Source organism: Symphalangus syndactylus, chromosome 5 (assembly GCF_028878055.3).
Source record: "Symphalangus syndactylus isolate Jambi chromosome 5, NHGRI_mSymSyn1-v2.1_pri, whole genome shotgun sequence".
Classification (NCBI taxonomy): Eukaryota; Metazoa; Chordata; class Mammalia; order Primates; family Hylobatidae; genus Symphalangus; species Symphalangus syndactylus.
In genome coordinates, this window is record NC_072427.2 from 17743835 (window position 1) to 18897267 (window position 1153433).

Genomic DNA, 1153433 nt, shown 5'->3' on the forward strand with positions numbered 1-1153433 from the left:
CACCATGACTGGTCCACTACTTTCGCTGCCACTTGCATCATTACTTCTTCTTCTTTTTTGTTTTTGAGACAGGATCTCATTCTGTTGCCGAGGCTGGAGTGTGGTGGCCTGATCATAGCTCACTGCAGCCTCCACTTTCTGGGCTCAAGCCATCCTCCTACTTCAGCCTTCCATGTAGCTGGGACTACAGGTGTGTGCCACTATGCCTGGCTACTTTTTATATTTTATGTATAGATGGGGTTTTGCCATGTTGCCCAGGCTGGTCTCAAACTCCTGAGTTCAAGCTATCTGCCTGTCTTCGCCTTCCAAAGTGCTGGGGTTACAAGCGTGAGCTACCGTGTCCAGCTGGCCTCATCACTTCTACCATCACTGCTCCATGACCTTCCTTGTTACTTTCTTAATCACCGTCTCCATCACTTCCAATGTTACCTCCACTGATGAGCCCACTCTGTCTCCTTCATCACCTCTACCACTCCACCATGATCTTCCCTACCACATACGCCATCACCACCTTCATCCTTATTACCCTACCCCATCTTTGCTACCTTTATTTCCCTGGCTTAATCTCAGCTATCAGCTCCACCATCATTACCACCACTACTTGTGCCATTATCACTATTGCTATTTATTTGTCCTCTATCCTTAGCCTCTTCTTTCCCCTCATTGTTATCAGATTTTCCTGTCTCCATGTCCCTGACACTGAGCATAGTAACTTTATATCTAGTCCTTGCCTATAAATGACATCCATGTAAAAATGAGATAAGGCACCTGAATGAAGAAAGTAACCTCAGACATTGCACAGAGCCCATAGATGAGAGTATTCGTAACCTTTCTCAGGCACTGAAGTGATTGGTACACCTTAGCGTGGTGGGTGACGAGAAGATAGGGGCTGGCTATAGGGTGGCTCTACAGGCTGGACAGCTCCCAGCTCTGCGTCCTGCTTCCTTATCATTATCACAACTGGGCTCACCTGGGCTTGAGGCCAGCACCACAGGAAGCTCTAGTGGTGCCCAGCTGGGCTGGACTAGTGGTCATTCCACCCCAGCCCTTGGTCTGCCCTGTCTGTGAGCCTTGGTGGGAAAGCACGCTGCTCTACAAGACTCCAACCTCAAATGGTCGGGCATCCTTCCCAAACAGCCCCAGCTTCTCTTAATCATCACTGTGACTCTCCTACCCCCAAAATTATCCAAACGCTTCTTGAGCCTATTTTTGTTTGCCTCCCTACCATCTCTAGGATGGATTAATTCCAGATGTTTGCAGCTTCCTGGGTAAAGCATTGCTTCCCATTATTTCTCCAAAGGCATCCTTATTTATTTATTTATTTATTTTTGAGACGGAGTCTAGTTCTGTTGCCCAGGCTGGGGTACAGTGGCATGATCTTGCAAGCTCCGCCTCCCGGGTTCATGCCATTCTCCTGCCTCAGCCTCCTAAGTAGCTGTGACTACAGACGCCCGTCACCATGCCCAGCTAATTTTTTGTGTTTTTAGTAGAGACGGGGTTTCACCGTGTTAGCCAGGATGGTCTTGATCTCCTGACCTTGCGATCCACCCACCTTGGCCTCCCAAAGAGCTGGGATTACAGGCATGAGCCACCACGCCCGGCCCCAAAGCATCCTTTTCTAAACTTCTTGGAGGTACTTTGTTTCCAGCACAAGGTTCAACTACTGAACGTTCTCCATACTCTTCATGCCATCACACTCGGCGCACCTACTCTCTTCTTTCCCTCTAGAAAATGAATAAGACAAATATTTAAATCGATCGTCAGTGTAAATCCCTCCATGCTTTGCTGGGTGTAATTGCTCTTTCCCAAACCTCCCTTTGTGTAGCAATGCCTTTCTTATGGTGAATGGGACATAAGTCATGACAACATGAAAACCATGTCATCAGTTATGCCTTCAGAGTAGAATTCAAAGAGCATGGCATAAAAGTCTCCTTTAGATCTGTCATCTGCCTTCTGCTCTGGCCTCTCTCTTGGCACCCTGCTTCCCTCCCGCATGCCCCCTGCCATCTGCTAAGCCTTCAACTAAGTTTTCAAGGCACTGTTCTCTGTACCTTTGGACACGGGGCTTCCACCACCTGGAATGTCCTTCCTTTTCATCTGGTTCTAGACCCAGCTGAGGTCCCTAGAAACCTTCCCTGATGCTCCCAATGGCCCTGTATCCCCTCAATCAGAGCATTTCACCCACTTGCCTGTCACTGTCCATTTAGGATTCCCCATCAGGCTACATCATTTCCCCGCTGCCCTCACCCTCCTCTGTGATCTTCACAGTGGAGGGACTGTGGCATCGTTGCTGACTTAAAATAGCTTGTATTATTGGTTTGGGATGTCTTGTGTAAAAAGTTCCTGGAATCATGTTTTTTACCTATAAACCATATCAAGAAGGGCCATTAAAGAAAAGGCATAAGGGTGGGAGAATTCAGTGCTTCTACTAGAGGAACTTCTGTTTCAGAATACACACAGAAGAAAAATGTTGGGAACTTGGACGACCACGTGGTGGTGGAGGTACACTGGGGTGGCCCTGCTGTAAGCATTGCTGTAAGGCTTAACTCCCTGGCTGGGCTGGAGGCTACCAGCTACCTCTCGGCTGGGGCCCCTTGGTTCCTGTGCTTGCTTGGACTCACCTCCCAATTTTGAAAAGATACCTTTTCTTTTATGATGACTTGTAGTTTCATCAGCCGAGCCACACAGGTTCATTTTTTAGCAGCCACTTCTTTGGAGCCATAGCTCACATCTTTCCTGGACTTTCAATATGGGATTTTAAAATAGTCTTGTGGCTTCCTGTGAACTATTTACTTGTGAAACAGGAACAAATTATATTAATTTCTATTTTTTCCGAACAGTATTTTTCTATAGTTCCTCTTACTAAAAATGACAGATTTTTTTTTTTTTTTTTTTGGTTCTTCCCCTATCACCAGGAGGTAAAGTTTAATGAAGTTGTTGTGTGTTGAGGTGGGAGGTTTGTCCAAATATCTCCTGTGGAAGACCCAGGTCACTACACAGGACCAAGTTTCGTGTGTTTCCCTTCCCCATGGGTTCTAAACCACAGTGCCTGCACTGGGCCTTCCTTGTTTATCTTCTTGTCAAACAGCCCTTCCATTCTGTGTTTGAATGTGGTTCTTGCTGCTTTCATATTGGGCATGCAGTGTCATGCACGACCAACGTGGGTAGACATGGGGCTGCCTCTCCAGAACCCCATCAGCACAGTCCTTCCCTGGCAGTATTTGTGGGAGGAGAAGAGCTACAGCATGGTTGAGCAGTGGGCAGCTAAAAATGCAGTTCTCTGGAAGCAGAATTGGCTCCACTGTGGTTTGGGACCAGCGAGCTACAGCCAGTGTGCAAGGGTCTCACTGAATAGTAGGTGCCCACTTGGGACCCTAAAGAGGGAGATGTTCCCCTCAAAGACCTTGCTCTCCCTGGCTTCTCTGGCAGATCCCTTTCTCTCCCTTGTCCTTTCCAACAGGGCACATCCACTCTGTTTACACATGCAAGAGGTAATTGCAGAGCACCGTTAGTGGACCATTGCTCTCACACTCAAATGTAACTTGAGAAGACTTACTTAGGTAGGTTGGACCAGGACCTCCCACCTTCACCTCCAGGTTAATCAGATAAGCAGTGCCCTTCCAGGGACCACCTGCTTTTGTTTCACTTTTATCTGTCTCCCTCCTGAACTGAGGCGGGTAGCCCTCTGCGTGGCCCTTTCAGTGCCCTTCTCCTTTCAAACCTATGGCTGAACTCTTCTTAGAAGATTACAGGCCGGGTGCGGTGGCTCACATCTGCAGTCACAGCACTTTGGGAGGCCAAGGTGGGCGGATCATCTGAGGTCAGGAGTTCGAGACCAGCCTGCCCAACATGGTGAAACCCCATCTCTACTAAAAATACAAAAATTAGCTGGGCATGGTGGTGGGTGCGTGTGGTCCCAGCTACTTTGGAGGCTGAGGCAGGAGAATCCTTGAACCCAGGAGGCGGTGGTTGCAGTGAGCCAAGATTGCACCACTTGACTCCAGCCTGGGAGACAGGGTGAGACTCTGTCTCAAAAAAAAAAAAAAAAAAAAAGAAGATTACATTATTATTTTATCTGGACTAAAGTATGCTGGGTATTATGAATAAAGCTGCAATAGACATATTTGTGCATGTCTCTTTGGTGAATATTTGGACTCCTTTCTGTTGGCTGTGTACCCAGAGGTGGAATTTCTGGGTCATACAGTGCTGTTTACCTTTAGTAGACCCGACCAAACATGTTTCCAAAGTGCTTGAACCAATTTACCCTCCCACCAACCATAGATGAGGGTTCCAGTTGCTCCGAGCCCTTGTCAGTCTTTGATTTCACTTTTTCTGATGGGTTTGTAGTAATGTCTCATTATGGCTTCAGTTTGTGTTTCACTGATGAATAATGATTTTTTTTTTTTTTTTCTGAGACAGAGTCTCACTCTGTCCCCCAGGCTGGAGTGCAGTGGCGCAATCTCTGCTCACTGCAAGCTCTGCCTCCTGGGTTCATGCCATTCTCCTGCCTCAGCCTTACGAGTAGCTGGGATACAGGCGCCTGCCACCATGCCCAATTAATTTTTGTATTTTTAGTAGAGGCGGGGTTTCACTATGTTAGCCAAGATGGTCTCGATCTCCTGACCTCGTGATCCGCCCGCCTCAGCCTCCCAAACTGCTGGGATTACAGGCATGAGCCACCGCGCCTGGCCCGATATTGGGTATTTTTTTTTACAAGTTTAATAGACATTTGGATAGCCTTTGTTAAGTTCATATTCAAATCTTTTGCCTATTTTTTAACTGTTCTTTTTTTATTGACTTGTGGAGTTTCAAAAATAAATATTTTAAACAGGACTACTTTGGCAGGGGTATGTATTACAAACATCTCCCAGTCTTTGGCTTATCTATTCATTTCCTTAGTGATGTCTTTGGATAAAGGACATTAATAAAGTTCATTTTTTTCTTTAGTGATTAATGCATTTATGTCTTGTTTATAAATTCTTGCTCTCTCCAAGGTGATGAAGATTGTTTTTATGTTTTCTTGTGGAAGACTGACTGTTTTACCCTCCCCACTTAGGCCTATAATCCATTTTGAATTGATTTTTGCATGAAGTATAAGTTAGGGGTAAAAGTTAATCTTTTCCAAATAGATATCCAATTGCTCTAATATCATTTATTGCAAGACAATTTTCCCTCATGAATAGCAATGGAACGTTTGTTGAAAAACATAGCAGCTTTATTCATAATAGCCCCAAACTGAAAACAACCCAATGTCCCTGAATGGATAACAAATTGCGGCATATCCGCATAATGGAATACTTCTCAGCAATCAGAAGAATGAATTATTCTTGAATGAAGAATGAATAGATTATTGATGCACAACAATATGAAAGAATCTCAAAAACATGTTGAGGAAAGGTTGACAGAGACAAAAGAATGCATACTGTTTGGTCCATTTATATGAGGAAAAACTAATGTGTGGTGATAAAAGTCAGAACAGGCCAGGCAGGTGGCTCATGCCTGTAATCCCATCACTTTGGGAGGCTGAGGCAGGCAGATCACAAAGTCGGGAGTTCGAGACCAGCCTGGCCAATATGGTGAAAGCCTGTCTCTACTAAAAATACAAAAACATTAGCCAGGCATGGTGACACGCACCTGTAATCCCAGCTACTTGGGAGGCTGAGGCAGGAGAATTTCTTGAAACTGGGAGGCAGAGGTTGCAATGAGCCGAGATTGCGCCACTGCACTCCAGTCTGGCGACAGAGAGATTCCATCTCAACAACAACAACAACAAAAGTCAGAACAGTGGGTCACCACGGGGAGGGGCAAGGAGGATGTTGACTAGGTAGGGCATTTTCAAGGCAATGTTCCTGTGCCAGGCACTATCACTTGGCTTTGAAAGTCAAGAGAGAAGGTGGCATCAGTTTGGAGGCTGTTAAGAATGTAGAGTAATGCTGCCTGTTTACATCTCTGCTGGGTTAATTACCATTTCTGCTCTGAGCAGCCTTGGGGGCAATTGGACCTTTCCAGAACTGTGTCAAGGCGTTAGTTCCTTTCTGTAGAATGCCAGAATGTGCAAACTCCTAGAGTCCTAATCATTAGCTCTAAAAGCCATCTTAAGACTTATTGGGCTGAGCCTTCTCATTTTTGTAGATAAGACACCTGGAGCTGACAAGAAAGGGAACATTTCTAGGAGCTAAAAGAATTCCATCATCATCATGATCTTTGTCCTCATGGCTACTAAGATTTTGAAGACTTACAGTGACTTACTACATGCCAAGCACTGTGCTAAGGCTTCTGATTAATTCTCCCAACAAGCCTGTGAGGAGTGTCAGTGTTAGCTCTCAGTATAGAGGAGGAGTTTGGAGCTTGAAGAGGCCCAGTTCCTAGCTCCCATGGCCATGCCTGCTAGCCTCAGGCTGCTTTGAGTCTGTGTCACCTGCCTCTCTGGGCCCCTCCAGGGCTTCTGTTTCTCAAGCACGTGGTTTCTGTAGACCCACTGATTACATGGTTTTGAGTGGTCCTGGCCCTCTCTTCTGGGATGGTGTGGAGCCACTCATGGCACCCTCATGCATCCTTTCCTGTCTGCTCTAGCCCTGAGGCTGCATTCATAGAGGAGTTTCCTCTGCAAGTGCAGGCGTGGTGGGCCTCGCTCAGAGCTGGTCCATGGAGGTGACCTGCATCTTCTCTCTCTTCTTGGCTTTGTCTCTATGGTGTTGGGCCAATCCCATTTGGGCTTCCCTTATGAACCCAGCCTTGAGGGGTAGTGTGAGGCTTCTTTTTGTATGGGCTTGTAGAAGACTCATGAGCAAGTGTGAATGATGGATGATTCATCTTCACACAAACCCACAGTTCCCCCTCAACCCAGGAGTCCCAGATTTTCTCAATCTTTCCCTATTGGGTGGGGACTTTACAGATAGAAGTGACACACAGAGAAGAAACCCTAAACCAGCTTGAGATTTCTTTCCCACCTTGTAAACCATAAGGTCATGTACGTACATGCATGTATGCATGCACACACACCTTCACGGGGGTCAGAGCCATGGCCTTCCAGATTGGGGCTGTCTTTAACTGGAGAGGCAGATCTGTGCAGCAGGATTTAAGGGTGGGTGCTGGACATTTACTTTCTTCTTGACTCATCTGGCCACTACCTAGTGTCCCCTTCCTTTTGTGTAGGTGATGGGACCCTGCTGGGATTCCCTGTCCACTAGATCTAAATCCAGCTGCCTGCAGCTGCACTGAGACCAGGAGAAATAACCCTGGGAGGTCTCAGCCAAGTGCAGTGGGATGTTGTGTCCACTGGGACATCTGCCATGGGCATGGGAGAGCTGGGATGGACAACTCAGAGATCAGGGACCTTTGCCCTGCTGCTCTCAGGAACCAGAGACAACCCTCAGCAGCCTCCTGGCTACCACATTTTCCCTGGGGAGAGGAAGGGAAAGTGAGGGACAGAAAAGAGAGGAATAAGGAGGGAAAAAAGGAGAAGGAGCCCCTTTCACTGTCTCAACCGTGTACCCATCATGCCCTTTTGGATCCCTTCCCTGAGGAAAATATCAGGGTGGGGGACCAGCAGGTGTTCATCCCTAAAGAATTGACTTAGGGTTTGTTTCCAGGCAGGGCCCCAGAGGTGTCTGTTTTTAAATATAATCACAGAGTTGGCTTCAAATGTTTTCAGGCCAGACATGGTGGCTCACGCCTGTAATCCCAGTACTTTGGGAGGCTGAGGTGGGTGGATCACCTGAGGTCAGGAGTTTGAGACCAACCTGGCCAACATGGTGAAACCCCATCTCTACTAAAAATACAAAAAATTAGTCGGGCATGGTGGTGGGTGCCTGTAGTCCCAGCTACTTCGGAGGCTGAGGCAAGAGAATCGCTTGAACGCGGGAGGCAGAGGTTGCAGTGAGCCGAGGTTGTGCCATTGCACTCCAGTGTGGGCAACAAGAATGAAACTCCATCTCAAAAAAAAAAAAAAAAAAAAAGTTTTCAGAGTATACTGGGGCCAAAAGTTGGTCCTGTACAATCATAAATGTGGGACACTGATCTGTGCACTTACTGTTCCATCCAACAAATCTACAGAGTCCCTACTGTGCTACGTGCTGATATAGTGATGAGAGCACAGTCATGATTCCTGCTCTTTGCTCTTTCATTTGCGGGGGAAGGTTTCCAGTGGATCTAGATGAGAACTGATGATACTCAGGGAGAGGAGAGAGATTAGCCCAGGGAGAAAGAGCCATGGTAGGGAGACAGGCAGAGTTAAGTAATTGTGACAGACACTGTGTAGCCACAAAACCTAACCTATTTACTCTTTGGCCCTAAAGTGTGCAGACCCTGATCTAGGCTACCTGAGGACAGGATCCCCATCCAATGCATTTTTTTTGGAGCCAACAAAGTCCATAGCACAGAGCCTGGCATGCGCTTGCTGTTTGGTAAGTGTTTGCCATATAAGCAAATGTAAGGATGAGCTGGACTAACGATGGGGTATGGCGGAGAGGAGCCAGAAGGAAAAAAAGAAGGAAGGGAGAAGATGAGGGACTTAGGGTCAATTCTTCTTTGTGAATTTGCCTCCTTGCTGAGATTTATTTGTAATCTCCAAATCAACACTTGTGGCCCTGTTACAGTCATTCACAGGTAAGTGCAGAGCAGTGAAAAAGTTGAGTCACCAAATGCACATGCTCCCACTGAGGCTGAACAAGGGCACATTCTGCCTTCTTTCAGTGCTTGTCTGTAAACAAGTGTCCTTTTCACGGTCTGTTTAGTGCCACGCTATTTTGCATTTTTGTGCTTTACGGTGGTGGCTTTGCTGTTTAACATGGCCTCCAGGTGTCGCGCTGAAATGCGGCCTAGTGTTCCTGGGTTCAAGGCTGTGATGTGCCTTATGGAGAAAATATGTGTTAGATAGGCTTTGTTCGGGCATGAGTTATAGTGCCGTTGGCTGTGAGTTCAGTGTTAATGAGTCAATGACATGTATTAAGTATACTGTCTTTAAACAGAAACATACATAATACAAGGTTATGTATTGGTTGGTTGAGGAAGATGATGTGACCAGCAGCTTTCATGCGACTAACTCTCTACTTCCTCTAGAAACAGCGTTCTGGATTTACTAATTCAGTGTTCAAGGCAACTTTGTAGAACATAACTACCATGAATAAGAATTTTTTTTTTTTTTTCGAGGCAGGATCTGGCTCTGTCACCTGGGCTAGAGTGCAGTGGCACAATCATGGCTCACTGCAGCTTTGATCTCCCAGGCTCAAGCAATCCTCCCACCTCAGCCTCCCTAGTAGCTGGGACTAAGGTGCATGCCACAATGCCCAGATAATTTTTTAGAAAAATTTTTACAGAGAAGCCATTTCACCATATTGCCCAGGCTGGTCTCCAACTCCTGGGTTCAAGTGATCCTCTTGCTTTGGCCTCCCAAATCTCTGGGATTACAGGTATGAGCCACCTCACCCACCTCAAAGAAAGAGAATTGACTAGATCAAGTACGTGGTGTGGAACAGACCAGGTCTGTTAGAATTAACTGAGAGAGGAGAGGGGCAGCATGAAATGAGGTGGCTGCTGGATGGCAGGTGGCAAGTGGCCAGGTGCTGGGATTTCTTTGGGCCATGTCAGGGCCAGCAGCTGTGAGTAGGACAGGTGGGATGTCAGTGCTTTCAGGCAGAGGCCACAGCACAGAGCAGGGAACCTCACAGCTAAGGACCTGAGCCCTCCCGGCACCCAAGGGGAGGTGAGAAAAGGTGACCCAGCTGGGATGCAGGGCAGGGCGGAGGGTTGAGCACACCTGGAAGGGAAGCTCTGTGACCAGAAGAGCACTCCCGGGTACAGTGGGCAACTGAGCCTTGAGGACAGGAGCTGTCTCTTTCCTCCATGGTGTGGGAGACAGAGTGAACACGACCTCTCAGCCTGCACTGGGCTTCCTGAGCCTCAGGTTTGGGCGCTTGTGAGGGCACAAGCCATCAGTGTGCCCTGAATTACCCCCAGAGCAGAGGAGCGCTGTGCTGGGCACCAGGCTTGGCTCTCGGGCCAGCTGGCCATGGTTGAGGTCAGGGGCAGGGGGTGCCTTATAGAGCAGGGAGAGGGGAAGAAGGCCAGGGCATTCATGGGGGATATTTGCCCCATCCCTTATGTTCCTGAGAGGCGCAGTGGATGTGGAACTGTAGAGACCCCTCCCCAGGGAGGCACCCCCTCCCTGCCCCTGCCCAAGTAAGACTGGCTGATTTAGAACTGCGTTAATCCTTGCCACGAGTCTGAAAGTCACCAGGGAGGAAACTGCTGCCCACCCCATCCCACCCCAGGCACACCTTGTTATACCAATGTTATGTTTTCACACAAATAACCTTTTATTGGTGTTGTTTAAGAAAACTATTAAGTCATCGATTTTCAAAGTGGAAGGTACCTAAAGATGTCTAGTTTCTTAGCTAGAAGCAAGTAAAATATTATCATCCCCGTGCTGCAGATGAGGAACAGGTCCCAGGGCCCCCAAGCCGACGCAGCAGAAGGGGAAGATGGGGGCTTGGATGCAGGTCTCTCCTCCCGATAAAGGTTTCCCCTACACTCGTTCTCTTTTCTTCTCCCACCTGGTTTTGGACCTGAATTTCCCTCCTTCAGCCCCTGTTTCCCTCCAGGAAGTCCTAGTGTAAGGATACCACATGTCAGCTGTGAATCAGTCCATCTCTTCCTGCTCCTGCTTGCTTTGGTCACCCCGTGTCCCTTGTGCCCTCTGTCCCAGACCCTCTCTGTTTGTAACCCTCTGTTCACAGCTGTTCTCTGTGGCTCCAGGAGGGAACCAGCGTCCGGGGCGCAGGCAGGGGTGGGCTGTTGGCTGGAGTAGGGTCCTGTGACTCGTCCTAAACAAGCCCTGCTCTGTGTGCTGTGCTGCTGAGGCCAGCTGCCGGGAGAAAGCAAAGGAAAGAAAATCTGTTTTAAAAAAGCCCAGGTGAAGGCAGCCAAGACAAATATACCCAGCCAAGGGAGCAGGAGGGCTGGAAGATTCCAGATGCAGAGGCCTCCCTCCATTGCCATCGTCTGATCAAGGGGCTGGGCAGGGCGAGGCGGGGGAGGGAAAGTGCTCAGGGCAGGGGGCTCTTTACCTGCTGCTTTCTGAGCCCGGGCAAGAGACGTTTTCCTGAGGACAGGCCATGATTGAGGTGGGGGGAGGGGGAGCGGCGGCGTGAGGGGGAGCTTGGCTGGAAACCCAAGGGCCCACCATGGTCAGCTGGGGCGGGGGCATGTGGACAACACCAGGCTTTGTCCCAGTTGAAGACCAGCTAAGGGACTCTGCCCTCCTGCTCTCTGTCCCACTCCAGGCCCCCGCCTCACTCACTCTTCTGCCATGCTGCCCTCTGTCAACACTAGCCTGAGTGAGGGGGGCTGGGGGAATGTGTGGTTTCATCCTTTATTGCTGTTCTGGGAATCAAACCTGGGCCTCATGGAAATGTACCCTCCGAAAGGACAGCCATGGTCTCCCAGCACGGGACGTTTACCCAGGGCGGGCCCTGGTGAGTCAGGGGGGCACTCGTCCTGGGAGAGAGTGCCTGCAGGCGGGTCGCAAGCATAAACAGTAAGGGCATTTTGCTGCTGCTCACTCTTCACCAGCACAGAGAGAGAGAGAGCGAGCAGAACTTGCTGCAAAGTTGGCGCGAGAGGGAGGACCACATGGGGCTAGAGCCAGTCCTCGGACCTGGATGAGCAAATGCCCATGGAGCTGGGTCACTAGGCAGAGGCTTTGGGGTCTGCAAACTGAGATTCCCCTAGAGTGCTGGAACCAGACACATGTTGGCCTAATGCCAGGGCAGACACACAGGACAGGCCCAGAGCGGGCAGAACAGTGGGATAGGAGCCTCCATGGGTGACACGCCGTGTATCTGAGGCCTCCTGGCCAAGACCCCGAGTGTCTTTCCAAATTTGTGGAGGGCCACCCTCTGAAGAGAGGAACGATGTGGTATATGGCCCCAGCAGGGTGCTGGAACAATGGATCACAGAACCTGGAGACAGAATTAGACTCTAGCAAGGGAGAACTTGTTAGGAATTGGGAAGTTTCTCTGAGGACAGATGATGTGTTTTAGAAGCTAATGAGTTAAAATGAGTTATCTGCCATTAAAAGCATTCAAAAAAAAGGTATGGCAGCCACTTAGGAGGGGAGTCACAAATTAAATGGATGGCTGCGACACATCCTTAAAGGGCCCGTCTTATCCCGAGTCTTCAAGTTCTAGAAATTGTGTAACATGCATGGTGGCAAATGCCCTAATCTCATTGAATATCAGTTTCCCCATCTGAAAAATGGAAATGTTGCTGCTTACCCTTTTCTAGATCACATCACAGTGAAGTTCAAATGAGCTTTGAAACCCTCAAGACTATAGTGACATGTGACATGTGGCCAGCAGAAGTTCTTAGTAAATATGTGTGGCCATTAAATCATTAAGGTCAGTAATTGAAGGTGCCAAAGTCAAGACCCCACTATCTTCTGAGGCCCTGCAAGTCTCCACCTCAAGCCATGCCTCATTATTTCCTCTATCAAGACTCCACACACACACACACGCACGCACGCACGCACGCACGCACACTTTCTCCCTTCCCTAAAGAGTCTTTTCGTTTAGTTGGACAGCAGGTCTGCCTCCTCCATCTGTAACTTGCACTTTCTCTTTTTAAAGACTGAATTCAAAGATCATCTCTTCTAAGTTCTTTATGCCCTACTCGCTCTATTTGGGCTAGACTAGGTGCCCCTTCTTGCCTGAGCCAGTATTTACCATAGCACTTCCATTACTGCTTGTTTTCTTGCTTATCTTTTCCACCAGGCTGGGGTCCTTGAGGCAGGGATGGCGTTTAATGCATCACCATGGCGGGATAGCTTAGCTATCAAGGGCGTGTGCTTTGGAATTGAGCACCCCTGTGTTAGACTCCCAGTCGGCTCTTGGCGAAGTGTAGGAACTTGGTCTCCCAGAGTCTCAGCTTTATCATCTATTTAATGGGGGATCCTAAAGTGGGGCTAAGAACACTCAGAGTTGTTGTGAGGATTAAAGAAATAAACACTGTATGTGGAGTGCTTAGGATGGGGTCAGGGACGCAGTAAATGTCCAGGAGATTTAGCCATTGTTGACTATGACACAGCTAGGGCCTGACACACAGCAGGAGCTTAAAGTCTGGGTGACTGGCAGATGGAGAAAAGACTGAACAAACAGATGTTTGCCGGTCCCTGGCTGGCAAAGCTGGACTCATAATGACTTTTTGTGGGCCCCAAGGACTGGTCTCCACGTGCTGAAAATGGCACTGCCAGGAGTCAAGAAGAAAGGTGAGGCCCTCAATGTCAGGGAACTGAGAGAAACCAAGGAGCCAGAGCTATTCTAGGATCCTTCAGCAGAGGCCCAGGAGGGTGGTCACTGGCTCCCCCTTGTTGGGAAGTGTCCCTGGTGGCCAAAGCCTGGGCCCCATTCACTCTTACAGCAGCCTCGCTCCAGGCTGACCACTGCTCCTGGAGTTTGTTGAAGGAAAGTGGCGGGAGGTGCACGTGCACTGGAGCCACTCGTTGTCCAGCTAGGGCTGTGCAAGCAGACACACAACAAAGCAGCCCATTGAAGGCTGGTAAACAGCCTGCAGAAGGGACACCGTGTTCCACATTGACAGACATGCACCAGGCTCTATTTAAAGACCCACACACTGGGATTAGCACAGGTACATTTATTTCTAATTGTCCACGTGGCCCTCTGTGATTCTCTCGAAAGAGTGACCTCACTTCCTTGTTGACCCAAAATAACCTCTCCCCACCATCCCAAGACATTTTTGTCATTCTGGGTCTTGTCATTCAAACAAACAAACAACCTAGTCTATTAAGTCTCTTATTTTTCTCCTTTTCTGAAACGTGGTTCACCCAGGTCCCTCTTAGAGGGCTGAGCGTTGGCCAAACATGGATGTTTGAAATGTAATTATTTTGATGTGACCAAGTAGCAAAGAAACCAGGGTTTTGGCGGGGTGAAGAGCACCAGGTGAAATATGGGGCACCTGCAAACTTGGAGCCCACAACTGTTGCTCTCTGGCTAGCTGAAAATAATTTTTGAGAGTGCAAAGAGAGAAAAATGACTCCTGGGTCAAAACTACCCCCTTCCTCTCCAGCCACTCATGGGGAAGGAACTGGCAATGTCAGGGGCAGGTGATGGGGAGGGTGGGCTTCTTACCTGCCTGTGCCTCAGTTTCCTACCTGCAAAAACCAACTCTTAGGGTTGTGGCAAGGATTAAATGAGGTGACACTTGCAAATCAGTCAGAGCAGTGCCTGGGTCACGGTAGATCATCACTTATTATTGTTCCCACTTTAGAGATGAGGAACTGAGGCTTAGAGACTTGCCCAAGGTCACACAGCAAGTCAGTGGTGGAAACGGGATTCAGATCTGGGTCAGCCTCATCCAGAGCTGGTGAGCTCTGGAGCTGAAGGGGCTGAGGGGCACCTTGCCTCCCTTGCCCTCACTTACACAGTGAGGGGGCCCTAGAATTCTGGGAGCCCGAGTATGTGGATGGGATTATCACAATAGCTGGCATTTAGTCACACTTCCTCCTGCTAATATTCAATGCTTATACAGCTTTCAGTGTGTGCCAGCACTGCTCCAAGCATCTTACGTGCATTCACTCATTTAATTCCTGTAATAATCCCCTGTGAGTTGGCTACCATTATTATAATCCCCTTTTTACAGATGAGGAAACTGAGGCACAGAGAGGTTAAATAACTTGCCCGAAGCCACATGGCTAGTGCATGCTGGGATTCGAACACATGTCTGGCTCTGACATCCATGCTATTTCCATCATATGCACACACACTTCACACTGCAACTTGCGCCTCAGCACCCTTCATTCTTCATTCCCTTCATTCTTCATCACTTTTTCTTTTGTCTACAGAATTTGTCACTCTCCAACTTGCCATATTCATTACTTATTGTGTCTCTTATTGACTCTCTTCTCTTGCCCTTAATGAATGTAAGCACCAGGAGAAAGCAGCTTCTTTGGTGCACTGATATGTCCCAGGCACCTAGAATTACGTCTGCACACAGTAGGCACTCAATACATAATGAATGACTCACTAGATGAAGAGGCAGAGCGTTCAAAGGGGTTGGGTTGTATTAAGTTTGTTCATTAATTTGTTCAAATGTTCATTTGGTTGAGTGATAGGTCAGGGACTCAAGCTCAGATTTGACTCCAAATGCTCCACTTAATCATGTTTTGCTGAAACTGAACTTTCCAGGTGCCCTTTTGAGAAACCAAAAAGCAGCAGCAAATCTTTCATAAGAAGGGCTGAGTGGAAATTTTGAAAGTTGCTATGGACCTAAAAGAATATGCCCCCATATGGAAATCAATGTGAAAGCCACACTAAACCAGTAAAAGCATAAGGGTGTCCAATAAAATTCTGATTTTTCCCATGATGGAGACTTTGCTGCTTTCCTTAGAAATAATCAAAATTCCAACATTTTGGCCAGGTGCGGTGACTTGTGCCTGTAATGCCAGCCCTTTAGGAGGCTGAGGCCAGAGGATCGCTTGAGCCCAGGAGTTCCAGACAAGTCTGGGCAACATAGCAAGACCCTATCTCTACAAAAAGTAAAATAAAAATTAACCAGGTTTGGCAGCACGTGTCTGTAGTTCCAGCTACTTGGGAGGCTGAGGTGGGAGGATCGCTTGAGAACAGGAGGTTTAGGCTGCAGTGAGCCATGATGATGCCAATGCACTCTGGTCTGAGCAACAGAGTAAGATGCTGTCTGTATGTAAAACAAAACAAAATGAAATAAGATAACATATTTTAAAAGACATTTGTGTGTATGGGTCTCTGCTGTACTGATGTGCCAAGCACAAGCTCAGCTGCCTATCGGGTGATCCAGGTTTGTGCACAAGAAGCGAATGTGATTCAACACTATTGGAGGGGTCGCTGTGTGTCACAGGCTGAGCTGGGCACAGAGAAGACACAGTCCCTGTCCTCCAGGAGCACAGTCCAGTAGAAAACACCAGAACTCAGCACCCACCAGACTGATGAGCTTAAGGACAAGGCATGTGGGGAACACAAGGGTGTGGAGTCCACACAATGCTTCAGCGAAGTCACCCAGAAGAGGGAGGGGACATTTGAACAAGGTCGTCCCACTATTCATGGTCCCTGAGGTTTGTCCATTTGGCAACCAGCTTTCAGCAGCCCTGGCAAGGACTGAGGGTTGATGAGGTCTCCTCTTGAGGAAGGCTGTGTCTGGATGGGGGTGGGGATGCTACGAGGGGCACAAGGCTACTCACCTCTGATGGGGATCCTGTAGGATCACATGGTGTGGGATGATGTTGACTGCATGAGAGCCTTCTGGGAAACTGGCGCCACCTCCAGCCAGCCTTCCCTGAATTCCACCACCTTTTCTGCCTTAACGCAGCTGTCCCTCCACTAGGCTCAGTCTCAGTCTCCAGGCCCTACTGGACTGTGCACCCCTTGGGGTAGGCCCTACATTACCCACCCCTGTAGTGCCGCACCTCACCCCAGCACTGTACCCCACGCACTGCCTTCAGATGAGGATCTCCCAAGATTTCAGCTGGATAGGCTGTGTTTGTCCTTATTCAACCCCAGAAGGGTTGGTGAATTTCCTAACAGCTAACATTCACTGAGCACTGGACCTATGCCCACGCTGTGCTAAGCACTTTGCTGCTCTATCTCAATCCTCACATCTCCCTGTGCATGCAGGTGCGGGTGTTATTTCCATTTTACAGATGAAGTCGCAGAGGCAGAGAAATTAGCAACTTGCCTGAGTCACACAGATTGCAAGGGACACTAGAACTTGATGGCAGACAGTTGACTCTGGATCAGCCAGGCTGGCTACACTCTCTCATATGAGCCCAAGACGGCCCTGGGGGTGAGACGATAGGACTTGGGAGGGGCAGACATGAGGACGTCCTAGCCATATCTCCACTACTTCAACTTATGTTCACTCTGGAACCAGAGTGTGGGCATGTGCCTGTGGGGTCTTTCTGCTCCCATCCTTGGGTGGGGGTACAGGCAGGCCCCTCGCACCAATCCTGCCCCCTCGCTCCCAGCTCTCCTGGGTCCCTCCATCAAACTGATCTCCATCAGGTTTGTCCTTCTAACCATCTGGCCCATGCTCCAGACATTTCTTGAACCATCCTCCACCTCTTCCAAACTGCCAGGAATTCTCTGATTTCCCAAGGTCCTCACACCACAGTAATGCATTCAAGACATCTGTTATTCTTCCTTAGGCTGGGGCTTATAAAAATGTTGCATTAAGACAGAGATGAGAGCCGGGCACGGTGGCTCACGCCTGTAATCCCAACACTCTGGGAGGTTGAGGCGGGCAGATCATTTAAGGTCAGGAGTTTGAGACCAGTCTGGCCAATATGGCGAAATCCTACCTCTACTAAAAGTACAAAAATTAGATGAGCATGGTGGCAGGCACCTGCAATAGCTACTTGGGAGGCTGAGGCAGGAGAATTGCTTGAACCCAGGAGGTGGAGGTTGCAGTGAACTGAGATCATGCCACTGCACTCCAGCATGGGTGATGGAGTGAGACTCCGACTCAAAAAAAAAGACAGAGATGAGATTGGGCATGGTGGCTCACACCTGTAATCCCAGCACTTTCAAAGGCCAAAGTGCTGGGAGGATTGCTTGAGCCCAGGAGTTTGAAACCAGCCTAAGCAACATAGTGAGAACATAGTGAGACCCTGTCTTTAAAACAAAGACAGAGATGAGAATGTTAATGATGAATCTTTTTGGTGGAAGTAAAATTTTAGTGGGGTCTTTTTCCAACCCTTCCCTCCTCCCCAAGCCAACTTAGGGCTCCTAAATAGAGCTGTGTCCGCCAGGGCTCTTAATGTTTCTGTGCTGGTCTCCTGGTTCTCTCACCATTTTCCTCCTGGAGCGGCATTGGCTCGGGCTGATGTGGCAGCCACGTTCCAAGGGCTCAGCACCCCCTTCCATGCCTGGCCCTAGGGGAGCTGCCTGATTTAGGAAAAGATTTCAACGTGAGACCAGCTCCTGTTGCCTCAGAAGCCCCAGGCCTCTAGGGACCCACGGGACCAAGCTTAAGTTCTTTCTTCTCCAAAACTTGAAGATTCTGGCGATCTCAGGAAAGGATTTTATATTTTGTCTCCTGCTTTTCTTAATAGCAAACGATGGAAAATGCTGAAAACCCTGTGCTCAGCAAAACCTCCCTCTGTAGGAAATAGCAGAAAACCGCTTTCTGGGATGAACACCAGGCCAGCTTAGGTGTTTCTTGGAGCCTCTGCTTGGTTACATAATGCCTGATGGCCCAGCCCAGGCAAACTGACACCCTGGAGCTCACAAGCCCCCTTTACTGTACAAGCCCCCTGCTCTAAGCTGGTCAGGCCCCTGGCAAGGCACTGGCTTTCACTGTGTTTAACATTCATCTAGTTAATACCTACTTCTCCCCGTGCCCCTTCCCCCCTGCCCCTGGGTCCTTTATTCATGGAAAAACAACAATTTCCATGATGAGCTCAGTAGTGAGGCAGAAACGGAACCTGTCTGGGCCTTCACTTCCCCATTGGATGGGTGTGGATTAAGTGACCTGTGGTTTTCACTTGGAGCCAACATTCCATGATTCTATGGTTGGAGGAGAGCTTCTCCTTGTTGTTAAGGCTGCAGACCATGGCTGAGGGGAAAGGTTTCCGGGCAGAGCCATCAGGACCCCTCCTAGTTGGCTGTGACTGACTAATCCTGTCCTCTCCCCAACCCAGCAATGACACACACATACACACAGGGTATCAAACAAGCATCTGGGTTTCCCTCTTTCTTTCATTCATCCACCCATCCATTCATCAACCTGTCCATTCATTCACTTATATACTCATTTGTTCCATGAACATTTATTGAGCACCTACTAGGTCCTGTAGACACAGAAGTGGTGGGATCCCTTCCATGCCCTTGAACTCAAGGACTAGAATGGGAGCACAGTCTGTAGATTAAACAGGAGAGTGCTGAGTGCTAAGGTCTAGGGCAGCGGTCCAGCAGGGGGCCATGAGGATGAGAAGTTTCCACAACATCTGATGCTCCTCATCTGACGCTCGCTCACCCTGGACCCAGAGTATAGGCATATCTCTGGGAGGTGCCTTAAGCACTTTAGAGATGATCTCTTCAATCCTGTGATAAGATAAGTCGGCCAAGGTCATGAAGAGCAAGCAAGTGGGGAAACCGGCACCAAACCCAGGGACGTTAAGTGTTACCAAGCTGGTGATGCTTACCTTGACAACAGCACACAAAGTTAGTGAGGCTCAGGACTCTAAAATAAGATGGGGTGAGAAAAGCCCTTGGGTCTTATTGTAGAATTCTAGTGCCAGCATCATTGTCCATTTCAACCTCCTCCTGGCAGGCAAGGAAACTAACACATAGCTTGTTCAAGTCAGTTGCCCAGGGTTCCTCAGCAAGGAAGAGGCTAAGCTAAGAGAGTGCCCAGGTCTCCTGACTCCGTTCTAGTAACTGGGAGGCTCTGGTTCAGGCAGAATGCTGTTACTGCATACATCTCCACTTCCTAGAACTTTCCTTGGGAGGTCTTCAGTCAGACTGCTTGGCTGCAGCAAATGCTGCTGTGCTAGCAGACAGGGGTGAGCTCATCCCCTGAGGTGGTGTGGCAGGAACGTGGTGGCAGCCAGGGCTTCGGCTCCCGTCTGAAATCATGGATGAAAATAGCTTGCCTGCGGTCTATTGATACCCAATACTCTATCATCAGATTGAGGAAGTCAATTAAGTATCTGGTTTTCCCCCAGGGGCCTGAGAATTGTACAAAGGCCAGAGAACAGTGGACAACAGAAACAGGGCTTTGGTTTCCCATTCATAACTCCCCCAAAATCAGAGGCTGCCGGCTGCACTTGCCAGTCTGCAGGCAGCATTAGGTGGCTCCCTGGGACTGGTGACAAGAAGCCAGCTCTCCAGTGTGAAGAACGGGCTCAGACTCAGATTGCAGAAACATCTGGCTGTCCTGGAGAGAGCACAGGAAACAGCTCAGGACGGGAGGGTCCTGGGATTGCCCTGGAACTTCCTGTGGGCAAAGGGGCAGAGGCCAGAGGACCAGGCTGGTATGAGTCGGGAGGGACTGTGGCTGATTCCAAAGGAGACCTCAGGGACATTGGTTAATGTTCAGACCAGGGCAGAGGTAGAAGTGCCCAGGGGAATGCAGACTCCTCTCCTGCCACATGTGAAAGGCAAGAATGTGGACCATCTCCTCCCCAGCTCGATGCTGACCCAGGTCAACCAGCAAGAGACAGAATGCCTGGTGCTCCAAGCCTGAAGCCCTACCCTGCCTGCAGTCAAACTGTGCCCCTGTCCATGGAGAGCCTGGCCCTCTGTGGACTTATGTCTCATGCAGGCCACCTCATTACTCAGCCAGCTCTCCTTCCACCTTTGCCCCCATTGTCCTTTGGGGATCAAATTTTCTGGGCTGGGTGGTGAGAACTGTGACAGCTCAGGGATAATTTGCTGGGGCAGAAGTTTTCTATCTTAAGAATCCAACATCAGAATCACCCAGATGGCTTTTAAAATGGCCAACTAACATGAAAAAATGCTCAACATGATGAATCATCAGGGAAATGCAAATTAAAACCGCAATGAGATATCATCTTATACCAGTCAGAATGGTCAATATTAAAAAGTCAGAAAACAACAGATGTTGGCATGGATGTGGTGAGAAGGGAACATCTATACACTGCAGGTGCAAATTAAATTAGTACAAACCCTTTGAAAAATAGTACGGAGGATTCTTAAAGAACTAAAAGTGGACCTACCATTTGATCCAGCAATCCCACCACTGGGTATCTACCCAAAGGAAAAGAAGTCATTATATCAAAAAGACACCTGCACACGTATGTTTATTGCAGCACAATTCACAATTGCAAATATATGGAACCAACCTAAGTGTCCATCAACCAATAAGTGGGTAGAGAAAATGGTATTCCATGGTATATATGCACCATGGAATAGTATTCAGCCACAAAAAGGAATGAAATAATGTCTTTTGCACAACTCAGATGGAGCTGGAGGCCATTATTCTAAGTGAGGTAATTCAGGAATGGAAAACTGAACACTGTGTGTTCTCACAAGTGAGAGCTAAGCTATGGTTATGCAAAGGCATACAGAATGGTATAGTGGACTTTAGAGACTCAGAAGAGGGAGGGTGGTAGGGGATATGAGATTAAAAAACTACATACTGTCCATTTTGGGTGTGTTGTACAAAATAATTTTTTAAACTACATGTTGGGTACAGCGTATACTATTTGGGTGAGGGGTGCACTAAAATCTGACTTCACCACTGTGAAGTCCATCCACGTAACAAAAACCACATGGACCCCAAATGCTATTGAAATTTTTTAAAATTAAAAAATAAAAATAGGCTGGGTGCAGTGGCTCACACCTGTAATTCTAGCACTTTGGGAGGCTGAGGCAGAAAGATCATCTGAGGTCAGGAGTTTGAGACCAGCCTGGCCAACATGGTGAAACCCTATCTCTACTAAAAATACAAAATTAGCTGGGCATGGTGGCGCATGCCTGTAATCCCAGCTACTCAGGAGGCTGAGGCAGGAGAATGGTTTGAACCTGAGAGGCGGAGGTTGCAGTGAGCCGAGATCATGCCACTGCACTCCAGCCTGGGCGACAAGAGCAAAACTCCATCTAAAAAATAAATAAATATAAGTAAGTAAATAAATAAAAGGGCTCCACCCCCATAGTTTCTGACTTGGTAAGTCTGGCCTGGGGCCTAAGAATCTGAATTTCTACTAAATCCCTGGGAGATGCAGATGCTGCTGGTTCAAGTAACTGCACTCTGAGACCCATGTGTAGGTATGACTGGATGAGGCAGGGACAGTCGCAGCTAACACAGCCAGAAACGCCTTCCTGAGGAGGCAACATTCAGCTTGGAAGAAGGAGCCAGCCGTGCAAACATCTAGGAGTTCCTAAACTCTTCTGGGTCTGGGGTGCCAGGGCAGTCTGGTGAAGCCTATGCATCCCTTCCCAGAAGGATGTTTGTAATTGCATTAAATTAATACACATGGGGATACACAGGAAAATCATTATCTTGAAACCCAGCTCAACCCATGGAACACTTGGCTAAAAAAAAAAAAAAAACCCTGGGAAAAAAGTATTTGAGGAAAAGGGAATGCTAAATGTGAAGTCCCTGGGTTGGGTGAATTCGGCAGGTTGGGGGAAAAGATGCCGGGGGCTGAGCTCAATGCGTGGAGGGAGTGAAGCAGAGGCTAGGTCCTGTGATGCTCGTGCTTCGGGGATGGCTCTAGTCTATATTCCCAGTGTGCTGAACACCAACAAGGCTTTCAAATCTGCTTACCACGCCATCCGGGCAAGGTGGTGAGCAGATTCCTATTCTAAACCATTACTGTGGCTGCTGGTTGGAGAATGGGATGTTAGGGGGACAAGAAGGGAGGCAGGAGACCCTTGGGAGCTACTGCAGGCCTCCAGGGCATACACATAGGATGCGATCTTTGACGCAGGGCAGCCAGAGGAGCCTTCGGGGTCAAGAGGGACCTTGGAGGTATAAACTGAGTGAAGCATCTATGTATTGGACACAGGCAAGGGGGGACGAGTATTTGGGGTTAGTGTCTACTGCTGACTCTAACTAATTCACCACGTGTCCTAGGCTCAATCGCTCCCTGTCTCCGGTTCTCAGGATCTAGCGGGTAAAAGGAAGGCTTGGACTAAGCTCCCACAGTGAGAGTCGAGAGGGTTCAGTGCAGGCCCCGCGAACCCTCTGGCTGGAAGTGCTGTTTGCCCGGGAAGGGTGATGATGCCCACCGCCGCGGGCGCCCGAGTGGCTGCCCAGTCGGGTCTGCAGGCCTCGTCGCCTGCGGAGGGGGCGGCGTGGGGACCAGGCGGCCGCAGCGAGGCGGCAAGGCGCCTGGGTCCCGCTGCCAGCGGCCAGGGTAAATGAGAGCCCGAGGGAGCCCGGGCGGCGCGCGGCGGGCAGGATTGGCGCCCGATCCGGTCCCTCCTCTCCCCTCTCCTCTCCTCCCCTCCCCTCCCCTCCCCACCCTTTCCCTCCTCTTCCCTTTCCACCCCTCCCTTCCCTTTGCGTCTCCTCCTCTCCTCTCCCTTTTCCTCCCCTCCCCCTTCCTCATCTCCTACCCCGCACCACGCTCCTCTTGGCAGAACTGCTGGAAAAAAGGGCCGGGCAGAGGGGCAGACGGCGGCGGGCCGGCTCCGCGCCGCCAGCCCGGGCAGCGAACCCTCAGGAGGAAAAGCTGCGCCCCCGTCAGCCTCCCCGCCCCTGCTCGCAGGGTCCAGGGCCCCGACGCCCGGTGGAGGGGCTCCCCACACCCACTGGACACCTGTTGGCCCCCTGCAGGGAAAATGCTTTTTCCCTCTTCACTCCCACCGACCCTCCATACATGCCGACCTCCCTGAAATGGCAGACTAGCGAGGGCCCCTGAGAGGTTTCCTTATTTAATCAACAAACTTTATTGAAAAACTGCTCCTCGCTGGCCCTGTACTGGGTGGGTCCTGGGGGCGACACCAATTCGGACCCTGTTCCTGTCCTGGAAGAGCACCCAGTCTAGTGGTGGAGATAGATATATAGGAGCATGAAATAAGCATCCACTGTTTGCCGGATCTTTGAAACACATCGTTTATAATCCTTATGCTAAAGCCCCGAGTAGTATCTCCATTTAACAGATGAGGAGACAAAGACTATTCGCCATGGACTAAGATAATAGATGGATGAAATTTATATTCACAATATGTAAAACCCACAAGAGGTGACTATCTTAAAATACACAAGGATTCCTGTAAACCCACCAAATGGCTACAATTTAAAAGACTGAAAATATCAAATATTAATGAGGATGAGGAGCAACTGGAATTTTCTTTCTTTCTTTCTTTCTTTCTTATTATTATTATACTTTAGGTTTTAGGGTACATGTGCACAATGTGCAGGTTTGTTACATATGTATCCATGTGTCATGTTGATTTCCTGCACCCATTAACTCGTCATTTAGCATTAGGTATATCTCCTAATGCTGTCCCTCCCCGCTCCCCCAACCCCACAACAGTCCCCGGAGTGTGATGTTCCCCTTCCTGTGTCCATGAGTTCTCATTGTTCAATTCCCACCTATGAGTGAGAACATGCGGTGTTTGGTTTTTTGTCCTTGCGATAGTTTACTGAGAATGATGTTTTCCAGTTTCATCCATGTCCCTACAAAGGACATGAACTCATCATTTTTTATGGCTGCATAGTATTCTATGGTGTATATGTGCCACATTTTCTTAATCCAGTCTATCATTGTTGGACATTTGGGTTGGTTCCAACTCTTGAGCAACTGGAATTTTCATACGCCACTGGTAGGGGTGTAAATTGGTACAACTACTTTAGAAAAACGTTCAGTAGTGGAGATTAAAGCCAAACATTCAAAATTCCCGTGATGAACCAATGCCACTACCAACAGAATTGAGTGCTTATAGCCACCAAAAGACACGTTCAAACATGTTCATAGAAATTTTATTCATAATAACGCCAAACTGGAAACAACCCAAATGTCCATCATCAAGAAAAAGGGTAAATAAATTCTGCATAGGCATACAATAGAATATTACACAGCAATGGAAAAGAATGACCTAGCACACAACCACCTAGATAAATCTGAAAGATGCCAGATACGAAAGAGAACTTACTGCATGATTCTGTTTATATACAGATTTTTAAAAGCGAAACCAATCTAAGGTGTAGAGGTCAAAATAGTAGTTGCCTTGAAAGGTAAATGGAGGAGACACAAGAGCCTTTGAGGGGCTGAAAATCTCTAAATCTTAACCTGGGTGGAGGTTACACAGGTATGTCCATGTGTAAAAATGAATCAAGCTCCATAGTTAATATCTTGTGCATCATGTGTAGACTATACCTTAATTCAAACAAAGCAAAACCAAGAGCTTCTTCCAATCAACAAGGAAATGTAGGAAATACAAATGTTTAATGGGCAAAGGACACACGCGTTGGCAATTTATAGAAAGAAAAGTCCTAATAGGTAGCAGGTATTTGAAAAGATGCTCAATCTCATTAGTAACTAGGCAAATATATATTGAAACAGATACTAGTTGACACCCATCAGGTTAGTAAAGCAGATGGTACCATGTGTTGGCCAGGAGATGTGGGAGATGGGGACTGGAGCACAGATGGGTGCTGGAAGCAGTTGGGCTAGCAGCCCTTGGTGATAAAGTGAGTGCACACCTTGGGACTCAGTTCCAACTCTCCGTGTTTGTGCTGGTGAGCAAGGGGACTGGTACAAGGACATGTTCAGGTGGTATTATTTATGGGAGTGCTGAGTTGAAGACAACCTTGATGTTAATCCAGGGAGGATTCAGTAAAATGTGTTAGGATCACACTGTGGGATACTGTGCAGCAGTCAGAAGCAACAAATTTGTAATGACATATGTGCATAGATGGATCTCTAAAACATAGAGACATGGCTGGACTCAGTGGCTCATGCTTATAATCCCAGCACTCTAGGAGGCCAAGGCAGGAGGATTGCTTGAGCCCAGGAATTGGCGACCAGCCTGGGAAATATGGTGAGACCCCCATCTCTACAAAAAAAAAAAAAAAAAGTTTTTTAGGATTAGGTGGGCATGGTGAGGTGCCCGTAGTCCCAGCTACTCGGAAGGCTGAGGCAAGAGAATCACTTGAACCTGGGAGGTCAAGGCTGCAGTGAGCTGTGATTGCATCACTTCACTACAGCCTGCATGACAGCATGAGACGCTGTTACACACACACACACACACACATACCACCACCACCAACACAGAAACGTGGAACAAGTAAGTAACAGAACTAAATTGACAGCATAGTACCATGTATGTAAGTTACGCCCATCACATACACACACCAGCTCTGTACATTTTTTAAAGATATGTATATATGCAAAGGCATACATTAAATATTTGAGTGTGTGCTTAAGAGAGGGAGATAGGAGATGAAGGAGAAAAACAAAGTAAAACAAAATATGATCCCATCATTCTACTTCAAGAGAGACATGAAAATATATGTCTATACCTAGATTCGTATTTGGATGTTCAAAGTAGTTTTATTTTTAATGGCTGAAAACTGGAAACAACTCAAATGTCCCTCAACAGATAAATGGATGAACGAATTATGGTAAAACCATACCACAGAGTGCCACTCAGTAATGAAAAGGAAAAACTACTGATACATGCAACAATATAGATTAACTTTCCAAGTAATTACTGTTGAATGAAGAATCTAGACTGTATGATTTCATTTATAGAAACCTGTAGGAAATGCAAACTAACCTGTACTGACAGAAAGCAGATGAGTAGTTACCTCTGGAGCAGGGAGGGGCAGAAGGGAGGAATTATCCAGGAGCAGGAGGAAACCTTTATATGAATGACACATTCATTATCTTGATTATGGTGACGGTTTCTCAGGTGTAAAACTCATCAAACTGCAGACTTTAAATATGTGCAGTTTATTTATTTTATGGTAGGTAAAGCCATAAAAAAAAGAAAATAAGAGGAGGGCTTTGCATTAACTAATAATTCTAACATACTTGAACTGAAGGGTATAATGAACCCTTTCTAAGGATAGGATATAATTATATCAAAAGGATATAATTAACTTTCTGTACCTGAAAATTAATAACTAACCAAAAACAAAAAAAAGCCCAAGAAAATAAAGCAAAAAGCAAGGCTTAGCTGGTAAAGTGACTTGCCCAGGCTTCACAGCTGAGATACTGGCTTCTAGAGTGTGGCTCTAGGAACCTCTGCAAGACTCAGGGCTTGCATTAGTTTAAGGCGCCCTACAGGCAACAACATGAGAGAAATTACCTGTACTTAGCGGGGACAGAGATGACCACATTCAACTAATCCTTAGGGGCTGTCTCTGGAAAAGGCACCAGGGACTCAGAGACTGGGGGGGAGGGGGCAATGTCTCTCTAGGCCCTCTGCATTCAGTCTTGAAGAGAGACACCTGGACAGATCGTCACAAGGCTGGGTGAAATCAGGGAAGGCTTCCTGTAAGAAGTGATGCACAACTTCACACGTGTTTGGCCCACAGCAAGCCCTCCCTAAATTTTACCTATTTATTATAACTGTGCCCCCACAATATTACAGAGAGAAGAGTGGAAAGGAACCAGGTGTTCCCGCCAGAGGGAGCTGTGCCATCAAAGGCAAGGGGGCATGGTGGAGAGCCACAGATGCTTTGGCTTGGCTGTGGTGGGAGTGGGGTAAAGTACAGGGTAAGTCCTGTCAGGGATGGTTGACATTCTCCTGAAACCTCCCAGATGACACACGGGCACAGGACATTTTAGGACAGGGGTGACAGAGGAGTCAGAGAGCACTGAGAAGCTTCCCCAACTATGCAGTTGACCTAGAGTCTTAGCCTTGCCAAGTCTGATCTGCAGATGGCTTTAATCCATTAAGGTTTGTCCTCAATGGTCTCTTGGCTTGCCTGACGCATAGTAGGAGGCTGATATTAGATTTATCTCTTGCCTCCACCTTTCCCAGGACACTTACAGGCTCTGCCCAATACCCACCCACAGGGCCACTGTCCATACCGAGCCATGACCAGAAAGTGGGCAGGCAGGGCTGGGCTGGGTCAAGTGGACCCTGAATCCCAGGAAGGAGCCAGCCAGGGACAGGCACCCCTGGGCCAGGTGGAGGGAGGGGGCTGCTCCTGATGCCCACCCATGAAAAAGCCACATTGTAGGGTCTTTGGGGGAGAATATATTTATTTTGTTTCCTGAGCTGTGTGAACAGTGTGTGGTGCTGCCTGGATTCAGTGGGCTCCATGTGGCTGGGGAGGGATTACATCCCCTCCCAGGTGGTGTGATATAAAAAGGCCCCATTCAGCACTGGCCTGGAGGCCCACAGGCAGCCCTAGGCTCCTGTACCATCCCTTAGAGCAGCCTGGCTCCCCCCATCTCCCTGAGGCACAGGGCCTGGGGCTGGGTATGGGGGACTATAGCTATACTTGCCTATACCTCTTGGGGTGGGGGGCACAGGGACAGCTGTTTGAGACCTATTCTCTGAGGGTCCCTGCTCACCTTCAAGTGGGATCCCTCAGGCTGCACACTCAGAAGAGGAACCAGCCAAGGGGGTGGGCATGGGACACAAGAGAGCCACTTTGTCCCAGCCTCTCATTCTCAAAGGGCCTCACATTTAAACTGTGATGTTACCTCTGAGGGAGGTTTCACATTCAGCCACAGAGACCGGCTGAAGGAAACCTTCATCAGACAACTTTAAATTCATGTTCATTGCTAGGCCGCATTGCCTACGGGACCTCTGAATTAATATTTATACAATCCCTATGATTATTTTGTGAATAGCACAGTTATGTTTCCTTAGGTTTTGTGTGAGTGAGTGTGAGCGTGTGCATTTGTGTGTGTGCAGAGTATTAAAATATTTCATGGGAAATATTTTAAAGGCACCCTGATTTTTGTAACCCTGTTTTGACTTTATTTGTCAGTGCTCTGGGATTTTCTGGACCTCCAAGGGCCCTTGGCAAAGGATGCCTGCATCCTGAGCGTGTCTGGGCCCAAGAGGTGTAGGCAAGCAGGCAGGGTGGCTGTGTCCCTGGTAGCCATGGACAGGGGAGGGCTGCATCCTGACCAGGCATCCCTGGAGTCGGCAGAGAGGCCGGGAAGGGGTCCTTCCTTGAAATTGGCTGGCTTCTCAGATGATCAGGTCCCTGGTAGGGAACATGAAGTTCAAGTTCTTGCTGGGCTGTTCCTTGCCTCTCCTGTGTGTCAGGCCCCCGGGGCCAAGCATGGGCTGTCTCTCACTGGATTTGCCACACTCCCTCAGCCCTTTCTTCCTCACCTCCAGAGCAGAGCTTCTCTGATCCCAATTTGGAGGGGCTGGGAAGCCCCAGAAACCCTGGCTGCCATGGGGTCTTGATCTCAGTGGGAGTGAGCTCACTGCAGCTATCCCAGCCCTTGGCTGTCCCTCTGCCTTCTAGTTCAGCTCTGCCTCTGCCTCCCTGAGTCACGTTGAGAAATCACTGAACCTTGGCTCTCCCATCTGCACAATGGTGGATTGCACTGGTTGGTTTTTGAGGGTCTTCTCAGTTCAGACTTTCTGGAAAATCCAGGAACCTGGATGCAGATATTCATATAACTGGGCTCAGACTGACAAACTTGACACGGGCACCTGATTATGCTGGGATGCTGGTCGCTCCACGTGCCCCTATGCTGTCTAAAAGGAGTTTTCTCCTGGGCATTTGCATCCATCCTCCTGGGGAGGTGAACGATGTTGGGCTGATCTATAGCCCCCTCATCCCTTCCCCTCTTTGAAAAGAACCGTAGAGGAGGCCTTGGTGTCGACATTTGGGATAGAGGTAGGGGGTGGGGAGGTGAGGCTAAGGAGGAAGAGGTTGGGAATGGACCGCATGAGCAGGGGCTGGAGGGTGCTCAGCTCTGGAGAGCACTGAGCTCCCAGCTGTCCATTGCAAAAATGGATCTGATTTCAGGTTATGGCTCAATGTGTCACAGGAGAGAGAGGGCCCATCCTGGAGGAGAAAGAGTGCCGTCTGCTCCCCAGCAAGGAGGGAGCTCTTTGTGTGCTAGCATGGCCTAGCACTTGTTATTGGTCATGGTCTTGTACTCACTGGTGAAAGAAGGGTGGGCAAGGGGTGGGGGGTGGTCTGTGAGAGGCCTGGAACACCCAGGCTGGACATGGCTGCCTGTGCCAGCAAGCTTAGCTGAGATATAATCTTATTCTGGGCTTGAGAACAGGGCTCTGGCTTCCCTGGAACATGACCTACTCATCCCAGAGTAAGGTGGAGTGTTCTGGAAAGGATGGAAGGATGGATGGAGGGATAAAATTAAACTGATCTGAGGGAAGAATCCCTAGTGACTTTTTCCAGATGACTAACTTATATAAACAAGAGAGAGAAACTAAGTTTTATGTCCGTGTTTTGAGCCTGATGAACTAAGAGAATGAACCTGAAAGGGATGGCTGCCGGCTGCGGGTTGGGGAAGGAGATGGAGGGGAGTGGAGATCAGGCAACCATGACTTGGTTTGAGACCTGTTGAGGTTGAAGCCAGGGAAGGAGAGCTGGGGGAAACATCTGGCTTGCAGTTAGAGCTTGGGAGAGGGACCCTTGTCTAGATGTGCATATAGATTTGGGAATTTCAATACGTAGAGATGATAGTGAAGGTTCTACGAATGTGTCAGTCCTCAAAGGAGAGATATTAAAGCAAAAGAAGGGGAATGAGGGCAGGTAGATCCTTGAGGGTGTTCACGGTTTAGGAGCTGATAAGGGACATGAGGGTAGTGGAAAGGGAAGCATGAAGCCTCCAGAGAACCCGTGGAGAAGGGCATTACCCTCAAATCTTGTGGTGCTCAAAGGGAAGGAAAATGGAAAAAAACAAAGTGGACTTGCTGTCTGGTAAATCCCAGGAGAGAATTTTGGTAAACTGTTGACAAGCGGAAGTGATGATTGAAGGGACTAAGGAAGGATTGTCTATGTTCCCTCTAGATTGTTGAGGCATCTTGCTTTGCATGGGTGAAGCACTGATTCTATCCAGCCATCACATTTGCCACTTGTAGTCATATAGCCTGAAATGTCTAAATAGGATTCTCTCAGGACAGGGTCCCCGGAAATAGAGCATGGGCTCTGTCATGCACCATGTATCACTTGCTAGTGATAGTAAGAAAGAATTCTGTGCTATATGTTAGAAGATCTAGTTGCTGGTTCTTGCTCTGGTGCTAACCAGCTGGATCACTCAACCAGAGCTCTTTATCCAACATTAGTGAGTTACTTACCACTCCTTATCTTGTGCTGCTGTTTCCATTGCACTCTTCCTAACTCAACATTATCTTATACATAGTAGCTGCTCAATAAATGCATTTGCTGAGAGGATGGACAGATGAATGGCTAAGTGGATGAATAACAGGTTCTGGAGTTCAGTTGTCCATCTATAAATCAAGGGATATGAAGTCAAGCTTCCATACATTTCCTCCCACCTCAAATCATCTGCGGCTATGCTGTTTTGATCTAAGCAGAGTTCTTCCAAAGTTGTTTAGAACCTGGACACCTGGGCCAATCAGGCTTTTGTAGATTATTCATTGTAATATCCTTCTGAGCCATTGTCACATCTCCACGGCCTTTCCTTTATGATCGGTGAGAGTATCTTAGAAGATTAATACTAAGTATTTGTTGAATGAAAAAGAAATCATTTCCAATTATAATCTGACACATTTAAGGATCTGTGGCATGTGGGTCTCATGGCAGACAACACGCCACAGTGTTTGCCAGCTGTTTGAAGATTATCCTCCACAACAGGGCAGGATGTACTCCCATAGCCAGTTTCTGATGTGACATCTGAATGTGGCTTTGCAGCTTTGGGCTTGGGCGTGTCCTTACATCCATCAGGCCATCAACATAGCACTTGGAAGCATCACGTCTGGGCCCCTGCCACAGTGTAAGAGAGAAGCTGACAATTTGGATCACGCCCAGAGGCAAATGGCCAGGATGGTGAAGGGTCTGGAAATGTCACAGGGGAGGAATGGGAAAAGAACCAAGGGAATTTGCCAGAAGAGAGAGACACATGATAGCTGCCTGCAAAGACTTGAAGGGTTGTAACAAAGGGTGTGTCCAAGCTAACCTGGACTAGGGTTTGGCTTTTTCCCTACATGGGCCTCCTGAGAACAGACCTGCCAGTGGCGGATATAAGTTACAGAGAGGCCAATTTCAGCTCAGTCTAAGAACTTAAGAAGATTTTTTCAACTGAGTTATAACAACATAGAATTGAAGGACAGAATGGATGAGCATTGCCAGGACTGAAGGAAAGGAGATCTCATCAAACGGGTAGTGGGTCTAGGTGAATTTTCAGAGCTCTTGCAATGTCGAGCCTCCAGAATTCTAAATAATTTAGCACATTAGTATAAAGAGAAAGCTCCTTGCTTTGTCAATTTAGAAATCGTCTGCTGGTCTTCACTGTGGTTCATCTAATTCCTGGCTGGTCTCCCCTAAACACATTCCTCTATTCAGTGGTTTTGGCTTCCCAGTTGAAATGACTCTAAGCCTCTCTCCTCTATGTGTTTAACAAAAAATATATTTTTAATTCTTTTTTCCCAAATAAAGAGCTTAGGAGGTCTCAGGAAGACTGTCCCCAGATGGAGAAATTCCATAAGAAACAAACAAACAAACAAATAAACCTCCAAGCCAAAATTATACGGCCATAAAAGTCAAACCCTCAAGATTCAGTTTGTCTGGCCGTCCAGAAAATAGAGCTTTGTCTGCCTCCAAGATCTCTTCAGGGATGATGGATTTGCCTCACCCATGACTGGACCCATTAAATTTAAATCTGGGGGCAGGGTAGGTGGGAAACCCTCTGAAGCTCACACCTCCTGAAGGTGGATGGAGAGGGAGAAACATCATCTCCACAGCAACCAGGGGCCCCCAGCATAACAACCTCCCTTATACCCGGAGCCAAGTCTTCCCATAGCGACTGGCCTGAGGGTTGCATGTCTGGGGCCTCCTATCTGGTGGTTGGTGATGTCAGTGGAGCCTCTGATGCAGTGATTTTCTTGGAATTATGCAGAAAGTATGGCCCATAAAATAGAAATTAATCTATCAGCTTCAAGGCTTAAAATAAAAACTGATTCACAACCGCTTTGTTTGTGACCACACCATTGCCAACCAGAAGTAGCCCTCGACTCCCACACCCAGGGCTCCATCGGGTTTTCTTTTCACAGTGGCATAAACCGTCAGAGCCAGAACGGCTCTCCGGGATCGTCCAACCCCCTCATTTTACAGATGAGGTTTCGTTTGAAGCTCAGTTCCAAGCGGGCTTGGCGTCCAACAGGAAAGCGTTAACATTTTCCAGAAGCAGGCTTCGCCTCTCAGCTGAAGTCTGCTTTAACATGAAAGTCCACGTCTTGTTTGAATTAGCGCGGGTGCTCTGGGCATGATTACTGGAAAGGGGGTGAGCCAGGGGTGGTGGGGGTGGGGAGTGATGTCACTGGAGACCCCAGGTAAAAGCCGTGGGACATGACGACAGTCACCGGCAGAGCCCTTTCTTGCTTAGGCAGATGTTGGAGGGAGAAATGGGGCAGCATCTTCTGGAGCCGCTGGTTCTAGGTGGCAGCCACAGCCATCAGGGGCTACTCCAAAGAGGCACCTTGGTGATGGGGCTCAGGTAGACATAGGAGCGTGTCTCCACCGTGTTGGGTGACAGACACAAGGGCACCGCCTACTGGCCCTGGAGGCCAAGGGTGCTCTCTGGATCCAATGTGGGCAAAGAACTATGTCTAGCAGAATTTGGGGGGCCACTTTTCCAGGGGCTTGAGCCCTTTGAAGAGGAACCTCTTCTCCAGCCACATCCCCAACTCCAACAACACTGTCTCCACCACCTGCTGCATCTTGTAGGGAAACTGGAACCTACCACACGGAATAGGTGTCAAGAGGAAGGGCTCAAATTCCCTGGGATCCTGGGCTCTCTATAAACCCACAGAAGACCTTACCCACTCAGGTTTCTTTTCCACGTGTGTGTGTGTGTGTGTGTGTGTGTGTGTGTGTGTGTGTGCGCGCGCGCGTGCACATGGTGTTAGAGGAAGGGCGGGGGTGGGGAAATGAGGGAAGTTGTGCTGACAATTGCAAGTCTGTTCTGGAGCCCGGAGGAAAAAGTTAGTACAGACCTAAGTAAGAGAAAGAAAATTTCAGGGTTTCCAAGAATACTTAAATAATTGCTGCTATTCCGGCCCTCAGATTGGCGGTTTGTTTGAGTAATAGCTCTGGCATGAACCCTTTATACCACACTTTGTCCTGGAGGCCAGGCTGGCTCTGTCATGTCTGCAAGGGATACCCCAGGGTGCACTATATTCTGGGGGCACTCTATAATGAGGCAAAGGAACAAAACATCGGGCCATAAGGCAAGGTGGTGAAGATGGCATTTCACTGTCAAGGGACATGCTCATGGACTTACAGAGATATAGAGGCTTTCCATGGGGTCTCCTCTGAGGGGTGGATTAACACCATACAAATGCCTGACCTATCTTATTACCCCATCAGATCTCAGTGCATATAAAGAGGCTACACATGTCATTATTTGGGGGCACCCTCACCTTGCATTAAATTTCCCAGGGCTGAGCTGGATGCTGGTTGCTTGCAGGATCCCTGCGCATTTATTCTGCCCATTGTATCTTGAGTGTACACTGTCTTTGCATGTGTAGTTAGGTTGTGCTGTGTTAACCATGATTTTCTCAGGCACCTCTTCCCTACCCTAGCAGAGGGAAAGATCTTTTCCAGAGTTGTCAGAGGTGCAAAAGTAGGAGGAGAAGTTGGCTGGGTTCTGGAGGTCAGGTTCTGGTCCGGGCTTTGCTTGGCTGTATGCCCTTGGCAAGTCACCTAATCCCGCCATTGAGTTTTAAAGCAATTTGTTACACTGCAATAGATGGCTCATCCACTGCCCGTAACATCCACCCTGGTGCCACCATTTTGAGAAACACAGACTATATTGACCCCGTCTCCTTCTTCACATGCCGTCTTGGAATGTTTTCTTTTTTAGTTTCTCATGTGTCCCTCAAGGATACCGGATGGTTTCTAGGATCTTCACCTTCTCTGGAAAATGTGAGCATGTTAACATTCTTCTTAGTGGGGCACCAGACCGGTACCAGTAGTGGCGGCACTGTCACCCCCCTCTGGCTTCACTATTCCTGTTTGAAGATTCCTCCTTCACTCACCAGCTATGTGACTTTGTGTAAGTTATTAAACTTATCTGGGCTTCCATTTCCTCATCTGTAAAATGGGGATAAGATATTCCCTCTCTCACAGGGCTATTGTGAGTGAGGATGAAAAGAGATAATGTATGCTGAGTACTTAAAACAGTGCCCAGCATGTAGTGGGTGCTTAATAAATGCAGCTGTCACATCGTTGGTTAGCATTTAGCCCCTCTGTTCGGTTCAAACTACTACAACAAATGTGCAAAGACAGTTGGGGTCACAGAAGAGGGAAAAGGCACTCCCTGTTTGCTGGTCCTTATTCTGCAGAAAACTCCACATTTCTCATCCATCTGCAGGGGCCATTTCTCCACCTCACACAAGGATTGTGGCCCCTCATCTCCTCTGCCTCACAGTCATTGTGAAGTTAAAATGGGCAACTCATTTCTTAGGTTGGACCTACTGACAACAGACATATGACCTGGTTACAGTGGAAGTGTGTTTGCTACCACAGTGAGTGACTAGAGATAAAAAATTAGAAAAGAAAAGAAAAGAAAAGAAAAGAAAAGAAAAGAAAAAAAAAGTGTTGGAGCTCAAAGTCCCCCTCTAACTTTCTGGAACACTCCTGATTGGAATCTGCCACTTTCCAATACTGGGAGAAACTCTTGTTACTTTGCTGATTACAACTCAACAATGGCTTCCCACTAAGTCCCAGATGCTTACTGCAGTGTACCGGGCCGGGATGCCCTGTCCCTGCCAGATTCTGTGCCTTGACAGCTCCCGCTGTCTGTCTACACAGACATGACTCACTTCTCCCTGCCCCTTGCTGCTTGTTGTGGCAAGTTACCCCCCACCCTCCATCAGGCCCTGGGTCAGGAAGGAACCTCTCACTTCTTCAGGGTGCACTCCCCAGACTACAGTCAACTCTCTGGAAAGGGTTTTAATCCGCATATTGGAGAATACAATAGCAATCCACCTTCCCAAAGGTTTCAATAGTCACTTTCCATGTGGGGTCATACAATGGGGTTCCCAAACTACTTGAGTCATATAAACAAAAGGGGACCACGGTGATGAATGTCGGGTGTCACTGTTAGGACTCAGACTGTCAGCCATGCCCCAAGGGGATCCTCTTGCCTATTTGGAAGCCTCTGGCACTGGGGCAGTACTGCAAATGTGAGCCCTGAGAGTGACATAAGTTTACTCACCTGTTTACCTACACCTAAGATATATGTTTTTCAGATAATTTTCTCCAGGACCTGGCTTGCTTATTCATCTTCTTAGAAGTGTCTTTTGCCCGGGCGCTGTGGCTCATGCCTATAATCCCAGCACTTTGGGAGACCTAGGCGGGCAGATCACTTGAGGTCAGGAGTTCAAGACCAGTCTGACCAGCATGGCAAAACCCTGTCTCTACTAAAAATGCAATAATTATCCGGGCGTGGTGGCACGCACCTGTAATCCCAGCTACTCAAGAGGCTGAGGTGGGAGGATCGCTTGAGCCAGGAGGCAGAGGTTGCAGTGAGCTTAGATCATACCACTATACTCCAGCCTGGGCAATAGAGCGAGACTCTGTCTTAATTTTAAAAAAAGTGTCTTTTTATGAGCAGAAGCTTTTACTTTTAATGAAATATAATGTATCTTTTTTTCTGTTAGGGTTAGTGCTGTCTGCGTCCTCTGCCTACTCTCAAATCATGAATATATTCTTGTATATTTCTTCTGGAAATTTTATAATTTTAACATTTACATTTAGGACTATAATCCATCTTGAACTAATTTGTGTGCATGGTATGTGGTATGGGTCAAGGTTTATTTTTTCGCCATATGGATATTCAGTTCCAGCAACATTTGTTGAAAAGACTCGTCTTTCCTCACTGGGTTGCATGGACAACTTTGTTGAAAATCAGTTGACCACTTAAGTGTGAGTCCTATCCAATACTGTTTCATTATGATTGCAGAATGACAGAAAGATATGACTGTAATAGCAATTCTCTATAGCAACTGTCTAAACACACACTTTCAATGGACAACATGTACAGTTTTGTAATTATTTTCTTTGTTCGTGTTATTTTTGTTCTGGTTTTATTTATTGAAATGTAATTTTTTTTGAGACAGGGTCTCACTCTGTCACCCAGCTGGAGTGAGGTGGCAACATCATAGCTCACTGCAGCCTCAACCTCCCAGGCTCAGGGATCCTCCCACTTCACCCTCCTTAGTAGCTGGGACTACAGGTGGGTGCCACCACACCTGGCTAATTTTTGTACTTTTTGTAGAAACAGGGTTTCACCAGGTTGCCCAGGCTGGTCTAAAATTCCTGGGCCCAAGAAATCTGCCCTCCTCAGCCTCCCAAAGTGCTGGGATATCAGGCGTGAGCCACCGTACCCAGCCAGAAATATATTCCTTATGTTCATTAAATCTAATAAAAATCTGGATTTGTATTTCATGGCTTTATTTTTTCTAGTAATTCATTTTTGTGTTATTTTAAGAAAGTATAGGTTTATGACAGATGAAAAACAGGCAAAACCCTGATCCTTCACCACAGACAGTTTGAGAAGCTCTGCTCTGTATCCTACAAGGCCTGCAGGATATTTCGATATGAATAAGCATTAGGTATAAAGGAATTCCAGAGAAAAATACTTCTGAGAAACATTGGGCTAAAAAGTTAAGCAGGTTTTTATATTGCAGGACTCCCTGGGGTCTCAAATGCATTATCAAATTACTGAAAGGAGAATACAGCAGGATGTGTTTCTCAAACTTATATGATCAGGGAACTCTTTCTTCATGGAGCCTCTTGAGAGACCAGTGTTCCATGGAACAACCTTTGAGAACCATCAATCCACAACATGCCTCGTGAGTAGTCACCAGCATTGGCTTGGAAGGCTCCAACAACATTACCTTGCATGGCAGCCCATCTCGTTTTCAGGCAACTTTCATCCCTGGGGGGTGCTCCTCCTCTCTGGAGTGGCACAGAAACAAACCCAATCTGTTCTATACTGGAGAGTCCTCTGCAGAGCTTGGGTCTCCTCCTATCACATTCTCTAGACTAAGTGTCTCTGCATTAAGCTGGGTGCTCCCTTTAAGGGCAGGAGCTGGGCTTGGCTTGTTGAGTCTCTAATGCTTGGCACACAGTAAGCACTTGGTAAATGGTTGTTTAATCAATGAATAAATAAAGCCTCCCTGGGTTCATGCCTCAAATTTGCCTCCATCTCCAGACCTTTCACTGTCTTGGTTGCCTATCACTGGGGAACCATGGAGCCACACGTATTGGGCTCACTCACTTCCTGTCGCATTCGATCACCGATACTCATTGTTTCCATGGACACACTTAGCTCTCCGAATCCCACAGCTCTCTTCTGTGTGGCCAGCTTGTTCCCTCCTCAAAGCTTTTGCACAAGCTGTTCCCTCTGCTTGGGAAATGGCCACCTCTTTCTCGCCCTTCTGTTCTCAGCTGAAATGTCACCTCTACAGAGGGCCCTTCCCAAAGTAACATCCTCCCACCACTCTCCATCCCAAGACCCTGTTTTATTTCCCTTGTAGTGCTTATCACCACCCACAGTTACCTTGTTATGGTGCTTGTCGATGTATTTGTCATCTGGCACCTGGTTTCTGCTCTCACCACTGGGTCTCTAGGGCTAGAACAGGCCCTGGCAGAACATGGACACAACAGAGTTGGTTGAATGTATAACTGAAATCAGTAATCATGGACGGGAGAGTCTGTCACTCAAGACAACACAGATTCCCCTGCTACGTGTCATCATATATGCTGCTGCCTCTGTTCAATCAGACGCCGTGGGGCAGAGCAAAGCTTCAAGCGACTGACCTTCTAACATAGGCTGATTCATAGAGAGCTCCCTCCAGCCGCCCAGCCTGCTCAGTGCAGCTGGGGTCCGTGAAAGAAGCCCTTGTCACCTTTCACTGTGTGGTCATTCACCGGGATTGGCTCGCCTGTCAGAGAATTTTAATTTTTTGAAAAAATTCAAACCATCTTGAAACATACAAGCCAAGCACCCAGGCACAGGTAGGAGAAGGATGAATACATTTATTCGAGGAGGCCCCTCCAGGAGACCACAGAGGCAGGAGCCAAGTCCTCCTCTCTGAAGCCTCAGCTTGTGTAGCCTTTCTTAGACTTCCTACCCAAAACACTCGGTGTATTGGTGCTCTGAGGGTGCTGGGAGCACCCAGGAGGGGCCCTGAGGATGGTTAAGGGAGCAAGAGAGAGAAGTAAGGCTGCGGTTGCTCTTGGGAGGTTCGAATGTCTGGCATTCTTGGCCCCTCCACACCATCGAGACGTTTGGATGTTTGCTCCCTGAATATTTCATAAATCTGCCCCCACCCTCCATCCCCGAGCTGCCATTGCTCAAGGCCCACCATCACACACCTGGACTGTAAAATTGCCCCAAACTGGCCACCCAGCTTCTTGGCTGTTTTCCTGTTTTCCAGCAGGCAGGATAACAGTTCAAAAGTGGACATCTGATGGAATGACCCTCCACGTCCCAATCTTAAATAACTTCAATGAAGCAGCATCACCCACAGCAAAAATTTGACATCTTCCCTGGCATTCAGGCCCTCCAAGCTGGCCCTATCTGCCACTCCATTACCTCCCTTTCTCTTTGCCTCACTGTTATTCTCAGGAAGATCGAGGAGCTTGTGGTGTCCTGGCCACACCATGCCACTCCACAGTAGGGTGAAGGATCAGAAGTGTGAGTCTGCAAGCAATGGGAGATGGAGCTGGTGGAATCTGGGAAGACTTCCTAGAAGAGATGATATTGGAGTTATCACCTTAAAGGAAAAGTTAGAGTTAACAAAGCAAAAAAGAGGAGAAGGAGCTTTTGGATTAAATGATTTACTCAAGGATCCCATAGATCATAAATGGCAGGGTTGATGTTACTGATGCTTGGGTAAGAGGTAGAAGGGAGAACTGAGCCTGGCATTCTAGAGGTGAGGTCTTTATGCCCACTTGGGTCAGGAAATGAAGCTTCAGGATGGCATGAGGCAAGAAGCTGGACCAGAGACACTTCTGTAAAGCCAGGACCACAGGAGTCTGCAGCCTCAGAGCAAAGCTAGATGAGGAAAAACCAGGCCTATCAGCAATAGGAGATGACAGGGCTGCATATTCATCCTCACATGATCTTTGGATTTAAAAAAAAAAAAAAAAACAAGTCTCCACAGGAGAAATCAAAATCCTAGGACAGCTCTTTCAAAATGTACATAAAATCTAAGGTCCAACAACCCCCAGCCTGATGTGGAGGATTGGATAGAGTGGTAGAAGAAGCTATAGGGAAAGGAGCAGGCCTTCTGAAAGGTCGGAAGTTTCTGCAAAGTTTCAGGGGAGAATAAGCTGAAGGCAGCTGTTCTCTTACCCTGAGGCAGAAGGCGAGGAGTAGGTACAAGGGAGTGGGGGAATTTATCTAAGTAGGCTTGTTTACTCATGTTGTCCAGAAACCCACTTTTGACCATCTGTGTGCAACTGCTCCCTGTAAGAGGGAACAATAATGTTAATTACCCACAGATTGTATTGGCTCCAGGCTTTCAGCATTATGTCTATACTGAATAAAAGCAAGCAGCTCCAGCTTGTCAGGACTGCTCACTCTTTGGCCGTCCCCTAGCCACTCTTACACTGCATACCTGTGTCTGAGTACTCCTTTCATCTGTTCCTCGGCCAGGATCTGCGAGATGGACCCAGCAACTAACAAAATGAGTACCCAACAGGTGATTGGACTGGAGTGCCCTGCAATAGGAGGAGATGCAAACGTACTCTGGATGGTTGCTCCAAAAACCCAGGCAGCAAGGAATTCTCATGGGAAAGAGGAGTCCTGCTGAAACTGAATGACACTACCCCTGAGGAAGCGGTCCACTGAGTGAGGGTCGGAGGATGAGAGCTAAAGACCTCCAATGAACAGAACGCCAATCTCTGAGAGACAGCAAAACCAAAGCCAGAAAAACCTTAATATGATTAAACATACTAGAATAAGGCACCACGAAAAAAAAAAACAGATTTGAAAGGGGAAGCTATAGTGGGTTGAATAGTGTGCCCCCAAAATTCACGTCTACTGAGAAACTCAGAATGTGGCCTTATTAACGTCTTTGCAGATGTCATAAGTTAAGGATCTCAAGAGGAAGTCATCCTGGATTTAAGGTCCACCCTAAATTCAAGAACCAATGTCCCTGTAAAAGAAAAGAGAGAGCGATTGAGATATTTGGACACACAGAGATGAAGAAAAGAAGGCCCCATGAAGAAGGAGGCAGAGACTAGAATTACACAGCCACAGGACCAAGAGCTTCTAGAAGCTAAAAGAGGCAAGAAAGAATTCTCCCCTAGACCCTGAGAGAGAGAGAGCATGGTCCTGCCAACACCTTGATTTCAGACTTCTGGCCTCCAGAATTATGAGAGAACAAATTTCTGTTTTGTTTTTAGACAAAGAGTCTTGCTTTGTCACCCAGGCTGGAGTGCAGTGGTGCAATCTCGGCTCACTGCAACCTCTGCCTCCCAGGTTCAAGTGATTCTCCTGCTTCAGCCTCCCAAGTAGCTGGAATTACAGGTGTGTGCCACCATGCCCCGCTAATTTTTCTATTTTTTTTTTCTTTTTTAACTAGAGATGGGGGTTTCACTATGTTGGCCAGGCTGGTCTCGAACTCCTGACCTCAAGTGATCCGCCCACCTCGGCCTCCCAAAGTGCAGAGATTACAGGCATGAGCCACCGTGCCTGGCCATAAATTTCTGTTGCAGCATCCCTAGGAAACCAAGATGAATTTCTAGAAGTGAAAAATATAGTCTTTTTATTTTTTATTTTGAGACAGGGTCTTCCTTTGTCACCCAGGCTGGAGTGCAGTGGCAAAATCGTAGCTCACTGTAGCCTTGTCCTCCCGGACTCAAGTGATCTTCCTGTCTCAGCCTCCTGAGTTGCCTGGGGTCACCCAGCTAGTAAGCGATGGAGCTGGATCAAACGCAGAGCTGCCTCCCTTCAAAGCTTTCCTCCATGCCCCTGGCTTCCTTGTAACACTGAGCTCTCCACCTCACCTCCACCTTCTCTGCCCATCTTGCACCTCTTCCCTCCTTTCTTTTCCCCTCCTTTATCATTCAGCTCGTGTATCCTGAGTCCAACATGCGTAGTTGCTGGACAGGTAGGACTCATCCACATCTGGGATGTACTTTAATGGGAGTATCATTTATATGCTCACAGATTAGAATGAGAAAGGGACTATTAGGGAAGCCCAGGGAACCCTCCTGCTTTGCAGTTAGGAAATATAGGCGCAGAGGCTGGGAGCGGTGGCTCACGCCTGTAATCCCAGCACTTTCAGAGGCTGAGATGGGCAGATCACTTGAGGTCAGGAGTTCAAGACCAGTCTGATCATCATGGTGAAACCTTGTCTCTACTATTAATAAAAATACAAAAGTTAGCTGGGTGTGGTGGTGTACACCTGTAATCCCAGCTACTCAGGAGGCTGAGGCATGAGAATCGCTTGAACCTTGGTGGTAGAGGTTGCAGTGAGCCAAGATTGTACCACTGCATTCCAGCCTGGACAACAGAGCAAGACTGTCAAAAAAAAAAAAAAAAAAAAAAAAGGAAATGGAGGTCCAGAGAGTTTACATGCCTTGCCCAGAATCACACAGCTGAAATTCCCATGCCTCTCCTTCTCCAGATCCCTTCTCTGTGTCATTAACTGGATCCCAAGTTGTCCTTTAGCCTTATCTGGAAATCACAGGGTGAGGTCAGGGAAGTTGTAGGGAACAAACTGGGAGATGTACAGTGTGACACCCCCAAACCTCTGTCATAACCAGTGCCCTGCACCCCATGCCCTGGCAGTGGCCACTGGGAGGCCAGGCAGCTCCAGGGCTGCACCCACAATGGGAAGCTGATGGAGCCTTACAAGTTCCTGGCCTTGGGGCTTGCTGTGTGTTTCTCTTTCCAGCCACACTTCTCCTCAAGGTTATTATTAGCAAAAGGGACAAAGCCCTTAATGACTGGAGGCTGGCCCAGGCTCAGGAAGCTGGCCTTTAAGCCCTGTGGGCACCTCTCCACAAACAGTTCCTTTGAACAGGGCAGATCTGTCTGAGGAGGGAGCAGGCTAGGGGAGGTGCTATTGTCCTCCACCCCCACTTTTGGGACCCCTTGGGGAGGTCTGACCCTAACTGTACCCCTCAATGGTGAACTGTCTTGGGCAAGGGACCTGGGATATTCTGTGAGTTCCAAAGGAATGGTCTCTGTGAGTCTTGTTGTGATGTCCTCTGCTACGACTTCGAAACCCCTTCAGGACCCTGGTTCTTCCTCTCTCTGTTACATTCCAGGCCCTCCTCATAGCATGGTTACACTCCCACATCTCTCCTGGATGTGGTTGGCTACACTCCCACATCTCTCCTGGATCACAAGATGCTGGTGGGCTGTCTTGGGGCCTCTCTGACTGATTCCCCCCCAGCCATCTCCAGTCTGCTGCCCCTGACCCCACCCCCGTCTTAGGCACATCCTCAGGGTTGCTGCTTCCCAGAGGTCCTGCTACAGGTGCCCTCCTCTTTCATTTCCTGCCCTTAAAACAGGGCCCATCATCCTCATCCCTCCATGCCCCCTCCCCTGGGATGCAAAGATAGTTTCCCACATCAGCATCCAGCCACAGCTCTATTGTTCATTTCCAACTTCCTTTACCTCCCCAGCCCGGAAGCTACTAACCACTCACCTTGCCCAGAAAAATCCCCACCCAGGTAGCAGCACTGCTCCTAGATCATTCCAGACTTGCACTAGGATGACAGCTTTGAAACTTAACAGCCAAACTTTATCCTAATTTTATTCTGTGGACCATCCATGATGCTATACCTTGGAGCAATGCTGGGTCCGTGTCTCCCTTCCCAAATGAAGTAGGGTCCTGTGTTAAGGCCAAATTGGGGTTCGTGGAGGTGGCTGCTCCCTCTCTCCCTGCCCAAGAGGGATTAAGGGTTATTTGTCACAAATCCAAGGCCCAGGTCCAGTCCCCTCATTTTGGAGCTCAAAAGAAAGTTTAAAAGCCTCACTGAGTCCAACCGTCTCACCATGGAGAAGGTGAAGCTGGACGCCAGGAAGGTGGCATGCCTTGTCCAGAGTGACCTTGTGTGCAGCAGAGTCAAAGACAGGACCCAGGTTTCCTGGCTCCCAGGCTGGCTGTGCTTCCACTGTGGACCCCTGCTTATTACAAGGTTGGAATCAGCATCCTTGGGGCTGGGATTATACCATATTTACCCTGAATCTACTGCAAACCTGCCTCGTTACCCCAAGGAGGTCGCTTTACCACTGGTGAGTCAGATTCCTCATCTACGATTTGGGTATAGGTGGTGGCAGAGACCCCTAGTTCCCCCAAACCCCATCTATTCCTTGTGTTCCTGGACTGTGCCAGTCTTGGAGAGTCTGTCTTTCAGATGTAAATTGGCCCCGCTTCTCCTTTCTGCTTGTTTACCTCTTGGCCCGCTGAGATCCTGTTTATTGGTTAAATCCTTCCGAATTAGACAGGCTCTCTCTCTGCCCCAGCCTTTGCCTGGCGGAAAACATATTTCTCTTTCATAAAATGTATTTCCTAAGTAACTTAGTCGCTTACCAGTTGTAAAACTCCCCAATGATTCTTTTTTTTTATTTATTTTTATTTTTTTATTGATACATAATAGGTGTGTATATGTTCAGGGTCTCCAGCGATTCTTTTCAAAAACACACATTGCTTACATGTGTCTTCAAAGTCTGAGGTCTCCCGACATTATTATCCCTAAACATTCTTTTTTTTTAAATTTTATTATTATTATACTTTAAGTTTTAGGGTACATGTGCACAATGTGCAGGTTTGTTACATATGTATCCATGTGCCATGTTGGTGTGCTGCACCCATTAACTCGTCATTTAACATTAGGTATATCTCCTAATGCTGTCCCTCCCCGCTCCTGCCACCCCACAACAGTCCCCGGAGTGTGATGTTCCCCTTCCTGTGTCCATGTGTTCTCATTGTTCAGTTCCCACCTATGAGTGAGAACATGTGGCATTTGGTTTTTCGTCCTTGCGATAGTTTGCTGAGAATGATGTTTTCCAGTTTCATCCATGTCCCTACAAAAGACATGAGCTCATCATTTTTTATGGCTGCATAGTATTCCACTGTGTGTATGTGCCACATTTTCTTAATCCAGTCTATCGTTGTTGGACATTTGGGTTGGTTCCAAGTCTTTGCTATTGTGAATAGTGCCGCAATAAACATACGTGTGCATGTGTCTTTATAGCAGCATGATTTATTTTTTTATTTTTATTTTTTTTTTTATTTTTTTTATTTATTTATTTATTTTTTTTTTTTTTTTTTTTTTTTTTATTATACTTTAGGGTTTTAGGGTACATGTGCACAATGTGCAGGTTTGTTACATATGTATCCATGTGCCATGTTGATTTCCTGCACCCATTAATTCGTCATTTAGCATTAGGTGTATCTCCTAATGCTGTCCCTCCCCCCTCCCCCCACCCCACAACAGTCCCCGGAGTGTGATGTTCCCCTTCCTGTGTCCATGAGTTCTCATTGTTCAATTCCCACCTATGAGTGAGAACATGCGGTGTTTGGTTTTTTGTCCTTGCGATAGTTTACTGAGAATGATGTTTTCCAGTTTCATCCATGTCCCTACAAAGGACACGAACTCATCATTTTTTATGGCTGCATAGTATTCCATGGTGTATATGTGCCACATTTTCTTAATCCAGTCTATCGTTGTTGGACATTTGGGTTGGTTCCAACTCTTTGCTATTGTGAATAGTGCCGCAATAAACATAAAAGAAGACATTTATGCAGCCAAAAAACACATGAAGAAATGCTCCTCATCACTGGCCATCAGAGAAATGCAAATCAAAACCACAGTGAGATACCATCTCACACCAGTTAGAATGGCCATCATTAAAAAATCAGGAAACAACAGATGCTGGAGAGGATGTGGAGAAATAGGAACACTTTTACACTGTTGGTGGGACTGTAAACTAGTTCAACCATTGTGGAAGTCAGTGTGGCGATTCCTCAGGGATCTCGAACTAGAAATACCATTTGACCCAGCCATCCCGTTACTGGGTATATACCCAAAGGACTATAAATCATGCTGCTATAAAGACACATGCACACGTATGTTTATTGCGGCACTATTCACAATAGCAGCATGATTTATAATCCTTTGGGTATATACCCAGTAATGGGATGGTTGGGTCAAATGGTATTTCTAGTTTAGATCCCCGAGGAATCGCCACACTGACTTCCACAACGGTTGAACTAGTTTACAGTCCCACCAACAGCTCTACACATTCTTAACTTTCCATTTCTTAAGAGTCCAGCTCAGCAGCAGCAGCCCTCATTGTCTCACCGAGTTTGGGTAGCTCATCTTTCCTTTTGCAAACTCAAAGCCCTTTCTTTTGGGAGTGTGAAGCCACTGACCCCAAGCAGTGGAAGAGGAAATGAAAGCCCAGAGTGGGAGACAGGCAGATCCAGGATCTTCAGCTGGGTGCATGGCTGGATCTACATATAAATCTGTGTCTGGGGGCCAGGTGCAGTGGCTCATACTTGTAATCCCAGCACTTTGGGAGGCCGAGGAGGGTGTATCACCTGAGGTGAGGAGTTCGAGACCAGCCTGGCCAACATGGTGAAACTCTGTCTCTACTAAAAATACAAAAATTAGCTGGGCATGGTGGCACGTGCCTGTAGTCCCAGCTACTCGGGAGACTGAGGCAAGAGAATGGCTTGAACCCAGGAGGCGGAGGTTGCAGTGAGCCGAGATCATGCCATTGCACTCCAGCCTGGGCGACAAGAGCAAAACTCTGTCTCAAAAATAAACAAATAAATAAATAAATAAATCTGTGGCTGGGTGCATGGCTGGGTCTATGGCTGGGTTGACTTCTGGGTCCACAACTGGGTCTATGGGTGAGTCTATGGCTAGGTTCATGGCTAGATCTATGGGTGTCTATGACTCAAGAGCTATAGGTGTCTATGGCTTATGTGGCTGGGTCCACAGCTGGATTCATGGATGCGTCTATAGGTGAGTATATGGCTAGATCCATGGCTGGGTCTATGGCTCAGTCCATGCCTAGGTCTATGGATGGGTCCACAGCTGAGTCCGTGGCTGGGTCTGTGGCTGGGAGTGTGGCTGGGTCTAGGAGTGAGTCTATAGCTGGGCCTATAGCTGGGTCCATGGCTGGATCTATGAGTGAGTGTATGGCTGGGTCTATAACTGGGTATATGGCTGGGTCCATGGGTAAGTCTATGGCTGAGTCTGTGGCTAGGTTCATGGCTGGGTCCACAGTAAGACCTGCCTTCGATTCTACTCAACTGGCCCCAGAGCCCTGGCCTGGGACTCCTGAGGTTGAAATATGTATAGTGTGGTGAGTAGGGCCCAGGTGATCTTGTTTGTGACTCCAGTTCTGCCACAGGCTAACCTTGTGGCCTCAGATCAGTCTTGTTCCTGTTCTGAGTCTTGGTTTCCCATTTATACCATGAGCCAATGAGGATAAGATCATAGTTTTTACTGTGTTTCATGGAGCCCTAGGGTTCTGATGAAGTTCTTCCAAGACCTGGCAGGGATGGTGGAGGTTGCAAGTTGGAGGTTGGCTTCACCCATCATCTCCTCTAACCAGAACAGCTTGGCATCAATCAAGCTTCCTCATAAGACTTCATTTAAAAATAAGATTGGAAATTAAAAATAGGATTGGAAAGACTGGAAACTAACCATGTGTTCATCTCTAAAATCTGGCTAGTAAATTATCATACAGCAACAAAATAGAATACAATACAGTTGGGAAAATGAAGGTGCTCTCAAAATGATTTAAAAAAAATGTCTCCAGGATATAGCAAATTTAGAAAGCAAGATATGGAAGGATGTCTAGTGTGCTAATTTTTGTTTTTGTTTTTGTTTTTTTTTTGAGACAGAGTTTCACTCTTGCTGCCCAGGCTGGAGTGCAATGGCATGATTTCGGCTCACCACAACCTCCGCCTCCCAGGTTCAAGTGATTCTCCTGCCTCAGCCTCCTGAGTAGCTGGGATTACAGGAATGCACCACCATGCCCAGCTAGTTTTGTATTTTTAGTAGAGACAGGGTTTCTCCATGTTGGTCAGGCTGGTCTTGAACTCCCAACCTCAGGTGATCCACCCGCCTCGGCCTCCCAAAGTGCTTGGATTACAGGCATGAGCCATTGCACCAGGCCTAGTATGCTAATTTTTATATAATTAAAGGGGAGAATTAAAAAAAAAAAATCTGTATGTTTGATTTGCATACAGAAGCCCTGGAAGGATGCATACGAAGTTAATGTGTACCTTCCTGTGGTATTAGGTGGGGTGGAGGTGGCCAGGGGGAGAGTAGATGAAGCCGCATGTGGAAATGAAGTTTCTCAATGTATACCTTTTTATAGCACTTTGATATTTGAATCATGCACATATATTACCTTTTCGAAAACTAAAACTTAAATTTAAAAAATATACCAAGTGAAAAAAAGGGACAGGGGAAAATAAGCTGGTCAGATGATCTCTAAATTCCCTTGTTGCTTTGATGCTCAGGCTGGTGGGGGAGGTAAGGAATGCCCACACATGCCTGTCACCAAAGGCAGATGGGGAAGGGAGAGGCCTTGGGTCCAGGAACTGGGGAGGAGAAGCTGTGCCCCCAGGTCCATGTGCGGGGTCTCTGGGGCTTCTGCCAGTCCTGCTGCATAAACAGCCGATGCAGATGGCCCCTGGTGCCCAAGCCTCAGGCCCTGTGCTCCCTCCCCTGACTGGCCTGGGCTCCCTGTCTCCAAGGAGTGGAGGCCAACGGCTTCCCCTCATCAGCCTGCCAGTTGGGAGTGGCCCCACCACTGGCCAGTGGGACAGAGCCTCCTCCACGCAGGGCTGTCTCCAGCTGACGCCAGCCCCAGACTGTGGCCTGAGCCTTGTCCAGGACAGAGCCCAGGGCACAGATGTTCCCATTCTCTGGCTCTGGATGAGCTTCTTGGAAAAATCACGGAGCCAGCCTTCCTCAATCCACCTTTGAGTGGAGAGAAGAGGGGCCCTTCTCTCCTGCAGCCACTGGCACCTGGCTGCCCGCCCTCGGGGGCCGGCCGCAGGCTGCTGATCCATGCGGCCCTTGTCTGTGTGGCTGGCTCCTGTCCCACGGTCACTGAAGGGAGGCAGGCCGGCCGGAGAGAGAGAGGGCGGCAGAGGCTCCCATCAGGCCTGTCTAAAGTTCTTCATGCTCTCTCTGGCTTTTTCTGGGTGGCTCACCAACAGGAAGTGGTCTGGCTAAGACGAAGGGCAGCTGCTGCAGGACCCCTGAGTGGGACATTGCAGCCAGACCAGGACCGACATGAGTCCAGGAGGAGGGAGAAGGGGCTCTGTGTTTACTGCGGGACCGTTATGTTGCCAAGCTCTGCAGTGAGACAGACTTGCATTCAAATCCAGGTTCTGCAACGGAGTAACTGTGACTTTAAGCAAGTTATGTAGTGTACTCCCTAAGCCTCAGTTTCATCATCTATAAAATGGGGGAAGGTAAAATGAAATAGGGGTAATAAATCACCTAATCAGACAGTTGTTGCTGAAAAAATATTGCCTGTTCTTCCCCTCTGGGGTATAAGATACAAGGTCAATGCCAGACAGGGTTTAAGACCCTGAAGCCAACTGCCGGGATCCTAGCTCTGCCTAGGGCACCTGATTCACAAGACTGCTGGGAGGAACAAAGGAATTGAGAGTGGTGCTTGGCATGCAGTGAGTGTTATATGTTACTTCTTTTTATCATTGTTATGTCAACAACTGCCCACTTTAACCCAAATCCTTGTAGGTCCTTGTGTGAGCTGGAATCCTAGGGCCTTTTCTGTCGCCAGGCTGGTCTGCTGAGGGTTCGTTCACCAGTTGGCCTTTTCTGGGTCGGCTTCTGAACAGGAGTTGGGAAGCGGGTGGGGAAAGCTCAGTTCAATCCCATCCCCTGAGGGTGGGGACCACAATTCCCCTCACCCGCACTTCAACCAGCATCTGTTTTTCATAAACCCCTTCAGTCTTATGCCTGGGAAGAAGAGTGAATTTCCTTAAGCAACAAAGCCCTCCAAAACCACCCATCATGGGATGGGCGGATCCCGCTAGGCCTCCTTCCCACTCTGCATCTGGCCCTGCAAACCCTAGGGCCATCGCCACCTCTCAGCACCTCTGCCAAGAGAGGTTGCTTCCCTTGTCCAGGCCACAGCCTGCCCGCCCCTCCGGCTCCTGGCTGGTCACTGCTGCCAGCCGCTTGCCATCTCCTAGGCTGCCTGATGACTGTGGCCCTCAAGTCCATGCTGAGCTCAGAGCCAGTGGCCCCCCAACCCAGAACTGCTGCCACACAATGGCACTCTCAGTGCCAGCCTGGGACTGCTCTTTAAGAGAACCCCTTAAAAGAAAGGGCATGTGAGCCTTCCTAGTGCCTCAGGCAGAAGGACGGACTTCCAGCGTATTCTGCTCCTGGCCCCTGACAGAGGCTGGCAGGGCCCCATCTTCCCATTATCCTGCCCCTTCCCATGAGCTTTCTCTTCGTTCCTTCCATAAACTCAGTTCAAGCTTTGTTTTCGGTGTCAATGAACACTTGCTCAAATATAGGTACATAAAAAAACAGTTTTTCATTTCTTCAAACAAATGAGGCAAGGCAACCACCAGCTCACTGTGTCTCCACCATTTTGGTAGGAAGCCATTACTTTTGTATTAAAACAAGACCTCATATGTTCTGAATATATTGTCATGGTCCCATTAGGGAATAGAATGCAATCGTCTGCATGCATATCCAAGCAAAACATGAGACTCCAAAGATAAACGCTAGAATAGAAGTCCACCACAGTAGGGGTTATGTCTGTTTTGCTGACTGATGTATTCCCAGTGCTGAGAAGAGGACTTGACGCATGGCAGGAGCTTCATAAATGTTTGTCAAATAAATGTAACACAAGCTTGCAGCCTGAGGCTGCAGGCTGGACATCCAGATGAGGATACATTCTATTTCTCTGCCTTTAGGAGAAATGTCTGAGAATCACTCGGCCATACATCGTCTCATTTAATCCTCCCACTAAACCAACAGTGCTGTGTGAGGGACATCTTCATGCAGGGTTACTATTGAGCACCTGAACTCACCCCCACCCCCTCGATATTGAGAACGTCCCCATCGTGTGAGTCTTGGTGAGAGACTGGGCCTCACTTTTAGTACAGAAGCTTAAAAGACCAGATAATTTTTTTTTTTTTTAAGACAGAGTCTCACTGTCGCTCTGTCACCCAGGCTGGAGTGCAGTGGTGTGATCTCAGCTCACTGCAGCCTCTGCCTCCCTGGTTCAAGCGATTCTCCTGCCTCAGCCTCCCAAGTAGCTGGGACTAGAGGTGCCTGCCACCATGTCTGGCTAATTTTTGTATTTTTAGTAGAGATAGGGTTTCACTGTGTTGGTCGGGCTGGTCTTGAACTCCTGACTTTAGGTGATCCACCCAGCTTGGCCTCCCAAAGTGCTGGGATTACACCATGCCCGAACTGCAAGACCAGATAAATATTTGGCCTGCTCCCTGCAAGCAGGGCCTAAACACACACCAAGGAGCAAGTGACACACAGATACAAGCTTGGGTCAGAGTTCATTCTGCTGGGACCCACAGTGACATGCGATGTGCACTGCCAGTGGCATGGTGCCTGAACCGGGCTGCTCAGTGCCTCTCCTTCCTGCCTGTATTCTGAGCCTGGCCCCTGGCTGACAGATAATTCTCCAAGCCAACTAGCATTCTTCCAGTAGAGTTGCTTTCTGCTTAGGTTGGTAGAGATGTTTTCTATAGGTCATAAGGAAGAACCTTGATGTCTGAAAGTAGATGCTATTATTCTATTTTCTAGATGAAGAAACTGAGGCTTAGGGTGGCATTTATTGAGCACCTACTGTTTGCCAGGCTGTGGAGGGTTAGACATGTGAAGAGGCAGTTTCAGTACAATATGATAGAGGGGTGTACAAGAGGCCATGGAAGCTGGAGTGCCTGCAGGTGACAGGTGAGGCTTCACGGAGAAAGTGGCACAAATTGAGACTTTAAGGAGGAGGAGACCAGGTGCAGTGGCCCACGCCTATAATCCCAGCATTTTGGGAGGCCGAGGCAGGTGGGTCACTTGAGTTCAAGAGCTCAAGACCAGCCTGGCCAACATGGCAAACCCTGTTTCTACTAAAAATACAAAAAGCAGCCAGACCTGGTAGCGCATGCCTGTAATCCCAGCTACTCGGGAGGCTGAGGCAGGCGAATCGCTTGAACACAGGAGGCGGAGGTTACAGTGAGCCAAGATTGTGCCACTGCACTCCAGCCAACCTGGGTGACAGAGTGAGACTTTATCACACATACACATACACACACACACACATAAAAAAAAAAAGGAGAGAATTTTTTTTATTTTTATTTTTGAGACGGAGTCTTGCTCTGTCTCAGTGGCGTGATCTTGGCTTGGCGTGATCTTGGCTCGGCATGATCTCGGCTCGCTGCAACCTCTGCCTCCCAGGTTCAATTGATTCTCCTGGCTCAGCCTCCCGAGAAGCTGGGGTTATAGGTGCCCACCACCACGCCTGGCTAATTTTTATATTTTTAGTAGAGATGGGGTTTCACCATTTTGGCCAGGCTGGTCTTGAACTCCTGACCTCGTGATGCGCTCAGCTCGGCCTCCCAAAGTGCTGGGATTATAGGCACGAGCCACCACGCCCAGCCGGGAATCTTCTTAACATGGTATGTTAGGGGTATAGCATGTTATTCTAGAGGCTGGAGTGAATGGTGCAGGGGGCCCATGACTACAGATGATGCTGGAGGAGAGGGTGTAGGCCAGTTACTGAGGGGCTTTGCCTACCTTATGAATGGATGTAAATTTTGCAACCAGGCTTTCTAGTTGTAAGCAACAAAAATAGATTTTGGCTAATATCATCAGAAAAGGTTTCTATCTGAAGAGTATCTGGGAACTCACAGAACTGAAAAAAAAAAGGCTAATAAATTGGGCTTAGAGAAGAACAGGAACCAGGAAAGCAACAATCGTTTAGGGAATGAGAACTGCTGGTTTGTCGATGTGCTGCTGCTGCAATAAGAGCAATATTTTTGCATCCTTGACTCAACCTACACAAGACTCAAAAGTCTTTGGAGACAGAGACCAGTTGGTCTAGTGTAAAAAGGCCAAAGCTCTTGATTTATGATTCCATCATGTCTGCACACTATAGAGAAGGAGCAGATCTCAAAGATATATTGAAGTGTTATTTCCAAAGAAAGAGAAATTAATACTGTGCAACAAATAGCCAACACTTTATCATGAAAGATATGTTTAACAAGGGAATGACCATTTTTTGACTTCTAAGAAAGCAGTTTAAAATAAACAGTGAGGGAACGCAAGATTGTGGGTAGAGGGCCAGTGGAAGAAAACTTCAAAAATCCAGGAGAGCAATGATGAGGTCATGAGCTAAGGCAATGAAGATTAGAGTAAAAGTGAATGCAGGAGATATCTGGGAAATGGAAGCTTTAGGATTTGGAAGACAATTAGATGTGGGAGGCGGAAGAGACAAGAGCCAAAGAAAGCTCTGGTTTCTGGCTTGAATGACTTGGGTGGATGTGGAAGTCCTGAAGTCGAGATAGAAATACATGAGAAAGGTAAAATAGGAAAGGTGAGGCTGCGTAAGAGTATGAGACATGTTGAGTTTGAAATGCCTGCAGATTGCCCGGTTGAAAAGATTAGAACTTAAGAAAGAGACTGGTGGATCATCAGCTAAAGGAGTAATTGAAGTTATAGACTTAAGTAAAATTTCCCAGTGAGACAAGGCAGAGTGAGAAACAGAGATGACCAAGAAGGAAGTGCTACGAAGAAAACGCTGACATTTAAGTGGCAGGAAGAAGAGGGATCTACAAAGGGGTAGAGAGTCAGCTGGAAAGAATGAGGAGAGGCTGGTTATACAAAAAATAATAATAATAAAAGAGAGTTCCAGGAGATTGTGGCTGACATTAATATATGCTGCGGAGAAATCACACAGGATAAGCACTGGAAAGTGTCCATTGGATTTGAGCATTGGAAGGTCATTGAGAATGCAGGTTAGAGCAGTTTCAATGAAGTCCTGAGGACGGACAGCAGGACATTCAGAAGGAGAAGAAAAGACAATACAGTAAATACAGGCTTCCCTGGAGTAAAGCTTGACTGTGAGGGGAAGGGGAGATATGGCAGTAGCTGGAGAGGAGCTGGAGTGATGGGAACATATGAAAGTGAAGAGTGTGCTGAGAGTGGAACTTAATGTTTCTTGACCTCAATCCAATGGAACATCCAAATATTGACTCAGGGTCTTAAAGGGGAAAATATTTTTAAATCCCTAAAACATGATAAAATGTGAGTCATGATGACAGTGAATGAAATCAGTTGTGTCTGGCCGGGTGCGGTGGCTCACACCTGTTAATCCTAGCATTTTGGGAGGCCCAGGTGGGCGGATCACCTGAGATCAGGAGTTCAAGACCAGCCTGGCCAACATGGTGAAACCCCATCTCTACTAAAAAACTAAAAATTAGCTGGGCATGGTGGCAGGCACCTGTAATCCCAGCTACTCAGGAGGCTGAGGCATGAGAATCACTTGAACCCAGGAGGTGAAGGCTGCAGTGAGCCAAGATTGTGTCATTGCACTCCAGCCTGGGAGACAAGAGTGAAACTCCGTCTCAAAAAAAAAAAAAAAAAAAAAAATGTAAAACAGCAACATAAGACAGGTGAGAAATAAAAATAAAAAATATATATATAAGTAAATAAATTTATTTTTTTTATAGAGCCTGGGACTTACTATGTTGTCTGGGTTGGTCTCAAACTCCTGGGCTCAAGCAATCCTCTCACCTTGGCCTCCCAATGTGCTGGAATTATAGGCGTGAGTCACTGTGCCCAGCCCAATGTTATCATCAAGTTAGTACTTACTCTTGACATTTTGTTATTTATTTTCTGGTTGTTTTGTGGTCTTCTCTTCTTTATTTTCTTCCTTGCTTTCTTCCTTTTAGTGAAGGTGATTTTCTCTGGTGGTATGTTTTAATTTCTTGCTTTTTATTTCCTGTGTGTCTGTTGTAGGTTTTTTGTTTGTTTTTGTTTTTCTAAGACAGGTTCTCACTCTGTCACCCAGACTGGAGTGCAGCGGAACAATCATAACTCACTGAAGCCTCTAATACCTGGGCTCAGGCAATCCTCCCACCTCAGCCTCTCAAGTAGCAGGGACTACAGGCATGCACCATCATACTTGGCTAATTTTTTTCTATTTTTTTGTAGAGGTGGGGTCTCACTATGTTGACTAGGCTGATCTTGAGCTCCTGGGCTTAAGCAACCCTCCCATCCCGGCCTCCCAAAGTGTTGGGATTACAGGCATGAGCCATCATGCCAGGGCTGTTGTAGGTTTTTTGATTTGAGATTACCATGAGGCTTGCAAATAATATCTCACAACTCATTATTTTAAACTGATGACAACTTAACACTGATTGTATAAACAAACAAAGAGGAAACTAATAAAAGCACCACTGCAACTTGCTTTGTTTCTGCTTCATTTTTGAAGGGTATTTTCAATGCATATACTTTTCTAGGATAAAAGTTTTTTTCCTTCATCACTGTAAATATGTCATGCCACTCTCTCCTGGCCTATGAAGTTTTCACTGAAAAGTCTGCTGCCAGATGTGTTGGAGCTCCATTGTATGTTATTTGTTTCTTTTCTCTTGCTTTTAGGATCCTTTCTTTATCCTTGACCTTTGAGAGTTTGATTATTAAATGTCTCAAGGTAGTCTTATTTGGGTTAAATCTGTTTGGTATGCTAGAACTTTCTTGTACTTGAATATTGATATCTCTTCCCCTAGGTTTGGGAAGTTGTCAGTTATCATTCCTTTGAATAAACTTTCTATCCCTATCTCTCTCTCTTTACATCCTTTTTAAGGCCAATAACTCTTAGATTTGTTTTTTTGAGGCTATTTTCTAGATCCTGTAGGCATGTTTCATTGTTTTTTATTCTTTATTCTTTTATCTCCTCTGACTGTGTATTTTCAAATAGCCTGTCTTCAAGCTCACTAATTCTTTCTTCTGCTTGATCAGTTCTGATGGTGAGAGACTCTGGTGCATTCTTCAGTATGCCAATTGCATTTTTCTACTCCAGAATGTCTGCTTGAGTCCTTTTAATTACTTTAGTGTCTTTGTTAAATTTATCTGATGGGATTCTGAATTCCTTCTCTGTGTTTTCTTGAATTTCACTGAGTTTCCTCAAAGCAGCTATTTTGAATTATCTGTCTGAAAGGTCACATATCTCTATCTCTCCAGATTGGTCACTGGTGACTTATTTAGTTCGTTTGGTGAGGTCATGTTTTCTGGGATGGTCTTGATGCTTGTAGATGCTCATTGGCATACGGGCATTGAGGAGTTAAGTATTGTAGTTTTTGCAGTCTGAGCTTGTTTATACCCATCTTTCTTGGGAAGGCTTTCCAGGCATTTGAAGGGACTTGAGTGTTGTGATCTAAGTTTTTGGTCACTGCATCCATATATGCATTAGGGGGCACCCCAAACCCAGTAATGCTGTGACTCATACAGACTCACAGATGTACTGCCTTGGCAGTCTTGAATAAGATCTGGAAGAGTTCTCTGGATTACCAGGCAGAGGCTCTTGTTCTCTTCTCTTACTTTCTCCCAAACAAATGAGCCTCTTTGTCTGTGCCACGCTGCCTGGAGCTGGGGGAGGTGTGACACAGCACCTGTGTAGCTACTACCACTGACACTGCACTGGGACAGATCTGAAGCCAGCACAGCACTGGGTCTCGCCTAAGGCCTGTGGTAATCACTGCCTATGTTTGCCCAAGGTCCTAGTGCTCTACAATCAGCAGGCGGTAAAGCCAGCTAGGCTTGTGTCCTTCCCTTCAGGATGGTGAGCTCCTCTTGGCCCTGGGCGGGTCTAGAGATGCTCTCTGAGAGCCAGGGCCTGGAGTTGGAAACCTTAGGAATCTACCTGGTGCTCTATTCCACTGCAGCTGAGCTAGCACCCAAGCCACAAGACAAAGTCTTTCCCACCCTTCCCTTCCCATTCCACAAGTAGAGGAGTCTCTCCCCATGGCCGCCATCATCCCAGGTCTGTGGTGAGTACAACTTGGCTACCACTGATACTCACTTAAGGCCCGAGAGCTATTCAGTCAGCTTGTGGTGAATGATATCAAGCCTGAGATTTTCCCTTCAGGGCAGTGGGCTATCCTCTGGTCCAGGGCAGGTCCAGAAATGTCAAGACCCATAGTGAGTATTGCCTGGGTATCACTGTGGATTATTCAGGGCCCAAGGTGATGATCCTTTAGTAAGCAGGTGATGGATCCTGACAGGACTGGGTCCTTCCCTTCAAAGCAGCAGGTTCCCTTCTGGCCCAAGGTGTGTCTAGAGATGTTTTCCGGGAGCTAGGGCCTAGAATGGAGGCCTCAGGATTCTGCCTGGTGCCCTATCCTACTTTGGCTAAGCTAGTGCCCACGTTCCAAGACAAAGTCCTCTTTACTCTTCCCCCTCTTCTCCTTAAGTGGAGGCAAAGAATCTCTTCCAGAGCTGCTTGCTGCACTGCCTGGGGCTGGGGTGGGTGGGGGAGTGGTGCAAATACTTTCTTGGCTTCCCTGGCTGGTGTCTCACTAGGTCATTCGCCCCGCAAATCCACTGGCTCCAAGCCCAGCACAGTACCAAGACTTGCCCAGGAATTGCAGTCCTTTTGGCCTAGGTTGTCTCACAAGTTTATCTAGAACCCTAGAGCACTTTAGCCCATGATGGCGGGACTTGCTGGAACTCAAGTTCCAACTGCTGGGATGGGTGATTCCCCTCTGGCTAGGGCTGGTCTACATGCTCCCTCCATGGGTGCCAGCTGAGTTCTGCCTGGTGTTGCTTTCCACTGTGACCAGGCAGCATTGAGTTCTAATGCAAAGTCCCACAATCACTGTTTCTCTCCCGCCCACAAGTGCAGATTATCTGTCTGCACCACAGGCTGCTGCTGGGGAAACAAGGAGGGGATGGCACCAGCAACTCAGGACTATCTTTCCTACCCTCTCCAGTGCCTATTTCAGTGATATGAAGTTAAAACCAGGTACTGTGATTGCTCACCTGATTTTTGGTTTTTATGAAGGTGCTTTTTTGTTCACTTTGGTGTTCCTATGGGGAGGATGATCAGTGGAGGCTTCTACTCAGCCATCTTGCTCCACCTCCATCTGTCTTATTTTCTCTTTAAATTTTTGGTCATTTTCTGGAAGTTTTACACAACTTGATATTTTAATATTTTATTGCATTTAAAATCTATGCTGTACTATTTTTACTTGTGAAGAACATTTTTTGTTCTTTAAATATTCCTTTTTAAGTAGTGATACTCACTTTTTGGATGTAATATATTTGATTTGTTTTTTGATAATATTAATTATGGGTTTTTTCCCCCTTTCTTTAAAGTGTCCTGCCTGCTTTGTATTTATTCCTTAGTTTTTACCTACTCTTTGTTTGGGTAACTTTCAGGTAGAAACCTTCCTCAAAAGGCTGGTGATCCTTTGCTGGCTATTCATATTGAAGAGTGAGGCACTAAAAGCCTGATTAGGGGATCTGTCTTTGTGTGGAAAGGGCTTGTTGACTGCAGGCCTCACTGTAGGGTAATGGAGCAGAAGTCCAGCTGGTTCACTGGGAACCCCAGATAGCAATATCTATAGGTTTTTGCCATTGGCTTGGTCAGTTTCCTCAGAGAGAAATTCTTTTGTCTCATGCCAGGAAGTTAGAGATTAACAGAAGCATTTGGAGGTAGAGTGTGGGAAGCTGTACAGATGTGAGAGGTCTCACTATTCAGAATGCCATACCTGCCACCACAATCTCCTCTTCCCACCTGTAAGTCCTGGGAACTATGAAACTGTTCTCCATTTTTATAATTTTGTCACTTAAGGAAATTTTTTTAAGTGGAATCATGCAGTATACACCTTTTGGGATTGACTTTTACCCTCAACATAATTCCCTGGATATTGATCTAAGTTGTTAAGTGTATAAATAGTTTCCCTTTATTCTAGTAGAATTACATGGTATGGACACACCACAGTTTATTTAACCACTCACCCATTGAAGGATGTCTGGGTTGTCTCCAGTTTTTTACTATTATGAGTAAAGCAGCTATAAACATCCATGTACAGATTTTTGTGTGAACATATGTTTTTGTTTCCCTTGGATAAATGCCCAGGAATGCAATTGCTGGGTTGTATGGTAGTTGCATGTTTAGTTTTTTATGAAACTCCCATTTTCCAGTATGACTGTTTTTGTGTTTTAAATAAAAACTTAGTTAAACATAGAAGTGTAGGTTCAAAGTTCTTTTCCTTCTACTCTTTGAAGATGTTATTCCATTTCCCTGCATTCAATGTTGCTGTTGAGAAGTTAGATATCAATCTCACTCTTACTTCTTTGTAGGTGATCTTTTCCTCTCTAGAAGCTTATAGAACTTTATTTAAAATTTTTTTTCCAGCCTCTACATTAAGGACAAAAGAATTTCATTTTTGACTTTCAGACTTTAAAGAGTCCACTGAAATGTATCTAGATGTGAATTTTTACTTACAGACTTAGTTGGGAATGCAATGGATTCTTTCCATATTAACATGCATTCTTTTGTATTCTGGGAAATTCTTGGTTATTATTTTTTCAAATATTTTCTCTACTCTGTTTAGTCTTTTGGGGTTTCTAGCATATAGATAGTGCATTAGTTATCTATTGTTGCATTAAAAACTACCCTAAAACTTAATGGCTTAAAACAGCATTAAGCCTTTATTATCTTGTGCAATTTCTTGAGGTCAGGAATCTGGGGTGACTTAGCTGGGTGATTCTGGCTCAGAGTCTCTCAAAGTTGGAGTCAAGATGTTGGTCAAGGCTGAAATCATCTGAAGACTTGGCTGGTGTTAGAGAATCTGATTCCAGGATGGCTCACTCACATGACTGGCAAGTTGATGTTGGCAGTGGCCCTCAGTTTCTGCAAATGTGGACCTCTTTGTAGGATTGATTATCCTCCCAACATGGCAGTTGGCATCCCCCTAAGCAAAGGATTTCAGAGAAAGTAAGAAGAAAGCCACACTGACATTTATGGTCTGGACTTGGAAACTACAATCTGTTAGTTCCTTAATATTCTACCAGTTACACAGGTCTGACCTAGTCAATGTTGTGAGGAAGTGGGTTGACTTCTACAGAAGGAAGTGAATATCAGGAGATGGTGATCACTGAGGGCTGTCTTTGAAGCTGGCTACTATAGATCAGAACATTTCTTCTTTTCTATCTCCTGACTTGTCTTTCATTCTCATTTCTTTATCCCTTCCTGATGTCTTTTGGATGAGGTCCTCAACCAAGTCATTTAGCTCAGTAATTTCTCATTTAGCTGTATTCTCTCTGCTATTTAGCCTATCCCACTGGAGTGCAGTAATGCAGTCATAGCTCACTGCAGCACTGAACTCCGGACTCAAGTGATCCTCCATTCTCAGCCTCCCAAGTATCTAGAACCACAGGCATGCACCACCATGTCTGGCTCATTTTTGTATTTTTTATAGAGACAGGGTCTATGTTGCCCAGGTTGGTCTTAAACTCCTGGCCTTAAATGATCCTCCCATCTTGGCCTCCCAAAGCTCTGGGATTACAGGTGTGAGCCACTGCACCTGGCCATCCCAAGTTATTTCAAAAACTAGGTTTTTTTTAAAACATAAGTGTTGTATTATTTGTGCCTTATGCCCTGCGGGTGTATGCACATGAACATGTTTAAGGGGGTGGAGCGGAGGCAGGTAGCAGCTTGGGGGCAATAGCCAGCTCTTCCTCTACCTTCATTCCCAGGGCCTAGTACAGCCCCCAGCACACAGGAGATGCTGGGTAAATATGCATTGAGAGGAGAACAACATTAATAACAACACAATGGTTATTGTCTTTTAAGCACTTGTTGTGTGTCCCTATAAACCTACAAGCACCGTCTGAGGTGGGCACTGACATTTCCATTCTGGAGGATCTCAAGGCTGGAGAGGGGCTCTGGCTGAACTAAGTTCAGGTCTTCCTGCTCTGTTCTAGCCCTAAAATTGGGAGAATGGAATAGGAGAATGAGGAGTGCAGGACATCCAGCCCTGAAAGAGGGGACCAGGTCAGTGCCCTAAAACCAAGTGTTCCAAGCAGTGTTCCCTGGCCTCCCCATGTGCCTGGGAGCAGAGGCCTGCAGCTTCTGCCACAAGACAAACATTGCTGGAAATCAGGGTGCTGGGGCTAGGCCAGCGTTTGCCTTTTCCTCCACGTCTCGGCAAAGCTACTCGAAAGTCTCTCATCCCCCAGCAGGAAAAGCATATGTTCTTTCCATATAGAGGAGAAATTGTTCCACCAGTGAGTAAGCCTCTTGGCTGCAGAGCCTGGCCCAGCCCACAGAACACTGGACAGGAAGCTGGGCTGTGCTGCTTACCACTCCTGGAACTGGGACAGGGCTGGCTGACACCCTTGGAGACGACAATGGGCCTTCGGATGGGGCTGGGGGACAGTGGGGAAGCAGGGGCTGGGATGTGCCTGGAGACATTCAGTGGTTCAGGGTAGGAGGAGCATGAGTACATCCCTGAATAGAAGCACTTTTCTCCATTCTGGCTGAGATGGGCTGGAAGCAGGGAGGGACAAGGGGACTGAGAGGGGCAGGGCAGCCTTTCCAATCCCCTCACTGGGTCAGCCCAGGAGTCTGGGTCTGAGTCAGAGGTGACTCAGGTGTGCTCAGAAAGGTGGGGCTGTTTTTTAGACTGTTATTTCCAGCTACCCAAAAAGTCTCTTTGATGCCTGCACAGTTAGGTGGCAGGCAGTGACTCTTGTCCCTGACACCTTACTTCATCCTGCCAGTGCCGCAGGTCTTTCTACCAGCCGCAGCTGGATGGTGGATGCTGCTCTTTCCCTCAGCTCACCTGGGTCCTGCTTCTCTCTCCATCTTTTCCCCATTTGTTAAGGACCCACTGAGAGTGGGGCTTGGGGAGTGTGGGGAGAGAAGGGATAAGGAAGCCAGGTTGTAGGAATGGGTAGGGGGGCAGCTGGTGGGGGGTAGAGGAGAAATCGGGAGGGGCTTCACATAAAAGGAAAACATTGAGAAATTGAGTGCATTTAACCTGGAAAGTCAAAGACTCAAGGGAGAGGATGGTGACATGAAAACCATTTGAAGACGTGTCGCAGGTCACCCCATTAAAGTGGGATTGAATTTCTTGTGGGTGTGAGCTTGAGGGGGACAAACCTTGCTATGCATAAATCCAGGGCCCCCACCCTCTGAGAAGTCCTTTTGAGAAGTTGATTTTCTGTCCTTGGACACATCCAGGCCAAGGGTAGACGCTTCCCAGTCAGAAAGAGTCAGGTGTCAGCTGGGAGGTGGACTGGAGTTTAGGTCTCAGACTGGTGACCTGTGGGCCAGACACAGCCCTGACAATGTGCACAATGACCAGCACTTGTGCATGGCCGCAGCAAGCTGGGGCTGAGTAGCAACTGCCTGCTTCAGCAGAGCATACACTCCCTGTTCCCCACAGCACAGCTCTTCTGGTTCAGTCATTTATTTTTCAGGACTGGCCCTTGAGACATTTTCATCTGTGACCCTTGGAACGGAGGCCTGGAATACACCCACCTTTCTCTCTCTTTAGGTGTACCCTGTGGGCTCAGCTGGGGCAGCTGCAGGAGGAGGAAGTAGTACCTGCTAAGACGCAGGCTCTCCCGTGGGCTCAGGGGACACCAGATAGCCTGAGCTGCCTGCCCTGACTGGGACCCCAGATAGGGCTCCCCGCGGGCTAGACATTACCACCTCAATAAACATCGCCTTCCCTTCTCCCATCCTCAAACCTCATTGGAATAAACCCCGCATCTGCAGGCATCGACTCCAATTGTGTTGAGGAGTCTACAGGGGCAGCCCCAAGGCAGCTCTTGATTTTTATATCAGTAGTGATGGATGCTGTTTATTGGCCCCTGCCCCTCCTGCCCCGTCCCCCCACCCGGTGCTGGGCACCCTGCATACAGACTCTCAATCTTCTTTTCAGCCCTGCGTGGCAGGAAAGCCCATATGGTGCCTGTGGATACTGAGTGTCACAGAAGTGAGACACTCGTCCGCCATGACTCAAGCCAGATCCTCAGCCCAGGTCAGCTGACTCTAAATCTGGTGCTCTTTCTAGAGCTCTCACTGCCTGTGTTTTACATGACTGCAGCACCTGCTGCTCTTCGGGGTCCTGCCTGCCTGGGAGTGGGGGTGGTGGGCACCGCCCCGGTTTTCTCTCCCCTCAGGGCATCTAAGCAAGTCGGGCTGGAGATTCCCTTTGAAATGCTCTGACTTCAGGAAACCTGGTTTGTCTCTCCTTTCAAGGAAGCCTGAAGCCATGGACAGAACCTTGGGCTGGGAGTCAGAAAGCCTGGGCTCACCTCCCAGGCCGGGCTGCATCATGCTCCAACCCCTCTCTGAGCCTTAGCATCTGTGGCTGAGTGAAGACTGCCTAGAGCGTCCCTGGAGCAGCCCCCTAGGCATTTTTGAAGACACTGTCCCTCACACCTCATCCCAAAATATTCATTATGCAGGTTCTGCCCTCGAAGCTTTCAGGAGGACAGACGGCCCAAGGCCACCACCTGGTGGCCAGTCATAGCCAGACAAGGCCGATGCACCCAGCAGCCTTGAAGGCACATAAGAAATCATAAAACTGCAGGGGGCTGGGTCATCACCTTGAAACTCTGTGGACAGGGCAGGAGAGAACCCCATGAGAGCAGATTGCATCTCCCCCCTCTTCCAGACACGGGAGGGGGCCCTCCAGCTTCCCAGAGGTCAGTGGCTCAGATGGGAGGCATTGCCATCCTAGGACAGCTGAGGGGAAAAAAAACAAGACTTGAGTTTGGGGATCGGGCAGGTCTGGATTGGAATCTCTTGTGTGCTTAACCTTGGTCGAGTCCCTCATTTGTGCAGTGGGCCATTTGGGACCCATCTTGCTGGGCTGTGGACCTCTCTGCATGAACAGGCAGCCAAGGGAGCTGGCATAGGGAGAGGCTGGACCTGTGACTGAGTGCACCTTGGTGGCGCCCAGCCCTGGGGCCTCTCAACTGTGGCTGCACATCCTAACAACTGATGCTGAGGCGGTGCTTCTCTCATAGCATGGTCCCCGGGCCAGTAGCTGCGGGGAACTTGTTAGAATGGGGAACCTGCACATTCTCGAGCTCCACCGCAACCCACCGGATCTGAAACTCTGCGGGTGGACCCAGCACCTGCCAGGTGATGCAGATGCCCGCTATAGTGTGAGAGCACTGTGTTCAGGTGCTGGGATGGTTGAGAAAGCACCGCAGGTGTCTCAAATACCCTAGGACCAGAATCACCTGTGGAGGTTAAAGAACGGAACAGCTTGGCCAGGTGCGGTGGCTCACGCCTGTAATCCCAGCACTTTGGGAGGCCGAGATGGGGTGGATCACTTGAAGTCAGTTGAGACCAGGCTGGCCAACATGGCGAAACCCCATCTTTACTGAAAATACAAAAATTAGCTGGGTGTGATGGCACATGCCTGTAATCCCAGCTACTTGAGAGGCTGAGGCAGGAGAATCGCTTGGACCCGGGAGGTGGAGGTTGCAGTGAGCCGAGATCCAGTCACTGCACTCTAGCCTGGGTGACAGAATGAGACTCCATCTCAAAAAAAAAATTGCTTGGACACCATTCCAGTGATTTTTATTTAGTGGAAGCACTAAATTATTACTTATTATTAAAATAAGAATTCTTCAGCTGATTCTAGTGATCAGGGACAGCTCTGGTCCAGACCCTCCTCCCCATGCAGTATGCCCTTCCCTCAGAGAGCCGAGCCCTGAAACAGAGTGCAGTGACTCTTCCTGGGTGCCCTAGATCTGCAGGCAGTCCAGGGAAGAACAATTACTTATCGACACCTGGTGGATGCTTGAGCTAGGACCGGCATGGTGCTGGGGACTTTGCATGCAACATCTCACAAATACCCCACGAGTTGTTAGAATTCTCATTTTACAGATGGAGAAACTGAGAAGTTCAGTAACTCACCTTAGGTCAAACAGCTACTAAATGACAAAGAGTGGATTCCAACCTACTTCTCTCTGACTCCACAGTTTGTTACCTTTCCTTCCTCGTTTTACAAATAAGAGGAGGGGTGACTTGCTCAAGGTTGCCGGGGTGGCACCCTTGACATTTCCTGTACCTTTTCTTCAAAGCCCACAAATGCTGTGGCACCAACTCAAGAGGAGCTGAATGCCACCCCAGGAAATAATGCCACCTCTCTGGGCATAAATGCACCAGGAATAGGGCTGGGATGCAACAGCAAAGGGTGGGATTAGTAATTAAGCCACAAGCTACTTAGATTCCCAAGCTGCATTTTGGACCCACAGGATTCAAGATATTAAGGAAATTGATACTTGCCCACCTCCCCAGCATAAGACTTCATTCCCTCCTAACATCACACAGAAATGGATCCTGTCTACTGTTAACCCAGCTCGGAGAGAAGAATAAGAAGAGGACCCAGTGATGGCGTAGAGAAAATATAGAGCCACTTTACTATTAAAAATGTATTTTCCAAAAGCAAGGTAGTTGCTGTCCCAAAAAGCCAAAAGCCTCTAGTCCCTGGGGAACGGGCTGGATGGGGCTTCAGTTTGACACAGCCAGGCGGGGCAGCCCTCGGCGGGCTCGGATTCTCTGGGAGATTTGGTAGAGCTCCATCGTTGCCCTCGCATCTTCCACCGAGCTGTGTCCAAGCAGGCTGTTCTGCAGACACAAGTATAGAGTGGGGACTTGGGATGAGGCTGAATTCAGAGGCCCTGTGACAGGGTCTTCCCTGGTCACATCCCAATTTCCAGAGTCCCCAGGTGGGTCAGTGGGTGAGAGTCTCTTGAGGTCTCTGACACTCTGGACTTAGGAGACTCAGCAGGTGGCTGGAGCTGGCCTGCCTTCAGCCCTAGGGCCAGTGGCACAAAAGCCAGCCTCCTGGGAACCAGGCTGTGCCTTCAAGTCACCTGCAGTCCCGCAAGGGAAGCAGAGGCTGCAGACTTGCTATCAGACACACGCAGTGGCTCCAGCAGCTCTAACAAGAAGCTTTAGGACACTGAGGAGAGAATGAGGAACTGCAGCTAGGGACACAGGGAAGGGCTGCTCAGAGAGAACACGAGGACGTCAATAAATGGAAAGCAAAGGCTGCAAGCATTTAGGAGGCAGGGAGAGCATGTGCAGCTAAAATAAGAGACCTGCGAGGGTGGGGGCAGGGGGTGTGTGAAAGATGGTGTGGGGGCGGATGGTGGGCCTGGATTTATCACTGAAGACCTTGAATGCCGAAGTCGGGAGCCTAGACTTTATGGGGTAGTGCTACGGGAGTCAGGGGGCCCTCGGTCCATTCAAGGGAGAAGCGATGACCATTTACCACGTCTTCCGTGCACTAAGCTGAAGTTAAACCTCTGAGCTGGATACGATTACTCCCCCATTTTATTGATGATAAAACTGAGGCTCACACACAAGCCAGCCAGTTGTGGAGCTGAGATGTGGATCTTGCAGAGGGAAGTAAGCAGGGCAAATCCTCACTGCAGTCACCTTTCATCTCCCTTCGCATGCCCCGCTCAGCCCTGGTGTCCTGGCCAGTACCCAGCATGGGAGCCAGCGGGCTGTTGGACCTGGCTGCATTTTCTTGGTGTCCCTCTGTCAAGAGAGGCCTTCCTGTTCTCACAGGGGCTCCTTTACCAGGCACTCCAGACAGGGTGTTGGGGTCACCTGGTTAGATGCCCCAGCTCAAAAAGGCTTTTTCTCGTTGCCGTTATTACGCTGTATTATTTTTTACTGTTTAGTTTTATTTTTTGGCTTGGACACCCTATCATTAATCAGCAAGCAGGTAGCATGGTGGCATCGTCTGCACTGTGCCTCTGCATACTTGCCCCTGTCACCATCCTTGCTTGACAGATGAGGAAAGTGAGGCACAGGGAGGTTATGTGTTCTACCGCTCTGCTCTGTGGAGAAGGAAGCCAAGAACAGAAGCAGAATGCAGCACCAGCATCCTTTATTACCAAGTGGGGAGGTAAAGAGCCCCGGATTTGGAATCAGACAAACCCCAGGCTGCAATTCCCAGCTCCCCTGCTTATGAGCTCTGTGACTGTGGGCAAGCCACTTTTCCTCTCTGGGCCTGTTTCCTCTTCTGTGAAATGGGCCTGATTATACCTGCCTTAGAGGATGGAATGAGAGAATGCCAAGTGCCCAGAACCCTTCACAGGGCTTGATAAATGGCAGGGTCTTTCCTTTCCTATGCAGCCCAGTCTGCCATGCGCACAGCTTGGCAGGGAGCCACAGGCCTGCCATTTTACTCCCTCGAGGGGCAGTAACACCACTGCCCAACTGTGACAGCTCTACCATGTTAGCTCCTTGTGTCCTGTGGGTCAGTTCTGGTCACAGTGATCAGTAGCACCACTGTCCATGTGAGGGGGGCTGGAGGGCTGGTTTCTAGGGGCATCAGTGTAGGCAGGAGCTGCCTGGTGGGGTACTGAGCTTCTGGAACAACCAGGCTTAATGAGCCCAGGGACAGAGCCTGGGAGAAGGCCCTGGGTCAGGCTTAAGGCCCCAGACTGAGAGCCACAGAGTGACAAGGGCTCCAGGAAAAGCCCAGCCTGGCCCTTATGTGCCTTATGTGCCTTGAGGCTAACAGGCCCAGACTCAGCCCTGTTCCCTGCTCCGGACATGATTCCTACGGTTCCTGCTAGCAGGCTAGGGGCGGGCTCCATGCTCCCCAGCCCCTCCCCGAGCCTCAGGCTTTGGCTCAACCGGCCCCACTCTGTGTGCCTTCTTCTGCCCTCCTTGACTAAGACCCTCCAGGCTCTGTTCAGATCTGGTCTCCTGCCCTGCCAGCCCCATCCTTCACCCTGCTCCCAGGGCACTGCCCTTCCCTCCATCAGACACTCCTTACCATGTGTGCTGATGATCTGGTTAAGGGCCACCTCCCAACCAACCAAGAGCTCAGGGACAGAGACGGGTCTTGCTCACCCTGCGTCTCTAGGATCTGGCCTAGAGCAGGGAGCAGGTGTTTAATAAAGAGCTGTTGACCTGAAGGGTCCCTGTGTACAGCCCTGGCTCTTAGTGTCTGGCCCCTCTCCCTCTGCCCTTCCCACAGGGTGAACTCCCAACCCCCCATATCCACATGCCTTTTCCTGCCTGCTTTGCCCACCAGCCAGAAGTGCTGCAGAATCAGTGCCCAGGAGCGGCAGCAGCTGGTGGCTGATGGGGACTGGTGTACAAATATCCCAGTTTCCTGGCCGCTGCTGTGAGACACATCTGAGGTGAGGTGTGTGCTTTACATCATTGCCCAGAGTTCTATGGTGGGAACGAGCTTCACTTCCCACAGGGTAACTGGCTTGATTTCAACAACAAAAGCAAACCTTTGTTGGGTGTTTTCCCTTCCCTGCCCTCATCCTCACTCTACCAGCCAGGGACCAGGCACAGCAGGACCTACCATCAATGCCTCAGGCAGGCTGCCCTGAGGTGTGCGAGGGCATGAGGGAGGAGGAGGAAGGGGGGGGAGGAGGAAGGGGAAGAAGGAGAGAAGAGCGAGGAGGTGGGGGAGGGGGAGGAGGAAGGGGAGGAGGGCAAAGGGGGAGGTGGAGGAGGGCAAGGAGGAGGGGAAGGAGGAGAGGGAGGAGGGGGGAGGAAATGGAGATGAGTGAGGAGGAGCAGGAGGAAGGGGAGGAGGGGGAGGAGGAGAAGGACGAGGAGGTTCTCACCTGGATGCTCTTGTGCAGGAGGCGTTCACTCAGCACCCGCAGGGAGACACGCCTGCAGTGGTCCAGCTTGGCCTCACGCCACAACAGCATGTCGGTGGACGTGTCATAGATTGTGTAGCCGCTCATGTCCTCTTTCAGTGCCTGGAAGTCGTGCTTCAGGTCATGACCCACCACCAGCTTGCCTTTCAGGAGCTGCAGGATCTGGCCAGGAAGACATGTGCCCACCCCTACATGACCCAGCATCTTCTGGGTGGGGTCTGGGGCTGGCAAGGGAGCAACCCCTCCTTGACTGGCTGTGTGACCTCGGGCAAATTATCATCCCTCCCTGCGCTTCAAATGTATCATCTTTGAAAAGAAGAGATTGGACTAGGTCCCTCCTCACTCTTGATAGTTTCATTCTGTGCCAAAAGCCCACCCGGACTCCTTCAGGAGCTGAACTGTGTAGGAGCAATGGTTAGAACATCCTGAGTATTTCCCAAATGCCAAGCACGCCTCAAAATACATCATGTATATTATGTTGTTAAATCTTCCCAACAATTCTATTATGGCAGGCAGAATAATGACCTCCCAAAGATGTCCACACCCTAGTCCCCAGGATCTGTGAATACATTACCTGGCAAAGAGGAATTAAAGTTCCGGGCAGAATTTAGATGGCTAATCAGTCAGCCTTCAAATGCGGAGATTGCCTGGCCTACCCATGTGGGCCCAATATAATCACAAAGCTCCTTACATGTGGAGGTCAGAGTGAATCCACGTGAGGAAAACAGGCTGTTGCTGGCTTTGAAGATGGAGGGAGGGGCCGTGAGTCAAGGTATTCAGGCAGCCTCTAGAAGCCAGAAAGGGCAAGGAAATGGATTCTGCCCCGGAGCATCCAGAAGGAACCTAGCCCCACTGACACTTTGATTTTAGACCAGTGAGACCCACGCTGAACTTCGAAACTACAGAACTGTAAGAGAATACATCTGTGTTGCTGTGAATCACTAAGTTGATGGCTTCCTTACGGCGGCCACAGAAAACAGTGAGGAGGGAGCACTGCATTTAACTGAGTTTTACAAAGGAAATATCTGAAATGCAGAGGAGTAACATGCCCAGGCTTACTCTGATGATTTTAAAACAAGTTTGCAAATTCCTTGACACTCTTCTTTAAAAAGATGGAATCAAACTCCCCTTCCATTGCATATGGGCTGGGCTGTATGACTTCTGACTTCTCTCTGGGACCGCAATTCTATAAGAAGTCCAGCCGCCAGCCAGGCACGGTGTCTCACGTCTGTAATCCCAGCACTTTGGGAGGCCGAGGCAGGTGGATCACCTGAGGCCAGGAGTTTGAGACCAGCCTGGCCAACATGGTGAGACCCTGTCTCTACTAAAAATGCAAAAATTACCCATGCGCGGTGGCTAGTCCCAGTTACTCGGGAGGCTGAGGCAGGAGAATTGCTTGAGCCTGGGAGGGAGATTGCAGTGAGCTGAGATCGTGCCACTGCACTCCAGCTTGGGCGACAGAGCACGACTCTGTCTCAGTAAATAAATAAATAAAGTCTGGCCACCCCAAAGCCACCATGCTGGAGAGACCACGGGGAAGAGCCACCGAGACAGTGATGTGGCCAAGGCAGGCCAGCACCAGCCACCAGACAGGTGGGTGAGCAAACCTTCCAATGCTTCCAGCCCTCAGCCTTCAAGGTGCCTTAACTGACAGCCTGTCCTGCTGCAGAACACCTGCCCAAATTGCAGGTGGCCAAGCGAAATAAATATTGACATTGTTTGAACCAGTAAGTTTTGGTGTGATTTGCCAAGCACTATTTGATAACTGGGACAGTCACACGGCTAGTTAGTGGCAGAGCCAGGCCTTGAAGCCAGTGGGCTGAATCCAGAGCCTGCCTGCCACTGCCACACTGAGCCAGAAGAGTGAACGACTCACTCCAGGCCTCCAGCAGCCCAGGCGCCCAGCTGTGAGTGCCCCAGCCCCGCGTTCCTCGCCTCCCACATGGACAGCCTGCCCTGCTCTGGTCACACAGGCCAGTCAGCTTGCTTTCACTCAGCTGCCGTTGGAGAGGATGGGAAGGGGACCTGAAAATAGAACAGATGTGAGCTCTATTAGGGAAAGGGGCGGCTCGTGGCTAGTTCAGGCCCACTTTGGACAGCTCTAGGACAGCCTTCGTCTCCTTCTCTGCATATAGCCCACGACCTTAGCCCGTGCCCCAGGCAAGAGCCTTCTGGTGGCTAATCCCTTCCCCGTAGCCTGCCTCTCCCTCTAGATGGCCAGGGGCCCCCTGGAACATCATGTGTTCCCTTTTACATGTTCTTCCCTGGCAACCACAGGAGACTGAGGCTCAGAGAGGAGATGTGACTTGCCCAGGGTCACAATGTGGGAAGCAGAGTCTGTCCATCCACTGTCAACAGGCAGTGTCACCAGCCTGCCCTGCCGTCCACATGGTCTGGTTTGGAGGCCTTCTCTGGACAGAGCTCATGCTCGACTTAGAGGACTGGGGAGAGCGTGCTAGAGAATGAGGGGGCGCTGCTCCTGAACCACACCAGCGCTTCTCAAACTTGAGTGTGCTAGAGGTCACCTGGGAAATGGCGATAAAACTGAGGCTTTAAAAGATGACAACAGGCACACGACCTCAGAGCAGCAGCTCAAGGGAAACTCTGTGCAGAGGAAACCGCCCAGCACACAGCGGCGGGCAGAAATGGCACAGGGCGTGGAGAGATGTGGGTGTGTGGGCGACCATGGGTCACGTGTCTTTTCTTGCTAACATCCTTTGTGCTCCTGAACAATGTGGCCTGTTTTCCCCGTCTAGGGGCTTGGCTCAGGCCCAGTTCACACAAAGCCCTGAAGGAACTCATCCACCATCCTGAGGCAGCCACAGCTGGGCCCAGACATAGAAGGTACGAGTCATCATGATGCGGATTCCCAGGAAACTCATCACTTCCCGAGCCTGAGAGTCTGGAGAGGGGAAGTGCGGGTCTACATGAGGCACTATGGGACTCACCACGAGACAAGTAGAATAAGAGGGAGAGGACAAGCCGAGGAAAGAGGAGGAAGAAGGGAAAGAACAGAACCATCTATTTAGCAGAGAGACACCACTCTTTGGGACAAAGATTCTGGGAAGGAAGAGATGCTGGAACTTGCTGTGTGACCTCAGGGACGTTAAAGACCCTCTCTGGGCTTCAGTTTTCCCATTTGTAAGGTGAGGGCCCAGACTGGTGAGGTTTGAGTGGCCCTTTAACAGCCAGGGCTCCACAGATTGAGGCAAGTCTGAAAAGGGAAGGAGTCGGGCACCTGCTGGAGCCCAGGAGTCGGGGAAAGGCACAGGCAGGCTGGCCTCGGGGCTGTGTGACCTGCTGGCCACAGGACCTGCCCTGAGTCAGTGTCATGAGGCAAGTGTGCCAGACTTTGCCACTTTCAAACACAGGGGGAGGAGTCTCTCAAATTCCTGGAAAGAACTGGGGTGGGGCTGGGGGATGGGACATTTATTGATCTCTTAGCAGCCTGGCACTGTGCCAGGCACTTTCCTTCCCTCGTCATGAGGTTCCTCAGTGAGATTATTCTTAATTCCATTTTACACAGGAGGGAGCCCAGGATCAGAGAGACTAAGGGGCTTGCCCAAGTCACACAGCTAGTCAGCTGAAAGCTGCAGCGCCGTGTCTGGATCCACCTGACTCCGTCATTGTTACTGCAGTTGTTATTATTAGCACAGGGACCAAGGGACAGGGCACTACCAGGCACACGGTGATAACCGTACAAGGCAGTGACTTTCATACCATCTGAGCCGCCAGCAAAGCGGGGTGCAGAGCGGTGTGCACCCAGGTCACAAGCAGGGCAGTGCCAGGCCAGGTGCGGCTGTCTGCCTGCACACACCTGCCACTGTGTTTCCACTCTACTCCAAGTATTTCCCAGTTGTGCCTGATCCAAAAATCCAGGAGGGCCAGGCCCTACACCTACTGAATTGAAATATCCAGGGAGGGGTGTCAGCAACTGTTTCAGGGGATTCTTCCCATCTAACAAGTCTGCACATCTCCGCACTGAATCCTGCTGAGCAGTCCAGAGCCTGCTGCCTCTACCATGCATCCATTCATCCATTGTACATTAGTTCATGTACCCATTCATTCATTCTTGGCTGCCAGGAGAGGAGGCTATGAGTAAGGGGCCCTAAAGAATGTTGTTCTTACAGAGGACGAGGTCCCTTACTATCACCTTCTGGAATGGCTCCAGCCCCACTCTTTGCTCCTGTCCTCTGCCAAGCTCCCCTGGTGTCCCTGCCCCCGGCTAGTGCCTGGTTCCCACAAGGCCGCTTACCCTGGGGCAAATCTGGATATTGAAGCCTTCCTCCTTCATCTGGCTGAGCCCCAGAGAGAATTGCCAGGTGGCAGGGCACCAACAGGACACTCCCACCTGTGCAAGGGCTACCGGGCTGGCTACAGCTGAAATCTCTCCCTGTTCACAAGCTACCATGACTTCCCTTCTGTCTGCATCTGTGTCCGCAACCACGGTGCTTCTCAGGGTGGATGTCCCTCCTTATGCTGGGTTGACATTAAAAGAGCATTCACTCACAAAAGTGATTTACAAGTTACTAAAAATTACTGTTAGATTTTTTAAAAAGAAGAAAAACATTAACTCACCAGGTGGGACCCCTGAATCTGAGCAGTGATTTGTATCACAGCTTCCTGGATGTCCTTAGGCAAATCACTGCCCCTCTCTGGATGCCAGTCTCCAGTGCATGGATTCCCTCCTGTGCTGACAGTCTGATTTATGGGGCTCTCTTATAGACCAGGGTTTCTTAGCCTTAGCACTGTTGCCACGTGGGGCCAGATACTTCTTTGTTACGTGTGCATGGCAGGGGAGGGAGCTGCCCTGGGCATTGTGAGATGTTTGGGAGCTCTCTGGTCTCTACCCACTAGATGCTGGCCACTGTGACAACCAGAAATGTCTCCCAACATTGCTAAATATCCCCTCTATATAATAGTCAGACACAGAGATGTCAGAAGATCATAAGCACTTACATTATAAAAGTAATGTCGCCACATTACAATAAATAAAAAGGGATGGAGTGGGGGGCCCCCACTCACATCAGTGGCCTAAAGCACTCCTGGGTGGACTTGACACTCCCCGGAGCCTCCTGGCCACCATGGGCTACTTTATTGCTGGCTGCTGGCTGGGCACACTCACTACTCCTTACTGGGAGGAGATAGAGAGATGAGGGGCCTTTGACAAATGCCTGCATAGCCAGGCGCAGTGGCTCATGCCTATAATCCCAACACTATGGGAGGCCAAGGCAGGAGGACTGCTTGAGGCCAGGAGTTCAAGACCAGCATGGCCAACATGACGAAACCCTATCTCTACTAAAAATACAAAAATTAGCTGGGCATGGTGGCACATGCCTGTAATCCCAGCTACTCAGGAGGCTGAGACACGAGAACTGCTTGAGCCTGGGAGGTGGAGGTTGCAGTGAGCCAAGATTGCGCCACTGCACTCCAGCCTGGGTGACAGAGCAAGACACTGTCTCAAAAAAGAAAGAAAAAAATGCCTGCATGAAACCAAGGGCTGGCCAACCCTAGACTCACCTGAGAGGTGTCACCCGGCCTTGTGGGGTCTCATAAAAGGGCTGTTAGGCTTCTGCCCTTTGGGAGTCTTCGGCACATTTGGGGGCCCGTGAGCCTGATCTGTCTTTGGGATTAAAACATTACGGATGATAAATGGGATCAAACTGCCTCCGGAGCCTCCAACAAATTGATACTCAGTGTCCTCATCCACAGAGACAAATAATGACCATTACTGGGCCACATTTCCACTCATGTGCTATGCAGGACATCGCCCCTTACATACATTGGATGCTTAGCATTTATAGAGTGAATTCACACACACTGAGCATGGGGTCTGAACACCACAGCTCCAGCTCTGGAGCCAGAATCTGAGTCTATGCTCAACCCCTTCCTTGGACAGCTTACTCAGTCTCATACCTCAGTTTCCTCAGCTGTAAAAGGGAGTGATGATACTAGTTCAGGGTTGTGGTGGGGAGTATGAAACGTGCTCAGAATAGTGCCTGGGCCACGGGGCTGGATACACCTTTACTATTTCATCATCTCTGTGTTACAGAGGATCCTACTTAGGGGAGCACAGAGAGGTTGAGCAACAAGCTAGAGGACACAGAGCAATCCAGAGGCAAAGTTGGGATTGGATCCACATGCAGCCCAATCTAAAGACAGTGTGCTTGCTCCCTGCCCGTCAGGGCTGTGCATCACCGCATCTCAACAGCAAAGGCCAACACAGGGCAGAGACAATTTTACTCCATGCAGCTGCCAGAACTCTTTTGTATTTATGAAAATCAGTTCAACTTCAATCCCACAAACATTCTCAAGTCACCTGTGTGCAAAACACAGGTTCCAGTCTGGGAGCAGATGAAGTGTATAGTAAGAGCTGTGGAAATAGGCAGATGGTGTGGGTGAATGGACAAGCTATGATGTGCATCAGCAACAGCAAGGAGGGCCAGAGACCAGGGACCAGTGGGGCAGGGATGGTGGGCAGGAGTGGGTAAGTGCATCATAAAGGTCTCTTCTGGCCTGGGGCTGCCAGAATGATGGTATTTCTAGGGAGAGGGATGGGGGATAGGAGAGACTAGGAGTTGGCTGAAATGCGTGGTAGGCAATGGCTGAGCTATGAGAGAAAGCAAGAAAGGCAGGTAGATAGGGGTTTGGAGAGCCTGACTGCTGGGTGCTGAGCTGGGGGAACCTTAGGCAATAGGGAGCCATGAGACATATTTTAATAGGGGAGGTGGTGATGATCTCAGCCAGGTTTAGGGAAGTTCTCTGGCAGCAGAGTGGGAAAGAGCAGCATGCACACCAGATACAGCCAGCAGAAAACGAGGGTCAGCATCTAAGACCGCAGTTCCCAAGAGAAGTCGGAGAGGGGACTGGGTTTCTGTCCTTCTCTCTTCATGGGTGCAACTGGCAAACATCAGCTGTGAACCAGGCACCACGCTTAGGGCCACAGTCCATGTCACTGCATGTGACCGGGGGGAGGCACTAGGAGTTCTCTTTTATGATTAAGAAATGGAGCCTCAGAAAAGTTCAATAACTTGCTGACAATTGTACAAACCTATAGGTGATGGAGCAGGAACTGAGAAGCTCGGATGTGGTTCCAAAGACCTGCCTGGTCTTCAAACCCCTGCCTCGTCATTCAGTGGCTACCAAGTGCCCAGTCTGAGCAGGGTTCCGTATCACACGCTTAAAGCGTGGAGTTGGGCCGGGTGCGGTGGCTCACGCCTATAATCCCAGCACTTTGGGAGGCCGAGGCAGGTGGATCACGAGGTCAGGAGATCGAGACCATCCTGGCTAACACAGTGAAACCCTGTCTCTACTAAAAATACAAAAAATTAGCCAGGCCTGGTGGCAGGCACCTGTAGTCCCAGCTACTTGGGAGGCTGGGGCAGGAGAATTGCTTGAACCCAGGAGGCAGATGTTGCAGTGAGTTGAGATCGTGCCATTGCACTGACAGAGCAACACTCTGTCTAAAAAAAAAAAAAAAAAAAAAGCGTGGAGTTGGCATAGCCTCTAACTGACAAACAAAAGCATTTCTGCACCAAATCTGGATGAAGACTGAGGCGTCCAGGCCCCTAGGCCAATGCTCAAGGGCGCCCAGGGGATTGCGGTTTTCCAGGTCTGGATGTACAGGGACTGGGAAAGGCACTGCTCTACCGCCTCCTTTCCCCCTCGCTCTGGGCTCCTCTGCCCCTTTCTGTCTGTCTGATGGGGAGGGAAATTGGGGACAAGGAGGAAGGAGAGGGACATACTGCCCACCCTGACTGCTCAGTGGGAATCTGAGGGTGGGGAGTTCCTTGTGGTGTCCCTGGGCCTCCCATCGGCACCTGAACAGACTCCCATCTCTTCTTCATGTTGCCCTCACCATTTTGGTGATTCTCCAAACATTTTCTTCCTTTCCTAACATTTTCTTCACTCCAATTCTCTGTCTGCCAAGGATGATGCAGGCCCTTGTAACTGCTCCCTAGGACCTCTGACTCTTTTTTTTTCTTTTTCTTCTTTTTTTTGGAGACCAAGTCTCACTTTGTCGCCCAGGCTGGAGTGCAGTGGCAACGATCCCAGCTCACTGCAACCTCCAACTCCCAGGTTCAAGCAATTCTCCTGCCTCAGCCTCCCAAGTAGCTAGATTACAGGCACATGCCACCACGACCAGCTAATTTTGTATATTTAGTAGAGACAGGGTTTCACCATGTTAGCCAGGCTGATCTTGAACTCCCAACCTCTGGTGATCTGCCCACCTCGGCCTCCCAAAGTGCTGGGATTACAGGTGTGAGCCACCATGCCCAGCCTCTGACTCTTACCATCATCTCTTTTCTCACTCCCATCTATCCTGCATGGTATTCCCATTCTAGTTTTCTTGAAACTGGTTTTTATCCTCCCATGCATTGCTCAAGAATCTTCAATGGCTCCCTATGGCCCACTTAATTGCCTACACAGACTCTCCTCCACCCCTTTCAAATACCACCAGCTTCATGGAGTCTTTCCAGAACCATGATGATGTACTGTGACCATCCCCAGGGTTCCCACACTATACTGTTGATACAGGTTAAGCATCCCAAATACGAATGCTCCAGAATCCTAAACTTTCTGAGTGCCAACATGATGCTCAAAGGAAATGCTCATTGGAACATTTCAAATTTCAGATTTTCAAATTTGGGATGCTCAACCAGTAAGTATAATGCAAATATTCCAAAATCCAAAAAAATCCCAAATCCAAAATCCAAAACGCTTCTGGTCCCCAGCATTTCAGATAAGGGCTACTCAATCTGTACTTCTAGAACAGTGTTGTCCAATAGAAATATAATGCAAGCCACAGATGTAATTTTTTTTTTTTTTTTGAGACAGAGTCTTGCTCTGTTGCCCAGGCTGGAGTGGCAGTGGCATGATCTTGGCTCACTGCAACTTCCGCCTCCTGGGTTTAAGCGATTCTCCTGCCTCAGCCTCCTGAGTAGCTTGGATTACAGGCACCCATCACTACGCCCGGCTAATTTTTGCATTTTCAGTAGAGATGGGGTTTCACCATGTTGGCCAGGCTGGTCTTGAACTCCTGACCCCAAATGATCTGCCTGCCGTGGCCTCCCAAAGTGCTGAGATTACAGGTGTGAACCACCACACCCAGCCCACAAGTGTAATTTTAAATCACCCAATAGCCATATTTCAAAAGGTAAAAAGTAAACAGGTGAAATTAATTTTAATGTTTTATTTAACCTAACATGTCAAAAATACTATCATTTCAACAGGTAATCAATATAAAAGTTATTGAGACATTTTATGGCTCTTTTTAATATTCTAATTATTATTATTTTTTAATAGAGACAGGGTCTCTGCTACCCAGGCTGCAGTGCAGTGGCATGATCATAGCTCAGTTACAGCCTCAAACTCCTGGGCTCAAGCAATCTTTCACCTCAGCCTCCTCGAGTAGCTGGGACTACAGGTATGCACCACCATGCCTGGCTAATTTTTATTTTATTTATTTATTTATTTTTTGTAGAGGAGGTCTCACCATCTTGCCCAGGCTCATCTCAAACTCCTGGGTTCAAGCCATCCTTCTGCACTGGCCTCCCAAAGTGTTGGGATTACAGCCATGAACCACTGCATCTGGCCTGTCTCTTTTTTTAAATACAAGGGCCTTCAGCCAGATGCAGTGGCTCATGGCTGTAATCCCAGCACTTTGGGAGGCTGAGGTGGGTGGATCACTTGAGGTGAGGAATTCAAGACCAGCCTGGCCAACATGGTGAAACCTCGTCTCTACTGAAAATACAAAAATTAGCCAGGCGTGGTGGTGCACAGCTACTTGGGAGGCTACTTGGGAGGTCAAGGCGGGAGAATCCCTTGAACCTGGGAGATGGAGGTTGTAGTGAGCTGAGATCGAGCCACCACACTCCAGCCTGGGTGATAGAGTGAGACTTCGTCTCAAAACAACAACGACAAAAAATCCAGTGTGGACTTTACACTTACAGCATATCTCAGTTCAAACCAGCTAAATTCCAGGTCTGAATTCAGCCAACTAGCAGCATATGGCTGCTGGGGACCCCACTGGACAGCATAGTTCTAGAGACCGAAAGCCTGAGTTTGGATTCCTGAGCAGTTGTCTGATATTCCATCTATCTTCACAGCGCAAGTTACTCAGTTTATGGGTTGAAGTATGTCCCACTCTCTCAAATTTGTATGTTAAAATTCTAACCCCCAATACCTCAGAATGTGATTTATTTAGAAATAAGGTCGTTGCAGATAGAATTAGTTAAGGTAGGATGACGTCACACTGGAGTGTGACTGGTGTCCTTTGAAAAAGAGGAAGTTGGCTGGGCACGATGATTCACGCCTGTAATCCCAGCAATTTGGGAGGCCAAGGCAGGCGGATCACCTGAGGTTGGGAGTTCAAGACCAGCCTGGGCAACAGGGCGAAACCCCGTCTCTACTAAAAATAAAAAATTAGCCAGGCGTGGTGGCGGACGCCCATACTACAACTTGGGAGGCTGAGGCGGGAAAATCGCTTGAACCCAAGAGGTGGAGATTGCAGTGAGCTGAGATCGTGCCACTGCAGTCCAGCTTAGACAACACAGTGACTCTGTCTCAAAAAAAAAAAAAAAAAAAAAAAGAGGAAGCTAACCAGGTGCAGTGGCTCACGCCTGTCATCCCAGCACTTTGGGAGGCCAAGGTAGGCGGATTGCTTGAAACAAGCCTGGCCAACATGGTAAAACCCCATCTCTACTAAAAATACAAAAATTAGCTGGGTGTGGTGGCTCGCGCCTGTAGTCCCAGCTACTCAGGAGGCTGAGGCAGGAGAATCACTTGAGCCTGGGAGGCAGAGGTTGCAGTGAGCCGAGATCCTGCCACTGCACTCCAGCCTGCGCGACAGAGCGAGACTCCGTCTCAAAAATAAAAAGAGGAAGTTTGGACACAAACAGAGAGAATGCCATGTGAACATGAAAGCAGAGATCTGGGTGAGGCATCTATAAGCCAAGGTACCCCAAAGCTTGCCAACAACCCCTAGAATCTGGGAGAGGGGCAGGGAACAGATTCCCACTCACAACCCTCAGAACGAACTAACCTGGCCGACACCTGGATCTCAGACTGCAGCCTCCAGAACCCAGAGACAAGACATTCCTGTTGTTTAAGCCACCCAGTGTGTGGTGCTTTGTTATGGCAGCCCTAACAAACTAATAATCTAGCGAGCCCCAGTTTCCTCATCTGTAATATGAGGATAATAAGGTAAACAACCATGGCCAGATGCGGTGGCTCATGCCTGGGACTTTGGGAGGCCGAGGTGGGCAGATCACCTGAGGTCAGGAGTTCGAGCGAGACCAGCCTGACCGACATGGTGAAGCCCCATTTCCATCAAAAATACAAAAAAAATTAGCCAGGCGTGGTGGCAGGCGCCTGTAGTCCCAGCTATTTGTGAGGCTGAGGCAGGAGAATCACTTGAATCCTGGAGGCAGAGGTTGCAGAGAGCCAAGATCACGTCACTGCACTCCAGCCTGGGTGACAGAGCGAGATTCCGGTTAAAAAAATAAATAAAACAGACAAACAAAAAAGCAATCATAAGAGTTAACTTTTTTTTTTTTCCTGGCTCTGTTGCCCAGCCTGGAGTGCAGTGGTGCCATCCTGGCTCACTGCAGCCTCAACCTTCTGAGCTCAAGTGATCCCAGCTGCTGGAGTAGCTGTGACCATGGGCATGTGCCACCATGCCCGGCTAATTTTTGTATTTTTTTTTGGAGATAGGGTTTCTCCATGTTGCCCAGGCTGGTCTTGAACTCCTGAGCTCAAGCCACCCATCTGCCTCCGCCTCCCACCGTGCTGGGATTATAGATGTGAGCCACTGTACCAAGCCAATAGCCAACATTTTTTTGAGTGCCTATTTAGGCACTCTATCTAGACCCTTTCTCAATCCTCGCAATAACCCAACAAAGTTGCTACTACTATTATCCTTCTTTTCTTTTACTGGGTACAAAGAGGTTGAGTAACTTGCCCAAGGTATCTTAGCTGTTAAGTGATGGGAGCTGAGATTGAAACTGACCCTCTTAACTCTGCGTTAACAGTTCCTGAGAACCTGCCTGGCAGGGCTGTTTGTGAGGAGTGAATGAGCTCAGGAATGGCCAGTGCTTAGGGGAGCGGCCAGTGCATAGTGAGTGCTCAGTCAATAGTAGCTATTGTTGTCATTTCATCCCCAGCACCTGGAGCCTGGCACGGATTGGGTGTGCGCTGCTGAGAGGAACCTGTGTTCTTCTTGGACTTCCTCAAACCCTACCATGGTGTCTAGAAATTGACGAGCTCGCTTGCCCTTCTGAGATTTCCCAGGGGTGGCTAACCCTGTTGACACCTTTAAGTTTTGCTTTCCACTTAGTAATTCAGGGAAACAGAAAGTGAGACGTGATGACCTCACAATCAGCTAAGAGCAAGAGTGCAGGAAATCCCTGGACCACGAACTCAGGATTCAAACTGAGCAGACAGCCTACTGTGGGACAGAATGCTAGCCTGAGAGCAAGGTCCTCAGCCCAAGAGGCTCAGCCTGTTCTCCAGGACGGGGAGGGCCAAAGCCTCTTGCCGGGGCCTCAGCCAAGAATCCTCTCATTTCCCCACAGGTCTCACCAGTGGCAGCCTGGGGTAGAGGGAAGAATGGGGAATGTAGACCCCAAGTCACTGTGTTGGGGGAACATCGGACGGGACTCAGTTTCCCCATTTTAAGACCAGCAAGTTTGACCAGATCCAGATAGATACCCCAAAGGCGGCTCCCAGATGTGAGTCTATGGTTCTCTGAAGACAGGAAGGAAGCCTTCTCCAGGATGTGATGGAGACACCACCGGCTTTCTCCTAACAGCAATGTGGGAAATCTTACAAGTGGGGTCACAGGTCACAGATGGGCACCAGGGGGAAGGGGCCAGGGAAGTGGGAGAGGGGTTATTTCCGTAGCCCCTGCTGGCCTGGCCTTCACTCACCTCCAGCCTGGCCACGGCAAATGGTGTGGCCCCCACCATGTGCTGAGGGGTGACCCCGCTGACCCGGGTTCTGTAATCGGTGATCTCTCCCTCAGGCCGGATGAATTTGTCGTACAGCACAGCACCGTGGATGTTCACGAGGCTGCAACGAGCCAGGCCACTCTCCCGGTGGGGCCCCAGCCCCACCATCTCGCAGTCCATGGCCACCACCTCACGGCTCCCAGCCATGTTCCTTGGGGACCCTCAGAGATGCTGGAGAGAGGGGTATGGGGGGGCGGTCTCACGCTTGGGCAAACCAAGCCTCCAGGTGTCCTCAACCAACCCCAGCTGGCCTCACCCTCCGCCCTGCCCTTTGTTTCCAACACCACCTGGCCACAGTGGAAGCTGGCCTCTTGCCTCCCTCCTCCCCTGCCTTACCCTGCCTGTGGGTCCCAGGGCCTCTGGCCTGCCCGGCAGCCTGGGGACCAGGAAGGCCCCTCCCGCTGCCTCCCCAGCTGCTGCTCCAGCCCCCGCTCTCACCTGCCTGCCTCTGCGCCCTCAGCTCACGTCTGCCTCTCTGCTGCCACTGGTCAGCTACTGCAGCTGCTCTCAGCAGTGACTCATCTCTAACTCCAAGCCGGCATCCCGACCCTGTTTCAGTTTCTGGTTTGTTATCAAGTGAAGTCAGGGGCGGAAGGCTGGGCACGTGGGCTGGGCTGCTCCATCTCCTGGGCTACCGGCAGGTGGGGAGCTCAGCTCTGGGCCGAGTCAGGGCTGACGGAGCTGGCAGGCTCCATGTCAGGGTGCCCCTCCTTTGCCCTGGCCCTCCCCCTCCTCAGATGACGCATTTGACGTTCGTGGAGTGGATTGCAACATCTTTGTTTCCTTTCTCACCCTCCGCCCAGAGAATAAACATCCCCAGGACTGGACTCAGGGAATGTCCCACAACTAACTTCTGGGGCCTGCTACCAGCCTGATACTCAGTGGTCTCTTATGGGGGCAGGGAAGCTAGCTCTTGGGACATACAGGCTTTTATTGGAATGGGCAGGAGAAAGTTGTGGTGGGAGTGGCTAGCCCCCACTTCCAACCCAGGGAAGGCAAGGAGCAGCGAGGCAGCCCTTACAGGCCTCCGTGGGTTCCGGATGCCTCAATGAGCTCTGCCTCCAGTGGGGCTGGCACTGTGAGGATGAACAGCCCGGCCACACTTCCTGGGGTCCACACTCTCCCAGGCTAGGACTTTGAGCTCTTAGAACAGTGCCTGCCAGATAGGGAGGGCTCGGTATTTAGTGAATGACAAATGAGTTACAACTGGGGCAAAAAGAAAATCAACTTTCAATGAGGAAAGTGCTTGTCTTTTACTGTGGTGAGATCCAACAATAAGCTGAGCGTTCCCCATGCTTTCCTCCTACCCTAGATCTGTGCAGAATCCACATCGATCCCTCCAGTCTGACTGCCTCCCAGTGTCATGAAGATTTGTGGTTTGAAAAGTAACTTCCCCAGGTCTGTGGTATTTTCACCAAGTGGAATTTGGATGCCCAACTTTAACAGACCTCAAAAATAAAACCAAAGACTGAAATATGTCTTCATGAGAAAGCACTGCTCCTGCTTACTGTTCACTGGATGCAAATTTGAGGTGCGAGAGTTTTTGGTTCCCATCCTGAATAAGCAACTTTTGCTTTAATTCAGACTGTGTGGGGACTTTTTGCTTTTCAAATGCATAAAGGTTACCCTGATTCAGGATGAAATGAAGTAACATTCCTGTTACTTTATGGGAACATGCACTTAAAAAGTAACCCCCTAAAGATCCAATCATAGGTTTGATTCTACAATCCCCATAGGACCCCCAAGTGCCCGTGGTGATCCTCAGACAGGAACATCTTTGCTGCAACCCCTCACGCCTTCACCTCCGCTCACCTCCTCGGGTCTCAGTCAGAGCACATCCCACTCCTCCAATATTTTCCCCATGGTTCTATGCCTGCTCTGTCTGACCTGAGCTGCCTCTAATTCTTACCGTTTCCCCTTTCCCGTGGAAGCCCTACCCTAGTCCTCACCTGCCTAGCCCGTGTGGCTGCAGGAGTCACGCCCGGTTCTCCCACCTCCATCTTCACGATCTGCTCAAAAGGGTCCTTTGAGTCCTACCATATTACATTTCCCAAAATCTAATCTCTTGTACTATTCATCACTGAGGCGCTTCTCTGCTCAAGAAATTTAGTGATTTCCTGTTGTCCAAAAAAAAAACAAACCTCAACTCCGGGCAGTTTCCAGACCCTCTTCCATCAGCCCACCAGCCTTTCCAACCTCATCTTGCATCACTATCCAATTTAAGGCCTTTCTTTTAGGTTTAAACCCACATCCAGGGCTTTGGTTTATGCACATGGTGACTTCTGCCAAACCATCAGCAGGCTGTTCTGAAACCCCCTGCATCTAGCAAGGACTAGGTCTGATGGCCAGAGGGACCAGTAAGATCAGGTCTCTGCTTCAGGTGGAAGAGACAGGCAGTGCTACAAAGGCAAGCCCCTCTCCCATGCCCTTACCATTCCTGCCTCCCCCACTTCCTTCCAAACACACTGGCTCTTTCTGTCTTCCTCCAACATTCTGGTCATGCTCCTGTCTCAAGGCCCAGGCGTTTGCTGTCCCCTTACTCTTGAAAGGTCTTCTTCCATTGTGGCCTGGGGGGTCACATTGCTCCTATTCCATGATGTCTTTCTATGAAGCTGTCCCTGACCTCTCTATTTAAAACCACACTTCCTGCCAGGGCAATGGCTAGTGTCTATAATCCCAGTTACTCTAGGCTGAGGCGGATTTGCTTGAAGCCAGGAATACGAGACCAGCCTGAGCAACACAGGCAGATCTCATCTCTAAAATTAAAAAATAATCCATTGTGGTGACTCACACCTGTAGTCCTAGCTTCTCCAGAGACTAAGCTGGGAGGATCAATTGCACCCAGGAGTTTGAGGCTATGACAGTGCCAATATACTCCAGCCTGGACAGCATAGGGAGACCTTGTTTTTAAAAACTAAGTTTACTTCCTATCCCCTTCTCTGGCCTTTTCCCATAGGAATTAGCACCCTCTGAAACATTGTATTTTACTTGTTCATTTATTCTTCCCCCTGCCATGTTTAGTTCAAAGCTGGGGCCCCAGCACCTAGAACCCTGCCTGGGTCCAGCTGAACTGTTTTTTAAGTGTATTGTGTGCTCTGATGTTGGACGCCAGGCACCGGTTGCTCAGCACCCAGAGAGAAGCCCGACCCCAGCCAGGGTTTCCCGGTGCCGATGCTCTACCTTTAACTGGCGTCACCCATCGGCAGGCTACGCCCACAAATCTTGTTGGATCAGGTGACAGGTGAGTCACTCAGGGCAAACTTGTCAGCCTTTCAAGACACACATCCAGCTACAGCTGACCACCTGTAATGACCATAACAGGTACAAGTCGGCCACTCTGTGGCCCTCTCTGGATCCACAGCACTGGCCTCAGGCTGAGAAAACTCATACTGGAGGGCGAGAGGCACCTCTCCCCACAAGGGACATGCTCTCCCAGCCCAGCCATCTCCAGTCCTGCTGGGCATGTACCCCTAAAATGTGTATGTGTATTCCTAAATTGTGGTTGGCCCTTGAACAACATGGGCTTGAACTGCACGGGTCCACTTATATGCAGATTTTTTTTCAATAAATATATTGGAAATTTTGGGAGAGATTTTTCAACAATTTGAAAAAACTCAGATGAATTGCATAGCCTAGAAATATCGAAGAAATCAAGAAGCTAGTTATGTCATGAATGTATAAAATACATGTAAATACTAGTCTATTTTATCACTTACTACCATAAAATATGCACGTCTATTATTAAAAGGTAAAACTTCACAAAACTTACCTACTTACAGAGCACACATGGCACCATTTTCAGTCAAGAGAAATGTAAAGATGCAGTCTGAAACGGTAACTGCATAAAATTAACTATAGTACATAGTGTGCTGTTAATGTAGCCACTTCCTGTTGTTACTGTAGTGAGCTCAAGTGTTGCAAGTATCTGCTTAAAACGTGTGTGACACTAATCATCCCTGCTTCAGCAGTTCATATCCAGTACATCTGGTATCCCAGTAAGATGGAAAAAGTGATTTCTTGCAGCTTTTGTGGTATTTTTGATCATGCTTAGTGCAATACTGTAAACCTTGAATCCCACCACGGGACCCATATGAAGTGCCACTACTGATGCTGGAAGTGCTCCCAAGAAGCAGAAAACAAGTCGTGACATTACAAGAAAAAGCTGAATTGCTTGATATGTACCATAGATTGAAGTCTACAGCTGTGGTTGCTGCCATTTCAGACAGATGGTTCATCTCATATGTAAATAAAGTAAAAAACTTACAATATTGATAAATACAGTAAATATTTTCTCTTCCTTATCATTTTTTCTCTCACTTACTTGATTATAAGAACACAGTAATACATATAACATATAAAATATGTGTTATTTGGCTACCTGTTATCAGTAAGGCTTCCAATCAAAAGTAGGCTATTAGTTGAATTTTTGGGGAATCAAGTTATATGCACATTTTTGACTGTATGGGGAGTCAACACCCAATCCCTATGTTGTTCAAGGGTCAACTGAATATACTGAAGTTTGAACCATAAGAAACAGTGGGGCTGGGCACGGGTGGCTCACGCCTGTAATCCCAGCACCTTGGGAGGCCGAGGTGGGCAGATCCCATGAGCTCAAGGGTTCAAGACCAGCCTGGGCAATATAGAAGACCTCGTCTCTACTAAAAATATAAAACATCAGCCAGGTGTGGTGACATGCACCTGTAGTCCCAGCTATTATACTTGGGAGGCTTAGGCTGGAGGATCACTTGAGCCTGGGAGGTTGAGGTTGCGGTGAGCCAAGACTGTACCACTGTACTCCAGCTTGGGTGAAAAGTGAAACCCTGTCTCAAAAACAAAAAACGAAAAGCAAAAAACTGTAGAATATTAGCAATTTCATGTGGTTTAATACATGTAAAACTATGCTAATAGATATATTATAAAACACATGTTCAGAAAATTAGTTAAAAAGGAACTGTATACCAAAAAGCATGTAAGAAGATGCTCAATATTACTAATGATTAGGGAAATACAAATCCAAACCACATCATCTCATACCCATTAGGATGGCTGCTATGGAAAAACAGAAAATAAATGTTGGCAAGGATATGGAGAAACTGAAACCCTTGTTCACTGTTGGTGGGGATGTAAAATGGTACCGCTACCACAGAAAACAGTACAGCAGTTCCTCAAAAAAAACTACAGCCCAGGCGCAGTGGCTCATGCCTGTAATCCCAGCACTTTGGAAGGCCGAGGCGGGTGGATCACCTGAGGTCAGGAGTTCGAGACCAGCCTGGCCAACATGGCGAAACCCTGTCTCTAGTAAAAGTACAAAAATTAGCCGGGCATGGTGGCATGCGCCTGTAATCCCATCTACTTGGAAGGCTGAGACAGGAGAATAGCTTGAACCCAGGAGGCAGACGTTGTAGTGAGCCAAGATCGCGCCATTGCACTCCAGCCTGGACGACAAGAGTGAGACTCCGTCTCAAAAAAAAAAAAAAAAAAAATTACTATATAATCCAGCAATTCCCCTATTGGGTATATATTCAAATGAATTGAAAGGAGGGTCTTGGAGAGGTTATTTGTACGCTTGGGAGCACTTCCAGCATGCTCATAGCTGCATTATTCACAATGGCCAAGGGGGGAAGTAGCCTAAGTATTGCTGACTGACAGATGAATGGATAAACAAAGCATGGTATATATATATACAAAGGATCGTTCAGCCTTAAAAAGAAAATTCTGGCCAGGTGCAGTGGCTCAATCCTGTAATCCCAGCATGCTGGGAGGCCAAAGCAGGAGGATCACTTGAGGCCAGGAATTCAAGACCAGCCCGGGCAACATAGTGAGACCCTGTCTCTAAAAATAAAAAATAAAAAAAAATAGTTGCCAGGTATGGGGGCACATGCCTGCAGTCCCAGTTACTTAGGAGGCTGAGACAAGAGGATAACTTGAGCCCAGGAGTTTGAGTCCAGCCTGGGCAACAGTCTCTTAAAAAATACAATTCTGACACATGCCACAACATGGATGAAGACATTGTGCTAAGTGAAATAAGCTAGTCACAAAGTGACAAATAACTGTATGATTCCACTTGTGTGAGCTATCCAGTCAAATTCAGAGAAGTAGAAAGTAGAATGGTAGTTGCTAGGGGTTGAAAAAGGGGGAAATTGGTGGGCGCAGTGGCTCACACCTGTAATCCCAGCACTTTGGGAGGCTGAGGCAGGGGGTCACCTGAGGTTGGGAGTTCAAGACCAGCCTGACCAACAAGGAGAAACCCTGTCTCTACTAAAAATAGAAAAATTAGCTGGCCATGGTGGCGCATGCGTGTAATCCCAGCTACTCGAGAGGCTGAGGCAGGAGAATTGCTTGAACCCGGGAGGTGGAGGTTGCAGTGAGCCAAGATCACGCCATTGTACTCCAGCCTGGGCAACAAGAGTAAAACTCTGTCTCAAGAAAATAAAAGAAAGAAAAGAAAAAGGGGGAAATGGAAAGTTTCAGTTTCACGAGATGAAAAAGTTCAAGATCTGTTGCACAACAATGTGAATAGACATAACACTATTGAACTGTATACTAAATGTAGTTAACATAGTAAATTTTGTTATGTGTATTTTACTATAATTAAAAACATTTTTTTAAGTGAGTACATAGCTTCAGGGAGAAACAAAAAAGTTAAAACAAATATGGCCAGGTGTAGTGGCTCCTGTTTGTAATCCCAGCACTTTGGGAGACCGAGGTGAGTGGATTGCTTGAGTCCAGGAGTTTAGACCAGCCTGGCTAACATAGTGAAACCCCGTCTCTACTAAAAATACCAAAAAAATTAGCTGGGCGGGGTGGCGCATGCCTGTCATCCCAGCTACTTGGGAGGCCAACGTGGGAGGATTTCCTGAGCCTGGGAAGTTGAGGCTGCAGTGAGCCATGATGGCACCCTGCACTCTAGCCCGGGCAACGGGAGTAAGACCCTGTCTCAAACAAAAAACAAAACTTGTGCTCTTTAATAGGGCAATAAGAAATAAATTATCTAAATTCTGTAGCTCTGCTAGTTTCTTGCTGCAGCGCACTGCATCCTCTTGAAAACTGCCTTCTCGAAGGCCAAAGCACCCAGCAAGGCTTAGTGCCCCAGTCCCCCTCCCAAATCCCCAATGAGCCACCCTCCAATCCCAGCTTGAGAATTCACAGGAAGGGCCACTTCACCCACTTTTCCAATTGAGTTTTATTCTAGAACAAATGGTTTTACAACAAAGCTGATCATAAATAGTACATTTCCCCGCTGATAACAGCGCCATCTTCCTTCAACCCCCAGACCAAGGGATCAAAGCTACTGCTCAACTGAGTTTGACATCAGCTACCGACTTTTAAGGAATCTAGAACAAAGTTGTGGAGCCAGGCCAGAAGTGGTAAAAGATTCAGTTAGCCCCTTCCTCTGTGCTGTGCTGACAGGGAGGGAGCTAGTGACTGGACAATCTATGACCCCAAGTTTGTGGAACGTGGGGCTTCAGCTGAGGGTGGGGTAGTGTGATTTCAGCAGTGTCTCTACCTCCCTGACCCCTGTGCTGCTTTGCTCTGTTGTCACCTCCCGCACAGTGTCAGGACACTGACCGGAAGCCAAACCTGTGCCTGGTGGCCACAGACAAGACACACGGATATCTGTGAACCTTGCTGCTGTGCCCTCACCGAGGCCAGCGCCCCACCTGCTGGAACAGCCAAGCCAGAGCAGTTCTGTCTGGGCCACAGCTGCTCAGCCTGTGGACTCAGGTGTTATCCTGAAGAAGTTGCAACAAATCCTCAAAGAATAAACACGTTGTGGCCCCTTTTTGGGCTTAAAAAAAAAAAAGGGATAAACAGAAACTCACAGTAGCTGTGGCTCACCATGTGCCACGCACTGTGCCAAACACTTCACATTTAGTGCTCATTACAACCCTATGAGGTAGGCCGTACCACTATCCCCATTTTACAGATGAGGAAACAACAGGCTCAGGAGTGAAGTCCCTTGCTTGCCTAGTATCTCAAAGCTAAGCTGCAAGCAAAGATGGGGCTCCAAGGTCTGTGTGACCTGAGCTCTTGGTTACCCAATACTTCAAAACTGTCACTTAGGAAAGAAGAGAATATTTTTAGAAACAGGAGAAAACCCAATAGCCACAGTGTTTGTCAAAGAGCTGAGGGGGCACCAGACCAGGTTCAGGGCCACTGCATAACTGCCAATGCCCTGCCCCAGCCCCAGGAGACACGCAGACTCCACTCCCCTAGACAAGTGGCCCTGCTCTTAATAAATAAATAAAGTTCAGGCACAATTCTACACAAAGGCCCCAGAATTCAAACCACTGTCTTGTTTCTCAGACTTTTGCTTAAGAGCCCAGTACTGGGTGGACTGGGGAAATCCCTGACTTGGGTCAAAATAAATATGCCAGTTCTCACCCAAAGCTTACCTGCCTTCCCTCCTCCCTAAGGTGTGCCTGGGGCTTTCTGTTGCAAGCATGTTAAGGAGCCAGCTCCCCATGAGAAGCCTGTGGGCTCTGCTATTCCACTGTAGCCTAGCAGGGAGCTGACAGGCCAGAGGGAGCACGGAGTTCCTACAATGGCTGTAGCCAGAGTTCCAGGTCAGGGAGGTGGGGAAGAAATGCCTCCTTTAGGATTTAACTCTTTAACTTCGGGGCATATTTATTCTGAACCCAAATGAGTGGAGGAAGAGGTAGGCAACAAAAGGAAGAGACTTTACCCCAAGTCATTGAGTTGGGGTAAGGGAGCTCCAGGATATTGACACCTCCACCCACCATCCCCAGAGAGGGTGATATGACCCCTTTCATTAGCACAGCATAATGACTCCGGAGATCCGGGGGGTGGGGAAGGCCACGACAACCTGGGCAATCTGTTGGCACACTTCCTACTCCTGCTGGGCCCTAGAAGATGGTCCACCTGACATCTCCGTGGAGTCTGTAAAGCGCCATTAGCAAAACCACAGGAGCCAGGAGAAAGAACCAACAGCCCTGGAGAGACAGAGGGCTATGCTGTGAGCAGAGGGTGTCAAGGTAACAGATGACCCTAACTCCTCTGGCCCTGGGGCTGGCTCGCTGCATCCTGCCCCACCCTCCCCAGGAAGGAGTGCCCGCTGCTCTCCTCCCCCACTTCCACCGGCCACACCGGAAGCCCAGCCAGGGAGCCCCGCCCCCTTCTCAATTCCTTCTGTCCTGTGCCTCCCTGGCTCCTCCTCTGCTGCCGTGGGCCAGGTCATCGGGCCAGTACTGGTCCTCCATGTACTGTTCCATGTCTGTGCTGCTGTCAGGTTCTCTGTCCTCGGGGCAGGTCCAGAGGCTGCGGGCCTCCTGCTGTTCCCACTGCACCTCCACCAGCCGGTAGAGCTCCATGGCTGTCGTGGCATCTTCTACTGATGAGTGCCCGTGCTGGCCCACCTGCTGATGAGAGCCAACACATCACTGCCTGCAGGCCTGGTGAGAGGCCTGTTACCCCAAGAAGCAAGGCCAGTTTCCCAGGGCTCTTTGTGCAGGCCCAAGAATACGTATGCTCAGAATGGAGGTTCACAGAAAAGGGATGGAACCTCAACTGTACACCATAAGCCATGCAGCTTCTCCAAGCCTGTTTTCCTCAAATATAAGGCATGCTAAAAATCTCTTGCTTCAAAGGCTTGCAGACCAGATGAATAATAAATGTGAAGCCCAACAGGAGCCAAGAGGTACTGGCTCCTCCTGATCTAAGACTCTGTGTCTGGTAGTGGGGGATGGGAGACCATCCTTCAGGGATGCAAGAACCAAGAGTTAGGCAGGGGACAGAGCTGGAAGAGATCGGCCTAGGAGAATGTGTTCTAGGAGAATCGCAGTACACGCTGGGGAAGAAGGATGATGGAGAGAAACACCTGCAGCTGCATGTACAGGAAGGAGACCCATTTAGGCAAGGTCCCTGGACCTGGACTAGGGAAGAGAGAATGACAAGGAGGCTGGAGACACAGCCCAAAGCCTTGTCTGTGGCTCAGGTGGCATGGAGGCCAGGCGGGCCTCCCTCCCTTCCAGCCACTCTCCCACCACGCACCTGGATCTTCTTGTGCAGCAGCTGCAGCGCCAGGTCCTTTAGAGAAACCCGGGTCCGGGTGTGGAGGCCGGGCTCGCTGAGGAAGTTTGGGACATAGGTGGTATCCCGGGTCTGGCTCCGAGGGTGGACATACTTGAGCGCCTGGAAGTCGTTGTGCAGCGCGTGCCCCACCACCACCTTGCCCTTCAGGAGCTTAAGGATCTGTGAGCAGAGAAAGGAGTCAGGGAGGTCCCCCCACACCCTGTTAGGCCGGCAGGAGACAGGCCCCGAGAACCCACAATAGGTGCATGGATCCCTGTGGAGGGAAGCAGCACAGAGTGGGGAGATCACGAGCTCTACAGTCAACCATGCTACCCCCAGTCTGAACCCAGGCCCTTCTACTGTCTATACCCAGGGGCATACCTATGTCTTCTGCACTTGTCAAAGGGGAACACTGCCAGCAGCATTCCGTGGGGTGGCTCTGAGGACTAAACGAGGTCATGGATAGAAGGCTTCCTGTTACCAGATACAAGCAACTCTACTGCTGGCGCTGGCTCTCCTCTCAGCCTGGAAGACATCGCCAGGCCTCCCACTCCACCCAACTCTCCCCCACCCCACTGTAAGGTCTGTGAGTGCAGGGACCATGTTGGACTTCTTAGTGATGCTCCAAGGAAAGCGTCACATTTATTCTTTTTTTTTTAATGCCTATCTTTTTCCTGTAGTAGAAAGCATTACATTTATTGATTATTTACTTATCACAGGAGGTGATCAATAAAGACCAGCTGGGCGAAGTCAACAGAACCGCGCCTGTCACTGGTAGACACACCATAGCAGCAGCTCTTATGAGCATTAAGGGCCATAATCCCTGTCTTCAGGACTCTGCCCCCTTGCCCTGCTGTGTACCAACTCCTCCTCACCCTCTTAACCTGCTCTCTTGCTCAGCTCTGGCCGCCTGCACAATGTGTACCTCCCTTCCCTGCTGGGTGGCCCTCCTCACACACCAGGGAGGCCACGCCCAGGGCCATGGGCCAGCAACCCCCTCCAGCCCTCTTAGCTGGGCTTGGGCTCTCCTTATCACCAGCTGCCGGCCTCCACAGCCTACCTCTGCTGGCAACATATGGTTTATCCCTAACCGCAGCTTTCATGGCAGATGGATAAGATGCATTGAGACCTTATAGTAGGGGCATGCCACCATGCTGGTCACTCACCACACTGCCCCTCCCCCCAAGTCAGCCATGAAGTGGAAAGAGATGAAGCACACCCCACAGTGGCTCAGAGTCTGGGCAAATAAAAAGTGGTCCTGCTCTTGGGACCACCACCCACCAGGCCAATGGAAGGGACCAAGGAGCTGGAGGGTTCACCACACACCTCCCCTCTTGTTGCTACTCTTACTGATTGGCCTGCTTGATACATAAAATAACCTCCAATCATTTCAAAGGTATGCTCGGGCCACAATGTTATGTGAAAAAGTAGGACACGAGATAGTGTACACCAGTATTTCCCAACCTTGCCTAATCCCAAGAATAACCCAGAAGTGTTAAAAAGTGGTTCTGTTATAAGGCTTGTTTAGAAAATGCAGATTTGTCTCAATGCAATTGATGTATGACACATTTTGAGAACAATGCAAATTTCACCTTTGCTTATGCATAATTTCGTCCTTGAGAAACACTGAATGAACGCAGAAAACTGCATCCAGCTGAACTGAGCCAAGAGGGCATACACAATATGCACACAGCCCAAACATCTCCCAGCAACCCTGGTTCACCTGTGTGATGAGCCACACCCATCCACAGCTGGTGTCACACTTCCTGTCTGACTTCAAAGAACTCTCCTTCCACCACTTCACAGAAACTCAAGCTGCAACCTTTCTGACTCTTGTTTCCACAAGCAAGCTTCAGGTCTTTTTCAAGGTAAAGTGCCATACTTATTGGTGTATTGTGCATTTCTTAACCATTTAAGATGTATGGAAGAAAAAAAAAAAAAGAAGAAACAAGATGTGTAAAACTGGACTACCCTTTTTATTAGGTTTCTATCTTATTTTGGGGGTGTCACTGATGGCCTTTTTAATACTGTTCCCTTCCTCCATTTCCCCTTAAGCCCTGTGGCTTTATGGTGCAAGTCTGCACAGTGTGATGATTTTTTGGAACATGGGTCAGAGCCCTCCCCAAGCCTAATGGATCAGGAACTCTATGGAAGGAACCAGGGACAAGGATCCTAGATTGTTAAAAAGGCCTTAGGTGTTCCTAAGGTCAAGCATGTTTGGGAATTCCTGGTCCATCAGTGTGGTCCCAACAACTAACTAATTTTTTCTAAGCACTAAGAAACTAACATAAGGAAATATGCCAAAACATCCATACCTGAACGTGATGCCACTGTGGGCTTTACAAATTTCATATCAAAGCATACAACTTTTATAACAGAAAGCAAACGCTAAAATATAAGCTGTTTATCACCTTACAGTCGGTGTAGCCTTTCTACATTGTCCTGTGCAACAGGCCAGCAATCCTTATCTGGAGGCAGGGTCGGGATTTTATTTTTATTTCCCCTATTCTATGGAGAAGGAAGCTACTGTTTGGAGCAGTTAGGTGACTTTCCCAAAGTTTCTTGCCGCCAGTGAAGCAAAGTGAATCCAGGGTGGCTCTTTCCAGCCCACCACACCTCCCAAACAAGTCCCCAACCCTGTCCTTACCTCTTTCTGGGCCACCTGGAAGGGGATAGCCTTGCGCATGTGCTGCCGAGTGATACCGCTCCAGCGAGTACGGTAGTCAACGATGGGCATCTCAGGCCTGATGTACTTGTCATAGAGGACATCGCCATGGTAGCTCACAATGGAACAGCGGGCCAGCTCGCTCACCCGCCCTCGGGGTCCTGTGCCCACCATCTCACAGTCGATAGCCACACACTTGCTGGGCAAGGGCCCTGAGGCTTTCCCGGGAGCAGGCCTTCTGCTGCATGGGGCACCGCCAGATCCAGCCCTCAGACACTGCTTCCCACTGCTGGCAGCTTCAGTTGCTGTCGCTGCCCCGAAAGGGGTGGGCAGTGGGGAGGACCCTGGTTCTGGAGGCATGCTCAGCAGCCCCTGCTCCTGCAGCAAGGCCTTCCGGGCCATGAACCGCTGGTGCTGTCGGCTCCTTCTCTTGTGCCTCTTCCGAAGCACATCCTTGGCATTTGGGATGGTGAGGGAAGGGCACAGGCACTGAGCAGACTCAGGGGCCTCCCGGGGTACCATTCCAGTCAGCTCACTGCTTGGGGCAAGGGAAGCCTGGGGAGTAATCTTCCAATGGGGCAGCAGCCTGAAGAGAGAACACACAGGCAGAGGAGCTGGGTGAGAGTGTGCCAGGCAGCCCACCCACCCTCCCTCCCTGCAGTGATCCATGGTGGGGATGCCCGAGAGCCCTGCACTGTAGCTCATGGCTCCCAGATTGAGTTGAGGACCCATTTCACTAATAAAAGCATTCATACTGTAAACACATGCAAATCACTGTTGTAAATACTACATGGAATCACTCAATCTGCTCAATGACCTGAACAAAGTATTATTATCTTCATTTTACGGGTAAGAAACTGAGGCACAGAGGTGAAGAAACGTGCCCAATTAGTAAAAGTCAAAGGCTGATAGGAACCCAGAATCCACACCCTCGACCTCAAACCATGGCTGAGTCCAATATTGTTAGCAGTGGACCTTCTTTCTGCTGTGATTTTTAGCTAAGAAGCATCAGACTTTGACAGAGGTATGGTTATAGGAAAATACAGGTTATAGAAACTGTATAGCCCTTTTTAAGAAATATTTTTTTGAAATGTGAAGGCACAGATCCTCAGCAGAACCTGGAGAAAAAATTTCATAGGAAGCCTGCAGTAACTGAATAGTTGTATTTTTTTGTAATATGTTAACCAACTGTAATTTATTTATTTATTTATTTATTTATTTTATTTATTTATTTTGAGATAAGGTCTCGCTCTGTCACCCAGGCTGAAGTGCATTGGCGTGATCACAGCTCACTGCAGGGCTTAAATGATCCTCCCACCTCAGCCTCCTGGGTAGCTGGGACTACAGGTGCACACCACCACACCTGGATAATTTTTTTGTATTTTTAGTAGAGATGGGGTTTCATCATGTTGCCCTGCTGGTCTTAAACTGGGCTCAAGTGATCTGCCCACTTCGGCCTCCCAAAGTACTGGGATTATAGGTATGAGCCACCGTGTCCAGCCTTTAAATGTAATTTCTTTACCTGACTTTGTAATTCATTAATCACCACCGCATCTAGAAACATTTAACAGTCCTGATCTGAAGTGCTTGCAGATTTCTGCAGTGGGCGTCCACCCAGGGGACTTCAAGCCCTCGTCACTGAATGCTAGGATAAGAGGTGCCCTCGCTCATTGCTGCTACAGGAAATGTGTGATGTTCATGTGAGTTTGCAAAACCCAGCATCTTCCCAACAGCTGAGGCCGTAGCTTGGAAAGCCTATCTCATTTGTTATGCCAAGTCAGTCAGTACATTTTTAACAGATCAAACAAACTAGGGCTTTGAAGTCAGGCAGAGCAGGTTTAACTCGGCTTTTTTTTTGAGACGGAGTTTCGTTCTTGTTACCCAGGCTAGAGTGCAACAGCGTGATCTCAGCTCACTGCAACCTCCGCCTCCCGGCTTCAAGCGATTCTCCTGCCTCAGCCTCCTGTGTAGCTGGATTACAGGCATGCGCCACCACGCCTGGCTAATTTTTGTATTTTTAATAGAGATGGCGTTTTGCCGTGTTGGACAGGCTGCTCTCAAACTCCTGACCTCAGGTGATCCGCCTGCCTTGGCCTCCCAAAGTGCTGGGATTACAGGTGTGGGCCACCATGCTCGGCCTAACTCAGCTCTTTGTAAATTACCTAAACTGCTGAGTTTCAGTTTTCAGGTATGTAAAATGATCCTACCACCCCCTCTACTGTGTGAAGAGGAAATGACACAATGTATTCTGGGGTCTTCCTGTATTCTAAACGGTAGGGGCTCAATAACCACTGCTCCTTCTCCCAGAGAGGTTAGACTCTAGCCCGTGGTTGGTGACCGGCTTTTCTCAGGCCAGAGCAGCCTCCGCCTGGACTCACTGCCCTTTCCCAAGCCACAGGCCTTCCCCTGCCTCCCTTCCCACTCACAGCCCTCCTGCTCTTTCAGACTCAGCTATTGTTCTGCCACCACCCAGAAGCCCTTCTGGAAGAACCTCTGTCCCACTGGGTTGCACAGGCCAATGCCACACTGAGGGTCTCGGGTCTCCACTGTGCCAGGTGCTGGGCAGCTGCAAAGGTGGATCCTGGACTCCAAGAAGTTTAGTTTCATGGTGGAGACAGAAACCAAGCATAAAGTGTGCTAAGGGCTGAAGCAGAGGTGCTAGGGAGGCAAAACAGGCTGGAGGACGATTCTCTGGAGGCTTCCCGGAAGAGGCTAAATCTGTGTGCATGTAAAACAGTAACCTTCCAGGTAGAAGGGAGAAGAATCAGTGGCCATGTTAGGGGCAAAGGCCTGAAAAAGGAGTAACCCAGGGTGGAGGAAGAGGGCCCACCAGCAGCCTGAAGTCACTGGGGTGTAGAGCATAAGGTGGGTCATGCTGGAGGCACTGCTCCTCACTCCTCTCTCATTTGGACCATTTCATCTTCTGCTTCCCACTCTGGTGGCCATTCCACAAGCCACCCCTACCCCAATCTGGTGTCCCCTGAATTGGTCTCTACTGGCCAAGTGAGTGAGGGAGCCCCAGAGGCACCTATGGAGGTCACTGAAATATCCCACAGTAGCCCTGACTCAGGACACTAAGTCTAGCTAGGGAGCAAAGAGATTCATCCCTCTGTGCTGAGCTCTTACAGCACAATTTGAGAATTATTACACCCTTCAAAGTCCATTGGTACACACAGTCTACCTCAGAGCTGTAAGAAGACAGGTTAGAGCCTTGATTGTCTCTGTCCCTTCCCCAACAGCCAGCCTAGAAGCTGGCACGTGGCAGGTCCTCTTCAGAAGGGTGTAGACAGAGGTCTGGAGAAGATGAAAACCTGAGCAGTAGCAGCAGAGATTAAGAGAAACGGGAATGGGGTGGGAGGTGAGGTGAGGGATTAAGAGAAACGGGAATGGGGTGGGAGGTGAGGTGAGGGATTAAGAGAAACGGGAATGGGGTGGGAGGCGAGGTGAGGTGAGGGATTAAGAGAAACGGGAATGGGGTGGGAGGCGAAGTGAGGGATTAAGAGAAACGGGAATGGGGTGGGAGGTGAGGTGAGGGATTAAGAGAAACGGGAACGGGGTGGGAGGTGAGGTGAGGGATTAAGAGAAACGGGAATGGGGTGGGAGGTGAGGTGAAATGCCAGGTTTGATGATGCCAGCATTTGCATAAAGACTCCCCACACTCTAGGGCAGGGCACCGCATCCTGACTTGACTCATCCAGACCTGACCCATCCTGACTCATCCACCCTGCTTGCTCATCCCATCCTTTCCAGGAGAAAAGGTCTCTCTTTTAAAAAGGTCTTAACTGTAACCAACTTCCTCATATTGACAGTCACATCTTAGAACTGACAAATTCAGAACCTTAATCTGCCTCAGCCCAGCAATGGGAGAAAAAGAAGCCCAATACCCACCCTGCTAATAACTAATTTGGGAAAGGGGGGTGGCGGATAGTCCCCTCCTTTCTCTGTGAGGGGCTGAGGCTAGGACTAAGAGGGGTGGCTTTCCTGATCCTACTGGCAAGGTTTTAAAGAAGCCAGAAATTAAGTCATCTGAGAAAAGGTCTCTGTGGCCTCCTATTTCAAGAGAGGAAAGCAGTCCTTTTCCAAACACCCTGACCTTGCTTGAGAGGAGAGAGAGACAGACCTCCCCCTCATATCGTTCTATATTATTTTATACTCAGTACCTGTTTTAAGAAGAAACAAAGAAGCAAAACCAAAGGCAGGCAGCCTGGCGCCAGGCACCAGACCCAAAACCAGACCCAAAACCAGGCCTGGGCCTGCCTGACCTTAGCCTGATAGTTAAAATTCAACCCACGACCTAGCAACCGATGTTATCCATAGATTTCAGACATTGTATGGAAGGACATTGTGAAATTTCTTGTTCTGTTCTGTTTCACTCTGACTACCGGTGCATGCAGCCCCTGTCACATACCCCCTAGATTGCTCAATCAATCACAGCCCTTTCATGTAAAATCTTTAGTGTTGTGGGCCCTTAGAAGGGACAGAAATTGTGCACTCAACAAGCTGGGATTTTGAGACGCTAGTCTGCCGATGCTTCCAGCTGATGAAAAGCCAATTCCTTCACTACCTCGGTGTCTGTGGGGTTTTGTCCGCGGCTCCTCCTGCTAACATGCTGACAGGTCAAAACCAACAGTCATCAAGGACACACCTCTTTGGGGGCCCAAATGTAGCCCAGTGAAGCTGGAGAGAAGTTCCGCTCAGATAAAACAACCCTTTCAACAAGGGCAAATACAAGCCTTTCTCTAGCCTGGACCCAGCGCTCTGGGGGTGAGACACTGGGCCTTCAGGCAGGGAGGGGGTTCTGGCCTAAAGAAAGGGTCCCAGCTGCAGAGTCAACGGAGCGAAGGCCCCAAAGGAACCACGAAGTCAGAATCCTCAGTGGCATGAGAGCCACCAACCTGCTGGCTGATCAGGAGGACAGAGGGCAGTTCTAGACCCTCCTCGGGCACTAAGTAGCTAGATGATCTGGGGCAAGTCACGTCTCTTCACCATCAACCGAGGGCTGTGAATTAGATAAGGGCTTCCCAAATGTAGTTAATTACCAGATGACATCTGATAAAAGGCTGATTTTCAGGCCCACTCCCACACCGTCCTAATTGCTATTTTGGGGAAAGGGGCCTGAGAATCTAGATTTTTAAAAAGCGCGCGCACGACCCCTACCCTCAAGCCACAATTCTGATAATCGCCCAAATCTGAGAAAACCTGGCTCGATAACGTCCCCTGTGCTGCTAAAAAGTCCACGGAACGACAACAACTAAAGTCGGCTATCCCGGCACGACCTCCCCGCCGGCTGGCGTACTGCCAGGCGTGACGCGTGGGAGGCCTGATCTCACCGGGAAGGACTCGGGCGTTGGTCACTTGCTGGCCGCGGCGGCTGGGCCGAGTCCCAACGACCAGCGCCGCCCCCTCTAGCCCTGGACCCCCGAGCAGAGCGAGGGCTGGAGACAGGCGGCGCCTGGCCTGCTTTTCTGCCGGCCGGTAGGGCAGGGTCAGCCCAGCTCAGGCGTCCCTGCCGCAGGCAGGGGCGGACACAATGCGCGGGGACCTGCGACCCGGGACACGCGGCCTCAGCCCGCCCGACTCCGCCGCCCCGGCGCAGGGTCCTGGATCTCACCTGAAGCCCCGCGCGTCTCTTCCGGCCCGCACGTGGCGTCCGGAAAGCCGGCAGCTCCCACATGCCCGGGCAAGCCCGGCTCCGACTGCCCGCCTATTGGCTCGCTGGACGGCAGCGCCCGCCCAAGGCCTCTTCTGATTGGTCGAGCCTGCCTGGCAGCGGGGAGGCTGGCGAAAGCAGAAGGGGAGGGACTCTTGAAGAGGGCGTAACTCGTGCTGCGAGCCGGCCATACTGGCGGGAAATTTTAAAGAGAAGGGAGGAGAGCCTGATCCCTTCTCGTTCCTGCCTGGTCCCATCAGTGTTCCCCGGCTCCAATCCACTCCTCTCCCTGGGTCGGGATGTGGGCTCCTGTAAGCCTGGTACCACCAAAGGCCGAATGACTTACTGAGTACAACCACATCTGCAGATTGGGAACATCGGCCCCTACCTCCTCGGGTGTTCTGGGATTCAAGGAAATAATATACGCAGTAGACACTAAATAAAGACTTTGAAAGTCAGATTTCTTCCGTCAGCGCTGCTTTTTCATTTATTCTTTTGCAACACTTGACTCCTAAGTATTAAGTTCCTACGTGGGCTTGGCAGTGGGATGCACAGAATAAACACATAAGCATCCTAAGTTGTTTATCTAACAGCAGGGAAACAGCAAGGTTAACAGAAAATTCAGTGCAACATGAGGCCGGGGCGCAGTGGCTCACGCCTGTAATCCCAGCACTTTGGGAGGCCAAGGAGGGTGGTCACCTGAGGTCAGGAGTTTGAGACCAGCCTGACCAACATGATGAAACCCCATCTCTGCCAAAAATACAAAAATTAGCCGGGCGTTGACGGGCGCCTGTAATCCCAACTACTCGGGAGGTTGAGGCAGGAGAATCGCTTGAGCCCAGAAGGCGGAGGTTGCAGTGAGCCGAGATAGCGCCATTGCACTCCAGCCTGGGCAACAAGAGCAAAACTCCGTCTCAAAAAAAAGAAAGAAAGAAAGAAAGAAAATTCAGTGTAACACGAGTAATAACAAGAACAATAATAAACAGTTCACATGTATTATGTAAGCACGAATGATGTGCCAGGCAAAATATTCAGTTAATTTGTACAATGACCTTACTATTATTTCAGTTTTACAGTTAAGGAAATTGACACTTAAATTAAGGAGAAATGCCTAGAGTCCAAAGATCCTTACCTAAGCAGTCTGACTTCTCTTAGTTCCCATTTTGCAAGCAGAAGTGGTATTGGAAAGGTACCTGTGATGAGAAATAGGCTAGGAGCTGTTTCTGATGGGAGTACAACTTAGAGGGAAGCAGGACAAGGGATGAGATCACAAGGGAGATCAATCCTTTTACCCAGACCCTACAGGCTTTGGGGAGGCAGAGGGATTTAAGCCATAGATGGTTCACCAGTGAATCTGCATTTGAGAAAACTTGTTCTGGCTGCAGCATAGAGAGGAATGGATGAGGACTGGAGAGAGAGGAGTGGGGGAGTGGTTGTGGAAATTTGGAAGATCATGACGCCCAGAGTGGTGTGGAGGATAAAGAACTCCCCACCTAAGTAGCACTTGAAATAACAGATTCAAATGCTACTTAGGAGGCAGTGCTGATCAGAGAGCACAGGGGAAGGGGTTATAGGACAGTGGTCTTCAGGCATGGGGACTATGGGAGGTAAATCTGGGGCAAGGAGAGTTTTTTTTGGTTTTTGGTTTTTTTTGTTTTTGTTTGTTTTTTTGAGATGGAGTCTCACTCTGTCACCCAGGCTGGAATGCAGTGGCACAATCTCGGCTCACTGCAACATCTGCCTCCCGGGTTCAAGTGATTTTCCTGCCTCAGCCTCCGGAACAGCTGGGATTACAGGCACGCGCCACCATGCCCAGCTAATTTTTGTATTTTTAGTAGAGATGGGGGTTTCACCATGTTGGTCAGGCTGGTCTCGAACTCCTGACCTCGTGATCCACCCACCACGACCTCCCAAAGTGCTGGGATTACAGGCATGAGCCACCGCACCCAGCCAAGGAGAGTTTTAAGAGTCAATATCCAGATCCTCAGCTTCCATGGTGCTGGGCCTCAGAATATGCCCGGGGTCTTTGAGATTCAGCTTCCCTCTCCTCCTGTGTAACCAGCTGTCTCCCGCTTTTCAAAGGCAATTCGCACTGCACCTGTTCTAAATCTTGCTATGCTGCATCACCTTGGGAAATGAAAGTCTCCAGAAGAAACAACAGGGCAATTCTAAATAATGTATTAATTATTGTTGAGGACGGGGCAAGATATCCTTCTACAAGTCAGGTGGTTTCTCATTCTTTGCTTTCACCAAGATTCAAGGAGGATCTAATCATGTTATTAGGTCATTAAAAACATTTTCTTAAGACTGAGGCTGGAGGACTGCTTGAGGCCAGGAGTTTGAGACCAGCCTGGGCAACATAGCAAGATCCTGTCTCTACAAAAATAAATAAATGTGGAGGAGTGTGCCTACAGTCCCAACTACTGGGGAGGCTGAAGTGGGAGGATCCCTTGAGTCCAGGAGTTAGAGGTTACAGTGAGCTATGATTGAGCCACTGCACTCCAGCCTGGGCGACAGAGCCAGACAGACCCTGTCTCAAATAAATAAATAAATAAATAAATAAATAAATAAATAAATATTTGAGTATAGATAATTATCAGGAATTTAAAAGAAGTGAGAGAATTGCCAGACTAAAACCCTTCCCACTTCTCTGTGGTTTTAATGTAAACAATGTTTATCAGGCTTACAACCATAAAATCAAAACAACAGACTCACCTCTGTCTCATTCTTACAAAAAGTGATATTCATCTCTGGACTCACAAATTTATGGAAAAGTAACTGGCTCAATCCATCTCCTTCAAAGACATATTTTCCATGACATTTTAATGAAGATTAATTAACTTTTATATTTAAAGATTCTCTCATATAATGATATGCTGTATTTGTTTTAATCATACGTACTACTAATAATTACAACAGCATTTCAATCTAGAAGGAAAAAAAATTAACCCTTAGAACCTCATGGTCACAGAAAATTTTTTAGAGTTAACAAGTTCAAATTTATCTACATAATTGTATGACAGAAATGTACAATAGGGTGCTTCATAAAATATTACCAAGCATGAAAATATATTATGCTTGGATAAAACTCCACAGCAGAAGCTGAATGGGAAGAAAAAAAGAATATTGCATATTATGTCAAATAAAAAAACAGATCCAGATTTCATAAAGAGAGATTTTATTTAAAAGGATGATTTTGGGGTGGGGTGAGGGTGGTAAGACTCTCTAAACAGGGAGAACACTCAGGCCATAAATCTACAAACTCTCAAGGGGTAGGCAAAAGGGGATTTTCTTTCATAGGGAGGAGTAAACCAGTCTAGAAAGAGCCCAGTGTAGGCAAGTGGGATGAACGAGAGTGACAGGATGGGGCAGTAGATCAGAGATGGCTTTATCCTGAGGCCAGCCTGTTCTCAAGGGGGCTGTTGCAGAGGGATTTCATGCTGGTTTAGGCTGAGGGTGGGCCAATGTTCAGATGCCTTGGGGAAGGACAAAAGCTTAACCAAAGTTTTGTTAATGAGCATTTTTTTCCAGCTGATCAATGGGCCAAGCAGTTCAGCTAATCACTTATGAGGCAAATGGGAACTGGGGCTGTCTGTATCGCCATAGAGGGGAATCCATGAGTTTTATCTCAGTCATATGCGGAAGGGTATTTCTTTGCGGTGAGCCATTTCCAGAGCCCGAGAGGATGGGGTTGAGGTGGAGTTTGGGGGTAAGGCGTTAATCATTGCTGTTCTCTAGGAGCACAGTGCTTAGGTAAAACTCAACATTGTCAGAAATAGTTTTTTCATGTACTTTAGAAATGAAGGCTGGGTGCTGTGGCTCACGCCTGTAATTCCAACACTTTGGGAGGCCAAGGCAGGTGAATCACCTGAGGTCTCAAGTTTGAGACCAGTCTGGCCAACATGGTGAAATCCTGTCTCTACTAAAAACACAAAAGTTACCTAGGTATGGTGTGGGCACCTATAATCCCAGTTACTCAGGAGGCTGAGGCACGAGAATCTCCTGCACCCCGGAGACAGAGGTTGCAGTGAGCCAAGATTGCACCACTGCCGTCCAGCCTGGGCAACAGCGCAAGACTCTGTCTCAATAAACAAATAAATAAAGAAGCTAGGCAAGGTGGCACATGCCTGTAGTCCCAGCTACTTTGGAGGTTGAGACGGGAGGATCACTTGAGAAGGGCAGGAGTTCGAGGCCACAGTGCACTATGATTGTGCTACCCCTCCAGCCTGGGCAACATGGTGAGACCCCACCTCTACAAAAAATAAATAAATGAAAATGAATAATGTTTGTATCAAATCATTATGATATTTAGACTCCATTGCGTTCATTTAATGACATATTTTTAAGATGTCCATAGTTACAGATGCTCTGTAACTTAACAATGAGGCCATGTCCAGATAAACCCACTATAATTCACAGGTTGAAAATGCACCTAATACATCTAACCTACCAAACGTATATAGCTTAGCCTGACATACCTTAGATGTACTTACAACATTTACATTGGCCTACAGTTGGGCAAAATCATCTAACACAAATGTTATAATAAAGTACTGAATATGTCACATGATTTATTCACGACTGTACTGAAAATAAAAAACAGAATGATTGTATGGACACTTGAAGTAAGGTTTCTACTAAATGTGTATTACTTTTGCACTATTGTAAAGTCGAAAAATGTTAAATTGAGCCATTGTAGGTCAGGGACCATCTATACTTACATTTATTATAAAAAAATTGCTAAGTAAAAAAAACTTGATGTCCCAGGTATTCAGTAAGGGTGGTCTCACACTGGCATCTCGACTGTGGATAGTAGTACCCATACCCCTTCTTTCTTAGGGAAACCCCTAAACTCACCCTCCAACTTGTGCTAGCTGTGTGACTTTTGGCAAGGCTCTTGACCTCGCTGAACCAAGTCAGCCCTTCCCTTCTACCCAGAGGCTGCCTCTGGATTGAGTAAAAATATCTCCTCCTAGGCTGGGTGCGGTGGCTCACGCCTGTAATCCCAACACTTTGGGAAGCAGAGGCGGTGGATCACAAGGTCAGGAGTTCAAGACCACCCTGGCCAACATGGTGAAACTCCATCTCTACTAAAAATACAAAAATTAGACGGGCATGGTGACGCATGTCTGTAATCCCAGCTACTCGGAAGGCTGAGGCAGGAGAATCGTTTGAACCCGGGAGGCAGAGGTTGCAGTGAGCCGAGATGGCGCCGCTGCACTTCAGCCTGGGTGACAGAGCAAGACTCCATCTTAAAGGAAAAAAAAAAAAAACAAAAAACTCCTCCTTCCACAAAGACGAGGTTTCCTTTACAACAGAGCTTTTTTAGGCTGGGGCCTGGTGGGGAAAAACCCGTCATCCAAGCTCTGACCTCACAGACCCCATCATTTCCCCCTCCGCGTTTTCAATCTGAAAACACTTGAGACAGGACTTGACCTGTTTTGCATTTACAAATCATTATGCTACAGTCAGAGTGCCATTCTGCCTGCCCCGTGTACTCATTTTGAGGACTTATTGGGGTACTGTGGGGATCCCCATGGTGCTGGGCCAAGTGTAGACTTGAAAGAGAGTGTTGATCTGCTCAATTTTTAGAGCAATTGTTCTCCACGTGTCGTCCTAGCCCAGCAACATGGGCATTTACCTGGGAATTTGTTGGACCTACTGAATCAGGAAATCAGGGTGTGGGGCCCAGAAAGTCAGGGGATGAGGCCCAAAAAGTCAAGGGGTAGGATTAAGAAAATTAGGGGGTGGGGCCCAGCATTTTAACAAGCTGATGAAATAGCTAATCCTGAGACATGCTGAAGTTTAGGATCCATTGTGTTGGAGAGTATGCAGCTGACAACACTCCCAGTGCTAAATGTGAATAATGTACTTGTTTTATTCACACAGCTCCCTGCCTCTTAGCTCTCTTGATCCAGCAGCGGCTGGACTTTGGACCTACCAGGACACAGCCTGGCACCAAGACAATTAAGGGGATTCTCAGGCCCAGGCTAAGTCTCACACGGCTAATTTATTAATGGAAAACTGGAGAGATTTGATCCAGGGGGGTTTTATTCTCTGCCGTTGCTTGCTCCATTCTAGAGTTCCCTCACATATAAAATTAATCCCTCATTCAGTGGTCCCCAGTCTTGACTCAACATGCTGAACTTTAAAAAACACAGACGAGGCCGGGCGCGGTGGCTCACGCCTGTAATCCCAGCACTTTGGGAGGCCGAGGTGGGCGGATCACGAGGTCAGGAGATCGAGACCATCTGGCTAGCACAGTGAAACCCTTTCTCTACAAAAAAAAGAAAAAAAAAAAAAAATTAGCCAGGCGTGGTGGCGGGCGCCTGTAGTCCCAGCTGCTCAGGAGGCTGAGGCCGTAGAATGGCATGAACCCAGGAGCTGAGATCGAGCCACTGCACTCCAGCCTGGGCGACAGAGCGAGACGCCGTCTCAAAAAAAAAAAAAAAAACCTCAGACGCTTGGGTCACACCCCACCCCAAGATTCTGATTTAACTGGTCTGGGGTGGGGCCTGAACAGGAAGGTTTTTAAATCTACCCAGGTGTTAGTAATTTGTCTCTGAGACTGACAATTGCCACTAAAGTGGAGTTACCTAAAGCTTCCAGCAGAGGACGCTGCCTCTCTGCTCATCCAGGGAAACGTGAGCAGGGAAACCTGACAGCTCCAGTTGCGATGGGTGGGGCTGGAAACCAGGCTGTTTCCTAAACCTGGTTGATGCAGTTAAGGCGAGGGGCCAGATGCCCTGACCCTTGGATCGCCGAGGTTTTTGTGTTGAGACTCCAAGAAAGTTACCTTAAAAAGTAGTAAGTTAGGGCCGGGCGCTGTGACTTACGCTGTATTTTCAGCATTTGGTGAAGCCAAGGTGGTAGGATCACCTGAGCCCAGGAGTTTAAGACCAGCCTAAGCAACACAGGGAGACTGTACAAAAAATACAATAATTAGCCAGGTGTGGTGGTGGGTGTCTGTAGTCTCAGCTAATCGGGCGGCTGAGGGAGGAGGATTGCTTGAGCCTGGGAGGTTGGGGCTGCATTGAGCCGAGATCACACCACTACACTCCAGCCTGGGTGACAAAGCCAGACCCCATTTCAATAAATAAATAAATACATAAATAAATAAATATAAATAAAAACAATAGTAAATTGTCTATTTTGCTGAGTGACCAAGAGATAAGTCACAACCTCTGCAGGCCCTCATTTCAGCATTTTTAAAGTGGGGAGGGACTTGGTCTATATTCATTCTTTCAATATATATTTAGCCCCCTGGAATGGGCAAGATACTGATCTGGAAGGGGAATGATACATATTTAAATAGGATTAAATTTCTACATGACAGGGGAGACTAGTAGAAAGATGGTGGTTTCCATTTTTTCCTATTTCAGGATCGCAGACTTGTGGGTGCACAAGGCTGGTGAAGAGGACAACCATGAAAACTATGAAAAAAAAAGGCAGAAGAGACCAATATTGGGTGTATACCTATGCTATTTTGTATTATGACACTTCACTTGCCTACTTATCGTAATAACCTAGCAAGGTAGATGCGATCAATTCTGTTTTACAGTTGAGGAATCTGAGACTCAGAGATGTTGAGTGACTGACCCAAAGTCACACAGCTCATAAGCAGTGGAGCCAGGATTGAAACTGGGACGTGTTTGACTTTAGAGCCAGGACTCCCCCACCACTTAACAAAGGCTCTGGTATCCATCCCTCAAATCAGGAATGCACCCCACTTCCCTCCCCAGACGCTTGTTTCACTGAGGCACAATCTCTCCCCGTTCCATCCCCAAACCAGCCCCAGAGGCTGAGGGCTGCCCTGGAGAGACTCAACTCCCCTCCTCTCCTGTTCTCCAGCTCTGCCCTTCCTGCCCAATCTGGGCTTCTCTCCCGCTGTGAAGGACAGACACCTGCTGAGTGACACCAATTTGCAGACTTCTGAAGTGTAAATGAGATTTCTAATAGGACTGGCTTCCCACTGGCTTCAGGCAGGGTTAGGAGTAAAAGGAAATTTAAAAGACTGAAGTGCAGAGGAAGAGAGCCAGTTTGGAGGAGAGGGAGCAGCAGAAGTAGAGGCAGCGACAGTCTCTGGGTAGAAGTGAAGGGCTGACTTGGTTCAGAGAGGTCAAGTGCCTTGCCAAAGGTCACACAGCTAGCAATCGGAAGAGGCAGAATGAGCTCAGCTAATGGTTGCATTTTTAGCATTCCCTAAATGAGTATAATCTCCAACCCCCAACTTTAGTTTGTAATATGCTTTAGTGTCCTCTGCTGTATGGATGGAGGAGGGTGGGAATATACTTAGAAATAGGGAGGGCATTTGGATTTGTTGCTTGAAAATTAATCTCCACTGAAAGTGTCATCACTGTAACTCGGTGCTCACCTTAGGGCAAGGTACCCCCCAGGCAGAGGAATCCCAGGCAGAAAGGCTGGGAGGCCAGGCAAGGTGGCTGATGCCTATAATCCCAGCACTTTGGGAGGCCGAGGTGGGCACATCATCTGAGGTCGTGAGTTCGAGACCAGCCTGACCAACATAGCAAACCCCTCTCTCTACTAAAAATACAAAAAATTAGCTGGGTTGGTGGCATTCACCTGTAATCCCAGCTAGTCGGGAGGCTGAGGCACAAGAATCACTTGAACCCAGGAGGTGGAGGTTGCAGTGGGTCAGGACTGCACCACTGCACTCCTGCCTGGGACAGAGTGAGACTCTGTCTCAAAAAAAAAAAAGGCTGGGAAATGCTTTTTCTAATCACTAATTCTAATGTATTCCTGCCACAGTGGGGGATGGCCCCCAAGAACTGGGCTTTTTTCCCTTGGCCACACCTCTGGATGTAGCAGCACAGAGGCAGGTACTGGGACCAAGAAATTCCATACACACGAGTCCACTCCCTCAGCTGTGGAGCAGGCACCAGACAAGCTCCGAGCTCAGGTGTGTCCCCCTTGCTGCCAGGTACACCGAACACCCGGGAACCTCGGTCTCCAGCGCATACCTCTTGGTGCCCGCATACACTGTGGCTGTTGGGCCACAGACAACAAGGCCCTGAGCCCCGGGGTGTGGGGTCAAAAGGTGCCTCCATTATAGGTGCCCCAAAGTGATTGTTGGGGGAATTAGTAATTAAGGAGGGTTTTTCTCTCCCTGCCCTTCAGGCAGTGGTATGGAAGCAGTCCACTGCTCCCTGAAAACAGAGACCCTGCCCCACTTCCCTGCTCGCACCATAGTTTGTCCACGTTTCTGGAAGAGTCAGCCGATGGGTGTTCAGGGTGGTAACCTGAGATGTTTTCTAGGAAACACAAAAGATACAAAAAAGAACACGTGGAAGGATAGCCAAAAAGGGGGGCTGCCCCCATTTCCTGCACCCCGCTGCGATGGCTGGCACCATTAGGCAGACTGGGATTTGTTGTTGAGCGCAGTAAGACAACAACAAAATCACTAGTCTTCCAGACGGGGCCAGCCGGTCCACTCTGTATCCAGGCCAGTTCTGCAAGGCATTCGAGGACCACCCCCCCTCCCCTCGCCACCAGGTCAGCGGTCTGGATGCTCCTTCAGGCTAGGCATTGTCTCTGCTCCTATTACCAAGTTCATCTCTGAACACCTCTCCTCACCTCAGAATTCCCTGGAGAAGTTTTTTTTTCTTACTTTCCCCTTTTTTCTGGAGTGTTCTACTTTCTATAATGGACATAGTTGCTTTGTTTTGTTTTGCTGAGACAGTGTCTTGCTCTGTCACCCAGGCTGTAGTGCAGTGGTGCAATCATGGCTCACTCCAGCTTCGACCTTCCAGACTCAAGTGTTCAAGTGATTCTTCCAACTCAGCCTCCCTAGTACCTGGGACTACAGCTAATTTTTTTTTTTTTTTTTTTTTTTTAGTAGAGACAAGGTCTCACTATATTGCCCAGGCTGGTCTTGAACTCCTGGGCTCAAGTGATCCTCCTGCCTCAGCATCTCAAAGTGCTGGGATCATAGACGTGAGCCACTGCACCCAATTTGAGCATACTTCCTTTACAAACAGGGGAATTATTTTTAAAGGGAAGCAGGCAAGTAGTTCATTTCTCTCTTTTCTTTGCTAATCATAAAGCACTGAACCACCATGGAGAAGGGAAAGTAGAGCTTGGAAATGGTGACCCCTCTCTACTGGTGCCTCCCCCTTCTGGAAGCCTATGAGCATGGCCCATGGTGAAAATTCTTCCAGTGGTTACTGAGCCCTGGAAGCACAGCTTCAGAATGAAGTCAGAGTGGTGGTGCTGGGGTAAGCAGAACAGGAAGAGAGGAAAAGGGGAAATGATTGTGGACAGGAGGCTGGTGGAATCCTGGCGCGGTCATCCCCTACCTGCAGGCACAACGCTGGGCTCCCTGGTTAATTTCCCTTGCAGTGTGGCACTGGTGGAGGAGAGGCAAAACCCCTGCTGCCTGGGCCAGCCTCTAATTGTGCTGGCAGGGCACATCCGCTCCTTAATTAGCAAAAGCCACAATATCCCGGTGGCTCAGAGAGCACGGCCCTAATTGTATTTCTGCAGCAACTGAAGGATAATTACCCTTCCCTATTGGTGCTGCTTGTAATTCTTTCTCTTTTTAATTGTGAGTGCTTCCTCTTTAGCCCACCCTTCCATCCTTGGGTTTATTTTCTCTATCCAGAATGGGGAGGGGGCTTGCCTGGGGATGGAGATGCTCAGGAGCAGGGGGAGTCGGGGGAGACATGGAGAAGACTGGCAGTACCCAGCTCTGAGTCCCAGCCCCTTCCAGCTGTCAGCCTGAGACAGGGCACAGCTCTGCCACGGGTCTGAGAAAAACCAAGAAGTTCTTTTGTGGAAGATGTAAGGGAGAGGTGTCCCTCCCCCGGAGGCTGTTTATGACCCTCTTCAGTCCACTCCCCACCCCCCACCGCCGCCCAGTGAGGTGCTGGCTCTGAAATTCCCAGCTGCAGAAAACTGAGACCTCCTTTCCCCATCCTTTAATCTATCAAGAAACAGAGATAGATGTGTGGTCTTTAATTTCTTTTACAATAAAAAAAAAAATAGCCCCATGTCTCTTTGCCACTGTTGAGAGAGTGTTAGTCCTTCATCCTTGGATTGTTTTAGAGACAAGGACCTGAGTGTACCATTAGAGAACAATGCTAACTAAGGTAACCCCTTGGTTAATAGGAGAGCTTAGCACCCTAGGTATTTCTAGGAAAAACAGGCCTTTCTTAGGGAGCTGGCAAATAAACTTCAAGAAGTAATAGACAAGCTAAAATGCACCACAAAGAGAGTTTGAAGAGAACCACAGCATCTCTCTGGATGTCACCTTGCAGGACTGACTGATCTAGATTACATGAGCAACCCCGGCTCTAAAGCCACCAACTAAACCACTGCCCTGCTAGAAGCTCGCTATGAGAGCAGGGACTCTCAACTCATTATTCTTCCCAGTGCCTCGCATGCAGCCTGGCCCGTGATAAATGAAACTGGTTGGCAAAGAAGCAGAGTTCAGAGACAGAGTAGGATTGTGAGGTGTGAACAGGGTAAATCCATTTTCATTGGCTTTTTCCTTACAGATCCAATGAAGATGGACTGATTGTAGCTCTAGTTTTCAAAATTCTTTAATTCTGGGCTCTATCTGAATTGGGAGAAGATGCAAGCAATAAAAGTGGCTGCTATAGTCTCAAAGAAATATATTTTGAAAAAATGACCTGCCCTTGAGCCCACCAACTTCCACTCCCCACTTCTAATTTCTTTCCTCTGGATTTAGAGCCGTTCCCTTAGCAACGCTTGTTTCCATGGTTTCCTCCATGACAATGATCCCAAACCCCTCCTCTCTTTTACCTCATGACAGTAATGGATGATGGGGATCCTCAGTGTGGCCACTCCACGTTACCATGGTAACAATTAACTGAGCCTTAATTTATCTTTTGTGAAGAGGGCTAGGGAATATGAAGCTTTTGATTTGGAGGGGGAGGGTCCAGGTCTAGAGCTACCATTCTCATAAAGAAGAAGATAAGCTATTTGTCTTAATACTAGCCAGTAGGATTTAGTTCAAACATTTGTTCAGCCCTCCTTTAAGCACAACTGAGTTCGAGGGAATCAGAGGGGTACAAGACATAGCTCCTAATATTGAAGGGCTTATAGTCTAGCACTAGGGCTCATGGTACCGCTGAACTCTGGCACAGATGGGGCCAATAAAGAATATGGCTCTTGATAGCACCGTGATGATCAGGCATCTATTCACTCCCAGTATCCTCTCCTGCCAAGAACCAAAAAAAGACTGACTGAAGTGGTCTGTACTCACATTAAGTCTTCTTCCAGGCTGTTATCAGAGAGTTTCTGTCCTGAAAGGGAAAGAACTTTGACTTCCCCTCTTTTTAGGGAAGTGGCGACCAATGCCAGCATCCCTGAGTAGGACTATTTGGTGCAGGAAAAAAGAGAAAAATAAACAGACCTGCCTATTGCCAATGCAACAAAGGACTGCGATAATCCCCAGTTCCAGGATCACCACCACCTACCTGCAGCAAGTCTTCCTGGGAAGCGATGAGTCAGCTCTTACACTGAATTAGAGAGTCATTGTCTCCATCCATTCAGCTTTTCTATTTGTCGCTGAAAATTCAGGCCGAAAGCGCAGCTCTGAAGAATGAAAGTGGAAAAACAGACAAATAAAAATCAAAGTGGAGAGGACACCAAACACCAAACACAAAACACCAAAGCTGAGAGCTGAGCAGAGTGAATCCAAAAGCTGAGATATCCATTCTGCGTCACACGCAATGCAGCTCTTCCAACTTCTAGCTTTCCATCTTCATCTCCAAAAGTTTTCACCAAATCTCTAACAATGAGGACCAATTATCTACTTTTAGGGGAAATCACAAAATTCTCTGGACCCTCAGTGTGCTGGTAACAATAACCTGCACTGACTTGGAAAGATGATCGCAGTATCTCCTAAAATGAAGGGGAAAAAAAGCCATAGGACAAGGTATAAGGCAGGTATGTTGAAGTAAGCTACGAATAGATAGGTAAAAAAAGTCATCCTTGCAAGTCAGTGCAATCTGGATTAGCCAAAGTCAATTCCAGATCCTGAGTCCAGGACTCTGAGTTCTATCCTTTGCTACTGGGTGGAACTAAGGCAGATTCAATCCTTCTGTGTACCCTGCTCACTCAGCTAGTCAGAAAAGGATAAATGGCATCCTCTTATTGGTTGACAAGGCAATACACACCAACCAATGAAAGAATGCTTCTTCCTTTCCAGCCAATAAGAGCTCAGTTATCTTCTTGAAAGGAAAGTACACCCTTTGTCCATAAAGAAAATAAGCAGAAAGTGAATAATAATTTAAAAAAAAAAAAACAACTGTTGCTATGGGACATTATTGATGTGATCAATGATAGCTGCCCCAGAGAATTCATAAAGGAAAACACTTCTTTGGGAAGAAAAGTATAAAAAGCAGACCAGCTGTCTGGTCTGGTCTAAAGGGAAGTTTCTATAGTAACATGTGAGAGAAAAGCATTTTAAAAGCATTTTAATGAAAATATCCCCAAAACTATCAAGTCAGTTCACCGAGTGAATTTTTGACCTTTTAAACTTATGCTGAAATTATAATGATTAAAAATTTTTTTATTAATAATAAATGAAGGAAATGGAGAGAAAAGAAGAGAACAAGAGGAGAAAAGAAAAGACATGTGTGTTTACTGGTTCAGGGCATCACAGATAAAGATATCATAGTTACTGCCTGAAACGGAAACGTTCTCCATCCCCGTGCTGTCAAGTAATATCTCAGTTTAAAACAAAGTTCTTTTGTTGTTGTTGTTGTTTTTTTTGGGAAAGAGAAAGTTCATAGCTCTTAGACATATTTGAGATGAAATAGTGCACAGAGCACAGGCTGTTCTGGTAACTTGCTAGCAGTTTCCTCTCAAATCATTCCAAGAATGTTACAGCTGCCTTTGGAAAATTATGAGTAAAATAATTTCCTACACAGATGTTTCAAATGAACATAGGCAGGGCAAGGCTGACAGGTGAAAGTGGAGTCAATGTTTGTCAATCAAGGGAAACAGAAAAACTCAGAGGGTTAGAAGCTTTAGGTGCTGTATTTGCTAATTATGAAGGCAATGCTGGGGAGGAAGAAGAGAGGAAAATCTTGAGGAATCAAATGAGAGTGATGCTAGTGTCCATTTGCTAAGGGAGACACGTTTCCCTCTACCTGTGCTTTCTATGTGGTCTATGGGGCAAGGTGAGAAGTGGGGTAATCCAGAATTCAGCCCCCTCTCCCCTGAGGGGAGTGGTTTAGTGGGGGAGGGATGACTATCAAACCAGGGAGAAAGCTTCTCTCTACAGTAGACACCCTTGGACAATTCCCTTGTCTCCCTCTTGTTCATCCATGAAGAGCAAAATTTTTTTTTCTCATTTTAAGGGGGAAAAAGAGAGGGTGGGGATAGGAACTCAGCTCCTCCAGTATAAAGGACTAAATGAAAAATATAAAAGCCCAAATTGTAAATCCTGGAGAAATGAAGCCAGTGGGGTGGAGGGGGGAGGGGATGACTGTAGTGGTGGAAAGGTAAGTTGGTTTGCTATGCGCCTTGACTTAAAAGAAAAACAAACAAACAAACAAAAAACAAACATCTTCCAGGATTTCCCCAGACGGAGCCTTACGTGGGATCGATGTGCCTCTCACCTAGCCCAGACAAGGCAGGGGCTCCCCAGGAGATATTTTAAATAATCAAGGTGCTCACGGATTATCAGTGGCCAAAGCCCCTCCACCCACCATAACCAAGGCAAGAGGAGGCAGGTGCTGCGACTGGTTGCCTGGTAACCATGCTAGTGCCCAAGTCAGGTCCGTTCTCTTCCTTCTCCACCTCCGTTAGCCCTTTTGTGATAGCGTCTCTCCCTCCGCGGTCTTTCCCCTTCTTGGCCAAACAATCATCTTTGCTCCTCATACAAAGGTCACTTTGGGCTCCTTTGGGTAAAAAAACGCGTACCTTGATGTTCTTTTTGGACAGATTTCATCCACGCTGGAGTGTTGAGACCTAGATAAAATGTGCTTCTTACCTCGGCTTCAATATCTTCTCCCTCCACCTCACTCTTTCCCTTCCACTCACTCCTATTAAGGCATACAGACAGCGCGGGGAGGAAGGAAGGAAGGGAAAAAGGAAGGGGGAGAGAGCGAGAGGGAGCGCGCGGGAGCGCAGGATTGAAATGTGGCGATTTTTCACGGAACACCAGAGCCCGGGGCTCGCAGTAGATCCTCTGTCCCGCTTGCCCCTTTGCTCACCGCCTGCAATCGTGCCTCTGCTCCCCGCACCATTGCTTGCATTTGGCGCCAAGTTTTTCCACTGGTCTTGGCCAGGGCGAGAGAGAATGCTCTCCTAGAATTCCACACCTAAATCCCTGGAGAAATGAGGAAGATAAGTCCCGCTTTCTTCCGCGAACCTGTGTCACCTCCTGACCTCCTCCGCGTGGGGTCTGAGAGGCCGCGAGCGCACGTGGCGCGGGCTGGGAGGCCGAGCCGTGCGCGGGCACCGACCATGGGCACCCTAGGGCCGGGGCACTGTCCAGCCTCTGGTGCTGAAGCTGGAGGCTCGGATTCTCTCGGGGAGGGGCTCCAGGGACCTTTAGCAGCCTGATTCTGAGCCGACTCCAAGCGAAGGAGAGGCGCTTGGTCCGCCGAGTGGAAAGGCTACACTGGGAAGTAACGGCATTAGACGCTCTCTTTCAGCAGATAGGGCTCCCCCAGGGCGCAATCCCCGGCGCCTCTGATTCCCCTCCCTGGAGTTATTTGCTGCAATTGCGGTGGGTAGGAAGAAAGGCCCTTTGCACTGGGGCGATTACCCAGTGGTCTCCTGGTACTTTTCACATTTTTTCCTGCTGCTCTGGGCTCTCTGGGTGCTGGCCGGCAGAGTCTCCCGACTCCTGGCGCTCAGATCTGGTGGCAGGCAAAGCAAAGAGGAGAGGCTTGGAACGCGGAACCCAGCTGCTCTTCTGCATGCAACAAGTCAGCTGCATCTAGAATCAGGGGCGAGAAGCGCGGGAGGAGCGGCGGCAGCGGGATTGGGGCGGCTGGGTTGCGAGATCCGGCTCCCACGAGGCTGTGGGGCCGTCTTTCTCCTACTGGGCGCGGGACCGAGCGAAACAAACTGCAAGCCGGGTTTCCGCGTCGCCCCGGGCGGGTACTGGAACGAGACGCCCCCACACCTCTAGCCCGCCCAGCATCCCCTAGGAACGCTCACCTGCTGGGCTCCGAAGTCGCCTTCCTTCCTCTTCATTTCGGCAAGGCACATTTGGCGGGTGCCAAGCCTGGCGGCTGGCTTTCCCGGCCCTCCAGAGCAGCCTCAGGCTTAGCTTCCCGAATATCAGCTCCAGTCGGCTGCTTCTCCAGTCCCGAGCCCTTGACCTGGAGGAGGGGACTGGACGGGGGACCTCGGCTGGGATTTTTACCTGGCATGAGTCGCCGCGGCTAGGGAGGAAGACCACTTGCTCTCCATTTCTTTCTGGAAGAAAGACCCTCACCACCCAGCTGCCGGCACTTTGCTTCTCCCCAGGAGCCGCAGTGCAAGCAGAAGCGCAGTGCGGGGGAAGGGGTGGGGTTTGAGGAAGCTGTGAAGTGCCCCTTGAATACTTGCCTCTCTGAGGTCATCAGTCCTGTCCGGGTCCGTAGTCCTGGCCTGGTCCGCCCGGTGCAAACACAGTCGCCGCGGCTGCCGGGCGAGGGGAGAACAGCTGCTTTAAAGCCTAGACCAACCCACGGGTGGCCTGTCAGGGCCACGGATGTTCATGACGTCATCCTGAAGGCGAGCGGAGAAAGCGAGTGGAGAGGAGGGAGCCGCGCTTCACATCAAATGTCCCCTGTGGCCATGGCAACAGCTTTGGGGGAGGGGGTGCCTGTCCGCGGGCCAGCAGCGGGCAGCCTGCTACTCCTGCCGGGGTCCAGCGCTCCTGTGGGTAGAGTCCAGCATTAGTGCTGAATCCAGTTGTGCCCTGACCAGAAGAGACACCAGAGCAAGTCCCGTCCCCTGCCCGGGCTGGTCATAGCGGGTGGGTGGCTGCCTGGACCCAGAGAAGAGGCTGGGGGAGACTGCAGGCGCCTGGAGAGCAATTAGCAGAAATTTTCTTTTTCACAGGGCCATTTTCCTACTCTTCCACCACACTACCTGGGCAGGTCAGACCCGGTTCACCTGTCCGCTCACAGACGTGTTCTCACTCACTCTCGACCGACGCATGCTGGAGCAGAGCACACCCAGGCAGCGCCCACCCAGGACCCACCCACCTGCCCGGGTCCTCGCCTGCATACAGGACAAACTGAGGCTTCAAAGCAGCCGTGAGAGCTTCAGAAAATGACAAACCCACTACCGATCCAGTGCGCATCTAGGGGGCGCAAACTGGTGACCAACGAACCAGAGGGGATACAAACATGTTTGTGAGGCTCCCACAGTATTTTAAAAATTTGAAGTACTTGTCAAAAAGATTGGAAGAGTTCACAGAGAAATCTGGGTTTTCCATCTCTCCCTCTCTCTAAAACAATATCCTAGTCATGGCCTTTCCATGTCTCTTGAATAGGGGCTGGCGTTCTGCATGCAGGGAGAAGCCCTGACCAGTGTACACAGGGCTGGGGTCGAAGCAAAAGTAGGCCCTCTTCCCCTTTTTGTCAATATCACCAAGCCCATTTATCATCAATCTTATCCTTTTACATTTTTTTCCTATAGTAAAGAGGAAAGTGTGGCCAAGAGCAGTGGCTCACGCCTGTAATCTGGGCACTTTGAGAGGTGGAGGTGGGATGATCACTTGAGCCCAGGAATTCAAGACCAGCCTAGGCAACACAGTGAGACCCCGTTTCAAAAAAAAAAAAAAAAAAAAGGAGGAAAGCAAAATTGTTTTTTGTCTCCGGCTGGTTCCCTGCAGGCCCAACCCTGGACGGACACAAAAATATCTGTGCTGCCCACATCAGCCAACACAGGCAGCAGGATATTTCCTCCTAGTCAGACTGGTGAGTTTTTGTTTTTTTGTTTTTTATTTTTCATTTTCATATTTCAAATTATGCAGGTATTTGAGAAACGTTTTAAAAAATCATATTTTTCATTTATCACTCAGATATTTGATCACATGGAACTTTCTTTACATTTTTAAATGTAAGGAATAATATCTTATTCATAAATACGTGGAAAAATAGAAGAAGAAAACATTTTAAATTACTCTCAGACTCACCCATTATTATGTAAACATAACACTGTTTTGCATTTTCTGGTTGGCAGTCTGAATACAGCTGTAAAATACATTCTTGTGAATGCAACGAGCCAACCAAGATACAAGTAAAAAGCATCACTAACAGGGACATATAGTTGTGTCTTATGCATACTCTCTCACACAGTCACATTTACCAGTTCATTCATTAAATGTGCATTTTGAATATTGTACATGCAACAATATGGAAGGGGGGTTATCTTTTTTTTTTTTTTTTTGAGACAGAGTCTTGCTCTGTCGCCCAGGCTGGAGTGCAGTGGTGCAATCTCGGCTCACTGCAAGCTCCGCCTCCCCGGTTCACCGGATTCTTCTGCCTCAGCCTTCCGGGTAGCTGGGACTACAGGCGCCCGCCACCACGCCCAGCTAATTTTTTGTATTTTTAGCATAGATAGAGTTTCACTGTGTTAGTCAGGATGGTCTCGATCCCCTGACTTCGTGATCCGCCCGCCTCGGCCTCCCAAAAGTGCTGGGATTGCAGGCATGAGCCACTGCACACGGCCAGAAGTGGGGTATCTTCTTTTTCCATTAGCAGTAGACTTCCCCCTAAGGAAAAACAGGTTCTTATTTATATGCACTTGCTCTCTTAGCCAAGTGTCTGAAAAATTTTGGTTGAAAGCCAAGGTAACTTTGTACTAGATCAACTTCAAATCTTGGCCAACATGGATTGTTTTTAGCCTATTCAGAAAAGTTAGGGCAGAGAAAAGATTCTGCATTTATCTCTTGGTGAAAATCTGTTTGGTCTTTGGCCTGATTGGCTCCTTAACACAGGACATTTTTCTTGCAACCGTTCCATTTGTGAATCTTAGAGCTCTAGGCCCTAGAGGGAGTGTAAGTAATACTATTAATGCTCCATTCATTATCTTTATAAAGCACTTTTAATTTTTCACTGAGTATTTTACATGATGTATCTCGCTTGATTCTAGAAGCTGACCATTTTATAGACAAAGAAGCAGAGCTCAGACTGTTTAATTCACCTTGAGTTCCCAGTGCTCCTTCTGCTGGAAAGACCCACTGTCTCCCTTATATGAGTCATCAAAATTATTTGGTAAATGGTTGCAGTGAGCCAAGATGGCGCCATTGTACTCCAGCCTGGGCAACAAGAGGGAAACTCTGTCTCAAATAAATAAATAAAATAATATTCAATACAGAAAATGCTAGATACATAAAGGTGTCCATTGTCACATTGTTTAATATTTTTTAAAATGGAAGCAACATAATATCCAACAATAGGAGACTGGCACATCATCTGTTGAATGGATAGAATATTCTACCAACTCTAAAATTAATGTTTATGCTGAAACATGAGCCAAGAAAATACTCATAATGTTAAGGAAGGAAATTAGCAGAACATAGAACTGTCTTTACAGATATCGTTAAAGTAAGGGCTTTAGAAAGCATACATATAGAAAAAATAGAACAGAAGTACATCAAAGTATGATGTACATTAAAGTACATTAAAGTTTCTGTTAAAGAGATCACAGGTGGCTTTTAAATGTTTTCTTTTTATCATGTTTTCCAAATTTTCTGAAACATGATTATGTAGTTTCTATAATTAAAATATAGTATGATACAAATATGGGAGTAGATGGTATTTATTAGGCATTTATTCCTTATCTGGCACTGTTCCAGATGGGCATAATCAGAGCAGGTGTGGAGCCTGGGTCTCAGACCTGTGCAGGTTGCTGCAGATCTTGCCTGGGGTATTAGGTGACCACGAGAGAGTTTGACCTTATCTGCAAAGAGCTGATAAGTGGCATTTGGTTTTTACTCAACTCAGATACATCATCAGTCCAGCTGCCCTTGTCCTCCTCCTCAATAAGCTTGCTTCTGTTCCTGGTATCTACTTTCTGGCCACTTCCTTCCACACCTCAAATAATAATGAAAACAATAATAATATTTCTTTTACGTTTTTAATAGTACTTCACATTTTTCAATGCTCTCCAACACAATGTTTTACATAACTTTATAGCAACTACTACCAAAAAACCCCACTTAAATTTAATTATCACAACTCTGTGAGATAGGTGTTATTTTCTCCAGGTTTGTTTATTCTTTAGGTGCTGTGCCAGAAGCCACACAGCTGATAAGTGGTGGATCCATCTTGAATTTGACTTCTAGACACTCCCTTTTCATAGGACAGTGGGAGTTTAATCATGGATAACAATTCTTCTTTGGATTAGAACTTAATTGGAGGACAGATTGGCAGCTCAGTTGACCTTACTGCCATCGCCATTAGCCAAATAAAGATAAACCTGGACACTGCCAGTTTCCTCAATATTCTCATGCATTCATTTCTTGGAATTGACAAACCATGGACCAGAGGTCAAAAGATTCTGTGAGGGTCAGGCATCTTGGAGACATTACTGAGTTTCTAGATGGGTTGACATTTTAGAATGAAATTTTCTGGAAAGAAGATTGGATTACAGGTGCTAAAAGACTTGCTTGCTATGGATGGCTAAGGAGGCATCTGTCTTGTGCCAACAACCACACACCTCAGATGTGGAATTAGAGAACAGTGTAGTGAATGAAGTCATCACACTCACTTCCCACACATGTCGGGCATTCTAAGAAACTTTGGATCTCTCATCTTTCATCCCAATTGTGTAGCAAATATTTCTAAGCCTTTGCCAGATTACCAAGAGAGCTTTAAAATTTAATTTCAAGGACTAACCAAGCACCTGATGGATTTTGTCACATCTGAAGACCAGAGAAGGCTGTTCTTTAAAAAGAAAACATAATTTTGGCAATAGTGAATATACAGTGACACCAGTTCAGAAAGAAGTTCTTTTAGAATTTTGACTCTACTTACCTCTAGGAAATTAAAATTCAATAATAGAGAATTATAAATATCTTTGGTTCTTGGTTCCTGGGATACTCTTAATGGCCAAAGTAACCCGGGCAATTCTAAAAGTGATACAGAGCTGTTCTTTTTTTTTTTTTTTTGAGACGGAGTCTAGCCCTGTCGCCCAGGCTGGAGTGCAGTGGTGCGATCTTGGCTCACTGCCAGCTCTGCCTCCCGGGTTCATGCCATTCTCCTGCCTCAGCCTCCCGAATAGCTGGGACTACGGGTGCCCATCACCATGCCCAGCTAATTTTTTTTGTATTTTTAGTAGAGAAGGGATTTCACTGTGTTAGCCAGGATGGTCTTGATTTCTTGACCTCATGATCCGCCAGCCTTGGCCTCCCAAAGTGCTGGGATTACAGGCGTGAGCCACCGCCTCCGGCCAAGCTATTCTTAAATAATACAATCATCTTAAGAAATGATAAATTCATAGTTTGCTCCAACTGTGAAAAACTGTGCACATTAGGTGATCAGGAGATATTTTAAAGTCTCTCTTAAAATTTTCCATTGAAAGTAGAGAATTCCCCTTCTAAGTGATCAGGAGATTTTTTTTCTGGGATGGGATGAGGGGAGGGTCTTGCTACATTGCCCAGGCTGGAGTGCAGTGGCTATTCACAGGTGTGATCATAGTGTACTACAGTCCAGAACTCCTGGGCTCAAGTGATCCTTCTGCCTGAGCCTCCCAAGTAGCTGGGATTACAGGCACATACCACTGTGCTTGGCACCTGATAAGGAGATTCTTTTTTTTTTTTTCCTGAGACAGGGTCTCACTCTGTCACCCAGGCTGGAATGCAGTGGAACAATCATTGCCCACTGCAGTTTCAACCCCCAGGGCTCAAGTTATCCTCCCACCTCAGCCTCCAGCGTAGCTGGGACCACAGGCATGTGCCTCTATGCCTGGCTCATTTTTAATTTTTTTGCAGAGAGGAAGGGGCAGTCTCCCTATGTTGCCTAGGCTGGTCTTGAACTCTTGGGCTCAAGTGACCCTCCTGCCTCAACCTTCCAAAGTGCTGTAATTTCAGGTGGTGAGCCACTGTACCCAGCCTAGGGGATTTGTGTGTGTGTGTGAGATGGAGGAGTCTTGCCCTGTTGCCCAGGCTGGAGTGCAGTGGCGAGATCTCGGCTCGCTGCAACCTCCGCCTCCTGGGTTCAAGTGATTCTCCTGCCTCAGCCTCCGGAGTAGCTGGGACTATAGGCGCGTGCCACCATGCCCAGCTAATTTTTTGTATTTTTAGTAGAGATAGGGTTTCACCATGTTAGCCAGGATGGTCCTGGTCTCCTGACCTCGTGATCCCCCCACCTCAGCCTCCCACAGTGCCGGGATTACAGGCGTGAGCCACCGCGCCCGGCTGCCTAGGGGATTTTTTAAAGTTAAAAAGGAGGTGATTATATGTTTGTAGACCCATGTTTATATACCACCATTCACAATAGCCAAAAGATGGAGGCCAGTCACGACAGCTCACTCCTCTAATCCCAGCACTTTGGGAGGCCGAGGCAGGCAGATTGCTTGAGCCCAGGAGTTTGAGACCAGCCTGGGCAACATGGAGAAACCCTGCCTCTACCAAAGAAATATAAAAATTAGCTGGGCATGGTGGGATATGCCTGTAGTCTCAGCTACTTAGGAGGCTGAGGTGGGAGGATCACTTGCATCTAGGAGGCAGAGGTTGCAGTGAGCCAAGATCATGTCACTGTGCTCCAGCCTGGGCAACAGAATGAGACCCTGCCAAAATATAAATAAATAAATAAATAAATAAATAAATAAATAAATAAATAAATAGAAGGGAGGAAAGAAAGAGAGGGAGAGAAAGAAAGAAAGAAAGAAAAAAGAAGGAGAGAAAGAAAAAAGAGGGCAGCAGCTCAAGTGTCTACTGGTGGATGAATGAATAAGCAAAATGTGATATGCATATATAATGGAATATTATTCAGCCTTATAAAGGAAGGAAATTCTGACACAGGCAAAAATAAGAATGAACATTGTGGACATTATGCTAAGTGAAATAAGCCAGTCACAAAAAGACAAATGCCGTATGATTCCAGTCTTATGAGATATCAAATATCTCATTTAATATTTCCTAATAAGAAACAATAGATGAATTGTTACTGTTTTTCACTAATTAAAATTAAGATAAAGATGACATCTTCAAAATGCTGCTGTGAAATGTCAGCACAGAACTCCATACCTAATTAAACTACTATTCAGCGTGAATTTGAAATATAGACTATTTTAAATGACCTAAAACTATAGAAAGTTCAACACTCTTTTTCATTGTAAGACACAAAAGGATGGGCTTTGATAGCAATGAATTTGAACTCAAAAGGAAATAATGAGATGAAAGGAGCAACAGTGAAAGTAGAAATGGGAAAATATGTTGATAAATCCAAAGAGCACCGACTATAAAATACAATAATACCAATGTCTAATTTGGAAGGTGGAGTCAAAAATGAGACAATAAATATCAATACATTTTGGTGAACCAATATTGTATAGACCACATTGAAAATAGCTTGTAGAGCTTCAGTTCTAAATTTTGTTTGTTTTATTCCAGTATGTTTTACAAATATTAACTTTATATTGTGCTTAATCAGGTGTACCTGTTAATATGCTGATAAAACAGCTAAAATGATAAAAGTTATGAGTTTAACTTCCAAATTAGTAGAGAAAAAGAATGAAGAAAATGAGATTAGTCAAGTAGAAGGTTGGAAAGGAAAAAGAAAAGAAGAAAAACCCCAAGGTAAATAGAAAACAATAAATGCAATGGCGGAAATAATTTTAATATTACTAATCATAATAAATTTAAGTGTACAAAAGACAGAGATTTTTAGACATTTAAAAATTCATCTATACCCCAATTGTGAAAGATATACATAATCAAATGGACACAGATCTTGAACGTCAAGAGTTAAGAAAAAATATTCTAGACAATACTACCCCAAACCAACCTTGTATAATAGCTAATGTAGAATTTAAAGTGAAAAGCATTAAATAGGAACATGTTATAATGATATTAATGATAAAGAGAGTAATTGGCCAGGAAGGTATAACGATTCTGAGCCTGAATACATCGAACGACACAGCATCAAAATGTAAAAAACAAGGCTCGGTGCAATGCCTTGTACCTGTAATTCCAACACTTTGGAAGGTTGAGGTGAGAGGATTGCTTGAGACCAGGAATTCAAAACCAGCCTGGGCAACATAGTGAGAACCCATCTCTACCAAAAAAAAAAAAAAAAAAGCAAAAGAAAAAAAGGCAGTTTGTATAGAGAAATAAGCCAAAACTAACCAGAACTACCTACAATTAATTATATTGAGATATTTTAGTACACCTGTATCAGAAACTGATGGATGAAGCCTTAAGATATTTTGAGTATCTGTATGAATACAGACAATTTTAACTATACAATCAGTAAATTGATTCCCCATCCCTCTATTTGTGTGTGTATGTGTGTGCATCTGCACTCAACAAATAAAGAAGGCATATCCTTTTCAGGCACACGTGAATATTTGTAAAAATTGTTAAATACTACCTCATAAAGAAAATCTCAAAAAATACTGAAGAATCAATATCATTTAGATAAAATCAGAAATCAATATTAAAAGCAGAACTCAAGACTGAAAATATAAGCAAAGGTACATCAGTGTTGTGTGGGAAACAAAAAAAATAAAAATTAAATTAAAAATATAACCAAAGGAACCCACATATTTGAAAGCTAAAATACAAACCACAAATAAAACAAAGAAATGACTAAGGAAAAACTAACGAACAAAATAAAACCCCACCTTTCTAAATACTTCAGAATAAAACAAAATTCAAAATGGAAATGTAAAAATAGTACAAACTAAAAAACAATGAAAACGCTATTTACCCAAACTTGTAGAATACAGCAAAAATAGTACTTTGAGATAAATCTGTAGTGTTAAATGTATATATTAGAAAAGAAGAAAGACTTTAAGTAAGTACAAAGCTAATCATTCAGTTAACGTCTAAAAAGAAAACATAAACTCCAAGAAAGTAGAAAAGAAGATATAATAATGTTAGCAATAAAGATTAACAAAATAGAAAACAAAGAGCTAACAAAGGCCAGAGGCACAGTGGCTCACACCTGTAATCCCAGCACTTTGGGAGGCCTAGAAGGGAGGACCGCTTGAGGCCAGGAGTTCAAGACCAGCCTGGGGAACATAGTGAGAACCACTCCCCGACCCAATCTCTGAAAGAAGGAAGGGCAGGGCAAGGCAGGGCAGGGCAGGGGAAAGGGAAGGGAAGGCAGAAGGAAAGAAAGAGTTGCACTATCTTAGCTCACTGCAACCTCCGCCTCCTGGGTTCAAGCAATCTTTCCACCTTAGCCTCCCGAGTAGCTGGGACTGCAGGTGCAGGCCACCACACCAGGCTAATTTTTAGTAGAGATGGGGTTTCCCCATGTTGTCAAGGCTTGTCTTGAACTGCTGGGCTCAAGCAATCTGCCTGTCTCGACTTCCCAAAGTGTTGGAATTATAGGTGTGAGCCACTGCACCCGGAAGATATACAAAAGCTTAATAGACCTATAACAATTAAATTGGTAAATCTTAATAAAAGTGTAGCACACTCTGCCCTAAAACACACAAATCGTCGTTTCAGATTGTTTTATACACAAATTCTACCATAACTTTGAGGAACAGATTATCTTTATGTTACAATGCAAAAAAAAAAAAAAAGAAAAAGAAAAAAGAAAGAAACAGTAACAATAAACCACAACAAATACTGGAAAGAAATGTATAGGCCAATCTATTTATAAACACAAATGTAAATAATCCTAAATAAATTTTTAGTAAGCTAAATTCACATAATAAGCAAATAAGTCTTATCCTAGGATTCTAAGAATTTTTAACATTTAGAAATCTATTCAGCCGGGCATGGTGGCTCACGCCTGTAATCCCAGCAGTTTGGGAGGTCGAGGCAGGTGGATCACCTGAGGTCAGGAGTTCGAGACCAGCCTGACCAACATGGAGAAATCCCCATCTCTACTAAAAACACAAAAACTAGCCAGGCGTGGTGGCGAGTACCGGGTCCTGGGTAGCTGTAATCCCGGCTACTCGGGAGGCCGAGGCAGGAGAATTGCTTGAACCCGGGAGGCGGAGGTTGCGGTGAGCCGAGATCATGCCATTGCACTCCAGCCTGGTCAACAAGAGCGAAACTCCATATAAAAAAAAAAAAAAAGAAAAAAAGAAAAAGAAAAAGTAAAAAGAAATATATTCATGTAAATTAGCTTGACTTTAATAGATTAAAAGAAAAAATAAAAGCACTAAATAAATCTAGAAAGCATTTGCTAAGATTCAATATTGATTTAAGATAAAACCTTTAGCCAATCTGGAATGAAAGGAAATTGCCTCTCCTTAATAAAGGATATCTATTCATAGTTAGTATCACACTTAACATTGGAATATGAGAAACATTCTCTTTGAAGTCAGGAATGTGACTGTAATCAACATGCTACTAGATGTGACCATGAAGATATCAAGTTGTCATTTCAGATAATGTGCTTTTACTAGAAAATGTAAGAAAACCTACAGATAAATGCTATAAGGTAATAAGGTTTTTTGACAATATCAGTGTTCAAAAATCAATAGCACAATTGAGAAAATCAATGACACTGAAATTAAGTCTTCTAGTTAGATTGATCAAGAAAAAAAGAGAAGATTCAAATGACTTAAGAATCAGGAGTGAAAGAAAAACATTGCTACCAATCTTACAAAGTAAATAACATCATAGGAGAATATGAATATGAATAATCGAACACTGACAGATAACCTACATACAATTGGCAGATTCCTAGAAACACAAAAATTACTGAAACTGACTCAAGAAGAAATAGAAAATCTGAACAGATCATAACAAGTAAAGAGATTGAATCAGTAATCAAAAAACTTCCCACAAAGAAACGCACAGGGCCAGATGTTTTCACTGTTGCATTGTACCAAACATTTCAAAAAGAATTAACACTAATCTTTCATGAACTCTTCCAAAAAATAAAACAGTAGGAAACATTTCCAAACTCTTTCTCTGAGTTGAGTATTACCCTGATATCAAAACCAGACAAAGATATCACAAGAGAATACTACAGACCAACAGCCTTTATGAATATAAATGCAAAAGTCCTTACTGAAATATTAGAAAACTAAATCCATAAATACATCAAAAGGATTATACATCATGATCAAAAGCGATTTATCCCAGGAATGAAAGGTTGTTTTAAAATCTAGAAATCAATCAAAATAACACTTCATATTAATAGAATAAATGACAAAATCCAGATAATTAACTCAATCCAGACAAGAAACAGCTTTTGACAAAATCTAACACCTTTTCATGATAAAAACACTCAATAGGCAGGAAATAGTGACCCACATCTGTAATCCTAGCACTTTGGGAGGGTGAGGTGGGAGTATTGCTTGAGCCCAGGAGTTAAAAGACCAGCCTGGGCAACATGATGAGATCCCGCCTCTATAAAAAAATTAAAAAATTAGCCATGTGTGGTGGCACATGCCTGTGGTTCCAGCAACTCTGGAAGCTGAGGCAGGGGGATTTTTTGAGCCCAGGAGGTCCAGGCTGCAATGAACCATGCTTACACCACTGCACTCCAGCCTGGGTGACAGAGTCAGACCTTGTCTCGAGAAAAAAGAAAGAAAAGAAAAAGAAAAAAAAAAAAAACCCTCAACAATGTAGGAATAGAAAGGTACTTCCTCAACCTGATAAAAGGCATCTACAAAAAATCCATAACTAACAACATATTTCAAATGGTGAAAGGAAAAGTTTCCCCTTAGATCAGGAACAAGAAGAGAATGTACATTCTCATCACTTCAATTCAATACTGTAGTGGAGGTTCTATCCAGGGTTGTTAGTCAAGGAAAAGAAATAAGAGGATTTGAAAGGAAGAAGTAAAATTTCTCTGTTTGCAGATGACATGATTTTGTATATAGAAAATACTAAGGAATCCACAAAAGAGACTATTGGAGCTAATAAATTCAGCAAGTTTGCAGGACATATAAAATATACAAATCAGTTCTAGTTCTATACACTAGCAATGGATAATCTGAAAGTGAAGTCGAGAAAACAATTCCATTTGTAATAGCATCAAAAAGAATAAAATACTTAGGAATAAATTTAATGAAAGCAGTGCATGCAAGACTTGTACATTGAAAACTGCGAAGCATTGCTGAAATAAATTCTTTTTTCCTTTTAGATGTCGTTAGTGTCTCAGCAAAAGATCTAAATAAATGGAAACATATCCCATGTTCATGTATTGGCAAACTTATTGTTAAGATGACAGTACTCCCTAGATTGACATATAGAGTGGGTACAATCCTAAATCCCAACACAATATCAAAATTCCTGCTGCTTCTTGTTTCGTTGTTGTACAAATTGACATGCTGGTCCTAAAATTCATATAGAAATGCAAGAGACCCAGAGTAGCCAAAACGCTATCTAAAATGAAAAATAAAGTTGAAGGACTCAAACTTCATAATTTCAAAACTTAATGCAAAACTAGAATAATCAAGACTGTGTGGTACTGGCAGGAGGGCAAACATATAGATCAACAGGAAAGTAATCACCTCTGGCAGGGAAGGGAAGAAATGGGATGGTGACAACTGTATTTGTATTGTTTTATTTTATTTTTTTATATTTATTTATTTATTTATTTTGAGATGGAGTCTCACTCTGTCACCCAGGCTGGAGTGCAGTGGCACGATCTCAGCTCACTGCAACCTCCGCCTCCCAGATTCAAGCAATTCTCCTGCTTCAGCCTCCTGAGTAGCTGGGATTACAGGCATGCACCACAACACCCGGCTAATTTTTGTATTTTTAGTAGAGACAGGGTTTCTTCATGTTGGCCAGGCTGGTCTCGAATTCCTGACCTCAAGTGATCCGCCCACCTCAGCCTCCAAAGGGCTGGGATTACAGATGTGAACTACTGCGCCTGGACTGACAACTGTATTTGTATTGTTTTATCTTTTGCTAAAAAGCATCTGAAGCAAATACATTAATAGTTGTTAAAACTGAGAAGCAGATATGTGGCTCTCTTTTCATATTTTCTGTATTTTATATATCTTGGAAATATTTAATAATTTATTCTAAAAAGTGAAAACAATCTTTGTTTTGTTTGACAGCAGAAATTGATGTTTGATACTGGGGAGTGCTTTAACCTCTGTCGCGTAGGTTCGCCTTACTCAAAGGGGAATGGTGACCCTTCTTTTTCTATTTGATAGGGTTTTGGTGAGAATCAAATACACTCATACACAAGAGAGCACTTTGCAAACTATAAATTCTTCTTAATGCATGATACTTTTGTTATCACGTAAAATGAAATGGCAAAAAAAAAAATGAGCTAAGAACAGATCAATCTGAGATTTACAACTACAGCTCACACTAATTTTGAATTAGGTTATAGATAAAGAAAAGGTACTCAATTTCCCCTTCATATTTCCCCAGGGTGTTCTAATCTAAACCATGCAGATAAAGGCCACTTGCCCAGGAAGGGGGAGCAAGAAGTTCCTGGTTTCACCATGAACATAAATCACTGTTTTGGCAGTCTACCATACTATCCATCAGACTAGCCTTTCACAGGAAAATGCCAGCGGCAGCAACTGAAAGCAGCTTGTAGGAGTCATCAGTTAGTCACCGAAGCAAATCATTTGAGAGAAGATAAAGACGAGCTCTTGACATTCCCGGGACAAGAAGACCTGCCCTGTGAGACTCGCCTGTGAGCGGCTCAGCTTCTCCTACCCTGAGGAGGTAATTGATGAGTTAATTAATATGCACAGGAGATGCAGCACTGTCAAAAGAAGACAGACTGCTTCTGGTCCTCACTATCATTACTAAGATGATCTCAGCCTTTCAACTTGACTGGGAGAAACCAATTTCCTGGGGGAAATCTCAATAAAATTGTTTTCCTATCATCAGGTGGAAATCTTGTTAAGTGCTCTGAGGACCCTTGGTTTTATGGTTTGTTTTTTCAGCCCCCAGCAGCCTTGGCTAGGATTTCATTCTAAAATAACATTTCCTCTCTGTAAAAAATGTCTTGTTGCTCCAGGCTCTGGGGCTCAGTGACCCTCATGAGTTTTTGACTGCAGGAGGCCAAGGGGTGAACTGGAGGTTTGCAATTTATGTCAAATATGCACACAGGGACACACAGTTTGATCTGTCCCTTCTGCTTCCTCTTTTTTCCTATATTACTGTCTTAGAAGATGAGATGATGACTCCTGCTGTGACTATCCTGACAGGACCCCCATTCAACAATTCAGAATTAGCAGTAGATGTACAGTAAATTTGTTTTTTTCCTTTTAAATAGACTTTATTTTTTTCTTGGAACAGTTTTAGGTTCACAGCAAACTTGAGCAGAAAGTAGAGTTTCCATTACACTCCCTACTCCAACACATGCACAGCCTTCCCCCATTGTCAACATCCTACACCAGAGTGATATATTTGTTACATTGATGAACCTACATGAACACATCATTATCACCCAAAGTCCATAGTTAGCATTAGGGTTCACTCTTGATGTTATACATTTTATGGATTTGGACAAATGTATAATGACATGTATCCACCATCATAGTACCCTACAGAGTAGTTTCTTGGCCTTAAAAATCTGTACTCCACCTATTCATCCCCCCTCCCTTCCTAACTCCTGGCAGCCACTGATCTTTTTGCTGTCTTCCTATTTTTGCTTTTTCTAGAATGTCATACGGTTGGAATCTTACAATAGGCTACGTACAAAGGCTACAGCCTTTCCAGATTGGCTTCTTTCACTTAGTAAAACACATTTAAAGTTTCTCTGTGTCTTTTCATAGCTTGATATCTCACTTCTTAGCACCTGATTATTTGGTGCAAAATAATATTCCCTTGTCTGGATCTACCACAGTTTATTTATCCTTTCACCTACTGAAGGACATCTTGGTTGCTTCCAAGTTTTGTCGATTATGAATAAAGCTGCTATAAACATCTGTGTGCCGGTTTTTGTCTGTTCATCAGTTTTCAACTCCTTTGGGTAAATAGTAAGGAAAATGATTTCTGGATATATGGTAAGAATATGTTTCGTTTTGTAAGAAACTGCCAAACCATCTTCCAAAGTGCCTGTACCATTTTGTATTACCACCAGTAATGAATGAGAGTTCATGTCGCTCCACATCCTCAACAGCATTTGTTTTTTCCGTGTTATGGATTTTGGTCATTCTCGTAGACATGTAGTGGTATCTCGCTGTGTTAATTGGCACTTTCCCAATGACATAGGATATGGAGAATCTTTTCATGTGCGTATTGGCCATCTGTATATCTACTTTGGTGAATTGTCTGTTCAGATCTTTGGCCCATTTTTTAATCAGTTTGTTTTCTTGCTGTTGAGTTTTAAGAGTTCTTTGTCTATTTTGGATAACAGTCCATTATCAGATGTGTCTTTTAAAAATATTTTCTCCCAGTCTGTGGCTTGTCTTCCCATTTTCTAACAGTGTTTTAGACAGAGCAGAAATTTCTAATTTTAATGAAGCCTGGCTTATCAACGATTTCTTTTCTTTTTCTTTTTCTTTTTTCTTTTTTTGAGATGGAGTCTCGCCCTGTTGCCCAGGCTGGAGTGCAATGGTGAGATCTCGGCTCACTGCAACCTCCACCTGCTGGGTTCAAGCAATTCTTCTGCCTCAGCCTCCTGAGTAGCTAGGATTATAGGCCCACGCCACCATGCCCAGCTGATTTTTTGTATCTTTAGTAGAGATGGAGTTTCACCATGTTGGCTGGGCTGGCCTCCAACCCCTGACCTCGTGATCCACCTGCCTTGGCCTCCCAAAGTTCTGGGATTACAGGTGTGAGCCACTGTGCCCGGCCACAATGAATTATTTTATGAATTGTGCCTTTGGTGTTGTATCTAAAAAGTCATCACCATGTTCTCACCATGTCCAAGGTCATAAAGGTTTTCTACTATGTTATCTTCTAGGAGTTTTATAGTTTTTCATTTTATATTTAGGTCTGTGATATTTTTTGAGTTAATGTTTGTGAAGGGTATAAGATCTGTGTCTAAATTCGCTTTTGTTTTTTTGCATGTGGATGTCCATTTTTTCCATCACCATTTGTCAAAAAGCCTATCTTTGTTCCACTCTATTGCCTTTGCCCCTTTGTCAAAGGTCAGCTGACTAAATATATGTGGGTCTATTTTGGGGCTCTCTATGCTGTTCCATTGTTCTATTTGTTTATTCTTTCTCTCATATCACACTGTCTCGACTATTGCAGTGTTAGAGTAAGTCTTGAAGTTGGGCAGTGTCAGTCCTCCAACTTTGTTCTTCTTTAAGATTCTGTTGGTCATTCTGGGTTTTTGGCTTCTCCATGTAGTGTGACAGTTTCCCTACTATGGCCAGGTTACTTAAGGGTATATGTCTGCTGCCTGAATCCTGAAGACCAGGTGATAAGCCAAGGCCATGGTGCCCAGCTGAGGGGCAGGTATGCCTGAGAGCCCAAACATCTTGGAGAGCGTTTGAGAGCCTACCAAGGAAAATAGTCCCATCCCACACACACAGTAGGAAAAGAGCCAGAAAATTAGCTTAAAAGCAGCTTAGGGATGGGAGTTCAGCACGAATCTCTGAGGCTGCCTTGCTGCTATCCAGGAGTGCCTCACATGTAAGTCCTAATAAACTCATCTACTCACCAAGCCGGAGTATTCCAACCCATTCTTTGGTCTCTTGGCTCTCTACCAGTTTAGGAGAAGGTTTTTAAAAATATGATTTGTGGTTTTTCTTATAATACTTCATATATATATATATATATATATATATATATATAAATATATATATGTTTTGTTTGTTTGAGATGGAGTTTTGCTCTTGTCATCCAGGCTGGAGTGCAATGGCATAATCTCAGCTCACTGCAACCTCCGCCTCCTGGGTTGAAGCGATTCTCCTGCCTCAGCCTCTTGAGTAGCTGGGATTACAGGTGCCTGCCACCAAGCCCAGCTAATTTTTGTATTTTCAGTAGAGACAGGGTTTTGCCATGTTGGCCAGGCTGGTCTCGAACTCCTGACCTCAGGTGATCCACCTGCCTCGGCCTCCCAAAGTGCTGGGATTACAGGTGTGAGCCACTGCACCTGGCCTCATATAAATTCTAGAATTAGTTTGTTGATATGCACAAAATAACTTGCTGGGATTTTGATTGGTATTGCATTGAATTTATAGATCTACTTGAAAAGAATTAAAATCTTGGCAATATTGAGTCTTCCTATTCATGAACATGGAATATCTTTCTGTCAATTTAGTTGTTTTGTTTTGCTTTGTTTGTTTGTTTTGAGCCAGGGTCTGGCTCTGCCACCCAGGCTGCAGTGCACTGGTGCAATCTTGTATCACTGTAACCTCTGCCTCCCAGGCTCAAGCCAACCTCCCACCTCAGCCTCCCAAGTAGCTGAGGCTATAGGCATATGCCACCACGCCCAGCCAATTTTTGTATTTTTTGTAGAGATGGGGTTTTGCCATGTTGCCCAGGCTGCTCTTGAACTCCTGAGCTCAAGCCTGCCCATCTCGGTCTACCAAAGTGATGGGATTAGAATCATGAACCACCTTGCCTGGCCTCTATTAATTTAGTTTTTTAAAAATTAATGTTTTCAGCATTTTGCAGTTTTCTTCACATAGATTACATATCCTTGACATCCTTGCCTTGCTCCTAATGTTAGTGGGAAAGTTTCCGGCATCTTATTAAGTAGAATGTCAGCTGTAGGTTTTTTTGGTAGATGTTCTTTACCAGTAGAGGTGGTTTCTCCTCTATTCCTACTTTTCTGAGAGTTTTTACCAAAGATTTTATCGAAGTATTTTATCAAAATATTTCATTTTGGGGGTGCTAACGTAAATAGGTGTTGGATTTTGCCAAATGCGTTTTCTACATCTCTTGATAAGGTTGTGTGGTTTTTCTTCTTTAGCCTGTTGATTAAGTGGATTATATTAATTGATTTTTGAATGTTGAACTAGCCTTACATACCTGGGATAAATCCCATTTGGTCTTGGTGTATAATTCTTATTATATATTGCTGGATTCAGTTTGTTAACAATTTGTTGAGGATTTTTGCATCTATGTTCTTAAGAGATATTGGTATGTAGTTTTCTTTCTTATAGTGTCTGGTTTTGGTATCAGAGTAATGTTGGCCTCAAAGAATGAGTTAGGAAGTACTCCTGCTGATTGTATTTTCTGAGAGACATTTTAAAGAATTTATATAATTTCTTCCTTAAGTGTCTGGTAGACACTTCAGTGAACCCATCTTGGCTATTAATTTTTTCTTAATTTATTTTTAATTCATTTTGACTAATATCAGTGCTACCAGCTTTGTTTAATAGTAATAGTTCCTTATAACTGTATAAAGTAATAGTACTTTATAACCGACTATCAGAGTGGTTACGGGAAAAACAGGCTACATGATTTGTGGGGCCTGGTGCAAAATGAAAATGGGGCCCTTTGTTTAAAAAATATTAAGAATTTCAAGATGACAATAATAGAGAATTAAATCAAATGTAGGGCCCTTCTAAGCATGGGCCCTGTTTGTCTATAAAAGTCAAATGCCTTGAAGCCAACCCTGACTGTAGAGCCCAGAAAGTGAAGCCTAACAGGGATGGGAAGTCCTTTTGAACTTAGGAAGGAGCTAGCATTTATTGAGCATTTACTGTGCCTGGCACGTTGTCATAATAGGTGTTTAATGAGTGTTTGTTAAATAAATCCCAGTGAATTCTCACAACCACTCTATGAGGTGCATACTATTTCCCCAATTTTACTGATCTAGCATCTGAGGCTTGGAGAGGTAAGGAAGTGTGCCTAAAGCACAAGGCTAGGTACCAGCAGAGTGACAATTCAAATCAGAATTTTCTGAGTTTTGGCCGGGTGTGGTGGCTCACACCTGTAATCCCAGCACTTTGGGAGGCTGAGGCAGGAGGATCCTGAGGTCAGGAGATTGAGACCATCCTGGCTAACATGGTGAAACCCCATCTCTATTAAAAACACAAAAAATTGGTCGGGTGTGGTGGCGGGAGCCTGTAGTCCCAGCTACTCGGGAGGCTGAGGCAGGAGAATGGCATGAACCCAGGAAGCAGAGCTTGCAGTGAGCCCAGATGGTGCCACTGCACTCCAGCCTGGGCGACAGAGCGAGACTCCGTCTCAAAAAAAAAAAAAAAAAAAAAGACTTTTCTAAGTTTTAAGCCCATACCCAGGCCAAGGCAACATGCTGAAGATTGTGCCAGCAAAAGCTCAGGGGAACTTTTGCCTGTGGAAGATTCACGGAAAGCAGTGCTACATCCAAAAGCTTTGGGACTAATACGGAGGTAGGTGCTGTCGAGGGACGGAAAGACCAAAGCAGGTCAGTTAAGTGGTGGAGGACGGTGCTTAGAGGAGTAGTGGAGGAAAATGGTAATCAATCTGGAAGCCACAGGATGTGCTCTGTTATCCACCGTCCCCTTCAATTTCTTCTTGGTAGAGGTGAATTTTATATTCTCTACTCATAAAGCCTCCCACCATTACAGCCTCTATTGGACCTGCCTCTAGACAACCAGTCTGCCCTGACATCATGTCTCCCCCAGAAATGTTCTTGGATCTAGCTCTCTAGAGGAAAGTGCTTTGGGCCTTACATCTCACAACGGTTGGGATTCTTTATTCCTGTCCCAAGCTCCATTCCTTTTTCCCACCCTTGGAATGGAGAACTGTTGTGGCTCAAATGGAAAGGCCTTTGGTGGGGATGGTTTTGCCCTCCCTCACCTCTAAGTCTGAGTTCAGTCTTCCTGTCATATATTTCTACAGCACTATGGGATTTTCCTCAAAATGGGTCATATGGTGCTTAATTTCCCTGTTTACTTGTCTGTGTTCCTAGCTGACCTGAAGCCAGCATGACATCACGGATTTTATGTTTTTTCAATGTCATATTCTCAGCACACAGTTGTGCCTGGCACACAGGATGCACTGATAAATGTTTGTTGGATACCAAATGAATGGTGCAAGGGACTCTCCGAAGGCTTCCCCAGCCTCATAGTCATTACTGTAGTGATTGTAGGTTCAGAACCCTGATTTCTTGGCAGGTGGCAAGCAGATCATACCTCAGATTTGGTCACATGTTAGCTGAACTCCTAGAAGCTGATGAAAACGTATGGATTTATGAGAAATATAACTTCCAAGGAGACCAGGCACAGAGATCTTTTAGTTCAATACATTTTCTCTCTGTGTATGGTTTATATAGTTGGTTGGCAAGTTTTGTGTAAGACATGGAGCTTTCCATAAAGAAGTCAACATTAAGAAGCCTGAACACTTATCTCCACAACTGGATAAAACTCCCAGTAGGCTGTCATTTCCTGGAGGTAGGACATTGTTCACCAGACAGAGGTACCTAAGGCATTGTTTAATTTTGCTTTTCTGACTCTTTTCCTCTCTCTCTGTCTTTTTTTAATGTGTCACCAACCTTCCTTCTGTTAACTCTTCTTTTGCTTTTTTTTTTAGATGAAGTCTTGCTCTGTCGCCCAGGCTGGAGTGCAGTGGCATGATCTTGGCTCACTGCAAACTCCCCACCTCCTGGGTTCAAGTGATTCTCCTGTCTCAGTCCCCCGAGTCGCTGAGATTACAGGTATGCGGCACCACGCTCGGCTATGTTTTGTATTTGTAGTAGAAACGGGGTTTAACCAGGTTGGCCAGGCTGGTCTCGAACTCCTGACGTTAGGTGATCTGCCCGCTTTGACATGCCAAAGTGCTGAGATTACAGGCATGAGCCACTGCGTCCAATCTCTTTCACTTTTTATTCTTAAATAATTTTAGAGTTATGGAAAGTTGCAAGAATAGTAGACATAATTGATGTGTGTTTTTCAGTTTCCCCTAATGCCAACTCTTTACAAAACCACAGGTCAATTTTTTTTTTCAGAAATAGAGACGGGGGTCTCACTATATTGCTGAGTCTGGTCTTGAACTCCTGGGCTCAAGCGATCCTCCCACCTTGGCCTCCTAAAGTGCTGGGATTAATTACAGGCATGAGCCAGCCACTGCACTCACTATTTAATTAGTTCCCTGTTGATGGATGTTTAATTAGCTTTCCATTGTTTTGTCTCTCAGTGACGTGGGAATGTATTATGTCGTCATAAAGGTGCAAGTATTATTGTAGGGTAAGCTCCTGGAGGTGAAAATGCAGCCAGAGGGTATGTGCATTAGTAATTTCTACAGATGTTAATGTCATCTCCTTATTGAAGCTTTATTAATCTGCACTCTCCTCAGTAATACATGAGGAAAGCCTTTTCCCCGTATTAACATAATGCACCATCAGATGATTTGCTCCTTGCCAACCTAATCAGTGAAAAATAATATCTCAATGTAGCACATTAAAGTCATTTTATTGACATACAGCATAAAGAAATATGGACCAGCCGGGCATGGGGCTCATGCCTGTAATCCCAGTACTTTGGGAGGCTGAGGCAGGCGGATCATGAGGTCAGGAGATCAAGACCATCCTGGCTAACACAGTGAAACCCTGTCTCTACTAAAAACACAAAAAATTAGCTGTGCGTGGTGGCGGGCGCCTGTAGTCCCAGCTACTCGGAAGGCTGAGGCAGGAGAATGGCATGAACCTGGGGAGGTGGAGCTTGCAGGCGTGAGCCAAAATCCTGCCACTGCACTCCAGTCTGGGCGACACAGCGAGACTCCGTCTCAAAAAAAAAAAAAAAAAAAAAGAAATATGGACCAATAAGTGTACAGCTCATTCATTTTCACAAAGTGAATTAATCTATAACAGCACCCAGGTCAAGAAACAGAATTTACCTAGCCGGGCGAGGTGGCAGGTGCCTGTAATCCCAGCTACTCAGAAGGCTGAGGCAGGAGAATCGCTTGAACCTGGGAGGCAGAGGTTGCAGTGAGCTGAGATCGTGCCATTGCACTCCAGCCTGGGCAACAAGAGTGAAACTCCGTCTCAAAAAAAAAAAAAAAGAAAAACAAATAGAATTTACCAGCACCCAGAAGTTTTCCCTTATCCTCCCACTCCCTGGCCCTCAAGATAACCACTCACTTAACCTTTAACACCTTCAACTGGTTTGGCTAAAATTCCAAACTTTACATGAATATAATCATCCATGTGTCCTCTTCTTTCACTCAATATCTCAGTGAGTTTTATTTTACAATTAATTTTATTATGAGTGCAATAGAATATCATGTCATATGTTTTAAGAGCCATTTCTTTTTTGAGAGACAGGGTCTCGCTTTGTCCCCCAAGCTGGAGTACAGTGGTGAACTCACTGTACAGCTCACTGCAGCCTCAAACTCCTGAGTTCAAGACATTCTCCTGCCTCAGCCTCCCGGGTAGCTGGGACTCCAGGCATGTGCCACTATGGTTTCTGTTGTTGTTGTTGTTGTTGTTTTACAGAGGTGGGATCTCACCATATTGCCCAGGTTGTTCTCAAACTCCTAGGCTCAAGGGATCCTCTCATCTTGGCCTCCCACTGTGCTGGGATTATGGGTGTGAGCCACCATACTCAGCCAAGAGCCATTTCCCTAAATTCTCTTTTCTGTGAACTCTCTATTCATATCCTTTGGCCATGTTTCTCTTGGGCTGGTAGTCTATATTCTTATTGATTTATAGGAGATCTTTATATATTAGGAAATTCGTCTTTTGTCTGTGATAAGTTGTAAATATTTTTTCCTAGTTTATCATTTGCCTTTACCCATGGTGGTTTTTGCCACATTAAGAAAAAATTCCTAGGTGGTTGAATGTATTAGTTGTTTGGGATTTTTGAGTTTGTGTCATATTTAATAAGGCTTTTCCTATGCCAAGATTATTTTTTTAACTACCTATAATTTACCTAGTTTTTGGTTTACAGTTACATCTTCAAACCAATTGGTTGTCTTACATTTCTTTCTTTTATCCTCTAGGAAAAACAGAAAAGATGACTGTCTTTCATTTCTAAGTAAATTGTAATTTAATTTTTAAATTTTCTCTTAGCCTAATAGTTATTTAGGAGAATATTTTATTTTTCTAAGCAGATGATAATTTGGTTATCCTTTTAAAACAATTACTAATCTTAAATATTATTTCGGCCGGGTGCGGTGGCTCACGCCTGTAATCCCAGCACTTTGGGAGGCCAAGACGGGTAGATCATGAGGTCAGGAGATTGAGACAATCCTGGCTAACATGGTGAAATCTTGTTTCTACTAAAACTACAAAAAAATTAGCTGGGCATGGTGGCGGGCTCCTGTAGTCCCAGCTACTTCGGAGGTTGAGGCAGGAGAATCGCTGGGACCCAGGAGGTAGAGATTGCGGTGAGCCGAGATGGTGCCACTGCACTCCAGCCTGGGCGACAGAGGAGACTCTGTCTCAAAAAAAAAAAAAAAAAAAAAAAAAAAAAAAAAAAAAAAAAAAAAATTATTTCACTGTGTTCAGAGATAGTAGCTCTTTATGACTTTGGATTTTTATAATTTATCCAGTTTTTCTTTGTAGCAGATGGCAGAATCAACTTTTCGAGAGTGTTCTCTGTATACTGTTTGTGTGTATGCACATAGTTTTATTGGATTTATGCATGGTTTTGTGTGTCTATGTCATGGCCCGTTCAGGCTGCTATTATTAAAAAATACCATAAACTAGGTAGCTTAAAAACAACAGAAATCTATTTCTCATAGTTCTGGAGCCTGGAAGTCCAAGATCAAGGTGCTGACAAATTCAGAGTCTGGTGAAGGCCCTCTTCCTAGTGAATAGATGGTGCCTTCTCACTGTGTCCTCATATGGTGGAACGGGCAAGGGGGCTTTTTGGGGCCTCTTTTTAAGAACACCAGTCCCAGTAATGAGTGTTCTGCCTTCCAAAAGACTTCACCTCCTAATATTGTCACATTGCGGGTTGGAGTTTCAACATGTAAATTTGGGGATGATGCAAACATTCAGACTATAGCAATATATATGTATATATGTATGTGTCTATGTATAAGTTGTGTATGTATATGTACATATATAATGCAATTGCAATATGTATTTGTATATGATTAAGCTTAATTGAGTTATGAAATCTTTACTTATTTTTGCTTACTTGATTGATATCTTATGTATATGGTAAAAATCTTCCACTGTGGATTTATTAATTTCACTTTGTTTTTCGATGGATTTTTGCTTCACACATTTCAAGGCCATATTCTTAAGTGCATATGGATCCATTATTTTGATATACTTTAATTTTATATACAAGTTAATACATGAGCACATTCTCATTGTTAAAATGCAAATGATAGAGAAATGCAAGTGAAAAATTATTACTCAGTGCTATGTACAGTAAAAGAACAGTAAGATGCCATTTTTCACAACAGTTGGATGGCAACATTTTTAAAGATTGAAAATAGTCTTGCAGTGGCTCACGCTTGTAATCCCAGCACTTTGGGAGGCTGAGGCGGGCGGATCACGAGGTCAGGAGATCGAGACCACGGTGAAACCCCGTCTCTACTAAAAAAAAGAATACAAAAAGTTAGCCGGGCGTGGTGGTGGGCACCTGTAGTCCCAGCTACTTGGAGAGGCTGAGGCAGGAGAATGGCGTGAACCCGGGAGGCGGAGCTTGCAGTGAGCCGAGATTGCACCACTGCACTCCAGCCTGGGCGACAGAGCAAGACTCCATCTCAAAAAAAAAAAAGAAAATAGTCTGTGATGGTAAGTGTGCAGAAGTAGATGCTCTCCTGTGTTGTTAGAGGAGTTCTTAGAACACTGCTGGCATATGGTAAAAGTGCAATAAATGTTACCTCTTAACACAAATGACATTATTGGGAGGTGACGTTGAAAGTTTGGTAGAGACTAGCAAAGTGTTCACCTAAAAAGCTTGAGTTGCTCTATATTAAATCCATTCTGTGTCCCTGTTTTGCCTCCATGTGCAGAAAGTGCAATCTAAGTCATTGCTTCCTCTCCTGGCCATCAGGGCTGTGCAAATGTTCTGGGTTGTTTCAGATGCCAACTACCAGGCTGGCCCCTCTGTAGCTCCCCAGCTCCACAGGCTTCCCTGGACTATGCACTGTGCCCTCTGCATAGTTCCTTCTCACCAGAGGACTCTGTGTCGTGTGTGGGTTAAGGAACACTTGGTGAGGTTGGGAGCCTAGGTGCCTAGACCCATCTGACATCTCATCATCCCCTTAGGAGCACTGCTGGACATTGTGTTCAGGTCTTTTTTTTTTTTTTTTGAGATGGAGTTTCGCTCTTGTTGCCCAGGCTGGAGTGCAATGGTGTGATCTCGACTCATCGCAACCCCTGCCTCCCGGGTGCAAGCAATTCTCCTGCCTCAGCCTCCCGAGTAGCTGGGATTACATGCATGCGCCACCACGCCCGGCTAATTTTGTATTTTTAGTAGAGATGGGGTTTCTCCATGTTGGTCAGGCTGGTCTTGAACTCCCAACCTCAGGTGATCCACCTGCCTTGGCCTCCCAAAGTGCTGGGATTATAGGTGTGAGCCACTGTGCCTGTCCATGTCCAGGTCTTTGAGCAGTGGAGACTCAGAGACCTCTGTCTCCTTACTGACCCCAGAAAATCCTGCTTCTCCAACTTCACGCTTCTCTTGCTCCACCTTCCAAGACTCCTCACACAATTCCTTGTCCTGTGGCTTAACATTTTACAAAAGAAGGGAAGGGCCTTGCCTACTGTCTGCTTCTGCTTTCTGTCTTGTTCCAAACTGAGGAAGGGCAAGTTCTGCCCAGCAACTAGAATTGAGGGGGCAGGAGGGAAAACTAAAGGCAAACAGATGAAGTATAATATTTCAATATATTTTCCTGCCACAGTATGTGTTATTATTATTCTACCTGAAATAATAACACCACTTTATTCTTTCTCAGCTCCCTTTGAGTATGCCTCTCCAACACACACACACACACACACACACACACGAATGCACACACATGCACACTCCCTTTAAAAAGACATTTGACTAGAACTTTCTCGCACCTCTCGGTGCAGCAGAGATCATATTCAATAGCTGCTAACTAGGCTCTCTTGCCCTGTCGCTCTCGAGTTTGTCTCTCCTGTAGGATCATCAAGGTTGCCTGGCAACCACTAGCAGGTCAGCCTTTCACATGGTTTCCTTAAAGAAAATGGCAAAGCTCTCGTTCCTGTTACAGTCCAAGCAAGGCCTAATTAGTGTGAACCTGGAATCAATCGGAGAGGGGAGTGGGGGCTGGTGCAGGATGGTAAAAGGGTGTGAAGCGCACAGGGGAGGGCCTGTTATGGGCACTTGGGAGCTGGTGTGATAATAGCCATGCTTTCCTAAGGGTCTGTGTCTGAAAATCGCCCACTGACAAAATCATCATTTCATCTCTTGCCACCTCCATGATGAAAATGGTGCAGGGCTCACAGCAAGGGGCTGCTTTTCAGGCTGATGTCTGAGCTACCATTGAAGGAACAGGGGATCTTTAACCTGCACGAGGCTCCCTTCGAGGATAAGGGACACGAATATCTTCAAATATTTGGATGCTGAGAGTGTAGAAAAGGGACTAGACTGCTTCTGGTTGGCATGAGAGAGAAGCAAACGTGGGCTCATTAGGAAGGAGTGATTTTGCAAATGTAGGTGGTTCATAAAGGAAAGTAAATTCACTGCAGTACAGGCATGCATGCTGGAAAAGGGTGTGCATGGGTGAGTCTAATGCCTTTGATGTGTCCACCCAGCACAGACAGGCTCTGGAACACCTCACCTTGGACTGGTCTGCATTCCTAAGTGGACACAAATAGCACTGGGTCTGTCCCACTGTCATAGTTCAGGCTGCTATAACAAAACACCGTAAGCTGGGTAGCTTATACATAACAGAAACTGATTTCTCACAGTTCTGGAGGCTGGAAGTCCAAAGTCAAGGTGTTGGCAGATCCAGTGTCTGGTGAGGGCTCAATTTCTGGTTCATAAACGGAGCCTTCTAGCTGTGTCCTTACATGGTGGGAGAGGCATAGCAGCTCTCTGAGGCCTCCGTTATAAGGGCACTAATCTCATTCACGAGGGCTCCACCTCCATGACCTAATCACCTCCCAAAGGCTTCACCTCCTACCATCACATTGGAGATTAGATTTCAACATATACACTTTGGAGGGGACACAAACATTCAGACCATAGCACCCACCCATACCCTCTGCTCTAAGGAACCACCACTACCTGGTCCCCATTGGCAAGTGTTGAGTAGCTGCTGATGTCCTTTGCATGCACCATGGGAATTCCAACCCAGTGTCTCCTGAGCCCACAGGTACAGTTGGGGCCATGCTGCTGCTAAGGGCACTGACCACAGAGTCAGGGTTGGGATGATCTCAAAGGATGGACGTTAGAAAGGAGTGACCTACTCTTGCTGCAGTGGGTGGCCACACCTGCATGGGTCAGGCCAAGGCATATAAGCAGGACTTCTGCAGTTGAAATGAGGAGCCAAGGCTGGCCGGGAGTGGTAGCTCACACCTGTAATCCCAGCACTTTGGGAGGCCAAGGTGGGCAGATCACCTGAGGTCAGGAGTTTGAGGACAGCCTGGCCAACATGGTGAAACCCCATCTCTACTAAAAATACAAAAAATTAGCCAGGCATGGTGGCGGGCGCCTGTAATCCCAGGTACTCGGGAGGCTGAGGCAGAAGAATCACTTGAACCCAGGAGGCGGAGGTTGCAGTGAGCTGAGATTGCACCACCGCACCCCAGCCTGGGTGACAGAGCAAGACTCTGTCTCAAAAAAAATAAAAAGAAATGAGGAGCAGAAATCCTGGGGTGGGTGAGAGGAGGTGAATGGAGAGGACAAGGTGCCAGGCAACATCAAAGTTTATTTCAGGTGCTAGGTGTGACACGGTAAGATGAGGGCAGGGGAAGCAGGAGAAGCCAGGTATTACAAGGTAATGAGCACTGCCATTTGGTGTGTGCCTTCGATGTGCCAGATGTTGCCATTTAATCATCTTAATCGCAACAACCAGTAAGACAGGCAATATCATCCCCACTTTGCAGGTGAGGAAACTGGGGAGCAGAGAGGCCAAATGACTTGTCCACAGTGACATAGAAAGTGACAGGGTCAAGATGCAAATACAAGGCCGGCCGCGGTGGCTCACGCTTGTAATCCCAGCACTTTGGGAGGCCGAGGCGGGCGGATCACGAGGTCAGGAGATCAAGACCATGGTGAAACCCCGTCTCTACTAAAAATACAAAAAATTAGCCAGGCGTGGTGGCGGGCGCCTGTAGTCCCAGCTACTTGGAGAGGCTGAGGCAGGGGAATGGCGTGAACCCCGGAGGCGGAGCTTGCAGTGAGCTGAGATTGCGCCACCGCACTCCAGCCTGGGTGACAGAGCAAGCCTCTGTCTCAAAAAAAAAAAAAAAGATGCAAATACAGATGTGCTTTCCTCCAAATTCCACCTCTTTTCCCCCTTCTGCTGCCTTGCCCTGAGCAGCCAGAGATCCAGCCATTAAGGTTACAGTGGCGCACACACAGCCTGGGCCGCTTGGTTGCAAGGGTGGTGTTGCTACTTTCGAGAGTTTAGTATCACTCAATTGTGCCTTTTGTTTTTAAAAAATAGATTTATTTATTTATTTATTTGTTTGAGACAGAGTCTCACTCTGTTGCCCAGGCTGGAGTGCAATGAGACGATCTCAGCTAACTGCAACCTCTACCTTCCGGGTTCAAGCAATTCTCCTGCCTCAGCCTCCCAAGTAGCTGAGATTACAGGCATGGGCCACCACGCTTGGCTAATTTTTTGTATTTTTAGTAGAGACGGGGTTTCACCATGTTGGCCAGCCTAGTCTCAAACTCCTGACATCAGGAGATCCACCTGCCTCGGCCTCCCAAAGTGCTGTGATTACAGGCGTGAGCCACTGAACACAGCCTATTTTTCTTTTAAACTTATTAATAGAAGGATAAGGAAGAGATAGCGAGAGAGAGAACATGGATAAAGGACACTTTAGTGTAGAGCTTGATGGTGTTTTATAAATGTATAACCATCATCTGGGCCAGGATACAGAACATTTCCAGCAGCCCCAATTGTGTTTTTCTTAACACAAATCAGAACTCAATTGGAACAGCTAAACATATACATTAACGGGTCACGTGCTGCTAGATAGTGCCTAACAAGATCTGCTAACATAGGTACTGTGCTTTCTCCTCAAATGCTGTGGTTTCCAGAGCCCAGAAGAGGGGATGAGGTGATTGTACTGGAGATAAGATTCTGAAGCCCAGCATTTGAGATGATTAATGATCCCTGGGCTGCTGCTCCAATTTAGTCTGATATGAAGAGAAGAAAAAGCTGTGGTTAAATTCTCCCTGTTCCAGCCGCACTACTACATTGCTCTGTTATCTCAGCGAGGTCAGAATCAACCTGTTTAAACTCCAGGGAGCCTTAGTGGGGGCCCCCACCCCTGCTACATTGCTGCTAGGGAGCCATCTCTCAACAAAGAAGGATTTCTGAAGTGTTACCTGGGGACCCAGAATGCTGCCTTGCACCACCTGGGGCTTGGCGGTGGGGTGGCGGGGGGACACTCATTCTTCCCAGCAGGTGTTCTGGGACCCCTGCAGCCCACTGCCTTTGAGGAGGTGGGCAAAGAGGCCTGTGTGGCCCGGTCTAGAGGATAAAAGTGCCAGATGGCCGGGCAGGTGTTCCGGCTGACTTAACAACCTTATCAGATGCACTGTGGGGCCCAGCCCCCAGCAGATAGTAATGATTTGTGAAGGTGGCAGGGGAAGGCGTCCCCACTGCTCCCTTCTCTCCTCCTACCTCTTCAACTTGCCCCATGTTGGTGAGAGGGTATCCAGTGGTTCACAGCAGCTGACTATCCCTCTGACCGTATCATGGCAGAGGCTGCTGGCCACATCCCTAAAAGGACCTTGGCTGTCTGTCTCCAAAGCTTGCCACTTATAGACTGGCAGGGGAATGGACTCTGGCAAGTCACCCCACTGGCTGGCCACACGGACAGATTCCTGGGAGAGTTGCCAGGGTGATTGACCTTACTGTGGTCACACTGAATGGCACTGACATTCCCAGGTACCTATACTCTTTTCTGGCCTCATGTGCTGGACCCAGGACTCTAGCATTTTAGTTTTGTCACATCAGAGATGCTCAATGGGGTGGAGGAAAGACAAGAATAACTCTGGGTGGCCTCACCCATAGAAGAGGTGGCCAAACTTCATGCCTAATTACTGTGGGTATTGGTTACATATTGCAAATACCAACTTTTTATTCTAAATGCTCATCCTAGCCATCTTGAGACAGAGCTCAGCTGCTTTATAAATATACCTAAAATGATGTCTTTTTCCTGTATTCAGCCATTGAGGACTAGGAAGACTGGATGTCCCCAAGGCCCAGATCTCCCCAGCACCCCTGTTCCCATAAAAGACAGAAAGGAGTTTCCAGGTCAAGATGTTACCCTGAACACATGTGGCTTCTTCCTGCCCCTCCAAAAATTGCATGGTAAAGGCATGGACATAAAGAAGGAAGTCCACACATAGTGATGAGGAACACAGGAGGAGAGATCAGAAGGCAGAAAGCCATCAGTAGTACTGAGCCAAAGTAGCTGAGTGCTCTCAATGCTGCAGAGGACATAGTTGTCACATCCTCAGAAAAGCTTCAAATTCAGAGCCCAATAAAAAGAGTGACCAGCTGCTCAGCATCTCTTCTAGGCAGAAGCATAAGATCTTGCCTGGGAACCAGGAGCGTGGACTCCTGGTGTGTTTGATGGTGCTCTAAAGCAGTGGCTCTCAAACTTGATCACACATTAGAATCCTCTGAAAGCTCCAAAATACCCCAAATCTATTAAATTAGACTATCTAGGGGTGGGACCCAGGACATAGTATTTTTAAAGTGGCTCAGTTGAGCCCACTGGGCAGCCAAGGTTGGGAACCACTGCCCTAGGGTGCATTCTTCTTTCAGGCATGAAGAGAGGGTGAGTTAGCCTATTCCCTGCCTGCCACACTTAAGAGAAGCCTGCTGGCCAATAAGAGGGGGCTCCTTGGCTGCACTTACTGCTGTCCCTCCCCAGCCTTGCTCTCCTCCCTCGGAAGCATGTGCCAGTCTCTGGGCTCTCTCACCTTCCTGACTCCACTCTTCTTGCCTGTCTCCCACTGCTCCTGGAATGATCTTCCTAAGAACCAACTCTAATCCTATCACACCCTCACCTTTCACTACCTGCAGAGCCAGTCCTAGCATAGAGACTCTTCTAAAGAGTCCTACATTTTTCTTTCTAACCTAATTCCCTTCCTCATCCCTATATTCCAGTCAATCTGAAGACAAGGGCTCCTCTTGTTTTTGCTTGTGTTTCCTTCCCCCACCCCACAGCTCCAGCATTTAGCCAGGTGACCTTCGCAGGGAAGATGTTCACTTAAAGGGCTTACTGAGCTGGATTGAGTTTAGCAGAACACAATGTCTCTGGGCTGCAGAATGAAGGAAACATAATTTGTCCTCACTGAGACAATGGCCATGAATGACCTTGTTTTGAGGGAGAAGGGAAATAACAAGCAGCTTGAAAACAACATTTTTCTAAACCTACCATTTTTTGCTGTTATTCGTGTTTTAAATTTTACACTTTTTCAATTTTTAAATTTATTTTTTAAAGACAGGGTCTTGCTCTGTCACCCAGGCTGGAGTACAGTGGTGAGATCATAACTCGTCTCTACTAAAAAATACAAAAATTAGCCAGGCATGGTGGTGGGTACCCATAGTCCTAGCTGCTCAGGAGGCTGGGGCAGGAGAATTGCTTGAACCCAGGAGGCAGAGGTTGCAGTGAGCCAAGATTGCGCCACTGCACTCCAACCTAGGCAACGGAGTGAGACTGTCTCAAAGAAAAACAAACAAACAAACAAACAAACAAACAAAAACAATTTGTTTAAACAAGCAACAAAAGAAACATCAGCCACAATCCCTTACCCAAGCATGACCATTTTGTACTATTTCATTTTGGGCATGGTTCTTCCCATATGTTCTTGTTGACATATTGTATTTATTTATTTACTGTTTTCAATTTTGATTTTAGGTTCAGGGATACATGTGCAGGTTCATTATATAGGTAAACTTGTGTCACAGGGCTGTATTGTACAGATTATTCCATCTCCCAGGCACTAAGCATAGTAGCTGATTGTTATTTTTCCTGATCCTCTCCCTCCTCTCACCCTGCACCTTCAAGTAGGCCCAAGAGTCTGCTGTTCCCCTCTTTGTGCCCATCGGTTCTCATCATTTAGCTCCCACGTATAAGTGAGAACATGCGGTTGGTTTTCTGTTCTTTTGTTAGTTTGCTGAGGATCGTGGCCTCCAGCTCCATCCACGTTTCTGCAAAGGACACAATCTTGTTCTTTTGGTATCTGTCCAGTTTGGGTTCTACTCTGGCACTTATTTCATCATAAACTTGTAAAATGTTATGCCTTAGTTTTCGTCACCATTGGCTTTGGCAGCTGCTTAATGTCCCCTGAGGGCCTTCGTGGAGTTTCTGAGCTATTCCTGACTGTGGGACATGTTGGTTGTGATGGCATTTTGGTATGAATAATTCTATTCCCCTAAGCATTGTCACTGTAATTCTTTTCAGGGCAACAGTCCTTCCCCCCAAGTTGCTTTTCTTTTCTTTTTTTCTTTTCTCTCTTTTATTGGAAAATAAACTTGCTCTTTAATGGGGAATGGGAGAGAGGGCTGTCTGTGCAGGAATGAGGGTAGGGTGTCTGTGGGCTGAGTCAGCTTCGGGCTCCTGGTTCTGATTCTGCAGCTTATGTATGGTGTCCTCGCTATCAGGCAAAGTGGCCTCTCCATAACCCACAGTGCCCAGGGAATAGCAGCTGGAGGATACCAGCACGTAGGCAGGCAGTCACCAAAGGACCTCCCGAGGGCAGCTCCAGGCCCAGGGCTCCCACGGTCAGGGCCAACCAGGTAGAGCCCAGGATCACCAGTTCCCAAAGCCATTGTGCTAATTTCATCATGGTGACTCTTTGCACCACATCTCCCCAAGTTGCTTTTCTATCTCATCAGCAACCTTTTTCAAAACCTGCCTCCCTAATCTGTCACGAGATTAGAGTAAGAAATTTTAAAAAAATAGAAAAGAAAGTAAAACTTGCCTCTGAAGTGCAATGCATCTTCCAGAAGGTGCTTTCTCAGCTACCATCCCCTCCCACTGACTCCTCTCCCCACAGCCATGCATCAGGCCCCACTAAAGACCCCTTCTTAAAGACTTTCCCAAACTGAGGAGCGCCTGGGCTGGGCTGTCACCTGCTGTATGCATCCCCGTGGCCCTGGGCTTCCTAAACAGCACTTTCCACATTTCATTCTGTTTCATGGTGTGAGTTACTCACCACTGTATCCTCAGCAGGTGAAAGGGAGGACACAGGGGTCAGGGAAGGAGGGAATGCCCTAGCTCCTCCCAGGGCCTCTGGTGGCCTGTGGCCTGCAGGTGAAAGGGAGGTCAGTCCTACGGTAGTCATCCCCATTAGCCTCCTGCCCTTACAGCAGGTCCAAGCTCCACCATTCTTGGGCTTCCAGACCCCAAGAGTAGGGTGGTGTCTCAGGAGAAAGCTTGTGTCTCGTAGGTGGGCAAGCTACCCCCACTCCTCTGGCTGCTCCAGCTGCCCCCATTACAGGGCAGCGCTGGTTGGGGCCAGGAAGGACTGTTTGTTCAATTCTGACAACACAGGGGCTATTACCAGTGGCGCTGGAGGGGAGGAACAGCTGTTCCATCTCCCAAGCTAGTTCCAGCCCCCCTTACCTGATCGCCTCCCTAGGTTTTATCGAATCTCTGTGTCTCGCAATTACCTCTAATTTCATTGCCTTCATTGCGAAGAAGAGCGCTTTTCCCTGCAGCTAAGATTTTCTTATGTTCCCTGGGCTTTGCCTCTTCAGCCCCCAGCCTCTTCTTTGCACTCCCAGCGAGTGACATGAGCAGTCATTTTCTGGGACTGGAGCTCTGCCTGCACCCCCGCCCTGGTCACTCACACCTCAGCCATGCTCCCCTGTCCTGCCCCTGAGAGCAGAAAGGAGAGAGTGGAGGCCCTATGGTAACCCAGGGGCCCCCAGTTTAAGGAAAATGCTGCACAGGGCTTTGCTCTATGGTCCAAGCAGCTACTCCCTTTGGAAAGAAGGTTTTGATGTGCTTCCTCCTTCTCATTCCTCTCCAAAGACCCTCCTCCAACCCCATATCTCAGGCAGATCTAGGAGGTAAGGACCAGGCTTCAGGACTGGCTTATTTCATTCATCCAACAAATACTTGTTAGATCTCTAATATGTGCTAGCACTAAACAATCAAAAACTACTTATTTAACACAGATTTTATTCTCAGCACAGTGTCTGATACTCATCCCCTTCCCTGAGAATGAATAGGTGCCAGAGGCAGTGCAAAGAGAGTATCTGAGAAAGACTGAAGGCTGCAGGATCACCAAAGATAAAGAAAAGACCCTCCTGTTTAGTGAGCATTTAGTCGAGGGCATGAGGGGAAGGTATGTCTTCAAACAGTGGTGCTCAAGGCTGCAGTGTGCTATGATAGGGTATAGCTGCAGACACGGTACCTGCCTTTGAGAAGTTTCAAAACTAGGGCTGGTCACAGTGGCTCCCTTCTGTAATCCTGGCACTTTGGGAGGCCGAGACAGGCAGATTGCCTGAGCTCAGGAGTTTGAGACCAGCCTGGGCAACATGGCAAAACCCCATCTCTACTGAAAAAATCAAAAAATTAGCCAGGCATGGTGGTGCATGCCAGTGGTCCCGGCTACTCGGGAGGCTGAGGCAGGGGAATCACTTAAGCCTAGGAGGCAGAGGTTGCAGTGACCTGAGATCACGCCATTGCACTCCAATCTGGGCAACAGAGTTTCAAAACTACCTGGGCATAGAAGCAATCATGCATTGAATACCCAATCAGGTCCAGCACTAATGGAGGTAATAGTCATCCTTGCTTTAGAGATAAGAGAAATGAGCCTCAGAGTCTCTCTCCCTTTCTCCTGCTGTGGCCCACCTGACCCTCTGTGCTTCAGGAATGCCAAACTGTGCTTTGTTCTCTGCAGATACTATGCTGTTTTACATCTCACTGCCTTTTCCTGTACAGTTCCTACTGCCTGGAACACTGTTCCTTCAGCATCTTCAATAGCATCTATTCTGGGAGTGCTAGGTTAAGTAACCATCCAACTGTTGGTGAGTATCTCTCAACTAGACTGCAGGCTTCTCTGAGGCAGGAATCGTGACTTTGTCACACTGGTCCTGCCACATTTGGCCCAGTGCCTGCTGCAGAGTCAGGGTTCTCAAATTATTGGCTGAAGACAATAAATATGTACAGTCACCTGTCTTAAGCAACACAGCTAGCATGAGGCAAAATGGGCTTTGAACCATGGTTGCCCCTCACATGAGGCACCTTTGTGTGCATTAGGAAAAGACTCTCCCTCTGAGTGGGTGCACTGCAAAAAGGCAAGTCTTCTGGGCAGACCAGCTGGGAAAAGGCACTCCTTCCTTGGCTGATGCAGCCCTGGGCCAGGTCTCGGGGTTTGGCTGAGCCAGCGGGTAGATTTCAGCCCTGACTCATGCTTCTTGGGCATGATGACCCAGCTCAGGTACAGCCTGTTTGAACCCAAGTCAGCCTGATACTGATACCCACACTTTTCTTTGCCATGCGAACAAGAGCAATGTGCCCTCAAAATATTTCCAAGCCAAGAGAAAGCTGTGTGTGTGTGTGTGTGTGTGTGTGTGTGTGTGTGTGTGTGTGTGTGAGAGAGAGAGAGAGAGACTGATTTTTGGCAAGTGATTTTGCTATTTTTGGTAAAATAGCAAAAGCCCCAAACAGCTGGTGCCATGTTCCTGTGGGCTCAATCCACAAGTTATTCTTTTCCCCCAAATCAAGCAGAACAATACTCATCCCTTTGCCTGAGCACAAATAGGTGCCAGAGGCAGTGGGAGGAGAGTATCTGAGAAAGACTGAAGGCTGCAGGCTCGCCAAAGATAAAGAAAAGCCCCTCCTGGGGCAGTGAGCATTTAGTTGAGGGCATGAGGGGAAGGTATGTCTTCAAACGGTGGAGTTCAAGGCTGCAGTGCGCTATGATCATGCCTGTGAATAGCTACGGCACTCCAGCCCCGGCAACATAGTGAGACCATGCCTGACTCTAAAAAATTTGGATTTGAAATCTGAAGGCTGTCGAACTGCAAGCAGAAACTGAGCATGTTTTGCAAACAGCAGTAAAGGATTTAGCATGAGGAAGTGAGCCTTGCAAAGCAAGAATAGGGTAGGGGATCCTAAAAAGGGTCAAGTGAAACTGTCTCAGTTTGTGTATCTGTCAAATGGGGATGATACTACCTACCTTACGGAGTCCTCACAGATGAAATTCAATAATATAGGTGAAATGAGTAGCACCTGGCATATGGTAAGCATTTACTAAATGGTGATTGCAATTATTTTGATTAACAGATTGGTGATGACGATGATGATGGGGGTGTTGTGGCTGGTGGTGTAATATTTAGGGTAATGAATGTCTGCCACTAAATGTCAAGGTGAGAAGAGCTTTGCTAGCCTCTTCTAGAAAGGGAGAAAGAAGAGCCTCTCATCCTGCTTTTGTTCCTGTCCGCTCCTCTTGTGGCTAATGCAGATAGCGAGCAGAGTTGCTAAAAGCCTTGGCAGATGAACCACAGGAGGACTGAAATGAGTGGAGAGAAAGCTCTCCAGTCCTTCGGGCCCTGCTGCCTGTCACTCCATCTTCCCACTCCCTGGGGCACCCTGCATGAGAAGGATGGAGGAGGCAGGAGCATGGGGATACAGTGGGGGACTTAGTGCTCTTCCTAGGGTGAGATGACAATGGAAGGGAGGGTGAGGAATGAGAAGGTGGGACAGTTGAGATGGATACCAAAGGGCTGTGGAAATAAAATGGGTCCTCTGGTGTGCTTGAAGCCTATGCCACCGATGCCACCCATTTGTACAAAAGATTGTTATTTAGCATTCCACGAATATTTACTGAGTGCTTATGTACCTGTCACTGTGGTAGCTTGGGGATCAGTAGTCACAAAACAGAGATGGTCTCTGTATTTGTGGAGCTGACTTAACTTTTAGCCCAAATACTTGATTACTTTTTGAGCAAAAGTAGACACAGTTACTTAGGCCAAAAACCTTCAGATATCCTTGTCTCTTTTCTTTCTCTCACACTGCAGATCTAATCCACTGGCAAGGCCTATTGGCTGTATCCTCAATATGCACCCCAAATCTGACCATTTCTCACCACCTCCACCTCTATCACCCCAATCCAAGCCACTGCCATCTTTTGCCTAGACCATTGCTGTAGCTACTCCTCTGCTCAATGCCCTCCCTGGCTCCTTATCTTACTCTGAATTGAAGGCAAAGTCCTTGCAGTGACTCACAATGCAGTCGTCATCTTGCCTCTGATTGCCCCTTTAACACCATTGTACTATGGTAGCAATAAGAGCTGGAAGAATAAAATGAAATCCACTTCCTGGAAAAGGCAAGGAGGGAAGACAAGCTTCGGCCTCCTTTATCACTAGCAGATTTTCCAGGAAGCACAGTGTGATGGACTCTTACACGGGACCCTGCCTTAAACTGACAAATAACAAGAACAGTAACGGAAGGTCAAAGCATTTTAAAGACATCACTAGAAATATGGTTAAAAATTAAAGATAGGCCTCACAAAGGGGAAAAAATGTTTGCAATCCCAACAAAAGATCAATATCCAGAATATATAAATAGCTCCTGTAAATCAATAAGAAAAATAATCCCAGTGGAAAAATGGGCAAAGGATTTGCAAAGGCAACTCATCTGCTTTAAAAAAATAAAAATAAAAAAGGAATAGTCTCTTGGGGAAAAAACTTACAAGCCAAGGATCCTTAGAGAAGAGAAGGCATAGGCCCTATTCTATTCTCCTGTTACCACCAGGCCAGGAAAAGGGCAGCGTGGGTCTACACTCCAGCAGAGGGAATTCTTCGTATTGTTTTATCTTCATGTAGGTCAACCATGAATGTAAATTTATCTATGAAGATATACACAAGCTGCTTGAGTGCTGGGCAGGCTGGAGGGGAGAGTCCTTTTTGCTGTTATTATGGAAAGTTTCAAATGTATACAAAAGTAGAGAGAAAAGTACGATGAACTCAGTGTCCCAGAATGCTTTTGGCTTAAACCACTACACTCCTCAAGGGAAGGCTCTCCCGCAAGAAATCAGAGGGAAGTCCCACCTTCCCCATGGTGGGCAGAGGTGAGTGAGGGTGGGCTGTGGAGGGGTGAGAGGGTGTTGGGCTGAACCTTGAAGAGGAGCAGCATCTGACAGGCTGAATGGAGAAGTGGGAGGATTGCAGCCCACTCAGGGCTGGCTCCACAGAACATCACAGCCACAAAGCTGGGGACAATCCGAAAATTAGAACTGTTCCTTTTTTTTTTTTTTTTTTAAATTGAGACATACTCGAGGAGCCAAGATGGCTGAATAGGAACAGCTCCGGTCTACAGCTCCCAGCGTGAGCGATGCAGAAGATGGGTGATTTCTGCATTTCCATCTGAGGTACTGGGTTCATCTCACTAGGGAGTGCCAAACAGTGGGTGCAGGACAGTTGGTTTAGTGCACCGTGCACGAGCCGAGCCAAAGCAGGGTGAGGCATTGTCTCACTTGGGAAGTGCAAGGGGTCAGGGAGTTCCCTTTCCTAGTCAAAGAAAGGGGTGACAGACGGCACCTGGAAAATCGGGTCACTCCCACCCTAATACTGCACTTTTCCAACGGGCTTGGAAAACAGCACACCAGGAGATTGTGTCCTGCACCTGGCTCAGAGGGTCCTATGCCCACGGAGTCTCGCTGATTGCTAGCACAACAGTCTGAGATCAAACTGCAAGGTGGCAGCAAGGCTGGGGGAGGAGCACCCGCCATTGCCCAGGCTTGCTTAGGTAAACAAAGCAGCCAGGAAGCTCGAACTGGGTGGAGCCCACCACAGCTCAAGGAGGCCTGCCTGGCTCTGTAGGCTCCACCTCTGGGGGCAGGGCACAGACAAACAAAAAGTCAGCAGTAACCTCTGCAGACTTAAATGTCCCTGTCTGACAGCTTTGAAGAGAGTAGTGGTTATCCCAGCATGCAGCTGGAGATCTGAGAATGGGCAGACTGCCTCCTAAAGTGGGTCCCTGACTCCTGAGCAGCCTAACTGGGAGGCACCCCCAGTAGGGACAGACTGACACCTCACTCGGCCGGGTACTCCTCTGAGACAAAACTTCCAGAGGAACAATCAGACAGCTGAATTTGTGGTTCACGAGAATCCGCTGTTCTGCAGCCACCACTGCTGACACCCAGGCAAACAGGGTCTGGAGTGGACCTCTAGCAAACTCCAACAGACCTGCAGCTGAGGGTCCTGTCTGTTAGAAGGAAAACTAACAAACAGAAAGGACACCCACACCAAAAACCCATCAGTACATCACCATCATCAAAGACCAAAAGTAGAAAAAACTACAAAGATGGGGAGAAAACAGAGCAGAAAAACTGGAAACTCTAAAAACCAGAGCACCTCTCCTCCTCCAAAGGAATGCAATTCCTCTCCAGCAACGGAACAAAGCTGGATGGAGAATGACTTTGACGCGTTGAGAGAAGAAGGCTTCAGATGATCAAACTACTCTGAGCTACAGGAGGAAATTCAAACCAATGGCAAAGAAGTTAAAAACTTTGAAAAAAAATTAGACAAATGTAAAACTAAAATGACCAATGCAGAGAAGTGCTTAAAGGAGCTGATGGAGCTGAAAGCCAAGTTTCGAGAACTACGTGAAGAATACAGAAGCCTCAGTAGCCGATGTGATCAACTGGAAGAAAGGGTATCAGTGATGGAAGATGAAATGAATGAAATGAAGCGAGAAGGGAAGTTTAGAGAAAAAAGAATAAAAAGAAATGAACAAAGCCTCCAAGAAATATGGGACTATGTGAAAAGACCAAACCTACATCTGATTGGTGTACCTGAAAGTGATGGGGAGAATGGAACTAAGTTGGAAAACACTCTGCAAGATATTATCGAGGAGAACTTCCCCAATCTAGAAAGGCAGGCCAACATTCAGATTCAGGAAACACAGAGAAAGCCACAAAGATACTCCTCGAGAAGAGCAACCCCAAGACACATAATTGTCAGATTCACCAAAGTTGAAATGAAGGAAAAAATGTTAAGGGTGGCCAGAGAGAAAGGTCGGGTTACCCACAAAGGGAAGTTCATCAGACTAACAGCTGACCTCTTGGCAGAAACTCCACAAGCCAGAAGAGAGTGGGGACCAATATTCAACATTCTTAAAGAAAAGAATTTTCACCCAGAATTTCATATCCAGCCAAACTAAGCTTCCTAAGTGAAGGAGAAATAAAATACTTTACAGACAAGCAAATGCTGAGAGATTTTGTCACCACCAGGCCTGCCCTAAAAGAGCTCCTGAAGGAAGCACTAAACATGGAAAGGAACAATCGGTACCAGCCCCTGCAAAAACATGCCAAATTGTAAAGACCATTGAGGCTAGGAAGAAACTGCAACAACTAATGAGCAAAATAACCAGCTAACATCATAATGACAGGATCAAATTCACACATAACAATATTAACTTTAAATGTAAATGGGCTAAATGCTCCAATTAAAAGACACAGATTGGCAAATTGGATAAAGAGTCAAGACCCATCAGTGTGCTGTATTCAGGAAACCCATCTCACATGCAGAGACACACATAGACTCAAAATAAAGGGATGGAGGAAGATCTACCAAGCAAGTGGAAAACAAAAAAAGGCAGGGGTTGCAATCCTAGTCTCCGATAAAACAGACTTTAAACCAACAAAGATCAAAAGAGACAAAGAAGGCCATTACATAATGGTAAAGGGATCAATTCAACAAGAAGAGCTAACTATCCTAAATATATATGCACCCAATACAGGAGCACCCAGATTCATAAAGCAAGTCCTGAGTGACCTACAAAGAGACTTAGACTCCCACAACAATAATGGGAGATTTTAACACCCCACTGTCAACATTAGACAGATCAACAAGACAGAAAGTTACCAAGGATACCCAGGAATTGAACTCAGCTCTGCACCAAGCAGACCTAATAGACATCTACAGAACTCTGCACCCGAAATCAACAGAATATACATTCTTTTCAGCACCACATCACACTTATTCCAAAATTGACCACATAGTTGGAAGTAAAGCTCTCCTCAGCAAATGTAAAAGAACAGAAATTATAACAAACTGTCTCTTAGACCACAGTGCAATCAAACTAGAACTCAGGATTAAGAAACTCACTCAAAACTGCTCAACTACATGGAAACTGAACAACCTACTCCTGAATGACTACTGGGTACATAACGAAATGAAGGCAGAAATAAAGATGTTCTTTGAAACCAATGAGAACAAAGACGCAGCATACCAGAATCTCTGGGACACATTCAAAGCAGTGTGTAGAGGGAAATTTATAGCACTAAATGCCCACAGGAGAAAGCAGGAAAGATCCAAAATTGATACCCTAACATCACAATTAAAAGAACTAGAAAAGCAAGAGCAAACACATTCAAAAGCTAGCAGAAGCCAAGAAATAACTAAAATCAGAGCAGAACTGAAGGAAATAGAGACACAAAAAACCCTTCAAAAAATTAATGAATCCAGGAGCTGGTTTTTTGAAAAGATCAACAAAATTGATAGACTGCTAGCAAATCTAATAAAGAAGAAAAGAGAGAAGAGTCAAATAGATGCAATAAAAGATGAAAAAGGGGATATCACCACCGATCCCACAGAAATACAATCTACCATCAGAGAATACTACAAACACCTCTACGCAAATCAACTAGAAAATCCAGAAGAAATGGATAAATTTCTCGACAAATACACCCTCCCAAGACTAAACCAGGAAGAAGTTGAATCTCTGAATAGACCAATAACAGGCTCTGAAATTGTGGCAATAATCAATAGCTTACCAACCAAAAAGAGTCCAGGACCTGATGGATTCACAGCCGAATTCTACCAGAGGTACAAGGAGGAACTGGTACCATTCCTTCTGAAACTATTCCAATTGATAGAAAAAGAGGGAATCCTCCCTAACACATTTTATGAGGCCAGCATCATCCTGATACCAAATCCTGGCAGAGACACAACCAAAAAAGAGAATTTCAGACCAATATCCTTGATGAACATTGATGCAAAAATCCTCAATAAAATACTGGCAAATCGAATCCAGCAGCACATCAAAAAGCTTATCCACCATGATCAAGTGGGCTTCATCCCTGGGATGCAAGGCTGGTTCAACATACACAAATCAATAAATGTAATCCAACATATAAACAGAACCAAAGACAAAAACCACATGATTATCTCAATAGATGCAGAAAAGGTCTTTGACAAAATTCAACAACCTTCGTGCTAAAAACTCTCAATAAATTAGGTATTGATGGGACGTATCTCAAAATAATAAGAGCTATCAATGACAAACCCACAGCCAATATCATACTGAATGGGCAAAAACTGGAAGCATTCCCTTTGAAAACAGGCACAAGAGAAGGATGCCCTCTCTCACCACTCATATTCAAAATAGTGTTGGAAGTTCTGGCCAGGGCAATCAGGCAGGAGAAGGAAATAAAGGGTATTCAATTAGGAAAAGAGGAAGTCAAATTGTCCCTGTTTGCAGATGACATGATTGTATATCTAGAAAACCCCATTGTCTCAGTCCAAAATCTCCTTAAGCTGATAAGCAACTTCAGCAAAGTCTCAGGATACAAAATCAATGTGCAAAAATCACAAGCATTCTTGTACACCAATCACAGACAAACAGAGAGCCAAATCATGAGTGAACTCCCATTCACAGTTGCTTCAAAGAGAATAAAATACCTAGGAATCCAACTTACAAGGGATGTGAAGGACCTCTTCAAGGAGAACTACAAACCACTGCTCAATGAAATAAAAGAGGATACAAACAAATGGAAGAACATTCCATGCTCATGGGTTGGAAGAATCAATATCGTGAAAATGGCCATACTGCCCAAGGTAATTTATAGATTCAATGCCATCCCCATCAAGCTACCAATGACTTTCTTCACAGAATTGGAAAAAACTACTTTAAAGTTCATATGGAACCAAAAAGAGCCCGCATCGCCAAGTCAATCCTAAGCCAAAAGAACAAAGCTGGAGGCATCACGCTACCTGACTTCAAACTATACTATGACTTCGATCCTTCCTTCCGGCACCAGGGTGCGCTGTACCCATCTCTTAGCGTTGGCTGAACAGTGCCACGCTCTCCCCTACTTCCCTTCTTGCTGGGCCGCAGTTCCGGTGGCTGGCGGAAACAGGAACCAGCAGCCGCGGGTGCCAGAGTCCTGGGGCATGGCGGGGGCGGGGCAGGGGGAGGCGTGCACGGAACAGGCTGGGGCATCCCTCGCCCTGGCTCTTTGAGCCCGGACCAGACAGGTGAGGACTTCATTTTTGGCCCAGCCTCCAAGCCCGTCAGACCCTCCCTGGCAGGCTCCTCCCCGCATGACGCTGATGCCCAGAGGCCCCACGGCCCCCGCCCTCCCTCAGAATTCTCTTCCCATTGAGGCCCCGCCCCAGGCTTTTCTTTCCGGGGGCGCCCCTTTGGGTATGTGTGCCCGCCCCTTGGCATCCCCTTCTGGTTTAGAGGCCGTCGCAAGGAATTGAGGGACATGTGCACCTTCTCCCATAGGGAAACTGAGACCCAGCAAGGGTAAAGGACTTAGTAGCACACAGTGAGTTAGTGTGTTATACCCAGGGGTGTTAGAGAAAACCCCACACTTTGAGACGAATTAAGAGTCCTTTATTAGCTGGCGACCGAGAGACGGCTAACGCTCAAAATTCTCTTGGCCCCGAGGAAGGGGCTTGATTAACTTTTATACCTTGGTTTAGGAAGGGGGGGAGTCTAGTTAAAACAATTTTACAGAAGTTAGGTAGTCAAAAAGTTAAAAGGATAAATGGTTACAGGAACGTAAACAGTTCCAGGTGCAGGGGCTTTAAGACTATTACAAGGTGATAGACGCGGGGCTTTGGGTGTTATCAGTCAGATGAATTCTTGGGGACTGCGGATATAGCTTGCCACAGTATCTTATCAGTTAATTGCATTCTTGGATGTGCTGGGAGTCAGCTTGCACAAGTTAAGTCCTTGAGGAAGGGGCTGCCAGTGAAAGAGCGAAGATGGAGTCTGTCTGGCTCTCTTAGCTAAGGGAGAGTCTTAAAAACAGAGTTAGTAAAAACCAGGTTGGGCATTACATTCCCCACTTGTGTTTTTGGGGAATCAAATCTTGATTCCTCAGTTATAACAAGGGGGTTATATTGAGTCTTAAGATACATAAGTTTGACAGAAGCTATGCATTGTTTTACAAAATTAAGAAACCAATTTAATATACAAGGCCTAAGAATTAATAGTATGATGAGGAGAGGTCCAGCTAACCCAGTGACTAAAGTAGTTAGCCAGGGGTTCCAGTTGAACATGTTTTGATACCAGGGGATGTTATTTTCTCGTTCCTGTTGGTGCCTATCTAGGTTTTCTCGAACTTTTTGGAGTGTAACTTTTATGACTAAGAATGCTGGAGGAACAGTTAAATCAACCTTGTCAGGGGGTTTCTGGAACATAGGGTCACCTAGAGCACTTAAAGGCCCGATTGGCTTGGGTGGGCTCCATGAGTTGAGGATTTTTTTTTTTTGGATGGTGAACATAGTCCCAACATCAAATCCTGGGATATAAAATGTTAATTTCCATGACATGCCGTAATATTATTGTAAGAGGATTACAATTTTTTTTTTACTACGTAATTTAGGATGAGAAGCATGAGTTACAGAATGAAGATCTGGTTGATCCCCCAGAGTAGGTGGCTAAGGTTACACATGTCCAATCAGGGCAGAAAAACTGATAAGTATCTTGACAGCTAGCGTCAGGGTGATTCCCAGGACAGAGGTAAAAGCCAACATTTTGGAGTTCTTTTTCTACACCTTTGGAGCATCCACATCCAGTTTGCCTCCTAGAGCATCCAAATCCTGCTACAAGGTCAACACTTCCTGGTCTTGGGACCAGCAGATTGTGTTGCTCTTCGTGGGTATGGGCTGGCTTTGGGAACAGTATACATAAAATCAACTGCAAAGGAGACTTCCTTGGAGGTACTGGCCCTCCAAGTGGTGTTTGCAAATACACGTCCTGACTTAGGCACAGTTTTAAAAGGGGCCTCACCCAGGCCTGGGGACCCATGTTTTTAGTTGGGCTCTGTTGGCCGTTTTGATGCGGGAGTGATGAATCTAAGCAGGAATGCCATCCACCTTCAGAGCCATTGGCGTTGTGAGGATAACGGTGTGAGGTCTTTTCTAAGCAGGAGTGAGTCCTTCTTTCTGGAACTTTTTAACAAACACTAGGTCTCCTGGCTGGAATGAATGGCAGGACCCCGTCTGGTTAGGAATTGGATTGGGATGGTTTCCTTGAACAAGTGGCAGGATGATATCTTGTACCCGTTGGGGAGAGTGTAGGTACTGTAATAAATTAGCTTGTGATATTTCTGCCAGTTGGGCATCTCTTAGCTTAAGCGAGATAGGCGGCGCCCTCCCATACATGATTTTAAAAGGTGGGAACCTAGCCTGATAATGGGTGCACCTTACTCTAAGTAGGGCTAAAGACCTACTTTTTACTGGTTTTTAAAATTAATTTTGTAAGAGTGTTTTTTTAGGGTGCGGTTCATGTGTTCTACCTGCCCAGAGCTCTGGGGTCGATAGGCACAATGGAGCTTCCACAGAATATTTAATGCCTTACTCACCCACTGAGCTATGGACGAGGTGAAGGCAGGTCTATTATCAGACGCTACGGCAGCAGGCAGCCTGTATTGAGGGATGATTTTATTGAGTAGGAACTTAACTACCATATTGGCCATTTCATTTTTGGTAGCAAATGCTTCAGTCCATCCGGAGAAGGTTTCTACTAGTACTAGAAGGTATTTGTACCTAGCCTGGTGTGGTTTTACTTCTGTAAAGTCAATTTCCCACTTTTCTTCTGGCGCGTTTTCTCAGAGATGGTGGCCTGGGCTGGGTTTAGGACCTTGCTTGGCATTTACCTGGGCGCAGGTTGTGCACTGGAGAGCTGCTTGCTCTGTTTTTGATAGCCTTTCCTGCTGAGGTGAGTAGCCCACGCTCACCTACTGTAATGCACAGTAGCAAAGGTGTACTTGCTGTCAGTGTAAATGTTAATACGTTTATCCTTACCGCATCGGAGAGCCTGAGTGAGGGCGATCAATTTAGCTTTTTGTGCTGAGATGTTTGCTGGTAAAGCCTGAGCCCACAACACATCTGTCTCCATGGTAACAGCTGCACCGGCCTTTCATACTCCCTGCTCGAGAAAGCTGCTACCATCTGTGAACACAGCAGCGTCCACCTTCTCTAGCGGCACATCTTGAAGATCGGGTCGGCCAGTTTCGGTAGTTTCCAACAGTTCCTGACAGTCATGGATAGTAGCTGGATTTAAACGCCATGTGGGAGAGAAAGTCAAACGAGGCTGATTCAACAACTCTGATATTGTAAAATGCGAGCATTTGACATCCATTTACCTGAAGCACTTTGTAGTAAAGTCTCTACAGCATGAGGAGCTGTAAGGGTTAAATCCTGGCCGAGTTAACTTATCAGTTTCTTGGACTAGGCTTGCTCTAGCCACTACGGCTTGCAGGCAACTTGGCCATCCAGAGGCCACAGGATCCAGCCTCTTAGATAAATAAGCCATTGGGTGTCTCCAAGGTCTTAAAGTCTGAGTAAGCACCCCCTTAGCAACTCCCTGGCTCTCATGGACAAACAGATGAAAAGGCTTTGAGATATCTGGGAGGGCTAAAGCAGGGGCTTCAGTTAAAGCCTTTTTCAGATTTTGAAAAGCCTGTTCTTCGGTGTCTGTCCAAATCAATGGGCCATTACCTCTTATAGCGGTATACAAGGGCTTTGCAATCTCCGCAAACCCGAATATCCAGAGGCGACAGTATCTCATGGCCCCATCAATCAGGCTCTTCTGTTGCGGGCAGGGTGAGAACCTTTTTGTTTTCTGACTTTCCTTGTCGCAGTAGTGGGCATTCCTTTTTCCAGTGCCCAGTCTGCTTGCAATAGGCACATCGGTCTTTTCCTAGAGAGGCCTGTTCACCTCTTTTACTTTGCTGGAGGGAACCCGAGGTTCCTTGGCCATTTTTTCTGGAACGGGGGCCTTTCCTGTCTGCCCTCTTGGATAGCCCTTACTAAGATTTTTGCTTGCCTTTTGTAGGCTTTATCAGCGGCCTTTTCAGCTGCCTGTGTTGCTTGTTTGGTACCTGCTTTCCAGTTTTTCATACTCTCGATTGTCAAAAACCTTCTGGGCTATTTCTAAAAGCTGACTGATATTTATTCCAGCAAATCCTTCCAGTTTCTGGAGCTTTCTCTTAATGTCCAGGGCTGCCTGAGCCACAAATGCCAAATTAAGAGCGCGGCTATTTTCTGGAGCCGCCAGGTCAAAAGGGGTATAAATCTGATAAACCTCCTGGAGACGTTCTAAAAATGCTCCTGGTGACTCATCAGGCCCCTGGACAACTTCAGTTGTCTTAGACAAGTTTATGGGCCTCCGAGCGGCTCCTTTAATACCTGTGAGGAGATACCGGTGAAAATCGTCCAAGGCTTTCCTTCCACCTGAGGAATTTGGGTCCCAATTAGGCCGGGTGGAGGGAAAGACCTCCTCCAAGAGGTCTCTAGCTTCCTCCTCAGGCCTACGGGCTGATGCAAGGAAGTGTTTTCTGGCCTCTCTTCAGATATGCTCCCTCTCCTCAGAGGTAAAGAGAGTTAAAAGGAGCTTTTGGCAGTCATCCTAGGTGGGTTGATGGATCTGGAGCATGGTCTCCATCAGTGAGGTCAAAGCCTGAGGCTTTTCAGAGAAGGGAGGATTATGGGTTTTCCAGTTATACAAGTCAGAAGTAGAAAAAGAGACATAAACCAGGAAGGGGGCTGAGTGCTCATCACCCGGAGGGACTTGTGCCTCTCTCAGTGGTAGTAGAGGGGCTGCTTCCTCCCAGCACGGTCGCAGCCGGGAGGCAATTGGGCGGTGAGCCCACAGGGGATGTCGTGGAAGAGACATGAGATGACGCCAAGGGAGCAGGCTGGTTGTAAGGCGGTGGGACTGAGTGAGGGAGACTCTCCTCTTCTTCAGAGGGAGCCAAAACAGAGGGAGCCGAACTGGCTGAGGGTTGAGGTGAAAACATGGCCTGGCTCAGGAGGACTTTGGAGGTGGAATTGTGAATGGCACATGAACAGAGCCATGGAGGAGGATTTCTAATCAAACTTAACCATTGATTGGTATAGGGAAACTGATCAGGATGGCCGGGAGTTCCGGTAACAACCCACCACACGGCTTGAACAATTGTAGGATTCAATGATCCTTTAGAGGGCCACCCAACTCCAAACCTTGGCCATTCTACTTCACAGAGTGTCCGGAGCTTGCCTTTTTTAAGGCAGACTCCATAATTCTCTGAAAAACCAAGAGAAGAAAAATTTTCCAGCATACATTGGAGGGGGCTCCAAGCCTTGCAAGGCTGGGAGGAAGTGTTTCCCATTTTTTTTTTTTTTTTAGAAGGCGATTTAACAGAATTTGAGCAGAGATATCAGATCCAACATGGACAGAGAAACTCACTCCCTGGGGGGCTGGAGTATCAGAAAAACAGAATTAACATAACCAGAAAGAACAGAAAAATCACAACAGCTAATACCACTTGCCACATTGCTGTAGCTTTAAGATTGAGGGAGGGGGACTAGAGGCCAGGCTGAGGTCTCCTGGGTCAGTTGGATCTAGGTGTTCTCCCTCTTCCTCTAGATCTGTACCCTAAATACCTTTAGTGTCTCCACAACTCAAAGGCAAATAGCTTAAATTTAGCTCTTTCTTTCTAGGGTTCAAGGAGCGAGAGCAGAGCCAAGTCCTGGAGACGCTGAACTTGCTGTCACACCGGAAAATGAAATGTGCAGGGTAGGGGGCAGGGACGAGGGGGAAAGGGACAACTCAGGTCGTTTTTAAGATGAGAGAGTAGCCACAGGGGAACAGAGTAGGAGTCTAAACGAAGTAAAGCATGACGGGCGTAGGTTTCCCTACACAGTGTTCTATTTAAGGGCACAGGAAAAGTTACAGAATGACAAAAAAGGTGAGCAAGGAAATCTGCAGGGTGGCTGTTTTGAACCCACCACCGGTTTAATCTAGAGGAGGTCCAATCACTTGGACATGGGGAATGGCAATCTAAATGCCCACAACTTCCATGGTGCCAGAAATTTCAATCAGACAAATGTTCTTCACACTCGTTCCCGTAAGAACACCTCACTTGCCTCTGGTAGAAAAGACAGGACTGTGGTGGCCAGCCTAAATGACTGATGAGAAATTTAACCTCTTGTGACAAAAAATCAGTACTAAGGACCTTGAAGAAGTTTCTACCCAGACGTCTTGGGCAATACCGACATCCTGACATGCAAAAGCTTGACAACCACTAAACAAGACAATAAACACTAAACAGAACAATAAACATAAAACAAACAATTTGACCCTAGGGCAAGTAAACAGTTTTGACAGTTTTTTTCCTTTTTCCTTTTTTTTTTTTAATACAGACAAGGGGAGGGGTTCCCGCGATGGGATCAGTCAGATGCCCACCTGGCCGCTCCCCCGAGGGGACTTGGACTCCTCTTAGCGTTGGCAGACCGGTATAAATTCCTGGTTTGGATCGAGCTATGCCCGATGCTGCCTTAAGCCTTATGAGGTCGCCACAGAACCGCAGGTGAGGGCCCACTCAAACTCCATAGCTTTCGCCGTGGGGCTACAAACAGGAAGACAAACACAAGCCTTTGTCCTCCCACAGTCACTCACCATTCACACAGTTTATAACAGTTTTTTTTTGTTGTTATTGTTGAGATTCTCCAAGAAACTTGAATAAGAGAAAGATGAGAGATAGATAGATACACACAGAGAGTGAGAGAGCGGTGTGCCAGAAACTAAGGCTCAGCTCCCCAGCATCCTGGGTCTTCAGCTAAGTCCAAGGGAGGGGCCTCATCAGGACCACTTCCCACCTAAACCAAGACACAAAGGCGCCTACCAGAAAACCAAGGCTCAACCCACTAGCATCCTAGAGTAATGGGCTAAGTCAAAAGAGGGACGCCTTCATCAGGGCCGCTTCCCCCTTATCAGAACCAGAATGAAGTCAAATCTGACCTACCTGACCCTGGGGTAAGAAGCCGAGGACTCAGATGTTGAATTTTAGGAATACTAAAATTCATGGTGGTCGATCCGCTCTCCTTTGGAAGGCGGTCACTCTTCGGGGACCTGAAAATTCTTTCCTCAGGTGGACCCCTCCAAGCTGGCTGTCCTTCTGGGGGAGCCCGGAGCAAGACCAGCTCTCACCCGGTGGCATTAATTTCTCGCTGGGGCCTCCATTATGTTGTACCCAGGGGTGTTAGAGAAAACACCAAACTTTGAGATGAATTAAGAGTCCTTTATTAGCTGGCGACCGAGAGACGGCTAACGCTAAAATTCGGCCCCAAGGAAGGAGCTTGATTAACTTTTATACCTTGGTTTAGGAAGGGGAGTGGGGGGTCTAGTTAAAACAATTTTACAGAAGTTAGGTAGTCAAAAAGTTAAAAGGATAAATGGTTACAGGAAAGTGAACAGTTCCAGGTGCAGGGGCTTTAAGACTGTTACAATGTGATAGATGTAGTGCTTTGGGCGTTATCAATCAGATGAATTCTTGGGGACTGCGGATATAGCTTGCCACAGTATCTTATCAGTTAATTGCATTCTTGGATGTGCTGGGAGTCAGCTTGCACAAGTTAAGTCCTTGAGGAAGGGGCTGCCAGTGAAAGGGCCAAGATGGAGTCTGTCTGGCTCTCTTAGCTAAGGGAGAGTCTAAAAACAGAGTTAGTAAAAACTAGGTTGGACATTACAAGTGTCCCAATTCAGTCAGGCTTTCTTCTTTCATTCCATAAGGTACCAAATGCCTACCATGTGCCAGTCCCAGTGCTAGGCTCTGAGAATACCAGATGACCCAGGTAGACCTGGTTACTTCCTGTCTGGAGAGTACAGGTTAGCAAGGGAATCAAACATTACACACAACCATGCAAGTGAAAGTATAAATACATCTTGCGACGATTACTATGGAGAAGACAAAATATAATGATAACGGGAGTCCTGTTTTAGATAGGATGGTCAGGGAACACTTCCTAAAGGAGACTGCACTTAAGCTGCAACTTGAGAAGTTACAGCAAGGGCCAAGGGAAATGCATTCCAGGCAGAGGGAATAGTCCCTGTGAATGCCTGAGTTGGCACAGAACTTCCCGTTAGACAGGTCCAGTGTTCAAGAAGGGAAGCTTACCATGTGTCAAACACTGTGATGAGCATACAGAATATAGTGTTTGCGTACTGGTCGGTGGGACATCTAATGAGGGCCATAAACATAATTAAGATCTTCATCTCAGCTGCTCAACTCTGCCTATGTAGGGCAAAAGCAATATGTAAATTATTGGGTATGGCAGGGTTCCAGTGAAATTTTATTTACAAAAACTGGGAGGTGGGGGTCAGGCGTGGTGGCTCATGCCTGTAATCCTAGCACTTTGGGAGATCAAGGCAGAAGGATCACTTGAGCCAGGGAGGTCCACAGTGGTGCCACTGTACTCCAGCCTGGGCGACAGAGACCCCCAAAAAACCAGGAGGTGAGAGGTGGGCTAGATTTGGGCCGAGGGCAGTAGTTTGCAGACCCTTGCTCTAGTCTAGATCAGCATACATTTTATGTTTTTACTCAGTGCACATAACTCCAATATAATTGAAATAAACGTTTTACAAAACAGTGCCTACCATTGCAATATATGATAGCTTGATACTTTCTATTTTCTTGTATTTCATTTTTTAAAATGTCAGTAAGACTATTCACTAAATTGATCCGAGGCCCTATTAATGAGGTGTGACTAGCAGTTTGAGAAACTTGCTCAGTCATGGAGGTATGTACATTTTTAACTTGACTGAGTATTATATATACTTATATAAGGCATTTGGAACCTTTTCGGAAGGAGACAGAATATGAATAAATACTTCATTGTGTGTATGTTTTAAAATACAGATTGGATCCAATCGCTACCCTGCTTTCTAGTCTTTTTCTAGGCCTCTCTTATCACTCACTCTGTGCTTCCTGTGCTCTAACCACTTGAAATCGCTGTGTTTCCCAAATGTGCCATATCATGCTTTTTTGAAATGTGTCTTTTAGTCTTTTAGGTACCTTTTTATCTGGTTTGTTCCTTTTTTTTTTTTTTTTTTTTTGAGATGGAGTCTTGCTCTGTTGCCCAAGCTGGAGTGCAGTGGTACAATCTCGACTCACTGCAACCTCTGCTTCCTGGGTTCAAGCAATTCTCCTGCCTCAGCCTCCTGAGTAGCTAGAGTCCCCGCCACCATGCCCAGCTAATTTTTATATTTTTAGTAGAGATGGAGTTTCACTATGTTGGCCAGGCTGGTCTCGAACTCCTGACCTTGTGACCTCTCTGCCTCAGCTTCCCAAAGTGCTGGGATTATAGGCATGAGCCACTGCACCCGGCCAGTTTGTTCCTCTTTTACTTTGTTTAGTGTATTCTTATTCTTCAAGGCTCATGCCAATTGTTGCTCCATTCATTCATTTTAACATATTTATGAGCGCTTAACTGTCCCTTCTCCTAGGTGCTGGGAATACAGCAAGGAATTAGACCAGTTCCCTGCTCTCTGGTATGGGGGGACAGATACTAAAAAGGTAAACAAATAACTTAATTTCAGGAAGAGATAAAGACCATTAATAAAATAGGGTATATCATTAGATTCATGTGGGCAGAAGTAAGGTGGCTGGGGAAGATTTCTGAGGAGGTACTATTTTAGCTGAGACTTGAGTGGTGAAACAGAGGCAGATCTTTCAGCACTTAAAAAATGTTGTTCCACTTCTTTCTGACTTCCATGGTTTCTGATGAGAAATCTACAGACATTTGAATTGTTGTGCCTCTATAGGTGATACGTGGTTTCTGTCTGGTTACTTTAGAGATTTTTACTGTATATCTTTTAGTTTTTTCCATTTTAGCTATGATGTGTCTAGGCATGGATTTCTTTGAATTTATCATATTTGAGGGTCTCTGAACTTCCTAAATTTGGGGGGTCTCTGAACCTTTTGAATTTGGGGTTTATATCTTCAGCTAAATTTGGGAAGTTTCCTTCCTCCTTCCCTTGCTTCCTTCCTCTCCCCTCCTTTCTTCTTTCCTTCCTTCCTTTCATCTTTCTTTTTTTCCCCTTCCTTCCTTCCTTCCTTTCTTTCTTTTCTTTTCTTTCTTTTGACAGAGTCTCACTCCATTGCCCAGGCTGGAGTGCAGTGGCGTGATCTCAGCTCACTTCAGCCTCTACCTCCCAGGCTCAAGTGATCCTCCCACCTCAGCCTCCCGAGTAGCTGTGACTACAGGTACACACCACTGTGCCCGGCTACTTTTTGTATTTTTAGTAGAGATGGGTTTTTGCCATGTTGCCCAGGCTGGTCTTGAACTCCTGGGCTCAAGCAATTTGCCCACCTCAGCCTCCCAAAGTTCTGGGATTGTGGATGTGTGCCACCACCACCAACTATTACAGCCATTATTTCTTAAAATTTTTTTTTTTTTTAGCATTGTACTCCCCCAAGATCAGGGTGTTAGACCTTTTGATATTTTCCCTAGGGCTCTCAGGTTTTACTGACTTTTTTTTGGTCTTTTTTTTTTCTTTCCTCTTTTGTTCACATTGGGTAATGTATACTAATCTATCTTCAGGGTGACTGACTCATTTCTCTGATGACTTCATTCTGCCCTTGAGCCCATCAGTGAGTTTTTTATTCTTTTTCAGAATTGTTTTTAAATTTTTAAAAGAAATTTTACTAGATTCTATGGAAGCTAGAAGAGTTTTGTATGCTGGTTATTGCTTTTCAGCTCTAAACTTCTTATCTGGATATTTAAGAAATATCTTGTTTCTTAGCTGAGACTTTGTTTTTCCATCATTTCAAGAGTGTTTGTGATTACTTATTGGAACATTTTTATAATAGGTACTTCAAAATCTTTGTCGGAGAATTCCAACTTTTGTAGCATCTCAACATTGGTGTCTGTCAATTGTCTTTTCTAGATTGAGTTTTTCCTAGTACTTCATATGCTGAATGATTCTGGATTGTATCCTAGACATTTTGAATATTATAAGATGATAGGGCTTGTTTAAATCCTAAGAGGAATGTTGATGATTTTTGGCTTGGTAGGCAATCTGCCTAATTAGCTTCAGGGAATTTGCAATTTGTAACTCTCCTTAGGCTATGGTTCTAATGGCAGATGAATTTTCTGAAAGTCTTTGCAGTGCTATTTGGATCTGTCCCATGTATGTGACATTCAGTGGCCAGTCTGAGGTCTGGGTGTTGATTATTTCAGTTCTCAAAGCCTTTAGCATGATTTGGACCAGATCCACACGGGTGCAGCTTGGGAGTTCATGAACAACTTCATGATGTTACTTTTCTGAGCTCCTCCCCCTCTGATATCTCCCCAGTACCTTCTGTTTCCATTGGGTCTCACTTTTGATCCTCTGATGACAAAATTGGGGCTTTAATTATCCTTCCTTGCAACACACTTGCTCTCCAAGCAGCAGGAGGACCAGGGGAGACAATGTTAACCTCACTGCCCATTCAGTGGTACTTTATTATTAGCCAATTGGTTTTTCTCATATGCCTGTCTTATGCATTCTGTCTAGGCTTTATAGCTGCATTTTTAGTGGGAGGGAGAAGGTGGTGTTTGCTTATTCCATCTTATCTGGCAACAGCTTTATAACTTAAGTTTTTCACTAAATGCCGTTGACTTTTATGGCCTGTGATTTAACTTTGATTTGAATTAAGGTATAATAAAACATTTAGAAGACTTTGCCATATAATAGATGCCCCATAAATATTAAAACATTTTTATTGTGATTTTAAAATAGCCTAACATTTACCATCTTAACCGATTGTAAGTGTACAGTTCAGTAGTATTAAGTATATTCACATTGTTGTGAAATAGATTTTGAGAACTTTTTCATCTTGAAAATCTGACAAGTCTAACTCATTAAACAGCACCTTCTCTTTTCCCCTCCTGCTAGTCCCTGGTAACCACCATTCTTCTTTGTTTCTGTGAATTTGATTCCTTTTTCTTTTTTGAATGATATGCATTTTCCATTAAAAAATTTTTTTTTTTTAGAGATTGGGTCTTGCTCTGTTGCCCAAGCTAGACTCAAACTCCTGGGCTCAAGTGGTCCACCTCAGCCTCCCAAGTAGCTGGGATTACAGATGTGTGCTACTGCACCTGGCTGTTGAATTTGATTACTTTTGATATTTCATTTAAGTGGAATCATACAGTATTTGTCTTTTTGTGATTGGCTTATTTGACTTCACATAATGTCCTCAAGGTTCAATGATGTAGCGTATGTCAGAATTTTCTTCCTTTTGAAGGCTGAATAATATTCCATTGTATGTATATACCACATTTTGTTTATCCACTCATCCATGAGTGAACTTTTGGGTTGCTTCCATCTCTTGACTACTGTGAATAGTGCTGATATGAACATGGGTGTGCAAATATCTCTTAGAAATCCTGCTTTCAGTTATTTTGGGTTTATACCCAGAAGTGGAATTGCTGGATCTTATGGTAGTTCTAATTTTTTTCTAGGAAACTTCATACTGTTTTCCTTAGTAGCTATACTATTTTTCAGTTCCACCAACAATGCACAAGGGTTCAACTTCCTCTATGTCCTCAATGACACTTGTTATTTTCTTTTTTTAAAAAAAGCAGTCGTTCTAATGGGTGTGAGGTGATATCCCATTGTAGTTTTGATTTAGATTTCTCTGATGATTAGTGATGCTGAGCATCTATCTTTTCATATGCTTTGTGGCCATTTGTATAGGAGAAATGTCTGTTCAAGTAGTTGGACCATTTTAAAATTGGGTATATGATTTTTTGTTATTGAGTTATAGGAGTTCTTTATATGTTCTAGATATTAACTCTTTATCCAATATATGATTTACAAATATTTTCTTCCATTCTGTAGAAAGCCCTTTCACTCTGTTGATTGTGTCCTTTGATCACAGAATTTTTAAGTTTGATGTATTCCCATTTGTCTATTTTTGTCTTGGTTGCCTATGCCTTTTGTGTCTTATCCAAGAAATCACTGCCAGATCTGATGTCATGAAGCTTTCCTCCTGTATTTTCTTCTAGTAGTTTTATAGTTATGAGTCTTATATTTAGATCCTTGACCTATTTTGGGTTAATTTTTGTATAGGGTGTAAGATAGGGTCCGACTTCATTCTTTTGCATGTGGCTATTCAGTTTTCCCAACACCATTTGTTGAAGTGACTGTCCTTTTTCTATTGAGTAGTAGTAATACCTTATCAAAGATTGTTTAACCATATATGCCAGAGTTTATCTGTGGGCCATTTCATTGGTCTGTGTCTGTCTTTATCCAGTACGACAATTTTTTTATTACTGTGGTTTTGTAATATATTTTGAAATCAAGAGGCTTGAATCCTCTTTGTTCTTTTTCAAAATTATTTTGTGTATTTGGAGGCCCTTGAGATACCATATGAATTTTAGGATGAATTTTTTTATCTTTGTGAAAAGTGCTATTAGGATTTTGATAGGGTTTGTATTGAATCTGTAGATTATTTTGGGTAATATGGACATCTTAACAGCCCAATAAATATTTTTTGCTGGAATGAATGTACATTGAATATGATTTTTTTGTTTGTTTGAGATAGAGTCGCACTCTGTTGCCCAGGCTGGAGTGCAGTGTTGTGACCATGGCTTATTGCAGCTTCGATGATCCAAGTTTAAGCAATCCTTCCACTTCAGCCTCTCAAGTAGCTGGAACTACAGGCATGTGCCACCATGCCTGGCTAATTTTTATATTTTTTTGTAGAGACGGGGTTTTGCCATGTTTTCCAAGCTGGGCTTAACTAGTGAGCTCAGGTGATCCACTTGCTTCGGCCTCCCAAAGTGTTGGGATTACAGGTGTGAGCCACCGCACCCAGCCGAATGTGTCTTATACTGTTCAAATTTGCAGTTGTAGGTTTTTTTCTGTTGAACTTTTCCAACAGCTAAGCATATTTGGAAGGTATTCCTAGTGAACTAGATCCTTCCCTTAGACCTGTTTCTAGACTTAGAAATGTTAGGACCACTTACTCAGTATAATCTGGGAAGCAGTAATGCCAGTCACTGTCATCTTGGGAGCTCCTAGGTTCAGGATATAAGAAGAGAAATCTGTTTCACTTGTATATATTTATATTTTGGTAAATTCTGTTTCATTTTCTTGACTTCTGCTTTACTTTTCTGTTTAGAGATGTGATAATGGATCATCATGTTTCTACCATCAAGCCTCGAAGGATCCAAAACCAAAATGTCATTCACCGCTTGGAACGCCGGCGGATCAGTTCAGGCAAGGCAGGTACCCACTGGCACCAAGTCCGAGTGTTCCATCAGAATGTCTTCCCCAACTTCACAGTTGTCAACGTTGAAAAGCCTCCTTGTTTCTTGCGTAAATTCTCACCTGATGGACGCTACTTTATTGCTTTTTCTTCAGACCAGACATCTCTTGAAATCTATGAGTACCAGGGCTGCCAGGCAGCAGAGGACCTACTGCAGGGATACGAAGGAGAAATCCTGTCCAATGGCAATGACCAGCGGTCAGTGAATATCCGGGGCCGGCTCTTTGAACGCTTTTTTGTCCTGCTGCACATTACCAATGTTGCGGCCAATGGTGAGCACCTGAACCGGGAGTGTAGTCTCTTCACTGATGACTGCCGCTGTGTCATCGTGGGCTCAGCTGCCTACCTCCCAGATGAGCCTCACCCTCCATTTTTTGAGGTATATCGGAACAGTGAATCAGTGACTCCCAACCCACGGTCCCCTCTAGAAGACTATTCCCTCCACATCATTGACCTTCACACCGGCCGCTTATGTGATACACGCACATTCAAGTGTGACAAGGTGGTCTTGTCACACAACCAAGGGCTGTACTTGTACAAAAACATCCTGGCCATCTTGTCCGTGCAACAACAGACCATCCATGTCTTCCAGGTGACTCCTGAAGGCACTTTCATTGATGTGCGGACCATTGGCCGCTTTTGCTATGAGGATGACCTGCTCACTGTGTCAGCTGTTTTCCCTGAGGTACAGCGGGACAGTCAGACAGGCATGGCCAATCCCTTTAGGGATCCTTTCATCAATTCCCTCAAACACCGGTTGCTGGTATATTTGTGGCGCCGGGCAGAACAGGATGGTAGTGCAATGGCCAAGAGGCGCTTCTTCCAGTATTTTGACCAACTGCGGCAGCTGCGAATGTGGAAAATGCAGCTTCTGGATGAAAACCATCTATTTATCAAGTACACTAGTGAGGATGTAGTAACACTGCGAGTCACAGATCCATCACAGGTATGAGGTACACTGCTGCCTTTTACTTGTCCAATCTCCTTGGCAAAATGGGAAGGTTTCTCTGTTTGTTTATAGCCCACCCCTCAGAAATAGACATTTCACGTAGTCTGAACTGATATCCTAGGGCCCAAACTTAAAATCAGCTCCATTTTTCTCTGGTCATATGTATTTATCTGGACAAATGGAAGCTAGAGTTCAAGTCATTGACAGGAAGATAGTCAACTCTGATTACTACCCTAACTCTTCTGCAGAGTATTTTCAGTACTCATGAGATGGAAGCCCAAATGCTACAAGGTCAAGGTTTGGACTACTTATGAATAACCTCCCTTGATTTTGCAAGATTGTACTTATTGGTCTGGCTGTTTTAGTTCCAGCAATGAGAACGAGTACACCATACAAAAAAGAAAATTCTCTAAGTAACCCCACTTTCATCCTTAAATGGTTAATATCAATTTACTTCTCTGTAAAGTCCTATTTATAAGGTAGCTAATAGGTGCATTCATTTGGCAGCAGAATTAAGTTTTGTGACTTTACCCTGACCTTGCCCACATGCTGGTGTGTCCGGAATTGGTGGGTTCTTGGTCTCACTGACTTCAAGAATGAAGCCGCGGACCCTCGCGGTGAGTGTTACAGTTCTAAAGGCGGCGTGTCTGGAGTTTGTTCCTTCTGATGTTCGGATGTGTTCAGAGTTTCTTCCTTCTGGTGTGTTCATGGTCTCGCTGGCTCAGGAGTGGAGTTGCAGACCTTCACAGTGAGTGTTACAGCTCTTAAGGTGGCATGTCTGGAGTTGTTCGTTCCTCCTGGTGGGCTTGTGGTCTCGCTGGCTTCAGGAGTGAAGCTGCAGACTTTTGCGGTGAGTGTTACAGCTCATAAAAGCAGTGTGGACCCAAAGAGTGAGCAGTAGCAAGATTTATTGCAAAGAGCAAAAGAACAAAGCTTCCACAGTGTGGAAGGGGACCCGAGCAGGTTGCCACTGCTGGCTCGGGCAGCCTGCTTTTATTCTCTTATCTGGCTCCACCCACGTCCTGCTGATTGGCAGAGCCGAGTGGTCTGTTTTGACAAGGCACTGATTGGTGCGTTTACCATCCCTGAGCTAGACATAAAAGTCCTCCACATCCCCATCAGATCGGTTAGATACAGAGTATGGACATAAAGGTTCTCTAAGGCCCCACCAAAGCAGCCAGACACAGAGTGTCGATTGGTGCATCCACAAACCTCGAGCTAGACACAGGGTGCTGATTGGTGTATTTACAATCCCTGAGCTAGACATAAAGGTTCTCCACATCTCCACCAGACTCAGAAGCCCAGCTGGCTTCACCCAGTGGATCCTGCACTGGGGCTGCAGGTGGAGCTGCCTTCCAGTCCTGCACCATGTGCTTGCACTCCTCAGCCCTTGGGTGGTCGATGGGACTGGGCACCCTGGAGCAGGGGGTGGTGCTCCTTGGGGAGGCTCTGGCCACATAGGAGCCCATGGAGGGGGTAGGAGGCTCAGGCATGGAGGGCTGCAGGTCCCGAGCCCTGCCCCATGGGAAGGCAGCTAAGGCCTGGTGAGAAATCAAGTGCAGCACTGGTGGGCTGGCACTGCTGGGGGACCCAGTACACCCTCCACAGCCGCTGGCCTGGGTGCTAAGCCCTTCATTGCCCGGGGCTGGCAGGGCCAGCCGGCTGCTCTGAGTGAGGAGCCAGCCAAGCCCATGCCCACCCGGAACTCCAGCCAGCCCACAAGCGCCGTGCGCAGCCCCGGTTCCCGCTCACGCCTCTCCCTCCACACTCCCTGCAAGCTGAGGGAGCCGGCTCCCGCCTTGGCCAGCCCAGAAAGGGGCTCCCACAGTGCAGCGGTGGGCTGAAGGGCTCCTCAAGTACCACCAAAGGGGGAGCCCAGGCAGAGGAGGCGCTGAGAGCGAGCGAGGGCTGTGAGGACTGCCAGCATGCTGTCACCTCTCAATCCCCCCTCTAAACAGGACACCCCAACTGCTGTTGGGAATTTGGCCAATGACTGCTCTAGCTACTTCCTGCTGGCTAGGGGTGAAGAAGGGGCCCTGCAGTTGTAGTGTCCTTCAGAGGGGAATTCTCTAGGCCAGGGGAAGTGCCAGTGGGTCGGTCCAGGGGTCCTCGGTAGAAGTTGTTAGTTGAAGTCATTTGGGGTTCCATTTGTAAGACCATCTGTAGCTTGATGGCCTCGATTTTAGAGGAAACAAATTTGACAAGAAGGTTAAAAATACAGGGCCCAAAGGCGAATAACAGCAAGATGGCTGCCATGGGACCTAGAAAGGGGAGAAGCCATGTTGCCCAACTCCAGAGGTTGGTATAAGAATTTGAAAAGCGTTGCCTGATTTCAGAAGCCTTTTCCTGTAAATGCCAGGCGGCATCTCGTACTATCCCTGACTGGTTAGTGTAAAAACAACGCTCTTCCCCTAAGAAGGTGCAGAGTCCTCCTTTCTCAGCAGTGAGGAGGTCTAGGCCTTGGCAGTTTTGGAGAGTCACTGCTGCTAAAGAGTCTATTTGGGATTGTAAAGTAAGAATAGATTTCGTTATTTCTTGCAAACTGTCTGAGAAATCCTTTGAGAGTGTGTGGTAGTAGGATAATGAAGTTGATAAACCAGCTATTCTGGTTCCTGTAGCAGTAGCCATTCCTAACCCTATAAGTAGGGGTATTAGTTGTATGGCTCTCCACTGATGGACTTGAGCTTTGAGGGGTACTGATAAGGTCTGATTTCCTGGGGCAATGTTTTTTTATTTTATTTTATTTTATTTATTTATTTATTTTTATTAATTTTTGCACACAAAACAATAAACATTTTCTAAAAATACATACAAACAAAAAGATGCATATCAAACATATTAGGAAGGTTGCACATGGGAAGACGGGGAATAGAAATGGGGAGTGGGAATTAAAGAAAATGAATGAGAGAGGGACTTTGTATGGATCAATGATAATAACTCAATCCTCTATTTGACAAAGAAGAAGGAGAAGGAAGAGGAAGAAAAAGAAAGTGGGATAAAGGATCAGAAAGGGAGGAAAATAGAAAAAATTAGAGTATGACTCCAGGGTAGACCTTTTTGTTGTCACTGGGTTGGTTGGTTGGTCTGTTGTATTTTTCATATGTTTCGCCATGTTGGCCAGGCTGGTCTCGAACTCCTAACCTGAAGTGATCAACCCGCCTCGGCCCCCCAGAGTGCCGGGACTACAGGCGTGAGCCACCACGTCCAGCCCCCACATTGCTTCTGGCCTCCGTGGTAGACCTCCCAGATGGGGCCGTTAGGCAGAGGTGCTCCCTACATCCCACACGGGGCAGCCGGGCAGAGGAGCTCCTCACTTCCCAGACAGGGCGGCCGGGCAGAGGTGCTCCTCACTTCCCAGACGGGGCGGCTGGGCAGAGGTGCTCCTCACTTCTTCCCAGACGGGGTGCCCGGGCAGAGGCACTCCTCACTTCTTCCCAGATGGGGCAGCCGGGCAGAGGCGCTCCTCACTTCTTCCCAGATGGGGCAGCTGGGCAGAGGCGATCCTCACTTCTTCCCAGATGGGGCGGCCGGGCAGAGGTGCTCCTCACTTCCCAGATGGGGCGGCCGGGCAGAGGAGCTCCTCACTTCTTCCCAGACGATGGGTAGCCGGGCAGAGGCGCTCCTCACTTCCCAGACGGGGCGGCCGGGCAGAGGCGCTCCTCACTTCCCAGACGGGGCGGCCGGGCAGAGGCGCTCCTCACTTCTTCCCAGACGGGGCGGCCGGGCAGAGGCGCTCCTCACTTCCCAGACGGGGCGGCCGGGCAGAGGTGCTCCTCACTTCCCAGACGATGGGTAGCCGGGCAGAGGCGCTCCTCACTTCCCAGACGATGGGTGGCCGGGCAGAGGTGCTTCTCACTTCCCAGACGATGGGTGGCTGGGCAGAGGCGCTCCTCACTTCCCAGACGGGGCGGCCGGGCAGAGGCGCTCCTCACTTCCCAGACGGGGCGGCCGGGCAGAGGCGCTCCTCACTTCTTCCCAGACGGGGCGGCCGGGCAGAGGCGCTCCTCACTTCCCAGATGGGGCGGCTGGGCAGAGGCGCTCCTCACTTCCCAGACGATGGGTAGCCGGGCAGAGGCGCTCCTCACTTCCCAGACAATGGGTGGCTGGGCAGAGGCGCTCCTCACTTCCCAGATGGGGCAGCCGGGCAGAGGGGCTCCTCACTTCCCAGACGGGGCGGCCGGGCAGAGGCGCTCCTCACTTCCCAGATGGGGCGGCCAGGCAGAGGCACTCCTCACTTCTCCTGGGGCAATGTTAATGTTGGGACTTAGAAAGACTAAGGTGCAGGTGCCTGTCCAGTTAGTGGGGACACAGATATAGGTCAACATTCCACATAAGAATATGCCTTGGCTGGGTAGACAGAACTGTTTATGTATGTTAAAAAGGTGTGTGAGTTTGTTATTTTCATTTTCCCTTACTCCTAGAGTACTTGCTAAGGTAGCTCCAGTGAGTGGCTGGAAAGGGGTGTTGGGAGCAAACTGAGTGGTTCCCTGTGTTCTATTTTCCCATTGGAGAAAAAAACATTTTGTATCTACTAGGAACCACTTGAGAGACTGATTGAAAGAGAGGATGAGAAGGCATTCACTAGTGGTGGGGGCACTGCTGCAGGGAGTATGTTTGCCATTACAAAACCTGGACTGTTTGTTAAGCGGGGAGGAGGTGATGATTTTGGGGGGCCCTGAGAAGTGGACAAGCCATTTGAATAGAGTTGTTTGGGTGACTCGAAAGTTACTATGATCAGTTAGGGCTTGAAGTTGTAGGGTGTAATTACACTGATGCGGTGGTAGGTGCCCCAGAGGCAGGCCTGATAACAGGTTGCGTTGCATGCATAAAGGGGCTTGGAAAGTTAAAATAGTATTCATGGTTACAGGGCCAGGTATGGGCTTTTCATTGCTTGTGTAATAGGTGAGTTTGGAAATGTAAGAACATAAAAGTTGGGTTGCACGTCCTGTTATGGTATTCTTGGTCCTATCAGATATGGGGAAGTCGGCTAATGATTGCATATTTAGAAGTTGGAAAGGGTCTTTCCTTCATAACGAGGGTGGTAGGTCAAGTTGGTAAAGACCCAGTTTTTTGCGGGAATGGGAGTGGCAACATAGACAGAGGTTGATAGAGAGATACACAGCCAACAGTCATTTGCCAGGGAAAGATTGGACTGGTTTAACAGAGTGTGAGTTAAGTTGAGAGCCTTGTAGAGGTAATTAGGAGCTAGTGAAAGGAGAGGGGTGATTGTATGAGGTATCCAAGGAAGTAGGAGGGATACATAGGCAAGGAGCAAATACGAAGGTAAAGAGGGTGCTCTGGACAACGAGATCATTTTATCTAGTCTGAGTTATTTTCGTTCTGGCAGGAGCTAGACTATATAGTCCTATCACAAAGAGTTTGGTTAGTGTGCTGCTTTCACTTATCTTTTTTAAGGAGGAAGCGGTCATCCCTCAGGATCAGTGGTAGGAGCCTTTTTAGTCTGGGATGTTTCCTTCCGAAATAGGAGGTGCAAGTCCTCCAACGGTTCGCAGGTGTATCGAGTCTGGTCTGGCTGATCTTGGGATTCCTGAGCTGATGATCCTGCAGGTTCCTTAGGGGATGTCCAAAGTTTAACTCGGGTGTGGTGAATCCAAGATTCCACTCCTGTCACTTTAACTGCAGTGGGAGTAGAGAGGATTGCCGAGTATGGTCCTTCCCACAAAGAGTCCATAGATGGGGAGGTAGAGCGGAGAGATTTGACCAACACTAGATCTCCTGGTTGAAACAACTCTGTTCCCTTTTCTCTGTGACATCCTTCAGGTAGGTTTTTAAGGTTTTGTTGATATTTTGCCAGATAAGTTATATCTTTGATCAAGTTGGCCGTTTCCTGATCAAGTAGGAGGTCATTTGTGAGAAAGGGTCGCCCATACAGCATTTCATATGGACTGAGCCCCATTTTGTGGGGAGAATTTCGGATTCTCAACAGGGCCATGGACAAAAGAATAGGCCATAGGAGGTGAGTTTTTTGTGTTAGTTTCCTTAAGTGCCTCTTGAGTGTTTCATTTGCCTTCTCAACCTTCCCTGAGGATTGTGGCCTCCAGGAGCAGTGAAGGTGATATTGTATCCCTAGCGCCTTGGAGGTTCCCTGAGTTATTGTGGCTTTAAAAGCTGGACCATTGTCACTCTGTAAACTTTGGGGAAGCCCAAATCTAGGAATTATTTCATGAATTAGGACTTTAATCACTCCTGAGCCTTCTCTGTCTTGCAGGGGAAAGCTTCTATCCAATTTGTAAAGGTATCAACACAGACCAACAAGTATTGAAATCCCTTTGACTTAGGCATATGGGTGAAGTCTAACTGCCAGTCCTCTCCGGGATAGTGACCTATTCTTTGTTCCCCCAAAGGGGCCTTATGATGTACCAAGGAGTTATTCTTTTGGCACACCTCACAGGCTTTGACTACCTGTCGGATGGTCTGGAGGAGATTTGGCCCCGTAAATAGGGATTTGGCCATTTGATTAGTGTTTTCAATACCCATATGAAAAGTTTGGTGGAGGGTTTTAAGTATTTTCCACTGGCTGGCTTTGGGTATAAGTACCTTTCCTTCTTCTGTCACCAACCACCCTGAAGGGAGAAAGCTATGCCCCCGTGAAAGTCCCCATTCTGTTTCAGTCGGGGAATACTGGGGCTTCATCTCCTGGAGGGGGTTGTTCCATACCAAGGGCCCTTCCATAGGTATTTCTAATGGGGGGTTCTGCCTGGAAGCAACCTTGGCCTCAGCATCTGCCTGACGATTTCCTTCTGCCTTCTCTCCTTCACCTTTCTGATGGCTTTGGCAGTGTAAGACTGCCACCTCCTTGGGTTTTTGCACTGCGTGCAATAACTCTATAATTTCCTTGTGGTATTTAATGGGGGTTCCCCTGGAGGTTAGGAACTCCCTCTCTTTCCATATTGCAGCATAGGCATGTAGGATTAGATAAGCATACTTGCTATCTGTATACACATTTATTCTTTTTCCCTTTCCCAGTTCTAAGGCTCGGGTAAGTGCCACTAGTTCCTCTAACTGGGCACTGGTCCCTAGCGGAAGAGGCTTGTTTTCAAGTATGGTTACACCACTAACTATGGTGTAACCTGCCCTTCGTATCCCATTCTCCACAAATGAACTTCCATCGGTATATAGGTTAAGGTCAGGATTAGTTAAGGGGACTTCTAAGAGATCATCTTGGGCAGCAAAAGTCTGGACTATAATTTGTTGGCAGTCATGCTTGATTGGTTCCTCATCCTCTGGGAGAAAAGTGGCAGGGTTGAGGGCCAGGCATGTGAGTATTTGAAGCACTGGTCCCTCAAGGAGTAGCGCCTGGTATCTAAGTAGGCAGTTGTCCGATAGCCATAAACTTCCTTTGGCACGTAGTATGCCATTTACATCATGAGTAGTCCAGACAGTGAGATCCTTTCCTTGTATTATTTTGATAGCCTCTGACTCTAAGACGGCCACTGCTGCAACTACCCTTAAACAGTGAGGCCAGCCTTTTGCTACTACATCAATTTCCTTACTTAGGTATGCCACTGGTTGTGGGGTTGTCCCACGAGTCTGAGTAAGGACTCCAAGAGCTATCCCAGCTCTCTCTGTGATGTATAAAGAGAAGATCTGTCCTGTGGGAAGGCTTAAAGCTGGAGCTTGTACTAGGGCCTGCTTTAAGGTTTTGAAGGCTGTTTCTGCCTCCGGCTCCCATTCGACTAGATGAGTATTTGCCCTCTGGGTTTCCTTGATTAGAGTATAGAGAGGCCTGGCTATCTCGCGGTATTCGGGGATCCATAGTCGGCAAAAGCCGGTAATTCCAAGGAACCCCCACAACTGTTTTAATGTCTTAGGGCAAGGATAAGCCAGTATAGGCTGTATTAGTTCCTTGCTGAGGGCCCTGGTCCCTTTGGCTAAGATTAGGCCTAGATATTTGACCTGCTGTAGGCAAAGCTGGGCCTTCGACCGAGATACCTTGTACCCTTGATTAGCTAGAAAGTTCAAGAGATCTAGAGTAGCCTGCTGGCATGAGGCTTCCAAACTGGTAGCCAAAAGTAAGTCATCCACATATTGAAGGACCAGAGTGCCTGGACTTGAGAAGTGGCCTAGATCTTGGGCTAGGGCCTGACCAAACAGATGAGGGTTATCTCTAAACGCTTGCGGCAAGACTGTCCATGTAAGTTGGGATGTGTGGTCTGTGGGATCCTCAAAAGCAAAGAGGAATTGGGAATCAGAGTGCAGGAGAATACAGAAGAAGGTATCCTTGAGGTCCAGAACTGTGAACCATTCTGCTTCCTCTGGTATTTGAGAGAGCAGGGTATAGGGGTTGGGTACAACTGGATATAGTGGAATTACTGCCTCATTAATGAGTCTAAGGTCTTGCACTAGTCTCCACTGACCATTCAGTTTTTGTACTCCTAGAATTGGGGTGTTGCAGGGACTGCTGCATTTCCTTTCTAAGTCTTGAGCTTTCAAATGTTTAACAATATTCTGTAATCCTTTATGAGCTTCAGGCCTTAAGGGATATTGTTTTGATAAGGAAAAGTGGTGGGATCTTTTAACCTGATTTGGACTGGGCGGGCATTTTTTGCCCTTCCAAATTGTCCTTCCAATGCCCAGACTTCAGTGTTGATTCCCTCCTCAAGTAGGGGACAACAAATTGGTAACTTGTTCCCCATATTCATGTGGATAATAGCTCCAGCCTTGGCTAATATATCTCTCCTTAATAAGGGTGTGGGACTTTCAGGCATAACAAGAAAGGCATGTGAAAAGAGCAAAGTCTCCCAATTACAACTGGGGAGGTGGGAGAAATACCTGGTTACAGGCTGTCCCAGGATTCCTCGGATGGTAACAGACCTTGAAGACAGTCATCCAGGACAGGAGATTAACACTTAGAAGGCCACGCCAGTGTCCAGGAGGAAGTCAATTTCCTGGCCCTCAATAGTTAAACATACCCGGGGCTCAGTGAGGGTGATGACATGAGCTGGCGCTTGCCCTGGGCACCCTCAGTCCTGTTGTTGGATCATCTGGTTGGGAGCTTCTGACCCAGGGAACCTTCGTCCTCTGGGGCAATTCACCTTCCAGTGATTGCTTCGGCATAGTGGACATGGACAAGGGGGCAGCTTGTTTCTCATTGGACAATCTTTTTTAAAGTGTCCTAGTAAACCACAGTGATAACAAGCCCTACCAGGTGATTGGCCTGCTCCATTTTCTGTCCTCTCTGAACCACCAAGATTTGTTTGTCTGAGGGCCATGACTAAGGCTGCAGCCTTTCTCTGATCTCGTTTTTCCTTTTGGGCCTGTTCCTCTTGGTCCCTATTATAGAACACCGAGGTTGCCAGGTTTAATAATGTCTCTAGATTTTGTTCAGGCCCAGGGCTTGCTTTTGGAACTTTCTCCTGATATCTGTGGCTGATTGGGTAATAAACTTATCTTTTAGAATCAATTGACCCTCGAGTGATTCGGGTGACAGGGGAGTATATTTTCTTAACGCCTCTCGTAGCCACTTGAGGAAGGCAGAAGGATTTTCTTCCTTTCCTTGAGTTATGGTGGACATCATTGAATAATTCATGGGGTTTTTTCTAATTCTCCTTAGTCCTTCTAGAACACAGGTCAACAGATGTTTACGACTCCAGTCCCCATGATCTGAGTCAAGGTCCCAGTGGGGATCCATACTAGGGATGGCTTGCTGACCAGTAGGGAATTTGTCCCTTTCTTCAGCTGTCATTCTATCATTTACTTGACTAAGATACCAGGTATCTCCAAACTCTCAGGCTGCAGCTAAAGCCACATTCTTTTCATTAAAGGCCAGGGTTTGATCTAACAGTAGCATGACATCTCTCCAAGTGAGGTCAAAGGTTTGCCCTAGACCCTGTAGGACATCTATGTACCTATCAGGATCATCTGAAAACTTCCCCAGGTCCGCCTTGATCTGTTTTAAATCAGAGAGGGAGAAGGGGACATGTACCCGGGTTGGGCCAAATTCCCCTCCCCCTACAGCTTGAAGGGGACATAACCGATAGCCCAGGGGTTTTTGTGGACCTTTGGAGATTTCTTTGCTTATTTCCTTCTGGGCAGGGGAGATTAGAGGAGGATTATCATTAATAGGAAGTAGAGCTATAGGGAGGCTAGGATATGGGGGTAAGCTGAGAGGTCCTCCTGTGGGATGTAAATTGCAAGCTTTGCATAGTTGTGTATTCTCCCTCAATGAAAAGAAAGCTTGGACACAAGGTATTTCACTCCATTTACCTTCCCTCTTACAGAAAAGATCAAGCTGCAGGATGGTATTGTAATTTGTACTTCCCTCAGGTGGCCATTTTTCCCCATCAGAGAGAGAATATCGGGGCCAAGCCATAGTGCAGAAAAAAATGAGCCGCCTCTTTTTCAGGGTTTGTGGGTCAAATTGGTCCCAATGGCTTAGGATGCATTTCAAGGGTGAGCCTGTTGATGCCTGAGTGTTTCCCATCTGAAAGACAAAACCGCCCGCAGTTTTGGTTTGTTTTGTTTCTCCCCCTGCCCAAGAACCCACAAAGGTCCCTGGACCCTGCTGATCAGAATAGTTGCGCTCACCGACGCAGCAGCAGAAACACTAGATTTCCTCCCAGACCACATGGAGGACCGAGGAAGGTCAGATTTAGTGGTCCTTACCGACGCATTCTCGAAAACCTGCACCCTTGCCTGTCCTCCTAGACCACAAGGAGGACCGACCAAGAAAAATCGGATTTAGTGGCCCTTACCGATGCATTCTCAAAAATCTGTTAGAGTCAAGCATTCTCCTGTTAGTATTGGGACTTTACCCCTGTCCTATAAAGATGTTATGCCCCCAAAATGAAGTGGAGGGCCATACCCTGAGGGAGGGAAGGGATCTCCAGGGTTGGAAGAGTGACACCTTTTGTCCTCACTTATATGAATAGGAAGAATACAATTTCTGAGGCTCCCCATATCCTAGCTTCAGGAATAGCTTTTGTTAGGCCTATTAGTCTGAGGAGGGATCCTAAAATTCCAGGTAGTCCCCACTACGACGGGGCTTTGGGCAAAAATTATGTCTTTCTGATTGGTGAGCCCGGGTGCCTAAAGGTAACAGCGTTCTGGAGTTTACACTAGAAATCATTCTTATAGGAGAAACTAGAAAAGCACCAGAGACAGGTAGCAATTTTTAGAAGCGGGTCTAAACTCAGAGAAGAGAGGCGAGAGGAAGTTTGTCTGGCAGGCATTAGGACCCAGGAGGCAAGGGTCAGGATAGATAGGATAGATGGGCAAGTCTCACTTGGGCGACATGCTTTTGAGAGTTCCGCTCTTGGCCGCAGGGTCAACCAACATGTTGTCAGGACCCTGGAGCTGCATGGCTTTCCTCTCTGTTGACCCTCGCCTCAGCCCAGAAGTACAGGAAAAGCAGAAGCTGGTTCTAGGCAAACCAATGGTCCCACCTCCAAAGAGTCAGGTTGTTAGAGAGCCCTTTCCCCAAAAGCCTGACACCCATGTCTTTAGTCTGGCGGCCGCGCTAGTCGCTTTTAAGTGGCTGATATCCGCCCAGTATTTAGCCCCCGAATTCTAAGGAAAGACAGGACAGAATAGCAAGTGAAAGGGGTCTGATGGTACTCACCGCTTGGCGATTGTCTCACCGCTTGGCAATAGGCAAATGTCCCTTCATGGTCGCCAAAATGTGTCTGGAATTGGTGGGTTCTTGGTCTCACTGACTTCAAGAATGAAGCCGTGGACCCTCGCGGTAAGTGTTACAGTTCTAAAGGCAGCGTGTCCGGAGTTTGTTCCTTCTGATGTTCGGATGTGTTCGGAGTTTCTTCCTTCTGGTGAGTTCATGGTCTCACTGGCTCAGGAGTGAAGCTTCAGACCCTCGCATTGAGTGTTATAGCTCTTAAGGCGGCACGTCTGGAGTTGTTTGTTCCTCCCGGTGGGCTCGTGGTCTCGCTGGCTTCAGGAGTGAAGCTGCAGACCTTCACGGGGAGTGTTACAGCTCATATGGACCCAAAGAGTGAGCAGTAGCAAGATTTGTTGCAAAGAGCAAAAGAACAAAGCTTCCACAGTGTGGAAGGGGACCCAAGCGGGTTGCCACTGCTGGCTCGGGCAGCCTGCTTTTATTCTCTTATCTGGCTCCACCCACGTCCTGCTGATTGGTAGAGCCAAGTGGTCTGTTTTGACAGGGCGCTGATTGGTGCGTTTACCATCCCTGAGCTAGACATAAAAGTCCTCCAGGTTCTCATCAGATCAGTTAGATACAGAGTATAGACACAAAGGTTCTCCAAGGCCCCACCAAAGCAGCCAGACACAGAGTGTCGATTGGTGCATCCACAAACCTCGAGCTAGACACGGTGCTGATTGGTGTATTTACAATCCCTGAGCTAGACATAAAGGTTCTCCACATCTCCACCAGACTCAGGAGCCCAGCTGGCTTCACCCAGTGGATCCTGCACTGGGGCTGCAGGTGGAGCTGCCTGCCAGTCCCGTGCTGTGTGCTCGCACTCCTCAGCCCTTGGGTGGTCGATGGGATTGGGCGCCCTGGAGCAGGGGGTGGCGCTCCTTGGGGAGGCTCCGGCCGCATAGGAGCCCATGGAGGGGGTGGGAGGCTCAGGCATGGCGGGCTGCAGGTCCCCAGCCCTGCCCCGTGGGAAGGCAGCTGAGGCCCGGTGAGAAATCGAGTGCAGCGCCGGTGGGCTGGCACTGCTAGGGGACCCAGTACACCCTCCGCAGCCGCTGGCCTGGGTGCTAAGCCCCTAATTGCTCGGGGCCGGCAGGGCTGGCCAGCTGCTCTGAGTGAGAGGCCCGCCAAGCCCACGCCCACCTGGAACTCCAGCCGGCCCGCAAGCGCGGCGCGCAGCCCCAGTTCCCGCTCGCACCTTTCCCTCCACACCTCCCTGCAAGCAGAGGGAGCCGGCTCCCGCCTTGGCCAGCCCAGAAAGGGGCTCCTACAGTGCAGCGGTGGGCTGAAGGGCTCCTCAAGTGCCACCAGAGCGAGGGCTGTGAGGACTGCCAGCGTGCTGTCACCTCTCACTCGGACATAGGTTGTACAGCAGTGAAGAGGTCAAAAGGAAGCGGAAATTTACGATCCGTGAGGAGAGTCATCAGGACAGCAAGTCTTAAAGGTTTTTCAGTTTGGGGGAAGAATGCCTTTCTTTCAGTAGGGGGAAGAAGCATTTCCCAAAAGGGAATAAGGTGATATAAAGAGCACAGAACTGCTAAGATTTGGGGGTTGAAACACTATGTTGAAATTAAGGGTAATTTGGGCATTTGTCTTTGAAAACCTCTCCACTTCAGTGTTGACCAAGTTAGAGAACTACCTTTCTACGCCTTTGTCCCCCCATTCTCCTGTTTGCAGATTGTCTCCTTAGACACTAGTTTGGAAATTCAGAACAACCAGCAAATCAGTAAACCACGAAGTCAACTGAGTTTGGTATCTCTTATTGACCTGTAGCTGATTCTACCATTAACAGATTCTGTACAGGGTATCGTGTCCTAAAACCTCACCAGCTACCTGTGGTAAATTATCTTCTAACATTTTCCTTCTGAATTGTAGTTTATGTGTTCTAACAAGAAGTAGGGGAGTAATATGGTTAGAGATCATTTGTTGTGGATTTTTTTTCTTCCCTATCAATGATGAAGTCACCCATTGAGCAATCACGGGTGAGCATCTGGTTTGTCTTATGTATCATGGGATATTGCAATCAAGTCCTTGACTTCTCCACTCTCCTGTTCTTTATTTCCCAGTCTGCCTTGGAGGGAAGGCTAGTAAATGTTTGAGTAATTCTATATCCATGTAATTATGAGAGATTCTGGTGAAGCCCTGATAGGATCAAAGTGTTGTCCAGGGCCATAGAAAGGACATGAATCAATCTTTTGTTTAGGTTTGAGCTATAATTACCTTTTTATTTTGGAGGGAATAAGTTGTCCGTGACTGCTGCCTTTGAGATTACCCTTTTCTTCTTTGCTAAAAGGTGGCCTAGTTTTTTCTGGTAGCTACAATAAGTTGTAGCTAACGACATAACTAGGGCTCTATGCTTTGCTTATACAGTTTGTAACTCTAAACCCAATCTTTCTGCCCTAGTTGTCCTTTGCACTCCTCCCCCAGTTTAATTTGATAGGTTCCAATAAGATTAATAAGTAAAAAGTACATCCAAACACAAGGCCTCGGTAATATCATGAGTATTATTCTCAGGTTACCCTCTAGCCTCTTTAATTTACAGCCAAATTTAATTTGCAGGTGACTGCAAAAGCCATGTAATATAAGCTCTGAGAAGGACTAATTACTAGTAAAACAGGTGGGCCGAATGGCTCCAGAAATTGGTAATGGAGATTTAAACTCAATCATAGGAGGCTGGAGTACTAATCCTAGTGGTCTGAGAACTTCTAGAGTCCTGTCAGAAGTAGTTGATTCACACTGCTACATTCACTGTAACAAAAATTAGGGGTTCTTGGAGCTTCCTTGTTAGGCAGAGCAAATCACTGGAGGTTTAAAGGAAGAGGGCTAGCCACCAAGGGGCCCATTTAAGAAAAGCAGTAACTCTGCCACCTATGGCATTTGAATGCTTTTCAGGTTCCCCCTCTGATCTTAATTGCTACAAATCTCAAAAGTATTTTACAAATACTCTTGGCTGAAAGAACATTTATGAAGAAAAAAGTGGAAAACGCCTATCTGATTTTTCATTTGTTCAGCAGTACCCTGCTTGTATACAACGTGCCAGGGCAGTTTAGAACACGATGTACTTAAGGTGTCTCTCTGCATGTTAGAAATATTAAGAGGGAAAAATAAATATCCCAAATTGAACTTTCAACTGTACACATACAAGAGAAAATAATTTGCCAACAGGCAGCCCCAGGCTGCAAATCACTTTTTCAGCAGGAAAGAAAATTAAATCTGGCATTTTAAGAAGTGCTTTTTATTTCAGGGTGGGTTGGGGAGCAAGTAGGGAATAAACACTTGGAAGGAAAAATATTGAATTTGCACAGTTTGAAATGAAAATTTAAAACCTTTTTATACTTACATGCTGGCCATCTCAGTAATTCTAGCAGCACAAATACAGTGGGAAATCTGGCAACATTGAGGCTCTCAATTGATAAATCCCACTGTTGCTTCCTATTTTCCCAGAACCACTTGGAGCCATGTTTCCACCTTAGTGGTAAAGCTGAGGTGTTTGCTTGTTGTTGTTGTTGTTTGTTTTTTTTGGAAAATTCATGCCTTGAATTTTCAGCCAAGCGATAAGTGATAAGTTTCCTACGCATGGCATTATACTCAGCTGTCCCATACCTCTCTCTCTTTTCTTCTGCAGGCATCTTTCTTTGTGGTGTACAACATGGTGACGACAGAGGTGATTGCTGTGTTTGAGAATACGTCAGATGAGCTTTTGGAGCTCTTTGAGAACTTCTGTGACCTTTTTCGTAATGCTACCCTGCACAGTGAAGTCCAGTTTCCCTGCTCAGCTTCTAGCAACAATTTTGCAAGGCAGATCCAGCGCCGGTAAGCCGTTCCACCAGACTCAACAGTCTTAATTTTTCTTTAGAAAAATTAGCGTTAGGCCAATAGCTGTTGTCTCTAGGAAACCTTCTCTTATTCTGTCTGTCCACATAGCTTTGGTTAGTCTGCCTATTATAACCCCTTGTTTCTTCCTGAACTTCTTTCTGTCTCAGCACCTGTGGAATTATTTGTGCATTGTCTGTGATTCTTTCTAGACTGCATGTGAGCTGCAGAAAGATAGAGGCTGTATCTTCATTTATTGCTATATCCTCAGTGGTACACTGTCAAGCACTTATGTTTATTGAATGAATAAGAAAATCATTTTAGAAACTTTTGGTTAAACATGATATGTTGAACACGTGTATTTATCTTTGCTCCATCGCTAAGTCCCACTCAAATGACGATAAAGGAATAAGAGGTAGAAACCTGTAAGAACAAAGAGAATAGGAGAGGAGACGATGGGAGATAGGACATATTAACAAAATTTTAAAAGCTGAAAAGCCAGTGAATGAATGAGAACTGACTTAGCATACCTCAGAGAGCAGAAACTCAAGGCTGCAGAGCTTAGTCATCAAGAAACAAGCTGCCTTACACCAGAGAACTCGGGAAAGGGTCAGGAAGTTGGAGGTCCCAGGTGCCTCTGAAAGTACTTCTGAAGGTATCTGTGAGGTAGGCTGAAATGAGGAGGATTGGTAAAGTTCTTAAAAGGAGCAGTCAGACCCTCTGGATCCTTTTTCTAGGTCTACATAGCCAAGTGACTATCTCTTCTTCTACCTCTGCAAAAGGCTGGAAGTTTATTCTCTGAACAGATTGAACCAGATGGGCTCTGGTCTCAAGTTCATGCGGTATATCTAAAAGTAGGGATGAGACATGTTATGCTAAAAAGAGGAATTAGGTGAAAGTTGACATACTGAAGGCTAAGAGTCCTATCCCCCTTCCCAGATATGGCATCCAGGCTTGTACTCTCCAGGCAGGACGTTAGAGATTCTTCCCTAGGAAAACTGACCAACACGAAGAGGAGATTTACAGATATTGACACCTGGAGGCCCTTTACAAATCACTTAGGTCACCCTAAATATATACCCCCCAGTCAGCAAGGCCCTCCTATGAACCAGAGCTTCTCATAATTGCCATAGTGCATTATCATGAAACAAATTGTTCCTTTGGGCCAAGGGCCTAAACTAAATCCTACTTCAGTTAGACAGTGCCTCATCATATTTCACATCCTTAAATTGTTTCCCTTACTTTAGACAGTAATGGAAAATCCTGTTTTAGGTCCAAAGATAGATCAGACCACAGTGAGTGGATGAATCAGAATAAGCATTACTGCCACTGGGGAAAACAAATATCTTAATGCAGTGGCATCATGTTTATATAAAAAAGATAGTACTCAATTACAGATAGATGGCTATTGAATTCAGACAACTGTCTTGTGTTTTCCTTTTTCTTTGGTTCACACAAATCTTCTGCCTTAGTATCTCTTCAGTATAGAAGAATTTTTAGATGCAGAACATGGGTCAGATTTTGCTTTTTTTCATTTTGGGATGAATTTGCTTTTAAAATTTGCTTCAAAATTAAGCAGATAATTAACAAGTAACAGTCTGAGTGTGGTGGCTCATGCCTGTAATCCCAACACTTTGGAAGGCCAAGGCAGGTGGGTCGCTTGAGCCCAAGTTTCAAGACCAGCCTAGGCAACATGACAAAACCCTATCTTTACAAAAAATGCAAAAAAAAAAAAAAAAAAAAAAAAAAAAACAGCAGAGTGTGGTGGCGCATGCCTGTAGTCCCAGCTACTAGGGAGGCTGAGGTGGGAGGATCACTTAAGCCTGGGAGGCAAAGGTTGTAATGAGCCATGAGCATGCCACTGCACTCCAGCCTGGGTGACAGAGCAAGACCCTGTCTCAAAAACAAAAAACAAAAAGAACAAAAGATGGGTACACTCAGTCAAAACATCAAAGAAGTCACTAGATGATAAGCTCCATGTGGGCAGGGATTTTGTCTATTATGTCTACTGCCATATCCACAACACCAAGGCCAGTGTCTGCCCTGTGGGAGGAGCTCAGTAGGTATTTGCTGAATGAATGAAGTTATCCAGGAATTAGAAGAAATTCTGTTTTCCAAAAATTATTTCAGAATACATCTGGAATTAAACAAAATTACAGAAAGTTCCAGAAGAAACTGAGGAGAAAGGTTGTATATTCCAGCTCAGTGATCTTCAGAATTTTACTTTACCACCAAAAGATTTTGAAAAATTGGGGGTACCCTCACATATTTTTAAGTTGATTTAAAAATTTTTTTTTCCTGTTACTACTAAATTTAAGCAGTTGCAGAGGATGCTATTTTCAGTGTATATTAAACATTGATATTTAAAATAAAGTTATTCCAACACTTTAAAATATAACAAAAGGATGCTAATGACTATAGTAATTTGGTATTCAAGTATTTTATATGAAAAATTCACAGCAAATTACACCCATAATTGGGAATTTTACATTGTTTCTTCTGATTCTCAAATTTATGTGTCTATCTCCCCAACAGAATTGTATGCTAACATATTTTATTGACCACTAATCATACTTTGCTACGTTGAAAATATAATGTATATATAAATTGAAAAATTTTTTTAAATTATTTTGAACACATGGTTCTAAATGCTAAATTTTATAGTAATCTTTTCCCAGTAATCTTTTGGTAAAAATCAATGAAATTGGGACCCTTATAGGTCAAAATAAATGTTCAAGAATAAAAATGGACACCAAGGATCATGAGTCATTTAAGGAAAGCCTTTATCCTAAAAGACACCAACACAAAACAAACAGAATAAAGAGTAAAGAGTAAGGAAACAGGCCTGGCATGGTGGCTTATGCCTTTAATCCTAGCACTTTGGGAGGTTGGCGTGGACTGATCGCTTGAGCTCAGGAGTTCAAGACCAGCCTGGGTAACATGGCTGGTCTCCCAAAAAACAAAAAAATTAACTGGGTGTGGTGGCATGTGCCTGTCGTCCCAGCTACTTGGAGGGGCTGAGGCGGGAAGATTTCTTGAGCCTGGAAGACGGAGGTTGCAGTGAACCGAGATCAAGCTACTGCATTCCAGAGTAGGTGACAAAGTAAGACCCTATCTCAAAAATAAAGAAAAAACAAAACAAAACAATGTTACATTCGCTGAAACAATTGAAAGTATAAAAACAGGAACATTCCAGCCGGGTGCGCGGTGGCTAATGCCTGTTATCCCAGCACTTTGGGAGGCCGAGGCAGGTGGATCATGAGGTCAGGAGATCGAGACCATCCTGGCTAACATGGTGAAACCCCATCTCTACAAAAAAAAAAAAAAAAAAAAAAAAAAAAAAAATTAGCCAGGCGTGATGGCGGGCGCCTGTAGTTCCAGCTACTCGGGAGGCTGAGACAGGAGAATGGCATGAACCCAGGAGGCGCAGCTTGCAGTGAGCCAAGTTTGCGCCACTGCACTCCAGCCTGGGTGACAGTGCGAGACTCCATCTCTAAAAAAACAAAAAACAAAAAACAAAAAATCCCGGGAACATTCCTAGAACAATGAGAAACTTTTGGAAATTTAAAGTTTGTTAGATGTAGTGGAGGAACTCTCCAAAAAAGTAGAGTAAATAGATAAGAGAAGGGACCTAGAAAAGAAACATTAAAAAAAAAAAAAAACAGAGTATCTGCCTAGGAGGTCAAATATCTGTCTAATTCCTGAAGGAGAAGTGGAGAACATAAAGTGGAGAAATAATGGGATAGTTTCCCAGGACTGAAGAACATAAATTTTTAGATTGGCAGGACCATCCAGTGCTGGAGCTGGCTTGTCCTGGCTCATGAGATCTGACTGTTAAACTTTCAGGAATTTTTGCAAGCTGATTGTTAAACAAAGTCGTTATTAAAACTTATTTCCAAATTATTTCCGATTTTACTGTTACTTAGGCTCTTGTGTTTTCTGCATCTATTTTATCTATATGGTGTAAATACTATATAACAAGGTGCTACAGCTCTTCTCTTGGCAACTGCACATTGAGTAATGTCACATTGGTACCTTGGCAGGAAGATTTACACCACAGAAATCAGGAAGCACTACAAATCATGGCTTTTTTCCCCCGAGAAAAATTAAACCTTTATCAGCACACCACTGGATTCATCTAGTATCCAGTACAGTCAATGAAAAAGACCCACACCTAGAGGCATATCATCATGAAATTTTGGAACATTGGTGATAAAGAGAACATTGTGAAAACTTTGAGAAAGAACATACATTTCACATGTAAAAATAATAAGTCATCATAATGACATCAGACTTATCAATAATACCGAAAGATTGAAGTCATTAAAATCATGCCCTCAGAATTCTATGAAAAGAGTGATTTGCAATTTAGAATTCTATATCCAAATAATAGGGTGGAATGGAGACATTTTCAAACCTGTGAAGTCTGAAAAGATTACTTCTCATGTACCTTCTCTAAGGAAGCCTATGGAGATGTACTTCAATAGACCACAATAGAATTGTATGTAGGAAATAGTCTGACACTGGAGAGAGGCAAAGAGAGTCCTGAGGATAATGACAAAGAGAATTTGCAGAATGACTGTCCACCTGTCAGACCATTTGGAAGCACAAGAGTGGAGGAGTCCAAGAAGAATGTGTCCAAGGAAAAAATAAAATTGCTAGAATACTGGTAGGTTTGAGTATATTAAGAAGAGATTGTCAGTTTTCCTAGTAGAGTTGTCAGCATAGGCTTCACTGAGGAGGTGGTGGTTGAGAAAGCTTTTGAAGGAAGTCAGGGAGCAAGCCATGTGGATAGCAGGAAGAAGAATATACCCAGCAAAAGGAATAGCATGTCTAAAGGCCCCGAGGTAGATCTGATGCATTTGAGGGACAACAAGAAGGCCAGGGTGGCTGGACTGGAGTGAGCAAGAGGCAGAGTACTTGGAAATAGGGTCAGAGACCTGATTTGGGGTGGGAAGGTAGGCAGAGACATAAGGCCATTCTATGGCTTTGGCTTTAACTATAGATGAGGTAGATCGTGTCATGTTTGAGCAGAGGAATGATGTAGTCTCACTTATGTTTTAACAGAGTCACTCTGGCTGTTCTGTTAAGAGTAGAATGTAGGCAGGTAGGGTGGCAGCAGGGATACCAGTTAAGAGACTGTTGCAGTGATCCAGTAAGTAATAGCTATGGCATTCTGTTTCCTGCCACTAGGATTTAAGTTCTTTACTGTCCACTGATGTATCCTAAGCACCTAGAAGGGTGTCTGGCACATACCAAGTCCTCTGTGATTATTTGTTGTTTAACAATGGTGGCTTGGATCAGAGTGGTAGCATTGGGAATAGTAAGTAATTGTATTTTCAATTTTTTTTGCAGGTTAGAGCCCAGTTGATTAATGGAGGATAGTCTATGGGTCATGAAAGAACAAAATCAAAGATAATTCTAATGTTTTTGGATTGAACAGCTTGCAAGAGAGAGTTGCCATTAAACTGTAAACCTGTGGGTAGAGCAGGTTTAGGGGAGAAGATCAAAAGTTCTGTAAGTAGAGATATCTCATAGTTTCTCAAAGGAGTGTTAGCTGTGTCACAGCCACCTGACGAGTCAAGTATAATAGGGACTGAAAATTAACTTATTGGAGTTAGCAATGTGGAGGTCATTGGTAACCTTGACAAGCGTAGTTTGAGTGAGATGGTAGGGGTGAAAGCCTCTTTAGGGTGGGTTTAAGAAAGAATGGGAGGAGAAAAGTTGGACAGTATGGAAAAGTGTTTTGAGGAGTTTTATTACAATGGGAGCTGAAAAGTGGTGCATTAGCTGGAGGGGTAGGTAGTGTTAGATTTTGTTTTTGTTATTTTTTAGATGAGAGGGAAAAAATGGCATGTTTGCGTACAGATGGGACCAATCCTGTAGAGAAGGGGAAACAGTTTAGGAAAGTGGAAGAACTGCTTAAGTGTATGAGAGGGGTTGGGTGCTAGTGCAGTGGCAGAGGGATTTGCCTTGCATGGGAGCACAGAAAGTTATATATGTACAAATGTTGGGTAGATGTGCTGATGGGAGCTTTAAAAAAGTTATCTTCTGCTAACTTCCATTTGTCGGTAACAAAGTAAGCGATGCCATTAGCTAAGAGTGAGCATGGAGGAGGGGAGATGAAATAGTCATGGACGAGCATGGGAGTCTGGAAGGACTATGGAAATGTAGCACGAGTGCCCTGCAGCATTAATAAGTTGAAAGTGAGCATTGTATGTTTTTCTACAGCCACGGAGAAAACCAAGTAGTACAGGCACGGAATAGGCAGAGTTGAGCTTAACTGGAGGTTGTAGTTTTTCTAAGCAAGCACCACAAAGCAAGAGAATTTAAGATTGTTAAGGATGTGTGCAACGGAGTGATTTAGTGATTTCATCTTATGTGGAAGGAAGGAAGAGAGGATATAATGAGTGTAGGATGGCAAGAAGTTGGTAGAATCAGTGGATTATAGGTCCTGTGGGGGTTGAAGCATTGCTGAAGTTGGGATGAATAGAGGGAGTGAGCCAGAAAGATGGGAGAGAAGATGGTTGGAGAGCGTGACGGTCTACCCTGTGACTAGAGAGGGTTTGCAGTCGTTGGTAATGGTGAGGTTGAGGGTGTGACTGTGGAACAAGCAGTTGAGGTTGAGAGGAGGTCAAGGAACTAGTAGGAGGCTATGGTGCTGTAAAGAACATTTCCGAGGATTTTGAAATTACCGAGAACTAAGAGAGGTATAGCTGGACAGAGTGACACTGAAGCAGGAACTAAAGTGTGAAGACATCAAAGGGAGTGACTGCTTTTAATCAGTGGGGAGCACGGAGAGTGGAGGTGGTAGGTGCTGCGGAGGAAGAGGAACTGTTTCAACCTGTAGATTATCACAGATGCTTTGATTTGTGGTCATCACAAAGCTGTGAGCCAGCCCCTATCATTTTACCTTTGAAAGCCAGTGAGTCGGTGAGTCAGGTAGGGCTAAGGTGTAGATGAGATGGTGCCAGATCTTTGCTGAAAACTGAAGTGCCCAGGATCTTTTATTTCAGCTCAAATGAAAGGGAAAAAATAAGCTCTATTTGGCCTGAGATTTATTTTTATGATTTATACTGAGGCTGTGAAAATTACTGTCAGGAGGAGTAATGGAAAAGCAGTGTTGCTTGCTAGGCTTTCTTTAAGGGGAGCAGAAAAGTGTTCATGTCCATCTAATACCATAGGTTAATAGTGAAAATAAAAATTACCCTCAACTAATTAATCTTTCTGGTCTCATGAAAGTTAGGAACATTGAAGTTTTTTATTCCATTTGTTTCAGGGATGAGATATTATACTTTTCTCCCAGACTAAAAAAAATTATATCCCCTTGATTGTTGAACCATATGATATGCTTGAATATAGAGGTTTAAAAAAATATATACTGGTAGACAGTTGACATTCTTTCCAAGAAGCTGTAGGAAAGTGAAAAATAAGGAAAAAATTCAAAATGTCATTATACAACTATTAACATTTTAATGTGTTTCTGCCAGTCTTTGCTTTAATTGTGAGTTTTTGTTTTCTTTGTGTTTTTAGCCATATTATATAGACAGTATTGTATCCTACTTCTTTTATTTACAAATGTGATAAACATTTCCCCTGTTACCATATAATCTTTGAAAATGGTAGTTTTCCATTAGCTTTTTAATTTTTTCTTCCTCTGTAAACAATGCTGTATGAATGTACACAGAGATTTTTCTGCATGTAGGAGTGATTCCTTAGGGTAAATTTCCAGAAGAATAGAAGTGCTTGTCAAAGAGTATTAAATTTAGTTTTGTGGCCAGGCATGGTGGCTCATGCCTGTAATCCCAGCACTTTGGAAGGCTGAGGTGGGTGGATCACCTGAGGCCAGGAGTTGAAGACCAGTCTGGGCAACATGGCGAGACCCTGTCTCTACAAAAACAAAAAAATTAGCTGGGTGTGGTGGCACGCACCTGTCGTCCTGGCTACTTGGGAAGCTGAGGTAGGAGGATTGTTTGAGCCCAGGAGAGGCGGAGATTGCAGTAAGCTGAGGTTGTGCCACTGCCCTCTAGCCTGGGCAACATAGTGAGACCCTGTCTCAAAAAATAAAAAAAAAATAAAATTTAGCATTTGTTACAGTGATGAGAAATAAATGTTCTGTCATTATTTTCAAAGATGAGTCAGATATATGACTCCGTGTCTGTTACTATTCTTCTAGCTGGTGTTTCTGCAGGAGTATAGGTAGCTAGTTTCCAAATTTTATTTAAACAAACAAAGAATGGGTAATTTATTTGTGAAAGGCTTGCTGGAAGTTGGTGATCCCGAGAAGAGGCAGAGGCTCCTTCTGTTCAGGGTTCTCTGTTCTCTATAACTCCTTCCTAATTCATTCTTAGGCAATTATTTGGGGGAAAGTAAGTTCTTGACTTTTTTCCCCAGTTGAGCTGTTATTAGAAAAGAGTAGAAATAGTTGTCATAAACTAGTTATACTCATTTTAAACTTGTTTGTAGAGTCTTTGTTAACTTTTCTAAAGTAGGGCCGGGTGTGGTAGCTTATGTCCGTAATCCTAGCATTTTGGGAGGCCAAGGCGGGCAGATCAGTTGAACCCAGGAGTTCAAGGCCAGCCTGAGCAACATGGCAAAATCCCATCTCTATAAAAAATACAAAAATTAGCTGGGTGTGGTGGCACATGCCTGTAGTCCCACCTACTCTGGGGGCGGAGGTGGGAGGAACACTTGAGCCTGGGAGGTCAAGGCTGCAGTGAGCTGAGATCACACTACTATACTCCAGCCTGGGCAACAAAGTGAGACCCTGTCTCAAAAACAAACAAAACAAAACAAAACAACCCAAAACCCAAACACGTTTCTAAAGTAATTTGTTGTTTTCCATTTTTAGTTATATGTTTTGCTTTTTAAAAGTATCTGTAGCTGGCCAGACTTGTAATGTATGAGAGACAGTTCTGTCTTAATTCATTACCTAGGTTTTAATTTGTATTTAAAGAATGAGTTGTTCTTAGACATATATTTGTCAATTTAAAATTCAAGACAGCTTTGTGTACTTACTAACAAAGCCTTCCTCACTGGTCCTTTTGTTTAGGTTCAAAGACACTATTATAAATGCCAAGTATGGAGGCCACACAGAGGCGGTACGCCGGCTGCTGGGTCAGCTCCCCATCAGTGCTCAGTCTTACAGTGGTAGCCCCTATCTGGATTTGTCTCTCTTCAGTTATGATGACAAGTGGGTATCTGTCATGGAGCGGCCCAAGACTTGTGGAGATCACCCAATCAGGTACAGTGTCACTGCTATAGCTACAAACTGCTCAAGGGCTGAAGATGGCCTGCTTTCTTTTTCTCTTTTTCTGGACATCATTTGATTGTGACTGTCTCCACTCATACTCATGGGTAAGGTTGAAAAGGCAGGCTATTTCTATAATGCAGTGAGTGCTATGATCATTTAGGTACTAGTCTCATAAATTATTCCTGCTCTTTGCTTCTCATCAGAACATCTAATTCAGATAAGTGTTGTCCTGTTTTAAAGGTATCCAGGGGAGGAAGCTGTACTTTCCCATTTAATAATCTAATACCATTCCATAATAGTTTTTGACATTGAGACTTTATAATTATGTATCTAACACAAATTATTTTATCCCGCCATGTTACCTCATAGAAAAAATAGCAGAGACAATTTGGGGAACTGCTGACAGATTTAGAAGAAAGTCATGCTTCCTCACTTGGAGGAATTTTGGAATGTAGACTACTGTGTTATTGTTAGAAGTTTGAAACTGACGTCTTACAAGAAATTCTTTCCTCACAGAAGTCTAGTTCACAGACCCATCTTGTCACTCCATATATGGAGCCTGTTCTGTGTGCCGTAACAGTATTGGGGGAGGAGCTGGAATTACTGTCACTAGTGGAGTTACCTCAAGGTGGGTGTGTTCCTGGGGCTATAGGCTGGAGCTTGGAAGGTCTTTCTCACATAGAAACAGTGGTAGTTAGACCTTTATGATAGATATATTTCATCATCCAGTCTCATTGTGTATTAAATGGGCCTGTGTGACATATTCTGTATAATTAATCACCATTTATAATATTTCCTTTGGGAAATAGAGTCAAGTTCCAAAAACTAGTTAATATTTTTTTTATTATGGAAAGTTTTAAACATATACAAAAAGTAGAAGAGCATAATAAACCTTCATGTACCCGTCACCCACTTCAACAGTTACCAGCTCGTGGCCACTCCTGTCTCAGCTATTTCCATCACCACCCCTACTCCCTCTCCTTCCCACCACTGTCCTGGGTTATTTTAAAGGAAATCCAAGTTATCCTAGCAAAACAAGTAACACCATTACCCCATCTTTAAAAAATTAACAAAAAATCTTTAATATCTTCAAATATCTAGTCAGTTTTTATGTATCCCTGTTGTCTTATAAATATTCTTTTTATAGTTAATTTGTTTGCATCAGATTCAAACAAGGTTCATGCATTGCATTTGGTCCCTTCAGTCATTTTTTTTTTTTTTTTAAGACAGAGTCTCTGTTGCCGAGGCTCGAGTGCAATGGCACGATCTCGACTCACTGCAACCTCTGCCTCCCGGGATCAAGCAATTCTCCTGCCTTAGCTTCCCAAGTACCTGGGATTACAGGTGCCCACCACCACACCTGGCTAATTTTTGTATTTTTGTAGAGATGGGGTTTCACCATGTTGGCCAGGCTAGCCTCGAAATCTTGACCTCAGGTGATCCACCCACCTCAGCCTCCCAAAGTGCTGGGATTACAGGCATGAGCCACCATGCCTGGCCCAGTCATTTTTATTCTGTAGGTTCTTCTTCCCCCTTTTATTTTCTTTGCAATGAAATTATTGAGGAAACCAGATTGTTTTTCCTCTAGCGTTCTCCAAATTCTAGATTTTGCTTGTTGCATCCCTGGGATAGTATTTACTGTATTTCTTATTTACCCATATGTCCTGTAAAGCGGGAGTGAGATTTAGAAGCTCAAACAACCCACTTTAAATTACAATCCCTTTGTGTTTGGGGATTGTGGGAGTAAGGCTATGTGTTTTTTACACATAAAAAAGATGGGCCTCATCTGATATGAGTCAAGTACCATGAGATACATTTCTCTCTCCTTTCTGACTTTCCTACCTTTCTAATTGGAGAAGATGAATCTAAAATTTGGAAATGCTATTGCTCCCGAATAAAGGGGTTTCTTTTATAGTTCTTCTTTATATTTCTAATTTAAAATGAGAAATATAAGGATATTAAGGGAATTTGAAGAGAGAATGCCATTCCTCCAATATCTTTATTGTATAATCCAGTCTAGTCTTTGTCAATATGCATATTTACATTTACACAGTTGTAATCACAGTAAGCATCATTTTTTGTAGTCTGTTTTTATTTTATAAATGTTATTTCATGTTATTATACATAGTCCTCACAATTACAGTCCTAATGAAGGCGTATTATTCTATCAAATACATGTACCGTGATTTCTTTAACCATTCCCCCATCACTGAGCATTTATTCTCTTTCTACGTTTTTACATTAAAACAAATGCCATAGTAGTCATCTTTATTCGTGTACTAGTTACTTCACTTAAATTCTGAGGATATAAATTCTTGGATATGAGATTATTGAGTCAAAAGGTATAAATATCTTTAGGGCTGCTTATATATTGGATTTCCAAAAGGAGATTGTAGGACTCTTTAATTCAGGGCTTTTTATTTTCTAGAATCCTCACTGCCATCCCACCCCCACCTGCCTCAGCCATTCAGCCTCCACTCACTAATCATCTGTAGTTCCCTGAACCACAGGGCATTTATTTTGCATATGGCAAAGGCATTTAAATACTAGGATGGATGGAAGCATCTTTAGTCTCACATATTAGATGAAAAATTAAACACTACTTAGTATTTTGTTTCTGTGCATGAAAAAGAACGTTTTAAAAGAATTTATTCTTAAATATGAAAAACTCAAAAGGTGAGCCTAGATCCACACTGTCCAATATGGTAGCCACTAGCCACATGTGGCTATTGAGTACTAGTTCAAGTTGAGATGTGCTCAAGTGTCAAATACACACCAGATTTCCAAAAAAAAAAAAAAAAAAGAAAAATATCTCACTAATAGTTTGATATTGATTATAGGTTGAAATAATATTTTGGATATATTGCAGTAAATAAAATATATTATTAAAATTTCCCCTTTTTATTTTCATTTTTTTTAATATGGCTACCTGAAAATTTAAAATTACACACGTGGCTTGCATTTCATTTTTAGCCCTGGCCTAGACAATCTTGAGGCAGGAGTGTCTGGAAGTGGAGAGGCTATAATTAAAGGCTGTAAAACTGAGTCATCTCAGGAAAGAGAAATGACCAGTGACTCAGTGCAACATAGTAAAATTTATAATCACTCTTCACTAAATGAGCTGGTCATACCAGGGTGATTTTATAGTTCTGATAACCTGGGGCTGATATAAGGAGATTTCATTAATAAGGTAAAATAATGAGTTGCCACATTCCCCTGCTGTCTAGATTTCAGTTTGATGGTGAATATCAATACTGTCCCCTCTTTCTCTGTCTCTGTCCTTGTTCTTTTTAGGTTCTATGCCCGGGACTCGGGCCTACTCAAGTTTGAGATCCAGGCGGGGTTATTGGGCCGCCCCATCAACCACACAGTGCGACGCCTTGTTGCCTTCACCTTTCACCCTTTTGAGCCTTTCGCTATTTCTGTGCAGAGGACTAATGCTGAGTATGTTGTCAACTTCCATATGCGACACTGCTGCACGTAGGTGCCTCCCCAGAGCCAGGTTACCTGGTCTTCCAAGACTTTGCCACTCACTTATCTCAGTGGACTCCAAAGCAAAAGCTCCTGACTACTAGCTCTGTTAGTCCCAGCCTGCTATACCTCAGATGGGAGAGAGCCAGAGAGAGGAGTGAGGGTGGCTCAACCTAATGGAATTTTTAAATTGTATACAATACTGCTACTGATTCTTATAATATCCTCTTGCCTTTTCCCTGTGGGAATGCCCAGCATTAATTAAGTCCATTTCATTTTTGCTTTACTTTGCATTTGATTGCTGTGAAGATGAAAGCATTAGACTTTTATCCCCTTCATGTCACTTTTTGGCATTATGGTTTGCATCTGAAAGCAGTTAAATCTTGTTTACTGATGAGAATGACGTACATCCTCTCCATTTAGCTCATAAGCACGGCTATCTTTTTAAAAGAAAAATAAAGCCATAGTATTTTCATACTTAAATATATGTGGTTCGATGACTGCTTTATGTTCCTATCATACCCAATGCTTTTCAAGTACTTGGGTTCCAGGAAGGACTGTGAAAGAGATGAGAGGCCATGGATGCAGCAGCTGTTCCTGGGAGAACTAAGTGGTAAGTGCCAGCAGGGAAGACAGTTATCTGCCAGGATTGTTTCCTTCCCTCGGGTTTTCGCTTGGTAATTGTCACAGCTGGAGGAACTGGGTGTAATTGCACATCCTCATGTGGAAGCATGCTCCCATCTGTACCATCTGTGTCATGCAGGTGGAAGAGTGAGCAGCTCTCCTTGGCCACAGCAGAAACAAATACTGTGTAGCACGTACTGTAATTTGGGTAGTGGGAGCTGGCAAGCCGCAGGTGTCCCTACAGAGACCAGACTGGCTGTTCCTGGATGGCTGAGCCATCACAGCCATCCCACAAATACCTGGTGGCCCCAGCCACATCCTCTGTCACATTCTCAACTCTTGCCAGCCTGTTTATGTTTCATCTGCATAATGTATCCGCCAATAGTGTAGTAGGCTTGTTTACTAACATCTGACTTTGAAGGTAGCTTTGAAATGTTGGGTTCCAGAGCAGACTGTGAAAGGGGCCATGGATGCAAACAGCTGGACCCTGTATTTCCTCTGCCATCCAGACTGACTTTCTCTGGGAAAATAAGAAATGTGATATGAAATCCTGAGTCCCACCAAAAACAGTTCATCTAATTTCAGTGTGATCAAAATGGAGTAGCTAAATTCAGTCTCCTTCAGCATTCAGTGCAGGATTTGAGCACCTACTATGAGTCAAGTGGAAACTATGTCAGGATGCCAAGGATGAGGAGAGAAATAGACAGATTATTATAATACAGTACAATAACAGCTCTGATTGTGTCTCTCTAGGGACAGTGGAGAGAGATGAAGGAAGGGCAGAAAAAGAAAAATATACTGGGGAAGAGCACTGGAGTTGGATCAATGGGAGTGTGTTGTATGACCAAGGGTTGAAGATGTTTCAAGGAGAGGCCCAGCATATACAAAGGCATGGAAGTATGGAAATGGTAAATAAGCGAATACAGCTGCAGCATACGCTGGGGCGAGGGAGACGGGAAATGTGACTGAACAAGTAGACTGAGGGGATATTGGGAAGAGAGGTCTTGTGCAGGTTGCTAGGGTTTTATGTAGTAGAAGGCATAATACAAATTTCACAAGGTAACTTTCAGCAGTCTAGAAGATGGCTTGGAGGGAATAGAGACTAGAGGGAGAGGCCAGGTGAGTCTGTAGTGGTCATCCAAAGGAGAACGGGAGGGTGTGAATGCTGCCACTGGGCCCCTGGATGGATGAAATACTTAATAGATCATGAAAAATATAGGGTTGCAAAGCATGATGATTCTAATAATGTACTAACAATACAAAGGCTCAGCCAGGCGTGGTGGCTCACGCCTGTAATCCCAGCACTTTGGGAGGCTGAGGCGGGCAGATCACGAGGTCAGGAGATCAAGACCATCCTGGCTAACACGGTGAAACCCTGTCTCTACTATAAATACAAAAAATTAGCGGGGCGTGCTGGCAGGTGCCTGTAGTCCCAGCTACTTTGGAGGCTGAGGCAGGAGAATGGCGTGAACCCAGGAGGTGGGGCTTGAGTGAGTGAGCCGAGATTGCGCCACTGCACTCCAGCCAGCCTGGGGGACAGAGCTAGACTCTGTCTCAAAAAAAACAAAAAACAAAAAAAAAACAACCAAACAAACAATTCAGTTGCTCCTCAACTTACAAGGGAGTTATGTCCAGATAAACCCATTGTAAGTTGAAGATATCTGATGATGGGTTTACCTGGGCATAACCCCATCTTAAGGACTTTACTCATTGTGTATTTCTTTTGCAGTCTTGTAAGTCAATAAATCCTGAGTTGAGCCATTATTAAGTCAGATACTGGCTACAATTGTGTTCTTGTAGTGTACTACCCATTACCCAGGAGAAGTTGTGTAACATGTTCGTGGGGCTGAACTAACCTTTCTGCATAGAAACACTTTACCTGCAGCTTTTTCTTTGAACCAGGTGGTTTGATTGAACCTGAGGACCTGGCAGAGTGGAAAGAGCATGGAGTGTGAAGTCACTCAGGTCCCAGTGGGAATCTGGGCCCTTCTGCTCATTCATATGTGATCCTAGGCCAATCTCCTATCTTTTCTGAAACTTAATTTGCACTTTCCTCCACCTTAGTCATACATTCCATTGGTCCTATCTTAGATCTTTGTATCACCTCTAACTGCCCACCTCTGAAGTTTCAATTTCATAATTCATACACCCCACTCTGATCACTCCGTTTTAGCCTTTCACCTCACTCTCTTTACTACCTCCACTACAGAGGATCTTAGACCCCACTGAAGCCTCCAATCCCTGACTCAGGTTAGGATAAGGATAAACTGCTATAGCTAAAAGACCCCACATGCAGTGATTAAACGAGAGGAGTTTTTTCTCTCTCTCTCAGGTCACAGTGCAAGGCGGATGTTCAGTCAGTGAGTGGTTCTGCCACACACAGCCTGAAGGACCCAAGTGTCTTCCATCTTGTTTCTTTGCCATTCACTGTGGTATTGTCCTGGATTGAGATAGGGAGAGGATGAGTGTGGAGGAGACCCTCCATTAGGATCACATATCACTCCCCTTCATGTTCCATTGGAGGGGTCCTCACCATATGGCCACTTAACAAGCAAGGGAGCTTGGGAAATGTAGTGTGCCTGGCCAGCTGTGTCCTGTGTACTCTTGCATTCTGAAGAAAAAAGAATGAGTTTTGGTGGACCACTAGCCTTTGCTGGATACCAGCATCTTCGTAGCTGTCACCTACCCTCAGATCCTCTCTTCTTTCCTTATTCAGCCTAGGTTGAATGATCTAACACCATAATCACTCCCTTAACTTCCTTGCTGTTCTGCCTCCTTCATGCAAATTTGGAAAACTCTCAACTCTGTACATGTCTGTCTCTGAACAGCTGAAAATAGCTGCAGAAAAACCATGTCTATTCTTAAATTCATGACCACATACTTAAAATGGGCACTCAAGATCGCTGAGTAATCCTTTCAACATTGTAAGACTTTCCTTATTTGTTTACTTTCCAACTCTCTGAAATTGCTGTTTTGCACCTTTGCCTCTCACTTCAAAACCCCTCCTTCAGTAGGCCAGGCTTGGTGGCTCAGGCCTATAATCTCAGTGCTTTGGGAGGCCGAGGTAGGAGAATTGCTTGAACCCAGGAATTCAAGGTTCCAGTGAGCCTCACTGTACTCCAGCCTGGGCAACAGAGCAACACCCTGTTTATTAAAAACAATTAAAAAACTCCTCCAATATCTCAGCTGGTCATCTTGCCACTTGGCAGAAATAGAATCAGATGGGAACTCCCCTTTCTTTACCATGTTAGCTATGACTTGCATCTGTACTTGTTCCCTGCCTTACCTCTTGTTGCAGCAAATGGAATAATCCCTGCTTCTCTAAAAGGCAAGCCCCTCTACCTGTCCACTGGATCCTGTCTCCTTGTGGGTTTTAAAAAGACCCTGGTCTTTGTTCCTGCAATTATTTTATCTATCTTGCATCATATTTCTCTTGATAAATCATTTTTGTTGCTAGAAGATCGTCAGTCTTTAAAAAGTCCTGCTTTGACCCCTTATTCTCCTTTATTACTACTCATTTCTCTGCTACCCTTCATAGCAAAACTTCTCAAAAGAGTTGTTTAAATTAAATGATTTCACTTCCCTATGGCCCGTTTCCTCTGTCCCCACCACTCCTCTGAAACTACAGTTGTCCAGGTCACCAGTGATTTCACGTTGCTAATACAGTGGTCACCTCTAGTCCATCTTTTCCTCAACCTCCCAATATTGGACACAGTTGATTTGTCTCTATACCAAGAAACACTTGGTTCTCTTGTTTCTAGGACAGTATATGGTTTTTTTCCTGCGTTACTGATTGTTGCTTCTTGGTCCCCTTTGTTGGCTTCCCCTTGTTTGCATCTATTAAATTGCTTTCAGCTGCAAAAAGAGAAAACCCAAAATTTCTGGCTTAAACAGTAAGGAAATTTATTGTCTCACAGAATTGGAAATCCAGATGTAGAGCGAATTTCAGGGTTGTATGCTCTAGGTCAGCAGTCCCCAACATTTTTGGCACAAGGAACTGGTTTTATGGATGACAGTTTTTCCACAGGTTGGGCACAGGGGAATGGTTTGGGATGATTCAAGTGCATTACATTTATTGTGTACCATATTTCTATTATTATTACACTGTAATACATAATGAAATAATTATACAGCTCACCATAATGTAGAATCAGTGGGAGCCCTGAGCTTGTTTTCCTGCAACTAGACATTCCCATCTGGGGGTGTTGGGAAACAGTGACAGATCATCAGGCATTAGATTCTCTTAAGGAGCACACAACCTATATCCCTTGCATGCACAGTTCACAATAGGGTTTGCGCTTTTATGAGAATCTAATGCCACCGCTAATCTGACGGGAGGTGGAGCTCAGGTAGTAATGCCAGCAGCTGTAAATAGAGGTGAAGTTTTGCTCACTTGCCCACCACTCACCTCCTGCTGTGTGGCCTGGTTCCTAACAGTCTGTGGACAGGTATTGGTCCATGGCCTAGGGATCAGGGACCCCTGCTCTAGGTAATCAGCCATGTAATCTATGAGCCAAGTTCTTTCCTCCTCTTCCCTCCATCCAGAAAATCAGCTTCATCCTAAGGTGGATTCTTTTTGAGTATGCTCATAGGGCACTGGATAGTGGAAATGTGGGATACATGTTTCTTCACTGACATCCTCAAAAAAGAAATGTTCCCAGAAATCTTTACCTCATTGTACCATTGACCTGAATTAAGACACATGACATTCCATGCAGACTAGTTTTGGCCTAGGATTCTGATCACTAGCAAAGAGTATGGGACTATCGTGATTGGTTTAGACTGCTCAGGGGACATCCCTAGAGTGAAGTCGGATGTGTGGGAGATGGACAGAACAGAGGGGGATGGAAAAAAGAGAAATTGAGAGTAATTCCTAAGTTTTGGGGTCAAATAAATGGATATATATTGAAGCTATATGAGAAGTCTTGGAGGAAAGACAGGTTGGTGGGGTGGGGGGTGGGTGGAAATCAGCGTTGTTTTAGACATGCTAGTTTTGAAATGCCTGTTAGATATCCAAATGAGGATGTTTTAAGTCATGGGATGCATGAATTTGGAGCTCAAGAAAGGAGTCAGGTCTGGATTTATAATGCTAAAAGACATCAGCATATAGCCAGAATTTAAAACCATGGGAATGGACAATATAGAGTAAAAGAGGTGAGGATCCAAGGCACTGGGGCACTCCAACAGCTGAAGGAAAGCAGAGGGGAAGCACTCACTTCATTGAGTACTTGGCTTATATTATGAATGCCTTTGTTTTTTTGTATATTAGTTTTATTCCTAAAGGATTTAAGGCAGCTCTTAGTCAATTCCAGTGTCTTCTCTCCACAAATGTCTGATGGATCTCAAGAATCTGGAGAAACAAGTTCTTTGGAACCAGAATTATAAGAAAAGCAGCGACAGACTTTCAGATCCAGATTCTTCCCTGAACCTCTCTCCTCCCATCCCTGCTTGGCAGGGAGCTGACATGTCAGCTATCAGTGCCAAGCTGCTCTGGACCTTGAGAGAAGGGCTCCATTTAAGGATAGCAAAACCTCTTTCATTTGGAGCCCTTGCAGAGAAGCACAGTATAAATGAGTGAAAAACCTAAATTAGATAATTTTTAAAAGAATGGTAGCTTCATTATTTTCAAGTACACAGAGTAACTTAAACTCAGTCATGAAGTGTTCCTTTGTAGAAGCCCTTAGGGACTTTCCTTAATGAGTAGGTTATAATTATTGGTAATCAGCATAACAGTTCTCTGCAATGCATGCTTTGAAAGCAATTGAGCATATTAAGTGATTTTGATGTTCCACAGGGCAATTTTGTTTACAGCATTTATCTGCTCAGTATATACCCTTTATAGCTATAACCCTCTGTTTGAAAAAAAAAAAAATTCTGAAGTCTCTCTCCATCAGGCAATGTTTGATTACCAGTGTAGGAGGCAGGGAGATACTTAGTAGGACTTGGATTCTTTATCCATGGTGCCTGATAGAATTATGGGAATAAGTTTCAAGTGAAGCCTGGTGCAAACCCTGGCTCTGTCACCTATGATGTACCCCTGGGCTTGATGATAAGAATTTTAGTGAGTCTGTTTCTCCTCTGTAAAATGGGGATAATTTCTACTTTTCAGGGTTGATGTGAGCACTCAATGAGTACTAATTAAAGCTGTTGATATAATAAGTGCTCAGTAAATGCACCCTGCCTTCTCCCTTCTCTGTAAATCTCTTGGCCTGTGTGGGAGGGTTTCCTGCCTCTTTAGTGTCACAGTCTGCTCCCAGCCCAGGTTGTACCTCTTCATTTCCTAGTGACCAACTGACATAAGCTTGCCGCTTCTCTAGGCCCAATCCCTGCCCACCATGGCAGTTGAGGTGGTGCCATTCTCTTGCCATGCATCACCTCTGCATACCTAAGGCTGAGGAGACCAGAACACCTCTAACCTGCTTTGCCACCAAACACATTGGTTAAAGGGAGCTTTGTTTGCTGAAGTTTTGTTATTGGTGTGTTGTTGATGGCTAACATTTATTAAAAGCTTACTTACTATGGGCCAGATGCTATGCCAAGCACCTTATATAGGAAAGTATTTGCATTTCATGAATTTTGAGATGCAGTTTTTGAAACTGGAGTGTATCTTAAAGTTGGTGTCTTCTCAGTGTCAGCCAGGCAGCAGTTGCAACATTGCTGTTCTCGTCACCTGTGGATGTGCAAACTGGGCGTGCTCTTCCCATTGTCATCATTTTTGTTGAGTAATGTGCATTGTTGATAACCACATGTGTTCAATGTAAGCGCTTTTTAAGATGCTTTCAAAAAGATTATACTGTGCTTTGGTATTATAATAAAAGGTGGTTTTGTACTCAGAAAGGCAGAGCAGTGGGGTTAATCTGATATTAGTAAAGCACAGATTTGCCATTGGAGGAATGAACATGATTTTTTACAAAGCAGGAGGTGTTTTTTGGAAGTAAGAAAGAAAGATACCCACTAGTAAATGAAGTTTTACTGACATGCTGGGATTCATGCGAAAGGATTGCCTATCAAACAGCAAACAAGGTGCAACTAAAGGAGAAATTGACCCATCCTTTGGAATAAATGGAAGAAGTTTTAATATAGTGAGAGGCCTAGTGTAACCAATTCATGCAGAGCACAGGACTGATCATTGAGATGTGAATCGGTTTGTTAGATGCTTCCTGCTGACTTTGAACAGGAGCTGATTAATTTCCAGGGACATGTGATTCAATATAGAACAAAGTAAAACTAGAGGTTAAGTCAAATAAGAAACAAAATCTGAAAAAGGCCAAAAGCGCTTTTTGAATACGTATATCTTAAAGGTACTGGCATTTGTCTTAATCAACTGTGGGAAGGCACACGGGAAATGACTGTCATGAAGAAAGAAATTTGTTATACGCATAGGTCCCTAGAAATTGAAGGCATGGTATGCATGCAGGGCCATGGGTAAGCACCTGTATTGGTCAGGGGGCAGAGGGAACAGGCGAAAACATAGATAAGAGCCTATGTTGTGGTTTCTGCAGAAATTAATGTGCCAGACAGCAGGTAAGCAGGTTTGGGATTGGCTAATTTGAATTTTGATGGGCCCTGGGGTCTAGGTGCTATCCCTAGTTGTCTGGTACCTGGCCCTGGGGTGATGAGGGCTGAGTGTGAGAGCCCTATAAAAAGGTGTTGGGGCTGTGGGCTCTGGATTGGTTGGTTTGCGTATGAAAGACATGTTCTCAGGCAAGTTGTTTGCTATCTCCAGGAATTAGCAAACTCTGGGAGGGGCAGTCCAGGCTCAGGATGGCCCCAAGATGTCAAGGCATCAGAAAACAAAAGGCATGGTTAATATAATATAAAAATGATTCCAAGCAATAAGCATTGTCATGTTTTAATTTGTTCTTAGAGTGACAGATTGTGGTAGTCAGCCTCTAAGATGGCCTATAGTGACCCTACCTTCTATATTCATGCCCTCCCACATTGTATCATGGTTAGTTGGCATGACCAATAAAACACAGCAGAAGTGATGATGTGCCACTTTCAAGGCTTATTTATAAAAGACATTTCAAGGCTAGGCTTCTGCACCCCACCCGCACCCCTGGAATCATTCAGCAGCCATATCACAAGAACACACAGGCAAGCTCCTGGAGAGACCTCCTTGCTGAGGAACTGAGGCTTCCTGCCAATAGCCATGTGAATGAAATATCTCAGAATCCAGTCCTCCCGCTTCATTCAAGCCTATAGATGACAGCAACCTCATGAGAAACTCTGAGCCAGAACTGCCCAGCTAAGCCACTTCCGGATTCTTGACTCTCAAAAATTGTGTAAGATAATAAATGGTTTTTTTTTTTTTTTTTTTGAGACAGGGTCTCCTTCTGTTGCCCAGGCTGGAGTGCAGTGGCATGATCATGGCTCACTGTAGACCTCCTAGGCTCAAACGATCCTCCCAACTCAGCCTCCTGAGTGGTTGGGACCGCAGGTACATGTCACCATGCGTGGCTAATTGTTTTTAATTTTTTGTAGAAACAGGGCCTTCCTATGTTGTCCAGGCTGGTCTCAAACTCCTAGGTTCAAGCGATTCTCCTACCTTGGGCTCCCAAAGTGCTGAGATTACAAGCGTGAGCCACTGCGCCTGGCCAATAAATGTTTTAAGCTGCTGAATTTTGGAGGTAATTTGTTGTGTAGCAATGTATAGCCAACACACACATAAATAAAGGTGTCTTTCTGCAATATGGCATCCTCTGAAAAATGCGGTATTCCTATTTTGTAGATAAGGAAACTGACCTTAGAGAGATCAAGCAATTTGCTAAAAGTAACATTACTGGTTAATGTCAAGTAAACTTTAACCTGGCCTATGTCAGAATTCATTTAAATCTTTGAATTTATTTAGGTCTAAACTGGTTATTTTACTGATTTCCAAAAATATTAATAGGGAAATTTGATATTTTTGTGTCTTTGTGTCCATCTTCTTCCTTGTAGGTGGATGGCTTAGCAAAGTATTTTTTATTAAAGGTTGACAATATATCCCACATGATTTCTCTTTCTCCTGTTTTTTTCTTTAAATTTTTTTAAATTTTATATTTTTTTGAGACAGTCTCAGTCTGTTGCCCAGGCTGGAGTGTAGTGGTGAGATCTCAGCTCTTGCAACCGCCGCCTCCCAGGCTTAAGCGATTCTCATGCCCCAGTCTTCCAAGTAGCTGGGATTACAGGCATGTGCCACCACTCCCAGCTAATTTTTATATTTTTAGTAGATACTGGGTTTTGCCATGCTGGCCAGGCTGGTCTCCAACTCCTGGCCTCAAGTGATCTGCCTGCCTTGGCCTCCCAAAGTGCTGGGATTACAGGTGTGACCCTGGCCTCTTTCTCCTTCTTAACACTAGTGTGTTAGTTGACTTGTGTGTTTATTCATATGTTATACATTTATTGAGGACCTGCTAAGGGCCAGGGACTAGGAATAGAAGAATGTGTAAATCACAGCTCTAACCTTTGCCTTTCTAGTCTGGTAATGTCTCTGAATGCCGATCTCTCTCTCTCTTAGAAAGAAAGAGGTGGCTTGTCCTCTCTCTCAACTGTCCCACCATCAGTAAGGGAACCAGGAAACCAGTCTTTGAGTATGGAGTTAGCAAGAAAGCTGAGTGTTGGGCGGCTTTTTTGTGGAAGCTCACTGCTTATCCATGTAATGTTTCATTAATTCTTTGATGCTGAAGTTTCACCTCCTGCAGGGAGCATTTGCAGCACCCCAGGCGAGTTGTCAGCAGTCGCTGCCTGGCAGTAGCACACATTAACTCTAGTGAGCAAAAGTGGAGCTCGAAGGCTCCCCACACTGCTGCACCTTGAGCTGCTCTTCCTGGCCCAGCCCGTTCTGCTTCCTGGGACCCCAGATCTGGTCTCCAAGTACTGTTTCTCTTCTAAGTGTAGTCATTAACTTCCCAGAGTGAGAAGAAGAGATGGAAAAAAAGAGAGAGAGAGACTGTCTTTTAGTTTTAATTAATCGTTGAAAGAATAGAGAGGGGCCTACATTTCTACTGAAAGAAAGGAGAAGTTGGGGAATGGGTATGTTCTGAACAGGAATGAAAAAGTGAATGAAAGGTAATCTTTAGATTCAGTCTCTTTGCCCTAGTCATTCAAAGTTTCTGTTGGGGGTTATTTGCCCTAGTCTTTAAAAGTTTCTGTTGGGGGTTACAAAGTTTGAAGTCTATCTTAAGGAGGGATGTATTACTCAAAATAAATTGCCTCTATCATTCAGTGTGATATGATGGACTGTGGACTTGGAAGGGGCAGGATGAGAGGAGGTGAGAGATAAAAATCTGCATATTGTGTACAGTGTATACTACTCCAGTGATAGATGCACTAAAATCTCAGCCTTCACCACTAGTTCATGCATGTAACCAAAACCACTGCTACCCCAAAAGCTGCTGAAATAAAAAGCAACAACAACAAAAACAAATGGACTCTAGCTTGTTTTCCTTTCAGATCTTCTTTTTAAAATGTCATTCTGGCTAAAACAATTTTTTAAAAATGTTTATCTGAAAAGTGATTGTCAGCCCTCAGGGTAGGTTCAGCATGAGATTGATGTAGTAGCCATGTCAGAATCCTGAGAGGGATATCCTTCCGAGAAAAAAAAAAAAAAAAAAAAGGCCGGGCGTGGTGGCTCATGCCTTTAGGAAGCCACGGTGGGCAGATCACCTGAGGTCAGGAGTTCGAGACCAGTCTGGCTAACATGGTGAAATCCTGTTTCTACTAAAAATACAAAAAATTAGCTGAGCGTGGTGGCATGTGCCTATAATCCCAGCTACTTGGGAGACTAAGGCAGGAGAATTGCTTGAACCTGGGAGGCGGAGGTTGCAGTGAGCTGAGATCGTGCCATTGCACTCCAGTTTGGGCAACAAAAGTGAAACTCTGTCTCAAAAAAAAAAAAAAAAAAAAAAAAAAAAAAAAAAAAAACTTCAGTACATTTTTTATTGGGAATTTTATTGGGAAAATGCAAAATGCATACATTTTCATATTACGAACCTCAGAGAGTTTGAAAAGCAGTCTTGTCTGATGAGGTTATGCAGAAGGCAGTGATTCATAACTGGGGTACATCCCCTCAAAATCTTAGAAGAACATGAGGTTTACCTAGTTATCAAATGAGGGGATACATTTTAGAAGGTTAAGAAACATGTTAGAAAAATATTGAGTTTCCTAAAAAGGCACAATGGAGAAACCTGGAGCCAGATGCAGGAACATTTCTGTGTCTCTCATGCTGGAAGGATTCAGGGAGACGCAAGCAATAGGGGCCAAGGTCAGAGAAAAAGAACTATGCAAAACGGACCTGTGATAGCCGGGGTGCCATTGTCTTCTGGGTTTCTGTTTATAATTTTGCAGTGAGAAAGCCCCTTCTGGGGGGAAAAGTCCCATAAAAATCCCACAAATGAAGATTTATGCATGGCAAAAAAACAAAAAACAAAGTCAAACGACAACACCTTTAGCAAAGGATTGATTTCCTTGCTACAAAACATCCTATAAATATCTAATACAAATATGAACACTACAAAAGAAAAAATGGACTATGTTATTAGCAGAGCGTTCCCAGAAAGAAATAAACATGGTCAACAACCACATGACAAATGTTTATAATATTTATTTTTCACCCATCAGATTAGCAAGGGTTAAAGATATTTGATGACCTAGTATTGACAAGGATGTAGGGTGCTCACCCACTGTTGGTGGGAGAGTAAGTTGGTTCAGATTTCTTGAAAGACAAAAAAGCAATATGTTAAAAAATGCATATAACTTTTAACCCAGTTAAATTCTAACACTATGTGTCAATACCAAAGGTATCAGAAGAAAAAATGATAAATGTGTCAGGGCAAAACATTTGTATATGTGAACAAGACATATGTTCATTGCAACTTTTTATGAAAAAGTGGGAACTGTTAAATGTGCATCAGTAGAAAACAGACTACATACATCGTGAGACAGCCCTACAATGGGATCTGATAGAGCTGTTAGAAGTAATGAGGCAAATCTGTACGTATTGATTTGGAAAGCTCTCTGAGACATTAGCTGAACTGTGTTTAGCATGATGCTATTTTTCGTGTGAAGAAAAAACTAAACTGCTGAACTTGAAGTCAGTCTACATATACATACATACATACATGCTTATAGAGTCATAGAATGCTTTTGAAAGGACATAGAAGACTATTAATGGTTTTCTCTGGAAAGTGGGCATGGAAGTGAGGGAAGATACACATTTCCCTTTATCTTTGTAATTTTTTTTTCGCTGTGAACATGAATTAAGAAAATTTTTTTCATTGCAGTAAAAAACATAAAATTTATCATTGTAACTATTTCTAAGTGTAACACCACTGCGAGTTCAGTAGTGCGAAGTACATTCATGTGGTTATGCAACCAGTCTCTAGAACTTTCATCTTGCAAAGCTGAAACTCCATACCCATTAAACAACAACTCCCCATTTTCCCTCCCAACAGACCCTGGCAGCCACCATTCTACTTTCTGTGTCTATGAATTTGATTACTCTAGTAATCATATAAGTGGAATACTAGTATTTGTCCTTTTGTGACTGGCTTATTTCACTTAGCATCCTGTCCTCAAAGTTCATGCATGTTGTAGCGTGTGTCAGAATTTCCTTCTTTTTTAAGGCTGAATAATACTCCATTGTGGGTAGATACCACCTTTTGTTTATCCATTCACCCATCAATAGACACTTGGGTTGCTTCCACTTCTCGGCTATTGTGAATAGTGCTGTGATGAACAATAGATGTGTAAATATCTCTTGGAGAGCCTGCTTTCAATTATTTTGGGCATATACCCAGAAGTGGCATTTAATGAGATTTTCATAAAAGTATTTAACAGACGAATTCACCTGCAGCAGTAGAGGTGGTATTAGGTAGACACTCTGTGGGCTAGTTGAACTGAGTAGTCTGAGGCCAGATTTTCTTTACCAGCCTCCCAGGGGTTCAGCAATTTCATTCCTGCCCCCTGAGCCTTTGCGCAGAGACAGGAGGAGGCTTAGCAGGCTTGTGAACCAGCTGCTCCCATCTGCATTAATTCAGCACATTTCTATAGCTCCCTGAAGGAGGAGATGCTGCAGCAGCATTTAATTAGTGGCCAGGAACATGCTTTCCCAAGGACATGACTTATTTCTCAACCAGCTGCTGCCTGTTGCTCCCTAGCAACATGAAGTACTCACATCTGATTGCTCTAGGGCCCTTTCTCTCCAGATGAGGGGGTGGCCAGTTCACCTGCCGTCATAGCCTGGGGTGGAGGCAGGGGTGTCCTTGGGTCTGGGGCTAATTCTTCAGAAGAGGGAGGTCTGAACTTGTTATTCCTGCCAGCTGTGGTACTGAAACTCTTGATCCTTGAACTGCCTACTAGTGGTTCAGGAGCTCCACCTCTCCTCTCCTTCAGGTTCATTAGAGCAGACAGAATGTGACCAGCTATAACACAGACAGAGCAACGTGGCCTAGAAAAGTCCACTGGGATTTTAAAGTACAGCTGAGAGACTTTGAGGAAGAGGGAATGACCTCAGCCCCATTTGGGAGGCCTGCCTTTCAGGATGGACTAGGGGAGGGAGGTATTGGAGGCCCTGGCACCACACTACCTTGTGCAAGAGGAGCAAGGGGAGCTTCAGCCTCATCCTAGGTGGCTGGCTAACTGGCTAACTAGGGCCCTTGGAAAGAGAGTGGGATGGCAGATATCCAAAGCAGCCTCCACTGTGAGTCTGAACTTGCCTTCTTCACCAGGTTTGAGAGATGGCTGCTCAGAGACCAGACTTCAGACCAGGCTGGTTCCTCCCAAGTGCTTCTGCAGAGGTTGCAAACTGGAGGCCTTGAGATGAGGTGCTGCACACTGACATGCTTTATTTGGTATATTTGCAGTTTTGAAGTTTTAAAGAATATCCTGCTTTTTCATGTTACTGTCAGGAAGCCTAACAGTCCCACATGCCAATAATCGGGGCCCCTTTAGACTGAGCATGTGTGCTCTCCAGCTTACACAGTTCTCACTCCGTCAACCCTGTTTGAGTGTGATATTCCTGTGTCCTCTAGCCACAATGGTGAGCATGGCTGTGTCTGCAGGGGCCACCTCATATTTATTCATTCATTCCACAAACATTTATTGAGTTTCTTTTGAGTATCTGACCCTGAGCTAGGCACTAGGCTAAAAAGATCAATACAGTGTGGTCTTTGGACTCCCTGAGCTTATGGACCAGGTTCAGAGACAGACAAGTAAATGGGCTAGGGGTATTCACTGAAATCAGGTGACAGGTGCACAAGGTTTGGGGCAGCACAGAGACCTTGGGTATCTGACCTGGACTGGGGGGTTGAGGAAGGCTCCTGGCAAAGATATCACCTGAGTTGAAAATTCTGAATGATGAGAGGAGTTAGCCTGATGAAAATAGGGGAGAGGTGGAGGAATGGGAAGAGAAGGGTGTTCCAGCCAGAGGCAGTGAGGTACAGACGCATGGAGGCATGACAGAGTTTGGCATGCTTGGGGACCAGCAAATAAAACCTTGCCTAAAGCTAAGTGCCCCCGTCGGGGTGGCCAGGGAGGCAGTGGGGAGCAGACCGTGAAGAGCCTTGTCAGCCTTCTGAGCTTTTGCATTTAGAGAGTCCTTGAAGAGTTTAATTGGTGAAGTCATTTGTCAGATTTGTGTTTTCAGATTACCCTGGCTACAGAATGGATTTGATGCAGGAAGCAGAGAGGTCTAGAAAAGAGGCCTTTACAGTCACATAGGAAATAAATCATCTATGCATAGGAGACTGGTGAACTCCTCCCTCCCACCCTGTAGGCAATGGAGACCAGATGAAAGGGAGGAACAGACTTTCAGAGATGCAGAAACTGCCCTAAGTTCGGCCCCTGCTGTTTGCATTCAGCCTGCGTTCTTACTGCTTCCTCTGCCCACTTTGTTCCTGCTTCTCCCACCCTCACTAGCTTCTTATAACTGGCAGCTGGACTTGATAATATCAGCGGAGGCTTGGCACAGTGCTGGCACAGTCAGTGCTCAATCAGGGACAGCTATTGTTGGACAACCTGGCTGGCAGAGATCTCAGCTTCCGTCCAAGCTGCTGCCTCTCAGACGGAGCTCTCAGTGTGCTGGGCACTATCGCATGTGGCCTGTCCCAGCCCAGGGCACCGTCCCCTCTACACCTGACCAGGCCTCAGTGCCCTGTGCCCCAGGGTGGATGGTCAGGAGTGCTGGTGGGTTGGCAGTGGCCAAGGGATGGGGAGGATGGGATGGATGGGCATGATATAGAGAGTGACTAGTTGTACATGGGTGACCAAGGGAAGGACAAAGTCAGGGGTGAGTCAGCAAGTGGGGGAAGATGGTGCCCAACCAAGACTGGGGAGCCATGAAGAGGCCAGTTGGGAAGGAAAGATGCCAGACACGGTTTGTGGTGCTCATGAGAAGACACCCAGTGGGAACATGCATAGGAGAGGCAGGTAATGAACCTGGAGAGCCAGACCTCGAGACTGGAGGTCAAGCTTGAGGAGCCAGAGGCAGAGCATGCAACTGGTATCATGAGAGCCGCCGAGTCACCCAGGGGAGTGTTTTGAGCAGTAACTGTGTGCCAAGCATGGTGTTCTCACTGTATTAACTGCTTAACTCCTCACAGCAACCCCATGAAGTAAATCAGGAGGTGTGTCTGGACCGCTTAGTTACCAGCCCTCAGTTACTGAGTGGAAGAGTTAGGATTTGAACTTGCGTGGTCTCTGCTTCCGAAGCTTCTGTTCAGAACTGTCACGTGCCTGCATTGCTGCCCTCTCTGGGCACCTGTCCTAGGGAGTTGTCAGACATTTCCGTGAATCTAAATGACAGCTCTGTGAAGGAGGCAGTAATATTCCTGTTTTCAGACGAGAACATTGAGGCTCAGAGACTTGCCCTAAATAACACACATGGTGGATGTAAAATCAGGATTTGAATCGAGTCTGATTCTGAAGCCTGAGCTGTTGTCATGAGCACATGCTGTCTTTGGGGCCAGGTTGGATAGTGAAGGAGGTGAGGACCCCTGCAAACCTGAGGCAGAGGAGTTCTGTGGCCCAGATGAAGAAGAGGGGAGGGGAGCAGGAGCGAGAGAGGGAGAGTGCCGGAGGGACAGAATTCATCACACTCACCAAGGGCGGGAGGCTGGTGAATTGCCTAAGATTTGGTCTCTAGAATTCTGACTCCATGCTTCCTCAGCTATCTGACCCTGTTGTATTGTCTCAGCCTCAGTTTCTTCATCTATAAATAGGCATAATAATACACTGACTGCTGAGTGTTGTGTTGAGGATGAAATGAGAGACTGCATGTCTGGCCAGGGTCTAATATGTAGTGAGCCATCCACAACAGAAAGCACTTGTCGAGTGCCAGGCTAGGCTGCCCTCTCCAGAGAGCCTCTCCATCAGTCAGGGTGGGCACAAGTGCATGTTTGAAGGGTTAATTTGGCATTTTCAAGTCATTCTACCCATGGTGAGAAAGTACTAGCTTTTTCCATTTCTGGAGAGACTATAGGAGATGACAGCCTTTGGTCTGGCTTCCATTCCAGCTGCTGCTTATTGATGAAGTGAAAATAGGAAGCTACCACCTCTCAATTCTCCTGCTGTGCAGGCAACACCAGCCTGTCTCAGCCTGCAGACACCTTCTAAGGTGTGTGTTTTTTATATTGCGTGAGCCACAGGACAACAGGATTCTGGCTTGGGGGTGGAAGTGCGGAGGAAGACGGTGGAAGGCTGTGTTCTCTCCACACCTTCCTCAGAAAATACAAAAGAGTGGCTGGGCTGTGAGGTAGCACAGAACTGCAGGCAGTCTTACACTGCAACCTCACACTGAAGCAGTGCTTGCAGGGTCTCCGAGGCCACCTAATTCACAGGCTCCCAGCAGTTTCCAGTCCAGGGCCTCGGTTCACCCATACAGTGACTTCAGTGGGCTCACCGCCATGGTTCTACTTTCCAGACCCTTTGAGTGACGTTGTCATTTGATTGGTTCCCATAGCATTCGAACCTCTTTCTGGGTTTGTGCAGTCCTACACTTTCTGAGTTCTATCTGAAAGCAAAGGCCATCCTCCCTCACAGGGGCATTGCTGCTGAGGCTCTGCCAATCAGCCACCTGTGCCAGACTTCTGGAGCCAACTGTGTAACACAGATAGCCTGGGGGAGCTCCCTTTGTAGGGCAGCAGCCCCCAGATACTAGTATTTTAGTACCAAAGTTGAGTTTTCCAGATCTCATCTGGAAACAGCATAAAAAAATTATTCTACTGCTGGAGTGATGAGAGTTAGGCAAAAGGATTCCCACTTCATATACTGGGAAACCAGTAAGAGAACAAGGACAAAGGAGTCACTGACAGGGTCACAGTTAGCGTGCAGGCCTTTCATTTTATAGTCTTGCCACTAGATTCTTAAGGTCCAGTCATAGTTTTCAGGACACTTTCTGAAAACTATAGAACCTTTAGAGGGTTCTAAAGCTATTCCTTTGGGCCTCCTTAGAGTGCAAACAGATGAGCCGAAGGCCCTGAGTTAAAGCAGGCTTCCACAAGCCCCATCCAGGGGGAGTGCAGGTGAGCTAAGAACAGTGAGCCCTTCTTGGGCACTTGAACCAGACACTGTGCTAAAATTCTTTGTGTATGTCAATTATGATCCACTCAACTCTCTGAAATGCCTACTGTTACTGTCTTCATCTTATAGACAAGGAATTCAGGCACAGAGAAACTAAGTAACCTTCCGAAAGTCACAAAGCTGGAGCCAGAATTCAAACTTAGACTTCAGGCCAGGCGTGGTGGCTCACGCCTGTAATCCCAGCGCTTTGGGAGGCCAAGGTGGGCGGATCATGAGGTCAGGAGATCAAGACCATCCTGGCGAACATGGTGAAGCCCCGTCTCTACTAAAAATACAAAAAAAAAAAATTAGCCGGGTGTGGTGGCGGGCGCCTGTAGTCCCAGCTACCGGGGAGGCTGAGGCAGGAGAATGGCGTGAACCCGGGAGGTGGAGCTTGCAGTGAGTGGAGATCGCACCACTGTACTCCTGCCTGGGAAACAGAGCAAGACTCCATCTCAAAAATAAAATAAAATAAAAAAGACCTCAAGTCTGCAGCTCAGTCATCTTTACCCTGCTACATGAGGCACTGGGGAAGGGTATGGGATAGGGAAGGACAGACAGTTTATCTGGAACTCACACTGCATGCAGGTGGCCAGCCATGTGGGAAGGAGGGAAAATCCCCATCCGAGCCACAGATCCAAACCAGAAGGAACTGAATGAGATGCTCTGAGAGATAAGGCCTGTCTTAGAGACATCTTCGCATCTAGGAGAGTGGGTGGCAGATGGGCAGCCGTGGAGCCCAGCCCTGACCAGCTGCTGTTTGCAGGGGAGAGCTGCCCATGTGCCCCCGTGGTGAGTGCATGGTGACAGTGGGATTAAGTGTACCCAGCAACCTCAGGGACCATTGGGTGGGGATGCATGGTGGGCCCTTCTGCCTGGCCCTTCTGCCCGGCCCTTCCCACAACTCTGAGCCCTGGATGCTTAGGGCTTGCTAATCTCCATCCCCATGGCAGCGGGATGTGACACAACCATTACTAAGGCCATGGAATCTCCCACCTCTCGATGGCCAGGCAGTTCACCCAGCAAGTGTCTCCTAATCTGAAGAGCTGGGAGAGTGAAAGATTTTATAAGTTATCAGAGAACCCCCTTTAACCTCCCTTCTAGAAAGGAAGATGTAAACCAGGACAATGGGCCTGTAGTTCGTACCTGAAGTCAGTGATCTCTCTCCTCCCCTTCTCTCAATTCTCCTTCTTCCATGTTTTCTACATCCCCCGTGATTTGAGTCTGCTGATTTCATTTGTTATGTCTGCCTTCTGTTTCTGCCTCATTTCACAAAGGATTAGATGCCGCTCTCAACAATACATTCAAAATAATACGACAATAAAGTAAATATTTGAGTAATTTGGAGCCAGAGGAATATACGGTAACTCCCCTGAGGTGGATGAAATGCTGTGATTTCTTAGTGACCCCTTTTCAGAATACCGCTTCCGGAACCATTCTAGTGTGTCTCAGAATGACATGTGGGACATATTTTCTTTTTTTTTATGTTATATAAGCAGTTTATTCAATGCATATTTATTAAGCACCTATTTTTTGAAAAGAAAAAATATCCTTCCTTTTCTAAATTCTTTTGTCACATTTTGGAGATATCACTACGGTTCTTTCACAATCAGACCCTGGTTAATGTTTTGGGTTCTAGATAACACTGTAGAATCCACCCCATATATCATTTTAGTCATTCATCTTGTTGTTAATCCAGAGTTCACTTACTGTTTTGGGATATTTCTCCAGAAACAGTCTAGAAAACAATCTTAAAAGTCACATTTTGTAATGAATGCCAGTGTTGCCATACTGTTTTCTGGAACATGGCTGAATCTGGAGCTGGGCGTTTGCTCCTCTGCATTGTGGAGCAGGTCAGGACAGCTCTGGGCAGCTGACATGGTTAGAGGTGAGGCCCCCACTCCAGCCACCGCTATAGGCTCTCCTGTTCAGTGAGGCCCTCAACACACATTTAGCACCTACCCAGCACTTTGCTAGGCTCCAGCTACAACAAAGCCACAAATCCTGCCTTCATAGAGTTACATTCTAGCCAAAGACACAGAACATAAACAGGAAAACTAATAAACGAGTGACATGATCTGACTTGTGCTTTAAAAATAACACTGTGAGGTGGGCGGATCACTTGAGTCAGGAGTTTGATACCAGCCTGGCCAACATGGTAAAACCTCGTCTCTACTAAAAATATAAAAAAGCCTAGCCAGGTGTGGTGGCATGTGCCTGTAATCCCACCTACTCGGGAGGCTGAGGCATGAGAATGTCTTGAACCTGGGAGGCAGAGGTTGCAGTGAGCCAAGATCATGCCACTGCATTCCAGCCTGGGTGACAGAGGGAGACTCTGTCTCAAAAAAAATATATTACTCTGGATGTTGGGGGCAAAATGGGGCTGTGCTTGGAGGATAAGGTGGTTAGGAGGCCAAGGCAAAGGGCCAGGCAAGAGTAGGGTGATGGCAGGAGAAATGGTGAGAAGCAGTCAGATTGGAATATATTTTGGAGGTTGGGCCAACTGGACCAGTGAAAGAGCTCAGTACAGGGGTAAGGAAAAGCAGTCAACGACTGCAAAGTCTGTTGGCCTGACAGTAAGTGGTTACCTTAGGTCGGACTGGGTCAGAGGAAGGATTTTCTGGGGATGGGATGAAAACCAAGAGTTGCAATTTAGCCATGTTGGGTTGAGCTGTTTATTAGACATTCAATAAGAAGATCTACGTATTTCTAGTGATCAGTGACCACTTTGCTAAACCTGGGCTGGGTGTGTCGGAGTAGAGAGGGTGGTCCCACAGGAACAGGCTGCCAACCCCACAGCCTATGACCAGGGCAACCCGGAAGACCCCCACCCACGGCAACTTGCTCTAGTTTTATAAATTCACTTCTTCATTTGACACATTCAACACATATATTGAGTGCCACGCTGGATATTTTCAATGTGCCCTGCAAAGGCACAAGTTTGTGGTATAATCTAAATGGATGGACAACATATTCTTTTCTGTTGCCATATTTTGTGCCCTAACTTTTGAAAAAACACAAAAGCCAGCTGAGCGAATGGATCAGTTTATAAAATACAGTTAATAAGGCCCATGAGGCCTGGCTCCCATTGCTAGGCCGGTGGGAGGACACGTGAACTCAGAGCCCTTTTATTCTGTGCCTCTGTCCCTCAGGCCACTCTCTCCAGGCCACCATCTCCTCACTGCTGTCCGCTCTCCATTCTCCAAGTGTTGCCATGCCTCTGATCACAGCCCTGCTTAGGACCCTTAGGCACGCCCCAGCCTCCTCTGCAGGCCCTTCACTGCCTGGCCTCAGCCCTGTTTCCAGTCCTTCCCCTCAGCCCGCACCTGCACTGACTCCACCCCATCCTGCCCGGATCACTCAGGAGGGCTGTTTCCTGGCTCCTGGAACACAGCCAGTGCGTTTCTTGGCCTTCTCCACATCATTCACGCCATGCCTTCCGCCCACTTGTTGCCACAGAAGGCCTAGCCCAGCAGCTGCCACACTCAGAGGACTTCCTTCCCTGGTCCCTGCCCATCTCCGCCCCCCAGCACAATGACTGCCGTGCTCCTGGGTGCTTCTGAGGTGCTGGTCCTTTGAAAAATCACAAGCCCACCCAGGAAGCACTGCTGCCCTGTGCCTGGGAGGCTGGACTTCTCCTTCAGTCACAAGGCGCAGAGAAGGCAGGTGGCCCGTGTTCTCGCTGCCCAGCCAGCTCTGTGTCCAGTTAGGGAGCCAACTCACTGTGCGCTCCTGGAGGCTGAGACAGGGTCGACAGTCTAAAGCTGTGCTTTTCAGCAGGTCTAGGGTAGGGTTACTGCAAAGGCCTCTCTTGGAACTTGCTAGAGGTGCAGACTTTCAGGCCCCACCCAGGGCCCACTGAATCAGCACCTGCATTTTCACAAGGGTCTCTAGGAATTCATGTGAACAGCTGAGGACGAGAAGGGCTAGTAAGAGAAAGGCTAGTCACCTCCAGACAGGCTTAATAAAGGACAGCAAAATGAATCCAACAGTGGCCACCCATTCCAGGCCAGGTAAGAGATTTTGAAAAAGTGTATTGCGCCAGTCAGGCTCTCGGTTGCAGGAAACAGAAACCACCCTGGCTGTTTCAGGTGGAAAAGGATTTGTTACTGGATATGAGGTATTTACATATCCTTGGAAGGGTCCAGAGTGTCCCTGCAGATGCCCTAGGTTGCTGCTACCTTGGTCCCCATCAGGGAGACAGGGCTTCGGGAGGGATTGTGGGGGCGGGTGACCTTCAGCCTCTTGACCCCAATGGAGAGGCTCTCATGGCCACTGTCACAGCCACCTCTCAACACCCACAAAGCTGCCATGGAAAAATCCACCATCTCCCCAACAAAAGGGCGGGGAGTAAGCAAATGCTTTACTAAAAAGTAAAAAAACCCAAAACAACCAAGGGCAGGGGGGTAGGGGTGGGGCATGAGGATGGTCTCTGCCACTCTTCTTCCAATTCTTATGCAGGTACAACTCGTGAGACATCATATACAGCCACAGCTGCTTTCCTCTGCTTGGAAGTCAAGCGAAGGGCAGCTGGCCTGTAGAGCGTGGAGCCTATCACGAGTGCAGGGTGGTGTCTCATGATCTGGCTGAAGGCTTGCTGAGCTGCAGAAAACCTGTGAGCCTACTCCGTGCCACCTCTAAAGCAGACTTTAACAAGAGAGTTCTTGGGAGCAAAGTACTGATGGTGCCTCATGTGACTTGGTTGGGGCATCACCATGCAGGTAGATAATGGAGCATGCTTCTTCCAGGAGAAGCCTGGAAGTGGAAGGCTGGAGGAGCAGCCTGTATGGTAGGGCAAAGAGAGAGGGGCAATGGCCGGGTAAGTTATGCTGCTAGCAACTGGTGGCACCCCGGGGCTTCTGCGGCTCAGTGGGCACTGTGAAGGGAGCTGGGCTTGAGCCAACATTGCTGGTACCCCTCTCACCTAATGGGGCTCAGGGGTCCCCGCAGTAGGAGGCTGGATGGGGTGGGCTACAGGGCAGGAGCTGAGACAGGTGAGGAGAGGCAGCGCAGAGTGCTCAGGCTTGTCAGGGAAGGGGTTGTGTTTGGGTTCTCCAAGGAGCCGACCTGGAGACAGCTCTGTGTTGGAGATTAGGGGAGTACCCCAGGATCAATGCCTGTGGGAGGAAGAGGAGGAAGTAGGATCAGGCAGAGGAAGAAGGTGAGTTGTGCTGCAGGCCCCTAGGGGGTTCAGTTGGAGCTGAAAGTGTCTGTCAGGGATGTCCCCTGTTGGTGGACATGCCATTGGAAGGGTGTGCCCTGGGCTGTCCCTGGTGCTGACAGTGCTTGCAGTAGCTGGGCGATAGGTGCTTCCATGAGGAGGCCTGGGCAGTACAACTCCATATCCCCCTCAGAAAGGCCTGGGGCAGAGGTCTCTGCATGGATGGATGGGTGGGGCAAGTCTCCAAAGAGCTCACTCTAGGGCCCATGAAAGAATCCCCCTGGAGTAAAGGAGGTGTGACTGCAGGGTTGGCCAAGAGAGCCTCACATATAGCACCTGCTGAGCAAAACAACCTGACTCTCCCCCAGTTCCATCTTCTGCGATCCCAGACCTGGAAGAGCCTGAAGATGAGGAGGGGAAGCTGCACGTGGGTTGTGAGATTGAGGTTTTATTATAGACTTGACTGGACTTTTAGGTCTCTGAAGAAGAGTCATAACTATCAAATGGGATTTATTCTTGGAATTAAAAGTAACCAGGCCAGGCACAGTGGTGGCTCACCCCTGTAATCCCAGCACTTTGGGAGGCCAAGGCAGGTGGCTTACTTGAGGTCAGGAGTTCAAGACCAGCCTGGCCAACATGGAAAAACCCCATCTCTACTAAAAGAAGAAAAAGTAACCAGAAAGCCACAGAGTCTCCCTGAGATGGAGCTTCAGGAGTCTAGAAAGGGAGATGTGAGGAAGCTGACTGGAGGCAGTGATGGGAGAAAAATAAAGGGTATCCTGTCGGTACTCCAAGTTCAGCCCGCTACTGAGTGTGTACTCACTGAGGGGCTGGGGTAGGGTGGTCCTGTTCTCGGGTGGCAGGGAGCAGAGGAGGTGGGAGATGCCGCACTTTTGGCTTGTCGCATCCTGGGAGGCTCTGGAGTCCACGTGTGACCCAGTTTTCTGCCTCTGTCTGAGCAAAGTGAGCTCTGATTAGAGGAGGTGTGAGAGCTCTCAATGACTGCGAAGTTCTTTTCAATCAGACAGAAAATAGGTGAGAAATGCATTTCCGTTAATGCCCCACTTATCCCAATCCCAACAGGACAAAAAGTGTGCTTTTGCCTGCTCCCAGGGACGAGACCACCAGGATCCCCTGTGTGTCCTCTCCCAGATGCAGCCCGGCTGGCACAGCTGAGGGGGCTGGAGAGGGGTCCTTACAATGTACGGAGGCTCCCCCACCCTTTCAGAGTCCCATCCCTGAGCCAGGGCCCACACAGGCTCTGCTGGTGGCGCCCCTGCAGCCGTTTCTGTACTTCTCCCCCCTCCTCCACCCGGAAATGGCACCTTTGCCTCTGCCATGGTTTGGATGTCCCCTCCAAAACTCATGTTGAGATTTAATTGCCGTTGTGACAGTATTAAGGGGGGGGCCATTAAGGGGTGATTAGGTCATGGAGTGGATTGTTAGAAAATCCACCTTGGCCCTTGCATTCTTTCTCTCTTTTTTTCTTATGCTCTCTCTCTCACATGTCCTTTCTCTTTCTCTCTCATGCTCTCTCTCTCTCTCTCATACCCCCTTCTTGCCCTTCTGCCTTCCTCCATGGGATGACACAGCACAAAGGCCCTCATGAGATTTGGTCCCTCAACCTTGAATTCACAGCCTTCAGAACTGTAAGAAATAAGTTACCCAGTCTGTGGTATTCCATTATAGCAGCACAAAAGGGACTAAGACAGCCTCCTAAACTTCCCTAGAATCTGCCCTGCCTGCAATCCTGCTTGTGGCTGTTTTCTGCCAGACTCATCTCTCACCTGGATCCCAGCTATGACCTGTGGGTCTCCCTGACTCCAGGTGCCTTTAGTTCGTCCATCCAGTGCCCCAGACCCCAGTCTGCTCTTTCTAAAACACACCTCTGACCATGGCACAGCCCTGTTAAAACCTTTCAGGGGCTCAGGCTGCTTACAGCCTGCAGAGGGCCCTCCTGGTGCCCCAGTAGTGTAGGGCTCTTTTGATGTTACGAGGCCACCAGATGCCTGGCTGTCCCTCCCTCTCTCTTATCCCACCTGCAGTCCACCCCAGCCTTGCCCATTTTCCTCTTCTATATCCACCACCCCCAACTTCTGTCCATCCCCACCGACTTCTCCAGCATTCTCTCCTACCTCTCTCTATTAGATTCCTGTGGCTGCTGTGACAAATGACCATACTCTGGGTGCCTAAAACCACAGACATTTGTTCTGTCACAGTTCTGGAGGCCAGAAGTCCCAAATCAGTATCACTGGCCCAAAATCAAGTTGGCAGCAGGGCTGTGCTTCCTTCAGAGGCTCTAGGGAATGAAACCATCTCTACAGGGTTGACAAGAATTGCCCGCCCAGTTCTGGACAGAAATAAAGTTAGAATTAAGCATTGATCAGGCTGCACTTTGGCCCTCTTCCTTGTTGCTAAAGATCATGCAGCACTGGTTACTGACAATTTGCGTCCCCATCGTTTCTACAGATAGGATTTCTGACATTAGGATTCTGAGACTAAGAATTGATTGCATCCATGTTGTTCCTATAGACAGGATCTCTGACATTAGATCAGAGCTTTTGTGTAACGATGGCTTAAGATATTTTCCAGGCCATGAATTCCAGGAATCAGTTTGAAGATCCCCACACAGGAATGGGATCGGCATGAGAATTCAGCTGTTTTATCTCCTTGTCCCGTGACTTCACCCTGCACTCTTCCACCCATCAATGATCTCCACACTTCGGCCCACTCCAAAACTCTTAAAAACCCTAGCCCCAAACTCACTGGGGAGATGGATTTAAGGTTTCCTCTTATCTCCTCATTCAGTGACCCTATGATTAAACTCCTTTCTCTACTGCAACCCGGTGTTTTGGCATATTGACTTGCTGTGCACATTGGGCAATGAACCATCACAGTTTCAGGAAGAATCTGTTCTTGCCCCTTCCAGCTTCTGCTGGATATTGGCATTTCTTGGCCTACGGCTGAATCTCTCCAGTCTCTGCCTCTGTGGTCACATGGCCTTTCCTCTTCTATGTAGTCAAATCTTCTGGCTCCATTTTATAAGAATACCTGTGACTGCATTTAGAACCCACCAGATCATCCAGGATAATCTCCCCATCTCAAGAGCCCTCATATTTCTTTTTCTTTTTTTTTAAGAGATAGGGGTCTTGCTATGTTGCCCAGTCTGGACTCGAAGTTCTGGGTGCAAGTGATTCTCCTGTCTTGGCCTCCTGAGCAGCTGGGACTACAGGCATGCACCACTGTGCCTGGCTTTCAAGATCTTTAATTTAAGGCTGGGCATGGTGACTCACACCTGTAATCCCAGTACTTTGGGAGGTCAAGGAAGGAGGATCGCTTGCATTCTACCCTTTGTTCATACCATCTTCTTTGCTGCAAACTCCCCCCATCACCCCTCATCACCCATAGTTGCCTCCTAACTCTTACTCTGATTTTAAGCTTGTGTCACCTCCTCTAGAAAGTGTTCCTTGATTCATCTTCTCATCACCACCATCACACACACACACTCTAGGGCATGCGTTGTCTCTCTCACTCACTCACAGGTGTCCCCATTCTGTGGTAGCACCCGGTGGTGTCACAATGGACTTTTTCTGAATTTGTCTCCCCAGCTAGCCTCCTAGGCCGCTCAGGCCAGCTACCAGGGCTTAGACATCCTGAATCTGAGTGTTGATAGATGCTTGAGGAAGGAGGGAGGGAAGAAAGACTCTTGAGGGATAGACTTTCCAGTCATTTGGCGTTTTCATTTCATTTCATTTTTGGCTGCAATTTTTTTTTAAACAATCTGGCTTTATCTACAGTTGGATGAATTTAAGGAATTAGGAAGATGGGTGATTGGCTCCCACAGGACTTTTCTGATTAAAATGACAGGAAAAATATTTGAAAATAATTAATAATTACAACAGCAGCAACAAGATGGGCATGCATCTGCATTCACCACTGTGCTCCCCGCCAGGGCCCCACAGAATCAGCCAAGGCCCTGCGAGGATGGAAGCTGCCACCTTAGCAGTGTGAGGATTGGGAGGGCAGGGCAGGAAAGGCAGCCTGGATGACACTCGCTGTGCCCGAGCAGAGTACACAGTTGCCTTACAAACCCCCCTGCTGGTCCTGTGGAAGCGGGAGTATTTGAGACTCAGAGAGATGCAGCCATTCCTCCAAGGTCACACAGTAGAGCTGAGATTCAAACACTGGTCTTTGTGACTCCAAAGCCTAAGCTCTTCTCAGCCCAGCAGGCTAGAAGGAATGGGCAACTGAGCAGGGCGGCAGGTAGGGGGCATGCGCAGGGAGCGGGCCTGGCCTAGAGTCCAGGGGAGAACTAATTGGATTTCCAGGGGCATAGAATCTGGCTTGTGTAGCATCCCTGAGGCTCTCCCTCAGAGCAGCTTAGTGAGTCAGGATCCAGGCTTTCTTCCCAGCCACGAAGGAGCTGTAGGCTCCTTAGATGCTGGAGCTGCATCCCACTCAACCCCCTCATGGTTCTGGGGGAGAAACTGAGGTCTGGTGTTGGGGAGGGAGTGTGGCCTGACAGCCTGCATGCTGAGTCTGGGCTCAAGCTGGGTCTAGACAACAGGTGTCCTCCCAGCCAGGGCCCCCTGTGACACCATGCTGCCCCTCAGTTGACATTTCTTTTTAGTTCAAGGGGATTACGCAAATCCTAGGCGGTTAAGCTGCCACAGGGCACTATGGAAACAGATCACCCTGCTCTCTCTGCCTCCTCCTCCCAGCCAAGCAATAATGACACTGAGGCTGACTTTTCTGGCAAGACTTGTTATGCTAATTTGGGAGCATGTGCATAGTTTTATTTGAACCTGGGTGGGCAGCGGAGAGAAGCCAGATTAATTACAAGAACAAATTTCAGAGCCAAATCAGATGTCTTCCCCCAAATACTGGACCAACAATGGAGATGGGGAGTGTTACAGGGTCCATGTGTGTCCAAATATATACTAAAAATATGTTATGTGCACATTTCAGCAGATAATTTATGTAATGCCTGACTGCAGCATCTATACATTTTTAAAAAAACAGTTCTTTATTTTTATTTTAATTGGTTCATTAATTAATCTGAATAAGTAACATCAATATGGCACCTACTTCTAAAGGTGAAGAAGGTAAAGAGTTGAGTCTGCTTTCCACCTGCTACTGTGTCACCCAGTTTCCCTCCCTGGAGCTGAGCACACTGCCAGTTTGGGATATGTCTTTCCAGATACTCAATGCATACACAAACATGTATGTAAACATCTTTTCTCCTTTTCTACAAAAATTAGCAACTATACTATGCACAATGTTCTGCCTCCACTCGTTTATTTTTCACTTAGCAAAGCATCTTGGTGTGTTTCAGGGCCAACAATCCATTATCTGGATGTACCGTATTGTAATTTAACTAGCCCCCTATTGATGGACATTTTGGTTCCAATCTTTTACAGTACCTTCTAAAAAAAATCTTTGCATACTTGGTACACATGGGAAAGAATATCCATAGCTTTGTGGTCCCATACTCACTGGCCACATGTGGCTATTTCAAAGTAAATTAATTCAAATTAAATAGAATTTAAAACGCAGTTCCTGGTCACATTTTAAGAGCCATGTGGGGCTAGTGGCTACCATTCTGGCAGGGAAGATATAGGGCATTTCTGTTGTGCAAGGAGTTCTAGTGGACAGCGATGCTGTCTCTATGTGATACATTCCTAGAAGGGAATTATGAAGCCACAGGTCTTTGCATCTTGTGTTGACAGATATTCCCAAATTTCCCTCTGAAGAGGCTCTAGGTATTTGCCTTCCCCCAGTAAGAGCTGAGAGAGAGCACGCATCTTTTGCTTCAGAACAATCGGTGTAGAATGTTGGAAAGAACACGAAACGTTCCCTGTGTACTGATTCCAAGGACATTTTGTTTCCATTGTTGGTGCCCACGTTGCTCACATCAGACACTGCTGTTCCCAATTTACAATGGGCATGCCTGTCCCTGGGGTCCCACACCGCTATATCCCTCAGAGGGGAGATAGCCACCTGGTTGAGGTCTGCTTCTCCACAGCTCTAAGCCTCTTCTTGTCTCCTCTGCACACCCCGACTCTTGGTCCATCATGGTGCAGGGGAAACTGCTGATCCCATTTATTCTCCATCACCACGAGACAGACTTTACTAGAAAACTCAGCACTCTTGGCCCAACCTCTATTTCTTCACCTCCCACTGTCTCTGACCCTCTCTCCCTTTGGTGAATCATGACCTCCATGTGGCTAAACCTAAGGGGCACCTCATCTTGTAGAGTTCCTATCAGACTTCTGGACAGCAACCTGCACTCCGACTAAGCCCTCTGTCCCGCCTCCTTCACAGTCTCTCTTCCTTGCATTTACAATCTTGGCCATCTTCTTTTCCCTACTCTCTACAGTTTTCCTGGGCTGTCTCATCCCACTATGGTGTTGATTGGCATCTCTACATTTGGGGAATGATGCTAAGGCATTTAGCTTCTATGTCCTTGATTACTAGTAAGATTAAACATCATTTCACAGTTTTTGAGCTTTTGAAATTCTTCTGTTGCAAAGTCAGGGTGGAAGCAGAGTAGATGTTGGGTATTAGACATAGATTCCAATCCAGTTCCTGGCTCCTGAGGGGCTCTGGCCCCACACCTCCAGGCCCCCAGAGGCTCTTCTGATTCTGCATGCTCTGGGCATTTGCGTCCACGGCCGCTGCCTTCCCACCACGGTCCCTACACCTTCAGTCTACTGAGGAGAGACAGCCTCTCATCACCATCATTTCCCCAGCACTGTGCACACCACCCCCTACCTCCCACCCAGTGGACAGGGATAGGCGTCAGCATGCTCCCACCTCCTCAGCCCCTCCAGGGATATTGTTCCACCACCCCCACTTGACAGCCCTTCTCTTTTGAAGTGCATACGATCTATCACTTCTGCCTTCCTGAATTCTTGGTCTGCTTCCTACACTATGGGCCACTCCACTTTGTTTAGGGACTTTGAACCTCATAGACTTCCCTATCCTTTTCCCTGACATCCACTTCCAGGCTTCAGCATCAAGGTAAGTTTCTTTGTCCACATAATTACTTGACTTAAACCTCACTGACTTGTATTTCGACTCTATTTTAGACACCCATGTGCCTCACTTCCTCTCCTGTGAAGGAGCTCTCTCGAATCTCTAACTCTGAAGTTCCTGTTGACCGCAGCTGTCTACACACCCACCTCCCTTTGTCCATCCCATCTGTGGAGCCTGCTCTTTATCCTTGGTGTGACTGCAAGTTTCTTTTTTGAGATGGAGTTTCACTCTTGTTGCCCAGGCTGGAGTGCAATGGCGTGATCTCGGCTTACCGCAACCTCCACCTCCTGGGTTCACGCGATTCTCCTGCCTCAGCCTCCCGAGTAGCTGGGATTACAGGCATGCACCAACCATGATGGGCTAATTTTTTGTATTTTTAGTAGAGACGGGGTTTCTCCATGTTGGTCAGGCTGTCTCAAACTCCTGACCTCAGGTGATCTGCCTGCCTCGGCCTCCCAAAGTGTTGGGATTACAGGCGTGAGCCACTGCACCTGGCCTGATTGCAAGTTTTATGACCCCTTCCTTTCCCTCGAATCCTCTGGTAAGCTATTCTCTCCATCCAGTCTCCCTATCCAGTCCGAACCACGTGACCCACCATGCCAACTCAGCAGAAACCAGGAACCTGATGACCTCTCACCCCTCAGCCTTGCATGCTGTTTTGAGCTCCTGAGGATGCTCATTCACCCATGGTTCCTCTTGCATGCCTTCTCCTCCACAAAGACTTCCCTTCCAGCCCTGAAGCTGAGGGGATGGGTCTTTCACTCCAATGCCAATACCATTTGTGCCTCTTTCATGGAATTCCATTCTAACTCAGCCACATACCTGTCCTGCCTCCTCAGAGCGTGAGCTCCAGAGTAGGGACAGCTCCAGCCCCGTTCCCCCAGTGCCTGGCCTCCATGTTTGTGGACTAGCCCCTGTTGGCTTAATTTGGTGAATGGATAATTTCTGCTTTGGCAAGTGACAGCTTCATCACCTTAGGCTGATAGTACCCAGATTTAAAAAGCAATGTGTCTTTCCAGAATAGGAGAAAAATGAGTAGAGAAAAAGAATAAAGTCCAGCAGGAAGGTATATATGCATTTTTTTTTTTTTTAAAGAGACATGTCAGAGCCAGGTTGCAGGCAAATACAGTTGGGAAACGCTTTCTCCCAAGGTGCCAGTGAAATTCTGCTAGCATTCAGGGACTCTAGTGGTAAACAGGCTTATTTTGGCAGTGACTGTACATCTCGGTGTCAGGTGATAGCCTTGGCAGAAAGATGTGAAAACGTCGCGTCTATGCTGAAAGGAAAGAAATTGCATCTGTTTTTTTGCTAGTGTAGGAGGACAGGCTTTCCTTATTTGCCAGTCCTGTGCAGCCAGCTTTAGAAGCAAAACTGCAGATGCATCCGTAGAAATAATCTGAGGCTCTGCTGCCAGAAGACAACAAAGTGTGTCACACAAGCTGAGGCCAACACCCTGCTTGTGCAAATACTTGGGACCCACATGCTGGGCTTTGCATCTTTCCGCCTGTGGGAAGTGCAAGCACACATTCCACCTGTTTCCTCAGGAAGGAGAGACCTGCTGTTTGAGAGGGGCTGTGGCAGCAGGCACAGGGCAGTCCAGCATTTTAGGTAAATAATCACTGCCTAGATTGCTCAGCCTTCGGTGAAGGTGCCTTGGTCTCTCATGGGGGTGGGAAGGTCAGTCTCTGAGAGGCCAAGACAAATGAGTAAGAGACAGTATAGTTTAAGATAGCACCAGCTTTATTGGCCACTCAGAGCCTGGAAACAACACTGTGCACCGAGAGCTCACGATAAAGCAACGTGCATTTTCCAGCGCACAGTCAACAAGGCGGCCTCCCCAAAACTAGCTCCAGGGGTTGCGCCAGACATCCACCCTTGGTCCTTAAGGGTCCTCTGTCCTCTCTGCACATGTAGGCTCTGCTGGGCAGGATCTTCCTTTCCAAAGCCCTCTTGTGAGTAAAATAACATTTTTAAAACTATGGTGTGTGGATCAGGTGCAGTGGCTCACGCCTGTTATCCCAGCACTTTGGGAGGCTGAGGTGGGGGGATTGCTTGAGACCAAGAGTTCAAGACCGGCCTGGGGGACACGGCGAGACCCCATCTCTACAAAAAATACAAAAATTATCCAGGTGTGGTGGCATGCGCCTGTAGTCCCAGATACTCAGAGGAGGCTGAAGCTGGAGGATCACTTGAGCCCAGGAGTGTGAGGCTGCAGTGAGCCATGGTCGTACCACTGCAATCCAGCCTGGGTGACAGAACGAGACTCAAAAACCAAAACCAAAATAAAAACCTATGGTGTATGGAGGACTTCTTATAGGAGCCACAGAAACCTCCTGTGCTTGCTATCCTCTACGTGCCCCTCCGGATCCACTCTGCAGCCTGGGAGGCTGAGCCTCCAAGTACCACAACACTGAGTTCCCTTCCTTTTTGCTTCCTTTTGGGATCAGCCAAGGGGGACCCCAGCAACGGACTATAGGGTGGGAACAGCCAGGCATTTCTTCCCTCTCCCTCAGGCCATGGTTTTGGCAGGGCTGCACTCTGCTGCTGTGGCAGCTCCTGCCAGGTTCTAGGAACTGTTCTTCCCTGCCTTTTCTAGCCTAGGGTGGCAGCTGCTTTGTAGTCCACCTTCTTTATTTCCTTAATCTTACCCACGCCTCTGCAAAGAGCTTTCATTGAGCTTTTCTCTTAAACCTTGTGAGCTGTTTCCTCTCAGGCCCTGATTGATGAACCGTCTGATGGCTACAGGCCCTCTGTCCACCAAACCATATCAAATCACAAAGTGCAATTTTCAAGAGCACCATGTTTTATTGCATTGTGTTGATATATAGTTTTGCGGTGAAACAGTCTAATTCCTTCTGATGGTGGCTTTGATCCAAGAAGCCTCCGGTTGGGCTTCTTTGGTCACTGGTCACAAGATGGCCTTCGCAGGTCCTGCTAAGGACTAAAGAGAAGGCAGCAGGGAGGCATTTTTCCTCTAAATTCATGTCTTGGTTCATGATCTTCCTCCTTTCTTTGTCCTAACACAGCCTCTTGCATATTTAAGGGGCATCTGTGTCTTTTCCTATACTGAGTTCAGGCAGATCACACTACTTAGCTGGCTGGACACAGAAGTAAAACTCCACAGTGCCTTCCTCTTCTGGTCAGCAGCCCTTCCTGCACTCATCTGGGAGGAACAGTGCTTTTGTGTACTTGACCACTCCTTCTCAGCTTCCGGTGATACTCTCACTCTTGGTCTTTGCCTGTGGAAGAGGGGACTCTCGGGTCGTGTCTCTAGAGCCCCCACCTTTGGCCTCTGTGCCGTATCCAGGAAGCCTAGGGCCCCAACTGAGGAGCAGTCAGTCCTGCCTGGGGGTCCTGAGTTGCGCCCCACTGCCAGCACTACCCAGGTTCCTTATCAACTTGCTTTCTGCACTTCTAGATTTGGGCTCTACTCAAGCCCATCCTGCCATCCACCCTATTTTCTAGAGAATCATCAGGTTTTTTTTTTTTTTTTTTTTTTTTTTAAATTTTAATTTATATTTATTTATTTATTTTTTTGAGACAGTCTCGCTGTTATCTGGGCTGGTGTGCAGTAGGATGATCTCAGCTCACTGCAGCCTCCGCCTCCTGGGTTCAAGCGATTTTCATGCCTCAGCCTCCAGAGTAGCTGGGATTACAGGCGTGCGCCACCATGCCTGGTTAATTTTTGTATTTTTAGTAGAGATGGGGTTTCACCATGTTGCCTAGGTTGGTCTCTAACTGGACTCAAGTCATCCACTCGCCTCGGCCTCCCAAAGTGAGGGGGTTACAGGTGTGAGCCACCGTGCCTGGCCAAGAATCATGTTTTATACAACTCTACCCTCCCCGCTTTTAGGGCACTCTCTCGTTAGTGCTGGGACTGCTGAAGCCCATGGAGTGTAAATGGTGACTGCCACTTTAGTGTGGGGAGTCTGACTGTCCACTTGTAGAAAATCCTGTGTTTAGGGCTAACTTTAAACATGCCCATAATGGTGAAATCCATCAGAATCCAGAGGTAGGTGGCAAAAAGCTCCCAATTTGGGGCCAAATTGTAAGTCATTAATAAGAAAAGTTACTAGGATTAGCTCTGGAAATCTTGGGTAAGGGGCTAGGAAAGAAATATCTGAAACCAAAAGTGTCTGGTAAATAGCAACTCACATTTATATTTTACTTTCATCTGAGGTCTCACTTCATTTCACACTCTCTTTTTCAGGAGGAAGTAGGAAGTAATGTAACTCTGAAAGCAAAAATCTCAAAATTATGACAGATGGTACAGATATTTATTTTCTCAGAACAGAGGTTGGGCCTAGGCCACGGCTGCCCCTGTAGCTCCCCTCTTGTAAGAGATGCAAAGCTTACTTCTGGGGCACACCCATCTCCAGCTGGAGGTGCAAGCAAAGGCCACTGTGTAAGGAGGCAAAACTCTTCCTTACTGTCTGAAGGATCTCCAACAAGCATATTCTGGAGAGCTCTGACCGAGCATTTTACAAGGTCCCACTGGAGCTGAGGCTTGAGGTCAGGTCCAAGGGCAGGCTTCCTTCCCATCACAGCCTCCGAGCCTTCCTGGGGCGGCAGCCGTTGTGCGGGATTGGGGTGTTGTCTGTGATTGAGATCACTTCCAGGCCCCCCATGATCAGTCCGTGCATGGCAGACTGGAAGGAACAGAAGGAAAAGTAGAATGACATGGTCCCAGAAATGATGATCCAGTGTCTCCAGGCAGGGTTCAGAGAGGGACAGGGTGGCGTAGAGAAGGGAAAGGAGGGGTGAGATGCCCACTGGCTTTGATACTTATAATCCCAATCCTATTCTACTCTCACAAATGTCTCCACCCAAACCCTTTAACCAGGTTTTCACACTGTCCCCCTCTCAAATCGTACCCATCACTTTCCACTTTGCACTTTACAATCTGAGAACAAAGACTTCTTGTAGACCTTGGCACACCTTGGGTATCATACTTCTGTAGCTTACTTAGGCAGTTTTCTCTGCCTGCAATGTCCCCCACCACCTGCTGTGCCTCCACCTCCCTAATACTTCATTATTCCTGCAAAGTCAGAGAGATGTCACCTCTTTGAGGAAGCTAAAGATTATCTGTGCTAATGATCATCAGGAAAGATTATCCCTGCTAGGTTCGGGATCCCCTGATGGGCTGCCAGCACTCTAGGCACATGCTTTACCACCGCACTCACCCGTCTGTCCTGAGGGATTTGTTTGTGACAGTTCCCCCAGGAACCACCTTCCCATTCCCAGTGCGTGGCACACAGCAGGCACTCAGTGTCTGATGAATTATACTAAGTGATCTAGGCTTGCTCTGAGGGGCTTAGTCAATTATAAAAACAACAGACGGGAACTTCAAGCAAACATGGAAATCCACTAAAAGGTGTTTTCTACTCTCCCTGTACTCTGCTCTCAAGCCCCAAATTCTCTCACTTACTAGGAGGCAAGTACACTATGGAAATCACTGTAACTTACCAAGCGTCCTGGCCCCAGGCCTTTCACCACAACTCGGATGTGGATCACGCCCTTTTGTTTAGCTTTCTGGAGAGAAGCAATGAGTGGTTAGTGCCCCAGAGAGAGAACTACTGCATCCAAATCTCTTGCTACTGCCTCCTAGAGCAAGGGGTGTGTGAGCTCAGGGAAAGGGCACCCAGAGAAGTAAACAGGGAGGCAAAGGGCAGATGGCTATAGTGGAGGACAGGCGCCAGCAGAGACCACAGAATTTGGCAGGTTGCAGAATTCACGCGACTGTGATCTGTTTAGCCTAGGACAGCACCGCCACCTAATGGAAATTTCTAAATATTGCTCAGGTTTTTCTCAGGTGGGCAAATGCAGAATTTCAGACCATGAGGCGCCACCCTAGGCTTCAAGGCTGAACCTAAATACCCACTTTAAAAGCATTATCATTTAAAATCTCTAAGTAGTTAGAGTTAAAATTTTCTTTCTTGATAGTAAAGGCAGTTCATTATAAAAATGGGAAAATATACAGAAATCATTCATGACTCACCATGCAGAAGCCACTGTGAACAGTGACATACTTCTTTTCATAGTATATGATCTGTCCATGGTTGGGCATTTACAGCATTTTGATTTCTGATGATAGTACATGCAATCAATATTTTGGGGTGCCTTCCGTTGTTTGAAGGTCAAGGTTTTCCTTCAGGAACTACATCTGGTTTGGCAGAGTCTGAATATTTGTAAGGCTTGTGCTATAGTAGAAATTGTGCAGGCTTTGGTCCCAGACCAATCTGGGTTCCGATCAGTGAACTGAATCGGTGCATGGCTCTGGGCAAGTCACACACTCTGAATCTCAATTGGCTTATGAAAATGTGGATAATGCTGAAGGTCTCTGAAGACTCAAGTGTCTGGCACATGCAGATGCTCAATAACTACACCAATAGCAGCACCTTGCCAATTTGCTTCTAAAAAAGGTCTACGACAGTTCACACTGGAACTGGTATTGTATGAGTCCTCACGATACTATGTCCTCTCCAAATAGACTATCATATCTCCCCCAACCCCAAACCACGGGTCTTTATTTTTATTTTTTTCTTGAGATGGAGTCTCGTTCTGTCGCCAGGCTGGAGTGCAGTGGTGTGATCTCGAGTCACTGCAACCTCCACCTCCCGGGTTCAAGTGATTCTCCTGCCTCAGCCTCCTGAGTACCTGGGACTACAGGTGCGCACCACCATGTCCAGCTAATTTTTCTATTTTTAGTAGAGATGGGGTTTCACCATGTTGGCCAGGATAGTCTCGATCTCTTATGCCTGCCTTGGCCTCCCAAACTGCTGGGATTACAACTGTGAGCCATTGTGCCTGGCCTATTTTTAATTTTTTTTGGAGACAGGGTCTCTCTCTGTTGCCCAGGCTTTAGTGCAGTGGTGAGATCATAGCTCACTGCAGCCTCAAACTCTTGGGCTCAAGCCATCCAGCCTCAGCCTCCCAAGTAGCTGGAACTACAGGCAGGTGCCACCACACCTGGCTAACAGTTTTTAAATTGAGGGGTCTTTGGTTCTCAAGCCTTTGGTATGTTGGCTCTTACATCCTAGAATCAATCAGCAAGGGCTTCACCTCTAATGAAGCTGAGAGAAAGAAAAAAGAGGAGCCTTTCACTAAACGTTTTCAAACCAATGCTCTAATGTCAGGGCATCTAAGCTGCCATGACCAACCCTTGCTTCTGAATGGGTAGTATAATGAGGATTCTCCACTCAGTGATGAGCCATGCAGAAAGCAAACACACACTACAGAGGGAAGCAGAAGGAACACACACTTACCGCCGCTGCGGCTATGCCTGCTGTCTGTGCTGCGATGCCTGTGCCCTTCTTGGCATTCCGAAATCCCTCTGTGCCACAGGAAGCACGGGCAAGGGGCTCATTACTGGCAGAGACTACCTGGATCTGTGTGCTGAGAAAAGTAGAAGAAGCACATAGGATACAACTCTTCTTCAGGGAAATAAGAGAGAGCTAATCTATGCCCCTAGAAGCCTGGGTGAGAAAGAAAAAGGAATTCAGTTGCTTCCACTTTGAGCTTATCAGATCAACATGTTTTGAACTCCTACAGGAAGTATCAGGAAAGGTCAGAATTCTCACCTAAACCTGACCGAAAACTGGTAAGTCACATAATTTAAAGAGTGCTCCATAATCTGAGAGTAGTTAGTTAAGTATCACCCAAAAAATGACTTTGTTGGGGAAAATTTTAAATATACACAAAAGTGAAGAGAATAACATACGAAATCTGATGGACCCATCAACCAGCTTCAACAATTATCAACTCATATGCAATTCAGTTTCATCTATAAACCTTGTTCCCAGCCCACTCCCCTCATCAATGGATTATTTTGAAGCAAATCCCAGACCTATCATTTTGTCTGTAAATATTTCAGTACATAGCTCTAAAAGAAGGACTCTTAAAAAAATATTAGCAATATTATCATATTGGATACTTTTTTTTTTTTTTTTTTTGAGATGGAGTTTTGCTCTTGTTGCCCAGGCTGGAGTGCAATGGCACGATCTTGGCTCACAGCAACCTCTGCCTCCCGGGTTGAAGAGATTCTTCTGCCTCAGCCTTCAGAGTAGCTGGGATTACAGGCATGCACCACTATGCCTGGCTAATTGTGTATTTTTAGTAGAGATGGGGTTTCTCCATGTTGTTCAGGCCGGTCTTGAACTCCCCATCTCAGGTGATCTGCCCGCCTTGGCCTCCCAAAGTGCTGGAATTACAGGCATGAGCCACCTCGCCCGGCCTCATATTGGATACTTTTGATGCTTATAACACTAGATTCCATGATCAAAAATTATTTTAAACAAGTAAAACTTTTCTTTTTCTTATTTTTTTGTGATACAGGGTCTCACTCTGTCGCCCGGGGTTGGAAGTGCAGTGGCACAATCACAGCTCACTGCAGCCTCCAACTGCTGGGCTCAAGCCATCCTCCCACCTCAGCCTCCCGAGTAGCTGGGACTACAGGTGCATGCAACCACGCCCAGCTAATTTTTGTATTTTTGTAGAGACTGGGTCTCACTACGTTACCCAGGCTGGTCTTAAATTCCTGGCCTCAAGTGATCCTCCCAAAGTGCTGGGATTATAGGTGTGAGCCACTGCATCCACCCACAACTTTTTCTTAATCATCTCTAATAAGTTAACTTATTAATACAATTAAGAATGCCTTAAGAAATCCTCAGATATGCTTTTGATTTCCCCTTTAGTCATCATCATCCTATTTCTGGTCTGGAGAGCTCTGAGAGCTCACAGAAGGAGACAGGAGAAGTGACTGAAGGGGAGGCCTGCTGGAGTCAGCCCTGGGCTTGGGTCATCTGCTTGTTATCCTGGCTATGGCTCTGCCATTTCCCCCTACCAGAGTTTCTAGGGTTTTCCATATTGAATAGATGCATAATTGTTTGTCTCTGTGACAGCCTAAACAGTGCTGTATAGAGTAGACCACAGACACTTAAATGCAGAGTTAGCCTATGTCCTTATTAGCCTGAGAGAGGAAGAAAAAGAAATCCAATTGCTGTCACTTTACGTTTATCTGACAAATGCTGAAATGAATCCTATAGCATTTCATCTGTGCCACACACTTTAGCCCATGACTGTAGTCTCTTGTGCTGGTCTCTCAATTGCTGGATGGGTTGGCCGTGACCAAATACTGATCTCATTTCCAAGTGGGGGCCAACCTGCAAAGTTGTCACTAATACCAGCAATGCTCCTGTTGCCAGCATATGTTTGGGAATTCCCTTGGCACTGCCCCCGTCTGTAAGCCACACAAGAACACTAGTCTTGTCACTTTAAACTCACCATCCATATTTAGCTCTACAAGGTGGAGGCCAGCACACAGTGGCCCAGAGTGGTGAGTACTTTAAAGGGACAATATCTATTTAGAGGTCTAGATTCTGGTTAGTGTATTAATAAATCATATTAATATCTTGAATCATATCTCTTTTACTTTATATATCATCCATTCCCTATCAGCAACACTTAATAAACACCTTCATGGTGGAACCATATGCCCCTAATACACTCCCTTCCAACTCTTGAGCAAAACCAGGAAACACTATTCTCAAGGAAAGCAAAGAATTCTTATAACTAGGATATGCCCACCCAATTTCACGTTTTTATGAAACTTGAATAAACTCTGTAAAGACAGCAGGTGGTTCCTCAAGTGAGAAGGAAGATGGTGCTCTACATTGGCGCCATCATGCAGCACTTAGCACCCTCACTTCTACCCCAGGGTATTCAGGGCCAAGCCTGACTTTCCCTCTGAAGTGAAAGGAATCTCACGCTAGACCTGCCCAGTGTTTCCCTTCCCACTTACTTGTTGTGGGATGCTTTAATGTGTGCGATTGGGATCTCCTCAAATTTCTTTCCTGCCCACCTCAGGGAGCTCTCCTCTCCTGGAATGGGAGGGTAAATGCTGCAATTAGAAGAAAGATTTTATTTAAAACTGTCTCGACTTTTTAAAAATCAAAGAAATACAACACATGGTTAAAAAATAACAGCCCTCTGCCCCCTGCTGCTTCTGAAGTGGTTGCCCCCACCATTCCTTTTCAGTCCTTCTGGTGCCACCACTGCATCTGTGACTGCTGTGCTTATGAGGCTGTTTCTCGACTTGTTGACTTCAGACACATCTAGGGACTTTCTGCTATGAGAAGGGATTTTCATTCATACTCCCCATCTTCCTTGTCCCTGCAAGTATGTTCATTATTGAAAATAATGAACCCATGTTTATTATTTTCAGATCCTTTGTAGGTTCCTCTTCCCACAATTTAAAAAATACAGTCAAACCTCTGTTTCTTGTTACATCAACCATAGACAATATCTGGACTCTACTTTATAAAAAATGAGATAAAAATAATACTTATATCATTACCATTAAAAAAATCCAGAATCCCCTAGAATAAAGGACAGCAAACTTTTTCTGTAAAGGGCCAGATAGTAAATATATTAGGATTTGCAGGCCAACAGGTCTCTGTCCCAATTACTAAACTCTTCCACTATATCCCCAAAACAGGTATAGACAATAGTAAATTAATAGGCTGTGTTCCAATAAAACTTTACTTACAAAAACAGGCAACTGGCCAGATTTGCCCAGTCGACCATAGTTTGCCAACCTCTACCCTAGACCAGTGGTTTTCAATGCAGGCTGAACATCAGTCAGCTGTGAAGCATACAGATGTTTAAGCTTCACCCTGGACTTCTGGATGGGGTCTGGAAATCAATGTTTCAAATGTCCCAGTAGAATCAGATGTGAACACATTGTGTTGCGTTCAAGATCTTCCACTGTCTTAGTCCAAGCTGTTTTCTGGCTATTTCTAGCTAAGTACTCTTTATTTTCAGATGGTGAAAATTAGGTACCAATAGGGAAATAGGGTTAGCAAGAGAAGCCAAGCCTTGGACTTAGTAGATCTGTCTCAGTCTACAGCTTTGCTCACCAAGCTGTGCTTTTTAAAATTTGAACACACACATTCATCCTTCAGCAATGGAGCTGGAAATAAACTTGCTGTTCCACTAGGCCTACACACACAAATCATATTCATGTTTGTACCCACCACAGCCACTTGAAATACAATAGATTCCATTTTAGAAATTATATTATAATCTGAGGACTACTCTTGCCCCAGCCCTTCCTGCTTTTCTAGAGGTATTTTAAAAGGCAAAACAAAAACACATTGGTATTCAAAGTTTACAAGTATATTCTTTCCTGTGGGTTTGACCTTAGAAGTGATTAGAACTGCCTCGCAATCGTACAGCACATCCCGTGTTCAATTATCCTTCCATTCTCCTAGATGATTCTTTTATAGTTTCTTTTGTCTCCTCTAACCTCCAACTCCCTGCTTCCTCATTGCTGAGCAGATGACCTCCACAGGAAAAGAAGCCATCAGACTTTCTCCCAGCTCCCACTACTGAACATCTGTGCCCACAGCCTTTGTGCTCTCTCCTGTTACAGTGCTCCACTTATGTATTAGCCCCTGAAGGACACTGTTCCCGCAATGTTCCCACTCCAGTATCACTTGTTCTTTCCCCTCTATACTGCACTGCTCCCAATGGCAAAACATATTGTTATGTTCCAAACTGAAAAAATAACAGAACAACCCTCCAAAACCTCTTGAATCCACCTGCTGGGAGCTACTGTCCATTTCTCTATTCCCTTATAGCAGAGCCCTCTTAAGGAACTTTAAGGTACTGACTATACTTGCTGTTTCTTCCTATCCTCTGCTTCTATTCTCCTTGAACCCATTTCAATCAGATTATTAACCCCTACCACTCCACCAAAAATGCTTTAATCCAACTAACTCCACATTGCTAAATGTAATAGGCAATTCTGTTATTGATCTAACAACCTATCACATCAGCAGCATTTGACACAGCTGATCTCCCCACCTTGAGCCAAATTAAAAAATAAATGCTCTCTCCTAGTTTTCCTATTATCTCTCTGGAAGTTCCTTGTCTCTTCTGATGGTTCTTCCTAGTCTCCCAAATCTCTAAATGTGAAAGTGCCCCAGGGTTCAGTCTTTGGACCTCTTCTCTTCATCTCATTTATGGTATTAATGATTTTGTCATCTCATGGTTTTAAATATCATCTCTATGATGTCTCCCAACTGTATATCTCTAGCTAAAGTTTGAAGCCTGACTCTTGAACTCCATTTCTTTTTTTTTTTGAGATGGAGTCTCGTCCAGGCTGGACTGCAGTGGCACGATCTTGGCTCACTGCAACCTCCGCCTCCCGGGTTCAAGTGATTCTCCTGCCTCAGCGTCCTGGGTAGCTGGGATTACAGACCCGCGCCACCACACCTGGCTGATATTTGTATTTTTAGTAGAGACGGGGTTTCACCATGTTGGTCAGGCTGGTCTAAAATGCCTGACCTGGTGATCCACCTGCGTTGGCCTCCCAAAGTGCTGGGATTACAGGTGTGAGCCACCACGCCCAGACCTTGAGCTCCATTTCTAATGGTCTACATTGTATCTCCACTTGAATGTTTATTAAGAATCTCAACCTTAACAACTCCCATCCAAACTCCTGCAGTCTTCCCCATCTTAATCAATGACAACTCTGTCTTTCCAGTTGTTTAGGCCAAAAAAATTTGGGGTCTTCCTTTGCTCCTCTCTTTTTCTCACACTGTATATTAACAAATCCTGCTTGTTTTACCTTCAAAATGTCAGACCATTTATAATACCTCCATGGCAATAACCATGGTCCAAGCCACCATCGTTTCTTGTCTGGATTATTTCAATAGTCTTCTAACTGCTTAGAGGACTTTTCCCAGCTTCCATTCTTGCTCTTCTATGGTTTAATATCAGCACAGCAGCCAAAGAGCTTACAAGATGTTGTCAGCAAGATCATGTCAACCCTTTACTCAGCAATTTCCATTGGCCTCTCATCTCATTCACAGTAAAAGCTGAAGTTCTCACAATGTCCCTAGAAAGTCCTACAGAATGTGGCTATGCAGGCCTGCTTGACCCCCCTCTTCCCTTTCCAACCGTTATACTCCTACATTTTACTTGTTTTCTATTTACTGTCTTCTACCCACTGGAATTTAAGTTCTATGAGGGCAGGGCTTTTTGTCTGTTTGGTCAGGGATATATCCCCAACACTCTGAACAGTGCCTGGCATTGTTGAAGAAATGACTACAACAGAATCTTGGTTTAGATCCTTTCAGTAGCTCCTTACTGCCTTCAGTGGGGACAGGGTAAAAGCTCCAGTGTGACAGACAAGACCCCTGGCATTCTGATTCCTGTCTTGTTGGCCGCATCTGCCATCACATACACACCTGAACACACCATGTTTTTTCATACCACATGCCTTTACACAGACGGTTACCTTGGTCTCCAATGACCCACTTCAACTTGTCCAGATGAACTCCCATTCACTTCTGAGCTCCATGTTCTTTTCTCCATGGTCTTGCCTGATTTCCTCAGGAATGAGACACTTATCCTTTTTTTTTTTTTTTTTTTTTTTGAGACAGAGTCTCAATCTGTCACCCAGGCTGGAGTACAGTGGTGTGATCTTGGCTCACTGCAACCTCCGCTCCCCGGGTTCATGCGATTCTCCTGCCTCAGCCTACTGAGTGGCTGGGATTACAAGTGCCTGGCTAGTTTTTGTATTTTTAGTGGAGACGGGGTTTCGCCATATTGGCTAGGCTGGTCTCGATCTTCTGACCTCAAGTAATTCGTCCACCTTGGCCTCCTAAAGTGCTGGGATTAAAGGCATGAGCTACTGCATCTGGCCAGGAGTTAGACACTTATGCTTTCATACTTCCAACCAATGCTTACCTCTATTATACTATTGAGCAGATTATGGTGAAAATGTTTGCATGTTTGTCTTCCTTCAAAGACTGTGAACTACTTGTGGGGAGGAATGATCTTTTGTATCTGTATTCACCGCACCTAGAATGGTGTCTCACTCATAGTAGATTCTTGGTAAATGTTTGTTAAATGGGTGTGAAGTTAAATGGATGTGTATAGAGCATACAGAGGTGGTGGCACTGGTGGGAAGCAAGATGCCAGTTCCTAGGGCTGAGCACAAAACCCACCCTGGACCATCTGTAAGACGTGCAGGAGCATCTGTTCCATCGCTAGTGCCCTCCACCTCCCCATTTTGTGTTGGAGGCAGGGAAGGTTGTTGGTCTGAAAAGATCTCCATCTCAGAAGGAAAGAACGCTGACACATGTTATGGATATCTCACATTCACTCATTGATTTAACGAATATTCACTGAACATTTACTCTGTACCACGGCTCATCTGATTCTCACAACCTTTCTCAGCATTATCCTCATTTTTAGATGAGAAGGCTGAGGCTCAGATTTATTTGCATAAAGTCCCACGGATAGCAAGTGACATAGCTGAAAATTCACTGGTTCTGACTCTGGAGGGTGTCGGGCAAGAGTCAGGGGTTGCGGGTCTCCAGAGGGCTGGTCCAAGTGGGGCTCACCTGAACTTGGTGTGGCTGGGAGCCGCCTTCTCTTCACCTTTCTGCTTGGCCGCAGCGTCTTGGAGCTGTCGAACGCCTGTGTGGATGGTCCCGGCCGGCGTCCTGGCCACGACCCTGCTGGGAAGAAAAGCTCGGTGAGGGCCACGGCCTAACGGTCACTGGGGCCCGGGTGGCTCAAGGGACACGAGTAGGAGCATAGTCTGGAGGTGGCGGTGGGCTCGAGGGGGCAGCCATTTGTTACCCGGTTGTCTGGGGCCAAGTCCAGGACCGCAGGAACCACGACACCGCGTTTCTCACAGCCTGCATGACTTGAATTGACCCCAGTCAGTTTCCGTCGGCAGTGTCAGTCACAGCTGCGCCGGCGCCGGTACCATGAGTGCCGGTCGGGGAGGGGGCAGAAGGGAAAGTCATCTACTCTTCATCAGGTCCACTGAATATTTTTATTTCCATTTAAATGCTCAATAAGACTTTCACTGTGGTTCACCTGGGGATTCTTTCCCTTTTTTAATGTTCTGAGATGTTGGCTCACCCCTCCATATGCGAATGGTTCGTTCCCGCAGTTCCGGGACTGAGCTCTCCCCTAGTTTGCTTCTCCCGCGGCTGAGGGATCCTAGGGAGCCGCGGTGCATTGTGGGAGAACGAAAGATGGCGGCGCCCGTAAGGCGGACGCTGTTAGGGGTGGCGGGGGGCTGGCGGCGGTTCGAGAGGCTCTGGGCCGGTAGTCTAAGCTCTCGCAGCCTGGCTCTTGCAGCCGCACCCTCAAGCAACGGATCCCCATGGCGCTTGTTGGGCGCGTTGTGCCTGCAGCGGCCACCTGTAGTCTCCAAGCCGTTGACCCCATTGCAGGAAGAGATGGCGTCTCTGCTGCAGCAGGTAGGACTGAGATGCAGGGTTCAGAGTGACGTTTATTCTGCGTGACTTTGAGCGAGTAATTTCACCTCTCTGAACTTAAGTATATGGTACTTATCCGCAGAATGGTACCTACCTTACTGACTTGGTTTGATACATAGATGTTCAACAAAAAGTGGTTTCATTGGCCGTCTTTATCGTCACCTTAGGCAACTCTTTGGAGATACTCTACTTCTTGTTCATGCAACACAATAGAGATCCTGTGGTGAACAAGAATCGGTCCCTGTCACTAGGAGCTTACAAGTCTGGAGGGGGAAAGTCTTTGTGATGTGATGAATGTTAAGAAGGAAATACAAGAGGCGGTGGGCACATCTGTAAGATGCCTGTGATAAGCCTACTCTGTTTTACCTCATGGGGCTATATGTGTGAGGGGCAAGTGAGGAAGCATGGGCAAAAACAGTATAGTGGCTGTGAGGGTGTGAAGTCACTACAGAAAGTGTTTGGAGGGTGATATGTTTCCTCAGAAGCCGAGATGTTTTTGTCTTGGTCTATTGAGAACTATAAACTCTCCTGTGGTTTTTGCTTGATTTATTCATTTACTCGCTGGCTTGACAAATATATGTTACTCAACCTACAGATGTTCATTGTGCCCATACTATGCATCAGAGAGTATGTTAAGTGATAGAGATGCTGTAATGAGTAAGGCAGAAGTAGCTCTGGTTCTCAGAGTACTTCAGTGTGGTTGAGTGAGGGGATCAGTCAGTAACCAGATAATCATACAACTAAATGCAGACCCTGATAAGTGTTGTTAAGGAAGACACAAGGCACTATAAGAGTGTTTAATAAATACACCACATTTTATTTTATGGTGAGTGTCAAGGAATGTCTCAGACTTTCTAAATACATGTTTTTCTCTTTATGAGAAATGTCTCTCTGAGACAGTCACATTTAAATTGAAATCAGAAGGATGAGTAGGACTCTCCCAGAAGAAAGAATGTGAGGAAAAACATTCTAGGAAGAAGGAACAGCCTCTTGAAAGTCCCTGAACAGGAAAGTCCTTGGTGAGTGAGATTCTGATCAAAGACTGACATGACTGGATTGTGGTAAGTGAGCAGGCATTGCCCAACCCAGCTCTCTGTTTTTGTAGCAGTCTTGACCCCCAGTGACATTCTAACATTTTTGGCAAATGTAACTCAAGCCCAAAGTTCAGAGGATCTTTTTTTCCTCTGTTTCCTTTCTGCATGGTATTTTGATTGTGTATCTGGTTATGTTGGGTGATAAACTTCTGAGCCTGCCAAGCGTGCCATATCTCTGTTTTATTCTTCCTGTTTTTTTTTTCCTTTTAATTTTGCCAGATTAAGGTAGTTTTTTGCCCTTTTAATTTTCCCAGATTGAGATAGAGAGAAGCCTGTATTCAGACCATGAGCTTCGTGCTCTGGATGAAAACCAGCGACTGGCAAAGAAGAAAGCTGACCTTTATGATGAAGAAGATGAACAGGATATATTGCTGGTGCAAGATTTGGAAGATATGTGGGAGCAGAAATTTCTACAGTTCAGACTTGGAGCTCGCATAACAGGTTGTGATCCTTTTAGGCCAGCAAGAAGGAAGGGAAAAGGGGTATTTGGATTTCCAAATAAAAGACAGTTGCTTGGACCCTGCTTTGTGTTTTAAGTAACAAATAATTTCATATTCTTTTCTCTGTTGCTCACATCTACCATAATATGACTTAAAAAGTCTGTCTTATTTTCGAGTAAGAGGTAAGGGTATTGGAATGGCCTTTTCTCTCAGTTAAACTTTGTGAATGTTTTCTGTGTTTAACTCCAAGTTTGAGGCTGAGAGTGGGGCAAATGAAGCCTTTTTCCACTAATTCCTGTGTTTTATGTGAAATCCCTCTTAAAGCGGGAGATTGGGTTCTGTTTTCCTTGTTTCACAGATGAAGACTGAAGAACAGAGAAAGTAGGGGCTGGTTAAGTCAGTAATAGTATCAAAACCAATGAAGTAGTTGTGTTTGAATTAGTATGATCATTGTTTCTTTTTTGAAGACTCAAAATATGGTTTGCTATTCAGAGAAGTTTACCTCTTGATTTCTTACCTTTTAGTTTCCTCAAGATTGTGAGACTCTTCCTTGGAAGAGGTCAGAGTTAGAGAGATGGGTCGAGGTGTAATTTGGTTCTAAGCTCTTTGAGGGCAAGGATTGTGGATCTTAAAGGAAGATTGTAAAACTCCAGGTTTCTTGGTTCTGGCAGATCACAGTCTTCTTACCTCCTCTGACCCCCTTTGCTGTAGAAGCTGATGAAAAGAATGACCGGGCATCCCTGAACCGGAAGCTAGACAGGAACCTTGTCCTGTTAGTCAGAGAGAAGTTTGGAGACCAGGATGTTTGGATACTGCCCCAGGCAGAGTGGCAGCCTGGGGAGACCCTTCGAGGAACAGCTGAACGAACCCTGGCCACACTCTCAGGTGGGTTTTCTGCCTTCCTCTAAATTCCACAAAATTCACTTCAGACTCAGCCAGAGGATTTTTAGGCTGACTGGGGAATTGGATTAAGGGTGGGGGTGGGAAGGTTAATGGAAATTTTGCAGTTTATAAAAATTTCAGCCAGAAAAACCCAGGTAAGGATTTTTTAAATTATTTTTTTATTTTTATTTTTAGACCAGGCGAGAATCCTTTGTTCCACTGAGATTTTAAAATTTAGTACATTCAAAATTGATATTTCTACCATTTTCTTGGCCTGCTTGTCTTCTTACCTTTGCAGCACTGCTTATTGCCATCACTGCTTATCTGTTCACTCAACTTAAAACCTCAGAATTATCCTTGACCTCATTCCCACATCCATAAGTCCTGAGTCCCTTGTGATCTGTTCTAAATAGTCCCCTTTGTTCTGACAGCTTTAGCTGTGACCCTCTTCACTTCTCACTAGACTAGGGTTTCCCATCTTTGGCATTATTGGCGTTTGGGGTCATATAAGTGTGGGGAGCTATTCTTTGCGTTATAGGATGTTTAGCAGTATCTCTGGCCTCTACCTACTAGATGCCAGTAGCACTACCTCATCCCCCGACCCCACCCCCAGTGCAATAACCAAAAACATCTCTAGACATGGCCAGATATTACCCAGGGAGCAAATTACAGTGGTTGAGAAGTACTATACTGAGCTATTGAATTATATGCCCAGTAAGTTTAAACTTGGTTTTGTGGAGTGCCCTTCAATGCTGCCAAAATGAGCTTTCTGAAACACAAATCCCTTGTCACTTCTCTGCATGGAATTCTTAAAAGGTTTCCAATAAAAATTCTAACTGTCAAGCATGGCCTGCAAATCTTATTTGCCCTGATCCCAGGCTCATCAGTCTTCCGTCTTGCTGTTCATTAATGTAAAATTCAAGTTCTAACTTAACAAACCTTTTGCATTCCTTGAATAATATGGTCTTTCATGTGTCTCTGCTTTGGGGCCTGCTGGTCCCTGATGAAATACTTTACTCCTTCCTGGCCTGACTGCTCAGTTTTTAAGACAGCTTATACATTATACCTTATGTGGTGAAACCTTTCCTGAGCCTTCAGGAAGACAGAGCTACTCCTCGCTGTAGGCTCCCGTAGCACTGGTGTGTGTCCTTATTCCATTTATGCAACAGACATATAGGGTCTCAGTGATGAACAGGAGACTACCCTACTCCCTAGGAGCTTGTGTTCTAGTGGAGAATACATTCTTTCCCTTAATGCCATTGCACTATAATTGTTTACTAACACATTTTTCTCCCTGGTCGGAATTTTGACTTCCTTGAACATATGGGCAGTATCTATTCCTCTCTCTGATCCTAGCTTTCATCAAACTACCTGGCACATAGGCATTTGTTGAATGTTGACTAAATGGATTTGGTGGTGCACAGCCACTTTACCTGCCCTCCCATCAGCACAAGTACCCGCTAACGAAATGTCAGCAGCCAGTGTGTGTTCCCTTAACTCTCCCAAGGGGCCTGTGTGGCCTGCAGGAGAGACATCAAGACAGAATGGAATGTGGTAGGAGGGGAGGTTGCTGCTTTCTCAGTCTCCTCAGCCATCACATAGGAGTCAGCAGCCAAGTTTCTTGCGAGGATCATTGTGTTCAGATGCTCAACCTCTCTTAACGTCAAACATTCACAACTGATCCTTGCTCAGCTCCCCTTTCTGTTTGCAATGAGGAAAGGGGATCCACCCGACCACTATGCTTTCCTTTAAACATTGCCATTGTAATAAATACATGTAAAAGGAAATATATCAAATATATTAAAACATATTTATGTTTAATAGATGCATATAAAATAGTGTATTGACGTATTACAAATTTACAAAACTGACAAATAATATAAAATGGCAAAGAAAAGCTCAAGCAATGTAGGAGTCTATACTGTATTTTAAAAAGTGAAAGTGCACTCCTTTCCTCCCCACTGGCTCCACACTTCCAGTATTTTTGCAAGATGGAATTTCTAGAGGTAGAATTAATGGGTCAAAGGTGTGCACACTTCAGTTTTTGGTACGTGCAGCCCAGTTGCCCTCCAGAATGTATATAACAATTGACGTTTTCCAGGAGTGGTGTCTGAGAGTGCCTCTTTGTCTAAGCCTCACCAACATATGAAATAGTCGCTTTTAAAATTTTGCTCATCTAGTGAGTCAAATGATCCCTTTCAGATTAGCATTTTCTTGTTTGCTAGTGAGATTCACTATCTTTTCATGTGTTTATTGGCTGTTTGTACTTCTTTTGTGAACTGCCTATTTAGATCGTTTGCTCATCTTTGTAATAAGCTGTTTTTTCTTTTTAATTTGTTTATATTTGTAATCCATCTTTTCCAGATTATAGAAAAGTAACATGCATTTATGGGATTAAGTTTAGAAAATTCAGGAAAGTGTAAAGAAATATGCCAATACAATTCCACCACTCACAGATACCCACTGCTAACATTTTTTACTTTATGTGAGCTCACACTATCTATAAATTTTTCATCTAATGCTAGTAGTGTTTTTTTTTTAGTATGAGAAAAGCCATTCACGTATGTGGTAAAAAAATTATCGGTGTCTAGTAAATGTAGTGTAAGATGTAATTTTCCTTTTTCAGAAGCAACCTCTATTAATAGTGTTTTTCTATATCTCTTCAGAAATTCTCTATGCATATACAAATGCATAAATGTTTTGTTTTCTTTTTTGCATATAACGGGAACATGTTTATACATTGTTATGTGCCTTCCTTTTTTCTCATATACGCTTTTAAACATCTTTTCAGATCAGCCTATTAAGACCTATCTTTAGCTTTTTTAACAGCATCATACTATTTTATAATATGTATGTACTGCAGTTTGTTTAGCCAGTCTGTTTTTACAAACAAAGCTGCAGTGAATATCCTTGTATGCTCATCTTTGCTCACATGGGCAAATTAGTATATCTGGTAGGATAAAAGTCTAGAACTGGAGTTGCTAGGTCAAAGGGCATGTGCAATTAAATTGACACCTCTTGCCAATTAATAGCAGTTATACTAATTTATAACCCCTCCAAAATATGTGTGAAAGTACAGGTTTTTTCCTTATCCTTCATAAGCAGTGTACAGCTAAGTTTTTGAACTTCACTAATAATGATGTATATTGTTGTTTAACTTTATTTCTTTAAATTATTAATAAGATTGAACACCTTTTAATGTATTTATGGGCCAGTGATATTTATTTTCATGTGAGCTTACTGTTCATGTGCTTGGTTCATTTTTCTTTTTAATTTGTTGTTTTTTTTTCCTCATTGATTTTTTTTCTTTTAGAGATGGAATCTTGCTATGTTGCCCAGGCTGGCCTTGAACTCCTATTCTCAAGCAGTACTCCTGCCTCAGCTTCCTGAGTATCTGCATTGATTTTTAAGTGCTTCTTATACCTTAAGATATTCCTTTGTTGAATGTGTTGAAAATATTTTTCCTAGTTTGTCATTTTGTCTTTGACTTTTTTTGTGCTTCATTTTTCCTTGCAGAAAGATTTAATTTTTATGTAGACAAATATAAATCTTTTGTTTTTTGGGCTTAAAAATTTTGTTTCTTGCTTAGAAAGGCCTTGCCCTCTCAAATAATATCTTAAGGTTTAAGAAAGCATCCTGCATTTTCTTCTAATGCTCGTATGTTCTTATTGTAATTAGAAAATACGCCCAGCACTTTGGGAGGCCTAGGCAGGCGGATCACTTGAGGCCACAAGTTTAAGACCAGCCTGACCAACATGGCAAAACCCCATCTGTACTAAAAATACAAAAAAAAAAACTAGCTGAGCGTGGTGGCACATGCCTGTAATCCCAGCTACTCAGGAGGCTGAGGCATGAGAATCCTTTGAACCCAGGAGGCAGAGGTTGTAGTGAGCCAAGATTGCACCACTGCACTCCAGCCTGGGTGACAAAGCGAGAGACTGTATTGGAAAAAAAAAATACAGAAAAGATTGGAAAATATTAAATGTCCATGAAACAACCATCCAGAATTAACCAATTTTTAATGAAAAGTTAAAATGTCTATTGTTAAATCTTTGATCTATATGGTATCAATTTTAATGTGAGGACCGAGTATGGGATCCAGCTTGGTTTTTCCCATCTGGCTAGTCAGTTCTTCAGATGCCATTTAGTAGTCCATCATTTCCCCATCCTTTGAAATTCTGGATTGGGGTTATTAACCCTTAGTTATAGATTACAGATATTGTCTACTCATCTGTTTTTGTCTTTAACTTTGTTTATGACTTTTTTCACTTGGTAGGAGTTAAAACTGGGGTCCTTTTTAATACTTTCCATGTGACACCCTTTTTAAAGGTGGATGAACTTTGTTTTACAGACCAAATGTCCTGGACCTTCACCAACAGATAGTGACTGGGCTGAACGTAGGAACTAGGTGCTGTGACTCCCAGGTGTGATTGTAACTGTGTTGCTGACTTTCAGTCTAAAAACAGTAGCTTGGCACATGGGAATGAGCCCAGTGAATCTGGGCTCCACGGGCCAGGAAGCATTTGGATTGAGAGGGAAGGAGGCTCTTTTCAGGAATGGCTCTAGTCCTATTCCTAGGGATTGATTTTACCTCAGGGCCAGATCTTGCAGAGACCCCCTATAATTTTGGGAGCCAGAGTAAACAGATGGCTGTATCCTTACCTTCCAATTGTGATTTTTCTTTTCCTCCCTCTTCAGAAAACAACATGGAAGCCAAGTTCCTAGGAAATGCACCCTGTGGGCACTACACATTCAAGTTCCCCCAGGCAATGCGGACAGAGAGTAACCTCGGGGCCAAGGTGTTCTTCTTCAAAGCACTGCTATTAACTGGAGACTTTTCCCAGGCTGGGAATAAGGGCCATCATGTGTGGGTCACTAAGGACGAGCTGGGTGACTATTTGAAACCAAAATACCTGGCCCAAGTTAGGAGGTTTCTTTTGGACCTCTGATGGGCCGAGCTGCCTGTGGATGGTGCTCAGACAAGTCTGGGATTAGAGCCTCAAGGACGTTGTGTGATTGCCTCACATTTGCAGGTAATATCAAGCAGCAAACTAAATTCTGAGAAATAAACGAGTCTATTACTGTGTTGGTCTCAGCTGATTTGCCCTTTGATGGCCCAGTGAAGAGAGCTATCTCTTAGAGTGTCTTTCCATTTATTTCCCAAGGTGATAAATGAGTACTGGATTATATTACAGTGCATCATTGACTTACTGGGCCCAGGAAGAAAGAACAGAAGGAAATGAATTGACTTCCCAAAAGCCTTGAGTTCTGTGAAAGCTTCTCTAGGCCCTTGGGAAAAAACTAGTTCTATATGGTTTCTTAGCCATTTCCAGTTTGTTTTTCCTTCCCTCTGCACTTGATATGAAGGTGTTTTAATCTAGCCTGGGAAATAATCCTTCCTTCCGTTCCCTCCCTTCCTAAAAGCATTTTATTTTAAAAAGAATTTAGTCATGTCTTACCTTTTTTGAAACAGTCATGTGAAATGTGCAAGGTTCGTTTTTCTCCATTCTACAGATGGAGGAATCACGGCCAGGCTGTGACTTAGCCCAGAGTCATACTGCATGTGCCTGTTGGTGCTAGAGGAGAATGCTGACCCCATGCCCCTCACCTCTTTGGAGCTCTTGGCTCTTCATTGTGTTGCTTGGGTCCTCACTGGTCCCCAGTGCCTGGCACATATGAGGCACTCAGTAAACATTTGTTAAGTGAGTGGAAGAGCATGGGGAACTCAGGCATACCTTTGTCTGCCCGGAATAGTGGTTTTACAGTCCTGGCTTCCCATCAGATGCTTCCTGGTTTCCTCTCAGACGGCCTAGGTTAAACAGGCTGTGAGCACATGAAATGGGATTTCTGTTTCTGCATCAGCTGCAGCCTTATGTTCTTGCCCAGGGTCAGGGAAATTGCTGTCTGTGATCAAAATTGAGGGGCCTAGTCCTGATACTCCTCTGCTAACCTTTTCCCTCCTGCATGTGTTCTCTCCCCCCCATGACTGAGGGGAGATGTCTCCTGGTGTAGGCTTGCTGATGGCTGTAGTGGCACCTTTGGAGTGAAGCTTGGGTGCAGCCATAGGGCCAGGATGCACTTTCTGGGTTTTGGAGTGACTTGTGTGTGAACTGTATTGCATATTCTTAGGGCCACGGGCACCTCTGACCTAGAAGGGAAGGAATCACCAGAGTGAAGTGACTATTTTCATGACCATGCATGTCTGTAACAACGTTGTTTTTTTGGTGGGAAATAGCATATATGCAATTGGGAAATAGAGAAATGGTGTCAGAATGACCCAAAATTATGTTAGATTTTCTGCAGAACATTAATGTTTTTAAATGATCAGGGACAAAACTGAATAGCTTAAGAAAAAAGCTGAAAATTTTCTAGAAGCGCCTTCCTTTATTGCAAGTAGAGGCTGGTTTAGTAGCTTCTAGAAGCACTGCTAGCCTTTCCATGATGTTCAGCTCTCAGGGGAAACTGTGAGTGGAATGGAAAAAGCTGTGACGACACCTCACCCACCTTGTTTTAAAAAATTGATGAAGAAGGCCCTGTCCTGGATCTCAGTTTTAATTTTGATGGAATGCATCTCTGCTAAGATTACATATCAAAGGACCTACATCTCAGGAAGCAGTATAAGCACCAGGATTTAAGGCTGCTGAGGACTGGTGTACAGGTGGTGGGGGTACTGCATTAGCATCATCATTAGGCTTCATTCTCTTTTGTTATTGTTCCGGTTACAGAATTCCATAGGTTTTGAGTGGTCTGCCCCAACCCCCTTCTCTGTCATTTTTGGAGTGTGATATTGCAGAATGCAAGATTTTTAGCATTATAGTATAAATAACTATATTTGCCGAGTGCCAGCTTGAATCTTCTACCGGCTGCCAAACATGACCAAAAAATTGTTTCTAGTGTATCCTTTGGGGGAAGATTGCCAGGGAACAAAATAAGAGGCGATGTTCTCTGCGTGGGAGGACAGCGTAACGTGTGTGGTGCTGTGGGGATTAGGAGTTCCAGTTTGAAGTGTGTTTGTACAACCTAAGAGAAATGCCTCTGTGTGTGTGTGTGTGTGTGTGTGTGTGTGTGTGTGTGTGTAACATGTACAATAGACCACCCAGTTCACTGAAAGGATCCTTCAGTTGTTAAGGTTTAGCCTTCGCCTCTTGGTCATTGCTCTCCCAGATGATTTCCAGTCTCGTTGTTTTCACCTTTGCTGGTTCTACAGAGGAAATACTGCCCTGCTTACAAACTTGTTTTCCTGGTAACTTATTTTCAAGGGTTACTTCCGGCCGGGCCATTTCGATGCCTTGTATGGGCTTCTGCACTTAACACTTTATAGGATAATTAGTTGTTAATCTGGCTCCTATACAGGTTGAATATCCCTTATCTGAAATACTTGGGAGCAGAAGTGTTTCAGATTTCAGGTTTTTTTGGATTTTGGGATATTCGCATTATGCATAATGAGTTATCTTGGGAATGGGACCCAAATCTAAACATGAAATTCATTTATGTTTTATATACATCTTATACACAGATTACCTGAAGGTAATTTTATACAATATTTTAAATTATTTTGTTCATGAAACCAAATTTGTGTTAAGTACTTGATGTGTGGAGTTTTCCACCTGTGGTGTCATTGAGGCCCTCAAAAAGTTTTGGAGTTTGGAGCATTTTGGATTTTGGGGTTAGGAATGTTCATCTGTACCTACTGGACTTCTGAAATTATGTGCAAATTAGCTTCTTTCCCCATGAGCACTGGACTTGGGGTCAGAAAACCTGGATTTGAATTTTTATGACCTCAGTTAAGTTACTGTTACTGTTGATGACAGCGTAGTGACTCCTGAGTGCCAAGAGCCGTGTGAATGCCCTTACTTACAAGCTATGTTGTTATTTAAACCAGCAGGGCAGGCATCTTTATCTTTACTTTATACATGAGAAATAAACTCAAGTTAGTTAGCTTACTTAGAGTTACTTCCTAGTAAGAAGTGGGGCCAGAATTCAAACCTAGACCTGTATACAAAGGTAGTTCTTAACCTTTCTTAACTTTACCTTTCTCATCTATAAAATGAAGATGATACTACTTCTCAGGTAATGTGATAAGTTATGTGAGAGTACTTAGCACCATGTGTGGCTTGTTATAAACACTCGGTAAATGTTTCCCTCCTTCCAACATACTTAGGCTCCTGAATTCTGCTCCTTCATTTAGCGGTAACATCTTTAGCTTTTACAACTCCCATTCTCACCTTTTCTAAGTTATACATTGTGGCAACCAAGCATTTCTGACCTATTTGGAAAGGGGTGTGAGTAATTTGGACATTAATGGTTTCCATCCATTAATGCCACACACAATGGGTGTGGGGCAGGTCAGTCCCATAGCCAGCCTCATCCAGCTGGTTGGGCATGTTAGCTCTGTCCCACCCTGGGCCAGGAAATCCAGAGTCACTGTTAGGCACAGGCTTATGGGCACTAAAAGCAAAGGATTTGCTGACCCATTCCATTACCCCAACAGGGGAAAAGGAGTGCAGCTGAAAGGTCAGCAACCCAATTATCGAAAGCTCACAGATCGCTAAGCTTCAAACACACATAGCAAGATAAAGCCTGTTTGCCTGAAATCTCAGGGTAGCCTCAGCCCCTACCCTTCTCTGCCTTATTTTCTAGAAGCCCATCGAGCCTGGATTATGGCCAGTTACTTTAGGCTATCAGTTGCCTTTCACCTCTCTTGGCATTTCGGTGCTTAAAACAGGAAGCGAAGGAGGAGAGTGTTCTCTCTGTGGCCAGAATAGGTGCTGTTAAAGGCTCAGGGATAGGTCCAGATAGCTGAATCACTGCTGTAGCTGAGGGGCTGGGGCTGGAAGGTCCCCTGCAAGTCAGGAGATAGGCACTGCCAGGGAGGGTCTTACTAGCCTAGAGCAAGGCATAGGTGCACATGTGCACACATATATCCCAGCCACCCTACCTAAGCCACTCTGAAGTGGGCCTGAGAAGCTGGCCCCAGGTTTTATTCAGAGACTTTGGCAGTACAAACAGAGCAGTGATTGCCCAAGTGTCAGATACCAGGTCCCAAGTAGCTGCTGAGTGGCTAAGGTGGGCGGGGGAGAGAGACTCCCAGGTTCTCCTTTGGCCCAGTAGGGGAAAACTGTCCTAATGTAGTCAGATGAGGGCACTGAGGCTAGGGCCTTTGGGAATGACAGGGCTAATAGACAAAGTTGAGAACACCCTGGGTCTAAGGGGTTTGGGACACACCTCCAGGTCAGAAAGCCTTGGGGTAGATCAGGCTGAGAAAAGAAAAGAGAGGATATCCGCAGACGGAGAAACCAGATGGCAGCCCAGAGTGGAAGGCGGGGCTTTATGACAGCTGGAGTGGGCTCATATGCATGAGCACCACTAGGTGGCAGGGTTTGCCTGGCATCTGCTCTTCCGGAAGTAGGCTGTCTCTGGAAACCTTCACGGTGCCTGGCCTTAGGCTGCTTCCCTTGGAGAAGCTTCTTAGGCTGAGCGGAGTCCCCAGCACCCAGTCCCCTGGGGTTAAGCAGCAGCCAGAAGCTGGCTGACAGCCAACCAGGACAGATGTGGGGCACTCATGGCCATCCACCCCCATGCATCAGCTCCAGGGAGTGCCAGAAATGGACGCCATGTCCTTGGGAGGGGAGGGCACCCAGACTGCCATGTGTTAGGACCACTTCCTGTAGCCTTGTGCTAGGCCTGCACGTCCACAACATAATCTGGCTCACCTAAGAATTACATTGGTCTTGTGTGGCATTTTTAGATCCACAGACAAGCTTGGAGAGGGGAGGAGACCCTGTGAAGGTCTCAGTCAATGCTTGGTAGAGCCAGGATTTGAACCCAGAGCTATGTGATTCTGAAGCCATCCATTGTCCATGCTGCCTGGACCCCTGCCTTTGTATCATGGAATTCCTGAACTGGTCATGGAGGGGCAATCCACTGCAGGCTCATGGACCCCTTGGAAAGCCTGAACTGGGGTGATTTGTGAGAATATGAAGAGGACTGACGTGGAGAACAGTGAGGCTGAAGGGATTGGAATTATTTGAACTTGGAGAAGAGAATGATGAGAGTCATGGTTTTTGAGTGTGTATATTACTTACACAGAGGATGTCAATTAGTCATCTTGGTCTGAATTAGAGGAAGTAAGCAAGCTTTAAAGTGTAACAGTAGGAATTTTGAGAAGTTACACATGGGAAGAATTCCTTGACATTTAGGATTATTAAATATTAAAGTGAGTTTTTATTTGAAGATACTACTTCTTAGTACAGAAATCAACAGTTAAAGCACATTTTGGGAAAGCTAATTGGTAACAGTGGGTAAGAATCTCCATGAGTATTAAAAATAAAACAAGAACAAATGCCACTAAAAATAAGGTCAGTTCTAAGTAGTCCAATAGATTAGTCTTTTTCAGTTTCTTTGTCAATCACCTCACCACATTTTCTACAAGACAGTAAATCTTGATGACAAGGAAAAACCTCAAATAAAGAGAATTCTTGAAACATCCCAGTTAACCCTTCAACAAATATTTGTGGAGGAGGTTGTTTTACAGCCAAGCACTGGGAATAAAATGGAGACCAAAATACTCTTGGCCAACATCCTCAGTTTAGTGCTGAGGGTGGTGGTGGAACCACGCCTGTCAACAAGCCAAAGGGAGCTGTGCTGTGCACCAACCCTGTGAGGGCCTCAGAATAGAGGGGAGAGAGCCAGGGAATAGAAGAGAGTAGGAATCATGTGCACAAAGCCCAGAGAGGCCTGGAAGAAGCTCTGTGGTGCTGGAGAGCAGTGCACATGGGAATTATTTTACAGTGTTTTAGGTTCTTAACTGTCCAAGACAGCTTAAGAGTAGTTTTGTCTGAAGGCAAGAGAATGAGTTCCATGATGCCTTGTGCAGAATCACATCTAACCTGAGGGCTGGATTCTAAAGTCACCGTATAGGTCACGAATCATCTATGACTAAAGTTACCATGGAAATATCCTTTAGAAAGGTAACACACTGGTGACTGGCCAGGTCTCTCTGGGAATCTAGCATGGCCAGTGTTTCTTCTAGAGGTGGAACCAATAATGATTTATTTGGATGAGCACAAGATTAACCAGTTGGCTTGTGTTTAGGGGCCATGATGTATAAAATACTAAGATTCCTATCCCTGTCCCTGAAGGACCATTGACTGCAGGTCTGTGCCCCATCCCTTAGAGGCTTGAATGGAGCGGGTTGGGAGAATATGAAGAGGATTCTGAATTACACCAAACATGAGATGTTTGCACAAAGACAGACATTCGAGGTCCTAGATGGAGTCGCCTCATCCATCCGAGGCTAACTCCAGAGCAGGAGCCCATGGAAGAAAATAGTGGATGAAAATGCCTGCCCTGTTTACAGTATTATTTGTCTCACCTTTAAAATTCCTGCTGTAATAGTTCAAATTTATAAAAGTCAAATGTGTGTATGATGGAATTCTGTAGACTCCACAGTATTCCTTTGGTTCCCATTAGTTTCTGTAGCTCCCTGCACACTGCCATCCACAACAGCTAATTATCAAGCAATGAAGCTTGTATTTTAATGCATACATGCAAGGGAAGCTTAGCCTCAAGGGGGACACATTTCTTTTTTTTTTTTTTTTTTTTTTTTTAGAGAGAGATTTGGGTTTTGGAGAAGTTCTTAAGCCAACAATGGGAATGATGAATGATTAAGTTGGGTCATTCTAGCCTCAGCCAATAAGAATATGTGATTATGAGTAATGATTGTGATAATACTGAGTAATAATGTAATAATGAGTAATGATTATGAGTAACTATTCGTTGGGCACATAGATGGACTATGAAAGCAGACCCCAAAATTTTACTGGGCCATTGCTGCATCAATACAGGAAGAATTTAACTTTTTAAGGTGGCTACTTTGAAACTCATTTGGATGAAAAAGTCTGTTTATTAGGGCAAATTTTATGTTTCTTATAGTCACACCTCATGCACAGCTGTATTTGAACACCATTCTCTTAGCCATTCTTTATGCACGTGTGAGCCTGAAAAGTTTAGTATGCATTTCTGTCCCCAGCGAAGACAAATGGCCACATTCCCTTCTACGGATATAGGGAATATTTCTGTACACTCTGTTCTTCCATCCCTATGTCTTCTCACCAGTCTCTCTCTCTCTCTCTCACACACACACACACACACACACACTCTCTATCACACTCTGTCACACACGCACGCACACACACACACACACCTTGGATGAATATCACATGACACAGCTCTGAACATTCACATCACATATATACCTCCTGAACATTCACAGCACACACACACATGTCCCCCAAGATCTTTAAATATTCTTATCACACATACACATAGCCTTGAATGTTCGCATCACACACAAACACTTGGGTGTTTGTTCCTATCACACATAGGTATAAAGCTTGTTATCCATCTGATACATACATACCCTTGAACGGTCACACTAAAACACACACATGCACACTCTGCCGACACACCTTTGAAGCTATTATAATACACACGTGTATTCTTGAGTATTCACATCACATGTAGGCTTGAACTTGCACCTCACACACTGGGGCATTTGCCTGTTGCTTTCAGATCCATTCCCTAGCCTTTCCCTGCTGTGTTTTGTAATGCATATGCGTGTGTGTGCATGTTGGGGAGGGTGCTAACCACTGCAAATTACATTTCTTTTTTTTTTTTTTTTTTTTGAGACGGAGTCTTACTCTGTCGCCTTGGCCTCCCAAAGTGCTGGGATTATAGGCGTGAGCCACTGTGCCCGGCCTGCAAATTACATTTCTTAAACTTTTTTGCCAACTGGATTCCAGCTGGGTTTGGCCATAAGAGGTACCGACAAGATACTGAAAGGAGGAGCAGCCAGTTATTTCTCCTCATTCTTTATGTGTGCGGCAATCCAGCATCTAGTCTGGAGTGCAGTGGTGCGATCTCGGCTCACTGCAAGCTCTGCCTCCCAGGTTCACACCATTCTTCTGCCTCAGCCTCCAGAGTAGCTGGGACTACAGGCGCCCGCTGCCATGCCTGGCTATTTTTTTTTGTATTTTTAGTAGAGATGGGGTTTCACCGTGTTTGCCAGGATGGTCTCGATCTCCTGACCTCGTGATCTGCCCGCCTTGGCCTCCCAAAGTGCTGGGATTATAGGCGTGAGCCACCGCCCCCGGCCTGCAAATTACATTTCTTAAACTTTTTTGCCAACTGGATTCCAGCTGGGTTTGGCCGTAAGAGGTACCAACGAGAGACTGAAAGGAGGAGCAGCCAGTTATTTCTCCTCATTCTTTATGTGTGCGGCAATCCAGCATCTACTCTGGGCCCAGTTCTGCTGGCAGCTGCCTTCATGATTCAAATTTCTGCAGGTAGTAGAGGCTCCTGGGAGCACCACATCCTTCCTCTGTACCCCCAGCCCTGGGAATGGCAGTGACTTCTAACTTGCTGATCTCTGGGGTGTCCCACCATCCTCTGTTTTCATTTTTCAGTCTTTCCAACACCTTTGTAACTAGTTCCTTATATTAAACTCATTCTTCTGAACTACGTGGCATGGCTGAGTTTTTCCTGATTGGACCCTGACTGATGCTCAGCCAATGCCCACAGCTCACCTTATAATTTTCTCAACTCTGACCTACAGCCTTTCCTTGGACTGTGATCAAATTGTGTTTGGACCAAATCCTGGTACAGAGTTTTCAGTATTTGTTGAATGAATGAGTACAGTGACAACCCCCGCCCCCCTACCACCAATCCCCACTATTCCAGGATTTTTCTGGATAGAGCTTGTTGCATCCCTGAGCCCATGAACTGAGTGGCTCTGGGACATCTTCATCCCTCTCCAGATGGATTACAAATGACAACAGTGATGACACTGGTCGTCTTGGGCAGAGCCCATTTGGAGAGTGGAGGGTGAACCCTCAGTCGAGTCAGGCCCTTGTGGAAACTTCAAGGAGCATCAGGCATAAGCAGATTTTGCAATAGTAGACCGGATGTGGCTTCAGAAGCAAGGGGACTATCACTACTTGATATAAACAGAAAAGAATGAGGTCGTCTTTCTCCCCAAAGATTTAGGTGCATGTGTGGTCTGAGGATTGGTCCTCAAATCTAAATTTCTAGCTTTGAAACTGACTTGAGCAAGCTGCTCTCTGCCTTAGCATTCATGCTTATAGAATTATAAGGTGCTGTTACAGATCACTTCTTCCTGTTTGCAAAATGCCTAAGGAACTGTTTGATCTTGAAGAAGTTATCCACCCCCATGTGGGCCTCGGGTTTTTCACTGACAGCATAAGAAAGTTGCCTCCACAATCCTGGTGGGGACTGCCAGAGGCTGATAGATGTTGGCAATCAGGGTCGGTCCCAGGCAATACCTGTGGTGTCCACAGGAAGGCGCCACACACAAATGTATACACGTCCCAGACGCTCCAAGTCGAAAGCTGTGCTGCGGGTCCCGAAGCCCATGTTCCCCCTTCCCTCACACCTCCTGGCATGTGAGCACCACGGAGTGACCATCTGCCTATTACAAATTGAGTGAAGGCATTGAAGGCCACTGCAAACATGCAGCTATATTGAGGGCAGAAGTCATCAACCAAGTCATTAACACATTACGGTGAGCTAATGGGATTAAGCAGAGTCATGAAGAGGGTATGGGAATTCAAGAGAGGTGAAATGTGAAGGGTAGACAGAGCCAGGAAAAAAGGTAATAACAGCAACATCCTATCGTTTTCCCATGTATTTGATTCAGTTTAACGTACTTTTGCCTTGAGTAGACTGAGAGGCTAGATTCTCTCTGTAGTCTGGCATCCTAATTTTTGTGACCCTCACAAGATGCCGGAGGAAAGCAGGGTTGTATAAACCTCACTAGGAGTAAGGGCGGCGTGGAGCTGTGGAAGGAATGTGCATGGCCCCGCCTCACTTTCGTGAGTGGCAGAGCTGGGACTTTAATCCTTGTGAGCCAGGGACCAGGCTCTTGAAGGGCACTTTAGGGTACTGGAGACAGCCAGTAGGGTGGGGCACCTGTCTCAGGATGGTCTTGGGTTAGCAGCTCCTGACATGTGACAGGGAGGCAATCCAGGCCTTGTGCTCACACATGGCTACATGCAAAGCAAAGCAAGGTGGACTCTTTAAGTAACCTGCCTCCACCCTCTTGCTTTACATTTGGGGATAACCAGGCCTAGAGACAGGGAGTCACCTGTATTAGACCTCAGAGTGGAGGCAAAGGCAGGAGACTCCAGGAGTCCTGATTCCCAGCCTGGGCTTTTGCCCACATGCCATGTGGGGTTTGCCTGGCCCCAGCGTTTCAAATCCGTGATGCTTTCTGGGAGCCACTGGGAGCCCAGGGTCTCCTCCCTGTGCTCAAATACCAGGCTTCCGAGGAGCCAGCGCTGCCCTGGAGGCAGCATCTCCTTAGCCTCCTGGCAGAGCTGCTTGGCTTTCAGAAGCCCTGTCCAGTAGAGCAGGGATTACCCAGCATGCTGGGCCTGCGGAGGCGGAAGAACCTGGCTCTTTGCTTTGCATAGCCCTCCCTGGGATTACAAGATAATGCATATGAAGAGACATTCGCTTATCCAAGTTCATGGATTATGTGGAAATCAAATTGTAGTAATCTCCCTGGCCATCTGGTCTTGATGACTCTAGCCAGGATCTCCCAGAGGCCTGCTCAGGCCCCCGCGCAGGGCTGGGGCAAGGGCCGGACGTGCTTTTGATGCCTGGAGCCAGGCCAGCATTTTCCAAGGGTCCTAGAAGGCCAGGAGGGTTTATACCCCCAGTATCAGGAGCAGACGGCAGGGCAGGGCCAGGCAGCTAGAGCCAGGAGGCAGAAAACCATCCGTTACCAATAATACTGCATGCGGATGGTCCACCTGTTTTGTTAATGAAAACAACCTTGCGTTTTAAAAGGCATCATTAGGCACATTTCTGGGGTGAGGGTGTTGGGAGGGGAATTTTTCTCAAGATTAGATGCACACATCTCCCATTCTCTTAAAGAAGTGAGGCCTGAGCAATGGGCCTTCCCTGGTTCTGAGAAAAGGGAAATCAGGTTTTCTGTAGCTGGTAATTTGGGTTCTGTATTCATGACCCACTGAAGCTTTTGAAAGGGGAAGAAGAGAAGAAAGGCAGTGCTGTGTAGGGTGAAGCACGTGGATTCGGGCTCTGGGCTGTCAGGTTTGGATTCAGCTGTTCCACTTAGTAGCTGTGTAACTTTGGGCAAGTCAGTTGATCTTTCCGTACCTCAATTCCTCATCAGTAAAATGAGAATACTAATAGGATGTACCTTGTGGGGTTGCTGTAAAGGTTAAATGAGTGTTTATATTTAAAGCCCTTAGAGGATTGCCTGTCACCAGGGTTCCTGAGTGCAGAGACTGTCCTGAGTGTGAGTGGGGTTGCAGCTGATATTGAGTCATTACTAGCTGTGTACAGGTAAACAGGCTCTTGGAAGTGTGGGGGTGGGGGTGGCGTGTTGTTTTGTGGCACTTATCTGTCTCCATGTTGCAAATATTCCCACCATGGCTGATTTTTGAGCCAACATTATGGTGTCACTAAACGCAGAATTGGGAAGAGATGTGCACAACTGACTCTCAAGAGTTGGGGTGAGCTGATTCCAACAGAGCTTTGGCCCAGCACCCACTGGTGTGATGAGGCCACATAATCAATATTAAAAATGTTCATTCTGGCAGTCAATGCCTTAAGAGTCCTCCTACTACTCTGTTAGTCATGGCTTCTCCCCTTGTGATCTTCCCAGACTCCCCACTGGTCCATTAACTGAGAGAGTTATGAGGACTCTGCTCCATGATTTGGCCAGTATCAGTTCTGATAGGTCAAGGCTGTGCTAGACCAGCAGATAAGTTGTATGAGTATCACAAGTCTGCAGCCCCAAAGGTTCCAGGTCAGGAAGCTGAGTGGCCCTGGCTTGTGGGTGTGATGCCTGGCATACTACTGTCAGCTACTCTGTGAGATTCCCTCCCTGTATTGTCACCCAGCCCAGCCACGAGACAAAGGTAAAGCCCTGTAACCATACTCTGAACTGAGGCAAAAAGGTGTCTATCACTTTTAAAATAGAGTTTGCACATGATTTACTCAAATGATTAAAAAATGTAATCAATATGACCTACTTCACCAGCTTGGAATGCAAATACCATCTCGTTTCTGTTAGTTTTTCCAATTAATTGCTGGAGTAGTCTCTGATTCAGAAGTTCAAGCTCTCTCTTTTGAGGCTTCTGCCCCACTGAATTATCGCTGGCTTAGAATAAAGGAAGAACAATTTCCAAATGCAAGCCAGAAAACTGGAGTCTGATTAGTCCACTAGCTGGCAGTCTGAGCTGGGTGGCTGCTGTGGTACTCTCATTCAGAACTCCCAGCCTGACCAATGTGCCAGGGTGGTTGGACCTGGGCAGTATGGAGCCAGGCAGGGGGTAGAAATGAGTGTGATGGGCTGGGAGTGGGCAATAGAGAGTGGTGGGGTCTGTGTTGAAATGATATGTACCTTCCTCCAGCCAACTGTCACCATGTGGGAGTATGAGCCCTGTGTTGGCTGATTTTCTCATGTTTTCCAAAGAAAACAGATATGTATAGGGTTTTATTTCTGAGGCATAATTTGAATACAATAAAGCATACAAATCTTAATGCATCTTTACACATGTATACATTTTACATGTGTAACCACCATCTGTAATAAAGAGATGGAACATTTCCACCACCCACAAAGTTCCTTTATGCTTCTTTCCCAGTCAACAGTTAGCCCCCTCCCCCAAAGGTAACCACGGATTTCTTTTTTCTTTTTTTGAGATGGAGTCTCACTCTGTCACCCAGGCTAGAGTGCAGTGGCACGATCTCAGGTCACTGCACCTTCTGCCTGCTGGGTTCAAGCAATTCTCCTGCCTCAGCCTCCCGAGTCACTGGGATTACAGGCATGCATCATGATGCCTGGCTATTTTTTTGTATGTTCTAGTAGAGACAGTGTTTCACCATGTTGGCCTAGCTGGTCTTGAACTCCTGACCTCAAGTGACCCGGCCATCTTGGCCTTCCAAAGTGCTGGGATTACAGGCATGAGCCACCGTGCCTGGCCATGTAACCACTGATTTCTGTAGCCATAAATAAGCTTTGTCTGATCTTCAGATTCCTATTAATAAAATCTTACAGTCTGTATTCTTTTGTGTCTGGTTTCCCTTGTTCAGTATACTTTTGAGAGTTTTCCATGTTGCATGTATTCACAGTTTATTCCCTTTTATTGCTGAGTAATAGCAAATATCACAATTTGTTTATCTATGCTCTTATTGAAGAATATTTGGATTGTTTTCACTTTTGGGCTACTGGAAATAAAGCTGTTACGAACTGTCATGTATAAGCCTTTTTTGTGGATACATGCACTCACTCCTCTTGGATACATATATATGACTAGTATTGCTGGGCTATAGGATACGTATATGAAACTTGATTAGAAACTGACAATTTTTCATAAAGGTTGTATCAGTTTATACTCTCACTAGCAATATATGAGAGTTCTAGTGCCTCCACATCCTCATGAGCACTTTTGGCCATTCTAGTGGGTGTGTAGTGGTACCTCACTGTGGTTTTAATTTGCATTTCACTGATGAATACTAAGATTGAGCATCTTTCCATATATTTATTGGCCATTCAGTATCTTCTTTTATAAAGTTCCTTTTAAATTCCTTGCCCTTCTTTTTCCTTTTTAATTAAAGTGTCTTTTATTATTTTGTATTTTATATTTATGTATTATATATATGTTTTATTTGGGTTATGTTTTGTTGATGATTTCTGTTTTAATCCATTGTAGTCAGAGAACATACTCTTTTGAGATTAATGAAGACTTGCTTTATGTCTTAGCATATAGACTATGTTGGTGACTGTTCCATGTGAATTTAACAACAAGTATGCTTTGAAGTTGTTGAATATTGTTTTCTATGAATATCAATTAGGTCAAGGTAGTTGATAGTGTTCAAATCTTCTGTATACTTGTTTTTTGATTACTTGTTCTATTCATTGCTGTATTAAAATCCTCAGCTGTGATTGTAGATTTGTTTAGTTCTCCCTTATGTTAGTTTTTGCTTCATGTACTTTGAAGCTCTGTTGTTATGTGCATACGCATTTATGAGTGTTAGGTCTTCCTGATGAATTGATCCTTTTATCGTTATAACATATCCCTATTGTTTCTGCTAACACTCCTTATCTCAAAGTCTATTTGTCTCTTATATAAATGAATATAGCCACATCAGCTTTCTTCTGATTAGCATTTATATGGGACATCTTTTCTCAATCTGTTTACTTTCAAACTGTGTCCTTATATTTCAAGTATGTCTCTTGCAAGCAGCATAATTTGAGCTTGTTTCTTCATCCAAACAGGCAACCTGTTTTTAAAAAAATTTAAGTGTCTGGTTAGTATAATTAAGGATATGGTTGGGTTTAAGTTTGCCCTCTTACTGTGTGTCCCATCTCTTTTTATATATTTGTTCCTCGTTTCTGGCCTTCTTTTGAATTAACCAGGCATTTTTTATTATTATACTTTATTCCTTTGTTGGCTTTGAAGCTTTTGTACATTATTTTAAATGTGTATTCTAGAAATTATAATATGCATCTTAACTTTTCACATTTAATAAATCATGTAATTAGTATTAATTACCATAATACAATTTAACAATATATGAATCTGACAAAATATAATTCCTTTTATTTCCTCTCCAACCATTTGTGCTATTTTTCATATATTTTACTTCTAGACATGAAATTAGCTTAACACTTCAATGTTATTTTTTGCTTTAAATAGTAGGTATATGTATATATATTTGCAAATACCCTTTTCCTGTGCTCTTTATTCCTTCCTGAAAGTTTTGGTCTCCATAATGTTCATCAGCCTGAGGAGCTTCCTTCAGTATTTCTTTTAGTTTAATCTACTGGTGATGATTATTCTCTTCTTTTGTTTTTCTGAAAATGTCCTTGTCTTTATTTTGCTTTATTTTTGAATTATGTTTTCACACTGTATAGAATTATAGAGTGACAGTTTTTTCCCTTTTAGGATCTCAACAATATAACTCTATTATTTTCTGAATTCCGTTGATTCTGTTGAGAAGTTTGCTATAAATCGGTAAGTCTCATGGTTATTCCTCTAGATTTAATGTTTCTTTTTTCTCTGCTCTGAAGATTTTTTTCACCATCTTTGGTTTTTAGTGGTTTAGCTAAAATATGCTTAGATGTATTTATCTGACTTGAGATTCACTGAGCTTCTTGCATCTGTGGGTTGATATGTTTCATAAAATTTAGAAAATTCTGGGTCATTATCCTTTTAAATATTTATCTTGCTTCAATTATCTTTCTCTTCTTTTCAGACTTCAGTTGTGTTTATATTATACCATTTGATTTTTTTCCCCACAGTTCTCTGATGGCGTATTTTGGGTTTTTAAGAAATTTTTTTTTCTCTTTGTGCTTCAGTTTTGCTATTTTTTTTTTTTATTGGTCTGGTTTTGAGTTTACTGATCCTTGCTTTGTCCAGCTCATTATTAAGTTACTTCTTCATTTCAGATATTTACATTTTTAGGTCTGACATTTCCATTTGATTCTTCTTTAAAGTTTCTGCTTCTCTGATGAAATTATCTTTTTACTCATTATATTCATACTTCCCAGTAACTTAAAATATTTGTAACTGTTCTTTTAAATTTCTTGCTTGTTAATTTCATTATCTGGGTCATCTGTAGGTATGCTCCTATTGACTATTTTTCTCTTGATTACAGTTGTAATTCTTTGCATTTATTAGAACTTTGGATCACAAGCTAGACATTGTATACAAAAGCAGGGTAGAAGCTGAAGTAGGTAATATTTACCCTCAGAAAAGTGATGTCTTTTCTTCTTTTAGCAGCAAAAACAATGGTTTCATTGGTTTCAAAAATGTCTTGTGGATGGGATCAGGTCTCACCCTTGGGATCTAAATAGTAACTGATTATATGACCTCTCTCTCTCTCCCTCTTTGATTTCCTGCCTGCCCCCAGATTTCTATTCTGTGGGAGAGCTCTTGCTCTGGTTTCCAGCCCAGGTCCATAAGTTACTGTGTACTCAATAGAAGTCCCATGGGGGAGAACTGGTGGCTAGTGAGCACCATCTACCTTGAGGGCTCAATCAAACTCCAGTCTGTCATTCTCAGCTCTCTTTAATTCAGCAGAGCACCCCAGTCTGTTGCAGGTGTGTGTCTCTGTCTGCCCATATCCCCAAGAATAAAAGCAGCCATAGGTCTCTGTTCCATTATGAAAGGGTTCTCTCTCTCTAAGATTTAGTTTATTTAGATTTCTCTGCATCCTCAGCTCTCTGGGGGGTTTACAAAACATGATTTTGCAGTTTATCTGATGTTTTCTCAGTGTTATGGTGGGAGTAACTGTCTTTCATGACCTTGTGTATACTAACTAGAAGCCCAGATCACTGTTCTTTTAGTGTAAAATCATCCCATTTTCAAGATAGCAAAAGAAGTCAAATATTTAGAAATCTTATGCAGACCAAAGGAAATGCTTCTGTGGGATAGGCTGCTTTTAGCCCATTGGCCATAAGTTTGTGGCCCTTAGTAAAAAATAATTTACTATTATTGATAATTATTGTAATATTTTTCTTCCTTGAAAAATGATTAGAAGTTTTTGTCAAGATCTGCCTGTATGAAGAGAGTATGCCATGCTTGAGTTTTTCACATCTTTCACAAGTGTTGTGATAGGGGAAAATGTTAAGAATCTGCTAGATAAGTCGGGTGCGAGTCCCAGCTACTTGGAAGGCTGAGGCGGGCGGATTGCTTGAGCCCAGGAGTTCAAGGCAGCCTGGGCAACATAGTGAGACTCCATCTCTACAAACAATCAAACAAACAAGCTGCTTGATAAGGCCACTGGTGCTCATAGTTGACAGCCCTCTAACTACTTAAGTCCAGTCCTTGGATCTTAGCAAGTCTTACCTTGAGTGCAAAGAGAATGGGATCTGCTGGTGGACAGAAGAGAAAGAACCCTGAGGTTGCCAGGTGTGTGTGTGTGTGTGTGTGTGTGTGTGTACATGAGCTTAAAGAAACTAATCATTCCAGGAGTCCAAATTACCAAGGTCAATGTAGTACCTAACCCCAGTGCTCTGGACCTTATGCCAAGCTGCCCTTTCTCTAAGTCTAGTGAGAGCCTGAGGCGTCAATCATGATGTCAGATAACTCAACAGATACTAAACAGCTCGAAAAAGTACCTAAAAGGCAGCAAATCAGCAGGACCTGATGGGAAATGAGGTATACATAGTGCAACACACTTCATTTCAACAGATCTTACCTGCTATTAATAAAATTGTATTTTCTCATCCATTTTGTTGTGAACAGTTAATCTTATTCTTCTCAAAACCTGTAATGAGCCCAATAATCAAACTCTTGACAGAGCATATCATTCTCTAGGATTTGAAGTTCTGTCAAAAGATTTCCCCTAGGGCTTGTAGCTGATCACTGAAAAAAACAAGAACTTGTTCCTCTGAGTACGGAGGGCAACGTGGGGAGTGAGAGGTGAATAGTATTCCAGTTCACTGTGATGACTGTATTGGTTACATATTTCCTGCATTGGGCCAGATCATGCTCATTATAGCTCATTGGTGCTGCATATCTGGAACTTCTCTTTGTCCAGTTAGTTGAAGCATTTTCTTTACTCCAACTCCTAGTCCTTTTTCTCCACCCTTGAGCCTCTGCCCGTGTTTAGTGTGTCTGTTTCATGTCAGCATTAGAGTTTATTTGATTGTTTCTCTAAGGTTGGATAAGCAGTTCCTTTGTGGCTTCTCAGATATCTTACATTTGGTTGGTCATTTTTACCCTTCTTGAAAATTTAAAGTCCTCAATTAATTAAATAAATGAACACAACCACATACCTATTTTTGATAAGTGGATTAATGCTCAAAAAATGCAATTTTATGAATATTTTTATGCACTGTGTTAAGAGAAAAAAGTGACATGCTTAACAAGGCACTTTGCGAGACATTCAAAGGTTAATTTAGAGGATTAAATAAATATTGGGAAATGCACACAGCTCTTATAAACACTTATATACAGTTCAAAATAGGTGACACATATTTAATAGCAATGCTGTAAAAATTCTAAATTCAATTTAAAAATATTAAGTAAACAAATGCTCCAAAATATATCAAGTCTTTCAAAGGCAGTAACCGAAAGGACAGGCATGTTTTCAGTGGTTGGAGTAGTCATTTAAAAAATGCAGGCTCAGCGGAACCTTGGAGAAGCAAACCTTTGGATTTTATGTGTCAATAAATGATGTTCAGAACTCAGCTCAGCCCTGGCCCCAGCCTTAGTAGAGGACTGGAGGGTGTCAGGGGCTGGGAGCTCTGGCAGAGGATCAGTCAGGTTGCCTGGCACCACAGTGCTCATCTCAGCATTTATTCCTGCCCCTAAGGCTCTGTGTGCCCAGGACACATGATATGGAAACAGGACTATCTCCAGATCCATAGGAAAAGAGACCCTGCTGGCCATCTTAGTGGATGGGAAGTAATTTATTGTGGCTGAATCTCTCTGGGCTAGAGTAGCAGGGACCCAAACCCTGGTGCTGGTGTCCTCTCCTTTCTTGACTGGTTGGTTGCACAGTGGAGAGGAAAGAGCCCATACTTTAGGTTGAGAAGTCCTGGGTTTGAGACCCTGCTCCAACACTCGCCGGCTGGACAAGTCACTTACCAGTTGACTGATCTTCCATCTTCATACCTGTAAAATAAGGCTAATAATGCCTTTCTGATAGGGCTTTGGGAGGACGAAATTAGAAAATGGATACAAAAGTGCTTGGCAAATTATATAAGATGCTGCATGCAGTGCTCGTTGTGATTTTTTTCCATTGCAGATATTCAATTCAAGAAGCAGGTACTAAGCACTTACTGTGTACCAGACAGGCCCTGTATTAGGCATTTAATGGAGTAGAATGATGAACAATGAGAACACATGGACATAGGGAGGGGAACAGCACACACTGGGGCCTGTTGAGGGGTGGCGGAGGAGAGAGAGGATCAGGAAAAATAGCTCATGCATGCTGGGCTTCATACCTAGGTGATGGGTTGATAGGTGCAGCAAACCACCATAGCACACATTTACCTGCATAACAAACCTGCACATTCTGTACATGTACCCCGGAACTTAAAAAAAAAAATCCTCCACTGCTAGGAGGATAAGATATGTCAGTATATAGCTGAAATGGAGGTCTTTCCACCTGAATTTACATCTGCAATGAAAATGTACTGTTAGCAATAGTCCCAGTTTAGGATAACCTGCTATAGTGATCATGGGTAATTTGCTTTCCAAACATCCAATCCTGATTTTCCTGGTAATAGCATCTGAGAATCCCCCTCTCTCTCTCTCAGCCCATGTGGTTGAGTAGGATCCACCCTTGGCCTGTGGGTTATACAGTAAGGCTCAGACTTATAAAACCAGAGCATTCCATTCCCCTGCTGACAGTGATTGGTTTGGAAACTAGCACGTAATTCAAGGGAGACCAGTCAGAGCCAGTGAAATTCAGTTCTGGGTTTTTTGTTTGTTGGAGTGCTAGGAAAGCTGACTCACACTTCCTCATAGGACTTAAACCTGGAGGTATGTGGTGGAGCTGCTGCAGTCATCTTGTGGTTATACCAGGAGACTCTTTCTGAGAATGAATGCTATCCAGAGAAAGTGGGCCTTAGAGATAAAGAACCAGGTTTTGGTGATTCTCTTTGAGCACCTGTATCCAGCCATGCCTGAAGCCAGACCTACCTCTGAACTTTTCAGCTACATGTGGCACTAACTTATCATTTGACTTACGATAATTTGGGTGGGGTTTCTGTGCCTTGTGACAGAAATGCTTATAACTCACACCAGGATGCGCTGAAGAATCCCACAAGAGGCTCCTTGGAGACCCTGTAGAGAAGACCACAGAAAGCAAGTATTTTACCTCTGGCTGCCCCCACACTGCTTCAGCTCCTCCATATTCATGCTCACACCTGCTGAAGACCATGGGGACCAACATCTTTCAACAGGAAACCAATCTTCTGCCCGGTCAGATGTACCTGTCTTACAACAATTACCCAGCCCTTTCTCCCAAGTGGCACCAGGCCTGAAAACTCTTTCCATTCAGTCTACTGCCCTCTCTCTTCTCTCTTTTAAGCAATTCTGGGAACTGGCCTCATCCAGAGAATCTTCTCTAACTAAGTAGAAAAAAGCACGAACCATCTTCCTTTTCACATACTACCCCACTAGCCCTGCCTGAGATGTCCCTCAGCCAAGGAAGGTCAGAACTGGAAGGGTAGACAATCGAGGTCATCTAGTGCGGGAGGAGGAAGTGGCTTGTCCACCTTCACTTGGCAAGCTAGTTTCAGGGTCAGGATAAGCAACCAGGTCTCTGCGTTTCTTTTGCCACCATGGGACAAGTTTTGTTTACATTCTGTATTTTTGCATTGCAATATGTCAGATCCTTTTAGACCGGCATGGTCTATGTTGGCGTATAAGTGCCTAGGGAGCAAGGATGCTGGCATATGGTCTGGGTCAGTGGGAGACACAGGATGGGATGGATCTGTGTGAAGTCAGGACAATTGCTCCCATGGCGACCCAGTTGAGTTCCTGACCTGCCATAGGTCATTCTCCCTTGGATTCATGGTTCCTCCCTGGGAAATAGGATTGATGTCTCATTTTCATTCCTTGTTGGAGTTTGCTGGAAGACACACTCTCCCAGAGCATGGACCATGAGGTTTTAGAGAGCCAGAGCTGGTCTGCAGTGGCTCTGTGAGGGAGTTTGTATCTCTGCCTACACACTTTGCTTATTCATCTGACAGGGCTCCCAGCAGCTGGAAGGGCAGCTCTCTCTTCCATGCTGATGAGACCAGGGGTGGTCATATGATCTAGTTTGATCAGTTCCTTAATCAGATCAATTCTCTTAAGAATTTGAAATTAAGACTCTGAGAGAGAATGAGTTGGTGAGCTGGGAGGCTGCGCTATGGTGCCCTGTGGAGTTGAGGCCAAGTGAGCCTGGCTCATGTAAGCCATGGAAAGCCTAAGATATGGATGAACCAGAACCACAGCACCTAGATGACACGCTTCTACAGAGAGAACTGGAAACGTGATGGTGCTACCCAGAAAGAGGAGGGAGGGAGGGAGAGGGAAGCACAGATGACTTTCCGGCTGCTGTGAGAATTACTTTCACTTCGTGCTCAGTATCTCTTTGAGTTTTTCTGGTAGCCCTTCAATAAAACTCTTTATTAGTTGAGCTAATTTGAAGAGGTGTGTGTGGGGGGGGTTCCTGTTTCTTGCAGCCAAGTGATGCTTGACTAAGACAGTGTCTCACACGTGCTGCCTCCCCAGGTCCTTGCAGCAAGCCCTGCACATTTGCTGAATGTGTACATGTGCCCCTCGGGTCTGTGTGACTTGTGTTGGAGGTGCATTCAGCAGTCCAGTGAGCCCAGGGCCCAGGCCCAGAGCTGTAGACACAAATGCTCTCACCTGATGAGGGACACTGGGAAGGGGTGAGCCACTGGTGGGTGCTTCTGGGGTGTTTACAATGAAGGCTTTGTATGGAACTCCTGACCCAGGAATATGTAGCTGTGGAGGCTTGGATGAGTCACTTTCCCTCTCAGCACATCAATTTCATTAGCATTCAAAAGGGGGAGAATCCTCAGAGCTACATCTCATGGCAGTTGTGAGAATCAAATAAAATGTATACGATGCTCCTGGCAAACTCTAGAGTGCTGCTCAAATGTTAACTGGTGTATGTGTGTGTGTGTGTGTGTGTGTGTGTGTGTGTGTGTGGTTTTTCCAAGTTTGCAGGGGTCGCTGTGCTTCTTCCCTTCCTCTTGGAGTTGGAGCCCTGCTGTCATTCAAGCACAGGTCCCGCCTCCAGCACGCTTGGAGTAGGACCAATGAAGCAGCTGCGATGCCTTGATTCCCTAAAGCCACATTCAGGGGCTGGGAGGGTCTTTACAGGGATGGCTCAGGATTAACAGATGTGGTCAGGGGATTTCATGCCATCTCCAGCTGGGAACACATGCGGCTCAACAGGAAAGATGCTGATTAGTGACTCTGACAGTGCTTTTAAAAAATGATTCTTTTCCCCATTTGAAATCAGTACATGTTCACTAAAGAAATAGAGTTAAATATAGAAAAATACAAAGAAAAAGTAAAGGCATTCCTAGAACCACTGGGTAATCATTGGTAACATTTTGTTTTTGCTTTTTTCCCCTTTTGGTATTTTCCTCCTGTGAAATGGCTTTTAATTCATTTGTTCTTAATCAGAAATTCATTTTGATACATAGTACATACAAAATTCAAAAGTTACAGAGGATTATGCAGTGAAAAAGAAGTCTGCCTCCCCTTGCAGCTCCCTTCCTGGAAGGCGGCCTTGGTTACCAGTCCCTTACGTTCCTTTGCAAAGTTAATCAATGCACATATAAGTATATGCATGCATATTTTTAAATTTTTAAACATTCTAGCATGATATACACCCTCTTCAATAACTTGCCTTTCCACATAACAATATATCTTAGAGCACACTCTTATAAGTTCAGAGGAACAGCCTCATTCATTTTAAAGGCTGTATAATATTCAGTTGTATGGACTATCACAATATATTTAGCCAGACTGATATTGAAGGATAGTTTGTTTCCAGTCTTTTAGATTGTTAACGATGCCACAATGAATATTCTTATACATATGTCATTTCATGTATGTGCAAGCCTATCCATAGGATAATTTCCTGGAATTGCAATTGCTAGATTAAAGACTCTGCACGTTTTAAATATTATGGTTTATTGCCTCCATAAAGGTCACATGCATTGAGAGTACATATGAGTGAGAGTGTCAGTTTCTTCACATTCTTGCTAACAATCTGTTATTAAGCTTTATCAACTTGGCTAACATAATAGGTAAAAATGAGTGGTATCTCATTTTAATTTTTAAATCTTTTTATGTGTTTAAAAATTCATTTTTATCTTAGTTACCATTAACTGTTTTATCCACGTTTTCCTACTGGACTCTTGATCTTATTGATTTGAAGACACTCTTTATATATAATAGAAATTAGCCTTTTGTCTTTAATATGCGTTGCAAATATTTCCTTCAATTGGTTACTGTTCTTATAACTATCATTTTTTTGTGAAGTTAGTAGTGTAATCAATCTTTTCTATTAGAGTTTCTGGGTTTGTATTGTATTTTTTAAAAGGCCTTTCTGGCTGGGCTCAGTGGCTCATGCCTGTAATCCCAGCACTTTGGGAGGCTTACATGGGAGGATCGCTTGAGTCCAAGAGTTCAAGACCAGCCTGGGCAACATAGTGAGACCTTGTCTTTACAAAAAAAAAAAAAATTAGCTGGGCACGGTGGCGCATGCCTGTGGTCCCAGCTACCCAGGAGGCTGAGGTGGGAGAATCACTTGAGCATAGACAGTTGAGGCTGTAGTGAGCCAAGATCGTGCCACTGTACTCCAGCTTGCATGACAGAGTGAGACCTTATCTCAAAAAAAAAAAAAAAAAAAAAAAAGCGGTTGGGGGGTGGGTGTGTGGTTTCCTATTTCAACTCCAAGAATGTAAAACCTTTCAGTTCATGAACTTCCAAGGTTCATTAACCTTGCTTCCATCAGGAATTTATTTTGGGGTAAAGAATAAGGTTGTGATGAAACTTTTTTTTTTCCTAACTAGAGACTCAGTTTATCCCAACATCATTTACTGAATCCTGCATCCTTTGTTCTACTGGTTTGAAAGGTTGTGTTCATCATGAGCTTTATTTTTCACTTGTATTTGAGTATGTTTCTGGCATCTAAAATCTGTTTCATTGGTGGGTTCTCTAAAGGAGATGAACAGACTGAGTGGGGAGTGATCAGAGAAGGTCTCTGTGAGGAGGTGACATTTCAGCTGAGGTCTGAAGGATGAGTAGAGGAATTAATCTGGCTGAGCACGGCAGGGTGGCAGGGTCTTTCAGGAGGAGGGAACGGCATGTGTGAGGGCTTTGTAAGGGCTGACATTACCAAATACCACAGCCAAGGTGGCTTAAGAAACAGAACTTGATTTTTCACAGTTCTTGAGGCTGGGAGTCCAAGATCGAGGTGCCATAGGATGGCATCCTAAGCCAGTTTTGGGCTGGGTTTCCTATCGCTTACAAGCAAAAGAGTACTAATTTTCAGTATCAGAACAAAATGGTAACACTCTGAGCATTTATTCATGCAGTGCTGAAATGCTAGCGTTGCTTTCTTGTGAAGCCTTCTCTCCTGGGCTTGCAGACGGCCACCTTCTCACTGTGTCCTCATGTGGCCTTTTCTCTTAAGTGCGTACACCTTTTTCTCTTCTAAGGACACCAGTCCTATTGGCTTAAGGCCCTTCATTTGACCTTAATCACTTCCTAAGACTGTTTCTCCAGATACAGTCACATTGACAGGAATTTGGCGGGGGGCGGGCACAGTTCAGTCTGTGTCAGACTAAGTGCATCAGGGGAACTGACAGGGACAAGTCCCGTGTGGCTGGCCTCCAAGTCAGGGAGCAGGTCACAGGAGATGAGGCTGAAGAGGTGAAGAGGGGCCTGTCAGGACTTAGGCGCCATGTTAATTAAAGATTGTGTTCTTCATCCTATGCAAGCAGGAGACTTTGAAGGGTCTTAGGCAGGGAAATGACATGATCAGGTTTACATATGTGTTTTTATACCCCTCTTTTAAAGTGCTTAAGATGCTTGTTGAATGAATGAAGACACTAGGTGTAAGCTTCATCCTGCAGGCCCTCTGAAGGATGGGGAAGAAGTGCCCATCTTTTCTTAACTCTTGAGGTTTCCAGCACAGCTGTCAGACTCTCCCTCTCCCTCTGCCTCACTGTGCTGAAAGCAATGAGATCTGCATATTAGCCCACAATTAGCCTTTAATTAGAAAAGCATGGGTTTGCCTTCACAAAAGGACAAATATCTTTAAAAATGGAATCACTTTAATTGAATAAATCTTTTACTGGATAGTTCTGAAAAGTCTACTTCTTTCATTACGAGCCCCATCCAGCAAGGCCGTTTGAACATGCTCAGTTAATAGAGCAGTCACTGGAGCATGGGTTTGAATAGGGTTGTTTGATCATGCAGGGTAGCCAGAGTCTTGGCCAGCAAAAGGCTCTTCCCCGATGCTCTGGGCTTCCTTTGTGGGTTCTCTCAAGCACCGCTACACAAAGCGTGGTCCAGAGCCTGTAACATCAGCAGTGGTTAGGAGCTTGCTGGGAATGCAGAGTCTCAGGCCCCATCCCAGGCCTCTTGAATCAGAATCTCTGGGGATGGGGCCAGGATATCTATGTTTTAAAATCTATGTTTTAAGCTCTCCAGGCAACCTAGACACACTAAGGTCTGCATTCAGAACCCAGAGGGTATCTACAGTGCTTTGTCCCATCAGCCTGTCAGATAGAGGGTCCCCAGGCAAGCCACCATCACCTGGAACTGCCAATAAGATGTTCACTCTACAAACAGTTATGGAGCAACTATGGAACGCCAGGCATTTCCTGGGACTGGGGATACCTGATAGTCCCTGTCCTCTAGGAGTTTAGCCTAAGAACTTTTTTTTTTCTTTTTTTTTGAGACAGACTCTCATTCTGTCGCCCAGGCTAGAGTGCAGTGGCATGATCTCAGCTCACTGCAACCTCCGCTTCTCGGGCTCAAGCGATTCTCCTGCCTCAGCCTCCTGAGTAGCTGGGATTACAGGCATGCACCACTACACCCAGATAGTTTTTCTATTTTTAGTAGAGATGGGTTTTCACCATGTTGGCCAGCCTGGTCTTGAACTCCTGACCCTAAGTGATCCACTCGCCTTGGCCTCCCAAAGTGCTGGGATTACAGGTGTGAGCCACTGCCCCCAACCAGATTTTTTTTTTTTTTTTTTTTTTTTTTAGATAGTGCGAAGGGAGTCATTTAAGAGAGAAGTCTGGAATTCTATGGAAGCACAGAGGGGTGCATCTGAGGTGAGTGCCTGTTGTTTCATCACACAGCATCAGCTCTCTCTTCTTGGGGTAGTTTCTTATGCTTTGGGGAAACTACCCCTTTCCCACCTCAATCTATGTTTCAGAGAAAACTGAGCTTACCCCAGGCTCTGCAGTGATGCAGCTCATGATGCAGGACTCAGGGGTTGCTGTAGCCATGGCCACAACAGCCCACTGGAGCCGATGGGAGGCAGCAGGACTTCTGCGGATTTCCAGGAAAGCAGCTCCTCCCGGCTCGATGTGAGGTTGAACGGGCATGAGACCTTTTAGTAGAGATGGGGTTTCACGGTGTTATCCAGGATGGTCTCGATCTCCTGACCTTGTGATCCACCCGCCTCAGCCTCCCAAAGTGCTGGGATTACAGGCGTGAGCCACCGCGCCCGGCCAATTTCACTGATTATTTTTAAATGAATTTTAAATACTTCATTTTTAAAAACCAGTATTGCAGAAGTCCTGCTGCCTCCCATCGGCTCCAGTGGGCTGTTGTGGCCATCGCTACAGCAACCCCTGAGTCCTGCATCATGAGCTGCATGAGGTCTGGAGCTGCCGCAGTCGCTGGGTGACCCTGAGGGATGGCCTGTCCAAGCATAAAGGGGACCCATGGAGGAGAACTGAGTCTGACTGAAAGACTGAGCCACCCGGGTCCTGGTGATATGGTTCATGTCCTTGTGCCGAGCCAGGCCTGAGGCTAGCCAACGCACTGGAATCTGCATAAATGTGAAGTAACAGATTCCCTTTTTGCTCAAGCCAGTTTGGGGCTGGGTTTCCTATCCCTTACAACCAAAAGAGTACTGAATTTCAACATCAGAACAGAATGATAATACTATGTTTGAATATTTATTCGTATGTTGCTGAAATGCGAGCATTAATCCTGTTTTTTTGTTTGTTTGTTTGTTTTGTTTTGTTTTGTTTTTTTGAGATGAGGTCTCACTCTGTTGCCCAGGCTGGAGTGCAGTGGCACGATCTCGGCTCACTGCAACCTCTGCCTCCTGGGTTCAAGCAATTCTCCTGCCTCAGCCTCCTGAGTAGGTGGGATTACAGGTGCACGCCACCATGCCCAGCTAATTTTTGTATTTTTAGTAGAGATGGGGTTTCACCATGTTGGTCAGGCTGGTCTCGAACTCATGACCTCATGATCCACCCACCTTGGCCTCCCAAAATGCTGGGATTACAGGCATGAGCCACCACGCCTGGCAATACTGGTTTTTAAAAATGAAGTATTTAAAATTCATTTAAAAATAATCAGTGAAATTGGCCGGGCGCGGTGGCTCACGCCTGTAATCCCAGCACTTTGGGAGGCTGAGGCGGGTGGATCACAAGGTCAGGAGATCGAGACCATCCTGGATAACACCGTGAAACCCCATCTCTACTAAAAAAAAATACAAAAAATTAGTCGGGCGTGGTGGCGGGCACCTGTGGTCCCAGCTACGTGGGAGGCTGAGGCAGGAGAATGGCGTGAACCCGGGAGGCAGAGCTTGCAGTGAGCGGAGATGCGCCACTGCACTCCAGCCTGGGAGAGTGAGACTCCGTCTCAAAAAAAAAAAAAAAATCAGTGAAACTAAAACCTTAATACCTTTCAAATACAAAATATGTACAAATGTGGAAAAATCAACTAAAAGTTTTAATTAAAATGTTAACATTGAACAAACATTATGATCCTAACATCATTCTGACATTGAGTGACATTCACCACCACCAGCCCTGCCGTTTCATCTTATTATCTTTTGGTTCTGCTAGCAGCTTCTCCCATTGTCCCAGTTAGGCCTACGGGTGGTTAAGGTTGCCCTCTGTTTCTAGTCCTATGTATGATGCGGTCTCTTTTTGGGTTCCCTAAACGTTGCCTTTGAAAATAATCACTTTGTTAAACTCTTCTCAACTATCTAGTTTGAGTGTTCCACTCATTTTCTGATACGTATCTCAACCCCCAAACAAAAACACTCATTGCAATCAGAAAACAAAAGTGCTAATTGATGCACGGTCTAAACTAGCTGGAGGTGAGGTGATCAGGGAAGGTTTTCTGGGGGAGGGGTCAGGCACTAGTTTGGAGGGATGAATAGGAGTTAGGCAGATATTTAGTGATGCAGCTCATTCTTCCAGACTGAGTCCTGTACTCACCTCCTCCAGGAAGCCTTCCCTGATCTGGTGGTGGGAGGAACTGGGAGATGGCAGGGAAGATATTCCAATGAGAGAGAGCAAAAGTGAAGCCTAGGGAGGCAGCAGGGGGCTGAGAGCTGCAGGGGTTTCAGCAAGTATGCCATAAGGAAGAAGTGGAGGTAAATGGAAAGCAGGTGAGGTGGGCAGGATCCAGGACCCCACTTTGCCCAATGTGGCAATGTGTTTTCTAGCATCTAGTCTGACTGAGGATGATAGAGCCCTCGTCTTCTGCTTGGATGTTTGAGTTGGTGGTCCTGATGGTGGGAGTGGACTGGGCATGATCAGTGCAAGGATTTCCCAAAAGCACAGGAAGATAGGAAAGAAATTATGTGCCGGGTACTTTGCTGGGTGCTCTTACAAAGATCTCAAGTAGATCCTACCAGTGACTTATGAGGCAGATGTCTTTTGGATCCACTTTAAATACAGGGAAAACTGAGGCTTACAGAAGACAGATGACTTTTTCAAGCCACCACTAATAGGGAATGAAAGAGGGCTTCAGACTGTGGTTTGCCTCTAAAGGTCAGGGTCTTGCCCTAAAAGGCAGTCTTTTAAAGTGTGTGAGTACATGTATGGGTATGAGCATGTGAGTGTATAGGAGTATGTGAACAAGTAATCATGTGCACGTGTGTGTGCGCGCACACACACACACACACACACAGGCAATACTTTTCCAGATACAGGTGGACAGAACAGAAGCCCTTTATCCCAGAGAAGAGCAGGCTGAATGGTGCTTTTCCTGAATCCTAGGGTTACTCTATAGAAGAGGAGGAGGATGCTAATGAGTGGAAGTTCTAGGATGGCCAACTTCACATTCCTTCCTATTAAGACCAGTCCACACTGCTGAGTCAGGAAGGATCTGAAAGGGCTCGAGCCTGGGCCAGGTGGTCAACCATCATGGGGGCATTGTGGGAGAAGCCTGTGCCTTGAGAGGGGCTGGATCAGATGGCACAGAGGGTCCCTCCCAGCTCTGAGACATTCCAATGACTGTCAAGGGGTAACCGAGGTTACCAGCGAGTCCCAGGACTCTGGCTTTCCCGCTGCAGGTAGGGTGGGTATGTGGTGTTAGTGTGTGGGGGCTCAGGGCCTTGTTGGTGAGCGTGCATGGTGAGTGTGCATTCAGGGGTTGACAGGAGCCACTGGCTGGGCCTCACACTCACAGAAGGCTTCAGATGTGGGCGCTCGATATTGTCCCCAAATGAGGTTACAAATGCAGTCCGAGAGATAAGCTGACAAGATGGCGAGAGGAGGACATTCATCATCCAGCCCTAAGCACAATGCATTCCCGAAGCCCGCTGCTGCTTGCTGTGTCCTAAGAATTAATTGTTCATAAATCCTTTAATTATTTTGTGGATAACACAATTATCTCGCATTTAAAACACACAATGGTAATTTGTTAAATGTAAACATTTAAAAGAGCTACAAATTTTGAAATGCGGTTGTAGCAATTTGTCATGCTTGAACATGCTGGAAACCTCAAAACTGTAAGTGATCTGGGTCTCTCGTGACTTTTGAGGACCCCAGGGTGTGGGTGTTCATGGATGCTTATTTGAGTATGGGTGATAGAGTGCATTTGTGGGGCTGTGGGGAGGTGTTTGTGTGTATATGAGGATTTGTATGTGTTTATGTGTGTGTGTGTCTCTGTGTTTGTGTGTGAGAGAGAGAAAGAGGGAGAAAGAGAGAGACTTTATATTCTGCAGGGGGATCAAGATAGGTTTATACGCTGCCGGGGACCATCTGTAGCTTGTGGGGACTGAGGGTGGGCCGCAGGGGAGGAGGCGCTGTCAGAGCACTGCAAATCTAAGACGTCAGGGGCATAACTTGATTTGGAGATTTGGCCCGAATAATCCTCTCGAAATAGAAAAATCAAGGACCCAGCGTGGAGGCAGCCTGTCTGGGCTCAGGCTGGTAATGAGGACTAACAAGGGTTGATGGAGCCTGGGAGCGATGGGCGGAGATGGCCCCGAGCTGCCTGGCACCCTGGGGCCTGCAGCCATCCAGGGCTGCCCTGCCTGGCCTAATGCTATCAGCCACGGAGATTCTCTGTGATAAGAGTTGAGAGAAGAGAGAGCAGCCTTGCCAGCCACAGAGGAAGGATAGTGGCCACTGCACAGTCTTCACAGGAAGCTGCTCTTGTGGGCTGGCAAAGCTGGGATAACTAAATGGAACATTCTAGAGGGTACTCCGTTAAGTCCCCACGAAAGCAGGAGGTCTTAGCTATCCTTAAAAATACATTACCTAATACATGTTCATTTTAGGTAATTAGAAGATATAGCTTGTCATAAAGAGAAAAGAAACAGCTTCACCCAGAGGTCACCACTGTACACATTTTGCTGGGAAGGAGCTTCTTGGGAACCACAGGCGGGGGTCAGGATCTAAAGTCAGGGGGAAAACCACAGTAGACAATTTCTCAGGAAGGGGCCACATTAGGAGAGGACGCGGCATCTTTCCATCCGTACAACTCAGCCATTTTCCTCTGGGCTTGAACTTGATCACCGCTTCATTGGTTGAGCCCTAGAAAACGTAGTTGGCTTGCATTTAGGGGACAGGTTGTACAAAAAAATACACATCTTGAAACATTAGCATCGTACTCAGCATGGGAGGATGCTCACATTCTGAAAGGCAAATGAGAACTGAGAGGGACTGAAATTTCAGCATTCTTGTGTCCTCATCTCACTCGTGTTCAGTGAGTGTCAGGTCAGATCTCCTGCATGATTTAAATTATTCTCTGTCTTTCTCTGTCTCCCTGCCGCTGCCCCCCACCACCCCACACATCTTGGGGACTGCACAGTTTAACTCAGAGAAGTTAAAGGAATGCATGATGTAACTATTATGTATCTTTTCAATCTTTCCTTATGCACATGAATGCATCTATAGGTTTGATTGACAAAAACGGGATCATAATGTCCATGATCTTTTCATTTATTATATCCTGGCTCTTCCTCTGTATAATATCTGTATCATCATTTTACTCTTAGCATGCCACTGAAGAGATAATACCATAATTTGTGTAATTATATAATCAATTTCTTATTGCGGGGCAGCTACTTTCAAACTTTTGTTATCCCAATAATTGCTGCAATAAATTTTCTTTCACAGGAATCTTTGCTTTCCTAACCATTTATTTTCCTGGCAGAAATTTTCTCAGTGAGGAATCCTATGTCAAACATATTTAGAGTTTAAGCCTTTGGTCACAGCTCACCAGCTATTTTTACTCTTATCTAGGGAAGGGAGGAACGAGCTCAGTAGCCCAGAAAGAGGAGGATTGGTCTTATCTGTGTGATGAAGGGCATTTGACAGTGGTCCCAGTTCTCACTCCACTTGTCTTATGGCCGTCCATCAACCTCAGTTTCCCATATTCGCCCTTCATCCATGGGATAATTTCCCCCTCCTAACCAGGATGAGCTGGGCTCAGTTCATCTCTGGTTTCCTTGGGGCAATAAAGACGCTCCATTACATTTGTGGAGTACTTTACAGATTTCAAAGTGGTTTTATGAGTTTTATCTTGTTGAATTTTCACAAGGCAGACTTTATTAGTTCTTCATTTGGCAAAGAATGGCCCAAAGGAGGTTCAAAAAAGTTAAGGGAGATTCTCCAGTTCACAGACCTCAGACCTGGAAACCAGACCTTCCGAATTTTAGTTCAGCAAACTGAAAGTGCCACTGGGGTCACAAGGCAAGAAAAGTCAGGGACTCAGCTGCAGGCTTTCTTAGTCACCATCCTACCAGAGCCCAGGGGAGGAGCCAGAACTTGCCATGTAGTGGACCACTGTTGTTTCTGCCTGCCCATCATTCCTCCTCCTTTTCTTTGGTAACATCCTGATTTTAGCTTGAAGACTACCCTTAGTAAGTGGTCACTAGCTTGGAGCATATGCTACATTTTGTAAGGCAGTACCTCAGCCTCACCAGGTCCTTCCTCCATTCTGTAAGGCCAGTTGCTTTTGGGTGATGAACTACTTGAAACGGATCTAGTCTCCCTTTCAGACTTCATCCTGGTCCGACTGTTCAGGGGATGCGTATTACCCGGGCCTGGCATATTCAATCTCATTGGCCACAGCAATCGATTCAGTGATGGATGTGTGACCCAAACTGGGTGAATGAGATTCAGCCCAGGGACTTTTTTTTCCTTGATGATTGGAAAGAGAAACTCTCTTTCACTGGATTTGGAGCTCCCAGGGGCCACTACAAGGGAAAGAACCTACTTGAGAAGGAATCCAGTGCAGATAAAAGCTAGGTCTAGAAATGGAAATTGATATAGCAAAATTCTGATGACATTATTTTGTCATCTGGAAATTCTGCAGATGCTGTGACGTACTGCTAAATTCCTATGAAAACACAAACTGGGCCTTCACTGCACCGAACTTCTGTTACAGCTCCTGCAGAACTGCCTAAGACCGAATACTTGCGTGATTCCACTAGTCTCACTTTTCACCTCACTATTCTCCCTTCTGCTTCTAAGTTTTATGCTGATGCCTCTGATTGAAAGAAGCTAGTTTTATGTCTATACCTTACTGAAAAGGGAGGCTGAGAAATGTAGTTTTTTTTTTTTAGATGATATCTTGCAAAGGTAGGACTTACAATGTGGAAGTATTCAAAAATTTGAGATGTCACTACAATCCACCCCTTTGCTGCATAATGTCAACATTTGTGTGCCCCATTTTAATGCTTATATTACCAGCCGTAATAGTAATAGTAATCTGTGCTTGCCTGAGAGAATACAATGATCACTCGTTGAAGAAAATGCACTCCCCCAAAGGAAGGACTCCAAGTTTCATTGTTTTTCTGTGGCATCCAGATCCAAGTTCAGGTTTTCTGGGTGATATTCATTTCTCCTCTAGCTCAGTCATAATATCATTGGTATTCTGTAGTCTGTGGACTAGGTTGTAAGATTAAGTACCACCCACACAGACTACATAAAATAGTGCAGAAAAGCAGAAAGAAATAAAATAGTAAAATGTATTAAATAGACATAAATACATACATGACACAGCAAACGAAGAAGAAAATGTGGATAGCAAATGTCTATGCTGCAGAACTTATTTTTCTGCAACTGGTCATGAGGCCGCAGTTGTTATCTATAATATCCTTCTCCTACCCATTCGTGTTCCCTTTGTCTTCAGCAAGTGAGCCAGCTGGGCATGATTCTTTATCTAGAGGGATGACCCAAACTTCATTCCTGGGGGATCTGAATACTTAATTGCTCTGCCATTATGGGATTGAAAGTTACCTTCTATTAACTTTTTTTTTTTTTTTTTTTTGAGACTGAGTCTTGCTCTGTCACCCATGCTGGAGTGCAGTGGTGCAATCTCGACTCACTGAAACCTCCAGCTCACTACAACCTCCGTCTCCCGGGTTCAAGTTATTCTTGTGCCTCAAACTCCTGAGTAGCTGGGATTACAGGCATCCACCACCACACCTGGCTAATTTTTGGATTTTTAGTAAAGACAGGGTTTCACTATGTTGGCCAGACTGGTCTCGAACTCCTGACCTCAAGTGATCTGCCCGCCTTGGCCTCCCAAAGTGCTGAGATTACAGATGTGAGCCACCCTACCTGGCCCCTTCTATTAACTTTTATCACCAGACATGGCAGTTGTAGAGGTGCCCCAGCGAATCTCTTGGTTTACAGAAATAGTCCTTTCTGCCCACATGTGTGACAGCAGTCTACTTGGATAATCTGGATCAGTCACTTTGTCCAACAGGGTATGATAAATCTCAAATGTCTGAGTGGGAGTTTCAGGTTCCAATTCAGTGGCCTCATTATTGTTTCCTCTGGTAAAAGTGTCCCTCCCATGGGTTCAAAGTCTTTGAACCAGCAGAGCCGAAAAGTCACAAAAAGCAAAAATTTAGCAAGTTGTTCATTAGGTATCATTATGAGAGAAGATACTCCTTTGTTTTTTTTTTTTTTTTTTTTTTTTGAGCCAGAGTCTTGCTCTGTTGCCCAGGCTGAAGTGCCAGTGGCACCATCTTGGTTCACTACAGCCTCTGCCTCCCGGGTTCCAGAGATTCTCCTGTCTCAGCCTCCCCGGTAGCTGGGATTACAAGCACATGCCACCATGCCTGGCTAATTTTTGTATTTTTAGTAGAGACAGGGTTTCACCATGTTGGCCAGGCTGGTTTTGAACTCCTGACCTCAGGTGATCCTCCTGCCTCAGCCTCCCAAAGTGGTAGGATTACAGGCATGAGCCACCAGCTACTCCCATGTTTACCTCTTATTTTTAGGGGGTGAAACAGCAGTCGTTCACTTAAGACATATGCTACATTTTGTAGGGCAACACTTCAACCTCATCAGGTCCTGTCTTCATACTGGACAAGGGGTCACTCCTCCATTCTCTCAGGCCAATGGCTTTTGGATGATGGAATACATGGGAAGACCATGTATGTGCATGTTATGCACATCAGCCCACCCCCATACTTCTTTCCTGTACATCTGTTCCCTGGTCACAAGCAATGTTGTGAGAGATGTCAACATTTTGAATAAGGCATTCAGTAAGTCCATGAATTCTGTGACTTTCAGAAATACGGTGGGAGAGGAAGATGTATTAGTTTGCCTTAGATTGCCATAATAAAATCCTACAGACTGGGTGGCTTAAACAATGGACATTTATTTTCTCACAGCTGTGGAGACTGGAAGTCCAAGATGACAGTGTTGGCAGGTGCGTTTCTTCTGAGGCCTCTGCTTGGCTTGCAGACACTTGCCTTTTCACCGTGTCCTCACGTGGCCTGTCCTCTGTGCTCGTGTATCTCTGATGTCTCCATATGTCTAAGTTTCCTCTTCTTCTAAGACCACCAGTCAGATTGGATTAGGACCCACCCTGATGGCCTCATTTTAACTTACTTTGGAGATACAGACCTGTTTAAAGTCTATATCTGGCCGGGTGCAGTGGCTCATGCCTGCAATCTCAGCACTTTGGGAGGCTGAGGCGGGCAGATCGCCTGAGGTCAGGAGTTTGAGACCAGCCTGGCTAACATGACAAAAACCCATCTTTACTAAAAATACAAAAATGAGCTGGGCATGGTGGCAGGCGCCTGTAATCCCAGCTACTCGGGAGTCTGAGGCAGGAGAATCGCTTGAACCTGGGAGGCAGAGGTTGCAGTGAGCCGAGATCGCACCATTGCACTCCAGCCTGGGCCACAAGAGTGAAACTCCATCTAAAAAAATAAAATAAAATAATTTAAATACAATTTAAAAATAAAGTCTATATCTCCAACTTCACTAACATTCTAAGGTACTGGGGTTTAGGGCTTCAACAAATAAATTTTGGGGAGACACAATTCAGCCCATAACAGAAGAAAAATCCGTATCTAGAATAAGTGTCTATTGGGGAAGGACTGACTCCAATGCGATCAGTCTACTCAGTGGTGGTAGGCTGTTTTCTCAGAGGTGTATCTCTTGTCCAGGCATCCCAAGTGGTCATTGCTACTGGCAAGTTATGTGCTCAGCAGTGGCAGTATCCTGGTCATGGGAAGTCCATGTTGTTGAGCCCATGCATAAGGTCCAGCTTTGTCACTATGGCCATGTTTTTCATGAGCCCTTAGAGCAAACATAGAGATGATTGAGGAAAGACTCCCTGACACCCAAAGGATGGCTTATTTTATTCACCCAAATATTGTGAACTTCCTTTTCTGCAGGAAATACAAAGTATTCTCATACTGTTTATTCTGAGAGGTTCATCATATTTCCTTCTCTCCAATACTCCTTGTCACCAGTCTGCCAATCTTGGTACCTCCAAGTCTGATCAAACCATTAGCCATTGCTTATGAGTCCCGGAGGATTCACACTGCAGGGAATTTATCTTTCCAAACAAATGGGAGCATGAGATATCCCCTGAAAAGTCGTCCCACTGGGAGATATTTCTTTTATTCCCTGTTCTGTTGGACTACTTCTATGTGGACTTATAGTCCATTTGAATCTGATGCTTCCATATTGTGCAAAGCCATCTAAAAATTAGGTGCTTGGCAGGGCATGGTGGCTTACACCTGTAACCGTAGCACTTTGGGAGGCCAAGGCAGGAGGATTGCTTGAAATGTGGAGTTCAAGACCAGCCTGGGCAACATAGTGAGACCCTGTCTCTATAAAATTTTTTTAAAAAAATCAGATGCTAGTTTTTACCTTTTTAATCAACTGGTCATGTTGAATTCCTCTTAAGGATATAGGCATGAATTGAAGAAGAGATAGATAGAAATGTGGAAAGAATAGACACCCTGGGAGGTGAGCCATGCAATTTTTACAATCTTTTGGATCTGCTAAGTTTATTCATTATGTATCACTTTCATGTGATGATGAAGTGCTCTTGGATACACCTTAATGGTGGTTGACAATCCCCTATTTACTAAGGGCAGGCCAATTGCAAGGTTACTAGTTTTACTGTGGTTGGACATTCCATTTCTTCCAGGGCCAATAACAAGCAAGGAGTTCTTTCTCAAGAGTGTGTTTGCCTACCTACAGGGCACTGATTTGTTTTGAAGCCCCAGAGGCCCTAACTATGGTTCTTGTATTGGGGCTGGCCATAGGCTCTACATGGCTTTCAGTCAGGCACATATCTACCAAGTCATGAAGGCCTAGTCTCAGTATCCTCAGTCTACTGCAGAGCCTTTTCTTGCTCTGTGTCTCACACAAAGCTGGCAGCCTTATGGGTTACTTGGCAAATGAGCATGGAAGTTCAGTCAAATGTGTCATGTTGCTTCCAAATCTAAAGAGAACTGTTGGCCGGGCATGGTGGCTCATGCCTGTAATCCCAGCACTTTCGGAGCCTGAGGTCGGGAGTTCGAGACCAGCCTGACCAACATGGAGAAACCCCATCTCTACTAAAAATACAAAATTAGTCAGGCATGGTGATGCATGCCTGTAATCTCAGCTACTCGAGAGGCTGAGGCAGGAGAATCGCTTGAACCCAGGAGGCGAAGGTTGCAGTGAGCCGAGATCGTGCCATTGCACTCCAGCCTGGGCAACAAGAGTGAAACTCCGTCTCAGAAAAACACAAAAAACAAAAACAGAAACATAAAAAACAAATAAAAAAAACCTGTCAAGCAAGGTGCAACAATATGGCTTTCATTTTGGCATGATATAACCCAAACTTTGGACCCCAGACACTTCATGAAGTAGCACATTCCTGAATTTTTATGAAATTTATTTCTATAACCTGGTAAACATGTGTTTCTCCAATCCAACAAGATGACTTAGTATGTCTTGTTCACCAGCTGCTATCAGTATGATGTCATAAATGTAGTGGTCCCGTGTGATATTCTATGGAAAGATGTGATTATCAAAGTCCCTGTGGACTAAATGTTGCAGAGTCTGAAGCTGATGTATCCCTGATTGTGGAGGCCAAAGCAACTCCATCTTGGATACTAATCTGCCATGTTGACACCTGATTAACCACCTGTAAGATTTCTGGTTTATCTATTGTTCCTTGTGCAAGAGCACCTACTTAGCATAAATCCTGCCCTTAGGTCGAAACAACCTTGATACTTCAATTGTCTTACACATCCCTTCAGAGTCACACTTTCCCTGTGGTATATAAGCCCTGGGTCTGGGGAATAATGGTGCAGGGACCCACCATCTTGTCTTTCTACTGCCTGAGACACAGACATGGCTTCTGTTAATAAGTCCCTGTTAAATGTTTCTTTCTAAGAAACTAGGTTTGTCAGCCTTTTTCTTCAGCCTCTCAGCTTCCTTGGACTTTGAGGGTAAGTTTATATAGGTCTGTCCACAGCAGAACACTGATGTAAGAAAGTGAAGGTAAAGATATATCACTCTGCCAGATGAAAGCAAAGCACTTCTGGAATTCTTTGTCTATCGAGATAGAGAAAAGTATGTATTTGAGATCAATGGCTCAAATACTATTTGCCAGGGTCCATGCTTAATTGCTACCCAGTAACTATAATACATCTGGAATGGCAACTTCATTTGGGGTCATTAAACTTACAACAACCTACTGTTTAAGATTTATCTATTTTCTTTTTTTTTTTTTTTGAGACAGAGTCTCGCTCTGTCGCCCGGGCTGGAGTGCAGTGGCGCAATCTCGGCTCACTGCAAGCTCCGCCTCCCGGGTTCACGCCATTCTCCTGCCTCAGCCTCCGAGTAGCTGGGACTACAGGCGCCCGCCACCGCGCCCGGCTAATTTTTTGTATTTTTTTAGTAGAGACGGGGTTTCACCGTGGTCTCGATCTCCTGACCTCGTGATCCGCCCGCCTCGGCCTCCCAAAGTGCTGGGATTACAAGCGTGAGCCACCGCGCCCGGCCGATTTATCTATATTCTACAAAGGCCAAATAAGAGAATTAAATGGGACTTCCACTTTTCAAATATTTGATAATGGCATTAATCCTTGCAATGCCATCACGAATGCAGTAATGAATGTTTGCCATTTTTTTTTAAGTAAAGAGAGTTCTAAGGACTTTCACTTGATCTTTATTCCAAACTAGCTTTTACTCAATGGGTCATAGAGTGAGTAAGCGTGGGGATTTTGTGGTCCTGTGTTACTCATTTCAACTACACAGTCATGAACTGGTGAAATAAACATGGTGGGACTCATCGCCAACTTCATTTAACCCTTGCTTCAAAATGCCTCTATCTTAGCAGTAGAGCGTAGTGATGTTCTATGTTGCCAGGAATTAGTGTTAGCTCAGAGTCAGGGTCAAGTAATCCCCCCAAATTTTAGGTATTCCTTTTTTTCCCCAGGGTACAATTATTCTGAAAAGTATTTGCATGTGCCTTTGGTAACAGTCAGTGAAAGATTTATAGTACATGCTTGTGATGTTGTTACATAATCCTTTTTCAAGAGTACCCAATCTCCAATGAAAAGGCTCTGACTTTTAAACTGATTTATGTCTGGGAATTGAGTGACAGGTAGTGAGTCTCTATAATGGTGGTTCAGATCAACTTTCTGCTTACCAAGTCCAGCACTTTTTTTTTTTGATAGGCACATCATGTAGAACCTTAGAGGGTAGCACATTTATTTCAGTCATAGAAGCTTCATTATCTCCAAAGATCCATAGAGGTAAGATCATTCTGTTTGTTATTCTGGCCCTGCTACCTGTTATGGTAACCACATCTACATTTTCTCTTGTAGTTGAGTACATCCATTAGACCTTTGTCATTCTGAGTTTCCATCAGTCACTTAAATCTAGGAGCTCATTACAATGGCAGCATCTTCTATCCTTGTACTCTACTTAAGGTATTTAGCTATGAATGTGATTGTAAAGGATGCTGGTGCTTCTGTTATCTATGTATTTCTCAATCTTATGGTGAAGAGACTGTCATCTGAACTTCTCGGAGGTTATTTTTGGGGTAGGGGTTGTGAACACATGATAAATCTGCTCTTAAATTCTTCTCTCTTCAGCTTAATTCTTTCCTCTATATTATATCAACTTCTTTCTGGCATTTTAACTTCATATAGGTTACTCTTGACTCTAGTTTTCAATCCACCAACCAAGTAAATAAATAGAACATTTCACAGTTGCTTGAGTCAGTAGTTTGAACCTAGAATCTCTGGTAGGTGTTCACACATTGAAAATGCAACCTGGTTTAAAATTATATTCTTTTCTCCCTGTTCCAGGCCTATGAGACTTCATTCCCACACAAGTTCATTATAAATATTGTTTTAATTTTTAAGTTAACATACCAGAAAAATGGACTTTTTTGGGGTGTATAATTCTGAGTTTTAACACACATATAGATTTGTATAATTACCACCACAATCAGTATACAGAATAATTCCATCACCCCAAATAACTCCCTTGACCTATCTCTTTGTATTTACACCCATGTCCTACTCCTAACCTTCAGAAACCATTGACCTGTTCCCTATCACTACAGCTTTTCCATTTTGAGAATATTGTATTAATGGAATCATATAGTATGCAGCCTTTTGAGACTGGCTTCTTTCGTTCAGCACAGTGCATTTGAGATTCATGCATATTATTGATGTGTATCAGTAATCCTTTCCTTTTTATTGCTGAATATTCCATTGAATGGTTGTATAAAAATTTGTTCACCCAGTTCCTCTTTGAAGGACATTTGGTTGTTTCTCAATTTAGGTGATTATGAACAGAATTCCTATATAAACATTCATGTACAGGTTTTTGTATGAATGTAAGTTTTCATTTCTTTAGGGAGTGGGATTTATTTCAATACTTGAAGCGGGATTACTGGGTCATACAGTAGGTGTATGTTTAGCTTTATAAGAAACTGTTAAACTGTTTCCCAAAGTGAATTTATTACTTTGAATTCCCATTAATGATGTATGAGAGTTTCAGTTGCTTGCCATTCTTGTCAGCATTTGGTACTGTCAGTTTTCTATATTATGTTAGCCATTCTAATAAGTGTGTAGTGGTATCATGTCCTGATTTTAATTTGTGTTTTCTTCATAGCTAATGATGTACATCTTTTCAGGTGTGAATTTGCCACTTACATATCCTCTTTGTCTAAGTATTTTGTGATTTTTGAAGTTGGGTTGTCTGTTTTCTTACTGTTGAGTTTTTCAGAGTTAAGAAAAATACATTCTAGATAGAAGTTCTTTGTCAGATATGTGACTTGAATGTATTTTCTCCCAATCTGTATCTTGTCTTTTCATTTTCTTAACAATACCTCTCACAGAGCAAAAAGTTGTAATGTAGATAAACTCAACTTTTTATTTTATTTTATTTTTTTAAGGATTATGCTTTTGATGTCATGTCTAAAAACTTTTTGCTAACCTAGGTCACAAAGATTTTTTCTTATATTTTCTTCTAAAAGTTTTATAGTGTTAAGTTTTACATTTAAATCTCTGATCCATTTTAAGTTAAAAAAATAAGCTGTGAGGTTTAGAATGAAATTCATTTTATTTTGCACATGGATATCCAATTGTTCTAACACAATTTGTTGAAAGAAATCCTTTCGCATTTAAGTTGGCTTTGCACCTTTGTCAAAAATCAGCTTTCCCTATATGCATGCTGATTCTTCTAGTCTCTTTATTTTGTTCCATTGACCTATCAGCCTGTCCCTTCACCAATACTATACTGTCTTGATTACTGTAGCTTTATAGTAAGTCTTCAGATTGGTTATTGTAATTCCCACAAGTTTATTCTTTATAAAATTGATTGTTCTAATGCTTTTGCCTTCCATATCAATTTTAGAATTAGTTTGTCTACATCTATAAAAGTTCCTGCTAAGATTTTGATCAGAATTAAATTAAAGTATAAGTCAATAGCTTTATCTTGTTGGGTCTCCAAACATCCATATAGGTAAGTTTATAGATAAACTTACCTATTTTCAATTCTGCTATTGAGCCATCCAGTGAGGTTTTAATTTGTGTAATTGTGTTTTTCAGTTTTAAAATTCTTTTATCTGGCTCCTTTTTATGTTTCCTATTTCTTAGCTTAGGCTTTCCATCTTTTTATTTTGGCAAATCCTTACTTCTTAAACATTTTTGTAATAACTGCTGTAAAGTCTTTGATATTTCCAACATCCGTGAGACATCTCCACATTGGCATCTGTTGATTGTCTTTTCCCATGTGAATTGGGATTTTTTTTTGCTGCTTGTTATGCTGAGTAATTTTTAATTTTATTCTGAATATTTTAAATATTATGTTGGGAGACTCTGGGTCTTATTTAAATCCTATGGAGAATGTTGATACTTTTAGCAGTAAATTGACCTAGTTGGGTTCAGGCTGCAACTTCTAGCTAACCTTCTGTGAGTTGTAGTTCCAATGCCAGTTGGGTTTTCAAAGTCTTTGTAGTGCTCATTGATTCTGTTTCACTTGTGTGTCACCCAGTGGCCAGCCTGGGGTCTGGGCGTGGTCTATCTTGTGACTCAGTTTTTGGTATGCTGTTTAGCATCAGATCTACACATGTGGAGCTCAAGGGTGAGCCCATAGTTTATAAGCAACTTTATAGGATTACTTTTCTGAGCTCTTCCCTCTCTGTAATTTTTATGAGATTTTCCATGTCCCTGGTATTTCTCCTTTTGGTCCTCTATCCAGAAAACTGAGGCCATAGACACCCTCACTCTGTCTTGTACTTCCTGCAACTATACTTACATCTGGAACCAAGCCATGGAAGGAAAAAGAGAGACAAACAACCTTCAGGGCTTGCCTCATTCTCTTGGGTTTATGACTCCTCAAATTGGAGATGAAGATTCCCTTCCTCAAAGTTTAAGGGTCTGAGGAAACCCTGCTATCACTTCCTGTCCTATCCCTGTGAGATTGCCTGGAAGTTGGAGCCTGAGAGAATGGTCAGAAGAGGGAAAAACAGGAAGAAAAAACTGGAGAATTTCTCTACTTTCTCTGAGCATTAGAAGTTCTCTCTCTTGCTCCTTGAGCCAGAGCTAGAGGGCTCTGCCTTGAGAGCTCTCAGTCCACGCCTGGTATCTACTTTTAGGATTCTGAGTCTCTTGAGTCTAGGCTGGGGGATATCAGAGAAAAATGAGAATATTCACCGTCAGTTCAGTGGTTCTTTGAGTTCTAGTCTAATTCCCCACCTTCAACTTTTTATTTTTATGTTTTTTTTTTTTTGTTTTTTTTTCCAGAGACAGGGTCCTGCTCTGTTGCCCAGGCTGAAGTGCAGTAGTGTGATCATAGCTCACTGCAGCCTTGAACTCCTGGGCTCAAGCAATCCTCCAGCCTCAGCCTCCTAAGTAGCTAGAGCTCCAGTCATGGGCCACCATGCCCAGCTAATTATTGTTTTAAATTTTTTTTGTAGAGATGGGGGTCTCACTTTTTTGCCCAGGCTGGTGTTGAACTCTTGACCTCACGTGATCCTCCTGCTTCAGCCTCCCCAAGTGCTGGGATTACAAAGCATGGGCCACTGCACCCAGCCTACTATTTACTTTTCAGAGACCTCAAATACCTCCCTGCACTCGATCCAGGTCTTATAGGTATATTCACTGGGAGATACAGAATACAGTGTGCTTACATCATCTTACCTGGAAACAAAATTCCCTCCCCATATTTTTGACAATGTACATGGCAAAGTCCTGCATTTATTTTGATGTATTGACCACCTTTTGCCAAGCATAACTTTGTAATTGGACTCCTAGAGAATACTGTGATTTGACCCTCATGATAGGTCTGGAGGCAATGAGAGGATACACATAGGTCCTAAAGAGAATCTTTAAAATGTAACTATCTCAGGTAAGGTAATTACACAGGGTAGAACCAGCTTCATGACACAGGGAAAGAGGAAGCTCAGTGGCTTTTGGAGATTAGGGTCCTAAGGGCCATCTGGATTTTCCAAAATATCATTATTCCAGTTCTTGGGGTCTTCTTTTTCCTAACAACTGTCCTTTCAAAAGACACAATAGGGCTTTGGGTTCAAACACTAATGTCATTTGACAAACCACCAGATTCTGAGTCTGATTTTAGTTATATCAGCCCTGCTGGAGATAAGAGATTCATTCTTTCTCAGTGGTTGTAGAAACTCCTTGGTTTTCTAACCATACTTTGAGCTGAAAACTTAAAACCCCAGCCTTTCATTTTTACCTCTAAGCTTACTAGTGCAGTTATAAATCAGTAGTTTATTCCCCAGTCCTTGTATTCCTCAGGATAATGTTCTACCATAGCTGCCGCTCTGACTACCAAAGTCTTCATTCTCTGTTCTTCATTTCTGGTAGACACAGGTTATTTAAGAAACAAATTTGTCACTAGGTGTTTTAGAGTAGCAATATCACATTCTTTATTGAGAACTGGATTCTCACCCTGTCAGGTTAGACAGCCTATCATTCCTGGAGTCTCATTTCCTCAAAGGTCTATTGCTCCTTGTAACATCTGCTATTTTTGCTCAGGGTTCAATTGCAGACAACAGAAGCCATTTTGCCAAATTTAAGCAGAAACAGAGTTAAAATAGTGTATGTGGAAGTCGAATTCTAAAATGGCTCCCAAGATTCTTCCCCCATCGTATATATGCCTTGTCTAATCCCTCTCTTGGAGTGTGGGCAGAACTTTGAATATGACCGAATATCCTTTTGTTATGTTACATGATATGGAAATAGGAATTTTGTAGTAATTAAGATCCCTAATCAATTTACTTTGATTAATCGAAAGTGAGATTATTCCAGGTGGGTCTGACCTAATCACACTATACCTTAAAAGATACAAGAAGAAATAGCAGATGCTCTTCTGTGGTCCTTAAAGGAGCAACCTGTCGTATTGTAGAGAGGGCCATGTGGCAAAAACCTAAAGGTGGTCTCTAGGAACTGGTAGGGGTCCCTGGTTGATATTTAAGAAAATGGGGATCTTAGTCACAAGGCCACAAGGAAGCTAATTCTGCCAACAACCTGAGAGAGCTTGGTAGTGGGTCTTTCCCTAGCCAAGTCCCTGATGAGGATACAGGTAGGTGACATCTTATTTTCAATGAGACCCTGATCAGAGGAAGTAGCTAAAGTGTGCTCTTGATCCATGGAATGTGTGAGATCATAACTGTGTGTTGTTTTAAGCTGCTAAGTTTGTGGCAATGTTTCACACAGCAATAGAAAATGAATACAGTATGCTAACAAGCTTACAGAATTTCTAGAAGTTCCAGGACCCAAGTTGGAAAGCCACAAAGCCAGAATTGACACAGGTAGGAGATGTGTCCAACCATACAATGAGACTTATAGCTGAAACCCTGTTGCTGCTCCCACCTGAAGCACATCTTTCATCAAACCAGGGATCAAACACCATGACTAAAAGCTGTCTATTTCAATAGGGCTCAAAGAACTTGTCGCAATGTTTTCTCATCTGTGAAAGAAAAACAACCATAGTATTTACCTAAATAATTACTTATAAATAAGTAGTTATAAGGATGAAATAAAATAAAGCTTTTAAAGCATTGGAGTAGTATACAGCTCTTGATGTTCTCTATGTATTAGTTATTATTACTAAAGATGGACTTTCCCAAGGCTTAAGTGGAGACTTAACTTTGCATCTTTCTACTATCAAAACCCATTCTTCTTCTTTTTTTCTTTTTTGAGACAGAGTTTCGCTCTTGTTGTCCAGGTTGGAGTGCAATGGCGTGATCTCGGCTCACCGCAACCTCCGCCTCCCAGGTTCAAGTGATTCTTCTGCCCCAGCCTCCTGAGTAGCTGGGATTATAGGCGCCCGCCACCACACCCAGCTAATTTTGTATTTTTAGTAGAGACAGGGTTTCTCCATGTTGGTCAGGCTGGTCTTGAACTTCTGACCTCAGGTGATCCACCCACCTTGGCCTCCCAAAGTGCTGGGATTACAGGCGTGAGCCACTGCGCCAGGCCCCATTCTTCTTTTTATTCCTTCTTGACTTTAGCAGAAAGAGTGATCCAGAAACTCAGTTTGAAAGAAACTGTGCCAATTTTCCATTCTTAGCCTCTCCAAGGAGAGAAAGATCCACCTCAAAGAGGCAGAGGAAATCCTGCATAATGGAGCATGAATGTTTTATGAATTTGGTCCTCACTGAGGAAACTAAATGGTCAATAACATGCTCATTAATAAGTGTGGCATTTTGTTTGGATTTCTGAAAATGATTGGACTATGCACAACCACATGAACTCATGAGGACTTGTTGAAATTCCCCAGATCAGTTTCCTTGCTTTCATAAGAGTCCCTCTTTCCTGACTTCTGCCTCTGGTGTCATATACCATTTTCCAAATATACATCTCTTTTTCTCCTCTATCAATTGTCTAGAATTCTTCTCTGCCTGTCATTGGGAGGAAAGGGTGTGAAAGTTTGGAACTTCTGCCTTTATTGGCTATGGAAAACGTGTGTGTCTGTGTGTGGGCATGGGCATGTGCATGGTGTGTATGGGGGTGGAGAGTGAGGCAGATGGTTTTGTGATGATGTTATAGACCCTCAGAACTGATGCAAAGGAAAGGAATTCTGTCCAATAAGGGTGCAGAGTAAAGGGGCTAGTGAAGCTGTATCTAAACCAGGGGTAAAATGACTAATGGTATCAAGAAGGAATATAGTTAGCCATGCTCAGAAATATAAACATCATGAAAGTAAAATATTTAAAGCCAAGATGCTAATTAAAAATATAGATATATTAAAGGTGGCAGTGACCTGGGATATTTTCCCAGAGAGCCATGGATGGCCAGTGGTTGTGGAGAGGTCTTGGAAGCTATTCATGTAGTCAGGATTTAAGCAGCATCTAGGTCAGCATAAGCCCTAGGTATTAGTCATAGCCCTTGATTGTAAACAACAGGACTTGCTCTGGCTAATTTGAACCAAAATAGATTCACCTGGAAGGATTTAACTTCACTTTGTACAGCAAATAAATGACAGAAATCTGGAGAGCTGGGTTTCGAGTGGTGAGATATATGGACCACTGAGTAGGATGATGCTCGATTTATATAATAAAAATATTTCAAGAGAATTCTGTCTTCAGGTAATGGCAGAGGACTTTATGCCAGATAAACTTTCCCACTGATAACAATATTAAATTCTTGGCAAAATACTGAAAATAATTATTTGAAGGCACAGTAGAGTGAGAAAAACCAGGGGCTACCACCCATGAAATAAGGCAAATACCCTAGGCAAAACCCACATTTGTCTGACGTTTTCTTGAAGGCATTCCCAGTCGAAGCAACGTATGAGAGTAGAGCTAAATCAGAATACAGAATTCCTGGCCAGGTGTGGTGGCTCACGCCGTAATCCCAGCACTTTAGGAGGCCAAGGCGGGCTGATCACCTGAGGTCAGAGTTCGAGACCAGCCTGGCCAACATATAGTGAAACCCCATCTCTACTAAAAAAATAGAAAAATTAGCTGGGCATGGTGGTACACGCCTGTAGTCCTAGCTACTTGGGCAGCTGAGGCAGGAGAATCACTTGAACCCAGGAGGTGGAGGTTGCAGTGAGCCAAGATCGTGCCACTGCACTCCAGTCTGAGTGACAGAGCAAGACTCCATCTCAAAAAAAAAAAAAAAAAAAAAAAAAAGAATCCAGAATTCCTAATAGAGTGAGTAGACAGAGTGACTAGAATGGCTGTAAATTGAGGGGGTGGGTATCCAGGAAAAGAGGCAGTCATCTGAGACAGAATGGGTTTCACCTGGCACTCAAGAATCCACATGGATCTTCCCTCAAATCCTTAGCTGACCCCTACATTGTGAAGACATGGGGCAAGACTCCAAGGAACCCCAGAAGAAAGTCCCAGGGATCTTACTAATCAGATGTTGTAGCAACTCCCCAGGGTTGTGGACACACAATTTAGAGTTCAAGTTTTGGCAAGTTAGGGAGGCTTGGCAAAGCTTTCTGTTAAAATGCCAGAAGGGCCAAACCTTAGGAGTAAGGATCATATGCAAGGACTAAGGACTACTCCTTAGGATGAGGGAAAAAACAAAAATACCTACCCCAAGAAAACTTAAAATCAAGACTCCACAAGATTGAGGTTATCTGCCTATAATTTAGCTTCTTGCTAGAATAAAAATCAATACTCTTCTAAGGAAGACAACAGCATCCAGAGTCTCTACAACTTATCATCCACACTGTACAAGATATAGTATGACATGAGAAGACACAGGAAAATGGGACCTATAGACAAGAGATAAATCAGTCAATGGAAGCATACTCACAGCTGGTCCAGGTGGTAGTTTTAGAAGGTGAGGACTTTAAAATAATTGTGATGAATATGTTGAAAAGTCTGCAGGAAAAGATGGACATGATGGATGAGGAGAAGGCAAATTTCAGGAGAGACCTAAAAACTATGGATCAGAACCAAATGGAGATCCCAACATAAAAAAATGAAATATACAAAATAGAAGTTTTAGTGCATCAGATTAACAGCAGATTGGACAGAATAGAAAAGAAGATTAGTGAACTTGAAGACCGGTCGATGTAAATTATTTAAACAGAGAGGGGGAAAAAAAAGAATAGGGTTCCAATAACCTTTGAAAGGAATATTAAGGAATGTAGAATATATGTAACTGGTGTCCCAGAAATACAAGGATCATGGAAATACAAGGAGCATGGGGTAGGGAAAATAGTTGAACAAATATTGACCACAATTTTCCAAATTTTATCAAAAACAACAATTTACAGATCAAAAAAGTAGAGCAAACCTCAAGGAAGATAAATACTAAGAAAGTCATACGTGGTCAATCTAATAAAATCAATAGATTAGAGAAAACATATTAAAGGCAGTCAGATAAAAAGTATGCAAAGGCAGCATCCAGGGCATAAGGGTAGGCATAACAGCAGACTTCTCATGAAAACATTCCAGAAGAGAATGAGATGACATATTTAAAATCAGAAAGAAAAAAAATATCTGTCAATTGAGAATTCCATATCCTGTGTAAAAATTTCTCAAAAATGAAGACAAAATAAATAGAAAAAAAATGGAGGCAAAATAAAGATAGCAGATAGATGAAGGCTAAGAGAGCTACACTATATGAAATGCTAAAGGAAGTTCTTGAAGTTAAGGGGAAATGATACCAGGTGGAAATTTGGATTTATAAGAGGGAATGAAGAGTGCTGGAAGTGGTTAAAATGTTGGAAAATATAAAATTATTTTAAGAAGTGTTTAAAAGACAATTATTATTATTATTATTTTGAGATGGAGTAGTTTTGCTCTTGTCTCCCAAGCTGGAGTGCAGTGGTGCGATCTCGGCTCACTGCAACCTCCGCCTCCTGGGTTCAAGCGATTCTCCTGCCTCAGCCTCCCGAGTAGCTGGGATTACAGGTGCATGCCACCATGCCTGGCTAATTTTTGTATTTTTAGTAGAGACAGGGTTTCACCATGTTGGCCAGGCTTGTCTCAAACTCCTGACCTCAAGTGATCCGGCCTCCTTGGCCTCCCAAAGTGTTGGGATTACAGGCGTGAGGCACTGCACTTGGCCTAAAGAACAATTCTTTAAAGTGAAAATAATAACAACATCTATTGTAGAGGAAAGGAAATATATAGGCAGGAAAGAATAAGTATGTAGAAAAATACATGACAACAATAGTACAAAGTCTGGGAGGGGTAAATGGAATTTTACTCTTAAAAAGTTTTTAATATATGAAATAGTATAATTCAAGGTAGACTGTGATATGTTAAGGACATGCATTGTAATCCTAAGGAAACCACTAAAAAGTAATGCAGCAAGATATATGGCTTACATGCCAATGGAGGAAATAGAATGGAATATTATAAAAATCTGACTAACTCAAAAGAGAGTACGGAAAGGAAGAAAAGGGAAGCAAACGCAGAGGCCATAAATAGCAAAAAATAACAAGAAGATAAAATTAAATCTACCATATCAATAAATTTGTTAAATGTACATGGATTAATACTCCAATTAAAAGATAGAGATCACCAGAGGAACAAAAAAAACAAGACCCAACTATATGCCATCTATAAGAAACCCCCTTAAATCTGAAGACATAGACAGATTGAAGGTAAAAGGATGGAAAAATATATAAATTGTAAACATTTAGTATAAGAAGACTGATATGAATAAATTAACATTAGACAAATTAAAGGGTACTACAGAGAAAAAGAGAGTCATTTTATAACAATAAAAGGACCAATTTAACAAGAAGATATAGCAATTCTAAATGCTTATGCATCTAGTAACAATCTGCAAAAATACATGAAGCAAAAATTGATGGAACTGCTGTGGTCTGAATGCTTGTCTCCTCCAAAACTCAGGTTGAAACTTAATCCCCAGTGTAACAATATTAAGAAGTTAGGAAATCTGACTATGGTATTTGAGAAGTGAGACCTTTGGGAGGCAATTAGGATTAGATAAGGTCAAGATGGTGGGCCATTAGTGGCTTTATAGGAGCAGAAGGACCTGAGCTAGCATGGCTTAGCCCCCTTGCCATGTGATGCCCTGTGCCAGCCTAGACTCTGCAGAGTCCCCACCAGCAAGAAGGCCCTCACCAATGTGTCCCACCTTGACCTTGGATGTCTCAGCCTTCAGAACTATAAGAAATGAATTCCTTTTCTTTACAAATACCAGTCTCAGGTATTCAGTTATAGCAACAGAAAACAGACTAAGACAGGAACTAAAGGGAGAAAATGAAAAATCTACAGTTATAGTTGGAGATTTTAATATATCTCAACAGTAATTCTTAGAACCAGTAAATAAAATGTCAGTAAGTATAAAGAAAACCTGAACAATACTATGAACTAAATTGACCTAACTGGCAATTATAGAAAAGACCCACCATCTGTAGAATTATACATTCACATTCTTGTCCAATGGATATGGAATGTTCACTATGCTAAAACATATACTTGGCCATAAAACTAATCTTGATTAATTTTAAGAGATTGAAATAATACAGAGTATGTTCTCTGAGCATGATGAAATTAAATTAGAAATAAATAATGGTAGGATATTTGGAAAATCCCCAAATATTTGGAAATTAAACAATATACTTCTAAGTAACCCATAGGTCATGAAAGAAATCATAAAGCAAATTAGAAAGTACTTTAAACTAAATGATATTGAAAACATAGCATATAAAATTTCTGGGATGAAGATAAAGCATCATCACTTGAAATGATCATACTAATAAAAAAAGATTTAAAATCAATGCTCTGGCTTCCACCTTAAGAAACTAGAAAAGGCATAAACTAGACCTAAACTTAGAAGCGAAAATGAAATGGAGCTAGGTGCGATGGCTCATGCCTCTAATCCCAGCTACTCAGGAGGCTGAGGCTGGAGGAGCACTCGAGCCCAGGAAGTTGAGGCTGCAGTGAGCTGTGATCATGCATGCCACTGTACTCCAGCCCGAGTGACAGAGAGAGAGAGAGACCCTGTCTCAAAAAATATGTGTATTAAATAAAAAAGGAAAAGGAAATATTAAAGATAACAGCAGAAATCAATGAATTAGAAAATAGTCAAAGAAAATGCAAATGACAAAAGAAAGAGTTAGTGAACCTGAATACAAATGAATAGAAATTCTGTAATCTGAAGCAGAGAGACAAAAATGATTGAATGAAAAGGAGAATAGAGAATCAGGGACCTGTGGGACAACATCAAAAGGTCTAACATCGGTGGAATTGGCATCCCACAAGGAGAGAAAAGAGAGCAGAAAAAAAAAAGTTTGAAAATATAATGGCAGAGGAATAGATGCACAGATTCAAGATCACTGAATCCCAAGGATAAATGCAAAGAAATCATATTTAGGAAAATTACAGTCAAAATTCTAAAAACCAAAGATAAGGAAAAAATCTTGATAGCAGGCACAGAGAAATGATCCACTACATGCATACTGACGATGATTCAGATTCCCACTGACTTCTCATCAGTAACCATAGAGGCCAGAAGATAGTGGGAAAACATCTGTAATGAGCTGATTGAGAAAAAAGGTCAGTTCAGAATTCTTTCTCCAGTGAAAACATTCTTCAAGAATGAAGGTGAAATAAAAACATTCTCAAACAAAACAAAATGGAATTCATTGTCAGTAAACCTGCACTGCAAGAAATGCTCACGGCACCTTTTTAGGATGAAGGGAATTGACATCAGATGGAAATTCAAATCTTTAGGAAGAAATGAAAAGCACTAGAAATGGTAACTATCTGTATAAATGTACAAACCTTCCCACAAAGAAAACTCCAGGGCCAGATGGCTTCACTGGTGAACTCTAACAGGTATTTAAGAAAGAAATATAGCAGTCTTACAAAAACAGTTTCAGACAACAGAAGAGGAAGGAACACTTCCCAGCTTGTTCATATCAACAAGAACAAAGACATTAAAAATAAATTACCAATATCTGTCATGAATATAGAATAAAATATTAAAAAATCAAATCCTGAGGAAAATATTAGCAAATTCAGCCCAGCAATATATACAAAGAATGATATATCAAGACCAAAGGAAGCTTATTTCGAGGAAGCAAGATTGTGTTGAACGTCAGTCAATTAATTCATCACATGAACAGAATAAAGGAGAAAAACCATAGGAACAACTCAATAGACGCAGAAAAAGAGCTGCCAAATTGGGCAGTTGATGTTATCCACAAGAGTGGAAAATCATGGCCCTTCACCTAATTTCCAGATTTATATCAGTTCATAGTTCCAGAGGTCATTGATTGAAGGGAATTGTGAATTTCAGGGAGCACAGTAAGGTTCCCAATTAACTAGAAATTGCAGCTACCATTTGGCAATGTTGGGCTCTTAATGCCAGTGAAGCCAATAGGAAAAGAAAGGAACTACTGGGTAGGAGATAACTGACTCATTACTATGAGAAACTAGGTTTGCTGGTACATAATGGGAACAGGAAAGTGTATGTTAGGAACTGAGAAGATTCACTGGGGGCACATTTTGCTGCTGCTTTACCGGTGGACAGTTCTAACAATGATGATTCTACAAGGTCAAGGAAATCAAGGATTTAGACCCCTTGGGAATGAAAATCTAGGTCTTCCCACTAGAGAAGCAACACAGACCAGTCAAAATGGATGCTGGATGAGGGCATGGATGAATAGCAGCTAAAACAACCCCAGGACCAGTTGCAGTGGTACAGATGTAACAAGTTTGGCTTGCTAGCCCTCTGCTATGGTTTGAATATGTCTCCCAAATTTCATGTCAGGAACAATCTCCAAATTCATATGTTGATGAATTTTTAGGAGAATGCATATGACACCACCTTGAATACTTGGATTTGCATCTCCCCTCTTGGAGAGGAATGGAAGGTGTCTTTCTCTGATATGAGATCCATATATTGCAGATGGCTATGGGTAGATGCGAAAGGCCCAAGGGGTGGACTGTACTGGATTCAATTTATGTGCCACCCCAAGTCCATGTGGCCACATATTCTTCTATCTCAGCCTTGGTCACTTGCCTTGCTTTCCAGTTGAGCAGCCTTAGCAAGAGCTCACACTATTGTTCCCACAGCACTAAAGCCAGACTGTTGTCACTGCTGTTAGCACTGCTACAGATAGAGGATCCTAGCAGGTAGGATTGTATAACCAGGAGAGATTGGAAGCTATGCCAGAGCCCTGGACTCCCAGAAATTTGGGCTTCTCTTGAGGTTGCTTGAAGAGACCAAATTACATGTCGTAGAAGAGCAGTGCAGTACATACTTTATAGCGTCGACTTTGATCAGTGGGAGCTGGGACCAGTAAAGAGGCAGCAAATAATAATTTTTCCACTTCTCTTCATGAATGAACTGTTAAGAGAGGGAACAGATGAACTGTTAAGATCAGAAGATGATCTGAAGGACTGAACAATCAGTTGTTCTTGCTCTGAAACAGCCCCTTTTTGTTAAACATCTCACTTTTATTTTCTCTTCCTCTTTCCCTGCCTCAGTCTCTTTTTCCCTTGATAAACCCTCCCCAATAAAGTGTTAGCCTGTGAGCCTCTCCCCTGGGCAGACTCTCTCCTCCAGGAAACCCGGGTAAAGACAGGTGGTAAGGATGACATCGTGTCATTGATGAGGATGCTGATGCAGTTGTGATGAGGTTGGTGAAGGTGGTAGTGGTGATGGGGAATGACGGTACTGAGGTGACAACGAGATGAACGGTGTTGGTAATGACTTTATAAATGTTTTATAAGGACAGTGAAAGTCTGAGAAGTCCAGGGTTATGGTCAATTATGTTCACTCAAATTTGGTGTTTTTCTCTGTAGTTCTCTTTCCTAGGGGAGGATTATATATCCCCATCCTTTTGAACTGAAGCATGACCATTTGACTTGCTTTAGCCAGTAAAGCTGTAAAAGCAGCATGTGCTTTGGCCATGTTCACTTCTGCTGTGACGGCAGCCATCTGTAGTGGATGCTGCTCCTTCGGCTCTGTTCTTGGGGCAGAACCATGATTGACCCACAACAGATATTCAGCTTGAGTGGGAATAATACTTTGTCACTGAAAGTCCAAGAGATTTTGGGAAGTTTGTTACCACAGCATAATCTAGTGTATCCTGATTTAGATAAGGGAGAAGAAGTCTGCCTGGGAAATGTGCCTTTGGAATATTAGTGATAAATGAGAAAAATGACTGCCTCAGAAAGTTGTATTCTCCTTTGAAAAAAACCTCTGGATGGAAGTTTTGGGGAGAATCATAGTCCATTTTAATCTGGACCAAAGAGAAATGAGGAAAGCTACCTTCATGGGTGACAACAGCCATTCAATTATTCCACACTTGCACATCTATATTAGTGGGGCTCTTCACAGGCTTAGGAAGTTCTGCTGAGTTCTCAAGGAGTGGATTCATATACTTACCGGCTGCAGTGGAGTGGAGAGGGAGAAGGATAGGGTCATCAGGCGGGGGAGTGTGGCAGGGAGTCTTCCAATGTCCTTGAATCCTGCTTGACTAATGCAATCAGCTATGTGAGGCAGGAGCTGATTCTCCCCACCTTCCCCCACTAGCCCATAGGGGGTTCCTGCTAATGATTAGCTCAGGCTGATTCTCATTAATGCTTTTTATTTACAGGGAGATGAATCAATTATGGAAAGTACGGTTTTCTCTTCTTCAGTCGGTTTTGTGCTTCGTTTTCGATCTGCTGGTGTTCCGGGCAGAGTGCAGCGCCCCGACCTTCTCAGGGTGATGAGTCTGGTGAGAAAATGAAGAGGGTGTGTGTGTTGGTGGCGGGTGTGAGGGATGGAGGGATACAAGATGGCTTCATTAGGAACAGTCAAGGGGTGGAGACTTGGAGAGGAAGGATCTAATTGAGTGTGCACCCTCCTTCATGTCCCCGCCTTGCCCAGAATATGCAAATCCTGATTAAAACCAGGAGCTGAGAGAGACCGTGTTGTCTCCAGAGGACTGCTGAGATCCTTTGCTAACAGGAATAAGCACAACTTACACTAGCTTGCAGAGTGTGGGGCTGCCTCCAAACGTGTGCTCATGCTCCTCGACCTACATTTCCTTTGTCTTTGTAATGGAGATCCTGTGTGTGTGTGGGGGGGGGCGGGGGGGGGTGAGTGCATGAAATCAGCAAGTATGTGAATATTCCTGCAGTCACGTCTATGTACTGAGCACCTACTATGTTCTACTCTATTAGGGAAATGGCTGGAAAACAGGCAGTCATGACTCTATTTCCTCACAGTCTGGCGAGGAAGACAGAGTTTGAGCAATTAAAGATGCAATAGTGCATCTAAAAGAGCTTCAGTTGGGGACCTAACCTTGCCAGAATGATTAAGGATTAAAGAGTGTTTAAGACGAGACCTGAGAATGGGTAGCAATAATTAGTGGTAGTGAATGCATTTATACAAAATAGATACTTGTGTGTACGTGTGGGCGCACACATACACACAGGTGCACACGACAGATGTACACACGAAGTAAAATTCTAGGTAACTGAGTAAATAAATTAGTCCACAGATAAAAAATTTTCATATTGCCAAGTTTATCATCCATTAAACACCCAGATGATTTTATTGCCAACAAATTAGATGTTGATGTTTAGAAAATTAATTATACATTTCCCTGCTGTCCTAAGCAGCGTAAGTATTGCTTTCGTCATATTTCAGGGTCTTTCGCTGTGACTGTCATGCCAGTACGATGCTTAGAGAGAGTGCTTCCTCAGGATTTATTTGGGGGTATGTAATAATTTTATCGCACTGTGGTGGCTTCAGACTGCTTTGCTTTTTGAGTTCTTATGTCTGCTTTTTATAGTTTGCTGTCTCTTTCTGTGCTCTCAGGCTGTCAACTGTCACTTCCTGCAGCTGTCAGTAAGCCTGGCATTGGCAGGCCTCACCACTATCAGCATCTGCCCCGCCCCCAACACTCACACGCTCAGCGATTCCATTCTAATCAGGTACTGACTCAGTTGGCTTGGCTTATCCAAGCTGTAAAGCAGCGCTCCATAAAGTGCAGCCCCTACCCCAGCAGCAGCAGCTCCACCTGGGAACTTGTCAGAAATGCCAGTTCTTGGGCCCCGTCCCGGACCTGCTGAATCAGAAACTCTGGGGGTGGGACCATGTATTTAACAAGCTGTCCTGGTGATTCAGATGTCCCTAAAGTTTGAGAACCAGTGCTGTAAGGAAGGATAAATAGGGTCCAAGCGAGGGCTGTGTTGCTCTCCTTTGTGCCAGCTGCGTGAGCTTTAGAGCATCAGCCCTCCTATGTTCTGTCCAGTCAAGGAGCCTGTGTTCCTTCCTGGTTCTGGGCTGTGTTCAGTGTGATTGGATTGTTTCAGGATATCTGAGTTGTAGGAAGATGAGAGGCTGGCTGTATGAGTGTGAGTGCATGCAGAACAAGAGTGAAGGACAGAAAGATAAAGCCAGGGCCAGAGCTGTGGCTTATGCTCAGCTCCCCGGCTCTTAGCTGCTGGAATTTCTTACATCTTGGTTCCAGAGCCCTGGCCTGAACTCTGCAGCCAGGAGCCCTGGTGGTCTTCAGGTGGCAGAAGGGTCTTCTGATTCCCTCTTGCTCTCCCACACATGAGTAGCTGCCAGGGGCCCAGGCTGAGTGTCGGGAACACCCAGAGAGGCAGCAGCTGCCCGTGACGCTGCCAGAGACTGTCCAAACGGAGTTCTGAGGAGGGACAGCTAGGATATGTGTGGGAGCCTCTGAGATGCATGGATTTGGGTTTGTAAACATGGGCCTGTTAAATTTAGGGTGGGCCACGGGCTTAGGGAGAGCTCCGTAGCATCTTTTGGCAACAGCTGAACATTTTGAGTGGTTTTAAAACATTGCTTATTCCTTATATAGTAGGAGGCCTGTTTTAGCACAGCTTTTCGTCAAAGGGGAGGAGAGAGGAGGGCGTTGGCACTGGGTGAACACCCATTGTGTGCCAGGTACTTTGCATAAATCTCATTTTGTCTTTATACCCTTCTCCGGGGCTGGGGCTTATTAGCTCTGCTTTACAGACTAGGACAGCGACCAAGAGCAAAGGTCTGGGCCCAATAGGTGTCAACCATAGTGAGTCCTGCATGACCCCAGCACTGATACTGGGAGTGTGTTTTGTGAGTATCCAAGACTGTGTAACTGTCAGACAACATGGTAGTACTGAGGGCCCTCTGCCCACAGTGAGAGCGCATGGTTGCACTCCTGACACAAGCCTCCAAAGCTGGGCTAAAGTTCCTTTACGATTGACTTGCTCAGTCTGCCTACATTTGCTGGAGAGAGAGAGAGAGAGAGAGGAAGCATCTGCTGAACATGAATCCTGTGAGATGCTCCTCAAATTCAAAGTCTCACTGGCCAAATCGGTTTGGGAATTGTCATAAACTTATCTATATTCCACTCTTGGAGGTCATGATTCAAATTGTATCAGGCAGAGATCAACTACAGCCACAGAAACAGTAGGAAATACATATTAAGAGATTTATTGCAAGGAGTTGGTTTATGTAATTGTGGGGGCTGGCTGGGCAAGTCTGAAGTCCCAAGGTCAGGCTGGAATTCTAGACCATGGGGTGAAGCTGCTGTCCGAAGGCAGAATTTCTTCTTCAGGGAAACCTCAGCTCTGCTCCTAAGGCCTTCGGACTGATTAAATCAAGCCAACCCAGATGATCCAGGATAATCTCGCTTATGGAAAGTCACCCTTCCCAGGGGACTGGGGCTTATTAGCTGTGTCTAATAAGATAAGGCTTCATAGTCGCTCTGGGGGACAGATTGTCTAGGATAATCTCCCTTATGTAAAGTCAACTGATTATGAATTTTAATCACATCTACAAAATACCTTCATGACAACACCTAGATTTGTGTTTATAGTTGACATCTAGCTGGGTGTGGTGGTCACAGCTATAATCCCAGCACTTTGGGAGGTGGAGGCAGGAGGATTGCTTGAGGCCAGGAGTTTGAGGCCTCCAGTCTGGGTGACAGAGCGAGATCCTGTCTCCAAAATAAACAAACAAATAAAGTTGACATCTAGAACTGACTGTCACACAAATAAACACACTGAGAAGTCCTCCACCAAAGACATCTTGGTTTTGCAGAATCTGTTGTTTCCCAAAGTTGTTTGAACAAGTCCCCACCCCCATTCCCTATCCCCTACAACAGCTGTTTCCACCCAGTATTCTGCAGGGTACCTTGGAGATTGCTGCCCCAGCTGTCTGGCCCTTCCTGAGAGGTGCTGTGCAGCAGGAAGCCCAGGGCCGAGTCTGCTCGGTCTACAGGGGCTTTAGGGCAAGATTTGTCCACTTTGGCCCTATTGACATTTTGGGTCAATTAATTCTTTGTTGTGGGGCTGTCCTGTGCACTGTAGGATGCTTACCAGCATTCCTGGCCCCTATGCACTAGATGCCAGTAGCATCTCTTCCTCCTGAGCTGGGACAACCTAAAATGTCAGATGTCACCTGGGGGACAACATTGCTCCTGTCGAGAACTATTATTGTAGAAGAAGTTAGGAGACAACAAAGGGCTATACTGGCCCGGCAGCCTGAGTTTGAATCGTACCTCTGTGTTACTTTTGTTTACTTCCATCCTGCCACGTTCCAAAAGGATCTGAGCTGTGAAGTCTGTTATTTAATAGCTCCATGGGGAAGTTAATTCTATTTTTGTGAACCTCAGTTTTCACTTCTGCAAAATGGGAATCATGACAAGACTTATCTTGCTGGTTATTGAGGGATTCACTGAGGTAGAGTGTGTAGGGTACCTGAATCACAGTGGTTATTCCATATATGTTTGTTCCTTAGCCTTCCAAAAGAGAAACTGAGTCTCACAATTAGGTTTTCATGGGCATCCTAAAATAATGGAGTTGCAAGGATCTTGGCCATCACCTGGTCCATTTTCTAGATGAGAAGACCAGGCTGGCACCTGCCAGAGGTTCCAGAGCTCCAGGCAGGGATATTTCTCAACCCCAAGCTGTGAAACTTCCCAGGTGTAAAATACCTGGGGGCCCTGGATAAGAACAGCCCAGGTGTCCTCCACAGTTCCTGCTGCTCCTGAGTCTGGAGAGAAGCACCTAGGCGTGGACAGGCTCTAAGGACCCTCGGAGGGCTCAACACAGTCCTGGGGCTCCTCTCTAGCCCTCCTCTGCAGGCTGCTCAGGTCCTCCCCTTCCCACAGGCTGTGGTGCAGAGGCTTGAGCACCATGCCGCAGAGATTTATGAATGGTGCACCCTTGAACATAAGGTTGGGCCTTGCCAGGAGGTTTATTAATGGGCTTTCATCTAGCACTTTAGATCTGCGAGCTCAATCTGTTCCCCTGGTCCGTGGCCGGATGTGGGGAGGTACACCACATCAGCAAAATTTTCCTCTTGGCTTGGTGGCTGGGACTTGGCAGAGTGGGGTGATCTAGATGCTATCCTTCTAAGCTCCACTGGGATTAGAACCCATAGGCCTCCTTTCTCCTCTCTCAGCTATCTCTCAGCCTTCTGGGCTGTCTCCCTTGGAGGGGAACATCTAGTTTGTTGTCATCTTCTGCAGTCAGAATGGTGACCACTGTCTCAGGCCATGGTGGGATGCAGAGAATACTGGTCTTGGGTCAGAAGCTATGGACTATGGGCATTGCTGCCTACCAACTGGATGACCTGAGAGAGCCACTATGCCTCTGAGGACCTCAGTTTCTTCATCTGTAAAATGGGATAATAATAGAACCCTAATAGGATGGTTGTGAGTATTCACTGAGACTTACTCAGAGAGGCTTAGTAGGGGCTTCCTCTGTCCTTTCTCCCTGGCCCAGCACCTGGCCTTTCACTGGATTAGGCCCCTCTCATTGTATGGAGGGCATGAATTGCCATGGGAGCAGAGCCCTCAAGGGTGGAAGCTGGGCCACTCAGTCACCCCAGAGGGTGCAACTTCAGAGGACTCCTGCTTCATCCTTCTGAAGGACATCACCTCCCAAGCTAGGGGGAGCCTAAGGAGGGATCTCCTTACCTGTCCCTTCACACCTTAGATGCATTCAGATGTACCCGAAGCCGGGAGAGGGGCTGAGGAAGGACAGGTTCTTAGCATTGGATCTCTTGGCATTTGTAGGCTGTTAATCACTTATCAGTAAAGATGTGAATCCAGAGCGTCCTCTTCCCAAACAATGGTCTAAAGTGGCTGCCTCAGCATCTCCTGGGTGGCTTGTAAAAATACTGATTGTGGGGGCCTACCCCAGACCCGTGGGAGCAGAACTGTCAGGGGAAAGGCCCAGAAACTGGCTTATAAAAAGATCCCTAGCTGCTTCTGATGCACGGACAGGCCTGGGAAAGGCTGTCTGGGCATCTGCCTACCCACACCTGTTCTGTGTGGACCCCACAGGGTTAAAAAGCTGGTTTGGCTGTCAATCTCGTTAGTTCTGTGGGGAAGCAGGGCCTGCTCCCTTTGAAGGATGAGGGCCAAGTCCTAAGGGACAAAGCACACCTTCTTCCGCAATGACACAGGGCCTGGGAGGTCTTCTTGCTCCACTTTTGGCAATCTTGCCAGGATAGCAGGAGGCCATGTGTCAGAGCTCTGGGTATCCATTTCCTGCACTTTTTATTTAGATGGGAAGGTTGGCCTAGAATGGCTCTGAAGTCCCCTCCAGCTCTAACATACTGTGCTTTCAGGAAAGGAGCTCCAGAAACTGGAGGAGCAGCCTCTTCTCTCTGCCCTGGGGGTGGCCAAGCTCTTGGTGGAAGAGATTTGCCAATCCTAGAGGGCATGGTAGAGCTGCAGAGTGGTCGTCCCTGTGGCCACATCCAGCCCTAAAGTTCCAGGATGTGCCTGGTGGGCTTGAGCCAAGATGTGAGCTCAGCTACCTCCTTGCCAAATTCCCTATTCCTCACCATACGTTGCCCTGCCTACCCCTGAGAACCATGGCGAGCTGCTGAGCAGTTGTGAGCCTGAGTAAGATGTACCAGGCCATGAGTGAGGTAGACTTGTCAAGAACCCCTTTCCTACCCTGTGCATTGCAGACTGCACCTGCTTCTCCTGTGCCGTTTCTTCTCTTTTCTTATTTATTTATTTTTTGAGATGGAGTCTTGCTCATGTCGCCCAGGCTGGAGTGTAGTGGCACAATCTCGGCTCACTGCAACCTCCGTCTCCCGGGTTCAAGCAATTCTCCTGCCTCAGCCTCCTGAGTAGCTGGGATTATAGGCACCCACCACCACCACACCCGGCTAATTTTTGTACGTTTAGTAGAGATGGGGTTTCACCATGTTGGCCAGGCTGGTCTCCAACTTTTGACCTCAGGTGATCTGCCTGCCTCGGCCTCCCAAAGTGCTGGGATTGCAGGCCTGAGCCACCAAGCTTGGCCACCATTTCTTCATTCGGCAAACATTAGTTAAGCACCCACTCTGGAGACATAAAAGTCACAGTCTATGAGCCTCAAGAAGCTACAGGCTGGAGGGGAAGAAGACAGGCACACGAGTCAATAGCAGCTTTGCAATATCACAGGCTATCTAATGAACAAATATGCGCCTGGGGCTCCAGGTGCCTTTCTGGTGATGCAGCTGGGGATGGAGGCAGGACCAATTCCAGGCTCCTCTGCCAAGGAGATGAACTTAACTTTGAGGTCTGTGCCTCCCCACCCCACACCCAGCTGTTCCTGGTCCTTTGGAGACCTCCAATTGGCCACTTCCAGGTTCCAACGTAGAGGTATAGAATCCTGGATACTTTATCGTGGGAGGCTAGAGCTGTCCTGCCGGGCTGCCCCTCCTCTCAGGCCCCTAGCGAGCAGCTGCTGTATTAGCTGGAAACTCTGCCCTAATGAAGATGAGCAATCGCACCTCCTCCCTCCTTAACCTAACACAATCCCGGCCTTTGAGGGGCCCCTGGGGGGAACGAACACAAAGGAGCCAGGCAGTTTAAAAGCCCTGTAATTGCACTGCTGGTTTCTAGCAACACTCTGGGCTTCCCAAGTTAAAGAAAGTTTACAAGGCCCCGGAAATAGCTCAGGTGCCAGCAGGCTCTGGAGAAGCAGGCTAGGGCAGCAGAGGGAGGAGGAGGAGGAGCAGGAAATGGAAGGGGAGAAGGAGGAGGGGGAGGAGGAGCAGCTAACATGGGCTGGCCACAGGGCTAGGCAGCAAAAGGGGGAACAAATTAGACATATTCCTGCCCTTGGGTGGCTTACACCTCTGTAGGGGAATGAAGTCAAGTTTACAAATGCCTATAATTCAGAACAGTAGGAGGCAAGGCAGGGAGGAGGGCTTAGAGAGATGCGAGAGGTTTTGGAAAGTGTGTGGGGAAGTAGAAAGACTTCAGGGGCAGATGGACTCTGAACCCCAGCATTCCTACCAGTGGGTGTGATATTCTAAGGCGAGTCACAGAAGCTCTCTGAAACTTAAATTTTCTGCATTAGAAAATGGAGATAATCCTACTGATATGGGAGGAAGGCAGGGAAGTGCTGGGAGGAGAAGGGTGTGGTCCCTGGCTAGGGCTCCACTCCCAGACCAGGGCCCACACACCTAGGTGAGGACAGGCATTTCTGCTTTCGTGGTCAAATGTTGCATTTTCCAAGAACATCCTGGCCTGCCACACCCCCATCCTGTGCCTATAAAAACCCTGAGACCCTAGTGGGCAGAGGCACAAGTGGCTGGATGTCAAGAGGAACACACTGGAGGAAGAGCACACCAACAGGCACTGGCAGATGCAGGCAGGCCACCGACTGGTGGAACAACGCGGAGTTTGGCTGGGGTGGTCAGAAGAGAGTCCAGCTGCTGTGCAGCCTGACTCAAAGGGAAAACCACCTTCCCACTCCATCCCCCTTCTAACTCCCCATCCATCTGCTGAGAGCTACTTCCATTCAATAAAACCTTGCACTCATTCTCCAAGCCCATGTGCAATCTGATTTTTCCGTTACACTAAGGCAAGAACCTGGGATACAGAAAGCCCTCTGTCCTTGCAATAAGGCAGAGGATCTAATTGAGCTGATTAACATGAGCTGCCTGCGGATGGCTAAACTTTCAGAGCACACTGTAACACATGCCCACTGGGGCCTTAGGACCTGTAAATATTCACCCCTAGATGCTTCTATGGGGTCAAAGCCAACGATCCCCACAACCGGCCTGTCTGCTCCCCTTAGGGATATGAGCAATGGGGCACCGAAGTGAGCCACACCCTGATGGCATGCCCTGTGAGGGGGATAAGGAAACTTTTCCCATTTCACAACTCACCTAATAAAGCTCAAGTGGTGACTAAATCAGGAAATAGAAGTACAAGATCTTGTGTGGAGTAGGAATTTAACTAACAGCAGCCATTGCTGTTATTATTTAGAGCAGGGCTTGGCAAAATATGACCTTTGGGCCAAATCTGTTCCACTGCTTGTTTTTGTACAGCCTGTGAGCTAAAAATGATTGCTGCATTTTTAAATGTTTTAGAAAGAAACAAAAGAAGAATACTATTTCATGGCACATGAGCATTGTATGAAATTCAAATTTCCATGTCCATAAATAAAAGTTTTATTGGAACACACCATGCTCATTTGTTTACATGTTGTCTATGGCTTATTTTGTTCCACAACTGCAGAGTTGAGAAGTTAGTTGTGACAGAGACCATATGGCCCAGAAGGCCTAAATTATGTACTGTGTGGACCTTTGCAGAAAATGTTTGCCAAGCTTGGTTTAGAAGCAGAAAGAAGAGATTGAACTGGGCATTGAGTACAATTTGCCTTGAGTCTGGCCTTGGGTGCTGGGTAGGATTACCACGAGTCACCTCAGAGGGAGGGGCTGGGAGTAGTGTAGGTCTTTGGTGTGTAGGATGGAGTGGAGAGAGATTACTGAAGGCAAAGTGAGCCCCAGAAGCAAAGAACTTAAGGGAAAGAATGGCTTCCATTGTGAAGAAATCTCTTTTTCTCTAGCAGAATCAGGACAGGTGGGAGGCTGGACTCTCTACAGGAATCCCCCCCAAATAAGGGTTGTATGTTTTGGGGGTGGAAGGTTCCTGGGTTTGGGTCCCTGAGTTAGTTTCCTGGAAAGCATGACAGTATCCTCTTTTCAAGACCCAAATAGTAGATAGAAATAGGGCCAAAGAAACGTGACAGGCATGAGTCTCTCTGGATTAGGTCCCCAGAAGTTGTGGCAGCAGGCCGTCTGCTATGCAGCAACCTCCCATTTTTCTCCTGCTAAACAGTGACAGCTGCTGATGCAGCCCTTCTCTACTAACCTCAAAGCTCTGGGCTTACTCATGGACCTGACTCTGCAGAGGACACCCTAATTCCAAACTCGAGGGGAATAAGCAGCCTGCTATGAAGTCCCCCAACATCCCTCCTCCCCTCCTCAGCCCTTCTTCATTTCCCAGGGTTTCCTCCTGCTGCCTGCAAGGAAGAAGTGTCTCTTTCTCTGCTCAGTCCAAACTTGCCACCGTGCTTTGATCTCATCCCTTCTTGGCTCCTCCAGGCTCTTGCTCTGTTGATTATACATCTTTCTTGTGTTCTCAGTCTTCTGTCCACTGGCACTTTTCCCTGCCTCCTCTTGTTGGGAAGGTGACTAATATTTAATGAGCGCCTATTATGTACCAGCAGTCTGCTAGGTGATTGTATATGCTGTTTCATTTGATTCTGACAAGAGCCTTGAGGTAGTGTATTAGTCAGGAGTTTCAGTTGCCACTGAAAGAAACCCAACTCAAACTAGTGTAAACTAAAGAGGAAGTCTATTGGCTCAGTCACTCAAGGATGAACATCAGACATGGCTAGATCCAGGTCCTTAAAGAATGTCGTGAGGAATTTCTCTGTTTCTCACTTCTGTCTTCTTTTGTGTTGGCTTCATTCTCAGATGGGCATAACTCCTGTAGGGACAAAGGTGGCCATCAGCAGCTCTAGACTAATATTCTGCCTTTGTAGAAATTCCCAAGCTAACAGAGGTTTAGCAAAAATCCAGGGCTGACTCTCATTGGCTTGGCCTGGGTCAAGTGACCTTTCCTGAACCAAATACTGTGGCCAGAGGGTTGTAGTACTGTCACTGGCCAATCCAGGGCTAGCTGCCCACTTTTGGCAATGAGGGCATCAGCCCTAGAAAACCACGTGGACTGGGTGTGAGAATGACATGGGCTCCTCAAAGGAAAATCATGGTGTTGACACCAGATGATGGCAGCATCGTTGCTGGATAGGCAAGAATGACAGCTGTCTATTAGAGATAGATCTTACCATCCTCATATTACAGATAAAGAAGTTGAACCTAGAAGAGGTTTGGTGCATACCAGGTTCCATAGCTAACACTCAGTAGAGATGCAATTTCTACCCAAGTTGGGCTCATTTTATTTATTTTTATTTTTTTATTTTATATTTTTTAGACAGTCTTGTTCTGTTGCCCAGGCTGGAGTGCAATGGCCCAATCTTGGTTCACTGCAACCTCTGCCTCCTGGATTCATGTGATTCTCCCGCCACAGCTCCCCAGTAGCTGGGATTACAGGAACCCGCCACCATGCCCAGCTAATTTTTGTATTTTTAGTAGAGATGGGGTTTCGCTATGTTGGCCAGGCTGGTCTCAAACTCCTGGCCTCAAATAATCTGCCTACCTCAGCCTTCCAAAGTGCTGAGATTACAGGCATGAGCCAAGTTGGGCTCATTTTGTATTCTACTTGGTTTCTAGGCTTGCCAAGGCACTGCAGCAAGCTTCAACTTGGTCAGTGGATAGAAGGGAACAGAGAAGGGAATGGCAAGAAAGAAAGCAGTTTTCAGAAAGAGCCAGTGAGAGAAAAGCCAATGACAGAGTGAACCTCAGGTGGTCCTCAGTGGCTGAGCAGAGGTGCTAGGAATCAAAGAATCTCCAAGGTAGACATCTACAATTCAGGGACCTGGCCTTTCTCTCTGCTCCAAGGGACACTTACTGTTGTCCTGTCCAAGGCTTGTTCCAATCAATCTTCATGTCTGGCAAAGGCATTGTAGCACACCTAAGACAACTGGGCTCCGAGATCAGTGCTGTGAACACACACAAGCCCTGGTGCTTCCCAGAATGACTTCAGAAAGCAGAGGAGTCCTATGACCCCAGGGATGAACCCCCATATTGGGATGAGCTGGCCAAAAGCCACCTGACCAGATATTTCAGTTCTGTATCCACCTGCAACCTTGCAAAGGAGAGGGACCCTCTGAACAAGACCATGAGGATTAGGAGAATTTGCCTGCAGGAAGCAATTTTCTGCTGGTCTAGAAGACACTGGGGTGGAACTGTTTTCTGGAAAATTTGGGAATAGCTCTGTTAGTATACTCATACGGTGGGAGGGAACACACACACACACACACACACACACACACACACACACACATTTTGGAGCATTTTATCTGAGGTCTCCAGACCATAATATGGAGAAATAAATGCTCTGGAGAAGGCTGAGTAGGGGGTGCTGGTGTTAGAGAGTCAGGGCAGACACAGGGCACCAGGAGGGGCAGCTGAGGAGGGATAAGAATGTAGACCCAGAAAGGAAAGATTTGAGACCACCTCATGGTTCTGCTACTGGTCCTCCTGAGAGGCAGAGATGGGGACTGAACTCAGCATCAGACCCTAAAGAGGAAGTGGCGGGTTGACTTTGAGGACACTGCAGAAATGTTGTGTAAGAGCTCTGCTTTCCTCCCACACCCCAGCCCCACCCAGCTCTTCTGTGCTTCCAACCTGAGCTCCTGGAGGCTGAGGAGAAATAAGTTGAACATTCCTAAGTACAGAATGTCTTAGACTTAGAACCTGTGGAGACCGGCCGAGCGCAGTGGCTCATGCCTGTAATCCCAGCACTTTGGGAGGATGAGGTGGGCAGATCACGAGGTCAGGAGTTCGAGCCCATCCTGGCCAACATGGTGAAACCCTATCTCTACTAAAAATACAAAAAATAGCCAGGTGTGGTGGCGGGCGCCTGTAGTCCCAACTACTCAGGAGGCTGAGGCAGGAGAATTGCTTGAACCCGGAAGGCGGAGGTTGCAGGGAGCCTAGACTGTGCCACTGCACTCCAGCCTGGGCAACAAAGCAAGACAACGTCTCAAAAAAAAAAAAAAAAAAAAAAAAAGAATTTGTGGGCACCTGAAAAGCCAACATGTCCTATCCTAGTGAAAAAGTACCCCTGATAGTGCTTCATCCTTAGAAAAGCTCCTCCTTCTATCACACCCAAATTTGCCTCCCAGTAACTCCTAAAGTAAAGAATGGTCCTAGTTCTGGCCAGTTGGCATCATGTTGGACCAGTTCATGCCCCTTTCTCAGTTAGAGTTGATCCAGGAAGTGTCAGTGATGCCATGTGGTTCAAACGGCAATACTCTCCATGCGCGTGTGCATGGGCTCTGCACATGTTGGGGTGGTGACGTGTATTGTTGTGCATTCAGGCAACCCAACTGGTGAGTAAATGAGCGGCTATATTTATCTCCGCCTCCCAGGCCCAGGAGCTCCTGCGCTGTGCCAGCAAAGGGAAAAACAAGCACACGGGGAGATGCCTCACATTATTATGACAAGTAATTAGGGGATGTGAGATGTTCAGAAATTATTTTATTAGACAAATGCTGCGTATAAATCCCATGCAACAAACATTCCTGGGGAGTTGCCTCTGGTCCCAGAATTCTGCTACTGAAAGAATTTCATCTCCTCAGAGCCCAGGAGCAATCCTGGTGCCTCTGCATGGCAGGCTGTGTTTGGGAAGGATGAGAGGGTAGTGTTAAGTTTGCAGGGAAAGGTCTGGATTTGAATCTCTAACTGCATGACCTTAGGCAAGTCAACTTACTCTGTTAGGCTGTAGTTTCTATTTCTGGAGGGGGAATGATGCTTCAGGAAGTGTCTCCAGCAGGCCCTACCAATAGGGCTGCAGGGGCAAAGAGAAGTGGGTATTACCAGATCCCAGGCATTGGGGCTTGCCTGTGGGAGCTGGGACCATTGAAGAGGTGTTTCCAGTGGGAGCAGAATATTGAATGTCTACTACTCCTAGGAGCTGGAATAGGCCCAAAGATCAGTGTTGAACAAGACTTCCCCTTGAGTTGTTCATCATCCACAGAAAAGACAGATCCTGGTACAAGAGCATTTGAAATAAAAATTGTAGCATCATAGAGCCAAGATCGGCAAGCTTTTCTGTTATGTCAAGGAACAGAGAGTAAATGTTTTAAACTTTGTGGGTCATGCAGTCTCTGTTGCAACTATTCAACTCTGTAGTAGTGCAAAAGCAACCATGGACAATGCCTAAGGGATTATGCATGGCTGTATTCTGATAAAACTATTTATGGACACTAAAATTTCCGTAATCTTCACATGACATGGCATATTATTATTTTGATTATTTTCAAATACCTAAAAATGTCAAAACCATTCTTGACTCACGGTCTGTAGAAAAACAGATGGTGGGTTGGATTTGGCCTATGGGCCATAGATTGCAGGCCCCTGGCATAGAGAAAAACCAATGGCATCTACTGGGGTGCTGGGGAAGGCTTTGCTGAGGAGGTGGCATGGATCTGGGTCTCGAGTATTCAAGGGTTTCACGTGGAGTCAGTGCTGGTGAAAGCAGAGATGTGTCTTCTAAGCAGATGGAATTGCAGTTGCTTGGGCATGGAGGCAGAAGCAGGGTATCTGGGGGATGGTGGGGAGTTTGGAATGATTAGATTATAGGTGCAAAGTGGGAAGGTGTTTGGGCTGGAGAGCAGGTTAGGGTGGGAATGAGAAGCCTTTATAAGCCATGAAACGGAGTTGAGCACATTCTGGGGGCTGGAGTGGCAGTTTCTTGACTTTTCAGGAGGCTTCACCTGGTCATGGCAAAGAGGACCAGGGAGAGGTTGTCCCCACAGATTGGAAGGATGGCATGTGAGAGTCTGATGCAGGCAGTGCAGTGGGGACAGGAGACAGAAGATACAGGCAGCAGAGAGGAGGAGAGGCCATCTCTAAGGCCACAGATTCCCAATGGAGTGCTGTTTATGGACTAGGCACCCCATTATGTGCTCTCTCTGTGATGACCAATGGGTATCTAATGATGCATCTGAATGAGGGGAGAGGGCCCACTGTGTTCCAGGCACTGGGCTAGGAGTGTGAAAGTTGATTATACAAACTGGGTCATTCTTGTCACACTTAACTAAATCAGAGTCAGGAGCCAGGGGAAAAAAGTACTCGGGGCACGGAACACCAGCTCCAAGAATTAAATTTTTCACAAGTGCCACTGCTGAAATGGCCTGCTGAGACCCTAAGGCCAGTTTTACCTAGTAACTGCTGGAACAACCTGCCGTGACTCTAAGACTGGTTTTACTTACCAGTCACTCACCAATCAGAGCTTGCCAGCTCCCAAAACCTTCTCTAGCGCCAATGAGCTTTCTTTCAAAACAATGCATAACATTTCTAATAAAACTCTCAACCTTCTCTTTGTTCTCCCGACATACTGGAGACCACCCGGTCTGTGTGTAAGCCCTAAATTGAAATTCTTGCTTCCCAAAACAAAACATTTATACTTTAGAGATTTGTCTCTAGACTTTATTTGACTTCAATGGAAATACATTTAGATACATTATCTCATTTAATCCCACCACTATCCTACAAAGGGAGTTTATGATTCTCAGTTTACAGATGAGAAAGCCAAGGCCCAGAAAGATTGAGCAATTTGCCCAGGCTGCACAGTTAGTAAGTGACAAAGAGGAGTTCTGATCTTGGGTTAATTATTCTCAACTCTAATCTCTTTCAACCTGATGCCCTGCTGGGGGTAGTTTGTCAGTGTGTGTGGGGGGCCCTAAGCCAGAAAGGACATTCTTGTGGCCACCTGGAGGCTGCAGAGGATGGCAGAGCAATCCATGGGAGGTAGAGGGAAAGGGGTGGGAATTGGATTTGACTCCAGAGCAAGGAATCAAGGATGTGGCTCAGAGACTCTAGCAAACAATGTCGCCGCCTTTTGTGAGGTCTTTCTTTCTGAAGCCCCTGCCTAGTTGGGAGGTTGCAGCAGGGCCTTGGGAGTGATTCCAGTCACCCTGCATACAGAGCTGTCCTCCCACAAAAGGAACCTCCCTGACCCCTGCCAAGGCACCTTCCCAAAACCATTAATTCGATTCCATCCCTCTACTACTTAAAAGTGCCCAACTTGGCCGGGCACGGTGGCTCAAGCCTGTAATCCTAGCACTTTGGGAGGCCGAGGTGGGCGGATCATGAGGTCAGGAGTTCGAAACCATCCTGGCCAACATAGTGAAACCCTGTCTCTACTAAAAATACAAAAAAAAAAAAAATTAGCAGGGCGTGGTGGCGGGCGCCTGTAGTCCCAGCTACTTGGGAGGCTGAGGCAGGAGAATGGCGTGAACCCGGGAGGCGGAGCTTGCAGTGAGCCGAGATGGTGCCACTGCACTCTAGCCTGGGGGACAGAGCCAGACTCTGTCTCAAAAAAAAAAAAAAAAGTGCCCAACTTTTTGTGAGTCAACAGAGTCTCCAGATCACAACCACAACCTGGGTCCCAGCAGGCAGGGCGGGCCCAGCCACCCTGGCTTCCAGTCTTCTTTCTCAAGTTTACTTCATATCATCCTCAAAACTATTTTGCTGCCCTACCCCTCAGTGAGGCACAGTTGCTGAGAAGCCCCCAACTGTCCGCCCTTTTCCATAACCCCAGGGAGGTGCAGTCTTCAAGGTGCCATTGGGCCCTGCCCCCTCCGGTCTTCCTTGGCTGTCCTGTCCCCTCCCCTACCATCCTGTGATAGTGTGAAGTCCACAGTACCCTCTGGAGCTCAGTGCTGAGGGCTGGTTCTAGGTAAATGGGGAAAGTCAGGGCTTCAAAGGGAAGCCAAGGGCATTGAGTCCTAAAGCAAAAGACTGCTGGATGGAGGAAAGGCCACAGAGGAGCCAGAGATAAGGGGAGCCATTGATTAACACAAGACTCTGAGGGGCTGGGGTAAGTGTGTGGAGGGAATGTCCACATGATGGGCAAAGGTCCTAGGGGACCCCTGGTCATCCTGGCTCCCCTGGGGGCTGTCATGGCTCTGCTGTGAAAATACCTGTTATGGGATGTGCTGAGGGCCATAGTTGGAGGGTAGGACCAGAAGGGCTTTGTATCTCAGGGAGGGGGCCTTGCGGGGAATAAAGCTAATCTGATAAATGGTAAGATACCTTGATTTCCATGTTACTTCACTGACCCCAGGAAGCTCTATAACCTGGAAGGGTGGCTTCATCTCCTAACACTTGTCATGGTAATCACAAGGCTTGACTTTGAATAGCCACTGGACGCTGTACTTTCACAGGCATTGTATCACCCAGTCTTCCTAACAGCCTTGTGTGGTGGGTGTCACCATCCCCATTTTACAGAGGAGGATGCTGAGGCTTAAGATTAAACATGACTTGCTAGGCTCCTCCTAATGATCACCACCCTGACCTTCAAAGTTACCAGGGAAGCCCTCTTCTGAGTTCTCTCTCCTAGCAGGAAGGCACTATGTTAGCTAAGCATTCACCAGGAGCATAAAATTTGTATTTGCTTTATGAAGTTTCTCATGGAGCTAGTAAGTGACAATCCTGGGATTCAGACCCTAGTTCTGTGCTCCTTCTAATAACACCTTGGCTGGGCTTGGTGGCTCATGCCTATAATCCCAGCTACTCGGAGGCTGAGGTGGGAAGATCACTTGAGCCCAGGAGTTTGAGACCAGCCTGGGCAACATAGCAAGATCTTGTCTCTAAAATATATATAAAGAACACCTTGTATTGTTACTTAACTGCAGGTGTGTGTGCACCTGTGGTCTTAGTGAAATCATACACTCCTTGAGGGTAGAGACTCTGTTTCCTGCTCTGTCTAAGTCCCCCTTCATCCCAGGGACTGGTACATAGTAAGTGCTCAGTCAACATATGTCTGATTATGTCTTCCCTCCTACCCCAAATTGGATGTGCTCAGCCTCTAAATCATTCTGCCTAGGAATGAAGGGATGGAAAACTGCCATAGATTCCCTTGAATCTCCTTCCTTTTGGGGATTTTTGAGGGATATTCCCACAGCTGACCTTGGGAACAGAGATTCAGTCTTTCAAATACAGCATTGATATCCTGATTACATTCATTCCCGTGATGCATCTTCTCATGGTCTTGGACAGTTTAGACTTTGCCTGGTAGGAAGGTGGTGGGAGAGACAGTGGCCTCTCATGATCCCTTTGGGCTGCAGTTTCTTGGATGCCAATTTCTCATGTCTGGCCTGGTTCCACTGTCCACCGTGGGACAACTGCACTGAGGACTCAAGCTCTCAGTCCCACTTTGGGGCTCAGGAAGTGGTGGTCTTTTGTAAATAACACACAACCCCCACCTCTTCCTCCCTCCACACCCAATCCACCTCTTCTTTATCTTTCTTCCAGCTAATGGTTGCTACCCTGGCACAAAGGGTGCTGCTGGGAGCTGGGGAGGGCCCCTTTCCCAACTTCTTTCTCCTGGCAGGAGGGCACTGTGTTTGCTAATAGGTGTTAAATGGGAGCATCAAATTTTAATCAGCTTCTTAATGGAGTCTGGGGACCTGGGGGAGTTCTTGAGGCCTGCATTATGCTGCTTGCCAGAGCCAAGCTGGACATGGTGAGTGGGAAGGTGGGATGAGCAGCTTTTATCAAAGCCAGAACTACTGGAAGATGAGGTGGTGCTGATCTAGTTGACAGCAACTTTCATTCAGGACGGAGGGCAGCACAGATCAAGTGACTACTCACGGTGACCCATCCACTGATGACTGCTTCTCAGTGGGAATCAGGTCTGGCAACCAATGTGAACATGGGAGAACACTGGAATCAGAAGACTCAGGTTTATATCCTGGGATTTTCAAGTTGAGTGGATGACTGTAGACAAGTTCTGTAGTGTGGTAGCTCATTATTACAATGGTTCCCAGTGAATCAGGCCTCCCTGTGTCCTCACCCTTTTGCAACAGGATGTTGCCACTTCTCCCATTAATAGGTACATTTCTCTATCTCCTTGGTACTGGGCTGGCCTATGGCTTCTCTGACTAATAAAATAGAGCAGAATTGTCATTAGGAGAGTTCTAGAACTTGGGCTTTAAGAGGCCTTGAGGCTTTTGCTTTCCACTCTCTTGGAATGCTGCCCCGAGGCCACCATGAAAGGAAGCCTGTGTAGCCTACTGGAAGGTGAGAACCTAAATGAAGGAGGACCAAGGTGTCTTGTTCACAGCCAGCATCAACTGCCAGGCATGGATTGAGGACATCTTCAAAATCCAGCCCCAGTCAAGCTGTCAGATGACTGCAGCCATATGAGTGATCCCATGTAAGACCTGTAGAAGAACCACCCAGATTGTAAACCTACAGACTGTAAGACATAAAGAATCACCCTTGTTTCAAGGCCTTGAGTCTTGGGATTCTTTGCTACTTGTTCATAGATAACTGAGATGCTTAGCTTGTCTGAGTGTTGGATTCTCAAATGTAGCACAGGGCCAACAGTAAGTACTTTGTCCTTGGGAGGTGATCAATGAAAAGTGCCTGAGACATAGTAAGTGCCTGGGAAGATAAGCACTGTCAGTGAGGCTGAGAAAGGAGGGTGAGATCGGTTAGGAAGGTCGGCTGCCACAGTAAGAAGACATGAAATTATTCAGCAGTGGTGGTGGAGATGAGAGAGGAATGATGTGCAAGACATTTCAGAGATGAAACAAAGAGACTTGATGAATTACTGGTACAAGCAAGAGAGATGAGTCAGAGATGACTTGGAGGTTGCCAGCTTGGGTGAGTGAGTAAATAATGCTGCTGAGGAGGTGGGTGGCAGAGCAAGTCTGAAGGGTAAAGATGAGTGAGTTCAGTTTTGAGCCACTGGGTGTGAGCAGGAGACACTGGGATGTAGTTGGGTATGTGGCTCTGAGCTCAGGATAGAGGCCAGGGCTGGAGCTGGAGATGTGGAGCTCACTGGAGCAGGGAACCATTGAAACCCAGAGGTTAGGGACACAAGGCTATAGATATTAGGGGTTTTTCCAGGGACCAAAGTGAAATATAGTTGAAATAACAGTCCAAGTGGCCACCCTGCACTGCCTCATAAAGATTCAGTCTAGGCCAGGCACTAGGTGGCTCACGCCTGTAATCCCAGCACTCTGGGATGCCGAGGCAGGTGAATCACGAGGTCAAGAGATAGAGACCATCCTGGCCAACATGGTGAAACCTCGTCTCTACTAAAAATACAAAAATTAGCTGAGCATGGTGGCATGCATGTGTAATCCCAGCTACTCGGGAGGCTGAAGCAGGAGAATCGCTTGAACCCTAGAGGCGGAGGTTGTAGTGAGCCAAGATCATGCCACTGCACTCCAGCCTGGCAACAGAGTGAGGTTCTGTCTCAAAATAATAATAATAATAAGTCAGTCTATAGGGGGTTAGACCTTCAAGAAATCCTCTGTTTGGGGAGGAAATATGAAACATCGGTGGGTCTCATAGATTACTGGATCCCACACTTCCACAGTGTTGTGAGCTGCAACTAATTTCAACTCTCAGTCTATGATTTGGTTCAACTTTAAAAAGCCCATCTATGAAACTCAACAAGCAGATGCTAACTGCAGTGCCCTCCTGGCAGAGGATTAATGAATGATTTTTCCCCCTTCCTTCTACTTTTTTGTACATTCCAATTTTCTATAATAAACATTCAATCCTTTTTTTGGCATGCAAGATTTTTAAAGGAGAAAAATATTATCAAAACAAATCAAAACAAGAAGCTTTAAAGCTGGAGAGTAAGAGCCTAACTCCCAGGAAAAAGGGGTGCTCCAGATATGGTTCTGCTCTTAGACACCAGGATCCCACTAAAAAGCAAAGTCCACGGAAGATAGAATGGGGGCGTGGTATATGGTCACTCTCCTTGGGAGCTGCAGAGACTGATCCAACCTCACAGGTTTCCTGGAAATCTAAGAACAGTTGAAGAAAGATGGTGGTGGGGAGGGTGAAGTAACATGGTCTTGACAGGCATTTGGGAAAGCTGGTGTCTTGGGTACTTCGTTTTGAGTTGGTCACTCCTGAGGGCAGCAGAGCAAGTCCAGGTGGGCAAGGCCATATGGCTGGGCTCTCCAACCAGGAAGAACGACACAGTCCAAGTCACTGAGCCCTGAGGCCAGGCATGGAGGTGTGAAATCTGATCTGGAAGGAGGATTTCTGGAAGCACTGGGCAGTTGGAGAAAAGTCCAAAGCTTTGCTCAGGGAGTTCTGAGATGCATGTAGATGGAAGAAAGCTGGCTGGGGTCCTGGGGAGGGTTGGGGAGAGGAGAAGGACAAAGTGAGGTGGCCTAGGAATCAGCCAGCTGACCTAGAGTGGCCCTGGGAATGGTGCCTAGGTGGTGGAGAGGGAGGCTGGATCTTAAAACCTCTCCCATAGGCACCCTGGCTTCTGCTCACCCTGGCCCCAGCTGACCCTGTCCTGATGACGCTGGCTGGCTTATGCAGATTGTTTTCATCCTGTAGTTGCTATCAGCGAAAGGGCTCCTGATGTATCCCAGCCCTGGTCCTCTGTACTCGGGGCTGAGTTTGCAGCAGCTGGGAAGAGTTGGGCAGATGGGCTGGAGAGAAGAGAATTCAACCGGGGGACAGGTTCCCTTCTCTGTCCAGAGGGGCTATTATTCTTGCTTCCCCTTGGCAGAAGGGTTATCTTGAAAGAGGGAAATCACTCACCTCATTGCTCTGAAAGGTCCTTTTTGTTGTTTTGGGAGGATAATCATATGAGTTTGGGGAGGATACAGTGACATACAGGAGGTGAAATAGCTTGCTATGAAGCCAATGGCTGTGCGAAAGTGGGGTATTAGGGTGAATACCCCTGGAAGGGTAGGGGATCCCTCCTACTTGTTCAATGTCTGTTTCCCTTGGAGCTGGCATATGTCATGGTCATGACTACAATGTCAGGTATGTCTGTTGACTGCTTAACTGACATCAGGCTCCTTCTAAGCACTTCACAGACATCATCTGTCTCATCCTTATAATGACCCTGCTGTCCCCATTTTACAAACAAGGAATCAGAGGCACAGAGAGTTAGCTTGACTCACAGTGCACACATCTAGTAAGTTCCAGAGGCTGATGCAGGCTGTCTGCTCCAGACTCCACACTATGAACCAGTGCCCTCTACACTAAACACCCGGCATGGTGCACACAGTAGGCACTCACTTGGGAGTGAAATATTTGTTGAATTGAATTAAATTCAACTGACATTCCCAAGAAAGCCAAAGACCATCAGTTCTTAGGAACCTCATCTCTTTACAAACCGCGTTTGGAATGTCTGTTACTAGGAAGAAAACTAATGATGTGAGTGGGTAGGTTTTCAGCAGGGATCTTGTGTTTCCATTATTGTAGCTGGTGTGGTTTGCTGCCCCTACTCCAACAGCCCTCCCTTGCCCTCTTGAGGATGGAGAGCCCACTGTGGCGGATAGGAGCAGGGGCAGAGCAGAGATCAATTCTCTCCTTGCTGCTGGAGCCTGTGAGGTAGAGGCCAGACGAACTCGAGCTGAATGCAATTTTTGTCAGAGTTGCCTTCCCGTCTATGAATGCAAATCCTGAATTACAAGCCATCCGGATGACAAGTTGACATTTTAGCTCCAAACATTCTCCTATAATTAGCAGAATCTAATGCAATACAGGGAATGGCTCCATTTTACACACACATTATCGTAATGCCTTTAAATAAGATAATTGATTATGACTCTGCATAAGAAAGTGAAATATTCGGTGTAATTAAAACCAGCATTCTGGTCCTGGCTCCTTGACAGGTGATCCACGTGTCACTTAAAAAATCCTTAAAGTAATGCTCACACCCACATTCTAGTTTTCAAAGTTTGTTGTGGAAAAAAAAAAAAAAAAAACAACTTTGGAGAATTTTTTTGTCTTCTCATGGTTTCCAGCTTTGGGCCTGGAAATTTGAGTGGGGGTGGCCACTGACTTTCTGGGTATTTCTGTGTTTCTCCTCAGCTCTCTGACACCATCACAGACCCAGTCTCATGTTTTCCCACTAGATCTTCATTTCAGGGATGGAGTAATTGAGGCTCAGGGAAATGACAAGAATTCTGTGACAAAGCCAGCCTTGGAACTTAGTTCTGTCTGTCTCACAGCCCCGGCGATTAGATTTTATTTTGAGTTCTTTTGCTAAAAGTGGGGAAAAGTGTGGTTTGGTGGACAGGATGTAAGACTGGAATCAGGAAATCTAGATTCCAGCCTTGGCTTTGCAACCAGTTAACTTCTCTGAGCCTTGGTTTCTCAGTTGCTACTACATTGATTCACCAGGGACAAAATTAGATGAGCTATGTAGAGTGAGAAGTCTTAATTATAATAGAAATTCAGTAGGTAGACTCTTGGGTAGTCTGGGGTCAGGGTGGGGAGGTTACTTGTTTGAGTAAAGTCAGATTTGGCCATGGAGATTTTAGTGGCTTTGAGGTCCAGGGGCGGTTGTGAGGAGGGGCTTTCCATTGCTGTCTCATCACTCCTGACCCAACCTCTATCTTCTGGAATTTGAGTGGTGGGAAGGAGATGGGAGTGTGTGATACCAGTAGGAAGGCCAGCTGGGGATTGTGTAGGCAGCTCTCTGCCTTGCTAGTCCCTGGAGATGACGCTATAGACATGCCAAGCAGGATTGCCTCTGTCCTGCATTATCTCACCCTCTCAGTAACCCTCCAAAGGGGTTAGTCTGTGGCATGCTTTTGTGGGATAGCTGGTGGGTATGTTAGGGAAATGCTCCAGGGCTAAGACACTGTACTATTCCAACTGGGTTCTCCTAAGGGGGCAAACTAGTGACATCCTTATTCTCATGAACCCCATTGCTTTATCCCAATAACTATACTTGCCTCATCAAAGCCTAGCTTCCTACAGAGATGTCAACACTACTGTATTTGTGCAGAAAAAACTCTTCCTAGTAGCGTCCTGTTCATGCCTGTGTTAGTTTCCTGTTGCTGCTATAACTAATTGCTACAGACTTGGCAGCTTAAAACAAATTATCTTACATATCTAGAGGTCCGAAGACTGAGATGGATCTCACTCAGCTAAAATCAAGATTTCATTACAGCCCATGTTCCTTCTGGAGGCCCCTGGGAAGAACAGCTTCTAGAGACTGCATTCCTTGGTCATGGTCTCTTCTTCCATCTACAAAGTCAGTAGTGGTGGGCCAAGTCTTTCTCGTGCTGCTGTGTCTCTGATTCAAACTCTTCTGTCCCTGTCTTTCCTATTTAAGGATCCTTATAATGACATTGAGCCTACCAGGATAATCTGGGAAAATCTCATTTCAAAATCCTTAACACAATCACATCTTCAAAGTCCACTTTGCCACGTTGTAACATATTTAGAGGTTCAGGGATTCAGATATGGGCATCCTCGAGGGCAACAGCTCTACCTACCTTAATTCTTTACCTACAAAGGTATTAGTTATGTATTCCTTTTTAACAAATCACCTCCAAAATTCATGACTTATTTAACAAGCACTTACTATCTCACAGTTTCTGTTGGTGAGGAATCCAGGTCTCTCTAGCTCAGGCTAACAGGCTGTCATCAAGGCTGACAGGAGCTATGGCCACCCCAAGGCTTCATGAAGGAGGATTTGCTTCCAAGCTCACTCCCATGGCTGTTGGCAGCCCTGGGGTCACTGCTGGAGGTCGGCTGGAGATGACAATTCCTCACTGCGAGGGCCTCTCCACAGGGCAGCTCACGTGGTGTCACCAGGCTTCCTTCAGAAGGAGCAAGTGTGAGAGCAAGAGAGGGCACTCAGGATGGGAGCCACAGTCTTTTCTTTTTTTCTTTTTTTTTTTTGAGACGGAGTCTTGCTCTGTCCCCCAGGCTGGAGTGCAGTGGCTCAATCTCGGCTCACTGCAAACTCCGCCTCCTGGGTTCACGCCATTCTCCTGCCTCAGCCTCCCTAGTAGCTGGGACTACAGGCGCCCGCCAACATGTCCGGCTGATTTTCTGTATTTTTAGTAGAGACAGGGTTTCACCGTGTTAGCCAGGATGGTCTCGATCTCCTGACCTCGTGATCCACCTGCCTTGGCCTCCCAAAGCGCTGGGATTACAGGCTTGAGCCACTGCGCCTGGCCAAGCAGAAGCAAGGGAGCCACAGTCTTTTCATAACCCAGTGTCAGGAGTGGCATTCCGTGACTTCTGCCACATTCTATTTGTTGGAAGTAAGCCAGTAAATCTAGCCTACATTCAAGGAGAAGGGATTACACTGTGTGAATACCAAGATATGGCAATGAAATCTGTGGGCCATCTTAGAGGCTGCTTACCCCAACCACCCATACCACTTTTCTTTTTTCTTATTTTTTTTTTCTTTTTGAGAAGGACTCTTGCTCTGTTGCCCAGGCTGGAGTGCAGTGACCTGATATCAGTTCACTGCAACCTCTGCCTCCAGGGTTCACGCCATTCTTCTGCCTCAGCCTCCCGAGTAGCTGGGACTACAGGTGCCCGCCACCATACCTGGCTAATTTTTTGTATTTTTAGTAGAGATGGGGTTTCACTGTGTTAGCTAAGATGGTCTCGATCTCCTGACCTTGTGATCCACCCGCCTCAGCCTCCCAAAGTGCTGGGATTACAGGCGTGAGCCACCGCACCCAGCCACCCACACCACTTTTCTTAGGGAACTAATGGTCAAAGATTAGTTACCCAGGATTTAAGGCAGGAGATCTCAGACTTTAGAGACTCCATCCCAGTACACAGGAGAGTGAGTGAGGTATTGGGACTGAGGGTAGGTATGTGGGTGACAGTGAAACTTTCTTCTATTTAAGTTAAGGGCTCTCAAACTTAGGAGGTATATTAGAATTATCGGGAAACCACAATAAAATACCAAAACCTGGGCCCCAAATCTGTTTACTTTTATTTATGTGGACTAGGATAGAACCCATGCATCTGTGTTTCTTTTTTTTTTTGTTTTTTGTTTTTGTTTTTGTTTTTTTTTTAGAATTTCTGAAGTGATTCTGATTTGCATCAAAGTTTGATAAACTTTGCTCTAAAGAGTTTTCTGATGTCTAAAATAAGGGGTTTGGAGACACTATGGAATGATTTGAAGTCTGGATCTTCTCAATGATGATGATGACTGTTGATGACCTTGGTAATAATAAGAATTATTGTTTATGTGAGTATTTAATACTTGCCAGGCACTGTGCTATGGTGCTTTTCTCCAGAGTCTCAGTTTCCTCAATGCAAAATGAATGGAACAGGATCAGCCCAACAGAAGGATTGTGAAGTCTAAATGACTTAAGTCTAAATGATTAAGTAAAATGTCCAGGGCAATGCATGTGACCTGGTAAATGCTCAATTTACAGGAAACCTTTCTTGTCCTGGGCATCCTGGAGCTCCTTTTGGGGAGCTGAGACACCGTGAAACAAGAAACCACACCTGCCCCTGAGGCCTAGTACATTGAAACTGCTGGACAAGGCTGGGCCAACTCAGAGGCGCCTATGAAGGACATTGTGTAGTGACCACAGGCCTGACGGGCTGCCCAGGAGACCATTATGCAAGCCTGGGCTAGGGTGAGGTTGGCTGTGTGGTGCACCCAAAACCTCCATTAAAAGGCTTAGGCTAGCAGCCTAAGCCAAGAGCAGTGACTCTGAGCTATTTTTACCTCCATGTGACGGAGCTGGATCTATTCTTTTTCTTAGAGGAAAGTCTATGCTGGACATGGCTGTATCTCTAAAGCCCCATCCACTTCTTGTCACCGATAACTGAGCTCCATTGACAATTATTTCCAGAATTCTCAGACCTCTGAGGCGTCTCTACCACCACCTGGCAGCATGGCCTGCAGCTAATGTGGGTGTAGTTCTTTGTGTGGGCAGGACTTTTGGGCTCCCCTGCTTAAGCCATCACCTAATTGCTCTGGTATGCCTGTACCTGTCTCCTCTCATAGCCCTAAATAGGAAAGTAGAAAGGGCTGATGAACCAAGCCATCTTCTCTATTCTGCCCTTAGTAGAGAAACGGAGGCCTAGCATAGGGCCTTACCTGTTTGCTGATGGCAAGAGCTTTGACTGTAATTGAGAAGTTTCAAGGTTCTTAGAAGCTTCAACCCAGTGAGGGTACTCATGAACTGACTCATCTTGTGTGATTGTTTTTTTCAGCCTGAAGCTGCGAATGGGGATTAATGACGAAGACAAAAGACGTTCTGTAGTTCTAGATCCAAAGGGGCTGAGTTCAAGATGGGTTTGCAACATTGAACTTAGAAAGAACACCCTTTATATCCTGGGTTTGCCACTGTCCTGCTGTATTACTTAAGACAAGTTAGTTCACTTAACCTATCTCAGCCTTGGTTTTCTTGTTTGTAACATAGTGTATCAGTCAGCATGGGCTGATGCTGCAGTAACAAACAACCCCCAAATCTCGTTGCTTATCACATCAAAGTTTTATTTCTAATTTATTTTTCATGTCCATCCTGGGGCCACTAAAAGCTGCACTACATGTTGTCTTTATTCTAAGGACTCAGATTGACAAAATAGTTGCCATCAGAAATGTTGCCAATTTCTGTGGCAGTGGGACAGGGGGAGTCGGGGAAAATGAAGGTACAAGGGCTCTTAGAGTTTCCACCTGGAGGTAACCACATGATCCTGCTCACATTTCACTGGTCAGAGCAGGTCATGTGGTCACCTCTAACTCTAAGGATGCAGGGAAGTGCAGTTCTACCATGTGCCCAGAAAGTGGGGAGAACTGGAAATATTTGGTGGATAGCACTCCTGGCTACCACAATGAGCACTGTTATATCAACTTCCTCATGGGGTTATTGTAAGGATTAAATGAGATAATGGATGAAAAATCACTTTGCAAATAATAGATACAAGTAAGATATTGCTCACATGACATTTGGGGGGCTGTCATGTGCCAATCACTATGCCAGATATTTCATAACAGCAATGCATCCCAGACAGAGTTCAGGAAGGGCATAGCTTGCCTAGTTTTGCTCCCTCTTGGCACTGGAACCTTGACTGTAATTGTCAGGTAGGGTCCACTAGCCCAGGTATGTGCAGGTATCAAGAGTTCTTCAATTGGAGACTTTTGATGCTGCCCAAAGTATTTCTTGTGAAGGGCTTACCCTTGTGACTGTTAACTAGTGATCTCCACAAGCAGAGAGAGCATCAGTGGTCCTGGTGTCCATCTGTCTCTGCACCTCCTCACTAAGGGGCAGGTAAGTCTTTGAGTTCAGTGGATTTGAGACAGTTGTGGTCTGATTTGGATTTTGTTCCAAATGCCCCTCTGTATTCTTGTCCATCATAGTCTGCTCTGTGCTGAGATGTCTGCTTCTTTCTTTGAGGCATTTGGAGTGGGAAGTCTTTCTGATCTGGGGAAGGTCTTGTGATGTTACTATTTTCTGTCCCTGTCAGAGGTTCTTCTGGCAGGAAAAAAAAAAGCCCTTTGGGATCACCAGTGTTTTGTTGGTGGCTCTTTTCCCATGCTCTCTGACTATTGGGATTTGGGGTTTTAAGCATCTCTCTTCTTTTCATGGAAGAATCCCTGCTTGAAATTCAAACAAAAAGAGATGCCTAGGTCCTTAACATCTGTGTGGGCCAAGAGACACACCCCTGGCAACGGTAGCTCAGAACTTAGTCACTCTGTGCACAATATACTCTTGCAAATGCATTATCTCATACCATTCTACAAATAATCCAGCATGACAGGTAACATTCTTATCCCCATTTTACAGATGAGGAGATTGAGGCTACTTGCCCAAGTCATGCAAGCAGCAAGTGGCCTGGATTTAAACGTAGGTCCTCAGATTTCAAGCCCACTGACCCTTTCACTAATAGCTGTCCTTCATAGTGCGATGCTTGCCTTTCTTTGATGATGAAAGATCTGACTATCAGTTTTAAAGCTGGAGGGGATTTTAGAGGTGAACTGGCCCAAATCCATCATTTTACCAAGCGGGAAACCTGAGAGTCATGGATGGGAGTGATTTGCCTGATGGCACAGCTCACAGTGAGCTGTCAGAGGTCTCACTTCATGCTTTTCCTACTGTATTTGAACCATGATGATGCACTTGTTGCTTTATTTCTCTCTATTCTCTACCCCTTTTTCTATAAAATTCCATCCTCATTTCATAACATCACCTCCCAGAAGTCCCCCCGATCATCTTTTCTCCCCCAGATTAGGTTTGGTGCCTGCTTTATGCAATGTGAGACCCCTATAACCTTCCAGAGTATAGGATATACTCATTGCATGTAACAGTTTACTCATTGGTAACAATGCACCTCCTACTCCATTCATCACTTGGAGAGGAGAAATTGGGTTTGTTTTGCCTGTGACTCCATACTTGGGGCTGGCACTTAGCAGGTACTCAGTGCTATGATCATAAAAAGGAATGAGAAAGAGAAGGAAGGAGGGATGGAGAGAAGGAGGGGATATAAAGAGGAATAGAAGGAAGGGAGGAAGGAACGAGGGGAAGAAGAATTGTAGAAAGGGAGGAAGGAGGGAAAGAAGAAATGAAGAAAGGTTAGAGGAAGGAGGGAAAGAAGGACAGAAGAAAGAACAGCCTTCCAGTATGGCTTTCAGCATGGGCCCTCTCTTGCAGGGTGAGGGGGTATCTCCTGTGGGGTTCTCCCCCGTCAGGTCTCCCAAGGGCCAGGGAGCAGCAGGAAAATCTCTCGGCTGCTTTTGGGAGGCCTGCCCCTCGCCCCCTGAGCTGTTCTTATTGCCAGCAGCCCCCGGAAGAGGGAAATGAGTGAGGGGGAGAGAAAAGAGAGTGAGGGGGAGAGAGGAGAGGAGGGTGTGCTGCTCCAAGGCAGGGGAAGAGCACTTAAAAAATGTCACTTAGAATCCCTGAAAGAATAAGCTGTAAAAACAACCACACGCTCTCTGCTGGGTGACGCAAGTCAAAGAGAAATGCGATGCAATTAGTCACTGGTTCTGAGTAGGAGGTGGATAGTGGGGGAGGAGGCAGAATGGGAGAATGGTGAAGGGCTGGGGGGGCAGCCTCCCTCACAAACTCTGCTTCATCTGCTCCAAGACAACCTCCGTTGCCTTGGGGAGATGCTGTTTCTTTCCTTTCATCTCCCTGTGCTGGTCAGAGCCCCTCCTTACTCCTCCTCTTTCTCTCCCACGAGATGGCACCTTCCACCTTTGCCAACACAATCACATTCTTAGGCCTAGAGTTGGAGAGAGGAGCCCAGAGACTCCTCTCTGGCTCTGCAATGGAAGAGAGGCAGCTGGAGACCAGGGGATCTGAAGTCTAAAGGGCAGATGACCTTGATCCTGGGGCCACCCTGTTACTTCCATCCCCAGCTCCCAATCTTCCTGTCCACCTTGGCCCAGGTGGAATGTTTGACCTGTTCAGGAGTTTGAGGGGGTAATTCACTCACCCCACCCCACCTACCAAGCGTTTATTAAGCACTTATTATGTGCCAGACCTTGCCGTCATGGAGCTCACAACTTAGCTCAAAAGGATGGAGAAATCAATTGGCAAATAGGATGCTGAGTGGTGGGGAAAGTGCTGGTGACTTCTCATTTTCATCTGTTCAAGAGCTAGCTTGGCTGCTTTCCCTGGAACTGAGGGGCGGACCCAATGACCATCCCTCATCAGGCCCTCCTTCCTTTCCTGGGTAGGGCAGCCATCAATGATGATGAGAAAGTCTAGGTACTGAACCTTCACAGGGCAGTGGGCTACCTGGCAAGAGAGGTAGATATAGGAAAGAAGGATCCTGAGCTTACTGGGAGAGTGTGGGTCATTCTGTCTCTTAAGCATAGCCATTCACAGAGTAGTTCCCCAGACTAGCAGCAACCGCATCCTCTGGGAACTTGTTAGAAATGAGAGTTCATGGGCTCCACCTAGACCTTCTGAATCAGATGCCCAGGGAGTGGGTTCCTATTTGGGTTTTCAAAAGAATTCCAGATAATTTCCTGGGGCATGAAAGCTTGAGATGCACTGTCTTAAGGCCTAGGTGAAACAGACACAAATCCTGGCTTGTCCTGGGGTAAGGCTGAGGCCAGTCTAGCTCAGCACCTTGATTTTTGTAGGACCTGATAATTCTGATTATCTATTTAGTACCCTGGGCCTTTAATAGCACCTTGGTTACAACCCAGATAAGGAACATAGGCTCTTCTTGACCCACCATTTTGCACTTTCATACCTCCCAGATGCAGCTCATATGAGGTACATCATGGAATTTTCCTTGTGATTTGAGGGCACATTGAGGGGAGGAATGTCACAGAACTGCAAACCGATCATTTAAAATGCAATATTCCCCTTTCCTGTCCCTCAGTCATTTCTAACAACTGAAGCCCCCGCTGATGTTTCTAGGCTCCCTCTCTCCTTCCTGCCTTTTCCTCTTCTCTACATTTCCATTTCCATGCATTTATTAGCTAAGGAGCTCTTTGTTGTTTCCTTCCAATTCAGTCCATCACAATCCCACATTGTACCACCTAAGAAACTCTGATGGTATTTTTACAAATAAAGATGGTTCCTTCCCTAAGAGGCTCTCTGGTGCCATTTGGTAAAATGGTAGTTTCAGCCTGGGGCAGTGGCTCATGCCTGTAATCCCAACACTCTGGGAAGCCAAGGAAGGAGGATCACTTGAGGCCAGAAGTTTGAGACTAGCCTGGGCAACATAGCGAGGCCCACATCTCTACAAAAACTAAAAAAGAAATTAGCCAGGCATGGTGATGTGCATCTGTAATCCCAGTCACTCAGGAGGCTGAGGCAGGAGGATTGCTTTAGTCCAGGAGGTCAAGGCTACAGTGAGCCATGATCATGCCACTGCACTCCAGCCTGAGGGACACAGCAAGACCCTGTCTCTAAAAAATAAAAAAAAAAGTTAATTTCCCTTATCCCACTTCCTTAGCAGCTGGGCTGCTTACCCACTCCCCAAAGGGGCTACTGCAACTATGGCCTTGACAAGTACCTACTCCTTTAGGCTGAAGCATGTGGTCTGTTCTCCCTACATCAGCATTCTCTCCACTTGGGAAGCTTCTCTTTGGCTTTTTTACTGACTTGGTTCTTGGGCGGATGCTTCACCCCATTGAATAAATTCCTTATCACTCTTCCTTTCTCTTGCTTGTCCTCTTTTATTATTGTTTTTCTTCCAAAGACCTTTGCTCATTCAGCAAATTATTTTCTTTCTTCTTTTGGATCCCTCAGTCCTTAGATGCTGCCTTCTTCTTCTATGAGCTCTAACCATTTCCTTCTTGCCTTCACCCCCAGCAGCCCACACAGCAAACCCCTTGCTGGAAGGAAGATCATCCCCTGACCCTGGCCAGACCATGAGAACTGCCTCAGTGGTGGACTCTTATTCTTTTCAGACTTGCGCCTATTTTACCTGTTTACCAAACTAAGGATTAGACTGATGTTATTTAAGCTTTCAGGTAAAAATGAAGGCAAATCATAGCACCTTCTCCTATTCACCCCAGAATAAGCTTGTAATTAGGCTCCTCTCTTCAAATGGCAGGAGCACTGGCATTTCACCAAGGAGGAGGCCTTACCCTTCATAAGTTTGTTTGAATTGACTATGTAGGTTCTTGTTAAACTCCTGTGGATGGATGGATGGGTGGATGTCAAAATCTTTTCCCATCTTCACTTTCTTGACCTGTCCATCATCTGCAAGAGATTGTCAACCTTGCTCTCTCCTCTCATTCTCCCTCCAGGCTGTTCTTAATGTTGGTCCATTTCTAGTGTCTTCTATTTCAGCATTTCTTTAAGTTTTCCTGTTATATAAGTTGGGCACCAGCCAGGTGCAGTGGCTCACGCCTGTAATCCCAGCACTTTGGGAGGCTGAGGCAGGTGGATCATGAGGTCAAGAGATTGAGACCATCCTGGCCAACATGGTGAAACCCCATCTCTACTAAAAATACAAAAATTAGCTGGGTGTCTAATTACAGGCAGGTGCCTGTGTAATTTACTCCAGCCTGGCAACAGAGCAAGACTCCATCTCAGAGAAAAAAAAAGATGGGCACCTCCACCCCTTCCCTACTTTTCTTTGCCAGAAGTAGGACCCAAATCTAGAACCAAAATGTTAAGATTAAGTAGGTAAAAGGAGAGGCATGGAATGCTGAGTCCTGGCCACCACATTATCTTATCTGGAAAAACTAGGTCTTTGGGGCACATCAAGCAGATAAATGACAATGGATTTCTCTTCACGAACAAGTAAGGTTCCTCTCTCTGACCTCTCCTTGGTCCAGAGATTCCACGTCCTTGAGTGGAAATCAACAATCCTTTCCTCAGGTCAGATTTTCCAGATATGAAGACCAAGAGGGCCTGGTCATTTGTAATAGCCTCTTTCCAGTTGATCACAGACATTGGAGCTTTGAGGGTCTGAAGATCCATGATGAACAGGAAGAGTGTCCACCCATGAGGCATCTGCCAGGTGGGCTTCCTGCCAATGAATGACCCTCCTTATCACTTTTCAGGAGTACAAATACAAACAGCCTGCACAGGGTGCATCAACTGGGAAAGCCAGAACGACCCAAGACCACCTTACATCTGTCTTAGTGATTTCATGTCCAGCCACTACAGGGACATTATTCTCTGGCACTGCTGCCTCTGCTGCTGGCATCTCTTATCCTTGGGGTAGAGCACAGGGACAGATTTTCCATCAGTGAAGGGGCATGGAGGCTAATAGCACAGATCCTTTTTCCTTGGAAAGTCTTAAGGAATTGCATATGAGGATGTGGGGAGGGAACCTGAAAACACACGGATGCAATGAAATCAGATCCTACTGTCCGGAGACCACCAGGCTCATGGCAGCAGCTGAGAAGCTTACCTTCTGGGCCAGAATTTTGGGCTAATGTAAACTGAACTAGAAGGATAAGACAGGCCCTGCTCCATGACCTCTGGGATACCGTGATTCAGATATTAGAGCCAAGATGAAAAGGCTGAGGATGGAAAAAGGCAGCAGACATTTCCTTTGCAATGTAGGAAAGCCTAGATGGTGGAGAACCCAGGGCCTGTGGTCTCAGACCCCTCATGGTGCCAGCACATAGTAGGCCATTTAGTATATGTTGCCCAGATGAAACTAAACGGAGCTGCCTGTCTGGTTAGTATAGGGAGGGTGGGGGGAGGGGTCCTTCCAGATTCCAGTTGAATTTTTCTGTGCCTTCAGAGGGTGGCTTGAGGAGAATGCCAAGGGCAGGCTGATATGGGTACCCCCAAACCCAACAGGCAGAGTGTATTAGTTTGTTCTTGCATTGCTATAAGGAACTACCTAAGACTGGGTAATTTATAAAGAAAAGGGGTTTAATTGGCTCATGGAGCTGCAGGTTGTACAGGAAGTGTGGTTGGGGGGGCCTCAGGAAACTTACAATCATTTCAGAAGGCAAAGAGGAAGGAGGCACATTTTACATGGTGGGAGCAGGAGGAAGAGAAAGGGGGAAGGTACTACACACTTTTAAACAACCAGATCTCATGAGAACTCACTATCACCAGGACAGCAAGGGTGAAGTCGGCCCCCTTGATCCAATCACCTCCCACCAGGCCCCTCCCCCAGCACTGGGTTTACAATTCAACATGAGATTTGGGAGGCGACACAAATTCAAACCAAATCACAGGGGCTTCCCTTCTTCTTATGTTCTGGCTGTGAGAGGTCATTGAGTCTCTTCACTTCTCTGAAGCTCCAGCTTCTACATCTGCAAAGCAGTTCATGATATTGATTTTGTGGGCTTGCTGTGGGGACTCGGTGAGAAGACAGGTGTGCAGTGAGGGGCACACCGCAGCCCTCATCAAAATGCAGTATGGTCTAGTGCTGAAAGCCCCGGATTTGGAGCCAGACAGCCCTAGGTCCAAATTCCCATTCTTGCACTGCCCTTCCTAGCTGCGTGACCTTAGGGAAGTTACTTGATCTCTCTGAGCCTCAGCTTTCTCATCTGAAACTGGGACAAAATAGTGCCCATTTGTATCAGTTTCCTATTGCTGTTGCAACAAATTACCACAAATGTAGTGGCTGAAAATAAAACAAATTATCTTACGGTTCTAGAGGTCAGAAGTCCTCAGTGGGTCTCACTGGGATAAAATCGAGGTGTTGGCAGGGCTGATTTCCTTTATGAAGACTCCAGGAGAGAAGCTGTTTCCTTGGCTTCTCCATCTTCCCTTGTGTCCTGCCTCATGGCCTCCTCCATCTTCAAGGTCAGCAATGGCTGGTCTGGTTTTTCTCACGTTGTATCACCCTGATATTCTTCTCTCTCTTTCCTTTTTAGTGATCCTTATGATTACATTGGACCCATCCAGATAATCCAGGATAATTTTTCTATTTTAAAGTCAGCTAATTAGCAAACTTAATTCCCTCTGCAGCCTTCACCACCGCCTCCCTGCATCCACCATTCCCCCACCCCATGTAATATAACATACTCACAGGTTCTGGAGATTAGGATGTGAACATCTCTGGGGGCCATTATTCTGTCTGCCACACCACTTCCGGGTGTTGCTGCAAAGATTAAATAAGGCAGTACACATAACCCCTGCTGATGTAAGGTAAGAGTATAGCAAATTGTGGCTGCAATCATCATCATCATCATCATCATCATCATCCTTTTGCCGTTTTAGTCCCCATTCTCTCCTTTGCTGCACAGGAGGAAAGCACAGGCCTGGCCCCTCTGTGAGGACCACTGGGTGTGCTGTGGGCAGATGAAGCCTCACAGAGTTTCCAGCATGTCTTGCTGCTGACATTGGGCTCTCTGTCCTCACACGCCAGAGCCCAGGACCGTCTCTGCTTGTAGACACAGAGCACATCCTGTCAGGAGGAGGAGACCAGCTTCATCTGTCTCCCCCAGCCTGCTGCGCACATTCCACGGATCCTGGCTGGAGAGATGCTCCTGGACGTATCAGAGCAGTTATGAGGACATGTTTCTGAGAGGCTTGCAGCTTCCCCGTGTACTTCCTGAGTACGTGAGACTGTAAGCTCAGCCCGACTCCGTTGAAAGATGGGCTGATAAAATAGCTTCTTAGACAACGTGCCTGTTAGTAATGCAACAGGATGTTATCAGGAGAGGGGAGGGGGTGCTCACCACTCTCCTCCAGCTGAGGGAAAGGGACCTGTGGACTCCAGGACACGGGACGGAATGAGGTGACAGAGCTGTGCTGAGAGAAGATCACTGTGTCCTCCAGAATTTGCGTGGCATAGGGGCAGGGCCAGATGCTTGCCTAAAAGTGTCTAAAGGCTGGAACTAAATGGAACTGCCTGTCTGGTTAGAATAGGGAGGGTGGGAGGAGGGGCCCTTCCAGATTCCAGTTGAATTTTTCTGTGCCTCAAGAGGGTGGTGGGATTGAAGACATTTGGAAATGGGCCCATGCAAGAAGGACCCCAACAAAACGAAGTTGCATGCATTGTGCCACTGAATGTGAGCTCTGGAAGGAGAGGTGAGACAGTTGCCTGAAAGTACTTCCCTGCACAAGGACATCATGCAGAGAGAGGTCCCCAAAGCCAGAGGGCAGGGTGCCCAAAACCCCTACAGAGGGCACCAGTGGCAGACTGCAACCATACCACTCATGAGAACTTTTTTTTTTTTTTTTGAGATGGAGTCTTTCTCTGTTGCCCAGGCTGGAGTGTAGTGGTGCGATCTCGGCTCACTGCAACCTCCGCCTCCCGGGTTCAAGCGATTCTCCTGCCTCAGCCTCCTGAGTAGCTGGGACTACAGGTACATGCCACCATGCCCGGCTAATTTTTGTATTTTTAGTAGAGAAGGGGTTTCACCAGGATGGTGTCGATCTCCTGACCATGTGATCCACCCACCTCGGCCTCCCAGAGTGCTGGGATTACAGGCGTGAGCCACTGCGCCTGGCTGAGAACTTCTTTGACCCTTATTTTCCTTCTCTCCCATCCTCTGTCCCATTCCTAGACAAACCAGGTGCAGCAGGAGTGAACAGGGCAGAAGGTGATACAAGGAGAATGAGGAAAGCCACCACATCTTCCTTCTCCAGTGCAGTTTCCAGGAATAGGGAAGGGAGGAGCTTCAGCTCAAATAAGAGACTGAACTTTTTTGTTTTTTTTTTAAGACGGAGTTTTGCTCTTGTTGCCCAGGCTGGAGTGCAATGGCGCAATCTCTGCTCACTGCAGCCTCCGCCTCCCAGGTTCAAGAGATTCTCCTGCTTCAGCCTCCGGAGCAGCTGGGATTACAGGAGCCCGCCACCATGCTCAGCTAATTTTTGGTATTTTTAGTAGAGATGGAGTTTCACCATGTTGGCCAGGCTGGCCTTGAACTCCTGACCTCAGGTGGTCCACCTGCCTCGGCCTCCCTAAGTGCTGGGATTGCAGGCATGAGCCACTGATCCTGACCTAGACTGAACATTTTCTACCTGACTTTCCAGATTTTTACTACACACAAAAACTGTTAATATCTAAAAGTAACCAAAGAAAATCAGTATATATATATATATATCATGGACAGAGAGGAGATCAGTGTTGAGAATTTTAAAAAAAGCACAGGTGTTCGTGTTTGTAAACCAAGTGAGATTTATCTGATGGACTGGCTCAACAATTATCATCCATATCAAGGTGATACTTAAAGAGGCATCTTCACCTCACGAAAGTCTCACCACAGCACTGTGAGAAGGACGCTTACTCTACTGCTTCACATTCAACCTAACTGAGGCTGAGGCTTAAATGGCATGCCAAGGTCACCCAGCTCCCGAGGAGTGGACATTTGATCTCTGGGCGGTCTGGCACAGAATCTCTGCATGAGCCACAGATCTCAGTGGGGGAAGTCACGTGGCAGGTGACTTCCCTTTTCTGACCTCAATGTCATTTCCCAACATTTAGGGAGGGTGAAAAAGAGGGTGTCAGGGAAGGAGGCTGAACTTGTGAGAAGAGAGAGACAGGGGAGCAGAAAGTTTTTCTGACCTTTGCTGCATTTTGGTTTGTCTGTCTGCCAAGCCTGGGAGTTGTTAGGTTGCCCAAGGGCATACTGTGGCGGTGTCAGGGAGTTCTGGGGGACGCACGATTAAAGGTGGTGTGGCAACACCTGCTGTAAGAGAGTCATGGTGCAGAACAGAGGCCAGGGTGCTGCTCTTGGCGCTGGGACCCCGGGGTCTTCATCCCTGCTTCACACCAGCCAGCCAGCCAGGTGACTGTGGGCAAGCCACCCCAGCCCCTGAGCCTCAGTTTCCCCATCCAGAGCCAGAAATCCTGACTGCCTCTAAGTAGTGGCCATCTGCCCTGACTACCTCGAAGAAGTGACCATGTGAGCAAGCCTTTTGTGAGCTCTGTGGCCACGACAAACTGGGACGAACAAATGGCAGGGCCCTGATGTGGGTCTTGCCCTGGTTTGGCAACCCTGCATCCAGACATTCTTTTCACTTGGGAGGATTCATGCACTTGGAGCATCTTGGTGAGAGGCAGGAGCCCACCTCGCACCAGGAGAAGCAAAAGATGACACTTCACTTCCTCTCCTGGAATCCACGCCTATCACCGCTGCCCCCACAACACACACAGCCCTCGTCTGGGGCCTCGGAGGTTCTTCATCTGCACAAAAAGGATAGTAATAGTGTGTCCGGAGTTGGTTCCTTCCAGCGGGTTCGTGGTCTCGCTAACTTCAGGAATGAAGCTGCAGACCTTTGTTGGGAGTGTTACAGCTCTTAGAGGTGGTGCGGACCCAAAGAGTGAGCAGCAGCAAGATTTATTGTGGAGAGCAAAAGAACTAAGCTTCCACAACGGCTGGCTGGCAGCAGGAGTGGGGGTGAAGGGTAGGGACACCTTTTATTCCCTTATTTGTCCCCGCCCATGTCCTGCTGATCCGTCCATTTTACAGAGCGCTGATTGGTCCATTTTACAGAGCACTGATTGGTCCATTTTACAGTGTGCTGATTGGTCCATTTTACAAACCTCTAGCTAGCCACAGAGAGCTGATTGGTGTGTTTTTACAGAGTGCTGATTGGCACATTTTACAAACCTCTAGCTAGCCACAGAGCACTGACTGGTGCGTTTTACAATCCTAGCTACAGAGTGCTGATTGGTGCATTTGACAGTCCTCTTGTAAGAGGATCGTAAGACACAAAAGTTCTCCAAGTCCCCACCTGATCCAGAAGTCCAGCTGGCTTCACCTCTCAGTAGCACCTTCCTCACAGGGCTGTGGGGAGAATGAAATGCGAGCCTCTCTCTTGTGCTCCCCACAAATGACTGGAGGTGGCTATGATTAACTTTATTGTTCTGCTCTTGCTAGGATGCTGGCTTTCCCTGCTCGGCTCTGGAGTCTAATCCAGCGCCTTTTCCCATCTCTGAGGCATGGGCACAGAAGGCCTGAGGTTGACTTCCTTGAATGCTCTGGCTTCTCAGTAAAATATGGGTTCTGGTACAAGGAAGCAAGGAGTTCAGGAGATTTGGCACCAGATGTGTAAGCACCCAAGTTTTTGGCAGCCTCACATCTGCTGCTGTCAGTGCTGGTTCGGTCTTGCCCATCGCTCACTGATGCTTTGTGTTGTGGGCACTCTGGCCCCCTACCCTTCCAGCTTTCCTGGGTCAGACCCAGCACACTATCAAGGTCACCTCGGCACCATGATCTGGGGTCCTGGACAGAAGGGGTCTCTATGTGGTAGACTCTCAGAGCACAAAGAGGCACAAGAGCCCCTTTTTCTGACTTCCTCCTTTACAGATGAGAAGACCAAGTCCACGGAGGGAAAAGAGCCTCAGGATAGTGGAAGTGGGATGCAGCCCAGTCTCGGGACTGCAGGGAAAATCCCTTGGGCCCACACCCTCGGCCAATGTGTCCTGGAGGCTTGCATTCACGCACATGTGTGTGCCTGTGCCATCTCATTTTTCCCCTTTCCTCCTCCTTGACGTTTGTCATGAGCACATACAAGATGCAGGGATTCCCACCCTCTTCCTCCTTTATGAGCTGTGTATTCTGAGGCTACACATACCTCTGTTCCTTGCCCGACCCTGGCCCCCCACCCCTCTGCCCTCCCTCTGATTTATCTCTCACGAGACTCCTGGGATGAGCTGCAGCACTGAAGGCAGATGTATGCCCAGAACATCTTCAGCTGGCTGCTCGCTCAGGCTGTGATCACTTATAATCACCGGGGGCCTCATCAGCAGATTTCTTTCCCGAGCTTGCGATCCAGGGTCAGGTGCTTCCGAGAGGTAGCGGAAACAGACAAATCCACAATGGAAACAACCAAGTCCAACCAAAGGAAGGGGAAAGGGCTAGTGAGAGAGCAAGGAGAGGAAAAAGGATTTCATTAAGTGACTCTTCACCCCCAATCTCTCACTGAATTCTCGCAGCTGCTCTACACGTTATTTTCCTCTTTTACAGGTGGGAAGAAATGGCTTCAGAGAGGCTGTGAAGGCCACAGGGCAAGCAGAGGCTGGAACCAGGAGTACAAACCAGGTCTGTCTGCCTCCAAAGTTCATGAGAACCTCTTGGTCACAGTTCAGTCAAGTTTCTGGAGAAGAATTTAACATGTTTGGGAAAAATCCATTGTAAGAAGGAAGAGTTTCTCACTTTGTCCTTGATTCTTCTTCCTCAGAAACTCTTTTTCTTTATAAACTAATGTCTATTTTTCATTTCCTCTTTTTCTCCTTCGTCGCCTCTCTCCTTGCTTTCTCTTTCCACTTCTGTGGCTAAGGTTATCAAATGTACTGAGTTGAGTCCCCTGTGGAATCCAAGGGCCCACGCAGTCTTCTCTCTGGGTAGAGAGGCTGGTGCAAGCAGTGGGCAGGAGGCAGAGGCTGCCTGGTTGGTGTGAGCAGGAGGGGGACAGGCTGGCCTGGGAGGTGCCCCAGCTGCTCCTGGTTGCCTTGGCCTCTGGCACTCCCTAGACTGGGGACCGATGGCCACATGGAAGAACCAACAGGGTAATGGATGGAGGATTGCCCACCAGGCAGCATGCCAGACATCAGGACACCCTATGCTGCTCTCCGACTGAAGTTACCCTGGTCCACATGGTGAGCAGTCAGGATGGGAAGTCTGTAACTGACTTGGCACCTGAAATTTAACCAATGGTTATCAACTTAATAATTAGGTCTCTAACTCGTCTATTCAACAAGTACTTATTGAGGGCCTACTATACTCGAGACTCCTTTTAAGAGTCTAAATGAACCCTAAAATGATTAAATGTACGTGGCAGATAAGTCATAGGTTCAAGAAACTCAACTTGTAGCAGAAGGAAGAGACAATGAACAAGCCTCATTTTGGAGGAGAAAGGGGGTAGAAAAAAAAGGTGCCTGTGTTCAGATCTAAGACTTTTATGTCATTTCTCCCTGCCTCTTTAACCTGTTTCCTACCTTTGTGTTAATTTGTAGCAATTACAGATTGCAGCCAACATCAAAGACACCTGATGCGGATGATCAAGGATTCAGGATTTAAGTAAAGCAAACAGCTTCTCTTTTGTATTTCAAAGGTGAGTGATGCTACTGTTCTCTTTGGGCAAACACTTAGGCAGCTGTGTGTCTTCAAGGAACATCCATAACACCATTCCCCAGGTAGATGGGATGACCTGTGGATAATTTTTAGGGAGTAACTTCTAGGTCAAGTCATCTAATGGCAGGGGTTTCTTTTCTTTTTTTAAATTGAGAACTATCTACCATTCAAAGAGCACCGTCATGTGCATAGGACATCCAGAGAGCCTCAAAGCCCATGGGTATCTTGGCATCCTCACTCAGAGAGCTCATATTCTTCCAATTGTGGGGGCCCCAGGGATACACCTGCCGGCGATACACCTGTTGCTGTCAATCATCACCTGTACTGGATAAAACAGTGGCTTTAGGGCCAGAACTTATTTTAAAATCTACTTCTCTTATTTCCTGTGCAATCTTAGCTAAATTACTTAATCTTCATGAGTTTCAGTGACTCTTTGGGAAGCAGAATAGTTAAATAGAAAACAGAGTCTTTGAAGTTTGAATTCTTGCTCTGCCACTTACTTGTTATGTAACCTTAGGCAAATAGCTTACTTTTAGGATCTTGGTTTTTACATCTAAAAAATGAAATAAAAAATAAACAAAAAATAAAAATAAGCATAAAAATAAATACCAGCTTCACAGGACTGTCTTAAAGATTAAATAAAAAATCATACATTTCAATCACAGAGTCTGTATACATTACGTGGTCAAAAACATAATTTTTTTTTTTTTAGTTTTATTATTATAAGTTTTAGGGTACATGTGCACAACGTGCAGTTTTGTTACATATGTATACATGTGCCATGTTGGTGTGCTGCACCCGTTAACTCTTCATTTAGCATTAGGTATATCTCCTAATGCTATCCCTCCCCCCTCCCCCCACCCCATAACAGTCCGTGGTGTGTGATGTTCCCCTTCCTGTGTACATGTGTTCTCATTGTTCAATTCCCACCTGTGAGTGAGAACATGCGGTGTTTGGTTTTTTGTCCTTGAGATAGTTTGCTGAGAATGATGGTTTCCAGTTTCATCCATGTCCATACAAAGGACATGAACTCATCATTTTTTATGGCTGCATAGTATTCCATGGTATATATGTGCCACATTTTGTTAATCCAGTCTATCATTGTTGGACATTTGGGTTGGTTCCAAGTCTTTGCTATTGTGAATAGTGCCGCTATAAACATACGTGTGCATGTGTCGTTACAGCAGCATGATTTATAATCCCTTGGGTATATACCCAGTAATGGGATGGCTGGGTCAAATGGTATTTCTAGTTCTAGATCCCTGAGGAATCGCCACACTGACTTCCACAATGGTTGAACTAGCTTACAGTCCCACCAACAGTGTAAAAGTGTTCCTATTTCTCCACATCCTCTCCAGCACCTGTTGTTTCCTGACTTTTTAATGATCGTCATTCTAACTGGTGTGAGATGGTATCTCACTGTGGTTTTGATTTGCATTTCTCTGATGGCCAGTGATGATGAGCATTTTTTCATGTGTTTTTTGGCTGCATAAATGTCTTCTTCTGATAAGTGTCTGTTCATATCCTTCACCCACTTTTTGATGGGGTTGTTTGTTTTTTCTTGTAAATTTGTTTGAGTTCATTGTAGATTCTGGATATTAGCCCTTTGTCACATGAGTACGTTGCAAAAATTTTCTCCCATTCTGTAGGTTGCCTGCTCATTCTGATGGTAGTTTCTTTTGCTGTGCAGAAGCTCTTTAGTTTGATTAGATCCCATTTGTCAATTTTGGCTTTTGTTGCCATTGCTTTTGGTGTTTTAGACATGAAGTCCTTGCCCATGCCTATGTCTTGAATGGTATTGCCTAGGTTTTCTTGTAGGGTTTTTATGGTTTTAGGTCTAACATTTAAGTCTTTAATCCATCTTGAATTAATTTTTGTAAAGGTGTAAGGAAGGGATCCAGTTTCAGCTCTCTACATATGGCTAGCCAGTTTTCCCAGCACCATTTATTAAATAGGGAATCCTTTCCCCATTTCTTGTTTTTGTCAGGTTTGTCAAAGATCAGATAGTTGTAGATATGCGGCATTATTTCTGAGGGCTCTGTTCTGTTCCATTGGTCTATATCTCTGTTTTGGTACCAGTACCATGCTGTTTTGGTTACTGTAGCCTTGTAGTATAGTTTGAAGTCAGGTAGCGTGATGCCTCCAGCTTTGTTCTTTTGGCTTAGGATTGACTTGGCGATGCGGGCTCTTTTTTGGTTCCATATGAACTTTAAAGTAGTTTTTTCCAATTCTGTGAAGAAAGTCATTGGTAACTTGATGGGGATGGCATTGAATCTATAAATTACCTTGGGCAGTATGGCCATTTTCACGATATTGATTCTTCCTACCCATGAGCATGGAATGTTCTTCCATTTGTTTGTATCCTCTTTTATTTCATTGAGCAGTGATTTGTAGTTCTCCTTGAAGAGGTCCTTCACATCCCTTGTAAGTTGGATTCTTAGGTATTTTATTCTCTTTGAAGCAATTGTGAATGGGAGTTCACTCATGATTTGGCTCTCTGTTTGTTATTGGTGTATAAGAATGCTTGTGATTTTTGCACATTGATTTTGTGTCCTGAGACTTTGCCGAAGTTGCTTATCAGCTTGAGGAGATTTTGGGCTGAGATGATGGGGTTTTCTAGATATACAATCATGTCGTCTGCAAATAGGGACAATATGACTTCCTCTTTTCCTAATTGAATACCCTTTATTACCTTCTCCTGCCTAACTGCCCTGGCCAGAACTTCCAGCACTATGTTGAATAGGAGTGGTGAGAGAGGGCATCCCTGTCTTGTGCCCGTTTTCAAAGGGAATGCTTCCAATTTTTGCCCATTCAGTATGATATTGGCTGTGGGTTTGTCATAGATAGCTCTTATTATTTTGAGATACGTCCCATCGATACCTAATTTATTGAGAGTTTTTAGCATGAAGCGTTATTGAATTTTGTCAAAGGCCTTTTCTGCATCTATTGAGATAATCATGTGGTTTTTGTCTTTGGTTCTGTTTATATGCTGGATTACATTTGTTGATTTGTGTATGTTGAACCAGCCTTGCATCCCAGGGATGAAGCCCACTTGATCATGGTGGATAAGCTTTTTGATGTGCTGCTGGATTCGGTTTGCCAGTATTTTATTGAGGATTTTTGCATTGATGTTCATCAAGGATATTGGTCTAAAATTCTCTTTTTTGGTTGTGTCTCTGCCTGGCTTTGGTATCAGGATGATGCTGGCCTCAAAAAATGAGTTAGGGAGGATTCCCTCTTTTTCTATTGATTGGAATAGTTTCAGAAGGAATGGTACCAGCTCCTCTTTGTACCTCTGGTAGAATTCGGCTGTGAATCCATCTGGTCCTGGACTTTTTTTGGTTGGTAAGCTATTGATTATTGCCTCAATTTCAGAGCCTGTTATTGGTCTATTCAGAGATTCAACTTCTTCCTGGTTTAGTCTTGGGAGGATGTATGTGTCGAGAAATTTATCCATGTCTTCTAGATTTTCTAGTTTATTTGCATAGAGGTGTTTATAGTATTCTCTGGTGGTAGTTTGTATTTCTGTTGGATCGGTGGTGATATCCCCTTTATCATTTTTTATTGCATCTATTTGATTCTTCTCTCTTTTCTTCTTTATTAGTCTTGCTAGCAGTCTATCAATTTTGTTGATCTTTTCAAAAAACCAGCTCCTGGATTCATTAATTTTTTGAAGGGTTTTTTTGTGTTTCTATTTCCTTCAGTTCTGCTCTGATCTTAGTTATTTCTTGTCTTCTGCTAGCTTTTGAATGTGTTTGCTCTTGCTTTTCTAGCTCTTTTAATTGTGATGTTAGGGTGTCAATTTTAGATCTTTCCTGCTTTCTCTTGTGGGCATTTAGTGCTATAAATTTCCCTCTACACACTGCTTTGAATGTGTCCCAGAGATTCTGGTATGTTGTGTCTTTGTTCTCATTGGTTTCAAAGAACATCTTTATTTCTGCCTTCATTTCATTATGTACCCAGTAGTCATTCAGGAGCAGGTTGTTCAGTTTCCATGTAGCTGAGCGGTTTTGAGTGAGTTTCTTAATCCTGAGTTCTAGTTTGATTGCACTGTGGTCTGAGAGACAGTTTGTTATAATTTCTGTTCTTTTACATTTGCTGAGGAGTGCTTTACTTCCAACTATGTGGTCAATTTTGGGGTAGGTGTGGTGTAGTGCTGAAAAGAATGTATATTCTGTTGATTTGGGGTGGAGAGTTCTGTAGATGTCTATTAGGTCTGCTTGGTGCAGAGTTGAGTTCAATTCCTGGGTATCCTTGTTAACTTTCTGTCTCATTGATCTGTCTAATGTTGACAGTGGGGTGTTAAAGTCTCCCATTATTATTGTGTGGGAGTCTAAGTCTCTTTGTAGATCACTGAGGACTTGCTTTATGAATCTGGGTGCTCCTGTATTGGGTGCATATATATTTAGGATAGTTAGCTCTTCTTGTTGAATTGATCCCTTTACCATTATGTAATGGCCTTCTTTGTCTCTTTTGATCTTTGTTGGTTTAAAGTCTGTTTTATCAGAGACTAGGATTGCAACCCCTGCCTTTTTTTGTTCTCCATTTGCTTGGTAGATCTTCCTCCATCCCTTTATTTTGAGCCTATGTGTGTCTCTGCATGTGAGATGGGTTTCCTGAATACAGCACACTGATGGGTCTTGACTCTTCATCCAATTTGCCAGTCTGTGTCTTTTAATTGGAGCATTTAGCCCATTTACATTTAAAGTTAATATTGTTATGTGTGAATTTGATCCAGTCATTATGATGTTACCTGGTTATTTTGCTCGATAGTTGATGCAGTTTCTTCTTAGCCTTGATGGTCTTTACAATTTGGCATGTTTTTGCAGTGGCTAGTACTGGTTGTTCCTTTCCATGTTTAGTGCTTCCTTCAGGAGCTCTTTTAGGGCAGGCCTGGTGGTGAGAAAATCTCTCAGCATTTGCTTCTCTGTAAAGTATTTTATTTCTCCTTCACTTATGAAGCTTAGTTTGGCTGGATATGAGATTCTGGGTTGAAAATTCTTTTCTTTTCTTTTTTTTTTTTTTTTTTGAGATGGAGTCTCGCTCTGTCACCCAGGCTGGAGTGCAGTGGTGCGATCTCGGCTCACTGTAAGCTCCACCTCCCAGGTTCACACCATTCTCCTGCCTCAGCCTCTCTGAGTAGCTGGGACTACAGGCGCCCGCCACCATGCCCGGCTAATTTTTTGTATTTTTTAGTATAGATGGGGTTTCACCGTGGTCTCAATCTCCTGACCTCGTGATCCACCCGCCGCGGCCTCCCAAAGTGCTGGGATTACGAGCGTGAGCCACCGCACCCAGCCGAAAATTCTTTTCTTTAAGAATGTTGAATATTGGTCCCCACTCTCTTCTGGCTTGTAGAGTTTCTGCCGAGAGATCAGCTGTTAATCTGATGGGCTTCCCTTTGTGGGTAACCCGACCTTTCTCTCTGGCTGCCCTTAACATTTTTTCCTTCATTTCAACTTTGGTGAATCAGACAATTATGTGTCTTCTTCTCGAGGAGTATCTTTGTGGTGTTCTCTGTATTTCCTGAATTTGAATGTTGGCCTTCCTTGCTAGATTGGGGAAGTTCTCCTGTATAATATCCTACAGAGTGTTTTCCAACTTGGTTCCATCGTCCATCACTTTCAGGTACACCAATCAGATGTAGATTTGGTCTTTTCACATAGTCCCATATTTCTTGGAGGCTTTGTTCATTTCTTTTTATTCTTTTTTCTCCAAACTTCTCTTCTCGCTTCATTTCATTCATTTCATCTTCCATCACTGATACCCTTTCTTCCAGTTGATCGCATTGGCTTCTGAGGCTTCTGCATTCGTCACATAGCTCTCGTGCCTTGGTTTTCAGCTCCATCAGGTCCTTTAAGGACTTCTCTGCATTGGTTATTCTAGTTTTCCATTCATCTAATTTTTTTTCAAAGCTTTTAACTTCTTTGACATTGGTTCGAATTTCCTCCTGTAGCTCGGAGTAGTTTGATTGAAGCCTTCTTCTCTCAACTCGTCAAAGTCATTCTGCATCCAGCTTTGTTCCGTTGCTGGTGAGGAGCTGTGTTCCTTTGGAGGAGGAGAGGCGCTCTGATTTTTAGAGTTTCCAGTTTTTCTGCTCTGTTTTTTTCCCGTCTTTGTGGTTTTATCTACCTTTGGTCTTTGATGATGGTGATGTACAGATGGGTTTTTGGTGTGGATGTCCTTTCTGTTTGTTAGTTTTCCTTCTAACAGACAGGACCCTCAGCTGCAGGTCTGTTGGAGTTTGCTAGAGGTCCACTCCAGACCCTGTTTGCCTGGGTATCAGCAGCGGTGGCTGCAGAACAGCGGATATTGGTGAACCGCAGATGCTGCTGCCCGATCGTTCCTCTGGAAGTTTTGTCTCAGAGGAGTACCTGGCCATGTGAGGTGTCAGTCTGCCCCTACTGGGGGGTGCCTCCCAGTTAGGCTACTCAGGCATCAGGGAACCACTTGAGGAGGCAGTCTGCCCGTTCTCAGATCTCAAGCTGCATGCTGGGAGAGCCACTATTCTCTTTAAAGCTGTCAGAGAGGGACATTTAAGTCTGCAGAGGTTACTGCTGTCTTTTTGTTTGTCTGTGGCCTGCCCCCAGAGGTGGAGTCTACAAAGGCAGGCAGGCCTCCTTGAGCTGTGGTGGGCTCCACCCAGTTTGAGCTTCCCAGCCACCTTTTTTACCTAATCAAACAACTAACTCGGCAGTGGAGGACACCCCCCCCCCAGCCTCGCTGCTGCCTTGCAGTTTGATCTTGGACTGTTGTGCTAGCAATGAGTGAGACTCTGTGGGCGTAGGACCCTCTGAGCCAGGTGTGGGATATAATCTCCTGGTGTGCCGTTTTTTAAGCCCGTTGGAAAAGCGCAGTATTAGGGTGGGAGTGACCCGATTTTCCAGGTGCCGTCTGTCACTGCTTTCTTTGACTAGGAAAGGGAACTCCCTGACCCCTTGCACTTCCCGGGTGAGGCAATGCCTCGCCCTGCTTCGGCTCGTGCACGGTGCACTGCACCCACTGTCCTGCACCTACTGTCTGGCACTCCCCAGTGAGATGAACCTGGTACCTCAGTTGGAAATGCAGAAATCACCCATCTTCTGCGTCGCTCACGCTGGGAGCTGTAGACCGGAGCTGTTCCTATTCGGCCATCTTGGCTCCTCCTCCTGCGAAAACATAATTTTTAAACCCTTCATTTAGAATGAATTAGGACCTCCTGGGGTAACTCCTTCCCAAGCCCAGAAATGGCACTACCATCTACCCAAGTGCTTGGCCCCAAAACCTAGAAGTCCTTCATCATTCTTCGTTTTACATCACCATCACCCCCTTTCTCCAGCATATAATTCAACAGCAAGTTTCTTGACTTGACTCCTAAATGCCTCTTGAATCTGTCTTCACTCTCCATCTTCACTGCTAATCACTGTTTGTAGCCATAATAATCTCTCCCTTAGCAGTTTTAAAACATGGTCCCCAAATTCTTTAACACTTCTGGCATCAAGAGGTGGAGTTGATGTTCCTTCCTCCTTGAACCTGGGTGGGCCCAAGACTACTTTAACTAATTGCATATGGTGGAAGCGAAGCTATGTGACTTCTCTGAATAGATCACAAAAAGCCTCTTTTTGCTTCTCTTGGAACACTCACTTTGGATGCTCCATATTGTAACTAAGCTGCCATGCTATGAGGAAGCCCAAGAGGCAGGCATGTTGGTATTCCAGTTAACAGTTCCAGCTTAACTCCACAAGTGCAGTTCCCACCCATTTAAATCATCTCAGCCATTTGAGACTTCCAAGGTGAGGCTTCAGACATCATGAGCATAGATAAACCATGTCCATTGCACTCTTCCCGAATTCTTGACTCATAGATAATGACCATAATAAAATAATTTTTTGTTTTTTTATTTAAAAATTTTTAGTTTTCTCTATATGCCAGGAAGTTATTGTTTTAATGCATCTGAATTTGGGGTAGTTTGTTACACAGTGATAGATAACCAGAATGCTCCTCTTGACTACTGGCATGCTCTCCCAACGTATTTCCCTCCTTCCACTAATATCTATTCTCCATGCAGCAGCCGCAGGAATCTCTTGGAAATGTGAATCAGATAACATCACTCTGTCATATGAAACTCTTCCAAACATCTTACCTTGGTCTACTAGACTCACGTGTTCTGGTCCCTCTTCTCAAGTGCATGCTAGAAGTGAAACACTCATCTCTAGGGAAATCAGAGGCTGGCCAGGGGCAAATGATGTGGGACACGAAAATCACCTATTACAGCTCGGTTTCAGCTTCCCCATTTCAAGGGCCAAGGAAGCATCACCTGTACTTGTGTGGGTTTTAGAATCCTGGTTTATAGACCCTAAACCCTCTGCAGATGGTCATGACCTTCCTGTACCTTTTTGGCTCTGTCTTATCTCTTGATTTCTGGCACTATGACATTTCCCTTTCTTTCTTTCTTTCAAGTGCAGCCATATTTTAAAAACAATATCAAGTGTTTCTATGTGTTTGTAACTGAAGGGAAGAGCTGCATCAACTTAACAGAACATGTTGCAAGAAGTCTGAAAACTCTTATCTGTACATAATATGATCATCTACTTAAGAGAATCAGCTAAAAAGCAGTTGGAAGTTAGAGTGTTTGGCAAGTTGATCAGAGAGCAGAGCTGAGTACACTCATCTAAATTCATACTGTCCTGTAACTCCACTAAAACCACCAGTAAAGGGTTTCTTTTTTTGCTACAAATCCACAAGTTTGGGTAAAATGAGAGTGGAGACAACGGTATCATTTTGGAAGCTAGAAAGGAGATGGACAAGTGATAACATATGTAGCTGACCTGAGAAAGAAGACTCTGAAGGCAGCAGTGAAAAAATCCACCAACCAACCAAATTTACACTGCAGAATCCTCAAAGGCTCAGGGATTACTGGCATCAGAAACTTTCAGAACTGGAGATAGAGGTGGGAATAAAGAGGATTGGTGGAAAGCAGTTTCAGAAACAGGAATGGGGAATTATTGCCTAATGAGTACAGAGTTTGTGTTTGGGGTGATGAAAAATTCTGGAAGTAAATAATAGTGATGGTTGCACAACACTGTGAGTGTAATTCACACTACGATTAAAGTAGCAAATTTTATGTCATATATGTTTTACCACAATAAAAAAGAAGCAATTAGACCTCTACATTTTCTCCCTCATTCCTTGCTGATGGGTTAGGAAGCCCTAACATCCTGGCCAAAATACAAGGGGTTTATTTTCCAGAAAGGTAAAAGAAAGTGTCCATAGATAGAGGACACCAGGCTCAGTCAATGTTATGGGTACTATACTGAAAATAGGGAGACAAAATGACTGAATGCAAACTGGATGCTTAGATTCCCAGGCTTTCTCCTTTACTCCATGCCCTCTTTGAATCCCAGAACACAGCCCTTTAACTTCCTAGCTGGAGATTAGAATAATTGTTTCTGGGGAATCTGAGTAGCTCAGTAAGAAATACTGAAGAGACTTACATTGAGGTTCCCTACAAATGGCCCAGCTGTATCACTTAACAGTGTAGTTCAAAATCAACAGGTGCCACAATGAGCTCAGGACTTTCAATCAATGCTTTAGGTCCCCACTATTAAATATAATTATCAGAGATTTGAGAATGTGAGAATGACTCTAATGTGAACGACTGAATACCAAACAAGCTAGTAGGCAGACAGAAAAAGGCAACACGTAGGAAACAAGAATAGGACAGGAAAAAGGAAACAGGTAGGATAGCATCTGTGAAACAAGAACATGATGCTATCCAAAAAGAATGGATATTTAGAGAACAAAATAAACTTTTACAAATTAAAATCATGGTAGTGGAAATGAAAAACTCAATAGAAGGGTTAGAAGATAAATCTAGGCAAATTTCTCAGATTGCATACCAGGAAGACAAGAAAAACGCAAAGTAGAAGAGGAAAAAAATGTAGAGTTTCAATCTAAAATGCTCAACCTCTGAATAATAAGAGTGTCAGAAGGATAAAACAAAGACAGTGAACAAGAGAAAATCATCAATGAAGTAATTAAAAAAAGTTTATAACTTAAGAACATGAAAACCCAACACTAACATTTATTTATATTGTGAAATTTTAGAATGCTGTTGTAGTAGTATGAGTTTTATACTGCTGTGTAACAACTTACCGTAAACTTAAGTAGTTCAAATGGACATACATTTAGCGTAGCATGGTTTCTATGGGTCAGGGGTTTAGACACAGTGTAGCTGAGTTCTCTACTCAGGGTCTTATGAGGCTGCAATGCAGGCCGTGTTCCTATCTGGAGCTTGGGGTTCTCTTCCAGTCTCATGTGGTAATGTTGGCAAAACTCAGTTCCTTGTGGTCGTAGGACTGAGGTCCCTGCTTCCTTGCTGGCTGTCAGCTGGGAACTACTCTCATCTTTCAGAGGTACCTTTGCCATATTGTGCTTTCATAGACCATCTCACAACATGGTAACTTAGTTTTAGTTTTTCAAAGTCTGCAGAAAAATCTCTCATTCCAGTCTAAGATGGAGTTTTATATAACATAAAATAATCACACGAGTGACTATCCCATCACCTTTGTTATAGAATGTAACCTAACCAAGGGAATGACTTTCCCATCACCTTTGGTATATTCTATTTGCTAGAAGTAAGTCTCAGTTTCTGTCCTCAGATTATACATGAGTGTAGCCCATTGAGGGTCATCTTAGAATTCTTCCTACTATAACTGGGACAAATGAAGCTCTTGTAAACTTTCAGAGGGAAATAAATAGGTTAATATAAATGATCAGGCAGTTGAATGGTTCAGATTTCTCAACAGCAATGTTGGAAGCTAGAAGACAATGGAGTGGTGCTATCAAAATTCCAAAAAGAAAGGATTTCCTACCTACCATTCTATATCCAGCCAAACTATCTATTGAGCATGATAACAGAATATGAATATTGTTGAAAAAAAGGGTCTCAAATTTTTACTTTCTACACATTCTTTCTCAAGAAGCTACTGGAGACTATGTTCCATAAATCAAAGTAGTAACTAATAAAAGGAAGACATCTGACTCAAGAAACAGGAAATAAAGAGAATCTTCAGCACAGCAGGGAAGGCGCATCCTCCAAAGATCAACCTGAACAGATTAGAGCAGGTTAGAAGCCCTGGGGATCAAGATGAAATTGACAGACAGTTGAGATGAGTGAATGGGATGAGAAAAGATTTAGACAACTGGCAGAAGGATTTGTTTAAACTGATGGTAAGAACATAAAAATTAATCAAAGAGAATGAAAAACTATTATTAACTTCAGATACAACAAAATTATTCAGGAAAAAAATAAAACCATAGTTTACTGCATAGCTGAGTGCTGAATAACTGTCAGTTTATTACAATGTAAATACTGAACATTAATCTAACCAAATTGATGACATAATTATACAGTTTTGAAAGGATGTTATTACAGGTTGAATTGTGTTCCCATAAAATATGTTGAAGTCCTAACCCTCAATACTTGTGAATGTGACTTCATTTGAAAATAGGTTCTTTGCAGATGATCCTGTTAAGTTGCAGCCTTTGGAATAAGCTCCAGTTCAATATGACTGATGTCATTATAAAAAGGAGAAATCTGAATATATAGAAACAGAGACACAGTGAAAACATTGTTGTGAAGATTGGAGTTATGCTGCCATAGGCCGAGAAATGCCAAAGATTCCTAGCAAACCACCAGAAGCTAGGAGAGAGGCATAGAACAGATTCTTCCTCACGGTTTCAGAAGGAACCAACCTTGCTGACACCCTGACTTCAGAGTTCTAGTCCCCAGGACTGTGAGACAATACAGTTCTGTTGTTTGTCACCTAGTTTGTGGCACTTTGTTATGGCATCCCTACAAACCTAATACAGGTGGGAAGTACGTGTGTGTTGCTGGGAGGCAGGGAAAGGGAGATGAAAGAGTCAACACTTCATCTTCCTGAGTGGGAAGTTAACACATATTTCCTCTACACAAAATATCAAGAAACAGTAGTATACGCATGGCATTTAGAGCTACTGAGGTGAATACTTGCTGTGGATTGGGTATGGTTTATTTGTCCCCACCAAAGCATAATGGAAAATGGTGAGAGATGAAGCTCAATAGTGAGGCTGAAATCAGGTCATTAAAAAACCATGCACTCAATGGGAGTTGGCTCTGTTTTATAGGAATGGGAGCCTTTGAAGGTTTTCAAGTGGCAGAGTGAGACAGAAGGTGATGTTTCTCTCATGGTATAAACAGATGGGTGATTTCTCAATACAAGATGTCCATTTCAATACAAGATGGACAGACAGGCTGTGTTACTGGCTTGAATTCTTCAGGCAGACCCTCTAAAGACCCTATCTTAATCAACTTGGATTGCTACAACAAATTAGCATAGAATGGGTGGCTTAAACAACAGAAATTTACTTCTCACAGTTCTGGAGGCTGGGAAGTCCAAGATCAAGGCTCAGCAGATCTGGTTCCTGGTAAGGGTTCTCTTACTGGTTTTCAGATTGAGACGGAGCTCCACCACTTCCTGATGGCTTGAAGAGGCATACCTTTTTTGAGCCTCCATTTCGTTATTTCTAAAATGGAGATAATAATATCTGTTCTACTTTCCTCTCAAGCTTTTGTGAGGATTGGCTGAGATAATGCAACTGAAAGCAATTAATAAACTCTATTATTTTAGCCAAAGTTTCTTGTTAGGTCTGCTCAGCCTGCATCCTCCACCTTAAACTTTTTGGTTCACTGGGGCCAACTCCTTCCCCTTGGCCATGCTCATTGGCTGAAGGATGGTCATATGACCTAAGCTGGCCAATAAGCCTTTTGCTGGTTGTATTGAAGGGAAAAAAAGTGCTCTTTCTCCTGGAAGCCATCTTGTCTCCAGGGAATAGGCAGTCTTGAGAATGAAAACGACACAGAGAAAAGCAGAGAGATGTTTAAAGACAAATTTCTGATGATGTGGTTTAAGCATCTGCATCAAATAATTCATTTTTTCATTCCACAACTAGTTGTTAAGTTCCTCTTATAGTCCATAACAATTTCTGGATTCTTGGCATTTGGTGATAAATGAAAGGAAGACCCTACTGTCATGGTGCTTGCATTCCAGTGGGCAGCCCAGGCCATAAACAAACACTAAATAGATACATGATCTAATGCCAGGTGGTAATAGATTCTAAGAAGAAAAGTTACAGCAGAATAGGGGAAGACTGAGGTGAGGTGTTATTTAGATGGAGTGACTGAATCCACCTCTACCTCTGGATTTTTTAAACTTCATGAGCCAATAAAACCTCATTGAATTGTGGTGCTATCAGTTGCCACCAACAGTTTTGATGAATACAGCTTTATAAATGTAAGGATTGGTAATGATGCTGATGATGATTATAATTATAATAGCAGCACAAAAGCCTCTTGAGAATGAATTGGATCATTCCTCCTGGGAATCCATGTCTAAGATATTTATGCCAGTGAAACAACCCAAGGACAGGAAATTATCAAAAGATTCCCAAAAATATTCCTCATGGAATTAAGTGCATACAAGGGTCATTCCTCTGGATTCATCAATTGTATCAATTCACGTGAAAGCCAGAAATTTTACTTAAAAATGCATTTTGAAAGTTGAAGACACTGAGCATCAAGTCAAACAAAGCATTCAGTTGGTCATCTGTGGCCAGCTGGCTCTAGCAATATTAACAGGACTGACACCTATCACTTATGTGGAGTTAGGGGACACTGTAAAAGCATTAGAAATGATGAAGTTAAAGAACATTCACAGCTACTAGTCACAGTCAGTTGACTTTCTGCAGTTCTTATAGGATAGTTAGAGGCTAATAGTTTCAAACCCTGATGTTGCTCCAGGTTGTTGATAGCCAGTCACCAAAGTTGAGCATGCAAATGTCCATTCATATCATCATTTCCTCAGAGGTTTTCTACATTTGAGTCCTTTAATTTTAAATTCCTGACACTCAGGAAATTTTCTAATGTTTTATAACTTTATAACCACTCACCCTCACCCTCCCTCCGCCACCCTCTTTCTTTTCCTCTCTCTTCTCTAAAATTTTGGTGTGGTGATTAGTATTTCAGGGATGCACCAACCATGGGAGTTTTCTCAGCTTGAACTCTCAAAAGAACATTGAAACATCCTATATAGTTTTGATGCATAGAATGTACACCAAATAAAAAAAAATGCGAAACTGGAGCTTCCATCATTGTCCTCCTGAGCTGCCACACCTACACTGTGAATAATATTTGTCTTACTCAGATTAAGACGTGCACAAGCCAAGATGAACCTACTCAAAAAATAAAACAAGTGCTTCCAGACTTCCTGTACCTGCTGGAATTTTCCCATGTTTCCCTTCCACAAAATGCAACAATTGCTGAGATGCTGCATCGCCTGCTGGGAAAAGGTGTTCGTTATCCCTGAACAAGACAGCATGAGGACCCTTTCCAGAATGTCAAGCAGGTGTTGTCTTCTGTCACTGCTGGTTTGAAGTGTTGCACACCAGGACTGAAATGAGCTTTGCAAGGACAATATTCTGTCAGGAGTGCTATAATCATGGTTTTGGCTCGTTTTTGCACCAATATCTTGATTCCAAGAAACATTATAATCTGCTAGATAAATGTATAGCTCAGCATTTCCCTAAAAATACTGGAACACTGAATGTTACATTTAAGAAAGAGTTCTATGGTCAGGCAAGTTTAAGAAACACTAGGTTAAAAAAAAGTTTAGGTGATAATACACATTGGTTAAGCAGAACCTTATAAATGATAATGCACATTGTAAGTATACCAGAGCAAGGTATGACAGGGTTCCTAAATTTATTTTATCACAGATTTTTTTTTAGGTGGGAATATCTATTAACACTCTACAGAGCACAGTGTGGGGCAAATCAAGTTATAGCAGTATTCAGGAGAATTCTTTATCCCCAGGCCTTGAGAATTCAATACAAATGAATAAATGAGACTGTTTGAACACACACAATGGAAAGAGATTAAAAGAGATAATACTCTGAATTTATAAGTATAATTAAACCTAACAAAGTACACATTTTTAAAACAAACAACTTCTCTACTTATGAATTTCCAAGTTGCAAACTTTTATAGATAGAAACAACACAAAGCTACAAAACAAGATCACATTAACTCAGCCTCCCACTAAAAGGTGGTGGTAGTTGCAGTGTGAAGTTCTTTTAGTCTGGACCATAGAGTCCTTTGTTGTACAGTCATGCACCACTTAACAAAGTTTAATGCAATAACAGGAAACAGGTGTGTCCCATAAGATTATAAGACTGTATTTTTACTGTACCTTCTCTATGTTTAGGTACACAAATGCCTACCATTGTGTTACAGTTGCCTACAGTATTTGGCATAGGAGCATGCTGTACAGGTTTGTAGCCTAGGAGCAACAGGCTATACCATACAGCCTAGGTGTGTAGTAGGCTAGACTATTTAGGTTTGTGTAAGTGCACTCTGTGATGTTCACACAATGACAAAATCACCCAATGACACATTTCTCAGAATGTATCCCCATGGTTAAGTGACACATAACTCTTAGTGGCAATCTTGCTGGGGTTCTATTTAGTTCCAAGGTATTTTGCAAACATGATTAATTTCATTGTATCCAGTGAATACAAAGGCAGTGAACGTTTTGAATTGCTGAAATAAAAGGTGTGCAATTGTTATGGAATTGAAAGAAGAGAATTGTATGGAATTGAAAGATTGAAAGTGCTGAGAAAAATAATGCCTCTTGCTCTATGTGCTGTGAGTTTTCCAAAAGGAGGCGTGGTTCAGAAGGACAAAGTACTTAGCTTGCAATCTGCTATGCATACACTGTCCATGATACTCAGCAAGAGAGGAGGAAAAAGGACAAACACAAAAACTAGAGCAGAGCACTACAACCCAGATGGGCTACCTATCAGCCAGATACTCATTCAGGAGAGATCTGGGACATAGCTCAGTGACCTAAACGGCAGAATATGCTGAAAGTGCTGTTGCTGAACTGTTCATTCATTCGTTCACTCAGCACCTATTTTATTTTATTTTTTTGAGACAGAGTCTCACTCTGTCGCTCAGGTTGGAGTGCAGTGGTGCAATCTCAGCTCACTGCAGTCTCCACCTCCTGGGTTCAAGCAATTCTCCCTGCCTCAACCTCCCAAGTAGCTGGGATTACAGGCACCCACCACCACACCCAGCTAATTTTTGTATTTTTTTTAGTAGAGATGGGGTTTCGCCATGTGGCCAGGCTGGTCTTGAACTCCTGACCTCAGGTAATGCACCCGCCTCAGCCTCCCAAAGTGCTGGGATTACAGGTGTGAGCCACCACGCTCAGCCACCTATTTTATTGAGTGTCTACTATGAGCCAGACATTGTGCTGGCTACGGGGAACACATTAGTGACTAAAACAGATATAGCTAGTCCCTGCCTGTAAGGAACTGATAGTCTGTGGAAGAATGGGGGATGGAGGGAGCAGACAACAAACAAATAGAAATATAGAAGTGTAAACGCTGTTAAGTGCTGTGAAAGAAATGAGACGAGGGCAGTGATAGAAGCAACTGAAGCAGAGGTCGGGTAGGTGATGGGGTCAAGATAGTTCTTGGTTTCAGATCTTTCAAATCTGTACAGGCCAGAGTGGGTGGGGGCATGGCACTTTTCAGCTATCATGGCAGCTGAGGCCCTCCATGGGATGACCGTGGGGGCAGGAGGGAATTACCTGGCTCCACAGATTTCCCCGGTACACTGATCTGATCTACTTTGGAGAAAAGAAGACCCATAAAATATTTATTAGCATAAAGAAGCAGCATCTGCTGGTTTTAAAGTTTCAAGGGACTTAACACTCAGATTAAGTGGAAATACTCCTTGTTCCCTCCGGACTCACAGACAAATAGACTTACAAAAAACATAACTGTTCTTAAGTAGAGGAACTTCTGTGCTACCTAGCAAGAGTCTGGTGTTAGTTTTTAATTTCTTATCATTAAAGAACAGAGAAAATGTTTAATTGGATTTAGCTAAGAGAATTGTCTGCTCAGGCTTGATCTGGATTTTTTTTTTCCTTGTATTGTGCACCTAAGAGTCTCCTGAGCCTCTTCTTTTCTTCCTACACTGATCTTAGCCCACACTGGTCTACACTTTCTGTGTCACAACCTTCTTTTGCAGACAACCCTGTCTTTATTTAATAATTTAATAGATCAAAACATATTTAGCATTTACTCATTGTAATGCTGTGTTTACTCAGATTGGGTTGGGATATGAGTAATAGAAGAATCCAAAATTAACAATGGCTTTAAAAGATAGAAGGTTATTTTTATCTCAAATAAAATTAGAAGACGTGTAGTCCAGAGAAAGTACAGCAGCTCTGCTCCACAAAATCTTCAAGAAGTCAGGAGCTTTCTCCCTTGTGGCTCCACCAAGCATGACTCCTGTTTACCTCATGAACCAGCAGGCTTGCTTGAGCTCCAGTCATCAGTTCTGCATTCACAGACAGCAGGAAAAAGATAAGGGAGAAAAGTCCTTTCAAGGAAACTTCCTGGAAGCTGCACTCACCACTTCCACTTACATCCTTTGGGCCAGGACTAGTCACTTATCTACACATAGCTGCAAGGAAGGTTGGGAATTTGTTTTCTATCAAAAAAAAAAAAAAAAAAAAAAAAAAGACTGGCCAGGTGCAATAGCTCACGCCTGTAATCCCAGCACTTTGGGAGGCTGAGGTGGGAGGAGCATTTGAGACCAGGAGGTCGAAATCAGCTTGGGCAACATGGTGAAACCCCGTTTCTATGAAAACTAAAAAAATTAGTCTGGCATGGTGGCACATGCTTGTAGTCCCAGCTACTTGGGATGCTGAGGTGGGCAGATCGCTTGAGCCTGGGAGGCAGAGGTTGCAGTGAGCTGAGATCACGCCACTGTACTTCAGCCTGGATGACAGAGTGAGACTCTGTTTGAAACAAACAAACAAAAAAGTGGGAAGAAGTGCTGCCTCAGCCAGCGAGCTCCACAGGTTATCTGTTACCGGTTTCATCTTCTTGTCTTCATGGCTCTGCTGAGCTCTTCATCATCTTTATCCATAACTCAATTCCTTCTGAAGTTCTGCTGTCTATGAGAAGCCAGATCTCTATCACCTCTGGAGGGAAAACACATTTTGATTTTGTCAGAGCTGAAAATTGCCCATTGGGCAAAAACCCAGACACTAGAAGATATCCTATGTACTACTAGAATTTGTCTAAATTGCGGCAGCTTATACATTTACCATTTAACATCTTCATGTTCACTGTCTTACAGATTGAAGTGTTAATATTTTTAGAGAGTTTGAGCAAGGGAGCAAGAAAAGGGTTAATTTTTATGAAAGAGCCATATTATGACATATATGAGCTTGGAGGCACTTTACTCACTTACGACCCTGCTATGCTGCTGTCCCCTAGAGTTTGTATGTTGAAATCCAATACCTAATATGATAGTATTAAGAGGTGGAGCCTTTTGGGGGTGATTAAGTCGTGAGGGTTCCACCCTCTTCAGTGGGATTAGAAACCTTTTAAAAGAAGCTTGAGAGAGCTGCCTTCCTCCTTTGCCATGTGAGGACACACAGAATGCACCAAGATGAGGAACAGGGACTCAACAGGCACAGAATCTGCTGGTGCCTTGATCTTGGATTTCCCAGCCTCTAGAACTGTGAGCATTACATTTCTGTTGTTTATAACTTACCCACTCTAAGGTGTTTTGTTATAGCAGCCTGAATAAACTTAGATGGACCTCCAAAAGATAATAATTGGCATGCAGAAGTTCATTCACTGAATTACTTTATTCAATATCTATTTCTTGAGCGCCTACTATATGCCTGATGCTAGGCACTGGGCATACAGCAGAGAACAAGACAGTCAAAGTCCTCATGGTGCAAGTATTCTAGTGGTGGGGAGGGAAAGAATGAACAAGCAAACAAATTCAGAATGTAATTTCAGTTAGTGAGTAAGGAGAGAGAATGACTGGGATGGGTGGGGAAACTAATTCTAACAGGAGGTGACATATTATTATTGATGAATGATACTAGTTAACTCTTATTTACACTTACCATGCAATAGGCATTATTCTAAGATTTTACATGCACTGGCTTATTTGATTTTCATAACTATCCATCCACTCAGGCACACAGAGCTGGGGTTTGAGCCCAGGCAGCCTGGCTCCAGTGTTCTTGCTCTTAATGCTTCAAGATAAGATCTCCTGAGAGAATAAGCAGAAGACAGCCACATAAGGATCTGGAAAAGAACATTCCAGAAAATGGACTAGGCAAGGCTCAAGTTTCTGAGGCTGGCTGGCACCAATATGTTTGGAGATCCACAGGAATGCCAGCATGACTGGAGACTAGAGGTGAAGAGTGTGAGAAAGCCAGGCCAAGGTCTGCTCACGGGGCCAGAAGGCCAACCCAGTAGGGAATTGCCAGAGAGTCACAAGAAGGGGCAGGTCTGCATAGCACCTTTTCTTCCCTATCAGTCAGCCTCGCTCAGTGTGCCACTGCCCCCGAGATACTGAGCCGCACTCAGCCACAAAACCACACAGGGCCATCTGCTTTCCACTCAAGAGCCAGGTTATCTACAGAGAGGCCTTATGCCAACACTGATGCAAACGTATTTATTATTACTACAGTTAAGAAGCATCACTGGTTTTTTCTTTTATAATCCCTCGCCTTTATAATAAGACCAAAAACTAGGTGCTTTTGGGGTTCCTTGGAGGAAAATCCCATGCTGCCTGTTCATCTCTGGGTAGGCAATGCCAGTGTCTCTGCATGGGGTTTTTAAGTATACTCCTGACAAGTGGGAGGAGGCACGAGCTCTGAGGGGTCGAGTGGGCTGCCTTCATTGGCCCCTTCCGTTAGAGGTGTCAACATGGAAGTCCTCCCTGAAGCATGCCTCCTCAGGTGGGTTAATAACACCATGACCATCCCTGGGTCAATGGCTGACTGAGGTCTGGGGTTGTTGTCAAGGGGTGTCTGCTATGGGTTTAATGTTTATGTGCCCCTAAGAGCTGTACATCAAACCCTTTGATAGGGTTTGGATCTGTGTCCCTATCAAATCTCATGTCAAGATGTAATCCCCAATGTTAAAGGTGGGGCATGGTGGGAAGTGATTGGATCATTGGGGTGGTCCTCCATGAATGGTTTAGCACCATCTCCTGCTGCTGTTCTCATGAGATCTGGTTGTTTAAAAGTGAGTGGCTCCTCCTCCCCACCTTCCTTTTGCTCTGGCCATGTAAGATGTGCCTGCTTCCCCTTCCGTCATGATTGTAAGTTGCCTGAGGCCTCCCCAGAAGCAGAAGCCACTGTATTTTCTGTACAACCTGCAGAATCATGAGCTGATTAAACCTCTTTTCCTTGTAAATTACTCAGTCTCAGGTATTTCTTTATAGTGTGCGAGAATGGACTAATACACCCCTAAACCTCAATGTGGTGGTATTTGGAGGTGGGGCCTTAGGGAGATAATCAGGTTATCAGGTGGAGCCTTCACGACAAGATTATTGACCTTATTAGAAGATATGTGAGAAGGTTTACTTCCTCTCTCTGGCTTGTCTTTGCAGAAGGAGCTGAAAAAATAGGACAAGGCAAGAGATTTGATAAAAATCCTTGAAGGTTTTTAAATTCTTTGGGTGGTTGACTTTGCTTCACCTGTTGGTCTCTCAGTGGAGCCAACTGGTTGGACATGAGTGGTAATAACTAAAAGGTTTAGCCTAGCACGTGGAAAGTGAGGACTTACTACATTGTGAGGAGGGACTGGCAATAACAGCAAATTCTCTGAGCCTGATGACCTGAATCTGAAAAAAAAAAATGGCATCATATCTAGGCAACTCACAATCTCCTCTGAGCCATGTGGAAGCATAGAAGTTTATCTTCCTGCCAGCTTTGCACACATGGATAGAATACCAATTTTTAGAGATGAAAGGAACCTCAGGGAGCAACTGGTCCTACATTATTCTCAACCAGTGTTTCCTGGCTGGCAAGTCAGACTTTTAGCACCTCATGCCTATTCTCCTCCCCATTCCCCATCCTCCTTGGTCCCAGTGGTTGTGTCTCTTTTTCTTATTCTGGGGTCAGTTGTAGAACGATTATAGGGTTGACCAGTTTTGCAGAACAATTTTGATGGGAACACATTGATCTGGGGATTTTGCATTTGAAGAACTAGGGTAGGAAAAAAGTAAAGTAATGTCTCCAAGATTATATGGTGATAAGCAGAGGAAATGACCCTTAAACCCAGACGTTTAATTTTATTTATTGGCTTAAAGTTCAAGTTGTTTCTAGTAAGCCAGTGTTTCCCAACCGTGGCTGGGTCCCATGCCAGGGGTTCTGATTTAATTGGTTTGAGGCATGGCTGAGGCATCTGGATTTTCAGAATCTCCTCAAGTATTGTGGTGTGCAGTCGCTGTTGAAAACCACAGCCACCCATGAGGTAAAATGCAAGGCTGTGGGTAACTCCAAGTGAGGTTAGAGGAACTTGGACTAGAAGTAAACTGGATTATAGGAGAAGATTATAGGATTATAGGAGATTATAGAAGAAAGGAATAGATCTGATACCTTTATGGAAGCAAACTGGGCCAATGAAGGAAATGGATATTGGTTTCTAAATGCAGACCACGATGGGCACAAGGCCACTGCTGACCCATAGTGCTTTTGTGCAAAAAAAAAGAAAAAGAAAAAAAAAAAAAACTCCTCTAGGGAGACTCAACCCTGCAGGTTCCAAGGTTGGCAAGAGGATGGTCACTGTGTTGTGAATTTAAAAAAGAACCCATGGGAGGCTGAGGCAGGAGAATCACTTGAGGTCAGGAGGTTGAGATCTGCCTGGGCAACACAGTGAGACTCTGTCTCTACAAAAAATTAAAAAAAAAAAATTAGTCAGACGTGATGACACACATCTATAGTCCTAGCTGCTCAGGAAGCTGAGGCAGGAGGATTACTGAAGCCCAGGAGTTCGAGGCTACAGTGAGCTTTGATTTCTGGCCACTGCACTCCAGCCTGGGAGACAGAATGGGACCCTGTCTCTAAAAATGAATGAATAAACGAATGCATGAACAGAACCCCCTCCACCTTGAAGGATTCAGCCCTGCAACAGGCACATGCCAGTGAGCAGAACGAGGACTGGATTTTGGTCTCCACCTGCCCCCTTGGATAGTTCTTTGTGTAGTGGACAACCTGCAGAAGAATTATGTCTGTCTAGGGTAAGGACATCCAACCAAGTAGAAATTCCATGCACCTAGAAGATGAGTGTCTAACACCTTGACTTTCCTTACTGTTAAATTCATCTGTTGGGGGAGAGAGAGAGATGCAAATATGCTCCTACTACTCTAGTCCTTACACTGATAAGGAGAAATTGCTTGGTAACATAGAAATGACTAGAGTTTTTGGGAAACTCCCATGCTATCTTAGGATGGATTAGGCTGGGTATAATCAGACATGCTTCCCAACCTTTAAGAAGGTAGACCTTAGTAGAACTTTAAAAAAAGGTGTCCAAGTCATAGCATGAAACTTACGAAATAACATGGCTCAAGAGAATTGGAAGATTGTCAAAAATATAACTCTTAAAATAATTTTTCTTGTTACGAAAGTGATCCAAACTAATTGCAAAAAATGTAGAAAATAGAAATGAGCCAAAAGAGGAAAAGAGTCACTTGAAATTTTACTACTCAGAAATAACCACTCACAGTTTTCTGTTTATCCTATCAGTCTCTTTTCTATGCTTATAGATACATTTAGGATACATTTATATATACTGCAAAATGGATTGTATGTATAGAATTTTTTGGTCTGCTTTTAAACTTAATAACATTCCGTAAGCATTTTCCATGTAATTATCTATTCCCAAACCTTGTTATTTTAACAGTTGCATGGTAACCCATTTAATAATACTGTAAGAATTTATGTAATTCATCCTTATTTTGGAATTTACATTGTTTTCATTTTTTATTTTTATGAATAGTGTTCGATGAACATTCTTTGAGTTTCATCTCTTGCCACATGTATTAGTCGGGGTTCTCCAGAGAAACAGAACCAGTAGGATATATATAGAGAGATAGATAAGAAAAGATTTATTATAGGAGTTAGCTCACATGATTATGGAGGCTGAGAAGTCCCACGGCATGCCATCTGCAAGCTAGTGAACCAGAAAAGCCAGTGGTGCAGTTCAATCCGAGTCCCAAGGCCTGAGAACTGTTTACATGTGAGGGGTTTTGATGCCTGGAGTCTGATGGCCTGAGAATCAGGGGCTCTGATGTCCCAAGGCAATAGAAGATGTCCCAGTTCCATAGGAGGGAGCAAATTCGCCCTTCCTCTGCCTTTTTGTTCTACTGAGGCCCTCCCACATTGGGTGAGGGCAGATCTTCTTACTCGGTCTGCTGATTCCAATGCTAATCTCTTCCAGAAACACTCTCACAGACAGAACCAGAAATAATGTTTCATACACTATCTGGGCATCCCTTAGCCTAGTCAAGTTGATGTATAATATTAACCATCATGATAGCACTATAGGGTGAATATAATTGACAATAATTTACTGTATCTTTTTAAATAGCTCTAAGGGTAGATTTTGGATGTTCCCAATACAAAGATATGATAAATGAGGTGATGGATATGCTAATTACCCTAGGATGATCATTACACATTGTATACATGTATCAAAATATCACACTGTACCCCATAAATATGTACAATTATTATGTCAATTAAAAATAATAATAAGAGCCTGGGCGAGGTAGCTCACACCTATAATCCTAGCACTTTGGGAGGCAGAGGTGGGCAGATCGCTTGAGTCCAGGAGTCCGAGACCAGTCTGGGCAACATGGCGAAAATCCATCTCTACAAAAAATACAAAAATTAGCTGGGCGTGGTGGTGAACTCCTGTACTCCCAGCTACTTGGGAGGCTGAGGATCACCTGAGCACAGGAGGCAGAGGTTGCAGGGAGCTGAGATCATGCCACTGCACTCCAGCCTGGGCAATAGAGTGGGACCCTGTCTCAAAATAATAATAACAATAAAAGCAAAAAATTAACCATCAAACCACATTCCTGAATGAATTCTTAGAGGTGGACATGAAGGTCAAACACTTCTTGCCAAATGTCTCAACGGCAAGATTGTATCATTTTCTACTTCCATCAGCAGTGGATGAGAATGCAGGTTTTTTGGAAGACCCTCCAATTAGGCAACGAGGGTCAGAACAATATCTCTGATTTAGCAATTCTTCAACTCTAAATGAGGTTTGTGAAGCAAGGACAGGGGTTGAGACCTTGAAAATAGGCAGTCCCAGGCTGATGAAAATGTGGAGAAAAGGAAATCCTCGTACACTGTCAGTGGGAATGTAAATTAGTACAGCCACTGTGGAGAACAGTATGGAGGTTCCTCAAAAAACTAAAACTAGAACTTCCATATGATCCAGCAATTCCACTTCTGTATATATCTATTTTTAAAAGTGAATCAATGTATCAAAATGACCTCTGCACGCCCATGTTTTTTGCACCACTATTTACAATTGCCAAAATATGGAGTCAACTTAAGTGCTCATCAAAGGATGAATGCATAAAGGGAATGTGGTACATATACACAATGGAATACTATTCAGCCATAAAGGGGAATCAATTCCTGTCACTTTCAGCAAGATGAATGGAACTGGAGGCTATTAAAAGGGAAAAAGAAGGGAAGAACCCAGCGTCCTCTTCACTGGCAGTGTGTCTAATGCCTCCCAGCCCTCGGGGAGAGCTCATCGTGTCCCTCTAGGCTCTTCTTACTCCTTTACAAAAGCAAGTCCACCCCACCCCATCCCTCCCACTGTGCTCAAGCAGTGTCAGGCAGCCAGGTGCATGCAGTGAGAACACCTATGAACAGGAAACCCGGAATGAACTCTGTGCGGGGAGGTGGGAAAATGCAATGCAGGCTCAGTTCCTCTGGCCCAGTGGGGTCAGCACAGGGCAGACAAATATCTTTCTTGAAACCTTATTGTGTGAGAACTGCCTCCAGGAATCATCTCTTTGGGACTGCCCCTTTTCTTTTTTTGAAATAGAAGTTTTCCATTTTATTCAAATTAAGTTTTCTTTATTGATGCATAATAGATGTACTAGTACATAGTTTCAGTTACATGTGATAATTTAGTACATTGATATAACTCGTAACGATCAAATAAGTGTACTTGAGATATCATCACCTTAAATATTTTTATCTTTTCTTTGTGCTAGAACTGTTCGAATTATTCTCTTCTAGCTATTTTGAAATATACAATTGATTACTGTAAATTATAGTCACCCCACTGATCTAACACCAGTCTTATTCCTTCTCTCAAACCATATATTTGTACCCATTAATCAGCTTCTCTTCACCCCGCTCCCACCTAACATTCCTGGCTTCTGGTAACCACCAATCTACCCTCCATCTAAATGAGATTCACTTTTTAACTCCCACATATGGGTGAGAACATGCAGTATTTGTCTTTCTGTGTTCAGTTTATTTCACTTAACATAGTAGCCTCCAGACAGAAACCTGAAGACCACTGGTATTTCAGGAGCAGGTGGCAGAAAAGAAACCTTCAAAGGGAACAGCGAAGGAACTGCTCAAGGGGCAGGCTCAGAATAAAAACAGCAAGAGAAAGACGTTCTGAAAAAAGAGTGAAGACAGTTTCAAGAAGAAAGAGGAGGCCAACAGTGTCAAAGGACTGAGGTTTAGGTTAGGGTTAGGTCAGTGTTAAATAAAGGTGAAGCACAGCAGGCTGAGTATCAAGAACATTGATAAGATCCAAGGCTTCCAGCTTGTAGGTCAATGTTCTCTCCCCATCCTCTGCTTCTCTCCTGTGATCCCATTCAGAATCTCAGGGGAGAGAGGATTCATCCATTGCAAAGAGCCCCTGTTTGTTTGCCACAGCGCCCATTTTAAGCAAATTTGTTATATGAAAATAGGAAACTGCAAGTGTTAATACTTGCTGGGCTGAGACTGCATGGCTGATGATTACCCTTAATCCTCTACCCCTGCATGTATCCATGCCCTTTACCGGGCAGCTTTGTAATTCCTTCCACAAGAGGGCAAGTGTGTTTCCCTGCTCCTTGCCTTTTGGCTAAGCCACCTGACTTGCTTTGGCTGGCTGGATATTAGTAGATGTGATGCAAGCAGGAGCTTGGGGGGCCTTGTGCAGTTGGTCTTGCTCTCTTGAACATCTGTCATTGCCCTGAAAAAAACCTGCCTGCTAGCTCACTGGCACCTGGCGGATGAGGGGTGTATGGAGCAGAGCCATCCCTAGGCACCCTCAAACTCATGTGGGAGAATTTGACAGGCTTGTTACTGTATGCCACTGAGACTTTGAGGTTCTTTGTTTCAGAGCAAGCATTTGAGTTTTCCGCTATTTATTTAGTAAAGCTCTGGTGGCTTCACAAAAGCTTTAATCTATCCTACCTTTCTTGACTCTCACCTTGGTGTCCCTCTTCCTGACTCCCTGCTGGGACATGGTTCATCTATTGCAGTCACAGCTCTCCTAGATTCTGGGGCCTGATCTGGGGCAGGATGGATTGAAACAGCTCCAGCCCCACCTCCCATTGCCTGACTCCATTCACTTGGGAGGCCAGCCCAGCATGATCAGCACTCACGTATGAATGTGGTGTTTCTTACTTATACCCGAGTCCAGTATCAATCAGGTGCCCTTCCATTCTAACATTCTAATTCACATGAATTAAATAATTTGTTATATATATATATATATATATTTTTTTTAGATGGAGTCTCGCTCTGTCGCCCAGGCTGGAGTGCAGTGGCATGATCTTGGCTCACTGCAACCTCTGTCTCCTGGGTTCAAGTGATTCTCCTGTCTAAGCCTCCCGAGTAGCTGGGATTACAGGTGTGCACCACCACGCCTGGCTAATTTTTCTATTTTTAGTAGAGATGGGGTTTTACCATGTTGACCAGGCTGGTTTTGAACTCCTGACCTCAGGTGATCTGCCCGCCTTGACCTCCCAAAGTTCTGGGATTACAGGTATGAGCCACCGTGCCCGGCCTACTCAACATATTTTATTGGACAGTTACTATATGCCAGTCTTTTAAAAGCAAACTCTCCTTTTCTTAAAAAAAAAAAAAAAAAAAAAAAGAAAAGAAAATACTTGGTTGTTTTCATGTAAATCACCCCGTGCAGTGCCTGATATGACATTGGTGATCCCCTGATGGCAAACACATTGTTATTTTAGAAAATAGTGTAATAAAATCTTTTTGCATAAATCGTGGTTTCCATTTTTAAAAAATTCTTGTATTTTTAATTATAAAAGTAATGCATGTTTTAACATATTAAAATATCAAATTACATTTAAATTTTAAATTAATTGACAGGAGTTTGTTTTTCATATCTCCCAGGGAACTGTCTATTGGGTAAAATGAAGCTCAGTTTTGTATTATATGCTTAGCACTGGGCCTGGCACAGGGTAAACTCTCAATTTAGCGAGTGGAGCAAGGCTGCCACTATGCAAGTTCAGGTTGGCTGGAACTCCTGCCAGGAACACTGAAATGGCCTCCTAACTGGTCTCCCCTCCTCCAGCCTCTCCGTGCACTGGCTGATTAATTAATTAAAGCCTGATTAATTAAAGTGCATCTCTGATCCTGTCTCTTGATGCTCCAAGCCCTTCTGTGGCTCCCCATTGCTTTACTGACTCTTTCTTTCTTTTCTTTTCTTTTTTTTTTTTTTTTTGAGACGGAGTCTTGCTCTGTCACCAGCCTGGAGTACAGTGGCACAATCTCAGCTCACTGCAACCTCTGCCTCTGAGGTTCAAGTGTTTCTCCTGCCTCAGCCTCCCAAGTAGCTGGGACTACAGGCGCGGGCCACCACATCCAGCTAATTTTTGTATTTTTAATAGAGAGGGGGGTTTCACCATGTTGGCCAGGATGGTCTCAATCTCCTGACCTCGTGATCCACCTGCCTTGGCCTCCCAAAGTGCTAGGATTACAGGCGTGAGCCATTGCGCCCAGCCCTTACTGACTCTTTCTAACTTGCTTTAAGGCTCATAAACATCTAACCTGAAACGACTTTTTCAGCCATTTTCTCTTACTCCTTCTCATGAATGCTGTACACAATGAAGCGCACAGTTCCTTGAACACACCCCTCACTTTGCACCTTCTAGGTCTTGCTCAAGTTCTCTCCTGTGCTGGTAATTCTTCTCCCTCATCCTCACGCATCCACATCCTCCCCATTTGTGTGATCTTCTTAAATACCTCTTTTCCATGAACCCTCTTCTGATTTCTTTAACTGGAATTAGCCATGTTTTCCTCTGCATGCCTTACTGCAATCCTTTCTTTGGATCAGGGTTTCTCCAGCTCAGCTCTATTGAGATTTGTGGGCTGGGTAATTCCTGGTTGTGGGGAGCTGTCCTGCACTGTTTAGGATGTTTAGCACCATCACTGGCCTCTACCTACTAGAGGCCAGTAGCACCCCCTCCACCCAGTTGTGACAACCAACAATGTCTGCAGACATTGGCCTAAGTGTGCTGGGAGGCAGAATTGCCTCCTCTCAAAAACTGGTCTACAGTAAAAATTATGCAATAAATCCCCTGCCACACTCGGGGTTTGCATCTTGCTTAGGAGGATGCTACCTAAGCACCAGGCCCTTTTAAGCCTCCAAGCCTTTGTTCATGCTGTTCCCTCTCCCGGGAATGCCCTTCCCCTCCCTCCTTCATCTGATGATTTCCTCCATAGCCTTCAAGGCCTGGATGATATGCCATCTCCTCTTGTCACCTTTCCCAATCTGGCTTCTCTTCCCCAGGCAGAATGGATGGCCCTGCTCCCTGAGTTCCCATAGCACTTTGCACAAGCCTCAGTCACAGCCCTCACTGGACCATGTGCCATGTTATACAAAAACAATTGAAATAATTGTGTCTCCAGGTAGAATGTGAGTTGTGGTGTGGCAAGGACCTTGGCTGGCTGAGGCCTCTCCAGGTGTGGCAGGGCCCTGTACCATCTCCTATTGGTATGGCAAAAGGCAGTGCACAGGAGTGGTTATGCATATCTAGAAGTTCTGGAACAACAGTGCCTGGGTTCATGCTCATCTCCCTGCTCAACTCTCAGAAGCATTTACTAGTTGTGTGATTTTTGGGTGATACACTAAGCTGTGGAGGCTTAATTTCCCTCTCTGTAAAAATGACATTGTAATAGCATCTACCTTACTGGATTGCTTCAAGGATTTAGTACATTAATACATAGAAAATGGTTGCCAGGTGCCTGGTACACAGTAAATGCTTGGTAAATCTTGATAATTAATGGAGAATGAATGAATGGGTATGTTGAGCTGGGTGATGAGGGAACACAGATCTCACAGGCTGTTACACCAACTCTGTAACAAGGGTGCTACCCTTGAGACCGAAGCCTCTGCGCCTCTCCTACCCCTTCCAGCTGTCCTCACCCCATCCTCCCCAGCCTGGGCAGTGGGCACCGGCTGCTCAGGGAGTGAGGGCTGTGGGCTTGCTTCACAGTAAGGTAGCCAGGCTGGGCGGAACAAGGGCAGACATTAAAAACCTATTTTCTCACTGGGCATAAGTAATTAGCAAAAAAGCTCTAAATCCATAGCTGTCAGGTGAAGTCATTTCCGAGAGAAAAGGATGGAGGGAGAGAGCAGGAGGAGGGCATGGGTGGGAGCCAGAGGGAGAGAGCAAAATGCAAAACCAGGAGCTGGTGAGGCCAGGACAGAAGCCTTCTCCTTCCCTCTTCCAGACCAGGCTGCTCTCCTCACTTCCAACCCACCCTCATTTATTGTTTTCTTTTCTGGAAAGAGGCTTCTAAGGTGGTAAAAGCAAAGAAAGCCGTCCATGGGATTATTTAATGAGTCAGAATGAATTGCATTTAAAATCCTTTAAATGGGATCTGGGAGCATTTAACTGCAGCTTGGGATCTTAACTAGAGTGGGAAAGGATCTTTGTGCTAATTGCTGGCAATAATATTCGTACAGAGAGGGAGAGATAGCATCGAACAATTGGCAGACGGGGTAGTTTCAGGGTCTGGACCACTTGGCTATGAGACTGAGCACCTTGGTGCAGCCACCTGGGGAGTCCAAGACCCCTAGCAGGAGACAGGCAAGGCTTGGGCCCCACAGGGAGGGGAAACTGTGGGGGTGAGGTGAGGTGAGGTGAGAGTGGCTAGGGAGACCCGACCTGGGCTTCCAGGAGTGGAGGCAGGGCCTAGCATCCTTCCTAAGGGTGAGCATTCCTAGGAGGAACATAAAGTGAAGCTTCTAGCCTTGCAATTTGTTCTAACCCCACCATCCAGAATGCAAACTTTGGGCAGGCAGCAAACTTTACCTAAAGCCCAAGTGAGAGAGCAGAGACTTCCCCACTTTACCCATTTCAGTTTTTTCTATCCCATTTCACTCACTGAACCTGGAGATCCCGCTGTTCATTTCACTTTTCTTTTCTTTCTTTTTTTTTTTGAGATGGAGTCTCAATCTGTCGCCCAGGCTGGAGTGCAGTGGTGCGATCTTGGCTCGCTGCAACCTCTGGCTCCCAAGTTCAAGCAATTCTCATGCCTCAGCCTCCAGAGAAGCTGGGATTACAAGCATGCGCAACCACACCCAGCTGATTTTTATATTTTTAGTAGAGATGAGGTTTCACCATGTTGACCGGGCTGGTCACAAACTCCTGGCCTCAAGTGATCCTCTTGCCTCGGCCTCCCAAAGTGCTGGGATTACAGGTGTGAGCCACTGTGCCTGGCCTCATTTCACCTTTAATCATCACTTTTGGCAGGGAGTGTAGGATCCTCTTCATTAGCTTTTTGATGCACATATAACCCTGGGAAGGTATTATTAGCTCCAGTTTACAGATGAGAAAACTAAGACCTTCAATTGGGGCTTAGTTGAGGAAACATAGTTGATGAGTGACAGAAGGTGACCTAAGACCCAAGGTGTGTCCTGAACACCCATCGACTAGTAGTCATTGCTTGTTATGGTGATGTTCAGATAAATGTGAAGGACAATCTACAAGGCTTATACCCTAGAGTCATAAATAATTATAAAAGATTAAAATGCTAACTTCCATATGAAAGATACAAGTGAAAGCCAGAGGAGAGAAGGGTTACTTCTGAATGGGTGGCCAGCAGAGGCATCACCTTGAATATGGGTAAAATTGGAGCATGTGGGGATCTGGAAGAGAGAGATGGTAACAGAGGGCATTATTTGAACAAAGACAGGGAGGTGGGAAAGCATGAGACAAGTATTGGGAGACATCACATGTTTCTATATGTCTGGAGAGTAGGAAGAACTAGGGAAACAGTTGGGGTCAGATAATAGAGTTTTGCGTATAGATTGAATCTCACTGTGCAGGCAGTGGGGATCTATGGATGGTTTTTGAGCTGGGGAGTAGCTGCAGTAGATTATTAATTTGGCAGTGGTGTGGAGAAAGGGCTGGAGTAGAAATAGGATGACTTCTGGAACCAGTTGGAAGTTATCATAGTACCCTACCGAAAAGGCAGTAAGTGTCTGGATGCGGCAATGGCTGTGAGATGGAGAGAAGACAACCCTGTCTCTCCATCCTCCTCCATCCTTCACTCTGCCCTCAGCACCATGCTGGCTGTCATGAGTGTGCTCTGAGATCCTCAGCAGTAGCTGGACCTCAGCCTGGGTTGGAAACAGGTCATGTACAACATGTGCATAAAATGTGGGACACAAAGCTGGTGTGGCCAGGAGGTCATCTGGTCATCAAGACCAGTCCTTGCCCTTGGCAGATGACAATCCAAACCACCCAAGACCATGTTCACTTACCCTGCATTATAACCCCCCAATCTCTCTTCTCTGGGAGGTCTGCCTTCAATCATCCTGACAGTCTAGAAAGCCTGCCCTAGCACTTCCTCGAGTTTGAGCAGGAGCATTTTCTAACTGAGCTATTGGCAGAGGGGAAGTTGGCCTCCCTAGTCCAGGTTGGGACTCATCCCTGGAGTAAGGTAAATAGACCAGACCCGTTGGAGCTGGCTTTGATTCAAGTGTGGGAACAGGCAGTTGGACCTCATGACCTTTAAGTTGCTTTCCACGCTGATTCCTAAATTTCCCTCATTGTGCTGTAGGTTCCTTTCATTCTATGCTCTGTGCCGCCTCCTCCACAGCCACCTCGTGCCTCCTGAAGGATCTGCTTCCTAGGAGAGTTGCCTGTAGAGAGATCTGAGCCTACCTTGAAGGCAGGGTGTGTGTCTTGTACATATGCCCTATAAGACTAGCAGGAGGCATGATAAAGAGAAATTTATTATTAATATAAACATAATATTTTGCTATTATTAATAATGCTAATAATTATTATTAAAGTTACCATTACACTTACTATGTTCTGAGTATTTCAATACATTATTTGTAATCTCAAGCAAACCTGCAAGGGAGGTATCATTACTACCATTTTCAAATGAGTAAAGTGAGACTCAGGCCAAGTCACTTGTCCTCTGTGTTGCAGCTAGAAGGGGAGGCGTCACGACTTTCTCCCGGTCTGGGCAGCCCTGAAGCTCTCTCCCTCTCTCTCTTTTTTAGGTGGAATTGGATGATCATAATCATGTTTCCAAATATCATCTCATGACTGGAAGAATAATAATAGCAAACCATATTGAGTGTGCTAAACTAGGGTTATAGTCCATCTGAAGGTCCCCAAAAGGATTTATGGCACAAGGGGAAGTTTGTTTATTGTTCTAATTCTGCTGATCATGCGCAGCTTTCCACAGCTCTAGGCCAATGGATTGGGGTGGGAGGGCCCACATGTAGTTTCTTGGGTAGACAAAGAAGTCGCTGAGAAAATGCTATCGCTCGGGGGTCTTCCGGCCCATAGGTGGCGCTGTTGGACCCTGGGAAGTCCCACGGCCCAGTTGCGGAGGGATGGAGGTAGCGTTGTGGTGCAGTCCCAGCTCTGCTCTGTTAAAGGGAAGGCACAGATCTGTTTGTAAGAATGCACCTTGGAAGCAGCCTAAATGACCACCAAGATGGGCCTGGTTAAATAAATTATGATACGTCCATATAATGGAACGCCATGTAGCCATTAAAAATTTTGACATAGATTTATGTTGATTGATACAGAAAGATATCTCACAATGTATTTTGTCGAGGGAAAAGCATGCCTCGGGACATTTCATATATATAGCATTATCCCAAAGATATTAAATTGTGTGAGAGAGAGACAGAGACAGCCGGATGTTCACCAAAACTATGAACAGTGTAGATCTTTAGGTTGGTGAGATTTCAAATGATTTTTACTTTAACCTTATCTGTAATGTGGGGGTTTTAAAAATAAAAAAAGCATGCCTTATCTTTACAATTGGGAAAAATCAGATTGGTTTCCATTTGAAAATGTATAAACCAAACCAAACCAAACTGAATGTCTCTCTAACTCTCCCTGAAAAAAAAGTCTCTTTCAGAGTGTAGCCACCTCTGATGTCTCATCTGTGTATTAGTGACTAGTTACTCCCTCTTCAAGGAGTGGAGATATTTGTCACCAGTGTGAGAGAAAAGCCCTAGGAGGCTTTTCCTGGGGCAGTTCCAGAGCACATTTCACAGTTCAGGCACGGGGTGTGATCCTGGTCCTTCCCACCCTGTGTCAGCGACACCCATCGCCCCCTCCCCAGCCTCCACTTTCCATTCTCTCCTTCCACGCCTTCACCCTCTTTCTGGTGTCTCCAGAAGCTTTCATATCCACACATTCTATTCAGCAGCGAGTCCCTGAACTTTCTAATTGAGATCAGAGATAAATATAGTGGGGAATGCAGGAGGGAGAGGGAGGAGGCCTAGTTTTAATTTGCAGCACTTCCCATTAATAACAAATTCTAATTAAAAAGTCTCTGTCTTCCAGCCTCAGTCCAAGGGAAAAGTCTCTCCAGGTCTGTCTGGCTGGAATCTTTGTGACAGTGAGTTCAGGGTGCAGATTTCTGTACCAGCTGAGCCATCTCTGTCAGAAGCCATAATTAAGCTGGAAAAAAAAAAAAAAAAGGATATCATCTAAGACCATAGGGATCTTCTCTTGCTGCAGTCCTAAAATGAGGCCATATCCCTTCCTTGGACAGAGATGCCTCTGGGCTATTCCTCTTAGAGAGGGTGGCCAGCCCGGGTGTGCAATGAGGCAGATGTTCAGTGGCTGGGGAGTGTTTTTGGAGTTGCAGGAGCTAAGCGTTTTTGGAGCACAGGAGCTCCCAGTAGAAGCGAGGAGCCTTAGGGGAGAGCCTTCTCTGCATCATCTGCGGGGCGTCTGCCTCATCTTTGCCTTTTCTCTTCACCCAGAGTTTTCTCAGTGAAGACTGCCTCATTGGTGTGTGAGCCTGTGTGTCTGTGTTTGTGTGTGTGTGTGTGTGTGTGTGTGTTGTAGACAGGGTGCTCGTGCTGCTGACAGAGGAGTGAAGGCTATTAACAGTCTAAGATAGTAGGATGTGCCACTTAGTATTGATCTAAATACAAGTTTATTTTTTTTCACCAGGAACATTTTGATGCCTTGCTGAACTGAAGTAGGCACTCAGTAAATGGCTATGAATAAATGAAGAAGCGAGTGAACAAAAGGGTCCACCCTGAACTTTCAGTCTCTTATAGCCACCTGCTTACTTAGCACCTCCTCTTGGAGGTTGAATCCTTAGAAAACTAATGCAGGAACAGAAAATCAAATACCACATGTTCTCACTTACAAGTGGGAGCTGAATGATGAGGCATCTCAGACTTAAGGGCCGAAGGTCATAGGCGGGGTCCAAGGTCATGTGGCTCAGAACTTCCAGTTGCTCAGACAAGAAATCCATCAAGTGATTCCTTCCCCTCTTGGTTATGACATCCCTGACTCTACTCTTTCTCTCACATGCTGCATCCCTCATCCGTGCAGCATTCCTGTCGGCTCGACCTTGAAAATATATCCAGAATCCGGCGGGATTCTCTGCACTTCTACTGCTGGGACTCTGGTTGGAATCCCCATTGTCTCTCTTGTGTTCAATTTCAGCAGCTTCCTAACTGTTCTGCCTGCTTCCGCTCTTGTCCACTAAAGTCCATTCTAAACCCAGCAGCCAGAGGGGTCCACTTACAGCCTTAGTGAGATGACCTCCCTCCTCTGCTCCGATGCCTCCGCTGGCTTCCCTTCTCACTCAGAGTGGAACCCCAAAGCCTGGCAGAGGCCTCAAGCACTGCAGGACCTGGCCCTTTTAAACCTCGACCTCGCCTCCTGCTACTCTCCCCTTGGTCCTTCTGCTGCAGCCAGTTGGTCTCTCTGCTACTCCTTGACTGCCAGCCATAGCCCTGCCTCAGGGTCTTTCTTCCTCTGCTTGAAAGCTTCTTCCTCCAGGTGCCCACATGGCTCAATCCTTCACCTCCGAGAGGCTACCTTCCCAGCAAGGCCACTCTGACCACCCTAGTTAAAACTGCAACCCTGCCCCTCCAGCACCGGATTTCTTCCCTGCCTGGTTATTTTTTTCATAGCACTTGCCACTTTTAATATTTTTTTCTTTTCTTTTAGTTTTCTTTTTTCTTTCTTTCTTTTTTGTTTTTGTTTTTTTTTTTTTTTTTGAGACAGAGTCTCATGCTCAGGCTGGAGTGCAGTGGTGTGAGCTGGGCCCGACACAACCTCTGCCTTCTGGGTTCAAGTGATTCTTCTGCCTCAGCCTCCGGAGTAGCTGGGATTGCAGGTGTGAGCCACCACACCCAGCTAATTTTTGTATTTTTAGTAGAGACAGGTTTTGCCACGTTGGCCAGGCTGGTCTCAAAGGCCTGATCTCAGGTGATCTGCCCGCCTCAGCCTCCCAAAGTGCTAGGATTACAGGAGTGAGCCACGGTACCTGGCCTTAATTTTTTTTCTTATTTGTTTTATTTATGCCTCTCTCCCTTTCCTCCATCCTGTTAAAAGGCAGGGTCCAGGAGGGCAGATATTTTTGTCTGTTTTGCTCACTGCCATTATTCCAGCACCCTAGAACAAGGCCTGGCTCATGCAGTTGGTCAATGAGCCACTTGTTGGATGAATGCAGGTGAGCTAAATTATCAAGTTAAAGTCACGATTTCTTGACTTGGGAACCATAACCAAATGTAACCCAGCTGGGTTCTAGTACCTGGGAAGGGGAAAGCTATTGTTGTAAGATGGGGCTCGGGAATCAGTAGGACCTGGGTTTGAAATCTAACCTTGTCATTTGTGAACTGTATGACTTCGGATCATACTTAACCATTCTGAACCTCCAATTTCTTCATTTATAAAATGGGGATAATGGGCTGGGCACGGTGGCTCACGCCTGTAATTCCAGCACTTTGGGAGGCCGAGGTGGGTGGATCACAAGGTCAGGAGATCGAGACCATCCTGGCCAACATGGTGAAACCCTGTCTCTACTTAAAATGCAAAAAATTAGCTGGGTGTGGTGGCGGGCACCTGTAGTCCCAGCTACTCGGGAGGCTGAGGTAGGAGAATGGCATGAACCCAGGAGGTGGAGCTTGCAGTGAGCCGAGATTGCACCACTGCACTCCATCCAGCCTGGGTGACACAGCGAGACTCCGTCTCAAAAAAAAAAAAAAAAAATGGGGATAATGATAGGATCTACCTTATAGGAGAGTTGGTGGAAACAATCAAAGCAGTGATATGCAGTACTTATCCCTGGCCCGGTGCATAGCAAGTGCTCAGTGAATGCTAGCTAGGAATGGTGGTGCTATTTTGTTGTCAACAGGGAACACCTTGTAAATCAGCACTGACTGTTGACCATGAGAAAGTGGATGTCATCTTTCTCTGCAGAAAGAAGGGCTTGGTATTAAGAAAAAAGGAAGGAGATGAGTCTTGTCCAGCTCCTGCAAGAGCATGGTTCTGGGATCGCTCTTTGAAAAATGAACATAAATTAATGGGAGGTGTTAAAAGGAGAGTGATCAGGATGGTGAAGGTGAAAAGACTCAAAACCATTCCCCATGTTGATCACTAGCAAGATCTGGTTTGTTCTGCACCTACCGAAGAAGTTATAGTCCACAGCAGGAGTCCCCAACTCCCGGGCGGTGGACCAGTACCAGTCCGTGGCCTGTTAGGAACTGGGGCACACAGCAGGAGGTGAGCAGCAGGCTAGCAAGCATTACTGCCTGAGCTCCACCTTCTGTCATATCAGCCGTGGCATTAGATTGTCATAGGAGTGTGAGAATTGTGAACTGCTATTGTGAACTGCTCATACAAGGGATCTAGGTTACGTGTTCCTTATGAGACTCTAACGCCTGATGATCTGAAGTGGAACAGTTTCGTCCTGAAACCACCCCACGCCAACCCATCCGTGGAAAAATTGTCTTCCATGAAACCCGTCCCTGGTGCCAAAAAGGTTGGGGACTGCTGGTCTACAGTAGGGGTTGGCAAATATTTTTGTAAAAGGTTAGATAGTAAATATTTTAGGCTTTGCAGGCCATATGGTCTCTGTCACAACTACTCAGCTCTACCGTTGAAGTGTAAGAGCATCCATAGGCAAATGAATGTGGCTGTGTTTCAATAAAACTTTATTTACAAAAACAAGTGGAAGGCCATATTTGGTTCCAAGACCTGGGGTTGCTTAACCCTGGTCTTTAGGATCCTATCTTGAGATGGTTGAAAGAATGTTTGAAGGAGGGCTGGACTGTTCTGAGGGTCCTCAAGGGGAGAAGTGGGGCTGAAGGATGGAATGTATAGATCCATAAATTTTCTTTAAGGGTGATGTTTAATTGGCCAGAGCTTCTGGCTGTGCCTAGTCAGAATGGGCTGCCTGGGGCAAAAGGCTGTGAATCCTTATCTGTGGATTGTTCAGGAAAAAGCTAGGACAGCTTGGCAGAAATACTGGAGAGTGTATTCCAACATTGGGTAAGTCGTTGCTTCATTCCTCAGGGGCTTTCAAAATCTCTGCTTATCAGGATGTTCTAAAGCATATGCATGTTGACATTCAGGAAAACAAAGTCACAGATTGGGCACCTTTCCAATGAATGGGTCATTGAAACGTGAAGATTGAAGACAGTTCTACATTCTAATTATATCACCAGACGGATTTTGTGCACATATCCACAGGTGAAAACCAACAAGAATGCATTGTCAACTTCATTTAAGATGCAATCCATCTCTGTACTCATCTGGGTCTCTCATGAAGACCCAGACACTGACTGTCAGCCATAATCACTGTCCTACTAATAACATAGCATGAGGAATGCATGATAATTCATCTTCCATTTGTATCCAAGAATGGCAAACATCTGCCACAGAAGCCTCCACTCCTCTCACCTCTATGTATTTGAAAAAAATTGCCAATTGATCTTGACTGTCTTTCTTCCTGAACCTTGGCCTCAAATAGTTCAGGTTCTAGAATTTTTATAATAGGAGAGACTGGGGCCAGCTGCCTTATTGGAATAGGGGTGAGGGTGTAGGCTCAAAGCTGAAGTATGTCAAAGAATAGAGCGGGGATGAGTGAGAACCCCCAAAGACTTTCTTCTCTAGGACTCCCATTGCCCCTGCTACCCAGGAATTATTCACAATATCTTGCTTCAGGCATCAACTGTCAACTTATTGAAGGTGGCTCTTTGTCATCTTTGGTTTGGGAAGTCCAAGAGCAACAACAGACATTTTCTAGAACTGCCTAGAAGTTGGCTGGGGGACAGTATGAAGACTGTGGATAGCCTGGGATTCTCTACTGAGCGTCCTGTGCAGAAAGAATCAGGATCTCAGCATCTTTGATATCATAACATCTTAATCAGATAGCTACTGGAAGTTATTCAAAACTTTTGGATTCAGGCATACCCTAAGCCAGGTGCTAGAAAATGTGAAGTCATAAATTGGTGACATTTATCTGACCTTTTTCTGTGCACTAGAAGCACCTGTGTTCATGCCTTGTGAGTAGCAGGGCTGAGCAATGAGAGGAGAATGGAATTCTGGTGAGAGTGTGGGAGTGATGGACTTAGCCATGTGTCCACACTTCAAGCTAAATATGGAATGGAGGCAGGAGAACAAGGGCAAGATCAGTGGTGAGTGTGTTTGTGGAGACAAGGTGAGCCCATTTGGAACATCTTCCAAGAGGGAAGCCCCAAGATTTGAGGATTTGGGGGTTAGTGTGGAAATAGCTAGGGTCCTGTCCTAGAAAATGGTACCCGACATCAAACCCCAAAGGCCAAGGTAACAATGTAAGTGGCAGACCAGACAGAAAGACCAACCATTGGATGGGTTGGTTGCATAATGAAATTGGTGTGATGGATGGACTAAGGAGGGCAGTTCTGAAGCAAGGCAGGAAGTGGCAAAGGTGCTTGTGTTTGCATCTCACTTAGGATAAAATACGAAACCATAGCCCAGGTTCCTCAATTTTGGCATTGTTGATATATTGGTCCAGATCATTCTTTGTTGTTGGGGGCTGTCCTGTGCATTGTTGGATGTCTAGCCTCTTACTACTGATGCCAGTGGTATCTGCTCCACCATAAAAATGTTACAATAAAAAATGATGTTACAATAAAAAATGTCTCTAGACATTACTAAATGTCCCTGGGGGGCAAATCACCCCCGGCTGAAGACCACTGCATAGTCTGCCAGGCTGCAGCACACAGTGCGTGTTATGGAATATAGAAGAGATCTGCCAGTCTAGCCTGTAATGGGGGACCTGGGAGAAATGGAATAGCCTTGTGGCCCTGTAGATTTACTGGAGAGTCTCTCAGGTCCAATGCCAGCTCCCTGCATTTGATCATCCCGACTTAGGAGTTTCACCTGCCATGGTACATCACACATTTTCCCAATCCAGCTACTATTTTCTGGTTTTGTCAATGTTTGCATGGTTCTATCCCCACAAGACTTGAAATCCCCCCAGGGCATGCCTGCATTCCTTTATCTTTGTGTTTCCAGTAGCCAGCATGGAGCCTGGCATATAGAAGTTACTCATTAAATGTTTCCCAAATGCATACATACATGCATGAATGAATGAAGTAGTGATTTTGTGGATCATTCCCTGGACCTCCAGCATGACAAATGGACGAGAGGCAAGACCCTGAATCATCAATGCAGAGGAGATATCAGAACTGGAAAGTGATGAGTCCTTTCCTCTTCTGGAAAACATAAGTCAGCCTAGGAATGAGGTTCCTGAGTCACTGAGGCGAAATGAACCCAGAATGGGGACAGGAGGGCCGAGCTTGGGTTTGGGACCAGGCCAGAAGGCTACGTGGTCTTAACATCCTGACAGCAGCCAACTCAAGGCCCACTCCCTTCAGCATGGCCCACAGTGGCCACCCTCACAGCTCGGCCTCCCCCACGCTGCTGGTGGTTGCATAGGCCAGCAGCTGGGAACACAGCCACCAGTTAATGGACCTCTTAAAGGGGGGACCCAGCCAGGAGCCATCAGCACAGCTCCCTACCAAACAGTCCTACTGAACCGGTTATTTCAATTAAAGGACCATTACCATGAAACCCTATCCAGCCCCAGCTCCCGTCTGCCAGCAGGAGGCCTTTCTCCTCCCTGTCCCAGGCCCTGCTCTGTGGTTACCCCACGGCCCTCTCACGGGGGCTCACTGCCTTTGCTAAAACACAGCAGCTGCTGCTAATAAACAAACATATTGATCATACAGATATGGGATGTCAGGGACTTAATTCATGAATGAAGTGAGCTTTAAGAGTGCCCAGTGGGAGCTGGCTCCATTTAAAGGGCCAGCAGCTGCCTGAGCACTCTTAAGGGAGGTCCAAAGAGGCCAGGCAAGATAACCTCTCTCTTCCCTGTGTCCTATGGTGTGCTGTTGGGGAGAAGTGGAATCTCCTGCCCCACGGTTATCACCCTACCTGACCCACCTTCCTCCTCCTTGATCCTTTTTGCAACTTGAAGATAGTTAGATGAGGCTGCCGTGGACTCGTATCTACCAAGGGCTGGGGCCACTGTAGTGGAGGAGCAGGAGAAGAGGCTACACTAGCTCTCGGCTCAGCCTCTCAGGCCCCTTACCCTAATGATCTGATGACGGCCTTGGTCCTGAATCTGTCTCTACCAGGATCTGCTATCTCATTAGAGCAAGTGGCATAAGGACTCTGAGAATTGTGCTGAAGGGTCCACTCCACTAGTGGTGGAGTGCTTCTCCAGTACGCTGGCCTCAGCCCTTGTTAGGTATGAGCCCACTCTAGCCTCACCTGACCATCTATCTCCGAGTTGTGAAAAGGATCCCGGAGGAGAACAGTGGAGAGTTGGGGAGGGAGCTAACCATGGGATGAGAGATTCCATTTCACTCCAACAACACACCATAGGACTCAGGGCAGAGAGAAGTTCTCTCGCCTAACCTGTTTGAGATTTTCCTTAACAATGCTCAGGCAGCTGCTGGCCCTTTGGGATGCCAGAGGGCCTAGACATTTCTTCATGTAACCACTTCCAAGCCAGACAGACCACCCCCTTGATAATTTTAGCATTTAGTCAAGTGCGAAGGCTCTGGAGCCAGAGTTCTAGGCTTTAAATCACAGCTCTATCATTCACAATCCATGTGACTTCAGGCAAGTTTCTTAACCTCTCTGGGCCTTATCTATACAAAAGGCAAAATTGTTGGTGTAGAGTATGTGCTGTGCTTGCAACAGTGCCTGGCACTTATTACATGTTCAGTAACATTCCTGCTCCCAGCCCCATCCTGCTGTGATGGCCACGGACCTGCACTGCGTCCTTCTCTCTCTGTCCCTCATGTATTCTCAGGTACCACTCAGGAGCAGGAGGTGGCTTCATGGAAGTGTAACATGCTCCAAAACACGTTTCGTCTTTTCTCAGTGTCCAGATGGGCAGCTTCAGCCTGAGCCCTGGCCCAGTTGCTAGCTGGAAGCTCAGAGTGGCTTCTGCACCTAGGCTGAAATCCAGCCACCCTGAGCCCTCCTAGGCCTGAGCTTTGGACTGCTGTGGGAGAAGGCTAGTCCTTCAGCTCCTGCAGCTCTTTGCTGTAATCCCTCCTCCTCTCGGCTTTGTCTAGAGCTACACTGACCCAATATGGTGGCGACCACGAGTCACATGTGACTAAGTACATTTCAGTGAATTAAAGTAAAACTAAAAATTCAATTCCTTAGTCACACTAGCTACATGTGGCTACCACACTGGACAGTGCAGACTATAGAACATTTCTTTTTTCTTTTTTATTTCCCTAGAGACAGGGTCTGGCACCGTCACCTGGGCTGGAATGCAGTGGTGTGATCATAGCTCACTGCAGCCTCAAATTCCTAGGCTCAAGTGACCCTCCTGCCTCAGCCTCCTGATCAGTTGGGACTATAGTTGTATGCCACCACACCCTAATACTTTTTAAAAATTTTTTATTTTTTTGTAAAGACAGAGTCTCACTTTGTTGCCGAGGCTGATCTTGAACTCCTGGCTTCAAGCGATCCTTCTTCCTCAGCCTCCCAAAATGCTGGGATTGTAGGTGTGAGCCATCACCCCCAGATAGAACATTTCCATCTCTGCAGAAAGTTCTGTAGTGCTTCTCTAGAGGTCTATGGTAAGGAGGGAGGCACACAGATTTAAAATCCGTTGCTACTCAAAGGGACATCCATGGGCTTTGCATCCATATCACCTGGGAGCCTCTTAGAAATGCACACTCTCGGGCCCCGACCCAGACTGACTGAGTCAGAATCTGCTTTTTTTTTTTTTTTTAAGACAGAGTCTCGCTCTGTCACCCAGGGTGGAGTGCAGTGGCACAATCTGGGCTCACTGCAATCTCTGCCTCCCAGGTTCAAGCAATTCTCCTGCCTCAGCCCCCCTGAGTAGCTGGGATTACAGGCATCCGTCACCATGCTTGGCTAATTTATTTTTGTATTTTTAGTAGAGATGGGGTTCCACCACATTGGCCAGGCTGGTCTCAAACTCCTGACCTCAAGTGATCCGCCCGCCTCGGCCTCCTAAATTGCTGGGATTACAGGCGTGAGCCACTTGCCCAGAATCTGCATTTTAATAGGATCCCAGGTGATTCCTGGGCATACGAAGGTTTGGGAAATACTGCTCTAAACCTCAATCTTCCTGTTATGGAAAATGGGAATCGTACCTTGTGGGATTAAAGAAGGTACCCCCTAAAAACTTCTTGCCCAATAGTAAGTGCTCAATGAAATCTAGACGCCTTAACCAACCTCATCTGCCTCAATGAAAAAGTGATTTGTCTGAGTGTCATGGAGGACCCGATGTTGTGTGGAGACCAGAGGGTGCCACCTGTTGTCCTTCCCAGCTGTAGAGGCAGAGTGTGAGGTCCGAAAGGGACCTGCATCTGCTCTGGGCACGTGTGAGTGTTTTCTTTCCAAAGCCCAAGCTGCAAAACCCTCAAGGCCCACAGCTCAGAGATGTTCATCAGTTGAGTTCAGAGTCAGCATCAGAGTGAAGGACTGGGGACCCAGGTACAAGGAAACATTGTGTTTGGTCATTAGTAAAGTGACAGATAAACAGATAAGCAAGCAGATAGATTATCTCAATGCACTGCGGTGAGGAAAATGCAAGGGCCATGTCCACGTGGCTGCGGGAGCTGAGGGGCGCTTTGCCAGGGAGCAGGCATGGGGCAGGGAGGGTGCCTGGGGAGGCTTCTGAAGCAGGGGGCTCCTAAGTTCAGATGAGATGGTTGCAGCACAGGAGCTGGCAGGGGAGACATGGGTGGGCACAGTGGGTAAAGGCAGCCTGTGATGCAAAGGGATGGAGCTATGCACCAAGCTGGGAGTACAGGGCACCATGCGTTGCTTGGTTCTGTTGGAAGATGAAGGATAAGCGTGCGTGGAGTCTGGGAGGAAGCGCAGTCGAGGTTAGAGGTGGGCAGGAGTTCAGACACAGGGTGGTGTGTGTGGCACTGTAATGAGAAAGCTGCTGAAGGGTTTTAGGTAGAGGAATCATGAGGCTGCATTTGTGAATTAGAAAGATCACGGGAGCAACTGTGTGAAGCAGGAGCTGGAAGCAGAGATCATTAGGGGTTAGTGTCCAAGTCCAAGGAGAGACAGTGTAGGCATGGACATCTGGCAGGCAGGTTAAGGGGAGAGGAAGGAAAGTGTTGAGGACAAGAGGCCACGCATTAATATGTCAGCTATCAATTTTGAATTATTAATTTTGAATTTGTGATCAGTTTTTTAAAAAGTTTATTTGTGTTCAGAAATAATTCTTCAGACAGGGTGCAAGTCCCCAAATCTATGAGACAGTGAAAGCTGTTTACAGAGGAAAATTAATAGCCTTAAACGCCTTTATTACTAATGCCTTCACTTCTAATGAAGAAAGACCTTCCTTCCCCCCGAAGAAAGGGGTGGTGTTAAGCACTCATCTTAAGAAATTAAAATAGGAATGACTAAATAAACCTAAAGAAAATGGGGAAAGAATATCAATAAAGATAAAAGTGATGGTTAATAAGACATAAAACAATGTATGTTAGAAAAAAATAAAACCAGAAGACTAGCAAAATAGATGAACCGGGCTTGAGTGCCTGATTAAGGGGAGGGGAGATATTAAAGAGAGAAAACAGAGATGATATAAATTAATTGCCTCAGCAAGATGGTTGGGAGCAAATTGTAAACACAGTACTTGAGATTCAAGAGCCTCTTCCTATACCGATAATGGGCCTGGCAACTCCAGTTCATGCTTAACCTTCTGTTCCCTGGAGCTTGAGGATACCAGCAATATTTTGTTAATATCATTCTCCTTACCGTCATACAAAATACGGCGACTCACATTTATCCAGCTTTTCTTCTATATGTCAGACACTATGCTAACTACTATGCATAGACTTTATTTTAATCCTCCCAAAATCGAACCAGGTGAATTCGGGCCAACTATGACATTATTTTACAGATGAGAAACATCAAATTTAGTATGACAGATTAATTTGCCCCATGCGCCCACCTCTCTCGAGAGGCAGCGTTTGCACTGGGACAACATGACTCCTGGCCTTCTGTTCCCGTACAGTTTAACTGATGCCTCTCCCTCAGTATACCTTCCCTCAGGTGAGCATGTTTGGAATATTCAAAGGTGTAGGAGGAGCACTTTGGTTTTGACTCAGTGATAATCTGGACCCTGGGTTCCAGTCACATTGTTGTCACTTAGAGGCTCAACTTTGGGGCTTTGTCACTTAAGACTTCTAAGTCTAAACTAAGCCTTCCTAAGGCTCAGTTTACAACTCTTCTTTAAAATAAAGGAGTTGGACTGGGCCCCTATGCTTTTAAAATTCTTTTATATCTTTAAAAATGCCTTATATTCAGACCTCACTGCTAATGAAGGTTGGCCTTGACATTCAGTATCTAGGCATGGATGTTCCAGCCCTGTCAGTCTTACCTTCTGTGCAGTATCCCTGGCTCCCCTCTAAATAAGTGTACCAAATACCAGCACATAAACTGCCACAGTAGGAAGTACAGACAGTGGCATATGGTGGTACTGCCCTTAGACCTGGTGGGAGATGCCTACTAGAACCCCCACTCTCTTATTTTCTGAGACAGGGTCTTGCTCTGTCTCCCAGGCTGGAGTGCAGTGGCACGATCATGGCTCACTGCAGCCTTGACCTCCTGGCTCCATCAATCCTCCCACCCCAGTTGCCCAGGCTGGTCTTGAGCTCCTGGGCTCAGGTGGTCTGCCTGCCACACTCTCCTCTTGACCACACTTCCCAAGCCTACTTCCAGGGCCTGTGTAGGCCTCCTACTCCTGGCCCACCTCTCCCTGATGGATTCACTGGTGTGTGCATGTCCAGCCCCATGTGGTGTCCGAGGGCAAGTGCTGGGGCTGTGGACAGAGTTGGGCTTTGCAGGACTTACAGGCTGGAGTGCATCAGGTCCCTTGTGGTGTGAGAATGAGCTGGGAGTGGGAAGAGAAGGGGAACACTGTCATGGAGCCTCCCACTGGAACTCACTCCCTGCCATGTGGTGCCCTAGAATTTAATAAAGGAAAATTCAATGGCCTGGTAAGAGTTAAACTCCCCACAAAAGACATATATGCATGAGAATATATATATGAATGTGGATAAGAGACAGGCAAAAATGATAGGTCACAGGACAGGTCAAGCTTGATCATTAGGGGGCTGGGTAAATGAGTACAATTGCGGCAAGAGAAGCCCTCAGAAAGGGGCTGCACTGCCTAGAAGAATTTGGGAGGCCAGGATAGAGAGAAGGCAAACTAACAGAAATCTATCTTAGCCTTCTGATCTCACAACTAGCTCACTTCCTTTGGCCCTGGCTTGGACCTGACTGGAACAATTTCCTCCAAATAGATGTGCCAGGATTCAATCACTCCTTCATGCCTCCATCAGCAAATATTTATGGAGCATCTCTCATGTGCAAAGCACAGTGCCAAGGATGGCGGTGAGCAGAACCAGATCCGGCTCTGCTTCGTGGACATGCAACCTGGTGATGAGAGACACATGTGATTGAAGAATCGTAGAATGGTGCAGGTAGATGTAAACCAATGCTTGCGAAGCACCCATAGAGGGGAGGTCCGAGGGCTCCAAGTTGCCCAGCACAGGACCTGACCTGGGCTGGTAGTGGTAGGTGCTTTCCTGAGGATGTGACATTTGGGGATGGGACAGCTTGTGTGTGGTCCCTGGGATGAACGGAAGGCCAGTCTGCTTAGGGGTAAGAAATGGATGGGGAGAGGAGGCCAGATGAGACTGGAAGGTAAGCAGGGGTCAGGAAAGAAAGGAAAGAAGAGGGAAGTATCAGGGGAGTTTCTGGCTCCCAGAGCCCATTGAAGGTGGGGCCTTCCTGAGATAAGGAAACTGGAAGAGAATCAATTCTAGGGGTGGAGATTTCGGGGAGGTCATGAATTTGGCCTCCTAGTCGTGAATTTGACCTGCTGATCTTGAAGTACTTAAAAAATAATTTATTTTGAAATAATTTATCTCAAAATAATTTCAAACTTAAAGAAGAGCTGCAAGAACTGTACAAAAATCTCTTGACTTCCCTTTTCCCAGCTTCCCCGGTAGTTAGCATTTAATCACATTTGTTCCAACGCCCTTAAATGCTCCCCTAAAGACACTCTCCTTCATTACCACCACACAAGCCCCAAATCAGGAAAGAAGCCACAAATCCCATTCAAATGTCATCAACCATCTCAACAACCTTTCTCCTTATGGCCCAAGATCCCGTCCAAGAACACATGTTGCATTTGGTTGCCATGTCATTTTGGTCTCCTTGCGTCTGGAACACTCTCTCACTGTTTCCCTGGCTTTCATGTGCAATTTGAAGGGTACAGGCCTGTCTTTCTGTGTGATGATGTGTGTGATGTCTGTGTGATGAAGCTCAGCCCACTTTAATGTGGGGCTTCCTGGTGAAAAGAGTCTTTTAAAAACATGTCAGGTTTATTGAGGTTTAATTTACACATGGTAGCATTCATCCTTTCTAGTGTGTTTTTATGGGTTTTGACAAATGCGTAGCACCAGGTAGTCACACCACCATCAAGATATACAGCATTTTCATCCAGGGCCTTTTTCCCGGGCATGGGACCTGTGCACGCCCCGCGCATAGAAGAACCCACGCTTGGTTTAATCGTATTGGTATCCTGTCACTGTCTTTCAGTTCTTAATAATTTTTAAACAAGGGACTACACATTTTCATTTTGCACTGGACCCTGTGAATTACATAACCAGTCCCGTTTCCCATCATACTAAAAAGTTTCCTGGTGCCCTTTTCTTTGACTATCTGTTTCTTATCCCTGAGTTTTGTTTTTTCCTGGCTTCATATAAATGGAATCATCTCGTATGTAGCCTTTCAAGATAGATTTCCCCTTCACTTAGGGTAACGCATCTGAAATTCATCCTTGTTGTTTTATGTGTTAGTAGTTTGTTCCTTTCTATTGGTAAATATTATTTCACTGCATGGATGTATCACAGTTTGTTTATTTATTCACCAGTTGAAGCACATTTGAATTGTTTCCAATATTTGGGACAATAAACATATACATACAGTTTTGTGTAAACACGTGTTCTTATTTCTCTTGGATAAATGGTGGTAACAAATAGAGTGGGATTGCTGGGTCAAATGGAAAGTATATGTTTAACTTTAGGAGGAACTGCCAAATTGCTTTACAGAATGGCTGTATCATTTTGCATTCCCACAAGCAATTCATGAGGGTTCCAGCTGCTCCAAGTCCTTGCCAGCACTGCGTGTTGTCAATATTTTTTTTTATTTTAGCTGTATCAATAGGTGTGAAGTGGTATCTCATTGTGATTTTATTTTGCATTTCCCTAAAGACTAATGATGTTGGGCATCTTTTCATGTTTGCCATCTGTAGATCTTCTTACATAAAGTGTGTATTCAAATCTTTTGCCTATTTAAAAACTAGGTTTATAGCCAGGCATGGTGGCGCATGCCTGTAGTCCCAGTTACTTGGGAGGCTGAAGCAGAATTGTTTGAACCTGGGAGGCAGAGTTTGCAGTGAGCCGAAATCACCCCACTGCACCCCAGTCTGGGCGACAGAGCAAGACTCTGTCTCAGAACAATAACAACAACAAAAACAAACAACCAACCAAACAAACAAAGAAAACTAGGCTTGTTTTCTTATTATCAAGTTATGAGTGTTTTAAAATATGTATTCTGGATACAAGTTCTGTATCAAATATGTGTTTCATAAATATCTCCTCCTGAAGTGCTTTTGAGACACTCAAGTGGTTAGAGCTGATGCTCAGAGGAAAGTTCTAGGCTGATAATATAAAATACAACTTAATTAGTGTGTAAATTAGAATTGAAGACATGGGCTTGGGTACAATTGTCCAGAGGAAAGGAATGGTTAAGAGAGTCAGATGCAGTTGAGAAATTAAGTAAGATGAGGGCTGAAAAATATCCTTACTACATTTAGCAACATGGAAGTCTTTGAGGAGCTTAGCAAGAGCTATTTATGTGGAATGATGGAGCAAGGCTGGTATTAACACCATACCAAATGATACAGCCATGCTGTGTGAACACATGGAAATACTTATATATTGGTTGGTAAATAGCTACCACCCCAATCCCCCTGAATGATCCCCCATAGCCCCAGTTCGTTGTCTCTCTCCCTGGCTCACCTACAGACCTCAACATGATTCAGTAGCAAAAGTCAACCTCCCAACCAGCAGGGGGATGTAGGACCTTGCCAAGCTCTATGGCTGGATGATTGCTTTCCAGGCCATCTTGGCAACTAAGTATCTTGGTTACTTAGATACTTATGTTACTGCTGGATGGATGTCATATTGAAGTGGATTGAGAAATCAATGGGAAGTGGAGAAACTGTGACAATGACAATGAACAATTCTTTATAGTACTTTGGTTTTGAAAGGGAGGAGAGAGAGAGAGGGGATAGAAACTGGATGTGAGGCCCAGGGGCGTTAGATTGTGTTCATTGTTCTTTTTTAGGTGAGACACTTCAGTATGTCTAAATGCTGATGGAAGGATTTTGACCAAGATAAATTGCCCTAGTCGGCAAGACCCGGGCACTCTAGCGTGCATGACCATTATGCTTACAATATTTTTCAATGTAAATTAATAAGTTAGAGTCCAGTTTATATATCTATCTAAAGAACTCAGTTGATGTGAGTTGTCCTTAATTGACAGATCAGTTCTCTGTGTTAACACATCAAGTTTCTGAGCCTCTCAGTTTGAGGACCAGATCCTGGACTCTTATGAATTCACTGATGCATATGCTACCTTGGGAGACTGATATGGTTTGGCTGTGTCCCCACCAAAATCTCATCTTGAATTCCCACATGTTGTGGGAGGGACCCAATGGGAGGTAATTAAATCATGGGGACAAGTCTTTCCCGTGCTGTTCTCGTGATAGTGAATAAGTCTCATGAGATCTGATGGTTTTAAAAAGAGGAGTTCCCCTGCACAAGTTCTCTCTCTTTGCCTGCCTGCTGCCATCCATGTAAGACATGACTTGCTCCTCCTTGCCTTCCACCATGATTGTGAGGCTTCCCCAGCCACATGGAACTGTAAGTCCAATTAAACCTCTTTCTTTTGTAAATTGCTCAGTCTCAGGTATGTCTTTATCAGCAGTGTAAAAACGGACTAATACAGAGACCCATTGGCCTTCTGCTAACCCTCCCTGGCATCATCTCAATCTCCCTGCTAGAGATCTGTTATGTCTTCAAACCATCCCAATCTAGGCCAGTCAGGACCACCACCCAATTTCTAGTGCAAGCCACTGTTACTCCAAGCAGATCCTTGAGATCACCAAGTGTGTGGGTCATTGAGCATTGATAAGATGTGAACCCTGCCCTCATCTTGTAGGTGGAGAGACAAGGCAATGTTAAACCAAGTTAGAATAATATAAGGTGGACTGCAACATGTACCATCATAAGTATAAACAGCATGATGGGAGCCCACAGCAGGGTGCAACAGGCTCTGTTGGGGAGGTAATTAATTCTGCAATGCAATTTGGTATTCTTCTTGCCAACCCTGCATATCATCTCCCTTTTACTCCATGTTCCCTCATTCACACTCCAAACCCAAGGAAGTATTAATAGTATCCTTGAATGTACCTCTGGAGGTGCTTTCCATCTGCACAGCTGCATGGGGTTGGGATTAGTTCAGGCACCTGCTGGTCCTGGAGCTTAGAACCCAATCACATTCCCTTCTCTTAGACTGTCTTCAGACACACACAGCACAAAGGTCCACTTTGCCCACCCTCTCAAAGATGCTTTCTCTCTGCCTGTCGTACAGCTATTTTACCCTCCCAGGGTTGACTTTCTAAGTCCTCCCAGCAAGTCTTTCCACCACCTCATTCCCTTGAAAGAGAGGCAAACACAAGCTTCATTCAGGGTGGATTGTTTTGATACAGAAAAGATTTGCTTTGCCCCAAAGGGAAGGCCGAGTTTTCTCTTCTGGCGCACTTCTCTGGGCTTCCATGTAGCTTTCTGCTCACACTGACTCGCAAATTCCCAAGGTCTCCTTTCCTCTTGGATGGAAATACCCTCACATTTCCCAGCTAGCAAAGGGAGAGGTTGTACCCGATAGTGCAGAAGGCCTCCTCCAGCTCTGCTGACTTATGAGCCTTTGTCCTTTGTGGTTTGTCCTCAGCTAAGGACACCTAGGCACTGCCATATACATTGCCCACCTGAAACAGCTGCCCACACGTGATGCCATTAAGGAAGGCCACCCTGGTCTTGTGGTGTTTCAATTGCAAGGTTACAAAGTAAAGATAATGGGAAATAATGCTGCTTCATCATTTTTAACCTTTCTGAATAATGCCTCTGTGCATAAGCCAGAGATTTTTATTTTAAAATCAATTGTGCTTATTGTGTTCTTTGGAAAAATAAATGAGAAGCTGGGAAGAAAGAAGTGGGATCCAGGGTTTATTAAGACAAAGAGTTTGGAGTGGGATGTGGGAATGTGGTCCTGCCTAGCCTAGACTGCTGTTGTCCTGGAGGACAGGGTTAGCAGCTGAAAACCCCAAGTGGTTGCTATGGGAGAAGAGAGCTTCTCACGCTACAAAAATGTACCAGACATATGTGGGCAAAGCATCTGTCTTCTATTACCCTCGGGCGCCCAGAGAACCTCCATTCTTATCCCAAGGAAAATGGGGCTCTGGCCCTAAGGAAGAGCTTTTAAGAGAAAAATATCAGACATCAAATTCAGCTTCAGCCACTCATTAGCTGTGTGGCCTTGGGAGGGTTACATGATGCCTCTTCTGCAGAGTGCAGGCGACAACACCTATTTCTTGGAGGTCAGAGGGCCCCTGAAACAGCATACACCCTGGGCCAGAGTAGCCAATGGCTTGTGTAGAAGCCCAAGGCTCAGCCCCAAAGTAACATGTGGAAGTGTGGGTTGCAGGAGTGGAGGGGCTGGTAACTTGAAAGAACAAAGTCAAGCTCAGTGGGTATAAGAGGGGCTGTCATCTCAGCCCAGTCGATTCTGCAGCTGCCTTGGGCATTCTGATGATAGCACTTGGAGCAGTGGAAACCCCATGCACGGCCACATAGTGTCCATGCTTGGCTCTGTTAAAGCCACAACATACATACACAAATCACACACACACACACACACACACACACACCATGCACATCACACCATCTGCCCTCAGCTCCATCTCACCACTCAGAACCTCGTACTCCTTTTCCAAATCTACTTTCACTTCTTATAGGAGAAAGCAAGGGAGCTCTTTTTATCACTTGCAGGGGAAAACCATGAAGATCATGGGCCACATTAGACTGTATTAGGGTGTGCTCATTTTTGCTAGTTACACCACTATGCATAATCTAACAGCCACCTGGTGTAAGAAACAGAGTAGGCCCTCCAAGAGGCCAGGGAGCTTTTCCCTGAGCGAGCCCTTAGCTCATTTTGTCACTCCTACAGATCTTGACACAAGTAGGGATGGTTATTTTCCAGCCTGGACCTTAGTGCTGGCAAAGACATCTTACCGGAGAGGCCACACCCTCAGTTTCATCCCAGGTATCCGCATTGATCTCTCTTTCGCCGTTCTCTAGGACTCACTTATTTGCCACCTATGTCCTAATGGGACTAAAAGTAGGAAGGTAGAGCGAGGGAAGAGGGATGCAAAAAGTAACTGTTTCTTCTTGCTCACCAGAGATTATTCATGAGGTTTGATCCACCCGATTTGGGATTATTTTCATTCCCTGCCTGATGTAAATGAGCTGAGCATGGGGGCAGACTTGGGGGTAGGGAGCAGATGCTGAGGGTGTGAGGATCTGCAGGGAGATCTCAGAGACCTGGGGCAGTGTCAAAGGTTCCATGGTGGCTTTTTATTGTTCTAGAGATCAAGCCCTTCTTCTTACGCTGTTTTCACCAATGAGCACAGAGGTCCATGTGCACCTTCTCAGTGCAGTATCAGTTGTGTCCTATGTGCATAGCATCCCCCGGAGTTGGGCAGCAAGGCAGCCCTGATTCCCATCACGGTTCAAGCCCTAGCTGCAATAGGCATTGCTTTGTGGATCTGTCACTCCTGCCTGTCATATGCTTTATGTCTGGAATGGTCCTTCATATCCTGCATCAAAACTGGCTTTCTAATACTTATACCATCCTAGAACTCCAAACTCATTCAAGAAGCAATTTCGCATGTCTAAGAGACATCTATGGCTTGACCTTATCCAGGCAAACACCCATCTTACCAGGTAGGGTAGACACTGCTGGTTGCCTACATAATAGATCTCTCTGTATCCCAAATCCCTTCTTTCTGTTAGGGTTGGCCTTCTATTCTAAGTGTTAGAAAGTCACATACTCACCTCACTAGGCTCCCTTGCATCCAGAGCATGGACAATGGGATCTAATCTTTACCAATGGGGCAATGTGCAGGGAGATCTCCAAGAAAGATTTTCCTCCCTGGTAAAAAGAGACATGTGAGGATAAAATGCCATTTTTTCTTCTTAAGAATATGGGGTGTGAGGATATGATACCTGGAGCCACAGCAGTCATCTTGGCACCATGAGGATACACACCTTAGAAAATTGATGCTGACAGCAGAAGGAAAGAAAGAACCTGGTTCTTTGATGACATTGTTGAACCACTGGATAGATCTTTGAATGCTCCTGGTTCTGTGACTTCTTGTTAGGTTTGGTAATTAAATGCCCTTCTTGATTAATTTTTATGGGACATTTTGTTACATGCGGCCAAAAGCCTCATCACTGGGCTTCAGAACCCAACTACCACCATCAGCGTGTGGAACTCTGTAGTGGTGGAAAAGAAGTCCTGGCTATTATGTCCAGCTCGTCTACCACCTTCTTGTGGTGAGTCAGGGACTGGTAGGAAATAGCCTTGAAGGTCAGGCTAGAGCTCAGTTCTTGATGAGAACTGGAGTGGGTTCAAGGAATCAGGTGCCAGGACACAAGGTCACCCCAAGTGTGCTAGGCAAAGAGGTTACAGCATTACCCTCTTAAAAGCATTCAGGGAGTTATTCTAGCCCCTTGCCCACCTAGAACATGGTATTCAAGTCCTAGACCACCTCTAAAAGCCTGTCTCATATGAGTAGGGGGAGGTCTGAACAAGCTGTATGGCTGGCTGGCTCTTGTTGGCTCAGGGACTGGCCAGGATGAGTTTGCAGTTGGCAGAGTTCACAACCCACACAGAACATGGGGTGAAGTCTGCAAAAGGCTTAGCTGAGGCGCGGCCTGACACCCTTGGCTAAATTTCGATCTTTGCTTTTTGAATTTTTCATGCTGTTCCTGTCTTCCCTCCCCTTGGCTATGAAAAAGTGGCCTATGCCATACTTACTGCTTAGGCTCAAATTACCCTTTGAGGAAACATCCTTGTCTAGGGCACGTGCTGCTCCTTACTGCAAGGCAGGGCCCCTAAAATCCCATCTGTCAGATGGGGAATATCTTTTAAAATCACAGGACATTAGGACTGAAGACACTGCGACCCAGATAGTGACAGACGATTTGCTAAGGTCACCAGGTGGTTACTGGAAGAGCCTGCTTAGAATCAACACTCTGGATGCTGAGTTTGATGCATCCTATATGACACTAAAAATAATTCACTGGTTCATTTCATGGGCGCCCTCACACGGCAATAATGACGTGGGCAAACGTGTTCATGAAAATTGGGGCTGAGGACAGACCAATTCATCCTTCTTACCCTCTGACCTTTTATTACCTCCCAAGACTTGGACTCAAGTCATTGGGGAAAAGATGATATCAGAGCATTGGGATTCTCAGCCATAGGTGTGAGAGGCCCTCAGGTTTTGATGGGTACATCTTTTTTAGGACTAATTTTTATCAGATGGCGGTGGGTCCAATTTGGTGTGGCATGGATCAACAATTTACCTCTTGTATTTTTTGAAAACCAGACATCACTCAAGGGTGATTCATCAAAAGCAGTGCCAATGACACATTATTTCTGAGGAGCTGTATGATAGGTAGCTTATGAGACCTCCCCCCTCTCCCCGCCCCTTGAAGTAGTTTACAGGCTAAAATAATTCAAGAACCACTGTCATTCTTTGTGTTTTGTAGGTCACTCAAATGAAAATTTAAGGACTAGTGAAGCAATCTGTATTTGTCAGGGAAGGAGTATACTCCACAAGGTGGCCCCTAGTGGTAAGAAAGTCCTCAGGGGAACAGGTTGAATTCTGAGTGACTAGAATAACTTACTCCAGTGTGTTTTGAATACAGATGGCTTGCACCTGCCTGTATGATGTGTATATATACACCTTCACTCAGTCATGTGTGATGGTATAGCATCACCCACAAAGTCACCCCTCCACCTGCAACGACACCCATGGTGTGGTGTGGTGGAAAGTACACAAATCTGGCCGGGCGCGGTGGCTCATGCCTGTAATCCCAGCACTTTGGGAGGCCGAGGTGGGTGGATCACGAAGTCAGGAGATCGAGACCACCCTGGCTAACACAGTGAAACCCCGTCTCTACTAAAAATACAAAAGCAAAATTAGCCGGGACTGGTGGCAGACGCCTGTAGTCCCAGCTACTCAGGAGGGTGAGGCGGGAGAATGGCATGAACCTGGGAGGCGGAGTTTGCAGTGAGCAGAGATTGTGCCACTGCACTCCAGCCTGGGTGACAGAGTGAGACTCCGTCTCGAGGGGAAAAAAAAAAAGTACGCAAATCTCAAAGTGAAGCAAATTTGGGATCCAATTCCAGCCTACCAGCCAATTGTCTGGAAGTAATCTCTTTCCCTCACTGTATCTCAGTTTCCAAATCTGAAAAATGGGGATAATTATATTGACTCCTTCAGGTTTCAGTAAAGATTAAGGGAGATCCCTTATTTTAAAAGAGTATAGCGTACAGTAGGGCCTCAATGAATGCCAGTTCCCTTTCTTCTTTCCTTTTCCCTCACCATCTGCCAGCTGCTCTGGGAAATTTGGTTCCAGCCCCTGGCAGTCATCATAAACTTCACAGCCACGCTGTGGGAAAGACCCAGCACAGTGAAGATGCTGGGAGCATCGGGCTTTCCTGCTGCTCTTCCCATCTCTTAAGCACATGCATCTGCTTCTCAGCAGACAGCAATCACATCACTCACTTCCCCAAAGGGAACCTGACTTCTGAGACCTTTTTAGGCATTGGGTATCAGGGTAATAATAGTAATAGCTTCCGTTTACTGAGTTTTTACTATTTGCCAAGCATCGCGTTAAGCGCTTTATGTGCATTCTTACCACGTCGCAGGAATGAGCATCCTCAGACTAAGGAAACCCAGGTAGGGAGAAGCTAAGTTGCTTATCCAGGGTCACATAGCTGGGAAGAACTGGACTCATGATAGAAATCCCAAACCAAACCTCACTCTTAATCAAAGGCCCCAGCAAGACGTACGGTATACATCTGCCTTTGTGTGAATGTAGCACGTTATGACTATCTTATAAATGTCGTCAATACTGCATTGTCATGGATAATGTGCATTTTAAAATTTCAGACTCCAGCACGACCCAAATAGGTATCAGATAATGTCTGTCCTTTCTGTTTGCTAAAATATATGTTTATAAAATGTAGGTAAGTGCTACTCAAAGTGTGGCCCCAGCTTCACCAGGGAGCCTGCTAGGAATGCAGATTCTCAGGCCCCACCCCAAATTTGCTGTATCAGACTTGGGGGGCAGGCTCAGGGATCTGTGTTTTAGCAAATCTTCACGCGATTCTAACTTGTAAGAAGAACTGGAATGGATGTTTCTTTGAGGTCCGCAGCACACAGCTTTGCAGAAAAATAGCGAATTAAAACCCACCATCCCCTGATTGGTTCAATCAGCTGGTGGGAGGTTTCTAAATTGTGCCGAAGACCTTGCCGTGTTCTTGCTTTCTGAGAACCTGAGGCTGACCCGTTATTTTGCTGAGAGCTGCTAAATGAAGAAAGAACATCAGCTTCCTCTTTGACTGCACGACACTCTCCTACCCCTTTCATCCAGCGACAATGGCAGCAAGCGCAGCCACTCTCGGAAAGATTTAAATACTCAATTAATCAATGGAATATTCCATTAGTGGGATAATCAGTTGCCATTGCCCTGATCTATAGTTACATCTCAGCTGGGCCTCACAAATTGATTCCTGATGAAGTTCTAATTGACCGGACCATCTGATAAAGGGCCAGTTGGAGTTTATTGAAATACCCGGTGAGCAGTCCCTGGGGTCAGGGCCTTCCTTAAGGGAAGGCAGAGGGTGGAAAGAGGGGCAGAGGAGCATGATTTACGCCTGGTTGTCACTACATCTCCTCTCCGACACAACATTTATGGGTCCCAGGTGAGGGATGAGCGCTCACAGCTGGGATGTGGGGATGACACAGCTGCTCTGTGCCTACCCCCAGCCCTGGGTGGCAGGTGGCCTGAATGGAATTTGCCCAGGAACTCTTGGGGCAATGGATCTCAAACTTGAATATGCTTAAGAGTAACCCAAAGAACTTACAAATGTAGGGTTTCAAATCCTGGTGTCAGATATTCCAACTTTCTGGGTCTGGGGCAGGTTTTAGGAATCAAGTGTTTTAACAGATCTCCCAACAATTCTTATGCCGGTGGCCTCCAAACCTCACTTTGAGAAATACTGCCTTAGGAGCTGGTGGCTTAGAAGCAGGCTGGTCCCCAGGGTCCACCTTCCTCTGGGGGAGATTAGAGCTCCTTAGGCCATGTGTGGGGACACACATCTGTGCATTATCTAAGGATCCCAGCCTCTTTCTTCCCTGGCATCATTTTCATTATTTTTTTTCATTTGTTTGGAGTGATTTTTCCTTCAAAATAATTTATGTTTACTACCAATGAATTGCCTTCACATTTTGATTAATCTAAGATATATATATATATAGAGAGAGACGTATGCAATGGAAACAGTGTAGTATCACATTTATTTGTTTCATTCATCCAGTGGCCACTTATTCATCGGACATCTTTTAAAGATCATTATGTGCCAGGCATTGAGGATATTTTTTTAAAAAGTGAAATCAGTCAAATGCATGGTTTCCAGTTGTAAGGAGCTCACATCCCTTTGCGGGAGACAGGCAAGAAAATGATGTGATACGTTAGAGATAAGTACAGGACCCTGCTATGGGACCACAGGTAATTTACTAGGCTTTGTTGCAGGAAAATATATAATACCTGTTAGGTTTTTTAGAAAATTTGAAAATCGCTCCTGGAGCCCTGTATCTACCTTTGAGAATTCCCCCAGAACAGGGAGTCCTGGGTGACATTAAGGCCCCATCAGCTGAAGATGCCCCTGGTAGTCCATAAGTGTGCATGACTCTTCCTATGGGGACCTGCAGACACTGGGTGGTCTTAGCGGGGCTAGATTTAGATATAAGTGATCCAAAACTTTGTGTATCTAAAAAGGAGAGTAGCCTTGTCCCTATTATAAAGGGAAAAAAATTACTGAAGAGTTTCACACAGGGGAGACGCTATGGTCAAATATCAGGCCATTTTCCTTTTCCCTTTCTCCTCACTTCTTCCTCTTTCATTTTCCATTTCTTTGCCTTCTCTCTTTCTCCTCTCTTTCCCTCCCTCCCTTTCTTCTCTCTTAATACACTATATTTTGTATATATGCCACTTTAATTTGTATTTAGATATAAATGTTCAATGTTCTGTCTGTAAAGATACATTCTGGTGTTTTGGATGATGTGGGACATACTTTAGGGCCTCAGAATGTCTTAATCTGGCCCTGGAGCTATTGAATGTTTTAATTCCTTTAGACATAGCCCTGCCCCAGTGTGCCACAGGAGCGATTTGGTAGATGGAACCTTTAGTGTGGTTTAACATTTTAGTCCCATTTCCTTTGTCATGATGTTCTGCTTCTGACAGAAACCGCCAGCTGGGTCAGAGACTGTTCCTGGCCATATCTTCACTCATTTACTGTTTATTGAGTGGCTCCTATGTGTGAGGCACCAAGAGATATACAACTGCCATTTAAATGTGATCTTGGCCTTCAGGGGACCATAGTCTAGGATAGTGGCCCCTAAGTGGGCATGGATCCCTCCGGAGGGCAATGGGGCTCATCGGATGTGGGATATGGATATACACTGGAGGGCTGATCACACTGTGGGAAAGGTGTTCTTTTTTAGATTCTTTTACAATCCTGCTGATCATTTTAAGGTGAAAGTCTCATCATGGTATTAGTTCATCTTTAACACCTCCCCAATACTTGTTCATCTCCCTTTTAAATAGACAAAAAAATAGCAGACCTCAGACCGAGAGCCTTTGATAGGCAACAGATTCTAGCTGGACTTAATCATAGTGTTAGGTTTTCATTGTATTGTATCTTCTAATTGTGGTAAATTTATGGTTAATTTAATGCATTGACTTGACTGTGCTATAGAGTGCCCAGATATTTGGTCACACATTATTCTGGGTGTATCTGTGAGAGTGTTTCTGGATGAGATTAACATTTAAATCAGAAGACTAAGTAAAGCAGATGGCCCTGCCTAGGTTTTGTGGGCCCCATCCAATCAGTTGAAGACCTTAAGAGAACAAAAAGCTTGACTCTCCCAAGAATAAGAGGGAATTATTTCCTTCGGGACTGCCTTGAGCTGGGACATGGTGGGTTCTTTTTTTCCCCCTTTAGACTGAAACTATAGCATCAATTCTCCTGGGTCTCCAGCTTGCTGATTAAAGATCTTGGGACTTGTCTGCCTCCATTTAAAGAGTTGCATAAAGTGTCTTTAGTCAATATATTTATTCAAATTAAAAAGAGAGCCTGTTTTTGAAAAGATATTAAGTAAATGATAATAGAGGTAGTAATGGATTTGGCAATCAAGCTGAAAAGAGTTTGGGAAATACAGAGGTTGGGAGAGGGATACAAAGAGCTGCAGAGCTTCACAGGAAGAAGGAAGGGTCAAAAAGGCAGTGGCTGAAATCCTGACCCCTTGTGCTTCTCTCTGGGGCCCAGGGAAGGAGACACAGATGACAAGCCAGGGTACTGTGTCTGGAGTGTGTAAGGCAGCTGAGTGGCTGGTGTTGGGGTGTACTGACTGCTGTCACAAACAATCTCAAAACCTCAGCAGTTGCACCCAATCAAAGGTCATTTCCCATTCACTCACATTATGTTTGTTTAAAGGTCAGTAGGGGAGGGGATGACTCTGCCCCATGGCATTATTTGAGGGCCAGACTTCACTTAGTGTGGGCTCCACAGAACAGCACATCCCATAGCGCTTTCTGCAATTGTGAACTTGTTCTCTACCTGTGCTGCGGCGAGCAGGCATTTGAAATGTGGTTAGTGCAACTGAGGAGCTGAATTTTTAATTTTCTTTCCTTTTTTTTTTTTGAGATGGAGTTTCGCTCTTGTTGCCCAGGCTGGAGTGAAATGGCGTGATCTTGGCTCACTGCAACCTCCGCCTCCATGTTCAAGCGATTCTCCTGCCTCAGCCTCCCGAGTAGCTGGGATTATAGGCATGCACCACCACGCCCGGCTAATTTTGTATTTTTAATAGGGACCAGGTTTCTTCATGTTGGTCAGGCTGGTCTCGAACTCCCAACCTGAGGTGATCCACACACCCCTCAGCCTCCCAAAGTGCTGGGATTAGAGGTGTGAGCCACTGTGTCTGGCCAATTTTTAATTTTTTTTTAATTTAAAGTAATTTAAATTGAAATAACTACATGTGGCTAGTGGATACTGTATTAGTGCAGTCTAGAGCCTCGTCCTCATTTGCAATCATCCATTGAGATAGATGTAGAGATAGATAGAAAGAGAAAAGGGGGACATGAGAGAAAGAGAGAGAGAGAGAGAGAGGTTGGGGGGAGGAAGGAGAAAGGGAGGAGAGAGAGGAAGACCGAACAAGTCTATGGGCTGGGCCTAGAGGTGAAGGACAGAGGTTCTTCACTTTCTTACGTTCCATTGTACTCACATCAGAACAATGTCATAGGGCTGCACTGTATTCCACAGAGTGAAGTCCAGGTATGTGCCAGGAAGAGGGGGGATGGGTTTGGTGAGAATCTAGCCAATCTCTGCCACCACAAATCTGGCAGAAGAGAGTGGCAATATCTGGTGATAAGCAGACTGGGATGGGCACTGGGTGATAGCATAGGCAGATGGCATCAGAGAGGCTGGGATGCTAGTGGCACAGTTGTCCTGTGGCTGAGGTTCAGAGAGGGAGTTAGCCTCTGAGTAGAAGGAAGCTATACCATGGAGAAAGTGGAGAACTGGAAGTATAATTCCTTCTGAGACCTGGAGGGAGGATAGGCCATGGTCTCAGGAGCAAGGCAAAAGCCAATCAGACAGAGGCAAGGAACAGAGTAGGCTATTTGGCAAGGTGTCTGTCACTGAGTCACTGTGCATAGGAGGGCTGCCATGGGCTCCTGATATTTCCCTTCCCTTTGCTGTAGCTCCAAGGTGGGGAGGGGCTGAGAGAACAGAAGGGGCTCGGTGGGTCTAGCAGTGGGGAGAAGCGTAGTGGGAGGTGTTGCAGGGAGTCAGGCTGGTTATAGCAGAGTGAACTAAGGAGGGAAGAAGCTGCAAGGAGCTGTGGGAGAGTCATTCATTCATTGATTCAATCACTGATTCAACAAGCATGTGGAGCACCTACTGCGGGACAGGTAGGGAACAGAAGATTCTGGTGCAGTCATTTCAACAGTGAGACATTTTGATGCACGTAAAAACCAAACCATATACTCTCAGCTATTTTAAAATTAGAAACGTACAAGCCAGACATCTTCACTCCATCCCCAAACTGCATCCCCTGGTCAACTCTCACCCCTAGGGTGAGAACCAGGGGTGGGATGGGAGTTGGGTGAGGTAGGACACAGGGATTTTAAATGCTGATATGGCTGAGCCGAATCAGTTGCATTGCAAAACTGCATGTGAACATGTCCTGCTTTTGCCAGGCACCGTGCTAAGTGTGGGCAGTTTTGTGGAGGAGGTGACACCTGAGCTGGGCTTTGAAGGCGAGGTGGGATTTGACAGGTAGAGATGGAGAGGAGAGCAGTCTAGGCAGAGGATGTAGAATGAGCAAGCTCACAGGGAGGAGAAGCGTGGGTGTGTGCACAGGAGACCAGAGTAGACCAGTTGGGCAGAGGGTGAGTGGGTGCAGTGAAAGATACAGCTGGAGAAATGTGCTGGGGCCAGGTTGGGAAAGGTGGTGAATGCCAGGCAAAGGGGATAGCTTTTATTCTAGGGCCAATGGAGGCTGCTGAGGGATTCTGAGCAAGGCAGTGGCATAACCAAGCTCTGGAAATGTGCAGGGCTGGATTGGAGAGAGGGCCAAATAGTGAGAGACATGGTAGGAGGCTCTTGCAATGCACTGGAGAGGGTCCTGGACAGCTTGGACCCATGTGCAGGCAGAGGCCATCGAGAGGGCTGTGTGTGTTGTGTGTCTGTGTGTATTTGTGTGTGCGCGCATGTGCATGTGCAGGGGAAGTGGGGAAAGGGGTTAGGTATTAAAGACTCTAATGCAGGATTTGGTTTCACAGCTCAACAAATACGTCTTTGTGTCTACTCTGCTTGCACAGACATGCCTGGCTTTTGGTTGTGTGGACAGGTCAAGAGAGTGGGTGCATTTCACACATCACCATCCTTTTCTAGAAGAAAACTCAAGGACTATGCTGCTTGCTTAGGTGAAGAGGTGGATACTGCTGATTTCTTCTGAAACAGCAACTTCGATCTGAGAGAGAGGCTGCAGCTCAGATGACAGTCCCATGAGTTTGTGTCTTGGAAGATCAAGAAAGGGCAAGAATGGAAGGTGCTTTTCAGCTTGGGTCTCCATGGGAGCCACACCCAGGCTAAAGGAGACGAGAAGACAGGTGAATAGAGAGGCTGGTGGAAAACAAAACAGCAGCAGTGGTGGCAACGACACTGAGCCAGATGAAAGCACAGTGGTGAGCAGGTTAATTCCCCCTGGCTGTCTAGATGCCTGAAATGAAAGCATAAACATTATAGAATTGGATGTTTTGCATTACATTACAGGCCTGCCTATGCGGGGGGTTGTGCTTTTTAAGGAGGAATTTGGTGAGTCAATTTGAGTCTATGACAGCAACCTGATTCTTTTTACCAATGCCAGCTGGGGGTTTGGAAAGGGAGATTTCCTTTTCTACCAAAGACATTCAGTGTGGAAACCCAATGCAGCAGAGTAATAGGCATTCCATATAGGACTATGAAGGCAACAATTTCCTCATTGTGTGTATTTCCATAATAGCTACAAGAGTCTCTCATTCTCGCCCTACCTAAGTGCCCAATTACAGAGGTTTCAAAGAGGGAGAAAGTCTTCAAGGTACTTGGTTTTCGGGCCTTTTTTGATTCCATTTTCATTCTTCATTGTGGTTTTAATCCCAAATGAAACTGGCAAGAAAAGGCAGCGTGTTATCTCAGCAAAGTTTATCTCCTGCTCATTCCGCTCAGGAAGAAGCTGGCAGAGCCTCCAGCAACCAATCCCTCCCTTCTCCTGAGTGAGTGGGCTACAAATGTGTGGGCTGGGCTGGAGCCAGCCGGGCACCTACCCCTAGTTTGGTAGAGAAATCCTGGCCTGACGATCAACAAAGCAAATTTACCGCCTGCTTTAGCAACATCCATCCTTCCTCTGAGCTCACAGTGAGGAATCCAGACCTCAGAGCAAATTCTCACCAACATCCACAGAGCGCCTCTTGCAAGGCCTTTCTTCACTTTTCTACATCCAGTCCTCAGCATATTGACCAGTCAGAAATGTGCCAATCATCTTTCTCCGCAAACGTTTTACTCAAACCCCAGCTCTGCTCTGTGACTTTGACAATTTGCTTAGCTCTTCTAAGCCTCAGTTTCCTCATCTGTAAAATGGGGGTCTGTAATAAAAATCCAGTTCCTGGGGCTGCTGCGAAGGCCAGATTGGTCCATTTGGGGCAAATGGCTTTAGGAGCTGCAGTCTGACAAGGCTGGACATACCTCTGCTCTGAATGACTGTGAGGGAATGGGGCAGATACAAGCTGGGTGTGACCTTTGCTTTAGCATCTGTGAGCTGTGAGACCTGGAGCAAGTTATTTCAGCTGCAGAAACTTTATTTTCTTCCTCTAAATAATGGGAGTAATAATAGCACCTAAGGCATAGGGTGGTGGGAGGACTGAATGTGACAGTGGATGTGCAAGAACAAGAGCTCACACTCACAGGGCACTCAGCACGTGGGAAGCATGGTTCTAAGCACTTTCCATTTGGGGCCAGTTGGCCAGGCGGGCATCCAAAATTTGTTCTGCACCTGTGACACCTAGCCCCATGCCAGGCAACTGCGACTGAATGAGGCACACGGCAGATGTGGTCTCTGCCCGCCCACGTTATGGGGCAGGGGAGGAGATGGGGTGACCACACACATGCCATGAGGAGGGCTGCATGCTGCAGTGGGGGACGGGGTTCGCATGAAGGAGGCTTATTGCCTCTGAGAAACTCCTAGCCCAGCAGAGAGGTTAAAGAGGTTGGAGTCTTTCTGCGGCTGGGAGTGGCTGCCATTCACCTTTAGGATCTGGAACTCTGAGCAGGGAGGCTGGTCAGCAGGGGTGAAATGGGGCTGCTCTTTGAGCAGGGTCTAAGCTGAGGAGCTGGAGCATGTGAAACACCAAGGTGTAACCCTCCAGGTGCACGTATTTGAAGCTGCCATTTCCTTGGCCAAAGCTCCCAGCCCGGGGGAATCTTGTAGGGAGATACTGGCTGCTCTCATCCTGCAGATTTCAGGGAAGAGCAGGTAAAAGGGACCCCTGAGCCAGGGCTGATGGGTTCTCCAGCTACCCTTGAGCAGGCATTTTGTAGCAAGTATCTCCTCCTGTGAAGTTTCCCTCCCAGACCTGCATTCCCAAGCAGCTCAGCATATGGACAGAATCTGCAGGAGGCAGGGGGAGTGGGGAGGGGTGTCCAGCCCAAAGCATGTCACAGATGCCCAAGGAGAGCTGGGGAGGATTAGAGCGAATCATTAATTGTCATTAATATGCTGGGGCTTAACAGCCCTGGGTTTATTTTTACACTGAAGACCAGACGTGCCTTGCACATGTCCCTGGGTTCTGGGCTCTGGGGGAGAAGGGAAAACTGGTTGTACTTGTCATCTGCCAGCCTCCCCAGGATTGGACAGTGGACCTTCGGCTTGGCTCCATGGCCTGGCAGAAACCATGGCTTCCAAGGATCCCCTCACCCTCCTTCCTTTCTGGTTTTCTTCCCTCAAAAGGGCTCTGTGGCTCGTTGACCTGTCGGCCAAGGGCCTCAAGGATGAAGGGAGCAGTCCAGACGGAAGATAAATGATGTCACAGAAAAGGCTGCCATTCAAGGGTTAAACTGCTACCTAGAAGAGTGATGTATCAAAAGAAAAGCCTTTGGCCAGGTGCGGTGGCTCACGCCTGTAATCCCAGCACTCTGGGAGGCCAAGGCGGGTGGATTGCCTGAGGTTAGGAGTTTGAGACCAGCCTGGCTAACATAGTGAAACCTTGTCTCTACTAAAAATACAAAAAATTAGCTGGGTATGGTGGCGGGCACCTGTAATTTCAGCTACTCGGGAGGCTGAGGCAGGAGAATCACTTGAACCCGGGAGGTGGAGGTTGCAGTGAGCCAAGATTGTGCCACTGCACTTCAGCCTGGGCAACAAGAGCAAAACTGTGTCAAAAAAAAGAAAGAAAGAAAAGAAAAGAGAAAAGAAAAGTCTTTACAGCAGGACTTTTATAGATACTAACTTCTATAGAAGCAAATGGACTTCTGGATCACTTTTCCTTTCAAATAGTTATTGAAAACCCAGGGTTGACTCTAAAATTGATTTTGTAATCCTTATGAGAAGCTGGTGGCTCTTGCTGGAGACACTCCTGTGAGCCAATATTGTCCTCTGAGGCTAGAGGCCCCATGAGGAGGTAGATACGGGGGTTCCATGAATCCTTGAAGAATTGCATTGAGCCTTTACTCTGTGCCAGCACTGAGCTGGGCCTGTGAATTCATCTCACTGAGCACACTGGTTGTGCATGGAAGGCTCCATCAGCAGAGAGCAGTGGGGTCCTGTCTTCCAAGTGGTAGGCACCCTGTTACCTCTCGTTTCCCCATACTTCTGCCAGCTTTCCTTCTGGGGCTTTTGCCCTTTTCCCCTTTGCCGGCATTTGGGAGAACTTCATCAGTTTCTAGGTGGTTGAATTAGTTTCCTATGGCTGTTATAGCAAAACCATAAACTTGGTGGCTTCAAACAACACACATTGATTACACTTCTGCAGGTTAGAAGTCTGACATGGGTCTCACTGGATTGAAATCAAGGTGTCTGCATGGCTGTGTTCCTTTCTGGAGGCTCCACGGGAGAATCTGTTCCCCTGCCTTTTTCAGCTTCTAGAAGCACACACTTTCCTTGGCTTGTGATTTCTTCATCTATCTTCAAAGCCAGCAATGTTGCATGGCTCCAGGCCTTTCCCCACAGCCACATTACCATTATTCTGCCTAGTGGGTTCGTCACTATTGTTTGGTAGCACTGCTAGCTGTTCCTCCTGCACCTGTGTTTGTGGGGATGCAGGGCTCCTGGCACAGTTGGACAGAGGATGGAAAAGCACCTTCATGTCCTGGAGAAGGAGCCCTGTGCCGGGTATTGGGTGGGAGGTGGTGCCTTCTGAGATCTCTCCCACTCCAAGGGTTGTGATTTGATGACTCTATGTTATGGACTGAATTGTGCCCTCCTCAAAATTCATACACTCAAGCCCTAACTCCCAATGTGATTATACTTGGAGAGAGTGTCTTTAAAAGAGGTCATTAGTTGGGAGGCCGAGGCGGGCAGATCACGAGGTCAGGAGATCGAGACCATCCTGGCTAACACGGTGAAACCCCATCTCTACTAAAAATACAAAAAATTAGCCAGGCGTGGTGGCGGGCACCTGTAGTCCCAGCTACTCGGGAGGCTGAGGCAGGAGAATGGCGTGAAACTGGGAGGCGGAGCTTGCAGTGAGCCAAGATCGCACCACTGCACTCCAGCCTGGGTGACAGAGCGAGACTCCATCTCAAAAAAAAAGAGGTCATTAGGTTACATGAGGTCATAACAGTGGGCCCTAATCCATTATGACCGATGCCCTTATAAGAAAAGGATGAGACACCAGGGATGAGTGTGCACAGAGAAGAGGCCACGTGAGGCTACAGCAAGGAGGTGGCCATCTGCAAGTCAAGGAAACCAACCCCATTGACACCTTAATCTTAGACTTGTAACCTTCAGACCATGCGAAAATAAATTTCTGTTGTTGAAGCCACTGAGTGTATGGTATTTTGTTATGGCAGCCCTAGCAAGTAAGATAGCCAGGCTGGAAGACAGGACCAGTGTTCATCTCAGGCAACATTGCCATCTCACCTGGCTCAGTGCCCGTGGAGAAAGTTTACTGCTGGCGTGTGACCTAATGGCTCCCTTGATCCTTCCCCTCCCTCCCATCTATTTTCTGGGATCTTCTTTCATTCAAAGGTGAGTCTTTGGAACGAACATCACTTTCTTTGTCTGAATTCCTGTGGATTATTTTCTGAGTTCTTGAAGGTTTATTGTGATTCATTTGAGGGTGTCCTTGATGAAACCAAGAACGACCCACAACTGGTAGTCTCCTGGATATGGTTTGTAGTGGAGAGAGTCTGAAGACCTTTGTGAGGGTCACTTAGAATACTTAAAACCACATGATTTCATCTTAGATCTCACTTGTCTTACCTTGAAACAAAGAAGCAAGATTAGATCAGGGATGGCAAAGAGGTTTGCCAGGTCCCATTAATTCAGAGTTGTTGCCTGAGACTAGTAGGAAAGAATGCTACCACCAATTAGCCATGTCTGCAAAGGGAGGCAGGAGGAGAGAAAGGTAGCATATATATCAAGTATCTGCCATCTCAGAATCAGAGTCTTAAATTAAGGTCTCTTCCAGCTCAAAGTTTTTAAGACCCTTGTTGATCAGAGGTTCATGCAGACCTAGGATCCAAATGTTGCCTGGTATCTTGTCTGCAGTCATATTTCTACCCTGCTGCCTTGGACCACCCACACTCTTGCAGTCTCCTGCTGCTTCCCTTTCATTTGCTCTCTCTCCTTGCTGGCACACGAAGTCCTGGGATGCCCATTTCAAGCTTTCCTCTCACTGCTAATTAAGGTATTTCTTCTGAGCCCTATTGTTTAACGACTCACATTGCCCTTCAGCCCACATCCCCCAGGCCCCCTTTGGGATCCAACTCTGATTTCATTAAGATTTGTTCTGTTGCCAGTGGCCATCAGTGGAAGATCCGCTTTTAAACTGGAAAACCACTCAAACCTTTTGAAGTTTGTCCTCAGCAAAGTCCAATCAGAGGGAATGTAAGGGTTGATTTTTTTTTCTTTTAAAGAAAAGAGTGCTCTGTGTGTGTGTGTGTGTGTGTGTGTTTACCCCCAAAGAAAGCATTTCAAATGCTCGTTAGGCAAAAATATCTATTTTACATGCACTGTAATTGTTCTATCTAAGATGAAATATGTTATTTTTCTTAAGTAAAGCTACAGGCAGTTTATTAGCAGAGCTAATTAACCCACAATCAGGAACTGGCTCACCTCTAATCACAACCTGCCTGCATTCTTCACAGGCAATGTGGTAGTGCTACAGCACTTATATTTATAAATATGTGCAATGCAATATGAACTATATTTATGGAGACAGCATCAATTTTTTTAGCCATAAAACCTGACCTACCTAAAACAGATGGTGAGAGAACTGGACTGCCGATCTAGGGCTGGAGGTGGAGACTCTTCATCTCTTTAGCAAGAGCTTTTTTTTTTTTTTTTAAAAACAAAACAAAACAAAACAACAACAACAAAAAAAACCTATCATCCTGTTAGGATTTTTCCTCCCAATGAGTATTTCCAAGTGAAGGGTTGTCTAGTGCACTGTGTGTTGCAAGCCTGCTGTCTCCTGGTGGGTGGGCGTCAGCCTCTTCTTCACCTCCCTCAGTTCCTCACTGCAGGGAATGAATGAAGGTAGCCCCAGTGAGACTGGCAGGTGTCTTGGCCAAGGGAGATTGTCTGAGGAAGGTGAACATGTCTGCTGGGGCTTGGGCAGAGGTCAAACTGAAGGAATTCCTCCCAGCATTCAGGGAACTCTGCCAGTCAAGGCAGAAATTGTCCCATTGGTGGTAGGTGGCACATATTAGGTTAGTTTAAAGGGATATCTGCCAGATACCATGGAATGCTCATGTCGTGACCCGACAACGATGCTTTGGCAGGGTTTTAAGACATTGAATGGGAGTAGAGAACCAAATAGGAATAAAGAATCACTTTTGCTGGACTCTATGATAAAGAGTGCCTTAAAGCCTGAAAGCACATCTTAGGTGTTCACTAACTGTGGCCAGCTGAACAGAAGGCATTTAGAGAAAAACAGCCAGGTCCCAAGAGGATCCTCTGTATAGACTGGAGGGAGGAGACAGCTGAGTGTAGACACACAGTGACCCCAGGCACCCCAGTGAATGCTCTGTGCCTGGATGGATTCGGTGGATATTTCTTCCTGCGGTGGAATGGGGTAGTTGTGAGGTAAGCAGGAAGGAAGATGCCAAGGGAATCTAATTCTTAATAAAAGTAATTGCTTATTTGATGAAAGGGGGGAAGGGAGGAAGGAAGGGAGGGAGGGTAGGAGGAAAGAAAGAAGTGACATTCAGAATCTAGTATATGTCAGGCAGTATGTCAAATATTTTTATACCCACTATTTCACTTAATTCTTCAACCCTTTGAGGCAAAACATATCACCTTCATTTTATGGAAGTGGAATTAACATAGAATCTTTTTAAAAATCAGCATTTGGACCCAGGCCCATCCAGATCTCTTTCCACCTACCATTTTTCAGGTATCCCCTTAAGTGAGAAGTGTTTGCTTGTTGAATAATGCAACCACGAGGCTCTTGTACTTCTAATCCAGACCCGTTTTCTTCACATCAACAGGGTAAAATTTCCCTGTCAATTCAATCAGGGGAGTCTTGAAGGTTTCATAGAGTCTCTAGTTGTATCAAGCCTAGCCTCTTCCTATATGAGGCCCTGGTGACTTCACCTAAGTTAGAAGGGAAAGCCTGTCTGGGCACTGTGGCTCACACCTGTAATCTCAGCACTTTAGGAGGTCAAGGTGGGTGGATTGCTTGAGGCCAGGAGTTAGAGGCTGGCCTGGCCAACATGGTGAAACTCCGTCTTTACTAAAAATACAAAAATTAGCTGGGCATGGTAGTGTGTGCATGTAATCTCATCTACTCAGGAGGCTGAGGCAGGAAAATTGCTTGAATCCATGAGGCAGAGGTTGCAGTGAGCCGAGACTGCACCACTGCACTCCAGCCTGGGTGATAGAATGAGACTCCATCTCAAAAAAAAAAAAAAAAAAAAAAAGTTGGGGGAGGAACCCAGCTATTGCGTTTATTACATAACAGATAAGTATAGGCATACTATGTCAGTTGGCCTTAACTTCCTGTCAGAGCCAAGGGGTATTCCTGTAGGGACAAGAGATAGGGTATAGGGATTCTCTGGTTTGTGGTAGGTGAGAGATTTCAGTAGAAAGGAATGGAGACTCTCAGTTCATTTGTATCCAAATACTGTGCCAAGGTTTCCTTTTGTCCCCTATGGTAGAAGAACTGGCTCTCCTGGGTGGTATCCACTGCCCTTTTCTGGCTCATTTGTTTTCAAGGCTGGGAATAGAAGCATCTGGGATGCAAACTGGATGGGGGCCATGCATGGGGCCAGAAGGTGCGTCTCAGATGCCAAGACTGGATGGCTGGAGGAGCAATGGCTGGGGGACTGGATGGCTAGGGGGCTGGAGGCCCCCCACAAAGTGCTGGGGGCCTGGGACAAAGAGTGGGATGCACATGGCAGTGATAGCTCAGGTAGAAGCCACGAGTGACCAGAGCAAGAAGTCATCGGTCAGAATGGGTGAGCTGGAAAAGTTTTAGAAGCAAGGTCCAGTGCCCTCTAATGGAGTTTATGTGTGAGTGTGGCTGCAGATACACCTGGATCACTCTTCTTTTTTTTTTGGTAGGAGTCTTCAAAATGAAAGCTCAATTCCTTTTAAGGTCACATGAATTCACTCAAATAAGGTAGTATCTTTTGAGCCTGGGCAAGGCATCACAAACTTACCCTGATGAAACCTTCTTCTAAAATCGCTATTCTCCAAATTTATGAGATTGGTTGGAAATGTGAGGAGAGAGAAGCAAATCAATAGATAACCAAGTTATTCTTTGCGTCCTGCATCCATCTCCTCTTTCTTGGAAAGTTTTCCTGTTACTTGTCAGAAAAGGAGTTCAAGAGGTAGGTGTGCCAGATGTACGAGGAATAAGTAGCTCAGTGCTTGCAGTATTAATGTAAGTCTGCTGATAGGGTGCGAGGCCTATACTTAAAAACACAGATTCCCTTCTCTGAACTTCACCTTCCCTAGGTGTGAAATGAAGCAGATGAGTTGGCCATCTCAGTAAAGAGCTGAAGCACCGGTTAGTAGGTATGACAACAAAATGTCTCAAAAGCTGTGTTGCATAGGTGAACCTTGAAGACATTGTACTGAGTGAAATAAAACAACCACAAAAGGCCAGATACTTATGTTTCTATTTCTATGAGGTACCTAGAGCAGTCAGAATCACAGAGACAGAAAGTAGAATGATGGCTTCCAGGGGCTGGGGAGAGCGGGGGATGGGAAGTTATTGCTGAATGGAGACAGAGTTTTTTGGGAAGAGGAAAAACGTTCTAGAGATGGATGCTAGTGATGGTTGCACAACCATGTGAATGGACTTAATCCCACTGATGCGTACACTTAAAAATGATTAAAATGGTAAATTTTACATTAAGTGTATTCTACCATAACTAAAGAAAAAAGCTATATTGTCTACAAGAGGGCCATAAGGTCAAGAAGCCCAGTTGGTAAGACTGAGGCATGCCCTCAAACAGGTGCACAGGTCAGCCCCCTGTTCTAGACAGGCTCACCATGGCCATCAATGGACTTTTAGGCCACCTGTTCTTAAATGTGAAAAACAGCAATGGACTTCTTCTCTCCAAGAAAAACAAAACAAAACTTTGTCACAAATTCCATTATATGAAGCAGACAATGAAGAGATCACAACTTCGTGGAGCAAGAAGCCAGGCACAAAAGCCACAGTGGCACAAAGTGGGATGAGGTCAGCATGTGCGTCCCACCCTAGTGTCGCAGGTGGGTGTAGCAAAAGGAGAGGCCACTGGCACCATGTGATGCTCGACACCAGAGAGTTGCGTGAGCTTCGTGTCTCTATCCTTGGTGTGAGGTACGGGCTTCCATTAAGTGTGTCTCTCTGGCCACAAAGAGGCAAGGCCATGATGCAGCAAAACCCACCCCCTCTCCCAGCAGCCTGGTCCACTGCCCCTTTTGCAGGATTCCCTCGTGCAGGATGTCCTGTAGCATCACCCCCAAGTATAATCTGGGAAAACTTCTGCTAGGCCAGCATCGTCTCTGCTTCCTAAATAAGGAACCTAGTTGGCCTTGGCCAGAGATGACATCCCATATTGGCCCCTTTCATGGACCTGAAGCATCTGGATGGATCAATAACTCTTTTGGTTGCAAGTGACAGAAACCAAACCCAAAGTGGCTTAAACTCAAATAAAACTTATCAATTCAGTGTGTAATTGAAACTTACCAGTTCAGTGTATAACTGAAATGTCAGGTACAGCTGGCTCCAGGGGCTCAAATAATGCCGTCCGCTTTCTTTCTTTATCTTGCTTGCTTCCTCCACAGTTTGTTTTCCATTCATCGTCCTCTCTCTCTGGCAGGCCCTCTCCACATGATGACCACTGGCAGCAAGAGGCTTATGTCATGCCTCCGCCTGGCAGTCCGTCCCAAGTTTTCTTTTTCTCAACAGGATTTACTTTCCAGCTCATGCATGAGCTATTGGCATGGCCAGGGGTCACGAGTGGAATACTCTGATTGGCCAGGCCTGGGACACTTGCCACCCGAAGCCAGGGTGTGAGGCCAGTGCCACCCCCAACCATGGGTGGAGCATGAAGGAGGAATTGGTCCCTGGAGAGGAAGTGGGTACAGTTACCAGAACAGGAAGCAGAGACCAGTCAGGCAGTGATGAGAGACACACCTTTCCAAGCCCATTGTGACAGGTGTGAGAAGGGCATGAGAAGCTGCCCAGGGCTTAGGAACTCTCTAGGCTCCTGTCTCTCTGCTTCTCCTGCCCTGACCCACTGCCTTCGGTGTCTCCCCTGGTGTCTGGACCCATTTTGGCTTTTCTCTCTCTCCAACCCTGGGGTTGGTGACCTCAGTTCAGATGATTTAGTGTGGCTGGCAACCGACCCTCCCTTGTGATAGGACTTCCATTATCTGCCCTGTGACTGCCCTGGCCTGCCCCAGACCACAACCACCCGACACAGGGATGGGGGTGAAGTGCAGGACCACAGGACACAGGACGGTGCCCTAGTTTAGGGGAACTCACCTTTGGGAGGCTTCAATTTCACCTTCCTCACCCTGCCAAGATTCAGAGCCCCAAACACTTTTTCCCCCTTCCAAGTTATTTTCTTCGTTTGTCAGGTCCCTGTTGTGATGTGTGGCATTTGCTGCTGGGTGGTGTTGGTTTGTTATTTACACCCTGTTTTGTGCCCTGACACTTCCCAGAGGTGTAGGCACATTCTAAAATAATGAGCTCCCCATGGCCAAGAAAGCCTGACCCCTCTGCAGTGGTTTCAGCAGCTCTGGTCTCCAGGAGGGGACCAGGAGTTTTGCTCGGGGCCCAGTGCTGGAGGGGCTGGGATGAGCCCACTGGGACAGAAGAGAATGTCCTGTGGGGGTGCAGAAGGCCAGAGCTGGAAGGTGTCTGGGTGGAGGTGAATATCACAGGTGTAGGTGGCTGGGCCTCAGGGATGCTGCTCTGGGTGGCAGCACCAGGTCCCACCCAGGTGAACTAGAGGTCATTGAGGTCATCAGGCCCTGAAGAAACCTGATCATGATGGCTACACTCTCCAGGAGCCCCAGAGTGGTGGTGGCTGATTTGCCGCGAAGGATCTGGGCAGGGGAGGGGTGGGGCCGGATGAGGGGGCTCCAGATCAGAATGCACACAGCTGAGCCCCTGCCTTGCCAGCCTCACGGTACAGGGGATCCTTCCATCATTTGAAGGTAGCTCCATGTCCGTGCTGGTGGCATGTGCTTCCAATATCCAGCTGGAAGGAGATTTCTTGCCCTGTGGAGTTCTGTGTCCTTGTGTCCTTATGCCACCTTCTGTGGCTGTTGAAGAAGGGTATTCCTCTGTGGTGGGGCACATGCCTACCATCCCTGGACAGAGAAGGCCTTGGGGCTCTTTGAAGCCACCCACTCTGGTTCTTCCTCCTCTTTTCCAGTTCCCACAAGACCTCCCTCCTTTGGCTGGTTCTGGCCACAGTAATTCACTGTTTGAATTCAATGGTATCCTGTTTAACTGTTACCACTCCCAAGTGTCAGGTGATGCTTCTTTGATGATGAGGCAAGATCCAATCGTGTTGGAAAGAGGACAGCCGTGAGCTCTGGAGTGAGGTGGACATGGATTCATGCTCTGGCTCCACCTCTCACAAGTTAAATGACTGGTGTGAGTCGCTCAGCTTCTGTAAGCCTTAGCTTTCTCATTGACAAATTGGGTTGATAGAATTGCCCTCTTTTCAGGGCTGTTGTGAGGATGAAATCAAGCAAACATCGAGTTCTTCACTAAGTATTTACTGCATGCCTAATACCTGCAAGGTGCTGTTCTAGGCACTCTGTTGCACTCATAAAACAGTTCCAGTGGATGGGATGCAAGCAATGCATATAAAAATCCTTGGCAAAGAGAAGGGGTGGGGGGCCCTGATGGTACCACACAGTGGGCCATGGCTTTTGGAAGGGTTTCTATTGCTGCCAATGCTGTTGGAGACCCTGATGCAGACCCGCCCCAGAGTCTGGACTGGACAAGCCTTGCCAGTAGGTGTGGGGCAGGGTGAGCAGTCCTGCCCCCTCACTTCAGGGTGAGTCTTTGCTTTGCTGACTAGAGGGGCTGGTTTCCTGGAACTCCCTGAGCTTATGTCTTCAGAACTCTTCCCACAAGCCTTTGCAGTCTCGTTCTTCAAACTCAGGCCAGGTGAAGATGATGGTGTGCGATCCATCAGCCCAGAGTCAGAGAAGGCTGATAGCTAGGTGGCCTGTCTTTGCCCCCAAGAAGTGGGCTGAGGTTGACTCTTGCTGCCCAACATCCTGGGTACATGCACATGAATGCATGCACACACACACACACACACACACACACACACACACACACACACACACTGTTTCCTACACCATCTGCTGTGAGGCCCTCCCTTCCCCAGGATGCTCTTCTGTGGATGTAGCACTGACCATGACCTCACAGCACAGCCAAACGTGACCCACTCAGGTGCCCTTCAAGCAAGGAGTGAAAGGGAGGGGCCAGCCAGATCCAGAGAGAAAGAGAACCCCGTTGACTAGCTTTTGAAGGTTCCTTTTGGATCCAGGGCCTTAGCTGCCTCTTCCTTGGGGTCTTTATAGGTGGAAGGTAACACCCTTGTTTCAGCCTTACACGACCCCTCCCCTTGCCTGGATTGTCCTCAACTCTAAGACCTCACCCTGGAGGCACAGTCTCTGGACCTCCCCATACCCTCTTCCTCCTAGAAGGAGAGCTGAGATGCTAAAGAATAAAGGAGAAATGGGGCTGAAGATACCAGTCAGTGGGGCAGGCTGGCAGGGAGCCACTGCTCTCCCGGAGCAGGTATTTCTTGTTCTTTTTACATGACTCCCTAGGACGCCAGGGGTGGCTATTTGACCCTGGAGCACTGGGCTTCTCCAGAGAGGTAAGGCCTCTCTTGAAGCCCTAGGTCCTCTCCACTACAGCCAGAAATTTAATTCTTAAAGATTTTCCCTGGCCTGAACTATGGCTCCCTTACCTTGTCTCTCTGGCTGCTGCTGAAGCTGGCTCCTCCTCTTTTCTCTCTCTTTTCAGATTTCTTGGATGAAATTGATTCTCTTTGAGACTCTCACCCCAAATGCAGCTCAGAGCAGAAGGGTCAGCAAATATTTTATTTCTCCAGCAGGCTATCTCTCTCATCTGATGAGCAGTGCCCATGAAACCCTCAGATCTGGTGTTTGTGCATGCATGTATGTGCATGTGTGTGCATGTGAGTGCCTGTGCATCCACGTGCGTGTATGTATGTGCATGCATATGCATGCCTGTGCATGTGCATGCACGTGTGTGCATGTCTGTGGGTGCATGTTTTTGTATGTATGTACATATGCATGCATGTGTGCATGTGTGTGCATGTCTGCATGTATGTGCATGTGTGTGCGTATATGTCTGTGTGGGTGCACATGCATGCATGTCTGTGCATGTGCGTGCATGCCTGTGTATGTGTGTGCATGTGTGTGCATGTCTATGCATGTGTGTGAGATGAATGTGGTGAATGAGGAGGAATCCAGGGAGAGGATGCAGCTTTTTTAACAGAGGTGAATGTGATGCCCCAAAAGACAACAGCTCTGTCCTTCCAAGACTGGCCAGGGCAGGCTACAGCAGCAGGCTCTCCTTTGGCATCTGAGTGAGCTGCCCCTTCCTCTGGAAACTGATGGGGGAAGGGAGAGGCAGCTTCTACATGTAGAAGGGCCAGGAGCAGAGCTTTCTCCGTAAAACTCAGGTTCGAAACATAACATTTTCCCCACCTCCTTCTCTCTCTCTCTTTCTCTCTTCGTTCCTCAGAGGTTGCTGCTGAAGTCTTTCTAATGCCTCTGCCTTGGCCTTCTTTCTGTTGCCATGGCCTTGAGTGAATACCTAGACCTGCAGGGCCCTGCAGTAAGCTCCCAATAGGACCCCTTTCCTCTTCTCGTGCATCCTTCAATCCCCTGACTGCCTAGGGTTTCCAGAACCTGCCCCATTCTTGCTCACCTGTGCCTTTACTGACCATCCTCCTGCCGCCCCGTCCCTATCGCCTATCTCATCCCTTTTCTTCATTCCAGGCCACATTCTGCTCTTCCCATGAGGTGTCTGTGGACTGCCCCCTCTATCAAGGTCTCTGCTACTAATTTGCCAAGTCTGCCACCTCGAGCAGTCAGGCTGGGCATTGTGGACTGTGATGTATTACCACTTACTCACTGTGTGACATAGAACCAGGCTTTTGAAAACTTTTCTGAGCCTTAGCTTTCTCATCTGGAAAATGGAACCTACCTCATAGAATTATTGTAAAAAAAATCCATAATATAATATATATACAAATTCTAGTAGCTCAAACTTGTAATCCCAGCACTTTGGGAGATCAAAGTGGGTGGATCGCTTGCGTTCAGGAGTTTGAGACCATCCTGAGAGACATGACGAAACTCTGTCTCTACAAAACATACACAAGCTTAGCCAATCCAAATTTTGGTGGTGGCGTGTGACTGTAGTCCCAGCTACTTGGGAGGCAGAGGCAGGTGGATTTCTTGAACCCAGAAGGTCAAGGCTGCAGTGAGCAGAGATTGCACCACTGCACTCCAGTCTGGGCGATGGAGTGAGATCCTGTCTCAAAAAAAAAAAAAAAATTCTGATACTATGACTGGCACATAGTAGGATCTCAATTACTAGCGGTTCCACTCCCTTTGTGGACATGGGCCATTTCTTCAATGAGAGTTCGAAGCTCTGGAGAACAGCGACTGAATCCGATTGTGTCTCTGAGTTCCCAGTGCTTAAGCATTCGATAAATGTGGTTTGCAGTCTCTGATCTAGCTCCTGTCTACCTCTCTGGGACTTTCTCTCATTGCTTTCTCTTTTCTTTACTCCAACAATCCTGAAACTGCCTGTCATCTTTCTAGAGCAGGTTTCGCAGTTTCTCAACATTGGCACTATTGACATTTTGGAGTGGAGGCTGTCCTGTGAATTGTAGGCTGTTTAGCCGGTGGCACCCCCAAGTTGTGACAACCAAAAATGTCTCCAGATATTGCCAAATGTCTCCTGAAGGGCAAGATCACTCCACGTTGAGAGCCACCATTGTGGAGCTTTGTTTTCTCTTAGAATTTTATGCTTTTCTGCATGCAGTTGCCTCTGCTGAGCACTGACTTCACCTGTTAACCTACTGAACTCTTAATCACCTGTTGAAACCCAGGCCAGATGTCAGTTCTCTAATCCCCACAGAGGCCCTTCTAAATCCCACATGTTTTCATGCTTCCCACTCAGCCGTTCTTCATCAAATCATATTGCCATTGCCTATTTTTGTGTCACTGTCTTATGCATTATAATTTGACCTCTTGAAAGGCAGAATTTGTGATTTACTCATCTCTTTATCTTTAATACATAATCTAGGGTGTAGAATATTGTGGCTGGTCAAAATAGTCAAGAGAAAAATGGGTAGAAGGCTAGAAAGATTAATGAATGGTAGATAGATTGATGAATGAATGGATGGATGGGTGAGCTGATAGATAAATTTGTAGGAAGGTAAATGGGAGAGCAATTGCATGGAAAGGTGGATAGAAGGATGGATGGAATTTACAAATAAATTAATAAGTAGAGGAATGAATAGATGTGTGATTTGATGGACGAATGAGAGGATAGGCAGATGAATGGGTCAATAGAGAAATGACTAGGTAGATAAATAAATGGGTGGGTGAGTAGATAGATGGATGAGTAAGTGGATAAATAGATGGATGAGTGAGTAGGTGGTGGATGGGTGTGTGAGTGAATGAATATAGGTGGGATGGATGGAAGGATGGGTGAAATTTATGACTGAGTCAATGAATGCATGAATGGATAGGTGTGTGGTTTGATGAATGGATGGGAGAATAGATGAATGGGTGAATGGATAGATGGATGAGTAGACAGATAAATAGGTTGGTGGGTAGACAAGTGGGTGGGTGGGGTAAATGGATGTATAGGTGTGTGAATGGGTGAATTTCTGAGTGAATTAACCCTTTCAGAAGATGAAAGGAGTTTATGAATGGGTGCATGCACGGATAGAATGAAGATAAATGGAACAATATATGAACAAGTCAGTGAAGAACAGGGCACATTTTCCTGTGCTTATCTCTTTATTTAGACAACCTGGAGGGAGAAACTGAGTTAGAGGGGTGGGGACATCCTGAGGGTCTGGAATTCTGAGGGAACCCAAAAGTTTCCTTCCTTAAAAAATCCCTCTTACGTTGGGTTCCGACAGGCTTTTTTAGGAGGGGGTTTTGGGGGTCCCATTTTAAAAATGGAAATTGAACAATGTGCAGGTCAAAGTCATTAGGTGTGGAACTCAGCTTTCTAACTCCCAGTCTGCTATTCCTTGGGAAAGCATGCCCTGCCTCTGCCACTGAAGCTCAAGACAGCCTGGCCAGGGACTGGCAAAGTCTTAGAGTTGCCTTGAGGGTTAAAGTCCTCAACACAATGTCTGGCATGTGGAAGCCACTCAATGAATGTCAATTCCACTGAGAGACTGGGGCCGCAGAGCCATGGGGTGTCAGGCCAAGGACAGTCTCATTCTGGATTAAATGGGGACAGAAGCCTCAGGGCTCAAGGCTGATCACCAAGTGATGGAAGGGTGCAGAGACAGATTCTGGAAAGGTCAGCCACAAAGAACACTGCCCAGAGCTGGAACCAGGGAGCCTGAGCTGGATGCCAGGGACTAGAACTGCTGGTGACAGACTCTGCCAGCACCACCAGGCTCAGTAGCCAGAGCTTCAGGGTTAATCTGCCTGAGTCAGCAATGCAGGACTCAGACCCGTATGCCAGGTGCAAGGCTCCCTGGACCCAGGCAAGGAAGAGGGTTCCTAAATTAGAATCGGAGTGCAAAGCTGGGGTCACACCTCAGAGCAAGGGTCAAGTGGGGAGCTGCTGCAGTCGGTGCACGGGGGCGGCTCTGACAGGCTGGTGAGGAGCCTCCACCTTTGCCTCTATTTACAGAAGGCAGACTGGAGACCTGTGACCCGGACACATGACTCAGTGGAGGAACCTTACTCCCATGGGGCCTCCAGGGCTTGGAGCAGAGGCCCATTTAGCTTCTTGCAGAGAGAGAGAGGGGGTGGGGGGCAGGGTGAAGGAGGAGAGCTGCAAGGGGCTGGGCTAGGGGACAGGCAATTAAGGCTGCCTGAGCTGCCAGCAGAGCTGATGCACGCCCTCCCCCTTGGGCTGCAGAGAGAGCCCCTTCCTTCATTAGCTGCTAAGCTGTTGCCCATCTCTAGCACCTCAGTGTGGCCTGGAGAGGCGGGGATGTGCAACCAGCCTCAGGTGGCATGGGAGCTGATTAATAGAAACACACAAAGACGAGGGCTGTGCCCACTTCCACTCAGCCAGCTATCTCAGATATCCAAGGCTCTTCCAGCCCCTTTTCTTGAAACCGTTTCCTTGCCTAGGGTCAGAAACAGGCTTGTGGACTCTAGCCCTTTGGCCAGAACCTGAGGCATGGTGGGAGGGACATTAGAAAAGGAGGGAAGCTCCAGAGGTTCCAGTTTGAATTCCGTGACAATGCACATCTGATTGGTAGGGCGTGTTGGAGAATTGAAGATAATTTTGAAAGACAGTTTGTATTTTTGAGGGATATTCAGGTTCTCTTGTACCCCTTTGCATTTATCATGGTTTAGGCAATTAAGTTCAAATGATATTAATAGAGCCTTCTGCCTGGGGTGCTGGTGCCCTGACAGGCTGCACCCTGGAAGGCAGGTGAAGCTGGGCAGGGTGCCCTTGGGTCCTAGAGCACAGGCACACTGGTTGACTTTGCAAATGCTGGGCACTGCTCACTTGAAGAGGGTAAAAAGAAATCTGGCACGATCCAAGGAAGCCTGGAAGTTTCCAGAACAGGGGTGGTTGCTAAGTTCCTGTGGAAACTTTGGCTGCAGCCTAAACTTGAAGCTCCCCATCTGTCAGGAGATGGGGGACACTCTCTGGACTCTGGATGGATGGATGGAATCTGCCTGGAATATGAAGATGGCTCTGTGTATCTGTGCAGCCCCTGAGGGAGTGGGTGTGTGAGGCTGAGAGCCAATTCCTCCCTCTGAGGCAGCTGCCTGCGTAAGGGTCCTGGCTCTAGTGGCTGGGCTGATGCATAAAGAGCTGGGCCTTGTGGTCTCTATTTGAGGTGCAGAGAATCTCAGAGTGGGCAGAGAGCTTGGAGACACCTGGCTCTTCCTCTCCATTTTATAAACTGGGAACATGGATGCCTAGTATGGAAAATAACCTGATGGTAATCTAGGAAAGCTAAATGCAGAGAAGAACCTTATCCCGAGACTGAGGTCCTGAGAGAAGCTGGGAGCCCCTTAAAACAGAGTGCAAAATTGTCACAAACGTGTGCATTTTCCTGGAGAATGGTTCTGGGGAGTGTCTACACATCTGCAAGGTGCCTGACACCAGAGCTGGTTAGAATGACTCACCTAACAGTGGAGCATGGGACAGAGGTGTGTTCACTGGCACGAGGATGGAATGAGGTTCGGGGGGCTGGGGGTTAGGTGAGCTGCTACCAGCCTCAAAAGGGAAGGGAAAGGAGGCTCTGATGGCACCATCATCGCTGTGAGCCCCCTCTAAACAGGCCTCCACCCGCTGCGCCCCCCCAACCCTGACTTCACTTTTCTGAAGGCATGCAAGACCCCAGATGAGGAGATGTGTTTGTGGCCAGACCAGAGCCCTTTTGTTAAGCAAACACAGCAGCCCTCCATTTAGCAGAAATAGCTCTGGAGCAAAGAAAGGGAGGGAGTGTGTCCACAAACCCATTTGCCGTTTAGGTGTCAGAAATAAATTTTACCACTGGAGTCTGTAGCATCTGATTAGTGAATTATTCAGTTGGGATATTGCGTTCCCTCTGACCTCATTAGTAACCCTGAGGTGAGAGGGATGCATTAGAGTAACCACCAGGCTGTCACGGAGGAGCAGAGTGGGGGCATTAAAGTGGATTAAAGTGCTTTACCAAGAACTACGGCACAACTCATAAAAACAGGGCATTGTTAAACCAGGGCTCAGCAAATAAACAGGCAGACGCCACTGGGGAGGGGGAGGGGAGGGGAGGACAGCAGGTCAGCGAGGAGGTGGGCGGGGGGCAGAGCTTTGTAGCAATGTTGGCAGTTCTGCCTGCCAACTGATGGCACTGGGACCCAAGTCTGGGGAGAGGGTGCTCCCCGAGCCTGGCTTAGTTGATTTTTTTTGTGTTATGCCCTTTTAAATACCTTCCATGGTTGTCCTTTTTGCCCTCTTTTGCCGCTGGGTCTTAAAGTCCTGTAGAGTTGACAAATTCAGAGTGAACAAGACCTCATTGAATGTCCACTGTGTTTTGGTTTCTAAGTAGGAGTTTTCCATTTTAATAAAACCTCTTGCTGCCTCCCGTTGATAAAGTAGTCAGCTAGCGGAGGGGGAGGCTGTCCTGATACCTGGTTCCCCAGTGCGCCAGTGTTCCTATCTACCTCACAGAAGAGAGCTCCCATCCATGCCTGGCCCCTGTATCTGGGAGATGTGCCAGAGGGTCAGGCTGGTCCATGGATCAAAGAGGGCACATTGGTTGGGTTGGTGTGATCTTTTGTTCCTCCCAACGAATTCACATCCCCTTTGGGAGACCCGTGGGGCTTTTTGCACTCCATATAGCTCTTAGCCCTCACACCAAGCCTATTTGATCAGACATTTGGGTCTGTCACGCTATGGAATGAATGGGGACAGAAGGGGAACACCGGAGGGACAGCCTGCTTCTGCTTATCCAAATCAAGGGCTCTACGAGCCTCCTGTCCTTTGTTTCAGGGGAATGGAACCTGTTGCATAAACCTTAATGCAGAGGAACTGTGTCTTCCTCCAAGGAAGGGTGGATTCCATAGACAGGGTCTGATTCTGGAAGCTGATATCAACAGTTGTTATGAAGATACCAGGTCTCAGCAACTCATCTCTGTTTCTCATGGAACCGCCTTAGTAGGACCATTGCTCACCGAGCTAAAGATATTGAGGACTCCTCCTTGCCAAGGACCAGAACACAGTTGGAGGGCTACAACGTTGGAGGTCTGGATTTAGTGGCAGAGATAGAGATGGGGTTGCTGAGAGCACCTCCTCTATCCTTTGTTTGGGGATGGGGCTCTGGGCTGGAGTTCAAGGCTGTCCCAGGAGAGCCAAGCCCCAGCTAGTGACTGGTGTGTTTGCAATTGTTTGTTCAGCAGCAGTCGCAAATGGATGCTAAAAGGCTTTGTGGTTCATTGATGGTCAGGCTCCTCTCCATCCCATTCTTCATCCATTTCTTAGGCGAGCCACAAACTCTCCAATGGCAGCCCCTACCACTGCCCTCACTTGGTGCTGGGTCCTAAATCCTGCCTGCTCACGGCCCTCTGCCTGCCAGCAATCCTGAGGATGGGTGCCCTTGCTCCAGGTCCTGTATTTTGAAGACCCTTGGCAAGGCCAGGGCCTTGCTGGCCTTCTCCTCTGCTCCTGGCTTTCTGTCTGAGCTCATAGAAACTGGGTGGCAGGTCCATATGGCAGCTGATATGGTCCAACAGAATAAATAGTTTATTCAAGACATCCACCAGGAGCTTAATCACACAGAGAAAGGGGCCACGGAGAGGAGTTGTTGGGAGCTCCATTATCATTTTACTTTGGATTTGTGGCCCCCCAGTTTGGGGTCCAGTTGCTGATTCTACTTCAAAGGCCAGATATGAAATGACTGTGTGGGTGGAGAACAGGACCCCCCTTTTACAAGCAAAAACATATTCTTCACGACTTGGCATGGAGGCAGGGGAAGAGGAAAGGATGTTTTTTGTTTGGTGATGCCTTGAGATATTATATTAATCTGTTCATCTGCTGTGGCATGGGAGAACCTTGAACATTATGCTCAGTGAAAGAAGCCAGCCACAAAGGACCATGTATAGAATGAATCCATTTAGATGAAATGTCAGAATAAGCAAATCCATAGAGACAGAAAGTGGTTGCCAGGCACTGGGGGTATGGGAGTACTGGGGAATGATGGCTAAGAGATATGGAGTTTTTTTGGGGGGGTGATGTAAATATTCTAAACTTGACTCTAGTGATGGTTGCACAGCTCTGTGATTATACTACAAGTTGCTGAATTATACACTTTAAATGGGCGAATTGTATGGTATGCGAAGTATGTTCCAATAAAGCTGTCAAAAATAAGCTACACATCTCTTTCCCCCAGTGGGTGTTTTCCCCTTTTCCTTCTCCCACTGAAGTAGGTTACCTGACTCTGCTCCTTGCCCTAGAGGAGAGATGGTAGAAATTGTGAAAAGTCTGCCTATCTCATAGGCTTTTGTGCCTCAAAAGCCTAAACCATTAGGCAAAGTTAGATGCATTATGGGGGAGGTGAAAGGAAGAAGAAAGAGATGCTTGGGTATAAATATAGTGTCATGGAAAAACAAAAAAGAAAATAACTCTCCATAGTGGACTGGAGAGAGGATCCCCAGGCAGGAGAGAAGAGAAGAGATGTGTACAACCTCCACATCACTGTGGACTTACGCCAGGGAGGAGGCAAGACCCCAGACAGGTGTGTCTGCATATTGATGCATTGGGCAGACAGGGTGTTCCACGTACAATTGATGCATAACAAACCACTTCAAATTTTATAAAGCAATCATTTTATTATGCTTACAGACTTGGTGGGTCAGGAATGCAGAAAGAGGACATTAGGAATAGCTTGTCCCTACTCCTTGAGTTCTTGGAAGAGTCAAAGGCTGGGAGTGATTTGCTGGATGGCCCAGGGCTGGAGTCACCCATAGGCTTATGCACCCATATGTGTGGCAGTTGCTGCTGGCTGTCAGCTGGGATCTCAGTTGGGACTGTCAGCTGGAACCCTGCATGCATATTCTTTATGTGGCTGCTTGGGCTTCCTCATAGCATGGAGGCTTAAGTTTCAAGAGCAAGCATCCCAAAAAAGCCAGGCACAGCTGTATCTCCCTTTAGAGTCCCATAGTGTCACTTCTGCTATAGGCACAAGACTCCATCTCTTGATGGAAGAAGTTTCAAAGTTATATTGTAAGAAGAGCATGTGGGATGAGAGATATTCCAGCCTCTTTGGAAAATACAGCATGCTACATGGGATTATAGATAGCCTTGAAAAACGGTACTATGCAGAAGTACTATGCAGAAGTAGTGAACCATCAGACCTGCCTGAATGCGCGGTACAGAGAGAAACAGTGAATGTTTCAAGAGTAATCTGAGTGGACAGATGGCCAACAGCATTCCTCACACCATCTATCTCCCCACCATGTCTTGGCACAACTTAGGACCCAGGAACCCTGACCTAACCCCAGGGAGTATGGAGGGCAGGAAAGCCTCAAGAAGGACTAAGATCACATTTCTGCCAACCAGGCAAAAGGAGGCTCAAGATTAGAAATTAGGTAGAGTTTCTGAATGCATGTTTAAAAATACCTTGCACAATTGGAGCTTATGGTGTGAACTTTGCCCTTGTTCTGCATTCATTCATCTCTACAAAGATGGAACCAAGGGCATAAGGGACAAACGCACAAACATGGAGGCAGGATGAAGTTCTAAATCAGGCTTTAGGCCTCCCCAAGTCTCAGGTTACTCCCCGGGCATGGTGAGATTGTATGATGTAGGGTACATGACGCATGGGATGCCTGCATGGGATGCACGCTACAGCTCCATGCCTGAAACATGCTGAAACTCAATGCACATGAGTCATTGTTACTGTTATTTAGGCCAAGCACTAAGGCGTCAGTCCCAAGCTGGAGAGTGGCCTCACCTGAGATGGGGAGACTCCTATTCCTTTCCCTAGGGCCTCTGAAGGTTGTGCAGAATCACTCATCTCTTCCCTGTCATGTGAAAGCAACCTGATTGTATCCAGGTCATTGGTTCTCAGTGAGAGGTGATTTTGCTCCCCACCCCCGAGGACTTTTAGCAACATCTGGTGACATTTTTCATGTCACAACTGGGAAGGAAGGAGGGTGCTACTTTGGCATTTAGAGAGTAGAGGCCAGGAATGCTTCTAAACATCCCACAATGCATGGGACAACCCTATGACATGGAACTCTCCAGCCCCAAGTGTCAACAGCGCCTGGGTTATGAAACCTTCGTCTAGGTGTTCCCAACAAGAAATAGATCTTTCAGGGAGATTTTAGAAACGCTTGCCCCTTTTTCCTCCCGCTGTCCGAATGGCATCCCCTACTCGTGTCCCAAGGTGGTGACTATTTTTTCACCATCTTCCGGAAGGAAGTCCAGCCAGGCGAAGTTGGTTGAAAGTACTAAATTTGAGTCTGTGGGTGATTTCTTTTTGCCTTTCGCAATCATGCATATGCTACATATAATTTTTTTTGTTTTTAAGGCATCATAAAATCTGCCTTCCTTATAGACCAAAAAAGTTATCTGATATAAAAGTGAGCTTTATATACGAGAAAGGTATGATTTCTCGACAGGGAGAAGAATGGTGAGACCAGGGTCCAGGTTACTCACCTTGGGATTGGGGATGATGAGTTTTGAGAAACTGGAAAGAAAAAGTCTGGAATGAGTCATTGATTTTGGTTACAAGGATTGTCAGAAATGAGCAGTCGGAAGAGGCTGAAAGTTAAGTTTAGGAAGACAGAGGCTTTCAGAAAGGAGACTGGTTGACTGGGAAAGGCAGGCAGAGTGGTTCTTGGGCTGTGTCCAGAAGGGGAGACAAGAGGGAAGATTGGTCCTAAAATTTATTGGATCTGATGGGAGGAGAGGTGGGTGAGGAAGGAGTGTGAAGCTCAATTTAGACCTAGAACTTGGGAATGGACTTGGCTTTCTTGGGGAATCAGGGGATCTGAGAAGAAGAAAGAAAGGCAAAGAAAGAGGAATGAGAGGGAAGGATGTGAGGCGAAGAAGAGATAGAAAGGGCAATAGCAGCTGGGAATGGAGAGGAAGCAAAGGGGAGGGAAGGGAGGAGTGGAGGCTGCCGGAGGGAACCCAGGCTCCTTAGGTGCTCCAGCATCTCCTGTCCTCCAGGTCTTTCTACAAGTAGCTAGTAGCTTTGTGCCCCAGACTGACTGGCAGGGGGTAGTCTGCTTGGCAGGCCCCCTAACAGAAAGGGCACAAATGGAAGTAAAGGTGGAAAGAGCAAAGGTGTGGGGTCAGGATCTGAATACTTGGAAGGAATGTCTGAGCCCTTAGAAATCTGAGCGTAGGGAGGGTGTGAACTGGGAGCTTCTTGCCCCCCGCCAAGAGGCTTCCTTTGTGTTCAAGGATGGAACTGTTTTTCTGTGTGACAAAGACACACATGGCAGAACCCACAGGCCCTTCCCTTCCCTCCCTTGGAAAGCTGTTGTCAGAAGCCCCTATCTGTCCCTGGGAGAAGATGGGCAGGGGGAGGGAGTGCGTGCAGCGGGAGGAGGAGTTGGGGGGAGGGAAGGCGGCTTGCGCTCCTCCCTGGCACTTGCTATTTCGGACCCACCAAAAGTCTGTTCCTCCTAGGTCTCCGTTCAAATGCAAGTGACAAGACTCCTCGCAGCGATCTCTTTACTTAACCCCTTTTGCTGGGCCATCTGTTCAGAACTCGGATGTATGCTTCTCCTCGGAGCAGACATCACATTATTCAGGCTCCTTCCCTGGCACAGGCTCTGTCCTTCACGGCTGCCCCTGCCTCACACAACAAAACCCAACCGCTTGCTCACGTCCTGAGTGACAAGGATACTTGCAGGCCTGTGGGCGAGTGGATCGCAGTTGAGCAAAAAATACTGGAGGCCTGGTTCCCTACTCATCCTTCCTTCAGATTCCAGCTTATGTCTCAACTCCACTGACTCCCCCGGGCTGGTTTTTAAAAATACCCCTCCTCTGTGTTCCCATGGTGCCTCGTGTTTCTCTCTCGTGGTCAGCAAGGAGCTGGGGCTGCCACACCCTGATCCTTCCAGAGAGTCTTCAAGGGGCCTGTCCTACCCCCCTGCCGGTTCTTCAAGCTCCCACAAAGCCTCAACAGCCCCGGGGCTTTCCATTAGACTCTCTTTCACTCCTAGCCCGTCGCCCTTGAGAAACCCATCATTCTGGATAGACTTTCTAGAGCAGTGCTGTTTGATAGAACTTTCCACAACTATAGAAATGTTCTCTATTTGCACGGTCCAATGTGGACCACTAGCCACATGTGTCTACTGGGTCCGTGAAATGTGGCCAGTGCAACCAAGCAACTGTACTTAAATTCTAATTTAATATAATTTTAATTGACTTAAATTTACATAATCCCACAGCAGCAACAGCAGCAGCAGTAGCACCTGGGAACTGTTGGAAATGCAGAATCTGGGGCCTCCCTTCAGACCTTCTGGATCAGCATGTCTAGGGATGGGGCCCAGCAATCTGTGTTTTAACAAGCCCTCCAGGTGATTTTCATGCATAGTGAAGTTTGAGAAGCACTAATTTAGGGCGGAATGCTTGGAAAGCCCCAGTTCCCTTTCTAATGCCTGCCACCTCCATCACTCGAAGCTTTGGAGAGCCAGGGTTTTGGAAGATGGACCCAACTTCCTTCTGGGTCTCTGCACTAGCCTTGCTGTCCACCTCTCAGGCAGAGAAGGCAAAACTGGCCTTGGCTGGTGTTCCTCGCACACCCCCATAGCAGGCATCAGGCTGTGGGAAGTTCTGAATAATGAATGCTGCACAGAGGGGTGCTGGCTTTTTCCGTTCACTCACTGAGCGCCTTCCCTAGTGGGTGGGGTGCACAGTCATCACCCACCCCAAGAGCAATCTTCTTCGGGTGAGAACAGGCCCCTGCCCCCGCCTTTCCTCCCTCACCCACGGAGGCTGGGAGCTGGCTGGGGGAGGCTGCTGAGACATGCCTTAGAATTTATTCCAAGCAAGGGGATGCAGGGTGCTCAGCGACGAAGCCGTCAAGGTCTTGGTTTTTCTTTTTTCCTAGCCAATATTTATTGAGCTTATCTTCCAGGTACTGTGCTAAGTGGTTTGTGTGCTTGTTCTTTACAACAGTTCGATGAGGTGGTTTTGCCATCCTTATTTTTCAGCGGAGCACAAGGCTCAGAGATGTTAAGTGACTCGCCCGAGTCAATAGCTGGTGTGTCTGATTCCAAAGCCTGAAATTTTACCTGAAGCTCCATGTGCTTCTCCGTGGGCTCCTCTCTGTAGTCCCTGGAAAAGGAGGGAGCGTGGACTATCAGGGATGTCAGCTTCTGCCAGTGCCCAGGAAGCTATCTTTAAAGCAGAAATCCCTGAGCCAGTGATTCAAAATTGAAGGATGCTTAATTGCAATTTAATCTTACATCAGGAACTCTATATGTGATTCATGTAATATCAGCTTATGCTGAAACCCTCACCTCTGTTCCTTCTCCCTTTGTCTCTTTCCAATCTTCATGGCTGTCTCCCGACTAAGAGGAGCCAGAGCTGAGCTGGGCACCAAGAAGGGTGTGTCCTGGCTCCAGCTTCAGTGCTGGGAGCAGCCCTGGGCAAGTGCCACTCACGGAGGTCAGAGGGCTGGGAGGAGCTGCCCAGAAGCACCTGGGTACAAGAAGGGTGACATTGTCTAGGATGAGGGCAGCCTCAGCACCTAACCTGCAGTGGCCGGAATGTGACTCCTTTCTGGGACCTCAGGTCCTTCTCAGGAAGATTCCATAGAACCCTCCAGCATTTTCTGTGTCTCCACTGCTTGGTTCTGACCCTCATTCACTGTGCTGCTGTCCCTTTTTGACCTCTTTCTCAGGCCCCATCCTGCTCCGCCCTCTCAGCCTGCCCCTCAGGCTCCAGGGCACAGATTCTGTCCCTGTGTCTGCCTGCTCCAGCTGGCTTTGTGGCCTCTTGTTTCCTTCAGAGTGTCTGTGTCACCTTTGAAGTTTGCCATCTGCCCTTGGGTGGTGAGATGGGGCTCCAGGGTGATAATCAGGGTGTGAGGGGGTGTAGCATCCAGGCAAGGCGTGACTTGCAGGAGCCCTGGGGGAGAGGTGGCAGCTGGACCTTTGCTTTTCCTCTTGTGGCCAGTAGGTGGTGCTAGATGCCAGCCGAGGCCCATCTGGGGCCTTGGATGTGCAAACTGCAGCCCTCACTTACAGCAAAGGGCTCAGCTTGCCACGCAGCTCTTTTGGGAGAGATGTAAGGAAACACAGACTTGCACACTGATTCAGAACACTGGACGGGATGGGAGAACTCAGTAGTTTCTCTTCACTCAGGCTCGTGGCCTTTATAGGTTTGTTCCCCACTAGGAATTGGAAACAGGTTGAAAAGAGAACCTACCTTACCTTTTCCTCCCTAAGGAGATTGGAGGAACTGGATTACAGACACTCGTTTCCACCTTTGCTCAAATATCGTCTCTTCCAAGCAGGGGTTGGCCCTTGCCTGTGGGCGCTCATGACAAGTTTTATTAATGCTGCACCACGCTGGGGGCACATTATACATGACAGAAACACTGTTTCCATGGCTGCCTTCCTCAGTAGACTGTCAACTCCTGGAGGTCATTTTATAATCACTTCTGTATCCCCAGTGCCTACTCAAGGCCTGGTGCATAGCATATGCTCAATAAATGGGTTAGCAAGTCAATGAGTCAATGGAGGGATGATCTCAGTAGTTTCTACTGGCTGTAAAGAGAATGTGCTACCTTTCTGCTTGGAGATCGTTAAGCACATGAGGTAGTCCCTCTGCTTAGGGATTTTAGGGATGGCCCAGTGGAAAGGATGAATCTTGAAGCCCTCTTGAGGCCAGTGCCGAATTCAGAACTTCACACGCATATATGGAAGGTGCTTCTTTTCCTTTAATTTGATGAACATGCACTGCATGCCCACAGTGGACCAGGTGCATCTTTCTAAGTCAAGAAACTTCCTCATGTCTGCAAAGAGCTCTTCCCATATCTACGAAGAAGAGGAATGAGATATAGCCTGGACACTGGAGCTCTGGGACTTTGGACTTAGCTTCCAGGCATGCAGAGCTTGGGAAAATGGTTGGACTTGTGGGGTTGACCAGTCAGAAAATAAAAAAGGAGCTCTGTTGGGCAGGACCGGGGCTGCTGAGCTCAGTGTGCAGGGGGAGGGGATGTTATCTAGGCAGGGAAATGAACAAGCATTGAAGTAACCTGGTTGGTGGAGGGTGGGGGGGGCATATGTTCCTCTAAAACTATTTTTCCCTGCCTAGGACTCAGACTCTGAAGAATGTGCAGTTTTATTGAGAATAAGGCAGGCTAATCAGATGTGCAGCTGACATGGAATTGGGAAGGGTTAGGTAATTTTTAGGATTCCTAAAGATCTGTACAGACAAGGATGGAGGGATGAGTCAACAAGGCACCGTGTAACAGGGATAAAAGTAAAGTTCTGCCCCCAAAGCCAACTGAACTTAGGAGGCATGGCTTCAGAGTTATGAAGACTCTAGTGCTTCTTATTGATACGAGTTAGCCATGGAATGGGAGAGCCACAACAATAAATTAGTGTTGCAAGAGTGTTTAGAATAAGGGTCTGAGCTGTGGTCGGCTCTGGTCAACCACTCTTGGAAGGTTCCATGCAGTTCTAGGGAACTTTATAAGGATTCAATGAACATCAGTTCGTGTTGAAACCCTGACCCCTGTTCCTTCCCCCTTTGTCTCTTTCCAATCCTTATTGCTATCTCCCAACTAAGAAGAGCCAGAAGAGCTGTCTTTTAATAGATATGATGTACCGAAGCAAACACTGAGGGAACAAGCCCGGCGAGGCGGAGACTCAAAACCAGCTCATAAGAGAAACCACTGAAGGAACCAAGCTCATTACCCTGGAGAAAACAAAGCATGGGGCACGTGAGGCTCAAAGGAGTCTTTCTACTTTTGCTGAGATGACTTGGTGAGCAGACTTGACATGTTTGCAGCAGATGAGTTCCCCTGGGAATTTGCAAGCCCAGGATGGGGGTTGAGTTTGAAGTCCCTGTGTTTCCTTTTGGGCCTCTGAGACCAAGAGCAAGTCTCTCTCTATCTCTCTGCGCCTCTAAGCTTCCTCAGGGACTGCTTAGCCGTAATGTCAAGCAGCTGTAAGGGTCTGTGGCCTCACAGCTCTGCCTCTCCTGTTGGCCCTGTGATGCCGCACTCAAGCCCCTTGCTGAGCCTGGGGCTGTGGATTGAGCTGGCTCCTCTTGAGTCTCTGGGTGAGAACCAGGAGTAGCAGAGCTGATGTGCTCATGGCTCCCAGAGATGGGGCAGCTCAGACTCGAAGGCTTCTGCTGCTCTCCTCTTGCCCCTCCTCTGCAAAGACTTGGGGTTGAAATCCTGGCTGTGTGATCTTGGGTAAGTCAGATGACCTCCCAGAGCCTCAGCATGGGCACTTGCTGGGTTAATTTCAAGATTCATTAATCTTGAAATGACTCTACTAGTGTTCAGATGACCCGGTGAGCAGACTCGACATGTTTGAAGAGGGTGAGTTCCCCCGGGGATTTGCAAGCCCTTCATCTTAGCACTGTTTGTCATCTGCCCTGGAGCTCCATAGCAAAGGGCACATCTCCTCTCAGTTGGAATGGGTTTGCCCTTTCCTTTCTCACTTGGCAACTGTTCATTTCCCCCTGGAACTTCTAATGAATCTTGAAATTAACCTGGCATTAACCAGGCATCCTTTGGCAGGTACGGCAGGTATCCTTTCCGTGGACCATCTCTCGGAGCCACCCTCCTCACCTTGAACACTGTAGCATGAAACACCTTCAACAGCCACTTGCTGGAATTAGGGGGATGACCTTCCCCATTTGCCCTGGGTGGAGGGGATTTCTGGGATGTGGGACTTTGAATGCTAAAACCTAGAATGATCTGGGCAAGCCAAGACCAGTTGGTTACCTTAGCTGGAATCCCCATCCATTTATCTTCCTCTGCCATGTGGCTGTCCTGCTGTCAGCCCTCAGTTAAAGATTCGCTGAAGGATGGCTTGGGGCAGCCGTTGAGGACTGATGCTCTGTTCCTTCATCTCAGCACTCTTTGTCACCCCCTGGAGCGCCACAGCAAAGGGCACATCTCCTCTCACTTGGAATGGGCTTGCCCTTTCCTTTCTCACTTGGCAACTGTTCATTTTCCCCTGGAATTTCTAATGAATCTTGAAATTAACCTGGCATTTTCTCCCTGCTCACCTCACATGGGGAGCCTGGTGCTTTGGGCTGTCCATTGCTGGACAGAGGAGGAACAGCAGGAGCAGCTGTGTGCTCAGGCTCAGCCTGCAGAGGGATAGCAGCTTTCATTCCCTTCATCGCTGGGGACCCTGGTGCCCATGTGGCCTCCAGGTGCCTGGGTCTTGTTCTCTCCAGTCTCCCAGGATAAACAAAGGCATTTGGGCTCAGTGCATGACGTTTCCTAGGGCAAGGAAGTCATCGTATTGACTGGTGCCGTTCTCAGATATTTTCACTTCCTTTCAAGTTGAGCAAAGGCCCTGCAGGGACATAAGGCCAGTTTCCCAATGACCGTGGATGGGATCCCACATTGCTGCAACCCCTTTCAGCCCATTTAAAGAAGAGCCTTCCATAGAAGCACAAACCCCAATGCCACACAGTCTGACAGTGGACTTAGCCTTGCCTGCCTTCAACTTAAAACTCTGTCTAAAGACCACACTGCTCCATTGGCACGTTTCTTCCTGGGACCCAAAGAAATATCCTGCTGGGATGGAAAGTAGGGGAAGGGAAAGAATAGAAAGCATTATTTTCTGGTTTGGTTTTCTACTTTAATTCAACGTGTACTAGATAAACACACATTGATGGAATGCCTGTTAGGTACTGGACTCTGTGTAAATACATGGCCCTGGCTTCAAGGAACCTAAAGTTCAGGATAGAGGCAGAAGTATGCATGGCCATCTCTGACAGATGGAAGACCAATGGAAGGCTCTGAATGATGCTGTAATAGTTGCTGAGCTGCCCCGTTCTGAACATACGGGAGGCAAAGTTGCTTGGAGAAATTGAGGGGCTTGTTAAGGAGGTGAGATGCCTGGGCTTTGAAAGCTACGCAGAGCTTTGACAGGCTGGAGCTGAAGAGCCAAAATATAGAGACGGGTAATGGTGGGAAAAGGTGAGATTGGAAGTGGGCTGGAGCCCAGGTGCTGGGCACAAGGGGCAGTCTGGTGGCAGAGAGGCTGAAGTGGGAGGAAAGGCTGGATCCTGGACAGTGCTGGATGCTGGGTGGTGGAGCTTAAAGTGGAGACCTGTAGGCAGTGGGGATCCAGGGAAAGTTGGAAAGCAGGAGAGAGCCAGAAACCCAGCCATCTTTTGACAAAATGTCAGTCCCACTGTGACTTCCACCTCTTGCTGTCTTTTCCTGTTTCTTCTTTAACAAGGAGCTGGACCAGCCTTCCCCCACCTGGAGCAGCCTTTTCCTTTCTCTTCGTGCCTGGAGCAGGGAAGTTTGACCCAGCCCTAGGGAAGCTCTGGCCATTGGCTCCACTTCATTCCCAGGCAGGGAGTGGCAGAGCCCCTCCTCCCCATCACTGCACTGGATCCCACTGCTCCCTGGCTACTTAGAAGCAGGGCTTTGAGGTCAGACAGATCCCAGTTTGCTCCTGGTCTCCCCAGTGTAACTTCAGGCATGCGACTTAACCTCTTTAAGTGTCCGATTCTTCACCTGCAAAAGATGGATGATGAGAGAGACGCCACTGGGTGGGGAGGAGTCCACTGGCACCTGACCCTCATGGGCACTCAGGTACATGCTTCCTTTTCCCTCTTCTCCCTTTCAGGTTGGGGATGGGAGGAGGGTATCTTGGCCTTTCCAGGAAGCAGCTAGTTAGCTTTGGCTGGGGAGCCAGTGGGCAGCTCCAGGTGCTGTGGGGCCCCTTGTTGGGCTTCCCAAAGCTGCTGGCCTTTTAAATTGCCTTGCTGTCTTCCTTACAGGATAACAAGGGCATAAATCAGGAGCTGTCAGCATTCATTTCCATCCTTGGGTGGACAGTTGTCCTGCCCTCCCCAGGCTCCAGGCATGTCTGCGGAAGATCAGCTCCCTAAAAGCCAGGGAGGGTGATATGCTGGGGCTGAGAGGGTCAGTTCAGACCCCAGAGCTGCAGGAGGAAGGGCCAGCATGCGCTGCCACTCCCATGTGGGTCTGTCCTTCCTGGTCCGCATCAGTCCTAGGTCAGAAACCATGAGCTGTCAGACAAGTGGGGACTAGAATCTTCTCTCTGAAATGCCAAGCTGCTAGGGTGAGACCAACACTTGCCAGGGGCTGTGTGTGTGCCAGGAATGGAAGAGGGAAAACCTTCTGCCAGGAGCCTTGGGCAGAGACTTCAACAAGGGTGGTTGCTTCTTGTCCTTCTGCTTCTAGGGGACTGGAGGGTGCCAGAAGCAAAAGTAACTCTCAGAAAATCAGTGAAGAGAATGAGAGGTAGCAGAGAACCTCAGGACTTGGGCAACAGAGCCCTTAACTGCAGCCAGGACCTAGAAATCTTGGGTGTCCCAGCTGGGAGGAGTTTTTGAAGGGCTCCAATTTAAACACAGCCATTTTACAGATGAGGAAAATGAGGCCCAGGAGGACCAGACTTAGTTATCTGGGTCTTAATCCCAAGGCAGCTGCCACACGATCTCATAAACACAGAACAGGCACCCGACAAACAAACAAATGAATCAATGAAAGTAAACAGATGTATGAATGAAAACAAATGAAAGAAGAGAGCTGTAGCCCCTCTGACTTTCCCCAGTGAAAATGAACCTCTCAGCTGGGCACAGTGGCTCACACCTGTAATCCCAGCACTTTGGGAGGCTGAGGTAGGTGAATCACTTGAGGTCAGGAGTTCGAGACTGGCCTGGCCAACGTGGTGAAACCCCATCTGTACTAAAAATACAAAAATTAGCTGGGTGGTGCCACACACCTGTAATCCCCACTACTCGGCAAGCTGAGGCAGGAGAATCGCTTGAATCCGGGAGACAGAAGTTGCAGTGAGCTGAGATGGTGCCACTGTACTCCAGCCTAGGTGACAGAAAGAGATTCCGTTTCAAAAAGAAAAAAAAAAGAGAAAAAGAAAAAGAAAATGAACTTCTCTATGTGCTCACTGCCCACTGACACCTGGCCCCTGCCATTTGCCATGTGTCATAGATGATATTCTGCTGTTTTCCCTAACAGAGCTGACAGACCATGAGCTACTTGAGACCAGAGACCAATCTAATGACCAATTCGATGTCTCTTGCCTCACCCATGGCTTGCCCTTGTTAAATGCTCTGGGATGCTCTAGACCTTTTTTTTTTTTTTTTTTCATTTCCACTGGATCCATCTGGGGTAAGGGATGCAGGGACTGAGAGGATATTCCCATCCTGCCTCAGTTCAGCCCAAGAGTCAGCTGGCGAGAAGCAGGCAGCAGAAGCAGGCAAATTGGCCCTCTTTAGGAAAGGTCAGCTAAATCAGCCCCCCTGCAAGAAACATGCCTGGTATTTTTAGAAGCTTTTCAAGCCTGTGGGCCTGAGCCCAGCAGGAGGCACTCAGAGCCTTCACCCATCCAGCCCCTGATCACCCCAGTTTAACCCCACTTCACTCTCTCCTACTTCAGGCAAGGGAAGGTAACTGAGCAGAAGCTGATAGAGTCATTCAGCAAGGCCACGTGGCTAAACCCTGACCTCCTTTAGATGATACAGTAGGCGGTCTCATCTACTTCACTGGCCAAAATGTATCACGTGACCATGAGAAAGTCGCGTTCCTATGTTACTCCTACGTGTACAATGGAGAGGTCATTATATTTACCTGTAAATCCATTTTGGAAATGAGGCAGGAAAAATAGGAATCCAATAAACACCCAAAATTGCTGTGCTCTGCTGGATTCTGGGGGACTGTTGGAAGGCCTGGGTGAGGTTATGTTGGAGAATTTTGTGTTCCTTGGAGAGAGATGCTTAAAGAACTGATGTCATAAAAATCTGTCATAAAATGCTGTTGTGCTGAAAAAATTAAAAAAAAAAAAAAAGGTAGCTTTCCACTTGAGAGAGAGGTATGTGGTCCAGGAGGGGCCGGCAGTGTTTGGGACATGAGGTTCTCAGACCTCTAGCCAGAATCTGTTACTTTTTCTTCCTTCCTTTCTCTTTCTTTCTTTCTTTCTTTCTTTCTTTCTTTCTTTCTTTCTTTCTTTCTTTCTTTCTTTCTTTCTCTTTCTTTCTTTCTTCCTTCCTTCCTTCCTTTCTTCCTTTCTTTCTTTGTTTTTTTTTTTTGGAATGGGCAGAATGGATGCCTTGGAGTAGAAGCCTTTGGCTGTAGTCCTAACTAACTATGTGGCTTCGGGGACATAACTTCGTTATCTTGGGCCTAATTTGTCTACCTATAAAATAGCAGGGACAGGGGATTGTACTAAATGTGGTGTTTCCCAAATTGGTAAGTTTCCATGAGGCTTTTGTGACTGTGACAATACCCCAGGGTCTTCAAAGGCACAGGAATCATAAACATGGCACACATCTTCCACCCCCTTCCCCCTCATCCCCTCCCTCCCTGCTCTCTCTCTCCTCCAAGTTTGGGAATTCTAGTTGGGAAAATGTGAGGAACACAGGAATGGTCAATCTCTAAGGCCTTTTCAAAGGTTATGATTTTATAATTACAAAAGCTGTGATATTATTATTGCTGTTATTCTTGGTATGTGTGAGGGAGTTGGGGTTAATGATAAACTGAACTCATAGAAATGTCTAGTGTCTTCTTTATTCTTCCTAAAATCCTGGGACTGGAAACTTTCAGTGGAACTGGAAGTTGAAAGCAAAGTGAGCTGGCTTCTGTGGCCAGCCCATGAGGGCAGGGAGGGACAGAAGAGAAGAGTGGGGGTCAGGAAGTGGGGTGATATTTACAAAGTTCTATTCTTTCATCTCTGCATCGGAGAGTTTACAGATTAAAAGCATGGCTTCTAATTCAATCTGGCACAAGGGAATGAGGATCCTGCCATCAGCATCCTTTATTAAGCACCTTCTTTTGCCCCCAGCCCCTGCAGTTGCCCTCACCACACACACAACCTCCCTACACACCCCTCTGGCTCCCACCTCTCTCTCTGACCTGCATCCACATGTGCACACACAGCCCACTGGGAGTGCCCCTCACCCACACCCCGCCCCGCCCCACCCACGAGTAAAGCCCACCTGCCCCGCACCACCTGCTCCCTGTGCTCACCTGCACTGTCCAGCCCCTGCAGACCCCCTCACAGGCTGGAGGTTCCTGCCACCCTCAGCACATGCCCCTGGGGACCACATGTGGTAGGTCCACACACCCACCCCTGAGCCCACTCCCCATCTCTCTGTCGCTGCCTACAGCCTTCCCCAGGCTTGGAGCACACACTTGTTCACCTCCTTTAAGATCAAAAATAAACTCTCTCTGGAACCCTTTCAAAGGCTAATGTGCATCCTCCCTTAATTATTGATTTGTTGATTACAGATGCTTGGGTAGGACATCCATTGTGTCCACTGTGCCAAGGACCTAACTCTAGAATCCCTGTCCTTTTTGGGAGAAAGTTGGCTCATTAATCTTTTGGGAAGGGGTTATTTGAGTGTTTGGTAAAACCTGGCCACAGGACAGGTCACAGACTAAATATTGTGCTCCCTGCTGAAGCCCTCATTAGCCCTATCCCTAATGGTCTAGGGCTATGGGCTATGGGCTAGGATGGTCTAGGGCTATGGCTAATCAGGGCTTGGATGGTCACTGCTGGGGTCCTCCCTCCTTCCTTCCCTCTCACAACCAGGGAAACCCTGGCAAAGGGGTGTCGGGATGCAGAGGGGCAGAACTGCCCCCCACCAAGTCCCCTGCAGAGGTGGCAGTCTCCCCTTTCCTCGTTGCCTCACTAGGGACAATTTAGTGTAAAAAGTGGTACCTGGTTCCATGCTGTGTTTAGGAGACCTGGGTTTAAAACCTGGCTCCTTCCATGTACAAGCTGGGTGACCTTGGACAAGTGATTTAACCTCTGTGATTCTGTTTCTCAACTGTAAAACCAAGTATTTGTGAGAATTCAATGAAATGATACATGTAAAGGCTATGGAAAAATGTCACACACAGAAAATAGTCAATATGTTGTGGTTGAAGTTATCATCATCATCATCACCATCATTCTGCCCATCTTCATCTCTGGCGCCCCATGATCGTAAGAGATGGCCTTCTTTGGCCCAGAGGACGCTTCTCTTTTGGTACCTGGGTGTGGCCTCTGGATGGCTTCTGCTACATTTAAATCTATCAGGGACACTGAGCCCCGGGGCAACCATAAACTCTTCTGGAAAGAGGTTAGATCCTTCACACCATAGTTCTATGGACATCTCCTTGTTCGTTCCAGCATGAGGCTGGGCAAGGGGAGTGTGGGTCTTGTCACTGGGAAACACTGGGGAGAGGTCTGTCACAGGGCACATGCACAGTGGGAAAATGTCACTGCCATCCATCCATGGGGTTGGACTCCTGGGCTCTCTTTCTTGGAGGGAAGTTCTAGAACTTGACACTAGGAAGAGGGTGTTCAAGGGGAACTCCAAGTGTCTGCAGTACTTTGAGGGTCATCTGGCCTCCAGCAGTTGGATGAACTCATGGTGCCTTCCAGGTGTGCTTCCAGGCTGAGTTTCTGGGACCCCTTCCCCACGCTTCACATTCACCCCACAGCTTTGAGCATCCGACCTGAGCTTTTGTCAGGGCTGGTTTGCACCTTCCCCCACTGCCACCTTCATTCCCTGTCCCACCCCCATCCCAGAACTCCCTGGGCTGGGCTTTCTGTTCCCTCAGTTCCCAGGCAGTGCAGCTGGTGCTGTGGGCTGGGGAGGGGGTGGAGGGTGCAGCAGAAAGTCTGTGGGAGGGAACTGTCTCTTAGTTCCAAAGGCGAGCATGGCTTCCCATGCCCTTCCCCACAACGCATCGCTTCCCCCAAATTCCCGCACTGGTGTCTCAGCAAATAAGACAACTCTTTTTTTTTTTTTTTTGGTTTTCCATTTTCTCTTGATACCTACTTAAATGTGTGTGTGTGCTGTTCTCAGTAATCAGTGCCAGAAGAAATTGGAGCCGATCTGGTGATTTCTTGTTTTGAGTCCCAGGTATCTGGCAAATATCTGGTCTCCTCCTCTCTGGGCCTGAGGACTTTGGGGCATCACCTCTTTGGCCCTCTATGCTCCTGGAGTTCTGTTCTGTTTAAAGAAACAGAAGCCAGGATAGTTTCTAGCAAGCAAGGAGGGTGGAGTTGTGAGCACCCTAATAGGGAGGCTGAACTATCTGGTATGGAGTGGGCCCCCTAAGGAAGAATAGTAGAAAGAAAAAATAAGGGAAGGGAGAACTCCTATGTGTCAAATCCTGGGCTAGGCACATTACGCACGTTTTATGATTGCCTTCTCCAAACTGCATTGCAAGGGAAATATCCATGAGCAATGCCCTTCAGGAGAGGAGGATGAGACTCTGCTAGGTGAAATGATAAGCCCAGGTCACCAGGTAGAAAGTGCTGGAGCTGGGGTTCGAACCAGATTTGCCTGGGGCTAAAACTCACACTTCATAAAGCTGCCCCTTGGAGGTGAGAGTGTAACGCATGGTGTAAACGGAAGCTGTTGTCTTGGCTTTCCTCAACTCTGCCATCATCTGGTTGTTGATAAATGCAGGCAGGTCAGAGGTGAAGTGCTAATCAAGTGTGCAAAGGTGCTGGTGTCCACTACTCTTAGCGGAAACCAGTGGCTGTCATTGTGAGTGTTAATGTCCACAAGGTATTTTCAGGTGCATTATCTTGCTTGGTCCTTGGCATCATTGGTTCCCCATGTGACAGAGAAGGAAGTGGAGGATAAGAGAAGGACAGTAGCATGCCCAAGGTGATGAAGCCCAATATGTTTTGATGCTAAATGAATGCATTAGTACAAAGATGAGTCTGAAAGCCATAGTCCTATAATCTGAGCCACAGGCTCAGGGCCAGGGCAGCTGGAAGGTGTGGCACGGGCCGCTTTGGTGAGGAGCAGGTGGAGAGAAGGGCAACTGTGGGAGGTGGTGAGGTAGAGGTGGGAGCCTGGGAGCCGAGCAGGAGTGGGCTGGGTTGACTAAGAAGGGCAATAGGATACAGTGGGGGCCCTAGGAGATGGGGAGGAATGAAGGGGGAATTCTAACCCAGAAGAAGTCTTTGGCTTTCTGCAGGGCAGAGGCCACAGTAATGGGGCTGCTGGACCTGGGCTCTGCCCTAGACTCAGTGGGAGGAGGCTGCCAAAGGCCCAGGTGGTGGGACATTGCTGTTCCCAACCTTCTCTTGAAAACAGGAGCTACTAATCTTTCTGCTTCTAGAAACCCCTTGATATTTGCCTTGTTGGGGGAGAAGTGTGTGGCAGCACATATAACTCCGGGGATACAGAGGAGGTGGTCAGCTCAAAGCACCTCACTTCTGTTAAGTCCCAAACTTCTCTTGTGGACACACACGGGGTTTCAGGCAGCAAAATAATTCATTTAATCTCCCCCCAAAATATGTGGTGTCCACTTTTGGGCTGGCACCAAAGTAGGCCCCGCGGGATATGTAGTGAACAACACCGACAGCTCCTGGCCCTCTTGGTGCCTGCAGCCCAGGGGGAGGCAGACGCTGAACCCTTACTTCCATGTGTGTGGAGTGGTACAAAAGGGCAAGGTGTGCTGGGGGCAGCCATTCATTCAGCAACCACCTAGAGAGCCCCTCTGTGTTCTCAGTGCTGTTTACGGGGCTGGCAAATCAGTAGATAAAATAAGCAAGGTCTGCACCCTCAAAGAAGTCACATTTTAAAACCTGGTAACAGGAATATCCCCTTGCAAGTCAGGAAGGTGCCCAGACTTCTCTGCCCCACCCTGTCAATCTTAGTTCCTTCACCAGCCATTATCCCTGGCTGCCCTCTGAGATGATCCCTGGCTGCTCTCTCATCAGTAAGTAGGCAAATGGCTGGGTATTGTGCAGAGGAAGGCACAACGTAAGTTACTCCAAGAGAGCTCATCTAGGAAGGCATGTGAGGGCTATGTCTGTAACGGAGGGTGGGTGTGGAGGTGCAATCCTCCTACCTCTCTATTCCCCCCAGCCCCTGTCAGTGGTGCTGCACTAGCCTCTGCCAACCACCTGCAGGTTTCTGGCTTCCTAAAAGTGTGAGTCCTGACTCTTGACTCCTGATTTCATACCTTGGGGGAGGTTGGCTCATGGGAGTGGGAGTCCCTCTTCCCTGACTCCCCTAACATGCCTGCAGTGCTCACCTGCTGGCAGGAAGTCAGCTGCCTGCCCTGGATCCTGCTGTCTAAGGAAGGGCTCTAGCATCTGCTCCTGCAGGGCCCCCACCAGGACACTCGGAGGCCAGGGAGGCCTTGCGAGCCACTGCCTGTGCAGGACCTAGGACGTGCGGCATTAAATTCCCAGCCCAGCTCAACTGCTCAGAGCCGGTGGTGACTCAGCAGGGGCTACCTTCCTGTGGAAGGGACCAAAGCCCAGAAGGAGCAACTCAAAGGCACGAGAACCAGCGGCGAGGGGCTCCGGGGCTGAGGAGTTGCATCTCAGGGGCGATGTACCTGGGCCTGCGCTCTGTACTTTCTTCCCCAGGGACCGGAGATTCGCTGAACCCTCTCTGGCAGCACACCACTTTGGGGTCTAGGACTGGAGCCAGAGAGTATCTGTGGGTGGTGGCTGCACCCGACCCATCGCACCAACTTGCCAGGGGGCGCTGCAATATGTGTGGGAAGAGCTTCATGGTGGCATTGTGTTTGGCTGTTAGTGGATAAAGGCTGCTGGGGCCTCCCTGCTGAGTGGTAAAGCCCTCTGGGAACCTCAAAAGTGGCATAATGAAGTTGATATACCATGCTTCTGTGCACCAGGCACTGTTCAAAGTGCCTTGCTGTGTTATCTCATGACAACCTTGTGAGTTAGATCCTATTTTGCAGAAGGGGAAACTGAGGTAGAGAGACTTAAGTGCCTTTCTAGGGTTCGATACTAGTGGGTAGTAAACCCTACGTGACACCATTTTAGTCCCATTACAGCTCCTTACTCCCTGGGTCCCCAAGGTCAGAGCACCTGAAGCCTGTGTGATTTGGAGCCATGCTTTATTTAAACCGATCATTTTGACAAACCGAATGCATTTCCAATAGCTGTAGTGGGGAAAGAGCTACAAAAAGCTGTGTGTTTGGAGTATAGGGAAGGAACTGAGGCTTTGCTCAGAGAAGAGAGGGGCAGTGAGTAGCCTCCTGGATGGCTTGCAGAAAAGAGGTGAGACTTTTCCCTGGGGGTCTAGGTGGCAGCACTAGCACGAGGGTGGCAGCTTTAGGGTGCTGGCTTCGCTATGTCAAAGTCAAGGATACCCAAGGAAAGGAGCTGTCTGAGAACAGAGTTGAGGGCTCTGGAGTGGCTGGTAATGAGCTTCCTGCCACTGAAGGTGTTCAAGCAGGACACCACCAGCAGGTACTTCCAACCTCCTGGCAGGTGTTTGTCCAAGATATCGGGACTTGAGTGGGAGCCCTGAGTTGGCTCTCCCATGGTTGAATTCTTCTGCTTTCCTGGACCACTTTGGTGCTTGACTGTCCCCTTTCGTGGGTGGGCTTTCATTTTCCATGTATGGTCAAAATTCTTTCCTTGGACCCAGAGCTTCTGGATAGCATTATACATCCCCAGCCTCCAACCAGGCCCAGACCTGGCTCTTTCCCTTTTATCTTATGCTTGGGCCACCCAAGAAACAGAACTCCTCCTCTAGCCCAAGCCCAGATCTGCCAGCTCCAGATAGCTCTTTTAGAACAGCAAGTCCTTCAGGACCTAGTATTCCCTTTGTAGCCGGCTGTGCTCCCCAGTCACCTCCCAGTATCACAGTTTCTCGACCAGCTGAGACTTACAGAAGTAGATCCTATTTCTGCTCAAACTTGAAAGTTGTGAAGCACAGCTCTTGGATTCAGAATGACACCATAGGAGCAGGGTATGGTGGGTGAATCCATGCACCTGCCTGGTGTGTGGCCTACATCCCAGTAATGTGGCCACTGACTCAGGGGTATGGGTCCTTTGGAAAAAGGGATGTGGCTGGGTTAGAAAGGCAGACAGGTGACCAATAGACTGGCATGGGTCTGCTCTGAGTTTCCACTCTCTTTCTCCCTTGCTAGGCGGAGGGGAATGTGGGCTGCTGGAAATCTCCCATAAGCAGTTGATATTAATCTCAGGTGCGTGCACGCCTGGAACATGCCTTTTAAGAAAGACACGTGTTCAATTTCTCTAGGTGTCAGGGGAGTTGGGCCACTGTGCTCCAGCAAGTGGTCCCCACTCTGACCTGTCTGGTGAAAGACTGCATTCGAATCTTGGGAACATTTCTGTCTTCTCCAAACCCTTGGTACTGGAAGGTGTCTGCTCACCTGTAAAGGGTTTCTAAAGCTTTACTTTCTGTTCAAAAAACAAAACAAAACAAAAAGCTTTGCCTATTCCTGCCTCTTATTGATCAGCAAGGGGCACATGGGTGAGTTTCCTCCTTTCTAAGACTCCAGCTGGTAGCAAAGGAGATGAGGAGGTTGGGGGGTGACCCCTGGTTGGCTGGATGCTGAGCTTGGTCATGATCCCTCCAGGACTCCATGATGCGACAGGCATTCTTCCTTGTCAACCAGGACATTCTTACCAAGAGGTAAGACACTGCAAATGCTCTGGACTCTTACTGAGGGGAGGGTGTCTATGCTGGAGACTTTCTCCTGCTCCCTCATTTAAATCTGGCCTACTTCAGAGGTTAAGAACTAGCAAACTCTGAGTTTGCACTATTATTGACGCTGCACTATGATTTCTGTGAGCGGTGCGTGAGCAGGTCATTCTCCTCACCTTCTTAAGCTTGGAATGAAACTTCAAATGTCTGTTTCTGACAAGGCCCCTGTCTCTGAGATACCCAGTTTATTTCACCCTAACTTCACCCTACCCATCCCCATCATCCCCCACTTTTTTTTTTCCTCCCTCAACAGTCCCTTTGGCCCAGATCCATGTAGAATCAGAGAATCTTCAAGCTGGGAGGGATGACTATGGGGCTTCGATGTGCTTATGAATCACCTGGGAGGTTGTTCTGATGGACATTCTGGTTCGGGAGGTCTGTGATGAGGCCTCAGATGCTGCACTTCTTACAAGCTTCCAGGTGATATAGATGCTGCTGGACAGAGGGCCACACTTTGGGTTTTGAGGATCTGGTCTTTTTTTTTTTTTTGAAACGGAGTCTCACTGTCGCCCAGGCTGGAGTGCAGTGGCGCGATCTCTGCTCACTGCAGGCTCGGCCCCCCAGGGTTCACGCCATTCTCCTGCCACCACCTCGCCCGGCTAATTTTTTGTATTTTCAGTAGAGACAGGGTTTCACCGTGTCAGCCAGGATGGTCTCGATCTCCTGACCTCGTGATCCGCCTGCCTCGGCCTTCCAAAGTGCTGGGATTACAGGCATGAGCCACCGCGCCCGGCCGAGGATCTGGTCTTAATGTGGTCATTTTACAGATGAGAAAGCTGAGTCCCAGAAAGCTTGTCATTTCCCTGTGGTTAGAAATGAAATTCTGCTCTTCCCCACACCTAGTCTATCACTTACTTTTTTTTTTTTAAACCTTTAAGTTCAGGGGTACGTGTGTAGGATGTGCAGCTTTGTCATATAGGTAGACATGTGTCATGGGGTTTGTGGTACAGATTATTTAATCACCCAGGTATTAAGCCTGGTATCCATGAGTTATTTTTCCTGATCCTCTCCCCCCTCCCACCTTCTACCCTCTGGTAGACCCTCATGTGCATCGTCTCGTCTATGTGTCCACGCGTCACCTGCTTTCGAAAGGGCTTCCCTCTTTTTCAGCTGCCACTTCCTGCTCAGGCCCAGAGCGTGAGCATAAACGTAGCACCCCATCTTAATCCTATTTTACTGTCAGGATGAAAGACTTCTTGCCCATCAGGGCCCCTTGCTCCACAACCTGCATTTTTACCAAATCCAGAGGGGTTTTTAAAGGTTGTTTTTTTTTGTTTTTGTTTTTGTTTTTGTTTTTTGTTGTTGTTGTTGTTGTTGTTCTACCTTATAGATGTCTCCTTCTCTGCTTGACATGCTAAAAATCCTCTCTCTCTCTCTTTCTCAAAAAAGTGGGCTGGGCATCTTTTGGACACAACCATTTCAGTTCCAGCCTGGAGCACCCCTGCTGGGCTGAATCCACTTGGCCTTCCCTGCCCAGGAGTGGTCTGAGAGAGGCTGTGTTTCTCTGCTGCCACCTGCCACCTCCCAAGAGAGGCCAAGCGTGAGGATCTGACTACACCTCAGTTTCCCTGACTCTCAGATATTCTCAAGCCAATCCCAGAATGGCACTTGAAGTGACAGGGAAATTCCCAGTGGCCTAAGGACACCAAGGATTGGCCTAGGGCCAGTAGCAAGTGGTTTGAGAGTCCAAGGAGGTCTTCACACTCTGTCCCCTCCTGCTGGTGGGAGGGCAAAATGCCAGTCTGGAGACAAGGCCATAATGGCGACGGGGGTAAAAAATCTCCCTGAGGCCAAGGGAAGGTGGAATGTGACGGGAAGTCGGGAAAACTGCCTTTTATAGGCATGTTCTTTTCTTCCTTTTTTTCGTCCAAGTTTTTACTCTAAGCGACAGTGCCACCCGAAGTCGACCGGCCTGTCTGTGGTTGCGCCTGGGGCAGGCGGTGACACCGGCATACCCCTTCCCCCATCTTGCCTGCAAGTTGCATGACCTGCATCGGAATCCACAGGGGGGCGGGGGAGACTCCTTTCAGATACTGGATGCAGTTGAATTGAATTCAATGTATTTTGCTTCCTCGCCTGCCCTCATCCACGCTCGGGAAGGAGAACCCTGCTTTCTTCTGCGTGTGAATGCTGTAGTGTGTCTGCCTGCTCGGACTCCCCTAACCCTTTCTTCTCCTTTCCCACAGCGAATGCTCGTTTTTTTATTTATTTATTTATTTATTTTTTTGTTTTTTTCAGCAAACAGCTCACACTTGGCATCTTTACGTTTTATTAAGAAAAAAATCCCTACCAGCGCAAAAGCGGGGACCCCCCCCCCACTTCTTTCCCGGATGATATCTGAGCTCGTGTCGAAAGCTGCACCTGCTTTGCGTCCCTACCAGGAAGGGGTGCTTGTGTGGGAGGGAAGGAGGAGGTTCTGCGCCCCCGAATCCGGAGAAAGCAGCCCGCCCGCCCCCTCACCCGGCAGCCAGCTCAGCGCACCCGAGAGCTGAGCCCGAGAAACCGGCCTCTGACTGTGCTGGCGTGGCGCTTGCCAAAATATGCCCCTTGCATCTCAATTTCCCCCGGCCATTTCTTTCGCACGCACAGCTCGCCCGGGGCCACCTCGGCTCTCCAGCGCAGCCCTTTCGACCCTTGTTTCTTCCTTCCCCGATCCATGCCTGCTCAAGGCCGAATGGAAACCCACCTCCAAGAAAGCGCAGCGGGCACGGGGGGCACTTAGCGTGCCATGTCCCGCAGTCCCCTCCCAGCCAAGACCAGCGCCCCAGACTCTAGATTACGGAAATGAGTGTCATTCAGACCAAGGACTGCGCGTCTGCGGTCTCGGTCCCTGGCTCTGGGTGCTTCTCTGGGGTGTCTGTGCGCTCCGGCACCCCCCGTCGCTGTCCGTGAGCCTGCGCCCCCCACCCACCCAGGCTTGGGAGCGCCCCCCACCTAAGGCTTGGGAGCACTCCCCAATCACCTCCGCCACGTTCATTTCACTTCCTACCGCGGTCCGGATTGCAGCAAAACCGGGTAGCGCGAGGGCCAAAAAGTGGAAAGGAGAGCGCCTTTCCGTGTCGCGCAGCCAGCTCGCCAACTCTCCCTCCCCAGCCCCGACCCTCGCAATCTCAACTGCAACTTTTTCCCTTCGGTCTCGGTTTCTCCCGGGCTGCGGCTAGCGGGCGCCGCGCTGCGAGGCGTGGAGCGGGCGGGCTGCCGCGAGGCTGCGGGTGGCGGTGCCGGCTACAGCCGCGAGCCGGCGAGTGGGTGGCTGGGTGGGTGGGGAGGAGGGAGAGGACGGGCGGGGAGAGAGACGGGTGTGGGGAGGGGAGGGAGGGGGAGATTCCGCTCTCCTGCCGCTCCCAGCCCGGGCGGGGGGCGGGGGGAGGAGGCCGCGACGAGGGAGGGGAGGAGGGAGGGAGGAAGGGAGGGAGGGAGCCGAGGAAGACGCTCCGATAACCCGTGCGTTTCGTAAGGCTCGGAGCACTTGTACATTTCTGCAGCCGCGCGGCGAGCCATTCGCGGCGGCTGCTGCAGCTCCTACTGCATCTTCCTTCTCCTCCTTTCCTCGGGCTCCGGGTGTGTGTATGTGTGAGAGTGTGTGAATGTGTGTGTTTTGCAGGTGTGTGGTGTGTCCGTTTTAATTCTGCCCAGTAGGTGGGACTTGGTGACTTTAGCACCATTTTTTCCTTTTCCTTTTTTTTTTTTTTTTTTTTTTTTTTTGCCTCCCCACCGTCTGTTGCAACCCTGCAAAGTCTTGGAGTCGGAGAGCGCGCCTCGCTTCCAGAGCCCCCGGACCCGGCGAGTCAGCGATCGCCGAGCCGGCCACCATGCCCGGCAGACCGCGCCACTAGGCGCTCCTCGCGGCTCCCACCCGGCGGCGGCGGCGGCGGCGGCGGCGGCCGCGATGGTTTCAGACGCTGAAGGATTTTGCATCTGATCGCTCGGCGTTTCAAAGGCAGAGGCCCCCCCTCCCCCTTCCCCCCTCCCTCGCCGTCTTTGTTTCCTTCCCCCCCTGCTCTCCCCACTCCCCCCACCCCACCCCCCTCTCCTCTCCTCCTCCTCTTTTTTAGAAGCAGCGATCGGAGATGGATGTCTCTCTTTGCCCAGCCAAGTGTAGTTTCTGGCGGATTTTCTTGCTGGGAAGCGTCTGGCTGGACTATGTGGGCTCCGTGCTGGCTTGCCCTGCAAATTGTGTCTGCAGCAAGACTGAGATCAATTGCCGGCGGCCGGACGATGGGAACCTCTTTCCCCTCCTGGAAGGGCAGGATTCAGGGAACAGCAATGGGAACGCCAGCATCAACATCACGGACATCTCAAGGAATATCACTTCCATGTAAGTCAGGCGGCCGCTCCCCAGCCTGCCTCCTCCGCGCTCCGCGTCTCCCTCCTGCCCGCCCGCGGCCGGGAGCCGGCCCTCCGCCCGCCCCAGCTCGCCGCCGCCCGCCGCCCGCTGGGCGCGCGTCAGGCTCGCTCTGGCTCGGGAGATGCTCTCGGGCTGCGCATTCCAGGTGACTCTGGCCCTGGCGAGGCGCGATCCGGCGATGCGTGTGTGTGCCTCTCCCCGGAGAGGACCCCGGCTGCCGAGGGCACGCGGGGCCCAGCTCCCGCCCGCCCCCCAACCAGCTGCTGGCTCGTTTCGACGGTGCACATTGTTTTTTTTTTTTTTTTTTTTGCTCCCCACTAAATAGCAACAGTTTGGCCACGCTGAAGTGGAATAAAGTAGACGAGGTTCGATTCTTTGGCAGAGGCGGCAGCAGCGGTGGCGGCGGCGGCGGCGCTTAGCCGGCAGGGAAGGTGACAGATAGGGACTGCTCGCGATCCAGCCGAGGTGTTTAACTATTTCCATTTGGAAACAGCAAAACATGCTGACAAGTAAACAAGTTGGGAGCTGGCTGCTCGCGGGGAGACTTTGGACGTGTGGAGGCCGTCATGGACGCCTACCTCTTCCCTTCCCCTCCTGCAGCCCGCCCTCTCCAGCCCCATTTTGGGCATTTCCGAGACACCCCCTTTGCCACCCTCATCTGCATCTGGGTGCCTACAGATCCCTTCCCAGTTTGGGCTTTGATAACTGCTCCGGATAATTCCGAGTCAGGATGGCGCAGGGAGAGGAGAGGGCCTGTGTTTTGAGGAGAGGGGTTTCTTGTGTGATCGTGCGGATCGGTTCATTTGGAACATTCAACTCTGGCTGGCTTTTGCTTGGTTCTGCCCCGTCCGAGGGAGACCAGTGGTGGCCTGCTCTTTTCTCCTTGCTATTTTTCTTTGGTGGGGATGGCAGCAGAAGCAAAGGAGAGGACAGATCGAGGGCTGGGGACCGGAGAGTCTGCTCCTCTTTTCTTTCGTTGACCTCGGCCAGGTGACCCCCTCCTAACCTACCACCCTGGAGAAGGGTGTGGACTATACTGGAATTGCTCAGAGGATAATTCTCGCCTCTTTTCCTCCAAGGCTTCCAGCCTTTGGGGACCCCCAGCAATGGGTAGGCAGCTCAGAAGGGTTTGTGCTGAGGTCCTGGCCAATGTCTGGAGGAAGGCATTTTGGGTGGCTCTTTACTCCTTCCACGGACTTAAGGGGGCCGGACCTGCCTTTGGTGCTGCTCTGGGAGCACCTCCCCTTGCTTCAGCCCAGGGCCATGGGGCTGCATAGCCTGGAGGAATTGCAGTCCTGCTCTCTGGAAAGCCCACCAGCCCTCTCGTCTTAATGGGGCCTCTGCTTGCGTTCTCGCAGCTGACAGTTTGAGGGAAATGGATAGCCCAGGAGATGTCTCTGACTCCTGGCCCAGGAGACAAGCTTGACCCATATCTCAGCTCTGCTGTTCACCCCCTCACCCCCTTCAACCCGGCCAGAGATGACAAGACAAACAGCCAAGGGGTGGGGGTCAGCAGGGAGGGCAGGAGAAACAGGACAGACCCAACTGTGCCTCTGCCCCACTGCAGGCCACAGGCTTCCAGCATTCCCAAGGATGTAGGGAGAAGGGTTCAGAGTGAGACTGTTAGGGAAACTCAGACTTGGAAGTGCGTTACTGGGGCTGTGTGTGTGTAGGGGGTGGATGTGGGGGAGTGGGCTGGTGGTGAAGGTGGGAGCTGAGCGGCCAGTCTTGGTGCTCAGAAGCCCGACCTAGAGATTGCCAGGGGTGGGCCAAGGGTTGGAAGAAGGGGCCCCTGGTACCCAGCCTGGGTCTCTGGGAATAGGTGAGCTTCATCCAGTGTGCTGCTCCAAGGATGTGTCTGTCTGTAGAAAGCCAGTGGGAGGCAGGGATGGTCACAATCACGTAGGCTCTTTATAGCCACACAGAGGTGTTGCTCCTCTGAAAATGACGCTCAGGGAAGCAGTTTCATAGGGAAGAGTTGGGTTAGCCTTTCCAGGCTGCCAGAAAGGTCTGTGATGGGAGGGGACTGGGGTGGCCTCTTGCCCTCTTTGGCACTGGAGGGCCTCAGGAGGGCGTCTGGGAGGATAGTGAGCAGGGAGTGTATCTGGAGCCCCTCTGTGTGTGTCCCCCTTCTTGTTTCAGGACTTGGATTCTGAGAGGCCATCAGGACTCCTTTCTCTAAATCCAGCCAACACCAAAGAACAAGGGAACTGGATTCCCACAGGAGCTATGCCAGTGGCAGGTGGGGGAGGGTCAGAGGTCATGGGTCGAATGACCTCTCCTTGCCCCATCTTCTCCCCAGTGCCCTGTTATATCTATGGCTGGTATTGACTGAGCTCGAGAAGGGCCCAGATTTCCACTCCAGAGCCAGAGGGCTGGAGAGAGGGCGGGGAGTCACGCTCACCCCGGGAAGTCAGCATCCCCATCCTTGTTTGACTTCTGAGGAAATGGAGGCTTGGGGTGGTAAGGTCACTTTCCCCAGGCACACAACCCCAACAGGGACCCCCACTGTGTGGGGCTGCATATGGAGCAGGCTGGAAGAAGGATGTGCGGGCAGAGAGAAGCACCCTCGGCTGGGGTAGGTTCTTGTTTTAGTATGGCTTGGGAAGAGGGCTTCAGTTGAAGCCCGTGCCTTGCTGGAGTGTTGTTCTTCAGATTTCTGATGTTACCAAGGAAATGGGACCAAGAGGTCCCCCAGCTTCCCATTGGCCTGAAGCTCTTGATGCTGGTGGATGCCCCAGGTTATAGCTTTGGGCACACTCTGGGTAGAAGATGCTGAGGCCTCCACAGTTTTACCCTCTTGTTCTTCGGGCTGTAATGTTTTGAGGTCCTTCCTTCAAGTGCTGAACTGATTGTACCTGAGTTTCCAGAGGGACAAGAGGTTTCTCTGTGGTTCTGCTTCTCAGGGATGCTGTGTGGAGTGATTCCTGTGTGGCCATCCAAGGAAGCTGGCTGGGAACTGCCTCTGATGGGGGAGGCCATCTCCCCATTCAGCTGCCCTGTTTGTATCTGGAGGAAATCAGTTGCAAGGCATCAGAGCAGAAGTGTGGGTCTCACCTCCACCCCTCCCAGAGCCACGCTGCTCCAAAAGGCCCTCCCTTTTGGCCCCTTTCTGCCCAGAAGGCCAATCCCTTTGCCTTTGCAGTTGTTGATGCACAGGAACCTCATGGAGCCTGAAAGGGTCCATGCGCAGCCACGCCCAACCAGGCTGTGACGTCACAAAGGCAGGAGGGTGGTGGCCATGGTGGACTGTCTGGGCCACTTTGCTAGGCTAGGCCTACCTGGGGCTGGGTTGGAATGGTATGGTCTTTAGCTGTTAGAAAGATGAAGCAGGAGAGGATGGCGTGGCTGGACCAGGTATGCTTGGGGCTGGCTACCTCGGCTTGCAAAGACCATGGGCTCTTAGCCGGGACTCTGAGTCGCCATCTGGGTCTCACTCTGAGCCACCACAGGGTCCCTGGCATTTGGCAGTTCTCTGGTCCCTTCATTTCCATGGCCCTCCCTGAAGGCCCTCTTCTGGCTGGCTGAAGGATCATTCGGGGCTTTGGCTGTTGGCTCCTGAGTCTCATTCTTTCTAAGGATCAAGGGGAGACCCAGCCTTGACAATGACCCGGCAGGGTATGAGCCAGGCCCCAAAGGCATCATGGGGCTCACTCTCGGTAGGCACAGTGAGGTGCTCAGAGCCCCAGGATTAGGACTAGGTCTGAGAGAGGTGGGCAGAAATGTGAGGGGCTGTTGACATGAGATTTGGAAGCAGGAGTAGTTACAGCCCCAGAGAAAGATACTTCCAGGATCAAACCTGGGGACCTTGGTCTCCTGAGGCCCTGGGGTTTTCCACCGAGAGAGAGGCTATTGGTGGCTCCAGAGCCAAGACCCCCTGCCCCAGGAAGCCCAGCAGGTCAAGCTTCTGTCATACACCCTGGGGCCAAGGGCATCTGCTCTGCAGCTCCATGGGACCTGAGGCCATGACAGCTTTGGGCAAAAACCAGCCCAGCCTGGCCAGTGCTTTGAAAGTCCTCATCTCCTGGCCCCAGGAAGGCTGAGCCTGCAACCTAGAAGGTTCTTTAGGGTCCTAGAAGGCTCCTACTACCCTCCTGCCTGGCTGAACAGGAGGTGCTGCTGTGAGAAAGGGAGGGCCTGATGCATGCCCTCCTGGGATGCTCCCCGTCCTTGCCTTGCCAGTCCCTGCCCGCTGCTGCTTCTTTCCAACTCTGTAGAAGGACCAGGGCCCCACCTCAGCTGGCTCTTGGGTGGGTGTGGGTAGCCTGAGGCCCTCCTTTGGTGTGGCCCTTGCCAATATCACGGCATTTCCACTGTGGCTGGGGTACCCCCATGTGCTCCCATGGGTGGCTTGCACAGGAGTCACAGGCATGGTCTCCAGCCTCCCCTCGGGGCCTCCAGTTGGCTGGTGGCAGAAAAAGGGACGAATCATGTGAATCCCACCTTGGCTCTGTCCCTAACCCCCTGTGAGCTCCATCAGTGCACTCTAGACTTTCTGAGCCTGTAAATTCAACTATGAATTGAGGCCGCAGGGCAGAGTGTTTCTTCCAACTTGGACATATGTCATCTCGGGGCCCAGGGAACTTCCCCCAGGAGGCTCGGCCAGGCCACTTTTAAGGGCGCCTCCTTGGGATGGCAATGATCCTTGTGATGGTGCCAGGAGGAGGTGCACTCCCTCACTGACCTTGGGACACTAGTTATTCTCCTCTTCCTTCCCTTCCCACCTCTAGCAAACTCAGGCCACCCAGAATTTGACACCATTGTGACACATGACACTATTTAGAGTCAACTGCCCAGACCAAATGGCATATTTAACAAGAATGTGCTGGGGCCTGCAGCCTCTCATTAGGGCCTGGACACCCAGCTTCGTGACTCCCCATCTGCACCCTGGGCTCAGGGCCAGGAAAAGATGTTCTTCTGCAAAGCTTTCAGCCCATTGCTGGAGCACAGCTCTCCACTGAGTGTGAGAAGAAAACACTGGAACTTCTATCGCAAATTATTTTTGCCTAGAAAAGAGGATATTTCATATTTAATGTATAGATAATAGATATATAAACATATAAAGTAATAAACATGAGTGTTTGGGGTTTATAAAATAAACTTTTTGATTGCTAAATCATGCATGATCATTACAGCTTGGTACCCACTGCTCTTGTGATTGGGAGGGTTGGCACTTGAGAAGGAGACAGGGTGGTGACAGAAGAGGTGGTCCTGAAGCCCCTGGCTCTCACTTGGTGCTATGCCAAGGAGGGGTTGATTAATAGGGGGTAGGGTCAATGGGAGGAGGGAATAAGCTGGGTGGGGTGGGGGATCTCAGTTCCGGATCAGAGTTCCCAAGGCCCAAAAGCCCCCTCGCAGGGGCCAGGGCAGCTCTTAAACGATGGTCTAGTCCCTACCAGGATCCTACCTTCTTATCCTTGTGTAGCAAATTCTTCATCTCCGTGAATGCCCCCGTCAGTCATATCATTATTTTTAGTTTACAATTGTTGAGTTTATTTTTGTGACAGTTGCTTGGCATATAAAAGCAGAGCTTAACAGTCCCATTTTACAGATCAAGAAAACAAAATAAAGAACAAATCCAGCGTCCCAGGTGGTCACGTTGTTGTAGCTCACAAATGGAAAAGTCCAGAGGCTCTCAGGAGTCTGTGTTTCTTCTGGGGCTTCTCTTACCAGCTTGTGGGTCCCCTTGGCTCTGTTCTTTCTTGGGTGTGACCCTTTCAGCCAGACGTTAGGACTAGGCCTGAGAGAGGAAGGCAGAAATGTGAGGGGCTATTGACATGAGATTTGGAAGTGGGAATAGTTATAGCCCCAGAGAAAGATACTTCCAGGATCAAACCTGGGGACCTTGGTCTCCTGAGGCCCTGGGGTTTGGCTTGTTGGGAAGGAAGTTGCAGAGCATTTTCATCTAGGAAGTTTTTTTCCACCCAAAGGGCAGCATTGCGGGAATGATCCATCTTTGAGGGACTTGCAAAGGGTGGCTGAGTGTTCAGCAACTGGTCAAAGAGTGGCCCAGATAGAGGCTGGACTCAGTCACTCAGATGTTGGTGATCAGCTGAGTGATCAGCTCATGTCATTTGTCATTCTTTGAGCCTCGTTGACCTCAACTTTGAGGAGCACAAATCCTCCTGGTGGCCTGGTGTGTTGGAAGCTGCTCATTGATGGGTCGGGTCATCAGGAGTGAAGACTCCAGTGAGGCTAACACCAAAGCTCAGGGCCCAGTGGAGTCCTGAGAACCCCCAAGAAGGCTCTTCCCATTTCCGCTACCTCTAAGTGCAGGGCTCACCAGAATTCAAAGCTGGAAAGGACCACTGCAGTCATCTTCTCCCTCATGTCACCCATGAGGGTCCCAGGGCTCAGAGTGGGCAGGGACCCAGCTGGGGTCCCTGGGTCGCTCGAAGACTCCTCTTCCCAGGCACACTCCCAGGTGCCGGGGCCGCCCTCTACTCAGCTCTGGCTCCTGTTCTGGGCACTCTGTCAAAGCCAGAGCCTCCCCCATGACTATGTCTCCCTCTGAGGCAACGTTTCCAAATTCAGGGTCCCCAGAGGTAGCAACTATGTGAGACTGGCAGCCCCAGGGCTCCTTGCAGCTTGCAGCCCACACCAATTAGAAATCAACTCGATGAGGCCTTCTGCTGAGCTCTGTTCACATACAGGGCTGGGGAACCTGGGGCCCAGCAGGCTTGGAAGACTGTCCTTTTCCCCTGGCCTCACCTCTGCCCCCAGTCCTCCCGCCTGGCTTGTCCCATCATAAGTGTCCCAGAGTCTGGGCAGTGGGAGATTCAGGATTCCTTCCCCAGACACACATCATCAAGCATGGAGGACTCTGGCAGCTGCTCTTTTCCTAAGCCCAGTTTTCCCAGCAGCTCCTCCAGGCATGGCCTCCCCCTAGCTTTGAACAAATCCCTTTCCTCCTCTGGGTCTCAATTTCCTTGTCTATAAGAAATGGATAATAATAACAACTACATTATATAAGCACCTTGTTGAAGTTCAGTGCCCTGGGTCATGTCTGGCAAAGAGAAATCTGTCGATACATAACTAGTGACAGCTGGCATCTACTGAGTACATGATAACAATCATTAGTGTTTCTGGAACACTTACTATGTTCCAGACACTGTGCCAAGCACTCTAAGGCTAATACCTCATTGTGGCCTCACATCAACCCCAATAAGATAAGTACTATTATTAGTCTCATTTTCCAGATGGGGAAACCGAGTGCAGAGAAGGAACTTAACTCACTTAATTTCATGTAGCCAGTAAATGGCAAAGCAGTCTGGCATTTAAATATTAAGCTATATTGCCTATGCTCTTTTGCAATACTCTTATGCATACTAGCATACACATATATATGCATACATGCACACACACACACGAATATATTACTATTAAGTTAAATAAAAGAGTTGATGTAAAAGTCTAGGAGAATCCTTTAGTTTACAACATTTCAGTTCCTTGGGTGGGAATTACTCTGGCTGGGATAGGAAGGGAAGGAACATAGGATAATTATGGGTGTGGTATTGGCCAAACAGTGTGGCCAACACTGTCCCAGGCAGGCCTCTCTAGTGGTGGGGGAAGCTTTTGGTCTGTCCTCCTGACCTGTTCCCAACAGGGAGTTTCTCCTGAGATTGTGTCTCAGCCACACCCTCTTCCCAGGCCTCCTCATCCACCCCCGTGTGATGTCCTGGCCTCTGAGGTCAGGTCAGCCCACAGCAGAACAGGTGCCAGCTGAGGCTGGCTGAGATTCAGAAAGCTGGTGGCTGGGTCCCAGCCAGCTCCTCTCTGGGCTGAGCTGTGGTCAGGAGGACTATGCCCCTGGTGCTTATGGCCAGTGAGAGCGTGGGTGGGAGAGCAGAGGGCTGAGTGGCTTCTCCCAGGTAGAGCTTGGGGGTGCCAGGAACATTTCTGGGTGCAGAGCAAAAAGGGGGTGTCTAAAGCACTGGGCAGCTGGAGCTGGAAGCTGATGTTTAGAGCTTCTTTCTGAGTCCTTCCCTGGTCCTTTCCACGATAAGCAGCCTTTATCCCCCTGCAACCTCACCCCACCTCTCCACCTTCATTGCTCATGGAAGCTCCATCTCTCTCTCCATAGGCATGATCTCTTAGCGTGGGAGACAGATACAACTTTCTTCTGTGAAACAGCTGAAACTGTGGGGCAGGGTTTGGTGCACCTTCCATGTTTGCTGCTTCTTGGCTGTGTGAGCTTGCTTCATCATCGCTCAGCCACTGGCCTCACACTTCTGAGAGCTGAGGTCATGGAACTCTCCAGCCCGGCACCCCCTTAGGGTCACTGTCATGTTCAGACCTATGCAATGATGTATTCGCTAGGCTCTGTAAATAATTGGGTACCACGTTGGTTATTTCCTTTTCTAGACCACTGGGAAGATTTCTGAGTTAGAGAGAAGATCAAGACTTTGAACCATAAATTACTAGATCTGGAAAGGGGCTCAGAAAATGTTGGGGCCAAACTGTTTTACAGAGAAAGAACTTAGGAATCGAGAGGTGAACTGATTTGGACCAATCGCCCAGTGAGTTCCTGGCACAAGGCAGCCCAGAACGAAGGACCCTGCCTCCCTAACTGGTGTGGGCCTCCATCCGCTTGTTGGTGTCTGCTCTGGGACTGAGGGGTTCGGGCTTTTACAGAGAGGCGGGGAAAGGAGCTCTTACAGTGCTGCAGAGAAGAGGAGAACACGAGGGGAGCAATAGTAGCTTCGAAGTCCTAAACCCGGCTACCTGCCGCGGGAAACAGGGCTGCGTAAGTGTATCTGGGGGCGTCTTGGCACAGGGACAAGTGCGTCTCTTCTGTGTTCTGTGCACACCGTGTCTGAGGTCTCTGTAAATAGACCTTAAAAGATTTTGGCTTCCCTCTGCGTCTACACTCCTGGTGGCCACCAGAGGGCAGTGTGGCGCACGAGACGGTCCTGGGCTGGTGGCTTCCCAGGGCCGGAGCCGGGCGTGTGGCGCTAGCCTGGTGAGAAGTGCACTGTCAGCCCTGGCTTTCAGAGCATTTCCTGAGCCAGGGCTGAGCAGGGAGGTCAGCTCTCCTCTATGAGGGGCATCTCTCCGCCGAGCTGACCCTGCTTCCATTGCATCTCTGCAGTCCAGGGATGTGAGACGCCTGGACCTGGACTTTCTGACTCATGAGCCCTTGGCTTCCTGGGAAGGAGGTGACTGGGAGACTGCATTGGATGGAGGAAAGCCACCTTGTGTGCTCTCCTTCCTGCCTTCTCTCAGCAGCAGCAGGAGAGATCAGCACATTTGCACAGAGGGTAATGGGGTGAATGCATGGGAGGTAGCCCAGGAAGACCCACAGGCTTAATAGAGAAGTTGACAGATAGTTTCACTGTGGGGCTAGTATCATGGAAGAAGCAAGCTTTATACAGGCTCTCAGGCTGTCTGATGCCCCGGCTCAAGTGTGGGGGCATCTCTCCCCTCTCCCTGCCCCCCGAACCCAAGCTTGGAAATTACCGGACAAGTAGTGCTCAGAAAATAGCAGGTCCCGGCATTGATTAGAGATGAGAGCTTGACGCCTTCTCTTAACCTCTCCAGATCCTGTGTCTGCTTTCGGAGATAACCATACACAGAGGTGGGTAAGAAAGTGCCTTGCAAACCAGGGTTGTGGGCCCTGCCTGGACTGGCTGGTTTTGACGGTGCTTCTGGCAGTATCGTTGGCCCGTCTGTCTGTTCCAGGCAGTCTTGTATTTGAGCAGGTGCTGTCTTGTTCCATGCATAAATGAGCGTCCGCCTACTAACAAGGTTATCAGCTTTAGAGACAGGGTCTGCTGCTTTTGGGGTGGGTGTGGAGCTTTCTGGTCTGGGGCCTGTGACTCTTTCTTGAGGGTCTGCTCCCAGCTTCCTGACCTGGGCTGCAGGCAGGGTCCTTTCTGTTGTGGTCCATCTTTCCTCACTTCCTTATTTCTGATAGTTTTTCAAGTCTGATCCACTGAAGAGCAGGAAAGAAGCTGACATTATGGCCCTCCTACTGGGCCAGAGATCATTTGTATATACAACCCTGATTATTTATGGCAACGACTAAATGAAGCTTTAGATCATGACTCTGCCTCTTACATGCTGAGACCCTGGGCTGGCTACTTGACCTTGTTGATCCTCAGTTTTCTCATATGAAAATACTAAAAATAAGGCAGGATTATTATAAGATTTCAATGAGCATGTGTGTGTGTGTGTGTGTGTAAAACTCTTTTCTCTCTCTTCCTATTACTACACCCCAGAACCTCATCCCCACAAGCATGGATACTTTTTATAGCCCTCATCTGTTCTTCCTACTTCCAGTCTGTCCTGCCCCCAGCTCATTTTCCACACCCTAACAGATTAATCTTCTACTCCAGGGTATTTGGTTAGACCAATTCCTGCACCCCGAACTTTTCAGTGGTCCCTTTGTCTGAGAGGTGGCATGGTGTAGCGGGAAGAGTAGAGGCTTCTTTGGTCAAAAAAACTTTCAGCTTAAATCCTGGCTCTGCCCTGGTATGGGCTTAGGCACATTACTTAACATTTCTGAGCCTCAGTTTCCTCATCTGAAAAATTTGGTTAGCTATACCCATCTAATAGAGAGGTTGTGAGGGTTGAATGAGATTATGGTAGGTGCCTGGCATGTGATGGCCACACAGAAGCCAAGCTGGTGAGCAGTCCACGGGAATCTGTAAGAGGTGATGGGCAGTGACATTTCCAGGCCCTTGAAGAATGGGATTAGAGGAAGTTGCACGAGGAAACTAGCATGTGGACAAAGCTGAAGGAGGCAAGAGAAGGACTAAGATGGCATATATTTGGAAAAAGGGACACAGTGGCTGAGGTACAAGCCTTCCACAGGGACAGGGAGATTGTTATGGCTCCTGCTGATAAGGGACTCCTTTGGAATGCCAAGTGTCAGAGTGTCCCAGGCAAAGCCGTTTTGCTACCTGCCTTCCCCACTCTGCAGCCCCAGAAATCTGGACGCCAGAAATCTCTATCTAGGGTAATTTAGTAACATCTAGCTTCTTGCAGATGTTGTCCCAAGCGGTTTTATTGCTATTCTTGCCCTACATAGCTTCCCATTCACTAGCTGGTTCCCTCTTGGCTATTGTAATCCAATAAGTCTGTCTGAAGAGGGGGCTTCAGGACCATCCCTGGTAGAAAGAATTTAGGAATCCAATGGGATAGGATGACCTAAAATCCCTCCAATCCACCTACGAGAGCCTCCCATGGACATTCATCCCAGTTCCATGTAAAGCCACAAGAGGGCACTAGACCATGATTTCTGCAGGGAGGGAAGGGCTGTTGAGCCTGTCCTGTTGTGATTTGTACCTTTGATGAAAGTCTGAGCCCCACTTGGTTTTTTCCCAGATGCCATCTTCTCTGGAGTCATGGCAAACCAGCTTGATTCAGCCAGAGCCGATAGCACTGAGACTGATAGCTCAAGGGAGGCTAAATTGCATAGTAAAAAGATCATGGAATTTGGCATCTGTCTCAGGTTCCAATCCTTGCTTGTTTTTTTAAACTGTGAGCACGTTATTTAATTTTTCTCTGCCTCATTTTCTTCACCTGCAAAGTAAGGTGTTATCAGGAGAGTTGCTGTGAGATGGTGTTGTGAGGATTAAAGTACATGATGTGGGGACGGCATCTGGAACATGATGGAACAGCATCTGGAAGAGCATCTGGAACATGGTTGGCCATCTATCTCTTTCTGGGAGAAATATGAAGTTAGGTCACACCCAGGAGATATGTATAAGATCCCCTTGGCCTGCTGGGGTCATTTTACCCCCTACTGAACGCTCTATGGTTCCAATTCATGGGGGGCAGCAGTGACACCCAGTGGCTGGCATGGAGAACAGCAAGTGTATTCCGATCTTGGAGGTGGTGTGGTGGGGATTGTCCAGGCCAGGTGAGGCTGAGTCAGGGTTAGTGGATATTGGCTTCAGAGGTTTCATTAGCAGAATTTCTCCCCTTCAACGGCTAGGTGCTAAAGATATTTTTTTCTGAGGGCTTTCATGTGATGATGGCTATTGGGGATGTTTCTTGCTGGGGCCCACAGTAAGAAGTCACAACTGGAGAAAACATATGGGCAACTGACTAACTTGATTGTAATGAAGCAATCCTGGCACCTAAAAACCAGAGCCTTTCTGGTGTTTTCCTGGGGCACCACTCTTTTTGAGATGCTTTCATACAGTCTATCTGGTTGGCCTTAGCCAAGAGACTCCAGATCTCTGAACCTCAGTTTGTTTACCTGGGAAATGTAGGGGTTGGTCTGGTTGACAAAAAAGCTCTTTTAGCTTAAATTTGAGGGTCAGACATGATTGAATACCTTTTGCTTAGTGTGTGTGTGTGTGTGTGTGTGTGTGTGTGTGTGCTATGGAGGATGGGATCAAGTGAGAAGCAGGGGTGGGGTCACTGCTAAGCTTTGGGCTTTACTGGTGAAGAAACTCCAGCCTCCTCTCAGCAGAGGGGTGGCTCTGAGGCTGGTTTGGGGTGTCCCTGGCTCTCATCCTTGCAGCCTCTTCATTTCTCCACCTGAGATCCAGGAGGGAGCGTTGGCAGACGGGCCAGGCTCAGGAAGTTATTTAATATCAGCTTTGCTCCAGATTGTGTTTCTGACTCCCTGCCACCTCTTAAGTGGCAGTCATTTGAACAAATGTGGCGATAAGACACAGAGAGGGAAATAACATAAGAAGTGGGGAGGGGGCAAGGGCGTGGAGGAGGGGTGCAGTTTTATTCTCTTGGCAGAAACCTTGTCTTTGAGGCACTCAGGAGCAAGAAAGAAATGAAGATGAGTTCAGCTCAGGGCTCCTCAAAGTCCCTGGTGTTGAAGGAAGAGGGTGGAAAGAAGGGCCCAATTTTTAGGGCCTGTAGCTGCAGCTCCTCCTCTTCCGTGGGAGGGCCCTATGGCCTATGGGGACTTCTGGCTCCCATCCCTAGGGCAGGTGTTGGAGGGGCGGCCTCATATTCTGTTTTCCAAAGGACTGTCTTCCAAGTGCATAACAGACAACTAATGGGGGCCTGGCATTGGCGGCGTGTTCAGCCCACAGTGACTGCTGAGCTGCATCTGTACCTAGGCTGTGGGGTGCCCAGGTGTCTGGCCGCCTGCCTTGCTGTTTGCCAAAGCCCATCCTAGCATCTGGACTGTTGGGGAAGAATGAGCAGATGCGCTAGCAGGGCCAGCCAGGCTCTTCCTTCTGTGGGACCCAAAGAGGAGGAGAGTCTACCCCCTTTCATCCTAGCGCCTAGCACCAGCTGTGGGCCAGGCCCATGCTGAGCCCTGGGGCACAGCCTTGAGAAAATAAAAGACCATGGTACTTCCTTCTTGGAGCTACAGTAGAATGGAGGGAGGCAGGTATTAGACAAACGATCTACAGCTCAAAGGGTTATCTCAAGAGAAGCGGGGGCAGAATTTTAGAAAATGGATCTAATTTAAAGTTTAAAGAAAAATTTATATATATGAAAATGTGGCTTCCCTAAGGTAGAGAGGGTGCAATTTTCCTAAATGGAGTTTTAAAAATTCTAGATTTACCTGCTCCCAGGTGTACTGAATGTGATAACAGTGGAGTGAGTTGTCAAGACTGTGCCCCCTGGCTGGGAAGTTGATTCATTGGCGTTGCTGTTGCTCACAGAGGCCCCATGCGGAAAGGCAAGAGAAGCGAGTTTCATTTCTTCCCCTGTCACTCTGCCTGTGTGAGATGAAGATTTGGGGTGTGGGTAGTTTATTTGGAACGTGAGCCCAGGAAGCCTGGGAGGGAGAGTGGAAGTGAGACAGGGAGGGAGGAAAGCCACGCATCAGTGTGTCCATGCTCAGGTGGCCACGTGCTCTTCCCAGGCGACCGTTCATTCATTTCTCTATTTGTGCATTTATCCAATGTGGGTTTATTGGAGAGTCTCTGATGGGCCAGCCATTTGGGAGAGCTGGGAAAGTGGTGGAGAGCAGGACCCCTGAGGTCTCCATTGTCGTTCTAGGATGTGTGCAGCCGAACAGCAACTCTCCCGGCCTCTCCCTGCACCTGGAAATCGACCTCCGGAGAGGGGAGGTGGGCCAAGTTTGCTGAGAGTGCATGGCAGATTCCGTCCGTTCCCAGGGCCATGTTCTCGGCAGAAAAGTCAGAGGGCTGTGGGGATAGGGCAGCCCTGCTCCCCCATGCGCTGGGTGGAGGTGAGCGTGGGTGAGGCAAGGTGCAGGTCGGATGAAGAGAGTAGCTCCACGTGGTACTGAAGGGTAGCCCCACTTCCTGCTGCCAGCACCCAGCTGACATTCTGCCCAGCCAGTGGCTGACCTGCCCCATGCCCCCTGTTCCTAGGTAAGACTGACCAGGGCACACCCCCTCTCCTCCTTTCCAGCCCAGAGCAGCTCCCTGGGCCCGGGGGAAGCAGAAGTGGCAGGAGAGTGACCTCATGACTCCCTGATTTGCATCTAGGGTTCATTTTCCAGGGTCGTGTTCTGTCTCCCTGGAAATGATTGGTTGCTCTTCCCTGCTCCCATCACCCCCACCCCTGAGCTGCAGGCTGTGTCTCCCATCCAGGTGACTGATGTCCCCGTGCCCTCCTCCTGTCACTCACTCAGGGCTGCTGTTGCCTGCTGTCCGGGCAGGCATGCTCTGGCCTTGAGGCCCCACCCTGCTGCCCTCTACCGCCCTCTATGTTCTTACCAGCCCAGGAGGTCACTGAACAGAAGAGGGCGGCACAGCTAGTGTCTCAGTCCAGCTGACACCCTCTGGAGCCACGATGTGTCCTGTATGGCATTAGCTTGTTAATGTTCCTGTTTCCTCACTGTGTGGTGAGCTCCTGAAGGCTGGCACTGAGGCTCATTCAGCTCTGTCCCCAAGAGCCCCCACCTAGTAGGTGTTCAGTAAAGACCTGTGGACTGGAACAGGCTCATTTCCTGCACCAGAATGTCCCCCAGGCCCACAGCAACCCTCCCAGCTTGGTGAGGGCACACATGCCTCCATGCAGAATGCTGGGCACACCATTCTCATTGCTCTCCACACCTTTGTGGGCCTCGGGCTTTGCCCTCAGCAGGGCAGCCCATTGGAGGAATCTTCTAGAGAAACCTGAGCTCATCACAGTGACAGCGAATGCTGTGTGATGACTGCTCCGGGGGCTCCTTTAAGGGGACTTTTATTTTAACCCCCTTCCATTCTCAGCACAGTGACATGGCAGGTCTCATGATCATCCTCATTTTATAGGGGAGAAAACTGGGGCACAGGGTGGCTAAGTAACTTGCCCTAGGTGGTTCTGCTAGGAAGTAGCAGAGCTGAGATTTGTCTGCAGCAGGTCTGGCTCCAGAGCCAGGAGGGCGGCCCCGTATTACAGACCCCTTCCCATTTCCTGCCAGCCCCAGCCTCCTCCATAGTAAGCAGGCACCCTTGGGCCAACAGGACACACGCCATGCTGTTCTGGTTTCTGACTTTGGTAGTGGTAAGGAGGGTGGGGCAGAAGGGGCCCTCGGGACCCAGTGGAGTTTGAGATCCTTGAGTTTCGTGGACACAGGTGTTTTTGGCCACATCCTCACAGCATGTACCCTGAGTCAGGGCAGGATAGGGCTGGCCTCTGTGTCCTGTCACTGCCACAGTTTATCGGGTGAGTCGGGGCCAGCCATTGTTGTCTGTAAGGTCTCAGTTTTCTCCTATTTAAAATCAGGGGGCTGGACTAGGTGATCTTTGAGATCCCTTCCGGCTCTGACTTGTGATGTTTCTATGGCGGTGGTTGGGGACGGGGTGGGAAAGGAGGGGAGCCATACAGATGCAGCAGCCCTGGGTTTCTCTGGGGGCAATCCTGTGGGGGACAGGAGGGGGGCTGTGCCCCTCCACACAGGTGCATGGCAGCCTTGTTCCTGTGTGTGTGTGAGTGTGTGTCTGTGTGTGTCACTGTGTGGGTATATGTGTGTTCTGGAGACCAGACCCTATGAGTTATTAAGCTTTGGTGTGCACGCGCATCACCAAGGGCTGTTAAAACACCGACTGCTAGGCCCCATCCCAGAGTTTCTGATTCCGAAGATCAGCTGTCAGGCCTGAGAATTCGCATCAAGTCCAGGACCACACTTTGAGAGTGACTGTTGATATTGATGGCTTTCACACTGTACTCCCTGGAGTGAGATCAGAGGCGGGGTGGTATTCTGCATAACATTTTTATGAATAAGATTTCCTAGACTGCAAAAAGCCTGCATCCTTCCATTCTTGAAGAATACCAGCCCACTCCCAAGCACATTCTGCCAGGCCTTGTCCTGGTGCTGGGTTCTCTCTCTGTTTCTCTCTCCCCTCTTCTCTCTGCACCCCAGATGTGGTGCCTGGCTCTCTCCTGACTGGCCCCATGCTGACCTTTCCCCACAGTGCTGGACTTGACCTGAACCTGCCTTGACCTGTGTAATCCAACCTGTAGTTGAGAGATGAAAACACACTTAACGTGTTACAGAATGCCATTCCAGACTCAAGTGGATTTGTAAAAATGATCTGGGAGGTAGAGTAAGTCATTGTGTAACTGCGCCTCAAGAGCCTTACTTGGCTCCCACTTGCCCCCAAGGTGTAGTTGAGACTTCTCTCTGTGGCATTGAGAGCCGTTCATGTTCAGGCTGCAGCTCCTCTTTGGAGTCCTGCCTGCCATTATTCCCCATGGGCATCCTCTGCCCCAGTGAACTGATCTGCTGTTCATTCCTCAAACATTCTCAGCATCGTTCACTCTCCGTCTCGTGATCAGGCCACTTCCCCTGCCTGGAGGGCTTCTGGCCTCCAGTTTGCTCATCTGGGCCCTCCGTGTCACTCCAGTCCCACCTTTGAGAGGTTCTTTGTTGCCCAGACCCATGTTTGTGGATTATTTTTTCTTTCCACTTCCTGGAGCTCCTAGTGCTAGCAGCTGCTGTGTGTTAAGCACTGTATTCGGGCCTGGCAGTGTATATAGTCACTCCTTTAATCTGCACAGCCACTATCTGAGTGGAGAACTGCTCTCGTCTGACAGATGAGGAAATGGAGACCAAAAGATGCAAGAGCTTGTCTAAGGCCACAGCAGTAAATGACAGTGAGGATTCCAGCCCAGGCTGACTCCAGAGCCTGTGTTCCCATGTTTATTGCAGAAGTGTGTGCAAGAGCAAAACAACTGGAAACAAGCTGAAATGTTATCAGGAGGCATTTGAATCAAGAGCTGAATCACGGCATAGTGATATGATGAAATCCTGTACAGCACTTTCAATGAAAACCTTGTTCTCTGTGTGGTAACGTGGCTATATTTTGAAAACATAATGCCAGTGAAAAATATAATAAGTTGCAGAGTGACATACCATATATACACGTTAAACATCACAATGACCAATATAATATGTTGTTTATAGACAGAAAGATAAAATTGTGGGCTGAATACAAACCAATTTTGTGACAGTCTTGGCCTCTAGGGAGAGAGGGAGAGAGGAAAAGAAGGGTATGTACAGGGTTCTTTACCTGTAATGTTTATATTCTGTCTTTTTTTAAAGATCTTGGCATTTCACAAAATGGTAACGTATTAATTCCAGGTGATGGGTAGATAAAATATTCAATACATGATCCTTTGTTTTTTCTTTATTATAATGAAACTTTAGAAGCCCTAAGCAATAAAAAGATTATACCCACTAGATTTATGATTTAAAATAAAAGCAATATTAAAATCCTCATATTTCTTGGCTGGGGCTGCCATAAGAAGGTCTCACAGACTGGGTGACTGAAAAAGCATACGTTTGTTTTTTTATGGTTCCGGAGGCTGGAAGTCCAAGATGAAGATGTTGGCAGGGTTGGTTTCTTCTGAGGCCTCAGTCCTTGGCTTGCAGACGGTCGCCTTCTCACTGTATCTTTACGTGGTCTTCTCTGGTGTGTGTGTGCCTGTGTCCTAATCTCCTCTTCTTATAAGGACACCAGTCATTTTGAATTAGGGCTACCCCAATCACTTCATTTAAACTTAATTACTTCTTTAAAGACCCTATCTCCAAATACAGTTACATTCCGAGGTACTGGGGGTTAGGACTTCAACAAAGGAATTTTGAGGGGGACACAAAAATATTATAACAATCATAAAACAAAAAAATGCATACCTGATGAAATTTAAAGAGCCATTGTTAGATTTTCTGAGTGCAGAATTCTGCAGAAGTTCATCAAGGCTGATTTTTTTTTCTCAATTTCTTTTGGTGTATCTTGTTGTGAATGCCCAAAGTGTCTGCTTAGTTGGTCGTGTAAGCAAGAGAGCCCTGTGGAAGAAGTTGCACAGTCTTAGGTGAAATAGAGGTGGATAAAGGGAAGGACACAGGCAAGCAAGTGCAACATCTGAGAAGGATCCACAGGACAGTTCTGTGTTTTAAATTTAGATCTCAGGTGTAAATAAGCAAAACAACTCATATATAAAGTGTACGATTTCTAGCTCTCTTATGAATTAATTAACTATTTCAACAGCTACCAGTGAGCACCACACTTGTGTCAGTAACCACATTAGGCATCCCTCCACCCCCATACAATGACAATGGGCAGGGACCTTCGGCTCTGGGGATGTGGGTTAGCAGTAAGAAAGAACTTCCCAAAACAATGGGTCACAAAATAGGGCTATGGAATTGTTTTCTTTGGGGCATGTACATACATAGGATCCCTCCCATCCCATCATTTTATTATGCAAATCCTCAAACATACAGAGAAGTTGAAAATTTGGCAGTGAACATCCATAAAACTACGCCCTAGATGCTGCAATTAATATGGTACTCTACTTCTTTATCACATCCTCTATCCATCTTTCCAGCCCTCTATCCACTCCTTAACCCATCCTATTTTTCTGATGCATTTCAGAGTAAATTTTAGATGTTAGCATGCTCCCTCTACATACTTCAGCATGTATGTCATAAAATTAGAGTTCGATTTTTTTTCACTTTTTGAGCTAATATTTATATTTAATGAAATGCATTACTCTTAAGTGTGCATTCTCTGAGTTTTGACAGATGCACACGCCTGTGGAACCCAAACCCACTGAGGGGCAGAACATTACCATCCCCCAGAAAGTTCCCCACACCCTTCCCAGTCAGCGTCTGCCATTGCCTCCCCAGGGGGAGCCACTGTTTGGGGGATTTTTCTTTTCTTTTCTTTTTGTTATCTACTTTTGAGAGTAGTGTTTATTATTATTATTATTATTATTATTTGGTAGTTTTTGGAGTACAAGTTATTTTTGGTTTCATGGGTGAATTTATAGTGTGAATTTGTAGAGGAGATTTGTATCCAATATGTAGTTTTTTTAAGCCCTTCCTCCCTTCCGCCCTTCCCCTTCTGAGTCTCCAGAGTCCATTATATCCCTTGGTATGTCTTTGCATCTTCATAGCTTAGCTCCCGTGTTGGTATTTTTCTTCTCTTTTCTTTTTTACAATTTTTTTTTTTTTTTAAATAATAGAGGCTGGAGTCTCACTTTGTTGCTTAGGCTGGTCTCGAACTCCTGGCCTTAAGTGATCCTCCTGACTCAGCCTCCCAAAGTGCTGGGATTACAGGCATGAGCCACAATGCCCAGCCTGTTTTGGGCTTTTTCACAATAGATGACTTTTTCTTCTTCTACAGCTTCATAGAAATGGAATCATATAATATCTATCTGTCAAAAATGTTTGTGAGATTCACTCACATTGTTACAGATATCAGTGTTTGGTTCCTTTTTATTGCTAAGTGGTATTACATTATATGGGTAACTTGAGTTTATCTGTTCTCTTGTTTTTGGTTGTTTCTAGTTTTGGAGTATTATGGATAAATCTGCTCTGAACATTCTTGTACAAGCCTTTTTGTGAACATATGCTTTCATTTCTCTTGGGTCATTCCCCAGGAGTGAAATTTCTGGGATGTTTGATAAATTTATGTTTAACTTTGTAAGATACTGCCTGACCTTTTTCCGAAGTGGTTGTAACAGTTTACACACTAGGACTGTTTTTGATTAATCTGGGTTAGGAGAGACACATTTATATGACTCATCGAAACAGGACCTTGTATCTTTGTCTTGCAGAGGAAGAAATTGAGGGGAAGAAGGGTGGCGTCACTTGTTCAAGGTCACCCAACTGGTAGGTGGCAGAGCTGAGATCCTGTTTGACTCACAAGCCCCAGGGGGGTTCCTGTTGTGGTGCACTGCTTCTTGCTGCTTTTTGCAGAGGAGTGAAGCAGGCAGAAAAAGCAGATGACTGACTTCTCAAGGGCACCTTCTGAGGTACTCAGCCTAAGGACATCCCCCTAGGGTCCTCTCAGACCTCCCTTCTTCTCTCTGACACTGTGGAAGCCAGGGCCTGGTGGGCATTTAGTGCTCTTGAGCGGGGCTGGGCCCCTGGGTCTCCAGCCTGGGGTTGAGTTATTTCCTTGGGGTTCTCCATCCATCCCAGTTGTGCTGCTCCTCCCAGGGGCCCAGGCTGTCTCATGTGCAAGGGATAGATGAATGCCACTCGAAGAGGGCCTGGTCCCACCAGAAAGGCAGCTCCCCTGGGCTTGTGTCTCTCTCCCACAATGGTTTAGCTGCGAGTCCTACTTGCTGAGTGCTCAGATGTGGTGTCCGGCAAGACCGAGACCAGTGAGTGTCCACTGGCCCCTTCCTCGGTCTGCGGCAGGATACTGAGTGCGAGGGTCCAGCAGCCAGCCCACCCTGCCAGCTCAGAGCCTGGAGGCTGTTGTGGGTGGAGTAGACAGCGATACAGACAGGCCTTACTCATTCATGTTGGTGATTCTGTGATATGCAAGATACAACGTTTCTGGCCTGGGACCTTACAATTCAGTGGGGAGAGGCCATCCGTTGATACGTAAGCAAATAAATCAGTACAATCATATCAGGAGTAAGAAGTCCCGTGGAGGTACTCAACAGAGTGCTCTGTTATGAGGCATGGTGGGTAGGTGAGGAGGCTGCCTTGGTGTAAGGGTAGGGAGGCTGGGCTCTCAGAGAATGGACTGTCCAGCTCCGATCTATAAGTGAGAGACAGTCAGAGCTTCCTGAGTACTGGAGCCAGAAGTTCCCAGGCCCAGGGCACAGCCAGTGCAATGCCTCTCAGGTCGGAAGGGGCTGGAAGTGTGTCGGTGGCTGGGTAGGAGGCCCTGGGAGCAGGGCTGAGTAGGGTGCGCTGGCGGGAGTGGGAGGTTGGAGAGGTCTGCAGGGACTAGATCAAGCAGGGTCATGCAGGCTGTGGGAAGGGGTTAGATTTCAATCCTAGCAAAATAGGAAGTCCCAGAGGGTTTTCCTTTTAAACAAGAGATGATTCGACTTAGAGCTGAAGTGATGGGTGTAATAAATGTGTTGGAGAAAGAAGCACGAGGTTGTACAGGTTTCTATGAGGGGGTGCTTAATCCAGGCTGGGCACGCAGAGAAGCTCCCTAGAGTAGGGAGCAACCGAGCTGGAACTGGAGGGATGAGCAGGCACTGGCCACGTGGCAAGGGCAGAGGTGATGGAGAGCTAGTCTAGAGGAGGCAGGAGCGTGAGGATGGCCCTTGAAGCAATGGAGTCTTTAAGAAGCCAAAGAAAGTTCATTCTAACTGGGGAAGTCCAGAGGGGAGAGACTGTGCAGGCCCAAGGAATATGGGCTTCTTATAAGGATGGTTGGTGTTTGGTCCTGCTTATCTTTCTCTTTCCAGTGTTTGGCATATGCCTTGCTACATAAATGCAGGGCTGATGCATGCATCAATCAATGAAGGAGAATGAATGAATGAAGGAAGAGAGTGCACTCTGGAGATGTGTAGGCTATGGGGGCTTTTTGAAGGTCAGTGGGACTGAGAGACAGCCTTGGGTCCTGAGAGGGGCAGATGTGATTGGACTAGGGTGCTGTCCATCACCTCCTGACTGAAGGTCCAGGCTGCCTGGCAGGCTGGCCTGGCACAGGACGGTGACTGTGGACCTCCTTTGCCATAAGAAGGCTTGGTCCCACCCAAAAGACATCGAGATGCATGGTGGCAGAAAGGGACTCCAGCTCAGGAATGCCACTTGCTAAAATATATTTGTTTATTCAGAGATTTAATTAACATGTTTAAATATTAAAGAGTAAACAACGCGTGTCTAGTGGGACTCAACATTTACCAACAGTTCTGACTTATTTAATAATTTGTTTTCACAGCCCTGAGAGCCATGTTTCTGGCTTTGTTCTAGGGAGGCCAGAGGGAGTAGAGATTCTCTTGGACAAGGCAGGGAGGGGGACAGCTGGATGTCAGGGGAGGAGGTGCAAGGTGTAGGGAGGAAGGGGGCAGGGAAGGAAGGGAGAGTAAGGAGGACCAGGAGGAGAGGGAGGAGAGGAGAGCAGTTTTCTGAAGAGGTGGACCTCTCCAGGCAAAAGAAATCAAGACCCTGCATTTGGTTTTTGTGGAAAGAAGAGAGTTTTGGAGTTTCAGGACAGTGGGGCTAGGCTGCAAATTAAGGAGGCCTGTGGCAACTAGGAAGTCCGTGGGGGAGTCTCTGCAGCTGGGGGATTAGAGTGTCTTGGGATTTGTTCTTTCTAGGATGCTAACTGTGGTTTCAGTGTGCTAACTTTCGTGGGGTGCTGTTTCTCCCCAGGATGCTTAAAGAGGCTGCAGGCTGTATGGCAGCAGCCCATTCCCTTGCCTTCACAGGGAGGGAAGGATATGGACAGATAATAAGACCCCCAGCCACCACTGCAGGTGGAACTGTGTGAAGCCAGAGGTGTTTCACAAGTGATTTGCATTATAATATCTCTGCAAATGAAGTCCTGGATGCTGAGAGATTACACTGGGGGGGGGTTATTTATTGGCAATGTGCTCTACGGTTTTAATTTTTTCTTTTTGCTTATTCAGGCTTTAGCTCCAGAGGAAAATAGCCTGGGGTGGCTCCGAAATAGATTCTCTCTGCCCCATTAACTTATTCAGTGAGTTTAATGGTCCCTTTTCCCCTCAGCCTTGAAGCCATCATTAAAAGGCAGAGATTTATAAAAGCAAAGACACTGAGCTTTAGTCAAACTTTTGCTCTGGGCTGGGGGGAGGGCCTGGATGGGGGTGCCCCCTCAGCCTGCTGCTGTGGATACAACCCATGAGTGGGCCCAAGACCCTCGAGACGGGAGCTGTAGGCTGGGGGATGGATTCCTGGGTGTGTGGGGGTAGTGACATCACTCCACAAAACTCTTTAGGGTTGAGTGATCCCAGCTTCTCCCAGCTCTCACAGGGCAGGAATGTTATGTTGTCACTGAGGGCCCGGAGGCCGAGTTTTCTGGGGTCCTCATTAGGCCTCTGGGGCCTTTTCTTGGTACATCCCACTGCCCAACTCCCGGCTGCTCACTGCCTGCTTTGGTTCAGTTTACTGCAAATCAGCTCCTCAGAAGTTGCTTCATGGAGGGATTAACTTGTCAGAAGCCAGTTCCTTTCCAGCCAAGTGTCTAGGGGGCCAATTGCCCAAATGACCAATGGCCAAAAGAAAAACAGCCACATTTACCAAAACTTTGATTTAAGGAATATAATTATTGAATTAAGCCAAGTTAAGCCAGTCTAATCCAGGGCTGTCCAATTCTGTGCAATCCAATTCAATCCACTCCACTTCCTCCATTATTTGAGCATCTGTGCTGTGCATAGCCAGATATTGCAGAGGGTACAGCCGAGGAATAAACCAGGTCAGGGAGCAGATTAGACAAGTGCACCTGTTCTGTAAAGGAAGATGGATGTGACAAGTGAGGTGGCGATAGAAGGGGATGCAGTGAGGTGGGGTGGGGTGAGTTTTAGGAAAACTTTGAGGATGGTGCCAATATAGGGGAGTCCCTGGCTGTACAGGTAGGATCTGGATAGGGAGGGAGGTGAGGCAGGACATTTTAGGCGGAAGGTGCAGCACACAGCCAGAGTGCCCAGTGGGGTGGGTGAAGTGCAAGATCCCCCATCACTTGGAGGTGGGGAACATGGAGGGGCCATGAGCGGCCACAGATGAGCTGTGGGATTCACTCGGGGAGGGTCTTGAATGTTGGGCTGAGGCATCTGTACCTTATCCAGTTAGTGACTGGAGTCGTTGAAGGTCTAGGAAGGCAATCTTAAAGAAAGTTCAAATGGCTCAAAAAAAGTTTAAGTATCTTTGTTAATGGAAAATTGAAATAGTGAAAAGTAGGAGATAGAACAAGAAATCACTCAGTTCCAGCAACCAGGAAAAAATCCCCTGTACTCTGATGGATTTCCTTTCAATCTTACAGTAGGTTGATTCCATAGTAAGGTGGATACTAGAGTCACAAGGCAAAAAGTGATCTCTGAAAACTCTTTAAACCACCCGTGAGTGGACACAAATGTGTTCACTATGAAGAACACAGGAGTGAGATCAGCTAGGGTACGGCGGGTTCAGCACCTCTCTTACACTGTGTTGATGCATGCTCGCATTGAGTGAAATCGAGGCAGAAACACCAGCCTTTGAAACCTGGTTATTTCTCTTCTCATTTTTCCTGGGTGCATAAAGCTAAATTTGCATAGACTGAGTGTGTAGACTAAAGGAGACCATTGCATTTGTGTGTGTGTGTGTGTGTGTGTGTGTGTGTTTTACATATACTTGGGCAATTATTTTTAATCTGTGTTTCAAGAAAGAGAATCTGAAAGTGACACAGATTGAGGAAGAGGAGAAGCAGATAGAGGAGAAAGAAGACAGGAGGGAATTACAATAGCTCTGGATGGGTGATGTGGGTGGGAGACAAGGGGAACGGAGAGAAAATATATTTCAAAGCCTAAACAAAAATTTTAAACAATGCTGATTTTCATGTGTTGAGTGTGAGAGCTGGAGGTGTTAAGGCGGAATAAAATGCCCAGAACTTGGGTGAGCGGGGGAACAATGCTGCCTTTAGCAGGAAATGCTTAGGGGGAGAGGTCTGTGACGTCTGTTTGGAACACATTGAGTTGATGGTGCTTATGAGAGATGAATAGCATGCAGGTTAGAAATGGTCTGGAGCAAGACACCCTGCCTCTAATCAGCAGACCCATGTTGGTTAAGTTTATCAACACAAGAAATCAGCAAGAATAGCTTGTTAAAGAAGGGGGGTCAAGACTTGGCCATGTTCTGAGAGCCCATTCTGCCATGGCCACCAGCCAGTTTTCTCCATGGGCGTCAACCAACTAGCATGTCTTCAGGAAATGGGCTTTCTCTTGCGAAAGCTTTGTTAATATTGGCTTAAAAGACATTTTACCTTTGTCTTTATTTACAGGGTGGTTTTGCCTTTTATGTTTCCTCTCCCCACCCCCGCTCTTCTCACCAGGTCTGTACGTAGAATCGGGCCTCTCTATCGCAGAACAGGTATACTGCAAGCTAATAGGAGGAGGCAAGAAGATTGGTTGGTACATGATTATTAATAATAATGGGAAAAATTAAAATGATTAAAATTAAAATTGTTGGCTTTTCAAAGTAACTTTTTACTCTTCTTTGAGGAAAGCTGGCCAGATTTTTTTGTTCCATTTTACAGAGAAGGCAAATGACTCTTCCAAGATCTACCTGCCTGTTAGGGGGCAAACAGGGCCCTTCTTGCAATAGTCAGCCTTCCACGATCATGATCTCTGAATCCAAAATGAGAACATGTGCTCTGCAGAGGTGAGCATACTTGTGGGACAACAGGTTTCCATACATGAACTTTGAGCCATCCTAGAAAATTCAGGCACCCTCTTATCCTGGTGGATGAAGTACTTATAATGGTGATGATGATGCCTGACAACAATAGGAAGAAGAACATCACCCAAATTGGGTGTTATGGGCTGAGCACTTCTCATTCAGTGACTTTAATTTAATTTAATTGCAACTGAACAAGGTAGGTGTTATTATTCCCACTTTTTAGATGAGGAAATTGAGACAATGAGAACTGAGGTCACATGGCCAAGGTCATCCAGCTAGCAACACTAACTAGATTGGAGCCCAGAGCACACGCTCACACCCCTACAAGTTACAGATGACAGTTTAGGCTCTCTCTGGACTCTTTGTCCAGCCTACATCTGGAGGTAGTGGGACCACCCTGTGCTACCCAGTTCTGTACAATGGCTGCATTATGACTTGGTTAGATTATCCAAGCTGGAACAAATGTTCCTGATGTCAGTTCAATGAGAAATTCTGCTCCATGCTCCCTGAGCTACATTGATCCATTCATCTTGTATAAGACAACCATGTGGGGAAGTAGATAAAATATTTGTACCATTGATTGCTTTATCTCATGTGGATGGGAGATGGGAGTGAGCAAGTGCCCATGAGCAGGTGAGGGAGGCTGCACCCTCCTGTGTGCAGAGAGTGGCCAGGGCAGAACCTCAGGGATGCTGGTACCCCTGGGGACATTGCCTGTTGCATCCAGATCTAACTCTGACAAGAGTTAACTGGCAGGCTCTTCTCAGGGTCCCTTCTGGTGACAGACTGTTAGTTGCAGACCAGGGTATCTTCTTTTGGATGGGAGCGATGAAGGCATCCATCTTGAGGAGGATGTAGTCCCTCCTCACATCTTTGAAGGTACATATGGAAGATTTAGTAAAGTGGATGGTCTTTCCAGTCATTGAGTCACTCAACAAGCATTGGGATGTAACATGGAGAAGCAGATTGGAAAGATCCTGAGTGTAAAGATCAGGCAGATTTGATCCTAGTTCTCCTGCTCATGGGCTCTAGGATGTTGGATAAGTCATGTAACCTCCTCTTCAAGCTTCAGTTCCTCCGGGAGCCTCATCCCACAGGGTGGTTGTTAGAGTTGAATGCCATTATGTATGTAATCAGACAGCCTTGCATTTGGCTGCAAGTAACTGAAAACTGGCTTGGTGGCTTGAACATGTAGGGGTTTATTTTTCTGATGAAAATTAGACAATGGGAGATTGGCTGGTGTTGGTCCAGCACTCAGCTATGTCAAGGGTGGAGTCTCTGCCATTCTCTTAGCCTTTCTCTCATGGTTGCATGGTGGCTGCAGCCGATATGTCCTGGTGAGGGGCAGATAGGGTCAGGGAGGGGTAAGGAGTGAGCACACCAGCAAAGGAGAGAGCTCCGCAGAGGTCCCCCCACTACACTCCCACCCTTAGACTTCTGCATATGGCTCAGGCTTCAAACCTGGCCATCCCTTGCTGCCAGGGAAGCTGAGCAGATGAACATGTGGCTTTCAATCTCTATGGCAAGGTGAGGTGAAGGGGGCAGAAGCTGGAGGGGCTTCTGGGGGTGCTGCCATATCTAGAGAGCTTGTTGGCTTGCAAACCTCCAGTTCCCCTCTCTTACTGCATGTGAGGTTTTGTGGAAGTTATTTTGAGGATCACAGTGATGACCCCAATAGACAACTATAATACAAGGGAAGAGGTGAAGAGTACTGGGGTCATGTGCTGTGGGTTTTCCTGGAGGAAGGCCTATTTCTGCCCAGGGGAATCAGGAAGGCTAGGTGGGATCTGAGTGGTGGATCACAACTCACCAAAAGGAAGGGAGTGGGAAGGGGCAGCAATTACCACAGCTCCCAGAGGCTCTGAGTGCAGGTGTAGACATGTCCTTTATGCTCTATGGGGTAGTATGGGCGCAAGGGGACTGATAGGATGAGACCCATGTTTCAGGTAGATTGAGCCATAACAGCCAGTCACGGATTGGAAGTAGCAGACAGCCAGGATGGGGAGACCCATTGGGAGGTGCGGAATCTCTCCAGATGGAGGGATGAAAATCAGATATAGGAAGAGGGGATGGGAGAGAGAAATGGCATGGAGGTCTGAGTGGCAGGATTTGGGCTGAGGGGGCATACGTGGATTCTCAGCGCTGGGAATTCCAGTGAGGAGCCCAGGAGAGAGGCGAGTGACGTGCCCGGAGATAGAGGAAGATCAGCAGGGAGTGGATATGAGAAGGAAAAGCATGATTCTGGTTTCACACATTGGGTTTAGGTTTGGCCTGGAAATCCAGAGGCAGATGTCTGCCAGCAGTTGGAGTTTCTGGGCTGGCTTGGGCATAAAAGCCAGGCCTGCAGTTTAGGGAATTATGTGTCTAGAGGTGAGGGCAGAAGCCAAGGATGCCAGTGAACATGAAGAAGGGGGGAGGGCCAAGGTGAGAACCCTGTTTCCATCTGGATGCAGGAGTAAGGAGAAAGGACCCACGGGAGTGAGCTAGCAAGGGGAATGCTTGGTGCTGCTGCCAGGGGCATGCAGCTTCTAGGGGGAGGGAAGTGGTCAGCAACCTCAGTGGCCCAGAACTGAGGTGGATAAAAGGGGAGGGAGGAACGGGCAGTGAGTGTTCCCCTGAGGGTTTGGTTACCAGGTGTGTTAATCTGCTGCTGCTGCCATAACGAAGTCCCACAGACTGGGTGTCTTAAACAGAAGTGGATTTCTCACCATTCTAGAGGCTGGAAGTCCAACATCAAGGAGCCAGCAGGACTGGGTTCCTCTAGGGCCTCTCTCCTTGGCTTGCAGATGGCAGCCTTCTTGCTGCCCCTTCACGTGGTCATCCTTCTGCATGCACATGTCCCCGGTGTCTCTCTTTTCACCTGTCCACATCTCCTCTTATAAGGACCCAGTCACATTGGATTAAGGCCCATCCTAATGACCTCATTGTATCTTAATTACCTCTTTAAAGGTTCTGTCTCCAAATACAGTCACACACCGAGGCTCTAGGTAGGGGCTAGGACTTCAACAAATGAATTTCATGTTGGGGGTGAGGAGTGGACAGCAGTCAGCCCCTAACACCAAGGGAAAGCTGGTGATAGGTTGGTGGGAAATGCAGCTCTTTAAGGGAAATGTGGGCACAGAGGAGGAGCCAGTGGATGGGAGCGCCTGAAGGAGCAGGAGAGACCGGACGGGGAGGATGCAGGGCATGGAGGATCTGGGAGAGAGAGAATAAGAGGTGCAAACTGAAGCTGGGATTTCCTGGAAGGCTGGGGCACCATTGTTCATCTCTGTCCGCAGAGCCTCACTTTATGTTGGGTTTTGGATGAATAAAAGAAAAGCATCCCCTATCTCTGCAAAAGGAGGGAAAGTGGAAAAGGTGAATGTGCAGAAGCATACTTATAAAGTGGAAAGAAGATGAGAGCTCAGGTCAGATGTTCTAGATCTTCTCAGTGAGATACTTAACCTCTCTGAGCCTCAGTTTGCTGCTCTGTAAAATGGGGCTATCACCCCTCCTTCACTGGGTGACTGAGAGGATTAAGTAAGATAATTTCTGCAAAACACTTGGCCTGGTACAATGCTAAGGGCTCTCTACAAGTTGAGTGTGATTCTTGTTGTTACTTTCATTAATAATGGAATAGGACACAAGACCATGTGAGTGTGGGCCCAGGGGCAGGGGTGGGGGTTTGATGGAGATTTGCATCAGCCATAGGGGCCGTGCAGCCCAGAGGTGGCTCAGTGCTCCCCCTGGGTATGTCAGGATGGAGGGCAGTGGGGGCCTGAGGACAAGGAGGAGGGACTTTTGAGGCTGGACTTCCCTGGCCTCCGGAATAATTTGTTTGTGAAATTTCAGAAGCCAGACTGTTCTCCAGGAAGTGAGTGTTGGAACTGGAGACCCACCCCCATTGTGGGTCATCTCCCTGCCCTTCGGTGCCTGGCCTTCCCCGGCATCTCAGGGCTGCCTTGTGGACTGCTCGTGGCCTGTTTCTTATCCACTCACACCATCCAGTCGGCACTTCCTGGGATCTACCCTGAGGGATCCCCTGGTGGCTGCAGCCTCTGGGGTGGAGAAAAGGTCATGTGCTGAGGGCATCGGAGGGCAGGGATGAAGGGAGAGGAACCCATGGAAGGGGTCTGAAGGGGGCAACTGACAGGTGCTGCCCTGGGATTGGGACTCTTGGTCCCAGAGCTAAGGACTTAGAGACGGTCCGGCTCACTCCCTGCATTCTACAGATGAGGAAACTGAGGCCTGAAAGGAAGAGGACTAGCCTGGAGTTGCACAGTGGGGACATCACAGAGTGAAGACTCCTACCATGCCTTTGACTTCACATCCAGTGTTCTTTCGACTTCCAGGCTGCTTCCTGGGATCGCCCTTGGCTTGTCGCCTCGGCCCTTTAGAAGGGCCATCTCTCCAGGGTCTGGGGTCTGAGCAGCTCAGGGCCAGAGGCAGTGGCAGGCTGTGCATGTGCATGTCTGGGTAGTGGGTGACTGCTGACTGCAGCCTATTGGACCCCCAGGAAGGGATCTGTGCTTTGTTGTTCTGGCCTTTCCTTCAATCTCCTCCTATCTGTCCTCCTGCCTGCTTTGAGGTGTGGTGTACGGGGCTGACAGGGCTCCCTGAGTTTCTGGAGAGGGTTTTGGATCTGGTCTGCGTGGATCTGGGTGGGAAACATCAGCACTGTCAGAAGAGGGGAGGTGGGCTGTGCCTGGCTGGTCCTGATAATTGTGACCCTGCTTTGTGAATCGGAACTGTGGATGACTTAAAACAGAGATATCAAGAGAGAAGCTTCCCACGCCCTGCAGCCCTGCCGTGTCCCCCATCTTGTCTCTCTTCTTTACCTCTTGGACTCTTCATCCTCCCACTTCATTCATCTGCAGCTTGGTTTGGGAGCCTTCTCCACTCTGAACAGCATCCAGGGTTCCCTCCTACAGAAGACAGAGGGTTCTTGGGGTTTGCAGAAAGGAGGTGGGGATGGGTGGCTTCTGCAGCTCTGACTGGCTGGTCTTTTTTGGATAAGGGTAGTACAGAGGGTGTAGCCCCTGCTCACCCCCACCCAGCAGAGAACCCACACCCACTTGAGTCCAGTATTTGTGCAGAAATGTCTTCTCTCACTCAAGCAAAACCCTGACCTGCAAAGGAAAGCAAACCCAGCAGCACAGGGGTAGAGATCCACTGGCGTGTCTTGACGCATCCCTTTTAGTTTCATCTTGGGCTTCTTTCCCTTTCATTATTCCTGCCATCACCCTCTGGCCTAGGGGTACACTCCCCTACCCACCATCCTGTGAGAAACGTCGTCTTTCCTGCAGCCTCTTGGTAGTGGCTGGCATTTAAAAGAAGAGAACTTCACTAACCACTAAGGGAAAATAAAGTGGAGATCATTATAGGAAAATAAAAAAGCAAACAGGATCAAAATAACCCACTTTGCAAAGCAAGGGACAGCAGTCCTGCACTAGTGACACCCTGCTCCCCAGGGGTTGGTTTGATTCTGCAGCTCCAGTGCCCAGAGTGAGGGCCTTGTGCACACCTCTGCCACTCTGCCTGCCTCCATGTGCCAGGATAATTTATGTAGCTGCCTTCCTAACGAGACAGGAACACCTCAAGGTCAGCAGCAGGCTGTGCCTTATCAACCCTGCCTTCCCAGAGTCGCGGCACTCCTGGTAGGTACCTGGGCAGTGTGTTCCTGCTGTAGAAGCAGTGTCACAGGCCAGATAACAGCACGGGTGAGAATAATGGTGACAGTCGTGATAGATCCTGATGATTGAAGTCTTAATAGGTTCCAGGCCCTGTTATGGACTTTATAGAGATGATCTCGGGAATAACGACAATGCTTATCTGAAATTCAAATTAATACTGTCATTAGCTTCACTGGACAGAAGAGGAAACTGAGGCTTAGTGGTTCATAATCTATCTGAGGTCCCCTCAGCTGGGAGGTTAAGGAGAGAGTATTTAGACCCAGCTTGTTGAGGCCCCAGAATGCAGACTGCGTGGGACTTGTCTGCATGTGCTGGGCATGTTCTTCTCATGCTGGGAAATAGGGTTCTCACAATTTGCTCTGCAGGCCAACTGTTCAGCCTGTCCTAGTCCCTGCCTTTCAGATCTAGGTTCTGAGCTCTGGTGCCTGGTGCAGGGCTGGCCCCTCACCTTGCAGGGAGCATCCTGATCTGAACTTGGGGCCTCATCTTTCTCAGCCCCATGCTCACACAGGGGCCTTCTGACACTGTATCATCCTTAGGACGAGAGGCCCAGGCCTGTTGTCTTACATTATCTGCACCAGCTCTGAGATGCAGAATCTGAGATCACACCAGATCAGGCAATAGGTCTCCAGCCCGGGTCTTCCTAGCTATGTGGGTGCTGCCTTGAGTGTTGCCTGGAGGCCAGCTCTGTGTCCTGTGAACTCTTCAACTCCCACTGGTCAACAGAATGAATGCCATCTCACTGCCCTCATCTTGCTCCTAATAACACCTCCCATGCCTGGTTGTCCCTTGTCACTTTGTTCTTCTGCCTTTGGAGCACTGCCTCGGTTTCTAGCCTGTACCCTGGGCCGAACTTTCTAAGTCTTCTGCTCCTACCTTGCAAATAACAATCATGACCAGCCAGCATTGTGCGAAGGGTTTTTAATGTGCACTAGCCCACTGAATCCTCCTGTGGCCCAAGGAGGTAGACGGTATTATTATGCCCATTATATATATATAAAGAAACAGAGGAAGACCCCAAAAGGTTGAGTACTTTGTCCAAGACCATGGAGCGATGAAGTGGTGGCGTTGCATTGGACAGGGCTCTCTGACATCCATCAATGCTGCCTCCTTACCTAGCGCTGCCCCAGGCCTGCTTCTGGCTCCTGGGCGTACTCAGGCCCTGCTCCGCAGTCTCTGGCTCTTGCAAAACTCCCCACAGGCCCACCCTTGCTGCCCACGGCCTTTGCCTTCTTGTCCCTGGTGCAGTCTTCGCCTGCCAGCTGCTCCTTCTGCCTCCGAGCGCGTGGGCAGAGAGGGGCTCTGGGGAGGAAGGGAGCAATGAGGCAGCAGGGAGCACAGCTGTGACCAGCGGCCAGCCCCCTCCTCCAGCACTCACGCCTGGCGACACAGGCCACTGCGTCCTCCCGGGTGACCTGGTGTGATGCTTTGCCCTGGCCAGCTGGTCAAGGACGTTCCACTCGGCTGATTTGGAAGCCATCACTGTCCACCCTGGGGGCTCTGTGCTGGGGGTGTTCCAGCTGGAGCGGCTGACATCTGCCTTCTGCCCAATCCCACCCACCTCCTGAGCCCGCAGCTCTGGCTGGAGGGAGCAGGGAGGCAAGCGCCTTCTCTCTCCTGCTGCCCACCCTCCTGCCAGCCCCCTTGCCCCACCTCCTTCCTCTCCCTCCTCTCCCCACTGCTTGGTTTGAGCTCAGAGGGCTCTCAGCCCAGTGTGAGGCAGTCCAGAACCCTAAAAGAATCCTGCGGGTTCTTCAGGGACCCCTTGGTCTCACTTCGCTGCTGCCCGACTGCAGGATGTTCAGTGAGTCATTGAGCGTCCCTGGGCCTCGGTTTCTTAATCTGCTGTTAATAACGGTACTTGCCTCCTAGGGTGATTGTCAGAATTCCAAGTGCCTAGCACAATGCCTGGCACCCCACACTCCAGAAGTGGGCACTCTGGTCACAGATTACAGCTGTGACCTCCAGGAAGCAGTCAATCACCTCAAAGTGCCAGGAGAGTGGCAGTTTTGTATACCTTCATCTCACAACTGGGCAACCTAAACCTCTTGGGCAAATTTTTGAGCTCTGTGTGCCTCAGTTTCCCCACATATTGAATAGAAGTCACAGGCTACTTCACGAGATTAATGTTCTATGTTCTATGTGAAATGGTCTAGAAATGTGCTCCATAAACTGAAATGGATGATTAAAATAAGGCATGATATATCTTTAAAAAATACGATTGTTGTATTATTGAAAGGCAGCTTCAGGGTTAGGAACATAAACTGTGGATCCTGCCTGAATTTGAACACTAGAGCTGCTTTTCTTGCCAGCCGTGTGACTTTGGCTAAGCCATTGAACCTGTGTCTCAGTTTCCTGTTCTGTAAAATGGGAATAATAATGGTACCTGCTGCATAGCCTTTTTGTGAGGTTTGAGTGCGGGTGATGTGCCAGATTCAGAACTAAGCTGGCATGAGAGGCATATGTAGGTGCATGTATGTGTTATAGCTGGGCGCTGGGATCTGTTCCTATGCCCGTGTCACAGAGAATCTCTGAGTTCTGACCCACGTGCATTCCAGTTAGTTGGCAAACAGCCCCTCTGTACTGCCTCACCCAACATGGGCTGCAAAGTCTGCTTTCTAGCTCATGCTTTGAGGCATGACAGGCTTCTGTGGCCAAGAGATTCCAGTTGCATGTAAGGTGTGCAAGAAGCCCTCGTTCTGGCAGTTATCTCTGCAGTGCTGCATAAGCTGTATTGATAAATTAATCTTATATTGTTGGGACCAAACAATCCTGTAATTTTTCTATTGTGCAGCCTAATCGGTCTCAACAGCTCTGTCATTAGTTTATGTTTGTTGTAATCTAGTCAGGCCCTTGTGAGCCATTGAACAAGCCCCGCCTCCCACCTCCCCATTCACCCGTCACTACGGGACTGGCCTCAGTGCCGTTTTCCCTGGCCTGGACTCTCTGTTAAGGGGTGGCAAATTCTTTGTTTTATTTTATTTCATTTTTATTATTTAATTTTCAACAATTTTTTTTTAAATAGAGATGAGGTTCCACCATGTTGCCCAGGCTGGTCTCAAATGCCTGGGCTCAAGGGATCCACCTGCCTCAGCCTCCCAAGGGTTGGTGGGATTACAGGCGTGAGCCACCGCACCTGATGGTAAACTCCTTGTTGAAAACGTGAGCGTTGCATCAGGATCAGGTTACCTGGCTCTGCCCCTGGTATTCACTAGCTATTTACTTTGGTAATATGGTTAAAATTGCTCACTTATTTTTCCCATCTTTATTGATGTGTTTTCTTATGAATTTGTAATGACATCAGAAAATACCTAAGGTGAAATATTAAGTGAAGAAAAGCTAGGATTCAAGTTGTCCATGCATCATCATCTCATCCTCTAAGAATGAAGACGGGAGGAAATGCTTCCAGGCTGAAGATGGTTACCTCTGGGAGCTGTAATTGCCAGTGACTTTACTTTTCTTTATATGTTTTCAGTTTTTCCAGACTTTCCACAATACGTCTGTATTACTTTATAACCAGGAAAAGAGTAATTGAAATTAATCCGCATGAAGTTCACCAGCCATAGAGTTTCTTTCTTTCTAAAATGAAAGCACTGGACTAGATTCCCAACCCTGGCTGTGTTTCAGAATCCCCAGGAGAGTTTGTTAAAAATGCAGAGAACTGAGCCCCATTCCAGGAATTCTGAGCCTGTACTCTGGGGTTGAGCCCAAGAATCAGCATTTTTGAGAAGTAGCCCCTGGAGGTTCAGAGGCATCCAGGGTTTAGATCTCTGGATGGGTTGATCTTTTGGGACCTTTCTGCCATGATCACTTCCTATGGATGTGTCCTATTTCAAGTGGCTTGACTGTGGGGTGGGAATGGGAAGTCCTGTGGCCATCATTCCTCTGGCTTGAGGGACAGATCTTTTAGATACTCCTGCTCTCGCTGGGAAGAAGCTGGCTGCAGGTGTTTGTGGCCATGTGCAGGAAATGGCTGGCTTGAAAGCTGTGTGGGCTCCTGTGACTGCCTGGAAAGGGGCCTTCCTCTTGCCAACATTTCCCAAGAACCTTCCAGGGTTGGGCCTCTTCTCATCTCTGACCCATTTCATTCTCACCAACTCAAACAGTGGACCTTGCTGTCACTATTTTTCAGATCCAAGGCTTCCAAATTTAAGTGACTTGCTGGCATCACACAGCTACTGAGTGGCAGAGCCTGGATTTGAACTCCCATCTGTACCTGCAAGCCCATGGCGTTTTCTCTCCAGCAGGCCCCATTGGGGGCTGACCCACAGGTCTCTGTCTTGGGGGCCTTTGAGGTTTCGGTCATTCTTCTGAGTAGGAGAGGCTAGGATTTTCCTGTGGGCCATCACCCTTCTCCTTGCCTACAGTAGGACCCCTGCCATGGGACTCCCCAACCCCAAGAAATGCATGAGCGGTTGATTTGCTTGGGGAGCTTTTTCAGGGTTCCTATGTGTGGCTCAAAGCCATGGTGGTCATTGTCATCTCTGCTACTGGCATTCTTTTTCATTTCTTTATTTCATTTATTTTATTTTATCTTATTATATTTTAGTCTGCTGATTATGTCTTCTTTTAAACCCAAGCTTATTAAATTGTAGACTGATTTACTTGGGGATTTTCTCTGGGCATTTGAAGCTCTTCTCTCCTGGCAGTCGATAGCTGCATTTTTGGCTGGACTAGCAGAAGCAAGAGAGGAGGGGGTGAGGGCATTTCTGGGTTTGGATGCAAGTTCCCCAGTGAGAGCTGTGTGACCTTGGGCAAGCCATTTCGCAGACCTTTGTTTCACCATGTGTGCAGTGGGGATAATGCTGCCCATCTCAGAGGGGTGCAGAGAGCATGGGCTGAGATGATGTAATGCACTCAGTGCAGGGCCAGGCACTCAGAAGTGCTCAGTGTGTGTTAGGCATCACCATCAAGATTCTTCTAGTCTCGATTTTGACCTCCACCACCCCTGGAAGCCTGGACAAGTCACCCACTTCAGGAGCTTCAGTTCCCACCAGGATGTACTGTTTTGGAAACGGAAGTGCTGATTCACAGCTAGGCTAGTAGAAGTTTGGGTTTAGTCGACTTCATCCAGGGAGAATGACTGTTTCTTCCAGAATTTAGCTCAGTGTGAGGGAAGCAGGATTGGTTCTGTCTCCTAAGGTTTTGCTTGGTTCCATTGCTAATAGGCATTGAGGCCAGGAGGCCAGCCTTCCGCCCGAAGGGTCCAGCCCTGCACAGCAAGGGGCTCTGGGATGCCTCATCAGTTGCAGCATTCCAGCTGCTGTCTGGGACTTCTCCTCTTGGCCCCCGTCTGTGGGTTTCAGGGGGCTGTCAGTTTCCTAGCAGACAGCTCAGTTGTACCCAAACAGCCACACAGCTGGCTGGAGAGGATTAAACTTAATTTGCTGCAGGTCAAAGGGATTTTAGGCCTCTTGTGTCCTTTTTCATTGATTATTTTGCTTTGATATTGAAGGGGAAATTGGACTCTGCTAATGGGCTTCTCTCTCTGCCCAGGCGGGTGCCATCCTGCACATGTAGGTCTGCCTCAGGCCCTCCACAGCCTTTCCTTCATGCGTGCAGATTGTTGTTTACATATTTCCCACCAGTCTGTGGCCAAGAGGTCGTCTCCTGTCATTGTTGCTAGGGCTGTTGCTATGGCATCTGTCATCCAGGCTGTGTTGTGAGAGACCAGGTGGGTGATGCCATGCCCCCTTAGTACAGACGGTCCTTGGCACTGGGATGGAGGAAAGCCTTAAAGAGGATACTGGCTGGGTTTACAAACAGGTGAATTTGGATGAGAATAGAGAACTCTTAGGGCAAGGGATCCCTGAGCACTCTAAAGCTCCACCTCTCATAGGGGTTAATGCGGCATCAGAGCCTCCTGTGAATGGAGCAGATGCAGGTGCTAATGCTGGTGATGACGTCATTGAGCTTTCCGGCAGCTCAAGAAATGGTGCAGGGCACAGAAGCAACACAGTCACCTGAGCCTGGGAATAATGCTTCCCAAGCTCCCCAGGCCCTGCAGTCAGACTGTGAGCCCGGGAGTTGTGCATGGGGCTTCAGCTAACAGCATGGTGGTTAAAACTCAGAATCATCACGTCCTATGATTGAACATTGAGTGCCTTCTGTGCGCCAGCCCTTAGCAAGCATTGTCTTGAATCCCCAGAACAGGGCTAGTTGATGAGCATTATTATCCCATTTTACAGAGGAGGAGATGTAAGCTCAGAGAGATCCAGTCAGCCGTGCTGGGTCACAGAACTGGTAAGTGGCAGAGGCAAGGTTGAAATCCCAGGCTGCCTGGCCCCATAGCCTGGGTCTTCACCAGCAACCCTGGCTGCATGGAGAAGTCTTGTTTATTTCTCTTTAGGAGGTTTTCTATGGAGGCTGCATATAAATGTCCATCAGAGGCCTCAACATGGTGCTCTTGTTTATAGCAAAGGCAGATGCTCCCATTTCACAGACGGGAGAGTCTGTGACTTGCCCAGGGACGTAGACAGGCTAGACTAGAAATGGTTTCTTGAAGCACACCTGCATTCAACTCGGGGGAACAGAGATGTTCTGGGCCCCCACAGTGGGTCTTTAGAGAGAGTTGAGATTGCTGTTGTCCAGGTGTTCTTCCAAGATAGCGACCCCCAGATGCGGCCTGGAGAATGGGCACAAGAGCCTTAAAAAATTGTGCTAAAATGGTGAAACCCCGTCTCTACTAAAAATACAAAAAAAAAATTAGCCAGGCGCGGTGGTGGGTGCCTGTAGTCCCAGCTACTCGGGAGGCTGAGGCAGGAGAATGGTGTGAACCCGGGAGGCGGAGCTTGCAGTGAGCCGAGATAGGGTCATTGCACTCCAGCCTGGGCGACAGAGCAAGACTCCGTCTCAAAAAAAAAAAAACAAAAAAAAAAAACAAAAAAATTGTGCTAGAAAACACATAATAAAATTTACCATTCTAACCATTTTTAAGTGTACAGCTCAGCAATGTTAAGCACATCCACATTGTTGTGTAACTGGTCTCCCAAACTCTTTTCATCTTGCAAAACTGAAACTCTATGCCCATTAAACAACAACTCCTCCTCATTTCCCCATTCCCCCCTCCCCTGGCAACCACCACTTTCTGTCTCTAGAAATCTGGCTATTCTAGGTACCTCATGTAAGTGGAATCGGACAGCATTTGTATTTTTGTGACTGGCTTGTTTCATTTAGCATAATTGTCCTCAAGGTTCATCTCTACTGTAGAGTTTGTCAGAATTTTCTTCCTTTCTAAGGCTGGATAGTAGTCCATGGTGTGTATTTACCACATTTTGTTATCCATTCATCTGCAATGGATACGCAGGTTACTTTAACCCTTTGATTATTGTGAACAGGGCTGCTGAGAACATGGGTATACAGTTAGTTATCTCTTTGAGACCTTTAATCTTTTTGGGCATTTACGCAGAAGTAGAGTTGTTGGACTATATGGAAATTCTTCGTTTAACTGGAGAACTACCACACTGTTTTCCACAGTGGTTGTACCATTTTACATTACCACCAGCAGCCTGATGTCTCTGTATCCTCACCACTTCTTGTCATTTTTTGTTTTTTGTTAGTGTCCACCCTAGTGGTTATGAGGTGGCATCTCATGGTTTTGATGTGCGTTTTCATAATGATTAGTGATGTTAAGTATCTCTTCATGTGCTATCAGCCATAAAAGTCATTTTTTTGAAGCTCTGTTAACTTCAAACTTCAAACCACTGAGTTCAGTTCAGTCCCTGGTACTTTGGGGTCACCACCAAATATAGTTCTTATCCTGATGGGACTTGCAGATTAAGACAAGTGGGGCCTGAAGCTATTCCACGGTCAACTATAGCAAGGAAGGGTGAGATCAGTTCCTCAAGAGAGGGGTGGATAATAAGTTCGGGAGCTCTTGCCATGGGAGGAAGACATGCATTTGTGATGATGCTGGGCTCCCCTAAGAGGAGTGATAACCATTCCCCAGGCAGTCACCATCACCATCTTGACCCACCACAGGGGATGTGCCTCATGGAGGCCTGTTCTAGGAAGGATGGCTGGGTGGCAGGAGGAAGTTCCAGCTGCTGCGCTTGGATCCAGAGACAGCTCTCCCACTGGCCATACCTGTGTGCCCCTTGCCAAGAGGGATGGTCTTACTGCTAATTTGGGGTCATGCAGAACTGCCTCCCTGCCATGACCAGCACGCGGCTGGGGTGGTCAGCCCTGGGGAGAGCTATTTGAGCACATTTTATTCTGTAGCTAAGTTTCCCCCCTTTTCAAGCTCCAGGCCCACAGGGGTGAGCTCTTTCTGAGCCAGGACAAATACCTAGGGCTGCTGTGTAGTTTTTCAATACCCTGTCCCAGGATGGCCAGGATGCTGAGCCTCCGGGGCAAGATATTCCATCTGATTTCGGGAGACAGTCCTAACACAGACCAAACTTGATACCCTAGTGGCTGTCCCTCTAAGGTCAGTGGTCAACTGCTCCTGTCCTCCCTGCCCCAGTGAGCTACAACGTAACAACTCGCTCTCACCCCTTATTTAATCCTGGCTTAAATGGGAGCACTATTGAGTGGGGACACTAAGATCCCCTAGCCGTTACCTTGGGCCAGGCACTGTACTGGGTGCTTTATGAACATCTTTTTGTTCAAGTCTTATGATAACCTAATGAAGGTGAGAATTGCTTTCTCCAATGATAATGGGACAGCCTAGGATAGGGTTTAAAAGCAGAGACCCTCTCAAATCAAGCTGCCTGGGTTCAAATCTCAGAATTGTTTTTTTCCAGGGAGAACCTGGGGAGCCTAGATCCAGGGAAAGAGCAGCACAGAGAGTTATAAATCTTTGCATTCACGTTTGCATTTTTCAATTTCATATTCTTTGCATATGAAACTTCCTGTGGTTCCATATTTTAAAAGTATATATAGATGTTACCCTGCTACTGCTTTGCCCAGTGTCAATTCTCTCCCTCAAGAGAATGGACTTGCAATTCTCTCACCAAAGGTGATCAATTTTGCATTTAATTTGCAGTTTGCCCCTCTTTGTTATGCAATTGTGTTGCTAGCATTAGACCCACTATTTCTGGATCTCTCATTCTAGAATTCTTTGGGCCTCTTCCCCCAGCTTTCCTCCCAGCCTTAGCCTGGCTCCACTGAGCTGCCTGTTGATGCTTTTGATTTCTCTCTCAGTGGCTCCCTCCTGGCATCACAGGACACAGTGTCTAGCACAGAACGTTTCAGGGGAGCCACAGGGAGCTCTGCGTCAACGGAGATATAACGCCGGGATGAATGCCTACACACAGAGTGAATATCCGCACGAGGGAGATAGTGATGGGGGCCAGCTGGGGCAGTGGGGGGCTGTGTTTGCCCTGGAGCCGGGCATGCTGCTCAGGTCCATCCCGGGTGACAGCTGCTTTCCTTCTCCAACCCCCAAGCGTGATGCTTCGTTTGAACTGGGATTTGTCAAGGAAGCCGTGAACAAACTGGGATGTTTTTCCTCTGATGAATTGCCGTTGCCAAATTTCAGAGTTACTTCCTGGGCCTAAATGCTAGACGGCAAGCCCACGGTGCTTATGGTGTGCCAGACATACAGGGTAGGAGGTGAGGGAACCCAGATACCTTTCTCTGACCAAGAAGGGCTATGGGCCTACCGGGGCTTTGAGCAAATCACTGAATCTTCCTGGGGCTGTCAACTTCCTCATGTGGGAGGAAACCAGGCACAGGAGTGGGGAGCAGTGCAAGGCCCAGAAAGTCATGAGTTCCTCATCCCTTTGCTGAACACCTATCACCTGCCAGCCACTGCTCTAGGCACTGGGGCATTAAGATGAGCCCCACCAGCCCTGCACTTCAGGGGCTCACCTCCTAGTGGAGGGGCAGATGTGTGCCCAGCCAGTTATGGGACAAAATGGCAAATTCAGTCAAAGCTGGGCTCGTATGGGAAGGTGTTCCAGAGAGGTTGCATCTTGCTTGGGAAATAGGAAGAGTGTTCATTTGGGGGCGGATTTTTTTTGTCCTTATTCTCTCTCTTTTTTTTTTTCTGCTTTATTTTTTCCTGGCTCAAATGGTCCTAGCCCTAGTGACCTTCCCTTCAAGAAGCAGTACGGCCCAGTGGCTCTTCCAGGTTCAGTAGTGTCCTCATAAAGCTCATGTCTACTCTGCAGCTCAGAATGTGGCTGTGTTGGAAATAGGGTCTTTGCAGATATAATTCCTTAAGGTGAGGTTATATAGCATTAAGAGGGGCCCTAAACCCAGTGACTGGTGTTCTTATAAGAATTCGACATGTGGACCCAGCCACATGCAGAGGGAAGAAGGCCTTGTGAAGATGGAGTAGAGAGAGATCGGAGTGATGCAGCTATGAGCCAAGGAATGTTAAGGATTGAATGTAACCCCTGGAAACTAGGAAGAGGCAAGAGAGGATTCGCTCTTACAGCCATTTGAGGGAGCATGGCCCTGCTGACGCCTTGATTTCTGACTTCCAGCCTCCAGGACTGTGAGACAGTTTCATTTGTTTTAAGCCACACCGTTTGTGATACTTTGTCATGGGAACCCTGGGAAACTATACAGTGGCTAAGCACATAGATCCTGGCATATGGCCTCATTTCTTTTTTTTTCTTTTTTTGAGACAGATTCTCATTCTGTCTCCCAGGTTGGAGTGCAGTGGCATGATCTTGGCTTGCTGCAACCTCCACCTCCCAGGTTCAAGCAGTTATCCTGCCTCAGCCTCCTGAGTAGCTGGGATTACAGGCACATGCCACTACGCCTGGCTAATTTTGTATTTTTAGTAGAGACGGGGTTTCGCCATGTTTGTCAGGCTGGTCTCGAACTCCTGACCTCAGGTGATCCACCTGCCTTGGCCTCTCAAAGTGCTGGGATTACAGGTGTGAGCCACTGCACTCGGCCGCCTCGTTTCAAATCTTACTTAAGCTGTGTGAACTTAGGTAAGTGACTTGACTCCTCTGTGCCTCGGTTTCTTCTCTGTAAAATGGTGATAGTATTAGCATTTACCTTGCAGGACTGTGTGAAGGCTGCAATAAGTTAATGAAGGCAGAGCACGTAAAATAGTGCCCAGCACATAGCAAGCACTGCGTGTTTGTGATTATTATTTGAAGTCCATCTACACTCCCGCTTCTGAACCACAGAGCTCTCCTTGCACCCCTGAGTGAGGCCGAGCTGCCTTGTCTGTCTGTCTGTCTGTCTGGGCCTTAGTCTCCACTGTTCCTAGAGAGGGGCTGCGGGCATACCCTCGCAGCATCTCAAGTGGACACGTGTGGGCAGCTTGTCCCCCTGTTCCTCTTTCATTGTGCTTGTCCCGCCTTTATTTTATTCAGGCTGCAAGGACAGAAGGTGGGAGAACCCAGACACCTTTAAAAGTAGACAGTTTCCTCCAGTGGAGAAGAGCTGTGAACCTAACAGCTGGGGGGCTTTGAGCAAGTTACTCAATCCTGGTGGGCCTCTGTGTCCTCATGTATGAAACGGGAATGATGGCTCACCCCAACATCAGAGGGCTGCCTAAGGATGACAGGAAGTGAGACCACGACTCCAGGGAGCAGCTGTCAATAAATGTTCCATGCAAGAAAATCCACACCAGAAAGACATTTGTGCTAGTCTCTGTCAGGCATAGAAAGAAGCACATTTTTACTATGGCTTAAACCTCAGACATACAGGGCCATTCTGCATGGGCTGTTGGCATCAGGTGCCCAGGCGATGGGACCCCACCACCCTGCAGTGTCTCAGCGTGGGCATCGGTGCAGTGACCAGCTTTCCTGGGGCTGTTTCTGACTCAGTATAGGATGAGGATGGAGTTGGACTCCACTCAGTGCGGGGACCCTGACGTTTCCCCTTCAGGCATGGATCTTCTTTGGATATCTGATGGATTTTTGCTCTGCCAATGGCAGCCACAGAGTGGGACATACTGCTGGCCATGGGGGCCTGGGAGGTGTGTGTATGTGTGTGTGTGTGTGTGATGCAGCAGCCAAAACAGCTTCCATGAAGCATCTACCAGGTTGGAGAGGTAGGAGGAGCTGGGAGAAGGAAGGGTCAGAGGTCAGCCAAGTGCAAGTCTCAGTTACTGTATTTTTGGGTAGGAATGAGGTCCATCAACAGAGAAGTGTCTTGTGAACATCCACAGCTAAATGGCAGCTTTACCCTTTACACACCTTGCCTCATATGTAAGCTAAGGGCCATCACTTTGACCACCAGCATGAAATGTCTGCATTATGGGCATGTATTAAAGAATTCAGAGACATGCTGAAGAAATGAACTGTTAGAGACTTTTTATTTTATTATTATTTTTTTGAGATGGAGTCTCACTCTGTCCCCCAGGCTGGAGTGCAGTGGCGCAATTTCGGCTCACTGCAAGCTCCGCCTCCCAGGTTCACGCCATTCTCCTGCCTCAGCCTCCCGAGTAGCTGGGACTACAGGCACCCACCACCACGCCTGCTAACTTTTTTGTATTTTTAATAGAGACGGGGTTTCACCGTGTTAGCCAGGATGGTCTCCATCTCCTGACCTCGTGATCCTCCCGCCTCAGCCTCCCAAAGTGCTGGGATTACAGGCGTGAGCCACCGCGCCCAGCCTGTTAGAGACTTTTAATGGATGCTTCCACCATTATTTCTTTGGGATTCTTCACATTTGATTCATGTAATAAATTGGGTATTTAGAAAGCAATGTATCTGGGCTGTATTTGCTTTATTCTACAAAATTGGGTTTATTGAATTACAGTTTAAATGTGTTCATGAGCCATATAGAGTTGATTAGAAAAGAAAAAACAAAACCACTCCTTTGAAGAACATTTCTGTCTCTTGTAGAAATATAAGAACATGTTCTCCGCAATGTCACACACAATCTTTTATAGAAGGACCTATGCTACAGGTTCTTTTCTGGATCTAGTGTCAGGGAAAACATGTTTATCTCTACAGCTGACTTGCAATGACTTGATTTGTTTCCCTTTTCACCTTAGCTGCTAGGAAACCTGTGGCCACATTCAGTGCCTGATTGTGAGAATTAGTTCACCTTAGACTCCTGTTAACATATACTCCTTTGTTCCCTTTTAATAAGTCTATTTTGCTTACATTCCTAATTATGCTATTTTATATTACGTCTTCTCTCAAATCCTTTAAAAATGGACAATTCTTCTGGGTGTATACCCAAAATAATTGAAAGTAGGTATTACAACAGAAAACATAAACATGAATGGCTGTGGTGGCACCATTTAAAATAGCCAAAAGGTGGAAACACTCCAAAATGTCCATCATCTGATGAATGAATAAATATGTGGTCTATCTGTATAACCGCCTATTATTCAGCCATAAAAGAGTGACATTTTGATACATGCTACAACATGGATGAACCTAACCTCAAAAACGTGTTAAGTGAAATAAGCCAGATACAAATGCACGTGCATATTTTATGATTCCATTTATATCAAATGTCCAGAATTGATAAATCCATAGTTGCCAGGGACTGGGGAAAGGGAAGAAAGGGGAGAGTGACTGCTTAATAGATACAGGATTTCTTTTTGGGGGTGATGACAATGCTTTGGCACTAAATAGAAGTGATGTTTGCATGACATTGTGAATGTATTAAATGCCACTAAATTATACATGTTAAGATGGCTAATTTTATGTTATGTAAATTTGCCCTCAATTAAAACAATAGTGCATTAATTTTTTTAATGAGTGGAGTATATAAATGCTACTTGAATGAAAACGGTGTGCTGGGACTCTCAGTGGAACATTTCACTGCGCTGGGTTTCAGGCAGGGTGTCTCCCTGCCTGCTCACTGCTCTGTTTGTCTCTCCCAAAGCTGCCTTCCATCCAAGGTGGCAGCTGTCCCAGGAGCCCACTCTTTGATGGAAGTTGACGCAGAAGTTATGCTCTTTGGTTAGCTTTTTAGGACGAGCTTTCATGATCCATTTACAAATAAATCAGAAGAACTCAGTGATACTAGCTATACGAGAAAAGGCTTCTGCTCTCCCTGAAGACTCTGTAAACTTAGAGGAATTTCTAAATAAAACCAGGGGCAAGTTGCTCCAGGTGTTAGCACCCTCCTGCCCTTGGGGAGGACCCAGCAGCGTCGTCATCTTCAGAGGCACCAGCCGGGAGAGTTGTTCTCGCATCTGAGCTTTCCCTCTGGCCAATTTGTTCAGTTCCAAACCATCGTGGTGCAAAGGCAAGAAAGCAATTGAGGAATTGCAGAGGAACAACTGCTTCAGATATAGGACATTCTGTAGCATTCCTTTATTTCTTTCAAAACCTGAGGCTAGGACTTCTTTGGGTTTCATTTTAAGAATTCTTCCATTGTCAGGCTTCCGTGAGGAAGATAGATCAGGTCATTGCTCTCTGTTTTGGAATCCGGCTGCTCTTCAAATTGCTTCTCTCCCGGTGCTCCCAGGAATCCAGCACAGATAGAGGGGTCTGAGGCTGCCTCCCCTTGAGAGGCCCTCCCTATTCAAGAAAAACATCTCTTGCTAGGTGTGGGCTCCCTTCGATCCCTCTTTCTTAGCTTTTTCTTGGGGCAGTGCTTCATAAACACTTGTACATCATTGCACACAGAGAAATTGATAATATTTGTTATTTGTGTAGCACCATGAGGACACATAGAAGAGGGTATTTACAGCTGGATGTGACCTGCCGGGTGGCCTCCCCAGATCCTATGTGGACAGTGTCTGTACTGCATTGGCTGGCAAGATAGAGTTGTGAAGGCAGGGGAGGAGATGAGGGATATGTTTAGCCTGCTTTTGCCAGAAGCCCAGAATGAATCTGTCATTTACCTGTCAGTGCCCAGATCCATTCCCTGGCCTTCAAGCCCTGACCCCTGGAAACTACATCTCCCAGGACCCTTTGCCAACTGGCTGCAGGCTGGGTTTGGCCAGTGGGAGAAACTGTTTGAGTCTGTGGTCAGGAACGGAGAGGGCAAGCTCCCTGCCTCACTCTCTGGGTAGTGGTCTTTGCATCTTTAGCAATGGCTGTGCTTCTTAGTATTCAGAGCTTCTGCTGGGCAGTCCCTGCTGTTCCTGGCTCCTGCCAGACGGCTCTGACCCTGGGCTTCACAGCACCACTTCCTCCTGTTATCCCTTCAGCCTGGGGTCTTTCTGCTGTTGCTCATCTCTGGGTTGCCTTGTGGCTCCCTGTTTGGCTTTTCAGCAACTCCAAGATGTCACCCGTTTCCCCATTAAATTTCCTTTCTCAAGTATAGGATGTGAATTCTGTTTTCCTGACTGGTCTCTGACTGATAGGGCATCCTGGCCACTCCCATGTGGTCTTCCAAGTAGCACCAGCTGGTAACAGAACACACATTGGATTAACCTCCTTCTTTGTGCATACACCTTCCTTATCAACTCATGGTGGCAGTAGGCAGCTGCCTAGAATTTAGGACCCTGACTGCTGGCCAAACATCATCTCCCCATGACCAATAATGGGGAAGAACAGAGGTTTGGGGCAGCTGCTTCTCTTGTCTGTCTAGAAAACTCCTATGCATCCATTAAGGACCATATATCACTACCTCTTGGTCACTGTCTTCTTTTTCCTCTCATTTCCTCCATCTTGGATCAGTTGTTCCTTCATCTGTATTCCCAAACCAGTTTATAGAACTTATGCCTAATAGTAGTTTTTCCATTATAATTACACACAGATTTATTTCCCTTATTAGTCTTCAAGTTCACTGTGGGCAGTACCTGGTCCCACTCAACTCTGTATGTCCAGTGCCTCGCTCAGGGCACGATGCTTGGCACATTGCAGGCAATGACATTGTTTTATTGAATTCATTGGCCCTCTAACCTGATTGCACACTAGGATCCCCTAAGGAACCTTTAAAAAATACTCAGGCTCTACTGCAGACCAATAAAATTGCAATCTCTGAGGGTGGGCCCCAGGCATTGGCATTTTCGAAAGGTTCCCTAGGTGATTTTGATGTGCAGCCAGCACTGGGAACCATTGGTTTATTTGACTGCTTCAGCTTACCACTTGCTGTTTATTAATGAGTCCTGCCATCAAACCCAGTTCTTCCTGCAGTTTCATTCAACGTAGCAAATCACTGTGAGGGCCTACTCTGTGGCCAGGCGTTGTGCAGGCACACTCTTGCTACTCAAAGTGTGTTCTATGGACTAGCAGCCTCAGCCATCCTGGGAGCTTGTTAAAAATGCAGAATCTCAGACCCCGCCTCATTCTGACCTGTGAGTCAGAATTTGCATTTTAACAACATGCCCAGGTGGTTTGCATGCACTTTATAGCCTGAGACACAATGACGTAGCATCACGCAAATGTCAAATTGCTTTCTCACTGTGAATCTCGTTTCCTTTGTGTCCACTCTATTTTGATTCCCTTTAGAGGGGTATCGTTTTATATCCCTTTCTCCAGCTAAAATGGAACATCCAAAGGGGGCGGAGACCAAGCAGGAGTCAGATGAGATGAAGGATCCCCTTGAGTGTGGGAGGGATGTGGGAGGGAAGAAATGGACTTTGAGAGATGGAAGCCTTCCTGGGCACTCAGAGTGCCAGTGTTTGGGAGGCCTCGGGGATGGGCTGTTTGGAAGGGATGTCTCCTGTTTCTGACATTGCCACTTCCTTGGTTATGATCCAGGCATGCTGGAGGGATGTCGTGGCCATAGTGGCTGGAGGACTGCAACAGATCCCATTGCAGGGAGTGGGGTGGCATCGATGCAAACCAAGTAGCCTTACTTGCCTCATGCCTTTGGGATCCACACACCGTAGGAAGTTTCTGCAGGCTGGCCTCTCAGAATCCACAAGGTTACCTGTTGTTCAAGTTAAAATGGAATATGATGACTTGTGTCCACAGGAGCAGTGGCTTTTAAAGGCAGCCAGGAAGGGGCTGAGAATCCTTGCATATCTGATTGCATCTCTGCCATCTCCCATGAGCTGAGCACATCTGGCCCTGGTCTGTTGAGGCTGTGTTTGAGGGTGATGCTGATAATAGCTCCGGGAAGCCAGGAGGGGTCTTGGCTTATCTGGGGAAAATAGCTTTATCTGGGGACCTGCTTCTTTTGCCTGCAGCGGAGTCCTCTGCCATGTACTGTCATATGGTTGGTACTAAACCTTTGAGAGGACAGAGAAGAGGCAGGATATCCTTCTCCAGAGAAGAAAGCTCTTGTCCCTCTAATACACTGCTTTGCCACCTGAGTCTCTGTGACTGGATGAGGCCACAGTGATAGCACATAACCTGCTTCAACAGGACAGCTGTGTGTATTTCATCTTGAACTCTTCAGATAGATTTAACAGAAGCTTTTGGAGGAATTGGGATTGTGTTTGAGAAACGATGTAGTAAGGGTGTGCTTGGGCTGTGGGCAGGAAGTCAGAAGGTGTGTGGGGGGGAAAGAGTGACATCCGTGGGTAGCTCAGTTGTCCTGACTGCCTCAGCACTGAAGACAGTTCCACCATCCAGCTCATGGGACAACTATCCCCGCAGTATCATCCTGGAGGCAGGTGCCTGGGGACTCACTGAAGGGAGGTAATAAAATAGTCCCAGCAATCACCTTCTCAGGAAACCAGCCTGTTAAGATCAAGTAACCTGACAAATACCGTTGAGCTCCTGGCCCGAGGGCTGGGGATGCAGCCAGGAATCAAGCAGGCCCTGATGGACCCACAATGTCAGGGCGGAGCTAGACGCTAAGCCAGTGACTCCGAGTTTGACTACGAATTCTCTGAAGGAAGAACACAAGGTTCTGGGTAATGTAGACCTGGGGCGCTGACCAAGCCTGGGCCTGGGGGTCCCTGAGGAAGCACATTTCCCCTGAGACTTGAAGGAGTTGACCAGGGGCAATGGTGTGTCTGGGGACAGTCTCAGGGAGAAGCACGAGCAGACACTAACAAAGGCCCTGCGTGGGGCCACCGATGCAGAGACAGATGGCTGTGGCTGCAGGGCTGTGGCCGAGGTGGGAGCAGGGAAAGGAGCTGTGAGCCATGAAAGACCCGGCCCAGCCCGCCTGGCCACTGTAAGGAGTGTGGGCTTCTCCTCAGAACCAGGACCCCTTGAGGTTTCTGGAGAGTTTTTTTTTTTTTTTTTTCTTTTTTTTGAGATGGAGACTTGCTCTGTCTCCCAGTCTGGAGTGCAGTGGCGCAATCTCGGCTCGCTGCAAGCTCCGCCTCCCAGGTTCGCGCCATTCTCCTACCTCAGCCTCCTGAGTAGCTGGGACTACAGGCGCCCGCCATCGCGCCCGGCTAATTTTTTGTATTTTTAGTAGAGACGGGGTTTCACCGTATTAGCCAGGATGGTCTCGATCTCCTGACCTCGTGATCCACCCGCCTCGGCCTCCTAAAGTGCTGGGATTATAGGCGTGAACCACCGCGCCCGGCCTGTTTTTTTGTTTTTTGTTTTTTCTGAGACGGAGTCTCGCTGTCGCCCAGGCTGGAGTGCAGTGGCGAGATCTCGGCTCACTGCAGGCTCCGCCTCCCGGATTCACGCCATTCTCCTGCCTCAGCCACCGGAGTAGCTGGGACTACGGGCGCCCGCCACCTCGCCCGGCTAATTTTTTTTTTTTTTTTTTTTTTGTATTTTTAGTACAGACGGGGTTTCACCGTGTTAGCCAGGATGATCTCGATCTCCTGACCTCGTGATCCGCCCGCCTCGGCCTCCCAAAATGCTGGGATTACAGGCATGAGCCACCATGCCCGGCCTCTGGAGAGTTTTAATAAGTGTCTTCCAAGGCATCTCTAGCTGCTGTGGGGAATGGATTGGAAAAGGGGGCTGAGCAGATCCCGGAAGATGTCGTCGGCAGCTGTTGCAACTGGACCCCTCTTCCTTAAGCTGTCCATTCACAAGGCACCCTCCAGGTCTGTAGGAGGGAGCATGAGGGATTCAGGGGATGCCCTTGTCCCCTGTACACACCTAGGGGCCGGTTCGACTACAGTAGGTAGGTCAGGGTTATGGGAGACTCTGGTCAGCCTGTATGCCTTCCCATCCCCAATGTCCTTAGGAGCCTTCCCTTGTAGTCAGGCCCGCCATTTTATTTATTCAAGGCCTGGAGAAGGAGTAGGGGCCAAACCGGGTTTAGAGGGCTGACCCTGGAGTCACCGTTTTGGGGGCTTAGGATAGCCCTTGTTCAGAAGGGGGCTGTGTGCAGCTGGGTTACCTTTCAGTGCTCAGGAAGTAGAGGGCTGTGGCTGGCTAGCTTCCTGTATCCCTAGGATGATATACCAGAGCTCATGTCTGTAAATGTTGGTAGCCTTCTAGGAAGAGATCTGTGGCAGATCATGTAGTAAGTGTGATTTCACGTAAGCATCACTGCCATGCTGGGCTCTTGGACCTCTGTGGGACCTTGGGGAGATGCTTGCAGGAGAGGCCTCAAAGGCCTGGCTGGTGAGATCGGAGGGTCTGAGAGCCAAGGCCCACATAGGCCAGTCTGGGCGGTGGACACATTCTGGCTTGCCATTTCCCCATGCTCTCTTGAACCAGGGAAGTCTGTCATCCCTTCTGTTTCTCACCCCACACGGACACTAAGGCATCAAGGCTCCAGCTGAAACGCATCTTAAACCCTGAATCCAGATCCCTCGTCTTCCCACTCCTGAGAATGCTGATTTTCCTGGTAGGAAGGGCAGGGCTGATGTGGGATATTGCCCAGACTGTAACAAGAATCTCAGAAATGCATCATCTTTCCCACCATATTCCTTTCCTTTTCCCTCACCTCCTGTCAAAGTGGTTTGATCTAACTGAGTTTGATCCAATGGGAAAGGGGCTTGTACCTCACCACTCAGGTAGCCCTGCTCTGCTGATGAATGTGCCTGAGCCAGAGACTGGGCCCAGCAGGTGGCACGTCCCCAGTGAATATTTGTCCAGTGACCGCAGCCTCGCTTCCCTTCACCAGCAGCTCTGGATGTGTGGAATGAGAGTCTGTGGCTTGGGCGGGCTCCCATTCTCACACCTTTATGTAACTGATTAGTTCGTCCAGAAAGAATTTTTAACACCTCCTAGGGTGCAAGCAGGGTGCAAAGGAAAGGGCCTTTCTGAGGGGAGGAAAGATACATCCACAAAAACTGTGATCCCAAAACAGACTGTGATAAGGCTTGAAGGAGAGGCTGGCCAAGGATCAGGGCATCAAAGGAAGAGTTTGTAGAGTGAGCAGCATTAGAAATGGCTGATTGTAGGAGTAGAAGTGATCAAAATCTGGCTTCCCTACATTTCTATAATGTGTTGTGGTTTTTGTTGTAGACAGTGACTTGCTGAATCATCTCAAGAACTCTGTGAAATAGGCAAGACTTTTTTTTTTTTTTTAAATTTTTCAAGTTAGAAGGTAATAGGGGAGAGAGTATGCCAGAAGGAGGAGAAATCCAAAGACTGGCGAGAGCAGGTGCCTAAAAGGCAATAGATTGTTGGGATTAAGAGCAACTGCTGTGGAATCCAATGGAGGAGACTTTGTATCTGGACTTCACTTAAAAAATTACCTTTGCTTGACTAACACAGGAACAGAAAACCAAACACCACGTGTTCTCACTCATAAGTGGGAGTCGAACAATGAGAACACAGGGACACAGGGAGAGGAACATCACACACCAGGGCCTATTGGCAGGTGGGGAGAAAGGGGAGGGAGAGCGTTAGGACAAATACCTAATGCATGTGGGGATTAAAACATAGATGACGGGTTGGTAGGTGCAGCAAACCACCATGGCATATGTATACCTGTGTAACAAACCTGCACATTCTGCACATGTATCCCAGAACTTAAAGTAAAATAAAAAAAAAAGTCTTTGCTTTTTTTAAAAAAATTATTTTTATTGATACATAATAGACGTACATATTTTGAGGTACATGTGATAATCTAATACATTCGTATAATGTGTAAAGATCAAAGCAGGGTTATTGGGATAGTCATCGCCTTAAATATTTATCTTTTCTTTATTCTAGGAACATTTGAATTACTTTCTTCTAGCTATTTGGAAATGTACAATAGATTAATGTTAACTATAGTCACCGTACTGATCTATTGAACATTAGGTCTTATTTCTTCCATCTAACTGTATATCCATACCCAATAATCAACCTTCTTTAGCTGTGTGAGGTTTGAGAAGGTCACTGAACCTCTTGGTGCCTTTCATTTATAAACCAAGAATGATAAAACCTGTTCATTAGGGTGGTTATGGGATTGAAATGAGATTGGGGGGTAAATGCAGAGTCTGACATGCAGTAAAAGCTCAAACAGTGCAACTCTTTATTCTTTTAAGTGGATTATTGGGGTCTGAGTCATGTGGTAGGAGACAGAGCTGGAAAGACATACATGGGTTCCCATGTGTAGCAGCTGGTAGACAAAAAGGTGTCTTAGTTTGGGAAGCAGACCCTGAGAGAAATATTCAAGGGCAAGTAATTTATTTAGGAAGTAATCTCAGGACTTCTGGGTAGGGGAATGGGGAACTGAGATGGGAAGCCAGGAAGAGTGTGTACCAAGCTAGCAATCACTGTGGGAAACTGGATCTGGGATATTTGTCCACCATTGTTGCTAGGAGGGCTGCTCCTGGAGTATTAAGCCCTGCAGACACTTGGCCCACCCCAGAGAAAGCTCTCAGGAAGAGAGAAGCAGGTACTGGCCACTGGGAGCCAGCTAGCATCGAAAAGTGGGAAGGTCTGAGGGACATCAGTGGGACACACATAGTGTTTGCTTGGCAAGTTTTGCAGTGTCTCATCCAGCCCCTGCCCAACCAGATTCTCCTGCTATCCAGTGGCATTTTACTTCCTAGGGAATCAGCAATGCTAGTTTTCCTTCTTTACCTTCTGGTCTTGGGTCTTGTTAGTTCTAGGATCTCACATTTGTGGGAAACAAGACTCATGGGTCACACTCAGCCTTTGGACACACAGATGTGGATGCTCTCCTTGGCAACATCCTTCTCTCCAGGACAGCACTCTGTGCAGGTGCACAGGTCATGGTGAGGAGATAGGCTTGACTGGAAACTTGCAGGCAGCCCCTGAGGAATCCTAGGACAGGGACAGGTCTGGGGCCCAACTGGCCACACCCTGAAGATGAACATGAATGGGTTGCTTAGTCAAAAGGGCATCTGTATCTCCATAACTCCCCCAAATGATTGTCCAGAGCACACAGCTGAGCACGGGACAGCTTTCGGAAACACTGACTCACTTTCTGGGTTCTTTGAGGTTTCTGCTTTAGAGAATGGGGCATTCTGCCTGTTGCTGCCAACTATGACTTCACTCTGCACAGAGCAGCTGGCTGGGAGAGGAGCCCTGTCTCCCAAATGTGGAGACGAATGATTGAAGGGAAAGGCCAGGAGAGAAAGTTAGTGAAGTGGGGGAGATGTCGAACGGAAGTGAAGTTGGAAGAGCCTGAGCAAGGCTGCTGAGATGCAGGCTGGTGGAGAAAAAAGCCCCTCGTGCCTCCCCACTTAGGATTGGATTAGCTAGGAGAAGACCTGGAAGGCAAGAAACGAAGACCAGGGGGAAGGCTCCTGCAGATTTTGGCCAGCAGTAGTCAGCTGGAGAATGGCTATTAACAGCTGTTTGGGGGTCCTAATCTGTGGAACCCTGACCTTCTTCAGAGGAAAATAGATGTTCACATTAAGGCCTTGATGTAGTTTTCTTTTTAGGAAGCCAGACCTGTTGGGGGGGCATCATCTATGACAAAGAAATGAGGGGGGAAATAGAAGAGAGAGTGACTTGGAACATCATTCAAATGTATTTTATAAAGCTGTTATCAGTAAGAAGAGCTCTGTATGCCCTATGCAAGCGTTTATTCCAGGGGTGTGAAAAGAACGCCTTATGAGCAGACCCAGTGGACAGGGGCTCCTTGGCAAACAGGCAGTTTCCATTAAGAAAAAGCCCAACATCATGGTGGTCTGGCCATGTGTTCTGAAGTATTTGGACCCCAAGACACCTGCAGGCAGGGCTAGCACCTCACAGGTTTAAGTACAGGGACCAGCAGAGACTCAACCTTCTCTGCTGGGAGGAATGGCCTTTGTATCCAGATGGCATGAATTGGGAGTGTTTTCCTCAGGGATCACTTGCACCTTAACCTCTCTACACTCCTGTAGCATGTACAAGGTGTGCAGGAGGAGAGGGTTTGTTGTCACACAGGTTCCTTGAGAGTCTGAGCTGAAGACTACTGTGAAGCTGATTACCATCATAGAATTCAGATGCAAGTCCTGTGCTGGCCTAGGTTTTGAATTCTTGAATTGCACATGATATGGTGGCTTCACACACCCTGAGAACCGAGGGATAACACCCATGAGACCCATGGGTGGTAGGTGTCTGCACACTTGTAAATGCAGCGTTTAGTCATTTTGAATTTCCAGTGGCATGCTGGTGAGGAAAAGGAAGAAAACTATCAATAGGTGGGCTCAGGTCAAAGGGAAACTAACCAGCTGCTGGGCTGGTCCCCAGAGTCTAGCCAGCACTCCCATTCCAACATATCATGGTGGCTAAGATATCAGGGCTTGAGTCTGATTGGGACTGGTGTGGCTGACCGTGGCACCTAATACGGTGGATCTGGGAAGCACTCCTGTTGTTAATCAAACATTAATAATGCAGGGCAGACAGGGATCTACATGGTTTGAGATTGGTCCATTAGCCATTAGCAAGATGCTGATGAGAAAGTGTGAGCAGGACTTGAGTCCATCTGCCAGGAAAAGGAAAGATGATGGTGTGCTCGCTGCATTGTTAGAGCCTAGCTGAGCAGCTGGGATTTGAGCAGGGCTCCTGTCCCAGCTTTTCGGCATCTCATTGAAGTGACAATCAGAGCCTGTGATAGAGACCCTGTCATATTGCTAAGGCGCTTCCAGTGGGCTTGGAGGGAGGGCTGCAGCTTGGTGATTGTATTAATCTGTTCTCCCACTGCTATAAAGAACTGCCTGAGACTGGGTAATTTATAAAGGAAGGAGGTTTAATTGACTCACAGTTCCACATGGTCATGGCAGAAGGGGAAGCAAAAACATCCTTCTTCACATGGTGGCAGGAAGGAGAAGTGCTGAGCAAAGAGGGAAGAGCCCCTTATGAAACCATCAGATCTTGTGAGAACTCACCCATTATCACGAGAATGGCATGAAGGTAACTGCCCCATGATTCAATTACCTCCCACAGGGTCCCTTCCATGACACGTGGGGATTATGGGATCTACAACTCAAGATGAGATTTGGGTGGGGACACAGCCAAACCATTTCAGTGGTGCAGGAGGGGAAATCTCTCCAGGAACACCAGATGCCAGGCAGAGGGAGCTGGCACATAGTAGGTGCTTATAAATAAATGAAGTGGAGTTCCAGGCCATACCTGCTGTTGGGATTAGGCCTGGATAAATCAGCCTGACCTAGGCTTGGGAGAAGTTGAACCCACTGAGTAAAGATGCTCTAGGTTGGCGGCCAGTCTGGGCAGGTGGGGACTGATGAGTGGCTTCTGGCCATTGAGTCCTTCTTCGTGGTGAATGCAGGGGGACATGAGTGAGCTCTGTAGCCAGAGGCTCAGAGCCTGGGCTCAATCATGCTGCCAATTTATTCACAGTCACCCACTATCCACACAGCCATGGGCTGTGCTTCTTCCTTGTGCATAGTGTGAGAAGAGAGCTGATTGGGGTTGGACCTGAGAATCCTGGTGTGTTCTGGCTCTGACTCCCCTCTCCCACCTGTAGATTTTTCCTTCCCTTTACTCACTGGGCACTAGCACCACTTCCTTTCTCGGAAGTGGTGGCCCAGGCTGTCCTGCTGAACCCCATTTCAGGAGCCAGCTGTGAGGTTCTACATTCCCAAGCCCCTGGGATCTTTGAGTAAACGCTGCTGCTACTGGCCTAGAGAGGAGGAATGCTTGCAGGGGTGAGGGCCAAAGACTGGGTCTCCCCAGACACTTTCCCCAGGTGCTGGAGTTGAGGGCACAGACACCACTTTGACCTTGAGGTTTCTACTTTGTGCAGCGCAGAAGGTCAGTCCCAGGAGATGTGCTCCACTAGGCTCCCTAGAAGAGGGGAAGTTAGAGTCTTTGTTGCATTCCCCTGTCCTGCCCCACCATGGGACTCCTGGGATGGTGCCTCAGGCCTCCCTTCATTAATGTGGACAATTCCTTTCAGGATATTAAATGCTCTTGCCCAAGGGTGAAGCTGACAGCTCTGGGAAGGAGAACTCCTGCTGCATCCATGCAACATTTACTAGGGCTTTTTAGGAGCCAGGAGCCCCATTTGGCACCAGGGATGCAGAGATAAAAGACATAGTCCCTGCCCCAAGGATCATGGAGTCTTGTGGAGGAGATAGGCTTGTCAAAGAGTACAGGACGACGTGATGAGTGTCCTGGGAGAGGTGCAGGCTCTGTTTGGAGAGGACTCTCACCAGCTCACATCAGTTAAAGCCTGGAAGTTATGAAAGTAGCGAACTACTTCCATAGTAAAGGGTAAATATTTGCTCCCTGAGCCCCCCAAGTGATGATGCCCAATATTCCAGTCTACCAGCAATTCCAGGCTGATACCTTGTTCTCCGCACCCCACCCTGTCCCTGGATCCAGGAACTAAGGATCAGTGTCTGGCTTAGGATGTGATGTTCATTTGGTCCTGAGTTTATGCTCTATGAGGTGTTACTTGTCCCAATATCAGCCCTAGTTCCATGATGGACAGCACAGCAGAGAAATTTGTGACTGAGAAACACGGGGCCAAGGAAGGCTCTCCAAAGGCGAGGACATCCTGGCTGAGTTGGGCAGGATGAGACTCTGAGGAGTGTGTGTCAGTCAGCATCTCTCCCCAGCTCTCTATTTTGTGCTTCTTGGGCCCTTGGCATTGGACCTCAGCCCTGTCCCAGGCTACTTAAACAGCTCTTTCCCACTGCAGGTTGGAGCCCACCTGGTCCCAGCTTCAAGGAGAAGCTTCTGGGAATTCCTGCAAGGTCTGAAGGCTCAATGAGCGCAGAACCAAGCATGGGGCACGAGGAAGGCGAACAAAATAAATAGAATGCAGCAGACTTTGTTGTCAAGCAATTTATGCTCTCATAAGGGAAGCCAGGCAGATAATGCCTAGACACACAGGTGACAGGATTACATACATACATCAGCAGCCATCTAGAAAAATTTCCCAGTAATTAGAGGGTGAGGCTGGGATCACTGAGTGACTGTGACTGGGTGGCGATGGTTTGTTGAAAGCCTAGTGGAGAGGAAGATGTGGCACATCGGAACCCCAGGAGACATTCAGCTCCACCGACATTCTGAGTACCCAGAGGTGGACAGGGAGAGGCACCATGGCTCAGAGGATACTGGAGGGAACCATATCTGGGCAGCCAGGGCTTTGTTTGGCTGACTTGTAAAGTGCAGGCTGGGTTACGAGAGGAGGAGGAAGCAGTGGGTAAGAATGGGAAGGGGGTGACTGGGAAGAGTCTCACACTACACATCTGTCATAGCCTCAGCCACTGAAGCTACAAGTAGGGTTACCCTCGCTGCCATGGTGACCCCAGATCCTGACCTCAATTCCTGCACAACCCAAGGATTGCTTTTCTTTTTGAAGAGGAAAATAAACATTCTTTGAGCCCTAGCATATTTCAGGGAATGTGCTAGGGCTTTTTACAACACTATTTTAGTTCATTGTTATGATGCCTCCATGAGTTCAGCATCATTATCTCTATTTTACAGATGAGGAAACTGAGGCCATGGGAGATCACCTAGCTTGTCAGTGACAGACTGGAAAGTGAAGCCCAGTGCTGACCCCAAAGCTGTTATTTTTTTTCATTATACCAAACCGCTTCCAAAAATAGTACAGGGAAGAACCAGAGGGGAGAAGGCATGATGATGCCTGGCAGGTGGATTTCTCTGTGGAAGTAAGCACACCTCCCTGGAGTAGCTTGATGTTTTATTTTCTTTGAGAAAAAGATGAGGACACATGGGGACAAGAAGAATGAGAGTCACAAAAGCCATTTACACAGGTCCCATTAGCAATCCCCTTTCCTCTCAGCTTCCAACTGGATTCAAGCCTCAGGAAAGCATCTCAGTAGTGCAATGGTTTGGACACAGGAAACAGAGAAAAAGTTGCTTCTGTCCTCAAAGGGTCTGTAGGTCTGTTTATAGTCCCTTCTCCTCAGTTTCAGATTTCCTGCAGGCTTAAGGCTTCCTAATAGAAGTTTGGTTTGGTGTGAGGTGTTTGATAGCCATTGGGTTGTCTTGGGCCTGTAGGGGACATGATCGATGTCATCTTTGTAAAAAATGGAGCCTAGAACAAGTTAGCACTCAAAGACTGAAAGCTAAAAGGGTTGCTAAGAGGTCCTCGAATCCTTCTGGGCATGAGGCTAAGATAGAAGCTGTAGAAATAAAAAGACAAGGGAAGTTACTCGCAATATCAGGAAGGAGGGACTGATGGGACCTGAATCTGAGAAAGAAAAGACCTCACAGAGCCTTTTGAGTAGATGTGGTCAATAGATGGTACTTTCATGGTGCTTCCATGTACTGTGCCCAGGGCAGACATCACTAATCAATCACAGAGGTTTTTTTTTTTTTTGTCCTGCTCAACCATAGACCTCTTCTAATCACAGCACTCTGTGTTAGCTCTTGCCAACCCACTGGTATTGTACATAAGTTAAAATTGACTGACCATCTTTGCTGCCATGTTTCAAGTCAGGAGCTCTCAGTGAAGGTAGTTTGGGAAAGTTCAGGTGGGAAGAGTGAGCCATTCTGTCCATATTTGCTCTTTAGAGTCCAGGAGAATGCGTATTGTGATAACAAGGACTTCAGGACAGAGAGGTTAGGCATCAAGGGTAGAGCTGTAGAACTGGAATCAATCTCTAGTTAGGCATTAATTGAAGTCATGTGAATGGAGAGATGCCTTCCCAGAGGGTGAGTATATGAGGAAAAGAACAGACAGTTTATTGCTGGAGGAAAGGAATTGGGTGGCAATGATGAAGCAAGGGAGGGAAAAGCGAACAAAAGAGAAACCTGCATTTCCTTCACTTGGGTGAGGAAGGCTACCACTCCAGCTCCTTAAATGGAGCCCTCTGGGACCTTCAGAAATTCCAGAGCTGGTTTCCTTACAGATAACAAGGGTGAATATCATTTCCTCCCTTTCAGGCCCCAGATGTAAGTCAGTGTTCCTCTCAGTGCTCAGGTCTTACAGGAGCTGGCCCCGGGGCCTGCCTCCCTCCTGCAGCCCCTGCTCCACATTCTTCTGCAGCCTCCATCCCAGCCCACCCTTCCTTCTTCATCCTGTGACTTCTCTCTTCTTCTCTGTGGCTCGGTCGCATCCTGGCTTGCTGTGTACGAAAGAGAGGGCCAGGCATCGCAAATGTGATCGTGTCTTTCTGATGCTTACCTTGACTTAATCATGCTGACACCCTCAGGTTCCGGGATAATTATTCCTGCAAAGTCAAGGACTCCCTTTCCTCCTAGTGACCTGAACTTACCCTCTAACAATGAAAATGCCTCAAGCTTTGGAGCGACTTTTCTGCATTAACTCTGAAGCAGAGTTGCAGTGAGAAAATCTACCCTTTTAATAGGCGAAAATATTGCCCTCATAAGTCTTTATGCAATGCACTTGAGCTTAATGCTCACTTACCAATTCGCCTTTATAACTTCCATATTGAGTGAATTAAGTCCTCCATGCGGGTAGTTATTAAAGAAGTGATAAGTGCTTTATAATTCAGTAAAGGGTGGCCTGGCCATTTCATATTTTCCTAAGGAAATTGGCCACCCGAAGGGCAGCATTCTCAGAACCCCTGGGGCCAGCTGATTTTAGGCACAGAGCTCGCACTATTGGATTACTTTCAAGCCAGCTGCTCAGGCCTGGACCAAACTCCTTCTCGCTCAGCTTTTTCCCCCAAGACCCATTGGGGAGTAAGGGTCAAAATCAATGTCTGTCTCCCTGCCTGAGGCTGTTTTTACTCATGATCAAAGGCCTCCATTTTCTCCCCTGGTTCAAAGCTAAGATGTCTAGTAAGTATCAGAGGTTTTATAATCAACATGATTTGATTCTCATCTGTAGACAGGAGGAGACTTTCTCCAAGGGGCTACAAGGGTTCCAACCCTCTGACCCCAATCCCATGGGCACAGCTTGCTCCTTTATACTTTAGACTCTTCAAGTGGTTGGAAAAAGTGCTGTCCCCATCAAGACCTTGGTAACCACAGATTTTTCATGACTTGTTGAGAGGTCACAGTGTTCTGAGGAGGGATAGTCATTTATTAATTTGTTTATTTAAAATTTCTACTATGTACCAGGAACTTGGATGAGTGTTGCAGATACAATAGTGAATAAGACAGGTTGCCTGCCTTCAGGGAGCCTGCATTGCATTAGGAGAGAGACACAATAAACAAGTGAACACATAGGTGACATAATCAGAGGTTTTGGTAAGTGATAATAAAGGAGTTATCTAGAGCATCATTTCTCAACCTTAGCGCTACTGATATTTTGGAATGGATAATTCTCTGTTGGGGGTGGGGGCTGTCTTGTGCATTGTAGGAGATTAATAACATCTTTGGCCTCACCCTGCTAGACACCAGTGGCACCGCCCCAATAGTGACAATCAAAACTGATGTCTTCAGACAATCCAAGCCTGGGAGGCACAATCCACCCCTGACTTGAGCATGAGCACTATTGATCTAGAGGAAGGTTCAGAGAATGACCCTAGCTAGGTTGGTCAGGGAAGGCTTCTCTGAAGAAGTGACATTTCAAAAGAATCCTGAAGCTGGCATCTTGGCCAAGGGAAAAATAAATGCGAAGGTCCTGAGAGGAGACCAGTGAGGCTGACAAGTGAATAAAGAGGGAGGGAGGTTTCAGCTGAGGAGGGAATGGCATACGTTACATGAGGAAGGATTCTGCTGGTCATGGTGGAGTCTGAATTTTCCCCCAAGTCCAAGTGCAGGAGAAGCCACTAGAGGTTTTTTGTTTTGCTGGAGGGCATGATTAAATTTATGTTTCAACTAATTCATCGGGGTTTCTGTGTGGAGGACAGATTTTAACTGGGCCGCAGTGGAAACAGTAGTCATGTTTTGGAGGCAGGGGTCTTTGTGAAAGGTGATGGTGGCCTGGACCCAGGTGATAATAGTGGATGTGGCAAGAAGTAGATAGAGTTGAAGGGTAGAATCAATGACAGGGTTTGGCTGGGACAACTCCATGATACCAGTGTCATTTATTGATATGGAGACAGCTCACTGGGAGGAAAGCAGAGGCTGGTATTGGATCTGCTAAGAAGTCAGCTAAACATCTGGAGCTCAGGGAAAGTTCTGCTGGAGATGCACATTTGAGTGCTATCAGCACAAGGATGGCACTCAGAGCAGAGCACTTGGGGGAGATCGCCTTGGCTCATGAGAGAGGAAGTGAATAGAGGAGCCCCAGGCTCCCTGGGAGACTCCAACATTTAAGGATCAGGCACAGAATACAACATCAGCAAAGGAGCCTAAGAAAGAATATCCAGAGAGTAGAAAGAAACCCAGGAGAGAGTGTAGTCAAGGAAGCCAGAGAGGAAAGAACGTTTCAAGGAAGAAAGAGTGGTTAACAGGGTAAAATGCTACCCAGAGATTGAATAATGGGTGACAGAGAAGAGTCGACTGGATTTGCAAACATAAAAATCACTGGTGACCTTGACAGTGTAGTTTCAGTAGAGTGGTGGGACCGAAGACAAACTGGGATGGAGAATCAAAGGGAGGGAGGGAGGAAGGGCCTGCAGCTGTAGACGATTCTTTTAAACCATTTGCCGTAAAGAGGTGTAGACACATGAGTTGGTAGCTGGAGGACATGGAGTCAAGGAAGTGTTTTTCCTTTTTGTAGATGAGCTTTCCTAGAACATATTTATATGTTGATGGAAAAATATAGCACAGAGAGAGTTGAGGGTAGAGAAGAGGAAGAGAAAAAATGAATGTGTTCCTGAGAAGATGGGAAAGGTTGAGGCCGGGTAGAAAGTCCACATGGGAAGCTGATAGCTAAATGGTTAAGGTCTTACATTGATCCCTTTGGGGATTAATTCATTTATTCGCCTAGTGGTCACTATTTGCACAACACTGGAACCACAGCCTCCTGGCCTTGCCCTTAGAAAACTCATGCTTTGGTGAAGGCCATAGTCATGTAGGGACAGGAAAGGTGGAAAAGATGTGCCCGGGTGCCAAGGGCATTTCTGCTTCCTCCTTGTTTGGTGTGGGGGGCCCTCCTACTTCCCCACTGCTGACTCTGACAGTGGACATCAAGCTGAGACCTGGGCCTGGGAGGGAGCTCTGGATATGGGGCCCTTGAGACCTCTGAGATCACCTTCCCCTTGCTGCTGTGCCCTGCAGTTATGCCCCCAGCATGGCTGTCCCTGGGTGGGATGTTCAGTGGTGTGCTTGGGGCCACAGCTCTCCCCAGAGATCAAGTTCAGGGTGCCTGTAGGGTCAGACCAGGGTTCTGGGCTGCTCGGGGGCCAGGGTGAGGGCCGTGCAGGTGCTGAGTGTGGAGATCCTCTGGCAGTGAGGTGGGGCAGCTGGGTGGCTACGTAGTACCGCCCTGGATGGCTTTCCAGGTGTGTACTTACTCAGGGGTAGTGCCCCAATTTGAGATTCTGGGGGTGAGTAAATGGTGAGTAAGGCAGATATGATCTCTGTTCTCATGCATTATGGTTCTAATGTAGAGACACTGATGACAAACACATAATCAAATAATCTAATAAGACAATTACAGATGGTTATTAAGGGCCGTGAAGGACATAAACAGGAGTCTGTGCCAGAGAGCACTTGGAGGGGAAACGCAGGGGCTCCTAACACAGTGGGGTCAGGGCAGGCTTCTCTGAGAAGGTGATTTTTGAGTGGCGATCTGAGGGATTGAAAGAAGCCAGGGATAAGTGTTTCATGTAGGAGGTCTGGTTGGGAATAAGCTTGGCATATTTAAAGACCAAAGGCAGGACAGTGTGACTGGAGCCCACAAAACAAAGGTAGTGTGTTCAGAGAAGGAGCCCTAGAGGCATCTGGTGGCCAGCTTATGCAGGACCTTGAGGGTGGCTTCCCAGTGATGTCTGGACATCATTGGATTTTATCGTCATAGCCAAACGAAGCCATTGGAGGGTTTTAGGCAGGAGACAGTGGTTGCAATAACGTAGATTGTTGGAGAAGAAGGAAAGCAGGGAGGCCAGGTAGGAGGAGATGCTAGTTCTCCAGGCTAGAATAGGTGGTGGTTACTGGGAGCATTGATGTGTAGGCAAGCTGGGGTTGCCATCCTGTGCCAGCCCAGGCAGCAGCAGTAAAAATAGAAGCAGATAGGCTGGGGAGGGGTAGGATAGGAGGCCACAGGCTGGGGTTCAGCCATAACGGCCTGGACTCCCCAGTGAACTGGCTGGCTCCCAGATGAAATCTCGCTCCTGGGAGTTAGCCCTTTTCTTAGTGGGGTAGCAGTGAAGATGTGCCCTTGATCTTTTCCTGTTAGGAGACATAGCATCTTTGCACCTGCAGAACACAGGTGTGTGCACAAACGTTCTTCGTTCCCGGCACAACGCTTTGGAATTGATCAGGAAGCCAGCACAGATGCTGTCGTCTTCCATCTGTTTGCTTCACGATCTGAATGTTCCTTTCTGTGGTCCCAGGGGTGGCCCCAGATGCGGGGCTGGTTCACCGTGGTCCTTGGCGCACAGCTGCTTGTAGGCTTCTGTGCTAATGTGCTGGCATGCTGGGGTCACTGGCACAAGCCGCCCCAACCCCTGGCTGCCTGGGGCTCTCAGGTCTGGCTCCCCAGGCATCTAGCACACTGCCCCCCACAACAGCTGTCAAGGGAGGGAGAGCTGGGTGACTTGGCTAGCGTGATCCGATGCAGCTCCTCCCCAGCCCCCTTGATGCCTCAGCACCATGGAGCTTTTGCTCCAGACGGTTTGTTTATGATGCTAAACATATCAGATAATTGAAAGCTAATGCTGCTGTCTGGATCACTAGACATAATACGCCTGGGTAACAAATCAATTTCCTCATTGCCCTACAAGGCTTCAGAGTCAAAAGCGCGGCACATTGTGCGTGTGTGTGCACACGTGCATTCATGCATGTGTGTGCTCCAATGCCGACTTGTTAGGAAATGGAATTCCAGACTAGCTTCTGCAGGCACTAGCTGGAGAGAAGGGACACCTGTATGCAATCTTGTTGTTTTTGAAGCTTTTGAATTTTGTGTTGGAGGAGTAGAGTACTCACTTATAAAAAACATCCGGAGGCCTAGGCAGGCTGATTGCTTGAGGCCAGGATTTTGCAACCAGCCTGGCCAACATGGTATAGCCCTGTCTCTACTAAAAATACAAAAATCAGCCAGGCATGGTGACACATGCCTATAGTCCCAGCTACTCGGTAGGCTGAGGCACGAGAATTGCTTGAACCTGGGAGGCAGAGTTTGCAGTGAGCTGAGATCACTACACTCCAGCCTGGGTGACAGTGAGGCTCTGTGTCAAGACACACACACACACACACACACACACACACACACACACACACACACACACACACACACAGAGGAAACATCAGCTTCAGCTGCCTCCTGCCAGTATTCTGAACATAATGTTAGTGTTGTACACTTGGGTACCGCTATGTCAATGTGAACTGTGACTGCACCACCAGGAAACCTTCACTTAACTGGCAACTTCAGTTATCCAAAAGGGGGAGCAAAACAAAGTCATATGAAAACAAGGTCAAATATCTGCCTATCTGTATGCACGTGCATGTATGTGTGTGTGAATGTTTTCATATTCCCTTAGATCCTATTTATGCTTACTTAACATGCATTTCTAACAATACAAGTGGAATCAGCTATTTATTCCACTAGTGCCGTGCATCCACACTGAATTGAGGACTTAGGCATTACCTTCTTTAACCCTCACCACAGCTAGTTTTGCTATGGAAAAACTGACGGCTGGAGAAGATCTAGTAACTGGCCTGAGGGCATCTGGCTTCCAGAGCTAGCGCGCCATCTCCAGGTCAGTGTAACTCCAGGTGCCAGCTCTTACCTATTGGGCTCCAAGAGGCTGCAGAGGAGACTGGGCACAGCACATTTGGGAGGGAGGAGGGGCCCTGGGGACAGCTTAAGAGGGATGGCCTGCCTAATATCAAAGAAAGAGTCAGAAAATAGTTAAAATGGATGCAATAACCATTGGAACAGGAAATCATATCAGGGTAGGGCCATTTGTAGTAGGGCTACAAATTCTGCATCCTTCAAGAGCTTCTGAGGGTGTTGCTGTGCTACAGGCTGGCAGACTCATTAGGCTGATCGTATTGATGTAAGGTCATCAAGAAAATGTAAATCATGATCTGTCTACTCTGCTTAAAAAGACAAGGATGTGTGTAATGCATTTTAGGTGGAAAAAAGAAACATCCAGCAAGGAAGTTGAAAATGCAAAGAGTTTTGCATTTAAATTTAGTTGTCTGGAAAATTTGGTTATGAAGAAGAGCTCATTAATAGCAGTGAGAAGTCACAGTGAAGATAACAGCAATCTGATAGCGAGAGAGGAGCTGGAAAAGCTTAGAAAAATGAGGCAATACTGGGCCTGCTACCTATCGAGAAAGGAAGGATGTTCCTAAGTCCCACCCACTGAGCTCCTGTCTCACCAAGTACCCAGGAAAGTTCTGCCAGGTAAAGGGTGCCTTGTCCCTGTGGACTTTCTCAATCACCTTAGTCCTCTGGGGTTAGATGGTGGTGGGCGTCTTTGTGTTCTATAGTTTTCTGCATAGGAGAGGAGTAAACATGAAACATTAAATACTGAAGGTAGAAACAACTCTTAAACATATCCACATGACATATTTTTAATTAAAATATGGACCACACATTCTGTACCATCCAATTTTGGAATGCTTGGAGATTGCCAATTTGTTTATCATATTGGCCCAAGCAAAACAGAAGGAAGAAGAGAAAACTGGAGTACAAAAGCACCATCTGGTTGGGAACGGTGTCTCACACCTGTAATCTCAGCACTTTGGGAGGCCGAGGCAGGTGGATCACCTGAGGTAAGGAGTTTGAGACCAGCCTGGCCCACATGGTGAAACCCTGTCTCTAGTAAAAATACAAAATTAGCTGGGTGTTGTGGCACATGCCTGTAATCCCAGCTACTCAGCACGCTAAGGCAGGAGAATTGCTTGAACCTAGGAGGCAGAGGTTGCAGTGAGCCAAGATCGCACCATTGCACTCCAGCCTGGGCGGCAAGAGTGAAACTCCATCTCAAAAAAAAAAAAAAGGAATTACAATCTAATTTACTCTAGCACAAAGAATGTGTCCCCATGAATGTATCAATTAATATTTAATTTATGCCATGTCCCATTATAAAAATGCTATGAAGCAGCTATCTGTGGTCCTAGGTCTCTGGGACCTGGTGTTGCTCTTATGAGTCACCGAGAGTGGCTATGTTTCAGACTGATTTTCTAGAATTGCCAAAGAGAATCTGCATGGCCATTCCCTGACAACATTTCCCTTCTAAGCCCACCTGGCAGCATCATGAGATCTTGATCCCAGGGGTCTACCTTGACCTCACTGAGGTTTTTGAGTTCCTGCCCTAAGCCCGACTCTGACTCTGGAGGTCAATGTCATCATGTATTATGCCCACTGTCTCCCTCCCTCTGGAAAAGTGGTGCCCACTAGCTCTTGGCAGAGTAGTGGCTCTGTGGAATGGAAGGGCAGTGGTGAGAGGTTAGGAGCAGGGCACTGAGCTGATTTTCTGAATGGAGCATTTCACATTTCTGTGGAATGAAGAGGCATGAGAAATCCAGGAGAGGAACTTTCAGTGGAGAGAAAAGGCTCTTGGCCAGTGGGTTCCAGCCAGAGATGGTGAGAAGAGACCACTGTTGCTTCTGGAATGTGTAGCCTGGCTTGGGCCATGGTCCAGCAGGCCAACACACCCCTCATTTCCTCTCAAGAAATGCCTGTGACTTGAGAGGGTCCTGGGAGCTGTGGCTTGCCCGTTTTTCTCTCTCACCTGGACTCAGTGACCTAGAGGTAGACTTTTTTGTATTGGCCCGAAGCCTGGTAGTGTTTGCTGCAAAGCAGTCATTTTCAAAATTGATGTTGTTTTAAGCCATGAGACTCTTGCTTTAATAGCCCTCTTAGGCAGAAGCAGAAGCTTTTTTTTTTTTTTTTTTTTTTTTTTTTGAGACGGAGTCTCGCTCTGTCGCCCAGGCTGGAGTGCAGTGGCGCAATCTCGGCTCACTGCAATAAGCTTTATATAATAAAGCAGGATTTCTCAATCCTGGTGCTGTGGACATTTGGGGCTGATGATTCTTAGCGGTGGGGGCTCTCCTGTGCATTGTAGGATGTTTAGCAGCATCTCTAATCTCTACCCACTGTAAGCCATTGTTACTCTCTTTCCCCCGCTGTGACAATCAAAAATGTGTCCAGATATTGCCAAATGTCTGCTGGGGGGCAAAATCACCTCCCTTTGAGAACCAATGTATTACGAGACTAAAGTGGAGGTAATTTATTTAAAGTAGGAGTGGGCACCTGATGTGCCACCCCTTTGCCCTCTTTCTCCTCCCTCCACTCTCTGTTTCTGATTGAACCAGGACACCCAGATTGAGAGCAGAGCTGCAGGTTCCTGTGGGGGCCACCACCATGCACTCTGCAGAATTGCACAGTCCGTTGGGCCTTGCTCTAAGTTCTTTTCCTCCACAGTGGGAGTGGGTTTATAAGATGTCCAGGCAGGGATGAGCTGGTCCAGCCTGTGGTCCTGGAACAGGGAACCAGTCACAACCTCCACAGGGTTTAGGTGCCTGGCCTTCCTCTAGAAGTGAATAGGTATTGATTTTTTTCTTTTTTTTTTTTTGAGACAGAGTCTCACTGTGTTGTCCATGCTGGAGTGCAGTGGTGTGATCTTGGCTCACTACAGCCTCTACCTCCCAGGTTCAAGCGATTCTCCTGCCTCAGCCTCCTGAGTAGCTGGGATTACAGGTGCCCACCACCACACCTGGCTGATTTTTGTATTTTTAGTAGAGACAGGGTTTCCCCATGTTGGCCAGGCTGGTCTCGAACTCCTGACCACAAATGATCCACCCGCCTCAGCCTCCCAAAGTGCTGGGATTGCAGGCAGTATTGATTGATTTTCAAATGACAAAACAAATTCTCAACCTGGACAGCTCAGAAAATCACAAAAAAGGAGAAGCCACATGTAATCGTGCTGGGTTGAGGTACTCACCATTAACAAAAGCAAACCAAACCTGCTCTTTTACTATATATATATAATATTTTTTAGAGCCTGCCTTTTTCACTGAAAATGGTGGTATCCCTAGTAGCACACACACACCAGCCAGCAGAGTCACAACACTGACCTCCTGGTTGGGTACCAAGTGGTGAGTCATAGGAGAACTTGGCAGGTGCCCAGCTGATGCCATCCAGAAATGTCAGGGCCTCATCTTCATCCTCTTGCTCTTCCTCGGAACCTGCTCTGATGTGGCATCTATGCACTCCTTGAACCTGTGTATAAACTCCTGCTGGAACAGTTTTCCTGGAGGCCATGAATGACAGGTTTCCTACCCCTCCACACTCTGCCACATGGGATTTTTATCAATGATTCCTGAGAAATGACAACTTCCAGCAGAAGCCTGATGCCATTTTTAGCTTGAAAACTGAGAACAAGACTGCTCAGTTTCTGTAAGGCACAGGAGGAAAATAATCAGCACAGCCAGCTCTGCCTGAGGACTTACATGTGCCCCACACTGCAAAGGGGTTTTCTTTTTTATCATAGTCTTTTGATCTTCACATCATTCTTAGGAAGCAGTTATTTTATTATCCCCATTTAATAGATGAGAAAACTGAGGCACAGACAGAGAAGTAACCTGGACAGGGTCACATAGATAGGGATACAGATGGGGCCAGGATATGCATTTTGACCATCAGCTTCTAGGGCAGGAGTCGACAACTGTTTTCTGTAAAGGGCCAGAGAGTAAATATTTCAGGTTTTGCAGGCCATATGGCCTCTGTAGCAACTATTCAGCTCTGTTATTGTAGCTTGAAGATAGCTATAGATGACAGTAAATGAACGGGTATGAACAAGGAAATTTGAATTTCATGTAGTTTTCATGTGTTACAAAATAATTATTCTTCTTTTGATTTTTAAAAATGTAAAAACCAAACACCGCATGTTCTCACTCATAGGTGGGAATTGAACAATGAGAACTCATGGACACAGGAAGGGGAACATCACACTCTGGGGACTGTTGTGGGGTTTTGGGAGGGGGGAGGGACAGCATTAGGAGATATACCTAATGCTAAATGACGAGTTAATGGGTGCAGGAAATCAACATGGCACATGGATACATATGTAACAAACCTGCCCATTGTGCACATGTACCCTAAAACCTAAAGTATAATAATAATAAAAAAAAAAACGTAAATGCTATTTTTAGCTCTGGGGCTGCAGGAAAGCAGGCAGCGGGCTGTAGCTTGACGACCACTGCCTTAGAGCCCTGACTTCTACCCACACTGTTGCACTGTGGCTATAAAAATGCCATTCCCTGATTTAGGAAAACTCAGACCTACCCAACGGAGGAGGTGGGGACCATTATTCTGCTTACCGGAGGACTCTTTGCATCGAGGAGTTCATTCATTTCTCTGCCATATCTCAGTGCTTGCCTAAGTCAGGGAAGGGTCAGTTTGTGGGCATAAGGACATGAGGGCTGAGAAGGGTAAGGCTTGAGAACATGGTAATGATTGACAACTCAACTGTAACAACACATTTATGGAATTCTAATGTGGGCTGTGAAAAATGATTTCATTGATTTAAACAATTAGATCAAAGTTGCTTGTTGGGAGCAGATCCTTGTAGGAAGCTGGAGTCCTGTGAATGAGAAGTATTCTGTACAACCATGGTGATCTACCTGGTAATTTACAAAGCCCAGGGAATACACTGGGGGACCTGGTGGCACAGATAGTTCTACTCCTCTGGCGCTTTCTTTTCATCTGAAATGTTGCCAGGTTCTCTGCCGTGGTGGGAGAAGACCACCCAAACTGCCCTGGGGCTGTAAGCCTTCCAGGGAGAACTTTGGCATTGGAATCCAACACCAACCTGGCCACCTGGTCCACGTCCCCAGCAGATGCCAGTGTCTCTGGCTGCTCAGCAGGGACTTTGAGAGAATGTGGTACAAAACAGGTTCTCAGCATACCTTGTCACCGTGTGGCTCTGAAATGCTTCCAGAGGCCCTGGCAGTCATAGTCCTGCTGCCTTGCTGGCTCTGACTCGACTTGGTGGCAGATGGCAGAGCTATGGGTATGGTGGTGCCGGAGAGGAGACGTCTGGGGAAGGTGGCTGTCACTTTTCTGGACAGAGTGTGCCTGGGTTAGTTCTGTCCCAGGATGAGCTGTCACCTCTCTGTACTCTTGACTAAGATGGTACTTAGACTTCATGGCCACTGATCAGAGTAAAATCCTGGAAGGATGGGGTGGGTGGTGGAAGGCCTTTTCCCGAGATCCTTTGGTGCCTCGTACAGGTGTGTACGAATCGGCATCATTCATACACCTTTAGAGCTGCAAAGGGCTTTGATAATTAATAGTGTAATGGTTCTCAACCTGGGGACCCCAAAAGCAGTAATGAGGGGTGCTTGTTTCTGGCATTTGGTCAATATAAAAATAATAAACCCAGAAATCAGATCCATACCCATGACAAGCCTTCTCATGCTGACAGAATGTTGAGTTTCTTTGCTTTGGGCTGGAATTTATGCAGTGGATGAGTTAGCACGGGTTTGTGTCTGTTGATAAAAAGCTCTGGTTAACAGTGATTTATATTGCTGATTAATAAATCCAAGAAGATGAATTAATTAGTAGTTAATAGATGTAGTGTGCTTGCTAGACATAAACCTCCTTAAACATGGGATCTCTTGGGGCAAAGTTCTAAAAGGAGACCTTCATGATGAAAAGGGGAGAAACTGCTGATCCAGTGCAACTCTCCTCTTACAAATGAAGACATGAGAGACTCAGAGAGGTGGAAGCACTGGCTCAAAGTCACTAGGTCCTGAAGCCTCGGTTGAAGCTAGGGTTTGTGTCCTCCACTACCAGGTTCCCATGCTTTCCATGACACCCTAGTGGCTCCAGGATCCTTAGGTGGCCCCCACTCTCTGGAGTCAGCCCCACCAAATCAAGCCATTGGTTTTTTTGAGCTCCAGGAGGGATTGGGCTGTGGGTCACCCAAAGGGGGCTTCCAGAGTCTAGACCCTGGTGATGCTGGAAGTAGGAGTGTGTCCCTACTTGGTTATGCCCACTGGCCAGCCAGCCACCCCGTCCTTTTTTAAAGCCATGTCATTTGTATTGTCATTATGGGCAATAACTAAGGGGAAAAAAAGGCCAGTCCTTAGGAAATTCTGAATAGGAAAAAGAAAGAAAGGGAAGGCAAGCAGGGAGATTGAACTTCACATCTTTAAATAGCATCTTTTTCTAGCTGATGGGGAGACATTCAATGCAATCCATGGGCCAGGAACTTGGAACCAATGAATCCAGTTAATTCTTGCAACAACCCAGTCAGGCAGACGGTGCGAACCCCACCACACAGAGGAAGAAACTGAGGCTCAGATTTATTTGGTGACTTGGCAAAAGGCCTGGCAATCAATTAGCTTATCAGGGATCCAAAGCCAGGTCTCTGTGGCTCCAAAGCCAGCCCCATTTCTGTTGCTTCTGGCTGACCCTTACCTTTACTCCTCCCCTGCAGACACATAGAGAACTGGCGTAGTCTTCACACGCTCAATGCCGTGGACATGGAGCTCTACACTGGACTTCAAAAGCTGTGAGTGCACCTGGCCACAGAGAGGCCTTTCCCTGTGGAAGGGGTGGATGTCACCTGGTCTGCCTTCTGGGGTGACATGAGGGGCACAGCAAGGCTGCCAGCCACGCTTTCTCCCCCGGGTCTTCTTTTGGTAGAGTTGGCAACATACACTTAGGGGACACCAGAGGCTTCAAAGGCCATCTCTTCGCACCCCTTTGTTTCACCCTAGTCTAGAGAGGCAAGAGGGTTGTGTGAATTCCCATCTTGAAGGTAGGGTTTCAAGGCAGGCCCGGAACCCAGGCATGCTGGGTGAGTGTCCTTTCCCTACCCTTATGCTTGACTGATGAGCCCCATGGAGTATGAGATTTCCCAGCTACTTCCACCCTTGGATGTCAGTGCTAGTGACTGTGGGGACCTGGAGTGGGGAAAGGGACAACGAATAAAGAGGGCTGCAGCCCTGCCATCACTGGACCAGCAGAAGCCCTGGTCCTTACCCACTGGCCAGGATGGGTGGAGGGCAGCTGCCAGTATGACCCCTGACCTCCCAGCCTCACACAGGGCCCTGGGGTGTGTGAGCCCAGATGCCTCCCTGAGCAACCCCAGCAGGACACCTGTGATAATTGGCAATGAAAAGGTGCAGATAATCCACAGGGCATCTGCAGGGCCAGCCTTAGCCTCACCCCCTGCCAGCCTCAGCCCAGAGCAGATATCCCTCTGCCACTTGAGCTCTGCTGATCCTCTTTTTCTCTCTGTCTAGGACCATCAAGAACTCAGGACTTCGGAGCATTCAGCCCAGAGCCTTTGCCAAGAACCCCCATTTGCGTTATATGTGAGTAGAGCTGGGCTGCAGGGATGGGGGTCACATGGCAGGGACTCGGGGCAGTGAAGCCAGAGACCTGAGGTCTAGACCTGGTTTTTTGCCTCCAGGGGCTCTTGGGCAAGGTTTTGAACTTTCTTGGGCTTCCAATTTTGCCTCTTAAAAGGATTATTTTGGGTTTGATGATCTCTAAGTTTCCTGTCAGAAGGAAAAATGTAGGACCAGGGGCTGAGAGGGAGAGTCAGTCACCTGACGCCCAAGTGTGTTCACTTTCATGATGAAACTTGCAGTTTTATGGGAACGTAAATGATAGGGAATTCCACTCATATGTAATGTGAATACTACACTTCTGGGACCATAAGTAGGCCCATAAGAGTGTGTATGTGTGTTAGGACTGGGGGGGTTGCAAGAAGAAAGAAAGCATGGCCAATAGCCAGTGTTATGTCTAAATAGATTCTGGGTTCAGTGGGGAAAAGCTCAGAGAAGTGGAAACACCTGTATAAGGTCACACAGATTTGTCTGGGACAAGCTAGAGGTCAAGTGGTTATGGGTGGGGGTTCCTGTCTATCTGTGCCTCCTTCATCCTGTCTCTACCCTTTCCCTAGTGGGGATAGAATCACAAGAGTTGATGCTTCCTCTCTAAGCCAAGTTCTGGGCTGATAGACTTTGGGATTTAATGAGGACTGCCATTTCCTGGGGAGAAAGTGGGCATGAAAGGAAGCCTGGGGTGAGTGATTAGGGGAAGTGCCAACCCGCTGCACCCGTAGAGGGGTACTTGTTGTCTGGGTCAACTCCAAGGATAGTGGCCATCTCAGACACCCACTGGGCATGTTCCCAAAGAGCAGAGGCTCTGCAGGAACCAGGTGGGGAGGGGTCTATTGCCTTTGGGGAGAAAGTGGAGAAGTGGTGTGCCTTGGGCTAGTCTTTCCTGTGGCTACTTAAAAGTTTCACTGACTGAGCACTTTGCATTTGGTAACGGAAGGGCAGCTGGGCTGGAGAGAAATTGCATGCACCGACCGGGGCGGAACATCCAGGGGAGCTGTAGGAAGTGGAGGGTAGGGAAGGTGGGGAAATGGAAGAGATCACAGTGAATCCTGGTGGAGGAGTTGTTTTTTCTTTTTTGGGGGATCCTGACCTTACCCCTGGAGTGAGTGCTTGATAAATATTTGTTTATCAGTATGGCCACCTCTGCTTTCTGTGGAGCTTTCTTTTCTCTGGAAAGAGCAGGCTGTATGGCCACTGCTCAGGGCTAGATGTATCAACTCCAGGGGACTGAGACCTCCCTTTCAGCTGTTTAATTTAGCTGTTGCCCCTTGCCCCAGGGTAGCCTCTGTGGTGAGAGTCTCCTGATGTGTGTTCTTTGCAGCTGGAGGCATAGCTGGGACCAGAGGAGGGTCTTGGACCAGATGTTCCAGGTGTTTATTTTATTGGGGGTTTGAGTTTCACTGTAAAACATCCCAAGGGAAAAAGCTTTTCATATATGAGAAGTCTCCGTTTTCTTAGTAATTCATACAAGGGTCACAAAGCCAAATGCCCATGGTGGACCAGGTGGGGTCACGTGTCCCCTCCAAAGAGGCAACCAGTCATCAGTTCCAGCTGACTGCTGCCACGTGGAGGTGGGGCCTGGTGTGGTCAGACTTGTTTCCAGAAGACTTGGAGATTCTGTGAAACAACTCAAGTTTTAAATGCTGCCAGCTAAAAACAAGACCCTTCATCTCCATGGGCCATATGAAACTACTTCCATGAGCAGAATGTGGCACGCGGAGTGCCAGTTTGTGGTGCAAGGTCGTATTTGGGGGAGGGATGCTGTTGATGTGAGACAAACGCTGTTCTCTTTGAGGACAGGGGCTGGGTGCTCAGGCCTCAGAGCCTTCTAGGGCACGGTGTCCCTGCAGCTCTTAGGCAGATGGAGAGGCTTCGGGACCCAGGCTCAGGAATGGGAGCAGGGTTGCATCTTGGGCTGCAGGTGGCTCTGAAGTGGGTTGTACCAGAGCATGTCTTTGGCTTGCCCTTGAGGATCCTGGAAGAGGGTTGTGACCCACTGTCTCTTTTGGAATGATACGGGATCTGCTGAGTGGTGACAGCGATAGAGGCTGGTGGAGGTTTGCAAGATTCCCAAGGCTTTGTGGGTAGGAGGACCTAGTTGGAGAAGGACCCAAGGCTACCATTGAACCTGCCTATGACCTTGGGCCCTGTTTTCTCCTGGACACATTGGCCAGCTCTTGCCAAAGTACTTGCTATTGGCTACAGGAGGATTACCGAGAAGGATGGATGACCATTAGTTCACCCCCAATTTGAGTCTGGCTGTGCATTAGGGGCAAGTCAGGGTGCTCAACCTAGTTCAAGAAAGTCAGCACCCAGTCAAGTGGCTCTGATAGGCACAGTGGGATGCCCAGAGGAGCCTGGGGGTCACAGAGAGACGAGTCAATAGGATGAGGCAGAGGCACTGGCTTTATCCACGGGTTTTATTTATTAACTTTTCTTATTTATGGAGACACACACCAAATTCCCAATTGAGTAAATTTCCCGGCAGCTTTGGGACATTTTCTCCTGGCAAATGGGCCAGGTTTCTCTGCTGTCTCACAACATCTTCTATTTCTGTCCTCTAAATGCATTTACAAGTCTTCTGGCCCCAGCTGAGCAATCACAAGATGATCACTTACTCCAACACTAATTGCTGAGCCCTGGCTTGGCGGCTTTTTTTTTTTTTTAGGGTGATGGCTGAGAAGTCTTTTCTTCTTTCCTCTGTATAAAATAAGAAGTAGGAAGTGATATCATTGCCCCTAGTACTGATGTCAAATTGTTCGAGTTGTTCTGATTGGTTGAACTGTCTCCCACTCCTAAGCTACTGTTGCGTTAATCAGTGTAATTCTTCCTCAGGCCAGAAAATGAATTGACAAAGTTTTGGCCAAGTTGTCTGCTACACAGTAGTCTGGAGATGAGGACTCTTGGGCCCTACTTCATGGTTTATGAGTGACTGACCATCTCCTCTTGACTGCTTCAGTTTTCTCTACCTTTTGTAGAATGTGGAAAATGAGATATGGATGAATACACATCAAGGGAAACCCTTTTTTGAGAGATGGGAATATTCTCCACCCTTGTATCCCTTCTCTGATCCTAAGAATTTTGGATTAAGGATTTTTAAGGATAAGGATTTCTGAGATTGATAATTGTAATAGCCATATGCCAATCTGAAAAGTGGGCATAATAATAGTGACTATTCTAGGGATGGGATGTGGTCAAGATTAAATGATAAGAGGCACATACAGCTCTCAGCCCAGTGACCAGGAAATAGTGAGCATTCAAAGAGAACAGTTGCTAGTAATGATAGTAATTATTGTTATTATTTCTGGTGATGATTATATAATCAAAGAGAAAGGGTTAGGTGACCTTGATGGGTATTCTGACCACTTCTTTGTCCTGGAAAAGCTGAATTTCTGTCTCACAGTGGAGCCCACCTCTCTGGTGACTGGAATACTCATATTCTCCAGCGTCTTTCCTCATTGTACACTGATGAATAAATCCGGATAAGTTCTCTATTCTCCCCTTTTATCCCCACTTGCTCTAGACTGTATGTAGACCTCTCTGTAGATGCTGTCAGTTTCAGAAAGGACCTAAGCAACTGAAACTGATGAGCTGACAACTTTCTTTATTTCCACCTGAGTTGAGATCTTGTCCACCAGCATTATTGAACTTGAGTTGTTCTCAGAGTCCTCTGAGCCCCACTTCTGCAGCTGGCCCCTCTTTCCCTTTATGGGGTGTGTTTTCTCTGGCATGGCTCACACAGACTGGATCACCACAGTCTGGGATCCCCATACATGAAGAATGTAGATGTCTGTCTATGAGCTGCACTCAAACAATGGTGCTTCCTTTCATCTGTAGAGCTCTTCATGGTTTTCAAAGTGCTTTTCCATACATTATCTCATTGAATTCTCATAACTATCCTTGGGGCAGGGGTATGGTAGGTGGCTTTATTTTACAGCACAGAAGATAGGCCCAGAGAGGCTCTGACTTGTAAGTAGCAGAAGTAGAACTGCACCTAAGTCCTCTGATTCTCTTTCCAGGAATCTTTCCACTATAGCTCATGGGCCAGAAGAGGCAATGTTTCTTCACAGAAGCAATTTAAAAAGTTACTATGTTTTGCTAGTCATTACTATGTTCAGAAAACCGCATAAAACTGCTGGTATCAGAAAAGAAAAGGGAAAGGCTAATACTGATTGAGAACTTCCTGTGTGCCAAGAACTGTGCCTGGTGCATTTGCAAATTTGAACTCACTTACTCCCCACAGTAACTCTAAGTTAGGAGTCCTCTCTCCCCATTTCATAGATGCAAACACTGAAGCTCAGAAGTTATAACTGAGTTCTCCTAAGGTTACACAGTAAGTTAGTGGAAGAATCAGAATGTGGACTCTAAATCCTTTGAATCTGAAGTCCGTGTACTTTTTTACATCCCAGGAGCGTTTTGTCTCTCTGGTTTTCACAGCAAGAACTTCTTATAGGAGGGGTGGGCATCTTTAAAGTTCTGTGAAAGAGCTGCTCTTTCCCCCTGGGGATTCAGTACGATCCATCCTCAAAGAGCTCTCTTGAGAAAGCTCTGTTTAGTTCCTCTTTCTATTCAGGTCAAATCCTATAATGACAGTTACATTACAACCTGAATATCTTTATTATGAAAGATTTCTTAGCATTAGCCTATGGCCTACTTATTTCCAAGAATATTTAATGTAAGATTCCAGCAAGCCAAGAGAATTTATTTAATCCCTAGAGTTGATTGTGGTGGGATCTCTCTTGGGCTCCATTTCTTGCTCTTTTCCAAAAAGCTCTGGATGCCGGACTAAGTTATTTCTCCTTTCAGAAGCAAACGTGCACTCAATCTTTAGCTGGGAGAGTCAGCCGCCAGAGTGGGGTGAAAGATGGAGAATGTCCTGATTTGAGCACGATTGTGTCAACCGTGTTATGTTTGCAAGGACAGGAAGTCAGTGATGCTATGTGGATAGGAAAAGAAGAGGTGGCTAGGATCCCTACCCTTTCAAGACACTGACTGCATAGGTAATACATTTCTCTTGAGATTATTGGGGTGAAAAAATGATGACATGGATTTATTATGTATTATAAATTACTCAATGTTCTTTCTCCTTGGAATAACCCCAGATTCTGAGTTTCAAGATAATGTGTAGACAGTATCTCAGTAAATTTTTTTTTTCTGCCTGCCCCCTTACCTCTGCACTGAGACTTTTCTCCAAGTCCCAAAAGGATCGGCAACTGGCACACTGGTCTCCCTCACTGCTTCTCCACAAGCATCCTCCTTCTTCTGTTCTTTGTGGAGGACTTAGCCATGAAATGCGGGATAGCTGACAGTAAGGAGCATGGGCTTTGAAGATAGAAAGATCAGGATTCAAATCCTAGATCTTTCACTTCCTGCTGTTGACCTTAGGCAAGCTGTTGAAAGGAAAATAAGAGTTCCTACTTCATAGGATTGTTCTTAGCCTTAAATAAGACAATGCCTGGAAAGTGCTTAAGACAATGTACTATGAAAGACTCAATATATATTTTTTGCTATTATTAAAGACTTCCTCCCTACACATGTTGGTCTCCAATTGTTTAGAATCATAGACAGTTAAAGCTAGAAGAGTCCTTGGAACCAACTCCCAAATTTGTATTCCTATCTTGCCCTTTAGCTTCCTGTATCAAACTGCCTACTTGCGTGCCCCAGTCACGAGTCAACCTTAAGTTGTCCAAGACAGGATTCTTGATTTCATACCAAGCCCTTCCTCCTAACCTCTTCTTCCTCAATGCTTCTTGTTCTTGTAAGTGGTACTATCCATCAAATTACTCAGGCCAAAACCTTGGGAGACATTCTTGATGCCTCTCTTTCCTTTACCTGCTCAACTGCTTCTTCTTCAGTTTAATAAATTCATAAAATATTTTGTATCCATCTGCTTATTTACCCTTTCCATCCTCATGTCTATTGTCTTGGTCCAAGTCATCATCCCCTCCACTGACACTGTGACAGTAGCCTTCTAACTTAGGTTTTCCATGCCTTCACTTTTGTCTGCTACATTTCATTGTCCACACAGTTGCCAGAGTGATATTTTAAACATATAAATCCGATCATGCCACTTAGCTGCTTAAAGCCCTCCAATTACTTCTTGCGTTACTTACAATAAAAGCTAAGCCCCTTTCCGTGGCCACAGGACTCACATGGATATAGTTTCTGTCTCCCTGTCTAATTGTCTTGTATTTTTCCCCTTGTTCTCGCTGCTGCAGCCTTACAAGCCTTTTCAGTCCCTTAAATGTGCCAAGCTCATTCCCACATTGGAGTTTTTGTCCCTGTTGACCCATCTGACCCAGACAGATACCCTGCCCTGGATCTTGGCATGGCTGGCCCCTTCTCATTATTCACTCAAATGCTACTTTCTTAGCAAGGCCTCCTGACTGCTCAAACTTTGTGGCCTTCCTTCTCCTTACAAATAGATCACATTTTATTCTGTCATGTGGCTGAATCATTTCCTTCACCTTTATTACTATTGATCATCTGCAAGTATCTCATTCAGCTATTTGTTTAAGAGTTGATACTCTATCTCCCGCACTGGAATATAAACTTCCATGGAGCAGGATCTTTTCCCTGCTATATCTCCAGCACTGAGAACAATGCCTGTCATATGCCAAGTGATCGGTAGTGATTTGTTGCATGTACAAGTGACTCTAGTCTGATTTGATCATTTTCTGGATGACAAGAAGGATGTCTTGAGTGGAGAAGAATTCTGACCAAGATCCCCATGGGTAAGAGTTGAGCCAGGACTAGAATGTGGGTCTTGGTACGCTCTGTGTGGCATTCCTCCCATCATATTTATCCTGTCTACTTTCCTTGGGCCTTATCTAGCCAGAGATCCTCACACTTCTATGTATGGTAGAAACCATTGCAGCCCTGTTTAAAAGAAGGGACATATGGGCCGGGTGCAGTGGCTCACACCTATACTTCTAGCACTTTGGGAGGCCGAGACGGGCGGATCATGAGGTCAAGAGATAGAGACCATTCTGGCCAACATGGTGAAACCCCGTCTCTACTAAAAATACAAAAATTAGCTGGGCATGGTGGCGTGTGCCTGTAGTCCCAGCTACTCGGGAGGTTGAGGCAGGAGAATCACTTGAACCTGGGAGGCGGAGGTTGCAGTGAGCTGAAATCGTGCCACTGGGCTCCAGCCTGGTGACAGAGCGAGACTCCGTCTCAAAAAAAAAAAAAAAGAAAAAAAAGAAAAGAAGGGGCATATGGGCAAATATTACATGCATATCACTTATATTATTGGAACGTACAAATATAAATAGTACAGAATCATATCACAGTATCACGCTGCTAAGGTGTGATACAAAAATGTACAATGAAGGTAGGTTGCCTCTTTGAGTTTTCTTCTCATTCAGTTCTTCTTGCTCAGAGCTTCCACCAAACATCCTGCTTAAGCTATTGCCTCTAACCCACCCTCATCACTAATTTGGTTATTTTGTTAAGTAGTTGAGAGTATGTGCTCTTGAACCACATGGCCTGACATTCGATTCTGGCTTTATCACATATATCTGTATATCTCGGGCAAGTTACTTCACATATCTATGCCTTAATCTCCTCTTTTGGAAAATGGGAATAATATGGTTGTTAGCAAGACCAAATGAATTAATGTATATGAAGCATTGAGGAGAATGTCTGGCCCATAACAATAACCCAATATATGTTAGTGGAGATTGCTGTTATTATTCTTTAGAAAATTGGAACGTACAAATATAAATAGTACATATAGCAGATGATCAATGTCAATATCATCTAAAATTGATATTCTAAAATGGATCAATTTGATTCTAAAATTGATCATTATCATGATGAAAATATTCTAAAATTGATCGTCAGTATTCTAAAATTGATTCACAACCCTGTGAATATATGAAAAACTTTTGAATTGTACATTTTAAGTGGTTGAATTGTGTATATCTATTGCTCTATCTCTTTATGTCTCTCTTTCTCTCTATCTATCTCTCTATGTCTATCCTGTGTTCCTTCTTAGAAGATGCTTTCAGAGCCTGTGTGGGGCCTACTATGTCTCTTTTCCTCTGCCATGGGGCAAAAGATGTTACTGTTCCAGATGGAGGCTGCCCCATTAGCTGGAGTCTTGTTGGGAAGATGATGGGAGCAAAGCCACAGCTGACCTCTGTCGACATGTAGCTTGAGAGAGAAATACACTTTTATTGTGGCTAAAAAAAAGAAAGAAAAGATAAACCAGAAATGACAGAAGCTGTAATCAGTGTATGGAGTAGATAGGCTACTGGGAGTGCGTGAAACTTGGTGTCTAAGCTATTACCCAATTCTTTTCTCTCCTACTCAAGATAGGGTCTCAGAATACAAATGAGAGAGATGTTATTACAGGGAAAGTTTTGAACCTCCTCTAATGTAAGTATAAGGAAGTAAATGGTGAGTGGTGGTTCTTCATCAGTGGCTATGGGTTGTTGGTGACACAGCTCACACCTTTGACAGATTGCAGAAACAGCTGACATTCTCCAGGGACTTCCAGCACAAGGCAGTGGAGGAGCCGCTGGAGGGCTCTGAGCAGGACTGCTGACCCGAGATGGGCGGGAATGGTTGGGCAGCCTTATGGAGCAGGTGACAGCTGGCCTGGCTTTGGAGGAGGGTGGACTTGGGTTGGCAGACAGCCTGCTTATGGCACAGGGCTGCAGCTTACCATGGGGTGTGCACAGCTGTTTCCCCCTGGACTTTCTGCTAGAGCTGTTTGGACATGTGCTGATGGGTATAGGCCACTGAGCCTGTCTGTCAGGTATACTGAAAAAATTGCCAAGGGAACAGCATTTGGAAATGGAGCCATTTGTCCATGGAATAGGATTTTCACAGAGTGAATGATGTGGGAGGCTTGAGTCAGGACTATATGCAGTAGTGTGTCTGGGTGGAGGCCAGGAGGGAAGATGCTGGGCTTTGGGTCCATATGAGTATATGGGAGGGGCTGGTGGGGATGGCTGTCAATCATTAGAGGTATTTTTTGGCTACAGCAGGGCTAGGTGGCCACATCCTGCACATCCCTTTGGCTCTTTCTTGGCCTTATGCTGTGACCTTGAATAAGCTATTTAACCCATTTGGTCTGTTTTCACATCTCAAACGTGAGACAGTGTTATAAGTGGCCCAATCCTGACCTCATAGCATTTTGGGAAATTCTTCCAGGAAGAAAGGTTGCATCTGGGACACAGCTGGGGCCACTGAGGGGCAGGACCAGAGGAAATCTGTTGTCTATTTATTTTGGTTTTACCCACTTTATTCTATTCCCCCATCTCACCTCCCTGGAGGGGCAGGCATTCCAATGCTGTGAGTTGCAGGGACATAACATCAGTGAAGCACTGACTATAGACCAAGCATTCCTCTATGCACTTTATATGTCATTTCATGCTCATAATAGCAAGTGGACATCATTGTTGTCCCCATTTTTTTTTTTTTTTTTGAGACAGAGTCTCGCTCCGTCACTTAGGCTGGGGTGCAGTGGCGTGATCTCGGCTTACTGCAGGCTCCTCCTCCCGGGTTCATGCCATTCTCCTGCCTCAGCCTCCTGAGTAGTTGGGACTACAGGCACCCGCCACCACGCCCGGCTAATTTTTTGTATTTTTCACCGTGTTAGCCAGGATGGTCTCGATCTCCTGACCTCGTGATCCGCCCGCCTCGGCCTCCCAAAGTGCCGGGATTACAGGCGTGAGCCACTGCGCGCGGCCCTGTTGTCCCCATTTAGCAGATGAGGAATTTGAGCCACAGAGAGGCTGAGTGACTTAACTAAGGTTTCATACCTGCTAAGTGGCAGAGCCAGAAACCAACTCCAGGTTGCTTGCCTCTAGAGCTCCAGAGCCTCCACTCTACCATCTCTTGGCCAAGGCCAGCTCTGGTCAGCCTTGGCTGTTTTCAATTCAGGAACCCAGCTGGAGAAGAGAGGGAGGCAGTAGGCTTCAGAGCAGCACTCCTCAAAATGAAGGGCAGATGGAGGGGAAGGCCCATGGGAGACCACGAAGGGAGTGCCTGAAATCATGTCCTGCTTTGCACCTGGTTGCTAGCAGGGTCTGGGTGAATGGGCAATGCCCCTTAGCCTACTGGCTGGCACTTGGGAGGGCCATTAACAGATGATTACACAGAGTGTGTATTCAGCATAGAGAATGGAGCCTGATGATCGAGCAGGTGGAGATGAATCATGCTGTGATATGTTGATGCAGGAGTGGCAGATTTCTATTTTCCCCATTTCCAGGGAGCATGGGGCTACACCAGCCCTGGATGTCTTTGGCCCATTTCGGGCAGGATTATGACTGTACGTGGCACACCCTGTTATAGAATGGGAAAGAAGGGGATATGGGCCAGCTTAGATAAGCTCCAAGGCTCTGTCTGCTCTAACATCCTGAAATTGTGTGCCTGTGTATGCAACTTTAACATCTGACACCTCATAGTACAATCAAGCCATGCTATTTCTGTAGGTGTGCCTGGGTCCCTGCATTCTTTCCATATCCCAGCCCCTATGGCACATGATAAGACTGAGTGGAGCCGTTATTGTCCTCTTTTAAATGGATCCTTCCTGCTTTTATTGAACCCCAAATGTGTTATTGAACCCCATATGTGTTTTGCACTGCAGAATTCACCAAGCTTCAGATTTTCAACGGATATTTCTTAGTTTCTACTCTCGTATCTGCTGCCTCCAAAGAAAGTAAATTCCCAGTCCCCTCATACCGTTAGTCTCCTGGGTGCCTACCTCTTCTGAGGCCCTGTAAAGGTATTGCTCCTAGTTCCCCCATGAGGCAGGTGGCAAACTTCCTAAATTGAATTTCCTTTTTCTTGTCTGCTTGTGTCTCTCCTCCAGATGCCCTGTGGTCCTAAGATTACTCATGCCCCCCAACCCCCGATCATTTCTTTCTGTTCACTTTGTTTGTGGACCACATTCTGATCCACCCAGGGCCAGATAACATGGCCACGTACCTCACCTGCTGGCCCACTGCATGTTTGTGATACGTACTTTGCGATTCTCTTAGTCGAAAACCCTAACCTCTTCCTGGAGACTGTGTTCTTTCTGATTTCAGTTATCTCAGTTCTCTAGAATCCCCTGGACTGAACCTTAAGAATTTTCTTATAACCCCGTCAGCTGTTGCCTTTCAAAAACTCAGTGTGATGCTGAGTAAACATTCTGGCCAGAGGCTGTGCATCTCCTAGTCTTGGGGATTAGACACTGTGCTCATATTTTCCATCCTTGATTATTCTCAGTAGATTTTCTTCTCTTTTTTCCCCCTCTTCCCTAAGGCTTCATTACCTCCCATTTGTTCACATCTCTTTTCTCCATTTGTCTTGTTAAGGACAGATTTAGAAAATGAGTTCAGTCTCTTGGCTATTTCGGAGTCATCATTAATTTCTGTTCCTCTTCATTCCTTAGCAGGCTAACAGCCTTGTGTCTCTTTCTCCCTTGTTTCCTCCTAATGGGTCTTTGAAAGTCTCTTTTCTTCCTGAGTTAACCCCTTTGCCTTTTGGGGCTTGCCTTGGGCCCAAGAGGCCTCTGCCCTTTCTGGGTGGTCTTCTGGGTGATGCAGCCACTGCGATTGTTCTGGGTTTAAAGGGTACTGGGTCTCCCAGAGGGAGTAAGCCATGCACTGCCTCTGGCTGACTTCATGCAAGCTGCAGACGGGGTCTCCCAAGATGCACCTTGAAACCCACCTGAGGGGTCCAGGTGAGGCCTGAAATATGCCTGTGGAAAGGTATGACCCTCTCAATGATGTGTATGCTCCATGGGGGCAAAGACTAGGTCTCCTTAAATCCTGTTTTCTAAATGTAAAATTTGTATTTGGAGAACAAATGACTGAATGAATGACTGAGGGAGGGGGAGAAAGAAGAAGGGAAAACACCACACACTTTGAAGGTGGGCAGACTAGGCTGTGAACCCAAGTTTGACTTTGCCAACTCTTTCACTTTGCATTCTTGGCCAAGGAGCTGAGCTTCTGTGTCCTTCCTAGGACACAAGGAAATAATTCCTACCCCGCAGGGCTTTGGGTGAGGATTAAAGGAGTGAACATAAAGCACCTTTCTCAGTGGCTGCACGTGGTAGGTACTCAGTAAATGGCATGTCCCACACCTTGGAAGCTATTTTAGAACCTTGATCCTTACTAAGGGTGTTCAGAAGCCCAAGCTCGAAGCCCCTGGGTTTGAGGCATCTTTGGGATTCTGCTCCCTGTATGTGGGGAGAGCAGAAGCTAAAGGGGAAAGGGAGTTACAGAGCTGGGGTGGGGATCTGGCTGGAGCCCCCTAGCAGAGACCCTCCATGTCTTCTGTGGCAGCCTCAACACACATGCACCCTTGCCAGCTCATCAGTGTATTGCCATTACCAAGAGGGAGCCTTGTCAGTCTATTACTGTTATTCTCAATGAGGAAATTGAGATAGAAAAAAGGGGTGCAGTGACCTGGAGCCAGTCCTGTGGGGAGATTTAAGAGCTGGATTTAGAGCATAGCTTGCTGGTTCTTAAGCCTCCATTGCAGCCCTCTTCAGCCCTGAGTCCCTCTCCCTTCCTCTGACAGCTGTTTCTCTTTGGATCTGGTCAACTCTCCACCTCAGGTTTTACATCTGCATTTCTTTAATGTGGTTGCCTTTGGCTTTTTCCATGATTGTGAAGCCTCCACCCAGGATAACTCCCATCCCATTTGCATCTGGAGGGCTGGTTTATACAGACAGAGGGGTTGAATTCTCTAGAGGGCCTGGGGTATAAGGCATCATTGAGGGCCACCTGCCTGTCTCTGTGACAGGGTGACCTGGCTAGATGGGACTGCATCTGTCTTGCTAGAGCTGAGGCTTTGCTGACCATCAGAGTTGCCTGGGATTGGGCTTAGGGGAGTCATCTCAGTTCATTTCGGAACTGACTTTCCAGAGTGATGAGGGCCAGGGAATCCTCAGGGACCCTACAATGGGCCTGTTGGGACCCTGACCCAGAGCCCGCATCCTGAGGGTGTGGTGGTCTGGTTCTTCTGCTGCCCTGGTGGTGGTCAACATGTTGTTATGGAACATAGAAAGAGTGCAGACCTGTTCTCTTTAGACGGTACACAGGTGACCTCCTCCTCTCTCTGTTTCCTCATCTATAAAATGGGTCCCAAACTGTTGCCTGTACATGCCCCTACAGGGTTATTGTGAGGACAGAGTGAACAATGTTGAGAAAGGACTTTGACAAACATAGAACCTGAGTACCCAACAGGGTGCTGTGGGATTTAGTGAGGGAATCTCACCAAAGCACTGGACTCCAGAAAAACTTGATGAAAGGACTTTACCTCTTGGGTTTTACTAAAAATGGAGACCAAGAAAAAAATGCAACCTGGTCTCAGTTTGAAGATCAAGTTATGAAGATCTTGTGTAGAGTGTTGCTGATGCAAATTATGTCAACCTCATTGCCTGAAACAAGCATTCCCCGAAACAAGCATTCCCCCTGTCCTTGAAGCTGGCATGTAATCATTGATTTTTTGTGCTTTAGAGTCCTACAAAGTCCACTCATAATGGCCCTTGGGGTCCTGTGGGACTTTTCTGAGACATGAATACATTAATACCCTCCAGAAACATCTGTTTAGGGCCTTCTCTGCCTCAGGAGAATTCATGCAAATTCTCTTAATTCGTGCAAAGGTGAATTAAGTTTAGGTCTTTGGCTTCAGTGGGATAGTCTAGGGGTGGGAGAGGGAGACAGCATGTAGAGATGGTTACTATACATACAGTGTGATGAGGACTTGGGGCTCCCTGGGAGCATTTAGCACAGGTGGGGGATGCATCTTTGGGGATAGGGAGGATTCCAGCAAGGAAGGCTTCCAGGCCACCTGAAACCTGAGGATGGGTGTGAGTCAGCAGCTGAAAGAGGCTTTCTGGGGACATGGGTGATGATTGTGCCAGGTAAAGGGAACCATATGCTGCATGTCCGAGGCCTGGCAGTGAAAGAGAAAGCCTGGTATGTTTGCAGGGTCTAGGCCTGTGGGACCCACTAGACCTGGAACCAGACTGACAAGGTGACTCCCCACCATGCTTCCCTGTGGCCCCAAACTCAGTGTACTAAAGGGTTAGAATCTTTGCTTCCAGGTACCCTGTCTCCCAGTGTGGCCCTGTGACCTGAGATCTCTCTCACTGAGGCAGCAGAGTGATTCATGTTAGAGCAGAAGAGGGGATCAGGGCTGCAGCAGGACAAGACCCCCTCCCTGTGTGCCTCATTTGCTGCCAACTACAGGTATCTGATGCCTCTATGGCTCCTTCCAGAGGGACATCTTGGTGCTTCCTCCACAAGGGCCCTAACCTCTCTTACATACAAGTGTCCTAAAGATCACAGCATCCTAAGAGGTCTCCCTTGAACTACCTGCCATACTCTGACCCATTCTACATGTGTTTTCCATGCACTCTGCAAGGAGGCTGGTTAAACATTGAAATCTCATCCTCTTAAATGTGCCTCTGATGTTCTTAGGATATGAACCAAACTCCCTGCCTTAGTCTGCTGGGTGAGTGTGAGGCCCATGCAGAAACCTAGGTGAGACAGTGTGGTATGGTGTAGGACCAGCCTGAAGACCAGTTCCAGCATCTCCCTGCATGTCCTTCAGGGCTCTCCACTAAAGCCACACTGCACTTCCCTCCATAACCCCGTGTGCCATGCCACCTCTAGCTCATGGCCTTTGCCTGTGCTGTTCCCTTGACTTGGAATATTTTCATACAGCCTCTGACTTGCTTTAGTTAATGTCTATTCCTCTTTCAGATTTCAGCACAAGCGTCAAGTGCACAGATCCAAAGGCCAAAGACATCCAGTGAGTTGGCCTAAACTACACGGCAATAGAAAGTAGGCTGCTGCCTTTGAGTGACAACAGCCTCTCCTGATGCTTGTTGAAACTGGGTCCATACTGTGCTGGTGCCTCTCAGGAGCAGGTACCTGCTCCAGCTCCATAGGGGAATTAAGGGAGATGACCCCCAAGTCTTCCCCCAGGAGTAAAAGGGCACCTTGGTTCTCTTGTCCTTACTACATCTGGCAAGTCCAGCTGTGTCCCTGAGGCAGGCAGCTCACTCCCTGCAGGAGGCAGTGGGGCTTCCCTCCCTGTGCCAGCTGTCCATTTGTAGCTCAGAAACCTTTGCCGATGCCAGCAAGGTTGGTGTTTGCAAAGAGCAACCGTGTGCTCCTTATTTATTGTGTGGAAAAGAAAACAAATTAAGCTCTTGTAATTATACAGTCAGACATGGCCTTAAGTAAAGCTTAAGCAGTCAAACTCCATTTAGAATATTAATAATTGCCTTTCCCAGCCCTGATCCCCAGCAGCTTTCTCTCTTTCTACTCCTCCCTTCCCTTCCCTTCCCATCCATCTCCACTCTTCTTCTCCCCCAGCTCCCTCATTGGTGCAGACCTCTGCTTTGCCCTCAGAAATCTCTGGAAGACCCCCGGCAGTGACTAGGCATGCTTGAGAGCCCCTGGTGGACATTTCAGAGATCACTAGCAACATTTATTAAGTGATTTAATAGTCATGGGGTTGTGCTAGAATATTCTTGTCCTGCCCTTGCCTCCCTTATTGTGGTTAATCCATGAGAAGTTGCATAATATTATGATTGAAGACACAAGTTTTGTATCAGTCAGAATTGGGCTCTATTCCTACCTTGTTTGCTGACCAGCTGCGAGATCTTGGTCAAGTCATCTAATCTTTTTGAGCTGACTCTTCCCTCTGGTAAGAAAATCATCTCCCTCATAAGCTTGTTTTAAGACTTGGGTGAGATAATGCATTTGAAGTTTTGGCACACAGCAAGTTTCTTACAAATATTAGGCCTTTCATATACTATAGCTCTAGATCATACCTCATATCAGAATTTTATGGAGTTTCTTATTTTCATTTTTCTGGACTCAAACATTTATTGATGTGCCCAGAGACTGCAGGTACATATTAGGTCTCCCAAAGCGTCTGTGAAGTGAAGTGGATGCATCTGCCTGGGGCCTGGCAGGAGGACATGGAGTCGGGGTGGTCAGTAATACCATGTGATGTGTTGTTCGAGGGTCCACTGACATGCCTCCCCTCATGACTAATGACCAATTCTCTGATCAATATACTATCTTAACCACTGTGGCTATAGTGCTTTACATACCACATCTCAAAATACCATCTTATTTAATATGCTGTAATAAAATGAAGTAGCTAGCAATTACCATCATCCCTGTTTTATTAGTGAGGAATCTGAGAGAATGCATTGTCTGAGGCCACACAGCTAGAAGTAGTAGAGTAGGAGCCGGGACCCAAGTCTCAGACTTGTTCAAGTTCTAGCTCTTTTTTGCTATGCTGGGCTGTTTCCTATGCTGCTGTCAACACCTGGGAGGAGACTCACCTGTTTTCTGGATCTCAGAGTCGTGATGCTGCCTCAAGACTTAGTGTGAATCTCTTTTAGTTTCCTTTCCTGTGACATGGAAAATGCACAGCAGGACTGGTTTTACTTGTGATATGATGGTAGTTGGGTCATTGCCAGAAACTAACTTGAAAGTAGTTTGGAAACACTGAAAGATGGTTAGGTTCAAAATCTCTATTAGGTGATTATATGGATAATACCATAAAGGGCCTTGTTCAATGCAGGTAACAGGTGCTTTGGAAATGCTGGACACAGGATTCAGGAAGGACATGGGTCTTAAGTTTGTCCTTGGAGGAATTTTTGCAGTATTATATAGGAAGAGGGGAGAAAATTCATGGAATGTACATGTGTGCACATCCAAGCAAGCAGGAAATGAAGAGAAAAAAGAAGAAATATTTATTGTGTTAAGCTCTGTGTTAGGTGTTCTTCCAACAGTAATCCGTCTTCTTGTTTTACACATGAGGACTCCGGGGCTCACAGAGGTTATGTAACTTGCTCAAGGTCTCACAGCTACTGAAGAGATTTATTCATATCTATGAATGTCTGGTCCAGAGCTCATGTTCTTTCTGTTGTAACTGATATAAAGACCAGGTCACCTCTCTGAGGGTGGTCAGGAGTCCAACGTTCCCAAATGAATATTTAAAAATTGTTTCTTCTTGGGAGGGAAACTGATACTACCATTTTTGCTTACTCAGCTCCCAGCCTCCATGGTTCTGTCCCTGGGGGTTCAGCACCATGGCCAGAGCCCAGGGAGCCCTCCCTTTCCTCCTGGGCAGTGAGCTGTGAACAGCTCCCCAGAGAGAAGCTCCCAGGCCCTAGTCCCCGGCTCACCTTCCCCTAGCATTGTCACAGCTGCTGGTGGGCTGACCTGTGTCCTTAAGCAAATGCCACTGCCTTGGCACAAGCAAAGAGTCAGGTGCATGTGGTGGACAGGTGGCCTGCGCTGTGTTTGCCAGCCCTCCTGCTGGGATCTAGACCCAGATGTAAACAGTGGAGGGAGTGCCCCTTCCACTTCTGCCTTCCAGAGGCCCAGTCTAGAGTGGACGAGGATTGTGATTTATGACTTTGATTACCCTGCATTGAGGAATTATCTAGGGCTGTAGGATTCCAAAGGATCCTGAGCAGGAACAGGATTCTTTCTTCCAGATCAGAGCTCCCAGGGTCAGGTCTGTTCTGTTACTGTTGAATGGGGCCTGGAGCAAGTAGATTTGTCATGTGCTTTCTCACAGGAATAGATAAAGTGGGGCAAATGGCGAGAAAAGCACAGCAGAGCTGGCTGAGTTATGATGTGGGTGGGTTTGTCCCCTAGGATGAGGTGATTTTTTCATTCTTAGAAGGTTTTCACCTGCACAGTATAAAACCAAGTCCCCAGCTGGAGATCAAGACAACTTCTTGCTTATGCGCATGTGCACATACACACACACATACACATACACACATACACACTCAGGTGAACGCATGCCAAGTGTTATGACAAGGGTGTGGATTTTGGAATTAGGCACATGGACTCAGGCCCTGTGATAACACTACCAGCTTCGTGACCTTGAACTAGCTATCTCACCTCTGAGCCATGGATTATTGAATTGCTTATCTGTCAGTGAGAGCAAATCATTATAATAATACGGACCATAAAATGTTGTTGGGAAGATTCAATGGACAAATATCTTTAAAGTGTGTAGTGATTAGTTCCTAACAAGCACACAGTAAACGTTACTTATTATTTTGATTTCTCAGAAAATGATTTCTGTATCCCAATTTTCTTTAGTTTACTCTCATGATTATTGGTAATGACTATGGAAAAGTCCTTATAGCAAGGAAAAGTGATTAGCAAGTTAATTAATTGTTTGCACTTATGTTCAGATCTCAAGATTTTAAATTAAGTTGAGGTCAGCCATAGCAGTAGTGCGGGTCTAAGAAATAATGAGTTGAGTTTGACACCCTGTTCAATGCAAGACTTAGGAAAACTGAGTCATTCAGTGAAATTTACCTACATGCTTTTATTTAACAATGGTTGTGATCAAGGTGTAAATCATTCCTTCCACTTTGCACAAAGAACTACAAGCAGAAACACAGTTCACAAGTCCTAATGTTAGTGATTATTCCTGAGAGTGCCAGCCTTTGGCCAGGCCCATGCATCCACATGCCCTTTTACTCTGTTCTCTTCCCGCTTGTTTCTCCAAGTCTCAATTCAGATTGCATTGTCTCTATGCCCTCCTCAACTCAGATCATGTTCAATCCTCAGCTCCTTGAGAATCTACATGGAACCAAGTTGGATGGGGGTTGGCTCTAGGGTCCGTATACTCAATATGAGATAAGAATTCTTATCTTGTCTCTTCCTTGAGTGAGTCTACGTGAACACTACCAGATCTCTTCAGAAGAGAGGCCATGGGGTGTAGGCATGAACGCTGCATTTCCCAAACATTTTGCAGAATTGGGCAAGAGAGGCCAAAAGACTGTGCATGGTATAAATTACAGAAAATGGTGGTGTAATGACATTGTTGGTGAATAAATTAAAGCCCTGAGTCATAAGGCCAGTAACAGAGAGCGGGCAGAGAAGTGTAATTAAAAGGAGAAAAGAGATGTTTTTAGCTAACACTGGAAGTGTGACAGAGATGAGGGAAGGGTGGGGAGAGAGGGCAGCTCAGAAGAGAGGACATGGATGTTTCTGGCAGTCAAGGAAGGTAAGAAATGCGGCCAGTACTTCTGAAGCTAAGGAGGAGAGAGGGACAATGGGGGGAATCTTAGTGGACACAAAACAACATGGGCTTTGGCAGTAAAGATAGCTGTCAGATGTACTCTGCAGACACAGAATAAGCTGAATGGAAGAGTTCTGATGAAGACAGATGAGATCCTGGAGAATAAGGAGTAAAATCAGGGGTTAACTGGATCTCCTTGGAGTCACAGCATTCTGGAGATTGTTCTCCAGTGTCACTTGTATCTGCAGCCGGCCTTTCTTGCAAATACTCTTTGACTTGTCCTTTGTAGGAATGAGAAGTAAACCAAGATATCTGGGGCAAGAGTGCCTGTCTTGGGCCAGGTGGCATGGGTAAGGCTGTGGCCAGCCTGGCTGCAGCCCACCACCATGTGGGTCCAGCAAGGGGTCAAGACCATGGGGAAAATTCAAATTCTGAGCCAGAAGCAATCCTTTTTAGACAAGAGTTCTTCCCTGGATTCCTCTGGAAATGGAGTAAATGAACAAATTTCTATGGGGAGCTGCCTTGTTCACCCCATACACCCAGTACGCCCACATTTCCCAGCACAGTGTAGGTACCTAATTAGTGTTGAATGATTGCATGAGCAGAGATGACTTTTAAGATAGAGAAAACAAAATGATGCTAAAGCTGACTCTGTTTAGCGCATTTGCTCCTCTCTTTTGTTAACTGCTATAAAGTGACACCTAGATGGATGCATGGCACATAGTAGGATCTCAGTAAATAACACATTGTCCAAAGTGGGACACTTTGGAGAATGGAAGGGAAACTAACCTGATGAAATTCCAGGATAATAGATGTGAGCTGGGACTGTTTGGGCAGACACAATGTGTGGTCACCTGTCACCAGTACTTAATACAATGAATTAGTCTTGTATCCTTGGAACTATCTAAAAAAGAATGAAGGTCCTGCCTCCTTCTGGCCACATTACCTCCATTTATGCTTGGGCTCATTCAATAAACGTCTACTAAGCACCTGCTCTGTACCAGGTATCTTGCTAGGCATCAAGAAGACAACTAGAGGGAAAAGCTGTGGTTTTACTCCAGGATTCCCTCCATTCAAGAGGCAGCTAGACTTTTGAGAGATATGTGATTTGACATTGCTGAGCTAGACAGATGGATGAAATGCTCTGGGAGCACGTGAGTGGGGAAAACCAGTCATCTGGAGGTGGTGGTCAGGGAAGGCTTCTCAGAGGAGGGATATATCAGTAAGTCATGGAAGATGATTAAGAATTTGCCAGGCATTCTGGGAGAAGACTGAATGTCAAGGACAACTGCCCAGGGCACAGGGCTCATTATGGATCAGCTCAACAACACCAGGTTGCTGGATGCTGGGAAATATTGTTGTGACTAAGACAAATGAGCCATTGACCTCATAGATAATATAAATTGCTTGCTACCAGATACAATATTATATAGTCCACTGGGGTTGTGATGGGGGAATTTCTGTATGAGTTGGGAGCCTGGAGGAGGGGCACCTACCCGACACGGAGTGGTGTCATTTCTAGGTGCTGACATTGGCCCCTAGGGAGAGATAGGAGGTAGGGAGAGAGCCATCCAGATACTCAGGTGGACTGGGAAGAGAAGGTTTTTGTACCCTTTTTATACCAAGGGTATGGGGTGCCTCTCACTCTTTTGCAGCTAATGTCACCAGAGCAAACAGAGTGGCCACAGTACTGGACCAAGGCAGCAACTGCTCATGTACAGATCTAGGTCTAGAGGTCTCCCTGATCCTCCTGGAAGTCTGCGAATGAGGAGGGAAAGGCTGGGTGGGAGGCACTGGAAAAAAGACAGGAAGCTGGAGAAGGAGGAGGAAGCTGGGGTGTTGCATAGATAAAGCCCATCTGCCTCCCCATCCAGAGCTTTCAAATGTAATATTAAAATGTTCCTCATTATTTTCCTTGGATGAGTTTGCTATCCTGATGATATTAATTATTCTTAAAGGTCAACAGCGCTCTTTCGAATCCCCTTCTGTTCTATCATGTAATCAGTTAATTAATTGGAAACCATTTAGCACTACTGGTGAGTGCGTTGTCTGGTGCAAGTTTTCTTGTTTTGTTGCTCCTGCAGTGATGGTTCCCTCCATGTTCCTGTTTTCTTTCAAGGATTTGGAAACTTGAGCGTGGGCCCCCTTCTCCCCTCTCCTTCTGCTGGCTGATCCCCCGTTCATTCACAGTTGGCTTTGGAGGTGTTGTCTCTTTAGCTTTTTCCTTTGTGAGTCCTTACTGGCAATACTAATTCATTTCCATTGAGTGCCTACCATGTGGTGGGCACTGTGTGGGACATCTGTATGTGCTATTTCACTTGATTCTCACCACCTCATGTGGTAGAGATTGTGCTCCCATTTCAGAAGAGAAGGGAGTGAGACTCAGCATAGAGAAGTGAGCTGTTCCTGAGTTGTCTAGCTAAAATGTGGCTGAGTAAGAACAGAACCTTCTGGAAGCCTTATATCCTGATTTGCTGTGGTGCTGGTGCTTCAGAGTATCTGGGAGAGGAAACTTGGGTCTTGTGATAGGGTTTTATTTAGAATTCTTAGTCCCAGGCGTTGCTGGTTCATTACAGGAGTGAGCACTTGAAATATGAAGCTGGAGCTCTGTCTTCCCCGTCTTTCTTTATTGCGCTTCCATTTGCTCTTCCATTTTGCTCTGATGTACACAGAGGGGATTCTTCAGCAGCTGGAGGGCAGATTAGAAGCAGGATTGCAATGCTTGTGGTGAAAAATCCCTGCCAGCTCCTGAATATGCCCAGCCCCCCAGCATGATGCAGTCACACCAAAAGGCCGACCTCTGCTGGACTCATGAGCAGCTCAGCATATTTGTTCAGCTGGGATCTCCTACCCAAATCCCTCCTGGAGAAGGGCTCTAGGATGTGTCACTGTGTGATCACTCTACAAGACCTCTCCCTGCCTGGAGTATGTAGGTCATTTCTGGTTGACCTCTCTCCATGCCTTTCCCTGTGCTCTCCTTCATGCTAGTGGATGAGTCTCCATTTTTTATGGCTGTCACACATGGTCCCAGTTAGTCCAGGGAACACAGTGAAAAACTGGACTCCAATTCCCCTCTCAGTGACCAGAACTTCAAGTCTTTCCAGACCTGGGGGTGAGGAAGACTTTCCAAATTTTACCTAAGAATGGCAGGATCCTGTCCTAGTGGTGGTGACAGGCAGCGATCACTAGGAGCACAGGAGACAGGGCCCTAGTAATGTAGCCCCTCCTGCTAATGCTAGCAGCTAGTAAAGGGCACAAACTCTGCATCCAGACTGCTGGGGTTCAATCACTGGCTTCCCCCACACAGCAGCTACTGACCCAGGGCAAGTTGTCTAACTCACTTGCTGTGTAATCTCCTCTCTGTAAAACAGAGATGATGATAATGATGATAGTAGCCTATCTCTCATAGGGTTGTTGCAATATTTAAGTGAACTTTTATATGCAAAACCCTTAAAGATAGCTGGCCAAGAGCAATCACCATGTTTGTTAGCTGCTATTATTATTACTACCTCAAATACCTCTGTGACCCCAACAGCCATAAATTGAGTACCTGTTATGTGCTAAGCACTGTGTTGGGCATTTGACATGCATTAATTTATCTTGATCTTTAGAGTTGCCCCATAAGGCTGATATTATTAGGACTTGCATGGTCAAGATGAAGAATCTGAGGTCCAGAGAGATTAAATAACTTTCTCAGGGCAGGTCCCACAACTCAGGAGGGTCAGAGCTGAAAGCCTAGACCATCTTCGAAAACCATTGGCTACCTCTCCCCTAAATGCTTTTCCAAACCCACACAGCCACTGTTCCCTTCCAGAGTATTGTGCTAAGGACAGAATGAGCTTCTCCATCATACACTTGGATGGGGCTTTCTCTGCTGTTAGTTGCCCATTGACTTGGTCCTAAAAGTGAATCTGCTACCTTGGTCCTCACATGATCCCTGGGGTGAGTTTCCTGGACACCCCTAGGGGAGAAGGCCCCTAAAGGCCAATGGTGTGCTCACATGTCCTCCTGGGCCCTACTAGAAGTGGGGCAGAGGGAGTCCAGCTATGGCTTTTTACATGCGCAGGATCTGGTTTGGAAAAGGGGCAGGGCAGGAGGCCTGAGCTGTCAGCAAAGCCGCCACTCTTCTGCGCTGGCCACTCCAGAGAGCAGCCTTAGTGAACCCTTTGACGCTAGCCACCGACTCTGCCCCAGGCACTGAGCTAAGGTCTCTGCTTCTTGGCTCATCCTCTAGCCTCAACGGCTCCCCCTCCTCTGGCAACCAGGGGTATGGGCACCTCAGTGGGCCTAGGCACAGCTGTGACTCCTTGAGTGTGGCTCTGGCTGGCCTGTTGCTATGTGCTCGTCTCTTCCCTCTCTCTGCTCAGCAGCACCCTGTTGACCATGGCTGGGGCGCCCCTCCTCCCTCCGGGCTCCCCAGCTCCAGATTTGGGTCTCACTCATTGGTTTGGATGCTCTTGTCCAAGTCCTGCTTTCTCCTCTGCTCTCTTTTGGGACCATCTCCCCTCATCCTGGGACCCTCGCTACCCCTCTCATTTTCTCTGGTTTCTAGCCTCTGTCGTCTTCTAGGCTCACAAGGCATGCAGTTCAAACAATGTGTGTGTGTGTGTGTGTGTGTGTGTGTGTGTGTGTGTGTGTGTGTAGGAGGCTGGGTGGGGTGGGGAGGCACGGATTCATCTTGTAATTGAGTGCAGGAAGCGAGTGCAGGAGGCACTTTGGGCAGCAGGGACCTCCCTTTAGTCAGTGTGCAGTGCTGTGATGGCCCTGCCCTGGACCACCCAGGGGCACGTCCCCATTGGAGATTCTCCATCAGATTCCAGAAGGGGATTGTGAAGTCCCCTATGTGGTTATTAACAATGGCATTTGTTCCCAGGGGCCTGCGCAGGAATCCCTCGGCTCCCTGACAGGGCATCTCTTTGCATCTGCTCACATGACTCTTTTATTTCCTTATATATGTATATACGATTGTCTAATTTTTTAGGGCAGACAGATTTGATTGGAGCCAAAGTCAACTTGCCCATGGGGAAAACAAAATTTCACCAGATCAGTGGTTCTTAAAGTGTGGTTCCCAAACCAGCAACATCAATGTCACCCAGGGAACCTCTTAGAAAAGCAAATTCTCCAGGCCTGCTGAATCAGAAACTCAGGAGGCCTGGCAATTTGGTTTTTCCAAGCCTCCAGGTGATTCTGATACCCAGAATGGGAGAAGCTCTCCCCTCAATGCTTTCTCAAATCCACACTTGGCCTGCGTTCCCTCTAACCTCTTATCTTGGAGGAGGGATTGGATGCAGCATTGGCCTACTCAGGTTTCTTTATGAAAGGGCCCAGAGCAGCTTTCTGTTCACAGTTTTGTTGTTTTTAAGAGTCATAGATTTTCCTCTAATCTGAATATTAGATCTTCGAAAGGGAACTGGTGTCTGGCCTGGCTAAAAGGTAATGAACAGGAATGTACTTCCTCAGTCTGGAGAGCAGCTTAGCACTCTTGCCCCTGCAGGCTCCCACCAGCCTTCGGGGACCCTGGCTTCTCCAGCCTTGACAGCGCCCTCCCTGGGCAGCTCTTTCAGTCTGGGGACATGGCCTGCAGCTGTACCTCTGTTCCCTTCTCCCTCTCTATCCCTTGCTTTGCTTTTAGTCTGTAGCTGCAAGGGGTTCTTGATTTTTCCCACAGATGCTTTCTGCATCTTTTTTTTTCTCTTGTCATGACAGCTCTTGAGTAAAAATGAGTGTGATGTCTTGGCCACATCAGCACATCATGTGCTGGGGCCTCTCTGGGGCAGTCGGCTCCCACGCCAGGCCTGGCCTCCTCCTCCCTGGGTGGGTGGATCCCGGGTGAAAAGGCCCAGCATCTGCCTGGCAACACACACCCGGGACCCCAGAGAGAGCTCACATGCTTCAGGGTAATTAGCCTTAGGTTAATTTATCTGAAAAGAAACTCCCAAGGAGCAGTGCCCACCCGCCCCACAGAATAGTTTCAATAACACTCAAGGTCTGGTGCAAAGCAGACAACATGAAGAAACACAGCAGATTTTAAGGCCTTTGGTGGCCTTGTGCTGCAGCAGAGACCCAGATGCAGGTGGCCAATAGACCTTGGGGTGAGGGCCGCATTTTCCCTGGACCTCAGGCCCTGCCCAGGCATCTGCTAGGTGGGCTGCAGGAGGCAGCACACAGGCACCAGCCCATCCCTAGGGAAGCAGGTGCTGCCTGTTGTCTTGTTACAGTAGGTCTCTATATTGCCTTGTGAACTCAGACTTTACCGAATAAAATGATGCCTGAATTCAAGGGGGTCACTGCCTGGACCTCCTGTATTTGTTTTAATGGCGTGGGCATGTTGTTGCTTTGGTGGTGACTGGCAATGGGCAGAAACAGTGACAGAGCATGTTCACTGAGTGCCCACTGAGGATGAGGCACTGTGTCAGCTGCCATCCATACCCCATTTAATCCTCACCACTGCTCAAGTGGACATGCCCTATTATTATTCCCAACTTCCAGATGAGCAAACTGAGATACAGAGAGGTGAAGTAACTCATGCAGAGTCACAGGGCATGGAGGCAGCAGTGGTAGGACCGGCACCTGGGCCTGTGAGGTGCCAAAGGCCATGACCTTACCCATCCTGCAACACAAAGGATCAGAAGTCACTCCTGTAGCCAAGATTGGCCAATAGGGGAGGATCCCTCAGCTGCCCTGGTTTGAGTATCAGGAGCCCTGGTGCCAGCTACCAGCCTCTGCTACCATCCAGCTGGGTCATCTTGGGAACTGGCTTAACCTCTGGGACCCCCATTTTCCTCTCCTGTAGTCAGAATCCAGGACTCCGGGTCCTGGCTCCAACACTGACTTGCCTGGTGACACAGACAAATTATCTCCTCTCTCAAGTCCTCCTGGATCTCACAGTCTCAGTGTCCCTCATGTAGGAAAAGGGGGTGGGCTGGGGGCTCCCCACTGTTCCCCCACATTCTGTGAGGTTCTGAGTGTGCTCCTCAGCCCAGAGACATGAAGGTTTGTGCTGACACCGAGAAAAGCATGCCTACTGGAGGGAACGGGGAAGGGCTGCTGGCTCTGGGACCTGGGCTCACAGAGTCAGCTCCTGGTCCTGCTCAGCTCCACACGTGTTCCCATCAAGAGGCCAGGGCAGGATGGGCCCTGCCGAGGCAGCACAGACCAGAAGGGATGGGGATCCTGAAGTGCAGAAACCCAAATGTCCTTGAGAGGCAGGGAGGGGTCAAAGAGGCAGAGCTCCTCAGACCTCCTAAGAAGAGTTCTCAGTTTGTTTCCTGGTGGAGCCAGACTGAGACAGCTAGTGGGGATAAGTGTGTGTGTCTGAATGTGTGTGTGTGGTATGGTGTGTAGTGTGTTTGGTGTGTGTGTGAGAGAGGGAAGGACAGAGAGAGAGCGAGAGCACCTTCATCCTCTTGACACTCGCTGGAAGAGTCTGGCTTGGCTGCGCAATGGCTGTGTGAGTTCATAGCAGTGGAGAAGTTGGCTTCACAGGGACAGAAAGAGGTCCCAGGACAGGTGAGTGGAGGAGGGCAGTGGGAGGAGCAGAAGCCACACCCTGCAGGGTACAGGATTGTCTTGGTCCCTAGGCCTTTTTCTGCTGAGGTCTCTGCAGAGCCTCTTTGTGCACTGTGGTTGCTTCGTAGAAAGAAATGCCTCCTTCCAGTGTCCTTGGAAACTCAGGTTGGTTTTAGGTCCCTTCAGATGAGAGAGTTTTGTGGGACTTCCGTTGAACTTTCTATACGTTCTTTGAGTACTTACTGGGTTCCAGGTGCTATAAAGAAAATAAAACTGAAAAAGTAAAGGTTGTCTTCAAGAAAAGCAACCTGGTGGGAGGCCAACACAGGCACAGCTGTCACTCCAGGCCAGTAGTCTGAGATGCAGGGTGTGACAGTCAAGGCCCAAGAAAAATGCAGTGGGAGAAAGCGGAGGGAAAGAAGATTTTAGAGTGGGTGGCGCTAGCCGTCTGCAGAGAGAACCACTCACACTGTGCTTGCAGGGCGGGGAGAAGGGCATGAAAGGTGCAGTGGTGTGGAGCAGGAGAAGTGCCAGGGAGCTAGCTCTAAGGGTGCAGCCAACAGGGCGATGCCATTTTGTCCCAGGTAGGTTTTTAGGGTTAGCTAGGGGGAGGGGCTGAAGGGTGGGGGAAGGAGGTGGGTAGTGAGAGACTATATGGAAACAGGAGGCTGATGTCATTTTGTGGAAGTACTTGAATTCCAAGGTGGAGTTTGGACTTGATTAGGTAGGCCAAGCATTCTGGAGGAGTCCAGTTCTGTGTGTCCATATCTGGTCTCCCATGTGCCATGGTCCTTCTCCACCTCCTCAGCACATGGCAAGTCCTGACCTCTCTTTTCCTTCCTGCTCTGAGCTCCAGCCTGAGAGGATGCTGGCAGCTACTCAGTGATGTTGCACTGTGCTTTGGGACAACTGGAGTGATTTCCTTTTCATAAAACAAACTATGTGACTGCTGGATTCTGGAATGGATTGACATCTGGGGAAAGAAAACCTGACATTCCTTTGGAGAACTTATAATGACAATTTTCTCCCTGTTGACTGCTTCTCTTTACTGGGGACTTCAGGCAATGTTTGGATTTTTCAGATGGTCCAGAGCCGTGTCTTCTAATATGGTAGCCTTTGGCCACTCATGGCTATCAAGCACTTGCAGTGTGGCCAGTTCAAATTGAGATGAGCTCTGAGAGTGAAGCACATATAGATTTAAATACTTAGTACAAAAAAGAATGTGAAATACCTCATTGATACATAGATAGAAAGATAGATAGATAGATAGATAGATAGATAGATTGATTGATTACAAGTTGAATTGATGTTTTGGATATACTGGGTTAAGTAACATATTGTTGCAATTAATTTCACCTCTTTTCATTCTTTAACATGTGATTAACAGAAAATTTCACGTGGTATTTTTGTCTTTTATTATATCTATACTGGAGAGTACTGTTCTAGACGAGGGGTTGTCACACTTTTTCTGAAAAGGGTCACATAGTAAATATTTTGGTCTCTGTTGCAATTGCTCAACTCTGCTGTTGTAATGTGAAAGTGGCCCTATTAGTTTCTCATTGCTGTTGTAACAAATTAACACAAAGTTTGTGAGGTAATACAACACAAATTTATTGCCTTACACCCAGAAATTCAATATGGGTCTCACCGGGCCACAGTCAAAGTGTAGGGAGGTCAGCATTTCTTTCTGGAGGCTCTAAGGGAGAATGGATGAATGGGTTTTCTTGCCTCTTCCAGCTTCTAGAGGTCACTCACATTCTTGGCTTGTGGCCCCCTCTTCCATCTTCAAAGCCAGCAACATTGAATGTCTTTGTGCTTCCTTCATTAGTCACATGGGTCCCTACTTTCTCTCTGCCTTCTTCTTCTACCTTTAATGCCCCTTATGATTACCTTGGGACCATGGGATAATTCATGATAACTTCCTGATCTCAAAGTCTATACGCTTAATCACCTCTGCAGTGTAAGTTAACCTATTCACAGATTCTTGGGATTTGGATGTGGATACCATTATTCTGCCTGGACAGACCGTAGACAACACATAATCAAACGGACGTGGCTGTGTTTCGGTAGAACTATAAAAACAGACTGCCGACCTGCAGGCTTTAGCTTGCTGACCCCTGGCTTACAGAACATTTCTCTGAGGATGTTATGTGGGTATTTTTTGGCTGGACACTCCATGGAGAAGATTCTATGCTCCAGTAAGTTTGACAGACATAGTTTGCCAGGTCCTTCTCTTATAGTAAAAGCTCTGAGAAGTTCTGCAGTAAATAAGCATGCTTAATTTTAATACAGTTTTCAAGCAATATGATCTTTTTCCCCTTGTAATACCCATGAACATATTGCAGACCTCAGATTCCAGGAACACGCTCTGGGAAACCCTGGTAGAGCCCAGAACAGGCTGCACAGAAAAAGTTGCCTCCAGTCTCCTGAGCTAAGGTCAAGACACCAGTCACGTCAGTTGAGATTTGATTAGAGAAAGCATTTTGGCTTCATTAAAGTTCATTAAATGAGCCATCCAGTGTAATTTAACTGAATAAAAATGGCTCAGATGGCTTTAACCCCCACCCCCTTTTACAGCAATTTAATTGAGGGAAAAGCAAATATATCAATGATGTAGGAAAATATTTCTTGGCCTTCAAGAAGAACGTTGGGCGGCAGCACTTGCTTCCTTGTCATAGGCATTAGATTTTAAGGGGTTGGCTCATGGGCCCTCTTTGGCGCTAGCAGCAGGCCTTGGTGACAAGATTATATGGTGCCTCCTTCCTTCCTACTGCTTCAACCCAAGGAGGCTGGCTAATAGCTCGTTTGGTGGTGGGCTATAGATATCTCTGGTGTGGAGCTGATGGTGCACAGAAGTAGTCACAGGGTCAAGACTGAGGAGGTATAGATTCCCTGGCTCTTGGAGAAGTGGGCAGTAGGCTGCTAGTTTCATCCTTCTTCTGTGGTTTGTTCTTTTTTTTTTTTTTTTTTTTTTAGCAAAGTCTGGTGGGCTTGGTGCTGCATCAGGGAATTCTCTTTTCTTGCAGATTCTTCATTAGTTCTGGTCTAGAACAGCACTCTTTTCTTGCAGATTCTTCAGCAAAATCAAAAGAATCCTGGTATGGTGTGTTATGAGAAGGGGCTGATGGTCTCCAAGATGATTGCTATGATCTGAATATTTATGTGCCCCCAAAATTCATATATTGAAGTCCTCCCCTTCCAGGTGATGGTATTAGGAGGAAGGGCCTTTGGGAGGTGATTAGATCATGGGGGCAGAGCCCTCATGAATGAGATTAGTGCTCTACAAAAGAGGCCCCCGAGAGCTAGCTAGCCCCTTCTACCATGTGAGATTTAAGTGAGAAGACATCTGTCTCTGAGGAGGTGGATCCTTGAATCTGCTGCCCCGTTGATCTTGGACCTCTTAACCTCTAGAACTAAGAAATAAATTCCTATTGTTTATAAGCCACCCAGTCTATGGTATTTTGTTATAGCAGCATGAATGGATTGAAACAAAAACCAAGGAGATATCTCTTTTATAGTGAGAAAAAAGGGGCCGGGCACAGTGGCTCACGCCTGTAATCCCAGCACTTTGGGAGGCCAAGGCAGGTGGATCACCTGAGGTCGGGAGTTTGAGACCAGCCTGACCAACATGGAGAAACCTCATGTATTTTTAGTGTCTACTAAAAATACAAAAAATTAGCCGAGAGTGGTGGCACATGCCTGTAATCCCAGCTACTCGGGAGGCTGAGGCAGAAGAATCGCTTCAACCCGGGAGGCGGAGGTTGCAGTGAGTCAAGATCATGCCATTGCACTCCAGCCTGGGCAACAAGAGCGAAACTCCATCTCAAAAAAAAAAGAAAAAAGAAGAAAAGGGATAGATACTTGATGATGTTAGATCTTAAGAAAGAGGGAATTGCACCTTTCAAAATGCTGCCTTTGTGGATGAAAGAAATAAGATTTGCACCATAATGATTGCAGCCAGCAAGTCACAGACCCTGGGAGCTAGCAGGATTGGGAGGGGTTGGACATTCATTGTTTTCTGGTTAGCTGTGCTGGATGCACCAAGACCAAACGGTGCTCAAAAGAGTGCCTTTCTGCAAGCAGCAGAATGAATCCTCCAGGAAGAGTCAGTGACTGGGACATTTATATCTGGGATTCAAACCGAGCATGCCCCTGGTTCTCTGTTATCTCTTTTAATAATCTTTTTGCAGGAAGAGGCTGGAGTACACCCAGGGGGTGGACAAGTGGGCAGATACCAGATTAGATCTTAGTGGCTGGAACCTGATTGGGAGGCTGGTTCCCTGGAGCCACCAAGCATAGACAGAGCAAGGGGGTGACAGAAAACCATGACTTAGAGGCTTTTAGGGATCACAGGGAGGCAGCCAACTTGGCCATCAAAGCCTCAGGGCAAATGAGGGGCCGAGAACAGGTATATTAGTTTGCAATTGCTGCTAGAACTCAATGCCACAATCTAGGTGGGTTAAACAACATAAATTTATTTCCTCACAGTTCTGGAGGCTAGAAGCCTAAGATCAAGGTGTCATTGGCAGGACTCGTTTCTTCTGAGGCTTCTCTCCTTGACTTGTTGGTGGCCATTTTCTCCTCCCTGTGACTTTACATCTTTTCTTTATGTCCGTGTCCTAATTCTCTTCTTATAAGGACACTAGTCATATTGGATTAAGGACCACCCATATGTCCTCACTTAACTTTAATTAGGTCTTTAAAAATCCCATCTCCAAATACAGACACAATGGGGGTTAGGATTTTGTTTGTTTGTTTTGTTTTGTTTTGTTTTGAGATGGAGTTTCACTCTTGTTGCCCAGGCTGAAGTGCAATGGAGCAATCTCAGCTCACTGTAACTTCCACCTCCTGGGTTCAAGCGATTCTTCTCAGTCTCCCAAGTAGCTGGGATTACAGGTGCCTACCACCAGGCCCAGCTAATTTTTGGATTTTTAGTAGAGACGAGGTTTCACCATGTTGGCCAGGCTGGTCTCAAACTTCTAACATCAGGCGATCCACCCGCCTCAGCCTGCCAAAGTGCCAGGATTACAGGTGTGAGCCATGGCGCCCGGCTGGGTTAGGATTTTAAAAATGAATTTTGAGGGAATGAAATTCAGCCCATTACAACAGAAAACATTCAAGTGAGAGGGACCAAGGAGGTGTGGAGGTGGAGTGAGCATCCAGGAGCTGGAGTGGGAGTACACAGGTGAGGCAGTCTGGTTTAATAGCCCAGAGACACAGAGGACCTGCCACCAGCAATCCCTTACACATGCAAATCCTAAGACATACCTGCCCATTAGCCTGCCTCTGCGAGTAGAAGAGAAGGTGCTTCCAAATGTCAGCCCCACTCTTAATCCAGGAAATCCACAAATCCTTCCATCTTCAGGACCAGTTTTTGGATGGGGCTTAATATCTCCTCAACTCTCAACCCCCAAACGGGCAACAGAGGGACTCATCTGGTTGGTTTCTCTTGGCAACAGGGTCCGTCTTGTTGACCCTTTTGTAACAGTAGGGTTCCCAGGGTAGACGATGAAATCCTCCCCATTTGTGGGCTCTATTCCTGCCATAGTTGGGTGCCACCATTAGGAAGGTCACAGGACTGCTTACTGTGCTGAGGTTTCTACTGATCAGAGGAGAGGTTGCCTGGGAGGACCCCTGTTCATTATGGGGTTAATGCCAGAGGTGACATCGCAGCTCTATCGTTCCTCAGGGCCCAGGGTTCAGCCATCTGTGTGTCTGGCTCCTTGTTCCCAGAGCACCCAGTAGCCACATCATCATCGTTTATTACCTCTGGACCCCAGAGTCTGGTCTGTGAGAGGGCCAGTTGTGCAGCACAAAATTAATGGCTTTGTTTGGTAGTCTCAGGCGAGAGATAGAAGGGGCAGTGTCACGGAACTTGATTTTGCGGAAAAGTTTGATGCATCATCTCGTAAAATCTTGCTCACCAAATTAATTCAATGATCAGGTGGCTTGGAAACTGGCCATTGACCCAAGCAAAAGTCAGAGACGGGTGATAATGTATCTATTAGGGAGGAGGTGCACAGAAAAGGCTGCTGCGGGTCTCAGAGGCAGGATGGTTCTTAATTAAACTCTTGTCTGATGAGCAGGATAACCAGCTCATCAATAATTGATGACAGGTGCATATAGTTGAGGCCCCAGCTAGAAGAAAAAATCAGGGGCAATGAGTTCCGAGTGGGTGGCAATTCATGTAGAAGCTTCTTTATTTACCCTGCACCACGAGAATTTATCAATGCCGGTGAGGGCAGGGTGGCCAGAGGCATGCTCTGCTTGTTTTGTGGTGTGTATATGTTTGCCTTACTTCTTGTCTTTTTTGTATAAGTTTGTTCCTGGGGCTTGGTGCTTCTACTGTGTGTCTGGCAGGGCATTGTGTACAGTTGCAAGGGTTGTGCACGCTGCACCCCTCCCTGAACTTGTGCAATACAGTTTCCAGTCTGCAAACAGGCACTGGGTTGTCTGTGTCTGTGGGCAGAGCACATGAGTGCTTCAGCCATTCCATCCATCCAAAGAGCGGGAGGAATCCAGGGGGGCTTGATGGGTGGGGGAGGGGCAAGGGGGAGATGAAGCCGAGACAGCCCTGGGAGAGCAGGAGCCCACTTCCCCCTTAACAGGTGTCCCAGGACCCCTCCTTCCTCTAACTCGTAATGAGGCAATAATGCTATTTCTTATTCTTTATTTGCTGAGAATGTCTGTTATTTTCTTTCTTTCAGAATCCAATTTTCTTTTGACATTTCTGCCTAATGTAGCAAAGCATGACCTTTGTGAGAGGACATCGCTGGCAGCCTGCTGTCTGCCTCGGGTTCCTCAGGACTCCTGGCAGGCTCCCTGCCTGCTCCTCCCTCTGAGATGGGCAGGGCTGCCCATTTCACCTGGACTGCTTCTGTCTCCTGGCCTGCTAGTTCCCACCAGTTGCTTTTGTACCTTACCAGGGGCATGTTCTTCAGGGCTCAATGAGTCTGAGCTTTCTGGCTGCCAACTGCCCACTGGATGCAACTGCTCAGCTTCAGAACCATGGGTTTTGTTCAGGGAGGCACTGGAGAGGGGTAGGGAGCTAAAGGCAGGGGACGGGCATCTTCCTAAAGTGCAGCAGGGATTACCTCGTGGATTTGGAAGTTGGGGGCTTGTCCAGCTTTTGCTGCCGTGATGCTGTTGTGCATAGAGGAAACCAGGCAAAATAGAGCAAAACAGAAGATTTCTACCCGGATGAATCACACACTTAGATTTAATAAAACCTCATAAAGGCCAATGGCAATGGAGACTCAGAGTGGTACCAAATCCTGTTGTCCTGAACCCCAAGTTCGAACTCATGGTCTAATAGGGTATGGTCAGTGACTCAGTGGGAGTGTGTGTCTGGTCTCCGGCTCCACCCTTCTGAGCAGGAGCTGGGCTGCTGCATGGGGCTTTGCCCCAGGTGGTGTCCTCAGGTGGTCATCACAGCAGTTCTTCTTTTATCACACCTTTCTTTCTGATTGGTGGGGAAACAGTGGAAGTTTGTGGGAATAAGATGTATAGTCATTAGGGGTTTTGTGGAGCTGAACATGATGGATGGCTTAGGTGTATAGGCTTTTAGTGAGCATGTGCTTTCATACCAGAGCTCTCAGCCTTGCAGAGAGGAGGTTGGTGACAGTGTAGGGCCATGGGGACTATCCTAGAGGCTTAAAAACTCTGAACAGAGAGGGTACCGGGTATAGGGAAGACAGCAGAACAGTAAACTTGGGAGACATCTACCTATGTTTCTTTCCCTTCTCCTCCAGTCCCCTGCACCCCCAGCATGAGGCTGCCTCCCCTGCACAGTCATGGGCCATCTCAGGGACCCAGCCAGTTCAGGCCGGGGTAGAACCAAGCCACCTCACCAAAGAGGGCTGCGTCCAATGAGAAGGGGAAGCCATGTCCCTTTGGTTGTTCTTGTATTTTAGTGTCTGGTCCTGTTATGAACTGGGTAGACTTCCTCCCTATGTGATCTTACCCAGCCTCAACCTCTCCCACAAGCTCTAGACCCAGGAATCCAGCAGGCAATTTGACTTATCTCTTTAGATAGCTAACCGTGTTTCAAACTTCATATCTGCAAGGGGAAGGTATCTATCCCATTGCCTCCATGTGATCTTTTGGCAGGCTTTCTTGTTCTACTCAGTGATGTCACCATTTACCTGGCCACTCAGTTCTCTTTCTCTCCTCTCCAAAATCCAATCCAATAGAAATCCTGGCAGCTCCACCTCTAATACCCATCTTGAATCCATCCACTTGATTATCTCCACTCCCTTCTCTTGGTTGGAAGACTGTAGCAGCCTCCTAGCTGGCCTGCCAACTTCTAGTCTTGGCCTTCTATTTTTAAAAATGGTAATTAGACTAGGTCACTTCTCTGCTGAAAACCATCCAGTGCCTTCCCACCACTCTTTAATATCAAATCCAAACTCCTCCCCATGGCCACCAAGTGTGGCATGAATCCCTCTCTCACTTATCCCAAAGCACTCCTCACTACTTCCTGACTGGCTTCCTTCCTGGTCCCCTGGATCTCTCAGGCCTTGACACTTGCTACTTCCACTGCCTGCAATACTCCTCCCTTGGTAATTAGCTCTTTCTTCTTCTTGGCTCAGGCCCGATGCTACCTTCTCAGAAGGCACCTCTCTCTGAGCCCTCCCCACTCCTCTATCAGTTACTTACATCATGGCGTTGATACTCTTCCTTCTGCTTATTCATCTGTAACTTGAATATAAGATTCCAGAGGGAACTTCCCTTCCCCCTCAATGGTCAACTCCCTCATTCCTCAGTGTAGCCTCAATAAATATTTGTTGTAGAAGTCATCCAAATATAGGTGCGTGTGTAAGCATATGTGTGTGTATAAACAAGAGTCTGTGTTTGCCTTTAGTACCTACATGTTTAATAGACACAAGTATACACACATCGTGTTTGTGTGGATAGATATTTACCTAAATGGAATCAGCACTGCCATTTATTCCCATCAGTAGATGAGTACATTGTTCCTGGGATGCCACTTCAATTCTAGCAGTGTCTAACTGCTGCTTTAAGGGCTGTTATCACATCAAAAGTTGTTTGTTGAGCCTGGCAAAGTAATAACCATGGGCGTGTTTCTTCTTTTATCCAGAAGACTAATGGCTGCTCCTTTCCCCTGTACATCCTAATGAGAACAATTAAATAGCCATTAGGAGGAGAACAGACGTGTGAACAAAAGGCTGATGTCTTGATCATTGGTGGGCATGTTTGTCGGGAGAGACACTGGCTAAAAGGAATTGTAGGTGACCTGCAGAGTTTTTCGACCTGTGTGCATGTTAAGAATGCCAGTGGGCTTATCTACTCTGAGAACTCCCTGTCCTCTTAGAGAAGGATGACTTCGTAAAGGCTCTGTAAACTTTTATTGTGGGGAGGGGATATGGGAGAACGACCATGAGAATTTCATGGTTTCTTTGATTTGTAAAATCTTGCCCTTTAAAAGGCCTCAAAAGCCTATCCAAACCTGATCTATGCCCTCAACTATTAGCAGATGTATCGCTAGCCTAACAGCATGAAGAAGAAGAAGAAGAAGGAAAACAAAGCCAGGCTCCAGTGAAATGATTAAGCTTACTACATAGAGCATTATTTGTGCCAGACTTGTTTTAAAATTTCCCTTTATTTGTCAATCTTGCAGAAACCTGTCAAGTAACCGGCTCACCACACTCTCGTGGCAGCTCTTCCAGACGCTGAGTCTTCGGGAATTGTAAGTTTGGTTTTGAAGACTGTCCAGGTACTGAAGTGCTGATAATGGGTGGATGGGGAGAAGTGTCAAGCAATGGAACTACCTGAAGGCTGAGCATACCTCTACTCAAAGAGCCTACTTGGGTTGGTTGACATAGAGTGTACCATGTTCAGTGAGAGCAATTAACCCTGTTGCTTGACTTCTGATGCTGTTTCTGGGCACAATCTGTTTCAGAAGACAGGAGTCTCTTCTTTTATTATGAGTTAGTTTTGTGATCTTTAGTAATTAGTTATAATAGTATAAATATTTATAATAAAGAATTTATAATAAATAACATTCATAATATATAACTTTATAGACTATTAGGCATGCTTTCATTTATATAACTTTAGATTTATCATCGTAAGAGTCATAAGAGGTAGATATTACTATTCTCTGCATTTTATGGGTGAGGATTGTGAGCCCTAGACAGACATGTGAGACTCAACTAAGACCACATTTCTAGGGCCTAGCCAAGCTGGGACTTGAACCCACACCTTCTGACTTCAAGTTACATGTCTTTTCACCACTCATAATCTTCTTCAGCTTATTTGACTTGAGTGCTGGCATGCCAAGGGGTTTTGGGGAGGCCATATATTTTTTCAATCTGCATGTGGACTGGTTAGCTTTGCTGTGGTCCAAGGCTGATCAGGGCACCCCTATCTCAGCCAGCCATTCTGCACAAACAAACGAAGGCCGGTGAGTGAACATTCGTGACCACTGCTGGAAAAAATAACTCGTGTTGATGAGTGATTCATCGGGGTCATCTCTATGCATGAAGGACATCATATTATGTTGAGGGTATAAATCAAGGAATAAATTGAAAAGGATTTGAGGCATGGATCAAGTTAGGGAGTCAGAGTTCCAGAGACACCGCTCATGTGTTCCCTCTTACTTGGTGACGCAGATCCAAATTCACTGAATGCTGAGTGCTTTGCTCTCTTTACCAAGAGGCAATGACCTTGGACCTCTGCCTATGCTCTTGGCCTTTCAACTTATTTTCCCTTCACCTAGCAAGACCTGACTTCACGGATGCATCAAAACCTTACCTTTTCAGACCCAGCTCTTGATGCTTTACATCAAGCATCCCAATAGCCTATCACCCCGTGATGACCTTGTGTACTGTAGGTGGAAAAGATAAATTAACATGACTACTACGATTTACTACTAACACTGATTTCTGAGTTCTTCCTCTGTGCCAGGCATTGTGCCAAGCAATCTATTAAGTTGTATACTTAATTTAATTTAATCCTTATGGCAATTCCGTAAGGTAGGAATTATTACTATCAGTTCACTTTGGAGGACACTGAGATGCTTAGCAAGGTTAAGTATCCTGTTTAAGGTCACTCACTGAATAGTGGCAGTGTATGGACCCAAAGCCTTGACCACCGTGCTCAGTTATCTCCCAATGTTTTCAGTCTGTTTGCAACACAAGGATCTATTCTACCACAATTTTAAAAAAACACATGACTGTGGTCTTTCTTAAGTTACCCTAGAACTGACCGAGGGCCTTGGGGGATCTCTTTCTTGGGTGTCTTGCATGTAATTATTCTGGAACCTGTAGTCCCTTCATCTCAGGAGGCCAGGGATGGTATCTCTCCAGGGGACATAGGGGGTCTGCTGTTGGCTGAATTATTGAGAAAATGTTCAGTGCTCTTTCTAAAAAATTATTGGATGTGAAATCAATGGTGTGCTGCTGCCCTGGTGACCTGTTTCGTGGAGTTTTAGAAACAGTTGTTCTGTGGATATATATTTAAAGAAAATGTCAGATTTCTCCCAGAGGATCATGGGATTCTGCATTCATCTTTGCCTGGGATCAATACACCAGTGAGCTAGATGTGACTTATGGAGGAATGAAGACATTCCCTCCAGTGCGAGTCAGTGTGTGAGTGCCACCATGTCCATGGTGTGTTTTATTTCTGTCATATTGTTAACTAAGAAAAAATCATATTGGAGAATAAAGAAGCCCCCCTCTGAGGAGCAATCACCCTGGTAGGGGTCTATTTTTTGAAGAAGAATTGAATCTTGAGAGAGGAAAATTCATCTTTTGGCTGGAGGGGCCGCGTGTTGGCTCTTAGCTGTGGCTATGATTAAAATCCAAACAATCCCAATTCCTGGCAAATGGAAGAGGGGGTAGTATTTTCTTGTCTGACTTCCTGATTAGTCCACATGGCGCCATCTGCCATGAGCCATCTAGACTGCCAGGGTCTGCTCGATGGAGCCTGTGGGCTGGGGCGTGGGGATGGGTTGTGTGTTTCCAGGAAGAAAGAATTTTGGCCTTGGAGGAGAAAGGGCTCAGTGTGTTGTGGAGCCAGGAAAGCCACAGGCCAGAAGTGTGAGGTTTAAGTGACCCTCTGCAGGGACAGAAGGGGCAGAGGGTGTGCAGCAATTCCTTAGCATGTTTCTTTCCGTCACTAAGGACCTCTGCTGTACCCCAAGCAGCCCCTCGCCCAGTAGAGGATCCTTGCTGTAAGAATGGAAGGGCTGAGTGTCCACGACTTTTCCAGTAGGGAAGAAGGAGAAAGAGGAGGCACATCTTGAGCATCTAATGTGTATGAGGTTCTGTCTTATCCTTGGAACAATCCCACAGGGACATAGCAGTATGACCAGTGTTACAAATGAGGGATTTGAGGCTCGGCTAAGTTTAACAGCTAGTTCAAGATCACATGGCTAGTAAGTGGTACATCTGGGAATGAGTGTTATGATTTTTAATATTATCACTACCCCAATCTGCTGTTTCCAAAGACCATGCTGTTTCTCTTATCTGACTCAAGCGACACACCCTACATGCTCGGCCTCTCCTTCCAGAAGCCCCTCTCAAGATGGTGGGTCCCTTGAGTGGAATCAAAGGAAAAAAAAAACAAGTTACCATCTCAGAGTTCCTGCAGTGTACCAAGACCCTTCCTCTACTTTCTCTCATTTATTTTTGTGGGATGAGGGGGATGGTCTTGGCCAAGCCCCTGACTCACAGCTTCCCCTCTGTCCAGGGGGGTGTACCTCTTATTGAGTGAATCTGAAGCATCTTCGCATCTTCCATGACTTGCGTTGGAGTAACCAGCACAGTTTCAATGGCACAGGTTGAAAAAATTTGACGTGGCATTGTGCAGTGCTCTCAGAAGTTTCTGGTTATGGCAAGATGATTTTTTTTTTCCTTGCGGAGAAGATTAGAGCTGTCTGTCCAAAAATCAGAGCAAGAATCAGAGAGATTGTCTTAGAGATAAAGAATGAATTAGGAAGAAAAGAAGCTTAGATTCTGAATCTCAAGATACAATTTAGGCAATGGCAAGAGGTCTCAGAGGATGTAGACCCACAGCACAGAAACACTCCAGCAGTGCCCTAAGGACCCTTAATGTATCTTGAACAGGCTTCTCTGAATACCCTGCATGCACGGAGCAGACATGATTAAAATAGATTGGAGTATTTCATTTTGTTTTAAAGGAAAGTGATAATTACCTCTAGTATCATTTGAAGATATAATCAACTTGGTAAAATATTAACTCAGTAGCCGGGATGGGTTTGGGCTGGTCCTGGTGCATTTCTCTTCCCAGTCTTGGCCGTGACGACTTTCCACGGTTCTTGGAGACGTCACTAAACAATAATGTTACGAATAGTATTACTATAGTGATCATTTCTGGCCTCTTAATAGCTTCTTTTTGTTCCCAAATCATGCTAACATATATTATCATGAATCTTCCTAATAAATTTGTGAAGAAGGAAGGTCGAGCACAATGATCCCCATTTTACTGGTGTTAAAAGAGAACCTTAGAGAGTTGAGTTATTTGCTGTATTCGTTTCCTAGGCTGCGTTAACAAATTACCACACACTTGCTGGCTTAAAACAATAGAACATTATTTTTTCACCATTCTGGAGGCCAGAAGTTTGAAATAAGGGAGTTGGCAGGGTCACACTCCCTTCAAAGGCTCTGCAGGAGAACCTGTCCTTGCCTCTTCCAGCTTCTGGTGGCTCCTGGTGTTTCTTGGCTTGCGGCAGCATCACTTCAGCCTCTGACTCCATCTCACGTGCCTGCCATCCCTGTCTCTTTGTCTTTAATCTCCATCTTCTTTCTTTTTCTATTTCATTTTATATTTTTGAGACAGTCTCGCTCTGTAGCCCAGGCTGGAGTGCAGAGGCATGATCTTGGCTCACTGTAACCTCCGCCTCCCAGGTCCAAGTTATTCTTCTGCCTCAGCCTCCCAAGTAGCTGGGATTACAGGCGTGCACCACCACTCCCAGTTAATTTTTTTTTGTGTGTGTATTTTTAGTAGAGATGGGGTTTTACCATGCTAGCTAAGCTGGTCTCAAACTCCTGGCCTCAAGTGATCTGCCCGCCTTGGCCCCCCAAAATGTTGAGATTACAGATGTGAGCCACTGTGCCCAGTATTTATTTCTTTTTTAAGGGTACCAGTCATTGGATTTAAGGCCCACCTGAAATCGAGAGTGATCATATCCCTTGATCCTTAACTTGATTACATCTGCCAAGACTCTATTTCCAAATTAGGTCACATTCACGGATACTAGGGGTTGGACTTGGATATATCTTTTGGGAGGACTCAACTAAACCCAGTGTATTCACTCGAAATGATACAGCTGGCTCAACTCAGATCTTTGGTTTGTGTGCTTTTCCTACCATCTGACTGTTGTTATCTCAAGGAGGCCTGTGCTGATGGCTCCATCCTTTGGGGATCCTTTACTGGGTGACAGCAGGGCTGTCCTGGCTGATCTGGGTCCCCTCCTCATTTTCCACTGCCTGGCCCCAGGACTGTCACTGGAAGTGGTGTTGCTGTGCAGGGAAGAAGAAAACCACTAGAGTGATGACCGGAGGGAATCAGTGTTTTCTAAATATCCAGTGGTGGCCTTGGCTGTGCTGCAAAGTGCCTGTCCTTACAAGCTCAGATGGGGCTGAGTTAATCTGTGGGGAGCCCTCAGGGCCCTGCAATTAGGCCCCAGGCCATCTTGGGGCAAGGGCTGGGTGTTGGTAAGCTTTGCCTTGCAGCAGCTGCTGCTGTATTATTCATGGGACTGCCTGCATTATTCATGAAGCATGGAAAGCCATGCTTTAGGTTCCACAGGACTGCCCCCAAAGCCCTGGCTAAAGGCTCCCCTGCTTGAGATCTGGTTCAGTGGGAGGAGGGACACAGGATGGACAGCATCATTTAGATTTAGGATGGGCCGGTCTTTGCTTCTTGCCCACCTCACCATTTGAATCCTCTCTTGTCCAGATATAAAGACGATTGTGCATTTGCTCAGTGGGCTGTCTAGGGTGTCATTGTTTTAAGACTCAAAATGTTTTCTGCTGTGTGTGTGTCTTGTTCTCTTGGAGGAAAGTCCAGAAGGATGGGGGGAGAACCCCACAGTTCTTTTGCAGTTTCCTATAAACTCAATTGGAACAAAGGACCAGGTTTCAAGGTGCATCCCAGCTGCTGGATCAGGCCCTGTAAGCAGGACCCTGGGGGGAAAGGATGGAAGGAAGCAGAAAATTTGTACAAAGCCTTTGCCTGGCAGCATCCTTGGCACATCCCAAACATCTCACCTAATTCTCCGGCCAGCCTCAGGACTTTCTGATGCTGTCTGCCTTTGTGGGGCCATGAGATGCTGGGATTTGCAGCAGTGCAGGGACCAGACAGGAGGCAGCACAGCCTCAAGTGCTGTGTGGCTTGTGGCAATGCAGCCAAGCCCCTCGCCTGTCTAGTCTTTTCCACCCAGGTGGATAATTTGTATTTTTACACCTACTTAATAATGAATGACTGCATCTTGTCAAGTGAGCAGCTGGGAAACACCAGGCTGACCTGGTTCAGTTCACATATATTCAAGCATCTGGACCTTCCTTGTCATTCTAGCAGGGCGACCAGGCCTCTCCTTGCAGCCCCTGTAGGGTGAGCCCACACCGCTCCACCTCCTCTGGCTTGTCTTTCCTGCATACACTGGGCAGCTCATCTGGCCTTCTGCTCTCCTTGTCATGAGGGTTAAGTGAAGTAATGCGTGGAAGGCATTTAGTCTAGTGTTGGCACTATGGCAAGTGCGATGCTAATATTATGATCCTATAATGTCTATTACGTTCCTCTCAATTTTTCCTGTCTACCTTTTCTCTTTTCTCTGTCTCATGTCCAGCTACACAGGCATCTTGACATAACCCCAAGGCAACACCTCCAAGGCTTCTTGACTTCATCCTTCCCTTTCCCCTTCTAGGACCTTGGTCTCTCCCTCCCCAGCCTCACCCCCATCCCAACCTCATTCCTAATGTGTCCTCTCTTCCTTTCCGCTGGTTCTTTATCTTCTGTTTTCAACCAAAGACAGTTCTCCCTGCCGTTGATTTCCTGTCTCTTGGAGCTTAAAATCTTGGGGTCATCTTTTGCTTTTCCTCTTCTTTTATCCCCTGCAAAGCACCACGTACCATTTTGCCTTCCTTGTGATGCTGACTGGATCTTCTCTTCCCTCTCTGCAGTTTTTCCCACTCCACTCTAGGCCCATATTAACTAGGCAGCAGTTCTCAATCGGTGGTCCAGGGTGTCCTGGGGGGCCCTAAGACCTTTTCAGGAGACCATGAAATAGAATCTGTTTTCATAGTAACACTGAGCCATTATTTGCCTTTTTCACTCTCATCCTCTCATGAGCGTACCGTGTTTTCCAGAGGCCACAGGACGTGATAACATCATTGCTCTGATGATGCATGGAGTTGGTGCTAATGTATTCTGGAGTTTTACATCTTTCTCAGTGTTAATTTCTAATTGGTAAATACTGATAGATATGACTCACATAAACAACAGCTCTTTGAGGCCCTCAGTAATTTTTTTTGAGAGTAAATGGAGTTTTGAAACCAAAAGTTTGAGAATTGACCTGGACCCTGCCAGTCTATATGGTGCCTATGTGTGAGTTAGAAAAGATGCCCCATCTGGGTGCATGTAGCCGCGTACCAGGGTTACAGCTGGGTCTGGCCAAGAGTGTGCAGAGTGGATTTTATCCTCTGTTTATCCCTTTGGTTGAGTACTTTGAGAAATGCTCAAACTACACAACTGTACGTGTTGACCCTGTGTTTATAAGCAATCCTAATCAGCTTCTCAATCTCTAGTTTTCCTCCTCTCCAGCTTATCCTGTATACTATTGTTGGATTTCTCTTTTTACAGACTTCTTTGTCCACGTTGTTCTCCAGTTCTAGAGGCCTCAATGGTTTTCCCTGCCTCCTGGATGAATTCCAAATTTCCTGATGTGGCAGTAAAAGTCCTCTACTATCTGGCTTCCACTCGCCCTTCCAGCTTTGTTTCCCAGCACTCCTTAACACATTCTCTGTCCTGCTAAGCCTTTCTTTTCTGTTTTCACACCTCACCTACAACTTCCCTTTGCCTTTGTTACTTCCTTCTACTTACCCCCACCCCCCATGCCACCCCCCGACCCCAACATGGTCTTTGCCTACATAAGCTCTTGAAGTCAGGGCTCCTAGCTTGCTCCTCTCAGCTTCTCCCATGCACCCAGCAATGCCTTGCACATGACAGATGGGGTGGAGAGTGCATGAGTTTTGAAGTCCAGCACACTGAGGTTTGAAAGTGTGCTGTCTTGCACACCAGCCAAAGGACCTTGCACATGTGACTTAACCCCTCTAAACATCAGAGAGGGCCCCTCCCTCCTTGCAGTTCTGGCCATCTCCCAGGGTTGTTGTAAGAAGCAAATGCTCAGTAAGGGTTAGTTCCTTTCCCTTCACCTTTCTGACAGAGTACCACGTGCAGAGAGTACTTTTAGGCTAAGAGGATGATACCACGTAGGGGTATTTGCACATTCTGCCTCCGGTATCCTAGTAACTAGAAAGCACTGATTCCTTTCCCCAGGGGCCTCACGTTTTCCTGAAAGCTGATTAATTTTGATGCATACTTAACTATTTTGGAGTTTTCCAGTTGTCAAAAATATCCTAGGTCTTAGTGCGGTGTGCCCAAGTGCCCCTCCCTCTGGGCTCCAACAGATTCATCTCCCTGATGGTCCAGAAAGAGAATCATGTTTCCTCTAATGATCCAGGCATTCAGATTTATCTGGTGCTCTTTACTCTGAGTTTTGGATTGATTAATGCTGTTCATCATCTCCTTAATAATCCCACTGAGAGGGGAGGTGACTTGCTTCAAGTCATAAGGAAAATCAGTAGAGAAGGAGGTCCTTGAAGGTGACTCTTCCCCTATCAAACATTCTTCTTCACCAGGCTGAGTGCTCCTGGAGGACAGGGACTGTCTTCTTCATCTGTATTCCAGCAGCACTCAGCCCATGGCCAATTATGGAGCAGGTGCTTATTAAGAATTTATTGAATTTATGAAAGAATAAGGCTGGTCCCAGGATGGGCTTTGAGCATATCTTGGAAATAGATAACCACCTACTCCCCCAGGGAGAGTCAGTCAGTCTCATTCTCTCTTTTTCTCTCTGTCGTTTAACAAGAATTTATATGCCAGGCTCAGTTCTAGGTTAGGGAATGAACAAAACAGGCAATGTTGCTGACCCCAATGGAGCTTAATTTTTATTCAGGGAGACAGATAAACAAACTAATTAAAAATAAATATTTAAAGTGATGCCAGTAGTGATAAATTCTAGAAAGACAAATATAGCACGGCAAGGGACTGGGCAGTGTTAGACTGAGAGAGCCAGCCTTGTAGAGATGTTGGGTAAGAGGTTGGCAGGCAGTGGAAACAGCAAGTGCAAAGGTCCTGGGGTAGGAACAAACCAGTCAACAGGTGACCTTGCAGACACCAAGGTCAGTGTGGCTGAAGAGGAGGAGGGAGTGAGGGAAGATGAGGTCAGAGAGACGATGGAGAATGGTGCAGATTATTTAGGGCTTTGACTTTGATTTTCGATGAGATGGAAGGCCATTGGAGGGTTTTGAGAAGAGGAGTATCTCGAGCTGATGTCTCTTTTTTTTTTTTTTCTTGAGACAGAGTCTTGCTCTGTCATCCAGGCTGGAGCGCAGTGGTGCAATCTCGGCTCACTGCAAGCTCTGCCTCCTGGGTTCACGCCATTCTCCCGCCTCAGCCTCCTGAGTAGCTGGGACTACAGGTGCCCACCACCACGACAGGCTAATTTTTTGTTTTTGTATTTTTAGTAGAGACAGGGTTTCACAGCATTAATCAGGATGGTCTTGATCTCCTGACCTCGTGATCTGCCCGCCTCGGCCTCCCGAAGTTCTGGGATTACAGGTGTGAGCCACTGTGCCCGGCCGCTGATATCTCTTTAAAAGGATCTCTTAGACAGTTGCATTAAGTGAGGTGGATTTCTTTATTTTTTATTTTTGAGACGGAATCTCGCTCTGTTGCCAGGCTGGAGTGCAGTGGTGCGATCTCAGTTCACCGCAACCTCCATCTCCTGGGTGCAAGCGATCCTCCTGCCTCAGCCTCCCGAGTAGCTGGGACTACAGGTGTGCGCCACCATGCACGGCTAATTTTTGTATTTTTAGTAGAGACAGGGTTTCACCATGTTGGTCAGGATGGTCTCAATCTCTTGACCTTGTGATCCGCCTGTCTTGGCCTCCCAAAGTGCTGGGATTACAGGCATAAGCCACCGCGCCTGGCTGGATTTCTTTTTTTAAAAAAATGAGTTTATTGTTTTAAAACTACAATTTATGGACTTACAAGGACTTTTCCACTTCTTTTGTAACCTCGTTAAATCCCTCCTCCCCTTAATCCCTGAACAGGTCGGGTCCCCCTTGTCCTCATAGCCGTGGGAGGGTCCTGGGCCATCTTCGGTTCAGAGGTTCCCTTCCCCTCTCTCTTTGCCCACAGGCAGTTGGAGCAGAACTTTTTCAACTGCAGCTGTGACATCCGCTGGATGCAGCTCTGGCAGGAGCAGGGGGAGGCCAAGCTCAACAGCCAGAACCTCTACTGCATCAATGCTGATGGCTCCCAGCTTCCTCTCTTCCGCATGAACATCAGTCAGTGTGGTGAGTGAGTGGCCGCCTGGCCCAGCTGGCTCCAGGGAGGCATCCCTCAGACACCAGAGATGGTGCTGGACATTACCTTGGGATGCCAGAGCCTTCCTTTCGAAATGCCCTCCCAGCCTTGAACTCTGCAGTTGTGTGCAGACCTCCTGACTCATCATTCCCCTTCTTGGTCATTCCTGTCCCTTTGTGCACGAGCCATAGGAAGACTGGTTTCAGGAATTCAGACAGGAGTTAAATGTGCTCCTTCTCATCACACCAGATTCCCTTTCTCCCTGTGAGTTACCTGTCAACCAAACCTGAAGGAGTGTATCTCAAAGTATGGTCTCTGGACTCCCTATGGCAGCAGCTTCTAAGGAGTTTCTAGAAAAGCAGATTTCTGGGCCCAACCACAGACTTTGAGAATGTCTGGGGATGGGTCCCAGAAATCTGAATTTTAAGCAAGCTCCCCATTGGGAGACTGAAACGCTACTATTTAGATAGCCAGAGCCCAAAGTGTAATGATGCCATTGAGCTTAATTGCCAGAAATGCATTCCTTAAGCACTGCCCCCATCCCGCAACCTGCCGCTGCAATGTGGGAGACTGCAACTGCATGGGCTTCAATTCTGAGTTCTGATGTCTACTGGGGAGGTGATGTAAAGCGTCCTGGATTTGCGGGTCTTCCAAGAACTCAAGCAGGTGGTGTTAGAGTCATTACTGGGCAAGGCAAGAAGTGCCACCATCAGCCCCATGGACAGAGCTTCCTTTGGGTAGTAAGTGTTTGCCTGTCTTTTCACCCACTTTGTCTGGCTCCCAGACCTTCCTGAGATCAGCGTGAGCCACGTCAACCTGACCGTACGAGAGGGTGACAATGCTGTCATCACTTGCAATGGCTCTGGATCACCCCTTCCTGATGTGGACTGGATAGTCACTGGGCTGCAGTCCATCAACACTCACCAGGTAGGCATACTGGGCTTCAGCCCCATCAGGAGGCTAGGGAGTGATCACACTGTAGTCTTGAAGAAGAGGGAACATTTGCGGTCTTGTTACTATAGGAAAAAACACGTAGACTTGGGTTACATGCAGCTGCAATATTTTCTAGCCATTTTGCTCTATACATGCTACTCAACTTTTCTGTAACTTAGGTTTTGCTTCTGTAAAACGGGCATAGTACTGAACTACCATTCACCTCATAGGGTTAATAGGAGGATGGCCTGAACTGTTGCCTATGAGGAGCCTGGCATTTGGCCAGTGTGCTTTCACACAAAGATCTCCTTCGCCTTCTGCTCAGCTTTCCTTTTGATTCCTAAAGGTATTTGGGGATTAGGTAGCAGAGCCATCCTTGTAGAAGCTGTTTGATTGTTATCTTTTTATTGGGGTTTTCAGACCAATCTGAACTGGACCAATGTTCATGCCATCAACTTGACGCTGGTGAACGTGACGAGTGAGGACAATGGCTTCACCCTGACGTGCATTGCAGAGAATGTGGTGGGCATGAGCAATGCCAGTGTTGCCCTCACTGTCTACTGTAAGTGCATGCTATTGTGGGGGATGGCTGTGTGTGAGGGGGAACTGGCATAGGAGGCTGGAGAGGGGCCAAGGTGTTGCCAGGGCTGAGCTAGAGCAGTGAGCTGGTCTACCAGCAGGGACAGAAGGACTCTTGTAGGGCAGGACTGAGAAGTAAGTCCTTGGATTAAAAACCCCACAAAGAGCACCTTTGTCCCTCAGAAGATGGTGTGGCTCCAAGTCAACTACATCTTCAGGACATTTCTAAGTTGGCCTATTCTGCCTTTTATTAAACCCCAAAGAGGTCCCAAGAGGGAGCCCTCCAGCTAAGGTGGATCTAGGAAGCTTGGATGAAGACAGACATCTCTTCCCCTTTGCTGGGATTGTGGTGGGACTTCTGCTTCCCTCAGCCTTTTCAGAGTGGATGGGGAAGAACTGGGATTCCCATTTTAGTTGCTGGAAGGCTACTGCGGGAGGTGGTAGACTCTGTGTCCTGGATTTCAGCTGGCTTCTCCCTTGACAGATCCCCCACGCGTGGTGAGCCTGGAGGAGCCTGAGCTGCGCCTGGAGCACTGCATTGAGTTTGTGGTGCGTGGCAACCCCCCACCAACGCTGCACTGGCTGCACAATGGACAGCCTCTGCGGGAGTCCAAGATCATCCATGTGGAATACTACCAGGAGGGAGAGATTTCTGAGGGCTGCCTGCTCTTCAACAAGCCCACCCACTACAACAATGGCAACTATACCCTCATTGCCAAAAACCCACTGGGCACAGCCAACCAGACCATCAATGGCCACTTCCTCAAGGAGCCCTTTCCAGGTGAGGGCAGCGTAGCTGGCTCGGAGGTGTATGGATTCTTTCTACAAGCTTGGGAGGTGGAGCATGGTAGCTTGAGAGGAGAAGCAGCATCAGTACTCATACTGTTATCATGGGCAACAAAACACACACTAGAACATGTGCAACCACCAGCTGCATCTGGTGTAAACAAGGATAGAGTCTCTATTTTCCAATAGCAGTCATGGTAAAAACCAAGACTTCTTAGAAATAACAGTTGTGCATGTTAGGACATACTGTATGATAGTAGAGAAAGCAGAGACAGTAATGGTAGAGAATTCTGACCCAGCCCTTTACTTGTGGGGAGACTCTGGGCCTGATAGTTTGCTTTTCTAAGCATCAATTTCCTCTTCTATGAAATAGTCATGATTACACTGCTCCTGTGACTTTTAAATGAGGTATATAAAACACATTACAGGGTTTGACACATGATGATTGTTCCGTGATTTCCCATTGCAAAGGACTTGAGAGTGTGTCCAGTTTAACCCTCCATTTAACGGATGAATGACCTGATCCTCATTCTACTTGCTGATATGTGGTATGGTTTGACTTGGATCTAGGCCCCCAGGTCTGTGGCTTCATTCCTCTCTTGTTCCATGGTGAGCTACTGTGGGTCATACCTGATGCCCTCAGCTTATGATAGTGCTAATGTCAAGTGTACCAGGAAAAATTATTGAAATTACTGAAGAACTTTGCTTGATTTGATTTTGGGAGTTGATTCTGTCTTTCTCTGTCTGGGCTAAGATGCTTTAAATATCTTCCTGAAGTTGGAGGAGAAAAAAACACCAAAAGAGTTTAGTGAAAGTGATTGTAGCATCTTTTTGTGGGTTCCGCAATTGAAAAGTTTTGCCCATAAAGCCATGTGTCTTTGCTGAGCTTGGTGCTTCAATTTGGGAAGTGACTAGGAGATCTTTGGTCTTCAATCCCTAGGAATCAGGAGTTCTAATGGGATACAGTGTAAAAACTGATAAGACACATATACACATGCACATGCATGCTCACACATGTGCACAAAGGGAAGAGGCAGAAAGAGCTAGGAGTATGCAGCATCTGTTTTTATGAAGTCAACTTCACAGTCTACAAATTACCAGGGTGTGGCAGCTCCAGGAGGCTTTATTTATGTCAGTGCAAGGGAACTCGTACTAGAGGCCCTGAGAGTGAAGTCAGAGAAATGTGGCTGCATTAAGCTAAATTCTTGCCATTGAGGTCCCAGGGATGATGGAGCCGTCTTTTCTGAGACAGTTGAGAATGTGCAGATGTTTGGGGCCCTGGAAATCCCATGTGGTCTGAAACTTCCATCATCTCCAGTATGCTCAGTAAAAGCCTCCATGACACTTCCCCTCCTGGGTCACACTGGGCTCTCTTTCAGCAGGTAGATGAGTCCTGGCTTGCGCTGTGGAAGCAGAGGCTTTTGGAGCAGAGATATTTTGCTCTTATGGTCTACAAGGGCAGGCTAGGTCTTGTTGACATAAAAGACTGAAACTTTGCCCTGCCTGTGGCCTGATTAGAGAATAAATTATGTTTTTAAGGGGGAAAGTCTATATATTGCTGAGGGAAAGTCTCGATTGGTGAGGAAATGAAGCACCCTGAAGCAATGCTTCTGTTTCCAAAGAGAAGCTTCTGGGGCCCAGGGAGGGGGGAACCCTAGAATGCTCAGGAGGGAGGAGAAGACATTCTGGCTCCTTCTGCCAGGGGTATCCTGAGAGGTGTGGGGTAGCAGCAGCAGTTGGATGATGTGGTGGACACAGCTTCTCCATTCTCTCCTTTATCTCAGGAGAAAGCAATTCTTTGCATCCTCTCAGCACCCAGTGCTATCTCAGAGATACCTCCTCTGCCCCCACAAGATGCAGCAGCCCCTTCTGTTAGTCTCTGGAGACCCTTGTCACCATAGTCAGTTATCAGTGCTCCTCAGGCCAGTGGTTCTCAAAAGTGACCTTTGGTCCATGGACCAGCCCCATCTGCATCACCTGAGAATGTTGAAACTTAAGTTCTCAAGCGCCACTCACATTTAGTGAATCAGAGATTCCAGGGTGGGGTCTAGCAGCTATGTTTTAACAAGCCCCCAGCTGACTCCAGTACTCCCTCCTTTGCAATCTACTACCGTGGAATTGAGTGGGAATCTGGCCCCAGGAGGATGGAGGGAGGATAGAGTCACAGAGAAACTCAAAGAGAAAGCAGCTCACCTGAGGTCATTTCCTCAGACCCATCTCCATCCTGCTAGGGCCACCCTGTGGGAAGGTTTGCTTGTTTTATGAGTCTAGGTTAAAGGAATCAATGGGTGATGAAAAGGCAGTGACAGGGAAAAGATGGGCCAGTCATGCCAAGTAACAAGATGCTTAAACGCTCAGGAGAGTCAATTATCTGGGGGTGCAGGCAGAGATGAGTCATAACCCTCTAAACCGAACTCACCCTAGCTAAGCCTAGATGCAAAGCTGGTCTGTGATTCTTGCTCTTCTCTTTGATGTGAGAGTGTGGAGACATCATGATTATCACATGTGTTTCTCTTTTGTTTCCAGACAGCTAAGCATGGAGGCTAAGAGCAGGCACTCTGAAATCAGACAGACTTAGGTGCAGATCCCATCTGTGGCCCCTCCCAGATAGCCCTCCCATCTGGTGGCCTGGGCTCCTGGCATGGGGCTTAGTGCAAGGTCAGTACTAGATGAAGGACAATCACTTCTCTGTGCCTCTATTTCTGTATCCATGAAATGGGAATGATAATATCTCCCATCTAAGTTACCATGAGGCTTAAAGGAAGTTATGCCTGCCAAGTGCTTAGCAGTGCATCTGGACAGAGAAAAGGCTTACTAGCTGTGGGCCATTGTTAAGATTCTTAAGATGTAGAGCTGAGATGAATTCAAGAGTTCTAGAACCAGTAGTCATTCTCTGGTCAACCTAGTAAGTTCTAACAGATAATCTTAAGGTAGTCTAGGCTAGTGGTCATGGAACCACATTGCCAGGGCTCTAACTGTCACTGAATCACTTGTCAGCTCTATGATGTCAGGCAAATTGCTTCACCTTCCTGCTTTTACCTTAAAGGTTGTGGTGAAGATTAATTTACAGAAGGGGAATTCTTGAAGAGTTATGGTCTGGGACTGTAGGAGAAATGTGTATTCCCTTCATGGCACAGCCCCAGTTCATGTTCAGATTGTTCCTTGGTGTGCTGGACAAGCGCTCCTCCCAGCCTGCTGGTGCAGTCAGAGGTGAGGACCAGTCCTAGGTACCATCCTCTTCCAGGCTGAATGCCTGAACCCTCCCACAGGTTAGAGAGGAGTCAGGATGTCTCCTTCTTCCAAAGCTTATGTGCTTTCTGGATGTATAAATGCTTCCAGCCTCTGGCAAAGGCCTTAAACATTCATAGGCTGATTTGGAGATAACAGGGTTCACAGACTTGACCAAAACATTTGGCTAATGTGAGAATGTTCTCTAATAAATGGGAGCCTTATGAGACATATGCAAATCAATGTAAACTGCGAATTGATCTGGCACCTCTCTTCTCTCAGGCTCTGAAACCCAGGCTAGAGTTTCCACTTCCTCCATCCTCCCCCTGCCCCAGTCAGGCTTCTGGTCACCTGCTGTTGAGAAGAGGGTGTTGGCACGAAGGGTGTGCCCAGGAATGTGAAGATAGCTCTGTGGCTGTCCCCCAAAACAATACAGAATAGACAACAAACAAGCAACTGAACTGTGTGTACCATAAGTAAGACTTTCTTTGAAGGACTCCTTCACAGAAAGTATCCGATTCCCCACAGGTAGTTAGAGAATATTTGCTGGTTCATACTTAATAGAGCTAAGACTGTGAGGGCCTGCAATGAGTGAATGAATGGGTGAATGAATGAATGAATACACTTTTACTTTTCAGGGCATGGTGGGCTGAGGCAGGAGGCTGTGTAGTATTGATATAGTGCATTCCAAAGGGAACAGCAGCATCAGCGTCTCCTGAAAAATTGTTAGAAATGCAAAATCTTGATACCCACCCCAGGTCTACTGAATTAGAAACTCTAAGGTGAGGACTAGTAATCTGTGTTTCTTTTTAATTTTTAAAGATTTGTAACTTTTCATTTTGAAATAGTTTGGAATTCATATTTTAAAAAGTTACAAAATCATACAAGGCACTTCCTTCCACCCTTTGTCCAGCTTCCCCAGATGTTAACATCTTACCTAACCACGATGCAATGATCAAAACCAGGATGTTAACATTGGTCCATCACTATTATCTAGTGTACAGATGTGAATTACATTTCATCAGTTGTCCCATTGATGCTTTTTCCTTGTCTAGGATCCAATTCAGAATTACACACTGCACCGAGTTCCTGTGTCATCTCACTCTCTTTAAATCTGGGACAGTTCCCTAGTTTTTGTCTTTCATGATCTTGGAACTTCCAAGAATACTAGATTTTTTGTAGACTGTCTTTCCATTTGGAATTTTCTGATTTTTTTCTTAATGATTAATTTCTAGCTATGCATTTTTGGCAGGAACTCTGCAGAAGTGATGCTCTGCCCTCTCAGTGCATCGTTTCGGGGCGAGTGATGTCGATAGGTTTTGGTACTGGGGGTGTTGACTTTATTACTTGGTCAAGGTGGTGTCTGCCAGGTTTCTCTGCTGCAAACAGATGATTTTCCCCTTTGTAAGAAATCAGTATAATATTTTTAAACTACATAAATAGCTTGTTTCTCGTCCTTCTTTCACACTCTAATTTTAACATTCATTGATGATTCTTGCCTGAAACAATTATTACTGTAGTATTTGTGAAATGGTGATTTTTCTATTTTTATAATTCCTTCTACATTTAAAAATCAGAATTCTCTTGTAAGGAAGAGCATTTCATTCTTCCACCTTTTGTTTATTGAATTGTTTATTTGTATCAGTATGGACTCATGGATATTTATTTTGTTTTATGGCTGGTAATTCATGTATTCGTTTGCTAGGAATGCCACAGCAGTGAAATACCATAGATTGGGTGACTTAAACAACAGAAATTTATTTCCTCACCATTCTGGAGGCTGGAAGTCTGAGATAAAGGTGTTGGCAGGGATGGTTTCTCCTGAGGCCTGTCTCCTTGGCTTGTAGATGGCAGTCTTCTCTTTGTGTTGTCATGTGATTTTCCTTCTGTGCACGTGTGTTTACGTTCAAATTTCCTCTTACAAGGACATCAACCATATTTGATTAGGACTCACCCTAATGGCCTTATTTTAACTTTAATACATCTTTAAAGACCTTTTCTCCGGATAGTCACATTCTGAAGTACTAGGGGTTACAGTTTCTATATATGGATTTTGGGATGACATAGTCCTAATCCATAACAATCCAGGACTATCATCGTTTTGTTGCTTAAAGGATCCTACATTTGGCCATTGAGATCCCCTGTACATTGGCTCCTGTGCCCTGTCTCCAGGCCTCCATTAATCTTTGAGCACTTTCTTACTTTTTAGTATTACAAGCCATTCCAGGCACATGTTGTACTTTCCCTGTTCCAGCCCTGAAATCATCCATTTCTCCAAGGAATCCTCACTCCTTTTATTGGATGTTGGTAGCAATCACCATCTGGGTGCTTCTGTTGTGTGCTAAAGTTTGAGCATTTCTGGTAGAGTGGGCAAGAGCTTGGACTGAGATTTGAATTCAGTTCTAATTTCTTCTTAAATGAGTGACATCCAGTTAGTTACTTAATCTGTATAAGCCTGTTCCTTATCTGTTAAGTGGGGATAATGCTACCACCTCTTAGAATGGTAATAAGGATTGAGTGATGTGTTACATGAAGCATTTAGCATCGTCCCTGGCTCATAATCAATGTGCAATAAGGATTAGCTTTCATTATTAGGTGAGCTATTTCTAGAGACCAAAGATCAAATAACACAGTACCATCTGCGGGACAGGCAGATTCTAGAGGGATTCTCAAGAACTTCTCAATGACCTACTAGAATCAACTCTGCATATTACTTTGAAGAATTTTATCTTGAGATCATACCTGGCATTTTCAAAGAATGCCTAGGGGAGCCCACCCTGTAGCCCCATTCCCAGCACTTTGGGTTTTTAAGAAAGCAGAGCTGTGAATGAGACAGAGGGTCTAGTTTTAATTCCCTATCTCATAATGAAACTGGTTTGGTTTCTTGTTCCTAGGTGGGCCACCTCCCTTGAAACCAGGAACTTTATCTCTCATTGCTTCTCCATTTGGAGGACCACCCCCTAAACTGATAGTGTAGCGTGGGGAGACGGGTGATGTGCCATGGATTTTAGTTTGTCAGTTGCCATGGGGACAGGGAATCATGGTGAATGGGAGAGATCATAGCTATTAGGACCATGTAGTGTGTCTGTTCTGGTTTTTATTAAATTTGTTAATTATCTCTTTGTCCTTTTTTTTGCAGAGAGCACGGATAACTTTATCTTGTGTAAGTCTGCTTTACCTGTTGCTTTGAAACTGATTTATTCTGATACTATCGGTAACTATTGAATTCAAATAGTCCTCTCTCCTATTCCACATCATCCCTGGCCCATGGCAGCTGAGGGCATCTGAGTGAACTGTGAAAGGGAAATGAAGGGTAGCAATGCTTTTTAGCCAGTTCCAAGCCCACTTTTCTTGGGTAATCACTCTGTGGTTCACTTTCCCCCAGGGAGTTTTCTAATGTCTGATGATGTTGTGGATCTCTTTACCTGGATAAAGAGGGGCTGTGTGAGGATGGACATGGGTTTCATGTGCCTCAATAGACCCCCTAGTGATCATCCTAGTTGTTGTTGCAGAGAGAATATGGAACCTATAAACCTGCTAGTGTTTCTCACCTGCTTCAGGAGCCTGAGCATTTGGCCAGGACTCGCCTCATGAGAACTTGACTTACAAGGTTTCCTGATAGGCTCAATTCCTTCCTCAGAAGGAATTATTGAGGCTCAGTTTATAAGTGATTTGGGGCTAGGGCTAGACAATCCTAAAAGAATTTGGGGTTTTGTTTATGGACTGTGGGGAAACCTGTGTTTATTCCTTTTTCTTTTTTTCCTCCATGGGAGGTGGGAATAACAGCAGCAACTGCTGCCATTTCTGCCCCGTGTCTGGCTTGAGATAGTAGATGCTGTTTAGAAACACCCTCGGCTTTTTGGTACTGATGTCAATATCATCTGTGATTTCTTTAGTTGTCTTCAGCCTTAGAGGACTTGTAATCTTGCAGAATATCCCTTCAGAGAATTCTGAATTGGGGCCATTTCTTGTCAAGGAGGTGATTCTAGATGGTGGAGTGAGGGGAAAATTGATACTTGGCTTCCCATCCTGGCCTTGCTGGGTAAAGGTGGTGTTTCCTGGTCAGATGTTTCTATTTTTTTAACTTAAGCTGCCCTTGTGTTCTGAAATCAGTGTTAGGGGAATGGATAGTGGGCTGTTTGATGGATCCCCAGGCCTCCTGGATCTCACTGAGGAGTAAAGAAGGAAAGAGGGAGGGCACAGGAAAGGCAGGGAGAGGAAAAGGAATGCCTGTGGCAAGGAGTAGCAGAATGTCAGCAACAGCTGCCACCACCAGTAACATTTGCCTAATCCAGACCCTGGCCAGGATCCCAAACCATGTTTCTTTTTTCTGTTCCATAGCTCATGGCCCAAGTTGCCCAGGTTATGTTATTTTCTCTGGGGTGGGGGTAGGGAACGGGACTGAATGTCTTTTATTCCAATGGAGCCTGTCCTTGAACTGTAACACCAGCCAGATGGTTAGATAGGAACCTGGTCTCTGGGCAGGCGGGGAGCGGGGGAGTCCTGCAAAGCCTGGGGAAGGCAGACTGCAAGAGCCTGGCTTTCAGAGGATGTTCTCCAGGGGGAAGTCTCAAGGGAGCTTGGGAGTTGGGCAGAGACTGTGGCTGAGCCTCCCCAGCCGGGAAGCTAACTGTCCTCCTCCTTTTTGTGTTTGGTTTTCAGTTGATGAAGTGAGTCCCACACCTCCTATCACTGTGACCCACAAACCAGAAGAAGACACTTTTGGGGTGAGTCACTTCTTGGTCAAGAGGAGTGTGTTGACTGGCATAGTCATTTTCAGACTTCATTTGTGTTGCTAACTTTTGCAAATATTATCTTACTTGGAACTTTGAAAAAAAAAGTAATGAATTGAACTACATTCAGGCAGTTTAAACCTTCCTTGTTGGGTGGAAATAGTTCATTGTTTGAGGAAGTCTTTGACGATCTGCTCCAAGCCCTAGGGTTCAGAAAATCCCCAGTCTATTAGGAGCCCAGCTGGGCCTGATTTTCAGGGGCTGCTAACTGTACAAGTTACCTACAAAAGGCCAAGTTGCTCAGGGCATCTCCTTGGGTGGGTTTTCAAGCGCCCACTCCTACTATTTCAGAGCCTAAGATTACTCTGGGGAGGAGGAGAAAGGATTCTTTTTAGAGTCCAGATCTTTTCGACTTTCCTGGATAAGAATGTTACATAAGGAATTTTAACATGAAGATGCAGAATTCACTTGCTAATTAAAACAAAATTAGAAGCCTCTCTAGGCTTGTTTTTGTATCTGTTAGAATGGCCCCAGGTGAGAAGGGACTCAGAACATTGAATCGTGGAACTTTCTCTAATCAAATTGGGTAATTTATATATTTTTAAATGTTCATAGAGTCTCATAGATTTCTTCTTCTAAAGACCTTACTCAGTATTGCAGTTCTGAGAAGGCTACAGTGACTATGGCAGTAGGACTGTTCTTATCTGGGTACACACATTATTTTCAAGGAAATTGGGTTTTTTTCCATGATTGTTGCTGACTCTCTGTTTCTGGTTCCTCATAGGTATCCATAGCAGTTGGACTTGCTGCTTTTGCCTGTGTCCTGTTGGTGGTTCTCTTCATCATGATCAACAAATATGGTCGACGGTCCAAATTTGGAATGAAGGGTAAGGTGGGAGTTTCATTTTCAAGGGCGTCATGGGGGGAAACATTACTGCTTTTGATCAAAAGATACTGTTTTAATCTCCTATTGCTCTCTGAGAGAGCCTCCGGTCATGGGGTCTAAGTGGTACTGGTGGAAACTCCTGTTTGCTCCTTGTTCTTGGTAATTATGGTTTGAAGGCAGTGTTGGGATCTGTGGGAACCAAACTGTAGATCCACATGGTTTTGCTTTGACTGCTGATAAATGTTGCTTAGAAGGGCTTATGCAATGAGGATAATTTGGAAAGGAAGTTGGATTTCCGGGCAAATGAAGAGGGACTTTGGTTTATTTTCATTATGGGTGGGTAAAGGGACTCCTAGTTTGAGGACACGGTTTTCCTCTTGTTTTTGAAGTCGCGTTGGGAAGGCATCAGCACAGCAAGATGTAGGTAGACTCCGGCATTGAAAAGCTGCCCATGCAACGGGATCTCAGCACGTAGCTCTACACAGAGTCCCAGAGTGGATGCCAAGAGCAACATGACTTCTAAATCTGCTGGCTGGCTTCCATGACATACAGTGCTCCACTCCACTGTGGCAGGGTGGGGTGGTGGGATGTGGCTCTTTGCCAAGGCTCGGGTAAGGGGACTGGCATGAAAGGGGTTAACATGGTGAATTAGCATCCACCTGCCTGGTCTCAGAGATGGATGTGACCAAATGGTTCAAGAGAGGCTGGGTACCAGTTCCACAACAGAAACTTGAATTTCAAGATATGCTCCCAGCTGGGGTTTCCATGTTTGGTGATGCTGGGTGGGGGTGGGTAGGGAGGGATGATAAGAGGTTTGACAAGTTATCAGTTTGCTGAGCCAGGACTCAGGTTGGTGTTATCTGGTGAGACTATGGGATGTGTAGAGAGATGAATTTCTGTGGATTCTCTGCATGAGCTTGTGTCTGTGTTTGGGGACCTTGGGGCTCAGGGACTGAAGAAGAGTACATGAATGGCATTCACAGGGATGGTGATCCTCTGAGTTGTATGCAAATGTTGGAGTGTTTGCGCATGGAAACGAACTAGTCCATAGCTTTCGCTATATTCTCAGAAGCCTCTGTAACTTCTTGAAAATTCAGAACACTGATATATAGGGAAATACCCAGAGAGGATTAGAAGGGTAGAAAACCCTGTAATCCCAGCTACTCAGGAGGCTGAGGTGGGAAGATTGATTGAGCACAGGAGGTCAAGGCTGCAGTGAGCTGTGATCACACCACTGCATTCCAGTCTGGGCAACAAAGCAAGACTCTGTCTCAAAAACAAACAACAAACAAAAAATGGGTACAGGGTGCCCTGTTTCCAGAAGGTTTCTGCCTTTGCACTCTCTCCTCTTGATGAACCTGATCAAGTCACAGCAAAGCAAGCTAGTTTTTCTTAAGTCGTCTGAGATATTTTGACCAAGAGAAAGACATGTGGAGGGAAATTATAAAGATGGGATGGAAGTTTGGCCGGAAGCCAGATGACTTAAACAAAATCAGACCACTCTTAGGCACCTAGATTGGAGATGTCTTATCTGCAAACACAACATGCCAAACAGCGCTTTCTAGGTCTAGAAGATGAGATGACCACTGAGTGAGCGCACAGCTTTCAATCTTTGGATAATTTTTGGGCTCCTGGTTTTGAGGACTGGCACTATTATTGCCTGTGCAAAGTTTTCCTACCATACAGGGAGCTTTTCTAGCTCTTCCTCCTTCCACCTGAAAAAACATCAGGGCCTTGACCAAAGGGAAGAATGGGGCATTATTGCTCTTCCCCCGAGGAGGCACACCACCAGCTGAGACCCTGAGACATGCTTGGCAGTGCTGTGAGAGCAGATTTTTCCTATTACTTGTCATCCTGTTTCTGGAACAGCGTGTCCCCATGTCGGATGGATTAGGCAGCACCCAGGGTGGTGCCTCCCCTCAGCTGTCCTCAGAGCTTCTCCCAGCCCCTGCTCCCCTCTCCCAGGCAGAGCTTCCTTTCTTGGCCCTGGTTGGGTCATGAGAACATGTCCACGTAGGTGGAAGTGAAATATCCTCTATTGTAAAGTCAGGCAACTTAAAGAAGTTATACTGGAGTTATAGGCAAGATGAGATGGTGTATCTAAGACTCACCTTGTTTAGAATTAAGCCTGAATCTCTTTCATCTTTATGAAGCCAGATTATGTTTAGGTCTCACTTTAGGATAAATAAGTGCAAACCAAAAATAAAATTCTAATCCCCCCAACCATCCGAATGCATCCCTCTTCTCAACAAGGGCATCCCAAAGTTAACCTGAAAAACTAGTTCAGACCATGATGGGAAGGGGGGAGCCATACATGCCTCATTAAACCCTCCTTCTTTTTGGAATTACTGATAGAATAGACTTGTTAAGTCTGATGAGAAACATTTGCAATCTATTCTGTCTGATGCCTGCTACCTGGATCATAAAACCTTGGTCTCCATAACCTCTTATTGAACCTTCCTATTGAAAATAACTCTTTCAACCAATTGCCAATCAGAGAATCTTTGAATATGCCTATGACTTAGAAGCCCCTGCTTCCAGTTGTCCTGCCTTTCTGGTCTGAACTAATGTACATCTTACATGTATTGATTGATGCCTTATGTCTCCCTAAACTGTATAAAACCAAGTTGTGGTCCAGGCTCCTTGGGTACATGTTCTCAGGATCTCCTGAGGGCTGTGTCACAGGCCATTGGTCACTCATATTTGGCTCACAATAAATCTCTTCAATTATTTTACCGAGTTTGACTCTTTTCTTTGACATAAGCAAATGCCTCAAGCTGCATTAACCTTTGATCTTTTATTGCCAGTGAGCATCACAGTCTTGGATAAAGAGTGATGACACGGGTACCAGAAGTTCCCCATCTTTGACTTAGGGAAAGCCTTGTCTCTTCACATCCACCCCAGTCTCAGTTTTGAATTTTCAAGTCTGGGTGAGAATCTACGATACCATTTAATTGCTCATTGGCTTCAGCAAAGTTATTTACCTTCTCAGTGCCTCTGTTTCCTCAACTCCAGAATGGTAATAAGACTACCTCCCTCACTGGGTTGCTGTGAGTGTTGAGATCTATGTGTAATTGGCATATAAAAAGGCTCCATGGGTACATTTCTCCCTTCTTTTCTTTATGTATAAACCTTTATAGGTTCCTTTTATTGCCTTCCAAAAAGGGCTCCCATCCAAGACTCAATCATGCCCTCTTTTGTCCTGCACAATATTTAGTAAAATGCCTTTATTATACGCTAATCCCAGTACATTGTCGTTTCTTTGCTGATAGACCACATGTCTGTCCTACTTGACCAGGAGCGACCGATGGCAGAAATCACAGATCACTCAGCCTAGTATGCCTGAAAACACCACACAACATTTGACAATTGCTTGTTGAATTTAGAAATGAATGACTTTAATAATAAAAAAAGTACAGCTTATAAATTAACAATGGGGTAGTTAGAGTTAATTGGGAGATCTGAGATGTCTGGGCAGTGGGAAGTAGAGAGATGATGATAGGGAAAACTCATAAACAATTCCCCCATCCACATCTGAGGGCCAGGTGTGTCGATAGGGAGGGCCTACTAAAAGGAGCTTTACTTCCTTCTGAGAAATAAAAAAAATACAGAAAAACACAAAGATTAATATAACAAACACCCATATTCCCTCCACCTAGAATAAATGACTTACTGTTTTGTCTTATATTTGCATTTACTGCTTTAGTTTTGGAAGATATAAAATATGACTAGAACTAAAACCCCTTTAGTCATCCCCCTGGTCCTATTCCCGTCCCCATCTCCATAGGCAGCCGTTAGCCTAAGTTCAGCATCCTCCAGTTCACTGGCTGAAGCTTCTTTCCCTGTATCTCTGTCTCTGTCGGCTGTCTCTCCCCTCATGGCTGTCTCCCAGATAAACTCACACCTCCCAGACTGCCAAATTAGCAACCACCTCTACTACATGAAAGTTGAGTGGCTAAGGCTGGTAAACAGTTCATTCTCATACTTCTACCTATATGTATATGTACAGATATATGAATATGTCTCTGTATATCCATATGTAGACACACAGACATGCATATATATCAATACACTTACAAAATGCATTATTCTGTGCGTGTTTTAATTTATATTCATGCTTATACTCTGAGTAACTTGCATCTTGCTTTATTTCCTTGTCATGTGTTGGAGATCTCTCTCTGTTGGTATGTGTAGGAATTCCAATGGGTGCCCATTTTATGGGAGATGAATATATTAACCAGATCTCATAGAAACAAACCAAACATGCTTTGTCTCAGAGCCCTCCAACTGCCATGTTGTTGATCAAAATTTTGGCTTGGGGAGGGGGTCACCTTGGGACACAAGCTCATCTTCTTTTGGAATCACAAAGGTTTTAAGATGGTGCTAAGTGTACAGTGGGGGTTTCTTTTTGCTATTGATGAAGTCTGATGCTTCAGAGTGGCAGGGGTGATTTGCGAAGTATTTGGCATGTCCTGGGCACTGCCCTATCAGCCAGTTCTCCTGCTGGAGCAGGGCCCTGGAGGTCCCCACTGTGCTAGGCATTAACTCTTTGATTGTCAGATCATGGGGTGGCCAGGGTGGTCGGGAGGTGGGTACTTGTGGGGTTCAGGGCATGGGATATTTACCGCAGCTACAGAAACATATAAAAATATTTCAGCATTTTAACAACTAACTAGAGTGTACCCTTGCATCCTGGGCCTGGAAGTGAGATGGTTCAGAATTTAGGCCAAATTCATTCTCATAAAATATTGTTAAATTAGGCATTAAAAGATCATGACAGTGATCTGGCTGGGCTCTCCTGTATCCGTATTTCCAGGTGAAGAAACCGAGGCCCAGACAAGGAAGTGACTTGCTTTGGTTTGGCTGAGTTTTAGCTCCAACCACTTTCCACAGCAACACAAATGCCCTAACTCCTTTGTCTTGGCTGCCACACTGTCCACATCCATAGTGCACCATCATCATTTCACGTGGTCATTAGAACAATAACCAGGCAATAGGTGTTAGTGTGTCTGAACAATAATAAAATGTGCCCTGTAGTTTTCATATAAGATGAGCATCGAAATTATTTAATAGAAAATATAAGGTGAGCATCATCATTATTTAATAGAAAAAGGAAGCAAGTGTTTGGATCTTTTGCAGCCTGTAAAAAAATATATACATTATTTGGCCTCTTTTCCTCTTGACCACCTCATAAGTATCTTTAAATACTTCTAGATCAGAGATACTGTGAGAATTACTTCATACTTCTTGGCTTCCTCTTATTCCCACGGAGAAAACAGAATAATGGTTTATCAGAGCTGAAACAGACCTTAGGCTTATTAGGCTAATGTGCCCATTTTACAGCTAAGGAAACTGAGACCCAGAGAGATGCAGTGATGTGCCAGAGCACACAGCTAGCGAGAGCCTCCAGGCCCTGCTTTTCCACATACTTGACTTGTGCAGAGAACCTGGGAGGGTCAGAGAAGTGAAGCTGGATTATGAATACATCAGCTCAATCCCTCCAAGGCTCTGATTAATTAGCTTTGAATGCTGCCCCACTTAAATGGGGCTTTCGAAAATTCTCTTATTAATCCACTTTTTCCAACCTGGGGCACTCCTGGCCTTAGGGAAAGATAGGAGCTGATGGAGGAGTAGGCTCCAAGAACCTCCTTCATTTATTTTCAGGCATGCTAGAGACTGCCCGCGTGGCAGGGCAGCGGAAGTGGGAAGGCTGGGAAGGAAGGGCATCAAGAACTGCTGCTTGGGCTTCTGGCAATGCCTTAAGTGCCTCATCAGCAACCACTTGCCTTTCTTCCTAATGGCTGGATGTGTGCTGGTGCCTGTGATGGGCCTGCGGATGAGCACTTGCAGGACTGTTCCATTGTAAATTAGCGTTAGTTAATAGGTACTTAAAGTAAAGTGGTTGCCTATTTGATTATGATTGGGGGTTATTAACATTTTTTTCCATAAACAGATGGTAACTGTCCTCTGAGTGGATTGTAGAATCCTGCCAGAGTCTTGATTTGGAGGGACTGGCTCCTGCCAGAAGATCTCAGGGGCTGCTGCCACATTGAACGATCTTGTTATCCTTCTGGTTTCACCGCTTGGTTAAGGGAATGATTAGAGTTGGGAAGGAGTCATTTCTGCCTTCTCTCCTAACCTTGGGGCATTGGACTGAGAAGAGTTTCTTCCAGGTGGAGGGAGGTAGGAGTGGGAGGGATCTAGGACTCCTGAGGTTTGATGCTGTAGGTTGGCATTTCTTTCTCAGCTGGGACAGTGTCCCTGTGTCTTAGCCATGTGTGCAGAGCAGGGGAATTGGTACTGGAAGTGTGGTGTGCGATAGATCTCTGAGATGACTGAAAGGGGACCTGGACCATGGATGAAAGCACTGTTGGTATTGTTGAGTAAAATAGTTTCCTTCGCCCTGCACAATACACTTATTTGACTACATTTAGCAGGCGGTCGGAAACCAAGAGCAGTGCAAGGCAGACATGAAACTGGGTAAAGGAATTGGGTTTCCTGGCTTCCCAAGATATGTCCATTCTTTCTTCCTTCTTGTTTTCTTCCTTCTTGACTTCTTTTTCTATTTCCTCCTCTGAATTGACATGTGCAAGGGAGGAGGGCACCTTTGGCCCTTGCCATGATCCCGTACTTGGGATTCCTGGTGTAAGATGACTCTTTGAACATAATGTGGAGAGTGGTTTCTGGCTTCTTTCCTGTGTTGTGATCCCAGGGTCCTCGTATTCTCCTAACAAATGTTTGCATGCCCTCCCTCTCTTTTCTGACGTTTGACAGACCTTCCAACCACCCCCCTCCCTCACAAATGCCAAGTATTTGACCAATTCTAAATTAAAGAGGTTAGGTTTGTAGCAGATCCACAGGCAGGACATAAATTTATAGAAGCCAGCGGTCTTCTGCTTCTCCTTCTCTGCTTTGAACTTCATTGAGAGGCTCTGACTGCAGTCAGAGCCTCACCCCACTTGATGACTGAGTTCTAGAATGTGATGCATGGAGCTTTGAGAAGGCTGTAAAGCCATGTGTGTTTTTCTGGCATGCTTTTGCTGCCCTGTCCTTTGTGGGAGTTTGCAGGGGTGCAGTGAATCATCATAGAAGTCCCTACACAGTCACCATCGGTCGTGTGGAGGCAGAACTTGCTCTGAAGACTCCAGGGAACCAACTGTTCCCTTGCATCGACTCTCCTATTCAAAGGGGATTCCCTTGAAATAGAGGCTGATGCAAAATATTTTTCCTCTGTGGCTACCTGCTAGCTGGCTCTTCTTGGCAGGCCTCTCTATCCTGTTCAGCAGGGCCAAGGATGACCACTATGCTTGGCTCTATAGCCAAAGTGATGGCATCTCAGATTCATTTAGTTTTGGCAGCAGAACACAGTGCTTACTAACTTGTGTTGTTGCAACTGGCTCCCACAGGGTTAACAGCCCCGCGATACCTTACCCAGTTTAGAAGTTCTTCACCTCTTGTCCCTTCTACTCATGTGACAGGTGAGATCACATGCCTCGAGCCCCACTGTGGATGTCACCAGGCTTTCCTAAAAGTACTGGTTGTCACAGTAATTTTACACCTTAGGAAACTATAACAGAAGATGTGTTAGTAAATGAGATTTTAAAAGCTAAGAATAAAAGTAAATTCAAACTGATTTTTGACTCTTAAAAAGTCACAAACTTTAGTAATTTATTTGTCATCAAAAATCATGGTGACATACTTCCTCACTGATCCAATTATCCTACGGTATCACAGTATAGGATGGAAAACCAAGAGGGGCTGGGGTTGCCAGCTTTGACTTTCTAGCATCTTTCTTTGCTCCAAATGTTTTTTACCCCCTGCAAAGTCAGGTTGCAGAAACTGCTCCAACAGACCCTCTCCTCTCTTCTCGTGGCACATTCTTTCTCTCTCTGCATATTCTCCTCTGGGTCTTGGAAGCTTTCACTTGCGCAGAAGAGGCATGATGATAGGCTTTGGCTAATGAGAAGCTGTCATGTGGCTGCAGTACCCAAGACCTGTGTTTATGCAGCTCATTCTCCTGTGAACTCTGCAGAGGGCTTTAGGATGGCGAAAGAGCAGCCCTGGAAACCAAAGACAGCAAAACAGAGAGATCAAAACAACTGCTAAGCGGAAAACACGTTTTTGGAATAGGGGAGAAAAACCACATGCTGAAAACATCAGACACCAAGCCAATGGCTGCAAATCCCCAGCCCCAGCCACCCACTGCCCTTTGTGCTGTGGTTCCTGACGGAGGATGAGCTGGGCAGGGGGGTAGAGAGGAGTGCACTGCAGGTGGAGGAATAGCATCCTTCAGCCAGCTGTGCTTCCAGCAAGCAGGTGTGTCTGCCACCTGTTCCAGGCCCGGAGCTTCTAGGGAAAGAAGCAGAAGCCTGAGGTTGGTCTATCTCTGGCCCTTGCACTCAGAAGGGTTAATAACACTCCCTGTTTCTCTTCCTCAATACCGCAGCATACTTAGAGAGGAACCAACCAAGTTACTCTGGTGCCTGCCTCTTTATTCTTTTCTCTTGGATCAACTCTGTTACCACAAGCCAGAGGGGAACATGCTGCTGGCTTCCTCCCTAACGGGATCGGCTACCTAATTTGTGTGGCCCAGTGAAAAATGTTCAAAAAAGATTAGAATTTCCAGACAGCTACAGCACAGCATTAAATCCCAAGCTAAGGTTCTTTTGAGCATGGAGCCAGGTCACAGGTCCACGAAGCCAGCTCTGCTTCCTGAATACAAAATCCATCATGGCTTAAGATCCTAGCTCCTTTGTCTATCCTGAATGGTGATGAAACAGGTATTTCTGTACTTCCTTTTAGAGAGAAGCTGGGATTTGGGCTAAAGGCAAGAATATCAGTTGGTTTTTCACTTCTAATCATAGTAGGGGAAGAGAGTGACAGGCATCAAACATTCATTGAGTACCTACTGTGTGCCAGACATCTAATATATCTTCAAATATAGTCTTCATAAGTGGCTATTATTCCCACTTTAAAGATGAGAAAGCTGCTCAGAATGGTTAAATCGCTCAAGGTCATGTACCTGGTAAGTATCAAAACTAGATTTTAAATGAGTTTATTCTAAATTGTTTATTCTAATTGTTTATTCTAAATCTTAGCTGCACATTCTAAACATCTGATAAGATTATATAACTTCCCAAACCTAGGCCACACTCCAGGTCACTTAAATCAGGGGTGGGTGTTCTTTTTTAGTTCCTCTAGTGATTTCTATGTGCAGCTAAGGTTGAGGAACAATGATCTCAATCCAATAGACGTCCGTATATTTCACTGGTTCTCCAGGTCATTTATGTAGTCTGCAGACCAGCTCATCTGATAATGCTGGGAGCTTGTTCAATGTGCAGTTGCCTAGGGTTTACCCCATAACCACTGAATCAGACTTGGGGTGATGTGGGGGACAAGCAGTTTCTCTGGCTGATCCTGAATGATTGCTGGGGTTTAGGAACCGCCATCCTATACCTGTAGAGAGAAAATGGCTGCTAACGTGAACAGTACTTCTCAAACTTGAACATGCAAGTGAATATTGGAAGATTCTGGGGATCTTGTTAAAAATGTGGATTCTGGTTCAATAGGTCTGGGGAAGGCTGAGAGTCAACATTTGTTACAAGGTCCCAGACAATGCTGCTTTGTGGACCATGCTTTAAGTAATAAGGGGTTAAGTTTCTGGTAAATACTTCAGGCCTGTGACCTGGGAACTTAGATCACCTCTCTGCTTTTTGTTTTTTCCTGAGTGCCAGTTGCAAAATGAACCTGCCTCAAAGGTCTATAGGCTGGGATTTTGTGACTATAAGATTGCAAACTATAACCACTTTAAAAAAAAATTTTGTATTTTTAGTAGAGACGGGGTTTCACCATGTTGGTCAGGCTGGTCTTGAACTCCTGACCTGAGGTGATCCACCCATCTGGGCCTCCCAAAGTGCTGGGATTATAGGCATGAGCCGCCATGCCAGGGCTCTATCAGCACTACTTGTAAGGTATTTCAATTCTATCCTCTTTGGGTAAATATGCCTCTCTTCTTTCCTAAAACTGTTTCTGTAGTGGCTTCCTTGGTTCGAAACCAAACTGCCACCTCTTTCCACATGAGGGGACTTGTAAGGTCTGCTGTCCCAGTTGATTTCAGTAAACTGTCAGGTCAATCAACACTGATGTCCCCACTGAAGGAGTGGGGGCAGAAACTCAGAGAGGCTAGCAGGCAGTGGGCAGCCGGCATTCCCAGCTCAGAGCTCCTTGAGCTTCTGGGACAGTCATTCCTCTCTTTCTTTAGAAACTTCTTTATCCTGTTTGCTTTCCCTCCCACCCTGATCTGGAATGAAATGTTGAAGGCTATAGAAAACCAGAAAAGCTTGTGCTGGCAGGCCCTGGAGTGGCTCAGAGTGGGTCTGTCGGCGGGCAGAGGAAGCCCCATGGGTTAAGTTGGTGGGCTGCCTGGGCTGCCCGCCGGCCTCAGAGACACTGCCCTGGGTGGTAGCTGGAATCCCATTCTTCCCAGTCTTGCTGCTCTGGCGGTTGGTATTCACACTGGAAGCCTGCCCTGCCCTCCAATTTACTGCAGAATAAGAGTTGCATAGTTGGCAGAAGACCAGAGCAGTTTCCAGGACTGATAAGTCCTGGAAATGCCAAGCCTCTCTACCTGACAGGCATCTTGAATTCAAAGGGGCCTCTGTGCTGGAGCAGCCCTGCAAACCTGTTCCCGGGCAGGGGCAGAAGAATGCCAGCGTCTGTCTATCTGCCAGCAGGCCTTGACATGAAGCCCCAAGGAGGGCGTCCGGGTGGTTCCAGGAACTGCCTTTCAAAAGTGAATCCTTCCAAATAAATGGAGTTCAGTGGGTTGGCCTTGGACCAGTTGAAGGGGGTGCAGAGGGGCACCCTGTTTTTGGCCTGGGCTCTAGGGGAAGCAGGCAGGATTTGAGTACTGTTATGAGCCATTATGTGTGAAAATGGCTCCCACAGCACCAGTCCTCTGCTTTGTGCCTGCTTTGCAAGGGGCATGCCAGCCCGATGGGGCTGTGTGTGCTGCTTGCTGCCTTCTGAGGAGAAGTGCTATCAGAAATCAGGGGCCATCCAAGAGCTTGGGAAAATGGACACTAATGTTTGCTGTTACCCAGTGTGTAGAATGGGGTAGCCTTTCTGGAAAGTGGCTTGACAATATTTATTAAAAACCTAAAATCATGAAAGCCCATGTCCTACTGACTCCACTTCGGAGAATTTAACCTAAGGTAATACTCACAAATGGCTATCCGTATTTGTGGATATGGGTATTTATGCCAGTGTGAGTTACAGAGTAAACTTGATAAATAAATAATTACTTACAGACCTAACAATAAATGACTAGTTAAGTATTAATACATTATGGTCCATATATATAATACATTGCAGACCTTAAAAATGACAACTTTTAAAAGTATATATTTAACATTTCTGAAAGGATTCATATGCAAATAGTAAGAAAACCTAATAGCATAAAAGATAATGGAGTAAAAATCTGAGTTTCAGTCCCTCCCTAATTTTCTGCCACTGGGATAACCATTACTTAGAGGTTCTTACATATCCTTTCAGAGATAGTCAAGGCTTATGCAAGGATATGTTTCCCTGTTGCCTTTGCACAAATGCAAGCTTGTATTCACATTGTTCTGTGCCACATTATTTCTGCTAACAGCCTGTCTTTGAGATGATTTAGTATCAGTTCATAGAGATCTACTGCATTCTATTTTTATAGTTGCATACCAAGAATGATATTTTAGCAATATGTATTGACATGTGAACATGTTTACAATGTATTTCCAAGTGAGAAAAGACTCCAAGCAGTTTCTCTAATGCCATTTTTTTGTTGTTGTAAAATAAAGAGAAAATATTTTTATACACATACCTAGAAAAAATATTGGGATCATATGGAATTATAAGTCAGAATGTAAACAGTAGTTATCTTTGGGTGGTGGGATTTGGGATGCTTTTTTATTTCATCTTTTGTGATGTCTTCTGAGTTTTCTGTATTGAACCTTAAAAACAAAACAAAGCAGATGTGAGACCCATGAGGACAGTGGAGCTGTTCCTCCCTCAGTGGATCCAGAGACTGACTCATTCCCCCACACAGGATCCATCTGCCCCTTTGTGGTGAAAGCCACGGCTCTGGTGTCACTTAGGATTGCTGACCGCACAGAGCAGGATTCCCATAATGTTGCCTCATGCCACGTGCTTGACAGTCATTGATGGTGGTGTGTGTGGTTGTTGGTGGTGGCAGGTACTGATTAAAATGCAGATTCCTGGGCCACATCTACTGAATCTCATACCTTGATAGTAGGCCCTGGGAATTTGCGTTCTTAAAAAACAGGCTGGGTGGTCATACTGACATTAAAGTTTGAGAAACTCTTGTGTAGATCAGGAATTTGCCAACTGTTTCATAAAAGAGCAGAGAGTAAATATTTTAGACTTTGCTGGCCATATGGTTTCTGTTGCAATCACTCAAGGCTGCTGTTGTAGCATGAAAACGATCATAGCCAATATGTAAATGAATGAGTATGGCTGTGTTCCAATAAAACTTTATTTATAAAAAACAGGTGCCAGGCCAGATTTGGCCTGCAGGCCATAGTTTCAGACCCCATAATTTCATGTTACCCTTAAAAAATATTAGACCAGCTGTGGTGGCTCACGCCTGTAATCCCAGCACTTTGAGAGGCTGAGTCGGGTGGATCACCTGAGGTCAAGAGTTTGAGACCAGCCTGGCCAACATGGCGAAACCCCATCTCTACTAAAAATACAAAAATTAGCTGGGCGTGCTGATGTGTGCCTTTAATCCTAGCTACTCAAGAGACTGAGGCAGGATAATCGCTTGAACCCAGGAGGCAGAGGTTGCAGTGAGCCGAGATTGTGCCACTGCACTCCAGCCTGGGCAATGGAGTGAGACTCTGTCTCAAAAAAAAAAAAAAAAAATTGATCAGCAGGTGGGGGAGTCTACCAAGAGCTCCTTCTGTTTGAAGAAGCAGGTCATAATATTAATAGCTACAATTAATTAAGTGATTATTATATGCCTGGCAGTTTTCAGACACAACCTACACCTTAATACAGCTCTGCATAGTAGCTATACCAACAAAGCCATTTAAAGAACAAAGTGATTAGCCCAAGCTTACATGATCAGTAATGGCTGGGTTGGCCTGAATGCAGACTTGGGGAGGAAAGTGGTAATGCCACAGTCCTATTACTCTCTGGTCTTTGGGAAAGAATGATTTCAAAATCTCTTCCCAGGTCATTGGGCACACACAGGTCCCTCTAAGTCCCCAGCCTAAGGAGGAATAGCCACAACCACCCACTTGGTGGTGGTACAGATCCTGGGGTAACTCTGTACCTCCCAGATGCCTCGACTAATTGGGGTCCTGAGTTGTATGGGGTCTTCCAGGTGCCTTGGACAATGCTCAGGTTGAGGTGGCTCAGTTCACTTTCTTGAAGGGGGAGGAGAGTGCTGTTGCTATAGAAATAGCTCAGGCCACTGTGCTGGACCTTTCTGAACCCTGCTGCTCAGAGTCTGTCATCACTGGGACCAAGAACCTTTAGAGCCAGGCTCCTGACAGGAGACTTTCTTGTGTCCCTGCCCCAGTGACCATGCAAGTTTCCACATGGCCAGTGTTAAACATTCACCCTGCTTAAAGCCCATGGAGATAGGTTAGTGCCCTACGTGTCTGCAGACAGGGCTGGCCAAGAGAGACCGTGGCAGTGGCAGACAGAGGGCAGTCCCTCGCTTCCTTCTGTCTTCTCCCCACCTTAGCCTTCCTGACCCTCAACCACATCCAGACTCTAAGGCAAAGAAAAACCCTCTGGGCTGAATTTAGCCTCTGGGGCTGATGGTTCAGCTTGATGGCTTTGCCAGGTAGCAACATGGGTGATGCTAGTCCCCTGTGAGGTTACTGTTATAAAAATACTAGTGTTTTACATTTATAGACAGCCCAGTTTGCCTTGAGATGTTGGTTTATTACACAAAATCTTGAAGGCTTGGGCTGCTCTTTGGATTAACTGAAATAATGGACATAAAACAGAAACCAGAGGCCAGGCATGGTGGCTCACGCCTGTAATCCCAGCACTTTGGGAGGCGGAGGTGGGCGGATCATGAGGTCAGGAGATCGAGACCATCCTGGCTAACATGGTGAAACCCCGTCTCTACTAAAAATACAAAAAATTAGCCGGGTGTCATGGTGGGTGCATGTAGTGTCGTGGCGGGTGCCTGTAGTCCCAGCTACTCGGGAGGCTGAGGCAGGAGAATGGCATGAACCTGGAAGGTGAAGTGTGCAGTGAGCCGAGACTGTGCCATTGCACTCCAGCCTGGGTGACAGAGTGAGACTCTGTCTCAAAAAAAAAAAAAAAAAAAACAGAAACCAGAACTTGGAATCCAGAGCCCAGAACACATTGCTCAACCAAATAGTAGCAAATTGTATCATTGTTACCATCCATATTATGACAATCAGTAGTCTGCACAGCAGCTCCCTGAAGTCGATATTATCATTCTGTTTTTTACACATGAGAAAACTGAGTTTCACAGACCCTGCTAGAGTTCTAAGGAGGACTAGCAGGTTTGTCTGGCTTCCAAGCCACATACTCGTAGTCACTATCATGCATTTTAAAGTCAGAATATAAGGAGACCTAGGGCTGCTGGGAATCTTGGGGAGTCCCCATCCCAGGGACCTGCAGAAAACCCTTGACAGATTATTCTTCAGTTCCCTCAATCACCTGAGAGCCTCCTGGCTTCCCACAAACCAGTGAGTGTCAAACTCCCTAAGCTAACAGCTTCATACCGTCCTCTTATCAGTTAATAAGCTGCTTACCCAGCCTCAGGCGGACATTTGGCTGCGGGTTAATGAGGCTTTTTTTTGGCCCTGGTCCTGGCCCTTTAATCCACTCTCCCACCCCTTTCTGCTGTCTTTCTCTCTCTCCAAGTACGCAAGTGTTACTACTTCGGGAAACAACATAGCACCTCCTGGTAGAAACCTCAATTCCATATTGCACCTGAGGTCGTGACTAGCCACCTGCCTTGGAAGGACCCTATCCAGGTTCAAGGAGGCAGCTTAGGCAGGTGTGAAGCACCAGCCTGGATAGATGCCTCAGCCATCAAGCCCCAAACCATGCCCAGGGGTGAACCCCCACCCCATCGCTCATCATCTGTATCTCAGTGAATTTCCTGTAAACTAGAGACATAGGAGACATTCTAGACATGTCTTCTTGCGCAGTCCCCCTCCCTGCTTTTGCACAGCCCAGTCCTGTCTTTGTGACCTAAATATCTCCTGAAGTTGTCCCTTCTCTCTTTGCACACTGCCACTCCTCCATTCCCTCTGGGCTCCTCCCACGTGGCTCTGGACCTGGCCCCTTCAGTGTGTGCCCTGCTCTGCAATCACAGTAGCAGACTCATGACTTTGAAATGAAAATTGGGCCCAGGAGTCTAGCCCCTGCTGCGTCCCTGGCCTCACCGAGCTGTAGGGTTTCCACTTCTGCCAACCGTGTTCCATGCTCCCTAAGACTGAGGTTCCTCATGCACCTTCCCTCTGTAGCACTTTGCACAGTTATTGACAGGAGCATTTGATTAGTGCTTTGCCCCTCCAAGTAGACTGTTGGGTTTGCTCACTGCAGCACCACTCATGTCAGCAGACCACCTAAGGCTTAGGGTGCATGAATGTCCTCTGGGCCCCTTGGGCATTGCACCCAAAGGGCTGGAACCTGGAGGTCCTCCTCTGACCACCCCTAGTTTTGTTACTACTGTGATGAAGATATAATCTGGGATTTTTCCTTTTGGTACCTGTGGATTGCCGTAAGATGGAGACAGGGATATTCGGGGGGAGAATGTTCTCCATCCAAAAGCTCTTGCCTTGCATTTCTTCCTTCTGCCTACCCCACAGTGCCCACAGACAGGAAGACACTAGGGCTGACCTGCCTTTTCCTAAGATCCCACCTCCATGTTTATCTGATCTTCTTTCTTCCTTATTGTCTCTTTCTTTACCCACCACTTTGTGCAATATCTGGCCAATCCTATGGCTCCTTTTCCGTGTCATGACACTAAGATTTCTTCCCCAGTCATGCTACTGGGGCTCATTAAAATTTAGAGCTAGACAGGCTGGGGTCGAATCTCCATTCTGCTGCTTGGGAGCTGGGGGACTTCAGGTGACTTATGGACCATTCTGGGCCTCCACACCCTCAGCTGACAAATGAGATGGATAATTCTTATCATACAGGGTTTTATGAGAATTAAATGAAATTGTGTATATAAAGCAATTAGCTTAGTCCCCAGCTGTGTAGTAATCACTCAATTAATGTGTTGAGGGGAGAAATCATTATGATTTTTGCTGCACTCAGAAAAGCTGTGAGTAATCCACAGGTCCCATTACGGCTGTGGTTCATAGCCTTGGTTTTATGGTAGAATCACATGGGAATCTTTAAAAAATTTCAACACCTAGGCTACTCCCCCAGCCAGTGGGTCAGAATCTCAGTGGATGGGCTCTTGGTGTTGGTTGGTTCTAAAGCTGCTCAGGTGATTTTCAGTGGTAAGCTAAGGCTGTCAGCCTGGGCTTTCCCATCCTCCCCAGCCCCCACCTCTTTCTGCCAGAGCACATATCTTGGAACTTAAAGGAATAGGAGGGATGCGGGCTGAAAACATGGCAGGAAAACCCTCTTTTATTGGGCTCCCACGACGTCTCTGGCACTGTGCTTGGCGCTTCACTTTCATGTTTCCATTTGATTTTCACCGTGAACTTGTGATACAAAAATTATTGTCCCTGCTTCTTTTAGGAGCTTCAGGAAGGACGAGCTCCTTGCTTAATGTCAGGTATTAGGTGGCTTAAGGATGAAGGACCACGATTCGAGGTTGGTGAGGTTGGGGTCAGGACGCTGTCTCCTCTTCTCTCCCTCCTGCAGTGTGTTCCTTTGGTGAGGTGACTGAACACCCCAATTTTCCCCACCCTCTGTGTGAGGCCTGGCTGCTGCACCTGTCCACTGCAGTGTTTAATGACCCAGCCTGCTTGCGGCTCACCGGGCCCTTGCCAGTGATCTGCCACCTGTTCTACCTTGCGCAGTCATGCTGTTTGCTTAACGGGAAATTTAAGTGCCTTGCAAAGACTCCCCACGGATGGGGGGAGAAGCATCTGCTGACTAGAAATGGGAGCATTGTTGTTGTTTTGTTATTGCCATCAATTTCCAGGCACTCTGTTGGGTTGGAAAATAGTGAGGGGTGGATGGGCAGAGAGAGGGAGGGATTCTTTCTTGTCTGACTGTGCAAGTGGATTAGAGAGAGAATTCTCTCCTTCATACTTCCTCAAACTTTATGGTTCACTTGGAGCCCTGGGCGTCTTGTTATGATGCAGATTCTGGTTTGATAGGTCTGGGCTAGGGCCTGACGTTCTGCATTTCTGCCAAGCTCCTTATATGAGGCTGGTCCTATTGGTCTGCTAGCCACACTTGGCTTAGCAAAGCTTTAGCTTCCAAGTGAGGGAGACTCAAGTCTATTTTTTGGCCCCTGCAATTTTTATTTTGGAAAGTGTCATGGAATGGTATAGAAATCTGGGTTCTAGCCCAGGCTACACTCTGATTTATCTTTGGATATCTTTTGAGCTTCACTTTTATCCTCTATAATTGGAGGCATTTGGATTAAGGGCTTCCAAGGTCCCTTTCAGTTGTAACATTCTATGATTCTGTCAGTTGGAGAGGGTAGATTAGAGGGAGCATGGAGTGAGGAGGATGGGAACTAGCGGGAGGTGGGAGTTGTCAGGAGCACCCACTGCATATATGGGCTATTCTTTTTAGGATCACCAGGTTTGAATCCTGAGAGGCCAGAAGTGAGGAAAATGGGCAATGAACTTCCTTTTGTGCTGTGTGTCCAAGATCCCGGTGTAGACTATGAACTCTGGGCAGGTAGTGACAGTGACTCTTACTTCCTAACTCACATACTTGGCTTCTCCAAATGGCAGGAGTGTATTTGGGGATGTCAGCCATTCTGTGGATTTCATGGGGGGTAGGCACTGTGGGATATAGATACAAGCAAGGCACACTTTTCGTCCTTAGTGAGCATAGTGTTTTCTTAAGAGAATGGCATATCTTGCAGAACCTGGAGTCTTACTGTTACTTTCAGATTGGAATTGCTCTTCCCGATACTGTGTCCAGCAACTGGGGTCTTTGCTTATGGGCTACTGTCAGTGTCTCCTGATGTCCTGACTGTTGGTTCTGGGTCTGCCCCACTTGCCCAACACTGTATCTCTAGGATGTCGCTTGCTCTCCACCTTGGGGTCGTCTACTTGCCTGCCATTGGGATGTCTCTGCTTTCTGCCCCTCTTCCCCTTGTTGGTCTCTTGGATGCCCAGGTAGTGACCACTTCCAGTTTGGCTTCTCCCACTGCTGACTGGGACTTAGTGATGATAGTACATTCTGTTTGGTGGGTTCAGGTCTGAGATTGTATGATATCTTTATGTTGCTATTCCCTGCAGAGGATTTCACACACAGGCAGGCTTTATCCATTCTTCCCAATTAGACATATCTGTGTGCAAATGGATAGGCCTTGGGCTCCTGTTTCTCACTGCTCTTGAGAGACCAGGAATGGGCCACAATTGGGCCAGGGAGGGCTTTCAGAACAGGGAGGCTGTGAAGTTTGGAGACAGAGTCATGGTATGGATGGGGGTGCTACCATGACCTCTTCAGTTCTTCCAGACCAACAGAAGCTCTTGAAACTGTGCATTGAGCCCAGGAAGGGACATGCCTTTATTTTGTACTTTATCTATTTTCTTTTTAAGACATGGTTTCACTCTGTCACCCAGGCTGGAGTGCAATAATGTGATCACGGCTCTCTGTAGCCTCCAACTCCCGGGCTCAAGTGATCCTCTCACTTTAGCCTCCTGAGTAGCTGGGACTACAGGCTCATGCTGCCATGCCCGGCTAATTTTTTTATTTTTTGTAGAGACAGGGTTTTGCCATGTTGCCCAACCTGGTCCTGAACCCCTGAGCTCAAACGATCTGCTCACCTCAGCCTCCCAAAGTGCTGGGATTACATGTGTGAGCACTGCGCCTGGCCTGTGGACTTATTTTTATAAAAGGAATATATATTCATTATATAAAAATCTAGAAAATATTGTATAAAAATTAGTGGTAATCTTATTATTCAGAAATGACCACTGTTAGCATCATATGTGTGAATACATATATGTAAATGTATATATGTACATATGCACATATATCTATGTGACTGTAGATCTGTACCTAAGTATCTATATTCCCATAATTTTTTTTTTATTTTTTGAGACAGAGCCTCGCTCTGTCACCCAGGCTGGAGTGCAGTGGCACGATCTCAGCTCACTGCAACTTCCACCTCCCAGGTTCAAGCGATTGTCCTGCCTCAGCCTCCTGAATAGCTGGGATTACAGGCACCCACCACCACGGCCAGCTAATTTTTTTGTATTTTTAGTAGAGACAGGGTTTCACCATGTTGGTCAGGCTGATCTCAAACTCCTGACCTCATGATCCGTCTCCCTTGGCCTCCCAAAGTGCTGGGATTACAGGCATGAGCCACATGCCCCGCCCATTTTCATACATATTTTAAATGTACACTTAAGTGAAAATGGTCTTAAGCAATTCAAACAGCGTTTGACCTATTTTTTTCACACAACACTCTTTCTTAAGCATCGTTCTGTGTCATTCAGTAACCCTGTCTCTAGCTTTTCCATTACTCTGCAAAGCTCATTTTCCTTTCTTACATTCTTTCTTCTTTTCACGTTGCTTGTGTATTATACCATTTCACTTGGTTAATTCAGAATCTAATCCATTTGTCCCAAGGCTGCATGGCAAAAGGGCAAAGTATGCATTTATAAAATGTGAATGAGCATAAGGAAGACACAGGCCAGGGTTGCTCAGCTCCTTGGCCCAGTAAAGCTCCCTCCGTGCATGTTTTCAGCTCGGCTTTGTTCAGGGAGCCTCTGGTAAGGGGAACTTGGCAGAAGCCAAGCCAACCTTGTCCTGCCGGCCGCTGCAGCAGCTGCTGCATCCATTAGCAATTATGGGTCATCCACTGTGGGGCATTTCAGAGGCCTGAGGGACACAGCTCTGCCATGAGCAGAAACCACTGGGGAAGCCGGAATGGACCAATGAAAATATGTAATCTTGACAACAGAATCCTTGAACATATGCACACATACACATCTACAAATGCTCACAGAGCGCGATGGAGGCAGCAGAAAGCAGTGACTACGGGTGAACACTCTGGGCTAAGACTGGAATTGGAGTCCTAAACTTGAGGCTTTCTTTTTGACTTGGGTGAGTCACTTAAACTTTCTGAACCTCTGCTGTTCTCATCCGTAAATGTGAATGGTGCTCACGTGAGAAGGTATTGAGAGATTTGACTGGGATTACATATGGGAAGCATTCGGCACAGGGACTCCACGTGGTCCATGCTCAGAAAGTGGCCACCGCTGGCTTAGTTTTAGGGATCTCAGAGGTGGGGGAAAGGCAGTGCTTCTGGTGTGTGTGTGTGTGTGTGTGTGTGTGTTTGTGTGTGTGTGTGTGTGTGTGTATTTCCCCTCATGAGATACCTTTCCTTTGATGAACATATAATACTTTATGGAGTTATTTTTATTTAATGTCTGTGTGAAGCACAAGGAAAAGATATAGCCCTGCTGATAAATCCAGACCCAGAGAAGCAGCGTATGTGGAACTAGTGGAGCGTGTACTACACCAATAGTAGGGAGATGCAGCTCTCCTCCTGCCTCTGGGACTGCATGGCTGTGTGGCCTTAGCTAGTCACTTGTTCTTTCTGATCCTCTCTTCTCATTACTTGGAATGAGCCAGCTGATTGGAACACCTCATTGCTAAGGTCTCTTCTAACCCCAACCATCCATGACTCTTTACAGTGGTTAGGTCCTTGGGCCTTCCTTGAATGTTCCCCTAATTCTGGAGAGTCATTTCTGACACGTTAAATGTAGACAGGCCAATGCTCTCCAGCACCTAGGAAAGCTGCAGATGGTGCCTGGAATTGGCAATGTTGAGAATAAGCTGGGGACGAGGAGCCGTGGTTAACAATCAGGTCCACGGCCTCACTGGGTTGTGCTTTCTCTCTCTAGGTGTAGTTTAGTTTGAATTATTTATGATGATACTTTCTAGTCATTTGGGAAGATGAATGAAGTCTCAGTAATCAGAGCCCATGCACAGCCTCTCTTAGCTAAAGTCAATTGAGACATCAATCCATGAAGAGTGTCAGGACTAGAGAATTTCAGGGCTTGCCCAGGATGAGCCACAGCCAACAGAGTCTCATCAAGCAAAGGGACAGCCCAACTCGCAGAAGCAGAGTAAGGGTGTTCTGTCTTCTAAACATAAAAGGACAGGGCAGCAGAGAATTAAGTCCTTGACTCTGGCCTCTTAGCCCTTGCAGGTGGATAACTTGTCCCCTCTGTTCTCCTTCCCATCTCCCTACTGATGCCAATGAGATGTTTAGGAATGCCTTCTCCTCACTGCCCCTGCAGTCATAGTTTCCCTGAACTCAGCACACAGAATTGACAGTAGGAAGAGACAAGAGAGCATGAAGATGCGATGACTCAGGCTGCAGAAAGGACTGGGAGAGGGCGGACAGCCAGGAAGGGGCAGACACACACAAAATTTGAAGTAACTGAACTTCAGTGCTGATAGCTGGGAAGTGCCACCATCATGAGGCTGTCAAGGGCAACTCACTGAAAGTCAAAACATTGTGCTGATGACAGAGCGAGAAGCCAGCAGCTGTAATCTTTATCGTCATGAAAGACTGTTAAGGAAGCCCACACAGCAATGAACAAGTGGCCAAACATTTTCAAGACATGAGCTCAGGTTGCAGTCGGAAAGACAAACATTGTTCTAAGGAAATGCACATCTTCATTAGAGACAGTAGAATGGATTTCAAAAGGAGGCTGATAAATGTATTTTACTTTAAAACTATAATCTACCCGTGTCTGAACTGTAAGGAATCTCATGCAACAGTTCTAGACACACCTGCATGCAGTGAAAAGTCATCATCTTTCAACGTCAAAGGTGGATGTGTCCCTGACGTCTCATCCACCTTGTCATATTGAACCAGCAACTTAGTGTCATTTGTAGTAAAATATTCTATAAAGTGGTATTCTCTGACCTAGGATCAGCTCTGCTTTTGGGGGCAAAGCAGATGTCTTCTTCCAGATGCCTGGCTATTTGGGGGAAGAGGAGGTCCCTTATAGCAAGAATGCTGGACTCAAGAGGAAATTCAGTAGCACACAAAACCTAAGTCAGTGGCCAGTTATACAGAAGAATGTCTTCTAGTGTAGAATTGTCCATTGGCATCCCATGGAATGGATTCCTGGTTGTGCTGCTCCAGCCATAACCTCTGGGATATATCTAGAGTCTCCTATTGCCCTTTGGCTCTTAAAATGTAAGGAGCTTGTTATCGCTAGTTCAGGTGGGGACTCTGTGGGGAATGGGAGGCTATTGGAGGGGTTTCCATATGCCTTAACCCCTCACTTTCATGTGGGGATGGCACTAAAGACCTGTGCGCTTTCAGGGTCAGTCTTCTATGAATCCCCTCCCAGAGTCTTACTGAGAGTGGGCGACTACCATGGGTAGATGGGATTTTGATCCAAAGAAGGAAAGAAGTTTCTATGTTTGAACAATATAAGGTCTTTTTTGACTGTTAAACCTGTGGGCAGTATTGAAGCTGCCCCATCTTTCACCATTCTATTGAATCAGAAAAAATAATGTTCTGCTCTGCCTCTCTCATACCAATCAGACATCTATCCGTCATTGTGTGTGTGTGTGTGTGTGTGTGCTTTATTTTAAGGAATTGGCTCAAGCAGTAGTGAAGGCTGGCAAGTTTGAAATCTGTAGGACAGGCTGGCATTCTGGGAACTCAGGCAGGAGTTGATATTGTGGTCTTGAGGCAGGATTTCTTCTCTGGGATGCCTCAGTTTTTGCTCTTAAGACCTTCAAGTGATTGGATGAGGCCCATTTACATTATCAAGGTAATCTTTACTTAAAACCAACTGATTGTGGGTGTTAATCACATGTATAAAATACCTTCACAATGACACCTAGATTAGGGTTTAGGAAATAAGTCCTACCATCTAGCCAAGTTGACACATAAAACTAACCATCCTTGCCTGACCTCCTTGAGCCTACGTTCCTCATGTATAAAATGGAGTTATAATATCTGTAACACAGGTTGTTGTAAGGATTAATGTATTGACATCCGTGTAGTTCTTATTCTGTGCCCAGTAGGTACTTTCTATTAGGCTGTTTTTCGTATTACCACCAAAGGCTGTGAGTCATATACTAGGGACCATCAAAACGCCCTTCACCAACTCTGACTGGAGGGTGGTTATACCTTTGTGCAACAGGCATTTTGAGCTAATAGAGACAGGCCTTGAAGGGTGGTCGGATTCTGGAAGGTAATCCCCTTGGTAGAGTTGGAGCATTTCTTAGTTGATTAGAGGATGCTAATTGAAATTCAGCTATGGTAGAATCTTCTTGGGGAGATTTTTGGGGGGATGGCACATTCTTTTGAGAATCTTTAAGCCAATTCTTCCTTCCTTGGGTCTTTTTTTAATTATCGTGGATATATAATAGTTGTACATACTTATGGGGTACATGTGAAATTTCGATACAAGCACATAATATGTAATAATCAAATCAGGATAACTGGGATATCCATTGACTCAACCATTTATCATTTCTTTGTGTTAGAAACATTCCAGTTCCACTGTTTTAGTGATTTTGAAACATGTAATAAATTATTGTTAACTGTAGACATCCTATTTTGTCTACTGAACACTAGGTCTTATTCCTTCTGTTTTTGCACCCATTAACCATTCCTGCAAGTTTCTTTTTCTTTTGTCCTTTCCAGGTGGCCTATGTATAGAAAGATTGTGTTTTTTTGGTGCAACTAAATATACCAAAAATATGCTTAATTCAAATCTAGCAATTCATGAAGAATTAAAAGCACCTTCTAGAATGCCTCTTATGCTGGGGACATCATCAAGAACCACCTCTTGCTGCTTCTGTCAGCATCTTCTTCCTGTACCATCTATAATTCTGTTGCATAGGACCAGGGGAGATGCTGGCCTGAATCAGGGGCAGAGGTCACTGTGGTTCTGGGCAGGTCCTTGTGGTTCTGGTGGTTGGGGATACCCTATTTCCTCTCCCTCTTTTCAGCCTATTTTTAAGGTAGGAGGAGTTTATAATTTGATAGGACAGAGCCCCAGTCATTCACTCAGAGGGTCATGTTTTCAAGTGGGCAGGTTTCCTTTGCCTGAAAAGTCAGTACCCATGCAGTGTATTCTTTCTTATGCCCTTCTTCTCTGACATCCTGGCTGCATGTCTCTTTCTGTTCCCCACACTGCTGTCTGCTATCAGGTGGGTAAATTAGCTGAGGCTCGCTTGAATTCACGGAAGATGGAATAGTAAACTCTGTTTCCGCCATCTGAGGTTTACCAGAGCTCACTACTGGGAGTTGCTGGCTGCCGGCTCAGTTGTTAACTATGTAATACTTAGTTCCCCCCAGGCACTATTTTCTGCATATGGCTCTCCAGATGGGAGCCCTGTGGAGAACAGGGGTGTTGGTGGGAGGATCAGTCCTTTTGGCTGTTTGGTTATAGCACACTTGCAATAGCACTGAAGCCTCTTGCATTGTTCTTTGGAGCAGAGTTTGATTCTCATTTTGCTTCTTTGCTGTGTGTCTCCCTTTCACAGTAGAATCTGGGGAGAGCTTATGTCTGAAAGGTGGCCAGCACTGGGGCCAGCACATGGGGGTTTTAAGGAACACAGGAGTGAGGAGTGAGCTTCAAGGAATTTGATGGGGAAACCTTTATCCTCATCACTGGAATAATAATTCAGGTTTAATTAAACAAGCATAAACAATCTGTAGTTTAAGCTTTGTCTGTCCATTGCTGCCCTTGGAGTTAACTTTTAACTGTAGAGTCCTCAAAAGGCCAGAGAAGGTGAAAAGCATCCTTGCCAACTCCATGTCCCCCTCCCCAAATCCTGAAGCCTTTCCAGTAGATGTGTGTGGGGCTAGTCCATGCTGTCGGTTGTCTCTATGTAAACCACCCCACCATAGCATTCAATTTCTAGTTTTAATGTTTGTTTTTTGTCCATATGAGCGCTTAGTAACTATTAGGTCAATGTGATCATAGAATAAGAGACAGTTGCTTTTAAGTTTCCCCCACCCCTGCTTTTGGATGCAGAATTGGAGACTCAGAGAGATCAAACGACTTCTCTGAGGACAGTGTTGATTGGGGCAGAGCCAGGCTAGCACCCAGGCTCTTGCCTCCCGATGCCATGTTCCTGCTGCTGTGGCATTTTGCACTTTTATGGACTTAAATTCTAGCCTCTTTGTTTCATGAATCATTAAGAGTTTCAGGGAATACCTGGGCAACTAAGGGATGAGATCAGTCAGTAAAATGAAGGATCTAAATTTTGAATCCATGTTCCTATTCAAAATACACATCTTTGCAGTCATTTCCCCTTGTCCAGCCTCTCTTGATGAGAGACTTTTTTAGCTTTTAGCAGGTACTGTAGCCAAAGCACCTTCTCTCTTCCATGTTCCTTCTCCAAATCATCTTTTTTCTTTTCGTCAGCTGGACCGTATTTTCCTTTTCCCTTCCAAAGTCAGTCGTGCTTCACATTTTGACTGCTTTCCCTGGTTCTGTGAATTCCTTCCAAGTTGCTGCCATCTTTCCACTAATGAGCTGCCCAATACACTGTACCAGTCACCTCCCGGGAGCCTCTCATGGCCTCCTGGATGATCTTCAGCCTCTATTCTGGAAAAACCAAGGCTTACACTACCCGCTACAGTGCTGTTTCAGCCCTGTGCTCTCCAGGTGGCCTTAGCTGTTACATCTTGTCGTTCATCACCCCTACCACCTTTGCAAGATTAAGGTGAGGTATATGAGCCCTTCGCTTTGGGCAAAAAAATTTAAGAGGGTGCCACAAATTAAAAACCCCAGTAATCAAGACTTTTTTATACCTACAGATTTTTTGCATTAATTTTGTTTTTATAGCATATCACATTACAGCATTATTTCTCTTGATTACTGAGTTTCCTAGCAGCTCCCTTGATTTTGCGCCCAAGATGAATGCCTGTCTTTCACACTCCATCTCTCCCATGCTCCGTTTCTCTTGGTTTTGCTCCTCCCCATCCTTTTCTGTTATTCCTCTAGTCTTCTGGCCCCTGCGGATTTATTCCTTGTGAATTAATGTTCTGTTTACATCTTCTTCCAGATTGTTAATAAAGATGTTAACACGTTCTCTAGGCCTCACTCCAACCTCACCATAGTCGGCCCGCTATCTGGGGCCCTCTGCTCAAGAAAAGAAACTGCATTTTATCATAAGTTCTGTTGTTTCCCATCTCCTGGTGAGTATTTCCATCCCACCCAGGTTTCTGTTATCCTAGTCCAAGCGCCTTAATGTCTCACGCGCGAGGCTTGCTGAAGCTGCACGAGTGGCTTGAAAGATAAGCCCCTGTAAATAAAGCTTATGATCCTTGTTAAGGTTGGGAGCTGATGGCATGCGTAGTCCAGCCAATTTGGATTAATTTTTCAAGGGAGATTTTGGTAGATGCTACGTCAACAGCTTCTCTGAAATCCCACTCTCTCGTCTTGCCTCCCGTCTCCTTGGCCACTCACTCATTTTTGCCAATTAAGAAAAGACATCACTTCCGTGGTTGGGTGTGATTTACTCTTTATAAACCCCAGTTGCTCTTCCGTGCTCAAAGTCCACTTGCTGCTTATAAACAGTGCTTTTCCTATTGGCCTTATCCTTTCAGCAGCAGCTTGAACTAGATTTACCTTTGTTTCTTTTTGTCAGAGGAAAAGATAGATTTTTGTAACATAAATTTGGCAAAATGGAAGGACACTATAGAATAAAACATCCTTTGCAAAAAGTACACACTTTTAGCAGCTCACATTTTTAAAGAAGATTGTCGTTTTCTTGGTTCTCTGTTATCGAAGTAGCAAATGTCCATGAAACTAACTTGGGAAATAGAGAAAAACAGTAAATCACCCTTGTGCTAGCACCCCAAAATAAACACTGTTTACATCTTGGCACCTTTCCTTCTAGTCCTTGTTACATATTTATCATGCTGTAGATGCAATTTTGTGTCTTTACTTTCACATAGTGTATCATAAATAGTCTCCATATTATTATGTAATCGTTATAACCATCATTTTTAAAGATTGCATGCTTTTCAATCCGAGTAAATCTGTCTTTTTAAATTTAATCATTCTCCTTTTATTGGTCACTTAAGTTACAAATACTATTATCAGTAACAATGAGGTGAACATCTTTGTATATATGTTTTCCTTAGTTAGGATTATCCTATACCTTAGATTCCTGGTGTTGGAATTACTATATTAAGAGTGAGGATAAACATGTTGCTAAAGTGTGTTAGAGAAGAGTTTGATCAATCAACAAAGCCTCTATCAGCATATGAGAGTATCTCTTCCCATTCCTCTTCTTGTACTGTATAAAAATAGTTCTTATCAGTGCATTCCTGTCACTCTAAGAGTTACTCAGGTAGACATATACATAATCACACTCTTCATAGTCCTCTGGTACATTTGTCATGCTAACAGCATCAATGATAGTAGCAATAATATCCCAACTGTTCTCTGACATACTTCTTTAACCAGCACTGTTCAATAGAAATATATTCCAGCTAAGGAATATATTAAATTTTCTAGTAGACATGTTAATAACAATAAAAAGACATAAGTGAAATTGATTTTAATACTATATTTTATTTAGCCCAATGTATCAGAGATATTATCATGTCAGCCTGTGTCACTAGCCAAGTCACAGGTGCTCAGTGGCCACATGTGGTTAGTGACCACTGTATTGGATAGCACAGCTTTGAGCCATAAGCCTAAAGCACTACCAGACTCTCTTCTTTCTTTTAGAAAGGTTGTTAAATCCTTCTTTGCTTTTCAATCTTAGTTTTGGTTCTCCAGAAGTCAACTCTGAGACAAGGACTTGATGTGCAGGTAATTTATTTGGGAGGTGATTCCAGGACGCATTAGGGAGCAAGCGGGAAATATGAAAGGAAGATGATAAAGTCAAGGAAGGGTGTGACAGTGAGTGGATTACTGCAGTGGGCAACTAGAGCTTAGTGCTGCTGGGGACCGTCTGAGAAACTGGGTGGCACCTGCCTCAAAGTTGCTCTCCACTGCAGATGCAGGGACTGGAACATGTATTTAGTGACTCCTGTCCTCCATTAATTAGTTATGGGTTGTTCCAGGGGTATTAATTACCCCACACTTCTGGGTTGTACTTGCTTAGGGCCAAGCTTGCTCTTGTTGTGCTGGAGAAAGTCCTTAGGCAAAGAAGAAGGGTGCAGGCTCTTGAGGTGGGTGTAGTTGGGGGGCTGAACTGCCTGCTGTCTTTGCCAGGAGACTCAGGTGGGCCAGGGATATGAGTGGGGCCTTAGCAGCACCTGCCTCTGGGTCTGTGTCATGGTGAGGAAGGGTCTTCTCCAGTGGGGCTTTGTCCCAACCAGGTCATCCTTGGTTGATAGTCATTGTGGGTGATTCAGTCTATATTCTTATATATAAGCCACAGAAACTGATTCTGGCTAACCAGGCAAAATGTAAATGATGGAGGGATGCTGGGGGCTCTCCGGATGTAATAAGGCCTGGAGGAGAGGGCTGGTCAGGATTGGGGATGGGAGAGAATAAGATTTTGTCCCATGCTGGAATAAACTGGCAGGACAGTTAGCATCTTGGAGAACAGCATGATTAGGATGCCCTGTGTTCCCTCCCCCTGTTTGTTCTGGGGAAGGAAATGGGGAGCAAAGTCACTTTGGCTTCCTTTTAGAGGTCACCACCTAAAATTATTTTCCCATTTATACTACACACAATAGAAGAAAGATAATTCCTTGATAGGAAATCAAATCGCTATTAGGGAATGAATGCTGGGCTGCTAAAAATGGACAAATGACCACTGCAGAAGGAGATTGGGCTTTCTGGTGAAATCTGAGTAAAATTGTGCAGATTTCCTGGTTTTCATAATGTGTTATGGTTGTGTAAGATGTTAAACTCGGAGAAGCTGGGGCATAGGTACGTGGGACCTTTCTGTACTATTTTTGCAACTTCTTGTGGCTGTATAATCATTTCAATTGGAGTATCCAAGCTTCACCTTTACTCCCTACCTCATCCTCCAAATTACTGGTACTCAATCTTTAGACCTAAAGGTACACCTCAAACCTTCCAAACCTGGGGAGGGTTATGCACCTATTTATTTGGATTCAACTGGTTTTCTTGCTCTGGTTAATTTATTATATTTTTTGGAGTTTATATTTGCAGATTTGATGTTGACCTGCAATTAATTGTGGAGGATAGCAAGCAGGTCTGCAAGGGGACTGAGATTTATACAAACCCTGCTTTCCTCCTTCTGACTCCAAGCAGGTTTCCCAAAAATGCCATGACAACATTGGCACCCTGTAAGTGAGCCATGGTTCAATAGAGAACACTCATCGCTGATCAGCCCCAGAAACTCTAGGAAGGGTTGGATCATCCAGTTCAGAAAGCTTTGGCTCAGCCCTTTGGTCAGATATATCTTTTGGTGAGAAAAGAGTGGGCTAAAGCCACCTTTGTTGAGACATTTCTTCCAAATAGCAGCCATTTCTTTATGTGGCTTTCCAACCAGGGCATATTCTGAGAAGACTATTAAATTCTCAGATGGGACCATTGACTTGAAGGCAGTCAACCCCTGGAGAATATAAGTGGTTCTCACTATTCCTTCTTGCAGTGATTGAATGTCATTGCTGCCAGAGCTGAGTCTGGGCTCACGTCACAGGTGTTGTGATGGCCGCCCGAGTGCCATCAATTTGGCCATAGCCACAACTCCCAGGTAATGAGTATTGGAAGCCATTGCTTGTCTAAACAAGATCTGTGAGACTTCCTTCCTCAGTTAGCTGTTCAATTTCTACTAATAATTCTCTAATAAACATTTGGCCAACCAGATTCATTCTGTTACGATGGAGTTAAAACAGCTTAATTTAAGCAATAATAATAATTCACAGCAACAGGAAACACTAAGCCATATTCTTCCCACTGCCTAAGTCATTCCCTGGGAGTAAATCAAGTGTTTCAGGAGGGACATTCACGTCTGCAGGGCACTGGGGCCTTGCTCAGTCAGCTAGGGCTGTGGACACCAGATGGTCCCCAGGCCCTGGCTTGCAAATCTGTGCATGGCCCAGCCCTGGGGGAAAGCCCAGGCTCACATTCTACATGTCATCCTTCTTCCCAAGAAGGCCGAGTATTTCATGAGTATGATCTCATTCTTCCTTCTCAGCTCTCTCTGGAGGGTGGGAGGGGTCTGCTTTGGGGACGCTGCTGGCAGATTTATTTTCATTCTTTTTTTTTTTTTGAGACAGAGTCTCGCTGTTGCCCAGGCTGGAGCGCAGTGGCGTGATCTCGGCTCACTGCAGGCTCCGCCCCCCGGGGTTCACGCCGTTCTCCTGCCTCAGCCTCCCGAGTAGCTGGGACTACAGGCGCCTGCCACCTCGCCCGGCTAATTTTTTTGCATTTTTAGTAGAGACGGGGTTTCACTGTGTTAGCCAGGATGGTCTCGATCTCCTGACCTCGTGATCCGCCCACCTCGGCCACCCAAAGTGCTGGGATTACAAGCGTGAGCCACCGTGCCCGGCCATTTCTTTTTATTCTTAAGCCCCCTCCTGCAGCCCACTTCTTCCAAAGGCTGCAGCAAGAAGAGCCCCTTCCACTGGCTTTTTAAAGACTTGCCAAGGAGCCACACAGTGTGCTTGGGGAGGAGTGAGAGTGCATCCCCTGTTTGCACTATGGGATTTGGAATTAGGGAGGGTTTAGGTAGAATCCTGGCACCACCACACAGGTGACCTTGCTGAGGCTGTTTGTCCCCCCCCCATGTCTCAGTTTCCCGTAGGATTGGGGAAGGCAATACCACCTTGTGCTGTTGAGACAGTCAATAATTGATAACAACATGTACAAGATAAGTAGAAAGCTAATATGATTAATATTAACTTTATAGCGACCCCCCTCACCCCTGAGGCCCACGGAGAGTGTTATAACCCCTGCTTGAGGCCCACAGAGAGTGTTAAAGGAATCCTTACTGAGTCCAAAGCAAGAACCCTGTCTTCTGGTCCATAGTGCTCACGGCAGATTATGCCCGTGCTGTTGGGTTTGCATTGCTGATTCAGGGATCAGATCACATGTTCTTCATAACAATGATCAGGTGCATCACTGGAGACAGGTATGCCATGGCAGAAATAATGTGACTTTGAGATGAAGACAGAGCCTGTCTATTTAAATCCTGACTGCCATTTATGAGCTGTGTGATCTGGGATGGGTTTCTTCATCTGTTAGGGAGAGAAACTGACACCCATCCGTAAGCATGAGAAGAGTAAGTGAGCAAGGCTGCCTGGCACATAGCAGGTCTACTGTAAATGTTCCTTTCAAATCTTCCCCTTCCTGCTTTCTAATCATGCTACCCTAAGAGTGAAACTGGTGGTTATAGGAGAATATCGTCCCTTCCTTTCTTCCTTCCCCCCTCCCTTTTTTTCCCCACTCCCTGCAGACAGAATTGGCATTTTCCAGAGGAAGAATAGATGTTTGACTTTGTGATCCAAATTGAAGTTCCTCTTTGCCAGAAAACACTTCTCCATATGTTTGAGATTCCTTATTAAGGGAAAAAAATTCATGTTTACATTGAGGTAAAAACGACACTTGGTTTTACCTTCTGTGGTAGGCGGAATAAGGTTGTCTCCCCCACCAAAAAAAAAAAAAAAAAAAAAAAACCAGAAACAAAAAATCAGGTCCTAATCCCTGAACCTATATATGTTACTTTGTACAGAGAAAGGGTCTTTGTAGATGTGATTAAGTTAAGGATCTTGAATTGGGGAGATTATTCTGGATTATCCGGGTAGGTCCTAAAGGCAAGAATGTGCATTTTTGTAAGGGAGAGGCAGAGGGTGATTTGAACATGCACAGAGAAGGCAGTGAGACAGAGATGCAGGGATTTGAAGGTGCTGGCCTTGAAGATTGGAGTGATGTAGCCACAAGCCAAGGAATGCCGTCAGCTGCTAGAAAGAAGCTGGAACAGACAAGGAGCAGACTCTACCCAGAGCCTCCAGAGGGAGTGCAGACCTGCTGATGCCTTGATTTCAGTCCAGCAATACTGATTGCCAACCTTGTGCCTGCAGAACTGTGAGAGAATAAGCCACTGAGTTTGTGGGAATTTTTTATAGCATCCATAAGAAATGGACACACCTTCATACTATTGGGACAAACCTCTGGCCAGTCTGGCTTGTGGCCACATTTTTCTGAGAGAGTCAACACCATAGGTACCTACAGATGGCAGGGGGTGGGAATGCAACCTACCGGAGATTTCACCAAGCTCTTGTCTTATGTATGGGCTCTCACCTGCCAAAGGTGCAGCAGTTGCTTGGATGTTTCAGGATTAATGATCAAAGGCAGCAGGTTTGATATAGGTCCTGACCTTTGTGGCCATGCAGTCGGAGGCCTGATGATGATATAAGTTAAGGAGCTTCAGTGACTAGAGACCTGGCCCAGCCCTCAAAGGATGACACTGAGCGGCTGAGATAGCCATCATATTTCATCTGATGTGCCAGCTCTGATTGCTGGAGGAGTTGCCAGGTTGTTGAGAAGCTTGAGCCTGAGACTAAGCTGCAGGCAAAGTAGAAACAAGCTGCTCAAGAGCCTGTGCTTTGGTGCTGCTGCACCTATGTAAGGCAGAAGTGGGCTTCAGAGCCATGGTTCTCATTTGCCTTGTTGTGATGTATGATGTACTGTGAGATGGGATGCAAGCAATTTGTTACCAATATTAAAGTGCTGCCTTTTGCAGAAAATTTACTTCTTTTAATAGATGGGGGCAGATTCATGGTGCTTTTGCTAACTTGCATTCTGATATGTGTTCTTGAGTAGGGCAGAAAGGGGTGGAGTTTTAGATAGCACACAGGAATTGCTCATAATCCTGGGGACACTAGGCTGGCAGGTGAGTCGTGGAGATAGAAAGTGTCTGAGAGCCATGACCGAGGAACATTTACTGCTTCCCTCAGGTTGACAAATATGGGTCAGATGTGTGTCATCTCCCACCCTTGTGTCCGTGGCAGACATCACTAATTGATGTGTGTGATCTCCCTACTCTTGTGTCCGTGACAGACATCACTAATTGATGTGAGTGATCTCCCTACCCTTGTGCCCATGGCAGATATCACTAATTCATGTGTGTGATCTCCCTACCCTTGTGCATACAGCAGACATCACTAATTGATCATGTCACTGTTAGGCTTGAAATCAGGCACAGAATACTTCTCAACACAGTGGTTTGATTGTCCCTACCAATTGATCAATGGGTAAGAGGAGAGCAGAGGAAATGATAAGTGAAGGTAAAAGTAGTATGAGTTTTGTATTTTTGAACTATCATTTTATTTTTATGTTATTGGATATGGGAAACAGTATTACCACTACCAGTTGATCAGGGTTGACCTTTGACATGACATACATTTGCCATTCCTGCTAATTCTTTCCCTAACTTTAAGAGAATCTGCCCTAATTCCCAGCATTTATGCTGGTCTTTCCCAAGTTTCTTTTGGCATCCTTTAACAAAAGGTCTAACCTTTTTCCCCTTTCATCAGGAAAGATAAGCTGCAGGTAGTAAAACTGGTTCCCAATTTAGCATGGCTCCTCTTTCAGAGGGCAGACATCTAAGGAGAGGTCAGCTGCTCCACTCCCCTAGCCCCTGACTTTCCTCTGGGGCCCAGGGATCACACAGGAGTTACAGGGATTAGATTTAGAAATCAGCAACTCTCCTAAGATGAGTATTGGCTGTTCTTTTTTTTGAAGGTGAGAGTCTTGGTCAGATGGCTTGAGCACGCATGGCCATGCACCAGGTTCCCAGAGGCGCAGGCAAGAGGGCCGCATCCAAGTTGTCCTGGAAACCATGCTTTTTTTTCACCATTTAGGGCTGGAGGCCAGATGCTTGCTGCCTGGGTGGGGGAAATAGGAAGGAGCAGCCAGGGTTTGGTCCCTGGGCAGAAGGATATGGTGAGATTAAGAGTGGGTCAGGGGTTGTGGGGTAAGGAGGATTGAGGGAGGAGGAGGAGGAGGAGGAGGAGAAGGAGGAGGAGGTGAAGATAAAATGCCAAGTTGTGTCTTAGAAGTTATTGGCAGGTTGGCATTGTGAACTTGTTATCTGTTTGACATGACACCCCAGGGAGTGGCTGGAGAGACAGCAGCTGTCATGGTCATTTCTGGAGGAGGAATGACTCTGGCTGAATTTGCATTAAGGATTTCCTACCAGGGTTGCCAAGTGATTATCCCACAGGGAGATTCTGAGATCTCACTGTTTCTCATTTATGTATATATTTATAGGAGAATGCTTATCTACGTTGCCTAGGGCATGCTGTCCTTCCTCCCTTCCTCCCTTCCTTCCTTCTTTTCTCCTTCCTTCCTTTCTTCAGCATTTCTGAGCATGCACTGGGCACCAAGTACTGGCTTACATACTGGGATTTGGCAATAAATAAAACAGTCCTTGCTTTTGTGAAGCTTACATTCTGGTGGGGACCGGGGTGGGGAGCAGGAGAGACAAACAATAAACAAATAAATGAACCTATAACATGGCAGGTAGTGATAAGTGCTAAGATGGAGAAGACTGAAGATAAGAGGGCACAGACTGGTGGAGAGGGCTGGGAGGTCTTTGGGATGGGAAACCTTCTTGAATGAGTGCAAGCTGAGCAGAGAGGGGAGGGCCTCACAGACACCTGGGGAAGAGAGTTCTTGGCCAAAGGAGCTGCTAGTGCAAAGGCCCTGAGATAGAACTGTGCTGGCATGTTCAAAGAACAGCCTGGAGGACAGTGTGGCTGGACTGGTGGTGCAGGGGTAATAGCAGATTAAGCCAGTGAGTTTGTGCAGGGCCAGGCCACATAGGGCCTTCTAGGCTATGGCAAAGACCCCGGCAGCCATTTGAGCAGGTGGGGAGACTGTGCAGGGTGTAACGCAGGGGAGGGCATGAGCAGACCTGTATTTTAGAAGGAGCCATTCTGGCTGCTTCATGGGAAATGAGCCACAGGGGGCCAGGATGAAAGCAGGAAAGACTGCTGGGTCCAGTAGCACAGGTTGTGCCCTGCTCAAGAGTAGAGAGTCAAGGCTGGGAGGAGGGTCAGGAGGCCGTGTCCATCCAAGGGGAACATCTTTCTGGAATCCATCCAAGGTGCCCTAAGGCGGATGGGACTCAGCTAGTTTTGTAAACCACTTTTGCTACTTATTAATATGTCATAGACATTTTCCCCATGTCTTCAAATAGTCTTTGACAACATGCTTTTTAATAGTTGTGCAGTATTACATCACTTGGACATACTATAATGTAATTAATCTCCCGTGTTAGACATTTTACTTATTCCCAGTTATTCACTATTTTTTAAATGTGCTGATGGATGTCATTGTGCATAAATCTCCACGTACATCTCTGATTATTTCCCTGGGTAAGATTTCTAGAAATGGAATGGTTGCGTTAAATAAGATGCATTTTTAAGCCTCTTGGTTATTAAATTACTTTGCAGATAACTGAGCCGAGGCTTAAGAAGGGTGAGTAACTGGCCTCCAGGCACAAAGCCAGGAAGTGGTAGGGCAGGATTTGCATGCAGGCATGTCGGTTTTGAGATTTTGAGATTTATCTTCTCCCCCGCCACCCCCGTCATACCACACTAAGGACAGCTTAGATGTCACTCAACTCACACTCAGCCAAAGGCCAGGTAGCCTCAGATTTGGTGGCCTTGATGAAGATGATGATGATGGCTGAGGAGTTGAAACTAGTCAGCTTTCTTTAATCAGCTCTGTGTCAGGAACTATATTCAGTACAGATTGTGGATATTTCCACTGGACCCTCAGAGGAACCTAAGAGGCAGTAATATTTTTAGTTCCATTTTATACCTGGGGACACTGAAGGCCAGAGAGGTTAAGCAGCCTACCCAGGGTCACACAGCTAGAGAACGGGGAAGCCAGGAATGAGCCCCGTGTAATGCCTTCATTCTTAACCATTCCCAGCTATAGGGACTTCCAAGATAGGAACCATGCCCACTAGTCCCTTGAATTATAAAGACTAGCTCATATAGGCTGCTGATTCACTTCACAGTCCGCATTTGGTCTGACAGCTTCTGCACTCTTGCAGCTTTAAAAATAATTGTTACTATTATTATTACCATATTACTTCTATGACTGTATTATATTATAATGGTAATATATATGCTGGCATATGCGTAGTATTATATACACTAACCTTATATATATTACATTACTGTTACAACATGTTATTACAATTACTGCTATTATTGCTGTACATCATTACTATGAATACTATATTATTACCATTCCCATGCTCCTTGTTGCTCATTCTGGTGTCCAGGTGGAAGGGACAAGAGGATGTTTTCCTCATAGCAGAGTGCAGGGGCAAAAGGATGAGCAAAAACATCTCATGCCTCTGAAGTTATTGCCTCATGACATTACTCTAATAATCATAGCAACAACAACTATTATGATTACTATGTTAAACGTAGGAGCTGATAGTTCCACACCAGCTCCACTCAGTGTCTTGCTGGGTTTTCTCCCAACAACTCCCTGGGGTAGATACTTTTATTGCATCCATTTTACAGGTGGGGAAACTGAGGCCCAGAAAGTTTCAGGACTTATTCAAGATCTCACAGCTTGGCACTGACATATTTTTTAACAGCTTTATTGAGGCTTGATTTACACACAATCAGCTGGAAGTATTTATTTATTTAAGATGGGGTCTTGCTGTGTTTCCCAGGCTGGAGTGGAGTGGCGTGATCTTGGCTCACTGCAGCCTCCACCTCCTGGGTTCAAGCAATTCTTCCACATCAGCCTCCCGAGTAGCTGGGATTAACAGGGCATGCCACCATGCCTGACTTATTTTTTGCACTTTTTAGTAGAGATGAGGTTTCACCATGTTGGCCAGGCTGGTCTTGAATTTCTGACCTCAGGTGATCCACCCACCTCGACCTCCCAAAGTGCTGGGATTACAGGCGTGAGCCACCACACCCAGCCAGCTGGAAGTATTTAAAGTATGATTTGAGGTTGTGACATTGCATATGCCAGTGAAATCACCACCACTGTCAAGATGGTGACATCTCTGGGGCTCTGGTGCTGATGCAGGTATGACCCTTTGTGGGAAGCCCCCATAAGTCCGTGCATGGTGCCTCCATCAGCTCTCTCACCCATCCCATTGATCACAAGAGGAAGGTCTCAGCATCTGCTGAGCTTTCTCACAGGTAATGTTCCTGCCTCCACTCTCTTCCTCCTGTTCCCACTTGCAACAGTGCTTTCTGTGGCTAAGGACCAGAATTCATGAGGATGAATGACAGTGGAAATTTATTACTGGGATGGTTCCTCTAGCAAGAGGGGCACAGTGGGGACAAAATGCAAGGGGGATGAGACCTAGAGAGCAGCCCCTCCCGAGAGACCTGCCGGACACTGCCCCAGGGCCACTTCCAGAAGACAGGGCAAGGAGAAAGACCTAGGGGAGCCTGTCCTTCATGGAGCCCCTCCACCTTCCACTCTTTAGCTTGTGAACCTTATTTACTCTGCAGTACTGTTCTCACTTTCACACACACATGTGTTTCATGACTCCCTGGGGTACCCACTTTGCCTCTGGGGAGCTTGCTGTGTACTGTTAATTGTTATATTCGCCTCACATCACGCTTAGTTAATATTTAGATAAACTGTGTGAGCAAAATGATTTTAGATTGTGTGTGTGTTCCATTGCTAGAAACCTCTCTGTGACCCAATGCAGTGATGCACCTGTTTTTGAGCTGGGCCCACTTGGGTATGGAGAGACTAAGTAACTGATGTAACTGATGTCAAATCACAGAGCCTGGAAGGGCAGGGCCTGGAAGGAGGCCATGGCTTTTATTCACTTAGGCTTGGCCCACTGGAAAGCCCCCTCCTTAGGGCACGGAGGGTGGAGAGCTGCACACTTCCAGGTGAAGAGAAAAACGAAGGTCATCCACCACACAACTGCCCCAGGCTAGAAGAGGATGCCTCTTGCTACAATAATCGTTCCTGAACCTGTCTGCCCATTGAAACCACCTGCATACTCCAAACAGCACTGAAGCGTGGGGCCCGTCTCTAGACATTCTGATTTTATTGGTCTGGGATGCAGCCTGGGCTTTAGAATTTTTAAAAGATCCTCCGGGGATTCTAATGTGCAACCAAATTTAGGTCTAGAGTCTGGCACAGTGCTGTCTAATCAGAATATGAGAGAGCCCCATACATACTTTTATGTTTTCTAGTAGCCATGTTTTTAAAAAATAAAAGAAACAGGTGAAATTAATTCTAATTATGTATTTATTTAGCCCAATATATCTAAAATATTATCATTTGACCATGTTATTTTAAAAATTAATGAGATATTTTAAATCTTTTTTTTGTTCATACCAAGTCCTTGAAATCCAGCATGTTTTTATAATTACAACACATCTCAGCTTAGACCGGCCACTTTTCAAGTACACAGTAATTGCATGTAGGTAGCGGCTACTGAATTGGACATTGCAGATCGGGCATATAGTAAGTGCTCAATGAAAACTTTTTGAACACTTGAACAAATAATGGAGGCAGTCATGTGCAATATCTGCAGTCGTGAGACTGGGTAACTGTTCCAAAGGTAGGAAGGTGTGGTTTCTTGGCAGAGTCCTCTCTAGAGAACGGTTCTGGTTATGTCTTGGGATCCAGGCATCGGACAGGCCTCCTACCCATGAAGTCTTCATCAGCTTTGTCCTGTTCCTGCACTCTGCTCTGTGTATTGGTGACGTATGCCTCTTAGACTGTGATGCCTCGATGCCCTAGGCTCATTCTGTCATTGTCATCATCTGTATCACATTGTACTATCATTCTCTGTTTATGTGTCTGCTTCTCATGTATCCTATTAGCTCCTCAAGGCCCTAGCCATGTCCTCATTAATCTCTGTATCCCTATTGGCCAGCATTTAATAGATGTTTGTGGAATGAAGTAATAAACGAACAATCACATGGTGAGGAGATTTCACTGGCATCAAGCCCAGTTTTATGGGGCAAGACTGGTCAGGGCAGGTCTTAGGTGGAAGGCAGGACTGGCTCAATGCATTTTTGTAGTCTGGTTATTAGAAATTGTAACCAATGTATCTTAGTTAGCAATTGCTGCATACTGCTGGGTAACAAACCACCCCCCCAACTCAGTCTCTTCTGACAAGCATTTATTTCTTGTGCCCAGGCCTGTGGGTTGGCTGGGTTTGGCTGATTCCTGATGTGCTGGGCTGAGTTTGGCTCCAGGCAGTTGGTAAGGTCCTGGTGTGCCCCGTGTTTCTCATTCTGGGGTGCCGGCTGAAGGGGCAGAGCATATTCTTCTCATGGCAGAGATGGTAGGCATGCAAGCTGATGAGCAGAAACAGTCTGTACCTCTTAAAACCTTGGCTTGGAACTGTTACTGTCACCTCCCTTGTGTTTCATTGCCCAAAACAAGTCACTGGGCCAAGCCCAGAGTCAGTAGGGCAGAGACAGGGAGGGGCATGAATATGAGTTGAACAATCATCCAGTCTATTACTCTAAAATATGGTTTCCTGGCTAAGGGTGATGGTGTTCCTGCCTCTGAAAACCCATCCCTTATCTAAGTGGTGATTGACTTCAGCCTGTTTCTCAATGTAGGAAGAAAGGTGGATCAGGGATTTTATTAACCATAGTTGCTTGGCTGCACCAAGGCTGTTTCTGTTTTATTTGACATTGGCTATCTTGTTTTCTACTCTTTTGACCCTGGGAATTGTTTAACTTAAGAATTCATGCTAAACTGTCTTCTTGCTCTTGAGGGACCAGTCAAATCAGTCCCTGATATATAGGTTATCCCAGCTGTGCAGCACGTGCAGACTGTGTGAAAACCCATGCGGGTGCATGTACATGCTATGGTTCTACATGCCGCTTGTCAAAGGGAGGATGCGGATGTCCACAGGCTGACCAGAGCTTACAGTGGCTCTCAGTGTGTCCTGCTCAGCTGTGCACCCATTGTAGAGTTGCCTGCATGAGAAGCCTTCCCTGAGGTTTAAGAAAATGGACCACTCATTTACTGTCCCCTTGGTAACCTTCAGCTCTACTGGGCTGGAGGGCAGGGGGACATCTTTGTGCAGTGCACCTGCAGAGGAGACTCACAAGGTGAGAGGGGTGGGGGAAAGGAGACGTGAGGCTGGAGCAGTGGTCATTCTTCCAGCTGTCTGGCTTGGACCTTCCAAGTTCACTGCCATTCCAGAGACCTTGCCAGAGTCCACAATTGAGCTCAGACCAGGGACTTCGGGCCATTTCCAGAGGAACCTGCTTGCAGCATTCTGTTTTGAGTAAAGATGCTGCTTCCAATGAAGCAGAATGGAACTCCTGGCTTGCCTCCTCTCCCTCCTGCAGCCTGCAGGTCTAAGTGGGCTCTGAGGAGCTCAGTCTTGGATGTGAACAGGAGAACAATTTTACCCTGAACTAGCCTAACCCTGCTTCTTTCTCCAGTCTTCTCCTGGTCAGATTTGGCTGCTTTTAGCATCTCTGTCTCCCATTGAGGTGCAGGGGAGTGAGCGGGCAGTGGGATATCCTTTTAGTTGGTTGGGGTCTCTGGGGAAGCAGGAGCTTTGAACGCAGTTTGAACCCCTGAGTGCTCAAGTTCCTTTTCTCTTGGCACAGTATGATTTCCTGTTTCGAAGAAAAAAAACCCCAGAGTTTTAAGACCTTAAAAAAAAAAAAAGGCACTTGGACCTGAAATGGCTCTTACGAAACAACATGTTGATGAGTTAAGTATAAATGAATCAGAGACATATGGATTAAATTTTCCTTGCAATCCACAGGGGCTTTAAAATTAGGGGAAGAGTGTTTGTCAAAACATGTGTGTCTCTGCCAGGGTCTGGGACAGAATCAGAGGCTGTGGGGTTGCTGGAGAAGCCTTGCACCCCTCCCCTCCCCCACTTTCCCCACCCTGATAATAGGGCTTAGAGCCAAGGAAGTTACTACAAGTCTTAGGTTCCTTCTTGTTTACTCCTCAAGCCTAAAGGCCTTTTAATTGCTTTTAATTGAATTGTTCCTCATATATCTCCCCTGTGCCTTCAAATGGGGGAACAGGCCAACATCTAACTCTTGCAGTGACTTTGAGCCAGCGGGGTGAAGGCAATTGATGTGAGCCACAATGACATGTGGGATATTACTGTCCACTCCTTCTTGACTATGAACTGTCCCATCTTGGCCCATCCTGTCTTAACCCTTCCAGGCAACACAAATAATCCGGTGTGGTTCAAACACACTATTAGAAAACTCCTGGCGGTGGCTCATGCCTATAATCCCAGCACTTTGGGGGACCAAGGCAGGTGGTTCACTTGAGGTCAGGAGTTCGAGAACAACCTGGCCAAATGGTAAAACCTTGTCCCTACTAAAAATAGAAAAGTTAGCTGGGCATGGTGGTGGGTGCCTATAATCCCAGCTACTCGGGAAAGGCTGAGGCAGGAGAATTGCTTGAACCTGGGAGGCAGAGGTTGCAGTGAGCTGAGATTGGGCCACTGCACTCCAGCCTGGGCAAAAAGAGGGACTCAGTCTCCCCCCCAAAAAAGAAATACCACTCCCCTCTCTCCTGTGGCCAGGAACAGAGGACCGTGCAGGGGTGGAGATGAGGGTTGGTAACTTCTGTTGTAGATCTCTCTGATACTATTCTTGAATGGGAGCTGGAAAGTCTTTTAGTCTCATGGTAGGAATAAGGACACCGAAGGGATGATTGGTTTTTCCCACCCGCAGTCCCCCAGACATTCCAAAGTATGTTGGCCTTGAAGTTTTTATCCTTCCTTCTTAATTTTTGACCAAGGAGCAGAGAAACACTGTATATTTGGAGAAACCCTGAGCAAGCTTCTCTAATTGTCTTGTTGTTTTGCCTGAGAGCTTTTTGGGCAAGAGAAGTCTTTGTGGAAGCCCCTGTGTAAAACAGATAAAGAGCTGAATCAGATAAATCAGGGGTAAACATCTCCCGGCCCCAGTTAGACCCCGTTTCTGTTTCCTTCCCCACTTGGTGGGACCTGTAGGTCTCTTTGGAACACAGTCTGCAAACCTATCAGTGTTCTAGAATAGGAATCACTACATTCTTTGGCTCTTCGCTCCAGCAGCAAAATTAATAAGTGTCTCATGGGCATTATGTTGAGTGAAAGAAGCCAAACATAAGAGAGAACATGCAATGTGATTCCATTTATACGAAGTTCAGAAATAAGCAAAACTAATCAATGTGGATGGAAGTCAGATAGCAGTTGTTTCTGATAATGCTTGGGTGAGAGCATGAGAAAACTTTCTTGGGACACCGGAAACGTTCTGCATTTTCATCTGGGTGGTGGTGATACAGGTGTACACACATGTAAAAACTTCCTGAGCTGTACACTTCAGATCAGTGCTCATTGCATGTATGTGATCTGTTCATTAAAAAGTAAAAAATTCATTCTCTTTTCTTCCCTGCTGCTGAAGTCTGGGGGCACCATGGTCAGGTGAACCTCTTTTTTTTTTTTTTTTTTGAGACAGAGTCTCGCTTTGTCGCCCAGGCTGGAGTGCAGTGGCATGATCTCGGCTCACTGCAAGCTCCACCTCCTGGGTTCAGGCCATTCTCCTGCCTCAGCCTCCCAAGTAGCTGAGACTACAGGTACGCGCCACCACGCCTGGCTAATTTTTTTTGTATTTTTAGTAGGAATGGGGTTTTACCGTGTTAGTCAGGATGGTCTCCATCCCCTGGCCTCGTGATCTGCCTGTCTCAGCCTCCCAAAGTGCTGGAGGTGAACCTCTTAGAGTTTGAGCTTGGAGATTGTTGTAGGAATGAGGGCAGAGCCCAGGGGGAGCAAGGCATAAGAAGGGTTGCCCATGGGAAAAAAAAAAGCAAAGCGGGGTTTTGGTGACACAGAGGGTCACAGCAGAGCTGAGTGCACCTGAATGGGCTCTGATCGAATGGCCTCAGCCTCATGAGAAATGCACAGTAAGGTGGTGGGGGAGGGTTTGGCAGGGCCCTGGAGGTTGGGGGCTGTTACCATATGGAGGAACAAGCGGGCATGAGAACCAGCCCTGCCTCAGGTACTTCAGCCCCATTTATGGAGAGACCACTTTTGCCCCATCTGCCCCATTTTGACATGAAGAGGATTCTGGGGGCTCAGAAGGAAGGGGGCACTGCCCACACAGTCCTTGCCTCCTACCCTTTCCGATTCAGAGGGACTGGGCATGTTGGAGGCACATAGAGGATGGGGTGTCCATGACCAGCCCACTAGGATTCCAGAAAGGGCCCATGCCTGTCATAGGCAGTTGGAAGTTTGCTTGAAGAGATAGAATGAGACTTGTCGGGCTAGCATGTCTGGGATCTGGTTGGGAAACATGGTCGGTCAGTGGGGTTGAGGAATGTGGCCTGGACAAAGTGTGACGGCAGTTTGCATAGTTCTGAGGCCTGGATGGCGTGGTGGCAGGGGGGCACTTGGGGTGTCCTGGTTGTCCAGCAGGTGTGGGACACATCCCACCTGGCCCACTCCACCCCACCGTTCTGTCACCTTCTGAGCCTAGGTACTGGTCATTGGATCCAGGCCCTAAGGCTTTCTGTCTCATTTCTAGGGTCCATATATGGAGGCCTCAACCTCAGCCTGGCCAGGCACACTCATGCAGGAGGGAGATTTCAGCAAGCTTTGGGAAACAGTTTTCTTTCCAACCCAAGCAGCTGCCCTTTGCCAATCTGTGCTAGAAGTGAACTATACACAGCTCTGTTTAAGAATTCCCCTTCCAGCTAATTCATCCCAGCCTCTCTCCGCTTAGTGCAAGGACAGGGGAACTGAGCATGGTGACTCTCAGAAACTTAAGCTGCCATGTACTGGCACTTTCATTCTCGAGGCATAAGTCATTTTTTTTGGACCTGACTGGTTGGACCAACACTGCCAGTTGCACCTGTGTGCCCACTTTCCTTCCTTCCCAATGGAGATGGCAAACTGCTTCCGTATGGAGGTCATTGGCACCATGCTTGCTTCCCCCGCCTGCTGCTGTCCACCTCTGATGAAACCAGGCCAGGGGCTAACCAGCCTCAGTTGTTTGGACTCTGGGTCTTTGCTCCTGCCTTCCAACCTGGGGCTCTTTGGCCGTGAGATTGGAAGAGCCACGTCACTATGGGGTTTAGCCAAACCTACTGGGACTTCCTGTAAGTGATGTTTGGTCCTCAAGCCCAGGGTGGCTTTCGGAGTAACTTTTCCTTGTAAATTGCCAATTGCCTTTGGGCTCTCAAAAATCAGCATGAAGAAGATAAACAAAAAGCAGGAACAGGCAATTCCCAGAATTAGAAAGTAAAATGGCTAATAAACATATGGAAATTTGTTCAGCTTAAGTAGGGATCAAAGAAATATTAATTGAATCAGTTACAAGATTCTGTTTTCCCCCATTAAATTGGCAAAAATAATACATGATGGTTTAGATACAGAGAAATGGGGGCTCTCATTCCCCTGCTATAGGGAATTAAATTGGTACAACTTTTCCAGAGGGCTTGTTTGACAGTATTTTTCCAAAACCTTAAAAAGAGATATTCTCTTTGACTGAGCAATTCCATGTTTTGGCATTTTACTTACCTTAAGGAAATAATCAGAGATGTCCACAAAAATTCATGTACAAGGTTTTGTATTGAAGCGCTATTTGTAATGATGGAAAATTGGAAATGATTGAAATGTCCAACAATACAAAATCTGTTATATAAATCATGGTTCATTCAAATAATGAAACACCATGAAACCATTAAAATATGTTGTGGAGCAATATTTAAAGGCATGAAAAATATTTGTGGTATTTGTTACATAGAAAAAGTCAGATTGTATTGAATATAATCTTAATTTTATATTGACAACAAAAAATCCATATTGGTGCATAGAAAAAAAGAGTTGGAAAGATATATGCCAGCCATTTAATTGGGGTTATTTCTAGGTTTGGAGATGATGAGTGATTTTTATTTTTATTTTCTTTGTGCTTTTCTTTCGCCATCTTCAAGTTAGGGATTTAATGCAAACTTCTTTGAATTTTAAATTGTTTTCCATTTTTTATTCATAATGTATTGATGACTGTCCTTTACTTAAATTATTGCATAGACTTTTGTCAGTTCATGTAAGTGGAATTTTGGAGTCAAATGGCATGTCCACTAAATGCATGTTGCTTTTGTAATTAAAAACAAAATTAAACCCCCTTAGGGTTTCGTTCTAGAATTCTCTTGCCACTAATCAACCCCTATCAGCTGGCTGTATGCTCAAGTCTGCTCTCCCTTTAAGCTATGAGCTGAGAGCATGTGACTGCCAGTGCCCTGGAGACAGAATTTGTCAGGGAGGTAGGCTCTGCCACCATTTTTCCCAATTCCTCTCTGTACTTGTCTGCCTCCTAAGCTTCTGGAAGCAGGGGGCATCCTGGTATATTCCTCCCCTTTCTTGGCACCTGTGACTGATGGCAGGTGTGCTGGGGAAGGGAGAAAAGCTCTAATGTGTGTGACGACCTGCTCCATGCTAGCTGCTGGCCTAGCTCTTGTCAAAACCCTGATCGTCTTTGATGACTCTTTCTTACTTCACATCTAATCCCAGTCTCTTTGTTTTGCGTTCGAACTGTGTCACGAGTCTAACCATTTCCCAGCACCTCCACAAGTACCACCTAGTTCCTGCCACCATCCCCTCTTGCTCCACAGCTGTGAAGGCTGCCCGCCCCCCACATCCACCGACTGGGCTCCCCATGTTCACCTGTGCTCCCTGCACTCCCATCTCTACCCAGCAGCCAGAGGGGTCCTTTGATAACACACTGTGGGGCTCCCTCCAGTCCTTCAGACCCACTGGAGTGCCCCATCTCAAGCAGCAGAAAGCCAAAGGCCCCACACCTGCTGACCTAAGCCCCTGCCACTTTCCCCCGTGCTCGTCCACTCTGGCCACATCAGCCTTTTTGCTGTTACCCAGACATAGAAGAACATCTTCCCTTAGGACCTTTGCCCTGTGTTTCCCTCTGCCTGGAGTGTCGGTTCCCTGGGACTCCTTATGGTTCATCCCCTGCTGAGCTTAGATCCCGGTTCTGAGGTCACAAGGTGGCAGAGGCCTTTACTCACCTCACTTTTCTTTTTTTGTTATTGTTGTTTTTAACTTTGACACGGAGTCTTACTCTGTTGCCCAGGCTGGAGTGCAATGGTGCGATCTTGGCTCACTGCAACCTCCACCTCCCGGGTTCAAGTGATTGTCCTGCCTCAGCCTCCTGAGTAGCTGAGATTACAGGCGTGCACCACCATGTCCAGCTAATTTTTGTATTTTTAGTAGAGACAGGGTTTCACCATGTTGGCCAGGCTGGTCTTGAACTCCTGACTTCAGGGGATCCACCTGCCTAGGCCTCCCAAAGTGCTGGGATTACAGGCGTGAGCCACTGCACCCGGCCTGACCTCACTTTTCTTTAACTCCACTTTACTGTTATCGCAGCACCTGTTGGGATGTGCCGTGTGAGGTATATGCTTCTTCCCCAATGAGGACAAAGCTACCTGAGAGCAGGGGCTTTCTGTATTGCTGTACCACTATCCCCAGAACATACAATAGGGTGTACATCGCAACAGACCCTGAGCCCGTGCTAAGAGGACAGAGCTGAGGAGGTGCCAAGATGTCAACAGACCCATCTGTTCAAGGTCATGATGTATACACCTTATAGATTCAAGCTTCTGTCCAACTCTGAACGTGTTTGTCCTCTTTTCTCAGAGGCATGGCCCCTGGGCAGGGGGTTGCTCTCTTTGCTGCCATTCCCAAACCAATGGGAGCTGCTGGCTGGATCCCTGTAGCCCAGGAGGCCTGTGGGGCCTGTTAGGACATGATCCGAGATTTCCTGTGAGATTCTGTCTTTGCAACCCACACTGCTCTGTCCTCAGTTGGCTGTGTCGTATGGTTATTGGTGCCAGTGTTTTCTAAGTTGTGTGTCTGGGAAGGAGACCCACCTGTTATTTTACAAACAGGGTAAAGTTCCTTGCCTAGAGGCTCAGGCTGGAAACGGGAACACATCCCAGCTCCACGCCATCTCCAAGTACAGGAGGGAGGTTTTTAGAGTGTTTCACCCAGTCTTCCCACTTGCTGCCTCATCCTCGTCGTTATTTATGATTTGTTGAGTGCCCCTACTGTGTTCGGCAGGCTAGGAGATATAATGTCGTTGTTCCCTGCCTGAGGCCTTGGAGTCTAATATAGCCAGACAAGTGACTCAGGCATAAACCACCTTCCCAGAGAAGGTGCTTACTTCTCCAAAGTGTCAGGTTTCTCAAGGTTTTGATTTGCACGTGGCTTTCCATTTTTAAACTCCCATGGGGAGGCGTGGAGACAACTCTGGGGTGAGGGCGAGGGTGGGGGAGGCAGGGTGGGAAGGCGGACTGGAAAATGTTGGCTACGTAAGGGTTTTTGAGAAGAAATGGCATTCCAGGCAGCATTTCTGAGCCACGCAGCTCGTGACTCAAGATACAACATCAGTCTGGGGTCAGGATGGTGCTGAGAACAGAGAAAGTGAAGGCAAAAACCCAGTGAAGGCAGCAGGAACGGGAGGAAGGGGCCAGAAGCCAGGGGCAAGTTTAGCAACTGAAGGTAGAGCAGAAATATTTATATCCATCCAACTGTCCATTCCTTCATTTATCTGCTTGGAGAAATGCAGTTTCATCCTCAAAAATGTTTTATTTATTTATTTATCTGATAGAGTCTCACTCTGTCACCCTGGCTGGAGTGCAGTGGCACGATCTCGGCTCACTGCAACCTCCGCCTCCTAGGTTCAAGTGATTCTTATGCCTCAGCCTCCTGAGTAGCTGGGACTACAGGCACATGCCACTGCGCCCGGCAGATTTTTTGTATTTTTGGTAGAGGTGGGGGTTTCACCATGTTCGCCAGGCTGGTCTCAAACTCCTGACCTCAGGTGATCCACCCACCTCGGCCTCCCAAAGTGTTGGGATTACAGGCATGAGCCACTGCACCCAACCTCAAAAGTGTTTTAAAACCTGTGGTTCCCTGCTTGCTGGACAATGTCAGGCCCGTTTTGTGATTTCTCTCATATTACACTGTACTTTTCCTTCATTGCATTCATCACAGCTTTAAGTGCTTTTTTTTCTTTTTGCATATGTATGCTTATTTGATAACTCATCAGCTCCCTCCTAATGCTCTGTGAAGACAAGGTCCCTGTCTATTTTCTTCTTGTATGCCCTGTCTGAGAGCAGTTTTTGGCATGTGGTAGGTGTTTACATTGAAATATTATTTGAGTAAATGAAACCATCAATGAAGGCAGTGAAAGAAGCCTCATTTGGTGCACTAGGGGATTAGAGGAGGATGTAGTAAGGAGTCAGGAGAGGACTTGAAAGAGGAAATCCCACTTACTCTGCTCTGATATGGTTTGGCTGTGTCCCCACCCAAATCTCATCTTGAATTGTAGCTCCTATAATTCCCATGTGTTGTGGGAGGGACTCCGTGGGAGGTAACTGAATCATGGGGGTGGGTTTTCCAGTGCTGGTCTTATGATAGTGAGTAAGTCTCATAAGATCTGATGGTTTTATAAAGGGCAGTTCCCCTGCACACACTCTCTTGCCTTCCACCATGTAAAACGTGTCTTGCTTCTACCTTAGCCTTCTGCCATAATTGTGAGGCCTCCCCGGCAATGTGGAACTGTGAGTCCATTAAACCTCTTTTTCTTTATAAATTATGCAGTCTCAGGTATGTCTTTATTAGCAGCATGAGAACAGACTAATACATGCTCTGTGATACTTCCTAAATCCACAACAATAGCACCACCACCATCAAAACCAGTGTCTACCATAAGCTGAAAGCTGAGTGTGTGCCAGGCTCTGAGTTCAGTGCTTCACATACATGATCTCATAGAAAGTACGTATAACTATCCTTATTTCGCAGGTGAGGAAACCGAAGCCCAAGGAAGCTGAATAATTTGTCCCCAGGCACATGGTCAGCAAGTAGTAGAATTGGGACTCTCATGTGACACCCCCTGCTGCCACCAAGTGGTGCTTAGAGTCCCTCTACTTCGTGGCCTACAAAACAGTGTCTGCTGTTGTTGCAAATAACCATCATGGAACCGAAGCAAGAGAAATTGCAGCTGGGTGGAGGGAATTTTGAGGTACATGGATGCTCTTCGAGAGAGAGACTTTTAGAAATACATCAACAACAACAACAACAACAAAAAACATAAAGAAAAAAGGGAGACTTTTCTCCTTTGGATACTTATAAGAAGGGAATGTGAATGGTTAGGGTGAACCGGCTCTGCTGGGGTCCTCTTTAGGGACACAGTGGGGCTCAGGATTCTCCTGAGGTTCCTTTCAGGGCATTGTCTATTAGGATCATTAAGCTGCTAATGGAGGGTGACAGTGCTTGACATTTGGGTAATTAAAACATCTACTGACTGAATAATAACTTTTTATTGACAGTCATACTGGTGAAGGCAAAATTAATTTGATTTTTGACATCCTCGCTGAGTTCTTGGCTAGACGGGGGCCGATGTCATGCAAATAGAGTTGTTGACCCCGTGGATGGTGGCTCAGGCCCTCGAGTGGGCTTGCCTCAGGCCCAGCATGCAGGAGCCAGGGTGGTCAAGTTCATGGCAGGGAGGCCCAGCTGATCCGGGCAGCTGAGGGGTGCACGCTGCAGGGTCACTGTACAGTTTACATGTAGGTTCCAACACTAATTCTAGAAGGAGTTTGGGGAATATTGTTTAAAGTGGAAATGTGAGGTGCCTTATAGTCCATGAATAGTTAGAACAACCCCCTAGAGCTTATAGGTCAGACAGGAATCGTGGAGTGGAATTGGGTGTAAGGGGAAAAGGGTGCCGGAAGATGTAGAAAGTGCCTTACATCATACATCAGCTCACTTGATTCCAATAACTATCATAGGTGATTATTTTATTCCCATTTTACAGATGGGAAAATGGAGGTTCTGAGAGCTCTGGCACCATGCCTTAAAGATAGCATGATGTAAGGACTGGGGTTGCTTACTGACTAGGTCTGTCAACTCAAATCTCAAGGAACCTGTATATCAAGATGAATTTCTCTAGTTTGATGGTAGAAATGGGATGGTCCAGGAAAAGAGGGATTTTCTTTGGCAGGGCCACAGGAAAACCACGTCATATACGGCTGTTGATGTCATCATTTACTAGCAAGAGGATGCTGGGTGGGAGTGACCCAAGCCAAAGGGTGTTTGTTGATCTTTCCATGATTAGGGCCTGGGTGAGAATTCTGTTTCCACTTCTCTCAGAGCTTGAGTCATCCAGGGGACAGGATCAGCCTGATGTCAGAGACAGGGACTCACCAGTGGTCTAGAGCTGCAGTCTCCAATATGATGGCTGCTAGCCATGTGTGGCCATTTAAATTAACTAAAATGAAATAAAACTTAAAAACCAGCTTCTCAGAAAAGTAGCCACATTTCAAGAGCTCAGTAACCACATGTGGCCAGTGGCTACCATTTTGGGCAGTGCCGTGCACTTCCTTCATCATTCTAATGGATGGAGCTGGACCAGAGGCCACCTGGCTCTTTCCAGCAGCAAGGCAAGAGAGGACACTGCTTTTATTTCCAAGCTGTATGACTTTGAGTATAATACTTAGTCCTCTGAGTCTCTGTCTCCTCCTCTGTGAAATGGGAAGTGGGGGCTGCAGTGAGAACTAAACCCAATGGTGTACATTAAGCTTGCTCCATGGCGCTTGGCACATGGTCGGTGTTCATCGGGGCTGGTACCACCTGCATATTCGGGAGAGACAGAGACAAGCCCCCTGGGTCTGGTATATTTCTTCTACAGATCAGTTTCCATTTGGTGAGTTTACCTGAGGCCACACATCTTCCTGCCTGGTTGCTTCTGGAATACATAATACCAGAAACAAACAAACAAACAAACAAAAAAATAAAAACAAAAAACAAGCAAACCATTGGCGACACATGCTTTTTTCTCAGTCTTCCCCCAAGAACACCCCTGTCTTGCCATCCTACCGAGCTTCTCTATTTCCCCTTCCCTGAGGGGGTGTTGCAGCGCTCTGGACCCTCCCCCAGGGCTTGCATCCCTAGATTTCTCTCTTGCCTTCTTCTCTCTTTGTCCTTCAGGCAAAGATAACAAGTTCACTATTTAACTCTTGGAGCTTGTTAATGAGTGACAGAATCTCCATTATTTTGTACTTGGCCAGGCTGAGGGTGGCTGTTAATGGCCCACAGGAAAGCACTCTGGGTTTTCTTTGCTTATACTGCCCTCCCTTCCTGGAAGAAGGGGCAGCAGGATGTAAAGTGGCCCATGGTTGTCCAGCTTGAGCATGCAAATGAGTCACCTGAAAGGCTTGTGACAACACCCGCCTCTGGGCCCCACCCCTGACTCTTGGATTCAGTAGGTCAGGAGCAACCTGGGAGCTTGACTTTCTAGCCAGTTTCCAGGTGATGCTGCTGCTGCTGACCTGGGGCTCACACTTTGAGAATCACTGTTTTAGGCCCTGCTTCCCAGTCAGCTGAATGCTGTTGAACAATCTACATTAGCATTACACAGAGGACTTGTTAACAGGCAGATTGCTGGGCCCCTGCCCCAGAGTTTCTCTTCCAATTGTGGGAGAAGGTTGGAACCCAAGAATGTGCATTTTTAACAAGATCCCAGGTGAGGCTGATGCTGCTGGTCTGAGAACCAGGCTTTGAGAACCGCAGGTGTCTTTACACCAATGTTATTAATAGCTCTGGGATATGTCAGCCATGAGAGCAAAGCCTGTCTCACCAATCTGTGACCCTCAAGCTACCTGAGCCCCATTTTTCCCATCTGTCAAATGGGAACTATGGGCTTCTAAGATTGTTGCAAGGATTGAATAAACTAATGGTAGATGCTTAATAAATGCTTGGTTTTTCTCTCCTCTGAAGGTGAGCTGTCTTGACTGGGCTGATGCTGGGCTGCCAGGAAAAAGAACACGCATTAACTCTGGATTGGCCCATGATGGCTTCCTGCTGTGGCCCAGCCAGCACTGCCCGCTTGCCCTCTCTTGCTCCTCAGCCTGGCAGTCCTTATCAGCCTCTCCCCCAAAAGCTAGGCTGCCAAACCTCTCAGCCTTCAAGTGCCCACCATACCTCTGCCCTCTTGCTACCACTTCTCTGAATTCTTCAAACCAACGGTGTCTCATCAAATTGTGCATTAACTGTGTTACAATAAGAATAAACTGTGTTTATTTCTAGATGGCCTGGAGCTTTTGGCTGTCTTGCTTAAATGTGACTCAAAGCAGTTAAAAAATAAAGAAGGAAATAAAATGAAAAACAACAACGGAAAGAAGAAAAGGGCAACCTCAGCCTGACGAAAGACTTGGGAGAGTGAGACCTCTCCCTCTCTGGAATAAATTGCTAGTTGCCTTTCAGTGTCTTGCACTGTAATTGATTCAAAGAAAACCAAAATCAGCCCTGAGCTGAGCTAGTCTGCGTCACTCTGCTCCGGGACTCCTGACGGCCCCCGAGGGGAGTATGAAAAGGATGTTTGGGGCTGGGCACGGTAGCTTATGCCTGTAATCCCAGCACTTTGGGAGGCTGAGGCAGTTGGATCATGAGGTCAGGAGTTTGAGACCAGTCTGACCAACATAGCGAAACCCCGTCTCTACTAAAAATACAAAAAATTAGCCAGGCGTGGTGGCGGTGCCTGTAATCCCAGCTACTCAGGAGGCTGAGGCAGGAGAATCCCTTGAACCCAGGAGGCAGAGGTTACAGTGAGCCGAGATCACGCCACTGCACTCCAGCCAAGGCAACAGTGCAAGACTCTGTCTCAAAAAGAAAAAAAGAATGTTTGATTTTGCCTGGGGTCTGTCAGAACCCTGGAACCCTGGAAATCTTTCCAGGATTCTCCACGGACTGTGTTACTCCGCCAGGGCAGGAACTACTAAGAGCCAAGGCACCAAAAGAGGACTCAAAAGCTGGACAGAGGCTAGGAGTATGGGGCCTCAGAAGAGCAAACACAAAAACAAAAATTCTATGTCTGCTAATTCCTACTTCTGGCACAATTGTGGTGCTTTATAGAATAGGTAGTCAATCCATTTTCTCTAATATTCTCCCATAAGGAGCATCAGCGCTTTTAAGCTATGTAACTAGGAGTATGTTATTTAGTCTCCCTCAACGATCCTAGCTATAAAATGGGAATAATAACATCTTACCTCTTAGGCCCACTGCTCAGATTGAAATTATATTCATAAAATCAAGCAGCATGTTGCCTAACCATAATAGGTGCACGGTAAATATCTGTTCCTTTTTCCTTATCTCAGCTGTATCAGAAGCACTGATGTAGCTGTTCAGAGATAAAGGTGCTGCTCTTGGATGCATTGGCTTGCGCCAGCCCATATAACTTCCCTGGTGTTCTGGCCTTTGCCAAGCAAGACTGACACACTGGAAGAGAAACCCAAACAGAAGGGACAGATCGAAATCTCGGCAGCAGGCACTGTGGCTCCCTCCACCTGCAGCTTGTGCTCAGGAAGGAAGCAGGCAAGGTGGAGGGAGGCCTCCCAGCCAGGCTGCTCCCTGCAGAGTCAGTCAGGGGGAAAGTAGCACCCACTTCTGCCCTCATCGCTGGGATGCAGTGAGTCCTCGGGCCTCAGGTGCAAGGAGGTATGTGCAATCCTCAGCTCATACGGCCTGGGACTTAATCAGAGCCGCCTCCTGCATGACTGCCATCCATCTTCCCTGGGCAGTTTAGACTCAGTGAAGATGAGTTAGGACATGAAGAATGTGGTAGGATTGAACCCTAATGAGACCATTACTGCAGCAAGAGAAAAAAATCGTTCCAGGCCCAGGCTGTTGTCTCTTTCTGTATCTTTTATTTATTTCCTAATAGCATTTATTTATCTGTTTTTCTGCTAGAGGGCTAGGAATCTTCCTTCTCCTCCTCCTTTTTATCTTGCCTTCCTTTTCTCTCTCCTTGGGTTTTGGTTATGGCTTTTCTTTTTGGGTGCTGCTTGAATGTGGTCCTGAGGCCCCTTGTTGCCAAGAACATCATTCACTGATTTCTAGTTCAAGACAAGAAGAAACATTTTGCTGTGGTGCTGGCTCAGGCTTTTACTCCCAGGCAGCCCTGCAGACCTAGGTGGATGTTGAGTGGACAGGTGGATGGGCTTGAGTTTCACTGGGCTGGGGGAGTGGGTGGAGGGGAGTAAGGAGAGACTACTGGAGATCAGGAAGGAAGGAGAGGTGCGGATCTGGGAATGGGAGTTTGGACTAGGGCTGATTTTTGGCCACCTGAATTTAAGGGCTCCTCCAGACATGACCTTCTCTAATTGAAGGGAGCAAAGCTGATTTCTGCCTCTATATCCCTTGTCATGTTTCTCTGCCCCTTTCACCACATCCAGACCTGTGATGACTCTGTATGTGAATGGCCAGAGTGCCCACAGAGACCCCAGTGTCCCTCTCTGTGGGTAGCCCTCCCCTGCTTGCCTTCCTTCTGGCTCAAGTTGGGGGATGATCAAGGCAGGAGCTTGAAGGGAAAGAGGAGGGCTCTTGCTGTCTCTGGTAGACCTGGCAGAGGTAACTCTAAGGAAACTGCCCAAGGCTGCTAGATCTCAGGGTATTTGGTACTTCCTAGATCTCCTTCTAGTCTTTACCTTTTCTCCTCTTCTCATTTGTTTTTAGAATAGGGTTGCCCATAGAGGCCAGTTTTCTGTTAAATTCACAGACGAGGTCTCATATTTCTCTATTGATAACCCTGAATCACATGGTAGCACTGAAGGATGCTGGCAGGAAGGAAGAAGGGAGCAAAAAGAAGCAGCTGCGAGATGGATTTGGGGCAGATGAGGTTGCAATGTGTTCTGCAGTAACAAGTGTCGCCCTTGCTGTGGTGTCCTGGATCTTTCTGAGATCGCCCTAGACTCTCAACAGTGACCTGTGAATTCTGACTTTCCAAGTGCCAGGGAAGAGGCACCTTGTATTTCTGGGCTATTCAGGGCCTGAGATCCCTGGCCTTTTCACAAGCCAGCTTCCCTCTGTGAGGTCAGCAAATGTATTTGGACGTGTACCACGTAAACAGTGAAACACTAAAGGAGAGAATGAGAAGAGGCAGATGGAAAGCTGGAGCTGGCATCTGGCAGTTTGGAAGCAAAATCCTACGTGTTCTGTGCCAATTTCCTTCATATCGTGGCCCCATCTGCCTCCAGCCCTGTTAACACAGGCCTGGACATCTCTGGATCCTGAGTGATAGTGTTCTGCTTCTTGCTCCTTAGCATCTTCCACTGGCATTCCTCTCCAAGAAGCGTGCTTCTTCACGGGAGGTTCCGGTGTAGCTCTGCCTACACCCAGGCTCCACACTTCCCTTGCTCCCTCCCCCTGACACCACTGCATCATCCTTGGAATCCCAGGTGTTAGCATGCCACCTCAGTTTTCTGTGTAGTGCTGGTAGTCTTGGTTAATACCTTTAATTCTTTCCGCACTCTGGAAAAACTTGTTGAATGTAACTCATCAAGATGGTAGCAAACAAGGAATTGAAATAATCATAGGTCTTTGGGGTGCTCTATCATGAGCTCATACAGCCTCCTTTCTGACAACCTTTTATATGGTGATGTCACTTTGGATTGAGAAGGCAAGTGGAACTTGCCCAGAGGTGGTTATCATTGATCTCTTTCTGCAAGGTTGTCCTAAAGTTTCATGCTTCTGCTGTAGGACTTGAGAGTGGGACTGAAGTTTCAAGATCTGAGGCTGTGATGTTGATAACTTTTGGCACTCTTCATCTCCCCATCGTTAAGCCTTCCTTGCCGGTGACCTTCATGTACACTCCATTACAGCCCCATAATAGCCAGTTCTTGGCTTGCTCTGTGGCTTGGAATTTCTCTTCAATCCAGACGTATCTACCTCTCTTTCTTCCTTCTTCCTGCTCTACTTTCTTTTTTGTACCCTACCTTGACCTCTAATCTCTTGGTCCCCTCTGATCCCTGGGTCCTCTTGGCTCCATTTCCTTCTCCATCCAGACAAACCCCACTGTTAGCCAGTAAATGGCATCTCTCTAGAGCCCCAGATTCCCTCACCTCCTTGCCCTTCTTGCTTCACCTGCTTTGACGACCCCCACCCTACTGTCCTGAGTTGCTGAGCAGGATAGCCATGGGCCCATGCTAAGTGGGTTCAGTGCAGATCTGCCATGCAAACCCCAGCAAGACCCCTTACTGCTTTTTGGCAGGCCTTTTATTCAGCTTTTGTTGACCTCACAGCAGCTGCTTGCCTTGTCTATCCTTTTTGAGCCCCATATCTTGGCTTTTAACGTCTCAGTTAATATCTTGCATGCTTTGTTGAACATGAAGCTGCCCAGTGCTGGTAGTCAAAGTATTCCTTTTTCTAAACCTTAATAGTGGTTTTTTTTGTTTGTTTTTGTTTGTTTGTTTGTTTTTTGAGATGGAGTTTCACTCTCTCACCCAGGCTGGAGTGCAATGGCACAATCTTGGCTCACTGCAGCCTCCATCTCCCAGGTTCAAGCCATTCTCTTCCTCAGCCTCCTGAGTAGCTGGGATTACAGGTGAGCACACCACACCTGGCTAATATTTATGTTTTTAGTAGAGATGTGGTTTCACCATGTTGTCCAGGCTGGTCTCAAACTCCTGGACTCAAGTGATCCCCCCTCCTCGGCCTCCCAAAGTGCTGGGGTAACAGACGTGAGCCACCGCACCTGGCCATAAACCTTAATAGTGTTCTGTATCCTCACCTTTTCTTTCTTGCATTACTTAAAGAAAGAGTCTAGGTAGTTATGTTTAGTCATTAAACATTTGCCCAGTATCCACTCCTGAGCTAGGAATGTACATGCCAGTAAGTCTCTTTCCTAAGATAGTCACAGCCCATAAGATATGGATCCTGTAAAAAACTACTGTAAAAGGTATAATAACATAATGAGGATAATAACAACATGTTAAGAGCAGTAGTCTTCATTAATGAGCACTTGCTCTCCATCAAGTCCTGTGTCAAGGAATTTTCATGTATATTACACTTAATCTTGACCTCAATCTTGTGACTTAGGGACTTATAGGATTCTCATTTTATAGAAAATTGAGAATGAGAGCTCAAATAAGAGGTAGAACTGGGATTTGAACCCAGAATGTGCATTCGGATTCTACCAACTTTGGCCTCTTTTCTCCCCACCTTCCTTTCCATGGGTGGACTCATCCAGGGCAGGTCTAGAGCACCTTCAGCCCCCTCCCACATCCTCTCTGCCCTCTTGGTTTTCCCAAGTTCATATGTTTCTGCTGAACAAGCACTGCTGCTCTGACCCACCACAAATTTAGCTGCTGAGCACGTGTAGAATCACATCGTGCTTTTAACTGCAGGCAAAACCCATCCCCCTGGGAACTGTCCCAGTTTGAGGGTTAAAAAAAATAGACAGTCATGTTAAAATAGAGATAAATACTATAGACAGAGAGAGACATGAAAATAGATCCAGAAGGGATGGTAGATATTCTATCTAAATAGATACCAGAGATAAATACATGGAAACCATAGATAATTATTGTAGGAAGTTATGCTCAATAGGAGGCTCTGTGGATAAATATATAGACTTCACAGATAGTAGAATAATATTGAGGAAGTGAAACAAAAATGGCATGTGGGAGTCTGTACAACTCTGAGGGGCTGTGCTGAATGGGACTGAGCCCTCAGCACCACGTGTTCCATGGAAATGATCCAAGGGAAGGTCTGAAATACACAGGCAGCTTGCATACTTCCAGAAGCCATGCTGTACACTGGGCAGAAGGAGTGAGTGGGATTAATTAAGGACTGTCTGAGTAGGGCTGGAGTGGGATGGGGGATGATGAAGGCAGGCCTGGGAGAATGTGGCAAGGTTGAGCCTTTTAAGTCGATGCAGGAATGTGGAAGGGCCTGTGGAGCCTGGGAGAAAGGGACTACTTGGAAAGAGGAGTAAGGATCAGGCCTTTCCAGCCACCCTACTAACTGACCTGTGTAGGTGAATCATTATTTTGGCAGGCTGCCTGCACAAGAGTGGGGAATGGGGGCATATGTCAGGAGGTTGCTGCCCAATGTGAGAACCACAGAGAAGAAAGTCCATCCCAGGCTGGCACTGTTCCTGTCTTTGACGATCATGGCTCTACTGTGATTGGACATGGGATTGGCCAAGGCTCTGCCTGCAGGTCCTCAGGGTGGGTGATGGACAGTTGGGGTAAGCTTGGGAGAGGCACTCACTCACATGTGCTTCTCCCCTCCCTTGTCTCTCTTCTTCTCTCCCCTGTCCATCCAGGAGGCTGCTGGGAGGACTTTCCAGTTCTGTTGGACAAATGTTCCCATACTATTTGGCTGTGGAATTTTTCATTCAAGGGCCTACAAAATGGGCAGAAGAGGGCTGTGATTCAGAAAGGCAGGGCCGTGGGTCCATTTCTCTATGCGCTTTCAGCTCTTTATTGAAACAAATGAGTAGGAAGGGGATCTGCAATCATTAAGTGTGACCTTTACATCCAGATGGTGATCCCGTCTCTGATATTACTCTCCTTTCCCAGATGAAAGGGGGAGATGTCTACTGTCATGGAGGAGGAACTTTTCTTTGATGGCCAACTACCCATCATTCTCCCTACATGTCTGAGGTGCCCACTGAATATCTTGCCTTGTTCTGGGGTGAGTTAGGGACTATGGAGCATAGAAAAAGCAAGGTCTTTATCATCAGAGAATTGACTTTAAAATAATTTATGCTGAAAAGCCAAGCTACAGTTATCTCTCCATAAGGGAGAAAAAACCCAGGTAGTTGCTGCTTTTGTATCAGGAGTTTTGCCTTCTACACATGATTTGGTTGCTATGGCGTTATCTAAAATGTCATAAGGCCCACATGTGCTTTTCAGGGCTTAGCCCTGACAGTAGGCCATTTTGGCAAAGTCAACTTCCTCTGTAAATCAAGGTCTCTCTTTCTTTGTTTGACAAGACTTATGATGATGTGTTCATGAGACATTAAGAGGATCAGACAAGGGGTACACTGGAGAAACTCAACAGGTACTAAAACTACCTTATTAGAGAGTTTCAGATCAGCCAGTTCAACAGAGAACTTTAGGTACACATGCCCTGTGGAGTTAAAATTCCTGACCTGTTTGTACGTAAGAGAGGTTCCCATAAATAAGATGGGAACAGTTCCAAAGAACTTCTCTAATAGGAACTTGGCTAATCAAGTTTCTAGCTGGACTTGTACCCAGAGGATTAATGAGAACAAAAATCATGGGGACAGGCATCCAGATGGCATCTGATGGGGGGGTATAGGTTCTTCTCCAGCAATATTCTGGGGTATCTGCCCAGTACTGGCTGTCTGGAACACCCCTCTCTCCACTCCAGGCAGGAGGGAGGGCGTCCCAGAGAATGGGTAGCCCTAAGCAACCATCTGGTCACCAAGCAGAGCCTCAAACCACCTGATCTGGGGACAGGGACCATATGGGCTTTTCAAGGTTCTACCTTGCTTACTTTTGACTTTAGTCTTAAAGTCCTCTGAACTGGAAACAGGACTAAGAAGAACGTTTTCTGTTAGAGAGCTAGAAGCTATGATTATATGGATTTCTTCCCCCAGTGTTGGATGCTCCTGGTGGTGGGTAGGACCATGATCCAGTGGACAGAGGATAGGGCCAGAACTTTCAGTGCTTGGTTGGCCTCCTATCAGTGAGGTGCTAAGGTAACCTCTACGCTCTTTCTATAATGGGTAGAGGAAATACAATCCTGGAGCTTGAATCGGTGCCTGTAAAATTCAGGGAATACTACTGAGCCATACTGGGGTTAGTTATCATCACATAGTTGTCATAGATCTTGATTCAGTACAAAAACTTGTTATCAAGCATATTTTATGTGCCTGCAAATGAGCCAGGCTTTGGAGATACAAAGAAAAGCAAGATGAGATCTCTGTGCTTAGAAAGCCCTCAGTCTGAAAGTATTATTCTCACTTACAATTCCTTCCTCCCTCTCAACTGTCAGGAAATTATGTGTTGAGGTTCATTTAGTCCATTGCATGTGGGTAAGGGTGAAGGAGGCAGGGAGCCCTAAAGTGAAGAACAGATATTGAGTCTAGAATGGGACAGGGACCTCAGCAGCAGAGACCCCCATAACCTCTTTTGAGCTAAGTTTAGGCTCTTTCTGAAAGCTCCTTGGTTCTATAATGTCCAGCCTCTCACTGTGGACTGCAGTGGAGGGGGCACTGGAAGCTACAATGTGGTAGCTATGAGCATAGAAGCCAGACAGACCTAGACAAGAGTCCTAGCCGTGCATGATGGAGCAAATTCCCAACCTCCATGAGACTTAGTGTCATGATCTGTGAAAAGGGATAATTGTAGAACCTACCTCATGAGGCTGTGGGAGTGTAAAATGAGACAGTGCATTAGAGAAAAAAAAAAAAAGAAAAGAACCAACAGTAGAGAATGTGGAGGTTGTTGATGTGAAGTTTGCAGCTGGAGTAAGGAAGGGTGTGGCCTTGAAGGACCAGCTATAAAATCAGTTGGTCCATCTCTAGGTGATGGTATTAGTTTTTTAGGGCAGCCATAACAAATTACTGCAAACAGCATGGCTTAAAACAATGGAAATTTATTCTCTTACTGTTTTGAAGGCTAGGAGTTTAAAGTCATGCTTCTCCCAAAGACTTTCTGAGAGAAATCTGTCTTTGTCTCTTTCAGCTTCCAGTGGCCCAGACATTTGTTGGCTTATATCTGTATCACCCCACTCTCTGCCTCCATCTCACCTGACCTTCTCTGTGTCTCTGTGTCCTTTTCTGTCTTTTATAAGGACATCTGTTGTTGGCTTTAGGATCTGATCTAACCCTGTACGATCTCATCCCGATCCTTATTTTAATTATATCTACAAAGACTCTATTTCCAAATAAGCTCACATTCTGAGGTTCAAGGTGGACATATGTCTTTTGGGAGCCGAAGACACTGTTCAACTCACTACAGTGACCAAGACAGAAGCAAAAGTAGTTCTTTCTATTTTCATCCAGTTCATGTTTCTTTGGAGCTCCAGGTTATTTGGCCTTTCATGACAGGAGAAAAGAAGTTGTGGGGAGTGGTTCATTCGTTCTTCCACCTATTCAACACGTATCCATTGAACACTGCCACATGTGAGATAGAAATGGTGCCAGGCATTGGAGCCACAAGATAAAATAGATATGTGACTGCTAGAGGCCTGGTTCAGTGCTCAGTTCTAGGTACAGATATGATGGACACACTCACTGTCTCAGGATAGCTCAGTCTCCAGGAGAAGGCAGGCGGGTCATGAGGTGAGGACCAGCTAGAGTGTTAAGAGTTCTGACAGCCACCAGCCAGGGCTCTGTGATCACAGCAGAGAGACACCCAGTGGGGGACACAGGTTGTCCACAAAGGCATCCTGAGAAAAGTAGCTTCTGGGCCGAGTGTTCAGGGACATACAGAATCCATTAGTGAGAGAAGCTGTCTTTAGACAGATTGGAAATTTGTGAAAATGGGAGACCTGAGAGAACAGGACAGAGAGCCACCAACAGCTCTGTCTGGCCTTGGTGCTTGCATGAGTTGGTGGCTGGAAAGCAAGAAATGAGGTTGGGCAGGGCTTATCTTCATCCTAGTCATTGTCATTGTTGACATCACTGGCAGGTATGGAGCACTCACTCTGTGCTCCTATGAAGCACCAAGCGCTTTTAACACTTCACCTGAATTAATCTTCACAGCAAACAAATGAGGGAGTTGCACCCCAGGTTTATAGATGAGCTGAGTTCAGTAATCTGTCCGAGGGATGGAGCCCAGTGTTGAACCACAGCATAAGGAACTTGGCTGTTCCCCCCATCCCCAAAGCACCAAAAGTGTGTGTGTGGGTGAGGGGGATGGGAAGCCCCCCTACTCACCACACATCTTTACATGAAGAAAACAAAGTAATCAGAAGTTCAAATGCCTAGGATTCTAGAATGGGGGGCCTTTGGCCTTTGGCACAGGGGAGGCTGACAGAATGGGCATATGAAGTGAGAAACCCAGGGCTGACCCTCAGTAACCCAAGGAAAGGAATGTTCTCACCTTTCTGACAAAAATAATAATGAAAGCGATGACAGAAATGATAATAAAGATAGAATTCATTTGGCTGTGAGTAGCAGAGAAGCTCCAAATAACAATGGCTTTTTGAAAATGGACATTTACTTCTGTTTTGTGAAAAAGAGGTTTGGAGATAGGCAGTCCAAGGTTTTTATTTTGGTTTGGTGATCATCGGGGTCCTTTTATCTAGGGGCTGTGCCATCTTTACCCTGTAGCTTCATTGGCTAAATTGGCAGCTAGGGCTCCAGCCATCACATCAGCATTTCAGGTGCAGGAGGGAAGGAGGGCAGAGATAGGCCTACTTCATCCTATTTAGGGAGACTTCCTAGGAATTACTAGCCAAGACTTCTGTTTATATCCCATTGGCTGCAAGGGGAGGTGGGAAATGTAGTCTTTATGTTGGTAAGACATGTGCTCAGCTAATAATGGGAAAGGGGTAGGAGGCACCTACTAGTCAATGCCAGAAACTGTTATAATTTATGGAGTACTTCTTGCGCAAAACACTTTCATCCTTGTAACACACCTCTGTGGGAGGTACTACAGTTGTCCCTCAGTATTCATGAGGGAATGGTTCCAGAACCCACCTCCCCATTCTGCGGATGATGGATGCTCAAGTCCCTGATGTAAAATGGTATAGTATTTGCATATAACCTACACACATCCTCCCGGAGACTTTAAATCATCTATAGATTATGTATAAAACCTAATACAATGTAAGTGCTATGTAAATAGTTGTTACCCCATATTTTTAAAAAATTTGTATGATTTTTTATATTGTTAATTTTTATTTTTTTCCAAATATTTTTGATCTGCGGTTGGCTGAATCTGCAGATGTGGAACCCACAGATACCGAGGGTCGATTGTCCTATTACCCCTGTTTGATGGATGAAGGGCCTAAGGCTCAGAAAGGAAACTGAGGCCACAGCATGAGGAAGAGGCAGAGCTGAGTCCCAAGCCCAGCTCCGAGTTCCTCCAAAGACTGGCATTTTCTCCATGAAGCTCTCCTGCCTCACAGGGGACTCTAAGAACGGGTTCCAGAACGGAGCCTCTGGGCCCTGGAACCAGCCCAGCCTCTCTGACGTCTGCTCTGGCCTGAGTTCGCCACCCTGCCAGGCACCAGATGAAGAAGCAGGAAGTGGGAAGGACTGGCTTAGTGGGCCCTCACCCTGTGGGGGCGTGAGTGTCCGTGGGCCCATCCTCTCCAGCCAGGCGTGCCACATGAGTTCCGGCTGCCACTCTGCTCCTGCTCTTGCTCTGTGCTGCTTCTCTGTATCATCAGCCTATTCTAACTTGTTGTGGGCCTGCATTCAAGATGCTCTTAGCAGCCACAGGCTGACCCACCCCACACCTTGTGGAGGGCAGCACAAGCTTTCTGTGTCCCTTTTGACCACTGGGGGTCAAGTAGATGATTCATTTAGTGGTGGGAGTGAGGCCGTGGCAGGGCTCCCTCCTCGGAGCTCCATTTGATGGATAAGCATTCAAACTTGACTGTACTCTTTTCCTATTGCAAGTCCAGATTTCATGGTCAGGTAAAAGTTAAATTTATTCATTTATTTTACCTTTATTAAAAGCATCTATAATGAATTATTGATTTTTTTATTAGTTGGTGGGGGGTAAGCTGACTTTCTTGGCAAGCAAGTTATTACCTGATGCCAGATTTGAAAGCCGCTCAACTAGGGAGCCTGTTTTTGAAACATTAAATATTTCAACATAAAAATCAATGAAGTAGCTGAAAAAATGGAAGTAGATGAACAAATTAAAAGCAACTTTTTTTCTTAATGAAGATTATTTTAATAGTTAAAAAAAGGGAAAGAGGAAAGAGGAGAGAAACATCAGACAATCCTTGTCTGATATCAAGGTGCAAAAATACCCACTTTGAAATTTGAGAATATATTGATAGTAAATTTAAGATGATACCAATGGCTAAAAGTAAATATTTTTGAGCAAAAATAACTTCTTACACTTGGATTATGCCTCTTTCTTCTCTTTCCTGGGTGATGAAAATAGCCTGTGATTGGGGCTTCTTGCTTCCACTTCTCCCCCCACCTATGGTCTGTTCTGCACACAGCAGCCTGAGCCATGTGGTGTAAGGGACAATTAGCTCCTGCTGTTCCCCCGTGCTCAGTTCCAAGGGCTTCCCATCAAAGTGCCTGCTCTTCCGCATGGTCCCCATGGTCATGCACAGCCTGGCTTGGGGCTGCCTCTCTACCCTGTCTCCCCCTTATCTTGCCACTGGTCACTTCCCCTCAGCCACGCTAGCCCCCTCACTGTTCCTTGACCATGCAGCCTCTTGTTTCCCTGGGGACTTTGCACGTATGCTTCCCCCTGTGGAGAACATTCTTACCTGAGATGGTCTCAGGGCCCCCTACTTTTTTTTTTTTTTTTTGAGATGGAGTCTCATTCTGTCACCCAGGCTGGAGTGCAATCTTGGATCACTGCGACCTCCACTTCCTGGGTTTAAGCGAGTTTCCTGCCTCAGCCTCCTGAGTAGCTGGGATTACAGGCAACTGCCACCATGCCTGGCTAATTTTTGTATTTTTTTAGTAGAGATGGAGTTTCACCATGTTGGCCAGGCTGGTCTGAAACTCCTGATCTCAAGTAATCTTCCTGCCTTGGCCACCCAAAGTGCTAGGATTACAGGCGTGAGCCATCTCACCCAGCCACAGGGTGCCCTCCTTCATGGCAACCAGGCCTCTGCTCAGATGTCACCTCTGTAGGGAGGCTTCCATGACCACTCTATCCAAAGTTACTACCCCTCCACCATCACACCCAGCCACTTACCCTACTCATGTCTTCCCATAGCACTTTGCAGCTCCTAATAGTGTTTATATTTAATTTCTTCTCTTTGCCATGGTCTGGAGTGCAAGCTCAGAGACAGCAGGGATTCTCTCTGGGTTGCTGTGTTCGTGATTGTGTTCCCAGTGCCGAGAGCCATGCCTGGCAGGTGCCCTGTGGGTATTTGTTAAGTGATCTAGCATATGCTTATCCTCATGTATTATCTAATTCAGGCTCTGAGTAAGCCTGGGAGGTGACCAGGGCAGATATTCTTGTCCCCAAGTTTCCAGTGAGGAAACTGAGGGTGAAAGTATTCATGGTCACCAGCTGGTCAGGCCTTGGACTGGACCTAGGGTCTCTGACTCCCAGGCCAGGTCTCGTACTTCACTCCCTGCTTGGGAAATCATACCGGAGACCTGAAATTTCTACCATGCTTGCAGCATCATTTCAAGGAGGAGCTCTGCTTGTGAGGCCACACCTTTGAGTTTAAGGAGATGAAGCAGCCACTTGCCTAAAAGAGCCAGACATTTTTCAGCACCTCCCCACATGGCACCTATAAAGGAAAGTGAATGCAGTCAATATTTCTGCAACCAAATAGAACTTAAATTATTTCAGTGATTAAGTCAGTGGCTTGGGTCCCAGCTCCTCACTTACACGATTCCCTTAAATCTCTCTGAGCTTCTATTTCCTTACTGCTAAAATCAGGATAATAGTTGTACTTATCTTACCTAGATAGGGCAGTTGAGAGTATTAACTGGGCTAGTGGGTTGGAAGTACTTAGCATGGTCCTGGCACATTTAATATTTCGAAAGTGGTAGTCATATTATTGCTGTAGTTATTAGTATTCATCTGTGGTGTTTGGACACTCTGGGAATGCTCATGCCCTGATGCTGAGTTGGACTCACATGTGCCAAAGTGGTTGTAGAAGCAACAGCAGCAGTGGCAGCAGCAGGAAACCTTTGATAGTACAATCTAGTTTGCAAACCTTTTAAACATGCATTGTAGCCTTTGGATGTTACACCATCTAAGACAAGAAGGGGCCTGTAGAAGATGTCCTTGTGCAGAAGTTGATGAGCATTTACTGATAGACGCTGAGCCCACTCGATGGTGGCTGTATGACATCTGGAGCACCGACTACCTTCTGCTTTAGTGTATTTGTTTTCCAGGGCTCCCATGATAAAGGACCACAGACTTGGTGGCTTTAACAACAGAAATCTATTCTGGAGTCCAGGCTCAAGGTAGTGGTAGGGTTGGTTTCTTTGAATGCCTCTCTTCTGGGCTCTTCTCATTATATCTTCACATGGCCTTCCCTTTGGGTCTGTCTGGTCCTAAACTCCTTTTCTTCTAAGAAGGACACCAGTGATGTTGGATTAGGGCTTGCCCTAATGACCTCATTTTAACCTAGTTACCCCCTTAAAGACCTTTTCCCCAAATCCAGTTACATTTTGAGGCCCTGGGTGTTATAACGTTAACATATAAATTTTAGGGGGGGTCACAATTTAGCTTGTAACACCTAGTGTCCTCTTCATCCCCCAACCATAGTTCTAGGTAGAAGCAGCTCTCATGATGGGTGTTCTGGAAAATGGTGCAAACTTCCTGGTGGCATGTTCCTTGTCCTGTATTGATTGAGGTGCCTGGGGGTACTTGCCAGGGAGTTTAGAGCTGTGCACAGAGTGGAATATGGGTGGAGCATGTGCAGAGGTGAAGCGTGCATGGAGGATATTTATATGGGCCTGGAATAAAGTACATTTTGTTTCAGGTGTGTACCTATAACTAGGGGTTTGTAGGTGATAGAGGAGCAACAATGAAATGAACATGTAGGATGTGTGTACTGCTTACCAAGTGAACTCCTGGCTTGGGGTACAAAATCATTGTATATTCTGGACTCTTGTCTCCCAGCAGAGCCATCGCTGATCTATCTGAATTACAGATTAACTGGCACCGAAGGGACTGCAGAATCCATTTAAATGAATAGCTCTCTAATTTATTAAAGGGCTTATTTATGCTGTTGATATCGGGTGCTCATCAAATTCTTCGAGTGGCACAAGCCTCTCTCCTGCCCTCTGCTTGCCATTGCTGCTGGAAGATTTTCTCTTTTCCGGGAGAGCTCTAAATGGCCACAGCCAGAGGGCTGTTTGTGTGTGTGTGTGTGAAATAAAGGGGCCATGCACCTTCTGTGGGCTTGCTCTGTTTCTTGCAACTTTGCAATTAACTTGCTGCTGATGGTGAACATCTAAATCTTTGGAAGAAGCTAGAGTACCACATTTTTCTCTGCTGGCTCAGAGGAGAATGAAGGTGGACACTTGGCTGACAACTAGGTCCTCCCTTTACTGCCTCCTCCATCATCATCATAATTATCATCATCATCATCCCATGTGCAATAACATTGAGATTTCTGGAATCTGACATGTAGCTCTTAAGTTGCTTTCCTGAACATGACCCTGCTTCAGACTCTTCCAGCCATGTGGCTTGTGGGCAGGTTAGGGGAGGATGCAGCAGATGGGGATGGATGTATCTGTGCATTCAAGAGCCCTTCTGCTGGGTTAGCTGGATAGTTCTGTTCTCAGGAATGGGCATTGGGGCATGGTGGAGGGTAGTGGTGCTAGGTGTGCTTTGGGCCAGAATTTTGGGAAAAGAAGTAAAAAAATGGCAATACTAGGGGTCTTTCTGGAAAGGAGAGAGACCCACAGATAGAACTTCCCCTGTTTGACCTAAGACTTGCACTAACCTTTGACTTTTGGAGGAAAGATTTTCAGTCCCACTTATGATAATAACCTAATAAATACCAAACACTTTTCACATATTAATTCATTTAACCCTCAAAACAATCCTATGAGGTCAGCTATCGTATCATTACCATTTGATTGGTAAAAAAACTGAGAGACATTAAGTAATGTCGCCAAGGCCTCTCATCTAGTCAATGGAGAAACTAGGATTTGAACTCAAGGACTGTCTGACGTCATAGTCCTCGTGCTTACCTGCCACTCTGGACTCTTTCCCTTTTGGCCAAAGCAATCCAAGTTCCTGCACACTTGCTCCTGACCCTGTCAAAGTCCAAGGCCCCAAGCTGTGCTTCCTGCCATCTGCTCTTGCCTTCCCCTTGCCAGGCAGAATGATGGGCTTGGAGAGCCAGTGAGATCTCACCCAGAGAGAGCGAGCTTTGTCACCCCGTGGCTTCTGGGGTCTGAGCATCTGCTCGGATCTCCGTCCCTGGCCCTTCCTTTTCCTTTGCAAGTGATTCACTGTGTCAGTGGTGTGTCAGCCCCACACTGGCAGCGGGCATCTCCCAGTGTATCATCAGAGGCAGAGGAAGAGAAAGACAGAAGAGAGCAATGAGGGCAATCCGCCTCCCTCAGAAAGATATTGGGAGTCATTTTGAATGGGCTTGACAAAGAACTAGGAATAGCTCAAAAGGTGTTCTGCAAGAGGCTATGGGTGCAGCCCTGGCTGGCTGGAAGTGGGAGTCAGGGTTTTCCCGGCAGCTCACAGCCCCCAGGGGCAGAGCAGGGCACTGATCATATTTCCCTGATGCTCCCCTGAGGTTGTAGTCGATAGCAATGTAGAAGGACCTTTGCTCTCCTTGAAGGTCACCAGGAGCTTCCTGTTGCTCCACCTTCTGGGATTGGCCAAGTCGCTCAAAGAACAGCCCTTGCTCAGGACACATTTCTTTCTTTCTTTCTTTTTTTTTTTTTTTTCTTTTTAGAGGGAGTCTCGCTCTGTCTCCCAGGCTGGAGTGCAGTGGCACAATCTCAGCTCACTGCAACCTCCACCTACCAGGTTCCAGCGATTCTGCCACCTCAGCCTCCTGTGTAGCTGGGATTACAGGCATCCACCACCACACCCGGCTAATTTTTTGTACTTTTAGTAGAGACGGGGTTTCGCCATGTTGGCCAGGCTGGTCTCAAACTCCTGACCTTAGGTGATCCACATACCTCGGCCTCCCAAAGCACCAGGATTACAGGTGTGAGCCACTGCACCCAGCCCTTAGGACACATTTCTTTGTGTTCTTGATACCACATGAATGAGATCATTGCTTAAGTGAAGGTGATCATCAGAAGGGACTTTGTCACAACCCTAAGCCAACCAGGAAGAACATGTTCTCGACTCTCTGTGGAGTCACCCCAATGGGGAGATACTGAGAGAGTGCCAAAGGGTTTTCCCCACAGGCTCTCTCGCCTCAGAGACTCTCAGACCATGCGGAACCATGCTAAGGCTCTGTGGAAGGAGGGAACGAGTGAGCAGCACATTTCTGTGAAAATGCAGTCTTTTTGTCATATTTGAAATTCATGTGAGATTATTTTAATTCTTGAAACAGGTTTCTTCCCAGCTCTAAATTATGATTTCAGCATCAAATTGAAGCAGTGTCTTTGTTCCCAAGTGAAACGAAGGCCCCGAGGCAGATAATAAACTACATAAGTATGTTAACCATAGGTAGAATATTTACTGTACTTAATTTTCTACATTTGGACCATGAACAAAAAAATAGAGAAATTTTATCATCTCCCTTCATCTCCAACCTATGCCCTAAAAATTTACTTATTATTAATATTTAAAGCCCATCACTCTGCATGAATCATTGGCTATAAAAAGACATAAATTTTGCTCTATTTCCATTTTATACACATATTTCTTCAACTCTTCCATATGATCAAGGTTCTACATTAAAATATATATATATTATATATATATATATATGAAAAGAGTCTGTGCTTGTAATGCTTCACCCACGTTGTCCTAACTGATTTGTTCAGTTGAGAGCTCCAGGAGGCTTAACCAGCAGAACCCAGGGGCCTGTCATGCTCCTTTGTTTCTTTCTTCTGCCTGCTTTCTCTCCAGTTTGCCCACAAGTTATGCCTTAACCTACATGCAGTACCATCCTGCTGCTGGGGCACTTTTCTTTGCCAGTGGCTTCGGTTGGTTCATCTTAGTGACAATGGGAAAGATAAGATATAAGTCCCTTTCACTCTGATTCTCCTTTTTCTTTATCAAGGCAACAACCTGAACTCTAAGTCTGTTCCAGCTGCTAGGAGAGGAAAACGTTGACTTTGGATTTTAAAAACCTGCGGCTGTCCCATTTAAATGCCTCCTTTCCCAGTCTAGGTATTTTGCAGCATGGAACCAGAGAGGGCTGGTGCCTCAGTATTGGGTGAATACACTGGAAATCCTGGGTTCTCATGTTGTTTGGTTGATTGAGTGAACTTGGGCAATTCACTGGGTCTTAGTTTCATCACCGATTGAAAGGGAGGCTTGTCACCTACCTGATCTATGTCAGAGAGTGATTGGGAAAGGCAAGCAATGAGCCAGTGAATGTGAAAGTGCTTGGCTCCGTGAAGTGCTATGCAAATCTAAGGAGATACTGTGATGATGAAGATTATAATGATGATGATGTTTTCAAGGGTCATTGAATGAATATATTTCATATTTCCAGGAAATATGTTATTTGGTTATTCATATGAAATTGCATCATTAGAATCTGAGTTTGAGTCCAGTCCAAAAATTGGGAAGTGCTTTTTCTCCTAGAACTGTCAGTGATTCACCAGTGGCACTGTTTGGATGTGGTCACTAAGACGCCACATGTCCCCATCTGTCTACTCCTCCCAGTTTAATTTTTTAAGTGGCATAGATCTTCTTTAATCTCTTTCCTATAGAGAGGTGGGGAGGGTGAAGAGAGACTGTTGGCACAGAGCTTCGAGTTCCTCTGCAGAAGTCTGAGGCCGTGGGGCTCTACCGCAGGGCCTGGGATTGGCATTCATTACCAGAATCTAAGCTCACTGGATGCACCACACCCTCACACAAAACACCTCCCCCTTCCCTCTGCCAATTCATGGCTTTGTAAAGCACAGGGAAGTGTTTGGGCTCTGAGGTTAGCCACATAGGAGTTGAAATCCCAGCTCTGTTAATTTCTACCTGCTTGGTGTGGGCAAAGATTTACATCTCTCTGAGCCTCAGTTTTCTCCTCTGCAAAATGGTGATATTAAGAGTACGTTTCTCATGGAAGTGCAAGAATCACTTGCACTTTGGAAAAAAAAAATACATGCAAAGAGCACAATGCCTGAAACATAGTAAGCCCTTGTTGAGTGTTTGCTGCTATTATTATTATTGTTATCATCATCATCATCATCATCATCATCATCATCATCATCAATATTTTTAGAAGCTAGGAGCATTTCTATATAACCCACTGACCCAAGGGGAAATTGAGCTCCAGGAGTATTTTGGCTTCATCTCTGGGGTTGCCTTCATAATGTTAGCTACCAAGTGCTTTGCAGAAACTCCAGAACTGAAATAGGAGGTGCCATGCTATCATATTTTGCTATTTCTGTTCTTTAATTAATTGTAACTGTCTAACTGTATGGGATGCTCGTTGAGTTGCTCATTTTGCAAGACATGAACTCTAGGATGTCGCTACTATAAAGGAGCCTGCATCTCATCTGTTAGGGCACCCAAGACCTTATAACCAGCTGCAGGTCAAGGTGGATTGTGCATGTGTAGGTTTGAATGCCAGGGATGAGGAGTTCTGGCTGGGACCGGGGTGGGCGAAAGCAGAGGACACTTAGATCAGAATTCGTAGAGGAAGTGGCTGTGAACTGGGTCAGTAGATATATAGAACACTATGTCTACCTTATATTAAGTTTCCAACAAATGGTAGTTACTAATGTTATTATTTAACAGTTTGCTCGCAATAGGCATTCAATATATTTTTTGGATCGACTGATTGCCTAAAACTGGCAGTACAAACAAATGAGGCAGGTTTTATTATTCCCATTTCTTTTTGCCCAGAACGGCCTCCGGTTTATATTGAACTGGGCTCAATGCTCATGGTGATGAGCCAGTCATAACACCACATGTTGAATTATCGGCTTTATTTTCCCCTTAGATTTGTAGCCCAGCACATTCTATCTACCTTGGCACAGAATAGAGCAAACCTTCTTTCCATCAACTTCCTGTAGTGTCAAATTAATCAGTACCTTTCTTCAGAGCCTGGTCTCAGGGAAGAGAACTCGAGGCAAATTGCCAAAGGACATGAAATTCTGATTTTTACCAGTTCCATTAAGTATAGCCTTTCATTTTGATAAGGTATTTGTACCCATATCTGAACTTAACAACTCTATTAATTACTAATATTTATCTAGCCCCGGCTATGTGCCAGGCACTGTGCTAAGTATTTTACACATATTTCTTCATTTAAATCTCATAACAACCTTAGAATCTTTGTCAGGTAGGTGCTATTATTTTCTCTATTATTGATATGGGAATACTGAGGCAGAGCGAGGGCAAATAACTTGCCCAGCTGAGGTCCCAAAGAACTTGGGAGGTCTCCCCCCATAGCCCATACCCCTAACCAACGTACCTATGGCCTCACTGTATGTTGGGCGTCAGATCCATGGTCAGCTTGCTCTTGTCAAATTCAGAGTGAAGTACAGACATGTTGGGTTGCTGGTTTCAAGGACTGTTCTTGACAAATACCCTTTGCATGGTCCGGCTGTCAGTCCCAGGAACCCTCTTAAGTCCACTGTAGCCAAACTCTTCTATTTAGTGGGTATGAGGTCTCCGGCCTTGGCTATTAAGTGGAGCCTCCACGCACTGACTGTGGGACAGGCCCTTTGAATCTCTGAGCTCCTATAACCCTTATGACCTATATAAAATTAGCCTCATTACTCTCTGCCCCCTTAGCCTGCTGCACCTTCCTTTGTGGCTGCCAGTACCACTAGACAAATGGCATATATTTATTGGTTTAGTTATCCACATTCTGTTGCCCTCCCCTTAGAATGTTATTGCCATCAAACAAGGGCTTTGTTTTGTTCCTGTTGTATCCCCAGTTCCTAGAACAGTGTCTGGCACATAGTAGGTTCCTAATAAATGTTTTGAGAATCTGATAAATGGACACTCTTGTGGGGAGGCTCATTTTCCCAGTTTTCCAGATAAGAAACCAAGGCTCAAAGAAGTTGAGCCACTTATTTAAAGTTACACAGCTAATAAGGCTTCCATACTGATCAGCTGATAGATAACCCCTTGGGCCCAAAGTCTCTTAATATTTTCAGCTCCTTGTTCCTAAAATACCTGGAATGTGACAACCTGTTCGATGGGTGAGTGCTTCTGTTGCTGCACCTCCTTGGCCTGTCATATGTGCTAGCAAACTTCTGCACCTATACTCCCCTCCCTGACACCCTTCACCTCCATTACCCAAAGATTTTTCACTTTCCATCTCATTTCTCATTGATTTATTAGCATAAGCCATTTTTAGCTCACTATTATAATAAATCTATTAACTCCCAGTGATTACAATCAGCATTAATTACATCTAACTTTAAAGTATCATACAATTCATGGCTATAGGGAAGACTCCACTCTTGGATGTGGCAACCCCTGACACCTCTGACAGCAGATGTGTGGATGCCTCTTTGAAAGACGCCCATGGGCTTTAGCATGTTGGAGTTAGAGTCGTAGCATGCTTGCTCCAAACTAGAGAGTTGGCTTTTAGGTCTGACTGACAAGGGTTCCAACTAATTTTTCCCCCTTCTAGCCATGTGTGCTCAGGAAAGTCACCTCATCTCTTGGAGCCATCGCTTCCTATTTTCACCATGTCATTGGGAAATTAAGAAATGGCAGCCATGCTGATGTCTCACCCAGCCTCTCTCCAGGACGTGATAGGCGGTGATGGATCCCTGTGTTGAGTGTGGGCTACCTCCTGTCCTATTCTTGGAGCTATTTTAGATGAACACTTGGAAATACTTATGACATCACTTATTCTATAATACATTTCCCCTTTATGTATGGAAATTAGGGAACTATGTCCATCTAGCATAGTTAACAGTGCTGTCCTTTAGCATTTATTGGGTCCTTACTAAATGCCTGGATAGGTGAAGAATCAGGCTAAAGTCCATGGTAACCAAGAAGAGTTAGTCAGTCTTTCAATTATGGTGCTCTTCTCTACATCTGATAAAGCTCATTTCTTATTTGCATTATTAAGTCCTCTTGCTTTGATGAGAAGTGGGAAGCATTGGCTAACTCTGATCCCCTAGCATGGAATGGAAGACTTTAGGGCATATAGATGCTGTCATTAGTGGCTATATTAAAAGAAGAACCTGTCACTTAAATCAGTAATTATCATGGGGGTTAAAAGTATTAACAGCAAAATTCTTGGGTTAGCTAACCGCTGTTTTTTTTTTTTTTTGTTTGTTTGTTTTTTTACTTTACTAGAATTATTTTTAGTTAACATTTACTGAGAACTTATACCATGCCAAGGGCTTTACCTAAATATTTTATTTAACCCTAACAATAGTCTGATGAGGGAGTTACTGCTATTAACCCTATTTATAGATAAGGAAACAAATACTTAGGTTAAGTGGCATGACCAAGATGGCATTAGTTAACAGAGCAGCAGGAATGATGCTTTTGACTGAGACGTGCTCCTCATTGTGATAAACACTATTGCCTTTTCTTAGTCAAGAGGAATAAAAGCATAGAGTCAGAACAACTTCCTTCCCTGTTAAGCCTTATTCTTGGGTTGCAGAGAATCACTAGGGAGAGACAGAGAGGCAATAGGCAAACCTTGATCTTCAGAAGAGCTGCATGAATCTAGAGGAAGAAATAACTGTGTGAGTGGGTGGAGTGGGGAGAAAGAGGAGGGAGAGTTAGGTTCAAGAAATGGTTCAAGGGAGTGGTGGGGATTGAGCTGGTTCCTGGGAGGTGTAGGGTTGGACAGGTGGGTTGTAGGCATCAGAGCAAATGTCTTGGGCTGGAGCACAGCTGTGGCAGAGGTGGAAATGTAGATTGTGTATTTGGGGAACAGCAGACATGTACTTTTACTCAATTGCTGGTAGGAAATGTGGTTGGTGAAATAATTAGATGACCACGGTCTTTGAATGTCAAACCCAAATTGTACATGTTTATGAATCAAGACACACCTAAATAGTATTAGAGAGTAAATTTGATGAAAATTTGCAACAGACCCATGGAAAATATTATATATGCTCTCTTATCATATTGTTTCATAAGTTTTCTTAAAATTATAGTTTGTGGCAGGCAGTATATTGTAGGATGAGTACAGGCCTTGGGATGGATTACATGGTCTTGGATTAGAATTCCAATTTCACCATTTATTAGCTGAGGGACAGTGGCAGGTTAATAAAAGTTTCGAGCCTCAATTTCTTTGTCTGTAAAATGGAAGTGATCGTTGCAAGTTTGCGAAGATTAAATGAGCTAATTATTTATAAATTGCTTGGGGGCAATTTTGGCTATGGTATACACTCATCAAATAGTAGTTCTATTAAATTAGAAAGCACAGGAAAGCATAGCCTGATCCCTGAGTGGATTTTCCATAAATACTATCTGATTTATTTGTGTGTGTGAGTGTGTGTATACTATTCAGTTATGCTTTCCATACAAACACACACACACACACACACACGGTGTATATTGATTACTCAATCTACCTAGCTAAACTTTAAAAAGATACATGTCTAATATCTGAGGTAGAAAACATTCCATATATAAATATGCTGTGAGCCCAGGCCAAGATGGGAATGGTACCCAGGCCCGTTAGAAGTCATCCATTTTTAAAATAAATGCCATTTATTAGCTTAAAGATTGTAACGTGGAGACTTTGAGAAGCATCTTGTTGGAATCCCACCTGTAAAAGTCTAGTTTTCCCCTGTAGCCTGGGACACATGTGCCTTTGAATTCATGCCAACAATAGGGAAGGACAGTGAAGAAAATCCTGATATTATATTGACACTTTCTTTACTTCTCTTTGGAAGTTCTCCTGTTTATATTCTTGGTGCTTAACTGCATTAAAAAAATTCAGGGGCAAATTGTTGGTTTAATGAATGCCTGTGCCTTCACAAAGATACTATTATGTGAAAATAGTCAATAGCCCATTCAGAGTTTCCCAACAGATATGTTTCTAAAATTGTTGAGTGTGAAGTTTTGCATCTATCAGCTTCAGGAGCACAATGCCAAGTGTGTGCCTAGCAAAATTTCTTCACTGTCTAATGCTTTCCTATAGCTTTCTCTGGCAGTTGCAGAGATGCATAATCATTGATTCTGAACCATATTCGATTAGCAGAAACTTCTAACACTTCAAGTTTCTCTGCTCCCAACCTCTCTTTCAATTGGTTAATGATCTTAAAATACCCTCAGCTGCACCACAGTGCCTTTAAAGGGCCTGCTATTTAAAGGCACCTTGGGAGGAATCCCCTGATTCACACATTTGCATATTAGGCCAATATTCTGAGTGTGTTTGGGAACTCAGCAGTTTCAGATAATATTGACAACAGCCTCTTGGCCAGGGTTGACATTATTCAGATAAGGCTTGCTACATACTGACCTTTTACATATATCATTTTGCTTAGCTTAAATGCTTAGGTCAGTGTCAGGATCGGCTAATTAATATTAGTGTTAGTGAACCCCATAAACACACACACCATTCTGAAGTGGACACTTTAAAATTACATGAATTTTAAATTCCATTATAAAACACTGTGGGGTTTTTAATAGAACACCAATGAACAATATTGTTAAGCAATTAAAAAATAATAAAGCAAACCTGCTTAAATAGCTGTAACCTCACAGGCTCAAAATTATGCCTGCTGCCCTGGGAACATAAACTCTTGAAAACTAGGGGAAATAAACTGTTAAGGACTGAAAATAGACTAGGCACACTATGTAAGTATTCGAAACATCACTTCCATGCCTCTTGCATGCGGTCCATTTGAGCAGGAGACAAGACTTGCTTTTCTCTCTCTTCAGCACCACCTTGCACTGCATTCTCAGCTCCAGGGTTGCTTCTGTGCATCTTCTATCAAGCACAGAGGAAAAGCAATTTCTACACACCTCACCAGGTCTTAAAATATATCCTTCTCTGATTCCTCATTTGCCCTTGACACTGCTGGCATTTCATTTCCTCAGTGTTGTAGGGTAGCGGGAGGTTATGGTTGACCTTACAGGAGGAACTTGAAGCCTCACAGAGATAAGTTGACACCTTCCCGATTGCACACAGTTGTATTTACAGCAGTGCTGGGGTAAGAGCTTGGATTAGAACTCAGGACCCTTGTGGCAACAATCTGTTGCTCTTGTCTTCCAGGATAAATCTCCTTTCCTGCTAAGATGGTTTGACTTTTACAAGATCTTGATTTTCATTTTAATAATCCCAAGTCTTCCCCTGACTCTGCAAAGGAGTTAAATTTAAATACATAGCCTACATTTTATCTTGACATTTTCTTTAGAAGGCAGGAAAAGGAAGGAAAGGAAAAGGAGGGGCCATCATGAGAGCAAAATCGTACTATTGTGTTGGAACCCTTTGTTCAGAGAGGTGTAGGGCCAAAGGCTGCTTTGCAAGCCTCCAGGCTCTCCAATTACCCCTGTAGACACCAGGAAAAACCTGCATCCCACATTCTACATCTCTGTGGGGAAAGTACCCGTGTCAGCATTAAGTGATGGGGCTCAAAGATAGTCTTGTCAGTCTAATTGCTCTTGAGTCATTGCCTCTCCTGTCAGAGCTGTCTGTCTCCTTACCCATAATCCTCATCACTTTGATAGCCCGTCAGGAATATGGGACTTTGCCCAGCCTTGCCTTCATCCAATAACATTATGAAATTGATACTGACACTTCCATTGGCACTAATTTCTCTAAGAGATTGGAGCCAGAGGACAAGTGGTTTAGCTTCATGGCAGTTAAGCTTTCCAAGTAGATCAAGATGGCCTAAGATTGATTGACCTATACCCTGAGGAAGGGGGCAGGGAGAAGTGAACAGAAGGAGAAGAGGGAGTGGAAAATCAATGGCTGCGTCATTGTCATCAAATGATATTTATTGACTGCCTAAGAAGGACAATGTCCTATATGGATATTCTGAGGATACATGCTAGACCCCTCTATAGACTGCTTCAAAGGGAGTTTAGGAGATTAGGATGGAGACATGTTGGCTAGGGTGGTTCACTGCTTTACTTGTGATATTACATCACTAGTGTCTGGAGTTCAAAACAGCAGTTGATTCCACCCATGACTGTCTTTTCTCCACCTTCCACTCCCACACACAGGAGGCCTAAGTTACTTTTTATTAGGCTTACTACATCATTTTTCATCCAGACCAAAGGGGGCTCTATTCATGATGATGCTGGAGCAACAGATAAAAATAAACAGACTGTCCTGGGCAAATCAGGATGTGTGGTCACCCTCCTTTTAATAGAACCAGACATCTCTGAACTGAATGAGGAGATACTCCCTTTTTGGCAGGCTTCAATTTCTTACCTGAACCATTTTTAGGTTAATGGATGCATGAAGAAACAGACTTTGATGATGAGATACCGTGAAGGTGAGGAGTTTTATTGAATTGGCCAGTTTAATAATATAACCTGATCTAGACATCAGTACAAGAATAATACTATAAACTGATTGTGAGAAGTCACAAAATTTCAAAAGAATATGCATTTATGCATTTTCAGATGAGATCTTTGGATTTTTTTTCCCTTGGTACCAGGGCTAACTCACTACTATAGAATCTCCCCACCATCTACCTCACCACACCTTTTTGGGGTATTCTGTTTGGGTGTTGAATATTCCTGGGTATATTACACATAAATATATTATATACATCACTTATGGAAATATTTTATCTGGTGAGATGGAAGAAGGTATAAAATTGTAAAGAAATGCAGACCAGTAAGTCTCCTTACACACCTGTTCAATGAGCAGCCACGTGGTACTAGTTCATGTGTGAGTTCATACACATTCTTGTTCAGGGAGTGTACATGGGATTTCCGGTATGTTTATGAGGGTCTGCTGGTGGGCATGCGTGGAACCTCATTGCCTTTCACTGTGTGACTGAAGGGGCTTAGAGAACATGACCTTGTGGGTGTCAGCTGTCAGCCTTGCCCACGGAGCCGCTGCAGGGTGGCCAGGGCAGGCGTGTAGACAGGAGCAGGTACTACAGTATATAAAGCGTGCCGTATGAGGGAAGAGCTCACAGAACTGATGCAGTGTTATTTCAATTGATTTTGGTGTTGCGTTTATACCTGCACATGCTGGAAATCAATCGACCCTCCGTACCCTCGCCATTCCTGCTGCAGCGCTGTTCGAATGAAATGCTTATATCATTTTTATGGCATGTCTGTGAAAGGGATGAGTGAGCCAAGAGATTAATAGAGGCTGCTGGGGCCCTTTCCCGGCTGCTGTCCAGGTGTGTGGGGAGAAGAGACAGCAGCCAAGGTTCAAGGTGCCATGAAGGTGACCCCCCCTGAGAAAACAGAGAGGATCTGTGGAACAGGAGGCTAGACAAGTCCTCTGGGGTGGGACAAGGATGAAGAGTGTGGGCAGATGGAGCTCTAGGCTAATGTGTTTGCTGGGTGAGGTGTCCTTCCCTGTACTGCCTTCCTCTCTCTCCTTCCCTGGATAACTGTCTCAGGTGCTGCCTCATGTCCTGAGTGCACCTGTAACATGGTGCTCTTCCTATGTGTCATCTCTGTTGGTTTATTTGTGTGTCCCACCTGTAGACCTGGAGACCTGTTCAGGCTGGAGTTGTGTCTTTTTTCTCCCCTTTTCTAGTCCCTAGCTCAGGGCCCAGCACAGGAGGAGGTATTTGGTGAGCACATGGGCAGGAAAGGCCAGTCTGGAAGGTGTGGCATGAATCATGAACTATAGTCTGTAGGTCACTTTCAGGGATTCTAGAGGGTACATATTGCTACAGTTCCTGGGGAGCTGCTCTTGGGAGATTAAATGCCCATAGATTGAACTTCCAGTTCACTCAGAGCCTGAGATTCCTCCACATCTATCACCATCCTTATAGTGCTGTTTCATCCCCTGTGCCTGCCGATGATGCTCCAGCCTGGGTGCTGAAGATTAGGCATATGGGAGACATGGTGCTGTGGGTTGAGTTGTGTCCTGCAAAAAGATATGTTGAAGTCTTAATCACTAGTACCCGTTCATGTGACCTGATTTGGAAATAGCCTCTTTGCAGATGGAATTAAGATTTAAGTTAAGATGAAGTGATACAGGAATAGAGTGAGCCCTTTATCTAATTTGACTGAGGGCCTTATAAAAAGAGAAGAGACACAGAAACAGACACACACAAAAAGGAAGATGCCATGCGATGAGAGGAGAAGGCCACATGATGACAGAGGTCAGAGTGATGTATTAAAAAGCCAAGGAATGACAAAGATTTGCAGCCACCAACAGAAGCTTGGTGGAGGCAAGGAGGGATTCTATCCAGAGTCTCAGGGACCATGGCCCGGCTGGTACCTTGATTTCCAACTGCTGGCCTCCAGAACTGTAGAGAATAACTCTGTTGTTTTAAGTCACCTAGTTTGTGTTTTGTTGTAGTTGTTATGGCATCTCTAGGAAGGCTCATATCTTTGGAGAGGCAATGCTTACCGATGTCTGGGGTAGCACCTGGGGCAACATATATTTTGTAATTGCCTGCTCTCTTAAAGGGACTTTACTAGGGACTCAATGAAATTCAGAGATATCCAGAATAGAGTACTTGCCTTGTAGTGATTTATGATCTAGAGAATTTTAGGACCAGCTGAGAAGCTTGAATTGAGATAAGTAAGGAGATGGGCCAGTGTTGACTCCAGGACAATCAACAGCAGGATGGGTTCAAATGCAGATGGGTTCCTTATTGCTTTTTATGGGTGCACATTTCTGATGAAAATTATAACACTGGGTAATGGCAAAACTTCCAGAAGTAAAATGCCAAAGAACTGCTCTGTGACTTGTCCACAGGATATCCTTGCCACAGACACAGGGTGGTGGGCTCCTATTATAGGTCCTGAGACTTGGATGTACTATTCTAGTTGGAGGCAACACTGTGCCTCAACAGACAGCTGGGCCTGGGAGATGTGCCAGCTAAGATGGGCAGGTCCCAACACCTGGTCCAGTCAGCACTAGGCAAGAGGCTACAGGAGGCCAGAAGCACCTGCAATAGTCCATCCCCTATGCAAAGGCAGGGCCTGTGGTCCCGCAGGGCATGCAGAACCCCCAGCAGAAGTACCTTTAGGGCTTGTGGAACTCTGCATGGTGCTGCAGCGAATATTTTCTAATAAAGGGGAAAATACCTTTTTATCTGATATAAGATGATAGGGTCTGTGTCAAGCCCAGGGTGAGCTGAGTGTGAGCACACAGGATTCTCAGGGTGTGGGATTGAGTTCACAATCTCAGAATGGCCTGGAAAAAGACATTGGACTTTCGTGGTTTCTCGCTAACTGTAAATTCAGGCCTCATTTCAGCATCTTTGATTTAGGTGCCTTATAGTTCAGAAGTGTGTCCATTCTAGACCTAGTGCTTTTGGCTGTATGATTATGTAGGTTGAGGCGCCGGTGGTGGGTGGGCGGGGGGGATTAAGAACATAGACTTGGGCCAGGTGTGGTGGTTCATTCCTGTAATCCCAGCACTTTGGGAGGCCGAGGCGGGCAGATCAGGAGGTCAGGAGATCGAGACCATCCTGGCCAACACGGTGAAACCCCTTCTCTACTAAAAATACAAAAAAATTAGCCGGGCTTGGTGGCAGGCGCCTGTAGTCTCAGCTACTCGGAAGCTAAGGCAGGAGAATGGTGTGAACCCAGGAGGTGGAGCTTGCAGTGAGCTGAGGTCGCGTCACTGCACTCCAGCCTGGGCAACAGAGCGAGACTCCACCTCAAAAAAAAAAAAAAAAAGAACATAGACTTGGGAATCCCACAGCTCCAGTTAGAATCATGACACTGCTACCTACTAGCTATGTGACCTTAGGCAGACTTCTTAACTGCTCTGACTCTAATTATAGGACCCACTTCACTGAGCCACTGTGAGCATTGGACAGGATCACACAGAGCCCAGTACAGTGCCAACAAGTGACCAGTGTTGGTCAACAAGTGACAGTAGACCTCAGCTATTATTATCGTGTTTTACTGCACAGGTATTTCAGATCATCACTCTGACTTTTCTGGGGGTGACGATATGCCATGATATCACTCCATGTGTACTTAGAAATACTGGGAAAAGGGTTTTCTTCAGACATACCCTGGATACCCTATTGCAGTGTAGGAGACCCATACAACTGTGGGTGACATATCTAGTTAGGAAGTCTTACATCAGCCAGTGCCTATAAGACCCCAAGTTCCTCCAGAAAAGGATTTTCTTCTTTTTGCATCAGTTCTCTCTCTCTGTCTTCTAACTCATTGTGCCTCACTTTAATTTGAAAGAACTTCATATTGAAGCCATCCAGGATCACCTAGTGGGGTTTTAGATATTAGATTTCCCTCTTGTGATCTCCGTAAAGTCAGAGGCATTTGGGCTTAGCCCTCAGGAGTTTGGGTTCTTATTCTCTTGGTCTTGATGTTGAAATCAGATCATGCAAGTGCCAAAAGGGACATGATGTGAGTGGGTGAAGGCATGGGGACTGTAGCGATTCAACGTGGCAGCCCCTGGCACTGCATGACCTCAAGTGATGTTTCCTCCCAGTCTTCAAAAGTCCCCAGGAAGTTGGGGGAAAGTTACAGATAAATCTTTAGGGAAAATAAATGTCTCTATTTTGAGGTAACACTAGCTAGCCATAGTGGCTAGAACTGAAATTAGACATGTTGAAATTTGAACTATGATCTCTTTATGGGGCCTCGGACCAAAAACCCAGCATTTTGTATTCCAGTCACCTTATATGTGCAATCAGAATGTAACTACTCACTTCCTGTTGATGCCTGGGGTGGTCTGAATTACTGTCTGTACAAAGAGTCTTTGGAGAAGTCTGATGGCATCTGCCTTCCCTCCAGGATGCTTGTTTTGACATTCTTACACCCCTTGCTGCCGGCCATTCCTGTGCTATGAATTTCTGGTTGCCCCCGACAGCTATATCCTTGTGCCACAGTTGTGGGTTTGAAGTTTCCTGGAAATGTCATGGGCTTCTCCCCTAAACAAAGCCAGTTCTCTTACAAATGAATTTCAAGAGAGTAAAGGTTGGGAGTGGGAAGGAGAATGTGGCTGACTTGTCCTATTGTTAGAAAAACAATACTGGAGGGTGGGGCAGCATGGTGCTGCAGTGAAATGAGCCCAGACTTTGAAGTCAGATAGATGTGGATCTGCTTACCATTTATTAACTGTGTGACTGGGCAAATTATGAAGCCTTGAGCTTGAATTTCCTCAACTACATCACTGGGGATAAGAGGATCTACCCCCCAGGGTTGTGGTGATGATTAAGGGAGGTAAGGGAAGCCGAGTCCGAATACCCATCCTGCCTTCCCCTTCCTTAAGTGAGTGTTCTTGGGCTGGTTGATGAGCAACATCATTTTCAATCGCCAAGTGATACCTCCAAGCTATGAATGCTGCGAGGCATGAACAATGCCTTTGGTTCCTGTAAGAGGCTGGGAGGGAATTCGAGCCAGAGAATAAAGCTTATCTTTTGGGAAATGACTCAGGGAGAGGAGCGGAGAAGTGCGGAGGGCATGCCTTGCTGTGCTGCCCGCAGGACCCCGCGTGTTCCGGAGACCACAGAGGGCAGAGTCTGTCTGGAAGCTGGAGGAGGCAGAGAGGTGAGGGCCAGAGGAACAGGTCTAGGAACAGAAGGCCATGACTAGTCCCCAGGTCTGCTCTTGAGCACAGCCCGTGTTCACTTGGCCTCTGTCCCACATCTGCCAATAAAAATTAAGAAATTGATTTTCTTTTGTTTGCCTCTGAGGACCAGGCTTTTTTTATGAGACAGTAAATGGAATGCCTCTCTGAGCATGGCTGGATTTTTAATTGTGTTTGTTGTGCTTCCACTTATTCCGTTTTATGAGTTCCTGCTCCCAGATTTGTTGATGCGAAGCTCTCGCCCACCAGGGACATGTCAGTGTTTGATTTCTATCAGTAGGAAAAGGTTGAGGTTTTAAAAAAATCATTTTCTTAATCCAAAGTTTGGCTTGTTTGCTTCATTCTGACACATTAAAAAAGCATGAGACCCATGCAGGCTTATTTGCTTCTGCTACCCAAGTCATATCTAGGTGGTCATGATCTGACTCTGTGGAACAGAAGATTTGAGCTCAACTTTGGGACAGAGAGTGGGGAGGAGGCATTTTAAAATGGATTATATCATTGAGGACGACAAGCCCTTTTTTTTTTTTTTTTTTGTTTTTTTGCATGAGGGAATTCTGAGGAGACTTGCTGAAGATGGTGTGAAGCACGCAAAGTGTCTGAATGAAGAAATTAAAGTACCATTGGTAAATGTGGAGATGTGGTAGACAGCACCCCCACCAATCACAACTGCTTAAAACAATGGTGCTGCATTTCACACATCACCATGGCTGTGCCAGGTGTTGGCAGAGCCCTTGCGTCTAAGTTGGCCTCACTGAGTGACTGGGGCTGAGTGGGGTTCTGCTTCATGCTTCCACAAATGCCAACCCAGGAAAAAGGGAATGTGGCAAGTCACACTGGATCTTCAACCTTCCATGTGGGAGTGATGCATCCTCACTTCTGCTCACTTTTCATTCCAAAGAAAGTGATGGGGTACTGTTTAACTTCAAGGTGGTCCACAAAACTGCAGTCCTAGTTAGTGCCTGGATATACTCAATAAATAGCAGTTATGCTTACCACAGCTCCCAAGAGGGCTTTCTGAGTTGGGAAATGAGATTGCTGCCCCCCAACCCTACTTTGGAAGGACGTACAAGTGTAAAGGAAGGAGTACAGAAATCGATTCTGGCATTGGAATTATACAATTTAAGTCTATCTGTTGGACTTGTCAGCCCAGAGCTATTTTATGTGGGCTGGTCCAACCCTGAAAATATTTGGCAGTCCATCCTTAGATGCACTGATTTAGCCCCAACCACAGGGGAGCTGGCATCTCGCCTTCTGTATATAGGCTCATGTATTCACACCAAGCACTCTCTGTTTGTGAAAAATACTTGGTGTCAGCTATACTGTTGAGAAAACGGGTAGTTTGGTGGGAAGACGCAGAACTTTGGAGTCAAACAAAATGGCTTGAAATACAGGTTCCACCACTTCCTGACTAGGTGATTTTTGAAAATAAACTTATTTGAGGATCGGTTTTGTTGTTGATTAAATGAGAATGATGGTAGTTGTTGAGGATCAAATGAGATGAGAACAAAATGCCCAGCAATATATCCGGCAAGTAGTTGGTATTTAATTAATGTCAGTTTTATTTTCCCTCCATCTTCCCTTTTCTTGTAAACCACAGGGATCCCAGCATCCTTGGGGTTCTGTCACTCCTTTGGAATTTGGAGAAGAACCACTTCTACACGTTGGCTGGGCAAATGCCCTAGGGTTGGGCCAGTGGCTGGATTTTCTTGGGGCCACATTTCTGAGAATTGTCAATGCTCTGTAAGTCATAGAGTTGCTGGAAGAGAAAGGAGTTTTAGAGCCAATGGTAGGGCATTTGAGAAAATGATTCAAAGGCAGTCTTTCCCCTGATCTGAAAGAGGGAGTGATTATTGATGTGTCAGCCATTCCCTGGGAGTCCGCTCCTTTTTCCTCCTTCATTTTTTGTGATACGCCTCTTTCCCTCTCTCTTTCTGCATTATGAACCTTGAGAAAAACTTTCCCTGGAGTCACCAAAGGCTTCTGCAGAATGGTGGTGTACCCACAGGTCCTCATGGTGACTTGTTGTCCCAGGCTCCTCTCTTGGGACTGGGGCTCAACCCGCCTGGGTGGAAGTTCATGCTACTGCAGTGAAGTTCCCTCTCCCTTGTTGCCATCAGAAAGTTTTGCTTTCTCTGTGTAAAAAGTGAAGTAGAGGTTCCTCTTCAAAGACTTTCCTCCCCATCTAATTAGGAATAAATAGTAACTTCTCTTAGAAGCAAAATGTATTCAAAGACCTGTGCTAACATTCTTAAATATCTGCTAGCCATAATAAAGAAATCAATGTACTTTATGTTCTTAGCTCCCACAATTTAGCCTAAATATCTGCCCTGGCATGCTTATACTGGTCCAAGCATAGCCTGTTCCTCTTCCTTATTTGAAGGTGTTTTTACCTTTCTCAGCATTTCACAATTTACTTCCTCTTTCCTTTGTTCTCCTCTGCCTTTGCCTTTTTTAAAAAGTTCTAAGTTGCTAGCCAATCAGGACAAATATAGAATGTGAGGTCCCATTCCAGCCAATGGAAGCCAGACACAGCAGTAGGGTGGACATGTCAGGTTATAAATGACCCTGTCTCCTTTGTCCGGTGTACTCTCAGGGCAAAACTGCTGGTGGGTGTATCCTTTCTGCAGAAAGCGTAAAAATGGCCTTGCTGAGGAAATTAAATTCAAGTGCTATTTCTTTACAGACTGGGGAACAAGCATTTCAAACATCTGGGAACCTGAATCCCACCTTGGAATAAACCATTTATGGAATTGGAGCCATTCCTTGCTCCACACCCTCATTTTTCCCCTGTGGAAGAACAGGGAGGGGAGGAAAAGTTTCTGAACAGACAGTATGGACCATTCTGTGAGGAAAGACACCTGTCAGGGCCATTGAGTTTCTCCAGTTATCCAATGATCCTGTTATGGTATGCTTGGAAGAATAAAACCCACCATGGATCTGAAGAAAAAAACAAGGCACCAATTTTAGAAGAGAATAATATGATATTGAGAGTCTGCGCAGACCTCTGTTCCCTTGAGGGTCACTCTCCGAAGCTTGCATTTACTAGAAAGGCTATGAGAATGTTTCTCTTCTTTTTGATTATTAGTGTTGCATAACAAAGTAATTGTGTAATTTGGAATGGATTAGTGACAGCAGAGAGGCCGATAGGTAGTAGGCGGGCTGTGTGTGTGTGTGTGTATGTGTGTGTGTGTTGAGGGCTCAGTAGACATCAAAGCTTCACTCCTCTTGACCTGCCATCCACCTCAGCAGCTTCAAGAAAATAGAAGAAAGCTGCCCAGACAGTTGAGATCTTCTTCCCCCTATTACTTTTCCCTCCTTCAGTATCTTAACAAATTCTTCACTGTGGTTATTAAGGTAAGAACAATCTCAGTGAGAACAAATGCTTCCTCCCCTAGAGGGGCTACAGATCTGTGAGTTTTCCCCTGAGGCAAGTGGTGTGAGAACTGGCCAGAGTTTCATGGAGTAACATGTTGGTGTCTCTATCAGTGGTTCTCAACCTGGCATAGCTCCATCACCACAAGGGATGTTTGGAAATGTGTGTGTGTTTTGTGGGGAGACTGGCCTTTTTTTTTACATTTAAAATTTTTTGTCTTTTAGACTTTATTTTTAGAGTGATTTTAGGTCCACAGCAAAATCAAGTAAAAGGTACAGAGATTTCTCATCTACCCCATGCCCTTACCCATGCACAGCCTCCCTCATGATCAGCATCCTCTGCAGAGTGGTGCATTTGTTATGGCTGATGAAGCTGAGACTGGCTTTTCATGCCCAGGTCTAGGGCTGCTACATACCTATAACAGCCCTGTCCAAGGAAGACTCGTCTTGACCCAGTGCCAGCCGTAGCCCTATAAGGAGCCCTACTGGACTCAGACACAAGCAGGCAGGGGCAAGTTGCAGAGGCTTCCTCTTACATCCTTTGAAGTGATGGGCCTATATGCTTTTTATTGGGTTTTCTTTTAAGGAATGTGGTTTATGGAAGAGCAAAGCTGAGTAAGAGGGCCTTGGGAATGGGGCAAGAGTCTGATGGTGTGATGCTCTTTTCTGCTGTGGATATAGCTTAATAGGAACATTCAACAGTGCTGGGAAGAAGACATGATGAATTATCTGTAATCTGTCTGGGTGAGTCTAATGAGGTGACTCACTCCCGTCCCAATTTTCAAGGGTCAAGAGGAACATCTTTAAAAAGGGTCTTGGGGAGCTGCAATTGAAGGCAGCTGCTTATGAGGAGGATAATGTACCAGAATTGATCAAGTATCCCTTTGCATAAATTCTTTTCCCCACAGGCTGCACTTTCAGGGAGGCAGTGCTGGTGGAGGGTTATGAGCATAGGCTCTGGGGCCAGACTGTGAGTTTGAATTCCAGCATCACCACTTCTTTGCTAGGCATCTGCCCTTGGGCAGGTCACTGCTCTGTGCCATAATGCCCCCGTCTTTAAAATGGGGAAAATAATGGTACCAATGTCACAGAGGCATTATGAGATTAACTACCTTTACAGAGCCTGATGTGTAGGAAGCCTTCAATAATAAAAATTATTACAATGATCAGGATTTCTCCACCTAACTCCTCAACTCACTATAATTTGACTTTTCCTTAACATTCCATGGAAACTTTTCTCATTAAGGTCGCCTACACATTTTCCAACACAGTGGCTCATTTGCAAGCTTAATCCTATTTGTCCTCAGTGTATGTGTCTCTTGAACTTCTAGACACTCTCCTTCTTTGAATGCTTTCTTGCTTTCTTTCTTTCGTTTTTTTGAGAGGGAGTCTTGCTCTGTTGCCAGGCTAGAGTGCAGTGGGTGCCATCTCAGCTCACTGCAATCTCCGACTACCAGGTTCAAGCGATTCTCCTGCCTCAGCCTCTCTAGTAGCTGGGATCACAGGCATGCACCAACACACCCAGCTAATTTTTGTATTTTTAGTAGTGACTGGGTTTCACTTTGTTGGCCAGTCTGGTCTGGAATGCCTCACCTCACGTGATCTGCTCACCTTGGCCTCCCAAAGTGTTGGAATTACAGGCGTAAGTCACTGCGCCTGGCCTCCTCCTTTGAATTCTAAGACAGTATCCTTTTCTGGTTTCCTTCCACATCTCTGGCAGTTCTCTTTTTCCTTGCTCCCCTTCTAATGCCCACATTTTAAGTATTGGGGTCCCCAGGGCTCTGATGTCTGGCTTTATTCTTTTATCTCTATCAGGTCTTCCTGGGTGATCTTATTCCTTCCCGCGGCTTGGGAGTCTGTGGCAGAACACTTCCATCTATGGATCTTACCCCAGGTTTTTCAAATCCTCAAATAAGGTAGAGAAGGTAGAGACTGTTTTAGATCCCAGGCTCTTGGAACATTTCGTTGACTACTTGCTATCTGTGGACTTTATGTGAGCAGATTCAAAGAAACAGCCTTTCACAAAAGGTTTAAGTCTTGATGTAGTATCTTCTCAAACTTCTCCCTCTTCTGTGTCCTTCCTCCATGTCACTATAACCATCCACATCCGATAATGCTGAGAACAGAAAGGGGCGGGGTTGGAGGCGTAACTTCTGTTGCGTGTGGTCTTTGTGTCTTCCTGCACTCCGTGGTCTACAATTCTAATAAAGCAAGTAGTCTGTAGTTGCAGTGAAGGCTTGTGAGCTTTGGAGTAAACAAGACAGCCTGGGCATGGATCCTGTCTTCATCATTGTATTCTGTAATCTCTCGCTCCAGACACCTCTTTCCCGCAGCCCTGTGGCTTGAGACTGCCTCTCTATGATACTAAATCCCCAGCTTCCTCTTTTCCTTGCTTGCCCCCTTGTTTTGCTGACATCCGTCTTCCTGATGCATCCTAAGACGGGGACAAGCAAGGCAAATTTTTACACATTTGCGAATACTTTTATTTGGCTCTTACAGTGGATTGATTTTTTTTTTAGGTGTAGATTTCCAGGTTAAAAAGTTGCCCATCCAAATGTTGAAGGAATTGCTCTGTATAATAACAATAGTGGTATTGTTATAGAGAATGATTCCATTGTCTTTTTGATCGCTGTTCCTTTATAAATGTATCCCTCTTGCCTGGAAGCTCTTAGCAACTTCTCTTTATCTCCAGGGCTCTGGCATTTTGTAATTGTGTGCCTTGACATATGTGTGTGTGTGTATGTGCGTGTATGTGCACATACATTCATATTTGTGCACTTGTGTTAATTGTGCTGGAAACTGGGTAAGTAATTTGGGTGAAATTTCCATAAGTTTTTTAGTTTTCCGTTCGTCTCTTCTATTCATATTCATTTTCCCTGTCTCTCTCTCTCTGGGATTTCTTTTAATTAGATGTTGGATCTCTTTATCAAACCTTTGATTTTCTTATCTTTCCTTTTTTATTTACCACCTCTTTCCTCTTTGTTTAATTTTCTGGAAGTTTTCTTGACTTTATCTTCCACTCTCCTTTAACTTTAAAATTTTGATGATCGTAATTTCCAAGGTCTCTTCACTACCCTCGAATTGTTCACGTTTTAAATATCGCCTTGCTTGTATAGATGCAGTGTTTTCGCTGACGTCTCTGAGGATATTAGTAGTTTTTTTTTTTTTAGAAAGTCTTCTGCTTCCTGCATTGCCTCTGTTTCCTGCAGGTCGCTGATTGTCTACTTGTCTTGTGCTCTCCCATGCCTGAGCTTTGCTGAAGTGCCTGGTGATCTTGACTGCTTCTTCATATTTAGGAATTGAGCCCTAGAAAGCTAGTGCGATTCTGCCTTGTGTGCGTGGGTAGGGCTTGCCAACTGGCAGGTTTCACTGTGGCATGATCACAGAATGAACTTGACTTTCCACTGGTAGATCTCCAAATGTCCATACCGAGAGGTATTTTTTGAGAGAATTCGTCCAGAGATGCATTTTCTAATCTCCTGCAGGGTGCTGGTATGAGATGAGTTTGTGGTGATGGGGAGGCAGGGTTGCAGGAAGAAGGGGCTCAGCTTCATGCTTCATCCCAGCCCTCCCCTGAGCCTTCTGGGTTCAATGTCTCTGGGTAAACCACTAGAGTCCTGTGGGAAGGGAGCAAGGTGATGGTGGGGGCACCTTGTTCCCGCCTGGAGCCTCACTCCACCTCAGCCTTCCTGGCTCTCTTGTCCTTTCACGTAGTGATCCTTTCCAGCAGAACTGGCTGCCTGCAAATATTCCCCCGGCAGTCCTGTTGGTCATCTCTTCTTCACCTCTTTCCTCTTTCCTCCTCTTGCCTCTTTCTTCTTTTGACTTTTTAAATTCCAAAATATTATTGAACTATCTTATTTTCTCTTATCACCTCTCTTCCTCTTTGTGCACACGTATTTTTTGAATTTTTTTTTTTTTGTATTTTAGTAGAGGGAATGTTTAGTATATGTTTGAGGAGGGAAAGAGGATAAAAACCAGTGTTTAGTTTTCCCTGTTTAACTGGAATTTGCTACAAAGTTTTTCAAAAAGTTTACAAGGTGTTTTCAGGAACTGGCTTCTTTTTTGCAAGGCAAGTGATTATTGTGAGTATTTGGGCAACCACTTACAGCTACTTTTCCATACGGTCTCCAAACACAGTCAGATATTTGTCGTGGATTGGAATAAGCCTGCCTGTGCTGATGGAGTGGAATTCAGGGTCCTCTGTTTGCATTTACCAGTCTCCCATTTAGTTCTGCCTCATTGGTGCTTCACCTTGCTATTTGATGGGAAATATTCTCTCCATAAACTTCAGTAAGATGTAATGGATTTCTGCAGTGGAAATATTGTTCAAGCTGCAAAACCAAATCACAGCAGGCACTTTGTCTGGGGACTGTGTGTCTAGCAAAGCAGCCATTTAAAACGCCAGTTGTATGAAGCCACAAACAGTCACAGCTAATTCACTTTACAGGAGTTTTATTTGTATGTATGGGAGAACCATGGCACCAAACAGAATCATTCTTCTACCAAGACTGCAGCGTTAATTATCTTTGCCATCTTGGGCTTTTTGAGTAACTGTATGTCCTTACTGGATTTCTTCTTTGGGTTAGAAAGAAGCGGGAGTGAAACTGGAATTGATGAAGACACAAATGATGTTCTTTGAAGCCATTGGGTCAATGTGTATATTTCAAGAGTGGAACAGCTGGCCCAGCTGCCGGTATGGAGATCATGATGCAGCTTCGTTACTGTCATTTGTGAAACTTGGCTCAGCTTAGGTCCAGGACCACAATGGGCTTATCTCCCTGTGAACAAGGGAGGGTTGATGGCTGAGTGCGGTAAAAGATACAGGATACTCCCCTGGGAGTCTGGTGGCCAGCTGGAGAGGCTCTGGGTCTTTGAGCCACTCATCAGAGGTTCTTGACCCTGATTGTAAATGGGACTCACCTGGGGAGCTCTCACACTCTGATGTCCAGTTCGCACCCCCAGACCAATGGAATCAGAACCTCTGGGGATGAAATCCAGCATCAGCCATTGTTAAAGCTCCCTAGAAGAGAAGGTGCAGGGTGCACACTACTGCTAGGTCATTTTTAAAATCCTATTGTTGCTACATAAGAAAATAAACGTATTTAAAACTCTTATTTTGAACTAATTTGGACTTGTGAGAAAGTCCAAATAATTTATGCCAGGGTCATTTAAGTTTACTTTGGTTTTGCAGCTGTTTCCATGGTTTGATAGGTGAGTAATTCTCAAGAAAGAGAATTTAGGGCGGTTCCTTGAATTCAGAATACAGAGCATTCGAGGAATATGCTTCCAGTGGATTTTGCTAATAAAGAAAATGTGGGCCGGGCATGGTGACTCACACCTGTAATCCTAGCACTTTGGGAGGCTGAGTTGGGTGGATCACTTGAGGTCAGGAGTTTGAGACCAGCCTGGCCAACATGGTAAAATCCTGTCTCTATGAAAAGTATAAAAATTAGCCAGGCATGGTGGCAGGCGCCTGTAATCCCAGCTACTTGAGAGGCTGAGGCATGAGAATCGCTTGAGTCCAGGAGGCAGAGGTTGCAGTGAGCCAAGATTGCGCCACTGCCCTCCAGCCTGGGTGATGGAGCGAGACTCTATCTCATTTAAAAGAAAAAAAAAAAAGGCAACCTACAGAATGGAAAAAAAACTGTAAGCCATGTATATCTGATAAGGGGTTAATATCTAAAATATACCAGAAACCCAAACAACTGAATGTATATATATATGTGTGTATATATATATATGTGTGTGTGTGTGTGTGTATATGTGTGTGTGTGTGTGTGTGTGTGTGTATATATATATATATATATATATAATACACCTCCCAAAAGAAAAAAAAAGAAAATGTTTGTGATGGGAACAGTAGTTGGGGGTTGTCTGTGGACAGGGCTGGGAACTGGCCGGATGTGATGTCACCAGGTCCTGTGTCTCTCTTGGTGTGTGCAGGTCCCGTGGCTGTCATCAGTGGTGAGGAGGACTCAGCCAGCCCACTGCACCACATCAACCACGGCATCACCACACCCTCTTCGCTGGACGCCGGGCCCGACACTGTGGTCATCGGCATGACCCGCATCCCTGTTATTGAGAACCCCCAGTACTTCCGTCAGGGACACAACTGCCACAAGCCGGACACGTGTAAGTACTGGGATGGAATGCTCTCCCTCCTGGGGATGGGAGGGTGGTTGGTGATAGACCATGTACCTGGGGTTCTGGAACCTTCTAGGGTGACCTGCTACCTGCCAACCTCCCACTTTCTAAGAGACCCTCCCTGTTTGTCTCAAAACTTGAAGAATAGCCTGAGCCAGGAGTCCCTGGGACCAGAGTCCTCTGGGAAGGGGGGGCTGTGGGTCTGAATCTGCTTCCCTCTTTTCTTCACCTGGGCTCAGCAGGACCCTGGGTGCTGAGAGGTGCTCCCAATAAGGCAGGAGACACAGCGAGGCTGTTCTTCTCTCTAGACCTGGCCTATGTAACTAGGAAACATAACCTGACTCTGTTTAGACAGCAGCCCCTGAGCTCACCAGAACCTCCACCCAAGCCTCCATGAGGGGGAAGGGAATAAAGGGCGGTGAGTAACTTTGAATGGAAACATCTCTCGAGCTGCCCCTCCAGTGCCCCGAAGTGTGCACTTTCTGAGAATCAGATCACGGCCCCAGCGCTAGGAACTCTTACCTCTCCACTGCAGATGTCTCACTCAGACCAGAGGGCTCAGAGCACCTGTTTCCCTCTCATCTCCCCCCTCCTGTTGGTTCCAACCCCTTTGCTTATCCTTCTGCTGAGACCTGCTAGGCCCCCTCTCAGGTCCTGAAGCCTCAGTGACTTGGCTGTCCATCCAGCAGGGTTCCTCCTGCTGTGTGCCCAGGTTCAATCTGGGCCCAGCAACACCCAAGCACACCCCCCTCCTCCTACTGTTCCTGCCCCCAGGAAATGATGCACTGCATCAAGAGAGCGCACAGCAGCTCCTGGAGAACAGGGACACCCGTGCCTGCCTGAGAGCTGGAAGGACAGAAGTGATCGGCTAGGTTGAGGCCTCACCTTACAGACAGGAATACCTAGGCTCTGGGTGGCTGCTCCAGGCTTCCTGCCAGTGGGTTCTCTTCATGTCTCAGCGGGTTGCAGGGTGGGCCTAGGAAGAGGTGCTTTTTGGTCTTGCTCAGCCCCTGGGCGGAGCTCTCTGTACTTGGGGCACAGTCTTTGCAGCTCACAGAACTCTTGCTGCTCCTGCTGGTTCATCCTACAGCAGAGTGTGCACTGGGCTACCCCCATCAGCCTTTGCTTCATTTCCCGGGCTCTGAGTTTTAGGAGAGCATTGTCACAGTGGGAGGAACTGGGCTTGAGTCAGCATAAGGTCATCATTTGCCTCCCAACCTTGGGTGTTCTCTAGAATCTGTCTCAGTGTGTATCAGATGCTCCTTGTCAGTATCAGAAAAAGGACACCTGGGTTCTGAACCAGGGCTGGGCAAGGAAGAGAGATACCTGTTTTTCAGATAAACCATGGGAAGCACAGAACAAAGATTAGTTCACCTCTGGCTAAATCTCCTGTCTCAGATCAGGCTCACCTCTGGACTGGCCTGGGTAGAGCTGGGAGGAAGGACCTTCTATGGTGATAGCTGGGTCCAAGCTCAGTATAGGGTTGATACTGAGTTTTCTAGGGTGCTGTTGGTATTTGAGCAGAGACCTAGACATTGCTATGTTCAATGTACAGTTGGTTCTCATTATCTGTAGCATTTGTGTTCTGTGAAGTCACCGTGAACACTGAATTAGTGAACACTGAACCATTGCTCCTAGGGAAGACACGAGGTTAGGTTCCTGTGAGCCTTGGGTCACATTTTATCAACCAGTTAATACATAACCTTGTCATATGTTTCTGTTTAAAGACACCTTATTTAATACATGTTGTTGATTCATTAACATTGAACTCATGGCCATGGCCACCGTCACTCTTCCTGAGCAAAGCTTATCTATCACATGTGTTTTTTCTGTGAGGCACATCACAGCTGTCCTGAGCTAAGGAACACTAGCCAATACTTCAGAATGATGCTTGGCGGCCCTACCAAACTGCACAGTCACTAGCAACAAGCACAAAAGTGTAAAAAAATGTGGTCTGGAATAGACCACAAAAAGGGTAGTTGTTTACAGTGTGAGAGCTGAAACAAGAATTTTAAAACAATGTATGTGATAAATATGACAGATGACAGTTTTTTTTTCCAATTAAAATAAATGATTTTTTTTTTTAAAAAGGAAGAAGGCAGATGTCTCCTCGTTGAGCCTCAGCTGGAAACGTGCCCCTAGGGTCACATTTTGTCATTCTACACATGGCCCTAAATGACCATGAAAGTGCCTTGAGTCTTGGTTTTCCACATAATTTTTAGAAAGTAGGTGAATTCCCAAATACAGAATCTGTGAATAATGAGGATCCCTCTGTCCTCTTCAGTGGACGCTCTGGATTCCTGGTGCAGAATATGATCTGGTGATCATATCTGCTCACAGAAGCTCCTGATAACAGGTTACTGGCACAATTGCCAGATGGGATGACTCTCTGGTGTGTTGGAGGCAAGTTTCCTCTGGGCCTTCAGAATAAGTGTCCCCATGGAAGCCTGGGAGCCATGGAGAGAGCTATGGGGCCTGGTGAGCATTCTTTGGTGTCAAAACATAGTCAAGGACTCATCACACTAGGCAAACCATGTGGAGGAAGTCTTCCTTCTAGAGCCCTCTAGATTTGTGATTCAAAGTGGCTGGCTGTTCTAAGGATCCAGACAGTTCTTCAGTGTAAACAAGAAAAGGTTGGTGAAAATGGAAAGGCAGCAGGTTTATTGATGAGACTTGAAGGAGCAGGGGAAAACAAACAATGCCTTATCAGAGGAAAATCATGAGATGACTCCAGATCATCAGAACCCCCTGATGCTGGGGAAAGTAGCCCTTTTAGAGAAGTGGGACATTCTGTTCTATCAATAGACAGCGAATGGCTCCTAATTGTTTTCAGAAAACATGAATGGCATGACAGACAATGAGCAGGAGCATTGTAGCTGCATTTGTCTAATCCTCCCTCTTCTAATCCTTTGGTGACTCACACAGACAGGGTGAAGGGGGGCCCAGGCCAGTCCTCAGCAGAGATTTACTGGCTGAGCCGGCAGCAGGTCTCTGATTAACCAAGACTTCATCGTCGAGGGAACAGGCTCCAAGACACATCCCTGTGTGTGATGAGACACTATCATAAATAATTAAAGCCATATGCATCTTGGCATATAAATAACTGGAGAGTATTTATGGTGCGGCAGATAAGGCCAGGGTCACTCCTTTGCGGGGATGGCAAGAACCAGGAAGATTAAGAGAATAAAAATGCTCACATTGTGAATCCCCCAGGGGGTCTCCTCATTCCGATTCCCTTCTTTGTCCCATTTAAAAATGTGTAATGTGGGGTGGAATTGCACGAACATAATGCTACCTGACTTCAGGCCTTATTTCCCCATCCCCCCAGTGATGGATAAGCACAAATGTGCTTTTCTTTCTATACTCATGTATTTTATTATAAATGGTGGGATCTTTCTGATGGAAATGATTAGGATGCTGGTCCTCTCCTTGCTTCTCACTTTCTATCTGCTTTCAATCTGGTCCATAACATTTTTCCTAGAATGTCAGGCTGCAAGGATATTTAGAGATCACCTGGTACAATCCCTTATCAGATGCTTGCATCCCCACACCTATGTTCCCAACAAGGGCTCTGCATTTGACATTGTCTTTATTCTGCATTTATTTAGCCTTTCCAGGGATTCCAAAAGAGCTGAATAAAGATGCTCCTAGTTGGCAATGTATACAGAACCCAAAGCCTAATAAAGCCCCCCTCATTATTTTTGTATAGCCCTCTGGTTCTTGAGAGCATCAGGGAATGGATACAGCTCTCCTGGTCACACAGCTGAGTACCCTAGACTTTGGGCCAGGTCTGACAGAATGAGATGTCAAGGGACCAGTCCAGGAGGGTCACTTGGGAGAAGCTAAAAGTTATTTGTAGCAACATTGGACCCTCAGTTACCTTTGCCACCCATGTGGCAGCTCTGGACTGCAGTAAGTTGTTCATGGATGAGGGCTGGACCGCTTGCTGCTGTCTCAGGAGTCACACATTGGCCCTTTCCCATAAGCCAGTTGAAAGGCTTCTCGGTTCATCTTAAGGATAAATGGGGTTATTTGTTCATCCTTTTCTCCCCAAACCCATACTCTTGGTTGAGAAAACAGAGACCATCTGGGGAGAGGCAGCTAGTTTCCTCCCTCTGCCTCTGCCCCGTCCTTCTGTCCTTGGGTGTCCATGTCAGCCTTTGCTCCCATGTTGTCCCTGTCTCAGAGGAAGCAGCGTCTCCATCTTCCCAGAGTCAGCCCCTCCCAGCCTTCCCAGTCTGGGCCTGCAAAGACGGCCTGTCTCCATCCTGGTCGGCCCGCCCTTTCCTCTCTTCTCCCCCTTGAGGTAGTGTCTGGCTGCTCCTCTGCCCATCGCCACACCTCTTGTAGGTCTCTGTCCTGAAGGTCCATCTGTTTCTTTTTCCCCAGGAGCCCCTCCACTCTCCATCTGCGATCACTTTGCAAAACCTGACCATGTTCCTTTGAGCTTCCTTTCCTCCTTAGCATCCGAGTCATTTTCCACTGTGCTGATTTTTCCCCTTTCATCTATTTAATCCATGTTTATTGAGGGTTTGTGTCAGCCTTTCTTTTAGGCACTGGAAACATTGGGGAACAAGAGACACATGGTCTTCACCCTCATGGGCTCACGGCCAACCATAGCTGAACCCCAAGATGTGGGATGGCGCCCCCTGCTGCAGGACCACTCAGAGCACCTTGTCCCCTCCCTCCCTCCCTTCCTGTCTTTCTCTGTCCTTCAGCTTTCTGCTGATGACTCACCAGCCTTTATTCCTTCTTTCTAGATCATCAGTCCCACACCTCCAGCCGCCACCTTGAAATGCCCATTTTCCCTCCCCACCCTCACTCCTTCTCCTTTCCTTCCACATCCCGTTCATCTTTTAACACCTCTTTCATTTCTCACTTCTTGTGAATTCTTCCTAGCCCCATGCTATCCCAATGGGACCTTTCCTTCCTTCCTTCTAACCCAGAGCTTAGTCAGTGCCATGCCCCAGTCTTGAATGACTCTGAGCCAAATCATAGGTCAGCCTGTCGTTTCTCAAATATTCATGTCCTGTTTCCCAAACCCGACTTGAGTTTATTCCTAGTGTCATAATTCTTTATTTTCTACAGAAACCACAGCATGGAACTAGGGTCAAAGAAGGTGCTAACTAAGATGTGTCAGACGACTCCATGCCCAGGCTTTCTAGAAACTCAGAGAGGGGCCAGGCGCGGTGGCTCACGCCTGTAATCCCAGCACTTTGGGAGGCCGAGGCGGGTGGATCACAAGGTGCAGGGATCGAGACCATCCTGGCTAACACAGTGAAACCCCGTCTCTACTAAAAATACAAAAAATTAGCCAGGCATGGTGGCAGGTGCCTGTAGTCCCGGCTACTCGGGAGGCTGAGGCAGGAGAATGTCATGAACCCGGGAGGCGGAGCTTGCAGTGAGCTGAGGTTGTGCCACTGCACTCCAGCCTGGGCGACAGAGCGAGACTGTCTCAAAAAAAAAAAAAGAAAAGAAAAAGAAAAAGAAACTCACAGAGAGGAAAAGGAAAATGTTATTGATTTGTATCAACAGCCTCTTTAGAGAAAGCACTGGGCTGGTGTTTTATGTTTTTTTTCTTATGCGATCTTTAACTAGCTCTCTGAGGGGGAGCTGCTACTCCCATTTTATAGCTAAAGAAACTGAGACTCAGAGAGCTTAAGTGACTTGTTCCAGATCATACAGGAGAGAGCCTGAGATTTAACTCAGACCCGCTAACTCCAGCATCCATCCCTCCCCTATCAAATCTCGTTGCCTAGACTTCTAGTGATTGACATATACTCAGCATGGCTGGAGGTAAGGGAAGCAACCTATTAAGGACAGTTCTTTTGTTTTGTGGAGGCTCATTCTTCTGTTTCTAGGATAAGGACAGCCCTGTATACGGTGTTCAGGGTTGGCTGAAGGCCCCTGAAGTCATGAGGCTGGGCCAACCTCGGTCTGGCTGTTGGCACTACCCCTTTCTGAATTCTCCATAGAATCAAGTTCTTGAGGGGCCATGACTGCCTTCAGATAAGGTGATACCTGGCCCTGGGGTTAATTTTTATTTATTTTAAAGAACAGTTTTAGAATAGGTTTAGATTTACAGAACAATTTCAGAAAGTACAGAGAGCACCCACATATTCCCTTTAAGTCCCCACCTGTCACCACAGTTTTCTCTATTATTAACATTTTGCATAATTATGGTACATTAGTTGCAATTGGTGAACCACTATTGATACATTTTTATTAACTAAAGCCACAATTTAAGAAGGGTTCACTGCTTGTGTTGGACAAGTTCTGTGGGTTTTGACAAAAGCATAGTGTCATATATCCACCATGACAATGTCAGACAGAATAATTTCACTGTCCAAAATGTCCGCTGTCCTCCATCTGTTTATCCCCTCACACCCTTCAATCCCTGGTGACCTCTGATCTTTCTACTGTCTCCATAGTGTTGTCCAACTATGTCATATAGTTGGAATCATACAGTGTGTAACCTTTTCAGATTGGCTTCTTTCACTTAGCAATATATGTTTAAGGTCCTCCATGTCTTTTCTTGGCTTGATCGCTCATTTATTTTTTTATTTTTCATTTTATTTACTTATTTATTTATTTTGAGATGGAGTTTCGCTCTGTCGCCCAGGCTGGAGTGCAGTGGTGCGTTCTTGGCTCACTGCAAGCTCCGCCTCCTGGGTTCACACCCTTCTCCTGCCTCAGCCTCCTGAGTAGCTGGGACTACAGGCACCCGCCACCATGCCTGGCTAACTTTTTGTATTTTTAGTAGAGAAGGGGTTTCACCATGTTAGCCAGGATGGTCTCGATCTCTGGACCTCGTGATCCACCCGCCTCGGCCTCCCAAAGTGCTGGGATTACAGGCGTGAGCCACTGTGCCCGGCCTGATAGCTCATTTATTTTTATCACTGAGCAATAGTTCATTGTATGACTGTATTACAGTTTTTATTTCCTCACTTACTGAAAAGCATTGTGTTAGTTTCTTAGGGATGCCAGAATACAGTACCACAAGTTGGGTGGCCCCAAACAACAGAAATTTTTTATCTCACAGCTCTGGAGGCCCAAAGTCTGAAATCAAGGTGTTGACAGGGCCATCGTCCCTCTGAAACCTATAGGGGAATCAATCCTTCCTTACCTCTTCCTAGTTTCTGGTGGTGTTGCTGGGAATCTTTGGCATCCCTTGGCTTGCAGCTGCATCAGTCCAACCCTCTGTCTTCATAAGACTGCCTTTTTATAAGAACACCAGACATATAGTTTTAGGGGCCCATCCTTATCCTCACTTAACTAATCACATCCACAGTGACTCCATTTCTAAATAAAGTTTACATTGTAAGGCACTGGGAGTTAGGGCTTTGACCTAGCTTTTTTGAGGGGGACATAACCTGTAACAGACAACTTCATTGCTTCCTCTTTTGGGCAATTATAAATAAAGCTGCATAAACATTCATGTGCAGGTTTTGTGTGGAAATAAATTTTTACCTCATTTGCATAAATACCTAGACACAAGATTGCCATGTGGTAAGAATATGTTTAGCTTCATGAGAAATAGCAAAACTGAATGGTTATACCAAGTGAGGTTCATTGCATTTTACATTAGACTGGCTTTCACCGATCTGCTCCTGCCTGAGGGTCTCCTGGCACTTGTAGAGGCACACTGTCCTTCTTGGTGTGCCTGGTGAAGTGTATGTGTTGTGCATGTGTGTGTGTGTGGCCACACCCATGTGTGATTGTACCAACCTTTCTCTCTTCTGCTGTAAAGTATAACGGTAACTGATGACTGTGTAATTCTTATTGGATGTTCACATTGACTAATAGTGAGCATACTTCACTTCTAAGCTGTCATTGGTCAAAGACCAATTGCCATGTTTACTAAAAGACTGGCACCTCTTGGTACCAACCAATGTGTCCATGCCTTCACAGCATTTCAAAAGCAGCCTGTCAGGGTGATTCTCCATGATTTCAGCCCTGAACCCCATCTTTCCAGGCATCCTAATTCTTTTCACTTTCCCAGAAGTCTTGTTAACATTTTCTCTTTCCCTACATGTTGCTTTCGAGATGGTTTCCATGCTGAATCCATTTTTCCACATGAGTTTCTACACTTTAAACTATAAGTGTGCATTCTGCTCCTCCTGGCTGGTCACCCCTTCCCGTTTCTTTCCTAGATCTGTCCTACATCCTCCCTGGCTGACCTGGCAGCTCTGTCTTGGGGTCATCTTGGCCCCTCACTCTCATGATGTTGCCAAAACCCCATCTCTGTTGGTTCCTTTCAACTTCTTTTTCTCTTTCACTCCTTCAGTCAGTCAACAAGCATCCACTGAGCCCTTCTTAAGTACCAGGCACTCTCTATTAGGCCCTGGGGATAGAGCAGAGAACCTACCCTTTCTTACCCCTCTTTAGCTACAGAGCAGTAGTGTGGAGTTCCTGACCTCACTCTCTTTCCCTAGGAAAACTGCTTGATGCATTTCCTTCTAACATACCAGCCCACAAGGCAAGAACATCTGCACAGATAACCAAAGCTGGAACTGCTAGATCTGTGCACTGTCTCTTTAGCTGGGACCAGTGGTTCCTTTATCAGAGTGTGCAAGTGGCTTATCTCCTCCTTTTCTTCTTGGCCAATTAACCATGAAGCTTGCCTTTTCTGGAAGAGGAATTGCCCAGGCCAGTTTCCAGCTGTGGTGGGGAGCACAGAGCCCGTGTGCGTAATGCAATATTAATAGTGCATTGGTGTGATATAGATTTCTGTCACCTTCTATACTAACAAACATCCCTTAGCGTAGGGTAATGATGGGTGTTTATTCCCAGCCACTTAACTCAGCATAATGGACTTGCAGATTAAATATGGAAAATGGGCTCCTTTGTCTGGGAGGCTAGGGCCCTTCCTGGTACCAGTAGCAGAGGCAACAGCAGCAGCTGCTACTCCTGCAGAATAAGTCTTTCTAGGTCTTTCTCCAGAAGAAGTCCTGGATGGACTTGCCTGATGCAAAGAAGGAGATCTGGTTGCAGGACTGGGCTAGGAGTGTGGGGTGTGCAGCTGAGGAGGGTAGGTTGGCATATCAGGGGCTGCTGTTTGCTTCCTGTGGTTGTTTTAGGAGGCAGGCTCTGCTAGATGTGACATGGGAGAGAAATAGGACCGAGGTGGGTGGGGGATTCTGATGGGTCGCCTCTTTTATTCTGCTGGTTGGGTCTTGACAGTCCACTCTAGGGGAACCATAAGATTAATCTTGGTGAATCTTGGTTAATAATGGAAACATTTAGCTTTAACCTTTTTCACCAGTTCAGTATCTCCAGACCCTGCTTGGTAGGCAGTGTTTCATAAAACATTTTAAATGGACATAAATTAGTATTGTCTCCCTCTGATTTTTCTTCAATCTTATCTTCAGATTCAATTAGAATAACTAGGAGACCCCCAGGAATTCTGTGATGCTAGGTTTGGTAAGCCCAAGGTCTCTGGAGGGAGGATTGGGTCTGAACACATTACTAGTATTCTTTCTTTCTAGAAAGAGCTGGATGTTGCCAGAATGAGATACCTTGGGAGCCAAGCAAATAAGTCCCGGGCCCATGGGCTTGAACTTTAGTATACATACAAGCTTGTCTGCAGAGTCTCAGCCTCAAGATATTAATCTCTGCTGGGTGCTGATGTCTGAGTTCCCTAAATGTTGGTACAATCCAAGCATAGCACTTTGACATTTTTCCCCCATCCCAGGAAGAAAAAAAATCACATGAAACCATTTCCCTGAAATTAATTGAAAATACTAGACTTCCCTAGCATGCACTTTGGAGCTAAAACCAACTAGTTCAAAGTGACAGATTAGCATTCATCTCCCTGGGCCAGGACCACCTGCCATCCTTGCGGTTGTCATGACCTCATCTGCTCTGTGCCTCACTGCCATAATCACATACTCAAAGTTAGTAGCTGCATGCAGTCATGCTAATTAAGTAATTAGGTCTAATTATGCTCACTGTAAATACAAGGTAATTGGCTTTAAAAAAGTACTTGAGGGATAAGCATTCACTTTATGGTCGAGGAGGGGAAGAATGATGAGACCCCCAGCCAGCTTGGAATAATGTCATTTTATGGTGGGATGGGAGCCCAGGGGAAGCTGCATCCAAAAGCTGAAGGTGAGCAGAACATGGAGTGGGTCCTTTCTGTTCCTCTCAGAGGCCTAGAAACAGAAGGACTACTTGTCTTCCTAGCATGTTTTGGCTTCAATCTTGTCTTCAAGGAGTAAGAGGATTAGCTTTCCTCCAGAGATCCTTTCTAGCTCAAGATTTCCCAGAGATAAGTAATTTATGTTTTTTCTTCTTCAACTGGATTCAGGCATCCAGTCTGTATTGGAGTTTTAAAGGGTCATAATTCAGAACTAGCTAAAACATATACATAGGAGTCAGATAGGAATCAAAAGATGAGCATTATTGTTGCGCCCAAGAAGGCAGCTTGGGTGTTAAGCCAAAATGGGCTTTTTGGTGCTTCTCCTGTCTTGAACTTGGATGCACAGATAGAACTTGGGTTTGCTGAGCAGATATTATTCATTCAGTTGCATGGAGGGTCATGGTTTACCTTACCTTTTGGAAGCCAGAGAGCTTAGGAACACCCCAGGAAGATCATATGCACAGGGAGAGACTCCCTTTTCTTCATGAACTTTGCCCAGAAGAGAAATGTGATGGTGGATGATGGACTCTGCCCTCATCACCCATCACATAAGTCACTTGCTTTTCACAGGGAGAAGCCAGGAATGCAGGGTGAGGGAAGGGCTTAGGGTTACTTCCCATGTCTCCAAGGAGACAGACATTCTTATTTTAAGGGCAGAAGTTAAAAATCAGGGAAAGGGAAAAAGATCTCCTTCTCCCACCTACAAGCAGGAATCTCGGTAGTTGATGGTGGTCTTTGTTAGTGTTCTCTTTCCAAAAGCCCTTTTCCAGGAGAAAGCGGTCATCATCTCCATCTTGCTATGAGTGAACACATGAGTCATTCCTTATGACAGATGTCCCAAAGAATTTGTCAGTTCTCATTCCCCTTGCACTATATTGTTGATGGTCAATAACTAAAAGCCAAAGCTCTACCCACACATTAGCCAAGAAGCCAAGAGTATAACTGCCCTTCCATCTTCTCTCTAGCTGCCTTTAATTCATTGTTTTGCAAATTGTTCTCTGAAGGATATGAATAGGCATTGCTTAAAAAAATAAAAAGCTTCATGGTAAAATAATTTTGGGAAAACCTGGATTAAGTAACTTTCATACTGTAGGATTCTGAGAGCCTTTAATGCTAGAGATCCCTGAGACTTAACCAAGAAGGACCTTTGGTCTGCAGCACTTCTCAAATTTCTTGAGCTATTGAACCTGATTTTGAGGTATACCTTTTAGCATCTCTGTAGACACAGATGTTTCAATGGATCCCATTCAGGGCTGTTCTGGGGTTTGGGGGCTCCATTGTTGCCTCCCCAAGCAGGTGTGGTCACTCACTGTGACAGTGCCCAGATGGGCCTGAACCCATTTGGCACAGGCACTGTCACATTTCCTCTCAAGCCCCTGGGAGGGACAGGACGTAGCTGCATTCCGTGGGAATAGCCCGAATTGGGGTGGTAACATTCTTCAGGATTTCTGGCAGAGCACTAAGTGCCCTCCACTTAAATGGATCAGGGGATCTTTGCCTGTTGTTCTCTTCCTAGAAGCTCTTGCAGGTGCTTCTAACACTTCCTAAACCCCAGATCCGGAGATGCTGGTCATGGCCAAATTTTCACTGCATTCCTCTTTTCCAGGCAGATCTGCTGTCACTTAGGAATGGAATCTTAGGGAGCTGCTCCAAGGAGAAATGCTCAAACCAAGATGCAGGCAGCCTTCTCAAAGTCACCGTTTCCAAACCATTGTTTGGAAGGTCAAAACATCTTCTTATTTCAAGAAGAGAATATAATGGTCTTGGCATGCAGTAGGCAGGGTCTAGCGGCTGAGAGAGTGAACTGAACTAGGGGGTTACAGAGGATCCTTTTTTATTAGAAACAAAAGTGACATGAGCATGGGTGGCCCTAGACCCAGGTCCCAGCCTACCATCTCAGCCACTGCATGACTGTGGGCAAGGCACCTGCCTTCTCTAAATTTGAGATAAGAAAAGGTGACCACCTTAGCAGGTATCTTTTGAGATGAAGGGGTATGAGAATTTGAAAATACTCTGTAAACTTGTATAAGTGACAATATGTGATCATCCTTGCCTTGACAGCAATATTTTTACACTATCATTACAATTTCTGATATAAATATGCTGTTGGGGGAAACCAGCTTGATGGTACCAAAAAATATATTTTCCAAGCTTGGAGTTATTTCTGAAAAAAGAATCCCCTCCAGGGACTTCTTTCCCCCAACTCTAAGAAACGGCATTTTATCACCCGGCTCCACAGCTACGAAGATGCTCTTAGGAGTCGGAACTGTAATATGTTCGTTGTCAGGAAATGATGGATGTAGATGAGCAGAGGGCTCAGGCCAATTTCCTTTTGGGTTAATGAGACCGAAACGCTGTGGGCTCAACTAAAAGGTGGCAGAGAGATTCATGGCGAGATTCTTTTGTTTGTGTTTTTGTTTGATTGATTCTTTGTTTCACCCTTCCCTTTGTCAGCAAACCTAATTTTGTTGAAACAAAGCTCCCCTTCTCCCCTGTATGCCTGCCTGTGTGCATTATGCTGAGTTCTCATGTGTTTGTGCCTGCACGGTCCCCTCCGAAGTTAGGACTTCAATGTCTGTCTGCTTATTTGACTTCCTTTTGGCTTGTCCTTAGACGTGAGTGCACAGCCCTTTCGTTTTTTTCTTAGCAAACTTTCACACAGGATCTTCAGACACAAATATACACATGTCTGAGTCTTGTTCATATTCTCATGTTTTAGACACTGGTTATATCAGTTGAGATCCTTTTGACTGAAAGTACAAGACAATCCTGACTCACTCGGCTTAAACAAGAAAGACTTCGATCATTGCATAACTCAGCTGAAAAGCTAGGGAAGGCTCCTGGTGAAGTGTATTAGGACTCTAGCTCTGCTTTTTGTGATTCTCCTGCCTCTGCCTTTCTGTGTTTTGCCTTATTACCAGTTTGGCTTCTCTCATGGCTACAAAATGGTTGCAGCAGCTCCAGGCATCACAAACAAACACTTGGACTAGGGGCCCCACAGGGTTGTCTCTTCTTGTGGGTGGTTGAAACTGAGAAAGCGTTTTCCCAAAGCCCCTAAGTAGTCTTTTCTTCCTGTTTCATTGGCCAGAGTTGTGTCATATGTTTATTCCCAAGCCAGTCGCTCTTAAGGGGAATGGAATTACCCCCAAGCACTTTAAGCTACTCCAGATTCTCCCCTGGGGCTGGGAATGGAACTTATTTTCCCTGAGGCATATGGTTGCCTGGAGGGCATATGTCTCCACAGAATCACAGGGCTCTGTTAGCAAGAAACGGGAAGTGGCTGTTAGAAATGACAGTGCCTGCCACCCAGGTCTCCTACAGGAGTAAAGCAAATGCTCACCTAGGCTTTCAGCCTTGCAAATACTGTCATCCTGTTCTTCTGGGAGTAAGCAGGTGCCTCTTGGGGTACAGGGGGTAGAATGAAGATGAGAACATTGATCCCATGTATATTTTACTCCTTGTATCTCTCCTCTTAGGGAGAGCAACCTAGTAATTTGTTGTTGTCATCATCACTGTTCTGGTCTGGTAAACTGGCCTGCTAATTTTCAAGGCTAGACTTGTATGCCTGGGTGATGAAACATTTCTGTTTGTGGTTTTAGCTGGATCCAACTATCTTGGTTGAGCAAGCTGTGTGAATTCCTCAGAGCTGCTATGTGATCCTTTGAGAGCATAGCTTTTGGAGAGCAGGTGGGAGCAGATAGGTGGTGAAGAGAGGGGAAACGGGGGAGTAGTAAAAAATAAAGAAAGAAATTAACATTTACTGAATACTTACCAAGGGCTAGGCTCTGAACTTGAAGTACATTCAAATAATAATAAAATCATACACTGTGTAGTGCTTATTATATCTTAGGCACCAAAACCAGTTTAAATATAATAATAAATTGTTTAATCCTCACAAAAATCATATGAGGGCCTGGCACTGTGGCTCACGCCTGTAATCCCAGCACTTTGGGAGGCCAAGGCAGGCAGATCACGAGGTCAGGAGATCGAGACCATCCTGGCTAACACAGTGAAACCCCGTCTCTATTAAAAATACAAAAAAAAAAAAAAATTAGCCGGGTGTGGTGGCAGGTGCCTGTAGTCCCAGCTACTCGGGAGGTTGAGGCAGGAGAATGGCGTGACCCTGGGATGCGGAGCTTGCAGTGAGCGGAGATCGTGCCACTGCACTCCAGCCTGGGCGACAGAGTGAGACTTAGTCTCAAAAAAAAAAAAAAAATCATATGAGGTACCTTCTATTACTTTCCCCATTCTGTAAGTGAGGAAACTGAGGCACAGGGAGTGGTTAAAATATTTGCTAGAGTCTTGCAGCTAGAAAATGACAAAACTGTGATATGACAGAGCCCACCACCCCCTCTTCTTTTCATCAAGTCTTTCTTTCTACATCAAATCAAGCTTTAATGTAAGTGTAGTGTTCTCCACTATATAGATTAGGCATTTCCTAGGGAAGCAAGGAAGTTAAGGGACTTGCCCAAGGTCATTTACTGGTCAAAGGTAGAGCCAGGATTCAAACTCTAGAGTTTAGGAGCATGCCACTTCTACTAACCTGGGATGCCCCCTCCCACTGTCAGCTGACTTCTAACTCACCCACACCCCCACCTTTTGGGAGATCTTGGAGACTTTCAGACAGATGCTAGTTTGGGTGACCCATGGTGCTCACCAGTGAGGCAGCAGAAGGCAATTCCTCTCTAGCACTTTAGCTCCTATGTAGTCATCCCCCTCTCTGTGTCCATCCCAGTATGCTCTTTGGAGCTTCAGATCCTCACGAGGTAGGCCTCCCAGAAGCAGAGTCCAGCTAGAGACGGGCATTGGAGGTGATGCAAAGCTATCTCTGAAGGGGAAGAGCAGAAGTCCTTGGATCCAAGTTGACCTATTTTTGGCCAAGTCTCCTTTTATCCTGTCGCTGGTGGTTTTGTAGCTTAATTTGTCACCCAGATTGTGGCTGGGCCTCTCAGCAGGCAATGTATAAGCTTCTGTCCCCAAACCTAGAATTGCTGGTGATACAGCAACTCTTCGCATTGGATTCTGCTGAGTCGAGCAGCCCTAATGCCACTGGTAATGAAGAAGTGTTGGGACTAAACTCCTAATGGCTCATTGATTGGTTGAATTATGCTCAGTGTAATTCCGAAAATAGATTTTAAATATGTGCTTGGGGATTTGTGGGGATTTGTTACTTAGGAGCTTTAACTAAATCATGGCTGGTTTGACAGAGATATCAACACAGGGAGCCTGTGCCTGGGGCGTGATGTTCATCTCTGGGTGACCCCCCTCCCTCTATTCCCCAAAGTTGAGAAAGTGTGCTGGGTGGGGTGGCTAGGGGTGGGATGGTCCCCGCTCCCTTCACATATATTCCTTTGTTCAGGACTTGAGAAGGTCAACTTGGTTGAACCAACCACTGCAAACCCCTCAATATTGCTAAGGTGTGATGGAGACATCACAGGTTCTGGATTCTCCCTTTTATTTCCTCTGAAGTTAAAAGCAGAATTTGTCTTCTTTCTAATTCCAAGCTTTCACTTTTCCTGGAGCTGCCACTCTGGGGAAGAGCCAAAGGGGAAGGCTTCATGGAGGCTTAGCTAATCAGCCTTTTGGCATATTCTGGTGCCATCTTTTCCTTCTGCATCCTTGGATCCTAGGCCTAAAAGGGGAGCTGTATGAAGGGTTCCTGGTCTTGGGCTGAGCTTCTAACATCCATGCTTCTTTTGGTGAATGCCAAGTTAACTTGGAGACAATAGAAAAGCTAACGAAGGCCCCTCTGTGAGGGAGCAATCATTAGAAAATAATATTCAGAGACCTCCCAGCACACCCCAAATCACTCTCCTTATATTTCTTTCCCTCTGGTCTATCAGAAACCTAAAATGCCTCCAATTTTTGGTGCAAGGTAGATCAGAAACAAACAAGGGATGTTGTAAGTGAGCCTTAATAAGGCAAATTTGAAAGATGCAGTGAGACCATATTTCCATGGGGAATTTGGTCAGGGGCTTTTTTTTTTTTTTTTTTAAGCTTCGTCTCTTCCATTTTAACCTCTGTCTGAAAGGGTATATTCCCCTTCCCTGGGGTAATTTATACTCAGCCAGTCTTTATGAAAGAAAAAAAAATATCCCCAAAGAAGGGAGGAAGTAAAAACAAAACCTGGAAGAAAAGAAAAAAAATGACACTCTCCTCTAATAAAGAAATTACTGACGTTCTACATTATGAACTGTATTAATTTTTAATGGCTGAGAAAGGAGTTGATTTATAATGCATCCTTCCCAGCTGCAAAGCCTGTCCCCAGCTAATAAATAAATGACAGGTCTCTTGTATTAAAAGTATCCATCATCTTACACTGTTGGAATGTAAATGGTGAGAGGCATTGAATGAGAGGCCCCTGGGAGGGGGGCGTGCCCTGCCGTGCCCAGCTGGAGAAGAGCCTGCCATAGCGTTCTGCCTAGTTCTGACACAGCTTAGCCCATTCCTTCCTCTTGTTTTCAGCAAAGTGACCCAAATAGCTGCAACTCTTGTGGTCCAGGAGAAAGTTCATAAGAAAAGGTGATGGACCATTTAGGAACAATTCATGATGTAAATTTAAATTCCTGGTTGTTTAAGCAAAACTGTCCATGGCTTCTCCTTACATATCCTTAGGGGTTCCTCATTGGCTTCCCATGCATCTCTGGGATTATGTGTTCAGTAGTTCATCCTTTGATGGTGGTCACAACTCTGGTTAGCCTCTCTATGCCTCTTTAGAAAACAAACAGGAATACCTAACATTTGTTTCTGGTTTCAAAGTAATATGCAATCACTGAAAATATTTTGAGGGAAATCCAGAAAAATGAAAAGAAGAAAATAAGAATCATCCCTAATGCCACCCCAAGTGATGAATGCATGACATTTTGCCTTAAATGCACAGGCTAATAACATACACAGACATGTACACATCAACATGGACATGTATAGTACACACAAATGAGATCATATTCTGCATACAGTTTCATAATCTGAATTTGTCATCTAGCGGCCTATCATAGACCTTTATTTCACAATGCCGCTATTTTTAATGGCTACATAATACGTGGCCAGGCTATATTCACATTGGAGCCGCTGTAGAGCTGGTGATCAGTCAAACAAGATGCATTCCTTCGTTCTTCATTACAATGCCAACTCCAGAATAAACGTAGTGCAGGAGAAACACTGAGTACAAAGGATGATTTTTGCACAGAGCTCCTAATCTTGGAGCAACTACTGTGCTGCAGAGTCAATGCAGTGAGGCTGAGAGATGAACAGAGTGGCATCATCCCCGCATGAGGGAGTCCACACTCCAGCTGGGGAGGCAGGCCAGGAAACAGTTCTGGAGATATGAGCATAATGAGATGCCTGCCACAGAGACCCTGCCACTAAAGGGCTCGGTGTGCTTAGAGAGCAGTGGCTCGTTTAAATTAGGGGAGCAGAGGCTTGGGTAAAGGCTCCACAGAGGGGAGAGTGTTTGAGCTAGGAAGCTGCGAGGAAACTGGCAGAGATGGACAGGAAGGGCCTTCCAGGCCACCGTAGCAGTAGCAGGAGGCAGACGGGGGCAGGGTTTGGTGGGGGCAGGGCTGGAGGTGAGTGACCAGAGAAGGACTCGCTCCAGGGGTGGAGGGAGCAGGTCTTGTTGATGTATTAAATAGCATAGCTTATTGACACAATAATTATGAATTTATTCATAGAATTTGCACTTACATAGTCCAGGCCTTTGTTTATCACGCTTGTCACTGTTTCTCAGAACTAGGTGATGACTAGAGAAGTAAAGAAACTATCAATATTCTAATAAAAAAGGTAAAACAAAGTAGCAAGTTATTCTCTCTGAATTTAGGGACAGTTCCAGGCAGACATAGAGAGACCCCTGTTCCAGAAAGAAGAGAAATGCAACACTCACTGAACATACCTTTCAGCACAGGGAACGTTATTTAGAAAATGAGAGAGATCTAGCGGTTGCTGCCAGCAGGCTCCACTCCCTCTGATTTATTTATATTGTCTTCATAGGCTTATAAAAATGGAAGTTTGCCTAGATTTTGAGACTAACATTTCTATCCTTTCACATATGAATTTATTTCTTGATTTGTTGTGCATATTTCTAAACATAGATCGACCAATGACTTTTGCTTTTGGAAAAATAAAAAAGAAAATCTCAGAGCTGGTGAGAAGAGGAATCAGAGACCGTGTTCCTGCAAAGCACCTGCTCCGGTGTTGCCGGAGAGGTAGGCGCGGAAGCATCCAAGAAGCATTTATTCCTTGAGTACCTGAGAGAGCCTGTTTTTTTGGCAGGTGGAAAAGTGGCAGCCCAAGATCAAGTCCTAGCTGGTCTTGGTTTTATAACCAGTTAGTTGCAGTTGCAATATGATCCTCGCTTATATTTTTGCCTTCAAATCTTGGACCCAAAATTATTCCAGCAATAGGAGTTGGCTGAAAGCTAAGTTTTTCCTTTCCTGCTCTTTAATTCTCTTTCACTTAACTTCCTTGTAGAACATAGAAGTTTTTTTAATCTGAAAAATATCTCAGAGATCCAGTGAAACTTATCTTTTCATTTAGTAGATGAGGAAACTGAGGGCCAAACACATAGTTCAATGACATTAAACCACATAAGGATTTGGAAGAAGGAACAGGTCTAGGACCAATGGCTGTTGTCTCATGTTTCTCACTCCTGAAACTGTAAGTGGAAATGCAATCTTTTCATTTTCCCCAAAGTTGATTTTTTTTTGTCTGGGCCATTTAATAAGGAATGTCTGACAAAAGTGAACTGTCTGACTCAGGTGCAGTAATTGCCACAGAAATTGGTTTTGGTGTCTTTGGGGAATTCTGCAGTTGAACCCAGAAGCCATCCTTCTCAAGTAGTTTATTCCAACACTTCTACAAATTTTAAGAACCTCAGATATCACTGTTTTCCTTTGGAGTGATATTTTGTTACTTTAGTAAACTTTCAGGGGGCACTGCCACTTTGCTGCACTGGCTTCCTGGTGAGATACAGTGTTACTATCTTAAGTCTTTTTTTAAAAAATTGAGACAGGGTCTCACTGTATCACCCAAGCTGGATGGAGTGCAGTGGTGTGATATTGGCTCACTGCAGCCTCAACCTCCTGGGCTCAATCTGTCCTCCCACCTCAGCCTCCCAACTAGCTGAGACTATAGGCGCACCACCATGCCCACTGCCTGGGCTCAGTCAATCCACCTACCTCAGCCCCCCAAAGTGCTAGATTTATAGGCATGAGCCACCATGCCTGGCCAAGTCAGGCCCTGCTACAGGATTTTTGTACATGATCTGAAATGTCTGCACTTGAAGGATCTCTTAGAAGGGTGTCTGAGTTCCTAATGGCATTAAAAAGGAAGGAAACTTGTAGCTAGGCATCTATTTGATTCCCAGGCTGCTTTCATGTTACTTAATGCAGTCAGATCATAAAGGGAATTCATTTCTACTACTCAACTTCTAAATAACTTCACATGATTTACAGTTGACAAACAGCACACTGGGACTCTTCTTGCATTTCATTGTTTCTGTGGAAAATTGGTTGATAGAGCATCACCAAGTGTATGGCTTCTTATCCTCAGGCATTTCTTCCACCAACACTGGCGATGGCCCACTGTGCACAGAGCTCTGGGTTAGTGAAGGAACCCTGTTTCTTTTTTCCACAGTTCTGTTATCTGGTTACGCTCTGACCTAGAGGAAGATGCCGATGTGATTTTAAACAGTCTTACCAGTGCACAGTTTCAGCTGTTGGTGGTGGAATTTCAGAAGACTGTTGTTCTTTGAAGTCAGGGTTTATCCAAGTGTGGTGTGCAGACCAGCAGCATCAGCATCAATTGGAAACTTGTTAGAAATGCAAATTCTCAGGATTCACTCTGGACCCACTGAATCCGAAACTCTGGGCATGGGATTCAGCAGTCTGTGTTTTAACAAGCCCTCTGGGTGATTCCAATGCACATCAAAGTATGAGAAGCACAGTGTAAGATACTGGTGTAGTTTCCTATTTCCCCCAATCAAAAACATCTGAAGAAGCTGGGAAGTGCTTCAATATAATTACTAATAGTATATTATAAAACGTTTATTTATTTAGTAAACATTTATCGAGCATCTATTAAGTTCTAGTCCTGTATTGGGTGTTAGGAGCACAGATAAACCAGCAAATGGGTCATTGTGCTGTGGTTGTTTTGGTATGAACATATAGAAACACTTTTTTTGTGACAGTGATATAAATAAGAGATCCTCAGCCTCATTCTCACCCTGCCTGTGATTTCTGTGCTATTTCTGGGCCTCTCCAAATGGGCAAGTTTGCCAAAGCGTGGGGTCAGAGTGTCCTGAGTGAGAAGCGGGATGTAAGCAAGGCACAAGAATGAGCCATGGATGGGGGAATGTTGCCAGCTCTGCATTTTATTTGTGAATAATAAGGAAGGAAGTGAAAAGGTTTGTGTTTTAGGTTGTGTTAATACGTTTCCCTTATGTCAAAACCACCAACTCCTAGTACCCTGTCAAAATGGCTTCACTGAAATATCACAGTTCGTCGAGGATCTCATTGTCTTATAGGTTCATGGATGATGTAGAGATGGCAGGATCGGAGCCAAAGAGCTGAAGGTGGGATTCTGTGAAGAACCATGCATGCTCTCTCCTGCATGCTGCACGAGGCCGTAGGGTACAGGGTGGGTGAGCTCTGTTGGCTTGAACATTGGAGCCTAGACTTGCTGCTGTGCTCTCTCCCCATGTCTCTGTGTGTCTGTCATAAGGTGGGACTAATGGGAGGATCTGCCTCATTGGGTCTTCGTGTGTGTTAAATGAGGTAATGTATGTAAGGGATTTGGAACAGCTGCCTGTGTTTAGGAAGAAATGGCTAACTTCTGGCTGTCAGCACTATTACCATAGTCTGTCTTAGTTACACTACAGAAGAAATTCACTTCTGCCCTACTGGGTCATCCCAGTGGCAGGCAAAGGGAGGGGCAGTATCTGGCTGTGCAGACTTTCCCTGACATTACCGATAAATCACACATTCCCGTAGAGTAATGTGCAGTGGGAAGTGTCTCCCCATGTACAAGCTGGTGTCCTGTTGTGCTGACGTAGTTCAGTGGCCTGCTCATGCATACACTGCCAGGATGTGTATATCTTCAGCTGTGGCTTCTTTTCAGAGATAGACCCAACTCACCATGACCCAACCCCAAACTTCACCTCATTGTCAAAGTCAAGGAGGAGATTTTGCCAGAAAATATCAGATTACTGAGAATTTAATTATGATTTCCAAATGTCCTGAACTTATAGGAATGTAGCAAATGCCCCATAGTGCATTGAGTTGAGACATCTAACGTCTTCCTGTTTAATATGGAAATGTGCATATTTTGTAAGTCCTTACAGACTTACTAGTAGAGTCACATTCTCATTCATTCCCAGATAAACTTTCTCAAATCCTCTCTATTTTGATTCCTTAAAGCAAGCTGGAGACTGAGCTTTCTATTGGTGATGAATAGGAATTCTAGACAGCAAGAAGCGAGAGGCTGACCTGGTGGAAGGAACAACAGATACAAAGGTGTGGAGGTGCTTTCTGGGGACACTCAGGAGCTCTGGATGAGTGGGGTGGAAGGTGTGTGGATGGGATCCAGTCATAATGGCCTGTGTGGCATGCTTGTTTATTCCAAGCCATTTGAAGATAATAGTGGATAATAAAATATCCCTCAACAACCCATGGGCCAGGAAGGAACAAAAAGAAAAACATGTCCAAAAGGATGGATTTTTAAAAATCTCTTCATGGGTAGTGTGGTGTAATGGCAAAACCCTGAACTGAAAATCTGCATTTTGGGAAATCATTCATGTAGGGAATGAATTAGAATGCAAGCCAGATCCAGGTAACTGCTGTTAATGCATGATGTGGCAGCAGGTGAATGAGTTAGGCACACTGAGATGTGTCTGTGAGTGGTACAATTAGCCCGGCTGTTTCCCAGGTTGTTTCTAGTGTGATAATACTTTGATTTTGTGTGTGTGTGTGTGGGTGTGTGTGTAAATTCCAGCAGTGCTAGAGGTAAAAATACATTTAGCAAGTTCTGTTATTGGCTCTTAAGTGGACAAAAATATAATGTATATTTTAAAAATAAAATTCCCCTTATTCAATAGGTTTATTACATTGCTTTTAGGAATAAAATCTGTTAGTAATATATAAATATCTTCACCATATTATTCATCATTTGCCAAAAAAAAGCATAGTTTCATTCTTCCCATCCTTTTCCTTTTCTTCAGGAAAAATTACTAAAAAGCTTGGAGAAAGAACTACCAATTTATTTTACATAAATTGTTCTCCTTTCCCCAGGATACTCGTATCTTAAATCATTATAGAGGCAGTAGTTGGAGCCTTGAGAATGAATTCACCCAGAATGAGAAATTGTAGAGAAGAGCTGAAGTTCTAAGCCAGGACCCTGGGCTGGAGCCGTGTTTTAGGGAAAGAAAGGAAAAGCAGATGGCAGGGCTATTAGAACAGGCAAAGGTGGAAAGAGTTTTCACAAGAGAGGTGGAGTTGGAGGCTGAAGGAGTAGACAGAGACTGGACCCCCAAGTTGGGTTAGGAGCTGAGGCCTGGAAGCCTGGACTACAGGGGTGAGGGAGATCCCTAGATTGCTGGGATCTAGAGGGGGCTGGTCGTGCCAAAACAGGCCAGAGAACAGAAGAAATGGACAACATGGCCACTGAGCTTTTGCCTTGTAGATTTGAAAGAGATTTGGGGGCAAGCTCGACATCTAATCATTTGGAAGAAGATTTATTCTACTTTACTTTCTCCATAATGTCTTTTGGCTTGGATAAGTTTGGTGAATCTGAGGACAAAGGAATCCACTATATTGTTTGGAAGGAAAAGCAGTCTGTGGTGTGCTTTTTTCTCACTGGATCTGAGGAGATTCTGAGAACGGGAGCAGAGGTGTCTCCTGTAACACTGCAGTGGAGAGAGGGGTAGAGGCTACCTGTCCTAGTAGAAAAGTCTGGATTTGAGTTTCAACTCCAGCTCCAGTGCTTACAAGCTGCAAATCCTTTCACAGGTCATTTAACATCATATCTGCAAAGCAGCAACTTGTAGGGCTCCTGGAAGATAGGTTGCAAAACAGCAGTTGGAGGGTCATGTGCACCCTATAGGGGTGTGTTCTGTGGCCTATGCAGAGCGTATCATTCTTTTTGAATTGGTTGCTAACAAGTAAAACTTGACAAGGTTTACACAAAAAAAATCTCTGCATTTCCAGTTTCTCTTGGGAGATAGAAGGATCTGTCAAAATTGGCTTGCATTTCTGCGTGGCAACCATTAGCTAGAGCGTAGAAGCAGTGGACCTTTTTCGAGAGCTTATGTTCCCCTTTTTGCCAGAGTCTCCTTCTCTCCTTATTGTCTTACACCCAACTCTGCTCATCTACACTGCTCACCTGGCTTTTGTGGCCATTTTAGTTTGCGATTCTCTCTCTCCATTTTTTAAAAATAAGGAATAAAGGCAATAAATGCAAAGTGTTCTGCATATAGTAATAGCTTCATACATTGAATGTTAGCCAATGTCATCATCATCAAAATTATCTTCATATTTTTAAGCAATATGAAATTAATATCCCTGATATATCACTGAGGTAGGGGTTTCTCCATTGCCTCTTTAGCTATAAGCCTCAAAAACATGCAGACAATGACAACTCTCTTCCCACTCAACTGGGGATCTCTTCCTTCTCAACTAGAGGTCCCCTGGAGGCAGAAAGAAAACAAAATCAGGAGTCTGTTCTTCTTTAACCTGAGAGTAGAAATCTCTCTTCTTCCATCCTAATTTCTTTCTTCTCTAGGCCTGAGGGGGGCTGGTCTCTGAAGTCTGGGATATCTGAGCTACTGCTAATGGGAAGGGAAACTTCCAGCAGGGAGAGTGAAGGGAGGTGCTAAACACGGAGGTGGATCTTATATATTCCATTTCCTGGTAGTGGTCAAGATAATATTTCAGTAATTGATATGACTTTATGAATAATGGAGTGTGGATCAGAAGAATTGTAGTGTCTGTTTAATATGAAGAATAGCTGGGGGCCGAGCCCTGGTTACTCCTCATCAGAACTTCACTGCCACCAACAGCCTTGAGTGTCAGGAGACTGGGACTCAGACCTGGGAACTTAATAGAATTTAAAATGTGAAGCACTAGTCATCTAGTTCCATGGATAGTAAATATGTGTCCTCAGGAATCTGCATTGGAATCAACCGGGAGCTTTTAGAAACCACTGTGTCCTAGGGCCTAGGGTTCTTGGACCACTGAGTCCAAGAACCTCAGAGATCCTGGTTCTTGGTCTGTGTGTGGGGCCTGCTAGCTTCTCACGGGGCTCACATGTACAAGTGAGTTGGCACTTGCATCTACTCTTGTTGCTTTACAGATAAAGAAACTGAAGTCCTGAGTGGTTAAGACACTTGCCCCAAGAGACCTAGTGAGTTGGTGGCATTGGTAGAAATAGAACCAGGTGTGCCCCACCTTCCTTTTTCACCTTAAATTTACCAGCTAACATTGAACACATGGAACTTCTCCAAGAACCAACCCTGTTATGCTCTAAGGTTCTGGGAGTGTATTTGCTCTCTGTTAGTTTTAGGATTCTGCTCTTTTTCTTCTGGATAGATCCAACCCAAATTAATTTTAGTTACTTTGCTTCAGGGGACACTTCTCTTCTAAATAGGAACCTCTCTCTAGTATACGGGAATATTTTGGTTCCCTTAGATCTCTGTATCTCTAGAGATATGTGGCCAAGTCATCCCAGTAGATAATTCCTTGGCAAATCTTCTGTGCCCATGATTCTAGGAAGCTACAGTCATAAAGGAGCATTTTCTTAGTAACAAAGGTCTCCTAGAAATGCAGCATCATAGGGTATAAGGCACTTTAGGGGTCCTATTCATCCACCCATTTTACAGACGAGATTACTGAGGCATAGAGAGATCAAGTGGATTGCTGAAGAAACACAGCTGGTTTGTGTGCAGAAGACAGGAAGAATTAGAACTCAGATCTTCAGATTCCTCTGCCCAAGGATTGCCTTGATTTCAATGAGCACATCGCTGGTGGTAGAATTTCACATGCCTGGAAAACAGGCTTAAGACAAAAGATAAAATAGGCTTCCCAGGCACAAACCTTCTCTTGTTTCTCAACAAGTCCAAGTTAGAAAATCTTAGGATTGAAAAAGATAGAACAGATCCTTCTGGGTGTGAGTCTCCTGTCCATCCCTTATAGGTGGCCATCCAATTTCAGATTGTTTTTCTAGTGACCAAAAGTCACTCTTTCCAGAGTGTCCAGTCTCCTTTCAGGCAGCTCTAATTGTGAAAAAGGCTGTCCTATCCTGGCCCAATAATCATCTTCTTGGGGACCCATTCCCTGGTCCTGATTGTTCTGCCTGAAACCACTTAGCAAACAGTATGGTATTGTGAGCAGGATTTGATGCTGGGCACAACTGGGTTTTGATTCCACCCTGCCGACTACTAGTTGTGTGTCTTGGACTAGTCACTTCAGTTTTTTAAGCCTTGCTTCCTTGTCTGTAAATAAGGATAATAGAATGCCCATATAGGACAGTTGTTACGAATATAACTCAAGCTATCATTGTATCATACCTAGAGCACATCCCAGCACATCAGGCCCTTGGTTCAGGCTTGTCCACATTTTGGAGGCCTGGAGTCATGTCTCTCCTCACCCTAGGTTTTTTCATTTTTGTACTAAACCTTGCCATGGCCTCCAGTTGTCCTCATGTGGTGTCAGCTGACACAGGTGGGCACAAGTGCTCCCTGTGCCTCTCCCAGCTGGCTGAGCAGACTCTCCTGAGATGGGTCTCAGTTGCTTTTTCACGCATGAGGAAGGCAACGTTAAAATTACCCGTTGGGTTATCTTAGTGGCTCTCTGATGGCGCTGTGTTCTGAAATCCAGTTTGGAAACTAGCTGTCATAGGCTGTGCATGTGTGAGTCTGTATGTCATGTGTGCATTTGGAAGCCCAGCTGTGTGCCTCTGTGTGCTTCTCTCCCTGTGTGCATCTCTCCCTGTGTGCATGTGTTGTGCTCCTGTGTGCTTTCCCACAAACCTCAGTGTTCAAGCTATGGAGGTACTAGCCCGTTTTACATCAAGGAGATGCTCACTGCTTCTTCAAATCCCAGAATCATGCCATCCCATGGGGCATGGCTTTTTGGTTCATCTCTTATTTCCACCTGAAGCCACATGTGTCATGTGCCTGTGGAGGGCTGCTGCCCCCAGATAGAGCTGCCTTTCTGCTGAGGCTGCCACCAGCCACCAGCAATCCCTCTTCCTGTGACCTGCAGTTGTGCATGACGATCTCTATCAATCCTCTTTCCCCAGGCTCCTGGTAGTGCATAGCATTGCACCAGGTGCTCCAGGAGAAAAGCTGCCTCCACTGCTAATCTGAAAAGCACTTTGCCTGGAAAGACACCTGAGACGTGTAAGATATTAATAGCTGCAGAAGTTTCATCCCTGTGTAATTTAAATCCCTTTCCTGAGGAACACTCTTATGGTGGGGGTGGAAGAGAAGGAGAGAAAAGCCTAGAATAATTATGAGAGGTTGTGGGAAAAATTTTTTTGGGGATGACTGAAATATTCTAGTTTAATCATCCACCCTAGTGCTTGCTGGATTTGGTAATGAACATTTTTACTTTCTCCTTAAAGTCAGAGGCTATTTTGACAGCTACAGATGCTGCAAATTACACGTGTTCTGATATGGTCCTGTGAGAAGCTCTTGAAAAAGTGTTCCACTGTAAATAAGTTTGGGAAGGGCTGTAAATACCATCTGCCTCCTAGCGAGCCCCAGTGCACATCGGCATTTGAGGGGATGAGAGATCCTTCCTACAGAAACCTGTTATGCTCTGTTTATCCTTGGATTTACCATATCGATGTGAAGATAGATTTCCTCAAATGTATTGCCCTATCTCTGATAGGTTGCTAATAATGTTCAAGGGTAAAAACTTTGTTGAAGGGGAATGGAATGTTATGGAAATTGAAGTGTAGACTGTGCAGTTGTTGGGGTAGATGGGAGGGTCTCAGGCTTATTTTGGTAAGAGAGGGAGACTGCCTCCTAGCACCTTTTTCTGTGCTCTGGCTCTTAGGCTGTGGGATATACAGATGTCAGGTATTCCAGCATTTGTTGAAATTTCTCCTTTGGAGAGATTTGAGGTGGTCTGTTCCATGCATGGAGTCTAAAGGTGAGACAAGTCAAGGCAGTTATCACAGAGTGCAGTGGGAGAGCCATGCAGAGGGTAAGATCAGGTGGCTTTGTAAAGGAATCCATGCAGACCAGTGTGATTTAAGGCGGACAGACTTTAGGCTTTAAGGGCAGGCCCTTTGCTGGACGCATTGACAAAGTCACTGACAGCTGTTTGGAACAATTGCCTAGGAAAACCTGTCCCCACAAGACTCTTGTCTTAACACAGGCGTCCTAGGTGGTGATATTGTTACTCCATGGGCTTCTCTGGGGCCATCAGAAGTCCTGAATGAACTGGGGGTCAAGTTCATGAAGCATCTGGTTCCTGCTCAGGAAAGCATGGCAGCCTGTACTTAGGCTTCTCTGGCAGCACCAGGGTGTGTCCAGAAAGCATCAGTCAAGGAAGAACAGTGTGAGTGCCTAATGCGGATGGATCCCAGTGAGCAAAGAGACCCAAATCAATAGAGGGAAAACAAATGCAGGTGAAAACCTTTGGAGTAACACGAATATAGGGTTAAATCCCAGCTCTACTTTCATACCTTTGCACAAATTACTTAAGCTCTCTAAGCCTCATTTTTCTCATCTGTAAGATGAGAATAATAAATACCACTTTGCTAGGCATTGGGAGGATGAAATGATTTCACACATGGAATACTCCAGCACTGTGATAAATTCCATCCATTCATTCTGCTGCCACAGATCAAGAGGAGTTGAATGATAGTGAGACCATCATTCACTTGAGCCAATCCTTCCCCTAGTCCTACAATTCTGATCCTGTTCACTTTTACCCTTTTTTTTCAAGGGTGAGTCTCACAGAGCTTTTAAGTTTGGGCTCTCACACTCTCTCACACCTGCTAAATCCTTATAAATGTTTCTTCTCCTCCCTCAAACTTCCCTCACTGTCTTATTTGTTTCTTGCCCTGTGGAAGGCGTAGGGTACACATTCTTCTTAGTGTAAATATGCCTTGAATTTGCACAAGGGCAGGACAATGTGTTGTTTTTTCCAACAGCTGTTTTGATAGTACTTGGCAACATGTTGGTATTTTTGGCCCAAGTAGCACATATTGAGACCACATCCTCAAGGAATACTTTTTGATCTCTCCAAAGTCTCTTTTCTAGACTGAATGGTTTGGATTTTCCATTGATGGAAAACATTCCCCTTTTCTTGCCCACATGAGAGTTTATCTGCCCATTTTTCTGATAATCTCTCTCCTCTTGTTTACAGCACATGCAAAAGTCTCTTGGGCTCTTCCTATAGTTTATAACTTTTGTTTTAGTTTTATATTACCTGGAATAGCTTAGGATCATCTCAGAGGGACTCTGGCATAGTCCCTCTTGGAGATCAGAGATGCCAGGAGGGGCATTAAGGATGGAGAGATCAGGTGAATAGTGGAGTGATAGTGGACTAAAGCTCCACCAGGTGGAGGAGGGCACAGATGCTGAAAGACAAGAGACAGAAGGGAAAGCCTAGAATCAAGTCAGAGGCACAGCAAACAAAGGTACCCCAAGCAAGCCAGTTAGACTAAGAGAGAGGCTCATTGTCCTGTCTTTTCTTTCTTACGGGTGCATGGCCCTAAAGCTGGAGATTCTGCTCTTGATTGGGAAAGGGTTTTCAAGAGACTCTTTGACCAGTTCTCCATCCATGAGAATACATCTCAATTACCATGGAGACTTCCATCTTAAAAATAGCCATTGAGTGGAATCTTAGTGCAAAAAAAAAAAAAATCCAAATTTATCTTAACAGTTGGTTCCTTACACCCTTGTGCCTATTTACTCTTTTGAAGATTTTCATGAGGTTTGACTTTTCCTTATGGAGAAAGTGTTTGTTCCTCCATATGTTATATTGGCTTAGCAATGAGTGATTCCCTGGTTGAAACTTTGTTCCACAGTCCTCTTTCTTCTCAGCGGAGCAGTGCATTGTAGTAGTTAGCTGTGTGATTGTTGGAGGCATCCTTCCTGGGCTCAAATCTCAGCTCTGCATCCTGGTAACCATGGAACATTGGCAAGTTACTTAACCTCTCTCTATGCCATAGTTCTTTCACCAGTAAAATTAGACCAATATGTTACCTGCTTCATGGGATTCCAAGGTTTAAAGGAAATAAAACCTGCCAAGGACTCAAAACAGTGCCTGGTGCAAAGTTAGCTCTCGGATCATGCCAGCTAAGAATTTTCTCTAGGGAGCTCTGACGCACACTGGCATACAGTTTACCTGTGAGACCTTGGCTCTGCTGGAAAGGACCTTAACATTTTGGTCAACAGGTCTACAGGTTCGTAGTTGGCTGCTTCTACGACTCCCAATTTATCTCTTATCTAATTGTCAGTTAGATCCAGACCATTCTGTGTATGTGCCACACCTGTGTGCTTCAAAAGACAAGTGAGCGGCTAGCATTTGATTGCCTCAGTAAAGAATTAGTCAAATAACTTTATGATTTTTTTTTTAAATCTTCCTTGCTTCTTCTCAACCCTAAGCATGCCCTTTGCTCTGTGATTATTGGGTGGAACCAAAGATTCATGTGCTGGCACGCTGCCTTTGATAGATTTAAAGTCTTCTTCTCTCTGACCTTGGAGGATTTTTGAAAAGTGCTACGTGAGGTCTGGGACTCATTGAATATCTGATTTGAGCTTGCTGGCCAAGCTCCCCACTCCCCAGGCTTCCTTCCTCTTTCTCTGGCCTGGGGAGTCTGCTTTTGTTTTTTCCTTTTAATAGGCCCTAGTTGTGATAGGCTGAGATTCACCTGGTTAGTCATGCTTGTTTTAATTTTCTGTTGGTTTAAAGGATGGATATTTTGATTCATAAGAATCTTGTTTTCTCTGGGCTTCTAGCAAGGTTTTTTTTTTTTTTTTTTAACATAGCTTCTCAGGTTTTCTGTTGAGTCTTAGTTTTTAAAAAACTGTCTCTTTTTATTTCAAGGTGAGAGTTACAGTGAAATTGTATACCTTTGTTTGTTGCTTTGTTTGCCATTCCAGGATCAAAAATCTATCCTAAGAATTAAAGCAGAGATCTTAGATTCTCTGAATGTCAGCTTCTAGTTCGGTGTTAGATAGAGATATTAATTGGGGAAGGGCTTCTGTACCCTCTTTGTAGTTCCTAGCAATCTTAGTCATCAGGGATGAGGGCTGGGACACATAAACACTATCACAGATTCACCATTTCCTTGAGGGTAGGGTCACTTTGCTGGTGGAAATTTTTTGAGCAAGGCCTTCCATTATCCATCCTTGGCTGAACTTATGTCTTTCCTTTGAGATTTTATGATGGTACAGTTCTCCTGTGTGAGCCTGAATGCTTTATAGCTTGAGGAGTTGAGAAAACTCAAAATAGTCCAACTCTTAGATTTTCAGTTTGAAAAAAAAAAAAAACACTATCCTTCAGAGAGAGAAAATCCCTTTACAATACACCTGGCCAACATTATCATCCTTCTCCGGGAATAATTCCAATGATGAAGAGTTCGCAATCTCCCATGGACATTATTATATCAATGCATAGATATCTATACTCATTTTTACTTTATTTTTAAATCAAATATCATTTTCATTCAACAACTGGCATGTATGTATGTATATTGATTGGAAGAATTAATATTATTAATATACCAGTACTCCTTAAATTGATCTGCAGATTTAACCACAGTCTCTATCAAAATTCAGGCCTTTTTTTTTGCAGAAATTTACATGCTGATCCTAAAACTTGTATGAAAATCCAGAAGATTCAAAATAGCCTAACAAACCTGAAAAAGAAGAACAAAGTTGGAGGTTCTAACTCCTCAATCCCAAAACTTATTACAAAGCTACAGTAATAGAGACAATATGGTACTGCCATGAGGATAGACATAGATCAATGGAGTAGAATTGAGAGTCCAGAAATAGACTTGTACTTTTGTGGTCAACTGATTTTTCAACAACGTTGCCAAGACAATTCAAAAAGGATATAATAGTCTTTTAAACAAATAGTCCTGGGACAACGAGCTATTCACATGCCAAAGAAGGAAGTTGGAACCCCTACCACATACCATATACAAAAATTAACCCAAAATGGATCTAAGACCTAAATGTAAGCATTGAAACAATAAAACTCTTAGAAGAAAGCTTAGGTGCAAGTTTCTGTAGACTTGGATTAGACAATGATTTCTTAGATATGACACCAAAAACACAAGCAACAAAAGAAAAAATACATACATCAGACTTCATCAAAATGGAAAACTTTTTTGCTTCAGTGGACACCATCAAGAAAACAAAGAGGCAACCCACTGAATGGTAGAAAATATTTGTAAATCATATCTGATAAGGGAGTAGTATCCAGAATATATAAAGAACACTTACAACTCAATAAAAAGACAACCCAATAAAAAATGGGCAAATGGTTTGAATAGACATTTCTCAAAGAAGATATACAAATAGCCAGTAAGCACAGGAAAAGTTGCTCATTATAATTAGTCATTAGGGAAATGCAAATCCACATTGTAATATCATTTTATACCCACTGGAATGGTTATAATAAAAAATGTTGGACAGTAAGTAAAAAGTATTGGTGAGGATGTGAAGAAAGTAGAACCTTTACACCTTAATGTTGGTAATATAAAATGATGCAGCTGCTTTGGGAAATAGTCTGGCATATATTCAAAAAGTTAAACATTGAATTACCATATGACCTACCAATTACACTTCTAGGTGCATAATAGAGAATTGAAAACGTGTTACGTGTTCATGCAAAAACTTGTACATGAATATTCATAGCAAGATTATTCATAATAGCTAAAAAGCAGAAACAGTGTAAATGTTCACCAACTTAAAAATGGACTAAAAATATAATATATCCATGGAATATTATTGAACCATAAAAAGGAATAGAGTATTGGTACTTGCTACAACATGGATAAACCTTGCAAACATTATGTCAAGTGGAAGAAGCTAGATTCAAAATAACCACATATTTAATGATTCAATTTCTATGATTTGTCCAGAATAAGCAAATCCATAATACCAGCAAGTAGATTAGCGGTTGTTTCCAGGAGTCAAAGGCAGAGAGGGTGATGAATAACTGCTAATGGATATGGTTTATTCGTGTGTGTGTGTGTGTGTGTGTGTGTGTGTGGTATAGTTTTAAAGGGTGAATTTTATGTTGTGTGAATTATATTTCCATAAATGATTCTAAGAGAAAAAAACACTGCCTGGTATACAATGCCCTATTGGAAGAGATGCCTGCACCTGACCTTGCATGAGCTCCTTGTTCGATTGTGAGAATTCTCAGAGGAGGGGGCTGGGGCCAGCATGACAGTGTTGAGGGTCTGAGTACTCAAGGCAGGGGCTATTTACTAACTAGTATGGACATACGTCGACATTTTAACAAAGAGTGTGAATATACAGCTACCTGTCCACTATTAGTCCCTACCTGTGTCTAAATCCTCAGACTTCCACTCCTGGATTACCCCACTGGGGGCAACAGAAAGTGTATATACACCCCTACACATTTCTTGAATATCACCATCATAGCACTAAGAAGTCTGATACTTGAATATCACCATCATAGCATTAAGAAGTCTGGTAAGTATCACTATCATAGCACTAAGAAGTCCAAGCTCTGTACTCTCAGATCCCTAAGTCTGTGGGTCAGGAGCTGATGAAATCAGCATTTCAATTAGTATTTTGGGGTAGGTCCTTATAGAGGATGGTGGAAATTTGTCTGGTTCTATGGAATCATATTGCAATGTAATAGAAAAACCTCCTCCCTCCCTCTTTGATAAGAATCATTTGTATTCTTTAGTAAGCCTCTATTTTCTGTCCCAGTGCCATCTTCCTCATCTGAATTCAGAATTCCATGAGCCTATCCCAAGTCTGAAAGGTGTAGTCTTAGAGATAAACTCTTCCAATTTAGCCATGTCCTCAGCTCCTTATCATGCCCCTATCCACGGCAGCTTTTTGTGATGGGGCCTGCCATATTCCTCCCAGGGAAATATCTACATGGCTCAATGCATGGGAAATAAAATTTGCATGAAGGAAGAAAAGACATCTACATGTTATTTATTCAGTGACATCCCATTTCACTGCAAAAAATGTTTGAGATGCTTTGCAAAAATGCAAATGTAATGCAACAAAGATGAATAATGGCAATGACAATATCTGGTAATAGTGGGGGATACACGTAAGAAAATAAAATAAAATTAGCGGCAAATTTAGACTACTAAGTACCTGCTGCTAGAGGGACCTTAGAGATCTGGCTCTGGGCATCCTAGTGGCCAAGGCACAAAGGTAAGCATCAAAGATTACAGACTGTGATTCAGAGGAAGAATATCTTTTACATTGTTCAGAGGAAGAGTGTGGGGATGCAGTATTTTATACTTTACGGCTTCCTGACAATAGATCTAACAGTGCACCTCTTAGGCGTGTTTGTTAAAATATCCTGTGATGCAAGTCAGTGGCTTCATGTCCAAACCCACTTCATAAAGTGGGTGGGTTAGGGGTGGGGGAGAGAAGCTTTGAGAAGCACCCACAGGAGCCTTTCATACCCTGGGCAGACTGAGGCACTGCTTGGAAATGGGGATCCTTTTGGAAGCCCCATTTTTGAGGATTGATTGAATTGCCTTCCTCCATTGCAGTACATCACCTCTGGGGCCTTATTGGTTGGCTTTTACAGCCAGCAATCCTCCTCCCCCCACACTCCCTGCCAGCAAGGCATTTCTTTCCAGGGTTATTGGAACTTCATCATGTGAGGCAGTAAATCATTGAAGTCCAGAACAAATCTCACTTGACATTTTTATCTTGACTCTTCTGGGGGCCTTTAATTAGCATGATTGCAGTGCAGGCAATTGCTTCAATGGAGTCTGTATTGCTCTTGGTTGGCATAATGGCTACTGAAGTTTCTCTATTTGCTGTTTCTGGCCATCCAGGAAAGATTCTGATTAAATAAGTAATTAAACTCCCTAATGTGGTATAATAAGGGGTGGTTGGCTGTGAGTTTACATGGATTAAAAATGCATCAGAATATGGATTCATATAGTTATAAAAGCATCACTCCTTAAAGTCCAATTTGAGTTGTTTGCACGAGAGCTCCCAGGACTTCCAGAGCTCTACACAGCCACTGTGTAGACATCTGAAGCTGGCATGGCCACTGCCCCATAGCACATACAGCCACCATGTCTTTGGCCATGCGGCCATGATGCACACAACTACAGCAGGCAGCTATGACATTCTCAGCTCTTGTTAATGGTCTATGGGCTTTTAGGAGCATCAGTATATGTTATGGTTAAGGATGGAACTCAGTTAGCATTAGGGATCTTGATTCTCTGAGTTCCTGAATCATAAGCTGCAATGAAAATCTCCTACTTGTAGCAGTGGTTCTAACCAGGGTGATTCTGTCCCCAGGGGACATTTGGCAATGTCTAGAGACACTTTCGATGATCACAATGGGGTGGAGGATGCTATTCACATCCAGTGAGGAGAGACCAGGGATACTGCTAAATATCCCACAATGCTCAGGACAGCCTCCCACGACCAAGAATTATCTGGTCCAAAATGTCATTGCACTAACATTCAAAGATAACTCCTACATTACCTTCTTTAGAGCTCATGATGTTTTTGTGAGGGAGAAGGTACAAAAGTTTTATCTCCCTTTTACAGATTGGAAAACTGAAACTTGGAAGATAGTGACTCTCCCCTGTCCCACAGGGCTAGGCCGTCATCTGGTTCTCATTCTACAGCTATTTGCACACATCGTGTGGGATGGTGTGAGCTTTGGGGTCTCTACAAGTGTCCAAAAGGGGCACAAGTGTTATCTAAGTGCCTATGGCACATCTCTGGAGACACTATGACCCCAAGTTTCTTATGTAAGAAACATACCTCAATTTCATATTTTTTCCCTAGGAATCAAAGAACACATATCCATCAAAAGTATTGTATAATGATAACACTTGATCACATTTGACACTCGATACTTGGGATTTTTAGAATAAGAGTACATGATCTGCCGAAGAGAACTCATATAAAAAAAGTATTTACTGCTCAAAATCGTGTGTCTGTTTGTGATATATTTTCAGGTGAGATTTCCCTCCAGGCCCTGTCAATTTAGTGGAATAACAAGCGGGAAAAGGGTCATGCAGGGTGGTAAGAATGCAGTTGTATTCACATCCTCGTTGCCTGAGAATTTTGAGGGATATATAGAAGGAGGAGAGTCTACCATAGAGAATGCATAGCAAATGTCTCATTGATGCTTCACTGCCTTATCTCGCTTCTTAGGACCCTCATGGCTGTCTTGTTGAACATTGTTTACAGCTCACATTTGGAATTAGAATGTAATTCATGCCAGTTGTTGCCAGACACTGCACTGTATACTTCACCTACGTATCTATAATCCCTTGGGCCTCCAAGGGAAGTATAGTTATCCCCATTATACAGGTGGGAAGACTGAGCTCAGGAGGTTACTGGCGCCTGATCCACATCTGCCTGATGGCAGAACTGGAAGTGAAACCTACAATTTGCTTACATTCCCCTTGACTACACTGCCATATTAATCACAGCAATTACATCTTACTCTTTGCTCCTCATTTAAGAAGAGGAAACAGGGCTGCTAGGCATTGAATGTGTTGTTGTATCTCCTGCCTTTTAAGGCAGTGAGTGCATTTGGGGGATAATAGACACAGTGAAGTCCCAAAGGAATTCATCTACACACTAAAAGTTTATAAAATAAATTGACCTAACATTAACCTCAGTTCTTCCACTGATCTTAGCAAGTTTAAAGTGGCTCTAATCTGAGCAGACTATACTGCAATTCTTGGAGCTGAGAGTTCCTCTGTGTGCTGCCATGCCTGGCTGGAAGAACCTTATTTAAAAGCAAGTGGCTTGCCTCAGGTCTGATGAAATAAAGTCAAGGGCATGAGGTTTCTAATTCATAGTTCAAGCATTGCCACACTTCTTTAAGCGTTGTAGGCATGCTGTCCTGAGTTTGTGCTGAACACATCACCAACTTCTTTTCCATTGCCCCCCTGTGTTGCTAATGTTCTTGTCATCGTCACACTGGAGAACCCTGGAGCAGCCCAGACCCTGCCTCCTCTCCCACCCCCTATGTTTAATCTGATGCCAAGTTTCTGATTTGCATAAGCTGTACCTTTGCATCCCTCTGGCATCCATCCTCTTGGTTCTCTTTCTGCGATCCCAGCCCTAATGTACCGTGTGTCCAGGATGGTACTGTCACCCTTTAACCCAGGGGGCCGCAAACTATAGCCTGCAGGCCCAATCCTGCCTGTTTCTGTGCAGCTCTTAAGCTAAGAATGGTTTTTATTTTTTTTAATTTTATTTTTAGAGACGGAGTCTCTCTCTGTCGCCCAGGCTGGAGTGCAGTGGTGTGATCTCGCCTCACTGCAACCTCCGCCTCCTGGGTTCAAGTGATTCTCCTGCCTCAGCCTCCCAAGTAGCCAGGTGCGTGCTACCACGCCCGGCTAATTTTTATATTTTTAGTAGAGATGGGGTTTCGTCATGCTGGCCAGGCTGGTCTCGAACTCCTGACCTCAGGTGATCCACCCGCCTCGGCCTCCCAAAGTGCTGGGATTACAGGCATGAGCATTGCACCCAGACGATTTTTACGTTTTTAAATGGTTGGAAAAATTCAAAGAAGAATCGTCTTTTGTAACACGTGAAAATTATATGAAATTCAAATTTCAATGTCTCTAAATAAATTTATTGGGACTCAGCCATGTTCATTCAGTGCACATTGTCTATGGCTGCGTTCATGCTGCAACGGCAGAGTTGAGTAGCTGCAACAGAGACCGTATGGCCTGAAAAGCCTAAAATATTTACTATCTGTCTGTTGACAGAAAAAGCTTGCTGGCCCCTGCCCTAGCTAGTCCAGCCACCGCTGACCCTTCTCTGTCTCATCTTTCATTGCTTTTTAATCTTTTCTCTGGTCATCCCCTCTTTCAAATCCTTCAAGACTCACCTATTGCCCAAAACTCTCAAGTTCCTTCATGATCTGCCCCCAAGCTAATCATCTCCATTTATTAGTAGGAACTCCTTGCACTTCCCCAAGTGTGTCTTGTACTTCCCCACTATGGCCGTCCGTATGGTGCTTTCTTCAGGAGGAAGTCTTATGTATCCTTTAGGCCTCATGGCAACAGCTGCCTCCTCCAAGAAAGCTAAGTCTCCTACTGTTGTTACCTCTTAGGAATGCCCTAGCAGTCTCCCCATACTGCTTTTATTCCTTGAGGTTCTCTCTGTCACAGTCTGACTGTTTCAGCCTAGGTTGTGCAGTTTCTACTAGGGGTGAGATCTGTAAGGGCTAAGGCACAGATTTGCTGAGTGCAGACTGGGTGTGTCTACCTGAGCAGGTGCTCTCTGGGCTCCGTGGGACACTCTGCTTTTCCAGCTGTGTAATTCCTATGAATTTCCAGGACTTTTGTTCTCCTAAACCTATGTGACATTGTTTTGAAAGTGGGAAACAGAATTCGACATTTGGAAATTGACTTTTAACATTAATGTGAAAAGCCATTATCATTAGTTGAAGGTACATCACTTAATCTAAATCTCTTATCTAAGTATCCATGTCTGTATCTATTGACCCATCATCTATCATCTTCATTTGTCCATCTATCCATCCGTCAGTCTTCATCTCTATCTATTGATCCATACCAGTGCCCACGTCTAAATTCCACAGCTGCAGTTCTAGCACTGTCACTTGATTGGTGATGTCCCATTTTTATGGAGTTACTCACAAATAGTCCTGCAACATCATGTTCCTAATCTCCCTTACTGAGCTGGTTCCCATTTTTCCCATATTCCTGCCTTATGTTGCTGCCAAATTACATACTTTCCTTCTCAGGGAAGAAACAATTCCTGTTTTAGTTTGCTAGGGCTGCTGTAACAAAGTGCCACAAACTGGATGGCCTAGAACAACAGAAATATATTTTCTCAGTTCTGGAGGCCCAAAATCCAAGATCAAGGTGTCTGGAGGGCTGTGAGCCCCCTGAAGGCACTAGGGAAGGATCTGCTCCAGGCCCCTTTTCTAGTTTTGGTAGTTTGCTGGCAATTTTGGACATTCGTTGGCTTGTAGACACATTATGCAGATCTCTGCCTTCATGTTCACGTGGTGTGCTGTGTGTGTATATTTATCTGTGTGTCCACATTTTTCCTTTGTATAAGGACATAGTAATATTGGATTAGGGCCCATCCTAGTGACTTCATCTTAACTTGAACATCTGCAAAGATCCTGTTTTCAAATAAGTTGATGATATGAGTTACTGTGGTGATGGTTTTTGAGGGGCACAGTTCAATCCCTAACAATTCCCTATTTGCTATGCTTTGTCTGTTGCTCCTGCCACGTGGAATGGCTCCCCCTCCCCAGCCCATGCATTTCTGCCTGGTGACCATTTTTCTCACCACCTCTTTCCCACCCGCATGTGATCTTATGACCATTCCCTCACTACAATCCCTCAGCTGTGGATGTATGCCTCTCTCTTGCCACTCACCAGTGAAATACCATATTATAATTTGTTTTAGGACCCCATGACTGTAAACTTCCCATGCTTTCTTTTCCTTTTTACTTTCTCGGCTCCTGGAAGATTGATATTTAGGTGTTTGCAAAATTATTTTTAGGTAAGCTTACAAAGGTATAGACTCCCATTCTTGGCACTGGGTTTTTAGTTCCTCTCTGCAGTCATTGTTTTTTACTCTTCTTACTCATCTTGATATTCTCTCTCCCTTTATCCAGCTCTGAACATAGTGGCCATGAGCATAGGAGGCTCTCAATGTGTATCAGTTATTTGGAGATTTGGAGGACAGTGCAAGCAGGGATTTGATATGCATTTGCTAGTATCTGCTACAGTGCCTGGCACTGCAAAATGCTGATGCTTGGGAGCTGTGTAGTATGTATCTTCCACTCTTTATCTAGGCCTTTGGGGGAGGTGATGACACCTGCACTGCCCAAACTGAGTATTTTGTGTGTGTGTCTGTGTGTGTGAATATGCTTCCATCAAATTAAAAAGGACCCAGAGAAAGGTGAAGAACTATTCCTCTATACTGATCTACAATGGGATACCTTTCTTCTGTCCTCTTTTCCCCTTCGTCACCTTCAGTAACTTCTTCATCATCACAAATCATGGAATTCAGAGCCAAAAAATCCTAACTCAGAGGTTTATATTATTTGATTTTTTAGGGCCATACATTTAGAATGAGCCAGCTATCTGATCCTATTAGCCACATCTTGCTCTTGGATAATCTGCTTAAAATTGATACCACCCTGGAACGTGGACTTTACTGATTGCATTTCCTGCCAGATTCTGACTTTTGTCTTTTGCTCATCATATCCTAAATGGTATGGCCATGACTCCAAGGAAAGTTGAGCACCCTGGGGTAGTAGTTGGGACTTAAGATGTGGGTTCCAGGAGCCATATGGTCAAGTCAGGGTAGGAGGCATTGATGTTAAGATATTTTTTTTCTTTCCTTACCTCAGAGTTATTTTGAAACTGACATAATCATTTTTAAAGTCCTTAGAAGGAGAAATGCTTTGCAAATGCCAAGATACTGTAGTGCAGCCTGAAAATAATGTGGCATATTGTTATACAGATCACACACACACAAGTCAGATTACATGGTTCTGAAAAAAAAGTCTTCAATTCTCTAAAATCCTTATCTATCACATGGGAAATAGAGAGAGCTGTTGGATTTGTTTCCTGCCCTTGGCATCTACATATAGAGGGAGTTAAGAACATGGGAGCTGAAATGGCAAAACCTGGATTCAAGTCCTGGCTTTGCATCCCATTAACAGGGCAACTTGGCATGAATTACTGAGCATCTCTGCCCCTTCGTTTCTGCATCCACAAACCAGGGGCCATACCAGTTCTCCCCTCATAGGGATGCTGAGAAGGTCAGATTAGAAAATCCATGCACAGCACTTTGCTCATTGCCTGGCAAAGTGAAAGTGCTTATAGATATTGGTTGTTGGTTTTTTTTTTCAAATAGTCTTAGTAAGAAATGAAAAATAAATACATGAACCATTTCATTGCAGTGTATATGTCTGAAACAGTTCCAGGTAAGAGGAGAAGAATTATCAAATAGAAATTAACAATTAACTGCCAAGTGGCTTATACAGAGTGGAGTCTGAGCTGGGGGTGAAAGGATTGAATGGCAATTGGATGAGAAAAATAAATTAGAAGATAAGCATTCAGGACAGTGGAATACTGTGGAAGTGAGGACAGAAGCTGAGAGGCATACGGTGTGGTCAGAGTTTATCTGAATAAGAGAGTGTGAGTAGGGAAGGAGTAGATGATGAGACCGAATGGTTGGTTGGAGATAGAGTATGTCAATATCAGGATGGCAGCCTAAGCTGTTTGGGCATCACACAGTGGCACTTTCAAGTCACTGGTGGCTTCTGAGCGATTGGTGAATGGAATTTTTATTGATATGATTGGACAATGATACATAAAATGGATTAACTTAAGGACTGAAAGCTGGGAAACATGTTAAGAAGCCCCCAAACAGTGGCCCTAAAATAGGGTTGAGTGATGAGGAAGCATAAGCCAAGATTTGTTCATCACCTAGTGTGTGCCATGTGCCAGATACTGACCTGGGTGCCTTTAAAATTAAAAAAAAATTACAACGCATCTGGGAGATAGACAATGATATCTTCATTTTACAGAAGGGGAAACTGAGGCTTAGGAAAGTTAAGTAATTTACTTAAAGTTACTATCTTTCAACCTTTCTGCCATGCTTTGCTAAAGTGGGGATCTAAATTAAAGAATGTGTACATGAGATATTCCAAAACAAATCATTGAAATCAGGTGTTTGATATGGGGAATTAGAAAGGCACTGGCAAGAAATGAAGATGACTCCAAGAGTTTGAACGTAGGTAATTATAAGCATGATATAAGTGACTTTAGAGAATTGGCCCGTCAGAAAGGGAAATTGTTTGGGATGGGGATTGTAGAAATGCTGAGTTTGTTGTTATGATGTACAATAATGGGAATGCCAAGAAGCCAGTTGCCATTGTGAGAATAAAATTCAGAAGAAAGTTTGTGCTGGAGATAAAGGGTTAGAAGTCACCACACAGGAGATGGACATTAATGATGGAGGGTACAGGGAGAGGGAGAGAGGAGCAGATGGCTAGAGCAGCATTTCCCACATTTTACTCTGCATAGAAATCGTCTGAGGATTCTGTTAAAATGCAGATCCCAATCCAGTAGGTTTTGGGTGGAGCCTGAGATGCTGCATTTCTGACAAACTCCTGGTGATACTGTTGCTGTCAGTCTGAGATCCAAACCTTATGTAGCCAGGGGTGAAAAGACTGATGCTTGAGAAACTAGCATAGGGACCAGTGAAGGAAGAGAAGCCAACAGAAAGAAAGGGAGCAGAAAGGTAGGAAAATGATAAGGGTGGCACAGTACTCTAGGTGTCATGGGGGGTGTGGGATGGTCAAGGTGCCACATTCTGTGGAATGATCAAGGTAAAATGATCAAAGAGTGGAGAAAATCTAGTCATGGGGTAACCATTGGTGACCTTTAAGAGGTTAGTTTTGTAAAAGGATTAGAACTTGGATTATGGGAATGTAAGCATGAATGATCTGCAAAACAGTGGAGGTTAGAGTTGGAATTAAGTTATGCAAATTGTTGGTATCCAAAGGAACTAAGAAAATGGGATGAAAACAAATGGTATGGTAAAGTGGGGGACATTGCTCCATCATTTACTAGGTAAGAGACTAAGAGTGTGGGCATACATTGGTTTGGTATGTGTGCACATACCCAAAGATAGAGGTAACCATATATAGATTTCTGTACAAAAGGGAATATAACAGCAAAGGCAGAAGATGTTGAAGAGACAGGAAATAATTGAAGAAGGAAGTTGGAGATAATATTGAAGGTATCAGTTAAAGGGTTAGTTTTGGAAACAAAATACATTTTTCTTCAATATAGAAAGAAAGGCAAATAATTGGGCTCTGGTCAGTATGGTACAATAAGTTCATGCTTTAGTTTCCCCCTGTGCTCCAAATATGTAGCAATGACAAAAATTATAAAAAGACATAGCTGGGCATCAAAACAAGATAAATAATCTGTAGACAAGAAATGGTACAGAAATAAAAAGTGATGTGCAGAGTTACATTCATTGTTATGCTGGGTCCCAAGTCTAGAATCAAAAAGTCAGGGCAGGGATTTAGCTCTGGAGGGTATCTGCAGAATGGTATGTGCTCCACATTGTCAGAGGATCAGAGCTAGACTCACTGCTTCAAGTCTTGGGGTGGAGATAGTGAAGAAAAGAGTCTGAAAAGATAACGTGGCTGACCCCTATCTGGGTTCCTAATAGGAATCTGTGAGCCTGAGGAAGTGGGAGAGAGAGGATAAAGCTGCAGCTTTGGGACCATGAACTGACTTAAGCCGCTCAACTAGCTGAAGACTGTTGTACTCTACCCTCAGTATTACCCTTATAGGGGGACTCTAAGTCATTATTATAGGATTTGGTTTATAATTGAAGTCCCAAGAGGCTAGATGGAGGTAACAACAACAGCAGCAACAAAATGGACAATATGAGTGAGAAGAAAAGGAAAAGGGAAAAAACAAAGAAAACCAGAAAAAATTCTTTTCACTCAAAATGAATTACAATAAAAAATCATGAAACAAGCCCAGGCATGATGGCTCACACCTGTAATCTCAGCACTTTGGGAGGCTGAGGTGGACGCATCACTTGAGGTCAGGAGTTATAGACCAGTCTGGCCAACATGGTGAAACCACATCTCTACTAAAAATACAAAAATTAGCCAGGTGTGGTAATGTGCACCTGTAATCCCAGCTACTTAAGTGGCTGAGGCATGAGAATCTCTTTTTTTTTTTCATGTCAGCACTAGATCTATACGATTTATTTTCTTGGACTTTTTTTTTTATACTTTAAGTTCTAGGTACATGTGCACAATGTGCAGGTTTGTTACATATGTATACATGTGCCATGTTGGTGTGCTGCACCGATTAACTCATCATTTACATTAGGTATATCTCCTAATGCTATTCGTCCCCCTCTCCCCACCCCACAACAGGCCCCAGTGTGTGATGTTTCCCTTCCTGTGTCCAAGTGTTCTCATTGTTCAATTCCCACCTATGAGTGAGAACATGCAGTGTTTGGTTTTTTGTCCTTGTGATAGTTTGCTGAGAATGGTGGTTTCCAGCTTCATCCATGTCCCTACAAAGGACACGAACTCATCATTTTTTATGGCTGCATAGCATTCCATGGTGTATATGTGCCACATTTTCTTAATCCAGTCTATCATTGATGGACATTTGGGTTGGTTCCAAGTCTTCACTATTGTGAATAGTGCCACAATAAACATACATGTGCATGTGTCTTTATAGCAGCATGATTTATAATCCTTTGGGTATATACCCAGTAATGGGGTGGCTGGATCAAATGGTATTTCTAGTTCCAGATCCTTGAGGAATTGCCACACTGTCTTCCACAATGGTTGAACTAGTTTACAGACCCAACAACAGTGTAAAAGTGTTCCTATTTCTCCACTGTTGGACCCAGGGGGTGAAGGTTGCAGTGAGCCAAGATTGCACCACTGCACTCCAACCTGGGTGACAGAGCCAGACCCTCTCTCAAAAAATAAAAATAAAAAAATTTATGAAACATGAAAAAAATATAATGTTAAGTATGTTTGTTATTGTGTATGACTTTTATTCAATAATATTCTTGTAATGCTAGCCACTGCAATAAGACAAAAGAAATAAAAGAATTGGAAAGACAGATTATCCTTATTGTGAAGACTCTGATCACCCTACCTAGAACATCAAAAGGTATTTATAAAATAACCATTAAAACTAATTAAGGAGTCCAGCAAATTTGCTAATATAAGATCAATAAACAAAAATCAATGTCTTCCCTAAACACCGTTAGATCATTTAATGGAAAAAAAATCACATTTACAGTAGCAAAAATGAAATAAAACCAAGAAATATGAAGTAAAAAAGTATAAACCTAACAAAGGATATGCAAGAGGCTATGGAAAAACACAAAACGTTATGAAGAGTATAAAATAAGAAATGAGTAAATGGAGCATATATTTTATTTATGGATGGGAAGAAACAATGTAATAATAATGTTGATTTTCTCCCAAATATATAAATTGAATACAATTTTTATAAAGCTTCCAACAGAGTTTTTGAAAGCTCTTGCCTGATATGCTTATCCTATAATTGATGTGGAGGAATGAAACACCAAGATAGCCAAGGTGTTTTTTAAAAAGAAGATAAAGATTGAAGAGATGTTCCCTAATAGATAAAAATACCTATTTTAAAGTTACAGTAATGAAGACAGGGAAAGCAAATAGGCTAAAGTATAGTAATTGTTTTTAACACTCAGAAAACTTATGTGTGTATGTTTGTAGATAGATAGATAGATAGATAGATAGACAGACAGATAGATAAATAGGAGACAGATGTGTGGATATGTGTGCTTTTTTTTGTGCATGTCATTGCAAGTCAGTATGAAAGAGAGAAACTAGGCCGGGTGTGGCTGGGCATGGTGGCACATGGCTGTAATCCCAGCACTTTGGGAGGCCGAGGCAGGCAGATCATGAGGTCAAGAGATTGAGACCATCGTGGCCAACATGGTGAAACTCTGTCTTTACTAAAAATACAAAAATTAGCCAGGCTTGCTGGCACATACCTGTAGTCCCAGCCACTCTGAAGGCTGGGAGAGGAGAATCACTTGTACCTGGGAGCGCCATTGCATTCCAGCCTGGTGACAGAGTGAGACTCCATCTCAAAAACAAAAAAATACAAAAACAAAAAAACAAGAGGGAGAAACTATTAAATAAAACCCCATAAGGAAAAATAAAGTGATGTTTTTACCTCACACCAGTCAAAAAGTAAATTATAAATTCTGGATGAAAATTTAAAGTATAACTTTTTATTTTAAATCAGCTTTTTATTTTAAAATAGCTTTAGACATACAGAAAAGTTATAACAGTTGTACAGAGCATTCCCTTATATCTCTCATCCAGTTTCTCCCATTGTATTCATTCTATAACACCATGATACATTTGTCACAAGTAAGAAATGAGTGTAGGTACGTTATTCTTAATTAAGTTCAATACTATACTCTGATTTCATCAGTTTCCCCCAAATGTCCTTTCTCCATTCCTGGACCACATCCAGAACACCACTTTACGTTTAGTTGTCATGTTTTCTTAGCCTTCTATGATCTCTGACAGTTTCTTAGACTTTCCTTGCCCTTGATTACCTTGATGGTCAGGTTTCATGTAGAATATCTCTCAATTTTGGCTGTCAGTGGGATATTGGGAAGGAAGACCACAGAGGTGAAAGGCCATTCTCATCACTTTATATAAAGAGTGCATGCTTATCACATGACTTAACACTGATGATGTTAACCCTTACTACCTGGCTGAGATGGTGTTTGTCAGTTTTCTCCACTGCAAAACTGCATTCTCCCTCTTTCCGTATACTTTGGAAGTAAGCCAATAACAGTGTACACTCAAGGGGTGGGGGGAAGTGAAGCTCTACCTCCTTGAATGAGGAGTCTCTGCATAAATTATTCATAATTCTTCTGTAAGGGAGATTTATTAAACGTAGTACTTTTATTTTTTATTTATTATTATTATTTTTTTGACACAGATTCTCACCCAGGCTGGAGTGCAGTGTCGCGATCTCGGCTCACTGCAACCTCTGCCTCCCGGGTTCAAGAGATTCTCCTGCTTCAGCCTCCCAAGTAGCTGGGACTACAGGCGCATGCCACTACGCCCAGCTAATTTTCATATTTTTAGTAGAGACAGGGTTTCACCATGTTGGCCAGGGTGGTCTTGATCTCTTGATCTTGTGATCCACCCACCTCGGCCTCCCAAAGTGCTGGGATTATGATCCTGAGCCACCACGCCCAGCCCTAAACGTAGTACTTTTAAAGGAAAAGGTAATATCCTGACATTGAGGAGGAAAATACCTCTTAACATACAGATTTAAGTAACATAAAGGGAAAGGTGAATACATTTGAATACATTAATTTAAAAAATCTATGAGTACTGTATACAAAGTTAAAAGACAAACAGTAGCTTGAGATGACATCATTTCAATGCATATATATGTAACAAAGAATTTGCATACAGAATAAATAACAGACTCCCACAAATAAAGAGTAACAACTACACACACTCACACACACACACACACATATCTATCTATATATATCTATATATCTATATCTAGATATAGATACATAGATATAGAGAGAAAGACACACACAAGAAAATGAGGAAAGGATACAAATAGGCAGTTCACAGTTCCTTAATTGGGGAAACCCTTGTTGAGATGATGTACAACCTCAGTAGTAATTAGGGAAATGAATCTTAAAACTACAAGGAGATAACATCTACCACCCATCAGTTTGTTAGAAAAAATATCTGACATGGGAAGATGGGGAAGGAAGTTCATCCATTTAGTGATTATAGAAATATAGTTGGCATTACTTTGGGTAAACATTTAGCAATAGAATTATGTTAAGGATTCAATTACACTAAATTTAGAGATATTCTCCAAAGATGTGCTTCTCAAATGTTTTTGTGCATAGAAATCACCTGAGGAGCTTATTAAACCACAGATGTTGATTCAGCGGGGTCTGAGCATCTTCATTTTTACCCAGCTCCCAGCTGATGCTGATGCTGCTCGTCCACTTGCCTGCACTTTAAGTAAAAAAGCTCTATAGTAGAGGTCAGCAAACTATCACTCATTGGCCAAGGGCCAAATCGGGCTCTTGCATATTTTTACAAATGAAATTTTACTGGAACACGCTCATTTGTTTATGTGTTGTCTATGGCTGCCTTCAGACTATGCTGGCAGAGTTTAGTGGTAGCAGCAGAGACTGCATGGTTTGCAAAGCCTAAAATATTTTCTATCTGGTCCTTTATAGGATAAGTTTGCCAACTACTGCTCTGGAGAAATTCTCCCACATGTGCATACAGATACATGTATAATAATATTGATTGCAACTTTTTTTGGAATAATGAAAAGATAGAAAAAAGTGTCAGTTGGCAGAATAGGCAAATAATTTGTAGCATATTCACATAATGGACTTCGTTAGCTAAAATTAATGAATGGGAGCTACACGTATCAACATGGATAAATCTAGAAAATATCCATTTTTAAAAAGGTAAACTTACACAGAACAAAACTATAATTTGGTTATGGATATATGCATATGCAGCAAAATTATTTCAAGATTCCTGAGAAGGATAATCAGCTATTTCAGAGCAGTGGTTACTTCTGGTGATGGGGAAGAGGAGAAACAGGGTTATATGTGGACTCACATGGGTTCTCAGCCATTGCAGTAATGGATTATTTGTTTAGAAATTTGAGAAGAAGATATCAAAATATTATAAGTCATTAATGCTGGAGGTAGGCACAGAGTTTCTACACTTTTCTGATATTTTAGATATTTCAAACATTTGAAAAGAGTCAAAAGACTCAGGAAAAAATATACTGAATACAAAGACAGATATTTTGAAGTGCAAGGGAGGCAATGAAGATAGATTATTAATACCCGAGATTCTCTCTACTCTCAGTTAAGCAAGAAAAGAAGATGCTCAGCTATTACAAATTGTTCCTTATATAGTGAATTCTGAGAATGGTAAAGAACTTTTTTTTCCATATGACTAATATTGCTCCATGGCTTATGAAGTATTATGATTCTAAGAGGTCACTTCACCCATGTTATGGAGTGGAAGGATTTTCACTTTCTCTGGGGACTAACATTTCACTCCTTTAAGCCAAGATCAGCTTATCATTGGAATAGTCTTAGTGATGCCAAGTGGCGGATGGCTCCGCAGCACACCTCCCCACTTTTTTTGAGTTAGAGTCTTGAAATACTCATCAGGGACAAGCTGTGAGAGCCTTCAAGATCCCTTCAGGAACAAGCCTTTTGCTTTTGTCTGAGAATCTCAGTGGTCCATGCCCCTTTATCTCAGCCAGGCATGGATGTCCTCCCCCTGTGACTTCTTGTGGGCATGATGCCATGAGCTAAATTGTAGTTGGGGTACATTCAGCCTCAGTCCCCTCCCTCTGAGCATCTGCACACAGCTGGAACCAGACTTGGCAACTGTAGCAAGCGGGCCAGGACAATCTCATCACTCATTTTCCCAGCAGCATTGAGGTGACTTTATAGGAAGAGGCGGCCCATACTGAGGTTGGGGGTCTCAGTTCAATACTCTTAGCTACACAGTATACAACAGGGAAATTTTGGTTCCAAGTACCTTTCAATATTGTATAGAACCCTTTGAAATGTGTTTGTTATTATAGGGATGTAGGAACACTTTGGGTCCAATTATTCCCCCATGAAATGTACAGCTATATTAAAAAGTCCTGCTTGTTGGCATTCAACAAACTTTTGTCGTGTGCCTTACACATGTCAGGCAATGCGGAAGACACAGCCAGTGGATGACATGAGTGCCACCTTCTCTCCCAGCAGTAGCTTTTTCCAGCATTATGCTTCAGCATTGTGTCTTGTTGGGAACCTGATTTCTGAACACACTTGCTTCCCTTACTCATACAGTTCAGTTTCTGAGCTGTCTCCCCCTTGTGAGATAGGTTTGTCCCTCTGCTGTAGGTTTCCAGCCACTTCTTTATCATTGTTAACCATGACCAGAGGGAGCATAAGTTTGGTATTTTAGGGGCATTCAACAAGGCTTGCAGAGATGGAATTTCCTGGTCTTAATGCACAGCCTATAACCTAGTACAATAAACATAATGTTTATTGTGAAGTTTAAATCTCAAATGCAAAGACAAGCCATGCAGGTACTGTAAATAAGTGCAGGGGTGGAGGATAATAGGAATTGGTGGGGAATATGGCAAGCTGGAGAACACACACTCACACACCTCATATAAACTGAGTGGCTACCGCAGTGGTTATCACTGTGCAGAAATTCTGGCCCAGGATTGCCAGAACTCTTGGATTTTCAAGGGAAGCTACAAATGGGGATATTTTAAATATGAGATCTCCCAAGTTTTAAATGCTGGCAACTAAGCAACAGATTTTTAAAAATACCATTTGTGTTAAAAAATAAAATAAAAGGCACATCCTAAGGCCATATATGGCCTGTGGGTTAGGTTTGCAATCTCAGAATAATAGAAGAAATAACCTGAAAGTTTAAAGCAGCATAGTCTGTGGCCAGCAAGCCTAGGCATTTGGGGCTCACTCAACTGAGCCAGTGCCGCCATCCTTTTATTGAATCCGATGGCACGAGAAGAAAGAGCTTAGACTCAAAAAAGTGATAACTACAACCAAGGAAAAGATACAGAACAAATCAATCATAACCGTAGCCCAGGCACCATTAGAATGCCTTGATGATCACCTTCCCACGACCTTAGAAGGGCCACCATACAGGCAGGAAAAGAAGAAAGAGACATGTGTCTATGAGGAATCCTTTCTTCACCAAGATGCACTCATTTCTGTCCATGCTTGTTTACACAGTGGCCTGGGGTGGATGCTCAGGAAAGAGTTCCACTGGGTACCATGCTTGGCTTACCAAGGGTATTCTCAGATATTCCACAACCCTTGGTTAGGGTATGACTATATTTTAATTATCCATCTCTCCATACTCTTTACTACCTCACGTTCATGTGGTCATTTTTCATCCTCTCTAGGCCGAACTCCCTGAAACATCATCAAAATGAAGGAGTCCGTGACCAGACAGAGTTTGGGGTTCCTTATCTGGAAGGTCCCAGTGCATGCGAAGTGTCATTGTGAGGGTGGGGGTGAAGCCACCAGGGATAGAATTAAACCAGGGTTGGCCAGAGGAGGGAATGACAGGGTATGGTGCTGCTTACCTTCCTAAGGAAGCTGTTAATGAGGTAAGAAAGCCCTGCCCTCTGTTTAGAACTTGTTGAAGTGGCCAGAGTGAGAGCCCTGCTTCCCCCAGAGAATGTCCTTACCGTCACTACCTTGACCTCCATTTCACCCCCTTCCTGGATATTGGTTTTCCACAAATGGGATTCATATTGCAAAGTGGTCAGTTGCAAGGACTTTGGAGGTATGAAGAGCTGGATTCAAATTTAGACTTTGCCACAAAGTGAACTTGGGGCTGTTTCTCCATATTATAAAGGCAGTTTTCTCCCTTGTAAAGTGGAGTTAATACTATCCACCTTTTGGGGATGTTGAGGTATAAAGAACTAACCGTAGGCGATGCCTGTCACTGGCACTCCCTTATATGGATCTATGGATTCCAGGGCAATCAGCAATATGTCTGATGGTAGGATTGGCATAGTTGGTTATTGCTCGGGGCTTCCTTCTCCATTCCATGCCTACCTGCAATGGGGTTGAAAAACATCCCACCTCTTCTTGCCTCTTGGGGGAAAGGTGGGAAGGTTGTGGAAAGTGTGGCACCCTGACTGGGGTGGGATGCCCTTCCCACTGCATTGTCTTCTGGCTCCCTGTTAGTCTACCACCCAGGGCCCCAGCACCAGTACTCCTGTATATTTCAGCCCATGCTAAGGTACAAAATGCTTTTTTCCACAGCCAGTGCTGTGTCAGCGCTAAGGGTTACTGTGACGTAGCAACTTGAAGATGATGAATGAATACATTTGAAGAGGGAATGTTTGAAAATAATTCTATAGAACTCCATTTGGTATTGGGACTATTGTCTAAACCATAACCTAAACTACTTTATGCAGTTAGGTAATAGTCTCATCTCAGATAACAAAAGGAAGAAGCAGAGACAGAAGGAGAAGAGAGGTCTGTGAGAATCCACAGTCAGGCGGAAAGAGTGTAGGCAGAAGATGCAGGGAATACCTTCTCCCTGGAAGGTGCTGGGCTGGTAGATCCAGAATCCCAAGGCCAGAGCACAAGGGTGAAACCCCAGCAAGGGAGAGAGAATTAGAATCTGCAAGAATCTCAGAAAAACAGGTCTGAATGTCTTTTTATGGGGCAAAACCATGGGAACCAACCTTTCCTTGCTTCAGTCAATATGAAGGACTCGACTTTAGAGATTTAACCAGATCTTGACTCAGTAGGATTGGCTTCAAAACCTCTCATCCAATCGTATGGGTGTTCAGTGCCCCTTCTCCCATAAGCTCCATTTACAATGTCCCTCCCTTTCCCAAAAAGATCCCAGAGCCTCTGGCTTGCTTCTCAGGGAAAGTATTCTTAGAAGATCCCTGAAGACCCAGCTCTGTTCTGAATTACAGAGAGCCTACAGGTACCTTTGTGCTGAATGTTTTGGGGAAAGCTGTTGACAGACAGAGGAAAAGGTTAGATGTAGCAGGGTCTGTGGGCCCCTGGTGGGAAAGGCCTTCTTTAGAAATGCCTTTGATTTGCCCCTCTTCAGCCTTGTCTTCACCCATTTACCCCTTTACCAGTGTCCACTGTGGTTCTGGGCTCCCCTGCTCTTCCCACAGTAAATGCCTTTTCCTTTCTGCTCAGGGGTTGTTCTGAGACAGAGGGGGAGGAATGGAGGATTTTGGAGCAGTGCCTCTTATGCTATCAGGCTTCAGCTTTTAGAATCTTGGAAAGACTCCACCTGGGAAAGAGTTCCAGAGAAAACAAACTTCAGATCCCGGCTCATATGGGAAAGGGCTCATGTTCACGAAGGCAGCTTTGGGGACCTTGGCAGAGACTTAGGCGGGCTTGGCCCTGGTCTTTAACGGATCCGACACGGATCTTTCCAGGGCCCACGAATGCTGCATGGTCTTCAAAGGAGATTTCACCCTCAGAAGCTACAATGATATCTCTTTATAGAAGTTGTAGTCTTCAGGTCTTCAGTGAGCCAACAGCTTTTGTTTTTCCAGTCGTTTATGCCCTAACAATGGCAAAGAAGATTTTAAGGAACGAAACACCACCACCTCCTCTCATCTCCTCATCATCCCCGCCTTGTCACATTGCTTTCCTCTTGAAAATTAGCTGAATTTTTTGATGAGATATTAGGAGCCAGAAAGAGGGTCTTGGGTCCAGGATTATCTCCCAAGTCAGAAGAAACATCCGTCCAGGCCCAGGAATAACACTCTGAATGGCAATGATGGACACAATTTTGAGACATTCTGGTCCAAGAAGGAAAATGGGGGGCAAATATGTTAGGAAAAGTGCAGGACAGAGTTCATGGTGATGGTGAATCTTTCTTCTCTGACTCTAACTTGTGCCATTTCTATAATGCCAGGGTGAGATTCTTAGGATCTAGATTTTATGTGTAAAATAAACCAGCTGCCCCTACAGGCACAGCAGAGTGGGTACAGGAGCTGAGAACACCTGGATTTCTGTTTCTGGCATTGTGCACTTAAGAAAAATACTTTCCCATGTTTTTTGCACTTGGGGTTTAATACTGACCATTAATTCCCCCATGTCTGCCTCTTCTGCCAGGGGTCTTTTCAAACATAGACAATCATGGGATATTAAACTTGAAGGACAATAGAGATCATCTAGTCCCATCAACTCACTATATATATGAGGAACCTGAGGTCCAGAGTGGGGAAGTGTCTTACCCAAGGTCACATGGTGAGTTACCTCCTTTGACGTCTTTGTATGCAGTAAAGACCCCTCCCCTAACCAATTTTGGTTCTTAAGACCTTAAGACTCATCAAGCCTCCATATATTTCGTGGGCCGAGGTATGACTAGGTGCCCAGCACGGGATTTGGTACTGAAAAAATCCCTTAAGTTAAAGGAGTGTCTTCCGGAGGAGGAAGCTTCATAGGGCCTAGGTAAGGTCTATGGGAGAAGCAAGAGAGGACCATGGCCTGGAAAGAAACAGTGGTGTCACAAACTTTCTCAGCAGGCTGCCCAGACCAATGGCCTTCCTTCCCTTTTCCTTCATACCCAAGAGAACCTTTATCTGGGGTCAGGGCAGGGATGCTATCTCAGAAACGTCTCACCTTGAAACTGAGCCTCCCTCCAAACATGATGTCACAGGCAAGGAAGGTTTCCTCTATCTTCACAAATCTGACCCCACCTCCTTCAGAGGAAGGGGTCCTAGCACCCCAAATGACTCAATACTGTTTTGTCCATAGCATGTCCTGGGCAGGAGGAGAGGAAAGTCTCAATGCAATCAAATTTTGTTTCAATTTTTTCCCATCATATTCCCAATGTCTAGAGGCCCCTTATGACCTTTGCATTCCTGAGCATAGCTTCCATAAAAAGATAGGCTTACTCTGTGCACATATTCACACACATATACACATTCAAACACACACATATGTGCACACACACATATTCGCACATACACACATGCAAACACGGAACACACACATACACATGCAAACACACGTGTACACATGCAAACACACACAAACATATCCACATGAAAACACACAGGCATACACATGCAAACACACACATCCACATACAGATGCACACAAACACACAAATACACATGCAAACACACACGCAGATACACGCATGCAAACACACGCGTGTACACATGCAAACACACACACATGCAAATGCACACACACACTATTTACAGACACTTTTTCAATCTGTAGTTGATTGAGCAACATCTTTCTGGAGATTTTATTAGGAACGCCCGCTTTTCAGGACATCCTAACTCAGTCCATGGCTGTATGGCCAGAAAGGAAATGAGCTGTCATGGAAGTCCTCCTTGCTCGAGGCAGCACATGGCTTGGGGGCCACCAGTGTTACTCCTCCAGGGTATTTTCCTCCCCTGTAAGATTTGGAAAGATGACAAGGCTCAGAGATCAGCCGTTACTCTCTAAACCTTCCACAGACCTGTGGTGTGAGGTGAAAATGTCAATGAGAAAGAGCTTGTAGGCTTGGGAGTATAGCATCCCCACCTCCTGGTGTGGTCAGAAGTGGTCTATGTAATTTTAGCTCCGAGAATTAGAAATGCCCCTCTGGTATCCTTAAAGAACGTCAGTTCTGGGAAAGCATAGCCTTCTCCTCCCATCCCTTAGCCCCTTAGTGACCCTACAGTGCATACCCCTTCTCTGACACACCCCTCAGCTCATCGTCAGGGGCTCCTCCTTTCAGAAAGACGCTTGTAGACTGAGACCCACTTAGATGAGACCTCTCCTCCTCTTCCATGACAATCCAAGGCCAAGCCCCCAAAGGTTTTGCTCCCTTCCCTCACTCGGTTCAGTGGAGGCTGCAGCAAAATGGAGTGTTTCCAGTTTCTCTGACCATGCAGGGTTTTAAGTTAATCCCCCCTTCCTATCCTTCCCTTTTGCTGACAGTTCTTCCCCTTTCAATCTCCCTCTCTATTTCCCCTCCTAGTTTTGATCTTCTTTGGGGGTTTTGGTTTTTACTTTATTTTGCTTTTTTCTGTTTTTTTTTTCTTTTTGTTTTTTATAGGTTTCAGAGAAATTATGTTGAATCCAATAAGCCTTCCCGGACATTCCAAGCCTCTTAACCATGGCATCTATGTTGAGGATGTCAATGTTTATTTCAGCAAAGGACGTCATGGCTTTTAAAAACTCCTTTTAAGCCTCCTTGTTTTGATGTCACCTTGGTAGGCTGGGCCCTCTGAGAGGTTGGAAGCTCTAGGCGTTTTTCTCTTTGGATCCAGGGATGCTAAGTAGAAACTGCATGAGCCACCAGTGCCCCGGCACCCTTTAACACCACCAGATGGGTGTTTTCCCCCATCCACCACTGGCAGGGTTTCCCCTTCCCTCCAATCATCACTGTGCTCCTTTTTTCCCGGCCTACGAGGCAGCTCCTGCCACTATCTTTAGAGCCAATAAAGAGAATTAAAAACCTGTGCACCAGGAGCATCTTTTAAATACGCTAGCCATTCTCTTGCTTTACAAAAGCAACCTAACCATCACAAGAAAGCCTGATGAAGTCCAGCCGTGCTCCAGCCTCACTTTCCCTGCTTGGAAGTGTGGGGTCTCCTTGGCTCTCCCAGGATACCATGCGGTCCTCTTAGTGACCTCGTCGCCCTGCAACCTCCAGTGGGGAAGAGTCACAGAGAGCACCTAAGCAGAGGTGGAGACAGCGCGGTAAGAGGAGGGGGAGCCAGGCTCAAGTATTGGCACCAAGTTAGGTCTCAGAGGAAAGAATGGAAACCAATCACTTTATATTTTTATTTTTATTTTCGGTGGAAAAATCATCCTTTTTTGGGACATACTTGCCCCCTACTTCCTCTTCTCTCTGGAACGGCTCACAATGAGTGCGATATTAGAAAACTCCTTGCAGAGGAGAGTTTCTCCAGGCTCTTCCTGGGCCCTTAGATCTTCAGTTCCGACAAGCTTTGGCTGCAGGAGGTTTTACCCATGAACTGGCCATCCTACTAGGACCACAAGGGACCAAGGGAATCAGGGACAAAGGCCCTTCCTGCTAGCCCATGATCCCGGGATTGGCTCTCTTCCCCTACTTCCACTTATTCTTGACTCTGAGAACTTTTGGAACCCAATGGAATCAGCATTTCAAGGTCAAGATGAACTGAAGGGGAAGAGAAGTAAAACTTGGCCTCCTCCAGCCCCTCTCATGGCACCAATGGAAGTGTCCTCCTGTTCTCTGGTCAATATGTGTGTTTACTTTGCTTGCTTTGACTCATGCCTTACTCCATGGCCACCCTCTCCCAAAGAGGGGGCTCGCTTCCCCCATTTTCAACTTGATCCACTGAGGAGAGGGAAGGGGGTGACTTTCCCTTCTTCAGTAGGAAAGGCACATTTGTAGGGCCTGAAACTCTCCCGTATTTGCTGACTCATTGGTGGAGTAGACTTCTGGCTCCCAGCTCCACTGGCCCATGGGGCCTCCATTGTGTGAAGTCAGCATAGGCTGCCCACCTAATGGTGGAGAGCATGAAACTGGGAGCATCCTGTGGGGGGCTTGTGGGGGAAAAAGGTGGCTGTTTTAACCCACCATTGTTTTGGGGTGGTGTTGCACACTAGTAGAGAATAGAGTCTATGCCTTTGGCAAATTTAACTGGGAGTTTGGATTCCCATTTTACTTCTTGGGTCCTGTGGATGGTGGTTCTTCATGTCAGGATCCCAGCCCGATTCTGCAAATGCCTCCATGGGGTTTAAAAACATGGGGCTTTCCAAGTTCTTGCCCAGTATCTGGGGCAGCCTCCAGAGTATCACCTGGGAGTTCAGGTTCTTTCCAGGGCTCCAGGTGTGTGTTTATCTCGCCCCCTCCAGCTCTCCTCATCCTGCTCCCCATTGCTCCATGTCAGGCTGTTCCCCATTATGCCCTGCTGATGCTTTGGGTCCAGGGCCTCCTCCCAAGTGTGGCTTTAAGGAGTAAGCTTGAGGATGAAGTTTTTTAATTATTGTAAATCATTACCTCATTTCCAGCCTCCCAGGCTCCATCCATCCCAGCATCTTTTATTCTGCCATTTTCCTCACCTTGTGCTATGACAATGGGGCGTTGTGTTTCCACAGAGACTTATAGGAGTGTTCAGTGTATAGTTTCTTAATAAACACTTTATTTTCTAATGAAATGACTGAATCAGACCTCTTATTTGGAAATTTTGCAAAAACATTCAAAATACAGAAATTCCAGGTTACCTGCATTTTTTCCTGTTTTCCTGTTACTCTTTTAAAGAAGTTTCTTAGTTAAGTTCTATGTTTACAAAGGTGTTCACAATCTGTTCCATTGGTTGCTTTCATTGAGAGTCTTCCAGATAGGTTAGGCTCATACAGTAAAGTGCTTTATCATCGTATTGAGAAAGAATTAGAGGCTCAGAGAAGTTGAATGGTTCACCCAGGGTCACACAGTGTGAGAGGTGAAAGCAAGATTCAAACCTGACTTCTACAGACACTACTTCTACAGACACTACTCAGGCCACTGAGACCCTCACTCCTTTGGTAGCTAGGGAATGTTCTGTTGTCTGAGCAGCCAAGGCTCACAGAAATCTTCTCTTGAGAGCTGATATATGGGGGTCTGGAAGTGGGGTTGGGGATCCTTTATCTTTGGTGCACCAGCGAAGCCAGTGGGGCTGTCCCTGGGATGGAGTGGTTTTGTATGTTCCCTGTGGATGTCGGGAAAGTGACCCTGCCCAAGGAAAGATGGGGCTTTGGCTGTACAGGTCATTCAGAGACACAGTCCCTTTCCTGCACACACACCCACACACACACTCAGGTGAGCCACACTCTCATGGCAAGTTTAATGTGGGCTGCCAGGAGGGAGAGGCCAAAGAGTAAAATGCTTAGATGAACTGGCACATCTGTGCACCCTTGGACCCTGGCACTGACACAGCTAGAAGAGTTGAAATGCTCCCTGTAACTTGCCCTCTTCCTTTCAGGAGGAGAGGACACCGTGAGGCCCTGTATGCAGGAGAGATGGAGCAAGAGTGGAGAATGCAGGCTAGGAAAGGGCTCCTGGGTGGATCCGATTGCTTCACCGGGCCCCAGTAATCCTTGATGGAGCTCAGTCATTGAGGAAGTAGAGATGAGACAAGTAAAGTAACGTGGATGAGCTCATGTTCCAGTTTGACAGGAAGTTGATCAGGCTAGGTTGGTGCTTTTCTATATACCCTCAGTTGCTTTATCTTCTATTTAAGTCTAGTTTGGTTTGAGACCCCCTCATGCCAAATGGAAGCTCCTGCTCTCTAGAGTGGCCTGGGTGAGGGGTGGACCAAGCTCTGCATTTATCTCTTCTTAAGGGTTCCAGGGAGAAAGAGTTGGAACAGAGACACCTGAAGGGTTGGGGCTGTCCTGGGGACCATGAGGAGATGCACTGGTTCAAGGGAGAACTTTCATTTTTAATATGGGAGAGATTTGAGCTTTGTTTTGTTCTGATGCTTGGAGCCTATCAGTGTATGGGAGAAGAGATAATAGATAAAAATGGCCCCTGAGAATATGGGAAGGAAAAGTATCTACAGCTCAGGAGGAGCGGATAGCACTGGCCTGGTGGAGGGAGTGCTCTTCCCATAGAGCAGGAGGCAAAAAGAGGAAAGGATGCGGAATGTCTTTTCAAGGTGATAGGGCAAGGAAGTGAGGGAATTCTTGTCTGGTGGCTTCCATTTTGCCTATAAAGAATGAGGCAAGGCCTTGTGCTGCTAGTGAGAAGACCCAAGGAGAGTTGGAACATCTGAATTGACAGAGGAAGAGACTATGTATGACTATGGGGATCTATGGAAAGGTTGCTGGGTAGAATGAAGAACCAGCTGCGATTGGAGTCTAGGCCTCTGTTTTCCATGTTTTACTGCTAGGTGTTGAAGTCTCATGGCATTTACCCCAGGGTTGGTGCTTCTAGGGAAGTCAGAGCTGGTATAGGGCAGATGCAGAGAGCTGAACGCAGCCCAGAAAGATGCCAGTTTGGACTGGCCTCAGTTTAGGATGGCTCAGGGAACCAGCCAGTCCTGCAGCTCCCTGACCTCCTGCATTCAAATGTCACCAACAGGATTTCACAGTAGATTTCTCAGACCTTAAGCTTACATTTTGGTCCTGCGGGATTTTGCTGCACGGATTGACAGCTGACTCAGTTCATGAACCCAGGGTGCTTGCCAGGTGCTCTCTGGATCTTCATTCTAGAGAGGTGGTTGACAGGTGCTGGTTCTGAAGCTTAGAGAATGAGAAACTCAACTGTACCAATAAGATCTTATAGAACAAGGTAAAATTCTATCTAACACATTCCAGGGACATTCCCTGGAAAGGCTGGACTCTTTTACTAGCATTACATGACCAGGTCCTGGAACTGGTTGCCAAGCTCCCAAGAATGGGTTTACTGTGGGGCATTAATAGTAATAATTCTATGTATCTTATGAAGCACTTACTCAGAACCAGTCACATTTTACCCACAAGGAAGCTGAAGCTCAGAAAGATTGAATAGCTAGCTCAGGTTTTCACAGCTTGAAACTGGCAGAACCAGGACTGACAGGGGGCCTGCCTGACACCTCAAAATGCGTTTGGCCACTCTGCTGCCCCCTAAAGTTGCACATCTTCTGCTCCTGGAAGGCTATGATTGTGGAACACCCCCTAGGTTCTCCCCCCCAACCCCACTCCACTCCTAAGACAGAGAAGTCTTTCAGGGGTCTTCAGGGATGAGCACCATCCCTGATTTCCTTCTGGAACTTTTGGGACAGGGTGATTTTAAAGACTAGAAAAGAACATCTGCAACGTTCTTTCCTCTCATTGTAGCCTTTAGTGACTTGGGGGTATATGAAAGCACAGTTGGGCTTAGATCTGAGATTAATCACATGTCTTACAGTTGGTGAGATTCCCAAGCAATAATGGCCTCTTTGATATTGGGGAGGACTTGTTGGATGAGACCAACCTGATCCTTAGGATAGCAGTTAGGCTGCCCAGGTCTGGGCAAGGGTGAGAAGCTTCAGATAGGAAGGTGGTAGAAGAAAGGATGAGACCAACCTGATCCTTAGGATAGCAGTTAGGCTGCCCAGGTCTGGACAAGGGTGAGAAGCTTCACATAGGAAGGTGGTAGAAGAAAGGATGAGACCAGCCTGATCCTTAGGATAGCAGGTTAGGCTGCCCAGGTCTGGGCAAGGGTAAGCAGCTTCAGACAGGAAGGTAGTAGAAGAAAGGGCCTTGTCTGACTACCCACTGTCACTTAACCTTTCTTCAACCCACCTCAAAGACCTCCTGATATGTCCAAGCACAGCCATGCAATGCTCACCCTAAAAAGACCAAACACGAATCAGGCTCAATTTGGAAGTCAAGAATCTGACCTCTAGCCACCTCTGTCTGTTCTTTTGTGTGGGAATCCCTTTCTGCAGCCAAGCTCCCAGCAGCTGAATCCTCACCTCCACCTCCCCAGCCACAGGTGTGACCGCAGCACAGCACTGGGCTGTGACACATCCCCTGGCTCGTCCCAGTTCCCTCAGGTCATGCCCAGGCACGAGCAAAGGATCAAGCATCTCAGATACAATGGTGAGGCAGCAAGGGAGGGTTGGATGCCACGGGAAAGCTCAGGAGCGGGCAGATCAATGCAGGACGACTTCATTGTTGTGTAGCTTTCTGCACGGAGCCAGACATGGATTAGGCAAAGAGCCGGAGCCTTTGTTCCTTCAGGGTTTACTGACTCCTGTGCTCTGGCTAGACTCGCACATTGCTGCCAGCATGACTCTGAAAGTAAAAGCAAAATGAAGGTGGCAGGGAGGGAGAGACAGGGAGGGGGAGAGGGCGATGCTGGCTGCTTGGAGTCTTCTCTGTGAAGGGCCAGGGAAAACTCTTAAGCGTGACAGCGGAGACAGGAGGAAGGTGGAGAACAATGGGGAGTCTGGCTTCCATCTGGACTGTCCAGCAAGGGCCTGGAGCTCTCCTCCTCCTCTCTCCCAGCTCTCCCCCACCCAACACATTGCCAATCTTTAATGCTGGCTGATGTGGGCGAAGCTGCTTGCAGCCTCCAGATTCCTTGGATAGCTCTGGTTCTGTATTTTGCCTTTAGAAATCCTACTGTTACCACCCCCTGTACTTCCCACCTCCCAAGAAAACCTCAGCCTAGATCTGACAATATATTTCCAGAGCTAAATAAGACTCCTTCTTCAACCCTACTTGAACCCAAAAGTGAGTTGAAGGAGACATGCTGGCAAGAGATAAGTCCCTTGTCTGCTTTTTTGGGTGGTTCTGAAATTCCATCAGGATTCTGAGGCCCTCTTGGGTAGGACTTTTGTTCCAATTTCTCCTACTCAGTGGATAAAACTTCCATAGGGTGACCCCAGTTTCCCTTGAAATTAAATCTTGATGAGGGAAGAGATTTCTGCACAGGTGATAAGGTCTAATACCCCTCTGCGTTTTTGCTCCTTTTCATTTTGGCACATTTTCCTTCTATCACAAAATATCTGGGTGTTTGTGCCTGAGAGAGCTAGATCTTCTCTCCTCATTATGCTTGACTTCTGGGTGGGTGTGAATGCATTTCTCAAATGTTCTGTATGCTCCTGGGCCAGGATGGTGAGGATTGACAAAAACGAGGGGAACAAGGAAGATATCAGAGGCAAACTTTTGACTGGGGCATGCTCTGCTTTGAGAGAAGGGAACAAGAAAGACAGGAGCACTTCTGAGGAGCACAGATCCCACAGGGACGTAGAAGGTACTGATGGCTCAGATTTGGTGTCAAAGGCCTCCAGCCCAGGTCTGTGTGGGTTGTATCTGGGAAGGAACTTGGAACACTGGGGTAGAGCAGAAAGGCAGGGTTGCAAGTTACCCAGAGAACTGAGCTGTAGAGAAATCTTAGCCGAAGGCTCTGGTGGGTCTTTCAAACCAAGATACATGAACCTTCCACATAGGATCAGATGGGCACCTGGCCTTCTCAGGATCATGGTATTTTCTCATGACCCTCTGCCAAAAGGATCCTCTCAAAGCCTCTGTTAAATAGATGAACCTGACTTTGATTTACCTATGGGTGGAGACTGGGGCCTCTGGTGTAAGTCAAGAATAATGGAGCTTGGCTTTTCTGAGAGCCAAAACCCTCAAGCAGTTCTCACTTGACACCCTAAAAGTAATGTCAGGTAATGTCTGAGTTCGGAGGGGTGGTCAAAATCCCCTGCTCAGCTATGGAGAGGCTTTGCAGAGCAAGGAGTGAGGCTGCCCAAAAGCATCATTTCAGAATGGCAGTCCCTGACTTTTGCCTTCTTCCAAGTTTGAGGGACAGAACATCATGTCACCTCAGAAAACACTACCAAATCTGGCTTTGGTAAGCAATGCCGGAAGCCTTGGTGGATTGCAATGATGACCAGCTTGTCTTCATGGCTGTCTTTGCCTCAGTTTCTGCCACGTGTGTGCTGTTACCATGGCAGCACAATGAAGCCTAGCTCTGCCTTTGGAGACCTCAATGGAGCAAGTGGCCTATTTCCCTGAAAAAGACACATTCTCCCCTCCCTTGCCCTCAGGTTCGTTCTGCAGTGAGAAGGACAAGGACTTAGCCTTGGCAAAGGGGAAAGTGACTTCACTGCTGTCTAATATGGCCTGATGATGCCTCTGTTACAGAGTTCTGATAGACCGCTTACTTTCTCACTCCAAAGTTCACACTATCTTCAGTCTGTTTGGGACCTCTTAATGTCGTTTAAAAATCACATTGTGGTATTCTTTACTCTGCAAGGCTTGCAATAGCCTTTGGCCAAAATTCATGAAATCCTGACCTTCAAAAATACACTTCTCATAAAAAGAGAGGGTGTGGAGCTGTGGGGAGCACATGTGCTCTTCCAGGGATGGGGCAGGTCTACAGAACCTGTGACATGGTCCTTAGCAGCTGCACAGGCCTAGGGAAATATTTACCTCTCACAGCTAGGTTCTCAAGCATGTCGGGTCCTCTAGTTTTAAGCTGAAAGGGTTTAGCCTGTGTGACACAGGGGACCCCTGCACCTACAAAGGCTAATTTCCAGTCTTTCTCAGCACTGAGTCAGACAAGCAGTCTCCAAGCTCTGCCCTCTTGCTGCCAAAGTCAAGGCAAGGGTGACAGAAGGAACATTCCAGAGTACTGGCTAGATACTAACTAAATCTAGCCTATTAATTATATTCTGTCAGAACCTCTGGATGCTCTTGCTGTTAATTCTGAAAGAAAATTCACATGGCAGAGAACATGAGAGTAAATCTCAAACAACTTCTGTCAAGACTGCTAGTCCCTGACAGCTCACCCTGGCCAGGAGGGCACAGCCAGGATCTGTGACGCTCTCTGGTTGCCCCCATCCGGGGACCATAGCTCCTCACTGAGGCCTTTTGCTTCAGAGGGAGCCAGATATAGAGCTGGCCAGGGAGAACTTGAGTCTGTTCACTCCCACTGTCAGTGGGCAGCAGGGAGGCACCACCAATATAGAACATATTCTGAGAATGTCCTTCTTGGGAGAATTTAAATTCTAAGTTCATGTCTAAATGACTCACAGAATCTTTCAATCTTTATGGCTGTCAATTTGGCATTTCTTGCTACCATAACAAGAGATTGCTGCACAGTACCTCTGATACCAAATGGCCAACCTAGTCATTAAGAAGACCGGAATGACCCCACTGTGCATTTTCAGGATGGTGTCTTTGGCCATCTTAATAATTTTATTGGGTCAATCACTTGACCAACTGTTATCCTGCATAAATTGGTCAGTTTTCTGGGCAGAGCTTCAGGGCCTGCAATATGGTTCTCCCTTAATTTGAAATCCTCAACTTGCAGAAAAATCTTTTTCTTTTCCTCCAGTTACTAGATAAATGATGTTGTAAGGATCAAGTGCTCCCCTTTTTATTGATTGCAGCAATGTTTCCCCTTAGACTTATGATATGCCAAGGATCCATCAGAGAACTTTGGAGAATGTTGCACAGTATGGCCAGCTCTTATAGATTCACAGTTTGCATTAGGATATCAAAGTCTCCAAGAAGTCCTGCTGTAAACAAACCTTATTCTACCTCTTTCCAATTCTAATTAAACACAAAACATTCTTCATTTAACATCTATTAATAGACTCAGCACACACATGTTAGAAAACACTGGGTTATGGTGTGATCAGAAGATTTTAAAGAAGAATCAAGCAGGATGTGTTCATCAACCACCCACTTCCTTTATCAAGAAACCACCACACCCAGCACGCTACCCAGCTGTAGGCTCAGCCCTCACTTCTGCCTTCTACATGGAGTCAGAAAAAATTCTGGTTGTTGATGGATAGACACTCTTGTGAAGATCAGGAAACCTTCACTGTGATATCTCAGAAGAAAATGGTAAGTCATTTCACATAAGAGCTTGAGACCTCAGTATTAAACCTGACCATCCGCCCAGGCTGGTGGAGGTGACATCATCTAGTGGTAGCCCACAGCAATGAAGACCTGGATCCCAATCTCAACTCTACCACTAGCAAAATGACATGGGGTAAGTTACCTTTCCTTGTTCCATATTTGTCTCTGAGTAGCTAGTAGAGTTTGCTGATCCTCATGTAAAAGACCCTGACTGGACAGATGCCCCAAATGCCATGTCCCCATGAGTCACTATTGTCTCTTAGTGGAGGACATCTTTTGGTTCCTGGTCCTTCTCTCTCTCTGAATATGTTGTGTATCAGGCAAACAGAGTGAGAGAGATGGCTGCCCCTTTGGGTGAGGATCAGTGCATTTCTCTGGATGAGGATGGAAGCAGATGCTTGGGGGTTAATAGACCCTCTCTGTCACCACTGGATAAGGCCAAGCGGGAGTTCTCGGCAAGATTTTCTGGCTTTGATCTCAAGAAGGCAGCTCTGCCTAACAAATAGTCTGAAATGTCAAAGAATAAATGTTAAAGCTTGAGGGGTCATTCTCCAGGGAGTTGCTGGGGCTGGCTAGGGAGGGAGAGGAGGAGGGAGAGAGGGACACAGCAGAATCCTTCACATAAAGATTCTGACTTGGTTTTGTGATATTTAAGAAAAAAGAAAACTCTGAATTATTTATAGCACAGAAGATGTAAGCAGGCTGTAGAGAAGTAGCCTGGCTTCACATGATAGTTTATGGCCATTATTTAGCTGCCCCAGCCTTGAACTGGTAAAACTTTTCTCATTAGTCACATGCTACTGAGCTCTACTTGAGCTATCTATTATTATTATTATTATTATTATTATTATTATTATTATTGCTATTATCATTATTTTAATCAAGAAAATTCATGTCCTTCAATATGTGAGTTGGGGGATGCAATTTCTAGAAATGACATTTGCACAAAGCAGGAGTTATCTCTTTCCCTTAAAGGGACTCTGGCACACCCTTCAGTAACTCTTTCCACCCCTGTGAGTGTTTCCAGCCTGTGCCTCTTCAAGCAGGGATTCGGAAGACCCCTGCTCTGATATGGATGGGAAGCATCTCGGTTTGGGCCTGGGCACCGATTGGCCATGTCAATCTGGGAAGGTGAATTTCGTCTCTCATTCGTTCCCTCTGAAAGATGAAGGCAATTGTCCTATGGCTCTTCTGAGTATGTTGGGCATAGGAAGGATAATTCCATTGTGTTCAAAATACCTTGGTACCTGGAAGAGGGTGGGGGGATAGCATCTATATTAAGTGAGGGGATAAAAGAAGTAAAGAAATGTTAAAAGGTTAAATAAAAAGTGATTGAAAGATTAGTGGTAAAGCTGGGGGGAATGAGTTCTTTTATCTGTTTATTTTGGTCAGTGATAAAACGAATACTTCATGTCGATAATCATATCCTGATTCTATAGCATGGGTAATTGAAATTCACCAATAATCCCCAAATTGCAGTTAAAATTAAAATCACAAGCTTCACATATTCTCTCTTTCATCTCTACACATGGTACAAACACGCTCTTAGTCACTCTCCTAATTGTTTTTGCATACCCTTGACAACACTCTGGGAGATGCAAACACATGGAGTCAACTTTTGGTCAGTTTGGGGGTGGTGAGGTGAGGCTAGTCAAGCTGCAAATCAGGTCATCAGTAGAGCTCCAAACAAGCAATATTGTATTTAGGAGGTATTGCTTTTGTTGAAGATATCAATACTTTTGTTTCTTTCCTAGACCTGTGTTTTTTTTTTTTTCTACCTTGAAGAACCTGGAGAACATTTTGCAGTTAAAATGTCACAGTGACACTCCTGTTATAAAACTCTGAACATGTACATATTTTTACCCTCACTAACTTACTCTACCCCCAGAAGTCTTTGAAGTGTTTTTCCTGCACTCCCTACTTGCTGTGATGTAGAAGTTAGGCTAGCACCATTGCTCTAGGGCAGTGGTTCTCAAAGTTTTTGGTCTTGGGACCTCTTTTCACTTAAAAGTCATAGAAACCCCAAATAATGTTTGTTTCTGTGGGTTATATCCATCATATTCACTGTATTTGAAATTAAAACTGAGTACAATTTAAAAGCTCAAGTATACACACACATTCCATGTAGCTGTCAAGATGATGACGTCATCGCATGTCTGGAAAGCACTGGACAACTTCATGAATAATACCTGTGAGACACGAGAGTAAAAAAAGGCATACACTATCTTACTATTGCTAGGAAAATAGTTTTGACACGTGAATCTCCAGAAAGGGTCTTGAGCCCACCAGGGACCTTTGGACCATTTTGAGACCTGCTGTTCTAGGAAAACAGGCACAAGCAGATTCTGAAATCAAACCTGGGTCCCCTTGGAGCCAGGGAAATCTACCAGTCATGCACTTTGATCCAAGTGTAGGAGTCCATCAGAATTCCATTTCTTTATTCAAACATCACTGACTGCCCCATGGGTGTTGACTTAAAGCAAACTGGATACAACCATGCATGTTCAGTTGCTAGGAATGTGGAAAATATACAAGAAAGACTTCACCTATTATTAAGAAAACACAGTGGGGGCTGTTTGCTTGCTCTGGAGAAGAACATGGGCTTGATGTAACAGTAAACATTATTGGTTGATTGCAGAGACTCAGCACGAACAGGATTTACAAAATCCCATTGGTGAGAGCAGGAGGCATGAATGGCAGGGGATGAGAGAATTTATAGGCATCACCTTGCTGGTTGGGCATCCCTTCATCGCACTATTGTGCATTACATTTGGACTTGTTTAAGGAACATGTGAGGCTTACAGTGCTCTAGCTAGGACCTATGGGAGTGCCTATTTAAGTTTAGACATGCTGGCACCTCCTTCCTCTTTCTCCTAAGCTGAGCAGCTTTGGTATAGGAAGATTGGACTATGAAATGCTTTAATGTCTAGGGAGCTTCCTTATGTTAACTCTGTGTAGCACCCAGCACACCACTCAGCAGAGGGACCTGTCTCATCATGAGGTCCTAAGTGGGTGACAGTGTTCATGCCTCTTCCTGTTCATCATTTATGCCCCAGGAAGCAAGAACTCCTCTTCTGTGGGATTATTTCACAAACCCGCTGGAATAGGGTCTTTCAAGGAATACCTCTGAGATCATGAGCAAATGTTGCTTCATTGACTCATTCTTCAAACATATTTGGGGCATCCGCTCTGTGCCACACACTCAGCTACTAAGTGAGTCAGTTGTATTTCCTGTTGTCAAGAGCTTTATTGTCTCCTGCAGTGGTTTTCAATTGGGGGTGATCTTCTCCCCCAGGGGACACGTGTGGAGACATTTTTAGTTATGACAGCTGAGGGTGGGTGCTTCTGACAGCTCCCCACAACAAAGAATGATCCAGCCCTAAATGCTATAGTATCAACGTTGAGAAACCCTAGTCTAGAGACAATACAGTCCAGTATTCACTAGTCTTGGGTAAGAGGGACCTCCCCACTTTTTAGGGCCCTTCTTTAGCTGCCAAGAGTCCTAGGGCCACGAGAAGGGACCATCTGGAGCCTGCACTCCACCTCCCTTCTTGACAATATTTCATTTCCTAAACCAGAATTCCTTACCCAAACAGCTCTCAGCTTGCCTCCAGGACACATGCGGGTCTCTTCATTCATCTGTTCTAAGGGTGGGCTACGCTGCAGGTGTGTGCACTGCTAAGCCCAAGAGTTGGCCAAAGGATTACTGTGTGGGGGCAGTGGGAACATGGAGAGTGTGAGGGTGGGACGGTTAGAGGAAGATGGAGTTGCAGGCTCAGTGTGCACACATAAGTACGAGAGACCCCTTTCACTGTGGGATGGAAGACGGGGGTGGAAGAGAAGGGAACAGGCCAGGGGCCAACTCCTTAGTACCATGTGTCTCCACTCGCAAATCTGAGGAATCAGAGACACCGAAGTCACCTGGCCCTTCAGGTCATCCTGAAGATCAATTTCGCAGGGCAGGAGGATAGGACATGCCTTATTTATTAGTGTGTTAGCTTGATTTATAACTTCCAAATTTTAGACATATGAAATGTGGGCTTCTAATTATTCCCTTGTCCCAGGTCCTTCAAATGTAAGGAATAGGCCTGGTACAGATAAGTGAGTAATCATGAAGCAATATGATGAAATTATGGGAGAGGTAAACATAGGGGAAAGACACCTAGTTCCCAAGTGGAGTTTTTTTGTTTTTTGTTTTTTGGTTTTTTTTTTGAGACAGTCTTGCTCTATCATCCAGGCTGGAATGCAGAGGTGTGATCTCGGCTCACTGCAACCTCCACCTCCTGGGCTTAAGCGATTCTTATGCCTCAGCCTCCCGAGTAGCTGGGATTACAGGTGCCCACCACCACACCTGGCAGATTTTTGTATTTTTGGTAGAGATGGGGTTTCATCCTGTTGGCCAGGCTGGTCTCAAACTCCTGATCTCAAGTGATCCACCTGCCTCGGCCTCCCAAAGTGCTGGGATTACACGCGTGAGCCACCTTGCCCAGCCTAATGAAGTTCTTAAAAATTCTGAATCATGATATTGATCTGCAGATGTTTAAATGAAAATGGCAGTTCAAGGAATGGCATAATCAAAATGATCATTTAAGACTTTAAAGTTTCCATTGTTTAGAGAGCTGCCTTCAAGCCTTGGAAATCCTGACTCCACTGCCTGGTAAATAAACACCATAGTCCTTTGGTGACCTTGGGCTGCCTGAGGTACACGATTGTGGAGGTTCTTCCTGCTGGACAATCTCCACACTGGGGCAATGCTCTTACAGGCCCACCCAGTTGCCGTAGATACTGATCTCGAGGTCTCCACAATTGACTGGTATTTACTGGAGATCTGCAGCTTTCTGGATGCCGTGACCAGCATCATAAAGGAAAGAGAGGGGCTGCCCCTTCCCGGCTCCCCATTTGTGGACTATTGTGAGAATATCTCTTTGTCACAGAAAGGTAAAGACCCTGGAGAAATTGAATAGGACGGATTTTTTTTCTTTTAATAACATTGTGCTTTTTTCTGATTACAAAAGCAATTTATATTCACAGTAGAAAATTCAGTGAAATACAGAAAAGCACACAAACACATAAATTATCCACCATCCCATCACCCAGAGACAACACTGTTAACATTTCAGCTTTCTGCCTTCTAATCTTTTTTATGTACTTATTTATTTGTCAGAATCAAATCATTCCACGTGCACGTGCACATACACATTACTTTGCTACCTCTTTTTAAATAAGATTGCATTTGCAATTTAACTGATCTTTTGCAATGTTAAAAAATTTTGTGAGGCCGGGCGCAGTGGCTCATGCCTGTAATCCCAGCACTTTGGGAGGCCAAGGCGGGCGGATCATGAGGTCAGGAGATCGAGACCATCCTGGCTAACACAGTGAAACCCTGTCTCTACCAAAAATAGAAAAAATTAGCCAGGCGCGGTGGCTGGCGCCTGTAGTCCCAGCTACTCGGGAGGCTGAGGCAGGAGAATGGTGTGAACCCAGGAGTCAGAGCTTGCAGTGAGCCGAGATAGCGCCACTGCACTCCGGCCTGGGCGAAAGAGTGAGACTCCATCTCAAAAAAAAAAAAAAAATTTGTGAAAGTGATATATTTACCACATGGTTAAAAAAATGCACACATATACACACACACAAACTTGCACAGAAATGTTCATAGCAGCATTTTTCATAATGGTCAAGGGACAGAAAAATGCAATATTTATCGACTGGTGAATGGAGAAAGAAAATGTGGTGTAACCATAGAATGGATTACTACTCAGCAATAAAAAGGAATGAAGCACTTATACATGCTACAACATGAATGAATCCCAAAGAAACCTGCTAAGTAGCTGGACACAAAACATCCCATTCTCTATGATGCCATTTGTGTGCAATGTCAAGAAGAGGCAAATATGGAGAGACAGAATTATATTAGTGGCTGCCTAAAGCTGGGGTTGGAAGCAGGGATTAACTATAAATGGATCCAGGGTCCTTGTTGGGGCGATGAATGTTTTAAAACTGGTTTATCCTGGTGATCATACCATTCAGTAGATTTACTAAAAGTTGTTAAATTTTACGTTAAAATAGGTGAATTTTATGGTATGTAAAATAATGTCTCAATAAAGTTTATATATATATACAAAATAAGTTATATAATAAATATGTAAAATAAAGTTTGCATAGATGAACTCAATGATGCTTATATATAATACATAGTAAATATATAATATATAAGCTAAACATATATAACATATGTAAACTTTATTGAAGTATTATCATTATTTATCCAAATTACTGCTATACATTGATCTGTCTATAAAATGAGAGCACTCCCCTTTTTGACTCCTGTTCCTCATTGGCAAGTTGTTCCTAGCACCACTACCATTACCAGATAAGTAACCTCTGTTATTGAGTGTCCTTATGAATTATATCTAAGCAAATTATATACAAACAAATATAAATACATGTGTTTATTTTTTCTCTATTTGGTACAACTGCAGCTGTATCATACATACTATTGTGCACTTTTTAGGATAATCCCTTCCCCACCCCAGTTTCTTGGAGCTCTTAGAGAAATCTCTCATTGTTGTTTTAGAGATCCATACTATCCCGTTATATTGATGTACTCAAATTTATTTAATTTCTTCACAATAGTTTGCTCTTATAAATCACAGAAATGGATTGATCCTAAATATATTGAAACTAAATAAATGTGGTTGAACCTAAATATAATATTAACATAAAGCCGTATGACCCCTATAAGCTATTTGGTATATCTGTTTTGTATATATTGACCATATGGGGTGATAACAATGTGTACCCCAAGAGTAATACAGATGCTCCTCAATTTACCATGGGGCTATGTCCTGATAAAATCATGATAAGTTGAAAATATCACAAGTTAAAAATGCACTTAATACACCTAACTTACCAACCATCATAGCTTAGACTAGCCTACCTTAAATGTGCTCAGAACACTGGCATTAGTCTACAGTTGGGTAAAATCATCCAACACAAAGCTTACTTTATAATAAAGTACAGAATATCTCATGTAATTTATGGAATACCATACTGAAAGTGAAAAGCAGAATAATTTCACACCATAGTGAAGTTGAAAAGTCCCAACTCGAACCATCGTAAGTGGGGGACTGTCCATATATGAGAATGAGGTTCCCCACAGTCTTAATAAACAGAGGGTCATGGCTTGACTTTTAATGACTGTATCATGCTCCACTGTGTGGACATGCCAGATTTATTTGCCTAGTCTCCTGTGTTTGAAAACTTGGATTGTTTTATTTTTTCATTCTTATGAAAAACAGCACAGGTATTTAGGTACTCTTGGTGGTTAAGCTGAACAAGGGAGATGGCTCAGTGGCAGCCCTCATCAGAGATAGTATGTCTGTCACTGCATTGCTACCTCTGATGAGGACTGCAGGTATCCAGTGGATTCCCCCAAGCAGGTATACAGTGGATTCCCCCAAGCAGGTATCCAGTGGATTCTCCTGAGGAACAGCTATCTTGTAACAGAGAGCTGACTGTGGAAAGCTATCTCCTTCTGAAATATTATTGCTTCAGACCCCAAGATGCAACATCATTGAATGCAGAGGTCATTAACTTTTTTCAGGAAACTTCAAGGTGTTGCCAACATTCACATAATGTTGTTCCCTAAAGGGCTCTTCTGGCCAGAGCCTTGCCACATTTTAGGGCTGGGGATTCAGAGCTGCACAGTCCAGAAATGTTAATGGGATTCTGAATGAAGCCTCTAATCTCTATGTCCTACAGAGGGTTAACCAAGCGTGATGCCGTGACTTTCCCAAGGTCAGAGTGAGGGTTGGGAGGTAGTACCCATGTATCCTGACCTCTTGCTCTGGCCTTTAAGCAGGCGGCTTCCTTGGAACAGATCGGGTGGGGCATGGCAGTAGAGATTGAAGCTGGCTGTAAGAGGCCACAGACAATTCAGAGCGAGGCATTTCCAGCCAACCCACTGATCTGGGCTCCAGGCAAGGCAGGGGCACGAACTGGAGAGAAGTCAACCAGCTGGAAGGAATTCAAGGAAATAGCAACAGGAAAGCTGAAGGGGTGGAGAGATTGCTAGTGAGATTATCTAAATCTGCAGCTTTTGAGGCCAAGTGATAGCCATGTTTTCTCTCTAGCAGCCCTCAGCGGTGACAGCAAAGCCCATGCTGTGGTTCCAATACCTCTCCTCCTCTTTTTCTAACAAACATGGTCTTTAGTGTCTTTCTGGGGGTGAGCATGGATGGGGCCAAAGATGGTCAGGCAGGAGAAATATATCCTCTTCCTCTCCTCTTCTGAGTTCCTGAGCTCTTGTCTGCTGAAGATGAAGTCCTGGGGGAAGGAAAGGTCTTTAGACAGCAGAGCAGATGATGCAGAAAGGGCCCAAACATATGTGTGGGCAAGACAAGCATAAAGGGATGATATTAGGGATCAAGATCCGATGGCAACAGGGAAGCGAGAAAAAAGCTGGGTGTGGGAGGAGCATTGTAGTTGAAACCAATAAGTGCAATTAGGTTTGTGTCACTTCCTACAGCCCAAGCAAGCTGTTTGTTGGTCATCTGTTAGAGGTGGCTGCCAAGATGCCATGTGCATCCCAAGATCCCTGGGTGCTGGCCCTTCCTATCTGCCAGGCTGAGAGAGGGACAATGGATGCCAGCTCTGGAAGTCCACTCAGGCATGTGTGGCCCACCTCTCTGGCATGCTCCTGGAAGCAAGGGTAGTTGGAATCAAGGAAATATAGCATGAGAAAGAAGTCTGAGCACCTGCTCATCGCTTTCCTTGCAATGGGGTTGAGAAGAAGCAGTTATAGGTGGATTGAATCAGGGGTTAATGGCTAGGCCAAAGGGAAACCTGGTGCTCTCACCAACACACCAGTGTCCATCCGTTGCTTAGCCCATCTGGGCATGCCCTGGGCAGGACCTGCTGCAGCTCAGAAAGCAGGAGCTTTTAGGGGACAGACTGCACCCTCAGGAATTGGCCCTGCCACTGCAGCCCATTTCAGACCTGACTTACTTCCTGCCTGATTAACTTTCCCCTCTCCCACCCCAGCTCCTGCTATAGCTGGTATGCCAATCTGCAAACCTGTTAATACTACAGTGCCCAGAAAAGTGGGTGCTCAAAAAATATTCGTTCATTTAAAAAAGTTATTAGCTAAGGCATCAATTAAATGCGCCTTTAAAAAATCTCCCTAGAAGGAGTGTCTCCAGATTCTTTGGAAGTCTACCCACATAGCTAGCTTGAGTTTTTTAGGGGTTGGTGGCGTATGTTCTTTTAATGACAGTCAACAGTTTAATGATAGTCTCTAAACTTAATGCCAAGTGTAGGCTATGCATCAGGTTTACATGGTGGATTCAAACCTGGTCTGTGCTTCAGAGGGAGATGGCCGTGTACAGTGAAGTCATATACCACATTGTGATAAGTACCCGTATGCCCTGGGCTTTCTGGAATTTCAGAATCCTGATCATACCTATGTCTGTCCAGATAAGTGAGTACCCCATCCCATCAGGTGCAAGGTTGCTAATGATCAGAGAGGCCAGGTAGGCATTAGTCAGACTATGAAGGATTTGAACTTCACTTGTGTTGAATAAGGACTAGGAAAAAGCAATTGGTCCTGGGCATCAGAGATCGCTGTGACTTTATAACAGATAAAGTCAGGGGGGTGAAGTGGTAGAAGTGAGAGTGAAATAAGGCTTGAGAAATGATTGGGAAGCAGAAGAATGACATGGCATGCTGCTTAGATTACCCATCAGAGTCTGGTGATGAAGGCAGAAAAGGGAGTAATTTCTAGGAAAGGAAGGGTCGAGGAAATACTTTGATTAGGATGGGGGAGGCCAGGCATGGTGGCTTACACCTGCAATCCCAGCACTTTGGGAGGCCAAGGCAGGCAGATCCTTTGAGGCCAGGAGTTCAAGACCAGCCTGGCCAACATGGCAAAACACCATCTCTACTAAAAATATAAAAATTAGCCAGGTGTGGTGGCACATGCCCATGATCTCAGCTACTAGGGAGGCTGAGGCAGGAGAATCCCTTGAACCTGGGAGGCAGAGGTTGCTGTGAGCCAAGATGGCGCCACTGCACTCCAGCCTGGGTGAGAGAGCGAAACTCTGCCTCACAAAAAAAAAAAAAAAGGATGGAGGGAAACTTTATTCTGTAGGTGAGAAGTCAGTGGGCAAGAGGGGTTTGTAGTATTGAAGAGAGATGGGTACTAAATGGGTCCACATCCAAAAAGTAGATGGAAAAAAATGAGATAAAAGCTTGAGTGGAAACTTTACAACCTTGGAAGAAAGAGAAGAGTTATTAATCCATGTAAGATGAGGAAAAATAAAGATGAGGTAAGCAGAATTGAAGAGAGAGGGAAATAAGGGAATTTCTTCCTATTTCCTTAGCTCATCTGAGAGTTAGTCCATTTATACTGGAAGATTTTTGCTCTGGTCCCTTTGACAGGAGGTCCTGGATTAGTCTTGTTCGAGGAGGGGACCCAAACAAGGTACTGATGAACAGCTAGTCATTCATGAAGGAGGCAGAGCACTGCCTATTTCCACCATTACAAGTTTTGGCTGAACTCAACTGCTCTACACACTTAATTTTGGCCGTCATAGCTAAATTTGGGGTCTGCTCCCCACGTTTTTTTAGTAGGATGCAGCTGGGGAAAGGCAGCAGGCAACCTCCTTCATCTCCAGTTTCCCACATGTCTGAGAATTCAACTTGGTGGCCATGCCAAGATATGCTGGCTCCATGCAAGGATGCCTTGGGATGGTGTCCCAGAGACTGATGGAGCTTCCACATTTGGCTCCCTCTTAGCTGTAACCATGAAGAGAGTCGCAGAGCCCACAAAACCGCTACATATTTGAGGGCTTTCCAGTAGATTCAGTGGCCCTTTTGTGTTGGTGTCAATCCTTTAATGAGTTAATGCTATGATCGAGCTCTAGCTTGAGCGTAGGGCCTCAGATTGAGGAGCAGCTGGGATGTTCCATGAAGGTCGAGACCTGAGCTTCTGATTTTCAATAACTTTAAACGTTTATGTATTTGCTGGTAGAATCTATGCTTAGATGACTGTCGTCTTAAGCTCGATATGAACTCAGAGCTGTGATTGATGTCCTGTTGGGCACTGCCCTGATTTAATAAATAACTAGCATGCCTGCCTTGGTTTCAGAATTCGGATCTGCTGAAGCTGCAGCCATCTCAGTTGGTGCTGGATCTCCAGCTCTCACTTGATGTTTCCAGAGAGTCACAGGAGCCTGTGGAGTAATGATAATAAAACCCAGAAAGGCAGCCGCTCATCTATTTAACGAATACTTGTTGAGCACCACTGTCCACCAGGTGGTGGCGGAGGTGCCGTGTACAGCACTGATGTAGACACAAGGAGCCAGAGGTCTGCCCACTAGGGGACCAGATGATAAACAAATAAGTCAGGAAGATAATTATCCGATGGTGGCAGTGAGAAGCATGAGAATTGAAACAGTGTGCTGGGCTGGAAGTGACTCCTTTCCATTGAGTGGTTGGAGAGCAAGCGTTCACAGACAGGTAGTGGCTGCTGTCATGGCTCTAAGGTGGCCCTGAGCTTGGAATGTATTTGAGAAGGAAGGGCATTGGGTAGAGTGGAGAGGGAATGCGTCGGGGGCGGGGTGCGGAGGGTGCGGGGGGGCAGTGAAGATGTGCTCAGAGGGCTAGGCAGAATCAATTTCCATAAGCAATGATAGAGTGCATTGGGCTCTTACTCTAAACTCGGGTTTGAAGCAGGGGAGGAACATCAAGATTCCTACTTTACAGTTTTTTAAAGGTGACTTGGGTTAGCCGACCATGTCCCAGAGTTGGGGTGAGGGATGGAAGAGAGGGGTGGGAGAAGAATGGAAGCTCAGTTTAGGAGACCCCTTACAGGTGAGAGAGCTTCATGGCTTGAGCTAGGATGGTGCCAGCAGTATAAGGGGCAGAGGGTCTATTGCAGATGTGGACAGATTTGGAATTGCTTGGGTATAGAGTCGACACAATTTATTGATGGGCTTGGGAGCACTGCAGAAAACAGTCATCAAGGAAAACTCCTGGGTTAGGGGCTTGAGCCGTTGAGTGAATGGGAATGCTGCTTACCACATAGGGGTGCCCTGGGGAAGGTCAGATTCAAGGAGAAGAAGCAAGAGTTGTTTTCGGCTGTGTTACACGTGAAAGACCACTAGACACGCAAGCAGAGATGCCAAGTAGGGGTTTGGACAACAATGCTGATTTCACAAGCCAGATGATATCTGAGCATCCTTCAGATGAAATCGCTGGAGCTCCACCCCGAATAGACATTCCATCCTAAGGATGCTCAGAGTTGAGGTGGGCTGAAGTTATCTTACTCTTCTCCTGAAATCATCAGAGTTCTCCCTTTTATTGAAATGGGTCAATACAGACAGACTGAGCATCCTATATATGCCACAGCTCTTCTGAATCTTCATCCTGTATGTGAAACACGCCTTTTATGCAGTATTTTATGCCCCTGAAATCACTAATTTGTGGAATTGTGTGTGGAGCGCCTTTTGCTGTAATTTTAGCGTTACGTGGGAAGTTTATGATGAATCAACACAAACTCCCATGTAACACATGTTAGACATTTCTGCTCTAAAAGACCTCCAGCCACCCCCCCCAGCAGGCCACCCCCAAGCTTATAGGCTCCCTTTTGTTCTCTCCTGAGTCACCTGAGTTCCCTTCACTCATTGCTCCTCAGGGCAATTCAGCCACTACACTCTAACATCCAGAGCAATTTAGTTCTTTGCTTTCCCAGGTTGAGCCTACTTTTGAATTTACACAGACTAATTAATATGCTCTGCTAAACAATGGGCCATCGACTTCAGGTGTAACTTCCAGCAGCACAAAGAACTGGTAGAAGCTTAAAATGATTTGGTCCTCTTTCACAGTCTCTCAGAGGCAGAGGCAGCAGTAAAAAGGACTTATTTCTCACTTCTGTGAAGTCTGTCACCCCACCTTACAGAAGTGACTACAGTTGGATTCACAGTGCACAACATTTGTTTCCTTTGTGTTAACCTAATTATAGTATAGCCACTCTATTTTCCAAGAGCTCCTTGGTTTTCCCCATGCACTGTGCCGACTGATTTCCATATAGGATCTTAGGCAATCCTACCACAACACTGTGCTATTCCAGCCCCCTGCCTAGTGGTACTGGGCAGAAAAGAGGCCAGTTCAACAAAGGAGATCATTGTTGACAGTGATGGAAACTAAGGTACCAACCAGGGCTCTCCCACTTATTTGCTGAGGGGTCACATGTTGGTTCAATCCTTTTCATATTCAACAAATATGTGTTAAACTTTACAGTGTGTGTCAGGAACTGGGCTAGGGTCTCCAGCAGGGAATAAGAGACTCTTCTGGTCCTCCTGGAGCTCACTGGTCTAGAGAAGAGGATAGATGAGTCACCCAGGAAATTTGAATACACTGTAATAAGCCTCGTGGTGGGACAAGGAGAGGACCGTTGGGGTACCGGAAGGTGTGTATATCTAGATCTGGAGGGGTCAGGATAGACTACCTACTCTCCCTGGGCCTCCATTTCTTTGTGTATAAATGGGAGAATATATGGAAAAATGACTTGCAAGCAACAGTCAGATGGAAAATGAGTCCATTTTGCAGATGAGGAGATTGAGGCTCAAAGAGGTTACACAGCCGGGGCAGTGGAACCTGGGTTGGAGTCCAGCCCAATCTCTTAATGAAGCCACACAATGTCCCACAGGGATGTAGTGTGTAGATGCTCCCACTATGGTACTGTAGGCGTCATAATAATGAACTTCTTGGTGATAATTATGTGAAGACAATTGCCATGGTGATGATAGCTGAGACCTAATAGGTATTTTTTCTAAGTGTTTTACACATGCTAACACATTTGTACACAAAACAATCCTATGAGGCAGGCTCTAGTATTATTATATCATTTTACAGCTAAGGAAACTGAGGACCAGAAATGTTAGGTAACTTTTTTAAGATCTCAGAGTGAAATGATTGGTGTAGGCTGGATTTGATCCCAGACAGTCTGGCTCCATGGGTCATGTTGAGTGGGGTTGGCTGGAGCTAAGAGGATTGGATGAGGAGGCAATACAACCCACTGCTCCGCCCCCAGTGCAGAGATGTCTTAGTCACGGTCCTGAGAATTGATAAATGATAACCAGAACGAGGTGGGCTTTTCTGGACAGTATTTCCCTAAATGACTACCTCACCCCTGCCCTAAAAAACAGAGCAGCGTGGCTCACACCTGTAATCGCAGCACTTTGGGAGGCTGAGGCGGGTGGATCACCTGAGGTCAGGAGTTCGAGACCAGCTTGGCCAACATGGCGAAACCCCATCTCTACTAAAAAATACAAAAATTAGCCGGGCGTTATGGGCACCTGTAGTCCCAGCTACTCAGGAGGCTGAAGCGGGGAGAATTGCTTCAACCCAGGAGGTGGGGGTTGCCATGAGCCAAGATTGCACCACTGCACTCCACCTTGGGCAACAGAGCAAGACTCCATCTCAAAAAAAGAAAAAAGGCTGGGCGTGGTGCCTCACGCCTGTATTCCTAGCACTTTGGGAGGCTGAGGAGGGTGGATCACCTGAGGTCAGGAGTTTGAGACCAGCCTGGCCAACATGGCATAACCCCATCTCTACTAAAAATACAAACATTAGCTGGGCGTTGTGGCACGTGCCTGTAATCTCAGCTACTCGGGAGGCTGAGGCAGGAGAAACGCTTGAACCCGGGAGGCAAATGTTCGGTGAGCCGAGATTGTGCCATTGCACTCCAGCCTGGGTGACAGAGTGACTCCGTCTCAAACAACAACAACAAAAACCAGAACAGCACACTTTGTACATACCTGGAGTAACTTGCAGTATGTTATTTGGGCACTTTTACATTTTTATTGCTATTGTTGGAAGATGAAAAAACAGTTTCCATCTGACTATTGCTTGCAAGTCATTTTTCCATGTATTCTCCCATTTATACACAAAGAAATGGAGGCCCAGGGAGAGTAGGTAGTCTATCCTGACCCCTCCAGATCTAGATATACACACCTTCCGGTACCCCAACGGTTCTCTCCTTGTCCCACCACGGGGCTTATTACAATGTATTCAAATTTCCTGGGTGACTCATCTATCCTCTTCTCTAGACCAGTGAGCTCCAGGAGGACCAGAAGAGTCTCTTATTCCCTGCTGGAGACCCTAGCCCAGTTCCTGACACACACTGTAAAGTTTAACACATATTTGTTGAATATGAAAAGGATTGAACCAACATGTGACCCCTCAGCAAATAAGTGGGAGAGCCCTGGTTGGTACCTTAGTTTCCATCACTGTCAACAATGATCTCCTTTGTTGAACTGGCCTCTTTTCTGCCCAGTACCACTAGGCAGGGGGCTGGAATGGGGCCAGTGGTTGTGCCTGTTGGCAAGTTTGGAGCAAGGGTCACTCACAGGCGTGGGTGTAGGTGAACATTTCCAGCTCTCTTCATCGTCTTCTCAGTTAAGACCCAGGCACAGAGCTACTCACTTGCTGCAGTCCCATTCAACCACTCGTAGGGCTCTCTATGCCAATGTGAAAGGCACTCAGCAAGGTCACTGTGTGTGCCTTCCACCTGCTGTGAGTTTATCATTTGTTGCCGGCTGCCCTCCAGGTTCCCTGAGCCATGCCATGTCCCCAAATCTCCTGACCTTCTGTAGTGTGCAGCGGATAACAAACAGCCTCTGTAAGCTGAGCAAAGGCCCCAGTTAAATACCTATGGCCTGGGGCAATCAGAGTTCTCCATAGCTCAAAGTGGCAGGCAGAACCTCTGCAGACAAATTCCTGCTTCGGGTGGGCAGGTGGAGTAGGTGTGTCATTAAAGGAGGGAGGACCTTTGAATTTATACTTGTCTCTGTGTCCACGGGCACAAGGCAGCTCAAACTGAGCAGCCTCGGGTAACAGAGCAGAAATGAATCTTAGTCTTAGCATGCACTCCATGCCTGATACTATGCTAAGGGGTTTAGAGATGAATATTAACTCATTTGCTTACAAATGTCAGCAGTAGATCACACTTCCCAAATGCAATGTCATGTCAGAGAGGTTGAGTAAGATGTCCGGTGTCACACAGCTAGTTAGTAGCAGAGCTGGGAGTGCCCCATCTCATAGTTCACACTCCTCCTTACCACACTCCTGGGAAATCTATAGCCAAAGAATTGTGCAACTTGTGGATGAGAAATGAAAGGACTTACTAAAAAAGACAGACACTGTGGCTGTCAGGGAATTTATGGATGCACTTATAGATGACTTTATTTATTGATCTGTTTATTTTTAGCATCCACTAAATGAAAACAGTGTAGACAGCACATCAGGTGAAAAGATGACATGGCATTTCACACACGTTAAATTAGTAACCATGGGCACTGAACAGCAAATTCCATTTCCCAAACCCTGGCCGGCTAGAAACTTTTCTGGGGGAAGTCTCTTCAATGAAACATTTATCAAGTGGTTTTGCTCTGTTGCAGATAATATTTTTTTTCCTATGACTGGTCTTCGATCCAAATATTTAATTCCTTCCTGATTTTATAACTTGGATTTCCTAACTCATTCTGCCTAAGTCACGACCTAGAGTAACTGGAGATTCACATATGTTTGCTCCAAAATCTCACAGATAAGGGGAAGTTATACAGGAGAATATCCATGTGTAATTGACACAAAACACATTTGCAGGAGGCAGGAGGTATAGCTGTCTGGTCATTCAGCCTCCATACTTTTTGTACTGAAAATGGGAAAATGAGTAAGTACTCAGAGAAGCGACATAGAGGGAAAGGGCTAGTTTCTAGGGTAAAGAGCTGATGTGGGAAACATCTCATCTCACATATATTCCAAGTTGGAATTTGTAGGACTATACAAAGACAGCCCAAGGGCTGGCCTCTCAGAGAGCTGGCAGGAGAGGGATGGCAACCCAGGCCGTGGGCCCTGCCTGAACCCTGCACAGTGGAGGCTCAAGGAGCCATTCACATCTGCCCACAGAGCCTACAATAAAGATCTATTTCAGAGAAAAAAAAGCATGCATACACACACACACACACACACACACACACACACACACACACACACACACACACACACACGCTGAAAAGGTCTGGCAGGAGCAGAGCAGCTGCAGAAGGCAGCAAAGAACAGGCTGGCAATGGAGGTCAATAACCCGCACGAAGGAGGGGCAGGTGGGCAAGGGGGCTAGGAAGAGCTCATTCCCAGGGAAAGCAGAGGAAGTGGAGTGGTCTATTCCCAAGGAGGCCACAGCATGCAGACAATGTGTAGGTATCACCATATCAAGCAGCAATCTCTTCTGAAAAAGCAGAGAGGAAACGTCCCCGAGGCTGATAAGAAAGGGGAGTTGGAGTCCTTCTGCAGAGCATGGAAGGGTGGCTCCTTTTGGGGCTCCTGAGTGTGTTTGATGTGGGTTCCTGAGGCTGATGCCCCAGAGACCTCACCTTGGTTCTTCTGGGCCATCCAAAGAGGTCCAGGCCTATCAATAAGAGGTGGCCATTCATTAGCTGCACAGGTCTAGTGATATTCAGTGAAGATTTCTCCCTTCTCTATTTTCCACTGACCGTCAGTCCCAGAAACCACTTGACCTCCAGTGTCTGGGATCTTCCCAGAGACTAGCAAGAACAAATAACACTGACATCATTGAAACCTCACACTTCTCTATGTGACTCAGTTTCTGTCAGTACCAGGAAAACGATAAAGAATCGTCTTTGGTCCAAAGCACCATCCATGTGAGTGTTGACTGATGACTTTAGCTAGGGCCCGAGAGGCAGCAAACTCGGAGCTTGGTGAACACAAATGGACCTGATCCAAGACCCCCAAGCCAGGGGAGGGATTCCAGGGGTCAGATAGGGGCACTCGTAATTCCACCAGTTCTTTTTCTTTTGTTGTTTTCTATAGAATTATAGGGTGGGAGAGGCTCAGGAGACAAGCCAGAAAACCACCGGCCAGTGCGTTTAACATCTGGTGTGGGGGAAACTCTTGGAAGTCAGCTCAGAGGATGTGGTGGGAAAACACCTGGCAGAGTGAGTGGGCTTCGACAGCGGGAAGCATGGATCCGGGATCGCGGAGGCCTTGCGGAACGAATCTGCTGGTTGCGCTGAGCTCTGGCTGCCCACGCGGAGGGCCGGCGTGGCTGGGACTCGCAGGCCCTGGCCTCCGACCTTGTTCCCCATCAGATACAGGGTGAGGGCCAGAGCGAGAGGCTTAGAGAGGGCGGCGGGGGTAGGGCAGGAAAGGCAACGGTGCCTGGCAGAAGCCCTGGCTCCGAGAGTGGGAGTGGGGAATGGGAACATATACCTTGAAAAGGGCCCAGCGTGGACTCTCGGGACTCCCGGACAGTCTCCTCAGTCTGCGGAGGGTGGGCTTCAGAGACTTCCAAAAGAGTCTGATGGAAACGGTGTCCAAATGCAGAGGTCACCTGGAAGGAGATGGTGCTGGGAATAACGGAGTGCGCACAGGGTGAGCCGGCAGCCAAGATAACTTTGTGTCACCAAGGGCTCCAAAGGAAGCCTGTGGGAGCTGGGCTGAGTTAGGGAGGGACAGGGAGCTGTCTGTCCCCGGGGCAGGGAGAGGAGGTGGGGGTTCGCAGGGAGGCTGATCACCAGCGCCCCTCTGCACACCTGAGGGAAGACAGGAAGCCCCACTGGGGCAACCAGAGCTGCCCAAGGGAGCTCCCCGCTGTGCAAGGGCAAGAGCCCTTTCATGGGGGGCACGTGTGTGTCCTAGGAGCTCACGACTAGACCGGATTTTAAGCACTTTAGGAAGAAGAGGAAAGAGGACTGTTTTCTTTCTTTCTTTCTCTTCTTTCTTTCTTTCTTTCTTTCTTTCTTTCTTTCTTTCTTTCTTTCTTTCTTCTTTCTCCTTCCTTCCTTCCTTCCTTCCTTCCTTCCTTCCTTCCTTCCTTCCTTCCTTCCTTCCCTCCCTCCCTCCCTCCCTCCCTCCTTCCCTCCCTCCTTTCTTTCTTTCTTTCTTTCTTTCTTTCTTTCTTTCTTTCTTTCTTTCTTTCTTTCTTCTTCTTTCCTCTCTCTCTCTCTCTTTCTTTCTTTCTCTTCTTTCTTTCTTTCTTTCTTTCTTTCTTTCTTTCTTTCTTTCTTTCTTCTTTCTTTCTTTCTGCTTTCTTTCTCCTTCCTTCTTTCTTTTCTTTTCTTTCTTTTGAGATGGAATCTTGCTCTGTTGCCCAGCCTGGAGTGCAGTGGCACCATCTCGGCTCACTGCAACCTCCGCCTCCCAAGTTCAAGTGATTCTCCGACCTCAGCTTCCCAAGTAGCTAGGATTACAGGTGCGTGCCACCACGCCTGGCTAATTTTTGTATTTTTAGTGGAAACGTGCTTTCACTATATTGGCCAGGCTGGTCTCAAACTCCTGACCTCAGGTGATTTACCTGCCTCAGCCTCCCAAAGTGCTAAGATTACAGGTGTGAACCACCACACCCGGCCAAGTCTTTCTTGAAGAAAGACCCTTAGGGTTAAGGACCCCACATGGGGATACTAGTTTCTACATTTCCATGGACTCTGGGCCTGCCTTCCATTCCCTTCAGAAGCAGGGCATCACCTTCTGTCTGGTGTCTGAGCCTTCTGCTTTAAGCAAGAGTAAAGTTAGGCTTTTCCACAGGAAGGCCTCCCAAGTCTCTGTGGAAGGCCTCACTGGGTGACCTGTTTATTTCCTAGGGTTCTTTGTGCATTAACTAAAATCCTTTCCATCAGTAAGTTCACTGCTGGGGGAAAGAATGAGGGTAAGCAGACTTCTTCAGGCCAGCAAGCTTTTCTTCTGGAACCTGGTGAATGTAGGAAGTCTAAGGGCTCGGCCCGTGTCCACAAATGAACTGGAATTTTATGCCTTAGTATAACTAAATTCTATCACATAAAAATTGAATGCTGGTCTTTGCCAACACCACTTACTCTCTCGAGTCAAGGTTGTTTTGAACTGGTTTTCTCTGAGTTGCCCAGGAGGTGAGCTTATGTAGGTGGCAACAAAATAAGCAGAGATGGTCCCAGGACACCTATTTTTGCATAAGAAATAGACATTCTGAGGAGAGAAAGAGAAGATCAGGAAATGATCTTACGGATAACAGGATTATTTCCCGTGTTGGGGACTGGGTTGATTTCTACTAGTGTAAGTAGGGACGGGTACCCCAGATGGAGGAAAGCTAGGACACAGATGCACAGCACGAGCTCACATGGTTGCTCAGAGGACAGTGGATGGCCAGCCTGTCCATCTGTTGGAACTATTTAATGCATTTGTGAGGATGAAGCCTGGGGATTTGGGCCAGGTTATCAGAATTCTCAAATAACAGACTAAAAACTGCCCTGAAGACATGGATACTCTATGTTAAGGCCTATTGAGCACCTACTATGTGCCTCCCAACTGTTTTAAACACCTAATCTCTTCATTTAAAGATATCAGAACTGCATGCAGTAAGCACTTTAATAAAAACAGTAACAATAATCAGGGAGAATCCTTGCAGGTTTGAGCAGAGAGCAGGTGAGAGGAAGAAATTGGCGTATTCCTTCCCAAACTTCTATGGGCATTAGCTCCTTCGACATGCTCCAAATGTATGACTGTACACATAATTTCACCGAATCCTCATGGCAAGTCACTGAGGTGGATATTTTCTTAATTTCGCTCATGAAAACAACATTTGAGACTGGTTTAGTAAATTGCCAAATGCGGCCTCTGAGGCTGTGTCCTTGAGAGTGAATTTATACCCAGTTCTACCTCATTCCAAAGCCTTGTTCTTCCTCAGTCCCCTTACTCTGATCCTGGTGTTTGTTCCCAAGGTCCCCTTCCTGTCCTTTCTTCTTTTCTTTGTGTCTGTTGTATTTTGGGGGGTGCTGCTGCCTCTCTTATACAGATCAAATAATGCTCTTTCTCCCTCTCCTGCCTGAAGCAGCTCAGTTTTATCTTGGACCCATGGTTGTGGGTAGTTGTCAAGGCCAATGGTGTGTCCTGTGAATGGGTGACTGGGATCCTCTGGTCTCCCCTTCTATGGTTCACCCTGTGGTCCTCACAGGTGTTTCTCTTCCTGACCTCAAGACTTTCAGCGTGGAGCTGCATCTCTTGGCTCCAGTGCCCTGCAGCCTATGTCTTGGCCCAGAGTTCTGGCGCTGGAAGGGACAGCCTTTAGCACATTGTGCTCTGTGTGTTCTGGTGAGAACATGACATCACAGGGAGGGCTTGGGGGACAGAGTCAGATGCCAGGAATGAGAGGCCAAGGCAGCATTCCTGGGTAGTAGCTGGAAAGGAAGGGCCTCTGGGGAGATTGAGAGGTGGGATGTGACCCTCATATGGGCACTTTGAAGAGGGTTTGTCGCTGTCAAACCAGAAGAGGCAGAGGAAGGAGGGGGCCCAGCAAGTTGTTGGAGGGACAGATTCTCAGTCGGAGCCTGAGATTCATCTTTCCGCACCTAACTTCTCAATTCCAGATGGCTCTCCTTAGGGAGTTCTTTTTCTCTTTATTCTTGGCTCGAGCAGTCACTGCTTAATGAGAGCCAGAGGTACTCTTGCCACAGGAAAGGACCAGGAAGTGGGTATGAAAGGGCAGGCGTACTGTGGTTAGGGAGGCTGATGTTGGGAGCCTGGGTGTTGGTTGGTGTCTGAGCTCATGGCGGTGGAGCACAGTGGGGTAGCACTGGGGAGCAGGGACACTTCCGAACTTCAGCCTCAGCTTCTGAACTTCTTGTGTCAGGAAACGTGAGCTGGAAATTGCCCCAGAACAGACAGTCCTCTGCTGATCCTCTCTCTTCACTGCTTCCAGAAACAGCAGGGTGTCTTATTTATATGTTCATCTTGGTGGGAACACACTGTCTCGGTGTCCTAGACCGCTGCCTCTAGCCGAAGGGTGCACACGTGCCCCAGAGTGGGACCTGCTGTTCGCTGAGCTTCTTCAGAGCTGACCACGGAGGCACTTTGTTTAGAAGTCTGGGGAGCCAGACACTGAGGGTTAGGATGTGGGTCTCTGTACTTTCCTGGTTCAATACGATCTTGGTTCCTCGGGCCATTCTCAGAGCCAGGACATAAATAAGTCTGTTCTTAGGAACTTCCTGGCTCTTTTCCCATTCTCACTCATCTTTCCTTTCTTTTTGCCACTCCCCCAGATTCCCTTCTTCCTCCCTCTTTGCAGTGTTTTCCCTGCTAAAGTTTCTAGCAGTGCTTCAAGGGGAGTTTTAATTTATTTGCCCATTCATCATATAGTTAGTGGGTACCTACTTGGTCTCAGGCCCTGTGCTAGGCCCAGCCTATGAACTTGAGCAACACATGCCTTTTGACTTTTGGCCTTTTGACTTGTGCAACTGCCAGCACCCTTCAAAGCCTTTTGCAAAGATGTCAAACTCTGAAAAGAATGTGTGAGGGAAGACCTAATCCAGAGAAGGCCTAGGGATGAGGCATGGACTGGCCAGCAGAAAGATCCAGGTTCTTATTCTTAGGTAAAAAATCCTGAGCCAACCTGGCCCCAGGGCAGCAACAGCAACAATCAGGGCTGGTGGTCATTCAACCTGGAATCCATTCCCTAGTCATTGTTACCCCATTTGACTAATCATTTTTATTTTTTATTTTATTTATTTATTTTTGAGATGGAGTCTTGCTCTGTCGCCCAGGCTGGAGTGCAGAGGCGCAATCTCAGCTCACGGCAACCTCCACCTCCCAGGTTCAAGCGACTCTCCTGCTTCAGCCTCCCAAGTAGCTGGGATTATAAGCACATGGCACTGAGCGTGGATAATTTTTGTATTTTTAGCAGAGATGGGGTTTCACCGTGTTGGCCAGGCTGGTCTTGGACTCCTGACCTCAAGTGATCCACCCGCCTCGGCCTCTGAAAGTGCTGGGATTACAGGCGTGAGCCACCGCACCTGGCCTTGATTAATAATTTTTAAATTCTAGACCTTTAAAAAAATTCTGCAGAGTTTTTCTCTCAGATCTCCAGCCTTCAAAATGTCTTCTCTTAGAAAGGTCCTTTGCAGGAAACCAGGAGATCCTCTTTTTTCTCCTAATCTATAAATCACCCAGGGATGGCTCTGCAGGAGTGGTGGTTTGAATAGTTTAGCCATGCTCTACTCTTCTGTCCAGGTGGAGAACTGACTGGGTTGGCTGGAGACCCCTACAAAGGGCCTGTAGCTGGCCAGGGCACATGGTTGCCTGGCTATGCTCTTACGCAATACCTTATGCAATTAGCTCCTCTTGCTTGCCATTCATAGAAGGCGTGAGGTGAGACCCAGCCAGGAGACCAGGAGAAAGTGTGAGGGCAGTTCTTTGAGGGCTGGCAGAAATTTGTATCTTGAGCTCAGGCAGGGCCCTGCCCTCTTGGTGGTCTCCTTCCCCCTCAAAGCTTCAAAGCTGGCCCTCTGTCTCCCTCCTGCCACTTCAAACACCCAGAGATGGGGCTCCAGGAATGTTATTCTTTTCCATTTAAAGACATTCCATTTCATGTGTAATTGAATATGTGGTATTGAATTAATGTTTTCTTCTGAGCCTTTTTGGCAGCCAGAGACCCTAGGGTCTGGTTAGTGCAGAGAAAACACACGCTTCTCACAGATCCTCCCTTCCTCTCCCTGTTTCCTCTTCCCTCTTCTCCTGCCAAGAATCTCCCTCCTCCCTCCTGCGTGTAGTCACACTCAGGACTCACCTTGTAATGGGTGAGCCTGAGGTCCTGGAAACTCTGTTTCCAGGTGGGGCAGCAAGGTCTTGGATTTCTGCATTCTGGTGCTGGCTTTATCTTCAAATGTCATCTTGGTGGCTCACATTGAGCTTAGGTGGTGGCAATCAAGGGTAGCAAGAATAGGTTCCAGGATGAAGTGACACACTGTCTCTTTACAGATGTTATTGGTTTCTACCAAGTACAGATGCCAGTGCAGAAAGCAGAGCCTCTCTCTGAAGTAGGGGTTGCAGGGGTTGAAGGGGGCTGTCATGATTAAAGGATGTCAAGGTGGCACAGTCTGCTCAGCCCAGCCTTTCGAGTCCCACAGGACACCTCTAACAGCTAGGGGATCTTGGGCAAGTTACTTAACCACCTTGAGCTTCAGCCCCCTCATCTGTAGCACGGGGACAGCAACATATTGTGTTTAAGAAAGTTGTAGGGCCAGGCAAGGTGGCTCACGCCTGTAATCCTAGCACTTTGGGAGGCTGAGGCGGGTGAATCACCTGAGGTCAGGAGTTTGAGACCAGCCTGGCCAACATGGTGAAATGCCATCTCTACTAAATGTACAAAAATTCACCAGGTGTGGTGGCATGCACCTGAAATCCCAGCTACTCAGGAGGCTGAGGCAGAATTGCTTGAACTTGGGAGGCAGAGGTTGCAGTGAGCCCAGATTGCGCCACTGCACTCCAGCCTGGGCGATAGAGTGAGACTCCATCTCAAAAACAAAAAAACAAAAAAACAAAACCACAAAAGACAGAGCTGTAAAGATATCATATGCTCAGCCTGGTATCTGGCTCAGGATAAGTGCTCAATTGATGGCAGTTATTTTTATTATTAATAAGGGCACAAAGGGATAGCAATAAGCTAAAGGGGCAGTGCAGAGCGAGATGGAATCCACAAGGGAAAGATCTGGGAGGTCTCAGTGATGAGGACAGGAACTAGTTAGGAACTGAGTATCAACATGAGCCAGGGAAGAGGGGAGGGCAGGATGGTTAGGAGCTCCCACCAGGGGCCAGCCCTCAGGGCTGCTGGCGGTGGCAGGGGACTGCTTCTGAGGCTCTTAAGTCAACACCTTCAGAGAAGGACTGTCTCAGTCCTGTCCACACACATGGTCCCCAAGATAATAATTAGCCAAAGCACTGAGGTGGCAAACAAGTTTCTGTTAAGGCAATCTGAGTGTGACTGAGCGCACACACTCACCTTTGGGGACCAAATTTGCTGCTTGGCATACAGCAGGATAACTGTTATTTATAACCACTGACCCTGGGAAATCAGGTTCCTCTCTACTGATCAATACCAATCTTGAGTAGGTGGCTGTCTCTGCCTTTTGATGTCTTTATTCCACTGTCTGACCAACCTCCTCCCGCAAACTGTTTTGGCCTCTGAAGGAGGAGGAGGTCAGGCATGGTGGTGGCAGCCGTAGACAGAGCTGGTGACCTCTGAGCCAGGGCCAGCTTACTCCTGGGCAAGCTTGTGCTATTTTATTTTAGGAGAAAATCATCATCCTTCTCCACATTTCTTTCCAAGCCACAATTTTATTTGCAAGATGGGTGTTGAGCTCTTAGTTGAAATGAAAATTGGAAAGGAAAGAAAAACATCTGTTAAATGTCTAATATATTTTGGATATTTTATATCATCTTTATTATCTAAAAATTTTAAATCATCCTCTCAACAGTTCTGCCAAGTCCCATGTTCTGCCATGTTCCCATTCTACAGATAAGGAACTAGAGGCGTGGAGAGGATAGGTTTCAATTAGTAAGTAAGAGGGTCAGGATTTCAATAGAGATCTGTTTTTATTGTTTGTTTGTTTGTTTTCCAGTCTTCACTCTTTCAGCAGTGCCATTTGGGGCAGATTTTTTGTTCTCTCTTCCTCCCTGGTCAGCAGGGCTGAGCAGTTTATGCCTGCCACCTCCCTGCCCTCATTCTCCCAGAACAGGGAGGTGAAGCTGACAGTGGTCACCTCTGTGTCCAGCAATGTCAGTGTATCCAGCAGCTCTGTGTATACCTCCCCTCCCGCCCCACAGGGCAGCCAAGGCGAACAGAGGTAGGATGAGGGATAACCCCTGCCTGCCCACTGACCTCTCAGGGCTCTGAGGTTTTCTGTCCAGAGGTGACCAGTGACCTCAATGGATTAGAGATTCTGCTCTAGGTCACGCTTGCTGCAGGCCTGGAAGACCTCCCAGAAGTGAATCCCACACATATGGAATAGTTATCTTGGTCCCCACTACAGAGAAAGAATTCTTGGAGCAGCCACTAAAACACAGAAATCTTGATTCTGTTCTTGTGTCAGATGAACCGGTTGTCCCGTGGGAAAAAGAAGATCTACAGGTGGCTTCCTCTGGTGGAACCCATTTGGTGGCTGTCTCACAAAAAGGAATTAGGGAAAAGCCAGGCCAGAAGGTCCCAGGAACTCTTTTAATTTCCCAAAGAACCCTTCCCATTACATAGCAGCCCCCTGCTTTCTCCAGCAGCCCCTTTTTTGTTGGAGATTGGGAGGTCTTCCCACGGCCTGGGGTGTTCATCCCCCTCCCTGCCTCCCCTTCCAGTGTCTCCATGTCTGAGCCTTGTGACCCAGACTCTGCTGGGCCAGCCAGCCAGGCAGTAAAAGGAGATTGATGCCCTCTCCTCTTAGGAAAATCCATCACTTTTTGGCGTGTGGGTCAGATAGCTTCACCAGAGGCAGCTCTGAACAGCACTGTGTGAGCTAAAAGCATGCAGAAGCAGAGACCCAAATAGACACGTAGACGTCAGAAGTGAAATGGCTCACTCCAGTCATTCCCCAGGGCCTGAGCAGAGGCCGTTCCTCCCGCACTCTGTCCCCAGATATACTCTTCTCCCCAGGGCTTTGTCTGTTCTGTAAGGCTTCCAGCGGGGGCTCCTGCCCTTGCCCTTGGGAAGATGCTGTCATAGAATTCCAGGATGAGCAGAGTGAGGGAAAGTTGAGTAGTGGAAGATGGAGGGTTAAGCATCTGTGGACTGGATCATTTTAGTGGCCATAAAGCTGGGAAGACAGAGCGAAGGCAGCCTAAGGTAAAGGAAAGAACATGGGTTTGGGAGTCATAAACAAGAGTCCTTCTTTGGCCGCATTTTACCTCTGTGAATTTGTCAAGTTACCCCCTGCCTCTGTTTTCTCATCTGTGAAAGGGGTGTGATAACACTTATCTCTCAGTCTCTCAGGGTTATGATGAGAATCAAGTGTTGAACACACAGTAGGTGTTGAATACATAGGGTGCAAGTTAATTCCCTTTGCCCTACTGTTTCCTCGGTAAGTTCAGTGAAAGAAGCTGCTCATATGGTATTCTGGAGTCTCCAGTCTTGTTGATGCATGGGGTTGTCCACATGGAAGTGATTTGCCTTATGTGTTTGGCCCAAATCCAGCCAGTCTCTGCCAAAGCTCCCTGGTTACCTTGTGGAGCTTCTTATCCTCATGACGAGGAACCAGTCCTCTCCTGGGGGAGAATTTGTGGTCGAATAAAATCTGTGCTTATCTTCCATTCCTCCTTCAGCTCCTTCCCAGCACACACCACCCTACCCAGGGCTAAGGACAGGTGTTGGTTTCAGAATTCTTTCACCCTGAAGACAAGAAGAATGAGCCAAGGCTATTTTCTTCTGAGCACCTAAGTATTTCCACATCCCGGAAAAAGGCCCATTTGCACATTTGGGGAAGACACTTTTGCCCCCAGAGGCTTCTGCTTGGGCTTTTTCATGTGCTCGCAGAGAGCAGATGAGCTTCCAGTAATATGGTCACTTGCCCTCTGCGACCTTCAAGGCTCACAGCTGTCACAGCTTCCCCACTCCTGCAGCCAAGGGTTTGCAGCTGCTGCCAGGCCCTCCTGGGATGTTGAGGGAGGGCTGAGAAACCACTCCCTGGATGCCGCTCCCACTTGGCTTGTCTGAATCTCTCAGGGGTTGTGATTCTTGCTGCTGAGGGAGGGAGAGGAGAAGGATGGGTTCCAAGATGTGGCCGAGGCACAGCAGCTGAAAAACAGAGTCTGGTTCTCTTTAAAGCTCCTCCATTCCCATTTTGCACTAATGATAGCTGGGAGTGAGTGTTCTGAGTGGAGCTGGTGAGGTCTCCCAGCCCAGAGTTGGACTTAGGGACCCAGAAAAATCTATAATATTGTTTTGCCTTTGTAGAGATGTTTCTAGAAAATAAGAAGGCCAGAGAGGCATGATCTGCATTGCATGGATAGTAGTTGGGCCTCTGAGAAGGGACTTGACTCAATCTAGGCCACACAGCTAGGGAGGGAAGGAGGACCTTGGAGCTAAGCCCAGGACATCTCACCTTCTCCTGGGCTTCTGGAAGTGAGGTATGGCTAAACTGTGTGTGAGCATGGTACTTGTTTAGGCCAAGTTGTAAAGGTAAACTTCTTCAGCTGGCTAATTTCCCACCCCACCAAAGAAGCCGCGTTCCAGTGATTCTCAAAGTGTGGTTCCTGCACCAGCAGCACCTGGGAACTTAGAAATGCATCTTCTCAGGCCTGAACCTGGACCTACTAGATTGGAATCCCTGGTGGAGGAGCCCAGCAATCTGCTGTAACAAGCCATCTAGGTGATTTTGGCACATTCTCAAGTTCTCCTATTACAATGCAGAGGGAAGGTGGGATTGGGGTGGAGTCTGGGGCCAAACGGGGCTCTTCCCCAAGTAACTTGGCAACCCTGCCGTGTCCTGATGCTCTGAGTCCCATGCCCAGCTCAGTCACCAGGTGGGGGATGCCTGACTTGGCCCTCGTTTCTCCTTTTTGTAAAATGATATCAATAATAATGAAAATGCCAAAACACAGCCTACATTTTGGAGGACTTAAAGGTTTACAAACTTCCATACTCAGGTAATAGGTAAGTTAAACTCGTACTATTCTCCCCATACCCATTTTACAGGTGAGAAATCTGAGACCCAAGATTTCATTGTTGTTGTTGTTCTGTGAGGTGCACAGGCTCTTGGAGGATCCGGGTCTTGAAGCAAGCACCTGTGGCTTCCCAGGCATTCCCAATCCCGGCGTGTTCAGAGATGTGGGCTTGACATTGTACAGCTGCCATCGTGAGCAGGCCATGCCAGGACACTTACCTTGCAGAACCTGTGTGTCATCCCTAGTCACCTGGGAATGATTAGGTAGCAGGAACAGGTGGCGTCCCGAGAGAGGGCCTGACTTTCTATTTTCTTGCAGTGGGAGACTCTTTAGCCTTGCCCTCCAAGGTCAACAAATACCATTCCTCAGAGGCTGAGAACCAGAGACAGAAAGTGTGAAGAAGGGAACCAATTTTAATCCCCTCCCTGTAAAGACTGGGGCATAGCCCTGCAGTGCGTAGCAGCCACATTGCAGCCTGTGGCTTGGGAGGAGCAGTTGCCAGCAGGTCTGTCCTGCGGGGAGGAGACAATAATAGTCTGTAAAGGCTTCCTCCCACAAATCCTTACTAGGCAGATCATCTGCGACACTGGGGATACCAAGGACTCTGATGGGGGGAAAAAAGATTCCTGTAGTTTATTCTTGAAGGAATCCCCAAACCAACAAAACACTACCCCAAGGCTTCCAGCCATGCCCCTCCGTTCCTATTATGTCTCCTCATTTACGGGGATGGTCTGCCATGGCCCAGGATCTGCAGCTTTCATTTCTCGACAAAGTCACTTGGGATAATGCGCTTTGTGGCTCTGCAGTGCTCTTCACAATGTGAATACAGGTATTTAATGGGCTTCTGCCTGTTGAACAATTAATGTAAAGGTCAGTGAGTAATCTCTGGTTTGTTCCTTTCATCGTCAGCCCACTGTTTGTACAACTCCTTCGTAGCTTTCTTTCCAAATAGGTGGGAGGGCTGAGGTCACAGCTCTGCTTTCTCCAGGCAGACAGACCTTAATTAGGTTGCTAAATTAGCAGAGGCAGGGGCAACCCTTCTCTCTGCACACACCCTCGTTCTTGGATGGACTCTGAACTTTCCTTCTGTGATCTCATTGGTCTTTCTCTCTTTCAGAGAAGGGTTGGCCAAGTAGGGCTTTCCCCCAGATAATCTTAGCTACCCCTTAGTAGTCTCTGTCAGGAACCAGGCACTGTGATGGGGTCACTACACCCTTTATGTTACCACAAAACCCAGTGTGTCTTTGTGTGTGTGTGTGTTTGTGTGTATGTGTATGTGTGTGTGCATGCGTGTGTCTATGTCTTCTACGTCTTTACTTTGTCCTCAGCACTGGGCCAAGCTCTTTATATGGATTATCTCATTTAATCTTCACAAGAATTCAGCAAGGAAGTTGTTCTTGTTAATCCCATTTTACAGATGAGAAAATGGAGGCTCTGGAGCTAAATAACTTTCCCAAGCTCAAAAAACTAGTAATGGAGTGGACCCAGGATTCCAACCTGATTCTCGATTGTACCCTGGAAAATTTGCTTTTCAAAGTGTGACCAACAGCAGATGGACATGACCTGGGAGTTTGTTAGAAATATAGATTCTCAGACCCACTGGATTAGAATCTTCATTTTGACAAGATTCCCGGGGGATTCATGTGCACAAAACAGTGGAGACTGCTTTGTGCTATCTCCAACAACTCTGGCCAATTAATATTAGAATCCTGTGCACTAACTAGTAACTCCATATGCCAGCAGAGGCTGCTGCGGTTTGGAGGGGTTAGGGGTTATTCAGGGACAGCATTGAGATTTGATTCTGGCCAATACTCTCAAACCACAGAGGGATGTCAGTTTTTATGCTAAAGTTGGGGTGCTAGAGTTTGCCTTTGCCTGCTGTGGGCTCAGAACCAAGTTCTCCAGTCTAGACCTCTGTACTCTTCTGTCTCCCTGTGTCACCAAACGAGGACTGATTTGCTGCCCTCCTCTTTGTCCCCATCCTACAGATGTGCAGCACATTAAGAGGAGAGACATCGTGTTGAAGCGAGAACTGGGTGAGGGAGCCTTTGGAAAGGTCTTCCTGGCCGAGTGCTACAACCTCAGCCCGACCAAGGACAAGATGCTTGTGGCTGTGAAGGTAAACCCCAGAGGCATGCCGGCACCAGGAGGAGGGCTGGCTGAGAGCCCAGGGAGGGAAGGAAGAGGCTCACTCCATTTGAGAAGATAGTGCTCAATTCGCTTTCTCAGATGCAATCAAAGGACTTTGCTCCAAGGTCAATGAAGTTTCCTAGGGACCAAAACAACTTCCTTTGGCTTCCAAGGTCAAGGGCTGCAGCACTTAAGGGGGCTATGCCTAGGGAGCAAGTTTATTCTTGTAAATGACCCTGGTCCTTTTTTGGTGGCCCTGTGGTTACCTCTGTCCCGGGGCTGGCCCTCCACACTCCACCCTTCACCATGTAGTGGCTTTACAGGACGTGCGTCTGTGCCTGGAAAGTCACATGGCCATTTCTTAGGAGTTGAGCTGTTGTAGAGTGGGCTGATTAAGGAGGACTGGGTAACCACTTCCCACGGGCACAGACGTCACTAAGAATAGAAGATGTTGAGGGAGGGGGGTGCAGCAGGGAGGCAGGGGGTTAGCACTGGGAGAATAGTGAGTGAAGTTGGAGAAATTCTTAGGTACTTCCCATGGGTTTCAGGTTCAGACCCCAGGGGGCAGCATGCCTGGGAGAAACTTCCTCCGGGCAGCTGCTAGAGGGCTCCCTTAACCACAGGGCTTCTGTGTTGCCGAGACACATGGCAGATTTGCAGCAGGAGCTGAATTGCTTGGGGTAGGAGAGAAGGGGCTTTGCTGTGACCAGTTGTCCTTCCAGACTCTTCCACCCAGCAGTCAACAGCTTCTCTTTGTAAACCAATATTGGACAAATCTTTGAACATGGTTAACATAAAAAGAGTCAAGTAGCCTCATGGAGGCATGCACAGATCTCTGGAGCCCTTCTCTGGAGTCCGGAGTGGCTTCACTGGGTGCAGTGAGCAGGCTTCTGAGGCCAGTGTAGAGTCTGCAATGTCCTGAGATGTGGACTGACCAATGCCAGAGATATGGCTCCCTGTGAAGACATTCACCCAGACCTCAAAATGGTCCCATCCTTAGCATTGAGGGATCACAAATGCATTTCTTGTTTCTGCAACTTTTGGATCTCTGTATTCATATTCTTGTGTATCTACAGATTGTTTCTGTCCACAGAGGGCAAATAGCCTCAAAGAATGAAGGCAATACAGTGCAGGCATAGCATGGGCATCAAAGAGCCTGGGTGCAAATCCCAGTTCCACCACTGATAAGTTGTGGGACCTTTCACGAAACACTCAACTTCTTTGGGCCTCAATTTCCTTATCTGTATAATAGCAATAATAATATCCCCTCCTTAGAATGTTGGGGATTAAATTACATAATGTGTCTAAAATTCTTAATGAACTGCTTGGGGCTTTTTATTGAGTAAAGACTCAATAAAAAGTAGTTGGCATTTGTTTCTATCATTATCATTGTCATTGATGTTGATATTACTGAATGTGCTTACATACATGACGTATGAGCTGCCAAGCTTGCATTGACTATCTAGAATAGGAGTCACCAAACTTTTTCTCTAAAGGTAAATATTTTAGACTTTGAGGGCCTTATAACTCTCCATTGCAACTCTGCCCGTGTTGTTGGAAAGCAGCATATAACAATACATTCACTAATGAGGGCGGCTGTTTTCCAATAACCTTTTTTATTACCAAAATAAGCATAGTTTGCTGACCTCTGCTCTAGAAAATAATAAGAGTACTGCATCCTAAAAGGCTAATGATTATTATTGCTGTACATCCTCTAAATAAACTTGCTCAGTGTGTCTGCATAGACATGAGATGGTCAGATGAACAAGATTTCTAATATTGACCCTAAACTTAGGATCTGCACTGCCCTGGCATTTTTAAGATATAGGATGACACTAATCCACGGGGTGTTCTGGCATCCATCTGGGAACTGGAGAATGAACTGAACATTTTTGCACTTTCAGCAGAGAATGAAATGATGGCTGAAAACCCTGGGAAATGTTTTCCCCAGTGGTCTGGCATTAAGGGGAGTACCCAGACCGAGTAATGCAGAAAATGTGTTTCTGTTTCCATCCTTTTAAAAGGATTTCCTTCTTTCCTTGGATCTCGAGGAGATGAACCGTCTGGGATTTTACACCTGTGTCACTCAGTGGATCTGCCTAGTGGTCAGCCTGGAAAAGATGCCTATCTCCTCCAGAGAACAGCTTGGAAGTGGTGTTTCCTGCTTCCTCCCCTCCTTAGATTCCACTTCTTTCTGCAAGACCCTTCCTTTTGAGTTAGTTCTCATGTTGATGCAGAGTAATTTTGTACTTCTAGAGAACACATACAAGTATAACCCAAAATAAAGTTTTCCCAAATCAATTGGCAAGAATGTTTTGCCCAGTAGTTGCTGTGGTACAAACAAAGAAGCAGAAACCACAGCCTATTTCTAAGGTGCTTACAGACTGCTGGGGAGAGGGAGCAGCATTGTACAGGACATAATCTGCATATATGTGTGGTATAAGTGTGACATTAAAATAACATCATGCATGAGACTGTTAAATAAGTGGTGCCACTCTGAAATCATCATTAGACAAATAGAACATTTACACAGCATTCAAACCCAGTCAACCCCCTTCCTTTGCAGAGGAGGGAATGAGATCCTTCTCCCCATTTTTCCTTTTTTTTTCTTCTCTGTCATTTCATACTCTGTCCCAGGTGAACCTCAGTGGTCTTCTAATTCATGAATTCTTCATGTGGTTTTATCTGGTCTAGAGCTTTTCCTGTCTGTGGAGGTTTTTGCTTTTGCTTCAATGACCGTATGTTTTATTTCCAAGATATCTAATCGGTTCTTAATTTTGTTACCTTAATTTTATTTCTCCCTCTTCTTGTGGCATGCCTTCTTGTTTTCTTTAGAAAATGTATTTCTTCACTCCTTTTGAGCATTTACTTATTTAAAAATCTTTTTGAGCCATTCTAATAAAATTGATTTATCTTCAGGAAATTTATGTCCTGATTTTTGATAATATTAGTTATTTGGATTTAGCATTGTATTTCTTCCTGCCCAGCACCCCTGGGCAGCTTTTGGGTTCCTTTTGGCTTGAAGGGTGTTTTGATTTTTGTTTTGAGTATTCACAATTTCCAGTTTCAATTACTTTAAATTGAAGCAGGAGCTTAAAACATTGGTGAAACAATCTGAGTGCAGAATCTCAGATTTTTACTATTTTCCCAATGTTTTTACGCTTTTTCCTTCCACTCTTAACAGTATTTTTAACCACTGACCTTTAGCAGGTTTTTTAAAAGCATTCATCCTAGCTTCCATGAAAACTCCCCAATCTACACTCATATTTCATTGGTTTCTAGAATATTTCATTACATTAAGTAATTATATTAGCAGGTTTAGTTGTCATGAATGAGTTTGGGAACAATCACAGATGACTCTTGGTAAGCCCCTCTGTGGGACAGAAGTATCTCCCTGGGTATCCAACTTGCAGGGAGCGTTCAGGATCTCATGTTCTGCAGAGGTCATAAGCAGTGCCAGCTAATCTGGGCTGTCATGTAGACACAGCTCAGTGGAGAGTTTTCTGGCTAAAGGAGCAGGAAAGGCCCTGGGGCAGAGGAAATCTTGGAGGGTACGGAAAGGCCATGAGACCGAAGTGTAATAAATGAGGCAGGAAGAGTGTGCGAGGACAGGAGGCAAAGAGAGATGGGGAGACCAGACCTTATAGAGTCCATGACTATGTTAAGGAGTTTGGACTTTATACTACAAACACTGGGAAACCAATGACCAGTTTTAAGCCAGGAAGACAGGTGAGAGAGAGGCACCCCTGTATGTAATAACTACCCATCTTCTTTCCTGGTAGAGCTGTGTGAGACTCTCACCCAGAGGAAGTGGCAGTGGATTTTGAGTCACTAAAAGAAAGATGATTTTATAATGAAAGGAGGTTGATTGGCGTGCGTGCGTGCGTGTGTGTGTGTGTGTGTGGTTGACCACTTAGGACTTTGAACATTTAGGAATGTGTGTATATCATATATATAGCATAAAAATGAGTTTCAGGATATTAATGAAGTCTGAAACTGAACATCCTTTGAAATATCTCCCCCTAAAAAAAAGAAAGTAAGATGGAGGGCAGCAGGGTTTGGACGACATGAAGATGCTGAATGACCCAGGAAGAGTTGGGAGCTGTCGAGAAGTTGTGTTCTTGCCATCTAGCCTATTTTCCTTCCATCCAAATAAACAGCCTTACTGAACCCTCTCCCCAAGGCAGAGTGGACATGACAGCTGGTGCACGTAGAGGGGAAGATAAGAAAGGGAAATGTCCCCGAACTTTGGAAGAAAGAGAGGGAGAGAAGGAGGGCAAATTCTAGGTCTCCTTTTTGTACTAAAGATCTGTACAAAGACCTGATCCAGGAGCCTCCCCGGCTTCAGAGACCTCTTGGCAAGATGCATGTCTCTACACTGATAGTTGGTGGCTATGATAAATTGGTTCTTTCCCATGCCACTGACTGGTGACCCATTTTGAGTTTTCCCAGCCATGGAGATATTAAATGTGGACCACACTGAGAGGGGCCAGAGAGTCACTGGCCCTATTTTCCTCCTCATTATTCTCCTCGTGTCACCTCTGTTCTAATTGCATCAATCCCTGGGGACAGGGCCACTGGTAGCTCCCAACCCTAGTTGCCATACCCCACATTTGGCCAATTAGGTAAGAACTTCAGGTTTGACTCAAGAGCTGGAAAGCCCATTTTGGAAGCATGGAGAAGGGATGTGGAAGACTGAAAGTGATGGTGGTTGCTTTGTGCCCATCTCTCAAATGAAGAACCCATCTCTGCCTCACAGTGCATGGTGCCAGCCTGGGGGACGCTGGCTGGTGCTGCTCAAGAGCTGAGAACAGAAATATCCCAGGGCTGTCATTGACATCCAGACTGTGGGAGAGAATGATTTAAAGAGATGGAGAGAGGCCATTTGGCTGGCCCCAAATTTGACCTACTTTTCCCTCTCATAAATCCAGCATTCACATAAATCTTATATTCTCCCATCCCACCCATGCTGGGTTCCGTTTTTTCCCCTTCTTCTTCTTCTTCATGAAAATAAATAAACCACTCTGTGTCATCAAATACCCATGACCCAGCCCATACAGCTCAAGGCTGCTGCTGGGAGCTGTGTCCCCAGGAGAGACACTCTCTCTCAACATGACTCTCTGACTTCTCAAATGTCTTTGTTCTGGCTGTAGGTAGACATTACATCCTATTCGTTTATTGTTAGGTAGCTTCCCAGAGCAAGCAGCCAGAGTTGAAGTGGAGAACACATAGAATCAGGTCTGGTAAAAATCAACAATGGGCTGATCACATGTCCTTGCCCTATCCTCAAGCCTGGCACCTTCGTTGGGCCCAGCCACTCTGTTGGCAGCCAACATCCCACCTCTTTCCTGACCCTCTCCTCTACACTTCCACATCCTTTTATTCCTCTGCCCACCATTCTCTTGGGGACCTGCCTAGTGGCTAATTTATCCCATAAATTAATTCAGGCAGGTGTACTGGACAGGTAAGTGTCCTGGGCACCAGACCCAAGCTATTACTTGTTATGTGATCTTTGGCAAGTTACTTCCCCATCCTGAACCCCAGTTATCTCATCTGTAAAATGGGAAAGTTATACTAGATAACTTTCAACATTTTTGTCAGCCATAGATTAATTTAATCAAGCAGTATTTTTATGAAGCTTCCAAATTTTAAAAAGAATAGAAGGTGGTGCTGGTTGAAGTTGAAGGGGCTTGATCTCTGGCTGGAAGACCACACCTCCACTTGATGACCCTAGAGGCATTGCTACTGAACTTTGGGGCACTGTGAGGCCCACCAGGAGAGTACTGAGGTCCAGTCAAACTCTAAGTGTCTGTCATTTAATTAGTGTGAATGTGAGCTGATTCCTGAACAGGCTCAGCCTCAGTTTCTCCAACCCCAGAAATGAGCAGGTAGGAGTAGATAATGTCTGGGGCCCTTTTCATGCTAAAAGTCCATCATTTCTGGTGTGTGCTAAGGGCTGAGAGGTTTGATGGACCCCTAGATGCACATCTTTTGGCATATTCACACTACTGCAGTTCTAGAACCAAGGAAGCCCTACAGATTTCAGATAATGGGTCTGCAAGGACAGGAGAAAGATCTCCGGTGAGGGAGACATTTTGGCACTTGCGTGGTCTATAGGAGAGGTCAGTCAGCCTGAAAAAGCCAGATGCCTAGCAGAGAGAATGCAAACCAATCTCTAGTCTGTCTGGATTGTCACTCCCCTGAAAATGGTGAGCCAATGTTACACTCACTTCCTCATTGCCTTGTGTTGTGTCTATTGAGATTGCTAAAGTGTGTCAGTTGAAACAACTCAATGTTTGGCCCCATTTGCCTTCTGGCCTCATAGGGAGGGTGGAGAGGCTGGAGAAATTGGGGCGCCCACCTGCATAAGCTGCTCCTTGTGCAGAAAGTGCCCCTCCTCTTCACAGACCATTGTCCATCTGGCCAGCATTGCTGGGCCCATGGCAGTGCCCTAACCAAGGTCCTTCAGATGTGCTCAAAGGCTTCATCTTTGGTTTTGTAGTCCCCTTCTGGTGCTGGGAAATCCACATGCACAACTTACACTCTACCTGGGTATATTCATCTTCCTGGGCCCTACAGGAAGTGGCCTGGTTTGCACCTCTTTCTCACACTTGAGTTTTCACCCTGACAGAGGCTGAATGGTGGCATTCTGGTGGCCCCCAGATGCTCCTTTCCATCCTGCACTAGGACTTTGCAGGACTCTGCCTGGCCCTGAGTGTATCTGAGATTTCTGTCCACTAACTGCCATTCCTGTAGCTGCCATCCCACTCTTCCCACCCTATTGCTTCCTCCAAACCCCTATTAGGAGAACACAGGTGTCTTCCAGAGGTCAAAGTGCTCACTCTCCTCTGCAAATGTAGATACCTTCACAATCTAAAAGCAAGGACTCCAAAAGACAAGGATATTTTATTGTGTTGCCTGCCCAGTTTCCAGTAGGCTATGAGCATGTGACTAATTCACAAAGCTAAAGCATTGGGGCAGTGGTTTTCACACTGTTTATTCTAGCTTTGGGACAGTTTCCCTCAAAGAAAACCTTAGGAGCAGGGGCTTTTGCCAGGCTTTCCTCCTCACAGCCCATCCAGCTGCCATGTACATTCACCCGCAGAAGCCCAGGGCTCTGTGAAGAATAGAGCTTGAAATCACTGGAGAGTACATGCGATGTGGATGTCAGAAAGTGGGTTTCTATTTCTGCAGGGATGAAAATGCTGGAGGAGGAAGGAGTCAGGCCTTATAATTCAGACTGTGCTTCATTGTCTTTAAATTCCATTTAGATTCATATTTATTGGTAACCCAGTGGTGTGTGGGGCCAGTTTCTTTCCAGGAGTAGAAAAGACAGCCCCCTGCCCTGTAGTTGTTAAACACCTGTGTCCTGCATCGTTCCTAGGCCCTGAAGGATCCCACCCTGGCTGCCCGGAAGGATTTCCAGAGGGAGGCTGAGCTGCTCACCAACCTGCAGCATGAGCACATTGTGAAGTTCTATGGAGTGTGTGGCGATGGGGACCCCCTCATCATGGTCTTTGAATACATGAAGCATGGAGACCTGAATAAATTCCTCAGGTAAGCAAGGATTGTCTTCCCCTGCACCTGACCCCAGTCCCACCAAACCCCTGGGGTTTTCCCTGGAGCCAGAAATTATACTACCCCCTCTAAACACTTACCTCTCAGGATGAGAAATTAGATGAACACATTCATTCTTATACATCATCTCCTTAGCAGCCAGATTCAGGCCTTTGTCCCCGGTTTGTATGGAAAACAAGTTGAGGATACTATGAGAAGTATCCTATACTATTCTTCCTCATTCCAAAATGGACTGAGAAGAAGACCAGGGTCTGGAATAGGTCCAGGAGGGGTCTGGAAGCCCCACAGCCTATGGCTTACAACTCCAAGATTCTAGGGCCACCCTTCTCTGACGTTGCAAATAGCTTTCTCCCTTTGTGCCTTAAGTTTCTCACTTGCAAAGTGAGGCTAGTATCATACACCCCTCCTGGAAACCTTCCTGCTAGAGACTTTTTGATGATGAATAAGAAGATCCAAGGTTACAATTCATCAGGTGGCAGAGATGGTTGAAACAAAAAGGGGACCGATTTTCTTCAGGCTAATTCTAGAACTGTGCTGTTCAGTACAGTGTCCACCTATGGCCACTTAAATTTAGATTTACATTAATTAAAGTTCAATAAGGTTTAAAAATTCATTCACGCCAGTTCCTCGGTTGCACTAGCCGTATTTCAAGTACTTGTTAGTTACATGTGGCTAGTTTTTACCATACAGGGAAGCACAGTATAAATATTTCCATCAGTAGAAAGTTCTGTTGGATAGTACTATTCTAAAAAGAAAGGATTTGTTGTAAGAAGGGTTTCTCTGAGCCAGAACAAGACTGTCTGGACTTCGAGGGCTCTTAATGTAACTGGTAAGAGACTGGAATGACAGCCAGAAGTTCTGGATGAAGTTTCAAGGGCGGCTCTCGCTTCCCAAGAGAAGACAGCATCTAGTGCAGAGTTAGGACTCCTCTGCCTTCCGCAGATGCCACTTCCAAACAGTGCCCAGATGTGGAAGGGACAGCCGTGTGAAAGTCTGTGGAACCCAAGGCCCCAGGAAGCAGATTAAACACTCAGGCCCTGTATACTTAGGGTGTGGCCTCTGCGACCACCACCATTTGAATCTCATTGAACTCTGTGGCTGAGGATAAGATTTCCAAAGTTCAAATGTAAATTATAGAAGGCTCTAGCCCACTCATCAAAAACTGCTAAGCATCCTCTTGAAGTGGGACATTCAATAGGGTGTTGTGGGTTTGAGGGGCAAAGAAATGAGTTAGTACCAGGCAATGGAATGGAGGACTCTCTGGAGCTCTGCTTATGAGTCAGGTTTCTATAAAGATGGCCCTGAAGACAATGAAAGCATTTGTAGGATGTTCTAAGCCTTCTAAACCTGGATTCACAATGAAATGGATTCCTTTCCTGGAGAACTTTGTCTTTAGCATAAGACAGATTTGGGTTCATATCTTGGATTTGTCACATCTTAGTTGAAAATTGGAGCAAGTTATTAAATCTTAATTTTCTCTCCTAGAAAACATGACTATTAATAACTGCTTCACGGGGTTGTTGCTATGAGTATTAAATGACTATATGTATAATGCTTAGACAAGTTTTGCAAGTAGTTCAGTGATCAGCCAATGGTAGCTGCTATTAACGTTATTACTATTACTATTTTATGAGAATTGTGAACCATGGTAGCTTCTAATCTAGGCAACACTCTTTCTCAATATTCGGGATAGCCCTCACTCTGTCCTTTTGTTCCCCTGGGGCCCAAGGGGCATGCCCTACTTTTTGCCACACCCTATCCTTACATTCAGCAGTACCTCTAGCCCCAAGAGCCACCAGCAGGGTTAAAGAGAGCTCCTAGGTGCCTCTGCACTACTGTCATGCATGATAAAAGGGAAGAGAAAGAAGACAGTAGAAGGGAAATAAAGAGTGAGAGCCTAGAGTAAAGGTAAGGAGTGGGAGAAGCAGAAAGTAAGAAGAAAAGAAAAAGGAGTACAAAAGAAACAGAAAGAAGTGTATAAGGTGAGGGGCAGTGCCAGTGCCTTGCCTTCTCCATGGCAGACAGCATGGGGAATGCACGCATGTGAGTACAGTTCTACAAGGACTTGCTGACACTCTGAAGACCTCTGTGTCTCTATGGGATCCCTTCCTGAAGACAGCAGGGGGGAGTCTCTCTAAATCAAGGCTCGACAGTCTTCCTGGGGCAATTTTGCAGCAAAATCTGAACTTTAGCCTCCACTACTGACCAGATTCCCAGTAGGTTCCATTAATCTGTCTTCCTAGGCTCTATCGGTCGAGGGTGCGCTTCTAAAGAATTCTGAGACCAGAAACTCTTAGCAACAGGCCACACCAGCCCTTCCTGGGAGGCGTCCTGTTGGCTGCTCTCACAAACACAGCCTCCATAACCTGCAGGCCGACCCTGCCTGCTCTCGCATCTCCACATTGGTGGTGTTGAGAGGCAGGCTGGAGTGCACTCTCGAGGTAGACAGAAGAGAGGGCTTCTCTGCTTCCCCCTCTTCCTTGCGAGCTGATGCAGCCTTCCTCCTTCTGAGGAGTGAGGTAGGCAGAGCCCACCGGAGATAGTAAGAGGGATGTGCTCCTACTTAATGGTGCTTTTCAGAGGAAATCGGAGAAGCAGTAAAGCAGGCAGAGGCCTTGCTGTACACCAGGGCTCCTTGGTCCACAACTTCATAAATAAGGGCCCTGGGTGTGGTTACGGCTCATTGGGCTTTCTAGAGAAAAGAGTGAATGCTAAAAGTGACTGATATGACCAGGCAAGGTGTTAGAATAACAAATCCGGGCTTGATTTGGGATGGAATGCGTTCTGGGGGTACCCCAGACCCATGCTTCAAGGTCAGAGGCTCTCTCCACTGTGCGCTGCTATGGCCATAAGTTACCTAGTGCTAAGCAGTGTAGTGGAGTGGTTAGGAGTGTCCTAGTGCCACTGAGCATGGACTGCCAGCATCAGCCCTGGGAGCTAGTGGAAAATGCAAATGAGCAAGCTCACCTAGCCAATCAGAATCCTAGGGGGCAGGGCCAGGGAATCTTGGAACAAGCACTTCCAGTGATCCTTTTAGAAGCTCTCTTTTTACAGTCACATGTCTGGTTTCAGATCCTGCTTCCTGATTTCCCATATGGCCATTCTGGACCTCTGGGACTTTGGCTGAGCAATCTCATCATTTTGTGCCTCAATTTCTTTATTTCAAAATTGAGGTGGGAAAATTGAGTGAATTACAATATTTAAAACAATCAGAGCATATAGTAAGGGCTATGGCAGTTATTTGTTATTTTGCTAATTATTCCATAATAGCCATCTAGCACCTGTGAAAATCCTAGGACGCAGTGAAATATTAAAAAGAGTAGGTTTATTCCCTCTTCCATCTGAGTATGTCTGCTCTCATCTTAGAATCTGGTTGTGGAGTTTCACCTGTACCCACACACACATAATCTAATTTGGGGCAGATAAAAATGGGCCATAGGCAGGATGGAAAGGAAAATTTTATTTATTTCAGCGGGGCATTCTAGAGGGCAGGGACCCAGGAAGGCCTTTCTCCTTGATCTCCTGATTTCTCTCTGCCCCCTCTCTTCTCCCCACGCTCTTGCAGGGCCCATGGGCCAGATGCAATGATCCTTGTGGATGGACAGCCACGCCAGGCCAAGGGTGAGCTGGGGCTCTCCCAAATGCTCCACATTGCCAGTCAGATCGCCTCGGGTATGGTGTACCTGGCCTCCCAGCACTTTGTGCACCGAGACCTGGCCACCAGGAACTGCCTGGTTGGAGCGAATCTGCTAGTGAAGATTGGGGACTTCGGCATGTCCAGAGATGTCTATAGCACGGATTATTACAGGGTAAGGTGACTTTCCCAGCTGCAGGACTCAGCCACAAAGCTAGCGCCTTGCTTACATGTCTTTTTCATTGTCCATTAACCCTGTCACTCTGGCACACACATATACACACCCATGCCCAGACATGCACTCAACAGTTATCTTTTGGCCTCTCTTGCATCTTGACATACCTGTTTATTATGTTATCAATTGCCTACTCCTCCTTTCTTCTTGGACATTTAACCGAACTGTGATCTGTACATTGCAATAACATATGCATTGTGTTCTTACGTGCTTCAATACTCATTCTTCATGTAAACATACTCATACATGTATATGTATGTGCCCAAACACACACACAGACACACCCAACTTGATACTACATTTAATGTCTCCCTACCTAGTCCCAGATCTAGCTTCACCCATGACACATTTTATTCTCTGAAATTATCTTGTGATTATGTAAGAATTATCTTGTTTCCAAAAGTAGATCTTGATGAGAAGAGGAAACCTAAGTAAAGTAACAAAGATGGCTAATATATTGCTGAGTATTATCCAAATGGACTAGAAGAGATGAGGAAAGGAAGCATATTATCTGTTGCCAACTTTGGAGAGAGGACAGGTTAGACCTTAGAAAAGCTTTCTGATTGCGATAAGATCCATCCTGCTCAGTTTTACCTTCATATAGTCATCTACTTTACATTAACAAGAGTCTTATTTTGCTCCTAAAATCTTTTTTTTTCCCTAAGTCTTTGGGAATCTTTTTTCCATGGATTATTGACTGATTCTGATAGTGTTATTATTTCCAGGGAAAGGATGAATGGCCATGAGTGTCACTTATCTCAGCAAGGGGAAATATGAGTGCAACCTGAGACACAGAGATAACTTCTGCAAACTGAGTGAGGGCAGATTGCTAAAAAATACAGAAGATCCAATGCTGGGCGCGGTAGCTCATGCCTGTAATCCTAGCACTTTGGGAGGCTGAGGTGGGTGGATCATGAGGTCAGGAGTTCAAGATTAGCCTAGCCAACATGGTGAAACCCTGTCTCTACTAAAAAATATAAAAATTAGCTGGGTGTGGTGGTGGGTGCCTGTAGTCCCAGCTACTTGGGAGGCTGAAGCAGGAGAATTGCTTGAACCTGGGAGGTGGAGGTTGCAGTGAGCCGAGATCACGCCACTGCACTCCAGCCTGGGCGACAGACCGAGACTCTGTCAAAAAAAAAAAAAAAAAAAAACCCAAAAACAGAAAATCTATTTTTGGGACATCAAAGGAAAGAAGAGTTTGGATAGATGTTATAAGGAGAGTGTGGGACAATGTTTTGGAGGTCAAGGAATGTCTTATTCCTTTTCAGCTGTTATAACAAATACCACAAACGTGATAGGTTACAAAATACTGAAGTTTATTTCTCATGGTTCTGGAGGATGGGAATTGCAAGATCAAAGTGCAAACAAATTAATTGTCTGGTAAAGGTCTGCTTCCTCATTTATAGATGGCCATCTTCTTGCTGTGTCTTCTTCATATGGCAGAAGGGTTAAGAGATCTCTCTGGCATCTCTTCCATATGAATACATTGCCCTCATAACCTAGTCACTTCCCAAAGGCCTCACGTCCTAACACCATTACCTTGCGGCTGTTCCAACATATGAATTTGGGGGGTACACAAACATTCAGTCTATAGCCAGGATCATGGTAGCCATTTGTCTCATCTTTGGAGAAATGAGTGATCATACCGTGAGTCAAATAGATATGATTGTCCTGTTGGCCTGAGCATAGTGGACCAGAGGCTGGGAATTTGAGGTATGTGCAGATCAGTTCTATCTGGATGTTCCTGATGGCCTAAAGGAGATTACTCAGACATTAAAACAGATCAGTCAAGACACTTCATTTTAGCAATAGTTTGGAGAAAAATGGAATGTTTGAGAAATGACCTTAGTGGTTAGAAAGTGACTTGTTTGTTGTACAACCAAAGAATGGCAGATGATGTACCATCATGAGAGAATATAAGACAAAGCATAGGATGTCCACAGCAAGCTGGGCAGCCTCACTAGCCACCTGTCCTGTCCAGTATTCACAGGTATGGAAAAGGGGACATGATGTGGCAGTAGTCACAGACCGATGACCAGGGCAGACCTGCCAGAAAATATCAAAGAGGAGTCTTTCTTTAGTGTCTAGACCATACTTTTCATTCATTTCCAAGAGGGGCATTCGTGTGGTTACTAAGAGGGGGATCGGTCATAGATTTCCTAGAGTCTGGCTGGAGCTGGCATCATTTAATTGCCTTTCCACTTTGTTTAATGGGGTTTGCTGATCTGTCTGACTGTGCTCAGATCTATGTTGGTGTTGATGAAAACGAGGGATGGCTTATTGTTTTTCTCTGTGAAAGGCAGATGTTTGATTATGCCAAGCTGATAACTACTGACTTCACTGGAGTCTTAGGAAACGATGTCTGACCAGAATGTGCTAACTGACCCTTCAAACTTGCTTCTAGATGTGCTGTTAATATTTATTGAAACTGGTTTAAAAGAGGAAAAACAAAAAATAGAAAGATCACATCCCCAATTGATATTTCTTTGTCCTTGCTTTAACAACTGTGAACTGTTGCTCTTTATGCCCGAAAGGGCTAGGAGGAATACATCTATCTAATTTCTGTGGGTGCCAGGGTAGATTAGAATTTAAGGAAGGGAGAGTGAGGTGGGAAAATGTACACACTACAGGAAACCTCAATTCCTTCTTTATGAGTGCTAAGGGCGATGTTAGCCAAGGCCAGCTAGCTTGAAATATATATTTTTGGTCCCAAGAAAGTTTGAATAAAAAAGGATAACTCTTACAGTAAAAACACAGCACACCATTGGAAATCTGTGTATTCTACTGATGAGATATTTAAAGACCAGCTTGTGGCATATCTTCATGTTCACTTACTCACAGTGTCCTAATGTATACACCACTCCTCATTCCCTACTTTTCTGTAAAATGAAAGGCAGAAGTAGATTTGCCTGAAGTCACATCACAATGAACCCCGAAGTCTTATTATCCATATTGGAAGACATTGGAATGACAATGGAATTCTTGGATTTAGGCCTAATCTTACCTGTGTTCACATCCTAATGTGCAACCACCATTAGCAACCATGTAACCTGAATGCATTTTCCCCTAACCTCTGTTCGATTTTTCTATCATTAAAGTGAGAACAAAAATATTCACTCAACAGAGTTGTGTTGATGTTAAGCAAGTTAATTTGTATAAAGAGCCTGTAGTACAATACTTACTGGATAAACTCTTATTTATATTATCTTACTAGTCCCCCTCACATCCAAGCCAAGACAACTCTGTGGATAATTTTATTTCCATATGCAATTCCTGGGATAGAGAGAGGGACTCCCTGACCACTAGAAGATAAACTGGATCATGCAGCTGCTCCAAAGGAGTAGGATTTTACATTGACCACCTCAGGAAAATGTCTTTCTTAAGTTTTCAACATGGATAGAAATACTGGGTCATCAATACTTGCCTCTTCGTCTCATAAATGTTTATAGGGTCTTGCTCATGAATCCTAGAGCTAAGTCCACATTTGGGTGATTTATGTAAAACTTTTGTTCAGTATACATCGGCTGAGGCCTTGGGGGAATGCTCTGATTTGTCAGATCACGAGAATACTGTGAAGGATTCTCTCTATGAGCTGATACCCCGGGACAGGTTTGTACCTCTCTGCTATCACTGATTACTGAAATCAGTTGGGCCTAAAAGTTTGTTGGCTTCTTATGCCTAACACCAGTAAGTGCAGATAATCCAGGTGTGTGTGTGTGTGTGTGTGTGTGCATACATGTGTGCTTGCCTGCCCAGTGCAGATTCCAGAATGTGCATATAAGGGCATGGGGAGAGATGGAGATAAACTCCTCCTTATAGTCTTTCTTTTTCATTTTTAATTTATTAAAATGAAGAGGCACCATCTGGCTCATGCATAAGTGGTATACAGACGATTTACAAAGGTGAACTGCCTAATTTCCTGTTATACATTTAGAGAGAGAAAACAAACATTCCCACACCAGAACACCAGAGCGATTTGTTCTCTCTTCTTAAGACATTCACAATGACAAACACCTTTTCCTTCTGTGAATCACTGACTCAATGCTTCCAAGATTACCTTTACACTGGCTTTGACAAGGGTAGGCTTTGGGTACCATTATATCTTTCTAAGAACATCAGAGAACACTAAGAGATTGATAGTCAAATCTAGAATTAAAGTTTTGAATGTCCTGAAGGGGAGAATGTTGAGGTTTCAGAATACAGATGTTTTCAGATGTTTTGATTTGGGGAGAGGAGTCAATACACTGAGATCAGGGAGGAATGGAGTGAGGGGGGAATGGAGTCCTACTAATGTAGAGCTCCAGGAGTGTTCCTTTCTGTTCATCCTGCTGTCCTGTAGGCCTGTGTGCTGTCCTGAGTGACAGTACCTGGCACTTGATAGGCACCTAATAAAAGTATGAATGAATGAAGTCAGAAAGGGAATTTAGAGTTAGGCAATAGGTCATTCCAGACCAAGAGAAACCTAGACAGATAACCAGATGCTCACTAAGGGGAGGTGAGCCTTTGGAGATGATGTGGAAGGCAGCTGCAGGCAGCAGGAGCAAGTCTTATCTAATCAAGCAGTGCATTATCCCGGGAGAATGTTCAGAGGAGGCAAATGAGTGATGGTCTGAGTCAAGGATGACCCACTTCAGGTTCTGGTAGAAGACAGAACTGAGTGTCTAGGACATGATGGGGTAAGTATGCTAAAAATCCAGGTGGACACACAGGTGTGGGTCATAAGCAGGTCTGGCAGCAGGTAGTAAGGCATTGGATTCTAAGCTGGAGATTCTGGGTCAGGGTTCCCAGAAACTCCTAGAAAGACAGTAACAATAATCCCTAGGAAGTGAGAATCATTTAGAATGAGCCAAGCATACTGGAAGAATATTTGATTTCATGGATGTCTTGGTGTCCCCATAGCAGATGAAAAGTTGTAAGCTCTTGGACCCACACTGCCTTGGTTTGATCTCTGCTCCTATAATCCCTGATTGCATGACCTTTGGCAAGTTACTTGTCCTTTCTGTGCCTTCAACTGTAAAATGGAGCCAATATCCCCTATCACATGCATTTTCTGTAAGGACTAAGAGTTAAAAATATAAAGCTCTTAGGATGATAAATAATAAATATTAATTATTGTCTTAGTCTGTTCTGTGTTGCTATAACAGAATACCACAGAATGGATAATTTATTAAAGAAAGATATTTATTTCTTGTGGTTCTGGAGGTTAGGCAGTTCAAGATCGAGGGGCCTCATCTGGTGAGGGCCTTCTTGCTGTGTCATAACATGGCAGAAGACATCACATGGCAAAAGACCAAGAATGGGCCAAACTTGCTTTTATAGTAAACCCACTCTTGTGATAACAAACCCACTCTCATGACAACAACATTAATCCATTCATGAGGGCAGAGCTCTCATGATTAATCACCTCTTAAAGGTCTCACCTCTCAACACTGTTGCATTGGGGTTAAGTTTTCAACACAGAATCTTTGGAGGACACTTTCAAACCCTAGCAATTATTGGAGCTAAAATATGAATGCTTTCTCCAATTCCAAAATGGACAAGGCTTACCTAGACATATTAGTTAAGGTAGGCCAACTGCTGTATCAAATAGATACTCAGATATCTAATGGTTCCAACACAAATAGAAGCTCATTTCTAGGTCACATAACAGTGTGAGTAGGTGAATTCACTGGAGGAGTAGTCCTCTGCTACACCATCATTCAGGCTCATGGAGCTCTACCCTTTTCCTTGTGTGGGGTCCTTGGTCATGCTAGGCATTTATCTATGTCCCAACCAGCTAAAAGGAGAAACTGGCATGAAGGAGTGTGTGTGGGATGTTGTTAATAGACCTGGCCTGAAAGTGGGGACTAATCACTTTCTCTCATGGCAAGAACCCAGTTATATGACCTTCCTATTTAAAAAGGTGGCTGAGAAATGGAACATAGCTGTGTCCCACATAGAAGAGAAAAAACCTGAATTGTACTGCATAGCTGGCAATCTCTTCCAGAGTTAAGGATGAAGAAAAACTACATTGTTTTTCAACATTCCATCCCAGCAGCAAATTATCCCATATCCAATTATTTATCAGGAAAGATAGGCCAAGCCGTTCTTACTTTGTATTGCTACTCTGAACGTGGAGAGAGTTATTTTGCAAGGCCCTCTTTTTCTGTTCTCCTTGCAAACTCTTGGTGTCCCATGCTTTTCTAAGCAATGGAAGAGCTTGGTCCCACCTGCCATCTTGGTGCTTTGATTCATCCTCCAGGAAAGCAGAAGAGTAAATTCAAGAAACTACGTCCTATGAATTGGGTGGGGGAAAGAAACAATGTTCCAAATCAAAGGGAATATAAGTTAATAGATAAGAAAACACATCTAGAAGAAAAACAGGGAAGAAATACAAACTAGAGCAACTTCTATTCCAAATCCATGGTAGTAAAGGAGGAATCCAGAGCATGTCCAAATTCTAACTGAAGGCATCCAGTATTGTCTAAAGAAGGGTTAAATCCTTGACTAAAAGCCTGGGTTGTTTTCCACCAGCAGGTCAAAGGATGGGCTTCAGAAACTCTAAGACTTCCTGAAATTATATGAGTAATATTGAGTGGGGTGTTGTATTTCCTTTTTTGTTTTTTGAAGGTTCAGGGCTTTTAAGAGGATCCTAAAGATATTTATGGCCCATTGACTTTACTGGAATGAATTTCCCAGCATGTCAGTCCTGAGAGAGCAAGACAGAGATCCAGGGACTGTACCAATATGAGAGCTCTGGAAGGCAGCCCCCTCATTAATTTAATGGGAGGACCTGAGGTGCAGCAAAGCTGAGGCTTTATCAGATGCTCTCGAAGGTGCCTTCCAGTTTTATGATCAACAAGAACATTGACTGATTACTCAGTCACCAGAGCTGAGAGCCTGAGGCTCCCCTAAGTCTTTTTGACCAGTTAGTTCTTGCCTTCAAGTCGGGAGAAGCTCTTAGATGGAAGTCAAGTGGTTGGCAGTGTACTGAAGAGAGCCAGTGGTCTATGAGATAACTTGGTTTTAGGTAATTTTAAAGGTAAAAACAAAAGCTAGTGATGGTAATTTGAGGCAACTGACTTTTAGGATCACAGGGTTCCACCATGCTTTCTGCTCTTCGTTGGAACTTTGAGAATCTCATTTAGTAAGTGGCACCTCTCTTCCCTGCCCAGATGATGTGTCTGTGCCCACTGAGGCAGAGAAGCCAGGCAGATGAAGATTATAAAGTACACTTGAGTAACGATACAATTCTTGCTGATGGCGATTTCAGTGTGCAGCAACAATAGTTTTTTTTTTTTTAAATACCAAGTCCTCTAATCTTTATAGCAAGATTAGGCATTCCAGCTCAGTCATAGCAGCCTGGGAATATTGCAGACTTTGCTCTGCAGAGGCAGAAGTTTTGCTGCTCGTTTCTCCTCTTTGTAGGGAGAAGATACTCATCAGAAAGGGGAAGGGGTTGTGGCCCCATGCACAGTCCCCAAAATCAGACAAGCTTTTTCTCCCAAGGGGTGAGATTAAGACTGGAGCGCTTTCTGCATTAGACTTGTTATTCCAATAAGGTGTCCCTGCAGTTGGAAGCCTGAAACAGTGCAAAGAGGAAGGGGTCCATCACAAGTCTATTCATGTCCACATAGGCAAGCAGTTGCCAGCTACACTCAGAATCATATAGTTCCTTCCTCTGAGGCCAGGAGTAGGGAGGCTGGACCCCTAGCTTAACTGGTGATAAAGGATTAGCAGCTAGGCGTACTAGTTCTTGAGGGATGCTGACCCTGTTTGGAGAGGCCTTATCCAGATTTGTCCCTTTGGTTTTAGCCATTAGGTACTCCTAAGTAGACCCAGGCACCAACGAAGAAGTGATGCTGGCTGTCAGGAGATGAGGGTCTTGTACTGGCTGTCCAGTGACCAGACTCTGTTTACTGTGTTTGATTCTTCCTTTGCTGTTTTTGAAATATCGTAATAATCTTTAACCATGGTCCTATTTATATAGAGGAGAAAAATGGGGGAGCATTGTATTCCATTCTCGAGGAAGTGGTTTTCCCAAATTTTTATAACAAAATTTTATTTGAGAGTAATTTTAGATGTACAGAAAAGTTGCAAAAATAGTGTAGAGAACTCTCATACATCCTTCACTCAGTTTTTCCTCCTATTGACATCGTGTGGAAACCAGGGTACCTTGGCAAAAATTAAGAAATTAACAGTGACACAAATTATTAACTAAACTACAGACTTTGTTTAGATTTTACCAGCTTTTCCACTAATGCACATTTTACTGTCTCAGGATTCACTCTGGGATACCAAACCAATCTTACTTAAGGGCAGTGGAACTACCGTAGTCAAAGCAGGGGTAAGGGGATGGATCCTCCATTGCCCACAGTCTCTCCTTTGATACCCTATGCCCTCGATGCACCCTTAGGAGCCTCCAGGATTCCACAGTTCAGTTTTCTGCAACAGAGATAGGTGGGCTATAAGACACCCTCCTGCAATACCAATCCCAGAGGTGCTGAGAAACCCTATTTCGTGAGCAAATTATAACTCCAGATTCTTACAAGAATCCTTTAGAACTGTGCAGTCTGGGGCAGCCATCTTCATATAGCAAGTGGACAGGGCTGGAGTTACCATTCTCTGCTGGAGTTTAGGGGTCTAGAGGAAGGTATGGGATCTTCTTAAATTCCCAGCCCTAAACCATGCGTTTGTTCTCTTCTTCAGCTTTGGGAGAGGGTGCGTTGTGCTAATCAGGAGACGTGGCCACGGACTGGAGAGACTTCCAAGTGGGGCTCAGAGCTTTAGTTGCCTGAGCATCTGCTATAGGACTGGGTGTCGTGATATGCACATCTCAAGTGAATTTTGAAAAACAACTTAAATGCTAAGACCTATTAAGTTGTACAAAGCTGCTGAGGGAATGAACACAGAAAGAGGTGTGTGAGATACATTTATGCTAATTATAAGTATTACAACCTTATTTCCTTGATTAAAGCCAGTGGATCTGCACACTAGTTATGTACAAAATATCAGTCACTTTGGAATACAAAAGTCTGTGGAGGGACAGTGCTGATATTTAGGACATCTTGGTCTCAGTGCCAGTTCTGTGTCCAGGTTCCAAATCAGAGATTTCACTTTCATCTCTAAAATCTGGAGTTTGGATTCCAGCCATATGATCTCTTTGAGGTTTTGCTTTCGATGGAACTAAGTTCTGTGTGTAATAATAAGTGAGAAGGAGACTTTATTTTTTTAGGATAGGAGGGAGACATGGCCAAAGGTATAATAATAACGTCAAACTTGTCTTAACCAGTCTGTACTGTTGCTCTGACTCTAGACCATAGCTCTTCCACAGCTCAGCCCCTTTTTTCCTTCCTGATAAAAAAAAAACAAACAACAAAAAAACAAACAAACAAACAAAAAAAAACTCCAGTTTTGAAGCAGACTCTTCCACATTACCTGGATCTAGTTTAGTGACTAAAGTTTAATTTCTGCTCCACCCTCTCCTTCCTGTTTGAGATATTGAGGATAATTGGCCAAAATTCACCCTGGTGGGTAGAAGAATTACCTGAACAGAATTTCTTTGTATTTTTCCAAGGATGAGGGTTATCTAATTATTCCTATCATCTTTGCACCCCCATATCTCCACCCTTTCTAGACCATTTTATACTTTATTTCAGTATGGTGGTAATGCTGGGGACATCTACCTGCAACTCAGGCATTCTGAAAAGTATAGAACTGAATACAGAAAAGAATCTGGTATTTTCCACCCTGGGACACTCTGGCAATCTGGAGAGAAGATGACCTGGAGAGGGCATGATGACCAGGAGGTTGAGGTGCAAAGAACCAGGCTCTAACAATGAAGTAATGAAGTTATTTTGTGAATTCTCCCTTCAATGTCCTAAGGATATTAGTCCTGGGAAGTGCCCTCCCATTTTTGTTTATTGGCTCTTGGCAGCCAGTGACAAATGTGGGAACTAGAATGCAGGAGTAGAAGCCAAGAAACCTAGATTCAGTCTCTCTGCCATGACTCCTGACATGGAACAGATCCCTTTCTTGCCCAGGACCTGAGTTTGTCATTTGTAAAGTGGACATTTCTCATCTTTCTTCTACACTGTTGTAAGGCTTTTCATCTTTTCACAAGTACTGGCCACACCAATAGCATTATTGTCTGCCATTGCATGGAAACTAGGTTGAGAGTTTGTGGGATGTACTCAAGTTTCCTTTTTAGATACATCTGTGGCTTCACTGCTTCTTTTCCTGGACTGGGACTGAAAGGACTGAGTCCCAGTTCAGTCACTCGGTTTCTTTGATGACATTGTGTTTAGATCAATGTTCTTAACCTCAACTTTAGTTAACACTTCTCTCTCATGAGGTTAAATTAGATGCTTAGTTTCCAAACACATTTGCACATTTGCTAACCCTGTCCATGTTGGTTTATTTCCTGCCCTCATACCACATTCCCTAGCCATTAGCAAGATCCATGTGTGAGGGATGGGATTCAATTCAATTCCTTATCCATGTGCTAAGATGAATAGAACACAAGGAAATAAAAATCTCATAGGGAATATAGGAACAGATAAAAATGTGTTGCTCTACCATAAGCCAAAGAGAGGCAAATTGTATAAAAGGCAGTTAAAAATGTCTAAAGCTTATCTAAGTAGAGGAATGGCATGGGTCTTGAGGGGTTGGTTGGCAGTCTGGATTAAATTTTAGGAAGATATCTCCATCAGAGAGGTTAGCATGAGCAAAGGCATGGAGGGAGCTTGGAGGTAAGGAAACCAGGAGAATGATCTAGAATGGTGTGTGATTCAACTGGCCAAAACTAAGGATCTATGGAAGATGCATGGAAAGAAATGTTGGTAAAGGAAAGACCACCATGGCAGCTTTTGAAAGGCCAACTATTTTGGCTTAGGTAGTCAATAGACAGTGACAGAGGATTTGTCATCTGTTGAAGTGTGAATCAGGTCATGTGTAAGGACAATTCATAAGGCAGTGGCATGTGGGATAGATTGCTGGAAACCAAGACCATAAACACAGGCCATCACACTGGCCCAGGAAAGAGGCAGTGAGATCCTGTGCCACAGTGGTAGCCATAGAGTATGGAAGAGAAGCCATTAGGATCCATGGGCTCAGGACTACGAACTGGAGACTGGCTGTTCCCACAGGCTCAAAGCCACTTGCAGTTTGTAAGGGGCAACTATGAAAACAAACAAACAAACAAAAAAACAAACAAACAAAAACACAAAAAAACAGTGAAATGGAGGGTCAGGATGTGTCTTCATCCATTCTGAGGTGCTATAAAAAACACCTGAGGCTATGTAATTTATAAAGAAAAGAGATTTAATTGGCTCATATCTCTGAAGACTGTGCAAGAAGCATGGTGCCAGCATCTGCTTCTGGTAAGGACGTCAGGAAGCTTCCAATCATGGCAAAGGAGGAGCAGGAGTGTCACATGGTGAGGGAGGGAGCAAGAGAGAGAGGAAGGAGTGGTGCCAGACTCTTTAATGACCAGATCTCATGGGAACTAAGATTAATAACTCGCTTACTACCTGGAGAATGGCACCAGGCCATTGCCTCAGGGATCCACCCCCATGATTCAAAGGCCTCCGACCAGGCCCCACCTCCAACACTGGCGATCAGATTTCCACATGAGATTTGGAGAGGACAAATACCTAAATAAACCAGGATGGATTTTTTAAATTGTATCTTTTAGGCCACCAAGTCCATTCTGCATCCTTAAAGTGTTAGAAACAACTGAGCAAATGCCAAATCATTCAATTTTAAAGAAACATATAGCTGGAGGGAGCCTTAAATGTCATCTATTTCACCCTTGAGGCACCAGGCAGAATAGCATCAAAATAATCCCAGACAGATGGTTTGCTGGCTCTATCCCAGTGCATCTTCTGAGATTCCACGGGTTTCCTTCCTTATTCCTTCCAGCTGTGGGACAGGGAAGCTATTTTCAGTGAGAGGTTTGTGTTTTTCTTTCTAATTGTTAACATTCTTTAGAAGTGGGAAGTTCTCAGTTATGTGTAGCGAGAGTCCTACCTGCTACAAGGTAAGTCTGTTTCATCCTATGTCCTTAGTGGAGATAAATGTGGTTTATATTATAAAACAGACATTATAAGACTCAGAAAAACTAAGAAGAACCTCAATGTGACCAAAATGGCCTTGTGGCCAGGTGCGGTGGTTCATATCTGTAATCCCAGCACTTTGGGTGGCCCAGGCGGGGGGATCACTTGAGGTTAGGAGTTCGAAACCAACTTGGCCAACATGGCGAAACCTTGTCTCTACTGAAAATATGAAAAATTAGCTGGGCATGGTGGTGCACACCTGTAGTCCCACATGCTTGGGAGGCTGAGGCAGGAGAATCACTTGAACCCGGGAGGCAGAAGTTGCAATGAGCCAAGATCACACCACTGCACTCCACCTTGAGCGACAGAGCGAGACTCTGTCTAAAAAAAAAAAAAAAAAAACCCTTGTGTTTTTCATAGGTAATTGGTTATATTTTATACATTGGTTGTATCTTGACTGGTGGGAGACCAGTGGAATAAAAATCTTTAGCCTCCTAGTCCTGCCAAAAAATAATAACCTATTTCTGAGGGTGGTTTCCAGTTATCTCCTAAACTTAGTCTCTTATCTCTGCAGTTTAGAAATCCAGTTGTTTTCTTCTCTCAATGAAGGTGGTACATGCATGAGGACTGATACTGGGGAAAAAAGACAGGGAAGATGCCCCATAAGAAAATTCTGAGACCTTAAAGCGTGCTTATATTGGATTCTATCCTCAGGAAAGGAGAGGAAAAGGCTGAAGGAGACCATTGAATCTGGTATTGAGTCATTCACATCTCTCTACTCCTGTGGAGGGCCCTTATGGATGTGTCATAACAGGATCTTCTTTTCCTTCCTCAAATGCAAAAGGCCTTTTTTTTTTTTTTCCTGAGACAAACTGAATATATAACATATAAAGATACATAAATTTCCATACAGATATCTTCTTTACTAGCTGTAATTAAGATATTTGCATGTAAAGAGAATGTTGTGTTCCCTTGACTTCCTCCTGGTAGGGAATTGTATTTCTCTCATAATCCTCATAGCCCAAGATTTTGTGCTCTGTCTGTGTCTAAACAGAAGGAGGAGGAGGAGGCGGAATCAGAGGACTGGGTCAATACAAAGCATCTGAGATTCAGAACTTCAAACACAGTTTTTACTCTTGGTTGTTCTTTTCTAGGCTTTGCTAATCCCAAAGAGCAAAGTTGGAGGTAGGAAAGTTGATAGCCCAAGAGCAGGTGGGCTGAGCACCCGCTGACATTGCAGTCAGGCAGATATTCAATTGAATCACTGAGCTTCTGCTGAGAGCTATTTGGCCTTAGGAAATTTGCTTAAATACACTAAGACTTAGATTCCTCATCTGAAAAAAAAAAAAAAAAATTTCTTCTTTTGTGCACATTAAATAAGTATTCAAATTGCCAGTACCCATTAGGCACCCAATAGATGGCTATTATTCTATGTAAAAGAATAAGGTAGAAATTATATATCAGAAATTTTAAACCATTTTAAGTTACAAGCCAAGGTTTTCCCTATGATGGATCTTTGTTGCTGGATACTAAAATTAGAGAGGAGAAGAACCTACTCAAGAGAATTTAGGGAAATTTAAAATAAAAAAATGCCACCCACTCCTCCAGGACTGGTTTAGACATTTGAGTTGATCTGTTGGAAGCCCAGGAGGAAAGAGAAAACACTTTTAGGCATCTGCAGGAAGAGCTTTTCTATTGTGGAGTTAGTAGCTACAGCCAGGAGCTAATTTTTCTAACTGTGGACCATGAATTCTGCAGTAGACAAAGGTCTTCAGAATTAAAGCCTGCTTCTCCAGATGTCCTTAGTGTGTGCTGTCCCTTATCATCCCAGAGGGAGAGCTTAGGGTGATGTACCTGTCCTGGAGCCTTGGGGATGGAGAAAAGACTGGCTTAAGTCCAGCTCTACCTCCTTTCTCCTTTCATTGGCTATATGATGGTTACTGCTCATTATTATGCAAAGCATGAAATATGCAAGTGTATATGCATATGCATAATGGATATGCAAGTTCTTTGTAAACTGTTGGTTTGAGTGCTGGTGGTTTTGTCACCACCACCCCCATCACCAGCATCATCACCAACACCATCACCACCACCACCATCACCATCATCACCATCACCAATGCCACCATCACCAACATCATTACCAACACCACCAACACCATCACCAACACCATAGCCACCACTATTATCACCATTATAGTCTGTGCTTAGTAAATAACCATGTACACACTGGAAAAATACATTGAATCCATCAGTGTCCCAAAGTTGACTGGTAGGGGGTGGTCTGTACTCCAGCTCTCCAACTCTGCCAATCATCACGACAACCTTGGTTGCCCTCCTCCATTGAGTCATGCTTTCCAGCCTCTTCAGCCAGCTTGGAACTTTGATTTGTGGCCCAGTTTGTTCTTGTAGTTGGTCATTTCCTTACCCAGTGGGTCAATCCCCAATTTCCTGATCTTTGTATTTATTTTTTCACATCCTGAGACACTTGGGTACATGTCTGTTCCATACCTCGATAAAGCATAAGTTCTCTTGAAGGCAAAAGAGCTCACCCACTTTTAGCACAGTGATTTCTACATTAAAAGTGCTTAATAAAAGTTACTTAATTAAAAAATACATAATACTATATTAGATGTTTGTAATGGGAAAATAATAATGTCCCCACTTGCCTAAATCTTCTTACATGAATCCTCATTGGTTCCCACTCACTGGGAACCAATGGTCAGTATGTGGGGACTCTTGAGTATGTGTATCTGAAAGATGCATTGGTATCACCAAGGAAAAGCCAGCTGGATCTGATTCCCTGCCAATGGCCCTGACATCTGACATCTGCTTATCAGTGCAGAGGACTGGAGAAGGTCTCACAATAATTAAAATACCGATAAGAATGGAGTTAGCACCAAAAGGAAATTTATTAATGCACACAGAGAATCACATTATTCAAAGGCCACAGGATCAAAGCATTTGTTCTCAGTAAGCTAGTCCATATGGGAAGCCGGATCATAATGTGAAAGTTGCTTAAAGAGGAAGAAATCAGAGCAAGGATGTTAGAAGAGTCAAATAATCAATGACATCCAGCTAAGAAAGCCTAACAACAGGGTTTCTGGCTTCTCAGCAGGTTCAGAAATACTCCATGTGTTTTGCCTAAATCCTCCTCTCTCCCTTGTCCAGAGCCAGGAAGGCGTGAACATCTCCACCATCCAGTTCTAAGGCTCATTCTTTCCCAGGCCTCCAGGACCAGCCAGTGCCCCGTCTGAGAGATACATTATTTCTTCATCTGCATCAATCAGGACACAATGCAGCCTTGATAGCCTAAGAGCCACTCAAGATTTTTCAGACAACCTTGGATATACATCCATGTTTTCATTCATTTTCTGCTGATCGTAAAGAGGCCAATTGTATTTTCTTCATTTTCAAATGTTGGGAGCCACTTTATTATAGCCCCTAATGCTTTCCATGTCACTGAATTGCTTTCACACCTAAAAATGAGTCCTTTTGTTGCTTGCGAATCTTATTGCCTTGATACCTAGTATTATATGCCCCAGGGAGGGTACATATTAATAGATTTCAAGTGCCTGTTCTGATTGGTGATTGCCCAGAGTGGAGTGATGAGAAGAATTTGCTGGTTGCATCTAGGATCAGTGAAAAAGTGGTGATCAGCTAGTGACATCTGCCATGAAAGTAGAAAAGAGGATTGGTGGCACTTGTGTCCTGTTCTGGCACATGTCATCTTGAGCAGTGCTTTCAATTCAGGGATTCTGCTGGATGCTGTTAGGCATGCTCTAACCTTGGATTCACACAAGTGGAGGGATTCTAATATGACATAGATATTGAGTTTATTGAGTGCCCCTGTGTTGAAGGATCATATTCAGAGAAAGAGGTCTGCCAGGTGGATCTGCATTACTGGATTACTTTACCCATCACATAAATGAGACTAGCATCCCCAAATTCTGAATTATCTTCTACTGGCCTTTCCCCCACATTTCAACTAAACAGTTGGATTTTTTCTTCTTTTCTTACAACTTGTATACAGCAAAAGTGCCTTGTTTCTGGGTAGATTTCATTCCCTATTACACACTGCCAAGGTGTTTGGTAGTCTAGATACAGCTTTCCCTGCCAGCTCTATGCCATCATCTCTGAGCCAACTTTTATCAATGTAGCAGCAGGATCTTGAAGCATATATATATATTTTTTTACTTTTTGAAAAGTTGAACAGCCCAAGATCAGGGTTTGCTGCTAGAGTTCTGCTCCCAAGCAGACGTTGATTCAATTATCAACATTCTTTGGATATGGTCTATGCATTTTTATTACTCCACCCAACTGTTTTGTAAGTATTCTGTGAGAGACCTTGATAAACGTCTGGATGAAATTTGGGTAAGGATCTACACTGGCAGTCTTTTGAAATCCTGACCAGAAACGAAGTTGGAGGTCATCTTTCAAACCCACTTATTTGATAGGTGAATACATTGAATGCCAGCCAGAGAGAGAGCGAGAGCGAGCAGATGTTCCTCAAGATCACACACCTAGTTAGTGGTAGAGTGAAGACAAGAACATTGGTCTCCCTTCCTGTGAATTCAGTGCTCCTCTCTAATCACCATCAAAGTGCTATGAGGTCAATGGGCTGGCATGATTCTCCCTATTTACAGACAAGTAAATTAAAGCTCAGAGAGATTAGTGATCATTCCCCAGACTGTACGATAAATGAGGGGTGGAATTGGGTTTGGTGTTCTGGTTAAGTTAGGTTTTTCAAGGGATGAGAGTTTACTTGTGAATAGAATGTTTAAAGAGCACACCAGCACAGCACAGTCTTCATGAGGTTAAGTAGAAGTGTGAGCTTGTAATAATTGAGTTCCACGATTTATTTTTCTAATAAGGCTCTGTGGCAAGGCCATTCAAGGCAAAGGAGGAAAACAGCATGACCCAAGCCTAGTCAATGCAGCAAGCAAAGATAATTTAATTTAGAGATTTTTGGGCTCTCCAGTATAATCTTAAAGCAAGCAGCAGCAACGTGATTTGAGGTGATTGTAGTCTGTAAAATGTAACACAGATTCAGTGAAACTGAAGGGCGAGGAAGGAATATTAGAAGCAAGGGAGGTGGTGCTCAGAGTTGAGGAGTATTGTCCTATTGCCTTGAAATGTGTTGCAAGAAGTAATTGTTTTAATGTTTATTGTGAAAATGTGTTCTCAAGAACTTTGATTGACACATAATCATTCACAGTAGCTTAGAAGTTCTTTAAGGGCAGTATTCATGCCTTATTTCACCGATTATATAACCCTTGTACGTAGGACTATACATGATATATGGTAGACATTTCATAAATGTTCATTAAATGACATAAACCGGGAGACAGGTGTTCTTCTCAGTGAATGACTGATCTGGGATGATGCTCAAGGACCCTAATTTGGAACAATCAGAGATCACAAAGCCAGGTTTCAGTACAGAGACGTGTGGAGGGGTTGTCCTCCATTATTTTGGTGCAATGAGTGGGCTCTGCAACGTGTTCCTCACCCACAGGGGTGGCAAGATTGGAAAACACTAGAGATAGTTGACACCTGAGGGTGGTGAAGCACAGTGCTGCAGGAAGTTACCCTTATTGTGTGAAAATGGAACAGACCATCCTACAAGATAGTGGGTTCTCCATCCCCAATGGGTTTCTAGAAAATCCATAGAACCACATTATACAGATGCCTCTGCTGGACATGAGGTTTCAGTAGATGATCTCAAAGTTTTGCTTTTCTCTAATTCTGAGATCCTAAAAGCCAACTCTACAACAGAGATTGCTTAGATAAGTGCAAAGTGGTAGAGCAATTTAAGGACTCATAATTATGCACATGAAGTAACTGTGTCAAGTATATATTTTCATGATGCTATGAAATATTAGGCCAAATTCATCTTCTGCATATCTACACATTCACAGCCTGAATCCTTTCCCACTTCGCTCATACCTCAATACCTGTCACCTGCCCTGTCTCTTGTCTCTCCCTGTGACTGTGTTTATCTTGCTCTGAAGGCTTTCTTGAGGCATTTCTCCCTCCTTTCAACTCTAAAATCCACAATCCACCCTACATTAAAGAAAAATCTTCATTTGACCTTTCTGTCCCTTCTAACTTTGCCTGAATACTGAAATAAGTACTTTGCATCTTCTGTCTTAATTTTTTGGGCTTCTGATCTTACCACTGAATTGAATCTGCAGTTTTGGGGTTACTAATTATCTCTCATGACCAAATTTAAATTTCTTACTTCAAGTCTAACCCTTCCTGAACTATTGTTGAATGACGTTATTAATAATTTCCCCTTTCCCCCGCACCCCCTGCAACTGCCAATGCTGCATAGTATTCTTGCTGAACGCCTCAGTAATGCTTTGTTCCACAAGTTATACCCATTCCTGGTCATTCTTTCCCTGTTCCATTGGTTTCTCTCCTTCCTCTCATTTTAAGTTTGGGTGCTGCTATTTTAGACATCTGCTTTGCAAACCTCATGCACTCACGTGGTTATAACTCCTTTTTACTTTTACACAGAATCTGTTTGAAATTTACATTTGCAGCCTCCACTTCTTCTCTCTTTGATTGCTTAATCTGTAAGCCTCCCCTGGGGAATTCACTGGAGATTGAAACACGGCATGTTTTAAATAAAACTCACCATGGCCTCCTCCTGCTTCTCTGAGTGCTAGCACCTCAGCAACCGTTAGCATCCGTGAAAACTCTCTTGGGAGCGTCCCAAAGGGGAGTCATTTCTGAACCTGTCTCTTTATCACCAGCCTGCTATGTCTTTCCTTATAGCACCTCAGTGCCACTTTTTCTTTGCATGTTGGCAGGAGCTGCCCTGGTCCATGCCTGGTGAGTCCAAAACCTGAATCTGCGCACACACCTTCAGGCTTGGAGCTCTTCCCCCGGGGCTCCTCAAACTTCTTCATCCCTCCTGTTTTTTTGGAGCCTTGAGTGAGTAAATCTTCATTTCACCAAAATATAAATTTCTTGCCCTGGCCTACTAGGTCCTCAAGCCCCTGCCAGTCTCCTTCCTGACCTTCCACAAGAAGCCCCCTTGGCTCCATCCCAGCCAGTCTGTCCCCAGTGGCCCAGTGCCAGTTGCTCATTTCCACCTTTGCATGAGGCCCTCTGTGTTCATTTGTTCAGGCTGCCATAGCAGCGCTCCACAGACTGGGGGCTTCAACAACAGAATCTGATTTTCTCACTGTTCTGGAGGCTGGAAGTTCAAGACCAGGGTGCCATCAGGGTTCATTCGTTTGGAGGCCTCGCTCTGTGTCTTGCACATGGCTGCCTGCTCACTGTCTCCCCACGTGGTCACCCGTCTGTGTGGTTTGTGTCCTAATCTCTTCTTATAAGAACCCCAGTCCTATTGGATTAGGGTCCACCCTACAGACCCCATTGAACCTTAGTTACCTCTTTTAAGGATCTCTCTCCAAATACAGTCATATTCTGAAGAACTTGGGGTTAGGACTTCCCCATAATGAGCATGTGTTGGGGGGCACACAGTTCAGTCCATCACACCTCCTCTTCCCAGCTGCCCATCTGTCCTTTCTTTCATCTCCCTTTTCATTCTTTCTCTCTGTTCATCCCTCGCTGCCATCAGCACTCAGCAATCCCCATTTCATTGTCTTCACTGGATGGTCTTTTCAGCCCCACCTTATGAGTTTGTGCACAGGGACATGTTGCTCCATGAATATGCCTCTCCTCCAGGTCATTCCAGTGCTGCTTCTCTGCCTCTGACTCGATTGAGAGCAGGGACTGTGTCTCTTGTCTCTTGCACACAGCCCTTGACTTGGAAGCACTTGAGAAATGCCATTGCTAAGTTACTGTGAGTCCCTCCTCACACCGCCCCCCGCGCCCTCACTTCTCAAGAGGCCTTTCAAGGGAAAGGCCTTGCTTAGGAGCTTTTTTCCTGAGTGGTGATGGAGAACACAAATGCTAACTCCGTGGACAGCAAGGAGGAGGAGGGCTGAGGCTCCACACTGCTGACATTCAGTGAGCTAACCTTTCTAAATCAGGAAGGAAAGGAGAGGGAATCTGGGTAGCCCTAAAAGCAGTGGTGAATTCAGGGATTTTCTGCGGGGCACACTAAGAGCAATAATGCTCTCAGAAGCTTTGGAGAAAGCGCTGTTTCTTTGACCTAAGGGGTTGAAGATTCTAGATAGAACCCACTTCCTCTCCAAGCAGTAGGTTGGCTGGGAGGCTCCTGCTGGGAGTAGAACCAAGCCTGTGGAGGGAAGCCCATTGCGTCTTGGTGTCCCACAGAGGAAGACAGCTGGGTGTCATGTGCTGGGAGTGGTGTTATGATGTGCTGGCTGAGCCCCGAGTGCATTGCGTTCCTGGATGGACTCCAGAGTGAGGGTCTTGAAGGTGGGTTGCTGCGGTCTTCCTCTGTCCTCCCTAATGACGCAGGACAAATGTTTGAGGCTGTGCCCAGGAGAGACATGCCATTCAGTTAAAGATCCCCCTGCTTTCCTCATCCTCCCTTCTTTCATCCTCCCATGCTTCCTTCCTCTCCCTTCATCCCTTTTCTTCTCTCTCCCCCTCCCCACTCTCTCCCCTCATTCACTGTCAGGAAGGGCCATGCCAGAAGGGCCCGTTCAGCGTGGTGTGGCAGCGGCAGAGGCTAGCAGCAACGACAGCTTCCACAGTGAGTCTGGATTTGATTTCTGGGGCCAGGGGGCTGGGCAGGGCAGTCCACACACAGACTGACAGCTTGCAGGCTTTGGAGAGGCACTTCCATGGGCCGGGGCCTGCTTCCAACCTCTCTTTCCTTGCCTCCCACTGTGGGGCATCATTTAACTTCCATGGAAGTTTCCTGCCAAAGCCATTGATGTGCTTGGGATGTCTCATGGGGAGACAGCATGGTGGGGGGTGGCGGGCCATAATCTGCTAAAATTAGGTGCACAGCCGGGAGAGCCGCTGGAGTTCACGTGGCTGCCAGGGCTTCTGTCCAGACCTGTGCGTGTGGTGGAGGCTGGAGGCTCGAGGCTCTGCATGGACGATGGTTTGGCTGCTTTCTTGCATTTCAGGAGGTGTGACCTTGAGTTTTGAGCACTCTTTGGGTGCCTATACTCCATAGGAGACTCCCTGTAAGGAAATAAGAATGCCCTAATTGCACAGACTAGAGGGTCTAAGAACTGGAGGTCTCCCTGTTGACCTCAGATAAAACGTGGTCTAACAGACTTGATGCTCGGGATGGTCATTAGAGATCCTCCATGACTGAGTCAGATCCCCCAGTGCTTGCAGGGAGGCTTTTGCCCTCCCCATTTTAATTTCTATGGTAATTTCTGGCAGGGAGATGGACATACTGCAGAGTCAGTTGAAGTTCCATCTGTCTTGCCTTGCTCGTCAGCCTGCATTGGATGGCTTCCTTCCACTTTTTGCTTGGGGGCTTTTTTCTTCTATTTGGGAAATGGTCCACTTGGGAAAACAGTACCACAGAATTCACCTACTCAGCCTTAAAGATCCAGCCCAAACTAAGAAGACACAAGTCTTGCTTGCCATCTTGAGAGGCTTTCCACAGGCCAGAGGCTGCTTCCAAACACTGACGTGCGGTAGTTAAGTCAGTTTTGAAGTGAGAAGCTTCTGGTTTCTAATATACAGTATTATCCGGATACTGCAGTCTCATGGGCAGGTGCATGGGAAGGAAGGCTTTTACAGTTTCAGTCATTTCTCTCATAATTTGGTTAGGGAGGTAAATTAAGCATAGCCTCCCAGGTTCTCTCAGGATCAGTTTTATAGGTTTCTCTTCTTGACACTGCTCCTAATAACAGCATGAAAGTTTAAGATTTTCAGTACTAACAACTGTGTATAGCTAGGGTATATCAGAACAAACATGCTTGGCAGCCTTATGAGAATTTTGCAAGCAGAACCATTATAGAAGATTAATTAATCTCATTTCATGCTTTTAAAATACTGTATGTATTTCAGTCACATCAGGTTCAAACTCTTGGTTTTAGGAACTGACAGGTTGCATTAAAATATCAAATTGGTCAAATTTATTAATTAATTTCAACAAATATTTAATATTAATCAACTGTGTGTGTTTGATTGTCTAAAGTTGGACCCTTCTGAGAATGAAAAGGGAAGTTATTAATAATTAAATAGGAGCTACAGGCATAAATTTAGACCTTTCTTGGTAAATTGGGGCATACAGTCATTTTATCCATGTATCCTCAGTTATTGTTTGTGCCAGTGATACAACTATGAGTAAAACAGACAAAAATCACTGCCCTTACTGTGGGAGATAAAAAAATAAAGATAAAGTAAAGTATATAGTAAATTCAAGAGTGATAGGTTCTTAAGAGAGAAGGAAAGCAGAGAGGAGAAAAAGAAGTACTTGGTGGTAGTAACAGTGGTGGTGTTGGTGGTGGTGGTAGTTAGTGTTGTGTGTGTGTGTAGTTTAGATAGGGACATCAAAGCAATTGCATTGCTTAAGGAATACGAAATATTTCAGTTTCTCCAAGGAGGTCTTTCATGACTCAGCTAAAACTTACTGCATGGATGAAATCATATCTGAAAATTCTGAGTCCCAATAAAGAAATACTCACAAACTTCTTAATGACAGAAAGCAAAGAGAGAAAACCAGGTGGCTGTGGCATTGGAAGGATAACTTGTCTGCTTGATGGTCAGCACAGGTTTCATCTCCCTCTGACATCACTGAGACGGCATCAGAAAGTGAACATGGATGTGGATTCATATTTGGGGAGCATCTTCTTAGAAAGTCCCTTAATCTCTGACTTGTGCTGGCCATTCAGAGCATCTTAAGGCCCTTCCTTCTCCCATTTGCCCATCTGCTGAATACCTGCTCTAGCCAGGCACTTTGATAGGGGCTTTGAGTACATTAATTTGTTTAATTTATACTGTTCTCATGAAGACATTATTATGGTTCCACTTTGGGGATGAGATCGCTGATGTTTAAACTCAGAAATAGAAAATAGTGGAGCCAGGATTTAAATCCAGGTTGAATTATGTCTGAAATTCTGCCTTTATCAGTTAGCCTCAGCATCTTTCCACAGACACCAGTTGGCAGGAAGTGGAAGTAAGAAAAGGACTCACTGGGTGACCCAGTTGTCCCATGTGTGGGCTGATTTGCATGGCTGGATCAGGAGCAGTAGATGTATTGGGGTGGTTGTTCATGTCTTTGCTGATTGTGCATGAAGGCACAGCAACTTCTGCTGCTTTTTTTTTTTTGAGTGTTGTCACTGGAAATGGGGATGGGCATGGGAAATTTTGGGGGCATGAGAGTAAATCTTCCTGTGTGGCTTCCTTCCTTGGCTGAGGTGGAGGCTTAACTTCAGTGAGCCAGGGTTCCTGGGGCTCACGCATGTTGGAAGGAGGGACCACGCATGGTGTCTGTGTATAGATAATAGAGGTGGGGAGAATGCATGCAGAGTGCTGAGACTGAACAAAGGTTTTTCGACAGGAGTTTGAGTGAAGAGTTGAGTTTGAAGATAATCCTAAATTTCCTGTCTGCCTTTGTGAATGGAATCCACAGACTGACCTCATCCAGTCTTGGGATGCTATTAGCAAGAAACAGGATGTCTCTGGACCACATCTCAGATATGATGGTTATATTTAACCTCAATATCACTGTGTAACATTGCATTTATTTGTGGTATACTTTCATATATTTCCCAGAAAACAAATAGGTAACCTGTTGTTTTATGCATAATATGGTAACCTCCTGATAAGGTTATGTTTCAAGCAAATCACCATTTAGATGCACAAGAGAGACCTGCTACGACAAAGTAAAGAATTATTTTGGGATGCTCATAACCCTCTCCAGTTTTCCTTTTGTGATAAAGGAGAAGATTTCTACCTGTGATGCTATACTTTCCTTGGAGTTTTAGAGCATATTTATCCCAGGGTCTCAATGCATGTCAAGGCAATGTCTCTTAGTTTCACAACATGTGTCATGGGGTAGAGAGAAGCTATTACTCTTGTCATTTGGCAAGAATTTTCTTTTTCATTACATTGTTACCATCATAGAAATATACTCCAAGCACTGGGATATCCCTCGCTGTGGTCTTCTAACTATTGGGTAGGGTTACCTCATCAAGTTTTAGTTCTTTACTGCTTTTAGGGACCCTTTCTAGTTTCCCCCGTCATTTTGATACTTGAGGGCTGAGGAGGAAAGCATCATTCATCTTTCTCCATAGGATACTCCACTTTCACTTATCTGAGTTCTCCCTCTGTAGAAATGAATAAACAAGCAAATTAGCTTTTCTTCTAAAATATTAACCCATCTCAACACAGTTGGCTTCTCTCTTCTGCATCTGTGTGCTCTGTGGAGTCCCAGCTGGGAATCAGGGTAAAGATGAGAAGTGTCTGGTTATATTTCAAACTGACAAGGATAGTCATTCTTTTTCTGGTTACATATGGGCCACCCTGCCACTCACACATACAAGATATGTCTTAATTCCAGAAGGGTTTAGCTGAAGCTTAAAAGAATAATACCCATGCCCTACACACAAGTCTGCAAGGGCACCTGGTCGTGAGTGTGCCTTGGTCTGGAAATCTGCTCAGAGACTTGGTCATAGACTCATCCTTCACAGCAGCATGCTGGGATTTCAGGGGTGAGATGAACCTAAGAAAAAAGATTCAGAGAGATCCCAGAGGCCCATATAAAAAGGCTTATTGTGGCCGGGCACGGTGGCTCACTCCTGTAATCCAAGCGCTTTGGGAGGCCGAGGCAAATGGATCATGAGGTCAGGAGATCAAGACCATCTTGTCCAACATGGTGAAACCCCATCTCTACTAAAATAAAAAAAAAAATTAGCTGGGCGTGGTGGCACGTGCCTGTAATCCCAGCTACTTGGGAGGCTGAGGCAGGAGAATCACTTGAACCCCAGAAGCTGAGGTTGCAGTGAGCTGAGATTGCACCACTGCATTCCAGCCTGGTGACAGAGCAAGACTCCGTCTCAAAAAAAAAAAAAAAATGCTTATTGTAGTTTCATTCTAGCTGGGCATGTCTTGGTCATAGACAGGTCCTTTAAAGCAGCATGCTGGGATATCTCCCCACCCAAACAAACTTGGTATTTCTAAGGAACCTAAGGACACATATTTGTTTATTTCCATGTCCAGGGTACACAAGGAGAGCACAAGACAAGCTTTGTTCACCCCTCTTGGCATGCGAGTGTTTTCCAGCCATCACAGAGGTTGTGGAGAAGGTCTGGTTGCAGTGAAGATGTCTATAAGTAGAGAGTATTCTAAAACCCACTGGGACTTGCCCAAAGTCAAACACCAATGTAGTTTAATGGTTTTGAAATTGTGGAATGTGGTTCCCCCCTTCTCATTGCTATCCCAAGTCTTGTGATCCAAGATCATTAAGACTGGCCTTTTGGGGAAAACTAATACAGTCCCCTGTGTAAGATGCCTGTGAATGTACATGGTATCGCATGTCCTCATTAGTTTAGGGAGTTTGGTTTTCTGTTCTTAGTCCCAATCCTCTGAGTTCTTAACTGGAGATTTATCCAGAGAGAAGAAATCTGCCCATTAAATAGTAATGAATCTTAGAACTCTCAGTTGCCTTAGCATTTTGCTTTCTGATGATCTGAAGAAATATAGTGCCTCAGAGCAGAGCAAGCCCCTAGAACAGGATGATAAAAGGTGCCTGGAATGCAGTGGGGCTCAGGTCTTCAAGGAAAGGGGTTGTGGGAGCTACAGGGAAGATGATGGAGGAGGGGAGGGAATCTTTCTGGTTGTGCCATCCAGGACTGCTCACTGAGAATGTTGCCCTAGTCTCGTGATGGGACTTCTTGGTCTGCATCTTATCTTCAAAGCTGGTCAAGTCCCGTTGCTTCCGCAATTCTTTTGGGACAAATGACTCATGAGAAATTCATATGACTACAAGAATTGTGACACCGCCTCCTGTCTGGCGATGATGTGGGTTCTGCTATTTCTAGGCTGGTGCCCACCTCTCTTGAGCCTTAGCTAGTTCCTCTGATTAGTGCTGCCTCCTCTCTTCCTGCCACTTGTGCCTAGCCCTAATGGAAAGTAGATCTCCAGGCAGAAGCATCCGGCTAAAGAATCCTGGCACCGGGGCAAATGCAGCCCTCCAAGGAAAGCTTTTAGTTCAGACACTGGTCTCAGAGCCCACACTGTGAACTGTGTCCTGTGAGGCTTTATGGCCAGTGAAGCTCTGGCATGTGGGTGCAGGCATGTAGGGTGGGGAAGGAGCAAGGGGGAGTCGGGGTGAGAGGAGGCTTATTGTAGCTTCATCCTAGCTGGGCATGTCGGTTTTTACGTGGGCCTCTGGGATCTCTCTGAATCTTTTTTCTTTGGTTCATTTCTAGAAATAGACATTTTATTTCTAGAAATAGAAACTAACTTGAGAGTCGAATTTTCTAGTGTTTTCTTGGGATTTTTTCAGCTGTGACAGAAAACTCTCTACCTTAAGCAAAAAGGCAATGTACTGTCTTTATAATAAAATTTTTGTTTTCCAGGTTTAGGAATTATTTCTAATGTTGGCTTCATTCTAAGACCTAAATAATGTCACCACGTAGAGCCTGTTGCTTCTTCTCTCCCTTCTTCCTTCTCATCTCTACTCTGACTTCTTTCTGTAATTTCATCATCATTCTCTGCCTCTCTCTTTGTCTGCCCAAGACCATGATCTTAGAGAAAGAGATGTTAACGGGAAATAGATTTCCAAATAATCAAGGCTAATGTATTTTGAAAATTATGATGACAAATGCTGCCGCAGTTGAACAGATTATCTGGGACCTAGGTGTTCAGTAGTGAAGGCTTGTCCTCGTCAGGGAGGCCTTGCCGTCCGGAGCCTAGCTGATGAGGTGAGAAATTATCAGTGCCATTTCTACAAGAGTGGGACTGGACATTATGCAGAGAAAAGCTGCAAGAGAAAGACACAGGAAGCAAAGTCCATGACTGGCTGCTTTTTTCCAATCTGTCTATGGAAGAACATAGATATTTTCTGATGTCATCTTTATGAGCACTCTCTGGGCTGGTGTAGGTTCCCATCTTACTTCATTGAATCTGCTGATTTAGATATTTCTGAATGAAAATTCCCCTTCAGCTTTTCTGAGTGTTTTCTGAGTGTTTTATATAAATCAAATTTATAGGATTTCTATCACATTATCCGAAATCTGCCACCCTAACCCATCAATTTACATGCCTTAAATAGTAATTAATCTTAGAACTCTCAGTTGCCTTAGCATTTTGCTTTCTGATGATCTGAAGAAATATAGTGCCTCAGAGCAGAGAAAGCCCCTAGAACAGGATGATAAAAGGTGCCTGGAATGCAGTGGGGCTCAGGTCTTCAAGGAACGGCGTTGTGGGAGCTACAGGGAAGATGATGGAGGAGGGGAGGGAATCTTTCTGGTTGTGCCATCCAGGACTGCTCACTGAGAATGTTGCCCTAGTCTTGTGATGGGACTTCTTTTTACTAATGAGTCTTTTTTCAATTTAGAATGTATAAGAACTTTAACTTGGTGGTGAATAAGAACATTGATTTTGGAATCAGAATAATTTGGGTATAAGACTTGGATCTTTCTGTCTCAAGCATTTTTGAATAAGATGCTTAACTTCTTCCTTTCCATTTTCCCTTCCTCTCTCCCTTTCTCCCTCTCTCCCTCCTCCCCACTTTCCTCCTTCCTTTCTTCCTTTCTCAATACAATGCTGTCAATAATAGTAGTTTTCAGAGCCAATGTGTTTTAGGAGGATTGAGTGAAGCAGTGCATTTCAATTCATTTAGCATTTATCCTAGCACAGCATAAACATGCAATAAGTTGTTGTTTTGTATCCCTGTTCACTGGGACAAAAACTTGGCCCAACTCGACTCCTAAACTTGGAATGCTGAAGGCATCTCTTTCTACCTCTGTTATGGTGGAGACCAGATCTCCAGATAAATTAAGATGAGGGCTCTACCCTTGGGGATTACCTACCCCAGCACTCAGCCTGGCTCGACCTTTTGGGGACCCACTGGGTGACCCTGAGAAAGATACTTTATCCCAGTTTCATTAGCCTACAAACAAGAAGTCCACTTGCTCAAATTCCCCTTCTATTTTTTTTTTTTTTTTTTTTTTTTTTTTTTTTTTTTTTTGAGACGGAGTCTCACTCTGTCGCCCAGGCTGGAGTGCAGTGGCGCAGTCTCGGCTCACTGCAAGCTCCGCCTCCCGGGTTCACGCCATTCTCCCGTCTCAGCCTCTCCGAGTAGCTGGGACTACAGGCGCCCGCCACCACGCCCGGCTAATTTTTTGTAGTTTTAGTAGAGACGGGGTTTCACCGTGGTCCCCTTCTATATTTTTTGGAAACAGGAATGTGTGTAACAGAGGAGGAATGCCTTTGAATAACAACTCTCCAACTGTGATTTCTGGCTTCATATTTAAGACGTTCTTGTAGGTTCATCCTCAGAGCAGTCCTCTCCTGCCTTTTGACCTTGAAGGAGAAGCCAAGAGACAGGGCTTGTTTATAAAGAGAGATGGAGCAGCCCACAGCTGCAGGCCTCAGATTATGGCCTGGAATGCCAGATGCTGCATGGAGGTACAGCTCCTCCATCTCTTTCATCTGAACCTGCCCTTGGCCTACACCCTTCACTGCCGAGAGGCACCCCGGGACCCAGTTGTAGAGTAGCAGGCTGTGTGGAACGAAGTGGACCCCAGAGCACTAACCTTCTCACAGGGCCAGGAGGGGCATCCAAAAGCTATCCAGTCTCTACTTGACCAAATCATCCAATTTTGGAACTGGATGATACCTAAAGGTCAACTAGTGGAACTCTTTTTCTCACCCTACCAATTATGCAGATGAGAACACAGGAGGCCAGAGGTGAGCCAGGAGGTACGATGCCAACTAAGGCAGGGCCCTGGAGCTCCTGAATTCTGGCCCATGCTCTCCTTCACTGCCTACAGCACACACACACACACATACACCCTCTGTAAAGTCAGGCTGCTGATGCTGCAGATGTTAGGAAGGGACTTGAGTTGAGCTTTTGTTCGGTGTTCTTGATGTCCTGATTCAGATGAGAAAATTATGTTTTCAACAATCTCATGCAATTTTTGAGCAGAGAGGAATCTTAGCAAAACTCTGGTCCAACTATGTTATTATTCCAAGTGTGAATATTGAGACCAAAAGAAAGCATGGGCTGCCAGAACCACAGGGTGGCACACTAGTAGAACTGGGACAAGAACCCAGATGACCTGAGTCTCAATCCAGTGCTCTTTTCACTCTGGTTCCTGGTTTCTCTTGGTGCCAGACCTTCCCCCTGGCTGTCTCCATCCCAGGATGTTAAAGATGCCTCTAGGCCTTGCCAGGGCTGTGTGGCTGGGTTAATAGATACCCCTTTCCTGGCATTTCTCAGGGGAAGGCCCAACTAGAAACCTGTGGTGCTTAAAAAGAGTGGTGGTACTTCTTTTTTTGATGAATCACCTTGCAGTTTCCAGAGTGCTTTGACTGCTGTTACCACCCAACCTCAGACTTCCTTGAGAATTTAACCCTGTTATTTTTTCCAAGTTGAATCCCCACTTTTAAATGAAGATAAAGGACATTATCAACTGTTTCATGTCTGTGGTCCTGCAAGTGATCTGTGAGCTCTCTCCTCTGAGGCACTGAGCATCCTTCCTTTAGAATTAAAGGGTCTTTTTTCATGACTCAAAGAAAAATCCCATTTTCCATTGGATGAAGAGTGCATTCAATTCCCAAGAAAGCTTTAGGTGTGTGAAAAGGCTAATTGTGTCCACCTTCTCCTTGCCCTTATCAAAGCCCCTCCAGCGGCCAGTCAATGGACAGATGGGAAATTCAGCTCCAGCTCAGAGAAGCTAGATAAGGCAGGCTGTAGCCTACGAAGGACTTGTATATTCTTTATGTCATCTCCCATGATGTGCATCCGACTACCGTTTGCCTGGGGATGTGGCCATCAGTAGTAGGTTTCTGCTGTGCTATGTATTGTTTACTGAAGAAATTAAAATATGCAAAGTGTTCCTGGTCCCCTTTTTGGGCTCACTCTCCAGCTACTTCTGGCATTTTCTGTTGGCAGTTAATAAAACAAAAGGGGGGCCCAAAGGCTCGGGTCTCCCTCCAGCTAGAATGGTTAATTTGGAGTGGTTTGGAAGTAGTAGATATTACCTCTAGCTACAGCTGTGCCTTTCTGGCTGATCTGTCCAACCTGCAATATGTGCCCTGACTGATGGATCCATGGATCTGAGCTTGGTTCAGACCTCCAGCTTTGTTGAGTGACTTGAGCTCTTTTAACATCATCTTAAAGTTTGTTTCCACTAGAAGATACTGGTGCAGCCAGGAGGCCTCGGTGTAGCCATTTGCGAAAGGAAATAAGGGCCAAATTATGTTTCAGCTCACATCTTTGGAGTTGAAATGTCTGCTCTATAAAAAAATACATTGCTTGGGGGCAGTAAAGGACAATGAGGTCTCAGAAAGAGTGCTAGAATTTAGGCAGGATTAAGAAAGAGGAAAACAAAATAAGTTATAAAAGACATGTGTTCCTGGGGCTTCCCTCAGAACTTTGCTCCTGGCAGATGCAGCTCTAGGTAAGAGAGCTGGGGAGAATCACAATGGGCCTATTTATCCTCTAGGCTCACACTGCTAAACAGCTTGGCTCTCAACTCCTTGTATTTTTGGAAGACTCCAAGGGTTTTTCCTAATCCTGGGGCTAGAGGCTCAGACTGAGACAGCCGTTCCACTGAGATTCCGCTAAATGGATGCTGTTTGCGTAAACTGTCAGAAAGCCCTGCTCTGAGGGAGCAATACTATAATGATGTCTTTGTGAGTTTTCACTGCATTTTCCCTCCAAAGAATCTCAAGCACCTACTAGACCCGGGGCTGAGATCTCCAGTTTGTCTATAAGAAGCTAGATAATAGTCTGCCCTGCTTTACTGGGAAGAGGAGAGGCAAAAAGAAGGCAAGCAATTCTGACTTGATAAGTCAGAAGTCTGATGTCACTGTAGAAAAGTCATAATCTCTTGTATAAAGCTTGCATCTGTGGAGTTTCCATAACTGGGACGAGGCCACAGATGGACATGTATTTTTGAGTGCACACTCATGTATTGTAGATCAGAAATCAAAAGCATATCCAAACTAACATATCCCTAAGGCACGCACCCACACAAACTGGGGAGAACACAGAGTTCTACCAGGTGACTCAAAGTCTATATACACCAGGGTAAAAAGAAGGAAAACTATAGAACTGTCGATGAACAGAGTCAAACTCTGTAATATATATATATATATATATTTTTTTTTTTTTTTCTTTCCTTTCTTTCTTTTTTTTTCTTTGAGACAGAGTCTCACTCTGTCACCAGGCTGGAGTGCAGTGGTGCGATCTCGGCTCACTGCAACCTCTGCCTCTCAGGTTCAAACAATTCTCCTGCCTCAGCCTCCTGAGTAGTTGGGACTACAGGTGTGTGCCACCACGCCCAGCTAATTTTTGTATTTTTAGTAGAGACAGTGTTTCGCCATGTTGGCCAGGATGATCTCTATGTCTTGACCTCATGATTTGCCTGCCTTGGCCTCCCAAAGTGCTGGGATTATAGGTGTGAGCCACTGCACCTGGCCTGTAAAATATTTTAAGAGATTTATTCTGAGCCAAATATGAGTGACGATGGCCATGGCCAGACAAAGCCCTCATGAGGTCCTGAGAACATGTGCCCAATGTGGTCGGGGTACAGCTTGGTTTTATATACTTTTAGGGAGGCATGAGACATCAATCAAATACATTTAGGAAATATATTTGTTTGGTTCAGAAAGGCAGGACAAGTCAACGCGGGGAGGTGGGGGTGGGTTCCAGGCTATAGGTATATTTAAACATTTTCTGGTTGACAATTGGTTGAATTTATCTGAAGATCTGGATCAATGGGAAGGAATGTTCAGGTTAAGATAAAGGATTGTGGAGACCACGTTGTATTGTGCAGAGGAATCTTTCAGAAAGCAGACTTCAGAGAGCGAGCAGGTTGTAAAATGTTTCTTATCATCACCCTAAAGGAGTATCTGGCTCTTAGTTGATCATCTCCCGGATCTGGAAAGAAAGGAAGGAAAACAAAGGGGAAAGGAGATTCTCCATATAATGTGGATTTTTCCCACAAGAGACTTTGCAGGGCAATTTCAAGGTATGGCAAGGAAATATATTTTGGGGTAAAACATTTTAACTTTTTCCCTTGTTATGCCAAAGTCAGATTGGAAAATAATTAATGATATATAGGGTTAAATAAAACCCATGTGATGAGAATTTGTGGTTTGTAGGGCATACTCCCCAAACCCCTTAGATAGGAATCTGGGCAAGATAAAAAATTCAGAGCTTCATCCTCAGAACCAAAATGTAGACTTCATGAGACTCAATCTGTATATTTGTGATTTGTTTGCCTTTGTGTATGTATGCTATAGTCCAGTAGTACGTTTACATTACAAACAATAACAAGACTCTGTGGTACTTCAGTTCTGTTTCATTTACTATTCTTAGTGACTTGGACAAGTCATTGCTTTTCTGGCCAAGGTTTCTATGTCTGCAAGTAGGCTGGGTAACTTCCAACCCTGTGTGTTTGTTAGCTACAGCTTTAGTGTTGAATCTTTTCTTTCAAGCCCTGGATTCTGAGAAACTTGGATTTGAGGAGCTGGGCAACGTACAGTTACAGGGTAGGGCTGCTCCCCACCCCCACAAAGATATACCAGGAATCCAGATGACATCTGGAGAAAAAGTAGGCTGAACCACCAAAGAGATATGCCTAACAAATGATTAGGTGGTTGAGAAGAGAGCCAAAGAACTGGTTCAAAATACAGCGTCCAGTATCCACAACTCAGAATACTCTTAGACAGTGAGGAGAGAGTAGAGCGGGGGAGGAGGACGAAAGGTTGGAACTAGGGGAGAGTTTCTGAAGGCCAGGCTGCTGTTTCTAAGATTCTGGCAGCCTGTCACATATGTGGGGAAGGAATTATTAAGAGAGACCAACAGTTGGAGAAGGAGGGCAGTGAGAAGGGGTCATTCCAGGAAGGAGGGCTATATCATTCTGATTAACTAGTTTAGAACAAAAGCATTCTCTTTACTGCTTGGAGACAGAACACATTAGAGGAAGACTTTGGACCTTTCCTCCTCCATTTAGGCCATTTATTTCTGGAAATGTCCAAGGGAAGTTTCACCAACCCCATATGATCAGGGAATGATCAGGGCAGGACTAACAGGCCCAGGTCTGTATCTATGACTGTACACATGATGCACATGCATTGTCACACACACATGTCCATCTAAACCACCTCCCCACAGTGTATGGATGTGCATATGTATATTACATGTAGCTAACCCATTATGTGCAGCCATGCGTGTGAAATACCTAAACCCTCTGGAACAAGAGTTGATGATTTTAAAGACTGTTATGGTGGCTGCTGGGACTGCTAGTGGGGTCATGTTCAAGGTGACTGCTAGCCCTAGCTGATGCCATCCTCAGACAGCCAACCAAGGTGGAACAGGCCAAGGCCACTGGGGCATGTGGGAAACCAGACTTCCCAGGGAATGATGAAGGCATAGACTTAGTTTTTCATGTTTTCTTAATGCACATAACCACTTTTCTATGTGAATAGACAAGCAATCAAGAAAGATTAAATTTTAATAAATAAAAAATGGCACTTACCATAAATGACACCCTTTATGATAATCTCCTGATAGACCATTTATCACTAACATATGTTGCCAAGGTTTTACCACTCTTCAGAGTTGTCTCCTCCAAAGTAGATGAGTTGCTTTCTCATGTACTTCAAACATTTATGACTCAGCTCATGCAGATTAGGGAATACAGAGGAAGCTTGAATCCCTCCACTAGTTCCAGAAATATTATGCCCTGTGAATCCACACTTGCTCATCTTTGCTGGGTCTCAGTTTTTTTATCTGGAATATGGGTTACTTCGTGTCCTGTATACCTCATCGGAGTTGTGTGAGGATACATGATTTGAACCTCTCAGTGAGAAGCAGGCTTCTCTGTGATTTTTGGAATCTGCCAGCTGGCTCCTTCTGTAATTAGACGCGGAAGCCTGAGAACCTTGTAGAACTTAGCTGAGTTTCTATTTAACCCAAAGCGGTGGGTTCCCTCTAACTGAAGAAAAATTGCAGTCACTCAATGGAAATGAGCAAGACAATTCTCTTTTCAGGAAAGGCTGGCTTAGAAGAGAAGGGACAGCTGTGGTTGGGTGAGTTGGGAGGTAGGAGATTCCCCAGAGTGGAACACTGCCGTGTGGGGCATTCTGCCCCAAGTAGAACCTGGAGCCTGAGAATTTGTAGCCGCTAGACTTTGAACACCTTCTGCACCACTTATTCCTGGCCCTGAGGAGTGGGGCAAAGCGTGAGCCCTAAGGACTTGAATGAAAGAGATGGTTTGGGGGTTTCAGCTAGGCATCCCAGGGATGGAGGTGGAACTGCTGCTCTTGATCCCCTCCTGTCCCATTCTCCCAGTATATATAGAGCTGATGGCTTGAGGAGGGGTAGGATACAGCCTTGGGGAAAGACAAGAGGAGCAGGACTCTGAACTTTGCACCATTAAATGCTCAGTCTCTTTACCTGTGGTCTTGAAATGTTTATGCTCCTATAAGAATGTTGAAAAAATATATATGTCCCTTGCACATCTTAAGTCACCATCAAAAATCTCCAAAGCAATTTTAAGTAGTTGCATTCAATGTCATTTCCAGAATATTGTAAATATTGACATTAAAAATACATCATTCCTTTAACACATCTGATGAACTTTAAGTACCAGAGCAATTTGGTACATCATCTATTAAACACATGAACAAGTTCTTAAACAGTCAGTTTTACATGGCTCCTGTTCCTTGAATTTATATTTTCATTGCAGTTACCCCACTGAATTTTATCTTTGTATATTTTTATGCATGAAATCCTTTTATTGGTCACTCTATCATAATTTACTGTGACGAAAATATGTATGAAGATTTAAATTTAATTTTTAATGGCCAATGATCATGCATTTCTAGATGTTAAGTGTTTTTGGTTTGAGTTATCATTATGATTACTAGTAATACACAGAAATTAGAAATTAAGGTGTAATTATTAGTGATGCACAAAAAAGGTGTCGACAAAATAATATATCAATTTTTGATGAATATAAAAGATAAAAAGTAAAATATTAATGGAAATGCATCTCATATTTTCAATTAGTTCATGTATTCATTAATGAATATTGTTTTAAACTAAGAAAGATAAATTGATGGAAAAGAAAGAAATTTTGTTATTGAAATGTAACTCAATTCTTTGAACTATTATCTAGTTATACTCCTAAAATCACATATTGGACTGTTATCAAAAATAACTTTCAATCTTCTCTCAGCTGATAATTCTTTTAAGTTTGTCCCGCTCCAGTTGTTTGAAAATAATTGAAAACTATCCAACTTGCAAATAGATTTTTCCCCAATCATTAGAGATTCATTTTCAACACCTGTACCAGTATTTTATACAGTTCCTTCCATTGTACTCTGTAGCGTTTCACTCCTGAGATTTAGAATGGATGAGAAATTTGTCCTTCCTTTTTGAGAGTGGTGTGTGTGTGTGTGTGTGTGTGTGTGTGTATGTGTGTGTGTTGGAAGTGGGGGCAACTGGACAAGGGATTGATGGATCGCAGGGGCTCTGCATTTAATTTTAGAAAAAATCCATGTGAGAGTTGTGCATCTGCAAAATCCCTCAAAACTATCCTTGCCTGAGTACACGCTGGATAGACTTCATGTTCTGCATATTCTGGTTTGAAACCACTTGCATGGACACTGTACTGTATCTCTGCCTATTACATGGCATGGAAATTCTAGACCTCATCCCATGGGACAGTGGCTCTTGCTCTTCAGGGTGTGTATGGATAACAGGAGGTATATGTAAAAAGTGCACTTCCCCATGGACGATAACAAAAGACTGGAAACAATCAAAGTGCCTATTAATAGGAGGTTGGTGGGAGAAACTGTGGCATCTTTAAGCACAGTGGAATCCTCTACAGCTATAAAAAGAATGAGTGAACTTCAGTGAAAAAAGCCAAGAATAGAACAGATATGGTATGCCACATTTTATCTAAGATAGTGATGAAGTGAATGTAAATCCATATTTGCTTATGTAAGAAACAATGGAAAGATAAACTAAAACCAAACAAAAATGGTTATCTGTAGGAGGAAGAGAATAGGGTGAGGAGATTGAGCAGAGATGGGACAAAATTTTCCTTGAATGTACCTTGTTTTGTGGTTTTGACTTTGAAACAATGTCTCAGTTTTTACATCATTATAGAGCAACATTAAATAAAATAGAAAATAAAAAACAAAGCAAGTCCTAAAAATTAAAAGCAAACATGAAACAAATAAGCCTAATTGTGTATTACACCGGTGGCTTCACCACACAGAAAGGAGTTACTACAAATGACTTTAAAACAGAGCTGTGTTTTCTATATGCCCCTAGTAGGTAGATTCTAAGGACAGAAAGAGCTGCAAAGATTGTAGGTTGAAGGTTGTTTTCAGTAATCATTTTATTAGTAATAATATTTGAACTGTTATTTTGAAACTCTCTCTAATATACTGTATATTATTTATACAAATTAGGGTAAAGCGGATAATATCATGAGTGTTAATAGGAATCAAGATTTTCTGCATGAGAAAAACACAAATATAAAATTAAAGAAGTAAAAGCTCTGTAATTCTAAATTTGATATGAAAAATCAATATGAAATCATGTTTTTTTCTCTTAAGAATTTTTTTTCCTAGCTATTTTTACAACAAAGACCTAGAAATAATAACCACCCCAGTAAAGATGAGCACTCCAGTGATCCATGTTGTGGTCTTTAAATTCCATTGCCCTCCAGAAGGATCCAGGAATCCCTGGAGATATGGCTGATTCAAAGACTGGAGTAGGAAATGTACAAGATGAGCCTAGAATATTATTTTATGTCAGAAAGCAAGGATGCTATGAAGACTATTTATTGGCATTATTTGAGAAGACACAGGCATAGGCTTTCATTTCCCAAAGATGAAACTCCAGGCATCAGAAATAATAACTACTAACTACAATAGAATGAAACACTTCAAGTGTGCGTGTGTGTGTGTGTGTGTGTGTGTGTGTGTGTGTTTAAAGACCGAGCATTGGTAATGCTTTCCAAAACCAAAACAAACCAAAACAAACCTCTCATTGGTCACCTCTGGAGGATGCTATGGGATGAATTCATTATTCTAATAACTAGTAAATAAGGAGAAAGAATTTATCTTACCTGTCCTGTATAAACAGTTTCCAGTGTAGCCAAATAGCTGATAAAAGGAACTTTATATTTATAAAAGATTTCCAGCTAATATATGCTGAAGGAATACTATATTTACAATATCATCCTTTTGCAGCCACTAAAGAAATAATGGACCTGGGCAATGATCATCAGTGGCTGCTAAAATTGCTAGGTGAAAGGGAACTTTATAATAATCAGATTGAATCCACTGATCAGTCTTAACATCACAAAGAAGTTTGCTGGTGTTGTGTTACAGAAGGAAGCAAACAGCACCATTTATGAACCTAGATCTAATTAGAGCTCTGGATACCTGGTCAGGTATCATCAAATGTTCCTGATTATAGGAAATGCGGCAGATGGTGGAACAGGTGAAATAACCCATGGGGACACAGTGAAATAAACAGACTGTGAGAAATATTTGGGACAAGTGACCTGGGATCATCAACAATAAATAAATAAATAAATAAATAAATAAATAAATAAATGGAAATTTGGGGCAGAAGGTAGGGGAATCCTATAGATTAAGAGACACTAGGAGACATTACTAAATGTGATGTGTGGACCTTTTCTGGATCCAACTTTCAAAAATCACTTGAAAACATTTGGGAACTTTTGACACTGAATTGTGTTTGGTGTTAAGGCATTATTAGTATTTTGATAACGCTACAACAAAACCGTATGTTTCTGGTTCTCCTACCCTTTGAGTCTAAGTCAGAGGCCACCCAATTCTGTAAAAGATCACATAGTAAATCTTTTAGTCTTTGCAGGTGGCCCCAGTTGCAACTTTAAGGTGATCTCTTCTGTAACTATTCAACTCAGGCCATGCATTATGAAAGCAATCATAGACAATATGGAAACTAATCAGCCAGGCATGGTGCCACGTGCCTGTAATCCCGGCAACTCGGGAGGCAGAAGGAGGAGAATTGCTTGAACCCAGGAGGTGGAGGTTGCAGTGAGCCGAGATCCTGCCACTGCACTCCAGCCTGGGTGACAAGAGTGAGGCTCCGTCTCAAAAAAAAAAAAAAAAAAAAGGAACTAATGAACTAACGAGCATGGTTATATGCCAGTAAAACTCTGTTTCTAGTAACAAGTGACAAGCTACAATTTGTTGACCTCTGGTCTAATTCATTGGGTTTGCCATCAAGTCTAGGAATCTGTATTTTTAACAAGCATGCCAGGTGCTTATGATCAGGCAAACAGCCCTGGGAGGTGATTATAGTTATCCCTTCCATTTTCACACCAGAAAACAGGCTTGAGTAGGAAAAATGACTTGCCCAGGGATCCACAGCTAGAAGGTAGCAGAGCTGTGTTTATAGGGGAAAATCCTGGCTGCCATGTCCCCTCTCTGCCACATTCACCCCACTGGAGGATGCTAAGGAGAAACAGGGAGAGAAGACTGGGAAGAGCACAGGAGAAGAGAGAAGAAAGTTTTTTTCTGTGCATTGTATCCCTAATTCATCAGTCTTCTTTAGGATGAGGCAGAGGCAAAGGGAGTGAGAGAGAGCCTGAACGCGTGCAGAAAGCCCAGCGGATAAAAGGAGGATGTTCTGGAGCATAATGTCAACTTCCTCAACAGGCCTGAAATCCAGAGTTGCCAGACTTTGCAAATAAAAATACAGGACACCTTGCTAAATTTGAATTTTAGACAAAAAAAAAAAAAACAAAAAACCAACATATTTTTAGTACGAGTATGTTCCATGCAATATCTGGGACATCATTATAATTTTTTAAAATGTTGTTTAACTGAAAGTCAAATTTAACTAGGCATCCTGTATTTAATCTGGCAGCTCTGCTAACGTGTGAAGCAAATTAGTAAAAGCGTTTAACAAAATATTGGTGGGAAAGGGGTCAAGGGCACCCCCTGCAAAGGGATTTTGGGAATCATCAGGAAGCTGCTTATAGGGAAGGTTCAGAGTTCACAGGCACTGAACTTCTCTGGCTTGGCCAGATTTTGGAATAGGCACTTGACCCTCTCCTGTAAGTTCCTGGTTTGTAGTTGACCTTGGCATGGATATCCTAAAACCTGAGTTGATCAGGTACCTCTGGTCTCTCTACACAAAATCCGGAATCATTCAGAACCCATCTGGTCTTTGGGTATAAAAGGAATTTTATGGAGATAGTGACATTCTCGTTCTGCTCCAGCTTGATCCCTAGTATACCAGGAGTGGTCATTTTTCTGAGAAACGGTCTTAATAATGCAACCAGGATTGCATTCTTTAATTAGTGCTCATTCCGCATGAGCACTTTCAGCCTCCCAGATTTTTCAAACTCTCTTCCTCTTTGTGATCGTGTGTGATAGGGCAGGGAAGGGCAATGATTGGTGGAAGGTACCAAGGTAGCCGTGGGCTCTTCCCCAGTGCAATCCAAAGATCTGTTTCCCTCCAAGTACTTATTTTTATTTCTGGAATCATTCCTTGGAATATTTCCTGTGCCTTATTACTTACATCTCTTTTTTCAGGGTTCAGCCTTAAAATCCTTAATTATCTCATTGAGAGCTTAGGTCAGTAGCTAACATTTCTTATGCAGTGCTTGGGCAAGGTACCTTATCTTCATCTGTGACATGGGGATGATAGAGGTTTCTATTGCACAGGAATGGAGAGAGCTTAAATAAGGGATGTATGTAACATGCAGTGGCCAGCACTCATTATTAATTAATTAGCATTATTCTTATTGTTCATATTACTGTTTCTGGCTAGTTTATGTCTGGCTAAGTTTTACCATTGGACATATTTGTCAATAATTTTTTACTGGGGAAAGTTTTGACCACTACCTTCCCCAGACAGGGTCTCTCCAAAGAATGATATTGGTCACCTTGGAGGAAAATCAACATGGATTTTTATGGGAAATAAGGAAATTAGGTTTGTTATGCTGCGCAGTAGCATATAAAGACACACACAATGAACAGTTACTCTACTTTGTGTATATACTTTTGCACTTATTGATGCTCAATGGGTTTTTACATACATAATCTCATTTTAGGCAGGCTGTTGCTTCACTCTTATTTTGAAGATGAGGAAACTGAAGTGCACAGGGTGTTAAGTGCTTGTCAAAAGTGACATTTAGAGCCCAGGGCTTCTGACTTCCAATGTCATACTCTTTGTTGTATCACAGGCTTCTTGAAATATTTTATTAATAGTCCACCCTGGAAGAATGCAGTATAAATTTCATCCACATTGGTTGTGCTGCTTGGTTAGAATTTTGAAGATTCTTCTCAGGGGAGTCTCTGTGACCAACTAATATCCTTCTGACACTTTTTTGCTCAAATACTTAAGCGCATTACAGTTTACACCCAAGACACTTGAATTTCTGTCTGTAAAATTGGAGCTTTCAATCTGGAATACCTCTTCTGGATTGTGTTTAAAATTATGAAATGAGATACACACCAGCATCAATTTGTAGGACTCTGTTATTGAAAAATTTTCACCAAGAGAAATGTTCCTATATTTCTGACTTCTATTTTTTAAATCAACAAACCAAGTTCAATAAACCAGTCTATGATGTTCTATCACAAACGTAATTTTTCTTTTAAAAATATTAATTTTTTGAATAAATAGAACTTAAATTAGGTCCACTGGTTTCCTTATATTTGCACTTTTTTTTTTTTACTATTTTTAAATTTTCAAGTGTGATACATGATTGTCACAAAATTTCAAACAGCATAGAAATATATATATGTGTGTGTGTGTTTATGTGTGTGTGTGTATATATATATAGCAAAAAGTGGGATTTTTCTCTTTGGTCATTACTCACATACTATAGAGGAAGCCACTGGTTTGTTGGTTTTCTGGACATTTTTCTACGCATTTTCAAGGTTACATGGTATCACTATATATTTGCATCTGTATCCACATATACATTTTTACATGAATAAGAATACTACAATATATTTTTCAATGCCTTGTGTTGTCACTTAATATATCTTAGATATATTTATGTATCAGTACACATAGCTCTACTATATTCTTTTTAACTGCTGCATATAACTTTAATGGTGAACAAATTTTTGCCTTTAGAATGAATGAAATAAACACCTTTAACTAAATATTTTTGCTTACATGAGTGAATTATCTTTCTAAGACTCCTAGAGGTGAAATTGCTGGGTTCAAAGTCACTTGCACCTTTAATGTCGACAGATTTTACCAAGCTGCCCTCAGAAAAAGCAGAAACATTTCTCACCAGTGGCATTTGAGAATAACTCTTTCCTCACCCCTCTCAAACACAAGATAGCAACAATTTTTTTCAATCTTTCCCTATTGACATTCAGAAATGTGTGTTTCTGTTGTTTTAATTGACATCTTTTCATATGTTTGTGGCCATTTCTAGTCCTTTTGTGGATCATCTGTTCTTATCCTGTATTCATTTTTCTGTTGGGTTGCTTTTCCTAACTAATTTGAAGGAGCACTTTGTATTATATGGATTTTAATTCTTTGTCTGTTACATATATTGTACTTTTTTGGCCATTTGTCTTTTAGCTATGCTTATGTTGTCTTTTGCCATGCAAAAGCATTTAATTTTTGTAAGTTGTAGCTCTAAATCTTGTTCTTGATGGTTTCTTGAACATGTGTCTTATTTAGGAAGGCCTTCCTTTTCTGAGGATATAGAATACTTTTCTAAGTTTTCTTCTAATATTATTATTGTTTTGTTTTTTATGTTTAGCTCTTTAATCCATCTGGAAATGATTTTTGTATATGGTGTGAGGTAGGTATCTAAGTGTATTTTTTTAATGAATAGTTCATTGTCCCAACACTTTAATTACTAACCCATTGTTTCATATATTAAATTCCAATATTTATACATGGGTCTGCCTCTGGACTCTCTAGTTTGTTCCATTAATAAATTTGTCTACCCTATGCCAAAATGCAATGTGTTCATTACCTAGTTTGATAAAATGCTTTGCTATCTGATAGAGTAACTCTCCCTTATTGTTCTATTTCAAGTATATCTTAGTTTTTATCAAATAATTACTACTTTAGATCAATTTTGGATTCATCTTGTGAATTTCCATACACCATTTCATTTGAGTTTTCATATATATTGTGTTAAATTTTCAGATTAATCTAAAGGAGAAATGAAAGATGTATAACATTAAGTCTTCCTATTCAAGGAAATGACACAACTTTTCATTTATTCAGATCTTCTTTTATGTTTTTCAATGCTTTTCTTTAAATAACATTGGACATTTTCTGTTAAGGTTTATGCCGAGGTGTTTTAAACACTTCTGTTGTTATTGTACAAACAATCTTATTTTCCATTGTATTTTGAAGTCATTGCCACTGGCATGTGAGACTAGTTTGATTTTTGTGTGTTTCTCTTATTTCTGGGTAGCCTGATAAATCATATAATAGTTCTAACTGCTTTTTAGTTAATTGTCTTGGATAGTCATAGCATATCCAGACAACGGGCAGTTTGACTTTTTTTTCCAATATTTCTACCTCATTTAAAAAATCCTTGCTTTATTGCATTGGTTAGTACCTCTTGAAAAATGTCACATAAAATTCGTGATAGAAGATACCTTGTATTTTCCTAACGTTTTGTCAGTAACTGTGATAGTGTATTTAATAAAGGAAGTTACCTTCTATGAATTAGACTTTTAATCAGAAAAAGATGTTGGAAATTTTTGGCATTTTTGAAAAGATGGTTTTTCTTCTTTTATCTTTTAATTTAGTAAATTTAACAGTAGGTTTCCTAAGGTTGAGACATTCTTACATTTCTAGGGTAAACCTTATTGAGTTATATATAATATGGAATTCTTGTAATATATTGCTGATTTCATATAATATTTTATTCATATTTGGAGAGTATATTCATAACAGATAGTTTTACACACATATAGATAACTATGTATGTTGATATTTTTTATGTAAATATATATGTAAGGCTGTATGTTAAATTTGACTGATTTTGTCTTCAGGGATGTTTAAACCACATAGAATGGTTTGGGAAAGTTTCTATCTTTTTTTGCTTTGAAAAAGTATAAATAAGACAGAAAACTTTAATAGAACTCACCCAGAAAACCATCTGAACCTTCTATCTTTTTAATGTATAGATTTTTTTTTTACTACAACTATGGTTTTTGTATTCAACTTTTCTATTTAACTTTTTTAAAATTAATATTTTTAGTAAACCAATTAATGCATGTATACTTTCAAATTTATGGCTGTAATAGTCTTAACATTTTACATTTGTCTCCTCTACATCCCTTATTAATCTTGCCGAAAGTTTATGTAACTTTTGAGAGAACTAACAATTGATTGTGTAGATCAATTCCAATTTTTTATTTTCCTTTTGGCTGGTTGTTTTGCTTTGTTTTACACTGATTAATCAGTATTTATTTTATTTTATTGTTTATTTCTTCTTACTTTCCTTGCATTTGTTTAGTGGGTCTTTACTGCCTTTTTTTTTCTTTTTTTTTTTTTTGCTGGATCCTTATTTAATATAATTATATTTTCACTATTTTAAAAATGAATGCTTAAATGCTGTAATGTTTTTTCAAAAATTACTTTAGTTATATTTCATAGATTTCAAGAAATAGGACTTTAGTTATTGTTACGATAAATACTTTTACATTTTATTTTCAATTTTTTCTTTACCAAATAATTTAATTGCCCAAAGACTTTTAAAAAATTATTTTTTTCTTGTTAACTTCTATTTTATTATATTTGATACAGAAAATGTTTCTTTTTTTAACTGTATATTTATTTTTTATCTTGGAATTCCAGTTTTCCTTTGAGATTTAATATGTGATTGGCTTTGATACATGTTTTTTAGGTAATTGAAAATAATGTGCAATTTTTTAAGGAAGCTGAAAGATGCACACAATCACAACACTCCTATCTACTTATTGAAACTCATTATTTGTATTTTTAAAGTGTATCTTCGTTTATGTTGTCTTCTTGATCTTTCAATTTGTGAAGCATTTTAGTTTTCTATTATGATAGCTTTGTCAGTTTTCTTTTATTTATATCTTGTTTTTACTCTCTCTATATATATACACGCACATATACATATATATGTATTATTTCTATATATTTTTATAAATTTTTGTATATTGTTGCTATGTTAATTGGAGTATAAACTTCATCATCGTAATGGTGAATTTTACCAGCTTTAAATATAATATTAAGTACGATATAAATTTAATATAAATTATTTAGTCTTACTTTAATTTTTAACATTTTGAATCCTTTTTTTCACATATATATGAAACAACAATGTGTAAATCACAATAAAAGAAATGTAATTGGCTGTATATATATCTGTATATGCATATATATACATGTATATGCATGCATATATACATGTATATGCACATATATGCATATATGTAGCCAATTATATTTTTCTTTTATGTATAGTTGTGTTTTTAGCCCTCTTCCATTTTCAGTGTTTTCTGCTATTTTGTTTTAGACATGTCTATTTTAAATAACATGCAACTTGATTTTTCTAACCTAAATTTCTCTCTCATTTAAGAGGTAGTATAATTCATTTGTACTTATTGTCTCTAGTGCTGTTTTCTAAGCTTCATTTTCATTTTGTGCTTTTTAGTCATCATTATCCTACTCCCCCTTTCTGTAGTCTTTTTGGTATTAGTTAAAGATTTTGGCTTTAGTTAAAAAATGGTTTGAAAGTTATATGTACTATTTCTATTCTAGAAGCTACTTTAAGATTTTAGTAAGTGTATTGAAATTTAAAGTATTAATCTCAACAATTAATCACTGTAAGCTTCTTTTTTCCTTTCTATAACATACAGCTTTTATCAGGCTTTTAATTATTGCTATATCTACTCTTCTATGCATTTATAGTTGAAATTATTGGAAAGTTTCATTCCAGATAAGTGTGTTAGTTGTATCAGTGGTAGTACTAATAGCATTATTAGTATTATTATTTACTTTATGTCTCTATTTTACAGGAAGCCTTTATTAGTAATTGTATTACTTTTACTACTAAATTAACAACCATTATTCAAATTTAAATTGCATTTTTGTGGCTTATTTGCTCTGCATTTTTTGTTGTTTCAATCATTGTATAGCTTGGATTATTTTTACTGTTTTTCTAGAATATGTATTCAATTAGCTTGGCTCCTATATTTTCTGAAAGGGTGTGAGTGGTAAACTTTCTGAGCCTTTGCTTGTCTGAAAGTAGTATCTTCAGTTGTCTTTACACTGGATACAAAGCTATCCTGATTAGAAAGTCCCAAGTTGAAAATAACTTTTCTGGCTAGGCACAGTGGCTCACGCCTGTAATCCCAGCACTTTGGGAGGCCGAGGTGGGTGTATAACTTGTGGTCAGGAGTTTGAGACCAGCCTGACCAATGCGATGAAACCCCGTCTCTACTAAAAATACAAAAATTAGCCAGGCATGGTGTTTCATGCCTATAATCCCAGCTACTCAAGAGGCTAAGGCAGGGGAATCGCTTGAACCCAGGAAGCGGAGGTTGCAGTGAGCGGAGATTGCGCCACTGCACTCCAGCCTGGGCAGCAGGAGTGAAAGTCCGTCTCAAAAAAAAAAAAGAAAGAAAGAAAGAAAGAAAGAAAGAAAGACAGAAAAGAAAAGAACAGTTCTGCAAACTTGCATTATCATTTACCTCCTAAAATTCTTCAAGTGGTTAAGGCAAACATGATTTCCCTTTTTGGAAACAAGATTGCCCATCTCCCAAGTTATTCGTTCTTAATTATTCATTATTATTATTTCTCTAACTGACCCACCATAGAAATAAGAACTTTAGGCCGGGCGCGGTGGCTCATGCCTGTAATCGCAGCATTTTGGGAGGCCGAGGCAGGCGGATCACGAGGTCAGGAGATCGAGACCATCCTGGCTAACACGGTGAAACCCCGTCTCTACTAAAAATACAAAAAATTAGCCGGGCGTGGCGGCGGGCGCCTGTAATCCCAGCTACTCGGGAGGCTGAGGCAGGAGAATGGCGTGAACCCGGGAGGCGGAGCTTGCAGTGAGCCGAGATCGCGCCACTGCACTCCAGCCTGGGTGACGAGCGAGACTCCGTCTCAAAAAAATAAATAAATAAATAAATAAATAAAGAAGGAAATGAGAACTTTAAGTAATACCTTGTCAGGACATAAATAGACAACTCTTTTTTCAATGTTAGGTAGTTTTTTTAACAATGAATTCCATGTATTAGGCAAAAGTTTCAATTCCTGAAAATCTGTTTACTAATGATGCAGTTAGTTCCTGAGTTTTCACACATGCTGTGAATTTTCTCCCACTTATGCTAACATCTCTAACCTGCTGGGCAGAGAGGAGTTCCCTAATGTTTTTCTCAGGAAAGGGTACCCTGGGTATTTATCCTTATCAGTCACTTCCTCTTCCCCTTGGCTTTCAGTTTGGCAGATTCACAGGTGGTTGATATCCTCCTCAGGCTATTTTTAAAGACTCTCCCTACTGTCCTTTGAGATCTTACTAAGAACTGTGGTGAATTCTCTTTCTGTCCATCTCCTACCTTATTAGCACGTGGTCTTCCACGCTTTTGGAATGTCTCTGTCTCCTTCACTTGAAACACTGAGTCCTAAATTGTGATGAGAGATTCGAGATTGTCAGTTAGAAGCTAAAGTTCTCCAGATCGGATGCACATGGAATATACTGTGCCACTGCAGTAAAGAATCTAACCCGATGTTTGCAGATACTGATCCTTGGTGACTGGCTTAGTCATTCTGCTGACTTCTTGCAGGACTTGCTCTGAAGGTTAGATTTTTCTGTAGTGCTAGATTCTGAAACCTCTCTCACTTCAGATTACCTTGTGATCTTTCTTCACGCTGAGTGCCAAGGAACCTACCTTCCCTCAGGTGTTATCTCTATTGCTAGTCTAGCTGTCTTCTTTATCATAGGTCTCCAAAGTCAGCATCTTCACACACCTCTGATAGAAGCTGCATAAAGCTGTGGCTATCCTAGAATAAGATGCATCAAGAGTGCATCTATGTGTGAAGAGTGCAGACAGATGACACTCATTCTGGCCATCTGGTCACTCTGTGTGCCTCTATCTCAACCTCTTTTAGGTGGGAGGACACACCATGCTCCCCATTCGCTGGATGCCCCCTGAAAGCATCATGTACCGGAAGTTCACTACAGAGAGCGATGTGTGGAGCTTCGGGGTGATCCTCTGGGAGATCTTCACCTATGGAAAGCAGCCATGGTTCCAACTCTCAAACACGGAGGTAAAAAGGGGGTGCGTAGGAATCTTGATTGGGGGGGGCTCATAAGAGCTATCTCAGCCCAGGACTTGGACCTACTGAACAAGACATTAGGTGGGGTTTAGAGCCAGCAGGGTGAATGCAGGCATTAGTGAGAGCAGAGGAAAAAAAAATGGAACTGTAAGAAATGTGGTATAATTGTCAAAAGAGCATGAAATCAGAGGTCTAAATTGAGACTCAAGTCATGCCTCTGTTAAATCTGCCACCCTTAAAAATCACTAATGTTTCACTATGACAAAAAATGAAAACATAAAACAGCTATGAGTTTTTCAATTGTGCCATCTTGTGGAAACACCCACTACTTAGTATGCCCACATAATCTGGGTGCACAAAGGTTTTAGGTATGCCAAGCCCAGGGATGTACCAGATGGTCAATTTGGGAAGGCCAGTTTTATAACTGATAGAGCCATATGTGAACATCTAGGAATAAAATAAACCATGTTTATATTATTACTATGTTTTTACTATGTTTATTAATATGTTTACTATTAAAGTTAGTAATAAATACCCATTATATTTTTTATAATTGTAATTTGCAATAATAAAAAATGCTAGTAAACATAAATTAATAGTAGCTGATACTTAGTGGTAGGCACTTTTCTAAGCGTGTTAGCTCTATTAATTCAGTAATTTTTGCAAAAACACCTGTTGAGATTCAGGTTAAAGGAAGGGGATCTGCTTGAGGTACTGAAATGGGCTGGCCAGGGTCTCACAGGTAAGAGCCTCCAAAGCAGGGACAAAGCCTGGGCTGTAATCCTAGGACTCCTTTGCCTCCAAAGCCCATCAAGATGCTTCTCAGTGATGCATGGACCATGCCATGTTGCCCCAGGGAATTCAGTGCAGTTTGCAGGCAGTAAGGAGCTCAGTCTTTCAACCCAGCCAACCTATGAAACATCCCTATGAAACATTGCAATTCTTTTTATGGTCTTCTGTTTGCTGGGAAAATGTAAACACAAGAGCCTTTTAGTATTGAAATCTTATTTGAATATTCAACAGAGTGTCTTTCTTCTTGGAAGCTATGTTCGTCTCTGCTCTCCTGTGTCTTGACCACTTAATTAAGTGAATTTCAAAGACTGAGAAGAAATTATTTTTTAAAATGTGTACTATCTCATGATTCACAAGCTCAATTGGGCCTGACCACATTTCCCAAAGTAGAACAAAATATTTTAACAATCTTTTAAAATAATGAAAGTATATATACTAGAACCCATTTGTTATGGTGTTTAAAAAATTGTTACTGTTTTCCCAGGGGAGGAAGGGTTAGAACACACACACACACACACACACACACACACACACACACACACGCCATGCATGCACCTGAACACTGCCTCCGTGTAGTTTGGTGGCCCCAGTAAACAGAGGTTCTGGGCTGAGGTTGCTATTGGTCTTAACAGAAGACTCAGCCTCTGTTCTTGGGCTGGCTCACAGTAGCTAACAGGGTGTTTGCAGTTTCTTCTAAGACTCACAGAGGCATTGGCCTTAAAGGCAGGCTTTCTGCCCTCAGCCACTTCCCCCACTCCACCCACCATAGCAGCCACATACTGACAGTCACTGATCATCGGTTTCTCCACGGAAATCAACAAACCTGAATAGTCCAACATTAGAAGAGACACTCCCGGGTGCCTTTGATCTTGGCATTAGCAGCTGCTACTGTAGTTCGAACTGAATCCCTTTTCCTGGAGGTGAAGGTAATGGAGGGTGGAAAAGGGTCTCTAATATGAATGGGGAATATAAGCAGCTGGAGACTTATCAGGCTGGTAAAGAAATGAGCTGAGGGGCCATCGTAAACTCCAGGGTGAATATAACCAAGCAGATGCTGACACAGTGATGGTTTGACCAGCCTTCCGAAAGTCAGCGTGACATGAGACAATACTGGAGACAAGGCACTGATGAGCAGCGTAGGGACATGCAAAGGAGAAAAAAGACAGTGCTCTTGCCTAATTAGATACAGACTAATGGGGGCAGAGAAGGGAAATAATATTTGTTCAGCTGCTGAGCTAGAGATTATTCTGTGTATTTTTATCATTATGACCAATCTTTAAATGCAGAAATTGAAGTTCAGGGTCAGTGACTTGACCAAAGTTATGCAGTGGTAGAGTTAGGGAGAAGTGAAAACCAACCTAAAAACTAGACAATGAAGCCTTGAAAATGCACATATTCAGTGTCAGTAAAGAAGTGTCTTTGAGGAATTGGAAATGCATTGCAAATTATACACTTGGGTCTCAAGTGGCCTGCTGGGGTTGGCCAGGCATGCATTACTTGTTTTCTTCCTATTCCTTATGGCTTCTCCTTCAATATGTTGGGCCATACAGTCCCTTTTCGTGGTCTCATTTCATCCTTACAACACTCCTGGGGGTGGTTAAGGCAGACATTTGATTCCATCTTACAGATGGGCATGCTGAGATCCTGAGGTTAACAGACTTGAACTGGCCACCCAGAAGGCAGCGATGAATCAAGCAGTTAGTCCTATTGTTAAGGACTTCAAGAGAAACTGGAAACATGGTTTAGTGCAAACAGCAGGGAAGGATGGGTCTTGCTGCAAAAGGGTCCTATGTAATGACTCAGAGGCAGGTGTGGTGACCTGCACAGAGTCTGCAACTGGGAGCCTGCCAGGAATGAGAGATAAGAGGAGATAGGCGTGCAGGGCCCGGAGGGTGCAGAGCTCCTTCAGGGGAGTTTCAAAGTGAGGCAGGCTCATGAGAGAGGGAGGGACAGGTCAGAAGCCCATGTCCACTATCAAGTGAAAAATGAATGCAGCTCAGTCATCCTGATGAGATTCAGGACTAGGGAAGAAAAGTGAGGTAAGAGAGAAGAGAGTATGGGGAGTCAATGGTCAATGTGGGCCTGGCCCAAGAAGTGGAGTATGAAGGGCAGCAGAGGGCTCCACCAGCCAGTGCTGCTCACTGCACTGTGTACCGGACAGACAAGTATACCAGTGCTGTCTGCAGCCTGGCCTTTAGCATGTGCTCGTGAGAGCCTCGGCTTTGCATTGAAACTAATCCAGGAAGTGGTTGCTTTTTGCCGAGTCTGAGCCACAGGACCAAGGCTGGGCTTTGGGTGTAACTTCCTTGTTCTCCTCACTCTTTCAGGTCATAGAGTGCATTACCCAAGGTCGTGTTTTGGAGCGGCCCCGAGTCTGCCCCAAAGAGGTTTACGATGTCATGCTGGGGTGCTGGCAGAGGGAACCACAGCAGCGGCTGAACATCAAGGAGATCTACAAAATCCTCCATGCTTTGGGGAAGGCCACCCCAATCTACCTGGACATTCTTGGCTAGTGGTGGCTGGTGGTCATGAATTCATACTCTGTTGCCTCCTCTCTCCCTGCCTCACATCTCCCTTCCACCTCACAACTCCTTCCATCCTTGACTGAAGCGAACATCTTCATATAAACTCAAGTGCCTGCTACACATACAACACTGAAAAAAGGAAAAAAAGAAAGAAAAAACCCTGTAAGGCAGTTTGGCATATATATATATATATATATATATTTATATATCTAACTATCTATCAATCTATATCTACAGAGAGATACCTTCTCTAGTACACAGAGAAGCTGCTGATACAGAAAACCACAAGACTTTAACAACTCAGAAACTCTAAAATATTAATAATACAAAGGAAAATTCCCTTTGACTTAAGCTGTGGCCCATGCTTCTAATGCTATGGCTTTTCGGAGCAGAAGACCTGGACCATGCAGAGAGACAATCTTTGGGATGAGAGCTCTGGGACGGGAGGAGTTAAGGTGGTGATCAGTCGCTGCTGTGTGCGTCTGTTACCCCGGAAGCTCACCACAGGCACATGTGGGGACCGCATGGCTGAGCTCAGCAAAGAAATGATGCTGGAGCAGGGTCCTTGCCTCCACTTCTTCCCCATTTCCTCCACTTCAGGACAATGTTCTAATTTGTCCGTTCTAAAAAGTGTAATCTTGATGCTTTTGGGAATCAACGATGGCACCTACGGGTAAACACAGAACAGACAACCCCACAACACAAAACCGTGACAAGAGCTGACCGCATCCATCCTGGGTGTAAACTTCTTGCTGGAGTTGCAAAGGATGTGTCTTTCTATTCTCAGAACTTAACTGGACTTTCTGGACTAAAAGAACCACAGAAGAAAAAATAGCTGAAACCTGAACCCTGCCAAGACACTGCCACCTGTCTTTTCCATCATTGTGAAGATTCCTTGGCCTCACCTCCCACTTTCAGGCCCCTGGGAAGCTTAGAGGGTTAGGAAACAGGTCCCCATGTTATCTTTGAATGTAGACGCAGCAGGCTTTAGAGTTGCAATAGCAAGAGACTTGGTTGTTTGTAGGTCATTATAACGAATGCCCCCTGGTCCTCTCAGTTTCTCATCCTGCTTCCCTAGAGCCTAGACTCCACTTCCTGGGTCTCTACCGAGTCCCAGGTAAACCCCACTGCCAAGGAAGGAAGCCAGGTCTAGTGAGAGGCTGCAGCAGTGAGTGTTTCAGGAAAGCAAGCAGTGGAGTGGGTGAGAGCCAGCAGGGGAGAATCTACTTGGCACCTGCTCCAGGCCCCTTGGCATTCTCCTCACGTTTCCAGCCCCTGGGAGGATTGATGCATCTGCCTTTGAGCTGTTGTGAAAACGCAGGGGCTGAGAAATCACTTTTGTGGGCTGGGGTAGGGGGAAGGGCTGACGCTTCTCTGGGAGATGTCCAATGAGCAGCCAGTGCTGCAGGCTTGGCATCTTAATGAGGCCTGAGCCCTGACCGGAGAGAGGGAAGGAAACATCTGGGCTGGGGCCTGCTCCCTCTGCCCCAGCACGGGGGAATCACTGCCTTCCTGGCTGCTGCCACAGACCACGGTGGGGTTGACCTCTGGGCCTCCCTGTCACATGAAACATGGAAGCCAACAGCCTGGCCCCACAGAGCTCCTCTGCTGGGGAGGAGAGGATGTGCTTCTCCCAGGCTACTGGGCCCCTCCGCCTCGCCCCAAGCACAGAGCCACCTAAGGGACTGACCTTTGCCAAACTAGAGCTCACCTCCCGGGGGCCTCTGGCCTACCCTTTTCCCTGCCAGCTGCAGAGACTGCCAGCAGCCTGGACGTCCTGGTTAGCTGAAGGCATCTGAAACGTGGGCCTCCCTATGTGGGGTTTAGGACTGAATTATGTGTTTGTTGGTTTTGCTTCTTTTTGTAGACCCACAAATACTTTTATTTGAATAGTAAAGAGCTGTGCTCAGATTGTAGCCATGGTTGGGATTTGGGATCAACGAGGCTGGTTAGCTGGACTGGGAGGGAGGGAGGTGAGATGGGAGTTTGATGTGGATTTTCTCACTGTGCTGTGCTCCTAGCCCCTGAGGACTTTGCGGGAAAGCTGTTTGGATTGACCACCTCAAGAGAACCCTTTGCTGTCCTAGGGCAATTACTCCTTTTGTCTTCCCACCTAGAGGACCACTATGCCGGGGCTGTGAGTGCTGGATGAAACTGCACAGTCTGGCTTTGATCTGGGTAGCTAAGAACAGGTGTTCAGGGAGGGCATGGTCTGGAGGGGCCTGAGGGAAAAGTGTCTTCTGGTTAGAAGTGAAGCACCAATGCTCCTGTTGCTTCCCTTCTCCCATATCCTCCCCTGAAAAAACACTGTGTGGTTTCTGTCTTCTTGGCTGTGTGTTTCAAAGCTGATAGTTACTGATGGGCTGAGAAGAAGCAGGAGAAGAACTGGGTTGGAGATGGGTGGAAAACTGGGAATAAGGACCGTGCTATGGTTTTATCTTCAGGGCACCGATTCATCATGTCCTAATGAAAGAAGGTGATTCCTTGGGGAGCAAGAAGCACTGAAGGAGACTGCAGTTGTCAGATTGCTGGCACCTTAGCAACCCACAGGCTTTCACGTTGATCTTGGGGTCATGTCCTTGCCATGTCCATTTTAAGCAGCTGGCTGTGGAAGAGTGCGAGAGAGAGAGGGGCAGAGCAGGGAAGGGTAGAGAGGGAAGACCTGCCTTCCTTCAGCTCTGGCTGTCCTCTCTATACAGAGTCTACTTTGATTTATTAACCTTGGCAGATTAAAAAAAAAGATTTATTTTGGAGAGTAAAAGGGGCAGAAAATAAGGCCATGGAAATTGCAGGGGTACGCTACGGCTCTGGGGAGTGTGGCGTGTACTGGGACACACCTGTCTCTCCTATTTTGGGGCAGGACTGATAAGGCTTAGTCCACCGTATCTTAATTTCCCCATCTGCAGAATAAGGGGTACACCTGCTAATCTCTGGCCCCTTCTAGCTCTGAGTTCTTAGATTCTAACAACGTTGTATCACTGTGCCATTTTTCTCAGCACTACTCTGGAATGGCAGGACAGCCTTGCATAGGTGGGGGGCAGTTGCAGCTGAGGGCTCACTGGGCCTGGGCAAGGCTGAGTTCCAATAAGACACTCCTCTCCTTCTTTGCCCCTTGTCTCAACATCTCAGAGTCTGAAGTGTCTGAGACGACTGTAAGCCAGGAGCGGAGCATTTGGTCGGCTTCCCATCCTGGCGTTCTTACATGCCGGAAAACCACTGTCGACGGTCTATTTATTTATTTATTTATTAAGAGCCTAATGTGATGAAATGTGTTGTGAAATGACATCCTATTAGCCAATATGACCACTCCAGTTCATTTCACCCTCATTTTCCCATACCAAAGTCCACATTTTAGAAGACCGTGTCACATCAACTCTGAGAGCTTAGCTTTGAAGCGAGCTCTTTTGTTTCTTTTGGTGAATGCTCCAGGGCACCCAGGCTGGTCTCTCTGCCATGCCAACCTCACCAGATCCTCTTCTGGACTGAGTGAGAGTGACCTGCTGTTGGATGTCCACCTTGGAGTAGGGTGTTGTGGCCATGGGACCTCCCAGTTCTTCTTTCTTTGGATGTGAACCTAACACTGCCCTCTAATGATATCCCTGAACTCTGAGGGGACCTTGGGCATCACTAAGCCTCCTCTAGTCAACAAACAAGAAAAAGGAGGTGGTGCTTCCTCCATTCAGCAGATCATGCACAAATTACTCCTAGACAGAGGCTTCCCACTTGAGGCAAAGGATCTTTGGTCCTTCTGGGTTCAGGTTGAACATTGATGTTCTTCTCTAGTGATGCTTACTTTGCGGAATACACTAGTGCAAGTCATTTTGGTGCTAAATACTACAGAAACCAACACTAACAGGAGAGCTGTCGGCCAGCTTCTGGGGCTGCACGAGACTCAACTCAGAAGTAGAAGTGAGTCAGGCATGCTGGGAGAGTACAGGATGCATTGGAAGTTAAGTAGAAAAGTGGCAGGGTGAACCAGCAAAATTTCTGATTTTGCTATTAGTTAGTTATCTACGTGGCCTTGGCCAAATCAGCTAATTTCTCATCTGAGACACTTAAGAGGTTTGTATAGATATTTTTAGAGTCCTTTTCATTTTTTTAAAGCTATGTTCTGGTCCCACCTGTTTTATATATATATACTTGCTTGTTAAAAATAAGAGATAAAGTGAAAGATAAGAAGACGAAGAAAAGTTACCAATGGCAAAGGACTGATTATAGAAGGCAATGAAAGAAGGCCTGGTGACTGGTAGATTTGAGGAATATTGTACAGGGAGCCACGCAGACAAGCCAGAGACTTCATTTTTATGCTCTTCATAGGAGGTTACTGGCCTAGCCACTTGCCTGCGTTTCACCAGGCTGTTCTCCTCAGCTAGTCAACCTTCCCTCTTCAAAACCAACATGCTAACACTTGGCAGAAACTATTCCAAGATGTGGAGAGAGGCCTGCCCATCTCTCATGCATACCATTGGCAATCAGCTCTGGGTCAAAACCGACAAGATTTTTATCTTTTAATGCTTATTGTAAGAGGCTGGGATGTTTGAAAGAGGGCAGTGTCTTAAGTTGCAGACTATTCACCAAAGTCCTTTTCTATTCAGGAATGACTAATGACTTTCTTTGCTCCCCTTTTCCAAACCAAACAGCGGCAGTATTACCTTGACTTCAAAGTACAGTGATTGCAAGGGACAGTCTTAAGATTAAGGGTCTTTTTAGTGCTTTGCTCAGAATCTGGAGCAAAGAAATGTCTAGGGATGTTTGTTGAATGAACCCACCTGCCAGCAGTCCAGAGAGCTGTCCCAAAGGCCCCTGAGATGTCTATTGTCTGCTTTGGTAGGGAACCAACCTGCTAGAAGACTCAAGGGCATTTGCCTTAGAGAAAAAAAAAAATGGCACATTTAGTTCAGGGCTTGGGTGCTGAAGTCACTGTGTTTTTGGTTCCTGAAGCTCCACTTTCTTTTTTCATACTAAATAAATTGTTTTGGCCAATATTTAACAGGTTTTAAAGGAAATTCCAAGTTTATGCATCATTATTAAGACATCAATACGGGCTTGGGAAAATGTTTTCGTGTTGCTTAATAATACTGGGAGTGTCTTGCTAAAGAAAGTATACACACATGTACGTTGTGTGTTTATTTCTATATATTTGATTGGAATGGCTTCAAAGAAGGCCTATTTGAAGTCAGCAAATTGATTCCAATTTGGGATTCTCTTTGAACCTTACCATTCTTGGGGATAACAAATCCGGAGATGAACTGGCCTCAGAAACATTCAGGAAGATTCCGATGGGAAATCCGTCATCTTGTAAAGTTTGATCATTTGGTGCTCTCTGAATTAAATTATGCTGACTAACATTCTGAACATCTGAAAATCATTCTTCCTGGTTGCCTGATAGATAACCACACAGGAGCCATTTCTATCACATCTTATTTGGGGGTTGGTATAGACGCCACCAGCACTGCAGGGAAAACCACCCCCTAGGAGGGGTGAGACAGAGAGAATGTGAGGTGTTGATCATTGATTGCTCTTTCTGAAATGCACTGCTGACCATAGTAGGTGTGGTGAATATTTGCGTCACTGCATTGAGTATTAGAACTTTTGCTCTGAGCATGGGCTGCCCTACCCTAAAGAGCTGAATCTTGGCTTCTGACAGAGGCTCTGCATGGCACATTCTCCTCAAGCATATTTTCCTTATTTGCCTATAAAAGTGTCTATAGTTTGCAACAAGAACTGTCTTTCGCTCAAGTGTCAGTGAACTAGAATAGATGCTTTTCTGTGAGACCTGTGGAGGCGGGGTTGTTTGTGTGTGTGGGGGGGTGTCCCTTCAAAGTACTTGGAATTCTTTATCAAAGAAATAAAACTCAAATTCTCTTTTTTCTAGTTTACTTCTAAGTTCCAAATGTAAAACAAGACCCAGTTTGACATTTGCAGTAGGAGATAATGTCTTGAACCAGTGAGCTAGGCTATCTTTCTTTCATCATGGGGAGGCAGGGCAGTAAGTTGTATTAATTTTTCCTAATCGCCCAGGCAAATATTGCTTTTTGTTCAGTGTCATGACTCACATTCATAGCTTGCAGGGGATACTTCTAGTTGACAAAGCGGAAAGTTTGTAATAGAAGATGTATCGAGATAGCAGAGGTGAGGAAAGGCCTGTTGAACATCTACTTCTGAGAATCACTGAGGCACTCAGGTCTTGCTTTTCAGTTTAGTATTTTACAAAAGGAGTTGGTTTCTTCTCATTTTAGGCAATGATAAGTTCAGACATCTTTCTTGAAAGGCCAAAGGTAGATTGAGAGCTCAAATACTTACGGTGTACTCCAACAGTCTTTTATTTTATTTTTCAAGACTTATTATATATATATATATATTTTTTATTTCCATAGGTTATTGGGGAACAGATACTGTTTGGTTACATGAGTAAGTTCTTTGGTGGTGATTTGTGAGATTTTGGCACACCCATCACCCAAGCAGTATGCACCGTATTTGTAGTCTTTTATTCCTCACTCCCTTCCCACACTTTCCCCCGAGTCCTCAAAGTCCATTGTGTCATTCTTATACGTTGATATCCTCATAGCTTAGCTCCCACATATCAGTGAGAATATACAATGTTTGGTTTTCTATTCCTGAATTGCTTCACTTAGAATAGTAGTCTCCAATCTCACCCAGGTCGCTTCGAATACCATTAATCCATTCCTTTTTATGGATGAGTAGTATTCCATCATATATATACGTATGTGTATATATATATATGTATGTATATATATACACATACATACATATATATGTGTGTGTATATATATATACATATATATGTGTGTGTATATATATACATATATATGTGTGTATATATATATACACATATATATGTGTCTGTGTATATATATATATATACACATATATATGTGTGTGTATATATATATATATACATATATATGTGTGTGTGTATATATATGTGTGTGTGTGTACCACAGTTTCTTTATCCACGCATTGACTGATGGGCATTTGGGTTGATTCCACTTTTTGCAATTGCAAATTGTGCTGTTATAAACATATGTGTGCAAGTATCTCTCTCTCTTATGCATAATGACTTCTTTTCCTTTGGGTAGATACCCAGTAATAGAATTGCTGGATCACTGACATTCTTTTAGATGCAACATCCCTAAAACCCAATAAGAAGTGTAAACACTGAAGTCCAAGTCTGATAATTATTCTTTCATTAAGAAGAGCACATGAGAGTTTTACATATTATTTTTAAAAACTAATTTTGTAATATGTTAAATGGTAGGACACATTCAATTTTTTTTTCCTCACTGGAGATCTGTCCATGTTCTGTCTCAATTTAATAGCTACCTGGCATGTAACTGATGCCTCTGAGCCTACCTCTGGAGTGAATAAATAAACCTAGTCCAGGTGATTTGATTTCTGCCATTTGTAGTGGAGAAGTAAATCTCAGTGAAGAAGATTTTTTTTCATTTTTCTTCTTTTTTCTTTTTCCTTTTCTTTTGGCCCCTATCCTCCTGCTTCCATGGGACTGACAATCCAGCTTCTTAAACTCCATGAAAGTCTTAATACAAGGTGAATCCCAGAGCCACAAACAGTTTGGACTTCAAACAGTGAGAAAATTGGAACTGAACAATTCGGCACACAAAGCAGAAAACTTCCATTTCCTGTAGGCAGGATGGAATTGACTGTTATATTAAGACTTCTGAAGAAGCCCTGCCCTGGAGTAATTTCAGTGCTATCAGACGATGTTGACATCTAGATTAACCTCTGTGCAGTGAATTTTACTGCAAAGCTCATTGAGATGCATGTGATGTGTCTCCACAAATCCCATCTGGAACCCTTGGTGGCCCACCCTCAGCAACCCTCCTCTCCCTCCCTGACCCTGCTTTCTCTGTCCATAAACTTTTAGCCTCCAGGAGCAGAGGAGCCATGGCTGAGATCTGACACTTGGTGAGGGAGTTTTGGCCTTCTCTGACCATGATGCTGAGCCAGGCTTTCTTCTCAGAGTGACAGAGATTGTCATCATATTGGGTTTCCCCTGAGGGAACTGCAAATTAAGGCATGAAAAACACTCTGCTGATGACAGTTTTACAGCATATCTTAATGTTGAACAAAGTGAAATGGTTTAAAAGGAATTAGTGTGTCCTAAGTCATTGAGCCCTGCTCTGGGCTCTGCAATCCTCTAGGGATTCAAGTTCCTGTTGCAACAAGGTCATGACTGCATCTAGGCCGGACAGATGGATTCTGAAGGACAAGGTGTTTTTCTTTTGTGCAGGTCTTTCCTATGGTCCTTACAAGAGAGGCAGCCACAGCTCCTGTTTCTCCCAACTGGGACAAAAGATGTAGCTGTTTTCTAAGCATTTGTTTGTCAGCTCTTTAAGGAGTGGCTGGCTCCAGAATGAGCCAGACTCACTCTATAATTCCACATTGTGACACAACAGCCACATAGAACCTCAAAGCTGAAATTGCAACTTCTCTGCAAAATAGGGCCATTGATTACATCCAAAGATTTGAGAAAAGGCCTTCAGGTTAGATTCAGTCACCTTCAGACTTCACAGAGTTGCTCAGCATGATTGCAGGCATCTTTGGAAACTTACCTCAGGGTTTTAGAATACTTTACCCTAATGTCTGGATAACAATTTTCTCTGAGATTTTACTGATTCTAATTCCCTTTGAAATTGTTTCTCCTACTTGCCTCTTGTCTTTCATTTAAATAATAAGAATCTCATTGCATATTCTTAGGTATTTCTTTAGGGGAGTTGAAAGTTTCCAGCCAAGGACGTTGTGTTTATGAATTGGGAAGGTACCTTGCTGGGCTGAAAAAGGTAAAAATCACACGGAGGCAATCTTGATGACTTTATTTAAAAGCAATTATCAGCATTGTGTTTTATTCTAGGTGTTCATGCTCATAGTGCAAACTACATTCACCTTTTTAATTGTTTATGTTATGATACTTATTCATGTGTACATATATGCACACACACACACACACAAAAGCCTCCACAATCCTACTGGTATGCAAATCCATATGCCCCATTTGTGTCACTTCCGTTGATCTCTGTGTGCATGCATTTGCAATGAAGTGTGCGTCACATGTGTGATTTCTTAAACTCATCTATAGCTCATCTTTCCTCTTATTATCGACACATACCCTTTGACTTTCTGCACTTTGGATCTCATGAAATTAGGGCTTTTTCAAGGGAGACTAAATCTTGAGTTTCTTTAAATCTTCATATTTAAAGATGGGACTGGTTTTCTTCGAGAAACCAAAACTTGATTCAGATTTTATTTAATTAATTAATTTTCTGGGAGAAATGGTCCTGAATTTGTTCCTGAGTAAAAATAGTAGTAAGTGCAAATGTAAATGTGAAGTAGTTTAAGCAGGTTATTGAACCTATCTTGAGGCTGAAACAAGTAGTCAGATAGGAAGCTCAGACACTCAAATTGAATTAGAACGTGAACCAAAACGGTTAGCATGGGGCAGGAGAAGAGCACTGAGCTAGCAGCAAGCCTGCTAGATTGTCAGTTGAGTGTCCTTAGCTTAATGTGGGCAGCTGACAACTAATTGCAGTCCTGTGCCCCTCTAATTCCAGAGATGGGGCAAGCCAATCTGTTTCTCATCCATTGCTCAAGTTGGTTATCACTGAAGTATTATATATCATCTCAAGGTCCTGCCCTGAACAAGTTTGCAAACATCCCTACACTGAGGAGTCAGTCTCATTTTTGTTTTATGGCAGTTTATCTCTTGTGACCCTCCTTTGGAAGCTGTCCAAACTCTGAACACTTGCTGTCCATTCCCTGCTCCCCACCCCACCATTTAAGGCCAGGGAAACACCAGGGAAAGCCCTATTGGCTCATCTCCCTCTTTCCTAACCTGCACATCAACCAAGCTTGAGATTTAGCCTAGGTTTTTAGAGAGGAAAACAAGTGTGTTCTCCCAGCATCAGTATCCGTCCAGTCCCCTGGACCCAGTGATTAGCGCCTCATTAGCGCCTCATCAGTTGCTTTTGCACAGGAGGCTCTGCGACAACAAGCCTGTTATAATGCCTCAGTCTGTCTTTTTGAAGTCAAACCATCCTTCTGGCTCAGTTAGGAAAGGGAAGCCTTTCTACAACCCACATTTTCTTTTAATTTCCTCTGTTGTTTTCTGGCTGTTAACTATATGGATAAATGGTAAAATGTAATTTTCATTTTTTCTAGGCCCCTAGGAGTTGGATATGCTATATTTCTATGGATGAGGAGTTCCACGTGTCAGCAAAGCATTTATTTATTTAGTGAAGTGGCTATAATATTGACACACAGATTTGCAGGAGCATCCAAATCTTGAGAGGGGGGGAAAAGCCTTTTTCAATCAAATGAAACCTTTTCTGTGATGGCACCAGAAAGGTTTATATCTTAAGAACAGAACTGAACCTGATAATATGCTTCCTTTCTAGAAACAAAGAGATAGAAGAAATTGCTAAAGGAGCTAGAAGACCAAACCCTCTATTCCCCAAATCATTATGTATCAGTAGATACTTCAACTCTGTTCCTTAAATGGCTCTGAAAAACACAAATAACCATATGTACTATTAAAAACAAATTCATAATGTCTAACCCAATCCCTTATTTTAATATATATACATATTAAAATAATCCCATGTATATATGATTATTATTATATGGTATATATATGTTTACATATATATAGGGGTGTGTGTCTGTATATATATATTTACATATATATGTAAATGTATATTTTTTAATGCTGGGGATAGTTCCATATTGTTTCTTTTCTTGATTCCTTCTAATATATTCAATGAGATTTATAATTTTTTTCACTTTTATTTCTTTAGAAAAGAGTTGGGGTGTATTCTGAATGCTTTCTAGGATAAAATGGCAAAACAGATGGAAAGTGTGGTAGAGGGAGGATAATGGGAATAGGAGGCAGAGAACTTGCACATTTCTATTTCCTGCTGAGAGATCTTGCAAAAACATTGTCTGCCCTTTACCTCAGTTTCTTAATATACAAAATGGAGCTACTATCAACCCCCTGCATGCCACAAAGTGTTATTTGAGCCCTAAATGAGATCATAACTGTTAACATACTCTGTGAACTGTACAGGGCCAGACAAATAATCCCACCCTCTGGGCAGTTGAATCCAGTCTTGCTGGGTGCTGAGCTGAGAGACTGAGAGCCGCTTTTGAGACGTGTTTTGAGGCATCTCTTCCTTAAATTTTTGCTGGTGTCTGTTTTTTAGAAGTTTTGCCATTAGCATTTTTTGCTTTGAGTATCTAGTGATGGAGAATGCTCTAAAAAATACAAGGAGACAGGGGAATGCTTTATCTATTTGGCATAGTCGCTGGAAAGGGACAGTTAGATTTTGTTTTCAGGCTTGGAACTCTGAACATTTTGTAGCAAAACGGCATCTTCTGCTGCATTTAATTCCTTGCCATCAACTCTTGCTTTCATAAGGTTCTGTCAATTTCAACATGATGCTTTGTAAAAATAAGACTCCGTGAAACTTTATAAATTTGGTGGTATAACTAATTTTTCAGGGAGCATCTGAAATGATGATTTTTAAGCAGTATCCTGTTCATTCCAGGACCAGCATTTGTACATGGGAAAATAATCGTAAGATAAGTGAAGAGCAAATGCTAGACCACACCTTTAATAGGCCCAAGTGCCAACCAATATACATGTGAGTGGGATTCCCACTGAGAAATGTGTCTGAATGAAAATGAAACCCTTGATAATGAATCCTGAGGCCAGAATGCCAAAGTCACAGTATTCTGTCATTTACAGCCCCTAAAAAATCCCAGGCGTTTGTGACGACAGCTGCTATTATAAGTACTCTGTAGTAGTGACTACTTGGCAAGTAAAATTTTCTCAAATGTTATTTTTCATAGATCTCCAAGCAACAATCACTTGCAATGTATCTCACAAAATGCTATACATGATTTTCTAAAAGTATTTTGATCACTCCAGAAAGAAATCAGAATAAAGCTGCATACCCCAAATCCCAGGAAATTCATAAATATTTTGCTCAAGTTCAGGCTGTCTCAGCTTCTCTTTTCTCTTTTTACCTTTTGCCTCATACAGAGGCAATCTTGATGACAAAAGACTGGGCTCAATTTTTGTTTTTCATATGTAGAAAACCAACACCTCTGTTTTGGACCACTGTCCAGTAGACAAAAAGCATCCCAGCTTTCGAAATGAGAGTCCAAATTGGGTTACCACTGAGATTTTAAATTATGATGTGAAATTGGAGAAGGTGAACTGTACAGGGCCAGACAAATAATAGAGCCCACTCTCTGGGCAGTTGCACGCAGTCTTGCTGGGTGCTGAGCTGAGAGACTGGGAGCCACTTTCGAGACACGTTTTGAGGCATATATTCCTGAAGTTTTTGCTGGTGTCTGTTTTTTTAGAAGTTTTGCCTTTAGCATTTTTTGCTTTGAGTATCTAGTGATGGAGAATCTCTAAAAAATACAAGGAGACAGGAGGATGCTTTATCTATTTGGCTTAGTCACTGATTCAGGGTGAAGTTTCATAATTTATTCTGATAATCTGGAGGGGATGACCTCCTTCACAGCACTGTTAAAGCCTGCCTTGAACAAGCTCATTTCACTATATAACTGCCTAAAGACAAGACTGATTATTTAAGGATTTCAGGGATATCATTTGGGGAATAACTCACCAGGTAGAGAAAGTTTGACCTGATATGTTAACAGGCACAACAAGAACTTATTTCAGTGCTTTCTCACCTTCTGCCCCTTCTCTGAGAGTCTAGCCTTTCTTAGGATACTTCCTTTCCCAGGCTAGAAAAGATTGATTGTATTCATATCGGAAAGTAAAGGCTCCTCCAATTCTATCAGATGTGGAGGCAACAGAAAATGACTCATGTTATTTTTCTCTCACTTCACAGCATCAAGAACCCTTCTTGTTTATGTGTGGGCCATGGTGGGTTAGCTTAAGGAACTGTCAAATTAAAATGAAAGGAAAGCAAGTTGGGGCAAGAAAATTCTCACTCTGAATGTGAAAGAAAATAGCAGTGTTCTTCTCTCTGGCAAAGATTTGTGTATTGTTGGGGGAAGATTCATGTTATTTCTCAGGTAGACTTTACTTTTTGAGATTCTGTGTGTGTGTGTGTGTGTGTGTGTGTGTCGGCTGGTGGGGGGTTAGAGGCAGATAGAATGTAGTTGTTTATGAGTTTATACTTTCTCTTTAGCATAATGATGCCTTGTTTATTTTCTCAGAATGTAACAATAAAATTAGGAATGGAGAGGAATTCAGAGGCCCATGTTGCAGTTCATGGTAAAGTTTTACCCAAATATTTCCTTCAGAAACATTTAGTCATAGCAAGCCAAATAAATTCTTACCTGCAACTGGTATCAGAAAAAGAAATCAGGAGGTGGGGACTGTAGACCCCGATGCTGCATCTGTTTACAGTCTTTCTTTTCCAAGGTTTTAGGGTTCGTGAATAACATGAGGGAATTTTGAGAGAGCTACCACATCAGTACTTTGGCATGCATTAACTGTTCCACAGGAAAACTAGGGTTGCTTCAGGGCTATTTTTGTTTGAAATGGCACACATACAAAAAAAAAAAAAAAAAAGACTTTTGGAACATGTTTTGAGGGCTGTCACCTGAAATCAGCCTTTGCTGAAAGAGTATTTAGTTTGATAAGCGGGATTTCTTGCTTCTCGCATCCCAGAGTGTAAATTCTGCAGCGATTCCTGGGTGTATGTTTTCAGCACCAGGGACAGCAAACAACCCCCTGAATTGAAGGGGCCTGCTCTCCTGATTGACCTCCCAGACTAGGAATGAGTTGTTTTGTTTTCCTTTATTTCCTATCTACCGGGGCCTCAACTTGGAAAACTTTATTCTTAAGGTGCTTACATCTTTTATTTATTACCAAGCCTAGCTTAGCTGTCTCTGTCACATTCTTGACCTCCTAACAAATGGGTTTGGAGTAACACTCCCAGGCCTCCTGGCTCAGAGAAGTAGAAAGAAATACACTAGACTTCATTTGAAGGGCACATTTTAGAGTAGGCTCCCCCTACACAAGTCTTTATAACATACCACTGACTCGTAAACCCCTAAATGAAGGACTGCTTATACACAATCACTTTCCTTTTAAAATTTCTGCACATTTCTCACAATGTACAAGTCTATGTTTGACTCCGTGTGCATCTGGAGGCAATATTTCACAGCAGTTGAGCAGAAGCTATGAAGTTTGGGGACAGAAAAGATCCCAGTGATGCCGCTGTTATTCATTTTGGAGACTCATTGGGGGCGCTTCTTTGATTCTCAGCATCCACCCTTCAACCCTGAGTGCTCTTCAACAGCTGTTTTTGCCTTAAACAATTACAATAAGAATGCAAATGACTCCTTGTGGCATTCTTCAGGCCAGACTGAAGGGTGCACTGAGAAAACAAGGGTAGTAGAAGCACATGTTGTCACATTGCTTTGTGATTGGCCAGTTTTTATATAGCACAATGACACAAAGATATCATCTTAGAGTCAGCACTGTCTACTCTTAACTAATTGTCAGCATCTTCTCCACTCATGTCAGGATGAATTCTGTGTTGTGAAGGCAAGTCAGTCACCGCAGGTTTCATCGTAAATATTGCCTTCTATCTCACAGGTGTTAGAAAACCTCCATTTTGAATGCCTCTGTACCATCCAAGGCTCTGAATTTCCCCTATATCTTATCCCTTTCTTTCCATTCCCTTTTCATGTTGCTTATCATAACATCCATAACATTTAGTGGTGTAAGACAATAGGGAGTTTCTTTTAGGAATAAATGAGGTGGAAAAAGTAGGCCAGAGCCAGATCTTAGAGGGGCAAGTTCAGTGGAACTATGATTTCTAACTTGGGAGTAGGTGTAAGATGTAGCCATCCATTCCTTCCATTCCTTGTCCTCTTGAGTGAATCTCATTCCAGTGCTCACACTTGCCCTGCAAAAAAGGCCATGGCACAAGATTCTCTAGATTACTTGTATGAAGACTGGAGGTGAGCAGCATCCAACACCTCTGTTAGAGTTCTTTAGAATAGAGGAGTTTGTCTTATATTTAAATCCAGGGACCTTCCTATATTTAAAAAGTTTAGAAATAATATGTACAGAAAGGACATATGGGGATAGGAAAGCTTAATAATACAAGTTATTTTCCCTTAGAACAGAGAGGAAGGAGCTGCAAAGTGACTACTAATGGAGGAACAATCTGCTGGCTGGGGGATATGTGGCCTGAGACTAGAGATGCAGAGCAGGCATTTCTAGAAGGAGAGATGATGCCGATAGAAGCCCCAGGAGGGAACTGGCCAGTGAATACAATTTTATAAAAGTTCTCCATACTTTTTCTGAAAAAATTCCTAAAATTTTCAAGGGCGCGTCTAGCTCTCTGCCTCTTTAGAGGTGAGCTCAGTGCTACTTCTGGGTTCTTAAGGCAAATGCCCTACAAACACCAAAGTCTTGTATTTTCCACTCTCGGCCGGCACTGGCTAAGTGGGATTTTTTTTTTCCCTTCCCTAAGTGAAAGGGACTTGTTTTCAGGAGAAGTGTCCTTTAAACATCCAGCTAAAACTGGAAGTAATTTTTTGCATGAATGGCTTTTTACAGCTAGGTCTACAGCAGAACAAAACTTGTATTAAACTAAGTGCTACTTTACATATCTTATTTCAAGGGAAATGAAGGATTTATTGTCGTGTAAATGATATACACTGATTTGTTTCCTACTGGACATTACATGTCCCTTTATCTTTAGGCTGATGTTGTGCAGCAAACTTTCAATATCTGGAAAATCAGCTGGTACCTACTTCAGTGCATTATTAGGATATTACGTTCCCTGAGAGGAATTTTGCCGATGAAGTTTAGGTACTGTTGTAACTGATTTCCATCCCTCCTCCCTAAGCTTCTGTACTAAGTATATGTAAAGCTATTATATCTTGTCTGATCCCACGTGTTCGTGTGTGTTTCCCAATGTTTGCATAAATATATTGGCCATCTGAAGGGTTAGCTGGATTATGGCAACTGCTGAACAATGGTATGTGTGGCATGTGGGACACCTGATACCTGTGCACACCTGTTCTGAGGCCAAGCTAATTTTACAGATATTGGAAAAGAAAAAACAGCAGCAACGTGTGGCTTGAATTGAGGAAAGCTTAACAATGAATACAGTATTGCCAAGTCATCATTTATGGGTGGAGACGTTGACCACAGCAGAGCTGAGGTGCGTTCAACTGGATCTTATGCCCTTTATTTTAATCCCAATTGATCGTTCCTCATTTGTATTTTATGACTTAGAAATATTCCTACGTGATGCTTGTTTGTTTTTCTCCCAGGCTTCTGGAAAGTGCTGATCATGATTGCTTCCTATCATTTGGATCCCAAAGTTGATAACTTAACATAAGTGTCTGAGGTTTTAGTAGAACTGGGTTTTACTAATCGTATCTCCTCCTTGAGGTGCTGTTTCCTTCATTCTTTTCCTTTATGACAGGTGAATGCATTGGCTATGCTAATTTTATTTGCATCCTGGCGAGTCTTGGAGAATCAATCTAGTTAAAATGATGACTGCATTTGCCTTAGGAGAAGAGGTTTATTGTCTAAGTAAAACTCTTATGTGAAGGTGTCCTTTATGCAAAAAAAAAAAAAAAAAATTCTAACTTGATAAGATGGCCACAGGTTAGAGGGGTGTGTTCTCAGTTGATATTAAGGGATATGTTGAAAAGGCGAATGCCCATCCTCTATTCTTCATCTCACCCTTCCTTTCTCCTCAACCTCAAAATAAAACAGAAAATTATTTTTTTAAACTGTATTAATAATTTATGTTTAATACAAAAGGATGATTTAATGGTATCACCAAAGGTCGTTTCTCCCATTGTGCATGTCTTTCAGTCTCGGCCCCATACCCATCACCCCATTCTTCACCCTCATGCTTCCATCCCAAGGCAAACGTATGTCTTCATCGGAATCTATGGGTGTTGAAGTTAAATGTGGGGGCAGAGATTTAACACCATGACACTAATACAAATCAACCATTCTTCACTTTCAAATGGTTAATCACTACAGGAAGGCGAACTCCTTTCTTGGTTTTTGTTTAAAAGCATTTTATACATATATATGTATATATGTGTGTGTATGTATGGACATAGGTATGTATATGCACATGTACATGTATATATGTATATACCCATCTTCAATATAAATATATCATAAGTGAGAGTTGTAAATACTCCTTGGTCATATGTCTGTCTTTCTCATAGTATCATATCTTCAATGTTATGTTCACAACTCCATTTATTGATTGATGAAATTGTGTGTAGACCTGTATCCTCCTGACATAGTTTATGTAGGGTCTCTTCTCAAATAAAGTATAAAACAACAATGTCCTTGTTTTATTTGGATTCATTATGTAGTAGGGAAGTATGCTGAATTTAAATGTAGTTTGAAAGTTTGGAAAAGTTCGAATGTGTGCAAAGATCATGAGATCCAGTATCAACTCAAGAGCTTGAACCTTGCTTTTCTGAGAGGAAAAGGAGATTGCACAATTTTTAAGGTAGGCTATAAGTTAAACATTGGATGGAAATGAGTGTTGTAAGGGGAACATACATGCAATTATTATTTGAGACTGGGTCCCAAGGAAAAGATTGAATATCTCCAGCTCTGTGTCTTTGTGACACCCTATTACTCCTGATATGTTGATATTCAACTTCCCAGTTATAATCATTTGAGCAAGCTCTCAAAGTAGGATAAAATATGTTCTTTTGAATATCCATTTACCCCAAAGATTTTATTACCCTTTAGCATAATTAATTTAAAACTCTTTCCCTCTCTTCTCTTTTCATTCCAATTTCCCTCTCTTTGTCTACTTATTTTCTGCTTTATGTCATATAATGTGTTTTCCTTAATAACATTTCACTGCTTATTTTCATTAATTTATTTCAAGAACATCGATGGGTTCTAGGATAAAATGTGGAAGAGAGACAGGAAGCACAGGTTGCAATTCCACTAACAGGAGTTCAACAGAGATGTAGAAAGGTTTAAACAGAGTTTTTCCGTTATGGCACTGTTGACATTTTAGACTAAATAATTCTTTGTTGTAGGGGGCTTTTCTGTGCATCATATGATATTCGTCAGCATTTTTATTAGTGCATTAGCAGTCCTTCTCTGCCTCCTCCACCCCCACCCCACTAGTGTGTGAAGACCAAAAATGCCTCCAGACATTGCCAGGTGCTTCCTGGGGGTAAAAATTGCTGCACTTGAGAAACACTGGCTTAAGCTTTTACATCTTGCCACACAGTATTAAGAGAAGAATCAAATTCAGGAAATATAAGAGCCCCTGGTCATGCTCCAGCCCATTCTAGACCAGCCACTTTGCTGTGCCACATGGTAAACTTGCTGCTTTTCTTTAAGCACACTTCTCTTCAAAGCCCATTGCTGAGAATCAAGTTACAATACTACATTTGGGGTTTAGACAGCGATAGAAATAACTTCTTCATCTACATGGATCAAAAATGTCTTCATCCCTAGAATATTTGTTCATATCACTTAAAAATGTGTAATTTGTGTGTGGTTAAATCCTTTGAGTCTGTGTGAGAAGAAACTCAAACACTCTTTTTAAAGATGATGTCCCTGTGAAAGATGCTGGCAGACCTAAGAGAGAGAAACCTTTGGTTTTCAATTGTTCCAATATATTTTCCACCTACCCCCGGAAGGTTACATAAATTATAGGGTCATAAGTAGACCTGTTGTAGGCCTGGGATATAAGTCTCCAGTATAGAAACTCCTTTTGATGAATAAGTAGAACTTGCATTAAGTTGGTCCAGGCAAAAGTGAATATTCTCTGTACAATGCTGTGAACACAGTACACATTTAATTGATGTTTGCTGCATTGCACTGGATTTCTCATTCTCCAAGCCCCAGATTATTTGTACAACATTCAAAGTGCCATTGTTATGCCACCTCTTCAACTCACTCATGGAGACACTCAGGATCCAAAATTCTGAACAACCTGAAAGCATGTTCATTATGAAGGAAATATCTCTTCTTCCCAGAATGTGGCTACCTTTGCATCAGTGGCTTCCTATGACAGCCAGCTAGGGCAGAATTAGGCTGCTTGAAGGCAAAAATAGGTGTTTCTCAAGGTAGGATTTTGGATGTCCTCTGAAATCTAGGCCTAAGGCTTGACCTTTTTATGGTCTACTCCAGGGATTGCTTGAGACCAAAGCACTGTGGGAGACTTCTGGTCCCATCCCACATAGCCTCACACCCATCCTTCTTCAGGAAGTCCTTCCAACACCACACAAAGGCCAAGGAGGCTGTGGAGGTGTGCAGCTTCACTTTAGACTGTCCTCATGCCCTTGTGTCTCATTATTTGACATTTAATTTGAGATGACAATCCAAGGACTGGAATAAATTATGGCCTCCTAAGTCTGGAAGGTCCTTGATTGATAATCTCATTCAACTACCTGCCTGTGGCCAGGGTTCTCAGGTGCATAAGAACTAGGACAATCTCCCAAATAAAGGCATCTTCCAGTGCTGGAGGGCATGGCTGGTAAAATAGTCTTATAAAGATCACCTGGTCCTAAAATAGCATCTCAGTGGTGACACAAAAAAGCTGGGGTTTAAGGAAGATACTTTAGAAATAGCAACTAGCCATTGCTGAGAGTGAACCTGGAGGCTGTTCATAATGGCACTGACAGCAGAAATGCCAAGAAGGTGCTCATTTGACACAGGGCAGAGGTGGAAATTAATCTGAAAGTTGATGTCCAAGGTAGGGGGTCACTCTTTAAAAAAAAAAAAATAAGTTAAATTAAAATTTACTTTTTTTTTGAGACGGAGTCTCGCTCTGTCACCCAGGCTGGAGTGCAGTGGCGTGATCTCGGCTCACTGCAAGCTCCAACTCCCGAATTCAAGCCATTCTCCTGCCTCAGCCTCCGGAGTAGCTGGGACTACAGGCACCCACCACCACACCTGGCTAATTTTTTGTATTTTTAGTGGAGACGGGAGTTTCACCATTCACAGGATGGTCTCGATCTCCTGACCTCATGATCCACCCGCCTCGGCATCCAAAGTGCTGGGATTACAGGCGTGAGCTACCACGCCTGGCCTAAAATTTACTTTTTAAGAAACAGGATCTCCACTGTATTGCCCAGGCTGGAGTGCAGTGGCACAGTCTTAGTTCACTGCAGCCTCAAACTCCTGGGCTCAAGTGATCCTCCTGCCTGCTTCAGCTTCTTGAGCAGCTAGGACCACAGGTGCATGTCATCACACCTGGGCTAATTTTTATTTTTACTTTTTGTAGAGATGAAGTCTCACTATGTTACCCAGGTTGGCCTCAAACTCCTGGCCTCAAGCTATCTTCCTGTCTGTGGTAAATCTTGGTATGGACTTTAGATAGATATAGGAGTGAGCTCCCAAAAATACTGCTTAATCTTCTCAGGACCCATTTCATTAGTATTTCAAGGCATGGTGGGCTTCTTGTGCTGGCCCATGACCTGTTCTTTGCTCCTGTTGGGATGCTCAAAATCACTTAGCTATTAACTAGGGAGATGTTCTATTTTAACCTCTCTTTTCCCCCATCACTAATGTGCTGAATTATTCAAATCTCCAATGCAGGGCTCAGCAGAGGATCTAATTACTGCCCTGCTTGCCACTTGCTGATTAGCTTCAAGAGCCAGGGAATGACTTTAAGACAGTTAAATAGCAAGAGGCAGCTTCTTTAAAAATTCTATAGGAGTCTCAGTCTTACTAAGGGAAGCTGGATGGTACTGTCTGAGAGAGTTTGCTGGATAAGGCCATCTTCTAACTACACATCATTGCCAGATACTCAAGGCCCAGGAGAAAGCCCTGCCTTGAATTAAATAAGGCCATCTTTATGAGTGTCCTAGTCACAGTCCTTTTCTCATCAGAATCTTCAGAACATTCACCACACCTCTTGTCACTCAAACTCAGTCTTAGCTGACAAATGCTAAGATATAATGGAAAGAGGAGGTAGAAGGAAGAAGGTGCAGAACGTGATCATGAACATCCATATTCAAATCAAACGTCAGTATTTGCCAAGCTCTCTGCTAAGGGCTCAACATGAGTTAATACTCTTAATGGGGTCAGGTACTAATAATTACTGTTGTATAAATGTGCTAATCATGCCTTAGAGGTTTATATAAAATTTGCCCAAGGCCACCCAGTTTCTTGAGGCAGAGCCAGGGCTTAAACCCAGCAATTGGGTTTAGTACACATGGTCTTAATTACCACTCTATCGCTCTTTTACATGGATAGAAGCTCCTGTCTAAAACAACAGTGGAGGGTTTTAAGCTGAGGAAAACAGAGCAGAGATGCAGTTTGGAAGACATATCTCTTTGGGGATAATCATTCATTTATCCACTTATTCATTCATTCATTTATCCATTAATTCATTGGTGTAATCAATCAGTTTAGGAGTGCTTTTAAGGTCGATGTGGCACAAAGTGCTGGAGCCTGAAGATGTAAAAGCATTTAAGATCCCCTCTCTCCACACCGTCTTCCCTGCCTAGTACTGGGAATCCCATAGTGAACAGAAGAAGGAGTAGGGTGCTAAGAGCAAGAGTATAAGATGTGAATGGAGGGGCAGATTTCTGTCCACGACTTGGATGTTGGCTAAGAGAAGAGTGTTGGATAAAGAGACTCCCCTGGGCTTCTCCCAGAACAGAGCCAAGTTCTCACCCACTGTGACTTTGGGCTATGCATAGCAAGTGCTAGGGTTTTGAGATAACACCTAATCAGAGTTCAGTAGGAGTCTTTGCCTTCTGCTGAATTTCATGCTAGGTGGGAAGCCAGAACTCTTCTCCCAAGCCCTATGCACACATTGACTTAGAGAGCAGAGAAATGTCTCAATCATGGTCTGACACCCTTAAGGCACTGCTCCAGAGACATACTGGCCCTGCTCATTTTCCACCTCTGTGAGATGCAACAAGCCAGTGTGTCCTGATACATAACAGAAAGCCCCACTGGCAGAGTTATGCTCAATGGGGCCGATCATAAATGTGATTCATGGAGTTAGTTCATTTACTGCCTCTGATGCTGGCCCCAGCTGCCACAAGTTTGACTGACAATTTCTGTTTATTTCTCACTATATAATATCTGACTTCACATTACAAATTCTTCTGATTGGAATTTCATGGCATCTGCTCCAGTATTTATTGATGGTATGCTAATCAGGGACTCAGTCTTTTTTTGGGATGAGCTGGACTCTGAGCTATTGGTTGTGCCTGTGAGGGTGAGGCTAGGGCCCTGTCACCCCTAGAGAGGGATATTTTACTATTGTAAAAATCCTCTTGTGCCTTTTGATAGATAATCCTCTATACATTAGAGATATGATGGTCACCTATGATGGATAACTTGTGATTCAGAACCAGTGGAATAATCAGCAAAGAGCAACTCAGAGTCAAAGTGGTGTGTGACTATTTAGAAGAGGGCTGGAGGGGAAAGTATGGCACACCAGTTTTTGCCTAGATAGATGATGGCTACCATGTCCTTTTCCTTATTACTTCTTTTCTAGTCCGCAGGTGAAGCAAAATGATCCCTTAGTTAAAGGTTGGACAAAAGACCCCAGGAGAGTTCTGAAGGTGTTTTCTTCTCACCCTATAAATGTAGGGCCTTTCATCCAGGAATGATTGATCATAAAATGTTTTGAGAAAAATGGTGATTTTTAAAAACACTGGATGTATATTGCTCACAGGAATTTTACATTTTCTCTAGCCAAATGAGGTCATAATGTTGTTTGTGAGTTTTTTTTCCAGTGTCATCAACCACTGTTAAGACCACTCTCTGTGTCACTCTGAGTCAGCTTTGTCTGCACCAACTCCTATAGTCCAGTATTGCAGGTCTGATATGGCCCAGCCTCTGGCTTTACCTGCTCTGGCTCTTCATCAGTCCTAGAGGAAGAAAATGACATTCATCAAGTACCTCCCATGCACCAGATGGGCAAGTCAATAAACCTTCATCATAACCACCCCTCATGAGTTACATATTTTTGTCTTTACTTTGCCAGGTGAGAAAACTGGGGTTTGGAGAATCTAAGTCTTAGAAATATTAATTTCCTTCCCAAAAGACACAAAGAAAGTATGAGTCAGGGACAAAATTTAACCTTATGTCTCTCTGACCACAAGCAAATTTTGTTTCTACTTGGTATTCCCTGTGAGAATGTTTAAAGGAAAACTCTGACTTCTACAGCATCATCACCTTATTCCCCAAACCACTAGGAAAAAATATAACTCTCATTATCCCAACATCCTCCTCATGCACTGGGGACCTTGGGCAAGTCATTTAGCTGCTGTGGGTCTCAGTTTTCTCATTTATAAAAAAATATTGTCATACCTACGGCCTGTTGTTATAGTACCAGGTCATGTGAAGACATGCACTAAGTGTTTAGTGCAGGGTCTTGCACTTGATAGGCCCTGAGTAAATGGTAGTAATCATTTGCCATCATCATCACCATCACCATCATTATTCTCATTATCAATTGTCTTCATCCTCCTCCTCCTCATCATCATCATGTCATCAACAACATTATAATCATCATGATTCTTCTTCTTATCTTCTTGAGAGTGGCCTATCCTTTTACTGAGAATTAAATGTGTCCCTGATGGGGTTTGGATACTCTCTGGGAGGCTTTTTCAAATGAAAGAGAACTGGTGAGCCAATGACAGCACTAAGATTATATTACTGATTTGTGTCTCCCAAGGCCAAGCCCTATTAATATTTGTTAAATCAAACAATAAAAGTCCCAGCTTCCACACTTTTCCAAGCATGGATCAAATTCAATCCATCTCTCCCCAGCTTCCCCTAGCCTGCTCATGGTCATTTGTCTCTAACTGTCACACAAGGAGAAGGTCACTAATAGCCACTAAATAGATCCAGGAATAATAGCAGCTCCCAGAGCTTTAAAACTAGAATATATTTCACAAAAGTAAAAATTTGTCCTGCTGTTAATATTTGAGCAATAGAAAGAGACATAGAAGAGTGGCATCTGCCATTTTAGGGTTATCTGCTCATTGGTTAGGTGGACTTTATTAATCCCATTTTCCAGTTGAGAAAACTGAACTTCAAAGAGGTTAATTGACTCATCTAACGACACCAGCTCGTAAATAGCAGAGGTGAAATATGAACCTAGGTTCATCTGACTCCGAAGCCCATGCTATTTTGACAATGTTCTGCTGCTTTTGTAAACTCACAAGGACTTACAGATACATATACACCGACACATGATTGTATACACATTATAGTTTTTCCAAAGACTTCTCAGGGCAGTCGGGTCAGGGTTAGTTAGATGAACTTGCAAAGCAAGAGACTCCAAGGCCAGGGCCACCATTGCCCTCCCATGTGGTGTCTTTATAGGCCAGAAATAGAAACTTTTCCCCAAGCCCTGAGTCATGGTCATTCTGCCCTGAGACCTTGAGAGCAAGGATAAAGAATCTGGAAAGTATGACTTTCATCTTATTCCTATCCCTGGGCAAATGTCTTACACCATCCACTTTACTGATCTTAAGATAAGAGCATAGCAAGATGATATTCTGTACTACTAACCTGAATGGACGAATGGACAGCAGACAACCAACATTAGGTGTATTTGAACTATGGCCACTCTTTACCAATAAAACAAGACAAAATATCAAAGCCTTTCATTTCACACCATGAAGGGCATACTCATTACCAGGGGGTCCTCTAATCCAATGCCCACATCAAATTCTGTGGCCCTGGGGCTGGAAGTTGGCCTTCTCTCACACTTTTATCTTGGCACTGTGTTTGGAAGACGTGTAATATGAGGCATAAAAGAAGGCAGGCAAAATACATACTTGCAATTTAAAAAAAAATGAGAGGATGCTTCTTTTCCCAGGAAGTGTCAAGGATTCATTTAAAAAAAAAAAGGTGAACAGGGCAATGTCAACAACAAACAAGCAAAAACAGATGAAACACTAAGAGTCAGTGAAAGACAAGGTTGCCCCCCAAATAAATTTAAATTTGCAATAATTTGAGGTTAGAATAGATGAAGAAATTGCTTGCATTCACACAGCGGTTCAAAAAATTACCATTTTACTACTAATAATAGTTTCAGGGATAATAATAGAAGTATTATCATTATGTTATTATGACTATTATTAACATTAAAACTCTACCATCTATTGACTGTCTAAGACAGATATTATTATGCTCAATTTAAAGACAAAGTCACTAAATCTTAATGAGATTAAAAGAATTGCCCAAATCTACTCACCTACTAAGGTGGAATCTCTCAATCTTGGCATTATTGACACTTAGCATAAGATAATTCTTTGTTCTGGGGAGCTGTCCTGTGAGTATGAGGTTTGGCACCAGACTGTGCCATTGTAAAATGGCACAGCATCCCTGGCCTCTACCCACTAGATGCCAGCAGCACCCACCAGTCATGATGATTAAAATGTCACTGGACATTGTCAAAATTGGCCCCAGTTGAGTTGAGAACCACTGCTGTAAGAGATGGAGTTGGGTTTCATGCCCAGGTCTACAGACTTTCTAATCCAAGGTCATTATGCTGCTTAAAGGAGTCATAAACTAAGACAGAATTTCTGCACAAAAATAGTGCAATTAAGCACAGGCAAGGAATCTCCCTCTAAAAAGAGAAAGAATCTGAAAACAACTTACTAGCAGGAAAAAAAATAAGGGCTGGGGTGTAACTTTATGTTATAAACTCTCAGAGTGGTGGTTATCAAACTATAAATTCTGGTGGAGTTTCTATGGTCTCTGTTCCTCCTCTCAGCCCTTAGAAGTAATGCTGGAGAAAGAATGTCAATTGGAAAAAAAAAATGCTGAGATTTGCAGAGAAGTGGCTTGAGGGAGCTCAGGAAAGCTGTGGGCAAATCCTCTAGTGTAGAGGGCCCTGCTGACTTTGTAAGGCTCTCATCAAAGGCAGCAATGTTGGTTAGAGCTCCCCTCGGCCCCATGGCTCCAATCTGTCTGGGGACAGATCCAAGCACACCTCTAGCATATCCAGTTCATGGCTGGGATATCAGCCAAACAGTCCATCAAAGGACATTTCCACCAAGCCAAGTCCTCCAGAATTCCGGCCCCCACTGGGCAGTCCCTCTTTCCTTTCCAGATTTTCTCAGACCACAGAAAAACTGATGGCACACAGTACTCAACCCTCAAACTTCTGCTGAGACATAAATGTTTCAGTTAAGGTGGGAAGAATGTCAAAGAGAATTCACCCACTATGGGCCAGAATAAATAGAAAATATGGATCCAATTGCTCATGTTAAGAAAGAGCTAGTAAAATAAATGTAATAATGAATATATATATCATATTATATACAATTTCATTATATACAATAGAGATTATACAATAAAGAGAAATGGAGAAATGATGGATAAATAGACAGTTGGGTGAAAGGAAGGAATAGAGCATTCAAAACACATTTACAGAACAGAATCTGGAAGAGAAAACAAGAAGAAAATTATCCTGAGTCCTTGAAGGTATAGAACAAAATAATGATAGAAATTTAATAAAATGAGCTTTATAATCAGATTATAATCAGCAGACTGAGAAAGAAAAAAGGATCATAAGAAATTAAGAAAGAAAATTAAAGACCATTGACAGTATCCTTTCCTGACTAACAAATACATAAAAAACAGAAAAAAAAAAGAGAGACATAGTCAAAAATGAAGTTACTGACACAGAGAAGGAGCTTGAAGAGCTTACCATGCACACAAAGAAAAGGAGTTTAAATCAGCTACAGATAGGAGAATGGATATAGGTGCCACAGGCAATTCAACTCAGGTTGATAGATATCCTTTAAGAAGATAATCCAACAAATGAAATGAAGGTAGTATTTGAAAATGCAATAGAAGAAAATTATCCTCAAATTTCAGAAGAACTGAATTTATAATGCAAAGATTAAAGTGTATTCCGGAGGAACACAAAGACATTTTCTGCCTAAATTATTAAATTGTGTATAATAAAGAAAGAATTTGAGGCAGCCAGTCTCCCTCCCAGGGTAAAAATTAGTCTGGTTTTGTATTTTTTCACAGCAAAATCAATGGTTAGGGACAATGAGACTGTCTACAGTGATCAATGGGAAAGAAAATATGCCACAAGGGTATCATAAGCAGCTTTGCTGAAATTCAAATTCATGTCACCATCAAGTTGGCTAATAGACTCTACTTAGAAAGTCTTTGAAATAAGATCTGTTAATCCAAAAGTTAAACCTATAAGTATCATTAAAAATGGATATGCGAGGCTGGGCGTGGTGGCTCGTACCTGTAATCCCAGCACTTTGGGAGGTTGAGGCCGGTGGATTACCTGAGGTCAGGAGTTTGAGACTAGCCCGGCCAACATGGCAAAACCCTGTCTCTACTAAAAGTATAAAAATTAGCCGGGCATGGTGACCCAATCCCAGCTTCTCAGGAGGCTGAGGCAGGAGAATCACTTGAGCCCAGGAGGTGGAGGTTGCAGTGAGCAGGCCGTTGCACTCCAGCATGGGCAAAAAGAGTGAAACTCCATCTAAAAAAAAAAACAAAAGTACTTGCCACTTAAACCCCTGTGTTACAAGACTGTTAAACCATTGCTACCGGATTTACAAACAAACAAACAAAAAACACGTGCCTTGAGAATTTTGTAAGTCCAGGCAAATTGGATACCAGGTTAAAGGACAGACAGGGTCACTGTTTGTGTGACCCCTTCTCTCTCTGCCTCTTCCCATTGCCCCCACCAAAACCATGAAAACAGCTCCAAGATAGGAGAACATGTGGGGATTAGTCATAAGTACTTTTAAATATTGAATACAATCTAAATCATGGTTATTTAGATTATTTTAGAAATAATGGTTTAAAATCAAAAGAATATGAAAATTGACAATATAAAATTATACTGTAATTAACAAAAATCGGTAAGAGACAACATAAACATTTCTTCGTTTCTCCTAGTAGGGTGTTAGTTAATAGTATCTAAGGTGAAACAAATAATTTGAAAGTGACTCCATATTTTCTTTATCTATTCATCCATTGATGTCTTGGCTAATGTGAAAAGTGTTGTAATTATAGTGCAGATATCTTTTCCACGTGCTGATTTCAATTCATTTGTAGATATATCCAGAAGTGGATTTGCTAGATCATATGATAATTATATTTGCTTTTTGAGGGACTGCCATACTTTCTCCACAACGGCTGCACTAATTTACATTTCCACCAATAGTGTAGAAGGATTCCACTTCCTCCACATCCTCACCAATGCTTATTTTCTGTTGCCTCTGTGATAATAGCCATTTTTCACAGGTGTGAGATGATGTCTCATTGTGATTTTAATTTGCTTTCCCCAATAATTAGTGATGTTGAGCATTTAAAAAGTAAACCTGTTGGTTTATTTCTGTGCCTAAGCTAGGCACAGAAAGAGAGATATCCCATGATCTCACTTACATTTGAAATCTAAAAATGTCAGACTTGTAGGAGTAGAGAGTAGAATGATGGTGACCAGAAGCTGAGGTAGGGGATGGGGTGGGCAATGGAGAGAAGTTGACCAAAGGGCACAGAGTTCCAGTTAGACAAAGGAATAAGTTTTCAAGGTCTATTGCACAGCAAGGTGACCATAGTTAATAATATTGTGTTAAATATTTCAAAATTGCTAAAAAAGAGTTTAAATGTTTTCATTACAAAAAATAAGCATTCAAGATGATGAATATGTTAATTAGCTTGATGTAATCATCCCAAAATGTATACATATAGCAAAATATCACAATAAACCCTATAAATGTATATAATTATTATTTGGCAATTAAAATTTAATAAGTTTTAAAAAGACACAGGAGACATGTAAAACTGACTCTGACATTTTCATGTTTTACATAATCTTTTATATCAACAATGCACTAACTTTTAGGCATTATTGTGCAATACTTTTTATGTCTCTAATTTGGAGACATAGAGAGATGCAATTGAAACATAAAATGTGTGTGGCCTTTGGAGTTTTACAGATCTGGATGCACCTTGCATCTGCCACTTAACTAGAGGTTCATTAGACAAGTTCCCTAAATCTAAGTCTAAAGTTTCCTTATCTGTAACAAGGGAATAATCATAACTACTTAGCAGGGTTGCTTTGAGTTTGTGATGTTATGTCCAGCACCGTGCCTAGCACTGGTCAGAGTCTTTTTTTTTTTTTTTTTGAGACGGAGTCTCGCTCTGTCACCCAGGCTGGAGTGCAGTGGCACGATCTTGGCTCACTGCAAGCTCCACCACCTCCTGGGTTCACGCCATTCTCCTGCCTCAGCCTCCCGAGTAGCTGGGACTACAGGCACCCACCACCACAGCTGGTTATTTTTTTGAATTTTTTTTATTAGAGACAAGATTTCACCATGTTAGCCAGGATGGTCTCGATCTCCTGACTTCGTGATCCACCTGCCTCGGCCTCCCAAAGTGCTGGGATTACAGGTGTGAGCCACGGCACATGGCCACATTGGATAGTCTCTTAACACTGGATTCCTTTTGCGTTTCTCCTAGCAATTCTTTTCCAGTCCGTCCGTCCATCCACCCATCCATCCAAGCATCCAAGAAGCTTTTATTAAACAGGTGTTTGCTAACTGCTGGTGACCCCTGTGGGTGAAAAGATACAGCCTCTGCTTGGCAAAGAGAACTACCAGGCAGGATGAAAAAAAGGAGGCGGCAGAACTTCAGGGTCAGAATATGCAGGTGCTTTTGCAAAGAAGCCTGGGCTACCTTTTGTTAACCATTTAACAATCCCTTGGTTGCTGGCCGGCTCCCTTGCTCTTGCTTGGTCTGTCAAAGCAGTGGTGTTGTTCTGAGCTCTTAGGAGCTACTTGGAGAATGTGTCATTTTACTTTCCCTTCCTCCCACCACTTCTGCCTCTGTTCTGCCTACCATCGTTAAATGCTCTGGCTCTTTATCATGGCTTTGAAATCGAGAAGGACACTTTGGAATTCAATTAGCCACATCGTTGCCACAGCAACGAAAATATAAACTTAAATGATTTATACGCACAGACAACACTTCAGAAAAGAGTAAATTTAATCCCACAGCTGAAAATGAAATGGATTGGACAATGAGAAAATTGTACTATTCTCTCCCCAGTGAGAAGCCTCCAGGTCTTCATGTGATGTGGGTGTACATTGAGATGGAGAAAGTTAGGTGGCCTGAGAGCAGCTCTTGCACACACCAGAGGTCAGGGTTCATGTTGGGGTTCATGGCTAACACTCAGCCTGCTGTGCAACTGTTGAGGCAATCCAGGCCAACAAAGCCAAATATAAGGGTGAACATCATTCCATGGACCATAAGCATGTCTGCCCATAAGGGGTCATGCTCCTCTCTTTGTAATACTATATATGCATATCCATACCCATAAATCCACAGAATGTCTTTCCATTAAAGTGAGATCTTTCACAGAGCCACAGAATGGGAGGGGCTGTGCTTCGAAAACAAAAACAAAACCAAACCTACAAATCAGGTATTTTGCAACAGTTTCTACGTGATTCCTGCACTCTCTCCTTGTAGACTGCTGAATTAACGCAGCCGTCAGTGGCCTTGGACTCAGGATACTTTCTAGGGTGGCTTAATAACTAACCAGATGTGTCAGGAGTTACAGTACTTTATTTCTGCTGTAAAATATTGTTGTCTTCATGGGACATAAGGATAAAAATAAATGAAAGCAGATATTATTTTGAAATATTTATCTTTTATTCTTCATTTCTTTTCTGCATTTTACATATATTGACCTTTTGCAATCACTAAGAACAGGAATTTCTGGTTTTCTTATACTGCACATTCCTATCACCGTCACAGATATATGTGTAGTGCACTGCTACCAATCCATATATATTCAAAACTAATAAAGTATAATTTTTTAATTTTTGAAAGAAATATATTGAAGTTTTAAATTTTTTCTCTCATACCCAAATGAATCATCTTGCATCCCACTTTGGAAACCACTGTGAGTTGGAGGTACCTTTACTGTTTCAAGAAGAATTGGGGTGGTTAAAATGGGAGTTATAGAGAAAAATAACTTCACTTAAATTTCTAATACAAGATCTGGAGGCTCAAAATGGAAGGTCATGGGAGGACTGGGCACAGTGTGTTTAATAACAATAGGCTGGAAAAGGACAGAGCGGGCTAGAGGAGATACTAATCCTGCTGTCCTCCTGGAGGACTTCAGAGGGGGTGGGGAGAGTAGAGACGTGGAAAAGAGCCCTGTGGGTGGCCGGGTCTAGGGAGTGAGTTAGACACAAAGCCAATGTCCCATCCACTCTCCATTAATTGAGTGGTCACTGTGACACAGAGACTGAGAAGCTGCTCTTCAGTGGGTCCTGTGAAGGCTCTCCATCAACAGTGACTACAGGTGGCCACTGGGTCCTCCAGCCGATGGACACTACCCAATGCTTTGCTCAGTATGTCCAAATTGCTGAGCCCATGAAGCACCCAGGCCATGTAAAGTTATCCCTCCTCACACTACCCATGTGAAAAACAGCACAGGGGGCTTCCTGGCACTCATGGGGTGAGATTAGCTGCATGCAAGGATAAGATGAGCACCACTCCTTGATGGGACTGGTCAGTGATGAAACCATCCCATGGTTTCCTGGGAAACGACTCACATCGCTCAAACCTCACCAATTGACCTCCACTAATTTTGCATTGTTGACTTTCCATACTGTGGTGAATCCTGAAGTCGTTTTTTTCTTTGATTTTTCTTTTTCAGCAGTGAACATTTATACCACAAATCAGCACATAGGAGCTCAAATTCCAAACAAAATCTTATCAATTTATACGTAATGTTTCATATTTAGGAACTCCTATTAAGAAATAGTCTACTCACCAGGTTTAGTTAATGTATCAGGGAAAAAGAATAAAACTGCAATAATTTATTTATATTCTGCAAGCTAGAATTTTCTTTATTTCAGACACTTCTTGTCTGGATATGCGCGAACTTGGAAGTTGGAAATGGTTTGGATTCCTGCTCTACTACATGTCAACTCTGTAGTTTCAGGAAAATCACAACTTCTGAATGTCTCCATTTCCTAATCAGGGCATAATAATATCACCCCTGCTGAATTGTCATTAGATATTTATCATCAGAGCACCTTGCATCATGCCCAGCACACAATGACCACTCAAATTGTATTTGCTCTTATTATGGTAATTAGTGTGAATGAATGAGATTTCCCTCCACATCACCTATACCTTCATTCATGTTTTTGTATATTCATGTAGGAAACATGGAAACCATATATCTGCATGTGTGTGTGAGGGGCGGTTGGGTTTTAGAAAGACAATTTTTACCACTGTCCATTCATTAGTGTTGGGTTATTCTAGGCCTGAAGGAGAATTTTGAGCAGAGCTAGTGATTGAGGGGTGCAGAGTTGAGGAGTGGCTATGGATGCCCGGAAGTGCTGTCCCCCGGCCCCAGCAAGGCAACAGTGGATTATATTTTTTACCTTTTCATTTTGGTAAAATACACATAACATAACATTCCTGTTTTTACCACTTTAAAGTGTACAGTTTGGTGGCACTAAGTACATTCACAATGTTGTGCAAACATCACCACTGTCTAGTTCCAGAACTCTTTGAATCACCCCAAACAGAAACCACATGCCCATTAGCAGTCATTCCTCACTTCTCCCTCCTCCAGGCCCTGGCTGCGACTGCTCTTTCTGTCTCTGTGGATTTGCCTATTCTGGACACTTCATATAAATGGAATCGTGCAATATGTAGTCTTTTGTGTTTGGCTTCCTTCACTTAGCATAATGTTTCCAAGGTTTAATCATTTTGTAGCATGTGCCAGTTCTTCCATTTTTTTTATGTCTAATACTATTCCACCGTATGGATATACTGCGTTTTCTTTATACTGTATTTGGTTTTTAATCCCATCATCACAGGTAGGAATGATGACATGTTGAAGAGGACGCTGAGTTAGGCAGGTCCCAGTTCAGCAAAAGGGTGTCAGGCACTCACCACTTCTGAGACATTATACAAGTGTCTTAACTTCTTTGGGCTGTGGGTGTTTCACGTGTGAAATAAAGGTAATAGTTATTGTTAAATGACTATTATCATTAACGTCAATTAAATGAGATGCACAGAATATAAACATACCTGACACACGAAAGATGATTTAATCCATTTTTGTTTTTCTTTCAATTCCTTAACTTCATAAATATTATTGATAAAACAACTGTCATGGAAACCAACTGCACCCAGGGATGGGGGGATGGACCTCGCTCAGCATTGGCTCTGCACCTCACACCGGCCCCTGGGGCAGAACTGGGCCCCTTGCCCAGCCCCTGAAAGCTGCCCCGTCTCAATCAGTCTAACAGGCTATGCTTGTTTTTGCTCTGCATGCTGCTTCTGGAAGCTCTCACCAAGCGGCAATACCTGGGAGACCCACTGGGGTGGGAGCAGTGCATGGCCTGGACAGAGGCCTGATTCCTGCTGCTCGTACGCTCATCTCTCTCCGGGACCAAGCTCTGAGAGCCACTAGGAGGTAGTCACCCTGGCTTGGTGAGGATCCAGCACACTGTCAGCCTCCTTCACTTCCCTTCCCACAAGTCATCAGCATTCCTCGCAGCCAGGGCCCCTGGAGATCCCAAGAGAAGTGACACTTCCAGGAGGAGAGTTGCATTGACTAACCTTGGCTGGTAAATGAACTGGCCCTGCTGCCCCTGTGATTTTCTTTCACTCCAGGTGCCTAATTGGTGCTGCTCTGGACTTCCCTGCTCTGGCCTTTTGAACCAGGTTTGGCCAACTAGGCTCTGGGCCACTTTGTAGGCTGCCGTCCCTTCCTGGTGATGCTTCCCTTAAAGCCTTCTCAGTGTGTAGTAACTCCCCAGTTTGGAGGCCTGGTGCACGCTGGCTGCTGTATCTAGTAAGGAGGCCAGGCATGGCCAGGCCAGGTGCAATGGGATAGGTGCCTTGGGATGGGCTGAGACCTGAAAGCAGGCCAAGCCACCAAGCAGGGCAGGCACAGATGCAGGTACTGGGGGAAGGCCAGCCCACCAGCAGAGCTCCCTCAAAGGCCCAGTGATGGGAAACAGGTGGTACAGGGCAAATGGCTGGCCAGGGGAGGGTGAGAGCAGCCCAGAAGAAGGGCAGCATGCACGGTGAGGAAACGCATTGTGATAGTTAATTTCAGGTGTCAACTTGACTGGATTAAAGGATGCCCAGATAGCTGATAAAGCAAGATTTCTGGATATGTTTGTGGGGATGTTTCCAGAAGAGACTGGAATTTGAACCGGTGGATTAAACAAGGAAGATCTGCCCACATCCAATGTGGGTGGGCACCAGCCAATTGGCTGAAGGTCCTGATAGAACAAAAAAGGCAAAGGAAAGGCAAATTCACTCCCTCCTGGAACTGGGATATTCTTCTCCTGCCTTTTGATATAAGAATCCCACATTCGCCAGCCTGTGGACACTGAGATGTATGCCTCTATCATCTATCTATCTATCTATCTATCATCTATCTATCTATCTATCTATCTATCATCTATCTATCTATCTATCTAATCTATCATCTATCATCTATCTATCTATATCTATCTCTATCTCCATCAATCATCTATCTATCATCTATCTGTCTATCCATCAATCAATCCATCAATCAATCACCTATCTACCTATGCAATCTCCTATTGGTTTTATTTCTCTGAAGGACCCTGACCCAACCAATTCAAAGCTGTTCAGGAAGCCAGCACTTCAGAAATACCAAAATCTAGGAGCTTGACTCCAGCACCCAGACTGAGGTTAATGGCAAAATTCTGGTCCTGGTGGTCAGGTGGTAAGAACAAGGTAAATGTAGGCCTAGGAGGTGAGGTTGCCAGGCAGAAATGAAATGTTCATACCTGAACTATAAAAGATGAGGTAGAAATGTGGTATTTCAGGAAAGGACAGGTTATTAGAATGGGCTTCCTTGGAGATGTTTAGACCCTTCCTATCTGAAGTCAAGTTGGAACTAAGGCTCAGGTGGCACTGAGCCTTTTAATAGAGCTCAGGTGTCACCAACTGGGGGAGACATGAAGTCCAAAGCTGGGCATCCTGTGGGGCTTGACCAGGGACTGAGAGGATCCAGCCACACTTTTGTTCATTCGTTCATTCATTCCCCCAAGCCTTACCGATCACCTTTCCTCTGTGTTGGGTTTGTGCTAAACTTTCTTGTGGCTTGATGCAGCCACAGGGGTTTGTAGTATGACAGGATCACACTATTCTATTCTACAGGGTCTCAGATATGAGTCCTCCTACCTGCTGTATTTCAAGCTCCTTGAGGGCATCATTGGGGTCTTAATAATAATTACATTTCTGACAACCAGGCACACAAAAATGTTAGTGAATGTTTACTAAAATATAAACAGTTTATTTAATTCAAACCCTTTACTTCATAGCCCTACCTTGATCAATCTTATTCTAATTTCCAATCAAGGTTTAATGCATTATCCCATCCTGTCCCCCAGCCTTATCCAACATATACTTACATACAATACACACCCTGAAAACTGGGTCACTAGAATAATTCTGGTGCCTGCTCCTGCTGCCTGGCCTCTTTCTGCTCCTGGCACCTGCTCTGGTCTTGGAGGAGAGTTGGGGCTGAGCCCAGGCACTGTCACAGGCTGACCAGGTGTGCACATGCTCAGGGCAGTGCTGATCATGCCAGCCCTCTGCCACCTTGGCCCCCTCCAAAAGGAACATGGGAGGGGAAGCTGAGGGCAAGGGCTGAGGGTGGCTGGGCACTGGCCTGTGGGTGCCCTTTGGTGCCAGCAGCCTGGGTGCCATGGATTGCCACAGGAGGCAGACAGGTTCCTGGGTGGAAGGGGGCAGGTCCCTGGTAAGGCCCCATCTTGAGGCCAGGGAGGGCCTGAAGGCTGGGGGCTGGGCCGCCAGTCCCGTGGACTGGAGTGGGAACTTGTGGTGCCTCTTCTGGGCCCATCCATGGCCACCTACGAACCAATTGGCCTGCACTTCCTCCCCTCTGAGGTCCATAAAAGCCCTGGGCTCAGCCAGAGGATGGAGAAGACAGAGAATCAACTGGACAACCAGCTGCAGAGAGAAGATATCTTCTCTGTTGGGAAGATGATGGGATGGTCAGCTGCAAAGAGGAGCTACCCTCTCTACTGAAAGCTGAACACTTGTCAGGACAACCCACCTGCAGAGAGGAAGTACCCATCCAGGGCCTCTCTGCTGAGAGCTGTAACACTCAGAGGGACAACCTGCCTGCAGAGAGGAGCTACCCACCGTGGGTCTCCTCTGAGCTGTTCTAACACTTAATAAAGCTCCTCTTTGTCTTGCTCACCCTCCACTTGTCTGCATACCTCATTCTTCCTGGATGCAGGACAAGAACTCCGGTGAAGATGCCATCAGCCACAGAGGTTTCCAGCCAGAAAAAGGAACATCCCAAAGATCCCTTAACACATATACATAGGGAAGTGATTACTACAGTCAAGAAAATTAACATATTCATCATCTCAAATAGTTTTCTTCCTGCTCCCCTCCCTCTCCTCCTCCCTCCTCCCTCTCCCCTCCCTTCCTTCCTTCTTTCCTTCCTTCCTCCCTTTCTCTCTCTTTCTCTTTCTCTTTCTATTTTTCTTTTCCTTCCTCCCTCCCTCCCTCCCTTCCTTCCTTCCTTCCTTCCTTCCTTCCTTCCTTCCTTCCTTCCTTCCTCCCCTCCCTCCCTCCTGCCTTGCCTTGCCTTTCCCCTAACATCTAGGCTCAAAGCAAACTTCCAGTATACAATATTATTAACAACCATCCTTGTGCTGTACATTAGATCTCTAAACCTACTAGTCCTACATAACTGCAACTTTGTAACCTTTGACCTACATCTTTCAATTTTCTTCATCCACCAACCCCTACCCACTCCTGGTAACCATACTTCTCTATTAGGGTTTTTTTTTTTTTTGATTCTGCATGTAAGTAAAATAATGCACTGTTTTTCTTTCTGTGTCTGGCTTATTTCACTCAGCATAACGTCCTCTATGTTCATCCATGTTGTTGCAGATAGCAGGATTCACTACTTTTTAAAGACTGAATAATACTTTATTATATATAGATGTGTGTATTTACACACACACACACTGCAAATTCTGTATACATTTATCCATCAACTGACACTTCAGTGGTTTCCATATCTTTGTTATTGTCACTAATGCTACAATGGACATGGAAGTATAGGTATCTTTAAGAGGTGGTGGTTTTGTTTCCTTTGGGTGTTTGAATTTTCAATTTCCTTTGAATTTTCAATTCTGTGGAGAAATTGCTGGAGCATACGGTAGTACTATCTTTAATTTCTTTAGGAACCTTCTTTTGGTTTTCCCCAGTGGCTGCACCAACCTACATTCCCACCAACGGTGTACAAGAGTTTGCTCTATACCCTTGTCAATGCTTGTTGTCTCTTGTCTTTTTGATAGCAGCCATCCTAAAAGGTGTGAGGTCACATCTCATTGTAGTTTTGGTTTCCATGTCCCTGATGATTAATGACGTTAAGCACCTTTTCATATACGTGTTGGCCATTCATATATCTTCTTTGGATAGATGTCTATTCAGGTTCTTTGCCTATTTTTAATCATTGTGTGTGTGTGTGTGTGTGTGTGTGTGTGTGTATGTATTTGCTATTGAGTTCTCTGAGTTCCTTATATATTTTGAATATTAACCTCTTATCAGATGTATGGCCCACAAATATACCCTCCCATTCTTTGGCTGCCTTTTCACCCTGTTGATTGTTTCCTTCACTGTATAGAAGCATTTTAGTTTGATGTGGTCCCACTTGTTTAGTTTTGCTTTGTTACCTGTGCTTTTTGTTGTCTCATCCAAAAAAAATCATTGCCAAGGCCTGTGTGGAGATTTTCTGTATGTTTTCTTCTAGGAGTTTCATGGTTTCAGGTCTTAGGTATGGGGACATTTTAAATAAGAGAAAACCATAGGAGAATTCTACCTGTGCCTGGTGGGGCTCTTGGTTTTGAGATTGTGCTTCTAGCTCCACAGATCTGGTCTCTAGGAAGGGAGATCTTCCATTGCCCAAGTAGCCCCTGTGATGTCAGATGCACCCACCAAGCTCTCCAGAGTGCCATGAGTGCCATGTGTGTGAATGTATGCAAATAGCACACCACAAGGAGTTGTATTACTTCCCTTCCCCTCCCTTTGGGACAGTGGCTGTGTCTTATTTCTTATTTGTCTGTGGGATCCCTAAAGTATCTAGATCAGGGTCTCTCTTTAGTGAGCACATAAAAGTGCTCACTAAAGGTCTGGTGAATTAAGATGAATCCACAGACCCCATTGGCTGAAGTACCCCTCCCCCATCAGAACAAACCAGCTGGATCTCAGTCTTCTCCCCTAAGGAAGTTCAGAAAGGCAGTGTCCCTGGGGAAGGGCTCTTTACCCCATGAGGCCCTCCCCTCTTAGCAAATGCATGCAGGTGAGTACGCCTAATAAAGCAATTGCCGTGGGGGCCACGGAGGCTGAGGCACCCCCAGGAAAGCTTAAGTTCCCACAGTGGGCTGGGCTAATGAGGTCCTTTGGCACAGGACCTATGACTCCAGCCAGTTCCCTGGTGGGGATTGGGAGCAGATTTTTTGAGTCTTGTGAAAGGAATCAATTTTCTGCAGGAAGGTCAAGGTGGATGAGTGCACATGGATGAGCAGCCAATTGTCAGAACTCAGAGCTCTCCATGCAGGAACTGTGCTGCCAGCAGGGATGTTGGCCACACCCCAAGGCCCTCTGGCTACTTCCTGTGTGGATATCATTTCAACTGCCCACGCAGGCATCAACAGAGCTTCCTTGTTTTTGTTTGAAAGAAGGCCACAGACAGTGAGTTTGATACTTTCCTGGCAAATAGAACAGGCCCAGAATGCCTTATCTACAATTCTGAAATCCAAAGAGCTCAGAAAATGGAAACTTTTCTTATAACTTAATTGGCAGAAAAACCTGACCTGATCTGAATTCATTTGGCTGCAAAACTTGACCTTATCTGATGTGAGGTTATCTGTTTAGAGTGAATATTCATACATTGCACTGCAGGAATATTTATGTGTTTGATTACAGGTGCTGCCCTAGACCCTACGGGGTGCTGTGGAATGTGCAGTATATATAAGGATGCTTGCCCTTCGTGAAGTCTGGAAAGGTCTGCATCCTGAAATATCGCTGGCCCCTAGGGTGTCAAAGGAGGGGCTGTGTGACAGGACTGAATACTTCCTGTAATTTTCCATTTATACATCAGCATTGAGGAGTGGCATGTTCATCTTCTAGCAGTCTGCTTTAGCTGATGCCTTCTGGTGGCAAGGACAGAATATGTTCAGGTAACTTCGGAAAAGGGACTTTGCTGTCAAAGCCCCTCTTGCTGTCAAAGTTCTCATATTAGTGAGAACTAAATGAGTTAAGGAGTTGCCATTGTTGGGAGCAGCTTTACATTCTCTCTTGCTCTCTCTCTCTCTATCTTTCAATCTCACTCTTGCTCTTTTCTTTCCTCTTTCTCTCCCATAAGATTGTTGCATGGTGCCCCTTCCCTCCTTGCCTTCTTTCTCTCCTTCTCTCTTCTCCTCTTCTCATAGCACCTCTGCTCCTGTCTGGGCATCTGCTCCATTCTCTGCACAACCTCCCCTGTGTACTTATCATTCCGGTTGCTCATAAATTTGGCTTACACAAAGCTTGTCTGTATCCAGCTGTATTTTCATGGCTTGCTTACTCATACTTTTTGCCACTGTTTACTCCATCTTTCTGTGTGTCTCAATTGGACAATGAAAATGGTTGGTGCAAAAGTAATTGCGGTTTTGGATCATGATTTTTAAATCATTATAACTAGGCTCAAACACATCTTTATTGATCAAAATAGAAACCACTACAATCAACACATTTTTGCCAATGAGAAATAAGTTCGTTTATTTCTGTAGCATAAAAATTTGTGCTGTGGGATTTGAAAAACTGTTGGAAAGCATTTTCTGCATCCTGCTGGTTGTGGAAGCATTTCCCCTGCAAAAAGTTGTCGAGATGCTTGAAGAAGTGGTACTAGGTTGGCGAGAGGTCAGGTGAATATGGCAGATGAGGAAAAACTTCGTAGTCCAATTCGTTTAACTTTTGAAGCATTGGTTGTATAACCTGTGGTTGGGCGTTGTCATGGAGAAGAATTGGGCCCTGTCTGTTGTCTGATGCCAGCTGCAGGCACTGCAGTTTTTGGTGGATCTCATCGATTTGCTGAGCATACTTCTCAGATGTAGTGGTTTCTTTGGGATTCAAAAAGCTGTGGTGGATTAGACAGGCAGCAGGCCACCAAACAGGGAGCAGGACCTTTTTTGATGCAAGTTTGGCTTTGGGAAGTGCTTTGGAGCATCTTCTCAGTCCAACCACTGAGGTGGTCGTCATTGGTTATCTATAGAATCTACTTTTTTCACATATCGCAATCTGATCAAGAAATGGTTGATTGTTGTGTAGAATAAGAGAAGACGACACTTCAAAATGAAATTTTTTTTTATTTTCACTCAGCTCATGAGGTATCCACTTATCGAGCTTTTTACTTTTCCAATTTGTTTCAAATGTGAAACAACCATAGAATGGTTGACTTGAGTTCTTCAGAAACTTCTTGTGCAGTTGTAAGGGCATCATCTTCAATGATTGCTCTCCATTGGTCATTGTCAATCTCTGATGGCTGGCCACTAGCTCCTCATCTTCAAGGCTCTCATCTCCTTTGCAAAACTTCTTGAACCACTATTGCACTGTACATTTGTTAGCAGTACCTGAGCTAACTGCATTGCTGGTGTTGTGAGTTGTCTCAGCTGCTTTGATTTTGAACGACCCATTTTGAACTGTAATAAGAAAATCGCTCGAATTTGCTTTTTGTCTAACATCATTTCCATAGTCTAAAATACACATAAAATAAATGGTAGGTAGTAAGTCAGCAAAAAACCATAAAGCAAGAAATGCCCATTAAAATGATGTATCCAATATCAAATGGCAAAATCCAACAATGTAAAAACCGTAATTAGTTTTGCATTCACCTAATACTAGTCTCACGTTATCTTTTCATGACACATCTATGGAAGGACCATCCTGGTTAAGTGCTCACTCTGGTACTGTCAGCTGGGTTAAGGGAAAGGGACATGTGCCACAGAATATGACTGCCTAAGCCTGACCTTTGAGTGGGTGCTGGCATTTCACTTAGAAGGGGCCATGGCTATGCAGGCTCCAAAAGTCTACTACATGGTCCAAACTCTAACATTGCTGAGGGATGCCCCACAGGACCAAAGATTGGAAATATTTCAGCAAGCTCCAGTAGTACTGGTTGTATACTTTTTTTTGCCATCCTCCAGTATATGCACAAATACTCCATATTTTTCAGCTACTCTAAGATTACAGGGTTCTTCTCTTAAAGTCACATGCTTTTGAGAGTCACCATTGCAGATATTCCCTGTCTGGATCAATGGTTGCCAATTCCCATCCAACCCCACTGTCCTAATACCTCCCACAACAAAAGAAACTGAGGCTGGAGCAAACCCAAAATAGAGTCACATTTATGGAAGTCATTTGGATGAATAGACCAAAGAAAGGCAAAGAGTCAATTGCTGCTAATGCTCCTGTGACCATATTTACCATATGTACTGTATTTCAGCAACTCTTAGAAATGTAGTTACCCAAATTGAGGAGAATGGGTTTTGCTGACGGAATGGACATCCCTGGAGTCCTTTAGTAGCAGGTTGAGAAGGTGGTCCTTCTGCATCTATGTATACAGACAAAAATCCAAGAAGGAGACTAAGAATGCTAGAATCACATGCAGCCTGATCCTAGGAGGATCCTACCCCCAACAAGTGCTAGCAGGCATGAGAGACAGTGGCACTGACAGGGCTTGGGCAGAGTGAGATCAGAGAGCAGGCACCTTGGAGCTGAGCTGGGCAGGGCCCATGCTCAACTGTGCCATCAGAAGGGGACTGAAAGAGAATCCTCCATGCAAAGGGGAGGCATGCTGTGTCAGCAAGAGCTGTTTAAATAGATTTCCTTGCTGGCAGGGTGCTAATGAGGTTTTAACACAGGGGAGGGAGGCAGGCGGGGCTTTCTGGAAGAAGGAGTAGATCTAAACAAGGCTTCAAGGGAGTTGAGTTAGGAGTCTGAGACAGCTGCCCTGCCCACCTGCCCTAAGTCAATCTGAAGGCTCCCCTTAAGAGAGCTGAAGAGGACAGCTTGGATGTTCTGAGAACAGTTCCTCTTGTTCTTTGTCTCACAATCTTTTAAGAATCCTCCTCCTTATTCTTTAGAAGCCAAAGTGCTCACTATTGTGTTCAGGGCCAAATTCCATCAGAGACTCTTTGTCTGCACACAGAGGTGGAAGGCGGGCTCACTCCTCACTCCCCATCTTGCCTCACATCATAGAGGTGGGCTCTGGGGCCTATTGCCTCCCAGAGGGACTCCATTTCCTGGGCTCCTGCTTCTTACTTGCCGGAGAAACTACAAAAGGCATACACTTCCATAGCTTTTTCTAGCTGGATTTAAAGTTTTAAAAAAATCACTTTAAACTTTCTCTTCTATGAGGCTAGCAAGATACCTTTGTTTATGTCTTTCCATTTTAAGGACAAAAGGAGTTGGAGTCTATTAGATCAAACTATATGAAAGTCCCATTTTTGTAGGTCAGAAACAATTTTATATATGTGATATCACATAGTTCCGAATAATATAATGGCCTGGAGCTGGGCATCGGATGGACTGGAACTCAGAATGCTGGGTTTTCTCAGGATGGTGTGTACAATGCACTGGCTAGAGGAACATGAGGGTGGAGAAGAGGAACTGGAATTGGAAGTTGAGTAAAATAATAACAATGATACTAGACAGCTAGCTAGTCATAGTAATAGAGCTAACATTTACTGAGTTCTTACTACATTCCATAATACGAGTTTTGCATGTCATAACTCATTGAATTCTCACAATATCCACAGGAGGTAGTTACTGTCCAAAGGGAGAATTAAAAGTCCAAGAAGATTAAGTTAGATGTCCAGGATCACCTATGAGGATGCCAGAATTTGGTCCAGGCAGTTGCATCCTGAAGTCTGTGCTGTCTCCTAAGCTTTAACATAGAAGGAGGAACTTTGAATAACAGCGAGGTATTCTTGAACATCTCACCTTCTCCCTGGATGTTTCCCTGCTGGGCTGGTGGGACAGTCCAGGTTGAGTGCTGCAGTGGAAAGAGGGAAAGAGTGGACTTTAGATGTGAGATAGACTTGGGTTTGAATACCAGCTCTGCTTTTTATTATCCCTGTGATCTGAGAAAATCAAATCGACTAATGTAAGTTTCAAGTTTCTCAGCTTTAAACTGGGGCTATTTATAAACATAAGCATAAACATCTCATGGGGATGTTGGGAGACATCCATAAAATAAAATCTTCCTAAACTAGAAACTCTCCAGGGAAGGTCAATCTTATTCATGTCTGTGTGACCCTTTGTTAACGGCCTAGTACATATCTGGGCTCTGTAAGTCTTTATTGAATGACTGGGTATTAAGGAGGGATTGGGAAGATATGTATGGTGTGGGGAATGTGGAAAGGTGTTGCGAGTTATTAATGAAGAGGAAAAATGGAAAAGCAAATGTAAAGAAGTGAGTGAGAGTGGAACTCAGAGAAAAGATGTGGTCAGGAGTCCATCCAATCGGGGGGAACTATATTGGAGGAGAATTTCCTTCCACATATCCACATGCCCTTTCCCTACGTGTTAGTTTCCTGGGGCTGGAGTAACATATTATCACGAACTGGGTAGCTACAAACAACAGGAATTGGGCCAGGCTCAGTGGCTCATGCTTGTAATCCCAGCACTTTGGGAGGCTGAGGCGGGCAGATCACTTGAGGTCAGGAGTTCAAGAACAGCCTGACCAACATGGTGAAACCCTGGCTCTACTAAAAATACAAAAATTAGCCGGGTGTGGTGGTGTGTGCCTGTAATCCCAGCTACTTGGTAGGCTGAGGCAAGAGAATTGCTTGAGCCCAGGAGGCAGAGGTTGCAGTCAGCGGAGATAGCGCCAATGCACTCCAGCCTGGATGACAGAATAGACTCCATTTAAACAAAACAAAACAAAAGAAAACATTTTTTTTAAAAAAGAGGAATTTATTCTTTCATAGTTTTGGAGCCACAAGTCCAAAATCAAATTGTCATCAGGGCCACACTCCCTCTAAAAGCTCTAGTGCAGAATCCTTCCTTGCCTCTCCTAGCTTCTGGTGGCTGCCAGCGACTGTTGGCACTTCTTAGCTTGTGATGACATAGCTCCAATCTCAGCCTCTGCCCTCATGTGGCTCTCCTCCCTGTCTGTGTTCAGATTTGCCTTCTCTTACAAGGACTCCTGTCACTGGATTAGACCTTGCCCCAATCCAGTATGATTTCATTTTAACTTAATTACATCTGTAGGAGGGAGAGCAACAGAATAAATAGCTAATGCATGCTGGGCTTAATACCTCGGTGATGGGTTGATAGGTGCAGCAAACCACCATGGTACACTTTTACTTATGTAACAAACCTGCATGTCCTTCACATGTATCCCAGAACTTAAAATTAAATTAAATTAAATTTTAAAAATTACATCTGTAAAGATTCTATTTCTAAATAAAGAAACATTCGTAGGTTCTGGGTGGACATGAATTTTAAGGGGATGCTATTCCACTCAGTACACTCTCCTAGTCATTAATGTCAGCGTAATGCTATTTTATTCATTCATTAATTTATTTAACAAAATTTTCTGAACATCTACTCTCTGCCAGGCACTGTGTTAGATGCTGGAGATACATGTTGAATAATGCAAGGTCCTTCTCCATAAGGATCTCACTAACTAATTAAAGAAACAGATGTGTCTACAGGAAAGCTTAATACAGGTTTATGGAGCCAATGACCGGACCCTGTTCCTAAGGCCTAGGTGGGGAAGGAGTCAAGTCTGCCACGAAAGACCACTGGTCAGTGTAGGCTTCATAGAATAGATGGTGCTTGTGTTGAATTTTCTTGAAATCATCAAAGGGGTTTGCAGGAGGGACAAAGGGGAAGGTGCTCTAGGTGACGGGCACAGTGTGTGCAAAGGCTGGGGACCTTGAAGCCACCTCTTATGTTTGGGAGTTCTGCAGGTGCTTTGAGGCTGATGCTAGCTACAGCAGGGGTATAGGACCCTCTCATAGGGAGAAAGAGACACGCTATGGGAGGTGTGATTGCCCTGAAGCCCAGCAATGGGTCACATGGCGGCACCAATAAGCCTTAACAGGGGACAGGGCAGCAGTTGGGCTAGAAGCTCCCATCCTCAAACTGGTTGCTTTTGGCACCATTTGCCTGGCCAGTTGACCCTGAAAAAGAAAAGACAAGACAAGAAGAAAAGAGGGAGGGAAGCTGTGTGGTCATTTCGTTGTCATGACACTCTCATTTTACAGATTGGAATACTGAGGTACAGAGAAGTTAAATGGTTTTCCCTAAGTGACAAGCAAATAAATGGCAGAGGGTCAAACCTCAATGACTGAATTTCCTCTATGGATTGTTCCCAGTGTTCTACACTGCCTCGCAAGGAAGACTGATATGGAAAGAAAAGAACCCACAGTTATCAAACAAGCCAATTAAAAGGCAATTATTTTTATTACACCATGAGTCTGCCTTACCTGGGGATTTGCCACCGTGTTATGCTGAACTAGCAGCCCCCTAATAACAGTCTCCTCTTCAACAACCTTCCTTCTCAGGTATTTAAATGTGCCCTGATAGATCACAACTTGCTTATTTTAGGAAAAGAGAGTAGTAGAAAACTATCAACAAAGTGTTAAAACCCACCACCAATTAAAGGCTAACTAGAATTGAAGCAGTATTAGTGCTTCAAGGGAATTATAACCAAAGTCGACAGGAAAATGTGATTTCTTTTCCTTTTTTTTTTTTTTTTTTTGAGATGGAGTCTTGCTCTGTTGTGAGGCTGGAGTGCAGTGGCACGATCTTGGCTCACTGCAACCTCTGCTTCCCAGGTTCAAGCGATTCTCCTGCCTCGATCTCCTGAGTAGCTGGGATTACAGACAGTGGCCACCATGCCCAGCTAATTTTTGTATTTTTTAGTAGAGATAGGGTTTCACTATGTTGGCCACGCTGGTCTCAAACTCCTGACTTCAAGTGATCCACCCTCTTCGGCCTCCTAAAGTGCTGAGATTATAGGCATGAACCACCGCACTCAGCCAGAAAATGTGGTTTCATTAAAAAACATCTATGTTAACTGTGGATGCCTCCTCCACCCTGGGTGCCACCAGGGCTACCCCTTAGTGTGAACTTGTTTAAAGGAAATTTGGATCTAAAGTATATAAAATGTGCAACAGTTGAATAGATACAATTATTCAGAAACATGCCTTTGGTGCAAAGTAAGGCAGAACATCCCAGCCATTCACAAACAGCAACCATCCACAAGCCTCTGGCATCATACAGGGGTGCCTCGGCTCTGGTGGTTGTGTTAGCCAAAAAGGGGCCTTGGTTGGAACTGGTGGCATGTTGGGCTTGCCACCGGTATGGTCAAAACCCTAAGGACCCCAAACACATGTGAGGCCTTTGGAACAGACAACCAAATTACCTCAAGAAGGCTGTATGCACTGGGGAAGCCCCAAATAGGATTATTCTAGAGTAAGGATGGTTCTTTGCTTCTAAAGTGGAATAAAGAGTAGAAGAAACTGTTCTGATGTGAATCAGAAATAAAAAAAAGCCCCAAGTTCAAGTCCTTGCTCTGTGCTATCTGAATGGCACTGGGCAAGTCCTTATACCTTTCTTGATCTTTCTTCTCTCACCTGTTAAATGAGCAGATAGAGTTAGATGCTTCTTCCTACCCCTCCCAGCTCTGATATTTTTTGATCAGTGACCAGGCAGGTGTGAGGTCAAAGGTCTTCACACAGAACAGCCTGGTTGGGGGCTGAATCTGGATCTGTCTTGGCAGGGCTTAGATAGGACTGATATTGAGGCTGCTGGCCAGGATGGGGACACAAGCTACTGTGGCTTTTTCCACTTAAGACTGGGAGGAAGCGATCAATACAAGTCAGATGGAAAAGGACATAAGCATCAGGGAAAGTGTTATCGGCAAAGGGAGACACTTAAACTCGTGCAACTGGAAACTATAAGGCACGGACAATGAGGCCTTAAAATCAAGCAATAGCATCAGCAGTCTGCGCTTGGCTGGCTTCACTGAGCTTCCACAAAAGAGGGAAACGGGCCTTTGGAGGTGCAAGGGGTGCTAAACCCCTTCCTCGTTCAATTGCCAGGACGTGGTCCCATGAGGTGACCTCCCTGCACTCTAATCCACGGCTCTCTTCCCCCTACGACTCCCCCACCATACTTCCTTGACCCTCAGTAGGAATTACGGAGTATGTAACTTTAGGTATTGAGCAGAAGATGTTTTTATTATTGGACGCCATCATTCCCTGTGATTCTCAATGATACAGGGATAGAAAGAGGCCTGCTTTTAATTAACTGCCACAGGCCGATTCCAGAGTCGAGAAGAACTGAGTAAGTTCCTCGTCTAAGGACATATAGTGGGATAACTGAGAAACCTAAGGGACATGCATTCCCGCTATTAGGAACAGTGACAGAAGTCACGATGTTAACAGCCCTCATACATACAGCCATCATCCACTCTGTACCAAGCAGTGTGCTAGGTGGTTTACACTTGTTGAGGGAGGCGGCTATTTTTAAGCTGGGGGCAACATGAGTTTGCTGTTCCCAACTGTGCAAACATTCTGTTAAACAGAAAAAAGGAGGCTTATTGTTTTTTAAGGAAAGCACTTTGTTGGGTTGATGGTCAGAAATTATGGGCTTGGGTAGGTAAGTGTGGGCTGAGATTAAGAAAGAGTGAAATTACTAGTAAATAAAGTAACAGGCCTAAGAGGAGTGAATGGGGGATAGCATCTGCTTAAGAGGAGAGACGGAGAACGGCTCAGTAGAAGTAGTCAGGGACACAGGAGAGAGAAGGCCTTGTGATATGTACCTGTGGTTGCCTTTATGCTATAGTCTAACACGTCTGCAATGTTACCTTGATGGTTATCAGTGGAGGGGTGGGGGAAGGAGTTCCACAATTGTGTCCTCCATTAGGTAATGTTTGAAGACATTTTTGGTTGTCATGATTAGGGTGAGGGATGCTACTCCCATCTAATGGATGGAGACCAGAGATGTTTCCAAACATCCTACATTGCACAGGACAGCCTCACAACAAACAATTACGCAACCCCAAATATCAGCAGTGCCAATGTTGAGAACCCCTTAAGGAATAAGGAGAAAAGGCTGTTTCAGACTGAGGCAGAGCTGAGCAGTGAGAGGAGAGCAGCTATTAAGTTTGAGCCATCTGGCAGGATGACTGGGAATCCACCAAAAAGGAGAGCATAGAAGAAGCTGAAATATGAATATGGTGCAAGAAGTGACAGTGTGGGCCAGGCGTGGTGGCTCACGCCTGTAATCCCAGCACTCTGGGAGGCCAAGGTGGGTGGTGGATCACTTGGGGTCAGGAGTTCAAGACCAGCCCAGCCAACATGGTGAAACCCCATCTCTACTGAAAATACAAAAAAATAGTGGGCACCTGTAATCTCAGCCATTCTGGAGGCTGAGGCAGGAGAATCACTTGAGCCCGGGGGCAGAGATTGCAGTGAGCTGAGATTGCGCCATTGTTCTCCAGCCTGGGCAACAAGAGTGAAACTCCATCTCAAAAAAGAAAAAAAAAAAGAAAAGAAAAGAAAAGAAATAACAGTGCAACCTAAGTGGCCACTCCCTCGGCTCCAAGAACGCTGGGAATCAAGGATATAGTGCTGGACTTCATCCTCCTTGTAGCGTGGGTGAACTCCTTCTATTTTTCCTGTATGGAAAGTTTGACTCCTGAACAACTTTTAAAGGTTGAGGACACTGGCTTTAATACACATTGTCTTTTTCTTACCTTCACAAGAGCCCTGTGCATAGGTTTATCAGCCCTATTTTAGAATGGAGAAAGACTGAGGCTTAGAGTAGTAGTAGATTGGAGTAGTAGGTTGGTGATCACACAGCCAGCCCAAGTTAGAGCTGGGAGTTGACCCAGGTCTATCTAACTGCAGAGCCTGAGCTATCCATTATCCCAGTATGACCCCAGTGGCACTGGGGGATGTGTACATGTGTTTTCACATAGGGCTTCACACAGACACTGGCTTTGAGCAGCATTCTGTATGTCAGTGGTTAAGTTTCCAAACCATTTGCATGTTTGGCAGATAATTAGCAAAATTTTGTAGGAACATATTAGGTAGGATTAAAGTTTCATGTGTCTTATGAAACCACCGATTGGTTTTTACTGTGAAGTTTATGTGAGGATATTATCTCCAAGTCTAGTTTCTTTCCTTTCTTCTGTCTCTAAATTACATTCTCACCTTCATACAATTGGGAGACAGGCAAATTTATTCTCAGGAAATAAAGCTCCTGCCAGGAAATGGTTAGGAAGACCCTTTTTCTATGGGGGAATGATGTGACATGTGTTGACTGGGGTCTGGGGCTGAGCCCATTAATGGAGGTGTAGTGCAGCCCTGCCCTCTATCCTGCAGACTGGGCATGGAGTCCTCTTGGGAATTTGGAAGGCCAGCTACTCGGAATGTCCAGACCTGGTTATCATGTTAAAGTCTGATTGACATCAGAATTAATCAGAAAAATTGCTTCACCAACTTGTATCAACTCTGCACGCTCTCCCACAAGGCTGACATAGCTATCCAGCTATCCAGCTATCCAGCTATCCAGCACCAGTGGTAGTTTCCATATTGGGCCCAGTGAACTCTCATGCTCTACTTTGGATATAGACTTCTATAAAGTGCCTTTAGGTCCACAGTCATAATGCCTTCCATTCACTAGAATAGTAATTTAATTCCTTTTTTTTTTTTCGAGACGGAGTCTCACTCTGTTGCCCAGTCTGGAGTGCAGTGGTGCAATCTCAGCTCACTGCAAGCTCCGCCTCCCGGGTTCACGCCATTCTCCTGCCTCAGCCTCCCAAGTAGCTGGGACTACAGGTGCCCGCCACCACGCCTGGCTAATTTTTTTATATTTTTAGTAGAGACGGGGTTTCACCATAGCCAGGATGGTCTCGATCTCCTGACCTAGTGCTCCGCCCGCCTCGGCCTCCCAGAGTGCTGGGATTACAGGCATGAGCCACCGCACCTGGCCAGTAATTTAATTCTTTAATACATTTATCATAAAAGATAAGTAATGTAAACATATTCAGTAGTGTTTTCAAATGAGTCTGTCTTTTATTGATCATGACATCAACCAAAAACATTTGGAAAACTGCAGCACGTGTATACACAGGTACAGGTTTGCAGATTTTTGGCCGTAAGTCCTCTCTGTGACTGTCTTGCTTCATTGTTCACCCTCAGGCCTCATAGCTTGCAGGTTGAGAACTCCATGGTGGGGTTCAGCTCTGAAAACCTGCAACTCTTCCTTTCCCCAAACAGAAAGTGTGTTGTGGGACCTAAAAAGTTAAGTGACTGGTTTGTGTTGTTTATGCTTTGTAACATTAATGATATATGATTGCTCTCAAACTTTGATTCTTCGTAATACTTCTGAATCTAGATAAGAAACAGTGTTAGAAGAACAGATACAGATAACATCTTCTCTCATGCCATAGTGAATATTTGTAAGTATTAATTCAGATACATTCCTAATTCTCTCCCACTCTCCTCTCCCTCATGGCCTATCTCTTTATACCATAGTCTAGATTTCTCAACATTGATACTCTTATAGTTCTTTGTTTGGGGGCAGTGGGTGCTGTCCTGTGCATTACACGATGTTTAGCAGCATCCCTGGGCTCTCCCACTAGATGCCAGTAGCACCTTCCCAGTAGTGACAACCAAAAATGTTTCAAGACCTTGCTAAATGACCCCTGGAAAGCAAAATTCCCCCCAGTTAGGAACCACTGCCATAGGGGATTGGCCTTCTATCATCACTTGCTTGATGTAAGCCATAAAAACTAAACCGTTTAAATAAGAGTTTTTAATTTCCAGGGGTAGCCGATCTAAAATCAAAGCATATGTTGGAAAAAGCATTGCACTTGGAGTAAGTAAAACCTGGACTTGAATCTAGATTCTGCCATATATTAGCTAGGTAAGTGAAATTCTCTCAGTTTCAATCTCTACTGTAAAATGTGGGTAATAATATTCGCCTTGCATGGCTGTTATGAAGATTAAATAAAATACTAGAGGTAAAGCATCTAGCACTATGCCTGGCACAGAGCAGGCGCCCAGTGAAAACTGAATTCAGAACTGGATTCATCCCACTCGATGTGTTGCATGTTACCATCCTTGTCCTCAATATTGTGCTAGATAAAGCTTGTTTAAAGAGTGCATATTTCCAGAAATTTGCTAATGTAATTAGGAAAAACTGATTGCTGAAGACCATTATTTCAAAGTGAAACTGAAGACTGCTAATCTCATGGAGTCTTAATGATGGAGCAAAACTCCAAGAAAATTCAGTTGGTTAACTCAAGTTAAGTTAGGTTACAGGACTTGGGGAATTTCCTGAGCTAATGACTGACTGACTTGGGAGTCATATCCAGCCATGGTAGGTGACCACGACCTTGACCTGCATATCACTGTGTGTTTAATTCATGGAACTGTGGGTAGTGTAAGAGTGGGGTGCTTCACAGAGCGATTCATTTCACTGGTATGAAACTCCTAGAACGTGCCCATTATACCCAGGAAGCTCCTGCGCCAGCTCTCACCCCAAGCCTTCAAGGTAAAAGACACATCTTGCATTTTCTAGAGACAGGAGGGCTGAGTTCTGCCCTGCAGTCCAGGGAGGCCCTGTCTCAATTTGGCTTTCTGGGTATGAGCCTGGTATATTGGGGCCTGAGTTTGCCTTCAAGACAACTGTGAATGACATGGCTGGTGGTACTATTTAAATAGTAAGACCCAGTCTTAGTGGGGTGGACAGAAATATAGTATGGAAGTAGAATGGTCACAGGATGCAGGAAGGGTGCGAAATAGAAAGAACATGGATTTTGCAGACAGGCAGATTTGATTCAAACTGGCCCCACTGCTTACCTGCTGGGTGATATGGAGTGCTAACCCACTTTGAGCTTTGGTTTTCCAATGTGTGAAACTGACATCCATGGTAAGTTTTGAGGTTTGGAGGCAGTGTAGGCAAAGTGCATGACGCAGCATGTCCCACACAGTGGGACCCAATACATAGGAGTTCTTAATACCATTATTGCTACTCCAATGATTGCTTTTCAAACAAGAAAATTAGTGTGATGCTTGTTCAACAACTTTTTTTTTCTGATGTAGTAATTTCTCACTGTGACAGACTTTTAGCAAACACATCCAGAGGAACTCATGTTTAGTTATGCATTTTTGTGCTGCCTTTAACCAAACAAGACAACTGCCTGACATTGGCACTGAACAGAAAAATCTGGGGCTTGTGGACTCCAAAGCAAGCCAACAAAAGATCATATTAGAGAGGCTTTGAAGCCAACTTTGTGGTGACCTTAATCACGCTGGCTCTCAACTCCTCTCTCAGTATTGTGTTTCTCTCTAACTCAAGCTCCTACCTGCAGCTCTCCTGTCAGCCATCTCCAGACCCCATACTACAGAGAATCCCTTTACAAAGACTTTTATCTCCCAGAAGCAGATTGTTCAGCCTGAGAGCATTAATAGATGGATTGGAGGTAAACTCTGGCTCTCCATGTACATCTGATATATTTTTTAACGACTACAGGTTATTACTTCTGAAAACTATAATTGACTAGTTCTGTCAAAGCACATAATATCTCAGGCTCTAGCTTCTCCCTTTTTGTTGACAGAAAGGCATTTGTCAAGTTCCAAATTTGTTTGTTTCTCAGCTTTACTATTCTTATGACTTGGAAGACATAAATGAACATTTAAGCATTAAAGGAAAGCATTGTGTTCTGACTCATTTTAAAAAGGAATAGGGCCACGGAAAGGAAGAAACCCTTTTGTCTGAATTTATAACAGCTTTGGGAGCCACCTGGGGTTCCACTACCTCATTTCTAGGGAGAGTCCTGAATTGGTTGGTGCAGTGAGGGCTCCTGTAAGATTCAAGCTTAAGACATTTAAAGAGTTAGAAGCTTCTTCTTCATTTTTTCTAGTATTTTACTGTGAAAAAATTTCAAACACTTAGCAAAGTTGAAAGAATTTCAAAATTGAAAGAATACCCTTATACCCACCATTCAGCTTCTACCATTACAATCTGTATATTCACTTTATCAGATCTCTGCCTAGTTATCCATCTCTCTGTCCATCTATTAATTCATCTCATTTCTGGTGCATTTCAAAGTCAAGTACAGTATCAGTATACTCTTGCATCAATATTTCAGCGTTTATATTATCAATTCCAGTTCAACATTTCTTTATGGCGTATTCTTCCTTTGAAATAAAATTTACTTACAATGAAATGCACGAATCTTGAGGGTACACGAATTTTGACTAATGCATATACAAAACGAAAATTAGATACTTGCCCATACTGGCCAGAATGGTTATAATTTAGGTTGACTGAAAACAACAAACTAAGCGAGATTTTGGAACACCCGAAATTCTCATACAATGCCAGTGGAAGTAAAAATGGTACAACATCTTTGGAACAAGGTCTGTCAGTTTTTTATAAACCTGTATCTATTTTCCGATGCCCAGATTTCTATAAAGGTTCTGAACTTCGCTGTCATCTCAGAAATTTCCCTTGTCAGTCCACCATTGTTACTGTCCTCCAGAGTTAATGACTGTTTTAGTTACTTTCCACCATGGATTAATTTTGCCTGTTCTTGAACTTTACATCAGTGGAATCTCACAGTATGGACTCTTTTGTTAGAGACTTCTGCCACTCAGAATAATGTCTTGGAGATTTATCCAGGATGTTGTGGGCATCAGTAATCCACTCCTTCTTATTGTGGGGTATTGTACCAATGTATGAATATATCCTCGTGTATTTATCCATTCTCCCATTGATGGACACCTGGGCTGCTTCCAGTTTGGGGTTATTATGAATAAAGCTGCTGTGACTATCATTGTACTAGTCTTGTTCTGCACATTATTTTAACATCTCTTATGTAAATACCTAGTAGTGGAATTACTGGGTCATAAAGTAGGTGAATGTTTATAAGAAACTGGAAGACCTTTACCAAAGTTATTGTACCATTTTATATTCTCACTAACATTGTGTAAGAGTTTCCGTTGTTCCGCAATCTTGCCAATATTTGGTGTTGTCAGTCATTTTTAACAGTCATCATTCTGACAAGTATGTACAGGTGTCTAATTATGATTTTAATTCACATTTTTCTGATGACTAATGATGTTAAGCACTTTTTTATCTACTTTTTGGTCATACATACATCTTATTTTGTGAAGTATTAAAATATTTCCTCCATTTTTAATGACTTGTCTTCTAATTATTAGTTGTAGAGTATATTTATATTCAGGATACCTGTTCTTTGTCAGATAAATGATTTAGAAGTATTTACTTCCAATCTGAAGCTTGTCAAAGCATTTCCTTAATAGTGTCTTATGATAAGCAGTTGTTAATTTTGATGAAATCAATTTTTAATGGCAATTGTTTTTTGTGAATTAAGGAAATTTAGCATATTCTCAAATCTTTTATGTTTTCCTCTAAAATATTTATGATTTTATCTTTTACATTTGTGTCTATGATAAATCTTGAATTAATTTTTGTGTTTGTTGTGAGGCAGGGGTTGAGATCCACTTTTTTCTATATGGACATCTAGTTATTCTGGTATCATTTGTTAAAAAGAAATTTGTCTTACTATTTAATTTCTTTGACTCCCTTGTCAAAAATTAAATGACTATAAAATGTGAATTTATTTCTGGACTCTCTGTTTTGTTCCATTGATTAAGACTGAGGTTCATTTTTGTTTTGCATTATATGTATCCAAATGCTATAGCACTATTTGGAAAAAAGACTATCCTTTCTCCATTGAATTCCCTTAGTATGTATGTCAAAAATCAATTGACCATATACATTTGGGTCCATTTCTGGACTTCCTATTCTGATCAATGATCTATATGTCAGTCTTTCACTAATTCCACACTCTCTTCATTACTCAAGCTTTATAGTAAGTCTTGAAATCAGTAGTATAAGAATTTCAAAGTTTGTGTTTTTCAAGATTGCTTTTGGTGTTCTATGTCTTTTGCATTTCCATTTAAATTTTAAAGACAGCTGGTTAATTCTTACAAAAATAGCCTGCTGGGATTTTTGATTGAGAATTATATTTATAGACTAATTTGTGAAGAACTGACATCTTAATAATATTGAGTCTTCTAATACATACACATATTATACCTTTTCATTTATTTAAATCTTCTTTAATTTTTCTATTTTTTAATTTTTAATGTACACATCTTGCACATCTTCTTAAAATCTATTATTAAGTGTTTTACACAGTTTGCTGTACTTGTAATTTAAAGTTTGGATTTTGTATTCTAATTGTTTGCAGCTAGAATATAAATATACAATTGACTTTTGTATATTACCTTTTATTTTGTGATCTTACTGAATTCATTCAGTTTAACTAGTTAGTTTATAGATCCCTTGAGGTTTTATATGTATTGCCATATAGAAATAGAGGCACTTTTACTTATTTTTTGCTTTTATGCTTTTAGTTTATTTTTCTTACTTTAGTCCAAAGGCTAAGACATCTAGTATAGTGTTGACTAGAGGTAATCTGAATGGGCCTTTTTTCCTGATCTTAAGGTGGAAGCATTCACTATTTCATTATTAATATGATGTTAATTTTTGGTTGTTTTGTAATTCCCCTTATCAGATGAAAAAGCTCACTTCTAGTCCAAGATTGCTGAGAGTTTTTATACTGAATGGCTGTTGAATTTTCTTTACACACAGACTTTCAGGCTCTACCTCTCTTGTTCTTTCCTTCCTGGGATTCCCACTTTGCAAATCTATTGAATGAGAAAGAGTTGCATTCTGTTGCTTTTGTTTCCATTTAGCTTGTTACCTGGGATATTTACTGAATACTTATTTTATCTCCTTTTCTGTAAAATTCTGTCCAGTATTATATTGGTTTGTTTTTTACTGACTTATTGAAATTGCTATTTATTTTTATATAAATTAATATAGATATTTAATTATTCTATATGAAGAAAATATTATTTTCAAGTCTGTTTTTGTCTTTTAAACTGTAGAATATTTTAATATTGATGTAGTAAAAAATTTTTTTAGTTAATTAACTAATTTTCTTTTATTGATACATAGTCTCACTCTGTCACACAGGCTGGAGTGCAGTTGTGTGATCTCGGCTCACTGCACCCTCCACCTGCCAGGTTCAAGCGATTCTCCCACCTCACCCTCCCGAGTAGCTGGGATTACAGGGGCACATCACCATGCCTGGCTAATGTTTTGCATTTTTAGTAGAGACAGGGTTTCCCCGTGTTGTCCAGGCTGATCTTGAACTCCTGAACTCAGGTGATCCACCTGCCTTGGCCTCCCAAAGTGCCGGGTTTACGGGCGTGAGCCACTGTGCCTGGCCAGATGTAGTAAAATTTATCAATTTTTCCTCTTATGGCTTACATGATTTGTGTCATGTTTAGAAAACATTTTTGCATTTCCAAGACTAGAATAAAGCCACAACAGGAACATTAAGTAGAAAACCTGTGAGATGTGGCCAGATAAGTTCCAGAGGAAAATCTGTAGCTTAAGTGCATGTTATTAGTTAGCAAGAAATCAAATCTTAGTAAACAAACTTTCTCACTCAAGAAGCTAAGAAAAGAATACTAATGACTCTACCTCTTCCATGGAGTAATAAATTAATTAAAAGAAAGTCAAGCAATACAATAAGCAAATTTGGTCATAAAACCTAAAGTTATTTCTTAAAAGGACCAATGAAATACACAAATTTTGACATTTACTTAATGAAAGATGAGTTATGACATAAATAAACAATTGCATTTAAAAAGGAGACAAAGCTGCAGATGAATTGAAAATTATAAGCAAATACTAATTGTGTTGCAAATATAGACACAATGCATATGATTTTTCAAGAAAATATTCTTTACCACATTGGCTTATGAAATAATAAATCCAAGTATAGATTAAATATAGAAGAAAGTTTAAAGGTAGTCAGAGATTTATCTCTAAAAATGACACTAGGCCTAGGCAACTTTGTAAATCAGTCCTATAAAACATTTAAAAGAAAGGTAATTCCTGTATTACACAAACTTTTATAGAGAATATAAAGATATAGAAAGGCAGATAGCTCATTTAAGGGGCTCACTTCACTCCAATACCAAAACTTGATAATGATATCATGTGGGAAAGAAATAGTAGTTCAGTCTTATTTGTAAAAATAGACACAAATATATTAAATGATATATTATCAAATTTATTCCACTGATGTGTTAAAAGGAAAATCTACCTTTACTAAGAAAAAATTAAAAGACAAAGAAGTATTAGAAAAATTACTCATGTAAATAACTGCACTAATAGACAAAGGAAAAGTTATTTGCTTAAGCCAATGCACATAAAAAACAAATATGTGTTTTCATTCAACATCCATTTCAAAGAAATAAAAAACTCACTAATCAAAAGAAGCCTCTTAGGAAACCGGAAATAGAGAGTAACTCCCTTCACAAGATTAAGGAATCTGCTGGAAACATTAGCACTGTACTTCAAGCCCTGTATGATGAAGACAGGAAAGAAGAAAGGTTATAAATATCAGAGAAGCAGAGACAAAAATATCCTTTTTATGAGCAGACAATATAATCTTCTGCCTAGGCTACTGGCAAATATTAGAACTAACAAGAAATTTAGTAATACGATTTAAGATCCACAAACAAAAATAGATGGTTTAGAGAGCAAGTAAGTGAAAATCATATATTGTGAGAAATGCAAAACTTTATTGAAAGATATAAAAAAGGCCTGAGGGAGTGAACAGATATAACTCATTCTTGATGAGAAGATGTGGTATTGGAAGGATGAGAACATTATTTATCCATAATGTCAATGCAATCCCAATAAAATCCTAAAGGTTTTTCATGGAACTTGATACATTGACAAGTATATAGAAAAGGGGAAAAATGTGGAGCCAAGGCAACTTTGAGAATAGGCAATGAAGGGAAACATGCCCCACTAGCAGAGCTGGATTTCTCATGAAACTAACAAACTTGAATATCAAGACTCTTCACTTGCCTGGCCCCTCTTTAGGACCTGGGAGGCATGTGGCTATGTGCCGATACGTTATGGTCTTACGTTTTTGTAAATGTTGCCAGAATAAGATTTCCCAAGCACATTTATTTTTTGACTCAGCCTTCCATGCAGTCACACTTGAACTTGATCCCATGCTGGAGTAGTGGCAGAATGGGTTCAGGATGAGTGGTGGCACCAGAGTGATTGCTGGGGTCTTCAGCTACAATGGATGGCTTAGCATTAACCAAGTCGTACACAGAAGTGATGGAAACTCCATACATCTATCCCAAACTCAACTTCCCCTTGGCCAGAACCTAAACACGTTACTAAAGCCATGCTATATGTTTACAATGATATTTCCAGAACTCAAAATTCATTTTAAAGAGAGAAACCAGAAAGCAAGTGGATGAAAAATTTATTTGTAAAGTTGATAAAGCTCAAATACACTCTTTTAACTGCAATTTGGAAGGAGTTTTGGAATAGTTCAATGAGACATAAATAATAGACTCCTGATTTAGATGGATGCAAAGAGTAGCTTCTTTTGTCATTTTAAAATTTATTATTAAAGAGTAGAGAAATAAGTCAAAGAATAAATTAAATGGGAAACCAAAATGATAAAGCTGAGTTATAAAATTAACATAAATTATGCAGACGTAGAGGAGAAAATAGTAAAACAAAAACACTGGTTACATCAAAAGTGGTAATTATCAATGAGAAAGAGAGAGGTTTTACATAGAAGTTATGAATAAGCACATAGATTGTTTGATAAGCCAAGTAATGAAGATGAGTGGATCACAGAAACACACTGGGAAAATATTGACGTTTATTGCCCATTTGACACAAGATGTCACTGTCAACAAAAATAACTTACACTTATAATCTACCACTACAACAAGAGTATTGACATGAAAATGCTTAACGAGTGTTGTCAGTTCAGAGTGTATGAGATTAATTACAGCATGAGAAAACTTGGAAGGCTCCAAAACCTTACAGTTCAGGTATAAGTGAAATTGGCTAGAGGCTTTTCCAAATTTGGCAAAAGTCTTAAAACATTAACTGGCAATGCCAATAGCTACATATGATGCTAAAAGAAACTTTATAAAGCTATCTGTAGTAAAACAAAAACCTACATTTTAATTACCTGTGTTAAAGGAAAGTTAGACCAACTTTTTATTCTCCCTGTAGAAGATATCACAAAATCATTATCATGTTGAGGGAAGTGACAAGTTCTGTTTAGCCTAAAAATGGAAGGACAAAAAAGTATAGCAGAAGTGTGTCCGGCAGTTAGTTAATATGGACAATATATTATTTTTTCTGAATTGTATGATGTTTGTAGTATTTTAAACAAAAAATGTTTAAAAAGTTTTTTAAAACTTCAAAAAAATAAAAAAGTTAAAGTGTTTCTTAAAAACTTTTAAGAATGTGTAATTTATTGTGATCTTTTTCTCATTCTCAATAAGCATTTACTTTTATACTTAATTTTGTAACTGTAATTTGGTATTCTTTTTTAAGATGACCTGCAAATTATATCAGCTCTAGGTCCCATGAAACTTGAGTCCTCTGTGGCCTAGTAGGTATTGAACCATTTATTAATTAGAGTATTTAAACAATAGTATATTGGTTTTGGAATAAATTAGGGATGAACAAACTTTTTCTGTAAGGAGAGTAAATATTTTCAACTTTGTGGGTCACATGGTTTCTGTTACAACTGCTAAGCTTGGCTGTTTAAACACTGCCAAACACAATATGTAACAAATGAAGTTTCTGTGTTCCAGTAAAACTTTATTTATGGACACTGAAATTTTGATTTCTATATTTTTATATTTCAGGAAATATTCTTGTTTTGATTTCTTTAAACAATTAAAAAATGTAAAATCATTCTTAGCTCATGGGCTGTACAAAAAATGGATGGTGGGCCAAATTTGACCAGTGGATTGTAATTTGCTGACCACTTGAACAGATAAATGTATCAGAAGGATAAAAAAGTAATTCCTGTAAAAGACTATATGGATTTTTTTTTGAATTATAGATTTAGATTTTTCAGTCAATGGGAAAAGGATGAATACTATAATAGGGTAGAAAGACTTGGCTATCCATGTCGAAACAAAAATCCTTCATAAAGGTAAATTTCAGATTGATTGAAAATTTAACAACACAGTTTTAAAAATGTTAGAAGGAAATGTAGATGGACAGATTCTTCCCTCTACTGTGTAATTTTCTCTTTTCTCTTTCCTTAGCCTGTGCTCAACAGCCTTAGGCAAAAACTTGTTTGAACTGTGCAAAAGGAGAGGCTGTAAATGTAGTTAAAAACAATAATGATCTTCTATACACCAACAGTGACCAAGCTGAGAATCTAATCAAGAACTCAACCCCTTTTAAAAATAGCTGCAAAAATAAATAAAATACTTAGGAATATACCTCACCAAGGAGGTAAAAGACTTCTACAAGGAAAACTACAAAACACTGATGAAAGAAATAATAGATGATACAAACAAATGGAAACACATCCCATGCTCATGGATGGGTAGAATCAATATTGTGAAAATGACTGTACTGTCAAGAGCAATCTACAAATTCAATGCAATTCCCATCAGAATACCACTATCATTCTTCACAGAGTTAGAAAAAATAATTCTAAAATTCATATGGAACCAAAAGGAGCCTGCATAGCCAAAGCAAGACTAAGCAAAAAGAACAAATCTGGAGGCATCCCATTACCTGATTTCAAGCTATACTCTAAGGCCATAGTCATCAAAACAGCATGGTTCTGGTATAAAAAATAGGCACATAGACCAATGGAATGGAATAAGAACCTGGAAATAAACCCAAATACTTATAGCCAATTGATCTTTAACAAAGCAAACAAAAACATAAAGTGGGGAAAGGGCAGCCTTTCCAACAAATGGTGCTGGGATAATTGACTAGTCACATGTAGGAGAATGAAACTGGATCCTTATCTCCACCTTATACCAAAATCAACTGAAGATGGATTAAGGACTTAAATCTAAGACCTGAAACTCTAAAAATTCTACAGATAACGTTGGAAAAACCCTTCCAGACATTGGCTTAGGCAAGGATTTCGTGACCAAGAACCCAAATGCAAATGCAATAAAAACAAAGATTTATTTCTGGGACTTAATTAAACTATAGAGCTTTTGCATGAAAAAAGGAACAGTCAGTAGAGTAAAAAGACAACCCACAGAGTGGAAAAAAATCTTCACAATATATGAATCTGACAAAGGACTAATACCCAGAATCTACAATGAACTCAAACAAATCAACAAGAAAAAAAACAAACAATTCCATCAAAAAGTGGGCCAACGACATGAATAGACAGTTCTCAAAAGAAGATATACAAATGGCCAAAAAACATATGAAAAAAATGCTCAACATCACTTATGGTCAGGGAAATGAAAATCAAAACCACCTTACTTCTACAAGAATGGCCATAATTAAAAAATCAAAAAATGGTAGGTGTTGGTGTGGATGTGGTGATCAGGGAACACTTCTACTCTGCTGGTGGGAATGTAAATTAGTACAACCACTATGGAAAACAGTGTGGAGACTCCTTAAGGAACTAAAAGTAGAACTACTCTTTGATGTAGCAATCCCACTACTGGGTATCTATCCAGAAAAAAAGAAGTTATTATACGGAAAAGATACTTGCACACAAATGTTTATAGCAGCAAAATTTGCAAGTGCTAAAACGCGGAACCAACCCAAATGTCCATCAATCAACGAGTGGATAGAGAAATTGTGGCATATATATATATATATATATGCCACAACCATATATATATGATGGAATATTACTAAGCCATAAAAAAGGAATGAAATAATGGCATTCGAAGATGCCAAGGTATAAGAATGACACAATGGACTTTGGGGACTCAGAGGGAAAGGGTGGGAAGGGAGTGAGGGATAAGACTACAAATAGGGGCAGTGTATTCTGTTCGGGTGATGGGTGCACCAAAATCTCACAAATCACCACCAAAGAACTTACTCATGTCACCAAACACCACCTGTTCCCCAATAACCTAAGGAAATAAAAAAAAATTTTAAAAACAAAAACAAAAAACAACAACAATGATGATGACAGCAACAGAATATCATTTTAAAGGCCCAATCAAGACTTGAAATATCAAGTAAAGGATTTTAGAGTTTCTGTTGCAGAGAAAAAATTTTGAACCAGAGTAAGATGATCAGATTTGGGCTTTTGAAAGTGCATTTGATTAAAGGGAACAAGGCTTGAAGTGGGCAGCCTACCTTAAGATGGGGACAAAGAGGGAAGAGAGATGTATGGGGCACCCAAGTTTCCAGGGACCTGAGCCTCGCCTGTCGGACTCACCCAAGATGCAACCATTGCACATCAAAGCCCCTATTCCTCACATACTGGCTGGCTTTGGACATTCTGGCTTTAGTCCAGGCATTGTGAGGCCTATAAACATGCACTGAGAAATGACTGGTTGGACGTAGAGACACCAGCAAAAGAAATTCCCTGTATGTTGTGGAATCAATCTAATAGGCAAAAAGCAGAGCAAAACAACCACCAACAGAAAACCTTCCCATGCTGAGAATGGGATCTCTGTTGTGAAGCCACAGCCTTGGGACCAGGAGACCCATGTTCTTGAGAGAATCTGCTGAAGTCTGGGTAAGACAGGCAGGGATGACTGAGGGCAAACAGCAGATCCGGGCCTCTGCGATAAAAGCAGCCAGGAGTGATTTAGACTTCCATCATAAAACAGAGTCCACGGTATTCTTCCCCTTCCTCCTCTCATACTCTCCACAACCACAAGCTCTCAAGATTCCAGCCAGCTGGGAGCCTCACAACTGAACACCCCAGAGGCTGCCGTGAGGAGAGCCCGCTACCTCTTGACTGTTTTACCCTCTCATATCCACAGAAAGTATCCCCAGACCCCTTTTCTGTCTGGCCCGGACGGAATTTATTTCTTCTTCCCAGCAATCCTCACCGAGGTTCTCTTGCTCCCTAACAGACAGGGCTGAAGAGCTGAGGAGAGAAATCAGCCAACCTTTGTGGATAGGTCGGGAAGATATGATCAGCAGCCCTCTGCCAGATTCTGTCTCACTAGCCGCTTTATTACAGGCTGTTTTGTTTCAGGTGAACTTGATTTAACCCTCCATTATTTAGAATCTATGAAATCATAAACTCTGTCTATTGTATTTGCACTCTGCAGTTGCTTAAGGGAGAGATTCTCTCAAATGTTTACATCAGGAGACTCCAGGGCTCTACTTCACTCCCAGTGTATCCACACACAAGTGTGCACATAGCCCTGACTGTCCACTCGCCTCCCCACCTATCCATATCCAGCTCCTCACCCATGAACACACACACACATACACACACTGCATGTAACTTCATAGACATATTTTTTTAACAGCCATCATCCAAATGCAACTATAGACTCACTCACACAAATTGTCACTCACTTCCATTCTACACCCATCCATCAATCATACAAACATATATCTAGATTCTTTCCAACCTGTCAGTCCCCAACACACACACACACACACACACACACACACTCATATATACCCCAAAACACACATACCAGCCCTGGCACACCAGCAAATTTTAGGAACCCATCATTTCTCCCTGCCGTAGCTCTTATTTCCACAACTCCCTTAGAATTTCCTTAAAGGTTTCTCAATTTGGAAAATGTTTGTCTAGGCAGATACCTGGCTTTCCTCCACAGCAGATCCATATATGCCAAGGAAAAGGAATCATTGCTGTTGACAACTTTATTCAAGCCTCTCCCTAAGCAAGACTGAAATGGTAATGTGAAGACAATTTGTGGGTTAAGCCTGTGGGCAGCTAGGCTGGGATTCCAATTTCTTCATTGTCAAGGGCCCCTTTTATTATTTTTTTCCACATAGACCCCTTACCTTAAAATATTTTGTCTAATGAGCCACCTGCATGTATAACTAATAGTGTTTCTCCTTTCTTATTCATCAAAGACACACGTGTCATCCAGTTCCAATTTTAGATCAATGCCTAATAACTAAAGCTACACAATGAACGGACAGGATTTGGCCAAAAAGCTAAGCAACTTGACATTTTAGTTAGCCTATGCAGCCTTATCTAGAATAATATACAATTTCTGCCAGGCTTTTGGAAATATTGAAAATAGCTCAAAGACTTTCACGATTCCCTTCCCACAGATCTGGAGACCCCGGGTTGGAAACCGCTGAACTAAACCTTTGACCATCTTGCTGGGGTGAGTAACAATGTAAAATCGGAATAGGAATAGTGAAAAATAAAAGGATGTGATTAATTTTAGAACCTGTGAGCCTTCTGGGAGGTAGGTAGGCTGGCTGAAAAATCTGTGCTGGACTTTTCTTGTAAATTCTAATGCCTCCACAGTGAATGGGAATTTATTCACCAGTCTCTACTACAACACTAGGTTTGTGAACTTTGCTTCATTCTAATTAGAGGAGAATAGATTGCCTGACCTCTTATGAGCAAAGAAAGGTGGTCCAGGGTCTGGCCGGCCATTAGCAAAGACAAACCCTACTATTAACGAGTAAGAGCTTGGGGGCTGAGCTCAAGACCTGCGTTCTAGTCAAGGCATGTGGGGAGAGAAAAGGCTGTGTGAAATCTGAATAGCGGCTGAGTCTCAGTTTGGAAATCTAGCATGTGTGGACTGGAAGAGAGGAAAATCTCATCCAGTCAAAAGGATCCCTGTCATGAATGGATAAAGTGAGACTCAGAGACTGAAGCAAATTGTTCAAGGAATCATGCCAGAGATGGCTAGAACCCAAATCTATGGATGCCTTGATTCTTGGGAAACACCCGCTGAAGGGAGATGAGGGCAGGAATTTGATATCCACTGCTAGGCTTTGTATGAATTTCTGAAGAAAAGTCCCTGGATAGTTCTTCATTCCCTACATTGAATTACAGACATCAGTTTCTGTAGCTATGGTACTTGATTTATGCTTCTTTTAAATATGGGAACCTGAAAGAGTTTGAAAGAGCCTGGGCCTTCCCTGGAGACAGAACAGTCCAGCAGAGTTATCCGGGGCTAGAACTGGATATCAGTAGCCCTCCAAGAGAGTCCTGGCTGCTAAAGAAGGTGCAGATAGAAAACAAGATGAGGATTCCTAGGGAAGGATGGTGAGTTGAGAATCAGATGTTGCTGTCAATGCCGTTCAGCAACCCAAATAAGGTGAATACTTCCAAAAAGGAAGAGAAAGCCTTTCACGTCTTCTTGCACACTGCTAACAATTCATGGCCTCCCCAGTATGGGAATATATTAAGAATGTAAAATTTTCCTGAGAAGGACATAGCAAGTGGGTTATTTATCATGGGTTTATCCAGCTACCAAGAATTTAGAGTACAACTGGGTCATGATTCCCATTTTAGAGACAGTAAAAATGAGACTCAGAAGTAACTGAGAAGCCATTTGTATGTTTCCATGTTAGTCAGTGTTATCCGGAGGAAGACAAAGAGTGAGAAAGAGAGAGAGAGAGAGAGAGCAAACACATGATTATGGAGGCTGAGAAGTCCCATGACATGATCTGGAGACCCAAGAAACCTGGTGTTGTAATTCAGTATGAGTCCAAAGGTCTGAAAACCAGAGGAGCTGATCATGTAAGTTCCAGCCCAAAAGCCAAAGAAGATGAGATAGAATGTCCCAGCTCAAGCAGTGAGACAGGAAAAGAGGCCAATTCCTTCTTCCTCCACCTCTACCTTTTGTTGTATTCATGCTTTTAACAGATTGGATGATGCCCACCCCACTGGAGGGGAAGCCCACCAATTTAAATGCTAAAAACGACCTCACCCACATATACAACCATACACATTGTTTAATTGAGGCACCTCCATAGCCCACTATAATTGACACATAAAGTTAACCATCACAGTCCCCAAGGGCCATGGGGACTCCAGGGAGTAGAACCTCCTCTCTCTTCAACAATTATAATTTCAGCATCCATCTCAACAGGTCTAAAGATAGTCAGTGCATCAGAGCATTAGATTGGCATCGTGAATTGAATCTTTTGTTTCAGTTCCCTCAACTCATAGGGACCAGATACTCTTGGAATCTTGGAGTTTGTGAGTGTCTCAAGACTTCACACATTTCTTGAAAGCTAAAATTGTAGAAGGACTCACCCTACACGGTGAACATTGGCGATATGTGGGGAGAGGGGGGAAGACTATTAACTTTTATTTATGCACTCTGAATTATTTAATTTGCTACAGTAAAAAATATGCTTTTGTAATAGAAATTTTTAAATGAAAAACAAATTTCTCCACAGGAGATTTCTGTTCTGGTCCTGACCACAGAGTAAGCAGGGTGCCCCAGTCAGTTATTTAATCTACCTGAACCTCAATTTTCTCTTTGATAAGATGGGAAAAGTCACATCCACCTCCTTATGCTCAATGAATGTTGCAAAGATCAAGCAGAAATCCTAGACATTATAGATAGGTAAACAAAATATTACTGCTATTGGGAGAACCCAAAATGGTAGAATTGCAAGGAACATGATTGCATGGCTTCAGCTTCTTTTTGCTCATCCTTTTAATGGGCTTTGCCACTTTTCTGTAGCCAGGGGGTTGTTTTCATTGACTTTACAAAGCTTTACATGCTTTATCTGGAAGGCTCCATGGAAGTTTAGAATGGTGAGAGGTCATGTCATACCCTTATGCTCCATTTATTTTGATTGGAGGGACCCAGAGAAAAGAAAACAATTTAAGATAAAATAAAAATGGCTGTAAGGAAGCTATCACACAGGCTGACTCCAACAGGAAGGCTTTCCAATTGATTTGCAGTTTTTGATCAACACTTGCTTGGCGAAGTGAAATGGTCATTCGTGTTGCGGAAAACAAGATCAAAGGAGTGTGGAGACCCAATGGTACTAAATGCAGAGATGGAGAATTAACCCCAAGGAAACTTTGAATTCCGTGTTTTGACTGTATACCTTCCAGCTAATGACATAAAGAACCATAAACAAATACTGAACTGTAGTTTAATAGATCCGTTTACACAGAAGTATGGGCTAGCAATTGCAAAAACTACTGTAAATATTTTTAAGGTTGAACAAAGATGTAAAATATGTTATGGATAATGAGAGCTAGAGTTCTCAATGTCAGAGAAGGGAGTTAGAAATATAGAAATGGAGAAGGCTAGAATAAATCCTGTGGTGTTGGATTGGAATTGGCAGTATCAGCATGAACTCATAACTTTTTATATACAGAGATATACTTAGAAATAAGTAGATGATGTAGACATGCCAACTAACTTCATGTGTACATCTTCAGGATGTGAGAGGAAACCGGAGTACTCAGAGAAAACCCATGCAGAAGAGGGGAGAAAATGCAAACTACACACAGACACACAGATAAACAGAGGGGGTATAACTGTGTGTGTTTATATATATATGGATATTTACATCTACATATACATATACACATGTGTGTATATATACATGTATATTCACAAAACATGCACATATAAACACACATTTCCTAGCTTTATCCAATGAGAGACCCCTTTAGCAATGAACATACCAAATGTCTAGATCTTTGCATCTAAATATTATTCTTCAATAATAGAAAGCAGAGCTTCTCAGGAAGTGGCTCACTCCAGGACTGGGCAGGGAAGGTACAAGTGGAATCTAGAACATCTTGTGCCAAAAAGCATGGAAGTGCTCAAAGAATGATGGGGCAGGTCAAAAGAACAAAGGAGCAGGGGGCCAAATTAGAGTTGCCACTGACCACAACTCCGACAATTTGAGAGGCAAAATAAATAATGCAGCTGATTAAAATTCATCGAATAAAATAAGACTTCATGAGTTCATACTGATTGTAGTAGACAGAATAAAGGTCCCCCAAATTGTCCATGTCCTAATCCCTAGAACTTGTGAATATGTTGACCTTAGTATGTTACATGGTAAAAGGGACTTTGCAGACACGATCAAGTTAAGGATTTTGAGTAAGAGATTTTTCTGGATTATCCAGGCAGGAACAACGTAATCACAAGAGTCCTTATAAGTGAAAGAGGGAGGGAGGAGAGTCAGAGAAGGAGACGTGATGATGAAGACAAAGGTTGGAGAGATGTGACTTCCGGAAGGGAGCCGTGAGCCAAGGAGTGTAGACAGCCTCTGGGAGCTGAAAAAGGCAAGAAATGGCTTCTCCCTAGAGCCTGCAGAAGGCATGCAGTCCTGCTGATGCCTTGAGTTTAGCCCAGTAAGACTCACTTTGTACTTCTGATTTCTAGAACTTTAAGATAATCCATTTGTGTGGTTTTAATCCCTATGTTTTTGGTGATTTGTGCTGATGTGTGTGTGTGTATGTGTGCATGTGCATGTTTTTATGTGTATCAGTATATTTATACATTATATTAGACACATCCACATACAGATGTTAAGCCCTCAATTAACATTGTCAACAGATTCTCGGATATTGTGACCTTAGGTGAAACGTCATGTAATGAAACCAATTTTACTATAGGCTAATTGATACAAACAAGAGTTAATTTTCTATGGCATGTTTCTAGTCACAGAAACATTGTCAAACTTCTAAATAAAGACCCCAAACACATCTAATATTAAACATTGAAGTGTATGTGAGCCATACATGCATTTAAGAAAGATTAATCAAAAACAAGTAAGATAGTTATTTACCTAATTATTCCAGTTCAGGGTTGTGGATGACCAGAGCCTATCCCAGCAGCTCAGAGTGCAAGGAAGGAACCTTGAGCACCCTGTGATGGGGTGGCCTCCTGACTCATCATAGGGTACACTCACACCCACACCCAGACTCTCCCAGACTGGGATGGTGTAGACACGCCAACTAACTTCATGTGTGCATCTTCAGGTTGTGGGAGGAGACTGGAGTACCCAGAGAAAACCCATGCAGATGTGGGGAGAAAATGCAAACTCCACACACACAGTGGCCCCACTGGGAAGAGATTGTTTTTTTCTCATCAATGTTACAATAAAACAATGTTGAACAAAACGATGGTATTCGAGGACCTGCTGTATACATAAATAATGAAGAACAGAAAGCTCTTTTGCTCTTTTCTTACAGTAGAATTCCAGGTAATAAATAGAGAATGATGAAATCAGAAAATTACCATTTGGCAACCACCTAGAGTAATAAATTTTTCAGGCAAGACTCATCAATGGGTGCTAAATTTAATCAGTGAAATTTTGAAGAGAAATAGAATGTCTACATAGTCTCAGAGTAGTACCTCTTTACCAAGCATTTAAAAATTACAAGAAGAAAAATCATACCTTTGCTAAGAGAAAACACCTTAGCCAAGTGATCAAAGTTAACATCACAATACTGGGACAATAGTCTATTACATGCCTCCTGATATGATATCCTGAGAACACAGCATCATTTCTGTGCTACTTCACCAAAAATGCACAACTTGAACCAAATCGTAAAGAAACATTAGACAACCCTGCATTGAGGGACTATCTACCAAACAATTGGCCTGTGCTCTTAAAGCTATGAAGGTCATGAAAGACAAAGAAAGATTGAGGAACTCTTTCAGGTTAAAGAAGACTAGAAAGACATAACTAAAAGCAATGTGGGTCCCTAGTTTGGATTCTGGACCCATTTTTTTTTTTCTTTTGCTACGAAGGACACTAGTGGGATAATTGACTAAATTTGACTACGGTCTGTAAATTAGATAATATTCCATTAACATTAGTTTGCTGGTTTTGAGAATGGTACTATGGTTATATAAGAGAATGCCTTTGCACTGATAAAATACATACAGAAGTACTTAGATGTAAAGGAGCCTCATGTCTGCAAATTACTCCCAAAGGCTTTAGAATATGTTGTATGTAGATGATAAAGCCACAGTAGTAAAATTTTAAAATTGGGGGAATTTGAGTGAAGAGTATACATCAATTATTTGTAGTGTTTTTGTAGTGCTTCTGTCAATCTAAAATTATTTCAAAATATAAAGATCTTTTTAAAAGACATGAAGATGAGCCAAACAGCATCTGCTCAGATCCGAGGTTAGAGGCAGTGGCAGATACATTTGGCTTGAGGATGCAGGCACAGCTAGACTAGAGGTCTGCATGAGGACAGGAGCTGTCTTATCACTACTGTATCCTGAGGGCCATGCATATCGGGAATAAATATTCATTGAATACAGGGAAGAAGGAAGGTGAGGAGGGATTCGGGAAGGACTTTCCTTTTTAGGCTGCATGTGGGCAGAATGTGGCCACCTCCATCTCCAGGCTTGCTTTCTGAGCATCACTCGCATGGATTATCTCCAGCCTCAAGATTGTCCATTCCTTTCAGCTTTGGCTCACCTGCAGCTTCATCAAGTGACTGACCCTGCTCCTGAATATTTCTCCCACTCTGCAACACTGATCCTGAATATTTCTCCCACTCTGCAACACTGAAAAGGGACTGGTACTGTCTATTCAGAGAATCTTCTAGTCACCTGGCAATGCAAGATATTGGCATCACTTATTACATTTATAACCCAAAGTGTCACATAGAAAAACTTAGAGGGAAGTTTGAAGAAGGAACGTTGGAAACCTTCAGTCTGGAGGAGGTTTCACATAGTAAGGTCAAAAAATCACCAAAGAACTTGCTTACTCAGAAAACTGTCTAAAATAGAACTGCTTAATTCCAAGTCAAATATTCATTAATTCAGCTATTGATTGATTGAGGGATCACTATTCAGCAGTTCAGCAATACTTCACTGAACACCCACAGGGTGTGGAAGGAAATGAACATTTATTGAGGACCTACTATGTGCCAGATCCAAGCAGGGTGATATAACTCCTTCATTTAATCTTTCTAGACACTAGTTTCTCCTTCTCCTCCCCTCTCTAGCCTCCTCCTCCTTCTTCTTCAATTGTTTGAACACTCACTGTGGGCAAGGCTATTTGCTAAAATATTTACATTCTTGATATTGCTTGATTCTCACAATAACCCCATGAGTAGGTATAAGTATAATCCCTTTTCAGGAGATGAGGAAATTCAGGCTCAGAAACACCACCAAACTTGCCTAGAGTTGCAAAACTAGTAAGAGTCACACATTTTCTCTGAGATTCATGGGAATTTCAGTTCTGTGACTTTTAAAATAATGAATGAAGACGCTGTGTTCAAGAAATTAACTGGTGGAAAGGCTGCATACTAGAAACTCACATTTAGTAAAGGTCATCTAATTTGTTTTTTTCAGCGTGAGGGTGTACGTTCTAAGAATGCCTGAATCACACAGTTAGAATTTCACAGAGGACTTACGTTTACCTTTAGTCAATGTTTTCGATCTCTCTTGTCTTCCTGGCATCTTCTGAAAGGGGTGACTGCTCAGATCCTCCATTACAAATGAGATCACCTCCTCCCCACTGCACCCGTCTGTCAACTCTGGGTACTAGAAGAGAATGTTCAGACATCATTTTCAACTCAAGTAAATCGAATACATTAGGAATATTAAGTACCTACTACGTGCCAAAGCCTGTGCTGAGCTCAGGAAGCACAAAAGCGAATGAAACCTTGCCTTTGAGGATTTTCCCAAGTTGGTCATAGCTCTGTATGTAAATAACAGTGTGAGAAGAGCGAATAAATAGAAACATACATAATGTGATTTTTTGGAAAGCAATTATTTTAACTATGGCCTTTATAACAACATGAAGAGCAATTGAGAAAATCTCTATGCTATGGTATGAATCAGAAAAATGTATTAACAGTTAACAGTTATAGTTATATACAAGAAATATGGACAGCAAACAATGTGCAATATACAAATATTCTTAAAACGTATCTCTGGGGCTGGCGCAGTGGCTCACGTCAGTAATCCCAGTGCTTGGGAAGGCTGAGGAGGGAGGATGGCTTGAGGCCAGGAATTTGAGACCAACCTGGGCAACATAGCAAGACAGGAGGATCACTTCTGCCTAGAAGTTCAAGCCTTCAGTGAGCTATGATCACGTCACTGCACTCCAGCCTGGGCAACAGAGCTAGACCCTGTTTCAAAATAAAACAGCACGAATGTAGCTCTGGTGTTCATTACAGATATCATTCTTACTACCTCAGTGAGGAAGCCTTTACCCAGGATAATGTTTTCTGATTCTCATCTGAATCCTCCTCATCCTACTATTCATCCTCCTCTTTCTTCTTTCCATTATTTCTTTCTCACTCATTGATTGATCTCTTAGACTATTCTGTGTTTAACTTGTTCTTTTAAAAATTCTTTTGATGACAGAACTGACATACTAATAGCTGAGTACTCTCATTCTCTATGTCTACAATTGTTTAGTATTTGAAGTACAGATTCTTTCTCTTTGGTGATTCCTGTTGACCAGGAGTTTCAATTCTACTTAGATTTTTTTTCTTTAAAGAGTGCATGGCACCATAGGACAGATACCGAGAAAAGCCAACAAAAAATGCACATAGCGTGCTGTTCTAATAAATTGCTTTTTGGTGAGGCATTTCAGAAAGACCTATGGAGACCACCTGGGCTTTGATGATCCCAGAGTGTTTAAATTTCATTTAATACATAGCTATATGGAAACTTGATACTGCCTCAAATGAAGGAGAAATATGTCTATGGGTTATATGGATATGTGAGTAATATTTATTGATTCCCTGTAATTTTCCAAGTACTCTGTGTAAGCTCTTTATCCATGTCATAATATTATTCCTCATGACAATACTATGATATTTTATTATCTTTCAGATAGAAGACTAAATCTTAAGAAATTAACAGGCTCCAAGTCATACAGATGGTCACTGGTAGTTTGAATTAGAATCCAGATATGTCAGGCTAAACCCCTAAAAAAACAGTCCACTACAATAATAATTACCAGACTTTATATTTAGGAGATCTGGGTAGAGTTCTGAATTTGCATTTTTAATTAATGCTTATCCCAGTTTCCCCAGAACTGAGGGGGTTCTTAAAATGCAGGACTTTCAGGATTAAAGCCAGGAAAGCACTGGGTAAACTGGGACGAGCTGATCACTCTACTTTGGTTTTGTTTGTTTGTTTGTTTGTTTCTGTTTCTGTTTTTGTTTTGAGATGAAGTCTCGCTCTTTCACCCAGGCTGGAGTACAGTGGTGCGATCTGGGCTTGCTGCAACCTCCGCATCCCAGTTTCAAGTGATTCTCCTGCCTCAGCCTCCCGAGTAAGCTGGGATTACAGGCGTGTGCCAACACACCCGACTAATTTTTGTATTTTTAGTAGAGGCAGGGTTTCGCCATGTTGGCCAGGCTGGTCCCAAACTCCTGACCTCAAGCAATCCACCCACCTCAGCCTCCCAAAGTGTTGGGATTACATGTACGTGCCACTAGCCCGGGTTACTTGGGAGACTTTGATTCCTTATGGTTGAAGGGACAGAGGAGGAGGAGATTCTGTGAGTGGCAGTTACCCAACCTCCGCTAATCTACAGCACCAGAGATGGGGTATTCTTCTGAGATGCTTATGCAGACTCTACACCACATGCTGTAGACTTGAATCCTGCGGAGGGATTCTTTTGGGGTCAGTAGAGAAGAGATTTATGGAGGTCACCTTTGAAGCCTGCTCAAAATAGGACTGACTGACATCCTCGTATATGAGGGAGGAGTAGTGTTGACAATGGCACTGTGCAGCAGAGGAAGCAAATATAATGTCAGTGACCACCATGGAGCAAGAGTTGGGCTTCTTTCTCACTTCCTAGAGATACCCGAGCTCAGGAAGAAAAAGTTCAACAACTTTATAGTTAGCTGGCTAGTCTCCCCAGCCTTGTCAAGTGTGGGTTCAGAGTTGGCTTTGCTCTGAGAGTCAGTATGACACCATTTAATATCGGATTAAATTCCAGCTCTGCCACTTTACTAGCTATATAACCTTGGGCAAGTTACCTAATCTCTCTGCACTTCGGTGTCCTCCATAAAAAGAGACTATCTCAGAGGGTTGTGGTATAAAACAAATAAATTCATATTTGGAAAGTACTCAGAACATTGCCTGACACACTCTAAGCCCTATATAAGTGTTTGTTAAATTAATTTAGGGAAAAAATGTGCTATCTCTTAGGAAACAAATTTATATCCATGAAATCATAGTAAAGCTATTGAATTTGTGACTAGAAGGTCATTGGTGACCTTAATGCATTGCAGAGGCAAATTGCAATGAGTTAAGAAGGAATGAATCATAAACAATGGAGGCCCCTTTTGTATATTACACATTGAATGGCTGGTAGGGAAAGGAAAGAGAAAGCAGAAGATCTAAATCACTGAGAGGTCACAGAGACTCCTGTAGTGGTTCTCCTGTTGGAAATAAGGGTTTTTCTTCCTTTTAATTCCCTTTTCTATTTGCTTGGCTTTCCAAATGAATAAAACCCCTTTTGGAATTACCCCAGTCCAGGACCGGGTCAGGGTAGAATCCAGCCACAATGTCCAGGGTCTTGTTTGTATATATTATCTCATGTGCTTACAGACTAGAACAAGAAATTGAACATACCTCACAGGCAAGTCACAAAGATTCTGCTTTCAAGGTCAGAAACACCGTTATCTTACTGATTTATGATTTTCACTGACAACAGACATTGGAAGATGGTCCTTCATTACCCAGGGCCCACACGAAGAGGATGGGAAGGAGACATCCTGGGAGGGACTCAGCCATGGGGTGTTAACCGGAAGACCTAGAGTGTCCTGGATACAAACAGCTGCCTTTTCTTGGCCATGTATTGTTATGTGTGGTATGGCACAGGTAAGTCTATTGTATACATATGATGTAACAATTATGTGTACATAACTATGTATAGACATTGCGATTTATCCTTGCCCAAAAGCCCATTTTTCCCATAGACTAAGTCTCAGGAAGGTTAAGTAACTTGTTCATGGCCACAGTGAAGTACATGAGCTGCAGCTGGGATTTTTTATTGCCAACTTCTATATTATACACTCCAGTCTCCACAGTTTCCAAACTATGATCCGTTCATTGGTGCTGGGAGGCCACACAAGAGGCCCATAGGAAACAAACTACATATACATTAATTCCCATGATTTCTTATTAGTAGACCCAGGAGGGACCCAAGAATCTGTGATTTTAAAAGTTGTCAGGCTGATTCACTTGTGCAGTCTGGTTGGAGAAGATCTGCGTTTGGCTACCTGGGCTGTTCCCAAATTATTTTTGGTCTCTCCAACTTCAGCAAAAAGGAAGAAAGGGAGGGAGAGAGGAAGGAGCCACAGCAGCCAAAATTTGCCATCCTTCCCTTCATCTCAGAGGAAGTAAAAGGAAGAGAAGAGAGGAACTGAGAAAGCCATCTGGAGGAGGTAAAGGAAGCACAGAATGGAAGTTCAAGACCTATACTTCCCTTTGCACCTGTTGTTATCAGCTTTTAAAGGCAGGCACAGATTCTGGGGCAGGGGTGGCTGAACCCATGCTGGAGGTGAGCCAAGGAAGGGCAGAGGTTTGGTGTGAGAGATAAAAGTGAATTTAATATTTCTGCAGGAGCCTAGAAACCTAAGTTCTGGTTGCAGCTCCAGCTGTGGGATTTGGGTAATCACCTGTGAACCTTAGTCTCCACCAGTGTAGAGTGAAGAGGCCAGATTAGATGATCTCAAAGAGCCCTTTTATCACTGACATTCATGATTTCATTATCCTTTGATCCTGAGCCTCTCAGTCAGCAAGAAGGGCTGTAACTCTTCTGCTCAGACTCCAGGAACATAGGAAAAAAAAAAAAAAAAAAAAAAAGGAGGAGGCGGCAGAGGAAAACAAACAGTCTCTGTTCCCCAGAGGGAGACCCTGCCTTGTCTGGGCAGATGAGCGCCAGCCTGATGAGAGGGTGGGTGCTGGGCAGGGTGATGAAGGATCAACCAGCTGATATTTCTCTGGCGACAGAACTCTTCAGAGTAAAGAAAAGTAATTGAACTTAATGTCCAAACACAAAACTAGTCCATAAATCCAGGTGCTGTCTATCGGAAATTTCATAAAGGCTCTGCTTCCCTTAATCTTATCTCTACCAGACAGTTACTGTGTTCTTGATGTAATTAGAGTGATAAAACAATGTGGCACAACTGCTGGTTTCTATCATGGCATCACCGCTGTTGACTTAAATGACAAGGTAATAATTTTATAAGATGCCCTTTATTTTTATTTCTCACTTCATTGTGGATGGGTGTTTCCCAAATGAGGGGGCATATCTTTCTAGATACATTTACCAGACACCATATGCAAAGACTGCTTCATTCATTGCCCATTATTCGAGAAGCTACATCTCCCAAGGGACACTTGAGATTGTTTTTGGTAGTTAAAATATAGGACCAACTAGGGATTTTCAGAACTATAGACATTTTCCATAGATCTGGGTGATTTATACCTCTTTCAAAAGTAACCCTGAAGGGAGCAAGGCTGGCGTTTCCACCAGAAGTAATGTAGACATGTTTGTCTTCTATAAGAAAGACTAGATTTGCCTCAGACCCTGTGCCCATGAGGGAGTTGTCCAAGTGAATATGTCAAAAGGCAGGCATTCCTGCCTTTTGAGGCCAGACCTAAAGAATGTAGAAAACAGTATTCCTAGACAGTGAGGAATGGAGATTGAAAATCCAAAACGAGTTTAGTTTAAAACCAAGAAGACATTCTGAGCTCAAGGGCAAACTCAAACTATCCTTTGAGATGCAAGGGCCCAAGACCCATAACTGGATCCAATTTACGCTTCTCTGAGAAGGCAGTTTGGTGCGAGCCCATATTCCCATCAAAGCAGTCAGATCCATGGTGACAAAGCCTAGGAGCTGAGACTTTAGCACTGGAGACCCCAACACTTTCCTGTCAAGAATAAAATTTTATGCAGAAAAGCAATGTTTCTAATTATTTGATTATATGCCTGTGCAGGGCCCTTGATGAAACTGGATGGCTGCTATGTGTTTTCAGGGGAGACTTTCTCTAGTGCCTCTACACCCTATTGGCTAGAGGGCTGGGATAGAGTCCTATGGCTTAGGAACATGAGCAGTCAGCAGTCTTTCTTCATTTAGATTCCCTTTATTTCAACCCTGAAAAAAATTTCAGTCTAACTCCATGTGGATGGCTCATTGCTTCTTCATTTCTCAAGAGAACTGGCAAGGAGGACTCTTTAAGATGCCAGGGAGGTCTAAGAAAATGCTCAAAAAGTTCAGAGGGCCAGAGAGAAGTGGTGATTCAGCTTGGAGGGCTCAGCAAGGCAAATTATCCACCTAAACACAAGAGGACATACATTGCTCTTCCCTGATGGCCTTTTAAAGCTTACTATCTAGGAAGATGTCTTTTCATGGGGGAATAAGCAGATGATCTCATAAAATCTATTCTCAGGAATAAAAGTAGTGAATAGGAAGCCAGCATGGCCACTAGTTACCATCTGTCATAGAAAGTCAGGACTTAACAGATAAAGGGCCAGGTCTCTACCAAATTTATACGATTCCAGGAACTTATTCTCTTCCCCTGTAAATTTCTGAAATTATTTATTGAACTCTTAAAAAAGAAAGGATTCATGGCCATGTCTTTAAGGAAAATAAAAAAGTAGAGAACTGAAGCTACCTTGTCCCATTCTGTGGCCAGCCCCAAGGTCAGGCTGAGAAGCTCCAGAAGAGTTCACTGTGACCCCGGAGAAGAAAGACAAGAATGAAAGCCCCTGGGGACAATGCAAAAGCAGGGATGGGAGTCCAGGAAACTGGCCCACATAGCAGAAGGATGTGTGAAGCTCTGTCTGCTTCCCTGAAGCTGTTACCCATCCATTCCAGCCACTGAGAATCAATGTTCTCCTTCCTTCTTGTGATAGCCCTTTAACCATTGGCAAGATCCAGCAGGCTCCCGTGAGTCTCCTGGGGAAATGAAGCTTTCCAAGTTTTACTCAATGGGCAAAACTACAAAAACATTGATTTACTCACTGTTCCTCTTGAATCTTATCAGAATACCTGTTTCATATACAAATTAGGACTCAGAGGGAAAATACAGGTGGCTTAAACCCTGACTTGTAATAATAATCAGAGCCATTTATTCAGTGCTTACTTTGTACCTGACAACAGTTAAATACCTTGCATATGTTCACTCATTTAGTTATCTCTACAGCCTGATAAAATGGTTACTATACTTCATTTATGAAGAAACTAAGATCCAAAGAGGTTAATTGATTAGCCCAAGGTTGCCCAGTTAGGGAGTGACAAAGTTGAGGTTTGCACTCATTTCTCTATCTTATTTGGCCCTACATCAAGCTGATATATCAGAGTAGTTTCTACTTTTTACACATAAGGCTACTGGAATTTGGAAGTTTCAAATATTTGCCCTTTAAAACATTTTTCAAAACTTCTGTCATTTAGTTCTGAAATCACAGAATCCTGCCATATCTAGGAAAGAGCGATTCGGAGCTTTCTTAGGTGAGGCTGTTTGACCTAAATTGGGCCTTGATGCTTTTTCTTGCTAGAATTTACTTTAAACCCTTTATATATCTGCAAATCCTAGATCCTTCCTTCTCTGATCATTTCCTATTCTCTTTCCCATACTCCAAAGAAGACCTGACCTACCTAGCTGAGGGCTGGGTCAGCTGATGTCCTTCTCTTTGCCCAGAGAGGCACCCTCTCTGCAAAGGCCAATCTCTTGATTAGTGGGTTTCATTCCCAAATTCTACTCCTACCTTGCTCCTTTACTTAGTTCCCTCTTTCTAGTGTTTCCATCTGTGTCTGTTTAGGCATAGGTAACACAAACTGTGTCTTCTTGGCCTACAAACTTATGGACAAACTACCTCATCTTTGAAAAATTGATTTGAGTTTTCAAAATGTACTATCTAGAGGACAAAAGAAAATCTGACCTGAACAAATAATCATCAAAGATTATCAAGGAAGAGACAATTCTCATATCATCCAAATATCTTTGGGTGAAAAAGGAGGAAAGCTCCCAAATAATTTTTTTTATTATACTTTAAGTTTTAGGGTACATGTGCACAATGTGCAGGTTAGTTACATACGTATACATGTGCCATGTTGGTGTGTTGCACCCATTAACTTATCATTTAACATTAGGTATATCTCCTAATGCTATCCCTCCCCCCTCTCCCCACCCCACAACAGGCCCCAGTGTGTGATGTTCCCCTTCCTGTGTCCACGTGTTCTCATTGTTCAATTCCCACCTATGAGTGAGAACATGAGGTGTTTGGTTTTTTGTCCTTGTGATAGTTTGCTGAGAATGATGGTTTCCAGCTTCATCCATGTCCCTACAAAGGACATGAACTCACGCTTTTTCATGGCTGCATAGTATTCCGTGGTGTGTATGTGCCACATTTTCTTAATCCAGTCTATCATTGTTGGACATTTGGGTTGGCTTCAAGTCTTTACTATTGTGAATAGTGCCACAATAAACATATGTGTGCATGTGTCTTTATAGCAGCATGATTTATAATCCTTTGGGTATATACCCAGTAATGGGATGGCTGGGTCAAATGGTATTTCTAGTTCTAGATCCCTGAGGAATCCCTGACTTCCGCAATAAACTACAAACCACTGCTGAATGAAATAAAAGAGGATACAAACAAATGGAAGAACATTCGATGCTCATGGGTAGGAAGAATCAATATCATGAAAATGGCCATACTGCCCAAGGTAATTTATAGATTCAATGCCATCCCCATCAAGCTACCAATGACTTTCTTCACAGAATTGGAAAAAACTACTTTAAACTCCCAAATGGTTTTTAACATTTTTAGAGAGCGAAAATCTGACGATAGTTTAAGAAAGTTATTATTCAATCTCATTCAAGAACCCAGATGCAAAAGTCTTAAAGACAGTCACAAATAAATTTGAAAATATAAAAAATGAAATAAAAATCAGGTTTTTCCTAAGGGTCCAAAGTTGGCTTAGCAATGGAAACTAATAATCTAATTAACCATATTACAGATTTGAATTTGAAATATCACAGAATTGTCTCAAGAGGTGCTGAAATAGAGTTTTTAAGAAATTTGAAAATCTATTGATGACTAAAATATATCAGCACACTAAGAAAGAAAGGAATCTTCTTTAACATGATAGAGAGTGTCTGTCTAAAATATATTTACTAATGGTACTTAGAAGTGAGCCCATTAAACTCAGAGATAAATTCCAGGGTGTTCCTTCCTTACTATTACTATGCAATGTATACTGAAGGGCATGGCCAATGCTCAAAGACAAAATAAAAAAACCAGATATAAGGGTTAGAAAGAAAGAAAAATTGTATTATTTACAGATATCTCAAATGATTGCCTGTATGAAAATATGAAAATCTACTGAAAAATTAGAGTAGGTATAAAAGTGATGGATATAAGATCAAACAGTAAAGAATTCTACACCAATTAGATAATGTATTTTATTTAAAAAATAAATTCACAACAACTGCAAGAACTATAAGATAACAAGGAGTAAACATCATAAAATATGTGCAGAGAAAAATATGGAGAAAATTATAAAACTTTATTAAAAGGGCATAAAAACCTGAGTAAACCCAGAAATATACCATGGTCCTGAAAGGGAAGGCATAATATCATAAATATGTGACTTCATCAGATCACAATCTATGAATTCAATAAAATTATTTAAAACATTTATATAGTACTTTTCACAGAACATTACAAATTGATTGTAAAATTCATTTTGAAGTATATATGTTTAGAGGTAACTAAGCCAATTTTGAAGTCTAATAAGGAAGAGGGATTTGTAAAAAGGATTTTCTCTATCTAGTATCAATACTTACAAAGCCATGGCAATATTTTTAAGTTTATAATAAGACCAGAGTTGAACAAAGTGGCCAATACTATAGAATCATTGAGTAGAACTTTTTGTAATGACAAGAATTCTCAATCTCATATGTAAAGATGTCCAATATGGAAACCACTGCCCACATGGGGCTACTAAGAGCTTGAAATGTGGCTTGTGTGACTAAAAAATAAAATGTTTGATATTGTTTAATATTAATTAATTTAAGATTAAATAGCCACATGTGACTCATGGCTACCTATCATATTTGGTAGCATAGCTCTACAATAGAGGCTTTACAAGCTGACAAAAAGAAATGTAGTAGCACAGTGTTAACTGAGGTTTTCCAAATCATTAGGGGAAAAGAAATTGGCTGTGTGTGGGGAAAAATATCTATGTACAAATTTAAATCCCCATCTTATCCCATCTGCACAAATAAATTCCAGATAAAGACCTAAATTTAAAAATCAAGACTTTTATAAAATTTTTAGAGACAATATAGGAGAATACCTTTCAGATTTTGATGTATGAAATAACTTCTTGAGCAGGACCAAAAAGTGCAAATCTTAAAGGCATGAATTGATAAATTCAGCAATATTAAAATTCAAATCCTCTGCACAACAGAAAATGCTATAAAATAGTGAGAATACAAGTCACACAACAAAGGAATACAATTGCTACCTATATAACTGACAAAAGATAATTACCCAAAATATACAAACAACTATAAATCAATATGAAATAGCAAACAACTCAGTAAAAAATATGGACAAAATATATGAGAAATGATATCTAGAAGAGGAAACCCAAATGGCCAATAAAAATTTGAAAGAAGATGTTTAACCTCCATAATAATAAGAAAAATGCAAACAAAACCAAGAGCAGCATTTTTTTTTTCATGCTCGTCAGAGTGTCATTGTAGTGGATATTTGTCAAACTTGTCCACGTAGCATCTAAACCCACTTCTTATGATTGGGGAATTCCCTCGCTTGGAGATAAAACCAGCCTTCTTCTAAGAAGCTGAAATGCCAGATGCTAATTGTTCCAGCTTCTCTTGAAGCTAGGGCATGGGCATATGACCTGGACTGCACCAGTCAGAGGCTGCTGACTGTGAATAACTCTTCCAAGGGGTAATGATAGTGCTGGACCCACAGCAAGGTCACGAACAGGACATGCACTGTTGAGAGTGTCAGTGGTATAGCTGCAGTGGTCTGGAGTTGATGGCAACCTAGTATTGGTGTCCTCACTGGACTGGATTTTACATGTCATACCTGGCTGTGTAGCGCTGAATCTAGTGCCTCAGTACCCCTACGTAATGGTTCTATAAATCTTCCAAAATCCTTTACATATTTTTTTCCCTCCTTGAATCAACCAGAGTTTGTTTCTATTGAATGTAACATCCACTAACACCAAATGTTGGTGAGGATGTGGGATAACGGGATCTGTCGCATACACTCTAGAGGGGCTAGGACGTTTGTTACAGACACTTTTAAAAGCAACTCATTAATACATGTGAAGATGAAGATACGCATATCCTAGGACCCCAACTTTTTACTCCTAGAATCATACTGAATAGAATTTCTTGCTCGTATACACAGTTGAATGTGTATAAGGATTTCCATGGTTGTGCTGTTTTCAGTAGTGACAACTGGAAACAATTTTCATCAGAGGGAAAACGGCTAAATCAAGGGTGGTATATGCAGATGCTGGATTTAACAGTAATGATAGTACATGAAATTGATCTATAAGCCTCAATATGTATGAGTTTCACAAAAATATTGACCCAAAAGGAAATCTGAATATGACACCAAGGACATGTCATTTATGCACATTTACAAAACATGTAAAACAATACTCTGTGTGGATTATGGGAAAGTATAGAGGTATTTGTAGAAAGGACAGTAATAATGAAAACAAGTTTCAATAGAGCGATTGCCTCTGGGATAAGAAAGAGATATAAGACATCTTAATTGTTTTCATTAAAAAATACCTGAAGAAAATATAGCACAACATTCATATTTTAAAATTCTGACTATTGGGTATATGGATACTCGTTATATTACTCTCCCTACTTTACTGTATATTTCAGTTATTAAAGAAAACTCAAAGCTTTTAAACTTAAAAAATTTAAGATGCTTTTATTTCATTTTACTTCACCTGAAGTAGTGATCACATATTTATTGGGTGTTTAGTATTTGGCAGACACAGCACTAATTATTTTATTTCTATGATCTCATGTAAGCCTTCATCCAACATTATGAGGTAGGGCGAGCAGCTCATTCGAACCACCTGGAGATCTTTAAAAAAGACTGATACCTGGACCCCGTTCTTACAGATTATTCTGGTGAAACCTGGGCTTTGGGAGTTTTTAAAGCACCTCCAGTAATTTTAATATGCAGCTAGGTGTAAGAATCCCTGAAATAGCTTATAAATATGTTTCCCAAATTCCACTTGATTAGAAGAATTACCAGAGGCTATTAAAAATGCAGCTTCCCAGGCCTCATCCCAGATCCACAAAATCAAAACCTCTAAGAGAGACTCCAGAATATTAGAATTTTTATCAAGTGCTTAAAATACCTTATGGTCAGGCAAGTTTGAGAAACCTGAAGCTACTGTTTGCCCTTCTGAAAGGCATCGGTCAGCATGTGCCCATTCCCCTGACCCACGCCCCTCTCCTAGGAGTTCTAATTCAGGAAGTCTCATGTGGGATCCAGAAAACTACTTTCTTAAAAAAAAATAAGTCCCCTTGGATGACCAGCCATATTGATGTATATGGGTACACAGAGACTCAGGAATGTGAAGCACCAGGTCTGCCTGGTTCCAAAGCTCACGTGATTTTCCCTACTTGTTCCGCACTTCCCTGGGCTTGGAGTCAGTTTCTCCAGGCTCTGCCTTTGCTGATCCTGGCTCACTTTCTCCTTTCTGTCAAGGTAAACTAGGATTAGTCTACCTTTTCTTCATGGGTAGGAACACAAGCTGTAGAACTCATCCCCGTGGGGTAGGACTGGTGGCATCCCCACCTGGAAATAAGGCCCCAGCTCAGCAGGCTGCGGTGCAGGACACAGCTTCAGGAACCTGGGGTGCCAGGCAGGGAAACACAAACAGCACCTCAGTGGGAATGCTGGACCTAATCTGTGCCCATGGAAGGAAAGTGGGACTCATGGAACTGCTGTCAGTATTGATCCTCTCCTGATCCCTTTGGGCTCAGGAAATGTGTGTGTGTTTGTATGTTGGAGAGAGGGGAACAGCTTATAGAGCACATGCCGATCCTGCATAGCAAGAGTCAGGAAAACCAGGGCACAGTGTCCTTTCTTTTCCAATTCTTACTTCTAATCCAAGGCCCCTTTTTAATCACCAGATGACTCAACCTAATGGCAGATTTTCCAAAGTGTGTTCTGTAAAACATAAATCCCAACAGTGGATTCTTGAAATAAAGGAGGGGGGAGCTTCTGTTGGGAAATGCTGCAAATCATATCCCACTCTTAAGGATTTACAATGCTCATTAGCACTGAAAAGGCTCTTGAGCAGTCTTGCCTTCGTCTGGTATCCTGCAGTAACAATGAGACAGCCCAGTGATGTATCCCATCTTTGCTACAGAAATGTCTTAAAACTTTATAATTTTAATGTTTTTGAGAATGGATTTTGGAAAACAATATTATAAATATCATGTCACTTCTCTGTTGAGACCATCAGTGAGCCCTGTTTTCTGCAGTAGTGGCTCCCAAATTTGGACACATGTCAAATTACCTGGAGAGCTTTATTTTAAAATATCCATGCCTGAGCTCCACCTCAGACTTACGTCATCGGATAGTTGGTGATTAGGGCCCAGCCCTTATATATTCAGAAAATCTCCCAAGGTACTTTGATAGACATCTTGCTTAGAACCATTGACATATAAAAGAAATTCTGAACTTGGTCCTTGGCTCTGACCACATGCAAAACCCCAGTCTGTCTTTCTTCCTCTCTCTTTCTGCTAAACACCATTGCACAGTATCTTCCCCGCTTCCTCTCATGCTGTTCCCCTATGCGAATTGCTTTCTTCTCTCTATGTCCATTTTTTTCTGAATAATACTTTTTCTTCCTAGACAGCTTAAGTGCTATCTCCTATGCAAGAAATTCCCTGATGGCCCCAGTGTCTGAAGGTTGCCTCTTTTCTTCATCTTATATTTCCTATATGTGTAATGTGTTGTTCTGTCTTTTCCCTGGAGTTTCTTCTAATTACCCAACCAGGTCTCTGAAGTGAGGCTGTACTGTGTACTGGTTAGGTACCTAGGCTTTAGACTGTGACAGTCCTGGCTTTGAGTTTGATCTCAGGTTGCAGTAGGACTCTTACCTCTTATAAATCTCAGTTTCTCTGTGTGTAAAACCAATGAAAAAAAATACACCTGGAATAATTGCTGTAAAGGGTATAATGAAATAATAACAATTCCTAATGCTTAGTAAGTGCTTGGTAGAAGTTGTACTAGTGATTGCTTGTTTTTGTTTTTTGGTTTTTTGTTTGTTTGTTTCTTAGATGGAATTTTGCTCTTGTTGCCCAGGCTGGAGTGCAATGGCACTATCTCGGCTCACCACAACCTCTGACTCCCAGGTTCAAGTGATTCTCCTGCCTCAACCTCCCGAGTAGCTGGGATTACAGGCATGGGCCACCACGCCCGGGTAATTTTTTATTCTTAGTAGAGATGGGGTTGCTCCATGTTGGTCAGGCTGGTCTCGAACTCCCAACCTCAGGTGATCCGCCCACCTCAGCCTCCCAAAGTGCTGGGATTACAGGCATGAGCCACTGCACCTGGCTGATTGCTGTATAACCATTAGGAAGTAAGTTTCTTAAGGGCAGGGTTCTTTGTCCATTTTATTCATCAAAAATTCCCCTCCTTAAAAAGGTGTCTGGCAGAGTGTAGCTGCTCCGTGATGAATCAGTAATAAACTCATCTCTCTGAGTGCCTTCTATGTCGGTATCCTTGGGCCTTTGAATAGTACTTAAAGAAGAGAAGGCTTTAAAACTGTTTCTTGATCCTGTTGATGATATCCAAATTTCTTTGTTTGCCATCTTTTGGGACTGGGTTGCTATCCACCTGAAGTACCTCCATTGCTTTTACATGCCACAAATCCATTCTGTCTTTTACTGTTTTAGTGGGGAAACCCACTCACACCCTGGTTTTTAAAGGGAGTTCAGTAGGTGGCAGGCCATCTATGTATTGGCCAATGATAACTTTCAGTCTTCTCAGCTGGGCCAGATAGGGGCATTTGGTTGATGTCAGATCATTAGAAACACAGTTCTGGAATTCCTTTGAAACTGCTGAGACAGCAAATTTCCCCTTTTTTCTGGGATTACTGGTAATACCAAAGTATTAGTATTAAAGTAGAGAAACCCCATCTCTACTAAATACTAATAATACTAATATTGTCAGTTTGAAATCCCAGGAACACTAGATGCAAACAGCTCTCCTGAGGACACAACAACCGAGAAGAAAACGAAGCTTGGCAATGGAGAAAGTGACTAAGTACTGATGACATTGTTTACACCCCTGGTTCCAGCTGTGCCTGAAGCCAACACTTACTCTGAAATTTTCAGTTACACTCAGCCAACGACTTACTCACAAGTTTCTTTGCTTAAGTCAGTTTGTGGTTTCTCTCACTTGCAGGGTATTCTGTAATACAGTGATCCTCAAAGTGTGGTCCTCAGATCAGTTCACCTGAGAACTTGCTTTTGATCTGTATTTCCTGCAGATCTCCTCCACATGTACTTGTCTGAGGCCTATTCCAGGTGGCCCCCTCTTGAAACCATCTGAACCACAAGGCTATAGGGCTCTGATTTTTACTATAATGATGCCTACTGTAACCTGCCATATATTGTAATCGCTTGCCTCCTGTCTTCTTTCGTTCACAGAGTATGAGCTCTAGAGTCATGGATATTGTCTAATGTATCTTTGATTCCACCACTGCACCCAGAACAGGGGCTGAAAAGTTGTCTAGAATCGCTTAAGAATCCTGATTTATATTTTCAGGTGACCTCCTTTTTAAAAGTCCAATCCAGAAGGCAGCACCTTCTTAATTAGAGCTGTTAGCACCCAAAAGTGTGTTTGCAGAGCTTGTCTCCCTTGGGTGATTTAAGGTTATAAAGTTCAGGGCCTTGTTAACAGCTCTTGTGAAGCCGTTGTCCTAGCTTCTAACATGGGTCACTATAATAGATGGCACAAGAGAAACATAATTTGAGACCTTGCTAATTGTTCTTGCCTCGCTGAGTTAGACATTACGTCTGCATATGACTGAAGGTCGATGGAATGAAACAGTCCCTCAAGGAAGCTAAAAGAAAGTCAATTACTTTGGCCTTTTAAATTGCTTTTGAAACAGACCCTTGCTGGGCCTTGCAGGAGATAGCCTTCCATACTCATCTCTTGGGCATGGATAAAGGGTCCTGAGGATTACTTTGGGACCTTGCCTGCCTCATGCTGGGCTAAGAAGCAACTTTCTTTTTAGCACCATAAACTGCTACATCATCTCCCCTGGCCGGAGCGCCCTGGCTTAGCCCTCACTTCGAATCTAACTCAACAGATGACTTTCACGTTTTGCAGGTAGGCTTCCCTATAGCCAAGGTGGACAGGAGACTTGTCAGGGGTGTTCCAGGAGAGAGCAGGGCTCATCTGCACCTGGAAAGGATGCTCAGTCAGGTGCCCTGGCCAGAGGGGCCGTGCATCTGGGATCAGCAGCAGAGGTGTCTCAGTTCTCCACCCCTGACACTGGGAATTGGCTCTGTGTCTCCCATCCAATGCAAGGCCCCACGGCTCAGGACTTACCTTGGGTCCAGAAAAGGCATGGCGTCTGCTGCTCTGCTGTCCTTACTCGTGTGTTTTAGTGCTGCTGAGCTAAGTGTGAACCACTCCTTGTTTCAGCAAGCACTCTGGACACCCATCTTCTGTGTTTCAGAAAAATATACAAAGCAGTTTGGAAGTAAAATTGCAGCCCTTGGCAGAGAAGCTGTCATTACCCAGTCAGTGGAAAAGGAGGGGAACCATCGAGAAGTTCAAGGGCAGAGTGCTTAGCATCAGCTTGAGGACCAACCCAAAAGGCTGCAGCTTCTTATTAAGAAGGACTGGCTGCTCTTGGGATACAAAAAAATTTGCTTTCATTTCAGCCTGGTTGCAAACACCCCACCAAGAATGTCTTTGCTTCTTTTCTCAGCCATCGATTTTTACTCACTTGGAGCCCATTAGGTATGTTCTTTTCTTTTTTTCTTGGAAAAAATAAGCGTGAGGACTATTCAGAAGCTCTGAAATGAGGGGCCATGCAGGGAAGTTGGAAAAACATGGAGGTGACTGAAACCGGTTTTAGAGGCGTGACAAATCTCAGGGCAGAAATGTGGGGCAGGGCTCTGCTCTAGGCTTCTTGTGGGGAACTGGGGGCCTCCCCTGCTCCTGGATTATGACAGAGCCTCTCTCACATCCACACCCCCGAAGAGGGAGCTGGGCTCCTGCAGACCTCAAAGGTGATGGCTGAATGAAGTCTGCACAGCCTCTTGCTCTCTCTGCCTCCTTTTTAAAAAAAACCAGGCAGCAAGAAACAGACCCACTGCAACCTCTCACCTCCTGCTCTGTGGTACATACTCTTTTCTGGGCCTTTCAGGTCAGAGTGGGCTGAGGACCCGAAAGGATGGTCAACTTGAAGAAAGGGAGGCGCTCATCACCCCTTCATAATTATCCAGTGCATTGGGCTATTCTTTAGTGGCTGCCCATGCACCCTTGGCTCTGTGTACATGTGTGTATATGTATGAGTACATGTGTGTATATGTATGTGTACACAAGTGTGTGTGTGAGTGTGAGACGAGGAGTCAAAGGAGATTCTGAATGAGGAGAGCTCAGCCCGTACCTCATGGATCTGACTCCTGCCTTTTCGATCCCCTCTTCTTATTGGTGGTAATGAACTTTGCAGAATCCTTAAGTCTTTTGCCATCAGCTTGGGTCATCTTCACCTAGTGTAGTTTCTAGGTCTTTTCTGGGGCTCTGGGCGTTTCAATACCAGCATTTTAGTTTGACTGAACTGGGACTCTGAGGCTGACAGTGTTCCCTCTACCCCAGCCTACTGATGGCCTACTGATGGACAAGGAGGTAATTGGCAGCAAAGCAGGAAAAAGACTTGTGGTGTTTTTGTTTGTTTGTTTTGTGATGGAGTCTCCCTCTGTTGCCCAGGCTGGAGTGCAGTGGTGCCATCTCGGCTCACTGCAACCTCTGCTTCCTGAATTCAAGCAATTCTCTTGCCCCAGCCTCCTAAGTAGCTGGAATTACAGGCACATGCCATGACACCTGTCTAATTTTTGTATTTTTAGTAGAGACAGGGTTTCACCATGTTGGCCACGCTGGTCTTGAACTCCTGACCTCGGCCTCCAACTCCTGCCTTGGCCTTCCAAAATGCATTTTGATTGAGAGTTAAAGGGCAAGAAGATGGGGAAGAGAGATCGGGGTTGAGGGATTGTCTTTCCTCTCTGCCCCTTGGGCTTGATTTGAACCCCCGTGTTGAAGGATGTAAGTCAAAAGTTGATGGACTCGGTCTGGAGGAGCCATGCAAGGATCTGAGGCTCAGTAGATGCTTTAGAGCTGACGGCCCTCAGAATGGCTGGGTTGGTTTGGGCTGAGGCTGCAATTTCCCTGCAGGGACTTGGAAGCCAGGGCAGTCCTGACTCCCTAAGGATTCTTAATTTGAGGAGAATGGGGACATTGGGGTTCTCCTTGGCAGAGAGGCTGGTGCCACATGCAGTTTTTAGGCAGTGGAAATTGACAAGTGGAAGGTGAAGAGGGAGAAGAATAGGAAGGTAGGTCTGCAGTCACAATAGCTATAGATGCCTTTGTGGACACATGTGGAATCTTTCGGGAACAAAAGATACTCTGATGGGAGGCAAGTCCCTGCTTGGGCAGGAAAATGAGAACTTGGAACCACTGGAGTTTGAGCACTAATGCAAATGTATCTCCCACAGTGACATGATAAGCTGGCCAGAGACTGGACATCCCTACCACTTGTAATGACCAAAACCAGAAAAGCTGGCGTCCCAAAGAGGACCAGTGCATGCATGGGTCAGGAAGGAAGCAGAGGTGGGGTCTGTGGATGGCTTTGCCCACAGGAGTGCATGTTGCAGCTGAGGTGCTGCTGTCTACCCTGCACGGGCAGCTTTCAGGGGCAGCCAGGAGGGTTCAGAGCCAAGGGGTTGGGCCTGGGACAGTTCTTCCTGAAGGAGGTCACTGCGGGGTGTGTGTGTGTGTGTGTGTGTGCACAGGCAGCATTATTCTTTTATTTTACTCTTAAGTGTTGCAAATTTTAATAATAAAATAATTTCATTCTTAAGTGTCGCAAACCTAAGACAGGAGATAAAAACAGTTTTCGCAGAAAAGCACGCTGCCTTTTTCTTTTCTTTTTTTCTTTTTTTTTTTTTTTTAAGATGGTGTCTTGCTCTGTCATCCAGGCTGGAGTGCAGTGGCGTGATCTTGGCTCACTGCAACCTCTGCCTCCCAGGCTCAAGTAATTCATTCTCCTGACTTAGCCTCCCAGTAGCTGGGATTACAGGTGCTGGCCACCACACCTGGCTAATTTTTTTATTTTTAGTAGAGACAGGTTTCACCGTGTTGGCCAGGCTGGTCTTGAACTCCTGACCTCAGGTGATCTGCCCACCTTAGCCTCCCACAGTGCTGGGATTACAGGCGTGAGCCATCGCGCCCAGTCAGAAAAACACACTTCTTTTTTGTGCTCTGGTCTGAATTGCTTACATTTTGCATGTTCTTCTTGACTCTGTTAAGTGGCTGCTCTTCCATCCCAGCCACAACTCCCTTTTTTGAAACATCCCTTTCTTCCCCGTCTTATTTCTCCTTTTCCTCCCTCTCCTGCACAACCCCTTCCTCCTTCCCCCCAGCCACACTAAAACTGTTTGGTTTGGGTTTGGTTTGTTGTCACAGTTGGTTTTCACGGCACATTAGGACAGTGGGTTATGGTTATGTAGGACTGCTGTTAACAAGGATGGGGCAGCTGTCCATCTCACAGTCTTTTGCTCTTCTCTTGGAAAGCCCTGGCACTTAGGGACTGGCCCCTTATGGCCATGGCCATATTCCATGACCCTGTTCCATGCCACAGCTGATTTCTCTGATGGGGCCAATCAGATTATCCCTGCCTTGGGACCATAAAACTTGGAACAGAGAATCTGAAAGTGGAGCTGAGGCATCCCAATGACAGCACTAGAGAAGGAAAGTTCACTGTAAATTCCTGCTATCATAGCAGCTGCTGCAGCTGTGGGCTCATGTGCTGGGCTGGCAGAGGGGAAAGCACTCTCACTACGCTCTACTAAACAGTGGAGATGCTGTACTAGAGTGAACCATGCTTCACTAACAGACAAGACAAGAAGTTTATTTGTTGCTTACCCATTGCATGATGGTTGGGTGGCTCTGTAGAGCTGATCTCTAAGCAGTGACTAAGATTTTGGTGGTTTCCATTGGGTGGACATGCCAGCCGGAACGAGTGTTCAAAATTGCTTCAGCAGGGCAAGAGGGAGGAGGAAATGCATCAGCTGTTCACCGCAGTGGCTAAGAAAGGTCACACTAAAGTGTCACATGTCACTAGAGCTCCCATTTCATTTGCCACACAGGTCATGAACCACCCTCCCCTAGGGAACCACAGAGGAATACATGACTATTCAGTGAGCATGACTTATGTCCGCCTCATATAATATTTTGGAAGATGATGAAAAAGGAAAAAGAAGCTGCTCTCTAAAATGCCAAAATTTTCATGTGATGAGAGTACTTCTTGACATAAATATTTTAAGGCCAACAGAATCTTTAGAGTGAGGCTAGAGACGAAGTTAAAGATATTATATTGAATGAATTCAAATATGCTTTAGCAAAGGTGACCGCTGGTATCCCTTCCTTATCCTTCTGGTCACTGAAAAGACAGGTCAACTGAACCCCTGCAGTTTCCCAATCCATAGGGCTGAGATTGGGGCACTGTGTGAAAATGGGGTGCAGGCTGTTTTTTAAGTAAAATTGCCTGTCTGCTTTTGTAGACCCAGGAGGATATGTCTTGAATCACCAGGTAGCTGTCAGAACTTCAAGTGGGAGAGGAGGCAGGAACTGTAGGACAGGAGGGTGAGGTATGCAGGGAGAGTATTGGAGCGAGGAGTAGTTTGGAAAGACTGGGGATAGAAGGATGGGGGAACCTGCTGTGACCCTGCTGTGGCCAGGGAATACATGGAAACACTAGGAGAAGATTTCCTAGCTGGTGACTAAGAAAGGAAAGAAATTATGGAGGAGGTTTAGAGAATCATAGATTCTTCAGCTCCTGCGGCCTAACCCTTTCCAGCAAGCCCCCTGAGTATCCTTAGAATTGCAAGACATCCATTATGAAACCAGTGTCATCTCTCTAAAGCCCATGACACAGCGTCCTAGGAATTCAGAGGCAAGGGCTGTGTTTCCTTTCTTGAAGATTTCCTTTACACATGGCCTTAAAGTATTGTGGTTCTTGCTGCAGAAGATGTGAAGGCAGAAAACTAATAAGTTTGGGCAAAAGTAATTGTGGTTTTGGACCATGAATTTTAAATCACTATAACTAGGCTCAAGCACATCTTTATTAATCAAAATAGAAACTATTACAATCAACACATTTTTGCAAGTGAGAAATAAGTTTATTCCTGTAGTGTAAAACCCATGCTTTGGGATTTAATGAAGTCTTGGAAAGCTTTTTTTTTTTTCATCCTGCTGGTTGTGTTAGTTTTCCCTGAAAAAAGTTGTTGAGATGCTTGAAGAAGTGTTAGTCGGTTGGCAAGACGTCAGGTGATATGGCGGATGTGGCAAAACTTTGTAGCCCAAATCATTCAACTTTTGAAGAGTTGGTTGTGAGACGTGTGGTCAGATGTTGTCGTTGAGAAGAATTGGGCCCTTTATGTTGACCAATGCCGGCTGCAGGCATTGCAGTTTTCAGTGCATCTCATCGATCTGCTAAGCATACTTCTCAGATGTAATGCTTTCTCTGGGATTCAGGAAGCTATAGTGGATGAGACCAGCAGCAGACTGCCAGACAGTGACCATAAACCATTTTGGGGTGCAAGTTTAGCTTTGGGAAGTGATTTCGAGCTTCTTCTCAGTTGAACCACTGAGCTGGGCATCACTGATTGTCACATAAAATCCACTTTTCATGGCACGCCAAAATCCAATGGAGAAATGGTTTGTCGTAATTGCGTAGAATAAGAGAAGACACTTCAAAATGAAAATCTTTAAAAAATTTTCTCTCAGCTCATGAGGCAACCACTTATTGAGCTTTTTCACCTCTCCAATAGGCCTCAAATGCTGAACGACCCTATGACATTTGATGTTGAGTTCTTCAACTTCTGATATAGTTGTAAGAGGATCAGCTTTGATGATGGCTCTCAATTGGCCATTGTCAATTTCTGATGGCCAGCCACTAGCTCATCATCAAGGCTCTCATCTCCTTTGCAAAACTTCTTGAGCCACCACTGCACAGTATGTTCCTTAGCAGTTCCTGGGCCAAATGCATTGTTGATGTTGTGAGTTGTCTTTGCTGTTTTACCACCCATTTTGAAATCCAATAAGAAAATCACTCGAATTTGCTTTTGGTCTAATGTAATTTCCATAGCCTAAAATAAACATAAAATAAACAGCAAGTAATGTCATCAGCAAAAAAAACATAAAGCAAGAAATGCCCATTAAAATGATATATAACATAACCATATTTATTTAAGAATGTATTCCAATATCAAATGGCAAATTCCAACAATGCAAAAACTGCAGTTACATTTGCACTCACCTAATAGAAAAGAACGTTTCTCTTTGATTCCAGTTTAAGTGAAAAACGAGAGAAAGATTTAACTCGGCAGCTAATTTTGTTTCTGAAAATTTTTAAGGATACTTTTAAAAATTCAAATGAAGAATCTCTCCCATTTATCTAGTTCTCTCTCTCTTTCTGTCTTAAAGAGAAGTTGAATTCTGTCTCACCGTGGCTACTCATATCTCTGGCTGAGGAGGACTGTATTCTTCTTCTTGCACTTGGATTTGACATGACACTTTTAAAGGCATTGTCCTCATTCCTGTCTCCCTCCACTCCGTGCTGCCTCCCCAGGCCTCCTTTTTTTTTTTCTTGAAAAAAAAACATCACATTTTGAAGCAGACTTTTGCTTTTGGCCTTCCACTGGCAGTGAGTTTAGTGGGCAACAGGGCATAGTGGAAAGAATGTAGGCATCAGTCACATGGACCTAAGTTTGAGCCCTGGCTCTGTCCACTGTAGGCTTAGGGTAAGTAATTTCATTCCTTTATGCCTTCATTTTCTCCTCTCATCTCCTTCAGGGATTATGATGCCTATGCAAAGCATTTAGCATTATCTGGGTTGCATAGTAGGAATGCAAAAAATAGAAGATAATTCCACCTTTGTGTGGAGGTGGAGATGGGCTTAACAGAGCCTCTGGAAATTGTTGACTTTCTCATATTTCCAGAAGAGTGGTTTTAGATCTCATCTGGGTCACAGACTCATTGAAGAGTCTGAGGAATGCCCTGCTACCCTTCCAGAGAAAAAGGAACTATGTAGGTGACACGACATTGTGCATATACTTTTATCATTTTGCCTACTCTACTTCAGTACTTCTCAACTGGTTGAACTATGAATATCCTTTTTTAAAAAAATTTTACTTTAAGTTCTGGGATACAAGTGCAGAAAATGTAGGTTTGTTACATAGGATACGTGTGTCATGGTGGTTTGCTGCACCTATCAACTCATCATCTAAGTTTTGGACCCCGCATGCATTAGCTATTTGTCCTAATACTCTCCCTCCCCCTGACCCCTAGCCCTTGATTGGCCCTGGTGTCTGTTGTTCCCCTCCCTGTGTCCATGTGTTCTCATTGTTCAACTCCCACTTATGATTGAAAACATGCAGTGTTTGGTTTTCTGTTCCTGTGTTAGTTTGCTGAGAATGATGGCTTCCAGATTCATCCAAGTCCCAGCAAAGGACACAATCTAATTCCATTTTATGGCTGCATAGAATTCCATGGAGTGTATGTATCATATTTTCTTTATCCAGTCCATCATTGACGGGCATTTGGGTTGGTTCCATGTCTTTGCTCTTGTAAATACTGCTGCAATAAACACGTGTGTGCATGTGTCTTTATAGTAGAATGATTTATATTCCTTTAGGTATATACCCAGTAATGGGACTGCTGGGTTAAATGATATTTCTGGTTCTAGATCCTTGAGGAATCTCCACACTGTCTTCCATAGTCCTTGAACTAATTTACATTCCCACCAACAGTGTAAAGGCCTTCCTATCTCTCCACAGCCTCACTGGCATCTATTGTTTCTTGACTTTTTAATAATCGCCATTCTGACTGGCATGAGATGGTATCTCATTGTGGTTTTGATTTGCATTTCTCTAATGATCAGTGATGTTGAGCTTTTATTCATATGTTTGTTGGCTGCATAAATGTCTTCTTTTGAGAAGTGTCTGTCCATATCCTTTGCCCACTTTTTGATGGGGTTGTTTGTTTTTTCTCTTGTAAATTTGTTTAAATGTCTTGTAGATTCTGGATACTATGCCTTTGTCAGAGGTGCAGATTGCAAAATTTTTCTCCCATTCTGTAGGTTGCCTGTTCACTCTGATGATAGTTTCTTTTGCTGTGCACAAGTTCTTTAGTTTAATTATATGCCATTTATTAATTTTGGCTTTTGTTGCAATTGCTTTTGGTATTTTTGTCATGAAGTGTTTGCCCGTGCCCATGTCCTGAATGGTATTGCCTAGGTTTTCTTCTAGAGTTTTTATGGTTTTAGGTCTAATATTTAAGTCTTTAATCCATCTTGAGTTAATTTTTGTATAAGGTGTAAGGAAGAGGTCCAGTTTCAGTTTTCTGCATATGGCTAGCCAGTTTTCCCAGCACCATCTATTAAATAGGGAATCCTTTCCCCATTGCTTGTTTTTGTCAGGTTTGTTGAAGATCAGATGGTTGTAGATGTGTGGTGTTATTTCTGAGGTCTCTGTTCTGTTCCATTGGTCTATGTGTCTGTTTTGGTACCAGTACCATGCTGTTTTGGTTACTGTGCTCTTGTAATACAGTTTGAAGTCAGGTAGCATGATGCCTACGGTGATGCCTACAGCTTTTGTTTTGTTTTGTTTTTCGCTTAGGATTGTCTTGGCTATGTGTTCTCTTTTTTGGTTCCATATAAAATTCAAAGTGGTTTTTTTTCTAATTCTGTGAAGAGTGTCAATGGTATTTTGATGAGAATAGCATTGAATCTATAAATTACTTTGGGCAGTTTGGCAATTTTCATGATATTGATTCTTCCTGTCATGAGGATGGAATGTTTTTCCATTTGTTTGTGTCCTCTCTTATTTCATTGAGCAGTGGTTTGTAGTTCTCCTTGAAGAGGTCCTTCACAACCCTTGTTAGCTGTATTCCTAGGTATTTTGTTCTCTTTTTAGTGTTTGTGAATGGGAATTTATTCATGATTTGACTCTCTGCTTGTCTATGTTGGTGTATAGAAATGCCTGTGATTCTTGTACATTGGTTTTGTATCCTGAGACTTTGCTGAAGTTGCTTATCAGCTTAAGGAGGTTTTGGGCTGAGATGATGGGGTACTCTAAATATAAAATCAAGTCATCTGCAAACAGACAAGTGGACTTCCTCTCTTTCTATTTGAATACTCTTTATTTCTTTGTCTTGCCTGGTTGCCGTGGTCAGAACTTCCAATACTATGTTGAATAGGAGTGGTAAGAGAGGGCATCCTTGTCTTGTGCCAGTTCCTAAAGGGAATGCTTCTAGGTTTTGTACATTCAGTATGGTATTGGCTGTGGGTTTGCCATAAATAGCTCTTATTATTTTGAGATATGTTCTATCAGTACCCAGTTTATTGAGAGTTTTTAACATGAAGGGATGTTGAATTTTATCGAAAGCCTTTTCTGAATCTATTGAGATGATCATGTGGTTTTTGTCATTGGCTCTGTTTAGGTGATGAATTACATTTATTGATTTGTGTATGTTGAATCAGCCTTGCATCCCAGAGATGAAGCTGACTTGATCATGGTGGATAGCTTTTTGATATTCTGCTGGATCCAGTTTGCAGTATTTTATTGAGGATTTTTGCATCGATGTTCATCAGGGTATTGCCCTGAAGTTTTCTGTTTTTGTTGTGTCTCTGCCAGGTTTTGGTGTCATGATAATGATTTATTGAGAGTTTTTAGCATGAAGAGTTGTTGAATTTTGCCAAAGGCCTTTTCTGCATCTATTGAGATAATCATGTGGTTTTCATCTTTGGTTCTGTTTATACGCTGGATTACATTTATTGATTTGCATATGTTGAACCAGCCTTGCATCCCAGGAATGAATTCTACTTGATCACGGTGGATAAGCTTTTTGATGTGCTGCTGGATTCGGTTTGCTAGTATTTTATTGAGGATTTTTGCATCGATGTTCATCAGGGATATTGGTCTAAAATTCTCCTTTTTTGTTTTGTCTCTGCCAGGCTTTGGTATCAGGATGATGACGGCCTCATAAAATGATTTAGGGTTTTTTGTTTGTTTGTTTGATGGAGTCTTGCTCTGTCACTCAGGCTGGATGGAGTGCAGTGGCTCTATCTCAGCTCACTGCAAGCTCCACCTCCTGGGTTCACGCCATTCTCCTGGCTCAGCCACCCAAGTAGCTGAGACAACAGGTGCCCGCCACCACGCCTGGCTAATTTTTTGTATTTTTGGTAGAGACAGGGTTTCACCGAGTTAGCAAGGATGTTCTCAATCTCCTGACCTCATGATCTGCCCGCCTCAGCCTCCCAAAGTGCTGGGATTACAGGTGTGAGCCACCGCACCTGGCCCTTGAGTGAGTTTCTTAATCCTGAGTTCTAATTTGATTGTACTGTGGTCTGAGACACTGTTTGTCATGATTTCAGTTCTTTTGCATTTGCTCTGGAATATTTCACTTCCAATAATGTGGTTGATTTTAGAATACGTGCCATGTGGCACTCAGAAGAATGCATATTCTGTTGATTTGTGGTAGAGAGTTCTGTAGATGTCTATTAAGTCCAGTTGATCCACAGCTGAGTCCAAGTCTTTAATATCCTTGTTAATTTTCTGTCTTGTTGATCTGTCTAATATTGACAGTGGGGTGTTAAAGTCTCCAACTATCATCATGTGGGAGCCTACGTCTCTTTGTAGGTCTCTAAGAACTTGTTTTATGAATCTAGGTGCTCTTGTATTGGGTGCATATATATTTAGGATATTTAGCTCTTCTTGTTGAATTGATCCCTTTACCATTATGTAATGCCCTTCTTTGTCTTTTTTGATCTTTGTTGGTTTAAAGTCTGCTTTGTCAAAGACTAGCATTGCAACCCCTACTTTTTTTTTGCTTTCCATTCGCTTGGTGAATACACCTCCGTACCTTTGTTTTGAGCCTATGTGTGTCTTTGCTCATGAGATGGGTCTTTGGAACACAGCACACCAATGGGTCTTGACTCTTTATCCAATTTGACATTCTGTGCCCTTTAATTGGAGCATTTAGCCCATTTACATTTAAGGTTAATATTGTTATGTGTAAATTTGATCCTGTCATCATGATGCTAGCTGGTTATTTTGCACACTAGTTGATGCAATTTCTTCATGGTGTCATTGGTCTTTGTATTTTGGTGTGTTTTTGCAGTGGCTGGTACCAGTTTTCCTTTTCTATATTTAGTGCTTCCTTCAGGAGCTCTTGTAAGGCAGGCCTGGTGGTGACGAAATCCCTCAGCATTTGCTTTTCTGGGAAGGATCTTATTCCTCCTTTGCTTATGAGGCTTACTTTGGCTGGATATGAAATTCTGGGTTGAAAATTCTTTTCTTTAGGAAGGTTGAATACTGGCACCCACTCTCTTCTGGCTTGTAGGGTTTCTGCTGAGAGGTCTGCTGTTAGTCTGATGGGCTTCCCTTTGTAAGTGACCTGGCCTTTCTCTCTGGCTGCCATTAACATTTTTTCCTTAATTTCGACCTTCAAGAATCTGAAGATTATGTGTCTTGGGGTTGATCTTCTTGTGGAGTATCTTAGTGGTGTTCTCTGTATTTCCTGAATTTGAATGTTGGCCTGTCTTGCTAGGTTGGGGAAGTTCTCCTGGATAATATCCTGAAGAGTGTGTTCCAATTTGGTTCCATACTCCCCATCTCTTTCATGTACTCAAATCAATCATAGGTTCAGTCTTTCTACAGAGTCCCATATTTCTTGGAGGTTTTATTAATTTCTTTTCATTCTTTTTTCTCTAATCTTGTCTGCATGCTTTATTTCAGCAAAATGGTCTTCAAACTCTGATATTCTTTCTTCTGCTTGGTCAATTTGGCTATTGATACTTGTGCATGCTTCACAAAGTTTTTGTGCTGTGTTTTTCAGCTCCATCAGGTCATTTATGTTCCTATCTAAACTGGTTATTCTAGTTAGCAGCTCCTATGACCTTTTATCAAGGTTCTTAGCTTCTTTACATTGGGTTAAAACAAGCTCCTTTAGCTCAGCGGAGTTTGTTATTACCCATCTTCTGAAACCTACTTCTGTCAATTTGTTAATCTCATCCTCCATCCAGTTCTGTGCCTGTGCTGGAGAGGTGTTGCAATCATTTGGAGGAGAAGAGGCATTCTGGCCTTTTGGTTTTTCAGCACTTTTTTTGTTGATTCTTTCTCATCTTCATGAGTTTGTCTAGTAGTGATCTTTGAGGCTGCTGACACTTGGATGGGGTTTTTGTGGGGTCTTTTGTTGTTGTTGTTGATGCTATTGTTGCTTTCTGTTTGTTCATTTTTCTTGCAAAGGTCAAGCCCCTCTTCTGTAGGGATGCTGTGATTTGCTGGAGGTTCACTTCAGGCCCTATTCATCTGGTTTTCTCCCATGCCTGGAGATGTCAGTTGAGGAGGCTAGAGAACAGCACAGATGGGTGCCTGCTTCTTCCTCTGGGATCTCTGACCTTGAGGGGCGCTGACCTGATGTCTGTAGGAATGCTTCTGTATAGGATGTCTAACAACCCCTGTTGGAGGGTCTTACCCAGTTGGGTGGCACAAGGAGCAGGACCCGTTTTAACGAAGCACTTCGACTGTCCTTGGTGGAGGGGGTGTGCTTTGCTGGGGGGAACCCACTAATCTGAGCTGCCTGGATTCCCCAGAATGCCTCCCTTGGCTGTGTGTGTGTGGGCATTCCCTGCCCTGTGTGGCTCTCAGGTAGGCTGCCGCACCACAGTTCTCTTCCTTTCTTTCCATGAGTCATGCCAGCCACCTAGTCAGTTCTGATGACAGAACCCGGATACCTCAGTTGCCAGTGCAGGATTGGCATGCTGTTATGGTTCTCTTCAATGGGAGCCTCCCAACACCACTGCTTCTAGTCGACCATCTTGGCCCTGCACAATCGAATATCCTTTTTTAATGACGATATATTTTGCCTTCCACTCCACTCCCCCAACCTTATAGAAATGGCACTTCTCATCCTATTGACTGAGAAAATACCTAATGATACGCAGCTACTCTGAAATTTGTAATGCTTCTGAAATATTTTGCATTTTGTTAATCACAGCATCTACAGAGATTGAAAGGAAAAGTTTAAAAAATATATATGTGGGCTGCATGATTGATTCCATCTGCATTCAATGCTTGGTGTCCACGTGGATTCCTCCATTGTGGGAAATCTTTCCTATAGACAGCTTTAAGGAATCAAAGACTGGAAGGAAATCAAAGGACCCTTCCATCCAGTTCCATCATTTTATATAGCACAGAGGTCATAGGAGGGAAAGCAACTTTTCCAAAATCACACAGCTAGACGGAATTAGAGGGAAGACCAGAACCCATGATCCCCATGGTCTCGCTGCTGCCTGAAGCTAACTCTCTCTGGTAGCTCTGGGTTAGTGAAAATTCTTTTCTATCAGCCAGTGGCAGTGGCCTGTGGGGAGTGAATTAGGAAATGAAGCTTGGCAGGTGACTCCAGTCTCAGAGCTACAGTGACTGTATAATTTATTATCCAAAGTGGGACACATTTGAGAGTGAAAGGGAGCACTATTAATAATGATGCCAGGGCAGTAGGTGAAACTAGGACTCTTCTGGGCAAGCTGGGGCATATGGTCACTCTGCCAGAACTCCACGTAGGCCTACAAAGGGCCTATTTCAGAGCTCTTTAAAAGCCATCTCTCTATAGGGATGTCTTACTTGGAGGAAGTCAGGCTAAGTGGAGGAAGTCAGGGTCCTTGCTTCTTGCCAGCTTCATGTCTTGAGAGCACAGCACAAAAGCCTCAAATTGTGGAAACTCATTAGGAATGACTTGTCTCTTACTGTAAACTGCCAAGAGGTTTTTAGCCTCCTGTTTCTCACCCCTAATCTACCTTGAAGGTGCAGAAAGGCTCAGAAAGAGCTGATACTCATGATGAGAAGGAACTAAGGAAGAGGGTGGCCTGTGCTGCTGATTAGGTCTTAGCAGGTGACCCCATGCAGGGGAATGCCTATAGGCCTGGAAAGGGGTCTTTCCCAGTGGGAAGAGAGTGCCCTTTTCTGGTCCTGAGCTCAGAAGGATCATCAGTTTTTACAGACATCACAGGGTTATGAGCCTAGTGTCCTGGAGAGTGCTTGGGACTGGGTGCCCTTCTGGGTAACCTTAAACAAGCACTTCTTTTCTCCTTAGTTTTCTAATGTATGAAATTGGAGGTTGGACTGATTTACTGCTGCTCTGGGTTAGTCAGAGTGTGATGGTCTGTGCTGCAGTAACGAATACCCTCCACATCTGAGTGATTTCACACAACAAGCATTTATTTCTCACTCATGCTACACATTTAACATAGATGGGCAGTGTGGGCACTGCTCTTATAGCTACTCAGGGTCCCAAGCTCCATTTCATGATGCGTGATTCACAAAGCTACAGCAGGGAATAAGAAAGTGGGAATTGAGTGCTGGCAACTAAATACTTGCACCTAAAGTAATATGTACCATTCACATCTCATTGGTCAAAAGCAGCCACATGGTCACACCTAAACCTCAAGAAGGTAAAGAAGAGCAGCCTTACTGTGTGTCCAAAAGTTGGGAAATCAGAATAAATATTTATAAATGCTCCCATGATTAGCCCACCCTTAAATTTTCTTAATTTTAAGTGTTACAGTGGAAAGATCATTTTCTTTTTACTCCCTAAATAAAATCTAGTTGAGATGCATACAATATTAAATAGGTAGAAGTGAAGTTAATTTGGTTGCAATGAGAGTTGATAACCTAGACCTTCACCCTTTAGTGACAGCGTGATTTTGTCTTTTTTAGGAAAATAATATGATAACATTGGAGATGGTAGATTGGGGAGGGAAGTACAAGGGAGAAAGGAGACCAGCTAAGTGACTTTTTAGAGTTCGTTAGACCAAGAAGAATAAAAATGAGGGCTGGACTAGAAGATGGGATAGGAAGGTATATCAGTTTTCTGTAGCTGCATAACAGTTACCCCAAAATTAGTTGCTTTAAGCAACACATTTAGTATCTCAGTTTCTGTGGGTCAGGCATCTGGGCATGGCTTAGCTGGGTCCTCTGATTTGAGGTTTCTCCCCAGCTGTAGTTAAGGTGATGACCAGGGCTCCTGTTATCTGGAAGTTCAACTGGGTCAGGATCCTTTTGCAAAGACTCTCAAGGGTTGTTGGCAAGACTCAGTTTCTTACTGGCTGTTAGCTGGAGGTCACTCTCAGTCCTTTACAAGGTAGCTCTGTCCATCAGAACGAACGGAGCCAGAAAGAGAATGGGAGCAAGAAGGAAGTCTCAGAATTTTGTAACCTGATAACAGAAGTGGCATCCCACTGTGTTTACCGTGGTCTATTGCTTGGAAATCTCGAGGTCCAGCCCATGTTCAGGACCTTACACAAGGGGACTGCACTAGGGTGCAGACACCAGAAGGGAGACCACTGGGAGCTATATCAGAAGCCACCTACTACAGGAGCATCTGGAAGAAGTGGAGAAACCTGAGCTGACATGAACAAGACTGAGGATTATGGGGATAAAGAAGGAGTAGACAGTGCCTCCAGAGCTTTAGTTTGGGCAAGGATGATTGCTGATGCCATTATTTGAAATGAGCATGGCAACGTGAGGAGACAGGGGAAGTGAGTTAAGCCTTGAGACATTAAATGTCAAACTGAGTATGAGTCATTCTGGGCCCCTGGCTACTCAGAAGCTCAGTAGAAAGGAACTCTTGACTTCCGACTGGGCACCCACAGTCATCCTGCTCTATTCTCTTACTCCTCTCTGTGCCTTAGAGTTTACACTGACTAAAGGAATTCAGAGTGAGGTTGCCAGCAAGCAGAGGTGATTACAGTGGGTTTAACATTCCAGTCATTTCCATGGAAATTACTAGGCTCTGACTCTTGTGCCAGGTCCCTGCGTCTGCTGCTAGAGCTGAGGAATCAAAGAGGCCAAAAAAGCCCAAACTTGCATGAGGCTTTAAGGAAACCATGAAAAAGACACAGGGCTGTACACAGTCAGCCCTGCCAGGCTCAGCTCTTTTTGAGAAACATGGCAAGTGGCTTATTTAACATTGTTTTTTTCCATGTGTGTAAACTTCCTAAAAGGTTGACCTAAATGAGTTCTCAGCAAGATCTGATAGCCCAGGACAATGAAATAATCCATTTTAATAGGATTACAGGCTGTGCTAAGGGAGACTGGCAGCTTTTAGGCTCTGCATTGTAATATGTGCTTAAAGAAAGCACGGGAGAGAGGAGACAGAAGACAGGTTTCCTGTGTTGTTTTGCACTCTCTAAACTGCTGATATCTCTAGCTCACAGTATCTTTGGCTGCTCAAACTAAGGACATCTGGGATCCTCTTCCGCCATTGTCTCCAGCTAGTTCTGAGTCTTTCCACCTCTCTGGACTTTCATGAAAGGATACAGTGAACTGAACAATCCCTCAAGGATAGTAGAGTAAGGGCCTGGTTTCTTCAGGTCATCCTTCCCCCAAGGTCTCCTCCTATCTCCATTATTTCAGGTTCTTGATTGCATGAGTCAGTGGGTAAGAGACTACAGACTTGACCCAGGGAGCCTCCAAGAGAGATTCTGCCTGCTGGAGCCTGGGCTGTTCCTGGGTCTCATGACACCGGTCATGGATGTTCACGATGCAGAGTCTCTGTAGCGCTCACTGTGGAAAGTGCTGCCATGTGGGAAAGGGGGTGTATAAAGCATTTCCCTAGTGCAAAGCAGCCCTGTGAGTAGCAGGCCTTCCCTCCTTTACTTATGTTTGGAGAGGGAATGCTGGCTGACATGTGGGAGGACCTGATCTGAATTTTAAATGGAATTCCTTCTGTAACGACGACACGTTCTGTGAATGGCAAGGCCAATCAAGAAGAAAAAAATTAAATTCCACCCTCACAAAGGCAGGTAAGACCCATGTCAGATCAGTAGCAAACTGTTAATTAAGAATATATTCTGCAAAAGGACCCATGCTCAGTGCACCAGAATGCCTTAAGTCAGCACATTAAAGGCAATAAAGCTAATTCGAAAATTTATTCATTGAGTCATAATGAGTGAATGAAAACAATATTTTGTCAAAGTTTCATTCAATTAAAGAAGCACAAAGAGGCTATCTTATTAATCACCAGTTTGAATGTTCTGAATATCAACTTGGTTTTTTTAAAAAAAGTTATTTTTTAGCCTCAATCAAGCTCCTTGAGTGTCTAGCAGAAGCCAATCTGCTTATTTGAAGATATGATATTTTTTCTGCATATGGACCTATATATATATATATTCTTATTCATTATTACCTGGTCCACACTTTGGATTTCTCTTGCCTTGTCTTGAGAGTGGAACACAGTCTGCTTTGCCCACCATGGCCCAAGATCAAAGGTGGATATTTCTTAAGATAAATGAGTGAGTTTATAAATGGAATCTGAAGCCAGGGAATAGCAGAGTAGGAGGAGCAGAGTCAGTCAATTCATCAACTCTCTTTATTAAGTGCTTGTTTTGTGCACAGCACCGTGGGGATATAGGATATAGAAGGTCCATGAACCAGAGTGCCTGCCTCCAATTGGCTTTCTTTTTTTCCCCCCTGAGACGAAGTCTCGCTCTGTTGCCCAGGCTGGAGTGCAGTGGCATAATCTTGGCTCACTTCAAACTCTGCCTCCCAGGTTCAAGCAACTCTCCCTGCCTCAGCCTCCCTAGTAGCTTTTAAGAAAGATAATGTTAGTGAGTAGAAGGACAACCTCAGAGGGCAGGGATAATGCCTATCTTGTTTGTGGTTTACATTGATTAATGCATGATGTTTAAAAACAATGGTGTTATTTGAATGACTGAATGTGGAAAATAATGAGGGCAAATGGTGTTCAGGAAAAACAGAGGCTTTGGGATCACAGAGCATGCAGAGAAAGGGCATATGCCAAAAGCACATCTGTCCCTAGGTCTGGTGTCCTCTCTTCGTCCCTGCTTTTCTCCGCCTACCAAAGCCATCCAGTACTTTAAAACTCCTTTAGCTTTTTCTCTAAGTTATCTCCCTTGATCTTGAAGCCAAAAGAGATCTCCCACTCCTTAGGTTGCAATAACATTTTATTTTAATTAGTAATAAGGCATTTATAAGACATCATATATTTCACTGGAGGCTGGTAGGAAGAAATGAGCTAGACTTTTTTTTTTTGGAAAATATTTAATTTTTAATATAATCCCAGGATAAAAGTACTATCATTATCTCTTTTTTACAGCAGTGGATACAGGCACGGGAAGGTTGAGGAACTTACCAAAGAGCCAGAGCTGCCATGAGGTGGTCCAGAATGATACTCAGGCCTGTTGGGCTCCATCTCCTCTCACGTTCACCAAGTCATGCTGTTTTCTTTTCTCCTCTCTTCTGTCCTCCCATCCTAGATCCTTCCCCTGCAATGCACTTGGTTGATTCACATCTTATATCACTTGAAGATTTTACCCTTGAGGAGGGTGATGGGCATATCATGTCTTGTTCTATGTTCACTACATTGCACAAGATACTCTATCTTGTCTTCGATAAACAGAGACAACCGTATTTCCACTGCCTGTGCCTTAGCCCTGACTGAATGCCCTTCCTGCTTCTACAGTCCAAATGAGGCCCACAGTTACTTCCCCTTTTTTGCCAAACTCCCTGGTCTCAGCTGGGAAGCCAACTGAATAGGGGACAGCCAGGACTTGGGACTGAGGCTTGTATATGATGAACCACACTCCATTTAATTCTTAAAGCTGATACGGTGAGTCCAGTGTTATATGCATCTTAGAATTCAAAATTCAAACTCAACAAATATTTAGTAAACACCATAAGCAGAGATGTAGTCCTCAAAGATTAAAAGAGAGGGAGGGGACAAGGAAAATGAAAAAGAAAATACTGTTACTTCCTGGAGTGTGAGAGTGTGACAATCATGACTCAGAAATAAGGCTAGATCAGAAGGCTCTTCTAGGCCAATTCAGTACCGGGACCTATGTTCCCTGGGCTCCAGGCCATCCTGCCTGGGAACTGTTGGTGGGAAAACTGATATGGGTTTGCTGTGATTCCCACACCCTGTCTACCTGGCCTTCATCACACCCAGGATGTATAATTATGTAGAGGCTCTCCACATTTGAGACGTGACCTATCTGTGGTCACAGGTCAGATGACATCACCTGGCACCAGCGGAGTTGAAATGCCAAGTCTTGGCCCCCTCGGGGCTGTGCTCAGATAGTGCAGCTCTCTAACTGGAGGATGTGACCTTGGCTCCTTCAAGCACAAGAAGAGGTGACCCAATAATTGTGATCTGGGTGGAAATCACATTTGCTAATGTTGTCCTCACTCAGACTCAGGGGGCCTCCAGCAAGGCCGGCCAGTTCTTCTGGATGTCTACCCAGTTGATTTTCACTTTTGCTTTAATTTTCACCTTGGTTGCTTGGGTTTCTGTTTGATTTGTCAAACCAATCTCTCTTTACCCTACAGTTGACTTGGTCTCCTGATTACAAGAGGACTTCTGTGATCCTCTGGCCCTATTTTCTTATTGCACTTCAGCTCCTGACCCCGGATGATGGCCTCAGCCTCACAATTTGTATTTTGGGAAGGAGTATTCTTGACCAAAGCTAGTTGTCCTGTCCTAGTCCAGCTGTAACCCTTTTACTTAGAGCTTTTTTCTAATTAACCCCTCCTGGGTGCCCACATACCTTTGTGAGCCAGACCATACTACCTGCTAGCCCTGCCCAAAGCCAAGTTCACTCTTGAACTTTTTTGCTTGAGTCATCAAGAAATGGACCTTCTGTGTATTTCAAATCTCTAAGACGTGTTTGCAGAGATGCTTCTGGGCTCCTTTTCAGTGATGATTTATGCATGGTGAGTAGAAAAGCATGCTGTTTTATTCCTTTTAAAACTTAGTAATGACTTGGGGGAGAACAGTATATATATATATATATGTATCTTTTCCTTTCTCTGTACCTGTGTCTCTTTCTCTATCTAAATCTGTATATCTACATCTATATTTGAATATATAGAGATACAATCATGTGAATTTAGTAGTCCAGTAGAGCTTTGCCATGCCATTGTCCATTATTTATGTTTGACCTAGTAGATTTTGACACTTATTTGCAATGCAAAGATGCCAAGTTGCATCATGCCTGTCAAGAAATATATATGTAAATATAGGCCAATCCCTTCAAGGGATATAAAAATATATGGTGTTTGTCTTTGTGCTAAGGAGATGCTCATATTCAAATCATGTCAGAATAATACCCACTAGGAAAATGAGACTCTTACTAAATGACCTAGGGTGAGTCCCTCAAACTCTCAGAGCCGCATTTTATCAACAGAAAAAAAGGATTTAGACCAGGTGATCTCTGAGGGTAGGCCAAATCCTAGGATACAGAAGTTTTTGATATTTGACTGTCATTATTTAATGATAGCTTTTACCCAAAATCCGGTCTTGAAAATCGTTTTATGAAATTACAGTGGCATGCAGAAGAGCAGAATATTCCTGAGTCTGGGTTATATCTCAGTCAAGGTATAGTTAGGAAACCAATGCTGGGTAGCTCAGCAGGGATAGTTTAATACAAGGAACCCATTACAAAATGTTGGAAGCAAAATGAAGCCAAACGGGACAGACAAGAAACTCAGAGATTAGCAGTAGCAGAAAGTCAGTATCATCCTTGGGTTGTAAAGATAAAGAAAGAGATAGTTTTGTCAAAGCACAAAATCCCAAACCCAGGACTCCTAGGAGATGGGACAAGGAAGGGAGGGACATACTAGTGACAGCTAGGACCATCACTACTTCCAGGAGTGTCACTTGAATCAGAAAGAGAGAGAGTACAGGGCAGAAATAGCTTGCCTTGTTTTTGCCCCTCTTTCTCCAAATGATCTCAGAAACTAAAGGCAGCCAGAGGGCAAGTGAGTCTGGGATCCACTGTTTGCAGCAGTCACCCCCCCCTTGCAATACGAAGCAGGCAAGGGAAGGGATAGGGAAGGATCTGAGGGCAAGCAAGCAGCTGGCTGGTGCATGCAGGCTGGGAAATACTCTCTCAAGCCTTCATGAGTCCCATCCTAGCATGGCTTTCCAATGACCTGGCTGCCTGAGAAGGGGACTCAGATGTGGAAAGATGTTTCTTAGACCTTTTACCCAGTATCACCTAACATTTGGATTGATGTGGTAAGCAGCTTCCAGGTTCTCAGTTGTAACAAATGTGTGAGACTTCCAATTAAAAACTATAGTTCCTGAACTCCTGCTATATGCCAAGCAGTTTATATGCAATAGGCCCTTCTATCCCCTGGCAACCCTACTTGGAAGATACAAATACCTGTATTTTAAAGATGAAGAAAATAATGTAAGTAAGATGGAGCTGTGTGCCCAAGGGTCACAGCTGGATTTGTAGGGGGTGGATAGAACCCAACTCAGGGAGTTTTGACTTTAAATCTCTTTCTCAAATAGAGGCAAGGCTAAGTCAGTCAGAGCTCAGCATTCTATAAGGAGTGGCATTTTGATTTCTGGAAGCAACTACTTCAAAATGCCAGGAAGCAGCAGCAACAGCAAACACTAGGGGAGGGAGTAACCACTGGGCCTCAAACCTTCCGAGAAGCATCCGCCTGGAAAGCAGCACCCCTCCCTGCCATCCCCTCCCATTCAGGGGGTTTCCAGCTTCTTATTCTTCCTGGCAGCTTGTTGGGATCATGCACTTCTTGGCCCCTATAACCAGATTTCCTTATTTACAGAATCACACTTGGCTGGTAAATGTGCTTGGGGAAAATAAGATAATACAAATCCTATTTGGAAGAAATTGCTGAGTAAGGCCATTAGAGCCAAGAGTAAAAATGAGGTGGGGAGATAAGTGGATTGTTTTCCCCCCTCTGAAGAGAAGGAAGGCTGGTGGCAATGACAGTGAAGAGCTGGAATGCAAGTGGCAGGAGGTGAAGGCAGGGAAGGACAGGATGGGAATGGAAAAATGCTGAGTGATACAAAACAAGCAAATGAGCAGCTGGTCGTCTGGGAAGTAAATGCAAGGAGCAAGATGGCAGCTGTCTGGAATCCAGACAACCCAAGGTATGTTGCCCATGTACCCTTCACACTAAAAGAGAACATTGTTGGGATGAGGACTTAGGGGTTATATACTAGCGTGGACATGGAACAAGCATCCAGGAATACTCATAGGTACCAGGAATTTGAACAGGATTCAACACTTAGTGCTATGGTTTGAATGTGTCCCTCAAGTTTGTGTGTTGGCAATTTAATCCCCAATGCCACAGCATTGGAACATGGGGCCTAAGAAGAGGTGGTTAGCTCATGAGACCTCTGCCCTCAGGTATGGATTCATGCTGTTATCTTAGGAATGGGTTAGTCATCAGGAGAATGGGCTTGTTATGAAAATGAGTTTGGCCACATATCTCTCTTTCTCTGTCACAATCTCTTGCCCTTCCATTCTCCACCAGGGGTTGACACAGCATGAAGACCCTTGCCAGATGTGGACATCTTGATATTGGACTTCCCAGCCTCCAGAACTGTAAGAAATTCATTCCTTCCCTTCCTTCCTTCCTTCCTTCCTTCCTTCCTTCCTTCCTTCCTTCCTTCCATCTCTCTTTCTCTCTCTCTCTCTCTTTCTTTCTTTCTTTCTTTCTTTCTTTCTTTCTTTCTTTCTTTCGTCTCTCTTTCTCTCCCTTCCTCCCTCCTTCCCTCCTTCTCTCCTTCCTTCCTTCCTTCCTTCCTTCCTTCCTCCCTTCCTTCCCCCCTTCCTTCCTCCCTTCCTTCCTCCCTCCCTTCTTTCATCTTTTAAGTCAGGGTCTCACTCTGTTGCCCAGGCTGGAGTACAATGGCATGATCACAGCTCACTGCAGCCTCTATCTCCTAGGCTCCTGTCATTCTCCTGCCTCAGCATTCCAGGTAGCTGGGATTGTAGGTGAACATCACCACATCTGGCTATTTTGTATTTCTTTTAATAGGAATGAGGTTTTGCCATGTTGCCCAGGCTAGTCTTGAACTTCTGAGCTCAAGTGATCCACCTACCTTGGCATCCCAATGTGCTGGGATTGCAAGTATGAACCACCATACTCAGCCAATTTATTTTCTTTATAAATTACTCTGTCTGTAGTATTCTCATATAGCACCACAAAATGAATAAAGACAAGTAGGATCCCCATAAACAGGTCACCCATCTTCCTGAGCCTCAGATTCTTGTTTTAATTGATTAAAGATGTTAATAATATTTCTTATAGCATATGGCAGAGGTGAAGTTCAAGTAAGGTAACTGATATGATAGTGCTTTACTGATTGGTAAAAACCGTGCAAATATTATTTCTGGTATGTCTATCCCATGCCCTAAAATTGCTTCTCTTAATGTTATTCAGTGTGGGAGGTGGTGACATACAGTCCCATGCTGGTCAGAGTGGATAGAACTTGGGGAGTTCTGACTTTCAAGCTCTTTCTCAAATAGAGGCAAGGCCAAGGCAGGCAGAGCTCACCATTCTATAAAGAATGGCATTTTGATTCCCGGAAGCAACAGCTTTGAAACTGTTGCTTTCACCTCTTTCACAAGAGATGTGGTCAAGTGAGAGGATGTGTGGAGGGCTGCCCCCGGTGCAGTAGAAGGACTAGCGGCAACTGGGGGCAAAGGGACCACGGGCATGAAGGACCTCGTGTGGTAGATGTGGGTCAGAGTGGAGAGATTGGTGGGATTAATTCATCTGTGAAGCTACACGGGGCAAAATTAGGATCAATGTTTAGATATTTCATAAAGGCATATTTCAGGCATGTTTCAGCATGAAAGGAAGACTTATTAATAATTTCAGTTAGCCAAACATTAGATGGGCTACTTTGTGAAATGGTGAGTTCTCTGCCATCAGAGGTGTTCAAACTGAGGCTGAATATTTTGCAAGAGTTACTTTATACTACTTGGTTGTACTAGATGGTCTGGGAGACCTCTCGTAGCACAAATTTACTGTGAATTTTTTTTTTTTAGCTCTACTCAAACCTGACTCACTTCTCAGTAAGGATACACCTTGATGGTAAGAAATGATCCAGGCAAGGAAGGCACAGGGATCCCAAAGAGGGACCGATTCTCTCTCTAAAAGCAGCCCAGAGCTTTCACAAGAGGCAAAGCTAACGATGGCGGCATCCCTGGGGGCTGGGAGAAATGCTGGTAGCTTTTCCAGCTCTGCGAGACAACACTTCCCCGCAACAGATGACTTTTATCACAGATCATCCTGTCAAATATCCTGGAGAATAAAGGAATACTCATGGGTACTTAGGAAGCATGCAGGAATTTGAACAGGATTCAGCACTTAGTGCTATGGTTTGAACGTGTCCCTCAAAGTTTGTGTGTTGGAAACTTAATCCCCAATGCCACAGCATTGGAACATGGGGCCTAAGAAGAGGTCGCATGATAGATTCCAATTTAGCAAGTGGGATAATCAGGAGTCAGAAAAATGGTCACTCACTACAAATTGCAGAGTGGGGCTGGCTGGGATCTGAAGAGCTCAGTTATTACAAACCTCTCATTGTACAGATGGGAACACTGAGACCCAGGAAAACAGAACGATTTGCCTCAATTCACATTATGATTGGTGGCAGGGTCAGTGCTGAATCATTCTTTGATCTTGTGTCACATGATATCTCCCAGTTTGTTATTCAGGAGTTGGAAGAAGGGGCCGATATGCTCTCATTGAGACAGTCAGATCGGAGACTGTGGACCTTCTTTTCTGACCCGTTGTCCCATTCTGAACCTTCAGGGAAAGTGTTTCAAGTAAGTGGAGAATTTCTGGAGCCCAGCAGAATGTGAGGTCTGGTAGAGAAGAAGATACACATGACCAGCTAACCACCTGCTCTGCTTTTCTTCACCCTGCAAAGGGATAGAAAAACTACAATATGGCTGGGCGTGGTGGCTCATGCCTGTAATCCCAGCACTTTGGGAGGCCGAGGCATACAGATCACTTGAGGTCAGGAGTTTGAGACCAGCCTGACCAATATGGTGAAACCCTGTCTCTACTAAAAATACAAAAATTAGCCAGGCGTGGTGGTAGGCACCTTGTAGTCCTAGCTACTTGGGAGACTGAGGCAGGAGAATCGCTTGAACCTGGGAAGCGGAGGTTGCAGTGAACCGAGATCATGCCACTGCACTCCAGCCTGGGCGACGGATGGAGACTCCGTCTCAAAAAAAAAAAAAAAAAAAGAAAGAAAGAAAGAAAAGAAAGAAAAAAAGAAAGAAAGAGAAAGAAAGAAAGGAAGAGAAAAGTTACAATACAAGCTCTCTGGCCATGGGTGATCACTGAAGCAGCAAATGGTAGTGGATTCAGCAGCAGCAGCAACAGCAACAGGTTTGGGTTATCTGTCATGCTACACAGCTTTATCACTGTAATTACATCAAGAACAAGTTTTCTATTTGAAAAAGGAGCTGGAGTACAAGAGGCACCTCCCACCAAAACAACAGGTGCATTGTCGGCACCTGTCAGGGCTGCTGCTGGTGGTGCCTGGCGTCTTGGCACAGGCTGGCTTTGCTGGACCTCAGCTGGACAGAATGGGTAAGGAGGCCTCCACCCTGCAGGCCCTGGGACTTATATGATGAGTCAGGCTTTCTTTAGTCATTTTTCATAATTGTCACTTTCCTGCCTGACTGGAAGGAGAGAGAGACAAAAATAGAGACAGAGAAAGGCAGGAAAGTTTGAGGAAGGGGTAACATACATGTTCCAGAGGAACTGGCAAGATGAGAAAGCCCAGAAACTCTCAGGACAAGACAGTATTTAGATATTGAGACTGTGATATGAAGGAGAGAAGAAGATATTATTCTAGACATATTTTATATTTATATATATATTATCATTTTCCCCCCTGAATGAGTAAATAACAGCGGCAAGATGAACAAGACGAACTGGGTCCTGAATGAGTGGTTGATCTGGCTCGTGGCATTTCCAGGAAAATATACAGAGAAGCACGGCAGGTGGGGGCAGAATGAGAGACCCGTGCATGCTAGCTCTGGATGTGCCCACGAGAGGCCATGCACAGAGGGAAGTTGGAAGGGGACAGGATGGAGAGAATGCTGAGAGCAAATTGTTTCTTTGAAAACACTTGAGTGCAGCTAAAAAGAGCCAGCCTTGGATTATTAGTTAGGAGACCTGGGATTGAATCTGGCCTCTATTGCTAACTCACTGAGCACCTAGTCCAGAGCTAAAATTCTTTGAGTCCTGGTTTGTTCATCTACACAGCAACATGATACAGCATTCATATCTATGTTATAAGGGAGTTGTGAGGATTAAATGATATATGATATGCAACGTTTTTCTCAGACTACATATGTAGCTTACTATATATTTTGTAAATATTATAAACATATAAAATTGCCATTATTTAAGTTTCCTTCCACTAAGGCACCAGCAGCAGCAGCAGTGGCAGGTGCTACCAATGCACCTGTTGTTTTGGTGGGAGGTGCCCCTTGGACTCCAGTTCCTTTCTCAAATAGAAAGCTTGCTGAATGCAGTTTTATGTAAGAAGCATCAAGGTTTATTAAGGGCACTACACGAGCAGATCATTGTGTTTACTTGAGTGAAACATACCTGTTGAGAAAAACCAGGTCCTCCCCGTAAGATGCTTAACATTTATTGGTGAGGCGGAGAGATATAGATATAGTCACAGCTAACCATGATCCTCGGTGGCTGGGTGACACAATAGTGACATAGACAAAGAGCAATGAGAGAGTTCAGAAAGAGCTGAATCCCAACTGGTGGGATGAGAAAAAACTGGATGGATAGCTTTGAAATTGGTTTAAACTAGCTTTGAAAGTTGAGTTGTTGTTATAAAGAATTGCCGGAAGTGGGTATAATCCCAGCACTTTGGGAGGCCTAGGCAGGCGAATCACCAGAGGTCAGGAGTTCAAGTGAAACCCCGTCTCTACTGAAAAAAAAAAAAAAAAAAAAAGCTCGGCGCAGTGGCACACACCTGTAATCCCAGCTACTCAAGAGGCTGAGGCAGGAGAATCGATGGAACCCGGGAGGCGGAGGTTGTGGTAAGCCGAGATCCTGCCACTGCACTCCAGCCTGGGCGACAGAGCAAGACTCTGTCAAACAAACAAACAAACAAAAAAATTGCTGGAAGTGGGAAATGTAGGTGTCACAACCAGGGAGCAGGCAAAGTGCATCTTTATTGAGGACTTTCAGCTTGTCATCTTCCTGGGCTGCCGGAAGAAGGGAAGCACCATTTCCGGGATCTCTGCCTCTCATATCGCTGGCAGCTCCTCCCTATCCCTCCTATCCTGGATTCACACCTGTCGGGCACTCTCACCAGCTTGAAACGACTAGGGCGTTGCAGAACCGACCCTGGTAAATGGGATTCCAACTGGGTCCCCAAGATCCGGGTTTTGTATCTTGTTTCTGCCTTTTGCAGATGTCTGACCCTGAGCCTCAGTTTCCCTTTCTGCCACAAATTATGTCACAGCATTTGCTGTCATGATTAAATTAGACAAAACACAAGCACACATTAAAAAATGTTGCATGAATGTTACTTCCTGCTCTCGTGTTCTGTAGATTTTTTAATGGAGTTATAGAAATAAAAAGAAAAAAGTCTTTTTATTTTAATTGACAGGATCAAAAACAAGGGTGTAAGAAACTCTCATAGAATGACCCAAACCAGCAGTGAAGCTGGGCTCTGTTATTATCAGGAAGGTACCCAAGAGTTATCTTTATTGCTCACTTAGGAGTTTTCTTTGCTCTATGCTGAAAGTTATATCTCTTGACTTACAGAGAAGCCCTTTACAAGGTGCAATGATTGGCGAAATTAATTTTGAGCAGTTGAACTTATTGCCAAGGACAATACAAATGGGGAGGTAGTTATTTTTTTCCTCTTGTGATGTTTTGGGGGCAACTTACAATGGATGAACATTTTATTAAAAGAAGGAAGCCATGACTTTTCTCTCATCTGCAAACTCTGCATAGGTAGCAAAAAGTAACTCCAGTTCGATGTGCAAACACTGCAGTACCTTGCTCTATAATTCTACACACATTAAGTTCATCTCATGTAATTGCCTTCCCAGCTCAGAAAGAGAGAATAAAGAATATCCCAAACTGGCTCCTGGATGATGTCCAAGATATTTCAAATATGTGGTATGACATAATATGAGCGGGGTGTTTTATTCCCCCAGGGCTTGGAGAAGGGAAATTCCTGACCACATAATTATATTCTGACCTCCTGAAATTTACCCTACCCCTGCACTTTGCATGGATAATGCTATGCTTTTCCTTCTGACTGGGGGCCTTGTGCTATATGGAAAGAGACTTCTCATTTTGTCCACCTACCCCTGGCTAAAGTGGCTGCTTTCTGCCCTAACAATGTCAGTCTTCTGTATTGTGTGAGGATTTAGGACATCTGCTGTGTCTGATGTTAAGTGTGCTCTGAACTTAACAAATAGCATTGTAGCAAATCGACAAAAACCTGGTGATATAAAAGCAAACTTGCATGCCTGAAACACAGGCTGGGAATCAGGATCCAATGAACATGTCAACAGTGCAACTTGTCCAGGTATAACAGTTTCAACTTCTAAAGTCAAATACCAACAGTTCTGGAAAAAGAGAGAGGTAGAATCCAGCGAAATAAAGGGTTAGCTGTGCTTGCGTTTGGCTGAATGCATCTTGTTCTTAAAATAATTGCACAGTTAGATTTGAATTTTTTTTTTTCTGTTTGGTTTTGTTTACATTTGTATTTTTTTTCAAGTAGTCCTTTCATAAAATATTTTATGTCTGTAATAACATGCTTAACGAAACTGGCTAATCACCCAATTAAAACATGCATTTCAAAAATAGGTAAAGTATAACATAGATTGTTTGTATTACTATGATAGATTGTTTCAGTGAATAATGCTGGTGACCTCCTTTAAACAAACTTGCGCTTTCCAAGTCATAAAAGATTTCCCAGAATCAGAAGAAGCACAGACAAGTCGAACTCCATCTGTGTCTCTTTGGTCCACAGATGATTCAGTACTAGGGGCATTTTAATTTTTAGGAGACAGTCTCTCTGATGTTACTCTTAAGTTTGCAATATGTTCATAAATAAAAATATTTTAAGAATAAAGTTGTACTAATAGATTGAGCCTCTAATGTGCCTTATTTCTATTCCTCCTCTTTCTTCTCCGATCAGATTCCTTTCAATAAAGGTAACCATCATGATCAATTGAAAGACTATCCACCCAAACTTTTTTTTCTTTTTTTTTGTTTTCTTGAGACAGGGTCACGCTCTGTTGCCCAGGCTGCAGTGCAGTGGTGTGATCACAGCTCATTGCAGCCTTGACCTCCCAGATTCAAGTGATCCTCCCACCTCAGCCTCTCAAGTAGCTGGGACTACAGGTGCATGCAACCATGCCCAGCTAATTTTTTATTTTTTGCATTTTTTGTAGAGACAGGGTTTGGCTATGCTGCTCGGGCTAGTCTTGAACTCCCGGGCTCAATTGATCTGCCCGCCTTGGTCTCCCAAAGCTCTGGGACTACAGTCTTGAGCCATCGCGCCAGACCCATCCAAACTTTTTAACAGGCTTATAAATATTAAACCTGTTGTGTGTGTATGTGTGTTTTTTTTCATCTGTACCTATTCTACAACTTACTTTTTTCACTTAATGATATAATTGTAAGAAATCGTTCCATGATAAAACATTTCCTCTTTGAGAAACACTACGTTGAGTTCTATGGTATGAATGTACCATAGTGTACCAAGTCATTTTCTTATCGATGGACACTTACGATGCTTTAAACTATTTCCTAGTATAATTATACAATGAAAATCCTTGAATGTGTCATTTTGCATCTGTGACAAGTAGTTTTTTAGGGTAGGTACCTAGAAGTGAAATTTCTGGGTTGAAGGATATGCATATTTTAAATTTTAATAGAAACTGCCAAACTTATCTCTAAAAATGTACCAGTTTACACTCTCATCAGCAGTATTTAAGAATCTGTTTCCGTACACCTGAGCCAATGTTTGCTATTAATATTATTTTAATATTTTATAAACTGATGTGTGAAAGCAGTATCTCATGCTCTTAATTTGCCTTTTAATTGGGTTACTAATTGAGCAACTTTCATTTGCCATGATCTCTTTGCTCATGCCTATAATATAAAATGAGGGCCGGGCACGGTGGCTCATGCCTGTAATCCCAGCACTCTGGGGGCCGAGGTGGGTGGATCACTTGAGTCCAGGAGTTCAAGACCAGCCTGGGCAATATGGTGAAACCCCATCTCTACTAAAAATACAGAAATTATCTGGGCATGCTGGTGTGCGCCTGTAATCCCAGCTACTCTGGAGGCTGAGATGGGAGAATTGCTTGAACCTGGGAGATGGAGGTTGCAGTCAGCCGAGATGACACCACCGCACTCCAGCCTGGGCAACAGAGTGAGACTCCACCTCAAAAATAAATAAATAAATTGGGTACATGCCTATAGCACAAAAAGCTCAGGTGCTCAAAGGGTTATAACAAAAAGGAAGTATCAGCCCTCTGATTCTTTCCTTTTTCTGTCGTTTCTTTCTCTAAAGACAAAACCTTTCACACTGTGGTTGTTTCTGCCTCCATATTTAAAAATAATGTTTATGCATTGCTTTTTGGATTCTTCATTTTTCTGTATTATTTAATGACTTCTGAGGCAAACCTGCAAGTTTTCTAGCGAAAATCCATTCTCCTATTCTTGCCTATCACAGTCTTTTATATAGTAGATGATGACAATGTCACCAGCAAAGGAACTGTTTATCATTTTTTAACTTTCCTTTTTATCTTTAATATTTTCTTATTGGTTTTCATGAGTTATTTATATAGCAATGTCATTAGCCTTTTTCTTATTCAATTTGTTGCAAATATTTCTCTCTAGTTGTTCACATATGTTTTTATTTAATCTATTATTATTTTTGGTGTATGCGAATTTGTATTTTTATAAAGTTACTTTCATTAGTGTTTCCGCTGCAGTTTCCTCTATTGCTTTTTTTTAAGAAAACACTTTCCACACTCAGAGAGGTTTAAAGTATTTATCTGTATTTTCTTCTAATTGGTTTTACATTTAATTCTTTAATTGAAATTTGTTTTAATGTGCATGTATACTAATGTTTTCATTTGTCTTACAAATGGTTTAACATTTTTGCAGCATCTTTTGTTTACAAAGAGAACTCTTCCACATTGCCTTGTGGTGTCCCCTCTAACAATTAGTAATTTATTGCTTATTTGTGGACTATACATTCAGTTTCACTAGGCTGCCTTTTGGTTATTTGGCCAATGTTATGCTTATTAAATGATCACAGCTTTATAAGATAACTTAGTCTCTGTAAAGGTAAGTGAATACTTCATTAATCTTTCCTCCCAAATATAGCTATATTGCTTCAATGTTTATTTCCTGAAGAACTTTAGAATATTGTGGCTAATATTCAAAATATTTAAATGGAATTTTTATCTAGGTTGTATTATTCTTATGCCTTACTTTTATAAAATGCTAACTTGTTGGAAAAATTTAGTCTTCCCATCTGGAAACATAATTTACATAAATATTTTTATCTTCAATTTTGTAATTTACCTTACAGAGAGTCCTTGCATATAGTTTTAGGGTTTTTTTTTTTTTTGTAGGTAGTTGATATTTTCTGCTTATTTCTGTAAAATTAATTTTACTTCCACTTTGTCTTTTAAAGTGGCATACAGGAAATCTGATTTTTTTTTCACATTTTCACATTTCTTTTACATTGCATATGGCCATTTACTGATCTCTAATAAATTATAAGAGCTTTTAAATTGATTCTCTAGTGGTTGGTGGGATATAATTAGATTTCAAATCTGGCTATCCTTTAGCTTGTCATAGTTTTATTAATTACTCCTGAGCTGTATATCTGAATCTGTTTTATACTACCATACAGTAGTGGAGGGTGGGGGCTTTGATGAAGCCCTCACCTAGTAGGAAAGGCTAGAAATAAGTGTTGAAAGAAGGTTAAAATATTGCCAAGATGAACAGCCTGAGTTCATTTCAGGCTGAAGACATGCGCAGAAACACAAAAGCATGAAAAAGGCAGATACAGTAAGGGTATTGGAAGTAGTTTGGCATGGCTGGATGTAGGATGTATGAATCAAATCCCAGTTGCATGGTTCATGCTTTCCTCTAGGCTGTCTGCCGTCTTCACTCTGCTCTCATCTCCCGCCATTTCATCTATGAATAGGCCACACTGTGCCTCTTGCTATTCCTAGTCTTTTCTGCTCACATTCATGCTGCAAACTCCTACTCACTCTTCAATGTCCTGCTCAATAGTTTTCCAGGCCCCCAATGCTAAAGGAAGCAATGTTTAGTACTATGACAATACCGTTTTCTATGACATGAACATATTTGTCTCCCGCCCTAACCAGGGTGCAAAAACGGAGTCTTTCTTATCTATCTTTCAGCATTTAGCCAGTTGGCACATACAAGGCAGACTGAAATTGAATTTGAGCTTTTTCAGAAGGATATTCCAGTTGCCTATTATTATTATTACTATTATTTGAGATGGAGTCTCACTCTTGTCACCCAGGCTAGAGTGCCGTGGTATGATCTTGGCTCACGGCAACCTTCACCTCCCAGGTTCAAGCGATTCTCCTGCCTCAGCCTCCCAAGAGCTGGGACTACAGGTGCCCACCACCATGCCTGGCTAATTTTTGTATTTTTTAGCAGAGATGGGGTTTCACCATGTTGGCCAGGCTGGTCTCAAACTCCTGACCTCAGGTGATCCACCCACCTCAGCCTCCCAACGTGCTGAGATTACAGGCATGAGCCACCATGCCTGGCCCCCAGTTGCCTATTATATGCACGTGGTATTTCCTTCCTAGAGTTAGTTATCCTGATTGAAACCCACCATGTGTTGCTATGTTTTGTTTTTCTTCTATAGCCCCCTTATCTGATTCGTGTTGTTTTTAGCATTGTTCTTTGCTTTTCACTTGTTGGCTTCTGAACTGTTGGTTCTAGCCCATAAGGAAGAATGAGCCAGAAAATTTTGTATTATTTTTGTAGCATGAGAGAGACAAAATTCATGCATTAGAAAGGCCAGATAGGAAAATCTAATAAGATGTCTGCCCCCAGCAGGGAGGGCAACTGATTATACTTTCCTAGGAAAACTTTTGTTTGTTTGTTTTTAACTTTTGCTTTTGTGAAGGAGTTCAGCTTTGTTCAAGTTACAGAAGTGAAGGGCTACATGCGACATAGAAAAAGGTATTTTATTGAGCATTTCTTAATTAGGAAAGTTTCTAATCAGCTACTCCTGACACAGTCACTTTAAATACTGCATCATCACAGCTGCAAGCTTTGGGGAAAATGGAAGTGAAAGGCTTAGCAATATCTACACTTTAAGATGTTCATTGGCATTAGAGGTGTCTCTAAATATGATAATGTAGGTTGGTTTAAAATAGATAAATTAAATAAAATGATTTTCATCTTCATCTAGTGCCAAGGAACAGTTGGGCTGAATATTGGATTGAGCCTGACATCTGTTATGGAGTTCAACCAGAGGAAGCTGGCTTGAACTTGATGTTGGTTAATTACCCTTCTTGGAAGGCCAGAGAGGCTGGAGAGGTTGCTCGCTGGCTCAGTGAACTGCCATGAGAGATGGATGGAGCAAGGCTGTAACATGAGGTGACCAAATGCAGATGAACTGCAGAGGCTGAGTACAGAATCATGCCCACAGAGGACCACTGAGAGATAAACCAGAGAATAAGATCTGCAGTCAACATCCAGGGCATAGGTCAGGAGTGGAGTTGGGCTGACGAGCATGGTACAGGTGACCCACAAGGGAACCAGGGCTTCTCCTGTGACTGATCCGAGGGCCCCCAACTTCCTCTTGATGACCATATGCAAAGTCAGGCTTTGGATAGAAAGACACTGCTTGGTGCCTGGGCAGACTGATGGAAATGTTCTTAATTCTTCACCAGGCCCACGATAAAGATATTAAATCATATTGACCCTATAGACCCACTCCATGGGGCATTATGCTATTTAAACTAGATGACAGGTACTTCAGTTCACTACATTCTGAATGAGTATTTACTCAGCTGCTTAACATTAAATTAAATGAGAAAAATAAAAGGAGGCAAGAAGAAAGTAACGTAGGATCAGGTTTTTACCTATTTATACTGAGTTTTATCAAACATAATCACTTAGATTCCACTACCAAGGGCTAGTTATTAGCCACAAATTTGAAAAGTGAGGCTAGGTCATCCTATGATCATAACAAAAGTGCATGATGTTAATTTGACAGAGAAGAGAGAAAAGCTATAAAAGAAAGACACATGTTTCTACAAAGCACCCCAGGGATATGGAGGAGAAACAAGCAGTTTTAGACTTCAAAAGCTGTGATGACATCATTTTATGACTTCACATGTCATTTATTAGTAACAAGGAGACTTGTTAACATTTATCAGATGCTTATTCTATGCCAGCCACTCTTTCCAGGACTTTGGACATGTAGACTCTGTTAATCTTCACAAAATTGCTAAGAGTTAGTTACTATAACTCCATTTTATAGGTCAAGAAATTGAGGTTCAGGGAAGTTAAGAAACTTGTCCAAGGTTACACAGCTGATAAATGACAGAGCCAGAATCAGACTCAGTGTAAAAGCTTTTTATACATTCTCTTATTCAAATATCTCATCAGAAAGATAGTATTTGTATCTTCATTTTATACATTTGGAGATCAAGGTTCAGAGATGTAATGCAAATTACTTGAGGTCACATGGTAAATACGAGCCAGGAGTCAAAATTACATCTGTGTTACCCCCTAATGTGGTACATGGAAGACACCACACTGCCATTTCTCTCTTATTCTGGCCAAAAATACATAACTGAAATCTAAGTATGAGGAGACAATCGAACCAGTCCTCACTGAGCGGCGTTAAGCAAAATGACTGGACTGGACTCGATAGCATCAATGTCATGAAAGGCAAACAGAGATGTGGAATTAAAAAAACTGAAGATACACATTAGCTAGTTGCGATGTTGATTTTGTACTGCATCTGGATTAAAATACGTCATCTACAAAGGACAGTATTAGGGCAGTTGGGGAGATTTGAGTACTAATAATTTTTTAGACAATTGTATTGTGTTAGTGTTATATTTCCTTGAGTACAATACCTGTATTGTGGTTTTATAAGGGAATGTCCTTGTTCTTTAAAGATAGCCTGCTGAAGTATTTAGGAGTTGAATGTGATGATGCCCATAACTTCCTGTCCAATAGTTTAGTTAAAAAGTGTGTGTGTGTATGTGTGTGTACACATCCGTATGTATATGCATGTATATATGTATGTCTATATGTGTCTATCTATCTACATGTATATTTGTGTGGCGAGAGAGAGGGAGAGAGAAGAAATTTTAATAATTGATATATTTAGTTGAAAGGTATGTAAGTGTTTTCTGTACTATTCCTGCAACCTTTCAGTAGGTTCCTTTTTTTTTCACAGTTTAGAAGTTGGTGGCAAATACCTCTGGATGACTCCCCAGCTTCACTTCTTCACCTCTACTCTAAGGTGTGCAAGGTCCACAGTGAAGATCTGAACCACGAGTAAAAGGATGGATTGCTATTCCTCTAGCTATAATGAGCGCCACTTAATACTTACTGCATATTCCACCAACAAATATTTTATTGGGCACTTACTCTGTACCAGGAACCCCTTCTGAGCCCTGAGGATAAATAATGATAAAACAAAGTTCCTGACCTTGTGGGGTGGGGGAAACTAGCACAGAGGACAGAAAATAAATAGTTAAATGAGGAAATGCTTACTATAACTTCAGCCACAGATGAAATAGGACATAGCTCAGAGAATGATGAGGAAGAATGTATGGCTACTTAGATAAGGGATCAAGGAAGGCCTCTCTGGTGAGGCGATGATTAGGCTGAAATTTGAATAAGACGAGGGAGCAAGTCCATGGCAGACATGGAAGGAGTGTGTTCCACACCAGGGAAGAGCAAGTGCAGGCCCCGCAGTGAGACATTCTGGAGCCACCCCAAGCACTTCATATATCTTTTAATTTCACTAAAACCTTTCCCCACTTTAGTTTTATTTTGTTTTTGTTTATTTTTCAAAATGTGCACTATGCTTTAGCAAGGTTCCCTTAGAGCATAAAATAGCATTTTTCCTTAAGGTACAATCTTTGCTTTTCAGAAAATGTAGGCAAGGAAATATATATACTTTTGAAAGACATTTAGGTGTAAGAAATGTCACATTTAGTTGCTTTTAAAAACGAAATCTAACAGGTTCTTTCTCCATATTCCAAGTTTGAAAAGAAATATAGTTCTACTCATTTTCCTTGAGGTTACTCTCATCTGCTGGTTTCCATAGGAGTTTGAGGATTCACACAGCACAGGCCACTTGGGAAAGTGGCTCTACATTTGGGTCATCTGCTGAAATGCTCTTACTTTAGACTTGCTCCCCCCAAACTTTTTTGTCTGTATTAATTTGGAAGAGCACTTCATACTAATTTGGTCAGTTATATATATTACTAACAAATATTCTTTTTTCTTTTTTTTTTTTGACAGAGTCTTGATCTATCTGTTATCCAGGCTGCAGTGCAGTGGCGTAGTCTTGGCTCACTGCAACCTCCGCCTCCTGGATTCAAGCCATTCTCCTGCCTCAGCCTCTCAAGTAGCTGGGATTACAGGCACCCACCAGCATGCCTGGATAATTTTTTTTTTTTTTTTTGTAGTTTTAGTAGAGATGGGGTTTTGCCATGTTGGCCAGACTGGTCTCAAACTCCTGACCTCAGGTGATCCACTTGTCTCGGCCTCCCAAAGTGCTGGGATTACAGGCGTGAACCACCATGCTCAGTCTCATTTCATTTTTGACTTTAGCTTTGACAACCTATTTTCAATATTATATAAATAATAACCTATGCATTTTTCCTAGATTATTATAGTTTTACTACAATTAAATCTTAAATTTATTTAAAACTAATGTTGATATAGGATGTAAATCTAATTTCATTTTACTTAAAAATTTGTTGACAATCAATAAGGACAAATGCAAAAAGAATTAGAATTTTAATAGTAGAGTTTACTTGATCATGAGTGCCATATTCATGACAAAATCTTGTACATATAAGGAGAATCTGTGGTAAGATGATTTGTGTTTAAGGACTTTAAGGCCTCTTCAAGGAAATAATCCTGAGTGAACTATTAATAGGACACAAATACTTTTGCATTTCATGAAAACAAAGCAATAAAGTCAATGCTCTAAGTAAATAGATAATCAGTACAGTTTGTACTATTAACAGGTAATAGAAAACAGGCAATTTTCTTTTATTCTCTTTTGTTGTTCAGAAACTCTTCAAGATCTCGTGTCTTAGTCCATTCAGGCTGCTAAAATGAAATTTCATAAACTGGTTGGCTTAAAAACAACATAAATTTACTTGTAACAGAAACAGTTCGGAGGCTGGGCAGTCCAAGATCAAAGTGCTGGCAAATTCAGTTTCTGGTCGCAGCCTGATTTTTGATATATAGATTGTGACTTCTTGCTGTGTCCTCACATGGTGGAAGTGGCAAGACAGCTCTCTGGAGGCTCTTTTATAAGATTATTAACCCCACTCAAAAGGGTTCCACCCTCATGACCCAATCGCCTCTCCCAAAGACCCACCTCCTAATAATATCCCATAAGCAATTAGGTTTCAACATATGAATTTTGGGGAGGCACAGACGTTCGGATCATAGCACCCCCATTCTTTGCAAATGTAATGAGGTGCTTATCTTTTGTTAAAACCATTTTTAGATATTATGCAGGGTAAGGGACATTATTTCGTGTGCTTGACCTATACACAAATTTTCAAAAATTTTTTTTGCTTGAAACTTACTTTATTCTTGTAGATATTAAAATATATATTCCATGGAAATCAATAGAAACTGTAAACATTGAAAAATAAGGAACCGGTTTATATTGCCACCATTCAGAGATACCTAATGTCATTTATTTTGATTCATGCCCTTCTGTTTTTTCCCTTGTAGGCATATTCACAGTTTTACCAAAACTTGTTTGTTTTACATATTGTTCAGTAGTCTTTTACTTAACCTAACTCAATAATGTATTGTGACATCTTCCCATATTATTAGATGTGATTTTCCTATATACATTCCAGTGCATTTCAATCTGATAACTCAGAATGACTTATAACTTTTATGTACTCAAACTGCAATTCTCATTAATGTGTAAAAAGTACATAGAATTAAAATCACATGTACTAGAATTTTGCATATAGAGAATTTTCAGGAGAGTAAGTATTATAATAATGGAAATTAGTAGATGCTAAGTAGATAAAGAAACATTGCTAAGGTCTCTGCACTTCCTGTTGAGAAAACTGCCTAATGATTTATCTGTACATAAACGGAAAGTGTGCAGGTTTGTGCAGGTGTGCATGTGTGTGTGTTTGCAAATAAACTCCTTTTTAAGAACCTGCCTTCAAGTCTGGCCTCAGTTTTCTGTAAATGAAAATAGAGAAAAAAAAAACAAAGAAAAGTGATTCAGGAAGAACAACAGAAATAATTTGATATGGAAAATAAGGCCCCTTATAAATGGAAACCAAAAAGAGTTTACTGGGTTTGAAGAAGAAAAGACTTAGGACAGATTTAGGGATTCCTGAAAGGCTTGTATTTCACCTAAACACAGATAGAATAATGCATAATTTAAATTGTAGCAACAGGGAGTTCAATTAGGCCAAAGAATGAACTTTTGAATCATTAAATTAAATGCTAGAATGCAGCATCTAGGACCTCTAACTAGAAATTTAAAAAACTTTTAGAATCTATACATAGGAATCTTAACACTTCAGATCCCTGATAGTTTGAGTCAAAGGTAGGGTAGAAAACAATCTGTTTAAATTTCTTTCAGTTATAAAGTTTACATGTTTACTTGAAAGTTGGAAAAATATAGGAAATCTGAACAGAATGCATGAAATTCTACTGCAATAGACTTTTTTTAGCCAATACACAAACTTTCTTTCTACAGAATCTCATAGCACATAATGATTTGTGTAATTCCATTTTTTTCATTTAACAGTACAGTATGCCATGAGAATTTTTGCTATGTTGAAACATTTTTGAAAAATCCATTTTGAATGGCTGTGTAGTATTCCACAGGATGGCTCTGCCCTAGCTTACTCCAGCCCCTTAATGCAGCTCAAGCATCAAACTCAGGATTTGATGATACTGATGCATGAGTTTGAGAGAGTTCTTGTGTTGGATTTGGGAGAGCTGTCTGCCTTTAAGGATGATCCTGCCTCTTTGACTCACCCTCAGTGCGGTTCCCAGAGGCAGTGCTCTCTGCAAGCCTCCTCAGCTGCATTCATGACATACTGAAAAGCTATTACAGATAAAAAGGCTTAATCTTCATTCAATCTGGCCTCAAAGAGACCGATAGGGCTTTCAGGAACTCTAATGGCCTTCAAGATAAGTTTTCTATTCCAGTCCAAGCCCATTCCACACAGGTATTCTTTCTTCTGCATTTTCTCAGACTCAAGTCTCTCCAAAGTTACTTGTTTGCCTCTGCTCCCTTTGGACTTTATAACATATTCATTTATGTTAGGAATTTCCATATTCATATTTGTCATTAATAATCCACTTTGTGAATAAGGCATGCTCTTTCCAGGGTAAATAGGGAAGGAAAACAGCGTTGTCAGCTGAGAAATAATCAGCTAAGCCTTCCCAGGTCCACTGTGAGATTTGATGATGCCATTTCTAGAATTCTGTGGCAGAGCTGTGGGTGATGTTAGGCACAGCCCCGCACTGTCTGTAGTCAGGTAGAGAATGCAGATGTTTTTGTTTATCAAAATCCAAACATCTCTCTATAGGTCCAGAAAATGTTCCACTAATTCATTCAGTGGTATTTTGACTCTTTTGATGTCCATCAGATATTTGATAGCAAACTCTGTTTATAAATGAGGATCCCATGTGATTTTGGGGGGTTAAGTGTGTTGCATACAGTGTGGTGACTCTAGGCTGCAATATAAAGAGAATAACACTGAAATCTTATGAAAGCAGCCTGGGCCACACGAGATTCCTGACAGAGATTGCAATACATAGGCAAGATGGTTGGAATTTTCTTATATCTGCTTCTAGTTGCCCAGGTTTAAAATGATAACCAGAAATGGAAAAACAGTTGAAGAACTTATTCTAACCATAGAAAAATGGTTAACTCAGGGTATAAGTGACTTAGATATGATGAGATTTTTGTATGCCCAGAGCCTAGCATATACCAGGACACTTACTAACATGATATGCATTGATTTGAATTGAATTCTAATATGTAAATCAGGATTCAAAAAGCCAGAGTTGTAGCGCTTCCCTACATCTAAATGGTCTGATTTCTTTCTGGAGTTCACCTCCTCCATGGGGGGCTGAAGTTAGATCAAGGTTTGCCTGAGTAGAAGTCATGGGTCACTGCTTGCTTTTCTACTGTGCCCCAAATGGTCTTAGCATCTTTCACCTCCCAGAACACCAGAAAGCCACTACCAATCAATAGACCTGGCACAAGTTGAAACTAGTTTCCCAACTCTTGGCTGAATCATTGATGGCCCCTTCTATCACTTTCTTCCTGTGATCTATCATTTATAATTGTAAATCCCCATTTCTTAGAACAGATTTTTTTTTTGTCCATTTTTCTAGCCTTACTGGAGAAGAACGACTCCTGTAGTGTCTCCAAGAAGATGCCCTCTGAGTTCTGGCTTCAGATGCTTCCCTGACAGACCAGAGGGCTCTTGTCTTCTTCACTCCCTGCTTCCCCCTGATCTTGCCCTTGACAATGATCAAGTTCTTGCCATTTATGTGAGTTATCTTAGGGTAGTAGTCTCAAACCACAGCTACGTGAGTTGTCATGCTGGGAGCCAAGCTGAGGAGTTTCACAACTGAAACCAAGTGATCATACATGCTTTCCAATTAGGAGAGAAAAAAGGCGTTGATTGGGAAAAATCATTTTTTAAATTTTAAGTACCTACATTTTATCTTAAAACTTTGATGTCTACCTTTACCATTTGTTTAAACTAGTAGCTGGTATGAAAAGGTTATAATTTAATTTACCACAAAAAAATCCATTTTGTTATTACAAGTTTAATACATTAGTGTTCAAAAATGTTCCAAAAAGCACTTTCCAGGTGCTTTGCAGTTGAATATATTTGAAAATTATTTCCCAAGGCTGTTTGCTTTCCGAAACCAGAGGCCATGCTCGGATGAGCTTTGAACCAGAGTGCGTGTGGAAATTCCTCCAAGTACTCTCTTCTTGAGAGTGGACAATCTCCAGCCTTGCCTTTTTAGACTGGGGCTAGGGCTGGGAGGACAAGGTCCCCACCATGTCTCAGAAGCAGAGGTAACTGATTTCAGTCAGTCACTGTGACTTTTCTGGTTACAGAAGTTATGATAGGCCCCGAGTGAAGACGATTGCCAGCCCCAGCCAGGTCATAGGTGTGTATAAAGAGGACACTCACCTCCAAGATCAACCCTGCCCAATTCTGAGGTAGTGCAGATACTCTGTCTCATATTCCACCACTGTATTGAGAAATGTAGCAATTAGCCTACGGAGCTGTCATTCATGGTCTAGGAATTTAGACTTCTAAACCCTAAAAGTAGAGATTTAAGAGAATTTTCTAGTTCCTGTCATTCATGGTCTCTTAATCCAAGTATCTACGATGACTTACTTCCCAAGCCCTGGATGCTAACTGGGAACAGGTATTACAAAACTGCAGAACATGGCTTTCTCTTCTGATTGTTTAAGAAATGTGTATGCTTATGCAGAAAACCATTATTTCTTGAGATCTCGATTTTTTTTTCTTCCTTATAAGATAACCTGTTGAGCTTGCCCATAGACTTTGGCTGGCTTCCAGGGCACAATGCTCTACCTGGGTGACCTGAGTACACAGTTTGCCTCCCTAGGAGAGGAGAGTCTGGTTCTGTTTCCCAGTCTTTTTCTTTAGCACCTATCTGGCATCAAGCCTTTTCATGCCTTCTCCGAATTGCATTACCAATAGGCAATACATGGTCAACATCTTTCTGGGAAGGCCACGATTTGTGCATGGAACAAAGAATGTCAGTTCAGGAAGGAAAGTAAAACATATGAGTCAAATGACCTATCTGGACAAGTGTGGACAATGCTTCTCATTTTTTCTTGGCCCACAGTAACACATTTTGATTGGTGGGTGAGCCACTGCAGATATTAAGCTAGTCAGCTACTGGCACTGGCACTTAAAACCTCAGGCTACCCTTTTTCAAATGGTACTTAATGTGGCTAAGGACTCCCTTTCAAGTATCCAAATTGTGCCTCTAGCACATGTCATTTGGAAAGATCTTTGAATTCTGAAGGTCAGTGGTCACCTGCCTTTTCCCTCTAGAAGATCCTACTCAAAGCTTTCTCGTTCTAAGTGTCTCTCAGCAAATGCTGGCATGAGTGGGTTCTGAGAGTGTTGGGGGCTCCACAGCTGAGATAACGCAGAGATCCACAGCCATTCACCCTGACATTGGCAGGGCCAGTCTTTCTCCTGAGTCTAAACTACAGAGTATAGCAGACCCTTTCTCATCAGAGCAGAGTGATCTATTTCTGCTCATTACGAAGGGCATAGATTCTCTGTAGGAAAGCAACTCTATCCACTCTTATTCCACTTGCTTAAGAGGTTCAAGGGAAACCTTGGTTATTCCTTTCCAGAAACCTTCCACTTTTACCAGAGATAGTCACAACAATAGCTATTCTTTATCAAGAATTCAGTATGTGCCAGACTCTGTTAATATGCATTATTTTGTGAGACCCTCAAAACAAGCTATCAGAAATTTCTATTTTATGAACGAAGGGACTGAGCTACAGAGTGATAGAGTCACTTTCCGAAGGTCGCAGAGCTTAACAGTGGCAGATTTGAATCTCAGATCCTTGAGCCCATTCTTGGAACCACCATACAAACTTGCTCTATTTTTAAAAGTTGCCCTTGGAATTTGACCCAGCAATCCCAAAGGATTATAAATCATTCTACTATAATTACACATGCACACATATATTTATTGTGGCACTGTTCACAATAGCAAAGACTTGGAACCAACCCAAATGCCCATAAATTTTAGACTGGATAAAGAAAATGTGGCACATATACACTGTGGAATACTATGCAGCCATAACAAAGGATGAGTTCATGTCCTTTTCAGGGACATGGATGAAGCTGGAAACATCATTCTCAGCAAACTAACAAAAGAACAGAAAACCAAACACCATATGTTCTCACTCATAAGTGGGAGTTGAACAATGAGAACACATGGACACAGGGAGGGGAACATCACACACCTGGGCCTTTCGGAGGTTGGGGGGCTGGGGAGGATAGCATTAGGAGAAATACCTAATGTAGATGACGGGTTGATGGGTGCAGCAAACCACCATGGCCTATGTATACCTATGTAACAAACCTACCCATTCTGCTTATGTACCCCAGAACTTAAAGTATATTAAAAAAAATTGCCCTTGGTTTCATTTTCTAGTGACAGAACAAGGAAGAAAACCCAAGTTAACCACATCCCCTTTCTTTTTTTAACATGTAATATTTCGAAGCATCTTCTAAAATACCCTGTTCTCTATGACTGTTGCCATTTCACAGAGGGATAGTGTCACAGGGGATTGGCCAGATGGCCATGTGCAAAGGCTCGGATCTAGAGAATGGTAGGGATGGTTTCTGAACCCTGCATGTTAAATAGCATGTGCTGCCTCACTGAGCAGAAAGACAAAGAAGGCAGGATGTACTTATTAGTCTGTTCATGCAGTCTCTTCATCCTGTCATTCAACAGATATGTATGGACACTACAAAGTGCTGCCACATTTCAAAGGGCAGGATCTTTGACACTCAACCACTTCCTTGGGACGTCTGAAGCATTTGCAAGCAATAGATGTTTAATGGATTCCTAACGATACATGGGGCAGGCAGAGCTTATTCCTGTTTAGGGGTGAAGGTGAACCAACTGTCTGCCCCAGGATTGGTAAACTAGGGCTCAAATGAGAGAAAAAAACATCCTGGAAGTTGCTTTCCCTGGCGCTTTCGAAGTGCTATTGTTGTCAGGATGTTGATTATTTCATTCGCATTCCTCAGATCTGATTCCCTTTTCTCCCCCTCACCCTGCATAGCTCCTGAGCTATGCAGTACACCCCACAGATTCCACCACAGAAGGTTTCAGGCTGCATTTTCATCCAAGGGAGTGGGGGAATGAACTGGGAAAAGGGGTGATGATGATGTTCCTTCCTCTCCATCGGAGCACACTCACACCCATACCCAGATGTGTTCATGCACATGCCTGGAGACCTGCATGGACACACACTGTCTAAACACAAGCAAAGACAAACAAATAAACCCTCAGAGCCCTAGGATGACGCATACATGGACATACATGTGCATTACACCCACAGCCAATCACATACAAACACATTTTTGCAATATGTCATCTGCACCCCGTTACTCTTGTTCATTGTGGCTTCCAGTATTCTTAAGGTTGGTAAGAAGGTGGCTGCTTATTATTAACATTTTGTGGTGGGTGATTGCTGTTCTTGTTTTAGAGGAAAAAGTGCATCTCATTTAAGCATCAGGATTCCTATGTGAATGGTAGATATTGTTTCTCAGCCGCACCAACCCAGAGGACAAACAGACACCCAGGGCTTAGTCATCCTCCCTCTTTTCTTTATGGCAGGAGGGAACCACTTTCACTAGGACCCACTGCAGGTAGGTATTCATCTCACCTCCTAGCTCTCACCCTTCTGAAGTAAGGACGTAAACATACCAGGAATTGGCTTCCTAATTTCCTTTTTCTCTAAATATCAAGCAGCTCCACAATTTCGAAGACCTGCCCCCAGTAATTTTCCTTTTGCCAAGCTTCCCATCCCAAGGCTGGTCACGACCCAGGGTGAGGTGGAGAAACAACACCCTGATCCTCACCATCTCACCATCTGCAGGGAAGTGGTGAGGCCTCGTCTGGGGGCCATAGCCTCCCTGTTCTGGGACAGACCTGCCCAGCCTGCCTGGAGGCCCAGCCAATGTTTTCACAGCTGTGGGCTGGGAGGGCTGCTCCCCAAGCTCCTTGCACACAGTTGGCCTGCGACCCAACAGCTGTGCACACCCAGGCATGACCCCAGTCCCTGTGAGGAGTGGGGGACCTGGCCAGTTCACCCCAACTGGAACTGGCCAGCCTTGCCTGCACCGGCTGCCTCTCACACTTCTGAACCACTTTGATAATGCAGCTATTAAATGGTTCTCACATGGCTTCCCTGGCCTTCTATTAACTCCCCAGGCAGCAGCGACAGCCTTATTAACTGAAAATGGCTTCTCGTGGCAGTGTTCCATTTCTAATATTAATAATCAGCGTTTAATAAAAACAAAGAAGGGGAAAATACAGGCAGAAAAAACAGACTGCTTTGCCCCTTTGTCATTTATCACCCTGGCAGGAGGCCAAGGACGATGCCAACAGCAGCAGTAACAGCAGAATGGTTAGCTCCATGCCAGGGACACAGAGGCATGTGCACACACATGCACATGCACGCATACACTGGCACTCACACACATACACACACACCTGTTCCTGAAGCGGCACTTCATTCATCACATGGCCAATGTCAGGCTTAGAACATCCTCCTCCCTTCCCTCCCCACCTTCCTCTGTCCCCAGTCCAGCGTCTTCAGTGACTTCGATGGTCCAGAATGATATCATTAGCTGATGTCTTTCAACAAAGAGAGGAAAGAGGGGGCTGCTGGCTATGGCAACGTCTCTACTCTCTTCCTTTACACTTCCCATCAGGCCAATCATCTATAAGACAAATGGCTTATTCTTGCCAAGGCTGAGGAGAGTGGAGTTTAAAATGTAGTTAATTAAATTTACTCAAAAAGATCAACTCTCCAGATTAAGAGCTGGGTTTATTGTCACTAAAAATTAACAGAGCAGGGGAAGAGAGGATGGAAGAGACGGGAGCGGGGAGGCTGGTGGGGCCAAGAGGGGCTTGGGGCTTTGGATCTTTGGATGCCGAGCTGATATTTAAAGACCTTTTACATTGTGAAAGATCTCAGAGAACAGCTGACATCTCCTGGGGGCCTGGAGAGGTTTCTATGATAACAAACAATCCCACTTTGAGGGTGAGGGGACTGTTCCCTCTTTGGGTTTGCAGAAGCCTGTAGGAAGACGAGTTCTTTGTTCATGGTGAGGAGTGTAGGTCTTCAATTTCCTCCTTCAACCTCTCATCTAGCACCCACTCCCCATTCTCTTCCTCTATCTAAGAGCAGAATAAACTCTAAACAGAAAACCTACGCATAGAGCAAAGGCTCAGGCAATGGTCCTGCGGGGGTAATGCTTTATAGCTCCTACTTTTCCCAGTCTCCAGACCTTGCACCACCGGGACACCCACTCTCCTCCTCTGAGGAGCTGCAATGTCCCCTGCGTAGAGTCAACTGGCAAAAGACATGTGGATGCCTTTGAAGAGTCCCTCAGCGAGGGTCATCCAGGTGAAATCTGGAGCCTACAGAAGGACTTTCCTGTCAATCAGAGTTCTTGCTCTGCTGTCTCACCCCTTCACAGCACAGGCTGCTCTCCCACTGCAGGGCTACTATTCCTCCTTCAAAACCTTACACCTATGTCACTTCCTCCATCCCTCTTCATCCACTCCCAAGGCAAAGTGGATCTATCCGTCTTCTGCTAATTCAGTCCCCACTCTCACTGTTGGGTGCTTTGCCTTCTTGCTTACCTCCCTACTAAGCCGCATGCCTCCTCACCTTGCTCTGCTCAGCACTCAGGTCGTGCTCCTGAGTGGAACTCCAATGGTGAGCCAGAGGCAGAGAAACCAGCAGATGGAGTGTCTGAGGGGAGAAGGTGGGAAGCATCTGTGTCAAATCGGGTTTGCATGTTGGTTTAGCCATGGGTGGCCTGAAACCAAAGAGCCCTGTGAATTCATCAAAGTGTCAGTGACCATTGACAAAGGACTTCCTGGCTTAAAAAATGGCTGTCACCCTCCTATCCTGAGCTTTATCTTGGAAACATCAAGACAAGAAAGTCGGTGCCTTTTAGATTAATTTACTCATCAAGATGTCATTCTGCAAAAGTTATTTGCTAGCTGCGAGTCTCTCCAAGTTCTCTTGCTCTGAACAGGAGGTCATCCTCTGCCAAATATAAACAAGCAGGGATTCCGGGGGAGTGGAGTCTGTGTTGGGGGCTTGGAATCCTGGATGCAGAGGCAGCTCCCTGAAGCCTAGGCTTCTAGGAGTGCTGCAGTTAAGGCACTCACTTGTCACACAAATTCCCCTTAAGGGCAGGCTGGGAGAGAAAAGAGGACTGCAGAATAAACTTTGACAGGGAGAAAGAAGAAAAAAGAATCCCCTGTAAGCAGAAGATACACAGCACATCAAAGTTATTTTTTCCCCAAGAGACAGACATAAGCTCAAAAAGCCATCATCTACCAGGATATTAATGTCGTTACTTTTTCATTTCTTATATTTAATATCCAAGGAAACCCGGCAGTGTAATAAAGCCGCTCTGCGGAAACACCAGCGCGAGGTGAGGACAGGGAGGAGCAGGGCTTCTGAGTCACACAGTCTGCTGAGCTCTGCGTTCCAATCATAGACACACTCCAAAGGGCAGCGTCTCTTCAGGCCCTGTGGGCTGTTCTGCAGAAATGTAAAAAGCAAGAACCAATCTCACCCCCTGCCCTAACTCTGGGCCATTTCCTTCAGTGTCCTGGGGAGAGTGTCAGATAATCAGAACATAGCAGAACACAGCCTGTCTGCAAAGGCTGTCATGCTTTCCAGACCTGGAGAACACACAAAATAATGTCAGCCTTTTTACCCACCCTGGAGAGTTCAGCTCTCTTCACTCCCTGCATGGGATCTGGGCCTACCAGCTACGTAGAAATCAGGACCTTGTCACCTGACTTCTTGGCTTTAGATACACCATTCCCCATTTAAGAGAGATGCCTCCTGCAGTTTTCTCCTTTGCATGGGGCATTGCTTATTCTCTACATGTGTGTCTGTGTATGTATGTGTGTCCAGCATGCAAAGGACATAAAGTGCTTTAGAGAATGCTGAAAGAGGAAATAGCAATCAATATGCCTGTCCAAACAATTAGAAAGAGATGTTTCCAAGTCTTCTAAATCTACCTGGCATGTGTTAGATGCATGCTGTCAGGCTGGCTGTCATTAAATAACTTCTATATAATGCAAAGACAATCAGATGCACGAATAATCGATTCAATTTGGGTGATTGATTATTAGAATAAGGCTCATGCACCCAAGCCATGACATTTCCTACCACATCTCCATTTCGTTTCTCAGGCGAGAATGATCTTTCTACCTCCTCTTATGGAAAATGATCTCATGGCTGGAGGTTTAGAGCATGGGCAAATACTCTTGGGTCTTCTGCTTGACTGTTCATATTGTTTGAATGTTCCTTGGATACATGAAACAGGTGTGTCTATTTTGTCTCCTCTCTGTAGTATGGAAATGCCATGCCAGACTCTCCCAAACAAGCTACATGCTATACCCCCCCAAACAACCACAGAACAAGCGCTTAAACATCTTTGAAGGTAGAAGTCTTGCAGACAACCTTAATATGACTTGGCTTTTCTTCTCTCTGTTCCTACTAAATTTTCCAATATTTGCAGCTCCTGGAAAAAAACATAGTGAAATATTTTCAGTGTTCTTGTATTTGTAGTTGTGTTTCAAAAAGACACTAATATAGAGTTTATGTAGTATGGGGATCACCACCAAATTATCTCTGAGAAAGTAATAAAACACACTGTGGTTCTTTTTCCTGAAGGTAGAGCATCTGATCTGAGTCCTATAAACCTTCAGACCTAACTCCTGCCTTCCATTATCTGAGTCAATAGATTAAGCTTCTGTCTCCATTAAACCTTATCTCATACCATTGCAATCTTTCGGAACAGGCCCCCTTGCAGATTTGAGAGAACATTCATAGGAGTTAGTTCATGACAGAGCAGGACATGGCATGGCTCTCTAGCTCACAGTCTGGCATTTGCCCTTGGCAAAGGTCAATTAGTACAGATAAGAAATCCAAACTCTCTAAGCCCTGGTTTTCCTCTCTAAGGAAGTACATTAGCCTTAAGGCAGAACTTCCTACCTGGCAAACAGACATTTATCTAAATTAGAACCTCACTGCTCCAAGTGTGGTCCTTGGGCCAACAGCCTGGGCCTCACCCAAAAGAGTGTCTCAGGCCACACTGCAGATTTACTGAATGGGAATCTACATTTTAACAAGTAATCAGGAGACTCAAATGCACGTTTAACTTTGAGACAGGCTGCTCTAAAACCTAAAAGAAGTGTGGTGGATAAAAGTGGGCACTGGGTGTAGCATTTTATAGGGTGATATAGGGTAGGCAACCTGCTTTCACAACTTCACTATTTTGACCTGTAAAAATTAGATTGAAGATGAAACTTCCTCTACATGGTAGCTGGAAAGCCAAATGAACTCATACATGCAAAGGGTCTAACCCAGAGCCTACACCCTCTTGGGCCCTCAGCAATAGGTGGGTTTTCTATATCAGGTTTTTGACTTATAAAATGGTTACTATTTTTAAGAAGTTACTATTACTTACCCATTTGTAGTTTTCTATACCTATGGAATAGGCTAATGCCAATTAAACAACTATAATAACACCTTGTCTACTAGGTGTTGTTATAGTTAAGATATAGTACAAGATAAAATAAACCAGATTAATATTGAATAGGTTAATGTCAATAAAACAACTATAACAACACCTACTAGACAAGGTGAGAGGTAAATCTTAATTGTCTTCCTTCCCTTCTCTGAATGATAAGTGGCATGTGAAGGCCAAGAACAGTGCCCAAAGACAGAATAAACCCTCAAAAATGGTAGCAGGAACTATGAGTAGTAGTTTAGGAATTTCCTTCAGGCAGTCTCTTGATCAGCTCTACCCTTGATTTTATGATGGTTTTTGTAACATTTTCACCAAGCAGGTGAATGAAAGCCTCAGAAAAGTTCCTGTCAAGTCATCTCTCCAAATGGTGCACTAGAGAGACACCTTGGCTTGGAAGTAGGGAGATACTTCTACTTCTGGGAATGCTGGTAGCTCATTGTAGACCTGGTTCCATCTCCCTGGAGCTGGAGGTCACCTTCCCTAGTGGGATGTTGTCAGTGTTCTTTATTTGCCCAACTCAGACTCCTCAAGACTCAGTTTAGGTACTATCTCCTCCAGGAAGCCTCCCATTACCCACGTTCCAGCTTAAATTGATGTTCATCCTCTGTTTTCCCAAAGTACCTGTGATTGTTTTTGCTGAGCTATAACCAAAGTCATTTTCTCTTGCTCTCCAACTGAACTAAGAGGACCTTGGAGTCCAAATCGTATTCAATTTTGACCCCAGCAAGGAGCATGAATGGCAGAGCTATGAAAAAGCAATGGCTGGTATGTCCTGTCTCTTCAACCCCAGCCTCAATTAAGACAACAGTTATTCACTGTTGATGGTGATGTCAGCATTCCAGACATGTTAAACCATTTATTTCCACTGCTTCTAGTTGCTGTATTAGGAACAAGTGGTGCCCCAACACAGATAATATAGTATCCACCCTGTCCTCCTCAGGCCCCTTCCTGAGAAGTCTCATGTTTTGCTTTTGGCACCTGCTACTAGCCTTGTGCAAGTTCAGAAAATAAACTCTCCAAGACACTCATTGTTATGCTTTTCTTGTCCTCCAGTCCCTGTTTATTTTATTGCATGCTCTTCCCTTCCAAACAACATCCTCTCTCCCTTTTTCCTCTCCACACTTTCTTTCACTAAAACACTTCAAGTGAAAGATAAAATAAGTCATATTACTACTATTCCCAGGGTAAGCTGGGTAAATAGAAATAAAGTCTTAGTCAAACAAACAAACAAACAAACAAACAAAAAACAGCAACAAAAAAACCTCTAACTGGGAAAACCTGGTTTTACTAAGCCATTTAACAGAACGTAAGATGCATACTGCCCTCTGAAGTGATTAAGTGACTTGTCACCATGGCCCTGCTGAGTATACAGACTATATACAGTCTGTGTGTTTCTGGATGCTGGACATATGGCAGTAAATGATACCAACGTTAACCTTGCCCTTGTGGAACTTGTATTCTGGTGAGAGAAACAGCATAGTAAACCTACAAATAAAAAATAAATTTGATATTTACTTTGGAAAAAATATCTAAAGGAACTAGGTGGGGCGATATGATAGAGAGTAGCTTGGAAAGGCCCCTTTGAGGAGGTAAGGAAGCACACCCTCTGAGCTGAGTCTCAACTGGCAGTGACACTAAGCTTGGTATGTGGACAGGGGGTGATAAGTGTTCTGGGCAGGGGAAATAGAAGAGTCAAAGGAAAAGGTCATGGCAAGTAAAAGAAAAAAGAATAAAAGTCAATCTGATCAAAGTGAGTAAAGGGGGCATTCCTGTGAAATGAATGAAATGGGGGCAGTGGGAAGGGGCCAGATTATTCCATGCGTTGGAGACCATGGTTAAGATTACTGTATTCTGAGAGTAATGGGAGCCCCTGAAGGGAGTGACATGATCTGGTCTACATTTGTAAAAGATCACTGACCACTGTATTGAAAGTGGATTGTGGAGAGGTGTGTGACTGCAAAGAGGAAGATAATTCTGAGCTCCTCAGCAGTTTCAGCCCTGTAGAATTAGAATAGACTTGAATACACCTGTTCATGCAGTGCCACAACAACAACTATGGCTGAATTTTGAGCACCTTGACACAGAAACAAACATCTGGTCTTCGGCCCACAAACTCCTGGGGACAGCAGAATTATTTCGAGAAGTCTTTGGAATTACAAGTGTACCAATCATTATTGATAGAATAAGTAACATGGCTCATTTTAATATTATTTATAATTATTATTTTTCAGTATAAATAGAATTATAATTGATAGAAAGCATGCATGTACTCTTTAAAATGCAGTATTTAATTCATAGAACTTTCTGTCATGTGTTTCACAGTTATATTAAATGAATTCTTTAATTGGTATGGAATCTACAAAATGAGTGAGTGGGTTAATTTCTAGAATTCATCCTGACACAAAAAACACTGTGCTCTCACTACACTATCTCCTCTTCCTGGAGACCCTAGAAGATTATATTTCCCCAGTCACACTAATGGTTAGGGTGGAACCACGTGATTGAGTTCTCAGCAGTGGGACTGTGAGCAGATATGATGTGCTACTTCCTACCTGAGCTGTATAAGCAGGTATGTGTGCTCATGCCCTCTCTATCCCCAGTTCACAAGGCTGGCAGCAAAAATCTCCAAAATGTAGAGTTGTAGTTTGGAAGTAGCTGGGATCTGGGATACCTGAGTCAACATTTAAGGAGCAGAGCACCAAGGAGCATGAGATGATTTGCGATAGACTAGAATGTAAGTGAGAACTAAACCTTTTGTTGTATTAAGCCACAGAGCAATTAGAACTTATTTGTTGCTGCAGTCTAGTTTCTCCTAGGCTGACTAATGGTGTCCTTCAGATATACTTGCCCCTGTGACCAGAGAGGCATATGCAAGGATCATCATTGCCATAGCATTTTGACATCAAGAAATGGGAAATTGCCTAAATGTCCACTCGCAGTAAGCTGGTTCAATTAGTTACAGCACATTCATAAGGTGAAATATGATTCTGGGATAATGAGGGAGCTCTATAAAGTATACTGTTAGGTGTCAAATGCAAGACTCAGTACAGTATCATAGTATTTGGCCATTCATATGTGAAAAGGGTAAACTTACATAACAGCAGCTAACATATATTGGGTTAATGTGCCATTTGGTATTTTAAAGATTTACAGTTATTAACTCAATCTTCAAAACAGCCCTGTAAGGTATACCCAACATTATCCCTACTTCTTCACCAATCAAAAGGAGACACAGAAACTTGCCAAACCCAGGCTTCAGGATTTAGGATTTACACTTCCAGTAACTCACGATAGTCCATAAATGGGAATGCTTATTTACACAGAGAATTTTTGTGGGAGGGAACACAAGAATCTGGAAGGAATAAGTGTCTTTGAGCAGGAGAACTGAAAAGTTGAGGACAAGGTTGGGAAGAAGATTTGAATTTCAACATACGCCCTTTAGTACTTCCTAATTTTATTTTTTAACCATGTGCAGATATCATGTATTTCAAAACATAAATAGATTGTTTTTAAAAGAACAAATATATTAGCAGATTATCTTAATTTTAACATCATGTCTCCAGTCTTCAGGACAGGCTGACTCCCAATCCAAAAGAAAAATCAGTTTGACTAATTTATAGGATGGCAAAAGGAGCCTGAAGTCTCTCGGCAAAATCCTTGTCCCCTCTCAAGTCATGGTTTCTTTTTCTGCTCCTCCCCGCAAGTTCCCCAGGCCCTAGTGACAGAGAGGAACACTGCACCACTGTCTGTGAATGCATTCTTTTGTTCAAAGAGAAGTTTTCACTCAAATAGATTTTTGCCTTTTGCAATTATGCCATTAAAAGTGTTCTGAACTTCAGAGTTGAAATGAACTCCAGAAAGTGTCTGCCCTTTTAGCTCTCTGGCTTTACATAATTTATAGTTTTGAATCTTATTAAAAAATGCAAAGGGATTCAGAAAAGGTTCTAGGCAGGCACTCATCCCTCTGCCCCTCCCAGCATAGTCCTCATTGAATTTCTCTCCCCACAGTGGTGGGGGCACTGTCTTCGGGATTGAAGGATCTTAATCTGGGTCATGGGAAGAATACAGCATATGGAATTTGTTCCTCAATCACCCTGCACATTTCTTTGGCTCATCCATTATAAGCTGTAATATTCCCCTCCCATGCCCCTTTTTCACTGGTACCGTCCCCTCCCCTCCCCTCTACTCCCCTCTCTTCCGTTCCCTACTTTTCCCTCCTTTTCATCCAACTGTCTCTCCATCTTCCCTCCTCTGACTCACCTGGTTTGGGGAGTGCAACATTCAGTGAAGTAGACATGACCAGAGGAATGGGATGCTTGAAATCAAATTATCTGCCTTCTATTCTGTGCTCTGCCACTTTCCAAACATGTGCCTCTGGGCAAGCCGCTTTAACCTTTGAGGCCCCTTTTTGCAGGTTTGTGAACTAAGGCTAATAGTTGCATCTATCTCAAAGGTTACAGGGCAGGTTAAATAACACACTGAAAGTAAAGAACTTAACACTGTGTTTGCATATAATAAGCATTTAATATTAGCTTCATTATTTTGGAGAGACAGAATGGGGTTGTAGGTGAGGTCATGTCTTCTGGGGGCAGACTGCCTGAGTTTGAATCCTCCTGCTCTGCTGTTTAACGGTTGGGCCATTTACAAAGTCACCTTTACTCTCTAAGGTCAGTTTCCTTATCAGTGTAATGGGGATAACAATGCCATTTTTCTGTAGGATTGCTGTGAGAAGGAATGAGATGAAACATCTGTAAGGGACTGGCACAGGGTAGACCTTCAATAAACCCAGGCTCTTGGTGTGGAAATTTTGTGCCTAGCAGAGGGAAACAAACAAATAACATTCAAACAAAAAAGTTGCTTTAATCCCTTGAAAATCATCTTATCTAATTACTTAGAAAGAAGGGTGGTCTCACCCTAAGCCAGATCCTTGGCTGCAAGTCCAGCCCTGGACCGTTAACTATTGACTTTTAGCTATGTTGTCTGTTGGAAAAGGCTGCATACCCCAGACCCGTGACAGTTTTCTGGATGAGGAGGTTGTCTGAATTTTCACCTGGCAACCTTCAACTCTGTCCCCATTCCATGGCAGGGATACCCGCATACATTTTTCTCTGTTCATGGCAAGCCCTCCACCATCTCCCTGATCAAGTTCCAGATAAGGAGTGCAGCAACTGAGAACGTGTGTGTCTGTGTGGGTGGGTGCAGGTGGGAACAGGGTTTCCAGTGGAGAAGACCCAAGCCTCTGCCTCATTCTCAGCCTGGGACAAGCTCAGTGCTCAAGAGTCCAGGAATTGTGGCTTCCAACCTGGGCTCAGAACCTTGTTCTTTTGCTTCTGGCTGTGAACTCTGGCCAAGTTATTTAGCATCTCTCAACTTCAGTTTTCTCAACTGTGAAAGTGGAAAGACAACAGAGCATTCCTCAGAGACTTGCCTGTGGAGTAACTGGCTCAGCAAATGGTAGAGGGGTTATAATTGGTCTAGCCTTCCATGATGGCTCTTCAGAGTAGCCAACCGAGGGTCCACGGTGGGCAGAGGGCTGGAGAAAGAAAGTTGGACCCCTTTAAGATCTGAGGTTGCCATCCATCTGTTCCCCTCTACGTACAGTGTGAATGGTCCAGAAGTCAGCTCCTGCCAGAAGGGGACCCAGGGCTGGGAGAGAGAGCTGGGAAGGAGCTGAATTAGATGAAAGGCTCTGCAGAATATCTGCAGAATCCGTCAATAGACCTTCTTTCTGTGGGTGCTGCTTAAGCAGGGAGCTGGAAGTTATTCTCTCTACTGCCCCCCTGGACTCGTTCTTGGCATGCTGTGTGCCTTCTCAAGCCAACAAACAAATTTGCACCTCATGTAGTAAAATAAATAAACAAACGAACCGTGGAGGTATCCAGCGTCTATGGCAGGACGGACCTAGGAGCTCTGCCTGGCACTGCCCTCAGCTGCCCTGGCTCCCGAAGGCTCAAAGTGTCTTACTTTGCACCCTCTTAGATCCACCTCATCTTTTATTTCAGAAGGTGTTAGGATTCTTTTATTTTCCAAGAGTTTCTTGGAACAGAATGGGAATCACAGACTGTCAGGGCAGAAAGGCACCTCGGCAATCATTGCTAGAGATTACGAAATTGCAGCCCATGGCAAATCTGACCCACAGGCACATTTTGTTTTGTTCATACAGATGTTTCTTTTTTAAAAAATGTGGCTGGGCGCAGTGGCTTACGCCTGTACTCCCAGCGCTTTGGGAGGCCGAGGTGGGTGGATCACATGAGGTCAGGAGTTCCAGACCAGCCTGGGCAACATGGTGAAACCCCGTCTCTACTAAAAATACAAAAATTAGCTGAGTGTAGTGGTGGGTACCTGTAATCCTAGCTACTTAGGAGGCTGAGGCAGGAGAATCACTCGAACTCGGCAGGTGGAGGCTGCAGTGAACTGAGGTCATACACTGCACTCCAGTCTGGGTGACAAGAACGAAACTCTATCTCAGAAATAAAATAAAATAAAATACATAAAATAAAATAAAATAAAATAAAATGAATGATACGCCAACGTTGAAAACCTGGGAGTTCCTACTGGATGCGCAGTTTCCCTTGCAAAGTCATCAATCTAGCAACCCTCAGTTGCAACAACACGTCAAAAATTGGATGGACGAGGAAGTGGCTGCCCCTTGGCACTGTGCTTGAGCCTCCACCCACCACAGTCCTAACTTCCTGTTGTGTTATGTTCAACCCATTTCATTCATTTTCTTATGTGCATGGCCCCAAACTGACATTTGAATTTGCAACTTCTTTTTTTTTTTTTTAATTGAGACCAGTCTTGCTCAGTTGACCAGGCTGGGGTGCAGTGGCACGATCCCAGCTCACTGCAACCTACGCCACCAGGATTCAAGCTATTCTCATGCCTCAGCCTCCTGAGCAGCTAGGACTATAGGCACACTCCACACTCCACCACACCCGGCTAATTTTTTTTTTTTTTTTTTGTATTTTTAGTAGAGACTGGGTTTCACCATGTTGGCCAGGCTGGTCTCAAACTCCTGACTTCAGGTGATCTGCCTGTCTTGGCCTCCTAAAGTGCTAGGATTACAGGTGTGAGCCACTGCGCCCATGAATTTGCAACTTCTAATCTAATTAACTCCTTAATATATGTATGGGAAATCTGAGAAATGACTCTGCCAATGACACCAAAAAGCACAAGTGCCAAGAGTGGCATTTGAACCCATTATTTCTAGGTCAGAGCTCTCTTCATGGAAGCCAAACCTGTGGATGGCAGCCCATCTATATGGCATGAGCCCTGGCACTGAACCATAGGGTTCTGCTTCCCTCCTCTCTGGCCATCATCCCTCATGAGTTGTGGGTTCAGGCTGGGATAGCTGTCGTATAGGGCTGGACTCCAGGGTTCCATCTGGGCCTTTCTCCAGATGGCCAGAGCCAGAGAAACAGGCCCAGAGACAATCCTTGCCTTCCAGTTGCATGTTTTGAGAGATCCCCTGTCTTTATCATCTCTTCTCTTATCCCTTTCCATTTTCTCTGTTATACAGGCTGGTATCATAGTCTCAGTGTTTTGTGTAAATTGTGGTTAAGAGAGGTGAGCTCATGTGATACAGGGTGCCTGGTAGCCCCAGAACTCAGTCTCACTGCCTTTCATCCCCCATTTACTCATGAGGGCATCAGGCCTGAAAAGGGTAACCTGACACTGGCCCTGCAAAGCCAGGATAGTGGCTAAGCCCTGGCCTTATTCTTCCAGCATTCATCCCTCGGGGGCACATCAAATGATGCCAGGAAAGACCAGGGCTGCCTCTGGGCAGGCTGAGAGGAGACTGGCAGACAGAAGCAGCAGTGACCTCTTTGTCCTCTGCCTCTGGGGGCCTCAATGCTCTGCAGAGGCTGACAACAGGTGAGGGTTGGGGGAGGGGGATGTCTCAGTGTTTGGCAGGTCCTGTGCATTAATATGGGTGCCCAGAAGCCCTGGGGGCTGATGGGGCCGGCAGGGGCTAGCCCTATGTTTCTATTCTCTTCAGGCAGCACAAATCCCTGTCTCTGAAAATAAAATTAAAAGGAACAGCTGGGAGATAATACATACAGTAGATCCAAATGTAAAATGCCTCTCTGTCCTTCTGATAAGGCTGCTCCTAGGACAAGCAACAAGGATTACACAGTAATCTTATTATACAGGGTCTGCCAAGGGCAAAGAAAGGGTCAATTTTCTGTGTACAGCAGAAGAAAAACCATCCCCCCTCTTTCCTGCACAGAGCCACCATGGCCACTGCACTGGTTCGTACTCCTCAGGAAAAAGGCACAAGCATGCTGGCTCCCTGGGCTTCTTTCAGGCTGTAGAAATTCCCATCCTCCTCACCCTGTCTCAGAGTAACTCACCTGATGCCTCCTCCCTCATTAACCTTCCCCACAGTTTGAATCTGCCAGTGGAGTTTGGATTCCATCATTTGTCAAAAGAGAAAACTGTATGGGAAAAAGAAAGCTCATTGAGACCAAATGCTCCTAGTGTCTGTCCTGTCTAGGTATTCCAGTAGCCGGGGACTTCTCTCCTTTTTCATGGGACAATCTGACAAAGCAAAGGGTTGTGAAAAGCTTGTATCCAAAGAGGTAGTATTGAGAGGAGGGAATGTGGGTGGAAAGTGGGAGATGAGATCTTATTCTTAACTTCTGACTCCGCTGCCTGCTTCCTGAGTAACTAAGTGTTAAGAACCCTACCTGGTTCCTACCTGGCTTCCTCTTCCCTCACAGTCAGTGAAATCTAATGCCAACTTTTCACTCATGGAGCATAACTCTGGGATATGTGTGTGTGGTGTTGGGTGGGGAGCAGGGGAAGGAGGGAGGGATAGACTTGGCAAGTTGCTATTGCAAGTCACCTAAGGATGGGAAAATGCATAGATTTTGGCCAGTAAAAAAGTAACAAGATCTGGTATTTACATCATTTTTACATGCGAAATGCAGGGCAGTTTATACAATTGCACACAACCCTATTTTGATTGCCAATGGATGAGAAGAAAAAAGACAATTTAAGAAAATGATAAAACCATTGTTTTGAGCTTCATGTATATTTCCTTTATATGTGACACTGGAATACAGATTTGTGCTTACATTATATGAAGTAATGTTTGATGTGCTCACAGTGCATGAAACCACCTCCATCTGCGTGGTCCAACCTGAACATGGCAGGAGTGTCATCGGGACTGGTTAAGTGAGTGAATGGGCATTATTGGCTTCTGACAACACATGTACTCACAGTCGTACTGATGTTCCCCTCTCTGCCGAAGTCCTCTGATGACATTAAAAATTACAGGGGTGAGGAAGGAACATAATTACCTGAGACTTTAAACCAGGAGACAGCAAACTTTTTCTGTAAAGACTCAGATAGTAAATATTTTCATCATTGTAGGCCAGAAGGTCTCTGTTGCAGCTACTCAACTCTGTCTTTGTAGCACAAAATTAGGCATACACAATACAAAACACACAAATGAGCATAGCTGGGTTCCAGTAAAACTTAACTTACAAAAACAGGTGGCAAGCTGGGCATGACCCATGGGCCATAGTTTGCTGACCCCTGATCCAAACCTTTGGCAAGATGAAGCACGATGTTAAAAACAAGTCTGGCACTTTGGCAGCATTTGCTCATGGAGAGAGGACTGGATCCAGCATGTTTTCAGCCAAAAAGGCACAAAACTTGTTGTCAGGGAAACTGCATTCTCTTTCTGGTTCACTGACCTAGAGTGAGGCCCTAAGAAAGCCACTTTACTTACCTAAGCTTGGTTTCCTCAAGAAAAACGTAAGGGTTTACACCAGAATCTCTTTAACTCCTTTAGCATGTACAGAATTCATTATCACATACCCTCCCCATACCCCCACCATTATTATTATTATTACCTTTGATGAATTTTTGGAGGGTCAGCATGCACCTCATGGAGAAAACAAAACAGGCAGAAGCATCCTGCACTTAGGAATTGAAAAGAAGCCAGGGGTCTAGAGTTGAGTGAGCTGGAAGAATAGGGAGGTAAAATACCTCGCCCAAGGTAAAAAAAAAAAAAAAAAAAAAATGATGTTTAAACTCAGAGCAATTGGAAGCCACTGAGGAGTTTTATTTGGGAGAGTGAGATGACTGGATTTTCATTTTTCAAGGATGTCTCTGACTGCCATGTAGAGATTGAAGCAGAGATCTTCCAGTGGGGATAGTTCAGAGGGTATTTCAGTGCAGCTGGCAGTATTTTCGAGTAGGGTGGTGGTGGTGAAGGTGGAAAAGATTCAACACAAGTGTGAGAGGAGCAATAGACAGAACTCCATGACTGATTGGCTGAAGGTTTCCATAATGAACTCAGGGTGGATGGAAGTGATCTTTACTGATATGAGAAGTTCTGGAGGAGGAAGGATTGTGGTAAGAGGAAGAGTTTCGTTTAAGTCATATTGAGTTGTGTTATCACCTGTTGCTCCCTGCAGACACCAAATTTTCTAACTTGGCTGCACCAATAAGAGTTCTCACCGGTGTGTTATTACTGTCGTCACTGGTCCTTCCTTGGGAAGATAAGATGGGTCTCATGCAAAAGTATTGGGTCCCACTGTCTCTGATACCATTAATTCCTACACTTCTGAATTTCCTGATGTTGAGATCTATGGTCATTTATACTCAGAACAGACAGCTTCCTTGCTTTTTCCTTTTCTGTTGGACATCCTTCTGTACCACCTCAATGAATATCTGCCACCCCTGCTGAGCAATCCAGCTGTGACTCCTTCCTGGCTCTTTTTTTGTTCTTTTCTTGGGAGTATAAATAGTCCTGACCTCTTAGCATCTTTTGTGTGGGATGTGCTGAGCTCATTGTGACCCCTGGCTTGTGCATTAGGTGTGGCTGGACCCTAAGCTGTAACCTGTGTGCATATAAAAACTCTCAAAGATCTAAGGTTTATGATACATTTCTATTACTGGCTTCTTACCCTTCTTGCTCTTTTGGTCAAGGTCCTGGCCATCCCAAGGCTTACTGAATTAAAAACAGGGAAAAGTTATGAAACTCCAATCATGAGGATATTGTCAAAATTGCATGAAGGTATGTTTTCTGGATGACCTGTGAGCACCATTTCTATATCTTCTGTTTTCGTCTTTGTGAATAATTGGTGCTACCTGTCATAATTGAATCAATGATAATGATTGCCAAGCCCTTACAAAATGTCAAATACTAGATATATAATAAACTCCATCCTGGGAAACTCTAAGCATAGGCCTGGGCTTTGTTCTCCACTGTTTACAGAAAACTTAACTTCAGAAAAATCCCATAAATGATCCAAATGAAGACCTTCCTTCATGATCCAAATGAAGACCCCCTCCATTTCTTACCTCATTAAGGGAAACACACACACATGATGTCCTTTCATTCTACCATATTTTCCACCTTTTCTCTGTTAGGATGGGCCTTATGTTGAAGAAAATAGAGCACAGTTGCATCTGAAGGACACAGAGGAAAAATATACCCCCAAGGCAAAGGAGAGATGGAATGAGCAAATGCATTAAAATGTTATTGAAAATAGAGAGGAACAAAGCAAAATCCCATCAGCTCAGCAGTCCTGGAATATTTCACTACATGACATCAAAAATGAACAATACTAATCAATTCATTTTTTTTCACATGACTCTTAGTTAGAATGAGAACATCTGGAGTTTGAAATCAATTGTCCAGAACTAGCTGCTGAGCTAATTAATATTCACTCAAATAGCACTCCACCAGGGTGTCCCTTCTTGCATCTCTGTTCCTTGCAGACAGAAGTGCTTTCCCATCACCTTTCTCCATCTTAAAAGAACTCTGGTTGGCCAGTACAGGGAGAAGGGAGAGGAGAGGAGGGTGATAAAAGAGCCTGTTGCAAGCCCTTTTGTTGAAGACAATGAAGAAGTGCTGGAAAAGAACTTAGGAGAAGGAACGTTTCTGCAGAGTGAATACAGAGATGTAATCGGCAAGCTTGCCTCTCCACTCTTTTCAGTATAGAAGAGGGTGAGTCCCAGAATGATTTCATGCTAGCATCTTATCAAAGAGGGAAGGAACCAGAATTAAAGTTCTTTTCTTTAACCATAGGCTATTCTGGCATGGGCACCATTTCCCTTTTTGGTGACAAAGAGGGGTAGGTGCTACAAATGTTTGGGAACTGTCACTAACAACAAGTCTGACCATCCCCCAAAATTTGCTTTCTTTTATGGCTTGCAACTATCTGTTATTTTTCTTTTCTTTTCTTTTCTTTTTCTTTTGAGACAGAGTCTTACTCTCTTGCCCAGGCTGGAGTGCAATTGCGTGATCTCGGTTCACTGCAAATTCTGCCTCCCAGGTTCAAGAAATTCTCGTGCCTCAGCCTCCCAAGTAGCTGGGATTACAGGTACCTGCCACCATACCTGGTTAATTTTTGTATTTTTAGTAGAGATGGGGTTTCACTATGTTTCCCAGGCTGGTCTCGAACTCCTGACCTCAGGTGATCTTTCCACCTCGGCCTCTCAAAGTACTGGGATATAGGCATGAGCCACGATGCCAGGCCTAATCATCTATTCTTTATTTCCACTTCATAGTGCATATCTTGAACAGAGACTGGTATAGCTGTTAACACCCCAACAAACCACTTTATCCAATTCACTGGCTTGTTGGTGATTCACTTTGTAGACCTGAACTAACCAATATGGTAGCCCCTTGAGATGCAGCTTCTCTGAATTGAGATGTACTATAAGTTTAAAATATACACTGTGGTTCAAAGACTTAATGTGTAAAAAGAATGTAAAATATTTCATTAATAATTTTTATATCGATTATACATTGAAAGATAATAGTTTGGATATAGTGTATTAAATTAAATACATTATTAAAATTGGCACCTATTTCTTTTTACCTTTATAATGTGGCTACTGGAAAATTTTAAATTACATATGTGGCTTACACTAGGGGTTACAGTATCTTTGTATTAGACAGACTTAAATTTCAATTGATGGTAGTGTTCAGTTCCCTCTAATAAAATAACTGCTATTTTTTACTGGTAACTTAACATGATGCACCTAACATGGGCATGCCCCTATTTTAGCTACTTGCACGTTATTGTGGCAGCCCTACAATCTAGGAATTACCAGCCTCACTTCACGAATGAAAAACTTGGACCAAGAGAGGACTTGTTACCTGATGGACTTATTTTGTTCAAGTCAACATTTACTGAGCACCCACTGTACGCTCTACCATGTTCCAGGCACTTGGGGTCCCAGGTCTGAAGAGTTACCAGTCATGACAGATCTGATAGAAACCTAAGTTCCCCAGGTTCCCCTCCCTCTAAATTACTCTTTCCCTGACACTATGTGACTCTTCTTGAAGTTTCTCAGTGTCAGGATTACAGAATTTTCAGTCACTTTCATTATTTCATCTTTTGCCTTTCTTTTTCATGGGGATCAATTATGAGGACAAGGAAATTGAATAGAATTGGAACTAAAGTCTCGGGTTTGGCTTATTGGAGTATTCTCAGTGGTCTGCAGTGTAATAAGCCAAAGTGTCCAGTTCTTGACTTTATATTCATATATATAAGTACCAGGATGATTCAGGAAGATCCAGGACTTGATGAACTGTATCATCTTGGGGGGAAGCAGATTGCATCTGGAAGGTCTGGGCAGAAGAACGAGGAGGCATAAAAGTTTGCAGATACTGTGCAAAGGAAGCAGAGCCAATGGCAGAACCTGAACTGGACTGGACAGTGGGGAAAGGTTTATATGGGCTCTGATTACTAGGCTGGGGCTTGCAATCAGAGGCCTGGAAGCATGTGAAGGCAGTTGAGCATACAGGAAGGAAAGCTGAAACTGCGAAAAGGATCAGACACAGAATAACATCTAGAAAGAGAGATCAGAAATGATGCCTCTGATTCTGGAAAAGACAAATATGTCCATGTGTAATGTGACCTGAATGTGGGCTTTGGATCTCGAGCAAAAGGTTCCCCGGTGATAGGACCTGTCTTGGTGTAGGAGATCAAAAATAATAGTAGTTATTCTGTCCTCAGCATAGGGATGGAACGTTATATTTTTAGTTATAAAGATATTTGTGTTCTGTTACCAATTTAATTCTCATAAAATTCTAAGAGGCAGGTATTAGGTTGGTGCAAGAGTTATTGCAGTTTTTGCCATTACTTTTCATGGCAAAAACTGTAATTATTTTGCACCAACCTAATACAACCTTTATTATTTTTTCCATATTGCAGATGAGGGAACTGAGGCACAAACTGCTTAGGTAACTTTTTGACACACAATTGGAGAGACAGAAGCTGGGATTCAGATCTTAACCATGTATTAGTTATCTATTACTGTGTAATAAATTACCAGACGCTCAGAAATGTAAAATAATATACATTTATGATCTCATAGCCTCATGGGTTGGAATTCACAGGTCCTTTTCTCATGGTCCCACAAAGGTTGTCATCAAGGTGTTGGCTGGACCACATTCTCATCTGGAGGCTTGACTGAGGAGGAATCCAAGTTCATTCAGGTTGTTGGTAGAATTCATCTCCTTGTAGCTGTATGACAGAGTTCCCCACTTTCTTACTGGCTATCAGCCAGCTCCCACTCTCAGCTCCCAGAGACCACCCACAGGTCATTTCCATGTGGCCCTTTCTATCATCCATCTCAAAGCATGGCAGCTTCTTCAAGACCGGCAAAAGAATATCTCCCTCCCGTCTGCTACAAGGGAGTCTTATATAATGTAATGTAGTCATGGGAGTGATTATCCCGTCACCTTTACCATCTTCTCTTGTCCATAAGCAAGTCACAAATTCCACTTGTCCTTAAGAAAACAGGATAATACAAGAGTGTCACTAATTGAGGATCATCTTAGAATTCTACCTACCAGTGTGTGTTCCATTCACAGAAATGAGAGATGAGAGCTAAGTGTGCTGCTTCACCAAACGAGGCTGAGCTTGTTCTGTTCTGCCTGCTCCATCACTTCTTCCTCCTGTAAAGAAGATCCTTGGGCCCAGAACCAGCTCTTCCCAGTCCCGGAGCCTATGAGCCCAAGGCCTGACAGCACCTCCTCTCAGGAGCCCACTTCACCAGTAGGTTGAGCCTGGAGTCATCTTGCCTTCCTAAGCCTGGAAACTTATGCCTCAGATGACTATGTCTTAGATTCCATAGATTCATCTGTTCATTCCTCTTCATGTACCATTGCCAGGCTCTGTGCTGGGGAAATAAAAAGCCCTCTCCCTTGGTAGACCAGACTCTATCTTCTAGTTATTAGATTCAATCCTGTTTCAATTCAGAAGACACCTGGAATTTTAGGACTAGCATCCAGAGATGCCAGAACTCTGCATATGCCCATCATAATGGATTTCTTAAAGGTCAGTGCAGCCTACATTGCATTTTTGACTATTGTCTAAAGTCTCCAGAAGATGCCCATAGCTGGGTAGGCTCATGCCCAGCTTGTCTGCCTCTCTTTCTCCCCCACCTCCCTCTCCTCCATCCTGCCTCCACAATGCCTTCCATCATGAATTAGGAGAACTATGAGAGCCCCCACCGTACTTGCAGCTAGAGGCTGCTGCAGCAAGTTGGTTTCACTTATATCTAATAAATAGCTTTAAATAAAATCATGGCTGTACTTTGTTAATGATATTTCTCATTCTGGAAAAGACAAACTTGTCCATCTGTAACACGACCTGAATACTTTTACCTTTTGGGGGTTAATGAGAACACAGGACTATAAATAAAGCAATAGTCCGTAGCAGAAGTCTCTGACCAAAAGTTGATAGGGATTATGTGTTCCTGTCAGGTCCCTGGTGGGGGAGCAGGAAGAAAGCCTCTGCCTGAAGACCCAGTCTCCCTGGAAGCATCTGGCTGCAGAACAGGTGTCAAAGAAGAAGCCTCCAAATAGGGCAGGAAGCATATTGCCTCTGTCCTTGGCTTGGTGGTAAAAATTTGGTCAGTGCTTCTGTTAGTCAAAAGAAATGTGTTTTGTTCACTGACTCTCCAGCTAATACAGGAGTTAATAAGTATTCAATATATTCATATGCAGAAATAAATGAATAGATGAACATATGAATGGAGGAGTTATATTACTTATCAATCATTTGTGTATTTATCATTTTAAGACATATTGGTCAGGTGAGTTTCTTTTCCCCACTCACCACTCCGCAGTTCTGGCAGGTGCTGAAAGCCTAGATTCGTTCTTTCCCATTGGATCTATGGCTTCCTTTCCTTTTGCATAAATGAACTGACCAACTAATCTTAATTCCATCTAGAAGCGGACCATCTAATTAAGCACTTCTGCTCTTCTAGATCCTAGACCTCCCTATCTTGACCCATTCTGTCCCTTATAACCCATGCTTGGCTATGATAATCTTTAACAGTCCTTCTTTAAACCAGGAACCTGAGATGGGAACCATTGAAATACACAACCAACAGGTGGTTTTATATTAATATACCATGGTTTCTTGATTCTTGTATTACCTGCATTGTTGTTTTACAAATAGATATTTAAGAAAGTTGATGTGGTGGAGTGGTGGTCCATTACACATTTCTGAGAGTTCTATGACTTTTCCATGATGATTTAAAAATTTTTTTATTTTATATGTATGCCAATTAAATAATCTTACAGGCATTTTCTAAAGCCTCAGTATGACCATTATTTAAGAAAATACTGCCACCATTTCAGTGACCACATTTATAGTTTGTTTATAATCACTTCAAAGCCAACTAGTACTATTCTAATTATCTGAGCAAAGGAGGAAAGAATAGAGGTAGATTAAAGCATAAAATATGTTTTCTGTCTAAGTGATGTCACCTCATCCTGCACCAGGGATATCTCTGCAGTAGTTTGCAAAGGAAAAAAAGTAATGAAAAAATTGAATCATCACAGATCCCACATTAGTATTAGCATGCTAAATTCAAAATAATTTATTCCAGCAGTCAGTATCATACTCACATTGTGAGCTGAAATTTAGTTTTAGCAAAAGAACCATATCCATCACATTAAATTAATGTTGTTAATTTAAATGTTATTAGTTTTGTTTGTATTTGATTTGTGACTTTGTTTTGATTTTATATTTGTATAAGAATTATAAGCATAAAGAATATATACTTAGTTTTATGTCTCTACATATTTTAGCATGTCAGGAATAAAAGAATAAAATGTAAATATTCACTGTCTTTTCCTACCAAATACTTCCTAATAGCACCCAAACTTCCAATTTCCCTGAAGTTGTCTCCAAGTCTTTCCATTCCTGAAGAACAATGGAGCTGTCCTTAATCGGGGGATCCCTCCTCTGGACCACTGGATAGATCCAAATTTTGCACAAGAACTTCACTCTGTAGATGATAGGGTTTATAGATTACCTAGGGTGGAGTAAACTCTGAGAATTTCATTGCAGGAAGGTTTATAACTTTGTTGAGGTTGAGCTTGCTGACATGAGTCATCATGGTACTAGAGGACATCAACCCTTCAAAGAAACACTAAAACAAAAACCAGAGCCGGTATCAGAGCTGAAATTAGCTCCCACTGATGATATGACCTGGGCATGGATCCAAAGCTCAAAATCTGTTTATATGACTTTCTCAAGCGGACACCAAAGGCAGGGGTTGGAAATGGTTCCCAAGAAAGAAAGCCTTACATTCTAGGTTCCTACTCTAATGAGAAAAGACAGGCTAGCCCATGCAGCTCTGCTCTCTATAGATTCTAGTCTCTAGGGCCAAATGACTCATCACTCCTGTACATTAACCATGGGAAGCACGGTGATGCTGAAACTTAAAGCCATCATTTCTGTCACTGGCTATAGCATATGCACAGAAGGACAGTAGAGTGCAGGCATCTGAGTTTGCCTCCTTTGTGGATATCACACCTCAGAAGTTTCAGTGCTTTTAGTTGAGCCTTGGAAGGAAGAATGGTGAATAAGAAGAAAGGTGGCCAGGTAATTAATGTCAGACCAGTGCCCAGAATGTTCCCTCTCCTTTTCATGACAGATCTATCTAGGAATGATCTCAGCCCCCAAAGTCTTGGAATTTACTACTTTCTCTCATTTCACATGAGGGACCTGAGCCTGGTCTAGAATTTCAGAAGTCTTGAGTGTTAGTACTCCCCATGATGGGGACTCCTCCACTCCTTTCTCCTACTGGGTTCTGAGACTCATATTTAGTTGCCTGTTGAGCATAGGGAATACTTAGAATGAAAAAGGTCTATGTGCTTTCACCATCACTCCTGGCCTCTATGCACTAGATGCCAGTAGCAACCTCCTCCTAATTGTGGCAAACAAAAATGTCTTCAGAAATTGCCAAATGTCACCTTGTGGTAGTGGAACAGAATCTCCTCTGGCTAAGAACCATTGGTGGCAAATGAGAGGTTTTTGAATGTCTACCTGCAAGAAGACTATAAAGGGTTTATTTCCATTTATCTGCTTCTCCAGAATCATTGTACTACCCCAAGCAGATCAATATTACAAATCAGTATCAATGTTGCCTCACCCTAGATCTCTACAGACAGCTATGAGGAGTAATTCACCAAATCAAACTTCTAGTAAATCAGCAAGGTAATTCAGAAAACCATATGTTTATTGGTTACCTATTAACTGCATTCACTATATGATCAATTCTTCCAACTCTCCTGCAGAATAGGAGTTAGCAATGCCATTTCACAGGTGAAAAGTTTGAGGCACAGAAAAGTTAGCTTATGGGGGGGGGGCTAGGATTTCATCATAGGTGAATTTTGCTCCACGGTGCATGTAACTATACTGTTTCTCTGAGTGTTCCAAAATATCCCTGATAAAATGCTGAAATGCACAGCCCCGGAGCAGAGCAATGCAGTGGTCCTGTCACCACTAAAGCCACACAAATTGTGCCACACACAGATAGGCTGTCAGTGAGCTGTCAGCCAAGTGCCCTGGGGGCCTGCACTACCACTCTAAGGCTGACCTTGCAATGCTTTTTGGATTCCCATGAAACCTGAGCACCTTTTTTAAGCACTTAACTGTCTCTGGATATTGGCCAAATCTCCTTCTACTTGTCTTATTTGAATTGTGACTGTGATAAAACCTCTATCTTTTAAGAAATGAGGTGGCCTGATTCAGAACTCACGATTCTAGATGTACGTTCTGAGAAGTTGTGTCCTCAAGAATATATTTTGCCATTTCATGTCCACTGGTGCATTTTTCTCCAAATCTTTGGAGGTCATATCCGTTTTGTAAACTGATAGCAATTGCCCCTGAAGTTCCAAACAAAATTCTCACTGTCCTATTTTAAAAGTTCCCAAAATAATATAGTTGCCAAAAAAATAGAATTTCCTGCGATTAATTGTTAAAATTCCCATGATAATATATATTTGCATCTCATTTTCCTAGCTACTTTAGGCTGAATTCTCTTTTCACAAAATGATGACATAAAACTGAAATATGGCTGTGAGAAACCCTGGCAAGTGATTTCAGCAGTGGCCCCTTTAACATTTTGGTGGGATTTTTTAGCACTTTTATTCTCTGTCACCCCTCTACCCCTGCCTCCAGCTAGCTTCCCAATTTTCCATGGTTTTTTAATAATTTGTAACTCAGATTACTCTAAGTGATTTAGTATGTTAGCCAATTTCCTTAATACTCTAGGGGCCAGGTCATCAGAATCTACTGATTTGTATACATTCATATTTCTTAGGCCTTTTCTTATCTAGGTTTTGACAATAGCAATTTGGGTAAGGATTTCATTACTTCCTAATTGCTCTGATTTCTTTTCTTTATTTTCTCTCGTTAATGACAAATTTAGAAAATGAGTTCCCTATTTCAGCAGCTTTAATCCTGCCCTTCATCCTCCGTTTCTTCCTTCCTTATTACCTGAGCTGAGGTTTCTTGGAGAGTGAATTCACTCATTCGTTTCCTTTTAGAGGCAGAGAAAGCTTGGTTCTGCCTTTTAGACTTTTATTTTTGCTAAAGAGTTTAGGACAGAAAAGCACATTTTTAAAAACTTTCCATCCTCTCATGTATTTCTGCCACGAGCTGCTTGTAGATCCTTTCCCTCTCTTGCTGCATGAGTTTAATGTTCAGCGGTCAGAGCTGATAAGAGAAAGCTAAATTCCAAACACACCACAAATCTTGTAAGGCACTTTTGGACCTAGCTTCCAAAGTAACCTTGTTTTCAACCCTACAGGTTTTTTTGTTTCTCTCTTGTTTTGCTGAAAGTGAGCCTTCAAGCTCTATCCTCCTCTACTTTGCAGAGCAGAATCTCAAAAATGGAGGAGGTAAAAAAATGCTTTCTTAGATTGGGTTGATTTTTTAGTTCCAGGATCACTTAAAATCCCCTTCACTGTTGAGAGGTGGTTATTATGTAGTAGATTAAGACATTGTCTCCATCTGGTAATCAGGTATTTCTGGAAATGTTTGCCTTCACTCTCTCCCTCTCTCTCTCTGTGTGTGTGTGTGTGTGTGTGTGTCTAACTGGTAACTTAAACCTATGCTACCTGTTACCCACATCTACATGAAATCAGCAATCATTTTGGCCAATCCAAGCAGAAAGTTCCCAACATCTGGAGGTTTGAAATTGGTGAACAGAACTCCCGGATCCTTGCACTGCCTTTTTTCCTTCTGGTTTTTGTCCTTGTGCTTGGCATCAGTGTAGACATCACCTTGGTGGATCCTCTTGTAAACTGAGCCTTGCGGTTCCGACGCATTACTGAAGTTAGCCTGGAAAGAATGTCACGGGCCTCGGTGGAGAGTTGTTGGATGAACCCCAGACCATGTTATGAAACAAACCCTTGTTTCCAGGGTGGCACAGTTGCCGGATGATTTGTTTTATGTGGTTGCAAATAAAAATGACAAAAGTAAAACATCCTTAATTTCTGGGCAAGTCAGTGCTACAATTTCAAGAAAGAGTTATTGAAGGAAGGGATGATGTCTCATAATGGGAGATCTACTAGAGACAGTCCAATAGCTTTTCCAAACTGGGGCCACTTTCTCACCTCTGGGGACTGAGCTCTGTATCTTGGGCTGAGGAATAGGGGTCAATGGTTACGTTGGCAGCAAGTCGTGGAGGCCCTGGGTCCCATTTCCCCAGCCACACTGGTCCTTCCTTCTGTTTCCCAATTGAATCCTTGCCTGAGGCCCCTGTGTCTTCTTGGGCTTGATTTCTGCCTTTGAATCTCATTCAATACCCCTTGGAGCCTGATCTTTAAGGTTGGGCTTCTCTGTCTGCTGCATCACCTTACCCAAGATTGCAAGGTCAAATCTTTGATCTTTGGTCTATATTTGTTCCTTTGGCCTAGGATCATTTCTGATGGGGCCTCTTCACATGTGAAATCTTGAATTTGTTGTCCTTCAATTAAACCATTACTAACCTAGTGTTCAGGGTCTGTAACATTTATCCGGTCTTCCAGGTCAGCCTAATCTCAGGGAGACGCCTGCTGTATGATGGTTTGCATATCACCTCTTAATCCTGTCCCTACCACCCCGAAGTTCAAAATGCAAAGATGGAATGACCCAAGTATGATGCAAATTCAGCAATAATGTCTAAAGAAAAATTATCAAGTAAGGATAATTTTGCCACACCTCCCACCTGCCCACACCCCCACAGGAGACATTTGGCTGAGTATGGACATTTTTGTTTTTTGGGACTGGGGGGAAAATCGCTGGTGGCATCTAGTAAATGAAGACCAGGGACAGATACTAATAACCATCCCATAGTGCACTGGATGGACTCCACAACAATAAATTATCTGTAATCTCAGTATTGCTGAGGTTGAGAAACCCTAACCTAAAGGAAAATCAGGTGAAAGTAATAGATACACCGCTCAACAGAAAGGATGTTTTTCCCCCTCAGGCTCAACTTACTTTATTTCCTATTTATTCCACTGAACATTATTAGTCCATGGGAAGTCTACAGGTGCTGATAGACTTCACTGAGATGTCCTTTAGCTCACCTTGCACTCTGTTCCCTAAGTACGACCTTTACGTTGTACCAAGGAATTTCCCTGGCACACACACACACATACATACATACATTAACTCAGCAAACATTTTGAGAGAACCTACCCGTACTAAGAGGAAGACGAGGCTCTGGGTACACAAAAGTGATCAACACAGTCTCTGCCACCAAAGAGACTAGTGTGGGAGCCAGCAAGTAATCTAAAGATTGTTGTACAATGAGATATGGCAGAGTAGACATGCAAGAGGAGAAACATTGTTGTCAGAGTGAAAGCCAGGAGGTACTTCCTATAAAAGGCAAAATCTCAGCCGAGTATTAATGTATACTTAGTGGTGGTCCAGTGTAATAGGGCAAAAGACTGAAGCAGCCATAGCAAAGCATGGGCTATGAAAGGGCAGTATTGCAATCAGCCTTCTCCAGAGAAACAGATCCTGTAGGATATATACAGATACATAAAGGGGATTTACTATAGGAGTTGGCTCACATGCTTACAGAGGCTGAGAAGTTCCACTACAGACCACCACTGAGCTGGAGAACCAGGAAAGCCAGTGGTGTCATTTAGTCTGAGTCTGAAGGCCTGAGACCCAGAGGGTTAGGAGCAGGGGTGCTTGTGGTTTGTGTACGTCTAGAATCTGAAGGTCCAAGAACCTTAAGCTCTGATGTCCCAGGGCAAGAGAAGATGGATATTCTAGTTCCATAAGAGACAGCAATTTTCTCCCTTCCTCTGCTTTTTTGTTCTATTGGTGTCCTCAATGAATAACATGAAGCCCACCCATCTTGGTGATTGGTTGATCTTCTTTACTCAGTCTACCAATACAAGTGCTCATCTCTTCCAGAAACACCCATACAAACACACACAGGAATAATGTTTTACCAGCTATCTGGGCACCCCTTAAGCCAGTCAAGTTTACACATAAAATTAACCACTGCAGGCAGCTATTTAATAGGACCAGCTGGCTGCTCAATGCATTCTTTGATTCTTTCAGGGTAGAATAGCCTGTCAAGGTGAGTAAGATGAAAAAATACTATGGATATAAAAATAAAGAAGGCGGATAATTTGTCTAAGGCCACAGCACAAATCAGTGTCAGGGTTAAAATAGTTTCTAGTTGTCAGATACAGCTGATTATGTATTTATTTATTTATTTATTCATTCATTTTCTTATTCAATATTTATTGAGAGACTGGGCACTATGTAAGTTCAAATCCCAGCTCTAACACAAATGTTGGACAAGTTACTCAAGCTCTGTGAGCCTTAGTAGGCTTGCCTGTCAAACAGAAACAAGAGTAGTAACTTTCTCTTGGGGGCTTTTGCAAATATTAAATGAGTGAATGCTTTTGAAGCTTTTAGCATACAATACTCAGGGCAGGCATCCAACTTTATTGTCATCATTGTCTTCTTCATCATCATCATCATCATCATCATCATTATTATTTTCGCTATCATTATCCCCCTCTCCCAAGTGCATGTTTTCTGTACCAGGGCTTTAGCGCTGCCACCTACGCAGTGAGGCAGCTTCCGGAAGCTCCCAGGCATTCAGGCACAGAGTACTTAGTATTCCATTTGCCTCTTGTCAGCAAGTAGGTCCTGAGCAGAGCAGACTGCTCACTCAGCCTTCAATTCACGCGTCTCCTGTTTCTCTCTCTGTAAGCTGCTAAAAGGTAGGGAGGAAGCTGTTTCATTACAGCCTCATTTACACCTCTCTAGTCTCCCTGCTCCCTCCAAGGAAAGTCAAGTTGCTGTGTTCTGCACAAACAGAATCTGGCATACAATATTCTAAGCCAGGCTTTCTCAGTTAAGCCTTGTCAGATGATTCCCCTGCGCTGCCCAGAGGGGGATATTATCAACCCATCCCCATCCCAACCTGGTGCTCCTATGTGCTATATGGTTATATAAATGCCCTTTGGGCAGGAACCATGGAAAGGCTGCCAGGCTAGACTCTGGTAATGGCAAGGGGGCTGGCAGGGATCACTTTTGAAACTGACTCCTGTATGGCAATAAATTGATCCAGACTTGTTCTCAGAGCAAGCTAATCCCTATGCTTTCCTGTGCACAGGAGGATAATGAGGGCTCTAGACACATAAACAGACTCACAGATGGCTGGATGTCACACGTTTGGCAATTCTTACTTATGGATGGCTCCATGCTGTTGTCCTCTGGCGCTTCACTCTGTGACATTTCTGAGAACTTGCTGGAGTGTTCCCGTGGGGAGGAGAATCCTTTTCCTGTCACTTCTACCAACCTCCCTACCCCTTTTCCCTGCCTGAATCCACCCACACACATGCATACACACACACAAACAATAAAGTTGTCAAATACATTTGAGAAAATGTAAGACATTGTGCCTAATCCAATGTTGCAATTCACGGATGAGGAGATGGTGTTAGGGAATCTACACGGAGAGTTGAAAGATGACAGGACCTCTATGACCTCTTTGGAGAGTCCCCACAGAAACAAGTTAAGGCAGCAAAAGCCACCAACCTACATCTCTGACACCAGTGCCCCTCTGAGAGGTTACTGTCTATCTAGAACTGTCATTCTCAAACTCTAGCATGCATCAACCTGACCTGGAGGGCTTGTTAAAACCCAGATTGCAGGGCCTTCCCGGAAGGCTCAGAATTTCTGATTCAGTAGGTCTTCAGTCAGCCTTAGTATTTACATTTTTAACAAGTTCCTAGGTGATTTGGATGCTGCTGGTCCACAAACCACTGACCTGGAAGATGTACTCAGCCCTAGAATATGGTAAATGAAGGAAATTATTTATGGACTCTGATCACCCATTAAATAGGAAGATACAGACAAGGTGAACAGAGCAGGAAATTCTCAGCTGCCCAGTAGCAATAGTAAATATGCTCTCTCAGGCAGCAGTTGGAGAAACTGCTGCCTGGACCTCTTCTGGCTGGAAGATCATGGAGCACAGGCTGGGGAGTTCTGTTTCTGGCTCTACAGAGCCTGGTTGCAGCACCCCAGTGTTTCATCCATCATCTACTCAGGATGCCCTCTATGTTGGTCTTCTCTGCTACACTGGTTGCCCTCAGGAATAAGGGCCAAGTTCTAGGTAAATTCATTCTTTCTCCCTGAATCCCCAGTGTGGGTGTAGCACCTGCTCCAAAGTATATCCTCATGACCTGTCTGCTAAATACAAGAACAAGCAAGTCTTTCTAGTTTATTCTGCTGCCAGGTAGCTGGCTGATCTTTCTGAGTCCAGCAGATGGTTGTGCTTAGCAGAAAGAGGAAAAGAAATCAGAGAGCAAATACCCAGCCCCATGTCTTTGTTCATGTTGTTATCCTTATTCTTTTTCTTGGCTTATTGAAATGCTACCAGCCTAAACTAACAGGGCGTTTGTAATGGAAATACTTAGACCAGTCTGGCTTAAGTGTAGGGTAACTACAGAGATCATGGCGGAAAGGTGTGTAGAGGCCCCACTGAGGACAGCTGTAAATGCCAGGCTGAAGAATTTGCATGTAGGTCAGCCAAGGTGAGCCGGGAAAGATGTGGGCTGCAGGAGGGACATGTAATCACAAGTCCTATCCTCAATTTTGCTCTTTTGTTTTTCTCTAAAAGTAAAATTATCATCTGATTCTGTATAGCAAATTTTTAAAAATAAAGATTTCCTCTGGATGGACATTCTCCTATTAATGCCCATTCATCAAACCCCTGACAAGCTAATTGTCTGGACCAAGTCGAAGAGATTCAAGGTGAGAGGGGAGGTCTTCAGGGGAAGACAGAGAACACTACCCTTGGTGTCAAGGGAAGCAGGGTGTCTGCATAAACAGCAGGCAATTTCATCAGAACAAAAAGAACACTTACAGAATACATACTAAGTGGAAAGTATCAGAGAAGAAGGGGGAAACGGGCAATGATTCAATATATACTTTATGCCCAGCATGGATTTTAACCAAAAAACTATACAGGGAATTAGACATTAATATTCTTATTTTGCTGATAAGGGAGCAGGCTCAGAGAGGTAAACAACCTCTCAAAATTCCCAAAACAAGTGACTGGTGGAAGTAGGATTCAAATCCTGATCTGTTGGATTCCAAAGTCTATCCACATTCTTCTGCTGGTCACCACCATCACAACTGGCTTCACAAAGATGGCCAAAATCTAGCTCTCATCTTGGAGTAGCTTGTTAACTACTGGAGAAGGTAACACACACGGACACTCAAATATTAAATTAAAATGGCCAAATTGGAGGAGAGCCCTAAAGAAGGTACAAAGGGCTGAGCAAACTCAGACCAGGTGGGGAGAATTAATTTTCACCCAGAGGATACAAGAAGATTTTAATGGAAGACATGGCATTTGAGCTGCTTTGGGGGTTGGCCCAATTTGGGTAGGTAAGAAGATTGAAGAAATGCTGGTTTTGCAGGGGATCAGGTAATGCATCATGAGAGAAAAATTCGCAAAAGAGGGCCAGGCAGGGGAGGATTTTGAAGATCACACTGATGCACGCATACTTTTCTGTAGGCAAAGGGGAGCCAATGCGCATGTCAGCACAGGGAAATGAGGTGGTCTGAGCTGGGCTGAAGAGAGAAGAATGTGAAGGAGGCCAATGTTGGAGGGCTCTGTGCTTCTGCAGTGTTCAGGAATCTCTTAACCTTGCATGAATGCAAACAGTGGGCAGTGAATGGGGTCTGAGCTGAGAATGAGGACCATTGAAGAGGCTGTATAAATAATTATGGATTTTAATTAGGATGAGAGCCCCTTGAGTTCTTAAGTAAGATCAGATGTGAGAGACAGCAGATTATTTGCACGTGGGACATACAATTGCTATGGGAGGAAATCATTGAAGAAGGAAGTGAGGGTCGTCCAGAGCTCAGGGTAGCCCAGTTACTTCTTTTGCAGAGTGTTCTCTGGTTCGGAGTCCTTTTCAGGTGGAAATAATTTCTCAACGAACTCTGAGGTTGTAGACTGTCACCAAGTAATATGGTTTGGCTGTGTCCCCACCAAAATCTCGAATTGTATTTCCCGGAATTCCCATGTGTTGCAGCAGGGACCCAGAGGGAGGTAATTGAATCATCGGGGCCAGTCTTTCCCGTGCTATTCTCGTGATAGTGAATAAGTCTCACGAGATCTGACGGGTTTATCAGGGGTTTCCGCTTTTGCTTCTTCCTCATTTTCTCTTGCTGCGGTCACGTAAGGAGAGTCCTTTGCCTCGCGCCAGGATTCTGAGGCCTCCCCAGCCTTGTGGAACTGTAAGTCCAATTAAACATTTTTTTGTTCCCAGATTCGGGCATGTCTTTATCAGCAGCGTGAAAACAGACTAACCAGGCCTAGGGCTGAAGATAGCGTATTCCTGGCTCCATTACTGGCTGCCCTTCAGTTTAAGGGCAGTGATTCAGCCACAGAGGAGGTGGGGCCACACTCAGTTGAGGCTGAAGATGGAGTTCTGAGCAGCTGAACTGACCTGGCAGTGGCCTTCATTCATTTGCTGCTGGATTTATTACCCATCTGTGATTATCTCATCACCTTGCACAGCTCACACTCAGAGCTGGCCCTGATGGGAAACATATCTTCCCCAGCACCTTGGTAGATTAAGTTTCAGGGAACGTGTGGCACATCCCTTGGCTGTGACAGGACAAATGATGGATGACCAAAAGCTCATTTTCAAAATTACAAATTTGGCTAATTTTCATGATCCTGAAGAGGAAGGGAGAGGGGGCAGGGCAGGGAAAGAGGGAGAGGAAAAGAAATACAGTGAAAGAGAGAGATAAAGTAGTTTAAGATAGACTCCCAACTCTTGGTAAGATGGCCAAAATGGGCTGGGTAAAGAACAGACTTGGGAAAGAATGTGACTGGCCAGCCCAGATTTATCCTGCAGCACCAGTACCTTCCTATGGTTAATTTCTATGAGAAGCATCAGGATTCTTGATCTAATCCTAAGTTTTACAGTGTTCAAAATGCTATCAAGCACAACTGGATTCTTGAGAAATCCTTGATTTTTGCCATGTTCGAAGTGCTTTTAAATGTGACTAATGTTAATTGAGCACCTAACACAGGCCAGGAACTGTGTATCAGGATTTTTATATGCAAATCTAATGTAATCCTTAGGACAACGCTGAAGGTTGAAATTTCTTCCCAGTTGTACGGATTCTCATCTGGGAGTTTAGGAAGGCTAAGTGACTTGCTCAGGAGTTGCTAATAAAATCTGCTATTTCCAAACACCTGTCGTTTCTCCTATAAGAAGCCATTTGCCAAGCCCTCTTCCTCATCTGTGGAAGAGCTCCAGATAATGAGAGAAAAGCAGCAGGCATCAGTATTGAGTAGGGCCACCACATCACACATCTCCAAGGAGGCTTCTTCATGGATTAACAATGTGCAGTTCTTCCACCAGTTGTGAATTTTCTTTGCCCTACAGCAGGGGTTAGCAAACTTTTTCTGTAAAGGGCTGAGTGTTAAATATGTTACGCTTTAGGGGCCTTACAGTCTCTTTGGCAGTTGATCGACTCTGCTGTTGTAGTGGAAAAGTAGCCATAGATAATGGGGAAGTGAATGTGTGGCTGTGTTCCAATAAAACTTTATTTATAAAATCAGGCCGTAGGCTGGATTTGGTCCAGGGGCCTGATCTGGCCCAAAGGCTGTACTTTGCTGTCCCAGCTTCAGAGCAAAGGCCAGCTTGAGGTAGATGCCTACCAGGAAGGCACTGAGAAGCAATTTTTCCTGAAAGCGAGGTCCTTCAGGATAATGTTAATGTGAGAATGGAGACACAGAGTGCAGACTGATTGCTGAAGAGCCAAGTATGGTTTGCAGACATAATTTGTTTGGTTTATACTATGTTTAAAATTTTTCAAATTAGCTGCTTACGTTTAAAGATTGGGAGAAGGCACATTAAACGCACTTGAAATTTCTGCATCTCATGAAAAATTGGAAGATCTTCTCTTGTGGGGGGATTCCCTCACATTTCCCCATGGCAGTCATTGGCTGGAGCTGAGTGGAGGCTGTCCCCATTAGGCAAGCAGTGCCTGAGCGCTGCCGTTTACTACAAGTTCCATATGACCTGCATTCAAGTTACCTGCTATTTCAGTTTGTGACCCATGTTTTAAGGATACTTAGGTTTCAAAAATAAATGTTGTTATGTATATGTAAGGTAGATGACATGCCATGAGATACATATAGATAGTAAAATGGTTACTATAGTAAAACAAATTAACATATCCATCAAGAATCTAAAAAAACATGTGAAATATGCAGAGGTAGAGCATAAAACAGTGGTTACCAAGGGTGGAGGTGGGAGAGAAGGAAATGGGACGATGTGGTCAAAGGATAGAAAGTAGCAGATGAGGACACTTATTTTGCAGATAAGCATTAAATCCCAACTTTAGGTGGGCCCTCAGCTATCCTTGTATTTTTGTCTTATTGCTTTTCTAATGCTAAAACTCCCATTCCTGGGCCAGGGAGGGGCTGATGATGCTGAAATAAGGTCCTCAATGGGATGGCTTTCTGGAACAGGGGAGAGGGAAAGGCCAGGGGTATAAGTAACATCTTAGAGTGCTCTAAGGATGAAGAGCACAGAAGCCAAGTTCAAGCTCAAGGGAGGACCTTGAGCTGGAGATGAGAGACAATGAAAAGGGCAACACCTGACCAGACACAGGAGTGAGTGAGTAGTGAGCAGGGTGGGGCCTGGCAGAGTGGGTCTAGGGGGGCTTGCAGCAGTGGGGATAGGCTGGGGTGAGTCTGTGAAGGGATTCCATTAGCTAAAGCTAGGCAGCATGTGGGTAGACCAGCTTAATTCACAGACCAGGTTCCCAGAACTTCATTCCCCCCAAGACTTGGCTGCCCATCCCTGTGCTGGGTTCTGTGCGTGTTTTGTGATACATTAATGAAAATGAAGCATCTTAACAGAATGCCTGGCATGATTTGATAAATGTGTTTGTTTTTTATTCATATCAGCATTTCCCCATCTGTTCATCTTTCCTCTTTGCCCAGTGGATTAGTCCGTTTTTGCATTTCTATAAAGAAACACCTGAAGCCGGGTAATTTATAAAGAAAAGAGGTTTAATTGGCCCATGGTTCTTCAGGTGTTAGAGGAAGCATAGCAGCTCCTGGGGAGGCCTCAGGAAGCTTCCAATAATGACAAAAGGTGAAGGGAAACAGGCATCTCTCTCCTGGCCGGAGCAGAAGGAAGGGAGGGAAGGGGGAAGTGCCACACACTTCTAAACAACCAGTTCTCAGGGGAACTCACTCACTATTGTGACCAAGGGGGATGGTGCTAAACCATTAGGAACTGCCCCCATGATCCAATTACCTCCCACCAGGCCTCACCTCCAACACTGGGGATTACAATTGAACATGAGACTTGTGTGGGGACACAGATCCAGACCATATCATCCGGCTTGCTTTTCAGGAAGAAGGGTCTCTCCTTCTTGCCTAACTTAACTTTCCTCTTAAGCTATTGTTTTTTTTTTCTCCTACCCATGTCTCCCTCTCTCTCTTGCCTCCATTTTGCTTCCAAACCGGCTCATGTCTCCCCACTCAAATCTAAAAAGAAATAGAGCCAATCTCCCTCAACCAGAGAAAGTTCTTATGGTTCTGTGTGGCTGCTCCCATTTCCTTTACCCTCAAACATCTCAGAAGAGGAGTGAGTTCAGGCTCCCATGCCAGCATTACCCATGTGTTCATCAGCCCCCTCCTAACTGCTGTCTCACTGCTGCTCTAGACCAGCTTTCCTGGGTACCTCTGCATGCCACAGTCATGATATTTACATCCAATGGCTATTCCACAGGTGACATTTTTGGTTACTAATACCTTAATAATTCAAATACTAATTTGAATTTGTTGAACCCTTTGGTCTTCACACAGTGCTTTTACATATGTGGTCTAATGAACTCCTTTTTAATGCAAATAGTATAAATCTCATATGTTGATGAAGAAATGGGTGCTGTGAAAGACTAAGTGACTGGTGTTCAGGTGCCACCACCAGCTCACCTCCTTTGATTTCAGGTCTCACTCTCCTTCCCATGTCTTGTCCCTCTACAGTGATTGCTCTGTTCTGTTCTTCTATTTCTCCATTGGTGACTTCTCTGTCTCCATTGCCCAGGTCTGTTCTTCTTCCCAGGTTTTGTACTTAGACCATTCTCTGGATAGCCTCATCAGTTCCCATGGGTTCAATCACTGCCACTGTGGTGGACTTTTAAATCTCTGCTCCATCACTTTGTGTCTGTGGTCCAGTTATTGACCCTCTTTGGGTATCAGATTCTTTATTTGACATATAAGCACATTGAGTAGTTGATATGCTTTTTACAGCTCCAACTTTCAATGAGTTGAAGAATGTTAATTTTTAAACCAAGATCAATATGAAAGTATGAGATCTCATGAATAAGTTCAGCAAGGTTGTAGAATTGAGATCAATATAAAAAGTCAATTGTATTTTTATATACTAGGAAGAAGCAATCCAAAAATTAAGCAATTCAATGTACAATGGCACCAAAAGGGATAAAATACTTAAAAATAAATTTAACAAAAAGTGCAAGACTTCTACACTGAAGACTACAAAGCATTGTGAAAATAAAGATGTAAATAAATGAGACGTTCTATACTCATGGATGAGAAGTTTAGTATTGTTATGATGGCACTATTGCCCAAATTGATCTAAAATTCAACACAATCAGTATCAAAATACCAACTAGGCTTTCTTTTGTAGAAATTGACAAGCTGATTCTGAAATTCATATGAAATTGCTTGAGACCCAGAGTAGCCAAAATCTTGAAAAAGAACAAAGTTAGAAAACTCATACTTCCTGATTTCAAAACTTATTCAATAATGAAAACAGTGTGATAGTGGCATAAAGATAGCTATATAGACCAATGGAATATAATTTATAGTCCAGAAATATACCATAAATCTATGGCCATTGATTTTTTACAAGGCTTCCAAAAAGAAATTAATGGAGAAAGTCTTATCAACAGACGGTATTGAGACAACTAGATATCCACATGCAAAAAGAATGAACTTGGACTCATTACCTTAAATAATACATAAAAATTAACTCCAAATGGATAAGAAAAGAGCTAAAACTATATCTCTTAGAAGAAAACAGTAAATCTTTTTATTATTACACCCATTAACTCATCATTTACATTAGGTATTTCTCCTAATGCTATCCCTCCCCCTGCCCCCCACCCCACGACAGGCCCTGGGGTATGATATTCCCTGCCCTGTGTCCAAGTGTTCTCATTGTTCAATTCCCCCCATGAGTGAGAACATGCAGTGTTTGGTTTTCTGTCCTTGTGATAGTTTGCTCAGAATGATGGTTTCCAGCTGCATCCATGTCCCTGCAAAGGACATGAAACTCATCCTTTTTTATGGCTGCATAGTATTCCATGGTGTGTATATGCCACATTTTCTTAATCCAGTCTATCATCGATGGACATTTGGGTTGGTTCCAAGTCTTTGCTATTGTGAATAGCAAAAAACATACATGGCATGTGTCTTTATAGTAGCATGCTTTATAATCCTTTGGGTATATACCCAGTAATGGGATGGCTGGGTCAAATGGTATTTCTAGTTCTAGATCCTTGAGGAATCGCCACACTGTCTTCCACAATGGTTGAACTAGTTTACACTCCCACCAACAGTGTAAAAGTGTTCCTATTTCCCCACATCCTCTCCAGCATCTGTTGTTTCCTGACTTTTTAATGATCACCATTCTAACTGGTGTGAGATGGTATCTCATTGTGGTTTTGATTTGCATTTCTCTAATGACCAGTGATGATGAGCATTTTTTCATGTGTCTGTTGGCTGCATAGATGTCTTCTTTTGAGAAGTGTCTGTTCATATCCTTTGCCCACTTTTTGATGGGGTTGTTTGGTTTTTTTCTTGTAAATTTCTTTGTAGATTCTGGATATTAGCCCTTTGTCAGATGGGTAAATTGTAAAAATTTTCTCCCATTCTGTAGGTTGCCTGTTCATGCTCATGGTAGTTTCTTTTGCTGTGCAGAAGCTCTTTAGTTTAATTAGATCCCATTTGTCTATTTTGGCTTTTGTCGTCATTGCTTTTGGTGTTTTAGACATGAAGTCCTTGCCCATGCCTATGTCCTAAATGGTATTGCCTAGGTTTTCTTCTAGGGTTTTTATGGTTTTAGGTGTAATATTTAAGTCTTTAATCCATCTTGAATTAATTTTTGTATAAGATGTAAGGAAGGGATCCAGTTTCAGCTTTCTACATATGGCTAGCCAGTTTTCCCAGCACCATTTATTAAATAGGGAATCCTTTCCCTATTTCTTGTTTTTGTCAGGTTTGTCAAAGATCAGATGGTTGTAGATGTGTGATATTATTTCTGAGGCCTCTGTTCTGTTACATTGCTCTATGTGTCTGTTTTTGTACTAGTACCATGCTGTTGTGGTTACTGTAGCCTTGTAGTATAGTTTGAAGTCAGGTAGCATGATGCCTCCAGCGTTGTTCTTTTTGCTTAGGATTGTCTTGGCAATGCAGGCTCTTTTTTAGTTCCATATGAACTTTAAAGTAGTTTTTTTCAATGATATGAAGAAAGTCGTTGGTAACTTGATGGGGATGGCATTGAATCTATAAATTACCTTGGGCAGTATGGCCATTTTCACAATATCGATTCTTCCTACCCATGAGCATGGAATGTTCTTCCATTTGTTTGTGTTCTCTTTTATCTCACTGAGCAGTGGTTTGTAGTTCTCCTTGAAGAGGTCCTTCACATCCCTTGTAAGTTGGTTTCCTAGGTATTTTATTCTCTTTGTAGCTATTGTGAATGGGAGTTCACTCATGATTTGGCTCTCTGTTTGTCTGTTAATGGTGTATAGGAACGCTTGTGATTTTTGCATATTGATTTTGTATCCTGAGATTTTGCTGAAGTTGCTTATCAGCTTAAGGAGATTTTGGGCTGAGATGATGGGGTTTTCTAAATATACAATCATGTCATCTGCAAACAGGGACAATTTGACTTCCTCTTTTCCTAATCGAATACCCTTTATTTCTTTCTCTTGCCTGATTGCCCTGGCCAGAACTTCCAACACTATGTTGAATAGGAGTGGTGAGAGAGGGCATCCCTGTTTTGTGCCAGTTTTCTAAGGGAATGCTTCCAGTTTTTGCCTATTCAGTATGATATTGGCTGTGGGTTTGTCATAAATAGCTCTTATTATTGAGCTACATTCCATCAATACCTAGTTTATTGAGAGGAAAACAGTAAATCTTAATGACTTTGAGTTAGCAAGTGGTTTCTTAGTTATGACAGCAAAAGTATAAGCAATGAAAGAAAAAGTGGATAAACTGGACTTCGTTAAATTTTAAAACTTTGGACTATTAAAAGTCCAAAGAATTGGATAAAATACTTGCAAACCACCTATCTGAAAACAGACATACCCAGAAAATACATATAATGATACAACTCAATAATAAAAAGATAATCCATTAAAAATGGGAAAATGGTTTAAATAGACATTTCTCAAAAGAAGACACACAATTGGCCAGTAAGAACATTAAAAGATGCTTAGTATCGTAAGTCACTAGTAAAATGCAAATCAAAACCACAATCAGATCCTACTTTACATTCATTAGGATGGCTATAATAAAATAGACCACAACAAGTGTTGGTGAAGATATGGAGAAATTGAAACTCTCATACATTGCTGGTGGGAATGTGGTGCAGTCTGTTTGGAAAACAGTTTGGCAGTTTTTTGAAAAGTGAAACATAGATCTACAATATGACCCAGTAATTCAACTTGAGTAATTCAAGATAGAGTAATGAAAACACAGTTCTATGCATACACATAAGTATGTATGAATTTTCCTAGCAGCATTATTCATTATGCCCTAATACCCAAATGTCCATTTACTAAAAAATGGATAAACGACATGGTATAGCTGTACAATGAACTATTATTTGGCAATAAAAAGTAATTCAGTTCTGATACATGCTACACTGTGAATAAACCTGGAAAACATCATGCTAAGTCAAAGAAGCCAGTCACAAAAGACCACATATTGTATAATTCCATTTGCAGGAAATGGTCAGAATAGGAAAATCTAGTACAGTTAGATTAGTGGTTGCCTTGGGGCTGGAGTGGTTGTTTTGGAAATAAGAATGACTGCTAGTGGGATTTCTTTTGGGTGCTGAACGTACTGTAAGCTCAAATTGTCATCATGGTTGCACAACTCTGATTATATTAAAAACCATTGACTTGTACACTTTAAGTAGAACTATAATATGTGAGTTATATCTCACTGAAACTGTTTAAAAATCAATATGTAAGGATTGTGATGATGATTAATATCATTATACAGAAATTATTCTGGTATATGGTTTTCAGAGTTACAGCTAGCTTTTCCTAAGACAGTGGTTTACTTGGGAATCATTTCTGCTCTTAACCAAGAATTCAGGATGACTGTAGTGTTCTAGACCGAAAGATACCTCCGTGTGAATCATCACTCTGCTACTATCCAAGTGTGCGACATTGGACAATTTTTTTAACCTTTCTAAATCTCAACTTCTCCACTTCCCACAGAGAAGGATAACAGTACCATCTGAGCAGCGTTAAACAACAGATGTACTTAGAAGCATTTAACATAGAGCCTGGAACATACACCTGCTCAATAATTGTTATTTTCATCTCTTGTTTTAGAAAAGTATCTCCAGCCTGTCTGAAGCAGGTAGACAGCATTGTGAGGAGCTGTGTGGGCAAAGTTATCTGTGGAGTGGAGGAGCCTCTGGCATAGGCCAAACTTCTTTCCATGGGATATGTTTGGAGATTTACAGATAGACATAACACAAATATATGCAATTTCCATATATAATATATAGGCGTGAAAATGCAGTTTCCACACTTACAATATCAAGGTTGATGAAAGAATCCCATTAGTAAGCTATGAGCTTTATCAATGGGTTACTTATTCTATGAAGGAGTAATTAAATGGACATCATAGGGTGGTGTTCAGAGCCTGAAACTTTTCTTCACAGAAGGCTTTGAAGTTTAGGACAACCGGATTTCCCCAGGAGGAGTGGTGAGGTGGATGGAATAATTGCCTGGGGTTTTCATCCTGACTTTGCTCAGTCAATAACATAATGTAATCTGAAAGGAGCTATGTTAACCCTGTAGCTCAGTTTTCCTTTCTGCTAACTGGGAGTTGAACTTCTTCCCTCTGGGAGAAGACTGTTGTGAAACACTCTGACCTGTGTGGAAAGACGACCTCAGATTGGCAACAAGGTTTCATTAGCAGCATTATTGTTTTCCATCCCTAATTTCTGTAATTTGGTGGGACTGTGTAATTATAGCACAAAGACATAATTATTTAGGCCTTGTCTGGCAAGTCACATGGGTATTCCATTTAGATATAAGTAGGATATTTTTGCATAATAACCCACAGAAATCTGCATTAAATTGCTGTGGCCGACTTGCATCTTGTCATGCCCCTCCATTCAGCCTGGGCTGTCTGGCGAGGACTATTTCTCAGCCCCTGTGCTCCTACTACTTGGGTGCCTGGGTTTCATGACCACATGGCTATAGTGGGAAGTGGGACCTACTATAGTCACAGCTGTCAGAGCGAGCACTGTAGCCATGGGCTTCCTGTAGTTGGACCCTGGGGCCGGGAGCTCTCTGCGCCTTCACACATTCAACAAATACATACCAGGCATCTACTATGAGCTAGACACTGAGGTGCTGGGAACACATCACTAAATAAAAAAAAGAAGTCAAAAACCACTCTTCATGTGTTTGTGTTGGGGGGTGATGATATAGATAAGACACAAAATATTAAAAAACCTGATGCGTTAGATGGTAATAAATGCTATGGAGAAAAATAGGAAAGAAATTCCAGGCGCGGTAGCTCATGCCTGTAATCCCAGCACTTTGGGAGGCCAAAGTGGGTGGATCTCCTGAGGTTATGACTTCGAGACCAGTCTGATCAACATGGTAAAACCCCGTCTCTACTAAAATTACAAAAATTAGCTGGGCGTGGTGGCAGGTTCCTGTAATGCCAGCTACTCAGGAGGCTGAGGCAGGAGAATCTCCTGAATCCAAGAGGCAGAGGTTACCGTGAGCTGATATTGCACCAGTGCACTACAGCCTGGGTGACAACAGCAAAACTCTGTCTCCAAAGCAAACAAAAAAAATAGTAAAGAAATATGAGGAAATATTACCAAAAACGTCACATTTGACTGAAGAGCTGAAGAGATGAGTTGGTCACTCAGGCAAATCTGATGAAAGAACATTCCAGACAGAGGGTCTGGAAATGAGGAGACCCTGGGGTGGGAGTGTGCTGGAGACCAGTGTGGCTCTGTGGCAGAGAGCAAGGGGAATTCTGATGGGAGTTGAGGTCAGAGAATGATGGGGGCAGGATTGAGGATTGTGGGGCTTGGTAAACTGAACAACAGGCCAACTCTAACTTGTCACTTGTTTTTATGAGTATAGTCTTATTGGCACACATCCATGCTCATTTGTTTATAAATCATGTATAGCTACTGTAGCTACAGTGGTGAGGTAGGTAGTTGCAACAGAGACTGTATGCTTTTTGCACAGCTTAAAATATTTGCTATCTGGCCCTTTACAGAAAAGGCTTCCTGGTCCCTGGGATAGGGTATTGGTGGCATCATTTCCTATCTTCTCCATGTCCAACTGTATATTTGGGACATTGAGGTGAAAGAGTATATGCCCTCAAGGTGCCAACAGTGGAGTGGGGTGACAGGCAATTAAAACACAGTTCCATGCTCTCATGAGTTGTTCTGGGGTTGCAGAACAGGACAGCCAATTTGGAAAATTGTTTCTTAGTGCTTAGTAAAGCAAAACATTGATCTATTATGATCCAACATTTCTACTCCTGAGTTTATACCCAACAGAAATGAGTGCTTAAGTCTTCTAAAAGGCATACATAGGAAGTTTCCTAGAAACTTAATTCATAATAACCTCAAAATGGAAATAAAGTTAATCATCTATCAACATTTGAAAGAATAAATCGTGGTGTGTTAATACAATGAAATACTATATAGCAATGAAAAACAAATGACTGCTACATGCATATATTCGTGAGTTTCAGAGTGTTAAATGAAGAATTTAGACATTAAAGAACACATATTGCATGAATTCATGGATACGAAGTTCAAAAACAGCAAAACTGGTCCATTCGGATAGAAGTCAGAAGAGTGATTCTCTTTGATTATCTAACTGGGAGAGGCACAAGGCAGACTTCCGGGAGTTTCAAAAGCTATATCTTGATCTGGGGGGGAGATATATCACCATATACACAGTCAGATATACATGGATCATTACACTTAGGATTTGTGCACTCTATATAAATTCGGCTTCAATAAGAAATGAAAATGCATATTCACCACCATGAAAGCTTGTATAAAGTTCTATGACAATATGGGAAAATGGGACTAAATGCATGGGAGAGGCTGGAACGATTCATATTGGAGCCAAATTTGAGGTTAAAAAATTGTTTTCCAGGACAGACCAGAGTGAAAAAAAAATCCTTCAGGGAAGAAATAGCATATGAAAAATCCAAAAAACAAGGCTTATTCAGGGAATTCTAGGAGAGTAATGCTATTAATCAAATACAACACATTCTCCTTTCCTCCTGCTTCCTATTCAGCTTTCATTTTGTTTGTATTTTGTTTTCATTCAGTTATGCCTTTTAACATAAAAAGTTATATTTGGTTCCTCTTGTAATTTTATGAAAATATTCATATACCATAAATCTCTCCCTTTCATAGTGTACAATCCAGTGATTTTCAGTCAATTCATAAGATTGTATAATCACCACCACTGTAATTCCAGAATGATTTCATCACCTCAAAAACAAACTCTCTATCATGAGGACTCACCAGCAACCAATTCTCCCCTCCCTTAGTCCTGGGTAACCACTAATCTTTCTACTTCTATAGATTTGTCTATACTAGACATTTAACATAAATTATACATTATCTGACCTTTTGCATTGGGCTTCTTTCACTTAGCACACTATTTTCAAGCTTCATACATGTTATAGCATAATTGAATAACATTTTATTATGTAGATGTACCACATTTCATTTAGCCATCTGTCAGCTGATGGACGTTGGGCTGTTTCCACTTTTATAATAATAATGCTACTATGAATATTTTTGTTCAAGTTTCTTTGTGGGACTATATTTTAAATTTTCTTTAGTATGTATCTAGGAGTAGAATTGTTGAAAAATATGGTAACTGTATGTTTCACTTTTTGAGAAACTGCCACACTGCTTCCAGAGTGGATACATCCTTTGTATTTTCACCAGCAACGAACGTATGAGGGTTCCAACTTCCCAACCTCTTCACCAAGACTTGTTATTGTCTTTTTTATTATAGCCATCCTTGTGAATGTGAAGTAGGTTCTCATTGTGATTTTGACTTGCAATTCCTTAATAACTAATGATGGTGATAATAATTGGTTGTGCTTATCTTTGTATATCTTCTTCTAGAGAAATATTTTTTCATGTCCTTTGCCCGTTTTTAAAAAAACTGGGCTATTTATCTATTTATGGTTGAATTTTAAAGTTCTTTATATGTTCTAAATGCTAAAATCAGATATGTGATTTTAAAATATTTCTCATACTCTTTGAGTTTCTTTTTCATTTAATTTTTTATTTGATGCACAAAAGCTTAATTTTGATGAAGTTCAGTTTCTCTATTTTTTCTTTTGGTGCATGTTGCTTTTGGTGTCAGATGCAAGAAGCCATTTTCTAACCCAACATCACAAAGATTTACGGTTTTGTTTTCTCTTAAGAGTTTTATAGTTGTGATTCTTACTTTTAAGCCTTTTATTCATTTTTAGTTAATTTTTGTATATACAGTAAGGTTGCAGATGGTCCAAGTTCATATTTTGCATGTGGATATCCTATTGTCTCAACGCCATTTATTGAAAAGGCTATTCTGGTCAAGCATGGTGGCCCATGTACATAATCCATCACCTTAGTAGGCCAAGGTGGGAGGATTGCTTGAAGCCAGGAGTTCAAGACCAGTCTAGGCAACATAGCAAAACCCCATCTCTACATTTTTTTTTTAATTAGCAGGGTTTGATGGTGCATGCTTGTGGTCTCAGCTACTCAGTAGGCTGAGACAAGAGGATCATTTGAACCCAGGAATTCGAGGTGGCAGTGAGCCATGATTGCACCACTGGACTCCAGCCTGAGTGATAGAGCAAAACCCAGTCCCCCCCCAAAAAATATATAAAAATATATATACATAATATAAATATATAAATATATAATATAAAGATATAAAGATATATAATACAAATATATAAAATATATAATATAAATATATGAATATAAAATTACATATATATGTATGTATGGAACGTGTCATCCAACTTTGCTCTTTCCAAGGTTGTTTTGGTTATTCTGAAACCCTTGAATGCCCATATTTTTAGAATCAGCTTACCAATTTCTATTAAAGCCAGTGGGAGATTTTGATAGAGATTGCGTTCATCTCTAAATCTATTTGGGCTTAATTGTCATCTTAACAATATTAAGACTTCCAGTTCATGAACATGAGATGTATTCTCATTTATGCAGATCTTCATTAATTTTTTCAACAATGTTTTTCTAGATATCAGTGTACATGTATTGCACTTCTTTTATTGAATTATTCCTGTTATTTGATAATATTGCAAATTTGAATTATTTGAATTATTTTCTTTAGTTTCAGATTGTTCATTGCTAGTATATAAAAATACTGTGACTTTTGTGTTCATCTTGTGCTCAATATGGATATTTGCAACCCTTTAGTAATTCTTGTTAAGTCAGGTCTGCTAGCAAGAAATTATCAGTTTTTGTTTATCTAGAAATGTCTTATTTTATCTTTCATTTTGGTGCAGATTTTATTTGACAATTTTCTGAGAATAAGGCTTTGAAAGAGCCACATCCTCTTTCGCTCCCCTCACTGGATGCCAGAATGGTGGTTTTCGTTGTGAATCTATCTGATCAGTTATTTTTCAAGATGAATGTAGAGCTGGAGAATGGGCAGAGGAACTAGGACAAGTTAAAATGCTACAGAGCTTACTGTTCTTACTGAGATTCTGCCAGTTTTCTTGCATAAGTGATCCCTGGATTTCTGCAAACTTTTAGCTAACTTCCAGCCTTCTGAAAAAATTGTTTTTCAAGTTTTTGCCAGTTTTCTCATTGCTTTTATGAAGGAGGGAATTTTCAGAGGGCCTTAATGTGCAATTTTTGATCTTCCTCAACTTTCTTGAATGTGTTTGTGACAGGAATACTGAAACATGCCAAAAAGACCTGATGGTCTAGTTAGAGAAAATATGTGTGCAACTATTATAGAGCAATGAAGAATGCTTTGGTATCCTCCTAGCCAATTTGTTGTCCAAGGACCAGTAGCATTGATAATAGTGGGAGCTTATAAGAAATGCAGAGTCTCAGATCCCTCCCAGACCTGCTGAAATTTAATATTTTAACAAGATCCTTAGATGATTCACATACACATTAAAGTTTGAGAAACACTAGTGTCATGTACTTCTTATGCAATACCAGCTGCCACTACCTACGACCCCTCTAGTCTAGTAGTGTAGCACAACACATTTATTTCTCTCTCACATTGTATCCAATGTGGGTGGGTGGAGACTCTCTTCCATCTGGTGACACAGGAATCTAGGTTCTCTTAACTTTGTGACAGTACCATATAAACACATAGCTTCCAAGCTTTCCCCCCAGAAGATAGAGATGGAGCTAGCAGGCTGTCTCTTAAATGTCTTAGCCAAGCAGTGATACAGAAAACTTCTGCTCAGGGTCCATTTGCATGAACTAGTCCCATGGCTCCAGTCTATCTGCAGGTGGTTACAGAATGTGGAGATGGAAACCTGGACTATTTGCTAAGCACTATCTCTGCCGCTCTCCTTCACAGAGATCCACATGATCAAACAGGGATGTTGATAGGAAGGAAGTCCATTTTTAGGGAAATCATAGAGATAGTTAAAAAGAAAGTATAGTTGGCTGGGCATGGTGGCTCACACCTGTAATCCCAGCACTTTGGAAGGCCGAGGTGGGCGGATCACAAGGTCAGGAGATTAAGACCATCCTGGCTAACATGGTGAAACCCCATCTCTACTAAAAATACAAAAAATTAGCCAGGCATGGTGGCTGGCACCTGTTGTCCCAGCTATTCGGGAGGCTGAGGCAGGAGAATGGCGTGAACCTGGGAAGCGGAGGTTGCAGTGAGCGGAGATTGTGCTACTGCACTCCAGCCTGGGTGAAAGAGCAAGACTCTGTCTCAAAAGAAAAAAAAAAAGTATAATTTTGGTTTGGGGCTTAGAAGATATACTAAGTTTAAAAGTTAAACAAGCAGAAGAAGGTGGTTATTAGAAGAAAGGAGTTAGTTTCATACACAGTATTCTAGGAAAAGGAACTGGCTATCAAACTTCATTTATAGAGAAATACATGGTGGAGATATTTCAGAAAATCTCCTGTTCTCATTTATAAACTTGAGTGAAAATTTTGCCGTACAGGCTTTTTGAGAGTTTGATTTGCATAGATTTGATGACTTGGAAGTGTGAATTCTGAAACTGTTTGCCATGATCAATTTACAGACATTATAAAAGTGAACATACATCCTTACCTATCTGCATAGGGAGGGGCAATGGGACACAAAGTAATGAATGTAACACTGGGCATTTGGAGGTTACAGTTCTAATCCCAATTCTGTTAGACATCCTTTGTGCAATTTTGAGCCCGACCTATAATTCTACTGAGCCTTATGAGAAGTTGACACAAACTAGTGGTTCTCAACCCTGGCTGCACATGAGAATCATCCATGAGGCATTCAAAAATTAGCAGACTAAGGGAAACTCTCCAGGATGGGATCAGGTCACCTGTATAACAGCTAGATTAAGAACCCCTAGTCTATCCCAGTGGTCCTCAAACTTTAATGTGCGTGTAGATCACAGAAGGCTTTTGTTAAAATGGAAATTCTGAGTCTGCGGGCCTGGTATGTGACCTGAGAGTCTGTACTTCTAATAAGCTCCTGGGTGATGCTGATGCTGCTAGACCCAGATCCCCTCAGGCCTAGATAATCTGAAATCATTCATCAATTTCAGTCAAAAGGCTGTTTCTTTCTTTTCCAACTTAATCAAATTGTCCAGTGATTTTAGCACAGTCTAAAAGCAGGCTGGGCAGTGTCAGGCAGAGAAGCCTCTGGAGGGAGAAGTAAAATGTCTGTACTCAAAGGCTAATCCATTGCCCACTCTGAGGCAACAAGAGGTATGAGCGGGCACTGCTCATCTTTCATGTCAACACTGCCCGTACAGCAAGGGCAGGTGACGCCGCCTCTGGAGACACTGGACAGACTGATCAAGGATCAGAAGGAGCGAGAGTTAGGTCATGAATCATACAAGCTGTGCTGTGCTACTGGCAAACAAGGCAGGGAGGAAGGGTGAGACTGGGGGACTCGCATCCAGTTGGCACCCAGGAATCCAGCCACTGACTTTCTCATGCACTATGCCATTTATTCTTTATAAAAATCCCCGAGGCTGGTATTATTAACCTCATTTTCTAGATTAGAAAATTGTGGCTCAGAGAAGGTAAATTGCTTGTCAGCCAAGAAAGCATCTGTGTGACACCCAAGCCCACCCTCTTTCCATTACAGCAAACTAAAGAGTGTCTTCTATTTTAAGTCATGTTGATGGTGGGTAGGGGAACTGGGGTGCTATGTCTCTCATTTATGGTCAGTTCATCATGGCCTGGATGGTAGTGTTGTTCATGTAGTGTTTCTAATATTTTCCAACATTTATAGTTTATCTACAGATAAAAAGACAAGAAGTGATCTATAAATGGAAGCTATGGAAAAGGAAGCAGTTCAAAAATGGTTGTGAATTGTTTTCCTGGCTGTCACCGTCCTCTGAAATTTACCATTATCAAGGCCAGAAAAAGCAAAGACATATAATGCGATATGATTTTGATGTATTACACAATATATGTTTTCTTCTACTCCTTGGCCCTACTCCATTCCAACTAGGCTTTGCTGAGTGGGATTGCCAAGTGGGATAAGCTTATTCTGTTCTTTAGGGCACTCACATCCTTTATTCTCTCAGGTACTCCTGTGGTTCCTTCTCTTACCTTTCCATCTGAGCTCTGATGCCACCACTTCAGAAAACACTTTTCTGACCAGCCTATCTGAAATAGCCTTCCCCATACCAGCCACCCCATAATTCTCAATCCTTCAACCTCGTTTTCTTTTTTATAGAGTTCGTGACTACTTGATCTTATACATTATTTATTTTAAAAACCGGTTTACTCACTGTCTCGCCCATTTACCAGAACAATAGTTTGCAAACTTACCCTGAAAGGACAAGATAAATATTTTAGTCTTTGCTGGCCATATGGTCTCTGTTGCAACAACTCAGCCCTGCTGTTGTAGCAGTCATAACAATATGGAAATGAATGGGCGTGGCTGTGTTCCACTAAAGCTGCATTTACAAAAACAGGCAGTAGGCTAGGCTTGGTCTGCAGGTCATCATTTGCTGACCCCTCTCTAGAAAATGAGTCTCATGAGAACATTGTCTGTCTTGTCTCCCATAATATTTCCAATACTAAAAGTCAGTGCTTAGCAACTAGAGTGTTTAATTGATTTATTTTTGATTGAACAAATCAACAAATGAGTGAATCCATTACTCCAGGGAATGGGGACCACAGGAGAACTTAGGTAACAATATAAAGTAGATTATGAGCTTTTAAAACTGAGATCCCATGTGCTAAAGACAGCATGATATCTCTGCTACCATGTCCTGTCTTGACTCTTACAAGGTGAATTTTAAAAGACACATAAGTAGTGGGGAAATAGAGCCAGACAGTAATACCGATGTGGATCTCTATAAAGGGACCATGTCCCCTGCTCTTTCCGGGCTGAGCATGGCCAATAGCTGAAGGTTTGAGTTGACAGACCCTGCAGAGAGCTTTGGGGATCTAAGAATAAAGGAGATGTCCCTCTCCACCTTATTTAGGCTTGGGGAGCAGGGGAATGCTGAACAGAGCAAAAGAGAAATAGAGATGACTAATTGGATAACGTGACAAAAAAACTAGTTGTCCTTACAATACTTGTGCCAATGTGGCAAGGGCCAACTCTCAGTGGGTCATCATGTATCTAAAAGCAGCTCAGCCTTGATGTACGCCTGGAGTGGTCTTGAGGTTGGAATGAGGATGCTGTCTGAGACCAGCTTGGACCACTGATCTGAATTCTGGAGGGACTGTGGCCTTCTTAGCTGATGCCAGCATAAAGTAGATCCCAATGTCATGATAGCATGAAAGGCCTGCTTCCTGGGCTCGTGATCTGTATAGTCACACAGCATTCATTCTTAGAAGTCCTAGTGGTTGGTTTAATGCTCTGCTATTGTCGTCCTGAAATTCTTAATAATTTTTGAACAAGGGGCCCGACAAATTATGCAGCTGTCCCTGACTCTGCGTAGACACAATCAACTTAGACCCAAACCCAAGGAGAGAAGGAGGTTATTCCATGACTGTACTGAGAAAACTTTGAATGGACTCAGTTTACTCTAAATTGTCAAAGTCTTTTCCAAGGAGCAGAATGGGATCTGGAAACAGATTCATTAGCTATAGAAAAATAAAACAATTTGACATTCTGCCAGTGTGCATTAGTGGGCCAAGATCTCTGGTCTCTACTGATGGGGAGAAAGAGGGCTACAGAGAGATGCTTAGATAATTTCTAGCAGATTATTTGAAATCCCTGTTGAGTTTTAATTCTTTGCGAAAATATTAGGAAACTGTATTCTCAGTCTCTGAGAGACTTTTCTAGAATTATCCTGTTTTGGTGTGAGGCATCTGGGTCATTTTGGAACTCTGGGGAACTGCCTAGTTGTAATTCCTTGCATAGTCTTTATGAGTAAAGCAAAATCTATATATACTGAAGAACTCTAAGCTTTAGGCCTAAGATCAAAAATTGGTTTGTACTGAATAAGCAGACTATGTAGCACAAGCTGCCTCCCAAAAGAGAGAGGATGAGGCCAGTCTGGAGCCAGTAGGAGAATGCCGGGATGGGGAGACACGACCAGTGGCAGCTAGCAGATCATTTGACATTGAGAGTAACTCTCATCCATGTCCATTCTGGATGAGATAGACTCACCACTCAAGATGACTGGAAAATGGGCATAGCATAATGTCAAGTCTTATAATTACGCTATTTTAAAGAGGTTATGTATTCCTAGGTCATGGGGGCTCAAATCTGCATAATAATTCAGCCATCAACTAATCTGGAGTATCAAAACATCCTGACAAGGCTTTTTTTTCGTGAAGATTTCTCTCCAGCACTATTGAAGAACTTATTTGGAGGACTTTCCTGGAATCTTACATAGATTCTACACATTAGGGTTCTGGTTGTGAAAACACTCTCTGCATCTGGAAGAGAGCATTTTGGAAAATTTTGATGTTTCTCCAGGCACAAGGGCAGTCTGTGGACCTGTACTACCTTCCTGTATCTAAGAACCTTGGATAGGCAAGGAAGGACAGGTAGCATATTTGTTGGGCTACTGTCCACATTGAGTTCATGCAAATTAACTCTTGGAGGACTTACAGTGAGTCCCTTGAAAAAGTCTGTCTAAAATACACATATGATCACGGCATGGCCCTGATGCTGAGTTTTGATGTCCCCCAGTTGTCTAAAGGGTCACATGTAAAGTCCTCAGCTTGGCCACTAAGCTCCACCATGGTGTAACCCCTGCCTACCCTCCACTCTCCTGGCTGACTTTGCTGTTTCCTTCTTCTAAGCCTTTTCTTGTGCTGTTTCCTTTGCCTGGACTATCTTTTCCTCCTCTTGCTGGGTGATAACTTCTCCATTTTTTCTCCTCTGAAGTCCCACTAACCCATCCAAGCACAACTGCTACCTCCCTCATTTGGGCCAACGTTGTATCTCATAAATACCTTTATTAATGGCCCATTCTCACTCTGCTGCCAGGATTGCAGTCTGGGAGCTTCATCAGGGCAAGGACCAAGGAAGTTTTTCCCACCACCTGGCTTGATGCATGATAGGCTCTTAATAAATATTTGTTGAATGAATGAATGAACTCTTGTCAGACTGTGAGCTCTCAGAAGACAGAGGACTATGCTTTTTTACTTGGGTATTACCAACATCTTACATAGTGTCTGGATGTAGTTACTGCTTGTTTATAAAATACATATGCAATTGAAGGAGCACATCTTCTTTTTGCTAGTAGCAAAGGCTAGACATTCAGTACAGTGTAGCCACCTTAGGCAGAAACACGGAGGCAGCACAAGTGCCACCACCAGGCAGTCCCCTCAACCAGCTTAAACCTAAGACCTTTTTGACATCCTTTAATTGATCATCAGCCTTTGATTGCATACACAGACGTTTGTTATGAGAAGGGTAATCGTATATCCTGCTAGCCTGGGATAGCACTGGTTAATGTCTAGTGTCTTGGATTATTCTTTAATTCCCATTTTTTCCTCAAAGTGTCCTATTTTGGAAGATAAATTATATGGCTACACATAAGTTGTGTGTTAAGTGAAATGCACATGTATTATAGGTATCAAGTTATTAATGTTTCCACAAAGTCCAAAATATACCACCTGATGAAGCTTGTAATGAGGTAAGAGAGATGAGAAAAATGCTCACAAATTAAAATGCACTGAAGCATCACTAGGTGAGTAAATGAGGTTGCATATGACAGTGTCCATGTGTTTGTGAGCTCTAGAAAAAGCTTCAGGGAGAATGGGACTGGAGAAGAGCCCTGAAAAATGAAGAACAGACTCTGCTTCCAACAACTGAAGTTTTTTTTTACTTTTCCTAAAAGAACCTGGAGCAATCCTGTGTTGATTCATGCTGGCATTTTCTCCTGCCCTGTTTTTCTGCCTTTGCTTGCAGTGTCTATACCTTCCAGAGTGTTTTTCCTGCTTTTATATATTTATCTCAGTGTGATTCATCTTTCATGACCCAGGTTGAACCCCAGAGTTCGGGGTCCCTCCCGTTCATGGTGATTCCTGCATATTTCAACTCCTGTGGACCTTAAAACCTATTTTAACTAGCTTGTCACTTACCATGTGATACCTTCTAATTTTCTTTCCATTTGTAACATCTTTCCTTAACTTCAGGAAAAAGTAAATCTTCTGGTGAGAATCAGAAAGGTTTGGCTGGAGGAACAGAGACTAGAAGCCAGTAACCGTGGAATGGCTGTGGCAGAGGGAGGAATAAGGGACTGAGTTCTAGAACCGGGTGTCAGCTAAAGATGAGAAGTTGCCTGTGAGAAAACACCTTCCCCCAGACCAGAGCAGAGTGAACAGTCCCCTTACTGGCAACCTGGGGCATAGGGTCACAGACATATAGGGAGAAGCAAAAGAGCAGTGAGAAGTTCAAGAATAGACTTCTGTGGGCACTGGAGGTGAGCAGCAGCTGAGCAAATGGTCCCTAGTAGTGTTGGGACCACTTCCTGATGGTGACATGAGAAGGTACTGGCTTCTTCCAGGTTCTCCCTGTGCACATTCTGCCAAGGTAGGGAGGTCTGGGAATGGTAGACTATCCACAGTGCACAGGTGGAGTCTGTGGAAGGAGCAGAGGGGAGATTTTTTAAGCTATTGGAAGATTTTGGGAACAGGGTATGGGTGTTTCCATGAGGACAAAGGATTCTTCAGGAACCAAGAGATAATCAACAACAGACGACATCACAGTGATCTGGGAATGAGACACCACACAGGACAAAAAGAAACACTGCAAGAATATTCTCCTTGTTTTAATCCAGAGAAAGAACCTTTTGAGGTGCTGAGGTACCAAACAATTGTCCTGAAAGAAATGAGTACCCTGATGCTAGTTCTAAGTTGGCAATAGAAACACACGTATTACATGCCTTTATTCTTTTCCTTTCTTCCTTCTTCCCTCCATCCCTCCGTCTCTTCCTGCCATTTTTCACTTCATCAGTCACCCCCCAATTGAATGTAAGTCCTTAGAAGGGATTGGTAATATGCCATAATGAATTAGATAACCACAGTATTTAGCCTGATGTCTTAACCCTAGTAAGTAGGTTCTCAATAAATATTTTCTTATTTAATGATTGGCTGGGAATGTTCATGGAGAATATGAATATGAACACTTCTTTATCAGTATCACTCTTGAAACTTAAACATAAAATATTAGCAATGCTTTTGGCTCCTTGGTTATTTATTTTAGAAACACCATATTAAGGTCCATTTTGTGGGCGCCAGCTTTTGATGGCCGTAGGATTCCATGCTCAGATGTTTTGTTCTTAACATTTTTAATGTTTTCCTTTTTTTTTTTCCCTGAAGCTTGGGTAATGGTGGATACTATAAGGAAAAAGCAAGGAAGCAAACAGACAGACAGGAAGTAGAAGTCAGGTTCTGGAACCCAAATATCATCTTAACTGGTTAGAACACCAAGAGCAATGAAGAAGGTTGAGCACAGCACAGCTTGATTAAGGAGAGCACAGAATCCATCAGGTGACACATGGACTCTCTGGGAAGCAGCAACATGGTCAGCCAAAGAAGCTAGAAGAAAAATAATGACCTCAGAGAACAGTTATTTGTGAAAAGGCATTTTCTGAATCAGTAAGGGTCTCTTATTTTCCCTTAGCTTTACTCTGTGCATAAATTGGGGGACAGTGCAGTTCCTTCTGTTTGGGTGTGGTTCATTCTTGACTACTTCCTCTTCCTGCTGCTAAGGCTTTCTCTCACTGCCACCTGTTTCCTGCTCCTCTTAGCCCTTTTGAGGTCAGATACATGCTTAGACTTCAGAGAGCATGAATATACCAATGGCCTACCCTTCATTTCTTTCCTAACTTTGCAATGTATGGAATTCCACATGCAGAGCAATGGTTGCCAAAGCTCAGGTGGGTTTTTCCACCTAAGAAAGAGCTTTTTGGCCAGGCACAGTGGCTGGCTCATGCCTGTAATCCCAGCACTTTGGGAGGCCGAGATGGGTGGATCACAGGGTCAGGAGATCGAGAGCATCCTGGCTAATAAGGTGAAACCCTATCTCTACTAAAAATATAAAAAATTAGCCGGGCGTGGTGGCAGGTGCTTGTAGTCCCAGCCACTAGGGTTGCTGAGGCAAGAGAATGGCGTGAACCCAGAGGCGGAGCTTGCAGTGAGCCGAGATAGTGTCACTCTACTCCAGCCTGGGTGACAGAACGAGACTCTGTCTCAAAAAAAACAACAAAAAAGAGCTTTCAAGGGATGGGCCTTGGCTCAGAATTCCTGGTGGACCAAAATGTTGATTCTTTCAGTTCTAGGGAAGACTGGAGCCCCTGGGCTGATCTCCAGGGGCATGTTGGGAAGCATTCATCTAAAGGTTTACCTTAGAAGCAGCAGCTTCAGGAAACCATATCCACAAAACTTGAGTTTTCTTCAAGAATGAAGAAGAAAAACACCAAGCAACCCTCTATTTCAGAACCTCAGGAATCATCTGAGAAGCATTGTTTGCTCAGGAGTCAGACTGAGATTACATAAATCAACAGTTATCCTTCTAGCTATTTGTGAACTATTTATAACCCCCCTAAGTGGCCATGGTTTGCCTTCCTCTGTGCTTTTGGACTGGCTACTCTGCTTCCTAGAATGCCTTTGCTTCCAGGAATGACCTAGCAAAGGCCTAACTCATCTTTCCACACCCAGCTTAAAATCACCTTCTTTGTGAAGCCTTTCATGATTTCCTCCAGCAAGGGTAGAATCTGCCTGTGGGGTTCTATCAGATTACTTTCTCAATTACTCTTTTAGTGCTTAATTAAATAATTTTTAAAATAATTACCACATGTCAAGAACTCTGTGAAGAACTGGGGAAAACAATAACGAAATGAGACAGACCTTGTGGCCAAGATTCTTTGAATCTGTCTTGATCACATTGGTGAGACTGTACTTATATATTTGTTCCGTGCATACCAGAAGCATGGTTTCTAGAGTCAGGCAGCCTAAGGTCATACCTGGCTCTGCAATTAACTACCTGTGGGACTGTGAACACTCTTGAAACTCTATGTACCTCACTTTCCTTATCTGTAAAATAGGCATGTTAATAACACCTTATAGGTTGCTATGAAGAATAAATGAATTAATGTTTGCAAAGTGCTTAGAACACTGCTTAAAATTTAGCAGGCACTCTTAAATATTACTCATTTCACCAGGCTCTTCCCTCTGGGGTAGGTTCTTGATGTTATTTTTTGTGTATTTCAAGCATTTGATGTAGTATGTAGCATACAGTAAATGCTTAATAAATATTTGTTGAATAAATGAACCATTATATAATAGATTAGTTTTAAAAAGAAAAGATTCTAATTCTTACATCTCTTCTAAGGCAGGGAATTCACTATTTGCTCCCTTAAGACATTCAGCTTAGATAGCCATGCATGAAACCATATTAAGCCAAGCCTGGAGAATTTCCACCCACTCTGGGGGCTGCTATTGATTTTACCTACTGAAATATTTTGACCCCTTCATAAAATGAAAGATTATTCACAAACAAAACAGGGAAACAGTCTTTAAATGCTTGTATCTGCAATTCGCATGTGATTTAACATTTTCCCTTTTGCATAGGAGTAAAAAAATCTCTGTTTTAGATGAGAGGAAAAAATGGCTCCAAATCAATTGGTTATTTGGTCTATAGTCATTTCAGAAGATGTATAGGAAACAGAAAATAATTTTGTAAACTGATTTTGCTTGGAAATAGCAGAGGATCAGATTTCTTCCCTGGCTCAGCCAGAAACCAAGATTTTTTGTAACGGGGTTTACCGTGATGGAATTTGTCAGTTAACTGGGTCAAACATTTAGAGTAAATCATCTTTCACTCTGCCTAATGATTACAGTAGTCCTCCCTCATCCACGGTTTGTTTTGCTTTCCACAGTTTCAGTTACCTATGGTCAATGGTGATTTGAAAATAGGTGAGTACAGTACAGTAAGATATCTTGAGAGAGAAAGAGAAAGGAAAGAGAACACATTTACATAACATATCGCAGTATATTGTTATAATTCTATTTTATTTTAGTTGTTAATCTCACTGTGCCTTATTTATAAATTAAACTTTATTATAGGTACATATGTATAGGAAAAAACATATATGTAGAGTTTGATACTATGGATAGCTTCAGGCATCCACTGGGGTTCTTGGAATGCATCTCCCGTGAATAAGGTGGGGGCCACTGTGCTTGAGTAAACTAAGTCAGTTGTACTATTTTGGAATGAGAGGAGAATTTTGGTATGATGAGGGCAATGCTACACTCTGCAAGGACCTAGGACCTGTCCCTTCTGTTTACTCGGTAATTTATCCCTACTGGAATGAAAGTCTTTTGATAATAGAGTATAAGCCTGACACTCTTCCAAGTCTTGAGAAGGGCCTGGCTCTTCCCCAAGACTCACATAGAATGCAACATGAGAACTAACGTAGACTTATTGCTTCCTCTTCCCATGCTACCAGTTATTTAGCACCTATCATGTATCAGGTCCCTTATGTGCATGATCTCACTTAGTCCCCATAACAGTGGCACATAATATTAAGAGTACTAATTATAGTCTCTGTGGCTTTTCGCATTCATGCTTTATGTTCTCACATGTGTGACAGTTCAGTCACATGTTTTGAGGGTGGCCTTCCACATAGTGATACAGAGATCCAGTCTCCTTTCATCAAGTGGCTCTGGCCTCCTTTAGGACCTCAGAATGCTCCACTGGATCCTCTTCATCCACTGGAAAACCAGAGAAGAGTGTAATGGAATGAACTGTGATATGGTTTGGTTCTGTGTCCCCACCCAAATCTCATTTAAGTTGTAATCCCCAGTGTTGGAGATGAGGCTGGTGGGAGAGGTGATTGAATCATAGGGGTCATTTCTAATGTTTAGTACCATCCACCCAGTGCTTTCTTGTGACAGAGTTGGGATCTGGTTGTTTAAAAGTGTGTGGCACCATTCCCTTTGCTCTCTCTCTTTCCTGCTGGCCATTTGAATATGTGCCTACTTCCCCTTTGCCTTCCACCATGATTGTAAGTTTCCTAAGGCCTCCCAAGAAGCAGAAGCCTATGCAGCCCACAGAGCCATGAGCAGATTAAACGTCTTTTTTTTTTTTTTTTTTTTTGGATGAAGTATCACTCTGTTGCCCAGGCTGATGTGCAATGACACAATCTTGGCTCATTGCAACCTCTGCTCCTGGGTTCAAGCAATTCTTCTGCCTTAGCATCCTGAGTAGCTGGGACTACAGGCACGTGTCACCACACCCAGCTAATTTTTGTATTTTTTAGTAGAGATGAAGTTTTCTATGTTGGCCAGGCTGGTCTTGAGCTCCTGACCTCAAGTGATCTGCCCACCTCGGCCTCCCAAAGTGCTGAGATTACATGCATGAGCCACGGCACCCGACCTAAACCTCTTTTCTTTATAAATTACCTAGTCTCAGACATGTCTTTATAGCAGTGCCAGAAAGAACTAATACAAATTGTGTCCCCCCTAAAGATATATTTAGTCCTAATCCTGTGTACCTGTGAATGTTATCTCACATGAAAATAGGGTTCTTGCAAATACAATAAAGATATAGATTAAGATGAGGTCATATAAATTAGGATAGTCCCTATATTCAATGACTGACACCTTTACATGGAGAGTGATTTGGAGAGACAGAGAAGGTGTAGGAAAGAAGGCCATGTGATGATGGAAGCAGAGATTGGAGTGATGCAGCTACAATCAAAGAACACAGGATTGTTGGAAGCCACTGAAAGCTAAGAGAGAGATTGTCCCTCATAGCCTCCAGGAAGAGCTAACTCTGTTGACACCTTGATTTCAAACTTCAAGCCTCCCTAGCTGTGAGAGAGTAAGTGCCTATTTTACTACCTGGTTTGTAGTAATTGTCAGTGACAGCACTGGGAAGCTAATACAAAAAAGGAGAGTGGGAAGAAGGCTTCATCACTAAATTCTTTCAGACCTGAAAGATGTTGCACCACTGCCTTCTGTTTGATTCCAAAGAAATCTGCTGTCATTCTTAGTTTTGTAATTTTGTACATAATGTGTATGTTCTCTGGTTGCTTTAAGATGTTCTTTTTATCACTGGTTTTAGGCTATTTGATTATAACATGCTTTAATGTGTTTTTAAATGTTTCTTGTGCTTGGAATTTATTGAGGTTCTTAGATATGTGTGTTTATCATTTTTACCAAATTTGGCCGTTTAAAGTTGTCCCACAGTTTACTGATGCTCTTATCTTTTTCACTTTTTAGTCTTTTTTTTCCTCTGTGTTTCATTTTGAATAGTTTTTATTGCTGTTTCTTCAATTTCACTAAATATTTTTTTTTCCAAGAACCCATCTAATCTTCCATTAGTCCCATCCAGAGTATTTTTTATCTCAGACATTGTAATTTTCATCTCTAGAAGTTCAATTTTCGTATTTTGTACTTTTCATGTCCTTCCTGTAGATACTTTTTTTTTTTTTTTCTCGAGATGGAGTTTCACTCTTGTTGCCCAGGCTGGAGTGCAATGGTGCGATCTCTGCTCACTGCAACCTCCGCCTCTTAGGTTTAAGTGATTCTCCTGCCTCAGCTGGGATTACAGGTGCATCCTGTAGATTCTTAACACATGAAATATAGTCATTATGTCTGTTTTAATGTCCTTGTCTAATTCTATGATCAGTGTAATTTCTAGATCATTTCTCTTGACTGACCTTTGAATTTTCTCTTCATTATGGATTGCATTTTCCTGCTTCTTTGCGTGGCTGGTAATTTCTGATGGATGCTACACACTGTTGGGTGTCATTAGCTTGTTGAGTGCTGGATATTTTTTGTATTTCTATATGTATTTTTTATTTTTTTTTCCCAAGGACATGGTGAAGTTACTTAGAAACACTTGTATCCTTTCAGGTCTTTATTTTAAGCTGTATTGGGTGGAACCAGAGCAACATTTAGAAATGCCAGAAAAGCATATTTTTTCCCAATAAGGGAGGTATATCTTAGTATTCTGATGCCCTTTGAATTATGAAGTTTTTCATTTTAACCGTTGGAAACAGGTACTATTCCTTACCCTCAATGAGTACAGTTTCATTCCTGCTGATCCTTTTGGGTGTGGGCTCATGCAGTTTTTTTTTTTTTACATATAAACCCTGATCAGTTTTTAGCTGAATAGTTGATGGTTTGATGGAGGCTTTCTGCAGGTATCTGGAGTTTTATCTTTCTTTAGCTCTCTTTTCCTGTGTTCTTCCCTGCAATCTCCAGGCACTTTAGCTTTTGCAGATACCTGACTGTCTTGTTCTTTCTCCTCAACTAAGAGAGAAGTCTGAAAAACCTGTGTTTTCCCTCCCTGTGCTGTGGCCTGGAAACTTCTTCCAGGCAGTAAACTGGGGCAATTGTAGCACTCACCCCGTTGCTTCCTATCTTGGGGAACACTGGCCTTTGTTGACTAGTGTTCACTGTCTTGAATGATGTTGGCCCATATTTTGTCTGGTTTTTAGTTTTTTTAAATGAGAGATTGATCTGGTCCTGTTTCTCCATTTTGACTGAAACATTGTGGTGGATTAATTAGGGCCAGAAATTCTTGACGCTCTTCCCATTGAGAAGTATGGTCTATGTCTCCTGCCCTTATGTTCAGACAGGTGTTGAGACTGCTTTGACCAATAGAATACAACAGAATTAGCACTATGTTAGTTTCCCAGACTTTAAGAGATTGTCAGTCTCCTTTCCCTGCCTTGTAGGGCACTTTCTCTTGGAACCCTGCCATCAGGGCACAAGAAAGCCCATCACTCTATAGAGAATCTGATGTGGAGAAAAACAGAGGCCCGGCTGACAGCTCCAGCTAAATCTTAGTTGACAACCAGCACCAACGTACCAGCCATGTGAGCGAGCCATCTTCGAAGTGGATCGTCTAGCCCTAGTCAAGCTGTCCCAGCAGATGCCACATGGAAAAGAGACAAGCTGTCCCTTTAAGCCCTGCCTGAATTGCAGATTCATGAGCAGAATAAATGACTGTTACTGTTTTAAGTAGCTAAGTTTTGAGGTGGTTTGTTATACAGCAATAGGTACCTGGAACACCCACTTTTAACAGGCAAGAGCTCATCATTTGGCCCATGCATTGAAAGTGGATTGGGGAATGTCGTATAACAGCATGCTTTCAAAGACAAAAATGTGGATTTGCTGGGCATGTACTATTATCTCCTCCGTTTATGGTGTAGGCTTATATCCATATTGGACATTCTGGGAAACTATGACTCAGAGATTAAATAATATGTCCAAGGCCATGGCAAGTAGTAGCAAGTGTCAAGATTTTGACGATTTTGACCTTGGCTTTCTTTTATCTTTAAACCTGAACTCTTGGCCGGGCATGGTGGCTCACACCTGTAGTCCTTGCACTTTGGGAGACAGAGGCAGGGGGATCACTTGAGCCTAGGAGTTTGAGACCAGCCTGGACAACATAGTGAGACCCCATTTCTACAAAAAATACAACAATTAGCTGGGTGTGGTGGTGGGCACCTGTGGTCCTAGCTATTGAAGAGGCTCAGGTGGGAAGATCTCTTGAGCCTGGGAGGCCGAGGCTGCAGGGAGCCATCATCACGCCATTGCACCCCATCCTAGGGATGGAGTGAGAGTATATCTTCAAAAAATAAAAAGTAAAAAATTAAAAAGGAAATAAACCTGAATGGTTTCTTCCATATGCTTCCCTGTAGACTTCATCCATCTGAGTGGCTAGAGCCCTGCCCCAATTCCTAGCCTGTCTTGTACATTCATAAACTGCTTTTCTTTTTCTGTATCTGCCTGTTCTGCTAGAGCAGCTATGACAAACCAGTAGAGCTAGTCTACATGGTTGGGGCTAATAGAGACTGTGAAATAAAGTGGAGGACCCTCCAATAAGGGCACCTGTGAAACTGAGAGTCATGTGGGAAAACAAGTCCCCAGATGTAGGGAGAAGAGCCTGAATATGTCACCAGAATATAAAAATCTAAAGTTGTGACCACATTTAGTGAATCTGAGTCTCCAGGTGCAGAGAGTAAGGAACACATCTGGGGTGGTCTTGGAGTGATCTCCAAGATCTAACAGCACTGTGACTGGCTGTTATAGGCAGGATGAAGTAGGACTCAGGGCTGGCCCATATGTATTTGAAATCTCAGGGCTGGGACTGGCATTTGCTGTGCTGCAAGGGATTTTTCTTGGGCTGGTGGAGATTTAAAAGGAGATCTCATGCTATAGCTTATTGCCTCTGACCCTGTGATGATTAGTTTTATGTGTCAACTTGGCTAGGCTACAGTAACAGTTATTTCATCATCGCCTAATCTAGGTGTTGCTGTGAAGATATTTTGTTGATGTGGGAAACATCTACACTCAGTTGACTTTATGTAAGGAAGATTATCCTCAATAATGTGCACAGCCTCATCCAATCAGTTGAAAGGCCTTAGGAGCAAAATAGTTTTCCCTGATGAATGAATGAGAAATTTTGCCTCATGATGCTGCATCAGATCCTGCCTGAAATTTTCTAGCCTGCCAGCCTGTCATACAGATTTGGGGCTTACTAGTCCCCACAATTATGTAAGTAAGTTCCTTGAAATTATCTATCCATCCATCGACCTTTTACTGGCCTCTGATTCGCTGGGGAGCACTGACTGGTACAGACTGAGGGACACAGGGAGCACAGGCAAATTACCATTCCAATGATACACTTGAGTTCTTTGGCTGTATTCTCTGGTGTTTTAGCAATAGCATTAGGACTCAGTTACAAATATTCAGAGAAGACCAAATGCCACTACCAACTTGACCTGTCTTGGTGGCATCAATTACACCCTTGAAAGAGAAAAGTGAGTTTTCCCATGCCCTAATCTCGATTGCTTAGCAAATCAATGCATGCTCATCTTGGAAAGCTGACTTATTGCCCTAAACACCCAGGAGCATCTTAGCTGGCACAGTGGCCTCTCATATTAAACATTTACCCTTAAACTGAGATTCAAGTGCTGTGGGGACCAGAGCTGCTTTAAGGAATTTCTCCAACACGCAGTTATCTACACTGCACACCAGGGCTAGGCGATGCTCATTGGAAGGCAGCGATTTAAACTCGATGCACACATGAGTAGCCTCTGAATTAACTGCAATGTCTGTGTTAAAAAGAGAGAAAGAGGCAAAAAGAGAGAGATCTACAGCCAGTGTCATTATGGGCAGCTCAATGAAGACATCTGCTCCATGCCCGGTGGCGGTCAGAGCTGCAGATAAGACACACGAGTGTGTGAAGGGGATGGAGAATGAGATGGGGAAATATTATAATGCCATCCTATAAATCAGTGGCACATCCTCACTTTGAATACAGCAGTCAGGGCCAGCTGTCTTATCTCAATGAGGATATAAATGAAAGGGTGAAAGGCCAGTGAAGGGCAGTGGAGCTGATGAGAGACATTGGAGGTGAGGTGGGGGCAGGAGGAGACAGGGTGGATTTTGCTGGCAGAGAAAACGCCAATGATTAGAGCTCTGTATTACAGAGTCATGTGGTGTGGTGAGAGACCAGGTAGAGGTAAATGAAGTAATAAAGGGCTCCCCAAAGGCCAAGTGGGTGTTCCTATTTATCCTGCCTCATGAAATTAAATGGCAACAGATTCGAAATGGATGAAGGGACATCTCTCCTAATGCATAAGTTGCCTGGTTTTCAATTGCGTGTCTGCAAGGCTGCCTGGCCCATTGAACATGCTAGGGAGTTGAGGCTGGGAGGGAGGAAGCACTGTTTCTGGTGAGGTGGGTGTGTTTGGCCTGCTTGCTTCTCCTGTCCAAGCCTCTGGTGCCTCTATAACATGGAGGGTTGGGGCCCTATTTTTTCAGGTCCTTCCAACTCTGAAGATTTCTGATTCTCTGCTTTTCCCTGGAATTGCTTCCTTCCCTCCTCTGCTCCCCCTGCTGGGAAAGTAAAGGAAGGCAGGCTGGGAAATGGGGTAGCAGAAGCACAGTGGTTTCCTGGGCCTTCATAGCATTGGGTTGCAGAAGCCTGGGATGCTGATGAAAAGGACTGTTTCAAGATGTAAATGAAAGGCTCTCTTAGATCAATGAAAGCATCTTTTTAAGTCCCAGAGTAATCCCAGCTCACACTTTTCAGTTTCTTTGACTTAAGAAAATTACCAAATTTCTTATCTTCCTTGAACCTCAGTTTCTTTCTCTTTAAAGAGAGGTGAATATGATTACCTCCTTCATAGATTCTGCATTTAAGGCACTTAGTCACACAAGCAATGTTTAGTAAATGAAATCTATTATTGAATCTATTAAAAAGTTGGCATAAACCCACAAGTGACTTGACAAATCAAACTAGTAATTCAAGATTCAAATGCATGCCCATCATCATGTGAAGGATGTGTTTTCCCTACTGGGTTACATTGCTTTTAGTTGAGGGAAAAAGCTGTTTGGAGTCTAAGGCAGGGTTTGATTAATGCCATATGTGTAAGGCGGATAAGCACCATGAGAGGTCAGGGAGGGGAAATGCTCATAGAGTGGGCTGGGGTGGTCCTTGAGAACTTCCTGGAGAAGGGGTCATTTGCATAGGGACTTAGTAAAATGGAAGACGAAAGTGGAGGTTAAGGGGCATTCACAGCAGAAGAATCTCTTCTTGCCATTCAGAGAGGCCAACTCGAGTCCAGGAAACACACCTACCTTATGGAAGTCAAGAGTTCCAATAAGGTGACGGTGATGAGGATGGAAGATGGTAATTCCAAAGGGCTCTGAAAGGCAGGCTCAGTTTGAAATGTTTCCTAAGGAAAGTGAGGAGCCATTAAAGGATTGTAAACTAGAGTGCAGCACAATCTTCTCAACACGACCAAGATGTATTTGAGAAGATAAATGCAGCAGCTGTGTTCAGGATAGAGGAAAGAGAATCTGGAACTGTCAGATAGCTGGGCATGGCCACCGTCTGGGCCATAAATTTGTGTGGCAGGATAAGGGTAGTGGCAGTGGGAATCAAGGCAGGCACAGGGGAGTGTGGCCTAGAAGAGAGATCAGGTGGCAGCAATTACCAAGTACTTGTTGTGTGCCAGGCCCTCTTCCAGTCACTCAGTGGATTTGTACTACCACCCTATGAGTTAGGCATGCTGATGCTCTGTCTGGCTTTGGACCAGACAGACCTGGAATTGCATCCCTGCTTCAATTACAAGGACTTCCTGCAGGAGTGACTGGGCCAGTTAGCACCCCAAATGTTAGTTTTGTCCTCTTTTAAATGGGGTAATATGATCTACCCTGCAAAGTTGTTTTGAGGGTTAAAGATAATGTGTGAAAAGCACCTAGTAGCGAGAGCTTGTCTTGGAGAAAGCATGTGCAAAATGGACACTCCTGTCGGCATCTTTACTTCTAAAAGACTGCTTGAAAGAATTTTTGGCCTGGATGTGCGTGGGTGGCATGAAACTTAAAGGGTCAAAGATGACGGTAGAATTCCAAGTGTCAGAGCCTGAGAAAATGCTGTTCCCAGTGACAGAGGGAAATTGGTTTTGAAGGAAATATGATAGACTTGGTTTGATTTTGAGGTGATGGCTGGGTATTCAAGCAGAAAAGCTTGACAGCCCATTGGAAGCATAAAGCCAGACCTCTGCAAGACATCAAAATTCTAGAGGAAAATTGAGCAATTTATCAAGTGTCTAAATATCTTGCCCACACAATGACAAACATCCAGATTTTTGGAATGCCTTTGACCTGGATTTAAATGTTAACTTTTTATCTCAATAATTGGTTGTGTTTTGGTGCTGACAAAGACCTCTTGTTTTTTTCCAGATTATGAACCCATTAATTTTATCAAGATCCACATGGCCCAAATCGCCGTCTATTTATTTGCTCTTTGGCAGGAGACTAGAAAAGGGTTAAACAAGTTTATTTCTCTTTTAGCTCTCGGCTCTCTGATTCTTTATTATTCACACCTCAACAAATCTTATTTCATTACATTTTTGGAATTGCAATGTAATTTTGGTGATTAACTTTAAATTGGGGATAATACCCTGACAGGCATTAACGTAATGTCAAAACATTTTCTTACAATTATTTCTTAACCTTCGTCAAATCACTTTTCCCCGTGGACCTTTATTAATATAATATGGACAACACACCAGAACTCAAAGATGTAGAAAGGAAAAGTGATGACCAGGAACACTTATCAGAAATGATCAAGGCTAGTAAGAGATGGTGAAGCAGAGCCCTGTATTCTCACATTTCCCTGTCTCGGAGCAGAAGTGAAGAGATGAGTGCTGGAAGTGGCTCCTGGGATGTTTGGGTTAGAATGTGGCTGGTAGGAGTTTTGTTCCCATTGTCACATCTGTTACCATTACCCAAATGGAGCATGCATTCTGGTGAAAAACGAAAACAGCTTGGAAGGCCAAAAATAGTAGCTCAGCTCCACATGGAGAGACTTAGGAACCAGACAGCGCCTGCTAGAAGCAGAAGTGGAAATAATACCATATAAAGTGAGAGAGTCTGAAGAGTTTTCAAAACATTTTCACTCGTATTATCTACTTTGAGAATCCCAGCCACTTTGTGAAAGTAGATAAGGTCAATGTGGATCAGCCTCATTTTATGAAAACGTAGACATTTTCAGTGACTTGCTTCAAATAATACAGTGAATGTGAAGCAGCAGCGTCTAGTACCTTTGCTTTGGAGTCCGGGAGAAATGAGTTCAAATACAGCCTGGTTCTACCATTTACTAGCTCTGTGGACTGGGAAAGTAGCTTAATTTCCCAGAGCTTCGGTTTCCTCGTTCATAACTTAAAGATAATAGTAGGACCTTTCTCATAGAGTGAAATTTACATAGAAAATTCTCAATAATTGGTAGTTACAATAACTGCCCAAAGGGTTTATCTTGCCCAATGCCTAGACAGAGGCGATTCATCAAGACAGGGGAATTGCAGTAGAGAAAGAGTAATTCACGCAGAGCCGGCTGTGCAGGAGACTGGAGTTTTGTTATCATTCAAATCAGTCTCCCCGAGCATTCGGGGAACATAGTTTTTATGGATAACTTGATGGGTGGGGGGACACCAGTGAGCCAGGGGTGCTGATTGGTCAGAGATGAAATCATAGGGAGTCTCAGCTGTCTTGTGCTGAGTCAGTTCCCGGGTGGGGGCCACAAGATCAGGTGGGTCAGTTTACCCATGTGGGTGGTGCCAGCTGATCCATCAAGTGCAGGGCCTGCAAAATATCTGAAGCATTGATCTTAGGAACAGTTTAGGGAGGGTCAAAATCTTGTAGCCTCCAGCTCTGCATGACTCCTAAACCATAATTTCTAATCTTGTGGCTAATGTTAGTCCTACAAAGGCAATCTAGTCCCCAGGCAAGAAGGACGTCTGCTTTGGGAAAGGGCTGTTACCATCTTTGTTTAAACTATAAGTTTCTCTGAAAAGTTAGTTCACCCCATGCTCAGGAATGAACAAGGACAGCTTGGAGGTTAAAAGCAAGATGGAGTCAGTTAAGTTAGATCTTTTTCACTGTCTCAGTCATAATTTAGTAAAGAAAGTTTCAATTCCTCCCTTTGAGTTTTATAACACCTTAATCTTAAGGTGTAGGCTATGAAGATGGGAAAAGGCCGTTGATTACTCTGGCTTCTGCTGACGGGACATAGTGGGAATGGGAATCAACCCCAAGGTGAGAAGAATGGGACCGCTTTGCAACTGTCTGAGGGTACTCACGCTGGCATGGCTGGGCTTTCAAGGCTTGCATGGTAAACACGTTAGTACTTTCAGCTATAGTTTTAGTACAGTATTTATGTGAACAGCATACTGTAAGGTAAATGAGTCTTAGAATGAGGAGTACAATTCTTAATTTTAAAAGCAAAGATTTGAAAGCATTAGTTTGAGGACTTCAAACCCACAAAGAATTTAGTCTAAACCACAGAAAAAAAAACCCTTATGAACAGCTAACAAGAGTGTACTATGGTTTTTTTTTTTTTTTCGGTTAGCATATTTTTTTCTCTCCAGTTCCTATTTAAAAAAAAAAAAATGATTTGATTACAAAATAAACTTTAGTCTTATTGTACTTGCCTGATTATTTGTATAAAGTAAGCAGGAATAATTATTTTTCACATTTAATTGGCTTTGATGGAACTCTGTTCCACAAGGAATCTCAGACAAGACTTTTTAAAAGCTGAGCCCAGCCATGGGTCTGTACCCTTAAATACCAATGAGTTGGGTAAATTTCTCTGCTCTTGCGGTCCCAAGATAACTTGGGGCTCCTGGACCTGTTAGAAAGTGACATGCTTTACTTACCACAGGTCAGGAACCTTGTACAGGGACTCTGTGTGGATAAGGTATGAGGCCAGATTTCCTAAGAGGCTTTAATTGGCTCTATAAGTCAGCTTTGATTTTTTAAATAAAGCGTGCCATTCTAGTCAAAGCCTTGGTACAATAACCAATTTTTCTAATTGTGTCGTGTTACAAAAGAAAACAGATTCTTATTGCACTTATGCAATTAACTATACTGCTATAAATTGAGAATACTAACAAATAGTTTCCAAATTCTGGAGAAATTAGGTTGAGAGACACAAATATGCTCCAAAAATCTTTTTCACAGCAACATAGTTTACTCATTAAAAGTTGCAAATAGCTCTAGAGAAATAAGTTATCTTGACTCTGAAAACAAAAGGATTAGCAATGTTTAACATATCAGCTCTCCATGAGAGTCCTAGAAGTTTCGTTTCTTCTCTATTCCAATAGCACAACTTTTAAAGTTATCTGAGACTTGCACTTAGAGTCCTATATCTGATTATAAACTGCCTTTTGAAAAGGATCAAAGCAAGACAAAATGTCTGTGGATGACAGATGTCTATAGTCACTATTAAAGCTACAATTGACAGGAATTTTGGTTACCTCTGTGGCATACAACAATTATACATAACAATTATAATTAACAATAATGTATAGTAAATCATATTAGAATTATAGTTTTCCATAATTTTTTGAACACATTAATAACATTTATATAAATAGTCCAATGAAAACCAAACACCATTTACTTTTATATTTGAAGTTTTTCCTCTATTCTAATGTCACAATCTCCAGAGTTATTAATCAGAATTTTGCACTTGAGAATACCTGTTAAATTTTACAACTGATTATGAAATTTTTTTTTTTTTTTTTTTTTGACATGGAGTTTCACTCTGTCACCCAGACTGGAGTGCAGTAGCGCAATCTCAGCTCACTGAAACCTTCACCTCCCGGATGCAAGTGATTCTCCTGCCTCAGCCTCCTGAGTAGCTGGGATTACAGGCGCACACCACCATGTCCGGCTGATTTTTGTATTTTTAGTAGAGACAGGATTTCACCATGTTGGTCAGGCTGGTCTCAAACTCCTGACCTCGTGATCCGCCTGCCTTGGGCTCCCAAAGTGAGACAACAGTTGCCTGTGGATAACAAAAACATTTTAGTGCAGCCACAGTTAAAGACATGATTGACAAGGAAATTTGTTACCTCTGTGGTACACAGCCACTTACCATAATTATAATTATTACTGATGACATATGCTAAGTCATATTAGAATTATAGGAGTTGTATATAATTTTGGAACATATGCCTATAATACACTTATATAAATACAGTCCAAAGAAAGCCAAATACCATTTTATATTTGACAATGTTTCCTGTATGATTTTTATACAAAATAAGCCAAATGTCATTTTTGGACTTAAAAGGACCTAATACTTAAAAGATTAGGCTAGAAAGAGATACAATTTATAATTTGATTTTGGAAAGTTTGTCAAATATCAAAGGTTTAAAACACTGGATATCACAAAATAGAATCCCAGGTCACCATCAGTCATTCATTTGGCCAAAATAACTTTAAAAATGTAAAAAAGAGAACCTTTGCTCTGATAGAGGAAACTTAGCTTTCCAAACAAGATACCCAATAAAGATAGCATGAAGCTAACTCAATTTGTCTTTTCTTTTTCCTCTCTTTATCCCCTGCCATGTACCCAAAGGAGGAAACAAGACCCTGTCATTATCTTTTAAAATTATATAAAAATCATCTTCAAGAGAACCAAATTTCATGTTCGCGTTAGTGTATCTTTAATGTTAAAGGTAGTTTTTTAAATAAAATTTTATATCTCTATCCACCTTTAATTAGTTGGACCATAAGTTAAGATTTTCATAAACTTTTTAGAACCTTTTACAATTTTCCATTAAACAGCAGATCAATTTTCTAAGAAAACCGTGTTTTTCGAACACCTGGGCCCAGATTTTGGCCCCATATCAGTATGACTTTAATGTTTTAACCTATGGAAAAAAGATAAATAATTTTTTTTCCAATCCTAGCCAACTTGTTTATACCTGCAGATTTTTTTTTTTATAAGATAAACCCTTTATAAACGCTTTTACTTTGCTTAAACCTTTAGTTTTGTTCCATTACTCTTTTAGGTTAGGACAATCTTTAAAACCTCTGAACTAGACACAATTACATTCCTTTTAACAAAAGCCATATTCCCATGCCTTCTTATAATCTTTACATACAAGGTGCATTGCCTATGCACCTTGTATGTAAAACTGTTTCTCCAGTAATCTTAATTTCCTGTTATAATGTTAACTCTTGGCAATTTTTATTTTTAGTGAAAAACCTGGTAAATAAGCGGTTTTTTTTTGAGACGGAGTCTCGCTCTGTCGCCCAGGCTGGAGTGCAGTGGCGCAGTCTCGGCTCACTGCAAGCTCCGCCTCGCAGGTTCACGCCATTCTCCTGCCTCAGCCTCTCCGAGTAGCTGGGACTACAGGCGCCCGCCACCACGCCCGGCTAATTTTTTGTATTTTTAGTAGAGATGGGGTTTCACCATGGTCTCGATCTCCTGACCTCGTGATCCGCCCGCCTCGGCCTCCCAAAGTGCTGGGATTACAAGTGAGAGCCACCGTGCCCGGCCAATAAGCGGTTTTAATTGTGTACTGGGGTGGAGCCTAGAACATTAGACAGAAGTGAAGAAAAGGTCTCTCTTCAGCATAGCTAGGGGCATGGCTCCTCACATGTCCTCAGGCCTCTTCTATAATCTAATGCTCTAAAGTCCGTAAATGGAACAATTTTCAAAAGTCAAGGAAACAGTTTGACCTTAAAGTATTTAACAAATCTGATATCTGACCTTACACCAAATTGTTTACATTTTCACAACATTTTACCAATAATTTTTAAAACTGTCTTTATTTTTGAAAGATTACTAAAGTCACATGAACAAAAAGACATTAAAGTTTCTATTTTTCTGACAAAATATTTAAGTGCTTATTTTTCTAAGCGAATTAATCAGAGCTCTTTTATATATAAAAATATAACACATATAAATACATGGAAGATTCAGCACTTGTAAGATTTTTCATTTGCCAATTTCTTAATTGGATTACTGGCTTCAGAGTGGAGCCCTTGGAGGAACAGGGCCAGAAAAGCATGTGTTTCTAGGGCCTAATCACACCTGAAGGCAAAGACAGATCCCCAAAATTAAGGGTGCCATTTTATACTTGATCCTGGATCCCCAAAAGGAGGGAAATACTTCAGGAGAAGACAGTGCCATGCTGTTACCGAATGTGCATTTCATTGCAAGGCAACCCGAAGCCAATCAGCCCATATTGTAATTAGACCATCCCCCAGGGGAGTCTTATTTTTCAGTGAGGGGTGGGGATGTTTCCATATCTTCCAGATGGCCACAAGAGCATGCCTCCTCTAATCCAAGTGTGTGGAGTCAAGTATTCCTCCATAACTACTATTAGGCATCCCCTAAAGTATATTTCCTACCTAGTTATTACCAAAGCTCTCTTATAATGAGAAGTAATTTCTCATACCCCTAAAACTCAAAACCATCAGATAACATAACACAAAACAGAACAGAGCCTTAGATTTTGAGAGGGATCAAAACTTGGCCGGTAAGAATTCCTTACCTTTTTGCTGGCATAGCAGGTGTCTGTGTTCCCCTTCTCTGCAGCTTCCAGAAGAACAAAGTGGCTTCTTGATGATCCTGCTCGCTTGTGCTATAGCTGTGGGGTTCCAGCCACTGTAAAAGAGAAAATTACCCTTTACTGTTTTATGGAATAATAGACAAGATTCTCAGTTTGCGAGATGCTGCCCACCGGGTTGCATAGGGAACCGAATTAACACTTTCCATTTCAGCAAAATACACATAACAAAACAGACAGTTAATTCGTTCAGCACCCAGTATTAACCTGGCAAAGCTCAAACTTTTTCCTGTTGGTCCCTGTTGTCTTTTGATCCACTCTAGGGGGAAGGGACAACCTCCGAATGGTAATTTGGAGGTCTCAGGGCAAGGGGAAGACCAGATAGTCACCCCAAGAGACAGGCCCGTTGAGCCTTCTTTAGGGCTCATCGAATGTGACCAGACAAATGAGGAGGGTTCTCTGAGTTAGGCCTGCTGGACTTCCATCAGCAACCCCTTCTGAGATCCCTTCCACATATACAAACACACACAGATGAGATGGACAGAAGGCCTTCCAAATCAGATCCCTAACCAAGAACTCCAAGAGTATCTCTTCCAAACTATCCTCTTACTTTCTGACTGAGAAACTTCCTTGAAATCTTCCTGATTGAGGAGAAGTTTCGCAAACAAAGACTCTTCCTACTAGTTAGAAGGAGCCAACCAAGACCCCCGCAAGAGGTGAACAGACACCCTGCAATGGGGCTACCGATGCAGACACCCCATGGTGGAGCTACAAACAGACGCTCTGCAATGGGGCTATAGACACCACACTATAGGGCTACAGAACCAGTCTGGAGAAGGAAGGAGGCATTGGCAGCATCTAGGATACTCACCAATCCAGACACCCTGCAATGGGGCTACAGACAGTCATCCTATGATAGGGCTATAGTTAAGGGACGTCTCCCCATGACTGTTTCTCCATTGTAATTAAATCCATGCACATTGGGTCGGCAGCACCCTGCCAGTTGAGAGGGTACCAGAGCCAGCCCGAGCTGGATGGATCCACCTGGCTTCTGGATCCATCACTGGAGGGGGGCCATTAGCCACGGGCAGGTAGTGACAAGGACAATCCCACATGAGCCCCCAGATTTGTAACTGTCCATGGGGTTTACCTTGCCTGCTGCCTAGAAAGAGCCGATTCATCAAGACAGGGGAATTGCAATAGAGAAAAGGTAATTCACACAGAGTCAGCTGTGCAGGAGACTGGAGTTTTATTATTACTCAAATCAGTCTCCCTGAGCATTCGGGGAACGGTTTTTTTGTTTGTTTGTTTGTTTGTTTTTTTGTAGATGGCGTCTTGCTCTGTTGCCCAGGCTGGAGTGCAGTTGGCACAATCTCAGCTCACTGTAACCTCTGCCTCGTGGTTCAAGTGATTCTCCTGCCTCAGCCTCCTGAGTAGCTGGGATTACAGGCACGTGCCACCACACCAGTTAATTTTTGTATTTTTAGTAGAGATGGGGTTTCACCATGTTGTATGTTGGTCAGGCTGGTCTCGAACTCCTGACCTCATGATCCCCCTACCTCGGCCTCCCAAAGCGCTGGGATTACAGGCATGAGCCACTGCGCCAGCCCAGCTCACCTCCGGGACCTGAGGTGTTTTTTTCTTTTTTTTTCTTTTATGAGATGGAGTTTTGCTCTTGTTGCCTAGGCTGGAGTGCAGTGACACAATCTTGGCTCAGTGCATCCTCTGCCTCGTGGGTTCAAGCGATTCTCCCACCTCAGCCTCTGAAGTAGCTTGGATAACAGGCATGTGCCAGCATGCCCAGCTAATTTTTTTGTTTTTAGTAGAGACGGGGTTCTCCATGTTGGTCAGGCTGATCTTGAACTCTCCACCTCAGGTGATCCGCCCACCTCGGCTCCCAAAGTACTGGGATTACAGGCGTGAGCCATCGTGCCCCACCTGGGAACAGAGTTTTTAAGGATAACTTGGTGGGCGGGGGGGTGGGGGAAGCTAGCAAGCCAGGAGTGCTGATTGTTCAGAGATGAAATCACAGGGAGTGGCAGCTGTTGTCTTGTGCTAAGTCAGTTCCTGGGTGGGGGTGACAAGATCAGATGAGCCAGTTTATTGATCTGGGTGGTGCCAGCTGATCCATCTAGTGCAGGGTCTGCAAAATATCTCAAGCAGTGATCTTAGGAGCAGTTTAAGGAGGGTCAGACTCTTGTAGCCTCCAACTGCATGACTCCTAAACCATAATTTCTAATCTTGTGGCTAATATTAGTCCTACAAAGGCAATCTAGTCCCCAGGCAAGAAGGAGATCGCTTTGGGAAAGAGCCTTACCATCTTTCTTTAAACTATAAACTATGAACTCAGTTTCTCCCAAAGTTAGTTCAGCCTAAGCCCAGGAATAAACAAGGACAGCTTGGAGGTTAAAAGCAAGATGGAGTCGATTAAGTTAGATCTCTTTCACTGTCTCGGTCATAATTTTACAAAGGCTGTTTCACTGTTAGTATTACTAGAAGAATAGTATTAGGTTAGTACAAAAGTAATTGTGGTTTTTGCCATTAAAAGTAATGACCAAAATAGAATAGACCTGGAGCCAGAACTTGAACCTACTGAGTTCTGTTTTTCCATTGTATCTGCACCATGGGTGGTCAGACAGCAAGGAGGAAAAAGCAAGTAGGAAAGATTTAGTCACTCACAGCTGCAGTCTGAATTGAAGTCCTTAATTCTTCAGACTTAGAACCACCAAGTTGAGCCCTCTGCACAGCAGTCATTCTATGCATGACCTTCATCCTCCTTGCTAAGCCCCCCTGAGTTTAAATAAAACATTTTATTCCCAAGGGTTGCTTTCATCCAAGGGGAAATTGTTTAAGCTAAAATGTTAGTGCTAGAAAACTTGTTTTCCAGGAAGAGAGTCTCTGAGAATATAAAAGAGGGGATTTAAAAAATGGACAATAAAATGTAAGCTGCATTGTGCAGGTCCCATTGCAATTGACATTTAGGTGGTTTCAGCCAATGGGAGGTCCTGGAAGAGGTTTTGTGTGGGAGGAAAGAAGAGGCGGAGAAAACAAAAATAACTCAGAGTGGTATGAGCTTTGCGAGGTATGAAGGCCCAGAGAGACCTGAGTATGGGACTTTGGTCATGCCTACCTCCACACTCATGCCTAGGGCAGTTGTTTAGAGGAATTTCTGACCAACTGCCTCACCCATTATCTTCATGTCCTGGAATTCATAATCAAAAGAACAATGTATAACCAATCAATCATCAAAAATTCACTTGTAACTGCCGTTAAAGCAATAGACAAAACAGAGGGCCTTTGATATCAATAGCTTATGCTATTTTAATGTAAATTCTTGGTAAACAACTTAGGAACTACCTCTTCTTTTCCTTCAAAAATTCACTTGTAACTGCTGCTTATGGAAGTATGTATTCAGAGCAATTGAATCTACGCTCCTGGGTTGTAGTCCTCAAGCCTGGACCAAATAAACTGTCTATTTACATTAATGTTACCTTAGTTTCTCCCTTTTAGGTCAACACATCTGGCATAGTCAGCAGAACTCAGTGATGCCACCAACCACTTGCTCTTTCTCTTTGAAAAGTGTACTTGGTACAAGCACAAACTCCCCGTCTTTAGAAGGCTCATTAGGTGTTTTGGATGAGTTCTGAATTTGATTTTGGACCTCACACTCTTTGGTTGAAGGCCTAGACTTTATTTGGGCTAGTTTTCTAGTTTTCAAATCCTTTCTTTCTTTCTTTCTTTCTTTCTTTCTTTCTTTCTTTCTTTCTTTCTTTCTTTCTTTAAGAGTGAGGGCTTTGGTCTCTGTATCTGGATGGGAGATTTGGGTGAAGAGCTCTGCAAAGAACTTCTTTTTTTCTGCCTCCCTCACCATAGAGGTTCAGGCCAAGGTTTTTCTGCCTCTGCCTCAGCACCAGAGGTTAGGGATAAGGTTTTTCTGCCTCTGTCTCACGGCAGAGGTTTGAGTTAAAGGATTGGCAGTTAGGCACTGGTGGTTTCATTTTACATAGCATGGTTTTAAGATTGTAACTTTTCTATTGCTTGAAAATTCAGACTTAGCCTTTCATTTTGACCATGTTAGTTTCTAACTGGAAAGTGTACCCCCTTTGGCTGTTTCAGATGAGTATATGAGGGTCTAGTCCCCTATATCTTGAACAGTCTGCTGCCACCTAGCAGTTAGAAACAGTTTGAGACACATTACACTTCAACCCTAAACACATTCCCAGCCTTGATCACTTTGGAAACGTTTCTAAATTATGGGAAATCAAGCTTTAAAATCTGACCACTCTTTTTAGAAACACCAGCTGTATTTATATATAACACTTATAGCATATCCTCTTGTAAATATTTAGAAAAGTGGACCCACCTAACCTAGGACAGTCATAAGCAGCATAAGTCAAAATAGTGAGCCTCTGAAATGTCTGAAGTAATTCATCTGCATGCAGAATTGGGGAAAAAAAGCTGGCTTTAGAGCCAGAAAAACTGAATGAGAGACCTAACTTGTGTTTGTCCTGGCTGAAATCTGATAAGAATTTCAATTTTTTTTTTTCTGACTTCTATAGTCAGAAGTCAGCCCAATTAAAAGCTATTATTTAGGCTATAATTCTTTTAGAAAGCTTTTCTGCTTTTTTCTCCTTTGGGTACTGTTTCTGGGATTTTTTTTTTCAGTCAACTGAAACCTCATTTGCTACTTATCTTGTTGGCATGATTTTGCTGAGAAAAATGTTCCATTGGACTTTTAGAAAGGTTAAAATCTCTCCAAATTTGCTCCTCTAAGACTTGTTCTTTCCACTTCTCACTGCAACCTCTTTCTCCTGGGTTCAAGCAATTCTCATACTTCAGGCTCCTGAGTAGCTGGGATTACAGGTGTGCACTGCCACGCCCGGCTAGTTTTTGTATTTTTAGTAGAGATGCTGTTTCACCATGTTGGCCAGGCTGGTCTCGAACTCCTAGCCTCAAGTGATCCACCTACCTCAGTTCCCAAAGTGCTGGGATTATGGGTGTGAGCCACTGTACCCGCCCCCACAGATGTGTCTTCTGATCAGCAAAATACCTATGTATTTATAACTTTAGGGTTTCACAGCCTGTGTAAATGATTAACAAATAACTAGATGGTAAATTTTGTTCAATAAACTATTAAAGCATAATTGTTAAGAATAAATAAATGAATGTAAATGGGATAAAAGTATAAACTTATCATTTCAAAAATCTTTTTCAGAAACTTAACTTTAAAGTCATGTATATTAAATAATAGATGATCACAAAATATCTGAGCCATTTATACGGTCTAGAAAAGCTAAATATATTTAGATCTATTAATAAAAGTTGAGAAAATACCTTTCTCAAAATTATAAAATTGTTTCATCTACAAATACTGGTATAAAACAGTTCAAAATCACTTCCTGAGTTTTTTACAGAAAGGGTTACTAAAAATTAAAATGATAATAGATAGATAGATATAATTAAAACTGCTAGGTACAAGGAAAACTATATACAGAGCATGTAAAGAAAGTAAGATGTCAAAAAAGTAAAAAAGTAATTTTTTTCTTTTATGTGATTGATAACTTTGGTCAAAATGACAAGAGGAAAAGGAAAGTAAATTTTTTTTCTTTAGGTAGAATGCCAATGTGAAAAACGAAATACAGGCCCGGCACGGTAGCTCATGCCTGAAATCCCAGCACTTTGGGAGGCAGAGGTGGGCAGATCCTGGCTAACATGGTGAAACCCCATCTCTACTAAAAATACAAAAAATTAGCCGGCTGTCGTGGCACGCACCTGTAATCCCAGCTACTCGGGAGGCTGAGGCAGGAGAATCATTTGAACCCAGGAGGTAGAGGTTGCAGTGAGCTGAGGTGGCGCCACTGCACTCCAGCCTGGGTGACAGAATGAGACTCTGTCTCAACAACAACAACAACAACAACAAAAAAAAAAAGAACAGGAAAAAAATGGGAAGTTTAAGCAAGTTGTAAAAGATTTATCTCATAAAAGGAATTTTGTCTGTGATCAAGTTGGTTAACATTGTAGGGGAATTATTTAGTTTTTCTAAAATTTGAGCATTAATATCAAGAGCAAATTAATGCAATGTCCCTGTGTTAGGATAATGGGGTTTTTTTTTTGGAGCATTGATCTACTCTATAATAGAAAATTGTAAGAGGTTATAAAAGGTTTCTGGAAACCATATCTTGTGTGGTCAACGCTGATTGAGATTGGATCAATTTGTTTTTAAGGTTTCACTAAAATTAGCTTTAATATACTGATGAAATGGTGGAATTTGGTTTGAATAAGATTTTCACATCATATTAATGACAGATAAAAGATTTGTTCATCTTTTGAGTAAACTTAAAAAAGGAAAGACAAATTCTGTTGGTCTTATGGTGTCTTTATAAGGCCTTTTGATTGTTTGGAAAGCTGAGTCTCCTATCAAAAAGGAAAGGTTTTTGTTGAAATCTTGAATTATCATTTTGGCGAAATGAATGAGTATTATTTTACAGTGGCCTGTAGTCTTATTTTCTTCAAGCGTTTTAAACATTTAATATTTAACATATTTCCCAAAATCAATTTCAAATTTTAAAACTAAGTCTTTTCCAAGTGGAACCCCTGTAAGTCCCAGAGAGACATATTAGGCTTATTTTGTATGCTAACAATCATACAGGAAGCTTTGTCAAATAAGAAATGGAGCTTAACTTTTTTTAGTTATATTTATATGGATATGTTATTAATATGTGTTCCATAATTATATGAGATTCCTAAAATTCTGATGTCTTGATATATCTTGTCAGACATAATTATGGTTATGACATTAACTTGTTTTATGCCACAGAAATAGCCAGATTTCCTCGTCAACTTTGTCTTTAACTATGGCTACTCTAAGTCTTTTGTAATCCACAGAAAATTATTGTTTTACTTTAATTCTTCTCCAGATCAGTTCACAATTGGCTGCAGTCCAAATTTTGCTTTTTCTTCAAGAAAATTAATGGGAAAAGACCCTAAAAGGTACTCTTAAATACGGGTTTCTGATAACTTTAGAGATTTGTATAATTATCATAAGACTAGATAAAAATTTTCAGAACTCTAATAAACTGATGCATTCATAAAGATTGTTAACCCAACCTCATGCAGAACAAAAATTAGATTACATAGGACTAAACTGCTAGAAGAGTGAAATGACTTTTATGACTTTTGTTGAAACATTGTTGATTATTTTTACATTTTCTCAGTCAAGAAAACTATTGAGCTATTTATAGTTTATGGCAATTGGGAAAAATATACCTTTGTGAGCAAAATTAAAACATTTGCCTTTCGCTCTACCTGATTTCCCTTAGATTTGGAGACTTCATGAGTATTCTTATTTTATGGCAATCTAGTTATTTGCATAAATTCAATAAGAATCTGTTTTCTTTAACGGGACACAACTGGAGACACTGGTTGTTTAACCAAGGAATTGACTAGAATGGCATATTTTCAGATATGACCAGACTGCTTTGAAAAATTGAGGTTAACTTTATAGAGCCAATAGAAAGCCCCTTAAAAAGACTTGCCTGGTACCTTGTCTATACAATTTTCTTTCAAGGTTTCTGACCTTGAAGTAAGTAAAGAATATCACTTTTTGACAGGCCTGGGAAGCTCAAGGTATTTTGGAGACTTGAGTAAAATTCACTCTATTTGTACAGGTATTACAGGCATAGCATAGTCTAGTAGTGAATCTTTGCCTTGGCTTCCTAGCCTCAAGATTTTTTAAAGTTTCAGCACAGCCAACTTAAAAGAGCCTATATGGCCAATAACTATTCTTGTACTTTATGCAAATGATAAGGCTAAGTATGATACTAAGACTTATTTTGCAAGTATATTTATCCTATAAAAGTTTATCTTTGGTAAAAATGGGGACTGGAAGGAGAAAAAAATTACATTTCAGAAGAAAATTATGGTACATCTGTTATTAGACCCCAGTCCAGATCTTTGTTTTTCAGATTTTATTGTTTTCATACAGTTTGGAATGAATCTCTGTTGGAATAGGTTTTTACTATGCATCTCTCATTGTTTTACCTCTTCTGAGAAAACTAAGAGCGTGAAATTCTGAAGACTGGAGATGATTCAACAAGCAATGATAGTTATATAAATCAGAGACTTGACTGAGGACTGTCCTAGCACTGAGGTATGAAGGCCTAAGGAGAGATTGGTTATCAGTGCTTCCATGGGAAGATTTTTGATCAACAGTGGGGGAAATGAGAAAAGAAAAATAGTTCAGTGTGGTCTGAGCTATGTAAAGTATGCAGGTCTAGAGAGGTATGAGCATGGGACCTCAGTGGCACCACACCTCCACACACACACACACACACCCGTGCCTGGGGGTAATTGTTTAAAGTCATATTGTTCCTGACCAGCTGCCTCACCCATTATCTTCATGTTCCTGGAATCTGTGTTACAATGTATAGCCAATCAATAGCTTATGTTATTTTAATGTAAATTCTTGGTAAACCACTTAGGAACTGCTTCTTCTTTTCCTTTTAAAAATCCACTTATAAATGCGGCTAATTGGCATGTATATTCAGGGCAGCTTGAATCTATGCTTTTGGGTTGCAATCCTTAAGTTTAGACCAAATAAACTCTTTACTTATATTAACTTTGCTTCAGTTTCTTCCCTGTAGATTGACAAAGCTAAGTTATTTCTCCTCCTTTCTGCTTCTAATGACATTTCTGGCAGTCCCTCCAGCTCCCAGTGATCAGGCCCCTTGTCCCTCCAGCTTCTACCTGTTGACCCAGCTCCTGGACTCTGTACAGCCTCCATCATCTCCTCTGCCTTCATGGTAATGGGAATGGTTTCCTGCTGTTCTCAATCTCCGGTCTGCAAAGTGTGAGTTGACGTGTAAACTCTACCACTTAGTAGCTCTGATGCCGTCAGCAAGTTACTTAAATTATTTGAACCATCCTTAGGTTTCTCATGTGTAAAATGGGAATAATAATGTTCAAACTGTAGTATTATGAAAATTATGTATGTTAATATTTATAAAGTGCCACCAACACAAAATTAGAGATACAATAAATGGTCATTGCTCTTATTACCACCACACTCACCCCCATTACTTGCTGAATATTCAGAATGAACTCAGACCTTTCCTATCCCCCTCTTCCCAGTAGCTTAGCTACATAGAATCAGTATTTCTAAGAGTAGAGTATTCCAAACTATGTTCCATGGACCACTAGCCTTGCTGATGTTATAGTGGGGCTTCTTCAAATATAGAGGTAATAAAATGTACAGCTTTCTTTATGCATTCTTAACTCTACATATTTTTGTTAAGCAGGATACTAGCATTCCCTGGGATACAGTTTGCCAGACACTAGAATAGTGGCCTAAGTTCTGCACTTTGGAATCAGATAGATTTGAGTTGTAATCTCTGTTCCACCACTGGTAGCTGCATGTCCTGGGGCAAGTATTTTACTGTCTTTGAGCCTCATTTTCCAGTCTGAAAAATGGCATAATGATGCTGTCTACTTTGTTGTTGTTGTGAGGTTTTAAAAAAACATTTCAGTTGAAGTACTTAATGTAGTTTCTGACCCCTGTTCAATAAATTTAGTTGTTATTATCAATCCAAAGAATGAAAGCCTGTTGAGTTTCTTAAGGCCTCAATAAATAAGTGCAAATAAACATCATGGACACTGCATTGGAGCTAGAGGCAAGAGAGAAAGTTGTAGTGGTGGTGGGGTTTGGGAAAGGGAGACATGGCTTCACCTGTGATGGAGCAGCAGATTGGTCCCTGCTCATGGTCAGCCTGGGCTCTTGACTCTTTCCTTGCCCACCAGCCTGACTGCCTTTGGGCCAGCCCTCACTTTGTGCCTGCACTCCATGCCCAGTTCCTCTGTGGCAGGACTGAAAGCCACTCTCCAACATGCCTTCCCTTGCCCATGCTCCACAGGGGTGAGCTAGGCTGAGCTCTGTAACCCTTTCAGGAGCTGTGTGCTCAGAGCTTCCTCTGCAGACCCAGTTTTTCCCCAAATGGGCCCCTACTTCTGGACTGGGTCAAGAAGGGGCCCAGAAAGGGGGCCAAGGAAGGAGTTCCTGTAACGCTGCAAAGTCAAAGCAGCCCAAGGCTGAATCTGAAGTTTTTTTTTTTTTTTTTTTTTTTCTGGTAATAAGGTGGAAAATATTCTTTGGTCCTTGCCTAAGTCCTAAGAAAAAAGTGTTGGGATTAATTGTCACTAGCAAACTTCCAGGAGTATTCCTTTTGAAAGGCAAGAGACTCTTGGTCTGCAAACTGCATTTTTGTCATAGGTAGTAATTGATCACTACATCAGTGATTCCTGCAATCTCTAAAGCTTGATTCTGAGTTAGGAGTGTGGGATACATTTGCTGGATTTAATATAATGCTGGGCCTCCCTTTGCAAGAGGCATATCTACCAGTCTCACCTATGGAGAACCACTGCATTCTAATCTTGACTGCGTTCCCAAAAGGCTCCGTATCACTGTGACACTGTAAATTCTACTCCAGTTTACAATTTAACCCTGTGTATTATTCAAGTTCAGGACAGTGGCTGGGCATCAAGGGCCATGGAGATTGTCTGCAGGCCCTTTGATTTTTGAACCATGAGTGGATTTGAAAACTTTCAGTTTATATAATAAAATATTAGCCTTTGGTAAAAATTGAGCTGGCCATTTTGCATGAATGACATTTTGGTTCCTTCTGAAGAGAAGTTCTGCTTATTTTTCATTGAGGTGAATTTACCCCAACCATAACATGCCTTTATTTTTCCCTCTATGAGAACAGGCCAGTGAGAGACCACAAGCACCAAGAGTAGAGATAAGAAGGCAAAATGTAGACTATACCAAGGGATCTCCAGGCACAAGGAGGGGGCAGGCCTAGGAATGGTTTAGCTGCATCCTGATGATACTGCTCTTTCTTGCTAATCTGTGGAGTCCAAGATTTTGGCTTCTGCTGGTGAAAGAAGGTGTTTGATTGGAAGGCAGTAGTATGGGGCTTGGCAGCAGGGGTCAGATAAGGGAGACTGAGTGGGAGGAAAACAGGGTCAATGCAAGCCTTGGTGATGGGTTGGGCAATTGGGCAATTAACCCAAGGACGTGTGGGTTCTGGTGGAGTATGGGGATAATGCTTTTATTAATTGGTAGAGCTCAGTGCTTTACCTGACAGATAGGCTTTCTAGGTTAGAGGGCAGTTTCCCAGTTGTGCTGGTATCTTTTTTAACTCATCAAAGGGGCTGCAGTAAGAATGAGTATGCCGCAGAAGAGGTAAATTTGAAAGGTTAAAGGCAAAGATCTGAAGAGGTCAATGAAACAGATTAATAAAGCATGTTGGCATCATATAGGGGTTTATGAAAGTGGAGGCTGTTGTTTCCAGAAATACTGAAAGACCATGCTTTCTCCATACTTAGACTATTTCCCAGCCCATAGGTAGGAAGAATGGAATCATGCACAAATAGGATCTGGGTGGAAGTCATGGACTCTGAGCTTGCTAAAACCCGGGTTTTCTGTACCAATATTTTATTGGTCTCCCCTGTTGTTTTGTTTTGTTTTGTTTGTTTGTTTGTTTTTAGACAGGGCCTCACTCGGTCACCCAGGCTGGAGTGTAGTAGTGCAATCACAGCTCACTGATCCTCAATTCCCCAGGCTCAAGCAATCCTCCCACCTCAGCCTCCCGAGCAGCTGGGACTACAGGCACACACCACCACACTAGGCTAATTTTTGTATTGTTTTGTAGAGACATGGTTTCTCCACGTTGCCTGGGCTGGTCTTGAATTCCTGGGTTTAAGTGATCCATCTGCCTTGGCCTCCAAAAGTGCTGGAATTACAGGTGTGAGCTGCTGTGTCTGGCCTTGGTCTCCTTAAGGTTGACAAAGGATGAGATGCAGAGCCAAAAAGACAAGACTGCCTCTCTAGCCATGTTTCTGAAGAGGAGCTGATTGATGTGTGCCAGTGTCATTACTGTTTCCTGCGTAGAAAGCCCTGATGCTGACAGGCTGGTGTCTGGTGCACACTGTTATTGTGTAGATGGTGTAGATTAGGATGGAATGACACTGGCAGACTTGTGGTTGAGAAGAAAGCATAATGATACTACCATCAATATAATAAAGTGGAGGGAACACTATTAGCCAATGGCCTGGAAACATAAGAAATTTAAGGAGCATCCAGGCCCAATGAGCTGTAACTGCTCAAAGTATTTAGGCTGATAGAAGTCAGTCAGCCACTAGGGCTAGATGGCCCAGAATAGCATATAAAATGGGAGGTAGAAATGGATAAGAGTAGAAAGCACAGTTATTTTGAAACCACAAAATTAAAAGCTAAAACAACAGTCCATTGAGTAGCAACTTATCTGTGTGTTGTAGTTGAATATTCTGAACTGACAGCCTGCCTAACATAGCTGCATGTTTTGAGGTGAGAAGTGAGCCACTGTATAAACACATTCCTGCAAACTGTATCTGAAGTAAATAACGTTAGGTCTGAGGCTTCAAGACAACTAGAAATCAGACCAGAAGGTGAATAATAATAATAATAACTATAATATGCATTAGTTATTGAGTACTTACTTACCTTGTGCTTGGCATTTATTTTATCTTCAATCAACTATGCAAGACAGTAATCTTAGCATCACATCAGAGAGGTTCGTTATTTCCCAGTAGCAGTGGCAGCCCTGAGTTTTGAACCCAGATTTATTTGGCCTCAAATTCTGGGTTTGCACCATGGAGCATTTTCTCTCTCTGCAAACCAATCTGTTAGTACAGCAGAAAATGATTGCATCTGCCTTCTGAAGAGAGTATGATTGGAGGTGTGATTGGGGCAATACAAGATAGAACTCACATTTCATAGATAAAGTGATGCCTGTCAGGTCTTGAAGGCCCCTGGGCCTCTCCTTGATATGACTTACTAAGACCTGTGACTCTCAGAATGGCCCTCTGAGTTGCCACATCACTCTTGACTGGAGAAAGAACACTAACAGCCTCATTTCATCAGAAGTTCAGGTTTTGAATTAACTTGGCTTTTTTTTTTTTGAGATTGAGTCTCACTCTGTTGCCCAGGCTAGAGTGCAATGGCACGATCTCGCCTCGCTGCTATCTCCGCCTCCCAGTTTCAAGTGATTCTCCTGCCTCAGCCTCCTGAGTAGCTGGGATTACTGGCATGTGCCACTACACCCGGCTAATTTTTGTATTTTTAGTAGAGACGGGGTTTCACCATGTTGGCCAGGCTGGTCTTGAATTCCTAACCTCAGGTAATTCGCCCGTCTTGGTCTCCCGAAGTGCTGAGATTACAGGCGTGAGCCATCGCACCTGGCCAACTTGGCTTTCTTAAGACCTGGATTCCCTCATTTCTGTATTGGGTCCTTGGCACCCACATACATGTACATACTGAGCTGCACCCATCCCTGTGTACTCATCTACCTTGCATGATAAAAATTCCATATTTTACTTTGTTATGACCTGTGGGTGTAGAAAGCTGCCTGAACCCCAGTTAAATCCTGTTCAAGCCTGCCACTTACCTACTGGGAGATTTTCAGGAACACAATGATGTCCCCAGACCATCCTGCTCTTGTCTACCTAACTGTGGCTGCCCTCCACTCGAACTCTTGTGCCTGTTCCACTGTAGCAACTCTATGGCATAATAGAAGCTGATCAACCTGGGCTTTGAAAGGTGGCGCAGTTATTTTACTATCTGTGAAACCATGTAACTTAAGTTATTAGTCTCAGTTTCCTTATATGTGAAATGGGGATAAAGTAATACTTGCCACTAGAATTTATTAAGCATTTATTATGTGCCAGAAGTTGTCTTTTGCAAATTATCACATTCAACTTCACCATAACCCTAAATCATAGCCCTTTTTTCTCTTCTTGGCTGAAGTAGGATTCTTCTATTCTGATGCCTTTTCTGATAAATGCAGAAGTTTATCATATTCTTTAGTCACTGCTCTCTGGATTATCCAACTGCCATTTCAAAGAGTCCTAAGTGTATTTGAGTTATTTTCTCTAGGCTCTCTTTCCCAGTCATAGATTTCTCCCTGTTCTCACCAACCATGCTGTTGAGATACCAGGGTACCACACAACTAATTGGCATTACGGGATTTCTACCTTATGGAACAAGATGGTCACACTTACATCACTATGAACACAAAATACTGCATTATGTCCACACAAAGATAGAGAATGGAGCATGCATTGCAGTGCATATGGAAGGAAACCTGTAGTTGGTCACTTTATTTGGAATATGGAATTAGTGGAGCCAGCAGCATGATAATCACGCTTGTTTGAGCAGGTTTGCTTTGCTGTTTCATGAAGAGATCAGGGGCTTTGCCTGTAACATCAGCAAGTTCTCAGATAGATGTGCACTGCTAGTCCCTAGGCAGGGAAAGGCTATGCCTGACGCAAGTAAACCCCACTACTCTGATTTTCATTCCATTTTATAAATGCTTAATTAACGCCTACTTTATGCTGCAAATGTACTAGATACTTGGGTGTAAGATAGATAAGAAATGACCTTGTTCTCAGGAAGTTTATAATTTAGTGCATAGGTCAGGAAAACTTCTCTAAAGGGCCATGTAGTAGATATTGTAGGCTTTGTAGGCTGAGAGGCAGTATATAGTCTCTGTTGCAACTACTTAATTCTGCAGCCATGAAGGAAAATGGCTGTGTTCATGACTGTATCAACAGGCAGTGGCCAAGTCAGTGGCCAAATTGGGCTGTAGTTTGCTGATCCCTGCTTTAGTGGGAGACATAAACATGTAAACAGTTACAAAATCGTGTGTGGCTGGGCGCGGTGGCTCATGCCTGTAATCCCAGCACTTTGGGAGGCCGAGGCAGGTAGATCACGAGGTCAGGAGATCGAGACCATCCTGGATAACAGGGTGAAACCCTGTCTCTACTGAAAATACAAAAAAATTAGCGGGGCGTTGTGGTGGGCTCCTGTAGTCCCAGCTACTTGGGATGCTGAGGCAGGAGAATGGAGTGAACCTGGGAGGCGGAGCTTGCAGTAAGCTGAGATTGCGCCACTGCACTCCAGCCTGGGTGACAGAGCGAGACTCCATCTCAAAAAAAAAAAAAAAAAAAAAAAAAGTGTAATAATAGAGATATACAGGAGGTATAAAAGCAGTATAGAGAAGGCTTAGAGAATATATGCCGCTTTAGTCTACAACAGGGTGTATCTCATCCTTGGTACACTGGCATTGTAGGCCAGATAATTCTTTGCTATGAAAGACTGTCCTGTGTACTCGAATATGTTGAGCTGCACCCCTAACCTTTGCTAACTAGATGCCAGTAGCAACCTCCCACCCCAGGCTGTGATGATAAAAAATATTTCCAGAGATTGCCAAATGTCCCTAGAGGAGGAAACCACCCCCAGTTGAGAATCACTGGTCTAGGGGCTGTAATTGCCATGGCAAGAGGAGAAGTCAGGTGGATTCTTATCAAGAAGGCGACCCCTAATTAGGGTTTTAAAAGATGAATTGGAGTTTGTTATGCAGATATAAATATGTGTAGGGAGAGTAGGAAAATGTAAGAAGAAGGCAAAGGTAGACAAAAGCAAATAGGTGTGAAAAATTTAAGAAGAGGGCAAAGTAGACAAACGCAAATAGATGTGAAAAAGTATAGTCTGATGAGGGATTTCAAACCATCGCATATTGTTGGGTTAGAGTGTGTGTGTGTGTGTGTGTGTGTGTGTGTGTGCGCGCGCATGGATATGTGTCTATGGAGTGGTTAGAGGACTAAGCAAGAGATGAAGACAGAAAGACACAAGGGGAAGATCACAGAGGTTCTTGTGTGCCGGGCTGAGGAGATTAGATGTTCCTCAGTAACACGAATTGTAACTTTTGAAGAATAGTGGATCATTTGTGAAGAGTAACTTACAAGGTACGCAGGTGCTGTCAGGAAGTACCCTTGTAATTAGCAGAGCCACACCCTGGCTGCCCAAGATTAAATGCACAGGAGTGAAGACAAGCTTGTGCACTCCCAGTGAGTCTCCAAGTGTGAGTCAATAAGTGAGTTTAAATGAAATTATAAGTATCAACCCAAATATTCTCACAAATAACTGCTCTACAATGTGCTAGAACAGATTTTATAATTCTGTGCTGCTTACAAGATATTCTGGTACTTGATAAACTTAATAAAACAGTAGAGTCTATTGATATTGCTGTACCAGTAAGCATAAGACTCCTCAGAATGTATGCAGAGAATAAAAATAAGTGTTCATGCCCAAAAGTGAAATAAAACAACCAGGGATCATTTACTGGCATGGTAGATGCATTCCACTCCAATGCATTGACATAAACCTACGTGGATGGCTTATTTCCAGGGGTTGAAGGGTCCTAGTATGTTATTCAAGCCCTGGATGGCAAGAGAAGCCAGACTTATTACTACACTTTTAAAACTACACTCTTGGGGAAAGCTCAGTAAACTTACTATCTTTGCTTTATCAGAGGGCAAATAGAAGCTTGGAAGGGTAAAGAGACTCAACCAAGTTAGTATCTTAGATAAAACTGAAAGTGAATGCCCTTTTGTAAATGCATTTTACTTTTCTTTTAAATATTTTATTTGAAAAAATTTTCAAACTTATGTGAAAGGAGGGAGATTAGTACAGTGAAGCCCCTTGTACCCAGCAACAATTATTCAAATTTTGTCAATCCTTTTTTTCTCCTGGATTAATCTGTAGCAAATATCAAGTGTCATATTTCTCCACAAATACTTCAGAGATCAGTGTATTTTAAAAGATGTCCATCCTATGAAACTTCCCCTGTCCTTCAAGGAAGTGGCAAATGAAGCAATGTCCATTAAAAAAAAAGTGTTAGTATGGCTTATGTCATTTTAAGATGAATTTATAGTTCCTTTTAGATTAACTTAATATATTTCAACATACTTTGATTGGATTTCTACTGTGACTTGGAACTCTAGGTAACTAGGAAACAAATATTAATCATTTACTATTCTTGTCCTCAACTCCGCAGTTAAAAACTAGGGAGATAGAAAGATACATAGGTATGGATTAGAGAACTGTCTTTATAGTCCCAACAGAACTTGGTCCAACCTGCAACTCTTGCTGGTTGTATGATGATTGTCATTTAGCTGGATGGCTCCAAGTCTCATCTCCCTCATATCTAAAATGAGGCCACTTACCAATTATCTATTGCCGTAACAATGCTTCATAGCAAACCATCCAAGACTCAATGCCTTAAAACAATAAACATTTATTTTGCTAATACGTTTGCAATTTAGGAATTTAAGTTAGATTTGGCTGGACGATTCTTTTGCCCTTCTCTGGATTCACTTAAATATCTGGGGGTTGGCTGGTTGTGGGCTTATCTAGGATGTAATCTCAGCTCTGATTATAGTGACAAGCTTTGCTGCTGCAACCATGTTCCTCTTCAGCAGGCTAGCCTGGACACATTCTCACGGACATCTCAGAGGGGTGAGCAGAAATACTCAAATGCTTTATAAGCCTCTTCTTGTATACCATTTGCTAACATTACATTGATGACAACCACTTGCAAGGATGAGCCCACAGGCCAGCAGTGAAATGATGCCCTGCCCATAGTGGGAGGTAGGGTTACATGGCAAAGGGTGTAGATACTGGGAGGGGATAAGAAATTGTGGCCATTAGTGTAATCAGCATATCAGAGGATCCTTATAGGACCTGCTGAGTGGGGTCATTATGAAGATGAAGTGAATTAACATTTATATAAGTGAAATGCATATAAAGTAGGTAAAGGACTTAGCAGTGTTTGGCATACTATAAATACTCAACAGAAGTGAGCTATTAAGAATTATTACTAAAATTATTGTCATATTGTTGTTAACACTTCCAGATAATAGTAGAGCTAGTAGTATTAGGAACACAGAAAAGACTCTTTCTGACCCGGGGTGGAGAAGATGGGTGTGTAAACAATGGGTCTTGTCTTTTTTTTTTTTTTTTTTTTGAGGCATTCTTGCTCTGTTGCCCAGGCTGGAGTGCAGTGGCATGATCTTGGCTCACTGCCACTTCTGCCTCCCAGGTTCAAGTGATTCTCCTGCCTCAGCCTCCTGATTAGCTGGGATTATAGCCACCCACCACCATGCTCAGCTAATTTTTATATTTTTAGTAGAGACAGGGCTTCACCATGTTGGTCAGGCTGGTCTTGAACTCCTGACCTCAGGCGATCCTCCCGCCTCAGCCTCCCAAAGTGCTGGGATTAGAGGTGTGAGCCACTGCACCTGGCCTTGAATCTTGTCTTAAGACTTTGAGGGATGGGATTTTGAATCTGGAACAAAATAACAAAAATACTGACATTCCTTCAAAAACCCACATGTTCTGTTGGGATTGACTTTGATAGGTGCCTGACCACTTGAAATAACTTGAAAGACCCCAGGAAGCTTTTGAACACCTCAATATCTCTTCCATTGCCCTAGAACCTTGTTTAAAATCTCTCCCAAGAGAATAAGCCCTCTGGATAAGACAATACCATCATTTCAAAGAACATGGGACGCAGTCATACTGTTTGTGTGCCTGTCATGGTTCTCGGTAGCAGTGGTGTGAAGCGTAACCCTTAAGAGAGGGAGCCAGGGCAGTGGGGGACACAGGAGGACAGGCTCTGAGCAGCTCCCACAGAAGGAGTGAACTCTCCATGGCACTGGGGGTTTGGGCCTGTTGGGGGGATGCTAACAAATGGTGTGAAGTTTCTGTTAAAATGACCATCTTACACTGGCTTTCCCCAAAAGTAGATCCTGAGATTTGAGTGCAAGTGTTTTACTTAGTATGTGCTCCCAGGAAACACTGGTAGGAGAAGTGAGATAGGAAAGGGGAGGGACCCAGTAGAGGGGATGCTGATGAGCAAGGATACTGCAGTGAGCAACTGGGCTCGATCCCAATAGAGTGACTGTACAGAGCATGCCCCAGGCCTGCCCCACCCCGATAGTGCGATAGTGCAGAAGCAGGGGTTCGTTATCTAACAACCGCAGCCTGTCAGAGGTTGAGAGCTGCTCCCAGGGGAATTCGCCCCCTGGCACTGTCATCTTGTTCCTCACACAGTCCAAGTCTATTTCAGTGGCCAGAGAAATCCTTGAGGCACAGTGACCAGTGTGTGCAGTAGGAAGCCATGGAGTGAGCTCGGGGACCCTCAGTGTAAAGGGGGTAGGAGTGAGGCCCCAACAGCAAGTCTTTCAGGGACTACAGATGGGATGATTTCAGTGTGGCTGTAATCCACCCCTCTTTGTGGGCTGCTCTTTCTCTTCTGCACCATTTCCACAAGCTATGTTTTATATTCTTGAGATATAAAATACGGTGTGGAGGAATCGCATAGCTATCCCCTCTCCTCATGCTTTTAAAAGTAGATGGTAAACATTTCCTGGCATCTGGTACAGCAAAGGATGGAGGGGATTACCAGCTGAGGCAGAGGGAGGTGTGAACATGACAGTACACTCGGAGGGCATATTTTTTTTCCCCACCACTGAAGTTTTTGGTTTTGACTGAAAGGCCTAACTAGGTGCAAAGAGTAAGTGGAAACTGTAGAAAAATAATCAGACTCCTTTACATAGATGCACATTCTTGATCTCCATTTTTATTGGTTTTAGATTTGCTCTACAACATAAATCATTAGAAGTATATCAAGTGGATCAATCTATTTACAAAATATTTAGAAGTAACAGCATGTGTGCAAGAAGGGGAGGGGAGCAGAGAGAGGGGGGTGTGAACTTTTTCTAATGAGACTATTGGCCCTCATCGAATTGATCCACCTGAAAAGCAAGCAAGAAAAAAGATCCTACAGAGATGATTGTATGTGAAAACAAGGGAATTGTTTGCAGGGGCAAAGAAGGGATAAATCCTGAATCATCATGAAACGAGTGATGTTAAGAAGGACAGACTAAAAATAGTATCTTTGTTGTCTATTTTTAAGTTGTGCTGTCTTTCTTATTTTGAGGGTAAGGTAACGGAGACTCAGAAAGTTTATATCACTAGTTCAACATCACACAGCGAAACAGAAGCAGAGCCAAAGGAAGGTAGAGAACCAGGGAGAGGCCAGCCTGTGTTAAGGGATGCAGGCAGGATTCATCATGCTGTTCCTAGGAGTCGTGGATGTATATCTACTCCCACTCCTGGGGTACTCGCAGCATGATGTCTTGAGGTGACCATTCATTCATTAATTCTATCCCCACACGATGGCTAAACAACAGGGAACAAGGCATAATCCTTTTCCTCGAGGCACCTCTGACAGCCAGCACTGTGAGAGCTGCATGGCGGCTAGCCAGAGACCCCACTGAGTCCATGGGCATGGCAATCCTCTGAAGTGGTGGTGCTGCAGGGGGACATGGGGTGACATTTTTGCATCCTGTTTTATAATGTGACCTGTCACTGTGTCCTGGAGTAGAGTAAGCAGGTTCAGATAAATGGCTGGCTCTCAGGTGGGTAGAGTAGTAACAGGGAATCAGGGTGGTGGAGGCTTTGAAGTCCTGGAAGACAGGCAAAGTGATCAGCCGGTCTGTCCACTAACCCAACTACCAAGCTGGGAATTTAAAGGCTTGTGAAGGCTGCGGAGGGAGAGACACATGAGTAAGGAACAGACCTATTCTTCAATGAGATCACTGCATGAAACAGGCTATTGAACTAATGGCTCTAAACTGCATTGCACTGGGAAGGGTCTTGGGGCTCTGGACCTGGATGAAGTAACAGGGTATTTATTGATAGGAGCTAAGAGAAAAATACTCTCACAGCAGGGGAAATGCCAAGCCTGATATTAGCTATAGAACACCATAATCAGGGCCAGTTTCCCATAAGGGAAACCTGGCCACAACACTAAATAGCATCCAGAGGGGGTTGTAGGTAAGGACAAGGCCAAAGTGTCTTTAACCTTTTCCTGTGTCAAGCCTCACTTAGTATGGGAGTGAGGAGGAGGAATTGCTACCATGGGCCAGAATCCCTGCTCAGAGCTATGTTTATGATCCCACGTGTTCGTTACAAAAGCCCTGCAAGACAGACTTTAACTCTATTTTCAATGAGAAAACAGAGATTATGTAATTGTTCATAGGACACTGTGAATAAGAGAGCTGGAGAGAGGCTTCAAGTCTGTCTGCTGCCAAATGTCCTCATATTTCTACTCTGTTGTACTGTTTGATAATAAAGACCATGAGTCCAAAGGTGAGATGACAAGTGGGCCAAATACAGCGTGATGCGGAAGAACAAGACAGGAAATATAAGGGATATGTAAGCATACGTGGAGGAGAGAGGAGATGGCTTATGTCAGGGGTTTGTGGCCTCACTAAAAAACATCATCTTCTCAGCAGTTAAGCCACCTGGCCATGGATCAGTGGTCAACAATCGTACACATATAACTTGGAGCCATTACTAGTGTCACAAAATTTAAAGAGGTTGGATGGAAAGTTTAGGCATATTGAATAAACCATACCATCCCAGTTCCAACTACAGTCTATGCCAAAAGAGTGTTGATGTTTTGGCTGTGTCCCCATCCAAATCTCATCTTGAATTGTAGCTCCCATAATTCCCTCATGTTGTGGGAGGGACCTGGTGGGAGGTAATTGAATCATGGGGGTTGGTTTTTCCCATGCTGTTCTTGTGATAGTTGAATAAGTCTCACAAGATCTGATGGTTTTATAAATGGGAATTCCCCTGCGCAAGCTGTCTTGCCTGCTGCATGTAAGATGTGGCTTTGCTCATCCTTCACCTTTCGCCATGATTGTGAGACCCCCCTAGCCATGTGGAACTGTGAGGTTTAACTCTTTCCTTTATAAATTACCCAGTCTTAGGTATGTCTTTATTAGCAGCGTGAGAACAGACTAATAGAGATGCGTTCAATTTATACAACCATCCGGTGTGCAATATTCCCATTTTATAGATGATGCTCATTCCAGCAATAGTTGTCTAATAAGTGGGAAACAATCTAATTGTTCAGCATTAGAGGAGAGTGAAGTAGTTCAGATTCATTCATATAATTCAATTGGTCATTTACTAGGGGTATTGTTTTTAACAATTCAAGAAAACATGTATAATAACAGAAGCTGGTTTGGTTTTTTAATGGAAGACATGAGGCAGAATCAGCTTATCAAATAGCTAAAATATGTTAGATATTTTTTGCAAATATTTCACTCAGTCCCCGGTAACGCTATGTCTTAGGTATTATCGGTATCATTCAGATAAGGAAACTGAGGCTTGTCTTTTTTTGAGCATCGTTCTCAGGTTCACACCATGAGTAACTGGGCCAGTAATGACTCCAGTCTTGCCTCCTGACTTGGAGGCTTCCAGATTATACTGCTTCTGTGTGAGAAGAGACAGAAGGCTCCCTGAATCTGGAGAACTGAGTCCCCTTGGTAAGATGTGAAAAAAACCCAATCATAAAGAATTATAAACAGAAATGGAAGATCTTAGATTTCACCCAGATTTTTATATTTATTCTCATTGTTTTATTACTTGATTAAAACTATTTTCTGCCTTTATGCATTCTTGCTTTTAAAAACGACATTCCTCTTGGTTCTTTCTTTATTGCTAACTCAACTATAAGCCCCTCTTTTTGCTCCTTATTGGTCCCCAGGCTTCCAACCCTACATCAGTTCCGGGTTGAGTTCCCTCAAGGTTTGGTGCAACCTATTATCTCATTCCTCTGCTGTTGTCAGAGCCTTTATTTTGCCATTCATGAGTGCATAATAAGAGATAAAAACTGATTTGGTTGCTAATAGGCAATAGAAGACATGGGGAAGAATGAAAGAGACATACTGCTTGCTCGGATATTACTGCTATTGGTTGTAGTAGCAGTAAATAAACTAGTAATAATTGCTAAGATGTGCAATAAAATATCAAATATTAAACTATTTTAAATACTAAAATACTAAATATAGACTGAATAATAGTATTAAATATGTAAGAAAATATTACCAAAATAGTAAAAATAATGGCTTAATTTCTATAATGTTCTATAATTTATAAAGTAATTTCACCTATATCATCTTAATATGCTTTGTTGGATATAGGCGGAACTATTTTACACGCCAAAGACATTTCATAAAAAAAATTTCCAAAAGGATCTCTTGGGCTGATTTTACAGTAAGATGATTCTGTTGTATAATAGAAAAAGTAACAGCCTTTAACAATTAATCCATTTGGTATTTTTCAATGTATATCCAGAAAATTAAGTGAAACTGACAAACATACCTTGGGGACCTGTTTGGTGGTGATGGGAGATATGAAGATGAACAAGCCTTTCAGAGCCAGTGCCTGTGAGGAGCCACAGTCTTCAGCTCTTGAAAAGAAAAATAATTATAAATCATTTGAGTGATAGTTCAAGGCTGGTCTAGATGAGATGTCTCAAGGGAACTCACCGAATTGATTGATAGTCGGAGATGTTTGGGAGAGGGAGAGACGCTTGAATGCTGTTGTACTAGTTAGGGAGACTTTACTGAGGAGTTGGGCTAGGACATGGGGACTCCAGGTTCCTAGTCTCCTGGCAGACACACTAGAGTATCCTCCCATTGCTGGGGTCTAACAAGCCAAAGTTCAGGTCTGTTTAGTCACTTAGTAATCTCCAAACTTGCTTGCTCATCTGGTAAATGATGAGGAAGCTGCAAGGCGGAAAATGAGACCGCTCACATCTGGTGCAATGCTGAGCTATGGTAGACCCTTAATATATGTTGAAGTCCTCTCCCTCATTGCTGTCTCTTCAGGCAGGGCCACTGATAAGCAGAAAGATAAGAGGAAGAGCTCCACAAATCACATAAAGACATTCAATATGGTGTCTATATTACTATTATACTTGGGCTTATTATACTATTCTATATTATTCGTCTATGTTATTATTATACTTCTGTTTTCTGTAACCCAAAAAGATCCTGAATGGAGCAGAAGAGACAGTGAAGATAGAGGCTTGACACCCTACTTGCCTGTGCTTGACTTCATGTGGCCATTTATTTGCCTGCAAGGGAGGAGCCATGTTGGGGGAAGATGGTGAGCAGGCTCCTGAGGGGATCCTGGAGGATGCCTGTCGTCTGCCCCCAGCCTGGGTCCATGCTGGTATCTGAGCCCTGTTGGAATAGGTGCAGGTGGAAGTAAAGGGAATGGTACTGATGAGGTCTTATAAATTATGGGGACATGGGTCATGAGCTTCACTGCTCAGGTATGCTTTATGCCCGATGTGGTGGACAAAATACAACAAGCCTTTTCACTTTAGTTCAGAGCCAAACACTGTGTGCCTCTCATATCTTAAAAGCTCCAGGGAGAGGTGCCAGTTTCAGGTAGATGTGGAGGCTGATGTGAAAGTCAGACCTCACAGAGAACTGGGGGAGTAGTGGTCTTACTGGCTGAAGCAGACATAGGAAGATGCCGTGCAGGCACAAGGAAGATGCCACGCACACCTCGGATTACTCGAGAAGAGCTTTCCAGCATGCTGAGCGCCAGTAGATTAAGATTTTTGTTATTATGGCTTCATTTGATCCCCAAAACAGATAATGTGCAGGCAAAGTCAGATCACCAGCCTACAGTGGGATAAATAAGGCCCAAGCAGACCCCTGCCACCTCTCCCTTCAGCCCCCACCCCAGCACACACATACAGGCACAAACATTTTGCTGGTGAATAGCTCAGAGACATGGGGGAAGGGTGGTCTCCGGGTGCTGGCTTTACAGGTCCTGTGAGGTGAACAGGCCTTCGCTGCCAGATGCCTCAAACAGCAGCATCCTTACTTCTAGGAAAGAGAAAATGTCACTTGATTATATTTGGTTTGAAAAAATTTTGGTAACCTCTATACAGATTGAGGAAAAGCAGGTCAAATGCTGTTCTAATGGTAATGAAAAGCAGCAGTTCTTTTTCTTCTTATTCGTATGTAAATTTTTCTCTTTTATTTTTGGTGAAATAATACATGCTTATTATAAATAATTTAAAAACACAGAAATTGAAAAATTAAATCAATAAAACATCCTCAATCCTAGAAAATGACATTTTGATGCACATCCTTTCATGCATATGTAACTATATGTAATATTTTACACAAATGATGTCATAATGTTGCATAATCTGTAATCTGTTTTCTTCCACTCTCCAGTATGAAAGGATATTTTCCAGTTGTCATCAACATAAATTTATATCATTTTGAATGGAAGCTTATTATTCTGTTTTATATATACATACTATAATTTGTTTAACCAATGCTAGTCTTATGAAACATTTAGTTTAGCCTTATAAAATTTTCAAAACATTTAGTTAGACAAAGACGAGATGAACATCCTTGGGAAAGCTTCTTTGGCTACTGTTTGATTATTTTATTAGGTTTTAGTACTGGAAACGGGATTGCTGAGTCACAGAGTATGTGCATTATTCAGGCCTCTGATATATGGCAGTACTTTCAATCTGTGACCCACAGAACTTCAAAGGGGGTGCCTGGAAACTGCCCCAGGGGACCCCAGCAGGAAAGTCTGAGTGGTCAGAAAAACCCCAGGTCCTACACCTCGTCTCAACCCAAGTAGCTCCAGTTGGATCAGTTTGATTGGTTGGGCTCCATGTAAGATGTTGTTTGAAGAAATAATTTACTGCTCTGAAATATGTGGATAGTGCTTGAAAAACATAGGTAAAATCATATTACAAATGATTGCAACTTGGTGACACAAGTTCACTGACAAAATGCATGCTTGCTTCAATCTGTGTTTCTGAACTGGTAGGTTGTTGATTTTCCAGTGATTCAGGGAAATTATGGTCTTAATTATCGTAATAATGATGATGCTTTTCATTGAGATAAAAGGCCAAAAATTAGACTTATCTTTAATCAGGATCTGAGGAAATGCTTATAAAGCAAAGATTGGAGGAACTTCCAAGAAAAGGACTGGATGTTTCAAGATCCCCAGTCAACTAATAATATCTTGTTCCAAGCAGTGGAGCAAAGGGCAGTCACTTCCCCTGACTCTCTCCTTTCTTTTCATCTCTTTTCCCCATTCCTGTACAAGCAAACACACAAGTAACCACACACTCACACAGGAAGCCATGACCTATCCTCAGGACAAATAGTCAACCACGTTGAGAGTCTACTCACCTGGGAACTCCGAGGCATTTCTAGGATGAAGCCAGAGCTCCTGCCCAGCCTGGCCAGCCCTGGCTAGGGACTCGGTTGGATCGTCAGTCTCCCTGGCACTTGAAGAAGGAAAGCCTTTCAGATCTTTAGTCAAAGTGAAGGAACAACCGTTCTGCCTAACTAGTCAATTTTCCTAATGAGCTATTAGGAGCTGTTTTTGTGCTGAACACTCTGCCCTCATTATGACTGTGCTTCCCAGAAGCAAAGCTCTCTCTGTCCATTGTAATGAGCAGAACGCTGGAGCGAAAGACAGTTTTAATGAGTTACAGCATGGAAACAAAATGGAACAACTTGCATCTGAGAGCACCTCAAAGTATAGCTAAGGCCAGTGCATACCTTTGCATCAGTGGAGCAAACCACTTGGATGTGACTTCCATCATTGGCAAAACTGGAAGAAACCAAACAGGCTTCACCATAAATGGTGCCCTGGCTGACGAGAGATAAAAAGATGGAGCTGGGAAATCCCCTCAAGTTTAAATGGGAAAGAAGGAAAATTCATTGTAACTCTGAGAAATAGAGCAAGTAGTTCTAAGTAATAGACATGGCAGTATTTATGTTACTTTATAATATACAATATTGACATCTGCCCCAGAGTGTGCTGGGAGTAAAGGTAGACAGCAAGAGAGAAGGGATTTATTATCGGGACATAGTCAATTGTGACTGGAGGTCAAATGGAGATGGAAGAGACTAATAGTGTGATGGATCTGGCTCATACCAGTTGGTGAAAGCTGATGTTAAATTTTCAGGAATTTTTCAACGTGTTTACTAAATATAGCCATTAATACTTATATAATCATAATTAAATCACTATATTTGAAACAAACATAAGAAATACTCAAAACTCATTGCTTCCTAATTATTTAACTACATCTTACTAATAATTGTTCTCTCATGGTTATGTCTATTGTATCTATAGGGTAGACAGACAGATTTTCAATGATGTCACATTGGTAGCTTGAAATTGTCCATCATGAGAGTATTTACACCAGACAAATCAGCAAATGCTACAAGTCAGGACTTGATTTACTGTGTAGATTGTATATCTAAACTTAAAGTATTGGAAAAAATCTTAATAATGCAGATTGAACTCAAATGTGTGTCATACCTGTGGGTGTTAACATTGTGAATGGCACACAAAAAAATTGAACTATTTTTCTATTATGTGAAAACTATTATTTGATTCAGCCAAGAAGTCAGCCATGTCCTTGAGTACGTGATGTTCCTACACGTCTGTTGTTTCATTTCCATCTTATTGATATAAACAGAAAATATCTAACAAAATTTATACTGGAATTACACTCATTTATCAATGGAAACCACAGGTTAGCTATGAATATCAGAGGTGAGCAAGCATTCTGTAAGAATCAGTTGGCTATGTAGAAATGTCAATAAAGACTAGTGTATATTTCAATAAAGAATAGTATAATTTATTTGTAAATTATGTGTTCTATATCTTTTTAATTTTTATAATTATTTTTGAGACAGAGTGTAGCTCTGTCACCCAGGCTGGAGTGCAATGGCACGATCTTGGCTCACTGCAACCTCTGCCTCCTGGGTTCAAGCAATTCTTCTGTGTCAGCCTCCAGAGTAGCTGGGATTACAGGAACTCACCACCATGCCCGGCTACTTTTTGTATTTTTAGTAGAGATGTGGTTTCACCATGTTGGTCAGGCTGGTCTGGAACTCCTGACCTCAGGTGATCCACCTGCCTTGGCCTCCCTTAGTGCTGAGATTATAGGTGTGAGCCACCACATGGCCTGCTCTATATCTTTTATATATGTAAAATTTATAATGATTGCATTTACATACATACATACATACATGCATATACACATACCTACTTTTTTTTTTTTATTATACTTTAGGGTTTTAGGGTACATGTGCACAATGTGCAGGTTTGTTACATATGTATCCATGTGCCATGTTGATTTCCTGCACCCATCAACTCGTCATTTAGCATTAGGTGTATCTCCTAATGCTGTCCCTCCCCCCTCCCCCCACCCCACAACAGTCCCCGGAGTGTGATGTTCCCCTTCCTGTGTCCATGAGTTCTCATTGTTCAATTCCCACCTATGAGTGAGAACATGCGGTGTTTGGTTTTTTGTCCTTGCGATAGTTTACTGAGAATGATGTTTTCCAGTTTCATCCATGTCCCTACAAAGGACACGAACGCATCATTTTTTATGGCTGCATAGTATTCCATGGTGTATATGTGCCACATTTTCTTAATCCAGTCTATTGTTGTTGGTCATTTGGGTTGGTTCCAACTCTTTGCTATTGTGAATAATGCCGCAATAAACATACGTGTGCATGTGTCTTTATAGCAGCATGATTTATAGTCCTTTGGGTATATACCCAGTAATGGGATGGCTGGGTCAAATGGTATTTCTAGTTCGAGATCCCTGAGGAATCGCCACACTGACTTCCACAATGGTTGAACTAGTTTACAGTCCCACCAACAGTGTAAAAGTGTTCCTATTTCTCCACATCCTCTCCAGCACCTGTTGTTTCCTGATTTTTTAGTGATGGCCATTCTAACTGGTGTGAGATGGTATCTCACTGTGGTTTTGATTTGCATTTCTCTGATGGCCAGTGATGATGAGCATTTCTTCATGTGTTTTTTGGCTGCATAAATGTCTTCTTTTGAGAAGTGTCTGTTCATGTCCTTTGCCCACTTTTTGATGGGGTTGTTTGTTTTTTTCTTGTAAATTTGTTTGAGTTCATTGTAGATTCTGGATATTAGCCCTTTGTCAGATGAGTAGGTTGCAAAAATTTTCTCCCATTCTGTAGGTTGCCTGTTCACTCTGATGGTAGTTACTTTTGCTGTGCAGAAGCTCTTTAGTTTAATGAGATCCCATTTGTCAATTTTGGCTTTTGTTGCCATTGCTTTTGGTGTTTTAGACATGAAGTCCTTGCCCACGCCTATGTCCTGAATGGTATTGCCTAGGTTTTCTTGTAGGATTTTAATGGTTTTAGGTCTAACATATAAGTCTTTAATCCATCTTGAATTAATTTTTGTATAAGGTGTAAGGAAGGGATCCAGTTGCAGCTTTCTACATATGGCTAGCCAGTTTTCCCAGCACCATTTATTAAATAGGGAATCCTTTCCCCATTTCTTGTTTTTGTCAGGTTTGTCAAAGATCAGATGGTTGTAGCTATGCGGCATCATTTCTGAGGGCTCTGTTCTGTTCCATTGATCTATGTCTCTGTTGTGGTACCAGTACCATGCTGTTTTGGTTACTGTAGCATTGTAGTATAGTTTAAAGTCAGGTAGCGTGATGCCTCCAGCTTTGTTCTTTTGGCTTAGGATTGACTTGGCGATGCGGGCTCTTTTTTGGTTCCATATGAACTTTAAAGTAGTTTTTTCCAATTCTGTAAAGAAAGTCATTGGTAGCTTGATGGGGATGGCATTGAATCTATAAATTACCTTGGGCAGTATGGCCATTTTCACGATATTGATTCTTCCAACCCATGAGCATGGAATGTTCTTCCATTTGTTTGTATCCTCTTTTATTTCATTGAGCAGTGGTTTGTAGTTCTCCTTGAAGAGGTCCTTCACATCCCTTGTAAGTTGGATTCCTAGGTATTTGATTCTCCTTGAAGCAGTTGTGAATGGGAGTTCACTCATGATTTGGCTCTCTGTTTGTCTGTTATTGGTGTACAAGAATGCTTGTGATTTTTGTACATTAATTTTGTATCCTGAGACTTTGCTGAAGTTGCTAATCAGCTTAAGGAGATTTTGGGCTGAGACAATGGGGTTTTCTAGATATACAATCATGTCATCTGCAAACAGGGACAATTTGACTTCCTCTTTTCCTAATTGAATACCCTTTATTTCCTTCTCCTGCCTGATTGCTCTGGCCAGAACTTCCAGCACTATGTTGAATAGGAGCAGTGAGAGAGGGCATCCCTGTCTTGTGCCAGTTTTCAGAGGGAATGCTTCCAGTTTTTGCCCATTCAGTATGATATTGGCTGTGGGTTTGTCGTAGATAGCTCTTATTATTTTGAGATACGTCCCATCAATACCTAATTTATTAAGAGTTTTTAGCATGAAGGGTTGTTGAATTTTGTCAAAGGCCTTTTCTGCATCTATTGAGATAATCGTGTGGTTTTTGTCTTTGGTTCTGTTTATATGCTGGATTACATTTATTGATTTGCGTATGTTGAACCAGCCTTGCATCCCAGGGATGAAGCCCACTTGATTATGGTGGATAAGCTTTTTGATGTGCTGCTGGATTCGGTTTGCCAGTATTTTATTGAGGATTTTTGCATCAATGTTCATCAAGGATATTGGTCTGAAATTCTCTTTTTTGGTTATGTCTCTGCCAGGCTTTGGTATCAGGACGATGCTGGCTTCGTAAAATGTGTTAAGGAGGATTCCCTCTTTTTCTATCGATTGGAATAGTTTCAGAAGGAATGGTACCAGTTCCTCCTTGTACCTCTGGTAGAATTCGGCTGTGAATCCATCAGGTCCTGGACTCTTTTTGGTTGGTAAGCTATTGCTTTTTGCCACAATTTCAGAAGCTGTTATTGGTCTATTCAGAGATTCAACTTCTTCCTGGTTTAGTCTTGGGAGGGTGTATTTGTCGAGGAATTTATCCATTTCTTCTAGATTTTCTAGTTTATTTGCATAGAGGTGTTTGTAGTATTCTCTGATGGTAGATTGTATTTCTGTGGGATCGGTGGTGATATCCCCTTTTTCGTTTTTTATTGCATCTATTTGATTCTTGTCTCTTTTCTTCTTTATTAGTCTTGCTAGCGGTCTATCAATTTTGTTGATCTTTTCAAAAAACCAGCTCCTGGATTCATTAATTTTTTGAAGGGTTTTTTGTGTCTCTATTTCCTTCAGTTCTGCTCTGATTTTCGTTATTTCTAGCCTTCTGCTAGCTTTTGAATGTGTTTGCTCTTGCTTTTCTAGTTCTTTTAATTGTGATGTTAGGGTGTCAATTTTGGATCTTTCCTGCTTTCTCTTGTGGGCATTTAGTGCTATAAATTTCCCTCTACACACAGCTTTGAACGTGTCCCAGAGATTCTGGTATGTTGTGTCTTTGTTCTCATTGGTTTCAAAGAACATCTTTATTTCTGCCTTCATTTCATTATGTACCCAATAGTCATTCAGGAGCAGGTTGTTCAGTTTCCATGTAGTTGAGCGGTTTTGAATGAGTCTCTTAATCCTGAGTTCTAGTTTGATTGCACTGTGGTCTGAGAGACAGTTTGTTATAATTTCTGTTCTTTTACATTTGCTAAGGAGAGCTTTACTTCCAACTATGTGGTCAATTTTGGAATAGGTGTGGTGTGGTGCTGAAAAAAATGTATATTCTGTTGACTTGGGGTGGAGAGTTCTGTAGATGTCTATTAGGTCCACTTTATGTAGAGCTGAGTTCAATTCCTGGATATCCTTGTTAACTTTCTGTCTCGTTGATCTGTCTAATGTTGACAGTGGGGTGTTAAAATCTCCCATTATTATTGTGTGGGAGTTTAAGTCCCTTTGTAGGTCAGTCAGGACTTGCTTTATGAATCTGGGTGCTCCTGTGTTGGGTGCATATATATTTAGGATAGTTAGCTCTTCTTGTTGAATTGATCCCTTTACCATTATGTAATGGCCTTCTTTGTCTCTTTTGATCTTTGTTGGTTTAAAGTCTATTTTATCAGAGACTAGGATTGCAACCCCTGCCTTTTTTTGTTTTCCATTTGCTTGATAGATCTTCCTCCATCCCTTTATTTTGAGTCTGTGTGTGTCTCTGCACGTGCGATGGGTTTCCTGAATACAGCACACTGATGGGTCCTGACTCCTTATCCAGTTTGCCAGTCTGTGTCTTTTGATTGGAGCATTTAGCCCATTTACATTTAACGTGAATATTGTTATGTGTGAATCTGATCCTGTCATTATGATGTTAGTTGGTTATTTTGCTCATTAGTTGCTATAGTTTCTTCCTAGCCTCGATGGTCTTTACAATTTGGCGTGTTTTTGCAGTGGCTGGTGCCGGTTGTTCCTTTCCATGTTTAGTGCTTCCTTCAGGAGCTCTTTTAGGGCAGGCCTGGTGGTGACAAAATCACTCAGCGTTTGCTTGTCTGTAAAGTATTTTATTTCTTCTTCACTTATGAAGCTTAGTTTGGCGGGATAGGAAATTCTGGGTTGAAAATTCTTTTCTTTAAGAATGTTGAATATCGGCCCCCACTCTCTTCTGGCTTGAAGAGTTTCTGCTGAGAGATCAGCTGTTAGTTTGATGGGCTTCCCTTTGTGGGTAACCCGACCTTTCTCTCTGGCTGCCCTTAACATTTTTTCCTTCATTTCAACTTTGGTGAATCTGACAATTATGTGTCTTGGAGTTGCTCTTCTTGAGGAGTATCTTTGTGGCGTTCTCTGTATTTCCTGAATCTGAATGCTGGCCTGCCTTGCTAGATTGGGGAAGTTCTCCTGGATAATATCTTGCAGAGTGTTTTCCAACTTGGTTCCATTCTCCCCATCATTTTCAGGTACACCAATCAGACGTAGGTTTGGTCTTTTCACATAGTCCCAAATTTCTTGGAGGCTTTGTTCATTTCTTTTTATTCTTTTTTCTCTAAACTTCCCTTCTCTCTTCATTTCATTCATTTCATCTTCCATCAGCGATACCCTTTCTTCCAGTTGATTGCATCTGCTACTGAGGCTTCTGCAATCTTCGCGTAGTTCTCGAAACTTGGCTTTCAGCTCCATCAGCTCCTTTAAGCCCTTCTCTCCATTGATTATTCTATTTATCCATTCTTCTAATTTTTTTTCAAAGTTTTTAACTTCTTTGCTATTGTTTTGAATTTCCTCTCGTAGCTCAGAGTAGTTTGATCGTCTGAAGCCTTCTTCTCTCAACTTGTCAAAGTCATCCTCCATCCAGCTTTGTTCCGTCGCTGGTGAGGAACTGCGTTCCTTTGGAGGAGGAGAGGTGCTCTGTTTTTTAGAGTTTCCAGTTTTTTTGCTCTGTTTTTTCCCTGTCTTTGTGGTTTTATCTACTTTTGGTCTTTGATGATGGTGATGTACAGATGGGTTTTTGGTGTGGATGTCCTTTCTGTTTGTTAGTTTTCCTTCTACCAGACAGGACCCTCAGCTGCAGGTCTGTTGGAGTTTACTAGAGGTCCACTCCAGACCATGTTTGGCTGGGTGTCAGCAGCGGTGGCTGCAGAACAGCGGATTTTCGTGAGACCACAAATTCAGCTGTCTGATAGTTCCTCTGAAAGTTTTGTCTCAGAGGAGTACCCGGCTGAATGAGGTGTCAGTCTGTCCCTACTGGGGGGGTGCCTCCCAGTTAGGCTGCTCAGGGGTGAGGGACCCACTTTAGGAGGCAGTCTGTCCGTTCTCAGATCTCCAGCTGCGTGCTGGGAGAACCACTACTCTCTTCAAAGCTGTCAGTCAGACAGGGACATTTAAGTCTGTGGAGGTTCTTGCTGAGTTTTTGTTTGTCTATGCCCTGCCCCCAGAGGTGGAGCCTACAGAGGCAGGCAGGCCTCCTTGAGCTGTGGTGGGCTCCACCCAGTTCGAGCTTCCTGGCTGCTTTGTTTACCTGAGCAAGCCTGGGCAATGGCGGGCGCCCCTCCCCCAGCCTTGCTGCCGCCTTGCAGCTTGATCTCAGACTGCTATGCTAGCAATCAGCGAGACTCCGTGGGCATAGGACCCTCCGAGCCAGGTGCGGGACACAATCTCCTAGTGTGCCGTTTTCCAGGCCCGTTGGAAAAGCGCAGTATTAGGATGGGACTGACCCGATATTCCAGGTGCCGTCTGTTTCCCCTTTCTTTGACTAGGAAAGGGAACTCCCTGACCCCTTGCGCTTCCCGAGTGAGGCAATGCCTCGCCCTGCTTCGGCTCGTGCACAGTGCGCTTCACTGACTGTCCTGCACCCACTGTTAGGCACTCCCTAGTGAGATGAAACCGGTACCTCAAGCAGAAATGCAGAAATCACCCGTCTTCTGTGTCGCTGGGGCTCCACATACCTGCTTCTACATGGTTGTTAAATATTTGTCAGCACACATCCAAAGAGACCACACCCTCTCCAAGAAGAGGTGACTACTAAGCACACTAGCATGGTAGAATGACGGAGCAAGGGTTCTGGTGTTAGGTTCACAAGACTAGCCTAGCATATGGGTTCTGGATCTGACTTGCTGTGTAGCATTGAGCAATCACTTATGCTTTCTGAATTTTAGTTTACTCATCTATAAAATGGAGATAATACTCACATTTAAAGGTTGTGGGTAAAAGAAAATGCGATCAAATGTTGTATTAGAATAGGGCCTGACATTTAGCAGGCTGTTATCAATTTATTATTATTATTTGAAAGCAAATGTATTATAGATCCAGTTTAGTTCCAGATATGTGGAATGACCTAAGGATTCTCTGATTTGTAGGGAGAGGAGAAACTTGACTATAAAAGCTTTTAAAAGGGCTGCTGTCCAAAATCACCAAGGAAATATTTTGGCACTTCAACTTAACTTGAGGAGCAGGGAGCAGGTTAATGAACATCTATCACTTGCCAAGGTTGCCTACATGTAATATCTTCCACTTCATGGATATTCTATAGGGGAGTATGTAAAATCTATTTTCTAGTGATGGCTGAAACAATATCTTCCTTCCTATGTGTTTTAGAGCTTTGCATTCCTTCATCAAAAGTAAAGACTAATTTCCCTCTCTTTGAATCTGGACAGGCTTATGGCTCTTTACAGCCAACAGACACATCAGACGTGACAAAGCGTGACTTCTACTGTGCAGCAGCTCATATCTCAGCAGTGAGGACAATCACCTTTGGTGATGTTTAACTACTCTGAAATGTTTAACTACTCTGAGTCACAATGTTGTGAGGACGCTAAGCAGCCTGGAGAAGCTATGTGTTGGTGCTCTCACCAGTAGCCCTAAACTTGAGTCCTCCTAATCTAGGCTTTAGGTATCTGAGTAAAAAGCCTTTAGGCAATTCCAGACTTCATTTATCAAGTCATGTTTAAACTTTGATCTTCCCAGGTGAGGCCCCAGACACCAAAGACAGAGACCAGCTGCCTACTCTGCCTTTGCCAATATTACTGATCTACAAAATCCATGAGTATAATCAAATGGTTGTATAATGTCACTAAGCTAGAGATGGTTTGTTATACAATAATAGTTACTGGAATCAGAATTATTATCATTCACATTTTACAGACCAGAAAATTGAGGCTTGAAGAGGATAACTGTCTTGTAGAGTCACATAGCTAGTCATCGGCAAATTTGAAATTCATACTGAGGGCATCCTGGCTGGAAATTCTATGCTTTTTATAGTATGCTACATTTTCCTGCCCATTGGAGGGGTGAGAACTATTGCTCTGCTAACTAGATGGATCCCAGAAGGGCAGGGAGGAGTGGGGGAAGGAGAGGATAAGAGTTAGTCACTATGGAGAATCCTGAAGATTGCTGGGTTCTTGTTAGAAACACTGGCTGGAGTGGGATAAGAGATGCCAACAACTTAAAAAATGGAGAGGCTAGGTTCAGGCTCTGAAAACAATTCCCTCTCCTCTTAGCAAAGAGGAAAAAAACAAGCAAATAAAAATTGTCATCTCAATCCTGGTGTTTTGGTGTTTGCAGCTGTCTCTGTTGTGAACACAGCGTATTCCCAGCTGGGGGTGGAATTGATGAGTCTGTTTGACAACATCCTCTAGGGTTATAATTCCTCGAAGTCTAGATGTCAGTGCTAAGGACTTGCAGTATTTCACCCTCATTTCCCTGCCATCAAGAGACAGCAGATAGCCTAGTCTCTCTTGGAGGCCTTGGGGTTCATGAGGGGAGCAGTAGGCCTGCAATCTTGGTCCGCAGCTTCTGTGTAAGGCCTACTGAAAGCTGGTCCAAGGTTGTCTCTGGATATTACCCTTTCTGAGAAGGCAAGTCGTGCCATTGATAGGCATCCCTAGCTTTTTTCCCTCCAGTGCCTTTGTACACGTTTGTCCCATCTTCAGTGATGTCTTTGCAATCTTAAGTCTCTACAATATTAATATCATTTTCTTTTTAAGCAGCTTATATACATTGATCACTTATCACTTTATGTGCTTCATGTGTATTCATCATCAATTTACAAAATAATCCCATGGGAATGGCACCCTTATTTTCCCCATTTTACAGATGGGGAAAAGGTGCAGAGAAGATACATAGTAATCAACAGAACTGGATTCATTTGCAATATAAAAAACAGCTCTCAATCTTTATTGTATATCTTTAGAACATATTGTTAAGTGACATCAGGAAGAAGAGATGAGAATTATGGATTATCATAACTTTCATTTATTAACTGCTTATTCAGCATCTGGTATTTGGTAATCCTCAAAGTTAGCAATCCATATAATAAAACCATCTTAGAGATGGTGATTCAGAGGATCAGAGAGAAGTAATTTGCCTCATGCAACAAGACCTGAGTTTGTCTGATTTCAAATTCCATGCACATCTCTACTAAACTTCTCCCAAGACAGGGTCTATCCATTGGAGCTTGTCACTCCTAGGTTCTGCCACATCATAGCTGCCTGGTTGTCCAAACTCATATGGCTCCATCCACTTATGTTGACACATTTCCTTAAATACAGAGCCTACAGGAGGGAGCAAATGCCAATTACCAAGGTAGCATAGAGGTGGCACCCCAACTGAACTGGATCATTCCTCATTTCCTTAAATATGCTTAACTGTACCCCTTTCCCTAGCCTCACAATTTCCCTGAACTGAGCTGACTCCTGTCCTTGAAGTACTTGGTCCAGTCTAGTGTTGGTCTTTGGTTTGTGAAATCCTTGTAAGTTCCTTCTATTCCTTTGAGGCTCATCTCTCACTTATCCTACACTGAAGCCTTCTTTAAATCTCCTGGGCAAATATGGGTAATTCTTGTGCCTTACCCTAGAGCCAAGTACATAATTCCTTTAAGACACTTAGTCTGTGTCTATTTACCTACCTCAGTCCCCATCAGACTCAGGTTCTTGGGGACAAGGATTATATATATATATATTTTATTCTTGACACCTGCATTACCTGGCATATAGGGGGAACTCAGATATTTTATTCATCTAAGTTTAATTAAATACCTAATTCTAAATGCTTTATACAGATTGACTCAGTTCTTAAAACAGCCCTATGAAAGAGGTACTCTTGTATATCATTTACAAATGGGGAAACTCAGCCACAGAAAGGGGAAGTTATTGTCCAGAGTTATGTAGCTAGTAAGAGGAAGATCTGGGATTTGAGCCCAAACAATTCTGGCTATTGGAACAGAGTCTGTGTTTTTAAACTTTTAACACACTGCTATTATTCCATGGCAGGGACAATTCTAAGCTTTGGAGAGAATAGTGACCAGAAGACAGACAAGGTTTCTGCTTGTCTTAGCCCATTTTGTGATGGTATGGTGGGAATGTCTGAGACTGAGTAATTTATAACAAACAGAAATTTATTGGCTCATAGCTCTGGAGGCTGGGAAGTCCAAAATGAAGGTACTGGCACCTTGGGAGGGTCGTCTTGCTGCTTTATCAGCCAGCAGAAGGCAAGGTGGTGAGAGAGGAAGAGGGAGTGAACTCACCACTTTATAACAGCACCAATTCCATCCATGAGGGTGGAGCCCTTATAGCCTGATCACCTCTTAAAGGTACCACCTCTTAATACTGTTATTGGTGATTGAATTTCTACGTGAGTTTTAGAGGAGATAGACATTCAAACCACAGCCCTGCTGTCATAGAGAATGGGGGAATGCCAGATTATGCAAATACATGTGAAGGGACACATCTACTTACTATGTTGTGGCTTACAGGAGCCAAGTTTAGAAAAAGAAGCATTTCTAGGAGTAGAAAGAGGAATTAAAAAGGTTCAAGAGGCCGGATGCGGTGGCTCACGCCTGTAATCCCAGCGCTTTGGGAGGCCAAGGCAGGCAGATCACCTGAGGTCAGTAGTTTGAGACCAGCCTGGCCAACATGGTGAAACCCTCTCTCTGCTAAAAATACAAAAATTAGCCAAGTGTGGTGACACATACCTGTAATCCCAGCTACTCAGCAGGCTGAGGCAGGAGAATTGCTTGAACCTGGGCGGTGGAGGTTGCAGTGAGCTGAGATCGCACCACTGTACTCCAGCCTGGGCGACGGAGCAAGACTCTGTCACAGAAAAAAAAAAAAAAGGTTCAAGGGCAGTAGGGTAGTGGTAAAAGGATTCTAGAGCACAAAGCCTGGTTCATATTGGACCATGTTCACCCAATGCAGGAGCCAGCTTAGCTCAGAAAGGGCCAGTGTAAATGAATCAATGTTTGGTTCAAGGACTGTTTAACTGTTGACTGAGGGAGATCAGAGTTCTGCCTTGCACACTGGATAAGATATTGCCCTCTGGATAAGAGTTGCTTTATGTATCTGAGTGGGGATGTAATGGTAAATGATAGCCATGGTACCTTCATCTCAGCTTTTGCTAAATGGAGCAGCTTCCCTACTGGCAGAGCTGTCTTCTTTTTCCAACCTTGGGTGTTCCTTGAGCTCTCAGCTCCACAAAGAAAGCCAGCCAAGATAAAGAAGACTGAACAGGAAGCTTTAGCATTAGAATGCTCTGGGGTGTGGCAGCACAGATGTACAATGGAAAAAAATCAAAACTAGAGCCTCAATCCTCATGCTTCCTGGGCAACCTCCCCAGCCGTCCTCTGTTTCTTGAGGTTCTATTCATTAGAAGGGTTAGAAGACTCTCATGGTGGCTTATGCTTGCTGGTGGACTCCCAGAAGCTCTCACATACTGAGCTGTTGTTGGAGGAAGAAGAGGCTGTTGGAAGTTCTAAGGAGGATAGGGAAGAGGCTCTCATTCTTGCATGGTCAGCCATAGTCAGCCTGCTTTGAAGGCATCAGGGTAACACCTTGAGCAGAGGAACTGGAAGGCAGAGACCCGTGTGAATTGTAGGTGTGGATGATCCCTACAGATAAGAGTGTGATCACAGAAAACAACTGCCTATGAGAGAAGCTCACTTTAGACAATGTTGGAGTGCTGCCAATTTGAAATCTGTGAGTAGACCATTAGGATAGGTGCAGAGTGACGAACTGGTTCTGGTTCAGCTGAAACTCCCATGTGCTGGGAACTCACTCAGTCCTGGGCAAACTGGTATAGTTAGGCACCTTAGGTACAAATCTCACTCTGAGGTAGAGTTGCCAGATAAAATATTGCATGGATTATACTTATACTCAACAAACAAAAAATTGTTTATCTGAAGTTGAAATTTAATCGAGCGCCCTGTGTTTTCAGTTGCTAAAATCTAGGCACCCTCCTCTGTGGTATTTGCAATACTGTCGCCAGTAAAGAAAGAAGGCAACTGTTATTTGGAGAAACTCCCAGATGGGATAGATTGGGTAAGTCTCTTTGTCTTCTTATGTTTGAAGAAAGCTGAACCTGGCCAATACGGTGAGGAGCATCTTCAACTCAGAACCAACAAAAGCATCAGTGTCAGGTTGGTCTAGCTGCTAAGTGCATAGACTTCCAGAGCCAGGCAGCCCAGGATCCGATGCAGGTTCTGCTATTCACTACTTATGTGGTGTCCCTGGACAAGCTACTTAGTCTTCTGCTTCCATTTCCTTGTTTGAAAAATAGGGTATAGACAGTATCTATGTCATAGAATTATTGTGATGAGTCAGTGATTGTATATCTAGAAAGCTTTTGAAACATGGCCTAGCACGTAGCGTGGCTATTTATTGCCTAGCCAGCCTTCCTCCTCCTTTGGCTTATATCACTCAGGAGAAAGCTCCCTCCAGACCCTTGGGCCCTGTGGGCCCCTGTGGCCATGTGACACAGCCTGGCCAAATGACATGTTTAATCTGTAACTGCCCAGTGGGTTCACCTTGCCTACAGCCTAGACAGGGGAATTGTAATAGAGAAAGAGTAATTCATGCAGAGCCAGTTTTGCGGGAGACCCGAGTTTTATTATTACTCAAATCAGTCTCCCTGAGCACTGGGAGATCAGAGTTTTTAAGGACAACTCGGTGGGTCGGGGGAAGCCAGTGAGCCAGGAGTGCTGATTGGTTAGGTAGGAGATGAAATCATGGGAAGTTGAAGCTGTCCTCTAGTGCTGAGTCTGTTCCTGGGTGGGGGCTGCAAGATCAGATGAGCTGATTTATCAGTCTGGGTGGTGCCAGCTAATCTATCAAGTGCAGGGCCTCCAAAATATCTCAAGCACTGATCTTAGGAGCAGTTTAACCTCCAGCTACATGACTCCTAAACCATAATTTCTAATCTTTTGGCTAGTGTTAGTCCTACAAAGGCAATCTCGTCCCCAGGCGAGAAGGAGGTTTATTTTGGGAAAAGGCTGTTACTTTCTTCATTTTAAACTATAAGTTCCTTCCAAAGTTAGTTCAGCCTATGCCTAGGAATGAACACAACTTAAAGGTTAGAAGCAAGATGGAGTCAGTTAGGTTAGATCTCTTTCACTGTTTCAGTCATAATTCTGCAAAGGCGGTTTCAGTCCTCTAGAGTCCATTCCAATGATTGGTCCAGGGAGAACCTGAAGCACAGGTCAGTGCAATCAGCGCCAATTCCTTGGCTCTTGTTAGGACAATTGAGGGAGAGGAGCCCTTTGCCTCTATATGCAATCATATACAAAGGCGTTATGCTGGACCACTCAGGGCCTTGCACAAGGACTGCCTGCCTGAGAGTGGTGATGATCCAATATAAAGCAAGACCTGAGAATGGAGAAAAATAGAGGAAGCTATTGTCATGGTTTGAATGTTTGTGTCTGCTCTCAAATTTCTGTTGAAACTTCATCCCTAATGCAACAGTATTAAGAGGTGGGGTCTTTAGGAATGATTAGGTCTTGAGGACTCTCCCTTCGTAGATGAGATTAGTGCCTTACCAAAGGGCTTGAGGGGACAAATTCAGCCCTCCACTTGTTCTGCCATGTGAAGACACAGCATTTATCTCTTTTGCTGTCTCTCCTTCCACCATGTGAAAATGCAGCAACAAGCCACCACCATGAAAGCAGACAGAGCCAAACTTCTGTAGATGCTGAATTTGGCAGTACCTTGATCTTGGACTTCCCAGACTTCCAAGAGCTGTGAGAAATAAATTTCCATGGTTTAAATTGCCTAGTTTGTAGTATTTTGTTATAGCAGCACAAATGGACTAAGCCAGCTTCCTTAGTGTGAGTGCCTGGACCCTACCTTTCCTTGCAAGTGACTGAGAGCACTGCTGTGGCATGGCCTTGTGCATTGGAACCTCGAGGCCATCACTTGTTTCCTGTGCAACCTTGGATAAGTTCCTGTACCTCTCTGTTCCTTATTCCCTTGGCTTTACAATGGAGAGAGTAATAGCATCTCCTTCATAGAACTGTTCTGAAAATTAAGTGAGTTAATATACATAAGGTGCTTAGAATACTGCTGGGCAGTAAATATTGGATGTTATGACCACTGGACATTTCTGTTTCATGAGGCAATAAATCCTCTTTGGGGTTTAAATTGGCTTGAATGGGGTACCTGTCACTTGTTACCAAAAGAATCCTCATAAATAAAAATGCATTTTGAGGAGAATCTGGAGTTCTAGAATAACTTGCATGTCTCCCAGGGAGAACAAAGGGGATGTTTGTTGAAGAAGAGGAATGTGAATGACTGAGAGCCTTGGTTCTCCAACTCTAGTGTATGTCTGGAGGGTTTGTGAAAACAGACTACCAAGTCCCACCTCTAGAACTTTGGATTTAATAAGTCTGGGGTGTTGCTTCAGGGATTTGCATTTTGGAAAAGTTTCTAGGTGATGCTTGGGGCTTCTGGCCTTGACACATATACTTTGAGAGTCACTGGATTACATAAAAGCCTGAAGCAGTGACATTTATTTAGTTTTATTTAGCAAAGTTGTATGTGTATGTCATGCCTACTATGTGCCAGGCACTGTTCTAAGTGTTTTACAAATACTGATTTAATTTTCGTAACAGTTTCATGATATAGTCCCTATCACTATTTTGCAAATGAGGAAACAAGCCTAGGAAGATTAAATGACTTGTCTGAAGCTTGTTGATGGAAAGTTAGAAAACGTACCCAGCCAGCCCGGGCTGTTCCTAACCTTTATTTTAGGCTGCCTCTACACTGTTCAATACAAAAAGAAAAGGATATGAAAAATACAGATGCTTAGGCCCCACCATCAAATTGTGGTTCTCCAGGGGTGTGCAGAAGGCAGGGAGCAGCCCTAGATAGTTGTGCTGGCTTTCAAAAGCCACTCGAGGGATTCTGAGGCAACGTGAGCCCTGAGGAGTGGAAGGCTCCTCTCTGATCCTAGCTCTTTGGCCTCTCACCAATTATGGATTTTCCCCAGGAAGGACCTTTCCTCTGTAGACTGCAGGGGTGTGGAAAGGTCTGGAGGGAAGAGGGCTTTTCTCCACTGTAGGTGTTGAGACCTGTGGGGAGCAGCAACCAGGAGTCAGAGGTTAAACACTGCCTCTAACTAGGATCCGATAAGATCTTTAGCAACAATTAGCACCTCTTCAGCTCCTGAGAGCAGAGACTCTGCTTGCTTTATTTCATGACTTTCCTTCCCTGGCTGCCTGTTTCAAATTAGTAAGGAAAACTCAGCTTAGACTTGATAAAGCTGGGCCTGGAGAGTTAAGTCTTGGGCACAGCGTGACATTTCCACAGGGTTTCCACTGGCTCCTTGGTTTATTCTCACTACTGCTCCTGCATTCTAGGGGTTTGTGTGTCCCTGTGAACAGAGCCAGGCTCCAGAGCTGGAGGAGATCTGTAGAGATAATCAGGTCTCATCTTGTCCTCCCAGTCACCATGGCATCACCATGGCATCTCTCCTGCAAAGCCACCCCAGCTTCCTTTACAAAAGAGGGAATTATGATGCCAAGAAGAGAAGTGACTTCTGAAGCCACTGGAGAACAGAGTCAAAATCAGAACACAGAAGGGATAATTTTTTTTAATAAAAAATAATACAAAGGTCAACCTTTGAACAAGTCTAGATTTGAAGCCAAGATCTTACCCTTGCTAAGTTAGTAGAGACATACCGCCTGGACTTCCCTGTGACCTTTGCAAAGTACAGTTTTCCCCTCGGGGTTATTACAAAGTCATTTTGGTCCTTGGGACTAACATAGCAAAAAATAACTCAGCTGGGTCATCGGCCTTTGAATTTCCCTTTGTTTTTGTTTAAAATACCACAACTTATGCTGCCTAGGAAGCAGATCAGACAAACTTGAAATGGTCATGGAATTTTCTTCTATTCATGTGTTTGTTCATTTTTGTTTTCATTCATAATTGGTTTGTTGAATGAGAAGTTCACTTTGGAGAGAGAAAGAAGATGCTGAATCTATAACATTACTTCTGGAGCTTACCAAATAGTAAGAGAACCACACTTAGGCCAGTGTATAGAAAGTTGTACTTTCTATAGTAAACCAGAATTAACATTCCTTATGCATGGAAACTGTACTAGGTGTTTTAATGTTAATGTATTTAATCTTCTCTAAATCCTTATGATGTAAGTATAACAGATAAGAAAACTGAGAGGTTAAATAAATTTCCCAAGATCATAGTGCCAGTTAGTGACAGAATCAGGTTCTAAGCCAGTCTATAGGCTGAATGTTTGTGTTATTTTTGCTCTGCCATGAGCTGCCAGGCATGTAGTTGGGTGATTTTGTAGGCAGATATTAACATATATACATATGTATATGTATGATACGAAGAGGGTGGATCTAGGAAAGGAGTCACAGAAATTGTGTTTGAGTAGATCAGAGAGGTGCACTTTTCACATAAAAAACCTAAATATGCATTGGAAATAGGAAGGCACATGGCATGTTTGTAGAACCATATGTAGTTAGGTTTGCCAGGAAAGGGATTGTGTGGGAAAATAATGGGACATGATGAATAAGAGAAAATGTACAGCTAGATAAGAGGAAGAATTGGATACTAAGCTGAAGATAGCAGACTGTGGGTGCTGTGGCTTTTGAGTGCTGATAGATGGCCATCTGTCACAATTTCATGCAAGGTTACAGTTCTTTCACTCAAGACTCAATAGACTTCACTTAGACATTTTCCCATGTACCCCCAGAGAACTGCTTCGGATTGCTGACATCGTCCCAATTTCTTATGGACTGATGTTAGCAGCAGCATAAGCTGTTTGCCATCCCCTTTCAGTCATAATAATCATTAACACATTGGGAAGAAAACCCAAACAGTCTTGAAATTGCCCCTTAATCCCACCCTTCTAGGCAACCTGAACCAGGGACAACCTCTACATACCGAGTTTCACTGGGGACATTGCAATCAACTTTCCTGTTCCCAGCAAAGGATCTACCTGATGGCCGACCTCTTTTGTTAGACATCCCTCATTCCCATCCACTCCACCTACACACCACAGTGTTACCTCTTTGCAAATTCCTCTCTAGCTGATTCCTTCCACAGTACCTCTCAGCACCAGTTCTACTCCAAGCCCCTTTCACTTCTCCAACTACCCCATAAATGGCACTCACCCTGATGCTGACTCATTAACCCTCATGCCATGTATTTCCTGAGTTGAATTCATTTAATTTCTTCAGTGTTGTTATCTGCAGGAAATGTTTTGAAAGCCAAAGGATTAAAGACAAATCACATGATGTCTTCTCCATACTGACCACAACATTCATCCCATAATATTTTATTTATGTAACATATAATTGAGAATATATGGGCAAGACTTTAATGGGAATAGGAAGAGCAGATGTCACTGAAGGCAACAACCTTATGGCTCCAAGCAGAAGGGAAAAGGGAGAGGTAATTGTGTGAGCATATATTGTTACCTCACAGTTACCTGTGAGCAGCCCCAAATTGCCTTGATTTAGTGTGTATGAACACTTTGGGTCTTTCTAATGTTAGGTGGTCATTTGATTTCTCATTGTCCAGATGCGTCCTGGACCCTGTTGGAGATCTAGTTTCTTTAAGTCTTTTTATTAAAAAATGATTCAACTGTGAACCAAGTGCTGTGCTAGGTAGTGGAAGAACAGTGGTATTATACAAGACATCAGTCATGCAATTAAGAGGGCACTGTAGTTAAATAACATAAGGAAAATTGAGATACAATATGATACAAGCAATGAAGATAAAAGGACAATGAAACCTGGTATAAACCTTGGTCTAGAATGGGCTTAGGGCAGGATTTGAAAAAGACTACCTAGAAGTTCTGATATTTGAGTTAGACCTTAAAGGATGTATGGGAGTTCATCAGAAGTAATATTGGAAGATGGAAAGGGAGAAGGGGATGGAGAATATTCAAGGCAGAAGGAATAGCACGTATGAAGTCCTAGAAGAAAGGAAGAGCAAGGCTTACAGGGAATGGTGAGAATGCCAGTATGGCTGAATGTAGGTATAAGAAAGAATGGGATAAAATGAAACACTACTCTCTCTAAAACTTCCTACCAACTTGTCGACTGCACTTCGCTGTCTCTGCAGGCTCAGTCTCCACTCCCTGGTCATTAGAGGTTAAGGTCCTCAAGATTTGGTCCTATCCTTGCTTTTGTTCCACTCTGTGTCCTCTTCCCGGGCAACTTCATCCATGCCCAGTTTCAATTACACAGTCAAATGAGTTTTTATTTCTGGTTCAGAGTCGGACCTCTAGCTCAGACCTTCAGACACATATATGCCACGTAGGGTCTCAGAGACACCATATTTGGCTCAAAACGGAACCCATAATTTTTACTTTCTTAACTAGGTTCCTCTTTCAGTGATCAGCACTGCCGTCCATCCAGTTATACAAATTGGACATTATCCTGAACATTGGCATTATCCCTAGCATCCTTCTCCAACTTGCACATCCAATTCACCACAAGTAATGTTGATTTTACTTAAGTATTTCTCAAATCCATCCACTTTGATCCACTTCTATCAAGTACACAGCAGTTAAAGCTACAATTTCTTGCCTAGACTATTGCTATTGCAATAACTAACTTGTCCTCACATTTCTACTCTTAATCTCACTTTAATTTAAACTGTTCAGTTTAGAACCAGGGAATCACATAGGAAGCTGAGCAACATGGTAAACTAGAGATCATAAAAATTTCTCCCAGTGTAGAACAAAATACACTGGATAAAACTGCATGGCTGATCTGTCAGGGAAAAAGGTAATAAGATAATTTCTTAGAAATAATACATTAAATAAAAGTGCAAATCTGCAGGATCTGGCTCCAGCCAAGATAGTTTATAATCTGGATTTTAATGGGTCATGTATAGCAAGAACAAAAACAAACAACAATGCTTGACGCAACACCGGACAGGAGTTAGAAATAGAGACACCTGGAATAAAATGGAGACTTCCAAAGAATGACATCCTCAAATAGGAAAAAAAAAAATTTTTCTCCTGAAGGAGACAGTGGGGATACATACAAGGTTTTTCCTTTTTTTCCTACTATTTTCCCTTATCCTTTCATTATGCACCATTACATTCAAAGTTTTGAAATAACTACTTATAGAATGGAGAAAAAAATATCCTTTAAGAATGACTAAAAGAGGATGATCATTTGTAAGTCTTTATTCTAGACTTGAGACATGAAAAACAAAACAAAACCGGAAAGAAAATATGGTAGATAGAAGACAGGACTACTATGTAGCTCCTGCTTACACAGACAGAACATTAGCTGGAGTCTCACTTTGTAAACTTTTGCTCCTAGAACCACCACAGGAACATACTAGGAAAACTGAAATAATTCAAAGACCCTTTGAAAGAAGCAGGTTCCTGCTGCAAATGCCGCAAGACAGCTGAAAAACTCCTAAGGCAAAAGACATAACCTCTTGGGAGCTCTATGGCCCTGCCCATCACCTAAGAAACCCGAGTACTTATCATGGCCATCGTAGGGCAAGATTACCCCTTGAAAGCACCACCTTGAAAGATTATACACCCCTCCAAAGCACCATTGTGTACTCTTTTGAAAGTGCCACCTCCTGGCTGGAGGCCAACAAACTCAAGTCATTGCAGCAATTCAGAACAAACATGCTCCAAAAAAGGAGAAAACAACAACTACTTCCACTGCCTGCAACACCCTGGGCTAACGAGAGGTCCTGAGTTCCATGTGACAACTTTGCTGCTAGCATAACTGGTAATGTCTCCACTTTTATTCAAGATTTTAGTAATTTGAGTCTTCTCTTGTTTATTTTTTCTTGTTCAGTCTACTTAAAGGTTTGCCACTTTGGTTGATTTCTTCATAGAAACAACTTCTAGTTTTGTTTATAGTGTTTTCCAAATCTTTTATTCCCTTGTTGGTCTTCTCTCTAGTTGTTCTATCCATTATAGAGAGTGGGGTATTGATGTTCTAACCATTATTATTGAATTATTTCTTCTTACAATTCTTACAGTTTTGTTTAATGAATTTTGGAACTTTTTTGTTAGGATGAATATATATATATATTATTGTTATAGATTCTTAATTAGCCTTTTAAATATTTTGTCTTTAATAACTATCAAAAATTTTGTTTTCTTTCATCCTTTTAGTTTAAAATCTTCATATATTTAAATCAAATTATGTCTCTCATAAATGACATATAGTTGGATGTTTATTTTATCAATTCTGCCAGTTTCTGTTATTAATGGAATGTTTAATACATTTATATTTAATGCAATTGTTGATAAGATAGGATTTATATCTACCACTTTGCTATTCATTTTTTATATGTCTTAATTTTTTGTTCCTGTATCCCTCTATTGGTGTATTCTTTTTTTTTTTTTTTTTTTTTTTTTTTTTTGAGACAGAGTCTTGCTGTCACCCAGGCTGGAGTGCAATGGTGTGATCTCGGCTCACTGCAGGCTCCGCCCCCTGGGGTTCACGCCATTCTCCTGCCTCAGCCTCCCGAGTAGCTGGGACTACAGGCGCCCGCCACCTCACCCGGCTAATTTTTTTTTGTATTTTTAGTAGAGATGGGGTTTCACTGTGTTAGCCAGGATGGTCTCGATCTCCTGACCTCGTGATCCGCCCGCTTCGGCCTCCCAAAGTGCTGGGATTACAGGTGTGAGCCACCGCGCCCGGCCTCTATTGGTGTATTCTTTGGAGTTAAATAGATAGTTTATAGTGAATCATTTTTCCTTCTAGGTATTTTATAGGGAACCATTTTTCCTTGTCATTTCTTAAATTTTGAGCCATTTTCTTAGTAGTTGTGCTGAATATTACCATTAGCATCTTAACTTACAATATTTTAGTTTTGATTAATATCAACTTAATTTCAATAGCATACAAAAACTTTGCTTTTATCTGGCTCCATTCCCTCCATTCCTCTTTGTGCCATTAGCATCATACAAATTCTGTCTTTATACATGTGTGGCCACGAATACAGATTTATAATAATTGCATTATGTAGTTTACTTTTAAATCAGGTAGAAAAAATAAGCATAATAAAAATATATTCTTTTATATAAACTTACATAGTTACCTCTATCAGTTGTCTGTATTTTTTATGTTAATTCCAGTTACTATTTTATTTTAGTCTAATGGACTCCTTTTAGTATTTCTTATAGGGCAGGATTATTAGCAACAATTTCTCTCAGCTTGTGGTTGTCTAGAAATGTCTTACTTTCTCCTTCCTTTTTAGAAGGTTAGTTTTGGTAGATGTAGAATTCTTGGCTGACAGTCTTTTTCTTTCATCACTTTGAGTGTGTAATTCTACTGCCTTCTGTTCTCTATGGCTTCTTATGAGATGTCAGCTATTAATCTCATTGATAATTGTTTGTGTGTGAGCAGTTATTTTTATCTTGCTGCTTTCAAGATTTTCTCTTTGTCTTTGGCCTTTAACAATTTAAATATTATGTATCTACTTATACATTTCTTTGAGTTTATCCTACTTGTAATTTGTTGAGTTTCTTGGATTTGCAGTATAATGCTTTTAATCAATTTTGGGAAGTTCTTGGCCATTGTTTCTTCAAATACTTTTCTCCTTTCTCTCTTTCCTCTACTTCTGGGATTCCTATTATACATACATTGCTATGCTTGATAGCATCTTTCAGTCTCTGAGGTTCTGTTCATTTTTGTTCTTTCATTCTTTATTTCTTAGCCTATATAATCTCAATCTGTTTTCAAGTTTGCTGGTTCTTTCTTCCACGTGCTCAAATATGTTGTTAAATCCCTTTCCAATTTTGTTTTATTTGGGTTTTTGTACTTTTCAACTCCAGAATTTCTATTTCCTTCTTTTTAAAATTTCTCCCTTTACATATTCTACATTTCATGAAACATCATTCACCTGTTTTCATTTTGTTCTCTAAACACGGTCTCTTTTAGTTGTTTGAACGTATTTAAGTCACTGTTTTGCAGTCTTTGCCCAATAAGTTCAATGACAAGACCTCCTTACAGATAATTTCTACTGATTTCCTTTGTCCTGTGTATGGGTCTTACATCTTAATGTTTTTGCATATCTCATGTTTTTTATTGTTAAAACTGGACATTTTAAATAATATGTGGCAACTCTGGAAATCAGTTTCTCTCTCTTCCCCAGGTTTGTTTTTGTTGCTGGTTGTTATTGTCTTATGACGTTTCTTGATTGACAGCTTCTTCGGCCTCAAACTTGGTGTGTGTGAGACAAAAAGAAACTCCAGGACACTAATCTTGCTGTTGTTTTTGCATTTCTTGGGTCCTAGTCAGCCTGCCTTCTCCTTTCCAACTTTCATAGTTTTTTTTTTTAATCCTTGTCTTGTATACACATTGCAATGTTTTGGTGATGTTTTGCAGACAGAATATGAGAAAAATATATATCCATTCTATTTTCCCACAAGTAGAAGTCTCCTTGTCTCTTTTTATAAACAATTATCTGAGTCATAGTTTTACATTTTCAGAGTGGTTATTTGGTTTGTCTCTACCACTACATAGTAGTCACCATGAAGTCAAGTGTCTGGTCTGTTCACCATGTTTTCCCCAGTGCCTGGCACATAATAGGGCCTCAATATATATTTTTGGATCAATGAATATACACACCTGCTCTACAAATCTAAAGAAGGTAAAGTTGCAAGTTGATTGAAATTACATGTATTTTCTCATGTGATATTGTTGGAAGCAAAAATCTAAGGCTCAACCCAAGAATTCTCCATATATGGAGTTTCTCTGTGGGTGTGCTTAGAACATGTCAGTGGAGAGTGTTGTGTAGCTAGCAGTGAAGTCTGTGCTACCTGTGGACACTTCCTTAGGCCAAACTCCCCCATGAGGGCAACTACCTGAGAAGGGGATAGCACAGGAGTATCCAGGATACACAATACTCTAAGGGCTACTTTGTCACTTCAACATGACATAGCAAAATGTCAAACCTCAGGGAGTATCTAGATAATGATTGGGTAGGAAGATACTTGCAGTCTTCAAAGAAGAAAATCAAACTTTTCCCATATAATTCTGAGAGGGTACCCCACAATCTTTGTCAGGATTTCAAGGGTGGAAATAGTAGTAAACTACTGTTTAAAGCTCCATGAACAAACATCCCCTATAATTGTACAATAATGACTAGTTACGTTGGTCATAGTTCTCCTTTTTCTCTCCCTTTCTCCCTCTCGAAATAGGACATCAGGTATAGAAATGTGAAAGTAACATACATAGGGTCTAAAGTTGAGATATGGCTAATGTGTACATGTATATATATTTAATTTATGCACAGGAGAGAGTGATAGTACTCTCCTTTGTGTAATCAGGCAGTGCTTTGATTCACCAGGCATACAAAGTGTGACAGGCATAGGAGTCATCTGAGGCTAAGAGTCAGAGGCCTGGAAGAAGGCTTTGTGGTCTCTGTTCTCAGGAAGGTGAAGAGCTAGCATGTACTTGGCTTAATGGGAAAATCATTATAAACTCCAACAATATGCTGCCCTTTTGATGAGAAAGGATAAACACAGTACTAAGAAAATTGGGCTTTCTAGATGAACAGTTCTGATTTTGCTAATTACCAGTTGTATGACCTCTCAACTTCTCTACCTATAGTGTTTATCCCTGCATTGGAGATAATAATAGTTGTTGCTTCCTTGAGCTGGTCTGAGGATTATTGCATATAAGGTTCTCAGCTTTGTAAGTAGGTAAAGAATAAAGAAGAGGAGAGGAGAGTTGTTATTGATATGGTGGAATATTTGCTTAATAGAATTTTCAGTAACAGTAAATGATTATACTGATGATGCACACTTTCATGCTCCTGTGGCCTTATGACACATGCTAGCAATATGGCTGTGGATGCAGATGGAGGCCTAGCTATAGAACGTAGGCCACACAAACCAGACTATATGTGATCTGAACCAGTGATCTGAGCTTTTTAATTTTTTTTTTTTTTTTTGAGACAGAGTCTTGCTCTGTCGCCCAGGCTGGAGTGCAGTGGCGTGATCTCAGCTCACTGCAGCCTCTGCCTCCTGGGTTTAAGTGATTCTCCTGCCTCACCCTCCCGAGTAGCTGGGATTACAGGCATGTGCCACCATGCTGGGCTAATTTTTTGTGTTTTTAGTAGAGATGGGGTTTCACCATGTTGGCCAGGTTGGTCTCAAACTCCTGACCTCATGATCCGCCCACCTCGGCCTCCCAAAATGCTGGGATTACAGGCATGAGCCACCGCGCCCTGCCCAATCTGAGCTTATTCAGTAAGAGACTCTAGCCAATTACTCTGATTGGCCTCAAAGAAGTGCACTTCATCATCTGCAATTTATATGCCATAAAACCCTCAGTGAAAATTGTTAGATTTGGGTGTTAGAGGCTGCAGTCCCTAGAAACTAAATAACCATGTCCACATTTAGAACATCTGGCAAAGCATCTGGCAGCTAGCTAGAACCAGGCAGGCAGAATAGAAATCCTCGAGAAATGTGACATAAGGTAGATTGCAGTGACTAAGTTCTCTTTCTCAGCATGTGTGGAATGGCTGCAATGAAAGAGATATCATGCATAGATAAAGTCCACAGATAAGCTTTTATATTGCAGCTATGCCTGCCCTTCCCCTTTGAACTTTTGCAACAATTGCTAAAGAAGAAACTGTGGTGATCTGTTATTTTCCATAGCCTCTTTTTTTTGTGTGTGTGTTCATTCTCTAAGGGAAGCAAAGAAAACAAAACAAAACAAAAAACACTGACCAGAAGGCCAAAAGCAACAGGACATGGTTCCCTCTGCAGAATTTGACATTGTTGATTGCCAAATTCCTCATGAAATATTTTTCTCCCTGGCCTAACAAGGACATTGTTCTGTTTTTCTTCAAACAAACACTTGAATCACTCCTTTTTGTTTCCTTAACTGCATCCTCTTTTTCATCTTGCTCAGAAAATATGCTGTTCCTTGGTTTTCTTTCTTCACACTCCTCTTTCTTAGAGGCATAAACTTTGACAGTCATCACCTATTTGTAACATATGAGTTCATGCACTCACACAAACATTCATTTATACAACACCCATTTGTTTTCAGTTCTTACAAGAAAGGCACCAAAGTAGTGAAAGATGCTGCTCTCAAGAAAATGACAGTCCCAGAACTGATATTCACCACTCCTCCTAACCCTCAGTACAACCATACTGGTTATTTGTCTGTTCTACTTGGTTGGTCTGTGTGCCATACTAGTTTTTAAATATTTTGACCATTATAGTTAGCTATGCCTAGATGGGGTATATTAAATAACAGAAAATGCTTAAATCCAAAGTTGACATCTGTCCTGAACTTTAATATCCATTTTGCTGGCCTAAAAGTTCCTATTGCTATCCCAAGTATGAACAACTATTTTTGACGAAATCCTGGTTTTCAAGGTTCAGGTCCCTTTCCTTTGAAAATTTGCATTCCAGAAGTAGGAGCTCAAAGTTAAAAAATGGGCTGGCTCCTTATTTTGCAAATGAGAAAATATACATGTAGTTGACCAGAACTCAGATCCTCCAACCCCAAATGAAATGTGTCAGTAGTTTGAAAGATTTGGAGGAATTTTTCAATTTCCTACCAGCTGCCCTGGCTTGCATATGCAATAATAAAATTCTTTAGATAGGACATGGCTGTGCATTATCAAGAATGTGTGAAGACAACATGTGTGAAGAAATGTATCCTTTATAATGGCTGGGAGAATGGAATAATTCAATGTCATTCTTAGGCCAAACCTTGTGCTACCACAGGTTTAATCTGCATGCATTTGGTGCCATTTTGTTTGCCCTTTTCACATGGTGCTTCAGCAAGGCCCCAGCTGTTTTCAGTTTACCTGAGTGGATTTCCCGGGGACAGTATTATTTCACACAATGTTTCAGAAGTTTTTAGTATTCAGGCTTCCAGAGGCATGTTCCAAATTGTTTCATATACATGTGTATATACATACTTACTCCCCAACGGTTCCCACCCCACACATTCAAGATACAGATGTCCTCTGCCAGATCTTGTCTCTCAATGTTTACTTAACAATATATGGTCACTGTACTGATTAGAAACATAGCAGAGGACAGGAGGCAGGAAGACTGACAACAAAAAGGTGACAGCTGACAGTCTAATACTAAGGGAGGAGGCAAAAATATCATAAAAACCATGTCAGTGAAAGACCATCCTGGATAGTGACCAATCACCCATCACATATCAATACTATATGACAGTAGAGGTCAATGTGGATATTAACAATGCAAAATCTCAAACACCAATGGATAACATCAGTTTTCTATATCTTTTGTTTTAAAATGCCCAGATATATATCATAAATTTTTAGGAAGATTCCCACTAAAAATGATTAAAATGCCTTAATGGTGTTTTACAGAAATAATAGTATAACAGTAATACTAATAATAGGAAGAAGAAGGAAGTGGAGATATCTTCTTGTTTCTCTAAGATTACCAAAGTTTTTTCCCATTTATATTGTCTAATGTAATCCTCAAATGAATCTGATGAAATAGGTGTGACTTTAACCATTGTTGTTTGAACTAACAGTTAAGGATGCAAAATGGTAATAACATGAAATAGAATTTCCTGAATCACCCTTCTAGGGTAGACCATAGAAATCTTTCCTTCTGGGATGTCTCAAAACATGCAGTGTCCACATTCCTGGGTTTCTCAGATGACCATTTTGATGGACTCCACACCTCAGGTTTTTAAGGCTGGTTGACTCTAAGAAAATCTGGTATAAAATACTTCTCTATTGGCCATTTCTACTTCCTGGTCAAACAGGAAGTCCTTCTATGTCTCCTGCTCTCAATATCTTCTGGAAACTTCCATGACACAATATGCTGACTTTGCATGGTTATGGAATTCCTACCATTTGACTGTGACATTCAGACAATGGAGGGAGGGGCGTCAATGTGGGTGAGGACAAAAGCAAATATTCCAGCACTTAATGCAAGAAACTGTCCCATTCTTCTCCTATGACCTCCATGTTACCACATCACCTGCAATTTGCACCCCATGTCTCTACCCCTCATTGTGCTTCTTGAGCTGTTGAGGAGTGGCATTTGTTTTCTAATGCATGAGGGGTCTTATTTGCCAGGCTGGTTGTCAGCTCTGATGTGTGCAGTCATCTGTCATTTCTATCAAACTCCTTAGATCTTGCAAGTTAGACCTGTGAGTGGCCCCCACCCATCAGCCCTCTAGACAGACTTGGATGGGTTTGAACCAGAAAGGGTCAAAGTTTCAGCCTTCTATATGGGGCACCTCTTATGAGCTGAGGCATATCTTCTAGAATCCACCTTGTTACAGGTACTTGATGGTGAACATTGCAAGTATATTTCAACCAGCTCCATGCAGGTGCTAGAAGATAGCACCTTGCCTTAAGTCAGTAACAAATGCTCTGCCTTTCACCCCCAGGCAGACTGTTCTGAGATCCATTTCATTCATTTCCTTGGAAGCTCCAGCTTAACTAAGTATCAGTTCCCTGTGGTGATGGCCAACTGGATAATGCATTCATGCATGGGTTTTCCCTCCCTCTTTCACTCCTTTGTTTCTCCTCCTTGGGATTATGTCCCAAATAAACCACCAGGCCTTCAAACATTTATTGAAAGCTTGGCCCTGGATGGGTGGATTGGAGGAAGGAGGAGGAGTGGGGCCCGCACTAAGGCATTCCTGCTCCAGGTAAAAAATCTACTGTAGTAATAATAAAATAAGAGCCAATATTTATTGAGCACTTAACATGTACCAAACACAGTTGAGAACACTTTACATGCTCTAACACATTTAGTGCAATGTGTGCATTTTACAAATGAGAAAAGTAAGTCTGTGTTTAAGTGAGTTGTTGTGAGTACCACAGGGCAGAATTAGGGCATAAAGCTAGTTTCACATTCAGAGCTAAAACCTAGATTCAGAGCTCTGATGACTGCATGAGACTCAGGATAAGTCTTCAATTGTTTGGAGACCTTGGGGAGGCAGAGAGGTCATTTATTTTATTTTATTATTTTTTGAGACAGAGTCTCGCTCTGTCACCCAGGCACGATCTTGGCTCACTGAAACCTCTGGCTCCCGGGTTCAAGCAATTCTCCTGCCTCAGCCTCCCAAGTAGCTGGGATTACAGGCATGCGCCACCATGCCCAGCTAACTTTTGTATTTTTAGTAGAGACGGGGTTTCACCATTATGGCCAGGCTGGTCTCAAACACCTGACCTCAGGTGAGCTACTCACCTCGGCCTCCCAGAGTGCTGGGATTACAGGTGTGAGCCACCATGCTGGCAAGAAGTCATTTATTAACTGCCAAAGACCATTCTGGTGTTAGCAATGTTTGGAACAGTTGCTTGGAGTTGAGGGTATCTCCTGTCTCCTGTACACTTGCGCTGGTCAAATGCAATGAGCTCAGCCTTTCTCTGGTGTAGTGTGTACCGAGTCCCAGTTTAAAGGACCTCATTTCTGGGGTCCCCCATATGGGTATGATTCCATCCTTCACACCAGGAGAAAGCAGGGTATTTCCATGGCTTTGGCGCACACTCAGTGGCCAGAAGCTTTGAGTATCCCGTATCACACTAATGTTGGCCTCAATCTCAATCTCTCTCTCTCTCTCAGACTCTCTCTCTCTCTCTCTCTGTCTCTCTGTCTCTCTCTCAATCTCTCTCTCTCTCTCTCACACACACACATACACACACACACACACACACACACACACCTCTTTAAAACTACCAATGGGAATACATTTAACCCTGTGTGTTAAAAGGGCTAACTGAACTGTAAAACTCTGTCTCTGTAACCTAAGGCAAATGCAACGCAGCATGGACTTAATGGCTTTAACCTACTCTACAGCAATCGGGTCCACGCCTTCAGAGATGAACTAACATCTTTCACAAATCTCTGCCTAGACCTTCACGCCTCACAGACTGCAGCGCTTCATGTGGGGTAGAACCCACCTCCCCACTCTGAAATAGCAGCAGGCCATGCCACTGGCCAGTTTATGATACAATAGCTTCCTTGGAGCATGCTTATAAATATTTATAGCACCAAGCGAGCAGTAATGGGCTGCTATTCAAACACACCTGCTGGGGAAGAAAGAAATAAAATAGAAAAGAAAGAAAACATACACACTCACACATATTCATGCCCACTATATGAAGGTCATTTAGGTGTTTAGTCCTAGAGGGCACATGTACAGAACAATCAGAATAATCACTGCTTTCCCAGGGTCCATGGTCCACACATGCAGTATCCCAGAGGAAGCAGGACAAGGACCCATTTTGTTTGTAAATGTTGCTTTCTCCGATAATGAACATGTTTGTTGAACTACAGTTGAAAAATACTGAAGTGAACAAAGAATAAGAAAAATAGTACCTTACATATCTTACCTCCCAGAGGTAATAGTGTTAAAATTTTGAATATTTCTTTCTATGCTCTAAGAAATGCATAGTCTTTATGCTCTTTTGAGCCGTGCTTTATTACGGTTAATGGTATAGTATCTTTATTTTTATTTATTTTTATTTTTTTTTACGTAGGCACTTCATAATTTTTTTTATTTTTTATTTTATTTTATTTTTTTATTTTATTATTACACTTTAGGTTTTAGGGTACATGTGCACAATGTGCAGGTTTGTTACATATGTATCCATGTGCCGTGTTGGTTTGCTGCACCTATTAACTCGTCATTTAGCATTAGGTATATCTCCTAATGCTGTCCCTCCCCACTCCCCCCAACCCACAACAGTCCAAACAGCTTGAAAATCTTTTCTAATTTGATAGTTGAAAATGATCGTTTGTTGTTACGATTTGCATTGATTTTATTATTGAGGGCTGCTTGCTAACTCAGTTAATAAAGATTTACTTCAACACTACTGAGTGTAAAGCCTCTAGCATGGGCGATGGGAGGCAAAGATGCATTGGGCAGAATCCCTGTTCTCAAAATGCTTGCAGTCTGATGGAGCAGAAAAGGAAGCTTTGCCTTCAATGTGTAGTAATTATGATTTCTTCTTTTGTGGCCTGTGTATTCAGGTCTTTTAATAGTTTGGTTTTTGGATGGAGATCCTGAAAATTCAGTGCTTATGCTTTCGTTCAGTGAGGGGGTCAATGTGTTAGTGAAGAGATGTTTAATTTCAGTCCCCTATCCTAAGTCAGCTTTCAGAATAAAGAACGGTGTGCATAATATTGCCCATGTGCTTTCTTTCAAAGAATTTGGAAAACACTTGCCCTCAGAGGCCTGAAATCAATTTTATCAGAAATCTTAAAATGGGCAAAAAGGGGCTCAGCTTAAACCAAGTCAAAAGAAGAGGAAGAGGTCAAATGACTGATCCCAATTAAAAATGTATATATGTGCCATGCTCTCTACATGCTATGTTATAGTTTTAGAATTCTTGGGAATAGCCTTTGGCAGTGTAATAGGTAAATAAGCTTCAAATTTGACCTTGGTTTATTTTTTTCTGTGGATTTCCAGGCACCTGCTATATTGTCTTCTGCAGCTAAATAGTAAAGAGTTAGGATCATTAAAAACAATACCTTATTGAGTTCACCTTGCTTGTCAGATTTAGTGCCTGAGTCCAGAGAAACCCAGAGATGGCAGAGAGGTGGTGGCTGTACCCAAGGAATGTCCTCCCTCAATGACCTAAGAACTGGACCAGCACTCACCTAAATGGGTAGTTTCAATGGTGTTCACAGGGCAAGGGCCATCAACAGATGCTAAAACAGTGAGGAAAGGCTGATGTGTGATAGATGATTGCGAAGTACCTAAGTAATACTCCGTATACAACTTAATCTTTATATAAGAAGCGTGCAGCTTTACAATGGAAAACCCTGACTGCCACCAAGTGAGTAAACTCATCTTCACTAAGAGCAATTTAATCAGACATTACCTGCCTCCTGTTGTGATGTAAAATGAAATTCAGTGCCACCCATGAATGTGGCTTGCTTAAAATATTCTGAAATGAATTAAATCTTAAGCTCTACATTCCAGATTGCAGGAAATACAGGGAATAGGTAAACAAGTTAAATAACACCATAAGAAGACAATTAGACAAATTCAAAATGTGGGACATTTGTACTAAATAAAATAGCTTGGACTCTTCATCTAGGTAACATTATGAAAACAGAAGGAAGTAATGATTCTTGATTAAGGAAATTTAACAAATTTAGCATTATATTAAATGTGTGCTTCTTGGTTAGAATTAGAGTTTTTTAAAAAAAAAAACCTAAACTATAAAAAAATTTTAAGAACAAGGAGGTAAGTTTGAATATAATCTGATTGCTGTATTAGAAAATCACTTAATTTTGTTAGGTTTGAAAATGGTTTTGTAGGCATGTGGAAAAATGTTTTTGTTTTGGGAGATGCATGATGAGCTATTTATAGATGAAATGTCACAATGGTTTATCAAAAATATAGGTAGGTAGATAGATGGATATAGATAAATGATAGAAAAATAAGAAGAAGATATGTGAAGCAAAAGTGGCAAAATTCTAAAAATGTTGAATCTTGGTATTAGGTTCATTCATTTGCCACTACTTTTAATGGCAAAACCGCAATCACTTTTGCAGCAACCTAATAAATATATGAGCAGTCATTATAATGTCTGCTTTTCTCTATGTTTACAGATTTTCATAATACAAAGTTTTTTTTAAAGTACTGTCTGTATCAGGTGACCTCAAAATCCCTGGGGAAAAGAGAAAGAATATTTTATTGCTTTAAAATTTTTTAATGCCAAAATGGAAGCAGAAAGAGTTAATATGGGTCACTTATTCAGAGATTTAGAAACCGGATATGGTTGTGGATTTTCTGGAAAGTCACAGGAGGCCTACTGTTTGGGTGAAATGTTTCAGTTTTTCTGACAGTTCTTATCTATATTTTTTCTCCAGATATTTCACTGCTCATGTTTCTTTGTTTCATAGCAGAGTGCTGAAGTAGAAAGTGCATGCTATTTAGAGCCAGAAGTTGTGGGTTTGAATCCAAGCCTGTCACTTCTAGCTCCTGGATCTGAGGCAGACTAATTAACATTTTAATATTCACTTTCTTAAACTGTCAACATTGGATATTAAAATTATTTGCTTCCCAGAATGACCGTGCAGCTAGGAGAATGCTTTATAGAGTTGGCATCTATATTGTATAGGCTGAAATGTGCCCCCATTTCACATTCCTATGTTGAAACCTAACACCCCCAGTACTTCAGCATGTAACTATATTTGTAGATAAGGCCTTTAAAGAGGTGATTAAGTTATCCAATGTGACTGGCATTCTTTTTTTTTTTTTTGGGACAGAGTCTTGCTGTCACCCAGGCTGGACTGGCATTCTTATAAGAAGAGGTATGTTGGACACACTGAGAGACACAGGGAGAGGGGCATACACACACAGACCGTGTGAGGACACAGTCAGCAGGTGGCTGTCTGCAAGCCAAGGAGAGAGGACTCAGAGGAACTTTATGACACCTTGATTTTGGATTTCTAACCTCTAGAACTGAGAAAATAAATTTCTGTGGTTGAAGCCACCCAGTGGTATTTTGTCATGGTAGACTTAGCAAGTTAATGCATATGTACCATGTGCATTGTCATTTCTTTTATTCTCTTTAATTGCTATGCAATACTGTTACCTTCCAAGACCAGTATTGTTTTTTCCTTTAGTTTCTGATACAGCTCTGTTATGGACCCTATCCATCCTAACAGCTTTGCTCAAAGGATGACCCCAGGAAATGCATAATCCTTCCAGGGTCCCTAAATCTCCTGATGGGACAATCTATAGTAGATTTCAATTCTCACTAAAAGTATTTTTCAGTTTGTCAGTCAGTCATTTTCAAATGTTTAATGAGTGCCTACTATGTGTCAGACTGTCATGGGCACTTGAATAGTTCAAAGAAGGGAAATCAAAATTAATGCCAAATTACTCTGTAGCCATTAGATAGGAAGGGTTACAGAAGGTATTTCCTTCTAAGCATTTTGGGGAAAAAATACAGTTTCCACTAATTCTAACAGTACTCCTCTCCCTCACTCCAATGGTTTTACCACCACCACCATTTGAAATGTGTACAGTCTTATTTGGAGTGCAAGCAGTTGGAATAGCAATCAATTAATACATCATTTGATCAGCAAATATTAATGTTCCATATGAAACAGCACCAACAAATGAGTATAAGGCAGGGAACTTGCCCTCAGGGAACTTCTACAAATTTCTAAGAGATGCAAGATAGAAAATTAGAAGAGATGTCACAAGGCAAGACATGTATATTTAGTGCCATGCCATCACTGGGTTGATTACCTCTTGGTTACTTTTAACTTGATTTCCCCAAGCTCTTATTACTTTACTCTTTCTGCTCCCCCACTTCCTCCTCCCTTCCTTTTGTGTCTGGCAGTATCATTGGCTCCTCCCCATTCTCCTGTTAATGTTGAACCATAGTATCTTTCTACCACCTTCCATTCCACTCATGTAGCTGTTAAAGGTACACATACATCTCAAAGCTGTGGTGACAAATATGAGAAAATGAAATTGAAGGGGGGCTGATTTAAAAAGAAATGAAGGCCAGAATGACCCAGAGTAAAAAAAAGGTCATAGCATTAGGTCATAGCAGCCAGAAGCAGCCCATGCAGGAAAAAAATCATTGGAGGGCGAGGGTGGTTGAAAAGAGAACTTAAAATAAGCATTTATATGTATCTTTGTTAAAGGCCAGAGAGTGCAAGTGTTCTGGAGAGGGCCAGCACTATCGCTGCAATGTACAGAAGCTGAGCCACCATTTTAGTATAGGGATCATTTTTTAAAACTGATAAGAAGAGTTTGTGAATGACTTCTGTTTCTGGATCAGAATTAGAAATTAGAAAGGGTGTACAGTTATTACTATTCACATGGTAATAGTAATCACATATGCGTGGTAATTAGGTTGTCAATTTGGCATTAGCAGATAAGAAAAAGGGTAAACTTGCTGGGGTGCATTAGACTACAGTTGGGGCAACAGAAGCTGAATGTAGAGTACAAATCATTCCTGTGCCTCACTAGGGATGCCCCTGCCAAAGGGGAAGGGAAGCCCGGGTCTGAGAGGTGTGGGATCCTGGGACAAGGGCCACTCAGTCAGGACCCATCACACACCAAGAAGGCTCATTCCCAATCTCTTTCTCTCGCTCACTCTCTCTGGCTCAATAATGACCCCTCTTTTTAAATATATGTTTTCTTCCTGTTCCACTCTACTCTCTATAGTCCGGTTTCCTTGGTCTCCTCTTACTTTTCTGCTCTTATTCCCAATCTCTTTCTCTCTCACTCACTGTTCCTGGCTTGATAGTGATCCCTCTTTTTAAATATATGTTAAATATGTGTTTTGCTGCAGTTCCACTTTCCTTTCTATAGCCTGGTTCCCTTGGTCTCCTCTTATTTTTCTGCTGTCTTAAATTTTCAGTACACACAGGGCTTTGCTTTTCCTGGTGCTGACTGCAGCTCTAACTCTACATAACCCTTGGACTAGCATCTCTGCAACTGGGCGGGTCAATTCCCCAGTGATCCAATCACAAATCCCCAGGCAAATTTGCAGAGTCACAGCTTATGGAAAATTTAGGCTCTGAAGTCTACTTGTGAGACAAAAAGTAGACTTGGCAAATCTCTTTAGAAGCACTTCACTGGAAAGTGACACATCGCTTCTTAGTGAGTCAGATCCAGCTGTGTTATCCTCTAGTATTGGGTTAGCATGGTTTCTTGAGTATGAGATGAAATTGTTAGTTTCCCTTTAGTAGGCAAACTTTATGAAACATGAGCATTGTAAACATGAGCAGGACCCTTAGCTTAGTGAGATGCCTGTATTCTCAGAGGTGCTTAGGAAACAACACAGACTTGGGGGGGAACTGTATTCATATCAGCTATACCTCCTTAATGAGTGGGATGGTGCTAGGAATCTCCTATGCAACTACAATTATTTTTCTTTTTCTTTGTCTCCCTCCACTTTAATGTATACATTTGCATTCCTTAATGTGATGTGAGTCCACTGTAATGGGCTCCATTCACTCAGGAGTCTACCTTGTGGCTGAGCAAAATGAAGGTGAGTGGTCAGAGGCCTGGCAGATGATTCAGCAGCAACTCAAAAAGGAGAGGTTCCCAGAGACGATGGAAATGTGGAGCAGCACCCCACATAAACCTCTTAGAATGATGCCAGGAGAGTTTTTACTAGGGGATAATGAAGTCTGACTTTGTGGATACCAAGTGACTACTAGCAGATAGATTCTTCGTAGGGTGATGAGTTGGGGGTGGGGGTGAGTGATTATCCTAATTGTCCTTATTCTTAAAACAGACTAAGAATGCTTATACCTGGCCTCTTTCCCACTCCCAAAAGCCAGCTTCTCAGAATTCAAACTAATAACTGTAAGTTTAGATAAGTAGAAGTCTCATGTAAGGCTATTCAGCACAGTACCTGTGAATCCAGATGCTGAGGTTGGATAGACCCGACTGCCACATGCGCTGTAGTTTTAGACAAATTGTTTAACCTTTCAAAGCCTCAGATTTTCCACTATGAAGGGGGCATTATTAAGACTTACTACCCAGTGGTCTTGCAAGGATTGAGTGAGATAATGCACAATTCCTGGCACATCAATGCATGATAGTATGCATCAGAGTTCATAAAAACTAATTTGAGCCTTGGTGTGTGTGGTGGTCTTTGAAAAATAAGGAAGAGGACAGGAGACAGGCAGATGGTTTGGGAGACTGGGCAGGACAACCTTTGTGATGTGCATCTCTGTGCAGTTTCACTGGCCCTGTGCTCAGAAGGTCTTATCAGGCAGGACATGCCATAAGCTTAAAGGGCCCCCAGGGGCCCATCTGAGGCTAAACGTTTCTTTGTGCAAAGTTAATCCCTGACAGCATAGAAAAGCAATGAGAAAAAATTGCAAAGGGAAAAAAATGTGACTTAGTGAGTGATGGAAATAGAAAGGGGGGCGGGGGGAAAAGGTGTAAGAGAAAAGCAACAGCTCTCCAAGGACTCCAAGGAGGGAGCTGGAAAAGCATGGTACGTGAACAGACACTGGGAGGGCAAGAGAGGGCTTACCTATTTAAATAAATCAGAGCTGGCATTTATTGTAATGACTGCTAGAGACAATAAATACAAATCACAGATGAGGCCAGGTACGGTGGCTCATGCCTGTAATCCCAGTACTTTGGGAGGCCGAGGTGGGCGGATCACGAGGTCAGGAGTTTGAGACCAGCCTGGCTAATGTGGTGAAACCCTGTCTCTACTAAAAATGCAAAAAGTAGCCAGGCGTGGTGGCATTCACCTGTAATCCCAGCTACTCAGGAGGCTGAGGCAGGAGAATCGCTTGAACCCAGGAGGCGGAGGTTGCAGTGAGCCGAGATCGTACCACTGCACTCTAGCCTGGGTGACAGAGCAAGACTCCATCTCAAAAAAAATCCATCAATCACAGACCAGCTATTATGGATGATATTACAAAGACTGTACTAATAGCAACTGCCTGTGGCACCTGTAGTGTCCTTGTCTTCTGCTCTTCCCTGCTATCCCTGGTGACCTGTTTGGAAGATTTGAATCAGCCTTTCAAGGGTTTTTCCTGAGTCTCCCATTTCTCTCTAGCACTCCCCTCCTACCCTTTGTCTCCTAGCTTTCACTCCACCTCACCACCGCACACACCCTTGCATACGGAGACATACATGTTCACACGCACGTACACATGCCCACTCTCACTTTGGGCACTTCTCAGATTCACTGTATTTACATGGGGAGCTGTTTCTTCACCATGTTCATAGGAGGCCATTTGGCCTAAGATGTGTTTCCTTATACCAAATGCCATCTCCATCAAACCTGCAGCTCTAATTCACCTTCAGAGAAAATCTCTCAGGCCTCATCTATAGCAATCACCATTCGCTTTTTCTACCCCCACAGCTGGGTGCTTCATAGTTACTGGAACTTAATAAATATGAAATAGTTTGAATAATTGACCCGTTATCACCATTTATCAGAAGCAACTTTTCCTACCTCTAAGTCTTCCCTTAAAAGGAAGGGCCTGCCACTCAGGCCTTCCAGTTCTCTAAGCAAGAAAAGCAATGTCCCTAGAGATGATAAACTGTTCCAAAAGCTTTAGCCCTCACATGCCTGCCTCCCTCTTTGTGAGAGCAGAGAAGAATGAGAAGCAGCCCATTAATTCAGCAGTCATACAGTGTTTTCCTTTGCAATGTCCTTGATTTTATTTTGTAGTGATTCTTCAACATCACAGGTTAAAGAGGTACATTTGCTATGGGATGTCTCTATGCAAATCGAGAGAGCAAAACGATTTAGTCCCCTCCTCTTTGTCCTTACTGAATCTCTTCCGTTTCCTTTAACACCACTAGATCCTCAGATTTCCTGTCTAGGCTGCACTCTCTGTTTGCCTTAGCGTACGCATCTGATGGGCTCTAGTACCTGGCATTGGCTTATAGCCAGCTTTTCAAACACATCTATCATTCTCAGTGCTCTGATGAGACACATAGGGCAGGTATCATCATCATCATCAACATCATTTTTTAAAATCTCAGTCATTTTACACTTAGGAAAACTGAGACCAAAGTAATTGGGATAAATTAGTCAAAATGCAAATTTAGACTTTGATCCAGATTTTTTCATCATTGATTTCCTTCATCTTTAATGCTGAAGGCAGAGATGGCAATATATGGCATTCTTGTAGCCACTTTCTACTCTGGTACGCACCGTAACTGTTCTAGTTCTCTTGTTCCTTCCTAAAGTGCCTTGGATGGCTTAGAAACACTTGTAATATTGTTTTGGATAATCACTATCAATTGAACAAAGATGGCAAGTAAATTAACACACAATTTTCACTCTTAGCCGAGGTCAGAACTTCCCAAATGATATTGGAAGTAAGAATTCTACAGAGCAAAGGCTTTGAAATGTCATAGGATGACTCAGTTGGAGGAGCATCAGGGGCAAATGCAAGGGAACTAATTTTTTTTTTTTTTTTTTGAGATGGAGTTTCACTCTTGTCACCCAGGCTGGAGTGCAATGGCCTGATCTCGGCTCACTGCAACGTCCACCTCCCAGATTCAAGTGATTCTCCTGCCTCAGCCTCCTGAATAGCTGGGATTACAGGTACCCACCACCACGTCTGGCTAATTTTTGTATTTATAGTAGAAATGGGGTTTCACCATTTTGGCCAGGCTGGTCTTGAACTCCTGACCTCAGGTGAGCCACCTGTCTTGGCCTCCCAAAGTGCTGGGATTACAGGTGTGAGCCACCTGTGCCTGGCTACAAGAGAACTAATTTTAATGAGTGCCTATGGTTTTTGTAGACTTTGTGTTAATTCTGCTTACAACCTATTGAGATAAGCAATGTTATTTCTGGTTTTCAGCTGAGGAAACTGAGGCTCAGCATTGAAGTCATTTACCCAAACATGGAGTCAAGCAAGAGACAGAGTCTGAATTAGATGCAACATCTGAGCCAGAAGCTCTGCCATAAATCTGCCCTCACCCACTCCTTCCCAGTCCTTCAAACTGAACTTCTTTTCATGTTATTGTAATAGCATGCATCTCAACATTAAAAGAGAACAGCTATAGAAAAAAAATATGGGGCAGAGAAAAGAGATAAGTACAGTCACAATGTCAGGATTTGTTGTGTGTGATCTTGTGTATAAAGATATGAAGCCAGAATTAGCTCTTTTTTTCCTCAAGAACTGTGTGTGTTTAAGTATTATCCTGCACAAGTATGTAAATTTTAAAACCCATTTCTCAATCCTTTTTCTATTTCCTTGAAGATACCCTTATAATACCATGCATGTGTGTGTGTGTGACAATTTTCCCTTTGCTGCTCTGCAGTTAGTGGATCAGGATCAACGATTGTGGCAGAAGGAGGAGGAATAGAAAAGAATATCAAAGGCTCTACCAGCCGCCCAGTATTGATTAAACACTTTCTGTGTATCTTCCATTGTTCTAGGCACTGTGGACACCACAGAGAGTATAAGACAGGGTCACTTCTTTCTGAGATTTATAATGAGCTTAATTTCAAAGACCTTAATATCTGGTAGAAAAAAATAGTGTCTGAATTAGGAAAGTAATAGAATCACAAAAAGCTAGGAGTTGAAAGGGACTTTATATTACTTGCCGCTGCATGCCTCACTGATGGATGAAGATGAAATTGTAATTTTGCGGCTTCACCGACAGGGGGCTCATGCTCCCTTGTAGTGGCACATCTTTACTCCATCACTTGTGCCTGATGACCCTAGTTCTGCTGGCAGGGCAGCTTAGTAAACGTCTCTTTCTTCTCATAAGAATGCTGATAGATTAGAGTGTGGCTACTATCTCTTCCCTTAGCTGCTTCTTTTCTGTCTACTCTTTCTTCAACCATTCCTGTGGTCATGTTTCAGAAACTTCATCATCCCTTCTCTGGATCCCCGCTCTGGATCCCCCCTAGTTAGTGTTAACAAGACTACTGAGGAAAGAAGTATTGGGTTAAGAGAGACTTTATTTCTTTGTGCAGTTTGCAAACCAAAAATTTGATACAGACTTCAGTACAAAACAAGGATGCATTCCCAGAGAACAAAGAGAGGGTTATGTTTTATAGAAAACGTTCCCACCCAGGTTCCCACATGGGCCCACTTATGCAAATGAGGGATGCACACTTGCTTAGTCCTGACTGATTGATGCTTGTTGACTTCTGACTGTTGGATGCAGGTCACAGCCTATAGGTTGATTCAGGCAGCATAAACAGAAACAGACAACTTTGAAAGTCCCAAAGTTATGTGTGTGGGGGTTTTCCTGGGATGCGGAGTACCTGTGTGACCTTTCTTCAGCAAATGGCTGCTTGGTTGTGTATGTGTGTGTGTGTGTGTGTGTGTGTTTTTTTTGAGACGGAGTCTCGCTCTGTCGCCCAGGCTGGAGTGCAGTGGCGCAATCTCGGCTCACTGCAAGCTCCGCCTCCCGGATTCACGCCATTCTCCTGCCTCAGCCTCCCGAGTAGCTGGGACTATAGGCGCCCACCACCACGCCCAGCTAATTTTTTGTATTTTTAGTAGAGACGGGGTTTCACTGTGTTAGCCAGGATGGTCTCGATCTCCTGACCTCGTGATCCGCCCGCCTCGGCCTCCCAAAGTGCTGGGATTACAGGCGTGAGCCACCGTGCCCGGCCGGTTGTGTTTTACATTTAGGCCCAGTTCGCCACTCTGGATCCATCTTTAAGGATTCACTCTTTTAGAGTTTATGTTGGCCAGAATCCTCCTTAAATATGATTGAGGGAAACAAGTGCAATTCTCCAAGGCTGGGTGACTCGGGTAGAAGATGCTGCACCATTTTTCCAGCTCTGAACACTCTGCCTCTTTTATTGCAGGCTAAGTTTGTGGTAATATTTTAGCAGCTGCAAAATACCGTTGGCACCCATTAAATGCATGCTGGTAAGCTTCAAATTATTTCCTTGGGGATGGATGTCAGGTTAAAGGCACTTTAGGGTAATTTTAAAGTATTTTAAGGAAGTTAGTCATCAAACTTGAGTGCTAATTCTGGTTTTACTACTATTTGGCTGTGAATCCTTGGGCAAGTCCCTTTTTCTGGGCTTCACGTTAATATCCCTGTTAAATAAGGCAATTGAACTATTAATATATGATCTTTCAAGTTTCATATACTATTAAATTTCTGAGCGAAGGCTAAATTCCATCTCCTGTAAGAACAATTGCATTTTTGAACCCGCATGCAAAATTTCACATTTGCCCCATTACGTTTGTCCCATTTATTCCAGTATGTTTTGGCCCAGGTTTCCAAGCTTTTAAGAACTTTTTGAATTACAAGCCCATAACTAAATGCATTGACTCTTGTGCTTCACAATGTTTCATTGGTAACAGATCAGCCATTTAAGAAGCTCTTTTAGAATATTGTCTGACCAACTTCCTTCCTGATCTTGACTCTTTTCAACCTCGATTCCTCAACTCAGCCTATTCTTTGCTACCAATACTCCTTAGTTTATTAGCTGGCACTTTCTAGAATCTAACCTTTGCTGTTTTTGAGAAATTATGATTAAAATTATGTCTTTAGTCTCCAGGCTTATCTCCTTTTCACCCTTCTCAGTTCCTCAGAGTTCCCTGATTAAAATTTATCATGTCTACAAATTCTTGATTCATGTGTGATAAACATTTTGTCATTTAATTTTTGGCTGTCCAGCGTTCAGTTCTTGTTTTTGAAGATTTCCCTTGTTACACATATTAGTGGTAGATTGCAGTACCACATACCTCCCACAATAGAAGCCAAAGTGAGAGCTTTCTCCTCTCAGCACCACAGCCAGTATAGAAGCGCACTCCCTACACAGTCAGATATTTCTGTTCAGGGCTCTGATTCTGGAGAAAATGATACAAAGATGGAGGAATGTTTCAGGTGAGTTCCCAGCAGCTGTGATGGTTTTCCTTGGTGGCTGTAGCTGTCTCCAGCTTGAAGGTGTCTTTACCAAATCGCCTATAACACAGATGCTATATATCCTGCTATTGATTTTCAAGAGGTCTTTCCACTTTCTAAGCCTTCATCCTCATCTTCTCAGTTTTATGAAACTCCCCTATATTTCCAATAGATTCCTCCTATAATTAAGGTAGTCAGAGATTGTAATTACTATTTGTAACAAAGAATCCTGATAAAGACATCTCTGTAGACACTGCAGGATATAATCATCACCAGGACACTGCCACCCAAGAACATCTCTTCTTGAAGAAGATTGTGTGTACAAAACACTGGCTACATGTGCATACCCCCTGGGCACACAGGCCCAAACCACTCGCTTTGCAAGCTTTGCTTCTGCTCAGGCTAGGCATTCCCAAGTTAACCCATCTCTGACTTTGTTTTCCTGTTCCCCACTTTTTGGACTACTATGCTGCTGTTTCTTTCTCTGTGTACGGTGGTTTTGAGTCAACCACAGTCTCAGCTTTGACCCATCTTTGTTCCAGGCTTCCTTGTGCTGTTTATCAGTTACTTCACTTTCCCAAGAACAAGACTACCACAGCTGTCCCTCTGGCCTGAATCGAGTCTCTCTTCCTTACTCCTTCCCTTGGCAACATCAACCAGTTGCATAGTTTTAAATATCAACCTCTTGACAGTGATTCCAAACTTTACATCCCCAGCCCTGACCTTTACCCTGAATTCCAGGCTCATGTTTCCAACTGCCTGATCCACATTTCCAATTAGTTATTAGTTATATGATAGGCCTCTCAAACTTAACATATTTTAAATTAAGCTTACAGACTCTGCTCCTAATCCTGCTGCTACCACAGCTGCCTCTGTATCAGTGGCTGGCTACTCTCTCCTTCTATTTCCTCTGGCAAAATACTTTAGGATTATCTTTACCTGTTCTTGTTCTCTTGCACCTCACATTGGATCTCTCTGGAAAGTTTGTTGGATAAATCTTCAAAATATATCCATAATCTAATTTATAAATTTGGTATAATACCTCTCCAAATACCATTAGATTTATTTCAAAAGCTAGCTGTTGATTATAAATTTACTTGGCAAAAGAACAAGCAATAGAAGCTCTTCTGAAAATGAACAATAAAATTATGTTAGTTCAACCAGATACTGGAACACGTTCTTAAAACCTTTACAAGGAAAACAATGGGGATTGATGCATGAATAGCACAAAAGACATTAAAACAGAATAGAAAATCGAGAAATAAACCACATTTTATATAAATTTTTTAAATACAATGAAACTAGCACCTAAATCAGTGGAACAGAGAGCAAACCTGTTGGAACAGAGATAAAAGCGAGATGTCTTTAAATATGCCTTATTTTGTATATTTGACATCAAAACTAAATAATATCCCACGTAATGACAAAACCAAAATAAAATAGAAATAAAGCAATTTCTACAATTAAAAGGCAAAATAAAACCAATAAACCTTCAAATGTCTTGTATTTTTGACATAACTATACAGAAAGGAATTATTTCAAAAGAATTTAAAACAAATGATTTTTGTGCTACACTCAAAGCACAAAATAAACATACAAAAAACTATCTTAAATTAATTTTCATAATTGTGTTGCTAGTATGATATTGGTGGTGTTTTAAAACACATACACTTATATATACACTTTTACATAGATGTTTAGATGATGAGCCTGGAGCAATCTGCTATACAGAAAGCTAGCGAGCTATCAAAGACTGCTAAGAGACTATCAAAAGGAGACAGGATCCAACTTGAAGATGCTCCCTTTGACCAAATATTGGACATTTTCAACAGCAAAAAGAATAATCAGATTTCTGCTTCTAGGAATGTATAATAGATGCACTTTTCCCTGTTCCTTCTGCTAAGTGCAAGTCATAACACTAGAATTGTATTTTAAAAATCCATAAAACTCTAAAAGATGGAGGGAAGAAGTTAAACTTACTGGTGACCTCAGGACCAAAGGGACAACACTGTCATGAGTCCCATGGGTTTTCTTTTTCCTCATATATCTTAGATTTGGAGGCCAAGAAAACAGTAACTTGAAAGAATCAATGAGTGCAAGCAAAAAAGCTTTCCATCTCCAAAACAGAAAATACAGGGAAAGAATTAAGCCCTAGTGAACCTACAATTACATTTCAAGTAAAATGGTCTGAATACACCTACTCAGAGATTGGCAGAAAAGAAAAATCATATGACTATATTAATTGAAGCAAAGTATGTAACAAAAATATGCAACAAAATTAAATGCATATTTATGATTAGAAACGCTAAAAGATATAGAGGGGAATCTTATTCAACTTGATAAAGAACAGCTGTGAAGAACTGAAGTTAACATATTTGACAGTGAAAGATTGGATGCTTTCTAAGTTTGGGGACAAGGAAACTATATCTGCCTTCACCACTCTTATTAAACCTAGCATTGGAAGTTCTAGTCATTTCAATGTAGCAAGAAAAGGAAGTAAAATCATATAGACTGGATAGAAATTATATATACACACACACACAGACACACACACACACTTTTTTTAGTTAGCAGATGACATAATTGTGTAGAATATCCCAAACAATCTACAAAAAACCTCTTGGAACTAATAATGAGTTTAGCAAAGTCACAGAATACAAGATAAACATATGCAATTCTGCTAGGTTTTAGCAATAAACATGTAGACACCAAAATTTAAAATACAGCTCCATTTATAGTTGCTCAACAAAAAAGAGAAACACTTATGTGTAAATCTAACAAAACATATACTAATATTGCATGTTGAAAAATACAAAATGCTGGTGAAATAAGCCAAAGATCTAATCAAATGGAGATACATTTCATGGATTAGAAGACTCAACATGATAGTGTTAATTTTTCCTAAATTGAGATAAAAATGTAATATAATTACCATTAAAATCTCAGGAATTCTTTTTGTATCTATAGACAAGGTTCTAAAATTTATACAGAAATACAAAGGACTAGAATAAAGAAATAATTTTGTAAAAGACAAATAAAATAGGAATCAATCTACCCAATCTCAAGACTTGTTATGTAGCTGTAATTCTGTGCAACATTGACAGAAGAACAGACACATGGATTAATGAAACAGAGTAGAAAACCCAGATATACAATGCATAAAAATGCCCAATTTATTTTTGACAATGGTGAAAAAGTAATTATACGGCAGTGAGATAATTTCTTCAATGCATGCTGGGGTAATTTACGTGCCCATAACCAAAAAAGAAAAAAATCAAAATACAAACAAAAATGCCTGTGGGGATGTGAAGAAACTTGATCACTCATACATTGCTGGTGAGATTACAAAATGGCACAGCCATTCTGAAAACAGTTTGGCAATTTCTTAAAAATTAACATGCAACTACCATATGAACCAGCAATTGTATTATTGTGCATTTAACCCAGGGAAATGAGAACTATGTCACACAAAAATCTAGACACAAATATTTATAGATGCTCTATTAATATCTCCAAACTGCGAACAACCTAGATGTCCTTCAAAATGTAGATGCTCATATAAACTGTGACACATCCACACCATGGGATATTATTCAGCAATAAAAAGTAATCAACTTTTGATATACACAACAACCTAAATGAATTTTCAGGGAATTAATGCTAAATGAAAAAAAAGCCAATCCCCAATGGTTATCTATTATATGATTCAATTCATATAACATTATTGACATAATCATAGGAAAGAAGACTAGCTTAGTGGTTGTCAAGGATTAAGGCAGGAGTGAGGGCAGGAGGTGAATGAATATGTCTATACAAGGAAAATGTGAAGGGATTCTTGTGCTGATGAAGATGTTCCATATCAGGAGTGTATCAATGTCGATGTTCTTGTTGAGATATTTTACTGCAGTTATGCAAGATGTTATCACTGAAGACAACTGGGTAAATGGTGTATGGACTATCTGGATTATTTCTTATAACTGCATGTAAATTTATAATTATCTCAAAAAGTTTGATTAAAAAGAATAATTATGATAATGCAGTAAAATACATCAGATATTTTAAATGCATAAGTTCATAATGATACAAAAACAAAAATCACATTGGCCACGTTTGGGGGGTGCTAGAAAAACATGATTCTGAAAGCTGGTAAAAATAAGGCATATAAGCATTTATCTACTTTTTCTGTTTAAATTTTACCTCAAAGTAATCAAGTACTTGATAAGGAACATTTTCTCTTTTAGAATTTAATAACAAATAGGCAAAAAAGAAATGACACTGTTGCAATATTACTAGTTTGTAACCCTGAATAAATAAAGGATGAATGCAATGCTTCTTGATGTCTTTTATGAACATCAAGTGAAAAGTGAGGAAGAAATTCATGATAGACCAGTGTGACAATATCTGTATCCACTGTTCCACCTTAACAAAAAGGAGAATAAATCAGACATTAAGCACTTTTCCATGAAAGTACATAAACCATCTATGAAGTATTCTTCTGAAAAAAAAAAAAAAATCTTATCAAGGATCTAAATCTAATTGCCAGTTTATGAGACATTTAGAAGTCAAAGAAATACGTTAAACAACAGGACATATTCAGCAAAATCTAGAATGTGGGAAAATCTACAATAATAATAACGTGGTTTCTTCAGAAATTAAGGAAAGTTCAAAAAGCAAAAGAGAAATCTCTAGGTGATCAAATCTTAGGGGACATCAAAGAAACCCAATGCATGGAGTTTGTGTGAATACTGATTTCAAAAAATATTGTAAAAACACAAATTATGAGACAATAAAGGAAATTTCAATGCTGATTAGATATTTGATGCTGTTAAGGAATTATTGTGAAGTTTTTCAGATGTGAAAATGGCAATATGCTTATGTTTTTAACATAATGTATCTCTAAAAGTTTTGAACAATATGTGTGGATTAGTATTTGCCTCTCACTAATTCAATAGTAGGAAAAAATGAGTATAGAAAAAGCAAGAAGCAAGATATGCCATGAGCTGAAGTTTCTTGACAGACTCTCACTCTACTTTTCTATTGTTGCTATTTTTGTGTATGTTAAATGTATGTCCAGAGCCTTTACTTCCTCTACTGCTAACCTTCTAGTACAGTCTACCTTCATTTCTAACTGGAAGCACTGTAGCATAATCCTAACTGGTCTATCTCCTGGCTTCTACCTTTGCCCTTCTTCCATCTCCTTGCATCTGTCTGCAACACAGGAGCCATGACAATCGCTTTAATACCCAAGTCAGATCCTGTTGTTTGTTTCTCTGCTCAAAACAGTGCTTTACACCACTGGGATTAAAAGTGAAAGTCCTTACACCAGCCTATAGGGACTCTGCTCTGCACCATTGGCCTCTAGTAACCCTCTGATTGGTTCACTGCCTTTTCATCTACTTCCTTATCTGATGCCACAATCCTTCATTTGCAATATTTGCTTTGGCCTTTCCTGTTTGCAGATCACTCTCTCAGACTGGAGAAAGGGTAAGAAGAGGTGTATACAGAGTTCTGCCAGGGTCCTCTCGTAGGTTAATAATATACCATCTCCGTCCAAGCAGAGGCTTGTAACTCCCTTGTTCAATTGCCCTCACCAAATGAAGCTTCAAAGTTTCTATTGTCTGGTTGTGGCATTTTTGACAGTATCAGTTTGCTGTGATTTGGCCCCAACACCCACATCCTCATGGGGTTGTTGTACTCCTGTTTTATGTATCTCTTAGCTCATACATCCTTTTGCCCATGTTTTTATCTTTGGCCTTTTGCAGTCTGAGCTTGTCAGAGAGCCTCTGTGAAACGACACTTGTTACTTTAACAGCATTTTTTTATCTCATTAGAATTGTTCATAATTGTCTCATCACAATTTCTCTTCTTGGAAATCCCTATTTAATGCTATCCATGTGCTCCCGTGGATTCTCTGACTGTGGGAGATTCACTACCATTTGTTTGAACTCTGAAGTTTCAAACCCAAGACCAATAACTAAATCTTGTTTTGAGTAAGTGCTGTGTGCCAGCCACTGTGCTGGATTTGTCACATGCACCATTTCATTTAGTTCTAAAGATAGTTGTAGTAACAAACAGAATCATTTGTATTTCCTTTAAAATCAACAACAAAAGGAAATTTGGAGTCTGCCAGTAAATGATTGAAGGTGATGTATAAACCAAGCAGCAGAATCAGAATTCGGATACAAATCTCGGCTCCAAGATGCAAATCATTAAGTGGTACACTTGAAGAATGTATTTCCTCTCTCTTTCAAAAAGAAGTTAAAACTTACTTTTCCCCCTGATCTTGTATCTTCTACTTCACCAGGTAGGTCTTCCCATCAGTCGGCCCAGAATCATGATTCCTCTATTTCTCTCATCCCCACTATTTCATTGATTCTTCTGATAAAATAAGGTGAATTATCAATGAAGTAGCACAAGGACTTACAAGATATCCCCCCCGACTTTTCTTTTTTTTTCTTTTTTCTTTTTTTTTTTTTTTTTTTTTTTTAGCAGAAATGGTCTTCTAGCTGCTCTTGGACAGTGAAAATACCTTCTTACTCCTTTATGTCTATTTGGTAATGTATATTAAGAAGGAATAAGCTATATCTTTAGACTATATGGGAGCATAGAATACTTGCACGGTATTGTATTTGTTCTCCCTTGTTCAAAAATAGAATCTAAGGCCAGGTGTGGTGGCTCACGCCTGTAATCCTAGCACTTTGAGAGGCAGAGGTGGACAGATCACCTGAAGTCGGGAGTTCGAGACCAGCTGGGCCAACATGGCGAAACCTGACTCTGCTAAAAGTACAAAAATTAGCTGGGCATGATGGCGGTCACCTGTAATCCCAGCTACCTGGGGGGCTGAGGCTGGATAATCCCTTGAACTCAAGAGGCGGAGGTTGCAGTGACCCAAGATTGTTTTATTGCACCCCAGCCTGGGTGACAAGAGCAAACTCCGTCTCAAAAAAACAAAAGAATCTAAGCCCTCTCCCTCTCCACTGGGCTCTGTCTGTCTTTTCTCCATGGATCTCTACTCTGTGGCATACTCTTTAGCTGCATACTCTTACTACCTCTTAAATGAGATTAGACATACCACAATTTTCAGTTAGTTTTTATTCTACAACAGGTTCTGAAGTTGCTGTCTTTAGAGTTATGTAGTGGAAAGAGTGCTGAACTCAGACAATCTGAGCGCAGTGATAGTAGCTAATGTTTACTGAGCACACACTATATGCCACACACAGCTCTGAGTGCTTTCATCAATTATCTTATTTGAACCCCACAACAACCTATGAAGTAAGAAACTATTTTGTAGGTGAAGAACTGGATAGGCAGAGGGGCCAGGTAATGTTCCCAGTGTTGCATAGTAAGGAGTAGTAAAGCTAAGATCAGTGCTCTGTGGTCCAAAGCTAAAAGCTGAGCTCTTATCCACCTCTCTATTCTATACTTCCTAGCTCAGTTATCACTAGTCTGATCCCTGGGGCAAGTCACTTAACTTCTTTGATACTCTATAAATGTCGACAATAATAGTTTTCTCATCAATGAACATAAAAACTTTCAGTACACTGAAAGTCCTTTATAATCATAATGGATTACCATCACATGAAATTGGCAATACCAATAATAACAATGGCAACACTTATTTGAGATATATTATGTCTCACCATTATCTGTAGTATTTTAGAGCTCATTTGAGTATCACATGGACTGTTTGGAGAAGGTAGTGTTAGTCTTACAATTTTAAAGACAATAAAAATAGATAAGAATGTAACATAATGTAATTTATAAAATTACATGCAGAAATACACATGCTTTCTGGATGTCCTATTTCTGACCATAAACCTTTAGAGAACCCCCAGTGAAGGCAAATAGTGTTGACTCTTTCTTGGTGCTTGGATGATGCCATACACCCATGATTTCATTTTTTCCATATGGGTCATGTCAGCAGGTGAGAGAGTCAGTGACAGGTGCCTCTTTCCCTACCCACCCGCCAATCCACAAAGCAATATGTGACCACACACAATTGTCTCTTAAAGAGTCAGGCACATGCACTGTCACCTCTCCAGGAAGTTTTTCAGCCATTGTCAGAACTCACTTTCAGTGACAAGACATAATGGACTTGGGGTTTCATTAAGTGCCAGAGAGCTCTGTGAAAAATGTGCAGACTTTTGTTTGAGCAAGAGAGATTTCAGACAGGAGGTAAGATTTACTTGACCAATGGAATGGATTAGAATACTTCTAGAATGAGGCCTTGTCCCTAGCCTTTTTTTTCTTTCTTCTGTGCCCTGCAGAAATACCCCCAAGGCCCCAGCATTAAAGAGGCAGGGAGGATGAGCAGGAAGGGATGGTCAGGGGACACAGCTCATGCAAGGAGGGATCCAGCCCTCAATGGAAGGCTTTTTGGTCTCCCAGAGAAAGGGGATAATTTAAGATCAGCAGCTCAGTATGGTTAAGCATAAGGCACATGCTTTCCCACCTCTCAAAGTACAGATGGCCAAGAGGGATTTCCAGTTTTCTGGCAAGACCTGGTAACACCTTATCAGATCCTCCTGGAGGCAGGGAAGTAAAAGGTAGGGAAAACTTCGGCATATGTCCAGTGGAAGTCATGTACAGAGGAAAGCACAGTTAGAAGAGTCCATGCATGTGTGTTTACAGGAAGTGATTATTTTCTCACTATGAAGGAAACATACAAATAGTACCTCCTACCTAGGGTCTGTCTGTAAACTTTCTTCACCTTTATCTACTACTCATTCATTCAAGTCATTCAATCATTTGACAAACTATTTTCATCTCAGGTCTTCTGTATGAGCCCTGCTCTAAGTCCCTCCATGTTATTGGCTTCTCTTACATGCCTGCTGTTCCTTATATAAGTCCTGATTATAGTACTCATCACCCGGTACTCTATTGATTGATAATTTACCTGCCTGCCTGATTCTCTGGGCTGTGAAACCCTGAATACTACAGAAGTCATCTTGTATTCTGTATTTCAAGCACCTGGCCATGGCTGGCATCTAATAGGTTTGTCGTTCAGTTGAGTTGAATAAATATTCATTTTGAAAGTCCATTAGGTACCACAGCTTGTGAGTGTTAGGGTAAAATCGCTTGCACAGTTTATTCCTAAATTCAGTGGTCAGATCAGCACACACCTTTAAGGGGCAGGTCCCAGGATTCATCTCTTTCTTGATAGTCTCTGAAAGGATCTCAAGTTCTCATTCTTGTGCCTGCCCGCGTGGCTTCCTCCTTGTCCACTACCTCTCTGCTTTGTTGCTGCAGGCTAGGAGTGAAAGCCTAAGTTTCGGGTAGATGCAGATGACAGCAGGAGAGGGGAGGAAGAAGCAGAGTGCTAACTATCCCTGCTTGTTCTCTTTCACCCTTCCCACCATCTTCTTCCCTTTCACTGTTGCCAGTGGGGTGGAGGCTTGGGTCTTCACTGGGCCCTGTCAGTACCAAGAAGCCAGGAGGAAGCAAAGTGGGACTAGCCCTGCCTTGCACCACCGTTTCCTGTTCTGTTGGTGCTAGATGAGGGTGAAGGCAGGGCTCAACTCACTAATGCCCAGGGTAAAGAGGGCATGGAGCCCTGACTTGAATTGTCATGTTCAGTCTTACAGGTAGGTGGATCCCACTGATTCTACACTGGTGTGGGAATTAGTATGCCTTTGTCTGTTTATATGGGGGCAGGGGTGGGAGTGGAATAGAAGCTCAGCTCCTTTTGGTCCTATTGATGGACTGTAGTTTTTTTTATTGGAGTGTGGCTTGAGCAGGGCAGGTACTGCCATAATGGTTTTCTGTGATTAGATGACCCTTTTTCTGATCCTTTGGCTGAGGGAAACAGGATTTTCTTGAAGCTTTTTTGTCTGTGTCTGTGGATGGCTCTGTCTTGGAGGGTTCTGCAGTGCCCTGTACAGGGTATAGGAGAGGCAAAGAAGACACCCAGGGAACTTACCACTTTGTTGCTCCTCAAGTCGGCATCATTAGGCAGTCTGCCTTATTCTGTGCCCCTTATGGTTTTCTGGTTGTAAGAGAGAGGCAATGGGGAAATGGAAATACTCCTTGGCCAGAACTAGTACTCATCCTAATGTCTAATAAAGAAATGTAACAACTTGAAATGATGGCTCAACCTTGCAAACTACTATAAGCAATGTGAGCAAAGAATATCAGCCCAATTTCCTTGCAGTACTACTTGCCGTGGGTCCACTGTCCTAGCATCTTACAAGACCTGGCCTCCTTGAGGAGAGATTCTATGTTTTACTTATCTCTGGATTCTCCTGTCTAGCACTGTGCTGGGGAGGCCCAAGCCATTGGTTTTGAATGAATAAAGCCACAGTAGAAAAGGCTGCGTGTTAGCTACATTTCCTGATGTGCTTTTCCAGTCAAGAATCTAGATCGATTCTAACCTTCTTTGGTCCCCAGTGGATGTACTACCTGGAGGCAAACAGGATATGCAGCTTGCTGCAGGTGACTTGGGACCCTGAAGCGGGCACACTCCCTAGGTGGCTCCAGGCTGCTGCATAGCATTGCATCCTGCCACACAGTCCTCCAAGTCCTTCAGGGGTGTGGTGTGGTTAACTCAGCAGGGAGAACAGCCTGACCCAACCCATCTGGTTATTATCCACATGAGGACAATTGGAGCCTCTTCTAATATCAGTGGCCATAGGGGGCCTGGAAGGCAATTTGCAGGTGGTGGGCCCCTGGCTGTGGTGTCACAGTTGCTGACAGTAGACGCCACCAGGGGGTTGCCTTTCTAGGAGAGAGGAGGCCGAGAAGGAGAGAACCCAAGACGATGATGGAGAGACAGGAAGGCAGAGAATGACAGGTCATGACAGAAAGGCAGAGGAACAGAGCAAGGATGAAAGAGACAGAGAAGATGTTTTTCTTTCATTTTACCTTTTCTCCAGTGGCCTCTCTAGAACGCTCTTGGTACTTTTGTCCTTCTCAGCATGAAATATATTTGGCTGCCCAGGAATAAAACATCAAAACCTACCATATAATTAGTTGTAGGAAATATTGATGGAATGCCAGGAGCATTCTAGATGCTGTTGTGAGCCAAGGGAGGAGCCACTCTCCTATCCAGAGGGGCTGCTGCTATACTAGGCAGGGACGGGCTGCAGGGAGCAAGGGCCGGTTACATGCAGGCTAATACTTCTGAGGCCTGAGTGACAGTATTTACTCCACCACTGCTTGAGTCTGTGAGGCTATTATTAGTATTAAATAGGCAACATTAGAGGGGAAAAATGGGAACCAGAGAAGGCCTGGTTTCAGCTGGTGATGGGACACTAGTCAGATGTAATAAAAACAAATTGTCTTAGTAAGAAATGATAAATTACTTTTGACTGTGATCCTTGGGACTCTGGGCTGTCACTCATAACACTGAATATCTTTCTCTCCAGGAAACAAGCACCTCCTCTTACTGCTTCTGCCTGCTGTGCTCTGAGCCTAGCTCTTGAAAAAGACACACATCCCCCCCTCCAGTACCTTCTTCTCTTTCCGCTGCTCTCTGCAAACTCACACCCAGGCAACTCCTTCTTACTATTCTTCACACAATTCTCCGAACTTCAGGAAACAGCATGTGACTCTATGCTGTCTGAGATCATTTCCTAAATATTTTATGTACACCGAAAAGCATTCAAGGGTGGATGCATGTTTGAAAGGTTTTGTGTGCCTCGCAGTGCCTGTGCCAGTGCTAGGCACAGTGGGTGCTCCATCAATGAGGGCCAAGTCCTGGCTTCTGCTCTGTCCTCATCCTCATGTCTCATTTCCATCCTGCAGTAGCTGTACATTGTGTGCCTTTCATACTGCTGGTTTGGCTTGCATTTCTAGAAGGACAGTGGCAGGAAATTAAAACCTGTCACCCATCACTGCAACTTGTGGCATGTCCTTGATAAACAAAGTCACAGCGGCACACAGTTTTCCTAAGCAGGAGAGGTGAGAGCAGCCTGCAGACGTCAGGATGCCTCTGAGAGTTTCTGGCAGAATGAAAATGCAGGAGCATCACGGCAGCTGGCTACATGCTGGCGATTCCGGACCTGGAGAGCCTCTCCTCCAGAGGGGACACCCTCTTTTTGAGGAGCAAGGTGTTTTCTGTTTATAATGAAGCTCACTTTATTATTAAGAATAACAAGCAGTGGTAGCATAACTATTCGTGGTTATTACCAGGGTAGGCAGTGCTTATGGAGCACTTAATTATTTCCAAGGTACTGGGCTCCCCTTTTTACTTTCCCAGCTTTATTAAGGTATAATTGATGGGTTAATTTCTTTATATTCAGTCTCTTAGATTTTCCTCACTACAGATCTATGAGTTGCTAGTTCCAGTGCATGGATGATGAAATGAAGGCTCAGAAGATTTAGGCTATTTACACAAAGAGACACTGGAGAGAAGAGTGTGGCCATGAGCAAACCTGAAATTATGCCCTTCTGGTACTCATATATTTGAGAACACTGGTGCCCCAGGTGAAGTTGGGGTGGGTCAGGGTTGTTGAGTTGATGCTGGGGGAATGTTCTCAGGGGAGGCTCATTCCAAGGAAAGCAGTACCCTCTGGAGCCTCAGGAAAGCAGATCCATGCCTATGATCGTACTCAAATGAAATATAGGATAAAGGGAGTGTACTTACTTATACTGCATGCCAGCTTTTTGCTGTTGTCATTTTTAGCATATATTATCTTGGTAAACAGAATCCACAATTTTGTGAAGAGGTATAATTTTTCTCCACATCACAATCAGAGAAAACTAGATTTGATGAAACCATACAATGCATCTGAGGCCAGGCTGCTAGAAACAGCAGAGCCACTCCTAGACTCTATATCCAGTGCTCATCTGTCGCCCTGCTGGGAAAGCCACGCCTGAACACCCCTGTGCTGGAAGCTCTTTACAATTCTCTGACTCCCACAAGAAAAAAATTCCTGAAGATCGTTGCTCTGGCTTCAACTCAGCCTTCTTGTGTCCTTGTCTCCAGCTTCATTTCCTCTGTTTTTCCTTTAATTTCCTCCAGGAGAAGTGCTGTTAGAAGCATCATCTGGGTGTCTTTGCTCTCTTCTCCCTGGTTTTGCAACAGAGTCACCCCCATGTGATGTGGCTCACCATCTCTGTGCTCAGGAGCCTCTAACTCCTGTCACCTGTCAGTAGGAGGAGAGGAGGTAGGGAGGACCAGGGAGAATGATGGCCCATGTTTTCTCAGAGCAATGCTGGCAGGCCTTGTGAGGGAGTCAAGGACAGTGCATTTTAGCTGGTTGTGTTACTTCTGGAATCAACCAATGAGCCAACATTGGAATGAGATGGGTTGTGTATTATCCAAGCCTAGGACACATATTTCAGGCCACATAGTGTCTCCTTATAGGCCAAAGCCATCCCAGGGCAGCCCAGACCATACTTGGCAAGTTGGGTCATGTCTTGTGATGACTAAGTATAAGACAGCGACTCAATATCATTCAATTTGACAAGTATTTGCTGAGTGCCTGATCCGTACCTGGTCCTGTGCTAGGTACTTTGTTGAGGGGCTAGAGATGAGTGGAGTCTCTGAAACCAAAGGAATTATGATTTATTTCCTGACTTCTCTGAAAAAGTAGAAAATGAGAACACTATACCATATTCCAGAAGGACATAGCAGAACATTCATAGAGAAATTCATCTTCGCAATAAGGTGATTTCCACACTGACCACCAAATGAAGCCCCTATGAAAAGAGCTGGATTGAATCACTGGAAAATACTAAAACATGTGCACATGTATGTACACATACATGCATACACATAGACACATGTAGACTACACATGTGTGTACCCACACTTAAAATGCGTGTGTATAGACATGTATGCAAGTGCACACATACATAGAACACACATATATGACATACATGTACACACGTGCACATGTACACATACATACAAACATAGGCATATGCAGTCATGTCCACATAGGTACATGCATTTAAATGCATGCACATACACACCCATACAAACACACACCCATACAATACACACACCCATACAAACACAATGCCACAGAGTGTTTCTCTTTATGTCCCCATAGAACAGGCTGCTACATGACAAGAAACTAGCACAACTCCAGTATATACCAGGCATGTGATAAGTATTTGTTGAATACTTATAAATGAGTAAAACCTAGGAGATGATGCATTGGAAGGAATACTAATAAGTAAGTGCACTTTTGTTTGGAATACACGTGATGGTGGTTGATATAGGTCATTCCTCCAGACAGATCAATTGAAGTGTTAATGATACATTTTTTTTCCCAGCTTTGATGAAAAATTGGCAACTGTAAGGAATAAATCCTTCATTGGAGTTTCACAATGTACATGACTGGCTCTGTATATACTTTCGTGTTCTAATCCAGATCTGAGGGAGATACTTTTCCTCTTTGTGAGCTTTGGTGGGCACATGCCGTTCTAATCTCTTCTTAATGTTACAATTGTGACATGGGCCTGGAGAAAGAATCAGGTGACCAGAAATGGGTTATTATGAGAAGAGGCAGCAAAAAACCACAATGAATGATCATATGCCCACAAAACATAAGCATGCATGTGCACACGTGTGTGCACTCACACACGCACATACACAAACCTTTCTTAGCAGGGAGCTGGTTTTGGAGAGGTGCTTCTTATATTCATGAGTACTTACTATGCATTCTAGATGCCAAACCTTTAAACCTCATAGCTTCCATGCCAATAGGCATTATTAACATTATTTTCTAGGTGAGGAGACAGAGACTCAGAGAGGATAATACGCTTCTCCAAATCACACAGCTAATTAAGTATCAGAGCAGGAATTGCAGTCTAGGCCCTCCTGTTCTCCTCTGTCATGCTGACTCTCAGGCAGGAGATGTGACTTGGCCAGTCTTTGTTTCATATGTTTCAGTGGCAGCATTTCCGCTTGGTACTTCTGGGCACCACCCGTATCTTTTGGTAGGTATGGCTATGTGTGTACTCACTTAGCATCTCCCAGAATCCCTAACCTCTTAAACTCAGGGGCCTCATCTGAGGAATCTCTGCATTTTGCCTCCTTTTTTTTTTTTTTTTTTTTTTTGAGACAGAGTCTCACTCTGTCTCCCAAACTGGATAACAATGGCACAATCTTGGCTAGCTGCAACCTCCACCTCCCGAGTTCAAGTGATTCTTCTGCCTCAGCCTCCCAAGTAGCTGGAATTACAGGCACCTGCCACCACGCCTGGCTAATTTTTGTATTTTTAGTAGAGATGGGTTTCGCTATATTGGCCAGGCTGGTCTCAAACTCCTGACCTCAGGTGATCCACCCGCCTCGGCCTCCAAAAGCGCTGGGACTACAGGTGCTCACCACCACGCCCGGGTAATTTTTGTATTTTTAGTAGAGACGTGGTTCACCATATTGGCCAGGCTGTCTCAAAGTCTGCCTCCATTCATTACTCAGAACCTGGTACAGATTTCTGTAGGGGTGTCCAGTAAGCATTTTAAATCAATCAATCAATGGAAAGATTTAGGGTAAAATATGAGTGCAGTTCCCTTAAATTGGTTTGAGGAGGTGAATTATTTTCCTGGAAACCCCATATTTGAATGAAAGTCTTAGAACAGAAGACAGTGAGGTGCTTTGTTGAAGGTGGGCACCAGGAAAAGCTGGAGGTTGGCTTGAAAATGGTATTAGAGTGAAACAGGATGGGATTTAATGTAGAAAAATGGTCTCACATAAATGTGGTAATTATAGGTTCTGCTCTCTCTCCACATTGGAGAACATTTGGGCACTTTCATAATTTTCTTGCTTCCAAAATAGTAACAGGTGCCTTCTTGCTGCTGGGAGCACTGAGGAAAAATGACAGTAAGGTCCCTTCAGTGTTCCAAGAAAGACTGAGAAAGACCCTGAAGAAGTACAAGATGTGACCATTATCGTAACACCACTATGATAGCTATTAGCATTAGCAAAATTCCCCATTAGCAGTGCCTGTTTGAATTCAAAAGCTTGACAGACCATGACCTAAATGTCATTATGTACAAAGGACACATGTTAGTCAACAAGCAACCTCAAATGAAAAGGATCACTCATGGTTTTAGAGCTCATGGCTAAGTGATCTGTGGAAGGAACACATTAATCAGGTAATATTTTTGCTAGATATAATTTATCAAATAATGATGCTAAATATAAAATTATTTACAGTCAACTTTCAAAGAACCCCAATAGCCTGTCCTAACTGTGGTAGTTGGGGAAATTTACTGTTCTCTATATTGCTTTGAATATATTAATTATTGTTAGCAATCAGGATTTTTTTTCAGAGAGATTTTTCTTGTAACAGTTGGTTTAAACAGAATTTTTATCTGTACAACAGATTGAAAGGATACAAAATGTTAGAAGCAAAATGATGCTAATATCGGGCATCTGGTGCCCCCACTACATGGTGCAGCACTTCACGCATCATCTCTAATCCATACAATGATAGGAGTTGTCATTATCCACCTTTCACAGATCAGAAAACTGCAGCCTGGAAAAGCTGAGTACTTTAATTAAAGTCACATAGCTTGAATGGGATGGAGCTGGAATGAAAACCCAAGAGTAGCCAAATCTAAACAAAACACTCTCCCTCTTACCCCTTGAGAATGGTGCCAAGCAGTAAAGATCTCTTGCAGGTGATAAGTGTGAAGCCCTCCTCCTCACTTCCATTTTTAAGAAGTCAGTACCGTGTCTTAGCAGGATTTGAGGATACGTTGACATCCTGTTCACAGACTGTCTCAAAGGTCTGGAGGGCCCCACAGATCAATGCAATCAGCTCTATCCTGAGGAACTCACCAATCCTAGATGGGTAGGTAGAGAAGTACCCTAGACATACAATCCCACTTCTTTGGGAGGCCCTACAGTCAGGGCGCCCAGAGGCACTCGGGGAACTAAGGGAAATGAAGAAACAGACTGGAACTGAGATGTCAAAGAAGGCTTCTAGAGCGGGTGACACTCATACAAATCAAAAAGATGAGTACGGTTAGGAGGGCCACCAAGTTGGGAAGGGGTCCTCAGGCATAGGAGGTATCATATGCGCCGTGCTGAGGGGTCAGAGCACTTGACACATTGCAGAATTACAACAGAGCTTGATGGAGCTGCTGCAGATGTGCATGGGAGAGCAGAAGGGCATGACAAATAAGGGAGACCTTGAGAGGCCAGAGAGACAGGGACCAGAACATGGCACCCTTGAATTCAATGAGAAGCAGCTTGATTTCCTTCTGTAGGAGAGGATTCAGATTTCACATGGCTCTTTCCCCTCACACACGCACCTCTCACTATATGCAAATTAATACAGGTATTGCCAAATAGCCTTTCTTTTTAAAGCTTTCTTACTCTGGCATAATAACTATAAAGAAGGCTTGCATGCAGGAGGAGCAAATTGATTTGGGAGCCATGTGCCTGTCTGCCTGAGCCTGGAAAGCAAGCCTTCTTTCCTCTAAATGATACACCTTTTCCAAAAGCTGTCTGCTGACAGCTCTGACAGTCCCTCTGTCACCACGATGGCATTTCAGGTGTGGGGAGTGAGCAAGGAGAGGGACCAGCACCCAAGACAGAAACACACACATACCCAGGGAAGGTAAATGATTGTACACAGGACATTTATCTCTGAGGTTGTTCCCCCAGCAAAACCAATTACTTGCCTTTTCTTTGGAAACGTGCACCGAGTATCAACTTGTTGGGGGCTGGAGGGAAAAGATGCTAGGATGCGTCTTTGTGATATTCATGAGTCTGCCGAGAGTTCCAAAGCAAAGAAATTAGTATTTCTGGGCTTCAGCAGGTGGGGAGGGTGCAAAGCACATTTAAAAAGAGCTCTAAGAAATGGGGTGTTTAAGTGGCACTTTTATAAAATACACACTTAGGAATTGCAGGCAGAAGTCAGAGTCATTCTGGGAGAGAAGGGAGAACTGATCACATGAATATAAGACCTGATAAAGGGTAAATTCACTGTCCTCTAGGGAAAACTGCAGGAGGTCTTTTTGCTGCGCTCACATGCAGGTGAGAGAAGGCTACCCATAACCTTCCATATTAATTGGGACACAGAGCCAGCTGTTGTCCTAAGGAGTTATAGGACCCATGTCAAGCTCTTCCAGAAAAAAAATGTTACCCAAAAGTATATTCATTCTTAAGAACCATCACCGAACTGAGCCAGTAACGGAGACTAGGATGCTTATGGAGGCAGAGCTGACACTGTGGCTTCTGTTGCCTTGTCATTTTGAGTTTTTTTTTCCATCCCCAGGCTTGTCCAGAGTGACAGAAATCTGTTATCAGTGATACGGACTTGCCCTCCATTCACCACCACCATCTCCCTCAGGGTTCTCTGTGCAGATATCTCCTCCCGTCCCTTCAGGGCTGCTGCACTTGGTTATGCAATTTCTTTGCTGCATGGAGGTATCAGCCAAAGAGACCCCATATCCACAAGGTATTGCACTTGCCCAGAGGACCTGCTTTTCCCTGATATGCTCATAGAAGCTCTAAAGTCTGGCGCCCTGCCTTTGCTTTTCCTCTTGCTTCTTCCGTATTCACAGGGCTAAGCAGAATAACTGGACGGGGGCACAGAAGATCTGGAACACACTGAGATCCTTGCTCTGCTTCCTAAGGGTTCCTAAGGGAACCAACCACAACTCTTGGGGAATAAAATCAAAGACTCCTCTTTTACACACAGATACCCAAGCAATTTTTTTATTGTCCCTTTGATTGAAATGGACTCGTCCCCTCTAGGAATCAAGGGGGATATACCAAACTCACATTTCTTTAAGGAGCAAACAGTAGAGCAAATCAGTAGAACCTCAAAATTGTGTGAGAACTGATAGAGTTCTCAGGGGGCTGTTTCTCCTGGAAATTGTAGTCCAGAAGCTGGCAAGCATACTTATCCAACACTCAAGAGTATTTACTTTTTATTTACTCATCTATTTATTTTTATAAGGCAGTTCTCCTAAACAAGATGTGACTTTTCCCCAGGCTTCACTTCCCCACGCTATATTAGGTGCACTTTGAACATTTGCATTACTAGCCGGATTCCTGGAAACATTTTAATGTGGATCCTTGTCTTTGTTCGCTTCCCTGGTTTTACAGATAGAGAAACTAAAGCTTAGTGAGGGAAGGTGTTGCACCAAGTACACATAGCCCCATCATTGGAAAGGGTTAAATGTTGAACTGGTTTTTTGACTTCTTTGTTCAGCGCTATTTCCTTCTCTTAGAGATGCTTTCTGAAACTTGAGATGACCACAGAGTTTTTAATAAATGGTCTGAGAGGGTACAATTTGATCTTGACCTTAACTATCTTCATGGTTTCACTGAACCCTAACAGGCTGCATGCCTGCTCTTTCTTGCAAAGTAGAAGGGGCAGGGAGAAGACACCTCAGCTTCTTTCTTATCACCTGAAGGTCCAGGGAAATGCGCAATTGGAATTAGTCGTGAGTGTTATTTATATCAAGTGTGCCTCCTTTTCTCTGAATGCATCTCCTACTGGCCTCAGCCCAGTGTTCCCTGTTGTGCCTCTACCTCCCCTAATCTGTCTGGCCTAATCAGCTTCTAGCAGGATTCTTTTTGTCTCCTGATCTTACCCTGCCATAGTCTGTTGAGCAGCCGGTGTCTCTTCCTGAATGATCCAGTTCCCAGAAGTAGCATTCTCGGGGTTCATGCACTGCTTTCAGCTTCTGCTTCCTTTCGGCAACCTGTTGTTCTTTTCCCATGGCTGTCTAGATCTAGTTTGTCTCTTTGCATTGCTTGAGTATCTACTGAGTGCCAGACACCAAACAGGTGCATTGCCTATGTTTTAGTTTTTAAATTTCAAAATAACCTCATCAGGCTAAGTGCTACATCCAAAAAAAAAAAAAAATCCTCCGATTTTAGGGCCTTAATATTTATTGCTCTCTCATGCAGTGTGCAATGCATATGTACCAGGGTGGCACTCCTGGGCACCTTTCAAATGGTGACTCAGGGATCCAGCCCTCTTCAGTCTTAGGATACCATCTCCTTTGGTACCACATGACCTCCAAGGTTGCCAAAGAAGAAGAGAGTATGTGGAACACATACAGTTGCTTTTGCATTTTGGCCTGGAAGTTAGCCACATCACTTCTACTTATATTCCACGTGCGAGAACCAGTCACGTGATGCCATCTAGATGCAAGGCAGGCTGGGAAATGTAGTCCCTGGCATAGAAGTTACTTCTCAGCAATAATTCTGCACTGGAAAGGGGCATAGATCCTTCAGAGTCCGCTCCTTGTCTCTGCCTTTAGTTGCCCATGAGAAAACAGGCCCAGGGAAGTTGCCTAAGGCCACATATCTTATAAATAACAAAGTTAGCGTTGGAACATTGGGGAGAAGATTGTCAAGCATACTAACCTAATGTGACAACTTCCCTGAGGCCTTTGGATTTCCTGGTTTCATAATTCCCAGGAAAATTTGATTAAGGCTAGGGACTCTCAAGCCAGATTGTCATGATTTGAAGCTTGGTGCTGCCACTTATGAGCTGAAGAATAGTGGGCAAATTACTTTCCCTTTCTTAGCCCAGTTTTCTCCTTTATAAAATAGACACAATAATAGTATCTCTATCGAATGCTGCTTGTGAGAATTCAATGAATATCTTGCACATAAAGAACTTAGATTGCTGCTTGGTGCATAGACAGTGCTGTGTGTTACCTGTTGCTGTTTTTGCTGTTGATTTACTCTCCCACATTGGGTTAATCTGCCTCAGGACTGAAGCCCCCATTCTGCCACCTTATACTCATTCTTCATGCATGTTAGCTTAGCTGCAACCACTACTGTGTTTCACCCACCCCTACAACACAGCTTCCTCTTTTCTCCTTGAGCTCTAGGCCACTAGAATAAGTCTTAGTCTCCCTCTCATCAAGAATATTTATAGTATTTAACCAAATAAGCAATCATTTTTTTTTCCTTTGCAAGTAAGTGGTATCTTGAGCTACAGTAATCTCACCTTCTTAGTGGTCTTGCTCTGGCTTCAGCCCAACAAATATTTCTTCACTATATCTGCTCTGAATTAATTATACAGTATTATTATATGATCTGCATATATTTTATTCTGAAAATGGCTGGGTTTTAAGAGTAATAAGATCAATGTACTCTTTATGAAAACTGTAAAATACTTAGAGATTCAGGCATACCTGACGACAGATAGAAGAAGCAACTCCAATTTGTACCAAGGAATTCAGGCTAATGAAAGGAAAAGACTCCTTTTGACCTTTCATTGAGAAGCTGTTTATGAGAATAACATTCAACAGACACTTAATTTGCTGCCGTCACCTTGCTTGGGTAGAAAAAGACCTAATGTTGAACTTTTAAATGTTAAAGGGGTCATTCATAATTAACTCACATGCTAGGAATTTTTCATGTGAATGCTACATGGTTCCAGTGTCACTGACCTGCACCCCCATGTCTGCAAACTCCAAGGAACACAATGGCCCAGCCATAAAATAGATACCATGGGGCCGTGCCATAACCTTTTCTTTATACCCTGCTTTCCTTCACCATGGGTCACAGCATGATATCCATTGTGGGCCCACAACACTAGGCCATTGTGGACTGTGCATGCAGCCCACTTCTTAAATTCAGAGGCCATCCCTGAGTGACATTGGAACCTCTTGCCAAATTCAAGGATGCATGAGCACCCCATGTCCAGTGCCGACTAAAAAATCTAAAATCCAAAGTTGAGGCTCTCATTCCAGTGCTCTTTCTCCTATTCCACATTTTCTTCTGTATTGTGCAGTTCTAGTGATAATTTATTTTGCCTTTGTGCACATATATATGTGTTTCTCTAGCTATGTGCCTAAGGGTGGAATCACTGTATCATCAGGGCCTCCATACCTTCAGCATTAGGAGATACTGACAAAATGTTTTGAAAAGTGATTTTACTAATTTCTATTTCCACCAGCAGTGTATGAGAATTTCTCTTGTTCTGTAACTGTATCCCACTTAATGAATTATTTTTTTTGTCATCCAATGAATGTACAAAGCTATTTTGTTGTGGCTTTTTCATTTTCTAATCTTTATTTTTTTTAATTGGCCACTGGAGTTTCTCTTTTTGTGAAAAGAGTCCTGATCTACTGTTAGTCAGTTTTCTATTAGTTTTCTAGTCTTTATGTTGATTTATTGGCTATTCCTTTTTTTTCTGTTTTTTTTTTTTTTTTTTTATTTTCTTATTTTTTTGAGACAGAGTCTCACTCTGGTGCCCAGCCTGGAGTGTAATAGCATGATCTCGACTCACTGCAACCTCTGCCTCCTGGGTTCAAGTGATTCTCCTGCCTTAGCCTCTCAAGTAGCTGGGATTACAGGCGCCTGCTATCACGCCCAGCTAATTTTTTGTATTTTTAATAGAGGTGGGGTTTCTCCATGCTGGTCAGGCTGGTCTCGAACTCCTGACCTCATGATTCATCCACCGTGGCCTCCCAAAGGGCTGGGATTATAGGCGTGAGCCACCATGCCCAGCCTATTGGCTATTCTTTATATATTCTGGATGCTAGTTCTTTACTGATTATGTATGTTACAAAATAGTATTTTGGGTTTTCATTCTTTCTCTGGAGTCTTTTTTTGGTAAAAACTTTATTGAGATATAATTCACATGCCATACGATTCACCCATTTACATTGTACAATTCTGTGGTTTTTTTATATATCCATAGACATGTGATCATCACCACAGTCAATTTAAAAGATTTTATTGCCCTAAAAAGAAACTGGTACTCTTTGTGGGTCACTCCCCATTTGCCTCGAACAATCCCCATCCCTCCTCCTGCCAGCTCTAGACAACCACCAATCTGATTTCTGTCTCTACAGATTTGCTTATTTTGGACATTTTATACAAATGGAATCATACAGTATGTGGCCTTGTATAATAACTGGTTTATTTCACTTAGCACAATGCTTCAAAGTTCACTCGTGTTGTAGCATGCATCCGTGCTTCATTAGTTTCGATTGCCAAATAGCGTTGCGTTGTAACTCTGGTATTGGTTAATTAAAGAGAGGTTTAAAATTGTACCTTTTTAAATAAAATGGCTCAAAACAGATAGGAAAATGAATGCCTGAGAAAGTTCTTCTGAGTCTTAAAGTGTCCATATGTTTGACTTCTTCTGGGGTGTACTAAAGTGAGGACAGGGCAAGAACTTGAAGATGTGCCATTTAAGAATGAAAACTCCATCTTCACTGTTTGGGCTTGGAACCCTGTGCTAATGAGAAAATCCCTGCAGATTTCAGATATGCCAAGCTCATCTTGAGTATGACAAGCAGGACAGTTGCTTATGTTGTGCACTGAAGAAAAAAATGAGAAAATGAAATAAGATGGCAAGGCATTTACCTTAGCAAAAAAATGTACAGGCTTCCTTTTAACTTTCTTCAGAAAAGAATATTTGAAGATGCAGATAGTGAAAAAAGAAAAAGATCCACTGCTTCAGAAATGTCAACAACTACCAGTAATCCTTAGTCGGAGATAAAAATCTCTTAAAGAGGTGTAGGAGGGGAGCCCCTCATGCCTGTTCTGCCCATGGCATAGTCTTCTCACCTGTTCATGTTTGAGTCATAAACCCCCACCCCCACTCTCACTTCTCCATCTATTTGACCAAATCCAAACCTATTTCCTCCCACTTCCAAATCACTGCTTGCCATTCAAACCCGTGTAGGCGAACTCCAGTTGGCATTTGGTTTTGAATTAATACATATTAGTGGGTGGTAATACATTTCTACCAGTGCATATATTTACTTGAAATACAATTTTCCATCTAATGCATTTTATTCACTTCGCTGCATGGTAACTGCATCCAGAATAATATCTTTAGTGATTATTCATTACTGGAATAATGTATCGGTGCCAAACAGCAGCTTTTAAGTGGCTTCAGAATTTTTTCTTTAAATTGAACATGTTATTATTACACAGATAGAATAATCCCATTATCCCTACTAACTGAAGATGACAGCTTTCCAGGAGGCTATTTGACAAAGCTGAATTCAGGTGGCAACCAGGCCTTCCTCTGACTAGGGATGGGGTGGAGGTGGGAGGTGGTTAGGGAGCTGGTCTTGGGGAAGGTGCTGCTTTGAATGTGAAGACAAATGTGTGATGAACAGATGGAGCAGAAAGCTCGTGTGCATGTGAGGTATAGTTCAGAGTAAAGTGAGTGTGCTGTTTAAAACAAAAAGTGAAGGTAAGTACAGAAGTGTCTTTTGAAAGCTGTGAATGAGTGTGTGTGTGTGAGAGAGAGAGAAACATGGGAAGGATGAGAGAGAGAGAGAGACATAAACAGAGAGACACACACAGAGAGATATGGAGTAAAAGAGACACACACACACAGATTGAGAGAGAGAGAGGGAGGGAGACTGAGATTTTTCTGTAATAGCAAAAACAATGCAAAAAATCTTCTGGGATTACAGAATGATGTAGCAAAGCATCACATTTCATGGAGAAACTTCAGGATGAATGGGAAGGTAGGATTATGTCTTAGAACATGAGGCAGGAGGAATCATTTATCGAATGGCATTTCTATTGTGTAACTTTTATTTTTTTCTAAGTGATAGTTATTATCCCCATTTTCTCAGATTAGGAAACTGAGGCTCAGAGAAATCAGATTTAATTGCCCACAGTCATCTACCTAGTAAGTGCTAGAAAGACAATTTGATTCCAAATCCATGTAATTATAAATCCTGTGTTACTTTCACTGGATTCAGAATGAGGAGTGGTTAAGACTATTAGCTGCTAAAATCCTAGTTTTATCACTTAACGTTTGCAGACTGTAGGGCTTTGGGCCAATTTCTTGATTTGATGGTTGCCATTTTTCTACAGGAATGTTGTAAGGATTCAGTGAGAAAGAACACATGGAAAGTCTCAGATCATAAAGAATTGTTCAGTTATTGCAAGTATGTTCTTTATTTTCCCCCCACCCCATGACCTGGGAATGAATTGCTGGGCACTTCACCACTGAAACTAGAGAGGAGCATGCCCTGCACCACCCATGAAACTTTGTGAAACCATGCCTCCTCAGCCTCCTCCGGTCCCTGGATCCATGGTCCTTGCCTCAGGCAGGCTTAGAGCTGATCTAGTTCTGCAGCCTTTCTTTGTGCCTAGTGTTCACCACCCATCAGCACTTTAGAGGTCATAGTCTGAGGGTTTCTACTAAAACTCAGAGAAGCAATCTAGATCATCTTCATTGTGTCATGGTCGTTTTCACGTTAGGCTTTCCTGGGAAAGGCTTAAAAAAATGAGGGCACCAAGGGCTCATTCAAAGAGATGAAACCCTAAGGTACTGATATTTTTAAATATCCCCTGTCATTCTAATATTCTACTAGGGCTGATCGCTATTGGTCTTTGATTTAGGATTTAGTTTATAGATGGGAAGATCAGCAAAGCAAACCTTGAAGGCTAATGGACAGTGAGGGTAAAAAGCTGTCTTCATTTTCTGTTACCTAACCCTCCGTTACAGAGTATCCAAAGCTGGGCAATATATAAAGAACAACATTTATTTCTTACCATTCTGGAGGCTGAGAAGTCCAAGGTTGAAGGTTCACCTCAGGTGAGACCTTCCTGCTGGGGACTCTGCAGAGTTCCAGGGTGTTGCAGGGCAGTCACATGGTGAGAGAGCTGACGGTGCTGACTCAAATCTCTGTTCCTCTTCTTAGAAAGTCACCAACCTCATGCTCATGATGAACCATTAATTCATTAATCTATGAATCTATTAATGAGAGCAGAACCCTCATTGACACAATTACCTCTTAAAGGCTCCATTTCTTGATGCTGACACACTGAGGATTAAATTTCAGAATGAGTTTTAGAGGGGACACATATTCAAATTATAGGTGAAACTGGGTGGAGCCCAACAGAAAGCCTTTGTCCAGATGGTCTTAAGTCTCTGATCCAGGCGTCTCCAGTGTGAGAAGCCAGAACAGAAGCTAGATTGCCACATCCAGGTGCTGGGCCAGGTGCTGAGAACTGAGGAAGAGTTATTAATTTTCCAGTGCTGCCAAGAAAGAACCCAAGACATTGCACATGCAGTTTTCTTTCCTCTTTTTGACTTACCTTTTCTTTTTCTACTATTTCCTATGTAGATTAAAAAATTTGGTTTGTAAATAACCATACAGGAAAATGGGCTTTTTTAGTGTATATTCGAAAAATTTTAACACAGGTATAGATTTGGGTGACCACTTCCACAGTCAGAATATAGTTCCATCACCTCAAAAAAATTTCCTTGTGCTATCCCCTTGTACTCACACACCCCCCCAAACCCAGCCCCAGGCAACCACTGGTATGTTCTCCGTCACTATAGTTCTGTTTGTTCGAGGATGTCATATAAATGTGATCACAATGTCTGTAATCTTTTGAGACTGAATTTTTACATTCAGTCTTTGAGGGTCATCCAAGTATGAATGATTTGTTCCCTTTTATTGCTAAGTAGTATTCCATTGCAGGAATGCATAGCATTTGTTTAACGATTCATTCACTGAAGGGCATTTGGATGGTGTCCAGTTTGGGGTGGTTATGAATAGAGCTTCTATAGATATCTGGCACAAGATTCTTTTGTGTGTATGAATACAAGCTTTTTCTTTTCTCTAGAGTCATGTGGTAATTGTGTGTTTTACTTTATAAGAAACAGATAAACAGATTTTCAGAGTGACTATACCATTTTTCATTCACAGCAGCAAGGTATGAGAATTCTAGTTGCTCCATATCCTCCCCAGATCTTGATATTGTATTTTTATATTAACAATTCTGGTAGGTATGCAGGGGCATCTTACAATTTTAATTGGCATTTTCCTAATGGTTAAAGATGTAGAAAATATTTTTATGTCCTTATGTCATCCTTAAGTAATCTTTGAAGCAGTCCCTGTTTGTCTTTTACCGATTAAAAAGTGTGCACTGAGTTTTCAGAGTTCTTTATGTATTCTAGTTACAAGCTCTTTGTCCAATACACAATTTGCAAATATTTTCTGCAAGTCTGTGGTTTTTCTTCTAATTATCTTAACACTGTCTGTCAGCAAGATTTAAAAAATTGATAATAACTATTTTTTCTTAACAGATTGTGCTTTTTGTGTCATATCTAAGAACTCTTTGACTAACCTCAGTTCATGAAGGTTTCCCTTGTGTTTCCTCTGAAAGTTTTATACATTTATGTTTTGTTTTTAGATGAATGATCTATTTAAGGCATGAAGTTTAGGTTGAAGTGCATTTAAAAAAGACCTTTTTGCATACAGTGTGCAACTGTTGCAGTTCATTTGTTGAAAAACAAATCAGCAAAGAAGAAACTATTATCTCTCTATTGAAATCCTTTTGCACCTTTGCCAAAAATAAATTAGTTATATTTGCATGGATATATTCCTATATTCTCTATTCCATTCCATTGGTCTGGGTGCCTATCCCTTTGCTGATACCATACTCTCTTGATTACTGTAGCTTCACATTGAGTCTTAAAATTGGATGATGTAATTTCTCCAACTTTATTCTTTTTTTCAAAGTAGATTTTTGCCTTCTATATAAATTTTCTTCTCTATATCCACAAAGATAATTTTGCTAGAATTTTGACAGAGATTGCGTTAAACCTATAGATTAATTTGCAAAGAATTAACATATTTACTATTTTGAGTTTTCCAATCAGTGAACATGGCATAACTCTCCATTCATTTAGATTTTCTTTGATTTTTTCTCAGCAGTGTCTTGTCATTTTTATGATATGGATCTTGTGTATGTCTTGTTTCATTTTTTTTTTTTGGAATATTGTAGAAAACATTTTATTTTCTGAAACTATTTTTTTAAGTTTGGGTTTCCAATTCTATATTGCCGGTATACAGGATCATGATTGATTTTTGTTTGTTGACCCTGTAACCTGTGACCTTAATAAACTCAATTATTAGCTTTGAGAGATTTTTTTGAGATCCCTTTGAATTTTCTGCATTGGCAAATGTCAGATTAAAATAGGGACAGTTTTATTCATTCCTTTCCAATCTGTAGGCATTTTATTTTATTTTTGCCATATTGCATTGGCTACAAATGTTATTACTCTGTTGATGTTGAAAAGGAGCAGTGAATTTAGAAATTCTTTTCTTTTCCTAAATCTTAGAAAGTATTTTGTCTTTCACCATTAAGTATGAAGAGTTATAAGTTTTGTGTAAATATGTTTTACTAGGTTGAGGAAGTTTCCTTCTATTCCTAATTTGGTTAGCGATTTTTTCATGAGTGAACATTGAATTTTATCAACAATGTTATGCCTTTTCGGCATCAAATGATATGATCATGTGGCTTATATTTTTTAAACTATTCAGATGGTGGATTACATTGATGGGTTTTAGAATATTGATTGAGCCTTGCATTCCTGAGATGAACTCTATGTCGTGAAGTATTACACACACTCTGTCTCTCAGAAGTAGGTAGGTAGGTAGATAGATATTGCTCTCTATATATCTATCTATAGAGAAAGCTATCTATATATATCTATATGTAGATTAGATATATCTCTATAGATAGATATCTCTATAGATATATAGATATATATCTCTCTATAGATAGATATCTCTATAGAGACAGACCTATACATACATATGCACATACATATATATATAGAGAGAGATCTATCTATCTATAATGGACTTGTCCTTTCAGTTTTTAACAAGATCTCCAAGTGAGTCTAATGCACAGAATTCTTGGACTACATGGACATGCCTTGGTTTCTCAATTTCACTTCATCATTTGGACTTTCTAAAGCTTGAACACTGATGACAGGAGAGTGACATCATCACAAGTCTCAGACAGTAGCAGCCACCTCATGCAGCCAGACAGATAGACCCATAACACATATCCATCTTCATCACTCAGAAGCTTCAGCCTCATTTATCATGGCAGCTACGATGGTCCAGCCTCCCGGGAGGGAGGGACTGACACCACCTTGGTGTTTTTAACAGTCTGGAAGCACTGGCTGCTGGAATCACATGATCTTATTTGAAAGGAAAGAAATGTGTCTCTTGGAAAGAAAATGAAAACAAATAAATAAATACACAGACAAGTACAGATTGTAATTAGTTAGTAGCAAAATAATTAGTGACAAAACTGCCTCCAGGCAGGAGCTGGAGCAAACCTCTTCATTCCTATGGTGAGGCACTGACCCCACTAAATGCTTATTATTCATAGTTTTCCAGAAGCCTCATTGGTACTGTACTGCCAAGACCTCAGGGACCTGCTATTGCGATTTCCCCACAATTTACAGGGAGAATGGAGCCCAGTTGCTTGGGAGATTAATTAACTTGTCAAACAATTAAGCAGACAGGCTGTAATCGAGGTTTCCATTTCATAATTGATTTATCGCTTTGTAGCTTCTTGAGTCCCAGGGCTCAGAATGGAGGGACTGCTGTGCAGGGAAAACCTTTCAGAGAGTGCCAGGAGGCTGCGGGGAGGGCAGGAGGTAAGGCCCTCCTGGTCCTGCGTGGGTGGTGTGGTCTGGCCTGGCCTCTGACCAGCCTTCAGACGTAGTGAGAATTTCATTTTCTGTCTTCCAGTGCCGCTGGCCAGATAATTCCCTTTATGTCCTCAGAGCCTTGCCCGGTCCAGTATTGTTTAGTAAGCAAAGACCCAAAGGAATGTCTATGAGAACACATCTACAGTTCCAGGGCCACCCTCCCCTTGATGAAATGACTAAAGAAATGTCACTCATTATTAATTTATCCTGAGACTGCGGCTCCAGTTAGCCTTCACTGTATGTTTAAGGAGACATCACAGGTCCTTTCTGGAAGGCTGTGCCTCCTGATAGCATTGGCTCACGACTGTGATATGCAGCAGTGTTCAAGCTTTAGTGTGCATCAGTGTCACCGGGGAGCTTGTCAACCAAGTGAGTCTCCAGCGCCACCCTGAAGCGTCTGCCTTAGGAATTCTCGGGTAGGGCTTTGGAATCTGCCTGCTGAACAGAACACATTCCCCAGGCGATTCTCTTGCAGATAGGCTTCAGATTTAGATTAAATTCCCAACCTTCAGACATTGTTTGAGGTCTTCGCTACCCAGTGTCCCGTAGCAGAGGCTGGAAGACAGTCGGCAAATATTTTATGTCTCTGGCTATTTACCATGCAGTTGCACACCAGCCTGAAGGCACTGGAAGCTAGGTGTGGTTTGGGTTGATTTCTTTAGGGACGCTTCAGTTAGCCTGGATCAAAAGGCAGGAGAAAAAGTTTCTTCTGCTTTTTTGGATTTCTTTCTTAGTGCTTTTGGACAGGTTTGTGGTCGTGTGTGTGTGTGTGTGTGCGCGCGCGTGCGTGTGTGTGTGTGTGCGCGTGCGTGTGTGTGTGTGTGCGCGCGTGTGTGTGTGTGCGCGCGTGCGCATGCGAGCACATACAACACACACTCACATGGATGCATTTTGATTGCATTTACATGTGTTGCTCAGTTATGCAGTTGCATTATTTCCCTATATCTTATAAGTCATTTTTCAGACAAGATATTCAATAAATACTCCTTTTTGCCCCAATTTGCCCTCATTCACACCACTCCCCTAGCCCTCATTCCCGATTATGTCCCTAACATCCTGAAGCAAAGGTGCTCTATCATCAGCTCGCTGAAATTTTACAAGGAATCACCAACCTCGACGACAAGCTTCAGTAATAAGCTTAGAAAAGTGGGCTTCATGAAGGGAACTTTCGCTACCTACTGTCTGTTTCCAATTAAGAAGCTTGAACCGTTTTCAGAGTTTGAAACAATTACTTTCTATACCACATGTCAAGGATAAGTTTCATTTATTCATTTGCCTAATTTTTCAAATAAAGCCTGGCAGGTGCGACAGAAGCCTTCTCTTCTCCACTTTCATTCTCCCCTCCCTCTCCCCAGCAGCAACCATTACCTCGAAGCCGATATGCAGTATATTTGGGTTAGTCATGCTGTTACATGCTTACCTCTTATATGTTGTATACATCTCCATAAGCAATGTATCATTTGTTTTCTAAAGTGTTTTTTAATTTTTTTCTAATGTACACTAATGGTGTTCCTTACCCAATCATTTAACTGCGTTAACTACTATTCCTCAACTTGCCTTTTTCTCGGAACATTATGTTTTTAAGGCATAACTTTGTTTGCCTCATGTAGGTCAAATCCATTCCTTTTAGCTGCTGTAGAGTATTCCTTCATCCGAGCATGGCATTGCCCTGTCCAGGTCCTCTGTGTTGTAGCCAAGACTTCACTGATTGCTACAATGCTTAGTGACTATGGCTATTTACATATCCCACATGTGTACCCGTGCAAGGGTTCCTCCTAGGAAATAACTAGAGGAGGAATTGCTGAGTCTTAGGCTATGCAGACTTTGAATTAGATTTGAGCAGACATTGCCAAATTTCTTTACTTGGTGCTTTTACCAATATATAAGGATGTGAGAGTTATCATTTCTGATGTCTCCACCAGAATGTAGCATCGTAGGCTATACACATTTCTACTAAGTACGGTCATAGTCTCCTACCCAACCAGATTTGTAAGGGAATCAGACAATTCCTCTTTAAAAATAATTTAAAGGAAGACCTAAGCTTAAATGGATAACTCACAAAATGAAGGAGTGAGATGAATGTAAACTTGTGTAATCCAGATCCCCAAGAATGTATTATAAAAACACAATAAAACCTCAGTTATTGAGCTGTCTTTTAAAAATGTATAAATCAGCCTGGGCGTGGTGGCTCACGCCTGTAATCCCAGCACTTTGGGAGGCCGAGGTGGGTGGATCACTTGAGGTCAGGAGTTCGAAACTAGCCTGGCCAACATGGTGAAACCCCATCTCTACTAAAAATACAAAAATTAGCTGGGTGCGGTGCTGGGTGCCTGTAATCCCAGCTACTTGGGAGGCTGAGGCAGGAGAATCGCTTGCTGTGAGCTGGGATCACACCACTGCACTCCAGCCTGGTTGACAGAGAGAGACTCCATCTCAAAAAAAAAAAAAAAAAAAAAAGTGCAAATCAGTGAAAAAATTAATGTCTACTTTTAATTGCAGCAATTTGATCCAGTGGCAAATGAATATAAATTATAGGCTTCTGGGTCCCAACTACCTCAGATCCTTAGTGGTTTTTTTTTTTTGGAAATATATGAAATATAAATATGAGAGTTAGAGTGAGGTCACTTGTAGATCGTGCCTTTCTTTTACCAGCCCTGCTAAAATGGTGAATACTCTGTTATGCATAGCCAGTTGCTTCACTTTCACTTTTAACTTGCTTAACCAGTCTCCTACTATTGACCCCCCTCCCTACCACTTTATTTTTCTTTTACTGAGCATGAAAAAATAAACTTGAGGCCAGTCCTCATTTGAATTATTATTCTGTCTGCACTTGAGAAACCTATATTAATGAGGACTTATGGAAACTAAATAATTGATGCACATGTATTTCTGAGCTTAATTATCAGCAAAACTAATTTTCCCTCTTTCTTTTCACTTTATGTTTATAGACAGTGCTATAGTGACTGCTCTGAAGGTCATACTGCCAGACTAGTCATGGGAAATCTTAGAATGTAGGGCTCACCTGGTCATCTTGTCTCCCAAAGTTAATATCCAGATGTATATATGGACAAAGTTTTATTGGTCCTCTTTTATATTCAAAGCACTGGCTACAACTAGACCCTTGCAAAGCTGATGAATATGAGATCCCCTTCCAGGCATTCACAACTTAGGGTGACAGAGCACACATACATAACTCTAATATTAGCAGGGAAGATCGCTATCTATAAACCAGGAAGAGTGTTGGCACCAGAAACTGGAACTGCTAGCACCTTAATTTTCTCAAGTTCCAGAACTGTGAGTAATAAATGTTTGTTGTTGAAGCTGCCCAGTGCATAGTATTCTATTACAGCAGCTGTAACTAAGACAAAGTGTGTGATGATAAAGGGTAGAAAAGCACCTTGCTTGGTGGTGGGGATGGATTGCATGATCTGGACAAAGGGAGAAGAAGAGATAAATAGATATACCTAATGTAAGTGACGAGTTAATGGGTGCAGCACACCAACATGGCACATGTATATATATGTAACAAACCTGCACGTTGTGCACATGTACCCTAGAACTTAAAGTATAATAAAAAAAATGAGGCAGAGAGAGAGAGAGAGAGAGAGAAACAGCAGTGGTGTTCTCAACATGCAATCATTTCACAGAAATAAAGCAAAACAAAAAACTTAGAATTGGAAGACAAATTGAAAAACACCTCTTACTGATGTGACTATTTCTCTAAGCCAGACCTGTTGGCCAACCAAATCAGAATCTGTAGATGTTAAAGATTCAGATTCCCTCATCTCCATGTACCAAGAATCTTAATTTTTCACACTGACTGCATGACTCTTAATGCACAGTAAACTCTCAATCGTGGCTATAGTTCATTCAATAAATAGTGGACTCCACTTTTTCTTACATTACTTATTTCCCAGAAAATGCATCACCTCTTTTAAATTTCTGAGACTGACTTCACAGCTTCACCTTGGATACCTCCAGAGACAGGAACATTATTCTTTTTAGGGTGGGCTCATTCTGTTCTTACCTATAATGTCTTTGATTGGGTGGCTTCTCGTCTCTCTCAGGGTCCATAGGTTCAGGGATTAAGGGTTGGAGTGCTGCTCTGGAGGATGGATTGTACAAGTGCCAATCTGGGCTCCGCCATCTATTGACTGATATCCCTTGGCAAATGCCTCGGGGTTTCATTTTGAATTAGAGATAATAATAGCGCTCACCTCCTAGGGATGTTTTGGGTAGTTTTAGTTGGCTATTGCATGAGAACCACTTGGAATAGTATCTGAATCAGTGTCAGCCACACAGAAAGGCACTGTATTTGGTTTTGTTTAGTGCTCTGCTGTCTTTGTCTCTAAAATGCTTAATAATTTTTGAACAAGGGGCCCTGCATTTTCCTTTTTTTCGCTGGTTCCTGCAAACTATGTTTCCATCCTTGGGAAGAGCCCAATATGTGTTAGCGCTTATAAACTGGCACAATTGTTCTAACATTTTGAAAAGTTTAAATTATTAATACGGTTTCAAAAAACATCTTGGCTCCAGGACACAGTCTTTGTAAAGACCATTCCTTTTTCTAGGGTGCTTCCTACTTCACTTCTTTTCAGATGCAATCCCATGTGAAAACATTGATTCCAGAGCACAGGGTTGTGCCCAGTTGGGTTCTGAGGGTTCTGTCTCTAGTACCTTTCAACAATAGTCACAGCTGCTAGCAACATCCTTTTCCACCAATTTTGAGGACCTTGTCTTGAACCTAGATCACCAGCCTAGACTCTCTTTCTCAGCATGCGATTTTTGGAGTCCTTTTCCTATTATCTGCATGGTCCACTCCAGTGTGTATTCTTGCTTCAAATTCCAGGAACCAGTGTGGGATAACAGATCCTCTCCTCCAAGAAGGTACTGAGCTCTTTATGAAAATTAATTCACCTTTTTCCCAGCAACCAGTTTTGCAAACCAGTGTTGTCAATAAGAGGTAGACACGATAGCGTAAAGAAAGTTTTTTTTTAAATTATACTGCGATTACAAGACAATGCTGCTCTTCCTCCTTAACCAACCTGACTCTCTGGTTAACCCTTTGTGGGCAAATAAGTCACTTCAAGTGAGCCCAAGTTCTCCTCTCCATAGTTCCCACTCATTCGTTCTGGTCTGACTTCTGGCTGAATTCTTATTCAACTTGAATCTACTTCAAGTACTTGAAGGCAGCATGCATGTAAGAAACTCCAAGTCTGCCAAGACTACATAGTGGTAAATAGCATATGGAGCCAATACCCAGAGGGTCTTACCAGCTGTGATGTGCCTTGGAAGCAGTTCTCAGAGGAAGCAAAGTCAAACCACTCAACAGTTCTTGCTGATGTTGAGCCCTCTCCTTGTGCCGAGCCCCAACACTCCATCCCTCTCCATGGAACATTCTTTCCCCTCCCTGGGGTGACTTATTGCAACTCTTCCTGATTTTCTGCCATTTACTGAGCCTGCCATTGCGGCTTAGAAAGAAACTCCACATCTGGAGGACATGTGATCTTGCAGAAGTGTTAGCTGCCTTTTAGCTGGAGGAGTTCAGGGAGAGAGGAAGCTTGATTTTTATTTATTTTTTTATTGTAAGGAGCTTGAAATGAGCATGTCACACAGCCTGATTTCATCTCTCTAGAATGAGCCAGGCTGGGCCCAGCCCTTGCAGAACTTTCAGGTGGCTGCTGTGGGTTTTAGCCTGTGTTGAATATCTTGGGAAAATGAGCCCAGAAGACAAAGCTGATTCCAGTGGCAGATCTGAGATCCTCTATTTCCAAGTCTGAATGAGCATCAGCCATTCATTGGGATTTACTTAGAAATAAATAAAAGCTGCACACTTTCTTCTTCTGTAAATAAGATAAAGTGAGGCTCTCTAGGGCTGACCTACCTTGCAGCAATAACTGGCTGCTGTTCTCCTCGTGAGCGCTTTCCTCCTCAACTGAGACACATGCTGCCCTGTTCAGGGGCCTTTCCAATTCCTCCTAATCTTCTGTGTCCAGAAATGTGGATTTACTCAACCTGATCGTAGCATGGAAATTCTCCTAGGGTCCAGAACTCCTGCCCACACTCAGTCTGCTTGCTGGACAGCAGACAATGCCTCTAATTTTTATTCAAGAGGTGCCACACCTAAAGCTGGACAGGGAGGGAAAGTGGGCTGAAGGGAGAATGTAATTGTTTTCATCACACGACCCTCACTTGCTAAAGAGCAGGTTTACAATGAAGCTTACCAATACTGAAAGGACTCTAAGAATCAAAGTGATTCCATAAATCTTTTTATTGGAGAATGAGTGAGCAAAAGAGAGACTGAGACATAATATTTTACTTTCTGCTCTATATTATAAGCCATTGAGAAGCCAGAAAGTGAATGTGCCTTTGCTATCCTTCTAAGATCACAGTTGGTACTTCCCTTAATGTTTCTTCTTCTGATGGCATTACTTATTTTTAGTGAATTGTCTCTCCAGGTATACAGTGTCCAGAACTGCCTTTAAGAAATCCTATGTAAGATTACATTATTATACCCTTCCACCGTGGCCATACGTCTTGTCCGATCAGATGCAGCCTGAAGTGAAAGTCACAAGCCTCTAAACTTATCAGGCTTCTGACCACATCTGGACCACATCTGAGCTGACCCAGTGCCAGCTTTCATGCATGAGCTGTATCTCCAATCAAGTTGTAATATTTTGACCTTGACTTTGCCCGCCAGATCCAAATAGCTTATCCGTTTTCATCAAGTGTCACGCTTTTCATAGCCGGCCAGGCATCAGATCCAGCCCTCCCTCCTAATCTCTTTTCTCAAGCAGCTCAGCTTGGGTAGCCTCCCAAGGTCTTCCCAACATCAGACATTAGCCAAACCCCTTGTGCCTTCCTTACCCCAATCCCACATACTCACTAACATCGAGGGGGAGCTCTTTTCCTCCACTTGTCTGGTGGGAAAAATATTCTCACGAGTCAAAGAAAAAAATGGTGACTTTGGGAATCACACGATTAGGTTGTGATAATGGGGTTGAGGGCTTTTAGTTAGAGGGATAAAGGCATTGTGACCAGATCCTGGCTGCTTTCTGGATCTTTTTGGTCCCTCTTCAGCACAAGGGGCAAGGTCCTTCTCACATAGCTGGCATACTGGGGAAGGCCTCCTGGGTGAAGCTGGTACTGGTAGACGGGAAGCCCTGGGCAGGTGACTAGTCAGATGGTCACAGGTGGTAGGGGAGAAAGCCTCTTTTCCTCCTCTGTCCTTGCTCACTCTCTTCTTTTACCTTTAGAGGAGTAATGTCCAGGGGACAAAGCAACAATGGGCTCCTCAACTTGTCTCTAGTCTAAGTCTCAAGCTGAGAAGCAAGGGAGACTTCAGAGGTGTCCCTTGACTAGCCCAGCTCACCCCAGGCAGGGAATTGTTGCAAAAGTCTGAACAACGTTCTGAGCTTGTTTTCTTAAGACATCAACAGGTTTCGTTGTAAGGAATGCTTTCAGCTCAGTGTTCAGTATGCCATGAAGGAGACACCTTGGCTACTCTACATGCCCTTTGGAAACTGAACATGGCCATGTAAGATGATGGTGATCTCCCTGGGTTCTTGTGGATGGCTCACTGTGTGCCAGGCTCTGAGGTGTACAGCAGTTAAGTACTTGTCCAAGTTTATTCAGCCTATCTTACTGGCACAGCTGGGATACAAGTGGAGGCAAGATTTGAACCTAGCCCTGTCTGACTCCTGAGCTCTAGCTGTCAATCACAGCATTATGCTGTACAGACTCTTTCATTAGGTTTATTTAATAAGCTGGTATTACTCATCTATCAAACAGACACTGGGTTAGGTCCTAGATGCACTGCCATAGAATAAGGCACATGCCTGCCATCATTTCTCACAGGATAATGAGGGGACAGGAAGCTTTCTTGTGCATTCTGCCATTGCCATCTTTGTGTCATCTGTGGCTGTCTTCATGCTCTGCCAGACTAAGACCTTCCAGTCTCAGCCACCTAAGCTTCCTGCCCTCATTCCACTCTGGCTGTCAGTTTGGTGTCATTGGCAGATGGGCTACAAGAAGAGCCTGTCTATGGGTGCAGGGCAAGAAGTGGAAGGAGAGAATGTGCCACAAAATTGGAATCTGTTGGACAAATGATGTGACAGCAGACATGATGAGGTTGACAGCTGGAAAATAGCAGTTAATAGCCCCTGCCCAGGCTGTGCTGCAGGAGATGGCATGCTGAGTGACATCATAATGGCTTGTGGAAATACTGCTCAGAGCCCATGGAAGCTGTTGCAGGGCACACAGCCTGGTGCACTTCTTTGTTGCATTCACAAATGCTGTTGGAGACATAATCTGTACTGGGTTTTTCCCAGTAGTGCATTTAGGATGTGCCATGCAGAGACAACCAGTTGAACCTGGTGTCCACTTAGCCATGGCTCATGCTAGTAAACGCTTGGCAAAAATGACTGCCAAAGACACTGGGATTTGGGTGAGTCTCGCAGCAGCTCATGGTCTGCACTGCTATTACTTCTGAAGATAATTATAAAGATAACACCGGTTAAAATATCTAATGTTTTATTCAATATTTTGGTGAGTTTCAATTACTCCCAATTATAATTCAACAGCTTTTCTATTTAAAACAATGATTGACCTTTGCAATGAGCTTCGAAGCAAATAAATTGTTTGCCATTATTAGTCATTGTTCTGCCAGAGATTTTTCCTTTCACTTTTCCCCAACTCTATTGCCTTTCAATTTGGGACTAACTAGTGTTATCTTTTGGTTAACCCTTTTCCTGCTCACCCCATTAACAACCAAGCTAACTTACATAGTGAGGAATGAAAAAAAGTAGCTTCAGTGACCCCTGAGACAATTATACTCATTAAAAATCAATGAGATCCAATTACTAGCAGCAAGACTCTGACTGAGTTTAAAATGTATTGAACATCAATCCCTAGCCAAGTGACAGCAGCAGATCACTGGAATCTGCCAGCTGTGTCAGGAAAGAAGACACTTTTGCTGGCTTCTGTTATTGCATTCGAAGCCACCTCCCTTTTGTCATTATCGCCATCTTTTGTTACTGTGTAATTCCTTTCTATGTTAAGTGTTACATGTAAGGGAAGTTGTGAGGAATAAGGATTACCCTTAGTGAGATGGAATTGTAATTATAAAAAGGAGTCAATGCCTACAAAAATGTGTGATTGTCATTTACAAAAAGCAGAAGCTAGAAGGAACAAGTCTAAACCTGAAGATACCCAACAGGGCTTGTGCAGCAGAATTCCATAACCCATTTTTATTGAATCCTGTTCTTGCCCTAGGAACTCAGAAATAATTGAGATCACATTTCCCTCAACCAGGAACTTGCCATGCAAACTGTGGTCTGCGACTTGATTATAATCACCAAATTATGTAGTTAACAATTGATTAAATATGGGTATTATTTGTAAAAACCTAGAATAATAGACCTAGAGACTGTTATTGGCATTGGTGAAATATAGCACCTTTGATACTTACTTTGTAACACCTAAGGTACATTTGTTACAACTTAATAGTAGCACAATCTTCAAGCATATTTAATATAAAAACGTCTTCTCTAAGAACCACCTTTCTGAGTAAATTTGGTATCATCATTCACACTTACCTGCCTCATCCCACCTGCCGCCCCATCCCCTGCAGTGTTTCTATATGTCACTGTCTTGTCAGCAATGTTGGGTGTCAGCTTTTCATGTTGTCATCTGGCATTCGAACCACTGAGGAATATATTTTGGCCTCTGGGTGTGTTCCACAGTAACTCTCAGTTCAACAGAGTGAAGTGCAGATTTTAATTGCTGTAAATATCTTTGACCTTAGAGTGAAAAATTTTTTTTAAAGAGAATACTGTTTCATATATTCTTTTTTTTTTTTTTTTTTTTTTTTTGCTTAATTTCTATAGAAATGGATGGGTGGAAAAACAGTCTTTCTGGCTGATTAGCAGTAGAGAGAGCCAAATGGAGGACTCATGAACATATCTTTTTTTTGTTTTCTTTTGAGATAGAGTTCCACTCTTGTTGCTCAGGCTGGAGTGCAATGGCACAATCTCGGCTCACCGCAACTTCCGCCTCTTGGGTTCAAGTGATTCTCCTGCCTCAGCCTCATGAGTAACTTGGATTACAGGCATGTGCCACCACGCCTGGCTAATTTTTTATTTTTAGTAGAGACAGGGTTTCTCCATGTTGGTCAGGGTGGTCTCGAACTCCCAATCTCAGGTGATCTGCCCGCCTCAGCCTCCCAAAGTGCTGGGATTACAGGCGTGAGTCACCGCACCTGGCCATGAACATATCTTTGATTTCCAAACAAAGCAATTGCATGGGAAAGACTTGAAGAAAACTGTATCTGGGTGAAAAAATCGGGGGCTTCAATGTGTTCATGTTAACCTTGGAGTACTTATTCAGCATCTATTCAGATGTCAGATATGCAATGGGCATATAGATCTAGGACTCCAATCAGAGAATGCACATCTAGAAATGCAAGTTTGGGAAGCTCAGACATTAGAAGGCCCTGTCTCTGAAAAAATAAAAGATGATGAGACATGATCAACTCATTAACTCACCTTGGAAGAGACTACATAGAGGGAAGAACAGATGGCTGTGGACCAATCTAGGGGGCACTGCAATATTCAGAGGTTAAGCCAAGGACAAGAGGTAAGGAAAGCAGCCGGTGAGGAAGGAGGAAAACTAGAATAGTGTGTGCTGTTCCATAATCCCAGATAAGTGGTATTTCAAAATAGCAAAGCAGTCTATTTGCAAATGCTACAAAATGGTCCAGAAAAAGGACTGAGATTGACTTTTAAATTTTATAATATAAAGATACTTGGTTTCAGTAAAGTGATTGTGAGAAAAGTTTTACTGTCATGAGTTTCAAAGAAGATATTGGCTAGAGAAACTCTTCTGTGAGTAGAGAGAAGAAACATGGGCTGCAGGTATAAAGGATCTGAAGTCAAAATTTTGTTTATTTTCTATTGTGTTAGTTTGCTTTAAGGTAGGAGAGAGTAGAGCACATTTGTCTTCTTGTGGGATCCTCCAGGGGAAAAAGAAGAAATTAATGCTGCTGAAGACAGTATCTAATTGCAAATTGCTTGAGAAAGAATGTACAGTTGCCATCACAGTTGGAAAATTCAGGACACTAGCTGGTAGTGAAAATCTTTAATTCACAGGATCCTAGAATGTTTGTGCTAAGAGGGCATTAGCAGGCACCTGGTGAAATCAATCATTTGCTGATTCATTCCTTCAAGTAATAGCTTTTGGATAGCATTTTTTTAATTTTTTTTTTTTATTATACTTCAAGTTTTAGGGTACATGTGCACAACATGCAGGTTAGTTACATATGTATACATGTGCCATGTTGGTGTGCTGCACCCAATAACTCGTCATTTAATGTTAGGTATATCTCCAAATGCTATCCCTCCTCCTTCCCCCCACCCCACAACAGGCCCCAGTGTGTGATGTTCCCCTTCCTGTGTCCATGTGTTCTCATCGTTCAATTCCCACCTATGAGTAAGAATATGCAGTGTTTGGTTTTTTGTCCTTGAGGCGATAGTTTGCTGAGAATGATGGTTTCCAGTTTCATCCATGTCCCTACAAAGGACATGAACTCATCATTTTTATGGCTGCATAGTATTCCATGGTGTATATGTGCCACATTTTCTTAATCCAGTCTATCGTTGTTGGACATTTGGGTTGGTTCCAAGTCTTTGCTATTGTGAATAGTGCTGTAATAAACATACGTGTGCATGTGTCTTTATAGCAGCATGATTTATAATTCTTTGGGTATATACCCAGTAATGGGATGGCTGGGTCAAATGGTATTTCTAGTTCGAGATCCCTGGGGAATCGCCACACTGACTTCCACAATGGTTGAACTAGTTTACAGTCCCACCAACAGTGTAAAAGTGTTCCTATTTCTCCACATCCTCTCCAGCACCTGTTGTTTCCTGACTTTTTAATGATGGCCATTCTAACTGGTGTGAGATGGTATCTCATTATGGTTTTGATTTGCATTTCTCTGATGACCAGTGATGATGAGCATTTTTTCATGTGTCTTTTGGCTGCATAAATGTCTTCTTTTGAGAAGTGTCTGTTCATATCCTTTGCCCACTTTTTGATGGGGCTGTTTGCTTTTTTCTTGTAAATTTGTTTGAGTTCATTGTAGATTCTGGATATTAGCCCTTTGTCAGATGAGTAGATTGCAAAAATTTTCTCTCATTCTGTAGGTTGCCTGTTCACTCTGATGGTAGTTTCTTTTGCTGTGCAGAAGCTCTTTAGTTTAATTAGATCCCATTTGTCAATTTTGGCTTTTGTTGCCATTGCTTTTGGTGTTTTAGACATGAAGTCCTTGCCCATGCCTATGTCCTGAATGGTATTGCCTAAGTTTTCTTCTAGGGTTTTTATGGTTTTAGGTCTAACATTTAAGTCTTCAATCCATCTTAAATTAATTTTTGTATAAGGTGTAAGGAAGGGATCCAGTTTCAGCTTTCTACATATGGCTAGCCAGTTTTTGGATATCTTTTATGCAAGCATGATTGAAGTAGAACCTGTGCCCTTAATACATAAAAGTGTCCTCTTTTTTTTTAATAAACAAGAAAAATGTGCTTCAGACAGTAGAGTATCTTGCATGAAGTCTTGCACTTTGTCCAGCCAGAGCTAGATGAAAATCCATTGCCTCTCTACTGTCTTTCCATTGTTCTTTTCAGTTTTCCATCCAACCACTGAACTCAGAGCCTCATATTCTTTCTTTTCTTTTTTTTTTTTATTTTTTGAGACAGAGTTTTGCTCTTGTTGTCCAAGCTGGAGTGCAATGGCGCGATCTCAGCTCACTGTAACCTCTGCCTCCTGGGTTCAAGAGATTCTCCTGCCTCAGCCTCCCTAGTAGCTGGGATTACACACCTGGCTAATTTTTTGTATTTTTAGTAGAGATGGGGTTTCACCATGTTAGCTAGGCTGGTCTCGAACTCCTGACTTCAGATGATCCACCTGCCTCGGCCTCCCAAAGAGCTGGGATTACAGGCATAAGCCACCACACCCGGCCAGAGCCTCATATTCTAATTTATGACATGGGTATCCAAGACAATGAGAACTGATTGAACAAGTTTTACATTGGGTTTACAAAAAAGTGAAGAAGACACCCATGAGCACACATTCTCATTGGGGAGAATACTATGCATACTTCGAAGAATTTTTGTGGAGATTGAGAAATAGTGTGTGATATTTCCTGAAAATAAGACTCTGTTGTAACCAGCCTGGGCAGCATAGTGAGACTCCATCCCTATAACAGTGTTTTAAAAACATAGCCAGGCATGGTGGTACATGCCTGTAGACCTAGCCACTTGGGAGGCTGAGGCAGGAGCTTCACTTGAGCCCAGCAGTTTGAGGTTACAGTGAGTTATAATTGCACTGCTGCACTCCAGTCTGGGCAACAGAGTGAGGCCCTGTCTCTAAAAAAAATTTTAAAAACACAAAAAAGCTCTGTTATATGAACATAAATAGTATGTTACATTTATATGGACCTAGTAATTCAGGCTAAATGGTGGAGAATCAAGAGAGTCCAACTTGAGAAAACCCAAAGAGAAAAATTAAAACATTTTTATTATAAATATTTATTTTAAAAATATTTATTTATTATAAATGCAACAACTTTAAAGAAAAAGCAGCTGAATGAAAACTGCAGATAAAACCATTAAAAAAATTGGCTGGTCACGGTAGCTCACGCCTGTAATCCCAGCAATTTGGGAGGCTGAGGCGGACGGATCACTTGTGGTCAGAAGTTCGAGACCAACCTGACCAACATGGAGAAACTCCGTCTCTACTAAAAATACAAAATTAGCCAGGCATGGTGGCACATGCCTGTAACCCCAGCTACTCAGTAGGCTGAGGAAAGAGAATCACTTGAACCCGGGAGGTGGAGGTTGCAGTGAGATGAGATTGCGCCATTGCACTCCAGCTGGGCAACAAGAGTGAAACTCTTTCTCAAAAAATATATATCAATAAAAATCATAATATATATAACATATAAGTGTATATAATACAATTGTACATATCATATATATAATTGTATATATTATATATATGTTCAAGTTGCTTTTTTTTTGGAAAGAGCTGCTATATATGAAAAGTCACAAATCAGGTTGCTGAGATCCTTTCCTGAATCTCTTGAGTTTTGAGAAGCAGATAACTGTTCACCTTGCCTTAAATAAATCAAATCTATTCACATGACTGATACACCTGTTAGTCTATTTAACTTGGCCACAGGTGCTCCCCTGAACTGCTACACTGACAGCTCCACAGCTACTTGCTTGCATACAAGTTGTTTGATCAGCAGCCCACCCACCCCTGGCTTCAAGTGCTTGGCAGTCCAATCTTGAAATAAATCCTGCTCCATGTTTTTCAAATGTGGCATCTGCACCTAATTTCTGTAGTCTTCTGCTAAGAAATGAGTAGAAGTGGTCTTCCTGAGCCTAGTCAACCCACAGAGTTATGAGAAATAATAATACGTTGTTGTTTTAAGCCACAATGTTTTGGGGGTGTTTCTAAACCAAGGGTGATTTTGCTCCTTGGAGGGCATTTGGAAATGTTTGGAGATATTTTTGGCTATCATACTAGGTGGTGGTAGCGCTACTGTCTTCTAGTAGGTGGAGGCCAGGAATACAGCCAAGTAGCCTACTAATATAATGCACAGAACAGCCCCTCAAGACACAGAGTTATTGGGCCCTGAATGTTAATAGTGCCAAGGTTGAGAAACCTTATAATTAATAATCACAACTACTTTGTTTGAAACT

At 44.5% G+C, this 1153433-nt stretch overlaps 7 protein-coding genes and 1 long non-coding RNA gene across 48 annotated transcripts; 4 read left to right on the top strand and 4 right to left on the bottom strand.

Moving 5' to 3' along the window:
* Nucleotides 1-65030: 65030 nt before the first annotated feature.
* On the bottom strand, nt 65031-82050 carry ISG20 (interferon stimulated exonuclease gene 20). 5 transcript variants are annotated; one of them, XM_055277291.2, is made up of 4 exons: nt 81738-82050; nt 81219-81470; nt 68251-68451; nt 65031-65266 (listed from the first exon to the last, which is right to left on the bottom strand). In XM_055277291.2, exons 2-4 carry the CDS (start codon nt 81444-81446, stop codon nt 65150-65152), a joined length of 546 nt encoding a protein of 181 aa, XP_055133266.1. In that variant the 5' UTR covers nt 81447-81470; nt 81738-82050; the 3' UTR covers nt 65031-65149. The 5 variants fall into 5 exon arrangements, with proteins under 5 accessions (XP_055133266.1, XP_055133267.1, XP_063496209.1 ...); XM_055277292.2 differs by having other exon boundaries at nt 68251-68391; nt 81738-81944; XM_063640139.1 differs by having other exon boundaries at nt 68251-68391; nt 81636-81912.
* A 6414-nt stretch (nt 82051-88464) lies between these two features.
* AEN (apoptosis enhancing nuclease) lies at nt 88465-115897 on the bottom strand. Of its 8 annotated transcripts, XM_055277296.2 has the most exons (7): nt 115811-115897; nt 114349-115506; nt 112108-112225; nt 111894-112006; nt 93979-94582; nt 91311-91511; nt 88465-90679 (listed from the first exon to the last, which is right to left on the bottom strand). In XM_055277296.2, the coding sequence occupies exons 4-7, from the start codon at nt 111992-111994 to the stop codon at nt 90440-90442; spliced, it is 1146 nt and encodes a 381-aa protein (XP_055133271.2). In that variant the 5' UTR covers nt 111995-112006; nt 112108-112225; nt 114349-115506; nt 115811-115897; the 3' UTR covers nt 88465-90439. The 8 variants fall into 8 exon arrangements, with proteins under 8 accessions (XP_055133271.2, XP_063496206.1, XP_063496205.1 ...); XM_063640136.1 differs by lacking the exons at nt 111894-112006; nt 112108-112225; nt 114349-115506; nt 115811-115897 and adding exons at nt 97178-97354; nt 97600-97715 and having other exon boundaries at nt 88465-90676; XM_063640135.1 differs by lacking the exons at nt 111894-112006; nt 112108-112225; nt 114349-115506; nt 115811-115897 and adding exons at nt 97178-97354; nt 97600-97715.
* LOC129482102 (uncharacterized) lies at nt 114399-130633 on the top strand. Its single transcript, XM_063638486.1, has 5 exons — nt 114399-114417; nt 115481-115575; nt 115801-116103; nt 117480-117564; nt 129123-130633. The coding sequence occupies exons 1-5, from the start codon at nt 114399-114401 to the stop codon at nt 129245-129247; spliced, it is 627 nt and encodes a 208-aa protein (XP_063494556.1). The 3' UTR covers nt 129248-130633.
* A 28164-nt stretch (nt 130634-158797) lies between these two features.
* DET1 (DET1 partner of COP1 E3 ubiquitin ligase) lies at nt 158798-216572 on the top strand. 15 transcript variants are annotated; one of them, XM_063640126.1, is made up of 9 exons: nt 158843-158939; nt 165105-165271; nt 172850-172956; nt 173092-173942; nt 189203-189390; nt 198443-198634; nt 201938-202087; nt 202652-202727; nt 203492-204963. In XM_063640126.1, exons 2-8 carry the CDS (start codon nt 165225-165227, stop codon nt 202722-202724), a joined length of 1608 nt encoding a protein of 535 aa, XP_063496196.1. In that variant the 5' UTR covers nt 158843-158939; nt 165105-165224; the 3' UTR covers nt 202725-202727; nt 203492-204963. The 15 variants fall into 15 exon arrangements, 14 of the variants coding, with proteins under 14 accessions (XP_055133280.1, XP_063496195.1, XP_063496192.1 ...); XR_010121009.1 differs by adding an exon at nt 216448-216572 and having other exon boundaries at nt 158852-158939; nt 172850-173942; nt 203492-203646; XM_063640130.1 differs by lacking the exon at nt 165105-165271 and having other exon boundaries at nt 158849-158939.
* Nucleotides 216573-236730: 20158 nt separating this feature from the next.
* MRPS11 (mitochondrial ribosomal protein S11) lies at nt 236731-247470 on the bottom strand. Of its 8 annotated transcripts, none has more exons than XM_055277316.2 (6): nt 247131-247470; nt 246890-247003; nt 242275-242373; nt 239741-239870; nt 237942-238007; nt 236731-237124 (listed from the first exon to the last, which is right to left on the bottom strand). In XM_055277316.2, the coding sequence occupies exons 1-6, from the start codon at nt 247193-247195 to the stop codon at nt 237017-237019; spliced, it is 582 nt and encodes a 193-aa protein (XP_055133291.2). In that variant the 5' UTR covers nt 247196-247470; the 3' UTR covers nt 236731-237016. The 8 variants fall into 8 exon arrangements, with proteins under 8 accessions (XP_055133291.2, XP_055133290.2, XP_063496202.1 ...); XM_055277315.2 differs by having other exon boundaries at nt 246890-247006; nt 247131-247272; XM_063640132.1 differs by lacking the exon at nt 242275-242373 and having other exon boundaries at nt 247131-247272.
* Nucleotides 247238-255281, top strand: MRPL46 (mitochondrial ribosomal protein L46). Its single transcript, XM_055277313.2, has 4 exons — nt 247238-247762; nt 249129-249315; nt 250026-250199; nt 254895-255281. The coding sequence occupies exons 1-4, from the start codon at nt 247427-247429 to the stop codon at nt 255143-255145; spliced, it is 948 nt and encodes a 315-aa protein (XP_055133288.1). The 5' UTR covers nt 247238-247426; the 3' UTR covers nt 255146-255281.
* A 25728-nt stretch (nt 255282-281009) lies between these two features.
* Nucleotides 281010-842378, top strand: NTRK3 (neurotrophic receptor tyrosine kinase 3). Of its 9 annotated transcripts, XM_055277323.2 has the most exons (23): nt 281010-281085; nt 309532-309654; nt 348895-348969; nt 349884-349981; nt 457581-458161; nt 529785-529859; nt 530596-530667; nt 566882-566950; nt 576712-576869; nt 577664-577806; nt 578233-578374; nt 578876-579172; nt 585545-585568; nt 587068-587132; nt 587923-588025; nt 680626-680814; nt 775085-775215; nt 782611-782783; nt 786370-786613; nt 807272-807346; nt 828558-828599; nt 833909-834067; nt 837196-842378. In XM_055277323.2, exons 5-23 carry the CDS (start codon nt 457914-457916, stop codon nt 837379-837381), a joined length of 2595 nt encoding a protein of 864 aa, XP_055133298.2. In that variant the 5' UTR covers nt 281010-281085; nt 309532-309654; nt 348895-348969; nt 349884-349981; nt 457581-457913; the 3' UTR covers nt 837382-842378. The 9 variants fall into 9 exon arrangements, with proteins under 9 accessions (XP_055133298.2, XP_063496204.1, XP_055133300.1 ...); XM_063640134.1 differs by lacking the exons at nt 281010-281085; nt 309532-309654; nt 348895-348969; nt 349884-349981; nt 828558-828599 and having other exon boundaries at nt 457526-458161; XM_055277325.2 differs by lacking the exons at nt 281010-281085; nt 309532-309654; nt 348895-348969; nt 349884-349981; nt 807272-807346 and having other exon boundaries at nt 457526-458161.
* Nucleotides 842379-1132068: 289690 nt separating this feature from the next.
* Nucleotides 1132069-1134813, bottom strand: LOC129482108 (uncharacterized). The gene is made up of 3 exons (XR_008657607.2): nt 1134699-1134813; nt 1133954-1134008; nt 1132069-1133671 (listed from the first exon to the last, which is right to left on the bottom strand). It is a non-coding gene; the product is annotated as an uncharacterized lncRNA (long non-coding RNA).
* Nucleotides 1134814-1153433: the final 18620 nt, after the last annotated feature.

What these genes read in the sequence shown, in the direction of transcription:
- ISG20 (XM_055277289.2), bottom strand. Translation starts at nt 81,446, where the DNA reads ATGGCTGGGAGCCGTGAGGTGGTGGCCATGGACTGCGAGATGGTGGGG. An exon ending in TTGCCGTGGCCAGGCTGGAG is followed by an intron (nt 68,452 to 81,218) that starts GTGAGTGAAGGC and finishes CTTCCTGGCCAG; the next exon opens with ATCCTGCAGCTCCTGAAAGG.
- LOC129482102 (XM_063638486.1), top strand. An exon ending in TGCTCTTCTGCATGCAACAA is followed by an intron (nt 115,576 to 115,800) that starts GTCAGCTGCATC and finishes AGCATCCCCTAG; the next exon opens with GAACGCTCACCTGCTGGGCT. An exon ending in ATTTCCTCCTAGTCAGACTG is followed by an intron (nt 117,565 to 129,122) that starts GTGAGTTTTTGT and finishes ATATTTCCCCAG; the next exon opens with GGTGTTCTAATCTAAACCAT.
- AEN (XM_063640135.1), bottom strand. Translation starts at nt 97,715, where the DNA reads ATGAGTCAGGATGGGTCAGGTCTGGATGAGTCAAGTCAGGATGCGGTG. An exon ending in TGTCTTCTTACAGCTCTGAG is followed by an intron (nt 94,583 to 97,177) that starts GTAGACTGTGTG and finishes TTCTCTCTTCAG; the next exon opens with GCTGCTGCCCCATTGGAAGA. An exon ending in TCCAGGTGGCCCAGAAAGAG is followed by an intron (nt 91,512 to 93,978) that starts GTAAGGACAGGG and finishes CTCTGCTCACAG; the next exon opens with ATCCTTAAGCTCCTGAAGGG.
- DET1 (XM_063640121.1), top strand. Translation starts at nt 165,225, where the DNA reads ATGCCCGATGCTGCCTTAAGCCTTATGAGGTCGCCACAGAACCGCAG. An exon ending in GCAAGGCAGATCCAGCGCCG is followed by an intron (nt 189,391 to 198,442) that starts GTAAGCCGTTCC and finishes CCTTTTGTTTAG; the next exon opens with GTTCAAAGACACTATTATAA. An exon ending in GTGCAGAGGACTAATGCTGA is followed by an intron (nt 202,088 to 202,651) that starts GTATGTTGTCAA and finishes ATGCTTTTCAAG; the next exon opens with TACTTGGGTTCCAGGAAGGA.
- MRPS11 (XM_055277315.2), bottom strand. Translation starts at nt 247,195, where the DNA reads ATGCAGGCTGTGAGAAACGCGGTGTCGTGGTTCCTGCGGTCCTGGACT. An exon ending in ATTAAAGCATCCCACAACAA is followed by an intron (nt 239,871 to 242,274) that starts GTAAGTGGGAAG and finishes TACTTTTCTCAG; the next exon opens with CACACAGATCCAGGTAGTCT. An exon ending in GCCTGGGGCCAGGACGCTTG is followed by an intron (nt 237,125 to 237,941) that starts GTAAGTTACAGT and finishes TGTTCCTTCCAG; the next exon opens with TCTGCCATGCACGGACTGAT.
- NTRK3 (XM_055277323.2), top strand. Translation starts at nt 457,914, where the DNA reads ATGGATGTCTCTCTTTGCCCAGCCAAGTGTAGTTTCTGGCGGATTTTC. An exon ending in TACACTGGACTTCAAAAGCT is followed by an intron (nt 529,860 to 530,595) that starts GTGAGTGCACCT and finishes CTCTCTGTCTAG; the next exon opens with GACCATCAAGAACTCAGGAC. An exon ending in TGTTGCCCTCACTGTCTACT is followed by an intron (nt 578,375 to 578,875) that starts GTAAGTGCATGC and finishes CTCCCTTGACAG; the next exon opens with ATCCCCCACGCGTGGTGAGC.
- MRPL46 (XM_055277313.2), top strand. Translation starts at nt 247,427, where the DNA reads ATGCGAATGGTTCGTTCCCGCAGTTCCGGGACTGAGCTCTCCCCTAGT. An exon ending in TGGCGTCTCTGCTGCAGCAG is followed by an intron (nt 247,763 to 249,128) that starts GTAGGACTGAGA and finishes TAATTTTCCCAG; the next exon opens with ATTGAGATAGAGAGAAGCCT. An exon ending in AACCCTGGCCACACTCTCAG is followed by an intron (nt 250,200 to 254,894) that starts GTGGGTTTTCTG and finishes CTCCCTCTTCAG; the next exon opens with AAAACAACATGGAAGCCAAG.